Source organism: Natator depressus, chromosome 3 (genome assembly GCF_965152275.1).
Source record: "Natator depressus isolate rNatDep1 chromosome 3, rNatDep2.hap1, whole genome shotgun sequence".
Classification (NCBI taxonomy): domain Eukaryota; kingdom Metazoa; phylum Chordata; order Testudines; family Cheloniidae; genus Natator; species Natator depressus.
In genome coordinates this window covers 97922105-98953363 of record NC_134236.1, presented here as the reverse complement: position 1 = coordinate 98953363, position 1031259 = coordinate 97922105, and the positions used below count along the sequence as shown (strand labels likewise).

Sequence of the window (1031259 nt, the reverse complement as noted above, 5' to 3'; positions counted from 1 at the left end):
GATACTTAAACCATGTTGATTCTTACACTGTAGATGCAGATAAGTAGGGGAGAGAAGTGGTGGGCCTGCCAGATCCTGCATTGAAAAGGGCAAAACCCATACTCCTGGCTTCTTAAGGGGCCCCTTTTTATCTACTTGCTGCCAATTGAAAGATGAAAAGATACCTAGTAAACAGCTGGCAGCCACATTACATTAACTTAAGACTTGCTAGGAATCTTGAGAAGAGAGCAGATAGGATTACTTAACATACATTTAATTATTACAACCAAAACATCTACTCACGCTAAGCAAATATTCACTTGTTGCAGAGAACTCAATGAGTATGTTTTTAGATGATCAGATAACTGCCAAAGAACAAGTACTGATTTTCATAGACTTATTTACCAAGGAAAACTATAACCCACTCTGAGTGATCCATGATACTTTCAATTTAAGGATATATTTATATATTTATAAATATAAGTATAAGTATATATATTTATAAATAGTTTTCAACTGGTAAGTCTGTTGCATGAGAAACTGCCAAAATTGCTAGAAATGATTAATAAGGGGAGTTTCTGTCTACTAATTTTACCCTGATCTATATCTTTGCCTCTCCTGGAATGGACAGGGGGATTGTTTGGCTTAGTCATCAAGTCTGGGTTTTATATTTCCTTGCCAGCAGCTGATGAGTTTCAGGGGGAAAAAATTAAATCCGTTCTATAGGATTATATTGACTTGCCTTCCTGAAAATTGATATTACTGCAAAGAATACAGGTAGGGAGAGAAGCAGATGGGTAATATCTGACAAATAAAATTTCCAGATATTGCCCATCTGTTTCCCTCTCCACATTTCAACTTCAAAGCATGGCTGGTGTCCTAAAGGTTATTTTGGTGATAGTCTTCTTTGTATTGATGAACCACTCAAACAGCAGCAGTATTCGGTCCATGAGCAAGTGCAGCAAGGTGAGAGTGGGGTTCAATTCACAAGACAGCTAAATTTCAAGATCGTATTTTTGGAGAGCAAAGTCTTTAGCATTCATATGATTGGCGCCTTTTATTACAAAGAGATTCTCCTTGATAAATTTTATATATGCTTTGTGTTTGTTTTTAAATTTATTTATTTTTCAGAAACAATAAAATAAGTCAGTAAAATAAAGAAACCAAAGAAGAATGTGGAAGAGACACTGCAACATAACCGTTGCTACCAGCACTCCCAGCTATCTTCGAGACACCACTGGCTTCCTGAGGAAACTACAATCCATCAGTGATCTTCCTGAAAACACCATCCTAGCCACGATGGATGTAGAAGCCCTCTTCAACAACATTCCTCACAAAGATGGACTACAAGCTGTCAGGAACAGTATCCCCAATAATGTCATGGCAAACCTGGTGGCTGAACTTTGTGACTTTGTCCTCACCCATAACTATTTCACATTTGGGGACAATGTATACCTTCAAATCAGCGGCACTGCTATGGGACCCGCATGGCCCCACAGTATGCCAACATTGTTATGGCTAACTTAGAACAACGCTTCCTCAGCTCTCGTCCCCTAATGCTCCTACTCTACATTGATGACATCTTCATCATCTGGACCCATGGAAAAGAAGCCCTTGAGGAATTCCACCATGATTTCAACAATTTCCATCCCACCATCAACCTCAGCCTGGACCAGTCCACACAAGAGATCCACTCCCTGGACACTACAGTGCTAATAAGCAATGGTCACATAACCACCACCCTATACCGGAAACCTACTGACTGCTATACTTACCTACATGCCTCCAGCTTTCATCCAGACCACACCACACGATCCATTGTCTACAGCCAAGCTCTACGATACAACCGCATTTGCTCCAACCCCTCAGACAGAGACAAACACCTACAAGATCTCTATCAAGCATTCTTACAACTACAATACCCACGTGCTGAAGTGAAGAAACAGATTGACAGAGCCAGAAGAGTACCTAGAAGTTACCTACTACAGGACAGGCCCAACAAAGAAAATAACAGAACGCCACTAGCCATCACCTTCAGCCCCCAACCAAAACCTCTCCAGCACATCATCAAGGATCTACAACCTATCCTGAAGGACGACCCATCACTCTCACAGATCTTGGGAGACAGGCCAGTCCTTGCTTACAGACAGCCAACCAACCTGAAGCAAATACTCACCAGCAACCATACACCAAAAACACTAATCCAGGAACCTATCCATGCAACAAAGCCCGTTGTCAACTGTGTCCACATATCTATTCAGGGGACATCATCATAGGGCCTAATCACATCAGCCACACTATCAGAGGCTCGTTCCCCTGCACATCTACCAATGTGATATATGCCATCATGTGCCAGCAATGCCCCTCTGCCATGTACATTGGTCAAACTGGACAGTCTCTATGTAAAAGAATAAATGGGCACAGATCAGACGTCGGGAAATATAACATTCAAAAACCAGTCAGAGAACAATTCAACCTCTTTGGTCACTCGATTACAGACCTAAAAGTGGCAATTCTTCAACAAAAAAACTTCAAAAACAGACTCCAATGAGAGACTGCTGAATTGGAATTAATTTGCAAACTGGACACCCTTACATTAGGCTTGAATAAAGACTGGGAGTGGATGTGTCATTACACAAAGTAAAACTATTTCCCCATGTTTATTCCACCCCCTTCCCCCCCGTTCCTCACAAGTTCTTGTCAACTGCTGGAAATGGCCCACCTTGATTATCACTACAAAAGGGTTTTTTTCTCTCCTGCTGGTAATAGCTCACCTTACCTGATCACTCTCGTTACAGTCTGAATGGTAACACCCATTGTTTCATGTTCTCTGTGTATATAAAATCTCCCCACTGTATTTTCCACTGCATGCATCTGATGAAGTGAGCTGTAGCTCACGAAAGCTTATGCTCAACTAAATTTTTTAGTCCCTAAGGAGCCACAGGTACTCCTTTTCTTTTCACTAAAGGCTTTGGGACATTTAGAGTATGGGATCAGACTCATACTCCAGGACTACACGGAAACAGGAAACACTGTATAGAAAAGTTATGTGATCTATGGAACTTTTACATCTTGAGAGAAATGTAACACTGCATAAATCCCTTAATTTTATGATGCACTTTTTGCCCAGAAAAATATTTTAATTTGAGGAAATCAATAGTGAGTAAAAAGGATGCAAAGCATTTCCAGTATTTTAATGTTAGTAGTTTAATCCAAAAATGTTAGTACAGTTTGTGGTGTTGTATTTAATATGCATTACAAAAATTAATGTATCAGTGAGATTTACAGCTACAGAAGGAAGAGAATTGAACATTCAAACAAAATTGCTTAGTTGCTGATTATGGTGTAATTGAGAGCAGAATTTGGCTCTCAGAATTTGGCTCTCAGTGTGATTTGTAAAAATCACACTGTCAGGATTCCTTCCCCACTCTGAACTCTAGGGTATAGATTTGGGGACCTGCATGAAAGACCCCCTAAGCTTATTCTTACCAGCTTAGGTTAAAACTTCCCCAAGGTACAAACTTTTACCTTTTGTCCCTGGACCTTATGCTGCCACCACCAAGCATGTCTAACAAAATTAACAGGGGAAGTGCCAACTTGGAAACATCTCCTCCCCCCCCCCCCCAAAAATATCCCCCCAAGCACTACACCCCTTTTCCTGGGGAAGGCTTGATAAAAATCCCCACCAATTTGCACAGGTGAACACAGACCCAAACCCTTGGATCTTAAGAACAATGAAAAAGCAATCAGGTTCTTAAAAGAGAATTTTAATTAAAGAAAAAGTAAAAGAAAAACCTCGGTAAAATCAGGATGGTAAATACCTTACAGAGTAGTCAGATTCAAAACATAGAGAATCCCTCTAGGCAAAACCTTAAATTACAAAAAGACACAAAAACAGGAATATACATCCCATTCAGCACAACTTATTTTATCAGACATTTAAACAAAACAGAATCAAATGCATATCTAACTAGATTGCTGACTAACTCTTTACAGGAGTTCTGATCTGCATTCCTGCTCTGGTCCCGGCAAAAACATCACACAGACAAAGAGACCCTTTGTTCCCCCCAGCTTTGAAAGTATCTCGTCTCCTCATTGGTCATTCTGGTCAGGTGCCAGTGAGGTTATCTTAGCTTCTTAACCCTTTACAGGTGAAAGGGTTTTTCCTCTGGCCAGGAGGGATTTAAAGGTGGTTAGCCTTCCGTTTATATTTATCACACACACAGCAATCTTTTAAATTACATTCCCAATAAACATTTCATGTAGATTTAACAATGCAGTTATACAAGAGATAATGTCCATGGCATTAGAATATACAAAGCAATCAGTGGCTCTTGTGCTTGATTAAATGCAGATGCAAGGTGGAGGCATTTGATCAGTGGGAAAGAAAGTGCTGTGTAATCCAACACTATGTATATTACTTCTATCTAGTGACCAGCTAAAAAAGATACAAACTACATTATAAGAAATTATGGTTAAACTTGTATATCGTTCTTTCATGTTTGTTTTTGGTTGTTCTTTGTACATTTGCTAGTTTGCCAAGCCAGCACTATGAAGCTTGTGGTTTGGCAAAGTGCCTAGGAATAACAAAAGAGAAATAATGAATTCTTTAAACTATTGGTGAGTTTTTGTCAACTGACTTACTAAATTCAGTCCCAAGCATTTCTACCAGACAGCTATGATGCCAGGAAAGGGCATTTTAAAAGTCATTTGAAGTCATTATACTCCAAAGCAACAGACATTAAAGTCATTATCTCCTGTTTTGGAGCAGCTTTCATATAAGACTGCGGAGTTCATATGATTGCGTGTTGGGAAATCCTGGAGAATAAAGTCAAGAGAAGGAAAGGCCTTACTGTTGCCCAATTGCATTATTATTCATTGTGACTAAAGAACACAACTGGATTTAGTTAGTTCCTGTCACAACATCATAATTTTGCACCAATGAAGCAGCCCCTAAGGTCTGTCTCATACAGAACTCTATCAGCAACCTTCTTACTAGGCTTGTATATATCCCTGCAGTAGCAGAAGCTCCTGGGCCAGTGAGCTTTAGTTCTTCTTGCATCCTTATTCAACTTGACTTGGAAGTTAGAAATGATTGTGGAACAGTATTACTGAATTGTTGAGGAGGAAAGACATGCAAAGGAAAGAATTCTGAGGGCAGGATGTAATGTTGTCTGCTGGTTAGAAAATGGGTCTATGACCCAGGATTTACTCTGTGACCTGGGGCAGACCACACTCTCTGCAGGTCATTTTACTCATTTAGAAGCTGTATATAATATTGCTTATCTTGCGGGGTATTATGAAGTTAATTGAATGAATTTAACATGTGTCGCATGCCAGACCGCTCACTGGCACAGCAACTCCTGCTGGTTGGTCCAGGAATTAGCTCTTTCCGCTTCAGAGCGCCTCCTGCTGTCCAGTGTCTTACTTGCTACCGCCTACTTCTCCCTTTCTTCAGGTACCCATTTTAGTTCAGGCCCCATGTCCCCCCTGGTCCACAGTGCCCCTTCTCTGGGGTTCTGCCCTGCAGCAGTGCCCCCACACTGAAGGGATACTCCCTGGGGAACCCCAGTTCCCCAAATCCCACCTTGCCTCAGTGACTGACTGCCAGTCTTCATCTAGCCCCTTTTCTCAGGGGCAAACTGTAGCCTGAAATAGCTGGTCATCATTGGCAAGGGGGTTTGGACCTGCTTCTTTTTCCTGGCCTAGCTGCACCACTGCAGCCTCAGTATCACCACAAGTTCCAGCCTGGGGACTCACCTGGCCAGAGCTCCCCAGCACTGCTCTGTTTGAGATACCCTTCTCTAGCCAGGTCCTTCCCTCTCCACCACTGGAGTGAGACTCCCCCTACCTAGCTCCCAGCCCTTTTATCAGGGCCAGTTGGACCTTAATTGTGTGCGGCCATACCTGTGGCTACCTACCCACTCAGCCTCCCTCAGCTTCTTTCAGCCCCAAAACTCTCCAAGGGCCCACTTTTAACCCTTTCCAAGCCGGAGCGGGGTGACAACCCCGCTACAACATGCTATGAGATTCTCCGATGAAAGGAATACCAATTATTAATATATTGCCACTATTTTAGCAATAGCGGCAAAGAGTCCTGTGTCACCTTATAGACTAACAGACGTATTGCAGCATAAGCTTTCTTGGGTGAATGCCCACTTCTTCAGACATGCATCTGAAGGAGTGGGTATTCACCCACGAAAGCTTATGCTCCAATACGTCTGTATATAAGGTGCCACAGGACTCTTCGCTGCTTTTACAGATCCAGACTAACACAGCTACCCCTCTGATATTTTAGCCATGTGTCAGATTTCTAGGACTAGACTTTTTAAATGGCCAGATTAAAATAATGTCTTCAGTTTAAGGGAACTAAGAACCTGTCTTGTCTGGTATTTATCCTATAATGGATTTGATGAAAACCAAATTTGTTCAAAATATTTAGCTTATATTGTGACAAGCACAATGCTTTACTTACAGATGTAGCTGTGGATCTGGTACAAAGGCATTCCTTACCTCTTCTGGAACTCCAAATCAATGAAAATGTTGAAGAAACTGAATCACATGGAGGAAATTCTGCTGGTGGAGCAGCTGGATAGCACGTCATGTGCTATCTTTATGGCCCTTTATGATTAGGGCATTCGGTATATTACAAATCATCTCTTTGTGCGTTAGCTTGACAACTGAGATACTCAAGCAACATCCTAGACTTGTATACATGGTGCTGGTGATAGGACATTTTCAGAGGGATGTCAGGTCTGGAATTTGCTTCTCATACTTGGCCCAGCAGAACCTTCAGGACATGCTGCAAGGCTTATCTGTTCACTTGGAGTTTGTAAAAGGTGGTGGATTGAACAGAGTATGTTTAGTTTTTCTTTATTCTAGACAAAGTTCTTCTGTGGTTTTTTACATAAGTTATTGTCTTATTTTCAAGTATTGTTGCCCTAGAGAGACAGCGCTATCACAATTGTTCTTGCTCCTCCCCCCATGTTTAAAGGACTTGTGCCGAATCCTGTTCTTCTTTATGCTTGTCCTAATTTCAGGAATTTTTTCTGTTCAGTAGTAATTCTCTACATGGACTATGGATTGGTTAGCCCTATGTCTGAACTGCAAAGAAACAGCTGTAGCCAATGAGGATCTGTACTAGGCAGATGCAATGGCTGTAGATTTTTTCAGGATTTCTCTGCAACTGTGACAGGTTGAAGGTTACTTTTTCATCTTGGGCTAAACAGTTCACCTGCATATGGCCTGTTATTCAGCCAATATGATCCTTTCCCTCATAAGTTGTGGGTAGTCTTATGAAAAAAGAGGCACTCTTCCATAAATTACTTTTCCTTGTACAGATTTTTGGTAAAGTACTGCAGATCTTTCAATTTAGAGCCAGTTTTGAAACTTCTATTTTTCATGCTCTCATCCACTTACTGAGTTATAAAATATTTGGTTATATATATGGGTAATGAGGTAATTGACATAATTAAGTTGTTGGTTTTGTAGTGTTCAGTGTATCAGATGCAATAGAAATTAATACAAATACTAAATGAATAATACCATGTATTACATTTTAGTAATTATGAAGTATGTATTTATATACATATTGGTGTAGTAATTGTAATACATGGTTTTAATTTTCTGTTCTAGATGTATCTGTATCAATTTTATGCTAAATAATAGCTTGTTATGAAAACCACATTCATTAAGGTATGTTGCTGGATGGCAGGTCTTTTTATTACCAGTACCCATCCTATGAGCAGTTGTTGGAATCCAGCTGGAAGAAGCTGCTAATAGATTCCTATTGCCTACAGTTGGTAGAAAGTTTTTGTCATTAAGTATTTTCAATTAAAATAGCTTTCTGACCAAAATAAACATTTTCAGTGGCAGAAGGTAAAGAAGAAAGAGAAAGTTTGTGTGTCGGGGTGGGGGTGAAAGTTGAAACCAAAAACTCTGAAAACAAAACAAAAAATTCAAATTGAAATGAGACAAAAAACCACTTAATTCTGCTTAGAATTTTCTTGTTGAAAAATTATCCAAACAATTCATGGAAATTTTTGAATTATATGTTCTTTATTTCAAATTTGTTCATGAAAATGGAATTCTGTTTTTCAGCCAGTCCTAATATGGACTCATTGTGGTGGCTACAGCTTGTTAATTCATGTGGAATATAAGAAAGGTAGGACTGACCCTCTGGAAAGACTGAATTGGTGTTTAGGACAAACAGTTTTCTCTTGGGGAACCTTAAGAAAGTCAGGCTTTCAGGGAAAGCTCCGGCTGAAATTGATGCTCAGGAGCCAAACCTGAGGAAGGTGGTAAGTTAGTGCTAAATACATTAGGCTATATTGTGACTTGAAGTATATGTGACTTAGTGCATCATTATAGCTATCCTGATGATTGACATGGCTCCATAATATTTATTTTTCAAGTGGTATTTATTTAACAAAATCTCACTGGGGATTTGTCAGAGTCAAGTAGTTATTTTTAGAATGTTTTGAGGGCTTCAGGTTCAACTTTTAAAATACTGTTTTGCAGATATTTAATAATATTGGTTCTCTCTGATCTCCTGCTGAGGATTACTAACTCCTTATTACTGTTGTAATTTGTATTGCCTAGCAGTTGCAAGAGAAAACAGGTTCCACTGTACTAGACGTTGTACATACACAAAGCTTCAGGATAGGGACTGTCTCACTAACACTGTAAATAGACAAGTCAGACAAAAGGTGGGGGAAAGGCAGCACTCTGAATATTGACAAAATAGATGTTAACAGAACGGAACAATGAACTGCGTTAGAGGGAGGGAGTTTGGAGTTCCTCTGAAACATATATTTAGAAAACCTACACCGTAGTTTATTGCACCTACAGGCCATGTAATGCATCGTACTGGGAAAATACTATTAGTAGGCCTGCTCATACTCACTCACTGTAGGGCTAGATTGTGCCCTGAGCATGGAGGGGACGAAGGCGGAGTAAACAGTGTTGCCAGCTCTCCCAATTTTATTGTGAGTCTCATGATATTGGATGTTTTTCTTTAAAGCCCCAGTTCCTCAGAGGCAAGCAATTTCATGAGAATCTCAGTTTTCACTTTCAAACAAAAAGGTAACTTTCCAGCTGTCAGGGTTGCAAAGAAATCCTGAAAATGGACCTGACTGCACCTGAAAGGCTCAAAAACTAAAAGGCAAATAAAATAACTCCACATTTACTATGTGTTGTTGTGTTTTTTAATCTTATGACTTTGGAGGGTCTAACTCATGATTTTTGAATGTGTGGGGTTGGTAATACAGGCTGGACTGTGATTTTAGGCTGGAGGGAAGGAGGGGCTGTAGAATCGTAGAAGGTCAGGGTTGGAAGGGACCTCAGGAGGTCATCTAGTCCAACCCCCTTCTTGAAGCAGGACCAATCCCCAATTTTTGCCCCAGACCCCTAAATGGCCCCCTCAAGGATTGAACTCACAACCCTGGGTTTAGCAGGCCAATGCTCAAACCACTGAGCTATCGCTCCCCCTATATACCCTTTGCTCTCACCTGTGAACAAGTGAGTGGGGGTGGTCAGAGAGAGGCAGAGGAGTCGGAGAAGCAATGACTTTATCCTACACTGCACATAAAGCTGGCCAGGTGCAAGGGGTGTGCTGCACTCTAGATAGGAGTGAAGTAACTTATAATTCCTCTGCAGTTGCATCCGATGAAGTGAGCTGTAGCTCACGAAAGCTTATGCTCAAATAAATTGGTTAGTCTCTAAGGTGCCACAAGTCCTCCTGTTCTTTTTGCGAATACAGACTAAGACGGTTGCTACTCTGAAACCTTATAATTCCTCTGTGGATTCTTCCTTGCTCTGAAGGAGTTCATCTCCTCTGGGTTGGTGCAGAAACTGAAGCACCCTTTACTGTAGGCTGAGCCTAGTCGTACAACCTAGGCCATAATTATTTAAGTAAGCTACTACAAAAAGGAAGCTTAGATGATTTAATGTAAATTATATGATGCTGTGCTTAAGTTTTAACTGGAAATTTAAATAATTTGTAACAGTTTTGAGGTAGTAAGATGGTGCACGTAGGATCATTTATTAAGCTTACTCATTTTTCTTTATGAGCAATGAATCTTACAAATTTTATAGGCTTTGTCCAAATAATTAAATTCCATTGGCTCTTCAGATATAAATACTTCTGTACATCTTGCAGAAGCAATCCTCACCCATTCAGAAACCTCAACTTTCACCCATACCTTTTAAAAAAGCAGTTCCCCCCCCCTCATTTTAAGAAAAAAAGAAGTAGTGCATGCACAAGTTAAAAGCCAAAATTCTGATCACCTCACATGTTGAATATTATCTTACTCAGTGGATAGTCCCAGTGAAGCTACTGAAACAGAGTAAGGATATCAGAATCTGGCCCATAGTTAACACAGGTATGTAATACACAGAACTACTTCCTGTATCTTTAAGAATTGCTGATTTAATTCCAGTTTGGTTTATTCTCTAGCCCTTTTCCTTACAAAGTCTTTTAAAACATTAATATAAACTGAGACCAATGAATCACTGGGGTTGAAAGGAACAAGCAGCTGGGTTATATACTTCTGCTGCAGTAGGCTGGGGCAAAAAGAACCTCAAGGTCTCTCACGCACTTTGTTAGGTAAAGCAAAGTTACTGATTTTGAGGTATACTCCAAGGAATCATCTCACTATCCCACTTCCAACCCTTCCCCAAAATGTCCTCTGGCTAGGCCTGTAGAATGAACATAAGCTGGGCAAATAGAACTTGTTCAAGGGTGAGCGGTCAGAGGAGAATGGACAGGAGTTGTTGGAGTAGGGAAAAATATTTGTTTTGCAAGCCCATTCCAGAAACTGGAGGTTGACTCTGGAGTAAAGAAATATTGTATGACTCTGTATCATGCACCAACAAGATTCCTTCCAACAAAGAAACAAAATGTTTCCCAGGCACTTATCCAGGGAGGGGACAACTGTGTAATTCATTATTAGTTTTCAGCATACATGACTAACTTAATTTGATAATGCTTAACATGGTTACTCTTGACACAGACTGTGGAGACAAATCTAGACTTTGTTATAGCTATATCAATATTAAAGTAAATGTTGTTTATAATTATAGATACATTTAACAGGTCTTGGTTTATGATTTTCTACTTTACATAGTCCCAGTAAACCTCCTTTTCTTACAAGTTATTATTAGAAATATCTTCTTAATAGAACTCTGAGAAATTGAGAACACATCTCTCAAGCCATCCTGTTTACCAAGGACTATTTCATATCAAAAGGCCATTTTTTTCAATCTCTCGTGTTCTTGCCCCCCATCCAGATCCCCAAGATGCTGCGTGGTTTTTGTGCCTCTTTAACTCTCCATTTTCCTGGTTTCAGCCAGCAACTTCTAGCTGGGAAGAGTGATAATGGCCTTTGGAGATCTCCTAGATCAGTGTTTCCAAAGTCATAGGTCCTCACCCACCATGGGTTTCAGGAATGGTCTATATGGGTTGTGCATGCCCTGGAGATGCTCTCCTCCCCTGTTACCATGTTCATACTTTCCCTGGACATCAGGCAGCAGCGTGGGGAAGCAGGATCTGGGCAGCAGTAGTGTGGAGGATGCAGCCGGAGCCAGTGAGCAGACAATCAGCAGCCTGGTAATGATTGTGGCTCAGTCACACGGAGAGAAGCTGGTTGGGTCAGCGAGAGCAAGGGGCTTTGGGGAGCCAAGCAGGGGGTTCAGGGGCCTGGCTGGGCAAGCAAGCGCAATTAGGGAGCTGGAGAAGGGGTAGTAAATTGTAGGTCCCCGCAAAAAAGACAAAATGCAAGCGGTGGGCTGCCTTACTAAAATGTTTGGGAACCTGTGTTCTACAGCATGAACTGCTGCAACACAATGATCTTTTTTAACTTTTCTTTCCCAGGGTTGCCACCACAGCACTTCTCGTTCAAGTTGACATGTCTCTGGCAAAATGTTGCCTCTAAGGCAGGCATGCACGCACGTGTGCACACACAAATGGAGAAATTCAACCCTGCTATGGCTGCACTGCTGCCAGTGAAGTCATAGCAGGGAGGAATTTGACACTAAACCTCCTTAATATGGAGAAAATGAATGCTTGAGGTATGTCTGTATGCCATACATCCATATGATTATTGAAAAAGTTTAGAAGATTGCCAGCCTGTGAGCCAGGAGAGGTTAATTAAAACCAATAGATCATTTTAAATGGTAAACAATTATGGCAGCAAAAATATATTGAGATGGTAAGATATTTGAAGCCAGCCTAAGAGAAGCTGGAAGTACCTATCTTTGCAGCCATCTATCACTAGTACTAGAGATGGGACACGTCAAAGATAAGCAAATACTTGATTTTTGTATTCATCACTCAGTGATACTCCAGCTATGCATGACCTGATATTTTCTTGCAAACAGGGCCACATTTTGATATTCACACTGAGTTGTACCTTACTCCACAAGCAGTCCCTATGCAATCAAGATACTGTCCTGACTCGCACAATCTAGCCCACAATAAATAGTTTAGGAAATACCATGCTGTCAAGATGAGAAAGCCCAAGACATTAGATCTTTATGACACCATATTTTTTTATTCCATCTGATACAAGTGACCTATAACATTGTCTTCAGACAATGAGAGGCAACCTCAGGATTTGGCCAAGTGGGAATGCCACCTTGGTAAGGACTTCAGAATTTGGACTAGTGTGTACAGATTGTCTCTCTTGTATGCAGTGCATTTTGGCATGCCACTTAAATTTGGGACATATTAAACTTGCTCCTCTGTTGCCTCCTAGAAGTTTGGAGTCAGCTGCCAGATTCCATTGCATGCCCAACAGCTTCATGAGCCTAACCTATCTTGTCATTTTACAGTGAAGATTGAGCTCAAGAAGTGAAAAGCAGTGAGGTTGTGAACTCAGAGGGAGTTGTGCACCAGTCTGCAATTCTGGCAAGGAGCCCTCTGCAACTCCATGCTTTAAAACTGAATAACTTCTTTATGCATAATCTTTACAACCAACAATATGTCTATTGTATTATCATTACAATGTATTGTAACACCGCCTGTGCTCCAGCTGTTCACGCTGTTTACAACATTAGAAAAACCCTTCATTACAAAGTCTTGCATTTAAACAGATACCATGGCATATATTCTCCCCATGTTATGAGTGTATAATTCCATTAACAATAATAGGCGTTACATATGCACATTTGTGGTGACTTAGATTTCATGCACAAGGGGCTGGGGATGAACAGATCTCCTAGTTTATGTCCTTACACACACACACACACACTCAACAATTTGAAAATCACTGGCTTAGAAGGAAAATGTTTACCATTTACATGCTGTAAGTAGCATAGGGGGTATATTATTAATATGTGGAATTAATTACATTGGCTTTATTGTCAGAGGTTATTTGCACTCTCCTCTGAATGATGAAAGCCAGCCTACTCTTTCCTAAAAGGCTATGTCAACAAATGCAATATGTAGAGTGCCATTTTATTTATGTAATGCTGATAATAAACCACCACACAATTCCTCTTCCAATCTCATTAGTGAAGTGCTGTCATGTGTCTGATTTTGCTCTTAACAAAGAGCTTTCCAGTTTTACTAGTACATAATTACAATATATGCATAAATCCCAGTCTATTGCCCAATGTAATTAAAGATATTTCTTCAAGAGGAAAATTATGAGGCTAAAAAATGCCACGGAAACAAGAAATCCTTGACTAAATGCTTTTTTATGCATGAATCAATCTTCAGAAATATTTCTGAAAACAATTATTAATGGTCTGTTTAATGGAAAACATCTTATTTGTTTTAGTGTGGGAGAGAAGTTTCTCAACATTGTCATCAAAGCTGTGCACAATGACTTCAAGACAATGTAAAAAAAAAAATGCAGAATGTTTGTGCGCCCTAGTAAAATGGAACCAGCAAAGCCCTTTTACAATAATTAGCTTTAGTAAATTTCTAATCAGACTAAGACATTCATTTAGCCGGGCATCTCATGTACCCTTGTGGTAACGTTATAAGCTAAGAAAGATGCCTTGAGAAAGTATTTCCTCTTGTAAACTAAGCACGCTAGGGACATAAAAGTAATACTAACTTGTTTTTTTCCTCCTCTTTTGAAAGACAGCAGTTGTAATTCTGCCAAAGTACTTGCAGACACTGTCCAACAAACACTTGAAGATAACGCAGCAACCTAATATGCCCAGTACTCAGACAAGAGTGGGTCACATGTTTAGCACCAGTGCAAATGATCAGAAAGCACGGCTTGGCATTGGACTAAGCATTGCCTCATTCCATTTACCAAAGGCGCACTGGATTAAAGAAACTCATCAAGAGATGTACAGATAAGAAGAGATAAAAAGATATTGTTTCTTAATTGAGCTCCTGATAAGGAGAGGAAAAAAATCACCATTCAAAGGAAAAGATAAAGTGATGGAATTTCTAAGCCTTGATGCATTTTTAATGTAGGGTGCAGAGAACAGGAAGGAATAAAAGTAAGTGCAAGCAGAGGAAGGCCCTTCTGATCTTCCATTTTGCAATCATCTTTGCTTTATTTATTATCACTCCTTATTTCTGATTTACATTTTTAATCTTAACTTTCTTTCATTTAATCTTTGCACAATGTTTCTGCTATTCTAGTGAAATAGTAAGGCAGTTTCTTTTAGTTCAGGAGAAGTGCAGCTATTCAGCCTCTGTGGGGAAAGTGTGACCAAGTTCAGCACCTGGGCGCATCTGTTCATCGTGGAAACAAAGGACAACTATATGGTTTGCAGTTCTTTATCAGAATATCCTTCCAATGACATTTGTCTAACATTGTGTTTATATCTGGTCCTGACTTTCGTATAATCAATATTCCATTTTTTATGTCTAGAATTAGGTTCCTTATCAACTTTAAGAATTGGGCAAAAAAGAAAGTTACAGTAAAGAATGTCACATCCCTTTACTGTCCAAAGTGTGAGAGTTTGCTTGAATAAGGGTAGGGGAGAAAAATAAGGAAAGATCTCAGGATTTGGGCCTGAATTAGTACCATTATCTGATAAAGTATTTCTTAACATACTCATCAACAATGCTGAAATCATCCCCACCTCGAACTTTTGCTAGAGTCTGCTGATTTTGTGGAGGAAGTAATAAACTTGCTGTCTCTTATAGTGTTGGAGTTGCTAAAATACTCTGTCCTCGGAAACTGTAAACCCCCCCCCCCCCCCACACACACACACACACAGGGCCAGCCTTAGAGGCAGTCAATCAGAGCAGTTGCCCTGGACAACAACTTTCAGATCCACCAAATCAGCATCTGGGGAAGGGCAGGCAGGGGTGCTACACTGAGAGGTTAAAAAAAAAAAAAAAAGAAAAGAGCTGAGCAGCCAGTCAGTTTATGGGGGCTCCAAAAAAGTTTTCTTCCCTTGGCATCAAAATGCCAAGGGCTGGCCCTGTCCACTCAGACAACACTAAGGACACCATATCCCTCTTGTTTATAGTCAGGTGGATGCAAGCTAGGCCTGATCTTCATCCTAGAAGTTGACATTAGGGACATCAGGGCCACGGTTTGCTGCTCCAGGCCGATGGGAGCTGCTGGAAGCAACGGCCAGTATGTCCCTCGGCCCGCGCCACTTCCAGCAGCTCCCATTGGCCTGGAGCAGCGAACCACGGCCACTGGGATCCGCGATCGGCCGAACCTGCAGACATGGCAGGTAAACAAACCGGCCCAGACCGCCCGGGGCTTTCCCTGCACAAGCAGTGGAACAAGTTTGGGAACCACTGATCTAGATAGGTAAACTTCCTAACTGCAAAGTCAAGATACCAATGAGCTGGTAGAACATTAGAAATCACCTTGTGATGGGGCATCTGCCCCACACTAGCCCATAAAGGGTTAATAGACTCCTAGGGAGGCTGCACAACAGGGAGCCAATCGGAGAGGGCTACGAGGAGCAGCCAATCAGGGCCGGGCTGGCCCATATAAGAAGAGCCACAGGGCAAAGCAGGTCAGTCACTCCCTGGAGCTTGGGGAAGAGGGGAGGACTGGTGGGCTTGTAGGCAGAGGGCAGCTAGCACCTTGGACAGAGCAGTGCTGGGAAGGATTAGGGGAGCGAGAGTGAGCTCCTGGCTGACACCTGGGGCCTTGAGACAAGGATGGAGAAGGTGCTGGAGCTGCGGGGAAGTGGCCCAGGGAAGTAGACTGTGGGGTTTGATGGAACGCAGCATGTGGCTACCATCTACAGGGTCCCTGGGCTGGGACCTGGAGTAATGGGTGAGCCCAAGTCTCCCCCACCACTTGCCACTGAGGAAGTGGCTGGACAGTGGACTGTGGTTCCACTGGAAGGGGGAGAACGGAGGATGACACAGCTGGAGGCCTGTGTCCTGAAGAGGATATGGTGTTTGTTGGAACAATTCACTTCCTGGAGCAGAAGTGATGGCGGTAAGATGTCACCAAGTGAGGGTGCAGACTAAGCTAGTTCCCAGGACAGCCAGCAGGTGGTGCCACAGCGGTGAGTCAAGCCCCGTCACACACCTAATGAGTATAACCATCAACACCTTGGCACACACTGCCTTTCCTGACTGCAAAGGTCATCATGGTTCACTGACAAACTGCACCAAATGAAGCACACAGACATAACAATACTATTGGTGTAAAATCTTCTCTGAACCCACTTGCATATTTCTTTTGGACACTACAAGTGAAGAGAAGCTTGCAATGCAGATGGAGAGTTTGATTTGTTGAGTAGGGAAGCTTAGATGCTGCCAGAACTGGGAGGACAGAACTTGTTGGAAGAAGCAAAGCTACTGGAGAATGTACCAATCCAGATGCCCCCAGAAAGCAGCATGCCTGCTGGGGCCATCTCCCTCTCATGAAGGTCCCATTCCAACTAAGTCAAAGCAAAGAATCTAGTATGTGATGGATGCTGCAGATCACATGTACACACAGCAATCTAACGTGCATTTCAGGTTGTATATGCCAAATCTTTATAAGGAGCAAAAAAGAGTTGCTCGTGCCACTGTCAGTAATTACAGAATCATTTTCATAACAGGCTCAATACTTGAATCATAGTCACCATCTTCACTTTTTTTGCCTGATTTTATATCCCCATTACATTCTTATCCCTCTGCGCTGGTGACAGATTGCCTGGGCTGTAATTAGACACTATGAATTAGCAAACACTGTCTTGTTCTTTTCAGAGTTCATTTCATGGAGGAAAAAGAGGAGGTAGGTGAAGAGACAGTGGACCTATGATACTGTTACCCTCACTACAATTTCTCAGACTGGCAATGAGCAGTATATTAGTCCGTGTACTTTGAGCTAAAGTGCAATAGTTCAGACTTGCTCTCTCTCCTGCTACCTACATGATATTACCTACATATCTGCACGCATTTAATTCATCCTTGCAAAACAGTAATTAAAGTTAACCAGCTCCAGGTACAAAAGTGTCTTGCCTGCCCTTTACCATTACAACTGGTGTTATTGAACAAATGAATGGTATTTTACCAACCCATTAAAATAATTACTCACCCTGAGAGGGGAGAAGTAAAATTTTGCAAGAGTGACATAACAGATCTTTGCTATATTGCAAGCTGGAACCATTTACCCCTTCCCCTCAAATGTGTGTATAATATTAAAAAAAACCCTACATTGAAGTTACATTTGGAAAGTCAGGCGCTCAAAAGTTAGGAAGGTCCAGAATTAAGAATACTTGTGCAACCTGAATTTGTCCCACATCTGGGTATGCATTATGATGCAGTCTTTAATTACTTGACCACACACTTTTTTGCACAGAACCCCTGCATCACTGACTGTACAAGATGGACAGGGCTCAGTAAATGGGCAGCTATTCAGTATTTTCTTTTTATCCTCATTGTTCAGTGTGTGGCCTCATGGATAACTTACTACACACTTCACTGAATATAGAGCTATTAATTTCCTTAGGGGCTTTTCTATGGTGCTTTCATAGAGGTATGAGTTCTTTACAAACCTTACTGAATTTATTATCACAACATGCCTATCAGGTGAGGTGGCATTATTATCCCTGTTTTACAACTGAGGCAGAGATTAAAGTCAAGAGTGTCAAAAGTATCAACTAATTTTGGATGCCCAATTTGAGATGCCTATGGTATGATTTTTTTTCAGAGCTCTTAGCATTTTATATATTCAAAGCACAGTTCATTGACTGCATTTGTAGCTGCAAGTGCTTGGCACTTCTGCAAGTCAAACCCTGGCTTCTTAAATGGGGTTCCCAGAAAATGAGTGTCAAGGTTCCTTCCCCCACTCTGAACTCTAGGGTACAGATGTGGGGACCTGCATGAAAACCTCCTAAGCTTACTTTTACCAGCTTAGGTTAAAACTTCCCCAAGGTACAAATTAATTTTATCCCTTGTCCTTGGAATATCCACTGCCACCACCAAACTCTAACTGGGTTTACTGGGAAACGTAGTTTGGACACGTCTTTCCCCTCAGAATCCTCCCAACCCTTGCACCCCACTTCCTGGGAAAGGTTTGGTAAAAATCCTCACCAATTTGCATAGGTGACCACAGACCCAAACCCTTGGATCTGAGAACAATGAAAAAGCATTCAGTTTTCTTACAAGAAGACTTCTAATAGAAATAGAAGTAAATAGAGGTAAAGGAATCACCTCTGTAAAATCAGGATGGTAGATACCTTACAGGGTAATTAGATTCAAAACATAGAGAATCCCTCGAGGCAAAACCTTAACTTACAAAAAAGACACACAGACAGGAATAGTCATTCTATTCAGCACAATTCTTTTCTCAGCCATTTAAAGAAATCATAATCTAACGCATACCTAGCTAGATTACTTACTAAAAGTTCTAAGACTCCATTCCTGTTCTATCCCCAGCAAAAGCAGCATACCAACAGACACAGACCCTTTGTTTCTCTCCCTCCTCCCAGCTTTTGAAAGTATCTTGTCTCCTCATTGGTCATTTTGGTCAGGTGCCAGCGAGGTTACCTTTAGCTTCTTAATCCTTTACAGGTGAGAGGATTTTTCCTCTGGCCAGGAGGGATTTTAAAGGGGTTTACCCTTCCCTTTATATTTATGACAATGAGGAACACAAAGGGTATGTCTACATTGCAGCTGGGAGTGAGCTTCCCAGAGTAGCATGGGCAACAGCTCAGGCTAGCCTCAGAGAATGCACCCAAGGGGACTCAGCAGTTTCGTAGTCAGGTGGTTAGCCCAGGATGCTGCCCATCCTACCCCAGCTGTACTATTTTTAGTGCACTAGCTCAAATGGAGCTAGTGCATGTCTAGCTAGAAGCATGGTCCCAGTTGCAGCCTGGATAGACCCATACTGGCCGTTTGTGAAAACTGTTTTATCCAGCATCACACAGGAACTCTGTGGCAGAGGCAGGGATAGAATCCAACTCTCCAGGTAAGTATTCAGGTACCTTAACCATGAGACCATCCTTTTTCATCCTGCAATCCCCAGATTCATTCACTACAGAACCCTGATTCATTCCTCAAGCCCCATGTAACCTGTGCACTTCCTTACCTTTGGTGTGCTTGACTTTTCAGCCTTAACTTTCAACATAGAGCTAGAAAGCTCTCTCTCCTGGGGGAGGGAGGAAGGAGAATAGGGACAGACACCCAATACACTCCTTGAGCACAGTGAAATCATCCCTCCTCCAGAGAAGTCATCCCTTCTATGACAATTCCCAGAATAGATTCTGCTTCCTTCTGATGCAATAGTAGAGACAGAGCTAATATTAGCATACAAGAGACTGTAGGACTCAGTCATTGAAAATAATATTCAGTAATCTGTTTAATATGGTGACTTTTATTATACTCCTTATTACAGCATTGTGTGTGGAATATTAACAATTGCTGTCAGGTTTATAATTATCTCATTGGTTTCCTGACTGTTTGTACATCCTGTTCTCAGCCTGGACTCTGTGTAATTTCTCCTCTGCTTGTATGCCTCTGCTGTAATTTCTTCCTACTCACCCTCTCCATATGTATGCTTCTTCCAATCCTCTTTCCTTACTGTTTTCTTTGTCTCTCCCACTCTCAGTTTCACTTCTCCTTTCACACTGTCCCTTAGGCTTTGAACAGCTTCCCACTTCTCATCTGACAAGAGCCATTCTATTCAAATCCTGGCTTAAAATCCACTTCTTTCAAGAAGCCTTCCAGGACTGAACTGTTCACTGACATCCCTCCCTACCATCTTGTATTAAATTATCCCCTTAATTGTTGTCTGACTGAATTAGACTTTAAGCACCTAAGGGCAGGGACCTCATCTTTTATGTACTTCTGAAGTGCCATGTATATTTACAGTCTTCCAGAATTATTCTGCTTGTATTTTTAGAAGAACTGCTTTAAGAGCTGGTAGACAAATAATCACATTGGAAGCAAGTTATAGGCAGCACTCCTGAAAGCATAAAAATGGAGCTTATCAAATGCTGCAACAACCTTTCCCTAAATATAAAGTCAAATTTGTAATTACATTACCTCTCATGTTTTATCGCTGTTTTGTGTTTGCTTTTCACAATCATTCATGCAATCAAGTTTCACTTGTTCACTGGCTGCAGAAAATAAATTTTAGTGACATATCTGAGTGATCACAGAACTTACATTTTCACTTTGCAGGTGTGAATATTTTGGCCGTAAGTGTTGTATTAGAGGACAAAAAATACCATGTGATTAATCTTAATCACAATTAACCAATAGCGCAAATAGTGAATGAATATTCACAGGTAATTGACAGATTGGGGAGGTATGTCTGTGTCAAATAAGACATGAATTTTTTGTGAATGCCATTTTTATTGTAACCTTCCCTGTAATCATTCATGAAATATAGGCTAGAAGGGATGAGCAAAATAATCTAATCTGACCTCCAGTATAAGCTTCTGTAACCTTTATTTTGCATTGTAACCTCCAGTATAGACAGTCTTATACAGGGGGTTAGAGTAGATGATCAGCTCCCTTCCAGCCCTGGAATCTATGAATCTGTGGTTAAGATTAAGACATCCAAGTGGTGTTGCAAGCCAGTCAAGTCCAGACAAAGACATTCTATTCTGGACATTGTGTGCTCAGACTTGTGGGACAATTTCTAAAGAGTTAATGTGAAAGAGCTATCAACTCTGAACAATTCTTCTTTTGCTGCCAATAGGAAGCAATGACTTGACATAGAAACCTGTCTGCGGAGGGGGCTGGAATCCCCGTCTAAGCACGTGGCTAGAAGTTGCAGTTGCCTGGCTTGACCAACTCACTACAGAACAGAGACTTTATTGATAGAGGCTGCTTCTCTGAGAAGAGTTGTTGCAGGATGTCCCTCTCCAGCATGCTCCATTGTGGCCTGTCATGGCCCTGCAGGCCCATTGCACTCCATACCCTGTGGGTCTTTTCAGACCAGATAAGTTAAAGCCCTCTTCATGGAGACTGGTTTAGTCACTCGTTCTGCAAGGATAAGTTCACATCCACTTCGGGTCCATGAAAAACTCCCGGGCAGTTTCTTCCCCTATTCTGCAGGCCCCAGACCTTCTCCCAGGGTTGGGCTGTACTTCAGACAATCCCTTTCTCCCTCTTCTTAACATAGGAGTCTCCAAGCTTTACTCAGAGCTGGAGGCTCAGCTATAGAGCCTCAGGTAACTTTTCCTTCAGCTGGCCCTTTTCCCAGTCAGCGCTTCCACCCTCAGGTTAGGAGGGTTCAGGACGCAGACTTTCCCCTGTTACTATCTTATCTCTGATAACAGAGGGCCCTGCAGAAACCTTCTCACTCCCTGTAGCACTTTACAGATAGCTGCACTGGCATGAAGGAGGCAGCATTTATACTGGCCCCTTCTCCCAGTTCATCTCTTATTGGCTGGGTGATTCCTTCTAATTGCTAATTCTTCCTAGGACCCCTTTCCACTTTTCCCATATCTGCTCAGGTGTTGTCTATCAGACCACCATAGACTCTTAAAGGGCTATGTCACATGACAGGGAGAACTGACCAGTAAGGAGCGCCTTAAGGAGCAGACTACCCCATCACCGTTGATTATTCCATTGACAAATGCAGAATACCAGAAAAAGTAGGCAGAAGAGCTGTCTGTCCCTAGGACTCTGCCCAAATTTAGGACTCACAAGGCCAGGGAGGTCTGACTGATTGCTTTTAGGTGATGGTTTGTTTCCTAATATCTGTAACTTGTCCTTGTTGAACCTCATCAGATTTCTTTTGGCCCAATCCTCCAATTTGTCTAGGTCACTTTGGACCCTATCCCTACCCTCCAGCATATCTACCTCTCCCCCCAGCTTAGCGTCATCCGGGGACTTGATGAAGGTGCAATTCATCCCATCATCCAGATCATTGATAAAGATGTTGAACAAAACCGGCCCCATGACTGACCCCTGGGGCACTCCGCTTGATACTGGCTGCCAACTAGACATCGAGCTGTTGATCGCTACCCGTTGAGCCCAACAATCTAGCCAGCTTTCTATCCACCTTATAGTCCATTCATCCAATCCATACTTCTTTAACTTGCTGGCAAGAATACTGTGGGAGACTGTATCAAAAGCTTTGTTAAAGTCAAGGTATATCATGTCCACGGCTCTCCCCATAGCCACAGAGCCAGGTATCTCATCATAGAAGACAATCAGGTTGGTCAAGCATAACTTGCCCTTGATGAATCCATGTTGACTGTTCCTGATCACCTTCCTCTCCTCCAAGTGCTTCGAAATGGATTCCTTGAGGGAGGCTCCCCAACAATCCCTCTCCCCACCCCACCCCCCACACACACAAAACAAAACCCACACACCATACATTATTCCATACTTCTCCCACCCACACCCAACAACCCTCCAGGTTCACTCCCAGGCTCCTAACCTGCAATTACTTCCCCCTCCCTCAGCTCCTCTGTTACCCCTCCCTCAAACGCTTTGCACTGCTTCTGAGGTGTGCAGGAAATGTGTTTCTGTATTGTTGTTTACATGAATTACTGAGAATTCTGTATTAATATGCCTAGTAAGGAATCTATTTGTCAAAAACCATTGCCTGAATCTTGTTATCTGTACTGTTACAGACATACTTGCTGAAAGGTATTTTGAAATAAATTACCAAAATAATTGAAACTGGTATGATTATATTATGTTTTAGCAAATAAGATATGCAGAATTTTAAAATATTTTGCACAGAAATTTTTTGGCACAGAATTCCCCCAAGAGTAGAAACTGCACAAGATGTTCCATAAGTCTTGTCACAAGAAGAGGGAACAAACAAAGCTCGTGGTTGAACTGAGTTTATTTTTGAGTATCTGTTCCTTCCTCTATAAGCATCAGCACCTCCCCTCCACCTCATCACCACAACAGGGTGCCAATGTTGGAGCATCCCTAGAGCCCATTTGTGAGGTCTTAATTAAAAGCATTTAAACATGCTAATATAGGTATATCTATGAAGCATCTCCCATGATTATCTAATGACTCCTAGAATTGTGTCAGACATGGTGAGGTTAGACATCATTCCACTGCAGCATCAGCATATGATGGCAGTAGCTTCTGCTGGAACAGCCCACTAATCAATGCCATAGTTTAAACCCAACCTTGGCATGCAGCAGCACTAGCTCTCCCAATATTATCCACACGCTTCCCCTGTTTCTGCAATTTAGCACTAGCCCAACTTATGGAGTCTCAGAGGCAGCTGCCTGCCTGCCTCACCCTCCAAGAAAAGCAGCCGCAGCAGTCTGGCGCAGAGCCCTTATGGAAGTAGCTGTATCCACCCACCTGATGAGAAACATCTGCCTCAGCTTGTGGTGAGTCCTTCCAGGACTCATGCTGCACCAGTCCTTTAATAACAGCTTCTAGAACACATGATGGGGTGAGCAGAAGTGCTACATGTATTTATTTCATTTGAAATGAAAGACAATAGTAGAATTTGTAACAGTGGTGTTAATAAAAGAACTCAAGCACTCAAAAAAAAAAAAGAAAATGAACATTACAGGGTACAAGACTTAGACACACAGGTAGCCAGACTCACCCAGGGAGGCCATGTAACCTGTTTTAATACCAAACTATTAGGTGTATTTTAATCTATTTAATTGGCACTATTTATAGGAGGTGTTATTTTACTCATGTTGTAGTTACTATGGTACTGGTTGTGCTAAGCCTATGAAGATACTCAATGTGAAGGAGATGTTTCTAGAATATTCAGTCTGATGCGAGTACTGATAAAGCTGGTAAGTGCTGTACCTTAGCGCCTGATAAACATGACTTCATAGTACATTATTAAACATTACACTATTCAGTATGGGCCAGATTTTGACCCTTGCGCCCTCAGGGTCTCCAAAGCACATACAGAGGGGAGGGTCTTCTCCCCAGTTTAGCAGTGGCCACCTACTTCCTCCTCAGACATCAAACCTCACCCCTCCCAAGTTGAAATCCATGGTTCTGTGCTCCTCTCCTCTTCCTGCCATATACTGAAGATGTGACTTGAGAAAGACTTAGAAATCCCATTGTGTGTAATGGGGATCTCCCCAGCAGAGTGAGTGACCCAAAAACCACTAAAGCCAACTGACTGTGCCAAACTGAACACTGTCAGACAGTTTCACTGGGGGTTGAGATTTTGTCCAGCCACCCCATGATTAAGGCAGCTGGGAGTAAGCCCTAGTCTACACTAGGAGTTGAGGTCGAATTTAGCAGTGTTAAATCGATTTAACCCTGCACCCGTCCACACGACGAAGCCCTTTTTTTTTTTTACTTAAAGGGCTCTTAAAATCAATTTCCTTACTCCACCCCCGACAAGGGGATTAGTGCTGAAATCGGCCTCGCTGGGTCGACGCAATTAGACGGTATTGGCCTCCGGGAGCTATCCCACAGTGCTCCATTGTGACCGCTCTGGACAGGACTCTCAACTCAGATGCACTGGCCAGGTAGACAGGAAAAGGCCCGCGAACTTTTGAATTTCAATTTCCTATTTGGCCAGCGTGGCAAGCTGCAAGTGACCATGCAAACCTCATCAGCAGAGGTGACCATGATGGAGTCCCAGAATCACAAAAGAGCTCCAGCATGGACTGAACGGGAGGTACGGGATCTGATCGCTGTATGGGGAGAGGAATCCGTGCTATCAGAACTCTGTTCCAGTTTTTGAAATGCCAAAACATTTGTCAAAATCTCCCAGGGCATGAAGGACAGAGGCCATAACAGGGACCCGAAGCAGTGCAGCGTGAAACTTAAGGAGCTGAGGAAAGCCTACCAGAAAACCAGAGAGGCGAATGGCCGCTCTGGGTCCGAGCCCCAAACATGCCGCTTCTATGATGAGCTGCATGCCATTTTAAGGGGTTCAGCCACCACTACCCCAGCCGTGTTGTTTGACTCCTTCAATGGAGATGGAGGCAACACGGAAGCAGGTTTTGGGGATGAGGAAGATGATGATGATGATGAGGTTGTAGATAGCTCACAGCAAGCAAGCGGACAAACCTGTTTTCCCGACAGCCAGGAACTGTTTCTCACCCTGGACCTGGAGCCAGTACCCCCCGAACCCACCCAAGGCTGCCTCCCGGACCTGCCAGGTGGAGAAGGGACCTCTGGTGAGTATATCTTTTAAAATACTATACATGGTTTAAAAGCAAACATGTTTAATGATTAATTTGCCCTGGCATTCATGGCTCTCCTGGATATACTCCCAAAGCCTTTGCAAAAGGTTTCTGGGGAGGGCAGCCTTATTCCATTGACCATGGTGGGACACTTTACCACTCCAGGCCAGTAGCAAGTACTCGGGAATCATTGTACAACAAAGCATTGCAGTGTATGTTTGCTGGCGTTCAAACAACATCCGTTCTTTATCTCTCTGTGTTATCCTCAGGAGAGTGATATCATTCATGGTCACCTGGTTGAAATAGGGTGCTTTTCTTCAGGGGACACTCAGAGGTGCCCGTTCCTGCTGGGCTGTTTGCCTATGGCTGAACAGAAATGTTCCCCACTGTTAGCCACGGGGAGGGTTGAGGGGGTAGCCATGCGCTGCAGGGAGGCAAAATGCAACCTTGTAACGAAAGCACATGTGCTATGTACGTAATGTTAACAGCAAGGTTTACCGTGAAAGAGTGTACCCATTGTTCTAGAAAATGTGTCTTTTTAAATACCACTGTCCCTTTTTTTCTCTCCACCAGCTGCATGTGTTTCAAGGATCACAGGATTGTCTCCTTCCCAGAGGCTAGCGAAGATTAGAAGGCAAAAAAAATGCACTCGTGATGAAATGTTCTGAGCTCATGCTGTCCTCCCACACTGAGAGAGCACAGACAAATGCGTGGAGGCAGACAATGTCAAAGTGCAGGAAAGCACAAAATGACCGGGAGGAGAGGTGGCGGGCTGAAGAGAGTAAGTGGCGGGCTGAAGAGAGGGCTGAAGCTGAAAGGTGGCGGCAGCGTGATGAGAGGAGGCAGGGTTCAATGCTGAGGCTGCTGGAGGATCAAACCAATATGCTCCAGCGTATGGTTGAGCTGCAGGAAAGGCAGCAGGAGCACAGACTGCCACTACAGCCCCTGTGTAACCAACCGCCCTCCTCCCCAAGTTCCATAGCCTCCTCACCCAGACGCCCAAGAACACAGTGGGGGAGGCCTCTGGCCACCCCACCCCAGAGGATTGCCCAAGCAACAGAAGGCTGGCATTCAATAAGTTTTAAAGTTGTAAACTTTTAAAGTGATGTGTGGCCTTGTCCTTCCCTCCTCCACCACCCCTCCTGGTGCTTCCTCTCCTCCACCACCCCTCCTGGGCTACCTTGGTAGTCATCCCCCTATTTGTGTGATGAATGAATAAAGAATACATGAATGTGAAGCAACAATGACTTCATTGCCTCTGCAAGTGGTGATCGAAGGGAGGAGGGGAGGGTGGTTAGCTTACAGGGAAGTAGAGTGAACCAAGGGGCAGTGGGTTTCATCATGGAGAAACAAAGAGAACTTTCACACCGTAGCCTGGCCAGTCATGAAACTGGTTTTCAAAGCTACTCTGATGCGCACCGCGCCCTCCTGTGCTCTTCTAACAGCCCTGGTGTCTGGCTGTGCGTAACCAGCAGCCAGGCGATTTGCCTCAACCTCCCACCCCACCATAAACGTCTCCCCCTTACTCTCAGATATTGTGGAGCGCACAGCAAGCAGTAATAACAGTGGGAATATTGGTTTCGCTGAGGTCTAACTGAGTCAGTAAACTGCGCCACCATTCTGCACTTGCTCAGCCTGTAGTTGAACAGCTCCTGACTACTGTCCAGGCTGCCTGCCATGGCATTAAGGGGTAGGCTGGGTCCCCAAGGATAACTATAGGCATTTCAACATCCCCAATGGTTATTTTCTGGTCTGGGAATAAAGTCCCTTCCTGCAGCTTTTGAAACAGACCAGAGTTCCTGAAGATGCGAGCGTCATGTACCTTTCCAGGCCATCCCACGTTGATGTTGGTGAAGGTTTTGTGATCCACCAGTGCTTGCAGCACTATTGAAAAGTACCCCTTGCGGTTTATGTACTCGCCGGCTTGGTGCTCCGGTGCCAAGATAGGGATATGGGTTCCGTCTATGGCCCCACCACAGTTAGGGAATCCCATTGCAGCAAAGCCATCCACTATGACCTGCACATTTCCCAGGGCCACTACCCTTGATATCAGCAGATCTTTGATTGCTTTGGCTACTTGCATCACAGCAGCCCCCACAGCAGATTTGCCCACTCCAAATTGATTCCCGACTGACCGGTAGCTGTCTGGCGTTGCAAGCTTCCACAGGGCAATCGCCACTCGCTTCTCAACTGTGAGGGCTGCTCTCATCTTGGTATTCTTGCACCTCAGGGCAGCGGAAAGCAAGTTCCATGAAAGTGCCCTTACACATGCAAAAGTTTTGCAACCTCTGGGAATCGTCCCAGACCTGCAACACTATGCGGTCCCACCAGTCTGTGCTTGTTTCCCGAGCCCAGAATCGGCGTTCCACCGCATGAACCTGCCCCATTAGCACCATGATGCCCACATTGCCAGGGCCCGTGCTTTGAGAGAAGTCTGTGTCCATGTCCTCATCACTCACGTCACTGCGCTGACATCGCCTACTCGCTCGGTATCGCTTTGCCAGGTTCTAGTGCTGCATATACTGCTGGATAATGCGTGTGGTGTTTAATGTGCTCCTAATTGCCAAAGTGATCTGAGTGGGCTCCATGCTTGCCGTAGTATGGCGTCTGCACAGAAAAAAAGCGTGGAACGATTGTCTGCCGTTGCCCTGACGGAGGGAGGGGCAACTGACGACATGGCTTACAGGGAATTAAAATCAACAAAGGGGGTGACTTTGCGAGAAACTGAATGGCCCCCTCAAGGATAGAACTCAAAACTGGGTTTAGCAGGCCATTGATTTCACAGAGGGAGGGAGGAGAAAATGAATACAAAACAAATCTGGTCTATTTCTTGTTTTGAGCCACTTCATCTATCTTTATACATCTTGCTGGCAGCAGACTGTGCAGTACGACCGCTAGCCATCATCATCTCCTGGGTGCTCGGCAAAAGACGGTGCAGTATGACGACTAGCCATCATCTTCTGCTGGCTGGAGGTTAAAAGACAGTGCACTGCCGGTAGGACTCAATTGCCATGACACAAAACAAGGGAAATGACCTGGCTGAGTCACTCCCATGTTTGACCAGGCGCCCGGTTAAAAGAGCACCTAGGACTATGTCGATGATGGCTACCAGTCATACTGCACTGTCTGCTGCCAAAAGGCAATAAACTGCTGCTGTGTAGCAATGCCAGCACCCAGGAGACATACGGTGACGGTTAGCTGAGTGGGCTCCATGCTTGCCGTGGTATGGCATCTGCACAGGTAACTCAAGAAAAAAGGCGCAAAACGATTGTCTGCCCTTGCTTTCACGGAGGGAGGGAAGGAACGGGGGCCTGACGATATGTACCCAGAACCACCCGCGACAATGTTTTAGCCCCATCATCAGGCACTGGGATTTCTACCCAGAATTCAAATGGGCGGCGGAGACTGCGGGAACTGTGGGATAGCCACCCACAGTGCAACGCTCCGGAAGTCGACGGTTGCCTCGGTACTGTGGACGCACTCCGCCGACTACATGCACTTAGAGCATTTGTGTGGGGACACACACAATCAACTGTATAAAAACGCTTTCTACAAAACTGAATTCTATAAATTTGACCCAATTTTGTAGCGTAGACATACCCTAAAAGAGGATAAAGCACAGTCCTGTGAAAGAGACCTTACCTATGCTTCTCTAACAGAGACCAGGCTGGATGATTCAATTGAGCTCAGCTCTTTCTGGGAAGGTACTCTGTTCACCAAGAGCTGAGAAAGAATCAGGAGGTGTCTCAGTGGCTCCACTGTAAAAGGGGATAAGAGGAGGAGCTTCTGTGGTGGAGGACCAGGAGAAAAGGTGGAGGAAACTGGAGAACAGGAGAAAGAGGAGGAGAGAAAAGGGAGCTGTGGAAAGGGTTAGGAAAAAAAGTGTAAGAATACACATGGAGATAGAATAAGGACAATTGAGCAAATGGAACAGAGAAAGAAGAAACAAGGCCAGGATTTAAATGGGGAGAAGACAACTCAGCTGGCTGGCTTGTGAATAAAGGGGCTAGCAGGCCATTCAAGGAAGACAACCTGACTTGTAACTAGCTCAGATTTAAAATCTTGGGAAGAGTGTAGGTGGTAAAATAGACAAGGGCGGAGGTGGATTAGTTGTAGCCAAAGAGGATGATAACAGCTGTATTTTCTGGCTCCCATAGATCAAGAAACTTGTGCCAAGACAAAGTATGAGGCTTAATTAGTCACATAATCTTTGTTTTTGTAGCTCCAGATGTCAATGGTTATAAAATTGTCCAGTTTTACAGCCAAAATATTTGTCTGTGACCTCTTGCAGCAATGAATTGCACATGCTGATTACCTACCTCCTCTCAAAAGGGGGTTAGGCTGGGGCCATCTCTAGGAGTGATTGGCCCCAGTTCAGGAATTATATGAATTTACTATTTCTTTGTTGAAGAGTATAAGCTTTTATGTAAATGTAGCACAATAAATATGAAATTTGCCCAAGATTACAGACACAGGACTTTCAAAACAGAAGAGGGTTTGGTCTTCCTTCCATCACCCATTATTTGGGTCAATGAAACAGCCAGTGGAGTTGCACTGGTGTAACTGGGAGCAGAATTTCGGCCACTGATTTTGAAACCAAAGTTGTGAATGATGTATAAAATGGAAAACCCATGTCCAGTAGTCAGAGACTAAGGACAAGCCTTTGTCTTGTCTATTTAGATTGTAAACTCTTTAGGGCAGGAATGGTCTACTACTATTTGATTTTAAGGCACCTAACATAGAGTCCTCATTTCAGATGGGGCCTCTGGGCAGTTCTGTAATAATAATAAAAATAAAATCACTGAACTATGCTGGGCTGTATTGTCCTGTGCTATACTGGGATGTGCTCTTCACTGACAGATTAATGAAGTTAGTTCATTAAGAGATTAGTCCAAAAATCTCAGAAACTCTGAAATAACTACATTATTAAAGGTTTAAGCATGTACCCTTTTATTCTGTCCTTCAATCTATTTGGTAGCCAGTAGGCAGGAGCCTTTGGAAAAGTTTCACATAATGTGCATAAACCCACCAGAATGTCTCTACTAAAATAGATTTTAAATGTTTTCATGAAAAAGTGAAAACATTTTTAAATACTCATTAAAGTATTCTGCCTTACCAGACCTAGTAGTATGTTACTGGCTAGCAAGTAATCAAGGTGGCTAATCCAAAACCCAGTGATGTTAATGGGACTCTTTTCATTGACTTCAGTGGATTGAGTCAGGCCCTAGTCACCTGGCCTAACCACAGATAGGTAAATACAGTAGCTCTGTTCAGAAGCATCTGACCATTCCTGATCCCATTTGCCCTTTCTCCAATTAAGATAACAGTACTAAATATTGAACATATTGCAAAGGGGGAGGAGGTGGTGACCAAAACAGCACTTTGCCTGCTGTTGTAGATTGATTGCTATCTTTATGACTTTTTTTTAAAAAAGTACATATAAATCTACAATTTTTCCATGTAATATATCAAATGTAAAATGAATAGGAGTGCTGCATTTGATGTAATTCAGATTCTCAGTGAAGGGTGGTAAAGTAGTTCTTATCCATATTTAATCAAATAAAAAAAGGCTTTTAAAATGCTAATCACATGTCTCACCAGATTATACCTTCCACATAAGGCTTAGTCATTGAATCAACCAAATGTTTTCCTCCCAGAAATGTGAACATCTACATCAACAATGCTTAGCTAAAAAGAATACATTAATGGTACATCATATCTTCCATTTAAGTATCCCAAAGCACTCTACGTACATTAGTAAATTCAACCCAGTGAGGAAGATAAGCATTATCTTCACTTCTCAGATCTTGAGAAGAGAGAGTTGTTGAACATAAGAAGCATAGAGGGACACTGTAGAGTAACTCACTTCAAAAGTGGCAGCCTGGAGCCTTCATTTGAGGAAGGTGGTCTCATGATCCAAGGTGAACAGAGGAACAAACTCCTTTAGTTGACAGATGACCAACCTTTTGATTTCTATTTTTCCCTGCACCCCCGAGATTACTCCAGGAAATGCTGATACGTTTGAGAGGTGCAGACAGGCTATGGCAATATTGACTTAGTCATTAGAAATATCAACAGATGAATATATTGTGACGAGAACTGTTTGCCAATCAGGTGCAAAACTGGTGAATTTCACCAGACATCTAGACTAGGTCTACACTACACACCCCTTTTGGCTATGCCTATGGTACGTAGCTACACACTGCAGTAAAAAGCTGGCTGTGTCCACACCAGTGTGTAGTTTTCACATGCCAGTGACAGGCTCTGGCATGGAGAGGCAGCATGAAAGGCTTCAGCAGCGTCCCCTTGCCAGAGCCTTTTCCCTGCTGCCAGAGTCTTTTCCTGTGGTGGGGGAAGGCTCCAGCAGTGGGAAGCTGCCAGAGCCTCTCTCCATTGCCTCCTTGCAACCAGAGCATTTCTCTGCTGCTGGACTATTTCTGGGGAACAGCTGCAGCAGCTGTGAGGCAGCAGGCCACTACATGCATAAAAATATCAGTGTAAATGGGGAGGCACATCTTGGATGATTAGAGACCTGTGTAGGGTATTTACTTGGAAACATACCCAGACCCTTCAGGCTTGTCTGTACTCTACTGGCTTAAGCTATGCCTCACCATCTACATTGCTACTTAAACTCATGCTGAGAGGCTACCCGCAGACATGCTCTATACCACTGAAAGATGGTACAATGTAGACATAGCTCTAGATTAATTTTCAATAAATGGTGGAGAAGAGCTAATGGGGGTGTGTGTATGGAGAGGGGGAGAGAGAGAGACCACTGACATAGGGAAGTGTAGGAGAGAAGTCCTGGAAGTTAAATCTAGGTTGCCAGGGAAAAGACTTTGGTCCAATTCCTCTATGGTACCTTTTTAAAAAATGCTTCAGGTTTCATTCACAAGGCCAACCAAATGGTGTGGGGAGGTTCTTCAGAGTTTCAGTGAAATGATAAGATGGTGTAAACATGAGCGGTTTCAATTTATGAGCCTGAGGAATGCTTTTTGGAGAAGGAAGAGCCTATTCAGAAGAGATGGGCTCTACATTAACGTAAATGGAAACACATGACTGGCATAGAAAATGGATCAAGTTTTTTTTTTGGCGGGAGGAGTGTATTTAAGCTAGGAATTGGGAAAGCTGGCAGGTCCTGAGGAACTCCCAGGTCAAAAACATCTGCCAGGGAGATAATACAATCTGTGTCCAGGACAGATTTTACAGCTAACTGGGAGACCAGTTTGGTTACATTGGTGCAAATAAGGGCAAAATGTGACCTCATGAAGTTAAATTCAGAGCTAGTATAGGTAGGTAAACTCCTTAGTGAAATCAGCAGTTGCACTCACTTAAACAAGACCTTAATCCGACCCCATACATACAGTGGGGCTGTTAAAATCCAGATCTGCTGCTGTAAATCCTTCAGGCAGGGAAGTTATAGGACACTATATTGGGTTTACAAACCCCATACTGAGCACAGACAGAAGGGAGAGGAGAGGAGAGAGTCTTCCCTATTTACAGGCAACCAGGCTGGGCACACCCCAGCACAGCTGCCAGTAGTGCCAATCGTGGAGGCATGCACTCACAGCTGGGACCAATAAGGAAAACAAGCCCAGCTATAAAGGAAAGAACAGATTGAAAGAGCATTGGGGAGGTAGAAAGGCCAGAAAGATAGCAGAAGGCAACAGCCCCTATGCCAGACTGCTTCTAAGAAGCTGTCTAGGAGACAAAGGAAGACTGCAAGCCCTGGAGTTTAAGGGCTGTGTAACGGCATCAGAACCCACCTCTTACAGGTACCCTCTTTCTGATCAGTGTGAGCCAGGTTTTCATACAGTTCTTACAACAGGGTAGCACCTACCTCTCACAAGCACCCCCCTGGCTGATGGCTATACACCAGGTCTTTGATGACTCAGTCCTCTGGCTGAGTCACACACACCCCTTCCAGGGCATACAGTCTCTAGTTCTTTCACATGGCCCTGGTATTGGGCCATGGCACCAAGGCTTCTTCCCCAGTGGCACTGCCTTCTTTAATAGCCCAACAGGGGCCATCTCAGTACCCTCAGTTCATGTCCTTTGGCAGCCCTCCCTGCTCAGTCTTCAACCAGACCAGTAGGGCCAATCACAGTACCCTCACCAATCTGGCTAGGTCTTGGGCTAAGTCTGCCCACACTGACCTGTCTATAGTCCTGCTGCTCTTCCAGCTAGCTAGGTACCCAGTCTTTGGCAGCCTGCCCCAAGCTCAGTCCTGCCTGCAGTGAGCTATCCATGGTCCTGTTGCTCTTCCAGGCACCTAGTTCTCCCTCTTCAAGCTCCAGGCAGTAACTGACAGCTTGGCCTTTGCTGCTTCCTTTTCTATGGTCCTTATGGACCCTGATTGGCTGCTTGGAGGACTTCTCTTTTCTGGGGCTGAGTGAGGTAGGGCCATGCTGCCTCCAGAAGGGGCCCTCCGGACCTAGTCCACCCCATCACAGGCTGACTGACTCATGTCAGGTTAAGTTGATGGTCAGGGCTAATTTGAGATGAATAGAGGGAAACCAGTTACGAGAAAATTGGGACTTCTAGAGAGATTGTCAAGTGCTCTAGGGGCAATGTGGTGCCAGAAGTGGGGCTGAGTTTAATTGTCTCAGCAGAAAAGGGAAGCTCTGGAGGTGAATCAATGGCTGTCCTGTTGTTGCTGTGCTCAAGTTGAAGCATCAACAACTGTTCAAACAGATGGCATTGCACCAGCAACAGTTGTTACCAGGTCTACCATCCATTGTACCAGCTGCAACTTCTCAGGGTCCCACCACTAAGTGGAATGTGTCCCCTACACTTCAGGGAACCATTCATTCTTGGTACCTTTAGCAAGACTGACAATGGCCTCTCAATGGCCCCCAGCTCTGTGGGCAATCTGGCTTGCTCAATCACTGGGGAAACCCAAGCAATATACTAGGTACTTGAAGATGCAGCAGCCCAGGACTGTTAATAGGTGAAGGCTGCCATATGGGACTAGCTAGGTCTAGAGGAACAAACCTATAGCCACCATTTCCAACACAAGCGCTACTTGCCTGTACCATGATCGTGGGCAATCATACAAAGGCTAGAGGACTTCTGCTGGTGTTGATTTAAGCCAGAGTCTCAAATGGGATCCCAGAGAGTACAACTCAGTTACGGAACTGTTGGTACAGATTATTCTGTCTTCAGACTGAGACTGGCTTGCAGACACCCCCTGGTAATCCTAGCAGACATCGCCCAGCTTATGGAGAACTATATGGCAATTCAAGCCATCCAAGGGCCTTCTGCTGCAGAATTACCTACCTCATATACACTGGAGAAGGAAATGGCCTGAGTATTCCAGGATGGAGGTGGCCCATATTGGGTAAACTACAAGAAAACCCAGACACCTGCCTGGTCATCTGGCAGGATGTAAGATTTCCCCAGGACAGCAGGCCCATGATTTAAATGCCCCACAACAAAGGAACAAGGGCCCAGTGAAACTCAAAGAGGACAAGACCATAGAAGACAAGGGACAGATTCAATAGCCTGTTACTCCTGTGGACAACAGGGACACAGGTTTCATGACTGCCCATACAATGGAGTATAATTTCAGGCAGGTGTGGACAGGACAGAATAGGGCCTGGGGGGAAAAGCCCAGGGAAACTCACAATTCCAGTAGAAGTGAATGGTCAAGAACCACTGGCCCATGTTGACTCAGGATATAACCAGACATTTTTCCAAGAGCAGAAAGTGAAAACAGGAGGGAAGCTTGAAAAGGGAAAAATCACCATTAAATGCATCCATGGAGATGTTCTACAGATGACAGTAAAATTGGCCATTCATGGGAATCAGAGGACGATATGTGTGCCTCTGGATATCCCCTACCCAGTGATGTTTATTGAGACTGGACATTTTTCCTTGAACTTTTACAGAAGCTTCCCTTAGTGCAGGAGCCTAAAGAAGACACTCCAGAAGAAACATTAGGAGTTTTGTTCCCCATTAAGGACCCTAACCTACTTACCTCATGGCCTAGAAGGAAGAAGTCCCAGAGAGAGGTGATATAGGCGACCCCCTTCATAGGCATAATGAAGACCACAGACTCTATAGTCAATCCAGAAGATGCGGCAGAACAGCGTTCCATAGGCCAAAATGAGACAGCCCCTCTGCAACTGGACCCAAAGAGGCGAACGGGCTTCTTGGATTTCTGCATGGAGCAAAGAAATGATGATACTTTGAGCTGGGCCATTGAACAAAGTAGCAGTGATAGACAATGCGGAGGTGGACCTCCTGAGGGCATGACCATACCCTCATTTTTGTCATTAAGACCGACTTGTTATATCATGTAGATAGTGTTTTGCATTTTCAGTTTTCACCAAAAAATTTACAAGGTTTTTTATTAAAGGAGTTTGGTATTTACTAATTTATACCAATTTATCAATCCACTCAATATTTTGGGGGGCTACTTTTTAAAAAAAAAAAAAAAAGAAACCCTAATGCTTTATGCAATTGTTGTGTCCTGGAGCTCTGAGACTGAAGCAGTTCTACAGTGTAAAACACAGAACACACATATTGTGGAGATTAGAAAAATCTAACATTAATATCGCACTATGATTGACTCACAAGGAGATGCTGCCCATCTATTTCTCTGAGTTCATTTAGTGTGGCGCTGAATTTAAATCAATCCTCTGCAGATAAAGATAAGGTAAAATGATAAAGATGGGGTGAAAATGCAAATCTATGCCTGAATACCAACAAGAAAAATCAGTGCTTAGAAAGTGTCAAGAAAAGTAAAGATGGAATGAGGACGATGCATTGCGCTGCAAGGACTACAGCATTGAGGTCAGTGCTCGTGCTGACAGAATAAAGGAGCGTGTTGAAAGCAAGAGACACAAGAAGCTTAAAGAAAGTGAATTTTGGGACAAACAGTCACCATGGCTTTCACTGTGACTTTAATGAAAGAGAAGACACAGCATGATTGTGTCAATGAATTTGTGCATGCTCTTTGTTTTGCCAGACAATCACTGTTAATTGTAGAGGGGCCTATTGGTGACTTTGTGAGATAATACTGTGCAGCAGCAAAAACCCTTCCAAATGCAGACAACCTCACTCGTAAGTATCTGAAATAAAATGATGATATTTTAGTATCTAGACTGATGGAAATGTGGTGTCTAGTCTGATTTTTGACGAGTCTCCTGATGCTTTGGACTGTCCAATTCTTGGCCTTTTGTTTTTGATTTCAAAGTGAATAAACCTTGGCCTTTTGTTTTTGATTTCAAAGTGAATAAACCTGCATTGTTTTGTGCTGATGTGACATTCATCCCCTCTGCTGATAAACATTTTGTCAATGCAGCAATAACTGACATGTTTGATATGTACCAACTAGCTTGGGAAAATGTGGCTACAACTAAACACAGATTCTGCTTCCTACATGGCTAAGTTTGCACAGGAGATTAAACTCAATCAGAAACTGGAATTGCTATGTACTACCTGCCCTGCTCACCTAATTAGTGTTGTACTGTCAGTAGCTACCGTACAGAAGAAATGAAAGACGTGAAATCTTGCATCATTGGATTTGGAGCCATTTTCAAGTATGCAAACAAGTTTAAGGCTTTGTTTTACACAGTGTGAGATGAGTGCAAAGCCAACTGCCGATTATCTACCCCTGGTGTACCACATAGGTGAATGAGCTTGTACTTCCCTGCCTATCTTGTAAATAATGCATGGACTGCGCTAATGCATCTCCTAGAGCATCCTGAGTTTGTTGGTTCTAAAGCAGAAACTCTGAAGAGACTGGCAAATAACCAAAATGACCACCAGATTCTGCGCACCAAGGTAACATTCATTGTTGAAAACTTGGAATCACTGTGTGACACACACAAAATATTGGAGTTTTCTCTGACTACTCCCAACATGTTTGCCAATTCAGATGTTTTCCGGATCCCAACAACCAAAATCTCAGCTGAAATGAGCATAAAAACTTCAGGAGAAACATATGGTGAGAAAACCCAGCTGTTTCTGGAAATCCTTATGACCAGAGAACACGAGAACCAAAAAAGCATTCAAAACCTTCAATACAATGCTCACAAGAAATGGGAAATGACTGTAGCTCATAAACTGACCCCCAAAATGTTTGGGGCCAAAGATTCTTTTTGGAATGTCATCCAGGTGTTGCACCCCTTCCTCAAGGTATTTTCAGCACACTATGACTGTTATTCCAGAATGTTTCAACCATCTGCCAATAAAGATGAAATTTCAAATCTGAACATGCCTAACCCTGATAATATGAAACTAGATGTGCTGGCTTTTTGGACCAGTCATCAAAACACACTTCCCAACTCCAGCAAATTGGCAAGGTGAGCTTTGGGTGTACCCCCTGGATCTACTGATACAGAGCACTTATTTTCAAAGTTGGACTACCTCCAAGACAGCAAGAGGCTCAATAGTGAGGATGCATAATTCTCTTCAGAGTAAGAGTATACAAACCAGGATTTCTGGAAAAACTACTAGCTCAGAGAGACAAAAAATACCTTTGTACATAAAAAAAGGTTTCAGTTATACTGTAGTAAAATGTGTATATTATGAAAGTCCCCATCTCTCCCCCTCACCTCCACCCTGATTTTTTTAATTCTTGTTTTTGCCTGATTTCATCCTGGTTTTAATGTTTGGAAAATGAACACTGACAAATTCCCAGAATTTTTTTTTTATAAACAAAAACTGAAAATGCAGAACACTATATCTAGACCAGGACAAGCAGAGGCATGAGATATGGATGCAATTACTTGTGCCCTGGTTATATCATCTTGAGCTCCTACATTCAGCGCACGTAATCCTATGTGCAGGACACTATGGGAATGATAAGACCAGGGCTGGCCTTACCATGAGGCGAACTGAGGCGGCCGCCTCAGGTGCCAGACTGTGGTGGGGGGGGGCGGGTGCCACTAGGACCCAGAGTGTAGAAAATTGTGTCTGCTGCTGGTGCATATGTATTCTCTCTGCTCTAGATGCAGAGATGGTGGAGTGCTGTGCTGGAAGAAGGAGGGCACAAGAGACAACAGGCAGGAGAAAAGGTGAGAGGGAACAACAGAAAGCAGCAGGAGCTGCAGGGAGAGAGAGGAGGAGGAACCTCTTGTGTACCTCTCTAGCACCCCCAGGAGCCTGGGCTGATTAACACCAGCTTCTCAGGGAGCTTCCTGTTTCCCGCTGCTTCCCTGAACCCACTTGAGGAGAACAGGCAGTCAACTGAAGTAGTAGGAGCCAGTTAGGCCCTTAAGATGCTGATATCTTCTCTCATTCAGGCCCTGCTACCAGCCTGCTTATTTGTCCCCTTCAACTGAGTGTGAGAGCCACTATAGCTGGCACCGAACAGCAGTCATGAGTGAAAGAAGAAAACACCCCTCTGGGGCAGCATTCAGAAAAAGAAAAAGCAAAGGAGGCTTTTCTATCCAAGGGGGAAGGAGCTGTCCTGAGATACATAGACACAAATGTTCACGGCGAGCCTTCCAGCCCCAATGAGGAGATGCCTGATCTTCCAGTTAGGCAGAGTGCAGGTGACCTGGCAGCTACTGCAGTATCTGTATCTCCATCTCAAATGGATGTAACCATGCACATTCCTAAAAAAAAGTGTAGATCAGGGAAGAGCATGGTGGAGGTGCAAGAAACAGCTGCTGCTGAGTTTAGTTCCTTAAGTCTAGATGATCCAGGACTGTGGACCCACTTGAGCAGTAGCCTGAGGGACTTCCTTGTACTGCATGGGCCACAGGAAGTGAAAAACTTCATGTTCCACAAAGACAATGAAAATAGAAGTTTCCATCCAACACATTATGGCGTGAAATCCCCAATGGTGACAAAGTGGAGAGGCCATGGCTTATGTACTCAAAAACCCAGAAAGCTGCATACTGTTTTGTTACAAACTCTTCCAATCTAATGTTCCAGCCACATTGGGTTCTACAGGAACAAAGGACTAGAAAAATCTGGCTAGAAATCCGGCATGCCATGAGAAGGCAGCAAATCACCAGAGAGCATTCCATAGCTGAAAAGAGCTTGAGATGAGACTAAGGTTAAAGGCTACCATAGATGATCAGCATCAAGAGAAGATTGCATCAGAGTCTCTTTACTGGCAAAATGTTCTGAAAAGGCTCATTGCCATTGTGAGAATGCTTGCTACCTAAAACCTAGCACTGCGTGGCACTTCAGATCAGCTGTATGTGCCAAACTATGGAAACTTCCTTAAAATTGTGGAGCTGATGGCTGAGTTTGATGCTGTACTCCAGGAGCATCTAAGAAGAGTCACCACCCAAGAAATGTACACACACCACTACCTTGGAAAAACAATTCAGAATGAGATCATACAGTTACTGGCAACAAAAGTCAAACGGAAAATTGTGGCAGATCTGAAGTCAGCAAGATATTACTCTGTTATTCTGGACTGCACACCTGACATCAGCCTTACGGAACAAATGGCTTTAATGGTGCGTTGTGCAGCAACAGAACCTAGTGAAAATGTCCCTGCAATAGAGCATGAGCTGGTCCAGAGTGTGGACCTTCCACAGGAAGCAGTTCAAATCTTTGCAAACAAGAAGACACAGAAAGCACCTCTTTGATTATTCAAACAGATAAAAATGCCAGTGTTTACTATGCAGACAAGAAAAGTTACATTTACTGTTCAGGTGTTTGAAAGTTAAGTGTTACTTAATTTTTGAACAAGGCATTTTAAGTTGTTAGTTCTCCTTTATTGGGGTAGGTAGCAGAGCAGTACTATGAGAGGAGTAGAACAGGAAGAAGGCAGAATTGAGACCTTTCAAAGTTTTGGCCCAAGCGAGGAGGAATGGGTGGGCATCATTTGAGCTCCCCGCCTCAGGTGCCAAAACGTTGTGGGCCGGCCCTGGATAAGACACAGTCTAGGATCCTGACCCAATACTTTTGCCCGGGGTCCTTAAAGAAGTTGAGAATTTGTGTGTGTCATGCCCTAAATGCTAACTAGTGGTCACCAAAGGAGTCCCATGGTCTCTACTAGTACCCTTTCCCTTGATGGAGATCCTCTTTGAATCAATAATAATCATTCTTATATGCCCGTGTGACTGGGTCAAGACTCACCACTGCTGGCATCTCCCGCTGGTTGTTCCGGGAATTAGCTCTGTCCCCTGCAGAGTGTCCTCAGCACGTGGTGTCTTGCCCATTGTCCATTCTGCTGCCCTGGGACCTGCATTGCTCCCCGCTCAGCGGCATCCACTTCAGGACACTGTCCTCCGGCAGTGCCCACTACTCCAGACTCAGCCCCTTCCGGGGGGGTGGGGGGGGCACGGTTAACATCAGTCTTTGGGACTCGCACCTGCCTCAGTGGCCAACCACAACCCAAAGCCTAGCCCCTTAGCTCAGGGGCAAGTTGCAGTCTGTATTGGCCCCTGTCTTCCATGGCCAGATGCAGTGTAAGCCAGGCCTGCCTGCTACTCTGAGTCCCAACCCAGGGACCCTCTAGCGGCAGCCTCTTTCTGACCTCCTTCATTACCCTCTCATCCGTCTATTCTTCCCTGTGCCACTTCCCCTTTCGCCCTGGGCACCTTCTAGGCCCTTTGTAGCAGGATCTGCAGCCTGGCAGGTAACGGGGTTGGAGCTCTCTCCTGCTCCCCCGAGCCTGCCCAGCACTGCTCTGTCTTGCTAGTCAGGGAGAGACTGCCTTCTCAACTGCTAGGCAGCCTTTATATAGGACCTAGCCTGGCCCCGATTGGCTATCCCCAGGCCTTCTCTGATTTGGCTGCTGGCCTGCGCAGCCTCAAAAGGCCTATTGCAGCCCTGTTCTCAGTGGGTGGGACGACCACCCCACCACAGCCTCCTAGAGAAGAGTGCCTCTGGACACCAGCATATTCTTGTTATCATGGACTTGGTCACCCAGTAGCCAGAAGTCATACCATTCCAGACAATGAATGACAAGACTATTGCTAATGAGCTGCTGAAGGTCTTTGCCTGGGTAGGGACTCCCAAAGACATCATGATGGACCAGGGAACAGGTTTTACAATCTGGTTGATAAGAGAGTTCTGTGACCTACTAAAAGTCAAAGCATTATACACATCTGTAGGGCCCTACCAATTTCACGGTCCACTTTGTTCAATTTCACAGTCATAGGATTTTTAAAATCATAAATTTCATGATTTCAGCTATTTAAATCTGAAATTTCATGGTGTTGTAATTGTAGGGGTCCTGACCCAAAAAGGAGTTGTGGGGGAGGGGGTGTCGCAAGGTTATTGTATGGAGGAGTGTGGTACTAGTACCCTTACTTCTGCACTGCTGCTGGCGGCGGTGCTGCCTTCAGAGCTGGGCAGCTGGAGAGCGGCGGCTGCTGGCTGGGAGCCCAGCTCTGAAGGCAGAGCCACTGCCAGCAGCAGCACAGAAGTAAGGATGGCGTGGTATGGTGTTGCCACCCTTCAGCGCTGCTGCCTGCAGAGATGGGCCCTCAGTCAGCAGCTGCCACGCTACGGCTGCCCAGCTCTGAAGGCAGCGGTGCAGAAGTAAGGGTGGCATGGGATGGTATTGCCACCTTACTTCTGTGTTGCTGCTGGCGGGGCACTGCCTTCAGAGCTGGGCACCCAGCCAACAGCCACTGCTCTCTGGCCGCTGAGCGCTGAAGGCAGTGCAGAAGTAAGGGTGGCAATACTACCACCCCCCTCTAAAATAGCCTTGTGACCCTCTGCAACTTCCTTTTGGGTCAGGACCTCCAGTTTGAGAAACATTGGTCTTCCTTGTGAAATCTGTATAGTATAGGGTGAAAGCACACACAAGATCAGATTTCACGGGGGGAGACCAGATTTCGTGGTCCATGACGCATTTTTCATGTCCATTAATTTGGTAGGGCCCTACTCATCTGTGTACCATCCATAGACAGATGTCCAGTGGAAAGACTTAATCAGATGGTAAAGAGAATGCTCAAGAAATTCATTATCCAAGACTCTTAACATTGGGACCATCTACTCCTGGCCCTACTTTTCTCCATGAAGGAAGTATCAAAAGCTTTGACAGGGTTTTCACCACTGCAAGTGCTATATGGGCAACCACCAAGAGGCATACTAGACATGGTGTGAGAGACATGGGAAAGCCAGGCTCCAAGAACCAAAAACCTTGTACAATATGTCTTAAAGTTACATGAGAGACTGGAAGCTATGGGACGCTATGCTAGAGGAAGGAGCACAGGTACAACAGTTACATTATAATAAAGGGACAAGACTATGTGTCTTCCAGTCAGGCAACAATCTCTGAATCAAAGCTGATGGTCAAGTGGCAAGACCCTTATGAGGTGGTAAATGAGATGGAACTGCAAACTATTTAATCAGACAAATGGGAGGAATGAATCACAAATTGACCATGTAAATTTGCTGAAGCCAGGGAGAGCCACTTCATCATGCCATATGCTGAGGAACTGGGATCCCAAATTAGAGATTGCCTGAAAGAAAGCTCAGTGCCCCTCAGAGAGACCCTAAACCAGAAGCAAACAAAACAGGCACTCCAATCACTTTTACAAAGATATTCTCAGCCCATCCTGAGAACATATCCATGGGCCACAATCACATTAATATGGAACCCAGTAAAGTAATACAGAAGAGCTCCAACCAATCCCCAAAAAATTGAGGAGGGGTATCAAGAAAGAGCTCAAGGTCATGTCAGAACTCGGGATATCCCAAAGTGACTTGCGAAGTCCTACTCTGCTGGTTCCAAAGTCAGATGACTCACTACATTTCTGTATAGACTTCAGAAAGGTGAACAGTTTCAGAAATGATATCTACCCCCTGCCTTGAGTGGATGAACTCAGACTGGATGGGAGAAGCCCAATATATCACCACTCTGGATTTAACAAAGGGATACTGGCAGATTCCCTTAACACCAGACTCTCAGGAGAAGATTGCTTTTCTATGCAGAAAAGGGGCAGAGATGACACTAAAAACTAGTGAATCCTGAAACTACACTCCCTCTCTTTTCCTTCCTTGCACAAATCCCAGGTGCCTCTCCATGAAAGTAAGGGAAACAAAATAGATACCATTTCTATGGTCTTATGGTGTATAAAGACTAATGTATCTTTATTTATAGCCCTGGAATGAACAGACAGAGCTAAACAGCATTAAAAAATGCTCCTCTCTCTCCTCAGAAAAATACTATGAAATAGAAATGGTTATAAATATGCTAGAAGTTTTAAACTTTGAGCTTATGTTTTTAAAACATTTTTAAAGTTCTACTGACCTCTGTAGACAATAAATAAGAGCAGGAAATTCTCACATCTGGAGAAGTAGATAGTTATTTATATTTATATTTGCCCCCATTCTCTAGTTAATTTTGAATAAATTATTCTTTTTAAAGTTGTTGTGATGTTATAACTCTACACATGAATGATATAATTTGGTCTAAATATGATGGGACTACTTAGCTCATGGACAATGTAATAAACCTTAATTTAACCCCAAAATAGCCTGCTCTATTAACTTCTATATATATTACATTCATTTGGTTTATATCAGTCAGTCAATGCTGCTTTTTAATGCAGTAATTTTTTTGAGGAATATTTACTTGTATTGAAAAACATGTCTGCATAATTTCCAGGAACAGATTCTTGCAACCACTTGTAGCTTCTTCACGAGTGACTGATCTATGTACTTACCATAAGTAAAAGGATTTGAATTGTAAATTTCAGCTTGCAGGCTACTAAACCTCATTTACTCTGAGCAGCACCTTGAAGACCCTGGGGATGTTCCTTTAGTTTGCCATTTGAAACTGACACAAATAAAAGACTGAAGGCCAACAGACCTCATAAATCATAGCTACAGTGTCAATGCTAATTAACAAAGGGACTAACAACACACAACTACTGCAAAAAATAAAGACAGCCAGGAAAAGATTTTATTTTAATAGCTGGTATTCAGGATGGCTTACCTGAAGCAGACTCTTTCATCTCTTCCCCATCGCTTTAGGGGTACACAGTCCCTATTTTTCAGGCTGGTGAAATGGGAAGGTTGCCTAGATGCTGACGAAGAAAATGTGAATTTTGCCAGAAGGGATGAGCTTAACCGGACCCACAGCGAGGAAAAAGAGGAACAAGATGCTACCATGACCCTTGAGTTTAATGTCTCCCACCAGGATCCAGGATATCAATCCAAGGCTCACATGCAAGGTGCCCAGATCAAACTGATCACCACTTGGGAAGCTGGATGGAATGTTACCAATGCCATACAGGTAAAATGCTTACCTATTTACATTAATCATCATTTTAAAGACTTACTCTGTTTTGTTTTGCTTTAACTATATCATCATTTCACAACACTCGGAAGGTTTTTGATTTCATCTCAGATGGTGGATTAATTTATTACTGACATATTTCAACGTTTCTACATGAAACTTACACTTTAAAAACAGGGAACAAAGGTCAAAAGGGAGTCCCGGGAGAGGTAGGGACATTCTCAAAAGAGAGAAAGATTCTGAAAATAATTAAACAAAATGAAAATAAAGAGATGCTAACTGCTTCTTTAGGTTTGGAATTGCCTTTCCATGTGTACATTTGTATTCTGAAAAAATCACCAAGTTAAAGAAGGTGGAGATAAATCTGAGATACAATATGTAAACATCTCACAAAACCAGAGACAATGTATTTAAGACCAGTTTCATGCCAGGTCTAATTTAACTGATGACTATGAATTTGGACCAAAGAGAGTAATAATAAAATAACACTTTTTATTAGACATCAAATTTAAACTTGGTTCCATAATTTTCTTGATGGAAAAAGTGTTTTTTTTCATATCCATAAATTTAGCTTAACATTGTTTTTAAAACTGCTTTTTCCCTCCCCCTCCTTTTCATTTGAGACATCACACAGTAAGAAGAAACAAATGTCTAAAGACATACTTCACATTTAGCATTGTTTATACACTAATCAGTAGCTCACTTGCAAATTTTCATGACACCCTAAATATGAAAAAAAAGTTCTTCCACTGTTGTCTGAGACTTTGATAACTTTAATGGACATTTGCTTGTTCATCTTCTTCTGACCCCCCAATCTTGTTGGGGGGGAAAAAAACCCTAAACATTGTCTATGTCTCAAAGTTTCCAAGCTATATCTAATGTAAAATGAATAAAAATACAATAAAATTTAAGTCAAAGTTACGTATCATACGCTAAATGTGTTTAACTATGAACATAGACATACAAACATAATACAACAATGGAAATACATTTTAGTGACAAGTCAGTTCTTGCAGCCTCTCAGCATGGTCTATCAGCACAATGGGCTGGGGGTGAAATCCTGGCCCCAGCACAGTCAATGGGAGTTTTGCCATTGACTTTAATAAAATCATTTCACTTTGGAGAGCAAGGGACTTTGTTTCTAGACCCAGTTTTATCAATGCCTTGTTGTGTGACCTTTGGCAAGTCACTTAACCTCTCTTTGCCATTGTTTCGCCATCTGAAAAATATAGGTAATAATACCAGTCGCTCAAAGTGGTTTAAGACTCCTGGATCTATTTAAATACAATATTATATTACTTATTATTAATTATTATTATAGATTCCAATATAGAACTAGATATTTAGCAATACAGTAGCAATACTACTTACATATGGCAGATTATTAAAAGATTTTTTAAAAAGGACAAAGTAGCTAATCAGTTCAGGAAGAAGGGCTTCATTCACAGTCTGTCTACACTGCAGTAAAATTACCTGTGGCTGGCCCAGGTCAAATCATTCAGGCTGGTGGATGGTGGGCTGGGGTAGGAGGGTGGTTTGGGCTGCAAGGCAATAAAATTGCAGTGTAGACATTTGGCCTTGGGCTGGTGCCCAGCTCTGAGACCCCATGAGGCAGGAAAGTCCCAGATCCGGGTTCCAGCAGAAGTCTGAACATCTATATTGCAATTTGATAACCCCACGGCCCAAGCTCCACAAGTCCGAGTCAGCTGACCCAGGTGAGCTGTGGGTGTTTTGTTGCAGTGTACACATACCCTTAGTGTCAACAGCTTTGAACCCTGCTACTTAGTCTTGCTTGGTCCAGTATTTTAAAACAGAACACAACAGCAACAGGGGGCAAGCTATGGTTTTGCTGTGTTTTGTTTATGGGGGAGCATGAAGGTTGCAAAGTGGGAAATTATGATTTATTTACTAATACAGTTGGAGTTTTCTAATGGATATATTGTATGTGGGTAAGTGCACCAGAGCAGGTGTGCAATACATTTTGTGTTTTCTGTTCTTGAACTTCTCTGAAGTATGGGGGAAAAAAACCTTTATGTTTGGTTTGGGAAATTCTATAAAATAGGTATCTAAGGCAGAAAAAAAAAATCTTGAGTTGGCACAGATCACTGAACATATAAGAATTTGAGGGAATTTCTGTGCAAACCTTACAAGAGAAAAATCAGGAGTTATGAACAGAATGATTAAAGCAACCAGAATGCTCTTGACAGGTGGAAACAAGCTCTGTTAAAATGGGAATGACAGTTGTTTTTGCCTTACCCAGAGGAAAGGGCAACAGTGTTTTGCATGGCAATTAGAGATAAATGTTTAAGTTGAATTTGAAAACACTCTAAACAGTTATTTCAGTGCACACAATTAATCCACAAATGAAATTATATTATAATCTGGAAATATTTTAAGGGTAGGTAACTTTTTGGTCATTATGACATTCAGTAAAGAGGCCTTTTTTAGATTGTCTGCTTATTAAATAGTACTTATTTCAATTGGATATGTTTAAGTTTTTTTCCTTCAACTGAAGAATGTGAAATTTTGATGACAGCATTGTTTATGTAAATGGTTGTTTCAGACATTTAAAGTTTCCAAGGAAACATGTTTCATATTCTTCCACTGAACATGCAAATGAAAACCTGTGTGCAGTTAAAACTACCTTTAAGAAGAGACATAACCCAAAATTACAAGATAAAGGGATGAAGAAAAGTATACTCTGGCAGATTGGTTCAAGTTACCCTTCTAGCTAGCAATAAAGGGGCAAAATTTTACACTGGTTTTCACACTAGTCTAGATTCTAACAATATCGTAGTGCCAAAGGAGTCTTTACATACCAACTGCATGGAAGAGGAGTGTAGTCAGATGAGATGACATGGCGAGCCAAAGAAAAAGAATGTCAAAATAAAAATCCCACTAAGCCTACTGTGTCCTGAAGTAGTGCAAGCGGCCAGAAAACAGCTATTAGGAAGATGTAAAATAAAGTATTCCATCACTACTGTCAAGGTTCCTCCCCCACTCTGAACTCTAGGGTACAGATGTGGGGACCTGCATGAAAAACCTCCTAAGCTTATCTTTACCAGCTTAGGTCAAAACTTCCCCAAGGTACAAAATATTCCACCCTTTTGTCCTTGGATTGGCCGCTACCACCACCAAACAAATACTGGTTACTGGGGAAGAGCTGTTTGGACACGTCTTTCCCCCCAAAATACTTCCCAAAACCTTGCACCCCACTTCCTGGACAAGGTTTGGTAAAAAGCCTCACCAATTTGCCTAGGTGACTACAGACCCAGACCCTTGGATCTTAAGAACAATGAACAATCCTCCCAACACTTGCACCCTCCCTTTCCTGGGAAATGTTGGATAAAAAGCCTCACCAATTTGCATAGGTGACCACAGACCCAAACCCCTGGATCTGAGAACAATGAAAAAGCATTCAGTTTTCTTACAAGAAGACTTTTAATAAAAATAGAAGTAATTAGAAATAAGAAATCCCCCCTGTAAAATCAGGATGGTAAATACCTTACAGGGTAATTAGATTCAAAACATAGAGAACCCCTCTAGGCAAAAACCTTAAGTTACAAAAAAGATACACAGACAGAAATAGTTATTCTATTCAGCACAATTCTTTTCTCAGCCATTTAAAGAAATCATAATCTAACACATACCTAGCTAGATTACTTACTAAAAGTTCTAAGGCTTCATTCCTGGTCTATCTCCGGCAAAGACAAAATGTAGACAGACACACAAACCCTTTGTTTCTCTCCCTCCTACCAGCTTTTTGAAAGTATCTTGTCTCCTCATTGGTCATTTTGGTCAGGTGCCAGCGAGGTTACCTTTAGCTTCTTAACCCTTTACAGGTGAGAGGAGATTTCCTCTGGCTAGGAGGGATTTTAAAGGGGTTTACCCTTCCCTTTCTATTTATGACACGCCCCCCAAATCTCAGCTAGGGTGAAACACTGGCTGGGATTTCTTCCTGGAGCTCTAGGAAAACAGAGTTAATAAGACACATGCATCTCTAAATATGCTACCAAGTACATAAAGACTAACAATATTTTCCACATCTCAAGGACGATTTTAACCAGTTGAGTCTGGGAAACTTTCACGTGAGAGTGCATCAGCCACTTTGTTAGAAGCTCCTGAGATGTGTTGGATGTCGAAATCAAAATCTTGGAGAGCTAAACTCCACCGAAGAAGTTTTTTGTTATTTTCTTTGACGGTGTGAAGCCACTTCAGTGCAGCATGGTCGGTTTGCAGGTGGAAACGCCGTCCCCAAACATATGGGCGTAGCTTTTCCAGAGCGTAGACAATGGCGTAACATTCTTTTTCAGTGATTGACCAGTTGCTTTCCCTCTCAGACAGTTTTTTGCTGAGGAACACTACAGGGTGGAATTCTTGATCAGGTCCTTTCTGCATTAAAACTGCTCCCACACCACGCTCGGACGCATCTGTGGTTACTAGGAACGGTTTGTCAAAGTCTGGGGCCCTTAGTACAGGGTCAGACATGAGTGTCGCTTTAAGCTTGTTAAAGGCCTTCTGACACTTTTCGGTCCACTGCACAGCATTTGGCTGTTTCTTTTTGGTTAGGTCTGTCAGTGGGGCGGCGATTTGGCTGTAGTGCGGTACAAATCGTCTGTAATAACCGGCCAAGCCTAAAAAGGATTGAACCTGTTTCTTTGACTTTGGGACAGGCCACTTTTGGATAGCATCCACTTTGGCCTGTAGGGGGCTGATAGTTCCTTGACCCACCTGGTGTCCAAGGTAAGTCACTCTGTTTAGGCCTATTTGACACTTCTTAGCCTTAACAGTTAGTCCTGCCTCCCTTATGCGCTCAAGGACTTTTTGTAGATGTTCCAGGTGGTCTGCCCAGGAATCCGAAAATATGGCCACATCGTCAAGGTAGGCGACTGCATATTCTCCTAATCCCGCTAGGAGACCATCTACAAGTCTTTGGAAGGTGGCGGGTGCATTTCGCAGCCCGAAAGGGACTACATTAAATTCATACAGCCCGAGATGTGTGGTGAAGGCTGACCTTTCCTTGGCAGATTCATCTAGCGGTACCTGCCAGTACCCCTTGGTTAAGTCCAAGGTAGAGATGAACTGGGCCCGTCCCAGTTTCTCTAATAGTTCATCTGTGCGTGGCATTGGATAGTTGTCTGGGCGAGTTACAGCATTTAGCTTACGGTAGTCCACGCAAAAACGTATCTCCCCATCTGGTTTGGGAACTAGAACCACTGGAGATGCCCATGCACTTTCAGAGGGGTGGATTACACCCAACTGTAACATATCCTGGATCTCCCGTTCTATAGCAGTTTTAGCTTGAGGAGACACTCGGTAAGGTTGGACTCTAATTGGGCGAGCATTACCTGTGTCAATGGAGTGGTATGCCCGTTCAGTCAGTCCTGGGGTGGCTGAGAACGTTGGCGCGTAGCTAGTGCACAGCTCCTGGATCTGCTGTCGCTGCATACGCCCAAGGGTCATGGAGAGGTTCACCTCTTCCACACCACCAGCACATTTCCCTTCGTAGTAGACACCTTCAGGCCACTCAGCGTCGTCTCCTCCCTGGGCTGTAAACTGACAAACCTTTAATTCTCTGGAATAAAAGGGCTTTAGAGAATTAATATGGTACACCTTAGGCTTTCGGTTGAAGGTGGGGAATGCTATGAGATAATTAACAGCTCCCAGGCGCTCCTGGACCGTGAATGGCCCTTCCCACGATGCTTCCATTTTATGGGCCTGGAGCACCTTTAAGACCATGACCTGGTCCCCTACTTTGAAGGAACGCTCTCTGGCATGTTTATCATACCAGGCTTTTTGCTCTTTTTGAGCATCCTGTAAGTTTTCTTTAGCAAGGGCTAAAGAGGTTCGGAGGGTGTTTTGTAGGTTGGTTACAAAGTCCAGAATGTTAGTTCCTGGAGAAGGTGTAAATCCCTCCCATTGCTGCTTCACCAACTGCAATGGCCCCTTAACCTCACGGCCATATACAAGTTCAAATGGGGAAAACCCTAAACTGGGATGTGGTACAGCTCTGTAGGCAAAGAGCAACTGCTGCAACACTAGGTCCCAATCATTGGAGTGCTCATTTACGAATTTACGTATCATGGCCCCCAAAGTTCCATTAAACTTCTCCACCATGCCATTTGTTTGATGGTGGTAAGGAGTGGCAACCAAGTGATTTACCCCATGAGCTTCCCAAAGGTTTTTCATAGTTCCTGCCAGGAAATTAGTCCCTGCATCTGTGAGGATGTCGGAGGGCCAACCTACCCTGGCAAAAATGTCTGCTAGTGCCTGGCACACACTGTTAGCCCTGGTGTTGCTTAGAGCTACTGCTTCCGGCCATCGGGTGGCAAAATCCATGAAAGTCAGTATGTACTGCTTTCCTCTGGGTGTCTTTTTCGGAAAAGGACCCAGAATATCCACAGCTACTCGCTGAAATGGAACTTCAATGATGGGGAGTGGCTGGAGAGGGGCTTTGACCTGGTCTTGGGGCTTTCCCACTCTTTGGCACACCTCACAAGACTGGACATAGGTAGAAACATCCTTGCCCATTCCCTCCCAGTGGAATGACCCCCCCAAACGGTCTTTGGTCCTGTTCACCCCAGCATGGCCACTAGGGTGATCATGGGCTAAGCTCAAGAGCTTGGCCCGGTATTTAGTTGGAACTACCAACTGTCTCTGAGGATGCCAGTCTTCCTGGTGTCCACCAGAAAGAGTTTCCTTGTATAAAAGTCCTCTTTCTACAACAAACCTGGATCGATTAGAAGAGCTGAGAGGCGGTGGGTTGCTCCGTGCCGCCGTCCAAGCTCTCTGGAGGCTTTCATCTGCTTCCTGTTCGGTCTGGAACTGTTCCCTTGATGCTGGAGACATCAGTTCCTCATTGGATTGTGGACCTAGGCTTGGTCCCTCTGGAAGTGATATAGGGGATGGAGCTGTTTCTGTTGACTGTGAACCGCTCTCCGCTGGTGCACTATGTTGGGATTCAGGCTCCGGCTGAGCCTCTTGTGTAGGGTTATCGGCTGCTACCAGTTCAGGGTCGGTGGGGCCCTCTGGTGTTGAGGTTGCAAGTACTGGATTCAGTGCTGGCAATGGGTCTGGTGTTGGTTGTTCGGCTGGTTCCGGTTCTGGGACTGGTTCCGTCTGGGTCTCTGGGACTGGATCCACTACTGCTGTTGCAGACATTGGTCTGGGGTCCGGGTCCATCACCTCTGACCGGGTCCTGATAGAAGTTTCCGGAACAGAGCTAGGCCTCACGGCTTGTTTAGCCTGGCTGCGGGTGACCGTTCCCACCCTCTTGGCCTGCTTCACATGATTGGCCAAGTCTTCCCCCAACAGCATGGGGATGGGATAATCATCATAGACTGCAAAAGTCCACGTTCCTGACCAGCCCTTGTACTGGACAGGCAACTTGGCACTTGCTCCTGATATCCAGGCATCCCAATGTTTCACAATGTGGTAGGCATGTCGGGTAAATGACACGTCTGGTTTCCACCTTAGGGCTCTGAACCTCCGACGAGACTGCTCGGGTGTTATCCCCATTCTGACTCTTGCCTTGGATTTAAACAGTTCATACTTGTTCATGTGTTCTTTAGGCATTTCAGCTGCTACCTCAGCTAAGGGTCCACTGAGCTGTGGCCTCAGCTCTACCATGTATTGGTCAGTAGAGATGTTGTACCCAAGGCAGGCCCTTTCGAAGTTTTCTAGGAAGGCCTCAGTATCATCGCCTGCCTTGTAGGTGGGGAACTTTCTGGGATGGGAAGTGGTACTTGGAGAAGGATTGCTAGGGTTTGTTGGGATATTCTGCTGAGCCTTTATCTTCACTATCTCCTCCACATACTTCCTCTCTTTTTCCTTCTCCTCCAGTTCTTTGTCCCTTGCTTCCATAGCTCTCCTGTGAGCAGCCGCTTGGTGTTGTTCTGCCTCTTTTGCTGCCTCTTTCGCTGCCTCCCTTTCTTGTTCCTTCTCCTCCTTCTTCAGCCGCATGAGTTCTATCTGTCTTTCATGTTCCCTTTGTCTTTCCTCAGCCTGAAATCTGGCTAATTCCAGCTGTAGTCGAGCCGCGGTTTTGGTCATTCTAACCTCTCTGTTTTTAACTAACTTTACACCCAAAGTTTAGAAATAAACAAACAAAACTTGGCTGTAAAATTTTGCTGTGCTGGAATAGAATACCTATTCTCTGATAGTGATTGTCAGCCTACAGAAAAAGACAATTCCCTTGTCTCTGCTCTGGGCCCAAATCAAAGCAAAAAACTTCCAACTACTTGGAAACCTGTTTACCCAGCCCAAAGAAAAAACAAGTTTCCTTTTTAAACTTGTGCTCCTTGTAAAAACTCAAAATCCAAAAAAAAAACCCTGCCACTTTTGTCTCCAGGCAAATGGGTAGAACACCCCCCCTTCTATTTACTTTTAGGGAAAAAAAAACTCTGGGTTGGAAGACTGTGAATTTCCCTGCAGGAGTTAAGTACCCTGCCTCCAGGCAAAGAAAACCTGCAATTCACAAAGATAATCCCCTTTTGTCTCTGCTTGGCCACAAAGCAGAGAAAAAAACAAGCTGCTTTCAGTTTCAGCTGCTTCTGGACTTCCTTTCCAAAGGAAAGAGAAAAAAATCTCCTTTTTAAAAATCTGTATTTCTAGTTCAAAAAAATCTCAACTGGATCTCAAAATGATTTCAGGTTAATCCCACCACTCTGCCACCATGTCAAGGTTCCTCCCCCACTCTGAACTCTAGGGTACAGATGTGGGGACCTGCATGAAAAACCTCCTAAGCTTATCTTTACCAGCTTAGGTCAAAACTTCCCCAAGGTACAAAATATTCCACCCTTTTGTCCTTGGATTGGCCGCTACCACCACCAAACAAATACTGGTTACTGGGGAAGAGCTGTTTGGACACGTCTTTCCCCCCAAAATACTTCCCAAAACCTTGCACCCCACTTCCTGGACAAGGTTTGGTAAAAAGCCTCACCAATTTGCCTAGGTGACTACAGACCCAGACCCTTGGATCTTAAGAACAATGAACAATCCTCCCAACACTTGCACCCTCCCTTTCCTGGGAAATGTTGGATAAAAAGCCTCACCAATTTGCATAGGTGACCACAGACCCAAACCCCTGGATCTGAGAACAATGAAAAAGCATTCAGTTTTCTTACAAGAAGACTTTTAATAAAAATAGAAGTAATTAGAAATAAGAAATCCCCCCTGTAAAATCAGGATGGTAAATACCTTACAGGGTAATTAGATTCAAAACATAGAGAACCCCTCTAGGCAAAAACCTTAAGTTACAAAAAAGATACACAGACAGAAATAGTTATTCTATTCAGCACAATTCTTTTCTCAGCCATTTAAAGAAATCATAATCTAACACATACCTAGCTAGATTACTTACTAAAAGTTCTAAGGCTTCATTCCTGGTCTATCTCCGGCAAAGACAAAATGTAGACAGACACACAAACCCTTTGTTTCTCTCCCTCCTACCAGCTTTTTGAAAGTATCTTGTCTCCTCATTGGTCATTTTGGTCAGGTGCCAGCGAGGTTACCTTTAGCTTCTTAACCCTTTACAGGTGAGAGGAGATTTCCTCTGGCTAGGAGGGATTTTAAAGGGGTTTACCCTTCCCTTTCTATTTATGACAACTACTTTAACTTATAACCCAACTGAGATGGACTTCCCCAGGACTCTCAGCAGCAAACACAAAGCTCAGGGCTGCAGAAAACTCATCTGTCCTACCAAACAGTTTCAAAGTGCTTTCAATAGTATGAACCTCACTACTTTCTACATTTAAAATATAGTTGGGATGGGTTCCCCCTCAGGGGCCACCTGGAACTGGGGTATCACTGAGCCATCTGACCCACCAGCCTGGGCTCCCTCTCACACGGTGTTGCCGTACAAGTTGCAAAGCCCTCCAAGCTTGCACTTTCACCAGCATTCACACAGGTAGGGACACACCCAGCTGAAGTCACATGCAGGCTCTCTAACCACCTGTCTCCCAGCCTAGGACCAATGTTCCCTCTAATTTTTCCCACCCATGCACAGAATGAATTTTGTTATGTGCACCAATACGGAGGTGATGAGTGACACATCACCTCCGTATTGGTGCACATAACAAAATTCATGTGGTGGGGTGGGGCTGAGGGGTTTGGAGTGTGGGAGGGGGCTCAGGGCTGGGGCAGAGGGTTCGGGGGGGGTGAGGGCACCATCTGGAGGTGTGGGCTCTGGGGTGGGGCTGAGGGGCTTGGGGTACATTGGGGCTCCCTGGGGCTATGGTGGGAAGAGAGGACTCCCCCCAGATCTCTCTCCTCACAGCAGCATCTGGGCTGCAGGGGAAGGGCACCTGTCCCCAAGCCGTGGCAGGTTTGGGGCCGCGACTGGTTTGGGGCCGGGGGAGGGGAGCCATGGCAGGTCCAGGGCTTGGGGAGAGGCATCTCTTCCCTCCAGAGCCCTGAACGCCTGCGTGGTGCTTTATAGGCAGCTGCGCGGCCATGCAGCTTAGAGGGAATTTAGCCTAGGACCCCAGAGCAGTACCATCCTGCCCTGGTCAAATCTGGCCAGTATACGGGTTTAAACCCAGTCTGCCTCTCCCTCAATGTGAAGAGGACCACACACACTAGTGGTAAACAAGCTGAGATTTTCCCTAGACATCTTAATCAAACGCACAGTGGTTTGGATTAAAACAAAATAAGTTCATTAACTACAAACAGATAGATTTTAAGTGATTATAAGTGATAGCAAACAGATCAAAGCAGATTACCTAGTAAATAAACAAAACCGCAAACTGAGCGTAACTTACTAGATAGGTAGGATGTGAATTAGCAAATCTCACCCTGAGTGATAAACAGTCTGGCAGATTCTTAAGGCAGAAGCCGCCTTGGCTTTGCAGCTTGGGTTTCCCAGGTTTTCCACACACAGGTCCCTTTAGCCTGGGACCATCACTTCCCCCTATTCAGTCTTTATTCCTCAGGTGTTTCCAGGTGTGTTGTTGTAGGGAGAGTGAGGTCCCCTTATACTGCCCTTTTCCTCCTTTTATATTTTCTTCCCACTTCCTGGAAAGCTCTTTTGCTGTGACCTGGGTCAAACAGTTCCCATTGTGTAGTGCTATCTCTGAGAGGTTTCTATTGTACACAGTTCCTGGCATAATCCTTGGCTTGTGTGCATTTCCTCAGTAAGCCATTAACATTGTTTGGTCTTTTTACTGTTGTACCTGAAAGGCTGCTTGTGGGTATTTTCAACCTCACAACATGTATCAGTAACACATACACAGCCAAACTTAATAACTTCACATACGATGATAGCACATACAGTCCAACAAGTTATTACTGTCTAGCAGATCAAGACTTTTAGAATGATACCTCACAAGGCATACTTCGCACAAAACATATCCTAATTACATGAGAGTGGTGACTATTGGGGTGCCTGTGTGTCACAATAGTGTAATGTATAAATATTAAATTACTGAAAATATATTAATCATATTCATAGCCAGAGCCTTACTTCATGTAAATTAGCATAACTTCATTGACTTCAATGGATCTATGCTGATTGACAGCAGCTGAGGACTTTATTCTATATGTTTTGTAAAATGTATTGATTATATTATATACTTGTCTCATATACCAATATGTTCCAATAGTCCCATTATTAGATTTTATTACATTTGTGAATAATGATACCATAGTCAGAGTATCAATTTTATATTTTTATATCTGGTTTATGTACGCATTTGAACTTGTGGCTATAAATCGGGGGTTCTCAAACTGGGGGGCATGACCCCTCAGAGGGTTGTGAAGTTATTATATGGGGGGTCATAAGCTGTCAGCCTCCACCCCGAACCCCACTTTGCCTCCAGCATTTATAATAGTGTTAAATATAAAAAGGTGTTTTTAATTTATATGGGGGGTTGCACTCAGGTGCTTGCTGTGTGAAAGGGGTCACCAGTACAAAAGTTTGAGAACCGCTGCTATATATGATTCATACAGTTACAACATATCTGGCATACTATATTTTATACATCACAAAAGGAATCCAGGTATCCAATTTTAATATTTAATGTTCTCATTGATGAGAATATAGTTTCCATATAGGGGTCTATGATGATCAATTTTTATCTGTGACCCTTTATGGTATTCACCTGAGTAGATGTGATCGTTGATATTTCTCTTTCTTCCATGGTTTCAGCTGCCTTCATCACACTAGCGATAAGGATAAATCCTTAGAGACACTGAACTCCACAAATGGGATATGTAGGGGACCTGCACCTCCAAGGACCAGGGATCAGGTTTGCACAGACATTCAGGCTCACTAGGGTTGCCAGGTGTCCGGTTTTCAACTGGAACACCTAGTCAAAAAGTGACCCTGGCAGCTCCAGTCGGTACCAGTGACCGGGGCGTTAAAAGTCCAATTGGTGCGGGGCTGGCAGGCTCCCTATCCAGCTCTGCGCGGCTCCTGGGAAGCAGCCATCATGTCCCTCCTGATCGTAGTCATAGGGGGCTCTATGCACTGCCCCCACCCCAAGCGCCGGCTCCGCAACTCCCATTGGCCAGGAACCACGCCCAGTAAGCACCACCCAGAGCCTGCGCCACTCACCCCCTCCTGCACTCCAACCCCCTGCCCCATTCCTGAGCCCCCTCCTGCATCCCAAAACCCTCATTCCTAGCCCCACCCCAGAGCCCGTACCCCCAATCCAGAGCCCTCACCCCCCCACACCCTAATCCCCTGCACCAGTCCTGAGCCCCCTCCTCCACCCTGAACACCTCATTTCTGGCCCCACCCAGGAGCCTGCACCTCCAACCCAGAACCTGTACCCCCTCCCACACCCCAACCCCTTGCCTCAGCCCAGAGCCCCCTCCCACACTCCAAACCCCTCATCCCCAGCCCCACCCCAGGCCCACCTCCAACCAGAGCCCTCACCCCCTCCCACACCTCAACCCCCTGCCCCAGCCCGGTGAAAATGAGCAAGTGAGTGAGGGTGGGGAGGAGCAAGTGACGGAGAGAGGGCAGATGGAGTCAATGGAGGGCAGGGAAGAAATGGGGAAGGGGCGAGGTCTCTGGGAGGGGGCAGGGCAAGGGTGTTCAGTTTTCTGCAATTAGAAAGTTGGCAAACCTAAAGCCCACTGGGTGCCCATCTGCATTCTTAGCTGCCTTTTAAATCTGTCCCCAGGTCCTTAATTGCACCACAGAATCCCAACATGGATTTTCACCCTTAAATTCAAGTAGCTTACACACCTGGATTTAATTTATACCACTTAGAATGCCACCTTAGAGCTTGGCCCAAATTATTCATTTTCCATATTCAAAGTTCAAGAACAAGGGCCCACTCCAGTATTTCTGACCAGACCAGTAAGTAAAGCCACTTCAGTGTTTTGGGCTGCACACTGAAGTTAGAGTAAGTCATACTCTGAAAGAATTTATAGAAGCCTGGGCAACAAAGATACAACAGCATTTCCCACCATGGGCTAGTTTTGAGAATTCAAATGTAGAGGCCTGCTGCTGATAGAAACAACCAGCTTTCCTAGAGTCTGATCCAGAAGCAGTCAATCAACAAACATTGGCTATGGCTATGTCTACACAGGAATGTAAGCCGAGAGTTAGTGGGACTCAAGTCAGCTCATCTGTGCCAGGAAACCCTGAGCTTGAGTGTCTACATTTCATTTTAATCATCAGTTAAGAATTTTCTGACCCATGCTCGAACCTAGGGCTCTGGCATCCACACTGCAGTGTGCAGATCTAAGTCAAAGTAAATATATCCCAAAATGCCTACCTCCCTCCCACTCCCCAAGGGTGACCAACCATCCCTAATAGGGTGGAACATTTCAAGTCCTGGTCCTGGGCTGAATGACTCTGGGACAACATTTGTCCCAGTTTCCCTCTGGCGCTGCTCCACACCTGTCCAAGGCTCAGGGGCAGCGCTAGCCTCTTCCCGTTGGGAGGGGCTGAGATGGGCCTTAGCCCCCCTCACCATGAGACCCTACGCCCTTCTTTCTTCTTCCCCCCAAGGCCTGTCCCTGGCCAGGCCAGAAGCCGGAGCCAGGCAGTAGTAAGAACCACCCAGAGACCCCTGGACGTGCTGAGCTGGGAACTCTGCCACTGCCCCTCCCTGTCCCTTGCTCCCAGGCCCCACTTACTCTCCTTGGGGCTGCCTGTGCAGGGGTGTCCAGGCTGCATGCACTGCGAGGGTGGCGAGTGCATGCAGCCTCCCACCTGGCAACTTTGCTCCCTGCTCTGGGCAAGCTCCATGCATCAGCAAAGTAGAGCCGAAGCCACTAGGGAACAGGAGCAGGCAGAGGGAGGGCACTTGGCCAGACAGTAATGGCACTTCTAGCCATGGTGATGGCTGCCTGCTGCACTGCTTCTCTGCCACCCGGAACTCTGGGATACATCTGGAGGAATTCTGGAACCAGAGTCAAGCCAGGGCCACACACACACAGGAAACCAATAGAGCTTGGACCCTAGGTCCCAGTTTAACACGAGTTCATACCCTCGAACCCTGCAGGATCCTGGGACCTTGGGTCTGAGCCCTAGATTAGCAAATTTGCAGTGTGGATGCAAGGGGGGTTTGGCTTGAGCCTGGGCTCAGACCTGCAGGGCTGTGCACTGCATTGCTGCCTACACATACCCTGTGTGGAAGACTCTGTGACTGTTTTTCAGCTGCCCATCACATCAGGGATCTGGATGATTGAGGCAGAGAAAGAAAGCAATTGTATTAGCTGGTGTAACTGTTAGAAGTACAGAACCTTTAGGATGTGACACATCAGTGCTCTGCAGCTCCTATCAGTTTTGCCAACATAAAGTAAGCTGTAAGTATTCCACAAATAATTCCCCCAACATAGAGGCAGTTCCTGGTAACTGAGGTGGGTTTAGATAGCTCTATGCCACTCCACAGATGCCACCAGTTCGAGGGTCATGAGTATTGTTAGGGGAAGGAGTTTTGCCAGGGTATTCCAATGCTATGGCTATTTCCAGCCACTAGAATCACCCATAAAAGCCATAATGCAGTCCTCAGGATTGTGCTACCGTGCACCATAGGCCAACTCCACTATATTCTAATATGCAAATAGGAAAGTTACATAACCCCTCCCCACACAAACTCCAATTATGTCCAGGGTTTGGCTTAAACCTAACCATTCCATTGGTAACTCAAATTGTTTTGGCTATGTAGTTTAAGTCAGTTATCAGAGGTCTGAGAAGTATTGAATACAAATACATTGAATTTAAAATGCAGGCTCAGTCTTAAATTTGAATGTCTTGATTATTGTTGATTTAAGACGGAGCCTTTATTTTTAATATATTTTTATGTGAGTAAAACTATCTAGTGTTACATCTTTTTGATAGCAGTAGCTGGAAGCAGTGTCATGATGAGGGGCCTGTTGGTGTTTCCAGCAGAAATACCATCTTTATAACATTCTTTCTTCTTAGTGTATGTGCAATGTGCCTCAGGTGGCACATGCCCAGGATTCATCACCAAATTTAGTCCGCTGGTTGGATCATTAGCTTTCCTTGCCTGGGCTGGGTTCTGACAGGAAGTGCAACATGAACGCTGATCCATATCCCCCACATTATCTTTAAAATTAAGAATCTGAGTTTTAGAGGTATTGAATACCCACAGTTCCCATCAACTTCACCTGAAGCTTCTGCTACTCAGTACTCCTGAAAAGCAAGCTTATGATGTGGGCTTAGACTCAGAGTACTGGTTACTAGCCTTCATGTAATTATTCTTAGTAACAGTAGCTAAAACATTGCAGTATATCAGTTCCATGGCATCAAAAATCTCTTTCCAGTTTTTGATGGTTTTGGTCACACTATAGCAAAAAAAAAAAAAGCTTGATTTTCAATAGACATTTTGCACGTGCCTTGTGTTCCCTGTAACAAGTTTTGTTGTTTGTTTACTTTTTATTTAAACGCTGAATAATGTAACTTTGAAAATCTACTACTCTACACAATACCTGGTGATGGGGTTTCTTTTAAACATTTCTTTCTAAGGACTGCCAAGGTGCAATCTCTTCTCAATATACATCCATAAATTGTGCTAATGAGAGCTGAGTGTGCCTTCCAAGAGGAGACTCTACTGCAGAATCGGTAATATAAGCATATTGTATGAAATCTCATTGATCTCACCGAGACATCTTATATTAACTGCTACATCTCAGTGCTGAACTGCAGTTCTTCTGCCATGGCTCACTCAGTAGTGTGTCTACACTTAAGGTAGCATGTAGAGTACACGCATTGCATGACCCCTCAGCACGGGTATAAACAACAGTGTAGACAGCAAGGCATGGCTAAGGAGAGTATAGTAAAGATATATCTTAAGATATGGATCCTACACAGCTGTCTACATGCCAGTGCAGTGCCTCCCTACCCATCTACATTGCTAATGTCAGCAGCATAGTGTCCCACTGCCGGAGCCTTTCCCTGCTGCATTGAAAGATTCTGACAGGGACAAAAGGCTCTGGCAGGGGGGAGGCCTGCTAGACCCTTTCACTGCAACATGTAGTTACACATGTATCTTTCATGTAGATGAGACCAGTGTTTGAGGATGGGAAGGAGGAGACGTTCACCATCCCAGGAGGAGTTCTTGAAGATAGTGGACCTAATCCCAACTGCCTTGCACTCAGTAAAGTCATTTACATACAAACAGGCCTAATCAAGGTTTCATGCCAGATTTTTGAACCTTCAGGTGCTTGACTTTGCCACTGAAATAAATGTTCTTTTAATGTAGTATATTTAAGTTAAATTTCCTTGTTTTTTTTCCCAAGGAAAAGGGTAAAAACAAGTTATTACGCAACTGCAGCATCCTAAACAGGGATTGAACCTTGAACTTTCAACACTGTAGTACAGACTGCTATTACTTCTGCTACCATTTTGATTATAATAGCACACAGCAGAAGGCGGCTGTTATTCTGGGGACAAGAGGGTCTCAGAGGTGGGTTGTTTGGGGCCGTGTGCTGAGGGAGTGCTCGTTAGTGGGAACCCAGCCTGGCTCTCTCATGCCCTTCCCCTCTTGCTCAGAAGATGGTGGATGTTCCTTCTCCATGTGGTGCCCTAGAATGGGAGATGGGTTGCTGGGGCCTCATGCTTGGCACAGGGATCATTTGTGGAGAGCCTAGCTCCCCATCCCACTAGAGCTGATCCCAGTGTAGTGTCTCCTGCTGCATGATCCTGGCCTTTAAATAGAATCTTTGGTTATTTTTGCATGATACCAAAATTATTCTGCCACCAGAAGCCAGAGCAGGGAAATCAAGAATTTATGTCTCAGGCAAACTTGAATGCAATTTCATGGGACAAATGAAAGACACATCTCTAGCCTGAAGGCTTCAAATTTGCCATATTTCAAAGGCCCACTGCAAACAATGGAGGTGTTAAAGCTTCTTTAAAAGAATGGTCACAAGAATCTTATATAATGGGAACTGCTAGGCAACCTAAATATAGGCATTATTACCAGGTCCTCTATGATATACATCTATACATAAGTGTGCATACAAAATGTGGGCCCCAGCTCCCTGACTCTCTCCCTGCAGCAGCCACCTGCAGGACAAGCAGACACTAGCAGTGGAAGGGGGAACTGCAAGTGGCTCACTCAACATTCTTGAGATCATAAGCACTGCCAAAATTAAGTCTGAAATTATGACATTCACAATAACATTGCAAGTGTTGGCAACACTTCCTTTTCTTAGTGCGGTAGAGTTCAAATTAATTTCCCTGTTCAGCTGTGTCTCTTTCTGGCCAATCTCACTGATATCTCCTCATGCCATCAATTTAAGATCAACATAGATAAAACAGTTTCTAATCTCACCCCCACCCTCAAGTCATCTCCCATATGTCCTTTCCTGATCACTGTGGATGATACCACCATCCTCCCTGGCACTTAGGCCCATAGTCTGGGCATTGTCTTTAATTAGGACCTCTCTTTAGGTCCTCATATCCAGGCTGTCTAAATCTTGCTGATCCTTTCTTCACAGCATCTCTAAGTTATGGTCTTTCCTATCCATTCACACAACTAAGACTGTTGTCCCAGCTTTCATCATCTCCCATCTCAACTATTGCAACATCCTTTTCTCTGGCCTTGACAAATGCAAACTTGCCCTGCTTACAACCATTCAAAATACTGCTGTAAGGATCATTTTCCAATCTCATTGCTTTGCCTATGTGTGACCCTAACAGCATCCCAAAACAAGAGGATAAAGGGCTTACTGGTCTCTAGTGGTGACTTTCAGGTGGCCTGACCAGTTTAGTGTCCCCAATTCATTAATGTCATAAACTGTATCTGGTATGTGTTATGTGAGGCATCATTGGAAATAATAATAATAACACACTGATCATTAATATTCTTGCTTCAAGCGTGCACAGTAAATGCCCAAGTGACCCTACAAATATGAAGGAAATGTGGAACTAAAATGTGTTTACCAGACAAGTCTGGGGAGTGGGTAAACAGGTTTCTCCAGACAAAGGACAGATGCCTCCAGGCAGGTGTGATCAGAGTTGATTGGTAATCACATGGCAAGTAGCCATTCATTTGCATCAGAGAGGGCAGGAATAGACCAATCTGCATTATAGCAAACACCCACAGAAGAAGAAACCAGCATGGAACTTCCTTCACCACCAGATTCCGTGTCCCCTTCCTCACAGCTTGAATGAACTTTATTTTGAGAGGTAACCTTCAGAAGAATACCTTTCAAAGGTGCACTGAATTATAAAAGAGAGGGGCAAAGAACCAGGAATTATTTTTCACCTAAGAAGACAAAGGAACCAAGCACTACGAACTCTGTGGGAGATCCTGACTAGAGGGGTGGTCAGCCATCTTGCTAGAAGGTGGTGCGGTAAGAACCTTACCTTGAATAAGATTGTAGTTTTGTTAATACTTCTGAAGACATGGCTTTTTACCCACAAAAGCTTATGCCCAAATAAATCTGTTAGGCTTTAAGGTGCCACCGGACTCCTCATTGTTTTTGTGGATACGGACTAACACAGCTACCCCCTGATACTTGACACCTTAGAACATGACACTCTCTTTGCATCCCTCCACTGGCTCCCCTTTCTTCATTGGATCAAGCATAAGCTTCTTGTCTTCACTTTCAAGGCCCGTGAGAGCCTATCCCCCTCCTATCTACCATCTTGCATACACTATCTAGATGTTGACTCCCATCTTGACTCAGCCAACAATGCCAGCCTTCATTGCCCATTTTTTAATAAAGCACCTTTATACTTTTTTCAGTGCTGCCCTTCACACATGGGAGAAGCTCCCAGCAAACATCCACAAAGAAGCTTCATTATCCTCCTTGAAATCCCTCTTCAAAACGCTCCTTTGCTGTGATGCTTACAACAAACTTGACAACAGCTGCCAATATTGTCTCATTGTTTCCTTGTATTCCCCGTTTGGCCTGTCAATATCCATCTGTTGTCTCTTGTCTTACACTTCAGTTATAAGATCATTTGGGCAGTGACTGTCTTTATGTTCGATGTTTGTACAGCAGGTGTCACAACGGAATCCCGGTCCATGACTGGGGCTTCTAGGCTATACCAACATATGACAAATAAATAATAATAATCTCAGTCTCAAGGCCTTTTCTGTTTGTTTTTACAGAGGCTCTTCACAGAGCAAAGACTATTGTTTAAATGTGCCCCCGGGACAAATCAGCCCTGCCATTTGATCCTCAGTGGTTTCTTTCCCTTTTTGCTACACAGGGTAGATTCACATTGCTACTGTGACCCATTGCAGTTCAGAGCTGCTTGTGATGAGAAATGAAAGGAACTTATGTAAAGAGCATGCTACTGATAGAACAATCTTTAGACTACCTTGCTGCCAGGATGGGGATTCCTTTTTTATATGACCACAGTCAACATGAGAAAGGGTGGCAGATTTAGTCCAAAATAGTTAAGGTAAGTAATGTCTAAAATAGAATTTCATCAAATGGGGTGAAAAATATTGCAGTAATAGACATTTTATTCTTTAGGCATTACACCATTTAAAATTGTAAAAATCATAAACAGGACAAACTAGTGCTCACGTGGCATGACTAGGGTTTTGCACAGACGATAAATCTGCATCCAGATGAAAGCCGTGACCGATAGACAGAGTAAGCTTGAATTGAATAGATCACTCTATCAAAGCCCCAAACCTTAAAGAGACCCTCACTTCATTCCAAAGGGTTTCCCAACATTGGAAACACTAGGTCTTGGTGCAGAAAAGAGATCCTTCACTCCCTCAAACCAAGGAAAAAGCTGATCCACATTTCCTCTGCAGAAAAATAAAAGTCACTTTAATACCTACATTTCTGGCTGATCAGTCAGTCCCTTGTAACCTTTGTAGGAAGCTGCATAAAAATGAATTGGTACTTTTTCTCCCTCTTAGTCACAGCTGGCTCCAGGCTTTTTAAAGTACGATAACAGGCAAATTTGGATTTCTGTACTTGATATTTATTTTACCTGCTTACTTTTACAGTTATGATATTCAGGAAACTCCTCTCCTTTTAAGAATGTTGTTGCCCATCTAGTTTTCTTTCAGATGAAAGCCCAAAGTACAAATTACATTTACTTGTTCCTCATACGCAGTCCTCCAGGTATGCTATAAAAACAGCTCAGATATGTATGTGTGCACACATGCACTTCTGCAGGACAAAAACCACATTGGTACACAGCTACAATTGATTGAAGCCATAAATCTTCTTACTCTCTGAACTTTATCCTATGTGAAATCTCAGAGAACTAATCTGTTTTAATGAACAACTTTTAGACACACAATTCATTCCTCTTAAGAGAGTAAAGCTAAAGAATGTAGATGCCAGAACGCAGTGATAGACAGCAGAAAGGCTAGCACTTTTGCAGCCAAGAATCTTTTCCTACTCTATAGTAACACTCTCCCCTACAATTAACAAATTGGGAACTGGGCAGTGAACAAAGTCTTAAAATAAAGAAGGGTGACCCCTAGTGTTTCTCTAGAAATAAAGATTGACTCAAACAAACAATCTTTCCCACTACAGAAGTTCAAGTTGAAGAATTCAGTGCTGTAAGTGATGTGCACCTAAATGACTACATTATATATTATTAGTAGAATTAGTATTAGTGCTATTATTAGAAGAATTTCCAAATGGCAAAACTTCTTCCCCACCATGCATACATTGTTAATCTACAATTCACCCATGGGTGTGTGACTCTAGCAGCAGCAGATTCACTGGAAAAGGCACAAGCTCTGCCTCAAGGAGCAAATGGAGCTATTCAGGAAAATAAGAAAAAGCCCCAAACACTGATTACACACTTTATTGAGGATGACAAATTGTACCCTAGCCTCAGCAATAGTAAGCTGTATGAAATGCACCTAAAGCTAAATGGAAAAAGTCAAACCTTTTCTTCACGATAATGTTTCTTACTTGGCAGAAACATATCCCTGTCTGCTTGGCCAGTAGCACCAGTTTTGCCATATGGAAAATATAGCTTTTACCAAACAACCAACTAAAAATCATCCCTGAATCTAATATTTACTTCACAAAAATATAAATATATGAATCCAAGTGGCTGAAACAACAAATATTAGCTCATATCCACATTATCTGTACATTCATTTTCTTTCAGGCCATTTCCTCTGTTGAAACAAATGATAGTACAAAAGGATATTTTTGTCAGCCCCCTCAGCTAGCATTTTGTTTGCTGTATGGTGCCAACTGCTACAAGAGCTGCAGCCCTTTCTTTTACAAGAGAGCTGCCCTTCGTGACAAACACTTTTTTTAATCATTCTGTTTTCCCCTCCAGAAACATGTTTTGCTCAAGCTGGGTCCACCCTTCCATACCACTCAACAGTCCCTTATATGAAGTACATCCCCTATTTTGGTAGCCAAATGTGCCTGTGTTCCACATGGACCAGCTGTCTCCCTCTTAGATTACTGTAATCTATATATATGGATCTCAGAAACCATGAATAATTCAACTGAAGTGAGAAAAAAATTTGTATGGATAAAACGAAGGATAACTCCAACATCCTTTTAACTTTTCTTTACTAATAGTCAGCATGCCTCTCATTTTCAGTCTTTGCCCCACATTTGGGTTTTGGCACTGAGCAGGTATTCCCTCTCTATTTGTTTTAAAATCATCCTCTTTACCTGCATGATTTCCTCAACTGCACGTGATATCTCCTCAATCTCTCTTCATGACCCTGCAGCTCAGTGCTCTTCTTGTGAGACTTAAGAGTCTAATTGGGATCCCGAGTCTAAAGCCTGAAAAGTTACTTTTCATGGGGTGTTTCATTAGGGCTTTCCATTCCCATTCTTCTTGTTTTTGCTTGTCTTCTGATTTTTTCCACCCCCATGGGCAGCCACCCAGCCCCAATTTGTTGGTGATCATCTCAGATTTAAAATTCAACCTCAAATATGTGCACAAAATGCAGGCATCCCTCTTTGCTGCTCTGGGGGGATTTTACCTCCCCTCTACTATCCCCTGGGCTATGGGGAGCTGCCCCCCACACACACACACACACACTAACTAGGCAGGATAATCTGTTGCACCATTTGTATTCTCTCTCCATGGCCCCACACAGCCTCCTGTCTCCCATCTATCCCTATATTCACTTACTTCCCATATTTCCCTCAGTTTCCTACCCGTCATGTTCTCTGTTTCTGCTATGCCACATTCCCCTGCTCCCCCCAGTCTGCCTCTTACCCTCACATTCCCCTGCATCCATCAGTTTCCCAACTACCACCCATAACCCCCTCCACTCACCTCACTCTGACTCCTGCTCCATCCACTTTCCTTTGACTCCCCATAATTTCCTGTCTTGTGCCTCTCCATTCCCAGTTACTCCCCCCCTCCCCACCCCCACCCCCCCCACACAGTCTGTTTCCTGGCACTTTCAAAGTCTCTTGTCCCATGCCTGGATCTCATAATACTGACTACCAGGCTACCATCTTTCCTGAGTCCAGCCTGGCTTCAGCCCCTTTGGAAACAATGGGAGAGGGAAGCCAACTTTGCTGGGGACAGTCTCACCTCCACCTACAAACATTAAAGAGACATAGCAGCCAGCATGCTGAGGATTCAGTCCCATAGACAATAATGAGAGATGACAGCCATTCTGGAGAAAAGCAAAACTTCACAAGATTCAAAGCAGACATTAGACACTAATGCGAACCCCTACAAAGCCTAACCATTGCAAGACTGGCAATAAAATCATGAGAGCTGGCCACACAGAGGTCTGCAAAGGGGCAGATCTCCCAGCAAGACTTGGAGGATTCATCTGCATCCACTTGCAAACCTTTGCATGAAAAATTAGAATGATAGTTGGATTTGTGTTGGCCAGGAAAACCGCATGGTGAACTGCCTACCAGGTGCGAAGTTTGTGGACCTCTTAAAACATCTAGACAGAGTTATATGCAGTGCTGGGGAGGAGCTGCTGGTCATGGTACATGTAGGTACCAATGATATATGGAAAGGTACGAGAGCGATCCTGGAGGCCAAATCTAAGCTGTTGGGTGAGGGATTAAAGTCCAAGACCTTCATGGCAGTGTTGTCTGAAATGCTTCCAGTTCCATGAGCAGGGCCAGTAATACAGGCAGAATTGCAGGGTTTCAATGGGTGAATGAGAATGGTGTTCAGAGGGAGGACTGAGGTTTATTAGGAACTGGGGAACCTTTTGGGAAAGGAGGAGGCTATACGAGAAGGATGGGCACTACCTAAATCAAAATGGAACCAGGCTGCTGGCATGTAAAATTTAAAAGGTCATAAGGTTTAAACTAAGGGCTGGAAGAAAGCCGACAAGTGTGGAGGATCACACAGTTCAGACGCATCCCTTGGGGAGGACTTATTAAAGGGGATACTCTATATCCCAGTAAAGAGGACAGGATAGAAGTTGATATAGTACAAGTAGGTATCAAAGAGAAGCAATCAAACAAAAAAGAGCCCCATTCAATTTTACGTCACATGAAGGCAGACAAATAAATACTAACGATTTTTATAAGCCCTAGTGTACAAATGCAAGAAGTTTAAATACTAAGATGGGTGAATTTGAAAGCCTTGTATTAAATGAGGATATTGATATAATAGGCATTACATAAATTTGGTGGAATGATGATAATCAATGGAACATAGTGATATCAGGGTACTAAATATATAGGAATGACATAGTAGGTCGCACTGGTGGTGGGGGCAGAGAGAGGCACTATATATGAAAGAAAGCATAGAGTCAAATATAGTAAAAATCTTAAATGAATCCAAAAATACCCTAGAATCTCTATGGATAGAAATTCCATGCTAGAATAATAAGAATATCGCAGCAAGAATCTACTACTGACCACCTGACCAGGATGGTGATGGTGATTGTGACTAGAGAGGCTACAAAAACAGAAAACTCAGTAACAATGGGGGATTTCAACTATCTCAGAATGGCTGGCAGAGATAAAATTTCTAGACGTCATTAATAATTGCTCCTTGGAGCAGCTAGTCCTGGAACCCACAAGGGGAGATGGCAATTCTTGATTTAGTCCTAAGTGGCACTGTCCAGGGGGTGCCATGAGGGACTGCCCCTTTCTCTCAGGGCAGCAATGCCTAGGGGCGAGTGTCCACATGGGCCACCCTTTCTCTCAGGGCAGTAATGCCCAGTATCAATAGTCCAAGGCATTAGCCTCTAGTACCAATAGTCCTAGACAGCAGTGCCCAATGTCAAGTGCAGGGAGGGTAGGGGAACCCACCCTGCTCCACTGGGTTCTTACCCAGGGCTCTATGAAACCAATCACCCCAAAGGAAGGTTCAGGTCTCCATGACTCCTGACACATCCCTTGGCTTGCTTCTTACCCTTAAGCCCACCTTGGGCATCTCCTCAGCTACCAGCAGCTCAGCCTCCCCTTCTGTCCCTGTGGTCAACTGGTTCTTCAGGTATGTTGGCAACAAGAAGAAAACCAAGGAAAGTGTGGGCCCCTTACTGAATGAGGGAGGCAACCTAGTGACAGAGGATGTGGAAAAAGCTAATGTACTCAATGCTTTTTTTGCCTCTGTTTTCACTAACAAGGTCAGCTCCCAGACTGCTGCGCTGGGCATCGCAGAATGGGGAAGAGATGGCCAGCCCTCTGTGGAGATAGAGGTGGTTAGGGACTATTTAGAAAAGCTGGACGTGCACAAGTCCATGGGGCCGGACGAGTTACATCCGAGAGTGCTGAAGGAGTTGGCGGCTGTGATTGCAGAGCCCTTGGCCATTATCTTTGAAAACTCGTGGCGAATGGGGGAAGTCCCGGATGACTGGAAAAAGGCTAATGTAGTGCCAATCTTTAAAAAAGGGAAGAAGGAGGATCCTGGGAACTACAGGCCAGTCAGCCTCACCTCAGTCCCTGGAAAAATCATGGAGCAGGTCCTCAGAGAATCAAACCTGAAGCACTTACATGAGAGGAAAGTGATCAGGAACAGTCAGCATGGATTCACCAAGGGAAGGTCATGCCTGACTAATCTAATCGCCTTTTATGATGAGATTACTGGTTCTGTGGATGAAGGGAAAGCAGTGGATGTATTGTTTCTTGACTTTAGCAAAGCTTTTGACACGGTCTCCCACAGTATTCTTGTCAGCAAGTTAAGGAAGTATGGGCTGGATGAATGCACTATAAGGTGGGTAGAAAGCTGGCTAGATTGTCGGGCTCAACGGGTAGTGATCAATGGCTCCATGTCTAGTTGGCAGCCGGTGTCAAGTGGAGTGCCCCAGGGGTCGGTCCTGGGGCCGGTTTTGTTCAATATCTTCATAAATGATCTGGAGGATGGTGTGGATTGCACTCTCAGCAAATTTGCAGATGATACTAAACTGGGAGGAGTGGTAGATACGCTGGAGGGGAGGGATAGGATACAGAAGGACCTAGACAAATTGGAGGATTGGGCCAAAAGAAATCTGATGAGGTTCAATAAGGATAAGTGCAGGGTCCTGCACTTAGGATGGAAGAATCCAATGCACCGCTACAGACTAGGGACCGAATGGCTAGGCAGCAGTTCTGCGGAAAAGGACCTAGGGGTGACAGTGGACAAGAAGCTGGATATGAGTCAACAGTGTGCCCTTGTTGCCAAGAAGGCCAATGGCATTTTGGGATGTATAAGTAGGGGCATTGCCAGCAGATCGAGGGATGTGATCGTTCCCCTCTATTCGACACTGGTGAGGCCTCATCTGGAGTACTGTGTCCAGTTTTGGGCCCCACACTACAAGAAGGATGTGGATAAATTGGAGAGAGTCCAGCGAAGGGCAACAAAAATGATTAGGGGTCTAGAGCACATGACTTATGAAGAGAGGCTGAGGGAGCTGGGATTGTTTAGTCTGCAGAAGAGAAGAATGAGGGGGGATTTGATAGCTGCTTTCAACTACCTGAAAGGGGGTTCCAAAGAGGATGGCTCTAGACTGTTCTCAATGGTAGCAGATGACAGAACGAGGAGTAATGGTCTCAAGTTGCAATGGGGGAGGTTTAGATTGGATATTAGGAAAAACTTTTTCACTAAGAGGGTGGTGAAACACTGGAATGCGTTACCTAGGGAGGTGGTAGAATCTCCTTCCTTAGAGGTTTTTAAGGTCAGGCTTGACAAAGCCCTGGCTGGGATGATTTAACTGGGAATTGGTCCTGCTTCGAGCAGGGGGTTGGACTAGATGACCTTCTGGGGTCCCTTCCAACCCTGATATTCTATGATTCTATGATTCTATGATTCTCTACAGCATAGACAGGATCCTTGGCCTCAGCCATCTGGTGGTTCTTCTGTAGGAGCCTGGAGCACACATCTCCTCCTCATCCAGACCAGACTGAGCCGAGCTGAGCTGCTTCCTTTTATATGCTCCCTCCACTGGGAGCATGCACAGCAGGGGCAAGGGGGAGTGGCCACTTGGGCCCAAAGTAATTGGGTAACCCCTGCCTGACCAGTGTGGGGTTGGTACACCCCGTCACAGGCACACAGAATCTAGTCCAAGTAGTGAACATGGCTGAACAGCTCATAATAGTGGCTATAATGTAAATAAATTTACTATCCTTGTAGGGGGGGTGTCACTGGGCATTTCACGCATTACTGGAGCACCTCCTTCTGGCTGCACCTGGGGATTACCTCTGCTAGGTCAACACCCCTTCCTGCAGTTGCACCCCATCACTCTCTCAGTCTCACTCTCTCAGGACTCAACTGCTCCCGCTTTGTGGCTTGGCCCTCCAGGGATATTGCATGCATCTAAGTCTTCTCTTTCATTGCAACCTTAACCATGCCACTGGGTTCCAGCTCAGGGACCCTACAAATAGCAGTCAAGGTCAGCACAATGCTATTCCTTAATGCTGTGTCTCTGGGTTACTTTCTACTTTGCCTTCTCACCCTGACAGTGACTGAGAGCCTCTCTTTCTGCAGCCCCCTTCTACTCTCAGCTACTGAACTTTATATAGGCCCTCCTGTTCCTATCTAGCTGATCTCCCTCATTACTCCCTGTCTCATCCTCCAGGAGAAGCCTAGATGGTTATTAGGCCCTCCTGGCCATCTTAACCCCTTCAGGCCTTGTGTGGGGTGAACACCCCATCACAGGGGGAAAAATACCAGTGAAACCCCCCACAGTAGCATTTAAGTTCGAAAAGTGGAACTACACAAAAAAGAGGAGGCTAGTTATTAAATTATGGAAATTAAAAGAAATAGTCACAAGAGTGAAATGCCTGCAAGCTGCATGAACATTTTTAAAAACATCAGAATAGAGGCTCGAACTGTATGTATACCCCAGTTTTTTAAAAAATAGCAAGGGGATCAAAAAATACTATCATGGCTAAACAGAGTACAAAAGACAGCTAAAGACAAAAAAAGACATCTTTTAAAAATTGGAAGTCAAATCCTACTGAGATGAATTGCAAGGAACATAAACTCTGGCAAGTCAAGTGTAAAAGTATAATTAGGCAGGGCAAAACAGAATTTGAAGAGCAACTAGCAAAAGATACAAATACTATCAGATTCAGGAAGCCTACTAAACAATCAGTGGGGCCACTGGACAATCAAGGTGGTAGAGGAGCTCTCAAGGAACACAAGGCCATTTCAGAGAAGCTAAATGAATTCTTTACATGAGCCTTCACTGCAGAGGATATGAGGGAGATTCCCAAACTTGAACCATTCTTTTTAGGTGAAAAATCTGAGGAACTGTCCCACACTGAGGTGTCAGTAGAGGTGGTTTTGGAACAAATTGATTAATTAAACAGTAATAAGTCACCAGGACCAGATAGTGTTCACCCAAGAGATCCGAAGGAACTCCAGAATGAAACTGAAGAACTACTAACTGTGGTATGTAATCTCTCACTTAAATCAGCCTCTGCACCAGATGACTGGAGGATAGCTACATTAACGTCCCTTTTTTTAAAAGGCTCCAGAGGCGATCCTTGTAATTACAGGTCAGTAAGCCTAACTTCAGTACCAAGCAAATTGGTTGAATCTATAGTAAAGAACAGAATTACCAAACACAAACACAATATCTTAGGGAAGAGTCAACACAGCTTTTGTTAAAGGAAATCATGCCTCACCAATCTATTAGCATTCTTTGAAGGGGGTCAACAACCATGGGGAGAAGGGTGAGAGGTAAATAGTGGGGTCCCCCAAGGATCTGTACCAGGACTAGTGCTGTTCAACATATTCATAAATGATCTGGAAAAAGGGGTAAACAGTGAGGTAGCACAGATTGTAGATGATACAAAGTTACCCAAGACAGTTAAGTCCAAAGCTGACTATGAAGAGTTACAAAAGGATCTCACAAAACTGGATGACTGGGCAACAAAATGGCAGATGAAATTCAATGTTGATTAATGCAAAGTAATACACATTAGAAAACAATACCAACTCTACACATAAAATGATGGGGTCTAAATTAGCTGTTATCACTCAAGAAAGATCTTGGAATCATAGTGGATAGTTCTCTGAAAACATCTGATCAATGTTCAGTGGCAATCAAAAAAATGTAACAGAAAGTTAGAATGATTAGGAAAAGGATAGATAATATGACAGAAAATATCATAATACCACTACATAAATCCATGGTACACCCACGGTACACCCACACATTGAATACTGCATGCAATTCTGGTCACCCCATCGCAAAAAAGATATATTGGGATTGGAAAAAGTATAGAGAAGGACAACAAAAATGAATGGAACATATAGTAAGATATATATATATATATATATATACATACAGATAAGTTGGAAGTTACCATACAAACTGTGAGAGGGTAATTAGTTTGGTAACTTCCAACTTATCTGTGTGTGTGTATATATATATATATATCTTATGTGACAAAGCTCTGTCCTTGCCTCCGTGGGTCCCGCGTTTCCTGGCGGATTTCGCTAGCCTCAGAGGCTCACTGTGACTCTGCACGTAACCCTTCTCTCTCTAGAGACAAGGGTCACAGTCTACTGAGTCATTTTCATCATAAGCCAGCAAGGTAAGTGAGGAGAAGTTATCCTTCCTTGCATAGTCTCTGTTGTCTCCCAGTCTCAGTGATTAATCAGGGGGCAAAGGTGTGGGGGAGGAGCCCGGGCCCACCCTCTACTCCGGGCTCCAGCCCAGGGACCCTAATAGTATCAGCTATGGTAACTGACCTTTTAGAAACATTACCATGTACAATTCCCTGAGCTACTTCCCCCACAGCAGCTCTCACTTCCTCAAGCTCCACTTCACCCTTACCTCAGGGCCTCCTTCCTTGTGACCGATATGGTGTGTACTACTCAGCCTCTCCCACAGCGCAACTTCCTCCCACAGCTCCTGACATGCAAACCCACCTGACTGGCTGGGAGGCTTTTAACTAGTTTCAGCCAGCCCCTGATTGGCTTCAGGTGTCCCAATCAACCTAGCCTTCTCCCTGCCTTCTGGAAAGTTCTTAATTGGACCCAGGTGTCTTAATTGACCTGGAGCAGCTGCCATTTCACTTATCCTGGTACCAGGGATTTGTTTAGCTTGGAGCTAATATATCTATCTCCCACTACTTTTCTATAGCCATCTGGCCTTGCCCCGTCACACTTACTATATGTTCCATTCTATGCATCCGATGAAGTGGGCTGTAGCCCACAAAAGCTTATGCTCTAATAAATTTGTTAGTCTCTAAGGTGCCACAAGTACTCCTGTTCTTTTTGCGGATACAGACTAACACAGCTGCTACTCTGAAACCTGTTCTGTTCAGTTCCTCTGAAACATCTGGCACTAGCCACTGTCAGAAGGCAGAATACTGGGCTGGATGGACCATTGCTCTGACTGAGTATGCCCATTCTTATGTGCTTAATTCTCTTTTTTTAATTGACACACCTCCACAGTGATTGTTTTAGAAGTAGTAGGATTTGTATTATAGTATTACCTACAGACCCCAACCAGGGACCAGGACTATGTTACCCCTGGTGCTCTACACCAAAGATGAAAAGACAGTTCCTGCCTGAAAGACCTATATTCTCAGTGTACTTTGACTTGAGACTTTTTTATTTTTTGAAGACAGCCTAAGTCTTCAGCAGACATTTGATGTACCATATGCCAGAGCTGACAATACATAACATTCCGAATTCAAAAGATAATAACTTTTATAAAGTAGATGCTCAGCAACCAAGTATCCCTGCTTATGCCCTGTAACTCTCACTCCCATTCCTGTTTGATCATTTGTTGTCCCCTGAAATTAGTTTTAAAAAATTAAAAAAAAAAAAATCCTCTACTTTGGCACTGAGTGTTAGATCTCAGCTAGGGAGTACATTAAACTAAGTTGTATTTCTTTCTTGTTTTCTGATTATTTTCCCCCTCTTTATTTTAGGTAGTCCATTTTGTTAAAATATTCAACTTTGGCCCCAGATCTAACCCAGCAATTTTGATGCCAATATGACATTTTTGTTGCTTGTTGAAGGAAGAGGCCCAACACTGGGCCTATAACTCATTTGCAAGCTCAGTTTAGAGTAGCTGCTCTCACTCCATAATTTCTTATCCTAAAACTGTGTAGAGTAAGAACAGCTGATGTGTTTTATTCCAGAGGTGGCTGTATTTAGTGGTGGGTGAGCTCCTGCCCTTTGAGGTCTGAGCGGGGAGAGGAAGAAGGAATAGAGAGCTTTTGCCCTTCCCTATTCAAATTGCACAACCGGATCTTTCCCTAGCATTCCAGAGGAGATTTAGCAACCATGGCAGTGCATACTGACTTATCAATTTACAAAACACTTTTATAATAATTAATGGGAACAAAATAACTTTACAGCTATATGTTTTTCATACAATTGATTCCCAAAGTACTTTACAGACTGGACCAAACTCTCTCTAGCTGGTGCTGTGAGGAGGAAGAGGGATGCTGCCAGTATATCCTCTGCTCTAGGGATCATGCTGGCCAGGACAGGTTTCTACTGAGGGGTGCCTTTGGGGGTGGGGGGGCTGTGCTAGGAAATAGAGCAGCATGAACTGTAGCTATGCACTCTGTCCAGCCAGCTAACATTTATGCTGCACTCAATAGCCCATGCTGATTCCTGTCCAGGCCAGCATGGTACCTAGAGTGGGGGATATACCTGGCAATATCCATCTTCCTCCTCATAGCAGTGGCTAGAGAGGATTTGGTTCAGTCTATAAAGTATTTTGGGAACCTTCTGGATGAAAGGCATATAACTGTAATGTTATATTGTTCCTATTAATTATTATATAAATATCTTATGACCTGATGAACTTGAATCAGATGAGTGGACAGTGATTCCAGCTTGCTAGGTACAACTCACTTTCAAAAGTGATGGCTGTTATGGGTGTAACTGACCTTCCTCTTTATTCTCTTTTCCCTGCTTCCATATGTAATGCATAATCCCATTTCTCAAATTCCTTCATCGATGAAGTGAGCTGTAGCTCACGAAAGCTTACGCTCAAATAAATTGGTTAGTCTCTAAGGTGCCACAAGTACTCCTTTTCTTTCTCCTTAACAAGTAATTTGCTTGCAGGTTATGTTTTGTGGGATTCAGTATATTCTGATAGAAAACCAGGAACTTTTGCAACACTTTTGCAAGCATTTTCCATGAAATCATGCAGCATTAAGCCACAAGCATATTATTTCAATTTTGGAACAAATATTTAAAACCAGCGTTTAACAGCAGCAAATACTTCTTGTTGAGACATTTCCTTTTCCCCCACTCCCCTTTTTAATCTTAGTGGAGACTCTCACAAATAATCCTGGCTATTCATGGAAGTAAGAGCGAACTCAGTGATTATTTTGTCAACCAAATGGACATACACATTTTACAATGAATGCAGACCAAGCAACTTCTTTCCCTCTATATCCTCCAATACCATCCCAAGCAGTCTATCTGCCTCATCACAATCTGTGCCTGTTTACATGAGCTGAAGGATTGACAGACCAACAGTTCTGAACAAAGTTCTCTCAGTACATGACGTAAGTGCAGGCATTAATCACAGAATAAACACCTGTGTCACTTTCCTCCCTGAAGCTGGAAGCAGGCTTGCACTGGCTGAGAGCAGGAATATCAGGGGAAAAGGGATATTGCTGGGGATTAAGGGCCTAATTAAACTCCCACTGAAGTCTTTCAATTATTATTAAAAGGAGCTGGATCCATCTATAAGATTATACCAGCCAGGAACAAGCTGGAGCTTGTGGAAAACTGCTCCTTGTGTTTTCAAACTCAAACTCAGTGTTGTGACGGGTTGGATCACAGAAACCCCCTGGGGGCTGCCAACTGATGTGCCAAGACTACTTCTGCCCCTGCTTTCCCTGCCCTCCCAGCTTGGGACTTCAGTGCCCTGCCTGGTTTGAGCCAGACCCTCTAACCTGCTGCAAACCCAGACCCAGGTCTGAACCACATCCCCTAACAGCTGTAGGCTTAAACTGAATGTAGCTTAAGAAGTGTTCCTGTCTTTAACACTCAGCTGCCCAACTCCCAATGGGGTCCAAACCCCAAATAAATCCATTTTACCCTATATAAAGCTCATGCAGGGTAAACTCAAATTGTTCACCCTCTATAACATTGATAAAGAGGTATGCACAGCTTTCCCCTCCCCCTCCCAGGTATTAATACATACTCTGGGTTAATTAATAAGTAAAAAGTGATTTTATTAAATACAGAAAGTAGGATTTAAGTGGTTCCAAGTAATAGCATACAGAACAAAGTGAATTACCAAACAAAATAAAATCGAACACGCAAGTCTATGTCTAATACAGTGAGAAAACTGAATACAGATTAAAAACTTCATCCTCAGAGAAATTCCAGTAAGCTTCCTTTTACAGACTAGTCTCCTTCTAGTCTGGGTCCAGCAATCACTCACAGCCCCTGTAGTTACTGTCCTCTGTTTCAGTTTCTTTCAGGTATCTTTGGGGGTGAAGAGGTTATCTCTTTAGCCAGCTGAAGACAAAATGGAGGGGTCTTCCAGGGGCTTAAATAGACTTTCTTTTGTGTGTGGATACCCCCTCCTCTCTCCTATGTAAAGTCCAGCTCCAAGATGGCATTTTGGAGTCACATGGGCAAGTCACATGTCCATGCATGACTCAGTTTTTACAGGCAGCAGCCATTGTCCACATGCTACCTTGAACACACAGCAGCCATTGTCCACATGCTACCTCAGGTAGACTTCTTATGTGGATTGGAGCCTTCCAAGATCCATTGTGCATTAAGTGCTTCTTGACTGGGCACTTAACTTGCAATTTCCTTTCTAAAGAAGCTGACCAAATGCCTTACTAAGGTTATTTAAAATCAAACACGTATACAGCCAATATTCATAACTTTGAATACAATAATGACACTTGCATATAAATAGGATGAATAGATTCAGTAGATCATAACCTTTACAGAGATATGCTACATGGCATAGGTAGCATAAAACATATTCCAGTTATGTCATATATACATTCATAAGCATATTTCCAAAAAGCCTTATGTGGGGCACGTCACAAGTGTGTCATGGATAAATTGAACTGAGGTGGCAAAGAATGTGAAGACATGTTTTTCAACTGCTTAAATACCAGTGCTAGGAGTCTGGTAACAAGCAAGAGCAATTGGAAATTCTCACTGATGAGAAGAAATTTGATATAATTGGCATTACTGAGTCACATGATTGGAATTTTAAAATCACTGATTACAGCCAGTTTTGGAAGGATGGTGTGAGTAAAAGAATTGGTGGGTGTGTTTATGTGGAGGGATGATGCTCTACATTAAAGACACCATTACCTGTTTCAGAGTTATTGATCAATCAAAATAATGCTTATGGATCAATATTCCCAGTAACTAAGCCGAGAAGGGATACTGGGGGGGCTGTTGTAGACCACCGAATCAAACCAGAGAACAGGATGAGTTGCTCCTTAAGAGCTTTTCTGTAAAGTGTTTAAAGAAGCCTGTGCTGTTATGAGGGATTTCAGTTTGAAGGACATATTCCAGAGATCTCATGTAACCAGTAGTAGACCAGCATTAGAGTTTATAAAAATTACATTTGGTAATTTTCTAGCACAAAGGGTGTAGCAACCAGTGAGAGGTAATTCTATTTTGGACCTCATTATGATACATGAAAATGAATTGATCATTGGCTCTGATTACATTCATTATGGGCAAACAGAGGACAGTCTCAACCAATCAAATATATATTTCTGGTGTTTCCAAAGGGCTAATTCCCCAAAGCTGAAGAAAATTATGAGCAAAAATGATTGGGAAGGAAAATGTAGACAGAAAAGTGTGAATTAAAAGTGGGAGTTGTTTAAGAAGGCTTTATTCGATGGCTAGAAAGCCACAATTCCCCACACAAGAAAATAACTAAAAGTCCATCCTTGTTCAGCAAGAAAGTGAAGGGGCAGTTGGCTGAGGAAACCTGTGGCCAGCTGATGAGTAAAGATTGTATTTTCCTAAGGGAAGGGTTCATTATTTTGTCCTGTGTTTGTAGAACCCCTAGCACATTCCTGGTTCACGATAGGGACCCTAAGCACAAAGGTAATATAAATAAATAAAAAACAATAATAAATGTAATAAATCTTGGCATACTGGGAAATTTCTAAAGGCTGGAAGACTGCTAATGTCCTGCCCATATTCAAAAAGCGTAAATGGTATGGAATGATCCTAGGCAAAATAATGGAAAAGCTGCTATAGTATTCAATCAATAAAGAATCAAAGCATAGATACATGGAAAACAGCTCATCAGACAAACCTGCTTTCATTTTTTGATGCAATGACAAGTTGAGCTGATAAAGATAACTGTGTAGATGTAATATACTTTGACTTTTGTAAGGCTTTTGACTTGGTAATGCACAACATTCTGATTAAAAGATTAGCACCGTATAATACCAATAAAGCACATGATCAATGGATTAAGAACTGGCTAACTGACAGATCTCTAAAAGTAGTCATCAGTGGGGATTCATCATTGAATGGGGTGTTTCTAGTGGGGTTATGCAAGGATCAGTACCAGGCCCAATGCCATTCAATATTTTACCAATGACTTAGAAGTAAATATAAAATGACTGCTGACAAAGATTAGCAGAGTGGTAATAATGATGAGCACAGGGCAGTACAGAATGATCTGGATTTCTTGGTAAACTGGGCCCTTTCAAACAAAATGTGTTTTGATACAGCCATATGCAAAGTTATGCATCTAGGAACCAAGAATGCAGGCCATACCTACAGAATGGGGGATTGTATCCTGTGATTCAGTGATTTTAAAAAGGGTTTAGGTGTCAAAGTGGACAAACACCTCAATATGAGCTCCCATTGTGATGCTGTGGCAAAAAGAGCTAATGCAAAGCATGGATGTATAAAGAGAAGACTACAGAGGTAATTTTACTTCTATATATGGCCATTGGTAAGACTGATACTAGAATACTGACTATAGTTCTGGTGTCCACATTTCAAAAAGGATGTTGAAAAATTGGAGAAGATGAAGAGAAGAGACACACTCATGATATGAGGGCTGGAGAGAAGAGTAAAAAAGCTCAGTCTGTTTAGCTTATCAGAAAGAAAATGGAGAGGTGACTTGATTATGGTGTATCAATATGTTTATGGGGAGGAAACAGCGGACATTAGCGGACTCCATAATTTAGGAAGAACTAATGGCTAGAAGTTAAAGCCAGAAGAATTCATGTTGGAAATAAGGCAGACATTTTTAATAGTGAGAGTGATTAACTATTGGGACAAACTACTAAGAAAGTGGTGGATTCTCTATCTCTGGCTGTCTTCCCATCAAGCATGGATGCCTTTCTGGAAGTATATTTTAGTCAATACAAGTTGTTGGGCTCACTACAAGAGTAACTAGGTTCTATAGCCTTTGTTACAAGAGGAATCAGACTAGATCAGTGGTTGTCAACTTGTGGTCTGCTGACCCTTGTGAGTTTCACAGACTAGGTCTAAGATTTACAAAGGGCTCTGCACCTCCATTTGACATTTTTAGGGGTCTGCAAATGAAAAAAATGTTGAAAACCACTAGACTAAATGATCTAATGGGTCCCTCTGGCCTTAAAAGCTATTGGGGAAAAATGAATCTCTGGAAGCTTGAGAGAGGTAAGGACTAGATAAAAATTCTCTTTCTGCTATTATTTCCAGTGGGCATAGTTTTCACTCATGCAGGTTTCTGAGTCACAAATAATGCAAGCTTGGACAAGAGTTAAATTCTTGAAATACCAGCGTAGAAAATGTATACTTATTTTTTTCTTTACAGAACTAACTTTAAAATGACTAAGGCCCTGAGTTTCTTTTCTCAGACATCATTTTGGAGACCCAGAGTTGCAGGGCACCTTCATCCCTATTTAAAATAAACTAAGGAACAGGAAGGCTAAATTTAACCTGTGCTATCTGATGCTGTTGAAGTTACTGTTTAAAAATAAAAATAAAATAGAAAACAACCATGGGGATGTGAAAGCCACTGATATGTCCAAATAGGTTGTTGAAGAGGCTAAGAAAACAAAACAAACCCAGGTACTATTGCAAATGGCTCTGTTCTAATTGCACAAGATTAAGGGATTTGCTGTATTTCTAAATCTAGCTCTGGTTCAAATAAGCGCTTATCTGTATTTTCATATAAATAGTGTGGAAATGTATGTTTCTGTAAATACAGGAAAAACAACACAGGTGAGGTGATATCCCTAAACAACTTAATCTAGCATTGTATGACAGTATATTTTTTTCCTGCGTTCATAGGTTCATCCCCATGCCCTTCCAAGGAGATGCCTAACCCAGATTCACATAGACACCCAAGTATATGGTTGCAGAAATATTAGGATTACCCTATTATACTGCTTCTGTATAATATTTGCAAATGGCTTGGAAGGTTTATGAGCACCTAGCACCTTTATAGCATTCTGGCCTTTTTTCCATCTATTCTGATATTAAGCCAATACATATGATATTCTGGGCTCCTGTTACTAACTAATTTATCCATTTATTTGTACTTACTTCACTTCCTACTTTATTTTTTCATTTAATTTAGCCCTAAGGTTGAACAAATTTTTTACATCATTCTTTTTGTTCCTTTATCACTTCATTCCCTTCCTAGCATGATTTGGTCTATTCTCTTTGTGCCAGGTTGTTTTCCCTGTGAGGGATACTGCTTTGTTTTTACAGGGGTGTGATACATTATAGGCTGAAATGGCTTGTAAAATTAAGGAGTCAGTATGACATGCATGACAAAGCCCTGTTAAGGCTGGAAGTTCAGAAATCTGGAGAGTTTCTTTAAATGTATATTTGGTGAATATGTATCACCTTATTTACATAACTGACTAGGGAAAACTAATGAGCAGAACTAAGGCCTGACAAGTTTGAAGCATTGAATAAGATGTAGGATTGCCATGCTCCTGCCTGACTCTGTCATCTCTTTGGACTGGCATCCAGGTAACCCTGACCCTGGCTACTACTTGTCCTGGACTTGGCAGGGACCTGTGACTGGGTTGGTGCCTCTGGGGTTGGCTGGGAGATCTGTCTGCTTCCCGATGGGGATGCTCTGGCTGAGCTGATAGCCCCTAGCTGGGGGCTGAGTTCTGGGTGTGGCTTGTCCCATTCTCCCTTGCTTTCGTCAACTTTTTCTGGTCCTTGTTGCAAAGGCTGTCTAATCACCAATCTAGACCCCAGTGTGTATTCCACTTTATGCCTGTCTGCCTGTGGCCCTATTACAGCAGCCAATCATCACCAGGGTTTCGAGCTACACTAACCCCACTCCCTTCCATTAGACTCAACCCCTATATGGGTGAATGGGAAGTAAAGTAGCATCAAAGCTGTTACAGCACCCTTACATCATGTGAGGTTTTATTTATGTGGGAGGAATCTTCCATGGACTAGTTAAGCTTTTTCAGGTTGCTTCACAATGAAACAGCCTTAACAAATCAGAGAATCTGGCCCGCTATCTGTGCAGTTATGTGACATTGTCATTGAAAAAGTGCTTATTAGAGGTATCTTTTCCTTTGAAACTCCTATTTTTAAACTTGATGACATGTAGAAAGTGTCCTTACAGAAATTATCACTTGTAGTGAGTTAGGAACTGGAGATTGAGGATGAGTAGGATTCTGAAGTCTGGCAAGAGATCCTGCTTTATTTGGACTCTCACTTTTCATCATTAACTCTTTTGGACGTATATAAAAAAAACTGACAACCTGCTGCCAAAGGACACTGGTGAAAATGTTTTTAAAAAGAAATGGTAGTAATAAAACAGATTCTGGAGAGACAATGGAGGCAGTGCCACTTTTTATTTTAACACATACGTTATGGAAGTGTCCCAAACTCTCATTTCTGGCTACTAATCATCATCTGTACTGAAAAGACTACACAGCCAGTTATGGCCAGGAGGCTAGAGGCTTGCTGTTCTCCATTATCAAGAAGATGCTGAAGGAAGCAGAAACAGTAAGTCCCTGAGTCTCTTAGCATCATCCTCCATAATCATACATTTAAAAAATAAAAAAAAAAAGCAAAAGAGGGACTTCAGACACTATCAATAGGGGAGAAAAACTTGGCTTACTGTGGAAATGTTCAGTCTAAACTTCCATTTGTCAACTCCAATGTAGCTTCCAGGTACACTGAAATTGGCAACCCTTTGTGGATTATTTTAAGAACGAGCAGACAGTTTATCCAAATCCTGAGATTATTTCTGTGTAACTGTTCTGCCAGCTTTTCCAAAGAGTAATTAGGCCTGAGTTCAGAAGACAGAAAAATGTGGCCTTGGTTACAACTGTATCCTGAGTTAGCAACCAAAGAAAAATAATTGGATATAAGTAAATAGCAAGGGGATCTTAAAAGTTAGTTATGCCATGCTCTGATTAAAGTAACAGTTAAATAAGAGAAAACAGATACCTATGGGGAGACCTGTCAGTGGCTGTGGGATGTGATAATGTTATCTGAAAGACTTCTGTTTTACTCTGGGATGAGGATAGTTATATAAATGTTAATGGACTAAATTCAGCAGGGGAGGAGCTATTGTTTGGGGAAGGCCTGTTCTCACACCTACCTGTGGCTTAATTATATTGTCATCTTTTTGGGTCAGCAGATACTCTTGAAACTCCCAACTGCACTTTGGGATTCCATAATTAAAAAAAAATACTACGAAAGCAGAAGAAAAGAGATAAGCTTACTACACACTGATGAACTGAGTAAACAGCACTGTCCACATGCTGATACAAAAGATGCCTTCATGTCTAGATTCTTCCACAGATTTTCATATAAACATGGTTTCTTTAAGATGCTATCAGACCCATTCTGGTATTGCGGCAATCCCTGTACATTGTTTTTATAGTAAAGGAAAATTGTTCTTTGGGGAAGTGCCTTACCTGCAGCACTCATTAAAAAGCATGGGCCAGAAAGGTGCATGCTCTCAAAAGATGCTGTTGCACATGCACCGTTTGCATTCTGTGGATAGGCAGATTTGTAGTCTTTCCCATAAAGATGAGTAGTGACCAGAAATGGGGGAAGCTTTGGACACTTCCAAAGAATGTGTGTTAAATACACATAAGGGATTCTAATCGTGTTGCTTAATGTGCTTCCAGAAGTTGCTCAAGTACTATGGTAATGGGGACTGTATAAGAGCCTGCATAGAACTGAATTAAGACACTGACTGCAGTCACTGTCTGGCTTTGGAAAGTCCTGGTGACTGTGAAGAGTGGGATGAACAGGTGATCAAACATTACAATACCTCAATAAAAGGGCTCTCCCAAAAACTTAAAAACACTCTACCCCACCCCAAGTAAAGTAAAGTGTCATTAACAGTCTGAGCGATAATAAGAGATGTAATGCATACACACTTAAATACATCCTTAATTGTACCCATGTTTTAAGAGTAATCCTGCAGTCTTAATCCAACTGTATTTTAGAGGTATCTGTACCTCCAGTAAAGTAAAGTAAAATAGATACCACTGGTGCACATGATGGGTGATCTAACTTGCCTAGTAACTTAGCGTAAAGATGTCGTTTTAATTTGTTGGCTGCCCATCTTTCTCCTTTGCTCGCTGGCCCCTGCAGTCATTGATTTATAATGTATGTTAGTTTATGGCTGGGAGACAAGAAAGGAGATCACAGTATATTACTTTCAGTAGTTTACCATTAGTTTCTCTTCGCCGCCAAACCTCTTATCTAGATCTGTACTTACCTTCTCTTTTCTACCTTTTTCCCTTACAAATAACATACAAGTTGTGCTCAGCCCACCTATAAGCTCATGATGGACCTAATCCTGAGGTCTTTAAAATTCCTATTGAAAGCAACAGGATTTGACCTGAGTAAGGACTAAGGCCCTGATCTTCAAAAGATATTTAGATGCTTAACTCCCATTGATTCCAAAGGGAGTTGGCACCTAAACACCTTTGAGAATCTGGGTGCAAAGGCCCAATTACACTACCCTTACTCATTTTGAGTAATATCTTACTCTGAACATAATCACTGAGTAAACTACCACACAAACTGAGTAAGAGTGACAGAAGTAGGCCCTATGTAAATAATGAGGCACATATTCTGCCACTTTTACTCATGCTGAGCACAAATGAAGACCCTGATTATAAACACTTACTTGTATGACTAATTGTACACAATGAGACTACACATGTGAGTAACATTAAGCACATGTTTAAGCATTTGCACACCAAGAGACTTAATCTGATTACTTTGCATGTAGCCCCATTGATGGCATATGACTCTCAGCAAGGATCTCATGATTTGGGTCACCATGCCTGGCTAAATGTGTTAATACCTACATTTTATTCACCTATAATGCTGTAAGACATAATATAAAATAATGTAATGAATTTAGCTTTATTTTGCTTCCCTTCCATTTTATTTTAATTATCACCAAGAACACAAAGCACTGATGTACGTTGTATATCTTCAGCTTTGTCACCTGGGAAACAAGGGAAATGTCAGGGATGCTGTTTAGCTTAAATTGAATCTTTTGTATGCATGCCTATTGGGTTCAAGAATTTGATAGTTTTGTATTGATCTGAATTCAAAAGCAACAAAAACACACTTGCAAAAGACCATGAACACGGTGTTTCATGAAACTGAAGTGTGGGACTGTGCACTGGATAAAACAAATATAATCCAATTCCTCTGAGAAAGTGTTCAGAGAAAAGTATGTGTATACCCACCATACATTTTTAGACATATAAATAAGGCCAAACTTTCTATTCTCTCAGCTACAAGAGTGTTCACTTCAGGAATGAATACAACAGCAAAGAACCCATAAGGTTTCAGACTGCTGCAGAAGTAACCCATTCCAACACGAATGGCATTTTATTTCCAGATGACTGTTAACTGTGACCCCCGTATAATCTTTAAACCAAAACCATGTGTCATTATTGGATTTGCCTAAGATACTATTTTAATATTTGGGTGAAACTTATACAGCAGCTGCTACAGCTCTTTGATTTTATTATTGAACCTGCTCCATTAATATGCATGTTGACTGAATAACTGCCTATAAGCCTTTTAAAATATGCTTCTAATCACATCAGCATTAAATATTAAACAGGAACTTGTCTCTACCATTTGCTTGCATTCTCTCTTTCTTAGCTTATCTGTACATATGTGTCTGGATGAGCAGTTATTTTTGCTGACAACTTCATTTATCCTAAATAAACACTTTTTTTTTTTGCAATTGTTATTTACTTAGAATACTATAACAATTCTCCCACCATGGAAAAGATGATACTCAACAGATGCAGGTTCGAAAGCGTTGCTTCTAGTAAACATTTTGCCTCAAGGTTTTTTGTCCTATCTTCTCTCTCTCTCTCTCTCTCTCTCTCTCTCTCTCTCTAGGGAATTTTTGTTCTAGGATTGCCATATGCTCTTCTCCACAGTGGATACAGTGGGCTGTTTCTTATTATCCTGGCTGCAATGTTCTGCTGCTATACTGGCAAAATTCTAATCGCTTGCTTGTACGAAGAAGATGAAGACGGGCAGCTCATAAGAGTGAGAGACACATACGAAGACATTGCTAATGCCTGCTGTAAAAAGCGATTTCCCAAACTAGGTGGCATAGTTGTCAATGTGACCCAGGTGATGGAACTGATCATGACGTGCATTTTGTATCTGGTTGTTAGTGGGAACTTGCTGTCACATAGTTTTCCATATTTACCAGTGACTGAGAAAACTTGGTCTGTAATTGTGTTTGTAACACTGCTGCCTTGTGTGTTTATCAAAACTCTCAGCATTGTTTCCAAACTCAGCTTGCTTTGCTCCTTAGTCCATTTCATTATCATCTTCATAGTGATGAGTTACTGTCTGACACAAATACATCAGTGGTCTTGGACAAGATTTAGACTCCCCATTGAGTTTGAGGATTTCCTGGTCTCAGTGGGGGTGATCATTTTCAGTTACACTTCACAAATATTTCTTCCTACTCTTGAAGGGAACATGAAAAACCCAAAGGAATTTAGCTGTATGTTGAACTGGACTCACTTTTTTGCTTGTCTCTTCAAGACAGCCTTTGCACTGACTGCATTCCTGACTTGGGGCGAAGAGACAAAGGAAGTTATTACTGACAACCTGCCATCATCCCTAAAAACCCTGGTGAATTTGTGCTTCTTAGCCAAGGCTCTTCTGTCTTACCCATTGCCCTTTTTTGCAGTCACAGAAATACTGCATACTTGCATATCTAACAGCAATCATTCTGATTACAGAACCCCACTGTTTATTGTAGTTTTAAGAGGCTTGGCCCTCTTGTTTACTCTGCTGATGGCCATGTTCATACCACATTTTGCTCTGCTGATGGGTTTAACAGGCAGTGTAACGGGTGCTGCTATGACTTTTCTTCTTCCTTCTATTTTCCACTTAAAACTTAAATGGGGAAAGTTAGTGTTCTTGGAGAAATGTGCAGCCATTTCTCTTTTTACTGTGGGTTTCCTTTGCAGCTTAGCAGGTATAGTCTGCTCAATAAAAGGACTGATTGAAGCATTTGGAGGAAGGTAGAAAGGCCATCTTGAAAATCTGATGATATACTCTTGCGTATTACCACTGTGAATGCAATTCCAAAATTAATATATGACACAGCACAAATGTGCTTTAATATAAGAACTATTACTTGTTTTTAAAATGAGTAAAGAAAGAAAAACAATTTTGTTTACAATTAAAATATTTTGTCATTGAATTGAAATGGAAGTTTCATTTGCTCTCATGTTCAACATTAACAGTGCTATACCAAGCAAAACAGAAGCACTTTTAATAGACCATTCCCACTTTTAATTCACAGTTATTTGTGCGTATATATGTTCTTAAAGGAACTATAGCTAATCAGTGCAGTTTTCCTGGAAGTCAGTTTCTAAGATTCATTCTCCTGCAATGCATTTATCCTATTGGTTTGATTACAAGATGTCTTACTAGTAGAATGAAGAAGTTAATATGCTCTTCACTTTCTGTATTAGGCAGAAAATTTCTTTGATCTTTTTATTTTATCTGACTAAATTAAAAGCTGAAATGAAGTAAATCAAGTTCAACAAACAAACACACAGTTAACATCCTGTATAACTTGCCATCGTCTTTAATTTTAAAAGATATTAGTTTAATAAAGAGATCAGCATCGCTGATCACTTTAGTGAAAAGTTACCATGATAGGAAGCAATCTAGTCAGGGTACTTTAATGAATACATATCTTATTATACTAAAGCTATGCTAAGTTATTCAAATAATTACTTTCAAAGTAATTATTTGAAAGAAGAAAATTTAAATTTTCATTATGAACAGCTTCATGCAACCCTTTACTGAGTCATATCAAGGAGAATCTCATCCAACCATATGCTGGCATGCACAAAGTGGAAACGTCAATAATAACTGTTTAACTGCGATATTTTTCTTTTTAATATCTTAGCAGCAATGCGACTGACCTGACAGTGGCCTCTCAAGGCTAACCTATTCAATGATAAATGATGCACAACTAAACTTAAGTGATCAACACTATTCATAAGACCAAGTATGTCAGTCTGTTCCTTTGTATTCTTTCTGGTAATTAATGGAAAAACGTACACTTCTCAAGTTTCAGGCGTTAAATATAGGACACTAATGAATTAAGAAAACAAAACTGCTGTATCGTAACAAAACCCCCAGCACAAACAAGAAAGTAACTAGTCTTCTAGCATTTGTGTACTCTCTTAAACACTATGGGTCAAATTCTGCTTTCATTTGCTCCACATTTACACCAATTTAATTCCGTCGACTTCAGTTGGGTTATTCTGTATTGATGCAAATGTAAATAGGAGCATATTTGTCCCTATCTACTTTTAAAAAGTATAGTCTTTTTATTTTTATGTAGAATGACAAAAAAAAGCGCTGCTCACTGAAGTAGTTGAAAGGTTATTATTACCCCCAATGACATAGACAAAAGGATATTATCCCTTGGATGATGTCAATGAAAGGGTATCATTACTTTTTTATGTGGAGAACATTCTCAAATAAGTAAACATGCAAGAACAGTATTAGTTATATTTTATCCTTTTTGTGTCTGAGGACATAAGAAGGTAGTTTGAAGTGTTGCATAAGAATTCTTGAGCTTAGTTCTTTCAACAAATCTCCAAACCAAATTGCACAAGCTTTCCCCCCCCCATCCCATTTTCTTTTATTGCTTTCTGTCTTGTATTCTTCAGAGATTGCTTAGAGTTGCCTCAGTTAATGTACCACTGAGGGAAGTCGTCAAATGAATTTGAATATTTTAACTAGAAATGGTTGGAAAGTAGTATGATTTTTTTCAAAAAAAAAAAAATGTACAAAACAACAAAACCCTTAGTTTTTCTCCAAAGGTTTTGCAAACACTTTGAAATGTTTTTAGTTTTTGGACAAAATGCCCCCAAAACTGATTTTGGTTTTGTTCTTTTCTAAATTGAAAATGGAAATATTGGAAGTTCTTTGGTTTTTCAATTGCTGTTTGTGTCCCCTCCCTCATTCCTATGTTGCCACTGAAAATGTATGGGGAGAAAAGAAGAGAAAAACAAAAAACCCTGAAAAACCAATATGCAAAAACTTCTCAATTTCAAAAAGAAAAAAACTTATCTTGGTAGTTAGGGGGTCTATCACCAGATAGCTATTTGAGTATTTGTAGTGCCCCACCAACATATAGGAGCCTTCAAAGTATTACAAACAGAAATAGTAGTGTGGGTAGTAGAGGCATGGGCAACCAAAGAATGGTACGTGTTAGGGAAAAGGAAGTTACATGAGAGGGGTTTGGTGATGGACAGTAACAGCCGGACAACCTTGTAAGCCATGCAGTCCATGTTGAAAGAGGAGCTAGTGAGCTCAAACAGTATGTGGATACAGCCCTGAATGTCCCATGGATTTTTGGCCCTGGCCTGCCTCATACCCTCTGACCCAGCTGCCAGAGATCAACATATGGTAGACCTACCTGCTTTCCAAATGTTTTTGTTTTGTTTTTTAAACGGGATCTTTCATAAGTAATTTTTATGAATTTCAGGACCCCTATCTGGGAAACAGACTTGACCTGAGAATCTGAGGAGTAAGTGCCTCCAGGAGGTGAGCAGCTTATTGTAGGAGCTCTTTTCACCCTTAGCAACTCCACAGCACACACATTTCTTTGGTTTGACTTCCATGGCAAACTCAGCCTTCGAGGCCTTCTGTAGAAGCCAACATCTGCTACTTCAGAAGCAGGGAAGTTAAGTTGGTCATTTTTTTCAGGATTCTTTCCTGCAACTGATTAGCTCAAAAGGCCATAGATATTTTATGCTGCATAAAGCTCCTATATTATCACCATCATGATGTAATAATTTACCTAGGACCTTTCTCACATATCAAGGTACTGAAGAGAATCTGAAGGCTTGTCTAGCTGAGATATTACTGCACAGCAAACCGGGTGTGAATCTTCAGTGCACTAGCTTGCTATGCAGTAATGTCCCCTGCAGACACTACAGAGTACAGTAACTCCTCACTTAACATTGTAGTTATGTTCCTGAAAAATGCAACTTTAAGTGAAACGATGTTAAACAAATCCAATTTTCCCATAAGATTTAATGTAAATGCAGGGGGTTAGGTTCCAAGGAAATTTGGGGGGGGGGGGCAGACAAAAGGCATTATATACTGTACAGTACTGTACTGTACTGTGGTTGGGAAGTACCCCTGGCTTACCCCACACAGGCACAACCCACTGCAGGCAAGGACGCTAGGAAGCACCTTCGCAGCAGCAGTGGCAACTTACCCGGAGAAGAACAGGCACCGACTTTGCTGGGAGGTGCTCCAGGCCCACCTCTTCCCGTCCCCACTCTACTCCAGGCCCACCTCTTCCCACCCCCACTCCAACTCCTCTCCGGAGCACGCCGCATCCCTGCTCCTCCCCCTCCCTCCCAGCGTCTCCCTGCTGCCAAACAGCTGTTTGGCAGAGCTTAGGACTTTCTGAGAGGGAGGGGGAGGAGTGGAAGCACTGGGAGGGAGGGGAAGGAGGCGGAGAAGAGGAACTTGTGCAATGCTCCCTTGTAAAGTCGCTGCTCTTCCACAAAATCTTACATGCTGTGTACAGAGCAGGTAGCCAAACAACGTTATAAGGGAGCATTGCACACAACTTTAAATGAGCATGTTCCCTAATTGAGCAGCAATGTCACTTTGAAACAACCTTAAGTGGGAGGACGTTAAGTGAGGAGTTACTGAACCTCTGTTTGAAATGGGAGAACCTCAAAGCACACTACAGAACTTTTACTGCACTGTAGCAGTGTCCACGCAGGACGTTACTGCCTGGCAAGCGGTTGCGCTGTAGATTCACTCCTTGGCTTCAACACATAAATGCCCTGTTTAGACATACCACAAGGAACAAGCAAATACAACAATGCAAGTCCACAAAAACCCCAGCACCTCCTTCTGTGGGTAAGCACAGATTCCTGGAGAGAAAACACTCAGCAAAGGTGGCCAGAACAGGACCAGGAGTGAGTATGTGGCTCCCAGGTTACCCACCTGGGACTCCAGGACTCAGCAACTTCTGGGCAGATCACCCATGTGAGTTACAAAAGGCTGAATACCTCCTCACGGGGCCAGGCCCAAACACCTAGGAGGGAGAAACTGTCTGCAAGGGCAGCAAAGGCAAGTAGGCCTTCAGTATCCGGAGCCCTCTGATTTCTCTCTCAACCTGCCTAGTGTTGGACTCAATATGTGACAAAGAGACATAATGAGGGACCCAAAAAATATTCATGTAGGAAACGTACAACTTTGGAATTGTCATGAGTGAAATCCCTCCAAATGAGCAACATTTGAGGGGTATGGATACATTGTATATATCTGTGAAATGACCAGCACACCTTCAGGCATTGAATAAATAATACTAACAACTAAAATCACTACAGCTGGAAAAAATAAACAAACAAACAAACAGAGACAGACAGACAGACTTACTCAGTGTTCCAATCCACTACCCTGCTAGTGCTTTATTAAAACCTGTTTTAAGAGCCAACAATCAGCATTAACTGGAACATCCATCAGAGTAAGTGATGAGAATCAAATTGCAAATAAATACCATCTTGAAAGGAAATATCTACCAACCCTTTTCCTCCTTTACTAACTGCACCCAGCAGTATCTGTCTGGTAGCAAGATTCCAAGTTCCCCCTTCAATAATGATATCATTAGTACCCACTAAAAGAGTCTCTCCCTGTTAATTTTCAGGTGGCTGTGGCATCATCAGTGGGTTTAAGGGAAACACAGAGCCCTGAACTCAGCACTAGGCACATATATGTCCCAGTTGAGGAAGATACTTAAGCACACTCAAGCCAATGGGACTACTCACATGCTTAAAGTTAGGCATGTGTTTAAGTACCTTCCAGAACTGGAGCTATAAATAGGAACAGCTTCCAAACATTTTCTTTGACTCTGTAAATGTATTTTTAATGTTTAAATGTACACCTCGGGTGAAAGCCAGGTCCCAGTGACGTCTATGAGAGGTTTGTCATTGACTTCAGTGGAGCCAGGATTTCACATCTACAATTTGTTAACGATGTTCTGTAACAAAAACTTTGCAGTCCATTTTAAAGCACTTCACTTCCTAACTGGGAATTGTTTTCCCCACCACTATATTTCTTTCTCCTCTTTCAGCAATGAGATATGTGTTCCCTGCTGCTGCTAGTGATAACAGAACATCAGAGATAGTTCAGGAAAGGGTATTAAAAGGCAGTTGCTGAGGCCAGAACCACTTTATTATCTGTTCACCCCTGATTATAATGCATTTCGCCTTTCATTCTCTGAGGTGAATTCTGAATCACACATACCAAATTCATTCTACACTAATCAGTTACTCTGAAAAAATGCAAAAAAAAGCATGTGGAGTAGGAGGAAATAAGGTATGGTGTCTGTGCTTTAAAGACTAGTCTGCTACTAAATCAAATTTCAATATTCAGTACTCCCATTCCTGAACTATAAAACTTTAAAAACTGATGACTGATTCCTGAAAATCATTTATCCTGTTCTTCTGCATTAGTATTAATAACTGGATGATCTATCGTTGCTAGAAAATGTTTAATCTTCCAAATTTCAGTTGAAAAGGAAATGAAGCTCAAAAAAATATCCTGATGGTATTTCAAGATTTACAGTCCTAGGAGCTCACATGGGAAATAAAATGTTAGGAAATTGACTGTGTTCTGTAGTAGTTTGTCATGTATTTGAAAATACCCCATTTGAAAACTTTTAAGTATTGTTGTCCACTGTTTAGATATTTGTAGCTACTTGTGAGCTATCCATCTAGGGTATGTATATGGCGCACATTGCTGTAGTGCATGAGTACCTCACAGTCTTTTGACAGAATCGTAGAAATAATGTATTTATCCTCACAAGACCTCTGTGAGGTAGGGATTATTATCCCCATTTTACAGATGAGGATGCAAAACACAGAGAGATTCTACAACTTGCCAAAAGTCACACAGTACTCTGTGGCGGAGCAAGAAATTCAACATCCCAGGTTCCATGGGTTTCTAATGCACTAACCAATAGACTATCCTTTCTTCTCGTGGTGGGGTTCTAACATCAGAGGCAGTTCCCCTTCCTTCCTCCCTCTCCTCTCTGCCAATGTATGTCCTCCTGAGATTACCGTATATAATATGGTGGGCTATATAGGAGGTTAGTCCACAGAACTTATGCTAATGTTGCCCTTCCTGCTTGATCTTTTCTTTTCTTGAAGAAATGAATACAAGAGGAGGGGGGAGGAAGGGTATTTTAAAGGGAAATAGGGAAGAGAGGGGAAGAGGAAAGGAGGAGCAGAAAGAAAGATGGAGAGGAAATAGAAGCTAGAGGAAATAAAGGAAAAAAGGAGATGGATAAGAACACAGAGACAGGAAAATGGTAGAATAAAGATGATGAATGGGAGAAGAGGAGGAACCAAGAAGTGAAAGGAAGGGGAGGACAGACAACAGGAAGGAGGAAAACAGAGAAGGGCAGAAAGGGGAAAGGAGGAGAAGAGAAAAGTGTCAAGAGAAGGTGAGAGAGAACAAGAAGGTAAGGAAGAAGGGGAGCTGCCTTCAATGTGTTTAATGCTGTCTGCTTTTCAAAGGCTTTTGACAAACTGCTAAATAAAAATGTTCTAAAAATCTATATTTCTCTTCAGTCTATTATATATCCCTTCCTCCGAGTACTCTCCCTTCTCCTCCCCACCATTATAAGTTCACAAATACCCACTGGGCCCAATTCATTGTTTTCCTGAGGCACCATAGCCAGCACAAAGGGACCATAAAGCAATGTGACAGGGTCGGGCCAGATGGCTATAGGAGAGTAATGGAAGGCAGATATATTAGCCCCAGGCTAAGTAGGTCCCTTTTCCCTGGGTAAGGTAACAGGGAAGGTTCCAGAACAATCAGGAACCTTCTGGAGACAATTAAGACAGCCTGATTAGAACACCTGCAGCCAATCAAGAAGCTGCTAGAATCAATTAAGGCAGGCTAATCAGGGCAGCTGGGTTTTATAAAGGAGCTCACTTCAGTTTGTGGTGTGCGTGTGAGGAGCTGGGAGCAAGAGGCACTAGGAACTGAGAGTGAGAATGCGGACTGTTGGAGGACTGAGGTGTACAAGCATTATCAGATACCAGGAGGAAGGTCCTATGATGAGGATAAAGAAGGTGTTGGGAGGAGGCCATGGGGAAGTAGCCCAGGGAGTTGTAGCTGTCGCACAGCTGTTCCAGGAGGCACTCTAGACAGCTGCATTCCACAGGGCCCTGGGCTGGAACCCCGAGCAGAGGGTGGGCCAAATCCTCCCAACTCCTGGTCAGACACAGGAGGAGTCGACCTGGACTGTGGATTCAGAAAAACGGCCAAGCTGAGGGCTGCTGTGAAGGTCCAAAGCGAGCAAATCTGCCAATAAGCGCAAGACCCACCGAGGTAGAGCGGGAACTTTGTCACAGCAAGAATAAAGCCCCTTGCAGTGAGGCCACTGGTGCAGGGAACCTCTCTTAGCTGGGTGCAGAGCCAGCACTGCACACACACCCGCCACAATCCCTGGACTTAGAGCGTGTTCTGGCCAGGCCAGGTGCATGTTGGGTGTGAATGTGGTGGTCCTATTTCTCAGGTGGAATGTGGTGGTCCTATTTCCGTGTCCCTTACATCTGTAAGGGCCATGGAAGCCAGGGAACAAATTAGAGCAGCCCCTAGGGTTGTCCTAACATGAACCAAGTACTGGACTAGTCCCTAGAAGCCTCAGAATCAAGGCTGCACAAAGCCGTGGGAGCAGGGCCTAATTCCCTGCGTAGAGCAGATAATATACACACAAGAGTCCAATTATATAAAGTGGTGCATTAATTCAAACGTACCTAGAGATGGTCACATAAGAATGTTCCTCAGAAACTGGTGTAAGCTTCAACGTGAAGTGGAGTTTACTGTGCACAGCCCTACCACAAGTTACAGTGGGGTGTCTAGGTCAAAGATGCCAGCACCCAGCCCCCAGGCTGAATCCAGACGAGCTGATATATATTTATATGGCCCACATGACATGTTCAGATGTTGCAAAATATGATTTTTTTTAAAAAAGCAAATTTCTAGTCCTCATGGTTACAAAGTTCCATGTCTCCTTCCTTAGATATTTTTAAGGTCAGGCTTGACAAAGCCCTGGCTGGGATGATTTAGTTGGGGATTAGTCCTGCTTTGAGCAGGGGGTTGGACTAGATGACCTCCTGAGGTCCCTTCCAACCCTGATATTCTATGCTTCTATGAAAGTTATCCTTCCAGATGTAAAGTGAGTGCAACCCAATGCAATGTTGCCTTCCTAAATCTCCAAGCAGCCTGAAACAATGGCTCTGGGAGGTGTGAACTTCCTCATTCCTATCAGTCATGCTGAGCAATTGATTCTAAAGCATAAGGGTGACAACTCAAATGATCAGAGATTAATAGTTTATGATCATGTGCTCAAATGGAATTAGAAATGGGGTGGAAATGAATCTTACGGGGAGCAGGAATTAGGGAGTTGCTCCAGGAAAGGAAATTCAGGTTGAAGAAAAGAGGAGAGACACAAAGAAAAGAAAGGGAGGGGGAAGAGAGAAAGGAGGATAAGGAAATAGGTGAAGAAAAGAAGAAGGGGTGGTAGTCCTAATTTCCTACAGTGAGAAACTGAATGTGATTTACCTAAAAATAACGGACATTTAATTGCTACATAAAGGCAGTATCTTACCCTTGGTCTTTGTACAAAACTCTCATTGACTTCTGTGGGAGATCCACTGTGGACGGAGGGAAGTACTTAAGTGTTAATTTATGCCCTGCCCCATGGACCAGCATTAAAAATGGAATTCTCTCTCTGCTTTGAATGAGCTTGACACATCTGCTCTAGTCATAAAATAGTTTTCCACTCCTGGTTGAAATAAGAACACAGAGAAAAGCAGCATTACTAACTAGTAATCAATATTGAACAAAAGGCTGCAGCAGGCCAGGAACCCACGGAACACATTGGCCAGTGTCCTTGTTCGCAGGTTGCCACTCAGTTTTGGTCCTTAGCAAATAATAATCATTTTGTATAATAAATAATAATGTAATAAGAGATGAGATGAAGGCAGAAGGGTTAGAGGAGCACACTTAAAACACACAGGCCACACTATAAGCACCAAATTCCCATTGCAGCTGCCTCAGGGATACTAAGCCCCACTTGGACAGCTGCACCCCCATTACCATCTGTGACTGGGATCTTTGTACATAACACTCAGAGTGAGCTATTCAGGTGCACAAGGAGACATAATTTCCATCAGCAGAAACTATCTACCACAGCACCTGTCAGTGGGATAGTATGATTATCCACCTAGCCCAACAGATCTAGAGAGCCACACGTCAACATGAGCACCCTAAAGCAGTAGCTAGTGGTGTAACCTGCTGGTAACGAGTCACAGCAGGTCACATAATGCCACAGATGGGAGTGTGTGGCCCATTAGGGAATCCAATGGGAGCACAGAGCATGCATCAAGTCATCAATTGTTTAGTAAACACTAAACCCACCTCTGCACACTTGTCAACTACAATGAGGGATGGGGGTTTATTAAGAATGATCATTTCAATAAAAAATAGGTGAATCCTCACATCATCTCCAGTCATTCAGTTGCCACTCCTTTCACCATGCAATGAGACCTATATGCCCAACCTATTGCATCAAGGTAACAAAAACCATGTCACAGGCAAGGCCTTAACATGCGGTATAGCATGACAGCAACCAGTGGATCCCTGAGCCCAGTCCTACATTGTAACCATGTACACTAATCTATATAAGAGAAAAAGCATTTTCCGCACTGGACATGCTCCCTTGTCTGCTGCTACTTTAACATGCTCTTTGAAGCAGAATGGGACTTTACTTTGTGCATGCATTGTTAAGAGTAATGCACCACACAGACTGGTATCTTGCAGATATCCACACTTTGCAGGTAGGTCTGACCCTCATCTGTATTCCTGTAAATTCTCTGCACAGCAGCTGTGCATTTCCCGGCAGAGCTGACTACACACCTGATAGTCTGCACTGTGTGAACTTTACTAGCCTGTTGATTTGATACTGCTCAGTTTACATATTTCCCCACTGGTGAGCACCATGAAGCAGCTCACACCCCTGGAGTGCAAATTGGGATAAGAAATGTCATTTTCTTATGCTGTCCTGAACTTTCTCATTCGACCCAAATGGAAAAATCCACAGTCACTTTCACCAGTCAACATAATCCTACTGAATTTGAATCTTTGATGATCGTCTAATGGTTGTTCCAGGGTGGAGCCAGAGGAATAACCTAGCAAACGATGGTGCTCCTTTGTAAGAGGTCTGCTCAGTGGAATAAAAATAACACAACTCACAGGACTGGAGGCAGTAAAACTTGCTGCTTTATTCAACTGTATCAGAACAAACGGAGCGTGGGGCAAAAACTTCTCCTAATGAAACAGGAAGTAAGAGAAATGTAGAGCATGCTTGCCCCTAATGCTCTTCATCACCTAGTAACCTCATGATGACCACTCCTAAACTGCACAAGGCAAGCAAAGCCAGGGATTCTGTAGGGCTTCTAAGCACCACAGGTCAATAAGGGGCAGGGCACAAACCAGAGATCCTGCAAAAATCCTAACACTCCAGAGACAGTGTGAGCAGCTCAAAAGTACATCTCCTAAATAAATGCACAAAAGTAAAGTGTCACATTGCACATCCCAAAATTCTGCCATATATCCCCACCCTGTACACCAGAAACCCTCAAATGCCACTTCAGGGTAACTGCATGCGTGCCCAACCTCTCTGCCCATCCAGATAAGTTGACATTATCTATGACATTGATCCTCAGGTGCATCTCTGCTGCTTTGTGCCCTTCTGGCAGCACAATGCAGCATTAAAGCTGGCAAATGCAGCCCCGGCAGGAGCCCCCCGATGTTGTGTCGGGGGAACCTTGTATAGTAAATGCCACAGCAGCTCTTCAACATCTCCCATTCCAGCTCTTTCAGGGGGTTTTCTTGGGGGAATGGAGAATGACTAGGGCTTCTTTATTCCTTGGTGATTCCTTGTTGCTAGAAGAAAAGGAGTACTTGTGGCACCCTAGAGACTAACAAATTTATTTGAGCATAAGTTTTCGTGAGCTACAGCTCACTTCATTGGATGCATGGTTGCTAGAATGACTCCTTGCGGTTATTGCCATCCAGCGCAAATTAAAGAAGATTTCACAATGCTCTCACTTGTGCCAGAGACCTGGCAGCCTGACAGCACCAGGATCAAGAGGCCACAAAGCTGGCCTTTACACCCACCTCCACATCTGTGCGGAGTATAGAGCTGGGTAAAATTTCTCAACTGAAACTCCCTTCCCCCACCACAAGAAAACACAGATTTGGGGCGACTTAGAATTCTGCAAAATGTTTCAGCTGGAAAAAAATCTGGAAAAGTAGAAATGCTCAATTTTGACATTTTTATAAACAAAAGGTTTCATTTTTAAAATTTGTAATGCCTTTTGGTTTCAAATTGTATATAGATTTTATTTTTTTTAAAAATAAGGTTAGTAACCCCCCCAAATAATATACAATATTTTGTTTTGGTTCAAATGAAGTGTTTTATTCAACCCAAAACAATTTTTTACTTATCTGGTATACAAAATAAATCAAACATTTTTGGGGGGGGTGGGGTTTGGTCACTGAACCAAAAACAAAAAAACAGTTATTTGCACAATCCTAACTGAGCGCTTGGTGGCTGCAGCTGAGGATCTAGCTCTAAGACTTCACTTTTGGAGATGCCAGGGAGGCAGAGTCTGCATGTGTTGACTTTGCCTGGATGAGTAGGAAGGCTGAGTTGAACTAATGGATACAGTATTTTTCTGTCCAGGGTCATTGCTGTTAAATAGTTACGGTTAAAAAGATGGCTGCATCTCAGGGGTGAATTTCTAATCACTTCATTCACCACTGCACTGTAGCCCCCTCAGAACCGAACATAGCAGTGATCATAGAACATGCAGCCATGCCACAAAACAGTTCAGGATAGCAAATGACAAAGAATGTTGTATCCAATTGACACAGAAAGGATAATTTAGGAAGATAGCGTGGATGTGCCCAAATTTGAATTTAGCCGGGACACAAGAGTTACCAATCCTTTTCTTACAAAAAGTGTGATAAGATCTTGACTGTTCACAAACAATCAAGACCTTGCTTTTATGTATGTCCAATGCCACCTGGTTAGAAAGCATATGGATTCGCCATGATCACATATTTCTGTCATTGAAGATCTCACCAAATGAAATACCACACGCTAGAACAGTGAGCTCTGAAGAGAAAGAAAGTCCAGCAAAGTCAGAATCCAAAGTTGTGGAGGTTTGAGGGAATATGATGTTTCACCTCACAGTCTACCATATAAATCTTAATCTTCAGAAATGAGCTTTACGGAAAAATACAATTTCATTTCAAATAAGGGGTCTTATATTATATGCTAGTTTAAAGCTCTTGACAAAAGCAGGTGGTGAAATTATCCAGAGCTGTTTTATAATAAAATCTACTATATGAAAGGCAAAACACAGAGCAATCTGCTGTTCTAATTATATGCTCGGAGCAAATGCAATATCTGCAGCTTCAATAAACATTGACCCTTTAACTGAATGTGCCCTACAAACACATTAATGCCCATCTGGGAAATAATCCAATCATGCCAACAGAGGAATGACTGTGAGATTGGCAAATGAGGCCTCATCCACTTTAGGTTGTAAAAGGCCGTTCCCTATTAGCTTGTTGCTGGCACTGTATATCCGTCATAGATTTTTGCTTCTTATTTCAAAATTAATTTAAAAAACCAGTGGTTATGAAGTGTGTCAGACTAACATTGCCATTGCAAAATGAAGTACTCTTGGGTTAGAGCCCAGATCTACTGTTGTTATTACATAGGCACTAGCTGGCAGAGAAAATTATATCTGCCTTCACCAGTTTATCCCTCTGCATCATAAAAAAAATATCACCCTGAAGAAAGGTAGGTCATTTTGCCCATTTCTGCCCTCCCTTTTGGGTATATGCTGGGTAGGAGGAATGCTGTAGTTGTGGTCAGAGCTTAACAGGAGCCTCATCAATAGGGCTGCTCAGGGGTTGTACTGACTCAGCTCATCTCCAGATTGCCTAGCCAATAGCCTCCACTGTTTGGGTTTCACTGGCCCTCTATAGCTTCCCTCATGGACTTTTCACTGCTGGCAATTCCATCAGGGTCTGTGCTGACGGAAGCCAGCACAGACCTAGGAGTGAACATTGCCCACTGACTACAGTGAGAGCGATACGCCTTTAAGGATAGCAGGAGTAGGAGTACAGAAGAGGTATAGTGCAGCCAATGGTAATGCAAGCTTTTCCCACACTACCTCATCTGTGCAATTTACTTTGAGACAGACTTAAGCCTGAACCCTGGATTCAGACACCCTCAAACTTTCCAGTTCCAAACTTTGCAACGAGCCCCTCTCTCAGTAATGAACCAAATCAACCCCGCAAATCTGAATCTCTCTGAACTTTGTGGACCCACTTTCTTTATTTGTATTACAGTGGTGCCTATAGACCTCACCTGATATCAGGAACTAGTTGTGCTATACAAACACTGTATCATCAGACTATAAGAGATAGTCCTTGCCCCTAGACAGCTGATAGTCTAAATACACAAGACAGAGAAAAGGTGAGAAAGGAAACAGGCACAGAGAGGTGAAGTGATTTGCCCGTGGTCACAGGGCAGATAAATTGAAGAACTAGGAATAGAAATCTGGTCTCCTGACTCCCAGTCCAGTGCACTATCCACTTTTTATTATACACATGTCTAAAATACAAGTATAGGCATCCAGGCATCAGAACACACTGACTCCAAACTCAACCTTTTCCAGAGGGACTACCTCTAGGGAGGATGGGAGAGCTCAGACCTTAGACCATTCAATCCATAACACTTTCATTGAGATTGCCTATCAAAGGTCACACCTGCCCTGTAGAACCCCCTCTGACCACAAGTAGCATTGCAGAGGCCTACCTGAGCTTCTCTTTAATGCAGGCTCCCATTAAAAAGTCCACACAGACCAAACATTCAAAACATTCCCCCTGCTGAGGTCCAGTTTATGATGTCCAGCACAAAGTCTTTTAAAAGAAAATTCATATCTTCAGAAGTCTTCATCCCAGTCCCAACCTGGGCACAGCCTGTCCTCCCTGATGGTCTATTTTTCTGCTCTCCCAGCACCTCTTGCCTGGAGTTTGGCCTTTTCCACAGGCTTTCTCAGCTGGTACCTTCCCCTGCTGACTCAAGGCCCCACAGAAGCCTCCTTATTCCCTGCATGGTCTGCAGGTTATAAAGCCCAGAGGCCTTCCCTTAGGCCTAATTGGACAGTCCCTAATGGGTCCACATGCACTGGACCCATTCTTGCAGGGGTCAGTCACTCTTTGACACTGCCAGCAAAGATGTCAATTGATGGTAACTGTGCTAGTTTGTTTGAATGTGGATTTCCCACTAGGAACTGAAATAAGACACCTAACTCGTTTCATGCAGGCTCCCAAACAGCCACCCGATGTTAACGGCTTACATGGATTTTTACTTTGAAAGCAATGGTTGTCATGAGAGTCAAATACTCATCAGAAGTTAAAGTACAAACAAGTGACAAAGAGGTTTTTATTTTTCCTCACGTGCATAAGGATCCATCTGTGGGAAACATCCAAACCATGCCACATGAAGGCCTTTTGCCAAATCAACATTTCAGCTCCAACTCAGTGACAGCACTCTATTGTCATATTTCTTTCCTGATAGAATTCAAAGCCCTGTAATGACACAGGGATATAGGTATTAGACCTTGGGGAAGATTGATGATTTATCTGTAGTTTGGTGCATGTTGAAACATATTTACATCCAAACCCAAGAATGATCTGGGATTTTTTTCTCATTTTCATTTCTCATCTTCAGGCGTTAGTTGCTTGAAGAATTGTCTGCATTTGGGTTTAACTCTGATTTTATTCATTCCTTTTTGTGATACTTGATTTTCATGCAGAACCTCATGCTCCAACTGGGGTAGGATTGTAATCAATACAAAAACTGTGATGTATTACTATTTCAAGAAAACACTTGTTCAAATTGATGTAGATTTAACCAGGGTCTAATGAAATAGCATGAATCCTTGAGGTCTAGTATTCAGAACACGCATAAGTTCCTCTGCCTCCTATCCCTACATCTGGCCATCTTTACACATAATGGTAACTGATGGGTAGAGTGTGACTTGGACTTTGCACCCAGTCCTACACAAGACATATGAACCAGTAAAACTCCCCCACCCTTATTTACCCCCGTGTAGAGTATTCACACATATAGGAGTCAATAAGTGCGCTCCTCCCACATTTGAGCTGACAATGAATATCATGGGGTAGGGACGGGTTGATGTCATAATTTGCTGCATAGACATAATTGAGAGCAAGAGGGGTGTCACTGAAGCACAATGCCTTCCAGGGCTACTCCTGGCCTAGTACAGCTTCCGAATCACCTAAAGGCACAATTTAGCCTAACTAAAATCTGATTCTTCTTCCTGCCTTAAGGTTAGGAGGACTCCAGTGACAGTGAACATATTGCTATTTTCCTATCTCAACTTTTTCCTGATAAGTAGGAGCTAGATTGTGCAGACTCTTACATGCTGGTGAGCAATACTCAGATAAGTAATCCCATTGAACATGTAAATCCTGTGGCCTGAAGTTCTAGAGGGAAAACAGCTTTCTGCTCCCTTTGGTTTGTGAGCAGGGTTAAGAAGGGCCACAGAGCTGCGTCATCTTCATAAGCAATTTACCCAGAATTCCAGATGGACAAAAACTCTAGAGAGGAGGATGCTCTCTGTCCCTATCTAGTGGTGAATATGGTGAACTACATGGCTACAGAGAGCTTCATTTGCATAAACTTTGTACACGTTTCTAGTGACACTTTGGGAGCTACACAAACTCAGGACGGCTTGGGTACTGGAACTGAATGGTACAGGAGAAAACAATTCCTTCTTTGTGGCAAGGACTCTGCTCCAGGGTTCTAGATGTTACTGGTTCCCTGCCACTGAAGATCCTGTACTGTTGAAAGGACTTTGCACAGAGAGATGATCCAGACTGAGGGCTTTGTGATAGGAGATGAAGGAGAGACAGATGCCAAGAACTGGTAAAACACAGAGAAGGCTCTTTGCTGAAGTGGCACAGGACAGCACCAGAGCTGAGTGAACTCTGTTGAGCCCCCTCAAATCAGCCACTAAATAAAGCTGAAATCCCTAGCTGGGTTAAATGGTGGAGCCTCAGGACAAGACTGGCAGCACTTCCCAAGGGACTGGAGACAGGCTTTCCTGCAAGCACCTCGGGAATATGCTACCCATAGACACCAAACTATGAGTGGGGTTTTGCAGAGGGGGAAGGGATGTGGAAAAGAGATATTTCCCTCCTGGACAAGTTAACATAGGGAAGTATTTTACTTACACATTCATATAGGTTTACTGTAACTGTGCTTCCCTATATTGATAGTGTATTCTGTTTGCCCATACTAACATTTTCTTTGCTTCATACACAGACTCAGTGTTTGCAAGTAGGGTATTATTGGCAATTAAGGGAGCCCAGGGATGGTATTTAGTGATCTCAGCTTGAGCCAGTGATTTTGTTAATTTTAAGAAGAACACCTAGCTGTGTGAACACTGCCCTTGTGGCCACTGACAACACCTGGCAAAAAGATTACAACTTTAATAGAAATATTAGTGTGAGATAATTGCTCACTAGTGTGAGTAAGGATTGTACAGTCTAGGCTTCACTAATATTTTAACATCTATATGAAAAAATGACTCCTAGAGGTCTTCTAATTGACTAACAATCATCCCCTTTATCCAATGACAGTGTTGTTTAAGTTTATCAAATTTAAAGTATTTTTAAGCTGCCAGACTTGGATACTTACTTCATGTTTAAGTGTACATCCATTAACGGAGACACTATGACAAGGAAAAACCTAAATAATTGGCCTAAAAACCAGCTGAACAAGGTAGGACTTTACTGGGGGAAATGTATTAGCACACAGTCAAGATATATTTTTCCACCTCAGAATCACTGCAAAATATAAATTCCTTTCTGTCATCTATGCTATGTTTGCTTTTCACACTTCACATAGCTTGGACAATGAAACAAGACTGGCTCATTTCATGCCACGTTTCTAGTCAGTTTCATTTTCTGGTTCTGAATCATTAGGCCAGTTCAATGTTTTTTGTTTGGGATTACAGAATTAGAGAGGTTTTCATTTATTCACTATTTCAAAACTGTTTTTCACTTATTTGATTTTAAAACAGCTTTCTGCTCAAATTGGGTTTTCTAAAACTTTTTTTTTAAATGAAATTTTGGGGGGTGGAGAACAAAAAAGCCCATATTTGACTGTGTCCCTTTTCCAACCTCATTTACCTTTTTATCTGTGTTTCTTTTCTTCTTTCCCTCGCTACTTTTTAGACTGATTTCTTCATAGTTTACCTTTTTGCCATGTTACTCAGCCTCAGCTCATTTGCTATTCTGTCCATGTCTTCTTGCCCTCTCAATTCTTTCTGTCCATACTTTGGTATAAAATGCTACATTCCTCACTCTGATGTATTTACTTTCTGTTGATTGAGTCCATGAGACTGGTATTTGGATTCACCTATGTCACTGTCCAGCCCTAAATGTTAAGGAGTCAGATTCTTTTGATTAATATTCAGATGCACTGTCATTAAGACAAAACTCTTGTAAGTCACAACTTTTCTGAGCTACAGTTAATGTATATGCTGCAATCTATACACATAAATGAAAATCAATAGAAAGTTAATGGAAAGAAAATACCTTGGGGAGCTTCAGATGCTGTGTATAACATTCTGATAGAGAAGTAGAACAAACATTTCAAGAAAATGAATAAAAGCCATGGATTGTGAGTTACAGAAGAAACTGTGGGTAAAGTTCTTTATATGATGCTTATCTTGAACACCCTACAGACAAGATTCAGACAGGTTTAATGTGTTTTCATGTGCTCAACCATATAAAAGAACCGCTGTCCAGAGAAAAATGTGTGGGAAACATCCATACTAAGATGACTCACCTAGTCACAAAAAGAGACTGTAGATCTTACCTTTATTAGAGTCATAGGATACAAATTTTCAAAGGGAATGTAATGAGCTACACAATCAATTTTCTACAGAACGGCACAGCAATTTCCTGCCTAGGCTCCATATTGTAAAAATGCTTGATATTAATTTCCAGCAAGCAAACGAATAGCTGTCAGTGACCATTTCCTATCCTTGCAAAATTCCCCAGAAGGCTCTAAGAGTTTTCTAATATAATGTTGGTCTAAAAATCAAGGTACACAACAAATTTAACAAGCTACACTCTTGCATACTTCTGATTAAAACAGGCAATGTTTATTTCTGTGTTATATCGCAAGAAGAATGTTTTTATAGTAAAGTAGACCTTGTTCCAGGCCCTTTGCCTTTAAAAATCAGAAAGCAGTAATCAGTTCCCTTACAGGCTTTCATTCACAGAGCTTACCTCAGAGCTGGAGAGAACCTTTGTCTCAGAAATTCTTAGCATATGCCCCTTATTTAAATCCTTAAAAAAACAAAACCAAACACAAACAAACACACACCAATAATATGCCAAGGGAGCAGAACAGAATTAGAAGTCTGTGAAACCTTGGCCCCAAGTCAATGGGAATTATGACATTGACTCCAATGGTCCAGAATTTCACCTTCTATTTCTCCCTTGCCTATGTTACACTGTATGGAATGGCTCATGACCATGACTGCCTACTTCAGGGCAGATGGTCAAAAACAGGGCAGATACCTCAAATGGGTTGTATGTTCTAAACTAGATTTTACCAAGCCAGTAACAAATGTGAACTCCTGGATCACAATACCAGACTTACTATGAAAAAAGAACAGGAGTACTTGTGGCACCTTAGAGACTAACAAATTTATTTGAGCATAAGCTTTCATGACAATACCAACACAACATTTCTTACTAACAATATCTTCTCACTATATGTTCCATTCTATGCATCCGAAGAAGTGAGCTGTAGCTCACGAAAGCTTATGCTCAAATAAATTGGTTAGTCTCTAAGGTGCCACAAGTACTCCTTTTCTTTTTAAGGATACAGACTAATACAGCTGCTACTCTGAAACCAGTCTTACTATGGAGTCACAGATAGTCCCCTTAGGCTCTCCAGTCTATCTTGCAACCCAGACAAACTGGACTTAGTGGTAAATGGTCATTCAGACACACACACACACCAAAAAAAAAATAATAATCACACAATGTTCAGGTGCTTCCACTCCCAAAAGACCGGTTTCAGAGTAGCAGCCGTGTTAGTCTGTATTCGCAAAAAGAAAAGGAGGACTTGTGGCACCTTAGAGATTAACACATTTATTTGAGCATAAGCTTTCGTGGGCTTCAGCCCACTTCATCGGATGCATAGAATGAAACATATAGTAAGAAGATATTGTTAGTAAGAAATGTTGTGTTGGTATTGTTTAAATGTGTTTAATTAGCTGTTTTAATAGTATGTATAAGGTAAAGGTTATGTAAATCACTGCTTTAATGAAATCCAATATGGAGTATATCATCTGTGACTCTCGGACTCCATCTCTGTAAGCAGACTTGTTTACTGTAAAGTCCCAGGATTTCCCTGGCTCAAACCGGACTGAACCAGTTTTTCCCGCCAAAAAGGCTATATAAGAACTTGCTCAGCACCTGTGCTGGGCTGTCCATTCCAGCAGCAACACGTGCATGGTCGGGTCTTCCTAACGCTCCAGAACTAGAGAGAAGAGTACCATCTATCCCAAAGCGAGGTTGAGGAAGGAGAGACCTGTCCTCACTATCCCCGCCACAGCGAACTGAATCCATTTTACCTCTGGAGGGTCCTGCTTTCCTGGTGTCCATCATCCCGGAGGGTCTCCCTGCCTGCAACGAAATCCAACAGTCGTCGGAACTCCCCAGTAGTCCTCCTAGAAGGCTCCACATCAGCTGGAGAGTAGAAGGTCCTGGGCTTCGCCCCTGTATGCTGTGTCCACTGCGCCTAAATCATAGGAAAAGGTTTCTGTATTGGGGTTTTATTTATTGTTTTTCTGAATACCAAGGGAGGTTTTGTGGGTCTGAGCTTCAAGCTTCTAAAGCCAGTCACTGAATCACTGTATGGTTAAGTTTGAGTTTCTTCCCTCCATTTTTCCAGTTCTCTGTACCTTTACCCTTAATATACTTACCTTTGTTTGCACCATATTACCTTGTCTTTCCTTCATTTTTATTACATCACACGGGGAGGGAGGGACACTCTTATTGTAAGCTAAATCCACTGGTGACGGACACAGAAGGGAGCCGAGTCTGCTCTTCTGAGAAAAGGGGCTTTCCTTTTCTATCTTTCCCCCTACCATTTCTCAAATATTTTCTCTCTGAAGCATTACCTTTAGTCCCCTTGGGGTAATACATATATAACACACACAGGTGTGAGGATACTTAAAATGGGGAAATAGATTCAATACGTGTAATGACCCAGCCACTCCCTGTCTCTATTCAAACCCAAGTTAATTGTATCTAGTTTGCATATTAATTCAAGTTCAGCAGTTTCTTGTTGGAGTCTATTTTTGAAGCTTTTCTGTTGCAAAACTGCCACCTTTAAATCTGTTACTGAGTGGCCAGAGAGGTTGAAGTGTTCTCCTACCGGTTTTTGAATGTTATGATTCCTGATGTCATATTTGTGTCCATTCACTTACCCCAGATCAACTGGTACCCTAGATCCTACACCAAAGACAACACCTGCAGCCAGTTCTTTAATAAGCAATCTAAAGGTTTATTAACTAGAAAAGAGAAATAAGAGTTATTTAAAGGTTAAAGCAAGCAAAAAAATATGCACAAATGAGTTACCATCTAAATCCCAAGAGTGACAGAGTTATAGTGAAATGTCAATTCAAAGTGTCTTTCAGTGCTGACCTAGGAAGCAGCCCTTGGGGATCACTGGCTTCAGTTTGGTGACTCCAGCCCTGTGACAGTTCAAACAGCAAAGAGAACTGAAAAATCTTCACATCAACTACTCTTCTTTTCCTTTTCCAGCATTCAAAGCGATGGGATGAGGCCTTCTGCGTGACTCCTCCGAGCGTGCCATAGGGCCATTAGCCAATCCTTGTATTGTGATGTTCTTTGATGGTTCATCTGGTTTTGACAGTTCTTCTGGATGAGCAGGGGCAGAATGAGGAGGGGATGATTTCTGTGCCTGGGTTCACAAGTTCAGAGCAAACATTTTCAAAGTTATAAAGCAAAACGTACATATTACCTTATAGCATGGAATACAGACATTATAAGTGAGATTAATGCATGCAGCAGCTTACAAGCATTTAATAGAGTCTAAACACAAAATACATTGTTATTAGACTAATACTTATTTTGAGCAAAACTAACATAGGTGAACTGGTCTGGTGTCCAGCTATGAGTTTGTCAGTTCTTTGCTAATACCTGCAGCCTAGGCCAGAGCTGGCATCTGGCCTGCCAGTGTCACAGCCCACATGACAGGTTAGAGTAGAGGAAAACCTGAAGAATTTTTTTCATAATAAATACCTGTATTATTCAGGTTAGTGAGTGATGCAGATAGACACAGACATAAAGGGATCTGATAGAAACATAGCTGTCTGCTATGCTGACTTTATTGCTCAGGCAGCAAAACCTGAAAGTGAGGCTTTGCACTGCGGAGGAAGGAGTGCCCAAACATTTGAAGGGACAGGGCATCACAGTACTAATTAAAGAAGAAACCTGTTCAAGTTAGATTTATGTGAAGTATGAAAATACATGGACCTGAAGAACAAGTGAGCTTATCACCGTCTCCCACTGTAGGTGGTGAATGTGGCAGCACTAGTAATCTGCCTTTTGCTTACACACATTCTGCACGTGCCATCCCCCAAGATGAACTCTCCAAGTCCAGCATTGACTAACTCCTCCGTTATGACAGACTGCGGTTCACCACTGCGGTGCCTCCTGATGGCTGTCTTGGGAATTAGCTCTGCACCCTCTTCTGGTGGTGTCTTGCCCACCATCACCTCCGCTCCTGGACCCGTGTCACCCCAAGGACTGCAGCATCCTCTTCAGGACACAGCCCTCCAGCTGTGTCACATTCAGTTCTCCCCCTTTCTGAGGGAACTGCAGTCAACTGTCCAGCCACTTCCTTCAGTAGCAGCCACAGCCAATTGTCTGGCTATTTCCTCAGTGGCAAGGAAGGGGGGGACCAGGACCGCCCACTACTCCGGTCCCAGGGACCTTGTAGATAGCAGCCATGTGCTATGTCCCCTCCAACCTCTCCATACCTTTCCCTGGGCCACTTCGCCGTGGCCCCCAGCACCTTCTTCACCCTTACCTCAGGGCTTCAGCCTGACAGTCTTAGCAGCTAACCAGGAACTCTCTCTAGCTTCCCTGGTCAGTGCTGGCAACATTGCTCTGTCCAGGATGCTTGCACTTCTTCCTCCTGCTAGGAGCCTGACCTTCCCTCCTCCTCAAGCTCCAGGCACACCTTCCTCCTGCTGCTATGAGCATAAGCTTCCCTCCTCCTCAAGCCCCAGGCAACTACTGAACTCTGCTCTGCCCTGCAACCCTTCTTACACAAGCCTGCCAGGCCATGATTGGCTACTCCTCTCAGCCCCTTTCTAATTGGCTGCCTCTGGCATAGCCTCTCCAGGGCCGCTTTTAACCCCATTTCTGCCAGTGAGGGGCAGCGCCCCATCACATATGTGCAGAATGCAACTGACCCCTTTTTAGGAAAATCAACAAGGAAAATTCTGCTAGACAGATATTGTTATAAGACCTCTCTGATTTAGTAAGAATTATGAGATACAGTAGTATGTGCAGATGTAAGTTACCAGATCGTGGATTCAGCATCAGGGAATATGTTTCAAATACTGCACAGGGTCCACATTTATATAGTCTATAAATGTAAAAGAGATGCAAATATCATATTGTTCCATGGCAAGCACTATTTAAATAATTGGGCTTTTTTAAACCTAACTAAAGAACAGTCAACACAATTGCAAGTACACAGATCTAGTCACCAGTCATTTCATATTAATTAATATTCCCTCCCTCATTTTTTGATCAGTCGGCTTCCATTATGACCACCTACCTCTTGGAGAGCATTTGTCATTTACACACTTTATGCAGCCATGTGTACTCATCACTGAATCTAGTATGTGTCCTCTACAAATAACTGGGCCAGATCCTCCTCAGTTGGAAGAAACTGGCATACATCCTTTGGATTAAATGGAGCTCTCCCAATTTACATCAGCTGAGGATCTGGGCCTGACTTCCTGTGTAAAATGGTATTTTAAAATCATATCAGAACATCTTGTTTAAAATGGTTTCAGTTCTTTTCATAATGTACTATCTTGATATTCCTTGAATGTCCAGTAAGTGGACTACATTCTTGTCCACTTTAACAGTTGGTTTTGTTAAATCTATTGCATTACCTGAGGAACTTATTTCTAAACACCTCAAAAATAAGGCCTTTGAATTCCAAGTTCTGTTTTCATCATTTTTGAGAGAATATTGGGTTCTAAGCATCACTTATGTGTGTTTCCAAGAATAAATTTGCTAATGTCACTGAAGTTTTTATCATGCTTCTTCAATTTTTGTGATATTGGGTTGGATTTTATTTTACCACATAAGAACAAGATTTCTTAAGGCATTTAATCATGACAGCAGGTTTCCATGATTTATCTTCACCTCTTACCCAAACATCAATATGTACCAGAGGAGTGGAAGGCTTGCTAGCTTAATTCTAATGTTACCTTTTAATTTATAATAAAAGAATACTCTTCATCTATCACAGTAAACCTACAGGTTCTAGTATCACCAAATATGATTTTAAAGGATGAAATATGCTAGTTCTTCTTGTCCTGAACTATTATTCTACTGAGACAAGTTCTTCCAATGGAAAATATTTCAAGTGATTTAGGCCCAATCCAGCATTGATTGAAGTCAGTAGAAACACACCCATTTACTTAAGTAGCTGTTTGATCAGGGCCTATTTGGCCCATTGCTTTGTGAATATTTGGGTGACTATATAATCTACATAGATTCATAGTTCAGTGATAATCCATGAAACTCCTTGTTGAGGGAGAAGGTACTGAGTATCTTCCAGTATCCCATATCATGCAAAATATATTGGTACATTAGGGTTTCATTTTGTAAGTTTTTTCAATTACTAACAAGCATCTTGCATCTGAGTGCCAAAACTTCTTAAAAGAATGAATAGTATTAATGAATGCACCTTGTCATGATTTGTGGAATCTGTACAATTCATGAATTCTGTTTGAGATTATGAACTCTTGGAATGGATCTTTACCAAACTGCAGACTCCATTTTGGGGAGTTCCTTATGTTCTTTGTTGTCCTGTTACCTCCATGTTGGACTGCAATTCCAAAGGCTGGTGGCAAAGAGATAACAAAAGAGGGTCACTGGCTTAAGTGCTGGACCACTGAAACGTAGTTGCTCTAGATCACGGGTGATCAACCTACGGCCTACAGGCCATACACAGCCCATCAGAGCATTTCAGTGGGCCCGCGGCCTGCTTCAACACAATATACTAACGGCCAATTCATTAGCATTTTGTTGTCATATTTACATCATTTTAGTTTGCACAAGAGTGTAAATAGACAACACGGTACATAGACACACCTATCTCAATACATAGGAAACAAGCTGAACTTAAAATATAAATCAATATAGGTGACTTTAAATCTTATTAAAATATGTAGAATCTGTTTGGCCCAGACAAGGTTGTGCTTAGGTTGATGTGGCCCTCCTGTGCAATAAGGTTGTGTGCCACTACTCTAGACAAAAGACTGCTCCCAACTAGAACAACTGGTTTCTCAGGAGAGACCATCTAGCAATGAAGTCACCAGGTAAGGAACTGAGAGCACCTGGGGAAGGTGATCCAGGAGTCACCTGGCAGAGGAGACTGGAAGGTTATAAAGGGCAGGAGTTGCTATATTTGTTCTTTCTTTCTTCAGCAATTATTCACTAGCTAAAGATGAGGGAAGCTGCTGCAGGAGCCAGATGAGGCAGGGTGGAGGGGACCCTGCCTACCTGAACACAGATGGTCCCCCAGGGAAAGGGTGAGCTAGAGTGAAGGGTAACATCTATAGGGTTTATTATTTTTCATATAGAGCTGTATATGTCTCATGTGAATAAGTAGAGAGCAATAATATGTTAGACTCTCTGCAAAGTGTGTATCATATGGCCTAACTATCATGTGGCCCCTGGGAGAGTTCAACTGTAACCCAGAATGCTTACACTTTTGGTAGGATTTTTGGAGAGGAGCTACAGAAGGGCATGTTCAAAACATGTGTAATCACAGTTCCCAGGAGGGCATGTTAGAAGGTCTATACTTCAAGAGTGTGCCTAAGGATCCCAAGACTGTGGCAGACTCTGAAGGCTTAACACGCCTAGAGGGCTCCTGGCAGCTGCAGTTCCCAGCATGCCCTGAGTGAAGGAGAGGGCAGCACACAGGAAACTCTGTGCAAGCCTGGGTCAGAGCATCAGGCTGTCATAAATATAAAGGGAAGGGTAAACCCCTTTAAAATCCCTCCTGGCCAGAGGAAATCTCCTCTCACCTGTAAAGGGTTAAGAAGCTAAAGGTAACCTCGCTGGCACCTGACCAAAATGACCAATGAGGAGACAAGATACTTTCAAAAGCTGGGAGGAGGGAGAGAAACAAAGGGTTTGTGTGTCTGTCTACATTCTGTCTTTGCCAGAGATAGACCAGGAATGAAGCCTTAGAACTTTTAGTAAGTAATCTAGCTAGGTATGTGTTAGATTATGATTTCTTTAAATGGCTGAGAAAAGAATTGTGCTGAATAGAATAACTATTTCTGTTTGTGTATCTTTTTGTAACTTAAGGTTTTTGCCTAGAGGGGTTCTCTATGTTTTGAATCTAATTACCCTGTAAGGTATCTACCATCCTGATTTTACGGGGGGGATTTCTTTATTTCTAATTACTTCTATTTTTATTAAAAGTCTTTTTGTAAGAAAACTGAATGCTTTTTCATTGTTCTCAGATCCAAGGGTTTGGGTCTGTGGTCACCTATGCAAATTGGTGAGGCTTTTTATCCAACATTTCCCTGGAAAGGGGGGGTGCAAGTGTTGGGAGGATTGTTCATTGTTCTTAAGATCCAAGGGTCTGGGTCTGTAGTCACCTAGGCAAATTGGTGAGGCTTTTTACCAGACCTTGTCCAGGAAGTGGGGTGCAAGGTTTTGGGAAGTATTTTGGGGGGAAAGACGTGTCCAAACAGCTCTTCCCCAGTAACCAGTATTTGTTTGGTGGTGGTAGCGGCCAATCCAAGGACAAAAGGGTGGAATATTTTGTACCTTGGGGAAGTTTTGACCTAAGCTGGTAAAGATAAGCTTAGGAGGTTTTTCATGCAGGTCCCCACATCTGTACCCTAGAGTTCAGAGTGGGGGAGGAACCTTGACACAGGCTGTATCTCCTTCTAGATTCCTTGGCTCTGGGGGAAGGAGAGGGCGGTGTCTGGTAAAGGGGGAGTCCTGCAACTGGGCTCTGGGGGAGGAGGGGGTGCTGCTATCTGGGCAAAGGGGGCCCCCCGGCTGGGCTCTGGGGCAGGAAGGGGGCAGAAAAACAGGAACTGGATTGTCATAGGGGTTTCTTTAACTCTCTATTCCTGGGGGGAATTTCTGCATGTGTCTGTATTGTTACAGACATACTTGCTGACAGGTATTTTGAAATAAATTACCAAAAACTGAAACTGGTGTAATTATGTAGTGTTATTTTGACAAATAAAATTTGCCGAATTTTGCAGATTTTTTAATTTTTTGCCACAGAATACCCCCAGGAGTAAAATCAGGGTCAACTATCTGCCATGGCCTGTTGAAATAGGGTGATTAATCAAAGGTACCCTTGCTGAGACTTCCTGTAAAACAGGTACAGGACAGTACCATGTATGGCTGTTGGGAACATCCACAACCTTCATATAACAAACTCCATGCTTAATTAATGAATTAATTAACTTAATTAATGAATGTTTGTAAAGTATGCTGTGAGATCCTTGGATGAAAGGTGATATAAAAAGAGCCTGGGGTTTTGTTATTAATGGGAAGCAGAGATTTTTTTTAGAGACACAAGCAAACTTCAGTTAAACAGGAGCTTCAGTTAACTGAGGCTCAGAAAAATGGCAGTGACCTGTACTGCATCTAGAAACTCTGTCTTCTGTTCTGTGCAGCAGTGACCAACGTTGGAATAGGTGTGTGTGTATTTAATATCTATTCAGTACAGTATATTTTCTCTCTGAGTGTGTACAGGCCTGGATTAATGCAGGGGCTTAAGAGGCTGTAGCCCAGAGCCTTGGGCTAAGGGGGTCCCGCAAAAATAAATCCATAATTATATACAATTCAGTGGTCACAAACCCGTTGATCACGATCGACTGGTCAATCCTGGAGCCTCTGCCAGTCGACCGCTAAAAGTCCAGTGGTGCAGCAGGGCTCAGGCAGGCTGCTTGCATGCCATGGCCCCACTCTGCTCCCAGAAGCGGCCGGTTGCTGGCACATCTCTCCAGCCCCTGGTGGGGGGAGAAGGCTCCATGAGCTGCCCCCACCCCCAGTGCCATCACCCAAGCTCCCATTGGCCAGGAACCATCCAATGTGAACTGCAGGGGTGGCACTTGCACGTGTGGGCAGTGCACAGAGACACTCTGTCCCCCTCGCCCCAGGGGCGTGCAGAGATGTGCTGGCAGCTGGCTGCTTCCGGGAGCAGCGTGGGGCCACGGCATGCAGGCAGGCAGCCTGCCTGAGCCCTGCTGCACTGCCATCTGGGAGCCATCTGTGGTAAGCGCCTTCTGGCTGGAGCCTGACCCTCACACCCCCTCCTGCAACCCAATCCCCTGTCCCAGATCAGAATCCCCACCAGCACCAAACTCATTCCCAGAGCCCGCACCCCTCACCCTTTCCTGCATCCCAACATTCTGCCCCAGCTTGGAGCCCCCTCCTGCACCCAAACTCCCTCCCAGAAAGAAACTAAGGGCTAATCTACACTGGCAATGCAAAAGCACTGCTGTGGCAGCGCTTTAGAGTGCCTTGTGTGTTCGCGGCGCAGCGCGACCACACAAAAAAATCACCTCCAAAAAAACCCACCTCCACGACGGGTGTAGCTACTAGCCCTGGGGCACTGTTTACACTGGCGCTTTACAGCACTGCAATTTGCTGCGCCCAGGGAGGTGTTTTTTCACACCCCTGAGCAAGAAAGTTGCAGTGTTGTGAATTACCAGTGTAGACAAGCCCTAATATAACAGCTGTTCTAAGGTAAGAAATAGGCGATTTTGAATTAACTTAAAACATGTAGAATATAGTTAAGACTAAAATATAACCACAGAATGGCTTTATGTTAATTAAAAGGCAAGTTTAGTATAGCGTTAATAGCCTCAATGCCATAATTGTGATCATTTTGTTTTAAATTAAGAAAGAGACATGTATACAGGGGCCCCACAAAATCTAATAGCCCCAGGCCCACAGGAGAGTTAATCCGGCCCTGAGTGTGTATACATATAAACATAAACACAAACATACTATTAATTTTGGGACCCAGATTATGAACTCTTTAAAACAGGGAGTCTGTGGGACTACTCATGGAGCCACTGTACATCAGTGGGAATGGGGGATTCATAATCTGGCCCTTTGATACCAAGAAGACTGAATTCTACATAACAATTTGCAACGTTTAGAATAGGTTATTTAGATTTCTTTAATCTCTATCATTCGAGTTACCCCTTCACTAAGGAGTTTTTCTATGTCCCACCTCTAAAAACTTTATTAATCAGTTTTTTTTGGTATATGAACCATTCTTGCTTCCTCTTTACATTTGAGCAGTTTTTCTCTGCAGATCATGTATTCCCATATTCTTTGTTTTTTCTCATTTCAGGCTTCAGAAACCATGCTTTGCCTCAAAGTGTCTGTACCGTACACCCTTTTGCCAGAGAAATAATGGACCTTCACATCACATTTTATACTTTTAACATCATTCTTTGAATTTTTGTGGCTGTAGCTGCACCTGGCATTTAAACAGGCTGTCTATGAATTTGTGGTCTTTTCCAATACGAATTACAATTATTTTATTTTTTGTCCATAGAGAAATTAAGAGTTTTGAGCATGTGGATCTGCAAACAAATATTTCCTTTTAATATTGCACATAGTTCTTTTCAAACTTTGTTAGCTATCTAGAACTAGATCTCACAGGTTACTAACTCTGAAGCATACTGTTTGTGCTCATGAAGTATTCACTGGCAGATTAATAGTTCTGGGTTTCAGTATTTTAATAGTAGTGTATCTACTCCTGTTCTTTTTGTGGATACAGACTAACACGGCTGCCACTCTGACACCTAATATGAGGCAGAGATTTAAACTTTTAAAAAGAAGCAGCCTGTGCTTTTGTCCATTCCCATGCTTCTTTGCTCTTCCAGCAACTCCGCTGAGGTTTATTTGCAGATGTTATGCTGGACTAAACTATTTCAAATAATTGGTAAGGCGCATCCATTTTCTTAGAAGTTAGAGAAGGCAAAGACCTTTTCTACCCACCAGACAATGGCAGAATGTCCCATACTTTGAATTACATGCTACCTTCAACAACAATTCAGAAAGAAGAACTATCTATCTGAAAAGCCCACAAATCTATTAAAGAGGGACAAAAGGGCAGCAACTCCATTGAACTCTTCCCCTGTGCTCCAAAAACCAAGAGCAATCTCCATACGGCTGGGTCTCTGTGATAGGGTATACAAATGTCACAGTAATCAACATGGGGTTAATGAGCTATTGCAGGCTACTGAGATAACTGGGCCTAAAAATTTACCCTAATTGGAAGTTCAGTTGTAAAAAGTTCAACCCATCCTGTCTCACCTTTCCCGTGAGAGATGTAAGACTTGACAGAAGGAGCTTAAAAGGAGAGAGCACAGCACAGTTGGAGGCAGACCAGACAGAAGAGCAGGCTTTCAGTCCTCAGGTCCTGGAGAAGGGTCTGGTGAAAGCAGGAGCTTTTTGAGTGGCTGCTGCCTGATAGTTCCCTCCCTGAATTATACCATAGACTGGCCTGTGAGGTGGACTGAGGCCATGGATTGCCAAGGCTCTCTGAGGAAAGAGTCCTACAATGTCCATGTGAAAGTTTATTTATGTTGGTTTCTTTTCCTTCATTGACAATCCTGGAAGGGGTGGAGTCTGTCTCCTATGAACAACCCTGTGTGGCAGATTGCCTGGTTGTTGTGGAGCGGAGGATGGGTGAGTGCAAAGGCCCTGTCCCAGCCCTAGGGGTGCCCTCAAAGAGGAACACAGTGACAGTCTCTGTTAGAGGGAGGATGGATTCTGGGGACAGTGCAGGAGTATCTACACTGTGAAGCATGGTCCCTGATGAACAGTTGAGTTTTCAAGTAGAAATCCATTCAGGAATTACTGCTGGTTGAACTAGGCAGAAGTAGCTGTCCCTGCACAGTTGCAAACCCCACTTCTAAAAGGAGGATTTTGCAGCAGCCTCCACTGGAAACCACATGGCAGCTCAGGGCCAACTATGTAGAGGAATTTGGCCTCAATGTAGATATTCTTGGCTCTTACTATTTTCTAGAGATCTGAGATGATTTTGACACAACTATGGATGCAGAGGTTGGAATCCATTACCTGCACCCCCACTATAACATTCTGAGAAAATGCCAGGAGTGTGAAAAAAAGTGTTTCCTGATAGGCCCATTATATTGAACCTCCCCAGGAACTGAGCCTTGATGTGGTGGGAAAGGTTGCTTGTTGCAATGACCCTAAGAGCTATGCTGGTGATAGTAGAACGCCTGCCAGATCTACCCAAGCCAGACAGGTCAAAGGGGAGGAACCAGGCTAAAGGGAGTCCACCGGTCCTCCTGGTAGGTGGCTGTGAGTCAGGCTAACAACCTCTCCATGTAAAACTGTTACAGAAAGAATCCAGAGGCAAGATGAGTGTCACAGATTTGCAAATAGAAACATCAACTGTAGAGAAGCACAATCTGCTGAACGTAAGACAATACAGTACCTGGTAAACCAGCAAATCCAGCTGACACTATAATGATGGAGAATCAAAGCCACAAGAAAGTTTTTCATCTGAAATGGAGTATCTTCACAGGTAAGATTAACATAAGAATTAGGTGTTGGACTGTTAGATCACTACAGACCACTGGTAGACTGATACAAGTTATTAAAAAATGAAAAATCTTTGGCGTAAATATACTTTGGATTGAGATGAGGTAAACTGATGAGAGAAAATATCATCAGAAGACAGGATTGTTTATATTCGGAAAGAGAGGATGACAAATAGGGAGAGGCTTAGACTTAGTATTGAGCAAGGAAGCCACTAAAACACTGAGGGCATGGGAACCTGTAAACTCAGGAATATTGACTGTTCACATTGTGACAAATCAGACAAAAGTCATAATTCAGCATTATGTGAAACAAATGATAGTACCAAATGAGTCAAAGACTGTTTCTATGAAAGATTGCAGTGTCTTTGTCAAGATCAATAAATATGACATTGTTATTCTCATGGGAGAGTTAAATGCATAATAGTGAAAAGGAACATATTATGGGCAGACATGGCATCCCAGGACATGCTGACAATGGAGAATGTCATGTTAAACTTTGTGACCTATGCAGTCTTGGCATTGGGGGCACACTATTTCCACGGAAGGAGAGACAAACTGACACAGAAATCAAATGATGGCTGCACCCAGAAACAACTTGACCATGTTGCCAGTAGTAGGCACTGGGAGAAGTTCATTGTTGTATCCCAGTGTTTACGTGAGTTCTAATGTTAGAAGTGACCACCATCTTGTTATTGGGAAAAACAAAATAAAACTAAAAAAGGTATCATCACATAAGGCAGAGGGTATGTATACTAGAAAGTTAGGAGAGCCAGCTGTGAATGTGCATTTCAAACTACAGTTCAGTAAGAGATCTGAAGAGTTAGACACTGATGAATGGCATAGAATAACAAACAATGGCAGTTTTTCAAAGACACAAGGATGAATGCAGGCAGGACCACAGTGAGGGTGAGAAGATCTAAGAAAGAAGAACAGCTCCAACCAAATACATGGAAGCTTGTTGAACAGAGGAGAGAATTAAAGAAGAGAATTCAACAAGACTGAGACAGCAGCAAAAGAGATATTCTGCCACAAGAATATGCAGACAAAGACAAGGAAGTTAAAAGATCAGCCAGGAGAGAGAATAGATGGAAAATAAAACAAGAGAAGCTGAGGAGGTGTACAAGACAGGGGATTCTAAAAAGCATTTTCTAGTATCTAAACTGACATTACAATTCGCAAACCATTGTGGTATTGTTAAGGCTCAAGATGGTACAATTTTAACCACAGAGGAAGGATAGAGAGCTCATTCTATGAAATATTTCCAGGCTGTGCTTAACCAGCCAGAACCACTAGCACAGACTGAATGATGTGAAGAAATAGCAGACTTACCTATATCCTAGAAGTGATTGCCTCTGAGGAGGTAATTACGGACGGAATATTCAAAAGGAGTTAGGCTCCTAACTTTTGAGCATTTCACCCTAAAGCTATAAGGCCAACTGAAGAATAGTAAAGCACCAGGCTGCGAAAAGATAGATACTGAAATGTTTAGATGTGTCCTAAAGACTGGAGAAGAGGGGTTACCCTCAAAAATCCCTAAAAGAGGAACCAGCTCATTTGTGATAACTGGAGAGGGGTGACACTTCTATCTGTACCTGGAAAAGTGTTTTACATTATCATTTTGCATAGGATAAAAACTGCTGTTGATAAAGTACTTGGGGAAGAACAGGCTGGATTTCAGTCTGGTGGGGTTGTATTCGGAGTAGATTTTCACCTTGAGAAAACTTACTGCGAAACGCTTAGAATACCAGCAGAAAATGGTTTTTAATGTCCTTGATTTTACTAAAGTGCTTGATAGCGTCCACAGAGACACCCTCTGGAAGCTCCTGAGACACTATGGAATTCCAGCAAAGATTGTTAAATTAATAGAAGCTTTGTCTGACGAGTCTGCATGCTACATGGTGTATCAGGATATAGAGCAGAGACATGGAATGGTCTAAGATTGTTACTGGCATAAGAAAAGGTTGTCTACTACTTCCATTTCTCATTCCAAAATCTACAATAATGCAGACGAGAAGAGCACTGGTTGCTGCCAAGGACACTGGTATTGGTTGGGCAAGACAGAAGCTGCAAGACTTAGATTTTGCAGATGATATAGTTATACTGGATAACAACTTAGGTGAAATGAAGAGACTTTTTATAAGAATAAAAGTAGAAGCTGCCAAAGTGGGACATTGTATCAATATAAGAAAGATCAAGACCATGGAGAAGGATGATTATGTCATAAGGGTTACCACTGTCATGGAAAATGAGGATTTTGCCATTTAATTCAATGCCAAAAATCATGACTGTCACAGAAACAGTGAATTTTGCCATGTTTATGGACCCTGCTGCTACCTATTAATAGTCTGTTAGTTCACTTTGATTTAGTACCATTTCAAAGAAGACTCACTCAAAGCAAACTAATGAACTGTTAGTGTGCAGCAGCAGCGTCCACACCAACTGTTCGAACAGTTAATGCACAGCAGCTGATCAAAGTGAACCAAGGTCAGGTCTACATTACACACTTACTTTGGTATGACTATGTCTCTCCGGGATGTGAAAAATCCACACCCCTGAGTGACATAGTTATACCAACCTTAACCCCTCCACACCCACTCTGATGTAGACAGCTCTATGTTGGCAGGAGAGCTTCTCCCACTGACATAGCTACCACCTCTCATGGAGGTGGAGTAACTAAGCCATCGGCTTAGAGGGTCTTCATCAAAGTGCTACAGCGATGCAGCTGCTCCAATGCGAAGTGTAGATCTGCCCTAAGGAACTGTTCATGTGGGCCCTGTGGGTGTGTATTCGCACTGGTCTACGCTGGGGGCGGGGCGGGGATCAATCTAAGTTACGCAACTTCAGCTACATGAATAAAGTAGCTGAAGTCAACGTACTTAGATCGACTTACCGTGGTGTCTTCACCGTGGTGAGTCGACTGCTGCTGCTCCCCCGTCGACTCTGCCTGCAGTTCTCACAGCGCTGGAGTACAGGAGTCAATGGGAGAGCACCCAGGGGTCGATTTATCGCGTCTAGACTAGACACGATAAATCGATCCCCACTGGATCGATCGCTGCCTGCCAATCCAGCGGGTAGTGAAGACATACCCTTAGAGTTTGTTAACTTACTTGTATCAACTGCCATGCATTACCAGTTCCTTAGTTTGCTTTGATCTAGTCCCATTTCAAAGAGGACTAGATCAAAGTAAACTAATACACTGTTAATGGGTAGCACCCAATACAATATTTTGTTGCTGTGACCATAGCGTGAATTATCTATTTTTATCATGACTGTGCAGTGACTTACACATAATTTTACTGTGACAAAATTGCAGATAATAGAGAATGCTGTCAACACTGGCAGATGTGTGATTGATGGAGAAGGGTACAAAAGAGTTAATGATTTCATCTATCTTGAAAGTACAATAACTGCTAATGGCTGGCTCACTAAAGAAGTGAAGGCAAGAATCAGCAAAGCCCATGGATCATTTTCACATTTGTCAAACATCTGGAAGAGTAAAATTAGGTTGGACAACACTATTGTCCTTCCAACATGACTGTACGCCTTGGAAACGTGGCAGATGGTGGAAGTACACAACTGGAAACTGAAGGCATTCTACCAGCATCGTTTAAAAAGAAATCTTGGGAATTCTCTGGAGAGATCGTGTAAATAATCCGGAAGCGTTGTGCTGCACAGGTCAGCAGACTGTGGCCCCAGTAATCAGACAGAGATGGCTATGATGGTTTGGCCATGTCATGAGGCTACCCAATGGCAGAAACACAAGGAATGTCCTAGATAGGATCCCACCTGAAGGGAAAAGAAGCCATGGAGGACAAAGAATGACCTGCCATGATGATGGAAAGGGATGCTGTTGTCATGGAGACAACTTACGATGAAATCAAATATCTTACTTTAGACAGTCAGCAGTGTGGAAAAATGGGTTGCCTCATGTACTACTGGGCACAGGACATTGTAAATATACATCACACACACACACACACACACACACACACACACACACACACACACACATCTCTATACTCTAAACACTTTGTCCAATCTAGTCTTTATTTACTTAAAGCAATGTGGTTTACACTCCTTCCCTTTGGAGACTATTCTACAGATTGGTAGACTGCACTGTAATTTTTCCTGTTGGTCAGCTTTATTCAGTCTAATTCTGTTACTACAATTACTACTACTGTGCCTTTATAGCTGGAATGTATGGTATATTCTACATACTGTGTGTATATTGCCTACTATTATCTCAGTGCCTCCTAGTCTTAGTCATGTAAAAAGTTTGTCCTTTTTGCAGTACTGCTAATACTGATGTTACACCAAGTGCAAGTCTTATAAATTTGTACTGCCCAAACTACTGCTAAGATTTGCAACAGGTCCTTAATGTTAAACTCCTAAATCTATAAGTAGGCATTTTAAAAGTGGCCTGATTTTCAAAAGTGCATTGGAGTCAGCAGGAACTGCTGGGTGCTCAGCAGTGTAAAAATCAGGAGTGGGAGTGGGCTCCATTATCTGGAAGTTCCAAACTCCCACTTCTTGCCTTAGGGTGGAGACTCTCTTACAGCATTTGGGGAGGCAGATGCTGCTGCTGATCTCTGAAGTGAGGTTCCACACAGGCCTCCTCTTTAGAAGTTAGGAGCCTTGATTTTCAGTGTTCATGTTTGAAAAGTTTGGCCTAGACTTTTCAGGTTGAATTCTGAACTGCTTTACATTTCCATAGTTGGGATTATATGGGGTATTAGTCAACACTAAATTTGCCCCATTAAATACAATTTGCCAAAATCCTGTGCGAGCCTCTAGCACTAATGGATTCAGTCAATTTAGCAATAACTTCTGTTTTCATGGTGGCAATGTTCTCTTTTATATGTCTTAAGATTATTTGTATCAAGAAATATTGTAACTTTGCAGCTTTTCTACTATTGCTATGCAATTTGGCCAGATCATGTTTTTTTGTTGTTGTTGTTGCTCCTTGATTTTTCTCACATCTACTGCAATTCAATTTTTACATTCTTTTCACATCAGTCAACTTTTTTTCTAGGAAGATGTACTGCAGGCTTTATTTGAGTGTGATGTGTTATTTAGTCTCTCCAGACCTTTTGGGGGATGGAACAGCTTCCGTATGAGGAGAGATTAGTAAGAATGGAACTTTTCAGCTTGGAAAAGAGATGACTAAGGGGGGATATGATAGAGGTCTATAAACTCATGACTGGTGTGAAGAAAGTAAATAAGGAAGTGTTATTTACTCCTTCTCAAGAGCTAGGGGTCACCAAATGAAATTAATAGGCACAGGTTTAAAACAAACAAAAGGAAGTATTTTTTCACACAACACACAGTCAACCTGTGGAACTCTTCACCAGAGGATGTTGTGAAGGCCAAGATTATAACAGGGTTCAAAAAAGAACTAGATAAGTTCATGGAGGGTAGGTCCATCAATGGCTGTTTGCCAGGATAGGCAGAGACCGTGTCCCTAGCCTGTGTTTGCCGGAAGCTGGGAATGGGCGACGGGATGGATCATTTGATGATTACCTGTTCTGTTCCATCTGGGACACCTAGCATTGCCCACTGTTGAAAGACAGGATACTGGGCTAGCTGGACCTTTGGTCTGACCCAGTATGGCCGTTCTCATGTTCTAAAAACCACTTACGTTCTGTAAGTATTTCTCCTGTTTCAGAGAAGCAGCCATGTTAGTCTGTATCCACAAAAAGAACAGGAGTACTTGTGGCACCTTAGAGACTAACAAATTTATTTGAGCATAAGCTTTCGTGGGCTACAGCCCACTTCATCAGATGCATACTCTACTTGCGCTACATTGATGACATCTTCATCATCTGGACCCATGGAAAAGAAGCCCTTGAGGAATTCCACCATGATTTCAACAATTTCCATCTCACCATCAACCTCAGCCTGGACCAACCCACACAAGCAGTCAATTTCCTGGACACTACTGTGCTAATAAACGATGGTCACATAAACAGCACCCTATACCGGAAAGCTACTGACTGCTATTCCTACCTACATGCCTCCAGCTTCCATCCAGGACACACCACACTATCCATTGTCTACAGCCAAGCTCTACGATACAACCGCATTTGCTCCAATCCCTCAGACAGAGATGAACACCTACAAGATCTCTATCAAGGATTCTTAAAACTACAATAACCACCTGCTGAAGTGGAAAAAACAGATTGACAGAGCCAGAAGAGTACCCAGAAGTCACCTACTACAGGACAGGCCCAACTAAGAAAATAACAGAACGCCACTAGCCATCACCTTCAGCCCCCAACTAAAAACTCTCCAGCACATCATCCAGGATCTACCACCTATCCTGAAAGACGATCCCTCACTCTCACAGATCTTGGGAGACACACTAGTCCTTGCTTACAGGCAGCCCCACAAGCTGAAGCAAATACTCACTGGCAACCACACACCACACAACAAAAACACTAACCCGGGAACCTATCCTTGCAACAAAGCCTGATGCCAACTCTGTCCACATATCTATTCAAGTGACACCATCATAGGACCTAATCACATCAGCCATGCTATCAGGGGCTCATTCACCTGCACATCTACCAATGTGATATATGCCATCATGTGCCAGCAATGCCCCTCTGCCATGTACATTGGCCAAACCAGACCGTCTCTACGCAAAAGAATAAATGGACACAAATCTGACATCAGGAATCATAACAGTCAAAAACCAGTAAGAGAACACTTCAACCTCTTTGGTCACTCAGTAACAGACTTAAAGGTGGCAATTTTGCAACAGAAAAGCTTCAGATACAGACTCCAATGAGAAACTGCTGAACTGGAATTAATTTGCAAACTAGATACCATTAACTTGGGCTTGAATAGAGACTGGGAGTGGCTGGGTCATTACACAAATTGAATCTCTTTCCCCATGTTAACTATCCTTACACCTTCTTGTCAACTGTCTGAAATGGGCCATCTTGATTATCACTACAAAAGTTTTTTTTTCTCCTCCTGATAATAGCTCATCTTAATTAATTAGCCTCTTAGAGTTGGTATGGCAACTTCCACCTTTTCATGTTCTCTGTATGTGTATATATCTTCTTACTATATGTTTCATTTTATGTGTCTGATGAAGTGGGCTGTAGCCCACGAAAGCTTATGCTCAAATAAATTTGTTAGTCTCTAAGGTGCCACAAGTACTCCTATTTCTCCTGTCCTCTTTTTCAGACCTTTTACTCTACAGCACTCTGGTGATGAAACTTAATTCATACTATGTAAAAGCAACCAAAAATAACTGACTTGAGATTTCTTCAGCAAGTTCCTTAGTTAACGTGTTATAAAATGCTCTGGATGTTATGTATACAAAAGGCAGTACAGATCCTTTGGGACCCAAAAGGAGCCTGGGTAGGTCCTGGACCCAGGCAGCAGTGGCTTAAATCAAATCAACAAGAAAAAAGGCAGAAGCCATAAATGCAACATGAATGAGTCAAAAGGCCGTTGGTCCTCAGGGCCTCCATCTCTAGCTATCTCCCTTGTACTTCCAAGAAGTTATAAGTCTCTCAGCGGAAGCCTGGTGCTAGCTCCTCTGTCAGCAAGTTGTTACTCCCTTCAAGTCTCAAGCATTTCTGCCTCTTCCTGTCTGTTCCTCCCTCTTTATACTTGGCCTTGGTCTCATTAGCTACAGCAGCTGGGGACATGTCTGTAACACGTTGGGGGGTTGTGTCACCACCTGCCCTGTGACCCTGCGGTATTTCTGTGTTGTGTAGCTCTGACACCAGCATCCTGCTTACAGCACAATGACCTCACCCTGACTTCCACCAGCCTGGTTACTCCTTGCAGGGTGACACCAGCAGCCCCTCCATTCCCAAGTCTCCCCAAAACTGTCTTCCCTGCAGCCTTCAGTCCCTCTTCCCTGCAGCCTTCAGTCCCTCTCAGAGAAGTTTTCAAGTTTGCTGCCTCAAAAGAGTGGGAACATGCACCCACCTGTTAGTTTGGTTGAGGATTTTACCATTCAGTTTGAAACACAGCACTGAGTTGGCTGTGTAATACAAGATTAAGTGTATTAATAAAGAACAGATATTTCAGTGATAACAAGTAAGAATAGAAGAGATCAGTATGGTTACCAGTGGAACCAAACAAAACACACTGTCTCGTGACTACAACTTAAATTTCAGCAAGTTACAATCTTTGTCTAAGCACGTTTCTCATCTATAGTCAGTTTCTAGCTGTCCGGGCCAAGAAGATCCACTTTGCATGAATTCAAAAGGTACTGTTTCCCCTTTGTCCCCTAAGTGACGGAGCCCCAAAGTCTTTCAGCAGTGCCTTATATCCTCAAAGTTTATCTTTATTTTCAAAGTCCTGGGGGGCTCAGCTTTCTGTGTCCACCAGGGAGTCAACTCCATGTTATTTTTTTCAGTCTCCTGTGATTCTACAATTTCTTCCTGAAATCCCCGGCACAAATGAATAGCCCATTGTTCTTGGCCACACCTGGCTTGATTTGTAACTGAGCCAAAAAGGTATTGGCCATTCTCCTTTGTCTGGAAAAAACCTGTTTTGCCTCCTTGGTCTGTTTGCAGACTCCAAACCCTAATATCAGAGAGTATCTATAATTTCACATAGTGTCATTACATACAATTCACAGTGATATTAATGACCAGCATGTTATTAGTTTTCAAATGATATATTACAAGACACCTTTTAGAAACAGGTGTGTGAGGTGTATTGAGCTGGTCAGGCCAACTGAGTTTTACTGTTACATATCAGGGAGACCCTGGCCATTAGGCACTGGCATGTGCTTAAGGTCACAGTGTCTCTTCATAATTGACATTTCTCACAGCTGAACAAGGGCTTGTTTTGCAGTCTGCCGCTAGGGGGGTTCTTAACCCCTTCCTGCCTGTGTGATGTGGGGTTTGTAGACACCCATCACAGAACCTTTATAGTGATGGTTCTTCAAATCCCATGTTCCCAACAAAGAAAAGAAAAGAAAAGAAAAAAGAAAAGGCACCATCAAGCGGACACCGCTCAGGAGCTCAAGGGAAGAAGACTGAAACTCAATGCTAAACTTCCAGTATAGCTATGCTGCACTGGTGTATGCCCCATTTTAAGCATCAGTACTGGAGGTTGCATTAAAGTAGTTACACTGGTGTTAAAATCCCCCTGGTGTACAAGTCTTCTGGCCTGGAGTACGTGAACAGGACAAAATAATGATTTAAGTAGACCAATCTACTGCTTTTCTGAGATTCGTTTTCCAAGCTCCCTGCTGGATCTCTGGATTCCTTGAAAGCCTCCTGTTGCTAACCTGGTCCTGGGGGGAAACCCTCAGTGGAATACATTTGATTCAGATAGGTAACCCAAATCTCTTCCCTAGAGTGCATTCCTAACTGTCTCCAAACAATAAGCCACAGCATTATGTGATTTTAACTCAAACATACACACTCAAAACCACACATATCCTTTCCTCCTCAGGCTGTCAGCTATAACCCAAAACTAATAATTTTGCCAAATTGCTTTACAGGAAGAATTGAACCTCCCTATTTTCTAAATTAACTCATGTTAATTAAAAGAAAATTCTTATTTCCTCTCTTATTTGATTGAGGGAAAAGTCCTTAGGCATAATCTCTCTGAAAAAATTACCTTTTGTTTCATCATCTTCCTCCTATTGTTATCTGAATTGAAATAGCAATGTCCTTTAATAATTGTCAATCCCAAAGCCCCTCTTTTAACTTCAAAAAATTCTCAAAGGAGAAGATTTGCTGCCCCCTCCCCATCTCTGCCATCCTAGCAAAATTCTGCATGTGACAGAAGGAAAACAAATTAAAGCTGCCTCACTAACTGCAGCCATCCCTCAGGAGAGAAAAGGCCCCTGCCTTGACAGTCTAAGGAATACTCAAACTTTAGGGCGCAACTTGAGACTCAATTGGCAATCTGAACATAGGTTCTGAGACAGACACAGTCATATCAATAGGTGGAGTAAACAGTTAAACTTCCTACAAGGTAGGCTCCCTAGAGGTGTAACTGACTGAAGGATATAGCTTGCAAGCTGTTTCAGTTCACTGGATGTGTGCATATTAAATAGCTCTAGTTACTGGAGACATAGGTTGATAATGACACTTGGCAAATGTGAGTTCCATTCTGGGCTTTGAGACTGACCTTTGTAATAAGGCTGTGGTGGTATCACTGTGCATGGAAATGTCAGGCAGCGGTGCCTACGTTAAATTACTCCCATTTCTACTGTAATGAATCAGAGTACTCAGGGGCATGTAAAGTGGAAAGTTCCATTCCTAATAGCTCCTTCCAAATGCTGGTGGCTTCTAGGTTGTATATCCAGCGGAAAACTTTGCTGTGGTCCTATTAAAGTTTTGGCATCACCCATTTTTAATCTTCTCTGTAACAGGCAATTTCAACAAACTTTACCCCATATGTTGAAGAATCAAAACCTCCTTTAAAAAAAGGTAATTAAAGCTTTTCATTTTTGTGCTTCCTCACAAGATGGTAGGAGATATGATGAGTAAGGTGTGGGGCTGAAAATACTTTCAACTGTCTCACTACTGGTCACACAGGAAGTGAAGCAGTTTGCAGGATCGAATGCTTTGTTCATTTCAACAGCTGTGTCTTGACCTGTTTGGAATTAGAGGCATAAGGGCTATGCATAAGTATACAGGGAAGCAACATAAGCTGTTGCTCCCAAGGTTTCCTACAAACATGGAAAAGACACCCCATAAACCTTGTTCCCAGAACTGGGCAGGAATGCAGGTCAGTGGTTAAGGCAGGGGCAATGGAAGTCAGGATTACTGGCTTTTGTTCCTGGCTCTGAAGGAAGTGGTGTTAGAAGCTAAAGCAGGGAAGAATAGAGACATCTGGGTTTAGCCTTTATATTGCATAAATATTAACTTTGAAGGAGGCTAGGACCCAGGTTCTCTCATAATAGCCATAGCATATTTTTACTATCATTCTTCCCTGGGATGGTATAGAGAGGATGTGATGTGAAAAGCTGAGGCCTCTGTGTGCCCTATTCACTGTATACACTGATAATATAATGGATTTTGTTGTAAATCTCAAACCGCTCACATCCTATTCTTTAGTAAGCCCCATGTGTTGCAACCTTCTGTTTCCTCAAGCTACAGACAAATCCTATTAGAAGGAGTGGATTAAACTGGGCCTTGACAGATCCGTGCAATTCACAGACTGAAAGGAACAAATTTTCACATAATACTGAATAATGCTACACCATGATCACATTAAGGTTACATGATTTCAAAGCTCTCGGGTACAACAATTTTTACACATACATGCAACCAGGTAAATTATGCAACTCAAACGGTTTTCCTTTTTGTTGTGAACAGCCATCTAAAGCATATTCAATATAAATAAACATTCCAAATCCAGACTGTTAATGGGAATTGGCAGATAAATGGCAACGATCCCAACAGACAGCAACAAATAAGGGCCTGATCTCATCCTCTGGCTCCGTGTACTGAGGGGATCCTCCTCATATGGATCTGCCTCTACCCAAATGGAATGTGGGGGGAGAGGGGTAGGTCTGATACCTCCACAGAAGAATTCCACCCACCCTTAGGTCACATAGAGGATGAACATGGGAAAAGGAGAGTGTAGTGTATAGGGTAGTATCCCTTTAAAGATGTTGTGAGCCATCTAGTGGTGCTCACTGTGCTCTGTGTGTTAGTAGCTACCAGAAACCAGTCAGAGCAGCAGTATTTATGAAGCTAGGCCTTGCATGTTTGTGTGGTTTCTTCATCTTTTTGGTGTGAAAAGAGAAAAAAGACATAATTGGTTACAAGGATGGGATCCTAATCCAAGAATACAGTGGAATACAGAATGACTGCAGAGGCCAGTTTATTCATAGATTCATAGATATTTAGGTCAGAAGGGACCATTATGATCATCTAGTCTGACCTCCTGCACAATGCAGGCCACAGAATTTCACCCACCACTCCTGCGAAAAACCTCTCACCTACGTCTGAGCTATTGAAGTCCTCAAATCGTGGTTTAAAGACTTCAGGGAGCAGAGAATCCTCCAGCAAGTGACCCGTGCCCCATGCTACAGAGGAAGGCGAATCTAAAAGAAAACTGTGTCCTGCAGCTCTGGAAATGTAAGTAAATTGCTCATAAGAAACAAAAAGGGATATCATAATTGCTGTATCATTGGAGACAGCAACTAAAGATGCCAGGGAACTGCAGCAGCAGCAGCATGTAAGCTGTGCAACAAATAAACTGGAGAGTTAAACAGAAAATACACCATAGATATCATATAATGCAAAGATATCATGTGCTTTCATTGTGGGAAATAATAACCCAATGCAAATGGTTGTTGGTTCAAGGACAAATCCTGTGGAAACACCAACAAAATGGGGCACACAGAAAATTCGCAGCTCAACGCCCTCTCCCCCAGGTAAATGTGAAAAATCATCATAACCACTACCTGTCGTGGGGTGACTGGTCCTTGATGGTAAGATCGGGTCACTGCACTTGTGCCTGCTCAGCACACCTCTTAAGATAATTAACTAAGTCCAGAGCAAGGGCATTTGATCTGAGTACCTTTCCCTAGTACCTACTGTGGCTTCAGAAAAATAGTGGACCTAAGCCTGCCCATAACGAAGGGCCCTCCCCCTTAGCTGAGGCGGGACGGGACAGTGAACCCAGGCCACAGCTGAATATGAGGTACAACAAATGAAAGAACAAGGATGGCAGTGAAGGCCATAGGGTGAAAATCAGGCAACAGAAATGCAACACCAAGCAGAGAGCCCCCGGCAGTGCCCACTGCTCCTCAGAATACCCTTCCAGTAAGGGGGCTTAATTGTGGTGATTGATCCCAGGTGTAGGGAGGAAGGGGGCAGGAAATACATAAAGGGAGCTAGGAACTCAGTGAGAGGGACATTGCAGAGAAGGAAGGACTCCCCTATAGAGAGAGACTGACAGGGAGCTGGCCAGGCTGGAGGGGAAGAGTTCCAAAATAGGGAGGCTTGCTACAGGCTAGAGAGGGACCAACTAGGAGCAAAATAGGTTCCTGTAGAGGGGAAGACCTGAGGAGAAGGTTTAGGGAATCTGGTGAGGTCCTGCTGGAAGAAGGAGTAGGCTGATAAGCCTGAGGAAATTGACCTTAGCTTATCCTCAGTGCTGATTCTCCCTCACTTAAAGTCAGCGGCCCAGTCTTTTCAACAAAAACCTGTGGCATATGAAGGGGCATCATTCCCCAGTGCTGCCACCACGTCCTTATGGATTTCCTTTAGGATCAAGCCCCTCTTGTGGGGGTACTTGATCATGGGTCTGATTTCATTCTTCTCCATTTTTCAGATCTTTTGCACAGATGAAAAACTGGTTACTGATTAAAAAAAACACACAACAATTTCAGCACTTTGAACTATGAAATCTGTTGGGCCCTAGCATGTCATTAGATAGGTCAGGCTAGATTCTTTCTGAATGACCGCTACCTCTCAGAGTAAGCTATCTCTCAGACCTAATTTGTATCATGCTATATATATAGTGATAGTTTTGATGATAATGCATGTGTAACTTTTCATATCCTTTTATTTTAAAACATATAAACATATTAAAGGGGGAGAAGTATGCAGACTATAGGAAAACAGCAGTATCCCTTTAAATAGTTTGTGAGCCTTTGGGTTGTGCTCACTGTTTTATGCTGCAAGATACCAGACAGAGCTGTAGTATGAATATAGCTAGCTCTTGCATTTTTGTGTAGCATGAGTAAGCATATTTTGGACCCAACTATGCCTCTAGTTTCTTATTATTTGTGTTATGTAAAAAGCAAAAAACTACGTAGGGAAGGGTGAATGTACTGGGTTGAGGGCAATGTGGGTGAATAAGGTCTACCATCAGCCCTTTGGAGATTAAAAAGAAGTTATAGGCTATATTCATTTTCCTGCAGACGCTCCACCATGATGGCAAAACCCCTATTGAAGGGGGCCCCAGGGACAGCTGTGGCCAAGGGGGTCCTGAGAATGGAGAAGGATTGCTGCAAAGGTACAGATGATCCTGTGGCCCTAGGGAACTCTGCGATTCACAGGATTTGTAGCTAGATCCTTAGTTTCTTCTATGTGGGGAAGAAGCTCCCCTCACCCCTAGTGGAAGAATGCAGAGGAGACTTCCTGGGGAGACCCTCCCATCTTTGTGTATTACCAGATAGAGGAACAATCTGGCCCTTTTATTGGGGTGGGAGAAGTTTGAATAGGTGACCATCAGCACAATTCATTTAAGTACCTAACACTAAATCCTTCCCCATATTTATCTCAATCCACAAAGAGTTTTCAAAATGGGATGAATAGTCACAGCTCTGTAGCTGCAATGTAAGTATGCAACACCCACAGGTAAAGTGGAATTACCCAAGGATGAAAAACAATCAGGATATGAAAATGAATAGCCGCCCACTGCTGTCAGTTAAGAATGAATCCCTAAATGGGGAAGTAGATCATTTTGTTAGGTTCTTCGCCATTGCATCAGTCTGGCACACACATGTAAGAATGCAAGTTACCATCCATCTTTGAATGTGTATGCTAATTCTCAGCTATAATGTTGCATCAGCGTATTTTTACTGTATGTATTAATATCAGTGTATTTACAGTAACTATATATGCCTGCCAGCTGAGGTTCTGGCCTTCTGTGTTTACCCATATGGAAGAGTGTCATGGGCATGCATGCATACTCCCTGTAAAAAGGTAAATAGATTGCATATGTACTGCATATAAATGTAGTCTGGTTTCTGTGCTAGTGACAACAGAGCCTGGGAGGAAGAGAGGAGAGTGGTACTGAGAAGCCTAAGCATCTAATTGCAGAAATCCACTTAATAGTACCAGCAGGAGCAGCAATGAGCTGGTTTTTCATGGGTTTTTTTCCCCACTGCTCATGAAAGCTTATGCTCAAATAAATTGGTTAGTCTCTAAGATGCCACTAGTACTCTTTTTCTTTTTACAAAACAAAGGGGCTCTCTTCAATGCTTGGCGGTGAGAAAATGGTTTGCAAGTATTTAGGAGTGGAAGGATTAGAATCTTATTAGTAGGTGTTAGTGAACATTGATTTCACCATACACAAACTGAAAAACATTTCCATCTAATGAAATTTACAGACAGGCAAAATAAGAAAAATGCTGCTTGAGAACTAAGAGTTTGATTTAAGGATATTTATTATATGTTTTAACGTGATGTTGAAAGTTTGTATTGTAATAGTTACAAAGCTTTAACTTTGTGAAACTCAATGTCTGCCATTAACTAATTATTACCTGGCAGCTCCCCCAATAATTTTCTGCAGCTGAAAATTTAAAATGATAAAAATTGAAAAAATGCTTAAAACCAAACTGATATGAGCTGAAATTATATTTTAAAAAAATGAATTCTGCCAAGCCTGCAACTATTGCTGGCCCACCAAAGAAAAAGTCAGGAACATATGGTTCACATGCCTAGAAGTGCTTTTTCTATGCTATATTTTTCTTCCTCGGGGCCACAGCCATGAAATGACTACTTGAGAAGTGCCTGGAACTATTCCGGTAAATATCCTTTGCCATGAAGCCTACAAAAGAAAGTTTACAGTGATTGCAGCTGGTGTGCTGTGACCACTGCCTATCATGCCAACCAGTACCGTCTCATTTCCTTTTACCCCCATCTGTTCTACCCACCTCTTGTCTCTCATGTTATAGATTATAAACTCTTCAGGGCAGTAGACCATTACCCTGTTTGTACTGTGCCTAGGACATTGGGGCTCTGATAACGCTATCTTCTTGCTATTTTCCTAATGGCCTGAAGATATTAGCCCAAATTCACCCTGGGTGTAACTCCATTTAAAGTAAATGGAAGGCCCCAAAAGGGAGTTTGGTCGGCAATGAATTTTGGCTTAAACTCCAACTCTGAAGTGTCTGGACCTTGTGATCCAGCCCCCCAAAAAGGCACAATCCCTACAATAATAATGTGGGGAGTAAACAAGAGAACCACATCAGTTACTTATTGGAAGAGGATACAGAGGCACTGCCCCTCCAACTGGAGGTGTTTGTTATCTAATGCTGCCCCGTATTTCACAAGCAGACGGGACAGACACATCCATGAGTTTCCCAGTATTGCCCATCCCAAGCACTCACAATTGGTGGGATTTTTAAGAGTTAAATTGTGTGTGTTTATTTGTCTGCTGGTTTTCTGAGCCTTGAGAGTGCACAGGGGACAAGCTTCCAAGCTTTTCTCAGCAAACCTATAACCTTTCCCCCCCCGCCCCCAGAAGAAAGCTGAGAATCTCACACTAACAACATTCCAGGAGCTGGGGCTTTAAGAAAAAAGCACAAAATATCAAAAACACTTCCCAAGCTCAGGATCCTTCCTGTAGGAGGTGGGAGCTGTCTGCTGTGTTTGTCTAGGAACATTCACTCATCCAGTCAGCAAAATAGCAACTGAAAAGTAGGGCTGACTAGTGGACAACACCGTTTCGTGAGAGCTCACAAGGTTTAAAATTTGGGTTTTGTCCCACTGCAGTATAAAAAAAAATTGAATGTTTCAGAAATAGAATTGTGTTGAAAAAAGTTTGGGGGTTTTTAAAAATCTAAATATGATCTTTTCAGTTTGGGACTGGAGAAGTGAGTGTGTAGCCTGATGGTTTAGATACTAGCCAGGAATGAAAGAAACCAAAGTTCACTTCCCTGCTCTGCTTGAGCCAGTAGCAGCTGGGATTTAAAAAAAAAAAAAACAAAAACACAAAACCACCTCACCTCTGAAATCAGCTCGAGCAGAGAATTGAACCTGGATCTCCTGCAGCCCAGTTTAATGCCCATGTCACAAGGATATAGAATGTCTTCATGTTTCAATGAAATTCAATTTAGTCAAAAATGCTCCAAGCAGCACTACTGCAGAGCCATCATATTGGATCTACAACCTATCCTGAAGGATGACCCAACACTCTCACAAATCTTGGGAGAAAGGCCAGTCCTTGCCTACAGACAGCCCCCCAACCTGAAGCGAATACTCACCAACAACCACATACCACACAACAGAACCACTAACCCAGGAACCTATCCTTGCAACAAAGCCCGTTGCCAACTGTGCCCACATATCTATTCAGGGAACACCATCACAGGGCCTAACAACATCAGCCACACTATCAGAGGCTCGTTCACCTGCACATCCACCAATGTGATATATGCCATCATGTGCCAGCAATGCCCCTCTGCCATGTACATTGGTTAAACTGGACAGTCTCTACGTAAAAGAATAAATGGACACAAATCAGATGTTAAGAATTATAACATTCATAAACCAGTCGGAGAACACTTCAATCTCTCTGGTCACGCAATCACAGACATGAGGGTCGCTATCTTAAAGCAAAAAAACTTCAAATCCAGACTCCAGCGAGAAACTGCTGAATTGGAATTCATTTGCAAATTGGATACTATTAATTTGGGCTTGAATAGAGACTGGGAGTGGCTAAGTCATTATGCAAGGTAGCCTATCTCCCCTTGTTTTTTTCCTACAAACCCCCCCCAAGACGTTCTGGTTAAACTTGGATTATTGCTGTGCATATTGTAAGATGAGCTATTGCCAGCAGGAGAGAGAGTTTGTGTGTGTGGTTTTTGGAGGGGGGTGTGTTGGGGGGGGGGTGAGAAAACCTGGATTAGTGCTGGAAATGACCCACCTTGATTATCATGCGCATTATAAAGAGAGGTTTCAAAGAGGGATGGGCTATTACCAGCAGGAGAGTAAGTTTGTATGTGTGTGTGGGGGGGGAAGGGTGAGAAAACCTGGATTTGTGCTGGAAATGGCCCTACTTGATGATCACTTTAGATAAGCTGTTACCAGCAGGAGAGTGGGGTGGGAGGAAGTTTTGTTTCATGGTCTCTGTGTGTATATAATGTCTTCTGCAGTTTCCACGATATGCTATGCATCCGATGAAGTGAGCTGTAGCTCACGAAAGCTCATGCTCAAATAAACTGGTTAGTCTCTAAGGTGCCACAAGTACTCCTTTTCTTTTTTCTTTTTACGAATACAGACTAACACGGCTGTTACTCTGAAACCGTTCATATTGGCTGTTTGTGATGCTGACATATGAGCTCAGGCCACAGCCACAGGTCAGTTCAGTTGTGTATGAGTATCAAAAGGAGTTAAATATATTAGTATATATTCAGGCCAATTCACTTGTGTTAATAGAGATCAAAGGAGACGTAGATTGCATTATTTTCACCTATCTATATCCTGTTGTTTACTATTACATTACATTTACGTTATGCATGCCTGGTAATTAAATAACCCTGTAAGAGTGTATTCAGGTGTTAGAACTTTATGAAAACTAATGGAATGTTACTTGTATTGTTTTCACTTATCTATTCTTATTATTAGATAATGACAGGTGTTTATGTATATCCCTGTAACAAAATAACTCATCAAATGTAAATGAAGAAGAGTGCTAAATTCAAAGCATTTGGCCATTGTGTGAGTAAAAATACTTATCAGATTGTTATCTGGAGAAGAAGCTATAAATACTGATTCAAAGCAAGATCCTTTATCTCTGAACTGTTTGAGTTCTAACAGGGCAGAATAACTGAACAAAACGACAAAGATTCCCCAGAATTATTCTGGGTAGCCCTGGGAGAAACTTTTGTGAAACTGGCAGTCTGTTACATTACTGCTACTATTTGGAGTTACAAACTGTGATTTATTTTATTTTATTTTACCTGTTATTATATTTTACCTGCTTTAACCTCTTAATTACTCTCAATCTTTTTCTTCGCGAATAAACATATAGGTAGTTTACTATTGAATTGGCTGCCAGTGTTGTCTGGTGTAAGGTCCAGAGTACAAGTTGATCTAGGGTGAGCGTCTGGCCCTTTGGAACTGGGAGCAACCCACTGTGGTATGATTTTAGGTTTAAATAAACTTTTATCACAAAGTTCAGTTTGTCTGGGGCATCAAGATAGTCCCCTTAGTCACAGATAGGCTGGAGGCTATGGTAAAACTGGTATAGTAATCCAGGAGTTCACTTTTGTTACTGGCTTAGTGAAATCTAACTATAGACCATACAAACCAGTTTGGGGTGTCTTCTCTTGTTTTCTAACAGTCTTCCCTGAAATAGGCACTCACAGTCGTGAGGCACTCCAGACAGTGTGACCGTGTTCCCAAACTACTCTGTGATACATTAATCCTCAGCATAAAATTACTATTCTGGGAAAAATCAAGAGAGGTGTAACAAGCATGGTGCAGCTCACAGCTGAGCTATGTTGATGATCTACATCAGTTAATTTTCATAGCACTGATCTACACTATCAGTTTCTCACTTTCATGAGCACAAAAGCTCACTACCTGTTTTTTAAACAATAACCAGTACTTAGTGAAAATTATTGTGTCAGAATTGCATGCATATTGCTTCTAGAGTTAAGAGATTAAAATTTGACTGATTATAGAAAAAACAAAAACATTAAAAATATATCTAGCACAATGCCATTCTACAGATCCAATGTTGCTGATACATCTATAATCTTACCAACATTCCATATAGGTGTTCAGAAAACACAAGTGATCACTCTGAGACATATACCTTGATGAACTCTGTTGTACACATAATTCATCTTTGGAAAAAGGAAAATGTGTGTTAGAGAACTGCGATGGGAGCTGGACAGTGGTGCTGTTTCCCACTTTAAATAAGTACTAGCTGCAACTCAACATATGGTACACTAGCTTTGGGTTATATTTTTTCCCCTCAAAACTATTAAAGATGATTACTACTCTCCATTTTCAGGCCAAAAAGAAAAACAAAACAGAAAATACTACAATCAGGTAATGTATTTGGACTCAGTTGAAAACTGTGTCTTTTTAATATTCTGAACTTGGTGGGCTGATTCTCATTTACACAAATGTAGCAGTGTAAAAAACAGCTGTAATTACACATGATGCTTCACTTCACTTAGAGGAGAGGAAAGTGATCAGGAACACTCAGCATGGATTCACCAAGGCCAAGTCATGCCTGACTAATCTAATTGCCTTCTATGACGAGATAACTGGTTCTGTGGATGAGGGGAGCGCAGTGGATATGTTGTTCCTTGACTTTAGCAAAGCTTTTGACACGATCTCCCACAGTATTCTTGCCAGTAAGTTAAAGAAGTATGGGCTGGACGAATGGACTATAAGGTGGATAGAAAGTTGGCTAGATTGTCGGGCTCAACTGGTAGTGATCAATGGCTCCATGTCTAGTTGGCAGCCGGTATCAAGTGGAGTGCCCCAAGGGTCGGTCCTTGGGCCAGTTTTCTTCAATATCTTCATAAATGATCTGGAGGATGGTGTGGATTGCACCCTCAGCAAGTTTGCAGATGACACTAAACTGGGAGGAGAGGTAGATACGCTGGAGGGTAGGGATAGGATACAGAGGGACCTAGACAAATTAGAGGATTGGGCCAAAAGAAATCTGATGAGGTTCAACAAGGACAAGTGCAGAGTCCTGCACTTAGGAGGGACGAATCCCATACATGGCTACAGACTAGGGACCGAATGGCTAGGCAGCAGTTCTGCAGAAAAGGAGCTGGGGTTACAGTGGACGAGAAGCTGGATATGAGTCAACAGTGTGCCCTTGTTGCCAAGAAGGCCAATGGCATTTTGGGATGTATAAGTAGGGGCATTGCCAGCAGATCGAGGGACGTGATCATTCCCCTCTATGCAACATTGGTGAGGCCTCATCTGGAGTACTGTGTCCAGTTTTGGGCCCCACACTACAAGAAGGATGTGGAGAAATTGGAAAGAGTCCAGCGGAGGGCAACAAAAATGATTAGGGGACTGGAACACATGAGTTATGAGGAGAGGCTGAGGGAACTGGGATTGTTTAGTCTACGGAAGAGAAGAATGAGGGGGGATTTGATAGCTGCTTTCAACTACCTGAAAGGGGGTTCCAAAGAGGATGGCTCTAGACTGTTCTCAGTGGTAGCAGATGACAGAACAAGGAGTAATGGTCTCAAGTTGCAGTGGGGGAGATTTAGGTTGGATATTAGGAAAAACTTTTTCACTAGGAGGGTGGTGAAACACTGGAATGCATTACCTAGGGAGGTGGTGAAATCTCCTTCCTTAGAAGTTTTTAAGGTCAGGCTTGACAAAGCCCTGGCTGGGATGATTTAATTGGGGATCGGTCCTGCTTTGAGCAGGGGGTTGGACTAGATGACCTCCTGAGGTCCCTTCCAACCCTGATATTCTATGATTCTATGTTTGTTTCCTGAAAATATAGTGTATCACTGGAAGGAAAAAAAATTTGACAGAGAGGGGAAAAAAAAATAAGAATGGGGTTGGAAGGAGGGTATGCTACTCAAATAAGAGTGAAGAACTGAGAATGCAGGGCCAGATTCTGAATTACACTAAGACCATTTTACAGTGGCAGACTGGTGTAAAGGATTTTGTGTGAATTACAATCCATTTAATGAATTTCCTAAATGCTCTACTGGTTAACCACAACTAAAATACTTGCTTCACTACATTCTTTGTTAGCATTATACAATTCAGTGCAAAAGAAATAGGAATACCCATACATTTATATGCTGTATATTGTAAACATCATCAAGAGCTACATTTTTATTTTTTATGTGATGCTCATATAAAAAGCCATTTCAATTTTAGTCCATTTTTCAGGAAAAACAAGACAACCCACAACCTTACCTATCTATGTCCTGTGGCAAATGTCTGAAGAAAGATCATCCTCAAACTGCACCCTAAAAACTGATGACAAAGGTAAGAAAGACGTGAGTTGCAAGTTGCAGAAGATGCTGCATGGAGAACTAGCGGAGGCATCTCAAATGTCTTCAGGTGGTAGCCCTGCATAGAACACACTGCTGTCATCCAGTCTCGAGGTGAGAAGAGGCAAATTTCAATTGAATCCCTGTTCCCCTGTTCTTTGTATGTCATTTTTCTTCTTAGATGTAAAGGATCTTTGAGGAAGAGACATGTCTTCACTGGTTTGTACAGTATCTTCCACTGGCTGCGTGCTACCATGATAAGATAATTAAAAATAATGGCTTACTGTTGTTGTGAGGTCTTAACTTAAAAGGGTAGCAAACACTTATCTAAATGCAGATATAAGAAAAGATGCTTCTGGCCAGAAACACTGATAGAGGCTGTAGATTCAGCAGCACCACTAAAATATGAACCCTTTGGCAAAATTGCAGATAACTCCTCAGTAAGCACGGCAAGAACCATCATCACCAGGTTCTTCCCTGAAAACTCTTCTCCCTCCCACCCCCCGCCCAGTGTCCAGCTGTCCATATGGGGTCTTGGCCTATTTGCTCTAACTCAGATCCCGGTCTTGTCCAGACACTTGGAAAAGCACAGTCCAGAACTGCACCATCCTGCTTGGATGAGAAAGAGGCAGAGCTGTGTCTCATCTACTTACTAATAACACTGTAACCGACTCACTATCTGCTGGGCAGCCTCACAAAAAGGAGGAGGTGACGACGAAAAAAAATCACCTTGTGGAACCCCATACAAGAGAGTACTAGTGTAATGAATCATCTCTGAGAACCATGAGTGCTCGCTAAGCCTGATGAGTCATCTCTCACCCTGAGTACCTGAGGACTCCATGGCAATCTACCAGGGCTCAGCCACTCCATAGGCCAAAGTCTAACCAGGAGACCCCAGCTCCAGTAATATGGGCTCCCAATGAGAGCAGCTACTCCAGTCTACTCAATATCATTACTCCCTGGGAGTATCCCCCTCTGCCTGATTGTTCTGACAGACCGTGCCAGTGCCTGCTCCTACCCCAGTCCCAGTCCCAGGCCCAGGCCCAGACCCGGCTTTTGCTTACTCCTGCTCCAGCCTTGTTCCACCCCATCCTTGATTCCTGTTCTGATCCCTGACACCAGTCGAGCCTGACCACTAGACCTGACCATGGTTGTTCCAATCACTAGACATGACTGCTGCTCCTTGGTTTCTGACAGCTAGGTAAAGACAAGCAGGTTCAAAACCACGCTCGGGTCAGTCAGAGAGGGAAGAATGGAGTACAGCTTCCACGTGGCTATCAACTGCAGCTAGAGGCTGCAGGCAAAAATAGATAAACCTTCAGCTAATGATACCAAAGACTGAAAAAAAAATCTAAAGGATAAGCATGAATATTCAACCATTGTCCATAATTAGTGGGAGATAATCAACTGAACTAGTATAATCTCTGTGCCATTGCAAGACACAAAGTCAGAGTGAAAAGGGACAAAGAACTCTAAGTACTCCTTATGACAACACGACCCTCTCCACAAAAGGGAAAATTAGCAATAGGGCAACAGACTGCACAACTGTTATCTTGAAGAGATGGCTTCTTAAGTAAGAGCCTAACTACTGCTCATTTGAGGGATGCTAGCACTTTACCCTTTTCAGAGCGACAGTAAACAAGCATCTTCGTCAGGAGACCTTTTCTAGCTTTTACAAACCACAAAGGGTATAGGTCCAGCTGCACGTTGCAGAAAGAAGCTTTAAATTCTACCAGAGAAGATACCACGTGTACATACCTGGATGTGCTCAACCTTGATCACAAAAAATGGATGTGAAAAGTGTCTATTTCTGACCCAGATATCATAGTCTGGGAACCACTCAGAACATGAAGATGATTGCTAAGTAGATAATGCTTAGAAACCACCAAATCTACAGTCAGGGACAAGAGATTATTATAACATTCTGCCATGACACTGACAAACTGGGCTCCCAGCCACAAAGTATTCTCTCTCAATCCTGAAATCCAGTTGTGTCCATCAGCCTCTGTGGGTGGACCACTTAACTAGGTCCTCCACCCAAATGGAAGCAATGGTGAGCCCTGACTTCAAACTTTACCCAGGCCTAGGTGTAGAGAGAAAAATTGGCCAGGATGGGTTCCTGATTGTTCTTGCAAACATACAAGATCACAAACCAACTCCTGAGAGTTCACATGGCATGGATATTGAAGTCAAGTTAAGATAACATACACACACCCGCTCCCCAAGGCTGGACAAACACTCAGTCAGGAATTCAGAGGTTCAATAGGGTGTCTGGCACATGCAAACTATTCCCAACTTTGCCCCACCTTGGTTCTCACACACACACCATACAGTGCTTGTGTGTGTGTTTTTTTCCTTCTGAACTAGTAATCTCTTACATCTGAAATCATATGTAAGTGACATTGCAAGAGCACCTGTCTAACACTAAATTTTTTTTTATTTACTTACAGAATAGTTATTTCCCAAAAGAGGAATGTAAAACAAACAGTTATTATTAGGAACCATTTATTAGAGAGTCTTTATGCTGTGTTTTTAAAAAAACTCCTTTTAAAATGCATTGCAATGCCACTGTATTTGGAGAAAAAAATAAACACGAGCCTCACTTTAATAGGAAAATATTCAGTGTTGTTGTGCCATATTGATCCCACTATATTAGCGAGACAAAGTAATATCTTTTATTAGACCAACTTCTGTTGGTGAGAGACAAACTTTCAAGCTTACACAGAGCTCTCCTTCAAATCTAGGGAAAGAAGATAGGAATTGGGAAGTGCTGGCAGATGTGGAATCTGAATATTCAATAAATACTGAGCAGAAACACTAAGTCTCTGTGTGGGTTTGTATGTGTGTGTTAATTATACTAATTAAAATTAGAACTTCCACCACTAGAGTTTCCTGCAGCTGTATAGTGCTAGCTGCTATTGTTAGTGTACACAGAAAATACTTCAACAGAGGGCACCAAGAATTACTCATGATCTGAACACCCACACAGTCTTGTCACATTAGAAAGACTGCAGACAGCATAACTAATAAAGTTATTGTTCTCTTTTGAAAGAATAATAGCATGTTTGAAGAGAGCATATTAACCCTGTTGTAGAGTATTGATTGCATTTCGTACTAAAGGAAATTAAACAACAAAGACATCGTTTTTTAATTCTTACCATTTGCTCTTGCTAGTTTAGTCTATGCCAATTTACACCTATATCTGAGAACACTGAAAATGTATCACACATAACTACAAAGATAGTGTTGTTTTCATAGGCATTGTTTCAGCAGCTTGATGCTTTTAAGACAGCATGTGTACTTTAACTTAAGGAAATAACCATGGACAAGAAAGAAATCCTCATCTGGAACTACCCTAAAGCCAGTTTGTCTTTCCTTTTTCTTTTTTTTAAAGAAATAAAAAAGGAGACACACAAGTCAAGTCAATACACATGTCAAAAGATGTCAGGATGATTAGGTCTAGAGATTTTCCATTTGGAGCATGTTACAAGAAACATGGTATAATTATTATTGCAATCTCCCAGGAAATACATTAATTCTATACCAGTGCAGTAGTAATGAGCAAAGTAGTGTTTTCTGCAACCATTTTCAGATGTTTTACACACACACACACACACACACACACACACAGAGTAATACCTCTTTATAAAAAATAAAAGTTCTAAGAGAATGGAGCAAACATTTGGGACTGTTTTGAGATTTAACTTTTTAAAATATTTAATAGGCTTTCCATTTATTCATCAGTATATAATGCAGTGGTAGTCAGGTTAAAATAACCAGATTCAGTTATTCACAACAAATTTATTAAAAGTTAACAAAAACAATATAAAATTATACTTACTTTATGCTAGAGTGCAAGTTTAAAGGCAAGAAGATGTTTGAATCAGCTGAGTGGTGACTGATGGACATTTCTTACGTCCATTAGGTATATACCAATATATAACATTCAAATAAAGTTTTTACTTTTAATGAACATCATTTGAAATCATCCCTTGTGCAGTGATCTACTATATATAAACCACTCACTTTTTCTTGAAATACTGCCTTTTTAGACTATGATTCCTTGTAATTTTATTTCTATCCCTTTCGATAAGACTATCTGTAAAGACCTTTGGCATCTCATCAGCCAAACAGCAGATGGAGAAAGGCCTTTCTATGTGCTCTGTCAAGGGAATTGCAAGTTTAGGTGGAGTTTTAATAGACATCAAGGATTTACTGACATGCCATAGGTAGAATGAAGGCACGCAATCTATTATTTGTGCCTCTCTTTTTTAATGGAAGTGAAAACAATTACAGTGCAGAAGAGATATAGCTTTTCTTTATGTGTATCATACCAAACTCTATGCATACCCTGACAAAAGGAAAAATGAAGTATTTACACATCAGATGATAGTAATTTAATTACTGTTTTAAATCTTTTGCTGGACTGATAGAAAAGTTTACCAGCATCAAGAAAACTTCAGTATGCTACTGGCAATTTTATTAAATCATAAAATATGTCTGTATACGAGCACTGCTTTTCTTATAAAGATGGTTTTGAGAACCAAAGAATTTGCATATTTCAGCAAGGCATATGAAATGCAAAGGATACCATAAGTAAGCTTCACTAGAACTGGTATCCAAATTGCAAGGGTTTCAGAAAATCAACATAGCTATTTCAGAAAGTCAGCATATTTATAGCCTCACTAACAGGTATTGCATAAGAAACAGCAGACAAAGAGGTAGCAAAGATATTTCTCACACAGCCATAAAATAGATTCCCTAAAAGACTTTCCCAAATGGACTAGATATTCCTAATTATATAGAAGAGGCAGGAAGAGTTTTCCCATAGTTGCTGCAAATGAAGAGATGTCAGGGATGAAATCATTCTTTTGCCTACATCCCCAAACTGGAAGGGTAGCCATTTTTTAAAATTATGTATCTGATCAGCTACACACTGGGGAACAACTTTACAAAGAATTAGTTGTCCACTTGTTGGGGGTCACTTTTCTGTGCTCCCAGAAAGCTGCCAAGTTTCCAAGGCAAGTTGAAAATTTGGCCTGTCAGGAGCATGTCCAGTGTTCAGGCATGCACAAGTGTCACAAGCACTATAACAAGGAGAGCCACATCCTGAGCACCCTCCTGTAGCGGAAGTCACTCTGCAGCACCCTGTCTCTGTTCCCCCCTCTTCAGGGCCCCTGTAGAACTGCAATGTAGGCTTCTCTGACTTAACACAACCTCTGCCTGGGGCTGGCTTAATAACAGAAACAGATAAAAACAGTCCTCTGGGTCCCAAAATAAAGCCCATCCCCACAGCACAAGAGTTCATACTTAGTGCTGGCGTCTTCTGTCAGAACCAATCAGGGTTTCCAACAAAAGCCTCCTGCTCACTGGGCTCTGGCCTCCGGGTCTTTTCCTACAGGAGCCCTTCTCACTCCCTGCAGTCTTATGCATGCATATCTCTTCCCTTCTAGCTCTGCTCTCACTGAGCCACTCTCCAACCCTTTATAACCTATGTGCCCCCCCCATTGGTCCTACTGGAAGCACCTGCTCTAGCAGGTGGACCTACTCTAATCACCAGGAGAGATCTTGAAAAGGGGCTTCAGTATATCAGCCTAGTTCTAAAATCTTTAACTCCCCCCCGGCTCATGGCACTGCAAGTGCTAGTAATTTCTCCTGATTCATCCTCCCTGAGGACCTTTGGACTGGCTGTCAGGTTCTAGAGCCCAGCGTGGAAGTACAGAATTAAGCTCTACCCTAGCAACCAGGCCGGATGGATCTCAATAACTCCAGCCCTGGAACATAAAAAATTGAGAGTCTCTCTACAATAAAGATTATGTCTAGAAGATGCAAAAAAGTTTCAAGTTACAGCAACTGAATTAGATTAACATAAATGAAACATCCCCCCAATATCCATCTAGACATATAATTTCACACTTGTCATCTCTTGTCTTAGATTGTAAGCTCTTTGGGGCAGGCCAGGGACTACCTTTTTGTTCTGAGTTTGTACAGCACTGAGCACAATGGGGTCCTGGTCTCTGATTGGGGCTCCTCGTTGCTACAGTACTATAAATAATAACATTAGCTGGTCATAATATAGCTCCTTCTTAGGCTATAACATAGCCACCTAACATCTGGGTGTTTGGAGAAGAAGTAGGAGGTTCCAATCATGATTAACTTGGTTGAGGTAACTAAATTAATCCCACCCCACCCCCAATGATGCTAGTGCTCTCTCTGGTGGGCCTCCCACCGCATCTCCTTCCTGCCTTCTGTCTTTCATTTGCCACAGATAAAGTATTTCCATTTTGTTCTTGACTCCCCAAACCCTGTATGATACCCTGATGCAGCCATCAAACCCTGCCTGCAGTCACCCTGCAGCTCCCCACCGCCCCAAGATGCAAGGGACATCTTAGTGTCACTCCCCACAGTTTATATGCTGCTTCATTTGAATGGGCTAGCCAAGCAACCAACAGAGGGGACCATGGAGACCTTCCCTAATCTACACCTCCTGGCTTGCACTTGCCAATATTTTCTGTGATCTAAATCCTCCTAAATTAGCCCTGCACAAATCTGAAAATAAGCAATGGGTGACGAACCACCCTTTCACTACCCTGTTCGTTAACACAGGCAAATCAGGTGCCTCCAACCATTCCCTTTGAAAATTCTATCTGCTTGCTCCCCAGATAGATGTGCTTACTGAGATTTATAGTCATGCAAGCTTTTTAAAATCAGGCCCTGGATGTAGAGGGGAATAAGGAAAAAGGTACTGCAACATGAAAGGTGGCAGCATGCAAAAAAGCAAAATATTTCAGTATCATTAATTTCACCAGGATATGAAGGCAGTCAAGTAAGTGCACTCATCCTCATGTATCATCAGATAATGTTTCTTCCACAATCCAAGAAATTTAAAATATATCCTTTTTTTTTCTTTTCTTTTTCAAATCAGGAATAGCCTTGAGGGACACTCAAGTTAACTGGATGGCACAGAGGATTGGAAATGAGACATAAAGGCTTTGATCTGTAAATCACTGGATCAAATGCAGCTCAGGTCAGTATTAAATGAAAGTCACTGCACTCTGATGACTGTTCAATGGCTATGTGAAATGAGCTGATGCTCTCAGGTATCTACATCACAAAAACTACGATCACGGTGTGGGCAGTCTCTGCAAAGGCCCCAGATTGAATGGCCATGGAAACCAAAATACCCTCCCACCCCCAAATATTCCCACTAGCAATGCAGATGAGGGATGATTCACATTGGTAGGGCATTTTGTGGAAGCTTACATTTTTACTGCCCATGTTGTATCTGCTTTGTGGATAAACAGAGGACTTCAGTCTCCCAGGTCTGTCAATCTGTCATCTTTCACACACAGAGAGAACAGGTATTGCCTTATAAAAGAAAGAATGCTGCAAATAGAAACTCATCATAAATCAGGATTTATTTTTCTATATAGAAGAGTAAAAAGCAAACTCCACATTTGGAATTCTATTTCACTTCAGAAGTCATGAAAAAAGAACATAAAGTAAAACTCAGAAAGTTTGTTCTTAGAGACAGGAAAAAGAAACATTTAGGTGTCTATATGGGATATGATGGTTGATGCAAGTTAAGTACACTAGTACAACAAGAAACAGTTATATGATTCACAGATCCGGGTGGCAGAGCATGTGTGCCATCTATCAAATGCTCACTTCAAGACATCCTAGAACTTTGAACACAGCAGGATAAGGCGATCACAAACCACTTTGGAATCTGTGCACAATGCCAGGGACTCTATGTCCTTTATATCAACACTGGTAAAAACCTTGCATGTGCTAAAACAAAATAAGTAAAGGACACTACCAGGAATTTATGACTGTATAGATAATTTTGTTTCTGTTGGGGTGTGTCTATACTGCGGTTAAACACCTGTGGGTGGCCTGGATCAGCTGACTCAGACTCACGGGACTCAGACTGCAGGGCTGTAAAACTGTGGTGTACACGTTCTGGGTTGGGCTGGAGCCAGGGCTCTGGGACCCTCCCTACTCCTGAAGTCCCAGAGCTTGGTCTCCAACCCAAACCTGAACGGCTACACTGTAATTTTACAGCCCTACACCCCAAGCCCTGTGAGCCCAAGTCAGATGATCCAGGCAACTCACAGGTGTTTAATCGCAGTGTAGACATACCCTAAGTCATGGCAATGGCTCATTCTTTGTTTACAAGAAAGGGGTATTCCAACCTTGTCAAATAGATGTCAGTTGATATAAGCCAATCCAATCTCTTCTCCAGATGATGTACATTCAAATTTCATTTTAAATGGTTCGTGACACGGCTCTGATGGTTTACACACAACTTAAAATAAAAACAAGCTTTAACCACATTTTTTAAAAGTATGAAAAATAGTTTCAGGTGCTACACCTGCCACTGAGTCCTCCTGCCATTTTTTATAGTTTTGCAATCACATTTTCCTGGTTTTTAAACATATTTTTCTCTCCCTGTTTCTATGTAAGAGACCCCAAACAGGACTGCTAGCAAGCTTCCCCTGTTATCATACAAACCCTCACTAACAGACTGTGACAGATATTGCAACCCTATTCAGTATCTTTGGGGACAATTGTATTAAACTTATGAATGGCTTATGTATGATTGTGTTCTACTCCATGGAGGGAGGATTACCACAGCTGCTCCAGAAGGCGATTACCCCTGGGACTGTAAACAATTGCAGAGAAGTTCCACCCCCTTGGGTGGCTTTTACATGTTTATTCAGACTGGGTTTTCCAGAGACCAAGAGACAATGGGCTTTGGATATAAAAGGCTGAGTTTAAACACTACTCAAGACCTGCATTTTGATTGAGCAGACAGACAGGACCTTTGGTATAAGATGGCTCCAACTGTGGAGGGCTGGAAAGGAAATTGGCTTACCAGATTCCCCATGTAGAAGATGGGTGACTCCTGGTATGTTTAGTAAACGTATGGGACTTTTTATATGCTTTCTCTGTGATGCTTTTGTCCTTAAAATAAATGTACTCTGAGAAAGAGCTGTGTGGTAAGTTAAAACTGCTGGCAATACACTCTTCATAGCCACAGGAGAGAGAGCCCAGCACTGGGGCTGGCCTTTAGGCAGGCTGGCCTTTAGGCAGACTGGCTTGCTGGGGATATCACAGTGTAAGGCAGGGGACTGTGCAGCCTTAAAACTACTGTTCAGAAGGGAGGGAGACAAGGGCCCCTGCCCAGAGATAGGTGATGGTTCAGTGTCAAATTAGGAGGGCGTATCTAGTGGGGGCCCACAGGGGTGTCAGGTACTGGGCTGGTATATTTAATATTTTCATTAATGATGTGGATAATGGAGGGGAGACTATGCTTATAAAATTTACAGATGACACCAGGGTAGGAGGGGTTGCTTGTACTTTGGAGGACAGGATCTGATTTCAAAATGACCTTGACAAATTGGAGAATTGGCCATTCAACAAGATGAAATTCAGTAAAGACAAATGAAAAGTACTACACTTAGGAAGTAAAAATCAAATGCAGAACTCCAAAATGGAGAAGAACTGGGTAGATGGTAGTGCTGCTGAAAAAGGATCTGGGGGTTATAGTGGATCACAAATTGAAAATGAATTAACAATATGATGCAGTTGCTAAAAAGGCTAATATCATTCTGTGGTATATTAACAAGAGTGTCATATGTAAGACACAGGAGGTAGCTGTCCTGCTTTATTTGGCACTGGTGAAGGCCTCAGCTGGAATACTGTGTCCAATTCTTTGCATCCTATTTTAGGAAAGATGTGGACAAACTGGAGAGAGTCCAGAGGCAAGCAACACAATTGAGAAAAGGTTTAGAAAACCTGATCTATGAGGAAAGGTTAAAAAAAAGTGGGCATGTTTAGTCTTAGGAAAAGAAGAATGATGGGGCACCTGATAATTCTTCCAATATGTTAAGGGCTGTTATAAGGGGACAGTGATCAATTGTTCACCATGTCTGCTGGAAGTAGGACAAGAAGTAATAGGCTTAATCTTCAGCAAAAGAGATTGAGGTTAGATATTAGGAACTATCAGGAAAATAAGCTATGGAATAGGCTTCCAAGGGAGGCCGTGGAATCCCCATTCCGGGAGGTTTTTAAAAGCAGGTTAAACAAAAACCTGTCAGTGATGGTCTATGTTTACTTGGTTTACTATGTTTACTATGCCTTGGTGCCAAGGGTTGGACTTGATGACTTCTCAAAAGCCCTTTGAGCACTACATTTCTATCATTTTATGGCTAAAGGTCTGAGAACTGACTGGACTTTCCTGGAGTGGACCATGGAGGGAAGAATAGGTGCAGCTACCACTGAAACTGAGACATGGATCTAGTAAGGGTGACATGGACTTCGATGATGATTATTCATGGTCGTAAGTACTACACCAGCAAGTGTTTACAGGATTGGGCCCTAGCTGATTATATAAGGGAAACCATGAAAATGACTAGACTAAGTGCTGTAAAATGCACAAAGTAGAGGGTGGAAAAATAGAAGAAAAATATATTTCTCTCAAATCTTTCAGTTACAGTAATCTTAGGTGTTACTTGTGACAACAGAAGGTAAACATTTCAGACAGAAGTGTGATTTTTAAGTTGACTGCATTCCCTTTTGAACAGACTATTTAGTGATTCAGAATTAACAGTTCTATTCATAAATGCCAGGCAATCACTTTTTATCTCATACCATGGCTAATTACTCCAGTAGGGGAGGGACGCAGGGGTGGGGCTTTTCTTGTTAGCTACGCAAGCACAGATTTTCTGTGAATCCATATCTTGTTTAAATAAGGCCTTTCCACTTACCCACATGTGGTTCAGAGGAATCCGAACCTTTTGTTTTTAGGAATTCCACATTTTCTGATTATTATGATCCTGTTATTCTCCCTCCATAGTAAGCTAGTGGTTTCCTCAAAGGCTAACACCAGTGCTGTTCCATTCTGATTTCTGTATATTCATCTTTTGCTCTATCGTATATTGCAGTTTATATTATCCAGCAGACAATGGTCCAGTGCTGCTCTCTTATGGGTACATCTACACTGCAGCTGGGCAGTGTGATTCCCAGCACAGGTTGGCGGATGCATGCTAGCTCTGATTGAACTAGCGTGCTAAAAATAGTAGGGTAAATTTTGCTGCATTGGGCTGTTGCTCGGGATAGCTGCCCGATTCCAAGCCCACCTGACTTCCTGGATCTGCGCTTGGGTGGCTAGCCCGAACCACTACCCATGCCACAACATCCACACTGCTGTTTTTAGCATGCTAGCTTGAGGAGACCTTGCACGAGTCTGTCAACCCATGCTGGGAATCACGCCTCTGAGCTGCAATGTAGACATACCCAGCATGTCCCTGCCCTGAAGAGCTTGCACTCTATGTGTAGGAGAAGTGATAACAGAAGGGATATGACAAACAGTCAGGGGGAGTCATTTTCAGGCATACAGCAAGTGAAAACCACTCTCTCCCACATGCCATCAAAGTCTGCAAAGAAGGTGCACCTCTAAATGCAGCTGAGGGAACCAGAGCTGTACAGGTCAGTGTAGGCTGAAAGTAGGTAGGCAAAACTGAAGAACCTCCACTACCACAGTTGCTCTTGAACCAGGGCCTTCCATTCTGCAGCATACAGTGCTGTTCCCAAGTCTACCATTGTTGATTTTAAAATAGGTAATAATGCTTTAGGAGCAGTTTTCAGTATCAGATGGTGATAACTCTTGACCGGCAGAAAAATTCCTTGAACATGCCATCTTACCACAATAAGGAAAAAAATATTCAGAGTTCTTGAAACGCTATGTAAGGAAAACCCAGACCTGTCCTCTTAGGCTTAATCCTACTTCCATTGAAGTAAAGAAGAATTTTTTAAGCCAATGGGGTTATATTTTTAGACTAGAGTATACAACAGTGACCAGTAAAACACATTTTTCTAATAAAAGTTATCATTCCCTCTCTGCAAAAACAATAGAGTTAAACGCAAAATTCCTAAGGAATTCCACTGATTCCATTCTACAGGGATTTCGCTTTTCAGCACTCTCCGCTTCATTCTGGCTCTACTAAGGTCAGCTTTATTACTCAGTCTTGAATAGTTTTGGTCTTCCCTGTGCTATTTTCGCCTTTACTGCTGAAATTGTGTGTCAGGTTATGCTCTAAAACATGGGAGATCTAGCAGTGTGGCAGATGCGGGGGAAGGGACATTCCAGCTAAAAGACAGCATATACATAGATTTTAGAAAATTTAGAAGTAAAACAAAAACAAACAAAAACCAACCCTGACTGAATATTTTTAAATGTGACTCCAATATGCTGATGTCTTGCAATTCAGAGTGAGTCACTTGACACCCAGCAAATACAAAGAAGACATAGTAATTTAACTGCCAGTAATCTTATAGGGTAGAAATTATAGGGTATTTTGGATGTCACACACACACTGGCGCATGCACACACACATACACGCTATTTTTGGAGTATTTGGGACACTTTTCAATTTAATAGCCGATTTTTAAAAGGGTAATTGAGGAAAATATTTTAGCTCTTGAAAGACAAGAACAGAAAAGGGGAAACCTTGCTCTTTAAGGCTGATATATGAAAGCCACACTGTACCTTGCAGTAAAAATATGTAGTGTTCAGGCAGTAATATTCTGAAGGAAACCAGAAAATCCTTGTTGGACCCAAGAGACAAAGTCCTTATGAGTTTGTAAAATTTATCTGTTAAGACTTTCCTGGACTGGAAGAGAAGTTTAGCAGTATCTTACGAAAGACTGTTCTGAGAGAGAAAGATTACCTGAAATGACATTAGCAATCACTATACAGGAAACCAGTAATGAGTTGTGAATCTGCTGGTTATATATTAATGTGATTTGAGTTAATTTCCCTCAGGATTAAAATCTGCGAGGAATGATAGACAAGATGGCATCCATGAATTGTTAACAATCATTTCTTCAAAAATCCTTTTAGAGCTTTCAAAATGGCAGTTTGTATAAGAGGAAAAGGAAGAAATAGGTAAACATACTCTACTTTTCCAGTGTTAGAATCCACTTAGCAGAACCAAAGAGAGATGGGCGGGGGGGGGCACTTTAACTTAAAGAGGGCTGGTCCTTTGTATCCATCCCTTGTTGCAAAATAATGGATGTAAGATGGAGTCACATGTGGACCATGGGAACCCTCCTTTGTTAGGCCACCGCTGGCCAGCAGAACTGCTACAGAACACCAGTTTACAGACATGGGCCCCAATTTTGCTTTCAGCTTGTAGTCAGTGGGGTTGCACTGGTAAAATGGAGAACATTGTGGCCTTTGTCATTAATCATGTTCTCATCCCTGGAGTATGGACTGGTGAGAGACTACAATTTTCATCCCCTGCTATCATTAAAATGTGTGAAAGTATGACTGAATCATACTGGCTCCTTGGGCCTCTTTTTTATTCAAATCATGGCCGACCCTTGGTTAACAGAGAAAACCTTTAAATAGATAAATGTGCCAGAGAAATGGATAATGCTTGTTACAGTGTCGCTAACTCCAGCTTCTTTGTGCTCAGGGTTGTTTTTTTTAGATAATTTTATATTCAGGGAGGCTCTGCAGCTATCCTAAGATGTATCAATTTCCAATTAACCAGAAAGAGGTGGAAAGCTGAAAGAATTTGGATCTTATAAAGGAGGTTTTGAATCTGTCAATATAACTGTAACAATTATTTTAGGGAGAGTAATTACTCTCCTCCAACCCAAATCTAGATGTTTTCATTTCACTAATAGGCTTTTAAGTGATCTGTATTGGACATTTATGCCTCTATAAGCCAAACAAAGTTATTGCCAATCCCAACATGCTTAAATGCAACCAGTTCCTTTTGATTGGTAAGTTTTATTTCACTTTAAGGTTTACATTAAATGGTCTTCTTTTTGGAGAAGAGTATAGCAAAGTATGGTGTTAAAGACCTAATAGTCATCTCCAGAATTGCTATTTGCATTAAAGGAGGAAGGACTGACTTCTCAATTGATTGTACTGCTAAATAATTAATTTGCCCCCCAAGGCTCCTTAACAAACTGATCACTGGATGTAGCACCACTGGACGTAATAGCACTGTGAAAGGTCTTGAGGCTATGGACAACTTCGATGTCATTACTCTCCCTGGATAAATCACACTTTTCAAATGAATGTCTCAGGATTTTTTCTTAATAATTGGGCCAAGTTGTGACACAGACAAATGCATTTCTGATGTCTATTTTGTCTAAGATGTCTCTGCTCTGATCTTGTAGTCATTTAGACTTTATATAAAAGAGCTGTGAGAAATATATACAAGTGTTTGACGTTTCAGATTGACCAGTGCTCACAAACAGTCTACATTCTGAATGTTCAAAAAAGAACTAAGTAAGTTAATAGACGATAGGGCCATCAATGGCTATTTAGCCAGGATCGGCAGGGAGGCAAAACCATGCTCTGAAGTGTCCCTAGCCTGTGTTTGCCAGAAGGATCACTTCATGATTACCTGGTCTGTTCGTTCCCTCTGGGGCACCTGGCATTGGCCACTGTCAGAAGGCAGGACACTGGGCTAGATGGACCTTTAGTCTGACCCAGTATGGCCATTCTTATGTTCTTCATTCCCTCATTGTGTAAAACATACAGAATCACTCCAATCCTGGTTCCATTAAAGTCAATGGTGAAGGCAACCTCCCGACTGACTTCTATGGAGCCAGGATTTAAGCTTGGTCTTCCCAAACTCTAAAAGTACTGACCTCTAGAATTCTCAGCTTGATGCATGGAATTTTAACTTCTTAACTATAATAATATCTAGCTCTTCTAGAACACTTTTCATCAAAGTCGATTTCAAAGTGCTTCACAATCTTTAATGTGTATTTATCCTCACAACACCCTCCACCCCACCTCCAGAGAGGTAGGGAAGTGCTATTATCCCCATTTTACAGATGTGAACTGAGACACAGAGAGACAACATGACATGCCCAAGATCACTCAGAAAGTCTTTGGCAGAGCAGAGAATTGGACATGGGTCTCCCAAGTCCTACACTGGTGCCCTAATCAGTACACCAGCCTTCTTCCCTATAATTAGATAACTATAATTGTTAAAAGGAGTTGCACAGGGAGAGGTAAACATTATATTATGACCCACCTCTTAGGTCACATTTTACTCCTGTTTCAGCTCTGTCTTAAGTGAAGTTGTACCTGCTTACACAAGTGATAAGTATGGGAGATGAGTTTAAAATCTCCTTAGAATGCTGTCTGTCTGAACCACAATATTCTAGGGCTTAGAGTTGGATGAACAGTACAAAACAATTTCTGAGCATATTGATTTGATTTCCAATGCATTCACTCCTTCCATGTTCATTTCTGAGTTAATTTTCTTCAAACAATTCTTCACATTCTTCTGGCATGAATTTTAAATTTGCATGTGCAGGTACTTGCACAGAAATACATACACACTCATCTACTCAAGAAACAGTAACAATACCAACCAATCACAACTAACCAACACAGCTCAAATAGTTAATATCTAACATAAAATATTCAAAGACAACTTTTGTAATCAATCCATGGAATTTTTAAAATGCACACAGAAATGCTTGAATAATTTTGAAGAATAAGTAAATTAGAAGCTATCACAGTTTGCATACGGATATTCTGTGAACAAAGAAAATGGCTACCTTTATAGAAAAATTATCCATTATTAAGTATTTACTCAGTTGAGAGATAAAAAGTCAATGGAGTGTGATTTTCAAAGCATTCAGTGTTGGCTTAACTCTGTACCCATTGAAGTCAATAGGATAAGACTGGAGTCAACACTGAGTTCACTTGAAAATCCTACTCTGTATGGCAAACAAAAGCACTTGTAGTTTTGAGTTATACCAACAAAGGAAAGAATCACAAAGGTGAAGAGTTGATTACAGTAGGAGACTGGGAATCAGGACTACTGAATTTTACTTCTGGGTCTGCCAATGACTCATTGTGTGACCTTCAGTCACTCACTTATTTTCTCTGTGCCAATGTTTATCAAACTGTTGTGGAGTTTAATTAATTCATGTGTGTAAAGTTCTTTGACATCCTCCACTGAAAGGTAGAAGAGAAGTGCAAAGTATGTGTGACCCAGGGACTTCTTGGTGCCAACTGACAGAGGGCTCAGCGGTGCATAGGGATTACAGGGATCACCTGGGTCTGGTATCTACATACAAGTTTACCAAAGAGTGTCACGTAAGGTCTCTAGTGAAAGCCTATGTCACACTGGTCCTCATAATCATTGTGAAATGTATGCATGGATAATATGTAAGGAGTTTTGCATATATACTGAAAATTATGTTCTGCAGGCCTCTGACTTGGGGTTGGTCACCAAAAGGTGTTAAACAAGGTTCTTTCAGGCAAGAGACGTTTTATCTATCAGTCTGGCTAGATGTAAATTGAGTATTGTATGGTCCACAAGGGACGCCCATTTACAATCTGAGCCAAATGCTAATGAAGGGATTGTGAAATCTTCTAGAGAGGGAGTTTACAGGAAGAAATAAACCAGCAGGAGGTAATCCTGCTTACAGATGAAGACAATGGATTTTTGGACTATAACTGTAGGAAGAGAGCTACACTCTGCATCCTTTCCCAAGAGGACAAGCTGAGAGAGTTGCTTGTTTCTTGGGGAAAAAAAGGATCACATTCTGAAAAACGTTGGTGAGCAATACTAGATTCTAGAATGCATGTTATTTCACTTTGTTTCCAATACTTCCATCTACAGCTATTACTTGAATCTCTGTTCTTTATTAAATAACTTCTTGTTGTTTTTACTATAAACATATCTAAGTGGTGTGTGTTGAGCAGCAGGATGATCCTGAGATAAAACTGGTAAGCTGGTATGTACTATTCCTTTGGGAGTAGCAGATCTGTCAGTTCTGTGAGTACCCAGTGGAACAAGGGCTGGCCACTTCAGAGGGATACTTGGAGGAGTTAGGGGTTGGAGTGTACCTGTTGTTAACCGGTAAAGAGAGAAAGGGGTTTGAGAAGGCCTGGACGGTAGTGCTTGTGTTATCAGAGGCTGGTGCAGTTGAGGAACGGCTTTCTCACACTAAGGGGAGGTAGTAGTGAGCAACCCATGAGGGTTACTCAATTGATGGCAACATTCACCCCCCTTCTTCCAGAGTCTGTCTAGTGCCTTTACATAACTGTTTCAGTCAGCCACTTTCACTTCATCCCTATTTGTCAGCCAGACAAGATTTGTCACTGTGTGGAGATATGGAAGAAACTAAATACTATCAAATCTGTATTAATTAAATGTTTACAATGGAGTTGAAATTTCCATTTTCATTAACACATGTTCCAAAACTGAATCTTTACCACTGAAAATTAAGCCAAGTTTTGTCCAAAATTTGAAAAATGGAAGTAAGGAAAAGCCTTAACAATCTGCACACTTTATATTAATTTGTTAAAGGCTTATTAGATCTGGCATTAGGAGAGGAGTATTAGTTTTGCTGCCTACTGCTTATGCAGTATATCTTACTGCATTCTTCTTAAATGTAATATTACAAAACGTTATGTACAGATCTATTGAACAGTGTTTTTCATTTATCACAAATACATACATCTACTTTGCTCCCCACTTTTCTTCATGGATGAGTGGCCAGAACTCTGGGTATGTGTAATATATGTAATTATACAAGAATAAAATATAAATTACAATTGTAATTTGCCATTTCTTGCTTCATAGCATTTAGAACATTCAGCCCTTTCTCTTTGTCCAGACAACTACAGCTCTTTTCCATGCCCTTACATCCCATTTGATTACCACACCTCCTCCTCCTTGATATCCCAGACAATTACTTTCTAATCCATCCAAAATGCAACTGCTACCATGATCTTCCTGGACAGATAAGCTATCTATATTACTCTGTTATTTTAATCTCTCCAATGGCTCTTTAGTTTTCATTGCTTCAAATTGAAATTTCTTGTGCCTACCTACAAGACCTTGCATAACTTTACCCTGCCTTACTTTTCTTTTGTTTTCTCTCATCTTATTGGCCCTTGCTCCTTCCATTCAACCACTGATTCCAGCCTTGAGGCCATTTGTCCTTTTCTCTCCTACACAAGAAATGCCCTTCCTGAGCTTTCCACAAGATGAGTGCATGCCTTCAACTGAGTATCCTGTGTGATTGACTCTAGTTATCATCATCAATCCTCACCCCATATGTTCCCTACTTTTTGACAACCTCTCCTCTGTTATATCCAGAATTTGGGCTCTGATCCTGCAAATACATGGAACTAACTTTCCTAGATGGATTCATAGATTCCAAGGACAGAAGGGACCTTTGTCATCATCTAGTTTGAACTTCTGTATAACACAGACCATAAAACTTGCCCAAAATATTTCCTAGAGCAGATCTTTTACAAAAACATCCAGTCTTGATTTAAAAATGGTCAGTATACACCACAATCCTTGGTAAATCATTTCAATAGTTAGTTACTCTCACTGTTAAAAAGTTATGCCTTATATTTAGATGGAATTTGTCTAGATTCAACTTCCAGCCATTGGATCATGTTTTACCCATTTCTGCTAGATTGAAGAGACTATTATCAAATATGTGTTCCCCATGTAGTTACTTACAGACTGTAATCTAGTCACCCCTTCTCTTTTTCAGGCTAAATAGATTGAGCTCTTTGAGGCTATCCTATAAGGCATGTTGTCTGATCCTTTAATTGTTCTCGTGGCTCTTCTCTGAATCCTCTCCAATTTATCAACGTCTTTCTTGATTCGTGGGCACCAGAACTGGACAGCGTATTGCCTCAAATAACCTTTCCTCACCTACTCGAGGTTCTCCAATTTTTTCATCCAAGCCTTGAATTAGCCCTTTTAGCCACAGTGTTACACTAGGTGCTCATATTCAGTTGATTATTCACTATGACCCCCCAAACCTTTTTCAGAGTCAATACAACTATTGACTTCAATAGGACTAATCATGTGGGTAAAGTTAATCATGAGCACAAGTTTCCAAGATCAAACTTTCCATTTATAACCTCTTTGGGGAAGGGACTGTAGCTTTTTATAAGTCTTCTGTGAAGTACCCTAAACACTTTGGAGGCTATAAATTACTAAATACAATAACTAACAGTATGCAAGAATAAGAGGTGTACAGGAAGTTACAAGTGTAGTTAAGGTTACAGGAAAATTGCACTGTTATATTGTATTTGAAAAATATTAATTAAACCCTGTGATAATTGATATGCACAAAGGAGTATATTTGTATATGCAACCTTAAACTAGGCTATAATGACACACTGGCCCTCAGGGCACATGTACATTCCCCAGAGCACTTGTTATGGCTCTTAGGCCCTTTAAAACTGGGAGCTGTAGTTGCAGACAAATGACAAGGAGCAATCATGTGACATACAGGAAATCAGGTACAGTATAAGGATTCTTGCCTTAGGGGTAGGGGCAGCAGATAGAAGAAATCCAAGGGCAAAGAAGTCCTAAGTTCTCCATAATAGCCTGATAAGGCTTCTAAGAGGGAAAAGTGTTTCTCCCTTCCCAGCTGATGGAATCTGAAAATACCTCAGATGGTTAGTAGCCTGTATTTTGAGTTTATTTGTTTGGTAACTCTTGTTTGAAAATTAAGTCAGCATAGAGGAAAGGGTTTTGGGCTGAGTTGGGAACTTTATTCTACCTTCCTACCCAGTGAATTTGCACTGAATTTGTATGGACATTTTTGGATTTTTGAGTGCTTAACCATGAAAAGTTAATGCTCTATTAATGTAGTTCTTTGTATGGAATTTCCTATGTTTGGAGGGTGGTGATGGGGTGCGTTAAAAGAAAAAGACTAAAAAAAACCGCATAAAAGTTTCAGTTTTCCAGGCTTTGAAGCTCCGTTGGCTTGCAAACAATTGCAAATAGCACTTACAAATTCCATAATTTAGAAGTATTTGGCAAGTCGGCACTGAAATGCCACTTAGCTAACATACCCTAGGAAGTCTGCATAAGGATTGTTTGTTGGTGCCTTTCCCAATTGCTGAGCTTATAAAGTGCACCAGTGTGAGGCTCCTTCTGTAGAAGTCTGCCTGGAACTTAGATGGAGGAGCAGAGTTTGCAGGAAGGAAGGGTTTTAGAGACAGCACCAGGAAATCAGTCTGAATGGGTATGGCTTGAATGCTAGCTTCAGTTGCAACATCTCTGTAAATAGTTGCCCGAATAAAGAGCCAATTTAGTTTGAGAAACAGGGAGTTCTCTGATGTTATTACCCAGCATGCAGTACAAAATACCCTCTGATGCTTCTTAGGAGCTGTGACATAGCAGCTAGGGGCTAGAAGCAGACAGATCAAAGGCTCCTGGGACCTGTGGGGAAACATAATAGTTTAAACCAGATCACACTGAAAACTTTAGGTGGGAAGTGGTTTAAAACCTAATGAAATGTAAGGAGTTTAATGTATCCATACCTGTGTATACATGCCTTGTGCTTCACTTCTTAGTTGCTTTGTAAGGGCCAGATTCTGATACCCTTACATTGAATAACACCTTAGCCCAGGGGAAGTCCCATTGACTAGCAGCATGCAGGACTGAGCTCTAAATTACACAAAAAAGTGTATTGTGCATTCTCAATCTGTGATTTCTAAATGGACATTGCTCAATCAAAACCACTTTCTTCCAGACCAAGACCATGCACTGCTCCTCTCTGAGGGCTATTTCCATGCAAAATTTCAATTCTCAGCCTTTTCGGTGGCAAAGCTGCTCAAAGATAAGTTGCAAGAATCTGGTTGATAATAGGAAAAGTGTATTTTTTAATTTTCCTGTTTAAAAATGACTGCATCATTTTTTATCAAAGCTTCATAAAAGGAAAATAAACCAAACAAAAACCCTACCTTTCAGCAGAGAATGGAAACTTTCAGCCTGAAAGTTGCTTCAAAGAATCATGAGCAAGACAGAACAATGGGTTTGGAATAGGAACTGTTACACAACCCTCTCTATAATTGAACACACACACAGCCATTGACCCTTATGTAATGACAGGGGATCATGTGAAAGAGCTGCAAAGGCTTCCTTAGCCTTGAGGATGGATGAGCAGTCGAAAGATGACTCCATTGCTACTCAGGTGTAAAAATCCAGTTCCCAGCTGGAATAGCGGGGCACATATATGGAAGCTCTAAATTGGGAGGATTCATTCACTCCAGTTCATGGAGTAACAGTGGAACTGTCCAGTGACAGCTACGCCAGCCTCAAGGCCAGGCAGCCTCTGCAGTCCTTCTGTACCTACGATATGCAGCAGCCCACTCCCAGCCCTGCTCCCATCCTTCATCGGCCTTTACTTTTCTGCCAAAAACCCATTGTGTGAAGATGTGCAGGAACTTCCTTCAGAGGCAATAGGGAGATTCTGAGCATTGCCACCTTTTCTCCAGCCTTTATGGCAGTCTGTTGTCAGCCATAGGCCTTCCATGGAATTAGTGAATTTCAAAAATTCTAGCTTGAGTCTCAGACAATAAACTAATCTACTTAGCTGAGATTTTTTTTTTGTCTAGGTCTCACTGAGCTGTTCTTTTCAGAGTTCAAAATAAATGAAGACCTTGCCTTGAGAATATTAGATTTTATCAAGAAAACTTGGATGGGTATAATGCTCTCTCTTCTTGAGTGTCTCCATCAAAAGGCTCTTGAATGTAGCCTTGAAGGGCCAGATATTACAACAGCTCAGCTCCCATTTAGGCACCTAAACGAAGTGCAGGGAGATGAATGGAGGGGAGAGGGAAGGGTTGATGGGAGCTACTGTGTGGTGTGCACTTTTGAAAATCTGATCTTAGTAGTTTGACACCTGAAAAAAATACCTTTGAATCTTCTTGGAATCCCTTCTACATCCCAATGAGATAGCAGATAGGTCTGAGTGAAAAAAATATTTTTGCTCTTGTCTGCATTGCAATTGGGCAACCATATATTGCAAAAAATACCTATCAGCTGTTTAGCATCTTTGCTTAGGCTATTATAGCGGCACGTGACTGGTGTGTATCCTAGATCTTTGACACTGAGATAGTGTTTTGGGGCTTATGAGGAAATTTCTCACTTACCTTTCACTAGGAATTGTGGGACAAAATTCACGGACAGTCTATGTCAGGTTCCTTCAGTGAAGTTACCCTCTAGGAAAAAATGTTTCTGGAGGGGGAATGCAGCAGTACAAGTTATCTACGATGTCCTTTCTAGCCAGGGCAACTGGGGGATGTTCAGATCCATCATATTCCTGTTGCAGTCTCCATTTGTGGGGCTTCTCTGACACCGTGGCAGAGATTAAAACTGCCCTCTCTACCAAACCCCCCAGGGGGAAGGCAGCAGTGGAAATTCTACCTTCCCTTAGCCAGAGCTGGATTCTCCCACAGGAATGGTGGCCCTCACTAGTGTAGAGGGTGGAATTTGCACTTCCTTGCATCAGCAGGTGGGTATGATCTAAGCGCATCTGATTTAGACGATAAAACAGGTAGAAATAAAAAGTCCCCCAGTTAGAGAAATTTGAAAGTCAACTAAGTAGATATGAATCTACAGCCTGTCACTAAACAAAGACCTCCTGCTGTACACACAGTCAATGACCAAACAAGTCAATGATAAACCAAGGTTCATACATATAATAAAATGCTTTTTTCATAATCAGGAAAAATATTCTCTAAGTCCTGAGATAACGAAACTCAGCCTTTGTGAAAGGGGCTATTTAAAAAAAGTTTTCTTTAGTTTGGCTGTGTCACAGTTTCTTGAGTTTCCGATTGATTTAATGGCACCCAACAGTGCAATGGAGGGGCTTTAATGAGAAATATGTAAAGGATGGGGAGATCCAGCAGAGTTCTGGAAGCATTTAAGCTTTTTCTAGTTTGCAGAGATTTATTTTGCACCTTAATTGGAGACTGTAATCATCTGGGATTAAAGATGGTGGGTTCCTCAGGGCTCCAACTGTAATGCAGAATCCCCCTCCAAGAGATTTGGGGGAAATTCATCTGAGAGTTTCTCACTGCTGTTTTAGTTGACCTCAGGCTTACACTTGATATCTGGGCTCTAAGCTCAGCTGATTTTTTTAGAGAAGTGCAAGATGTAAATTTAAATGTATTGTATTTTTCTCTTAATTCAAAGCAAAGGGCAGCACACATTCACGGCCATAACAATGTAAAAGCAAGAATAATGAATCAATTCCCATCATACTACTAATGATCTCAAACCTGATATGTTAATATCAGTATTTTTAAGTGTGCTTATTACACATTAAAATTTTTTTCTCTCTGAGCCAACATGGATTTGAGCACCACAGACTCTCTGCACATACCCTGGGAAAGGAAAGGCCATATACTTCACAGTTGCTCTATTTACTGGTGACCTGTCCACTCAATTAAAAAGCAGAATTCATTCTGAAGGAAGAAGGTCCATTCATTGCTCCTTAACCTGAATAATGTTGGCTGTAATGAGAAGCCTTTGAGTGACTGGAAAGAGAGGAAATCAGAAGACTCCACCATTGGAAGATGTGAAAATTAGTTTGGATAAACCACTTGTAAATATACTGTAGCTGTAGGTATTCATTGGCACTGGAATGGATTACAGGCCCCAATCGGGCAAGTGGATCCACAGAGGAGGACCCCTGTGCTAGTGTGGCAATATGAGATCCGCCAGTATGGATTCAGGGGTCTGCCACAGGGATCCAGCTGCAGGGGTCTAGATGACCTAATCAGTCTTTTCCCTGTACAATTTTTATATATATATATATATATATATATATATATATACATATACACACACACACACATATACACACACACACACACACACACATATATATATTTTTTTCAGGGTTTTGTATATATACAAAAACTTGAATTGAAGATAATATTATGATTTAATTTAAATCAATACATTCAAAATTAGAGCTAACAAAGTGTCCTTGGTTCTCCTTGCTCATAGGAACTGTAGTATATGTACCTAAAATCAGTAGATGACCCATTGTTTCTGCAACACCTAAAATACCAGTGCAGTTAGATCAGGAGTTGATGTGTCACGCTCATATAACTCTGAATTTCCCTGGTTCTGTCAGTTTAAACAAAGACTCCGTGTTCTCTGAAGCGCAGCTATTTGTATTCCATAGAAATACATTTGGATTGGTTTTCAATCACTCCACCCAAATAAAACATTTACCTGGGCACAATAATCTGATTCCGCTACACAATAAAAGTCTTAAAGGCCAACACCTCCTTTTTACAGAAAAGTCTTTGTGCTGGGTTTTCTTTGTATTTATTGAAAGCTAATACATTAGCCCTGATCCTGAGAAGACTTATCAAATGACCAGGGCCTAGATTTTAAATTACAGCTATACTCGTGTAGGCTAACTGTATTCCAATTCCCTTTCACAAATCCAGGGGTCAGGAAGAGCAGAAGAAATCTTGGCATTACCTCACACAGGACCTGTGAGAATATTTTATTTGATTTTTATTTACATGAGTTCATACCTGTGTGTGCTTTGTATTCAAATAATGAGAAAATAATCTGACATGTTGTGTTTCACCTGGGTTTGCTGTGAAACCATGAGTTTTGCAGGGTACAGAGGCAAACCTACTAACTGGCACAAGTTGGCTGGAAAGGGTTTTGAATCATAGCAAACCTTTTGGTGAACCTGGGCTGAATTTCAAGCCTGTAACAAAACCTGTCTGTTTTCAGTGGTTTCAGGTTTTGTTGCAATCATTTCATAACATCCCTAATTATAACTTACTAGGCAAAGAGGAAAACACACTTCAGTAAGCAAGTTCACATTTAAAAATTGGGGGGAAATGTCATCTGGTGTAAATAAATGTGAACACTGATGCCTTTACCTATCATTTCAAGTATTTTTAAAGGGCCTAATCCCGTGTCCATTCAAGTTAACGGCAAAACTCCCACGGCATTCAGTGGTGCAGGAGGATCAGGATTTTACTGCATAGCATACATTAGGTCTGGATCTTGTAAACAGCCAAATACCTGCCCTGGCACAGTCTTATTAAAGTCAGTGGGACAACATGTGAGAGAAAGGATCAGGCCCCTATATAGTATATATGGAGATAATTGAGTAGATGGTTTATTCCAATGCCAATGCAGTTAAATAAGACTTAATGGCATTATAAGCTACATGTGTTGCCAGAGAGAGTGAGAAAATGTGTGTGTATATACACCCCCACCCCAATGATAACTGTATATAATAGAGGGGTAGTCGTGTTAGTCTGGATCTGTAAAAGCGGCACAGAGTCCTGTGGCACCTTATAGACTAACAGACAGATTGGAGCATAAGCTTATGCCACAGGACTCTTTGCCTGTATATAATAGACTGGCTCCAAAATGTGTCGAGTTTTGCATCTGCATTGAAATAATATCCCCCCTCCCTCCAGTACAGTATTTATATTTTAAAATAAGAGGAACTCCAGCCAAAGCAAAGCACTGGGAGTGTGGAGTGAGTCTAACCCGTGGCTAGGACGATTCCGGTCTGCCAGTGCAGGGGCGAGTTTGTGATCCAGCCTCTTTCTCCTTTGTTCCCCTTTCTAGAGAAGAAAACGGACCGCGATAGCCCGAGACAGAATCGTTCCCCATCTCTCCCTCTCCTGCTGAAACTGCACTCGTTGCCCGGGAGAGGAGGCTGCTACACGAGGGAGGCCGGGCCCCGGTGGCTCCCGCAGCCGCTGGTGTGCCAGTGGCCGCCCGCGAGGCTGCACATCCGCGTGTCTGCAGCAGGAGGCGCTGGCGGGCCCCGCTCTGGCGGCGTCTGTGCTCCGGGCTGGAGTCCCACATTCCCTGTGCCCGGCGCTGGGAGCCGGAGGGGTTGACGTGCGCGCGCGGCTCCTCCTTCCCCTCTCGCAGAGCGGCAGCAAAGTAACTCTGGAGTTACTGGGAGCAGCCGCTGCCGAGCGTGGAAGCGCCGGGCTGGTGCTGCCCTCGGGGTGGTTCGGGGGCGGGCCCGAGGGCCGCGGAGGAGGAGGCGGTGGCTGCAGCTGGGTGAGGGGTTCCCGGCGAGCCCTGCCCGCGGAGCGTGCCGCTCGGGGCCAGCCCGCCTCTCTTCCCCAAACTTCTCCAAACTCGCCATGGAGCCGGTAGCCGGAGCCGCCGCCGCCTGGCTGCCGCTGCTCGTCCTGCTGGCCGGCCCGTCGCCGGCCCAGCTCGGAACAGCCCGAGCCCAGTTCGCGGCAGGTAAGTGGCCCCGCGGGCGGTGGGGTTGCCCGGGGAAAGACCCCGCGCTGCCCGCTACAGCTCGGCGCCCACCAGGTGCGGAGGCGCCGGCCACGGGCGCACTGTTGCGCTGGGGGAGGAGGGGGTGTGGGGTCCCGCTCCGGCCCGGGCTGCTTCTCCCAGGGCTCGGAGCAGCAGGAGGGGAGCTGGAGCTCAGGTAAGGAGGCGCCCCGGGCGGATAAGGAGGCGGCTTCCCCTGGGCAGAGCTGGCGGCGGCGCTCGCCGGGCCGCGGCGCCCTGGGGGGGGGGGGGGGCATTGTCGCGGGGTTCTCCCGCCGGAGCTGCGGGGCTCGCAAGGATTGGGCGTTCGAGCCCGGCTCGGTGCGGGACCGCCAGCGCTCGCCTCCAGTAGCTTCCTTCCTCCTGGGCGCGCGGGGGGGGGCTCGCCCCCCCCGCTCCGTACCCCGAAAAGGCAGGACGTGGGGGGGGGGTGTCTCTCCGTGTCCGAGGGGATCTCACCAGCCTGCGCCTCCTTGCTGCGGGGCTTGGAGAGCGGACGAGCGACGTGGGCATGTAAATGCCTCGTCAACTCTCTCCCTCTCCTCTAGCCAGTTTCCCAGGTAGCGTTTGTGCCGGAGCTTGTTGCTGCTCCCATTGTTCGTGGAACTTTCTCCTCTCCGGCCCCGGCGCTGGGGGAATAGCTCCCTATGTTTTGGGCATTGGTGTAGTATGGTTTATTTCCGGTCGGGCGCCTTCTCTACACACAGCACGGGATCTGGGACGTAAAAGCAAATCAAACCGAAGTTTTCTGCGGTGGGGCTGGCCTCCCAATCGCCTCCAAGAAGTGTTTTTATTAGGAAGGGGTGGAAAAACCCAGCTGCAACTCTCAACTCTGGAACGCGAAGGGGTGGCGGCGGGTATTTGGCTGGGTGGTAATAATCCCAGTTTTAACATAGCCTTAATCCCCCCCTTCCAAGTGAGGGAGGGGGCTGCCAAAACACATTGGGCCGTCGCAGTCTGATTTTTCTAAGCAAACAAGCTGCTCCCCGAGTCAGGCTGATTTTTTCTTTCTCCTTGCACTTCGGTTGCCTATACGTGTTGGGACAACTTTCCGAAGCGCTGTTGGTTTCTGCTGTCCGCTCCTCTGTGCGGTGGCAGCCCTTATAGTTTACCTGGTAAATAACAGGAGGGGTCTGGGTCCGCGCTCGGCTGTCAGACTAAGAACTTTCCTGGCCAAGCTCCCACCTCCGCATGCAACCACTTGAATGGTGACTTCCGCTCGGGGTTCGTTTGCTTTTGCAGAAGAGGTAGTCAAAACGATGAGACCGTGGAAGAGTTCACGTTTCAGAGGAGTGTATAGATTTTTGCTGTTCTTAGGATAACTGAAGCAAGTTTACAGCACCACCACCACAATGAAAACATGTGGGGATTGCCCAGTTTAAAAAACAAAACAACACCAGAAGGGGGGTACGGGTGGGGGAACCCAAGGAGGGAGCTGTAACCATTTCAGATGGCTCAAAAGTGAGAGAGGGGCAAATATTCAGGTGGCAGCACAGGCACTCTGAGGTGCAGTCAAGCAAAGATGATGAAATACAGCATACAGAATAAAAGAGGTTCTGACCATGGTAGACAAGGAGAGATATAAGCGGAATGCAATTGCTGTGTTTAGAGTGTGGTCAGTTAGTAGTATAACAGTAAATGTGCTGCATGCCTTTCTACTGTAGGATGGAAATCACATTTTGGGCTGGTTTCTTCATATGAAGCATTACATATGAGAATAGTACAGAAGATTCTCGTTGTCGTCCCGTTCACCCCCTCCCCCCCCCCCGTTGGGCGCATGAGTTTGAAAAGATGTTTGGGCCCTATCTTATCGGGACCTTAGTTTGTTGATTGAAAATTTGAACTAGAACGTGGCTGTGATTGAAGGTATATGTATTCATGAGAATTTGAAATACTGTTGTCATTGCAGCTGAAGTGTAAAATTTTAATTGTAAGAGAAGAGTGTTGTTCTGTTCTCCTGAATACATTTCTTCCTCTTTGTTAGAAGATTTGAACCTTGAAATTTTCTTTTAATCAAGAAAGATAAGGTGATGATGGAAGTTGTGCTGATCTGCGCGGCTTACGTGTCCTATGTGACTGACTTGGAGGTGTATAATAATTTAATATATGCTTATAGAAATTGTTAGCAAAGGTAAACATTGATGTATTGTGTGGTAAAGGTCTTCACTGGGGAAAAGAAAAGAGGAATACAAGATGTGCAGCACTTGTTTTCCTTACAGTTGATATTACAGGGATGGCTAAAGTATTACGCTAAGGCAGAAAATACCTTTATGTATGCATCATACTATAGAAATTAGACTGATGATTTGGCTATGGCAATATGAAATAACACTGACTTGACGGTGTCATATCAATGTACCATATATATATATATAGAGAGAGAGAGAGAGAGATTTCTACTTCAAGACCCTTGCTTTCACAAGCTTGTATATTTACATAGACGTGTGGTCACTTGTGTGTCCTAGGCTCCCGTGATATTTCATGTCTTAGAACGTGTCTGAAACCCTTTTGGTATTTAACGGAGACCACAAAAAGTTATGTCAGTACCTTAAAATTTACAGTGAGTAGAAGAATGTAGGATTCTGACAGTAGGTAAAGCCTGAGTGAGTTGAAGAACCGCATCTGTAGGAAGACATGGGATTGATTTTATTTCATATACTGAGTTTTTTCAGTAGCTAATACATTCACTTTCTAATGCTAAGCATAGGATGTGCTGATGTATTGTACTGATCAGAACTCCATCAATTAGAAGCCTGCTCAGTCAGACTCTTTTAAAAGTTAGAAGAAAAATAGCATGTTCTGACAACATCAGCTACAGAATATGGAAGTTTAAGATTCTGTGTTTATGCATCATAATTGAGACACTTGTGGCTGAAAAGTCATGTTAAATTACCTTGTCCATCCACCTGTCAGTGCAGAGTTGTTCCCTACTATGTGTTTCCTGATGTTTAGTCTAGTTATGAATGTCCCAGATTTAGTAAAGCTATATACACTTATTCTTTCACTATCACAAGCCAATCCCTGTAGCCCTTAATTATTTCTGTTCTCTGAATTCTCTTCAGAATTCTGACATCTTTCTTGTATCAAAGGGTTTAAAAGTATATGCAATACACAAGGTGAGGGTGTGCCCCTGCCATACGGAGAGGGACCTTCTCTCTAGCCCACGATGAGATGCCTCTGTGCATACAGCCAAAGATGCATCCTCTTAGCTGCTGACTAGCACCCCAAAGTTTTTTAGCAGCATTACTTCTTTCTGAGTACATTCCTTTGACTGATTGCTGCTCCCCTCCTCATGTATTAGCCTGCCGTTTTCCAAGTTAAAGCTCATTCTAATTCCACTCCAGCTTCCTTTGTATTTGTATTCATCTTCTCCAACTCATAAGAATTTAAAACAATGTTACTATTCATCCTTTCTTCTTGATTATTAATACAGATGTTGACTCAATTTGGGTCTGATACCAATATCTGCAGTACCCCACTGACATCTCTACAACATATCAGTCAAAATGATATTTTCTTTTGTTTTATGGGTCCTTCACACAGTTTTCAATCTATGAACAGTGGCCAGATCCAAGACAGTTTAAGTTAATATTCAGGTTGGATTGTGTGATGTGCTATATTACAGGCCTGGCCAAACTGTGGCCCACAGTTAAATGCAGCCCTCCTCCAAATGGGTTTTGTGATGCCTGCACTCCCTCCCTATGTATTCTATGAAAGCACAGGGAAAGGAGGTGAGGCGGAGCAAGTTAAAAGAGAAATGCAGGAAAAAATGAGAACAGCAAAGAAAAAAGAGCAAGATGAATTTTGAAAGGAAATAGCTACAGATGGAAATTTTCTCTGGCATATAATCCCCAGCCCCATCATACATAGATGACACGTGGTAGGTGTCTAATTTTTTTCTTTGCAATGGTGCAGGCAGAAGCGTTTTTAACAATTCCTGCCCTTTAGTATACTGTTGCTTTATGCTGCTGCTGCTTTTCATCCTTCTTGTTTTTTAAGATGTAATGGAACATGGGCCTTCAACTTGGTATGTGCCTGTCACACTCTGGGCTAAAACATTCTGACAGTGCCTGAAGTTCACAGAAGTCTAGCTGTTTCAGATACAGCACATGCTTCAATCTATGATTTTTGCAGTTGAATAAGGAACTGATCAATTTTACAATTAGTTCATTATAAATAGATGCTGCTTAATAGTATTAAATAATAGCAGTTAGACTTCTTAAATTTTGAAAAAACAAAATAAATTTTTTTTTTACTGGCTTTCATCCAGCTTTAATAGCAATATTGTTATATTACCTGAGATGACATCCATTACAACAGTTCAGAATTTTATTTTATGTTAAATACAATACACTAGACTAAAATTCTTAGAGATGGATCAGCCTCATATGCCTAAAGCTCTGAAATTTAAAATTTTATCTCACAGAACATGTTTTTAAAGAGAGATAATTAAAACAACTTAAACATAAGGTCCTTGTATTTTAAAAGGTCAAGGCTTTGTAAAATATATTACAAATTTAAGGAATGAACCTGCAAACTTTACATGGCAGTAGTCTCTACAAATTGGGGCTCTCTGGATGAGCAAAGGCTAAATGTATAAGGATTGCAAGATTAGGCCCTTGATTAATATGTTCATTTAAAGTTTAATAGAATTTCTTTCTCAAAGAAAGAACTTTACTATCTTTGAAATCTGATATAGTAGAGCAATACAAGTGTTGTTTCTTTTATAAGGAGTTTATAATAATCTAAGAGCTAACCTTGATATAGGGAAACATACCAAAATCTTTAGCCAGGCTTACTAAAATGAAATTATTAATATTTCATGTTTATCTCATTGTGTAAAAGGTTTAGGCAGTTACTAAAATATTAAAAATAATATTAGATTAGGAATTAAAAAGGTTTTTGAAACTGAGTGACCCCTCTAGTATTAAAGCAGCTAAAGTCTGGTTAGTATTTTCTTACTGATTATGTTCAAAGTTGTGTGTAGCATACAGTCAAATTTTATATATACACAGTCTGTGTGTGCATATAACATTTTAAAGAAGATTAAGATTTAAAAAAATATTTAAAAAACTGATAAACTGCTTAGGTGATCGTTAAAGCCATGTTGTCACAGAATATATTAGCATTCTCCTTTGTATGTTGGTATCTCTTGTACAGGGTGGGCAAACTTTTTGGCCCAAGGGCCACATCGGTGTTGCAAATCTGTATGGAGGGCTGGGTAGGGAAGGCTGTGCCTCCCCAAACAGCCTGGCCACCCCCCCCCCCCGCCCCCACTTCCTGCCCCCTGACTGCCCCCTCAGAACCCTAGACCCATCCAACCTCCCCGTTCCTTGTCCCCTGACTGCCCCCTCCTGGGACCCCACCCCTTACCTAACCCCACTGTCTCCTGACTGCTCCGCCCCCTGACAGCACGCCCCAGGATTCCCATGCCTATCCAATGCCCCCTATCCCCTGACTGCCCCTCCAAAACCTCTGCCCCATCCAACTGCCCTCTGCTCCCCGTCCCCTGACTGCCCCCCGAGACCCCCTGCCCCTTATCCAACCTCCCCCCCTTACCATGCTGCTCAGAGCAGCAGGAGCTCGCAGCCCGGCCAGAGCCAGCCACGCTGCCCGGCAGGAGCGGTGGGCCAGAGCGTGGGCGGCGCGGTGCGCTGAGGCTGCGGGGAAGGGGGAACAGCGGGGGAGAGGCTGGGGGCTCGCCTCCCCGGCTGGGAGCTCAGGGGCTGGGCAGGATGGTCCTGCGGGCGGTAGTTTGCCCACCTCTGCTCTTGTATGTGGGCTTGTTAATCCAAGGCCTCAATCTTGCATAATTATTTGCAGTAGTGGGGCCAAAATTAATGGACAAACTATTACAATTGTGAGATGTGGATTAAGTTCCAGAGTGCAGTTTGTGTTAACCGGACATTAGTGATACTTAACAATTAGTTTCCATCTAGTAAAATTTTAGATACCATCTGAAATAATGGTGTTGCTTTACTATTTGTGATGCATGCTTTTTTCATTAACATAGGTCAAGTGAACTGGTGGGTGGGCAGAAAATGAGACATATAACATTAAAGAATAATTTTGGTTGTAAACCTTGTCACAGAAACTGTATTTCATTGATCAAGTGTATAGCTCAAAACACATTCTTGCTGCTCCTATGTTGTACACCTTGTTTGGTGGTGAGCAGGAAGGTAGAATTATTTTCTCTGTTACTGCACATTCAGACTATAGTGTAGATGACTTTGAAGAACTATTAAAATGCTGTTGAAATAATAACATAGAATAAGCAATTTTATACAAATGCCTGAGAATAAAAAACATGTTACAATTAGGGTTGCTAATTTTGGTTGGATATATTCCTGGAGGTTTCATCACATGACACAATCTTTAATTCCTGGAGATTCCAGGACAAACCTGGAGGGTTGGCAACACTAGCTGCAATGTTTCCTAAAATAATAAGCTCTTTTATGCTTGCACAGCAGCAATATTGTGTTAGAGACCAAAGTTTATAGTTCAGTTAAACAATACCACGCCCCCTTCCCCCCTGCCAGGTTGCTTGTTGAATATTTATTTAATCATTTCTTTATGTGGGTGCTGAGCAATTCAGTAGACTCTTAAAGTAAGTAATTTTTTTTGAATTGTGGAGGGTAAGGTCACAGTTGACTATTGTGAGGATTGTTGACACACTTAAGGAGTTCCATTTACTTTGTTTAGCACTTGGCAGGTAGTTGTGCAATTCAGTTGCTTTTGTTTGTTCAGGATGGGGGTGAGTTGGGAAAATCAATGTAAAATTTTAGGGCACTGACACCATGGATCGGTTTGTATCTGAAGGAACAGTGCTGTTTTTTTGTTTTGCCTTTTTTTCTTGAAATTAATTTCCACAAAAATTCTAGGTGTGTGTTTCTTAACGAATCTCTAAGTGTGTTTAAATGGTCTGTTTGCTCTGCTGTGTCTGTTTCCATGGTCAAATCCCTGTCTCTGAGTCAAGATTTTGTCTTACTTTCAAGAATTCACCAGCAGTTCTAAAATATTGAATAGATTCAAAGATACTGGCTGACACAGACCAATGAAAACAAGAAAATTCAGTTAAAAGCTGCCCATCTCCCGCCTGGCAGCAGTATGCAGAGCTGAGAATACATTGAGATTGTGGACACTACTCCTCAGCTCTCTTTGTATTTAATTGCAACCTTATATGACCCCCAGCTGTGTAATTCTGCCTTTGGCCGATTTGCAGGATTGGGGCCATTATACTACATATTAAGGGTGAAATCCCTATATTTTAAGAGTGAGATTCTTCATTTCAGTAACTGCTGTCCCAAATGTAAAAGTTATTTTAGTGTGAGTCTTGGTTTATTGGCTGTCATGTTTTTAAAACAAAACAAATACTTTCCAGAATCAGTGAGAGGTTTTATCCAGCGAAACAAAGAAAAAACCCTCAATTTTTATAGACTCAGAAAGTATGCATCAAAACTTTTTAATTTTGTATTGTTTTCTGGGAACACACATTTAGTTTTTACACTTAAAAACTGTTTTAAATCTCATCTGAGAGAGACAGAATATATTGATTTACAGCTGTTCTACACGCCTTGAGAGCGGATTTTTTTATGGGTTTGGTTGACTTAATACCATGACAGTGCATATTGGCATAGCCATAACACTGTTTTGTCAGTGAAGTAATTGAGTGACATATTTATGGCACGATTATACTATTGAGCTTGGATCTAAGCTTGCTATCATGTAAAGACTACATTCTTGGTAGTAAGTGGCTGCAGGATTGAGCCCTTAAAGATGTGAATTTGTAAGCCTGTGGTTTACTACTGCTTCAATTCCCAGAAAATCATACGATTGTCTAGATTAATTGAAAAACGCAATATTTTCACAAAAAGAAAAGGAGTGCTTGTGGCACCTTAGAGACTAACCAATTTATTTGAGCATAAGCTTTCGTGAGCTACAGCTCACTTCATCGGATGCATGCTGTGGAAAGTGTAGTAGATCTTATTATACACACACACAAAGCATGAAAAAATACCTCCTCCCACCCCACTCTCCTGCTGGTAATAGCTTATCTAAAGTGATCACTCTCCTTACATTGTGTATGATAATCAAGGTGGGCCATTTCCAGCACAAATCCAGGGTTTAACAAGAACGTCGGGGGGCGGGGGGGTGGTTAGGAAAAAACAAGGGGAAATAGGCTACCTTGCATAATGACTAAGCCACTCCCAGTCTCTATTCAAGCCTAATTAATTGTATCCAATTTGCAAATGAATTCCAATTCAGCAGTTTCTCGCTGGAGTCTGGATTTGAAGTTTTTTTTTTTTTGTAAAATGGCGACTTTCATGTCTGTAATCGCGTAACCAGAGAGATTGAAGTGTTTTCCGACTGGTTTATGAATGTTATAATTCTTGACATCTGATTTGTGTCCATTTACTCTTTTACGTAGACTGTCCAGTTTGACCAATGTACATGGCAGAGGGGCATTGGTGGCACATGATGGCATATATCACATTGGTGGATGTGCAGGTGAACGAGCTTCTGATAGTGTGGCTGATGTTATTAGGCCCTATGATGGTGTCCCCTGAATAGATATGTGGGCACAGTTGGCAACGGGCTTTGATGCAAGGATAGGTTCCTGGGTTAGTGGTTCTGTTGTGTGGTATGTGGTTGTTGGTGAGTATTTGCTTCAGGTTGGGGGGCTGTCTGTAGGCAAGGACTGTCCTGTCTCCCAAGATTTGTGAGAGTGTTGGGTCATCCTTCAGGATAGGTTGTAGATCCTTAATAATGCGTTGGAGGGGTTTTAGTTGGGGGCTGAAGGTGACGGCTAGTGGCGTTCTGTTATTTTCTTTGTTAGGCCTGTCCTGTAGTAGGTGACTTCTGGGAACTCTTCTGGCTCTATCAATCTGTTTCTTCACTTCTGCAGGTGGGTATTGTAGTTGTAAGAATGCTTGATAGAGATCTTGTAGGTGTTTGCCTCTGTCTGAGGGGTTGGAGCAAATGCGGTTGTATCGCAGAGCTTGGCTGTAGACAATGGATCGTGTGGTGTGGTCAGGGTGAAAGCTGGAGGCATGTAGGTAGGAATAGCGGTCAGTAGGTTTCCGGTATAGGGTGGTGTTTATGTGACCATCGTTTATTAGCACTGTAGTGTCCAGGAAGTGGATCTCTTGTGTGGACTGGTCCAGGCTGAGGTTGATGGTGGGATGGAAATTGTTGAAGTCATGGTGGAATTCCTCAAGGGCTTCTTTTCCATGGGTCCAGATGATGAAGATGTCATCAATATAGCGCAAGTAGAGTAGGGGCGTTAGGGGACGAGAGCTGAGGAAGCGTTGTTCTAAGTCAGCCATAAAAATGTTGGCATACTGTGGGGCCATGCGGGTACCCATAGCAGTGCCGCTGCTCTGAAGGTATACATTGTCCCCAAATGTAAAGGGTAAGGACAAAGTCACAAAGTTCAGCCACCAGGTTAGCTGTGACATTATCGGGGATAGTGTTCTTGATGGCTTGTAGTCCATCTTTGTGTGGAATGTTGGTGTAGAGGGCTTTCTATATCCATAGTGGCCAGGATGGTGTTATCAGGAAGATCACCGATGGATTGTAGTTTCCTCAGGAAGTCAGTGGTGTCTCGAAGGTAGCTGGGAGCGCTGGTAGCGTAGGGCCTGAGGAGGGAGTCTACATAGCCAGACAATCCTGCTGTCAAGGTGCCAATGCCTGAGATGATGGGGCGCCCAGGATTTCCAGGTTTATGGATCTTGGGTAGTAGATAGAATATCCCAGTTCGGGGTTCCAGGGGTGTGTCTGTGCGGATTTGATCTTGTGCTTTTTCAGGGAGTTTCTTGAGCAAATGCTGTAGTTGCTTTTGGTAACTCTCAGTGGGATCAGAGGGTAATGGCTTGTAGAAAGTGGTGTTGGAGAGCTGCCGAGCAGCCTCTTGTTCATATTCCGACCTATTCATGATGACAACAGCACCTCCTTTGTCAGCCTTTTTGATTATGATGTCAGAGTTGTTTCTGAGGCTGGGAATGGCATTGTGTTCCGTACGGCTGAGGTTATGGGGCAAGTGATGCTGCTTTTCTACAATTTCAGCCCGTGCACGTCGGCGGAAGCACTCTATGTAGAAGTCCAGTCTGCTGTTTCGACCTTCAGGAGGAGTCCACCTAGAATCCTTCTTTTTGTAGTATTGGTAGGAAGGTCTCTGTGGATTAGTATGTTGTTCAGAGGTATGCTGGAAATATTCCTTGAGTCGGAGACGTCGAAAATAGGATTCCAGGTCACCACAGAACTGTATCATTTTCGTGGGGGTGGAGGGGCAGAAGGAGAGGCCCCGAGATAGGACAGTTGCTTCTGCTGGGCTGAGAGTATAGTTGGATAGGTTAACAATATTGCTGGGTGGGTTGAGGGAACCATTGCTGTGGCCCCTTGTGGCATGTAGTAGTTTAGAAAGTTTAGTGTCCTTTTTCTTTTGTAGAGAAGCAAAGTGTGTGTTGTAAATGGCTTGTCTAGTTTTAGTAAAGTCCAGCCACGAGGAAGTTTGTGTGGAAGGTTGGTTTTTTATGAGAGTATCCATTTTTGAGAGCTCATTCTTAATCTTTCCCTGTTTGCTGTAGAGGATGTTGATCAGGTGATTCCGCAGTTTCTTTGAGAGCCTGTGGCACAAGCTGTCACATAGTCTGTGTGGTATGTAGATTGTAATGGATTTTTTACCTTCAGTCCTTTTGGTACGATGTCCATCTGTTTGCATTTGGAAAGGAAATATTTGGAAATATTTTCACACTCTCCCAATTGTCTCACTTTGGGTACTTATGAATTAGGCCTTTGTTTTAAAGCCAGATTTTCTCTTCTGTAATTTAATGGTTGCATATTCGTTATTTTTACTGTACATTGAAGACGATATTTATACTGACTAGTTGAGTTGTATGCTTTGTGTATGTTTGTGTGAAATATAGATATCACTCTCCCTTACTGTAATAACAAAGCAAAACCATACTGCTGGCTTTGAAGATAACTAACTGGCAGAGAAAAATGCCCTGACAAAACAAATTTGATTCTAATTAAAGTAACTTCTAACAGCTTCTGATAAATTATGTCCTTTGTGGAGTGGAAACACTTAATTTTATAAATGTTTTAGCTTTTAATTATGATTATTGCTAAGTAGCATTTCCATGTATTATTTTTTCTATAGTTTTTAGTAGCTTGGCTTAAAATACCTATTGACTTTAAGTGCTTACATCATCCCAAGGGTATACAGAAGCTGGGAGTGTGCTAGCATGCTAAAAATGGCAGTGTGGCCACAGCGACTCAGGCTAGTCAGCTGAGCACAAACCTGAAGGACCCTGTGGATAAATACTCATGTGGCTAGCCCATGCTGCTGTCTATGCCACTGTAGTCACATTGCTATTTTTAGCATACTGACTGAAGCAGAACTAGCATCTGTCTACCTGCACTAGGGAGCAAGCTCCCAGCTACTGTATAGACATACCTTGCAGTTGATAAGCACAAATGCCTTAATACTTGAATGTTTCACTCGGTGGTTCCTGATGTCCCATGAAGTTTGTGGCAAGTGAAAATTACAAAAACTGGGTCATTTTCATTCTGTATCTATTGGTGGTAATAGAACAATTCTTCCACTTTTAACAGCTTGCCATTTGGTATCTTTCAGGCTTTGCATGGTGATTGGGAGATTAAAATCAGAATGGGGGACTAGATGTATCTTTGCAATTCTTGAGGCTTCCTCCTGATACTGTCTCTGACTAAATGTGGGAGAGCACAGTTGAATTTCTTTCTCACCCTCTTATATAATGCAGGGGTAAGTCTTTGTGACTTTTAGCAGTGAGACAGCAGTCAATACTTAGTAGAAGGGCAAGTCATCAAAACCTAGTAATGTAAAGTAGAGAAGGCAATTTTATATTTTGTACAATTGCTAAACTTCAGTTTCCCTTGAAAGCACAATTTCTGTATTTTCTCTATTTTCCTTCCTGTGGAGGAGGGCTTCTTCAGAGTGGCATGTTGAGAGATGAATATTGCCTTGTTGTAAGTGACCTGCAAATAAATATATATATAATAGACTTCTGCCTCTTTAGTGCTTTAGAGATGAAAAGGGCCTGAAAAATGTGGGTCTATTTGTTCCTCTCTGCTTGTGTGTTGTTTTTTTTTTTTTTTAACCTTTAGAAACACAAGGAACGTCAACTTTGATCTTCCCAGGTTTTGCTGGAGGACTTCTGAAGGGCCTTGGAAGATAAATATTGTTAATTCTTGCCCCTTAAGTGAAGGGAGAGGGTGTTGAGTCATAGATGTCCTTTCTCTGAACTGTTTGTCACTGAAGTTAAGCAGGTATTAAATGGCAAAGAAATAAAAATAATTAATCCACAGTTAAGGTTGCTTGGTGATAGTTCATGCCCTTCCAGAACATGAAGTACAGCAAAACTCAAATTTATGAAAACCAGGAAATACAGAATTCAGGAACATGTCCTTGTAATGTTACCTCTGCCTTCCCAGAGCAGGCAATAAGCACAGGGAATTATCTACATGTACTGCAGCTGCATTCAGGGTGTGAACTGGTGCTAACTGAATGGTGGAGGCAGTGGGTGGAACAGGTAGCTAGAGATTTGTTTGTTCACTGAAGAGATGGGGATTAGCTTGATGAGCCAGAGCTGTGATTATGATATGAAGAGATCAGGGTTTGTTGTGCCCAGTACATGTATGAGTAAAGGAAAGGGAGCATGAGTATCTTGACACGCTATTGCAAAATTGTACAGGTTGTCTCTGTACCAAGGTATGGGGGAGGTGTATTTTTTTTTTTTAACCACCATAATTAGATCAGTAATGACTTAAGATATGAGAGAAACCTCTGGGTTTAGTAATGGGTAAGAGAAAGTATAGGTTTAGGTGGTATTCTGTGAGTTAGTGTGAAGAGTTATTAAATTTCCAAAACGTGGTGTTTTGTCATGAAAGTAGACTAGGGGCAGGTCTATAGTTAAAATGCTGCAGCAAAGATTCTATCTACACCAGTGGGAGGGCTTCTCCCATCAGCACAGCTACTCCACATCCCCAAGAGGCAGTAGTTATGTCGACAGAGAATTCTCTCATCAACCTTGTGCTGCCTATACTGGAGGTTAGGTCAGTTTAACTGCATTGCTCAGGGGTGTGAATTTTTAACACCCCTGAGCAACGAAGTTATACATACCTAATTTCCTAGTGTACACCTGGCCTAAGTGGTTGAGTATAGGGTAGGTTCAGGTTGCATCTTTTCTTTACAGTGCAAATGCAGAGTGAAAGTATGGGTGTTTCGGAGCTCTCAGAGAGGGCAGAGTTAAGGTTGTGTGGGCATGTACTTTAACCTTGTGTTTCCTGGTTTTCACAAGTTTGAATGACGTAGTTCTGGAAGGGCATGAACTATTGCTGGGCAACCTTAACTCTAGACTGTAGGTCTATTGTGAGCAAGGGCATGAAAAAATGAGAAGCATGAATTTACAGGAGCCTTGTCAATATGTAAAAGATGTAGCGAGTTGAAAAGAAATAGATAGGATAGTAAACTTGTGATAACTTGCAGCTGTGGTTTAGCATGTAATTCAGCATGTGAACAGCTCATGATCTAGATGGGGATTGGCTACAAAAACTGGTAGACCAACTGTAAAGTGTGTGATACGATGTATTAAGTGTAAGCATGTGTATAAGCTGATTCATGATTATGTACATTGAATGTGTGGCACATTTATACCCACCCCCACACTTGAGTCTGATTAATTCATTGGAGCTTTCCTGTATGTCAAATTAAAAAACCTGAGTGACCAAATCTGGAGTTGAACTGAGTTCTTGGGAAGCTGATGGGAAAGAGGTCTTGGAGGAAATCCCAAAGTAGGGGAATGAAGTTTTTTGCCATTTTAATTTTATAGTTCTTTGAGCAGACAGAAAAATTGGTGTTGGTACGAGGTGGTGGTCACTGAGGTAGTAGTAATCATCATGTACGTGTGCAGTTCAGACACTCCTGTGGTAAAGTAATACCTACCTCTTACATAGCCTTTTTCATCCGTAGATTTCAAGAAGAGAAACATCATTCCCCATCTGTACAAAGAGAATAAGGCATAGAGAGGTGAAGTGACTTGGCCAAAGTCATTCAGTGGGCTAGTGGCAAAGTCATTCAGTGGCAATAGAGCTAGGTTTTCTGAGTTCCAGTTCACTGTTCTCTCTAGTAGGCCCACACAGTTGCTATGTGATTCTCTGGTTTCTTTTAGGCTAGATGGGACCTGAATTTCTGATGTAAAAAAACAAGTCCAAGGGGAAATAATCCCTTTGAAAGGAAATCCTCCAGAATAAACCTGAACAAACCTTTCAGCCTTTCCTTATATAGTTTAAAGAAGCAAAAAGGCACAAGCTTAACTTTTTTTTTTTTTTTTGCCCCCTGCTACAGATTACGTTATATTGGTCGTCCATCCTAAATTGTACCAGGAACGGAATTGGTGGTTATGCACAAAACTACAAACTAGGGCCTCAATTCTTATGTACATGAGTAGTTGGGGGTGGGGTGGTGGTTGAGCTCAGTAGGACTACTTGTATTAAGTTATTCACTGGCAGGATCAGGACATAGCTGTTTTGCCATTCAAACATCTTTCAATTTTTTTTTTAGTCTAAAAGATAACTCTGTTTAAAGAAGCAAGGAACAACTGCTTTAGTTGTGGATGAAAACAAAGCTCTTTTAATGGCGTAACCATTGGATTGCTGAATGGGTTGAAACAAAGCTCAGTCTGAAAGGGAACATAATTTCCTTTGTTAAAATATCATAGAATATCAGGGTTGGAAGGGACCTCAGGAGGTCATCTAGTCCAACCCCCTGCTCAAAGCAGGACTAATCCCCAACTAAATCATCCCAACCAGAGCTTTGTCAAGCCTGACCTTAAAAACCTCTAAGGATGGAGATTCCACTACCTTAGGTAACCCATTCCAGTGCTTCACCACCTTCCTAGTGAAAACGTTTTTCCTAATATCCAACCTAAACCTCCCCCACTGCAACTTGAGGCCATTACTCCTTCTTCTATAATTAGACCGGTGCAATATCAGTAATATATGGTGAAGACAAAAGGGAAGGAGAATTCCTTTGTTATAAGTTTACTATTTAAGCCCTGGATAAGAACTTGGCAATGGGTAGTATTTTTAGTTTTGGTGGTGAATGTCAAAAGCAATTTAAATCAATAAATACATTCAGGTTGTTTAGCCTGTTTGTTTTTTCTTTGGCAAAGATGTTGGGTTAAGCCTTTATGGTATCTTGCATGAGTGGGGGAGAAGATACCACATACTTCTTAAACAGTTGATTATTCTCTACCTTGAAACATTGCTTTGAAGTCCTCCTATACACACTTGGGCTAAGGACTAGATGGGATTTTTTTCCAGGGCCTGTTCACAGCTCTCCATGAGGTCATGCTTGAGGTATGAACTGCTTTCATATTCACAGTCCCTCCAAGTAATGAGTCAGACTCCACAACTGGCTTGTATGTCCAGTGGTTGCATAACAGCGTTAGGCAGCTGGGTCAGTTTATACACCATTTAAACCACATTCAAGCATATGTACTTAACTGGTTTTTTGGTATTCCATACTTCAGCTCTTTCTTCTATATCAGTGTGTTGCATTTCTGCGGCTATGTCTACACTATAGATTTTGCAGCGGCACAGCTGTACACAATCTCTCGTATAGCCACTCTGTGCTGACAGGAAAGCTCTCCTGTTGACATAATTAAACCACCCCAATGAGCAGCGGTAGCTATGTCTGTAGGCCTCTCCCACCGACATAGCACTGTGCACACTACCACTTATGCCGGTGTAATTTGTGTTGCTCATGGGTGTGGTTTTTTCACACTTCTGAGCGACCATAAATTTTGCTGACATAAGTGATAGTGTAGACATGGTCTAATTAAAGCTACATTTCTTCTGGTGGTTTATTTGCATTTCTCTCAATTGTGGATTAAGGAATTGTGTAGAGTGATCAGTAAGTCTTTAGGGGTAATTATCACAGAATGCCCATTTAGAGTAGAGAGTGAGTGCCCACGTGTTTCTTATAAGCATTCAAGTTATCCGTAAATTGACAGAAATGTTAAAATCTAGAGTTTGTGGCTTATGGGCTACATGATGATCCTATGAATCTGAGAGAATAGAATATATAATTATTAATGGCATTTGTGGACCTTAGAAATACTGAAATAATCAGATATATGGCTGTGCACAATAATAGTATCCAGATGCTAACTATAAACATCTCATCACTGACTGCTGAGTACAGAAATGAAAACAATAAGTATTAGGTTTTATTTGTGTTTCAGAAGTCCATATTTCATGGAAAGTAAAATATGGCAAAATACTTTCTTACAAGTATACTGTCTTTCCTTCTCTTAGTTACTTACCCAAGAAAAGCATCCTAAGAGAAACTGTGAAGGTCAGCATAATTCTGTGACAATAAAAGTTAATATTAGAAAAATATTTAAAATGGAACAATGTGCATGATGCATTGAGCGGAGAAATCTGTGTTTGAGTATGAAGCAATCAGCTTCAGTACTGGTGACTAAGAAGCTTTAGGCAATCAAGAATTGAGGAAAATACTACAACCCCCCCCCCCGATTTAATTAGCTTATACTGATGGTCCCTGGAGGATCCAGAAAGTAATGAATGAAATTGGTAAATGTTTAGTTATTTTCTAGAAGAATATCCTGATTTGTGTTGAGGCTTTATCAGAGTGCTGGTGCTGATTACATAATAGATATTTAATTTATAGTTTTGGCCAAAATGAAATCTCCAGGCACCTACATGTATAAAGTTGTAATAAAGTAACACAACAAAATTGTAACATGAAAAAAATTCAAAGCATTATTTTGACTGAGTACTTTGAACCCTGGGAAAAATAGGAATGTCTTATTTTGACTCATAACGAAGGGTTGTTTAAGCATAAAATAGAAAAAAGTTGGGGAGCGGGAGAGGGTGTGCAAAATGCCTAGCACACTGGGACCCAAAACCTCTGTGTATGTGTGTATGTGTATATGTGTATATATATAAATAAAAAAAATATAAAATAATAATGTGTTTGTCACAGAGAGTAACTAATTATTTTGCAAAAAGTCATGGAGTCAACCTATTTTGAACAAAATATCTCATTTTTTAATAGAAATTATTTAAAACCATTTAAAATCCCCGTTCACTCTCCCCTGTTCCTCCACACTGGGCATACATTGCCTTGTAAAATATCACTCAGCAGAGGACTAGCTGGGATCACAACTCATGTTAAAGTAGCACTCTTGCTTATATTTATGGAAATAAAACTGAAAGGAGTTTGGAGAAGAGAGAATCTGGAATTATAAAGGGGAAGGAGGATGAGACTGAATCCTGAAAATGTACTACAAAGGTGTTGAGGTAATCAATTGGGTTTTCGTCCCTAAAGCACCAGTGACTAATAAGACTAAAGATTTTAAAGGTGGACTGCAAAAGCAAAAACCAACATAACTTACATTTGGGCCTGTTACTGCTCCTTTATGACATAAAAAGATGGTTGAGTACTTTTTTCCTGCCTATTTTTAATATATCAAATAGCTCGTGTCATATTACTGTGATTGTCATCTGACTCAGTGCTCTAGAGTCCAAGAAAAAAAAACTCAGAATTTCTCAGTTATGAAGTAGAATTTCTCAGTTATGAAAATATACCTCTTTTAGATGGTGATGATTTTCTATATGTGCATTTCGAAAGTACTTAATATCTCATCTAGTTGACTCTTATCTCTCTTTTTAGCAATATAAATTTTAAGTGTTGGCTATAGATGTTAAATTGTATGTAGATATTAAATTGTAGATTTTTAGTTCATAAACAGGCCCAGCAGCTATTTGAGGGATATATGTTTTATACGTGGGAAGATATTCAAATACAATATTTTTTTCAGTTATCCCTGGAGTATTCCTATTTCCTCTAACATGTGGTCGGTACTTTCCTGTAAGTAAGGGAGCAATTTGTTCTCAGACACAAAGTTTACTAATTTTGGCACATGGGAGGAAACCTGAGATTCCTGTAATAGCAGAGGGAGAAAAAGTGCATATGAACAGTTGGTTAATTGTTACCCAATAGCCATTTTAAGAAAAAGATAGAAGGGTTACACTAGCCATAAACATAGGTTTTAGAGACTGGCTGAACTGCTGCAAAATGTAGAGTGGCTTGGCAAATTGGTAATCACAAGGACCATGTGTCAGATGGAAATACATGATGTAATTACATGAACTATTAGTCTAGTGCATGGAGAACAAATTATGTAATGTGTAACTTTCATATTGTTTTTCAAAAGTTTGCATATGGAGGCTTGGAAAATCCACTTACCCTGGTTGAGTAGAAAATGATCCCTAGAACTTGCTCCCAGTCTCCTTCCCTCTTCTGCCGTGCCCGCCCCCCTCCCCCCCCCATAAAAAAAGCTGCAACGCAAACTTTCCAAAGACAAAACAAAGTTAAACTGATGGAGTGTCATCTGCAGACTTAGGAGGACAGACAGCTCCAGGGCCTCTGTTTTTGTTTGGTTTTGTAAGCTTTTGTAAGCTACTGCAGAGTGAAAACTGAAAAGTATTTTCTGTTTTCACTGTTACTAACCAGAACTAGAGCTCGCAAAATTGGGATTTCCTGTTCATGAGTAATTTTGAGGAGAAAAAAATTGGAAACACACACATTTTCCAGAATTCAGTATGTTCCCTGGGACTTGGGCAGGTGTTCACTGAAATTGACAAGAATCATGTAAACTTTAGTCAGATGCTACCAGAGTACCCCACCCTTGTTGTGGTAGCCCTCATGGTAGGGCTGTCCTGGAGCAATGGACCTTGGAAGCCCATTTCAAGACTTCTGGTCTCCCAGCTCCATGGCAAGGAACTTGAGAACACTGGCTTGAGCAGTGGAGGTGGGAGTTGAGTCCTGGTTAGAACCGTGAATTCTAGGGCTTCAGGCTCCCCAACAGCCTGCCAGGAAACCAGAGAGGTTTCCACTGGAACCATGCCTAGGATTAGGTGACAGTTCATTGAACCTGAGATGCATCCTCAAAACATTTCAGGTTTGATGTACAGCATTTTCCAGTTAAACTCTTTCACTGGAATGGTACCAACCAACTCCATTCAGAACATTGTCAGTTTCACTACTGTCCATGATCAGGTCAATTTTCTGTGATTTGGAAAAGCTAGGAGTAACAGCCAGTGGGGGCACTGGAACAACTTACTGTGGAGGAAGATGCAAAAATCAAAGTAACAAAGGAAACATGTTTTTAAGTAGCTAGAAAGATGAGGGGAGGGGTAAAGTTGCTCCTAAATAGTGGGTGTGTCCATTTTGTTTATATCGATCTGTGCCTGTTAGGTTTAAGTCCTCTGGCTACTAGATGTCTGGTAAAATTGTCCAGTTCAGGCTGGAGGTGAGAGGGAGATACTAAGTTTTAAAAAAAAGTACCGTGTGTGGTATAGATTCGGGGGTCCCTCATTCTGTAGTGAAGTCCTGGCTTCCCTTTCAGTTAAAGGTGTGAAAAAAAAGTTCACTGATGAGAAACACAAAGCAAATACATGCACTGAGGTTTCTATCCTCCATGCTTCCCTCCCCTGACGAGTCAATCCTGCGGCCTTTGTGTGAATTGTCCCTTTCCTGGCTGCTGCCCCACTTTGGATATCTCTCCCTGCCCACTGCAGATGCACATAAACTCTCTGCTCTCTCTTCCTCCCTTGGAGATTCTCTATCTTGGGGTTGGTGGTCGGGGAGGAGGGTGTGGGTGTGGAGAAGTAGCCGCTTCCCTGAATCATGTGCTGTAAGGTCAGCTTTGGTGGGAGCAGGGAGATGGAGGAAAGCTGGAATGAAGCTTCTTTCATCCTAGTGGTGGCAGGGACATGGGTAAAGAAGTCGGTGGAAGATGAGGTCCCCTCATGCAGGGTTTGGTGGTGATAATGGGTGAGGCTGGAAAGGAGCCTCCTCTGAGCCGGGAGTCAGAAGGCAATGTGGTGCTGCCACCAATGGCTGCAGGGGCACAGCAAGGGGGGGCAGCCCCCCTTACCCCGTATTGGCCCCGACTGGAGGACGGGCCAAATTTGATTGAGTAGCATTGCAACCTGCTGCATGGGGTTGCAATGCCACTCAAATTTGGGGCAGCCAGGTAGATAATCTTGGGCCCGCTCCTTAGCAAAATTCTGGTTGTGCCCTGTGTAGTTGTACTGCGAGCTCCTGCTTGGGAAAGAGGGAATCTGTTCCCTATGTGGAATCAGACATGAGCTGTTGCCTATTTCCATTTTGGCCCTGGGTCCCTGCTAGCCCCATTTGGCTGAAGCAGACAGACTGCTGTGGGCTGGACACCTTTGAACATTTCAACAGGGATGGAGGGCCAAATCTGGATGGTGGGTTTATGTTTGACACCCCAGGAATAGCGAGAGGTTTTGTCATGGTGAAATGGGAGGAGAGAGAAAATGTAGGGAAAATAAAGAAGAAATGAACACAAGACAATTCAGGAAAGATGTGATATGATTATGATGGCTTAGGAGAAGAGGCTGTTCCAGATCCTTTAAAATTACTTGTTTATGTATGTATTAAAAACACCTTGTAAATTACAAATATGGCTATCTATGCAACTTTGTGTTCCTGTTTGTCCTACTAACTGTCCCCATTTTAGTACTCCTTTCCATCTCCACTCAGCTGTTTCCTCTTGATCTTATTTACACTGTAAGCACTTGGAACAGGGGCTGTGATTTTTTTTATGTACAGGGCCCAGCACACAGGGAACCTGATTAGGGCTGCTGTGTGCTTCCATAACATCGCATTTCTGCCCACTTCACTCCCTGCAAAATCTTGTTATTGGGAACAGAGGAGAAGGCTACAGTAGCTGAGACCAGATGTGACTGAGGCCAATTTTTGTATTTTTTTTTTAAAATGGCCCCAAGTACTGTAAAATTTAAGTGAATTACAGACTGATATATGTATCCTTACAACACCCCTTTAAGTTAGAAGTGCTCTTATCCCCATTTTACAGATGGGAAACTGAGGCATAGAGAGGCTACATGACTTGGTCATGCAGGAAGTCAGTGGCAGATCTGCATTCCGTTTCCTGCTCTTCCATGTCCCAAGCTAGCATGCTAACTACCGAACCTTCCTCCCTTAATGAACAAGTAAAATAAGAGTCCACGTGAAATGGGGCTACGCAAAACTTAAGCCCAGCATAGAAAGCTGATCCACATATATAAAGTGAGCATTATCAGAGACCGGGATAAATAGTGTCTGTGCTAATAAGACCTACCTGTACCATATCAAGTTTAAAAGAAATAGAAGTGGATGCAGACCAAGCCAGTAGTAATATATCAAACTTTTAAAAGGAGGAGGAGGGAGGGGGAAGGAATTCAGTGAGGTAAATGTAGAGGAACACATTCAACTGGAAATAAGTGTATAAATTGCAGGAAATTAGAATTAAAACAAGAATTGACTGGAGGAGTTGAGCCAAGGAATCTACGGAGATGTCCACCCCATGGAGATTAATATCACACTATATACGAAGACTGTGATCTGGAAATTAGATTAAAACAAGAATTGACCGGAAGAGGAGGATGAGCCATTGCATCTTCACAGAGGTGTCCACCCCCATGGAGATTAATATCACATAGAATAGAGGAAATCTGGTTTGGAAAGGAGATAAAGAAGCATTAACCAGAAAAGGGGATGATCCTATAGCACTTGCATAGTAAACAGGCTTTACTTTCTTTCAAAGTAAAGGCTACTACTGTGCCTTTTAAAATATATCCCCTCAAGGTAATTAGGGCTTGTTACTTTTAGCATGATTAAAAACAAAACTAAAATTGATTGTTTTATTAATGTTGCAAGGCAAATTCCTGGCACCTTCCCTTTTAATATTGAATCCTTTTTCTTAATGCTGTAAGTAATGAGACATTTGCAGACCCAGTTAAGTTCTAAGTCCTTTTCCTAAGCAGTGAAAGATCAATACCATTATTAAACAAATGTGCCAAACAATTTTTTGCCTTCATTTTATAAACATGTCTTGAAAGCATAGAGGTGTTTCAGAAATTAGAATACCTGTGGGAAAAATGTATATGACTTCCTAAGTTCTCCATCCACCTGTTAAAAAAAAAAAAAAAGACCAGAAACCTAAGTTCTGAATGTATTCGATCATATCTAAAATTTAAATGTTACATATCAATAATATCTCTTTTTCTAGAAAGATTACAATGTTGCTCTGTATGCTTAGGCTTAATTTTGCTAAATCTTTGTTCTACTCAGAGATGTCACCCATTGTACTTTGTTACACTGGGCATGTCCACACTGCAATTAAAAACCTGAGGATGGCCCGTGCCAGCTGACTTGGTCTCATGGGGCTCAGGCTGTGGGGCTGTTTAATTGCAGTGTAGATGCCTGGGCTCAGGCTGGTGCCCAGGCTCTAGTAAGCTGAAAGGTGGGAGGGTCCCAGACTCAGGCTTCAGCCCAAGCCTGAATATTTACAGCCCAATTAAACAGCCCTGTGAACCTGAGTCATCCAGCATGGGCCAGCTGCTGGTATCTAATTCCAGTGTAGACATACCCACTAAAAAGAAAAGGAGTACTTGTGGCACCTTAGAGACTAACAAATTTATATGAGCATAAGCTTTCGTGAGCTACATCTCACTTCACTGGATGCATTCAGTGGAAAATACAGTGGGGAGATTTATATACATGAAACAATGGGTTTTACCATACACACTGTAATGAGAGTGATCACTTAAGGTGAGCTATTACCAGCAGGAGAGCAGGGCGGGGCGGGGGGAACCTTTTGCAGTGATAATCAAGGTGGGCCATTTCCAGCAGTTGACAAGAATGTCTGAGGAACAGTGAGGGGTGGAGTGGGGAAATAGTTTCACCCATTGTTTCATGTTCTCTATGTATATAAATCTCCCCACTGTATTTTCCACTGAATGCATCCGATGAAGTGAGCTGTAGCTCACGAAAGCTTATGCTCAAATAAATTTGTTAGTATTACACAAAGTAAAACTATTTCCCCATGTTTATTACCTTTTTCCCTTGGACTTTATTGCTGCCACCACCAAGCGTCTAATAAATATATAACAGGGAGAGAGCCCGCTTGGAAACTTATTTCCCCCCAAAGTCCTCCCAAACCCTACGCCCCCTTTCCTGGAGAAGGCTTGATAAAAATCCTTACCAATTTGCATAGGTGAACACAGACCCAAACCTTTGGATCTTAAGAACAATGAAAAAGCAATCCGGTTCTTAAAAGAAGAATTTTAACTGAAGAAAAACTAAAAGAATCACCTCTGTAAAATCAGGATGGTAAATACGTTACAGGGTAATCAGATTCAAAACTCTAGGCAAAACCTTAAGTTTCAAAAAGACACAAAAACAGGAATATACATTCCATTCAGCACAACTTATTTTATCAGCCATTTAAACAAAACAGAATCTAATGCATATCTAACTAGATTGCTTATTAGCCCTTTACAGGAGTTCTGACCTGCATTCCTGCTCTGGTCCCAGCAAAAGCGCACACACAGACAGAACTTTTGTTTCTATTTCCCCCCCCCCCCCCAAGTATCTTGTCTCCTCATTGGTCATTTTGGTCAGGTGCCAGCGAGGTTATCCTAGCTTCTTAACCCTTTACAGTTGAAAGGGTTTTTCCTCTGGCTAGGAGGGATTTAAAGGTGTTTACCCTTCCCTTTATATTTATGACAGGGACACTCAGGATGTTAGGACTAATTAACTAAAGGTGTAAAATTAAAGCACATTTAGTCTGAATGTATGCTCTCATTCAGAAGTCAAGTGGCTGTAGTTCACTTTAGCTTAATGCCTCTTCAAAGGGGATTACTTAATTCGTTTTAATTTTTCGGTATCCATGTGGAGATTAAGTCTAGTTTGAGCCATTTCTGTGGCTGTATTTTCTCTGAGGTGATTATATAAAGACATCAACATGTAAACAAGTGTATGGGGGAGAGCTAAGCTAAAGAATACTTTTGCATGTGATAACTTCCCAAAATTTAACTTAACTTACATCTTATATTAAGACCAACTGTTGGAATTCTTCTTCAGAAGAACAATTTCATTCTAATGGTATTTTCTGCATTAACTATTTAGAAGCAGATGATGAATAAAAGAAAATAAAAATGTTGCAGCTATATTCCAGAATATATTGTTTGGGTGACTCTGAACAAGGCCACCACTACTATTTGTATTTTGTGGCCAAGGAATTTTTTACAGAATTCACTCTATGCTGCAGATCTGTGCTTCAGAATTAGAACTTTCATTTAACTCCTCTTCCAACCCCAAAAGCCCCCCAACTGTTTCTAGTTGACATTGTTATGAAAGAACTGTAAAACAAACAAAACAAATTTAAGGTACATAGTGCAGTGATGTCTTCCTGAGTTTGCAGAAGCCTTGGCACGATCGTTCAACTATCCTGTTAATTTGTTGTGATGTTAATTCTAAAACCTAACAATGACACTACTTTGAACAAATACTATCTTTTATTGCTGATCTTTTTAACAGAAACATTCAGCTAATGTGCCCATTCAACAATCCCAAAATGTACCAAAAAGATACCCTTGTATCAAAAGCTGCAACTGTTCCCTACCCAGCAACCAAAGCCTCCAACTTTCCTCAAACAACATCAGTACAAAAATCTGCAGCATATTGACCACTGCAAGAGTAGGTGTGACAGACTGACAATATCCTGTAATATGCTGAACAAACTCATGGAATTAAGCTTTGCTGAGTTGCGTTAAACCTTGTTGAATTAGGGTTAACACCTTTGGAGGACATTGTATTAAAAATACAGTTGTGTGATGGTGTGGACCTAGAGGTACTTTCTCTAGTAGTGAGGGGGGTGCTTATAAAATTTCTTTGTTATTCAGCCTTAGAAACCCCCTGGAGAGAGATGTGAATACTGGTTCAAACTGGATGCTCCAGAGACACACAGACAAAGGGAAAGACTTTTTTGGATTTAAAAAAAGCCTGAGTTTAGGCTGACCCAGGGCTTTCTTCCTGATCCGGCAAATGGGCAGGACCCTTGGTCCATGGAGGGCCTCAGTCCATTGGGTGGGGTTGGAAGGGTGCAGGTTCTTTGTAATGTTTTCTCTGCAATGCTTTTTACCTTTAAGAATAAAGAAGGCTTACCTAGAATACTAGAGAGCATCATAGGGAGGAAATTCCTTAAGATGTGTTGGTCCCCCCCCATGGGATTTTTGCACTGTCCTTAAAAATGTGTAAAACACAGGCCATATCAACAAGAGGAACACTTCATTGGTATAGGAGTGCTCCTAGTGTGGATGCAGCTATACTGGCAGAGCTGGGCTTTGTATGGTAAGCCCCTCCTGCTGCCCCAATGAAATAAACTATACTGATAAAAGCTCAGCCCTGCTGGTATAACATGGCTACACTTGCAGATGTAGAGCGCTTTGAGTTAAACCCGCCTTCGGAGAGCGCAGTAGAGAAAGCACACTGTCCACACTGACAGGAACAAGCGCACTGGCGTGGCCACATTTGCAGCACTTGCAGCGGCATTGGGAGCGGTGCATTATGGGCCGCTATCCCACAGAGCCCCTCTTCCCATTCTGGTGCTGTGGCTTGTGGGAAGGGGTCGGGCGGGGGGAGCGGGGCATTCTGGGTCCTGTCCCAACGCCCCTGATGCATCGGTTCGCATCCCAGCAATCCCTGTGCTTCCGTCCACATTTGGCACCATCTTTCAACATTTTTTGTACTGTGCGCTCTGTCTTCCCTTTTGGTCTGCGGGAATGGAGCCCAAACTGCTGAGGAGTATGCTGACGAGTCTCGCCAGCACGTCACGTGTGGCAGTCAAGTTATTCCTTATGATCCAAAGTGACAGTGAGGGTTCCGATGATGATATCGAATTGAGTAACGCATATGACACGAGTTTGCTTGTGGCATTCACGGACATGCTCACCACCGTGGAATGCCGCTTTTGGGCTCAGGAAACAAGCACTGAGTGGTGGGATCACATCGTCATGCAAGTCTGGGATGACGAGCAGTGGCTGCAGAACTTTCTGATGAGAAAAGCCACTTTCATGGGACTGTGTGAGGAGTTCGCTCCCACCCTGCGGTGCAAGGACACGAGATTGAGAGGTGCCCTGACGATGGAGAAGTGGGTGGCTTTTGCAGTCTGGAAGCTGGCAACTCCAGACAGCTACCGATCGGTTGCTAACCAGTTTGGAGTGGGGAAGTCGACTGTTGGAATCGTGTTGATGCAAGATTGCAGGGCCATTAATCGCATCCTGCTCAGAAGAACCATGACTCCGGGTAACGTGCATGACATTGTGGATGGCTTTGCACAAATGGGTTTCCCTAGCTGTAGAGGGGTAATAGATGGCACGCGTGTTCCAATTCTGGCACCAGCCCACCTAGCCTCCGAGTACGTTAATTGGAAGGGATATTTCTCTATGGTTCTCCAGGTGGTTGTGGATCACCGTGGGCATTTCATTGACATTAATGCAGGCTGGCCAGAAAGGTGCATGATGCACGCATCTTTCAGAACACTGGCCTGTTCAGGAAGCTGCAAGCCAGGACTTTTTTCCCAGACCAGAAGATCACCGTAGGGGAAGTTGAAATGCCCATTGTGATCCTTGGAGAACCCGCTTACCCTTTAATGCCGTGGCTCATGAAACAGGCTGAGCTGGTGCAGAATGACTGTGGAGTGTGCTTTTGGCCGTTTAAAGGGCTGCTGGCGCTCTCTGTATGGGAAGCTGGACCTGGCTAATGACAGCATTGCCGCGGTTATATCTGTGTGCTGTACCCTCCATAACATTTGTGTGCTGTACCCTCCATAACATTTGGGAAGGGAAGGGTGAACGATTCACTCAGGCATGGAACTTGGAGGTTGAACACCTGGAGGCTGAATTTGAACATCCAGAAAGCAGGGCTATTAGAGTGGTCCAGCATGGGGCTGCAAGGATTAGGGATGCCTTGAGGGAGCAATTTTAGGCTGAAAGCCACCAGTAATGTCTGGTGCCCTACGTGGGAGTGAAGTGCAGTGGTTCCAATGTTAGTAGGAATCTGTTTTTGCTACGCTGACTTGCAGTGCCTGTTTCTTTCCTGGGCTAAGGTATCTTTTACTTTATGCAATAATAAAGAATGTTTTCAAAGCCAACATGCGGTGGGGAATGGTACAATCACAGATTTGCCTATGTCCTGTTATGTTCAGCCTTCCTGTCTGGAGTGCTGGGCAATGGGTGCTGCATTTCAGGATGGCTATACTGCATGGTGATGGGGGTTGATTGCAGTGGGTAAGGGTCGTAGTTTTCAGGGCTGGGCAGTGAAGCTACAAGTGTTGGAGGCAGCTGGTGGCGGTAAGGACCCGGATGTTGGGGAAAGTGAGTTGGAGGTGACATGGGGGCACAAGGGAAAGAGTTTTTGGACAAGGGCTGCAGGGCAGGTCGGGCATGGTAGTGCTCCCCCTGCATGGCTACGAGCGCCTGGATTGAGTCTGCATGGCGCTCCATTATGCTTATTAGCCGATCCGTGCTTTGCTGGCAGAGCACCACACTTTTGTGCCAGCGCTCTTCATTCTGCTGGCAGATCCTCCTTTCACTGTCCCACCACTCCTGCACTTTTTGATTTTCATTACTTGATTGCTGCATTACTTCATGCAACATGTCTTCCTTGCTTCTGTGTGGCCTCTTTCTGATTCTTTGGAGTCTTTCGGCTGATGATAACATGGACGGCTGAGATCTCAAGGCTGCATCTGTGAAGGCAAAATGCAACACTTAACAGAGGCAGCATTGTTCACACCAGACAGAGCAATGATTCCCCCATACTTAAGGGCAAGCACAGTCTACACAACAGCATAATTTCCCCGTCCCAAAGTGAGTGCACATAACCCATGGGAGCCCCAAAATGGTGAGTAAGCACAGGGTCAAGCGTGACTGATTGTTTCATGGCTGTACTGTCCTCTGGGTTTCTGTGCCTTGGGGAGAGCCAACAGCAGCAGGGGGCCCCTATACTGAACACTGTCCCCACATTTTCCACAGGAGTTCATCCTGGAAGATATCTCGCTGCTGAGGGTGACCTGGGAGGCAAGGGAGGGTCTTCTGCTGCAATGGGGCTTCCGCCCTGGCCCATATGCAGCCTGCCTGTGTGCAGCAATGGTCCCCCCGCCCCTCACGGCACAGTGGCATGGACAAGTTAGCCTTACTGGCACAAGGACCACAGTGGCTCTTCCGAGAAACCCGCACAAGCGCATTGCCCAAGTTCTGGATGAGACCTTTGAAGAGATCACTGAGGCCGATTACCACAATGTGAGAGAGCACATCAACGCCCTATTCTTCATCTAGGCATGCATGAAGCCCTAACCCTCCTCACCCCAAGAGCCCGCACCGAATAACTTCCTTCCCAAAATAAAAGCTGCTTACCGGGAACCTCCTCTGGTGTTTGTCCTTCCCCAAGCACCGGCCGCTGTGACTGGCTACCTTCCTCCTGGCTTGAGAACAGCTTCTGGCTGCATGTATCTAGGGATTCCGGGGTGTCTTCCTCCGCCTTAGCACCCTCGCTCCTGGTTTGCTGCTGCTCCTCCTCCTGCCTTGTTGTGCTGGGCTCTGAAGTCTCCATGGTAGTACTCGGAGTGGAAGTGGGGTCGGCCCCTAGTATCGCATCCAGCTCTTTGTAGAAACGGCAGGTCACAGGGGCAGCACCGGAGCAGCTGTTTGCCTTGCGGGCTTTGCGGTAGGCATTCCACAGCTCCTTCACTTTAATCCTGCACTGCAGTGCGTCCTGGTCATGGCCCCTTTCCATCATGTCCCTTGATGTCTTCCTGAAGGTATCGTAATTCCTACGGCTGGAGCACAGCTGGGACTGGACAGCTTCCTCCCCCCAAACACTGATGAGGTCCAGCACTTCGCCATTGCTCCATACTGGGGATCGCCTGGTGCGTGGAGGCATGGTCAGCTGGAAAGATTCACTGAGCACTCCACGCCTGGCTGAGCAAACAGGAATGGGATTTTCAAAATTCCCAGAGAATTTAAAGGGTGGGTCTGACGGTTGGTTACCTGAGGGCAAGGCATTAGAGTTCAAAGTGATGACCAGAGTGGCTAGAACAGGCATTGTGGGATACTTTTGGAGGCCGATCAGAGCGCACTAACAGACCAGGGCGTCCACACTGGTGCCAGGGCGCTCCAGTGGGGGCCCACCAAACGTTATTCCACTCGCCGAGGTGGAGTACCAGGAGCGGACCACCCGTGGAGTCAGAGTGCTCTACGTGCCTTGCCAGTGTGGATGGGTAGTGAGCTAGTGTGCCCAGGTCTCCTTTAATGCACTGTAACTCGCAAGTGTAGCCAAGCCCTAAGTCAACATTAGGGACTTCCACTGGAACAGCTATGTCAGTAAGGGATCACAACTGACTAGCATAGCTCTGACACTAGAAGTCCCTAGTGTGTGATATACAGCTCTGCAAGGGGAAGATTTTAATCAGCACCAGTCCTTTCTAATAAGGCCAATAAACTTAATATTCATTTTGCTCTGTGCTTTGAATCCTTTTTCAAAATATTAGATCTATTATGTCTTGTAGATTAGAACACACACGCTTTTTTAAGCATTGTCTTGAACTGCTGGGAAAGTGCTGTAACTTTAATTAGTGTTCCCTGCATTCTTTCATTTCATCGAATTCTTCAGATGCAGGCAACCCTGTTCAGAAAAGAGCTTTGGCTAGTCCTGTAGCGGTTAGAGTAAACGCTGTGGTTTCTAGTTTAAACTTCTCTTCACATTCCTAAGGAAGTCTCTTTCATTCTTGGTTTATTTAAAAAAAAATCCAACAAAACCTTTCAAGACAATCTTTCAAGCACAGTATTAAGACTTACAACTCACTAGAGAAAACTGAATTGGTTAGCATAGTTCTAAGTTAATTCAGTTTAATTCACTGTAGTTTTGTGTGTATGCATACCGTGTCAAGTACTTTTTGTTTGAATTGGTGTAGCAGCTATACGTGCTGCCTGAATGAGATGATTAACGTTGCCGACAGTACAAGATGGAAGGAAAAACCTGAGGAGGAAATCATGTTTAAGTATGTAACCAGTTGCAATATGATACCAATCTTTAAATTCCTTGAGCCAGATTAGTATGATTTGGTTTATTCTTGCAAACAGGAGCCTTGGGGCTCTCTTCATTGTCAAGTGGTACGTTGAATTCACAGTTCACTATTTAGCCTTATGTGTTATGTATATTACATACTTTCAGCTGAACACACAGAGGAAAAACATCAGAAGTGTGAAGATGTGTTTTCAGGCAAAGTTGTGGGAAGAGGCTCTTAATGTGCTCAATGTGGTAATTTACAGAGCAGTTTGCTGTTGAATGGAAAAATTTAAAAACAAAATACTGTTTAGAAACAGTCCTGCCTATATGTAATTATTTCCGTTTTATTACTGGGGACAGTAACAAAACAAGATACCTTTTAGGCTTCATATTCTTATTACTTGAAATTGTAATGCCTGTTTCATGTAAGTTTGTTGCTATGGAAATTATTGCATATGAATTGGGAAAATAAGCACCAGAATCAGATCAACTTTTTAAAATAACCTTCCTTTATCTACACATAGTCCCTGGTTCATGCAAAATGTCCATAGTAAAATGTGTTTGTGGATAAAATGCTTTCCACACGTTTCTATGAGAAAATAGATTCCTATGGTGTATATTATTTGTATTTAAAACATTTATTTTGTATTCTGATTCTTGAGCCTTTTCCCCATTGATTTTACTATTGAAAGCAAAAAACTAACTGACACCTTATCTCAGAGTTTTGCTCACCAAGTAGGAGAGTGCAGGGAGCCTAAACCACTGACTTCCACAGAATTTAAGCTTCCTTTAAAGTGTGTCTGGGGGGCACTTCCATGCGTTTTGGTTGTGAAAGTAATTTCATGAATGTGAACTGAATATATGCTGGTGGAATATTGTCTTCCTAAGTCTGTACTGAGAGAGCCTCAGTGGTTTTGCTACTTGGCAAAGCTATAAGCATTAGTATGAAATAACTAAGGGCTTGTCTACACTGGCAATTTACAGCGCTGCAACTTTCTGGCTCAGAGGTGTGAAAAAACACCCCACTGAGTGCAGCAAGTTTCAGCGCTGTAAAACGCCAGTGTAGACCATGCACCAGCACTGGGAGACGCGCTGGTAGCTATGCCCCTCGTGGAGGTGCAACCACACAAGGCATATTAAAGCTGCGGCAATGCTTTAGGGTTGTCAGTATAGACTAGCCCTAACTGTGGTTAGTTTCACAGCTGCTCTTCAGAACCTTTTGGGCAAAAATGACATGCTTTTTGACAGTTTCAGTTTAATGCTGCTGTTGCTTGGGAATGCTATAAGTAGCAGCAGCAGCAGGAGGCAGGCACTAGAGTTGTTGTTAGTGGGGAGGACCTCTCAAACAACAGCAGCTGTGGGTTAGCTAGGATAGCAGAGACCTTTCTCTCTTCCCTGCCTCTTTCCCTCAGTCTGCCAGAGCAACTATGAGACTGGAGGACACCCAGCTTCCCTTTGAAGAAGCCTTGAGCCTGAAGACTGAAAGCTCCTTCTTGATTTCTAGTGGTGGATGAGAGTGGAGTTGAATTTATAAGATTGCTGGTATCCAGGGGCTAATATGAAAGCCTGAGCCAGGCAAGGCCCAGGGATAGTATCCATATACAAATCCCAGCATTCTCTACTCCTCACTGTCTGGTGGATGGGCACCAGGCTTGTCTTAAAGGATTGATCCTGGAGACGAGTAGGTTTAGTGCTCTCAATTAGTAGAAGCCCATAGTAAATTTCTTGGTTTACCATCTCTTTATGCTTGATAGTATTTTGAATACTCCTTTTAGATGTAATCCTATTTAACCTCAGAACTCCAATAAATTTGTCCTTTTAAAATGACTGTCCTTTGCCTCCCTACCAAATTGTTTTCCTAACACCCTAGTCTTACGGTATGTCTTCACTGCAGTTAGCTTGGGCCCTTACATGGGATTTGCCTCTAACCCCACTCCTGTTCACACACAAACTTCTCTCACCAGAGTCTGGTGGTGCTTACAAACTGGGCTAGCTGTTTCGTCAGGGGCTGTAGCTAAAAACCCAGGTTCTGCTTTCAACTGGGTTGGTAACCACCCACTTTGCAGTGGGGACACAGGCTAAACCACTTGAGTGATGATAGTTTTCCAGTGCCCCCAATGCCTTCCAACAGTTCCTCCCATGTGCTCAGGACAGACACATTCTCTCGCAATTCACTGGGGAAGAAGTGAAGCACAAAGAACCATGGGATATGCCCCCCAGAAGTCCTATGACTCACACGGGTGAGTGAGGCACCCATGGGGACACACTAACTAAAATGTGGCTGCTCACATCTGGCCTAGACTGACCCAGTTGCCAATCACCCAAATTAATGCTGCAGGCGAAGGTGTCCTAAACCCTGTGTTACACCCACTGTGGCCTCTTTTTCACAGTTTGTTGATGCCCCTTCTCAATTGGTCAGAAAGGTTGCTGTTGAACAGTTTGAGGCTTTCTTATTGTACTAAGAATACTAAAAATACAATGCTGCTAGCTTTTTTTCAGTCAATGAAATACAAGGTCAGCGTCAGGAATTTGATTGCCCAATTTTGGATACTTTATTTAACTAAAGTAAGACAGTCTGTTAATTTTACTAGGAAATTTACTGGAAATCTTTTACTAAGGAGAGCATACCTGCCAAAATTTAAACCATGGAAGAACGTGTTCTTGTCACAGCATAAAGGATTGTCTTCACTAGAGATTTTAACCCTGAATTGATTGTCAGGAACACCTTTCTAAAGGCTAGTCTGGACACTCCTCAAATGTCTGTTCCAGGACACGAACATTTATATTTCCCCCCCTTGTATTTTTTCTGTATTGCCAGAAAAAAAGCTTAAGGAATGTCCACAATAGCCCTTATTAAGGAGATAATTGGCAATCAATGAATGTGATATGGTAACAATACTGTGGCTATGTCTTCATTGCAAAAAGGGTGTGTCTTTCAACACTGACATAGGCCTTGTGTTCGCTATGAAACAAGGTGTGTGCCTAACTCAAGTTAGCTGATTTGAGGTAAAATCCTAGTGAAGACAAGAGTTTGTAGTAGGTTGAGATAAAAATTCTTGAGGCGCGTAGGCTTTAACTCAACCTGATAGATTACGTGAAAACTAGAGACTGCCTTGTCTTCATTAGGATTTTACCTCACGTTAGCTAACTCTAGTTCAGAAAATACTTTTTTTTCATAGCAAAGACAAGTCTACAGCTTGTGTTTGTACCTCGACCTTAGCCAGCTAACACGTTAAAACTACAACTGCCTTTCCTACACTAGGATTTTAGCGTGTGTGTTAACACATGTTGAAAACACTTTTCCTTTTGTGGACATGACCTAAAAAAGGGTGGGAATGGGTGGGTGTGTTCGTGTGTGTGTGTGTGTGTGAGAGAGAGCGAGAAAGTCTTTGGCTACATCTACACTATGAGCTAGGGGTACAAATACCCTGCTTGCGTACACGTACTGGCGCTAGCTCTCATTGAGCTGGCAGGAGTATAAATAGCAACGTAGCTGCAGGGGCACAAGTAGTAGCAGAGGTGTGGCTGAGCCATGCAGAGTACAAACCTACCTGAAACCCTTGGAACCTCTGCTGCCACTACCCGTGCTGCTGTGATTACACTGCTGTTTATGCTTGTGCCAGCTTAATGAGAGCTAGCTTCAGTATGTGTACACAAGCGGGGTATTTGCACCCCCTAGCTTGTAGAGTAGATGTAGCCTTGCAGTGATCGTCCTGAATGGACAGAAATTGTTAGACAGCTAGGGAGAGGGAGCCAGTCTGTTACTGACATCATCATTTTTATGCTGAGACATTTGGAAAGGGCAGGTTAAAAAAAAACCAGTTAAATGAAATAATTTTATTTTTACAGAAGATCATTTCATGGGAGGCCTCTGACAACATAAATGCTTTGTAAAGGCTAACAGTGTGATTTCTATGTGGGAATTTAGGGCTATAATAAATAATAGGTGCGTATACAAATGTTACCCATTCTTTGTATGTTCTAAGATGAAAAGAAGAAAATACAGGTTAATATTTGCATAGACCACTGAAAGTGCCAGCTAATTGGAATAAATTTTCCTAATTACATGCTTCAGTTGTAATTATATAGCTGGTATTTAGTATTGGTTGGCAATAAAGATGCAAGTGATCAATGTCTATTATCTGATTATTCTTTTTATTGTGGCTCAGAGACTCTGTTGTCTGAATTCTTGGTCCTACAAATATTATATAGAGGCACAGACTGCTTTTTCTAATCATTCTTCAATTTTTATGGGTTTCATGTACATTGGCTGGCATAGATACAAACCAGATTACAATTACAGTATTTCTGACCAATTTGGTTTTTTTCTTGTGGGAGGAGAAAGCAGGGGGTGATAAGGAGCCAAAGTCTATTAGTTGTATCGTACAAAAAGTGGTTCTTTGTAACTGAGTTTTATCGTTGACATTCTGTTTTATGCAAAGATTTGAAGCAGACAAACTATGCTAATTAAAGTCATTTTGATACTCCTATTAACAGAAATATGTGGAGAGGGAATGCTCCATATTGCCTTTTTGTGTTAGCGGCAGTATCGTCCATGAGCATCCTACCAAGATTGTGTTTGCTAGAGCCATTAAGAAAAGCCATTCACCAGTGGCTGCTTTAAATTATAGAATCATAGAATATCAGGGTTGGAAAAGACCTCAGGAGGTCATCTACTCCAACCCCCTGCTCAAAGCAGGACCAATCCCCAATCAAATCATCCCAGCCAGGGCTTTGTCAAGCGTGACCTTAAAAACCTCAAAGGAAGGAGATTCCACCACCTCCCTAGGTAACGCATTCCAGTGCTTCACCACCCTCCTAGTGAAAATTTTTTTCCTCATGTCCAACCTAAACCACCCCCACTGCAACTTGAGACCATTACTCCTTGTACTGTCATCTGCTACCACTGAGAACAGTCTAGAGCCATCCTCTTTGGAACCTCCTTTCAGGTAGTTGAAAGCAGCTATCAGATGCCCCCTTATTCTTCTCTTCTGCAGACTAAACAATCCCAGTTCCCTCAGCCTCTCCTCATAACTCATGTGTTCCAGTCCCCTAATCATTTTTGTTGCCCTTTGCTGGACGCTTTCCAATTTTTCCACATCCTTCTTGTAGTGTAGGGCCCAAAACTGGACACAGTACTCCAGATGAGGCCTCACTAATGTCGAATAGAGGGGAACGATCACGTCCCTCGATCTGCTGGCAACGCCCCTACATATACATCCCAAAATGCCATTGGCCTTCTTGGCAACAAGGGCACACTGTTGACTCATATCCAGCTTCTCGTCCACTTTAAAGTTTTAAGTGGCCTTTAAAGTTTACTTTACAGTAGATAAGTCAGGAAATAGCTCTTTTCATATTCACTCCTGACCTTGGTATGCATGATAGTATATACTTTTGACAAGCTACCTTGGACAACAAAAAAATCACTTTCACAGCCTTGTTTTTTCTGGCTTCATTATTTTAAAATAATATCCTTTATCGTGTTGTGATTTGGAACTTGGCTTTGGGTTTCAAAGGATTTTTGTGCTTTAAACCCCCCATAACTCTGATGTAGAAAATTAGCTGATACTTTTTTGTGCCATCGGGGAAATTGGAGGTAGAGTATATCTAGCGGTATGAAAATCTTTTTATTGTGTTCTTTTTGTGGTGGGGCACAAGGGCATGTTTTGTTTTGTTTTTTTTAAAACTATAGCAACAGTACTAATGCATAGGTCTGGGTTTCAGTTTGTAAATTCATGTGGGGAAGATGCAGAGCTATTTTGCTGATTCACCTTAGCAGCCAGGTCAGCTGGGTCTCTTGAGCTCCAGCGTGGTGGTATAAGAGGTTTAGTGGCTCTCTGAGAAGAGAAGGTTATAAAGAAATAGAAATCTAGCTGAGAAAAGTTTTTTGTTGTTGTTGTTATAAGTGCAATCTGGCTTTTGGGCTTTCCTTCTTTAGTTACAAGTAAAGGCAGACCCCAGGAAGGAGGGTGAGTTTTGGAAATTCCCTATTGTGTGTGTGTGTGTGTGTGTGTGTGTGTGTGTGTGTGTGTGTGATGTAGGAGGGCTATTGGTTGTGCGTGACATTTAAGGCCTCTTTTACGTTGGGAAAATTGTGTTAACTAACACAATGCTAAATATGATTTTGCCCTTGTGTTTTAAAAACATGTTAGCTGGTTGTTGTGAGAGTTAATCTTATTCTTGCCTATGCTAGGTGCTGCTGTAACCCACACCTCTTGGGTGTGGTGTTCTGTCCCATCTAGTGGCACCGAGACCACTTAGAGAGAAATTAATGAGTCTGCTCCACAGCCTTAGCTACCAGCCAGTTGGCTTTTAGCTCATGTGGTAGAGGCTTATGCACTAAGCTCCAGAGGTCCCAGGTTCGATCCCGCCTACTGATGACCATGGTCTGTCGGCGTTACACTAAGTTGTGGTCAACAGTGTCACTGGTAAAATATACAGTCATACCTTTAGAGACTCAGCTTTAGAAAAGATGGGCCCTCTTCCCTAAAATCTTATAACCAGTGAAAAGATGCTGCCAAAGGAGGTAGAGAAGAGAACAGTGAACTTTAGTGTGTGATAGTTAAAGGAACATTTTTTTTAATTGTTAAAAAATGCAGTTTCCTAATAGGGCATTCTTTAACCAGTATTTCTTGAATTCTTTTTACAAAATCACGTCTAGAACTACAACTCTAGATCTTCTAAAATTCTTCTTATCTTGCTTGGAGATCAAAATTACTCTGGATCTCCAGGATCCTTGATTTGAATATTGCCCAATGCCATAGCAGGTATATTTTAAAATCAAGGATGTTAGGCTGCCTTGCAGACCTCTGTTAGACTCGTGCATCAGACTTTTCTGTTGAAGAAATTCTGGTTAGTCCTTGAGGATAGTGGAAGCTCAAGGGCTACAGACTGGAGCCCTAATGTGCCTTTTAATTTCTGGGAATAGAAATTTATCTATCTTGTTTACTGGAGTCTTTTTATGATGCTCATGAATATGGTATTTGAATGATTCACAAACATTAATCAATTTGACTTCATAACCCCCCGTCCCATTTTACTGTTGCGGAGTTGAGGCACCGAGAGGCGATGTGATTTATCCAAGGTGTCACAGTAGTCCTGTGGCAAACACAGGAATAGAGTTGAGATCTCTTCAGTCCAAGTCCGGTGCTTTAAGCACAACCACCTCTTTCCTCTCAGAGTTTCAGTAGGCCTCACAAGAGGCAACTGTCCTTTATTTTAATGGGCCAGCTGTGCTTTTGTTTTGGCCTTGGTTTATAGGTTATTAATTTTTCTTCCTCTTCCCCTCCAGTTGCTTCTCATTCTCTCAATCACCCTTTATAGGAGGAGGCTGAGCTTCAAACTGCTCTATACAATATTTGCTTTCTGTTCCTTAATCTGTCTTTTGGATGCCCTGGTTCACCCTTGTAACTTCTGCTGTTCCACAAGTAGCAGACTGAAATTTACAAGACTGTTAAGAATTTCTTGGCTACAGTGGCCTGTAACTTTTAGGTAGCAGTGGGGAATCTGATGAGATTCTTACAGATTTACTCTGCTTCCTCTGGAATCGGCAAGCAGCCAAGACATGGAGTGAGTCTAAATTGCATTGTTTGTTTGACACACATGCTACATTTACATGATTAAGCTGGCCAAAACAGCTAAAACAATTTGTGGGGATCCTGTTATAAATCATTTATATAGTATTGCAAATGTAAATGGCACTTTTGTAAACAAAGAATAAGACACATTCCTTTGCCCTGAAGAGTTCACTGTCTGAGGGACAAAACAGGGCACGGATCAGCAGTTACCTAAGGAGGGTGTGGAGAATGTAGGTGAGGAAAATGAGGTAGGAACTGCAAGTAACTAAACACTTGAGAATTCATGGTTTTGTTTTCAGATGTCTTCAATATTTTTAAATAAAGTGGTGTAGGGAAACTCTACTGCCCACTGTAACGGACTATGTAGTTAGAATTTCTGTCAGGAGGTAGCAATATGTGACTTATTGGGTCAAGATCCATTGTAATTTAAAGGCCTAACTGTATACATGCAGCATGGGAGATTAGATGAATTTAGGATCTTCTGCACCAAAACATTTAAACAAAAGGCTTTTTGTCCTATGTTAGTTGCTGGGGGATGACATAAGACAGTTTTAATTTTCGTGTGGTGGGGGAGAGGGAATGTGGGGGTAGCTGTTCTTCATGGAACAAGGTGACAAATTTTACAGGGCAACATTAAATTTAATAAATCCTCATTAAAAGCTGCAGTCAGCTGGGCAATGACTTATAAAGAACTGTACACTTTTCAGTAGACCTCCAAAGAAATATCTGACTTCTGTTCACTTCTGATTATTGGATCTTTGCTTAGATTTTTTTCTAATAGTCCAAAGATAACTTATTCAAAAATACACTTCAGTATAATCAACTTCAAGGCTCTGGAATATATATTATAAGAAAGCAGAAATTAGCTGTCTTTGGGCAGGAATGCAGAGTTCGGTTACCCATGCTATACATGTAAATATTTCTAACAAATAAAAGGTGGTGACACTTGATAAGACATTTCTAAATGTATCTTTTGTATAAAGAGTTAATAAACAATTAAAAGCATGTTATAAGCATGTTACGGACCTGTAGTATGTGTTGTGGTGGTGGTAAGTACATCAGAAAAAGGCATTATAGATGTTTATAAGCCAAGATTACAAGCAACCTACTGGAATTCATAAAATACACAGATTGGTTATTTATTAAATCTATTAATCATTTATTGACTTTATAAACTATATATAAAGGTAACCTTAATATTAAGTGTGACCAAAAAGGTGGCTTGGTGCATTATTTTTGTGCCACTCTTTCAGTCATCTATTTACTCGTGGCATAGCCTGCAGAAGAATCAAAATTTCTCTTGTCAGTACACGTTGAAGCTTTTAAATGGTGATCACTTGTAGCTTTTCTTTATGATCAACTGGACTACTTCACAAAATGCTAAATGTATACCCAGACACTGATATGTTGTTGTTCTCTACAACAGAGTGGGAAATAGGGCAGAAAAATTTCCTGACTTAAAATCTGTTGCATCTACTTCAAAATTGTATGCATACATGTACAGTAACTCTTGCTCTAAAGCAGAACCAGGTTTGTTTATTTACACCAAGAGTAGCCACATCTGTCAGTGGTGCGTGAGAGAGAGAGAGGATAAATCATTAAGAAGTGCAGGCAAGGAGGATTAAAAAAAAAAAAGAGTAAGCAAAATGCACTGTTAGAAAACATTACTATTTATAGCCTTGCTTTCTCTAGAGGTTTGGGGAGGGTCTAGAAGATCTTGAGTTTTGTCCTTTCCCCAACCCTCCATTTCATAGAATCATAGGGACTAGAAGGGACCTCGAGAGGTCATCTAGTCCAGTCCCCTGCACTCATGGCAGGACTAAGTATTATCTAGACCATCCTTGACAGTTGTTTGTCTAACCTGCTCTTAAAAATCCGCAATGATAGAGATTCCACAGCCTCCATAGGCAATTTATTCCACTGCTTAACCACTCTGACAGGAAGTTTTTTCAGATGTCCAACTGAAACCTCCCTTGCTGCAATTTAAGCCCATTGCTTCTTGTCCTATCCTCAGAGGTTAAGAAGAACAATTTTTCTCCCTTCTCCTTTTAACAGCCTTTTATGTACTTGAAAACTATTATCATGTCCCCTCTCAGTCTTCTCTTTTCCAGACTAAACAAACCCAGTTTTTTCAGTCTTCCTTCATAGGTCATGATTTCTAGACCTTTAATCATTTTTGTTGCTCTTCTTTGGACTTTTCTCCAATTTCTCCACATTTTTCCTGAAATGTGGCGCCCAGAGCTGGACACACTACTCCAGTTGAGGCCTAATCAGTGTGGAGTAGAGCGGAAGAATTCCTCCTTGTGTCTGTCTTAAAACAACTCCTGTTAATACATCCCAGAATGATTTTTGTGCAACTGATTGTTCCTTCCTAAGTGAAGTACTTTGCATTTGTCCTTATTGAATTTCATCCTATTTACTTCAGACCATTTCTCCAGTTTGTCCAGATCATTTTAAATTTTAATCCTATCCTCCAAAGCACTTACAACCCTTCCCAGCTTGATATCGTCCACCTACTGTATACGTTTCAGAGTAACAGCCGTGTTAGTCTGTATTCGCAAAAAGAAAAGGAGTACTTGTGGCACCTTAGAGACTAACCAATTTATTTGAGCATGAGCTTTCGTGAGCTACAGCTCACTTCATCGGATGCATACTGTGGAAACTGCAGAAGACATTATATACACAGAGACCATGAAACAATACCTCCTCCCACCCCACTCTCCTGCTGGTAATAGCTTATCTAAAGTGATCATCAAGTTGGGCCATTTCCAGCACAAATCCAGGTTTTCTCACCCTCCCCCCCCCCCCCCAAACACACAAACTCACTCTCCTGCTGGTAATAGTCCATCCAAAGTGACCACTCTCTTCACAATGTGTATGATAATCAAGGTGGGCCATTTCCTGCACAAATCCAGGTTCTCTCACCCCCCTCCAAAAACCCCACACACAAACTCACTCTTCTGCTGGTAATAGCCTATCCAAAGTGACCACTCTCCTTACAACGTGCATGAAAATCAAGGTGGGCCATTTCCAGCACAAATCCAGGTTTTCTCACCCCCCCACCCCCATACACACACAAACTCACTCTCCTGCTGGTAATAGCTCATCCAAACTGACCACTCTTCCCACAATGTGCATGACAATCAAGGTGGGCCATTTCCAGCATAAATCCAAGTTTAACCAGAACGTCTGGGGGGGGGGGGGGTTAGGAAAAAACAAGGGGAAATAGGCTACCTTGCATAATGACTTAGCCACTCCCAGTCTCTATTTAAGCCTAAATTAATAGTATCCAATTTGCAAATGAATTCCAATTCAGCAGTTTCTCGCTGGACTCTGGATTTGAAGTTTTTTTGTTGTAAGATAGCGACCTTCATGTCTGTGATTGCGTGACCAGAGAAATTGAAGTGTTCTCCAACTGGTTTATGAATGTTATAATTCTTGACATCTGATTTGTGTCCATTTATTCTTTTACGTAGAGACTGTTCAGCTTGACCAATGTACATGGCAGAGGGGCATTGCTGGCACATGATGGCATATATCAAATTGGTGGATGTGCAGGTGAACGAGCCTCTGATAGTGTGGCTGATGTTATTAGGCCCTGTAATGGTGTCCCCTGAATAGATATGTGGACACAGTTGGCAACGGGCTTTGTTGCAAGGATAGGTTCCTGGGTTAGTGGTTCTGTTGTGTGGTATGTGGTTGTTGGTGAGTATTTGCTTCAGGTTGGGGGGCTGTCTGTAGGCAAGGACTGTCCTGTCTCCCAAGATTTGTGAGAGTGTTGGGTCATCCTTCAGGATAGGTTGTAGATCCTTAATAATGCGTTGGAGGGGTTTTAGTTGGGGGCTGAAGGTGACGGCTAGTGGCGTTCTGTTATTTTCTTTGTTAGGCCTGTCCTGTAGTAGGTGACTTCTGGGAACTCTTCTGGCTCTATCAATCATGCACATTGTAGGGAGAGTGGTCACTTTGGATGAGCTATTACCAGCAGGAGAGTGAGTTTGTGTGTGTATGGGGGTGGGGGGGGTGAGAAAACCTGGATTTGTGCTGGAAATGGCCCACCTTGATTTTCATGCACGTTGTAAGGAGAGTGGTCACTTTGGATAGGCTATTACCAGCAGGAGAGTGAGTTTGTGTGTGGGGTTTTTGGAGGGGGGTGAGGGGGTGAGAGAACCTGGATTTGTGCAGGAAATGGCCCACCTTGATTTTCATACACATTGTGAAGAGAGTGGTCACTTTGGATGGGCTATTACCAGCAGGAGAGTGAGTTTGTGTGTGTGTGTGGGGGGGGGGGGCGGAGGGTGAGAAAACCTGGATTTGTGCTGGAAATGGCCCAACTTGATGATCACTTTAGATAAGCTATTACCAGCAGGAGAGTGGGGTGGGAGGAGGTATTGTTTCATGGTCTCTGTGTATATAATGTCTTCTGCAGTTTCCACAGTATGCATCCGATGAAGTGAGCTGTAGCTCACGAAAGCTCATGCTCAAATAAATTGGTTAGTCTCTAAGGTGCCACAAGTACTCCTTTTCTTTCTACTGTATACGAGTACTCTCTATGCCATTATCTAAATCATCGTTGAAGATATTGAACAGAACTGGACCCAGAACTGATCCCTGCAGGACCCCGCTCGTTATGCCCTTCCAGCATAACTGTGAACCACTGATAACTGCTCTCTGGGAAAGGTTTTCCAACCAGTTTTGCACCCACCTGTATCTGAATAGTTCAGTCCCAAGCAGGAAAGCAATCAGGCACTGGCTGTCCTGTGTGTTCGCGGAGCTGCTTGTGTAGACAGGCTGCTGAAACAAAGGCACCTGCCCTGGTAACTAGACCATTGAGAATATCGAGAAGGAAACCAAATAATTTAGGTGATGGAGATGGGTATCCCTCCCCATATTTTGAGAAAACCATACTGTATTCTCTGGGGGAGTCTTTTTTAAGCCTCCTTCCCCTGCTCAGCCCAAGAGCAGTCAAACTGGTTACTTACAAGGTGCCATCCCTGTCTGCCTCCTGCACAGTCATCCCTACCTCAGTACGTTTGGTTTCATGTTCTCATCTCCAGCTGCCTGTTTTTATTTGCATAGGAAGAAAAAAAAAACTGGCAGTAAGTTTGAATTTCACAATTTTTACCAAAGATTTTGATTTTTGTGACAAATTTTCAACTTTTGTATTTTTGTGAAAACCGTTAAAATAATACAGCCTTAGTTGTGTTTGTGCTTAGATAGATCTGATTGTGGTCAGCAGCTGGCAGCAGAACACACACACACTCACTCTTCTTTGCTTAACTTGTATCCCATGTCCTCTGCCCCCGCTCTGTTTCCACAAAATTCAGAACTGTAAAAGCTCTTTAATATTTATCTTTCTGATTATAAATATTTCCCCTCTTGACTTGATTACTGAATGATTGCCATTCAAAATGCTCGGGAAAACTGTCATGATTTTTCAAACATGGTAGCTGCCCAAATTGTGAGAAGATACGGTAAAATTTATATAGAATATTCTAATAGTGACCTCTTGCTACAAAGCATTCAACAATTCTATGAGGAAATGCTGTTAAATGTAGCTTATATAATATAGAGGGAAAGGTAGTGACTTCAGTTAAGGTTGCATAAACATTTCCATTCTAACTTCCCCTTCTCCCTTGATTGCAGCTTCACAAAACTTGAACCTTTTGACCTTAAATATTCTAGCCTTTGTCTCTTCACAAAGATTAATAATTCTTAATGAAAGTTGAGCAAAAATAGTTGAGCTGCTCAGTTTGAGTTTGAGAAAATTTAGGGAAAATTATTGACTTTTTGTTTTCTCAGTTTCAAAGTTGAAATAGTTGTTGTAGCTTGCACATGCAATTTTAGCTTTGACATATCTTGACTATGCACTTAACTATGCACCTTAGATTTTTTTTGCATTGAATTACATAGTAATTGTTAAAAGAAAAGGAGTATTTGTGGCACCTTAGAGACTAACAAATTTATTTGAGCATAAGCTTTCTTGAGCTACAGCTCACTTCATGGGATGCATTCAGTGGAAAATACAGTGAGATTTATATATACAGAGAACATGAAACAATGGGTGTTACCATACACACTGTAAGGAGAGTGATCACTTAAGGTGAGCTATTACCAGTGGGGGGGAACCTTTTGTAGTGATAATCAAGGTGGGCCATTCCAGCAGTTGACAAGAACATCTGAGGAATGGTGGGGGGTGGGGAATAAACATGGGGAAATAGTTTTACTTTGTGTAATGACCCATCCACTCCCAGTCTCTATTCAAGCCTAAGTTAATTGTATCCAGTTTGCAAATTAATTCCAATTCAGCAGTCTCTCGTTGGAGTCTGTTTTTGAAGTTTTTTTTGTTGAAGAATCGCAACTTTTAGGTCTGTAATCGAGTGACCAGAGAGATTGAAGTGTTCTCCAACTGGTTTTTGATTGTTATAATTCTTAACATCTGATTTGTGTCCATTTATTCTTTTACATAGAGACTGTCCAGTTTGACCAATGTACATGGCAGAGGGGCATTGCTGGCACATGATGGCATATATCACATTGGTGGATGTGCAGGTGAACGAGCCTCTGATAGTGTGGCTGATGTGATTAGGCCCTGTGATGGTGTCCCCTGAATAGATATGTGGACACAGTTGACAACGGGCTTTGTTGCAAGGATAGGTTCCTGGGTTAGTGTTTTTGCTGTGTGGTGTGTGATTGCTGGTGAGTATTTGCTTCAGGTTCGGAGGCTGTCTGTAAGCAAGGACTGGCCTGTCTCCCAAGATCTGTGAGAGTGATGGGTCGTCCTTCAGGATAGGTTGTAGATCCTTGATGATGCGTTGGAGAGGCTTTAGTTGGGGGCTGAAGGTGACGGCTAGTGGCGTTCTGTTATTTTCTTAGTTGGGCCTGTCCTGTAGTAGGTGACTTCTGGGTACTCTTCTGGCTCACTGCAAACTATTGTTTCTGCCGGCTGGGAGCGAAGGATCAGTTCCCTTGCTGGTGGCTGGTAAAGCAGATCTTAGGAAAGGCTACATTTATCTCTGGTTTACAAAGTTCAGGATGTGGATCAAGAATGTACTTCTATGTGCAGCTGCAACCGCAATGCACTTGTTACATTTAATCCTCACTGCAACATTAATTATGGGAGGTTTTATGGTTTGCATGCCCACAAGTACTCTTTTCCTGACCTTTTCTTGGGCTGCTGTGGGCAATCTGATGTTGCTGTACTTAAGATATTCTCTCCCTTCAATTACAAATATACAAGTTAAAGTAGCATACCCTTTAATACTGACCCACAGGTAGCTGAAAAATTTATTAGCAGACCATTATCAAACTTGACCTTTCTGAATGCACTCCATGGTTTCCTGAAATGTTTAATTCAGTGTGTCTGCTTGTGGGCTGCTTATTTTGGAAAGTACCCTCAACAACAGTTTGGAATCTTCAAGCATTTAGTCATATACATTGTGGTTAAAACTTTGGGTGTTTAATTTAGCTTGGCATGGAAGCTGTTTGGCTTTCATTTGTACAGTAACTGTAAATAGATGCAACCTTTTGGAAAAGATTGAAAAGTACAGTTGCAGCAGGAAATGTTGTACCCTTCCACTAGGAAAACTAGTCTGAGAATAACTAATATTGATCCCTGTAGTAAAAGGTTACCATTATAATACCTAGGTCTTGCATAGTGTTTTCCATCAGTAGATCTCACTGTGCTTTACAAAGGAGGTTTGGCATCATTATCCCTGTTTTACAGAATCAGAACCTGAGTCCCAATCCAGTGCTTTATACACTGGGGCTACACTGCCTCCCTTATAATTCCTGTTATATCCCCAATTTTCAGTTGATTGTATCTTTTGGGATTTGACACCTTTTGCATGTGTGTTTGCTCAGAAATGATTTGTTTTGGAAGGTCTTAGAAAATAAGTTCAGCTATTTCTGATTAGAAGATAAATAGAAACATATTTTGAGTATTGTACTTCAAACAACACCAAATCCCCAAATTGCTATCTCTGTATGCAGAGCTCTGGCACAGGAGAGGTTGGGAGTAGAAACCTGAAAGTTGCTAGGAAAATACTCTTCAAGGTGTCTGGTATAAATTTACTTTGATTTAGCAAGATACGAAAACTGCCATTTGCACCTTAGTTCCTTTTGGGGACTTCTTTGCACTTCCATTCATGTTGTGAGAAGTCTGTACTATGCTACACCCATATTTATCACTTATTGTTTTAAAAACGAAGATGCTTACGGCCCCAGGTCTTATCCAGAGCTCTTTGAAATCAGTGGATTTGCAGGTCCAATATTTCATGGTCCATTCAGGTCTTGAAATGGGAGATATCTTACCAGCGTAAGAGAAGATTCCTGGTTTTCCAAGGGGCGGGTTGTCATAAGACTTGTTTTTTGACCTGGAAGTTTCTGAAGCATGGCTCTAAAGCCGATATTTATATTTATAAAAACATTTTTACCACACCATGATTTTCTCATCTAGAAATATGATGTCTATATTGGGGCTTTTGATCTGAGGTACTTAACACAAGACTTCTCAGACTTTTTTTTTTTATTTTGTCCACACAGAATTGTTCATCAAAGTTATATCAAGGTAGACTTCACTGTCTAAAGTTTAATCATTAAGGGATTAATGAAAGAGCCCTCTGGTCTGATTTATATATTCTTTTCTTGTCCTTGTTGTCATTGATGGTTTTGGGCATCTGTCTAGTTCTTGAGATGAATATGATGAAACTGTACATCAGTATGAAGATATTTGCCTTCCTGCCTTTGCCTGAGGCTGTCATGCTCTTAAGAGGTGATTTTTCTGCTGTTCTGCGTGTTAGCAAGACACTTAAATTCTGACAGACAGAGCTATAGAAAGCTGTCTAGCATAAATTTGAGACATAGGTCTGACTGCATGAGAGCACATTTCTAGGGCCATTTAATTTGTCACACTGAACTTGCTGTAAAGCTTTTTATTTGAATCCATGGTGGCCAACCTAGCATTTATGTCAAATTTCATACAAACATTACTTGTAGGGGATAGATAATGGGATACAGAACCTTTCACCTCGAGGACACAGAGTCGTATCTGGTCCATGTTCAGTTCATACATGACCTCTGTTAGGCAGCTTATATGAAATGAGATGACACAAAAATGCCATCACAATTAATACTAATGAACAATTTTGGTCACGGAGGCCAAGGAATGGACATGGAGGCTAAATTTCCCTCTTGCCCGTAGAGGCAATCCCTTCACAGCTCAGTGGTTTGAGCATTGGCCTGCTAAACCCAGGGTTGTGAGTTCAATCCTTGAGGGGGCCATTTAGGGATCTGGGCCAAAAATTGGAGATTGGTCCTGCTTTGAGCAGGGGGTTGGACTAGATGACCTCCTGAGGTCCCTTCCAGCCCTGATATTTTATGATCACAACAGGCACACTAACAAAATGGAATGGGGCAGTTTGTGCTTCCATTTCCTATGTTGCCTTAGTATTAGAGGATAAATGGAAGACTCATAGGTGTTCTCAGTTGTCAGACTATCCATTGTGAACATTAAATAAAATTTCAAAACAAATAAATGTTGCTATCACAAAACAATATAAAAACTGGGTTATGCTAGTGGCGAACACTGAATTTCAGTCTTGTAAAATTTTTATTGATTAAAACAGTAACTTTTGAATCCCAGGAAGTTTTCCATACACCAGGTCTACTGATTTGTTAAAAGCTGGATTTAGTTTCCCTATGGATTCTGTTTTTTGAAGATGCAAGAGGAGAAAACAAAATCAAACCCTTTTGCTATCCAAAAGCCCCCAGCAGAATAAAGAAATAATCTCCTATCTAGATTCTTAGAGAGTGGACAAGAACTTGAATTGGTTTATACAGAGGAGGAAAAATTGTATTGCATAACTTCCCCTATCCCCACCCCTCTCTGTCCCGCCACCGCGAAGAACTGATCTATTTCCTAAAGCTCGTTTAACGGGGCTATAAAGAGTAGGATTTTATGGGCTATTTTGTGGATCCAGATTGTGATCTTGGGTATATAAGATGTAAATCCAGAGTGAGTTAGTTGAAGTCAGTGAGATCAGAATCTACCCCTGGGTGTTTAAAAATACAGCAGTTCTCAGTTGCATTAATTTTTATACTTTTATTGAGCTCCTTTAGGGTATCGAAGGGCTTATTGAACCAAAACCTGTGTGCTCACAGGCCACAAGAGTGAAGACGCAGAGAAGGAATATTTTGGGTATGAGAGTAGCGGTTTGTAGAATTGTTAATGTACTCTGATTATAGATTTAATAATATAGTTGAAATAAAACTGTTAATGGGATATTTTTGCCAGGCTATCCCCTGGCAAATAGTGACCCTCTGATATGAATAAATTGCCAACTGCAGTATTCCTTCTTTTGGACTTTGTCATGCTTAAACAGGAGAAGGCTAATCCAAATAGAAATCCTGAACATTAGAGGCCTACATTAAAAAAGCTTTTAAAGTATGTGTGGGAGGGGGGAGTAATTGAGGTAACTGTAATCTGTCATGCAAGTGAAGATTACTTTTGAGCTGTTTTATTGCCCACCGGGTGAATACGGGACACATTTCTTAGACTAGTGGTATGCAACATTTTCAAGGCCAGGGAGCTTCAATCAATATTTGAGGGCAGACTCTGTGTCCAATTTTGGTGGTTTTGCACCATCCAGACAGGAGAGTAGGAGTGGAAACCACTTGCATTTTCCCAGTTAAGAATTCTTCCACTGTGGGTGAATTCCTGACTGGTATAGAGCTGGCTTCTGTGCTTCCCTCCTTGCAACCTAAAAGATATGGGGTCCTCTTGGGGGTGGGGAAGGGGAGCGGGTGCAGTGGACTGTACCTTGGTTATCTCCTGCTGGCATATGGTCCTTTTAGGGATTCAGGTTAGCTGGTACATGTTAGGGCAGCTTGGGCTCTGCTATACCTGCACCACAGGTAGAGTACACAATCAAAAAGCCAAAACTGGTGGTGGTTTCTTAGCTTCTTTTTTTAACTCTCTTCTGGGCTGCCCTTGATGGCTCTGTAGGGGAAGGGAGCCATCTTTTGCTAAACACTCCCTGTACTCAAGGAGAGCCAGTTGAGGTCATGTCCTGCTCTCCCTGTGGCTTCAAAAGCCAGACCAAGGAAGTGAGCAGTAGGGCAGCCAGAGCTATACTCCCTTCTTCCTTCTTTGTGATGTAGCAGGCAGCCAGCAGCGGAGCAGCTGCAGCAGGAAAAGGACAGCAACCCCAACTCGCATCAGGGCTGTTCTTAGTGTTACGGGGGAGAAGCCATGCAAAGCTGTGCCCTCTAGTACCTCCCCTTTGAAATGGGGCCAGATTCAAAAATCAGAATCTTAGGACCCAGCTCCAGGAACACATTTTAAATTGTAATCAAATAAATTTTTCTTTTTCTTAACACACTTGCCTTTGAGGGCCCCAGGTTGGACACTGCTGGGTTAGGTAGTGATTAGAGCCAGGTGATAGAATTGAAAGTTGGTTGGAATGCTTTCAAAATGGGGGTGGGAGAGGAGGAAAGGGAGGTGGTGACAGCGGTAGGGGCATAAAATCACTTGCTCCTTTTTTGTTTTAAACAGCAGAAAGTTACCAGCAATTAGAAGTGAAACTGGGATAGGGTGGGTGGAGGTATTGGGGGCGGTATTCTATTAACAGCACTGAAGGCAGAGACTAGTGTGAGCATTCGGTATGTGTGAACAGAGTGCTCAGACATGGGATACTCTTTAAGAATACAGTATAAAAGTTAGGTGTTTGTTGGCCATGTTTTTGGCCTAAAGTTTTTTTTATAAAATATAGTTATCCCTAAAGGCTCACAATTTACCACTTTCAGCTGGTTAGCTTCTTCTGTGCAGCATGGTACAAGTGGTTCTTCAGGAGGGATTTGATTGTGAGGAGTGTGTACTAGCTCAGGAAGGACTTTCCATGCTTGTGTGTGTGTCTGTGTAAGAAGGTGCAGTGATGTCTGAAGGAGAAATGGACAAATGATCTGCTGATGTTGACATCAATGGCAGGGCACAAGGGGCGAGGGATGGTAGTGAGTGAGATTTTAAAAAATCAGTGCCATGTCTCCACTTCAATCTTTTTTTACAAATCTCCCATTCTGCTTTTATGATATTCAGAGGGCTGTTGATTAGCTGTGTATTACAGTTCAATTTTCTACAGCAGTCTTGATGAGCATGTCTTTGTAACCATATCTATGGTGTGTCATCAGTTAGCTTGTTTGATCATTTAATTATGTTGTGGTTAAATAATATGTTCCATGTGTACTGACTATATGATGAATAGATATAAGTAGGATAGGATTGTAAGAATATTAGATTGACAAGTATTTAGGAGTGACAAGTGTGTATTAGATATATAAGTAAGGTAAGGCAGTAATGCAAGACCTACAGGCTAAGCCTGTAAGGTTTCAGCTCAGCCACTCTAGGCCTCAGGCTTACGGTGATTTGACATGAGTAGGTGATCCAGGAATGACCCTATGCCAATAAGATCACGAGATTACTGTAAAGGATGTGCCAATAGGTGATGTTCTGAGAAAATATACCACAATGTACCCATCTAGACCTCATTGTACCTGTTCAGACTGCAGGGCACCTACCTGATTGTAACATCACAGAAAGTTCTGCTCTGGCTGGGTGTTACCATGGGAACATATGTACATAAATGTTCATGAGAAAAAGGGGAACTAAGAGGACAACCTATGAAGAGTGGGGCACCCCAAGATTTATGTGGTGTGGAAGTACAGATTAGGAAAAATAGGTTGGAACCCTCATGCATATGCATAAGGTCGTAGAGGGTGGTCATAATAACAAGATAAAAGGGTTCCCTTGTATGGATAGGGTTGGAAGACCCCAGCAAGAATCATCCATCTATTGATGACCACCTGTTGAGAGACCCACCAGACTCTATACTATCTTTGGGTATGTGAGGATGAATACGGCGTTGGCTATTGCTTGCGCTCTCTCAGGTTGAGAAAATGGGTATGTGAGTATAACATAACTTACAAGTAAAAAATCTTGTTTGCATTATAACTGTGGTCACTGTATATGTTGTTCATGTGTTCCTAGAGTGTCCAAATCTAAGGGTGATTTCCAAGTTATTGATCTTAGAACTGTAGCATCACAGGAGCTGGACTCACTGTAATTTACCGCAGAACTATCAATTCATTCAATTAAATAAAAGCTACAGATGGGGTAAAAAAAAAAAACTTTTGAAAAGGCAGTAATGAAGCAAACTTGTGTCTACATTATATTTTAGGTAATAGATGTGATGTTTCATTACAGAATAATATGTTTTTGTAACAGTTGTCAGATTACCTTTTTCTCCAGATTTTGCTGGAAAATGCTTCTGACTGTGTTTGCTGGTGCTTTGGAATATCTGTACTCTGCTTAGCTGTCATTTTTATATGCTTTCTACTGACAGTTTACATTGTCGTAATAGTTAAAGGCCACTTTTTTTTTTTCTACCTCCTTTTTTCTTTTGGCATTTCCCAGCCAGGAACTGTTACTCAATTGACTCACGTTTCCAAATTGTTTTTGTTGGGATATATAAATTTGACTTGATTGCTTTACTAAAGGTCATATTTGTTTTTCAGTGGGTCTTTTAATACTTGAGATCTTGGCACTTTTGCCTATGGCAAAAGCTTAGAGAACATTTTTCAATGTAGAAAACTAACCCCGGAGAGGACCAAGAAATTGGATTTAATTTTTTCAATTCATAACCTTATGTAACCTGTGTTCTTTCCCCTTCCCTGAAAACCCACAATCCATTCTCTTGCACTTAACTGCAAAAACTCTCTTAGCATTTTCTTGCCATGTGTTGGGTTTACTCTCCTCTTAAAAGGTGAAAACTGGTACAAATACGAAGTTAATATTTTTGGCATCATAAAGTGGTTGCTTTTTGGGTGATATAATTTTAAATTCTGTAAGCTTTGAAAGATGCTATAATGTTTTGGTTTATTAAGCAAGGTTGTTTTTTTTTGTAGTTTTGTAAGATAAATATGTGAAACAGCCAATGATGTGGTGATAGTAAGACACAAGTGAAAATTTCTTAAGGTGTCATGTTTCTCAAAAATGATTTACTACCACTGTACTTGCATCAGTTAGAATTTTACTTTATGTGCAGTATTGTTTTCAAAAGACTTGTATTATTGTATGTTTTCACACCATTGTGAGACTTGGATATTTTACAGGCTTTCTGTGTAGTTGAAATAATGTATTTGTTCTTAGAGTTTAGGTTTTTCTTTTAATGTTTTGTTTTAAACCCAACTGGGCACTTTCTTTCAAAATAAAAATGCAGAAAACTGAACCTGTTGTATCTGTAACAAGGGGCTTTTTTGCTAAGGACATTATTTAACAGTGAATGGGTGTTTTACGTTCCATGCATGTTTACTTAATCTGACTGTACATCTTTGGCACAGATTTCAGTAGAGTCATCTTCCAAGAAGTTTGACTGTACTAGTGAGCTGTCTGGGAAAAGATTGCATTATCCTGCTGTGGCTACATGTAATACATCTGTCATAAAAACATTGTGAATCACTTTCCTCCCAGAGACTAACCAATTTATTTGAGCATAAGCTTTTGTGAGCTACAGCTCACTTCATCGGATGCATCGGTTGCATCCGATGAAGTGAGCTGTAGCTCACGAAAGCTTATGCTCAAATAAATTGGTTAGTCTCTAAGGTGCCACAAGTACTCCTTTTCTTTTTGCGAATACAGACTAACACGGCTGTTACTCTGAAACCTTTCCTCCCAGATAATTTGCCATTTCTATGTGCTACTCAGAAAGGAAAAATTATGTCTTTGGGTATAGGTAATTCTATTCCCAAACTAACAGAAAAACAGCAAGGACATGTAGAGCTATAATGACTACAGGAGACTCACAGGAGTCTTGTTGGTGGACAAGTATTTCTCTAGGCTTGGCCAGCCGGAGGTAGGTAACAAGAAGAGGGGACAAAAAGTAGCTTTATTCATAAAAGGGAGAAATAGAAGCTTAATGCTACATATGACAGAAGGCTCTTGATTAGGCTGTAGTGCGCAGGGTGCCTTTCTTAATCAATTTCTGTGTATCAGCCAGCCATAAATTTTGTGCTCCATATAAAACGGAAGTCGAAATTTGGGGTGTGCTTTAACTGGCAAAAGCTTTTGGGGGAAAAAGGCTGCCTAAGTTCATTTGTATCCATTTTTTATGACAGAATTCTTTATTCCTTGTTATTCTTTAAGCTTCTTCATGTTCAGCTGCTTGATGAGTTACGGTTTATTAATAAGATATCCATGGCTGATTTTATGAGTGGATAGGTGGTGTATATGTGGAAGACGGGTTATGTTACAGGTATCTGTCTCTCAAATTAATTGAAATGTCAATTGCCTGTCAAATGAAATGTTTTAATTAAATCTAAGTTCTGAAGCTGTATGTTACAATTGAAGTAACTGAAAATAAATCAAACTGATCAGTTTAATTTTCCCTACATCATGCAGTGTGGCTGTTTGCCAACATTTATCCTCTTTTATGGAAGGATCATGTGGCAAATGTTTTCAGCTTTCAGTAGCAAGATAATTGACCTTTTAAAATGGGAGCATTCTAATAATGTTTCTTGAAAATAAAAACACATTTTAAAATAAATTTCAAGTAGCCTTTCTCATGTAGTCCAGGTAAGTGGATACATAATTAACCAAAGCTGTGACTTACTCTGGCCTTGCTGGGGGAAACTAGTGGAGGGAAGAGAGAGGAACAGGCCAAATGACCGCTAACATCCGTATCATCTTTCATTGAGATCATCCTTTGTAGAAAATAGTGCTGCTGGTTGATACTTTTCCATTAGCTGAGACGGCAGACAGGCTGTTGTGCTGTCTTTGCATTGAATTGTCAGTTTTGCTTTTTTGTCTCGCTAGCAGGAAATACGACAATGTAGAATATTTGCTTCTACTCTCTAAGGTTTGTGGCCCCTTCAGTATATCCCCTGACCTTAGTGGCCAGGAGCTTCTAAAGTTGAGGCTGTGTGACTCCCCCTCTCTGAGATCCATTTCACTGAGCTGTGGCGATGTTATAGTTTGTTCTACACAGACTGGGCTTGTGTGCAACACTAATGAATAGTTAGCTGCTGTCTTGGTGACACTGGCCATATGTGTTGAGATTTAATCCGTTTAGCATTTTTCCACTGGTAAATATGTATGGTCAGAATAAATTACTTGATCTTCTGTCTCTTTTCTGACAAGTAAAGGAATAATTATTAAAAAGTGTCCCCAAACCTCCCAAAATAAAACAAAAGGTGATTAAACGATGAGGAGGAAAAGGTGTTAACGAAAATGTCATTAGTTAAATATTATTATAGTCCTGAAAGTATAAACAAAGGTTACAAAACCAAACCTGTTGGAATTCTTGGGAGAGAATACACTGTAAAGGTTTAATAAAATTAAGCATGTCGGTTTTAAGGGGAGAATGTGAAAGACATATAAATTAAGATGTGTAGGCATTAGTACCGCATGGTGAAGCTGAAGGGCATGTGATTGATTCAATTTTCCTGAAGAGGGGGACTTGCCTACAAGAAATTTTGGGAACACTGCTTCAACACAGGTAGAGGGAATCTCTTGGTTTTCTGAGGCTGGCTTCAACCAATAGACGCATTTCAGGTGCTGGTCTGTTTGGCTGCTGTTGGTGGAACCAGCCTATTTCCTATGACAAGCAGTGCCGACTTGCATAAATTCCTCCTGTCCCACTATTTTTGTTTTTGTTTTGGTAAGTGTATGTGATTGATGTTTTTTATTGCCGATCCTGACAACTGGCATTATTCTTCTGAGGTGAGGTGGAGGGAAATTGTCAGATTGTGTAAGTCCCTGTGGAGCCTGGCCTCGCAGTTACATTGGAGGAAGCAGGGAATACAGATAATGGGAAGCCGATTTTCCTGCCTTCTGCCCTGCCTGTGTCTTTTGAGAATCTAAAGAAGTGTGAGGACATGGGATTGTTAGGAAGTTAAAGTGCTATGTCTTAATGCTACAGTACTGGGGCTAAACAGATGGTGTCATTAGCCTACAGTGGAGAAGTACTATTTTTTGTTACGATAAAAGGAAGTAGCTGTGGGTGGTGACCCAAAAAGCTTATAAATTGATGGGACCTAAAATATATTTAAAACTGTGAAGTGTATGGTTATGATTGTTCATTGCCAATTACAGTCCTTTTGATAGAAGAGACTTACATGCCCTTGGAGGTAGCCTTTAATGGCAAAAAAAAAAAAAAGTGTGGTGTTCAGTTATTTTTAACGTTTAAGCACAAGTGGAGGAGTAGAGGCATGAAAAACAAACACTCTCTCTTCCTTCTCTTGGCTAATAGTGATTACATTGCTTTGGAGTGACAGAAAGCATGGAGCTCACTTGCTTTTACTCCCTGCATGTGCATTAGGAGGCTATCAGAGAATCTGGGGGTCCTGCAAACATCGTTTACGTACTTGATTCTGTTAGTGGCTTTTTGCGTGTGTGTTTCTCACATTAACTTATTTTGAGCTTGGTTATGTCTTTTTTTTTTTTTTTAAAATAAAATACAATGTCATTCACAAAAGTTAAGAAGAAAAATATAACTAAGCAAAGTAAAATAACTTGCTCTGGCCAACTGCTCTACTTGGACTTAACATTTTAAAAAGAAAGCTTCACTGAGTTAAGAAATAATTGAAAAAGAGGTTGGGGAGGGCGTGGGGGGGGGGTTGGTCAGAGGTTTCATGCTTGGGAGAAAATCCAGTTACATCAGTCAAGCCTTAGAGCCATTTCTCTTCCACACTTAATAAATAATTTCACCTAACACTTTGGCTGATTATCAAAGTTGTTAAATATTTTTCCTTTTGCAGCCCATGTGCGCCTGCTTGATCTTCAATTGGTCTTTTCCGTGAAATGTGATGTCACAATTCCATTTTTATGACTTCATAGGACATTAAATGACAAGAAATTTGGTTGTGGTTGGGAGGAAAATATGTTCAAATACATCTTACAAAAGGCAAAGTGTAAGAGGGTGGGGAAAATTAGCATCAGAAGTAATTGCAGAGGTTTTGGTTAGTAAGCTTTTGTGATCACAGCAAGTCTCCAGACCCTGATGTGGAATTTACTTATCCTTGCAGCTGGGGCGCAGAGGTGCATCCATGCAGTGTCTGTCATGGCGGTGACTTAGTTCCTGCCATTAGCTTGTTCTGTGTCCTGTCAGCAGAGAGTGGCTGGCTTTCTTCACCCACTCCAGACCCTCTATGAAGCCTCACAAAACAGCATTTTCCTCAAATAACTGCATTCTATTCTTCTTAATTTTACCTGATTTACGTATTCCACTTTTGTCCCTCTTATGCTGTTTTTCATTATTTTGTTTTGCTGTCTGTCTTGCGATTTTATTCTTACAAGGATGGATAACTTGCAATAGATCATTCAAATTTTGCCTAAGAAGTGTCCACTGGAAGAATCTTTTCTTGATTGTATTTGTTTTAAATTAGTTGGCTAACTTCTGTGAATTATTTGGTCTGCAGCTGGTTTGAGCAGTTTACGAATTTCCAAACTTATTGGATACATAGTTCATATGGTATATTTCTGTCCCAGACTAGACAAATAATTCTTAAAATCAAGTTACCAATGCATGTTTTTGTTACTATTCAAAATTTGCTTTCTGTAACTATTCCCTTAGTATTTTAAACTTGCTGCTTCTGAGGATGTTCCTGCAAGTAAACTTGTTTAATAAAATACTGACACAAAGAAAACATGCAGAGTTTGAACACTAAGCGAATGGCTCTTCTCAAAAAAAAATTACTTTGCAATATTCACCCAGCACTAGATCTGAGTCAGCTGGTAAAAAGAGGAAAGGTTGTTAATGCAAACTCTTGAAGTTCAAACTACAGACTCCTCCAATAAGTCTAGCGCTAGCTATCTGCGTGACATAAACTTTTGTCATGTTGATTATATCCTTTCGATAATTAACTTCTGGGCAGTAATTGTTAAGTTGCCAGGCACCCATATTGGCTTAATAAGACCTGCTCAGCAGACATGCCAAACCTGTGAAAAAAATGCAGAAATTGGGCTTGTTTTTGGCTTAATTGGCTTGTGAGTTGCTTGTTGGCTAGTTTTTGGCTTGTTTGGCTTGTAGCTTGTTGGTTTTTTTTTTTTTTTTTTTTGATTGGCTCCCTGCAAGCAAGGGCAACGGGGTTAAGCCGGGGGGTGGGGGGGGAGAGTCGGGCGCAGAGCGGGCACACCACAGTCCCAAAGTGCATGCCGGGGGGATCTAGTCACATAGATATTAGGATTCTTAGTGATTGGCTTGTTTTGGCCTTGTTTTGAAATGGGATTAGCTTGTTTTTTGGCTTATTGTGAAAGTCAGGATGCTTATTTACCGCGTGAAAGTTGGCAACTGTGCTGCTCAGGTATGACAGCACTTGTGGATAATGGAAGAAGATTATAAAGTTTATCACTTTTTCCGTCTGGCTTCATAAGTTCTTCAGAGGGTTATTAGTATTAAACAACATACCCCGGGGGGTGGGGGGGGAAGCCAGTCAGTAAAGTTGGAAGATTTTTTTTCCCTTTTACAAACATTTTCTACTTTTTAATGTAGTGTAAAATCAGAAATGTGATAGATATTGCTCTTTTTTCCCCTTTTATTATTGTCCCCTTATTTTGGGGGGTGGGAAATAAATATAAATTAGTCATAGATGCTTTTGAAAATTTCTCTCAAGTCACATTTTAAAAGTGACTTAGGCCATGTCTGTACAATACAGCTGTGCTGCTCTAAGAGCACTCATGTTAATCGCGTTATGCCAGTGGGAGAGGGCTCTCCTTTTGACATAATAAAACCAGCTCAATGAGTGTCGATGGCTATGTTGGTGGGCGAGTGTCTCCTACCGACAGCGTTGTGCACACGAGCGCTTATGCCGGCAAAACTTACGTTGCTTGGCGTGTGTTTTTTCACACCCCATGCGCAACAAAAGTTTTGCCGACATAGGTGCTAGTGTAGACCTGTCCTAAGTCTCCTTGAAAGTCAGTGGGACTTAAGTGCTTTTGAAAATGTTACTCAGTGACTTTAAGAAGCAAATCTGCAACCAGCGGGGAGAAGAATGCACATTTCAATAGCTACATTTCTCCTGGTAGGAAGGGGTTTACAAACCTGAAAATCATTTGATAAATGCATACTTATTTGCAGAAAGTACACGTAGAGTATTCAAATTTAGTTTAATAACTTATTTCCTTTACTGGCCTAGGAACGAGTGACAAGGACAGAGAGCTGGGTAGTGTTATTGGTAGTTTTAATGTTCTACTGAGTGTTCTAGGTTGAGAGTCACTGCACTAGTCAGACATTGCCATGACAAACTGCTGTTAAGTCTGTAATGCTTTTGATGTTTGAGGGCATTATAATGAACTCCAATTAGGAGTCCTTGTATTGTCCTTGTATTGGTCACCTCATTACAGATGTTCCGGTCTCACTGCTGAAATTGCACTTCTGTGCGCACACTCAGAATGGAGGTTTATATGTTGATAAACATTAACCAGAGGAAAATGGGTTGGTGCCACTGCTTCAGTTATTAATCTCATTTCCTACTGTTTCATTGAATTTGTAATTAAATTTGAAATGAAGCTTTTCTGGATTTAAATATGTGTAGAAACTTGGACTACCACTGCCTGTCCTGCTGACCAGTTCTGTCTCTTTTTTTTCAGTTGTACTCCCCCATCTGTCTGTATCCATCTGTCATCTCTTGTCTGACATGTAATTGTAAGCCCTTTGGGGCAGGGCCCATCTTTATGGTCTGGTTTGTACACTACTTAGCACCCAGGGGTCCTGATCCAGGACTGGGGCTCCTAGGTGCTACCAATAATGCAAACAATAATAACTGTCAACTTGAGTATAATTTTTAAGTAAACTAATTGTGTGTGTGTGTGGGGGGGAGAAACATTTTTAGTAATTCTAATTGATCTTCACTTAGAATGGAAAAGCACTGGTACTTCTAGTGCAATTGGTCTTTTGTCACATGAAGGTATGTGTCCTGGGGACCTATGCATGTTACTTAGTTTTTCTTCTGCCCCATCTCCATGGATGGGCTGACTAAATGGATGTTTCTGGAGAACTTTATTGCATATCGTACATTTTCAGTGCAAAATGGTCAGTCTCTTTCTGGCTGACACTATCGAATAAACATTTTAAAAAATGTGTTCGCCAGGGAAATCAGAACTGCTACTCCAGGGTCGGCAACCTATGGTACAGGTGCCAAAGACAGCACGTGAGCTGATTTTTAATGGCACACTGCTGCCTGCTGGGTCCCAGCCGCCGGACCCGCTCAGTCCGCTGATGAACCCAGGCCGGCAGCGGGCTGAACGAGGCCTGCATCCGGGACCCCGATAGGCAGCAGCATGCCATTAAAAATCCTGCCCGCCCCAGCCTGCTCTTCTCTGTGCCGGCCCCCTCCCCCCGCAGGGGCAGGGTGAAGAAGCTTGGTCCTGCTGGCTGCTGCTGCAGGGCAGGCAAGGTCCCCGCTCCCCCACCTCTTCCCGCAGCGTGCTGGGTTCCTGCCCTCCTCCGCTCCCTCCCTGCTGCCGATCAGCTGATGGCTCTTGCGAGGGAGGGGGATAAGCGGAGCCGCAGCGTGTTCACTGCTCCAGGGAGGAGGCAGAGAAGAGGTGGGGTCAGGGCCTTGGGGAAAGGGGGTGGAATCAGGGCACATCCCCTCCAGCCCCCTGCTGTGAGCTGTTCTGGGCAGGGGGCTGGGAGCACCCCCACGACCCTAGCCCACACTCCCAGCCCTCTGCCCTGCACTCCCCCCACACTCCCAGTCCCCCACATCCCATGCCCTGACTCCTGCACCCCCCCCCCACAGTTCCCCAAGCCTCTGCCGTGACTCCTGCACCCTCCTCGCACACCCCCAGTCCCCTGCCCTGACTCTTGCATCCTCCACATTCCCACCCTACCCTGAGCACCAAACGGGAGCTCCTGCACCCGCCCCCCCCACATTCCCACCTGCACCCCTCACACCAAATGGGAGCTGCCCAGGTAAGCACTCCACACCCAAATCTCCTGCCCCAACCCTGAGCGCCCTCCCTCATTCTAGCTCCTGGCCAGAGCCTACACCCCAACCCCCAGCCTGCTCCTTCACCCCCAGCCCTGTTCTCAGTGCACTCCCACCCCCAGTTCAGTGCAGAGAGAGAGGAGGAGAATGGGCTAGAACCAGGGAGAAGGTAGGTACCCACTCTATGTGGGCAGGGCCGGGATCCTAGACTGGCAGTGGGCTGAGCAGGGCCGGCAACCGGGACCCTGGCTGGCAGGAGCCAACGGATGGAACCTGTCATAAATATAAAGGGAAGGGTAACCACCTTTCTGTATACAGAACTATAAAATTCCTCCTGGCCAGAGGCAAAACCCTTTCACCTGTAAAGGGTTAAGAAGCTAAGGTACCTCGCTGGCACCTGACCAAGATGACCAATGAGGAGACAAGATACTTTCAAAGCTGGGGGACAAAGGCTCTGTCTGTCTGTGTGATGCTTTTGCTGGGCACAGAAAAGGAAGGGAGTCTTAGAATTTAGTAAGTAATCTAGCTAGATATGCGTTAGATTTCTGTTTTGTTTAAATGGCTGGTAAAATAGCTGTGCTGAATGGAATGTATATTCCTGTTTTTGTGTCTTTTTGTAACTTAAGGTTTTGCCTAGAGGGATTCTCTGTTTTGAATCTGATTACCCTGTAAGGTATTTACCATCCTGATTTTACAAAGGTGATTCTTTTACTTTAATTAAAATTCTTCTTTTAAGATCCTGATTGTTTTTTTCATTGTTCTTAAGATCCAAGGGTTTGGGTCTGTGTTCACCTATGCAAATTGGTGAGGATTTTTATCAAGCCTTCCCCAGGAAAGGGGGTGTAGGGCTTGCGGGGGGAGAAGTCTCCAAGTGGGCTCTTTTCCTGTTCTTTGTTTAACACGCTTGGCAGCATAGGGTTCAAGGACAAGGCAAAGTTTGTACCTTGAAGTTTTTAACCTAAGCTGGTAAGAGTAAGCTTAGGGGGTCTTTCATGCAGGTCCCCCCATCTGTATCCTAGAGTTCAGAATGGGGAAGGAACCTTGACAGAACCCCAGACCGGCAGCAGGCTGAGTGGCAGTGGGCTGAGCTGCTGAGCCCGCTGCCGGTCTGGGGTCCCGGCCGCCGGCCCCGCTCAGCCTGCTGCCGGCCTAAGTAAACGGAACCCCAGGCTGGCAGCGGCCCGGCGGTGTAAAGTCAGCATTTTAATTTAATTTTAAATGAAGCTTCTTAAACATTTTGAAAACCTTGTTTACATTACATACGACAATAGTTTAGTTATATAATATATAGACTTACAGAGAGAGACCTTGTAAAAAACCTTAATTACTGGCATGCGAAACCTTAAATTAAAGTGAATAAATGAAGACTCGGCCCACCACTTCTGAAAGGTTGCTGATCCCTGTGCTAGCCTGATGACATGCCAGTAAAACTGCAAGGGATTTGCTGCTCACTCCTCTGTAATATGAGGGAACAATTCAGGGAAGAGCTGAATTGTCCGTTATAGCCCCCAGACAGCTACTAGAGTCCATTGGTTCATTAGAATATCTGTAATTTCTCTCTCCTTCCTGAAGCCACTGCGGCATACTGTTGGGAACGAATTAATCCCTTTTTTCTGGGCACTGTTGGAGGTTTTTTTCTTTCCTTTTTTTTTAACAGTAGGTAGGAAATCTGAAGCTGAAATCTAAACTTGAAGATATATGGGAAGGGTAATAGACACTGGGAAAGAATATGAGCATTTGACTTTTGGTATAGAATGTAACCGCTACATGTAAGCTGCAGCCTCTTAGCAATAAGGGCCAATGTGAATAGAACAATCATCATGTTCCATGGAGAATCAGGAGAGTTTTTTGCCATAAATGTTAGCGGAACCGGAGCATAGATGCATAGCCATTGCGTTGCCAGCCAAAACTCTACGGGCTTGTCTCCACTTACCAAAGGATCGATGTGCAGCGATTGATCCACCAGGGATCGATTTAGCAGGTCTAATGAAGACCCACTAAATCAACCACTGATCACTCTCCCTTTGACTCCGGTACTCCACCAGAACAAGAAGCATAAGATAAGTCGATGGGAGAGTTTCTCCTGTCGACCCAGCACAGTGTAGACACTTCAATAAGTCGACCAAAGGTACGTCGACTCCAACTATGTTATTCACATAGCTGGAATTGCATAACTTAGGTCGACTTAGCCCCATAGTGTAGACCTGCCATAAGTGTGATTTTTACTCTGGGAAGCAACTCTGTAAGAATGGTAATGTGAGGTTCCATGTTTTTGGTGTTGATTCCATGTCAAGTGTGCTCAGATTACAGGCACTAAATGTTTTTTCTATTTGTCAGCCCTACACACTCAAGTTAGGATCTGCCAGTCAGAGTGGGATCTCAACTTTCACACACAACTTCTTCACCAGTAATAAGAGTTCTGCAGGCCAAATAGGTTCTGCAGCTCCATTATGTTTGCATTACATATGTACATGCACAATAATTTGAACTATAGTATTTTGAATACCAGTTGGCATTAATGTTGTTCCATATATTTTCCAATGGAATTATGGTTCCTTAAATTTTTGTTACACAGTACAAAATGGCTTGGAAGATATTGCACTCTGTTGGATTAAAGATCTTCTAAAGAGTTCAGATATATTGACAAGACAGACCAGAATTAATCCATAATTTTTCATTTGTTGGGTCTTTCAAACATTTATCTGAAACAAACCAGTTGTCTCTTGATTTTTAGTGCACAGCTTATAAGCATCTGAGTCTATATCTATATGTTTATATATTTAATTTGGTACAAAAGCCAGATAAAGCTGAAGTTTGACAGACATTGACAAAATCCAGGAAAACGTTCAGGGCTAATGCTCTGTCCTAAACTCACATGGTTCTGCTTTCCATTTTCCCCCACACTCTGTACATGCATGACATGAATACAGAACCAAATGTCCGCTTTACATTAACAAATGTTAAGGTTGTGACACACTTGAAAAAGGCCAGGCAATTACAAGTAGTTTATTTTGTATTTAATTTAATATAACATGTCACGAGAGTAGAGATGCTGAAGAACAAACGAGGGCATGTCTGTTTTTATCCTTAAGTTGTTTTAATAAAGAAAGGTTTTGTAATATATGAATGACTAGACTGATTAGCTACAAAAGCTCCAACTTGGCAAAAAAAAAATTGAATGAACTACATTTGAAACTCGCCTTGAACTATACCTATGGTTACAAAATACACTTGTTTTTAATCACGAATGATCGACTTTAAAAGTGAATGCAGGTTGTCTGTTTGGAACAAACACCTGAGTGTTTTCACTTTTTTATATATTTACCAATCACTGGTAAATATTTAAAGCTTGTAAATCACATACATGTGTTGTCTTCAAAGCCTGCTTTTTTAGAAAAATGTGGTTATTTTTAATTCGTTAGATTTCATTGTTGGCTTCTAAACAGTGATACAAAACCAAAGCTGCTCAGTGTTTTGGGGTTGTTTGGTTTTTTTCCATTCAATCTGACTTCAGTCAAGATGAAGAACTAGTTCAAAAAGAAAAGACTTAGAAGTACTTAGAAATATACTATACAGAGCCAAAACTTCACAATGTTAGTTTTTTAAAAAATCTACACAAACAGTAAAGGGTCATCTTAAAACCAAAACAGACCCATAAGAATGTCCCATGATTACTGAAGTCTGGAAGGTGGCACATCTTTCAAAGCCATGGCCTTGGAAATTTTAGTGAGTCATTTGATGCTTCCGGACTATAGTATTTTCTGGTTACATATGCTGATTTTGACATTTAACTGTGCCTCCATTGCAAATAAATTAGCTTACTGTATTTCTTTAACAATGTGCTTGGTACTGTGCATGCACAGTATGAAGACCATTCCTGCCCCAAGTTGCTCACAGTCTAAAAGACTGACACACAAGAAAAAAAATGCAGTGAGAAGCCCAGTGGTTCATTTAATGTGGTGTTAGGGAATTAAAAAAAAAATTATTGGTTCATGTAAATGTTACTCATGTGTGATTTCCAGTCTTGTCAGGATTTTTCTATTTGACACTGGAGTACAATAATGTCTTTCTAGTTCTGATACATCTGAAAGCGTTGAGGTTCTGTGTGGAAGGGAAATGTCTATGGCCCTCATCCTGCAACTGACTCCTTGCAGGCAGACTGCAGCCCAGGCTCCGTGCAGGTGTCTGCCGATACAGCCCCTCATAGTGTGGAAACAGTTATACCAGTATATGGGGGAAAGGGGAATAAACTGTTGGTGTTAGGTACTTGTCTGGGGTAAAACTGTGCCCACACTACAGGCGTTTGTACTATTTTAACTAGATGGGTAAAACAATTATACCTCCTAACTGACATGGTTACGCTGGGACAAAATCTAAGCATAGCCCACGCCCTAGTTGCAGGTTTAGGGGCTTTTGGAAGGAAATGGAGACGCTATAGTGAGTTCAGTGGTAAGTCTCTGATCTTCGGACTTTGCAATCTCTTTTACAGTGACAATTAAGGCTGACCTTTCATGACATCAGCTATGTATTCCTGCCATTTGCACTTAAAGGTGATCTTCAGAGGAAAAGTCAAGAATTTTTTGTGCTTTGTTTCACCCTAATGCATACAGGATTATTGAATCTTTTTTTATTTTCCTGATGTTTGTGAAGAATATCAGGTTATGTCTACTTAGTTTTCGCTGGAGGACTCGGTGGTCAACTGTAGAACTAAAGGGATTGTAATATCTCAAGAGACAAGAGTGAAACCTGATAGACAGCAAGGGGAGATTTAGACTATTTAAAACTTTTTTGCTTTAACAATTATTTAAATTTAATTATGTTCCTGATGAACAGTTGGGAGAAGTCCTTCTCTTGTCCAACTATCCAGTCCTTTAGGGTTTAAGAAGTCTTCTGGCAAAAGCAGGACAGACCAGGTTTTTGACTTGCTTACATGGTCATATGTTCAAATGGATGACATTTCTCGGTTTGTCTGTAATGTGAATGCCACATCTGATCACTTACAAAATTTCAGGGAATACTCTTAGCATCAATGGGCAGGCAGATCTCTTAATTTTTGTGAAAATTGGGGAACCTGGAAGGGGAAAATGGGGGACACATGGCATCTGGTTACAAGTCCCAGCAGCTCTAATCAGATCTGCAGTTGTCTGTAGCTCATAGGAACAGTTTGATTGTGCGATTAACATCTTCTAGCATACCAGCACTCCCCATCTCATCTTTGTCCTTTTTCTCAATTGAGTTCAAAATATTGGCACTCTAGATGACAAGAAATAAGAAGCAATGGGCGGAGGAAAGATGGGAATGGGGGAACGTAGGGCAAATGGCACAGACCCTTGGCGTGGCTAAAAACCATTAACAGTTAAAAAGTTTTCTTAGGTGGCTTGTTGCAGGGAGAACAGGCGTGGGGGAAATGTTTAATCAGCAGGGGGAGCCAGAGGGAGAAGAGAGTGAAGGAGATTCAGTTTTTCCTCCCTCCTAGCTCGCTGCCTCCACAAAGCCTGCTCTATGCTGTGGGGGAAAGGATGCCAGCTGTCCGACTGTCCCTTCAGTCTGGAGGGAAGAAAAGGTACTTTGGAGAGGTAATAAGACATAGAGCCCTGGCATTTTGGGGGGAGGGGATGGTGATATTGGGGAATGAAGGGGCACACAGAGCTACTGGCATGGGGGAGGGTGCAGGAGATAGGAAAGGGGGGGGGCACAAGTCCCTGGCCTGAGGGAATGGGTGGGGTCACAGGGAGTCCCTGGAATAGAAGAGTATGGGAGAGTGGCAAACAAGGAGCTTGTGGGGCAGGGAATGGAAGGATGCGTGGAGACCCTGTTGTGTGCAGTGCACGCAGCCTACAGAAGCAACAAAGTATGTGCTTCTAGTTCTAAGTTGGTAAACAAGCATGCGTGTGTGAGAGAGAGAGAGACTACCTCTATATAAAAGCAGAAAAGATGTACAGAAAACTCTCTCTGTTTTCACTACAAGTCATCTCTAAACATCCACTTGGGCAGCCATTAATGACTGGCAGCATGATAGAATCTACTTAGAGGTTGTTGATTAATATTGACTTGTAAATAGATACTGGCTATGTTTGGAAATTTTAAAACATTCCAGAGCGTATGAGCTTAGTTTGGATGGGTGTAATTAACATCCATGTTTGGCTGGAAACAGTTTTCTGCAAGGTAGGGGTTAGTATAACTGCTGTGCATATATTTACATTGGGAAGGCTATTTGAACCTTATTGCATGTTCTTTTCTTAAAATCATCTTTATCCTGCTCTGCTTGCAAAATCAAATACTTTCTCTCTATTCCCTCTGATTCACAACCACAAATGGTTTTCTCTATTCCTTTCCGTCTGTTAATCTTTCATATTAAAAGAAATGAGGCACATCAAGAGAGGTGGGGAGCGAAACAACAGCGCCAACTGGAGTCCAATTAAACTCAACAAATCAAGGGAGAATACTCGCTAATGGAACACTAATCCATACATAGACACTTCATTCAAAAGTCTCAGGACTTGAACAACAGAAGCACACTTCTGTTTGGAATTCTTAAAAGTGTATAAACCAACATCAATGCCTTCTTGAGGCACGGCAGTAGTTCAGTCAAAATGAAACCTCTTCGGCTACTCAGCTGGAGGGAAAAAATCATCATAGCAAGATGAGAACAAAACACATACTCATCTTTAGAGCTTTTTCTCACAAAAGCTCCTCTTAGGGCTAGTCCTTCTATGGCTTAAACTGTGCTAATAACACCCATGCTTAAAGGCTACCAGTAGCCCTCTGAGGATGACTCTGGCATGATTTCAGAGCACTGCTAAAACAATAATTAGGAAAAAAAAATCCCTAAATCCCACTAGCTAAAATTTAGCAAAGATGATATTAATCACTCTTAAACCAATCTGAGAGCATGTCTACACTACACCCCTAAGTCGAACTATGTCCGCTGTCAAATGATGTGCACATTATCATCCTGTCAGTGATGCGGGTCCCCACCAGGAGTGCGTCCGCTGACGGAAGAGGGGCAGTGTGGGGGCCTCTCCGCTCCCAGGTGGAAGCGGGTAGGGGCAGCCAGCCAGGCTTCATATCTCCTTGAGCAGGGAGTCTCCAAGTAGCAGCCTGGCTAGAAGTGGGGAGCTGGGGGCAGCTAGGCGTAGCTGCCCAGCTTTTTTGTCAGTTTCATGGTATGGAGCTGTGAAATTGACAAGACAGCCAACAGCCCATGTAAGTAATGCAGTGTCTACCCAGACACTGCATCGCCCTAACTACACTGACAGAAGCTCTACGCCTCTCTTGAAAGTGGAATTATGTCAGTATAGAAGGGCACTTACATCAGCAGGACAAGGCTGTAGTGTGTACACTGATATAATTAGGTTCACCTAAGCTGCCTTGCCTCGACCTAACCATGTAGTGTAGACCAGGCCTGAATGTCCGCTCCAGGGAGTTGCACTGATTTTACTAAATGCATTTAGAAATTAACTTAGTTGAGTCAGTGCAGTTTGTGTACGTAGACAGCCTTCTGTCAGTGGCTTTGTCTTCCCTGCATGCTAATCAGAGGGTAAGTCATGTGCTTGTCAATGCACAGTAGCCTATCCCCACACTGCACAACCACATTGTTAATGCTAGCACATTGCTATCACACCCTATTCCTATCACACACATTGCTATCACACAATCTGTACTGATGCAATATGTGGCCATGACAAGCAGTACAGCTATCTGGGCTTGTATCCCAAGATTTATACTGCCACAGCTTATGGTGTCCTGTGCTCTGGTGCAGTGTGTGGTGTGGCAACTTGTTTGTCTACTCTTTGGACAGTGAGAGGAAATGGTTTAGGCCCACAAAATTAATTTCCTGGCAGTAACCCAGCAGGTGTGGTAGTATGTTATATGCTGAAGGAATGGCTCCTGCTTTCCCAGTTACCAGAACCTGTTGCTTTTTCCGAAGACAGTGTTTCCTTCAAACCTGTGCACAAACTGCTGCCAGGGGACATTGGCAGTGGTTTCAGAGGCTGTTTTGGAGGTGGATCAGATGGAGGCAGTGGCTTGCAATTAGGAGTAGCACAACAGCAACTGGATGGGACGATATGGACATGGGGGCATGGACTGAATTGATGCTGTTAAGGTATGCAGCGTTGTAGCCATGTTATTACCAGGATGTTAGAGATACAAGGTGAGTGAGGCAATTTCTTTTATTGGATCAGCTTCTATTGGTGAGAGAGACAAGCTTTTGAGCCACATGGAGCTCTTCCTCAGGTATGGGAAACTCACACCATGTCACAGCTAAATACAAGGTGGACTGATACAGCTACAATTACCCTGCATACATGAAGAAAGGCACATTCATGCAGCTGTGAGCAGCTTGCCCTGGCTCCTGAGCAACAGAGCACCCAACTGAGAGACCCAGTAATGTTGCTTTTTCCCTGTGGAAGCTGGCAACCCTGGCTATAGAACTGTTGGAAAAATCTACACTTGGCACAGTGATCGTAAAGGTTTTGCAGGGCAATTAGTGCTGTGCTGTCCCCCAGGCTTGTAAAAGTAGAAAATTATTTCTGAAATAATTCAGGAATGGATGGGTTCCTAAGCTGTGCAGTTGTGATTGATGGCATGGTGTGTCCAGCCTGTGCATGCCATTTCAAGCAAGCGAGTTTGTTACTGGAAAAGGATATCACTCCATCATGATGCAGGACTTTGTAGTCCACTGTGGTTATATTCAGACACCTATCTCTGATGCATGGTGCCAGGGTGTTCCAGAGGTGTAGCCTGATTCAGCGTGGGCAAGCTGGTAGGTTGTTCTACCTTCCCCACCCCTCCAAAAACCTCCCAACAGTTATCAGCGGGTGTCTGTACAACCTGTGATTTTTAGGTGACTCTTTGCTGCTCTGGTTGATGAAGCCTTATCCTGATGTGTGTAAATAGGGGAAGAGGCTGTTTAACTACCTGAAGAGCAAGTGCAGGATGGTGGTGGAATGTGTCTTTGACCGATTAAAACAAGATGGCACAGTTTATAGACTTGCTTGGACTGAAGTGTCTTTAATGCCATGCATGTGATTGGGGCATGTTGTGTGCTTCACAAAATATGTGAGCTTACGGGGAAGTATTTTGGCTTGGACTCATTTGCCGACAGTTAGAATCCTAGAATGTTCAGGCTGGAAGAGACCTCAGGAGATCATCTAGTCCAATCCCCTGCTCAAAGCAGAACCAACACCAGCTAAATTATCCCAGCCAGAGCTTTGTCAAGCCAGGCCTTAAAAACCTCTAAGGATGGAGATTCCACCACCTCCCTAGGTACCCCATTCCAGTGCTTCACCACCCTCCTACTGAAATAGTGTTTCCTAATATCCAACCTAGACCTCTCCCACTGCAATGTGAGACCATTACTTCTTGTTCTGTCATCTGCCATCACTGAGAAAAGCTGAGCTCCATCCTCTTTGGAAAAGCCCCCCCTTTCAGGTAGTTGAAGGCTGCTATCAAATCCCCCCTTACTCTTCTCTTCTGCAGACTAAATAACCCCAGTTTCCTCAGCCTTTCCTCATAAGTCATGTGCCCCAGCCCCCTAATCATTTTCATTGCCCTCCTCTGGACTCACTCCAATTTGTCCACATCTCTTATGTAATGGGGAGCCCAAAACTGGACACAATACTCGAGATGTGGTCTCACTAGTGCAGAATAGAGGGGGATAATCACTTCCCTTGATCTGCTGGCAGTGCTCCTACTAATGCAGCCCAGTATGCCGGTGGCCTTGTTGGCAACAGGGGCACACTGCTGACTCATATCCAGCTTCACATCCACTGTAATCCCCAGGTTCTTTTCTGCAGAATTGCTGTTTAGCCAGTCGGTCCCCAGCCTGTAGCAGTGCATGGGATTCTTCTGTCCTAAGTGCAGGACTCTGCACTTGTTCTTGTTGAACCTCAACAGATTTCTTTTGGCCCAATCCTCCAATTTGTCTAGGTCACTCTGGACCCTCTCCCCTCAGCTTAGTGTCATCTGCAAACTTGCTGAGGGTGCAATTCATCCCATCATCCAGATCATTAATGAAGATGTTGAACAAAACCGGCTCCAGGACCAACTCCTGGGGCACTCCGCTTGATACCGGCTGCCAACTAGACATTGAGCCGTTGATCACTACCCATTGAGCCTCACAATCTAGCCGCTTTCTATCCACCTTATAGTCCATTCATCCAATCCATACTTGGCAAGAATGCTGGGAAGAATACTGTGGGAGACCATATCAAAAGCTTTGCTAAAGTCAAGATATATCACATCCACTGCTTTCTCTGTATCCACAGAGCCAGTTATCTCATCATAGAAGGCAATCAGGTTGGTCAGGCATGACTTGCCCTTGGTGAATCCATGTTGACTGTTCCTGATCAGCTTCCTCTCCTCCAAGTGCTTCAAAATGGATTCCTTGAGGACCTGCTCCATGATCTTGCTGGGGACTGAAGTGATGCTGACCGGTCCGTAGTTCCCCGGGTTCTCTTTCTTCCCTTTTTTTTTAAATACGGGCACTATATTTGCCTTTTTCCAATTAGTGTGTACTTACAAACTTACGATTAAACTTACTTATGATTCAGTGTGTACTTACAAATAACCAGCAAATGAACTACTTACTGCCAAAGGGTTTGTTAAAGCAAAGGCTATAAAGGATGCCATTTGCACTTGAGCATTCAAGCTCAGTGGTGAGTACGCTGGAGCTGAGTAATGGGCTTGTGTGGGGGCATTGAGGCTGTTGCCTTCAAACATAGTATTTATGTATGTATTAAAGAAATAGATTTCATCCATCTTCACTGAAATTCATTGAGGCTAAAAAATAAGAGTGGTCATATCAGCTGCCCTAATTTTGTGAAAGTGTATGCAAACATAAAACCTTCTCACTCCTCAGATTTGTACAAATTATTAGTGTATCTGCTTTTTTACTGTCTCATTAGATTAGGGGTAGTGAAGCTGGTACTACTCATAGTGTGGTGGTCTGTGGCACACTGACTGTCTCCCCGAGAAGCTGTTCTGCATGTTTTGCAGTACAAGGTAACATCAAGGTAATTCCAAGGGGCTCGTGATTACTAGGGGTTCACCGCTGTGGCACATGACCTGGAATAGTCTCTCAAAAGTGTGGCTGTGAAACTCCATGTTTCGCTCCCCACCCCACCCATCCCATGATCACGGGTGAGATGCTCAACAGCAGCTCTTTGCTCTCCATCCTTTGCTTCTCCTCCAGCTCTTGCTTTTCTCAGTGCACAGAGCACTCCTCATGCACCTCATTATCAAGTCATCCCTGCTCCTCTGTTGCTTTGCTCTCAAATTCAGTTTACTGTCACTGAGACTTGAGTACGATCCTAGTTGCTGGGCCATCCCTTGATGAGTATGGCTATTGCACTTGTCCCTGACAGAGGGGAAAAAGGTGATGCGTGCCCTTGATTTCAGACAGTTTTATTCTATAGCTACACAGCTGCAAGTAAAATAACAATTTTTGTCTCAGAAGAATGCTATTCCCTTTGCTTACTCATTCTGTCATCAAACTTCTGTCTGAGAACTTTTCTAAAGAAAAGAAGTGGAAAGTAAAAATAACTCACCAACTATTATATAAAATATAATACAATTAAAATAATTTATTTTGCGGGAGGTGGGAAGTTACTGGACAGCAATGGTGATTATGGTGCACCCTTTTCTGGTTGTTGCAGCCATACACGATGTTGTGGTGCTTCAGAAATTGGACCCTCCATTTACATCAAGGAAATCCTTTGAGACAGGAATTGCAAGTTACAAGGGTGGCGACGGGTGGCTTGCCTTTCCAAGCAATCTCAGATACAACCTGGAACTTTTACTGAGTGAAAAGTTTTGTTTTATTACTTTGTCGAAGAATGAACCAAAATCAGTTGAGTAATAAGCCGGTTTCTGCACTAGTGGCAGGGAGTCTTAAAATGCAGGTGGATTGGGATGGTAGTGAGTGCCTTTAAGCACTGTTTTATGGCAGTTCATATTTTGGTCAGAATATGGTCACAAGACTCTTCTATTAATGCTTTCCATTTAAGAAAAAAACCCTGCTGCTTGATTTGCTGTGAAGTGCCACTTTTCATTTTTATCTCTTCTTGTCTGCTGTTTTGAGCCATGTGAGTGCGGGTGGGGTGGGCCAGTGCAATCGTTCAGCATCTACCCCCCAGCTGAAGCAGCAGCTAAGCTAAGAACCCATTCAAATACTTTGTTATTATTATGAAGGATATTACAAAGATGGCAGCCTCCATCAATGTAGGACTGTAGGCTTACATTAGGCCTGATGAAACTATGGTTTTAAATTGATTTTGGATATTAGCATGAACAATAGACACAAATCATGTGACCAAAAAGAATGAACTCATGAGAAAGGAGGATTGATTGTGCTGCTCCTGCTTAGCATAGGTGCAACATGCCTCAGGCAGCATGTGACCAGGATTCATCACTGAATTTGGTCCTCTGGTTGGATCATTAGCTTCTCCGACTTGGGCTGGGTACTGACAGGGAGTGCTAAGAAACTGTTAATGACCCAATTCCAGTGTTCTTATTTAAGGTTTGGTAAATAAAGAAAACATGGTTAATTGGGCACCCAGATGTAGAAAATAATGGGTTAGAAATGCTTCGTCCGGTAGTTGGGGAAACAATATGGCGAAGTGAGATAAGGGAAAAACCTTGAAGAGAGCAGAGTGCAGCCTTAAACTGCTTCAGGTGTCGTTAGCTCAGGTACAATAACCAGCACTGTCCTCACTTATTTGTTATAGCATACTAAAAAAACCCCAAGGTTTGCTAGGGGTTCTTTGTTAGAGCTTTTCCTAACCCCTCTGGAGTCTTTTCATGATGAGACAGTGTCTTCTGGGCCTGATCCAGTTGTGAGTATTCAGCCAGTGCTTATAACTAAGGATAAGATTTTGTCGCTGTTATTTTTAGTAAAAATCATGGAGAGGTCGTGGGCAATAAACAAAAATTCATGGAAGCCTGATACCTATCCCTGACTTTTACTAAAAGTACCCTTGGAGGGGGAAGGGTGGCAAACAGAGCATTGCTGAGGCTTGCAGCTGTTACAGCCCCATGGATGTTCCATTATTTATATAGTGGAAAGAGGATTTTTCTCTCTGCAGCCCAAAGCTGCAACAAGATTCTGGGGCCTTCGTACCAGAACATACTCTGCATGCTGATACACAGGCTTCTTTGGGGCCGTTGTTCTGCTGCTCCAGATGCTGGAGATGTGTGAAGCTGGAGAAACTGCAAATGGTATGGCTATAGGCTAGGGGTGGGCAAACTTTTTGGCCCAAGCGCCACATCTGGGTGGGCAAATTGTATGCAGGGCAGGGGGCTGGGGTGCGGGAGGGAGTGTGGGATGTGGGAGCGGGTGTGGTGTGCAGGAAGGGGCTCAGGACAAGGGATTGGGGCAGAGGAGGGGTGTATGAGGGGGCTCAGGGAAGGGGGTTGGGGCGCAGGAGGGGTGCGGAGTGCAGGAGTGGTTTGGGCTCCGGCCCGGTGCCGCTTACCTAAAGTGGCTCCGGGATGGCAGCGGCACACACACCACGCCGCTCCAGGAAGCGTCCGGTACCACGTCCCTGTGTGGCCCCTAGGGGAGAGGGGGGCACAGGGCTCTGAGCGCTGCCCTTGCTGAGCCTCCAGGTACCTCCCGCGAAGCTCCCATTGACCACGGTTCCCTGTTCCCGGCCAATGGGAGCTGCGGGGGCGGCGCCTGGAGGCAAGGGCAATGCATGGAGTCCTCTGCACCCCCCTCCCCCAGGGGCTGCAGGGACGTGGTGCCAGCCGCTTCTGAGAGTGGCACGGAGCCCGCGGTGCAACGTGGGGTAGTCCCGCGGGCCCGATCCAAAGCTCTGAGGGGCCGGATCCGGTGCACAGGCCATAGTTAGGCCACCCTTGCTATAGACCCTATGCAAGCAGATAGGAAGCTATACCACTTCCAGTCATGGGTCTGAGTACAGGTGGATGGCAAGGTAATATGCAGAAATGGGTGCCCAGTAGGCTTATGGGAAGGGACTGGAGGACCATGATATATCAATTGTTGTGGGTGCTCCTGGCTGCACATTTTCACTTTATTAGTATTGCGTAGAAACCCCCAGTAAGCTAGCTCATGGTCTGTCCTATAGCTCAGCACATGGAAGCTGCCTTGCCATGTGGATGTATATAAATGCATACCTTATTAAGGATAGAAAAGTAGGGTTGAGCGCATGGTTAGCATGCAATGAAGACAAGGCCATTGTTTAAAAGCCCTGTTCTCCACTCACTGCCTAATTGAGGGCATTATTCTTAACTACTGTTTTTGTTATTTTAGGATGATTTCATCCCATCCATGCTCTCTCGCCAAGCCATACTAGAACAGTGTTCATAGAACCTCATTTAGAAAGATAAACACATGACCACACCTGGGATGATAGGGCTGTTATGTAATAGCAAAGTTTTAACAGATGGGAGTATTTGTAGAGTTGCACTATAGTCCAGTCAGGCCACTAGCAAAACTTCTGGTCACTTTTGGTTCTGTGGATAGCTGAATGATTTAAATATAAATATAATATAGTTTACATGGCCAGTACTGAAGTTTATAATAAAACAAGGCAGCTGTTAAAAATCTAATCTGAGGTTTTTTCCTTACTGTTTGTTTCCCTGGTTTGTTTGCAGGCTGGGCCAGGTATTAAAGCTCTAAGTGCTCTAATGGGGGTAGTAGCCTAGGGCTCTTGAAGAATTGCTAATTTCAAACCTTGTAATTTAGTTAAATGGAAATGTAACTGCGTTTAGATGGATGAGCTGCCAGTTTTCTATTCCAGCCCAAACATGCCAACCACCCGTTATTTGTTGTCTGTGTTAAAGCCTCCTTGCTGTTTAAGTTTGACAGTTTGCACATGATTGGCATGGCATTACTTTCCTAGTAACAAGTTTTTTTTCTTGGAGCCTGTATAGCAGTGGTGGACAACCTGTGGCCTCCAGGCTGCATGCAGCCCATCAGGATAATCGGATTGTGGGCCGCGAGACATTTTGCTGACGTTGACCATCTGCAGGCATGCTGTCCTCCTCCACAGGGAACAGCGAACCACCACTGGGAGCTGTGGGGGGCCATGCCTACAGATGGTCAACGTCAGCAAAATGTCTCACGGCCCACAGTCAGATTACCTTGATGGGCTGCAGGTTGTCCACCACTGCTGTATAGGAAATAGTACATGTGTATCTGATCATTTGGAGTTTCAGCAGTATGGGATTCACTCTCTTATTCACTGTGGGTGAAACTCTCACAAATGTGGTGGGTCTACCTGAAGTCCTCCATCGTTTGACCTACATGGTGTGGCTGCCTGAATGAGAGGAGAGAGGCTGTGGATAATTAAGTGTAGAGTGTACCACAGGGAGTACGCCAGGAAGAGGGACCACAAGAAGTGTCCCTAAGTGGATCCAGCAGTCCAAAGAAGGATTTAGGGGAGCTTTGGCAACTATTTCAGACCACAGATTGGATTTTTGGCAATGGAAGGGGTTATTTAAACCTTTTGGCTTTTCTCTGGGTTGGCAGGAATGTATATGCATTCCATCCCCCAGACCCACACAATCCGTTGCACGAAGCCTGAATAATCTGACTGTGTTTCCACTATCATTTCTTTTCAAGATTGCTGCTAGTGGAGCTCCAGCAATGGTAGCAATGTTGGGAGCATTGGTGTAGACCAGCGAGTGGTGTCATCACTACTGCGACATGTTTTTGAAAATGCTGGTGCCATGTTCGTTAGTGCTTGTCCCCCAATGAAGTTGCACAGGTGGTTGCGGGAATGCAAAGTAAAATGCTAGTGTAGATAATGCCTGTATTGATGCGGAGGCTGTGCACGCGAGAGAGTGCTTCACTACTTAGAAATAGTTGCTTAAAATAGCCAGGAGGTGAATAAGAGTAGCTTAGAAGGGATGATTACAAATACCGTTTATCTTTATTTGGGAACCGTAGCTTCCATTAAGTTTAATTGCTTACTATACAGTGATAAATAGAGGGCAGCTTCAAAACAAGGATGCTTTCTAAATGAAGAAACATGGCATTTAAACATGTTTTTTTAAATGTTGAATAGATTTTTTTTTTTTTAAATTTGCAATAGTAGAGTTTGAAATTAGTCTACTGCACAGAGTTTGTGCATTCATGACCAAGCATTCCTTTAATTGATCTTACCTTAGACATTAATAGTCAGGGATGGAAAAGTTTCCCTGTCACCTACTAGTGGAGGGGGAAAATACTGCCACACTCACGCTATGCAACTTAAAGCAATTGTGTGTATTGTATGTTTGCAGTATTGTCAATCAACTTTCTAGTTAAGATTTTAGCAATGTAGCTTACTCTGGCCTTGTCTACACACAGGTTTTTATACCAGTTGAACTTTTCTGTTAGGGCTGTGATTTTTCTCTTGAAATAGTTAAATTGGTATAACCCTGAGTGTGCACTCAGTTGTATTGGAGTAATAGTGCCTTATACTGGTAAAGGTTATTTCTCTTCCCTAGGAGAATAATTTATCCTGATATAAGGCACCTTTGTAAGGTATAACTGTGTCCACGCTAGTGGTGTAATTAGAGCAATACAGTATCAGAGGGGTAGCCATGTTAGTCTGGATCTGTAAAAGCGGCAAAGAGTGCTGTGGCACCTTATAGACTAACGGACGTATTGGAGCATAAGCTTTCGTGGGTGAATACCCTCTTTGTCAGATGCATGTAGTGGAAATTTCCAGAGGCAGGTATAAATATGCAAGCAAGAATCAGGCTAGGGATGATGAGGTTAGTTCCTTCAGGGAGGATGAGGCCATCTTCTAGCAGTTGAGGTGTGAACACCAAGGGAGGAAAAACTGCTTGTGTAGTTGGCTAGCCACACACAGTCTTTGTTTAATCCTGAGCTGATGGTGTCAAATTTGCAAATGAACTGAAGCTCAGCAGTTTCTCTTTGAAGTCTGGTCCTGAAGTTTTTTTGCTGCAGGTTGGCTACCTTTAAATCTGCTATTGTGTGTCCAGGGAGGTTGAAGTGTTCTCCTACAGGTTTTTGTCTATTGCCATTCCGAATATCTGATTTGTGTCCATTTATCCTTTTACGTAGGGACTGTTCAGTTTGGCCGATGTACATGGCAGAGGGGCATAGCTGGCACATGATGGCGTATATTACATTGGTGGACGTGCAGGTGAATGAACCGGTGATGGTGTGGCTGATCTGGTTAGGTCCTGTGGTGGTGTCACTGGTGTAGATATGTGGGCAGAGTTGGCATCGAGGTTTGTTGCATTGATTGGTTCCTGAGTTAGAGTTATTATGCTGCGGTGTGTCTTTGCTGCTGAGAATATGCTTCAGGTTGGCGGGTTGTCTGTGTGCGAGGAGAGCAATACAGTTTGTGTGTAGACAAAGTCTCTGTCTCCTCTGCCTTATTATGCTTCCTCCTTCATGCTTTTGCTCCACTTTTCTTTCCTATTTCAGATCAAGTGTATCTTTCTGTATTGTTCCCTCCTTTTCTTCTCGGTAACACCTTTTATCTTTTTATGTTTCTGTTACATTGTCTTAACTTATGTACCTTTTTTGAGCTCTTTCTTCCCAAAGGAAGGGGTCACTCTCTCTCTCTCTCCCCACCCCCACCCCCCACCCCTTCCTCGCTCTTTTAGCCACATGCTGCTACCCATTCACAGGGTCTCACTGTTGGCTCTTGTCCCCTCCAGTTTTTTTAATAAGCAGCAGCTCCTGGTCTGTGATCTTCCCATTCCCCACCAAGAGAGTAGAGATGCCTGGGCCACTCTTAATTGAAGTTTGCCCCCTTCCTTTATGGAACGAGTATGCAGCTCCAGCTGCTCTGTTCTTATCACCTCTGTTAGCCCATTTGTCTACTCCAGATTCCTGATTGCTAGGGCAAGTGGTTTTTTGAGCGCTGATTATTTGAATAAGTGGTTATTTGAGCCCCGAGAGCCCCAGATCAAGTTTGGGATGTAGGTGTATTAGGCATTGTACAAACATATATAAGAAAATAAAGACTTTGCTCTAAGAAATTTACAGTCTAAGAACATAATCCATGTGCTTTACATCTTAGAGTATTTCTTGTGGGAGAAGAAAATAAAAAGTTATTTACACTTGCACATATGTATTTTTCAGGGCAAGCCAAGGGGATGAAAATTTGCAGCAAAAGTACATTTTTAATGGAATAATAAGATTATACAATTTAGTGAGAAAACTGTTGCAATGCATACATTGCATGAAATGGCTGGCTGTCTTGCTTGTTTTTGCAGTGTCTTCGTGCATAGCAACACTTGTTAAGAGGACTGTTTTGGTTCCTCCACAGAGAGTATACTTAAGTCAAAACCAATGTGTTTTGAGACTCCCAAAGTGCCTAACAGTGTTCCTTGGAGCAGAGACTTTTAGGTGTGTTCCACACATGAGGCATTACATGATTGCATTTGAGCGGATGCCACTCAGTGGACTGGTGCAAGTAGCACATCCAAAATGTAGGGAAACTCTTACATGATGGATCGGATAAACTGATCCTGAATTAATACATTGTTCCAGGAGTTATAATCAAGTGGTGCAAACGCGCTTGTAAAACGCATAGGATGACAAGTGGGCGTGGTATGATGTGTAAATGCTTTGCAGTCTAGACATTTCAATGGTTTGTTGCCTTTTTCACTACACATAATACCTTTTCTACCAGTCTAGATAAGGACTTAGGGCATGGCTACACTTGCAGATGTAGAGCGCTTTGAGTTAAACCAGCCTTCGTAGAGCACAGTAGGGAAAGCACTGCAATCTGTCCACACTGACAGCTGCAGGCGCACTGGTGTGGCCACATTAGCAGCTCTTGCAACAGCCACAGAGAGCAGTGCATTGTGGTAGCTATCCCAGCATGCAAGTGGCTGCAATGTGCTTTTCAAATGGGGGGAGGGGGCTAGGAGTGTGACAGGGAGTGTTGTGTGTATGTGGGGGGGGAGAGAGAGTGGGTTTTTGGGGGGCTGAGAGCATGTCAGCATGCTGTCTTGTAAGTTCAGGACAGCAGCAGACACCCCCCTCCTTTCTCTCTCCCCCCACCCCCCGCCTCTCTCTTTCGCACACAGCATTCCACATTAATGGCTTGCTCTGTCTCGGAGCAGATAAGCCTGCCGCCTATCAGAAGCGGAGCTTTCAAAGGGCATATCCGCATTCCTGCAGCAATTCCAAAACAATGAGAAGAGTGGCCACTTGACTTAAGGGGATTATGGGACATTTCCGGAGGCTGATCAGAGTGCAGAAATGCAACACCTCGTTCACACTGTCGCTCGGGTGTTTCAGCCAAGGTACGCCAAGCATTAATCTTTTCGCCAAGGTTGAGTACCAGGAGCACTCTAGCCATGGAGTCAGAGTGTTCTACGTGCCTTGCCAGTGTGGACGGGTAGTGAGCTAGGGCTCCCAGGGCTGCTTTAATGCGCTCTAACTCGCAAATGTAGCCAAGCCCTTAGTGTAGACAAGGCCTAAAAGGAATAATTTCCAGACAGATTGGTTTTTGATATGGAACACCGTTTTTAAGGCTTGTGTAAGATCCAGAAATGTGTAGAAGACACAAATGTAGTTGAATGAATCTGTAAAAATGTGAATGATATAATTATGTAATAAGCAAATATCATACTTCATGTGTTAGCTGTTTAACTGTACAATTCTTAAAATATAAAATTATTTTTATATTAGTCTAAGAATTGCTATCCCATTTCCCGTATTTGGGTGGGAGAGCTGCCGTCCAGATTACTGCCTTGTGTAATATCATTGTTCTGGGATTGCAAAAATGCAGGGGTCCTTCAGTGAGCATATGATACCTCAGTGCTTTATTGTGCCTGTACATATAATTAAGGAGCAGAAAGCAGCAAACACGTTTATCTTTAGCTGTTCACTTTTAGCAGTCAAAAATCAAACGTTACTTTCTAAGTACACTAGCACTTTTGTTGGTAAAACTTTTGTTGATCGGGGTGTGAAAAAACAAAAGTTTCACCGACAAAAGACGCTCTCCCTCCAACATAGCTACCGCCCCTCGTTGGGGGTGGTTTAATTATGCTGGCAGGAGAGCTGTCTCCTGCTGGCATAGAGTGGCTACTTGGGAGACCTTATTGTGGCACAGCTGCAGCCTAAGTTTGGGAGAATCGACATTGTGTGTTTTCGTGAGATGAATGATCCCTTCAATGAAATTTCATATTGAGAAGATCTTATCTTGGTCTTTCAGCAATTTGTTATAAATTTTAAAAGTATTTTTAAAGCCATTTGTCTTGTAATAGTGATTAAAATAGTTTGTGTTAGCCTTTTTATGGTTGGCTCTCCTCTGATCCAAATTAAAAAGAGAAAATCAATTAACAACTTGTCTATGCTTCAAAATTAGGTCAACTTAGTTTAGGTCAACTTACAGCTACTGTAGTAATTCAATAGGCTGTTGGTGTCCACACAGCCTTCCTTCTGCTCGTGGTGCGCGTCCTCACCAGGAGCACTTGCATTGACTGAAGTGGGGCATTGTGGGACACTGACAGCTGTGTGGAGCTCACACCTGGAGCCTCTTGCCCAAGCTGGGGTGACAGCATAAGCTGTGAGCCAGGCCCTGCTCAGTTTCACAGGAGGGAGCCTACCAGGAGTGAAATTGACATTCTTGTCAGTTTCAGAGCTGCTGGGGTCTCAGAGCAGTAAGGTGGGGCTCACAGCTGGAGTCGTGAAATTGACAAGAACGTCAATTTCACTGCTGATAAGCTCCCTGCTGTGAAATTGAGCCCCACACTGGGCTCACAGCTTGGACTGTCACCCCAGGGTCAGGAGTGGGGGCTCTAGCTGTGAGCCCAGCATCCAGTTGACAGCTGGGATGGGGCAGCTGTTTACTATTTTGTCTGATATTCAAAATGCCCAGGAAGGAATTTAGAGACACAAAATAAGTGAGGTAATACCTGTATTTGATCAACTTCAATTGGTGAGAGAGACAAGCTTTGGAGCTACGCAGAACTCTTGAGGTCTGTTTACATGCAGTTGCTAAGGCAGTAACAAATATTACCTCACCCACCTTGTGTCTCTGATATCATGGGGCCAACATGACTATAACAACATTGCAAACAGAAAGGAATTTGTGTGTTTGCTAGTTTGCAGAGTTCATCCTAAAATTTAAAAGGAACACTTTGAGTTTAGGTTGGCGTAATGTTGTTGAGATACAGTCTGAATCTGTCTTCTGCTTCTTTTGTAAAATGTATGTTTGGGGTGTGTGTACGTGCTTGTATATGATTAACAGTAAATAATAAAATATATCTCAGAATACATGTTTTGTCTCTGTATTGACACTGACTTGAATTTGAATGCTTTCTGCAATAAATCTTTTTTTAATTTTCAGTTAGCCGTTAAGGTTACTGATCGTTATTTAACGGATAGTGTATTAATGGACTTCCCACCCTAATGACTGAAATTAGTGCCTGGCAAATGCAATGGTCAATCAATGAATGAATTAGAGCCTTGGATCTTGAACTCTCCCTCCCTCCCTCCTTAACTGCCTCAACAGTTTCAGTAGATACACCACTGTTCTGAGTCCTCCCTTTCAGGCAGAGAATGGACCTTTTCACTTTAATTTTGTGGTTCAGCCATACCTCTAATGCTGTGTTAGGACCTCTGTCTGTTCTAAATGGTTCCAAGTTGTAAATTAAATATTTTTGGCACTAAATTCAACTTTGTTGCTTAACTGTTCCCATTAACTGTTCCTTTCTGATGCTAATATTCACGGGAGAGCAGGATCTGTGATTGGCATCTTTTTAAATATAACGTCCAATAGTCTGAGGCTTTGTCAACACTACAGAATTAAGTCAACTTAAGTTACATTGATGTAGAGCCACTGCAGCAATTAAACCACTGTTGCATGTCCATGCTGTGTTTCTTGTGTCGCTGGTGTGTGTCCGCAGTAGCAGCGCTTTCATCGGCGCGGAGAGCAGTGCACCGTGGATAGCTATTTCACCGTGCAACTCGCTGCAGGATGCTTTGGGAAGGGTTTGTGATGCCTCATGGGCACAAATGAATCATGGAGGGGTGGCTGGGAACATGGGTTCAATGTCCCATGATGCAGTTTTCTCCATTCCATGGGCATCCTGTTACGTTTTGCACCACTTTCAAAAGCTCCGCTAGCCTGCTTATATGCCATCTCTGTGAGAAGCATGGATCCTGCACTGCTCTTCAGTATAGTGCTGAGCGTTATGAACACAATTATCTGATCCTGCAGTATTTCATGAGCTGCGAGTCTGATGATGATACCTTGATGGCTGCCTTGCTTTGCATCATGGAAAGAAACAATTCAAGATTGCTTTTGGCATTCATGGAGCAGCTGCACATGGTGGACTGCCTGTCTTGGGCCCGAGAAACAAGCACTGGCTGGTGGAATCTCATCGTTACGCGGGTATGGGATGACGAGCAGTGGCTGCAGAACTTTTGGATGAGCAAGGCCACATTCCTGTAACTGTGTGTGGCGTTCACCCCAGCCCTATGGCGCAGTGACACCAAAATGAGAGCTGCACTGAGAGTGGAGAAGTAAGTGGCAATTGCTTTGTGGAAGCTGGCAATGCCAGATGGCTACAGATCAGTTGGTAATCAATTTGGAATTGGTAAATCCATCTTGGGGGTTTTGGTGGTACAATTGGGCAGGGCCATTAATGGTGTCCTGCTATAAAGACTGAGACTCTGGACAATGTGTTGGAAATAGTGGATGGTTTTGCAGCAGTGGGGTTCCTGAACTGCCGTGGGGTGACACATTTCTCTATTTTGGCACCAGACCACTTTGCAATGGAGCACATCAACAGAAAGGGCTACTTTTTAATGATGTTAAAAGCACTTGTGGATCACTGGGGTTGTTTCACCAACATCAATGTGGACTGGTAAGGGAAGGTGCATGACACATTCATCTTTAGGAACACAGGCCTGTATAGAGAGCTGTAAGCAGGGACTTCCTTTATAGATCTAAGGATTGCCATTGGGGATGTTGAAATGCCAATAGTGATCCTGGGAGACCCTGCCTACCCCTTACTCCCATGACTAATGAAGCTGTATACTGGCCTCTCGACAGCATCAAGCAACATTTCAACAGGCTCAGCAGATGCAGAATAAAAGTTGAATGTACCTTTGACTGTTTGAAGGGCCGCTGGTGCTGTCTACTCAAGAGATTAGACCTCAGTGAGGACAATATCCCCATGGTCATAACTGCCTGCTGTGCGCTTTATAGTATCTATGAAGCAAAGGGAGAGAAGTTTATGTAGGGGTGGAGCACAGAGGTGGATCAGCTATCTGCTGATTTTGAGCAGCCAGATATCAGGGCTATAAGAACGGCGCAGTGGGGGCTGGGGTGTGTGTGTGGGCTGTTCAGCTCAGGGTGGCTTTGAAGGAGCATTTTAACAATGAACCACAGTAATGTATGTTGCTGTAGTGTGCTGTGCCAGGCATTTTTTATTTTTTCCCTGTGCTATGGATCTTGGGGTGAGTGATGTGTATGTGTGTGCTAATATAACAATGCAAATTCTACTGTTGATGTTATCTTTGAATGTTGGTCACAGCCACCATATGTTGGAGACTAATAAAGATGAAATAAGTTTTCAAAAACAGACTTCTGTTCCACACCCATGAAAACATACCTGTTTAAAGCAGAAATAAACTTCATACACACGGGTAAAAGTATCTTTAAAGGAGAAGGAACAGGGAATTCACAAACACTCACACCCAGCTGAGAGAGTCTACACTGGTATATGTGCGGCTGTCATGTGTGCTCTCCCGTGCGGGGGAGTGGCTGGGGTATTGCTGCAGCCCTGGAAGATACATGGGAATGTGGGGGAGAGCATGGGGAGGTCCTGGAATGCTGTTCTCTATGTGCTGCAGAAGGAGGGGAGCACGGCTGTGTTCAGCCTGAAGTTCCATCAGGGACTGCCGCATGTCTGTCTGCTCCCTAAGCTGCGCTGTCGTCTCTTGCTGCCCATTTCTCCTGTCCCCGCTGTCCCTCTGAAATTTGTCACTGACGTGACCCTCCAGTCCCTCTGTTTGCAACCCAAAGCACCAGAGGCTTGCAGGACATCCTGGAACATGTCTTCCCTTGACCTCCTCTTTTGTCTTCCTTATCTGGCTGGGCCGCTCTGCTGGTGTGGATGGAGAGACCCTCAAGGCCATTTTTGCAGTTGCTAAAGAAACAGTGGACAGAGGTACTATTGTGAGTGTGTTCATTCCCCTTGATTTAAAAGCACAACATTCTCATTTCTGCTTGGGATTCATAGAGGATGGTGGCAGTCCTAGCCTTATGAGTTCAGCGCAGGGAGGAGAAGGTGAGTCAGTACAATAAGTTAGCGGGAGGTGTAGAACTGGGGCATTAGTACAAGTGGGTAGGGCAGTTGAACTGAATACTGGCACTGTTCTCCAAAGGCAGTGGTGATTTTTAGCTAATACCTCACTCATTAGGGTCACTGAGGCTGAAAGGGAACAGATACTGTACGTGTCTGGAGGCAGAGCGGGTCCATATGCTGCTAGCCTGTGTGCTGCAGTGGTGCCTGCTGAAGTAATTGCTGACTGGCATGGGAAAGTGTCCTACCTGGAGGGGAAGAAGTAAGGCAGTCTTCCCAGAAACCTTAGGCAGAGGATTGCAGACTACCTCCAGGAAAGTTTCCTAGAGATCTGTGCGGAGGATTCACAGGATGTCTTGGTGCACATAAACTGTTTTGAAGGGCCTCCTCTTCGTCGCTGAACAGGGGAATGAGAAACGGCTAGCAACTGTGCCTCCAGAGGTTATCTCACTACCTCTTCTAGCCTAATTTTTTTTTTAAAAAAAGTATATGAAAAGATGTGTCCCTGCTATGTTGAAGCAAACAGAGTACTTACCACAGGTCCCCTCCCCTGCGTCAGCCTCGCCAGTGCTGGACTGCTGGTAATGGCTTGACTGATCAGGAGTCAAAAACAGGCCCTGGCTCGCCTGGCCACTGGATCCCCCGGTTGCCTGTCCCCATATGCCTCCTCTTCTTCCTCGTCCAGCACCTTGTCCTCAGAATTCAGTGTGGTGCCCTGTGACTCCACATCCCCTGAAGTATCTATGGGGCACTTGGCGATGGAGGTGGGGTCGCCGTTGAGAATGGCATGCAGCTCCTTGTAGAAGAGGCACGTCTGTGGCTCTGCACCAGAGCAACTGTTTGCTTCCCTTGCCTTCTGGTATGCCTGCCGCAGCTCCTTGTCATAGTTCTTCTCCACCATGCCCCGACTGATCTGGCCATAGATGTCGAAGTTCCTACAGCTGAATCAGAGCTGTGCCTGCACAGCCTCTTCTCCCCAGAGACCCAGGAGGTCCACCACCTGCGGTGCACTGCAGGCAGGAGTGTGTTTGCTGTGTGGAGCCAGCATGGTCAGCTGGGTAGTTGCTATGTTAGATCTCCATGACTAAGCAAATGGGAAATGCAATTTCAAAAATTCCCAGGGCTTTAAAAGGGGAGGGGCATGCGCCTGTGTATCTGGCTGCTGGACAGCGGAGTTCAAAAAGGTGACCAGAGCGGTCACGGTGGGGCATTGTAGGACACCTCCCAGAGGCCACTAAAGTAGACATAAGCAATGCAGTGTCTTCATTGACACCGTGTCTCTAACAATATCAATCTAAGCTCTATGCCTCTCGCCAAGGTGGATTTATTATTTTGGTATAGTGGGTGAGTTAAACCGCATCAGAAGGAACATTGTAGTGCAGACAACTACAGCTTACGTCGACCTAACTCTGTAGTCTAGACCTTGCCTGAGGTCCCAGCTTCTGAAATACTATTCATGATGTGTGTTGCAGATGTTGAGCATGTGTTTTTGTGTGCTTGAATGCCTGGGGTGCATTGTTTATCCTGTCTTGGTTCTTACAGGATCCTGTTTCTGGACTTGTCTGTATTTGTGCTGATGTAGCTGCACTGATGCTGCACCAGTGCAAAACCCATGAACTGGACATATTGCACTGCTTGAAACTCATATACTCTGTGCCAGTTATTCCATTTTGCTGGTGCGCTGCATCTGCGTTGAGGTTTTTGCAATGGTGCAGCTGTGTTGTTGGTATACACTTGCAAAAACCCCAGGGTAGACAAGCCCTTAGCTTCAGGGCTTCTGTTCTGGACATTGACTCCTGCTTTTCTTCTAAACCCTTAAGACAGGGTGGGGAACCTGTGGCATGCTGCTTCATTTCACTCTGCCTACGGCAGGTCTCCGCACCACGGGCCAGAAGCCCCGAACCTCAGCGTCCCCCACTTCCCACCCAAGGGGCTGGAGCTGTGAGCACTGGCTCACCCTGCTGCAGGGGAAAGTTGGGGTTGCCAGGCATTAAAAGTCCGGTCAGCTCCGCGCAGCTCCTGGAACCAACTGGCATGTCCCTGTGACCCGGGAAGCTCTGCATGCTGCCCCCACCCACAGTGCCAGCTCCGCAAATCCCATTGGCTGGGAGTGGCAGCCAATGGGAGCTGTGGGGCAGCGCCTATGGTTGTGGGCAGTGCATACGCGCAAAGCCCCCTGATCCCTCCACCTAGGGGCCAGACATGCTGGCTGCTGCCAGGAGCAGCACGGAGCCAGGCAGGCAGAGAGCCTACCTTAGCCCTGCTGCATTGCCAACTGGGAGCCGCCGGAGCCGGAACCCCCTCCCAGATTCCGCACCTGCACCCCAACCCCCTGCCCCAGCCCTGAGCCCCATCCCGTACTCAAACTCCGTATTGGAGCCTGCACCCCGAATGTCATCCTGCACCCCCACCCTCCTGCCCCAGCCCTGAGCCTGCTCCCACACTCCAAACTCCTTTGCCCCAGCCCCCTCTTGCACCCCAAACCCCTCATCCCCAGCCCCACCCCAGAGCCTGCTCCTGCCGCTGGAGCCCTCACTCCCTCCCACACCCCAGCCCCATGACCCAGCCTGGAGCCCCCTCCTGCACCCTGAACTCCTCATGTCTGGCCCCACCTAAGAGAAGCCCACAGCCTCCGTGCGCCCCCCTCCCTGCCTGCGGGGCTGTGTGTGGCCTGTGATTGATTTTTTTTTTCTGTAGTTCAGTGTCCCTTGATAGAAAAAAGGTTCCCCACCCTGCCGTAAGATGTACTTTCACTTTCAAGCAGCTTTTCCCTTGTTAGCATCTTTGCTTGCTAACTGCTGGACCTTCTGTTTGGTGGCATCCACTGTTGCTGGGCTATCAGAGCTCTCTCAGGAGACCCTTCTTACCTACTAAAAAGAAAAGGAGTACTTGTGGCACCTTAGAGACTAACAAATTTATTTGAGCATAAGCTTTTGTGAGCTACAGCTCACTTCATCGAATGCATCCTACTGTTAATTAATAGCCTTTGGGAGAAAGTGGATATAGACTTGCAAAATCTGTGGTGTGGGTTTTTTTTTTTTTTTGGGGTACTCTTCACTTGAACTCCCAGGACTCTTAAGGGGTATGTGTGTCCTGGTTAATTAGCATGACCTTTCTAAAGCTCCATATTAGCTATCCTTCCTCTCCTCGACTGCATTTCTCCCTCTGATTGCCCTACCCAGCCTTGTTGATGGGAATGCCTTAGTGCCTTCTACACAACTCCTCACAAGTTGTGTCATGAGGTCCTCATCTGCTTACTACGATTTCATAGTAGTGAGTTCAACTGATTCATTGTTCTTCTGGGTCAACTGTTTGGCTGGAAAATCCCTCCCACTGCTTGAACTGAGTCACAAGAGAAGTGTACCTGCATGTTAAGTGGGATCATTCAGTGACTGGAGCGCTCTGGTTTTTAACTAACATGGTGGTTAAAATGCTGGAAGCTGCTAGGACTTTATCTACATTGGGGCTCCCATCACTGTAGGTGAACCACTGGTTGCACTGAGGGTAGAGATGATCAAAAAAGCCTTGACTTTTCTCAATATCCTTTCATGCCACTGTCAGTTAGCTGGTAGGAGTACAGATTCTCCATCTGGAATAGCCTTGGAAAAAGGGTCCCAGCTGTGATGCTGAAGTAGCTTTAAAATAGTTCAGGAAGGCAATAAGATCCAGCCTTCAAAAAACATCCATTTTCTTCTGCTTTTCTGTGACTTGATCTCGATGTGCTGAATGACCTTTTAAGGAGTCATACCTTTTGACTTAACCTGTGCTGTTACCCTATTTCTCCCTTAAGCTAGTTTATCCTCAGTCTGGAACAACACAACTCTTTCAGCGTAGCTATCAAACTAAACCAATTCGAAGATATACCAGTAGGGGCTTAGCTCCACAAAAATATTGATCGATGGAAGTGCACACACATCCCTCAAGGCAAACACATTCATCCTCAAATCACTTATAGTCTACTACTGGTGGGAAGGGTGCGGGTGGTGGAGTGGAAGACCATTTTTAATGGGCTTTTCATCCTAAAGAAATGTGTTTTTTGTACTGGGCCTTGCTGTTGAGCCTTTACATTTAGAGAATTTAAAGGTGGTAATTGGGGATTTTAAACTTTTGTCATAGAAAAAGCAAGCAAGCTGCTGTTTGAAAAGCAGACTGTAAAGACCACTTTGGTTTCAAACAAACAACCCACCCACAAAATCTGTGTGTGTCTGCAGTATTTGGTGGCTCTTCCACTTACCCTGCCCTCTGATTCTTCCACATTCCCCGTCCATCCCAGTGAGCATGCTACATTGTACTTGGTCCAGAGGCCATTCCAACTTCTCAAACCTCCATCTGTCACCTGGCAGCACTGTGGTGTCATTAAGCTGGTTTTAAGATGGGCATTTAGGTCTTTTATATGCTTTGTGTACTAAATTCAGCTTTCACAGGAAACCATTGCCTCATTAAAGGAAAAACAATTAAGCCCGGGGCACTTACATGTAGTGTTTGGAGACATGGGCTGACAGTTTAGTGCTAGTAGGTCATGATCTCCTATTAGATAACTAGTTTCAGCAGATACAATGTTGGCAAGCTAATGTAGTCAGTTGGAATCCAATAAATAGAACAACAGTGAATGAAATAGCAGCAGAACAGCAAAAGGAGAAGTGTGAAGGAGACAAGTTTGTCCTAGTTGATATTATTTGAGAACCTGTTTCAGTAACTGACACATTGATCTCTCTCAGAAATAGAGCTATGATTTTGTGATTACAGACCTTTACTGAATGTGCTTTTATGGTGCAAGTAAAACATCTATTAATGAATTGAAATTGAGAGTTGGCCACTGATGGGTAATATCTCTGAAGAAAGCCCCTCAGGCATCAAAGAAACTCTGGCACTTAATAAGTGAAAAATATCGTGTAACATGAAATACGACGTTAGAATATTAAATAACAGATTTTTATGCATTTTTTGCCATGAAGAGTGGATAGGAAAAGGTGGTGGTTTTCGCTATTATTGAATTGAAGCATTGATAACAATGAGTAGAGCCAGAGGCATAGGCAGGTGCTGTGTATACTTTTCCACCACAGCCCTGCCAATCTCTTGAGTCTGACCTGCGGTTTTGCATTCTGGGCTGCTTAGTAATAGAGATAATCATCCATACCACAAAAACTCTCTGCAGTTTGGCAGGCGTCTGCTATAGATTACACTACATTGAGACCATTTAACTCTCTCATCTTTAGCTCAATTAGAATCCAGATCCTGCATTAGCTGTAACATGCCAGCTGTTCCCAACCTGAATAGTGTATGTTTTAAATTGAATTCTTTGTTAAATTAAATTTTCATAATAATGCCAAATACTTGACTGCTTATGGCAGCTTGCAGTATGTTTGTGAATATAGCAAACAGGTGCACCATACTAAGCTGTTCATCTTCTTTGAAATGTATTTCACTTCCATGTTACCTTTATGGCCTTTTCATGGCTTAGTCTATGGGTTCCTGATTCATGCTGAATATAGCACCCATATCTATAAGGAAATGTCAAGAAAGGGCTTGTTCAGTCAGGGATATAGATCAGCACTGGGTAGCAGCAGAAAATGTAGTTATTTGGAAAGCCTTATTCACAGCCTAAAACTGTTAATATACAGAACTGTATAGACCAGTGGACTTTGAGAATAGATTTATGCACTTTTAAATTTTATTCTGATATAAATAACAAAAGAGTTGTAAATAGAAATATCCTTGTTGCTTTTCTGTGTCCTTTCAGCCACACGTTGGCTAAGTGTTCCATGAGAATGAATCTGATTAACTGGTGCAGAAGTAGTCTCTGCCTTGCTTTAAAGTAATTTGCTACTAGATTTGTCACCAGGCTTGTACTAACAGTACTTTGGGAAAAAGACTATACTGTCAGCCCCGCAGACTCCACTTTAATAACAGTTTCTTAGATGCTGCAACCGTATACATATTTAAGAAACGGCAGTAGAAACCGAAAAAGACAGTTTTCAGAAATCATGGTGAAGTCCAAAAATTTAAACACTTAATTTTTTGTCTGTAGCCAGCAGGGCATTATTAATCTTCTAATTGAGTTCTCCCATGTAAAGAACTGTCACTTCACTTAAACTTTCAACTTGCAGGTTTTTTTTAAAGGGGTTGGTGGGTAATTGTGCAAGAGGAGAAATTAGATTAACCCATTTTTCAATATGTCACTTTTCAAATCTTTCAAAGTATGGGTTCTTTCTCTCTGTGCTTAGGTGAATCTTAAACCTGGTAGGAAAAAAAACACTCATCCATTTTTCCCTTTACCTCCAACCCTCCTTTTCCCCCCAGCAAAATAACTTTAGATCTTTGACTATGTGGGCTTATTTTTACCTCATTTTACCACCTCTCCATTCCCTTGCAGTGTGCCAATAAGGCAGGTTTCATTGACCTGTTACTGTTGCCAGTAAAAGGGAGCTCAGATAGCACTGTGATTCACTTCCCCTCCCCTCCCCCCCGCCAGGTGATGTAAATGGATTACCTTGCCTTCAAGGCTGTCTACATTGAGAATTTCCCAACTGGTTTTAAAACTGGCTAGAGTTGTAGTATGGTCCTAGTGGTAGACAGTCTGACCTGCTTTCTACTGAAGAAACAGGTTCAGTAAAAATGGGTCAGGCAACCTTTAAGATGGCTAAAGCTGTGTTGTTAGTAAGTTGGTTACCACTTTTAAATCCGATTAGAAAATTTCCCCTAGGTAGACAGGCTCTACTTGGAGTGCCACACCTGCTGTGGAACAGTAGATTCACAGTCACTTTGAATCTATCTTTCAGGTACTCAGGGTGGCACACCTGAATGAATAATACAATTTTCAAAGGTGGTATAGAGCATTTTCCAGAAATTGAGGGAGAAAATGCTAACTCTGTGAACTGAGAAGGCATTTTGTACATGGCGAGCAGGGGTGCTGGAAAAATTTTTATAGTGGAAGTACTGGTAATGGAAATCATGTATTTGGGGGGTTGTTAGTACTTCAAGCCGTGGGAGGAGGTGTGGCAGCACTCCTAGTTCCAGCACCACTGGTGGCTGGTGGTTTTTCAAATCCTTGTTTTGAAGGGCCTCAGTCATAACTGGAAACTATCTCTGGCCACATTAAAATTATGTGAGCAGTAGCTGCATTGATTGGTACTGGTTTCATGGTTTCATTTCAGACCATTCAAAAGATGCCTTCTAGATATTTTGATCAAAGCATCCATCCCCACATATCAATATCACTTACCAAGGGAACTCTTTGCTTATTAATAAACCCTCTAGAACATTGTCTGCACTAAAGCTTTTAATAGAGTTGGTAATAACTGTTGCGGGGCATGGATAGCTCTGAACTAGGTTTGTGCCCCCACATGTAACTACTACTGTGTAGTGATCCTGGCGTCTGAGTGCTTTACACCAAGACTGTTACATGGTCATTTAACTGATTACAAAAAGACAGGTGCTGTGTTGCATTTATGTTGTAAATGGGAGGCCTGGGTTTTCCTGCTTGTTGGAATGTGATTTGATTGTTCTTCGGGCAGTGGTTTTTCATGGAATCTAGCTCTCCAGCTGAAACTGTCCTTTGTTCTAACAAAGTTTATAGCTCCTGTTAATTAGTTAATGGGATGTACACATGGAAGTGCGACTGAAGCATGGTCTACACTAGGAAATTAGGTTGGTATAACTGTTGCAGAGGGCATGAAAAATCCATACTCCTGAGCGGCACAGTTTAAACCAACCTAACCTGCTGTGTAGAAAGCGCTTGGTGGACTGGAGAATTCTTCCATCGACCTACCTGTTGCCTCTCAGGAAGGTGGAGTACCTAGGAGAAGCCCTCCTGTATGCGTAGGTAGTGTCTTCACTGAAGCGCTACATCAGCACAGTTGCAGCATTTTAATGTAGACATGTCCTTAGACTTGTCTCAGCTGAAAGTGACATGGCTTTTTCCAAATAAGCTTTTGAATAATAGGGGAAGTAGTAGTCAAATTAAGGCTATGTCTCAACTACCACTTACGTAGGTGTAACTTATGTTGCTCAGGGATGTGAATAAGGCCTTGTCTACACTGGCAAGTTTCTGTGCAGTAACTTCCGAGGTGTACACACTGCCAAACCACTTAGTGCACAGAAACTGAGCAGTTGCAGTGCTGTTAAAAACACAAACAAAAAAAAAAACCATCCCGGCGAGTGGCATACAGCTTTCTGTGTTGGGGCTACAGCAGTGCCAGTGTAGACACCCTGGTGAATTACAGCACTGCAATTGGCCTCCGGAAAGTGTCCCACAATGCCTGTTCTCGCCTCTCTGGTCATCAGTTTGAGCTCTACTGCCCTGCCCTCAGGGTGAGCCCCACCCCTTAAATTCCTTGGGAATTTTGAAAGTCCCCTTTCTGTTTGCTTGGTGATGCATGCAAAGGTCTCAGTGCATCTTTCCAGGTGGCCATGCCTGCTCCACGCACCAGGTGATGCCCTCCTTGGAGCAATGTCGAGCTGCTGGACCTCATCAGCATTTGGGGAGAGGAGGCTGTCCAGTCCCAGCTGCGCTCCAGCCGTAGGAATTATGATACCTGCGGACAGATTTCACAATGCATGACAGAAAGGGGCCATGACCGCGAGACACTGCAGTGCAGGGTCAAAGTGAACGAGCTGCGGAAAGCCCCACAAGGCGCAGGAGGCAAACTGCTGCTCAGTGCTGTGCCCACGAGCTGCTGGCTCTACAAAGAGCTGGACGTGGTTCTTGGTGGTGACACCACCTCCACTGCGAAGGCCACTGTGGATACTTCGGTGGCTCAGGTGCCAGTCGATAGTGGACTGAGCCAGGAGGAGGAAATCTTGGACGAGGTTGTGGAGGGGGACTCAGAGGCAGAGGATGACTCGGTCAGAGATGCATACAGCCAGGAGCTCTTCTCTACCCCGCACGAGGCTAGCCAGTCACAGCTGTTGGAGCTTGGCGAAGCACAAACAGAAGAGGAGGCCCCTGGTAAGTGGTTTTGGTTTTGGGAATCGCTGAAGTGAGTTGTTGGGGGCAGGAGGATTGCAGAAAGCAGGCTTGTGTTTGTATGATGTGCGTACCACTGCATGCCTAGTCTGGGCGGCGGAACAGGGTGTTGTTTGACTCCCTCACTTCATGAGAATCTGCCTTGCAGATCTCCATGAAACTCTCATGGAGATACTGGGCAATCTGCTGCCACAGGTTCTTTGGCAGAGCTGCTTTGTTTCTTGCCCCATTAAGGGTAACTTTCCCGCACCACTCTGCTGTCACTGGGGGAGGGCATTGCTGCACATAGGCGAGCTGCATAAGGGCCAGGGTGGAAGCTGCAGTCTTGGAGAAGACCCTCCCTTGATTTCCTGCTCACCCTCAGCTGGGAGATATCTTCCATAATGAACACAACCTGTGGAAAGTGTGGGGACAGGTCCAGCTTCCCATGGAGGCATCACCAGCGGGCTTTTAAATGGCCAAAAGCACACTCAACAGTCATCCTGCACTTGCTCAGCTTGTTGAACCGCTCCTTGCTGCTGTCAAGTTGCCCCGTGTATGGCTTCATAAGCCATGACATTCAGGAGTAGGCGCAGTCTTCGTCTCCCAGGATCACAATAGGCATTTTGAATTCCCCTCCATTGATTTTCTGGTCTGGGAAGAAAGTCCTGCTTGCAGGTTCCTGAATAGGCCAGTCTTACGAAAGATGTATGTGTCATGCACCTTTTCAGACCAGCCTGCGTTAATGTCCATGAAACGCTCACGGTGATCCACAAGCGCCTGGAGAACTATAGAGAAATACCCCTTCCGATTAATGTACTCGGTGGCTAGGTGGTCTGGTGCCAGAATTGGAATATGCATGCCGTCTATCGTCTCGCTGCAGTTCGGGAAGCCCGTTTGTGCAAAGCCATCCACAACGTCATGCACGTTGCCCAGAGTCATGGTCTTTCAGAGCAAGATGAGATTAATGACCCTGCACACTTCCGTCAACATGAGTCCAAAAGGTGACTTTCCCACTCTAAACTGGTTAGTGACTGGTCGGTAGCAGTCTGGAGTAGCCAGCTTTCACAATGCAATCGCCACACACTTCTCCAACGGCAGGGCAGCCCTCATTCTCATTTCCTTGCGCCACAGGGCTGGAGCAAGCTCATCACACAGTCCCATGAATGTGGCTTTTGTCATGTGAAAGTTCTGCCGCCACTACTCCTCATCTCAGACGTGCATGACGATGTGATTCCCACCACTCAGTGCTTATTTCCCGAGCCCAAAAGCTCATCCCACTGTGGTCAGCACCTCCGTGAATGCCACATGCAATCTAGTGTCGTAGCTAGTATACATGGCGAGATCAACATCACACTCCTCTTGCCTTTGTAGTTTGAGTAACTCCGCTGCCATTTGTGACGTGTTAGTGAGGGCGAGCAGCATATTGGTCAACAGTGCGGGATCCATTCCTGCAGACCAAAGAAGCAGAGCAGAGCGTGCAGTACACAAACCATTGAAAGATGGCTTCAAATGCGGATGGAAGCACAGGGATTGCTGGGATGCAAAGCAACGCATCACGGGGCATTGGGACAACCACAACACAACCGCCTTCCCACAACTCTTAGCAGCAAAAGAGGAAGAGATGCTCTGTGGGATAACTTCCCAGCGTGCACCGCTCTGAATACTGCTGCAACTGCCGCAAGTGTGAACACGCTATTGCGCTGGCAGCTGACAGTATGAACACACAACAGCGGTTTCCTTTCAGTGCTCTCTGAGCAGCGCTGTAACTCTGCCAGTGTAGACATATCCTAAGCCACTCCCTGAGTGACGTAAGTTACACTGACATATGCGCCGGTGTGGACAGCGCTATGTCAGCAGGAGAACTTATTGGGGTGGATTAATCATGTTGAAGGGAGAGGTCTCTCCTGTTGGCATAGAGCAGCTACATGAGAGACCTTTCAGTGGCCCAGCTGCATTGGTACAGCAGCGCCATTGTAAGCTGTCTAGTGTAATCACAGCTTTAGAGTGCTTTATTCTGTTACCCCAGTTCTGCCCTAAGAAGAAAACTGTGGCCATTTTTTCTGTCACCTGAAAAAAGAACTCCGTATCAAAAGGCAAATTGTATATTAAATGAGTAAATATAGTATAGTTTTATTGTGTTTCTTATTAGCCAGAAGGCTTTATCTTAATTTGAAATGCTGGGATTCCAATTAGAGGAAAGAAAGCAAAATAGCTTTTAGAGTGATTGGGGTAGCAAAAATACTTACTACTAAAAACTTTAGTACTAATGTTTTTAACATTTCCTGACAGGTGTCACATTTAAGAGGAATTATGTTTGTTTAATCGAATGTAATGTGGGATCATGAGAAATAAAGACTGCAAAAAAGTGTGTATTTTACAGTTTGTACAGAATTAAACATTTTCTCTCAAATCTTAAAGAAATCTTAAACTTCAACTCGGTCTTTTAAACTCAGGAATTTCTAACTGAAAAAACAGGGGTACCTTTCTGTCATATTTGTGTTTTGTTGAAGAGTTGTTTGTAAGGGTTGGATTTTTTTTTCTTCAATACAAAAATGAGAATGTATACTGTTGTTTCCGGAGGGAAGAAATGTATGTTAGCAATTACTTTTTATATAGAAACAAACCAAACACAAGGTCATTTTTAACCTTACAGCTTTCACCATGTTTCCTTTAAATTCTCATTTAAACTATAATTTTCTGGCTCTGTGGAGATTATAATCTTGTTTACTTTGTCTATTTGACAGGTCTTCAGCCACTAGCAACAAAAGTGTGAACACCAACTCTATTCTTAATTCACTCTTAGGCTGCATCTACATTAGTCTTTCTCTGAAGAGGCTACTACCTTTCTGTAAATTGAAAATAATATTTACTTCGTTGTGGTCCTGAGAGCTTATATTGGTTGTGAAGCATGTTGCACTTATAACACCTTTGATTCCCAAATCTTCAAGTATGAATAATTACACTGATTCCTTACCTACTTCCAGGCATATAGTAATGGTTGTTTTAACTGTGCATATTATCATCCATGGGCTGCTGTGGCAAGAAAAGGCCAGATGACCCAACCCTTCTAGGCTTAGCAGATATCTTTTGTTATGTCTGACATCTACCAAGGTTGGGGAATAAAGCCCAATTCCAGATATGAGCTTTGGGTGGTCTACTTGGCTGAAAGTCCATTTGGACTGGTGAATAACTTTTAACTGTGTGCAATAGTTGCTTTTATTGCTTGGATGAAATCTCTAAATATGTGGTGTATAGCAATCTAATAGAAAACATAGCTGCATACTGAGTGTGCCACAAAAATTAAATCGGATGCATCCGATGAAGTGAGCTGTAGCTCACGAAAGCTCATGCTCAAATAAATTGGTTAGTCTCTAAGGTGCCACAAGTACTCCTTTTCTTTTTGCGAATACAGACTAACACGGCTGTTACTCTGAAACAAAAATTAAAATATTCCTTGCCATAGTCCATGAGAAATAGCAGTGCTCAACCTCAATATTTTCCAATTTTCCATAATCTCTGCCTCTTCCGATAAGCTTCTCTTACGCTAAGCAACACGCAAGGGGATTTGTGTAGATGCTGGATATTGTAGTGTAGTTGGAAGAGTTATTTATTCATTCTTCTCTACCATTTACTCTATATTAGCTATGAATCAAACTGGAAAAATTTGTGTGAAGGAGTGTAATTCCTTTGTCACAATCAAAGCCCCTATATCCTACATGGCACGTTGCATGTGATGTAGGAGGGATCCCTGAATTGTGGTAGAAACCCTTACATTATGCATAACTGTGTTTTCTCCAGTTCAGTACAGCATCTTACTTTGATAGTAAATTCAATTTATTTTATACCGCCCCAAATTTTAATATGTTACAGGTTTTTATATTGACAATTGGTAACAACACTGTAAAAACTGTCAAAAGAAAGATGAAGGTTTTCATAACTGGCGAGAGGGCTAGGGTGACCGGACAGCAAGTATGAAAAATCTGGACAGGAGGTGGGGGGTAATAGGCACCTATATAACACACAGCCCCAAATATTGGGACTGTCCCTATAAAATTGGGACATCTGGTCATCCTAGAGAGGGCAGTTGCTGCTTTTGTCACCAGGAAAGCATGCATCTTTTCATTCCTTCCCCCTTTTGGGCAAGGGAAAGGCAGGTTAAGTTTGATGTAAGTGGAGTTTGAACCCCTTGTTCACCAATGCAGCAAACCTTGCCCCACTGTTTCCTGCCCCAGTAATTTCATGCTATTTTTCATGCCACATCTGCTACTATTATTACCACGGTTTATCTTCTAGAAGGCTGACCCGTTAAATAGATGATTGTGTTGACATTTTATAATATTAGGCTTCAACCTACATGCCTAGGTTTATGTGGTGCCAGTTACATGGCATCTGGGCACACTGGACTTGATTGATTTTTTTTTATCATGTTAATAGCCCATAAGAGTAAAAATAGAACATCCTAAATATTTTTTTGCCTTATTGTTTGTACCATTTTAAAGCCTATTAGATACTTCTCTTTTCCCTGGCTTCATCTTTACTAGCACACTTTGTAGCTGTAATTCATCACTGGTGCAACTCCAGCTTAGTGGCTGCGAGCCGTTGTGATTAGACATTTCATGTTTTGGTACACCAGAAAAACTGGTTACTAGCAGCAGTGTCCTGTTGCAGCAGTCCAGAGTTCAGTGAGTCTTATGACATACCTTGGATTCAGGATGAACTTTGAGAAAAGCACACTGGTTTCTTATGAACAATTATTCCACCACCTGAGAGACTTTTTTCCTTCAGAAAACAAGGCACGGTGTACCAGTGTCTCAGCAGAGATTGTAAGGTTGAACGAGTCTAGAAAGGGATAGTGCTGACGCAATGAAGGATAATGACACAATTCATAAAGTTGGTACTATAGGCAGTCCCTGTACTAGTACAGTCCTAGCCATTACTGCACTCAGTACTAATATAATTGCTGTGGGACCTAAAGGTGAATGGAATGCTGTTATACCAATAAATTAAAAACCAGCAGGATCTTATTAAAGGGAAAAAGGCAAAATACCACATTTATTGTGAATACAGAAAGAATCATAGTAAGCAGTTAGTTATAGCTATAACATTCCATTCAATCTCATATTTATTCACACATTCATTCATACAAACACACACACACAGGTTCTGCAAGGTTATCATCATAGTTACCAGCCTTAGAGTTGCTCATGCCAAGCCACTGGCCAGGTGCCTGGACATGAGGAGGGAGCAGGGCTTTGTCAGATGCTCATCTGATGCTCCTGGAAGTTGGTTTGCAGAATCAGACCCCCAAAGTTCTCACTTTTTAGAGTCTATTTTTATAGGAATTTCTTCCTATGCCAGTCTATGGGAATTGCTTCATCATGCTGTTGCTGAATCAATCAGCAGATAGCACATTCCTGACGGCTCCAAGATGTTATCTTGTTCTTTGGTTCTCCCATTCTTGAGGCTGTTGGGTGGATTCCAGTCTGCCCTCCGGGGGTCCTTTGGTTATTTCCACTTGACGCCTTCTTCAGCCGATGGACACTGGATTCTTAGGCTGGCACCTCCCTGATCATTCAGTTATTATCCACACCAAGCATCCATCCACATACATCCTCTATCTCTGTTTTAATCACAATTGTTAATACAACAAAAGGGCAGGGAGTCCCTGGGTGCTGTTTCTGTTGTTTGAGTATTGCTTTGAGTCTCTCTCTCTGTGAATTGCTTTGAGAACAGACTCTGTCTTAGAATGTACTAACACAATTAGCAGCTTGCAAGTTTCACACACAGAGGGAGAGAAACAGTACCAAAAACCAAGAGACCTCTTAATTAGTAATACCCTGGAATTTAAACTATGGGGAATCAAACTCATTTGTGATTTTAATACAGAACTTCTTTAATATGATCCAACAATGCTTTAAACGGTAGATCTCAGGGAAATTTTCTGACATTGTTTGGGAATTCATGCACTGGTGAGGATACAAACAGTCTTTTTTAAGGCGTGTGTAGAGGTTTGGGGGGAGAAATTATATCACTGCAGGACCTCTGGGCAGTAATTTATACCTGATGCTGCCCTTTGGGATTGGAGTATAATTCTTATTTTGCAGTCAACCCAAGATCCAAGCAAGAGAGGGCCGCTGGACAAAATCATAGCAGTAGCAACTGGAGTGCATGACCACTGATGCCTTGCCATGTGACAGTCTTGTAACTTGTAAGTGACCAATGGCATATGGCTGGGGTCAAGAAATTTGTCTCATAGCAGCATTCCTGTGTGTGTCACTCTTATTGCACGCATCAGCCTTCTCTAGCTCTAGCCTGTGAGATTTGGAATACTCCTCCCATAGATCGATTTGGTAACAAAAGAAACTCCAAAGCTCCCTTGTCTCTTGCACCAGGTGCCTCCCAGTCCTTTGGGCCACAGATGCATTCATCTTCTAAGAAGGAAGTGTCATGCATAAGTTCTATTGAGAGTCCTTGGTACCAGTTCCTGTTGCATGTCTTTGTCTTTCCCTTTCCATTGCCCTCCGCAGCTGGCCCTGGAGATTTTTCTTTTTCCCTGGAGGTCAAAAACACACCCCTCATCCCATGGTTCAGAGATGTTGTCCCAGATGGACAACATACCACAATTTGTAATGCATGAATTATGTGATATCTCAGTGGCAGAAAACTTAAGTCTCAAATAATCTTTTGCTTTTTGGTATTGTCAGTGAATTAGCTGTGTTTATGGACTTCAGAATAAATTGTCATTGTAAATAAAAGGTGTAATTTCGGTAAAAAAATAAAATAAAATAATGGTGGCATGCCATTCTTGGCCAACTTTAAAATATAAAGAGCCTCAAAAGGAGGAAATTGTTTTAGGAAGGTGGTGCCTTTGCTTCCAAAGGGAAGACAGCTCTGGGAGTTGGTAGTGTCAAGCTGTGTATTTTTAAACTGTAAATCACAGTACCGGAAAATTAAAACCTTCATTTACATATAATGTCTCAAGTAAAATGTTCTGCCTTTAAAACTGGTACTGCAGATCTGGCTGTAAAAGCAGCCCCATTAGTTTCCAGTTGCAGGCTCAGTGGCATAAGGTGGTAAGCTGTTGTATGTTGCTTAGCAATGTCCATGCATTTCTGTTTGCACAGACCAGTAAGTAGGAATCATGAGGTGTTAGCTAATATGGGCAAGGTGTTTGTACAAAGCCTATCAGAAGAGTAACTGGATCCAGATCTACGTAGTACTGGGAGAGTCTTGAAGCACAAAATCCAAACTTTGAGTTAGTTTTGTTCTTCAGACTCATTCCCTGCTTGCCTGCTCAGCCACTACCAGCACTTTTTTTTTTCCCCATTCCCTCCATCCCCTTTTCTCCTCAGTGCCATAACATTTGGGGGGGTGAACACAGTGGGCTAGATTCTCATCTACATTAAAGCCCTTTTATGTCATCCTGGCAGTGTAAATTCGCCCAAGTAAGTTACTTTAAGGGCCCCTTTACAGTGCCAGAATGGTATAACGATGCCACTTAGGGTACATGAAAGTCTAGCCCAGTGTTGTCTTAGCAACTGTTATTCCTTGATTAATCGCTGGAGGGGTATCTCTGCATTGGGTGGCTGAAGATTTTCTTCCTGAACAGAAGTTTTGCATTATATACCTGGTATTTTACATCACCATCTCCTTATGCAAGCCGGGATGGGGTATCATTCTTCAGCACAGTATGTGTTCTGCATTTGCATCAATGTTTACATTATTTAAAAATGTTTTTATTGATTTTTTTTTTAAATGAATGCATCCTGGTTTGCCTTATTAATGGCACATGTATATAAAGGAAATTGGGCCAGAAGATTTTTGGTTTTAAAAGTACCAGTGAAAGGATTTGTTGACTAGAACATCACGTCAGCCACTTACTGCATATGTGTCTGGATGTTTGTTGAGAAGATCGCTGGTTGAGATCTCTCTCTCTTTAATCCTGTCAGTTTACAGAAGGATGCTCCTGATGATTCAGATGTGGAGAAAAATGAGGCTTTATGTGTTAAATTCCCTCCATAGATTCCAAACAATCTGTGGCATTTTCCATACACTTTCCCAGTTTTTTAATATATAAAATAAAAATTCAGCCTGTTTTTTTCTCTTTTGTCCCTTTGCAATCAGACCATGCTGTCTTCCTCTCCTCTCCCACCCACTCATGCTCCCTTTCAGTTTTTTAAAGTGGCTGGAGGAAAAGAAAGAGAGGAACAAACAAAAACCCTGCTGCTCTAAAAATATGCATGTGCAGGGGGGATAACCTAGTGTTCACCACCTCTTTCCCTCTGAAAAACTGTTAAAAAGTTGTCATCCAATCTCGTTAGCAGTCTGCACTTATCTGTCCATCACACCAATATCTAAGCCATGGCAACAAACTAGCTATTCATTCATGTTTTTACATCTTTCAACCAAAGAAGAGTGACAAGAGAATTCTGAATACCCCAAGGAAGAAATGTATTAGATTCTCTGAGTGGGGCACCTGGGCTTTTTACTCGTCTCAATTTTGTAGCTGACATTTTTCTTTTTAGAATTCTCTACGTCAGCCACAATGTTGAAGGCTCAAATCCTGAGGCCAAGCAACAGATTGGTTCAGAATTGCAAGGACACTCTTCCTCTCAGCTGCTCACTTCAGAATGATGGTGATATCTGTGCCTATAGCGTAAATGCAAAGGATAGTATTTCACCAAGTATATGGTTTTGAGATCAAATATATGAGATGTGAAGTTATGAGGTATAAGGCCAAGTTCTTCCAGCAGTTACCTCAGACCATGTTCACAGAGTGAGGTGATCCACTGGTCAGTTTTGTGTTGGATAGAAAGGGCTGGGCTTAATAGTTCAGAGGTTATCCTACATTTGTGAGATTGGCATCTTTTTTGGCCAACCAGAGTACTTCCTCTTTCCTGTTTAGTTTTTCTTTATTAAACCTTATGCTGAGAACTGCTGCTGCGATTCCTGAGTGGTGGTGGTGGTCATTGGCAGCAGTGAGGTTTTCATTATATGCTTGGTATTTTATGTTGTATAGAAGTAGTTGAACTGGTATGTTTGGCAGTATTTTTCCACTTTTTCAGAAAATCTGCTAAACCTGTGCTTTGTGTGGATAAGGAATAGTGGGTAACTTAAGTGTCCTGTGATATCTTCTAAAAGCTGCATTTCAGAATAACATGAACTGACCATTTCTTCAATTAAAACTTGAATAATTTACAGGATGTTTGTGAACTTAAATTCGTATAACTAAAACGGAATCCTCCTTTGTTTACCTTCCAAAACCACAGTGCTGAATTCTTTGTTTCAGCTGCTGCACTTAAAAGCAGCAAAGAAATACAAATGTTTCTGTTTTAGGTGCGGTGATGTCATATAGTGTTTGGAGATAAAAATGCCGGCACCCTGAGTCAGAACTTGGCAAATACATATCTCTCAGGTTAACCGTAAAATTTTTTAAAGAAAATATCCACAACTCCTCCTCCCCTCTCCCACAGTGTTTGAAATGGTCTCTGAATAGGATATATTTCTGATTATATTCTTTACAGTATGGGGTTGTTGTGTTCTCTTGCATTTCCTATATTTTGTGTATTGTGCGTGATTGGAAAAATATTTCTTAAACTTGAGTTGTGGGACTCATAAAAGTTAATTATGTTTATTGGATGATCAAGAAGCATTGTAGCCTAAGAATACCAAAACTACTGTTACAAAACATCTTAAAGAATTTGGTAGAATCATAATTTTCTAGAGGAGTTATCTTTCCCTTCTGTTTTTTTCCTTTCACATGAATAATTGCGTCTTTCAAACAGAAGAAGAGGGAGAGTTGCATATCCCAAGTATGATTTGAAAATATTTACTCTGTTAAGAATATTGATAGAGGTATAATGGATTAGGGTGGGAATCCATTTCTAAGAAATTAGAATCTTCTCCAGCAGTTAGTTCCCTTTGAATATATTAAGCAGTACTTGCTAATGTTACTAAAGTTAAGAATCCCTAACATTTTGCATAATGCCCGAGTGTTCTCAGGAGTTCAAGCTCAAAGACCACTGTAAAACATTTATTGTGGACTAAATGTAGCATAAGAGAGCAGTTGGAATGTGATAGTTTGACTTCACCATTTTTAAGCGAGACAGGCTTGGATGGAGGCAGGAAGCAAAAAGCTGATTATAGCATTTCACATAATTGGGTTCTATAGTTTACTAAAATAAACTTAAACTTCATGGTGTTCTTTATTTTAAAATGGCTTGTTTACACTGAAGACTGGCTACTGTATATATGCACAGGAATTAATTTAATTTCTAAAAATACACTTCTGTGCTATGCTGGTTGCCTGTAATGCTTCCCTGTAATGAACTTGAGACACGTTGGCAAAACAGGATGAACTGGGATTTCACCCTTAATTTCAGTTCCATTTTACTTTTAATTTGAGGCTGAACTAATTTCTTTTAGATTTATTATTAGCAAATCTTTTCCCCATATTTTTGAAACCATCTGATTTATTATAGTAGGAGAAGCTGGAAGAACAAAAACTGTCCCTTCCCAAAAGACTTAGATTTAAACAAACAAGAAAAGTAAAGTAGGAAAACATAATGTTCACACAAATTCTTAATGTATCCTATCTGAGAGAGACTAATTTCTGTATAGATAGGTGCAGGGAAAATCAGTTCTTTTTCAAAGGGAAGTTGCAACCAAAGTATGTAAAAAGAAAATATTTGCTTGAAATATTGATTTTCCTGACATTTTATGTGGTTTGTAAAATGGAGTGTGTGAGAAGGGTTCGTGGTGGAAGGCAAAAGCACTATTTTCAACCCCAGGCATTCAGAAGCCATGCATCAGGCCACAAGAAATCATAAGACTATTGAATAATGCTGGGTTCTTTTTATGTGCCATCTGTGTCATGAGAGTTTTCAAGCCTTTAGGGTTCACATCTTGAAGCTTTTCTCTACAGCCAGGAGGGCTAGGAGCTCTCCTTCCATATTTTAAAATGAAAACTGAGATTCTCATTTAATACCATCTCACCAGAAGATGGGACTTAAAGAAAAACATAAAAAATCATGAGTTGACAACACAGGGGAAAGCTCTTACACATCAAAAATTAGGTTTACTGATTAACCAGTGGACCTTGGTGACCTAGGATATCAGTTTAGCAGGATTAAAAAAGAACAGATATTAGTATGGATAATAAGAATATCAAGTAATATTATAGTAAATATTAAAAATTAAAAACTAGTTATGGAAGGAATATAAAACCTCATGCTTTAGGGTATTAGCCAACCTCTACTGGGGAGTAGAAAGAGATTTCCCTGGTAGGGCACAGTATCCTATAGCTGCCTAATGTGTTGTGTCTTCATCTGAAAGAGCTGGCATGTTGCACTGTCAGAGAGGATAGTGGACTGAATGGACCATTGGTTGTATTTAATATGGTAATTCCTATGTTCCTATGTAGTTTAAAAATATTTTGAGCCCCCTTAAAATGGCTGCAGTTTCATTGAGGCCCTTTCAGAACATTGATATCTGCTGTGCAGTCCTCCGCAGGAAACAATGCCTGAACTGATGCGGTAAGAGAGGAGACCAAAACTTGTTTCCAGAGTGGTATAGAATCCTGAGGTGCTGACGAGCCCATCCGTTGATAGCGAAGCCTAGGCTGGAATTTGGTTCTCTGGCAAAAGTGAGTGATAGTTCCCGCTCTAAGGCTTGAACAGGAAAGAGTGAACATAAGCCTTAAAAGGAGCTGTTTAAAACAAAACTAAATACAAGATTTTAAAAACAATAATGGTGACTCCTAATACATATGACTAGTGGATGAAGCACTTTTTTCCAAGTGAAACTCATTCAATATTGCAGATATCTTTGATGGTGTGGGGATTTTTCTGGTTACTGTTTTAGTTTGTAAACAAAAACAACACCCCCCTCCACCCCCCCGCATGTTTTTAAACTTGGAAGAAAGGGAGAATATTTTCCAAAAATAGTATTGTCCAATCTTGCGGTTTGGAAATCAACCAGAGCCCAATCCTGCCAACATTTGTGCAGATGAGTACCATTTCTTTGGTGAATTGAGTTAGTTACTCCCTTAGTCATCAACTGCCTAATAAGTAAATGTATTCCTTAGTTTGTGTCCCTTATTATTCAGAGAAGGAATTAAAATATGTGTACTTTTATTATTTTGTCTTATTGTAGTGCTTTGGAGCCTTTGTCATTGACCATGGGCCCCATTATGCTAGGCACTGTACAAACACCCGAACAAAAAAAGGCATTCCCTTCCCCAGAGAGCTTAAATCTAAGTATAAGATAACAGTATAAGAGATCTAAGTATAAGAGACAACAGATGGATACAGATAAATGGGGAGTAGAAGGAAACAATGAGACAATATTGGTCAGCATGATATGCAGTGATCTCAGCACACCAGTGACCCATTGTCAATTTTTTTTGTAGGCATCATTGTAAAGGATGGTTTAGAAACAGGCAGCTTTGTGGATGTTGAGGCCCAAGCGTGAGGGACAGCATGAAAGAAAACATGAAGGTGCTCTTTGAAAACTTAATAAGGATGATGGAGGCTGGTGTCAAAGATAAATTAGAGGCAGGAGTTGATATTTCCGTACTGAATGAGAGATAATAGGGCATGGGGATAAGCTGTGAAGGATTTTATAAGTGAAGACAAGCAGGTTATGACTGATAAAATGGAGTAGGAGGAGCTGGTGAAGGGATGCAAAAAGAGGGGTGACAGCGTCAAAGTGTTGGGCTAGGAAAACGATCTTTGCAACAGCATTTTTAATGGATATTAGTTGGGCAAGACTGCATTGTCAATGCCAGAGAAAAAGAAGTTCCAGTAAGCAAGACACAAGATAATGTTAGCCTGGACAGGAGTTTTAGCTGTGTGGATTGATAGGAATGGCCTAGCATAGATGTTATGTGAAAAAATCTGCAAGATTACACAGTCTGGATTTGAGAACCTGGAGGAGAGGTCAGAGTCTAAATGCAGCCCAGGTTATGGCCCTGAATGACAGGCAGGATGGTGGTGATATCCACATTGATCAAGAAAGGAATATACATTTAGAGATGGGCGGTGTGTGAACTGCTGGCAGAGGAGGCCAGCCTCCAGCCCTGCCCCTTCTGCCTGAGGCCACACCTCTTCCACTGCCCAGAGCCCCACCTTCTACCCCTCCCCCCCATCGGACCCCAGAGGTTCCCCGCCCCCTGCAGCCCTTGGCCCAGTCCTGCAGCTAGCCCCCCAGCCCTAAAGGAGTGCCGGGAGGGCAGGCGGCACCCAATCCCAGCCCTGGAGCACTGTGGGGGCTGGAGCCGGAGGACTGGAGCCACATGCAGGGAGCAGTCACGTTGGGGGTGGGGTCATGCCTGGTGGTTTGGGAAGGCAGAGTCTCCCCCAGCCTATGCGACCTGTTGCCCATGCATTTAGAGCTCTGTTTTAGCCATGTTGAGCTTGAGCTGATGTCTAGATGTCCATGAGAAGATCTCAAAGGCAAGCTGAGCTTTTAGTTTGGACAGAAGGAAACAAGTTTGGAGTACAGAGAGAGATCTGTGAGCTGTCAGCATAGAGATGGCAGTTCAATTTGTGTTTGCTGGTACGATTACCCAGAGATAAGGGAAGGGGTGTAGAAGGAGAAGAGAAGGGAACACAGGACAGAGCCTTGTGGAACCCCCACAGAAAGGTGGCAGGACCTTCAGGGGGAGATGAAAAGGATCCTTTGAAGGACCATGCTGAAAGAGTGATTAGAGAGAGACAGAGGAGGAGAATTGGGAAAGGACAGTCACTCAAGCAAAGGTAGGACAAGATTTCAAGAAGAGCATGGTTCACTGTGTCAGAGACCTGTGTTCAGTTCTTTACAACGTCCTTCTCACACTCCTGAATTATGTGGTGCTTGTTGCCTGCTGATTTGGAAATACACTGTAATTTGACATGAATGAACAAGGACCTGTCCCACCCTCGCAGCCCCTTTCACACCATTCCGTCACACATAGGATAACAAAAATTGAGCCTTTTGTCCCACTTGAAGGCTGCATGGTTTTATTATATGCTATGAATATCTTTTTGGTGCTTCAGTGTGTCAGTTTAAAGTCAGCACAAAGTTGTTATGCTTGCAACTTTCTTTTTTGGGTCTGCATTATGTGTCAGTTATTAAATATTGATTTTATATTAAACGTTTTTACAGTTTTTTGGTTTCTGATCTTTATGAAGTATTTCCCAGTTATGTTGCTCCATATTGTGTACTGTATTTTAGCCACAGAGTTGTATATTTAGGAAAACTAAGAGACCGGTTCTTTACTTTTAGACCACAGTACAGACCAATAAGAGATTCTCTTCCAATAAGGATTTTTTATATGTAGTGACAAGTAGTACAAGCTCCAGGGCACTTATTGTCCATTGAAATAATTTGCATATATTCTATTAGGTGAATAAAATTTAAAAAAAAGTTTAATGTTTTTCTCTCTATCCCCTTCCTCCCAAGATATTTCATTCACCGGATCAGATGAAACTAACCAACTTTTAACTCATTCTTGGTCTTATGTATGACTTCTAGCAAATACCTTGCATCCTTCAAGGAACAGCATTCACATCTCTGCTTTCCCCAGCTCCCTTATCTATTCCCTTTTTTAAGTAGTGGCAGATGGGAAAGAACATATTATGGTGGAAAAAATAACCAAATCACTACACAGTGTCAAAAGTATTTAAAGATAGTCCTATAATATGTATGTGAACACTGGCTTACTGTGTAAATTCACTAGCTAGCATGAAAACATGCCTGAAGAACAACCTCAGAACCTTGTTGTTTTTTTGTTTCTTTTAAAGGGTGTAGGGACTACAGGAGGTATTAATTCTCTGCACTCCTAACAGTCAGCTGTAGAGCAAGACTTGAAATGTGACATCCTTTTCAGAGGCTCACTTACCTCATTGTTGCAGGGTAGGTGCCAAGTTACTAAGCTGTCAAGTGCTGCTTGAAAGAAAAATACTATTGTTGGTTTAAACAGTTGACTGTTGCTGCTGAGGCAAAATGTGGGGACAGGTTGCCACTTCATGTCTGGTTCTTACGCCAGGGTTGGAGGTGCATTATCAGTTGTGATCCAGACTGTGCAGGGGAGACACCTCCAGGGGCCTGAGGACCTGTGTATCACCCCTCCACCTGCCATCCATATGAGCTGTGGGAAATCTTCCAAGGAGGAGGCAGCACATAGACGGAACCTGGCAGGAACAACTGCAGAAGCAGTGTCAGCCTGGAACTTTGGACGATGGCAGTATCATCAGACTACTTTCTACAGTGTTTTGTTTTGAACTTTCTTCCTTTCTCGTCTGCTGCCTGGCAGCTTGCTCCTGCTACGCCGCTCTTCCCTCCCTCGGTCTCTTCCCTTCAACATCACTTGTCTTGCCTTCCTCCATTCATCCCTTTACTGGCACCTTTTTGCTCTTTGCTCTGATGAATCCCTTCCTGTGTTCCCTTCTCTTCCACCTTTTCCCTGTATTACATTTAACAGGAAGAATAAAATAGAATGCAAGATAACTAAGCCCAACCCAAACATGTGCAAACAAAAACAGAAAAGAAAAAATAAAACCTTATGGAACCAACGTGATGGTCACAAACCATTGCTTTTTTCCATGTTTCTGTGTTCTATCCCATCCTGCGTTTGCCTCATCTGTTTAAATTGTAAGCTTGATGGGGGAAGGATTCTCTTTTCTCTGTACTTTGCCTATCATGATATGGCCTCAGTCTTGATTGGGGTCTGTAGGCAGTACCATCATAGGCGCCGACTCCATGGGTGCTCCGGGGCTCAAGCACCCGCAGAAAAAAAAATAGGGGGTACTCAGCACCACGAGCCATAGTGGTCTCCCCTCCCCCCCCCCCCCCCCCGAGTTTCGTATCGGAGGTCTGCTCACAGCGCAGGCCCTAGCCCCAGATAGAGCTTGAGTGTGGAATTGATAAGTTCTGTGCTGCTCCCAGGTTCTGCCCTTGGGGCAGGGAGTTTGTTTATAAACAAAGGCAGGGTGATTAAGATAACAAAAGGCTTGTCATTACATTAAATTAAGGATCATTAGATAGGTTTCAGAGTAGCAGCCCTGTTAGTCTGTATTCGCAAAAAGAAAAGGAGTACTTGTGGCACCTTAGAGACTAACCAATTTATTTGAGCATAAGCTTTCATGAGCTACAGCTCACTTCATCGGATGCATTCAGTGGATGCATTAGATGACTCTGAAATCATTTCCAGTCACTCCATTTAAAAGAGAGGAAATAAAGGGTAGGAATAAATGGTCCATTTTCAGAATGGAGAGAGGTAAGTGGTGGTGTCCCCAAGGAGCTGTACTGGGACCAGTGCTGTTCAACATATTCATAAATGATCTGAAAAAAGGGGTAAACAGTGAGGTGGCAAAATTTGCAGATGATACAAAACTACTCAAGATAGTTAAGTCCAAAGTTGACTGCAGAGACTTACAAAGGGATCTCACAAAATTGAGGTGACTGGGCATCGGATGAAGTGAGCTGTAGCTCATGAAAGCTTATGCTCAGATAAATGTGTTAGTCTCTAAGGTGCCACAAGCACTCCTTTTCTTTTTGTGGATACAGACTAACATGGCTGCTACTGTGAAACCTGTCAAAATGGCAGATGAAATTCAATGTTAAATGCAAAGTAGTGCACATGGGCACACATGATCACAACTATCCATACAAAATGGGGTGGGGGTTCTAAATTAACTGTACCTGTCAAGAAAGAGATCTTGGAGTCATGGTCACTATGCTTCCAGAATACTGCAACTTTATAAGAATCCTTCTCACTGTGCCTCTATCATCCTGAACTGTGGAATGCTCGTTCTCCAGCTTCAAAATTCTTAAAAATTATCTCCAGTCATCAATGGGACAGATACAACTGAATAATGTAGCTGTCCTTAACGTGCATCAAGGCCATACCAGGGAACTAGGTGTAAATAAGATTGCTGACAGTTATCCAGAAAGCTACAGTGAGACATAATGTCTTTAAACTGGGAGGTTAGTGAAGACAGCTTGTAGGTGATTGGAATGATTTTAATATACTGTAATTCATGATGATTATGTAGTTCATAAAAATGTAATCATTAAAATAGTAAAGATACCAATGATAGACACATTCAATAACTAGAATATGAAAGAAGTGTATAAATAGGATGAAAATACTCTCCCCCCAAAACTGGCAGTTTCCCCACCCCCCAACGCACACCCCTTAAAAAGCACCCCCGGCAAAAACAAAAGTCAGAACATGAAAGTACCATAATACTAATAATTATTAATAATAAAGCGGTGTAATGAAAACTTGCTCAGTGCCCGCTCGTATTCTGTCTAGTTTCACAGTAGTAGCTTTTAGTATAAGCATGAATAGTCACTAAGTCATTTATTAAACTACTGCACAGCCCAACCCTATCTTGACATTCTTTAGAGTTTCTCCATTCAAGCAGTGTAGGGGTTAAACAAAACCTGAACCTAAATTTAAAACAGTGCTATTTCTAGTTTAATATACTTGCAATAGTGCTCCAATTTAAACTAGACTGCAAATTTCGAGAGAAACAAAATAGAACAAAAATTGCACGTTTTAAATCCTCCCATTTCTATAACTCCCTTGAGACACACAAAGTAACTTTTTGTCTAGTTCATGAATTACAGTATAGCTGGGGGATTGTGGTTGTAAACCTGTTTGTCAGAAAATACAGTAACAGCTTTCTATGCCAATTTTAGTCTGGGTGGGAAAGATTGTAAAGCTTGAGTTAAATCTCAGTACCATAGTCAATTTCTTGCAACACAATCTGACACTCTTCTCCCTTTCTCTTCCTCTTACTTCCTCTTAAAGTGATTAGCAAAAACTTTGTGTGTCTGATGTCCTGGATATAATGTATACATGTGTACATATGTGCATAATGTATATAATTGACCCCTTCATCCCTCCAACGCATAAATGACATGGGACTTATGGGTGAACTGCAAAGCAGAAATTACAAGTTAATCACAACTTTTGTTCTGAATGTCCTCATTAATTGGGCTGTGCAAGGGTTTCTGCACAGAAATTTTACCAAAGAGTTCTTAAAATGCTTCTCCTAATGCATAAAATCTTTTTGGTATGTCCTAGCTCATTGAAGAATGGGACATCAATGCCAGAAGTGGTAGCATATGTGATAAATGGTATATTTGATATCACATTGGCGGATACCTTTAGTGAACTAGTAAGTACCAAAAGGGAATGAGAGGTGGGCAGGGGGATGGAGATGGAGGAGTAATTTTAGAAAGATTGTCTGTTTTGGTGCTCCCACAAACTGGTTAGTGTTGAAAGTCTCTGTATAAAGTTGGACTTTAACTCTTTTTATGCTTTTGCAGTTCACATTTAAATTAGATGCTAAAATGGGGTCTTGTTTGTTATATGTTTACTCTACATGTTGACTTTGAAAGCACAGTTTGAAGCAAAATTCTTCCATCCAAGTGAATCAGGTCAATAACTGTAAGAATACATAGCTCTATATTTTTTGTTTTGGAGAAAATAGCTATTTTAGAATTGGAAAAATGTGTATTTAAATAGGGAATGTTGTCTACAATGATTAGAGCAGGAGATTGGGAGCCAAGGTTCTAGTCCCACCTCTGATATTTACCTTGGGCTAACATGTATCTCAGTTTACTTCTCTGTAAAATTGGGGTGCTTGCCCATCGGATAGGTGTGTTGAGATTTAATGAATCCTACCACCCTCCCCTTCTCAGAAGCTGGGGTTGGGCTGGAGGCTGCACTTCTCACCAGTCTTTATCCCCTGTGCATTCTGATTGGCTTCTGGTAAGTGTGATGTTTATCGACGTGAACTGTGACCAAGAAATTGGAATAAAGGTCTGTAACTACGTGGGTGTGAGTGATTGCTGGACCCAGGCCATAAGCCACAACGTTGGTCTGAAAAGGATTGGGCCCAAACTAGGAAGGAGTCCAGTCTGTGAAAGAAGCTTATTGGGACATCTCTGAGGGTAAGATTTACCTGTGTTCAGTTTCCTACTGTATTAGGCTTCGGCTTGCGTGTTTTGTTTTATTTTGCTTGGTAACTTACTTTGTTCTGTCTGTTATTACTTGGAACCACTTAAATCCTACTTCTTATACGTAATAAAATCACTTTTGCTTATTAATTAACCCGGAGTAGGTAATTAATACTTGGGGGAGCAAACAGCTGTGCATCTCTTGGTGTTATACAGGGCGGACAATTTATGAGTTTGCCCTTTATAAGCTTTATACAGAGTAAAACGGATTTATTTGGGGTTTGGATCCCGCTGGGTGTCTGGGGACTGGAGACAGGAGCACTTGCTAAGCCATTTTCAGTTAAGTCTGCCGGGCGTGGGTTGGACTCTTGGTCTGTGGTTGCAGCTAGCTAGGCTAGCGTGTCTGGCTCAACAAGGCAGGGTTCTGAAGGCCCAAACTGGCAGAGAAAACGGGTTCAGAGGTAGTCTCAGCACATCAGGTGACAGTCCCAAAGGAGTCTCTGTGACCGAACCCATCACAGTAAGTTTCAAGCCCTATCTTTCAATATGAACTTCTGATTATTAAAAATGCTTCAAATAAATAGAAGTGTGGTGGCTTGACTACATGAGAGATGGATGTGATTAAGCATAATATGTAGAAAGTATGCACAGGCAGGGGGATGGGTCAACGATTCTTTTGAAGTAGTCTGAGTGATCTGTATAGCATGGTGGTTCAGGATGGCTTTTGTCCATCCAGAGTTCTGAAATACTTGTTTCACAGATTTGGGGTTAGTTTTAGCCCTTGTAACAGATTAAAAATCTATGCCTTGAAATGAAAGACACATCAGAAACGTTGTTGTATCTAATTTTTAGTATTATTCCTGAGTAATTTAGGTTGCCATTCTGCTTGTATTTTCAGGTGAGGCCTGAAGTTGGTTATTGAGCTGATAAAGCAGAGGGAGATAAGAACATGTTGTTAGAAGCAGGGAGACAAGATCAAACTAGGAAGATATAAACTTGTTTCTGCTTGGTTTTCAGTGCTACTAACTGAATACATTTTATTTTGCGTGCCATGTGAATTTTACTACCATGAAATAAATAGGTTGTTGCTGCAAAGAAGGGAAATTTTAGTAGTAGTTAGTGAGGCTATTTCTGGAATGAATGGAAACCTGTCTTTCCCCAAGTGCTGTCATTTCATAATATTTTTGTTAGTTAAACACTGTCAACTTTAAAATTTTAGATGCCTCAGGTTAATATAGGTTATTTCATGTATTTTTACTAGGTAGACTTTAACATACGTCATTAGATTTTTATGTTCAAATTGTCTTAATGGCAGTTGATAGTAAATTCTAATTGGATAACTGCTTATTCTGCTTTGATGATATTGTGTTGTAAAACACACTGGTAACAAGAAAAAAAATTAAATGCCTTTAGAAGACTGAAACATCCTGTGCTATGAGGCTGCTGAGATATCTGTAGATGAATGTGGAATGTGGTGGTTTTAAAAGCGGATGCATATATCCTGGATATATGACAAGTAGAAGGCCTGGCACATCACCTTTATCCCCCGGGTGCTCCAAACCCATCAATCAGTGAGGGAGAAAAATTAAATTTTCACAAGATTTTTGTGTCATCCTGGAGCAGTATAATTTTGTCCTGGGCTTTTACTGTGAAGTCTCCCAGTCTGACAGATTTAAAGCTAGTCATTATGCTTTTTTAGTAGATGGTAGAGGAAAATAAAAACACATTCTTGAATAAAAAGCAGATTGTTCCAAACAGTCATATGGACTTGATGAGAAAAGTATTTCATACCTGAAGTCCTCTCCATACCCATCAGTCTCAGGGAAACATGACAAGCAAGAAACAATATAAGCAAGAAATTGTGATGGACAAAGTTAACTTCTTGACTGTAGTACAACTGTTCTTTCATCCTTGCAGTACTTCATGTCTCTGTGATTTGCTGTGTTTTAGGGATGAATTGGTGTCTTCAAAACAAGCTGTGAAAATGTATATGAATATTTAAGACACTACAGGAAGTGCTTGGTGGGAGGGAAAGGGAATAAATATATCCTGACATATTACCAGTTATACAAGTAGACTCTTTGACCAATGAGAAATGCAACAATCCCATAGAAATTGTCAAGATGTCTTTGTGACACTGCACCCTATATTCTTCATAGTAACAGTATTATTATATGATTATAGCATAATTATGATGTATTTTATGAAAGAGAAGTCATGTGAGGTGTCATTGGAAAAGTTATAATTTGCTAAATATGATTATCCTGTTTGTATGCATGTATCATTTTTGTATCTGAAGTTATGAATATTGACTGTATCTGGGTTTCAAATGGGCCATTAGGAAAAATAATAGGCCTCAGGAGAAGCTTATCCTCCACCTAGTGAGCCTGTCTGAGAACACTACACACAGCCGCTAAGAAATGACTGTGATGACTCTACAAGGACATGTGTCCAGGCCACATGATGCTGGACTCCATCTTGAGATGTCAGTATTTTTCCACAAACTAGTCTGGGAACCAAGCTTTGAAACAAAGGGTTCCTGCCGTATGCTAAAGCTATATAAATCAGGGAGTGACATCATTTGGGGTTCTTCACTCCCCACACAAGAAGACTCCTGGAAACACCTGAGAAACAAAGACTGAACTGGGGAAGTGCTGGACCCAAGCTAAAGGGATTTCTAGCCTGTGTATGGAAAACCTGGAGATTCCAAGCTGTAAAGCAAGTGCAGCTTGCCCCTTAAAAATCTGCAAGCTGCTTGTATTGTTTCTCAGGGTGAGAAATCACTGTTTGGCATCACTTATAATCACTTAAAAGCTATCTTTTGTAGTTAATAAACTTTTTTTTTTTTTCTTTTTTAATCTAACCAGTGAGTTTGACTGGAGTGCTTGGGGAAAATCTCTGCTTGGTTACCACAAGTGTGCATTGCTCTCTTCACATTGAGGGAGAGGTGGACTGGATATTAAACCCATATACTGGCCAGACTTGACCAGGGCAGGACGGTACTGCTTTGGGGTCCTATGCTAGGAAGCTGGTGGTTGAAGAGCCTGCATATAACTGCAGCTGGGTGTATTCCTACCTGTGTGAATGCTGATGAAAATGCAGGCTGGAGGTCTTTGCAGCTTGTCACAGCAGTACAGTGTGAGAGGGAGCCCAGGCTGGTGGGTCAGAGGGTTCAGCAGTACACCCATTCCAGGTGGCACCCCGGGGGGAACCCATCACAGTCTTACTGCTGCTTTTGAAATGGATGTTTTAAAAAAGGAAAAGATAAGGAATATGATGTTTGACATTGTTGATTCTGAGAACTTTCTCACTGCCCATATTTCTATTGCCATTTATTATAAAACTTTTCTACCACTGGCTTCTGCTATGAGGTTCTGTAAATCTGATGCCAAAGCAATGTACCTGTTGTGAATTCTGGCAAATATCTTATCTATTTTGTTACTACAGGGTGACTTCACAATAAGCATCTGAAGAAGTGAGGTTTTTACCCACTTGGGGTTTTTACCCCAAGCTTATGCTCAAATAAATCTGTTCGTCTTTAAGGTGCCACCGGACTCCTTGTTGTTTTTCACAATAGGAGTTTCCTACAAGATATAAGTTATTCCACCTAAGGGTGGGGTTTTTGTCTTTCATTTGCTTTTACTGAATGTTATGGCATCAGACTGAATACAACCTAAGCAACACTTCTGCTTCATACATGACTTGGATTTAGAACCAATCAATGCTCTATTTAGAAAGATAGAAAAGTCTCATCATTCTATTCCTTCAGAATACGTAGAGTCTTGTGATGACACAAAATACATCAAAGTAAATGTATTTATCTCTTCAGCAAACCATTTTACTAGCTGATATCTAATTTTGTATCCGTACAATAGTTTCACAAGCTTTGGAATTGGGTTGGCACAGTTGTCTTTGGACTATACCCTCAATGACCATGGGATTGCACTAGGGTGACCAGGTGTCCAGTTTTCGACCGGAACACCTGGTCAAAAAGGGACCCTGGCAGCTCTGGTCAGCACCGCCCACCGGGCCGTTAAAGGTCTGGTCGGCAGTGCTGAGGCCCTAAAGCAAGCTATTCCCTACCTGCCTGGCACTGCACTGTGCCCCATAAGCTGCCAGCAGGTCTGGCTTCTAGGCGGTGCGGACACGGGGCTCCACGCACTGCCCCCATCCTGAGCATCAGCTCTGCACTCCCATTGGCTGGGTGGTGCCTGTGAGCAAGAGCAGCATGTGGCATCTCCTACCACCCCCGCTCCCCCCCCCCCCCGGCCCAGCCTAGTAGCGCTGGACCTGCTAGCCGCTTCCTGGGTGCATGCAATGCCAGAATCCTCACCCCTTCCTACAACCCAACCCCCTGCCTCAACCTGCAGCCCCTCCCACATTCCAAATCCCTCAGCTGCAGTCTGGAGCCCCCTCCTGCACTCCAACCCCCCCCCCCCCAGCTCCACCCTAGAGCCCGCATTCCCTCGAAGCCCCTGTCCCAGCCCAGTGAAAGTGAGTGAGGGTGGGGGAGAGTGAGCCACTAAGGGAGGGGGAATGTAGTGAGCAGGGGCGGGGCCTCAGGAAGGGGCGGGGCTAGGGTGTTCAGTTTTCTGCAGTTAGAAAGTTGGCAACCCTAGATTGCACAGGTCTAACTAAAGGTATAAGTTGACCTTCTGAATTTATACTTGTGGTGATATGTAAGAATATGAAAACTCATGTGACTTTAAGATTCCAGGTTAAGTTAGCAGGTAGTTTATATTTTTATATATAAAATATATTACTTGACACATTTGATCTGAAAATCATTAAGACCTTAGGTGTGAAACCCCACCACGCCTCTTTCAGTTACTTTTCAGTAGAGCCACGCTTCAAAAGCATTTTATTGTTCACAACATCCATACCTTACTTGTTCTATTTTGGAATAAAGAAAAGGAGTACTTGTGGCACCTTGGAGACTAACAAATTTATTTGAGCATAAGCTTTCGTGAGCTACAGCTCACTTCATCGGATGCCACAAGTACTCTTTTTCTTTTTGCGAATACAGACTAACACGGCTGCTACTCTGAAACCTGTTATTTTGGAATAGTGAAACAAATGTGACCACTTCAAAGGGAACTATTTCTTGATAGAGATGACTGTAACTAGAAGGTTTGAATAATTTGACCTGTACTCCATTTGGACTGGACATTCATTCTTGAGCTCAGTTTTACAGTCATGGAAAATTATCCTTTTGTGCCACATTTATTTTGATTGTGCTTATAAAATGAGGTAGCTTCTACAAAAATGGCAGAATTATTAAATTCCTATTTTCTTTTCTAGACATGATGCAATTCTCTCAGAACTTTCTCATACTCTGAAAACTGTTTGTGTTAAATGCTCCAGCATCCTTTGTGGCAATGGGCAGTAAAAGTCCAATCTGGTTTTATATTTTTATTTACTTAAAATATTTTTAGTTTGATACAATGATATATGTGGCTGTACGGTCTCTTTTTTTGAATATGGAACCAAGGCTTGGATATGTTAAAATGCATTTCTTTTCTTGAAGATGAAAAAAAAAATATCTCTCTTTTCTGAGCGCTGTTTTCATACATAGAAATGTCTTGTTTCTTTTCTGTCTGACCTGTGGCAGAAGCAGCTGCGGAAATAAACCAGTGGGTCTGAAGCGGGTGGAGTAGATTAGATGCTCTTGTGCCTTGTGGCACATGAGACAGCCTAGTGTTTCCACTTCTGTCATACAAGTGCTACCTTACTTCATTATAGTCTGTTTCCATGACAGCAATATCTTTCTAAATTTTTGTATGTTATCTGTTATCTTCCTCTTTTTCCATCTTCCATCAAGTAGTATCCTGTCAAGGGCTTGTCTAGAAATAATTTTTGACCTCTGTACAATATGCTCAAACCATTTCAGCCTTCTTTTTTGAATTGTTGTTTCTACAATCTGTTGGCCAGTCCTTTGTATCATGTCAATGTTGGTGTCTGCAGGAAGGTTAAAGTAACTTAAGTATTTTCCGCTAGCATCTCTAATGGAATACATTCAACATTCCTGTTGTGGGCTTCTAACATTTGCCTAGTTTCAGAAGCATATAAAAATGTGGGTATCATAGTAACAGAGTATAACTTTATCTTGGTTCTTGTGTGAATCTCCATATTTTTCCAAATATTTCCTGGTCTCAGAAAAGCTCCACTTGCCTTCCCAGTTCTTGCTTCCACCTTGGTCATCAGCACTGATTGTGCTTCTAAGATACGCAGACTTGTTAACCACGTAGTATTCTTCACTGTCAAACAGGTACATGCCATCATTGCTGACTCCTCTTCAACGACCAAGACTTTCATTTTCTTTTGGCTGATCCTTCGTCCTACTTTGGCAGCCTCATGTATAACATTGATAGTGGTCTTTTTCGTGGCATTGTCGTGTGTCCAACAGAAAAATGTCATTTTCAAAGTCAGGATCTTGAACTTTTCCCTCTACTCCACATAATTCCTGTATCTTCTTTTCTTTGCATCACGTGATCTATCACAATGCAGAAAAGGGGTGATCAGTATGCAACCCTTCTGTACTTAGGTGATTGTAGCAAGCCAGTTGGTCTCTCCACTGTCTATACTCACACAGCATTTTGAATCTTTCTGCAGCATCTTGATCAGTGAAACTGCCTTTCTAAGCCCATATTATTGTAACATCTTCCATAGTGATTCTCTATGAATATATTGAATCAGGAGGTACGGGCCTATTGCTGGGAGTCAGGCTAACTACCTGTCCATGTGGGGAGAAAAAAAAAAAAGTAAGAGTCTATTTCAGTTACACAGTTAGAAGGAAATCATGTTCCTTGACTTTAGCAAAGCTTTTGACACTGTCTCCCACAGTATTCTTGCCAGCAAGTTAAAGTAGTATGGTCTGGATGAATGGACTATAAGGTGGATAAAAAGCTGTCAAGATTGTCGGGCTCAACAGGTAGTGATCAATGGCTCCATGTCTAGTTGGCAGCCGGTATCAAGTGGGGCGCCCCAAGGGTCGGTCCTGGGGCTGGTTTTGTTCAATATCTTCATAAATGATCTGGAGGATGGTGTGGATTGTACCCTCAACAAGTTTGCAGATGACACTAAACTGGGAGGAGAGGTAGATATGCTGGAGGGTAGGGATAGGTTACAGAGGGACCTAGACAAATTAGAGGATTGGGCCAAAAGAAATCTGATGAGGTTCAACAAGGACAAGTGCAGAGTCCTGCACTTAGGACGGAAGAATCCAATGCACCACTTCAGACTAGGGACCGAATGGCTCGGCAGCAGTTCTGCAGAAAAGGACCTAGGGGTTACAGTGGACGAGAAGCTGGATATGAGTCAACAGTGTGCCCTTGTTGCCAAGAAGGCCAATGGCATTTTGGGCTGTATAAGTAGGGGCATTGCCAGCAGATCGAGGGACGTGATCGTTTCCCTCTATTCGACACTGGTGAGGCCTAATCTGGAGTACTGTGTCCAGTTTTGGGCCCCACGCTTCAAGAAGGATGTGGAGAAATTGGAAAGAGTCCAGCGGAGGGCAACAAAAATGATTAGGGGACTGGAACACATGAGTTATGAGGAGAGGCTGAGGGAACTGGGGATGTTTAGTCTACGGAAGAGAAGAATGAGGGGGGATTTGATAACTGCTTTCAACTACCTGAAAGGGGGTTCCAAAGAGGATGGCTCTAGACTGTTCTCAGTGGTAGCAGATGACAGAACAAGGAGTAATGGTCTCAAGTTGCAGTGGGGGAGATTTAGGTTGAATATTAGGAAAAACTTTTTCACTAGGAGGGTGGTGAAGCACTGGAATGTGTTACCTAGGGAGGTGGTGGAATCTCCTTCCTTAGAAGTTTTTAAGGTCAGGCTTGACAAAGCCCTGGCTGGGATGATTTAATTGGGGATCGGTCCTGCTTTGAGCAGGGGGTTGGACTAGATGACCTCCTGAGGTCCATTCCAACCCTGATATTCTATGATTCTATGGCCTTTCAGAATCACTGAGTGAATAATAGATGAGTTTGCATGGAGATGTGTGTTGGAAGAACAGGCTGACCCAGAGGTGGATTTGAGAAGATGGGCTTCTTTATTGTGGTACTTGTTCCCCTGGACCCAATTGTCCAGTAAGCACTGAATTAATTACAGCACACTCCTTTTGTTTAGGTTAGTATGTACATGCCTACATCCGTTACAACACCCCAAAACCCCTTATTAAGTAATAGAAACACCCACTGTTAGTAAACCCACATCTATCTATTGCTCATAGCATTACACACATTTTTACCTTGAAGAAATATGTCTTTGCAAGAATTTATTGCCATAAATCTCCCTGGCCAGCAATTCTCAGAGGAGGGAGGAAAGGGCCATAAGCCAGGGCTTGTTTATATAGCTGGGAAAGGAAGGGCGGAGGAGATAACACTGCTTTACCCAAAAGGTGTCCTTTAGATCCCCACATTTCTTATGCAGCTGCAACACTTATCAATTCTTACAAGCAACAGGGAAGGGCAAAATATGGCAACTTATTTATTAAACAAAAAACTACAGTCGTCTTATGCCTTTGTCCCCTAATGCCATGTCAGCACACTAGCAGCTTCCCAGGTCTTTACTTAACCCATACATACCCCAACAATGTGAAGATGGTGGATCAAAACCATGAGGGAGTTCATTGACTGATACAAGAGGTCCTAACAGTTAAAAACAAAGCTACAGTCTGGTGCTGGAATGTGAGAGCTATGTTTTACACTGGGAAACTGAGCATGTAGTTAAAGAAATGACTTGGTTCAGTATTAATATTTTAAGCGTGAGCAACATGAGATCGACTGGATGCTGAAGATTCCATGTAGACAATATCACAGTAGTCTATTGAGGAATTCAAGATGACATTCACACAGAGGAAGTTTGACACAAAGGCAACATAACTTCTACAGGAATAGGAACCAGTCAACTCACGAATTATAAAAGCACGTTTCATTACAAATCATGCCAAAATAACTATTATCCAGTGTTACACACATACCAACAATGATGAGAAGCAAGCAAAAGATGCATTCTACACTAAGTTGCAAGACGTATTAAACCAGGTTTATGCTAATGGTGTTGGTCTCGTTATGAGTTATATGAATGCCCAACTTTGTAATGACAACCTTAGATACAAACATTTCATGGGTAAAAATGGAATTTGAGGGGTGTATGGACAAAGGTGAAAGATTCATTGAATTGTGCAGCATGTATAACCTGTGCATGGGGCAGGGGGCACTTTTTCCTCATTGCAGGGAAACACAAACTAACACGGAAGCCAAATGATGGAATTACTGAGAAACAATTGGACTACATTTCCATAAGTAGGCAGTGAAGAAGATTGCTGCTGCATACACAATCTTTTACAAGTGCTGATGTAGGAAGTGACCATTATCTTGTCATTGAATAGTTAGAATAAAGCTAAAAAGACAAGCTAACAAGAAAAGAGAGATGGTATTTGATGTGAAGAAACTCACCCATGAATCCAGAGCTCACTTTAGAGATGTCACAACTTCCCACCAAACAACTTCACTTGGACCAAGAGGATCAAGGAACAAAGGGTGGGTACAGCCCCATACGTGGAAATTGAGAAAAGAGGAGGAGGAAGGAAGGAAGCTCAAAAGAGACAGTATGAAAAACAATTCATGCTGCATTAGGAGTATGTAGAGAGAGGCAAAAGTTATTTTGGAAAGATAAGAGATAATGACTTGACCAAAAAAATGAGAAAAGCCGAAGAACCTTCTGTGAGAGGCAGCTCTAAGAAACTGTTTCAGTTGTGTAAGCAGTTCTCATCAAAGTTTCCGAGTCAGTGGTATCATAAAAGTGAAATATGGAAGATTAATAGTGGAAGTAGAACAAAAGGAATGATGGTGAGAACATTTTAATGAAGTACTCCACCAACCAGAGCCAACAGTTCCTCCTGATGGAGGTGAAGAATTAAACTGCTAGAAATTTCAGAAGCAGAAATAGAGAAAGCAATTAAGCAGCTAAAAAAACAGCAAAGCTCCTGGTCAAGATAAGATCACGGCTGAACTGCTTAAATCTGGTGAGGATGTGATAGTGCATGTGGTACATAAACTTTGTAATATGGTTTGAGAGTGAGAGAACTCTGCCTTGAGAATTGGAAGAAAGGTGTGATCTGTAAATTACTGAAGAAAAGCAGCCAACTGTTTTTTGATAACTGGCAAGAAATAACATTACTTTCAATACTTAGAATAGTGTTATGCAGTATATTATTGAATAGAATCATGTTGGTCATGGAAAAACTGAAATGAGCAAGCAGGCTTTAGACCAAAAAGATAGTGTTTACATCTTTACCTTGAGATGATCTAGATAGGTTTCCTACAAGGGAAATTAGTCTTGAACTTAATATATGTCACCTAAGTTTTTGACTGCATTCATTGAGTAGTTGTGCAAGATATTGCAACCATATGGGCTTCCTAGAAAGATAGGGTGGAGTAGAGCACTATGGGAATCTGTCATATAATAAAAAGAAAAGGAGGACTTGTGGAACCTTAGAGACTAACAAATTTATTTGAGCATAAGCTTTCGTGAGCTACAGCTCACTATATTGGATGCATTCAATGGAAAATACAGTGGGGAGATTTATATACACAGAGAACATGAAACAATGGGTGTTACCATACACACTGTAACCAGAGTGATCAGGTAAGGTGAGCTATTACCAGCAGGAGAGCAGGGAGGGAAAAAGCCTTTTGTAGTGATAATCAAGGAGGGCCATTTCCAGCAGTTGACAAGAACGTATGAGGAACAGTGGGGGCAGAGGGGCAAATAGTTTTACTTTGTGAAATGACCCATCCACTCCCAGTCTTTATTCAAGCCTAAGTTAATTGTATCCAGTTTGCAAATTAATTCCAATTCAGCAGACTCTCGTTGGAGTCTGTATGCCAACATTTTTATGGCTGACTTAGAACAACGCTTCCTTAGCTTTCGTCCCCTAATGCCCCTACTCTGCTTGCTCTACAATGATGACATCTTCATCATCTCAACCCATGGAAAAGAAGCCCTTGAGGAATTCCACCGTGATTTCAACAATTTCTATCCCAACATCAACCTCAGCCTGGACCAGTCCACACAAGAGATCCACTTCCTGGACACTACAGTGCTAATAAGCGATGGTCACATAAACACCACCCTATACCGGAAACCTACTGACCGCTATTCCTACCTATATGCCTCCAGCTTTCATCCAGACCACACCACACGATCCATTGTCTACAGCCAAGCTTTACGATACAACCGCATTTGCTCCAACCCCTCAGACAGAGACAAACACCTACAAGATCTCTATCAAGCATTCTTACAACTACAATACCCACCTGCTGAAGTGAAGAACCGGATTGACAGAGCCAGAAGAGTACCCAGAAGTTACCTACTACAGGACAGGCCCAAGACAATAACAGAATGCCACTAGCCATCACCTTCAGCCCCCAACTAAAACCTCTCCATCAAGGATCTACAACCTATCCTGAAGGACGACCCATCACTCTCACAGATCTTGGGAGACAGGCCAGTCCTTGCTTACAGACAGCCCCCCAACCTGAAGCAAATACTCACCAGCAACCACACAACAGAACCACTAACCCAGGAACCTATCCTTGCAACAAAGCCCGTTGCCAACTGTGTCCACATATCTATTCAGGGGTCACCACCATAGGGCCTAATCACATCAGCCACACTATCAGAGGCTCGTTCACCTGCACATCTACCAATGTGATATATGCCATCATGTGCCAGCAATGCCCCTCTGCCATGTACATTGGTCAAACTGGACAGTCTCTACGTAAAAGAATAAATGGACACAAATCAGATGTCAAGAATTATAACATTCAAAAACCAGTCGGAGAACACGTCAGTCTCTTTGGTCACTCGATTACAGACCTAAAAGTGGCAATTCTTCAACAAAAAAAACTTCAAAAACAGACTCCAACGAGAGACTGCTGAATTGGAATTAATTTGCAAACTGGATACAATTAACTTAGGCTTGAATAAAGACTGGTAGTGGATGGGTCATTTCACAAAGTAAAACTATTTGCCCCTCTGCCCCCACTGTTCCTCATACGTTCTTGTCAACTGCTGGAAATGGCCCTCCTTGATTATCACTACAAAAGGCTTTTTCCCTCCCTGCTCTCCTGCTGGTAATAGCTCACCTTACCTGATCACTCTGGTTACAGTGTGTATGGTAACACCCATTGTTTCATGTTCTCTGTGTATATAAATCTCCCCACTGTATCTTCCACTGAATGCATCCGATGAAGTGAGCTGTAGCTCACAAAAGCTTATGCTCAAATAAATTTGTTAGTCTCTAAGGTTCCACAAGTCCTCCTTTTCTTTTTGCAGATACAGACTAACACGACTGCTACTCTGAAACCTGTCGTATAATAGATGTTTTGAAATGTGAGTTTGAGTGGCTTTCAGTGTGAACTAAATGGAGTGTAAATATGTCTTCAGACTGGAATTTTCTTTCAATAAATTTATTCTGCAGATTCCACTAATATATATATTAATCTCCCCCTAAGGATCATGGGCTGAAAGACTCATAAATTATGAATGAAACTTGTTGGCTACATTATACCATAGAGTGATTAGGTTGGTGCACAATATATGATAAGCCATTAAATATGGCTTCTTTATTAAATCTTTATTCATTTCTTTGTCTGCTTATTGTCTGTTTATATGCCATAACCTGTTCCAGTAAATGGTTGCTAGCTGAAAATAAGACGGTCACGAAACACATCAAGAAAGTTCAACAGAAACTTCATCACAACTTTTAAAGTTCTGATTTTCTTTTAACTATTAGTCTATCTTCCCTGTCTCTAAATCACTTTTATAGGAGATCTGCAAATTGGAGTATGAAACGCCATTAAGTTTAGTATAACTTTCTCGTGTCCCAATAACATGGCTAAGATGGGCATCCTGCATAGTAGAGTTTAATATATTTGTCTAACCTTTCCTTATAACTTAAGGTTCCCCATTTTTTATAAATGAAAACTGGACATGCAGTGGGTGAAGCTCCAATGAAGACAATCTGAGCCAACAATTCTCTTTAAAAAGGAAAATAGTTGAGATCCAAATTCTAGCTAAAGTTAGTAATGAAAACGTTTACTTGCCTTTTTTTCCCCTTTAGCTTCAAAGAATAGTTGATTTGTTAGGTTTCTGTGGGATGTAAATATTCCACTGCAACGATTGCCTCTGAAACACTAAGTATCGGTGGGTAGCCGTGTTAGTCTGTATCCACAAAAACAATGAGGAGTCCGGTGGCACCTTAAAGACTAACAGATTTGTTTGTGCATAAGCTTTCGTGGGTAAAAAACCCACTTCTTCAGCTGAATGGAGTGAAAATTCCAGATACAGGCATAAATTTATATTGGCACATAAAGAGATGGGAGTTACCTTACAAGTGGAGAACCAATGTTGAAGGACAATTCAGTCAGGGTGGATGTGGTCCATTCCCAGTAACTGATGAGGAGGCGTCAATACCAAGAGAAGGAAAATTGTTTTTGTAGTGAGCCAGCCACTCCCAGGCCCTATTCAAGCCCAAATTGATGGTGTTACCCCAGGCAGATGGAAAGATGTTTTAAAAACCATGAAGAATTGTGTCCTGCTCCACATACTCTATTATTTCAGTCTAGGAATCCTTACTGGTTTCTAAAGTAATGGGCATGGTCTTAATACATCATAGTAGCAACCAAGGGTTAGCTTACACCTTTCTGATTGGGGGAGTCAGCGGCGCTCTCTCTTCCTCAGTCCCTCTGGTCATTTGGAATGCATCTCCATCTTGGCTCATTATGCTAATTAAATATTTACATAGCAGTAGTGCTCAGAGACCTTCATTACGATTTGGGACTCTCTTGTGCTATATGCTATGCAAACAGAAAAGTAGAGAAAGTCCCTATCTCAAAGAATTTGCAGTCCGAGCCAGCTAGCATAAGTTTCCATTGCCACTGTCTGTGTCTTGATCCCAGGTACCTTTTTAGAAATCCAGTAAGTACACATATATCTTATTAGAAATCCAGAATAGGCCTGGTTGGTAGATGTAGATGGTTCCAATGACCTCTGAGTACAAGTGCTATGTGTCTCTGAAGTGCCTAGGACTTGAGCAGAGGCATTGGAACTAACACTCATAGTTCATCCCTGGCCTCCATATGGGTGAGTTGATTCAGACCCAGGGTAATAACAGTGAGTGAATTGTGGCATATACCTCTGCAGCAATGGAAGGAATGTAATAGCTTTAGGCTATTGGAGATCAATAGGTAGTGTTGTACCCTGAACACACAGCTCTGTTCCTAATCCATGGAGCCAGGAGAGAGCTGGCTGATCACATGTCATTTGTTCGGTTTCTTTTCATGTGATTTAGCAGCTGAAAACAAAGTAGGAATATGTTAAATATTTCCACTTTTCTGTGCAAGCAGTTGCTGTTACCAGAAATGGGTGGAAAAGTGATTTGCATTACTGAATTGGAAGATGGTGGTCCATGCTGTGGGGAAAATTGAGAGCCTCATGCCTATAGCACACTTTTCACTTATTTTAGCAGTTGTGCTGGAATGGGTTTAAATGTATCAATATACACCTCTACCCCAATATAATGCTACACGATGTAACACTAATTCAGATATAACACGGTAAAGCAGTGCTCCGGGGGGGCGGGGCTGCCGCTCCGGTGGATCAAAGTAAGTTCGATATAACGCGGTTTCACCTATAATGCGGTAAGATTTTTTGGCTCCCGAGGACAGCGTGTTATCGGGGTAAAGGTATATCTTATCAATGACTATAAATAGTGTTCCACAACTGAGGGCTTCCTTGTCACCCTTCACCACACCCTCAAGTAGACCACCTGTTATATCATCACAATGTTTTAGACAGGTAGGTCTTTTAGTTTCTGTAGTTACTTTAATAGTGTCTAAGTGCTTGATTAATAAACAGAGAGGGGCAGATCTCTGTTTGTAGTGTCTTGGCCATACTTTAGGTCAGGGGTCTCAAACATGCGGCCCTCGGGGCTATTTCCTGCGGCCTGCCAAGCAGCCTGCCCGCGGCCTACCTCCAGGCCAGGGATGGGCAAACTACAACTCGCGGGCCAATGCGACCCGCGGGATTGCCCCCTGCGAGCCCCGCGCTGCTCTCTGAAGCAGCTGGCACAACGTCCCTGTGGCCCGGGTGGGCGTGGGGGGGGGCAGAGGGCTCTGTGCATTGCCATAGCTTCCAGGCAGTGCCTCCCGCATTTCCCATTGGCCGGGAACAGGGAACCGCAGCCAATGGCAGCTTCGGGGGAGGTACCTGGAGGAGCGGCAAGGCAGCGTACGGAGCCCTGTGCCCTCGCTCCCCCCCTCCCCCGGGCCACAGGACGTGGTTTCGGCTGCTTTCCGGAGCGGAGTGGCTCAGGGGCTGGGGGCCAGGGCTGGCAAGCAGGGAGCCTGCCATGGCCCCGATGCATGCCGCTGCCACCCCAGATCCCGCACCCTGAACCCCCTGCTGCATCCTGCACCCCAATCCCATGCTCTGAGTCCCCTGCCACATCCTGCACCCTGACCCCCTGCTGCACCCCGCACCCCTGCCCTGAGCCCCCTGCCGCACTCCGTACCCTTCCTGCACCCCCTGGGGGCAGAGTTGGGGTGGGGACTTTGGGGAAAGGGTTGGAATGGGGGCAGGGAAGGGGTGGGAAGAGGCGGGGCAGGGGCGGGGCCGGGGCAGTGAGGAGGGGCGGTGTCAGTGATGCAGCCCTCGGGCCAATGCACTAGTCCTCATGTGGCCCTCATAGTCATTTGAGTTTGAGACCCGTGCTTTAGGTCATAGAAGGTGACCTGCAGGAACAGGGCAATAATTTCTACTTTACCTTATGGAGGTGGTATAATGCGTTATTGTATATGTGCACTTGACTTCTACTTTGTTTTCCTCTGAAACACGTATTGGTCACTGTTAGACGCAGCATATGAGCTGAGATGGAGCTCTTCTCCTTTTGGTATGGCAGCTCTTTATATAAAGTGGATTTTGTAGCAGGTTGATGATCCATTCTGATAACTTTTTCTTTCATGTGTATATGATAAATGTGTACGTACTGGCTTTGCTGATGCTGCAGTGATGTGCAAAAATGACAAAGTCTGTATTGTTTGTGTATTGAGACACTTGTTGTTATTGCTAATCAGAATCCTGATACCTAAAATTAATAGCAGGTCTGAAGGACAGCAATTAAGATCATTCATCTTCCAAATGAGTCAATGTGATATCCATTGGTAGTTTAAATTTATATACCGAGGGCACATAAACCATTAAAAAGGGTAATGGGTGCCCTCAAGGCATGTGCTTCAAAGCAGTACGTCATTTTGGTGCTGTGACAGTAGACAATGATAACTTAGCTTTAAGGGAAGCTGCTATTCATTTATCAATTAAATGTCTATGGAAATGTTCTTTTTTGCTGTAGAATGATCACAGCAGTCTATTGGAAGTTAAATCAAAGGATAAGATTTGTTTTAAGACTTTATGGTATTATCATGAGATGCTAATTAGAAAGCTATCTCGTTGGTAATAGGACACTGGAGGAGAACTCTTAAAAGGTATTAATGTTTCTTTAGAGAGACAAGGTGGGTGACATAATATTTTTTTATTGGACCAACTTTTGTTGGTGAGAGAAAGAAGTGTTCAAGCTTACACAGAGCTCTTCTTCAGGTCCAGTAAAAGATATTACCTCACCCACTTTTCTCTCTAATATCCTGGTACTAACATGGCTACAACAACACTGCATACAATTGGTGTTTCTTTGACACACAAACATTTCTCCTCTTGTGCTTTGCCATCCCTGACAGTGACACAGGCATAGCAATCAACTCGGTGCAGAATATCAAATTTTACTCTGTGTTTTTTGTTGGTGTGTTCATATTGTCAAAGTGATGCATGAAAAGCGTAATATATCTATAAGGTTTCACTCAGATGGAAATGGAGCTGAATTCAGATTTGTGGACAAGGCAGTCCAGCCTGTCAGACAAGGGAATGAATTCCAGTTTAGGTTGCCAGTAGATGATGTCTTCTTACTGCATTTTATCTACCTCATTGATGCTGTCCAGACTGGGTGAAACAGTATTTAGTAACTGTTGGCACAAGCAGAGTCCGTGCGTGATTTTATTGACAGATATAGAAAGGAATTTTTGTGGGGGTTGGGGGGTGTCAAGTTGGCTAAACTGTGTGACAGACCAAAACTCCTCTGTTCACTGCCTACTCTGATATTATGGTTTTATAACGTGGGTCCAACAGACAATTCTTAAGATTCCAGGAAGACTGTTTGCCCTTGTTAAAACAAACACTTGCGAACATGGTTGTCACTAGCATGGTGATGGTCCTAGTGTGGGTAAGACTAATGTCCAGGAAGATGTGTGTATGTAAGGAAGGTATGACATAACAAATACAACTAGCAGAGATTTTTGTGTGGATAATATCGGCTACAAACCAACCAATGTCTTGAAATGTATTTGTTGTTTGCAAGGAATTTTGACAAATAATTTTGAGACTCTAGGTGTTTGCAAAGCGCTCTCTTAAATGAGTCATCATTGTGTAGTATTGTTTCCACTCACTTGTTAGCTGACTGACACATTTTAAACAAAAGCATAACAGGTAGAACAGAAGGAAGCCTGGCATCCCGGGGTAGGGATTGGGTTGAAAGCTTTTTCTATCAAAACTGTTTTAAGTGGAAAATTGATTTTGCCAAAACACAAATATTTTTGCCAAAAGTGTTTTGCTTTCTGTGGGAAAATCTTTGCTTTTCATCAAACTCTCCAGCCAAAAATTTTCACTGGTGGGCCAAAAACATTGGATTTTTCAGTTTTTCTGATGAAAAGTCAAGTTTCCTGCAGGAAGCTCCACCCTCTTCTCCCAATTTTTTTTTCTCCCAATCAGCTCTACTCCTAGGCTATTTTTGTGTTGCACATGCAGTAGTAGTGAGGTTGGTTAGCACTCCTTTCTTTCTCCAGGAAAAATAAACACAAAAAACCAAGCACATGGGAGGATGCCATTGAGATGGAATGGAAATGACACATTTTCCAGATAATCCTGAATTTACCATAAACGGAAGCAGAGTTTTTAATTCACAGCATCAGGTCCCATTTTCAGTATTGTTTGTGAAATTCTTAACACAGACTCTGTGGCCTGTTAGATATTGCCTCTAGTTTATTCTTTAACAGCAGGGATTTGTGTTTGCAACAGTAAGAATTCTTAATCATACCAACGTACTGACTCAGGCTACGCCGAAACAGGGATAAACAACCCATGGCTGGCCCGGGTCAGCTGACTCAGGCTCACGGGGCTTGGGCTCTGGGGCTGAAAAATCGTTGTGTCGATGCTCGGGTCCCTGGGAAGGTGGAGGAATCCAGAGCTCAGGCTCCAGCGATTTTTAGTGATTTTTAGCCAGGCAGCCTGAGTCAGCTGACCTGGGCTAGCTGTGACTGCTTTATCCCTGTGTATTCATACCCTCGGAAGCCAATGAGGCAGATATGAGTTCACCCCTTAAATACCTCCAACTTATTTTCAACTGCCAGATACTTTTATAACCACCTTCCTAGGTCCCTATGGCTTCTCTAATGGATTATAAGCTTCTTTCAGTATAAAGATGGTCATGCACTGTGTTTACAGTCTCACTATTTCTTGGAGATAATCAAAGATTATCTGTCCTGATCTTGCCTCCCATTTTCAAAGCAAAGCAGCAAATCCAAGGATTGTTTACCATGGATGGAGATAACAGCTGCTGCAGAACTACGTGCGTGGCATCTGTTGTTCCTATTGTGAAAAATACCTCTCCTCCCCTGAAGTCCGTTTCATCCTCTACTCTTTCTTGTGACTCCATCCTTCATCTCTCCTCTCGTCTTCCTCTCTCGTCTTTCCTCTTTCTTACCTCACTCTCACCTTTTTCACCTTTATCTTCATAAGTGAAGGAGAAGATTTGAAAACGTGTTAAACAGTAGATTTTTAGCAAACATTTACCATTACCAAACAGCAGATTTTTATCGTGCTGCAAACTTTGGTTTTTGGTTGTTTTTTTTTTTTAAACCCTCCCTCCCTGCTCCTTCCCTTTGTCCCTGCCCCTTACAATTCCTGTTGTTCTGGTGATGGGCACTGGATAAAGATTTTAGATCCATTATTGATGACCCTGAAAAAGAGCCTTCAATTTGTGTTGTGTTAGGCTGGGTTGGTTAATAAAGTAAGAGCGTCAAATCAACTTTGAAGAAATCAAAATATTATTTCAGTTCTCAGTGACTGTAATTATACTGTCAGAGTGCTTTCTCTTTCCTCTGCTCTTTCTTTTCCCTCTGCGTGAGCTCCATCGATACGTTTTATTCACTGGTTGGACTGAGTAGGCTGTCAGTGCATCAAGGAAGTTGTTGATTGCACCTTTACTGTTAGCCTTGTTCATTGCTTTATATTTTTTTTCCCCCTCAGTCTAGATAACATGTCACTTTTTATGCAAACACTGAATCAGGTTCTACTTTGACTTCAGTAGCTCAATCTGTGATTTCTGGCTTCTGTAGAATGAGCTATTGAGGGAATTTGGCTATGGGAAGCAGAGAAAATTTAAAGAGAATAACATTGATGGATGAGAGACGTGAGATTTTTAGCTCTGCACATAAAAGCTTGTGAACTGTGTCATAGGCTGTGTGGGCTCTGTGGCAGATGTGCCTAGAAGGAACACCTCTGTTTGAATTTGAAAGGATTTTTGTTTTAAATAAATGTAGAATTTGTAACTAATGAAATGTCTGGTTTACTTTCTTTCAGGGGGATGCACTTTTGATGATGGCCTGGGGCCCTGTGATTACCATCAAGACCTATATGATGACTTTGATTGGGTGCATGTCAGTGCTCAAGAACCTCACTATTTGCCACCTGAGATGCCTCAAGGTGAGAGCCACAGTGGTGATGGTACAAGTTGAAGGGAAGGATTTGTGGCTTGCGTTACTTCGTTGTGTTGAGAACTTTGAAGTTTCCTTAAAATGAGGTTACAGCCCTTGAACTTCCCTTAAAACTAGATAACACACAAGCCTGCTTTAGGCAAAAATAACAGGTAGATCTTTTAAGTGCTGGTTATGATTTTAGCTGGGTGGACTCCTGATTATTCTAATGAGCATTACACAGCCAGAACCCGTGGAAGCACTTTACAAATATACCCCTTCAAATGTCAGTAAATCTCTTTGTTCAGTCTTCCTTTTAAATACACACAAGAACTTAACCAGCTTCTGCTAACTCTGTCATATTCAAAAGAAACATAACAAAATTTTACATTTTAAATGACATCTGATATATTTAGACTGAATCATTAGATAATATTGAAAGGCGAGAAAAAGATGCTTGGAGAAAACTGACTGCTCATCTGGGGATAATCAGAAAGGTGATTTATGGAAATATTTCCATTGTTAATTACTATTGAGGACAGGTAATGAATAACTGAAGAGGTACAGCGTAGATGACCTTGTGTGCTCACCTTTGATGAACAGCTTAATCGGTGCTTCCCAGACAGGATGATATGTAAAGAAAATGAAAGCATTTGAAATTTAACTACATTTTCCAATTAATAGGACATTAAGTAATTAATCATGCAGAGGAGGAGAAAAGGTCATTGCCACTCTATTTGTAGCTAACATAGCTTCCATTTAGGCATGTGGGGAAGAGAAGGAACCTTGCCATTTGAAAGCAACATAACCCTTTTACCATTTCTTCCCCCTTCATTTATTGCTTGTTATGTGTTAATGGTTGTTAGAGAGTATATGTAATTTTTACCCCTGTAACTAGTGGTTAGCTAGGCATCTGCGGTTTCACTATGGGTGCATGTTACCATGGTCAAATCTTGTTAAATAGGCTGATGTGTTGAGCAAGTTCCATAGCTGACTTAACAAAATGTGTGATGATGATGCATATCTGCATATAGGAGGGGTAGAACTTCGTTCTTAAGACAGCATTCGTTGCTGATGGTGTTTTTGTTAGTGTCCAAAGTAGTCCCAAAGAATAAGGCTTGAAGTCGGTTGTCTATTCTCAGGTTCATGTTGTACGATTGCAAATATTTAGCCTTTTAAAATGGTGTGGAATTATATTACTCATAATATGTGTTCATAAGGCAGTTTAAATAGCTAGGTTTTGAAAGAGTCCGAATGACAAGATAGCTCTTGTGTCTCCCTAAATAACATGTCATCCATACAATTTTCAACAAGTTTGACTCTTTGCTCCCTAACCTGACACCGGATGTCTGTTCAGTTTCGTGACAGACCAATTCACCCACTGCATTCCCATTGTGTGGAGTGTAGTTTCCTGTCCAAATGTCATATAAGCTTTAGAAGTATTTTTTTCCCCACTTAAACATGTTAAAACTCCCTTTATTTAATCAAATGATCAGGTCTTTGCACAATGAAGGGTGAGGGGTGTATCACAAAACAGTGTGATCATACACATGCAGGCAAGACTCTGAGTTACACAATGCCACAGTTTAGTATGTTAGATGTTTAAAAATCTACAGATGGTTTTTGGAAATCAGTACCCAGTTTCAAATGCTGGCTCTCCAATAAGTTTACTTTGCAATCTGATCAGAAGGCATACACTAGAATTAAGTGGTTCTGATTTTTAAAAGATCTGTACAACATCGGAACTGCTACACTCAAACTGTTTCAAGTTTGAAATGGACTGGAACATTAGGATTAGGGTTTTACTGTGCAGTGGGACTTCCTATGATATTCTTAAGGTATTTATAATTGAACTATTTCTGAATACCCAAGCCCCCGCCACAGTGTCAGTTTGTCATACGTTCGTTGTTTTACATCTTTGTGGAATGTTTTAAATGTTACATCCTTTTTAAAGACAAGAACTAAAAGTGCCAAGAATATGTAATAGCAGATCGCTCATAAATATTGAGCGTGGCTAATGTGACCGAACAACTTTCTTTCACCCATGTCACCAGTTAAATTTGGCTTAGGTTTCTAGAAAATAGGTGACTGCCTTGAGACCTTTTTGACCCATGTAAAATGAGTTTGATTTTTTTAGTAATGTTTTTAATGATTAGGTGCCCCCATCACAATAACTACCATCAAAATAAGCGAGTGTAACTAGATTAAGGGGGATTGAGGGTTTAATTACTGGGTTGATATAAGAAGAATATAGTGGTATGAAGAGTCAGAATTAAAGTAGAGTGAAGTAGACACTGTGGTAAAGAGTGGGAAGTCAAATGCAAGTGTGGGGTGGAGTGGTGCAAGGAACAGAGAACTTATCTACCAGCTGGCTGAAGTTGCTGTTCACAGGAGCAGCAGGAGGGTCTGGTTAAATAACATGGCTAAAAGAAGCTAACCCTCCCCTCATTGTATCCTTGTCCTGGATGAACAGCTAAGTGGGAAAGAAGGTGCTTTGAAAACCCAGTTTGCCTGGGCTACAGGTCGGAAGTACAGGGGAGATGGAAAGAGAGGAAATAAACTTTAGTTCAAATGATGGCTCCCAGTCTCTGGAGCTATCCCGGAGAGGTGGAGAAGTGGCTGTGATTCTCACTGCATCTGGTTGTCATGCTGCTCAGCTTGTAAACACTAGCAGTACAAAAACTAGCCACTGAGTTCCAAGGACTTCTTTATTTTCTCTCATGCCGTGGTCTCTGACCATCGGTGGCAGTGGGTGGGAGAAATGAGCAATTAACTGGTTTTTCAGTTTGGTGGCCTAACTGAAAAATCCAGAAAAACAAATTGTTTTGGATGTTTTGTTTTGTGTTTCTCACTGAAATGAAAACTGAAAGAATTTCAGGTTGCAGGTAGAACAAAAATTTGGGTACAACAAATGATTGCTTTTGACTCTAAATGTTTTTTTTCCACATCTTTCATTTTATTTCCAGGTGTGTGTACTCTTGTTTTAAAAATAAATCTAAGGTTTGAAATAGAACATCTTTTTGAAATGAATAGTTGAAAAAGTCACCATGGAATGGTTTGGCTGTCTTGAAATCTTTTTTGGCCAAAACTATTCATTAAATTTGACCCAAATTTGCAAATATTTTTGATCGGCCAGAAGTTTAATTTTGCAGTGGATAAACTATTCAGCCAAAAAAAGGTAGCCAGCTCCAGTGGGTGGAAGAGCAGGAGCTGCCAGCAGGGCAAGGAAGAGGAAATGCAGTAGGGGCGCGGAAATTGCCTCGCTCTTGTCAGCATTGCAGAAGCACCCTCCCAACAGTGGTTGAAACCACGGAGTGGAGAGCAGCTGGTAGCACCCTGTCAGGCTTTCCTTGATGCTCTCTTCCAGCAGCCTTCCAACTTTGGAGAGGTAAAATAATGAAGCAACAAGAGGAGAGTGAGTGCAAATAAAGTTAACCTTCTGCTCCTTATGTTTGAAAAATCCCTGCTTTTCTGTAGCTCTTCATGTGCCATGGATCTCTCTGAAGGGTAATAACCAGCCCACTACTCTGTACGGTGATGGGGTTGCATGCACAGCTTTCTCGCTTCATGACGGAGCTCGGCTAGGAGCAGAGAATCTAGTGATGCTCCGATCCTCCCACGCTCTTCAACTCTTTAGGGTATAATAAAGCTATAACCATTGGCTGAAGTACTCCTCATGGAGCTGCTCTGTGGGTTTGGAGGAAGGGTACCTTATTTTTCATATTGTCACTAAATCCCACACAGCTGCCCAATGCCTAGTCTTGGCTACTTTAGCGGGTGCTTGTTTAAGGCTTTGATACCTGAAAAAAGAATATTGCACATGCTTAGTGTGCAGTTTTAAGTCCTCCTAACTTTCTCAAAATAAAACATTTTTTGAAACTATGCAAAGACCAAAATATTTAGTGAGGATTATCTCCAGGCCAAATCTCAACTTTCAAACTTCTACCATTGTTTAAGGTGGTTGAGGGAGAGTGGGGGGAAGAAAGAGGGTTTTTTGGTTTTTTCCCTCTTCCATAATTCAAATGGCAGAAGAGATTTTAGTCAAACTTTACAAAAAGCTCTCCACCGGATAGAGATCAAGCATGGAAAATTTCAGGCCCATAGGCAAATGTTTTGGAATGTTATGAGCATGTGAAAACAGGTAATAATGGAAAGTATTTTGCAACCTTAACTATGGTATTTGCTACCGTCACACCAGATATAACAACCTCTTTTGAATGAGTAATGCAGCTTCAGACATGTTTTTCTATATTGATCTAAACTGCATTTTTTAAATTATGATCAAAGGGAAAAGTCTGTTGTTTCTATTATGGGAAAATCGTATATGCAGCATATATAACATTTTATTCAATGTAAGGGGAATAGTTACAGGAGGTGGTCACCTGCAGTTTTTAAAGATTAAACTTGTAAATTGTTTGAGCTACAGTTTGCATGATAAGGAATCTGGACTTTATCATTAATATCAATGGAAATGTTATCTAATATGGTCAACGTCCAGTTATCCCTTTCTGCTTGCAATCTGTATCCTTATGTAGGATAACAACTATTTGAATATCACACCTATAATACTGTAATAGCTGAGCAAGAAGGCTGGTAATTGGTGAAAATATAGGCATAAACAGAATTTAATTGTGGTGCAGTCAAATGTGGGTTATTGCTATGATTGCAAAGATCAGTATACTTAAACAGTCTGGGCTGCATTTGAGTCATCAGGATTACACCTTACAAAATTAAATGGCTTAGTGATATGCAGTGTAAAGGTCTCCATTGCAGGTTTTACACAGCTCAAAATATGGGTGGGATAATTTTGACAGTAAAGCATTAAGAATGTAAGCATTTTTCAGTGCAGCTGGACTTCTGCATTTTTTGAGTAGTGTCTTGCTTCATTTGCATAAGTGCAGCTGCATGAAGTTGGGTTGAAAATGGGGATGGAATAAAGAGGAAGAATTCTGTGAAATGCAGGGGGCAAATTGTAAACTGACTTGTACTCATTTAAAATAGGGTAAGAAAGATGGGGTGCTGTTTTTGTTTGATCTACCTTTTTTGTAGGTCCTTTTTATAGCTATTAAAGCAAATATTTTCTACTCATCTATCTAGGTGAACTCTTAGGAACATATATATCACCATCAGCTGTATAATTAAAGTATACATTAGAAACATTAAGAGCCATGAGTGGGAAGATGGAATCTGATTTCTGGATGTAGACTATTCCCCTAGTCACTCCTAGGGGACAATTAGATACACCTTGTGCTCATTATGTCTTTTTTTGTATAATGCTTTATGAACAATGGTCCTCTTTTAATAATATGATTGGGGACATATTTCATAGTGAGCTGGGGACAGGGGTGTGTTTCTTTCCATATAATTATATCTGTTGGTGCATTTACCCTTAGTCTAAAGAAGAAAGTTCATTTACCACATTTGTGCTGCCCATTAAGAGCAGACGCACTGAGAGGCAATGCAGGGTCAGTGAGTGAGAGCCTGTAATGGACTGCTCGAGGGGAACCACTTAATGAGGGCTGGTTTTTAATGTAAGGGCTATTTTCCCCCCCGGGTACAAATGCTATCTGAAGAATATCTAAATTGTAGTGGACAGGAATGGTGTGGTGAGATGAGCTTCTTCTTGTGCCTGGTCTTTCAGAAACATAATGTGTCTGGTTTGGATAAGTTCTAATGTTGTGGAACTAGTTTTCAAGAAACGTGGGGGAAAGTGAGCTAATATTAATGTCCAAGTCCTGAAATAAAGTATATTTTTAGAAAGAAGAAAGAGGCAAAGTATAGAAAGGATTTCAGGTACTATTCCGGCACCTTTTATACATGTGCCTTAAAATCAATATCTGATCCAGAGAAACAAAATTTCTTCTTCCTGTGAAGAACGCTGCAGAAATTAGTTATGACCTTGCACCGTCACCCTAAATTAAAAAAACAATGCCGCACCCTCCTGCTCCCAACGCAAAACATACATGGCTGATTCTGGTGCAGACCAGCCACTAGCTCCATGGCTAAAAGCTACAACACAAGTTGGTAAGAGTTGAAGATATGAATTACTAAACAGTGGAAAGGTCACTTATTTGACACAGATGTCTAAATTTCTGAACGCTTTTAATTATCCATATAAATAATGCTTTGGTATTCACACTGAACAAAATTCATTCTGGGTGGGGGGCCAGTTGCATGCCACTTACACCCTGCATTGGGGTGGCTAGAGGGCAAACCACTGGTGTAAGGGAGAGCCTCTGGACCAGCTGCATAGCCCAGAATCAGTCTCTTTATAGGCGCACAGGAAGTGTATTGATGGAGATATGGGAGCAGAAGGGCCATGCAATCCATGTTTACGTGGGCACACCTAACACAATTTACAAGTAGCATGAAGGGGCTATGGCTAAGATGCAGACCAGGTGGGCAGGGGTGTAGATTTAATTTCTAGTCTCTCCTTTTACTTTCATAAAGTGCAGTTTTGTGGGGATTTATATAGGTGAAGCTTAATTTCAGCCGGCTGTGAATAAGACCAAATTGTGTCGATGTGTGGAAGGGTGAAGGGAAATGGCTCAAGTTGCTGCTTTGAAAAGTAGAAAAATATCAACCAAGAAATAGAAGTTCTGTGAAGAAAATTGCACATTTTGCAGCTTTTGAAGAGGGGAGAGAATGCTAACAGCGTCATGAAATACGAAGCCCTTCCTTAGAGACACTGATTGAGAAAAGATGTGCCAACATGCTCTTTGTACTACAGGAGAGCAGGATTTAAATGGAACACTCTAAAACTTTTACAGACAGCTGAGCAATTGAGTGCTGAGCTCTTGCTATGATTTTGCTGCTAATGGTTTGAGTTGGCCATTTAGGGGTAGGGGATCAGAGAAACTTTGAGAGTTTTATTTGCTGATCCATTTAGGTGAGAGATGCCTTAGGGAAGACAGTAGCTTAAATCTAGAAGTCTTATTGTATGATATTTGCCTTGGTCTTTTAACTATTAAAAAAGAATCAAACCCAGCAAATTCATGTGCTGGAGGGTTAAGAAATTTTGTTGTCTATTTTCTTCTCTCTCTCAATTGTGTATTGAAAGGAAAGGGGACATGCTTTTTGTAAGCTACTTTGGTGAATTTTTGGTTTCTTTACCACTTTCAGCCTCCCCACCTGCACCCTACCCCAGAAAGTATCCCCAAACAAAACAACGTATGTATACATTAATATGTAAATATACATGTTTATATTTTATATTGTATGTAGTACACAGTATGTGTGCTGATCATGTTAATACACGATAGCTTTGTGGAGCTAAGAGAATATCCTGTCAACAGTGGTCCTTGCTGAAGTGCAAAGGTGCCATGCTGCATTCATCCCTTGTTAACTTCAGGGAGCTTGATCAGGAAATATGTTTTGCTAGGCTTCTAAAATGACGGGCATTTTTATGTTGTAACAGAATCATTAATGATTATCGCATCTTTGTAATATTTGGTAGTGGCATTTTTAATATTAAACTGCCTTGTTAATACAGGAAACGAATGTCTATCAGATAAAAACCTAGGCCCTACTAAACATATACTTATTCATCTATTAACAGGCTGGCTTAATACAGCTTGTTCATCAACTTATTGCCCCATTCCTTGTAAATAAAGAGCACCCAGTTTATAACTGGATGTTTCAGATGCACAGTAGGATTGGGAAGTCAGCATAGCATACTACCTCCGTACTGAGTTTTAATGTGCTTGAGAATAATGAAGTGGGCAGGTGTTATAGAAGGCCTTACAAATAATGTAGAGTGAACTGAAATATCTTGCTTTGTGTGGAGTTTGAATAAACCTGATTTTTCTCGAAATGTAGATATTGGAGTAGTAAATACCCTGAAGATTTTTAGTAATAGAAACAATCATGTCTCCAAATGGAATAATCTACTTGCTACTTTCACATCCAGTGAAACAACCAGATTATCCTCTCCCTAGAAAGTTACAAGAAATAAAGCTAGCAGAAACTGTTAAAAGTGCTTGGATATTACTGGCAGAATTGCTGGCTCACTGTACTTAGCTCTCTTGGCAGTTGGCTCCGAGTGCACAAACCTTTGTGGATACAGAATGAAAGCTTAACTGCTTGCGGTTTTTTTTTTTTTGGAAGGTCATGGATATCCTTTAGTTGAACATCACCTTTGTGGTTGAATATGGATTACCAAGTTACTGATTTGGTATTGAAACTTTATTTTCCTCTGATGTTCATGCACAGACATGTATTGCGCTGACATTGATTAAATCTTAAATCTGTTAGGCTGGGAATTGGCTAGGACCTATTCAAACAAGTTGCATTTTGCACAGATTCTATTGTTACTTTGAAGTAGGTAGTCTTTTAAAAGGCACCCCCCCACATACACACCTCCTCTTCAAGTATCCCCAGTTCTGCTCCATCTTTTAATAAAAGATGTCCCCTGTTATTTCAGTTTCTTGGGTGGTAATTTAAGGTAGGGCTTGAAAAATCCAATTGCTGCAGGTAAAGAGTTCCAGTGCAGCAAGGTGAAAAATGACCAATCCTCGTCAATATTCACTGTTGCTACTCAGACTCCTGACAGCAGCATTGAAGCTATTGCCTCAGATTCAGTCTGTCACTGCTTGGGAATAGCTATAAGTATCAGGAGAGAGTGAGGAGAGTCTCTGGAGCAACTTGGTCAGGAACAGGCTAGAGAAGGAACAGAGCAGTAGAATATGAGCCTTTGTGAGGTAGGAGGAACAACATGAATCTTCTCCCCTAGAGTAATGGGGGTTTCAAGTTTATCAGATACCTAGTTGCCAAAGTCTGTTATGCAGGCTAGAATCCCTCAGGCAAGGTTGAGGTAGAGCAGCTGGGTGGAATCTCAATGCTTTCCCAACAGGCTGAGAATGGAAGTGAGTTTCTTACTAGGGTGTTGCTCCTGGACAAATAACCTTTCACCATTTTGTATTCAGCGTTTGCTAGTATGTTTTGTTCTCCTGACTCCTAGGTGGGAAAAGCTAGAAAAGAGAAGTACAGTATCTGAGTGAGTTTGGGAAAGAAAAGTGGAAGAAAATATAGGGGAGAAGATAAAATAATGTAGAGACAACAAAGGAAACGGGGAAACACATTGGAGACAACTTGCACCATGATTTCATACCGGAAAAGAGTGGCGTGAAGCCAGGAATGCAAAGGAGCTATAACAAATACAAGAGATGTTAATTTACACTTCTAAAATGTATTAACTATGTTGTCAATCAACCTTCTATTGAAATGTCGTGTGCAGTAAGATTTCCAGATATTGGCGTTACAAAGCTCCTCCTTGTTTGGGGACCCGGTTACCTGAGATTGTCCCCTCTCCCTGTGCTGAATTACCACGATTGTTACAAGCTGCTATATTGAGCTGGAGCCCCCCTGCTATGTAGAAGTAGAAGCACCGTGCAGGGTCTACTCTGAGGCCTGGTCTACGCGAGGGGGAGGTGTCGATCTAAGTTACGCAACTTCAGTTATGTGACTAATGTAGCTGAAGTCGACATACTTAGATCTACTTACCACGGTGTTTTCACTGCGGTAGGTTGATTGCTGACACTCCCCCGTCGCCTCCGCCTATGTTTCTTGCTCCGGTGGAGTACCGGAGTCGACAGGAGAGTGCTCGGCGGTCAATTTATCGCATCTTCACTAAACGTGATAAATCAACCCCTGCTGGATCGATTGCTCCGGAGGCAAGTGTAGACATTCCCTGACTTTAGAACCTGCTCCAGAGGCAGGATTTGTTAAGTTGCCAATCACACAGCCAATCCTGTTTCTCCACCACACCCCGGTCGAGGCTTTTGGAGAGGAGTTCAGGTCTATTATTCTTATAGTAGACAACTGTTTTCTTTCAGTTATGGGGGAGTGTGGCCTTTGGCAGCATGGCACAGTGCAAGTATGTCCCCTATAGCTAGCAAGCTTAGGCTCCAGGCTAGTGGTTGGTTGTTAATTTTGCAAGTGTGGACTTAAGGTCATTTTCACGGAATATTCAATGAAAGTGAATTGCTAGTTATGAATATTTCATATTCTGTTTTTACAATATATAACCATAATCACTAAATAAACTCCCACAGAAGATGGGTGTATTTCTATATTACATGTTGGGTTGTGATCCTATTGCGGTTGTGCCAGGGCTCCCAAGGAGTATCTGAGCCTCACTGTTAATTGCTGTACAAATGCATAGGATTACACACTGCATAATAACCCAAAGAACCAGCAACCTATTTTAAGACAACATTCAAAAGAAGTGAGGGTAACAAACAGTAGATGGGTGGGTAGAAGGAATAGAGAGGGTAAATTCTGTTTAATTTTTTAAAATCAGGAATCCCATTAAAGTCAACAAAATCAAGGGGCAAAGAGAGGAAATATTAAAATTAATGCATCTTTTTCTTGTATAATACAGTATCTGAAATTTTACTGTCTACTTAAATAGTGATTTTTTTCAAGCGCTTTCCTTTTTGGCCGTTCAGTGTGTAATTTTATATTCCTTTGTTATGCTTTTGCTGCTGGTCGGTGCTGATGCAGCATTGACTGATGTTTTTTTAACGGTACACACAGCTGCTGTAATAGAGCTGCACAACTGCGCAGAACCACACTTGGATTAAACTGGTAACATTTAAAAATGAAGTCACTTTTTCTTTCACCGACTGTGGGCTAATGAAGCAAGTGTATTTGGAGACCAGTCAGATTTTAAACTTATGTATTGTTATCCATTAATGATATCGAGATCTGTTAAAGAGGCCGTTATTAAGATAACTGTGTCTGTAGCGGAGTGTTGTCAGATCAGGAACGTTCATTTAATCCTCATTTCCTTTGCCCTCCGAGTTTTTCATTCCCCTTTCTCACCTCTGTACACACACATCATGTGAAAGGTGACCTCTTGCAGATGAGGTCAGTGTGAACACCAGTAAGTAGGTAAGCTGTAAAAATGCCTGCCACTGCTTGGGGTTTTATTTGCCTGGTAGCAGGGTGATGTCCTTGTGTAGCCAAAGAGTCAGCATATTAATTTATGACTTAGTTGCAAGGGTATTGTAACTCTGTTTGTAAAACCTACTTGAAATGTTGGTTCTGGATCTTGGAGGGATCATAAACATGGATATGTGGGCTGCCATCTCTGACACAGCAGATCCCACAAGCTTGTCTCTCACAGCTTGGCAGAGTAACTCTTTGCTTGTAGAGGAGGTTAGCTGGTATTGCTCAGAATTGAAATAAGTGAGGAATGAGATCCAATGGGAAAGGTCAGATGTTACTGATGTAATTCAGTATGAAGCTCTTAATTATAATGTACCTGGTTTCTGTACAGATATAGTGTGCGTCTGAACTCTGTATGGTAAAATTCCATTTATTTAGGGAACAGGACGATTTCCTGTCAGCCTGTCACTTGTGCAGATAGCGATTTTTATTGATCTAAGAGTTATGATCTAGCATAGCTGCTGTGAATGCTATGGATCTGTCTCTAAGAGAAGAAACCTTAGGTATTGTTAATGCTTCAATCATAAGTAAGAAGTGCAGTTTATATAAAAAAGGAAATTTTGGTCTTTTGATACTATAAGGATTTAAAATTTAATTCTCATTCTGCCCATCTGTTGTCGTTCCCCTCCCCCTCCCTCCACTAGGTACTGGTTTTGTAGATGCTAGGTTCCGTATTTACAGTATTTATCCGCACAAAACCCCATTGTTCCTATTTTACAAATTGTACCTCAGTTCCTTGAGAGGTTAAGTGATATGCTCCAGGTCACACAGAAAATAGTTAGCAGAGCAGGGATTTGACCCCACGCCTCCACGTCCTAAGGTAGTGTCTGAACCATCATCCTTCCTTTCTGGAAAGTGATCCAGATTTTATACAAAATGTACGTAAAAATAAAGGCTAAACCATAGAGAACATGGGCTAAGGAGACAATTCCCCAAGTCAAGGGAATGAGCCTGGATAACATCAGTGCTACTGGCACCCAAGAGAGAACTATCTGTATCAGCCCAAAATAGAAAAATACATATCTAGAACAAGTAACATAGGGCTTAGACCTGGTCACAACAAATGTCATGCATTTCCACTGAGTCAATTACTTTCAAGAGCCATTGACAGATGAGAGCTATACTCAACCCTCATTGGTCAAAGAGATTTTCTCCCAAATACTTCAGCTGTCAGTTGGAGGGATAAACATGTTTATCAGCAAATCTGCTACAACTGTGACTGATTTGCTATTCAGACCCAGTCTTTATGAGCACAATAGCCTGGCTGTGCCAAAGGACATATTGGAAAGTTAAGGATATCCTGAACAAGTGATTGCCCCCCCCCCCCCCCAGCCCCCACTATTATATTAGTGTGAAGAATGAATCTAGGCATGCATGATATGTAAAGAGAATGAAAAATGAATCAGTGGAACTCTCCAATCTTTAGTATCTTCCATAGGAGCATCTATCAGCAAGAATGAGTATTAGTTGCATCCAAGTACAATCTAAAGTCCTGAATTAGGTAATCAGATTCTGCAGGAACAAGCTTTCATGCTCACTGTCTCATACTTTATCTGTCAAGATGGAATTTCTAGTTCCCATAGCTTTCTTCAAGAGGGTATTAGAGTTGGAGATCAATATTGTATGATGCACAATGAGAAGAACTCTGAAATGTTTCCATTCCAAGAATATACTTACATTCCATTAGACTCGGGGACTAGCACTTGCTTCTATTCAATCCCGTTGTATACTAAGGAGAAATTAAGGCACAACATGAGTGTTTGAGGGACAATCAAAATATACAGTATAAGAACAGAATAATTTAGGAAAGAAGAAGTGGGAAGAAGGTGATTAATGACACAGTGGCCAGGTCAAGACAACAAGATACAAGCAGCAAGACAAACATATCCAATGAGTCTTGAAATCACAAAATGGATAGCAGCATCTTCTGCAGACAGAGGTCTATGCACTGATGGAGAAAATGCAAAACAAAATAGCATGCTAAACAACTGTTTGGGCAACAGTCCATATATTCAACAATATTATATACACATCTTATCAGATTTGATGGAGGCAGCATTTGGTATCAGGATCCTATAGTCCCTAGTGAAGTGCAATTAAAAGTAATTCTTATTCTTAAACTCCTGTAGTTTTGTCTTTTATGTGCATAATCCCAAGAGGTATTTGAGAGAGACAGTTAGTTCTTGTACTGCTCAGAGGAAAGAATTTTTAAAGTTATCTGACAGTTCTGATCCACCATGGAATCATGATTTAAAACCACAGTACAGAAAAGTAGTGTATGGAATTTAGTTGAAAGCACTAACCAAAGCCTTAACATGTAGATTATTAACCAGTTGTTGTAGTATTGGGATTTTTACTGTTGTTTGATTTAAGTACTTCTGATGAGCAGTTGAGGGGATGTTTGAGTTGCCTGCTATAAATTGGATTGAACTGTTTCCAAGTCCCTTGAGGGACAAAACCTACCCATGCGTACACAACAGGCAGACATACTATATTATTTCAGAGAAAGTAGAGGAAAAGTAAGAATAAACTTTTCTGTAGCATTCTTACCTTCTCTTCACTGCTGGTTGATTCCTATGAATGAAGGATCAGCACAAACCACACTTCAGGAGCGAGAAACTGTGCTACTGTCAGTTTCTTCTTTCCAGCCAAGTCCAGGTCATCTGAGCTAACCCTCCTGCCTCCCTGCCCCTCTTTGTGTGAAGATGTCCAGTGGGCTCTGTGTTTTGGGACAAAATGACATATATTTTAAGAGACCTTCCAATAGTTTGTAAACTTATTTAAAAAGCACAAAGAAAAGGAGTACTTGTGGCACCTTAGAGACTAACAAATTTATTTGAGCATAAGCTTTCATGAGCTACAGCATCCGATGAAGTAGCTGTAGCTCACGAAAGTTTGTGCTCAAATAAATGTGTTAGTCTGTAAGGTGCCACAAGTACTCCTTTTCTTTTTGCGAATACAGACTAACACGGCTGCTACTCTGAAACCTGTTAAAAGCACAGGTATTCTGGAAATGAATTATGGCCTCAGGCCAGTGGCAAAATGCCCCTATGTACATAGTTGATTGCTTTACATGCTTTTTGCATAAATGTTGTTAGTGACAGTGACTTGAGGCAAGCTCTTTGCAAGAATCTGGTAGGTGGGCCCTTCTCCAGGCCTCACCCTGATTGACAGTGCCAGCTGCTTTTTTCCTTGAGAAGGGACCCAAGCCTACACATAAATCATAAAATGGAGTGCTGGTGAGGTTCTGTGATAGTCCACCAAATCAGATGAGGGAATAAGATTAGCAGCAGCTCCTTATCACTTATCTATAAGTAGCAAGAAAAATGGTCATTTTCAGATTTCAGTCTGGGGGGTTATATGCTGGAATTCTCATGATGTTGCTAGTAAAAAAATTTTAGAGTTTCTAAAAAACTATACATAACTTTGTAACACACAGTATTCCAACAAAATTGAGGTAGTTGTATATTGGACCTCATTCTGATTGGTAAAGATGAATTGATCACCGAACTAAAAATTGATAATTGCATATGTGCAAGTGATTCTTGTGTGCAAACTGAAATATAGTCCTGTCCAGTAACATATATGTATAGTACTTTTAAAAGGACAATTTCTCAAAGCTGCAAACAATCATAAGTACAATTGAGTAGAAGGAAATATTTAAACATAAAAATATGGATGATTATTGGGAATTGTTAAAGAATACTTTATTAGATGCCCCCTCCCAAAAGCCACAATTCCACAATCATTAAATAATCCTTTTTTTTTTGTTTTTGTTTTAAGAAGGGAGGTGAAAAGCGCTCGATCTCGCGTGCGCTCTCTCAGAAAAATGGAGGAGTGATAGCAGTGAGTATAAATCTGTTAAGATATGCAGACAATAGATAAGGGAACCTAAAGGCATCAGTGAAAGATCTATGCACAGTAGGGTTATGGATAGGCTTAGAAGGATTAGATTTGTATTGGTAAATGTTCAAAAACATCAATTTCACCATACACATACAAACAGATGAAAAATATTTCTATCCATAATAGGAATTTACAGATAGGCAAGGTAAGAAAAATATTGATTGAGAACATTTTTAGAGTTTGATGGAAGGCTATTTACTTTTTATGTTTTGGTGTATGAAGACAATTAATATTTTTTTTATAAAGCTTTAACTTTCTGCCGCTGTGTCTACTATAATTAACTAGTTGTTTGATCCCCCAATAACTTCCCACAACTGTGAAAATTTAAATAGATAAATTGAGGTTTAAGCATTTTATTATTTTTCAGAACTGTGACAATTTAAATATATAAAATAAAATAAAAATCTTAAAAATAACCATACCTGTGGAAATTATATAAAATATATGAATTCTGCCAAGCTGGGTTATGGACAATAAGAAGGAATTCTTTAAATATATCAGGAACAAACAAAATCCTACCAATAGTATAGGTTGATACTACACAAGGATGGCAAAATTATCAATCAAGATGTAGAAACTGAAGAAGTATTCAATACATTTCTGTTATATATTCAGAAAAAAGCAGGATGATATATTCATATCTTTCTACCCAATACATAACTAGAGATGACGTTAAATAGCTACTATTAAACATTTTTAAGGCTACAGGACTGGATAACTTGCACCCAAGAGTATTACAGTAATTGGCTTAGGAGCTCTCTGAACCATTAATGTTGACTTTTAACGTAATTCTGACTTGAAGTTCTAGAGGGCTGGGGAAAAGCTGAGCTTGTTGCCAGTATTTTAAAATGGTAAATGGGATGACCCAGGTAGTTATAGGCCTGGTAGCCTGATATCAATATTGGGCAAAATCATGGAAAGGGTGATATGGGACACAATCAGTAAAGAATTTTAAGATGGCATAATTAATACCAATTAGCATGGTTTTATGAAAAATTGATTTGCTCAAACAATCTTTATCACTTTTGATGAGATTATGGGTTTGGTTGCTAAAGATAACTGTCCTGAAATCATATAGTTCGACTTCTGTAAGGTATTTTATTGATAAGGCTTTGTTGTGTTGCTAAAAGTTGGGCAGTATAAATGCTTTTTTTTTCTGCACTTTAACCGACAAAATACTTCCACCCCCTACGAGCGGAGTTCGCGTTGTCGACAGGAGAGCGCTCCTGCTGACAGCACACTGTTTATACTCCCACTTGCTATGGCAAAACTTTTGTCTTTCGGAGCGGGCGCGGTTTAAGCACATGTGAAAGACAAAAGTTTTGTCACTCAATTGCCAGTATAGACAAAGCCTTAGACCTGCAAGACAGTCTGATTAAAAAAAATGAGAGGAATTAGTACTATACAAAATCAGTGCTGCTCATATTAAATGGATTATAAATTTCAGTGATAGATATACAATTTTTTTAATATATATATGTGTGTGTGTGTGTGTGTGTATATATATGTGTGTATATATATGTGTGTATGTGTGTGTGTATATATATATATATATATATATATATATAAAAATGGGAAATAGTCATCCAATGGGGATGTGTCTACTGGGGTCCTGTAGGGATCTCTTCTTGACCCAGTGTTGTTCACTATCTTTATCAATAACTTGGAAGAAAATACAAATTAATTGCTGGTAAAGTTTGCAGATGACATAAAAATTGGTGGAATGGTAAATTAATGATGGGGATAGGTCAGTTATATAGACTGATCTTGTTCCCTGGGTAAAGTGGGCTCGTTTGAGTACTGTGCATTTTAACACCGCCAAATGCATGCTCGCACATTTAGGAACAAAGACTATAGGTCACACTTATAAGATGTGGAGCTGTATCCTGGATAGCAGTAATACTGAAAAGGACTTAGAGATCATGAATAACAAATAGAAGAGTTTTTTCCACTGAATGCATCCGATGAAGTGAGCTGTAGCTCACGAAAGCTTATGCTCAAATAAATTGGTTAGTCTCTAAGGTGCCACAAGTCCTCCTTTTCTTTTTGCGGATACAGACTAACACAGCTGCTACTCTGAAACCTGTCAAATAGAACATGAGCTGTCACTGTAATGCAGTAACTAAGAGGGTGAATGTGATCAATATATACAAAATATCAGTTAGGAACAGGGACATGATGATATCTCTGTGGCATCAGCAAGACCATTACTGGAATGCTGTGTTCTCTGTTAACCCTTCAGAAAGGGTGTTAAAAAATTGGAAAGCTTCAGAAAAGAGCAACAAGAATGATTACAGGTCTGGAAAACTTACTTTACTGTGAGAGACTAAAGAAAAAACTTTTCAGTTTATCCAAAAGAAGTTTGAGGTGACTTGATTATAGCCTCCCTGGGAAACAGATTTCTGATAACAGACAGTTCTTTAATCTAACAGAAAAAAAAAAAAGAACAAGTTCCAGTGACTAGAAGGTGAAGTTAGACAAATTCAGTGTAGAAATAAGGCATCAATTTTTAATTGTGAGGGTAATTAACCATTAAAACAACTTGCCTATGTGGTAGATTATCCATCACTTGCCATCTTTAAATCAAGCTGGATATCTTTCTAAAAGATGATATAGCTCAAACAGAAGTTATGGGCTTGAGTCAGAAATTACTGGGTAAACTTGATTGGCTTGTATGCAGGTGATCAAATGAGATGATCATAATGGTCCCTTATGCTCTTAAAATCTCTGTATCTGGGAGCCCCTGGGGAAAGGATCTGTGTGTATTCCTTCTTGGAGAAAAGGAATTGACGTGCTGACATATTTTACTATGACTGTTCAGATACTTTTTCCTCCATAGTAAAATGTAGTTCAGTACATTTGTCAGTTTTCTAACATGTCTAATTAGAACTTTATTTTTATATTTTGTTTTGTAATGGGTAGTTTGCCCCTCATATTATCCACTTCCACAGGCTCCGTGGTTTTCTGGCAGATACCATAAAATCAGTAATGGCAAAATTTCAAACTTACCCTGTCAGGGGCCCACATTGTCTTCATGTTTTAGGAAGAAGGTAGATATGCAGAATACTAGGCAATGCTTTCTTGGTTATTCTGAATCTTTTAAATTTGATATTCGTTCAGTATAGTTTTAAATGTGTTTGCAAACATAAAATATCTACGGTGGCGTGGCAATGATTGGTGCAAGAAGCCTCTTCTGATGTACATTATTGAACACTGGGTAAAAGCGTCCACATATTTGTCTTGAGAAACCACAAAATGCAGGCAGTTGTGTAACAAAGACACAGGACGAAGACCGGGAGTCATCTGTTTGACTAGTCTCTGGAATGACATATTCAGTATCCATTTACTAGGCTAATGTTGTTTACATGCTGTAATATGACTTAAAAATAAGTGTTCCAGTATTAGAAAATGTACAGTGAAGTATCTGTACATTTAAGACACCATTTGAAAGAGCTTATATCTGATGACGTTTAGGCGAAGGATGGGTAGTTTAACAAGCTGTCTTAAGCAGCTACTGCAGTCCCAGTAGCTGTACCTGTCTCATCATTCTGGAGACTCATGCATAAGTATTTACGCAGTAAACAACATCTGTTTGCAGTATAGCTCCTCCGTAAGTCTCAACTTTTTCAAGGCTTTTGGGGATAGGCAGAGGAACAGACAGATATTTTCATTTTATTGTGATTTACCTGCTGCCCTTATATGGGAAATATGAATTTTTTGGAACAGACCTTCTGGTTCAAAGGGGTTGTTTACGTATCGTTCATATAGTGCCTCAAGTGTCAGTTATCCTTTATAAGATAAATGAATTACTAGACTATAATAGCTATAAAAATAGGTGGGTTTTTCTTTTCTTCCAGGGACGAATAAAGAAGTACTAGCTACCATTTCTTTGGGATTGGAACAGTGCTTTTACTTGTCCTGTGTTTAATACATTGTGGGCACTACCAAAACAGATAATAAATATCATCCAAGCAGAACAAGTGGACAAGGCATCTTGTGAATCTTTGCTAAATGCATCATACTGACTTTTGAAAAGACAACAGAAGAGTCTTTCATGCTTTTTATTTTTGAGTCATATATTAAACCTCATTGGATTGCTTTGATGCTTAAGTGACTTTTCTATTGAGAGAAACTCAAATGTATCTGACTGAAAATGCAAGCATCTTTCACATGCTTTGATAACTTTTCTTGACATGGTTGTTGCTTAGCAAGACTATCTTTTATTTAAACATTTGGCTCCATCTCTTTGATCCTAAACTGAAATCCTAATCCTACATTATGATTGCATTACTTCTATTTCCATAAGACTGTGATGTCACGAGTACAGAACTATGACTTCACTGCAATAATTAATAAGTGGAGATAATGCTGAAAAAAGAGTTCTTGATTTTGGCTAAACATGAGTAGTCAAATTGCATGGTTCAGGGATATCAGAAGTATGGCCAGCTTCATCTGGTCTGTGGACTTCCCATGGATCTTCCAGCTTGTCCACATGACTCCAGAGTCCATACTATGGGGGTGTGATATGTATAGCTCCTCAGTGTGTTGTGCTCTAACTTCCCCATGCAATGTGTGATAGTGTGCATTGATGTAGTCCCGTTTCAAAGGAGGAGTTAAGGGTGTAACACACTGGTGCACTCTACACATCACTCCGCTGTAGTCCAAACTCCGGAGTTATATAGACAAACCCAAAGATTCATGGGTGGTCTGTGGGCCAAAAGCGGCCCATGCCAAGAGTCAGGCCTTCTATATGAAATGAATTTTTTACATGCATGCTTGATACAGGGACTAGGAAGGAATTTTCCCAGCCCTTATACGGCACTGCATAATTGGGTAGGTACTCAGTCGTGTCGTGTTCCCTCCCCCACCCCCCCCGCAACTTCCCCTGCAGCCTTTGATAGTAGTCACTGCTAAAGGCAGTGTACTGTACTTAAGGGTCAATGACAAATCTTGTTTTACTAAAATGCAGATATCTGCAACAATATTATAGTGTAAAAAAAAGTAAGAAAACAAGTAGGCTAAACTGCTCTTATTAATTTGTTTTTCTCAGGTTTGTGCGACTGAGTCTTTAAACTAACTTTAGATTTAAAAAAACAGCAAACAAACAAACCAAAAACCACACCACTAGCTGCAAAGATTAGTAACCTATTTTTGTTTTTAAATGCTATTTTGGTTGCCAGAATATTGTGGAACCCAAACCTTTTAATGTTTTGGAAATGGAAAGCATAGAAAGTAGTGCTCTACCTTGAAGACTTCTATAAAGGCTTTTTTGGAACCTGTCCCTACAAAATTTGTCTAATGATATCATAGAACCATTATGGTAAAGGACAGATATCCTTTTAATGAGGATGGTTAATTTTATTTATCAGGCTCACCTTTATTCATAGTTTTAACTAAGTATTATCTTTGTTAGGGATATGAAGACTATTTATTGCACCTCCAAAATACCCTAGGGCCATCCTTTTCTTCATTGTAAGTTTTCTTATGGCTGTCTGGTCTGCTCAACTTTTATTAGGAACGTGGGCGTTATGATGGAGAAAATGAAGACTGACATAAGAGGGGAAAAATAAGTCAATATCAGGTGAAAACAATTTTTTAAAAAGGGAAGTTGTAGGAGAAGAGTATGAATATTATGACTCGGACAAATATTTTAATCTAGTGATAATTTTTTGAGCAAGATTTAAATGGTTTTGAACACTTTTATGGATAACAGGATTATTGGGAGGAGTTATAGTTGATGCTAAAAGAATTTTTTTAGTAAGGGGATATTCAGCATCCATGCTTCAAGGATCAAGCCAATCTCTGCCTGTTGGAAGTTAGGACAAGAATTTCATTGAGAACATTATCCCACATCCGCCTACTGCAGCGTTGCATCTTCCTCTCATGCATCTGGTGCTGGGCCCTGTCAGAGCAGGACATTGGAGTTGATGGGCCATGCATCTGAACCAGTATGACAATTTACATGTTCCTATGTAGTGGTGTTGTCAAACTCTTCGTTTCAGTTCTCTGTATACACAAAGACTTTTTTACATTTAATAATATATTTTAATTACCTTTTGTTTACAAGTGCCCCTCAAGTTTCTTTGAAAATGCAGTGTATGTGACATTGAATATTAAATTAAGAATTACACTAACTTAGATATCTAAAGATAAAATGAAATGAGTGCTTTGTGTGTTGGACCTTGACATTTTGCATTTTTCCAGTACTGAAGGCAGTTGATGATAAATTGCTGTTCTCTCCCTTCTTCTCCCCAGTTCCCTCCCAAGAATTAGAGCATGCATTTATTGCCAAAGATTAACTAAAAGTTACTTCTAATTGATGATTTACTGCAACAAAACCTTCATTCTGCAATGTGTCACCAGCCTATTAGTTTTCGGTAAAGATCTGAAATCTGTATGTCTTAAAAAACAAATTTTGATCAAAGATCTGAACTTGAAATATGGATAGTAATACTTCCTATGTTCGAAGTTGATCGGAAAGAGGAATGTTTTTTGTGCATTCAAGAAGCAAGGGATTTTTAATATTTTTTTTAAGACCTAGCCTAATTTGCATGCTTTTTTAACTCCTGTGTAGTTGATTAAAATTTATAATAGGAAGGAAAAAATTCATATAATGATGTTTGCCTTGACCTTCCATGTTAATTATGGTGGTAGCTATCTTTAGCCTTATTTCAGTGTGAAGTATCTTTCCCTAATAAACCTTGAGTTTTATTCTCTACAGTTTAACAAAAACAACAGTATGCTTTAAACCTATCATATCTTTCTCATCTCAAGGTCTTGTAGCATAAGGAGATCAAGGCTGCCTCAGAGAACTCTAGTTCAGTTCTTGACATTAGTTTTACTCGTTTCACTGGAAATACAGTTCAAATGCAGCATATTCATACCCCTCCATCCTTTTCTCCCCAGCCCCCTCATGTGTTCTTAATGGAACAAAATGATGCACTAAGGAAGCTGAAGGTGATAGAATTGCCAAGTGTTTCATACATATTTGCACTGCTTATCAAAAAAACTAATGGCTCAAGTTTTAATCTTCTCTCAATTTGATTAGATGCCAGCCATTCACAGAATTCTTAATTGACCTTTGAAATATAAATCAAGGAGTTAGTTCACCAATTTAATTCCAGTGGAAGGCAGTCTTGAGGGCCAAAGTAGGTTGGCATGCTGGAACACAAGTGTACATAAGGAATATATTAGCTGACCTACAGCTTGCAAGATTACTTCTCTCTCTTTACTGTGCATCCGCAGTACTCTTCATCCACAGTAGTTCAGTAGGCTACCTGACACCACCTTTATGTGTAAGAATTTACCAGCTGCTTTAAAAACAACTGCGTAAGGAGAAGTCTGTTAACGTTGTTGTTAGGTTAACACTAGCAGCTGCAGTTGTTTTGGCCTCATGAGCTTGTCATGGCAACCAGGGATGGAAGTACTGAATGCTTCTCTGGACTAGGATTTTCATCTGGTAAAACCATTCCAAAGCTGGGCTCCATCTTCAATATTTATAGATTAGTATTACTTAGGCTTGTGAATTAAGAGAAAACTCTCTGGATTTAAGGGTGCAAAATCCTATTTTCCTAACACAGAGAGTTAGGAGTGTCCTGATGCTGGACAGCCTACCAGGGTATCAGACTGTCAGCTCCTTTTAATTAAAAAACAAAAACAAAATTCAACAAAAAACACCCACCAACTGTTAGAAATTTTTCACAGCACTCTAAAGAAATACTCATTTATAACTAAATGTTGCTTCAGTTTGTCTTGTACTTCATAATTGTTTTGGCCATATTGTAGCTAACACTCCTTAACAGAATGAACACTTCAGAAAGACTTTCTCATGAGGTGCTTACTTACATGTGCTCACTTAAATTCACAGATGCTACAGGGAACTCTATGCTAGTCCTGGGTTCCTTTTGAGTTGGTCTGATGCTAGTTACTCATAGTAATTTTCCTAAAAACTTTAGATTCAGCAAGCTCACAGCTCTTCAAAACCTTCTTTTCCCATTTTCCACAGTGGTAAGGTGCTTTTTAAGGGCTCTTTGTTCCTTTCTGGCTTGACCAAGACATAGGAGTCAGAATTCCTTTACCACACTGAGTATCATCCAGGTATTTCCTCACATTGTTTGTGGACCCTACAAGGAGAGGCAGATGCTTCCCTCCCCCGCCCCCCGCCCCCCATATCTGTAATGGAAGCAAGATTCCAAGCAGTAAATATTCCATGGCTTATTAAAGAAATGCTCCCACTCTGCCGCCTTAGCCCTCAAGACTCATACCTTCCTTCTCCCAACAGATGTGGTCACCATCATTCTCAATTAGTGCAATTTATGGGAAATATCTTTTTCATGTCCACGTCATTTATACCTCATCTTGGCGACAGTACTAGCATGATTTTTCTGTTGGGTTTCTGCCCCAGACCTCATTAATTTAAATACAATATCTTAAGCACAACATGAATACCATTCTTGACAATTTTTTATACTGTTACAGGAAGTTTTGCAAATGGTAGAATTTAGATGTTAAATTGGAGGTTTGGGATGGGGAGATGGACTCCTCTTTCTTTTTGTGGGCATTTTTCATTTTATTTTTTAAAGATAATTGAGGAGTATTTCATTCCATATGTGATGTGATGCAGCCTTTGAGACAAATATGTATTTGTGGGATTGCAGAACCCAAGTGTAATTTTATTCTTGTGTTTTTAAAATCTAAGGCTTAAAGTCTTCCCGTGATACATATGTCAAGTTTTATGTGTAAATCACAATGCAGCATACTGTGAATTGGCATGAGACAGTAGTCTGAAATCTTTAAACAGTGTATTAGGGAGTTGAGAAATTGAGATTTTTTTTTTTGTTCCATCCACAAAAAAGAGAACATAATTAAAGTTGGCACGGTCCTGCATTCAGAAGAAGTACGGTACATCTGGCAGGAAGATAGGTTTGCTTGGTTATGGGAGATGCCTACAGTTGCATCTGCCATCCTGACACAGCAGGAGTTTTAGCTAATGAGGTTGCCTAGCAAGGAATACATCAGGAAAAAGTCAGGGTTAAAAATAAGTGTGCATATGAAGAGAGAGGAAGAGAGCAACAGATTGTAAGGGATGTAGAGCTGTTCCAAGTTGTTATAGCAACTAACATTTTAGGCCCATAATTACGTAATGACAACGCTGCCAATGTAGTGTAAATCCTAAATAGACTGCATTTGTTATATTGTCTTTGAGGAACATGAAAGTATATTAAAATATTCTCCAAAATAATCACTGTTTGAAATGCTATTCACATGATTATGTAGGATCCATTATTTTTATTTCTGAAGAATTACAGTGTACTACAAGATCTAGCTTAATGAAATAAATATAAAAAAGAAAATAAAAATGTAGGACAGTGATTATGTTCGGATTTTGTACTTGTCATAAATATAAAGGGAAGGGTAAACCCCTTTAAAATCCCTCCTGGCCAGAGGAAAACTCCTCTCACCTGTAAAGGGTTAAGAAGCTAAAGGTAACCTCGCTGGCACCTGACCAAAATGACCAATGAGGAGACAAGATGCTTTCAAAAGCTGGGAGGAGGGAGAGAAACAAAGGGTCTGGGTCTGTCTGTATGCTGCTTTTGCTGGGGATAGACCAGGAATGGAGTCTTAGAACTTTAGTAAGTAATCTAGCTAGGTATGTGTTAGATTATGATTTCTTTAAATGGCTGAGAAAAGAACTGTGCTGAATAGAATGACTATTCCTGACTGTGTGTCTTTTTTGTAAGTTAAGGTTTTGCCTCGAGGGATTCTCTATGTTTTGAATCTAATTACCCTGTAAGGTATCTACCATCCTGATTTTACAGAGGGGATTTCTTTACTTCTATTAAAAGTCTTCTTGTAAGAAAGCTGAATGCTTTTTCATTGTTCTCAGATCCAAGGGTTTGGGTCTGTGGTCACCTATGCAAATTGGTGAGGATTTTTACCAAACCTTTCCCAGGAAGCGGGGTGCAAGGGTTGGGAGGATTTTGGGGGGAAAGACTTGTCCAAACTACGTTTCCCAGTAAACCCAGTTAGAGTTTGGTGGTGGCAGTGGAGATCCAGGGACAAGGGATAAAATTAATTTGTACCTTGGGGAAGTTTTAACCTAAGCTGGTGAAAGTAAGCTTAGGAGGTTTTCATGCAGGTCCCCACATCTGTACCCTAGAGTTCAGAGTGGGGGAGGAACCTTGACAGTACCAAAGGAATTTTTTTTTTTGCATAGCAAAATTTACAGATATAAATCCTAGCTCTATTTGTTCTCTCAGATACATTTAGTTGGGTTTTCTGATTACCTGAATTGATCATATTGTTCTTCAAAAATGTTCCCAAGCAAATAAATTCTTCTGAAAATTCAATTACATTGAAATAATAGCCATAAGACATAGTGTAGTTATTAGTGCTAATGGTGACAAAAGGCAAAGTGGGCAAATATTATTTGTATTTACTTTTGTTGGTACTATCTCTTGAAGCCAACCATTTGGAATGATTTATGAGATGAATAGTTGTACCAGAAGCTCATTGTAAAATGTTTAGAGTATACAAGACTTTCTTAAGAAATTAAGAAGCTAGTTTTAAATAATGATATTTTTTTCAGTGGGGTTTAGTTCATTTGGGGATTTTTAAAAAGATGTGGTGCAATGTAAGTGGTTGTTTTTTAGAATTTAGTTTAAGTTAATACTAACTTGTGGTGTGATTGAATGTAACTGGTGTATATATGGGTATTTAGAAACTACTCTCAGTGGTTTGTCCCCAGTTGCAGTGGTGTATCGTTTGCAAGGCTTGGATTGAGCCAAGTACCAATGTTTTAAGCAGTAAAAAGTAACTTTAAAACTCTACCTTTACTATCCCTCAAATTTCCCGTTTAATAATTTCTTCCAGCTAACAGATTCTATGATGCTGATGTCACAGACAGAACTGCTTGCAGTTTTCTGAAAGTGGATCTGCCATAGCAGGAAGGACAGGCAGTATGATGTAAGGACAGGTGGTATGATGTAGCACTTGCCTGATGAAAATCTTATCAAGTAGGAAACGTCTTGTTGCAGCTGTTCTGGGCAGATATTCCAGTCATCTGGAGGAAGGTGTTAAGGATACAAGCACCAGTGAGCCAAGGAGAATGAGCTCCTAAATATGTGGTTTTTGGAATTTTCTTCTGAATCTTCTACAGGGCCTTTTTCTACCAAGTGCTTTAAGCCCATTATTGACAAGGAGACAGTGAGTGTGATCTTCAGCAGTCTGTCTGGAACAGAAAAATTTCAGGCCAGAGTATGAAATCTTTCAGTGGTATTCTTGGTGGTATGTTACTTAATGAAACCCCTGCAGATTTTAGACTTGTCTTTGTACGAACTGTATGTCTGCAGACCCAGGGACGAACGCTGATCCTCTGTCACTCGAGGAAGTCCAAAAGGCTACCTAAAAGTTATGGAATGGACATGCTGCTGGACCTCAGGGTATTCCCCCTAAGCTCTTCAAAGGTGCCTTGGGAACCAGTGAGCATCAGCCTGCATCAACTGTTCTAAAAAGCATAGGCACCAGGCAAGAATGGAAAGACAGCATCAGTGTCCTGTACAAGGGTAAAGGATCTTGTACTGAGTGTGGCAATGCAGGGTGATCTCATTATCAGTCCCTTGAAAAGTCTTTGCTCACATGTTGCTTGGTGGGGTGCAGCCATTCCTTAACAGTGTCATACACAGTAATCAGGTTTTACTCATGGATGGTCAACAATGGCTGCTGTCCGTACCCTCCACATTCTGGCTAAGTGCACTGAAAATTTAACTGCCTGTTTCACGTGGCATACTTCAACATTAGCGCGGCTTTTGATTTGATCGACAGGTCAGCACATTGGCTAACACTGAAAGGAGTCAGTGTTCCAGATATTCTGCTAAATCTGGTGCATGATCTTCACACCAGTACCGGTGTGAGAGTGTATGTTTTGGTTCAATCTTTTACCACATTTCTACACAACCTCAGGTGTGCAGCAGGGATGCATTCTCACCCTGGCACAATTTTGTTAAGCTATCAACCGGATATTAGGACTTGCTGCTTCATGCATTGGAATCAAGGTTGGTCGAGAAGTGTTTACCAACCAAAACTATGCCAATGCTGCTGCGTCGCTTATGAAGAATTCAGGGAAATCAGAGAATTTCATACCATCCCTTCACAGTCTCCAAGTCACTGTCCACACTATGGGGTTGAACATCTCATGGCAGAAAACCCAGGTCCAGAACCTTGGAGCTGGGCCACCAGAAAACCCTATGCAGATAGCTCTCCGTGGTACTCAGCCCTTTGACAAGTTCATTTACCTAGGCTACAAGCAGAGTTCAAATAGTCATAGGAAACTTCTTTGATGAATAGGTCTCGCTGTCTCCTGCATGAAGTCCGTGTCTCACTTATGGACGCAAAAATGTTTTTGCGCCAAGACAAAGTTCAGCATCTATCATATCTGTGTACTGCCTATATTACTGTACAGGTCAGAAACCTGGACCCTCTTACAGGAAGACTTGGAATAGCTAGAGGCATTCCATATGCACTGTCAGTGCCAAATCCTGAACATAGTGTTTTGACTTGGTTTGAAATGCCAGGCTTGCAGAGATCTGGCCTTCCTTCGATCACTCATTTTATTCAAAAGCAGCGTTGCATGTTCTTCAGCCATGTCACCAAGATGGACAAACACCCCCCAGCACATTGTGCTTTAAAATTCTCTATCCAGCCCTGAAGGAGTGCATGCCCTGACCCTACCTGGCCACCTGCAGGGCCACCCCAGCAATTCACAGATTCACAGAATTAAGCCAGATCTGGGAACTTCACTACATAATGCCTGGTTCGATACTGTCTACCGTGTTCACTCTCACTGGCGGAACAGTTCTCTGTGCACTATGCATGCTTGATGATGGTTTCTGTGAATAGAGAGCCACAAATTGCATTCAAGAACACCTGAAGGTATGTTCAGTTGTTTAACTTAGAAGACAGTTTTTGCTCTAAGGACGTGCTGGAACGTGGAGAAGGCTTCTCACTTTAACCGCACCATCCACACTGAGTCAACAGTGTGCCCTTGTTGCCAAGAAGGCCAATGGCATTTTGGGATGTATAAGTAGGGGCATTGCCAGCAGATCGAGGGACGTGATCGTTCCCCTCTATTCGACATTGGTGAGGCCTCATCTGGAGTACTGTGTCCAGTTTTGGGCCCCACACTACAAGAAGGATGTGGAAAAATTGGAAAGAGTCCAGCGGAGGGCAACAAAAATGATTAGGTGACTGGAACACATGACTTATGAGGAGAGGCTGAGGGAACTGGGGATGTTTAGTCTTCAGAAGAGAAGAATGAGGGGGGATTTGAAAGCTGCTTTCAACTACCTGAAAGGGGGTTCCAAAGAGGATGGCTCTAGACTGTTCTCAGTGGTAGCAGATGACAGAACAAGGAGTAATGGTCTCAAGTTGCAGTGGGGGAGATTTAGGTTGGATATTAGGAAAAACTTTTTCACTAGGAGGGTGGTGAAGCACTGGAATGTGTTACCTAGGGAGGTGGTGGAATCTCCTTCCTTAGAAGTTTTTAAGGTCAGGCTTGACAAAGCCCTGGCTGGGATGATTTAGTCGGGGATCGGTCCTGCTTTGAGCAGGGGGTTGGACTAGATGACCTCCTGAGGTCCCTTCCAACCCTGATATTCTATGATTCTATGATCCAGCAATTATTACATAGTTCATAAATGTAGTCGGTTTTTGGTTGTTACCCTCATATCCTGAGCTTTTACCAATGTGTAACAGCTACAAACTAAATTGATCATCTAGCCCTTTTTAGAAGTTTGGCTTCTTAAGTGTCTTATACAATACCATCTAGTGTTCACACTGAATTTACTGGATCCTGATTAAAGTCGCTAACCACTAGAACTGGCTGGAACATTTTCGATGAAATGGAAAAGACAATGTGAAATGGAACCAAATTTTGAAACTTTAACAGTTGCTAAGAAACTGAGTCGTCGTCTTCTGTTCACCTTTAACGACCTGCATGGCAGCTAGAGCCTTTCCCAGACCCTTGCTTACCTGGGGGTTTGTTTTACCCTCTAGCTGACAAGTTTTTCCTGAATGTGGAACAAGTCAAGCAGGTGCACTTAACTTTGACTTACCTTTACTTGTTCAGATTACTCTGCAGCTGTGCCTCTAAACATATTTAACATGGTGTGCAAGGTTTGAGTTGAATAACACCTTTGTAAAGTCAGTAAAATCCAAGCTGCTGAAACTCTTTGTGTAACTCTTTTGCAAATGCAGGTTTAAGAGATGACTGGACTGTATTATTCCACAGCTTGTGAGGGTTGCAAACTGATTTCACAGCAATAACTTTTTATTTCTTATGGAGCAAGGACAAGCCTTTATTTAGCATTCCTGTATTCAGATTGGTAGAGGTTATTTTAAATGACAGTTAAATTTGCCTGTTTTAAAGGAAAATTGCAGTGAAATATAAGAGGAACTCTAATCTAACTACAGAAGACCAAGTCACTGATTTTTAAAAGATGTTTCAAAATGAAATAATTTAAGTCAAAAAGGAAGTTGCTGTCTTGATAGCCTGATAGAATAGAGTAGGACTGTGAATTCATGTCCCATAAGCAACTTAGTTTCTAAATCAGCATTTTCCAAACAGTGGGTCCAGACCCACTAGCGGATCACAGGAAGGTTCTAGATGGGTCAAAGGGCCCTAGGCAAATATACACTTCTCTTGGCCTGCTGCAGAAGAGAGGTACAAGGGGGGGAGGGGTGTGACCTCAGAGCACTTCAGTGGCAGATGGTACATTGTATTTTCATACTTTCCCAAAACATGGCATGCAGTATAACTAAGTCACTGATTATTCATATTCTTGTATGAGGTATGTATGGTCAACCCACAAAGAATGTGACTGAAATGTGGTTATACCAGGCATGTCCAGGGAGTTGATAGGTTTTTTCCAGACAAAGGAAAGAGGCCAGCACCTCAAATCAGGTGTGACCAAATTCAGTGGGCTATCCATTCATATCTAAGGTTGTGGGAAGAGATCATTTGCATTGTAAACATCATCAGTGGGGGAGGAACTACCATGGCGTCTGCATTTAGCAGTGGAAAGGAACTGAAGGTTACCCTTCGGAAGAATACACTTCGAAGATTTACTGTAAATCTATAAAGAGGGGGAGCGAACCTCTGAGATATCATTCCACTGAAGAGATCAAGAAACCGAGCATATTGAGCTCTGTGTTGGCCAGAGAATCTGGTAAGTCATGCTGGAAAAGAGATGTGATGAGAGATCCTTCTTTGAACAACAGACTCCAGTTTGTTAAATCAGGTTTTAGTTTTAGAAGCATGTTTTTTACTTTTGTTTGCTTCTAACCCTTTCTAACATAATTCCTTATGCTTTGTATCATGCCAGCCTATGACTTTTTGTTTAATAAACTTGTTTTACTTTTACTATAAACCAATTCCGTGCTTTAAATAGAGTGTTGGTTAATCCCAGTTAAGGTAATAAACTACTGGGTGCTCTCTCTTTAAGGGAGCAGCAAACTTAATAACTTCTGTAAGTGTTCTGTGAGAGGGCTGGATGCTACAGAGCAGATGGTTTTGGAGAAATTTGGGGATGGGAGAATATTGGGGTCACCCTGCAAAGAGGAACTGGGTGGTGGAAGCCAGAGTGTAACCTGACCAGCATGCTTGTCTGCTGGCTGTTGGTGCCAAGGCTGAGAGCCACAGCAGCATAGTTTATAAAGCATCCAGAGTTGCAGGGCAGGTGTTAACTCCATATTGCTCTAAACTCCAAAGAATCACAAGGGGGTTCGGGGAGTGAGTCTGCCCCACAGTCACCCTGCAGTGGTGGTTCCTGTGCCGTGAGGTTGGGCCTGTCTCCCTGCTTCATGACCGAGGGGTGGCTAGGCCAAATTTGAGTGAGTGGCATTGCACCCCAGTGTGCCAGCTCAGCCCTGTGGGACAGGAGACACTGCTGCGGGGTAAGTGCGGGGCAGGTTTACTCTTCAACCCCCTCCACCCAGGGGGTGGCTGCTCAGCACTGGGCCAGGACTAGGGTTGTGGTGCCGGGGCTGACGGTGTATGTATGTGCGATGGTGGTTCTCCCCCGTGCCGCCCCCCCCCCCCAAAAAAAAAAGACAAAATGCAGTTTGTGGATTGCCTTAGTAAAAAGGGTGGGAACCACTGTTCCAAGTGATTTCTGAGCAAGCTATTTTTGTAATGTTTTGATTGAATTAAGGGTTACTTCTCTAACCATTAATTAGACTGGAAGCTTTTCTTTGCTAAATAGAGGCCTATTTTTTTTTGCCTGTGTTTATACCCATTGTGCTGTCCTGGTTCCACAAAGGGCTCTTAAAGCCAGAATAGCCGCCACAGGAGGATCACCTGAAAGCAGAAGAATCCTTTGACGTGCTGCCATTTTTAATAGCATCCACTCTGCTCTCCCTCTCTTCAGCTGGCATGTGCGCATGGTTGTGGGAGAGGGAGTGTCATCTTGGCTTCCTAATACCCCAGCAATGCTAGCTGCTATAGAAAAGTGGCTCCCAAAGACCTGATTTGTGTGTGCACATCAGAAGCTAAGATTCCAAGTGCTTTGGCCAGATGGAGGACCTCCCCCGCCCCAACCTGGGGAAGGTGGTGAACTGATGCTCCTTCTTCCTCCCCTCCCCCCAATACACAGCCCTCCCATGGCTCATGGGGGGCAAGAGGGTAAGGAATATGAGGGGATTTGGGATTCTGGAGGTGATGAGGGGAAATGAGAGGGTGCAGTGAGGAAGGAGTTGAGGTTCTGAGAAGAAATTGGAGGCTGAGGTGGTGGTGGAGTGCATTGGGGAGCTGGGTGAAGGATAGGGGGCAGAGGGGTTGGAGGCAGGTTGGCGAGCTAATAGCTCCCCAAAAGCACACCGATTTCACCCTGAGATTGACAGCTTCCTAGTTCCTTAGCGACACCGCAGTTGAGGGAGGTTGTCATGGAGGAGAGATTCTGAGGTATCTTGGGTCAGTTCCATGGAAGGCATTAAAGGTTAAGAATCCCTGAATTTGATTTGGGATAGTAGGGTAGTAAACTGAGCACTGTGTGGCTGGTGTTGCTGAGAAGGTGGGTTGCATTGTGCACTAGTTGAAGCTGAAAGTACAGTGAGTTGCAAGGAGTGCTGCCACGTACTGTTTGTTGGAAGAGGCTCTCATGTCTGGAAATTTAAATATCAAACCATCTTTGATTTAGGAAAGTTTTGGAACAGCCAGAAAAAATTGACTGGCAAACTGTCCACACCATGAAATCTGAAACAGTCAGCAGTACCTAAGCCCTCTGTACACTTCAAACATTGTGTTTTGGGCAGAATAAGCATGAGAAATTTAAACTTAAAGAGGATTTTTTAACTTAAATAAGTACCTGAAAAAAATTTAGAAAAGAAGTGCCTCTTCAGTCCTAAAAATAGCACTGCATAGGCAGTGATGATAAAGAAAAATATTTAGTTTTACAACTTTTCAGAGTCTATTAAAAATATAAAGTGAAAAAAACCCAATACAAATATCTTCCTTCAGCCTTGCTTCTGACCATCACTAAATCTCTGTCCTTGCACCACCTATTATTGCACATGAACACTAAACGGAAACACTAGTTTAGAATTGGAAACTTACAAGAAAGATGAAAAACAAAAAGAAGGCAATTTGTTTTCCTTGTTAATAAATCTTCTTTCTCAAGAGCAGTCTTTATTTCCCATGTTGCTTTTGTCTCTTGCTTCTACCAGTCTTTGTCTATTGTTATTACTTGATTTCTTGTTAACTGGAGACTGTAAAATCCTCCAGTTAAGGACCTATTTTATATGTCTGGAAATAGCGATGCACATCCTTATATAAATAATTGTTTGGGTTGTTTTTAATGTGGACATGAAGTAGAATCAAGAGTGCACTTTTTGTTATACAGTGTAACATTTAGGGGCGGAGTTGAGAGTATAAAAACCTGGCATTCTCCCTCAAGTTGGTTCCTCAGTAATTTCATAAGGCCCCAACCCTGCAAACACATATGTGAGTAGCCCCACTGAATTCAATAGGGCCATTCATGCATGTGTGCAGGAGCAAGATCTTAATGTACATGACTCCCTAACCAAACTAGATGATATGTTTACTAATCAGTTTGAAATCTTCATGTTAATTATAGAAAATAAAACTAGATTTTTATATAGTTTTAAAATTATATTTAAACATTTGAAAAACTTTAGCATATATCCTTTTTCTGTCATTTGCAGTAGTCTGGAGGAAATCTTAGGTTCATGTTAGAGACTAGTATTATTTACTTTTGCAAGTTATAATTTCACAGCTTCTTAGTTTAGCTATTTTTGAAAAGGCTTTATCCTCAGACTTGAAAAAACATCCTATGATTCACAGGCAGGGTCCTCTATCCATCATATTATCAGAGAGGGGAAATGGGCTGAATATTTACCTCCAGTTTGCTGTGAAATGTACTTTTTCAGAGACGTTATTAGTTTGCTTCATTTAGGATTAATAGGTGGGGCCCAATTCTGCTCTCTATTACCCTTGCGTTCCTAACTGAAGCTTTGTATATTGAGTCGGCAATATTAGAAAACTGCATGCAAATATTCTAAAGTTATGTCTGTACTTACGGCCGCATGTTGGGTACGGACACTGCATATCTCCCTAGCACATGTGTGTGTATATAGCAGTTTAGACAGTGAGGCACCGCTTAGGCGAGTAGAGTGTCCTATGTTTCTGAACCTCCAGGGTATGTACTCTTCACAGCTCTCTCTACTCTCAAGTAGTGCCTCCCATGTCTGTTTTCAGTAGTGGAGTGTCTAGCTGCCGGAACCTTTCCCTGCCATTTGTGAGAAAACTGCCACAGTGAAAGGTGCTGGCAGGAAGGAAAGGTGCTGGCCGGAGCTTTTCCCCGCTGCCTGCTCCCTGCTGTACCCTTTCACTGCAGTGTGTAGGTATCAACCGCAGCGGCAACTGTGGATGCAACCTGCTTTTCACATGCTGCCGAAAGCATAGGCATAGACTGAGCTATCTACTTAAATAGGATTTTGTCCCAGATGAAGGCTAATTTATATTACATAACCCATCGTAATGAAAATGTTACGGGATACTCCTACATTACCTCCTCCGGTCAAATTCATCATGAGCCACTGGTTGGTTTGAATCTTTTCTGTGTGCTGTGTAACTAAGTTAAGGGTAGGCACAAGACAATCATGCATTTGTGAGAAAACTGCTTATGTAATTAGACTATTTTTTTCTTAATTTCTGAAAATCATTTGGACAATGTAATATTAAATGCCCCTATTAAAGGGTCCTCTCAAGTTTATCTACCTCTACTCAATATCAGTCATTATTAAATATTTATATTACCATAGTGCCTAGAGACCCTGATCAGGATCAAAGTCCCATTCCACTATGCACTGTACAAATAAATAAGAACATGCCTGCCCAGGACTGGATTGACATAGGCACTATAAATCCATACCTAGGGCTCCAGCACCTGGAGTTATGCAATGACATTAAAAGTAAGCTTTTAGTTTTAAAAAGTAAAATGTTTAGCCCTCAGAGGAAAGCATGGGAACACGAGGTACGCGTAATAGATGCAATGGCTTCTCCCTGAGTCTACAGACTGTTTAGGTCTGAGAGGTTTGAACTGTACCATACTTTTCAATGGGGTTACAACACCAAGGCCCACTGCTCTGACAGGCTCTGCCGTTCTTGTGCATGTGGCAAGAAGAAAAGAGTGCCAAAGGCCCAGCCAACACATCTAAATAGATACCCCAACAGCCAGCGTGCAACTATTTGGCCCTTCTCGCTGCCACTCCTGCCTATCCTCTCCAGGTTGGGGAAGGAGGTGGGAGCCTTGTTGCTTCTGTGGGGAGGGAAACCACAACAGTTGTTTCTGGGGGGTGAGGAAGTCCCATGCTGCTGCCCCTACCTCTCAGCAGCAAAAAGGCAGCCCCTGTTAGTGCCAGTCTACAGGTTGTGATCATGTTATGGATTGGTACAACAGCACGGGTACAGAGCCACGGGGCGGAGCCATATGGGACCCGATGTCATGGTGTGCCTACAGCACCAGATCGCCTTAATCTAGCCCTGTCACTGTGTTGAAGAGTTCACAGTATAAGCCCTGCTCCAGCTATTTACCATGTAGGGGGAGACCACTGACGCCGGCACCCCACTAACTTGAATGGAGTTACACCCAGGTGCAGGAAACTGACATGTTGCACGCTGCAGGATCAGGGCCTACAGTGGACCAAAGAGACTGCATTTTTTTTCTTTTAACATACAATTCATATATATTTGCTACTTTTAAAAGTTAGAAAGAAAACAAGTGATGGTTATTCCTGTCAGCCTCTCCACTTAGTCATCATTCACAGACTGATTTCTTATTGGCATCAGTATTTTTAGAACAAATCCTTAATGAGTTGCACTACTTAGTTCTGTATTTCATTTGACAATGACAAATCAAAATCTTTTTGAATTTAACCTTGCATGCTGTGCTAGAAATTTAATTTCTCCCTTTGCTTCCCTCCACCACCAGTTTCACTTTTGGTACTGGCAAACACTCTCACAGATATTGAAAAAGGTACTTATTTATGAATGTGACTCAAGCCCTGGTGTTGGCATCTCTCATGAAGCTCATGTCAGTTCAGAAACACTTTCCTTTATTTTTTTGCCTTTATTTTCTTGAACAAGACTGTGTTTTATCTTGAATACTATTTTACACTCAAGATAACCTGCAGTTTAGTCTCTAAGGAAAGCCATATGGGAACCCAGATAAATATTGCCTAGGTTGTAATTAGAAGATGCGCATTTTCATGAGTGGTATCCAGGCATATCCCAAGATTACCTATTGCCCCTTAGAGTTTACATTATTTTATGCGGTAAATAAAACTGCTCATGTTCCAGAAAAATCCAATGTGCACCTTCCAACTTTGAGCACTATTTTATTGCAGAAATAATAATTACAATCTCTGCTGACTTTAAGTACTTGGTAAACTAACTCTGAGATTGACACTTGTTAGCTTCCTAATAGAGGACTTTATAGTATGCCTATGTATAGATTTATATCTAGGAACAAAGATCTCTTCTTTCAGGAAGTCCTGAATGACAAAGGAGAGCATATATGCAGAAAGGAATAAAGCCTGAATGTTGCACTGTCTTAGCTTTATACCTGAAGAGTGTACCAGACACTCTAAGCTTTCTAGAATAATTGGTGCAAAGCAAAACTTTCTCCCCTTCTGTGCTCTTGCTTTTTCTTGTACACTTGCTTTTTCTTCCTCAATGTTAGGACAATACCTTCTGGTTTTTAGGGTCATTTGTTTACCCTTCTGAAGTTTGATGTCATTAAATTTAATTTTGAGGGACCTGAATGTTGACGTTACTGGAAGAGTAAAACACTCTGGATTAAGAGGAAGTTGTTTGTTTTAGCAGTAAGACATTATAAGGTGGAATTCATTCATCAAATAATAAATGCCTAAATTAGATTCTGAATCTTGAGGCCAAAAGCAGACAGTTTTCTTTCATTTGAGGTATGCATTAATGATCTCGTAAAATATGCCTTATGTCATGTCCTACTGATGATATAATCTGATCCTGTATTATTTTATTGATATAATATTGTCCTTAACATTTTACTAACCAGTAATTAATGTATGGATTTGAGAATGGAAGGACTTACACAGGGCTTTTTTCTTTTTTTTGCATGTAAATATTGGCCTCCTTTCACTATATATTTTACATAGCTTTGCAACATATTCATAAAGGATCTGGAAAAAGGGGTAACCAGTGAGGTGGCAAAATTTGCAGATGACACAAAACTACTCAAGATAGTTAAGTCCCAAGCAGACTGCAAAGAGCTGCAAAAGGATCTCGCAAAAGGATCTCACAAAACTGAGTGACTGGGCAACAAAATGGGAGATGAAATTCAATGCTGATAAATGCAAAGTAATGCACATTGGAAAACATAATCCCAAATATACATATAAAATGATTGGGTCTAAATTAGTTACCACCATTCAAGAAAGAGATCTTGGAGTCATTCTGGATAGTTTTCTGAAAACATTCACTCAATGTGCAGCCGCAGTCAAAAAAGGAAACAGAATGTTGGGAATCCATTAAGAAAAGGGACCGCTAATAAGACATTATAATTTATAATAATAATAATAATATTGCTTCTATATGAATCCATGGTATGCTCACATCTTGAATACTGCGTGCAGATGTGGTCACCCCATGTCAAAAAAGATATATTGGAATTGAAAACGGTTCATAAAATGGCAACAAAAACTGTTAGGGGTATGGAATGGCTACAATATGAGGAGAGATTAATAAGATTTTTCAACTTGGAAAAGAGATGAGTCAGGGGGGTGGATCTGATCTGATAGAGGTCTATAAAATCATGACTGGTGTGGAGAAAATAAGTAAGAAAGTGTTATTTACCCCTCATAACACAAGAACTAAGGGTCACCAAATTAAATTAATAGGCAGCAGATTTAAAACAAAAGAAAGTATTTTTGACACAACACACAGTCAACCTGTAGAACTCCTTGCCAGAGGATGTTGTGAAGGCCAAGACTAATACAGGGTTCAAAAAAGAACCAGGTAAGTTCATGGAGGAAAGGTCCATCAATGGCTATTAGCCTGGATAGGCAGGGATGGTGTCCCTTTGTTTGTCAGAAGCTAGGAATGGGCAACAGGGGATGGATCACTTGATGATTACCTGTTCTGTTCATTCCATCTGGGGCACCTGGCATTGGCCACTGTCGGAAGACAGGATACTGAGCTAGATGGACCTTTGGTCTGACCCAATATGACTGCTCTTATGTTCTAAAAAACCAAAATATACGTAAGAGACACTTTTAACAAATTCTTGATTAACCTAGTTGTGCCAGCACAGAGACAGATTTCACTCGCAGGTCTAAAAAGTAAAGTCTGTCACCTCTAGGTCACCAAATTCAAAATCAGGACAGGCTGGTGGTGACAGAAATCTGTCAACATAATAATTTGATGGACTATGTGAAATCAGTGAGCCTCAATACAGGAGTTATCCAGGACTAATATCTGCATCCCAGAACTATCACCAAAATTGGCACCCTTTTCAATCTCAGCAGAGAGCCCAGGGAGCAAGTGAGCAAAAAGATTGAACTGCCTCATTACCCATAAAAGTGCTTGTTCATATCAGTGTGTTGTATGTAAGCAGATTAACATAGAGAAGGCTGCATTGACACTGGCTGTTCTGGATGCAGTTTGTGTATAAACAGAAGATTTAAGTGAACAGTGCTATCAGCAGTGTATCTGTATCATGAGCAGTGAAGTACACTTTACAATCCTCCGGGCCCTCAAAGAGCAGGGGAAAAGATTAAACACTTTTAGGCAGTGGATTTAGTTTCCAGAGTCATTTCTCCTTCTTCCCAGTGTTCCTGGCCCAACCAGGAGTGGGCTAAGTACGAATGTCAAACAGAAATCTAACATCCTCTAATGGGGAACACTAAGAATGTGGTCTTCTAGAAGATTGATTCGTGCTGTCTATGCCTTCTCACCTCATTAAATTTTGTTTTAATTTTTTTCTCCAGATGCACAGAATACTACTAGGCTTTAAGTAAAGTTTAGACATCAAAGAATTTGCAAGGATTGCATAAGAAATTGGTTGTTTAAGTAGAACACAGCATTTGTTATGTACATAGACTGCTGTGTTAGTTTAGTGGAATGTGTTTTGGGTGTTTTCTTCTGTACTATTTCCCTTCCCACCGTAACCATTTCCAGTTCTCTTACTGAATTTGTAGTCTGTCTGTCCAGGTTTGAGGGCATTGTAGGTTGCTCCAGTGGAGCAAAGCTGTTAATGTGGTGTTGTAGGTTCATGTCAGTGGGATACACAGTATAAGTTTGAGGTTGCTCTTTGAATTGTCAGAAGGAAATGAATTGTGATTAGGTGGTGTGTGGTCTCATTACTATGAAAAATTGACTGTCAACTTTACTTTCATTTCTAGCTATAAATTGGGGAAAAATATCTGTCTTCCTTTCTTATTTGATGCAGTGTGGTTTTCTATCCTGGTAGACTACTCTAAATAGCTTGGCCATGGTGACCCATTCTTTAGAGAGTTAGGAGTTTTTCAATGAGTTTTTATGAGACAAGTACACAGGGATTCTCAGTTTGTCTTCCAAATGCCTTATTTTCTTACAAGGATTTGAGATTTGTAGGAGGTCAATGGGAAATACAAGTATTCAAATACCACATACAATAAGCAGCGGAAGAAAGAAGAGAAAAGTACATTGACTAGTGAGTAGAATCTGCAGCAGAGAGTGGCTAGAACCAGGAAGAGATGGCAGGATGGAGCCAGATAGTGGTATGGAAGCTGCAGCTGCATTCAAAATTCAATTCAAATAAATTGGAGGCATCCTGGTATCTATGTCCAGAGTGCATTGTGCTTATGTTGCACATCGCCATTCACTCTGGGAAATCATGACTACCGCAGAGCTCCACAGTGCACTTTAAATGGCAATGCTTCATATCTAAAATGACTAGAGCCCTGCACAAGTACAAAATGTGTATCTGCATCCGATCCGTGATGCGCAAACATGGTCCGCGGAAGTAAAGCAGATATCCGCAGATTTGCAGGGCTCTAGATACACAGTCTGTATCTGCATCCATCCACGAACTGAGAACATGGTCCGTGGAAAGTCCGGTCAAAAAGAGGACCTGACAGTGTCCAAGTCAGATCTACTGACCGGACACCCAAAGTCTAGTTACTGCAGGCAGGGAGGCACCAGGTCATCACCTACGCCAGCCCCTACTTAGCTGGGGCCACCTCCTACCTAAGTCAGGCTACTGCAGCTCCCAGCCCTGGCTACCCAAGCGAGTCCCTCCCAACCGCAGGGGCAGAGCCTCAGGGAGAAGAGAATGGAGGGGTAGAGGTGGGGGTGGGGGCCGTGTTCTGGTACTCCTGCTGGAGTATCCGGTTTTTAAATATTACAAAGTTGGCAACCCTAATCAGAGTGGAATTGTTGTCATATCTGTATAATGCCCTACCCCTTCAAATAAATTATTAAATTCTTAAGCCCTGCGTTGGAAACAAGGATTTGTTGGAACTTTTAATTTCCTGGAGAGAGAGGTTTTTGTTTTTTTTTTTTTTTAAATTAGTGGAGCGAGTCAGAAGCAGATCCCAAATCACCATAGTTTAGCAACCACAAAGCCCTTGATCACTCAGAAGGCAGTAAATGTCCTGACTGATCTTCTTGGGTTAAAGAAAAGAATTGTGGCAGAAATTAAAATTGGGTAATTTTCCCCTAGAACATGTCAGTATATTTAAAATACTGTGGCCTAGAAAAATGAAATGTATATTATCAAAAACCTGGTACATGGAATCATCCTGTCTACGCAGTGTAGTGTTGCAACAATGATTAACTTCATAAACCATATGTCATGGTTACTAGGTGAGTTGCCCTTTAGAGCCTGCTTTCGTCTTTCCCAAGTGCACCTCTTTGGGGACAGGTTTCACTGCCTTCTCCCCTCTCATAGTCTTCCCATTCTTTGACTGGATCTCTGGGTTGTAGCTCTCTGCTTGCCCAAACATGTTAATGTGACAGGCTCAAGTGGATTTAGCACCTGTTAGCCCTTTTCTTCCAGGGGCCTGTGAGAGCAGCTGATTAAAGTAACTCAAAACCAGCTTCTTCATAACACAGCATTATTCATGCCTTAATCCAAAGCTACTGTGCTGGCGAGGTCTCTGTGTGTAGCAACTCCACGGACAGCCCCTAAAAGAAGGGAAGGACACCTGACTGTGGGAGTAACCCTGAGAGAAAGGAGGGGAGAGGGTGCTTTCTGCCTAGGGGTTGGAGAAAATGAAGAATAATTTTGGAGTCAGCAGCAGCAGGAAGGGAACTGTTTCTGTCCCCTCTTCCAATAATGAACATGTGTTCTGCTGTTGACTGAGCTTGTGCCTGTGCCATCATTCCAGGGACTCTGCTGACTTGTGCTAACCCACCGAAAAGATCACGTGGTTGTGCAACAGCAGGTAGCAATAGGTCAGAGGTTAAAAACAATAAAGAGAACCTACAAGCATGACTCTTACCTAATCTTCTAGCCTCTCCTTACTTATTTAAACCAGCCCTGCTTAGTCCAGACAGCCTTCAGCCTGGGGCTGGGGGAGAGACATACCTGCAGTACCTGTCTTTTGCGGCCTACCTTTTCTCCAGTTCAGATTTCTTCCTGATTCCCCCCAAGCCTTCCCCCTTGACTTCATGGCACATTTTCCAAACTGCTTTATTAAAGGTTCATTTACATTTGATACAATAAGGGGGACATCGGGGATGGGGGGTGGAATTGAGGTTGCAAAGGCATAGTGGCAGAGTGACTTTTTACAGTTGTTTTCGATAGAATCTCGCTCTCCATCTGCGACCATATATTCAATTATAAACCACTATCTGAAGGACTTGATTCTGGACTAGAATAAGGCAGGGGGTCTCAAACTGTGGGTCGGGTCCTCTCAGGGGGTCACAAGTTTATTAGATGGGGGATCGTGAGCTGTCACCCTCCACCCCAACCCCTGCTTTGCTTCCAGCATTTATAATGGTGTTAAATATATTAAAAAGTGCTTTTAATGTATGGGGGGGGTCACACTCAGAGGCTTGCTGTGTGAAAGGGGTCACCAGTACAAAAGTCTGAGAACCCCTGGAATAAGGCATGAGAATATTTGAGCAAGTCCATTTCTATTCTTGCCTGCCTCCGCTCTCAGTTAATTGAGGGCATGTCTACACTGCCCCGCAGTTCTGTCTATGGAGGTGTGAATAGCAAAGCGCACCAGTGTGCTTTGCTGTAACTCACCCATATGGACGCCGCAAGCTAAAAGAGTCCTGTGTCACATTAATGTACCTCTGTTTGAAGAGGGCTACGTTAATGCGAACTATGAACCTTTTAGCTTGTTCCTACGTGGGAGAGTTACAGCACAGCTCTTCGGTGCACACACAGCACTGCTATTCACACCCCCGAGGTCCGAACTGTGTGGCAGTGTGGACATACCCTAAATAAGAGGCAAAAGAGCTGCTTTCAATATCAGTTTAATAATATCTTGTATCCTGATGAGAACATGTTGTATCCAGAACTTGGCAAGGTTCTCCTTGTCTGTGTGCTGTCTGTTAGAGCCTCCGTATTTGCATAGACTGATGATGGAGCTCAGGAGCACTGAGGTAGAACTATTTCTATCCAGCAGAAGTTTCTCTTGCATTCTCTCCTCACATGGAACATGGACAATAAATTGTGTGGTAGTGAATGAAGGATTACATATTCTACTTGTGTGCAGACCCTTAAAAAATTAGCACGCATGGTCTGTAGGCATTCACTTTCCATGTATAATGTGTTCTTCCCTGTGTAGTGATTGCTATATATATGGGTATTTTTTTAGGATGGAGAGTATGTAACTGTATCCAAATTATTTATTTCAGATTTATGCTATACAAAATAAGAGCCCAAGTTGTAAGCTCTAGGCATAGTTTAAAAAAATACAACAATAAATAACCAAGCTTGGAGTTGCCCGAATCCAGTATCCTGACCACAGGGGAGACAAAAAGCCAACAGTTCTACCTCCCCTCCTCCCACCGCCAACATACCTGTCTCATGAGCCATCCTCACAATTTGGAACTTGTAGCTGAAAGCCCATGCTGTTGCCTGGTGAAACCAGTAAAGTCAAAATGACTGAGAACTCGAAAACTGCGTGGTAACAGACCTTGAAACCCAGTGATGATTCAACCTGGTGATATTCTAAACAAGAGGGGCTTTCAGGCATGTGTGTAGCCATTTCCTTTGCTTCACTCTATATAATAGACTTCAGAGTGACACAGAATGACAATCCTGGAGTTTTATTTTTGGTGACTCTCTTCTACAAATTCACTACATGTGAATGCCAAGAACTTTTATGTGTGCTCGCTTATGTTTTAGGAGGAGGAAGTTCTTAACTGATTATATAGAAGCTTCTTTGCCTAGATTGGCTGAAAAGAGATTTTCTAGTTGGCTCTTTACCAGACTTATGACTATTTGGGTTGATAAGGAAGAAAGAGTCAATAAAACTATTTTTTAGAAGCCATAGTGTCATGATAGAGGAGTTGTGCTTTGCAGTAAATTTATTTGTTTGATTTCCACCTCCTGGTGTTGCACTGGTTTTTTTCAAAGATTAAGATTAAAGACTTTTTTGCTGGTATCCTTACTAAATTACCTTCATTTGTGAGACCCTTTTTTAACCTCAGAGTGTCTGATTTGGACATTCAAAATATTTTAAAGCACAATTAAGATTCATCAATGGTGTTTTACTCTTTTAATATTCCTTTGCAGTTTCTGAAAACTCTGACTGTGAAAGGGAAGGTTCGAAAGGTTAAAATTATCATATTTTCATTCATATAGTCATTGGTTCAGTGAGAACTGTATGTTCCCTTAGGAAGTACAAGTGCAAAAATAATTTTATTTGACTAAAATTTAAAAAAAACCCACGAAATACTTTGCCCATCTACAGGAAATCTCAAAGCACTTTGTAAACTTTAATGAATTTAGTCTCAACACCCTCCTTTGAGCTAGATGGTTGTATCTCTGTTTTATAGCTGGGGAGACTGAAGCCTGGAGATGAAATAAATTGTGATCAAACAGAGGATCTGTTGCAGATCTGAGATTAGAACCCTTGTCTAAGAGTCCTGTGCTTTAATTAGACACTCCTTCCTTTCTAATAGAAGCCTAGAAGTAAAATTTTGACTTTGGGGTGTTAATGTTAAGTGCAAATTAATCACCTCATCTTAAATCCAGATCAGGTGCCAGTCTGTCAAATGGCACTCTTTTTTTAACAAACTTGATCCCTCATTTTTTGTATTCATTAGAGTGCATTATATAGGAGACCCAAGGGAGAGTGTCTTGGGGACAAACTCTCATACACTCTCAGTATCTCATTGGTGTTGTGAGCATTTTTAATACTCAAAATAAAGAAAGATTTAAATAGCATTAACATGTATAGACTAGAACTATTAGTCAGGAGAAAAAAGATGTTAACTTTTAATCTCAAATTATAATTAGTATGAACATGTAGTGTCAAGGGGAAAAGATACCAGTTTTCAGAAACTCAAATGTTTTGAGTGAACAAAAACCATTAGTGACTGTGAACATCTTTAATTTCTTCTAAGACAGTAGTGCTTGTTTACATGCAGCTGTTTTCCCTTGCAATACTTCCCATCATTGAATGCAGAGCACAATTATTTCTTTCAGTTTTAGTAACAAAAAATGCTAGTATTCTAGCATAATCTATTTGTATAATGGGCAGAGGCCTTTTCATCCATCTCAGAACTATTTTCCTGTAGAACAAGCATGGAGCATCAGAGTGTAGAACCAATTGAGCTACTAATATAGCTTCAAACTTACATTTAGGAACTTGAGACATTGTAAATACATCCAACATCTATTATTTGCAGATGTTCCTTGTATAACTTTTTTTCTTTGGCAGTCTAGTGCCATCTATGTAGAATTTAAAACTCCCTGTGTTACACCCACTAATTTCCCTTGAGATATTACAAGCATTGTCCAGTCATGCTTACTGAATTGCTTTAGATTCTATTTCACAAATACTTCACTAGAGCCTTACTTAGGTGGATTGAAGATGTTTAGTCTATACAAAAAAGGGTTAGTTCTTAAGAAACCAATGAAAGAACTAATCAGCTTTATTTAAAGTTACAGTGAATGTGTTAAAACAGACGTGCCACTGACTGTTACTCAGCTGGAAAGAGGGTGGCTGCAGAGTGGGGTCCTGAGAGAGGGGAAAGGCAATTTTGAGGAGGAAGGTATGATATTGATACTACAGGCGGCTTCAAAGTTTTCTTTTACTTACTTGTATAGACCTTGTCTATACAGTTGTGCAATCTTTCTTAGAAACTCTCCATTGAAAAGGTGGGTTTGCTGTCTTACACTCTCTCTGACTGAATCTTTTAAGTTTCCATCCACCTTCTGACAGTAGGTCGTACACATGCTAGTCTTGTAACCCATGCTTCTATCACTGTTCCTTTAAACACACTTTTTTGCCAGAGGAGTGGAGCAGCTGTCCACTGACTTCAGCTACTCTGGGACTAGCAGGGGAAAAAAAAAAAAGTTCACAAACCCTTGGAGCCTTCTCAGTAGGGCGTCTCCCAGAGTGGAGGCCAATTATACTCCCAAGTAGTTTAAAAATGGGGGGAGGCTCCAAACTCTTCAGTTACTTCAAGCAGACCTGGGTTAGTGTTTCTGTGGCGTGGTGTGTATTTGCTTCAGGTTGGGGGGCTTCTGTAAGAGAGGACTGGCCTGCCTCCCAAGGTCTGTGAGAGTGAGGGATCGTTTTCCAGGATGGGTTGTGGATCGTTGATGATGTGCTGGAGAGGTTTTAGCTGGGGGCTGTACGTGATGGCCAGTGGTGTTCTCTTATTTTCCTTGTTGGCCCGGTCCTGTAGTAGGTGGCTTCTGGGTACCCATCTCACTCTGTCAATCTGTTTCCTCATTCCCCAGATGGGTATTGTAGTTGTAAGAATGCTTGATAGAGATCTTTTAGGTGTTTGTCTCTGTCCGAGGAATTGGAGCAAATTTGGTTATATTTTAGGGCTTGGTTATAGACAATGGATCGTGTGATGTGTCCTGGATGGAAGCTGGAGGCATGTAGGTAAGTATAGCGATCAGTAGGTGTTTGTGACCATCACTTATTTGCACTGTAGTGTCCAAGAAGTGGATCTCTGTGTGGACTGGTCCAGGCTGAGGTTGATGGCGGGGTGGAAATTGTTGAAATACAGGTGGAATTTTGCAAGGGCCTCCTTCCCGTGGGTCCATATGATGAAGATGTCATCAATATAGCGCAAGTAGAGGAGGGGCACTAGGGGACCCATAGCAGTGCTGCTGACTTCAAGGTATAAGTTGTGCCCAAATCTGAAATGGTTGTGGGTGAGGACAAAGTCACAAAGTTCAGCCACCAGGTGTGCTGTGGCCTCATCAGGGATACTGTTCCTGACAGCTTGTAGTCCATCCTCGTGTGGAATATTGGTGTAAGGAGTTTCTACATCCATGGTGGCCAGGATGGCGTTTTCAGGAAGATCACCAATGGATTGTAGTTTCCTCAGGAAGTCAGTGGAGTCTTGAAGATAGCTAGGAATGCTGGTAGCGTAGGGTCTGAGGCAGGGCCGGCTCTAGGATTTTTGCTGCCCTAAGCAAAAAATTTTTTGGCCACTCCCACTTTTTTTCGTGCCCCCGGCTCCACCCAAACTCTGCCCCTTCCCAACCCATTCCCCAAATCCCCGGCCCCGCCTCCTCCCCCAGGTGTGCTGCATTCCCCCCTCCATTGCTTCCTGCGGGCCGCCCCCCCCCCCCCGCAACTTCCTGCCCTAGCTCACCTCCGCTCCGCCTGCTCCCCTGAACACGCCACCGCTCCGCTTCTCCCCCCTCCTTCTCAGGCAAGGGAGAGGCAGGATGTTCAGGGGAGCAGGAGGAGCGGAGGTGAGTGAAGGTATGGGGGGGAGCGCAGGAAGTAACGGGGGAATAGAGGAACCGCTCCCCACCCCAGCTCACCTCCACTCCATCACCGCCGCTCCCCCGAGCACGCTGCTGCTCGGCTTCTTCCTCCCTCCCAGGCTTGTTGCACGATACACCTGGGAGGAATGCGGGGAGAAGTGGAGCAGCCGCCGTGGCGGTGCACTCAGGGGAGGAGGCGGAGGCGGAGAAAGATAAGTCATTAGCAAGAATAATTCAAATGATGTAAGAAGGTAAAAGGCTTACGAGGGACAGGAATGTCCTGAGTTATATTTGCTAAGAAAGTGGAATCAACTTCACTTAGATCAGTGGCTCTGAACCTTTCCACATTATTGTACCCCATCAGAAGTCTGATTTGCTTGTGTACCAAGTTACACCTCACTTAAAATCTACTTTCTTACAAAATTGGACAGACACATACAGCAGTGTCACAGAAAACCATTACTGAAAAACTGCTTACTTTCTCATTTTTATCATATAATTATAAAATAAATCAATTGGAATATTATACTACTTACATTTCATATATAGAGCATTTTAAACAAGTCATTGTCTGTATAAAATTTTAGTACTGACTTTGTTAATGGTTTTTATTTAGCCTGTTGTAAAAGTAGGCAAATACCTAGATGAGTTGATATACTCCCTGGAAAAAAACAGTGTACCCCCAAGAGTACATGCACCCCTGGTTAAGAAACACTTGACTTAGATGAAGAGGTGCTGTATTGAAGAATTAGGTGAAGAGAAATCATTATTAAGTTATTGCTCCCACGTTCTCGTTGGTATCGTGCTACAAGGTATCTAGGATGAAGCTGAGCATATGGGCAGAGAGCAAACTTTGGCATTAGCCATAGACTGCTTCTGTTGACCTAGAATTGCAGTTGATGTCCATGGAAAATGGAGAACCTATGAGAGGTGCATCAGAAGAAAAAGCTTGCACAGAAAAGGCAGCACCTTTAGTAAATATTAAGATTTATTCACCACAGGCGCTAATATGCAGAGATTTCTTAGTATTAGAATCTGGTGACGGTGATACAAGGAACATTTTGGTGGTGTTTGATTATTTTACTGGGTATGCCTATCCTACTAAAGATCAGACAGCCAAAACACTTGCTGCTGCTTTACAAGGAAACTTCCTCTGTCAGTATGGTTTTCCAAAAAGGTTACATAGTGATCAAAGAGCAGACTTTGAATTGGAGCGGATATCTGAGCTATGCACCCTACAATGGGTTAAATGAAGAACTATGCCTTATCACTAAGGCTACGTTTTAGTCACGGATATTTTTAGTAAAAGTCACGGACAGGTCACAGGCAGTAAACAAAAATTCACAGCCTCTTTCCCCCTCCCCCCCTCGCAGCAACAGAGTTTGGGTGTGGGAGGGGGCAGGAGGTTGGGGCATGGGATGGGGTGAGGCGGGCTCTAAGCAGTGCTTACCTGGGGTGCTCCCTGGAAGCGGCGACATCCCCCTCATTCAGCTGCTAGACAGAGGCGTGTCCGGCTTCACAGCTCCCATTGACTGGGTACTGCGGCCAGTGGGAGCTTCAGGGGCGGTGCCTGCAGGTAAAGGCAGTGCACAGAGCTGCCTGGCCATGTCTCCTCCTAGGACCTGAGCGAGGGGGATGTCGCTGCTTCCGGGGAGCCCCCCCAGGTAAGGGCCACTCAGAGCCCGCCTCAGCCCAGCCCGTGCCCCAAACCCTTCCCACACCCAAACTCTGCTGTGGCGGGGCGGGGCATGGTGGCCCGAGACTGCCCCAGCAGCAGCCCGTGCAACTGGTGCAGGGGCTGTCTGAGCTGCCCCTGAGCCAGGTGCACCGGCTGCTGCATCAGTCATGGAGGTCACGGAAAGTCGCAGAATCTGTGACCTCCATGAGAAACTCGCAGCCTGCCTTATCATCTATGAAGAAATTTCGTAGAGCAATTCAATAGAATGCTGTCGAGCCTGTTAGGGTAGTTAGAGAATTTAAAAAAAAACACCTCAGTGGAGAAAGTACGTCAAACCATTGATTCATGCTTACAATTATACCAGAAATGACAGAACTGGAGAGACTCCATATTTCTTAATGTTTGGCAGACAGCCATTATTGCCAATTGACTTGTGTTTTGGAATTAAGCTACAAGGCAAATCTGAAATAACTCATCAACAGTATGTGAAAGATCTTAAGAGAAAACTGAAGGATGTCAGTGAGTTGGCGAGAAAAGTCAGAAAGCTAACAAGGGGAGAAGGGGCACAAAAGTTATGATTTCGCGAATCTGAAGGTGATAAGGTCCTCATTCACAATCTCTATTTAAGAGGGAATGTAAATTACTGGACAGATGGGATCTCCAGATACAAGTTTGTGATCCAACAACTGCAGGATGACCTTCGTGTTTACTTTGTGAAATCAGAAGATAGTATTGCACCTGAAAGAATACAACATCATGATTTATTGAGGCCATATGGTTTTACTTCAATTACAGAAAAAGATGAGCTTCAACATGACAACAGTTCTGAAAGTAATTTATCGGGAGTCAGCTGGTGCAACTCTCACAGAGAAAATCTCTTAGGAGTAGAAGAATCTGAAAAAACTTTTGGATGGAAACCTGAAGCATCAGAATTTACTCCTGAATATTCTGCTTTTACATATGCAGTTGATGCTTGGTAACCAGATGCTGAAAGCACAGTATTAATGGACTTATGATGCTGTACCATATGAGCAAGGGAATGACTGCCCAGATGTATTTGTAGAGTTCCCTTTGTAAAATCAAGATACTACTTTACCCTATATACCGAGTGAAGAATTGTCTGATGTTTCTGTTGCATTTCAAGTAAAAGAAGCAGATGCAGAACTCTCATCAGCTAAGAAAGTTGTAGCTGAGAATTTGCTCTGCAGGTTCACATATGCCAGTGAAATTTCAGGATTATGTGCATAGCCTCTCATGCGCCCTACCTATGATACAATGGGGGGTACAAATAATGGGTTCGTTAGCTTTACAATATTTAGAATATTAGCTGACATGGTTGGAACTCACCTGGTTGGTGGACATTTTATAGGAACATCAGGGATGACAGTGGTTCGGTAGGGGAGAATGTAACCTAAGCTTCTGTCACTGTTCCTTTAAATAATAGATTATTATTTGATTGATTGCCAAAACAGTGCAGCAGCTATCTACTGTCTCCAGTTTGGGACTAGCAGGGGGAAAAAGGTTCAGGAACCCTTGAAGCATTCTCAGTGGGGTATCTCCAAGGGTGGGGCCATTTGCACTCCCAAGTGTTAAGAAAAAAAAAGAAGTGGTGGTGGGAAGGGCACTAAACTCTTCAGTTTGCTCAGTTTGTGCTTATACGATAAGATTGTGCTTATATTTATGGGGAGCCTTAGTTAACCCTCAAATTGTCATTTTACAAGCTTAAAGATTTTTTGGGTAGCTCCACTATATTGTGGTGGTCTTTATTCCAAACTAGAACAATTCAGGGTATGGGCATCCACAACTGTCCAAATATGCATATTTAGCATGTGGTGTTTCTCACAGGTGAGAGCTCCGCTGTCGAACTGAACCCACTCACTATTCGTGCAGTAAAATGAAATTACTACGGTTACTTGTATAATCAAAGTTTAGTGGGTTACACAGACAAAAACGAACAGCATTGTCTGGTCTCAGTTACAGGGGATTCTTCAGTTGGTTATTGTATACGGAGCTCTGAAGGGGGGAACAAATAATCTGTGGGGGGGGTGTTCAAAATGTATCAGGTGATTTGTGGGAGAAGCTGATCTGTTTGCCATTACTAGCAAGGGCTAAGTGAATCATTTTATAAATCTCAAATACTTTCAGAAGATTCTTGAGAAATATACAGGGTTTAATCTTCTTTCCATAACTTCCCAAGAGACCCACTCAAAAAACCGTAATCTGCTATTTGCATATAGGCGTAATTAGGAATTGTGAGTTTTTCTTTAACCCTTTGAGCCTGATGAGGAGTTTTAGCATTCTCATTTACTGTTGAGTCCCATAGCTGTCATCAAGAGAATAAGTAATTTAATTTCTGTTATCAGTTTCAGTGTCTTAAGGTTATGGAAATGAGTATGTGTTTCTTAGCCTGTTTTAATATTTTTCCAGTTGGATTAGTTGATAGTGCCTTAAAGATACTCTAAATGCAAATGCTGTCTCTTATGCTATACTTCCTATGTACCAATTGAGGGTCTAAATTCTATTTAGTATCAGAATAAATTCAAAATTATTTTTTAGAATAGGTGGGATTTTTGTTAATGTGGTAAACAAGTGAAAAATTGTTTAACTAGTTTAAAATTATCTCTCAAGTTGTTTTTGGTCTCTAAAGACATGTTGAAAAATGGTTGCTTTCAGCTAAAATTAGTTATTTGTTCATGAAGAATAAGTGCTTTCTGCAGAGAAAAATAGTGAATGAATGCATTACATTTCGTAAATTTATTTCAGTATTTGTCCGGTTTGGGTGCACAGTCTTTCTATTAAGAATGTTTTGGAACAGTCTAGTTTTAACTTCTAGAGTTAGGCAATCCATGTAAAATTGTGCATCTGTGTGTATAGATAAATGTATGTATGGTGACAACAACTAGAGTTAAGGTTTAAACATTTCCATTCAGAAAGTTTTTTTTTCCCAGTTGCTTATAACTTTTGTCTAGTTTTCACCTTTTGGACTGAAATTCTTCCAGCCTTTTTTCCATGTGAGGGGAATGTATAATTTGTTTTGGTTTTGGAAACTTGAGCAAATAGGATTTTGCTTGTTTTGAAGAAGAAACCATGTGCAAAGAAAATACTTCTGACATAATTCATTAAAAAACAACAACCCCAAAAAAGAACAAAAAACCTCCTCACACACAGACAACCTTCCTCCTTCCAAAAACAAACAAACATTTCAGTCTTTTTAGAATAGTTCTAATACTTACCAGTTAATGCATGGAGTTTAAAAAAAAAAAAAAAATCTTTGGATAAGATGAAGCCTGATGAAAATCTGTTTTGTTTTGGCAGAGAGTGGTTTAAAAATCACAGTGCTGACACACTGATACTTTTAATAACTAGAAGTTTTTTCAAAATATTTTTCTGTGTTGAAGGTTTTTACAGCCCTGTCTCATTCACAACATTGAGTCAGTGCTCTGTAGGAAAGACTAAAGAATTCTGGCAAAGCCAGTTAAGCACTTCTGCATTTAGAATTTTAAAAGCATAAATGCTTAATAAGGTTTTAAACCATTTAAATGAATGGGAGAAGATAGTATCTGCCTCATCCTAAGTGAGTGTATACACAGCCTAGGGTCCTGTTGTATCCATTGCTGTCCAAGAGATCTCAGATCATCTTCTCCACTGAAGACCTTTCAGTGATCATCCACACATTTGTCATTGCCAGGATTCCTACTGTCTTGTAAGGACCACGCAGAATCTCCAATTGTTGCAAAAAGTATCTGTTTCCTGAGTGGTACATGCACACAATATCTGTGCTCAGTTCTCTGCACTGGCCATTTTTGAGTAAGATGCAATAATGAATTAGCATTGAGTGGCTGAGGGTGGGGTGATATAGTTATTTCTCTCTCTCTCCCACCACAGTAGTTAAGAGTATCTAGGAATCTCTTGCTGTCAGTGGTAAGTTTGAATTCTCTATATCTGATGGCTGATTCTCAGTCAGTGGCTTGTGCCTTGGAAATTGTCTCCTTCTGGTTACTTGTCAGAGCCAGAGACTTCTAGTTATCTGTCGGAACGCTTTTGCAATACACAACTATTTTTAGAGCTAATCTGGAGTTTGATGGAAAGTGCAGTTTCTGAAAAATTGGGCAAGAAGCTTACACAGCTTTGACCTTCCTGGGTCTGACCTCGGAGCATTCAGCATCCCCTTCCACACCGTGTGCTTCCCACAGCGAGTCCGCCCTGGCGTGGCTCCTGGGGAAGCCAAAAGGCCCTGCACCCCAACTCCGTAATCAGCAGCGACTCTCAGCCAGCCGATAAAACAGACGCTTTATTAGTCGACAGGAACACAGCACAGGGCAGAACTTGTTAGCACAGAAATCAGTGACTTTCAGCCAACTTCATTTTGCGGGGAGGGGAGCCCAGAGCCAGGGCTCTGGTCCTCCTCCTGAGCCCCAAACCAGCCGAGAATGATTCACTTCTAGGTTTTTTTGTTTGGTTTTTTTCCATCAGAAACAAACCCAAAATGTTTTGTTTAGTGTTGGGTTGACCTGGATCAAAATGTTGGTTTGGTGAACTCAACTGAAGCCTTTCATTTCAGGTCAATTCATTAATCTGCGCCTATCTGAACTGTCTCGATGCCTTATTGGGAGTTGTCGTTTGGGTGCTGTATGCTGCTGTTTCTCAGTAAGGGCTGGGCTCCCTGTCTGGACTACATCTGTTGTGATGTACGGCATGACTGTTCCTTGTAAACACAGAACAAATTCTACCTGTCTAGCAATACATCTCGAACAGACATTGACAGAAATGTTTTCATTAATTAAAGAATGTCAGTTATCCCGAAAAAGGCTCCTAGAACAGATCTAGATTGAAAAATCAGATGTATGGTCACATTAGCCATGGAATTATGTAATAAGTAGACTTGTTTTGTCCATTAGCTAATTGCAAAGGGGAAACTCGGCCAAGATATTTATAATGATAGGTGACTCAGTCCTATGTTTAGGAAGTTTCCAAAATGTATTACTTAAGGTATGTCTACACTACGGAATAAGGTCGAATTTATAGAAGTCGGTTTTTTAGAAATCGGTTTTATATATTCGAGTGTGTGTGTCCCCACAGAAGTGCATTAAGTGCATTAACTCGGCGGAGTGCTTCCACAGTACCGAGGCTAGAGTCGACTTCCGGAGCGTTGCACTGTGGGTAGCTATCCCACAGTTCCCGCAGTCTCCGCTGCCCATTGGAATTCTGGGTTGAGATCCCAATGCCTGATGGGGCTGAAACATTGTCGCGGGTGGTTCTGGGTACATATCGTCAGTCCCCCCCTTCCCTCCCTCCCTCCGTGAAAGCAAGGGCAGACAATTGTTTCGCGCCTTTTTTCCTGAGTTACCTGTGCGGACGCCATACCACCGCAAGCATGGAGCCCACTCAGGTAACCGTCACCGTATGTCTCCTGGGTGCTGGCAGACGCGGCACGGCATTGCTACACAGTAGCAGCAACCCATTGCCTTGTGGCAGCAGACGGTACAATACGACTGGTAGCCGTCCTCGTCATGTCCGAGGTACTCCTGGTCGCCTGTGTGAGGTCGATCAGGAGCGCCTGCGCAGACATGGGCGCAGGGACTAAATTTTTAGTGACTTGACCAGGTCATTCTCTTTAGTCCTGCAGTCAGTCGTATTGAACTGTCTAATGGTGAGCAGGCAGGCAATACGGATTGCTAGCAGTCGTATTGCACCGTCTTCTGCCGAGCAGCCATGAGATGACGATGGCTAGCAATCGTACTGTGCCATCTTCTGCCAGGCAGGCAAGAGATGAGGATGGCTAGCAGTCGTACTGTACCATCTTCTGCCGAGCAGCCATGAGATGTGGATGGCTTGCAGTCCTTCTGCACCGTCTGCTGCCAGCCAAAGATGTAAAAGATAGATGGAGTGGATCAAAACAAGAAATAGACCAGATTTGTTTTGTAATCATTTGCCTCCTCCCCTGTCTAGGGGACTCATTCCTCTAGGTCACACTGCAGTCACTCACAGAGAAGGTGCTGTGAGGTAGATCTAGCCATGTATCAATCAGAGGCCAGGCTAACCTTCTTGTTCCAATAAGAACAATAACTTAGGTGCACCATTTCTTATTGGAACCCTCCGTGAAGTCCTGCCTGAACTACTCCTTGATGTAAAGCCACCCCCTTTGTGGATTTTAGCCTCCTGAAGCCAACCCTGTAAGCCGTGTCGTCAGTCGCCCCTCCCTCCGTCAGAGCAACGGCAGACAATCATTCCGCGCCTTTTTTCTGTGCGGACGCCATACCAAGGCAAGCATGGAGTCCGCTCAGCTCACTTTGTCAATTAGGAGCACATTAAACACCACACGCATTATCCAGCAGTATATGCAGCACCAGAACCTGGCAAAGCGCTACCGGGCGAGGAGGCGACGTCAGCGCGGTCACGTGAGTGATCAGGACATGGACACAGATTTCTCTGAAAGCATGGGCCCTGCCAATGCATGCATAATGGTGCTAATGGGGCAGGTTCATGCTGTGGAACGCCGATTCTGGGCTCGGGAAACAAGTACAGACTGGTGGGACCGCATAGTGTTGCAGGTCTGGGACGATTCCCAGTGGCTGCGAAACTTTCGCATGCGTAAGGGCACTTTCATGGAACTTTGTGACTTGCTTTCCCCTGCCCTGAGGTGCAAGAATACCAAGATGAGAGCAGCCCTCACAGTTGAGAAGCGAGTGGCGATAGCCCTGTGGAAGCTTGCAACGCCAGACAGCTACCGGTCAGTTGGGAATCAATTTGGAGTGGGCAAATCTACTGTGGGGGCTGCTGTGATGCAAGTAGCCCACGCAATCAAAGATCTGCTGATATCAAGGGTAGTGACCTTGGGAAATGTGCAGGTCATAGTGGATGGCTTTGCTGCAATGGGATTCCCTAACTGTGGTGGGGCCATAGACGGAACCCATATCCCTATCTTGGCACCGGAGCACCAAGCCGGCGAGTACATAAACCGCAAGGGGTACTTTTCAATAGTGCTGCAAGCTCTGGTGGATCACAAGGGACGTTTCACCAACATCAACGTGGGATGGCCGGGAAAGGTACATGACGCTCGCATCTTCAGGAACTCTGGTCTGTTTCAAAAGCTTCAAGAAGGGACTTTATTCCCAGACCAGAAAATAACCATTGGGGATGTTGAAATGCCTATATGTATCCTTGGGGACCCAGCCTACCCCTTAATGCCATGGCTCATGAAGCCGTACACAGGCAGCCTGGACAGCAGTCAGGAGCTGTTCAACTACAGGCTGAGCAAGTGCAGAATGGTGGTAGAATGTGCATTTGGACGTTTAAAGGCGCGCTGGCGCAGTTTACTGACTCGGTTAGACCTCAGCGAAACCAATATTCCCACTGTCATTACTGCTTGCTGTGTGCTCCACAATATCTGTGAGAGTAAGGGGGAGACGTTTATGGCGGGGTGGGAGGTTGAGGCAAATCGCCTGGCTGCTGGTTACGCGCAGCCAGACACCAGGGCGGTTAGAAGAGCACAGGAGGGTGCGGTACGCATCAGAGAGGCTTTGAAAACCAGTTTCATGACTGGCCAGGCTACGGTGTGAAAGTTCTGTTTGTTTCTCCTTGATGAAACCCCCCGCCCCTTGGTTCACTCTACTTCCTTGTAAGCTAACCACCCTCCCCTCCTCCCTTTGATCACCTCTTGCAGAGGCAGTAAAGTCATTGTTGCTTCACATTCATGCATTCTTTATTCATTCATCACACAAATAGGGGGATGACTACCAAGGTAGCCCAGGAGGGGTGGTGGAGGAGGGAAGGAAAATGCCACACAGCACTTTAAAAGTTTACAACTTTAAAATTTATTGAATGACAGCCTTCTTTTTTTTGGGCAATCCTCTGTGGTGGAGTGGCTGGTTGGCCGGTGGCCGCCCCACCGCGTTCTTGGGCGTCTGGGTGTGGAGGCTATGGAACTTGGGGAGGAGGGCGGTTGGATACACAGGGGCTGTAGTGGCAGTCTGTGCTCCAGCTGCCTTTGCTGCAGCTCAACCATACACTGGAGCATACTGGTTTGGTCCTCCAGCAGCCTCAGCATTGAATCCTGCCTCCTCTCATCACGCTGTCGCCACATTCGAGCTTCAGCCCTCTCTTCAGCCCGCCACTTACTCTCTTCAGCCCGCCACCTCTCCTCCTGGTCATTTTGTGCTTTCCTGCAGTCTGACATTATTTGCCTCCACGCATTCGTCTGTGCTCTGTCAGTGTGGGAGGACAGCATGAGCTCGGAGAACATTTCATCTCGAGTGCGTTTTTTTTCTTTCTAATCTTCACTAGCCTCTGGGAAGGAGAAGATCCTGTGATCATTGAAACACATGCAGCTGGTGGAGAAAAGAAAAGGGACAGCGGTATTTAAAAAGACACATTTTATAAAACACTGGCTACACTCTTTCAGGGTAAACCTTGCTGTTAACATTACATACATAGCACATGTGCTTTCGTTACAAGGTCGCATTTTGCCTCCCCCCACCGCGTGGCTACCCCCTCAACCCTCCCCCCTCCCTGTGGCTAACAGCGGGGAACATTTCTGTTCAGCCGCAGGCAAACAGCCCAGCAGGAATGGGCTCCTCTGAGTGTCCCCTGAAGAAAAGCACCCTATTTCAACCAGGTGACCATGGATTATATCTCACTCTCCTGAGGATAACACACGAACGGATGTTGCTTGAACGCCAGCAAACATACACTGCAATGCTTTGTTGTACAATGATTCCCGAGTACGTGTTACTGGCCTGGAGTGGTAAAGTGTCCTACCATGAAGGACGCAATAAGTCTGCCCTCCCCAGAAAACTTTTGCAAAGGCTTTGGGAGTATATCCAGGAGAGCCGTGAATGCCAGGGCAAAGTAATCCTTTGACATGCTTGCTTTTAAACCATGTATAGTATTTTAAAAGGTACACTCACCGGAGGTCCCTTCTCCGCCTGCTGGGTCCAGGAGGCAGCCTTGGGTGGGTTCAGGGGGTACTGGCTCCAGGTCCAGGGTGAGAAACAGTTCCTGGCTGTCGGGAAAACCGGTTTCTCCGCTTGCTTGCTGTGAGCTATCTACAACCTCGTCATCATCATCATCTTCTTTGTCCCCAAAACCTGCTTCCATATTGCCTCCATCTCCATTGAAGGAGTCAAACAACACGGCTGGGGTAGTGGTGGCTGAACCCCCTAAAATGGCATGCAGCTCATCATAGAAGCGGCATGTTTGGGGCTCTGACCCGGAGCGGCCGTTCGCCTCTCTGGTTTTCTGGTAGGCTTGCCTCAGCTCCTTCAGTTTCACGCGGCACTGCTTCGGGTCCCTGTTATGGCCTCTGTCCTTCATGCCCTGGGAGATCTTGACAAAGGTTTTGGCATTTCGAAAACTGGAACGGAGTTCTGATAGCACGGATTCCTCTCCCCATACAGCGATCAGATCCCGTACCTCCCGTTCGGTCCATGCTGGAGCTCTTTTGCGATTCTGAGACTCCATCATGGTCACCTCTGCTGATGAGCTCTGCATGGTCACCTGCAGCTTGCCACGCTGGCCAAACAGGAAATGAGATTCAAAAGTTTGCGGTTCTTTTCCTGTCTACCTGGCCAGTGCATCTGAGTTGAGAGTGCTGTCCAGAGCGGTCAAAATGGAGCACTCTGGGATAGCTCCCGGAGGCCAATACCGTCGAATTGTGTCCACAGTACCCCAAATTCGACCCGGCAAGGCCGATTTAAGCGCTAATCCACTTGTCAGGGGTGGAGTAAGGAAATCGATTTTAAGAGCCCTTTAAGTTGAAATAAAGGGCTTCATCGTGTGGACGGGTGCAGGTTTACATCGATTTAATGCTGCTAAATTCGACCTAAAGTCCTAGTGTAGACCAGGGCTTATTCAATGCAGTCCTTTTAGCGATCCTCCCTGCCTTGGTAAAAATACAGAGGAGACCCAAGAAACTTTCCTGTACTCAAGGAAGAAACAGTAGGATCAGGCTTTGGGAAACCATGAAATAGGAGATGTGTTATAAATGCAATTTCAATCACATATTAGTTTATATTTTGATTTTTACACTTGTTGGAAAAAGTCTTACTTTTCCAGGAAACATCATCTTCAACTGAAAAAAGTAACAATTTGTTTTGGTATTAGAAAATGGGAATAAAGAAGCAGTAATATATTTAAATTTGTATGTGCTAAAGTTCAGGAGGAATTGGATTTAATATACTTCTAAGTCTTACAAAATGGTTGGGTCAGCATCGTTTTGTTTTCAATTGAGTGTACACAACTGCCACTCAAGCGTGTTTGTGTTACGTTGGAAGTAACTCAGGTTGCTACTATTATTTAAAGCAGCCTTCTCTTGAAAAAGGTGATGGGAAAATGCTTAAGCCTTGAAAGGTTGGCTGGATAAAGTAGTAGTTTGAGAATCATTGACCTAAATATCTGTCACTCTCTTTCCTACTGTCAGTGAGATGCACTTGCAGAAACTGATGCAATGTTTTCAATGCCAAATTCCATATTTCTTTGCACTATAGTGATGTTAGCTTTTGAGTATTGGGAACAGTGCCATGACAAATAATGGACGCTCAAAGCTACAATGTACAGAGCTGTCATCTTCTTTACAGTGGGTCTGCCTGCCTCAAAGTAGTGTCAGTTTTTTCTTTTCTCTTTACATTCAAAAAACAAAGATGCTGTGGGGGGGAACCTGTACAGAGGGATTTGATTTTAGTGGTGGATACAGCCTTTTCTGTAAAGGAGACGCTTGAGTTTTCTGGCCCTTTTCTCTATGGTCTGCTGGAAATAGGGTGACCAGATGTCCTGATTTTATAGGGACAGTCCTGATTTTTGGGTCTTTTTCTTACATAGACTCTTATTACCCCCCACCCCCGTCCTGATTTTTCACATTTGCTGTCTGGTCACCCTAGCTGGAAAAGGCAACACAAGGGAGCATGCTTTAAAACCAGTGTCTTTTGCATAGACACTTCATTCACTGACCTTTTATTGTCACAGGTTTTACAGTTTGTTGCAAGCTAGATATTTGCAACCATAGCAAAAAGTTAGGGTGAAAGGCCCAAACCAATAAACAGCCTAAAGAAGCTAAAATAGCACACCTTATCCCATCCCCTAAAATCAAGGTCAAGAAACTCAAAACAGACATGCAGGAAAACTGGGCTTTACAACTTTAAATTTTTAGTTAAGAACATAACACAAGAACATAACGGCAATACTGGGTTAGACCAGTGGTCCATCTAGCCTAGTATCCTGTCTTCCGACAGTGGTCGACACCAGGTGCTTCAGAGGGAATGAACAGAACAGGCAATCATAGAGTGAATCATAGAATCATAGAATATCAGGGTTGGAAGGGACCCCAGAAGGTCATCTAGTCCAACCCCCTGCTCGAAGCAGGACCAATTCCCAGTTAAATCATCCCAGCCAGGGCTTTGTCAAGCCTGACCTTAAAAACCTCTAAGGAAGGAGATTCTACCACCTCCCTAGGTAACGCATTCCAGTGTTTCACCACCCTCTTAGTGAAAAAGTTTTTCCTAATATCCAATCTAAACCTCCCCCATTGCAACTTGAGACCATTACTCCTCGTTCTGTCATCTGCTACCATTGAGAACAGTCTAGAGCCATCCTCTTTGGAACCCCCTTTCAGGTAGTTGAAAGCAGCTAACAAATCCCCCCTCATTCTTCTCTTCTGCAGACTAAACAATCCCAGCTCCCTCAGCCTCTCTTCATAAGTCATGTGCTCTAGACCCCTAATCATTTTTGTTGCCCTTCGCTGGACTCTCTCCAATTTATCCACATCCTTCTTGTAGTGTGGGGCCCAAAACTGGACACAGTACTCCAGATGAGGCCTCACCAGTGTCGAATAGAGGGGAACGATCACATCCCTCGATCTGCTCGCTATGCCCCTACTTATACATCCCAAAATGCCATTGGCCTTCTTGGCAACAAGGGCACACTGTTGACTCATATCCAGCTTCTCATCCACTGTCACCCCTAGGTCCTTTTCCGCAGAACTGCTGCCTAGCCATTCGGTCCCTAGTCTGTAGCGGTGCATTGGATTCTTCCATCCTAAGTGCAGGACCCTGCACTTATCCTTATTGAACCTCATCAGATTTCTTTTGGCCCAATCCTCCAATCTGTCTAGGTCCTTCTGTATCCTATCCCTCCCCTCCAGCGTATCTACCACTCCTCCCAGTTTAGTATCATCTGCAAATTTGATCCATCCCCTGTTGTCCACTCCTAGATTCTGGCAAACAGAGGCTCGGGACACTTCAGAGCATGATGTTGCATCCCTGCCCATCCTGGCTAATAGCCATTGATGGGTCCTATCCTGCATGAATTTATCTAGTTCTTTTTTGAACCCTGTTATAGTCTTGGCCTTCACAACATCGCCTGGCAATGAGTTCCACAGGTTGACTGTGCATTGTATGAAGAAGTGCTTCGTTGTGTTTGGTTTAAAACCTGCTGCCTATTAATTTTATTGGGTGACCCCTAGTTCTTATGTTATGTGAAGGAATAAATAACGTAAATAAGCCAGGATGGGCAGTGATGGTGTCCCTAGCTTCTGTTTGCCAGAAGCTGGGAATGGGCGACAGGGGATGGATCACTTGATGTTAACCTGTCCTGTTCTGTTCATTCCTTCTGGGGCACCTGGATTTGGCCACTGTCGGAAGACAGGATACTGGGCTAGATGGACCTTTGGTCGGACCCAGTATGGCCTTTCTTATGTTCACTTCCTTTTTCACTTTTTCCACGCTACTCAAGATTTTATAAACCTCTATCATGTTCCCTGGTGGAATAAGGGGAAAAGAAATTCTGTAGCTGCTGCAGCCAGTGGACTCAGAAATAGTTAGCAGGAGAGGCTCTACCTTTAGATGGCTCTAGGAAAAGAGATGTGTGTGCCTTCTAATTTTTTTTTTTTTTACTGTTAGTAAAAGTTCTCTTAGCATGATTATGAACTGGGCAAGGCATGTGACACTCTTCATGGAATCATAGAAATGAAGGGCTGGAAGGGACCTTGAGAGGTCATTAGTCTAGCCCCCTGCACTGAGGCAGGACCAAGTAAACCAAGATCATCCAGGGATTTGTCCATCTTGTTCTTAAAACCCTCCAGTGATGCAGATTCCACAGACTCCCTTGGGAAGCCTGTTCCAGTGCTTAACTATCCTTGAAGTTAGAAAGTTTTTCTTAATATCTAACCTAAATTTCCCTTGTTGCAGATTACGCCCTTTACTATTTGTTCTACTGTCAGTGGACATGCAGAACAGTTGATCACCATCCTATTTATAACAGCCCTGAACATATTGGAAGATTCTTATCAGGTCCCCCCTCAGACTTCTTTCTGAAGACTAAACATGCCAGTTTTTTGACCTTTCCTCATAGATCAGGTTTTCTAAACCTTTTATCATTTTTGTTGCTCTCCTCTGGACTCTTTCTAATTTGTCCACTTTTTCCTAAAGTGTGTCACCTAGAATTGGAAACAGTGCTCCAGCTGAGGCCTCACCAGTGCTGAGTAAAGGAGGACATTTACTTCCCGTGCCTCACATATGTATGACACTGCTGGTAATACACCCCAGAATTATTTTAGCCTTTTTCACAACTGCATCTCATTGTTGAGTCATATTGAATTTGTGATTCACTATAACCCCCAAATCATTTTCAGCAGTACTATTGCCTAGCCAGTTATTTCCCACCAAATGAAATTATTGGGTAGGAGGTTTAAAACAAAAGGAAGTTCTTCACTCAGCGCAGTCAACCTGTGGAACTCCTTGCCTGAGGAGGTTGTGAAGGCTAGGACTATAACAGGGTTTAAAAGAGAACTGGAAAATTCATGGAGGTTAAGTCCATTAATGGCTGGTAGCCAGGATGGGTAAGGAATGGTGTCCCTAGCCTTTGTTTGTCAGAGGGTGGAGATGGATGGCAGGAGAGAGATCATTACCTGTTAGGTTCACTCCCTGTGGGGCACCTGGCATTGGCCACTGTCAGTAGACAGGATACTGGGCTGGATGGACTTGTGGTCTGACCCAGTATGGCCATTCTTATGTTCTTATATTCTTATAAACTCGATGACAAGTTCCCAGCACAGAAAAGTGCTCCTTTTTGCCCCTCAAAATTAATCAGTAGCAAGACTGTAGAAGTGCCCCAGAGATACTCACCAGCTAGCAAATGCCTATGTCTTGCCAGCTTCAGTATTGATCTGCAAAGACAATATATTTGGAGAACTCAAAGCACTCACTAGTACCTCTCCTTTCCTTGTTGTGCCAGTGTATGGTACTTTGACTTTGCTTTGGAGCGAGCTGTGGCATGACGGCTCAACTGACCACTAGTTCAGGTTTCTCTGTTGAGATAAGTAGAGTATTCCATTCCACATCCATTGTAGCTTAACTTTCTGATAAATTATTTTAAGTCTATTTCTAAAACTCCCAATTTTTATCTACTGTGAATGTAAAAGAAAAAAAAAGTATCTTCCAGTTCCTTCCTGCATTCCTCCTCTCTCTGCTACACCATTCTATGTCCTGTATCTTCTCTCTGCAGCAAATTCGGACTTTCTGCAGCAAATTAGTCTTGTCTTAATTTGCATCTCAACTCTGAGAAATTGGAAGGGAATAGCACAGCTATGTTTAAATTGGTGATTATGCTATTCTCTTTGATTTCCCGCAGCTTGTAAAGAAATTAAAACAAGGCAACAGCAATTCCTCAATGCTGTGAAGAAGGAATAGCACAACAGTTGAGAACAGGAGGCAAAAATCTTTCCTGTTCAAACAAATTTCAGAGGCCTTTTGTATGGTTTCCTGCAATATTAATATTGTTAACATTGACTATTTTTAATGTTTTCAGGAGAAATAGCTAAATTTCCAGGCATATTGAGATACAGGCGTGGTGATATAATTGTGCAAAGTATTTTGAAAATGAACCCGCTAACCTATTTCTAAATGCTGTCTTTAGACTAATGAGTGGGGATGCTCCTTAGCATTGATTTGGGCAAACCTTGTGTCATAAATATAAAGGGAAGGGTAACCACCTTTCTGTATACAGTGATATAAAATCCCTCCTGGCCAGAGGCAAAATCCTTTCACCTGTAAAGGGTTAAGAAGCTAAGGTAACCTTGCTGGCACCTGACCCAAAATGGCCAATGAGGGGACAAGATTCTTTCAAATCTGGAGCGGGGGACAAAGGGTTTGGTCTGTCTGTGTGATACCTTTGCCGGGAACAGATCAAGGATGCAAGTCTTCCAACTCCTGTAAAGTTAGTAAATAATCTAGCTAGAAAATGCGTTAGATTTTCTTTGCTTTTTTGGCATGTGAAATTCGCTGTGCTGGAGGGAATGTGTATTCCTGTTTTTGTGTCTTTTTGTAACTTAAGGTTTTGCATCTGATTACCCTGTAAAGTATTTACCATCCTGATTTTACAGAGGTGATTCTTTTACCTTTTCTTTAAATAAAATTCTTCTTTTAAGAACCTGATTGATTTTTCATTGTTCTTAAGATCCAAGGATTTGGGTCTGTGTTCACCTGTACCAACTGGTGAAGATATTATCAAGCCCTCCCCAGGAAAGGGGGTGTAGGACTTGGTGGGGATATTTTGGGGGAAGATGTCTCCAAGTGGTCTCTTTCCCTGTTCTTTGTTTAAATGGCTTGGTGGTGGCAGCGTATCAGGTTTTTAACCTTAGCTGGTTCCCAAGGCAAGAAAGAAATCTGTACCTTGGGGAAGTTTTAACCTAAGCTGGTAAGAATAAGCTTAGGGGGTCTTTCATGCAGGTCCCCACATCTGTACCCTAGAGTTCAGAGTGGGGAAGGAACCTTGACACCTTGTGTATCCAATAGAATCATAGAGGATTAGGGTTGGAAGAGACCTCAGGAGGTCATCTAAGTCCAGTGGTTCCCAAACTTTAACAACCCGCGAACCCCTTTCACTAAAATGTCAAGTCTCGTGAGCCCCCTCCTAAAAATGAATATTTCCGGATTTTCTCCCTGACCTCAGCATAAATTATAAAAGCACTGATCTTGGAAATATAAAATGTATTTTTATGACATGTTTATTACACACTATTTATTAATTATTATTTATCATTACGGTATTTTTATTACATTATGAAAACAGCAACCCTCTTCCAAGATCTCACTTTTGTAGCTTGTATCAGCTTTGATTAAGCCTGTTATAAGACAAGGCTCCTATCAGAGGCGCCAGTAGTAATCCCCCGGTCCTTTTCTGCAGAACTGCCGCTTAGCCAGTCGGTCCCCAGCTTGGAGAAGTGCATGGGATTCTTCCATCCTAAGTGCAGGACTCTGCAGTTGTCCTTGCTGAACCTTATCAGATTTCTTTTGGCCGAATCCTCCAATTTGTCTAGGTCACTCTGGACCCTATCCCTACCCTCCAGCGTATCTACCACTCCTCCCAGCTTAGTGTCATCTGCGAACTTGCTGAGGGTGCAATCTATCCCATCATCCAGATCATTAATAAAGATGTTGAACAAAACTGGCCCCATGACCGACCCCTGGGGCACTCTGCTTGATACCGGCTGCCAACTAGACATCGAGTAGTTGATCACTACCCATTGAGCCTGACAATCTAGCCAGCTTTGATATATCATGTCCACTGCTTTCCCCATATCCACAGAGCCAGTTATCTCATCATAGAAGGCAATCAGTTTGGTCAGGCATGACTTGCCCTTGGTGAATCCATGTTGACTGTTCCTGATCACCTTCCTCTCCTCCAAGTGCTTTAAAATGGTTTCCTTGAGGACCTGCTCCATGACTTTTCTAGGGACTGAAGTGAGGCTGACCGGTCTGTAGTTCCACGGGTTCTCCTCCTTCCCTTTTTTAAAGATGGGCACTACAAAGCTGCAGTGAGGAAATATTATTTCATTACTGCATAACTTGATGCCTCTTTGTATGCACCAGAGAATTGCATTGACCTTTTCGTCGTTGTTCTACATTGAGGGTGGTTATATTATGGACCTTTAATTGACTTACAAATTGGAGGGAATACAGAGAAGAGCAGCAAAAATGATGCTGGTGTGGGATTGATTTGAGGGGAAATAAAAATTAAGTATGTATAACTAGGCAAATTAGTGCTTTAAATATGATGGGGGAGGAATATAACTGCCTACAAGTATTTAAGAGGCTGTAAACACCAAGGATGAAGAGGAATGTGTAGAGAGATACCAAAGCAGTGAAGTGCAATAAAAGTCAGACTGAATACTGCTAACATTTTCATGACAGTGGGGTGTGATTGGCTTTGCAGTAGTCCTACAGGACAAGTGGTGACAGTCTCATCAGTTGGGGCTTATAAAAATGGCCTGAACAAACAAGAAAAAGATAGTGGAAACAGTCCCTCACAGGCCAGGGTATGAACAGATGACTTAATAGGTAATATTCACCTCTCATTTCTGATAATATCATGCAAAGATGGAATTAGCGACTGAAATTCAGGAAACAAAAAGGAACACACTCTTTAATGTGAACAGAGGCTGTCTTCGCTGCCAAGTGGGGTGTCTTTTACAGCAAGATAGCTAATGTGGGTTGGTTAAATGCACACCTTTTTTGACAGTGCAGACAAACATTTTATGAATGAAACCATTCAACTGTCTCATATATAGTTCTGCTAACTACTGTGCTTATAACTATAGCTCTAAATTCTCAAGTTTGAAAATTGGCACTGCTAATTTTATTACTCTTATGGATTGGTAGTCATATGACCTTGACCATACTTCATATTTCTGTCAGGTGCAATAATGGTTTTTGTACTGCTTCTTGATTTCCTGTCCTCTCATTACTCCTTTGTTTAACATAGGAGATAGGATTGGAAGGACTAGGTCAGTGTGTCCAGTCCCCTGCTATTGCAGGCAACGCCATTATATAATCCTGTTCATAAACTTATCAAGTTCCATTTTAAGACAAGTTAGATTGTTTACACCCATTACTTCTACTGGGAAGCTGTTCCAGAATCTTAGTCTAATTTCCAGACTAAATTTATTATACCATTTTATACCCATTTTGTCTTGTGCCAATATTGTCCTTTACTTTGCATAGCTCTTCTCCCTTCCTGGTGTTCACTCTCCTCAGATGCATTTATAGAGAGCAATCACATCCTTTCTTAGCCTTCGTTTTGTTAGGCTAAACCAGCCAAGCTATTTCGTCTCCTCTTGTAAAATATGCTCTAATCAGTAGTTAATATTGGTATAATCTGTTATTTAAAGTGATAATCTGAGGTATATCCTCTCCTCCCTTGCTTTACTAGTTTCACACGACTGCCAGTAATTATGGCCATTATTCATCGCCCAGTTTATTGGTCAGCAATGTTAACTGGTCCTGTTAAATGTGCCTTTTTTTTTTATTAAAAGCAGTAATGACCTTAAATCTATTGACTTTGTAGTGCTAAGATACTCTTAGTTTAACTTTCAAAGTAAGGTGTGTACAACTGTGCATAGGAACACCGTATGCAATTACAAATAGATTATTTGCCCCTGCACAGGGCCAGCTAGGTATCTTATTGGACCTGGGGACATGCAAATACCTGATTTATTCAGGTGCACTAATCTGCAAGTGCAGTTGAATGTACATAACTTCAAAAATCTCATAACTTGTATGTAAACAGTATATGGGAGGCAGGGTGGATTTGATTTAAATCAAATTGTGCATTTTTGCTGGTTGTTATAACCTTAATACGTATTCTTCATGTAGGTTTCATTTTTAGAAGGTACACACTATACATTTTTAAACAGTGATGTATTTTGAAAACTTTTCAGATTAGTTTTACAGATATATCAGAAAATGAATGATTGTTTAGTTATTTCATTTTCCAAAGGTAATTGAAGCAGATAGTTCACCTCCCAATGACTTCATAAATATCTCCAATTCAAGAGGTTAATCATTAATATTTGGAGGATTTTCTTGCCATGTTGTATTGCTCTAATCAGGAGAAGAGAGGAGAACATCACCAGACAGACATTTCAATTGTTTTATTTAACTAAAACAACAATGTTTAGTATTCTGGATTTTTTTCTTCAACAGCAAACATAATATTTTAACAAAACAAGCATATGTCCCTCGCTTCTCACATTTATCTCCAGACTTCTTCTCCTTGTCCAGATCTATTCCGCACCCAACAATCTTCTATTCATTGAACTTTCTGAAACTTTGCACTTTTAGAGAGAGGTAAGGGATTGATTCTGTGTACACAAATTTGCAGCGGAACAATAGAGTTGAGGTCTGTTATTTCTCACCTCTCTATATTTATTTATTTATTTTCAAACATTTTTGCTGTTAACAAGCAATGTTACCTCTGGAGATACAAATCCACAGTTTGAGAACTGCAAAACTAAGCATTTCTGATGGTGTCTTCTAAACTGAGCACAGAGTCCCATTGGGTAGATAGAAAGATTAACCTAACTAATCTATACAGAAGCCTTTGGAACCCCTAATCCATGAACAATTGAAACTCATTTGCAAAATTTTTCTTAAACATTACATTAACATTTCTTCAACGTTTCTCGTACTATAGAATTAGAATTTATAATCCCTATTCCATGATGAGATACCTTTGAGCTATAATGTATCCTAATTAAAACGATAGGTTTTTTCTCAAAAAGCATTTTATCAAAAAAATCCAATTTCAATTAAAAAAAAATCTGATTTAAAAAAAAATCATAGGTTTTTACCCATACTGGGGGGAGGTGAGTGGGGAGTGAATTGTTTATTACCTACTCAGCAAAGTCCACTTCTTAGAGATACGATAAAAGAACGAAATGATGTGTTAATAGTTAGTTTAAAATATTTTTTTAAAAAACTGCTACAGTTATCTTCTTTTCTAACACAATTACAATTAGTTGCACTTCATAACTGCTGAAGCTTGTGAAATGTATATTTCTGCATAGGTGTAAAGTGCCCTGATTCTGCAAGCATGTATGTGTGCACTTTACACACTTGGGTAGTCTTATTGACTTCTTGCGTGTGTTTTGTTGTCTTCACTGAGGGCTGCCCATGCGGGTTAAGTTTAGGGTTGCCACCTTTCTAATTGCTGGTAACTGGACCCTGAGGCCCTGCCCCTGCTCTGCCTCTTCTCCCCCTCCAACCCCCCCCCGCCCCCCCCACTCCTCTTTTCCATTCCATCTCTTCCCCCAAGCTGGTTTCCCTCTGCTTCGGGGCTGATACGGGAGCTGATGCAGCATGACAAGGAGTCTGCCTGCAGGTAGACGGCAACCCTGGCTGAGCAGGGGCTGGTGCAGGTTAATTACCCAGCACCTTTCCTGACCCTGGGGTAGCCACTCTTTTGGTGTCCGGTCAGTACTTCTGTCTGGACACTGCCAGGTCCTCTTTTTGACTGGACTTTCCAGTTGAAAACTGGGCACTTGGCAACCCTAGTAAAGTTAAGCACATACATGAGTGCTTGCAGGATTGGGTTCCTACAGTTCATTTGCATCTGCCAATAGCGTGATCCTGCGCCAGCCAATCATGTTCCAAGTTGGTGAATTAATGATTTCTTTACAACCACATTAAATGCATTTTAATAGACTTGTAATTATAAACCTTTTGTGTAGGACAGCTAATATCTGTTGGCATTGTACAAAAATAGTAGTCTCCATAAAGAATAAATTATTGGAATGTGGATCTATGTTGCATATTGTTTTTTAAACGTTGCAACTCATTGCCTTAAAAATTAACTTAGGGTAGTATCTACTGTTTAAGTTTAACCTTGTCTTCTTAAGGCAGTGTGGTTTTTTTTTTTTATATTCAAACCAGGAATCAATGCCAATGTAAACGCAATATATTTTGTCACCTTTGCAATATAAGAATATTTAAAACCGATATCATCAACATTTTTCAAAGATATAAATTTGATGAGGCGTTTACATTGGCATTGATTCCTGGTTTGAATTTCAGTTTCCTTAGAGCAATTTAGGAAGTGGCGGTTGGAGGGTTCTGCATTCTCATGGGATAAAGTCTGTTAAAAAAGGGGGGAAATAAGTAGTTTGCAAAATGTTGAACAGATGTTTTGGCTTTGTGACAAATGGTTACAAGTGCTGTCTGGAGCATTTCATGTTGTGCTGGAGGACGAACATATGTAGATAAATGCAAATTTGGTTTTAAGTACTGTTGAATGCTGAAAAATGAAGCTAAGAAGAGTACTATACAATATCTATATGCAGAAAGATTGTATGACTTTGGAATTTCCAAAGACTAACGGAGGGCTTCTTAATACTGAAGAGGACAAACAGTTAATATATTTTGGGTTTTTTATAGGGCTCTTGATTAATCGCAGTTAACTCATGCGATTAAGTCAAAAAAATAAATCACGATTAAAAAAATTATTTATGATTAATCACCCTGTTAAACAATAGAACACCAATTGAAATGTATTAAATATTTTGGATGTTTTTCTACATTTTCATATATATTGCATTTTGTGTAATTGAAATCAAAATGTATATTATTTTTGATCATCATTTTTACAGTGCAAATATTTGTAAACAAAAGAAATAGTATTTTTCAGTTTACCTCATACAAGTACTGTAGTGCAATCTCTTTATCGTGAAAGTGCAACTTACAAATGTAGATTTTTTTTTTGTTACATAACAGCACTCAAAGACCAAACAATAGAGCCTACAGGTCCACTCAGTCCTACTTCTTGTTCAGCCAATCACTAAGACAAACAAGTTTGTTTACATTTATGGAGATACTGCTGCCCTCTTCTTCTTTACAATGTCACCAGAAAGTGAGAACAGGCATTGGCGTGGCACTTTTATAGCCAGCATTGCAAGGTATTGATGTGCCAGATATGCTGAACATTCGTATGCCCCTTCATGCTTTGGCCAACATTCCAGAGGACGTGCTCCCATGCTGATGATGCTCGTTAAAAAAATAGTGTTAATTAAATTTGTGACTGAACTCCTTGGGAGAGAACTGTATGTCCCTGGTTCCGTTTTACCCACATTCTGTGATATTTTTCATGTTATAGCAGTCTTGGATGATGACACAGCACATGTTGTTCATTTTAAGAACACTTTCACTGCAGATTTGACAAAACGCAAGGTACCAGTGTGAGATTTATAAGGCTAGCTATAGTACTCGACCCAAGGTTTAAGAATCTGAAGTGCCTTCCAAAATCTGAGAGGGACGAGGTGTGGAGCATGCTTTCAGAAGTCTTAAAAGAGCAACACTGTGATGCGGAAACTACAGAACCAGAACCACCAAAAAAGAAAATCAACTCTCTGCTGGTGGCTACTGACTCAGATAATGAAAATGAACATGTCTGTCCGCACTGCTTTGGATCGTTATTGAGCAGAACCCGTCATCAACATGGATTCATGTCCCCGGAATGTTGGTTGAAGCATGAAGGGACATATGAATCTTTAGAGCATCTGGCATGTAAATATCTTACGATGCTGGCTACAACAGTGCTATGAGAACGCTTATTCTCACTTTCAGTTGACATAAACGAGAAGCGGGCAGCATTATCTCCTGCAAAATGTAACCAAACTTGTTTGTCTGAGTGATTGGCTGAACAAGACGTAGGACTGAGTGGACTTGCAGGCTCTAAAATTTTACATTGGTTTATTTTTGAATGCAGTCTCTTTTTTTTAAACATAATTCTACATTTGTAAGTTCAACTTTCATCATAAAGAGATTGCACTACAGTACCCTCTTTTGTTTTTTACAGTGCAAATACTTGTAGTCAAAAATAAATATAGTGAGCAATGTACACTTTTTATTCTGTGTTGTAACTGAAATCAATATATTTGAAAATGTAGAAAACATCCAAAAATATTTAAATAAATGATATTCTATTATTGTTTAACAGTGCAATTAATCACATGATTAATCATGGTTAATTTTTTAATCGCTTGACAGCCCTTATTTTTTATTACATGTACTATAACTACTTGTACCAAAGATGAGTTATGTATGACTTGGTTTGATACTTTTGCTTTTCAGTTCTTTTGCCTTTTTGCTGAATAGGCAGCAAACTACAGTTCTCTCCTAAGCTCAGTTTGTTCCACTGGGTGTGTAGGTAAAGTCAGAAAGGGTTTGATCTGCTCCTATGCGGTAGCTATCAGAATGCTTAATAAAACCTCCATTCTGCTGGAAAAACGGTGATGGTTTGCCCATCATTTAAAAGTATTTGTAAAGTAAATGTAATTACGGAAGGCATTTTGTTAAAGGCAAGTTCAACCACTATAGTTGGCTGAAGGAGTCTTTGTGCTAGTGTTGTAGAACAGAATCTTAATGTATTTTTTGCTTTCTTACTACTAATCCTAAATTAGCAAAAGAAATGGTAGTGAACACATTACAGGCCAAATGAGTAGTAGTTATCACCAAAGCTGTGACAATAAGTTATGTCAGACTGCACTAACCAGAAACCACCAAATGATTTCAACAGTATCTCTGAGCTAAAAGGTAGGTTCCAAATAGTTTTTTGAAGTTTTACTCTAGAGCCAACAGGCATAACAGCTGAATGCCAGTGAGTCCATTATAGTAACAATGCTAGGAACCATCAATGCACAATTGTCTATCAATTTTAAACCATAATTGTTGGAGAGTTGTAATAATAATGAACTTAAATATCCTAGTACCTTTCATTTCATTTTTAAAAATGAGCAGTAACAGTGAAGGAGCTGGCAATTAGCCAATGAAATCTTGCCAAGTTGCCTGTAAAGAGATCATAATGGCGGGTTCTACATGGGTAATCAAATATAAACTGGGCACTGAAGCTGTATCAAGTATACAACTTTTTTTAAAAAGGGTTTTTATTCATAGATCAATTAACAAAATAATAATTAAAAAACATGAGTAACATAGCTTTGTAAAAACTAATTTATCTGAGTCTGTAAAACATTTGCTTTCTATTTTGTTAGCGAATAATTGTGCAGTGCGGAATTGCTATGCAAGTCAGTGGAAAGTTTTGTGAAACAAATGAGTCAAATGCTGATTTTACTATCCCATTTACACACAAACATTTTTATTTCCTGTCATGGATATAGGGGGAAGGGTAGCAACCCTTTATGTATGCAGTAGCAAAAAATCCCTCTTTGGCAGCTTTACTGGATTGCCTTACCTCGTAAAGGGTTAAGCAGTTCAAATAACCAAGGTGGCACCTGACCAGAAGGACCAATGAGAAAAAATGATAATTTCAAATCTTGGGGGGAAGGATTTGTTTTTGTTCTGTGTTGTTCCCTCTCCGGACGGAGGGAGAAGCCAAGCAGGTGCAATATCTCATGAAAATATACCTGGAAATAATCCATCTGAAACCACAGAAACTGTGAGTAGGGCAAGGAAATGCATTAGGTTATCTTTCGTTTTGGCTTGTGAATTTTCCTGTGCTACAGAGGTATTTTTATTCCTGTTTTTGTAACTGTGAAGCTGAGCCCAGAGGGGAATCCTCTGTGTTGAAATTTTTTTTACTTTCCATCCTGATTTTGCAGGTGTGATTCTTTTTTTTTTTTCTTTATAAATAAAGTTCTTTTAAGAACCTGATTGATTTCAGTGTCCTGAAGACAAAGGGTCTGGTCTATGCTCACATTGCGAAGGCAACTGGTAAGTAGTTTATGCTCAAGCCTCCCCAGGAAAGAGGGTGAAGGGGCTTGGGATATTTTGTGGGGATAGGGATTCCAAGTGCCCCTTCTCCTGAATTTTTGTGTAAATCACTTGGTGATGGCAGTAATACCGTCCAAGGACAAGGAAAGGAATTTGTGCCTTGGGGAATTTTTAACCTAAGTTGGTAGAATATAAGGTTAAGGGGGTCTTTCATGTGGGTCCCCCCCATCTATACCCCAGAGTTCAGAGTGTGTGTGGGGGAAACCCTGACATGGTAGTAGCGGTAGGATCATTTTGAACCAGAAGCACAGACCTCAGGATTTTAAAAGGACACATTTTTCCTTTTGGGTGCTTGAAAACCAGGGAGGGACACTTTTTTTAATTTTTTTTTTTCAGGTGAGAGCAGCTGGAGTTTTTTTTCTTTGCCTGAAGGCAAAGTAGTTAAGCTGCAGCAAGAAAATTCACAAGCCAAAACAAAAGATCACTTAATGTATTTCCTTGCCCTACTCACAGTTTCTGTGGTTTCAGATGGATTATTTCAGGTATATTTTCAGGCAGTATTGTACTGGCTTGGCTTCTCCCTCCCTCCGGAGAGGGAACAACACAGAACAAAAACAAATCCTTCCCCCGCCAGATTTGAAAGTATCTTCTTTTCTCATTGGTCCATCTGGTCAGGTGCCACCTAGGTTATTTGAATTGCTTAACCCTTTACAGGTAAGGCAATCCAGTACAGCTGCCAAGGAAGGATTTTATGCTATTGCATACATAAAGATTGCTACCCTTCCCCCTATATTCATGACATTTCCACTGATCAATAACTTATCAACAATTTATTGTTCCTGTAGCTCATGTGCATTTTCAAAAACCTCCACACAATGCCTCCTGGCGTATAGTGTAATTTATTTTACTTACATCATACACCTGACTGCTCCAAGAGCACTTTTGCTTACTAAAAATTGTCACAGTTGCTCCACTAATTACTAACAATAGGCTTGATTTTGCAGCCCTTACTGTTTGCAAGAATTTAGTCACACAAGGAATGTGGCTCTGGGGCTCTTAGTGTGAATAAATGCTCATAAATTTGAGTAACGGTTGCACGATCTAGCTCAATATAAGGCCATCTTTCAGTGTCATTGCTCTATAGGAACATGTGTAGGAAAATTAAGGCATTTTATGTGGTTTAACAATATTTCATATTTATTCATAGGAGTAAAGAGTCCAAAATGCATTTTAGTACAAACATTAAACCTTCAACCCTGACAAAAATCAGCCCTGGAAAGAGCATGTTCTTTCCTCACAAAGCAACTTAAATATTTTTGGGACGATGGCATGTATATTCTACTCTGAAAAGATTCACCGCCTCACTTTCCCTGTTTGTATGTAGAGTCCTGTCTGCTTACTTTATTGACATGTTTTGCTACTTTTAATACCAGTTATTGTTAGCTTTTCTGAGCCAATAGGGCCAGGAGAGACTGAGGTGGTGTCTCTCTCTCTTGAGAATCATCAGAATAATTCGAGTTGCAATTGAGGGCCAAGTTCTGGTTGGTTGTGGCTTTGGAACCCCATTGCAGAGAAGTGTGTCACACAGGTGTAATGGAGAGTGTAATTTGGACTGCAAAACCTTTTTTCTGGTAATGTATGTGATCCCAGGTTGAGATGCTGAGGTATTAATTACAAAAAACATATTTATACTTGTAAATTGAGCAAATTTTGACCTGGCAGTCCAGAGATGATATAAACTTAGAACCCCACAGTGCCATTTTTAGTTTCTTTAGAGCAGAACGGCACCTTAAAATAACTGAGATCTGTAAAGCCTTTCATCCCAAAGGATCACAAAGTACTTCAGAAACCGTTATACAAACCGAATGTATGGTTCACTTAACTCTCCACTGAAACACAGCCATCTCTGGCATGAAATGTAGCAGTTCTTAAACAGGCAAAAAGAGTGCTACCCAAAAGTACAAGTTAGGAAATAGAAAAAAGATTCCTGTATCCATTTGAAATTGCTGGGAAAATTCAGCAAGGCAGACTGGCCCAGATCCGTTAAATCTGGGCCTTAAAACTTAAATCCCTTTGTCTCCCAAATCCCAGATTTAGGATGGAATATGGGATATTTTCATGTGGGGTTCTCTCAGTATCTCTTGTTGAAGCCATTCCTCTTTGTGTTAATAATTACTCATTGGACAAGAGATAGTGAGAATGACTCTGTAGCCCAGTGGTTAGGGAACTTACCTGAGGGGTGGGAAAGCCTGGTTCAAATCCCTTCTCTTCATGAGGCAGAGGCAGGAATTTGACGTGGGGTCTCCAACATCCGAGATGAGTACCATAATTACTGGGTTAAAGGTTATAAGGGTGACCATCCGCCCACCCTAGTTGTTTTGTGTGGAGTTAAGAATGTGTTGCTGCCATTATTGCAAGAACTAGCTTAGGTGCCTAAGGTGCCTGACTCCAGGAAAGTGTTCCCAGCTGTGGATTGCAGGCACAGATAGATGCCACCCTATAGCCCGGATTTAGGCACCTGATGCTGTTAGATGGGTGGGCCTAGTTTACATAGCACCCCCGCCAAGTGTGCTGCCTTTAATGGATCGCATTCCCAAGTGCCTCTCTTTTCCCATGTTTGTATAGACTGCCTAAGTGGCTAAGTCAGCGGATTCCCCTGGGTGGCTAGCAGCCTAAATTGCTTTGAATCTGTTGCTACTCCTGTAGTCTCAATATTTTGTTTGCATTGTATTTTAAATATATTTGAACATTAGTGCCTGCCAGCCAATGTATCTTCTTTCCCTCTTTTTTAGAGTGAGCTGTTTTGAATCCCTGCATTTATCTGTCTTCAACTCTTTCTCTCTCCAGGATCATGCATGATAGTGGATTCCTCAGACCATGATCCTGGAGAAAAGGCTCGACTTCAACTTCCTACGATGAAGGAAAATGACACTCACTGCATTGATTTCAGTTACCTTTTATATAGCAAGAGTGGAGCGAACCCTGGAACCTTGAACATCTTAGTTAGGGTGAACAAGGGACCTCTTGCTAATCCCATTTGGAATGTGACAGGCTCTACTGGCAAGGACTGGCTTCGAGCTGAGCTGGCTGTCAGCACCTTCTGGCCAAATGAATATCAGGTAAGCCTGCAATACATCCTCCTGTTATTGCCATGGTGTTAAATGCTGCCAACATGTGGGGTTGTGGCATCCATGAGACCTGATGTATTTAAAGAGCTTTTCCATACAATTTTAAGTGTTGTTCTCCCATTCAATACAACACTTCTTTTGGGGTAAGGTTTTTCACATGAAATTTAAATTCACAAGGAATCTGTTTTGTATGATGTCCAAAACCGTACATTAAAAGCACTCTATTAAACTTGGAAATCCAGTACTCAGAAGTTAGGTTTCATGTACATTCTTAACCCACTTCCCCCTTGTGCATAGGCTTTAAGATGCAGTCTTTAATGACATGATCACAGACAATTTTTTCCCCCCATTGGAAGCCTGCCTTGTTCAATGCACAGGATATATGGTGCTTGCTTAATGGGTAGCTGTTCAATGTTTGGTTTTCTCCTTATTTTTCAGTGTGGTCCCATGCCTTTTTTAGTATACACTATTCAAACTCTGCTTTGAAGACAGAATTGTTACTTGTGTCATGGGCTTTACTGTGGCTCTCATCACTACATCATCTAAGCGTGTCCCAAACACTAATGCATTTATTTTCACAACACCCCTGTGTGTTTGGTTTATGATTTGATTGGCATTGCATAGCAACTCTGTGGCAAAGGCAGGAATAGAATCCAGTTCTCCAGAATAGCTTTCAGTTGCAAATTTACCAGTAGGAAGGGGACATTGTTAAAACTGTTAGGTTTAACCTTGAAAGTTGTTTCACCTTGTTGGTGTTAAAATAACTAGAAATGGGCTCTGTTGGATTAGTTTGAGAGACGGCTGCCCTTCTGGTCCCTTGAAGCTGCTGCTTCAGGCTATTCAGGGATATGGTGTGAAGAACAAAACTGTTGTACACAAGAATACAGCCATGCAGTAAGGAGGAATTGTGTTAACTAGTTACATCTGCTAAGAAGCCTCAAACAATCCGTGTCAGAGCTCTGCACAATACTCTAATGGACTGATCCAAAGCCTATTCAAGTCAATGGGAGTTTTCTATGGATTATAACAAGATCTGTGTCAGACCCCAAAGGAGCTGTTCTGATTCATTGCATTAAGTATCTATATGAAGTGTGGTGTGTTCACCATTTTCTAAATACCAATTTTAGAATTTTGTATTGCTGCCCATCACCATAGTACCTGAGTGTCTTCTATGTAAAACCTGTAGCAATAAACAAGTCCCTAGTGGATTCTGTGGCGTTTCTGGGACTTCACCCATTTCAGGGTTAAAACTGTGCTAGGAATAGGATTTTTGTTGATTTTATGTTTTTAAAGATTTTATCAACTCCTCTCACCGCTTATTTTTTGATTGGTAGAGGTCTAGAGGTAGTGGTGTGGGAATTATGAGCATTGTGTGTGGAAAGACTTTTTCAAAGAGGAAGGTATTGCAGTATTTCCTAAATATGGTCAGACTAGTTTCACCTCGATAGATATTTAAACAATATATGAGTGTTCCATTATGCTTTATCTCATCAGATGCCAGTCACAGCCATGAGTTTCTCTTTTATTGGTTTGTTTTTTAATTCTGCTGTTTTACTTCCCCCCCCCCTTTTTTTTTAAAGTTTAAAGGTATTTATACCACAAAATATGTTGAAATAACACGAGATTATTAACTCCATGAAAGCAAAGTTCAGATAGTTTGAGTTGTTTGTGGGGGGCAGGAGGTGTTTTTCTAAGAGCCTTTACGTTATTTAAAAGTAGGGATGATTTACTGGTAATTTTTATAGCAGTGATCAAGTTTTTGTATACCAGTGTAGTCAGGCTTGGCAATGAGATTGGTGGTTGGGAGTTTATACAGGTACCATAGACATTCTTCATTTATGTTATAGCCTTCATATAATCTCTGTAAAATCCTGCACTGAGAAGGTCCCTCCCACTCCCAATGTAATGTTAAAATAATGTAAAATACATTGTTGTTCAATTTTCTTATTTTTAATTTAAAAATAAGAAGTAGGTCTGGGTGCATATTTTTGTAGGCCTGCTGTGATCTGTACATAAACTGCACCTGGCCTGTAACTGCTGCTTTCCTGCTGTTCTCTGGTTCAGTCAGTTGGAACCAGTCTAGCTTTTTCAATTCTTAGTAGGAAATTATATAATGTATCACTGTGTGGTTTTTTGTTTTTTGAATAGAATTCATTTTTTCTGTCCTTCTGTAAGAGCTTTCTTTGAGGTCTCGAGGTTAACAGGGCTCTTTCAAGAATACAGAGTTATTTACAGTGTTAGCTTTTATGTTGAGCTGTACTACGGAGCACAGTATGAATGCCTCTTCTGTTCAGTTGCATTCTATGCGACAATGCTGCAGTTCACTAGCTCCACAGGTTGCCTGTCCACCTCTTGTGAGTTCCGTAAGCAGTACAGGAAGAACCTACACATGTTTAAAACAAGATTGAAGGCAAACAATTTGTCTTGAGAATTGCATTGTCATAAACTAAACCTGGCTTAGTACAGATCCCCAAGCAAAGTCGCTTTCGGTTAAAGATTATAAACTGGAAAATGTATATAATATGTGCAGTTTTAATCCAAGCAAACCTGCATATCTGATTTTTTTTTAAATTTCTTTCCATTTACTTCAAAAAGTCAAGTAGAAGTCAATAGTAGGTATCAAAAGTGATGTGTATCAGTTGTTTAGATACCCAGACACATGAATAAATAAAATACATTAGCCATCTCTTAATGACACATACTATGTTTAAAACAAACTCAAGGGGTGAACTGGAGAATTAGAGGCCAGTAAGGCTTGCATACCTGGGAAATTGATTGAAACGATAATTAATGGTAGAATAATAAAAGACCTGGAAATCCTGATAATATGGTCTGTTCAGCACAGTTTCTGCAAAAGGAAATTTTTCACTAATATTAAAATATTTTGAACATATTTAGTATTGGATAAAGAGAAACTGATTGTGACATAGTTGATTTAGTTTTTCAAACAGCCTTTGATAAGGTCCTTCACAAAAGGCTACTAAATAAAGGAAGTAGTCATGAGGTAAGAGGCAAAATATTGTTTTGAATCAAAAATTGGTAAAGCAGTGTTCTTTGTTAATAAAACCAAATCCAAGGAATGGAGCAAGTTTGTATTTTATATAGTGTAAAGACTGTGTTGTAAGTGGACTGAGAAAGGAGTTTCCTTCCACTCCTTAGTGTGTGGTTAAAAATCTCATCACTTACTTTCAATTGTTTAGCTGTGCTCTGTTGACCATGATATGACTGTTCCAAAACTGGCAAAGAAGAAATGCTTAAGTTCTGCAAAAGCTTTGTCAGAAATCAGTGTCCTCCATTGCAGTCATATAGCAGAATGTATCGTTCTCTGGCAAACCCCAAAATTCCAAGTGCTGAACTATATTAAAGCTATAGGGCACATAAGGTGAGTGAATATGTTGCTGATAAAAAGCAAGATAAGAGGGCTCTGCTCCTGCTCTTTTGACACTCCTGTGCCACGTGCATGCGAGCAAGTGGTAGTTTAGAAAAAAGTAGATGTGTTTTTGTAAGAACTGTTGCACTCATTCCAAAGCATAGTTGCCATTGGCTAATTACTCTCTGGGAAATGAAAGGGAGGCTGGCTGATCTGGCTGTGTTCCTGTGGGTGCTTTCAGGCAGGAGGGCCACTAATTCTTCCATTGTAGGTTTTATACTCTAGGACATTCCTTAAGTTATGTAATGATATGATCTATCTCTTTTGCTACTGGCAAGATACCTTCATTTTTCTAAAAAGAAAAAGGAGTACTTGTGGCACCTTAGAGACTAACAAAGCTTATTTGAGCATAAGCTTTCATGAGCTACAGCTCACTTCATTGGATGCATTCAGTGGGAAAACAAACAAACAAACCATTTTTCTGTTTCTGTTTAACATGGGGATGAACTCTCTAGGAGAATTGTTTGGTTAGAGAATCCTTTGGGATTGAAGGCCCATATTTGAATTCGGTACTCATTAGTTTTTGTTTACCTTTGTTACTGTTGTAATGGAAAAAGACCACCCTTGACTTGTCTAAAATCTATTTTAGGGAAAGGAATTTCTGAGGTTGTATTGTTTAACTCACTCTCTGGAGTTTTGTCTTTCATTTTCCCTATGGGTTACTGTAAAGCATTAGTTTATTCTAGTTAAGTTGGTTATTTCTGTCTAACTTCGTATGTGGGTGTGTCTACACTACAAAAACAAAAAAAATACACGGAAGAGTGTCTCGGAACCCACATCTGCAGACTTGAGTTTGCACAACAGCACAAAAATAGCAGCATAGGCATTCTCTTTTAGCAAATGCAGCATAGGCTAGAGTTTGGGCTCTGAAATCCGGTCGGGGTGGGAGGATCTTGGAGCTCAAGCTCCAGCCTGAGTGGGAACATCTACATTATTTTTAATTCCATAGCACAAGCCTGAGTCTGTATATCCGGGCTCTGAGACTCACTGCCGCAGGGGTAATGGGGGTGGGTTTTTTTGGTTTTGGTTTTTTTGATCTTGCACGTATAGATATACCCTAAGGGTTCTATACTAATTTCCCTTGATTTCTCCGCTGTTTGGTTAATGAGAATCATCCCCTGCTCAAGAGTCTCTCCGCCTTTGGGCTTCAAGCACTATCATTTTCTGTTTCTCCTTCTCTCTTGCTGCCACACTTCCTGTTTAGTATTTACTCTTAGTTTTGTATTAACAACAAAGGGGAAGGAACACAGGCTCAAATAGGAAAGAACAGGATAAAGAATATTTAGATGAGTTAGATGCAGTCAAGTCATCAGGGCCTGATGAAGTTCACCCTAGAGTACTTAAGGAACTTGTCAAAGCAATTTTTGATCCATTAACAGTTTTTTTTTTTTTAAGAACTCATTGAGGACAGGTGAGGTCCCAGAGGACTGGAAAAGGGCAAATATGATATCTGTGTTCAAAAAGGGGAAAAAGTAGGACCTTGGGGAATTATAGACAAGTCAGCCTAACTTTGATACCCGGAAAGATACTGGAACAAATTATTAAACAGTTTTTAAGCACCTTGTAGATAATAACCAAACTAGGTAAATATGGGCCAGATTAAATGACTCTATAAGGCTGGTGCAGAACTGGCAGAAAATCGGACCCATAAGAAAAGTTTAAACAAAGTGGGCATGTTTAGTCTTGAGAAAAGAGGACCGAGAGCAGACCTGATAAGTCTTCAGATGTGTTGAAGCTGTTATAAAGAGAACTGTGATCAGTTGTGCTCCGTGTCCACTGAAGGTAGGACAAGAAGTAATGGCCTTAATCTTCAGCAAGGTAGATTAAGGTTAGATATCTTAAAATTTTCTAATTATAATGGTAGTTAAACTCTGGAATAAGTTTCCAAGGGAGATTGTAGAATCCACATCACTGAAGGTTTTTAAGTACAGGTTTTTGTTTACTTTTGTTACTGTTGTAATGGAAAAAGGCCACCCTTGACTTGTCTAAAATCTATTTTAGGGAAAGGAATTTCTGAGGTTGTATCGTTTAACCAACACTTGTCATGGAGAGCCTAGGTTTACCTGGTCCTGCCTCAGTGCAGGAGGCTGGTCTTAATGACTTCTTGACATCCCTTCCAGCCCTACATTTCTATGATTCTATATGATGCTATTGTGAAAAAGGCAAATGTCATTCTGGGGTATGTTAACCAGAGTGTCCTACGTATGACACAGGAAATAATTGATGCACTCTACTTGGCAATGGTGAGGCCTCATCTAGATTACAGCATCCAGTTTTGGCAATCCACTTTAAGAACGGGAGAGTTGGAGAAAGTCCTGATGAGAGCAACAAAGATGATAAAAGGTTTGGAAAACCTGAACTATGAGGATATGTTGAAAGAATTGGGCATGCTTAGTTTAGAGAAGCAAAGGTTGAGGGCGAACATAAATCTTCAAATATGTTAAAGACTTCAGTAAAGAGGGTGGTGATCAATTGTTCTCCATATCCACTGAGGGTAGGGTAAGAAGTAATTGATTTAATTTTCAGCAAGGGAGATTTAGGTTTGTTGTTAGGAAAAAACTTTCTAACTATAAGGATAGTTAATTATTAGAATAGATTACTCAGGGAGGTTGTGGAATCCCAGTGATTGGAGGTGGTAACAGGTTAGAAAAATACCTTATCAAATTAATATTGTTAGTGAACAAATTTATAATAGTCAAAAGGTACTCCATAGTGGTCCTTATAATTTCAGTGAAGACTGATGGTGCATTGCCATTAACAGACTGATAAAGAACTACTATGCCCAGAATGCCTTATTGCAGCGTTTCGCAAACTGGGGTCTGTGGGCCCCACTGATCAACTCTTCCCCCTCCCTCACTCTCCCAGCGCCTCCCGCACGCCACAGAACAGCTGTTCCCCGATGTGCAGGAGGCGCTGAGAGGGCAGGGGAGGAGCGGGGGTGGGAAGAGGGGCATGTTTGGGGGAGGGAGTGGAGAGAGGCAGGGAAGAGGAGGGGCAAGGGTGGAGCAGGGGTGGGAAGAGCTAGGGTGAGGACTGAGCAGGGGGCTTGAGGATCCCTGAAAAATTTTAAATCAAAATGGGGGTCCTTGGGTTGCTAAAGTTTGAGAACTGCTGCCTTTTTGCTCAGTTCTGAATCCTGCTTTGAATAACTGTTCCAGTCTGCATTTGAATATTGAAGAGATATATAAGAATGATAAAGTTTTCAGTGTCTCAAAGATCCTGGAAATTTTATTTTTTTCCTTATGTCCTTAAAGTTCTGAAAATTATAAAAGAATTATAATAGGTTGGTGGAAAGTTGATTCGGAAGCCATGTGATTTCAGTGTCATTAAAGGTTTGTCAAAGATCGTAAGAAACAAGGAGTCCTCCTGAAATAGTAAAAGTTGTTACCGGTGTGGATGGAGTGGGCCAATGCATTCAGAGGTGGGCACTAACATAGCAATACCATTCGGTAGACACTGTTTTCACTTAAATAAAACATAGTGCATTCCATTTTGAACTCCCTTATTTGCTCGTTAATCACTTGGTCTTTTGGCTCGTTTCCAATAAGCTTTCTGCAACAAATCCAATTTTTACGTCGTTTTGTAGCTGATGTGCAATGTTTCCATCCTCATGTTTCAAATTAAGAAGGTTCTGAGCAAAAAACGGGAAAGGAGGGGTGAAAGAGTAGATTTTGACATATTTAAGTGATGCAGCCAGAAGGGGCATTTCTAAAAAATAGGAAGCAAGAACGTACTAGCAGAAAGTGTGAGAGGAAAGAGAAATGGGATATTTTGCCCATGTCCTTGCTCTCTCTAACCACACTGGCAGTTAAGTTAAGCCACATTGTTTCTGCCAACCATGGCTTAATATACTCTTCCCTGTGCAGACCACACAGAACCATTTTCCACGCCAAGTCCCTACTATTTTTTAATTATTTTTTTTCAAACCCATGTAATTGCTATTTGTTGGTCTCTCTTAGCAGGTCAGGCGACCAGTATTTAAACCTTGTTAGCTGAACCCATGTTGAAACGGTCTAAAATTGGCTCAGTTAACATGGTTTGATTGTAAGTGTAGAGAAGGTCTTAAAACCAGAACTTGGATATCATAGTGCAGTTAAATACCTAGATAGATTGTCGCTCTTGATAAGCACATTCTTGAGAAACTTTTAGAAAGGTTTCACTGAGGAACAGAAAATTCCAGTAATGCTGACCTGAGATGGTGATCAGGTGAAGTCTAATCAGTCAGAAGAAGTGCATTAATGAACGGGAGTCAGACTTGAGACAGGCTGGCAGGATACAGATGTAGCAGTTCGAGAGATGGGGCAAGATCTGAGTGTTCTTAACCTATGTGAGAGAGGTTCCATGTCAGGAGAACATATTCAATTAACTGAACTTTATCAAAGTCAGTGAAAAAAGTAAAATAAGGTATTAATCTGTCAAGAAATTCCCTGAATAGGTATCTTTTCTTTCCCCTTGCCAGTTTATTTAAATCTAGAGGTTACAAGTAAGATATAGGCAGAATAATCTGAAACCTTTTCTACACAACCCAGCTATTCCTGCTAAGAACATACATGATGAATAATAAGCAGTGTAGACACTGTTTTCACTTAAATAAAACATACTGGATTCCATTTTGAACTCCCTTATTTGCTTGTTAATCACTTGGTCTTTTGGCTAGTTTCCAATAAGCTTTCTGCAACAAATCCAATTTTTACATAGTTTTGTAGTTGATGTGCAAGGTTTCCATCCTCATGTTTCAAATTAAGAAGGTTCTGAACAGAGGTTACTTCATAAATTCACCTTTAATGAACCTTTTCCATGAAGGATTTTATCAATTTTGCAGGATCACAAATAAAGGTAGGACAAATTTCAGTCTTTTGTAATCCAGTGAATGGCTAGGGATGAATCTAGTACTGACTGAAAGAAGATGATTGTAGTAGGTGTTAACCCATTAAAGCTGATTTCTTTAGTAGTTGTAGTTAGAGATGGATATCTTTTCAAACCTTCAATAATTGGCACACTCTCTAGAGTTTTTCTTTCAAGTGATTCATTCCCTAGTTCTCAAATTTGGCAAAATGCAAGTGAGGATTCTGCTATGTTTCTAAGATATAGACTCATAGACTTTAAGGACAAAAGGGACCATCATGATCGTCTAGTGTGACCCCTTACGCATAGCAGGCCACAGAACCTCACGCACCCACTCCTGTAAATAGACCCCAACCTGTGGCTGAGTTACTGAAGTCCTCAAATCATGGTTTAAAGACTTCAAGTTATACAGAATCCAACATTTACTCTAGTTGAAATCTGCAAGTGACCTGTGCCCCATGCTGCAGAGACTGGCGAATCTCTCTCCCCCCCCCCCCCCCCGGGTCTCAGACAATGTGATTTGGGGTAAAATTCCTTCCTGACCCCAAATATGGCAACAGGTTTAGACCCTGAGAATGTGGGCAAGACCCAGCAGCTAGACATGTGAGAGAGAATTCTCTGTAGTAACTCAGAGCCCTCCCCATCTAGTGTCCCATCACTGGACACTGGAGATATTTGCTGCTGGCAGTCACAGATCTGCTACATGCCATTGTATGCAATCTCATCAGACCATCCCTTCCATAAACTTAGCAAACTCAGTCTTTAGGATTTTTTTGCACCGACTGCTTCCCATGAAAAGCTGTTCCAGAATTTCACTCCTCTAATGATTAGAAACCTTCCTCTAATTTCAAGCCTAAACTTGCTGATGACCGGTACATAGCCATTTGTTCTTGTGTCGACATTGGCGCTTCACATAAATAGCTCCTTTCCCTCCCTGGTATTTATCCCTCTGATGTATTTATAGATTTCAATCATATCTCCCCTAAGCCTTCTTTTGGTTAGGCTAAGCAAGCCAAGGTCTTTGAGTCTCCTCTCATAAGGTAGGTTTTCCATTCCTCAGATCATTCTAGTAGCCCTTCTCTTCACCTGTTCCAGTTTGAATTCATCTTTCTTAAACATGGTAGACCAGAATTCCAGATGAGGTCTCACCAGTGTCTTGTATTATGCTACTAGCACTTCCCTGTCTCTACTGGAAATACCTTGTCTGATGCATCCTAGGACCGCATTAGCCTTTTTCACCGCTGCATCACATTAGCGGCTCATAGTCATCCTGTGATCAACCATTACACCCAGGTCTTTCTCCTCCTCTGTCACTTCCAACTGATAAGTCCCCAGTTTATAGCAAAAATTCTTGTTGTTAGTCCATAAATGCATGACCATATACTTAGTACTATTAAATTTCATCCCAATTATATTACTCCAGTTTACAAGGTCATCCAGATCTTCTTGTGTGATATTCTGGTCCTCCTCCGTATTGGCAATATCTTCCAGCTTGGTGTCATTAGTAAATTTTATTAGCACACTTCCACTTTTTGTGCCAAGTTTTGTAATAAAAATGTAAAATAAAAAATGTAAAATAATATTGGTCCCAAGACTGATCCCTGAGGAACTCCATTAGTAACCACCCTCCAGCCTGACAGTTCACCTTTCAGTATGCCCCGTTGTAGTCTCTCCTTTAACCAGTTCCTTATCCACCTTTCAATTCTCACATTAATCCCCATCTTCTCCAATTTAACTAATAATTTCCTATGTGGAACTGTATCAAATGCCTTACTGAAATCCAGATAGATTAGATCTACTGCATTTCCTTTGTCTAAAAAATCCGTTCCCTTCTCAAAGAAGGGGATCAGGTTGGTCTGGCATGATCTACCTTTTGTAAAATCATGTTGTATTTTATCATTTGTTCCGAAATCTTGCATGCAATTGAGGTCAAACTAACCGGCCTGTAGTTAACTGGCCTGTAGTTTTCCAGATCACTTTCCTTGCCATTTCTTAAAAATAGGAACTATAAAATAGGAACTATATGTACGACCCCCAAGTTTACTGATTCATTAAACGTGATTGGCAATTACTTCTATTTCCTTCCCTCTTTAAATGTACGCTATGAAAATGCTTGAGCTTCTTTACTATTAAAGCTTTCATCTGATACATATTTGCTCATCTTAGTACTTAAGGCACTAGTGTAACAACGATGGAAACTTACCCAGTTTTGGAAATATACCCAAATATGAACGCTTGCTTTCTTTTTAATATTCCCTAGCAGTGTTGCACTCTGGACACAACTTAGTAATCAAAAGAATCATCCATTCTTCCATACAATTTATAGCAAGAGCTTCTCACAGGCATGTATTTTAATAAATAAACTTTCTTCGGCTCCTTTTCAAATCCCAATACTAATGCCTTGTCATAAATGTTAACATAGATTAAATATCTTTTTCTAATCTGAAGATTTTTATATTCCTGCAATACATACACACTTGGAGTTAATGGTGCTTATCCTATTTATCATAAAATATTTACAAATTTGGGGAAGTATTAATATTCCCTAAATTGAGCAGAGATTAATTTCTGAAAGAGTAGTTACTTCTAATAATAATATAATGCCCTGCTTTTATATAGTGCTTTTCAGCAGTAGATCACAAAGCACTTTACAAAGGAGGTCAGTATCATTACCCCCATTTTGCAGATGAGGAAACTGAGGCACAGAAAGGCAAAGTGACTTGCCGAAGCAGACCAATGGCAGAGCTAGGATTAGAACCCAAGTCTCCTGAGTCCTAGTCCGGTGCTCTGTCCAGCAGACCTCACTTCATATAGTTTTATTATGATTAAATTGTATTTCTCATGTAAAAAAAATTCAGGTGTATCTTCGTACTCTTGTTTGGTGGGTGTGCTAAGGCCTTCTGACTTTTCTGCATTGGGTTTGTGACCCATGAACCCCTTGTGCCGACTGACAAGGGATTTACAAGAATACCTTGCTTTTGGTATGTAGATTTTGGTTAATCGAAGAGTGTCATGTGAAGTCTTAAATAAAAGCCAGGGTCACACTGGTTGTTAATATTCTTGTGAAATGTATGTACTAATACTATGTAAGGAATTATGTATGTACACTGAAAATACATTCTTAGGTAATTTGAAGAAGCAGGTTTCCTGTCGGACAAAATATGTTTATTCGCCTGTTTTTCTGTTGGCATGTAAATGAAGCACTGGAAGATAACACAATGGAGGCACATTTACATACAAAGTCAAAAGAAAGATATGAAGTCAACACACAACAGGGGAAGACAACCTTGTCTTGAGATAAACTTCAAAGGGTTGCTGGTCTACCTTTGGGGAACAGAGAAGACACCCCCATCATCCTGCACCCAGGAAGTAAATGGACAGTATGTTTACGTTTATGAAAATGGGAATACAACCAGTGCTGCAGAGGACATTTGGGGTGCAATAAACTTCTTTGGACAGGTGGTTAGCCAGATAAGTTTAGTCTCCAGAAAGCATGTTATGAGTTTGTTGTGTATAACCTTTTGCTTCCATTATCCATACTATGTCTTGAATCTTTGACTTATAGTGAAAACAACAAGTTTATCATCAATCTTGGTGCAGTGGTATTAAGTAAGGAGCTGATCCTCAGCTGAATCCTACAAGCTGGTGTATACACTGTTCCATTGGGGGACAGCAGACCTGACAGTTTTCTGTGAGTGTACAGTGGAGAAAGGGCTGGACATTACAGGGGAACACTTCAGAGGTCTCGGGGACTGGGGTTCAAAGTAAGGGCTAGCATTGCTCAGAGAGCTTGGGTGATTAACAGGCTCATGGAGTCAGGGAGCTGACACCCAGTTGAGCACAAGGAAGTCTCCCTCTCAATGGAAGCAGAGAGGTAACAAGGTGATTCACAGTCCTGGGAACCCCGAGAACCATCACAGGGGTAGTCTCAGGCCAGGTGGTGTACGCTCTCTCTCTTTCAAATTCCAGTAATTCTAGTGACAGGGTAAAAAAGGCAAAGTATGCCAAAGTTAGCACATCTAGTGCCCACATGTAGGAAAGGGTTCACAGTGCTAATGTGGTATACCATATGTCCAGTTTGTTTTACAGTCCATCTCTCACATATTGTGAGGCTGTTTGGGAGAAAACAAAGATTGCACAAACTGAGTTTTCTATCCTGCTTATTATCTAGAAGTCTCACTGTTTCTCTCCTGCTTCCTCTGTTGAAAAGTGTGTTATTGCTGAGGAAAAAGAAAATGCAGAATCCCATTAATTGCCCCTTGGAGCTATAAAGAAAAAGCAGCGACTACAATGCACCTTCCATTTTCTGTAGTGTCTCCCATGTAAAAGATGTCTGAAAATATTAGAGTTTGGTATCCTTACAGAGATGACAACAGATGGGGAGAGAAAAAGCTAGGAAGAAGAGAAGTTTTCAGCTGAGATATGAAATGACAATGGTCAAAGGTGAGAACTTTAGGAAACTGTTTTGCATAGGGCCTGCAGAGGAGAGAGACTCCTGCGCTAGCATTGTATGGAATGACAGAGAGATGACCAGTGCTAGATGTATGGCAAGGGGAACGGAGCAGGATGGGAGGCTGAATTGAAGAGCGATAGAGGGTTTTACAAATGAGGATGGTGATTTTTTTGAACCGGTTTCTGAAATGAAAATGCCCAAAGTCTCACTTATACCATCAAATCTAATAGTGCTAAGAACCCTGGGTGAACAGCTGGAAATAGAAAAGTAATTCAGATTATTATTTATTGCAATAGCATGGGAGGAACATATGCAATGATTCATATACATAAAATAAACTCTTACACAATAAAATGTCAGTACATGGCATTCTTTGTCACTTGCAGATGCAATAAATTCACGGTCAGATCATAACGCTCTTGCACTGATAAGTAGTTACTTGCACAAGTGTTCCTACAGACTTCAGTAGCACTACTCTTGAGAATAGTTGTTCATCAGTGTAAATAAAGGGGTTACAAACTAGCCCTCAGAAAATCTGGATTTGCATTCCTTCATTTTAACTGTGATGCTACAGGACACTGCATCATGAGTCAAGAAATCTCATCAATTTTTATTTCGTTCCTAAGGCACTGAGTTCCTATGGGCATAAATTTGATTTTGCATTTAAAAAAAAAAACTTTTAAAACTACAATGCATATGGGAACACTGTTCGAGAGTCATTGCCTATGCTCTCCTATGTCTTTTACAAATGAAAACATTAAAAATCATTTTAAAACAAAAGAAAAACATACCCACAGGGACACTTTTCTCTTGCAAGTTAAATAAAAATGACATACCATAAATACCAGAGACAGTATGAAGACTAACTTTTTAAAATTGATTTATTTGAAGAAGTATCAAATGATAAAGCTGGTCTTGGTTATTAGTCCAGATTTTGTGATCTGCTGCTGTAGGTTATTTCCGTGTGTCTGTTTTGAATAATAGATATTTCATTTTGTATTTGATTCTTAAAGAACCAGGAAAAATAAGTGTCCAAAAGGCCTTTTTGTACACTAAACCCTGTCAAGAGTAGACTGTAACATTTCCATCCAGCAGTTATATGATATTTGTGATAATACTCCAGCAGCTCTTGATGCAATACGGAAAACAGAAATGCAGATAAGTACCATTTTAAAACAATTTATTGTGAAGTCATATTGACTGCTGCCTTTGGTGGCTGATAAGATTATGCTTAGTTTCTTAGGACTTATTACTTTTCTATGTGATTTGAAATTCAGAGGTACCCACTCATCCATTCCATTACAAAGACTGACTTTTCTGCATTTTAGGCTGCATGCAATGATTTGAACAAAATATTGGTTGTGTGTGTGTGGGGGGGAACTGACAAAAAGTGACATTTAGTAGTTAGCCAGAAGTAGTTATTTGTGGAGAACTGAAATATCAGTTCTGGGAATACAGTGGAAAAGTGAAAGGATGTAATTACCTTGAATTATTATAAGAGCCATGTTAGTTTTGCAACTAAGAGAGGCTGAAGCAATGACGAAACAAAAACTAGATACCTGCTGTACTTGTGATTAGTATGTTTTTTTAAATTGTTTTTGATAAGATGGTTACAGGATCAAGTTATGCTGCTGTAAATATGGCGAGCTGAAATACTGACAACAGGGATTGGTCACTGAGAATTATGTCACCCACTGCCATAACCTTCCTGAGGATTTACAATTAAACTTGATAAGTTTGAAGATAAGACTAGGTTGAAACAAGTTGTGGCTTGATAATGGTTGTTTGTTTCTGTAATATAAATAACTATTGTACTTTACCACTTAAATTCCCTTAGGAAAATGTCACTATATTAGCATTTCTTCTGTGATGGCTTTAAATTACTTTAGCCTATTAGAAATACAAAATCATTTGTATTTTACATTAAACAGGGGGAAAGTGTAAAAATTCAATATCAAATAACATTCTTGATTATAAAGGAGAGTTGAAAAGAAAATTTTGCTCAGCAGCTAAAAGCAACAGACCTTGTGTAAATCAGTGCCCAGAAATGAAGGTGTGGCTTAAGTTGATGTCACCCTCACAAACAGAGAAGGCCTTCCACTCCACTGAATGCTGAAAACTCCACTCCAAAAGAGATGAGGAAAGCACATGACCTTAGTTTCTTTGCCTGTAAAAATAGCAGCTCCTCAACGAGAAAGCTCATATGGACATGAGTTTCCTATCCTTCCAGGCCCATCACTGGAGAGGTAGAACAGGTCAGCCTGTGGATTGCTAAATCAGTGCAGGACTTGGGGTGCCAAGCAGCAATTCGCATTGCTTGTTCCTTGCATCATGAAGGAAATAGCTTTTGGGCTTTTTAAAGACATAGTGGCTATCGCCTAAGAAGAGATAAATCTGGCTATAAACCAGCCATATACAAAGTGGTCTACCTGTCTGCATTCCAATACCCCTTAGTGAACTGGATAGTTGTGTCAGCGGTTCTCAACCCATGGCCCGTGGGCCGCATGCTGCTCAATTAGCACACAGCTACGGCCCAGTTTAGCTGTGTGCTAAAAGCCACCCCGGGTGGCGGGATCTGAGTTCCCGGCTGGCTGGCACGGTGGAGTCCAGGCTGCCCTGTCACCCAGCACAGTGGGGTCAGGGCTGCCAGCCCGCCCCTTCTGGTAAGGGTCTAGGGTCAAGGCTCCGGCCTGGCCCCGCAGTGTCGGTGGTGTGGGGCTGCCATTCAGGCACCTGAGCTCCGGGGTCCAGGGCTGCCGCCCAGCCCCACAAGCTCCACCACGGCTGCCGTCCAGCATATGCATCCCACAATGAAAAATAAGTTGAGAACCACTGGTTTAAGTCTTTTTCCTTTTCTTTCACTCGGAATCTTTCTGAAGTCTTATGCTCCATTGTTCTGCACAGGGTTCTGAATATCATCAGTGTGTCTGACCAGAGTCTACTAAACTATGGGCATGATGCATGAAGTCAGTGAACAGATTCTTATTAGAATAATAGAACCATACGGTTAGAAGGGACCGCAAGGGTCATCTAGTCTAACCCCCTGCTAAGTTGCAGGATTTGTTGGGTCTAAACCATGCAAGACAGATGGCTATCCAGCCTCCTTTTATAAATCTCTAGTGAAGGAGCTTCCACTATCTCCATAGGCATTCTGTTCCGTTGTCCTACTACTGATTTCACTGGATTTTGAATGGGGTTCTGTGAGCAATAGCAAAGGCAGTGGCGCTAGCTCTCTCTAGACTCAGGAAAACTTACTTTAGGGGCTAGAAACTTCATTTTTTGGGGGGGGTCAAAAGGTTAAGATCTGCCGAAGGTTATGGCTTTAGCCCCAACGCTTGCCAGGGAAAGTTTTCTAATCATCACTAGTAAGTAGATTTTTCAAGCCTTCATGAGTACAAATAGTATAGGGCTCATACAGAAGGATAGGTCAGCCAATCAAGTAATAAACCTTCCAGTATTGCCAGTCATATACATTAAAAAGTAATAAGTTGGGCACCTCAGAACTATGAAACTGACTTTAAAATACGAGTTAAAAAACTGAGCTTTTCTTATTTATCATATGGTTTTTGAGCCTTAAGGGTTCACTTTTCAGGCTTTTACATGCACTTTGTGGGATTTAGAAACTTACTTTGTTGTTTTATATGAAAGCTGAGATTCTCATGTAATCACTTGACTCCAGGCACTGCAGCTTTAAGAGAAATACTGAATATCACAAGACCAGGGGTGGGCAAACTTTTTGGCCCAAGGGCCACATCGGGGTGCAAAACTGTATGGTAGGCCAGGTAGGGAAGACTGTTTTTCCCCAAACAGCCTGGCCCCCGCCCCCTCCCACTTCCCGCCCCCTGACTTGCCCCCTCAGAACCCCTGACCCATCCAACCCCCCTGCACCTTGTCCTCTGACCTCCCCCTCACGGGACCCCATGCCCCAAACCACCCCCCCCCAGGACCCTACCCCCTATCCAACGCTCCCTGTCCCCCTGACTGCCCTGAACTCTATCCACACCCCTGCCCACTGACAGGCCCCCTGGGACCCTCCCAGTTCCCTGTCCCCTGACTGCCCCGACCACTAGCCACACCCCCGCCCCCTGACAGGCCCCCAGGGACTCCCACAGCTATCCAACCTCCCCTGCTACCATCCCCTGACCTGCCCCCCACCAAGAACCTCAGCCCCATCCAAACGCCTCCTGTCTCCTGACTGACCCCCTGCCCCTTACCCAACCCTCCTGCTCCCTGTCCCACCGCCTGGCCAGAGCCGGCCGTGCTGCCGTTGCGGTGACGTGGCTGCCCGCGAGGGGGGACGGTAGGGGAGGGGCTGGGGGCTAGCCTCCCCAGCCAGAAGCTCAAGGGCCCGGCAGAACGGTCCCACGGACTGGATGTGGCCCGCGGGCTGTAGTTTGCCCACCTCTGCAAAAGACTCACAATAAAATCATGAGTTGGCGGTGCTGTACAACTCTTTCTCAACCAGTTTCTCACCAGTGAGAAACAGTGAAATTAGTGCAAGAAGTTATGTCATAGAAGTCTTTCATGTATAGTTGGGGTAGGTAGGTGGAGAACAGTAAACTCATGATACATGGTTCTTTGGGATATAATAGCCAAAAGAGCTTAAATATATTCTGCTGTGGGATTACCAGACTTCATTTATTTTTTAAATAGAAGGATGCTCTTCGAGTCATTAACAAAAACTTCCACTTTTAAAAGCTTTTAAAATTGCACCCCATTCAGCCACCAAACTTGTGTGCCTAGAATTGATAGTAACAGAGGAACTTGGGCATAAGGATCATGGACTTCTCGATGGTAAGATGCTTTGTTCAGCACTTTTGCTTCTGAGGACTGTGTACTTCCAGCTGCCTGAAGAATGTTTTCTAAGGATGTCTTATTTTTTAAAAACTTTTTCATGCAATTATATTTGTTGCTTTGTCCTTCCTTTTCTACCTTTCTCAGCCAGGGAGAAAGAGCTCCTCTTGGGAAATCTCTTTTCAAATAGCAGCAGATTAGACCGTGTTTTTTAAAATGTTTTATCTTTTTCTGAGGTAAACTGTGAATAAGCCTGGGGCTGAAAATGAAGACCAAAAGCTTTTCTTCCTCCAAATGGGGATCTAACAGGAATCTTCAGTTGACTAGTGTGATTGCCCCCTTATAGGAAAATAAGTGCTTCAAATACTCTAAATCTCTCCCTATTTCCCCATGCACACTCTCCTTCCATCATTTTAGATTTGGGTGAGGGTCACTTTGTCAAGCCAACTAAAATTGTTACTCTGTGGAAGAAATAACTCAAATTTCCAAAAAAGTGCATTAATATTATTGTACCCAAAAAACCTTTCAAATGTAATAGTCAAGGTTCCAGAATAAAAAAATAACAATAATGATTTTAAAAAACCCATAAAACTATAGAAAGTAATAGCATAACTTAATTTTTTCCCATTGGAGGTATTTATCATATTATAAAGGGATTTTAGGGAGAAGATTTTTCACTATCTTTTTTTGTGTGTGTGTGTGTGTGTGGAGGGAATTTATATGGCTGTTTTTTTTAAAAAAAAATAAATCTTACAGCCATGTTAAAATAACTTTTAAATAAGATTATACCAATTTTTTTTATCCAGATGATCAAAAGGGTGTGAAATGAGAAGTATACAAGGCAATAAATGTTGTACAGAGAATGCAGGGAGGTAGCGTGGTCAAGTGGACTGAGCTTGAGGCTCAAACCCTCCTGTCTGGAATCTTTCCAGACTCATTTGGCGGGTCACTGCCTTCTGTGCCAGTTATGAAGCTAATTCACTAGGGCTTTAGATGAATTATTTTTCATGAAGTACTTTGGAGATGTAAGGCATCATTATATATGTTTGAGGGAGTATGTTGCTTTCCAAATATTCTTTCGTAATCCTCCATAATCTCTATGTTGGCTGCCTAGGAGAAACCCTCAGCAACACTGAGTCCTGCTTGGCAAGTCCTCTTCTCCCTCATTGTCATGTAGGCTCTGAGGGTTCTGGTGTCTTCCTTTGTCACATGTAGTCCATGTGACCTTTTTGCAAACACTACTACTTGGTTTCTGTCTCCGGTGTGGTTCCACTGCAGAAAGCATCTTCTCTTCTGTCCTAGGGACTCTGGTCGCTCATTGTGTCCTCAGTGATGGATTAGAGCAGGAAATGTTAGATGCAGCACTTCGCTGGTTGTACCTGAACACAGGCACAGTGAATGGAAGCCCAAATAGTACATTTTCCTTGCTTTGCCCAGCGACAACTAGCTATGAGCCAGGAGACATTTCCTATTCCTAGGGGAGGATTCAAATTCTGTCACTGCAGAATAGTGAAATTCATGGGGCTGTGACACATTCTTCTGTTTCTGTACTGACTACAGGGCAGCTATTGTTTTCTTTACTAGAAGGAAATCAGTGTCCTGCCAGCGTGTAGTTAGCCTTGGAAAAGTTTTTAACAGAGGTTTCTATATTGAGGTGATCAACTTTCATTATCTCAGTCAAAATTATAGGGAAGTGTAGAGTGCATTGTGCTGACAGTTTGAGTTTATCTAAAAAATCTGAGCTTTCTGAATAGTTGTGTTGTCTCTTGAAGGGAAACAAAGAACTTTTGCAAGTTATTCTTTTGAACTGAGCCAAAATTAAATTTTGATTGTGCTGCACAGACCTGCATTCGAAGGCTTGAAATTTCAATCCTGTAGGTTCTTAGCTGTTCAAATACATGAGAAATTAGATTAATACCCTGAGCTAGTAGAGGGTCACTTCTGTTTAAGGAATAAATAATTTACAAGCTAGGAAAACAGATCCATTCATTCCAAATGATCTGCAGCAAACATATTAAATGACTTCTCAATGATGCTAACCTGTTCTGGGCAATCCCTATTTGTAAGACACTGGGGCCTGCTAAATTCTTCTTGTATTATACAAGAGAGGGACAGACAGATTTGATGATAATTTCTCAGACAGGTTGAGAGCACTTCTAAGCTTATACAGGTAAAGAGTGAGGAAAAGGAAGTGCTGATTGTATATCATACCCTCCTGGTGGCTAGCTTTCAGCAACTCAGATGCTCAGATCTGGGGTTCCAATTTATGATCTGTTGGCTGTTGATGGTCTGCAGAGAGATGGCTGGACATATGGTGTTGGCTCTCCTCTTTGTGCTCCTTGAAGATGAACTACTGTAACATCCTTCTTTTTCTTCTTCCCTCTTCACTCAGCTTGACTGTTAGTCACAAGAACCTGAAAATTGATGTTAAAAAAAATAATACAGCAATGAGGAAGTGATTAGTTATTTTCTAATTGCTTTTCACATGTGGAGTGGAGTGAGGATAGTTAAATACAGAAGAAATAATTTAAAATGGATTACTCCCCATGTGCAGAAACTTTTCTCTAAAAGATTTTAGTGGGACTTTTATGTCCTTAAGTTTGGTTTAAATCTACAGCAATAGAGGAATTTGGGAAAGAAAAAAAAATCTCTCAGTTGGTTCTCTTTTCTGTTAATCTTTCTTGAAGTCCACAAAGATGAAATGCTACTTTTGAACATTGTCTTTTCTTCTTTTCTCTGATATTTTTTCCCTTGGCGTGGTGGATTTAAGGCATAGTTACTTGGCCATATTTTTTTATAAGTGAATAGACTGCTTATGGGTGTTGTTGTTTCCATCTTTTAATCTTGCAGATATAGCTAATCTAGCATTCTCAGTCTTCAAGGAAATAATGAGGAAATAGTTGCAGTCTATCCAAGCCTTGCTTGATTTGGGAGCTGTTTTACTTGTTAGCTCGCGCAAATCCTGTACTGTGTTGTCCCTTTTTGTGTTGCTTGTTCTGCATGTTCTTGAGAAATTGTGCTAAAAGTCTCCCCGCTTGTTAGTCAGAGGCATTGTGTGATTCTGAACTTGGCTTTCCTTGAACTAGCTCTACCTCTTACAGAGATGCAAATTATTTAGGGTACAAGCAGTACCTGTTATGAGTGGGACACTAGTGAAACAGGGGATGAGTGAAGTTAGGCTGGAAGCATTCAGCCATATGGAACAGAGGAATGGACCAATCTGAAGGGGAGGGAATAGACCCCCCATATTGCAGCTTTCGCACACTGGCTGTTGCATGCAATTTTGGGATCTTGACAGACTTCCTGATTTGGATAGTCTGCAGCACTTGGGATCACTACCTTCAAGAGCAGATACTCTGGGAAGGTGATCTCGAATGAAACAGATGTTCAGACCAGGGTCATGCAGTGGGAGGGAGAGGATGAAAGCCCTTGGAGGCACAACACAATCCCTGAAGTACATGTAGGGTTACTACCTGGACGATATTTGACCAGCCTGGCTGTTTTTTTATGGATTTACCAGTTGCCAGAAAAATAATTTAATCTGCTGGTTTTTTTTTTAATATGGGTCTAGAGGTTTGCATTATTATCACAATACACTGGTATGTCTAATGTTAAAAGTTTCTGTGTCCAGCTAAAGATGCTGCAGTGTTCCCACTTCCACAGTTTAAGTGACAACAGATCAAAACTGGTGAAAATTCAGCAGCTGGCTGCCCACAAATATGCAAGTGCACCGCACACATGTGAGAGAGGGTTTGAGTCAGGCGAGAGTGAGGAGATGTGAGATGTTATCTCTGTAGATACTATAAGTGACTGTTGAGGGGAGGGCATTGTGGATTTGCCTTGTGGTTGGAGGTTGACATTGCAGTGGGCTTGCCTTGTGGAGCGGGATGGGTGCAGTTTTTTTTCTTTTTTTCCCATTTCAAAGGTGGTAACCCAAAGTACATTCCATGAGACAACAGCAAAGGTGAGCAGGTAGCCAGTGTTTCATAACCATAGTGTGATTCATTTACTGTGGAAGACAGCATGAGGTGGTAAAGGAGTGCTGCTCTGCACCAGGACAGCACTGCAAGGCACGTGTCAAGTTGAACTATTATAGCAGTGTGTGTAAGAGCAGAGAAAGGTCCTGGAAAGATTGTCAGACTTGTTCAAGAGGGGGATGGCACATCACAGCAATAATGACATCATGAGTCCAAGAGCATATTAGGTTCAGGCTGTCAGGACAGGAAAGGAACAAGAGACAGTGCCAACTTCCGTGCATACAACAGTGGTACTCAGGAAATAACATGCAATTTCAGCTGGATAGCCGGGCCTCCTGCAGTGTGAATCCTTGGGGTGAATTAGACTTGAACAGACCCATTACAGAGGTCAGGAACACCCTAACAGTGTACAATGAGAGCATAACGCAGCCTGTAGGAAAATGTGATTTCATAGTAACTAACCTGTGGGGGGAAAAGACAGCACCAACTGAAGTTTGTGGTGGTGGATGGTAAGCACCACGCACACCTCCTGGGGAATGTAGCGTACAAGTCATGGATCTGATCGGGGTGCAATGTCAGAATTTCAATAGCATGGGGGATCCCATGGATAGTGGAGACCATTTTAAAAATGCATGGGGATGTTTTCAAAGGTGAATGGTTCCTTGAAGGCCGGAAGTAGACCCCACAATGGAACCTGTGTGCTTACCATGAAGGGAAATTCGAATGGCACTATGTAATTCAGTACACAAGGAGCTCAAAAGTATGCAGAGCAGGGGTATCATGGCACCTGTAGAGGCCAGTAGAGCCGGGGTAAGCAGCATGGTGGTGGTAAAGAAGCCATTAGGCAAATTACACATCTGCATAGATCCCAAACCATTGAAACGGGAAACCATCTCACAATTGATGAGATCTTGTTAGAACTTTTCAAAATCAGAATCTTTAGAGTCTATGCTATGAAGAACAGCTTTTGGCACATAAGCTTGGATAATGAGTCAAGCACACTGACAACCTTGGCAACACCACTTGTTTGCTACGAATGGTTGCACATGCCGATGGGCATAAACCCAGAGAAGACTCACCTAAGTGCTGGAAGGATTGTCTGGGGTGATAATAATTGCAGATATAATCACTGTAGATGAAGGGAGCAATGATACAGAAGCTGCGTGAGACCATCACAGAAAACTACAAGCTTTTCTACAGCAATGCAGGGACAGGAACATAAAACTCAACCTGAAAAAAATGTGACCCAAACAGCATAAGGTAACATGCATTGGACTTCTGCTCCTAACAGAGGGACTAAAATCAGATTCCAACAAGATCAAGGCAGTCAGGGACATGTCCTCTCCACTGGATGTAAAAGGGGAACAGCATTTCAGAGGAATGGTAAATTGTCCATCTAAGTTATGTCCCCATCTGGCTGCAGTAACAGAAGGCATATGTCAGCTCATAAGGCAGGATGTTGAATGGAACTGGGCAGGCTCCCAACAGCAAACATTTGACATGTTAAACAAATGATAATATATGTCTCTGTCCAGAAGCTCTACCAGCCAGGAAAGCCACTAAACAATCCGGCATGATGCATCTGAGAAAGGATCGAGGGTAGCCCTTTTGCAGGAGTAACCAGTTGCTTATGCCACAGAGCCCTGTCAGAGACTGCAGAAGAGTATGCCCAAATAGAAAAAAAGCTTCTGGCTGTGGTTTTCGGAGTGGAATGATTCCATCAATACGTCTGTGGCCGCAGAGGTGAAGAAGCAGAAAGATGGGCCCCAGGCAGGATTTTACTGTGAGCCCCTTTCTTCAATGTTACTATTTAACATGAAGTGGTGTTGTAGCTGTGTCAGTCCCAGGATATTAGAGAGACAAGGTGGGTAAGGAATATCTTTTATTCTCACACCCCTTGTGTCACTTATTTATACACATCAAAACATGCCAATTCAACTGTTCTGTCACACCTAACAGTCTCTCCAAAACCCATCTCCCTCTCTGTGCCCCACATTCAGCCCTGTTCATCCACCACCCCACATGGGGGGCCCTGGGAGGGAGTTGCCATTGCGACCTGGAGTGCATGAACCAGGCATCCCTGCCCCAGAAGTGGTGACAGAACAGGTTTCCCTTGCCTCACACTGCAACCGCTTGTCAGGCTGGGGTGCTGGGGGCTCATTTAGGCACTACAAACCCCTGGATGCAGTTGCCAGCAGCAGAGACCAGCCTCTTTGCAGTTGGCTCCTTGCGTCCTGGGACAGGACCATGAAAATCTTCTCCACCCTACCTAAATGGCGCTCCTGGCCCCTGCCTCCACCATCTCTGTTGGCTTGAAGCTTTCTCTCCCATCATTGAGAGCATGTATGTACCCAGCATCAGCAAGTTGGGAAGGGAGATCAGGATGCAGACTCCATTAACATGCTGCGCAGTCTCCCAGTTTCAACAACGAAGCTGATGGAAGTCAAAGAGGCTATGGAAAAGGACATTTAATTATGGGCTAGTCAAGAGAGCAGAAGACAAAAGCCAAGTACGGGTACGAGCAGAACCATATTTTTAAATTAAAGTTGAGCTCTGTGTGGGTGTCATATAGAGTCATATTTTGAGGACAGAGCTGCTGTCCCTGCCTCATTTTGTATGGATGTCACGCTTGGGCATTGGTAGCTGTCTTACATGGGTTCAAAGGTGTATTTACTGGCTGGGAATGAATACACAACTCTGATCCTTGATAAAAGGATGTGAAACCTGCTGGTCATGTGATAACCACCAGGCGAAAAAGACTATTACCACATGAACTGTCCACCCAATCCTGGGAATAGATAAGAGTGGACTTATTTACCTTCAGTGAATAGCACTATTTGATTCAAACTTTTGGGAGTTCCGTGCCCTGCCTAATGCAACAAGCAAGTCAGTGATTGGCAAACTGAAGGTCTACATTGTGAGATGCAGCATTCCGGACATTTTGTTCACCAACAATGGACCCCAGTTTGCATCAGAAAAATTAAAGAAATTTGCACACACGGGACTTTGACCACCACACGTACTCCCCAGTACACCCAACGAGTAATGCTAAGGTGGAATCAGCTGTAAAAACACTTAAGAGACAGTGAGACAACGCTGTGTTTTCTGGTTCAGACCCCTTGTTAGCATTTTTGGCACACAGTGCAGATGCCAATGGGAAGAAGGACCAAAACCCTGTTGCCAGTGAGTGGTGGAGACCAGTTGCAGCCAGAATGATGGAGATACTGTCAAGAGGACATAGCTCACAATTAAAGAAAGCAGGCACTAGACTGTCAGCCAAGGACTTATTGGCCCTAGAGACCAGCTTTTCTGTGAGGATGGAGCCATTAGAGCAGTGTTTCTCAACCTATTTACCATTGTGGGCCGCATATGCAGCTTTCCATGTGTTATGTGGGCCACATCCACATAATATGTATACTACCAGTATGGCCCAGAGGGTGTCACATAGGCTGCAGCTGTGTGCTGATTGGGCTGCAAGCAGCCTGTGGGCCGCAGTTTGAGAGGCACTGCATTAGAGGGACACCAGAGGGACTGGACTGAAGGAGTCAGGAGGGGTGCAGTGGCAGCCAGGTCATACGAGGGATAAGAGGGACAAGTGTTCAGCAGGAATAGGAGGCACTTACAAGTGAGCTGGCACAACATCCAGAGGCAGCCTATGTAGGACATTGTGGCATGGAAAAGTGGGGAACTATCTGGAGGCCACCCCCACAGGAAGGGAGGAGACACCACAGAGACAGAGTTTGCTAGACTCTGAGACAGTTGACAGGTAGGCAGAGGGAATTCACTCCTGGTTTGGTTGCCTGTTGAGCAGACCAAACTGAGTCTGTGGTAAAGAGGAGACTCTAACTCAGCGATGTGCTGGTAAAGAGAAACAGGGTTAGGGTTGCCCAGTGTCTGGTTTTCAACCAGAACACCTGGTCAAAAAGGGACCCTGGTAGCTCAGGTCAGTGCTGCGGGTCTAAGGCAAGTTAGACCCTACCGGTCCTGGCACCGTGCTGCACCCTGGAAGCAGCCAGCAGGTCCGGCTCCTAGACAGGGGGGCCGATGGGTCTTCACGCTCTGACACCGCCCCAAGCCCTGGCTCTGCATTCTCATTGTCCAGGAACCGTGGCCAGTGGGAGCTGGGGAGGGCAGTGCCTGCAGAGCGCATGGAGTCTTCTCGTCCCCCGCCTAGGAGCCGGACATACAAGCTGCTTCCAGGGCACAGCACAGTGCCAGGGCAGGCAAGGAGCCTGCCTTAGCCCCGCTGTGCTGCTGACTGGGAGCCGCCTGAAGTAAGTCCGTGCCCCAACCCCAAGCCTCAGCCCTGAGTCCCCCCAAACTGGAGCTGCCTCCCACACTCTGAACCCCTCATCCCTGACCTCACCCCAGAGCCCGTACCCCCTCCTGAACTCCAACCCCGTGCCTCAGCCTGCAGTCCCCTCCTGCACTCCAAATCCCTTGTCCCCAGCCTGGAGCCCCTCCTGCACCCCAAACCCCAGAGCCCGCACCCCAACTCCCTGCCCTGTGAAATTAAGTGAGTGTGAGGGAGAGCGAGCCACCGAGGGAGAGGGAATCTAGTGAGTGGGGGGCGGGGACTTGGGAAAGGGGCGGGGCTAGGGTGTTCGGTTTTGTGTGATTAGGAAATTGGCAGCCCTATACGGGGTAGTGGTGTGGGCCTCAATTGTTTTTTTTTAATTTTTATAGTAAAACATTTGTCAAATAGCGAGGATATATCATGATCAGTGAAATTGGAGTCAGAGGGCCTGTGTGCCCTGAAGAGACTGTTACTGACAGGACGCCAGGAAAATAGGGGAGTTAGGTTAGAAACAACTCAGCCATGTGGGTGGAACAGTGCACAGTGTTTAGTTGTTCAACATATCCTGAATTCACCTTCACTCTTTGCTAATTAAACAGGGGTGCCCCCTTACTTCCAGGCATGAGTTATTTATGTGGCAGACTGCAGTATGGCAGGGAGACTAGCATCCCTTCAGTCATAACTCCCCCTTCTGTGCTGGTGGGTGGGCATGGTCAGACTGTCTAGAATCTTGACTCTTTCCCCCCCAGTGTCAGCCAGCACAGCTTATTTGCTGTCACAAGGGAAAATGCTGGGGATGGGTCTGGTACAGGTTACTTCCCCTTCTTGAGCAAGAGGGGAGGGGCAGGGAACCGAGGACAATATTGTGACTCTCAGTGTGCTCTTGGATCTGCTGCTTGGGTGGCTATGTGCTGCCCCTTATTCAGGGCTTGTGGTAAATAAACAAATGCAGTCTAGCCTTAGTGAGGTCAAAAGTACTGTAAGACTGACTGCAAAGATCCTATGCCCTCTCCGCATTTAAAAATTGTTGCTCAATAGCTATGAGCGTGTGGTGGTGGTTAAACACTTAGGTTTCAGTGTTTATTTTCTGAAAATGTAAATCTTAACACAGGATAGCGTTCTACCTTATGCAGTACCTGTTACTTTTCCACAGATCAAGAGTTGAATTTTAATAATAATCTCTCAAAGTTGCTAAACTAAAGATAGTGTTGGTGTAGCGTCAATGCTTGCTTTGTGCCAGGGATGACACCCGGCACCTCTAGGCTTGGCAGTTCACAGCCCTGGCACCTCTGGGCTTGCTGCATCAGTTATGAATGTAAAAAAATTGCTTGAGCCCCAGCAATTTGCAAATTAAGCACCGTCTGTAACATTTAGTTTTACTACAGTTTTTCTTCAATGTTATGCAATGCATGAAAAATAGGAGTAAATTAATGTGTCAGACACTTCCTTGAAATTCCTCTTGAGTTACGATAAACACCAAGCAATTCACACTGAAAATAAATTTCTGCAAGTTGTTTGATATAGTTACATAAACATAATTTTGCACCAGGCAAGTTGTCATTCAACATGAAAAACAAAAATCTCTGCCTCTGAGTGGCAGGGTCCTGTGGTAGCCCATAAATACCACACATCGGAACTGTGTGGTGGGTTTTTTTGTTTTTTTTTTTGAGAGAGAGAGAGGAGTAGAGAGAGGGTGTGTCTACACTGCAATTAAAAACCCTTGGCAGATGACTTGGACTCATGGAACTGAGGCTAAGAGGCTGTTGAATTGCGATGTAGATGTTCGGGATCAGGCAGGAGTGTGGGCTCTAAGACCCTGGAAGGTGGGAGGGTCCCAGAGCTGTGGCTGCAGCCAGAGCCTAAACGTCTACACTCAATTAGGCAGCCAACCCCCGCTTAATGTGAGCTACGGGAGCCTGAGTCATCTGGCACGGGCCAGCTGTGGGTGTCTAATTGCAGCTTAGATGTACCCAGAAAGGGAGAGAATGAGCCCTGCAGGTACAACTAATTCCTTATGCACAAAAGTTGTTTTGAGAGGTTAATGTCAGTGCATTTGATTGAGCAATGCAAGCGGAGAAAGTGAACTTCTGGTTCATGAAGAACTGCTAAGTAAGATGTACTTCTCTTTGAGTAGCATTGAATTCAGTTTGTGAATTCATAAATGTTGATTTATTACAAACTTGCCCAAAGGATAATGGGTGAACTGGATAATGCATTAAAAATACCTGATCAACTACTTTTGGTTTTATATCTTATTTGATAAGTAAATCTTAGTGAGATAATATACTAATGCATGACATGTTCTAGTTGTTTTGCATATGTTAAATTAACATTAAACATTGCTTTAATACAGAAAACGTGTTCTGCTGTTTTTGTTTTTGTCATGAAGGAAAAGTGAACAAGGTACATAAATTCTTCCAGTTGCTTCTTTCATTGGACCATCAGTCAGGTTGCAATACTTTAAGGATACGTCTACACTGAAACAAAAAAAAAAAAGACCCGTGGTTGGCCCAGGTTAGCTAAGTCAAGCTATGGGGTTAAAAATTGCAATGTAGATATTAGGGCTCGGGCTGGAGCCTGCGCTCTGAGATCCTGCCAGAAGAAAGTGTCTCAAAGCCCAGTCTCCAACCCGAACCTGAAAGTCCACACTGCAATTTTTAGCCTTGAACCTGAGCCCTGCAAGCCTGAGTCAAGTGATCTGGGCTCTGAGACTTAGTGCTGAGGTTTTTTTTCCGCCCTGCACTGTAGGTATACCCTTAATGTCAGCAGAAGTGTTGTTTTGTTTGTTTGTTTTACAAAAAATTAAGTTGTAAGCTTATCTTTTATGTTGAGCTAACCTCACATTATCTACTTTTCACTTCCCTTATGTTATGCTAGCGTGTCAGAATCTATATAGGGGGATATAGCATGGAAACTGTTTTACAATCTTAACTACAGTGGGCACAGGATATACTTACTATTATTTCGTGCTAAAGATTATAGACCACCAGACCAGGAGGATGAGGTAGATGAGGCTTTCTTTGGACAACTAACAGAAGTTTCCAAATCATAGAATATCAGGGTTGGAAGGGACCTCAGGAGGTCATCTAGTCCAACCCCCTGCTCAGAGCAGGACCAATACCCAACTAAATCATCCCAGCCAGGGCTTTGTCAAGCCTGACCTTAAAAACTTCTAAGGAAGGAGATTCGACCACCTCCCTAGGTAACGCATTCCAGTGTTTCACCACCCTCCTAGTGAAAAAGTTTTTCTTAATATCCAACCTAAACCTCCCCCACTGCAACTTGAGACCATTACTCCTCGTTCTGTCATCACTGGCCCTGGTTCTCATGGGGGACTTCAATCACCCTGACATCTGCTGGGGAAGCAATATATCAGTGCACAGACAATCCAGGAAGCTTTTGGAGAGTGTTGGGGACAACTTCCTGGTGCGAGTGCTCCTCTTGACCTGCTGCTTACAAACAGGGAAGAATTGGTAGGAGATATAGAAGTGGGTGGCAACCTGGGCAGCAGTGACCATGAGATGGTTGAGTTCAGGATCCTGACAAAAGGAAGAAAGGAGAGCAGCAGAATATGGACCCTGGACTTCAGAAAAGCAGACTTTGACTCCTTCAGGGAACTGATGGACAGGATCCCCTGGGAGGCTAATATGAGGGGGAAAAGAAACCAGGAGAGCTGGCTGTATTTAAAAGAAGCCTATTTGAGTGTGCAGGAACAAACCATCCCAATGTGCAGAAAGAATAGCAAATATGGCAGGCAACCAGCTTGGCTTAACAGAGAAATCTTCAATGATGTTAAACACAAAAAAAGAAGCTTACAAGAAGTGGAAACTTGGACAGATGACTAGGGAGGAGTATAAAAATATTGCTCGAGCAAGCAGGGGTGTAATCAGGAAGGCCAAAGCACAGTTGGAGTTGCAGCTAGCAAGGAATGTGAAGGGTAACAAGAAGAGTTTTTACATGCATGTTAGCAACAAGGTGGTGGTCAGGGAAAGTGTGGGACACTTACTGAATGGGGGAGGCAACCTAGTGACAGATGATATGGAAAAAGCTGAAGTACTCAATGCTTTTTTTGCTTCGGTCTTCACAGACAAGATCAGCTCCCAGACTGCTGCACTGGGCAGCACGGTATGGGGGAGGAGGTGAGCAACCCTCAGTGGTGAAAGAACAGCTTTAGAAAAGCTGGACATGCACAAGTCCATGGGGCTGGATGCAATGCATCTGAGGGAATTGACTGATGTAATTGGCCATTATCTTTGAAAACTCATGGCGATTGGGGAGCTCCCAGACGATTGGAAAAAGGCAAATATAGTGCCCATCTTTAATAAAGGGAAGGAGGAGAACCAGGGGAACTACAGGCCGGTCAGCCTCACCTCAGTCCCTGGAAAAATCATGGAGCGGGTCCTCAAGGAATCCATTTCAGAGCACTTGGAGGAGAGGAAGGAGATCAGGAACAGTCAACATGGATTCACCAAGGGCAAGTCATGCCTGACCAACCTGATTGGCTTCTATGATGAGTTAACTGGCTCTGTGGCTATGGGGAGAGCCGTGGATGGGATATACCTTGTTTGCCACAAAGACTCCTCATTGCTTTTGATAGTCTCCCACAGTAATTTTGCCAGAAAGTTAAAGTAGTATGGATTGGATGAATGGACTGTAAGGTGGCTAGATCATCAGGCTCAACGGGTAGTGATCAATGGCTCGATATCTAGTTGTCAGCCAATATCAAGCGGAGTGCCCAGGGGTCGGTCCTGGAACTGGTTTTGTTCAACATCTTCATTAATGATCTGGATGATGGGATGGACTGCACCCTCAGCAAATTTGTGGATGACACTAAGATGGGGGGAGAGGTAGATACGCTGGAAGGTAGGGATAGGGTCCAGAGTGACCTAGACAAATTGGAGGATTGGGCCAAAAGAAATCTGATGAGGTTCAACAAGGACAAGTGCAGAGTCCTGCACTTAGGAAGGAAGAATGCCATGCACTGCTACAGGCTGGGAACCGACTGGCTAAGCGGCAGTTCTGCAGAAATGGACATGGGGATTACAGTGGATGAGAAGCTGGATATGAGTCAACAGTGCGCCCTTGTTGCCAAGAAAGCTAATGGCATATTGGGCTGCATTAGTAGGAACATTGCCAGCAGATCGAGGAAAGTGATTTTTCCCCTCTATTCGGCACTGGTAAGGCCACATCTGCAGTATTGTGTCCAGTTTTGGGCCCCCCCACTTCAGAAAGGATGTGGACAAATTGGACAGAGTCCAGTGGAGGGCAGTGGAAATTAATAGGGGGCTGGAGCACATTCCTTTTGAGGAGAGGCTGAGGGAAGTGGGTTTATTTAGTCTACAGAAGAGAAGAGTGAGGGGGGATTGTGGGACTGTCACCTGATGTGCTGAAATTACCTCTGAGCCCGTCTTCCTTGCCAGCTTGGGACTTCCAGAACCCTGCCTTATTGAGTCAGACACGCTAGCCTGCTGCAACACAGACCTAGGTCTGGTTCATGCCCCCAGAGCTGTAGACTTAACTGAAAACAGCTTAGCAGGATACCTGCCTCCAGCACCCAGACACCCAAGCCCGAGTTATACTTCATATTTCTAGCTTCAGATACAAGAATGATACATGCATACCAATAGGATAAACACACTCAGTAGATTATAAGCTTTGTAATGGGATCTAAACTCCAAATAAATCTGTTTTACTCTGTATAAAGCTTATACAAGGTAAACTCATAAATTGTCCGCCCTCTATAACACTGATAGAGAGAGATGCCCCGCTGTTTGCTCCCCCAAATATTAATCACATACTCTGGGTTCATTAATAAATTAGTGATTTTATTAAATATAAAAAGTAGGATTTAAGTGGTTCCAATAATAAGAGACAACGAAATAAGTTACCAAGCAAAAACACCCAAGTCTAAGCCTAATACATTAAGAAACTGAATAAAGGTAATATTTCACGCTCAGAGATGTTCCAATAAGCTGCTTTCACAGACTAGACTCCTTCCTAGTCTGGGCCCATTTTTCCCCCCCGGTAGAGTTCTTGTTAGTTCCAGCAGACATCTTAGGTGGAAAAGAGGGACTTTCTCATGACTGCAGCCTCCTCTGTGTACTTCTCCACTCATTTTTATAGCTTAGGCACAAGGCGAAAATCTTTTGTCTCTGGGTCCCCACCCCTCCTTCTTAATGGAAAAGTACCAGATTTAAAATGGATTTCATTATCAGGTGACATTGTCACATGTCCCTGTGAGACCTCATTCTTCATTACCCATGGGCTGGCCCACAGGTACACAGAAGGCTTGCAGGTAAATAAACCATTTACAACCAATTGTCCTAGTCAATGGGAGCCATCAGGAGTCTAAATCACTATTAAAGGCCCACACTTCGCATAATTACAATAGGACCTCCGAGTTATACTTCATATTTCTAGCTTCAGATACAAGAATAATACATGCATACCAATAGGATGAACACACTCAGTAGATTATAAGCTTTGTAAGGATACCTTATAAGAGACCTTTTCCATAAAGCATATTCCAGTTGTGTTATATTCACATTCATAAACATATTTTCATAAAGCGTATGGAGTGTAACATCACAGGGGGTTCCAAAGAGGACAGAACTAGGCTGTTCTCAGTGGTGGCTGATGACAGAACAAGGAACAATGATCTCAAGTTGCAGTGGGGGAGGCCTAGGTTGGATAATAGGAAAAACTAGGTGAAGCACTGGAATGGGTTACCTAAGGAGGTGGTGGAATCTCCATCCTTAGAGGTTTTTAAGGCCTGGCTTGACAAAACCCTGGCTGGGATGATTTAGTTGGGGATTGGTCATGCTTTCAGAAGGGGTTTGGACTCTAAGATAGCCTGAGGTCTCTTCTGTGATTCTATTTAAAAATGCACTTGTCTCAGGACTAAATTAACCTGTGGGCCAATCAAGAATGGCAACTGAATGAAGTTACAACGCTTCTCCTTTTCAAGTCAAGAAAATCAGGATATGCTGTACTCTGAGTACACGTTCCACGCCCATTATCAGAAAGAGGAAACAATAGTGCTAATAGAAACATTAAAAACCTAGAGATTTCTTCCTCCTTGTGTGGGTGTTACACTTGGTGAATGTTAGTGGGACTTAGGTGTACAAAAGTAAAATTTTCTTGTCCCTAAACTGTTTTAATGTTGGTAAAATAGTCATGACTGATATGTAATAAAATCAATTATATTTATCTATGCAGTGATTTGATTCTGCATAGACATGGGGCAAACCTAGTGAACAAGGAGTGTATGTGTACTTATGTCCAAAGTAGTAATTACAAAAATATTAAAATGTGTCCCTGGGTAGTGCCCACCGTGGTTAAGATTGTAGAACAGTTTCCATTCTATATCCCCTTTTTTTCACATATTCATAACTTTCTTAAATATTCATCTTATGGCTGATTATTTTCTATCCTTGTTCTTTGACTTGCAACTTAGGATTTTGCTCAAATTGTTTTTTGGTTTTGGTTTTTTTGATAGCCATTTGGGTCTGGCCAGGATGAAAACGGTACCGATCACATTAAAAATAAAAAATAAATAAATCTTCCTACACTGACTTAGCCAGGGCTACAGCAAAGCTACCTGAAACTTGAAAATGGCATCCTGTGGAGCTTGAAAAATCCACTTTCCCAGTCACAAGTGGTTAGTAGGAAATTACAGAAATTTCCTTTTATCAGTGGAAAATGTAATTACATTTTAGAACAGATTTTTATTGATGTTTTTTCTTGATCATGATTTTGAAAATATCAGTATAAAGTTTTTTCAGCGTAGGTCTGAATTAATGAAAAGTCTTAATATTTATGAAAATTGTTTACATAGAAAGTATAAAAAAATGAAAAATTAAAAATAAAAGGAAAAAATGGGGCCATTTCAAACCCTGTGAAACAGTAAAAGGTTCTACATGTATTTCCTTCTGCCTCTCTCCCCCCCCGCGCGCCCCCCCCCCCCCCGTGTGTTTTGACCAGCTCTAATAATTCCTGTATTACAGATGAGGACTAGACATATGAAGGCATTAATGATATGTAAGGTTACCTAGGAGGTCTGTGGCTAAGTTGGGAATTAAACATGCAGAAACTATTGGATGAATATTTTTCCAAACATTCCTTGTTTATTTTTATTATTACTCTATAATCAAATGAAATCAAGTTTCAAGGAAACTGATCCAGTGATTTAAAAGCTATTAATGTTGCATTATGTTCTCTTCTATACTAATTTAGATGGTACAGCTATTTTGGTAAAGACAGTGGTACAGCTGTATTTAGATGAAAACATTACTTCATATAACTGTTTTTATTTTTATGTTGTTAGTTCCATTACTATAATTTAAATGTAGTGGATTTTCTTAGTAAGTTTGACCTTACAGGATGCCTTAATTACTTTATTTGGTTTTCTGGTAAGTATTACTACTTTTAGTTGAGTTGCTTTTTATCTGTGTTGGTTTTGCTAGGGTTTGACTCAATGAAAGTATTTATGATCTAATAAAATTTTGTGGTGTAGAACCGTAGAAGCTGCTTCACCTCAAAAAAAGTTGAAGCAGAAAAGTTTGCAATTAGGAGGAGGAATGGTTAAACTGGGTGCAAAACTGATGTCATTTTCCTGCAGAAATATAATATATATTCTGGAGGAAAAGTTCTTAAAAAACGGAGTCTTGCAGTATACTGAAATGCAAAGAAAAACCACAAGAAACTTCCACGGAAAGACCCTATTTGCCTTACTAGACCAACATATTTCAGGAAGGCATTAACACTACTCTCAGGTATCCCAGGTAGAATATACACAAATCCTATGTCGTGTAAAACTGCTTTTAGGCAAACTAAAAAATTACCTATTGTTTTAGTAATGATTCAAATGTGATATTGGCGTGTTTTACTCAGTTTTAGTTTTATTTTTATTCTTTGTTTTGCTAGCTACTGTACTCTATTTTCTTTATGTGCTGTGAGGAAACAGCCAGAGGTTACATTAAATAGGCACTATGTAACCTCAGTTACCACACCGCACAGTAGTATCAGAAATACTTCAGTGTTTGCTTATTCTATTTCAGATACCACTTTGTGGTAACTGAGGGCAAGTGTTGCCTATTTAAGGTTGACCATTGTGCTCTGGTTTCCTCTTTTTGTGGTTCTTCTCTTACTGACTTTAAAAAAAAAAGGGGGGGGGGGCAAAAAACTTTGTTTTAGCTGCACATCCACAATAAGGCTCCTCTTCTCTGCAATTCTACAAGGTTCGGATCTTGGCAACCTGCTTTTTTTCCTGTCTCATCTTTCTCTGTAATCTTATCTTCAGTGTTCAGATTCAGTGGCTTTCCTAACAGTGCTCAATGTTCTGATACATTTAATGGCTCTTAACTGCGTCTTGAGCAAGTAAATTCTGGCTTTGACTCTGTTTCTGTAAAGAGGCTCCATCTTCTACAGTACCCTGTTCTTTACACTATATTTAAGACAGAATCTTAAATGCCATTTAAAGACGGTTGCAATGGAGTCCGTTACAAAGGAGTTAACTAGTGTGGACAAAGGTGAACAGTGTTCAAAATTCAAATTCTAATCTAGAATAGAACATGGTTTGACTTGTTGTCCTGGACAGCCACAACATGCTAAAATCCATTTTTTGCTGCGAACAAGATTAAACTGTGTTTAAGAACTGTGTTCATTCTGGCTTGAAGCTGATATAGACAGAGTGCTGCCTAATTTCCTTTTCCTCTCCTGCTGCCATATAGCCCTCACAGAAAGTAGTATGTCAGAGCACTTGGTAACCTAGATCAACGATACCTGGATGCATCTGAGCAGTAAATTCCAGCTGTGAACATCATCCTGCAGGGCTGAAGCAGGGAAGAAGTGTTCAATAAATATTTCTGTTCTGCATTTGGGAAAAAGCCAGGTGATGTGATGTCATGTCATATATGATAATGAAATCTTTTTTTCCCCAATTATTAAACAGCAGTTACGAATGTTTGGCATTTTTAAATCAGTAAGTCTGAATAAATTGCATCTGAGCGTTTTAAAACAGCTGGCTGAAGAGCTTGCTGGACTATTAATGCTAATTTTCAATAACTCTTGGAATACTGGGGATGTTCCAGATGACTGGAAGAAAGCTTATGATGTTCCAGTGTTTTTAAAAATGTGAACAGGTTGATTCTGATAATTATAGGCCTGTCAGCCTAATGTTGTTTTGGGGCAAGATAATGGAGCTTCTGATATGGGAGATGATTAATAAAGAATTAAAGGAGGGTAGTATAATTAATGCCTATTAACATGGCTTTGTGGGTAATAGATCCTGTCAAATTACCTTAATTTTTTTTATGAGTGAAACAGGGCTGGTTTGTCCCCTTAAGGGCAGCAAGGCCTCCTTTTCATCTCCTTTTCTGCTCTTGTGCCATATATTCCTCACAGAAGTCAGCATGTCAGGTCACATAGATCTAATATCTGGATGCATCACAATAGTGAATTCTAACTATCAACATCATCCTTTAGAGTGCTTCCACCCCTGATCTATGGAGTGGCCCCCTTAGGGTTTGGGACCCAGTGGTCTAGGAAAATGACAAAGGCAGATAAGCGGAGAGAGGAAGCAATCCTGGGGGAATAGTCTGTATTTGGGGAAAACCTGTACTTCTTTTCCTTTAATATCCCAGGACCAGGAGCCTTTTAGAGGGAATGGGGTGAGACTCCCCTGTCTCCCACCAACCAAAACCAGCTCTGGGAAAGAGGGCTCTATTACAGTGGTGTGGGAGTGTCACTATAGTTAAGGTTGCGTTATGAGGAGCTGGGAAGGCAACCATGGTAAACTGATATTGATTGTTTGGTCACTGATTGGTGTATAATGCTGGTCTATTGGCATATACTTAGGGTTTGTCCATACATGGAGTTATTCAAGAACAGCTATTCCTGAAGTACTCCATGTGCAGACTCTTTTTCTAGAATAAGAGTGCCTTGTTCCTTTTTAGCTTAATTTTAGATTAAGCTAAACAGAAACAAGGCACTCCTACTCCAGAATAAGTGTCTGCATGTGGTGTTATGCAGGAACAGCTGTTCCTGAATGACTCAGGGTGATTCTACACTGGAACTCGACAGCCCTGCAACTTTCTCGCTGAGGAGTGTGAAAAACACCCCCTGAGCGCTGCAAGTTTCAGCGCTGTAAAGTGGCAGTGCAGACAGTGCACCAGTGCTGGAAGCTACTTCCCTCATGGAGGTGGTGTTTGGTTTTTTTTTTTTGGTTTTTTTTTAGAGCTCTCTCCCAGTGCTGGTGCTGCAACTGCACAGCCACATTAAAGCGCTGCTGTGGCAGTGCTTTAACATTGCCAGTGAAGACATGCCCTCAGTGTAGACAAGCCTTTAAACTTGCCTAACCTGTTTAACACATGTGATTATCCTAGTAGTGTAAGCAGTGAAGAGGCTGACACAGGTGATTTAAAAAGCAAAACTATTTTATCTGCCCTTTTTTTAAAAAAAAATTTACACTTGGGGAAATTAGAGAATTATTGTTTGTTCTCTAAAAGTGAATCTAACTGCTCCACTGCTGTGCTTTCAAATATTATACTTTTTAACGAAGAATGTTAATGGTCTCATGTCTTCACAGAAAATGTTAAATAACAGTTCCAATGAAACATCAGAAGAAACCTCTCTCAATTGTATATATTTAGAAGACAGTAGAACATCAATCATTATTTGAAGTGATGTTTGTCCATTAGATGATAAAATGCTTAATTCTGCTGATGCTATTATAGAGATGTTAAAAGTATTTTAACAATATGGTGTAGAATAGCAATTTGTGAAACAATTCGTGGAGAGTTATGGAAACCTGAACCACTTATTATCTTGACAGGAGTGTCATGGATAATCTCCTTGCTTTCCCTCATTGCAGCACATAGTGCTCATTGTAATGCACTTATTCCTCGGCTCTGACTCAGCTGTTTTTCTGTCTTTTGAACCAGAGGACAGTTACTTGGATATGTAATTAAGATCAGAAGGCAGTAGTCAAAAGATTAGCTCAAGAGTGTCTTTAGACATACATTGATGGGCAGCAGAAAGTCTCTGGAGGTATTTATTTAGCCCTCTAGACTTCTTTTTACCTAGAATTCTTAATAGTCACCCTGCTCCTCAACCCCCCCACCTCCCCAAAAAAAGAAAGTTAGTTCTCCCTTTTACGAAGGGGACCCTATTGTTTTGACTTCCATAGCAATTAAAGTTCAAAACACGTTGCTACTACTGTATTTCCTAGAGTTGTTGTGAGCTGCAACCATTGTTAAGCCAAGCTATGTGGGACAGCTTTCCTCTAGATCATGGAGTGAGGTATGGATCCATGTGGCACCCATATGTTTGTGTTTTGGTTTTTTGACTATAGTATAAGCAAATGGGTTTATATTGGCTTAGAGACAGTTTATTCTCTTCACGCTCAACTTTTTTCATTCAAGGGGAGGCTTTGTGTTGGGTTTAACAACGCAATAATGGGCAAGAGATGGAAGGAAGTGTTTGAAGAGGATTCCTTTGCTCTACCTTCTCCATAAATTGAGGTATCCCAGAGAGGCACAGCATTTGAAATTTTCAGCTGGGGTGCATCATTATCCTCACACTCATCCAGAATAATCAACAGAAAAGTTAGTGGGTAGGTGAAAGCTGGCAGAAGATGGGAGGGCCTTGTAGGGTGCGACAGATATGGCAATTTGCTTCGGAGTCCTTGGTTGCATGCAAGTTATGGGATGATCTCTGGTAAGCTTATTAGCATGCATTGTAGGTTTTTTCATTGTTTTTAATATTTTTTTCTTTGTAATACTTTCACCTTAAGAGTAAATGTGCTTGCTTATAAAGAGCTGTGTGGTAACACGTGACTGCTGGCAGGTACATTCAGAGCCTTCAAAGAGAGAGCAAAGTGCAGACACTGGCCAGTTTAGGTAGTCTGGTTTGCTGGGGATATCACAGTGTAGGCAGGGAACTCTGCAGCCTGGAAAAACTCCAGGCAGGAGGCAGAGAGACATGGGTCTCTACCCAAGAGGGGTGACATCCAGGAGCCTAGAGGGGATGCCTTTGGTGGACCGCAGAGTGGGGATACAGGTGCTATTGCTCTGAACTGTGACACAGGCAAACTGGGAATTACAGTTTTGGTTGGAGGGAATAAAGTAGTTTTCCCTCACCCCAGTCAGGAACACTAGAGCATTCATCTTGAGAAGATGGGAAAATTAGGCATACCTTGTTTCTTCATGTGGGATATGGTTTTTTTTCCCCTCTCCCTCTCTCACCTTTATGTGGGTGAGGCCAGAGTCGTCTCAGTCATAAGTAGAACACTTCCCTGTGTGATTGGCAGGGAAATAATATCACCAGCTCACAAATCCAAGCATCAGATAACCAGTTGTGATTCTTAATGTGGTGTTACACTGGAAATTTTAATTTCAGAATGTAGGGATTTAATTTTCATAGAATTATCTACTTAACTCCACAACTATGCTTGCATTATGTGCGAGCTGGGGGGAAAAAAAGCTGTATTTTGTTCTGTGGAAAAGGTAAATATAATGGGTAAAATTAATACCTGAAGAATGCATCTTCTTTTACTTGAAGTCTGTGCACTCGAATTTACCAGCCCATTCAAAAATATATTGTTTTATCTATCTTGTCCACCAATCCTAAATATGCATGCCTTTGTTAAGGTGCTCAAGAATTGAAGATAAAATTCCCAGTGGTTAGCTAATGACACTTGTTGAAAACTAAGTTAATAATTTCCTATGGACCTAAGAAGCTATGGGTAGTGCTTGACAGTGTTTTTCGAAGGATACAAAGAACGGCTTTTGGAATTTTTTTTTTTAAACGCAAATTCATTTCCTTTTAGTTTAACAACTGAAACATGGTTCAATGAGAATTGAAATCTAGAAATCAGTTTGTTGTGGCCTGGTATGTACACTTGTCTGGCAGTCCCCATATCATTTTTAGGGCACGGCTACACTAGAGAGTTTACAACAGCACTGATGTAGCTGCGCCACTGTAAGCTCTCTAGTGTAGCTGCTCTAAGCCAGTGGGAGAGAGCTCTCCTGTTGGCTTAACTACTTCAGCCCTGCGAGTAAGGTTGCCAGGCGTCTGGTTTTTGTCCAGAACGCCCAGTCAAAAAGGGACCCTGGCAGCTCCGGTCAGCATGTCTGACTGGGATGTTAAAAGTCTGGTTGGCGGCGCAGCGGGGCTAAGGCAGGCTCCGTGCAGCTCCTGGAAGCAGCTGGCATGTCCATGTGGCCCCTAGGCGAAGGGGCAATCAGGGAAGCTCCGCGTGCTGCCCCTGCCCCAGCGCCAGTTCCGCAGCTCCTGTTGGCCGGGAACCACGGACAATGGGAGCTGTGGGGGTGGTGCCTGTGGACAGCGTGCATGGCGCAGAACTGGCTGGCTGCGCCTCTACCTAGTGGCTGGACATTCTGGCTGCTTCCGGGAGCAGTGTGGAGTCAGGGCAGGCAGGGAGCCTTAGCTCCACTGCACTGCTCACCAGGATCCACCTGAGGTAAGTGCTGCCCGGCCGGAGCTCCCTCCCAGACCATCGCACCCCCACCCACACCTCAACCCTCTGCCCCAGGTCGGAACCCGCTCCCGCACCCTAACTCCCTCCGAGGTCCCGCACCCGCACTCCAACCTCCTGCCCCAGCCCTGAGCCCCCTCCCACACCCAAACTCCTTACCAGAGCACAAGCACGCACCCCGCACCACCGCTCATACCTGAGCCCCTCCTGGATCCCACACCCTAGCCCTGAGCCTGCTTCCGCATTCCAAACCCCTTGGTCCCAGCCCGGAGTCCCCTACTGCACCCCAAATACCTCCTCCGTAGCTCCACCCCAGACCCACACCCCTAGCCTCCCACACTCCAACTCCCTGCCTCAGCTCTGAGCCCCCACCCGCACCCCCCAGCTGGAGCCCTGCGCTCAACCCCCTGCCCAAGGCCAGTGCAAGTGAGTGAGGGTGGAGGAGGGAGCGGGGCCTCGGAGAAGGGGTGGGATACGTGTGGGACCTGGGGGCAAGGGCGTTCGCTTTTGTGCAGTTAGAAAGTTGGCAGCCCTACCCGTCTGTGACAGAAGCTATGTTGGTAGGAGAAGCTCTCCAGCCAACATAGCACTGTTTACACCGGCGCTTATGTTGGTGTAACATATGTCGCTCGGGGGGTGATTTATGCACCCCCCTGAGTGACATAAGTTATTTGACATAAGATGAAGTGTAGACATAGCCTTTGTCATGGTTTTGTGCTAAATTGCTCTGCTTTGAGTTTTGACTACTCTATATTGAAATGGGCTCCAGAGTGATGTATGTTTGATTGATTTTGCTTTCTGAAAAGTTCACTAGGGTTATTGGTGTTAGCTGTGTTAACGTAATGCCAAGTTTCCTATATTGATGTGGAGAAAATAATTGCTGCTGTGTGGTTTGTTGCAGCAGAATGGCTTTAAAATGTGGTCTTAACTTTCTACTTGTATAAGCCACTGATCCACAAATTGTCAGAATGTGGAATTACTGTTATCTAGAGGATTCCTGAAAGCTCTGTTTGTCTTGTTTGCAAAGCTTTCACCTCAGCTACCTTTTCATCATTTATTCTAATTTTTCTCTTTGATATAAATTTCCCAGACTACTAAATTAATCTCAGTAACAAAGGACAATAGTTGACCTTTGTTTCTGAGTGGTACTGTCGCAGTGTTGGTTTCAGGATACTAGAGAGACAAGGTGGGTGAGGTAATATCTTTTATTGGACCAACTTCTGTTGGTGAAAGAGACAAGTTTTGTTTGTGAGTTCTTTTGAAAAATTGGTCTGAAATCCAGAAATGGAAAACTAATAGTCTGCATCTCTAGCCAGCTTAGCTTTTAAACTTGAGGAAACATGACCGTGATTTGTCAAAAGCTGGAAGTATTAGATGTACAGGTACAGGTCAGGAAAGCTGTTCTGGTCATTAGTCAAGGAAATTGTTGAATCAGATTATCAGATGTGCAGGGTGCAGGATTAAGGAGGAGTTAGATGAGAGCACCTGAAATATTTATGTAAAATTCAACGTTGTCTTTTTCTAAGAAGTCAGCAATCAATAAAGGTTTTATTACCTGATTATTTGCTTTTAATGTGTGGTAACTTGGTGCTTTAAAAATACACAGGCTGAGAGATGCCACCCCCGCAAGCTCTGTGAAATAGTCTGAGACAAATATAAAGATGAGAGCTGAAGGATGATTACATTATGAGAAATATTGGCCTCTAAAAGTGAACTACAGAGACTTTTTAAAAAACAAAACAAAACTTGTTTGTAAGACACCAAAAGAAAGAGAAAAAGCTGTCTTTAAAAATAAAAAAGAAAAAAAAAAGGATTGTTGTATTTTAGCAAAATTGAAACTATAATGATCTCAGCTCTTGAAGAATCAGTACAGCCAACTTCTGGGTTTTGTATTGTGTAAACAACCACCTCCACAAATATTTCTTGGAACTAGGAGTCCTAGAGGTGCTGCTGCACCTGCTGCTTGAGGTAGTAATAACAACCCAAATACATGGTTCCCGCATTCAGTATCCCCCTTATAAAAATTGTTCCAGCACCACTGCCTCCACCCTTCACACTCTTTTGTCTCCCCGCTCTCCCCCCCCCCCCCCCACACACACAAAGTATAACCTTTAAGTCGTGATCAAATAGAATCTGGGGACCTTCCCTCTCAGCTTGATTTTCATATAGTTTTGAACCTAGCTTTTATGCACTTGCTGCAGCTCCATGCATATATCTGGTACTCAGATACCTGGTTTTCTCATCAATTCCTGGTAAGTACATGTGTGTTTGAAATTCATGCCCTTATTGGTTTTTAAAATGAATAGTGTACTTCTCCTGACCAGTAGCTCATTCTTTTTAACCCTTTATCAGAGTGCAGGTAAAGACATATATATAATTTATGAACTTCCCCCCTCCCAACTCAAAAATGGCTAAGCCAATTTTTTTGCAGCTTTTATTTTTTGAATGGAGATTAACTATACAGAAATTGCAGCCCTACCTCCTTTCACTAGTCTTTTGAGAATACTGAGAAAGTGAAAGTACTAGGTCAGGGTGATGACACATCAAGTCTATAGTTTAAACATCTCACATTTTGAGGGAGCTAATGAATGTCATAAATGAGAATAGCTATGTTATTTTTTCTCTTGGGAACTTTCAGAGAAGTTAGTAATTTTCAACCAACTATCTTAAAATATCCTCGGATCTCTGATCATTGTGGCCTGTTATGCTACCCTCTCTGGTGTATGGTATCTTTTACTTTAGATCTCAACTTCATTCATTTTAGTTGTAGCAACCACATTTCATAATCTTGGGGTGTTGAGGGTATTGTTACAAAGAGAATAAGGTACATTTAATTGGGGCTTTTAAAATTAAAGTTAGGATACTTTGGATGGTTCTGATTCTTTTTTTCAGTCTCCTGACACACTAACAATAATTACTTTTTTCATTTTGCTGAATCAATAGGTTCACTTCTGTTTTTTTTACTTCAGCTAACGACGTTTGTAATAAGAAGTGAGAAATACAGGAGAGAGAAAACATTAATTAATTAAAAAAATATTCCCCTGGGAGAGTTTCTAGATGCAGGAAGCTGTTCCCAGAACATTCTGTCCCTATACAAATTACTAGTTCACTTTGTGAATTGTGTTCAGAGGGCCAGCACCTGGCCAGTCCCAATGCTACCAACCCCAAGCATTTAAAAATTAATGAGTCAGCTCCCAACTCATGAAATTGACTTAAAAATAAGGATGTAGTAAAAATAACAAATCTTGGGTTATTCATTTACTTTTTGTTTGTTTGTTTTGGAGCATTTAGAGTTCACATTTTCAGGCTTTTGTTTGCAACAACGTGGACTAGAAACGTTTTTAATTGAAGCTGAGATTCTCAGTATTGCTGATCCCAAGGTTAAAAACATCTCACACCAGACCCTCCAAAATCCGAGAGTTGAAGCAGGGTTTATGTGGTGCATCCATCTTGTGCTGTGCGCATAGTTGAAATCACTCTCTCTATACATACTTTCCATTCTAAGTTTACCACTTCAAAATGGCTATAAAGTATTTAGCCATTTCATAGGAAGGCTGGAAGAGAGGGGTTTCAGAAATGGTCTGTTAATGCATGACAGGAGGGGAAGAGTTTATCTCTGAAAAAAATAGTTTAACTGGATTTGAGTGGAACCATCTTTCTTTTTTCTTTTATACTATTGCTACCAAAGTGTGCAGGGGTTGGCGGGGGGGTGGGGGGCAGGCACACTCTTTGTCATTGTATGTTGCCTTTGTTAATGTAGAGATTCCACTCACATAATTTTCTCCTCATAAGGAACAGAAGCTCTTAAAACTGGTGGCATCAGCAGCACTGTGATAACTGAACACTTGTTTTGCACCAAAATTCTACTTGTCCTGTCCCGATAGCGGATGATGATCTTGCCAGCAAGTTAAAGTAGTATGGGCTGGATGAATGGACTATAAGGTGGATAGAAAGCTGGCTAGATTGTCGGGCTCAACGGGTAGTGATCAATGGCTCCATGTTTAGTTGGCAGCCGGTATCAAGTGGAGTGCCCCAAGGGTCGGTCCTTGGGCTGGTTTTGTTCAATATCTTCATAAATGATCTGGAGGATGGTGTGGATTGCACCCTCAGCAAGTTTGCAGATGACACTAAACTGGGAGGAGAGGTAGATACACTGGAGGGTAGGGATAGGATACAGAGGGACCTAGACAAATTGGAGGATTGGTCCAAAAGAAATCTGATGAGGTTCAACAAGGACAAGTGCAGAGTCCTGCACTTAGGATGGAAGAATGCCATGCACCGCTACAGACTAGGACCGAATGGCTCGGCAGCGGTTCTGCAGAAAAGGACCTAAGGGTTACAATGGACGAGAAGCTGGATATGAGTCAACAGTGTGCCCTTGTTGCCAAAAAGGACAATGGCATTTTGGGCTGTATAAGTAGGGGCATTGCCAGCAGATCGAGGGACGTGATTGTTTCCTTCTATTCGACACTGGTGAGGCCTCATCTGGAGTACTGTGTCCAGTTTTGGGCCCCACACTACAAGAAGGATGTGGAAAACTTGGAAAGAGTCCAGCGGAGGGCAACAAAAATGATTAGGGGACTGGAACACATGAGTTATGAGGAGAGGCTGAGGGAACTGGGGATGTTTAGTCTACGGAAGAGAAGAATGAGGGGGGATTTGATAGCTGCTTTCAACTACCTGAAAGGGGGTTCCAAAGAGTATGGATCTAGACTGTTCTCAGTGGTAGCTGATGACAGAACAAGGAGTAATGGTCTCAAGTTGCAGTGGGGGAGATTTAGGTTGAATATTAGGAAAAGCTTTTTCACTATGAGGGTGGTGAAACACTGGAATGCGTTACCTAGGGAGGTGGTGGAATCTCCTTCCTTAGAAGTTTTTAAGGTCAGGCTTGACAAAGCCCTAGCTGGGATGATTTAGTTGGGGATCGGTCCTGCTTTGAGCAGGGGGTTGGACTAGATGACCTCCTGAGGTCCCTTTCAACCCTGATATTCTATGATCTTAGAATTCTCCCTCAGGCCATTCGCATTTTTCTTACCTCCTTTCCCCAACTTTTGGGACATTTAACATATATTTTTTGCTCTGGCTTTATTTAAATATTTATTTTGGAATTGAGGAGAATCTTGAATTTAATGAAGAATATAAGAAAATGGCAGTGCAAAAATCAAGGAGCAAGGTGGTCAGAGGAGCAAGAAGAGAATTTTGGGTGCTGGATTTTGGGTAGACTGAAGTCTGTGCGAGGGAACAATGGAGATAGGAGGTCAGTAATCAGTGGAACAGTTCTGTATAGAAAGAGAATCCCAAGGAAGTAAGCTGGTTTGTTCCTCATGTCAGGCAGTGCTGTTCTTTGACCAGTCATTGTCAACTGGTGGCTGTTTGGTTTGTCTCTGTGAAACGGCTTTATATTTACTTTATTGATCTGTAGCATGCCTGTTGCCATAGCAGAGAGGAATTTATTTACAAAGCTAAAATATGTAACTTAAACTACACTCAATGGCAGCAGAGCAAGATCTGCTACTGCCTACAGAAATGTTATCAGCTGTAATGTTTCATTCCTTAGCAAATGACAAACAAAACCAATAAAAGTTAACCGAACATGTGTCTTGCATCATTCTCTGAAGCTTATTAGACTTTGGGAGATTAGCTAGGGGAATGAAGTCCGGAGGCAGTGGTCTTCAAAGGAGAGCGCTGACCTTGCTCCTGGAAGATCCAGCCCCAGCAAGAATTTCTGAACACTGCCAGAAGGCAACAGATTGAGAAATTTTTGTCTGCAATAACCAGTGTGACAGGGTCGGGCCAGATGGCTACAGGAGAGTACTAGAAGGCAGATATATTAGCCCCAGGTTAAGTAGGTCCCTTTTCCCTGCGTAAGATAACAGGGAAGGTTCCAGAACAATCATGAACCTTCTGGAGACCATTAAGACAGACAGGCTGATTAGAACACCTGCAGCCAATCAAGAAGATGCTAGAATCAATTAAGGCAGGCTAATCAGTGCATCTGGGTTTTAAAAAGAAGCTCACTTCAGTTTGTGGTGCACGTGTGAGGAGCTGGGAGCAAGAGGCACTAGGAGCTGAGAGTGAGAATGCGGACTGTTGGAGGACTGAGGTGTACAAGCATTATCAGACACCAGGAGGAAGGTCCTATGGTGAGAATAAAGAAGGTGTTGGGAGGAAGCCATGGGGAAGTAGCCCAGGGAGTTCTAGCTGTCGCACAGCTGTTCCAGGAGGCACTCTAGACAGCTGCATTCCATAGGGCCCTGGGCTGAAACCCGGAGTAGAGGGCGGGCCCGGGTTCCCCCCAAACTTCCCAACTCCTGGTCAGACACAGGAGGAGTTGACCTGGACTGTGGGTTCACAAAAACGGCCAAGCTGAGGGCTGCCATGAAGCTCCAAGGTGAGCAAATCCGCCAATAAGCGCAAGACCCACCAAGGTAGAGGAGGAACTTTGTCACATCAGGTTCCAGACCATTTAATAGTAACATTGAGGGGGGCTGTTAAAGGGGCAGAGAAAGTTGGGAGACTGGGGAAAAAGCTTTCCAAAAGGAAAAGAATAAGTTTTGTAACAAATTAAGAGGATAAAGGATTCCTTCTGGCAACAAGGGGAAACCTGGGGAATTCACTCTTCCACATAGAGGATATCAGAGTGGCTTCAGCACCAGGGAACAGTTAGAGGAAAGAGGAAAAACAAACCTCATCATATATGAATTCTAAAGTGCAAGTTACAGTAAGCAATATTTTTGGCCTAACTCTAAATAGTAAGGGAAATTCTAGTTTACATTTTTTTTTACTGTACTCTGATATCTAGTTCTTAGTAATTCAGTATATTCAAAAAATCCAGATTAGTACTGTATATAAAGCAATATTTATTTTTATTATACTCATTGCTTCCTTTAAAATATTTTATCCACAGTCTTAACTTTTATTCAACATCAGTTGCTGAATATTTTTAGAAGACGGTGAAAAATGGAAATAAGGAAGAGGAACATTCTGAATTTCTTGTACCAAATTTGGCTTCTCATTTTTTGCTACACTGAACTGACAATTTCAGTCTGTTCGTAGCAGACAGACATCCATGTTACAAAACCATCACCTTCTTTACCACTGTTATTAACACACACATTAACTCTCTGAGTGGTGAGGATGGATTGGATATGGAGAATGGAGTGCTATTTGACTTTTGGAAGTAGCCCTTCCAGAATAGGATTGAAGGACATTGATAGAGCGGTTTAAGTGTTTTGTAGATAAAATAAAGGACATTAGTCTTCAGGGCCAACAGTCTGCTATCCTTAATAAGCTTATTTATATAGTGCTGTAGATATACATTGCATCGCTTCAAGGTAAATATTGCCTAACAAAAAAGACCCTCCCTCAAAGAACTTATAAACGTAAAGTATGACTCAGTAGACTACAAAACAAACAAAGGGTAGGATGTGGTCTTGATACACAGAATGATTGACCATTTTTTTTTAAAGTGTCTGTATTTCTGGTAACATTTGATTTGATGCATGGACAATGTCTCTCTTATTAGAGTTTTCCTTTGTTTACATTGTTAGGCTTCAATTACATTTTTTCTTCAACAGGCACTTGCCATTATCTGTAGAGTTCAAATAGTTTCCTTTGTGATCACTACCATACAGGCCTATAAATCTGTACAGTTTTATGTGAAATAATTAATTAGTGTCCCTAGCTGGCAAGTGCTGGTTCTTTGGTTTCTTATAATTAAATGGTGTAAGTTATTTACTGGTGTGTTAAATCCATTTGACAACATTTCATGTGCTGTTATTTTCCTTCATCTTAGTTTGCAAAATTCAGTAACTATTTAGACACTAACTGCCATGGTCCAGTTCAGTGCATTTGTGTCAAGTTGAATGACTCCGTTAGAACTGGTGATGATTGAACCTTGCAATTTCTGGTTTGCAGGAAATTTTGGCACTTTGAAATTTGGCATTGCTCTGATTTCTACTAAAATTGACATTTTTTCTAAAAATGTCCTGTAAAGTGGAAATGCCAAAGGGAAAAAAATGAAAATAAAATGGGAAAAAAGGTTGTTACAGAAACACCAGCACATGGTAGTTTCAGAAGGAAAAATGCTCTTAAGGACCCTGGCTGCTGCTGAGTGTACTTGACATGATTCTTGTCACTTTCACTGCTGCCCACCACTGAATAACAATGGTGAAACTGACATTACACCCAGAGAAACTGCCCTGACTTTCAGTTCACACAGAGCTTCTGGACTCTTAGGGCAACTGGGGCAGCCCAGGGAGTCAGCTGACTTGGGAGTCTGGAAGCCCTGGCCTTGGTGATGCTGCCATGGAGCTATAGGCCTGGGAAGCCCTGAGAGCTCCAGCTGAATGTTGGTTAGAGCCCAGTGCTTTCAGGGTTACCAGACTGTGGCAGGAAGCCCTGCAGTTCCCAGCTCTGGGGCAGTCTGCCCCGTGTGTCTGTTTCAAAGACGTGCATTCTGGAAGCCTTGCGGTCTCTGACCCCAGAACAAACTACGTGGCTGCTTCAGAGCTGTGGACCTTGCATGAACCCCAGGTCCCCAGCAGCCTGCCTGGTGAACTGACAGGAAACCAGGCAGGTTTCAGGAAAGCATTTTGGGTTTGACAAATTAGCAGTGCTGATACTCTATTTAGAACTATCCTGTGAGAACCTCTCATTCCCTCAACTGCAGTGAGATGTTTGTTTTTGAAATATTAACCCAGAACATTTGTGCCTCAGAACTGATCTCTCCGTATAGCAAGGTCTCTTGATAAGTGCATTGCTGTCTACTAATGTGTCATGTAAGGTAATGCAATTCTGTAGCAAATATATAAAATAATTCTGTCTGCAGGTCAGAAAGAAGCTGAATGGTGGAGATTGGGGCTCCCTCTTGGATTGACAGTCTAAGTGAGTTGGGAGCATTGAGGAGGCTATGGAAAGCTGCATGACCCTGGATCCAATAACCCTCTTATCCTCCACCCCCCACGCAAATCGTGCATATGTTCCCCATGACAGTGGGTAAAGCAGCAGGTGGCTTACAGAAAGTCTACTCCTGTAGCAGCCGCTTAGCTCAGCTGGCTGCAGTGGTAGTTCAAATGTCAAGGCTGGACTCATGCAGCAGCCTGCCAAACTGAGCTGCTTTGTTCTTCTGTGAAAGAACACTCAGCTCAGCCCTGTCTCCAGGAGCATGTGGCTTCTGGTGAACTGCAGGGAGGGAAGTGGGCTCCAAAAATTGGGGGGAAAAAAGTCAGGACAAAATAAGTAAAAGTACAAATAAATAAAAAATAGGAAAAACACAGAAAAGGAGAGAAATAAGGCAGGGAATGGACAGAAAGAGTAAAGGTGGTGGTGAACTTGGCAAAAATAGGTGTGAGGGGTTCAAGCTGCAGGAGGGGGTGCCTATTTCAGTCCATGGCAATTGGCGGCTCCAAAAAAGCAGGCTGGGAACTATTCAGGTAGAAACACAGGAGTGAGTTTGAGCACTCTTATTTCAAGCCAACAGCTGATTGACTACATGGTATGTGCAGAAGAAGAGGAGGATCATTTACGTTCCTTTGCGACTTGCTGTAGCCTTACAAGTTGATCATACTTAGTAAATTGGTTTTGCTAACAGAGTGAAAACAGCTTGCCAAGAAGTTCACTACATTGCATAGCAGCAAGAAGTACTGTCTGTTCAGCTTCTCTGTCTGCTTTCTCAAAGTTTATCTTTTTAAAGCGGATTAAACACTTACCTTGGAGATGTACCTGATTGCCAGACTTGTCACGGTTGCTTAGTGAACTATAGAAAGGTGTATAGAACAATTATTGATTCAGTAACACCATGTGTTTGTGGGTCAGAGAAATAGTTGATGAGAACATAGGTGGTAACTAGATCTATGCAGTTGCCCTTAAACAAAGATTATTTATTGTTTATCTGACTATTAAACAAGGTATCCGTCTTTGAAAAATAACTTCACAGAGCTGAGGAAGCCCCATCGCTTAGACCAGACAAAACATACAATATGTTGTAGGAAATAAATCTACCCTGGCAGGAAGCTAGACTAGCTGAAGTACTAGGCATTTCCTGTGTCTAGTGAAGAGAAAACACATCGCCTTCTGGGTAGGAAATGAGATTTAGACCTTATTCAGCAAACCGTCCCTATTCAACAAAGCATTGAAGCATGTGTGCTTAACTTTAAGCACTTGCTTACGTCACATTGACTTTGATGGGGTTTAAGCATATGCTTAAGGATAAGCAGGTGATTTAAATATTTTGCTGAATCATGGACTTGATATTTAGGATGTCTTTCTGACTCTGTGACTTTGGACAAATCATTTATATACTAATTTTTTCCCCCTTACCATCTATATAATGAAGATACTTCCCAACCACACAAGTGTGCAATGAGGCAAAATTCATTAATATAAAATATTTTGAGAGCCATGGAATGCAATGTGCTGTACAAATCCATAGCGTTATTAATGTCCATGATTCTATTATGAACTTCATAAGAAATTTAACATTTGATGTTTTGTTCTGTAGTTACAGTATTTAAAACTGATTTCTCATGAACAAAAGGAAGAAAAGTTAAGTAGGAGGGGCAGAAGGCATTTAAAAATCTTTTTAAGCGGACAGCATAGAGGTACAAAATTTAGCTTATCTGTGCTTTTCTCCCAAACTAATAGAAATTTTAAGACCTTTAAAGATGACTTCAATCTTGACAATGTCTCTTTTTAATATAAATTTTAACTTAATTTGATTAGAAATGAGGGTAAACATGGGAAATATAAAATTATCCTCTTAAAAATTAGTGTTGACACCTACACTGTCTCCTCTTGAAGTGTCTGTCTTCATGATTAATTCTCAAATCACTTTTGCACAAGTCATTTACTATACTATGTGCAGTAAAGGTCACCACCTCTTTAGTTTGTCAGTGATTATTACTGTTAAATGTCCTTGCCATACTAGATTGTTGAACTACATGTTACATGGCCACAAATATTTTTCAGAGTCTCTGGTCTTGTTGGTTAAACGGTGAAAAGGACATCAAATAATTGCAGGAGGATTAAAGTGATAGCTGTGTGTAAATTCAGATTTACTTGACAAAGGATTTGTCTACACAGGGACATCCAGGAAATTAACTAAAGGTGTGAATTTGAAGTGGATTAGTTAAACCACATTAAACCTGCTATTCAGAATTAAAGTGGCCTTAATTCAGTTTACTCCCAAAGTGAATTAAACTAAATTAAACTAAACCAAATTAAGGCCACTTTAATTCTGGATAACAGCATTCACACATGGATATAATACAGTTTAACTAATCCATTTAAAAGTCACACCTTTAGTTAGTTCAGATTAATTTTCCTGGATGTCCGTCCCCATGTCCGTCCCCATGTACACAAGCCCTAAGATTTTCTCTATTCAAGTTTCTTGTGTCTGTTAATTTTAAAGAGATTGTTGTATATATATATCAATTGCCATTAAAGGCTTTGTTTTGAGGTTGGTCATTTAGTTTCACTCAGTGAATATAAAATTCAGTAAATTGATCTGTGAGGACATGGTGTGGTTCTTCTTATAAACTCAGAGCCATTAAAATTGGTATTTTTACTGGATAAAAATAGCTGTCCTGTGTTCCACTTTTTGTGTGTAACGTTTAACAACAGTAGAGTTGGAGATATTTACAGAAAACATATATTTCTGGAAATGCTACCTGCATTTGCAAGATTTTATCTGCATAAATATAATGCAAACTAGAGGACACTAGCCAGATTTGGTCAAAACCTTCTACTTGCCTGAGCTACATCCCTGGTTACAAGCGTGCTTTGATTTTGGATACGTTTGAAATAGTGATTTTCCACTCCCTGCCTTGTTTACAGTACAGGTGAGGTCTTTCTCAGTTGCCATTAATGTAAGGTTTCAGAGTAACAGCCGTGGTTTTTGGAGGGGGTGAGAGAACCTGGATTTGTGCAGGAAATGGCCCACCTTGATTATCATACACACTGTGAAGAGAGTGGTCACTTTGGATGGGCTATTACCAGCAGGAGAGTGAGTTTGTGTGTGTGTGGGGGGGGGGCGGGGGGCGGAGGGTGAGAAAACCTGGATTTGTGCTGGAAATGGCCTAACTTGATGATCACTTTAGATAAGCTATTACCAGCAGGAGAGTGGGGTGGGAGGAGGTATTGTTTCATGGTGTCTGTGTATATAATGTCTTCTGCAGTTTCCACAGTATGCATCTGATGAAGTGAGCTGTAGCTCACGAAAGCTCATGCTCACATAAATTGGTTAGTCTCTAAGGTGCCACAGGTACTCCTTTTCTTTTTTCATTAATGTAAGATGTGCTTTCCTGAGGATGACCAGTGCCATCTATGCCTTCCTCACAGTTCCTAGTATTCAGAGGCTGCAAATTCTGTTTCTAGTGTTGCCAATTGCATTGGGAATACTTGTAACAGCTGAAGTCACTTGGCAGATATCCTATGCAGATGGCTGAGACTGCTGTATAAAGCATGCAATGTGCTTATATCGGTTCAGCTCTCTACCAGAGTATGAGGGATGGTTATCCGTGCTCTTGATTGGATTACTATAATGGGTCTTTATAGGGCTATTCTTGGAGACCTCATGAAAATTTCAGCTGGCACAGAATAGCTGCAGTACACCTGTGCTCCACTGCCTTCTGTGCCCTCTGGGCACTAGGTAACTTTACCAAAACAATTTCCTCTGTTGCTGCCACCAGTTTGGCTAATTGCAGCTGGACCCGATTTGACCATGGCAATTAAAACTACTAACAGTAGATGAAAGTCCTCTTCTGTCTTTGGACTTGGTGGTTAGGGCAGTGGTGGAAAATAAGATAACAATCTAAAAATAACTCTTCAGTGATGTGTTTTTTTTAAAGTGCCTGTGTGGGAATTCTGCCAGGGGAACCAACCATCTGTAATTGGTTGTTGCTTCTCCTCCCTTCATTAGAGATAGGTAGCACTGTCTGTCTCCTTTACCAATTGCAGCAAACTTTCTCTCAGTTCAAGTCTCTACTTCATAGTGGCACAGGAAGCTTGCTCAAATTTTGCGTCAGCCTGCTGGTGGAGGAGGTTTTGAAAAGGTACAGATGATCGTATAAGGCGTGCAGATCAGGGATAATGGCCTGGTTCTTTCTTCCCTTCCTGCAACCGTAACTCATCCTGTTCCCCAGAAAACAACCTTAGGTCAAGGCCATGCTCATTTGGTGATGCCAAAACAAGAGGTTTCTCCTCTTTGGAACGCAGCAGTGTTGAGACAAAGACCCCGGAGAAGCATCCATTTCACTTGGAGGAGCCAAGAGTCCCAAGTCCAGCTGGAGTTAAGCCTTTGATCACCTCTATCCTTAACTTGACCCTGGAGGAAGGTATTGGGAGATGGGGGTTTTGGAGGTGGTAATTCTGATGCAGTGGACAGAGGAGCTCTTGCTCTCCATAAAGGCAGTGTGTCTAACAGGCTGTCTCGACCTCCAGGAGTTTTACTTGAATTGTCAGTGTCAAGCTGCATCTTTTGGACAGACCCCAACAATGGACATGTTTTGTGATACTGACAAATCCCAGATTCCCCCTGTTCTTAGTGCTCGTGCTAATGCAGTTATTTACAGGGGGTTGAAGATGGGGTGCTGCAGCTGCACAGGGAGAAAGAGACAAAAAGCTTTGCGACAGATCCAATACTATTTGTGTCTAAGGGACCCAGTCAGAGCAGCTCATTCTATATTGATAAGCACCTATGCAGAAACTAAGTTTACAAAAGTAAGGCCACAAAGAAGATAGGGGAGGTGAAGATACGGATCTGTTACAACCATCTTTTAATCATTGCACAGAACACACACACTGTTGTTTTACCATTAGCATTTGGCAAACCTTTCAAAGTGTTCAGGATTGAGATTAAGTATATTATAGGCAGTGACATGCAAGTTTTTCTGTTGCACAAACTACATTAAGTGCCCAGTAGTTAGTGCTTTTTGCAATTGGTGGTTTCCATTGCTTTTGTTCATTTATAGCAGTGGTGCCCAAATTTCTCCTGTCGTGCCTCCCTTACCAGTAATGGAATGTGTCCGTGTTCTCTCTCTCTCTCTCTCCACCCTCCCCACTCCCCCATTACTGCACAGTTGGCTCAGCAGAGGCGTTTGGGCTGAAGGTGGAGCGGTGGCTGGGGATAGAACTGGGGCAGAGAGGGATTGAGGGCAGAGCTGGTCTGGGGGAGGAGTTGCGGATAGAGTGGAGCTGTGGCTGGGGCCAGGGCTGGGCTGTGGGCAGAGTGGAACTTCGGCAGGAGGCAGAGCTAGGCTGGGTGGTGCTCTCTCCCTGCCCTCCATGGGGGCTGGCCTAGCCCCCCCCCCGCCCCTCCCACCTGTGAGCACAGTGCTGTGTTGGCAGGAGAACTTCTCCCGCTGGTACAGTTTCTCCTGCTCGCGGAGAGGTTTTTCTTATGCCGACGGTAGAGCTCTCTCCTGTCGGCATAGAGTGTCTTCACCAGATGCACTGCAGTTGCGCAACTGTGTCGGTACATCTGCAGAGCTGTATGTGTAGACATGGCCTTAGAATTTTTGTATTCCCCCTCCAACTAAGCTGAACACTAACTTGACATCAGCAAATCACTGCCATTTGGTACTCACTGGTAAATATGGGTTCAGTTAATTCACTTTCAAGGATTATAAAGAGCAATTTAACAAGCTTTGCAACTAAGCTGTGTTCATGTTTCTTTAATGCGTAATTGAAGTAGCCTGGTATTTGAAGGAGCAGTGGTCATGGGGAGATATTTGAACATCTCTAGGTTGTGCAGAGACGTGTTGAATTTCCTCACCCTAAGGTTATTGATAGGCACCTATGTGTTCCAGTCTCTTCCTTATTACTCTCATGGAAATTCTTTGCTTCTTGGACGTGGAGAATATGCACTTTTTCATGTTGAACAGTGAAATTTCTACAGTGTCCCACCATAAATTCTAGCTGAGCTGTACAGTTTCTGTTAATAGCTAGAAAGCAGGATGATCCTTCAATCCAAGCAATTAATTATATTAAAAATAATATACAGTCTTGAATTTATCTGCCCTTTTCCCACCTTTCAAGCTTCAGTATGTTTTATAGATGAAATTCTTGGAACAAGTGGAGAAAATATGGTTAGAGCTATCTAGTAGTACTTGACGTTTCATATTTTGTATTGTCAAGAATGATGGTAGTAATAGACTGTCAGTACAAAAACAAAATATAAATACTGCTGAGCCAAACAATGAAAGCATTTTCTCTCAGTGGTGTGCACTGGATTTAAAAATTGAGGTATTCAGCAGCTTACAGTAAGGTAGTAAATAAAAGATAAACAGGAAGGAGGAAAAGAAAAATCATGGCTGCTAGTAAGGGATTGTTCTACATACTTTTCAAGCACAAGAGGAATTACACCTCAGTTGCCTAGATATTCTGACATCCACTAAATTTATTGTTTAACAAATGCCTTGCATTTTTACACATCCAAAGACTTGTTTACAACACTGAGATGGATCACAGAGTTTTTCTTTCTTTTGGTTTGCATTTTCCTTATTCATCATTTACTTTTGTCAGTGCTGTGATGTTTGGCTTCGTTTTTGTGTGCAAGATTGATTAGACTTAAGCCAAGGATAGCAGGATGTGCCAAGGGACAAGATCACTTATTTAATATACCAAGATGCACCAATCATTAAAACAGTAATTATGCAGAGAGGGTGGTGGCAATTAGAGGGTGAGCACTGTGACTGGCCACGTCCTACATGCTGCATTCTGTGATCACTGTTAAAAAAAACAATGTGTATCAAGTCACCTTAGTTATTTCTTCTTCTAAACATTGAGGGAAGAACTATGCCATCTCCAATACCATTATGTTGTATCTATTGGCAAATACTGACTTTTAATGATGACCCCTGAATATTAATGATATGTTGGGATAAATGTCAGTTTTGGTTTCTGTAACAATTTTGTCCCCATCAGTACAGAAGAATAGATTGACTATCTGATAACTTGATAATTTAACCATCCTCACAGATCTCTAACCAGGATGAGCTAAATTAAAGTAGTTTCAGCAAATGATGGCAGAAGAGAAATTATACAAACAAAAAAGGACAGGTTTTGTGGTGGTATTTATTTTAAAAATATTTAGTCTGGGAATAGCTTCTGTGTTCAAATCTCAGAAGTTGATATGTAAAATAAACATGGATAAAGAACTATATCTACTGCTTAGGTTTACAATTGCAGATTGCTTTTCAGAAATAATAGTCTTGATGTTTTTAGCTGACTGATCCTCTGGACCATTATGCCATCATGAGATGTAGGGCTTAATCACACAATCTTTCTTTTCTTACATTTTATAAGTATCCTTTCATATAATATATTTATTTTTAATAATGTATATGCATATAGTGTGTATCAATTACTTACTTTTCAGATTTATTCTGTTTATCCTCTGTATCATTAGCACAAATTAAATTTCTCTTTAACCTGCCTGAGTGATTAATGCAAAATTCAGCACTCAGTGTTTTAGCATAGGGTGGTTTGAAGAAGGAAAAAAAAGTGATGTGTTAACTTAGGAAATATGTTTACTCGTATCTAATTTCTAAAAATATGTGGATTCCTTATCAGCTTGGTTCAATTTGTCTCTCTCAGGCCCTAGCCTGTGACAAAATGGTGATTGCAACAGCAGGACTGACATACCTCATTAAGAGAATGATTATTGGTGCTATATAAAGAGTGATAGGATCTACTTGGAGCCTTTAATCCTGCAGTTGGTGAATGTAATTTACATTTTTTGCAAACCTGAGCTGAGATTTGGGTTGATAATCAAATGTTTGCACAACTCTTCTCACAAGCATTTGAAGCTGCAAGAGGGGAGTGGGATTGTAGCAGATAGTAATTGAAGTAATAGAAGCAAATACAGAGAGATCTTGGTTCTGAAGTTAAGTCTGGAGGAGACTAAATAGTGTTGCTGGCCAAAGTTTGCCCCACACCCCATTGACTTCAAGTGAAGGCAGAATTTCCCCCCTTGTATCCAGCTATTGATAGTGTGGACAGAAAAAGTGGATGCTATTCACAGTTGAAAGGGGAGCAGAAACAAAAATTTGAAGGCTAAGGAAAGAGGCATTAATTGGGAAAGCTTTAGTGAAGAAACAAAAACAAATTACTTCTCTCCCAGCTTCAAACTGAAACACTAATCATACGTAATATATAACTAAGGGGAAATCTGAAAAACTTGAACAAGTCACATTACTGTAATATGAGTCTAGTGTTTTCTGAAGTGTCTTGAGTTGAGACTACACTAATGTGTGCTCAGGAAGCAGAATACAACCTGTGCGATGTCTAAAGACGAGGTTGCCTGCAATGTCATACAGCCCATCTGTGACTGCTGTTAGCAAGTATCTCCCGCTGCCAGAAATGGGACACTAGATATGGAGGGCTCTGAATTACTACAGAGAATCTTTCTCAGGTATCTAGGTCACATGCTTAAGGTCTAACTGATCACCATATTTGGGGTTGGAAAGGAATTTTCCCACAGATCAGATTGGCAGAGATCCCTTGGTGGGGGGTGGGGGGTGTCACTTTCTTCTGCAGCATCAGGTATGGGTCACTTGCTGGTGTGAACTAGATAAATTGTGGATTTTCTGTAATGTGAAATTTTTAAATCAAGCTCTGAGGACTTCAGTAACTCAACTGGAGGTTATGGGAAGTCGTGGGAGAAGAGGGAGATTCCAGAGGACTGGAAAAGGGCAAATATAGTGCTAATCTTTTAAAACTGGAATAAGGACAACCCAGGGAATTATAGACCAGTGAGCTTCACTTTAGTACCCAGAAAAATAATGGAGCAAATAATTAAGCAATCAATTTGCAAACGCCTAGAAGATGATTATAAGGTGATAAGTAACAGTCAGCATGGATTTGTCAAGAAGAAATCTGTCAAACCAACCTGATAGTTTTCTTTGACAGGGTAACAAGCCTTGTGGATGGGGGGAAGCAGTAGACATGGTATATCTTGACTTCAGTAAGGCTTTTGATACTTGTCTCGCAGGACCTTATCATAAACAAACTAGGGAAATACAACCTAGATGGAGCTAGGTGGGTGCATAACTGGTTGGAAAATGGTTCCCAGAGAGTAATTATCAGTGATTCACAGTCAAGTTGGAAGGGCATATCGTGTGGGGTTCCTCAGAGATCAGTTCTAGGTGTGGTTCTGTTCAATATCTTCATCAATGATTAGATAATGGGATAGAGAGTACTCGTATAAAGTTTGCGGAGGTTGCAAGAGCTTTGGAGGACAGGATTAAAATTCAAAATGATCTTGACAAACTGGAGAAACGGTCTGAAGTAACTAGGATGAAATTCAATAAGCACAAATGCAAAGTACTCCACTTAGGGAGGAACAATCAGTTGCGCACACAAAATGGGAAATGAGTGCCTAGGAAGGAGTACTGCAGAAAGAGTTCTGGAGGTCATAGTGGATCACAAGCTAAATATGAGTCAACAGCGTAACACTGTTGTAAAAAAGCAGACATCATTCTGGGATGTATTAGCAGGAGTGTTGTAAGCAAGACATGAGAAGTAATTCTTCCACTCTACTTCACACTGATTAGGCCTCAACTGGAGTATTGTGTCCAATTCTGGGTGTCATATTTCAGGAAGGATGTGGACAAATTGGAGAAAGTTCGAGAAGAGCAACAAAAATGGTTAAAGGTCTAGAAAACATGACCTATGAGGGAAGATTGAAAAAATTGGGTTTGTTTAGTCTGGAAAAGAGAAGCCTGAGAGGGGACATAACAGTTTTCAAGTACATAAAAGGTTGTTGCAAAGAGGAGATAGGAAAAATTGTTCTCCTTAACCTCTGAGGATAGGACAAGAAACAATGGGCTTAAAATACAGTCCTATGATTCTATGATTACAGAAGTGGGTGAGATTCTGTGCCCTGCAGTATGCAGATCATGCCTTCTGGCATTAAAGTCTGTACATCTATGAGTCTTTCTATCTGTTTTTATTTTCTGCCTTCTTGGAGACTCCTATGATTGCACACATTTGATAATGGAGGTGGTAATTGAAGGGCCATGGGAGGGTTAGTGCTCACTGCATCTGACCTTGCTGTCTTTGCTCTGCCAGTGATACTAGCTTCACTATCTCCTTTTGTTTCCCAGCACCACTGCCCCCCTTTGTTTCCTTCTCTCATCCTTGTCTTTGGGATTTCTTCCATGTAGTGATCTAAATCTGTCCCAGGAACCCACCCTGTTTCTCTCCATTTTCTCCTGAAAACCCACTTTTTCATGAGGAAAAAGATTTATCACGGTCCCAATTTAAAAGCCAAACACAAGAACAAGCTGCAGATGTTGCCAACTCCTATGACTTTATCACGAGTCTTGCAATACTTGGGGTGTTTTTCTTAAAACCCTAGGTTCTAGAATGATATGAATACATGCATCTGACGAAGTGGGTATTCACCCATGAAAGCTTATGTTTCAAAACGTCTGTTAGTCTCTAAGGTGCCACAGGACTCTTTGCCGTGAATACATGAGAATCTCCGCTTTCATTTTAAAAAAAAAAGAGTAAGTTCCTTGCCCTCATGAAAAGAAAAGGAGTACTTGTGGCACCTTAGAGACTAACAAATTTATTTGAGCATAAGCTTTCATGAGCTACAGCTCACTTCATCGGATGCATTCAGTGGAAAATAAAGTGGGGAGATTTATATACATAGAGAACATGAAACAATGGGTGTTACCATACACACTGTAAGGAGAGTGATCACTTAAGGTGAGCTATTACCAGCAGGAGGGGGGGGGGGGGGGACATTTTGTAGTGATAATCAAGGTGGGCCATTTCCAGCAGTTGACAAGAATGTCTGAGGAACAGTGGGAGGTGGTGGTGGGGAATAAATATGGGGAAATAGTTTTACTTTGTGTAATGACCCATCCACTCCCAGTCTCTATTCAAGCCTAAGGAATTGTATCCAGTTTGCAAATTAATTCCAATTCAGCAGTCTCTCGTTGGAGTCTGTTTTTGAAGTCTTTTTGTTCTAATATTGCGACCTTTAGGTCTGAAATCGAGTGACCAGAGAGATTGATCACTCTCCTTACAGTGTGTATGGTAACACCCATTGTTTCATGTTCTCTATGTATATAAATCTCCCCACTTTATTTTCCACTGAATGCATCCGATGAAGTGAGTTGTAGCTCATGAAAGCTTATGCTCAAATAAATTGGTTAGCCTCTAAGGTGCCCCAAGTACTCCTTTTCTTTTTGCGAATACAGACTAACACGGCTGCTACTCTGAAACTTGCCCTCATGAGTGTAGAGAAAAGCTGGAAACTGTGACCTACGTGCACCTTACAGGCTCAAACACCTGATGATAAACTAAATGATCCAAAATTGACTTAAATAAGGGGCTTTAAAAAATACAATCTCATGATTTTTGGAGACCTGCCTGTGACTCATGATTTTTTAACATTTTGGGGTTTGCAGTACTGTGTTCCTCTAGGTCTCAAGGTCTGCATATTTCATTTTTGTTGGTCTTGCATGCTCTAAGCACCTAATGTGAGAGACTTCCTTCTGCAGTGCCGAGCATGCAGCTGGCACTTAGGAACCAATCTCATTTATTGTTTATTTGATTTTACATAATGGTGTGACCTCTAGCAATATACATTTCAAATTAAAAAGGGAGGTATACCTTGCTCCTGAGCTCTGTTCCTGGCTTTATTGGCGTTAGCCTACATTTGCCAAAGAATGTTACGCTTTTTCATGTATATTAACTTTGTTTTAGAAATGTCCAATTCAACAGCAATGTACAGAATTTTTTCCTATAAACACATGATGTACAGGGGAAGTTTAGTCTGCTATACTCTTATCAGTGATAAAATAAATGGTATAGCACTGCTTCACAGTAGTAGTTTTACCACGATGCCTAGGGGTCTTAGGCATGTACCAATGTAATAGATGCTGTACAAACAGGACAAGCATGGTTAGAGTCAACAACCATATTAATGGAAGACGGAAAAGAGGGCATGCAGGAGAGGGCTAAAAGCAGACGAGAAGTCATTAATGCTGATGGACTGGAATTCATGGAAAGGCTGACACAACAGTGTGTAAGGTGGTGGGGAGGCTGGTGGGTCAGAGAGGGGGAATTCAGCAACAGAGAGATTAGAGACAGCACTGCTTGGTGAAGACTAAGTCAAGTGAACAGCCCTTTTGGTAAATGGGAGTGTTGAACCAGGGCTCCAGGTCAAATGAAGATGTTAGCCTGAGGAAGTGTGCAGATAAGGGGTAGTCTGGGCCATCAACATGGAAGTTGAAGTCAGTGAGGATGAGTCGGGGAAATTGTGAGGAGGTGGGTGGAGAGAGAGCCAGGAGTCGAAATCAGAGAGGAAGGTTGATGGGAGGAGTTGGGTGGACAAAAGATGACAACAACAAAGAGGGCGAAAGAAGGGAAGAGTCTGATGTTTTACCATGTAGATCAACTGAAGAAGTTTTGAAAAAATAAAGCCACCGAGGACAGGTGCTTGTCATCAGAAAGTTTATTATGACAGCTCATCACAGAAGAGCATTAAACACTCCAGATATCTCCTCCAGATGCCTCTGCTGCCAAGTGGCAAAAGATCTCTTCTGCATTTGTTACCACAGTGCCACTAAATGCCATCCAATATTTTACAATTCATCAACATTCATCACTTAAGTATAATTAGTGTTCATGATGACCCCAAACGCTGCTTGCTGCACATGGTTGATGGCTGTTCCACAAATTTAGAGTGAGTGTGTGGGTGTATATATAAAATAATATAAGTGCAAATTCATTTGCATCATCCCTTTTTACTAAACATAGAATAACTGAAATATGTATACAGACTCCTTGCCTTGCCATTTCAGATTGGTTTAAAGACTTCACAAATATAGCAGCAATGGAAAAGTCCTGTTTTATCGCAAAGTGGAAAGAGGCAGGATTTTAATTTATTGGGGGCAAACCTTTTGAATGAATGAGTTAAAAAACACAGATTATTGAAACATAATTTATTAATGGTTGTACTTGTAAATACGAGAACCTCTTGAGAAATGCCATAAAGGCCGTGTTTTCATTAAGAAAAAACGTGGTTTTTTTTTTTACCATGCTTTAGCTAATACGTGGTAAGAAACCACCTTTTTTCTTAGTATGGACATGCCCAGAGGAGTACAAATGTCCCCTCTAAGCTTTTGAAAGACATGTATGTCTGGTTGAACTTTGGATACAGGGTGGATCTTGTGATTTTTTTTCTCTGAACACTCATGAAGAATTGAAGGACAACAGAAGAAACAATTGTCTGAATAGACGATAGCTTCTCATGCATAGAGAGAAACTTTGGAACATACTTTTAAAGATGCTCTGAAAGAATTATAAATACATATTGTGTGCATGACTGTGTACATAAAATGAGTCTACTTATTCTGTGGTATTTGGTGATCTTTGTTTACAGTACAAGCCTGAGGTTTTGTGGATTTAGTTTATTTTGAGAGACTATTTTGAGATGAGCTGTCATTAGAATGCTGTATTAATAACTTCTATTTATATAACATTCATAACTGGACACAAAATGCAATATCAAGAAAAACAAGAATTATTTTAAATTCTCTGTTCAGTTTGGAAATTCTTTGTTTTTTTCTCCTCTTCCCTTTTTTTTTTCTTTTCATTTTCATTCTTCTATTCCTGCTATGGAGGACAGTCTTCTGCAATGGGGTAGGGTTTGCACCCTTTGAAAATTGGCAGACTCTACATTTCTAAGGCAGTGCTTCTCAACCTTTTTGATACCAGGGACTGGCTTGCTGTCTTCCTAAACTGTGTCAGGGAGATTTCAGGTGCCGGTGCTGGTCTATGACCGGTCATTGAGAAACACTGGCCTAGGGTATCAAAGCACAGAAAGTGCTTTGCTTCTAAAGCTGGTTGGAAAATGTTAGATAAAACTTTTCTCCAAAAAATGCCCTTTTGCTGAAAGGATGTTTTGCAGGCATCGATTGAATTTGACAAAAATGGTGTCAGGATGTTTTCTCTGGTTCAGGATATGGGGAGGGGAAGACCAATAGCCTGGTGGTTAGGCCACTCACCTGGGATGTGGAAGACCCAGGTTCAAATGGCTGCTCCAAATCAGGCAGAGCCAGCTGTGATGAGGATACTTTATAAGCTAGAAGTGAATAGGGCTGGCTTGAAAACAACTATTCCATTTCATGAAAAAAAAAAAAAAAAATTGACGTTTTGACAGTTGTTTTCATTCCAGTGCACAATGAAATCCAATAGCCTGATGGTTAGGACACTTATCTCAATGGAGAGTGTGGACTGAACCTGGGTCTCCCACAGGGTGAGTGTTCAACTACCAGGCCATTGGATATTCTGGAGTGGCACAATCTCTTCTTCACAAATTTTACATTGTGCATTGGAATGAAAACAAATGTCAAAAGTTGAATTTTTGTCACAAAACGGAATTGTTTTCTGGCCAGTTGTATTCGATTCTAGTTTCTAAAATATCCTCACGGCTGGCATTTTGCATCTCAATGAGTGCAGTTTTCTTGGTTTCACTAACTGTCGTTTACACCAAGACCCCTTTACATTGTAATGAGAATTTGACATGGATCTAAATATATTTTACTCGCACATCAAAGCCCCCCTTTACATTGTGTCGTAGTAGGTAGTGTTCCTAGTGTAAATGATGATTAGTCCCGAAGTATTGAGAGTAATATAGAATCTTATGACATCAACTGTGACAAAGATATCCCATCTGTAGGCATGAGAAGCACTTGAGTGCTTAATAAAATGTTTGTTTTAAATGTACATTGTTACAGTTCAAAGAAGGAATCTGTAAACATAGTTTTATATCTTCTTATATTTGTGTTCCCTAGTAACTTGGTTTACAGTAATGGAAGGTGGCTGACCTTTGAGAGCAGATTGCAAATTAGCCTAGTCAATTGTGTTCGTTTTGTGGTGGCATTTTGTCTACAGAAGTTTAGAGGTGAGAACACCCCTCTTGCTTATCTGTTTGGCATCGAGTTGAAATGCAATCTTTGAGGTGAAAGGTTGATATTTCATCTGTGCAATCTTTTCCTGCCATTTGATAACCCTTCCATCAGAAAATGAGCTTTATAGTGGCATTAAAAATACATGCCTCAAATTAAAAGTAACTATGGTACTGTGCTTGGCCTTTAATTATATAACTTGAGCTGCTGAAGAATGATAATTGCTTGTTCCTTAATAGCTATTTTGTACAATTAGCTTCTGAAAATGTTGTGCATTTATCTTGTTGTTGTGAAGTAGCTCAGAGGACGGGAGAGTGATCAGATATAATCACATGCGGTAGTATGACAGGCACTGAACTACTCCTGTCTTTCTGGAGTTAGTATTAGTTCTCTGGTTGTCATGTTGACTGTTTCTTTTATTCCTATGGAAGAAGGTGCCATCTTTTGTGGAGCAGAATGGCAAATGTCATGGGCAACACCAAAGCTCATAAACATACATTTTAATGGCCAGCAGCACCAAAACAATGAATTATAGGGTACTTTGAATGTTTCAGAGAATTTGTGGAGAAACGGAGAATTTCCCCCTAATGTTTATCTTCTTGGAGTTATGTTAATAATTCTGTTTTTTAAAAGGTGGTTTTGTCATTGTGGGAGGGTTGGGTCCCTAAGATTTCTCTCCTTCATTTTGTTGTTATCTCCCCCGTCAGGCTGGTACAACAGGAATTTGCTTTGCAGACTAAACTATGGGGTGGTGTGTGTGTGTTTGTGCGTGCGTGTGTGTGTGTTAGGGAAGGGTTAAAAAAACCATACATACACAGAGGAGTTTAGGAGTAAGGGGAAGCTGGCCCTTCCTAAGGAAAGCTGGCCTGTTTTCTTTTATTTGGGAGAGCTGGTCGTCCCCCCCCCCCCCCCGATCCTGTGTTTCCTTCCTCTTAATTGTCTCCTCTTCCCCCATCAGTACAGTGATCTGCATCACCTTGCTTGCCTCCTGCTGTCATGCCTACCTTTGCGAGATCAGTTGCTTGATTACATCCCAGTCTCCCAGGCTTTTCCCCACAAATGCGCAGTAAGCCAAGAATGAGCAGACATTCTGAATTTCACATTTTTTCTATTACTTTTGATGACAAATGGTTAATTTCACATTGTCTGACAAATTTTTGATCATTAATATAAATACACAATTCACTCCCTCTGCTTGACTATTTCAACACATTTAGGCCCGGAATCTCCTGTATGTTAAGGCCATTTTGTGCATAGCTAACTATTTGGGGTTCCTCTGGTGGTGCAGAGGTGGCATAACGGCTCACATGTGACTCTTTATTTCTAAGTCTGGCACAGGGTGTGTGGCTCAGTTTTTCCTCTTCCTGATCTGTAGATGCTATAGTGCCATTAGCAGATGACATAATTTAGAGCAACCAGAAGGGTGCTGTAAATTATGTCATGAAGCAGGCCTGATGAATAGATAGGATTGGGGAAATGCAAAGGTAACTTGAAGCCATCTGTTCACACACCTTTCCCACTGAGTTCTACTGCGCACTCCTCAGTTGCGTCCCAAGATCGGGGCCTTTGACTGAGTGAATGTTGTGTGTTAGGAGATGTTTCTCTTAATTAAGCTTAGTGTTAGCAATGTTCTGTACTCCACTGTAGATTAATGTGCCCCTTCACAAGAGTCACCATTCATTCAAAATGCTCTGTGTCTCGTTTTGTGCCTCAACTGCTTTCTGAGGGAGTTGGGACAATGTAAACTTCTATTTCATTGAAGACTGATAAACTGAAATGGATCACAAATGTGAATGTGCAGATTTGTGGAGACAGAAGAGGGGTAGAATAGGTCAGGTTGTAGTTCATCTGAATGTACTGCAAAGAAACTGTGTTGAAACAGGAATAGGGTGGTATTCCAGTGAATAGTCTGACTGGGGGAAAGCAGCTGCGACAATGGTGTAGAAAGTGGACTTTGTGAAGCACGTTATTTACTTACCTGCAGAGCAAGCAGGCTCTCCTGTTGTAATGGAGGTGGTTCTGTATCTTTGGATGGCTGTTTCAAATTTTATTTGCAAATCAGCAATTTTTTTTTTTTTGCAAATCAGCAATAATTTTTAATTATTTTGTCCAGCATGGACTAAAGAGAGTAATTTTATTTAAATTTGCTTATCTTTGACTCAGTTATATAACATTAATCTTGGGTTGGTGGTTGTTCGTTTGTACAACTTGAGTACTTGTATTGTAAGATTCAAGGTGAACCTTGCAATCTACTGTGGCCCTCTTTCCCCCATGTTTATTTCCTGGTTTTATATTCAGCACCCATTTCTTAGCCTCAGTGGCACATCTGGAATTCTATTAAAAACCCGCATAAGGAATATATGTTCAGTGAAACTCCTGGAGAAACTGAGAATTTTGCTTACAAATAGAGATGGCAAAATGTAGAAATGAATTGAAGGGGTAGAGGATGTGGTCTTTTCGCGTGAATTGGGATTCTTCTTTAACTTGGCTAAAAGCAAAAACATTTAATGTCTGGTGTGTAGGATTGGTGAAGGCAGAACGGTCTTAGTTATAAATAGCTTCTTCAGTGGAGAAAATACCCTGGAACCAAGCCTCAAGCTCCTTAGGGCTTAGCTCCCTCTGGCCTCTTTAAGAAGTTTGGCAAATATTACTGTGTCTGGATCTCTTCTGCAAATTTTCATTCTATCACAATAAGAAGTAAAATGTCAAGTGTTCTTATTTTATGGGTGTTACTTGCTATCACTCCTATCCTTCACTTAGCCTCTAAATAAAATTGTGGACATTTTTACTGGAGAAGGATCAAGATGTTTTCAGCTGTGCATTGTTCTTGAATCTCAGCCTTTAGGCGCTCTCAACCTCAGACACACCCTGTGGCATGTCCAAGGTCTTGGGTACAGAGCCTTTATAACTCACTATTTCTTCTCCAGCTTCTCCTTCAGTCAGTCAGCCAGTGCAGTTGGGGCCTGTGTGAAAGCTTAAGAACTCCCAGATGGTGATTAACGGCTTGAGAGCCAAATGCTGCTGTGACCATTTTATGGTGCGATGCCTCATGCAAACCTTTTCAAAGGGTGCAACCCTTTGCGATGACGGGTAGAGTGACTTCCTGGATCAGAGAAACAGGTGGTAGAATATGGAGCTCCTTTACTCTGTCCTACGGCAAAGTTTCTCAAATTTTTCATAGCATCTTAATAGAGAGAACCTCATGAACCACCTCTTCTTCACAATTGTATAACACCCCTGTGGCTACTACAGCAGTTGCTCACACGTAAAAGTAATATTAGGAATGTACCGAATCTAGTTTTAGCTCTCTAATGCAGTTCAATGGCTGAGAGGAGGAGGAGAGCCAGCCAGCCTCATGTGACCAGCGAGCTCTCTACAGACCGTAGTTTGGGAACTACTATTGTATTATACTGAGAACATCGCGGGGACTCTCTGCTGCCACCCTGAGACCTCTGCCCTTCAATTTCATTGTTCTGTGATTCTTGCCAGAGTCACTTTTTAAGCCCTATTTAGAGGTCCAGCAGCAGCAGCATGTGTGTGTTCATTTCTAGTGTGGAATCCCACAGGAGCATTTTTAAACTGGATCTGAAAAATGTAGTAGCTTCATGATCCCGTGTCAGATTTCAACACCTGGTGAGAAGATTAAAGGTGTGTGCACTGGGTCTCCCTTGAGTGATTATGAGAAGATAGAAATATCTATTAATGTTTGCTCACCAGCTTAAGAATAGAATCATAGAGTATTAGGGTTGGAAGAGACCTCAGGAGGTCATCTAGTCCAGTCCCCTGCTCAAAGCAGGACCAACCCCAACTAAATCATCCCTGCCACGGCTTTGTCAAGCTGGGCCTTAAAAACCTTTGATAACAATATTACTAACTTAACAAGCAGGTAGCTTTTGAACTTTTCAGTTTTTAAATCTCTGAAGAAGTGAGTCGTGAAAACCAACAGAAAGGAGGGTGTTTCTTAAGTAGCAGATTGTAAAGGGGCTAGATTCCAAAATTTTCACCCAAGTGGTTGATTTACTGTACTGAAAATCCTCTAGGGCCCTGTCAGCAGAAAACCCTGCCTCACAGCATTAGTTAAGCATTCAAATGGAAGTAATTATATTTTCATGGTTTCTAAATTAGCTCAGCAAAATTATCTGGAACTGTCACAAGGGAGATGCATTTTATTATGTCAACACATTTTTTTTACATATTAGGACAAAATTTGTTTAGACATCCCTCCCCACCTCTCTCATTTCAAGCTGTTTTCATTGCACTTCTTACTGGAAGTATTTCTCTTAATTTTTCAAGTGTTTACATTTACTTTTAGTTGTAGATTATTAATTAAAATCCTAATACTTGAAATCTTTAAACTGCTGAAACATCAGATTTAATTGTATTAAAAATGTTGATGTGATCGGAGTCTCTAGCATTCGTATTCTTGTAAGTACTGTTTATCTTGCCATTTATGGCCTTTTAGCTATGGGATGTTTGTTTTTCTAGAGAACAAACCTGTTTCTATGTATATTCTGACATTAACCAATTTTGTTTCCAGTACATCTGGAGCTGATCAAGTGTTCTTTTACAAATGTAGAATAAAAGAACAAACAGACCCCATCTTCCAACCAAAAAAACTTCATGGATTTATTGGGTTTACTTTAACTTTAAACTTTAAATATTTTAAAAATCATTAACCTATTCAGACTCATACAAACTGGTCACAAAGTTTCCAGGATAAAGTTATTTTAGAGACAAAAGTCTCTCCCCTGCACCCATCCCCAACCTTTTCTCTAAATTCCAGCTTTAACTAGAATTTCCCCTTTATTTAATTTAGCCAAAAGTGTAAAAATGGTGCTGGAGCTGCAAATATTAGATCAGAATAGCCACCTTCAGGATTTCAAGTAATAGACTGGAGAGAAAACAGCATGAAAAGCAAAGTTAGTTCCATTCCCAAGCTGAAGCACTGGATGGCTTTTATATTGTCATCTGTCATGACTATAATCCCTTCTGTATACAGTCTTTTAACTCAGTTCTCAGCACCAAGCATTGGAATTGACCTGTGGATCAAGTTCAAGGTTTTGGCAATTAAGCTAGCAAGAATCCATTTTTGTGTGTGTGTAGCTTGACAGAAAAGTTTCTCATGTTGAATGCTTTGTTGAAGTGGTAAGGCCAATTAGATCTTTGTCAGTCATGGAATCTGCTCTCAGAAATTTCTTTTTAGCTCTTGTTAATGATGCAAAGCAGAGCCTAAGGGGGAAAATAAGGTCAGTGAAAGGAAGACTTGTTGCTGTAACCAAGTGTTCTGTGTGTGTGTGTTACTATATACTACATACATATAGATGTGTATATATGATATTTTCATAAAGGAAAAACAAAACAAACAAACAAACTCAGTTATTGTTCCTTAAGGGGAATCCTCCTTTAATATACCTTAACCCCGCACATTATATTCCCCATTTTTTCTCCTGTACACTAAGTTCCATCACCTCAAACATTTGCTGTAACACAATGTACACACCACATTACTCGCCATTACACTATGACACACGTAAAGTCTTAATTCTGAGCTTAGCTGTACATGAATAGTAAGCATTTCTATACTGGGGAATGATGTGATGTGTATGTTGTATGTGATTTTTTTCCCATGGGGATGATACTATGATGTCAGAGGTAAGGGTTCATATTAATGTGCTAGTCTCGGGTAGCTTGGTATTTCCTCTTTTAATGGTTTAATAGTAAGTTCCAATTTACAGTCCTGCAGGGTAAGAAGATATCAGACTTCTAAAATGGGACACTTTTTTTTAATACAAAAAATAGCTGTCACTAGTCTAGGACTGCAGAATAACACAGTTAGCTTGATTTTGACAATTGTGGTTTAATCTAGGCGAGATCCTACGCTACAACTCAGCCAGCTAAATTGAGCTACAGGGCGTTACCTTGCATCTACACTAGGAAGAAGTTTAGGTTGGGCTTAGACTGTGTTATGGTTACCCTGGAGATTTCTCTTGAGTAGGGTTTAAAGGTATTCGCTAATGTGTTCTAATTAACATGTCCTAGAAATTCTAATGTAGACAAGACAGTTCAGACTTCAGCACATTCTAAATGGGCTGAGTTAAAGTCTAGGGGCGAGTCAGGAGGGCCAGCTTAAGTTGTGTTTCAGTTTTCCCCAGCTTGTATATGCTATTAGTGTTGTTGTAGCTGTGTCGGTCCCACGGTATTAGAGAGACAATACCTTTTATTGGACCAACTTCTGTTGGTGAGAGAGACAAGCTTTCAAGTTTACTCAGAGCTCTTCAGGTCTGGGAAAAGTACTTAGAGAGTAACAGCTAAATACAAGGTGGAACAGATTGTTTAGCATAACTTGTTGACACATATTTCAAGGGACCACCGTTCATTGGAGGTTGTTTAATTTTGCCGATGGGAAAGCTCTCAGGAGAACCGATAAGGTGCTTTTCAGAATTGTTTTACTGTTAGTGATAACTACATCATGGGACATCAAATGAATCCTATATCTTTTAAATGAATTCATTATTGAAAGAGGAGAAGCTGTTGGAGAAGTATTGTTGAGCCAGTATGGGCTTTGGTAAAGTGTAATGGGGAGAGGGAAGAATTAACTGGACAGGAAATATACAAATTTCAGATTCTTAGTGATGAGCATCACAGTAATGAAAATGACAGGGAAAGATCCTCCCTCTCCCCCCATGCTTTTTCACCCACTTTTTTGTAATTAAGGTATGTATCCTTGTTATCTAAATGAGACTATCTGGTGGCATTTTATCCGTGATTATGAGAGATTTCCATGTAGGTATATCACATCAGCCAAACAGGCAAGGAAGGTCTCTAAAACAATATTGAATGTGTGTCCACCTTGGCTCTGTGATGCCCCTTTGTGGCCCAGCAGGGCATGAACTGCAGGTTTCTGCCGGTAGGCCGCTGCTACTCGTGAGGTCTGAGGTAGTGGTACTCTGGCTCTCTGGCTAAGGCGCACTTCAGGCCTACTCCTTCCTGGGTGCTATGGGCCAAAATAGATCAGGAATCGAAAACTACAACCCAAAACAGGGTTGTCTGATGAAACTTCAGTAAGACCCCACCCTTCTATTCAGGGCTTGTCTTCAAACAGTCCGCGCATCAGTTGTTCCCTCAGGGTCTCATCATCTGCAGGGGCCCATCCAGTTGACAAGCTACCTCAGTCTCTGAGCTGCACCCAGATTTTATGTGAGGAGAAGCCGCACTCAGCTCTCCCTCCTAGGCAGTCCTGACCTGGGCTAGATCGCCTCCTTTTAACTCCTTTCCCCATGCCGGCCCTTGCTGCAAGTCTAGTGGGGTGGGGCCAGTTTGGGGCCACATGTTGTCATTAACTCTTTTGTTGCCAGGATGGGGCCTATGTGTCTCATTGCAGAATACTTTTTTTTTAAACCAGTGAATAACTTTCTTCAGTCTCCACTGTCTTATGCCATGTCTGACTCTTTGAACCATGCTCTGAAGATACAAGAAAGGAACCTGGATTGGAAACTGCATCTATGCCAAGAACATGTTTGTTTTAAAACTGAGTCTTTTACATTACAGTAAAGTAGAAACAGAGGAGTATTCACACTCCAGCCCCGGTGTATGCAGTCATTAGCTCATTGTGCGTACGGATGCCTATGTATGCACACAGTTTGCTTATAATACATATGCAAAGCTATATTAAAAGAATGTTAAGATGACAAAGTCAAGCAATAAAAAGTCAGGCATGGCTATACTGTCTTTTCCAGAGGGCACTGAATGGAAGGAGCATCTCTTAATGAGCCACGATTCAATATTTTATTTTCTCCTCATTGTTTGATGTGTGGCCCCAGGCCTTATCATTGAACACTATTCAAGCCCTGCTCTAAAGACAGAATTATTAACTTCTTTGTGGGCTTTTCTGACACTCATCATTGTGGCATCTGATTGCTTCATAAAGATTAATGATTTTATTTTCCTAACACCCGTGTGAGATTGGAGGTGGTATTTTTCCTATTTATAGATGGGGAACTGAGACACGGGGAGATTAAGATCAAAAGTGTCCACTAATTTTGGACCACCGGTTTGAGACTCCTAGGATCTGAGTTTTCAGAGTACTTAGCATTGTACAGCACTTCATTCCTACGTTCAAAGTAGATCTCCCAGTGACTTCAGTTGCAGCTATGAGTGCTTAGCCTCTGAGTCTCAAGTCAGGCATCTAGTTAATGAGGAACGCAATTAGTGGCCACCTGTGAACGGTTTGGTTTAAGTGCCTTGCCTCGCATCACATGGAATTGTGGTGACTGGCTCGTCACTCCGCACCATGTTGTCCCACAAGACATTCAAGATCAAGTGATTCCTTGTCAAGAAGCAAAAACAGAACCAGCCCATCCCACGGTGGATATGCATGAAAACTGGCAATAAGATCAGGTGCAACTCCAAAAGGAGACGTTGGCGAAGGACCAAGCTGGGCTTGTAAAGAGCTGCTCTAATGGGAACTCTAATGACACCTGTCTCTCCAGCCCCAAGACCTGAAATACGCATTGCTACAAAAACTACCACTGACTCATTTTGGAGTGTTGAATCTTGTTGTTTTGCCCCCCCTCCCCCGCACCCCTAAAAACAAAACAAAAAATCACATGGAATTCTGTGGCAGAGGCAGGGATAGAATCCAATTATTCAGTGCAGCATTCAATTGTCATAACTGGGGGACTGTACTTCTCCTCTCGTGCAATTCCCTTCCTCCTTCACTACACACCTTCCAACTTCTGTAACAAATGAAGCAAGGGTCCTACACACAATGGCCTCATTCATTACGCAACTCTGATTTATCCACAGATCACAGCCTATCCTGTGAACTGAATGAGACAGTTCTGTGAAAAATATAGTATGTAATCATAATTGTGTCATAATGCATATGTACAAGGGCTCAGAATAAAGGTTGCACAGCCAATATTGTTAAGTTTTCGGGTTGCAAAGGTGATAAGAGTTTTCTGTTACAAAAGTAATATTCTTTATCTCAGTGACAGTCCTGTTCTGTCTTTGCATGGCAGTGGACACAGTTATATAGTAGGACTTATCCATTCCTAAATGGTAGGATTCTACCAGTATTATCACCTAAAAGAGCATGAGTAAAATGTTTTATCTTGTCAAGTATCAGAGTAGCCGTGTTAGTCTGTATCCACAAAAACAACAATAAGCTTGTGCCCAAATAAATCTGTTAGTCTTTAAGGTGCCACTGAACTCCTTGATGTTTTATATTGGACTTTATGGTCATATTAGCCTCAGACGTTTCAAAGTTCTGATAAAACTGCTTGGATACAGGGAGCTCTCAGACTTGACTATTTTTAAAGGATGGAGGGCGGGGGCACACAAGCTATCAGAGATTGCTTTTCGGCATTTTGAACTTCCAACTTAATCTTTTTCTCAAATATGAATAATTTCTCTCTTCCCTTTCCAGTGTTAAAATCAGGCACTCATAATGTTATGAAATGAAAGTGCTAAAAGAACCCTGGAGTTGAGAAACTTTGCTGCACTTTTACCATATAAAGTCCTAGAAATATGAATATTTTACATCCCTGTATCATAAGAACGGCCATACTGGGTCAGACCAATGGTCCATCTAGTCCAGTATCCTGTCTCCTGACAGTGGCCAATGCCAGGTGCTTCAGAGGGACTGAATAGAACAGCCAATCATTGAATGATCCATCTTCTGTTGTCCGCTCCCAGTTTCTGGCAGTCAGAGGCTAGGGACACCCCTATCCTCTGCTGGGTGCAAATAAATAGCATATAGTAGCATGTGGCAGAGATTTAATTATTTGTATGTGTGAAATGTAGCCTTCATATTCTGAGATTTTAATAAAAATTCCTCCTCCTCCTCTGTAAGTAAATTCAATGTTTTGGTCTTCCTTTCACCTTATCCTCCCCAGCCCTCTAAATTTCTGCATTTGTCTTGCTCCGCTACCTTTTGTTCTGTAGCCTTTTCATGTTTTCCCCTATGAGTTTTCTTCCTCTCTTCATTTTAATCTTTCCCATGCACTTTTTGTCTCTTCCACCTTTCCTTTTTTGAGGTGGGTTTTGTAACACTGTCTACAGTTACTCAATAGTGTTACTACCAACTTCAGGGCAGACCGTTACGAAGCAGGGCACAATCCCTAAATTGGTTGTGAGTTCTCTATTTAGATTGCACCAATCAAATATCAAGGCACTATATATAAGGCTGCGAGTCTGTCACGGAGGTCACAGAAGTCATGGATTCCGTGAATTTCCGGGACCTCCATAACTTCTGCAGTGTCCAGTGCAGCTGACCTGGGAGCTGCCTGAGCAGCTTGGGCAGCCCCTATGTCAGCCTCACCGACTGCTGCTGGAGCAGTCTTGGGCCACTACGCCCCCTCCCCCCCCCAGCAACAGCAGCAGGAATTTGGGTGTGGGAGGGGGTTGGGGTGTGGGAGGGGTGAGAGCTCTGGGCGATGCTTACTTCGGGGGGCTTCCAGAAGCGGCGACATCTTCTTCAGCTCCTATGCAGAGGCACGGCCAGGTGGATCTGCACACTGCCTCTGCCTGCAGGCACTGGCCCCGCAGCTCCCGTTGGCCAGGTTATTTCCAGTCCCACAGGACCAGTCACTTACCTGATGTCGTTGCACCTTAGATTTCAGTCCAAAGACAGAGCTTGTAGCTAATCCTATAATAAACTATATGAAGATTTATTAAATAGGAAAAGGAAATGAGATATTTACAAGGTTAAAGCAGGTAAACCTAAGTACATAAATGAGTTACAATCTTAAAGTTTCAAAAGGAAATACAAGCCTCTTTAGTAAGGAAGCTCTCTATGTCTTTTGGAGCTAACTCAGGCTAAGTAGCTGGGGTTCTCTTGCTTATGCCTAGAAACCCCCCCCCCCCCGGAGTCCAAGCAGTATAGAGATAATTGGTTCCATCTTGTTAGGGGTTTTTATACCACTCCTGCCTTGTGCTGCAAGCTCAGCAGATGGGAAGAATCCACTTGCATGACTCGTCTACGTGGGGGTGGGTTGAGGGGAGAGCAGAACAACAAACATCTTTTGTCTTCTTTAATGTCCCACAGTACTCCATCGGGTGTTAATGGACCTTTCCTGTTGGGAAGGCCATAGCACTTTCTGTTGAAGGTCAGCACGTCACACTAATTAATGACTCTCTCCTGTCCACAAGAGACGGATCTTCCATGGAAATGGGACCGAGGCTGTGGAACTTGCTGCCAAATGCAAAAAAGAATGGCCACCACCCCCTGTACCACAATCAAAACTGAATTCAAATCCTGTCTCATTGACTTAGCTTGCCTGCAATAAGCCTCTGTAAGATGACAGCATTCTCACACTTCAATACATGTATAAAGTCATATTCGTGGGATTGTTTTAAGCATCTTTATTATGGCAGTACTAAAAAGAGAGATTTGTGTACTGATGCAGTCACAGCAGTGAAATGAGGACAGATACATGCATAGAATTAACCAGCAGGCCAGAACATTTATTAAACTTTAGCACAGGGGAGGTCAACCATACTCTCCTTCACTAGGCATTTAATTGGTTCCAGTGCAGGGTTTACAGGGGTTTTTTACCATATAACCTATAACTCGGGGTATCATAGAACCATAGGGTTAGAAGGGACCACAAGGGGCATCTAGTCTAATCCCCTGCCAAGATGCAGGATTTGTTGTGTTTAAACCATCAAAGACAGATGGCTCCATCCGGCCCCCTTCTGAAAACCTCCAGTGAAGGAGTTTTTATTTCCTCCCTAGGCTGTCTGTTCCTTTGTCCTACTGTTCTTACTGTTAAATTAAATCTCAGGAAAAATGTCCTAAATCTGCTATGCTGTAATTTGAACCCTTTGCCTCTTGTCCTCCCTCTGTGGCAAGAGAGAACAAATTTTTTCCATCTCTTTTATGGCAGCCTGTCAGGTATTTGAAGATTATCATCATGTCCCCACCTCCCCCCTTAATCGTCTCTTTTCCAAAATAAACATACCCAGTTTCTTCAGTCTTTGCTCATATGGCCTGCATTCCATCCCTTTGATAATCTTTGTCACTTGCCTCTGGATCCTTTCCAGTTTCTCTACATCCTTTCCATACGTTGATGACCAAAATTGGACACGTATGTCAGCAGAGGCCTAACCAGCGCTGAATAGAGCGATACTATCACCCCCTGTGACTTGCATGTTATGCCTCTGTTAATGCAACCCAAAATTGCCGTTGCTTTTTTTGCAGCAGCATCACCACATTGTTGACTCAGGTTGAGTTTGTGATCCACCACAACTCCCAGATCCTTCTCAGCAGTGGTGCTGCCAAGCCAGTTACCCCTATTCTGTATTTGTGCATTTGTTTTTTCTTCCCTAAATGTAGCACCTTACATTTGTCTTCACTGAATTTCGTTTTGTTGTGCATAGCCCAGTTCTCCATTTTATCACGATCCTTTTGAATTTTATCTCTGTCTTCCAAAGTGTTTGCACCCCCGCTTTGTGTCATTTGCCAAATACATGCCTTTCCATGGCAAGGCAGCAGTAGACACACTAATTACACTCTGGTCAGTTTCACAGTCTGGTTTTGCAAGGCTCTGGAGAAATCTCTCTGTATAGGAGCAGCCCAGAAATTCTTTGCTGCTCCTGTTGGTGGAGGGTGGAACAGGAAGTAGGAGCAGATGTGAAGTAGTGAAGAAGTGCCTTTATTGCTCCCGCACATCACACTTTTCCTGTTTTGTAGCAGGAGTGAAGAATGAACTGACAATGATAATATCAAACTGCACCTACTCCTGTCAAAGCCACTGGGGAAATGCTACTTGCAACATCACAAGAACAATTTTCTTTTGTGGAATTGTACTGCAGGGGGAGTTCAGGAATATGTGGGGAGTATGACTCCAACTGGAATTTAAATTCCTATTAATTAAGTTTCCTTACTTGTGTGTAAGGAGATGTCTGGCCCACCTAAAATGGTACTTTCAAAGTTTAATCCTATGTATAGTGCTGAAAATAAACTTTAGTCCAATGGCAACAGACTAACATTAATTACAAGTTAAGAAACATGTTTCTGTGTTGTGTCCATAAGTAGCAAGTCTAGAAGAAGTCAAATATACAAATGGTATGGAACTATAGTACATTAAGTAATAAATATTCCATTCAATCATCAAACCTTGTGGAAAGTTCAGCTTAAATGAAAAAGCAATGTGCCATATATCTGCACTCTCCACTGTGGATTCTGTAGAAATGAGTGTTGTAAACCTTTTTTTTCCTTTCTTTTTGACAGGTAATATTTGAAGCTGAAGTCTCAGATGGGAGAAGTGGCTACATTGCCATTGATGACATCCAGGTTCTGAGTTACCCTTGTGGTAAGTCGTGATTAAGGGCTGCATTTTTCTCTGTCTTTTCAGGATATGCTCAATATTGGCTCAGACTGCTGAGTTTTCATTGCTTGATCATTGCTGTTCTTTGTTCCTTCTGTAGAATTTCTATTACAGCTTACAGGAATGAATATTGGGGTGGCACAGTAGTGATTTCACTAGGTAAAAATCTTTTTGTCTAGCAGAAATAAAGCATTGCTTGAAAATAGAAGTGTAACTCTTCAGTGGTTGCCTTTTTTAGTGATAGATGTGGACACTAAAATTGAAATTTCTTACATTAAAAATATATATACTGATTTGTGCTAATTTTAAATTGGTTAGCGTATTTAAGTCTGAGGGCTGTTAGACACCTTAATAAAGGTATGAAACCTGACTGAGAACTATGTATCTTCTGGTTTCCAGTTATTGTAGGCCATTATGAATAGGGACAGACTGTATGCATTTAAATGTAGGTTTCACTCTTGCTCTCCTAATCCTGGAATAAATCCTAGGCCAGTGGCTCAATAGCTCAGCAAACATTGGACCAATGCACATGGGAAAAAATCATGTCTATGCAGTTCTCTCATTTGTTGCTACTTTTCTTGTTAATTCTGTCCCATTCTACTTTACCTGCCCAACCAACATAGCCCCGCAATCCCCTTCAAAAGTGCTATTTTGTTGTAGCGTATCCCTGTGGCTGATAGCTTAACTACGTTCTCCACCGATATACAAGTTTCTGAAGCCAGTGCTCACTAAGAGATGCCAAATAATAAAGATGTGATTGCAAACTCAAATTCCCTTTATCCTCTTTCCCCACCTAAAAACAACTAAGGCTAAGAGCATTGCACTCTCAGGGCTTACAGCCCTACTCAGCCTAAGGAGTTATTGAGTCTCTTGCCTTTTTATATTTCAGCAAGCCCAGCTACAGGGACTCGCCTAAAAACAGATGCTTAAAAAAGAGCTCTGCTGGGTAGACAAGTGGTAAAAGAAAAAGGTAGTCAAATATAGTCTTGACAGCAGATTATCAACATGATACAGTATTCTAATAAACCATGTCTGCTTAGTGATGCTTATCCCGTTCTCTTTTCAAATTGCTTTTTTAAAAGAAAGCATGAATGAGACTTCAGTTTAACTGGTTATGTAGGTAAAAAAGTGTGCGAGAGCTATAACGTGCATCCTTCAATTGTGACCATCAGTTTTCTTCAGCTCAATAATTCAGTTAGGTGGTTTTGCCACAGACCTTTCATTGAGTCTGTGCAGATGTATAAACTGTGTTCTATCAGCCATTGAAATGTTACCATATTTAATGGCACAGAAAACATTTGTCTGCTGAGGAGGAAAGAGCTCAAAATTACATTGCATTAGCTCTTAATACAGTATCATGAATACAACAAATTAAATCTCACTTCCCCCCAAAACTGTTTTACTTGTTGTGAGGGATTACAGTATGTCAGGTGGAATACAATGGAAATACACTGGAAGAATTTTTGTGATGTCTTTCTCACATTTCTGCATTTATTCTCCTTTGCTTTAATTTGTAAATTATTTTATTATAACTCATGTGCAACATACAGTAGTAGAATCACTGAGGGAGAGGAGGAAAGAGCAAAAATGCTTTTTCTTGAATTAAAATGAAACAAAAATCACTTTCTTTCATATGAGATTAGTTTTAGCCAAAGGTTGTCATAATATGTATCTTTTGGGAGAAAGTAATGTATTTTTTTTATTAGTGAGCACTGTTTGTAATTTTATTTTTTCACCTCCACAGATAAATCTCCACATTTCTTGAGGCTGGGGGATGTAGAGGTCAATGCAGGGCAGAATGCTACATTTCAATGCATTGCTACAGGGAGGGATGCAGTGAATAACAAGTTATGGCTGCAGGTAAGGCTAACTCATCCAAGTCTGTTTGAATAAAGAACAAACTTATTGTTGAATATGAAATATTTTAATTCAGTGTTTTTTTCTTTTTAAATCTTGGGCATGTAGAATCTTTCCTATAAATCAAATTTGTGAATTATTTGATTACACAGAAGACCTAATCAGACTGGAAAGATACAGGAACAAATTATCAAACAATCAATTTGTAAGCACTTAGAGGATAACAGGGTGATAAGTAATAGCCAATATGGATTTCTCAAGAACAAATCTTGCCAAACCAAGCTAATTTCCTTCTTTGACAGGATTACTTCCCTACTGGAGAGCAGGGAAGCAGTAGATGATCTTGATTTTTAGTAAAACTTTTGATGCAGTCCCACAGGACATTCTCATAAGCAAACTAGGGAAATGTGGTATAGAGGAAACTACTAGTTGAAAGACCATACTCATTGTAGCTATCAGTGGGTCACTGTCACACTGGGAGGATGGATCTAGTGGGATCTCTCTGGCCTCTGCCCTGGGTCCAACACCAGTCAATATTAATGACTTGGATAATGGCGTATAAAATTTGCAGGTGACCCCAAGATGGGAGGAGTTGAAGGCACTTCAGAGACAGGATTATAATTCAAAATTAGTTTGGTAGATTGGAAAGTTGGTCTGAAATCAGCAAGACAAAATTCAATAAAGACAAGTGCAAAGTACTTCACTTAGGAAGGAAAATATCAAACTGGGGAATAGCTGGCTAGGTGGTAGTACTGCTGAAAAGGACGTGGGGGTTACAGTGGATCACAAATTGAATGAGCCAACAATATGATGCATCTGAGAAAAAAGCAATTATTCTGGTGTGAATTAACAGGAGTATTGTATGTCAAACATAGGAGATAATTGTTCCACTCTACTTGGCACAGGTGAGGCCCCAGCTGGAGTATTGTACATGATTCTGGGTGCCACACTTGAAGAAAGATATGGCCAAATTTGAGAGAGTCCAGAGGAGAGCAACAAAAATTATAAAAAGTTTGGAAACCCTGACCTATGAGGAAAGGTTTAAAAATGGGCATGTTTAATCCTGAGAAAAGAAGATCAATGGGGATAGATGGAACCTGATAACATTCTTCAAATATGTTGAGGGCTGTTTATAAAGAGGATGGTGATCTGTTGTTCTCTGTGTTCACTGATGGTAGGACAAGAAGTAATCGGCTTAATCTGCAGCAAGGATTATTTAAATTAGATGTGAGGAAAGACTTTGTAACTATAAGGATAGTTAAGCACTGAAATAGTTTACCAAGGGAGGTGATAGAATCCCTGTCATTGGAGGTTTTTAAGAGCAGATTGGACAAACACCTGTCAGTGATGATCTAGGTATACTTGGTCCTGCCTCAGTGCGGGGGGATAGACTAGACGATCACTTGATGTCCTCTCCAGCTCTGTGTTTCTATTATTCTGTGCTAATAACTCCAAATTTTTAAAACTTGGATTAGAAAACATAAAAAGGCGTACTAGACAAATGGTTACTATGTAAGGTAACTGTTAATGTATTCTGTCTACATGTAAATGTTTCTTTATCAAAACATGTAAGCAATGAATACCTTTGGTTTGAAAGAAGAAGTTTAGTATCTAGTAAACAAATGTGCTATATTTAGTACAGGCTTAACAGAGAGCTGTCATAACTATGATGGATGATTCTATGATAGAGGGAAATTGCAATTAATCCCTCGGGATGTGTGTGTTAAAAAGAGGGAATTTTTAACCTGACACTATAAAATTGCCATGCCTTTGCATGATAGGAGAAAGATTTGTATAAATATACAAGTATATGTTCTAAAGTAAACAATGTCTAAAATCAGAATATTGTTTGCCCCTCACAAAGCTATGAGAATTTTTTACTCAGTTTAGAAAAAGCAAGTTGTTAGGAAAGATTACAGGCATAGACAGCCTTTTCAAGAATGGTTTCTCATTGCTTGATGTAGATGAAAGTTGAAGAACTAATCAAAACTTACCCCATTATTTCAGTGTGTGTATACATTGAGCCTAGTAACAGCGAGTTTGCAGTGTGCACAATCCTTAATTATTTTGAAAAATTGAAAATTGCTCCTTCAAGCAGAACCTTTTGATATTTAAAAAATCTGAATTTCAAAAATACAATTTTAAAATCTAGAAAGTACCAAATGTAAAGTTATATACTTCGTAGTAAGTCAGACACTGCCAAAATGAAACCTAATCAATTTTTCCCAATCCGGGTCTGACTTCTAACCCAGTTGAGAAAGGAGATGACCATCTTTGGGTATATATATAGCCAGGAGATACACCTGAAGTCCAAAATAAAGACAGAGGAAATTTTTCTTTTGGGTAGAACGTGAGAGAGACTGACTTCTAGATAAATAGGACACAGAAAATATTCCAAGAACAGATAATCGCAATGTGCTACAGTGTGAAAAATGAATACAAAACCAAAAGTGATTGCATTGCATTTCACATTAGTAAGTCAGTGTAGTAAATAGATATATCACCAGGAATTATTTGTTTTGCAAGTCTTTCTGCTAAGTACAAACCATTATTTAAATTGAACAAATATAAAATGTACTTATTGAGAAAGAGCAGTTCAATTTCTGAGCATTGTGTGTTTTATGTGCCCAATTTGGCAAAGTTAAATTAAATTAACCTTGATTATTTTATGACAGATAAGGTTATAACAATGAGAGTATAAAGAAACAATGTAAAGCACCACTTTCAGCACAGATAATTGCTCAACAAGGCCTGACAGTGAGAGCCAACTGGAATTTTTCCATACCACTCTGTCCTCCAAGTAAGATAACTTTGACTGATTATCCCTTATAACTTTTCTTTTCCCTGCAAGAAAGCCAGTTAGCAGCCAAAACTGCTTTGAAAACATTTGTTCTCTCTTCACCCAGTTCATAGATTTTACTGGATAGATCACAGAAGTGGATACTTTCTTATCTTATAAAATGCTAAGAATATCCTTTCATTTGTTGGCTGACATCTTGGGACTAGAAGGGTATTTTGCCCTTCAAATAACTTTCTTTGTTAATGTTTATAAAGTGCTTTGCGACCTTGCTATAAAAATGGCTGTTTGATAGAAGTCACCTCAATTTTTCAAATGCAGATCTCTACTCGTATTTTACTTTAAACTCCACTAGTTCTGTCACCATTTCCTCATCGCCCCATATCTTCCTTTCTCATCATTCAAATCTTTGCTCTGTTTTCCCAGCACAGCCATGCTAATCATTAATTTTACCTGTCAAAATACTTTCTTCACTGTTTGGAGAACATTGCTGGTTATCAATCTTGCTGTGCATAGTTTTGAGCAAACATCAGTTTGACCCATTTTCCTTGAAACTGGTGTAAAGGTGAGATACGGACCACATGGGGTATACAAGTGTGTGACTTGGTAAAGGTCCACATATACCCTTTGTCCAAACTAGCAAACTTAGATTCTAAAGTTTCAGTACTAAGAAGAAAACCACCAACAGATCAAATCAAATGCCTAAATAATTGTTTTTGAGGGCCTGGAGCAGAAGCATTCCAGGAATGCATCTTCTCTTATAGCAGCAAGGCCAGCTAGGGTGTGAAGAGAGATGCTTTAATAGCATGCTATGTTAAAAAAAAATAAAAATAAAAATAACCTTTTTTGTCATAATAGTTGAACGTGAAAAGATCTTCCCTTTTGAAAACTTCGAATAAGGCATTCTACATGAGATGTAATGATATGAAATGACATTTGGGGAGACTGGGGCTGTTCATGCCAGAAATGCTCTCTGACACAAAGATCCTGTTCGGTTACATTGAAGCTATAGAGTAGTAGTTTTGCAGCCGTGGGGTTATTTAAAGAAAGTAATGACTCTGTCTCTTCTAGTTCTTTGGGTATTTCTAAGTGAAGGATTAAAATAAAGAAAGAACTTTAAAAAGAAACAGCAGAACCCCCTCTGCCCTTTCACTCTTTCCCATCTCCTTCAGTAAAATTAGGCAAATCATTTTTATTTATTTATTTTGTGGGATGGAGCTAGTGGTACGATCAGCGACAGTAGCACAAACAGTAATGCTGTATTTTAGAAAGGCTTATTTTTATAACTTCAGAAATCAGAGCTGTTAGAAATTGTGCATTATGTGCATGCCACTGTATGATATTTTTTCTTGCATATGTGTATATGTATGTATATATATAATTTTAAGTGTGTACACATTTGTATGAATATAAAATCATGAGTATAGGTAGTGTGTTCCAATACACCAAATCCCTTATTATATGCATATATATAATGCTGTAAGATCCAAAGGCTTTTCACAGACTCAGATTTTTGTGAGCATTACAGAAAGACGAGTAAGGACTGATCTTGAGCTGGACCTTTTTTGGATCTCACACTTTATTTTTTTTAATCAGATAGCACTTGTTTTTTCTTTTTTTCAATTTCACAGTCGCATTGGACTGAGGTTGGGAGAAAGAGGATTTTGGCACTGAAAGATAAGTAATGCTGAGAACAAAAGTGCTTGGAAAGATGGCAGCTGCATTAATATAAAGCAGATAGATATCTGACTAGATCAGTGGTGCCCCAAACTTTTCCTGTCGCACCCCCCCTACCAATAATGGAATCTGTCTGCTGCCCCCTCCATTACTGCACAGTTGGCCCCATAGTTTGGGGACCACTGGACTAGATAAAGAGCCTTAGCTGGTTCAGTACCACATTGTGAGAATATTGAATGTTAAATATGGGGATATGAGAGAGAAACAGCTTTCAAAATTCAAAACTTCCTTCCGCAGCAAGTGTGCAACACACAATTATTACAGTACCATGGCTATTCTTTTTATTTACAGAAATAAATACTTTAACTGGCCCATAATTATAAACAAATACAGTAGGAGAACATCAAAGGTTTGTACATTTTTGTTTTAGTTGAGCATTCCAAAATATGGATGCTTGTGTAAAGCTTTCTCACATATATCTGAATTCTTGAGATGTTTCTTCTCTGTCCACCTTTCCCCATTTCCCTTAAGATACTGTTACAGGTAAAAATAACAGACATTCTGTCCCTCCCCCCACCCCCAAAGTTCCCACTGCAGGGCCTCACAGGTTTGCAAGACACTTATTTGGATTCAATGGTAGCTGGGGCCACTATAGCTGCTAGAGTTTCTGGACTCAGAGATGTGATTATTCAAAACTGAGATGGTAATTTAATACCCCAGCTGGAGGCAGAAATGTTCAGAGAACTAGCACTAATGTTCAGGTTGGTTCTTATTTTCTTGCTGAGCTTATTTCCAGCTATGGTTACATACTGTAGGCCCTCTCCTAGTGTAATGTCATTAATCACACATATGGGGTTGCCAACCCTCCAGGATTGTCCAGGAGTCTCCAGGATTTAAAGATTCAACCTTTAATTAAAGATTATGTCATGGGGTGAAACCTCCAGGAAGACGACTAACCAAAACTGGCAACCTGTATGCACACTAAGTTGTCTGTCTTTTTGTGAAAGTTAAGACCAGCACATGTTGAAATTCCTTTGTTGAAGGAGTCCAGAGGTGTACACATCTGTGTTTAATTTTATGCTTAATGCATATTAACCATGGAGAATCATAAAAGTATGGCCAGCTGTACACTCTGACACTACCCACTTCTGCTCTGGTGTCTGTGTATTTTTTTAATGTAATAAGTTAAAAGTGACTTTCTTCCAGATGCAATATTTCCTTTTCATTGTTTACTATTCTTTTTGCCTCACTCCTCTGTTCATCTTGAATTTTGTCTTTGTTATGTTAATATGGAAGCCCCCTTGGGCAGAGATCTTTATATTTGTATTGTATTTATTTATTTTGGGGTGTAAAGTACCATGCACACCAGTGGACCTATGCTAATAAATAGCAAGCAAACCCAGGTGCTTAGCTGTGCATTGTGCCTGTTCTCTGGACACTGCTAAATGTTACGTATCCAAGAAAATAGGCAGAGCAAAGGCAATTATTGATTCAGAGAACATGCTAAGCACTGATTTTTTTTTCTTCCAAAGAGAACTTATAATAATGAGAGTTTAAATGGTCAAAATAGCATTACAAGTTTGTCCCCGTTCCCTCACCCTCAGCATGGAGAAGTGTGGCTTGTGCATTAGATGCTTCATTGTAGTACTAAGCAAGTACAATGTAGAGGTAACTGATTTCATATGGCTAGTCAGAATGGATAGGAAGATGACATTTACATGCTTTGAATATTACTTGTTCCTTTAATCCAGTAAGGATATCAGAGGAATAGGTTTGTGGGTGCTGGGTTTTGTTTTTCTTCACCAGAAGCAGGCTGCATTTTGAGTTGGGAGCAATTGTGACTCCCATATGGCCAATCAGATTTTACAGTCTCTTATCAATGGCCAGTATAACTGAACATCTATGAGGAACAGAGAATAGAGCCATTTGCTGGAACATCTGTTAAACCATATGCCTTGGCTCCAGGTTCAGTTGGAGATAACTGAAACACTAATGAGTCCATCCATCATTGCTGAGCTTGGCATTAACACCTCATTGGATTGGGCAGAGAAGCTTGTCTTAACTTTGCAGTTCAGTGTGTTTTGCCATGGTCTTGGGTGATACCATTTGCTTTGATGAATCTCAGATTAGAAACTCTATTGCATGTGTTTAGAAGTTTAAAGTGTGACTGGCAATCCTGTGCAGATTGCCTTCAAAGCACTGGCAATTGGGCCAATCTGTCAGCAACAGCACGAGGTGCTGGCTAACTGCCTCCTCAGTTTGCTTGCCAAGCCTGGCAAGTCAGTGCATGGTTTCACCCTTGGAGAGTCTCATCAGCATTAACGCAGTGTGATACATCTCTTCCCTCAGCCAGAGGAAAATGTCATTCCTTGTGGAGTAACAGATAATTAAAGCAATTGCCTGAAAGTAATCTTTGCAAAAGTGAAATTAGGAGGCATTATGGAAAATGGAATGCAAATTGCTGTGAAAACAGCGGTGTTATCAAGTGAGGGGCTAACTGTGCAGTTGACCTGGCAAGGCTCAAACAGCTGACCACATGATGTTATCCTTTTTGGAAAATGTATACACCATAACTCACAATGCTTTGTTTACCATCTCACTCTGTTTTTAGTACCATTGCCACTGAACGTGGTTTGAAACAACCTTCACTTCCCACAGGGAATTTACCAATCTGACCCATCTTCTCTCTTCTAGTATCCTCCCCACCATGCTGCATGTACACACATCTTGGAAGATTCCTTTACAGAGCTCCACACCTCAGGCATATCCAAGTAACATTGTACTTTTAGCTGATTGGCCTGTCGCCTGGAAGCAACATACCACTGGCATGCAAGAAACCCAGAGCTGAGAAAAAACTTTACAAGTTATGCTTCTGGGATAGCAGGTGGAGAGTGTCAGTTGTGACAACGTACTTGAAAGTATGGAGAGTGTGTTCCATACAGAGGGAAGAAGTGCCCGAAATTGAAAGCAAGAGGCAACAGGAAGCAGAGAGTTGTCAGGGAGGAGTAGGAACTCCAGAAAAAAATAGGCCATGCTCAAATACTTGGCAAATTTTGTCTCCAGAAAATAATACATGGCTGTGGTTAATTTAGCTTTATTTAGGCTAGTTATTAATTATCAGTTTCTTTTTTATGTTTCTGAACCCACACTATACTTCTATAGCCTTTCTAATAAACTTTACATTTAAATTTGAGACAGCATTACATTTTAACAGATTTTACTTTGTTTAAATGGGGGGGGGGTTGGAGGGGAGGGGGGGTAGACTGAAAGATTTGGTATTGTGTACTTGAAATCATTTTTCTGCCCCCTACAGAATGACTTTCCTGAGATGGGCTTCATATTTTATTTTAATACTGACCTATGGCACCCTGCGATCAGTGCAGGTTAAATTGGAATGGAATAAGCTTCCTAATGATGCTACAAAGCATCTGTTGTTTTGCCTAGTGTTTCGTATGACCCTGGACTGGTAGATGTCCTAAAGAACATTCAGTATGTTGAGACACATAGGGGCAGCTGTTGATACTCATTCCCTAAAACATGTGGCATTGTAGAACCAAAACCTAGATTCTCTGCCATTTTTATTTGACAGCAACTCATCAAGTTTGTTAATACTTTATTTTTTGTCTAATTTATGAAGGGTTGTCTAACTCGTGAAGATGCTACTTATCATTCTGAGGTGTTAAAGAAAAAAATATTTTCAGTGAAAAAACAAAAAGTTTAATGATGAACTTCAGCAGAGATCCTTGAGAGAGGTATGTTCTCTGCAAAGGTTGCCTTATGAATACTCGTACCCCAGGGAAGTAACAGGCTTCTGCAGCTTACCAATACTGTCCACCTGTTGCTGTTACTGCTTAAGAGATTTCAGCATAGGTTTTTTTATCTCCTTTTCCTTGAATGCAGATATTAATAATTATGTGCTTAGCCTCATTCAGCTTCTGACAATGATTTGTATCTGTCTTTACTCACCATATTGATTGCTGTTATTCTTGGTACTGAGTGTTCTGCAAATTGCTTGAAAAGAAATTAATTCCCTGTTATTAGACAGAGTAGCTTCATCTTCTTCCATCTCACAAATTCCTACTCTTCAGGCCATGTATCAGTGTTCAGATTGGCTTTTCTAGTAGAACAGGCAGCCCTGTCATAACTGTTTACTTTACCAGACAAGGAACACAACCTGATCTTAATTAGCAAAGGTTACTTTTCTGCTGGAAAACTGAGCTTCTGCCTTCCAGTCCATTCTTACTGTATTCCTTAGTGTACTGCTGTTACAGAAAATTGCTTTTAAAGATTTCTTGCTGCTTTATCTTTTTCTCTTGTTAGAAAGTTAATTGGCAAAAGTCCATTTGATGTGGTTTTCCACTACCATGAATATTTTCCTGTCTTGAAAGCATTTAATGTCTCTTCTTGTTCTCTTTCACACTGGCACACAGTAGCCTAGTGAAACATGCTTCAGGACGTTGCTGCTGTCCTTCAGACCCAATTCTGCAAATTAGCTGGCATTTGCAATACATTCCCCTTCTAAATATTACATCATTCTTCAGCAGATGTCTTCTTCTACTGCAGACTTTGTGAAGAAAGTTTCTTTTCCAGTTTTCCTGATTGTTCGTGGTCTGCTCCTGGTTTTCCTCTATACACAGTAGTTTTTAATTTCTTAACTAATTTCTGTCAGATAGGAGACATGCTCATTCCCACCGTTCTTAATATGCACACTGAAGTTTTCCATTCTACCTTTAGTCTCCCCAGCTTTCCTGGTTACTGACCACTCTTTTCCGGAGTAATGATGCTTTTGAAAGGGAAGTGAAAGAATATGGAAACACGGAAAGTAGGATTTATCTTTAAACATCTTATTTTTGTTATCTGTGCTCTTAGCCTTTTCCCCTTATCTTTGAATGCTTCAGTTAAGGGGGGGCTGATGAATGCTATATTCTGAAGAACGGTTCTACCAAGGGAAGCCTGCCGATATCCCTAAACATGTTCCTGAAGACTTGTTAGCGTTTCTCATTTATTCTGTGGTATCACACATTGACTCCTATACTACTGCTATATAGTAACATTAGCCACTGAAAATACAGTATTAGTCTGAATTCATAATACCACATTTCATATTTTCCTACTAATCCCAGTCTGTTTCATGGTGTGTGGTTTTTAAAATCCCTTGTGTCACAATACATTCCATCTTTGATGCTGTCTCTGTCATTTAAACCTGAACAAAGCTCCTGCCCCCACCCAACATTTTAGTAGCCTCTTAGACAAATACCAATCTCCCCCTGGATCCTTGGCTTGAATGTCTTAGTTATTTTACCTCTCAACTACACCAAATGCTATATTCCTCCTGGTTTGAATTTAGTTCTGCCTCACTTAACTAGGTCTTCTAATGTACAGTAGCTAACAGTCATTTAGTCTGCACTATAGTGCTTGCAGTTGTCATCTATGTAGGCGCTCCCTAGGGATGTCTTATTCCAACTAACACTGGACCACTATATATGCTCTTCTTGGGGATTCACTGTCAGATTCGCTGCTGATTATCATGCTCAGAGTCGGATCATTGACCATGTATAATGTGTTATGGTCCCTTTTTTCTCCTGCTGCCATTTTGTAGTTTCCTATTAAACTGTCATAAGAATTGTGTTGTTATAACTTTGAATTTTGCCTTGCATACTTCCTGGTGTGTGGTAACTTGAAGGGAGTATTCAGGTTTTATGTGGTTTAAATGTATGTGAATTAGCCAGATTAAATCAAGATGTAGTTTATAGAAACACACCCTTGTGAACTTCCTTACCTCATTGTCCAGTGGTCATGGTATGTGTAATTCATCCCAACTGCCCATTAGAAGAAAATTTGAGTTTCATTGTTGATTGATTGATGAGTAGACTCGAATTCTCCCTTGTTGATCTATTGTATCAGCTAGCATAATGCCCAGGAAATTTATTTGCTTGAATGGCTAAAAACAAATATGAGTTAAATGCAGTGGGAATTAATAATCCTATATGTTTGACTTCTTTTAGATAAATGTAAAGTCATCTTTTGCTGAACATAAGTGCTTTGAGATCTTGCTCCATTTTGATTTAAATTCTTTGTGCAAACTACCGTCCCCTCCCCCCCAAAAAGCAAAACTTCAAAGTTTTAGGACCCCAACATATACATTATAGCTTCTCTCATTCTAAGCAAGTGTGTGCCTTGCTTTCCTCACCACTTCCAGAGCCTCTGTCCCAGTGGATTCTATTAAATAGTTCTGCATTCAGGAAGTATAGTTTTCTCTTAAACTTTTTTTCTATTTTATGGCACACATTGGTCCAGACACAGTAGCTTTAAAGTGGGCAGAGATAAGTGGAGAATTTCCCTGTGCAATGGAATTCTGCTGGTGGAGATGGATCTACTGAATCCTATACCATGCCTCCCATCCCAGCCTCTGACATCAGGAGGAGGGAGAGGCATTTTGGGGGCAGGGCATGCGCCAGAAAGGGAGGGGAGGCGTAATGACAGGGCAGGGGTTCACCATGCCCAATCCTCCTCTGGTGTACAATCCCAGAAGGAAAGGAGTACTAGTGGCACCTTAGAGACTAACCAATTTATTTGAGCATAAGCTTTCGTGAGCTACAGCTCACTTCATCGGATGCATTCAGTGGAAAATACAGTGAGGAGATTTATATACAGACAGAACATGAAAAAATGGGTGTTATCATACACACTGTAAGGAGAGTGATCACTTAAGATGAGCTATTACTAGCAGGAGAGTGGGGGGGGGGGGGGGAGAAAACCTTTTGTAATGATAATCAAGGTGGGCCATTTCCAGCAGTTAACAGGAATGTCCGAGGAGCAGTGGGGGGTGGGGGAAATAAACACGGGGAAATAGTTTTACTTTGTGTAATGACACATCCACTCCCAGTCTCTATTCAAGCCTAAATTAATTGTGTCCAGTTTGCAAATTAATTCCAATTCAGCAGTCTCTCTTTGGAGTCTGTTTTTGAAGTCTTTTTGTTCTTATATTGTGACCTTTAGGTCTGAAATCGAGTGACCAGAGAGATTGAAGTGTTCTCCAACTGGTTTATGAATGTTATAATTCTTGACATCTGATTTGTGTCCACTTATTCTTTTATGTAGAGACTGTCCAGTTTGACCAATGTACATGGCAGAGGGGCATTGCTGGCACATGATGGCAGACATCACATTGGTAGATGTGCAGGTGAACGAACCTCTGATAGTGTGGCTGATGTGATTAGGCCCTATGATGGTGTCCCCTGAATAGATATGTGGACACAGTTGGCAACGGGCTTTGTTGCAAGGATAGGTTCCTGGTTTAGTGGTTCTGTTGTGGTGTGTGTGGTTGCTGGTGAGTATTTGCTTCAGGTTGGGGGGCTGTCTGTAGGCAAGGACTGGCCTGTCTCCCAAGATCTGTGAGAGTGATGGGTCGTCCTTCAGGATAGGTTGTAGATCCTTGATGATGCGTTGGAGAGGTTTTAGTTGGGGGCTGAAGGTGATGGCTAGTGGCGTTCTGTTATTTTCTTTGTTGGGCCTGTCCTGTAGTAGGTGACTTCTGGGTACTCTTCTGGCTCTGTCAATCTGTTTGTTCACTTCAGCAGGTGGATATTGTAGTTGTAAGAATGCTTGATAGAGATCTTGTAGGTGTTTGTCTCTGTGTGAGGGGTTGGAGCAAATGCGGTTTTATCGTAGAGCTTGGCTGTAGACAATGGATCGTGTGGTGTGGTCTGGGTGAAAGCTGGAGGCATGTAGGTAGGAATAGCGGTCAGTAGGTTTCGGGTATAGGGTGGTGTTTATGTGACCATTGCTTATTAGCACCACAGTGTCCAGGAAGCTAATCTCTTGTGTGGACTGGTCCAGGCTGAGGTTGATGTTGGGATGGAAATTGTTGAAATCATGGTGGAATTTCTCAAGGGCTTCTTTACCATGGGTCCAGATGAGAGACTGCTGAATTGGAATTCATTTGCAAACTGGACACAATTAATTTAGGCTTGAATAGAGACTGGGAGTGGATGTGTCATTACACAAAGTAAAACTATTTCCCCGTGTTTATTTCCCCCACCCCCCACTGCTCCTCGGACATTCCTGTTAACTGCTGGAAATGGCCCACCTTGATTATCACTACAAAAGGTTTTCTCCCCCCCCCCACTCTCCTGCTAGTAATAGCTCATCTTAAGTGATCACTCTCCTTACAGTGTGTATGATAACACCCATTTTTTCATGTTCTGTGTGTATATAAATCTCCTCACTGTATTTTCCACTGAATGCATCCAATGAAGTGAGCTGTAGCTCACGAAAGCTTATGCTCAAATAAATTGGTTGGTCTCTAAGGTGCCACTAGTACTCCTTTTCTTTTTGCGAATATAGACTAACACGGCTGCTACTCTGAAGGCCTTTAAACCAGTGATGTTAGTGGTTGAGCCAGGCCCAGTGACTCTGAATCAGGCAACCACAACTGGTTTCCTGTGGCTCACTCCCTTTGCCATAGCATCTGAATGCCCTTCGGATGTAGTGGAGAATCATTCGCTTTATTAAACGTAGCTTAATGGCTATGCTGATGAGGAGTGGCCATGCTCTTGCTGAACTGTTTTGTTTTGTTGGGAAGCTGGTTTACTATAAATCTCTGTCCTTCTCCTGAAAGATCAGTTGTTTGAACTTTATGAGAGAAGGGCTGTGGTAGTGTGTGTGTGCGCGGGGGGGGGCGCACGATTAGAGAAGCGGGAGAAATCCTACAGATAGAGAAGGAGCAAACAGACAGACAATGTGAACAAGTACAGTGTGCCCCTGAGAAAAGCCTAGAGGGAGAGCTGTTTGAAAGGGTTTGGAGCTATGAGCAAAGAAACTACATCCTGTTTGGTTCCTCCTGTGTTCGGAGAGACAAGGACTTTGTACGTTCTTTATCTGTATCAAAGGTACCTGACTCCATCATCAATTTCTCATCCCAGAGGAAACACCTGCATGGCCCAGAACTTAGGCCCACCACGTAGGTCAAAAGTGGTAACACAAATATCTCCTTCACTTTATTGATTGTGATCCAAACAATATTTAAATCAATATTAAAGCAAAACATGTATGCTGAAAGCACTTATTTATGAGAGAAGAGTCATTAAAAGTCTTGAAATTTCCGCTCACCAGTTGTTTTTTTTGTAGATAGCCTTGCTAAAGTATAACAACAACATCATCATCCCAAAGGCCCTTGTTGGATTGGGGCCTCATTGTCCTGAGCGCTGTACAAGCATACAATGTAAAAAGTTCCCTGTACCGAAGAGCTTTACAGTCTATGTAGAAAAGACAAAATAGTGCTAGAAAGGCAACATATAAGGATCAGATGGGTAGCCGTGTTAGTCTGGATCTGTAAAAGTGGCAGAGTCCTGTGGCACCTTATAGACTAACAGACGTATTGGAGCATAAGCTTTTGTGGGTGAATACCCTCTTTGTCGGATGCATGTAGTGGAAATTTCCAGAGGCAGGTATAAATATGCAAGCAAGAATCAGGCTAGGGATAATGAGGTTAGTTCAATTAGGGAGGATGAGGCCCTCTTCTAGCAGTTGAGGTGTGAACACCAAAGGAGGAGAAACTGCTTTTGTAGTTGGCTAGCCATTCACAGTCTTTGTTTAATCCTGAGCTGATGGTGTCAAATTTGCAAATGAACTGAAGCTCAGCAGTTTCTCTTTAAAGTCTGGTCCTGAAGTTTTTTTGCTGCAGGTTGGCTACCTTTAAATCTGCTATTGTGTGTCCAGGGAGGTTGAAGTGTTCTCCTACAGGTTTTTGTCTATTGCCATTTGGAATAGCTGATTTGTGTGTCCATTTGTCCTTTTACATAGGGACTGTCCAGTTTGGCCCATGTACATAGCAGAGGGGCATTGCTGGCACTTGATGGTGTATATTACATTGGTGGACATGCAGGTGAATGAACCGGTGATGGTGTCGCTGGTGTAGATATGTGGGCAGAGTTGGCATCGAGGTTTGTTGCATGGATTGGTTCCTGAGTTCGAGTTACTATGGTGCGGTGTGTAGTTGCTGGTGAGAATATGCTTCAGGTTGGTGGGTCGTCTGTGGGTGAGGACTGGCCTGCCTCCCAAGGCCTGTGAAAGTGAGGAATCATTGTCCAGGATGGGTTGTAGATCACTGATGATGCGTTGGAGAGGTTTTAGCTGAGGACTGTATGTGATGGCCAGTGGCGTTCTGTTGGTTTCTTTCTTGGGCTTGTCTTGCAGCAGGAGGCTTCTGGGTACACGTCTGGCTCTGCTGATCTGTTTCCTTATTTCCTCATGTGGGTATTGTAGTTTTGAGAATGCTTGGTGAATATCTTGTAGGTCTTGGTCTCTGTCTGAAGGGTTGGAGCAAATGCGGTTGTACCTCAGCGCTTGGCTGTAGACAATGGATTGTGTGTTGTGTCGTGGATGGAAGCTGGAGGCATGAAGGTAGGCATAGTGGTCGGTGGGTTTTTGGTATAGGGTGATGATAACGTGACCATCATTTATTTGCACCCTGGTGTCTAGGAAGTGGACCTCCTGTGTAGATAGGTCCAGGCTGAGGTTGATGGTGGGGTGGAAGCTATTGAAATCGTGGTGGAATTCTTCCAGGGTTTCCTTCCCATGGGTCCAGATGATGAAGCTGTCCTCAATGTAGCACAGGTAGAGAAGGGGCGTGAGTGGACGAGAGCTGAAGAAGCGTTGTTCCAGGTCAGCCATAAAAATGTTGGCATATTGTGGGGCCATGCGGGTGCCCATAGCGGTGCCACTGGTCTGGAGGTATGTATTGTCACCAAATTTGAAATAATTGTGCATGAGGATAAAGTCACAGAGCTCAGTAACCAGTTGTGCTGTGGCATCATCAGGGATACTGTTCCTGACAGCTTGTATTCCATCTGTGTGTGGGATGTTTGTGTAGAGAGCCTCTACATCCATGGTGGCTAGGATGGTGTTTTCTGGAAGATCACCAATGCATTGTAGTTTTCTCAGGAAATCAGTGGTGTCACAGAGATAGCTGAGAGTGCTGGTGGCGTAGGGTTTGAGTAGAGAGTCCACATATCCAGACAGTCCTTCAGTGAGAGTGCCAATGCCCGAGATGATGGGGAGTCCAGGATTTCCAGGTTTGTGGATCTTGGGCAGTAGATGGAATAACCCTGGTCAGGGCTCTAAGGGTATATTGATTTGTTCCTATGTTAGTGTAGGGAGTGTCCTGAGTAGATTGTGCAGTTTCTTAGTGTATTCCTCAGTGGGATCTGAGGAAAGTGGCCTGTAGAATTTGGTATTGGAGGGTTGTCTGGCAGCCTCCTTTTGGTAGTCAGACCTGTTCATGATGACAACAGCACCTCCTTTATCAGCCTCTTTGATTATAATGTCAGGATTGTTTCTGAGGCTGTGGATGGCATTGCGTTCTACATGACTTAGGTTATGAGGCAAGTGATATTGTTTTTCCACAATTTCTGCCTGTGCACGTCGGCGGAAGCATCCTGTTTATAAGTCCAGACTGTCATTTCGACCCTCAGGAGGAGTCCATGTGGAGTTCTTCTTCTTGTGCTGTTGGTGGGAGGGTATCTGTATATCAGTGTGCTGTTCAGTATTATCTTGAAAGTATTCTTTGAGCCGGAGATGGCGAAAGTAGGCTTTCAGATCACCGCAGAACTGTATCATGTTTGTGGGGGTGGCGGGGCAGAAAGAGAGTCCCCGAGATAGGACAGACTCTTCTGCCGGTCTGAGCGTGTAGCTGGTTAGATTGACGATATTGCTGGGTGAGTTAGGGATACCACTGTTGTGGCCCCATGTGGCAGGTAGATTTTAGACAGCTTCCAGTCGTTTTTCCTTTGTAGAAAGGTGAAGTGTGTAATGTAGATCTCCTGTCTTATTTTAGTCAAGTCTGTTTGTATGAAGGTTGGTTATTTATGAGAATCTCCAGGTTAGAGAGCTCTTTTGATGTTTTCCTGTTTCCTGTATAGGATGCTGATCAGGTGGTTCCTCCGTTTCTTTGATAGTGTGTGGCATAATCTCTCACCGTGGTCTGTGCAGTATGTAGTTAGCAATGGATTTTTCACCTTCAGTCCATTTGGTATGATGTGCATCTGTTTGCGTTTGGAAAGGAAGATATCATCTGTCTGTACCTGTGCAAGTTTCTTCATCAGGTTGATGCAGTGCCTTGCATGGTGTTAAGTATCAGAGGGGTAGCCGTGTTAGACCTTATAGACTAACAGACGTATTGGAGCATAAGCTTTCGTTGGTGAATGCCCACTTCGTCAGATGCACATAGTGGAAATATTAGGAAAATGTTAAAAGTACAAAACTAGTCAGTTGCATTTTTTCCTTTGAGGATTTTTTGTTTCATTTCCCCAAACTATCTGCTACTACCCTGTCCCCTCTGTAAAGCCAACCTTCCCTGTTATTGATGTTCAGAATGTTTTCCTTTCATCTCACCTCCACCTTCCAGCAGTTGTATCTTTTTCCAAATTGAACAGGGATGTGGAAGTGTTGGACTGTACTGTGTCCAAGTTCTTTAATCCTTTTTACCACAGAGGTGGTGCTTCCAGAGATGTGATCTCCAACCACCCACCTCTCACTGCTGCTACTGTAACCTCTGCAGAATGTCTTGCTCTCTGGGGATGGCCTATCTTTTCAGAGGTGATGGGGGCAGCTACCCCATGGAGGAGGGCAATTGTAAGAACGGCCATACTGGGTCAGATCAAAGGTCCATCCAATCCAGTATCCTGTCTTCCAACAGTGGCCAATGCAAGGTACCCCAGATGGAATGAACAGAACAGGTAATCGTCAAGTGATCCATCGTCAAGTGATCCATTCCCAGCTTCTGGCAAACAGAGGCTAGGGACTCCGTCCCTGCCTATCCTGGCTAATAGCCATTGATGAACCTATCCTCCATGAACTTATCTAGTTCTTTTTTGAACCCTGTTATAGTCTTGGCCTTCACAACATCCTCTGGCAAGGAATTCCACAGATTGACTGTGCGTTGTGTGAAAAAATTCTTCCTTTTGCTTGCTTTAAACCTGCTGCCTATTAATTTCATTTGGGAGCCCCTAGTTCTTGTGTTATGAGACGGAGTAAATAACACTTCCTTATTTACTTTCTCCACACCTGTCATGATTTTATAGACCTCTATTATATCCCTCCTTAGTCGTCTCTTTTCCAAGCTGAAAAGTCCCAGTCTTATTAATCTCTCCTTTTACGGCAGCCATTCCATACCCCTAATCATTTTTGTTGCCTTTTTCTGAACCTTTTTCAAGTTCAATATATCTTTTTTCAGATGGGGCGACTACATCTGCATTTAGTTTTCAAGATGTTAGCGTACCATGGATTTATAAAGAGGCAATATGATATTTTCTGTCTTATTATCTATTCCTTTCTTAATGATTCCCAACATGCCTGTTTGCTTTGTTGACTGCAGCTGCACATTGAGTGGATGTTTTCAGAGAACGAGCCACAATGACGCCAAAATCTCTTTCTTGAGTGGCAACAGCTAATTTAGACTCCATCATTTTATATATATTTTATGTGCTACTGGGGCAGAGATTGGAATCTAGGGGGAGCTGATAATGATTAGCAGTAGTTGGGCTGAAATTACCTACTTAGTTTCAAGGATGTAACCATCAAGAAAGGCGTATAATTGTGCCGGATTGTCTGAACTGATGACTCAGAATGATGGTATGAAACAGAGCAAAGAAAACCTTAAACTGGTTTTCAAGACAAAAATTCCTGATATCCCTTGCCCATGTGGGAAAATCATGGAGTTTAAAGGAGTGCAAAGTTTTTTACAGAATTTTATAGAAAAATTATATACTTGCTATGAAATTCTATAAAATAACTATTAAATATGATCAGGAAAGAAGTTATTAAATTCTACTGGTTTATAGAGTATATAGGTTTCACTCCTATTAAATTCTATACAGTTTATTGATGGGTGAGGTCCGTGGACTTGTCTCCCAGTAGAAGTGAAAGGAGACTCATTGCATCAATGATTTCAAACTAGAAGGGACATAACTGTGTATTGGCATGGGTGGGCTTGATGGTATACTTGGTTATGGTTTTTTTTTCATCTTTGATTTCTATATAATATCAGCCAAGCTAAAATAAAATAATTTGTAGGCTCCATTTATCATATACATGCCTTCAAGACATTCCATTTCAAATCCAGATCGGAACTTTCCCAAAATTTGGGGGTGTTTGGATGTAGGGTTTTGGTTTGGTTGCATGACACTGTTGTGGGTTGGCTTTAACCTCACTGAAATTTCATTTGAGATAGTTGTAAGAATCCACTAAGTTCCTTTATGGAATCAGGTTCCTGAAATAATAAGTGCCTTTGTGATGATTTGGAAATCTGTTTATACAATTTATTAATTCTGTGGGAGATTGTGAACTCTCAGTATGTGTTTTTATCAGACTGCAAACTCCATGTTGAGTGTGAGGGCTTGTTGTGTTCCCAGTAGTCTCTTTACCTCCACGTTGGGCTGAAAATTCCAAGGTGTAGTGCAGGATCTATTGAAATACAAATATCCTAGATAACGGACTGATACAGTAAAATTCTTCTTGTTGTGAATTTTTCAGGGGAGAGGTTGCCTAGCAATAAGGGCACCTCTTGGGACTGACCAGGAGGTCACCTGACTAAGGATCTGATCTCTTCACTCTCTTCAGCCATTTTCACCTGTTCAAGATGACAGAAGCTGTTGCACAAGCCTTATGAGGCTGGGGGACACTCCATACCCGAACACAGATGTCCCCAAAGGACTCCCAGAGCTAGAGTGAGGGGCATTGCCTTCATGATGTTTGTTGTTTTCTACATGATCTGTACCTTCTTTGTATTTCTCATACTTAAGTAAAGAGCAATAACGTCAGCACTCAAGTCATGTTGGAACGCTCTGCAATGCTGTTCTATGTTTTTTTCTGGGAGGTGGAACAGGTTCCTGGTGCTTTCTTTTTTTTAGAAGTTGCACCCCCAGACCCGTTTGGCCTCCCCTCAGTGGTGGTGAAGCAGAACTGCCTCTCTCCCCTGACTGCATTAGTGGCTTGATCTTTTAGTCATCCTGGGAGATGGGCCATGGCAGGGCTATAAGTGAGCAGCTGTTCTTGCCCAGCAGCTTCAGGAAGAAGGGACTGGCCAGCTGTGGCAGCTTGATGGAAGGCACTGCTGGGTTAGAGCCAGCCGCTGGTGGGATGTGGAACTCGGGGCGTACCATGCTTCAGCTCCTCTCCAGACCTGCCCAGTGGGAGAGAGGCAGGACCTAAACCACTAGCTGTCCCGGCTGGCAGAGTGACACAGAGGGTAGCCAGGGCTATTAGGCTCCTGCTCCGGTCATACAAAGAGCAGAATGGGCTGCAGCACTTGGAGCTGCTGCTGTGCTGGCTGCCCAAGGCCAAGTCCTGGCGCTGCTCCTGCTGGGCACCTGCTGCTGCAAGAGCTGCCTGATCATTCTGGTACTTCTTATTTTACATGCTGTACTTACCCCATGCCCTCTGAGAGGGTGAAACTGTTATCCAAAAGGCTCACACTTTCAATGGGATTCTGGGAGAGGGTGTGTGTTTTAAACTACAGGAGGTATCTGAGGAGCCAGCCCTGAGTCCAGTTGCTAGGCACCTGGGCCATGTGATCACAGTTTTCAGGAGGGGATGCTAGAGAGAGGGACTGCATTCCAAAAGCAAGCCTACAGACTGCAAGACAGGGATAGTGCCTGGACACTGTTCAGATTATGGAGGTTTAAAACTCCCGGGGTTTCAATGGGACAGATATCTGGTGAGTTGCCAGCAGAAGGAGCCCAGACAGTTCTGTGACAACCTCTAGCCAAAACACAGGGACATGTGACCACCCAAAGCAAAGGCACATCAGGCTGCTCAGGAATTTGAACTCAGTGAGCAGAGGGGCTTTGGTGAGTGTGGTTTTAGTGTCAGGGTGGGGTGTGAGAGAGAGAAGTCAGAAAAACACCAGAGACGGCAGAAAGGAAGCCTGGGACCCAGAAGAGGCACTGGGAATGTGGACATGAGAAGAGCTAAGAGAAAGAGCCTGGGGGCTAATTGCTGACGGGAAGGGGCTTGGAACTGTGAGCAAAGACGCTATGAGCTGTAGCTCACGAAAGCTTATGCTCAAATAAATTGGTTAGTCTCTAAGGTGCCACAAGTACTCCTTTTCTTTTTGCGAATACAGACTAACACGGCTGTTACTCTGAAATCTATCTCATGCCGTTTGAGTCCTGCTGTGTTGTAAATAAACAGGATTACATTTTAAAAAAAAAAATCTGACTCCATCACCAATGTCTCCTCCCAACTGGAACAACCCTCAAGATCCTGAATTTTTAGCTAAATGCTCAGGTCAAAAGGAATAACAATACAAACTCCCCAGACATGGTTTGACTTCTCCCAGGAGAGGGAGAAGAGAATAATTGGCATCTCACCACAGGTTTCAGAGTAACAGCCATGTTAGTCTGTATTCGCAAAAAGAAAAGGAGTACTTGTGGCACCTTAGAGACTAACCAATTTATTTGAGCATAAGCTTTCGTGAGCTACAGCTCACTTCATCGGATGCATCTCACCACAGATTTTTGTGTTTTAGGCAGGATAGAGACTGTTGTCCAACTTAAAAGCAGTTTAAAAGCTGTAGTGGTAAAGATGATTATATGCTTCCATTAACTTAAAGAAAAAGTAAATGGCATATAAAGTGGTTTAACTATCAAGATCTAGAAATGGTCCCAAAATTTATAGAACACTGTGATACGAGTGCCTGCAGCTCTGGAGTAGTTATCAAGTGCTGTAAGATAGTTGCATATTTTTTAATCAGCTGCTTATGGCATGTAGTTCTTTGCTACGTCCACTATTATTTTCAGAAAAGGAGAAAAATGCTAGCTTAGAGCATGTGGCATTACTACTTGTGACCCCTCCGAAGTGAGTGATCCAAGGTTATCAAATCAGACAGCAGATGAGTAAAAGAATCAGGAAGAGTGCATGGTGCAGCCAATCCTTATTAGCATAAATCCACAATAATTTTAAATTGAGTTTCTAAAACCTAATTGAGCAGAGTTTTCGAGCTCTGTTCAGAGTGAGCGGCACATAAATTGAAACAATATAGCTACCGTGGACCTTCTAATGAGCCGGGAGCACTGCTGTTGTTCCTTTTGCCCTTTTAAGAGCCCTGACATAAAAAAGAACAGTTCAATTAAGAGATCATTTCAAATCATCTGAACACTGTGACTGGTTAGTGGTGTCCCAGTGCTAAGGTGAAGCCAGGGTATTTGCTTCAACGTTTATTTTCTAAGTGGGAGATCACTTTCTGGTTGCAGTGTTGTCTATTGGTGGTTAAAATTATTTAAAAATATAGATAGATATACATGGGGATAGACTTTGCACACCTACTGGAGAAGCTGCATTCAGTGCACTGATATTGAAGAAAAGTAACATTCAGAGAATGTTTCAACCTATCAAAATCCTCCTTCAATTAAATTTGAGCAAATTACACGTTTTAATTCTTTTAACTCCAATGTAATTCTAACTCATCCAGCCTGCCATTATCTTATGTCTCATTTACTGCAACATTCTCTTTTCTGGTCTCAATAAATGCAATTTTGCCCCTCTTTTATTCATTCAAAATTTTGCTCCAAAGATCATTTCCCTAGCCCATTGTTTTGACCACGTCACCCTCTCTTTGTATACCTCCACTGGCTCCTCCTCCTTCATCACCAAAAGTAAGCTACTTGTCTTCACTTTGAAGGCCATTCACAGCCTATCTGCACCGTCCTTATCATGTCTTATATGCTATCAAGATGTCAACTCCTGCCTCTGTCTGCCAGTGGTGCTGGCCTTTGTAGTCCACTTCTTAAATTTTCAAACAAAGGTCTTTGTGCTTTCTCAGATGTTGCTCCTCATGCTTGGGAGGAGTTACCCATAAACAGCAACAAAGTCACCACACTCTCCTCCTTCAAAACTGTCCTTAAACTCTTTTGATGTGATCCCAACAACAGTTAGGCTGCTGGTGTACTGGCACCGGAGCCTATCATGCTGACCAATATAATCTTATTGTTTCTTTGTGCTCCCCCAGGCTGTCTACAGCAGGGGTTCTCAAACTTTTTTTTTCTGGGCCCCCCTTTGAAAATATTTCAGACTGTGACCCTCTTTCCCCCCCCCCCCCCCCAATAAGAGTGATAGAAAATTACTATGGTATTGCTACCCTTCTGCTCGGCTGCTGCTCTGGCTTTAGAGCTGGGCGGCAGGAGCATGGCTGCTGCTGACCTGGCTCCCAGCTTTGAAGGCAGCGTTGCCACCAGGAGCAGCGCAGAATGAAGGCTGGCAATACCATGCCTGCTGCAGGGCTCTACCCCTACCATTTGTTTCCTGGCACTTTTCTACCCCAGCTTTGCACTCTGGGCGGCTGCCCTGCTCTCCTTGTCCTGGTTATGGCTCTGATCTTGTGACCCCCCCCACCCACCCCCCCACAAGTAGCCTTACAATCTCCTTTTGGGTTGGGACCCCCAGTTTGAGAAACATTGGTCTATAGTCACCTGTTTTCTCTTATACCTAGATGGTAAGTTGTAGGGCAGGGACTGTCTTTTTGTTGTTTGTGTGTTCAGTGCCCAGTGCAATGTGGTCTTGGTCCTGTGTGCTCCTGCCATACAAACAATAATTAATAAATAATTGTTAGTAAAAGTAGTAGTATACTTTAAAAAAAATCTTCAGGAATGGAGGGTCTGTCAAGGGTTGCATAGTCTATGGCACTGTGCATACAACAGGAGCCTGTAGTTTTTAGGTTGCCTGAGCTTAAAGCTCAGGGGAACATTTTCAAAGATAATTTAAATGGGCACATTTTGAGTTGGGTAATTTGACTTTAATACTGTTACGGGGATCCTGTTTTAGAGATCTGAAGCACAGTGAAGGCCTAAAGGAACTGTATAAAGGAGACAGACACCAGCCATTCTCGAAACATTCTAAATCCTGGAAGATAAGGGAGCGATAATTAATGCAGTCAGCAAAGACAATTCTAGGTTTTGTTGTGAACAGTAAATAAGTTGGTTAAGCTAATTAAATTTCTGTGTATTGATAGTGAGGCAATTCCATAACTGTTTTAAAGAGCTTCATTATTCAATTTAAAATTAGGAGCCCAGTTAATTGTATTTTTCTACATTGAACATGCAGAGCAGCTTTAATAAGGGAGTTGTAACATTTGGAGAATAATTTGTTTTACAGTACAGGCTATGTAAAGTACTTCACTGTCAAGGAGAATGAGAGTTTGGAGCATTAGAATTTAAAAACATTGGAGTCAAAATGAAGGAAATGCCTTAATGTATGGAAATTCTACTTTTGAAGCAAAAAATGCATTGCATTTTTCAGAAACCTATATTTAGGGTTTTTTTTAAAAAAGGGGATTAATCAGTTGTATTTTGCAGTAAAATCCTTCTGCTGGAGAAATAAATAACATTCATGGAAAGGTAAAGAACACTTTTTAAAAACATATTTTAACAACAAATGTTAAATCCTTCTATTTTTCCTCTTCTACTGCCATCCAACACTTTTCAGGAATAGACTCATTGAATTAGCTGAGTTGCCTTGCAGTCTTCTGTAATACCATATTTCAAAATTTCAGTCTTTTAGTCAACATAATGTACACTTTTGTCACCTTTAGTGTATTTTAACAAATGGCTGATAAGTGTGTGTGTGCTATGAAAGAACATGATTTTCCTTCACCTTCCTTTTCCCTGGGCTGATGATCAGAGCATAGACTGTAAGGAAGCTTAGACAAGTAGAAATGAAGGAAACTGCAGTGTAATTTATTTATTTTAGTTAATATAAAGCTTGGATCTGGTGACTTAAAAATAATTTATCAGTGTGTAGACTATCAAGACATTCATTTTAAGTCTGTGATTTAAACTGAGTAAATAAACAGCTCGAGAATCTTGCTTTCAAATGTAATGAGCTAGCTAAGAGGAGGAAAGAGATACGTATTACATAGTGCTTTTACTGTAGCTTGAGTAGTAGTGGAACGTGAAGTCTTTAAGTGTGTAACAGCTGTTCTGTATTGTAAACTTTAATAATATTGTTGATAGTTTGCATTTCAATGATGCCTTCCATCTGCGGGTCTCTTTGAAAACATTAGCAAACCAAGCCTAACTTCACCTTTGTGAGGTAGGTATTCTCCACATTTTACAGATGGGAAAACTGAGTCACAAAGAACCTATGATATACCAAAGGTCATCCAGTGAGTCAGCCACAGAATTGGCAATAGAATCCAGCTTTCCTGACACCCAGTCCTGTGCTCTTACCATGATACAATTTCAGATAACTATCATATAAGAAATGGATATTTGAGAGTTGTGTTAATGTAAGAGATGGTGGTTTTAAAAAGAGGAGGTATCTGAGTACATTTTTGTAGTGTTTCAGATCAGAGTTCTCTCTTCTTCTGGAGATGCATTTTTTTCTGTTTCATTTGGTGATATTTCCTAGTTTTCTTCTGCAATCTGAGCCATGCCTGTGGGGGTAGTTGGAGGTTTCACAGTTGACTCAATGCCATCTCTGACATAACAGGAGAAAAGGAAATTAAATTGGTCTTCTCAATATAAACTTTTATCATGAAATAAGGGAGAGTCAGTCCAATAAAAATTGCTGTTGATAAAGATGATGGAATGGTCTTCATACCGGAATTTTCTTGGATTGAAGGGAGCGGAAATCTGTCAGGAGTATATAAATGGTAGCTTTCAGACAAGGTTGTAATGGGGTGTGGGAAATGGTGCATTTTGACTGCTGTAAGGCAGAAAAAACTAAGATTCATGTTTCAATGTGTTAATGGTTAAAAATGAATAGTTTTACAGTGAGTCTGAGACAACACGAACAGCTGGCTAATTTATAGCAGTATGTTTTTTCATCAGGAGAGGGCAGCTCTTTATAGAGAACCTAACCCCATACTAAGACTATAAATGTTAGATGTAAAATGAAATGATCTAGTACATGCCAGTAGCCCAGAAAAGCAGGTTTGACTCATTTCCTTTCCCACTTTTTTTTTTTTTTTTTGCCAGAGGCTTTAATTTTATTAAATTCCAATTTGCTGCCTTTATGGTCCGGCAATATTGCTTCGTGCTCAGAAATTCTGAGTTTAAGTTTTGGGTGATATTTCTTATTCCTGGGGTTGATTGGGAAGTTGTACATTTCTACCTGAGATGGGGATTTGATAGGAGCAGGCAATGCTGCTGCAGGACAGATAATTGCCTCTGTTGATGAATGAGAAATGATGCTCACAGTTTCAGAAACAGCTGCATCCACTTGTACTAGGAGGGGGATGCTGTCTGTGGGAAAGAGATGGTAACATCCCTGCTGGAGCTAGAGCTAGTAAAATTTTTTAAACTTTTGAGTTTTCAATGAAATTTAAAATTTAATTTTCATTGGGGGTGGGGAGATGGAACACAAATATTGACAGAAAATTTTGCAGTTTTTTCTCACCCATGGAAGTGATTTGAAATTTTTTGATATTCAGAAATGATGTTGAAGTTTTGACATTTTTCAAAAGTTCGAAAATTAGTAAACGTGTTATGAAAAATTCCTGTTTTTCAGCTTTTTTTCATCCAGCTCTAGTTAGAAGGCAATTAAAGTCAGGCAGTACAATTTCAGGAAGTGGGTGCCTGGTGCATAAGAACTAGCATAAAAGGGCAAAACCAGTATCCAGAAAGCTGTTGAAAATCCAACAACTCTGTGCATAAGTTTGTGGAGAACTTTTGTTTACAATGGACTGATAAATTGGTTTTAACTTTACAAAGTTTAGTAAGCTGTCCCAGTGATGCAACTCTCACAATTCAGTGCTGCTTCTTGGAACGCTAGGCTGTCCTGTGAATAGTTTTCATTACTGAGCAATGCAAGGTGGATGTGGCGTGCTTGGCCTCTTGGGGTATGTCTACACTGCAATTAAAAACCTGTTCCAGCTGACTTGGGCTTGGGCTAAGGGACTGTTTTATTGCAATGTAGATGTCTGGGCTTGGGCTGGAAACCAGGCTCTAAGACCTGCAAGGTGGGAGGGTCCCAGAGCTCAGGGATCCTTAGTCCAAGCCCCATGAGCCTGCATGAGCTGTCAAGAGCCTGTGTCAGCTGGCACAGGCCAACCATGGGTTTTTAATTGTAGCATAGATATACCTTGGGAGGGCTGGAAGACTCTGAATGCTTCCCAGCTTTAGAGGGGAAACTCTTTGCTAGACCCTTCCATCATGGAAAACTCAGCATGGCGAAATGTGTTTGGATGTTTTTAAAATATATTTGTTGGTACTTTTATGTCTTTGTCAAGAGGAAAAACACTCTTATAAGATATCTTTGCATTGTTTTCTCTTATTTATAGAGACGGAATGGAGAAGATATTCCAGTCGCCCAAACTAAAAATATCAATCACAGAAGATTTGCTGCTACCTTCAAGTTGCGAGAGGTGACAAAAACTGATCAGGATTTATATCGCTGTGTAACTCAGTCAGAGAGAGGCTCTGGAGTGTCCAATTTTGCTCAACTTATTGTGAGAGGTAAAGTTGCAAATGTTTTCATTTTATTAAATACTCTTAACATCAGTGCATCATATTTACATTTTTATTTAGCCAACAGATAGCACTATAAAATTACAGAAATCCTCATAAAATAAAACTAATGAATGTGGCTGTAAAGTTTTGACAGCCTTGTTTCTGACAAGTGCTTTCCATAGAATGGGATTCTATAAAAAGTCCTAATAATGCAATGCATGTAAAATACCATATTCCTTTCCACTGTCTTCTAGATAGTATTGGTTGATATGAGTACTGATTGACATTTAACAAATAATTTTACAGATATGAAAGTATCTACTGTAATAAGTTAATTTTTACTTCTAAATGTTTTTGCCTTAGGCAGCCTAGTGGTACAGAAAATAGTAGATTTCTCTGTGAACTGAAAGACTCTGGTATATAAAAATTTTCTCAATTGTTCACCTGTCCGAGGGCTAGGAACATTTATTGAGATTTTGCTCTCAGGCTATTTGTGGGGTGGGGAGAAGCAATGGTATATTTGCTCAACCCCCAACCCCAAACACTTTAAATGAATTTCAGTTCACTCAGAAGTGTGGCAGCCTGCTGCAATGCAATCATGGCTTATGCTTGGGGAGCGGGATGGTTATGTTTTAATTAAGCTTGATGACCCAGAAGGAAGGGATGTGAATTTTCTGTTTCAGTTGCTTGTTGTGACCCTGTTTCATGACTTTAAGTGACCTTGTTAAAAGAAAAGGAGTACTTGTGGCACCTTAGAGACTAACCAATTTATTTGAGCATAAGCTTTCGTGAGCTACAGCTCACTTCATCGGATGCATAATGTCTTCTGCAGTTTCCACAGTATGCATCCGATGAAGTGAGCTGTAGCTCACGAAAGCTTATGCTCAAATAAATTGGTTAGTCTCTAAGGTGCCACGAGTACTCCTTTTCTTTTTGCGAATACAGACTAAGACGGCTGTTACTCTGAAACCGGTGACCTTGTTGGTGTACTTAGGCTTAGCAAGTTTGGCAGTGGCTTAGAGTTTGTAATTTGGGGTTGTGGGAGATAAGGAGGCGCTTGGTCTAGTCATGAGAACACAGGAATGGGAGTCAAGACTACTGGGTTCAGTTCCCAGCTTTGCAACTCACTTGCTATGTGGTCTGGGGCAAGTCATTTAACCTCTCTGTGGCTATCTTTACTCAACTATTCAATTACCTACTCACACATTTGCAGTGAGGCTTAATGAATATTTTTGTAATGTGCTTTGAGACTCCCAGGTGAAAGGTGATTGAGAAGTGCAAAATATTATTATTACAAAAACCATCATTAATTGGGCCGTGCCACTTCCTTGCTGAACAGCCATGGGCTTCAGTAACGTTACCTGCTGTTTTGTACACTAGTTAGTCATATTTCTTCTTGTGGATCACTATATAATTTCCTTTTTTTAATGTGATAAAATTAGTCCTGTTACAACATGAAAACTAATTTTTGATATAACTAAGAAACTAAAACATTCAAACATATTTGCCCAAGAAATGACTGATGGTTTTTAGTTCTTTCCAGTGCAAGAAAACAGTAAAGTAAAATAGTTTTTAAAAAGTTTTGGAAAACTCAAGTTACAATACTGAAGTCCAGAGTAAAACTCAGTTTTATGACCTAATCTTAGCTTGATGGTAAGTAGCAATCTAGTCAATACAGACATTTATATATATATAGATTTTACTATTTTAAAAGTTCAAGTTTTTAGAAGTATATATTGCACTTTCTAGAGTTAGAAGCTGAAGAATGTTAGCTATTTTCTTCTATTTTACGTAAATCCTTTAAATGCTCTAACAGTTTTTCTACCAATACATTGGTCTATTGAACATCAGAATAAGAAATGAGTGTATAGGATTTGTTGCTCACTGTTATATTTGAAAAACAATATACCGTAATATATTTTCTTGTTTGTCTGGATAACCACCAAATACATCTTGTTAGCCAAAAACATACCCTTGGGGGTCAGCTACCCTGGTGTTAAAACTGTGCTGAAAATTAACCATAATGACAGGTCCTATATCTCAGTGGCACTTTAAAGCTGACAACCTGCTACATGGATACAAAAGACGGTAATTTTAAAGGAAATTTTTGGGCCACTGATATGAATTACCTTTAATAAGAGCTGGCATAGTATTGCCCATTGTCAAAGATGACCCAGGGGTAAGAGTTTATTAGTGCATTTCCTCCTAAACCGAAAGTGACAGGGCTTGCTTAGGGCCTTTTTGTTGCTGTTTGTAACAAATGAAAATTTCACTGTGGAATTCTCATGTTGAAGAGTATCGATCTGTGTGTTCTCACAGCCAGAGGAAAAAAAAATACGGTGAAACACAATTTACTTTGTCATGACTTTAGGATTGCTTCCAGATCATTCTGAGTAATGATAATGTCTTCAGCTTGTAGAAGCCAAACTTTATTGACAACACTGGTTATTAGAGAGCGAGAGATGAACAGCATCTGTTGCTCAGTGCAATCAAAATTTTGGGTTGTGTGTATATACTGTGTATATGTGTAGAATACGTACTTTAATATAGATGTGTAAACGAGGTGCAGTTTATACTCAGCAAGATATTTTAATATTGATAATGGAAATTCCCATTTTATAACTTATTCTATGCAAATCACCATCTGCAAATCAGCATCTGATTATTCTTACAAGGAAATTATCTCTAGACTTTACCACCAGATTTTTTGGCACCACTTTCGAAGATCCTCTAAGAAATTCCTTGGCTGTTTCATTTCACTTTCATTAAGTTTTGTTTCACAAGTAAGACCAGTATAGTGTTTTCAGTTCAATTACAACATTTTACCAGAGGTATTTCCAGTCAATAATTTAATGTTGAAACCTTTACTTTGGGTTGCGCTTCAGCTCTCAGCTCAGTAGCTGTGCTGTATTGATTTTAATTGGGTTCTGTGGCACAGCTGTCAGTCTTGTGTATTTTCCTTCTACAGGAAGCTGTGTACAGTTTCAGACAGTAAACTTACCTAACTGAAAATGTCCCCCAGTCCCATCTTCTACTTCCTCTTTCATTTGTTCCCTGGTAAAATTGCCAATGCCCAGAAGACAATATGCAGCCCTGTGCAGATGCCTGTTTTTGTGGTGTTGAATGTAATATGGGATAGGAGAGGGGAGAGAGCTATGAAATCTGAATGCTAGCAAGCAGAGAGGTTAGCTCCTTTCTTCCTCACTACAAAGCATATGGGTGAAAAGCGAGGCTGAAACATAGGCTTGCATTGTTCTGATTTACATAAATAATGTACCTGAGTATTATGGTTCCTCTAGAGTATTTCACATAGTATTTCTCGATTTGCTTTTATTTAAACTAGCTACGTGTCATTCAGCAGGTTGAGTATGCAAAATGTCTGGTACATTATTAGATGTTGCAAGATAAACAGGATCCACAATAGACTTATTTCACACAATGGTTCTTGCACAGGTTACTTTGAAGAAAACGTTGATTAGTGTGAATCTGCTAGTCATGGAAGCGAAAATTTGTCAGGGAAATACATAAGTCCAGCTGCGACATTTTAAACTGACCTATAAATAGTTCCATCATTTGTCTGAAAGAGATTTGATGATTTTATTGAAACATTTTTAAATGCAACTTTTACTGAAGTCCTATCCTTGTCACAATTATGGAAGTTGTTTTTTTAAATGGCAAGAGTTTAGTAGATTTTTTTCCCTTTCTCTTCTCTTTTCTGTCAGCCCAGATTGAGATTACTATGGGAAGTCGAAATGAGAGGCTTAGGTCATGGGTACACTTGCAGATGTAGAGCGCTTTGAGTTAAACCCACTTTCGGAGAGCGCAGCAGGGAAAGCTCTGCAGTCTGTCCACACTGACAGTTGCAAGTGCACTGGCGTGGCCACATTTGCGGCACTTGCAGTGGCATTGAGAGCGGTGCATTATGGGCAGCTATCCCACAGAACACCTCTTCCCATTCTGGCGCTGTGGCTTGTGGGAAGGGAGTGTGGGGTGCGGGGCATTCTGGGTCCTGTCCCAGCGCCCCGTGATGCATCGGTTCACATCGCAGCAATCCCTGTGCTTCTGTCCATATTTGGCGCCATCTTTCAACATTTTTTGTACTGCGCGCTCTGTCGTCCCTTTCGGTCTGCGGGAATGGACCCCGAACTGTTGAGGAGTATGCTGACAAGTCTCGCCAGCACATCACGTTTGGTAGTCGAGTTATTCCTTATGATCCAAAGTGACCGTGAGGGCTCTGATGATGATATCGACTCGAGTAACGCATATGACACGAGTTTGCTTTTGGTATTCATGGACATGCTCACCACCATGGAACGCCACTTTTGGGCTCGGGAAACAAGCACTGAGTGGTGGGATCACATCGTCATGCAAGTCTGGGATGACGAGCAGTGGCTGCAGAACTTTCAGATGAGAAAAGCCACTTTCACGGGACTGTGTGAGGAGCTCACCCCCACCCTGCGGCGCAAGGACACAAGATTGAGAGCTGCCTTGACGGTGGAGAAGTGGGTGGCTATTGCAGTCTGGAAGCTGGCAACTCCAGACAGCTACCGATCGGTTGCTAACCAGTTTGGAGTGGAAAAGTCGATCACTGGAATGGTGTTGATGCAAGTTTGCAGGGCCATTAATCGCATCCTGCTTAGAAAAACCATGACTCTGGGTACCGTGCATGACATTATGGATGGCTTTGCACAAATGGGTTTCCCTAACTGCGAAGGGGCAGTAGATGGCATGCATGCTGCAATTCTGGCACCAGCCCGCTTAGCCTCTGAGTACAGTAATTGGAAGGGATATTTCTCTATGGTTCTCCAGGTGGTTGTGGATCACCGTGGGTGTTTCATTGACATTAACGCAGGCTGGCCTGGAAAGGTGCATGACGCATGCATCTTTCGGAACACTGGCCTGTTCAGGAAGCTGCAAGCCGGGACTTTTTTCCCAGACCAGAAGATCACCGTAGGGGAAGTCGAAATGCCCATTGTGATCCTTGGAGAACCCGCTTACCCTTTAATGCCATGGCTCATGAAACCCTACACAGGGAGCTCTGACAGCAGCAAGGAGCAGTTCAACAACAGGCTGAGCCGGTGCAGAATGACACTGGAATGTGCTTTTGGTTGTTTAAAGGGCCGCTGGTGCTCTCTATACAGGAAGCTGGACCTGGCTGATGACAGCATCCCCGCTGTTATATCCACATGCTGTACCCTCCATAACATTTGTGAAGGGAAGGGTGAACGATTCACTCAGGCATGGAACTTGGAGGTTCAACACCTGGAGGCTGAATTTGAACAGCCAGAGAGCAGGGCTATTAGAGGGGCCCAGCATGGGACTGCAAGGATTAGGGGTGCCTTGAGGGAGCAATTTGAGGCTGAAAGCCACCAGTAATATCTGGTGCCGTGCCTGGGAGTGAAGTGCAGCAGTTCCAGTGTTAGTAGGAATCTGTTTTTGCTACGCTGACTTGCAGTGCCTGTTTCTTTCCTGGGCTAAGGTATCTTTTACTTTATGCAATAGTAAAGAATGTTTTCAAAGCCAAAAAATCCATTTATTGAAAAGAAACACAACTGCTTGGGAAACAGAAAGGGCAAGGGGGTGGGGTGGGGAATGGTACAATTACAGATTTGCGTATGTCCTGTTATCATACTCAGCCTTCCTGTCTGGAGTGCTAGCAATGAGTGCTGCAGTTTAGGATGGCTATACTGCATGGTGATGGGGGTTGAGTGCCGTGGGTAAGGGTCATAGTTTTCAGGGCTGGGTGCTGAAGCTACAGGTGTTGGAGGCAGCTGGTGGCGGTAAGAACCCAGATGTTGGGGAAAGTGGGTTGGAGGTGACACGGGGGCACAAGGGAAAGAGTTTTGAGACAAGGGCTGCAGGGGGAGGGGTGGGCGCGGTCATGTTCCTCCTGCATGGCTGCGAGCGCCTGGATAGAGTCCGCTTGGCGCTCCATTATGCTTATCAGCCAATCCGTGCTTTGCTGCCGGAGCACCGCACTTTTGTGCCTGGGCGCTCCTTGTTCTTCTAGTGGATCCTTCTTTCACTGTCCCGCCACTCCTGCACTTTTCGATTTTCATTACTTGAATGCTGCATTACTTCATGCAACATGTCTTCCTTGCTTCTGCGTGGCCTCTTTCTGATTCTTTGGAGTCTTTCGGCAGATAACACGAACGGTTGAGATCTCAAGATTGCGTCTGTAAAGGCAAAATGCAACACTTAACAGAGGCAGCATTGTTCACACCAGACAGAGCAATGATTCCCCCATACTTAAGGGCAAGCACAGTCTACACAAAAGGATAATTTGTCCATCCCAAAGTGAGCGCACATAACCCATGGGAGCCCCAAAATGGTGAGTAAGCACAGGGTCAGGCGTGACTGATTGTTTCACGGCTGTACTGCCCTCTGGGTTTCTGTGCCTTGGGGAGAGCCAACAGCAGCAGGGGGCCCTATGCTGAACACTGTCTCCACATTTTCCACAGGAGTTCACCCTGGAAGATATCTCGCTGCTGAGGGTGACCTGGGAAGCAAGGGAGGGTCTTCTACTGCAATGGGGCTTCCGCCCTGGCCCATATGCAGCCTGCCTGTGTGCAGCAATGGTCCTCCCGCCCCTCATGGCACAGTGGCGTGGACAAGTTAGCCTGACTGGGACAAGGACCACAGTGGCTCTCCCAAGAAACCTGCGCAAGCACATTGCCCAAGTTCTGGATGAGACCTTTGAAGAGATCACTGAGGCTGATTACCGCAATGTGAGAGAGCACATCAATGCCCTATTCTGCATCTAGGCATGCATGCAGCCATAACCCTCCTCACCCCAGGAACCCGCACAGAATAACTTCCTTCCCAAAATAAAAGCTGCTTACTGGGAAACTCCTCTGGTGTTTGTCCTTCCCCAAGTCCCGGCCGTTGTGACTGGCTATCTTCCTCCTGGCTTGAGAACAGCTCCTGGCTGCATGTATCTAGGGATTCCAGGGTGTCTTCCTCCGCCTTAGCACCCTTGCTCCTGCTTTGATCCTCCTCCTGCCTTGTTGCACTGGGCTCTGAAGTGTCCATGGTGGTCCCCAGAATGGAGGTGGGGTCGCCCCCAAGTATCGCATCCAGCTCTTTATAGAAATGGCAGGTCTCAGGGGCAGCACCAGAGCTGCTGTTTGCCTCTCGGGCTTTGCAGTAGGCATTCCACAACTCTTTCACTTTAATCCTGCACTTCAGTGCGCCCCGGTCATGGCCCCATTCCATCATGTCCCTTGATATCTGCCTGAAAGTATCGTAATTCCTACTGCTGGAGTGCAGCTGGGACTGAACAGCTTCCTCCCCCCAAACACTGATGAGGTCCAGCACCTCACCATTTCTCCATACTGGGGATTGCCTGGCGCTTGGAGGTATGGTCACCTGGACAGTTTCGCTGAGAGCACTATACACCTGGCTGAGCAAACAGGAAGGGGATTTTCAAATTCCCAGAGAATTTAAAGGGCGGGTCTGACCGTTGGTCACCTGAGGGCAGGGCAGTAGAGTTCAAAGTGATGACCAGAGTGGCTAGAACAGGCATTGTGGGACACTTCTGGAGGCTGGTCGGAGCAAGCTAACAGACCAGGGCGTCCACACTGGTGCCGCGGCGCTCCAGCGGGGGTGCACCAAACGTTATTCCACTCGCCAAGGTTGAGTACCAGGAGCACTCTAGCCGTGGAGTCAGAGTGCTCTATGTGCCTTGCCAGTGTGGATGGGTAGTGAGCTAGTGCGCCCGGGGCTCCTTTAATGCGCTGTAACTCGCAAGTGTAACCAAGCCCTTAATTCTTGTTTCATAGCTCCAGCGTGCAGTGATGTTAACTCCCTAGTGCCCCCAAGTTAGGGACATTACAAATATAGACTGCTTCCCTCAGGATGTTCGTTGTATTCCAACCACCTCAGAACCACTCTTTTAGAAATCAGAACAAAGTGAATTCCTGTTTCATTGGTTTGTTTTTCATATCAATAAAAAGTTTTCCTGAGGCTTTTTGCATCGGATTAAGTTCTTCCAAAAGCTTGTTTTGGCTCACAAAGGGGACTTCCCCCCATGTTACTAAAGAGGGAGTGATAAAATGGTTTGAATATCCCTCTCTGAGTGAGCCTAGTGGATGTTTCTCTTAAATGTGTAGATTTCTTCCCTATGGACTTGCAACTCAGGTGAATCAAACAGGAGGTTTGGTCACTTAGCTAGCAGAATTTACTCCACACTTCAGCTCAAAGGAATCCAGTTTCCTATTATTGTGCCGGATGATTTCTCTACTGTCTTTCAGGTCTGATTAGGCAGTGCCTGATGCTTAATCAGCTTTTTTTTGTTCCTGATGTCTTCCTAAGTGACTGTCCAGGAATAAATTCAGACAACCAGTGGTCAGCTACTGATAAATGTCTGACACAACCCCAGAACTCAAGGGCACCGTTTGGGGGAGTGGGTCTGTGAGGCCCACTGGGTCTGGATCTTGACTAGTCCTTTGGTTGAGGAAAGTGTGTTTCACCCTTAGCCAAACTGATGTTTATGGAATGAACCCTTTTACATTTAAAGTAATTTTTTTCTTAAAGGTTCACTGCTTATGTTTATGTTTATGCTAACTGGAATTGAAATTTGTATGTTGCCTTGTTGAACAATGTGGAAGTTTTATTAATTTTCATTGTAACGGGGTTCATTATGAGCAGTTTCCACTATATTTGTATCCAAAACTTGGATCAGGTTTTTTTTTTAAGTTAACATATTTCCAAGGCCATGGAACTAAGGCTTGTCTTACAATTTTATGTATTGAATTGTTGGTGTTTAGAACAGCCATGGCTGAAGTAAGGATTCTCTGGCAGTGTCTGGATATTTCTGACAGGAGGAGGATTGGATATATGCATTGGATTTTAGTCTCCAAAGGCAATGTGTTTCAGATAAGATTCTATATGGAGAAATCTTTTAGTGTTGTGAAAACACTGTATTAGATTTCCCATTTGGGGCTGTGCTTATCTCCTAGGAACTGCACCATAATTTTTATTATGGTGAAAACAAGAGTCTAACTGTAAGATAGTCTAGTCTTTCTTACCTGAAATCCCTTTAGGGATTTTACCTAAGAAACCAGCAGTTAAGATGATGCCTCTGATGATGCTAACGCAGCTTGATGATGGGACTGGCATCTGGAAAATACTTCTCCTGGGAATATTTTTCTTTTCTCACTAGAAGTGTCTCCGTTTCTTCCATATAAGAAAATTGTGGTAGATTAAGATTCACATTGGAAAGTTAACTAGTGCCCAGATTTGTTTATCTGGGGAATACATTAAATCTCTGAACGTGGCATTCTGTAGAATTTAAGCTTGTCAGCAGACCACTCTAGTGCATTTGCTGCCACTTACAGCTTCCTCCAAAGCAGCAGCAGAGTGAGGTCAGTAAGAATCATGCCAGGTTTACTGGTGCTTTTCAGTTCCTGGTGAACTCCAGTGCAGTCGTTGAGTCACGCCAATTTCTTGTTGCTGCTTTTGGAATCAGGAAGAGTACCCAAAAATGGAGCCAAGGGGAAGGGTATGATACCAGGGACTTCCCCTGTTCTCAGTGTTCTGTGGTAAGAGGTAGGCTTTGGAGAGGGGGAGAAGAAGGAAACAGATTTTTCTTTCAGCAGCCATAGAGGAGTTGTTGGGAGTGCTTCGATTTGTTACAGCCTTGGCTGAGCAAATCCTTGGGCACAGTCACCAAGTTGTTGCATTAGACGGAAACTTTAGATCCCACGTGCTTTTAAGTTTCCTGAGTCTGAGCTGTTTCCGGACATTGTCTCCAACTCTGGTCCTTCATGCATACACCTTGAATACAGACTTCATGCTGGCATCCCTTCTTGAGATGTAGAGTCCTGTAGCTCAGTTGCGCTAGGCACCAAAACCACGGCTGACCCCCTTCCCCACAAGTCTCCCAGTAGCTTAGGCCTGCCCTCCCCAGAACATCACTTTTGTGAGTACTTCGGATGTTTGTTACTATACCCTTTGGGGAGTTTGAGATAGTTAAAGCAAGTAACATGGATGCTTTGCAAACACACTTTTAAACACACTTCCTTAAAATATAGAAAATGAGAGAGAGAGAGAGAGAGAGAGAAAGCGAGAGAGATGTACAGATCTGTGGGAAATAATCTGCCTGAAACATCCTGCCTCAGTTTCCTCATGCTTCCTGGGAACCTTTTGGATGGGAGTCCTGGATCCACATCTGCTATCCTGCTGATCAGTCTTCTCTTCTGGTTCTGGTCTATCTTCGCTATAAACAGTGTGTCCTCTTTAAAAACAGAGTTTAATACCTTGTCTCTTTCAGTCCTTCCCCCGGGTTTTTTCCATTCTCTAAGGGCTTGGCTACATTTGTGAGTTAGAGCGCATTAAAGCAGCCCCGGGCACCCTAGCTCTCTCCCCGTCCACACTGGCAAGGCACAGAGTGCTCTGACTCCATGGCTAGAGCGCTCCTGGTACTCCACCTCAGCGAGAAGATTAATGCTTGTTGCATGGTGGCTGAAACGCCCGGGCGTCCGTGTGAACGAGGTGTTGCATTATTGCGCTCTATCAGTGTCCAGAAACGTCCTATAATCCCCTTAAGTCAAGTGGCCACTCTTGTCATTGTTTTCAACTCGCCTAGGAATGTGGATATGCCCTTTGAAAGCTCCATTTCTGACAGCCGGCTCTGAGACAAAGCAAGCCGTTACTGTGGAATGCTGTGTGTATGAGAGAGAGAGAGAGAGGAGGGGGAGGTCTGCTGTGGTGTGGACTTACAAAACAGCACACTGACATGGTTTCAGCTCCCCCCCCCCAACTCACTCTGTCTCTCCCCACATACACACAACACACTCCCTATCACACTCCACCCTACCCCCCCATTTGAAAATCACGTTGCAGTCAATTGCATGCTGGGATAGCTGCCCATAATGCACCGCTCCCAATGCCACTGCAAGTGCTGCAAATGTGGCCACGCCAGTGCTCTTGAAGCTGTCAGTGCGGACAGACGGCAGTGCTTTCCCTACTGCGCTCTGTGAAAGCTGGTTTAACTCAAATTTCTCTACATCTGGAAGTGTAGCCATACCCTAACCCTCTGTAGGATATGGCTTCCAGCACTCACCTTTGTTACAGTGGATGAGAGTCATTAATAAGTCGATAAATAGTCTTTGGCTGATAGTTTCCATTGTCCTGCTATGGCAAGGTCATCCAATAGCTGATGGTCCTTAATGTCTGTCCCATTCAGGGACAGTGATCAGGTGCCAGACTCCTTCTCCTTAACACAAGAGAGCTGATGCAAGGGTACAGTGAAAGATATAGAGTCACAGAAACGTAGGGCTGGAAAGAGCCTCCGGAGGTCATCTAGTCCATCCTGTAACACTGAGGAAGGATCAAGTGAACCTACACCATACCTGATAGGTCTCTGTCCAACTATTATGTTCACCACGTTTACAAGACTATGGTAAATTTTGTACAAAGTATGCCTTGTGAGTATCATTCAAACATCATAATCTGCTGAACATTATTGTCACAGTAAAAGTATGTGTATCGACATTGTATGTAAAGTTACAAAATTCTATGATATGACATTATTATAACATGCTCCAAGATTAAGAAAAGCTAGCCCAAACCAGTTTTTCAGAGACAAAGACACACAGGCAGCCCAGCCAGGTGTTAAATAGCTATTACCTACTTAAGCAACCATTCTACAGCAATGGGAAGGCATAAACAAGAAATTTACATTTCATCACGTGGACCGTTCAAACCTCACGTCCCAATGGACTCTGTCACTGTGATTCAGCAAAGATGTTTCTAGCACAAGATCCTGCATTATAAAGAGGGGATGAAAGCACTTTACTTTACTCCTCCGTCCATCTCTCTGCACATGACATCAATGAATATCTGAAGAACACTGAACTGAGGGGGAAGGGGTTCCAGGCTGATAGGAAACCCAGCTTGTGAAATTTACTGCAGCATATAGCATGGAAAACCTTTTCTTTGAATTCTGTCAACTTGTTAAATTAGCCATTAGCTTGCGTTTATATTTTTATTTCTTTTGTAACCAATCCTGACTTTTATTCATCATTTCTTGTAATCACTTAAAAGCTATCTTTCTGTGGTTAATTAACCAAACACACTGGTTAATATAAAACAATAAGATAAGTTTAAGTGTGTGGGGATATTCCATTTGGGATAACGAAGTTGGTACATATCATTTTCCTGTGATAAATGTCAGACTTTCTATGAGCTTGTATTCTTCAGCAGGGTACTGAGCAGTATAAGAGTGGGGGAGACAAAGTGGGTACTGAGCAGTATAAGAGTGGGGGAGACAATCTTCTGGTGCTGCCCTGTATGTAATTAATGAATGGCCTGCAGAGCATTCATGTAACATAGCTGGGAGCAATTTTGAATCTAAAGGCTATGTGAACAGGGCAAGAGGGGATGTTCTGACAGCAAAGCAGTATAAAAGGCACCCCAGGCTAGAGAATATTCAGTGGACACAGCTTTTCAGAGGTCCAGACTGTACCCTGGGTAACGTCACACCAACCTGTTCTTAAAAACCTTCAAATGATGGGAATTCCACAACCTCCCATCTTTAAAAGTATAAACATGCAGAGAGTTCATAAAATCAAACTAGAATTCATAAATTCACCTAGATTGATGCTCAAACTGTCACACTGATTTACTAGCAGTGGGAGGTACAGGGGTGACAGCCTGGCCTTTTTTTACCAGGGCACTGCTGTTGTGCTGCTCTCTTCTTTGCCTTCGTTAATTACATTAGTTATGCATACTTCTAGTTAGTATATGTAGTCTCTTTGCTAGCAGGTATCTGATAAGTTTTCCAAGTCCTTGTCTAAGTCTGGGAGATCTTTTCCTTTCCTCAGAACGCCATGGACCCCAGGCTCACATCTGAGCATGCCAGTTCCTCACGCACAAAGGAAAGATGTACAGGTTCCACCTGAGTCAAGAAGTCGTCTTTCTTTTCACATCAGTGCTCCTTTTATGCAATTTCCTCCCAAAGATTCCACCTGGAACAAGAGGGGTGCTTGGTGGAATGTGACATGAGGCTATTACCCCCTCAAATGTGGAAATATTACCCCTTTAGCCTGTTTTTTTGGAAGAGGAATAGTGTGAAAAGAATGGTGCAGGCTGGAATTTTAAAGGGGGCCAAAGGGGAGTGAGATGCCTAGTTCCCATTGAAGATGCCCAGGAATTGGATGCCTAGCTCCATTAGGTTTAAAAAAAAAAAATCCTAGCCTTAGTGGTTTTAAACATAATACTTGAAACACCTAGATGCCCTGGAACTGTAAGTCTGAATACTGGCCGGGTTCACTCTGCTTTTCATTCTTTGGGATATGTTTACTTCCATGCCATTTGCTGCATGTCGGACTTGAAAGATCCCATGATGCTTTCAGAAAAAAGAAGAGTCAGACAGTAGCGTTGCTGGTAAAAATTCATCCTCACCCCCACAAAAACCTCTTCTATCTTGTATGGTTTGCTGTGCACCATTGACTGGCTGCTCATTGCATTGCAGCAATGGTTGCTTTTCAGTGGTGGTAGTTGTAAATCACTTTGGGATTCTTCCAGTGTAAAATGTTGAGCTGTTGTAATGCTGGTATGTGGTTCGTACTTCATGTTTTACTGTGACAAGTGCAAGATGCAAGACACGTTTTACTGTGCTCTCTTTGGAGGGGGCTTTGTGCTTTGAAAAAAAAAATCTAGACTAATATTCAAATTAGGCTAAAGCTAATCTATATACTCAATGCTATATAGTCCACGCTAATCTATATATTCCATGCTGACATTTCCTTCCTTGCTTCACTCCCTTCCTCCGCTCCCACCTTTTCTGTATGTGAACAGCTGGGAAGAGGAGCTCACAAAAAAGGTATATTTCATGAATCCCTTGAAACCTTATCACATGTGGAGAGGATGGGCGAAGGATAGGGACTTGGCAGAGATGAAAGAGCCAACACTGTAAGGTGTGTGTGAGGAAAAGGACAAAACTTTAGAGTGTACTGCTACAGTTTTTATAACTCCCAGAGGTGTACTTTATGCTTCCAGCATGAAGGGTTTGTCTCTGCCCAAAGAGTTGACATCACAACTCGACAAAAACAGTTAATGAAGAAACGAATAAGCAAAGTGATCAAGGTTACGTTAGGGCCATGCTTGTGTAAAATAAATAAATAAATAAAATCCATCCCCCTTCTATGCAGCACATTTCCCAGTGTTAGTCACATCCTCACCCTTACCCATCTAACTGTAATCCCATAGACTGACCTCTGCCACCCTGACCCACAGACAAGGAGGAGAGAATGTTTAATCTCTGATGCCAAAGTGCTCCAGGGTAATGCTGCAGCAGTTGGAAAACTACTGCAGGCTTTGGGTAGGGGACGCAGTCAACTTAAACATCACATATCTGCATGAGATTTCTTTTTTCCCTACAAAATATTACAATTACTGCTTAAAATTACTGGATAAGTTGAATGAACCAAATAAATTTTTCTCTCTTTCTCACTGTGTGAGAAAGTATTCTGTACACTTGGTTTCATTGTTTTCCTATTCAGTTAGTTTTACCTGTTTGCGTGCATTGTTCTCACAACAACAGGAGAGAGGGAGAAACACTGTCATAAACAGGGAACTGCATTTGTAAAACCACAGAAATTAGCTGGGGAGGCCCAGAGGGTGGGTGTTTAACATGAAACTACAGCGTGCCCTTGTTGCCAAGAAGGCCAATGGCATTTTGGGCTGTATAAGTAGGAGCATTGACAGCAGATCGAGGGACGTGATCATTCCCCTCTATTCGACATTGGTGAGGCCTCATCTGGAGTATTGTGTCCAGTTTTGGGCCCCACACTGCAAGAAGGATGTGAAAAAATTGGAAAACGTCCAGCAGAGGGCAACAAAAATGATTAGGGGACTGGAACACATGACTTATGAGGAGAGGCTGAGGGAACTGGGATTATTTAGTCTGCAGAAGAGAAGAATGAGGGGGGATTTGATAGCTGCTTTCAACTACCTGGAAGGGCGTTCCAAAGAGGATGGATCTAGTTCTCAGTGGTAGCAGATGACAGAATGAGGAGTAATGGTCTCAAGTTACAGTGGGGGAGGTTTAGGTTGGATATTAGGAAAAACTTTTTCACTAGGAGGGTGGTGAAGCACTGGAATGGGCTACCTAGGGAGGTGGTGGAATCTCCGTTCTTTGAGGTTTTTAAGGTCAGGCTTGACAAAGCCCTTGGTGGGATGATTTAGTTGGGGATTGGTCCTGCTTTGAGCAGGGGGTTGGACTAGATGACCTCCTGAGGTCCCTTCCAACCCTGATATTCTGTGATTCTATGACTTAACTCTACTAGATTTCATGCAAGGAACAATGTCCCCTTAGAGCAGTGCTGCCCTATCTATTCTCCTTTCTGTGGTAGCCCCTTGTACAGTCTAGTGTGTCTTTATGCAGACAGTGGCACCGGCAGCTTCTTTTCTCTCTTCTGTGTCTCTTAGCAGAGCCAGGAAGAGCACTTGGAGTGGCAGCTTCTCTGAATTCCCTAAATCCTCTGCCACTCTGTGTGGAATCCATGGTAGAACCCTTTTCTCAGGGTCCCTTTGGAAAATGGAGCAACCAGGAAAAAAAAATAGAGCACAATAGGGTTTAAAAGCCAGTGTAAAAGTTGCAGGAGAACTTGAGTGTTAGAAAAAGGAAGAGAAAAAGATAGAAAGAGAAATTGAAGGGAAAGAGAGGGTGGTGATTACACAGGGCAAATATGTATCTGGAGAGGTGAAGGAAGGACAAATGCATTTAAGAATTTGTTTAAAGTAGATAATAATTGATGTTTCTAACTGAACTGTTTATTGTTTACACCTAATATTGGTTAGTCACAGGTGGCAAAAAGACACAAGTGGACTACTTGGGGATCTGGGAGCATGAGAAAGTCCAAAAGAAGTCCTAGAATAAGAGCCACCTTGGCAAATAAAAGGCATATCCTGCAATTGAATGGTCAGACCCAACCCTCTGATGAAGTCTGTGGAGGCTTCTACCACTCCCTCAACCTGTCCCAAAAGTAAAGGTTCAGGATAGTTTGGTAACTATCCAGATTGTCAGTTTCCAGCTGTAGGCTTTTTTCTTTATTTGAGCAAGAGTTTTATGACTTCTCATTTGAAGTCAGTCGGTGTCTCCTAAAGATGAGTACCAATAATAGGCCCAATCCTTCCACCCTTCTCCCACTAGTGTTCACCAACTATAAAAGCATGGGTCTATTTTGCAGGCTGTAGGCTGAAGATTCCTTCCATCCATATTCATATATCGCATCCCATTCATATATCACACTGGGCAAAGCTCTTCCAGAAGTCCACGTATGTGTAGGTAACTGCCTTTATGGACCCAGCTAAACTAGTCTGAATGTGAATTATTTTTGTCCACAAAGATGATGAAAAAAATCTTCACAGCAAGAAGCAGTGTTTTTAATTCGAGTGCTTGCCTATGTCCATTCCATTCTCTCAGTTCCTTCTTACCACCCAGAATGTTGCCTGGAACAATCCTTCTTGCTCTTGCAAGGCTTCTTTCCCAGTGGTTTGGACTCTTTTGTAGTAGATTGTCTAGTTATTGTAGTTAGTATATACAGTTCTTAGTGTTAGGGTGTATAGTAGTGTGAATAATTGTCCCTGTCGCCCAAGGGGCTGGGCATGCCCCAGTCACTGGGCTTCAAGCCATGTGCCTCCTGTAGCAAGCCGATGTCAGTGAGTGACCTGCACTCTAGCTGTCTAAAGTACCTCAAGGAAACTCATGTTAAAGAGAAATGCCAGATCTTCAGAGGCTTCAGACCACACACTTAAAAAGACAGAGACATTCGTCTGAAGATCTTATTGGTCTGAGGGCTGCCTCCATTAGTCTCATAGCTGAGCCATTAGAAATGGCGCTGAACGCTTCAGTTTCCATGCAAAGCACTTCACTGGCACCATGCTCTTTCCAGCACTGTTCTCAACTCCTAGTGCCAAGAAGGAAGCATAAGAAACAGAGCACTGAGAGAGGGTACTCTCAGGTTCCAAAGAGGAACAAGCGGGGAATAGCTAGCATAGTGAGACCTGTGCTGGGCCACTTGTCCTCCCCATAGCCACTGTTGGCTCCACTGGTGACTCCGCCTAGAACACAGAGTCCAGTTCGGGACCCGACTCGGATTCCTGGGAGCGATTGTGGAATCTCACACCTGTGGACCAAGGATCTGATGTCCCTCCCAATTGCACCGATCCCTCAAGGTGACTGGGGATAGAAGGGATCAAGGGGTAGTGAGCTCCGTCATAGCACTGACTGCTTTGGCACCATCCAGAGGAAAACTCTGCATGTTCCTGATGCAGTGATCTTCGACCCATCATTGGTCACCAGTTCCCTGGCACCACCTGGAGGGAGAAGAGGGTACTGTGCTGCCATGATCTTGGAGGGACGAATCTTCTTCGGAATCCAAGGGGGGATCCTTCGCTCCACCAAAGACATACCGGTACCCAGCCTCTGGTACGCACCAGACTTTGGTACCAGCCACCCCACTCTCCACCCCCTGAACCGGCACATTGTCACCAGGCCACTGGCCAATGCAGTGGAAGGATTGTAACCTGTGGGTGTTTCTTCCGGTACTGGGTCCCCCTTCCAAGTGCTCAGACTTGATGGTGTCCGAGAAGCAAACCACCGTTTCTTCCCATCCGGATCAGGTCTGACATAACTCTGAGCCCACCTCCAGGAGAACTGCTTATGAGTCACCTAGAATGGAATGGACATGAGTAAGCACTTGAAGAAGGAAAAACCTGTTACTAAACTTTCGTAACTACTGTTCTTCGAGATATGTTGCTCATATCCATTCCATGACCCATTCTCTGACCACTCTGTTAGAGTTACCGGCAAAAAGGAATTGAGAGGGTGCGGAGCTGGTGACACCTTTTTATACCAGCACATACGTGCACAGCTCCAGGGGACGATATAGAGTCGGTCCTGCTGAGGGGAATACCTCTGGCAACTGTGGACACAGCATGCATACACCTAGCATGGAATGGACATGAGCAACACATCCCAAAGAACGACAGTTATGAAAGGTTAGTAACCGTTTTATCGAGGTGGAGATGACCTGTGTTCAGTGAATTCCAGTCTGCTAGGAGCAGCAATTTTGCTCTAGACTCATGGATTTTATGGTGGAGAGAGAAAATTATACTACATATTCTGACTTCTTCCCGCACCATCTGATGTTGACAAGGGTATGAACCAGGCTCAACCATCGTTGACTGTTGTGCTGTTTTCCAGAACGGATAACTTTTTTTTCACGGGGATAGATTGTTAATGATTACTCAACCTCCAACCTAGAGGACCAGTGGACTGCTTTTCATCTGGTCCCTACCCTTTGACGTGTCTGGCTTGGGTGGCCCTACCAGGAGTTAAAATTCTTGCTCTCAGGGTCACTGGAACATGCAAATCTACCCACTCCGTCAAGGTGCAGCTCCCAGGGTAGGGCTGCCAACCTTCCAGGATTGGCCTGGAGTCTCCAGGAATTAAAGATTAATATTTAATTAAATATTAATGTCATGTGAAGAAACCTCGTGGAATCGTTCAACCAAAATTGGTAACCCTATCCCAGGGAGAGATACCAAATATGAATAAAATAAATAACTTATCTAAACTTTAAAAGACGACACTTTTTAATGCAATACTTACAGGTGTACGTTATATTCATTTCATGTGACACTTAAGAAGCATGGCAAGCTGTGATAAAGTTGGCAGAGCTGAAATGAAGGAATGCTGCAATTGTGTGGCATAGGGACCATGGCTTGAACTAGTACGCATCATGGTTTTGCACTTCAAGCCCTGAAGTAGATAGAATGAATTAAGCAGCTTCTCAAGAGATTTGAAGTTGATTAGACAAGACAGTCCAATGCACAAGTGTATCAAATCTGAGTTAAAGAACTTTCTTCGCACTCTTGTATTCCCCCAGAATCAGCTGCTGTTCGTTTTTTAAATTTTAAAAGAAATCTGTAAACCATCCAGTTATAAAGAGATTCTGTTCTGTGTTCAAGAGCATATAAAAAGAGAATGAAGACTGGGCAGCATTCAGGCTTTCTTGCTTCCTCCACATATGCTGTCCTCTTTCAGCAAACACTTCCTGAAAGTAGAGTTCTCTAACGTTTATACTATAAGCACACTGTCCTACTGTAGGTTTCAGAGTAACAGCCGTGTTAGTCTGTATTCGTAAAAAGAAAAGGAGTACTTGTGGCACCTTAGAGACTAACCAGTTTATTTACAGTCCTACTGTAGTGTCCCCTTCTGGGAAACTATACGTTGTAACAGATTCCAATATGTACCTCACTGTTGTGTTCTCTAGTTGTCTACAGTTACCAATTTAATCCACATAAAATGTACCCAGATACCCTGATGTTGGTTGCCTAATGACTGTTTGTAATTTAAAATGAAATCTGTCACTTTATCATCCAGCTTCATCAGGTGCTAGCTTCAAAGTTGATTGTACTTGTGACAGTTGAACTGCTAGCATCATTAAACATTGAATACCTGGTTTGAAATTTTGAAATATAATTGTTATGATTAGCTGAATCTTTGTTTTGCTTTAGACTCTGAGGGTCCAAAGACAACTGCCCCTATCCCACCCAGTAAATGAAATTGCACAAAAAGGTTGTGTGGTGGCAGGCAGCAATGTCCAGTAAACAAAAAAAAAATTAGAAAGAAAATCATATATGCTTGAGCTGTTGCTTTTAGGCTCACAACTCTCCCATTTGACCGGTATATTATTTATTCCAATCTGTGTATTAGGCAGTCAATACAAAACAAAAAATCATTGAGAAGTCGTGACATTTTTTCATTGAAATGAGGGATGCCTGCCAACACTTTCTTTTTCACCCAGTAGATTTCAGTTATCCTCCCAATGTCTTCTTTAAATATACTTTCCTTTAAATACATGGTTCAGTTGAGAACTGCAGCTGAGAATATTCTGTTTCAGTCTGAATACCACTCAAAGCAGGGAGAAAATTGTTAAAAATATTTACTTAAAGGTAGACAAAGGGCTCTTGCCAGCCATTATTTTCTTGCTGGAGAAAACAAAACAAATACACCACCAGGTTTGACATCTCTGTGTATTGTGTAGGGTTGTTAAAGTGTGCTGATAACTGGATTGGCTGATGCATGGTAATAATGAAAAGGAAAGCATTTGGAATTCAGCGTAGATGGCAGAAAACACAAGATGTCAGAGAAGCTATATATTAAAGAGAATTTGAATTGGAAACTGAATCCCAGCCTGCCACTGGGGGCATTTTGATCATTTTGATTTATTAAACTTTTATAACTGCATTCAGATGAAGCTGAATTAAAATGCTTAGTCTTGGGTGGTTTATGGTACACAAGCCATCATGCTATTGAAGTCTTGCCATGAAGGTTATTTTAATGATCAATGTAGACTTAATCTAAGTTTCCTTTTGAATGCAGAATACATCTGTGCTTGAAAATACATTTAATATAATAGTGTTGTAGTATTGAATCATTAAAAGCAACGTGCAGTCTAACAATCTCTGACATTCATTTCAGTTTGCATTTGAGCTACTTTACAATTAAATTGTAGCAGTGCAGTATGGGTGCATGCAATATATATAAAATCGGTATGTGTGTTTGTGTGTATATATACACACACACCAATTTTATATTGATATATTCCCATGTATTTTTATATAGATATTCATAAAAATATAATGTTTTATAACAATATTTCATTAAAAGGGTGATTTCCTAAAAGGTGTGTGTAGATATATATAAGTGCTGTTTTTGACCATTTTTCTGCTTCAGCAACTACAGATAGTCTTTCTGAACACTGGCTCTGCAATAAAAAGAAATCAATTACTATTAGAGTGGCACTGTGGGTTAAAGGCATTACAAGTTCACACTCAGTTTTGCAGCAGGGAGATGATACTTAGCTGTGAATTGGGAATGATGCAAAAGATGGATGAGACAGAGTTCAAGGAGCAGTATTGTGAGGGTCCAGTGCTATCATTCCAAGCTGTCTCAGCAACATGATGGATGGTTTGGTGGCAAGAAGCAATAATATTAGATGATGAAAGATTCATCTCCAGATCTTGATCCACTGCACACAGTCTACCTGTTGGTGGTGTAGTGGCATAATGTTTCTGATTTGTTATGAGGAGCTAAATTACTGTACTTAAGCACCCAAACTGGTATGTTGAATTTAGCAACCCAGATTTTTGGCAGCTGCTAAAGAAGCAAGTAGCATATCAAACACTCCTGCACATTGTAAATTTAATTGCCTCATATTTATGCATAGTAGTTGTTGACAGGATCTTGTAAGCTATGTTAATATGGTAGGTAATTTGTTACCTCCAGAAATCACTTTCCATGTGCCTTTTGATCACTATCATGAAACATGATAAATGATCTAGCCTATGAGGTGTAAATGAAAATGAAATGGATAATTGGATTCTATGTCTAAATTGTGGCTGGAATAGTTGTTGCAATTATAATTGAATTAATCTAGTTAAAAAATGTGCTTTGCAATGTATCAGTGACCTTTAATCATCTTGGCTGTGGTGGTGTTTGAGAATAATTTTAAAGTGACTGCAAAAATTTTACCTAGATTAGTTTGGATAAAAGTCCCGTTCTCTCCCCCCCCCTCCCCATAGCCTCAAATATTTGATTGCTTAATAATTCAGAGATGTAAACAAAACACGATTATTCCCTAATGTAATTGGCAAAAAGAAGGTATTAATGGGATTATACAGAAAACAGTGAGAAACATAGCCAGTGGGTTTTTGTGATAAAGACTAAGAGAGCTTAGCTTCATGTCAAACAGAAAATTTCTTCCTGCTGCGTTGGTGAGGTTAGCTCCTGCTGGGTGAATGAGGATGTGCTGGTTTGCTGGAGAGATTGTAACTGTCTTTGAGACAGATAGGCAACTGAGACTAATATTCCTTAGAGCAGTAGTTCTCAAACTATTGTACTGGTGACCCCTTTCACATAGCAAGCCTCTGAGTGTGACCCCCTTATAAATTAAAAACACTTGTTCATATATTTAACCCCATTATAAATGCTGGAGGCAAAGTGGAGTTTGGGGTGGAGGCTGACAGCTTGCAACCCCCCCATGTAATAACCTCACGACTTCCTGAGGGGTCCCGAACCCTAGTTTGAGAACCCCTGCCTTCAGGGAAGTTGGAGGAGACTTAAGAGGAATGTTGTAAAAGAAACACTTTCATTTTTATTGTCATTTACTCCTCACGCATTAATATGACTTTGTATTTCAGCAGTACCCAGGGTGCCCAATCAAAGAGGAAGGAATGGACTTGTGAGTAAGGCACTTGATTGGGGCTGAAGTCTGAATTCGGTTTTCAGCTCTGTCACAGACTGGGTATTTCTGCTCCACAGCTGGTAGGTGTAATTCCCAGGTTTGGTAGACAGACATGCACTAGCTCTGACTGAGCTTCCATGCTGTGTGGCCACAGCAGGATGCACAGCATCTTGGGCTAGCTGCCCAAGGACATACCTCAGACGGGTTTGTACATGGACGGGCAGCCTGGCCTGTTTTTCGCATGCAAACTTGATCAGAGCTAGCCTGTCTCTCTGTCTGATTTGAGTTAGGAATTACACCTCCCGCCTGCTATGTAAACATATCCTTTTGTGTGACCTTTAGCAAGTCACTTACTCTGCCTCAGTTCCTCATCAGTAAAATGGGGATGCTGATATTTCCCTCTTCCCATTCTTTCCTATTAGTCTCATCTACGTAGTTAATACATTCTTTGAAGTAGGGACTCCTCCTTACTCTGTTTCTGTCACAGTGCCTAGCACAGAGGGCTTCTGATCTCAGTTGGCCCCTCTATGGGCTTGGCTACACTTGCAGATGTAGAGTGCTTTGACTTAGTACAGCACAGTAGGGAAATCGCTCCACGCTGTCCACACTGACAGCTGAAAGCGCACTGGCGTGGCCACATTGGCAGCACTTGCAGCTTCATTGGGAGCGGTGCATTATGGGCAGCTATCCCAGTGTTCAAGTTGCTGCAACATGTTTTTCAGATGGGGAGAGGGTGGGGTGGAGTGTGTTGTGTGTATGTGGGGGGAGAGAGAGTAGGGTTTGGGGGTTCTGAGAGTGTGTCAGCATGCTGTCTTATAAGTACAGACTCCCCTCCCTCCCCGCCTCTCTCTCACTCACTCAAAGCAAACATTAGCTGTTTGTTTTTTTCTCGGAGCTGATAAGCAGCCTGCACTCCGAAATGGAGCTTTGAAAGGGCCACTTCTGCATTCCTGCCGGAGTTCACAACAAAGACAAGAGATGCCACTTCAGTAAATGGGATTATGGGACGTTTCTGGAGGGCAATCAGAGCGCTGTAACTAACTCCTTGTTCACACTGATGCTGCAGCCTCTCACCCAATACGCAGCAAACCTTATCCCTCTCGGGGAGGTGGAGTACCAGCAGCGCTTGAGCCTGGGAGTCAGAGCACTCTACGTGCCTTGCCAGTGTGGATGGGGAGTGAGTTAGAGCGCTCTGGGTGGCTTTATTGCGGTATAACGTGCAAGTGTAGCCAAGGCCTATGTGTTACAGTAATGCAAATATAATTTTGCTGAACGTTCTACTAACACAGTAAGAGAAAATCCAATTACCATTGCCTCTCCCACTCTACTGCAATATGTCAGGCAAGCTTTAAGATGCTTGGGTGCAGAAACTCAAAAGCAGGCGATGACTTTGCAGAATCTCCAAGCTTAGTTATCCCAGGTGCTCCAGGCCCAGGGGAAACTTGGCATCAAGGATTGACTCCAAGAAAAACAACATGCAGGCAAGCCTTAAGTGCTTGAGGTTGAAATTCAGCAACATGAACAGCAATTTTGGAAGCTATAAGCCAGAAATCCTTGGTATTATGTCTGCACCCCCTCCCACCACTAATATGGTATGCAGTCGAAGCAGCTGGTGGGTTGCAGGGATAGGAAAAACAATGGTGCAGGACCGTATCTGTTTATCCACCACCACTTTCACGGTATGCTGGACATAGAGCAGCTAAGGCCCTTGCCCTGAAATCCAAGAGGTCTTACCTTCTGGAGTAAGAATATTCAGAGAGCTGTGTGGACGTCCTGCTCAAATTTAGATACTCCACAAATCTGGACATTTCAAGGAATTCGGAGTACTCTATCTTCATGGTACTCTTGAAAGGATGAGAATTGTATTTTGTCTCACAACTGAGGGATATACTGGAGCCCCTTCTAAATGGACTTAGACCCAGTCAAGAGCCCTAACTTCTTGAAGGTCCAAGTCTCAGTGTTAGGAGCCTTGATCTTCCACTTCTGGACCTTTTTGCAGCAACTTGCACTTCCCAGTTTCTTAAAAGATAGGGCTTTATAGAGATGCTGTCAGGAGACTAGTAGAATGATCGACTATTTCAGGTGATCCCTGAACCTTCTTTTTTAATGTAAGGAGGAGTCTTTCTGTACTGTGACAAAGTTCCTCCTCTACCTTGGTGGGTCTTGTGCTTATTGGTGGATTTGCTCGCCTTGGAGCTTCACGGCAGCCCTCAGCTTGGCCATTTTTCTGAACCCACAGTCCAGGTCGACTCCTCCTGTGTCTGACCAGGAGTTGGGAGGTTTAGGGGGAACCCGGGCCCGCCCTCTACTCCGGGTTTCAGCCCAGGGCCCTATGGAATGCAGCTGTCTAGAGTGCCTCCTGGAACAGCTGTGCGACAGCTACAACTCCCTGGGCTACTTCCCCATGGCCTCCCAACACCTTCTTTATTCTCATCATAGGACCTTCCTCCTGGTGTCTGATAATGCTTATACTCCTCAGTCCTCCAACAGTCCGTGTTCTCACTCTCAGCTCCTAGTGCCTCTTGCTCCCAGCTCCTCACACGTGCACCACAAACTGAAGTGAGCTCCTTTTTAAACCCAGGTGCCCTGATTAGCCTGCCTTAATTGATTCTAGCAGCTTCTTGATTGGCTGCAGGTGTTCTAATCAGCCTGTCTGTCTTAATTGTCTCCAGAAGGTTCCTGATTGTTCTTGAACCTTCCCTGTTATCTTACACAGGGAAAAGGGACCTGCTTAACCTGGGGCTAAAATATCTGCCTTCTATTACTCTCCTGTAGCCATCCGGCCCGACCCTGTCACAGTACTTTCTATTAAATGTTAGCAATTACATTGGCCAGGAGAGTTAGTAAATTCAAGGGCTTTATTCATCTGGAATCCTTATGTGAAATGTTTTCTTCCCTAAGCTGATGCTCAGGTCTGCATCACAGTCTTCTGACCCACAAAATTGTTTTTCATTTGAACCAATCTATGTATTTGCCTTCAATGGGTGCCTAGACTTTCCACCATAAGGAGAAACCAGAGTGCACATTAAATGTTTACACAGAATTGTTCCTTGAAGAAAATCAGAACCAATGTCAGGATTAGTTGTGTCCCCTAAGAAGGGTTGCAAGACCTCCAGATACACTGTTTTTAGAGGTATAAATTCAGCAGTCAGTCAGTCCTACAACTTGTTCATAAAGGACTGATCTCCTTCTGTGAGATCTCACTCAATCAGGCATTTGGCCACTTCCTGTGAGAAAAGCACAGTGCTTTGTTCAAGTAACTTTGCTATATGGCTTCCTGGTCTTCAGTGTAAGCTCTTATACATCACTTTAAAATAGATGTGTTATCTTTGTCTGATATGGCTTTTGGACAAAGGCTCTGCAGGTTTTCTCTTGGTTTTCCTTCATTAAAACTCTTTATATGGTAGGGGAAGGAAGAAAAAAAGAAAAAAAATCCTCCTATAAGAACTGGTTTTTTTCCTTTTGTTACCTTTTTTAGTGTTTTAGGATTCCCTCCTGTCTGTGGAGGTTGGTTTTACTGCTGACAACTTCCTGGTTGTACTGGATCATGGAACATCAGATACCCTTGAAGGAGAAAGCTGGAATTTATTACCCATCTATAATTTTCCTTCCCTGGAGGAAATACCTGGTGCTCTATGAGACCCCCATTCTGAGCGTCACAAATTTTGCATTAACTTCCACTTGGAGGACAAATATCTCAGTCTTTTCTTCTCTTTTGGTGCCTTTCTACAGAGATGGAGACATCTTGGGATTCCCTCATACTGGGATCTTACTTAGCTGAAAATCTTCATTTCTAGTTTTTCAATAATAAATGAAAAAGCAGTTAAAAATAAAATGTCCTTCCGAGAGATGGCTAATCTTTTGTAATGTGTATTAATCAGAATTTATATTTTGCCTTCTCAGCTTGGGCATTTCTCTGGAGAGTGAGAGAGGCAATCAGTTCCAACAGTTGGCAGAACATTGTGAAGCTAGAGACAGAGAGTGTTTTTTGTTTTTTGTTTTTTGTTTTTTTAAAGAGGAACCTCCATGCTTGGAAGATGAGGAGGACTAACCCAGTTGCAATGGATCAACAGTGCACCAGGTGTTTGTTCAGAGAAGAAAAAATTATGGATGTGCAAGTAAATTTTACCACTTACTGATAGATAGCTTTGCCATGCTTTTTAGTCTTCTCTTTGTGAAGTAGAAAATCTCTGCTGAGCATGTGCAAACTGCGCTTTTCTCAAAGGCTTATTATTTGGCCAAGTTTGAGTGGTTTTTCCCTGGGATGGCAAAAAGCATATCCCTGACACAGAGGCTCTAAAGCATGGGGGGCAGTAGAGTTTTTCAAAGAAAAGGTCACCATATCATCCCCTAGCCTCATTTTTTGGAAAAAGCTGATGTTTTAGCTGAAATTTTCCAGAAAATTTCAGCCGAAATGGTTAATTTTTGGCAAATTATAAGCAACTGAAAACAGGGTCCTATAATGGGAAGTGTCTGGCAACCTGAACAATAGGAGGTGCTACCAATTATGTCTATCATGTATTTGTCTTATTCTGCGAGTACTTTCAGGATGACAACAACCAGTAGTATGTTGTGTTTTTGGCTTGTTGACAACCAACTTACTGTAGTGCACTGTACCAAGTTACACAACAGACAGCTTTCAAAATGGCATCTCTGTACAGCACTGAAGAAAAACTCTTCAATCTTTGAAGGTTTACTTCAAAGCAAAAGTTGTCAGGGAACTCTCATGTGAAGCTTTTCTTGTGGATAATTGTGCTCTACTCAGTCACAGTGAAAGTGACCTACTGCTTATCCGTGACAGTTTCTCAGAGGCAACTAAAGAGTTTGGACTCCTCATCATCCTGGAAAGAACTGAAGTCCTCTACCCAATGAGCCCCATCAATTACTACCACTGCATCACCACTGACGATGCAAAATTAAAGAATGTCAATCACTTTATATGCCTTGGCAGTATCTTCTCAAATGACAATTGCCCAAATCAAGAAATATCAAACAGAATACAAATGGCAAGCCAGTCTTTCTGAAGACTTCACCATAAAATACTCAGTCAGCATACCATCAGACTGTCAACAAAACTGATGATGTACAGTGCAGCAGTGATAGCATCCCTTTTATACAGGTGTGAAACATGGCCAGTTTACAAAAGATGCATCAAGCAACTTGAAAAAATTCATATGCACTGTCTTCACTCTATTCTGAAGTTCTACTGGCAAGACAAAGTGTCCCAAATTAACATCTCTGAGAGAGCAAAACCAACCAGCATCAAAGCAAGGATTATCAAAACTCAGATTAGATGGACATGTCATGTTATCAGAATAGGGGGTGACAGACTCTTGAAAAAAGTCTTCTGTGGTGAGCTGAAACTCAGAAAGCACAGGGAGGGCAGTCAGAATAAACAATTCAAAGCAGAATCTCAACTTATGCAGCATAAATATTAATAACTTTGAAGACATGGCTAAGGACAGACCTGAATGCAGAAGAACTATCAGTAAAAGTTATAAACATTATGAGAAAGACATGCAGAAAAATTGATTGAAAAATGAGCAAAGTGTCATGCAATGTCTTTGGTTGGAGCCTATGTGACATTGGTTTGCAACCTATAAAACCAGAAGGGGTGGGGGTGGCGGGGGGTGTAGGAAAGAGAGTGGGAACAACCTGGGCAGACAAGGATAGAAAACCCTAAAATTTAAACTCCAAAATAGAATCCCATTCAGTGTCATCATGAAGATAAGAAAGTTGCTGAAAATATTGAGGCACCTTGGAGCATACCCCTATGTTTAATAGAGAAAAGAGAACTGGATATAACAAAAAGGTTATAAGAAAGGAACTTAATAATATGGATGGGGGCATAGGTTTGACTAAGGTAAGAAACAATCTGAAGCTTTACCCAAGCTGAAAAACAACATGGGCCTTTTTATGAAGTTTGAAAAAAGTTCTTAACTTTTCTTCCCTGTTTTGCCTGTCAAAGTCTGTATTTAGCGAGGTCTTCCAGATATAGAAGGTACCACATAAAAATTTGTTAGTGCAGTGTATGTGAACAAAATGAACAAGGAAGTAATAGAGACTGCACAGTAGTCTGTTCCTGACTAACACTATTTGAATACACATCCAGACATCAAGATCCTTTTTGAACCAAGCCTTGTAGAGAATAATCCAAAGAAGATTTTTTTTACTTGCTTTCTCTTTGTTCATGCTGTCTAGTTATGTTAGATATATCTTCATGTATTCACCAGCTTCTAGCAGGATCTGTAGTGGAGTGATGAGTGTTTGCCCTTCTTAATATATTTTAAGTAATATGCCCAGCATCATGCTCAAGGAGATGGGCTAGATTAGGTGTCATTGGAAGGTGTGTCTCCCAGTCATCATTCCACCTGTGTGCCCTTCTCCAGTCTTCTGTGATCTCTCCAGTCCTCCAGGAGTTCTCAAAGATAATTGCTAACGGCTCTGAGATTGCTTCAGCTAGTTCCTTAAGTACCCTAGGATGAATTTCATTAGTCCCTGCCAACTTGAATACATCTAATTTATTTAATATTCTTTAACCTGTGCTTTCCCTATTTTGGCTTGCATTCCTTCCCCCTGGTTGTCAATATTAATTGTGCTGCATATCTGGTCATCGTTAACCTTTTTAGTGAAAACTGAAGCAAAATAGGCATAACCTGGACAGACTGCTCAATCATAGTATGCTAAACTGGTAAGGCAATTTTAAAACACAACAAGGAGCAACCTAAAGCAGGAGCAGCCAGACTTAACAGAGAGGAAGGGGGAAGACTTCAAAAAGTTTTAAAGGGGAAAAGTCATGTGTTTCTCCTACAACCTAACCTCCAGACTCTCCCAGTTTCAAATACATACACAATATAAAGTATAAAGACAATAAACTACAGGATATTTTTAAAATACTAAGATCATGAGATAAATTAATGGCTTGCACAGTCAGGTATAGAAACATGTGAAGTGCTTAGGCTAACTACATAAACGTGGAAATGAAATACACGCTTGATAGTTGTCATGCCACAAACACTGAGCCTGGGGAAGCAGTAATGGTTAGTGATTGATAAAACACTTAAACTTTCATCACAATACTTAACAGTGCAATAGTACAAAGTTCTGTAGTGTCTTTCATACAAACTGAATTCCCAAACACTTCACAGCTTGAGAGAATGGTGATGTGCTGGAGTGGGGTGGAGAGAAATGATATATGCATAAAATGAGCTATCAAATTTAAGTTTAAATATGTATTCTGACGCTGATGAAGTTAGAGAGTCTGTGTTTGTGATATTAGCTAAGTTCATGTCATTTTAGTTTATAAATAAAAAGTACAGAAATAGAGAACTCGCAGTAGAGGGGTGAGTAGGTTCTGAAGAATTCAGTTATTTAAAAAAAATAGAGAAACTGGATTTGCATTCAGTAGAAGGAGGGACATTACTGGAGAGAGTCAATTTGTTAGTCTCTAAGGTGCCGCAACGCCTCCTTTTCTTTTTATTAAGGTGTATATAATTCAAAGAGAATAGAGAGGATAGGTATATTACAAGGCAATTTGAACTAGTGTCAAACTTAAGAGCAAAGAGTATGAACTTAAGCTAAGTAAGGGCCAAGCTAAAGGCATTTCGGTTGAATTTCTTTACACAGAGTTAATATATGGAGCAAATGATCAAAGGAAAAATAGGAAAGTTTCATTTAATAATGTAAGAGAAGAGATAAGTACTTTAAGGAACATACTTTGTGAAGGTGCATCGAAAGACTGCATAAATTTAAATGAGCTTTCTGGCTGACTTCAGTTTTTTTCCCTGTGTTGCTGAGAAATAAATGATAAATAATTCAGGCCAAACAAAGTATAAACACCACAGGGTTAGAATACTTACCAGTGGGGAACCATGTATGCTGACTGTGAAACAAAGGCTGACAGCAGGGCTAAACATTTCGTCTTGGAAATAGGGTTTGTAGACAAGTGGCAATTTTAACTTCTCCTTTCAAAGTGTTTAGTCACTGTAATCTAGTAGCACTACCAGGGTTTATTGGGCAGAATTGTCCCACAGTGAAAAGAAGTGTCAAACAGTTTATACAAGCTTATTGTACTTGATTGACTATATTTACCTTAGCTGTGTTTTTTATATACACTAAAGGGGGGTGGGGGAAAGTGTGTCTGTGTTTTGTAGGTACTGTGTATGTGTGACAGCTTGGGGATTTGTCCATGTACAACTTATGAATTCTGATTGATTTTATGAACTTTATGTATAATTCTAACCTTTAGTTGTATTGAATTAGATATTTGCTAACAGGGATCTGGGTATATATCCCACAAACCCTGTCTGGAAGTAACTGCAGAGCAATCAAGACTAGTTAACATTGACTGACACTTGCCCTGATAATGCAATAAATATGCTAGCAGCTGGTCTCAAACTTCTTTGTACCACAACATCCTTCTGACAACAAAAATTACTACATGACCCTACATGGGGTGGGGGACAGGAGCCCGAGACCCACTGCCCCAGGCTGAAGCCCTCATGCTTTGGCGTCGGCCCTGGGCAGTGGGGCTCGAGCTTTGGCTTCAGCCCCAGTCCTCGGCGACTCCATCTGAACCACAGCCTCTTCTGAGAATGGGTTGCAAACAGGGAGTCTGCATGCCGGGACTGAGCTTGAGAAGACAGAGAATCTGCGTGTGCATGGCTCAGACTCACAGGGCTTAGAAGTACACAGGATCCCGTGATTGGTTCCAAAAACAATATCCTGGTGAATGTGTAGCGGATGGAGCTCTGCCAGGTCTGCAACAGTAATGTTTAGAGACTTGTACTGTGATAGCACATCATTTATTATAGGGGTAATGGTCCCATTATTAGGGTTTCCTTTCATTTCTGATGTATAAAAATTACTTTTTAGCTTTTTCTGAAAGGCTCTTACCCTTCTTTGACTTGCAGCAGGACTTTGAAATTTGGCAGGATGTCAGAGAGAGAGAGAGAGAGAGAGAGAGATGCCTTCTGTTGCTTAGTTCTGGCAAAAATTATAAGCTCAGAAATCATAATTAGCAATGTGCCTTATGCACAGTAGAACTTGCTGGTGAAATTGCTCAACGTTCTTTCTGCAGTGACCATGCTTTCGCCAGTCTTGTCTCTTTCAATTTTAAGCTTTGGGGAGTAACTTGCTATTTAACAGGTAGTACAGTGTGGTTCTCGTATTAATTGCAGGCGGGATGTATTACTGTAATACAAAAATATGTTCCTAGCATCTTGCTTCAACATGCCACATAGAACTCAGCCCCCAGCAAGCCTCAGACAAAATGGCTGTGTTCACAGACCACCTTAACGGTGGCACTGGCATTTGCTAACTTTTGAGTCCTTGACTTTGCAACCTTAATTTAGAAACAAGCAAACATAGGTTTCTTATAAAAAAGAAAAGGAGTACTTGTGGCACCTTAGAGACTAGCAAATTTATTTGAGCATAAGCGTAATCTTTGAAGGTGGCAACCTCATTAATAGTGTATATTCTGTATTTGGAGTGGGAAAGAGTACCATCCAATTTCTGCCTTGGTAGGTTTTCCTCTCTTCAGTGCTTCTGTAGCTCTGGTTGCTTTTGTTTGTTTACCGTTCTTTTGACTGAAGCTTAGTCACTTAATTTTCAGCCTGCTAGCTCAGTCTTAAGGGCTGTTGGTTTGCATCCTACTGAGGAATTAAAACAGGCATGGAAGAATAATAAATGCTCACTTGCTCAGCTTTAATTATAGAAGTATTAGTAAGGAGAGGGAGAGTTGGTTCAAATAAGGAATCCAAACGTCCAAAGGAAATGAAAATTACTTCTCATATAACCAATTCAGTTCTTAAATATAAGCATGTATGTGTGTTGTTAAAATACTCGAATGGTGGAATTCACTTCACTTGCCTGAGACACAGCAATCCAGGAGAATCATCATTTATATCGCCCCACGTACTAGAAGTATGTCTTGGGTTTACTTTACTAATGTAGAATGTTAAAGTCCCTGTCATGAACAACACGAAATTTAAATGCAAAAACAGTTATATCACAAGTAAATAGTACTAACCCCCCTCAGAGAGGCATGCAGAAGCACCCTACGTGGAAGGTCAATAGTTATTTATATATATTTTTTCATGCATAGGTCCACCTGAGGCTCACGACATAATTACATTTCACAAAAAAATCTCAAATATAATAACTTGCTTTTCCCAGCAGATAACATAACCCTCTCCTATCACATGAAAAAAACAACCTATTAATCCTTTATCTCCCTGAGAGTGAAAATTGGCCTTGTGTAGTATACCCTGAAAGTTAACATGTCTGTGCTTTGGTTTCCCAGGGATGGGAGACAGATTTCAAAGCTAAGCGTCCCTCACAGAAATTACCCTGCCACAAGCATATTCTGTTCCTATAAAGACAACTTCTGCTCAAGTGATTCCACTGATCTCATCTTGGTGCACTATGCTGTGGGGAGAGATGTAGTCTCTCAAATGGGGCTCAAATTATATTTAAAAACCACACATTGAATTCCTTCTGGAAACATTTTGGCAGCCAGTGCAGATCTCAGGTCACAAGGTACTACTCAGGTACTACACTTTTGGTGTGAAACTCCTCTTAGTGTAGAATGCAACAGTCTACGCATTAACTTCAGCCTCCGAGAGAAGTGGAGCCTAATGTAGAATGCTTTCTGCCAACAGAGGTGACAAAAATATGGAGAATTTTTCCAAGAACTGAACTGGAGAGAAAAAAAGTCACTCTTCTCAGCAGGTGCAAATGAAAAAAAAAGATTTTTTTTTTTTTGTCACTGCTGCTATCTGAGCATCCAGCATCTAATAATACACATGAACAGTGCACCTCTGTATAAATTCCACCAAAACTCCATGCATCCCCGCTGGGGTTTGCAGATGTTTCATCAAAACTTCATAATCACTGGTATCAAATTCTGTGCCCACAGCACTTAGTTGTTGTTAATTTGTATTACAGATATGTCAGCCTGGTCCCAAAGAACATATATTGAAACAGTGGAGCTTATGAAATATATAAGAGCTAAAACAACAGGTGAGGAAATAAGATGGGCAAACAAGGGTTACAAAAATAAGGCAGAGTAGTTACTTAGTTTCTATGCACGTCTTGTTAAAAATATTTCCTAATGTGTACCAACTTCAATCCTCCAAAACTCACTAAAATCCTCATTCATGGCAAAATGGTCTCATTCTTTTCATCCCCACCACCCACTCACTCACTCACCCACCCACTCAGTTCTGTCCTGCCTTACTACACAACTATCTTCCCTGTGTCCTCAGTCGAGATTGCAACACAAGTCGTACTGCAAACACACCTTTCTCAGACATTTACCAGTGTCCCACACCAAAGCTCCTCTCCTGTTGTTGGTAACTCCCAGAGCTGTGAAGGCTCTTTCCATCCCCATGCCAAGCTGAACTGACTCGAGAACAGACCAGACAGGGGGCAATGGTGCTCTGTGGGGTTTGCAGAGAGGTAGCGGCAGAAGGGGGATTCCTGCCTCATGTTGTGGTGAACATCCACTTGGTCCTTCTGCTGTCTGATCCATTTGAAGGTGATTGTCACAGGTGTCTAGGAATCAAACAGAGAAATATCTGGTTCCAGTGATGTCATGAGGTCCAAAACATGAAGACGTGCTTGTTGGTCATTTTGATCCCTGCTCCAATAAGTTACTGATGCCCCAGGACAAAGTTTGTTTTTTTTATTTTTTTTCTTCGAAACCTATACAGTTGTTGCAAGGAGGGTGTTGGAGATCCTGCCCCTCAGGACTGGGCTAACCCCCTGCTGATGTACAGCTCTCCACACTACTCTGCGGGTGCAGCCCCTCTGGCTGTTGTGGTTCTAGTTTCAGGCACTTGACAGTAAATCTCACTGTTCACTCTGAAACCTTCAATGGGAAAAAAATCTATTTAATGTATTAATATCTACACTCTATACCATATACAAAACTCCTTTCCCTGGACAGGAGGGGGATAAATTATTATTCCTGTATAATGTTTATTGTTTTTCTTTTAAACTTTAAGAAAATAAAATTGTGTCTAACATTAAAGTCCAGATGAAATAGTGGGGTTTTAAAACCTAGTTTGCTTCTGTCATTCCCTAAAAAGTTCCTCTAGGCTTTGGAACCCAGCAAAGCCCATCTGGCATTGGGTGGGTGGGCAGCTGCTTTTTCTTGTAATAGTTCATTCATTTCTGAAATATTTATTATTTTCTCTTCATTAATCACTCCATGGGAGATGCTCATGCAATCTGTTTTAAAGTTAACTTTTTTCCTCCCTGATACTTGAGCAAGTTCATAAATTCATAGATTCCAAGGCCAAAGGCAGCCATTGTGATCATATAGTCTGACCTGTGTAATCTCAGCCATAGAACTTCCCCAGAATAATTCCTGATTCAACTAGAGTATAAATTCCCTCACTTCCTTGTCTCCATGACTCAGTAGGTGGATGGGATGGAAAGTCAAGCATCTAAGGACTTCCCATATGTATTTTTCTTATGCCATTTCAATAGGCTGCCTTCTCACTGGTAAGAAAAAGATTAGATATTCCTAGTGAGATGTACAAAAGACCATTTCTTGGGAAAAAAATTATAGAAATGGAAATAAATTACTCCAATCCCTGATTTCTGTGCCCATTGTGAGCCACCTGGAGTTTAATTGTTTTTCTGTACATATAAACCTTGAAGCTGGAATTTGTGTGAAAGTACTCATCCTTCGTCTCCAATTGTGCGGTGATTGGCATTTAAGATATTATTTGTAGTGTTCGTGCTTGATCCCGTTTAATCTTTCTAAATAATGGTACATCTGTAAACAGACTCATTCATCCAGGTACTTACATTGGTTCCACAAAATGTACATATATTTCAAATGTGTATCTGTACTCCTTTCATTATTAAATGTAGCATGACAATGTATTTGTCTTGGTGATCACCATTTGAAAACAGATATACACACATTATTGATCATTGGAATAATAAGGCTAATTTATTCATAGATGCATTGATTCCAAGGCTAGAAGAGACCATTGTGATCATCTAGTCTGACCTCCAGTATAACATAGGACATAGAACTTTCCCAAAGTAATTCCTAGAACAGATATTTTAGAAAAACATCCAATTTTGATTTTAAAATTGTCAGTGATGGAGAATCCGTCACCACTGTTGGTAAATTGGTCCAATAATTAATTACTCTCACTGTTAAAAATGTACGTCTTATTTCTAGTCTGAATTTGTCTAGCTTCAACTTCCAGACATTGGATTGCATTATAACTTTCTCTGCTAGATTGAACAGCCAATTATTAAATATTTGTTCCCCATGTAGGAACATACAGACTATTATTAAGTCACCCCTTAACCTTCTCTTTGTCAAGCGAAATAGATTGAGCTCCTTGCGTCAGTTACTGTAAAGCTTGTTTTAATCATTGTCGTGGTTCTTTTCTGAACCCTCTCCAGTTTCTCAACCTCCTTCTTGAATTGTGGGCACCAAAACTAGATACAGATTTCCAGCACAGGTCACACTAGTGACAAATATAGAGGTAAAATAACCTCTCTACTATTTGAGATCCCCCTGTTGATGCATCCCAGGATCGCATTAATATGATCCAATGGCTGGAAGTTGAGGTTAGTTACATTCAGACTGGAAATAAGACATAAATTGAAACTATTAAACTTCAGTGGGCTTGCAAGAGCCATTTACCATGCATCTTACTTCATACCAGTCACACCTGCACCTTTGTATACCACTTGTATCATTTTATTGTGTGACTAGAGAAGGGACATATCATCTGAGATTATGCCCCTGCATCAGCTGCTTAAGAATTCAGCCCAGTCCACTCTTAATTCCAGACTGATACCATCACCTCCCTGATTATTGCATTCTGTGGCACCATCTGTGGAGCTGGATTTCTGAGGATGGTGGCATGCTATTATGTCACAGGTAGAGAGCTGGCTTCGTTAGTTTTCATAAACATTCAGGCACCTGTTTTTAGGTAGTTTGTTGTTTCATATGACTAGGAAATTTTGTTGACACATAGGAAATGATTCCCATTTTTAACAGTTTGATTCTACAAGTGATCTGTAGCGTGCACCATAAAAGTATAGAAGATAAGTATTATTCTGGAGTTAGCAACAGAAATACTCCAAATTAATGTCTGGGGGATCGTATAAACCGTGCAGATCTCATTCTGCTTGTTTTACTACATCACCCAGAACCCCTTTATTAAAACACTGTGCTTCCTTTCTTACCTGCTGTCCATCTGCTTACCATATCTAGGGAAGCATTTCTAGTTAGTGTAGCTTAAAGATACTTAAGCACTTGTCATCCCCAGGTATTCATTATATGAAAGTGTGTTAATGTTAGATGTAGAGGTTTGGAATCTAAGAGTTCCTTACCCTTGGCTAATTGGAAGCACACTTCGTCTGGTGAAAATATTTTTTCCTACATATTTAAGAAAAAATAAAGAATTTCTATTCTCTTTGCGGATAACAAACTGGAAGTAAAAGTGACTTTGTGGCATCAGCCCTTCCCCCACGCACCCTGTTCACTCAGCCATTCCATGACTTCCAGTCCATCACTGTTGATGTCTTCTCGTCTGCTGTCAGCCTCTCCTCCTTGTCCTTTCTTCCATTGATATGGTTGTTGACTCTCTCCATGTTTCTCTCTCCTCCACCATTGACTTGACTCCTTTTTATCCCTCTGTCCTACGCAATTCCTGCTCTGCCAACGCCCAGCACTGGCTCACAAATTCAACCTCTCCTCCTCCATTTCTGCCATTTCCCTACTAAACAACTCTACTTCTCCAATTTAGTTGAATCCCATGCCTGCAATCCCAGGCACCTCTTCATAACCTTTGACTCACTTCTCACACTCTCCCCTTCTCCTACTTCCACTTCCACTTCTCTGTCCACAAGGATCTCGACAATTTTGTTTCGAGAAAAATTGACAAAATATGGTGTGAACTTCCCTTTTCTCTCAGCTTGCCGCCCTCCTACCACAAACTCTCTCTCTCCTCCTCCTCCATCACAGATGCAGAAGTGTCTCATCCACTGGCCCTAGTGACCCCATCCCATCTCCTAAACTCCATCATGCCCACTCTACTCCGTAACCTCTCTCTCTCCCCTGACTTCCCCTCACAATGCAAACATGCTGTAGTCTCTCCCATCTTAAACAAAACAAAACCCCACCCTTTACACCACTTGCCTCTCCTGCTACCACCCCTACCCTTTTTCCTTTATCTTCTAAGCTCATTGAATGTACTGTTTACATTCATTACTCCAGTTCCATCCTAAAAACACTCCAATTCAACTTCTGTTCCAGGCACTCCACTGAAATCACTCTCACCAAAATCTCTAATGATCTCTTCTTCGCCACATCTCAGAACCAGTACTCCGTCCTCATCCTCTTTGACCTGACAGCTGCCTTCAACATAATTGACCATATTTGTCTTCTTGAAATCTTGTCCTCCATTGGCTTCCAGGACTCTCTCCTCTCCTGGTTTCTTCTTCTACCTCGCTAATCACCCTTCAGTGTGTGTCCCTCTCATCCCCCGCCTTCCCCCCGCACCTCCCTCCGGTTTTCTGTGGGCATTCGACAGGGGTCTGTCCTTGGTCCCTTTCTTTTCTTCCTGTACCTTATCTCATCCGCAAACACAATTCAATTACCATTTCTATGCTGACCCTGCCTGGTCTATCTCTGTACTTCAGACCTGTCTCCTTTTCAGACTAAAATCTTCACCTGTCTCTCTGACGTTTCCTTGTGGACTTCTAGCTATCAGCTACAGCTCAGCAGGGCTAAACGTGGCTTCCCCACAAGCCTTCCCCGCAACCTTCTTTCTTGATCAATAATGACAGTACCACCATCCTGCTTGTCACTCAGGCCAAAGCCTGGGCATCATTTTTGACTTATGTCTAAATCTTGCTGATTCTTTCTACATAATAACTCTTAAGATACCAACTTTCTTATTCATTCAGTTCGATAAAACTCTCATCCAGGCTCACATCTTGAATACCGCAACATCCTTTCTTCTGGCCATGAAAAGTGCAATCTTGCCCTGCTTGTATCCTTTCAGAATGTTGCAGCAAAGATCATTCTCTTAGCCTGTCTCTTTCATCGTGTCACACCACTCTGCATTTCTCTGCTGGCTTCCTCTCCTGTAACATCAGAAATACACTACTTCACTGTCCGGGCCCTTCCAGTCCCACCTTGTGTACCATCTCTCATTCAGTGTGCAAAGGTTGATTCCTGTCTCCAGTCAGACCATGATGCCAGCCTCTACTGAACGCTAATTAATTTTTCAAACAAGCACCTATGTGCTTTCCTCCCACACACTTAGAAGGAACTTCCAGTAAACATCTGCAACGCCACTTCATTTTCTCCTTCAAATTGCTCCTTAAAACTGTCCTTTGCCATAATCCAAACACAAAACTTGACATTTACGCTGCTAATGTGCTGAGACCACAGCCTATCATGCTGACCAACGCTGTCTTATTGTTTCCTTCTACTTCCACATATGTCTGTGTCCATCTGTTGTCTCTGTCTTCTGCTTACATTCTAAGCTCTTTTGGGGCTGGAGACTGGCTTTTTGGTCTGTGTTTGTACAGCACTGAGCACAATGGAGTCCTGGTCCATGGCTGGCCTCCTAGGTGCTTTGATGATACAAATAATAAATAAATGCAAATTTAAGATGTTGGCATTGGGTTCAACTCAAGACTTTAAAATTTAAACAGGTAATTCATCTGCATAGTTCCAGTGCACAAAACAAATGTATAGTATATAACTGTAAACCATGAGGCAAATCTTGCTGCTCTTTCTTAGGCAAAACTTGGTCACTTCAGTGGAAGTTTTATCTAAGCAAGGTTCAAATTCAGAGGTGTGCCAGGCCTCTTCAAATGCTGAGGGCTAAGTTCTTGTCATTGACCATGAATAAAACTATAACACATCTGTGGAATCTTAATGCCTTATGCTTTGTCACCATCTGCATGGTTTAGTGTTTCAAACAGGACACTGTATTTCTGCACTTACCCCTTCAGCTTTATTCCTCCTTTCCATTACAGGCAACTGGCAATTTGACAGCATGACTACTTGAACAATGGTGTATAAAATGTAGTATTCTCACTCACTCCATTGCATAAGCCATGTATTAGCGGATTCTAAATCATTTTTGGGAGGTGCCAGTTTTTGAAGAAGGGATTCGGATTTGTTTTTAACCTACAATGAATGTTCTTTTCTAGCAATAATCTAAAAGTTGAGATCTCGTAGGACTCACTGATGCATGTGGAGAATGAAGTAATTGTGATGAAAATTCTTGAGTTAGCTTTACAACTGGCTCATTTACTCTGACCAAAATCTTATCTTTATATGCAGTGCAGCACTTTATGGTCACCACATTTTCTTTCATGTAGACCAACTATTGTGTATTTTCATTGCTCTCTGAAATAATGTCCTGTATAAATGTCTTTATAATCCAATATATAATCTTTTTGACAAAACAAGCCATCCACTTCTAATTGATTACTATGGTGTCATGTACTGGTATCGTAAAATGTCAGGAGTGTGTCTGTGCTTACAAGATGTGGGGGAGAACATACTTCAGTTTTTAAGAAAATCTTGTTTATTTTCATATATATGCTGAGCATGACCCTAATGTTGTTTTCAGTTTCTGCTGAGAGTGCTGAAACAACACACTGTTCCTTTTATTTAAGGGCAGATAATAAAATGATTGCAATGGTGTTTCAAATCAAGGTGAATAAAATGCCATGATGATGCATAGGATATGAAATCACTATGCAGAAGTTAGCAGTTTCCACTGTGAAATCATAATTCTTATTTCAGCACTTTGGGCGGTCAGTAACTACTGTGTCACAAAGATTAAACACTTTTATAGCTGCACAATCTTTTTTGTACCGCAGACATAAACGTGATATATTATGCAGGTGCCTGAAAGTTTGAGGTGAATTGTGACACATTCAGTATCAACATTTGCAGAGACCCTAAATTTAAAGCTGACGTTGCTGTGGCTAAATACAGTGGGGTCATAATTATGCAGTGTCATGGGCTGCTGTTCAGTTTGCCATTTCTGTTGTGTATGTTCATACTAACAGGATCTTTATACATCACTAAATTTTACCAAGTTATTTTGGATGCTTATGTTAAAATGCTTGTGTTTAAGACAAATTGTTTCAGTTTTCCCATTTCTGGTAATAAAGACAAATAAGAATTAATGCCATATTTATAGCTGTGCCTTTTATATGAGTTGGATAAATCACTCGATGCCACCTGGTCACCAAGCAATTGCTTAGTGTTCTTTTGTTCCAGTCAACTAACTCCTTTAATTAAATACTAACATTTTGTAGGTACTGTGTATCAATGTCAGGGCAATCAACTGGCAACAAGGTACAAGGCAGTTAAGGGGTAAATTTTACTTGTTGAAGTCACAACGAGTGTATATCCCATATCATATGAATAGGCTTGGCAGAATTCAATTTTTATCTTTTTAATAATTTCAGTGGATATCAATCTTTAAGCATTTTTTTATTTTTATAAATTTAAATGTTCACAATTGTGGGAAAATTAGAGAAGGGGGTCAAACAATGGAGTGGGGAGGTCAAACAATTAATGGCAGTAGACATTAAGATTTTAAAAAGTTAAAGCTTTATAAATAGTTAAAACACAATTTGTCAACATCACAGATCCAAATATACAAATTAAGTATCCATACATCCAACTCTAAAAACTTGTCAAGGAGCATTTTTCTTTCTTTTCCTACATGTAAATTTCAATTAGTATCAATGGACATTTTTTGTTCGTGTCTGTGTAGTGAAATAAATGTTTATCGACGTTTACTGATAAAAAATATTATCCTTCCAATCCTACATATGAAGCAGCTCAGCATGGGACTGACAGTGCTGGAAGGGCAGCTAGAGCTTTGCAGTAGAGTGATAGATCTCATGCTGTTAGGTCTTTCACGTCATAACTGCTGTAATTTGTGCACACAGATGAATAGTTGAAAGTGCTAAGATGTGTTTTTGAACTATCTCTGTCTTGTTCGTCTGAAAAATATAAACATGTGAGGGTTGTGACAATTTGGAAAACTTATCTATGTAAAACTTTTGAATTCTGCTTGGTTTTATGAAATTGCTGTATCACTGAATGCCACAGGGTATGTAGAATCAGCCATTTATGGACAGACCTGGGCTAGAGTAGTGCAACAAGAGTCATTGAGTTGTTAATGTGGAAGCACCCTAGAACAATGAGATGCCTGCAGCTTAGGAGAAACTGGCTCTTCCCAGGTTGTCTGCAAGGGTGAGGCTGGAGCAATGGAAAATCCACAGAAGAAAAGAAAGAAAAAAGACAAAAGTAGTTAGAAGCTGCTGTTGAAAAGAGACATGCACATTGGGCAAAGGGGGAACATTTTGGTAATCTAACCTGAATAAGCAGAGGGGAGCTTGTTTCAGGAGTCAGAGGAGAGACCATGACCAGGAAGAGAAGGCTAGGGCTACATCTACCCTAAAAAGTTTTTCTGCCAGAATTTTTGCTGCATTCCAGGTGCTGAAATTGCTAAGTTGCTATAGCCAGGCATGCACTTGGCTGCTCTTCCTGGTTCTGCATGTCCTCACTGTGAGAAAATGAATCAGCAGAAAATGTAGTACACTATGAGTAGGCACCTCAGTGGCGCAGAACCACTATCTGTCACATCATCTTGTTGGGATGTTTTGCAGTGCATTGTGGGATTCCAGCACTGTGCTCAGGGACCTGTGGGAGTTTGGGGCCAAGTTCCCATAGTTTCCTTTTCTCCATCCCATAACTTTTGCACTTTAAAAAAGAATTCCTACAGTTCACAGAAACATGGATCCTGCACAGATCAGCAGAGTTATCACGTCTGTTTTGGAGATAGGGCATGCAATTCTTCTGTGGTGGTGGAATTTCAGTGACTATCACTGCGACAACGGCTGGTGGTGTTGCAGTGAAGATGAGACAAGACTCAATAAGGAGGAGGAATGGATGATGGAAAACAGTGCATGAAAATTGTTGAGTATTGCAGACATTCGTTGACCAGCTCCACATGGTGGAGTGGCATTTCTGGGCCTGAGAAACAAGCAGTGACTGGTGAGATCATACTGCGATGCAGATCTGGAATGATCAGCTGTTGCTGCAGAACTTTCAGATGTTGCAGGCCCCATCCTAGATCTGTGTACTGAGCTTATCTCTGCCATCCAGCACAGAGACACCAGAACGAAAGCTGCTTTGATGGTGGAAAAGTGGGTTGTGATCGTGCTTTGGATGCTTGCCCATACTGCTGTCTCTCGGTGGGCAATCAGTTTGGGGTTAAAAATACACAGTGGGGAAAGTTGTCAGTGAGGTGTGCAAGTTCATTAAGCATCTCCTGGGAGACCTGGCCTACCCTTTGCTTCCCTGGCTCGTGAAGCTGGACGTTTGCACAGCAGCAAGGAAAGATTTAACTGCAAGTGCAGGTCGGGTAACTTTTCAAAGTGCACTTGGTAGACTGCAGGGTGCTGGCAATGCCCCTTAACGAGGCTGGATCTCCATGAGGCATATATTTCCCATTTTCATTGCTGCATGGTTTGTATTACATAATATTTGAGAAGCAAAGGGGGAAACAATACCAGCAAGGTGACTGGATGAAGTGGACCGACTGTCTGCTAATTTTGAGTAGCCAGGCACAAAGGCAATTATGAGAGTCCACTGTGATGCTGTTTGGTTGAAGAAAACCTTAAAAGATCATTGTGACTGGGTGTCATAGTACAGCTGTGGGCTGCTTTTGTGTACTACTTTCTGTGATTGACTTGAATATGGATTTTAAATTATTCATAAATGCCAGTTATGAATGTGCTGAGAGAGATGGTGCTTTGGTCTGTGATATTTGTTTAGTGAAACCCAGTAAATATACTGTGAGTTTTTTTTTTTTATGGCATGCAAATAAATAATGAACAGACTTGTTAACAATAGTTAACTTGGTGGGTTATCAGACACTTATAAAACCCTATTAAACTTTACACCTTTATTATATATAATAAAAAAAAGCAAAGTGCTGGTGTTTGCTGACTGATCACACGTTAATCGCATGTAAGTGTATGTATAGTCAGAGCTCTCCTTGTTTTCCAGTGGTAGGAATAAGGTTGCAAGCTATGCTGGTGCCTTGTTTGGAGGTGGGGTGGGGTGGGGTGTGTATGATCCTGTGAACATTGAATTGTCTATGGTGGGATTTTTAAAAGGGCCTAAGAGAGGTAGGTGGTCAGTTCCCATTGACTAACTGCTCTTTGTGTAATCTTCTTGTTTGGCTTTTTTAAATGACCCTTCTTCTAACCACAGACACACTGTCTACCTCAGGTTTCAGAGTAACAGCCGTGTTAGTCTGTATTCGCAAAAAGAAAAGGAGTACTTGTGGCACCTTAGAGACTAACCAATTTATTTGAGCATAAGCTTTCGTGAGCTAGGCTGTAGCTCACGAAAGCTTATGCTCAAATAAATTGGTTAGTCTCTAAGGTGCCACAAGTACTCCTTTTCTTTTTACTGTCTACCTCACAAACCCGTTAGTCCCTGAGGCAGTCTGACATCATTGCTCCTTAACTGGCTACTAGAGCTTCTGTTCAGTAAAATGCTCCTTCCTGTAATCCCCAGGAGACACCACAACCCCATCTTTGTGTACACTGTACCCCTAGCTCCTCCTGACACTTGGGAGAATAAGACCCTTAGGCAGAGCTGCATCAGTTTCTCTTTTAGCAGTTTAGAGCACTGCCAATGTGTATTTCAAGCAGTTATTAAGCTAAAGGTGAATTGCCTTGCTCAGTACCAGTTAATTTTCTTCCATCACTGCAAAGCTTTCTAGTCAAAAATAACATTGCTTGGAATATTGAATGAAATGTTTTTTATTAAGCGTTATTTTATTCCATCCATGGAACAATAGCATTTAAAAACAAGTATTTTTGCTGAAAAATTCCATATGTTTTTAATGTCCAAATTTTCCATCACTTAAGCCCAGAAGGGACCATTAGATCATCTAGTCTGACCTCCTGCATAATAAAGGCCAATACATGTCACTCATTTGCCCTGTATTGAGCCCCATGTCTTGTCTGAATAAAGCACACCTTACAGAAAGGTATCCAGCCTTGCTCTGAAGACATGAAGATACGGAGAATCCACCACTTCCCTTGGTAGCTTGTTTCAACGGTTAATCACTCTCACTGTTAAACATTTGTGACTTAAGTCTAATCTGAATTTATCTGGCTTTAGCTTTTCAGCTATTGGTTCTCATTATGCCGTTTTTTGCTAGATTAAAGAGCCCTTTAGTATCTAACATTTTCTTCCTGGGGGAATGTGCATATACATCACAATCAAGTCATTTCTCAATCTTCTTTTGATAAGCTAAACATATTGAACTCTTCAAGTGTCTCTCTGTAAGGCATTTTCTCTAGCCTGCAAATCATTTTTGTGGCTCTTTTCTGTACCCTCTCCAATTTTTCAACATTCTTTTTAAAAAAATGTGGACACCAGAACTGTATGCAGGTGTCACAGTTTTGGGGTGCAGTCCAGACCAGTGCGGGGTTATGTCACTTCCTGCCCTGTAACCCTGGGTGCTTTAAATACTCTTCTGCCCTGATACCAATACCAACAGACAAACACGCAGTATCCTGAGTGTCGGTGTGCTGTGCAGCCTTGGTTCAGTGCTTCTGACCCCAGCCGTACATCTGTGCAGTTATCCTTATCAACCAAACTTATCAAAAAAAGAAATCAGGTTTGATGGACAAGATCTGTTTTCCATAAAACCATGCTGACTGACATTAATTATACTCTCACCCTTTAATTCTTTATTAATTGAATCCTACATAAGCTTTTCCATTATTTTGTGTGGGATTGATATCCGACTAACTGGCCTGTAATTAGCTGGGTCATCCATACCCTTTTTGAATATTGGCACAAAGTTCTATATTTTGAATATTTTAAACATACCAGTGCTGCAGGTTGCAATGTCATCATATTATGAAGTGAGCTGTAGCTCACGAAAGCTTTTGCTCAAATAAATTTGTTAGTCTCTAAGGTGCCACAAGTACTCCTTTTCTTTTAACCTAAGAGACGTTGCTTCAGAATTTTGGTGTTTGTTTGTGATGATGATGATGATAGTTATTCAAATGAAAGAGTAAGTATTCACAGTTACAATATTGCCCAACCCCAAATGTTCAAAAATCATGTGACTGGCTTACAAATAATGTGGTTTAAAAATAAATGTTGCATTTCTTTTTACTTGCCTGTTTAGTTTTTGTACGTTTCAAATGCACGCAGGTCACATTTTCAAGGGGTTTTTTTTTTTGTTTTTTGTTTTTTTCCTGGAACTGAGGGCTAGACACTTGTTTTAAAATAATGCTGAGCTTTTCATATCATCACAGCTAGGGCTTTCAGTAAAATATCGAATACTGTAAGAATTGTGAGAAAATAAAAAAAAAAAGTTGGCAACACTGTTAAATTTGGCAAACTGCTGCCACTAAAATAAATGTTACTTTAACCCTCCTCTTTCACCCAAAGTGTGGGCACATGTTCTGTACTGGAAGAGAGATGTAGTAGTGGGGGTGGAGGTGTGCTACAGTACGTACATGTAGACAGTGTGTGGTGTTTTATAGTATAGTACATACACATGGAGTGGGTGAATTATATTGAATAATGTAGTAATGTTGTAATAGGTATATTTTAAATGCTAGTGCATAAAGTTTTATAATACCACTTATGATACTAAAATCATTAGTAATTTTCCTGGTTGCTTGTTTGCCCATGATAGATAATTATTAACACATTATGTGTAATGTTAAGGATGTAACACAACATTTAAAAACAAAAAAAATAGTTAAAGTTGATGCTTTGTGCCTACTCTATTCAGTGGTGCCTAAATAACTCAGTGCATTTAATTCATAATGTCATTCAAATCCTGATTTGAACATACTGAATTACTAATAGACAAAATGGAGATGTCATACTGATGAAATGCCAGTCTTAATTTGTGATTAACTTAGCTTTAGGCATTTTGATCTGGCCAAATACTTCAAAACATTATGCATGAACATTCACATTTTAGAAGTTTGTGCTCCTTTTATGTTTTCTTTCTGCAGACATTCTAGCAGCCAAGTTCACTGGCAGGATTGTTCACCAAAATGGCTACACAGTATTTGTGGAAAGCTTATCCTTAGTTCCAAATGAAAATATTCACACCTGATTGCTAGATTTGCACTCATCACAGAAGGGAATGAAATTACCATGTGTGTCCTATGTGAAAAGTTTGGGATTTGTTACAAATATCTATTCTGTGATCATATTGAAACAGCCCATGAACAATCCGTAGGTTGAAAGATTTCTGCATAAAACATTGTATAAGTTTCAACTCAAGACTAAAGCTAAATTCAGTGAAAAAATTGTTTGCTGTGAAAAGTTCGCATCTCTCTGGTCATAAGAACGGCCATACTGGATCAAACTAATGGACCATTTAGCCCAGTATCCTGTCTCTGACAGCGTCCAATGTCAGTTGCTTCAGAGAGAAAGGACAGAAGAGGGCAATTTCAAGCGATCCATCCCATCATCCAGGCCCAGCTTCTGGCAGTTGGAGGTTTAGGGACTCCCTGATCATCTTGGGTAATAGCCATTGGTAGATCTGTCTTCCATGAACTTATTTAATTCTTTTTTGAACCCATTTATACTATTGGCCTTCACCACATCCCAAGGCAATGAGTTCCACAGGTTGACTATGTGGTGTGTGAAGAAGTACCTGCTTTTGTTTGTTTTAAACCTTCTGCCTATCCATTGCATCAGATGACCCCTATTTCTTGTGTTATGTGAAGGGATTTTGTAATAGTATTTACTTGTGACTAAATTCTTGTACCCAGAGTGAACTTTTTTGAGAGGGTAACTTTGTTTGGGGATCCCCTGTTGCTTATCACCTTCATTTCTTTCTGTACCACACCTGAAACCTTTACATTTGGACAAACTATCTTCCCAGCTCACTTGGCAAGAGTATTGCTCTTTATTCTATAGGAACTGGACCACCAGACTAGAAAACCACATGCTCCCTTATCCTGCAGGATCACTGTACTGTGTACTGATTTATGCAGTGACTCCAACCTGAGAGCCCATTGATTGGGTAGTGTTGCATACATCTGATAATAGCATAATGGAAGTGATATCACAACATCATAATGGTCTCAACACACCCACTAATTGTTAGTGTTATTTTTCAAGTCATAACGTTTTCAGGTTACTAGGTCTATAAAAGCAAATTATACAATTTGAAATGGTAATTGGAGAATATTTGATAGATCTGGTCATAGAATAATGAACGAGAATCATTAATAAGAAGTTAATTGGGTAACATCAAAAAAGTTTATCTGGTATATTGGGATTGTATGCTTCAGTTGACTCTTAGTGTACTTTAGGGATTTTTGGTTGCTCCATACCTCTGGATCTGATAGTGCATTGTGTTATGAAGAATATTAATACTGCTGCAGAACAATTACTAGTTCGTTTGCTAACTGATTAAAATTCATGCATAATTTATTAGAACAGGAAGAGACTTTCTAAATAAGTCTTTGCCCTCAAGAGCTTAAAAACAAAATGCATTTGCTAATGTAAGAATACACTTTACATCGAACATAAAAATTTAATATGCAGTGGTATATTAGTCTCATTAATGCATAGTTTCACTTGTAATAATCATGCTGTTAATCAAAGTATATACTTCTAAACATAGCTTCATATTGCAGAGTTTCAGAACTCAGAGTTGGTGGTGTATCATCCTCAACAATGTTTATGTTGTTTGCTATAAGACTGACCTTAAAATTCATTAGTTTGCCATTTAATATGCGTGTTCCACAGGAAATGAACTGCTTTCATTAAGCTACGCTACATTGCTGAGGTTTGATTCAGATAAAGATCCAAAGTGGCTTATGCCTAGGTTATGCCAGAAAATCAGGGGGGAGGAGGGGAGAAGAGAAATTTAGATGAATAATTAGTTCAGATACTTTAGAGTCCAGATTGTCCTGAACTACACTGTGTAGAACTTGTGCACATCACTGAATCAAGCCTAGGTTTGTCACTGGGGATGAATGAAAAGAATTCCAGCTGTTCCCATTCTGAGATACCATGAATTCATATGAGAGCACAATTTTCAAATTGTGTAACATGAGATGAGTGCCTTGGGTGCAGGCCTTCTAAGGAAGCTCACGGGAAATGCCTCCCTGGCAAAATTTTGTAAATACTAGCTATTTGGGCAATCTAATCCCTTCTATAACTGGCAAGTATACACTTCCAGAAAAATATCTAGTAGCTCCAGAGTAATGTCATCTCTGGCAGAGATCCAGAGGCAAAGAAATCTCATCCCGAACATCACCTCAAAGTGATGATAGAATTTAACAAGGTGTTCTTGGAAGCAGCAGAGATCCTCTTCGGGTCATCATTGTTCTGAATAAGCACAGGGTGAGGATGTATTGACTAACAATTTTTACATAGTCACTTTTCAAAGGTAGAACCACACTTTAATTACTCCATTTTCTTAAAGGTGTTGTGTTTTTCTTTTTGTGGGGCAGGGTAGAAGGATGGTAGTGGGGTGGGGTTAGATTTCTTTTTTATGTACTTACCACCAGATGTCTTTACCTGTTTGGAGTTGCTGTTTTGGTTCTGCACTACTGCTGTGTGGAACCCCTGTGAGACTTGAATTTAACATTGTTGCTTAATTAACTGAAACAAATTAGCCAAAATATATGCCATCTGGAATGAAAATGAACCTTCCGTGTTTATCAGTCGATTGATTTTATTGGAAAAATACATGTTCCTTTGGTTGTTTCTTAAAATAAATTGACTCCTAGGCAATGTGCTATTACAGGCAGAAATTTCATAGATTTTTTTCCCTTAAACCTTTTCAGTCCTCTGTTGCTAACTTTCACTTTACAACTTTGTCGAAGCTATATTAAATTGGGTAGGAGGAATGTTTGCATTGTGTACCCATTTCAGACATATGTATGCCAGGATAAGTTATTTGATTGAGGAACCGTAAATAATTCCATACATTGTTGTTATAAATCTTTACATTGTCACCATCCAGTCAGTATTGCCCAGTTCTAAACATTCTGAATGGCTTTGATGTATTTCCATATTGTTCACCCTACACTGCATTTGGCAGGTTTCAAATGGACTGCAATGATTTTTTTTGGAGACGCTCTCAAGGGGGCAGTGGAACGTGACACTGAAGCTATTACTGCAGGAATTGTTCATAGCTTCTCTCAATAAAATAAAATGAGTTGGTTTTGAAATTCAAAATCCCAATTTTTTTTTGTCTTATAAAATACATGAATTATCATGAAGTGATTCACAATAGTTCAGGAAATGTTACCAGAAAAGGGTCTTATAAACCAGCATAGTCCCGGAGCCAGAATCTCAGATGGAATAAATAAATATAGCTTATTGACTTCCGTAGACCTACATTGAATAATAAAAACTGAGAATATAGCCTCCTGATCTTAATGCTGTATTGTTCTGGCTTTGCTTCCCAGTTAGAATCATAGAATATCAGGGTTGGAAGGGACCTCAGGAGGTCATCTAGTCCAACCCCCTGCTCAACACAGGACCAGTCCCCAACTAAATCATCCCACCAAGGGCTTTGTCAAGCCTGACCTTAAAAACTTCTAAGGAAGGAGATTCCACCACCTCCCTAGGTAATGCATTCCAGTGTTTCACCACCCTCCTAGTGAAATTTTTTTTCCTAATATCCAACCTAAACCTCCCCCACTGCAACTTGAGACCATTACTCCTTGTTCTGTCATCTGCTACCACTGAGAACAGTCTAGATCCATCCTCTCTGGAACCCCCTTTCAGGTAGTTGAAAGCAGCTATCAAATCCCCCCTCATTCTTCTCTTCCGTAGACTAAACATCCCCAGGTCCCTCAGCCTCTCCTCATAAGTCATGTGTTCCAGTCCCCTAGTCATTTTTGTTGCCCTCCGCTGGACTCTTTCCAAGTTTTCCACATCCTTCTTGTAGTGTGGGGCCCAAAACTGGACACAGTACTCCAGATGAGGCTTCACCAATGTCAAATAGAGGGGAACGATCACGTCCCTCGATCTGCTGGCAATGCCCCTACATATACATCCCAAAATGCCATTGGCCTTCTTGGCAACAAGGGCACACTGTTGACTCATATCCAGTTTCTCGTCCACTGTAACCCCTAGGTCCTTTTCTGCAGAATTGCTGCCTAGCCACTCGGTCCCTAGTCTGTAGCGGTGCATGGGATTCTTCCTTCCTAAGTGCAGGACTCTGCACTTGTCCTTGTTGAACCTCATCAGATTTCTTTTGGCCCAATCCTCTAATTTGTCTAGGTCCCTCTGTATCCTATCCCTACCCTCCAACGTTATCTACCTCTCCTCCCAGTTTAGTGTCATCTGCAAACTTGCTGAGGGTGCAATCCACACCATCCTCCAGATCATTTATGAAGATATTGAACAAAACTGGCCCGAGGACCGACCCTTGGGGCACTCCACTTGATCCCGGCTGCCAACTGGACATAGAGCCATTGATCGCTACCCGTTGAGCCCGACAATCTAGCCAACTTTCTATCCACCTTATAGTCCATTCAGTTCTGGCATCTCTACAAATGCAGGATGACACTTCTTGTTGGAAGAGGCCTTTAGCTGTACATATATTATAATAATATTGTGATCTTTCTAAGTTTGGTTTTATTCAATGTGTATTTTTGAATTTTTTACAGAACCACCTCGACCAATAGCACCCCCCCAGTTACTTGGTGTTGGGCCTACATATTTGCTGATTCAGCTGAATGCTAATTCCATAATTGGTGATGGGCCTATAATTCTGAAAGAAGTGGAGTACCGGATGACATCTGGGACCTGGACAGAAACCCATGCTGTAAATGCACCAACTTATAAGCTATGGCACTTAGACCCAGACACTGAGTATGAGATTCGTGTCCTCCTTACCAGGCCAGGAGAAGGAGGAACAGGCCAGCCAGGACCACCGCTTATCACCAGAACCAAATGTGCAGGTGAGGTCTCTCTTTCTTTCTCTCTCTCTTTTTTTTTTTTTGCAAGTTTGTTTTCACTGTAATGATGGTGTTACTATAGCAGTTGTTCTCCTTTCCCCAGTACCACCAAAGGTCTGAAAGCTCTTATGCCAGCTTGGCCCCCATATTCTGTTTGTGCCACCTTGTTGGGGTCAACTTACTTAAGCTTCCATTTATTGATCGTGGAAGCTAGGAAGCTGTGACAAAATGTCTGAATGCGTATAGTTAAATCAAAGGACGATCTAATGGAGGAATTATAAAATACAGGAACTCAGGAAAGGTAAAACAATTACCAAAACAGCCTCTCCAGTACACAACTTCAGTGGTGTTAAAACAATGGCTGAGCCATCAATTGGTGAGAGAATTTACCTAGCTGGCTTCGTGGAGACCTAGGGTGCTTTAGTCTCCCAAGGCTAAGGTTGCAAGACCCTGATCAGTTAAAAAGATGCCCTGGCAGAAAAGGAGCGAGCTGAGAGAGGCTGGCCAGGATGTGTCAGCTGACAAGCCCGGCTAAGACAAATGTAAACAAAAAAGCTGGTAAACATGCTATTCAAAATTACTTTTAAAATGTAGTAAGAAATGACAGTCACATTGCTTAATTCTAAGTCTTCTGTATTTATATAGTGGTGAGAGCAGTGTTAGAATGAAATCTCCATTCACAAATTAGGCCTGGATTCCAACTGGACAGGTTATTTTTGTTTGTTTGCTTGTTTTAGTATGTGTGATCATTCTGTTCAGTGACTATGGAAAAAGGTCAACGCCAGAGTTAGGAGCTAATGTCATAAGTGTGCTCAACTTGACCAGGTCAGTGAGTTTATATTCCAGAAAATTAGACCATCTGTATTGATACTGTTTTATTTTGAAACTAAACACTGCATTTCTTGGGAGCTGAAGCATTCTGCTTATTTAATTCCCTAAACAAACAAGCTCTCAGCCTAAAGCAATTCTGAAACTGCAGGCAATTTTGAAATAGGCGATCTTATTTCTAATTTACTATATACCTCTCTTGAAAAGTGAAGGGATTCATGCGTCTGTCTCAGGTCAGATAACAGCTATTGAAGTCTAGTCTAGATTAAAGTGTCAGTTCAATTCTCTTAAATATTTTAGACATTGCTCCAAAAATATAGAAATTTTGAAGCAGCTTCTTTATTAAGGCAACACAACCTAGAATCTCTTCCCAGACATCAGGTGGGTATACTTTCTTGTTCCTAATATGTGAAAAACTAAGGCTGCCTAATATGAAAAAGATAAGAGGAGAGAGATCATGGTATATTAGAGGCCTGACATCCCTTTAGCTAGCCAATTTAAGGGAAACAAAGTGGTATAATTTTTAAAGCATGAAAATACACACATTTATAAAAAATAAAATATATATTCTTGATGAGTTTGTTGGAATGACTGATCAAAATAATACTTAATGTGATAAACATTTGTGCAAGTAACGATTGATTTGAATATTAAAACATCAAAACAATAAGCAATATAGCTTGCAGTGGTTTTGATGCCACAATAGCACAGGTACCTATTTTTTAATGAAAGATAGCAACTGTAGGCCCTGGGAGGTTGTTACTTTCCCCAGGTAATATAGTGAGTCATTGACAGGATCCAGATTAGAATATGATTTCCAGGTCTTTGCTCCATTCATCCATCTTCCATAATAGTGAAGACAGGTATTTCTCTTCCAGGAGGGCTTCGTTTGGGCTTTTGCAACTATGTGGTCATTTTAAAACTTGCAAAATCAGTATAAACATCTATCTGAAGTGTGTGTCTGTTAGAAAGCAAACAACACAATATCAGCCTCTTCAAAAAAAAAAAAAAATTTAAAAAGCAAGAATAAAGCCAATAATGAAATAGCTAGCAGTGTGATATATCCTTTGCTAGTAGTGTTAGCTTGGTGACTGTCAGGTGGCTTACTACGCTTGTCAGGTGGCTTACTATGCTGTATTATATTCCACTAGCTGCAGTACCTTGTTTTGGAAAATTCTAGTTTTTGTTTCAGACAAGACTGCTTATTATTAAGACAGCTATCTTTACTCCCCTTTTGTCAGTTCTGTCTTTCTGTATGTTTTGTAAGCTTTAGGTTCAATTTTGAAACAAGTTATAATGGATTACCCACGTAATATCATTTATTTTCAGTCACTGTATTTGATATGTCAGTGTGAAACTACCTTGCTTTTCTGTGTGGATAAGAAACACATTACTGAACGTTCACTGGATGGGTTTTAAATGTTTATGCTCTAAGTACTGGTGATAAGTAACATTGAATTATCAGGAATAATATGTTAGTAAAATGCTATTGGCTATTTTACCACAAGACCAAACAGTTGCTTTATTTTGGAAGGAGATTGAAGATGATTTTTACACATTGTTGGTTTAGAATTTACAAATGCCATGACATTTCGGAATAATACGCTATTGATGTAGTAGACTGTGTTTCACTTCAGAACATCTTACATTTTGTGGAATTTGAGGTACGATTGCACAAGTTTGGGCATCAAGCATCTGATGTAGTTATCAGGTGGCAAGAGTGGTTGAATGAATAGTTGCGTCTTCTGAACAGTGAGTTTAAACAGTGACCAATGATTTCTGGAGGACTTTTATAAGGTGCCAGACAAAATTAATTAAATTATTTGTGTAGCTGGAATTTGATAGATGATTTTTCCTATGCTTAAATTTAGTGATTGCATTATACTGAAAATATAATATACCAGATCACACCCATATGTGGGCAATTAAATACTCAGCAGACATACATATGATACAACTGAGTATTTTTAAATAACTAGGATGAGAATATAAACCACACTAATCAGAACTAGACTTTCTTTTTAAAATGACCCTTCCTTGGAGCACAGGTCCAGTCTTGTTTTCATTTTTAAGCAGGTTATAGCTATTTGCTAGGAGCAGTAATGTGTTCCAAGGTGTATATGGTGAGAGGTAATTACATGCCTCTGGTGACTGAGGGCACTTGTCCTCATCTCATTCCTCACAATGCACCTGAAGTGGGTGATTCCTGCAGTATAACTACGCTGTATTATTGCTCACATAAGCATTTTAAAATAAAAGGAAGTGTGATGCTGTTTTAATAGGAAGCAATCCTAACACCTAACTGAGCAATAAGGCAAGGGTGTCTTCCTGTGAGATTTTCCTTTTGAGGATATCATCTGGCATCAGAGCATGTGTGCAATCTGTCTTTCCTGTGTTAGGCTGACATAAAATATGCTGTATTTTTAAATTGTCCATTTAGCATGCTTTAGCAATTGTACGTTAGAAATTGTTCTGTTACATTGGCTGGTGCTTCTAAGTAACTCTTAACAGCTGAGCTTTATCATTAACTGATATTTTAGTGGCAAAAAAGGTCAACAGTTCAGTCTGTCCAGAACTTAATATATCTACACAGTCAGTAGTGCTCCTGCTTCATTGAAGTTCAGTGAGGTTTGTGATTTTCAATAATACGTGGAGATCTGTGGAGCAAAGGGAAAATGATCTGATTTTCATTCCAAACCCTTTGAGTAAACTTATGTCAGTGGGTTTTTTATAAAGCAAGGAAAGGGATGAAGATTTTCCCTTCTGGTTACAACTTTATTGAAGCTGAAAATGGAACCATATGTATTGATTTTTTTTTTTTTTTTTTACTATTGACCAGGATAACTATCAATCACAGAGACTAGTTATCAATGACAATCCGCCTTGAGTCAGAAAAACTGTTTCAGATGTTTGTTCAATAGTGCAATGTTGACTTAAGATTTGGCTTTAGTTAAAGGTTCAAGATCTGGGCTGTTTTCCACTCTGTTTTTCTGAATGTGGAGTTTGTTTGTGATTTCCATGTTATTAATTTTGAAAACAGAATACAAAGAATACCAGGATGTTGCTGAAGTTCCCACCAGCAAAAAAGCACATAATGAGAATAAGTAGAACAAAGAAAATAATCTAAAGTGTGTTTTCATTTTCTTTTAAGTCTTAAAATTAGGCTCCAGAGATCAGTGCATTTGGGGGCCTAGCTCTTCATGGCTATCTGGGTTAATATGCCATACTAGTTATTTTTTTTAAGTATTTGTATGCAATTTTCAAATAGAGCAGTAGGGCCACCAGAAATGTTTAAAAATCACTTGTGCTGGGGGCTGACTGCCTGCAAATAGTTACATTTCTCTTACTATTGATTGTCCTATTGAAGATTATGGAGTGGGGCTGGAGATTTTTGGTAGCTGGAGCTAATGAACCTGTCTTGTAGGGCCCAGGAGAATTTGGCATCTTGGTACTTCAGGGAGGTGAGCTTCTGAGAAGGTGCTGGAGGCAAAATTGGGTATTTGTCAGAAGGACAACAGGAAAATTTGGCAACTGAAGGGTCAAGTTGAGGATACTTCTCCTTTATATTTGCATAATTCAAGAACTAGAGTCTTTTCCTTTATGGGTTACTTACCCACTCTTCCAAAAAAAATGAATAAAATACAAGCAAAAGGCTAATTCTCAGTAATTTTAATCTGATGGAATGTTTTAAAATTCTCTAAGGGTCCAAAGAGAGAATATTTACCGCTCTATCTTAAATGCAATCTTAAGATTTCAAGCAAAATCTTTATCCTTTTCTTGGTATACTGAAGAAATCTGATATCAATAAATTAGAAGGCTTATAGTATATGTAATACATTTTGAGCATTTTACTGTGTTTGATTTACTATTTTCACATTTCTATTGCTATTTACAGCTTAGACACTTTTATTAGAATAAAATGATAACGACTCACTTGAAATTCTGTAATTGAATATATTGAATTTTTACATTTGTCATTGCAGAGTGCCCACATTACACCAGTATTTATAAGTTTCTGTTTGTTTTTGAAAACTTCTTAATCACATGTAACTCTTGTTTCTGGGCTTTTTGCTAGAGTGAATGTCGAACATTTAAGATCTCACTAACAGCTACCAAACACCATGCGCTCCTGCTCCTTGCAAATTTACCAGTTGGCTGTGTTATGAAATCAGGATTTAATCAATTAAGAAGGATTAGGCAAAGGATGCATCTTGCAGCTCTTTCTAAACATAGCTGGGTTTGGACTTACTCATGTTTCCTTGGGACAGAATTCCAGAGTTGCATACATAAGCTATCAGCTGCTTTTTATGTGTCACCCAACACCAACCCACCTCTAGCTGTAATATCCTCTTCCTCCTTGTTTCTAAGGTCCCTTGACCTTAAAGGGAGACAATATGAGGGTAAAAAGCTGATTAATTTCTTAAACTGATAACTGACTCTGAACTAATGCTGGGTATGGTTGCAGGTGGAGCTGGGCCAAGGGGTAATTAAAGACTTATTAAGGGACAGGACATCAGCACTGCAAAAAATAAATGTTAAAAAGACAAGGACTTCTTGATCAATTTGGTTAGCGCTTTAAAAGCTAGCCGAGGTGTGTCTACTAGCAGGTCCTGGAATCTCCCTTACACAGCCACGCCTCCTTCAGTCCCACAACACACACACACCTGTTGTTTTCTTCTGACCCTGTGTTCATGAAATGCAGGGTCCCTAGCTGCACAGTAGAAACCCTCCTGGGTACTTAGAAATGACTAAGATTGGTAAATAGAAGATGCAGAAAGGTAAGTTTTCCTTTTTCTGCATCTGACTTCTGTCCATGTGGGAATGGTGTAAATCTTGTCAGCCCTGCCATAAAATGGCAAAGCTTCGCTGACATCTGCTGGAGAGGTTTCAGAGTAACAGCCGTGTTAGTCTGTATTCGCAAAAAGAAAAGGAGTACTTGTGGCACCTTAGAGACTAACCAATTTATTTGAGCATAAGCTTTCGTGAGCTACAGCTCACTTCATCGGATGCATACTGTGGAAAGTGTAGAAGATCTTTTTATACACACACAGCATGAAAAAATACCTCCCCCAACCCCACTCTCCTGCTGGTAATAGCTTATCTAAAGTGATCACTCTCCTTACAATGTGTATGATAATCAAGTTGGGCCATTTTCAACACAAATCCAGGTTTTCTCTCCTCCACCCCCCCCCCCACACACACACACACAAACCCACTCTCCTGTTGGTAATAGCTTATTTAAAGTGACCACTCTCCTTACAATGTGTATGATGATCAAGGTGGGCCATTTCCAGCACAAATCCAGGGTTTAACAAGAACGTCGGGGGTGGGGGGGTAGGAAAAAACAAGGGGAAATAGGTTACCTTGCATAATGACTTAGCCACTCCCAGTCTCTATTCAAGCCTAAGTTAATTGTATCCAATTTGCAAATGAATTCCAATTCAGCAGTCTCTCGCTGGAGTCTGGATTTGAAGGTTTTTTGTTGTAATATCGCAACTTTCATGTCTGTAATCGCATGACCAGAGAGATTGAAGTGTTCTCCGACTGGTTTATGAATGTTATAATTCTTGACATCTGATTTGTGTCCATTTATTCTTTTACGTAGAGACTGTCCAGTTTGACCAATGTACATGGCAGAGGGGCGTTGCTGGCACATGATGGCATATATCACATTGGTGGATGTGCAGGTGAACGAGCCTCTGATAGTGTGGCTGATGTTATTAGGCCCTGTGTTGGTGTCCCCTGAATAGATATGTGGGCACAGTTGGCAACGGCTTTGTTGCAAGGATAGGTTCCTGGGTTAGCGGTTCTGTTGTGTGGTATGTGGTTGCTGGTGAGTATTTGCTTCAGGTTGGGGGGCTGTCTGTAGGCAAGGACTGGCCTGTCTCCCAAGATTTGTGAGAGTGTTGGGTCATCCTTCAGGATAGGTTGTAGGGCCTAATAACATCAGCCACACTATCAGAGGTCTATTAGACTATTAAAGGTCTGATCCAAAGCTGATTGAAGTCAATGGAAATATTTACATTAACTTCAGTCAGCTGTGGATCAAGCCTAAATTTCCGGCAGAGCTCTATTATTGGAAAAGAGCAACATAGCAGCAGCTGCAAGCTAGCAGCACAGGTAAGCTATGGATTGACGCACACCCTCGCCCCACACTCTTATTTTTTGGGGTCCTTTGCCAGAGCAGAGTGTGCCAGCAAAATTTAGACTCCAGTAATTTCTCAGAAGTGATGTAAGCACATTTCTGAGAGGAGCACTGTTTGTGGCATTAAAATGTATCCCAGTATATTAATCCAAAGCCTCTATCCCAGCTGTAAAAAAGTGGATGCAGGGAAATAATTCATATCGTACCACTTGAGAAAGCTGCCAGAGATGTGCCCAAGCCACTGAGTTCAGATCCTGATTTTAACTTCTCCAGATCCACACAGTGTTGATGTGTGTCCATTTCAAGAGAAAATAGCTGCAGGATAAGATGACATCTTGCTGGAAAAATGTGGCTCTTGTAAATAGACTGCCAGTTTTTACTGTTAAATCTTTTATGACTATCATCCATTACTTTGCTTGATACATTAATTCAGTTTGTTTTCATGATTAGGGTCATTCAACATTTTAAGTGGTCAGTACCATGGTGATGGATGGAGTATAAGTACCTACATAAAATAGAACTAGTTTTTTTAAACATGCAGTTTTATAAAACTAGCTTTTTTAGCTTGTTTTTTTCATTGCATAAAAATGAAAGGAGAAACTTCAATACAAATATTTATAAACTACTGTCACTGCAGCACGTATGCATAGTGTTTCAGAGATCAAGCATTTTGTTTTCTCATTCTTCCTCGCCAACCGTTAGCAGAGCACCAGAGGGAAGGAAAAAGAGTATAAGGTTCTGTGTGGGGGTAGAAAACAAGACAATGCAGAGGAAAGGGAAGTTTCTTAGTCAGATCAAAATTCCCATTCAGGCGCTCATTCCTCTCCCTTCTTTATTTGTGTAAGAAATACTAGAGTAATACCCCTTGTTCCTGCCACCCAAATGGCAGTATGCCTCTGGATGAGACATGAGTGAGTTACCCCCACCCCCATCCCCATATTGAAGGGGAGTGGGGAGGGCATCTGAAAAGCTCCAAACCCCCATTTCTGCTGACATTGTTTCTTATGGCTCATTTCTGCTGAAGTGGGGTATTTCTGTTTTTTGCACTTTTTTTTCCTCAGTCTAACATCGCTCTTTTCCTTGATTCAAACTTGGCCTTCCTCTGGCAGAATAAAATAAATGATACTTTCTCAATATTTTTATTTCTCAATAAATTTGTTTTGTATTTGGAGAAAAAGCTAGATGATATTCTCATCATATGATGAAATTCTTTCCATTCCAACAGTAACTAAGAAAGATGTTAAAGAGCAGCTACTAAAAGTTAGACATCTTTAAATAAGAAGGTTCTGATAACTTGCATCCAAGAATTTTAAAAGAGGTGGCCACAGAGCTTTCTGGACCATTAATATTGATTTTCAATAACTCCTGGAACTCTGAGGAAATTCGAGAAGCCTGGAAGAAAGCTAATGTTGTGTCAATATTTAAAAGGCTAAATGGGGTGACCCAGGTAAAGTCAGCCTGACTTTGATCCTGGGCTATATAATGGAATGGCTCATACAGATAGCAATTAATAAAAAGAGTAGTAATATTAATGCCAATCAACATGGATTTATTCATACATTTATAAGGCCAGAAACACCATTGTGATCCTCTAATCTAACCTCCTTTATAACACTGGAAAGAGGATGTCCTGAATTAATTCCATTTTGAACTATAGTATAGCTTTAAATCAAGATGTTTTTCTAAAAGATTGCCAGTAATGAAGACTCCACTACAACACTTGGTAAGTTGTTCAAATGGTTACTTATAAAAATTGAACTTGTCAAACAAACTTGATAAAAAGTTTTAATGAGTTTACAGGTCTGACTGATAAAGGTAGTATTGTTGATTTAATGTCCTTAGCTTTCAGTAAGACATTTGATTTGGTGCCACATTAGATTTTGTTTAAGAAACTAGAATGGTACAAAATCAACGTGGCACACATTAAATATATTAAAAACTGGTTAACTAATTGGTCTCAAAATGTCATTATAAAGAGGAAATCATAGTTTAAAGGATGTGTTTCTAGTAGGGTCAGTTCTTGGACCTACACTAGTTAATAGTTGTGTTAATAATCTGTTAGAAAACATAAAATAATCACTAATAAATTTTGCAGACATCAGAAAGACTGGTGGAGTGGTAAATAATGAAGAAGACAGGTCACTGATACAGCATGTTATGGATCACTTGTTAAAGCTGTGCACAAGCAAACAATATATGTTTCAAGATGGCCAAATGTAAGGCCATGCATTCAGGAACAAAGAATGTTACTCATACTTACAGAATTGGGGAACTCTATCCTGCAAAGCAATGACTCTGGAGAAAAAAAAAACAACGTAGGGTTCATGGGGGATAATAGTTGAACATGAGCTTCCAGTGCTATGCTGTGACCAGAAGGGCTAATGCGATCTTTGGATGTATAAACATGGGAATCTTGAGTGGGAATAGGCAGTTTGTTACCTCTCTCTCTCTCTTTATATATATATGGCATTGGTGCGACCAATGCTGGAATACCGTGTGCAGTTCTGGTGTCCCTAATTCAAGAAGGATTTTGAAAAATTGGAGAGGGTTCAGAAAAAGTCACAAGAATAATTATAGGGTTAAAAAACATGTCTTATAGTGAGACGTTTAGTTCCTTGAGTCTATTTACCTTAATAAAAAGAAGGTTAAGAGGTGATTTGATCAGTCTATAAGTACCTACATGGGGAACAAAAACTGGAGAGCAGTCTGGCGGACAAAGGTATAACCAGATCCAGTGGCCGGAAATTGAAACTAGATAAATTCAGACTGAAAATGCGGTGCACATTTTTAACAGTGAGGGTAACTAGCCATTAGAAAAACTTACAAAGGGTTGCAGTGGATTCTTCATCACTGGTAATTTTAAAATCAAGATTGAATATTTTTCTAAAAAATATTTTCTAGTTCAACCACAGCAATGGGAATTGAGGCAGTAATTAATTCAGGTAAGTACTGTGGCTTGTATTATGCAGGATGTTAAACTAGATGATTGCAATAGTCCCTTCTGGCCTCAGAAATCTATGAATTATTGTACCACTGAACTCATGCTCTTAGGTTACCTGATCCTTGAAGGTGTGATTATCCAGTGAGTTCACAAAGGCCTCAGGCCTCAGTCCTTTAGAGATTTATGCATGTGTTTAACTTTAGAATTCAGGCCTCAGTCCTTTAGAGATTTATGCATGTGTTTAACCTTACACATTGTGATATCAGTGGGATTACTCAAAGTGCAGAAGTTGTATGGCAACTTCCACCTTCTCTGTGTATATGTGTGTGTGTGTGTGTGTATTTTATATATATACACATCTTCTTACTATATGTTCCATTCTATGCATCTGATGAAGTGGGCTGTAGCCCATGAAAGCTTATGCTCTAATAAATTTGTTAGTCTCTAAGGTGCCACAAGTCCTCCTTTTGCAGATGCAGACTAACACGGCTGCAACTCTGAAACCGTCAAAGTGCAGAGTTAAGCATGTCTGTAAGTTTGTGAGATTTGGGCCTGAATTCTTTGGATGTTCTTTACAAATTCAGCCAATTAACTAGTCATACCTCTTAGGGAAGGAAGCAAAACCCCTGGCCCTCTCCTTAATAATTTAAACTTTGTAAAAGCCTCACAAATTGGATTCTTGAAAGCCTGTCAGATTGGTTCTCAAAAAGAAAACCGTGTAGGATCACCCTGCATTTTAGTTCTCCATCCTGTAGAATCAAAGTTGACTCTTCATGTGAGAGACCATTCTGAGGATGACAAAGATGAAATGATAGAGACTTTGGAGAAATTTTAAAATATTGAAAATATAAAACAATCTTCACCTCACTCTGTGAGGTAAATAAGTATTAGAACCTTTGTTTGAATAGAAAGCCTGTTTCTAATCAAGTGACTTTCCCAAAGGAACACATTGAGTCAGTGATGGAGTTTGGATTGACACTCATTTGTTCCTGGTTCCATGTCCCTAACTCTGTCCTCTAGCCCAACCTACAGCTAAAAGGCATAGAACTTCTATTGAATTTTTTATTTGATATCATTTGTGTAACTTGTTTCATTCAATATTGACTTTTGAAAGCAGTTTAATTTTCCATTTTGTTTTCCATCCCACGTTATTAATTGCTGGAAGCTATTTTATTACTGTAGGAAATGACATGTTTAATTATCCTTAGTGCTTGAGAGACTGAGTCTAACAATACCATAAATGCAAATTTTGTAGTTTAAATTGTATGGAATTGTGTATAACAGCAAGGGAAGGGCAATGTTACATTAGCAAAGGATGGCACAAGCCTTACTGCCAAATCAGACTGAAATATCACATAGAATGTGGCAAGTCACTTAATCTCTCTGTGCCTCAGTTACCATCTGTAAAATGGAGATAATACATCCTTTCTCCTGCCCTTTGTCTATCCTGTCCATTTCAGTTATAGGCTGTTCAGGGCAGGCAATGACTCTTACTATGTGCTTGTACTGTGCCTAATGCAGTGGGACCTGATGTTGGCTGTGACTCCGAAATGCTACCACAATAAAAATAATAAATTATTAATAATCAGAATTAGTGTAATAAAGGTGAAAGGAAGTACTAGAGAATGACCCATTGAACTGTCCACAATATGTCTATGCAATGCTGTAATCTGAAACCAAGAAAAATGTGTATAGATAGGAATTATTTTCCTAGGCAGTAATTGGAATTGGTAGAGAGGAGGAGACTTGAAAGAGACATTTTGAAGGGTGTCATAAATATAAAGGGAAGGCTAACCACCTTTAAATCCTTCCTGGCCAGAGGAAAAAACCCTTTCACCTCTAAAGGGTTAAGAAGCTAAAGATAACCTCTCTGGCACCTGACCAAAATGACCAATGAGGAGACAAAATACTTTCAAAGCTGTAGGGGGTGGGGGGGGGGGAAACAAAGGGTTCTGTCTGTCTGTGTTGCTTTTGCTGGGACCAGAGCAGGAATGCAGGTCAGAACTCCTGTAAAGGGCTAATAAGTAATCTAGTTAGATATGCGTTAGATTCTGTTTTGTTTAAATGGCTGATAAAATAAGTTGTGCTGAATAGAATGTATATTCCTGTTTTTGTGTCTTTTTTTAACTTAAGATTTTGCCCAGAGGGATTCTCTATGTTTTGAATCTGATTACCCTGTAAGGTATTTACCATCCTGATTTTACAGAGGTGATTCTTTTACTTTTTCTTCAATTACAATTCTTCTTTTAAGAACCTGATTGCTTTTTCATTGTTCTTAAGATCCAAGGGTTTGGGTCTGTGTTCACCTATGCAAATTGGTGAGGATTTTTATCAAGCCTTCCCCAGGAAAGGGGTTGTAAGGTTTGGGAGGATTTTGGGGGGAAATAAGTTTCCAAGCGGGCTCTTTCCCTGTTATATATTTGTTAGACACTTGGTGGTGGCAGCAATAAAAGTCCAGGGGCAAAAGGTAAAATAGTTTGTACCTTGAGGAAGTTTTAACCTAAGCTGGTAAAAATAAGCTTAGGGGGGTTTTCATGCAGGTCCCCACATCTGTACCCTAGAGTTCAGAGTGGGGAAGGAACCTTGACAGGGGTTAGAATCATTCTTTTTTTTTTTTAGTGCTGTTTTACTGTGTGCATATTCAGAACATATATATTTAAGATTTACCCTATGCAACAAGAAAAAGAAAACACATACAATAAATATTATTGTATAATCTAATCTGTATAACAGTAGTCTTTTCAGTAATACTGTAAACATAATATCATGTTACATTGACTTTTTTTGCATTTTTTAATTATATTTTCTGAGTTCCCTCCCACACCTTTTTTTTTTTAATGAGGGTAAAAGCCCCACTTTTCCCCAAGCAATAATGACATTGGTCCTACACAGTTTTATATGATAATTCCCAGACTAAATAATTTAGCTCTGAATTTTATTAGCTTTTTAAATAAATGATAATTTGTAGATTGAGTTTGTGTCAGTGATTAAGTGTTCAGACATCCAAATCATCAGCTTGGAAGCAGAAGTTCACTCCTTTAAGATAATTCACGGTAGGCTCTCAAACCAGTTTGTCTCTGGAATGGCTTAAGACAAGCAGAATTCCTGCTTTGAACTTGAAAAGCCTGAGTTGCAAATAGTGATTGCTGTGTTGGCTCCAGCCAATATAAAGATCTTTTGAAAATAAGTAAAAGAAAAATTTTAGTTTCAAAGACATGTTATTGAAGAGGAGACTTGCACAGTTCATCCACACGAATGGTTTGCTATTAAAACTCTTCTACTCTGCTTCTTAACTCTGTTGTGAGCCATTCTCTTTGCATGTAAATCATGTCATTGTAAAGACCTGACTCTTGGGCAGACAAGTGCTATATTGCAGCAGTCAGGTTAAGAAAGTGAGAAAATGTCACATGATACATTAATATAGAAACATTCATTCTGAAGAATTGGACTCTGAGGCTTTACATGCTTATGTGTGTGTGTGTGCATGTGTGCAAATAAACTCTTCCTTCCACTGAAAAGCAGCCATTGTGCACTAGCACTACTATGTAAGGCCACAGTCCTGCACACATCACGATACAAGATCAGGTCCTAAGTTTGTAAGAAATATAGTGAGCAATTAACTTGTTTTTCAATACGTTGTTTTGTCTTTGCCATTGAGAGTTTGGTAAATAAACTCTCTGTGTGTCACAGACATGTTTGGAAGTCACTTCTGCATCTTCTGTGTTCTTCTGTTTTGTGCCCAGCCATGACATTTTCACTTGGACCATATTTAGTGGCTCAGAAATATAAAGTACTGTAATAGCTTATCTATATGTACCACGATCCGTCTGCTGGATGGAGTCAAACTGACTCATATGTTTGATACTTACCTCTAGGGGACTGGTTTGTAAAGAGGATAAAATCTCATATACTACTGATAGCTAATGGAAGAAATTCTCCTTTACTCAGTTGGTACAGATGATTTTGGGGGGGCTGAAGTTCCTGAGTTTTTCTCCTTTGCCCCCCCAATCCTATGTCCGTAGATTATTTCATATTGGGTGCAGGGGAAAGTAGAAGAAGAGGTTTCAAGCACTATAACAAATATATTCTTGTACTTGGCCACTGCAGTGAATCTGCAAGGGGTTTTGTGACCTCAGTGTGAGTATTGCTGGCTTGCATTTCCTCTGCCAGATATTCCGTGGGCCAGACTATGTGGCTGGAAGAAGATAGTACCTCCAGACTATGTGAAGAAGAAATTGATGTCATCAAAAGGAGTAGGAAGGTGTCATTGAAGTTCTTCAGTTTAAATTTTTAATAGAAGTTAATTTAGCACCTTGAATGTTAAACACTGAATCACTGAAATATTTTTCTTTAAAGGAATTAAACTTCACATCTAAAACATTAATCAACAGTGTTCACTCTGATTGTTACAGAACAAAATTCCTGTGACACAAGTTTAATTTTAATGTTTTAATTTTAACGGAGTAAAATTCAGCTTCTCATGCATTGTAAGGCAAATATCTAGCTATTTAGCAAGGGACAAACCATAATGTCCTCATTTCAAAAATGTATTCTGAACTTAGGTGATATTTGAGGTGCCTGAAGAGAGAGATGACCTAGCAGTGTAACAAGACACATCGCAAGTGACTGTCACAAAAGGAATGAGAACGAGACTGACATTTTCCATTACTGCCCGGTGCTAAGGTGCTAGCATTATCCCCTAAATAACCACATGCTTCAAGCAATAATCATGCACTGTCATCTTCTGTACTAATATGAAAGTGGAATTCAATCTCTTTGACACACATTGCTTCAGCTTGTGGCTTGTCAAGTTGTTTCTGTGCTGGAACTCAGCTAATATATTGTGAATGGGTTCTGGTACAGCGATTGAAATGGGGAACTAGTTACTCAGTTGTGTGAGGTAAGCTAGAGTGGTGTCTAAAATAGGCTGGATGGAGAGACTTCGTTTTTGATTGTCTTTATTTTATTATTTATTAGAAACGCACTAAATCTTCAACCCCTTGAAGAAACCTACTATTTTGGAGTCTGTACTCCAGTAGGTGCTGAAAGTCATGAAACCTGCTGTTTCTGTAGTAATCCCCATTTTAGGGTAAAGAGGTAATCCTATTTTCTCCCCACTCCAGCAGCGTGTGTGTGTGTTGTTTTTGCTCTCCAAATTTCAATTTTTTTTAAATTTGCGCCCAGTGGAAGAATATGTCTGCAATGCCTAACTGTAGAGACCGCTCTGCACACAGCTACATGACTCAAAATCTGCTTTTCGGGGATATTGTTATGGTATTCTACATACTGATAAAATGCAGTTTGTAGTAAATTATCTTTATTTCTGAGTGTGTTTTACCAGATATTACTGTCGCAACTGAATGGTTACATTTTCTTTACGAACAGGAAGAGGTAAAACTTAAATAATATAGTGTTCATCTTAAAAACCTAGTATTCTTGTTACTGTCTGGTGTGAAACACTTAATTTGAAAAGTGATAATTAGTTGGTGCAAACCTAACCTATTGATTAAAACCAGAATGTGAGATCCTAACCACGTCTGTTCTCTCTGAAGTGTGCATTTTAATATTTTGATGAGCATTAGAGTATGTAGGAAAAATTTTGACAAAATATTTCTTAATCAGAAGTCGCTGACTTGTCAACATTGAAATGTTGTGCAGTGGCCATTTGATTTCAACAAAGGTCTGATTGAACCCAGGTAGGGTTCTGGTGGAACACTACCAGCCAGGCAGGTTTCCATTGGAAACCTTTGTGGACTTCAAATATGAGTCAAGTTTTGTTTGCTCAATTTTGGGTTTCTTTTCAGATGAAGCTCTGCAAAAAAACTTTTCTCCAGGAGTTTTCAAAGAGCCAGATGAACGTCGTTCAGCCGTGTCAGCTTTCTGTTTTGCCTCATCTTCCTGGTCCTTTTTTGTAACCAGAGCCGCATAGTTTTCAGGATGGTTATGTTTTACATGCTGCCAAAGGTTGAAACTTTTCACGGAACTTGCTTCACTTGTCTTGAAGCTGCATGGTTTGAGCTCGCCATTCACTTCCTTTTCCACCTTGTATGTTGCCAATTCCTTCTTTGCTTTTCCCAAAAGCCCAAATTTGGGCTTTTCAAATTCAAAAGTAAAGACATCATTGAGATCCTTTTCCGTAAATCGGCTATCAATCATGGGTGGCAGATTTGATTTTTTTGTTGAAGCCATGGCCAAATCGTCTTGTGCTGCTACCGCATCCAAATGTTTCTTGTTATGATCTTCAAAAAGCAATGAACAAAAGCATTACATTTTTTTTATAATGTACCTGCTTGTGATATCTTAACCACTTAAGGTACTTCGAATTTATTTTGGATTTTCTGGACAAAAATGATCGCATTTTCTTTTCACACAAAATTATTATTAAAGTATATTTTAATATTTTAACATGTTTCATGCAGTTTTAATGAAGTAAGAAGTATTTTAATATACATAATATCAATTTTTATTTAGAAATTGAAGTTAGTTTTTCTTATGAAATTTTGTGATAAAAATACTCAAAATATTTTCCAAGTTTTTAATTAAGATCTCAAAAACTCTTTAATATAGATATATCAATGAAATTTGGTATGTGCCGTAGTGTTAGTAGGTGCTATCGCTGTTCTACAACATTAATTGTTGGGAAGTAACGAGGCTACACATTACAAGGTTGAAAATAAACTTTAACGGGAAAGTGGATTCAAATTGCAAGCACAGTCCTTTTTAGTAAAGAGAGCAAATTTTCAGAAATATGTTTTTGCTTCATCAGCCTGAATAGATTATACAAGATTGAACCTGTTATTTGCACTATCTTATATAATGTTTCCAGCCTGATGAAAGAAAAACATATATCCAAAAATTTGCTCTCTTTGCTAAAATGACTGTGCTTGCAATTTGAATCCGCTTTCTTGTTAAAGTTTATTTCCAACGTTCTATCATACAACATCATTCAAATAAAATTATTTTAAACTACAGGTGTTGTGAACTGGGGGGACTTGGTCAATTTTATTTAATATTTTTTAAATCTTCGACTGTTTAACAGATATGACCCTGGAATAGTATTTAATGCTAAAACATGCATTAAAACGGTACTCTTAATTTATTTTGTATAATTAACTGTTTCCGAGAAAACTGTTTAAAATTTTTAATCTGCTTAGATGCTTAGAATGATGCAAACAATTTTACTTATTTTTCAACTTTGGAACCATAAATTTTAAACATAATAAACAATAACCAAAATTAACAACTTATTATGGAACATATTACCGCTCATAGCCAGGGGAAATCAATGACCAGCCTTTCTTGAAATATGAAATAAAAATAGCCAGTTCGAGACGCCTATGGTTTAAATAATTTTGGATAATGTAATATGGTAGCACATACTAACGCTCAGACACAGACATAATTTCATTACTTTATATTAAAGTGGTTTTGAGATATTAATCGGAAATTAACTTTTCATCGCCTCCTTGAAGGGACTGTAGCTCTCTTAGGAAGAATTTAGGACACGTGTTCACAGAAACATTTTTTTCTTAAAATGACCTAAGGATTCACCCCCAAAGTTGTGTTGGACATTTTCCAATCACTCTGGATATATCACAAAAATCACTCCTAATTTATGCAAAACTGTTTACTGTATATTTATATGCCTGCGACTTTTTCAGTAAATTTAAAATGACAAACAACACTACCAAAAGACTGTTGAACAGATGACATATAAAATAAGTCCACCAGAGTGATACGGGTGCACGTACAAATGAATAAATGTACCGGTAACGGGAGCCTATGTGAGAAATGAGCTTAAGTGGTTAATATGTCTTGCGATATCTTAATATATCAGTAAACAAAAACATTATTTTTTTGGCAATATACCTGTTTGTGATATCTTAAATGTTGCATCTTCCGTCACACTTTTCTGTAATCGTAGCACTCAGCGCATCTCGTTGATCAATGCTTACAAAAGAAGTATCAACACATACTAATCTAACTAGCTAGCTAATCTATGTGAGTACATACTCACCTAACCTTGGCACAAGGGTGGGAACAGTCTGCAGTGTTTCCGGATGTCTGATAATTATCTGATTCTTTAATAAAACATATCTCCAAAAAACTTTGTAATTTTGTATCTGTACATTAGATCTTGATTTCGGCCGAAGTGAGAATAACTGTGACATACTACGTAAAGTGGTAAGGCAGATGTTAATATCAGTTGTTATACAATCTGAAACTTTTTGGCACCTTTAGGACTTTCTTGCTAAATATCATTCATTTTGGATTGAAAATGGGGAAAAAAAAAAAAAACTGGAGCAGTCAAGATTTTCTGTGCTCTGCCTCCGCTCCAGCTCCGAGCAAAAACCTGCAGCTCCACTGCTCCGCACTCCAGCTCTGGGCTCCGCTCCAAAGCACTGGATCAAAACATATAAGTTTGCTGCATGTGTTTCAGTAAAACTTTGGCTTTTCTTGCTATTTCATTTCCTATTATGTTGGACCATTTTCTCCACCTAAAGAAGGCAGGCTTATATCGAATCTCATTCACAGTTCACTTGGTCGGCTATATCACATGCCCATGTAAGTTCTCTTTTGATACTCTTTCATGTGAAATCATTTCTTAAAGGATTATTCATGATTTTCAAGACTTTCAAAAGTGGTTAAATGGTGTTGGAGATGTGATTTTGGGAGGGTGATTGCTTTCTGCCCAGTGCTTTGTGAAAATCAGACCTTTTCAAGGACTTGCAAGTTAGGCACCCAAAATCACTAGTCGACTTTTGAGAATCTTGGCATTGTCTTGCTGTCTATGAAGACCACTTTTGTGGTAGTTATAATGCTGCCAGAAAAGTGAGAGCTAGCTAGCTTGATTGGATGATCTTCTTCTATATAACAATATTTCATTGGAGAGTCTTAGTCATTAAAACACTGTAGCCTCTGCCTCCCTTCCTCCACTACCACAGCCCTTGAGGGATTATAGTGCCAGTTAATCTCCCAAGGAAGGAGTCTGCAGAGAGAACTAGTTATCACAGGAAACAGAGAGGTTACCTATGTGTGGAATTGTCTCTTCAGAGTGCTCTTCTCCACCATCTGTTTCTTTGGAGTCCTCTGAGGAATCTTTGTACAAATGGAATGGACCTGTGAGAAGTGGGAACCATGGTTTTTTTCATATGATCAGGTCCTAATATTTAATTGTAAAATGGTGCTTACGCAGCATCATTGAGCATTGCTTTCTGAAAGGTCCTGATTACTGTTACCATGGGTGCTTGCATCCCAAAGTGTAGATGCATAAAGGCAGGATACTACATATTATCTTGGTTTCAGAGTAACAGCCGTGTTAGTCTGTATTCGCAAAAAGAAAAGGAGTACTTGTGGCACCATAGAGACTAACCAATTTATTTGAGCATAAGCTTTCGTGAGCTACAGCTCACTTCATCGGATGCATACTGTGGAAAATACAGAAGATGTTTGTTTTTATACTCACAAATCATGAAAAAATGGGTGTTTATCACTACAAAAGGTTTTCTCTCCCCCCCACCCCACTCTCCTGCTGGTAATAGCTTATGTAAAGTGATCACTCTCCTTACAGGGGTGGGGGGAGAGAAAACCTTTTGTAGTGATAAACACCCATTTTTTCATGATTTGTGAGTATAAAAACAAACATCTTCTGTATTTTCCACAGTATGCATCCGATGAAGTGAGCTGTAGCTCACGAAAGCTTATGCTTAAATAAATTGGTTAGTCTCTAAGGTGCCACAAGTCCTCCTTTTCTTTTTACATATTATCTTATTTTTCCAAGAACCTGTTTTATGACCTTTTTTTCCCTCCTACTGAGTGGTGTGTAGTGATCTCTCTGAAACCAAATTCCTTCTGTAGTGCACATCTAGTCACCTGTAGGGAAACCTGACCTTGAAGTGATGATGCAAGCAATGCAGAAATTGGATTCCTGGAAGGATTCTCTCTGCTGTGGATTTTCACGAACAAAGATTTATTACAAGCTTAATATTTCAATAGACAGAATGCAACTTTTTTAAATTGTTTGCAAATGTATTAATAGTCCCAGAGATTTGGCCACTTTAAGTACAGATTGTTGGACATAGCTTTTCAGACTATCTTGATTTGTAAATATCTGTCATAATACATAATGAAATATCATTATTTGATAAAGTTTACAAGCTTATTTAATCTGTTTTGTATTATACTTGCAAAACACATAAGCAAGATACCATTTTTACGCTACTTTAATCTTCATATAGCAGTCTTCCCTTGGAAAACATTCTGTGAAAGTCTAATTTATGTTGACAAAAGCAATACAACAGTGTCTCATAATAACAAAGGCTTGAATATGGTACATAGGAAACAAATTTGTATTACACTTCTGTATAATTATGAAATGTTAACTCTAGTGACTTCTTATGACAAGCCATACTGCAGTACTTTGGGTTTTTTGTTTGTTTGTTTGTTTTTATACTTCTGGAGTTTGTTTTTGTATTTCTGTACTTTTGTACTTTAAGTTGTTAAGTTTATGTACTTTATAAAAAGGTTTGCCAACAAATATGTTAATTGACACTAAAATAATTTAGTTTTTATATATTTAACTGTTGACTACACATAATTCTGTACTTATTTTGTTGTTGATGTAGCTTATGGTGTATCCACAGTAACTCCACCTCTCTACTTTGTATTTGCAAAGTGAGTCACTGGATATCATCTTCTCTCTGCTGCAGTGTCAGAGAGGTGAAAATTATTTTACAACATTACGTTGCTTAGCCTGATCTGCTCCACAAACCACTTCCACTCAGTTTCATCTCAGGTTCCACTTTTACACTTAAACTACAGAATAGCCCTTGTCATCTTCTCAGATCTGCTGCCTTTCATCTAGTGTCTCTTGGCTTTATTAACTAGCTTTACAGTCTTCGTGAAGCTAGCTCTCAGTTTGATTAGGAAGGGAGAGGGTGGCCATGAGTGAAATATTTGGAAGATTTTCTCCTCAACTACAAGTTCTGTGTACCTTATTTATGGAGGGTATGACCATGCTTTTCAAAAAGCAATATCTGGCAAAGAAAGAGACAGGAAACGTGGTGGTGGTGGGGCACCGTGCTAATTTTCTTCTTGTTTTGTGGCTATTTTCCTCTAGTATGGAAGGAAATGCTGTGGAAGTGCTTCACCACTTATCAGATATACATACCTGGGGTTTCACTGGCCACCTCCATGTTGTACCAGGATTTCAATTTCCAATTAAGTACCTAATACTGAAGCTGGAAATTGAAATGCTTCTACAGTTGTGAGGTACAGTGAATCAGAAGGGGTGTTGATCGTGGGTGGGAGAAGTATGAAACAGGAGGAGGGGGGAAGAGTATGATGCATATCATGAGGTATTTCATGTCAATACCAGCAGCAATACTTACTTTCCCTCTTCCTCATGTGTTCAGTCGCTGGCCTCTGATTCATCTTCACTGAGTCTCCCTGCCAATATACATGATTTACAATCATTTTTTGTATATTCCGAGGAAACAAAGACATTATCTATACCCAAGACAGACAAACTAAAAACAATTCAGTGTGACTGGTGATTTTGGATGTCTCAATAGTGTAAGTGTCCACCTTGAGATCCCTTAAAGATGCCAGATTTTCAGAGGATGGGTTGCTCTGCATTTTTTGAAAATCAGGGCCTTTCAAGGAATTTCAAGCTGGCCATCCAAAATCACTAGCTACTTTTGAAATGCTATTTAGTCTATTTTTCTGACAGAAGTGTGATTTTTTTTAAGTTAATGGTGCCCCCTTTAAGCATAAGTAGCATGCCTTAAAAGTACCCGCATTATCCAGTTTGTTTTGCAAGTGAATAATCCCTTGTGATCTGGCAGAAATGTGTCAGACAGTTCATGATGTGAAGTGGTTATAGAATTCTGCGTATAAATCAGAAGTGGGCAAACTGTGGCCCGCAGGCCACATCCGGCCTGTGGGACCTTCCTGCCCAGCCCCTGAGCTCCTGGCCCAGGAGGCTTGCCCCCTCCCCCTCCCCTACTATTCCCCCTCCCTCACAGCCTCAGCTCAATGCGCCACCAGCGCACTGCTCTGGGCAGCGGGGCTGCGAGCTCTTGCTTGGCAGCACAGCTGCAGAGCCATGGCCTGACCCAGTGCGCTGTGCTGCACGGTACCGTGGCTGGCTCCAGCCAGGCGGCACAGCTGCCTATCCTGGTGCTCTGCGCCGCCAGCTACCAGTGCTCCAGGCAGCATGGTAAGGGGGCAGGAAGCAGAGGGGTTGGATAGAGGGCAGGGGTCCCAGGGAGGCAGTCAGGAAGGTGGGGAGGGGGTTGGATGGGGCAGTGGGGGGCAGTCAGGGAGAAGGGGTGGTTGGATGGGGTAGGGGGGGCAGTCAGGAATGAGAGGAAGGGTTGGATGGGGTAGCGGGGGCCAGTCAGGGGCGGGAGGTCCAGGGGCGGTCAGGGGACAGGGAACAGGAGGGGTTGGATGTGACAGGAGTCCTGGCGGGGGCGGTCAAGGGGTGAGAAGCCGGGGGAGTCAGATGGGGGCGGGGGCTAGGCCATGCCTGGCTGTTTGGGGAGGCACAGCCTCCCCTAACTGGCCCTCCATTCAATTTTGGAAACCCAGTGTGGCCCTCAGGCCAAAAAGTTTGCCTGCTCCGGTATAAATAGAGCTTTACAATTGAGTGCTAGTAATGTCATGTCAAGCCTACGTCAGTTATGTCTATTATATCCACAGGTATGACTGTTTGGATATTGTTTTGGACATTTTATTTGGAAATTCCATTTCATAACATTAGGATACTTCAGGCAGCATAGTTCTTGGAGATGATTTTGTTTCCTTGGTGGTGAGTTACACAGCCTTTGGCTGGTGCCACAGAATATGGACTAAGATTTATTATAATCGCCCAGAAATGCATGGCCAACTCAACCTCACTGCCTACATTTGTTATAAATGCATAGGAAATTACGTATTTTAAGGAAATGTCAAAATAGACTACCATTATTGATACTTAAGAATTTTTATACTTTGCCTGATAGAAAAAGAATAATTCTGAATTTGTAAAGTGTCATCTTCTTTACACTTCAAAGGATTTTGCTTAAATTCATTTATGAAAAGGGGTTGCCTATACTAGCTGCAACCTGAAAATATTTTATGTCAGTTTGATAGCAAAAAATGGAAAAAAGTATTTAAAATCCACATGTTGCCTTTCCAAATTAAACAGTTCAAGCCGTTCAAGGAAAATCACAAATGAATAAACTATTCATAAGTAATTTGTTTTTCCAAAAGTACATGCTACCGCATAGTGTAATTTCCAGAGAAAACGTGAACTGAGTCGAGGGTATAGAATACCATTAAACCTCATTTAGTTCAAAAAGTTACTGATGTGGGTTGATCGAAAGAGAGAACTGATTAAATTACTGTAAATGTGATAGAGGTAACTAAGCAATCCGGTAATTTCCTGTTAAAGATACTTGGCCTTTGAAAGATGAGGTTTACGTTTATTTTCCCAGAACGTATAAGAGCCAAAACTCAAACACTGTTGGAGAGTCATATTTGCCTTTGTCAAAAACAGAACAGTTATTATTAAGGATATAATTTAGTCAAGGAGGTCACGGATTCGGTGACTTTACCAGAGCTCCAGGACTTCTTTGGCTTCAGCTGTCAGCAGCTGCAGCTAGGGCTGTGCGCTGCCGCCCCGCAGCTTCGGTTGTGGCTGGAGCTGGGACTGTGTGCCTGCAGCTATGGCTGGAGCTATGTGCCCCCACCCTGCAACTTTGTTTGGGGCCAGAGCTGTGGCTGTGCATCCCTGCCCACGACTGGCCGGAGCTAGGGCTGTGTGTTGCTGCTGCCAGGACTCAGGCTGTCAGTACCCCAGCCCCGCATAGCGGGACTTGGGCTGTCATTCCCTCTTCCCCCCTGATTATTTTTAATAAAAGTCATGGACGGGTCACAGAATCTCATGAGTTTTTGTTTATTGCCCATGACCTGTCCATGACCTTTACTAAAAATAACCTTGACAAAATCTTAACCTTAATTATTATTGTCAGAAAAATATTATTAATAGAAATAGTCAAATTAACTAAACTTTGCAGCTTTTCTTGCCAGTTACCACTGCCTTGCTTGATGCCTAGAGTTTGTGGCTTGAAGACAAGCAGTGAAAAAGGAAGTTATGCACAAACAAAAACATTTTCTCTCTCAGTCTCTGGAGAAACTGAGGGTGCAGTTATTTTGAGGCTGCTGAGATTGTTTATAGCCAGTTAAGAAGAGACTTGCCATATCTTGGTCCCATTTTAGCTCTGGGGGCTGGACTAGATGACTCTCGAAGTCACTTGCAGACATACTTTCTATGATTGTGTGCAACTCAAAGAGTCGGGACCTGGGTACCTCTGATTTCTGCATTTGTCTTAGTGTGACATTGAAAAATGTCAAGGGTGCCTAAATGATGGGATATGCATCTTTTATATTTATGAATTGCAATAAATGAATTACAAAATAATACTTATCTGTGAGAAAACTGAGGCATACAGAGATTATAAATGGGCATGAGCAGTAAAGCCAGAATTAGAACTCTGGAGTTCCTAGTTTACAGCTCCATGCTCAGTCCACTAGACTGTAAGTAGAAATAGTGATGATATCTCAAATGTAACCCAGCAGTTGAGATCCGTTGATGATGACTACTACTACTTTTCTTTTAAACTGGGTTTATTCTTGGGGGAATTCTGCTCCATGGCGCGCACACAGAATTCATGTCCCCCACCCCCGCAGATAATAAATTCTGCCGGGGAGGCGCTGCAATTATATCTTTAACCCACTATGGTAGAGGTGGGCAAACTATGGCCCGCGGGACCATCCTGCCTGGCCCTTGAGCTCCCAGCTGAGGAGGCTAGCCCCCAGCCCCTCCCCTGCTGTTCCCCCTCCCCCCGCAGCCACACCGGCTCCAGCCGGGCGGTGCAGCTGCTATTCCTGCCGCTCTGAGCAGCATGGTAAGGGGGCAGGGAGCAGGGGGGTTGGATAAGGGGCAGCAGGTCCTGGGGGGCAGTTGGATGGGGCAGAGGTTCTGGGGTGGGGGGGACAGGGAGCCAGGGGGGTTGGATAGCGGTTGAAGTCCCGGGGGTCCTGTAAGGGGGCGGGGGTGTGAATAGGGGTCGGGGCAGTCAGGGGACAGGGAGCAGGGGGGATTGGATGGGGGGATTCTGGGGGGGGTGGTTAGAGGCGGCAGGTCCTGGGGGGGGGAAGTCGGGGGACAAGGAGCAGGGTGGGTTGTATGGGTTGGGGTTCTGAAGGGGGAAGTCGGGGGCAGATAGGGGGCGGGGGCCAGGCTGTATGGGGAGAGACAACCTTCCCTACCCGGCCCTCCACACAGTTTTGCAACTCCAATGTGGCCGTTGGGCCAAAATGTTTGCCCACCCCTGCACTAGGGGATGCTGTAGCATCAGAAGAGCAGGCAGCTGGCTCAGGGCCGGAACAGCGAGCCACAAATTGGGAGGGGGCAGTGGCTCCTTTCTTCAGAGCACCCTGCTTACGGGGCCAGGTGAGGAGGAATGGGATATGAGCCTTCAGGCTCAGAGATGTAGAGAGTAGGGCACACAAGACTGCTGGAGTTCACATAGACTGGGTTTCAGAAGGGCTGGGGGGGACAGACTGGGGCATGGGCACAGGAGTTAGTGAGGTGACAACATTGAGGCATGAGCTGAATGGAAATAGGGTTGCAGGGCCACAAGGGGATGGAGGTGGCTGAGTGGGCGTACAGGGACATATGGAGTAGGAGGTGAGTTAGTGAGGGTGCAGGGACACATGGGAACAGGGGAGGAGGGGTGACTGAGGGTGCAGGGACACGTGGGGATGGGGGGAGGATGTACAGGGACATGGGGACAGGGGCAGAAGTGCCTGACGGAATGGGAGAGGCTAGGGGTGAGCCAGGGTCTGCATGAGGGAGGCTCTCCAACAATCTGCCCACCACCAGCGCCACTCTTCCCCCCTCCTCCTGTTTCATACTTCTCCCACCCACGATCAACACCCCTTCAGGCTCACTCTGAGGCTCCTTCCCAGCAATTATTTCCTTCTCCCTCAGCTCCTCTGTTACTCCTGACTCCCTCCAGCCTTTGCACTGCTTCTGAGAGGTGCAGCAAATATGTTTCTGTGTTGTAGTTTAAATGAATTATTACTCAGAGTTCTGTATTAATATACAATAGGTCCCTTTTCGACTGGGCATTTCCTGAATCTTTTTTGTTGTCTGTATTATATTGTGTTATTTTGATGAATAAAATATGCAGCATTTTGCAGAATTTTAAAATGTGTGCTAAATTTTTGATTTTTTTGGCATAGAATTCCCCGAGGAGTAACTATGTTCTAATTTGTATAGTAATTCCAAAGTCCCATACCTGTTCTTCAAGTTACAAAATTATCTTTTCAAACTGCAATAGACGTTAATAGAGTTGTTCTTTAGATAGTGTTTAGACATATCTTGAGGAAGGTAGAAAAATAGAGTCTACACTGTATTTTAAAAAGACTTTGGAAAATTCAAGGTATATGAATTATTTAAAGGGATGCATTTTTCTACATTTTGGACATCATGCTTTTATCAACCCAGTTGGTAGGGATTTAGTCTGTAAACTATCTATTGCCCAAAGTTTGTCAACATTAATTGTGGCCTCTTAATTTTTTTACTGCTAATTTATAAACAGTATGTGTACAGTACTCAGAATTAACTGTGTATTTTCAGTCTTTATTACTTTCATTAATGTATCACATTCAGGGTTGATTTGGCTTATTCTTGGACTGAACTTTATACCCCAGAGAGGATTACAGTACAAATTTGTTTTAAACATGGTTGGATCCACCATAGCCATCACATTCTATATCTATTCCTTTTCCTGCCTGGCTCCACAAAAGCAAAACAGAAAATCCATAAACAGATGAATATAAACCTTTTGGAACATACTCTGATTTTATGGTGTAATTCAAACTGTACACGTTAATCTTCTGCATGCTGGAGAAAGTGTGGGGGGATGGGACTTTTTTGTTTAACTTAGCATAGCTTCCTTTCAAAGGTAACTGACATTTTTGTGTTTGGGTGTGGTATAAACCTAAAGATGAAAACTAATATCCTCCTTAGAGTTTATTGTGGCCCTTTGACTCTTACTGTTGTTTAACTACCTAATTTACTTCTCCTTCCCATTATTAATGTTAACCTTGTAAGCCCTAAACTATTTGGAAGTTAATGATCTGTTGTACAAGTCTAACTGTTGATAGTGAAGGGATATTAAGGTATTTAATGCTGTTCACTGTGTAACTATATCTCAATTTATGGTCATAAATAATCACACAATTTCTTAGTTTAAATTAAGTACATTTATTTTTCTGTCTATGCAGTTCTCATATAAGGGGTAGTATTGTAATTTGAATCTGGTAAACATCTACATACATCTCTTACTTCCACTGAGGTAGGAAAAAACTGCAAGCTATCAGATTTTTCTTTTGAAAATTTAAATTTCAAAATTAACACATTAAAGCAGATAAATTCAAGAGCTTTATTTTCTGTCAGGACTCATACATGCCCTTGTCAAGGCTCAGTGAATTTTACTTTTTGGTTTTTTTTAATTTTCTGAGTTAAATTTGAATTGAAGTTAATGTTACTGACGAGAGAAATAGAAGCAATCGGTTTGCACTAAACAACTATGAATGGTTGTTAATGTGAATGACTTTCACGCAGTGAATGTCAGAAAACAGTAGATTACTTTCTTTACCTCGGGCATTTTAAACCATCTTCTGTGGTAGGCCTGACATTTTTTTTCTCTTGAACACGGAAGCAAAGTAATTGGAGTCTGGTAATTTGGGCCCGTGGCTGATGAAGATAAATCATAATGAGCTACTGGAATACACACTGACAACCCACATAGGTCTACTGGAACATGAACTCCAACTAATGCGTTATTCAAATTGTCTCCTTTTGATTCATATTCTAGAAGGACCCTGGAACTGTTAATTATGAAGCCAACTGCCATTTATTATTTTGAAGACATTTCATGTACTAAACCAATTGCTTCAAACTATGAAGCGTTGTCTCCAGAACATCAACACAGTACTACTATTCTGTCCTTTTTATTGTGTCTGTGCAGTTTCTTGGGCTTGACTCACTCATTTGTCTTAATGAAACAACATTTCAGTTTGTTGTTTGTTTCTCAATCCGAAACTAGCTGCTGCTCCTTTTGACTCAGGTTGATGTGGCTCCACCCCCTTTGTGTTTAAGCTAATTCAAACCTGCTTCAGCTTCTCCTCTCTGCAACCTGTGCTTTCTCTCTTGTGGCTGGTCATGAAGCCCAGGTTCTCCCTGTTCTTGTCTACACTCTTTAACTTTGCGCTAGAGAACCTTGAATGGTTGTTAATGTGAATGACTGATAATCTCCTCTCCTAGGATATAGCACCATAAGGTCTTTGGATCAGGCAGTAAAATTCAGCCTTTGCCCCATTGCAAAGTATCCTGTAGGCAGATTAGGACTCATTTCCCTCTTCCTCAGGTGCACTCGTGAGTCATTAGGTAGGTCGACATCCTCTTGTGGCAAAAGCACTGAGGTGTTTTGTTCTGCATGTCGGACCACTTCCTCTCCCCCTCCTCCTCCACCAGCCTCACTTCAAGTCCTGAAGACAGTCCATTACCATTTGTTGTCTCCAGGTTCACTGAGACCTTATAGCAAGAGGATGATTGCTTTGTCCAGAAGCAAGCCCTTTCCCCTCATTTAAGAGCAAGCCAAGGTGTATGTGTGAGGATTTCAGCTCCTTCACAAAAGAGGTGGCAAAAACGCTAGATATGTTCAAAGAAGACTCCTGCAAGCAGAAGCTCCTAGGATGAGCCTGTTGGAAGAATTACCTGTTCTGTTTTCTTTTCCACAAAGACATGAAAGAAATGATGAATGAGCCATGAGAGACACCTGCTGCTTGCACCACCCTTTCCAAGACATTTGGCTCCCCCGATACTGTTATTAAGACTTGGGGATCCCTCTCACATGTAGACTCAACAGACACCTCATCAGAAAATAAATCTGCTCTCCCAGTACAGGATGAAGTCATCCTGAAAGACTCCCTATGACAGAAAACCAGAATTTCAGTTTCTAGAGGAATTATGGATGTTTCATAGAATCATAGACTTTAAGGTCAGAAGGGACAATTATGATGGTCTAGTCTGACCTCCTCCACAATGCAGGCCACAGAATCTCCCCCACCCACTCCTGTAACAAACCTCTAACCTATGTCTGAGCTATTGAAGTCCTCAAATCGTGGTTTAAAGACTTCAAGAAGCAGAGAATCCTCCAGCAAGCGACTCGTGCCCCACACCGCAGAGGAAGGCGAAAAACCTCCAGGGCCTCTGCCAATCTGCCCTGGAGGAAAATTCCTTCCTGACTCCCAGACCATTCCAGCTGGTTCTACAATGGCTGTCTGTTCCAAAGTATTGTCCATCTGGCTCAAAGCCCTGGATTCTCAGACTTGTTTCATAAAAAAAGAAAGCTGTAATTATCCAGGATTGGTCAGTTAAGGTAATTTCCTAAATTCTGGAAAGGTTTTGACCTACCAAACCTGTTACCACGCATCAGAATGTTCCACTACTGGTGCAGGGATAAAGGCTAGAAACCTAGTTTTTACAGCATTTCTCAAATATTAGATATTTTCCTAGGAGTATTAGAAGGAAGGGCAGCTCACAAGACTCTGGGAGGACAAGACTCTTTACAGGCAATCAGCAGTCCACTCCAGATGCTGTTGATTGGTGCTTACCTCCTAGTCACCAGGTTCAAGAAAGTGGACACCAACTAATCTGTGGTCACTGGTCCATTACTATGCTCTTCATTGTTGCTTCACAGGCTCTGCTTCACTGAACTCCAGTTTTCTTAGATATTCACACTGGATATCTCCTTTCCTTTTTGTCCTCCTCTAAGGAGTGCCTGTGTCATTCATGCAGTGTTGTTAGGGCCATAAAATTCTACCTCCACTGAATCCAAGAGTTTCAGAAGTTGACTGCTTGGTTCAAAAGTGCCAAATAGCCATTTTGCTATGATGAAGAGAGATCCTATGTGCTTTCATTGAGAAAACATACACTGTAGAAAGGCATCCTGTTCTAAGTTAAAGCTCACTGCATCAGAGGAAGTTCCACACAGACTTCTTTATTGGATAAGATCAGTCTGGTGGTTGGACCAGATGTTTAGCAGACATTATATAGTTGATATTAGTGCGTCAGCAGACACTGCTTTTTAAATGTATTGTCATAGCAGCCATAGTTTTATGACAGTTTCCTCTTCCTTTATTTATTTGTCTTTTGTAGGGTTTCCAGGCGTCCAGTTTTCGACCAGAATGCCTGGTCAAAAAGGGACTCTGGCGGCTCCAACTGGCACTGCCAACTAGGCCATTAAAACTCCGGTCAGCGGCACAGCAAGGGCCCGGGGCTAAGGCAGGCTCCCTGCCTGCATGTCTCTGCACAGCTTCTGGAAGCAGCCATCAGGTCCCTGCAGCCCCTTGGTGCATGGGCGGCCAGGGAGGCTCCACACACGGCCTCTCCCTCTAGTGCCGGCTCCACAGCTCCAATTGGCCAGGAATTGTGACCAATGGAAATTGCGGGGGCCACGCCTGCAGGCGCAAGCGCAGTGTGTGGAGCCTCCCTGGCTACCCATGCACCTAGGGGCCACAGGGACCTGGCGGCTGCTTTCTGGGAGCCACGGTAAGTTCTGCCAGGACCCTGTACCGCCTCCTGCACCCCAACCCCTTGCCCCAGCCTGGAGTCCCATCCTGTACCCCAAACCCCTCATCCCTGGCCCCACCCCAGAGCCCCCACCCCCAGCTGGAGCCCTCAGCCCTTTCCCTACCGCAGCCCAGTGAAAATGAATGAGGGTGGGGAACAGCAAGCGATGGAGAGACGGGGGATGGAGCGAGAAGGGGCAGGGCCGTGGGGAACGGCAGGGGTGTTCGGTTTTGTGCAGTTAGAAAGTTGGCAACCCTATTTCTCAGTTCTATTCTGGATCTGTTCTGCTGTTCCGATATGTGTAGTCCAGTTCAAGACAAGGGTTCTCCTCCTAGAGGGTATGGCAAGTCGGGGCGATAGGCCCAGGCCCTGTACTTTGGGGGGCCCCAGGCTTCCTGAGGAGGTGGGTGGGGAGATGAGGCAGGAGATAGGTGGTTGAGTGGGGGTGGGGGAGGAGCCTCCCTACCAACCTCCCCCTCCCCCCAGCGCCTCCTGCCCACCTGAAGGCCCTGCTGATCACCACCTCCCCCTCCCTCCCAGCGCCTACTGCCAATCAGCTGTTTTGCGGCTTGGAGGCGCTGGGGAAGGGGGAGGGGCAAGGGTGCAGCACACTGGGGGAGGGGGCGGAACTAGGTGGGGAAGAGGTGGGGTGGGGGCAGGAAGAGACGGGGCAGGGGCAGGGCCTTGGGGGAAAGGGTTGAATGGGTGCAGGGTCTGGGTGAGGCTGCGGGGGGGGGGATCACCCCAGGCAGATAGAAACTCAACACCTATGTCCCGGGCCCCGCACCTCTCTAAGGGCAGCCCTGTGAGGAGGGGTTTGGTTTTACCTTGTAAATTTGCTTTCTACTGAGCTGATCTAGAAGCCCATCCAGGTAATGGTTACATTTCAAATTTTGCAGGTCATTTGGTTGATTAATTAGTATGTGAAGTTACAGAAGCTTTGACTTGGGTGAGCAAGCAAGCGCGAATGCTGGATGCAGTGAGGAAGAGGCTGTGTTAGTAGGGAGCAAGTTACCGAGCAATGGCTGAGGGGGGGGGCACAATTTATTTGAACTAGAGCGAAGAGGAGCAGCAGCCCAGTTTCGGTCTTCTTTTCAGAAAGCAAATTTAACCACTTAGGCCAAAAATCTTCGTTTGCCTAATCATTGAGTTCTTCATATTTTGTCATTCTGTTATGCAGGAAAGAAATCTTGTCTGTGCACCTGAAAATCCCATTTACATTGAAACTAAAATGCAAATATATCAACAAATGGTTTTTCATGGCACAAGTCACCATCTAGCTAGTTGTGGTATAGTTTTGAGACCATTCCTCAGTTGTTACTTTTAAAATATTGTATTATACACACACTTTGTGTATAATAGTTAGATAGTTCACTTAAATCCACATATTGTAAAAGGTTTCAGAGTAACAGCCGTGTTAGTCTGTATCCTTAAAAAGAAAAGGAGTACTTGTGGCACCTTAGAGACGAACCAATTTATTTGAGCATAAGCTTTCGTGAGCTACAGCTCACTTCATCAGATGCATACTGTGGAAAATACAGAAGATGTTTGTTTTTATACACACAAATCATGAAAAAATGGGTGTTTATCACTACAAAAGGTTTTCTCTCCCCCCACCCCACTCTCCTGCTGGTAATAGCTAGAAATATATTTATTTTATTTATAATCCAACTGTAATCAGTCTACTTCTTCCTATATTTGATTAAGATGCCTAAAAACCAAATTTATGGCAGAGTTCTAATAACATGAAAGTATACTATATATTTAATAATAATACTTGGTATTCCTATTGTACCTTTCATCCAGATGACAACAAGCTAGTTCGTAAATATTTGAGTTAAACCCAAAACTAGAACTGCTTGGAAAATGTAATGAAATATTTGTGAAAATTTTACTAAAACTTTGGAATTTTTTTTAATTGTTATAAAGAATCTCTAACAAATACTATAACAGTTGTTTGTAGTGTAACAAATGAATCTGAGCATCATTTTGCTTATCAAGCCCTACATTTGTGGTTCTGTTTTTGTCTGTACCAGTTGATGAGATCACTGGCACCTAAAGCAGCACTGTGAATACAGCTACTTCTGAGGCTTCAGTTAGTGAGCTCCTCAAATAGGGCCAGAGAAATGTGACACTTCACAGGTAATGAAATGAGGATTGATTTTCAAGTACTGTTGTTATATGTGTTTCTAATTTTGAAATTTGCATAGACATTCCATTATCAATTTGAGCATTTTTTTTAGTTATTTTTTTAGTTGACCTTTAAAAGTGCCCTATTTTGGGGGTTCTCTGGCTTTCCGTGTTACTCAAATGTAATTTTATTCCTACTTAATATTCAAATAATTATTTAAATGTTCTTTGGGGATTTTTAAGCTTGTAATGGTTGATCCAGAATTCTTTGACTTCCAGCAGGGATGAGGAAAAAAATCCAACTTGACCCATACATGAGCTTTGATCAAAGGCAGGTCAGTTTCACACAGACATGCACACTCTTCCAAGTAGAACATATTAGTTTTTGAGTTCTGTCAGAGGTCGCTGTTTTGGAGAGAGGGAAGGGACTGTGGGCTCTTTGTTTTTGTTGGCATTTAGACTGTGTTTTGTGAAACTGCGTTGTGCTTGTTAACATTTATCAAAACTAGCTTTAGCAACAGTAAGAATTAACATATAGGATTGTAGATTTCTCTGCATTAATCAGTGTATTTTATTGGAATGCTGCTCCTGCCAATGGAGGTCAGACATCAAAACAATCAATATATACTGTATGGTGGTACAAATTGCTGAAGAAATCATCAAAAGAAAATTACTTCGCTTATCAGATATTAAGGGTGCATTTTAAATGATTGTTGTCTACCACAGTTATTCAAACAGGAACTTTAGTGACAAATCTGGAATATTTTGGTTTAACTGCATTATGTTCATGCAGGGAGAAAAGGTTTAGGGATAAATCTGTAACTCCAATACCACCTGTAGTTTGCAATATTGTATAAGTATTGCTTAGTTTCAGAGGAGTTGCAACCTGTGTTGTACATTAGCAGTTATGGTTCACCTCGAAGTTGGCTGCACTTCACTGATCGAGGAAGTAATTCCTTCATATATAGTTTACGAAGAGCTTTCTTATGGTAACTTCCTTCCAGAATCCGCACAGACTCACCCCTGGAAACCCGACCTGGGGTATTCTATCTGCTACCCAAGATCCATAAACCTGAAAATCCTGGACGCCCCATCATCTCAGGCATTGGCACCCTGACAGCAGGATTGTCTGGCTATGTAGACTCCCTCCTCAGGCCCTACGCTTCCAGCACTCCCAGCTATCTTCGAGACACCACTAACTTTCTGAGGAAACTACAATCCATCGGTGATCTTCCTGAAAACACCATCCTGGCCACTATGGATGTAGAAGCCCTCTACACCAACATTCCACACAAAGATGGACTACAAGCCGTCAGGAACAGTACGCCGATAATATCACGGCAAACCTGGTGGCTGAACTTTGTGACTTTGTCCACACCCATAACTACTTCACATCTGGGGACAATGTATACCTTCCAATCAGCGGCCCTGCTATGGGTACCTGCATGGCCCCACAGTATGCCAACATTTTTATGGCTGACTTAGAACAACGCTTCCTCAGCTCTCGTCCCCTAATGCCCCTACTCTACTTGCGCTACATTGATGACATCTTCATCATCTGGACCCATGGAAAAGAAGCCCTTGAGGAATTCCACCATGATTTCAACAATTTCCATCCCACCATCAACCTCAGCCTGGACCAGTCCACACAAGAGATTCGCTTCCTGGACACTGTGGTGCTAATAAGCAATGGTCACATAAACACCACCCTATACCGGAAACCTACTGACTGCGATTCCTACCTACATGCCTCCAGCTTTCATCCAGACCACACCACACGATCCATTGTCTACAGCCAAGCTCTACGATAAAACCGCATTTGCTCCAACCCCTCAGACAGAGACAAACACCTACAAGATCTCTATCAAGCATTCTTACAACTACAATACCCACCTGCTGAAGTGAAGAAACAGATTGACAGAGCCAGAAGAGTACCCAGAAGTCACCTACTACAGGACAGGCCCAACAAGAAAATAACAGAATGCCACAAGCCATCACCTTCAGCCCCCAACTAAAACCTCTCCAACACATCATCAAGGATCTACAACCTATCCTGAAGGACGACCCATCACTCTCACAGATCTTGGGAGACAGGCCAGTCCTTGCTTACAGACGCCCCCCCAACCTGAAGCAAATACTCACCAGCAACTACACACCACACAACAGAACCACTAACCCAGGAACCTATCCTTGCAACAAAGCCCTTTGCCAACTGTGTCCACATATCTATTCAGGGGACACTATCATAGGGCCTAATCACATCAGCCACACTGTCAGAGGCTCGTTCACCTGCACATCTACCAATGTGATATATGACATCGTGTGCCAGTAATGCCCCTCTGCCATGTACATTGGTCAAACTGGACAGTCTCTACGTAAAAGAATAAATGGACACAAATCAGATGTCAAGAATTATAACATTCAAAAACCAGTTGGAGAACACTTCAATCTCTTTGGTCACTCGATTACAGACCTAAAAGTGTCAATTCTTCAACAAAAAAACTTCAAAACCAGACTCCAACGAGAGACTGCTGAATTGGAATTAATTTGCAAACTGGATACAATTAACTTAGGCTTGAATAGAGACAGGTAGTGGATGGGTCATTACACAAAGTAAAACTATTTCTCCATGTTTATTTCCTCCGACCCCTCCTTTCCCTCCCCCCCCACCCCCCCCCGTTCCTCAGACGTTCTTGTCAACTGCTGGAAATGGCCCACCTTGATTATCACTACAAAAGGTTCCCATTCTCCTCCTCCTTCCCCCCACTCTCCTGCTGGTAATAGCTCACCTTAAGTGATCACTCTGGTTACAGTGTGATAACACCCACTGTTTCTCTGTGTATATAAATCTCCCCACTGTATTTTCCACTGAATGCATCTGATGAAGTGAGCTCACGAAAGCTTATGCTCAAATAAATTTGTTAGTCTCTAAGGTGCCACAAGTCCTCCTTTTCTTTTTCCTTCCAGAAGGTACTGTATAAACATAAGTAATTATCACGTAAGTCATTATCCTTAATCCCGAGTTACTTGATAACAAAGCAGTTTTTAGACTTGGAGCCAGTCTGCCTTTCCATCTGCAAATTGAGTGTAATGATTGTGGCTCTCTTTAAGAGAGAGAAGGAATGGAATTACATAAGAGAAAGGACAGCCAGATGGTAAATAAAATTTTGGACCCTCTCTGAAATACAAAGCAGCTAAATCCTTATCCTACCTAATTGCTGTCTCAGAGAGCTGAACCCCTCTTTTCTTCTTCCCCCATCACAACTATATGCTTTTACTTGAGCCCACATTTTCATTGTAAAAGATCTCTCACTAAATGATTTTAAATGAAAGATTCTTGTTGTGAGTTAGCACTACCTATGTTACACAAATAAAGGTTGGTCTGTCTGTAGCAGATATTGTATTTCTAGGTACCCATCATCTTGACTCTCCAGGAACTATTTTGGGACTACTGGGAACAGAAAATATTGTATGCTCTCTCTTATTGTTCGTTGGCATCTAGCTCTGAATGTTGTTCAGAAAATTGTGTTCTGATGGATTGGTTGAGCTTTTTTTTTGATATATCTGTGCCTCAACTCCCAGTGGTTTGCAGGTTGGGAACTTATCACTTGGAAATACATAAACAAAGTCCCCATGTCCACTAATCATGGACATATGGCCAGAAATTAATGGGGAGGAGGGGGGACAAAAATACAGGAGGCAGCCCGAAAAAAGAATGGCGAGAGAGAAATAGCTGTGCATGGGGGGAAAGGAGCAGGAGCTAATCTTAATACACCTCCTGTTGTAAAAATTAAATTGGGAACTGTTCAGTTTTCCCAATTCTGTATTCTGTATTATTTTATGATAGAATATGAGTAACAAGTGACTATTGGGCCACAAACTGCAACTGGAAAGGTAGCAACTTTTCTGGGGGGATGGAAGAGCATATGGAAAAAAGTGCAATAAATATAATTGAAAGAGTAGGAAAATGTTTATAATCCTTTGCCTATGATTCTCATCTTGCTATTAGTAACTGTTGTTCATAGTGGAAGAACTTGTTGCAAAATACCAAACACAAAAATTGTTTTACATATTTAACAAAATGCAATTTAAAATGAAATCATATTCCAATAGTAGTAGTGCATTCTCAGACATTTCAAGACCTCATGCTCACCCCAAGGCATGCCCAGTTAACCCACTTCTAATGCATACTCTATTGGGGCTTATTGCTGTATTCACAGAAATGCTCTGTGAAAATACGTTCCCTGGAATACAGGACCTTTACTGTTTGATTATCTGGTTACTCCCAATTAATCTAGGAACATGCGCCTGTTTTGCAATGTGCATATTAGCAGACCAGACATTTACCAAGTGTGTCATATCAACACTATAGCTCAGGGGTAGCCAAACTGCAACTCGTGAGCCACATGCCACTCTTTCACAGTGGAAATGCAGCTCGCAGAGCCCCCAGGCTCGGGGGAGGGGGAAGCTCAGGGCTTCTGATCTGCAGCGAGGTGGTGGGGTTAGGGGCTTCTGCCAGAGATGACTGGTGCCTGCTGAGAGTGGGGGGCACAATTTAAAGGTTTGCCCCCCTCCCCCCCCGGCACACCCCTTCCTTACCCTCAGTGGTGCCTCCCTACAGCTCCCAGGTGTTAGCTCCACGTGGAGAGGTGGTGGCAGACAGCTGGGAGCTCTAGGGTGGAGCTGATGCTTTCGCTCCACTAGGAGAGGCAGCAGCAGTTCTCCCTGCAGCTCCTGGCTGTTTGCCACTGCCTTTTTCCCCAGCTGCAGCTCCCAGCTTGTTAGCTCCAGCAGCTGCCATGCAGGGAGGGGGCCAGGCAGCACCCTGTGACTGAGTGGGGCCAGCTTCGTTTCTGTCCTCTGCCGAGCAGCTAGAGGGGTCTTGGGCTTCAGCCCCACAGGAGGCAACTGGAGGGACCTCAGCAAGAGCAGGGCTGAAGCCCCAAGCCCTGGTAGGTGTGTCCTGGCTCTCGAACTTCTGAAGATTGTCATATGCCGCTTGGAGGGTCAGTAAGTTTGGCCACCCCTGCTATAGCTGCTGCTTCCTGATCTGTTTATAAATTACATAAGAACTCCCATGCTGGGTCATACCAATGGTCCATCTACCTATTATCCTGTCTTCCGACAGTGACCAATGCCAGATGCCCCAGAGGGAATGAACAGAACAGGTAATCATCTAGTGATCCATCCCCTGTCGCCCATTCCTAGCTTCTGGCAAACACAGGCTAGGGACACCATCCCTGCCCATCCTGGCAAATAGCCATTGATGGACCTATTCTCCATGAATATATCTAGTTCTTCTCTGAACCCTGTTATAGTCTTGGCCTTCACAACATCCTCTGGATGAAGAGACTTCCACAGGTTGACTGTATGTTGTGTGAAGAAATACTTCCTTTTATTTGTATTAAACCTGCTGCCTATTAATTTCATTTGGTGCCCCCTAGTTCTTGTGTGAGAAGAAGGAGTAAATAACACTTCCTTATTTACTTCCTCCACACCAGTCATGATTTTATAGACCTCTATCTTAGCCCCGCTTACTTGTCTCTTTTCCAAGTTGAAAAGTCCCAGTCTTATTAATCTCTACTCATATGGAAGCTGTTCCATACCCCTAATCATTTTTGTTGCCCTTTTCTGAACTTTTTCCAATTCCAATATATCTTTTTTGAGATGGTGTGACGAGAACTGCAGGCAGTATTTAAGATGTGGGCATATCATGGATTTATATAGAAGCAATATGATATTTTCTGTCGTCTTGTCTATCCCTTTCCTAATGATCCCCAACATTCTGTTTACTTTTTTGATTGCTGTTGCACATCGAGTGGATGTTTTCGGAGACCTATCCACAATGTCTCCAAGATCTATCTTGAGTGGTAACAGCTAATTTAGACCCCATCATTAATAGTTAGGATTACGTTTTCCAATGTGCATTACTTTGCATTTATCGACTGTGACAAAATTCCTCCTCTGCCTTGGTGGGTCCTGCACTTATTGGCGGCTTTGCTTGCCTCAGAGGTTCACAGCAGCCCTCAGTTTGGCCACTTCCATGGCTCAAATCTGCCGTTCACTCAGTTAGCCTCATCACTGGCCAGCATGGGGAAAAGGAAGAAGAACAATCCCCGCAGTCTCTGCTGATCCACCGAGTGGATCGGGGAACAGTCCAGAGACCTTCCCCTCTGGTGGAACCCACAGTCCAGGTCAACTCCTCTGGTATCAAGTAGGGAGTTGGGGGGAACCCAGGCCCGCCCTCTACTCCGGGTTCCAGCCCAGGGCTCTGTGGATTGCAGCTGTCTACTGTGGCTCCTGTAACGGCTGCGTGACAGCTACAACTCCCTGGGCTACTTCCCCATGGCCTCCTTCCAACACCTTCTTTATTCTCACCATAGGACCTTCCTCCTGATGTCTGATAATGCTTGTACTTCTCAGTCTTCCAGTAGTACACCTTCTCACTCAGCTTCTTGCACCCAGCGCCTCACACACGCACCACAAACTGAAGTGAGCTCCTTTTTAAACCCAGGTGTCCTGATTAGCCTGCCTGTCTTAATTGATTCTAGCAGCTTCTTGATTGGCTGCAGGTGTTCTAATCAGCCTGTCTGCCTTAATTGTTTCCAGAAAGTTCATGATTGTTCTGGAACGTTCCCTCTTACCTTACCCAGGGAAAAGGGACTTACTTAACCTGGGGCTAATATACCTACCTTCTATGGAGTACAAGGGCTACCTGGTGTCTGTTGACGGCTACATGAACATGCAGCTTGCAAACACAGAAGAATACATAGATGGTGCATTGTCAGGACACGTTGGTGAAGTTTTGATAAGATGTAACAATGTCCTGTACATCAGAGGAGAAGAAGAAGATGGAGAAATGAGAGAATAAGTTTGTATATTTCTGGAAAATAAAGATCTGTTTTTCACACGCACACACACACACACAATCACTCTCTTGTAGCCATCTGGCTTGACCCGGTCACACAACATTGATTTTCATCTGCTGTTTTTTTGCCCAATCACCCAGTTTTGTGAGATCCCTTTGTAACACTTCACAGTCTGCTTTGGACTTAACTATCTTGAGTAGCTTTGTATTATCTGCAAATTTTGCCACCTCACTATTATCCCTTTTTCCAGATCATTTATGAATATGTTAAACCGTACTGGTCCCAGTACGCACACCTGAAGGACACCACTATTTACCTCTCTCCATTCTGAAAACTGACCATTTATTCCTACCCTTTGTTTCCTTTCTTTTAACCAGTTACTGATCCATGAGAGAACCTTCCCTCTTATCCCATTGTCCCATGATAGCTTACTTTAAAAGTTTTTGGTGAGGGACCTTGTCAAAGGCTTTCTGAAAATCTAAGTACACTGTATCCACTGGATCACCCTGCTCCACAAGCTTCTTTACTCAATGACTGCTGGGGAAAGTTATGCAGCTATGGATATTTGATACTATCAGTTATGTCTTTTTAAGTAATAAGATTGCAGCTCAATGTAAATTTTATTCTGAACAGGTGAGTCATCACTACTACCACATTCCCACCTGTAGCAAATCAAACTCTGAGACAGCCTACAATGTGAATTTTCAAAGTAAATTTCTAACCATTGCTTGCATTGATTTCACTCCATCTTAGGAGGACAACAAAACTATTACAAAAGGGTCCAGATGAGTTCCCAATCACAGAAATATTTCAAATACAAGTGAACTTCAGGGTTTACTTTCATTGCCAGTAACGCTCAATCTAATACCAGGCTACAGAGATCTCTACAAAGGAATCCTGTCTTTTCGATAGTCTTCAAAACTGGTCTTGATTTGGTGAAAGGAAGTAGTGAAGTTTGAATAGGATTTCTCGGATACGATTGGACACAGTTTTGTATAAACAACAGAGAGAATAGATATTGTGTATGCCCGAGGGGCGGGGGAAGCGTGTAGAAACTATACAGATTTTGCATTCAGTAACAAGTAACCATGTTTTTCTTATTAAAATCTACAGTTTTTAATGCTCAAAAAATAATGCCTGCCACGTGTTATTGCTTAATTATATCCTGTTGAGTGATTTACAGTGTACACAACCAATTCTAGAAGACAATGAGCTTTCAAAATATAACGGGCTCTCTGTGGTGATTAGATCCCTGAATTTTGTCAGAATGGTAGTGCTCACTCCCTTTAATTTAACTTTGTACCATTATAAGAGAGTTTTTGCAGCCTGGTTTAGATGGAAGATCTTTTTAGTCATTCTAAAAAATCCCATTTTAATGTGGTACATGTCAGAAAGATATGGTATCTCTTTTGTACTGCTGCTTTGTTAACATCCTTCTGTTCCCTAACTGATCTTTTTTACTTAACACTGAGCACTTTGATGTGACCTTGGTATTAAACGCCATACTTTTGTTTTATGTGACAGAAACCCTGGGGCTAGGGTTACCAACCCTGCAGGATTGTCCTGGAGTCTCCAGGAATTAAAGATTGAATCTTTAATTAAAGATTAGGTCATGTGATGAAACCTCCAGGAATATGTCCAACTAAAATTGGCAACCCTACATGGGATAAGATTTTTCAAAAGCACCATAAGCACATTACACCTCTCCACAGTTGATTGATTATTCTAGGAAACTAAATGGTGTTATCATTAAAGTCCCAGTCGTGCAAATATGCATGTGCACAACTTGACTCGTTTCAGTAGTCTCATTGTAGTCACTTCTATTCAAACAAGTACAGTTAAGCACAAGTGTAAGTGTTTACAAGATTGAGGCCTGAAGATGCCATAATCCATTTTGAGGATAATGTAATAGGGACCTATAAATCGTTTATTTAAAAGGATAAAATTATATCTATTTATCCTCTCAGAATTGTTTGGATTAAGAAAAATTGGGTAAAGAAGAAAAAGTAGATATAATGTATTTATATTTTCAACAGATTCTTGATAAAGTCCCTTGCAAGATGGCTTTTAAGGGAAACTGGTACCCAAGGGTGAAAGGAAGCAAAGAGTAGAAATAAATGGCCAATTCTCAGCATGGCAAGAGGTTAATAGTGGGATGCTCAAGGGATCAGAACTAGAATTGGAATTGTTCAATATTGAAAGACCTGGAAGAATGGATAAATGGTGATGTGGCTAATTTTTGTGTCCTATTTCTTTTTCAAATTAGAAAAAATAAAATTAACTGTTTCAACTGGAGTCTTAATAATTTATGCTATTTTTAACAAAACCATTAAGGTTTAAAGTGAAGCATTTTACACTGGAGAAGTTTCGTTAGCTCTGATCTGCTATCCTGCAGAAGGCAAACCCTTTAAAAAGAGCACTAAATGTAGTACTAAAGAGGAAGAAAAAAAAGTTAATAGGCAAAGTTATTAATTACTATAATCTGGTTGTTTTTTAGACTGAAAAGCAACCCTGACTTTTGTTACTCTCCTTGGCAATCCAGACATTCCTGTTCAATCATGAGTGATAAATGATCTCATGGTAGTTAGTCCAGCAACAGTCTCACGCAGAAAGCAAAAATTATCTGAAGTGATGAGTAATCAGTAACTTCTTCTATGTGGGAAGTGCTCAGGACTTTGGAAAAAGTCCCTTTCTTTTTAGAATGTTCTAACAATTTATTCAAGATTCTTTACTAACAGCTGAAAACATTTGACTATGGGGCCTGACCCCTATTGGAGAAACAGTGATAATGTAGTTACTGGTCAGGGTTCCGTTGAGGTTTCCTCTTGTAGTCTCTCAGTTTCTCCTGTATCTGCTGTGGAATGGGAACTCAGTACAAAGATTTAGTGGCAGGAGGTAAGGGACTGGAACTCCATGTTTGCGTTATCAATATTTGTACAATGTACTTGTCTACAAGCCCTAAAAAGAGTGAAATGTGGTTACCAACGAAAATATGACAATGAAACTAAAAATAAATGATAAATTACTTCACGTGTCTAGCTTTGCATAATTGCACATTCACCTGTAGCTCCTTTGCTTCTGAAAACCAGTTGTTTAGTATCCAAAAGAGATTGCATAGCTCACTGGTGGCTTTAAGATACCTCTTGAGTTTTGAGAGGTACCATGTGTAGGGGATAGAATACTGGCTAGCAGATGGAAACTCCTAAGTGGCTATGGGCATTAAACTTCTTTCTACTTCCCTATCCATGAAATGGACATAACATAAACTAATTAGTTAATGTTTGTATTATGCTTAAGTTGGTTGTAACAACATAGTTAAAGTTGGATTACAAATTTCCAATTATCAGAAGTTGCAAACCTTTATTTTGTAAAAATCTGATAAGAAGGGAGAAAAACAAAACATATAGAATGTAAAATGTGAGTACAATTAGAATTTTTGATTAAAAGTGGGTTGATATAGATACTCCTGAGGACATTCTGCACCAAAAAATTAAAAATTCTGCACCAAAAAATAAAATTTCTGCTTATATTTTAAATTTCTGCGAAATTCTGCAAATTTTATTTGTCAAATAAATGTGGAGGCTACAGCATGGCATTGGGGAGCACAGGCCACTGGCTGCACAGAGGTGGGAGATCACTGTGCAGCTTCTCCCCAGGACACTGACTCGGTGGTGAGGCTGAACCCAACCCTGACACAGCGTAAGGACCTGGCCTGCCCCAAAAACACCCCAGGGCCCTGCCCCTCCGTGCCAGGTGCACCAGGTGTGGGCAAGCAGGCTCAGCAAGGTAGGATCCAAGTGTGGAGGCACTTAGTGTGGGGGTGTCCAGGTGTGGGTCGAGAGGGTACTGTATGGGGCAATCTGGATGCGACCTACTCAGTGGGAGATCTGGGTTTGGGGGGGATCTTAAGCCACATGGGCTTGTTGGGGGGTTCTGGGTGCAATGGTAATGGGACTCTGCAGGGGGGTTCTGATGAAGGTGGTTGGTGCTCAGTGGGGTGTGGGGGCTCAGTGGGATGGGGATCCAGGTGCAGCTGGCGTGGGGTCATGGTGCAGGTGGCTTGTCGGGGTGGTCCAGGTGCAGGGGGAGTGGGGCTCATCGGGGGACTCTGAGTGCAGCGGGGGCGAGGCTCGGCGGGAGGGTCTGGATGCACGCGTAGATGTGGGAGCAGCTCCCCATGCAGGGATGCCTCCCCCTGCAGCTGAGGAGCAATGGGTGCAGGGAGTTTGCAGAGCTTCCTACAGATGGGGGAGAAATCTGGGGGTGGGTCTGATCCGACTCCGGATGCTGTGCAGGGGAAGAGAAAGTACCATCCTCCCCAGCGCAGCCGGGACCAGGAGCTGAGCCCAGCGCAGAATAGGAGCCACCAGCCCAGTCCCACCTTCTGCCCCACAGTGATTTGCCTCTTTGCTGGCTGCCCTGGGCACCCAAAACATGCTGCTGGGGAGGGTCACGTGACCGCTCTTGTGGCTTCCCTTTGCTTCCCCATCAGAAATTTGTGTCTTATGCCCTCAGACACGTCTCTAAAATCCTGAAAATTTCTAATTTTCACCTGGCAGACTAGATATTTCAGTCTTCCATCACATGAACCATTACTTTTTTAAGCAAGTGTTCAAACGGTTGGTTATTCTGCATCGTCAGATAACCACAGACAATAATATCATTCCCATTATGAATGGAAAATGTTGTTATGAAGAAACACTAGATTTAGAGTATTACCAGTGTTTGTAACCAAAAATGTGTGTCTTATTTGGAGGGTGAAAGTTGGAAGGAATGTGAAGAATTGGGGGTGAAGAATATGTGTTAAAACAAAATTATCTTTGAGTTGAGAAGTTGAAAAGCAATTTTCAACACCAAGTGAATTTTCAGGATCCTTTAAAATATATCTAAAAGGTATACTTAATGATTTTGTATACAGAGTTAAAAATGGATTTAATATTCTCCTTAGATTGAGGAAATGCAGAAGTTGTGTCCCCAAAAGATAACCCGGGACTGAGCTAAAGTAAAATTACTTGCTAATTATAACAAAACAGGGAGTACGCTCCCGCTTCAGCCCTCCAGTGTCTGTTTTTCAGGCAGTTCATTTGTATTGAAAAATGTTCCTGTTGAAAGCAATTACACGATGCTTGTAGATTTTGCAAATAAGATATGAAATGCCCTACTGTCGTACATTGTTCAACAGAAGAATATTAATGTATTAATTCTACATCTTGTTATTGCCTTGCAGATCATATTTGCAAATGCTGCAGTTAAGAGGCACTGTTTTTTGCAGAATTTGTCCATATGTTGTAATCTCAAAAAACAAAGTAAACACAATACAGGGCTAATTTGCTTCTACTAATCCACCCACCCTATAGTTTCCACAGGAACCAATTTCTTACAATTTCTCAGCAAAGATTTAAGTGTATCATGCTGTAGTAAAGTCTTATATAAGACAGTTTACTTTTAAATGAAATATACCTTAGAATATTTGGTAATATCCTTTGAATTATTATTATAACCAAAATTCATTGACACTTGCAATAAAATTGATTTTATTTTGACATTATCCTTGGGGTGTTTTGTTTGTTTTTTGTTCATTTTTTAACTTGTTCAGTTCCAAAATTCAGACATTCACAGGAGAATTCAGCCTATGACAGAATGGTTGTGATGCTTTGGCGTTCAACCCAGCCCAGTAAGGGGTTGAAGCCTGCCCTGTAACCACAGGTGCCTTTGTGCTGTGGAGCATTGGTACAGAGCCCTGACCCAAGCAGCATACTCACAACACACTAGCTTCACCCTGGCTTCCACTGCCCAGCTGTTCTTTGCGGGTGCGGGGAGGGACCCTTCGAGCCCTGAGTTCTCCCCCAAAAATGTCTTTCTCTGCAGTGCTTAAACCCTCTCACTGTAGGACACACAAAACTGTATCAAATTTGATGCTCCTTTAAGGAGAGAGAGAACAGCAATTTATTAGCTGGGGTTGACAAACCCTTCACTCAATCAAAGCACTGAGTTGGTTTTATGTAAAAGTAAAACAAGTTTATTAACAAAAGGTCATAGGATTAAGTGATACCAAGTATAAGGAATAACAATAGAAAGGGTCACATGCAAACAAAAGTAAAATATGCTTCTAAGACTAAAATCCAATTTAACAAACTAAGGTCTCTTGCTTAAAGAAGTGTTTCTCACCAAGTCTCTTTTCCAGCATGGCTGACACTTTCCTGCCAGGATCCTTCGCAGAGCTCAAAGTGCTCAGTTCCTTTGTCTCCTTAGGTGATGGATGCTAAAATGGGTTTTTTCTCTCTCCTTGTATCATCCCAAAGTTCATTGATCCTTCTTCAAGAGGCAGGAAGGCTTTCTCGGGGGGGAGGGCAGGTTATGTGATTGTTTTTCCCCATTTGCTTTCCTGATGGCTTTGTTTACTTTGCATGTAAATGTGCTTTTCTTTGTCATTGGTCATACCTTGTTAGCGTTACACTGGAGATGCATTCAAGTAAGCGGAACCGGATTCCTTTGTCTGGAACAGGTGTGGCTTAGGCACTGCTTGCCAAAAGCATTTTAAGAACATATTTCCGGCATGTTTCTATAAAGTTCTTTGTGGGTTTACCATACATATGCCACTCAAGAATATTAATGATCAGTGAGTTATTAGTTTCCCAATGATATATGACGTGTATTACAATCTATAAAAAGGGGAATAAGGACAACCCAGGGAATTACAGACTAGTTAACTTCTGTACCCGGAACGGTAATGGAGCAAATAATCAAGCAATCAGTTTGCAAACATCTAGAAGATATTAAGGTTAAAATTAACAGTCAGCATGGATTTGTAAAGAAGAAATCATGTCAAACCAACCTAATAGCTTTCTTTGACAGGGTAACAAGCCTTGTGGATTGGGGGGAAGCAGTAGATGTGATATATCTTGACTTTTAGTAAGGCTTTTGATGCTGTCTCGCATGACCTTCTCATAAACAAACTAGGGAAATACTACCTAGATGGAGCTATGATAAGGTGAGTGCATAACAGAGAGTAGTTATCTGTGGTACACAGTCAAGATGGAAGGGCATAACGAGTGAGGTCCCACAGGGATCGGTCCTCGGTCCGGTTCTGTTCAATATCTTCAAAAACTATTTAGATAATGGCATAGAGTGTACTCTTATAAAGTTTGCCGACAATACCAAGTTGGGAGGAGGGTTGCAAGTGCTTTGGAGGATAGAATTAAAATTCAAAATGATCTGGACTAACTGGAGAAATGGTCTGAAGAAAATAGGGTGAAATTCAATAAGGACAAATGCAAAGTACTCCACTTAGGAAGGAACAATCCAAAAGGAAGCATACAAAATGGGAAGCGACTGCCTAGGAAGAAGTACTCCAGAAAGGGATCTGGAGGTCATGGTGGATCACAAGCTAAATATGAGTTAACAGTGTAACACTATTGCAAAAAAAGCAAACATCTTTCTGGGATATATCAGCAGGAGTGTTGTAAGCAAGACATGAGAAGTAATTCTTCCACTCTACTCTACGCTGATAAGGCCTCACTGGAGCATTGTGTCTGGTTTTGAGTGCCACATTTCAGGAAAGATGTGGACAAATTGGAAAAAGTCTGGAGGAGAGGAACAAAAATGGTTAAAGGTCTAGAAAACATAAGCTATGATGGATTGAAAAAATTGGATTTGTTTAGTCTGGAGAAGAGAAGACTGAGCAAGGACATGATAACAGTTTTCAAGTACATAAAAGGTTTTTACAAGGAGGAGGGAGGTAAACTGTTCTCATTAACCTCTGAGGATAGGACCAGAAGCAACGGTCTTAAGTTGCAGCAAGGGAAGTTTAGGTTGGACATTAGGAAAAACTTCCTAACTGTCAGGATAGTTAAGCACTGGAACAAATTGCATTGGGAGGTTGTGGAATCTTTGCACTGGAGGTTTTTGAGAACAGTTAGACCAGGGATCTCAAACTCAAATCACTACGAGGGCCACATAAGGACTAGTACATTGGCCAGAGTGCCGCATCACTGAAACATTTTCATACAATGATACAAAACTATCGTCAAAATGAAAAAAATGAAGAGTAATATAGTATGCTATTAAAAGTCAATGTATTAACTTTTTTAAAACTGTAATGCGAAGAGGGGTTTTAATAAAATATAAGCACTCAGTAATGTACCTCACTCAAATGACAAAACACGCATTTACTTTTAGAATTACTTCAGTTAAAGCCCCTCCCTCTGCCCCTGTCCCCACTCCATCCCTTCCCCGGCCCCATTCCAACTCCTTCCCCAAAGTCCCTGCCCAAACTCTGCCCCTTCCCTGCTCCTATTCCAACCGCTTCCCCAAATCACCTCCCTGGCCACGCCTCTTCTCCTCCTCCTACCCTGAGTGTGCCACATTCCCGCTTCTCCCTCCTGGAAAGTTCTAAGCACCACCAAACAGCTGTTTGGCGGCAAGAAGCGCTGGGAGGTAGGTGGAGGAGCGGGGACGCGGTGCGCTCGGGGGGGAAGGAGGGGAGATTGGGGGTGAGGGAAGCTTGGCTGCCGCTGGAGTTGGTGCCTATGGTGGGCCACAGGAAATAACTCTGCAGGCTGCGTGTTTGAGACCCTTGAGTTAGACAAACATCTGTCAGGAATCGTCTAGTTATTACTTAGTCCTGCCTTTAGTGCAGGGGACTGGACTAGATGACCTATTGAGGTCCCTTCCAGCCCTACACTTCTATGATTCTATGCCACCTTTTATGGATATATGATGACAACATTTTGCCCACTGGCACTGGAGTGCTCCTAAGGTCACAATGGTCAGTATTGCACTGAAAGAAAGGAGGATAAATATCTAATCTAAAAGATCAAAGTGGAAAGGGCAAAGAGTGCTTGTGTTTCTCCTTATTCCTAGTCTTATGACGTCCTTCCCTGTGTGTTTGAATCCAGTTTTGAGAGCAAGAAAATATAGACTCCTTCACAATTATGGTTTTCTCCTAAAGTTCCTTTCCCCAAAAGGTATATTTATGGATTTAAAATATAGGTTTTTATACCCCATCCAAAACTGGAGTGAGGATCATGTGGAAACATTTGTTTTTCTCACATTCCTTTTTTTTTTTTGTACATGTACAAAGCATGATCCCTTTTCTCATCCTATGTTAAAATAATTGTGTTTGGTTTTAGCTACCAACATTTTCACTGCATGTCTTCAGTGTAATGAGTTTTCAGATGACAGAATGTAAAACATAAACAGTGTTTTTATGAATACACATTCAGTTTTCTTGAAAAGCAGTTCATGCCATGCTTCCATTAGGATTTCATTCTGCGCTAACAGCCTGTTCTAGTCCATTTCACCCTGAAAATGGTGATATGATCCAAGACATTGGATGTCAATGTTGCGTAATATTGTAGATTTTGTTCAATAATGTATTTTAGGCATTTGAGTTCATTAAAATTTAGTATATTTCCCCCCCCCAAAAAAAAAAACTATTGCAAATATACAAAGCATCCGTACTTGAGTATATGTGAGAGCATATATCAATTTAAATAAAAATACTTCATTGATAAATACTATTATTGTCTTGGGGAATGGCTGCTGTGAACATATGTAGTGAAATACGCTTGGCTTTCACTGTACTGTTAACCTATTACATGCTGTTGAAGTAACTTAATGAATCATGAAATGTTTGCATTTCTTACTCTGGACTCTGTATATCAGTGTATCAATTATCAAACTGCAGCTACCTCCCACGACCAATAATAAATACATGGAGACACTGAAACAGTTCTTTGCTGAGATTTAAAACTGAATATCTGAGGTGTGTAAGTTAGTGGTTACTGTGTTTAATCAGTGCTTAGCTGGCTGTTGTGCATAGGCTTAGACTGGGGTACATATGGCCTTTTCTGGATCTAAACTCTGATTAATCGGGGCAGATTTTTGTGGTGCAAAAAATTAAATAAAATTGACAAGTTATCATATGTGCCACTTGGAAAGTGTACAGAATGACAACTGATATTTTTTTCTTTGACTGCGGTAAGCAACCCTATTATCTCTATTTTAAAAAAAAAACACATTTTCCTGCATTTTGAAGCAAAATCATATATAAAGTGTGAATGTAAACACCAGTTCTGAAGAAAGCCACTCTTTCAATACAAAAAGGAATAACTGATTTATCTTGGTGATGGCCCTGAAGATAAATGCTGTGCAAAAATCATTCAAATGTCTGGTATTACTGTGGTTGGATTATATACCCCTCATAAAAGCAGGCTGGGTGACTGCATCTTTTTGATGCTTGATTTTAATTTTGCTCAAGACTCGGAGAATTCTTATAATTTACATTTTTCAGTTTATTGCCTTCTAATATTTGAGTCCCCTGACGCCCTGGCTACTTTTTCTTACTCTAGCAAGTAAACAAAGTATTTAGTTTTGCTTTCTATTCTCTTTAAAAGTTCAAAGTATGTCATAAAACACATTGTTTTTGGAACTAGAAGGCACATTTCTTGGAAATGTAGTATTTATATACTCTTGGAGATATTTATATTCATAACTTTGACTGTATTTTGTGCTTTGTTTTGCTTGCTTGGGTGAAAGTAGTGATGGATTTGTTCACCCTAGATGATATTTATTCCTTTTACTTCATTACACATAATCCACCTGCGTTAGATCTCAAGGCCTATGTAGACTTTATACACCACTAGAGAGCTTATCAGCTTCTCTGCAGGCTGCTCGGTTTGAATTTTAAAACTGAAAATGAATGCATTTGTCTTGCTTTTTTGAGCCCATATACAGAGCAACTCCTGCACTCTCCTGTTGATGTGATAACTGGAGAATGGAGAGTATGCCTGTGGCTTGTTGTTTACAAAGGATGAAGGGTTTCTGATTCCCATCCCTATCACCAGTTACTACTACTTTTTTGTTTGGTTTTTGCTTTTCTGAGGAAAGTTGGGGAACATTGGCAATGGCACAAACCCATAGACGTGAAAGTGTGAAGTGAGAGACAGGCAAGTACAAGGTGATAATTTTGTTTTAAGGTTAGATACAGAGTGTGGCCAGGCCAAATCCTGCAAAAGCCATCATCTTGGTGTAGAACATCTTGTATAGCATGAAAGAATAAGTTAAACAAATAGTACTCTGCTTCCATTTCAAGTAGCTATTAAACAGGCTGTTAAACACCACTGAAATTTCTTAAAGGTAACAGAAATTTCTTATAAATAGGGACTGTCTAATGGGGGCCTATGGCCTTGGTAAGAGATGACAATTAGAGGATCAAGACAATATAAAATGCTTAGATAAGCTGAAATGGTATTAATGCAACATAACCCATTCAAATTAATCAGTAATAAAGCACTTCATGAAAGCTGTCTGCTTTAGACTGTTAAAGTATGCAGGGGAGAAATTCTTGTGCAGATGCATTAACTGTTTAGGGAAAGGAACAATTTTATTTTGTTCATTGTGCACCAGATACATTTTCTCAGTGCAGAAGCTTTTCCCTTTATCAAAACTATTTATGAAAAGATCAACTGAGTAAATTTCATAAATCATCTGTTATAAGAGATCTATTGGAACACAAGCTACACAACTGTCTGGGTCACATAAGCAACCTGTGCTTTGCTCAGACCGTAGTGCACATTCTACACTGCCAACAGTCACGGAGCTGCTTAGGGAGCAGGAAGCTCATTTACATTTTAAAAATAAATAAGCTCTTTTGCCTCCTGGGTGATGCTACTGGAGTATCCATACTTAATCTGTTACTCCCATGCCTGGTGTGTCAACACAGAGAGCGTGCTGTTCAACCCCAGCAGAAGGGAAATAGGTGATCCCTAGTAGGGTTTTTTTAGTTTTGTTTTAAAAAACGATCAGTGTGCAGACTGGGCTCCTGCCCTGATAGCTGCATAGAATAGGTGCTTTTGTTCCTGGTGGTTCAAAGTACTGGTGGTGACCTCCGTGTCCACCTGAAAACTGTTATGGGCCCACCAATGGTTAAGGATCATATCCTTTCTCCCACTCCATTAAATGTGTGTGAAGTGAAAAGGAAAGAAATCTGCCCCAAAAGGGTTCCTTGGCTGCTCCTGTCACATAACAGAGCTGTCAGTCAGAGTTCTCTTTGGTGCATGGTATATCTTAAAACTGTTCCTCAGCGAAGTGATTGTCCGTTAAAGAACACCATTTCTCCTATCTTTTCCCCTACCTTCACGTTGAAGGAAGTATTTAGAACTTTTGTTGCATCTCTATTGTCATTCCCAAGACCCTGACTATAATCAGTGACAGTCAAGCTGGGTAGAGTCACAGACTCTGCTGGTGGGAATGGGGAAGGCTTGGTAAGTGTTATAAGGCAAAGTGAGGAATAGGAAAGGTTCTTTTGTGGCAGAGAGAGACAGGCCTATGGAGCTTTGGTGTACTGCTTCCAGTACTGGAATAAGGCCTTTAATGGCAGTAATTGGCTCCCCACAGGAGAGAGGTATCTCTGTACGTTCCCCAAGGAAGTGGGATTTGTGGGAGTAATTTGAAAACCACATTTCTGGAAGTGGGAAATGGGTAAGGAATATGTCATCTTTCGTGAAGGAATGCTAAGCAAGATAAAAGAAAGTGATGATGTTGAAATAGGAATAGTATAGCTGAATGGGTAATAGATGAAAATCTCTAGTGACTAAGAGGAAGGATTTTCCAGCAGCTAGGGCTCTTGGGAGACAGGTTCAATTCCCTGCTCTGCTACAGACTCCCTGTGTGACCATGGGTAAGTCACTTAGTGTCTTTATGCCTCAGTTCCTTGTCTGTAAATTAGAGTAACAGCACTTCCTTACTTCACAGGGGTGTTTATGAAGATAAATATCTTTAAATTATAAAGTGCCTTTAATGTCTACTGATGGAAAGTGCTATATAGGAGCTAGCTCCTGCTATTCTCTTTATTTTTATCTTTTCCATGCCTAGTACATTTCTCTGGGGTGGAAAAGCACAACAGAGAGGGAGAAGGATTAGAAATTCAAAATTAACATAGTAACAACTTCTGTTTTTCCTTTTTCCCTTACCCTGAACTTGTTTTTTTCTGACAGTTTTTGTTAGAAATATTCTATCAAATGATATATAGTAAGGGATGAGGGTTAAATGTCAGATTCTTTGAGTAATATCCAACCCTTTTCTTTGAAAATTGATTCCTTTATGTAATATGCAGATAAAGCTGATAGAATTTTATCATTGTAAAATGGCCTTTTTATATTTTAAAAATTGTATCTATCTAGTTTGACCATTGAGAGCCCATAATGTTTTTTTTTAGTTTGACAACTAAAGTTTCTGTGCATAATATTTTTAAAATGCATATTTTTCATTCTCAGTTTTTAGTTCTTCACAATAAATATCATTTTCCAAGCAGCTTTAAATACATACAGGCTTGTGTGAGGCTGAAGCTAGTCACCATGATGGAGTGATACGATATTCTTGCTCTTGCATCGAATTTTTACAACTCTTCTTACCCAATGCTGGGGAAATGCGGGGAAAAGAAGCAGTTTTCTTGAAAAATTTAAGTGTCCTTTAAATTAACACACTACTAAGATTTACAGATCCCAAACTCAACCTACTGTAGAACTATTTTGTTGTTGTTGTTGTTTAAAAGTTTGTGAGACTATGAACTACTATCCTACTTTCCCAAAATATTGTTCAAACAACTTTTCCACTATGTGACTCCAGTTGGTTTGCAGACACAGACGTGTGTGTATATAATGATCAAAGATGCCCTTCCTCTCTTGTGGTATGAAGTACACATCAGGCAGTGAGCAATGTGACAAAGTGAAGAAGTACAAAGCAGATTTGTCAAGTTTAGATAAACAGTGTCACCTTACACTTGGCTTCTTGCCAGTTTAGATCAGAAATTAAAATGACTACAATGTAGCTGTGTGTATACTGAACCTTACTCACTGATGGTACTGTGTCTCTCTTTCCCTACTGCGTTTGTGTTTGCAGGGAAGGGGGTTGGTTGCATATACTTAATTGAATCTAGTACCATTTCAAGCTGGAACTTGTAGTCATCTTATTATGGATTGCCAGGAGTTAGCACCCTGGATGAAATAGATACTCCATAATTAAGAGGTGTTAATGAAGAAATCAGTCTGATTATGCTGACATTATTTCTTATAGACCACTGTGGTTGGTGCACCAATTTCATCTTCAGTGCCTAAGGATTTGTAGATGGATTCAACAAAGTGAAGAAAGCTGTTAGCCTGTTTTGCGTTGATACTTCAAATAACAATTCCTCCCCTTCACTACTGCATAATTTTGTTGGTTGGGGAAAAGTCTTGTGGTGCAATTTGTCATGTTCTGCCACATTTATAGCTGATGATTATAATTTTGCATGTGTTCGGTACAGGCACAATTAGTGAGCTTTATACAGAGAAGATGCTAAAGACCTTTCTTGCTGAGCATTATGAAACTGTGTTTAACTGTCATAGATGCATTTAATTTGCGTCACACTGATATTGTTTATAGTGGTGGGTTAAACTCTTGCCTGTGTATATGAAAAGGGGAAGCTGTCACATGGTGTTTGCATTTGGAGAACTAATATGTAGAACTTCATATTGCCAGAGTGATTTTAAAAAATTCTGTTAAGATTTGAGAGAAGGAAATGGGTGGTGATGTATGCTGGTCAAGGTAGTAGAACACATTCTTACTGGCATTATTTTTTCAGTTCTTAGTTTATGATCTCCATTAATAAGAAGAATGAGGGAAAATCTAGTATTTGCATCTGAGCAGTCCCAGTGTGGTAGCCTTACTTGCCTTGGGTTTCCCATCCTTGCAAGTTATAGACCTACATCAGAAGATATTGGGCTTGCCAAGTAATCTCAATGCTTATTAGTGAAAGGTTGGGAGTGACTTAGGTTGAAGTGGATTTAATGAGACAAGAAGTCTGAAAGTTTTACTTTAAGATTGCAGGGGCAAAGAAACTACTCAAATACAAGGCCAAATTCTTTGCTGGTGTACCTTGGTGTGGTTCCACTGAAGTCAATCGCATCAGCAAAGAATATGGCCCATCAGTGTCCTTCAGGTAAAATACTGAACCTCTTATTTGATGACACTAAATATAGAAAAAATGAACTGAAACTAGTAGATCATAATTTGGTTGGCCAGTTTCAGGTGGTTGCTGCTGATGATAATATTTATTCATTCTTTATATCACCATCATGCCTAGGAGCACCAGCTATGGACTGAAATGTCATTGTACTAGGTGCTGTACAAACACAAACCAACAAAGTTGTGTTCCTTGAAAGTATGGAAATGGAAGAATCAGAAACCTTTTATTTTCTCCCCACAGAGATTTTATGAAGATGTTACAGATAGGTAATTTTCACAGACTTGATTTTCTGGGGGTAGGAGCTGTGTCCTAAAAAATTAGTGATTCTTCATTTCTCTGTTCTTTTACTATCCTGTAAGTGGTGTCACTTAAGATTTTAGGCTGGGGTTTTCAAAGGAATATAAAGTCTTGTCTGCATGAGAAAGTTGCATTGGTTTAACTTGATTCAGTTAAAATGATACTAAAATTGTTTTGGTTTGAATAACTTAGTTTAAGTTGGTAAGGAATCAGTTTAAGGTAAATCAATTTAAGCTGCGTTTTAACCAAAATACAAGTGTGTATGCACTGGTTTAACTAAATTGGATTAAAAATATACCTTTAGTTAAACCAGTGTACATTAGTATGGTGACAGAGCCTAAGGGAGTTAGGTGCTCAATAGAGCTGTGTGAAATTTTTCCGAGTTGACCAAAACTATTTGCAAGTTTGTGTTGGATTTGCCCAATAATTTTGCCCAAACTGAAAAAGCTGAAATATTTTGTTTTAATCCCCAAAAATTTTGTTAAGGTTTCCAAGCATTTTGACAAAAGAAAAGGGAAAGGATTCACAAGACGGCCAGAGGAGGTGAAGGTGCCTTCCTTGTGAACTATACCCCAGTGATTAGGCCACTCACCTGGGATATGGGAAACATGGGTTCAGTTTCCCCTCTGCCTGATGTGAGGGAAACTAATAAATAGTCATTGGAGCAGGAACTTCTTTCTCTCATCCTAGGTGAGTGCCCTAACTGCCAGGCTGTAGAGTCTTTTCCTGGCCAAATGACTGTCCATTGTCATTCATGAAGTCAAGGAATTAATGAAGCCCTATATCAGAATATCTTTGACCTTTCAATTTGCCAGAAATTTTCCAAAAATTCCTTTGTGGGGTTGACCCAAAACAAGACTTTTTTTACCCCATTTTTTTGGAATTGACAGTGAACCAAAAAATCCGTTATTCACCCAGTTCTAATGCCCAGATGCCATTGAAAGCCAGTGGAAGTTGGATGCCTAACTAACATTTGTGCCTTTTAAAAATCTCCTCCATAATTAATATATGCTAGATCCAGCTAATATTGGAAAAGTGTATCTGTTTTATCTAAGAACACAATGTTTGCTAAGGTAACGAAAAATACAAACTGGCTGTATTTAGTGGACTAAGAAAATGAGAAAAAGTATGTTAATCTGTTCTATGTGAGAGTATATTAAGGTCATGGATTTCCCCCCTCCCCTCCTTCCTTTAATGTATGTTAAAACACATAACAAAAAGTTTCTCAGCCTTCAAGGTTGAGTTGTAAGATAGGCCTGATGTAGTAATTTCTGTTTTGTTAATTATCTTGCATTTAGTAACACAGACCATCCGGCATTCCCTTTTGTTTTAGGAGGAAGTGATAAATATGCAACTCTTAAATGGTAAGCATTTGGATACTATGGAATCATTGGAGCATTCCACTGTACTTACTTCTAAAGATCTGTTCTGCCATGTGTGTTAATGTGAAGGACTGAAGTTCCAGTGGACTTTACTTTCAAGTAATGACTTTAGTTGTGCTCCATGAAAGAGACTGGTAATTATCTAGGTTTTGGAGTTGACTTTGTGATGATTGGATTTTATATTGGCATACTGCTTCTTATTGGGGGTAGGAGTGGGGCTTGATCATGTGACTATCAATTCATCTTGGGGAGGGCTCTTAGTAAAAAAAAACCAAGAACTCGCAGGACTTCTTTGGTGCTGATCAACTTTTCCTTTCATTAGAAAGAAAAGAACTTTTCTCTACTGGGTTAATTACATGTGTAGCTTTTTGAAAAAGCCCTTCTGAAGTCAGGATTTCTCCAGCCCAAGATGTACTGGGGTCAGACAGCTTGATTCCATGCCTTCTTGTAAATGTGTTTTACCATATGTTAAAGAAAGGGAAAAACAACAGTGATTATAATGTATTTGTATGTAACACAGATTAAAATGCAGAATGTAATATGTGACTGTTAAAAAAGCAGGAGGGAGAGTGGTCAGGCTTCATCTCCCTCCATCCCTTAGGCCATTGTGTCACTTTCACTATTTCTTGCCACAGAATTACTTCAGAAATAACATAACCGATATTTTCTGCTGGATCATTACAACTCCCATGTGAAAAATAAAATGACCATTTCCAAAACTCCTGTGATATCTTTGGCTCTGGAAACATGGAGATAAGAAATAGGAAATTGGTTGTTACAGTCTGACGAGCTGCAGATGTTGTTTGTATATATCTGTGAGGCCCCATATTGAGCAGAATTAAACTTGTACTGTAAATATCAACAAAGAGCTAAACTTTTCAGCTATTTCCCCCCTAGACTCTTGACCTATTGACTTGTAGCCGGCTGGGGACCAGCTTCATTTGATTTTAATTTATTGGCAGTGCAGCGACGCTGAAAGTAAATCAGTGTTACAACTTACAGCTCTCCAGTTTCAAACACGAACCTTTACCGAAATCATAGTATGCATTTTACAATATCTAAGACTTAAATATCAGTCTGGAGTTGCTCTTTCTACAGGCAAGTGTGGATTTTTTCTAAAGTGCTGAGCAGGGGAGTCATTCAGTAATACATTTCAAATGGTCTAAATAATGCATGTCTAGAGATGGGAGATGTGTGTTTTGCTGGTACCTTTTAGGAAACATGTTACCAAGTGCAATTAATGCGTTCAGAAAAGAAATGCCAACAGGCAAAGCTGCTGTAGAGCACAGTTGTGTTGGTGGGCAACCAATTTACTGTGTTGTCCACCAGGCAGCAGTGTAGTTGTTTGAGATTTTTCTGGCATAATTTTCAAGAGTACTATGAAGACTAGTGTTCTAAATGGTAGGCAGAGAGATGGACAACTGTAACTTGGGAAATTACTAATTTTCAAAACTGCATAGCTTCAAAATACCTTTATCCTTGCCCTTTAATACTGTAGTTTCTTTGCTATGCTTTTTATTGCTTTGTCTTAAATTACCAAGGTAGGATTTAACAGTGAACTGCTTTATAATTATTTGGCTGAAAAACTGTTTTGACCTTTAAAAAAAAGAATGCATGTGCATTAATGGGTCTAATTTATTTAAATATTTTATATACAAACTATTAGGCAGGATAATATTTTACTTTAGGGAAAAGATTAGAGTAAAAAAGAACAGCTAATGACACAGTTTGCAACTTCTGAATCACATTATGAAACATTATCACAGCATTAGTTTCCTCTAATTTGACATTATTAAATAGATGTGGTGAGAATTCTTTTCATGTTTAAATAGTTAATTATACTTTGTTTTTAAATTGGGGAAAAACAGACCCTTTAAAAGGCTCAGCCTAGAATTTTTCTTTAAATTATGAATAAGTATTGTGCTGTGGCACATAAAGGTCTTTGGGTGTCACATTTCCTCTATTTGGAGAAAGGTGGCTGTAAGATCTTCCGCTAGAACTGCACTGAGGTAGGAATACTGCTGTCTGTTATAGACGGCAATTCTAAGAGAAGCTTTCAAAAGGAAAGCAGATAATTTCAGCAGGCTAATTAATTGACTATGTGCATTTAGATGACCCCCTTCCCCCCAGCAAGATGCTGGCTGGAACATTCATAATGACACTTCATAATCTGCCAAGGTTCCCTGTTGATCTTCATTAGGTCAGGTTTCCCTTCCAACCCCACCCCCAGTAGTTCATGTTTAGTCACCAAGGAGAGCAGTTTTTGTGTCTGGCACATCTCAGATTTGGAAAGTTGCCATAATTACAAACATTAGCTTGTCTTCCAGTGCTTGAAAGGATGCCAGAGTTTGAACTGCATTTAACTATACAAAGGCTTGTGTAATTACACAATCTTTTGCATAGTTATATCAGTGGTGGATTTCTGCTTTTATGAAGAATGGATTTTCCCCAAAGGGAGAGAGAAAGACCTTACCAATCACAATACTTCATAATTTGCACATGCAAAATAGAAGTCTCTCCCCACTTCTAAGACTTTTACAAAATATGCTGCAGAATGGTTCCTGGTAGTCTGTGAAATATAAATAATTAAAACTAAACTACATTTGTCCAATAAAGAAAGTACATTTTCTGATGCATTATCCCCTGCTGTTTTATTGTCTTTGTTCACTTACTAATTTATAGACTTCACTAATAAGCACTGGGTTCCAATCATTAGCACAAATTAGTAAGGTTCTACTGCAGCCAGTTTAAAAAAAAAAAGTGTAATGGATTTCTGTATGTAGATATGAAAGAAATTGATCACATAATGGCAGTACTGCGACGCTCTTAGAGTACTGCCTCCACTTGTCATTCAGAGTAGAAACAACTGAGAAGAGTAAAATACTAAATGTCATTATTGTTCTCTGAAGCCTGTTGACAAGCCATCCACATTCTCTAACTTTGTGCTTCACCTTTATTTGTGTGTGTGTGTGTGTGTGTGTGTACACACCCTTAAGAATTCCCCACTTTCCCCTGATTTATGGCCTTAAGGCTACTTTGGGGCAGTTCTATGCCTTAATTAGTGACCGGGATGGCTGTTGTAAATTACAAAATATATTTCCCCTGGCCTAAGCATATTTCGTAAAATGTCCTTTGTAACTCATGCTGCAGGAGACTAAGACAGAATTAGATTCTTTGTGATGTTTAAAAAAAAAAATCCCATTATGCTAACCTCATTTATTGAAAATACTTGTATAATTTTAGATAATAGGTGTAATTTTAAAAAATTGAAGTATTTTTCCTTTCCTGAAGCTCAGTACAGCTGTGTATGGACTGATGGTGCTTTGTGTCTCTTTTTTAAGCCTGAGAACAAAGCCCTGATTAAAAGTATCAAGTGATGAAAGCCTCCTTTGAGACAGAAGCACTACTAACTTGTACTGGAAGTTTTGTCTATTTACTGGCACCTTCGTTCAGTTATAGCAGTTAATTAAAACAATATTGGCATCTTTTTGTCAAAAAAATGTTTCCAGAGCTGCATCTCAGAAACACAGAGAATAAGAAAAAGGTTGGGGATAAATTACATACAGTGGAAAAAATGGAGTATATTATATTCCATCATAACGATATCTGAAGCTTTTGACCTAAGTATCAGTTTGATTTTGAATATTTGATCTAAGTAGCAATTTGATATTTGAAAAACTACATAGAGCCGGAGAAGATGTAGTGTATCAGAATTAAAACTTCACTGTTACAGCTTCCTGCAGTGCAGTAGTAGTGGAGCTGTATATTAAGGATTGGTGAATATGCTTGCTTGAGGCCACATCTACACTGCAAGCAAGGGGTGTGAGTCCCCTCTCATGTACACACCCTTGTGCGAACTCTCATGGAGCTAGTACATGTATAAATGTAGCCGTTGTAGGCAGCACAGATAGCGGCCGTGGAGGCACAGCTTAGCCGTGCTAAATACAGACCTGCTTGACACCGAGCTGCTACCTGTGCTATCCCGGCTACTCTGCTATTTTTAGCTTGCTAGCTCGAGCAGAGCTAGCATGTGTCAATCTGCCCAAGCTGGGAAGCTTGCGCCCAGCTGCAGTGTAGATGTCCTCACAGAGGAGAACAACCTACTGCTGCTTTCAGTTACTCCGTTAGCTCAAGTGGCTGAGGTAAAGTGATTCTAAAAATTCCAACCTTGATAACCTATGTGGGTGTTAATATATCATCACTTGATGGAATTTCTGTTTTTCATTATGCTTTTTTAAAAATCTAGCAAAGTATTTTAAAAAACCCTACATTAAAATAAAATAGCTGAGGATGCAAAGTCAAGTACTTAAAAGTTAGGAAATGTGAGAATTAAGATTGCTTGTGTAAGAATTGTAATACAATTTTTAATTACATGATCACATATTTTTTTTTTATAGGACTGGATCATGTATACGCACAAGGGGGCCAAATTAAAGTTGCACAGTCAACCTTCCTGGCATTTCCTAACTTTTGCATGCTAAACTTTGCAACCTTACATTTCTATTAATGTAGTTTGTGTGTGTATAATATTATATACATTGCCATAGTGATGTGCCAGCATATGTTATGAAGATGCAAACACTACACACATGTCTACTTTGCCTTATTGAAGTAGGCACCATTACTTTTTTTATGAAAATAAAAAGTTGGGGATATAATGCTCTTCTCAATTGCATTAGTATCCAAGAGGAAAATGTAACTAGATAACTTACCTACGTGACCTTTAGATTTTACTGTCCCCGGTAATATAGAAAATTCAAGTAGTATGTGGTGAGGACAATTTGTGTGCTCTCAGCTTAGCCAGGTTTATGTACTTGTGTTCATATTGAACCAGGGTTCTTAGCTTTCCCCATGCCCACGCTGACAATTGCCAGCTTCTTCACTGGCTGTTTTTCTGGGGCTTGTTTTTCCCTCCTCTTTGATTCAGTGACCAGACCATTCCTTTTCCTTGTGCTCAGCTGTGTCTGAGCATTCAATTTCCTTCTCGGCAGAGCACCCATCAGTGCTTGTTCTCACGAAATCCAATTCAGATGGTCTTAAAGTGACATTTACTAGAGAAAAGGAGAAAATCAATATATTAAAAAAAGTTAAGCAAAATATTAACATTGCTAAAACGAAACACTCCAAAACATATAGCTAGGCCTGAAATCTTAGTTACTACAAATTGGGAATGCCAGATGAAAAACCTTTATAAATTAAACCTCCTTGAGTCTTAGTTCCAAGGTGAGGGATCAGTCCCAGTCTGTCCCTGAAAGCTCACCTTTTTCAGACCTGAACAGCAGCTCTGTGTAAACTCGAAAGCTTGTCTCTTTTACCAACAAAAGTTGGTCCAATAAAAGATATTACCTCACCCACCCTGCCTTTCTACTTTCATGTCTTTGCAAGGTGTCTTTCCCCAGAAAGTCTGTATGTGGTGGAGACCCTCCGTATATATTCCTCTGGGATTTTGTGAGCTCGGGCATGTTTTAAATTTCTTCATCCTTTAATTCAGACATCAGTGCACAATTTATAGTTCTGTATATAAATTACAACATTGAGTGACATATTTGATTACATTAATCCAAATAACATATTTAATTTCCTCCTAATTTGCGTGGAAGCATTATTTGCCCATTTTAAAGAACTCTCTGAATTTATTTAATTTATCCATATTCTACCCATCAGTATGGTATCTGAGTGCCTGTGTAAGGGGATAATTTCTTAATGAGAATGCAAAAACCTGAAGCATACTAATAAGAGTCCATAGTATTTACCATGGTCAGCTTTCCGCTTTCAAAGGGTATCCCTCAGACTTCATATTGTCTGATTACACATCTTCCTTTGGAGGAAGGTTAACATGAGAATGAATTCACCTGATATGGATGGATGTGTGTTCTGACTGATTTGTTAACCTAGTGTTTGTTGCTGATATGAAACTCACTACAATTTTATGGCAAATTCAATTGATGCCAGCCAAGTTGCCATCTGCCAGGATATATACAGTGTGGGCCTGTTCCATATCCCACTGCAGTAAATGGAATGCCTTTCCTGTACTTCAGTAGGCTTTGGAGCAGGTACTATGGAAGTATATAAATTTCAAAAATAGCAGAAAACTCCTCTTTTACCTTTCAGAGGCCTCTTGGCTAGTATTAAACAAAACGGTGCTGGATTTCTTTAAATTCATTTTGTATTTGTCATGAAGAAAAGCTAACGTTTACCTAATGTCTGGCAGCTGCCATCTTCAAGACAGATATTAACGTGTGTTCTGTGTATGCCATGTCCTTTGTACTTCTGGGTCCATATCACTGCCAAGTTACATTCCACACGCTGTCCTTCCCTACACCAAGTTCAAAGCATCAGTACAGCAGTTTGAACTTGAACACCAGCTGACTTTACCCGAGTTTTGGATTAATGTTTAAGCAGCAGGAGATAGATTTTTAACTTGGTTGGGGGGAAGCAGATATGAACTGTATGGAGAACTACAAGCGGGGTAGGTGGGGGGATGAGACAGACACTTTCCTGTCCCATCTTACGAGCGGACAGTTGCCCACTGTTATGCAGTTATATGAAATATGAAACTTTGACATGTATTCTTAGCTAGTATTTTAAATTTTAGTGTTACAATTAAATATAATGATAAGACTATTTTAAGTGAAATTTCCATTAATTTTGTTGTATTTTTCCTCTTTAAAAAAAGAGAGAGGTGAGTACCTTCTTTTAATTTTAACACACACAAATATTACCAGTTATGATTTGAAGTTCACATCTCGTTACAATGAAAGGGGTGAGATCAAGCTTTACATGCTGCTATTGTTATTTGCCTGGAGACAGCTTTAGTGCAGGATTACTGTTCAAACCAATGTACTGGTAATGTATTTATAAAGAAAAACAAAAAGTTTTAATTTGTTTTTTAAAAAAGTTTAAAATCTGCAGAACAGAGCAAAAACTGAAGAATATTTTTTTTATCTTTCTCTTCCCACCATTTTCTCCTGTCCCTGCTTCTAAAAGCCGTTCTAGAAGAATTTTGCTGTATTTCAGGGATACATTTTATTTTCTTCATGCTAAATTTCCTCATAAATTCCCTGAAGCCTGTCACAGTAGACAGGACATAGTAGACATGCCCACTGACCAACTTCGGTCATTTCAAACTTCTTTATTTTTAGATTTTCCCTCCAAACTACTAGAGAGACTACTAATCATTAAGGAGCATTTGTGTCACATTTCAAACTCCAGCCATTTTTGCACATACTAATAAACATGTAAGTGTCTGTCTATGAAATACACATGGATGAATCTTAAATTTAACATGGGAGCTGGTTGGGACATGGAATTTTAATTCTGTGGGAAATACCAACATTTTGATATTTGTTTTCATTCTAAATCTGAAAGAAAAGTTGGCATTTCTCAGACAAAAAATCTGAAACCATATTAATTTGAAAATATCAAATAATTTTGTTCAGATAATGCTGAAATATTATAACAAAATGTTAAACCTGATATGTAATATTAACTATTATATAAAATATGTACTAATATTAACTATAATAGACAAGTTGAAACCCCTTAAGTAGCAGATGACACCACTACATATTCATCTATTTATTGTGTGCACTGGAATAGGGAGAAAGCTCTGCGTAGTAGCTATAATTTGGCTTATGAAGTATGTGTGTTGTACCAACTCAACTTTTTGCATGGTTTCCTTAATCACTAAACTGTGGAATTGAGGACCATATTACCAACCCACTCTTCAGGCTGCTTTCTCCATAAGTCAGGTTTTCCTAAGGACACTCCTTCTGTATCCAACAACCTGGCAGCCTACTTTCTTTTCTTCCCGTATTTTCACCTCAGCTGTTCTTGTCTCTGACAAATGATGCGTTTTCAGATATTGTAACCTCCTGTCTATCTGCATTACAGTTATCTACTGTTCAGGATGAGAACCTGCGACTGCAAACTGCGTTTTTATTTTGTGGAGCCACTGTAAAGTCCGGCCTTCTGTACAACCATGATATTTCTTTTTGGGACACACACTGACTGCCTGTATGCAAGCATAACATTTGCAGTTGCTATTAAAAAGTTTGTAGATGTCAAGTAAATGTATATGATTAAGTAAGTGATTCAAATAGCACAATTAACAGATGGCAGGAACAATTATATATTCGTATTTCTGGCCAACAACATTTGGTAGATATAATTACTGTACAGGTGTTAACTGCCCTTCTATCATGAAATGAGACGTCTCTAAGCACCAGAGGTGCTCAGCAAAGAGACTGGTGCTTGTAAACTTGCGAGGAAGTTAATGGCTCTCCCTTTACATGTAAATTTGGAAAGCTAAATTTGGCTCTTGGGGTCTGATACCAAGTTCTGAGAAAGTGAAACTAAACAAAAGAGCAGGTGTTGTCTCCACACTGATTGCTGGAAAAAACACTGAACGTTACAAGGTGTTCAAAATTCACTTGACATTTGAAAGGTACCAAGTCCAAATAGGCAGTCATTTAGGGAGGAAAAAGACAGCTGGCATGAAGAATTTCTTTGGCTTTGTCAAAATTATTTTTTTCCTGTGTAAAAGACTAAACTGCATGTTATTAGGCTTTGCGTACTAGTGCAGAACATGATTTTTTGCAGGAAGAAAAGAAAGGATGTTAGAAAGGAGAATATAAAACCAGGACCTGCTTATTCAATCACCCTGTTTCTCTCTTGGTGTATTCAGTGATGATGTTCTAGGAATGAAAAGAATGGTTTTTAGGGGCTTTTCATTCACAAGTTCGTGAAAATAGCAGAAAACACGAGAACAAAAGATTTGACAACACAGAGGAAAAAACCTGCATTCAGCTGTTCATAATTTAAAAAAATAAAGTGGAAACACGGCGTTAAAAATTACATAATTAAAATCCTCAGAAGCAAAAATAAAGGTTCTGACAGCATCAACAGTTTGGCTGTGTTGCACATTTTGTTTTATGGTATGCATTTGACAGCCTAATCTGTATTCAGCTACACATCTGACCAGAAAAACTGAAATAGAAAATATACGTACTGCATGTATTGTTGTCCCTTAAATACCACAGTAGTAAGTATCATAGAACTACCATAGATAGGGGGGTGTATACTTCCTATGAGTTAATGTTGCCACTGGACCCTTATCTTTGATTTTTCCGGCTTACATTACATAAGCATTGCATTAATGGTGGGGGGTTTTACATTAAATTTTCTTACATAAAGTGTTTATAGTGAATTATTCATTGAAGGCACATCAAAAGTTTAAGGATATGATCTTGTAAATGGCATTAAATATTTGCAATAGCATTTATACCACTATGAATATATATTGAAAAATTTCTATTTAATAAATAATTTAGTCATTGTAAATCATTAAAGCTAACTGGAGTCTATTGAAATACATTTGCAAGTTCACACTTGAGGTGCATGTTTAAAACATGCACTTGCACACTGCATTGCTGATTTCACAAATTTCGGTTGTGTGTATCTAACAGCCAGTTTTCAGTTCTTAACTATTATTTGTAGCCAGCTTTATTCAGATTGGTTTGGGGACAAAATTGGCATTATCCACAAATGAAGTTTGCTATTTCAGCTGTTTGGTTTGAGCAGTAGGAGTTGGGGGCTGAGGAGAGGAGCATGTGAATTCTTTGGTGGTATAATAAAGTTGAAATGGGTGAAACTATTTTTATAGTCTTTATGGTTACGGGCACTAGCTTCTCACTACTGTAATACACAGATGATAAACATTTGTGTAGTGTAAAACCATAAAAGCCTACCAAGCTTATGTAAATCTGAAAAGCCTGTGTAGTGTTCGGAACATTTTCTTGTAATGGTTCACACTCCATAATATGAGTTGTATGGATTACCTGGATACAGTAGATAACCCTGCACATCTCAGTAAATGCTTGAATATTGAGATGCATTGCAGTGCATCATTCATAATCATTACAATGTTTACCTTTTTCATGATTTCTCTTGTCGTAAAAATGTCATTTACATTATTCTTATTATGCAAAATCCCAGGAAAGGGCAAAAGGTTAACAATATCTAAAAGAAGCTGTCAAAATTATATGAGAATAATTGTAACAGCCCCTTTGGCATATCAGATGTGAAGGCCTTTAATAGGACTTTGTGAGCAGACTCTAGGAAGTGAAAATCAAACACAAAACAAACCCCGTATCAAAGTAATTATAGGGGTCTGAGTTTAATTTTGTTGCCTTTGTGGGTTTGTTACTCTCTCTAATTCAGTCTCTTTGTGTCCACATATTGCAGCAGCAGGTGTTTATCTTATCCCTTCAATCTCTGATCATGTGGTGGGGTTTTTTATGTGTTTTAGAGTTTTAAAATATCTATAAGTGGGTTAGTTGAAGATATCTAAATTTCATGTCTTTATAAGCTTAGGGATACTATTTTAACTGATTTTTTTTATTCCAGTACGTTACTAAAGGGCACAGAAATCCATCATATCAGCAAATAGACATTGTATACAGAAATGGTTTAATTATGACAGTATATTCTACAAATGAAAAACTGTTTTGGAAGTACAAAATCAGACTTCTTTTTAACAGCTTTGTCAAACGCTATTTTAGTTACTAACTTTGTATTCAAAATAAACAGAATTGTTGACAACGCAAGTATTTTTTCATACAGAAGTACTGAGTGGATCAGGTACACAAGATAAAGTAGAACAGAGGAAACATACAGAAGATTTTTAGTTTCAGTAAGTATGTGTTTAAAAACTGACATCAATGATTTTATCAGGTCATTTTACTTGATTCGTCTTTCCTCAAACAGTTAGTTCCTGGAGCTGGTTGAAAAATGACAAACAATTTTGTGAAAGATCTTGAAATTGTTTCCATTTCCCATGGTTTGAAATGGAACAATTTTTAGTTGGAAATTTTTAGCTAAATATTTTTTGACATTTCCGTTTTTTGTATTTTTGTGGCTTTCCCTTTCTCCTCCTTTTTCCTGTTTTCCCCTGAGAGCATAAAATGTTGTCCAGGAGTGTTGTTTTTAACTTTATAGTTTTTCCTTTTGCTATTCTGTAAGTTTTAGAAACAGCATCAAGGTTTGAATTGTTACAGATTGGCAGAGTTTTACAGAGTTTCATTTTTCCCTTTTTTGCATTACAACTTTTCTCAAGGTGAGAAAGTTTTGAACAGTTAGAGTGGCAAAAGGAAAAGAAGAAAAATGGAAAATCGGGGTGCGGGGTCGTCTCTAGTTTCACCATTCATTCTATTTCATTTCATGGGGGAAAGGAATAAAGGAAAGGAGCAGAGGGGGGAAAAACATTCAAAATTTTGAAATTTTTTAGTTAAAAAAAATCTAGAAAATTTTGAAAACAATGAAATTTTTTTCCTGTTTTTAAAAATGATTATTTAACCTCAAAAAAGTATCAAATGACAAAGTTAAAGATGAATTGTAGATCAACTGTACTTGCTCCATTTTTCTCTTTTCTTCTCATCAATCATATGTCAGTGGCTGGTATTGAGGGTAGTGGTTTGTATGTAATATGGAGTTTAACATCCTGAGATGGGCTCATAGACTGCTAACAGGTTAAGTTTCATCACCCACCCAAAACCGAATGGTATGCAATAGTGGCCCTAGCCAGACAAAGAAATAATTAAAATATATTTAAGTACTCGAGATACTGTGTGATTTACCTCCAGTGACTTTTCCAAGTAAATAATGTTCCTAATAATTCAGCAATGAAGGGGTCTATTTGACCCCGTCAGAGTTAGCAAGCACTTAACTTTCTGGCAGGTACATGTAAATACAGGACTGGAATTTCTTGCTTGTTATATGGACTCTGGTTACTCTGACAACTGTAATGGGTTTATACTTTTAGCAATCACAGCTGACACGCCATCCTGTTCTAGTTACTAGACATAGTAGGGAAATTGATTTCATTTATGGTTTTCTTGACCTTGCGTATTTTAGGTAGGCAGAAAACACTGAAATATTTTATTAGTGAATGAGTGGAGGGTCTTGGATTTTCCCTTCTTTCCCACAGCTTTTCTGTTTCTAAAGCTCTGAGCATGGTATGGGATGGTGCATATGAAGCAGAATTCAAGTCAAATGAAAGAGATGTTAGTTTTTGTCTTTGGAAACTACGTAAGAACAAGCACACAAATAAAGACCACACCTGTTACAAAATAGCAACCTCCTCTGCCTGCTTATTTTACCGGCCTGGTATGCCAAAATTAAAACTAGGCTACCACACATGGCAGCACAGAGAGGGTACACGGCCTGTTTTAGTCCATTCGGAAGCAAAGCATTAGGGTATTAGTAATGAATGATTGATTGCTGCACTAGCCCAGTGACTGAATTAATTTTGGAGGCAGACTATTTAATTTATGTCAGCAACAACTATGCTATGCTATTTTTTTTAAAAAAAGCTTTTATTTTATTTATGAAAGATTCCTTTTAGATCTCCATCAAAACATTCTCTACCTCTCACCCTCACCATTTTGCCAAAGTATTAATTTGTTCTGATGCTGTGATAGACCAACATAATTTCTGTAAAAAGAAAAGGAGTACTTGAGGCACCTTAGAGACTAACAAATTTATTTGAGCATAAGCTTTCGTGATCTACAGCTCACTTCATTGGATGCATTTCTGTGCTTCTCTTCAATTAATATACTGAGCTGCCATGGAGATAGCTCATGTCTGGAAGGAACTAGGTATGCAGTGATTGTATATGAAACCTGTGTTTTATATAGCTAATAGGTTATATAAAAAGTCCTTCAGAAAATGCTTTTCAGGAAATTTGATAACTATGTGATGGGAGATAAAGCATTGTCATTGGTTAGAAACTGATTAGCACTTGGGCGATAAAAATGGAAGTTAATAGCTGATTCTTGGAATAGCAAGAGGTTAATCGTGGAAGGAATCATTACTAAGTGTTCAATATACTAATTATGTAGAGGTAGAGGTGAATAAGCAGGTTGTCTAAATTTGATAATTATTTTGTTTAGTAAAAAATTAAGGAAGTTTTGAGAAATTATAGAAGCCGCTAATGAAAGTCAGGTGATTGATCAATATATTGACAGAAGAAGTTAGAAAATAGACAAGGTACAGAGTAATTTTAACTACTTGTACACTGGCTCATGAATTAGCTGTAACCTATGCATCAAATGAAGGTGAGATTTTAGTGTTGGGGACCCTGGGTATGGGATGTTAGCGCATGCTGAAATCCGTGCTGCCACATCTTCAGCACGATTGTTACCTGGGCTAGCAAGATTAAAGTGTACGCACTACTAAAGGGTATATGCTACAACCACACCTTCATTTGCTGTGTAGACATACACTCAGGATAAAGATCTTTTGAATCATCAATGGATGCAGTTCTTGAATGCAGTCAGAAGTGCAAATGAAGGTATTAGGCTGCCACTGTTGTCATCACAGAACATTTAGAAATCTTGATTTGGGCTTAAAAAATCATGATTTTAGACAACAACCAACCATTTTTCGGTTCTTTTGACTTGCTTTTTAGTTTCCTGAGCCTTTAGGATACCCTGGCGGCACATTTTCCTGGGGACTTAGGAAAAACAACAATTATTGTGTGACTCTTAATTAATTGTGACAGTTGACCGTACTGCAGAATGGTCTAGAGAATATGGGAAATAGGCCATAGTCAAAATGCAGACCGTCTAAAAAGAGTGGGATAGAGAATGACTGTGGTGATAGAGTTGGTTAAGGGTGATGGTTTATAACTGGAGTGTGTATTATTACATTTTTAACAGGTTTTTAAAAATGAACAGTATAGCAAAAGCTACTCAGTACTCATATTTACCTTTTGTTATAATAGGAGGATGAACAGAAACTTAATGGAGGGATGGACTTTTGAATACTCTCAAGCACATACATTAGTGCCCTTTTGTCTAGACTTTTCTAGAAGTTGTTACAGTCAAGAATATTGATTTTCCTTAGTCTCATTGAGCTCCAGTATAACTCTGTGGTGTGTAGACTTGATCAGCAAACCCATGAAGATTTATGTATATTATTGAGAAGAACACCTCGTCTTGGCAAAGAAATTAACATCTTTGTATCCTGATCCCAGACTGTTCTAATATCAGTGTTAAATTTGCTAGAGATTTTAGGATTAATTTTTAAAAGAAGTAGGTAGGAATTCAAGAAGAAATATTGCTTAGGGCATCTACCAACCTCACATCTCTTTGTGCAATTGTAAAGGTGAAATATTTGTTTTGCAGGCACATTGGGTTCTTACTAGGATTTGTGGACTGTTTCCTGCATTCCATTACCAAACATGTGTTCTGTAACGGCTTGCCTACCCGTTCCTTTCTATTTGTATACAGAGTGAGAACGCCTTTCATCTTCTAAGACAAATCTTAGGTTGAAAAAAAGTTATTAAAAATAAAAAATCCATGTCCAAAATACTAGTTTGGTTAATGTGGGAAAGACATGTTACATCTGAACTGGGGTGAAGACTCCATGCTTGAGCATTAACAGCAACTGCCAACCTACCCAGTTTAGTATCAAGTTGGGAAGGGATTGTTGTGCTCCTAAATCTCTCTTGACCATCCCACACACATGATTTAAAATACAGGGAGTTTGCTTATTTTTGGTTAACAGTTAACTAACTCTGTGAACAAAAGAAGCATCCGTTTGATATTGATTACTCATTTGTAAAAGGACAGAGGGGTATGAGGTGGCAATCCACTTGCATGTGCAGCATAGGTCTAAGACTATCCAAGCTTAAAATACACTTCATGTGTAGCCAGGTATTGGTGGAGAGAATCATAGAATATCAGGGTTGGAAGGGACCTCAGGAGGTCATCTGATCCAACCCCCTGCTCAAAGCAGGGCCAATTCCCAATTTTTGCCCCATATCCCTAAATGGCCCCCTCAAGGATTGAACTCACAACCCTGCGTTTAGCAGGCCAAAGCTCAAACCACTGAGCTATCCCTCACCCCTAAGAGGGCCTGGATTGCATTACTACTTTTATGGACTGCTTTTCTGACATGCTAGTCTGATTTTAGTCTTGTTCAAATTTTTTCCCACAATTTTGTCTCCTGAACACTTAGAGATCATTAGCAGTAGGGGGAGAATGAGGTGGGTGGGGCTGCAATAAACTAGCTGAAGGAAGAGAATTAACTTGTATCCCCAATATTTTAATGTTGATGCTTGTTAAGATGTTTTTGCCGCTTGGTTTTGAAAACAAAAAAGGGAAACAAACAAAACTTCTAGTGAAATCTCAGTCATGGATTTTCTGATCAGAAACTGCAGAAGTATGTTAAATGGGCAAGGGGATTAGCTTTCATAGAGGTGTCTGTTTGGCCTGTGATGCTAATTCAGGTTGTCCTTGGGGAGGTTTGTGTGTCTTTCAGTAAGACACAAGTCTTTAAGAGAAAATTGCAGGATTGTTTTTTGCATTCAAGCATGACTTCCTCTTGGTGTGGGTTTATACGGGAAGACAGCACAACTCACTTTCTCACTCAGTTGACAATATGATCCAATTTTTAATTGAACTGATAATACAACATAATCCAGACATGTTTAAATAGTGTTAAGCAGGCAAGCAAGAACATTTGAAGATAAGGTTACTGTCCATCATTGAATCTGCCTGTTTGACTTCAAAATTAAAGGAACCTAGTACTTTGATCATGCTCGAGTCTGATTATATTCCAATACTTAGATTCAATAGGAACCAGTAGAAGGGGCATTTTACTTTGCTTATGTTGTTCAGTTTGTCAGAACTTTTATGTTGTCTGTAGGCACCTTTTGTGGTGTTTCTAAGTTTTTTTCTTTTTCCCTCTTGGAGTTTGAGATATTGTAGGATTTTGAATACTAGTACTGGGTGATCTTGTCATCTACAGTGTACACATCTAGGAACAAGAAATACAGGCCATATCTACAAAAAAGGGAGCTATATCCTAGAAATTAATGACTCTGAAAAGAATTTAGGGGTCATCATAGACAAGCAACTGAACATACGCATGATGCTGTGGCAAAAAAGGCTAATGCAATCCTTGGATATATAAATTGGGGTGTGTGGAAGGGATTTTACCTCTTCATCCAGCCTTGGTGAGATTGATAGTGAAATACTGTTCTGGTATACATATTTTTTAAAGAATGTTGAAAAACTGGAGAGGGTTCAGAAAAGACACACACAACTTACAGTGAGAGACTTAAAGGAATCAGTCTGTTTAGCTTATCAAAAAGAAGTTTGAGAGGTGACTGTGCAGACTGAAAAAATCCCAGCCAGGAGGGAGAGAGATGCCCAAGGGAGATGACAAATGAGGAGTCAGGAGCTTAGAGGGGTACCCTTGGTGAACCATGGAGGGGGAATACAGGTGTAGTTACCCCGAAACTGTGACAAGGTAACAGATATTTCACAAATGTATTTACCTTTGTAAGTCCATATAATTTTGTTGTCAATGCAATCTGTCATCTTTTGGCTTTATTACCTGCACATCTCAAATGCCAAATGTTGATTGTTATAACCAGGCATGTAAGTTCCTGTAAACCCTTGGGAATTTACACCAGTTCAGGTCAATTCAAAGCTCTTTAGTTTGTAGGCCTGTCAGTTGAAACTCAGTCCTGAAGAACCTGTAGAATACTTGCACTTGGGAAAGTTCTTTCATAATTAACAGGACTTTGTTATATGCAGGAAAGCATTATGGATATCACAGTTCCATCAGTGCATTGTAATCTGACAGTCTAATCAAGATAGCTGGGCAAGGACAATATTTGATACCAATCAAAAAAAAAACGGTCAACCAAACATTTCAGATAAGTTTCTTTGTATATTGGTTTGTCCAAAGAAAATTTTCTGGTTTAGTGTTAGTGAAAATCTTCATAAGTACTAAGGAAAATTAGCTTTGCGTATGTATACAGAATTAGCCAGGAGTATTTTAAAGAACAAAGTCTTCATTTTCACTAGGTTGTTTTTTTTAAGCTTTATCCTGTATTTTGTAAATATATTTTTCTTTAATTCTGTAGTGTGTGTGTTTCTGACTGTAACTATTGCAGACTTGGTTAAGGTCCCCCTAGAGGACACATTATGCCAGTCTGCAAATGATTAATATTTAGAAGCAGAAAAAAATGTTAAAGAAAAAAGTGCTAGCTAAAAGTAATCTTATAGCATTTTGTAGTCTTTCAGCAATAAGCAGAAAGGAAGAACTGCTGCCCCTTTAATTCTTAAGCATTTACTATTCTCAATAGTAAATCTATTACGAGTGACGTGTGCTGCTGTCCAGTGATTAACCCATGCTTCCAAATTGTACTGCGTGAACTTTTGTGGCCTTGACTTGACTAACTGACTGCTTGCTTCTTTTGCATTCTGTTGTGATTTTATGATGACAGGGATTCAACATGTACAACACACACAAAAAAATAACAATAATGCTCCACTTACTCAGCCAAGCATGATTCACACCATCCCAGATTACTACCATGATAGTGCTGGGCTGAATATCACATGAACAGTTGTTATAACTGTATAGCCAAGACACGTAGTAATATAATATGACATTTTATTTTATTTTATTTTATTTTTTAAAGCAATATGGTGAGTTGCACTCACCACTTTGAGAGCCCCCTTCATGCAGGCGCAGTGCTATGTTCTCTTCAATTCCAGCGCCCCCTGCAGGCTGTTAACTGCCTTGTGCCTTTTGTGACTTGGCTATCCAGCTGGGTCACACAGTCCAAACCCCTTCTGGGGTAGAATAAACACAAACAGAGGAAGTTCCTTTGTCCTTCAGGGTCAGTTATAAATAAACTGGTTTCTCACCCTTCTGGGGCTTAATCCTTTCTCCAGAATTGAATCAGCAGGGTTCCTCCTGAACTCCTGCCACCAACTGTGACCAGCAATGGGCCTAGGCCCTGGCTGGCTTGGTTCCTTAGGCTCTGGCCTACAGAGCGCCACTCCTCTTTCCACTGGCTCTAGCCAGGAACTACCTTGCTAGAAACAGGCAGCTCCTTTTATTTTGGCCTGCTGAGCCTTGATTGGCTGTTGCTGATCCCCAGCCCTTCTAGTTGCTGGAGGCTGCTCCCAGAACACTTTTCAAGGCAAGCCTGAGGTCTAATACTCACTGCTCTTTTTTCTTCTCAGAGAGCTATTTCCCAGGGCGAGGTGCCGCAAAAGAGGGCGGTAAGGCTTGGGTATACCTCACTGACAGGGAAAATAGGGTAAAATCATGGTGTGATTGACAGTTTGAACAGTGCTGTCTAGAATAAGTAAGCACATAGTAAACAGTAGTGACTCCTGTTGCAATTAAAGAACTAATCCTTTAGGTCTGCATGTGAATGAAAACTAAGTTTGTTGTTTTTGAATTTAATGACACCATCTGTTCTATATTTCAGTTTAAAGTAAGATCAATTGTTCATGAATTAATCACATTTATACAAAACAACTCATTTTAAAATGAGAATAACCAAGAATCAGCAGCAACTAAGGTTGTTTTCCTTACAGTACTTCAGAAAATTTGCTGGGTTTACACCCTTTTTTGCTGCATGTCTAACTGCTGATCTCACTTTATATCTGGTTATGCTGGCTGATTGACAATATTCTTCAGTCATATTTCAGTAGCATTTGTGTATCTCAGGGTCGTGGCATAGAATAGAAATATTCAGTGTTATTTGCAAAGAGAAAATTAAGTTTACATAATATATTACATTTTTTTGCATAGGGATGAGGAGATTTTTATATTTTCTCAAGTTTCTCCTTTGACAAAAAGCATTGAAATTGTGAAACACTGGCTGACTTAAAGGAAAATCCTAATAATTTGTTATAATGCTTTAGACAGCTAAGTATTTACTAAATAATTAATATACTATGTTTTCCATAGCATCAGAGAAATCCCCTTTAGCATTTTCAATATCTCCTTTCTGTGAATGGGACTTTGCTCTAAGAGACCTGCTGTCTTCCCAGAAGGACCCCATTTCATGATGTAAATTAGGAACTTACGGATTTGATCCTGGAAACCCTTTTTCAGTATGAGAAAAGCCGTCTCAGATGAGTAGTGGTTTTGCAGAATCAGGTCCCAGTTCCCAGAAAGGTTTCTTCATCATTTCTGATCATATGCAATTGGAAATAAGAACCAATTCCATATGAATCATGACCAATCTCAACCAGTCCAGTTCAAAATGCCTTTTAATAAACATTTTTATTAATCTCCAAATTTTAAAGATTTCTTTCCATAATGAATATTTTACCCAGCTCTAGTTTTATCCCCTGTTGCAGATAAGTATTCCCACAGAGAAGGTTGAGATTTATGTAAGGACACTGTGAGTATGTCGCAAAAAGAAAAGGAGTACTTGTGGCACCTTAGAGACTAACCAATTTATTTGAGCATGAGCTTTCGTGAGCTACAGCTCACATCCGATGAAGTGAGCTGTAGCTCACGAAAGCTCATGCTCAAATAAATTGGTTAGTCTCTAAGGTGCCACAAGTACTCCTTTTCTTTTTGCGAATACAGACTAACATGGCTGTTACTCTGAAACCTGTGAGTATGTCCACATTGCAGCTGGGAATGTGCCTCCCAGGCCACATAGGCAGATTCAGCCTAACTCTTCTTGAGCCAGCATGCTAAAAATAGCAGCGTGGATGCTGTGACACAGGACCTTCTGGATCCAAACATAGGTGGGTAGCCTGAGCCACCACCAGTGCCATAACGTTCACGTTGCTATTTTGTAGAGTGCTAGCTTGAGCAGACCTAGTGAGAGTCTGGCTACCTTGTCTGGGAGGTGTACTCCTAACTATGTGTAGACATACCCAATACATCATTGGTAGTCACATATAGAATCCAGGTCTGTTGATTCTCAGACCCATCTTCTTATTGCTCCCAGAAAGAGAAGCAACTTAGTTTTGTACTTCATATACCAATACATTTTGGACTTGAAAAAGCCAAAGCTAGCTTCTCTTTCTCAAACTAAAAACAAACCAACTAAAAACTGAAAATAGACAGGGTTTTTTTCTTAATCTAAAAAAGAAAAGGAGTACTTGTGGCACCTTAGAGACTAACCAATTTATTTGAGCATAATTTATTTGATGCATCCGATGAAGTGAGCTGTAGCTCACGAAAGCTTATGCTCAAATAAATTGGTTAGTCTCTAAGGTGCCACAAGTACTCCTTTTCTTTTTGCGAATACAGACTAACACGGCTGTTACTCTGAAAACCTTTTTTTAATCTAAGTGCTGGTCGTATTCTGTGTTCCGATAAGCTCTTTAGCAACACAATTAATTAACTTTTTTAACATTTTAATTTAAAAGGTTGCTGTCAAATGTAATATTTTGTGGTTCTTCAGGATGGTTTGGACATCTTTGGATATTTTTCTCCCTTCTTCATTTGGCAAATATTGATCCATGCTTTCTCCTCTGTTGTGTTTTGAAAGGTGATGACAGTAACTTAACTGCTTTATTTATCAAGGACAAATTTTGTATGTAGTTCTGTCATGCCAAACAGGCTCAGTTCTAGGGGTGGGCGATCTGAAACATTTTCTGCCTTGGCCAGCAAAACACCTAGTGTCATTCCCAGTGCCAGATCATCTTAGTTAACTGCTACTAAGCAGCTAGCAATAAGAAATAGAAAGCTGTGCTTTTGTATGGTCTACGGAACTGCTGTGTTGTTCATTTATGTACCAACAAGGCTTATTGATGCAGCATATTACTTTTTGTGTGTTTATTTAAATGATTTTAATAGAATGTAGTAAATTTGGGCTTTAAACTAGGTTGTCATAATTTTAAACATTTTTATTCTTAGAAGAAAAACCGAATTTCATTTAAATTAAAAAAATTGATTTAGATAATCTGATTTTTTCCATATTTTTTAAATCCTATTTTTATTCAACCTACATCATATTGCGACTTTAATGTAGGTCAAAATTCTTGATCTTGATAGTGGCCTGTTACCAGATGTTGTTCAACATATGTTGTTCATCTATAATTGAGATATAAGAACTATCCCAACTTCAGAGGAACTGAATTCCATGAGGAGAAGACTGAGATTTTCAGTAGGACAGAGTAGCATAGAAGGATGATAAAGCACTTCATGTGTCCTGTCTATTTCTGATCTATTTGTATAATGCACATTCCAATTCAAATACACTAGAAATTCACTAATAATGGAATGAGACATGTAGTGTTGGCAACATTCGCTATATTATCATGAGTTCCATGATATCAAGCCACTTGTTTGTGAGGCTCTCGTGATAAAACACAGACAGCGCTAATATTTTGCCTGAGATGCTTGCAGTTTCCCTTTGTGGCCATTAGAGACTGTTCTAGCAGCTGCCTGCAGTGCCCAGCTCTCCCTTTACTTTCCGTGGGTATGTCGGTACTGAAATCCAGAGATGTGATTGCAGCACATGGTATACCTGAACTAGCTTTGATTGGCATACCTTGCTAAAAACATAAGTGAAGCCACAGCAGCATGAGCTAACAGCCGGAGTGTGAACCCAGGTTCTGGTCAGGCTTTTTCCTCAAGTGACTAGCACATGCTGCTGCCCATGCAGCTGCAGCTAAACTGCTACCTTTAGTAAGCTTGCTTGATCAGCACTAGCTAGGTATGCCTATGTGTGCTGCAACCACAACCCAATTGCAATGTGGACATACCCTTGAGCAGGGCAGAGTGAGGGAGCTGGTGCTGCACAATGCAGTTGCCCTCTCAGAGTAACACAACAGCAGCCTCGCCACAATACAGAAAGGCAGAGTTAATGGACATAGGAACTCAGACGTAGCCACAACCTCTGAAAGCCAGAGGCAGGGGATAGCCCCATGATAATCAGGATCTGCTGGAGCCTGCTGTGGAATATGGGAGAGCTGGGGCTGGGAAAGTTCTGGGCAGTGGAAGGGAGAAGCTGAGGTCTGCATTTTTGCAGGTGCACATTTTGTATGCATTTAAAGTTGAATTTTAAACCTGTAAATGTTGAACACACATTATTGGTGGCAAGGAGAGATTGAAAAGCAGAAAAGGCAGAGCAAAACAACAAGACTGGGTCATTGTGTTCAGTTCCTGCTGTTGCAGGAAATCCCATCATATCCCATTCATATGTTTATCCAGATCCATCTTAAAACTAGGTAGGTTGTTTGCCCCCAGCTGTTGGAAGGCTGGCCCAGAGCCTCACTTATAATTTATTCTTTTTTCTTTTTAAACACTTATGATTTTAGCCAATCTTGGGGAGGATGGAAGTGGGAACTCTTTGTTTTTGAACTATTGGGGGTGGCAATACTGGACAAGGCAAATTGCTGATGTTTGCAAATTATATGCTTCCATTACCATTATGTGTTTAATTTTTGACTGTTTGTTGTTCATGGTGTGTAACTGATCACGTAAGTTGTGTGGTGGTATTTCTGCTCTTTGACTGGAAGACTTAAACTTTTCTATACAGAAGAAAGAAATTGAGATTTCAAGAGGTCCATGAAGAACTCCTGTAGTAGGTCTTGCCACTACAGTAACTAAACAAGTTCAAACCAATATTCAAAAGATTTGAGCTTTCCACAAATATTCTTTAAAAAAATTGTTTGTGAGAATGTTCATTGGAAAGACATCATGATTATTATCCAAGAAATTGGAAGTTCATATTCAACCGAATGTTGGTGCAGGCTTTTTGTGTAGTATTCACGCAGCTGTACTAGTTACAGTTGTTAAAAATGTGTATTTTTTAGAAAGGTGACTCTTGAATTCACTGTTAATATAGCCACAGATCTTGTATTTGTAAGTCAAGGGTTAACTTTTTCTGTCTGTGTTAATTTTGTAATTTACAAATGAATGTAGACAATTAATCCTTTCAAGACGCCTGTATTAATTACAGTCCTAGGCAGGTTTCTTTGGAGTTTTATAATGCTTTTGGTCACAATTTCACTGTGTTTACTGTCGCAGCTTGATGCCTGTTGACATGCTGATTCATGTTTTATTATACCAGATAGGGCTTATTCCTCTAGAGGAATGAGTTTAAAGAGGTCACACCTTATAATCATGCTGGCATTTCCACTCCTTGTAGGCTATATATCTCCTTTTAATTTAAACTCCAAAAAATATACTGGGATTTCTGCAGCTAAACTGCAATCGATGGAATTTATTATCAAGGGATGTCTAATCTCTAAAGCTAATACAAGACTTCACAGCTATTGATTACATGTGAAGGATACACAAATTGTTAATCATCTATGGAGGTAGTAGAATAAACATACCATCAAAAGGAAAAGAACAAGTAATTGTCATCAGTGCTGTTATTTTTTTGTCTCTGTACTATATCTCTGAAACGAGAACAGTAGCATTTTGCATGTGAAAAGAAGTGTACCAAAACATATTAAATATTCCCTCAGTGCTTTTGAAACTACTATAGTACAGCTGATTATCTGTGTACTAATTCAGATGTTTTCTCCTGGTCCCATAGGTGTGTGGTCAATAAGAAATTTGTAAGTTGACTCAATAAGTGAGTTACCTGAAGGAAAGGAGGAAAAAAAGAGCTCATAGATTTTCATGCGTTCAAATTATAACCTTCATTTGAAACAAAATAAATCTATAGTGCTAGCACACGATAAATACCATCATTTATTTGTTCTCTGTGTATTTTTCACACTTGGTATACATCACTGGTTCTCAACCAGGGGTCCGGGGCCCCCCCGGGGGCGCAAAGAGGTTTCAGGGGGTCTGCCAAGCAGAGCCAGTGTTAGATTCACAGGAGCCCAGGGCAGAAAGCCAAAGTCCCACTGTGTGAGGCTGAACCCCACCACCTGGGGCTGAAGTCGAAGCCTGAGCAACTTAGCTTTGCGGGGCCCCCTGTGGTGTGGGGCCCTAGGCAATAGCCTTGCCTGCTACCCCCTAACGCCGGCTTCGGCTTTTATATGCAGAAAAAAGTTGTTGCAGCACAGCTGGGCCACTGAGTTTTTATAACATGTTGCGGGGGCCTCAGAAGGAAAAAGGTTGAGAACCCCTGGTATGTATGAATATATCCTGGGTGTACGGTATGGATATTAACATACAGTATTTGTATTCACCGGTATGCATCTTCATGTTTAGACACCCAAATAAGCGTCTGGATTTTCTAAAGTGCTGAGTGTGAAGGATTTGGAGCTACGCTGACTGTAATAATTTATGAATGTGTTGGCTTGGTTATTGGGACGTTATTGGGTTACTGAGACTGTAGTGGTTTAAATTACCAGGGCTGGTCTGGAATAGAGGCAGAAAGGAAATGGCTCTAGTAGCCTCCTATCAAAAGGCACATAAGTTGTTCAGAGACTATGCCAGAAATGTTTCTTTGATGATTGTACTTCTATCTCATAGGTTCCCAGGCTGTGGGTTGCAACTCCAAATGAGGTCACGCCATCAGCAGATGGGGTTGCAGATACAAGGGGCAAGATGATGCCGTCTGCCCCTGAACCTTTGCATAATGCGATCTTGCATGCACCAGACATGCAAGGTCTCACTATGTGGGGGGGACCTCCATTTTGTAGCTCGAAATGTAAACCTCCTGGTGTGGCATTTGTAGAGCAGGTCCGGACACGTTGGCTGTGCAGAGGTGGCTGTGCGGGTGCCAATTTGGCCATTTGCACCATCCAGCTATGCAAGCAACCAGCTGAGGGACTTGAATGCAGAAGATCCTTATCATCAGAGCATCTTTTCTGTTCAAGTTGGTAGGAGCTTGTGCTAGTCTTTTCTGAGATGAGACTCTGCAATGGCTTGTAAGATCCTTGGGGGGGGGGGCCCATATCTTCTTTTATGCCACCCTGAGTACCCTGTTGGCAGTCCAGGATAAAGAATCATTGTAAGTCACTGTGTCTGTGCTGCCCTAGTATCACCACATAGGAACCTTCCTATGTCCAGGCCTCGTTTGCTTAATAATGAATTGCTCTTTCTGTTTTGTGATAAGAAGCAGAATGGACTTATTTTATGCTTCAACCTCCAGTGGTGAGTCTAGTGATGGAATGAACACAAAACAAGAGTCTAAGAAACGTGCTCACAAATATGACAGGAAGATATAACTTTATACTGTACAATGTGGTGTAATTTTATTCTCTCCCCCATCCTCAGTGCACACTTTTGATGCCTCTCTTGTCTTCTGATTTAGTTACTCACTCCCAAATAAATATATACTGCTTTTTATTTTTAAGCACATGTTTTCTAGCAAAAGAAAAATTTTATGCAAACCGGGATCTGGATTCTGCTCTCATGCTAGTGTAAGTCAGAGAAACCTCATGGAAATCATTGGAGTTACTCCAGTTTTGCACTGACTTAAATAAGAGTAAAGTTTGGCCCAAGATATACAAATGTCAGAGTTTTAATTCAGGGTAGGCTTGATGGAAAAATTGCTGGGGGGCATGAATCAACACTCAGAGGTGGTCATACGAAATATTACCTATTCACTGTTAAAAAAGGAAAATAAGTGACAGGTTTAATATCTTAAAACTAGGGCTGTCAAATGATTTTAAAAATTGCAATTAATCGCGAGATTAAAAAAAATAGTTGTGAGTAATCACAGTTTTATTCGCATTGTTAAATAATAGAATACCAAGTTGAATTTATTATAAATATTTTGGATGTTTTTCTACATTTCAAATATATTGATTTCAATTACAACACAGAATACAAAGTGCACAGTGCTCACTTTATATTATTTTTTATTACAAATATTTTCACTGTAACAAAAGATAAATAGTATTTTTCAATTCAGAGCACCTGAGTTAGGACATCTAGGTTTTATTCATAACTTAAATATGGGCTCCACCCCTAGTCTCAGCATGTCCCAGCACATGTGCTTGCTCTTTTTCTCAGACACATGCATGCCCACACGGAGTCTGAATTGTACCATTCCCAAAGATGGCTACACGCATCTGTAGTGCTGACCTGCTCGTGCCAAATGAGGGTTCTAGTGGTGCACACTTTCTCCCTGACACTCTGTCTTTGGCATTTGATCTTCTTTTGACATTCATAATAGCTCTAACCTAGTGACTTTTGGGGAATGCTGCAAGATGAATTTATTTTTTAATTTATGATTAGAGACAGTCAATTTCTCAATCACATTTCTGTCTACGTTTTTGTTTCGGTTTGTCTACTAATGTTATAAGTATGCTGAATCAAGTTAGGGAAGTAAAACTGTATGATTTTTCTGGTTACGTTTTACATTTGACAGCACTTTGTGTATCCTCTTGATCAGTCACACTCCTTGTCTCATGCACTAGAATAATGACACCATTCATGCCCTGCTCTGAAGTGAGGAGTTCAATTGCATGCTTGTCCCTTGGCTTGCTCTGCAGAGGATTTTTACAGGAGCAGAGCTGTAGTTTGAGTTTGGACCAGGAGGTATTTTATTTTTCTGGGTCCCATCACAAAACCAGAGAGCAACAGGTGCCATGGTGGCAGCTAGAGTAAACCTCGTCTTTATTTCTTATACCCCTTCATTCAGGGAGCTAATTTCAGTATTCAGCCAGGCTGCTGTTGGAAGGGCAGCTGTATACTGTACTCCCTGTGACTCCTCAGCAGTTTCCAAGGAGAGGCTTAAACTTCAGGAGGCCTTACCTCAGTGGTGCTACTGATGAAAGAATGGACAGATAGGTGATGCTCAGAGGGAGAAGTAGGGAAGAGCCTAAGAAAATGTGGTTGCGTTGCTCCTGAGTCTATCCGCTGTCCTTTGCTGAAAAGACTATCAGCAAAAGAAGGGAAACCCATCAAATTTAAAAAAAGTAATTCTTCTTTTAAAATGTCAGATCACACTATTTTAAGGGGGCTCTATCAGAAAAAAAATTTACTTTAAGTTAGTCAATTAAAAATTGTGTTTGATTGTGTTTTAAGAGTTTTACTACAATCTTGTTTTTGTACGTCACTGTCAGTATTCAAAGGTCTTAGCAGCCAATCTAGCCCCACACTCAAAGTAGCAAGAGTCCTCCAGTTTCATACAAACTCGGGGCTCTCCTCTTCTTGCGTTACGAGTCAAGTCAACCCAAGCCATCATTAGCTTAATAAGAGTTAACATCGATAATAGTTAACATTATTTTGGAATACGAAGTGATTATGCAACATGTTGTGCTTCAGTGTGTAGAAATTTTTAGCTGGCTTTTGATTGTAATGTCACACAAACAGAAATAAACCTCTGGGTGGGGGGGGGGGGGAAGCATTGAATACCCTGTCACTCAAGGGTCAAGGGGCCCGGTTCTTTCATCTGAGTTTACCTTTGCTATAAAATTTGTCTCGTCGTTTTCAGTTTCACACAGACAAATGTGTGTTTTATCTTCTGGTCAGAAAACTCATTTTTGTTTTTTCAGATAAATGGAATTGAAATTGTGCATTGCAATCAACCTTTAGGATTTCTGATGAATGGCAACAGTGGCAAAGCACTTGTCATGCTTCAGTATCCTTATTTTGTGTACATCTTTGAAAACGGCTTTTGGGGGGGGGCATTTCCCCCCTCTGACTGACTGCAGGATAAGAAGTTTTATCATTTAAAAATTGGTTCTGGGCAAATGCATGCGCTGCCCTTGTTTCTTTTGTAGCTGTGAAGGCTTTTGTTTTCACAACTACCTCTGAATAAATTGAGATAATCTCTACAAAGAGGCACTGATATTGACCTGTCATATCACGTGTCGCTTATCAAGTGCTAAAGAAATTGAATTTCATTCCATCTGTTCTCAAGCTACTTATTAAATCATCCTGCTATTGAGAGGTGTCTGGGGGTCAACAGGTTCGGTCTCTTCCTGCCATCTATCCCTCTATTATTAACCTTTAGAGAATTACTAAAGTTGTTCTTTATTTTATCTTATAAAGTTGGGTTAAATCTTCTTGATCCATAAATTGTTGCACGTGAAGGTCCTATGTGTGTAATTCTTTTATTTGGTACAGTTTTGGACATGGATTGAAGAGCCAGCTTAAATGTACAGACTTCTTTTTCTCTCTCTCTCGCTCTCTCAGGTTTGCTATTCCTGACTATGTTTAGCCTTTGAACTGGAGATCAGTATTTGTTTTAAGTAAATTAGCCATTGACTGCACTTGTCAATTATAATAAAACATGCATTATTGTAGTATTGAAACAGATCTTAAAAATCTGCTCTGTTTTATCTGAGTGTATAGTCACCTTGTTCCTATTATTTGGAATCATATTTCCATTCAGTTAGAAATGGGGAGGGTGATGATCTATTATTAATTTGTTCCTGTAATATCCAGAGATCCTAAACGGCACCCTATGGTCCTGGGTGCTGTGCATATATTGTAAGAGACAATCTCTCCTCTAGGACCTTACAGGTTTCAGAGTAGCAGCCGTGTTAGTCTGTATCCGCAAAAAGAACAGGAGGACTTGTGGCACCTTAGAGACTAACAAACTAACAAATTTATTAGAGCATAAGCTTTCGTTAGTCTCTAAGGTGCCACAAGTACTCCTGTTCTTTTTAAGATCTTACAGTCAAAGACAAGACACACCAAATAGGAGTAACAAAGAAATGGGGAACTTCGGCCAGGGTATGGGCCTGAGTTACTGAGAGAATGGTGGTCTTTCCAATGTTGACAACAGAAGTGGGGCGAGGAAGATGACCTGTTGATCTGACTAAGTTAATAGCAAGATATCCACATGAAAATGTCAGTAAGACATGCAGAGATGCAGAATTAGAGGCAGAGGTAAGAAGTGAAGAGATGAATGTGTGAGTAATCAGCATAAACATGGTGGTTGAATCCCTGTGGGCAGGTAAGATTGACTAGAGATCAGTAAGATTTAGAGGGGCCAAGGATGAAGCCGTGTGCATTCCCCACCAATGTAGGAGAGGTCAAGAAAGGTGAGGCCGTGAGGTTTAGCCCGGAAGATTATTAGAACTTTGAGAGCTGCTTCAGGGAGGTGGTGAAAGGTCTAGGACAGAATAGCAGAAAAAGGTGAGGAAGTCAGTCGAATATTTTAGTTTTATCACTGAAAAAGTTGACAAAGTCCTGATCCAAGATGAAGGTGAGGAAGAATGAGGGAAAGGTTGAGGATGTCCTCCAAAGCCGTGAATAGACAGCTGACATTACCAGCATGGGAATCGGAGTGGAGAAAGTAGTGCTGCTTGAGCAGGAAGATGGCAGAATAAATTTTTAGTGAAGGAAGTCCACATGATCATGGAACTTTCTCTAGAGATGTTCAACAGCATGAGAGGAGGAGACAAAGCAGCACATATTGAAGTTAAGCCAAAACTGAAGACAGACCTTGAGGTGGAAGAGAGTGTGTGCAGATAGGGGTTGAGAGGTAGCTGAGAAGTCATGTATGTTATTAGAGTGGAGGTCAGGGAAGGACCGGGTGGTGGAAAAGTGTGTGTGTGGGGAGGGGGATGATATTGAAGGAGACAATGGTGATTAGAGGGAGTATTTTGACCTTTTATGGAAAAAAAAGAGATTGATCTGTCAAGGATTAGTCTAGTCTAAACTATTACATGGTCCCTGGCACCATAGTATCTGAGCACTTACCTCTCTCCCAATCTGAATCTAGATTTAGTATTGAATCCAACTTCCCCCAACCCCTCACATGAAGAGTTCCCTTCCCCATATACACTCTGCTCTCCCTGAGTTAAAGATAAAAATAAAATCCTTCACATTTCCTGTCACCGTAATGACCAAAAAGGGTATGCCGTTGGCTAATCAAAATACTCAGATTTACTGTGCTTCCTATCAGTTAACTTGGAAATCTTTCAAAGTCCAACTGATTTTCTCTCCTCATACAGCATCTAATGAGCTACTTGAGCCCTTTGCCACTGCCCCACATGAAGAGTTGTCCCCTGTAAGAAATGCATTTAATTTATTTTTTTAGTTTTTTGGAAAAATGACTTTTGAGTAAAACCCCACATTTTCATGTTAAAAACAAGATTTAATGCCAAAAATTCCAAATAGTTAACTGCTTGATTTAAAGTATATTTTAAACTCAAAAACAAAAAAATTTCATACTGTCCCTTGTTATAGCTTTACAACGTAAGCAGCAGCTTGAGATTGCAAGGTAGTATAATGAACCCCAAATTTGTACAAAATAACAATTTTCCAAATACTTGAGAAATAGTTTCTCCTTCACTTTACTGCATCTGAAAATCCCATTTTGATTCTTGACAATTCACAAGGCACCTAAAATGGCACTCTGTTAACTGTGATTTGTTTAGGTCCTTGTTAGGAAAATCTTGGATGCAAAATTCAGTACTGGACAGATAAGTATTGTAGGCCCTGATTCAACTAAGGTTCTTAGGCACATCCTTTAAGTTCCTTGCTAAATCAGGGCCTTAAAGAACATCTCTCTCTCTCTCTCTCTCTCTCTCTCTCTCTCGCTCTCATTTTAAATCTGAAAGTTACAGTCGACTTGGATTCATGGCCCCTAGATGTTTTCACCTCAGACTGGGGGAAGAGTGTTCTCTGTGGAGGGAGGCTTGCTGAACAATGAAACAGACTTGGAGTAACAGACTCTCAAGTTTGTCCTTCAGAGCATGCTGCAAGATCTATCTATTCACTCAGATTTTTTCTGAAGGGAGAGGTTGAGCTGGAGATGAGGAAGTGTGGATGGGTATTGACACTGGTTGAATTAAAATTGTTTCACGTAAAGTTTTCTTTTAAAAATTTGAACTGTTCCTGTGCCTAAAGTTTGAGGATAGGTGTAACATGAGACTCAAGGGGATGAGTACATAAAGGTGGTGTTTTTCAAATTACTTGTCCTTAATTCTGCATAGATATTCAGTTAATATTTTTTTTCTTTTAGCAAAATCTTTTCTAATCCCCTTTAACGAACTGACATTGAGGAGCAGTGACAGTTATCTTTTCCAATGGGAATTAGGATTTGAAACCTAAGCTTGGTGCATATGCCACTGCTATTGTTAGCCAGTGTTATCTCACAGAGAGGGGAGCCAGGTACATCTGAATTCTGTTCCTGGCTCTGACAATAAATTGCCTTGTGGTCTTGAGCAAGTCACTTAACTTCTCTGTGTCTGTTTCCTCAGTAGTCAAATGGGAATAATAATACTTACCTATCTGACAGGGCCAGGTGGTGTGAAGATTAATGTTTGTACTGTGCTTTGAAACTGGCAAGAGCTGTGTATTGTTACTCTTTTAGCTTCATTTCATTGATTAAGAAATTAGGAGTGTTCTGGAGGGAGTCTTATTCCATTCATGTTAAGCAGGGGATACCACTTTGGTATTACCTAATATAACAGAGAAGCAAGTTCTGGAGTGACATTCATGCACTTTAGACAAAGCAGTTCTAGCTGTGATTGGAAAGTTCAAGGAAGGGAAATTACAACCACCAAGGGATGAGATTAATAATTACTACACACTTCACCACACACTGGCTTGGAGTGCTGTTCCTGAAAGGATACCTTTAACTGAGAAAAGAACCATCAGTTGGAAACAAATTACAGGAGAATTAAGATAACATTTTGGGGGAAAGTAAAGCTCTGAAGTACATCATGGCAGTATGGGTGTGAAGGGAGCTTCCTCTTCTTCTTATGTAAAAAATTTTTTTTTTTTGGTAATGAGATGCAGCGAGTTTCCTGAAGCTTACCAAGCAATTCAATAGCTTTTTGTCTGAGGAAAATAATTATTGGAAGATTACTTTCTACCAGGGTCTTACAGATGGAGAATTTGTGGTGCAGCAGTTTAAAACAATTGGACTTTACCTCTAGAGAGCCCTGTTGTGAATGTTTTTCAGAGGCAAGAGTAAAATTGTGTTTAAAGCATCATTTTAGCAGCACTGGGACAGTTGGCACAGTTTACCAAAGCTGTTGAGAGACTCTGTAGACTTTAATTACCATCTCAGTCATGCAGAATTGGTTAATCTCTGCCAAAGATGAGAGTGCGTGTGAGAAAGCTAGATTATGCTTCCTATCTTATTCCTCCTTTTTCGACAGGTGGATAGAGGATGCTTTTTAATATCTCCTCTGATACTGACACATATTTGTAAAATTTGCATAGGATTGTAAAATATTTTTTTCAAAATTAACAACACGTATTTTTTGTTTGTTTGTTTCAAAAATCCTATGTAACACAGTGTGAATCCATATTAAGGTTCTGACTTGGAGGAAACCAAATAAAAAATCAGTGCATTTCCCATCACCGGTTGGTCTGAGGCTTTGCTTGATTCTCAGACATGCAAGGCTTGAATCTTTAGAACCAACTATCCTATATTATTATGTGCATATGCTCTTTTTATATTAATTTAATACATGGAGCAGGTTAGAAATGTATGTTTTATAGCACAGGATGGGGGCTTGGGATAGGAAAAAGAAAATTGAGAACAGTGGGATCATTTTTAGAAGAGAAAATAATATATAAAACAAAACTTGTCTAATTACACAATCTTCCACTTATTTCTGTAGACTTCAAATTCTCAATCTGAGTGCATAGGGATGTTTATTCCTGTTATGGTCTGTCTTAAAAATCTAAATCTAAAAGTTGTATGCAGTATTGTAGTAGCCATGTGGGTCCCAGGATATTAGAGAAACAAGGTGGATGAGGTAATATCTTTTATTGGACCAACTTCTGCTGAGAGAGACAAGCTTTTGAGCTTACATGGAGCTCTTCTTCAGGTCACCTGTAAGCTCAAAAGCTTGTCTCTCTCACCAACAGAAGTTGGTATAATACAAGATTATTATCTCACCCACCTTGTCTAAGTCTAAAATGTCTGGCTTAAAAAGACTTGGTAATTTTTTTTTCCTTTCTAGAGATTATATTCTCCTAAAACATTGGAATATGGATTTTCTACACCTGTGAAAGGGAAACACTGATCCTGAACCATCCCATTATGAGGTCTAGTCTACACCTAAAGTTTAGGTAAATTTAGCTGTGTTGCTCAGAGGTGTGAAAAATTCATCCCCCGCAGAGAGACATAGTTAGGCTGACTTAAGCCCCAGTATAGACATTGCCAGCTACTGCCTTTTGTGGAGGTGCCTTTATTACAGCAACAGAAAAACCCCTTCCGCAAAGCTTATAGCATAGGTGTATCCTGAGAAACTATCAAGTTACTGCCCTTCTTTATAACTACTATTTTTCAGATAGATAAGCAGACAAGTAACACACAGTGCTCACTTTCCAAAGGAAGCTTATATCCCTCCATCATCCATCTGATCTCCATAGACCCATTAAATGATTTCTCTCAACCCTAGTAGTTTTGTCACATTGGGCAACGTGTTCAGAAGGCGACTACCACAAATTTGGTAGTAACTCAGTACTCAAGGGTGGAAGAGAACACACGTGTGTGTACACAGGAATCTGTAAATTCAAGCTCATAGTGGATTTGAGAGGGAGGTGATGGGTTAATGTAAATAGTAGGAAAACTAATGTGTGGCTTTTAATCCATAACTCGGTGTGTGTAGAGAAAGAAAATTAAGTAGTTTGGTTGCAGTTGTTTTGTAAACTGCATGCTGAATAGAGTATATTCCTTGAGACTCTCACACATTTGGATATGCCATCTGTGCTTTCTACAGAACATTTGCCTGCTTGAGATTCTTGATTCATAAATGAAAATTACACAGGACAGTCACACCCCAAAAAGAAAACTCTGTGTTTCACATATGTGTATTCTCTCTTGTTTTCACCTAGAATCGGCAAAGACACAAGGTTAAAGTGTACCCTAGAGCTTGCTTTATTTTCTTTGGCAAGCAAATATATATTAAGAGTGTAGAAACATTCCCTTGGTAAATTTCTAGTGCAGCTCTAGTGTATATATATTCATGGTCATGACTTTCATTGTGTAATCATTTTAATTAAGTTTGACTATAAAAGTTAGTCTTGCATGAGGGATGAATGTGCTGGAGAGACAATGATAGATTGATGGCAACCCAGCCAAGTATCCCATGTTCCGCTGTTAATTTCTAGCTGAGTGGAAGTTCATGTGCAGATAACAGTTGAGCTTGAGTGATGGTGCACTGATTACTAGCTCAGAGCTATGCACAGACAAAGTGTATTGGGTGGTAAAAGGAGGTAGAATATGATGTAAACATCCAAAAGTGTTTTTGTAATATTTCTTGGCTTTCTTGCTTGAATTAATAGCATCATTACTGAAATAATAAACGTTAATGAATATCTGCATCATTTTTGTAACTGCTAGTTTAGTACAGCAATTAGTGTAATTAGTATACAGCATAGTTTGGTGGCATGATAAATCATGCTGAAGAGCATGTTGACTCTTCACCACTATGATATATTATCTAATTTACTCATTTAAAAAACGATAAAGGGGAAATAGGGGGAAGTTAGCAACAACAGCTGTGGTGGCCTTTTGGTCACTCTTCCTGAATTTGCCTTCTGTATTCTTAAATGCTTTGAATTGTTAGCACTGTTAATTAACATTTTATTTTTAATGTTGGTAAATCTTAATCACTGATTGAAACCTACAGAGAAGAGAGCAGAAGAGAAATGAAAATGTGTGGCATTTCACCTTAGGGTATTTCTTGCAAGGAATGTCACTTTTTCCAGTGATGGGTTTGTACTTGTTGGGTATCTCCGGTGCTTTGACATTTCTAAGTGTATCACTTAACAAGTCAATGTGAATGTGGGAAACGTTAACAGGGTTATCTCAATTATATTCTGTGTCTTCTAGAGCCCATGAGAACACCAAAAACTCTGAAGATTGCTGAGATCCAGGCCAGACACATTGCAGTGGATTGGGAGTCTCTGGGTTACAATATTACTCGATGTCACACTTTCAATGTAACTATTTGCTACCACTACTTCCGTGGTCACAATGAGAACAAAGCAGACTGCTTGGATATGGACCCCAAAGCACCCCAGCATGTGGTGGATCACCTGCCTCCTTACACAAATGTCAGCCTCAAAATGATCCTAACTAATCCTGAAGGGAGAAAGGAGAGTGAGGAGACCATTATTCAAACAGATGAAGATGGTATGCACAAATGCTATTTTAGAAATTATATTTAATCTAAAGGAGCGGGAGGGAATGGTTTGGTGAGTTAAAATATGTCTTCTGATGAACAAAGGTCACAGTCTGTTACAGGGGTGGCCAAACTTACTGGTCTTCTAAGCCACATACGACAATCTTCAGAAGTCCAAGTGCTGGGGCACACCTGCCAGGGGCCAGAGCTTGGGGCTTCAGCTGTGCGGGAGGCGCCTGACAGGACTCCAGGCTTCAGCTCCTTTTCTGCTGAAACCCTGAGCCCCAGAATGAGCACCCCACAGGGCTGAAGCCCTGTGACCCCACTCCCCGCTGGGCAGAAGCTCCTACCCCACCACCTTGCTGCAAGGCAGAGTTCCCAAGCTCCCCTGCCCCCACCCAGTGTGGTAGATGGAAAATGGTGGGGGCCCCCACCCAGTGTGGTAGATGGAAAATGATGGGGGGCCCCACCCAGTGTGGTAGATGGAAAATGATGGGGGGCCCCACCCAGTGTGGTAGATGGAAAATGGTGGGGGCAGTATGGGGGGTTCTGCGAGCCTCACTTTAACAGTAAAAGAGCCGCATGTGGCTTGTGAGCCACAGTTTGGCCACTGCTGGACTATTAATTAGTTATAAGAAGGTTAAATTGCCCCCAAAATTGTGGCTTTTCAAATATTTTAGTAGTTATTCTGAAAAACTAACTGAAACGGACCAACATTTAGCCCATGCCACCATGCATAACTTTTATGTACGATAAAAATGTTTCCTTAATTATGAAATATATTCATATTGGACACAAGGTGTTAGTTTTTGTGGTATTAGTTAAGGATTTTTTTTTTTAGAATATTCAATGGAGGAAACTTATTCTGTACATTTATATTTAAATATTCAGTTCAGCATTGCAATATTTTACCTGAAATTCAGGATAGCTTCAACAGAATATGTTACATGTTATATAGCACATAGGTTATCTATTAGCTGACTTTTTAAAAAAAGAGAACATGTAATTTTTTGAGACCTCCTTCTTAAAGTTCCTGGTTTAAGTCCCCTAGTAAGACAGCCTTACTTACATGAGGAGAAACAAAGGACAGATTCAGATGTTTATCAAGCTATTCAGTGATTGTCTGTTATGAATCTTAATAGGGAACTAAAACAGCATGAACTATAGTTCCTTAATTAGATGAAAACTATTGTATGGAAATAGAGCTGGCTTAGTTTCCATAACTTTAGCTGATTAACTGCCAATTCAAGACACTAGAAAAGACATACAAACTTTGAATAATGTATATAATTCTGTACACATAATAGAGAAAGAAACAGTTTATCGTGTGTGTGTGTGTGTGTGTACATGTAAGGTCATAGATTAGAGCTGTCAATTAATCGCAGTTAGTTCATGTGAATAACTCAAAAAACTTAATCGTGATTAAATAAATTAATCGTGATTAATTGCAGTTTTAATCACACTGTTAAACAATAAAATGCCAACTGAAATATATTAAATATTTTGGATGTTTTTCTACATTTTCATATATATTGTATTCTGTGTTGTAATTGAAATCACAGTGTATATTATTTTGATTACAAATATTTGCACTGTAAAAATGATAAACAAAAGAAATAGTATTTTTCAATTCACCTCATACAACTACTGTAGTGCAATCTCTTTGTCATGAAAGTGCAACTTACAAATGTAGATTTTTTTTGTTACATAACCGCACTCAAAAATAAAACAATGTAAAACTTTAGCGCCTACAAGTCCACTCAGTCTTACTTCTTGTTCACCCAGTCTCTAAGACAAACAAGTTTATTTACGTTTACAGGAGATAATGCTTCCCTCTTCTTATTTACAGTGTCACCAGAAAGTGAGAACAGGCATTTGCCTGGCAGTTTTGTAGCTGGCATTGCAAGGTATTTACATACCAGACATGCTAAACGTTCATATGCCCGTTCATGCTTCGGCTACCATACCAGAGGACATGCTTCCAAGCTGATGACGCTCATTAAATAAATAATGCATTAATTAAATTTGTGACTGAACTCCTTGGGGGAGAACTGTATGTCCCCTGCTCTGTTTTACCTGCATTCTGCCATATACTTCATGTTATAGCAGTCTTGGATGATGATCCAGCACGTGTTTTTATTTTAAGAACACTTTCACTGCAGATTTCACAAAACGCAAAGAAGGTACCAATATGGGTTTCTAAATATAGCTACACCAGTTGACCAAGGTTTAAGAATCTGAAGTGCCTTCCAAAATCTGAGAGGGACGAGGTGTGGCGCATGCTTTCAGAAGTCTTAAAAGAGCACATTCCGATGCGGAAACTGCAGAACCTGAACCACCAAAACAGACCTTCTGCTGGTGGCATCTGACTCAGATAATGAAAATGAACATGCGTCGGTCCGCACTGGTTTGGATTGTTATCGAGCAGAAGCCGTCATCAGCATGGACGTATATCCCCTGGAATGGTGGTTGAAGCATGAGGGACATATGAATCTTTAGCACATCTGGCACGTAAATATGTTGCGACACCGGCTACAACAGAGCGATGAGAACGCCTGTTCTCACTTTCAGGAGACATTGTAAACAAGAAGCAGGCAGCGTTATCTCCTGCAAATGTAAATAAACCTGTTTGTCTAAGTAGGACTTAATGGACTTGCAGGCTCTAAAATTTTACACTGTTTTATTTTTGAATGCAGATTTTTGTACATAATTCTACATTTGTAAGTTCAACTTTCACGATAAAGAGATTGCACTAAAGTACTTGTATTTTTCAGTTCACCTAATACTATTTCTTTTGTTTTTTTACAGTGAAAATGCTTGTAAATCAAAAATAAATATAAAGTGAGCACAGTACACTTTGTATTCTGTGTTGTAATTGAGATCAATATATTTGAAAATGTAGAAAACATCCACAAATATTTCAATAAATGGTATTCTATTATTGTTTAACAGTGCGATTAATCTCTTGATTAATTTTTTTAATCGCTTGACAACCCTAACATAGATACATAAAAGAGAAAACTGAAACAAGTGCAGTGTGTTTGTATATGTGTACAAGCAGTGAAGTGAGTTGTGTAAATGCTGACTGCAATCAAAACTGGGATGTGGTGGAGCACTTGTGCGTTTTTAGCATGTATTCAGTTTTCCCAACAAACAGGAAAAATGATGTTTCAGACAGTGCAATAATGAAGAGAGGGTTGCAGTATTTCACAGTATAGCTAGAGAATACAAGGAGTTGTGGAGAGCCACAGAGATTGATATACAGGAATTTTTTGAGACATACAGAATTTTAATATTTTATGCAGATCAAATGTAGTGTTAAGTTTTTTGTAGGTGGTTAGAAATATAAACTGGAGGGAACTATTGATATGTTTAGGTTTTAGTATAGGGATTTATGGTTGTTGTATTGCATGAGAATCAATAAAGCAATGATGCTATGCCCACGTGAATTGAGCTTCATTCCCTGTTGCTGAGTAGGTGCCTCTTCAAGATATCCTTTTATCCTCTTCTCATACCCTTTAGCCAGTTAGATTTGCAGAATTTGGCCAAAAGAACTACAACATGTACAAACCTCACCTTGCATTTAACTTTTGGATTATTGTTGGGAATATGGAGTATGAAGGCTTTGAGATCAAAGAAGATACTGAATCTTGTCACTCTGGTCAAATGATCCACTGGTGCTTGCCAAAACACTTGAATTTCTGAATCTTCCCACCTGTAGATCGGTGACGTTGTTTACACTTGGAGTTAGTGTTAACGTGAGTTCCCCTCTCCTTTACAGGGTGTAATATATCTTAATTGAAACCAGTTATAAAGTTATTCCAGCTTTATGTTAATGAAGTCAGAAACTGCAACAGCACAGTTTTTCCAGTTTCTCTTCCTCCCAGTCTAACCCTGTACCTTGAGTCCAAAGTTGACAGTTCTTTGTATCAGATTTAGGAAGTGACTTTTAAAGTCATGTGGATGTGTGGCAGGGTGGACTAGGTCCAGAAGCCCTCTGCTGGAGACCTCACTGCCCTGCCTCACCCTTCCCCAGAATAAGAGCAGAGAGAAGTCCTCGAGGCTGCCTAGAGTGGCTGCAGAAGAACAACCAATCGGAGGGGCTGATGGAGCAGCCAATCTGGGGCCAGAAGGGCCCTATATAAGACAAGCAGAAGAGCAGAGAAGTCAGTTGCTGTGTGGAGCTTGAGTAGTGAACACCAGGTACCACTGATAGATCACTGTGGAGAGCTCACTGCAAACCGGACTGAAGCCCCAGGGAAGGCTGCTGAAGAGCAGCAGGACCAGTGGAAGGTCAGTGCAGGCAGGCTGAAGCCCCCGGGGACTGAGCACAGAACCTGGCCAGGCCAGCGAGGTTACCGAGAAGTGCCCCACTGGTCTGATTGAAGATGAGCCCAGGGAGGCCTGCTGAAACACCACCATCTGCGGGTACCGACATGGGCCTGGGCTGGTTGGTTGAAGAAGGCAGTGCCTCTGGAAGAAGCCTTAGAGCCACGGCCCCATACCAGGACCATGATAAGAACTTGGACTGTAAACCCCAGAAGGGGGGATAGTATGGCTCGGCCAGAGGGCTGAATTGCTGAAGACCTGACGAGAGAACCATCGGCCAGAGGGGCACTACCCTGTGAAAAGAACTGTTTGCAGGCATTATCAGCCACAGAAAAGCGGCACTTGCGAGAGGCGGGTGCTGACCCCATTACAGGATGTTATTTGCATCAATGGTCAAATTGAAAAGGATACTTCTACAGTGCCATGCCCATCTTCTCTGTTCTCCCATTGTTTACCTCAGAAAGTACCTTGGAACTGTGTACTGGTAGTAATTGTGTGGTGGGAGTTTGTTCTGTGATTCCCTGAGTGACCATTTTAAGTTTTTTCTCTCAAATCTTTTTCATTTTAATAAATTCCTCAGTTTTTCCATTTTTAGAATTTGTATTGGAAAATTAGGTGGAATTTCTCTGTGGAGCTGGATTAATTTCCAGATCATATTGTCTTGTAGTCTCCTATACCAGAAAGAGAGAGTTTGTCAAATCCTAATCTATGTATTTACTATAGTAAATACTGTGAAAATTGCAAATACTGATGTTGGGTAACAGAGATGGGGTTTTTCTTAAATATACTCTTCTGAAACTTTACATCTTTTAATTTTTACATATTTAATCAGCAAGTTACTCATAAAGTAATTTATGTATATTGATTCTCCTTTTTTCTCTATCTTTGTACATTCCCTGTTTCACTATGCTGCCTTTTAACCTTCTTCCACTCCTTTTTTCTCTTCTTTCCTTCATCTTACCTACTCAGTTTCTTTTCCTTTCTCCATATTCTTTTGTCCCTTTTTCCCACCCCCATCTTATGGCTTTATAATCTTCTGTAGGCCTGCAGCCATAATCTATACACACCAGAACAGTGGTTGTCAATCTTTTCTGTCCCATGAAAACCCTAGCATCCCAACTCATGAAGCTGTGGACCCTCCTCCCATTTAGCAGTATGAGAAAGGCATGGTGATTGTGATCCCCTGACATCTGTTCACAACCCCCATAGGGTTCAGTACCTCCAGGTCAAGAACCCATGTACAAGAACAAAAAGATGAGATACTTGAGTGAAATGTGGATAGATAGGGTTTGGATGCTATTTTTCACAACCACAAAGCACTTCACTGAAAGTGTTGTAAGCTGATATTTACCCCCGAGTAAATGTTATCAGTTTCTTGCTGGTACATATTACCTTTTTTGTACAACAAAGGATTTCTTCTTACTATAACTGTACCTATGTCTCTATACAGTGTGTATATTTCCATGCAGCCTTCACCATGGAGTGTATCCTTAATAATAATGAAAATATTCTGTTGACACTTTCATTATTATGTAGCAGGAAAACTGAAGCAATATGGAATCATTTTATGATATCTGGTGTCCGTTAAAACATTGTTCTACTAAAACTGATGTAGTAAATGCCTTTCCTGTAAAATTCATGCAGGACAATATTCAACTGACACTATTTGGGAATTACAATTTCTTTATGACTGTGACATAATTCAATGCAAATTTAGTGCTCTAAAATAATGAATTATTCTGATGTCAGATCAATTGATTGTGTTATTTTTAAGTATAATATTCTGTAAAGTCTGCCATCTTATAAATATATAAAAGAATAAATTATAAGCTATGCACTATACAAGTATATAATTTCATGAAATGTCTTCTGGTGATATCCATAAATCATTAAAAGAGCTAGTGACATTTCCACCATAAATCCATGATGAAATTCCCTTTCAGTTTGTTATATTTATTATTTTTTATATTTTTAAATATAAGTTCAGAACTCTTTGTGCAAACAGCTTGGGAGCCCTATCCATATTGGTATGAGTATAGCTCCATTTCGTTAGAAATTGACAAACCTTGTCTAAAATAAAATGGATTTATGCACATAAAAACAAGGAAATTCAGAATTAAGACTGAAGCTGTGGTTTAAGGATATGTGTGTTATAAAATGCTGGGCCCCAAAAGAGGTTGAGGGGCCATTGCATAGGGGTATTGGGAGGAAAAAAGGGAAGTCTGACAGAGCCACAAAATTCTCTTTTTGAGTCGCCCAAGTGAACGCAGAGGCTCAAGGATTAGATGTCAGCTCCAATTTTTCTGCCATTGCCGAAAGATATTTGTAATTGTTAGTTCAAATATTTGGCCACTGATTTGGAATCTTAACTGAGTCATGTAATTTTTAATATATATTCCTCTTTATCTTTTGTGCTTTAATATAGTATTAATTATTAAAACAACTGAAAGGAGGAAAGAAATACCACTTGTGGAGGACTATGGGAATTGACAAGACAACTAAGAAATAGTGTAACAAGACACTGGGCTTTGGGATATACACCCAGTGGGCCTGATTTGGCTTTTGGGTCCTTTTGGTGGGAAATGTAGTCACCAAACAGACAAGGGGTTACCTGACCAATTGTTATGTGACTGCCTGCGGAAGATTATATAAAGAAAGGCCTGGCTCAGCATTGGGAATATGAGGTAAGACCCTGAGGGAAGTCCCTGCATGTGGACCTGTCAGGAGACCTTGGAAATAGCCAAGAAGAGCTACCTAGGAGTAAAGATGTGTACAAGCCCTTACCAGTTTACAGAAAGTGAGATAGATAGGGTTGCCAGGCATCCAGTTTGTGACCGGAATGCCCAGTCGAAAAGGGACCTTGGCGGCTCCGGTAGGTACTGCTGACTGGGCTGTTAAAAGTCTGGTCGATGGCGCAGCAGGAACCCAGGACTAAGGCAGACTCCCTGCCTGCCCTAGTTTCGTGCGGCTCCCAGAAGCAGCCGCCAGGTCCCTGCAGCCCGTAGGTGCATGGGCAGCCGGAGAGTCTCCGCGTGCTGACCCTACTCTATGAGTACCGACTCCGCAGCTCCCATTGGCTGGGAACCATGACCAGTGGGAGCTGCAGGGGTGGCGCCTGTGGGCACAAGGGCAGTGTGTGGAGCCTCCCTGCCTGCCCATGCACCTAACGGCTGCCGGAACCTGGCGGCTGCTTCCTGGGAGCTGCGGTAAGCGCCTCTGGGACCCTGAACCCCTCCCACATCCCAACCCTCTTCCCCAGCCCTGCACCCCAAACCCCTCATCCCTAGCCTCACCCCAGAGCCCACACCCCCAGCTGGAGCCCTCATCCCCCTGCACCCCAACCCCCTGCCTGAGCCTGGAGCCCCTCCTGCACCCCAGCTGGAGCCCACACCCCCTCCCTCACTCCAAACTCGGCCCCCCAGAACCCCCTCCTACACCCCAAACCCCTCATCTCCGGAGCCAGCACCCCCTCCCGAACTCCTCGGCCCGGCACAGAGCACCTCCTGCACCCCGAATCCCCCATCCCCAGCCCCGCCCCAGAGCACTCACCCGCCCCCCAAACTCTGCCCCAGCCCAGAGCGCTCTCTCACACTGAACCCCTCATTTCTGGCCTGCCCAGAGTCCATACCCCTGCCCCAGCCCGGAGCCCTCTCCCGTACCTCAAACCCCTCATCCCCAGAGCCCACTCCAATCCCCTACCCCAGCCCGGTGAAAGTGAGTGAGGGTGGGGGAGAGCGAGCAATGGAGGGAGGAGGAATGGAGCGAGTAGGGGGCGGGGCCTTGGAGAAGGGACGGGGCAGGAGTGTTCAGTTTTGTGCAATTAGAAAGTTGGCAACCCTAGAGAGAGGCCTTTGTTGCCTGGTGTCCTGCAGTACGTTGACTAATATTTTTGTTAATAAAACTAGCCCTGAGGAAAGGGACATGGGGACTGAACTTGAGAATTTAGGCTTTATTTTGACTAACCTGGTTGGTGAATCTGCCCACTGGTTTACAGATACACTCCTCTTCAGAATCTCTTTGCTTTCATATATCACTCTCCTCACTTGCCAACCTTTGTTTCTAGGCTCTTATTTTTTCCTCTACTTCCCTTCCCCCTCCCCCCAATTTATGTATCTGGCATTCTCAGCAGTAGAGGTTTATAATCACAGTTTGAACTTTTGTTCCAATGCTTTTTTGGTGTCTGTGGAAATAGAATCAATTAACTAACTAGTGCCAGTCAGTTTAACATTATTGCTGCCACCGTTAAAGAATATTATAGCGCAGAGGCGCAGACTATGATCATGCAGTGCAATCAGTCTGTGGGCTTTTCCTGCTTGGGTGTTTAAAAAGAAATGTGGGAGGGTGCACGAAAACACAAGACTCCCGTGTCCTGTGTCCAGTTTCACTCCTTTATGCAGCACAATCTCTTAAAAAAGAAGACACAATAAATAATTTTTCAGGTTTCTTTGCAAACAATGTGTGGACACTTGTTTATCCCTTCCACTCCAATGCTATTTTCAAAACTGTTTTAGCAAAATATAAGCAAGTGTGTTTGAAATTCTCTAGTTGCACTCCCATACATTCTTATACACACATTCAGATGTAAAATGAAAGGTATCACCTGGGTCAGACTACACGCAACACTATGCTTCATTTGAGCTGTGGAGAAGAGAAGCAGCCGAGCATTCCCATGAAACATAGAATGATGCTTATGACAGAATCCTTGAATGCCACAAACAGCACAGAGGGGCTGTCATGGCACATCAGCCTTTATCCATTACACAATCTGTGTCAGTATAGTGAAGCAAGACAGCAGTATATGCATTTAGTTAACTTCTCCCAAGTCTTCAACTGACAGATGGATGAACAGTTCCTATGAAGTTGTGTTGGAGTCTCATCTGTTTACTTGTGGGCTTCTCTGACTCCATGAATTTATTATTAATGTATCAAATTATGCTGCCTATCCCAGAGGTCAGCTCATCATTTACGTCTTCCATGTAGACTGAAATAAATCTTGCTGTTGTGACAGGCCACTCTCTGTTCCTTGATGCTGCTAACACGGTGCACAGCACTTCCTTTGATCCAGTGATTTTTAATTTATTTTTGCCCCTTACAAAATTGCAAGATACTTTGAAAATAAATCTCCAGGAAATGTCATGTGTGAAGCTCATTGCATGTTGGTTTAAGGGGGGAGGGAGGAGAAGGGAACTAATTCCTTTTTAGGGAAGACAAATATGTGCTTGGATATTTAAATCAAAACAACTTGTTAAGTTGCGAGACTTTTTAAAAATAAAATCTCTTTCTTACATTCATTCTGCACTCCCCCCTTCCCACCAATCTTTCAACACGTTCATCCTCAACTCCAGGCGAGGTGCTGATGGTTAAAAAGAACCGTATGCAAGGGCGGCTGGGTGGTGGTGAAAATCTTGTAAACTGAAAATGGGAGATACCTAAGCACTCAGACCTAGTACTGATGTGATTACTAGTTATTATGAATCATACTTCAGGTAATGGGTCCTAAAGTGACTCTTCAAACCTTATTATACCGTGGATGGGGGGACATTCCTTCACTGATTACATTGATATAAGAAACGTGGGTCATTCTAGCTTAGTTCAGGTCAAAGCTTTGAAAAACTTTTTATATGAAAGATTGAAGCAGGCAGTTCTCGCTCTACTGCAGCATTAACGTTGTTGTCCTGGAAAGCGGCAGTGATGGTTGAACTGCTGTTTTTTAATTAAGATCTTTAGTTTTTAAAACAAAGCTAGAAGAGGGATGACTGACACCAAAGTTTCCCAGCATTTCTTTCTTTTAGTAGATGCCAGGAGGAGCAATATGACATGTACTTAATTATATGATTATGGGCCTTTGATTTGGAAGGCTGGTTTTGAGACAGTCTTCAAAATCCTTCTGCTGAAGTGTTGTCCTGGTCTTGAGACAGGTTTATTATTAAAGTTAATGAGGTTCACTAAAGACTGAGACTATGATGTGGTTTGGTTTTTTCCCTGTGTGCTTTGCAAGACCAAATTAATTTATCTTGCATGACGCATATGAAATCATGTTTGGGGTGCGGTCTCGACTGGCTGCATTCCCTGCATAGCTGGATATGTGCCTGTGCCTTTTTTCTGCATTAAAAGGAATACTAATATTTAGAGATTTCATTAACTGCAGTCTTGGATAGGGTACATCATCACCCAATGTTCAGTTTCCTTCTCTCGCTCGCTCGCTAAAATTCTAATTTATTTGCAGTGCCTGGCCCTGTACCTGCAAAATCACTAAAAGGGACCCCATTTGAAGACAAGATCTTCCTGAACTGGAAAGAACCTTTGGATCCAAATGGCATCATTACGCAGTATGAGGTAATAGAAAGAACATCTAGGAAGCTTAGGGTGACCAGACATCCCAACATTAGGGGCTTTGTCTCATATACACCACCACCCCAAAAAAAGTGTACCAATTTTTCACACTTTCTATCTGGTCACCCTAAGGAGGTTGGAAAGTGAGGGAATAATTACTAATGATTTTACGTGCTTATAGTTTGCAGAAAGATTCTGTTCAATTAGCTGTTACTCTGTTTCACAGAGTAATAGAATTATTGTGGTGACTAAAGTTTGTCACAATGCATAATAGTATTGGTTGGCCTTGTCAAGAAGCATTGCTGTGTGGCTATCACAAATTATGGAATCCATGAGTAAGTGAAACACTAATTTTAAATCTTGTAATATTAATATACAGCCTTCCAAAGCCGTGATTTAGTGGAGACCTGGGGAATCTCATTTGTGGAAAGAGAAGGTTACACACACAAATATGAAGAGGATTATTAATGGTGAAATTGACTTATCTAGGCTTTGCCGTAACTTTGGCTACCCTCCCTTCAAGGAAACCAGCACACAAATTCTAGAATGATTCTTTTTTATGACTAGATGTGTGAGCCCTTGAAAAAAACATACACCCACAGGGAACTTGGATGCAGGCACTTTCAAAATGTGCAGGCTCTGAGGAAGAGTCTATCTTTCTGTCTTCCTTTTTTTTTAAGTGGAGGAGGGAGGAGTCTTAATGTGTACTAATTTGTTAATTCATTAAAACATAAAAATACTTGAATTTCTAGTGTGTGCAGGCTCTGCAGTATGCTAATGGAGTCTGTGAGTGTATCACTGTTGGGTGTGAATATCGTAGCATGATTTTAGACAGTGTTTGAATGTGACTTTTGGAAGAGGTAGAGTAAAGAAGGTATGCTTCCTGCTAGCTTATAGGTATTAAGAATGTAGGGAGATAGACGAGGGAAGGGTATGTATAGTGGTAAAGAAGCGTGAAACAGATTGTATTTTAATACCTATCAATAAAATAACATTCAGCAAATACCATATTCTCAAGATATCTACTGTCAGGTATCTGCATGCCATCTGTCTCCTTTACAAATAAGAAAATAGATAATATTCTGCCCCTGTCTGCCAAAAGCCCTAACATAATTTTAAAAACAATCATTTTAACAGGTCAGCTATAGCAGTATAAGGTCATTTGATCCTGCTGTCCTAGTGGCGGGACCCCCACAGACTGTGTCGAAGGTCTGGAACAGTACACACCATGTGTTCTCACATCTGCACCCTGGTACTACCTACAAATTCTTTATACGTGCCAGCACAGTCAAAGGGTTTGGACCAGCGACAGCAATCAATGTAACAACCAACATCTCAGGTAACTGAAAAAACAAAGGGCAATTGTTTTGTACAATATGTTTCTGAAACTTTAAAAATAAGGGGGAAAACAAATGACCATGCACTCCACCCATTTAAAGCGGTTCAACTTTACTGGGAATGTTTTGGGATATATTCTCTAAATACTGCTACAAGTCCAAGGGTATGCAGGTGCATTAAAAAAAAATTATGCATCTATAATTTTCAAATGTTTTCAATTTATTAATTTTAAATATTGTGCTTTTCATCCAGGGATTTCAGAATGCTTTGCAAACATTAAGTAATTAAGTCTCACAATGTTTTTTGAGTTAAGTATTACACTGGTTTTACAGATCAGGGAAGTGAGGTGCAGAGCAATTAACTGATTTACCTACAGGTGACACAGTAATTTAATGGCAGAACGAGGAAGCAGAATCATGGAATACTGGTGCTAATTGTCTTAAAAATCTCAATGTAATGAAAACTAGAGAACTACAGAATAAAGATATAAACAATTTGATAGGAAAATACTGGTAGATGTAATTGTGTTATCCTTTAATATTGTTCTCAAAGAATAAGGCTACAGCTCATAGAGCTGGCAACTAGTAAAATTAGTCTCAAGCCAAACTTGGAGATTTAGTTGATTATATGACATGATAACTTTAGAACTGGACAGACAGTAGAAAGATAAGTCAGTTGAAAACCTAAAACAGTGCTAAGCAGGTTATTTCCCTCAACTCACTGTTGGGATTGTGCATCATCCTGCTAAGTCTAGGGAGTAGATCACCAGGACAATGCCCCTTCCTGTGGTTGCATACTATCCTTGTCTCTTTGTGGGTCTGCAGCCCCTCTCTCGTTCCATGAGCTGCTGCTGCCTCTTCATGACTTAGCCATCCGGCCAGGTCACTCGACGTGTTTTCCCCTCCCAGCATACCAAAGTCTTCCTTCAGCCATCCTAGGCAGTCTGCCCATTCACTGCCTTGTAGTGCCACTCCTTCAGTGGCTGGCAGAGGAACCTGGGACCACCCTCTACTCCAAGTTCCATCTCAGGGATCCTGTAGCCAGCCGTTGGTTCCCTTCTAGATCTTATTGCCTTTCTCAGAGCCTTGTCCTACATTCCTGGCTTCCCTGCTCTCTGGGTTTGCCAGACCTTCTCCCAGGGACTGACTGCAGACTTTCCTGGCAGCCCCCTTCTGTTTCCCGTTTCTTGTCTCCATAGTCCCATCTTAGCTTGTTCCTCCCCCAGCTGGGTGCCCTCACTCAGTCTGGGAATTACTTAGTCACCTGATTCCTCTTAGCTGTGGCCTGTTGGGTTAATTAGCCCACTTCTTAGCCTTCATTAACTCTTTCAGGGCAAGCATGGGGTGAACACACTACCACAGCCTCATTCTGCTATATTGATGTCTTGAAATGTTTCTAAAGCGGGGGGGGAGGGGTCACATTTTTCCAAATGTTACTGTAAATCTGTGTGTGAAGCCCTCCTCATGCAATATACTTGGACTTGTGTGAGGCATGTGACTTGTTACCACATAACATTTTGATTAAAAAACTAGAACAATATAAAATTAACATTGCACACATTAAAAACTGGGCTGAGGGATCTGAAAATGTAACTCTAAACAGGGAATTGTCATCAAGCAGGTTTGTTTCCAGTGGGGGACCCACAGGGATCGGTTTGTGGCCCTTTTTATCAATGACCTGGAAGAAAACAAACAAAAAAATTATCCCTAATAAAGTTTGCAGATGATACAAAAACTGGGGGATTGGTAAATAATGAAAAGGACAGATCACTCATCCAGAGCAATCCAGATGGCTTGGTAAACTGGGCTCAAGCAAACAGTATGGTTTTAATATGGCTAAATGTAAATGTATACATATGGGAACAAAGAATGTAGGTCATACTTAAAGGCTGAGGGAGTCTACCCTGGGAAGTAGTGACTGAAAAAGATTTGGGAGTTATGGTAGATAATCAGCTGAACATGATCTCCCAGTGTGATGCTGTGGCTGAAAGAGCCAATGTGATCCTGGGATGAATAAATGGGAAAATCGAGTAGGAATAAAGAGGTTATTTGACCTCTGTATTTGGCACTGGTGTGACCTCTGCTGGAATATTGTGTCCAGTTCTGGTGCCCACAATTCAAGAAGGATATTGATAAATTGGAGAGGTTTCAGAGAAGAACCAGGAAACTGATTAAAGGATTAGGAAACAAGTCTTACAGTGATATGAACTCAATAAATTCAATCTATTTAGCTTAACAAAGAGAATGTTAAGCGGTGACTTTACTATAGTCTTGCAAGTATTTACATGGGGAACAAATATTTAGCAATGGGCTCTTGAATATAGCAAAAGAAGGTATGACATGATCCAATGGTTGGAAGTTAAAGCTAGACAAATTCAAACTGGAAATAAGGTGTAAATTTTTAATGGTGAGAGTAATTAATCATTGGAAGAATTTACGCAGGATGGTGGTGGATTTTCCACCCACTGACTATGTTTACATGTAGCTTCATTTCAATTTTGAGCACTCTAATGTGCCATGCAACCAGCCATTATCTTTTTATTTTCTAGTGGAGTATAATTCCCTTAGGAATGAACTTCCTTATTCTCCAGCTTCTGCTAATGCAGTATAAGTTCTGGGAATTAAATAATGAATACATTTTTATTTCTTTTTAAAGTGGAGTAATTAGTCTGCTGTCCCCATTTCTCATACAACTCATTCTTCCTATTCTGTCCTCTTCCCTTGCACTCCATTTCCCCATTTAGCCCTCGGTTTTCTTTCTTCCCACCCCCACCAACCTCCCAAATGGTCTGCCTATAAGTTTTATTTTCACTTAAAACATCCCAATTTAATGCAATGAAGTTAAGTGACCCCAGTCACTTTTCTAGTATTGCTGAGTGCCTGGCTGGAAAAGAGAGGCAGAAATTTCCCTTTAAAAATGCCTCCTCAAGGAGTACTCGCAGATGATACTGCAAAGGGAAACTACTGCCTCCCCTCCTTGCCCAGTGTGATCCTTGGCAGTGCTACAAAAGTGGTAGAGCAGCTTTTAGCTTCACTAGGCTGATTTAGAAGCAGTATTTTATCACTCTCCCCAATCTAGTAGTGTACCTCTATTCTTCCTTGAAAGTCAACATGAAACTTGAAAGGATCCTAAAATATTGAGGGCCATGGAGAGAGATTATGGAGGCTGCTGGGGGTGGGTGTGTGAAGACAGGTGATTAAAAAGGTGGAAAGAGGAGGCTAAAGAGAGATTTATAGACTTCTTGTTCCTTTTCTGCAAAAGTCTGTAAACAACAACAAAGTACAAATGTCATTTACAAATGGAGGAAGAATACATATGTAGTCACCTTCTCCCATCATTTCCACTCCTTATCCTGTATGAACCTCTCTAACCTAACGGATATTGGGATATTTACAGGTTTTTTATTACCACTGGTGGAGTTCCAGATATGCAGCAGGGGGTCCCTGGCTGAAAAATCATCAAAAAGACTCTAGCAGCCTGTGAAAATGTGACTTTGTGCAATTTTTGTGCAGGTACAGAATCTAATGAAAATTCACAATGCTTCAGCTAATTTGATTCTTGCTTCTTCTTTTTTTCCTTAACATTAATCAGCTCCCACTTTACCGGACTATGAAGGAGTTGACGCATCTCTCAATGAAACTGCCACTACCATAACTGTACTGTTGAGACCAGCTCAAGCCAAAGGTGCTCCTATCAGGTATTTATTTAAAAAGCAAACAAAGAGTTTCTGTAGTAGATTGCATGTTGCCTAGCAGCTAATAAAGCAATTCATGCCTAAGTGATATTCATTTGACATTTATGTCAGGAGATTTGTTTTTCTTGGTTAGAGAAAGACTACAAATAGACCTGTAGTTAATAAGAGTAAATTTTTCAGCGGGTTTTAGATATTCATTACCTGAATCATCAACCTATCTGTTCTGTTTCAATTAGCCCACCCCCCAGTTCAGAACCATTTCATTTCACTTCCTCTCTTGGTATCTGTGGAATATGAGGTTTGAAAGTATTCGTCAGAAAGCAAATTTGAAGATAACACTATCTCTCCAGTATTTAAAATCAGCTATAATATAATGCATTTCATAGCTGTTATTGGAAAATTGGAAGCTTGGAGGAAATAGGAGAATAACAGTGGTGAATACAAACTATTTGACCTTTTTTCTTCTTCTTCTTCTTCTTCCAGAAGTGCTTATTAGAAATCAAGTTATAGCTATTAAATTTTATTTTGGGTGTCCCTTAATCATATTAAAATATTCATGTTATATTAATTTTGAGAGACCTTTCTCTATCTCCTTCCAGTTGAAAGATAATTTAATTCTGTTTGCAAAGATTAATCTACATCGTAGATTTTAATTTCTCATTGTTGGTGGGAAATCCATGTTTGGTTTCTATTTGACAAAGACTTTTGTTTAACTAATATTTTTGCTTGAGTAGGACAGTACTTCATCCGCATTAAGGTACAGAAAGTGAGCTGTTTGTAAACACCATTTTTATTCAGAATAAAGCAGTTTCAAGAGTAGCTTGGTACTGTAGGTTGAATAGCTTAGAATAGATTTGTGTTTAGATGTTTACATCTATAGGATTGGTCACAGTTTCAGCCTTTCAGATGTCTAGTTGTACAGATAAACCAAATATGGACTAACCAGATTTCACTCCTTATCACAGAGATGAAGAGTTTGTAATTCTAGAGCCTTGCTGATGGTGGTGTTAATTTGATTATTGGCACAGGAGATAACTACTCAGATTCATTTCCTTAAATAAAACTATAAACTAGGGATAGTCAATAACTTTTTGTCAAGGTCCAAATTTCTTGGTCAAGGCATAGTCAAGGTCCTGACTCCAGAGAATATAATTTAAAAAATAACAATAATGATGATAATAAGTAATAAAAAGATTTGGGATCCATTCAAAAGCATTTGGCGGTCTGGATTTGGCCCACGGTCCACCTGTTGACTGCCCCTCTTATAAACCATTGAAGCTCCTGGATAGCAACACGTAGTGTTCTTCAAGTGGTGGTCCCTGTGTGCAGTCTACTGTGGGTATGCATGAGCCTGACGCTGGAGAATACTTGCAAGCAGCGTCCATTGTTCTGCACCTGTTCCCCGATCTCTTCTTGCTCTGCATTGAGAGTAGAAGGGGTGGCATGGACCAACCACTGCATGGCCTGAGTTGGAACCTGCCGTGTCCAGAGCTTCTCCTTTCTCTTCAGCTTCCTTTACTAAAAGCTGTAAATATTTCAAAACTTGCTTCTTTATCTTTAGCGTTAGGGCATTTTGTAAGTATAGCTAGGGGCTAGTCAGATTCCCCACCCCAGGGAACTCCCTCCTGTCCCCGCTAATTCTTGGTCAGTGATGACCCCTGGCACTGCCTGTGCTGACTCAGGGAAGTGCATATGTTTACCAGGTGCAGTATTTATCATCCCTTCCCTAGCTGTACCCAGCTTGTGTTGTAATTTCAGCTTAAAAAGCACCTCATGGAAAAGGCTATGAGGCTCCAGTCATACCCAGGCTGGGGGATACCCCTGTTACTTTGGCCAGAGTCATCAAGGAACGCACCTCCCTAGCATGAGGCCTGAAGTAGGAGCAAGGGAGATTACACCAACAGACTCTCCATCAAAATTTCCTCAAGAAAGCAGGGAATGTGCTTATAAGCACAAGAGCAGATTCTTCCTTTAAGTCCATTCTGAAGAGGACTGATCTCTCGGCCATCCTGTTCAAGTCTGGCAAGTCTTCACCCACAGCTCCCAAATACTTCGAATATCTTAAGTCTCAGGGCCTCAATAAAAAGTCTCATTGCAACAAGGTTCTATATATACACACAGTAGCCCCGAAGAGGAAATACAATAAACATCCCTACAGACCAAGGCCTATTCCTCGGCTATATCAGCATCAGCAATCCTATAGAACAACCTTATAAATGACAGAGGGTGAAAAGGTCACAATATCCTGGACTTTCCATGTCAACCACATCAACCCAACATCACCAATAGACACTTTTGACAATATGCTCAGAAGTGGGAAACCATTATTGATGCCATTTCCACCAAAGCCTCACGTATTCTCTGGTGACCATCTAGCATTCTTTTCCCACAACTGGAGAGCAATAACAATGGACAAGTGGGTGGTGGACATCATACCTTCCAGCTATACCGTCAAATTTTTCTCCCTATTCCCTTCCCCATCCCTCTTCATGGATCAATCTTATGAGGAGATCCTTCTCCAGGAGATAGAATTTCTCCTCCAACAGGGAGTGATAGTTCAGGAGCCTCATCAACGCCAAGGAAAATGGTTATACTTTAAATATTTCCTAGTTTCCGAAAAGAAAGGAGAGTTGAGACCCATTCTCGACCTGCAACAACTCAACATTTGTATGCAAGAGCTAAAATTCCATATGGTTATGCTGGCATCATTAATACCATCTCTGGAAAAGAACACATGGTTCACAGCTCTCTATGTGAAAGAGGTGTACTTTTATGTAACAATTCCCTCTTCCCACAGAAAATCCCTCAGGTTTATGGTGGGTCCCAACCACTGTCAATATCGAGTGTTTCCATTCGATCAGGCACTACTGCACCTCTGGTCTTCACAAAAGCATTCTAGTAGTAGCAGCACAGTTCAGACAGACTGACTTCACCATCTTCCCGTATTTAGATGCACTTGCATCAACCTCATCTCTGCAGCAGGTCAGGAGCAACCAACGAAAATTTAAAGTGAAAAATGGAGTAGTGAACAGACAGAGAAAAACGGAGACAGTGAAATAAGAAGTGTGAAAGTGGAAATGTTGGGGAAAGGAAAGTGTGTGTGTGCATATGCATACATTGCATATAATTCTATATATGTAATCATAAAGAATTACATTTGAAAAAATTGTTCATATTACAGGAAAAATGGCTTTCTAGTAGTTTTGCAAACCCATGAACTAATGTAAGAGGTTCTTAGAATTGTGAACTCCAGTGGATCACCCTTCCCTATTCATTCTGACTGAAGAAGCAACAAAGAGGTGAACAGTGGGGTTATATGGTAAACAATAGGACTATTTTTGGCAGCCTGGTTGACTCCCAACAAAAGAAAACTTATACGTTTACCACTTTTTATTTATATGCTGAAATTATGCAGCTGTGGTAGTTTTAAAGGAAAAAATGTATAGTGTAACACAGAAGTCCAGAAACAAATACAAAGGTAAATCAAATTCACAAACTCGCAGTTGGTCAGATTGTGACATCCACCACTAGTGTTTCAGGATTTTTTTCCCTCACAGCTTCATCAGTCACATACCATCTTTATACCATGATGACCCATGAAGATGATGTAAATGGCATGTTTAGAATATTGATAGCTGAAGATAACTGTTTGGCCTGGTAGGGTATTGTATTGTGGTCTGTTGGCACAAACCCTAAAAGAGAATGAATTAGTTTTCAGTCTAGAAAGATACATAGTAATTTATCAGAGTCCAGTAAGGCCTTTTCTTCCACTGAGAAGGTACTGTCAGCTTCCCTTATGTCCCCAGACTTCATGGTATTTGCCAAACAAAGAAATTCAGACATATGGTCTCCACACTGAACCTTCAGTCGGGCTGAAGTATTTCCCCACCAAGAGTTTTGAAATTTAGCTTCTAAGGGCAGGCCAATAAAATAGATCCTTCGCCCTAGCAGGAAAGGTGTGTCCTTTCCTCAAAATAGTTGATGCAAAGGTCTATACATGACAAAGTTACTACCTGTACTTCCATACCAAGCATTACAACAAGATCAAAGAGTGGCCAGCTACATGTGTTTAATTAGAAGTACTTGGGACAAGCCACTGAATGTCATAGTGACCATGAGATTGAATGCTTGACATGTTCACATTTCTGTACGTGCATTAATTCTTGCAAGACTTGAGTGGAGGGGGAAGAAAAATAAGTGTGTCTCATCATCTCATTTTGCCAGTGGGGAAACTGAGGAAAAGGTTGTTCCTTGCCCAGGGCAACAGAGGGAGTCAGAGGAAGAGCTGTGGTTAAATTCAGACCTTCTTGGCTTCCTGTTTTCTTTATTATTATTCTTCATTTGCCCCCATTTCCTCTTTATGTTGAATACATGCAGCAAAACACAACGATCTGTGTGGAACATAACAGCATTCTAGAATACAGCCTATGATAAAGTGATTTCCAGAGACTCGCCATTAAGTCCCCCGTTACTGGAACTATGATGTAGTATAGTATTTTATACACCCTGCTCAGGAAAGCCTTTGCTGTGATGAACTACAGAATAACAAACAGTCCTTTGCATATAACTTGCATATGTTGATCTATAATATATATATGAAAACTTTAAACTTAAACAACATATGCAGCTGAACATTTGATTAAAAATGAGAGAAGGGGCAGAATGTTGAATCCTTTATGAAGATTATTATTGACATTAAAAAACAAAAATACCACTTTGCCTTCCCAATAATCAATACAAATCTGTTGTCACTCTGTCCATCTCAGATCCAGCATAGTGTTAGCAGGCGGTGCACAATGAGCCATAGACTCTAATAATTGCTTCAACCAAATCCAGATAATGAAGAGACGCATCTGAGCTGTACAATGAACATTTTGAGCAAAGTTTAGTCTGAGGTGATCAGATACTATGGTGATGGGCATGTATCAGAACCAGAACAGTTATACATAATATTAAAAGGTCTTAAATCTTTCCCACTTAATTAGCACACTTGATAAACTGCATTAACCACAAAGAACCAACATATTCCTAGATGGGTTAGTGCAGACAGTTATAAATTACTACAGAAAATAGTAATATTTGTAACACAAAATAGAACAACTAAAGATATGCCAGCATCTTTAGACAAACCCTAAAAGGGAATGAATTAGTTTTCAGTCTAGAAAGATGTATAGTAATTTATCAGAGTCCATGAAGGCCTTTTCTTCCCTTATGTCCCCAACCTTCATGGTATTTGCCAAACAAAGAAATTCAGACATATGGTCTCCACACTAAACCTTCAGTCAGGCTGAAACAGTACAAAATCCAGGTCAATCAATTTTATCCTTGCTCTTACCATCGTGAGTGTTTCTCCTCATTGAAATTAAGCATGACTAGAATACAAAGAGAATATTTTCAAATCTTGAAAACCAGGTCTGCAAGCTATGTGATTTTTATTTCTTATTCCAGATGAGGAGTATCCCTACAAGAAATGCTCATGGCATTACATGGCTATCCGTCCCTGAAATATGCATGTTGCAATTAGTTATATATCACCAGCATCTTAATACAGAAGATAAATGTAATACACTGAAAAAAGGAAGGAGGTATTGCCGTATATATTAAAAATGTATACACTTGGACTGAGGTTGAGATAGAAATAAAAGACAGACTTGTTGAAAGTCTCTGGGTGAGGATAAAAGGGGTAAAAAATAAGGGTGATGTCATGGTAGGGCTCTACTACAGACCACCAAACAAGGAAGAAGAGGTGGATGAGGCTTTTTTTAAACAACTAACAACATCATCCAAAGCACAGGACTTGGTGCTGATGGGGGACTTCAACTACCCAGACATCTGTTGGAAAATAACACCGCAGGGCACAGATTATCCAAGAAGTTCTTGAAATGTATTGGAGACAATTTCAGAAGGTGGAGAAAGCTATTGGGGGGAGGCTGTTCTAGATATGATTTTGACAAATAGAGAGGAACTGGTTGAGAATTTGAAAGTGGAAGGCATCTTGGGTGAAAGTGATCATGAAATGGTAGAGTTCATGATTCTAAGGAATGGTAGGAGGGAGAACAGGACAATAAAGACAGTGGATTTCAAGAAGGCAGACTTTAGCAAACTCAGGGAGTTGGTAGGTAAAATCCCATGGGAATCAAGTCTAAGGGGAAAAACAACTGAAGACAGTTGGCAGTTTTTCAGAGAGGAAGTATGGCAATTGACCACCTTGGCTTAACCAGGAGTTCATCAATGATCTAAAACTCAAAAAAGAGCCCTACAAAAAGTGGAGACTTGGTCAAATTACAAAGGATGAACATAAACAAATAACACAAGTATGTAGGGACAAAATTAGAAAAGCCACGGCACAAAACGAGATCAAACTAGCTAGGGACATAAAAGGAAACAAAAAAAATTCTACAAAAACATTAGAAGCAAGAGGGAGACCAAGCATAGAGTAGGCCTGTTACTCAATGAGGGGGGAAAGACAGTAACAGAAAATGTGGAAATGGCAGAGGTGCCTAATGACTTCTTTGTTTCGGTTTTCACCAAGAAGGTTGGTGGTGATTGGACGTAGGGAATGCTAGTGAAAATGAGGTAGGATCAGAGTCTAAAATAGGGAAAGAACAAGTCAAAAATTACTTAGACAAGTTAGATGTCTTCAAATCATCAGGGCCTGATGAAATGCATCCTAGAATACTCAAGGAGCTGACTGAGGAGATATCTGAGTCATTAGCAATTACCTTTGAAAAGTCATGGAAGACGGGAGACATTCCAGAAGTCTGGAAAAGGGCAAATATAGTGCCGATCTATAAAAAGGGAAATAAGGACAACCCAGGGAATTACAGACCAGTCAGCTTAACTTCTGTACCCAGAAAGATAATGGAGTAAATAATTAAGCAATCAATTTGCAAACACCTAGAAGATAATGAGGTGATAAATAACAGTCTGCATGGATTTTTCAAGAACAAATCATGTCAAACCAACCAGATAGCTTTCTTTGACAGGGTAATAAGCCTTGTAGATGGGGGGGGAAAGGGTAGATGTGGTATATCTTGACTTTAGTAAGGCTTTTTATACTGTCTCGCATGACCTTCCCATAAACAAACTAGGGAAATGCAACATAGATGGAGCTTCTATAAGGTGGATGCATAACTGGTTGGAAAATCGTTCCCAGAGAGTAATCATCAGTGGTTCACAGTCATGCTGGAAGGACACGACAAGTGGGGTCCCGCAGGGATCAGTTCTGGGTCCGGTTCTGTTCAATATCTTCATCAACGTTTTAGATAATGGCATAGAGAGTACTCTTTCAACGTTTGTGGACAATACCAAGCTGGGAGGGGGTTGCAAGTGCTTTGGAGGATAGGATTAAAATTCAAAATGATCTGGACAAACTGGAGAAATGGTCTGAAGTAAATAGGATGAAATTCAATAAGGACAAATGCAAAGTACTCCACTTAGGAAGAAACAATCAGTTGCACACACACAAAATGGGAAATGACTGTCTAGGAAGGAGTACTCACTCTCCTGCTGGAGAGAGAACCTGGATTTGTGCTGGAAATGGCCCACCTTGATTATCATGCACATTGTAGGGAGAGTGGTCACTTTGGATGAGCTATTACCAGCAGGAGAGTGAGTTTGTGTGTGTATGGGGGTGGGGGGGGTGAGAGAACCTGGATTTGTGCTGGAAATGGCCCACCTTGATTTTCATGCACATTGTAAGGAGAGTGGTCACTTTGGATAGGCTATTACCAGCAGGAGAGTGAGTTTGTGTGTGTGTGTTTGGGGGGGGGGGGTGAGAAAACCTGGATTTGTGCTGGAAATGGCCCACCTTGATTTTCATGCACATTGTAAGGAGAGTGGTCACTTTGGATAGGCTATTACCAGCAGGAGAGTGAGTTTGTGTGTGTGTGTTTGGGGGGGGGGGTGAGAAAACCTGGATTTGTGCTGGAAATGGCCCACCTTGATTTTCATACACATTGTAAGGAGAGTGGTCACTTTGGATAGGCTATTACCAGCAGGAGAGTGAGTTTGTGTGTGTGTGTTTGGGGGGGGCGGGAGAAAACCTGGATTTGTGCTGGAAATGGCCCAACTTGATTATCATACACATTGTAGAGTGGTCAATTTGGATGGGCTATTACCAGCAGGAGAGTGAGTTTGTGGGGGGGGGGGGGGGGAGGGTGAGAAAACCTGGATTTGTGCTGGAAATGGCCCAACTTGATTATCGTACACATTGTAAGGAGAGTGATCACTTTAGATAAGCTATTACCAGCAGGAGAGTGGGGTGGGAGGAGGTATTGTTTCATGGTCTCTGTGTATATAATGTCTTCTGCAGTTTCCACAGTATGCATCCGATGAAGTGAGCTGTAGCTCACGAAAGCTTATGCTCAAATAAATTGGTTAGTCTCTAAGGTGCCACAAGTACTCCTTTTCTAGTTGTGAAGCAGTTAGGGCTGCTGCTCAAATAACGTGCTTGACTCAAACACTCAAAAGCAAGAAAATGAAAAGTTAAGTCTCCCAACCATACATACCCTGTACTCCTCCACCCACTGGACCACACTATACCATTATTACAACCTCTTTACACCTCAGACAAGACACTGCAACTTCCCCATACACCCCTTTACCAAGGTACTCTCCCTTAACAATATTATTTGTGGATGTTTGGTGTAGTGATGTGTGTTCTGGGAGGGATAGTTTTGGTAAAGGATGTGATGTAAGGATGGCATCTTAATGGCCCTGACTAGACTATTTAAATTTCCATATGCCTTTTGAGCCTTCAGTTTTGCATTTGGAGAACATTTCAAAAGATGGTATGCACAAGCCTTTTAAAATTATTGACGAGAAGGATAAAAAAATCTGGAGTTGAAGAATGGAAATAACCAATTTAAAATTTTTTCTTTGTCTGCTAATTATGGCACCTAAATGCACTTAAGAGAAATAATGCTAATTTTTTTTTCTTCTTAACTATAAAAAATCATTACGTAACCCCAAGCATCCCAACAGATTCTGTGTACATGTTTCTGACCTTCCTTCTACAGTTTGTAGTTTTTAAGCCACAGTGGCCCGCAAAATCAGTTTCATCATAATCACTTTTTGGGGAGGAGAAGGGGATTTTTAATTTATTAGAATTTGAAACTGATTTTCTGAAAATCCAAGCCTGACTCAGATGACATGCTTCACATTTTGCAGTATATTTTGATGCAAAATATCAAAAGTTATTGCAGTGAATTAAATGGACACTGTTAAAGTTGAATTGGCTAATATGTATCTCTTCTACTTCACCCCCACAGTCATATTTTTGGCTAATAAAAAGACAATATTCTTCTGAAGGTGAAAAAACTATTGACACCGTCACTCTAGAAGGACTGATATGAAACTATGTTAAAAACTCCGCTTTTGAGCTGAATGACACAACAGTATATTCCAAGAGATAGCTTTCTTGCAGTCACGTGTGCACATTGAGATGTCCTTCCACTCTCCCTGCTGGCTTTATTCGTGTAGGCTGGCAGGATATTGCAATTGACAAGTTTCCTGCTCCCCTGGCACTTCAGAGAGCAGAATACTTGTCAATTCCAGTCTGTTGGCAGCTCACAAGAAAGGAGCTGCAGAGAATGTGAAGCAACAGAGTGACACTTCCAAAACTCTGGTCAGTTTCACTCCTCCTGTTTGGAAGGCTTTTAAGTAGAAATGAAACTGACAATCTTTTCAAGTTAATTCAACTGTTTCTAATCTTGCCTACAATTGAATGAGCATTTTTCAAGCTCTAGGGTATGAGAGATCCCTCCCCCCTTCCCCATCCACTTTTTTTTTCCCCCCAGCATAAGAACTCACCTCTGTTCTTCCTTTAAAAAGAACATTCTGCTTCTGCAGAACATTACATGCTGGTAATGAGCTGGCAACGTACGGTAGTTATGTAGTTCCCCAACAGGGAAAGAAGAATTATAATTACCTGTTCTCTTTAGAGAAGGTGATTTTGAAAAGTGACCAAGCTTTGGACCATTTCAAGAAAGGTATTGGCAAGTTTGGGTTGGAGTCTTAATAGGCTGAATGCCATCTGCTTCAGCAATTTGTAACATTTTATCGTTGACAACTGCAGAGAAATGAGGCAGTCTGTTTTGGTGGAGTGGACAGATTTCTGTCCATCTGTGCTTGTATTACAGCATGTCACTTGTATTTTAGATCTGCATAGCTCTGAGCCAAGATAGATGCCATAGCAAGGTCAAGAGGTGGAGAAGCCTGTCAGCACATTCTGTCTCTAATGATATGACAACTGCAAATTGGTGCTTCAAGCACAGCCTGGAGGCAGTCATTATGTTGGGCCTTGAAGCTGAGCTTTCTATAATAGCATTTTCCTTTGAAATAACTTCAGATGCTTCAGAATATCAGACAAAGAGCTTAATCTATTACAATGTCTGTGGTTAATGTCAGAGTCATTCATGGGTTACTTAATAACAAAATAATTCAGTGGTGAGAGGGATTTTTTGGTTTGGTTTGTTCCTTTGTATCTTTAGAAATATGTTGAAAGAAACAGTATTGAAAGAGTAAGAAAAAATAAAATAATTGTATGTATAAAATAAAATCAGTGAACATCGTTTTTCTGCTCTAGGCTAGGGCTGAAAGTGGTTTATTTTTTTAAAAAAATGCATAACAGTAGAGTAGCATTTGATGCCTGAGTTGCATAGCTTCAGCATAACTTTTCCAAGCTTTTGTTTCTCTTTTCGCATCCACTGTCTTTTTAAACTGACCACAGTGCCATTTGGCATCATGTTTTTGTGCAGTGTGAGATTTGAGAATCACAGATTACCTGATCATTTTTTCTCTTTAAAAAGTGCTTACCAGATTGTTGTTGAGGAGCTGCATCCACACCGAACAAAGCGAGAAACAGGCACGATGGAGTGCTACCAAGTCCCAGTCACATACCAAAATGCTCTAAGCGGAGGCTCACCATATTACTTTGCTGCTGAATTGCCCCCTGGTAACCTTCCTGAACCAGCCCCTTTCACTGTTGGTGACAATAGAACGTACCAGGGCTTTTGGAACCCACCCCTGGCTCCTCGGAAAGGCTACAATATCTATTTCCAAGCCATGAGCAGTGTTGAGAAGGTAAGTACCGACCATAGTTTCCTATTGGAAATAGCTCAGAAGGTATCCTTGGTGATGAATCTCAAAGTTAAATGTAGTTTGTGTTGGTGATGGTGCTGTTTTAACCTTTCACTGGCTTCTGTACTGTAGCAGTATGGCTTTGAGCCATTCATATTTCACACTATGCCTGCTTCTTAGTAACTGTTACTAGCTGAGAATTTAATAAATCTCAGTAATAGTTTGAGTGAAATAATTTCAGCTGTGTGATTCTGCCTCCTCTGTAAATAACATCCATTATTCTTCTCCTAACTCTCAATACTTGCACACTTCACAAGATTAAATTACTGCAGCACAAAGAGAACTTACTTTGTTCAGCAGGATAGTAAAACAATGTCAACTTTTCAGGATTCTTACACCAAACATCAAATAAAAAGGAAAAATCCACTGATTGTGAAGTAACCCCATGCCTATGGTATGTTTCTGAGCATCTTTATACACCACTCTGCTTTGACTGTGCAGTAGTTAAGGGTATGGCTTTGGATTGCTTCCATGGCCTCCTTACTTCATTTTTGACACAGTTGTTGAGCACTGCTGCTGATTCTGTATGTATATTGAAAAGAACAAAATGACAGGAAGCTAAACTCTGAAGAGGGTTCCAGGTGTGAAAAACAACATGACTTTTCAAACCTCATGCTGTTATCATTGAATGATTTTCTTTTGTAAACTGAAATATGGGTGTGGGGGACTGTGTTCAGCACAGTAACTTGAGGTATTTAAATATTCAATTTATGAATTACATTTTAGATAAGTATAGTTCTGTAGGAAATTGCTACATTCTGGGTATAGGGCCCCTGTATCAGCTATGCAGGGGGATTAAGGGAAATTGCCGGGATATGCAGCTAGATTAAAGGCAAATGATCTTCACCAGGTCCTTCTGAAAGAAGTAGAAACCATTTGTACCTTTCTATTTGGATTTCTGCTGTGGCTAATAATAAAGAAATCACGGCTATTGACTAAATCTGCCATTGAGTCTTTTGAATGAAGTCTCACCTATACCTATAATTATGAAAATTGCCCCTTCATCATATAAGGGTAGAAACAAATTCAATATCTAATGAAATTGCACACTGGAGCTACTCTGGAGCTGGAGGAATTTTCTGATGAGACAGCCTTTTCTCTTGCTAGACTTAATCGAGGCAAACAAAAATAGAGGAAAGCTAACTGTCTCACATTCATACACATTTCCCTCACCTTCTCCATTCACCCATCTAACAGCTTTGTTGGCTTCCAACAACTAAACTAGGTTCTTGAGGAAATTGATATTTCATACAGTATGTAATGATTGAAAAATATAAACAGAACCAATACAAATTAAAAAAACCCCAAACAGATCCATGTTTCAGTTTCTGTATTTTGACAGTTTATGACCAAAAGGGGTGAGAGAGACTATTTTTTCAAAAATTTGATCTTCAGTTTGAGAGAGGCTCTGTGTGTTTGTGAAATGGTCTTCTCTGGTATGATATAAAAGCTTGGGACAGATTTGGGCTGACAGTTTTCATTAGTTTTGTTTCCAGTTGCTGGTATCTCTGTTTTACCACAACATACATAGAATACCATTGTACCCTGTGACCCTGACCCTGCAAAATATTTCAGCACGTGCTAAACTTTAAATCAGTGCGATTCCTCACATGCTTAAAATTAGGTGTGTGCGAAAGTGCTCCTCTGGGTTGGGGCCTACATTACACAATGGTTGCTGCAGAGAGTTTAAATGCAGATACATTAGCAATACCTAAAGAAGATGCTCCTTAGTTAAGGTTATATTGACATTTCCAATATCAGCTCAGTGGAGCTTTTATCTGAGCTTTTATCTGAGCTGAAAAATGCCTCTTGATTGAAACATGTCATGTAAATTTTTAGCTCAGGACCTCTCTCTATTAATTTCTACATCACAGCTTTTCAAAGCAGTTGACTTAGGCATTCTGAGTTAAATAATTCTTGTGTGTGCTTGTGTGTGTTTGTTTGTTTGTGGGTTTTTTGGGGGTGTGACAGGAGTCTAGAAAAGAAAGAAGGAATCCTGAAGGCAATGACATAGATCCCAGCAAAGAAATGCTGCTTTGGGGAAAAAAAATACAGACCTTGTTGGATTAAAATGGATTTAGTCATTGTCTAATTACTTGTTAAAACAGACCTAAATGGCTTTAAGGGGCCACTTACATCCCATCACACAAACTTATATAACTTTTTCTTGTTTCTTATATTAGTTTTAAAACATCTTATTACACTTAAAGAGAGAGAAGGCCAAGAAATTCAGTTAAGATTGAAACTGCCTCTTACCCAGTGTGTATAACCAATTCATTTCTCTGACGTTTGAGTGATCTCATGCACTGCATGAACCACTGGTGGAAAAAAATAGATACAATTTGTGTGTGTATATAAATAAAATATGTGCAAGTCCTTTTGTGGTAAAATACCTATAAATCTAGAGAGTTTAGGACTTGGTTAACAATTTTACTCAGATTACCAGCTCTGTAGAGACAAAATTCGTTTACTCCTCAGTCTCCACTAATATTCCTAGAGCTGTTCAGTATCCTATGCAATACTAATCTATAGTACTAATGCTGTTTGTGAAGTGGGAGAAATTGAAATATGAAATTGACTATATTTTCTTTAATTTTCCCCCCTCAACAGGAAACTAAAACTCAGTGTGTTCGAATAGCTACGAAAGGTAAGAGGTTCTTCCCTCTCCAAGAAAAAGGGATGTTTTGCTTGCTTCAGACCAAATGAAATATGGTATTTCTGTTAGGCGGTATTTGTACTTGTGCCCAGTTCTATTGGCAGCAAAATATTTTGACTCACCTGGATCTCTTACCGTGTAATCAGTTGCCACTTCTTATGTTTTGGTGTTTCGCCAGGAGAATACTGTTCCAGGAGTAAGCAGAATTTAGACAAAATAAGTAAAGCTCATTTCAGTAGTTTGTATTCTCCAGAGTCTTGTCCTTGTGAACAACTGGAGAACTGGAAGAAGCTAGTCAGCATGGACTCAAGTGTTGAAAGTACACTTGTTGCATCCAATGAAGTGAGCTGTATCTCACGAAAGCTTATGCCCAAATAAATTTGTTAGTCTCTAAGGTGCCACAAGTACTCCTTTTCTTTTTGTTTAAATCTGTCTGTCATGGTGACAGGTATTGGAGAGCTGGGTGTGTTTTTTTTATTCAAACTGAGAGATGCTAGTAAATATACATAAATAAGAGCTCAGTGACTTGTGGATAGTCATAGGGGAGGGTTGATTTGAAGAAGGCTTTAATTTTTTTAATATCAAGTGATAGCCAAGTATGAGATTGAGTTGAGAGCTGCCAGAGTCAATCATACTGACCCCACACATGGCAGCGTAATTACACAGTGTCCATTCAAGAAATTATTTCATCTTCAAATGAGGATTTAGAGTACATCTGATTAGTATCTCCTGCTCTGACTGTATTTATAACCACTCATTCCAAAGTTACTCGATTGTGTCAACAACAGGAAGTGGTTTGCTAGATTCTAGCAGCATAAACAATAAAGGATTCTGAATGCTGGAACAGAACTCCTTTGAAGCCTAGCGCTACTCAATATTGATAAATGCAAAGTCATGCACATTGGAAAACATAATCGCAACTATATATATAAAATGATGGGAACCAAATTAGCTGTTACCACTCAAGAAAGAGATCTTGGAGTCATTGTGGATATTTCTCTGAAAACATCCACTCAGTGTGCAGCAGCAGTCAAAAAGTTGGGAATCTTTAAGAAAGGGATAGATAAGAAGACAGAAAATATCATATTTCCTCTATATAAATCCATGAATACTGCGTGCAGATGTGGTCGCCCCATCTCAAAAAAAGATATACTGGAACTGGAAAAGGTTCAGAAAAGGACAACAAAAATTATTAGGCATATGGAACGGCTTCCGTATAAAGAGAGATTAATAAGCCTGGGACTTTTTAGCTTGGAAAAGAGATGACTAAGGGGGGATATGATAGAGGTCTGGTGTGGAGAAAGTAAATTAAAGAAGTGTTATTTATTCCTTCGCATAACACAAGAACTCGGGGTCACCAAATGAAATGAATAGACAGCAGGTTTAAAACAAACAAAAGGAAGTATTTCTTCACTCAGTGCACAGTCAACCTGTGGAACTCTTTTCCAGAGGATGTTGTGAAGGCCAAGACTATAACAGGGTTTAAAAAAGAATTGGACAAATTCATGGAGGATAGGTCCATCAATGGCTATTAGCCAGGATGCCCAGGGATGGTGTCCCTACCCTCTGTTTGCCAGAAGCTGGGAATGAGCAACAGGGCATGGATCACTTGATGTTAATCTGTTCTGTTCATTCCCTCTGGGGCACCTGGCACTGGCCACTGTCGGAAGACAGGATACTGGCCAGAGAGACCTTTGATCTGACCCGGTATGGCCGTTCTCATGTTCTTATATACTTATCACACAGTAATGTACAACATTAAATCAACTTTGGGTCTGAACAAATTGGGCAGGTTCAATTCACAGTAGCATTTTTCCATCACTTCAATGATTGGTTCAGGTAAAAGCTTGTGGTGTGTTTACCTCTTATTATGTAGTCTCCACAAAACGTTTTCTAGAGAACATGGAAAGGAACATGTACTTCTCAAGACAAATTAGTATAATATTTTCTTCAAATGAATTAAGAGAATAAAAGTAAGGAAGTTAAATGATGAGCTAAGTCTTCTGCAAAAAAATAAATCAGTGTTAGCTTTCTTTTGTTTACTGTACAAAATTAAATGTTTGAACTGAAATAAATTATTAGCATGAACAAATATTTTTGTACCAATATGGATATATTGCTGTGATTTAGGCAAGGGGAGAATTTTAAAAGGTTCTGAAGTATCCTAGAAAATTTCAGGAAGTGGTAAAGGGGGTAAACAGCCTCTTTCATAATGTAAGGCTGTTCTACACAATGTGGAATTGACTCAGTTGGGTGATGTGGTAGGGGAAGTGACATGGAAGATTGCTGTCTGCTTTATCATCCCCTGTCAGTTGATCTCACAGCAACATGCACAACAGCAAGATTCCCATCAGGTGACTGCTTGTGTGACCTTCTCTCCTGTAATAAAAATCCAATGAGACTGTGGCTCACTAGTATGATTATTGGCTGCATAACCATGGCTAAATCAAGTCCTCTTGGAGCACCAGGATTGCCAGCGATGTCAGCACTATACCCACTGAAAGTGCAATTAAAAGTAGTATATTTTCCATCAGTTTAAACTTCTGCCATGCTTTCTAGGGTAAAATTAACTATATAGTTTGAGGTCCTTGAGAGGAAAATACTTTCACACTTAAAATATCCTAAAATGTATTTATATTTTTTAAATTTGTTAATATATCAGACTGTCTTAAACATATGGGAGAATAACTTGGTTAATCTCTTTAGTTTGTTTTAGCTCATAGCCCCCAGAGATGCATATTCAACTTTTCCAGCTAGAGTATTTTATTTCACTAAAATGAATACATTCACAGGGAAATCACAAGTGTTGCACAGTGCCCAGTATGTTGCCAACAGAACCAGTGCATCCACTGTGAATTCAGTAAATTTGAACTAGATTTTGTTACAAAGTTCTGTGCAGCTCTCAGTGCCATCTCTTGTGACTTTAAGTAACCTGCATGTAGCCAGTCAAATTGGGCCTTGCTGTTGAACTTTGTGAAAAGATTTTTTTTTAAAATGACTTTAAAAAATCCATATAAAATCAAGGAACATTTCACCTGTGAAATGGACTTGCACCCTACTTTAAGTTCAGGGGTCAAAACAATGTTTCTGAAATGCAGTCCGTTGTTACCTAGTTCAAAGGACTGGTTGAAACTAATCTTCTTGTTTTGCCTTATGGACTATGTGATCTGTCAGTTTGCAGCTGTACTTTACACGCTGTTGTTTTACGATATAGAGATGGGAGAAATATATCTTCGTATTGCTAGCTATATCGTACTTTGTTATTTAAAGAAGTGCATATCCATGAAAAATTTAATCTTTAATTTAACTTTCTTAGTGAAATTTATTCTAGTGACTAATATTTTCACTTTCCCATAATGTGAATCATATTAATATGTTGCATGCCATGAATTTTGTTCAAAGGGTTTCCAGTGATGCACCATTCCTGTAACCATTGATTAACTCATTTTCTGTATTGATAACAAACTAATAAGGGTCACTGAATTCAAATTGAAGTGTCTTCATTTTCCTATACTCAGAAAATATTTTGGACACATCATCTTACATAACAAAATGAGCTGATTGGCGCACGAATTCCTCTACAAGATGTTGCCTCATTACCTCTAAAGCACCACACTACCTTTGGTATATCTTGAAAAAAATGTTAGGGTAAGGTGAGAGGGTTATTTAGTGGTTGCAGTATTGAAATAAGTAAGATTAACGTCTTGAATTACATGGGGACTCTGACACTGTGACCCTGACACCCTCTTCTGTCTTCTTTATCCCATTACACTCACAGCCTCAGCATGAATTCTCCCTGTGACCTCACTGCATCCCTTCTCAACCCCATCCTCAAGGAAAAGAGTTCTCAGTCATAGTAGTTTTCAGATCTGGGTAGTAATATACACAATCTCCAATTTCAGTCTTACAACTCCCTACCAAGTCACTAACCAGGGGGGAAAAAGGCAGTCTTGTAACTTCCTTAGCTGCAATGTAAATTTTTCAGGATATGAGGGAATAGTTTTCTTGATTAGGAAAATGGAAGAGAAAGAAGAATGTGTGTTACAATGTAAGTTTAACATCAGCAACAGTTCTGCATGTAATTTGTAAAAGAGAATGAGCAAGTTACCAAAATTAATTTTGGGGGCAAAGTTCAACTGTTACACAGCACTGAACATACTTATCACTGTATAAATTATAAGGAATTAATGATACTTGAACCTGCTTAACCAAAGTATTGACAAATGGATGAATAAAGGATGATTGAGTGTACATACCTCAGCTGCAGAATCAGCCAATGCCTCTTAAAACTAAGAAGTATTTTACTGATCAGTCACATTTTGGATTTCCATACATTTTGAAGTATGAATGTGCAAAAATTTGAAGTGAACTTTCACCAGCATGAATTTTACCATTTTAAATTGTCAGCCGCAAAGGAAAACAAACTAAATTAAGAGCCAGAGAAGAAGTCAGTGTGCTTTGGATCCTTAGAGGCTATAAATGTGAATACACTGCAGTTGTCCTTAAAATTGTGACTGATCTTACTTCTGATCTTAAATGAAAATTTGTAGGATTTGACACTCTTCCTGTAGCAGTAAATACAAGGATGCTTTGCACCAAGAGGGGGAGAGGGTAGAGATTTTTTTTAATTAGAAAATTGAAAGATGCTTCTGAGTTACTGATTGATTCTCAAATATGTGAAGCTTTTTGATATTGCAGTTACATGAATATATAATAGATTCCAAAGCCAGAAGGGACTATTGTGATCATCTAGTCTGACCACCTCTATAACATAGGGATTGGAATTTCCCTGATTTAATTCCTGTTTGAACTAGAGAATATTTTTTAAAAGTACAATCTTGATTTAAAAATTGCCAGTGATGGAGAATCCACCACAACTCTTTGTAAGTTGTTCCAATGGTCAGTTACCATGACTGTTAAAAATTCATGCTTATTTGTAGTCTGAATTTGTCTTGTTTCAACTTCCAGCAATTGGATTTTGTTATACTTTTGACTGCTAGTTTGATTGTCTGCTAGATTATCAAATTATTGATCCCCATGTAGATATTTACTGACACTGATCAAGTTACCCTTCAGTCTTCTCCTTGGTTATGTTAAACAAGTCAAGCTTCTTTAGTCTCTCACTGTAGGGCAGGTTTTCCAGTCTTTTAATCATTCTTGTGTCACAACATCCTTCTTGCATTGTGGATATAATATTCCAGTAGTGGTGGCTGTAGTGCCAAATCCAGAAGTATTATAACCTCCCTTCTTCTTCTCGAGAGCCCCCTATTTAAACATCCAGTTTTTCACACTGGCGTAGTTATTTTTACATCAGTGCTCATATAATGTTGGGGGGTGGGGGCACCATTGCTACGTGTGTTTGAGGTTTATGCAATGTCTAAAAGTAGAAAACATTCAAACATTCCCTAATTTCATTCAAAAGGTTTGAGAACAAAAGGAGATCACCTTAAGTTTTGTCACTTCAAGCACTTTTGCATGACATTTTTAATCTCATGCAGGGGAAAGTTTTACTGAGCTGTTGAGCCATCCAGAGGAGGAAATGGAATTTCAGAATGCCACCATCTTGGATTTTCCCTGTTCACATTTAAGATCATACCAGTAAACCATAACTAGAATTATTTTAACAACAAGAAATATATGATCCACAGCTAGTTGAATGGACCAGTATGAAATAACAGTAAATGTAATTAAAACAAGAGCCACTGCTCAAAAGCACTTTGAGTTCCAGATGCAAGACCAGTAGTCCAGTCATGTTCATGTAAATGAGATTGGTATGAATATGATGGGATCCACCAGCTTTCCAAACACTGGTCTGAGTAAAGGATTTTTATTTAATTGATCCCAGTAGCTGTAGAATTCATTAAATGGCCTGGGCATCTGAACCCATCGGATATGCATAAATAACGCTACTTTATTCAAATTGATTTCAGAGGGTATATTTGCCACACATTTAATTTTAGGAATACTGATGGGAAAGCTGTGTTTGCCTCTTGTTCATTACATGCTGGTCTCCGCAACTCGAGGTGGATTTCCTCAACAGTAAACTCTAAATTACCTAATACCTTTGATACTTGAAGTATTCCCTGAGATGAGCAATGTGAAATCAAATTACTCTGATTTATACATCATATAATCACAAGTAATGAAGAGCAAGAGCCAGAAATCACCTTGCCATGGTACTGTGGTGAAGATTGCACTCCGCATTAGATTTGTTCCTATCTCTAATCTCCTTTATAAAACTGTCCATCAACGGAAGCTGAGCCATTTAATATTGCTAGAGAACACTGAGTGCATTGTGTTCTGAAATGGTTATAAGCACAAGTAATTCCAGGTTTTTTGCACCTACTCCCAGTGTTCAGAGAATGTGGGATTTATTATTGCATTTTTAAGCAGAACCCATCATTTACTGCTTTGGGGTAAATCAGATTGCATTTTGAGTGAATCCAATAACTTCCTCGGGGACATTTTATTTTTAAACAAGTTGCATAGTCAACTGCATCTTGTAGACACACAAATTCCAGTATTAAACTTGATTTGGTTTTGTACATATTAAACTTTTGAAGCACAAACCTAATGCTTGACTTCAGTGTATTTTAAAATAATCAACCCCTATACATTATGGATTACTGTATTTTGAGTCCAAATATTAATCAATATTAGCTTTCCTTGATTTTCAAATGTTTTTAAGCAAATTGTTAGGCATTTTCTATCTGCTTAGAAGCATTTTCACATTCTTAGACATTCTTTCACATTCTTTACCAGAACCAGAGAATAAGAATAAATAAAAGTAACCCTATGGCACCATATTATGTTGTGCTGCACATTGACAATAGTCTACATAGGAGCTCTGGAGTTAAAAGAATGAACTTTTGAATTTTTTTTGCTACTCAGAGCAATGTAGCAACATTTTGGTAGTGTGTTATGCCTGGGTGCTATGGGACTTTGTGACTGTAACACACATGGCTTTAACTGAGTGACTTATTTCTCTATTGCTTTAAGAGAAGCTACTTGCAATGGTACCTGTAGAAACAGTACAGCGGTGGGAACAATGGAGATTTCGGTGGTTGTAGGAAGGAAATGATGGCTCTAGGATGAAGGTTTGATAAACTTTAGTTCTGGGTCTGGGCCCACCATGACAGGAAGGAAGCCACAGCTGCAAGGCACAGAAATGTGCTAACATTAAGTTGTTTAAAATACTACACCTGTGACAGCAGAAATGAGGATTTTCTAGCATGGATCAGATTGGGCACTGAATGTGCTACTTCCATTGGGGTCAACAGAGGTGGACACAGAGTCATAAATGTAAGAATTTAGACATTACAAAAAGTACCAGAGCTTCCTATCTTCAGACTTTTCAGTGTGATAGGTAGCATTTGATTCCGTTAATGTGGACATACTACTAAACTGATCTTTTGTTTCAGTATTGCCATTTGCTAGTACTTGTGATAAGTGATAAAAAATAAAATGTCTGCCATCTTCTGTTCTCTCATCTTTCTTGTTTAATTCCCTCCCCTTACTCCCTCACTTTTTTTTCAGCATTCCTTTCCTTTCCTTTTTTTTTTTCTTACATCCCTACCCTCTTTGCATCCCTGTCCATATCTCACTTTCAAAATATGGTATTCCAAAGTGCTGAGAGAGTTAGGGAGACATAAACCACCAGTTATGGTCTGGCTAGAATACAGATTTTTCAGTTGTATCCCTTGGCATTGAGAACATTGAGCAGTGACAGAAAAACCACATTATTAGCTACTTTATCTCTGACTATTTTCCAGTAATCTTTGACATAGGAATTTCCTATTGGTTAGGGCCATGATTGTGAAATGGCTACCATTTGTCCCATCCTGAAAAAATGTCTATGATTAATTCCTGTGGCATTTCAAAAGTGTATTAGGTAGTTGTTTCATAAGGGTATATGTGGCCACAGCATTTAAAAAAATGTACGCCTTTTATGTATGTGAACAGTGTTTGGTATTTAATTGTTTGCCTGATTGATTACGTTAGGAAACACTTAGGCCTGGTCTACGCTACAGTTAGGCTGGCGTAAGACAGCTTATGTTGATCTAATTCTGTAAGTGTCTACACTACAGGGTTGCTCCCGTGGATGTAAGTCCCCCACTACACTGACCTAATAACTCCACGTCCATGAGACGAGTAGCGCGATGGAGGTAGGGCTATGCAATGTCTGTGTAAACACTGCATTACTTATATTGCATGTCAGCACCACGTGGAGCTCACAGTATGGAGCCCTGCTGCCAAGCACTTACAGCACGGGCTGTGATCTCCACGCGGAGCTCACAGCTTCTGTCAGCACTCGACACCAGGCTGTCAGTGCCTAGCTGCGGGGCTCACAGTTCGGGCTGTCATTCCCCTACACTGCCCCACTTAAGTCGGTGAAGCTTTCCGGGTGAGGACGTGCACCACCGGCAGAAGGAGGGTAGTGTGGACATGAAAAACCACAGTAGTTACTGCAGTGGCTGTACGTCGACCTCAGATAGGTTGACTTAATTGTGTAGTGTGGACAAGGCCTCCATTGAGCAAACCTCAGACTAAGCCTGTTTCATAATTTCTCAGTATCTGTGAAACCTGAATATTCTGCCTGTTTTAAAGTGAGCAGATTGCATTCCATGGGAGTTTAATGAATCCTAGAAATGCTGGTAATTCAAGACATTCTTACCATTATTTTGTAGATATGAAGACATTCTCTGTTTAGTTATCTAACTTGGTTCTTTAGAGTCTCTCACTTCCTGTCCTTGATAAAGATCTAAACAGACTGGATTAGAATTTGACAGCTCTCCAAGATTTAGAGAGGCTGCTGGCTAGTTCCCTGTCTGTTTCCAGCTACTTGATCACCATGCAACCCAGGAGACAGAATTTCACATCTTAATCCTTCATAACTTTGCCTCACCGCTGCCACTGTAGAATCATAGAATATCAAAGTTGGAAGGGACCTCAGGAGGTCATCTAGTCCAACCCCCTGCTCAAAGCAGGACCAATCCCCAACTAAATCATCCCAGCCAGGGCTTTGTCAAGCCTGACCTTAAAAACTTTTAAGGAAGGAGATTCCACCACCTCCCTAGGTAATGTATTCCAGTGTTTCACCACCCTCCTAGTGAAATAGTGTTTCCTAATATCCAACCTAAACCTCCCCCACTGCAACTTAAGACCATTACTCCTTGTTCTGTCATCAGCCACCACTGAGAACAGTCTAGATCCATCCTCTTTGGAATCCCCTTTCAGGTAGTTGAAAGCAGCTATCAAATCCCCCCTCATTCTTCTCTTCCATAGACTAAACATCCCCAGTTTCCTCAGCCTCTCCTCATAAGTCGTGTGTTCCAGTCCCCTAATCATTTTTTTTGCCCCCCGTTGGACATTTTCCAATTTTTCCACATCCTTCTTGTAGTGTAGGGCCCAAAACTGGACACAGTACTCCAGATGAGGCCTCACCAATGTCAAATAGAGGGGAACAATCACGTCCCTCGATCTGCTGGCAATGCCCCTATTTATACAGCCCAAAATGCCATTGGCCTTCTTGGCAACAAGGGCACACTGGTGACTCATATCCAGCTTCTCATCCACTGTAACCCCTAGGTCCTTTTCTGCAGAGCTGCTGCCTATCCTTTCGGTCCCTAGTCTGTAGCGGTGCATGGGATTCTTCCGTCCTAAGTGCAGGAGTCTGCACTTGTCCTTGTTGAACCTCATCAGATTTCTTTTGGCCCAATCCTCTAATTTGTCTAGGGCCCTCTGTATCCTATCCCTACTCTCCAGCGTATCTACCACTCCTCCCAGTTTAGTGTCATCCGCAAACTTGCTGAGGGTGCAATCCACACCATCCTCCAGATCATTAATGAAGATATTGAACAAAACCGGCCCCAGGACTGACCTTTGGGGCACTCTGCTTGATACCGGCTACCAGCTACACATGGAGCCATTGATCACTACCCGTTGATCCCGATGATCTAGCCAGCTTTCTATCCACCTTATAGTCCATTCATCCAGCCCATACTTCTTTAACTTGCTGGCAAGAACACTGTGGGAGACCGTGTCAAAAGCTTTGCTAAAATCAAGGAATAACATGTCCACTGCTTTCCCCTCATCCACAGAGCCAGTTATCTCATCATAGAAGGCAATTAGATTAGTCAGGCATGACTTGCCCGTGGTGAATCCATGCTGACTGTTCCTGATCACTTTTCTCTCCTCTAAGTGCTTCAGAATTGATTCCTTGAGGACCTGCACCATGATTTTTCCAGGGACTGAAGTGAGGCTGACTGGTCTGTAGTTTCCAGGGTCCTCCTCCTTCCCTTTTTTAAAGATGGGCACTACATTAGCCTTTTTCCAGTCATCCGGGGCCTCCCCCGATCACCATGAATTTTCAAAGATAATGGCCAATGGCTCTGCAATCACATCCACCAACTCCTTTAGCATTCTCAGATGCAGCGCAGCTGGCCTCATGGACTTGTGCTCGTCCAGGTTTTCTAAATAAACCACTTCTTTCTTCACAGAGGGCTGGTCACCTCCTCCCCATGCTGTGCTGCCCAGTGCAGCAGTCTGGGAGCTGACCTTATTCGTGAAGACAGAGGCAAAAAAAGCATTGAGTAGATTAGCTTTTTCCACATCCTCTGTCACTAGGTTGCCTCCCTCATTCAGTAAGGGGCCCACACTTTCCTTGACTTTCTTCTTGTTGCTAACAGACCTGAAGAAACCCTTCTTGTTACTCTTAACATCTCTTGCTAGCTGTAACTCCAGGTGTGATTTGGCCTTCCTGATTTCACTCCTGCATGCCCGAGCAATATTTATATACTCATCCCTGGTCATTTGTCCAATCTTCCACTTCTTGTAAGCCTCTTTTTTGTGTTTAAGATCAGCAAGGATTTCACTGTTAAGCCAAGCAGGTCACCTGCCATATTTACTATTCTTTCTACACATCGGGATGGTTTGACCCTGTAACCTCAATAAGGATTCTTTAAAATACAGCCAGCTCTCCTGGACTCCTTTCCCCCTCATGCTATTCTCCCAGGGGACCCTGCCCATCAGTTCCCTGAGGGAGTCAAAGTCTGCTTTTCTGAAGTCCAGGGTCCGTATTCTGCTGCTCTCCTTTCTTCCCTGTGTCAGGATCCTGAAGTCGACCATCTCATGGTCACTGCCTCCCAGGTTCCCATCCACTTTTGCTTCCCCTACTAATTCTTCCCGGTTTGTGAGCAGCAGGTCAAGAAGAGCTTTGCCCCTAGTTGCTTTCTCCAGCACTTGCACCAGGAAATTGTCCCCTACACTTTCCAAAAACTTCCTGGATTGTCTGTGCACCACTGTATTGCTCTCCCAGCAGATATCAGGGTGATTGAAGTCTCCCATAAGAACCAGGGCCTGCGATATAGTAACTTCCGTTAGTTGCCGGAAGAAAGCCTCGTCCACCTCCTCCCCCTGGTCCGGTGGTCTATGGCAGACTTCCACCACGACATCACCCTTGTTGCTCACGCTTCTAAACTTAATCCAAAGACACTCAGGTTTTTCTGCAGTTTCATACCGGAGCTCTGAGTAGTCATACTGCTCTCTTACATACAATGCAACTCCCCCACCTTTTCTGCCCCGCCTGTCCTTCCCGAACAGTTTATATCCATCCATGACAGTACTCCAGTCATGTGAGTTATCCCACCAAGACTCTGTTATTCCAATCACATCATAATTCCTTGACTGTCCCAGGACTTCCAGTTCTCCCTGCTCATTTCCCAGGCTTCTTGCATTTGTGTGTAGGCACTTGAGATAACTTGCTGTTTGTCCTGCTTTCTTAGTATGAGGCAGGAGCCCTCCCCTTTCGCACTCTCCTGCTCGTGCTTCCTCCTGGTATCCCACGTCCCCACTTACCTCAGGGCTTTGGTCTCCTTCCTCCGGTGAACCTAGTTTAAAGCCCTCCTCACTAGGTTAGCCAGCCTGCTTGCGAAGATGCTCTTCCCTCTCTTCGTTAGGTGGAGCCCGTCTCTGCCTAGCACTCCTCCTTCTTGGAACACTGTCCCATGATCAAAGAATCCAAAGTCTTCTCTCTGACACCACCTGCGTAGCCATTCGTTGACTTCGACAATCTCTACCCAGGCCTTTTCCTTCCACGGGGAGGATGGGGCGAGAACACCACTTGCGTCTCAAACGCCTTTATCTTTCTTCCCAGAGCCACGTAGTCCGCAGTGATCCTCTCAAGGTCATTCTTGGCAGTATCATTGGTGAAGAAGCAGGAGAGAAGCGACAGAGAAGAGGAGAAGCAGGAAGGGGTAGCGATCCGAGGCCCTGGTGAGTCTCGGCAGTCTCTCCGTCACATCGTGAATCCTAGCTCCTGGCAAGCAGCAGACTTCTCGGTTTTCCCGGTGGGGGCGGCAGATAGATGACTCAGTCCCCCTGACGAGAGAGTCCCCGACCACCACCACCCGCTGCCTCCTCTTGGGAGCGGTGGTCGTGGAACCCCCATCCCTAGGACAGTGCATCTCATGCCTTCCAATTGGCAGAGTCTCCTTCTGTTCCCTTCCCTCAGATGTATCATCTAGTCCACTCTACGCATTAGTACCTATGGAGAGAACATGGAAATGGTTGCTTACCTTTATCTGCGCTGCTGGTACATGGACGCTCCCCTTTCTTCTTCTGGAGGTCACATGCTGCCAAATTTCTTCACCGTTCTCCTGTCCCCGCTGTGCAGCCTGCTCTGAATCTTCAGAACATTGTGCCTGTAGAAGCATATCCTGACGTCTGTCCAGGAAATCTTCAGTTTCTCTTATGCAACGCAGGGTCGATACTTGTTTCTCCAGTATTATCACTGTTTGCTAAATTTTGAAGTGCTTGCAAAATATATTGGATTGAGAGTCCTGAGTACGGGAGTCCCCTATCTACAAGAAAGGTCAAGCACAGGCGGTGGTGATCCACCCTACCAATGTGTGTCAATCCTTACCTGGAAAGATAATCTCTGTGTGTCACAGTTCAGTTCATTCTTCACTCTCTTCCTCGCTCTTCTGTGGAAACTGCCAGAATGGGCGCCGGTTATGATCATTCATTGTTCTTATCAACTTGTCCACTAGGAAATGCATCTGATAAGGCCATATAACACCCATCAGATATTTAACTATCTTGGTTGCATCAAAATTATGTCTAACAGCTGAAACAGGAGACCTAGAGGTGAAAGTATTTTTTTGCTGTTGCTAACCTTTGAACTTTCAGTCCCTGTTAAAGAGAATAATATTAGCAGCTTTTTTGCAGCTGCATCGCATTGTTGATTCATATTCAATTTATGATCCACTATAACCCCAAATCCTTTTCTGCAATACTAGTGCCTAGCCTCATCAGTGATTACCTGTTCTGTGTTTGTGCATTCGATTTTTCCTTCCTAAGTGTAGTACTTTGCATCTGTCATTATTGAATTCCATCCTATTGATTTCAAACCAGTTCTCCAATTTGTCACAATTGTTTTGAATTCTAAACCTGTATTCCAAAATGCTAGCATCCCCTCCCAGCTTGGTGTCATTCACATATTTTAAAGCATACTTTCCACTCCATTATACAAGTCACTAATGAAGATACTGAATAGTGATAGACCTATCCACTAGGTCAGTAACCGTGTCAAAGAAGGATATTAAGTTGGTTTGGAGTGATTTGTTCTTCACAAATTTATGTTCGCCATTACTTATAACCCTGTTATCCTGTAGGTGCTTACAAATTGATTGTTTGATAATTTGTTCCAGTATCTTTCCAGGGATCAAAATTAGGCTGACTGGTATATAATTTTCCCAGGCCCTCTTTGTTCCCCTCTTTAAAGATATCTTTAAAGTTATGTTTGCCCTTCTCCAGTCCTCTGGGACTTCACCCCAGATTTGAGCAGATGATTGATCATTATTGCAGCAGGCAGAATGTAGTTATAAAATAGAGAGTTCTCATTTGCCTTGAAAATGAATGCCACCACATTCACTACATAAAAGTGGCTGGGAATTTGGTGATAATGAGATGGTAAATTGATTCTAGTAGGTTAAGAAATGTGCATGTCCCGATCATGAGACCTTATGGAGGGTTACTTGTTTGCTGTGAATGACCTCTTGAGACATACATTCTTTAGCCAGATGAAATGGTGTTATTTAAATAAGTAAATTTCAAATGTGTTGTGGTTAATTGAAGTTTTCTTATAAGCTCAAAAAGCTAATATACAGAATATTATACAGTAATAATATACAGTTGTGGAGTAACAAATGTTTTCAACCTATTACAATTCCATTGTTGAAGAAGGGGTGAATCTAGACAAGGGATCTGAACCGAACTTTTTAGAAGCTCTGGGTTTTATTGTAGTTTGTCAAAGCACTGGAGTAGAGCAGGCTAAAAAAATCTAGTGTTTTCCCTGAAGTGTAAATCCTGTTGTAATTTATTTTGAGAAGCCAGTGCAGAGAACTGCTGTAGATATGAGTTTGATTAAATTAAACTATTTGATTTGCCTTAAAAACAACAAACACATACACATATGCGGATTGTTGCTCATAGGTTACAAACAATTCTCCACATTCCTAGGACACAGGCATTTGATTTTGTAAGTCCCTGGTAGCTTCACTGTTGGTCAGGAACCAGGATCTTGTATATAAATGTACTATATTGAGCTCTATTATTGAGCCATTATCCTTTAAAACCAGTGTTAGAATAAAGGTATCTGCACTGAATTTTGAATAGAACTCAAGAACACTGAGCATCCTCTAGAAAGAGAGAACTGTGCTATCTTATTTATTTGTTTTTCTCAGGATTTAGAATAATTAAGGAGCATCCATAGACAGACTCAGAGCATACAGCCAGTTATTTACAATTATGAAAACAAAATGCAGTTCCATCAGCTCACCTTTCTACCAAGTAGCAGCACATTTACCACCTTCCTACATTGGCCAATAGCCCACCTACCATTCACTAAAGCAAAACAAATTGGCACTGGAACGTGCCCTGAAAGTCAGTAAATCTAGGCTATTTTGGACTAGGGTCAGGAGGGAATTCCGGAGTCCTTGTGGAGAATGCCCTGCCAGCTGCCCCCTTTCTACGAAATCAAGGGAAAATCTGGCATCTTTTTCTCTATGGACTACATAACGATGAAGAATTTTTATGAAGAAATATCCAGCCTCTTCTATTTTGAGTAGTTAATGTAACAAGTAATCCAATAATAACTTTATTCTTCAACTGCTCTATCAGTGGTTCTGTATCTTAATGGACAGTTCATTATGTAAGTTCCCTTTTTGGGTTAAAAAAAATAAATTAAAAAAAATTAGTGATTGGGGGGGTATTCAAAAGACGATTATTCTGGTGCCTGATTTTTCTCGGTTTACCAGCGTAAGAGGTATAGCATCAGCAGCTACTGAACAAGTTTATCACTCGACGCATATGCTTCAGCTCTGTGTAGGAGGAAGCACCTCAAGAGATTCAGTGTTCCAGCTCCACTTCTTGGTGTGTCTACACAGATTGCCATCACAGGTGTCAGTTACTGCCAGTTGTGATGGTATTTTCTGACACAACCACTAGAAAATGAATTGAGGTGCATTTTTTTTCCAGATAACTCATTGGATGTTCATAACTTTTCGTCTCTGCAGAACTGGTTTGGATTCAAACTAACATCCTGGAGGTGAAAGACTTTTGCCATTACCAAAACACTTGGCTAGGAGGAAACTACATGTAGCAGGGCACTGCCGGGCCCTCTTGGCTCCTGCCCCTGCTGTGCTGACAAAGTCATTCGGAGACCCTGGGGTAACCACTGGTGCTGTTTATTTACAGGTTGTGCTCCCACCACCTTTTCACCATACACAGCATAGGTTCTAGTGTCTGCACCCAGGAGGGAAGAGCTATCGCTCTGCTTCCACTCCCTTGCTCCCCCTCCTGGCTTCCTTCCTCCCAGCCCCAGGCTAATAGGGTGGGCAGCTGTCTCCCATTCACCAATTAAGTGCCGGTTTTCTCTAGCCAGCTCCAATTTACTTCCACTAATGGGAGTTGGCGTGACAGAGGGCTGAGTCAGCAGTTCTTGCCCAGCACCCTCTGACACTACAATGTTCTTATGTGTTGTGCCATTTAAATTGTGCTATAACTTTTCTACCTCAAGTGATAGGTTGCCCAGAAGTCCCTAGCTTTTTTTCTTCTCAGCACCTAGTCTTTTTCTGTGATATTTACTGGCCATTAGAGTAGTTAGAACCAGCTTACAATATCTTGAGATCTACTTGCCAAAAGATTTTAACTATCAAATCACATGTAGTAATTTTGAGATAGAAACAAGAGTGATAAATCACTAAAATATAGACTATGCATACATCAGAACTTTCTCTTCGTATTCACTTTGAACTTGGTCATTTTCTTGTAAAATGATTTTTTAAACTAACAACTGTATCATCAGTTAGAAGTTTTACTTACCTCACCATAGCACTAATTTTAAAAACCTTATGCTCTTTAACTCTTTACTGGATGCCTAATGATGTTTTACAGCAAAGTGAGAAAAAAGAGATACAATGATAATCAACATTGAAAAATGCAGCCATCAAATCATCGTGTAAACAAAAGTCAGATAGAACTTAGCCTGTGATGTGAATGTTTCTGCAACTTATTTTCAACTTGGTTAAACATCTTTGAAGGCATGTTGCTGTTTTTCCATGGGAAATATAAAATATTAATGCACACTTTCATGTTTTGTTGTGACATTTCTCTCACTGTCTTTCTCAAAAGCATTGTATTCTTTGTGGATGTTTTTGAACATTGTCCACTTTAAACATAGACTTTTTCAAGTTTTCTGATGGAAGTTCTTTACTAAATAAATAGGTCTTGTTTCCATTGTAGTCTATGTCATTCTTTCTTCTAATTATTCCTGAATTATTTGCACAGTAGATTGCCATTTTTTTTTGTGAACAAAATAGCTTGTCTACTTGACAGTGCACTCACAATATAGCTAATATTCTTACTTTATTTTCCTCAACCAGCTGACAAATCAAGAAGTGGTAGGGATTTGAAGGTGCAAAATGTAGTTCTGTTTCATAAGAGACTTTTTTTGAGCATCAGTCAGAAATCCCTGAGTTCTCTCCTGACTCTGACATGAACTTCTCCCCCAGTGTTTGACAGTTCATTTACAGCTAAAATCTTGTAAAGGGTCCTGAAGAATACAGGGAAAATGCACAGGCATTTGCACATACACAGTGAGTACTATTATTGCAGTTGTATGTACGTACTAAGTATTTGCTTACAAAAAATAGTTAGCTGTCAACATTAGTGCACTCTCCTGAGGCCTACCTTTCTTTCTTAAAGTCTGGCCTTTAATCTGTCTGCTCAGTTTTCCTATTTTTAAAATGTGGCTAAAAGTAAATTCTATTGGGATGAGTTGTAGAAAGCAGCATTTGTTGTGTTAGAGGTAGACACACAGCAAAATGAGTCTGGAACAAAACCTGTAGAGATGCTTCCTCCAACATAGGGTTGAAAGGTGCTCTCATAGCGATATTATATATACCTAAGACAAAATGAGCTGTGCAAGTGTCAGAATTATGATAAAGGGAGGTTGACTACAAAAAGCATGTGACAGAGTTCTGGGAAGCAGAAACTGATGTAGCACTGTGGTCAATGCAACTACAAGAAGTAGTTGCCCTGGAATAGTCTTTATTGGGAAGAGCTGTACCGAATTAGTGGATTGGGATGGGCTGAGGAGAGCCCAAATGGCTAATGAGCTCATTACTCAAGAGGTGGAAAAGGCACAGGAAGGAAGTGCAAACTGGTGGGAAGAGAGAGAGGCTGGCAGGCATTTCAAAAAAGGAGAGCTTCTGTCTCTCCCTTCCCCTTCCCCTCCCATATCCCCCACCCCACCTCCCTGCTGAGTGAGCTAAGGATTGCATGCTGTTGTAAATACAGAGCTGCACAAGTTTGTAAGGGTACTGGGAACAGGTTGAAACAAACCACAAGGTGTTTGATCAGAAGAAGGTCTCCAAGCAGTTTGTGGCTAGAAAAGACACAAGAGTAGACAGCTTGTATGCTGAATTAAAAAATATTCAGACAAAGATAGTCATAGTGAATTAATTTTAATGGTGGGGATGAATAAACCCAACCTAGAGAATGCCTTAAGGTTGCTTTCATGATGCCTGAAGTTAGTATGATTAATGTAAATAATATTTTTTCTTTCTCCTTTTAATGATCTCAGATCGTGCGTGCACCTACAGTTAAACTCGACCATGAGTAAAATCTGGATTACACACAACTTTGTGAAATTTTCAGCCTTTGTGGGTTTTTATCATAATACAAATGTATAAATCCTTAATGCTCTTAATACCATCCATATGCTGTGCAAAAATCCTCAGAAATCTGTAAAAATGAAAATCAAGAAGATAATTATGGGCTCAGAATGCTCAAAACAGTCCTAAGCCATTCTAACAGCTATAGATTTGTCAGCTGGATCCTAATACCCCTAAACCTCTAAAATAACAACTGCTGTCTTCTACAACTCCATCCCATTATATCTGGGCATCTTAAATCATTTTACCAGGGGGGAAAAAAGAGAAAGCTCTACTTCTAAATTGAAAGCATAACTGTGGCATCTGTGCTACTGCCCCAAGTGCTATCATTATGTCCCGCAATCAGGAGAGCTTTTCTTAGATTTATGCTTCTGGGCATATGGACACCTGCAAGTCTTTGGAGATACTAAGGTGTTCTCTCTCTCTCTCTCTCTCTCTCTCTCTCTCTCTCTCGCATAATGACAGGTTTCAGAGTAACAGCCGTGTTAGTCTGTATTCGCAAAAAGAAAAGGAGTACTAGTGGCACCTTAGAGACTAACCGATTTATTTGAGCATAAGCTTTCGTGAGCTTACGTGATGCATCCAATGAAGTGAGCTGTAGCTCATGAAAGCTTATGCTCAAATAAATCGGTTAGTCTCTAAGGTTCCACAAGTCCTCCTTTTCTTTTCTCTCTCTCTCTTTATCATCATCCTTCTCCACAGTCTTTAGCTAGGAATTCTACTAGTTTTTCTCTTTTACAGCATGTGTTCATTTGATGTTTACTTTAAGCTATTTTAGAAAGTGATGGTAGGCAATCAAGACCAGACATCATATAAAAATATAGAAATCCTGTCTCCAGGGGAATAATTTGATTACTCACAACAATCCAAGTTTACTCTGTGTGTGTGTGTATACTGCATATGCTAGTAAAACAAGACCCTGAGAGCTGAGTCCTCAGCCTATGCAAAGAGAACAATACATGTCTCAAGTTTTATCATACCTGTTTCTTTCCAGAAAGGTCCCCCTCACTGTTACAGTACCAGTCAAAGGCAAACTTTTCTCACCCTCCTCAGGCAAAAATTTCCTCCTCCACTTTAAACCTAAGAGCTTTACAATGTATAGGTTATTACTAGTCTTGAGACAACTGTGCCATTGGGAGTAGGGATTTCTGCTAGCTACTTTATCCTTTGTTGGCAGCCTTTTGTTAGGAAAGCATTGTTTTCTTCCTTTCATACCAGCCATTCACATCTCTGATTTTTTTTTCCCCACATCCACTCAAAGTAAGTTAATGCACCAGCACAGCATTATAATGAATTTTCTATGTGGTTAGATGAAACTTGAATTGTTATGACTAATCGAATTAGTCCTCTGGAGACAGAATTTCTAAATAAAATGATGAGGTGAAGCGATTACAGTCGTAACCCTTCACAGCATACAAAGGTGTTATGCTAATCTGCTGTGAATGGGCCGAATTAAAAAGGAGAGGGGAAAAAAAGAATGCATTGGAAAAAAGAGGGGATATGAAACGACCACTGTGTCATTTATTCCTCATCCATTCAAGTTCTGTTGCTATAGTAAACAGTAATGGTAAACTGGGTTGTTTTACCTTTCATGTCTGTCATTCAAATTGTGAGTTTTAACTGCCTGAATACAAATCCAGAGGGAATGAGAGAGACTGAGTGTGTCAAAAAGAAGTGTATGTAAGAGAGAGAATAAGTATACGTATTCTTTAAAGCTGCTAAACTTGGTGCATCCTTACCTCTAGAGTTTAAAACAATTGGCCTATCATATAAAAGCAGCAGATGTACTGTAAGAGAGAAAACCAAAGCATTAAGATAACTAAACATTTAAGCAAAAGCCATCAGCAACAAAACTATGTTTTTACTACATGTATTTAAGGCCTTACTGTGAGAATCATGACACCTGGGTTATACTCTCAGTTTTGTTGCAAACTCCTTGTGTGATCTTGGGTCAATCACCTAATGATTTTTGTGTTAAATGGGGATACTGTACTGCTGTACCTCAGATGTGTATTATGAGGCCCAAGTTAACATTTATAGAGAGTTTTGAGCTCTTCAGATGGAATGTGTTATGTTAGAGTATAATTAATTACCAGCCTCATGGTAACTAGTTGAATACTGTGATGTCCTGTCCCTTTAAATGCTTGCGCACTCCTCAGTCCAGGAGACATGAAGTCCAACAGGAGAGCAGAGAAATGGCAACTTTGGGGGGCAGTGTTGGTGCGTTTAATGAAAACTGAAAATTATGGGTGGTGTATCTTGAATGTTTTGAGCAGTTTGTAGCTTGCAACTCCATTCCAGACAGAGAGTTTCAAACTTACTGACAGCGGTGAGTTGCTGCATGCCCCCTTGTCTCCAACTGTGCCTGGAACCGCCACATATAACGTGATTGCTGCGGCAACACGGGAACATTTTTATCCTGCCCCACTGATGATAGAATTATATCTGTTCCTGGTTTAGATAATAACTAGTCCTGCCTTGAGTGTAGGGGACTGGACTTGAAGACCTCTCGAGGTCCCTTTCCTGTCCTACAATTCTGTGATTCCATCAGCAACTTCAGGGAAGTGCAGAGTTGGTAGCACAGTTTGTTCCTGCTCTATTGAAGTTGTCAGAGCATTGTCAGTTCAGACAAACATTGAGTGATGCCCTACTTGACCAGTTTTGTCTCCGGATTACAGAATGACCAGATCAAAAAAAAAAAAGTGACTGTCTGTATCAGTGTGTATGTTCAAGAAGGCTGTTGAAATAGCTACTGCTACGGAGACCACAGTAGAGGATAATCTGGACTTTTATGTGAATCGAGAGGTTCACCTCCTGAATTGGTGAGACAAAGGACCATGGGAACATAAGCAATTTCATTGTGGGTGTTGTGCACAAACTACACACACTGAGAAGGATTGCTGAGCATGCCAAGTTTTTTTGCAGAAAATGACAGAAGAAAGGACATATCTTTGTAACCTGTTGCACAGTTCAAGGACCAGCAACAGAGTAACCATGCATCCAAGAATATACCTATGAAGGTTGAACCTAAGAAAGGATGGAAATTGGGAATTCATAATGTGGAAAAAGACAAGAACTCTAGTGACACTGATCAAGACCTAGTACTGCACATGTTATTAGAAGCTGGAGTCCGAGGTGGCATCTGGGTCACACCCTTGATCAAGAGAGTTCCTACAAGAATGGAGCTTTTTACTGGAGATGCTGTTTCACAGATTTCTGCATCTACCTATCACCTGATATTGTTACAAGTTCCTCTGAAAGAAACCTCCACAGTTTTGAAGACTTATAGTGAAGAAAAGTTAGTCCCCAAAGGGACACTACAGATGAAAGTTGACCATGATGGACAGTCAGTCATTTTACCCTTGTATGTGGTTGAAGGAAAGTATCCACCATCCTTTGGTAAATCTTGGCTTGAATCGCTCAAAGTGAATTGATCAAGTCAATCACAAAAGCACCTTGAAATCTTCAAGCAATACTGGATAGACACTCCAAAGTTTTTAAAGAAGAACTTGGACAGATAAGCAATGTGTCAGTGAAGCTCACTGTTAAGTGTGACAGCCAGCCAAAATATTGCAAGCCCAGAGTTGTGCCTTATGTCCTGACGTCTTTGGTAGAAGTCGATTTGGACCGTTTAGTGACAATCATAGTCTTGTCACTGGTTTCACACAGAAAGTAGGCTACACCCGTCATACCAGTAATCAAGAAGGATGACTCCATCGTAGTTTGTGGAGATTTCAAAGTGATGCCAAATCCAGGTTTTTTGTGCATACCATCTGCTATGTCTTACTGAACATTTGTTTGCTTACTCTTAGTGGAGGACAGTGTTTCAGCAAATTGGATTTTCTCAATGCATACCTACAAATGGAGACTGATCCATCATCTTGCAAATATCTCATGGTCAATATACAAAAGGACTTATTTTGTTATAACCATTTGCCTTTTGGCAACTTCCCTGTTCCAGGAAGCCATGGATGAGATTCTGATTTAGATGACATCCTTGTTACAGGAAAGGATCAGAGGATCATCCTCAAAATTTGGATGCTGTCTTGCAATGTTTGGAAGACCATGGACTGAGAGTATGTTGAAACAAATGTGAGTTTTTCAAACCTTCATCTGAATACCTCAAATTGGTGACACAGGCTTAAGGAAATCGCCGGAGCAAAAGAAGGTAGTTCATCAAGTACCCCCCCTCAAGAACATGTCACAGTGATGTTCATTCTTAGCACTGTTTAAATACTATGGTAAATTTCTGCCTAATCTGGCAGCAGTATTGGTGCCTTTACATGGACTGTTACAAGCAAAGGAAAAATGGAAATGGACTAAAGAGTGTGTGCGCGCATTTAAGGTAGCAAAGAAACTGTTTACATCAGCCAAAGTTCTTACATACTTTGATGTCTCACTACCACTGCAATTAGCTTGCGTTGTTTCCCCATATGGAGTGGATGCAATTCTTTCTCACATTTTTCCTGATGGCGTGGAGAAATCAATTGCCTTTGCTTCATGAACACTCAGTACATCTGAGAACTGTGCACAAATAGAGCGAGAAGCTCTCAGCATTATCTTCAGAATTCAGAAGTTCCATACCTATCTGTACGATAGACATTTTACTTTGCCTGTTCTTAATTTTTGGACCAAAACCAAAATGATGGGCATTGCTACTTTCAGCTCATTCTAATAATTCAGTTCTATAAAGGGACTCAGCATGGGAATGCTGATGGGCAGTCACACCTGCCAGGCCCAAGTGTTACAAGAGAACTGGACTTGACATAACTGCAGACATTTTATGTACTCAGCCACCCTAAACTGGAAGCAAGGACATCACATAGTCGGTAATAATTCGGCCTTTGGTTAGGTAGACAAAACAGCTGCACGGTGTTGCAAATAAAAATAGATAAAGTGGCAGATTCATGAGAATGGAAGGGAGTGTGGATGGCTGACCTGGGGCATAGTTGTCTGTGTTTGTAAGTTTCTCGCTGGGAGTTGCTTTGCTGATAAAAAGGAATTATGAGTTGTTGCAAGGTAAATTGTTAGCTTATTAGGAGTTACTATGAGTTATGAGTATGTGCTTTGTTTTGAGTATAAAAGAGATTAGTTAGTGTGTGCACTTTGGAGAAGATTGGGGAAGAAGTTTGAGAGGATTTCTACGAGCTAGGAGACGGACACCCAACTCCCCAGCAGTTAAAAGAAGACTGGCCACTGGAAACCTGCTGCTGACCACTCGACACTATCTCAGACTTTGGGTAACTAGATCAGGGATGCACTAGACTATTGCTATTTTTGATGTGTGCTTTAGATGCAAAAAACCCAAGGATTTTTAAGTGAAAGCACTCTTGTGTGTACCAATCATCAGATGGAAATGCTGTGTCCCCCACTGATTTATTTCTAACACCACCTGGAAAACAAAGATTAGTTACCATAGCTTTGGGTTCGGAAAACCCTGGATAACACAAGCTCTCATCAACCCAAAGAAACTTTGGACGAGATGTTCTATCTCAATTTGATTGATAGGCTACCCATTGCTATCACAGATATCAAGAAGGAAACCGTTATGGATGATGTACTTTCTCTTGTGAAAAGAATGGTGGTACATGGTACAGTGTTGGATCATAAGAATCCCCAATTTACACAGTTGGTGTCACATCAGCATGAATTATCTGTGATTCATGATTGAATCTGGTGGACAATGTGTGTGATCATTCCGAAATCACTTCAATCTCAGATTTCAGAAGTTCTTCACAAAGGTCATTTTGGCATTGTACAGATGAAGGCCATAGCCTGAAGTCATGTCCGGTGGCCAGGGATCAGCAAAGACATTGAGAGGAAGGCAAAATGCTGTACTGCAGTGTGAGCAAATTCAGCATGATCCTGGCCCAGCTTGCCTACATCTTTGGGTGTGGCTCTTTGGGCACACATTCACAGGGACTTTGCCGGACCATTAGAAAGTTATGTGTTTTTGGTCGTTGTCGATGCCCGTTTGAAATGGCCAGAAGTTTTAAGAATTATTTCTACTTCAGACCAAGACCATTGGACATCTTTGTACCTTGTTTAGCCATTTTGGTTTACCGTGACAGTTGGTGAATGACAAATGACCTCAATTCTGTTCTGAAGATTTCAGAGGTTCCTAGCTTCAAATGGAGTTTGATTCCTTACCATCATGCTACAACTGGATTAGCAGAAGGCTTTGTACAAACACTTAAGTATGCCTTAAGAGCTAACAAATCTAGTTTGAGTCATAAGCAGATATTGGACAATTTCTTGCTTGTCTACAGGCATGTACCACATGCACCCCAGGAGACACCTGCAACTCTTTTTCTTGAAGCAATCTTTGTGTAACTGTTGGTACCTGGCACGACCTGATGTTGCCTCCCATGTAGCCTGATCCCAAGCAATGCAAATTGATGGATGATATGAGACTTATCATTGTTCTTTTCAAGTAGGAAACTTAGCGTATGTCTACACAGCAAAGAAAAATCTGCAGCTGGCCCGTTGCAGCTGACTCAGGTTCGTGGGCCTCTGGCTGTGGGGCTGTTTCATTGCTGCATAGACTTTTGGGCTTGGGCTGGAACCCAGGCTCAGGGACCCTGCGGGGGGGGGGAAGGGTCTCAGAGCCTGGGCTCCAGCCCGAGCCTGAAAGTCTACACAGCAATGAAACAGCCCCACAACCCGAGTCAGCTAGTATGGGCCAGCCACCGGTGTCTAGTTGCTGTGGACACGTACCCTTAGTGTGGATTCACAGCTGCAGTTGTGGAATTAAATGGGTACCTGGAGAATTTGTAAAATGCATGGGACCTGTTTCATTTGTGGTAAAACTATTTGATGGCATTTTATGGAAACAACATATTTGTCCATTTGCAGCCTCAACAAGTACCGGAGCCCAGGGTTGTTCCAACGGGACTTTTTGTTCCTCTGAGCAGACCTGCTCCTGTTACAACTCCTAAAGTTTATGACTTGGTGGAAGAAACTTTGGTACCAGATCCCGTTGATTTCTTACAGCCAACTGTTCTTCTTGTCCAGGTCGCTGCCGTACCACCATCACTACATTGTCCCAAGAAAGTGCAAAAGCCAGTTGTGCTCCTGTACATATAAATTGTTTACTTAGTGAGTTGTTATTCCAGCGCAGAATAATCCCTTGCAAGTTGAGAGTCTCCTGCAGTCGACTCACAACTTTTAGTTCGGTTATATAGTGGTTTATGTTAAACATGTAAATGATGATGTGTATATATATTTGGGAAGATTTTTAAAGTAGAGAGGAGGAATGTGATGTCCTGTCTCCGCTCCTCAGTGCAATTGGTTTCAATTTTGCTGCCAGAACAGTAAAAGTCTCCACAGCAGACAGCTGTTTTCTATCAGCTCCCTCTGTCTCCTTCTCTGATAGGTCCAGATATAACAAATACTGCAGTGTATATAGCTTTGCATTAATCAAAGAGTACTTGCCTTATTAGGCTCTTATGGTTTTAGAAAACCAAACTGACTATAAAGGGTGAGCAGATGGTTCTGGTAGGGGTCAAGCTGAGATAGGGTTGCAAAACAGTTTCCATTGTAGCTCACTGTTTTGCATGTTCATAACTTTCCAAAACATTAATCTCTTATGATGACATTTGTCAAAATGGTATCTGCCCAAACTGACATTTACAATGAACCTATGATTATATTATTGATTTTCACTATATTATGTTTTTAATTAAATATTTATTATGTCAGGGTGTTGGGGGTTTTTTTTGTTCTTTCCTTTCCTCCACATTTTTATTGAATCTGCCCTACAGTTATTTAACATAGCTAACTGACTTCTTTTCCCAATCATTCCACCTTTCAAATTAATATATGGTGAGTTGGTGCTAGGTAAAGACTTCTGTTTGTCCTTCGTTTTCTTAAACATTTGATGTATGCATGCAGATTCATAAAATCTTTTGTAGAGGCAATGAAATTCTAATCCCGTATTTTTGACAACATTCTATTGCAACAAGAGTAGTAGTTGTGGTTGCAGTGGATTACCCCAAATTTTCTTTTAAGAACTATGGCTCTTCAATATTTAGTGGTCAGACAAAAAGAGAGAATCATATTTCTTATTCGTAATTAACAGATATATCTGCATTGCATATTTAATACACTGAGGTTTCCGTAGATGTTAATGGGGGCAATTTTTTCAATTTTAGATGCCTAAAATTTGGCACCTGATTTTCAGAGGTGCTACGAGTGCTCAGAACATCACATCTGAAAACATGAATATCTCAAAACATATTTTGGTTGCTAAATAAAGATGTAGGAGACTGACTTTAGGCTCCAAGTTTGAAAATTTTCTCCATATCTTTTAAGAAAAATGAATCTGATTCATTGTGTTATGTATGGTAGATAAGATATCCTCTGTTGATTGACTAAGCTGAAGCCAGTGATATTGCTTCATTAATTAAAGTCACACCATCAGGTTTTCTGCATGTAATCCTTTCACTTTAAAGAGGAGAGGAGAAGTCATATCTGGCTCTTTTCACTGAGCATGTCAGTGATGACTGCTCATAATGAAGCCGCACACTGTGGATTGTCCCTGTGTGTTTTCAAAAGTAAAATACATGATAAATGGGGGGCAACTGAGCTGGGGCTCTGCATGTTTTCTTGAGATCTGTGTCCCTGAAGAATTGAGTACATTTGTTCTCAATTATAACTCTCTTAAAAATATATGTTCCTTTTTTTGCAGAGATCAGTTTCTTGGTTCACTACAATATAAATATTTTTTACCACCTGATCAGTGAGGGCACTTGGCATTCCCTCAATGTAGTGACTTTTCTCCTCCAAATCAATCATGTTTTAATCAGATCACAACTGGTGGAAACCCTAAGCCCAGATTTAAAAGCGTAAAAGCCATTTGAATAATCTGTTTTGCCAGGGACCTAACACACATCATAATACAATATTCGCATATTGTAGTTAGCTTCATTTCTTTTGGCTGCCCTATGGGTTTGAAGCTTTTGTTAAATATATAATTGCCTCTTTTGATGTAGTTGTTTTTCCCCTCTGGGAGGCTGGTTGAGAAAGTAGCAGCTCACAGCCCTTTCCAGAACAAAGCAGCTAATTTCATCCTCCAGACAAAACAACTAAATGCTCCACTACTATGAGCACATGCAGCCAAAGGGACCACAGATCCACTTGCAAATTCATATCTGTTACTTCTGCATTCTGCACAATACAAGCTTACTCACAGTACAGTCCTGATTGTCTTGTGTTATAACAAACCTGTGTGCAGTAAATACTAATTCATCTTTACCTTCTATTAACAACAATATCTTAAAGTTCTACCTAATTATAGTTACCGAGGCCTGGTTTACAATAGAAAATTGTCAGCTTAACTACATCTTTCAGGCATATGAAAAATCCACACCTCTGAGCAGCATAGTTAAGCCAATCTAACCCCCAGTGTAGATGGTGCTAGGTTGAAGGAAGAATTCTTCTGTCAACATAGCCATCACCTCTTGGGAGGGTGGATTACCTACAGCGACGGGAGAACTCCTCCCGGTCTAGGTCGGTAATGCAGTGTTGCAACTGCGCCACTGCGGCATTTTAAGTGTAGACAAACCCTCACACTCTCTATCTAATCTGATCTCCATCACTGTAGTATTTGAGGACTTTCCAAGTAATTGAAATAAGTCACTCAACCTTTTTCTTTCATCAGTCTGTAGATGAAATAGCTCAATTAGTTCTTAGGATTTAGGTTTTAGGATATCCCTTGGGGCAGTGGTTCTCAATCAGGGATCCAGGGCCACCTGATGGGCTGTGAGCAGATTTCAGGGGGTCCTCCAAGCAGGGCCAGCGTTAGACTCTCTGGGGCCCAGGACAGAAAGCCAAAGCCCCACCACCTGGGGGCTGAAGCCAGTTGTTGTGGCACAGGTGGGCTGTGGAGTTTGTACAGCATATTGGGGGGGGGGGGAGGGCTCAGAAAGAAAAAGGTTGAGAAATCCCTGTCTTGGGGAAAGGGGGTGTGTGTGAGAAGAAACATAAGAGAAAGTAAAGTCAGAGGATGGGTGTTGCAGTTGGTTCACAAAGTGGCTAGGTCCATGGACATTCTTATTTCTTGCAATAGCTTAGGTCCAGCACCTGAGTTCTGCCTTCTGCTGTTGGTTGGCAGTTTCATTGTTTCAATGAAACCTATCAGTCGTGGTCGTGAGCATGGAGAGAGGCAATCTCTCAGCTGCTGTGGAATGTTTTGAATATCAAGACAGAGATTTTGAACTGGACTCTAATCAATAGGGAATCGGTGCAGAAGGGAGGACTGAAGTGGTGTTTCATGGCAACCTTTGTTGCTAAGCAAACAGGCTATTGTGTTTTGCACGAGCTGGAGGTTTTTTTCAGGGCATGTGGTTTCATTCCTATATATAAATGGCAATAAACAAGCATGAAGGTCACCATGACCAGATTTGTGTCTGATTAGATATTACTCAATCTTCCAGCCAGTCACAGGTGGAAGTAGGTTGGGTTTTTTTAATTTGGCATCTAATAGCACTAAGGAATGCAAAAAGACCCCAAGATTGTGGCCCAATTTAACAATCTGACAGCAGATACTCTCAAGAGCAGAGGATGTCATAGAGGAATAAAGTTCTTCAGAGCTGTTTCCTCCTCCTACCAATACCTCCTCAGACTTGCCTAGATTCACCTCTAGCCAGCTGCTCTTATTCCAGGTGCTTCTTTGTCTAGGCTGTTTGAGTTTGATATAAAGGAGATGTACAGCTGAGTGTCATTTTCTACCTGTGGTCAAGTCACAGCCTATGTTGTTTCACCAGCAGTGGGAGAGGACAGGGCCTTGAAGGACTCTACAAAAATGCTTACGGTTGTAGGTGGAGGAATAGATGCTGATAGCAGAGTTTTGAGTTGTCTCTGAGGGAGAAGACCTGAGCTACTTTAGAGTGTTTCCATTAACCCCTGCAATTTGTTGGAGACAGAAGAAGAGCATGGGCCTCAGCAGTACCAAATCTTGCAGAGAAATTCTGAAGGATGTACTTGCCTTGTCAGGACAAAAGATGAGCTGAGAAGGTCATTCATTAGAGCGCAGTCAACTAAAAACATTAAAAAAAAATTAAGACAGGCCCCCAAAATCATGAGATGTTTAAAAACATTAAATTGTGGATTCTTTGGATCTCTGGGGTTTTGAGCCTATAGGTTTGCTGTTGTCAAGCTTTTCTCTACAGCCATCAGGGCTAGAAATGTATGAGGTTTTCAGTGAAAGCCAAGATTCTCATGTAATCATATGAACCCTTGAGTTGAGCCTTTCAGAAAAACACCAAATATCACAAGACTCATGATAAAATCCCATGAGTTGGCAACACAGAGCAACAAATGCTTTGTCAGTACTATATCCTCTCTTGTAGCTGGACTAGGAAAAATCCAGGATACTGACAGCTGGTTTTGAAGACTGATAATTCTGTTCTTCATTATAGTTTCTACCAATTTGCCCCATGCTGAAGTTAGGCTCATGGACCTGTAATTGCCACACAGTGCCTAACCTCCTAAACAAGCAGCTAGCAAAAATCAGACACATAGATGAACGTTATTTGTTGGGGAAAAGTCAACACAGCTTTTGTAAAGGGAAATCATGCCTAACCAATCTACTAGAATTCTCTGAGGGTGTCATCAAGCATGTGGACAAAGGTGATCCAATGGATATAGCGTGCTTGTATTTTCAGAAAACCTTTGACAAGGTCTGACACCAAAGGCTCTTAAGGAAACTAACTTGTTATGGGATAACAGGGAAAGTTGTGTCTTGGATCAATAACTGGTTAAAAGATAGGAAACAAAGGGTAGGAATAAATGGTCAGTTTTCACAATGGACAAAAATAAACAGTGGCATCTCCCAAGGACCTGTACTGGAACCTGTGCTGTTCAGCATATTCATTAATGATCTGGAAAAGGACTGAACAGTGAAGTGGCAAAGTTTTCAGGTGATAAAATTATTTAAGATAGTTAAGTCTAAAGCTGACTGTGAAAAGTTACAGGGGGAATCTCACAAAACTGGGTTACTGGGCAAGAAAATGGCAGATAAAATTCAGTGTTGATAAATTAAAAGAAATGCACATTGGAAAAAATAATCTCAACTACACATATATAAAGAAGGGTTCTAAATTAGCTGTTGCCACTCAAGAAAGAGATCTGAGAGTTATCATGAATAGTACTCTGAAAACATCAGCTCAATGCACAGCAGCGGTCAGAATGGCTAACAGAATGTTAGGAACTATTAGGAAAAGGATAGAAAAGACAGAGAATACCATAGTGCCACTATATAAATCCATGGTGCAGCCACATCTTGAATACTGTGTTCAGTTCTGGTGACCTCATCTCAAAAAGTTTATATTGGAAATGGAAAAGATTCAGAGAAGGGCAGCAAAGATGATCAAGAGTATGGAACAGCTTCCATACGAGGAAAGACTAAAAAGACTGGGACTGTTCAACTTAGAAAAGAGATGATTATGGGGGGATATGATAGAAGTCTATAAAATCATGAATGGTGTGGAAAAAAATAATAGAAAAGTGTTACTTACCCTTTCCCACAATACAAAAACCAGGGTCACCTGATGAAATTCATAGGCAGCATGTTTAATACAAGCAAGAGAAAATACTTTTTCTCACAATGTACAACTAACCTGAGGAACTCAGTGCTGTGGAATGTTGTGATGGTCAAAAGTATAAGTGGGTTCAAAAAAGAATAAGATAAGTTCATGGAGGATAGGGTCCATCAATGGATATCAGCCAAGATGGTCAGGGATGTAACCCTGGGTGACCCTAAACCCCTGACTGATAGAAGCCTTGAGTGGAAGACAGGGGTGGATCTCTCCACATTTCATAGAATCATAGAATAACAGAGTTGGAAGGGACCTCTGGAGGCCATCTAGTCCAACCCCCTGCTCAACACAGGACCAATCCCCAACTAAATCATCCCACCAAGGGCTTTGTCAAGCCTGACCTTAAAAACTTCTAAGGAAGGGGATTCCACCACCTCCCTAGGTAACCCATTCCAGTGTTTCACCACCCTCCTAGTGAAAAAGTTTTTCCTAATATCCAACCTAAACCTCCCCCACTGCAACTTGAGACCATTACTCCTTGTCCTGTCATCTGCTATCACTGAGAATAGTCTAGATCCATCTTCTTTGGATCCACCTTTCAGGTAGTTAAAAGCAGCTATCAATTCCCCCCTCATTCTTCTCTTCCGTAGACTAAACAATCCCAGTTCCCTCAGCCTCTCCTCGTAAGTCATGTGTTCCAGACCCCTAATCATTTTTGTTGCCCTTTGCTGGACTCTCTCCAATTTCTCCACATCATTCTTGTAGTGTGGGGACCAAAACTGGACACAGTACTCCAGATGAGGCCTCACCAATGTCAAATAGAGGGGAACGATCACGTCCCTCGATCTGCTGGCAATGCCCCTACTTATACATCCCAAAATGCCATTGGCCTTCTTGGCAACAAGGGCACACTGTTGACTCATATCCAGCTTCTCGTCCACTGTCACCCCTAGGTCCTTCTCTGCAGAACTGCTGCCTAGCCATTCGGTCCCTAGTCTGTAGCGGTGCATTGGATTCTTCTGTCCTAAGTGCAGGACTCTGCACTTGTCCTTGTTGAACCTCATCAGATTTCTTTTGGCCCAATCCTCCAATTTGTCTAGGTCCCTCTGTATCCTACCCCTACCCTCCAGCGTATCTACCACTCCTCCCAGTTTAGTGTCATCTGCAAACTTACTGAGGGTGCAAACCACACCATCCTCCAGATCATTAATGAAGATATTGAACAAAACCGGCCCCAGGACCGACCCTTGGGGCACTCCGCTAGATACCGGCTGCCAACTAGACATGGAGCCATTGATCACTACCCTTTGAGCTCGACAATCTAGCCAACTTTCTACCCACCTTGTAGTACATCCATCCAGCCCATACTTCTTTAACTTGCTGACAAGAATACTGTGGGAGACCGTGTCAAAAGCTTTGCTAAAGTCGAGGAATAACACGTCCACTGCTTTCCCCTCATCCACAGAACCAGTTATCTCATCATAGAAGGCAATTAGATTAGTCAGGCATGACTTTCCCTTGGTGAATCCATGCTGACTGTTCCTGATCACTTTCCTCTCGTCTAAGTGCTTCAGAATTGATTCCTTGAGGACATGCTCCATGATTTTTCCGGGGACTGAGGTGAGGCTGACGGGCCTGTAGTTCCCAGGATCATCCTTCTTCCCTTTTTTAAAGATGGGCACTATATTAGCCTTTTTCCAGTCTTCCGGGACTTCCCCCGATCGCCATGAGTTTTCAAAGATAATGGCCAATGGCTCTGCAATCACATCCGCCATTTCCTTTAGCACTCTCGGATGCAACGCATCCGGCCCCATGAACTTGTGCACATCCAGTTTTTCTAAGTAGTCCCGAACCACTTCTTCCTTCACAGAGGGCTGGCCACCTCCTCCCCATGCTGTGCTGCCCAGTGCAGTATTCTGGGAGCTGACCTTGTTCGTGAAGACAGAGGCAAAAAAAGCATTGAGTAGATTAGCTTTTTCCACATTCTCTGTCACTAGGTTGCCTCCCTCATTTAGTAAGGGGCCCACACTTTCCTTGGCTTTCTTCTTATTGCCAACATACCTGAAGAAACTGTTCTTGTTACTCTTAACATCCCTCGCTAGCTGCAACTCCAGGTGTGATTTAGCCTTCCTGATTTCATTCCTACATGCCCAAGCAATATTTATATACTCATCCCTGGTCATTTGTCCAATCTTCCACTTCTTGTAAGCCTCTTTTTTGTGTTTAAGATCAGTAAGGATTTCATTGTTAAGCCAAGCTGGTCGCCTGCCATATTTACTATTCTTTCTACACATCGGGATGGTTTGTCCCTGTAACCTCAATAAGGATTCTTTAAAATACAGCCAGCTCTCCTGGACTCCTTTCCCCCTCATGTTATTCTCCCAGGGGATCTTGCCCATTAGTTCCCTGAGGGAGTCAAAGTCTGCTTTTCTGAAGTCCAGGGTCCGTATTCTGCTGCTTTCCTTTCTTTCTTGTGTCAGGATCCTGAACTCGACCATCTCATTGTCACTGCCTCCCAGGTTCCCATCCACTTTTGCTTCCCCTACTAATTCTTCCCGGTTTGTGAGCAGCAGGTCACGAAGAGCTCCGCCCCAGTTGGATTTGTTTTTTTCTGTACACTCCCTCTGAAGCTCCTGTACTGGCCACTGTTGGAGACAGTAAACTGGGCTAGATGACCATTGGTCTGACACAGTATGGCAGTTTTTATGTTCTTATGTTTGTATATGGTAAGTTGCATGGCCTCTAGCACTAAGCAATGTTTCCTTTCGGATTCATCTGGTGATTACGTATTTTAGGATTCCCCTCTTCAAAGGGTGAGTTGCTTATGCTCAAATAAATTGGTTAGTCTCTAAGGTGCCACAAGTACTCCTTTTCTTTTTGCGAATACAGACTAACATGGCTGCTACTCTGAAATCTCCCTCAATAGGGAGATGTCCTAGGTACTTTCTACTCTTAAACCATCTAGGAAGGTCAAGAGTCAGAGTTTCATGTAGTGGCTCTGATTACTGTCAGTGGTTCCATGACAACTACTTTGAATACTCTAAATTCTTGGAAAGGGAGGCATTATATTTCTCCTCCTCCTCTTGGCTTGTTTTTTGTGTCTCCTGAGTTCATCCCAGATGCGGGTAATCTTTTGTTTGATATAAAGTAATTCCTCATCATGTTTGTTGCTGTGTTCTGGGGTTGTAAGGGGGCAGTCTGGATTTACAAAGCAATTTGCACTGCAAAAAAATTCTTTGGGTTGTAACTTTGCAGTCTTTATGGCAGAGGAGAGGTTAGCTGCCTTTGCTTCCTTCAGTGAAATTACACAGCTCTATAACAACTTTGGAACACCGAGTTCAAGGTATTCCTTGCTGCCAGTAAAGTCTTGCTTGTAATTTTTATAGGCAATTATATTAATCATTGTAATTTTATTTTCTGTGTACTGTGTGTGCCTCTATATGAACAACAGAGATGATTAAAATGTATTTCTGTGGTAAAACAATTAAACATCTTGTATGGTATAATACATCATTTTCCGCAGAGGTGGAATGACACTTAAACAGTTTCTGTTGTGTATGCCATGTACAAAGTGTTGCTTTTGTAATAAAGTATGTGTCATCACCTATTTTCAGGAGTTTGAATACCAGCTGTCAGTATTAATTTGGGGGCTAATAAGTGATGTATAAGGCATTTCTAGTGCCTGGGGGAAAAAATTTTACACGATATTATTTTAAAAAAAAATTGTGGCTGAATTGTAATTGTTAACATTCCCTTTTTATTTACAAGTGAATTTTTAAGATTGATATTCCTTTAGTTAAACAGCTTTGTTTTTCAAATCACAGTCTGACAGGTGATGATTTCATAATGTGCTCTAATTGCCCAGATTTCTTTTCTGAAAGGTTAAAAGCATGGCTTTATTTCAGAAGGATTTACTGCACCCATTGTACATTTTTTTCCATCAGAAATGTCATAATAATTTGAGCTGGTGGCCCTACTATCTAAGGGCAACATTAGCAATGACCTAGCTGACTGTAACAGTCTGTAGGGTCACTGATGTGCAAACTGATGAGTCATAAAAGCTTGAGACCTGATAGCTCATAATGGCTTCAAAAGACAATTATGTCTAACAGCTTGCTTTTTAAGAAGCCCAGGATGAAACCATTGCAGGAGAGTCCACAGTTAGACTTTGGAGATAATAATATGGATGCACAAAAGTGCATAGTTATGTATTTACACAGTAGATCTTTAATTATTCCTTTCTGAGAGCTGTTCATTTACATTGTCAGTGCTCATCTTAATATAACTTTTTTTTTTTTTTTTTTTTTTTTTTTTTTTTTTACTATTATCTAACCCTGCTTTCAGAAGCAGAATCTGAATTTCACTGCTGTAGTGCACATCTATAAAAGTGGGATTTGTATTACTCTTCGGGTCTGTACTAATGAATGAGCTCCACATAATTGCACTCAAGAACCTGTTATCTGAGCGTATGATTTTAAAGCCACAAAAGCTATAATGAGCCTGATTCTGCACACACTTTGCATACAGAATTTCCCTTGATTTCGATGAGAGTTCCACGTGGAGTTCTTAAACAAGAAGAGCCTTGATATTGAGTTAGTTGGGGATTGGTCCTGCTTTGAGCTGGGGGTTGGACTAGATGACCTCCTGAGGTCCCTTCCAACCCTGATATTCTATGATTATGAAAAAAGTATCTAGCGTTCCTATCCAGCTCTCACTATTTTTATCATGAGTCTCATGATATTTGGTGATTTTCTTAATACCTCAGCTTCTGAGTCTTGTGAATATGTGAATCTCCACTTTCTTTTTTTAAATAAATAAGTCTCTTGCTCTTGTGGTTGGGGAGAAAAGATTGAAAACGTGACCCGAGTGTATTCTAAATGCTCAATGAACAAAGTGCAAATAAAAAGAACCCCAAGGGTAATATATTTTTAATCTCATTATCTTTGGGGGCCTGACTCACGAGTTTTGCTTGCTTGGAGGTTGGCAATGTAGATCCATAGGACGCACCTCCACTGGATAAGCCCTACTGCAGTGTAAAATGTTGCTCGTTGAAACCCTACTAGACATGAGAATTCCAAAGCAAAGTGCAAATCTGGTAGTGCCTGGTGACATGTTAGTATCCAGAATGTCTCCAAGCCTTTTCACAGCATGCTGCTCTTGCCTGGTGACATACCAAAAGGTTATATTAGTGTGCTTACGCCTTCCTATACAGTATGCTTTGTGAGATAGAATTGCAGAAACCTAACTCCCCATTTAGCTGTTTTATTCAAAAACACTGTAGAGGCTGAACTGGAAGCTGACAGAATCCTTCTAACTTGTACCCCCCTGTACCATCCCCTAGCTGAAAAAAGTTTGCCAGTGTCCGCATTCATTTTCTGCCATAACTCTTCATTTCCTTGTTGTTTGTGTTCAGGCCAGGCTTTTAGCATTACTTATATATGCTATATGTGCTATAATGTAGTCAGCCATCCATTTTGTTACTGCTTAACCCAGGCCAAATCCTAGGCAAATGCTGTCTGGTAACAGTGTAGCTGCACAAACTATCTTCCGTAATCTGTGATCTTCAGAATCAGAATCTGTGTGCCCGACACCAACATTAAGAATCCCCTTTATGCTCGCTCCGAGTCCTGTCATTCAGCATCATGACAGACCCTAAAAATGCCTACAGAGTTCACGCACATGTAGGAGCTTTTGGTTGCAGACTGTAGAAGGATGCAGTTAAAGGTGCCAATCTATTCATTTAATACCTATTCATGAACACAAGTGCATAGACAGTGCTGGAACTTGTCTCCACAATCTGGTTCCTACTCTACTGTTGTGTAATCTGCACAGCCGTCAGGATCTGAGCACTTTACCTCTTGGTATTTCTCAGTACTTTAAGGCTCACTCTTCAAATAACTGATCAGTAATTCGCTGAAATTCCTGTTTTCGAAGTTGTCAGTATGAATGTAAATTGCCACTCTTTTGGAGCATTGCAAGAGTAATTCCCATTTAACTTCTGAGTTTAGTCCCAAACAGAAAGGGATGCTTAATTCACTGCTCTTATGCCCTTTGGAAGAAGAGGTGATTTCAATGTTCTGGATATGTGGAAATGGGCTATAGGGGCGCTAATTTATAAATGAGCGATCAGAACAAGCTCCACCTTCATTTGCAGTGACCTAATGCTACCAGTAACAAACAGGTCAATTTGAGTACAATATATGGGAATTTCTAGGTAGCTCTCTCACTCCCACTTAGTATGGTATGCTAGCTTGCTTGCATTAGTTTTAAATATATAATAAAGCATCAAGCACAAACATTGCTTGGGGCATGCACATCATTTAGAAAAAAACACAGTAAGGAGGGCCAAGCTGTTTCTCCCCATTCTCTGTGTATACAGATGTTGCTCTTTTTTCATGGAAATGGTAGTTAGCCATATCCATTGCACCACCCTTATCTGGAGATCCACATGTGGGTAGGTAGGATGTGGGGGCCAGGGTTTGGGAAAGAAGGGGTGCTCTGTGTGCATCTCACACACACACACACCACCCCCGCAAGCCAGTAGTAACTTGGCCAGATGCTGTATTAACATTTTAGTACAGCCGTCATTTAAAGAGAGACCGATCAGCAGCTGCTGTCTGAAGAAGCCCCTGCAGTGTTCTCCAGGGGACCCAGGAAACCTTGTATATAGGCTATCTCTACAGCGTTGGCCCTTCAGCTATAGTCCAACCTTTTTGGCATGAGGGCTGAACATGCTGTTTCAAAAAGGTCAAGGGGGAGAGTCCTTGATGGGGAGCTCCCACAAGTATAGAGCTAGCACTGCCAGCTTCCAGTTCACCTTCCCTATAGTCCTTGAAAAAGGGGTGTGAGCGGTCACAACTTGCTGCACTTTAGCTATCCCCGGCTAGCATATGGTCCCTTGGAGACCAAAACCAGTTGGCACAGTTTAGGGCATCATACAAGATGCTCTAACCTGGGCTGTGATAGAGAACCAAGGAGCTATAACTGCAGTTTCTCAGCTTCTCGTTGTTCTCCTTTCCTGGGCAACCCTCGGTGGCTCCACTGGGCGAAAGGTTCTTTGCTAGACATTCCCCTAAGCTCAGGCAGAACCAATTGAAATCCGCTCCTCTGGGCTCCCACAAACCCTGGGCCCTCCCCATAGTAATGGGAACTATTCAGACACATTAGTTTAAAAATCTCATGGCACAGCTTAGGGATCACATTTTCAGTTCATTATCAAATACAAAGTTTCTTCTTAATATGGTTTACCCATAAGGCCCATGATTTAGAGCCTTGAGAGCCACGGTTTAGGCACCTGTGCTCTAGTGAATGGATCCCTAACATCTGCAGGGCACACCCACTGCGTCTGCCACAAACCTCATCTTCAGAAAGGGGAATTTGGTGAGAACATTGTCATGCTTTTCCTTTCCCATTTCATACTCTCATTGCTATTTCCACAGGGAAGGTTATTAAGCCCATGTTGATTAAGTGAACAAAAACCTCTCACCTTCCAAAAAGGCAAATAGTCTAAGAATCTTTCATTCACCTAGGAAAGTCTTTACAGAATACATGAGTCTTGCACACAGTATATGTGCATACAGCAATCTACTGATACCTATTATGCAACTGGACTCCTTCAATCCCAGTACAACTTTGCTCAGGTGTTCTCAACAGACAGTTTCATCTGAAACTTTTTACAGTAATCAGGTAAAAGGAATCTTTCTTTGGTAATGAATTTTTAAAGCTTTTTAAAATCTCCTTAATTGTATCGTTAACATGACTCTGGAAAGTCAGTAACCAAAGAATAAAACTCAAACTGATAGAAGGCAGAATGGTCTTTCTGGTCAGACTATTAAAACATAGAGCAAGTCATTCTGAAAATTAACTGCTTATAAGAAAAACTCACTTGTATTTCTCACAGAACCCCTCCGCCCCCTGCCCATGATAGATTGACTCATTACCTGAGTTGCATGGGATACCAGTTCTTTGTGATGTTGCCCAATATTGGCTGTTGAATCTATTCAGTCAAATTTTAGTTTTAATTAATAGTTTTACAATGCAAGCATAAAATCATAGTGTAAAACAGTTTTTCTTGATCAAATACATCTGGACCTACTCATGCTACATAGTTATGCTATTACTGCATAATATGGTGAATACTCACAAAGTAATACAAATAAAAAATTAACATGTAAACAAGACATAACATAAACAGCAGCTTCAGTCAAACACAAGGCACAGTATATCCCACACCACAGAGGAGGAAAGCCTAGCATAAAATGCCATGAGTGTTAGAGGGTAAAACACCAGGTTAAGAGGTTATATATACAATCTTATACAAAATCTGTGGATTTAAAGCTGGCTTTTAGAAGGATGTCTGTTCACTAATAGTATCTCATAAACCGCCTTGCAAATCCTCCTTGCCTTTGCTCCTGGAATAACTTTGTTTGACAGAGTAAAATATCATTATTATTTTTCCTATCACCATCTTCTTAGTAAGGGTAGGTGAGTAGATTTCATGCCTAGTCTTACACATTTTCTGACGATTGTGCAAGGTTACATGTAAATACTGAGCTCCAGAAGGAAGGAGATTACAGATAAGAGATGTGCTATAACTGAATCTCATCCACGGTGATATAATTGAGTTATTATAGTATTCAACGTACAGTTCCATTATGTAAATAGGTGTTGAATTTTGAGGTGATTTTGTTGAGTATGTAATAAAAATTAGTTTTTAAAAGAAGCTCAAAGTGACTACATTTATCAGAAATGTGAGGGAAAGTGTCCTTCCTCTGCTATTGTCTGTAGAAGGAAAACTTGCCACCCTCACCAGCCAGTCAGGAGCTCACCATTATTTAGGGCTTGTCTTCACTATAGGCTAAATCGGTGCTGGGATCGATGCAGCGGTGTCGATTTAGCGGGGTCTGGTGAAGACGCAATAAGTCGATGGGTGTGCACTCTTCTGTCGACTTCAGTATTTCACCTCCCGGAGAGATGGAAGCTAAGTTGGCAGGAGAGAATCTCTTGCCGACAGTACGGTGTAGACTCCGTGGTCAGTCAATGTAAGCTACGTCGCTCAGGGAGGTGATTTTTTGACACCCTTGAGCAATGTAACTTACATCAACCTAAGCAGTAGTGTAAGGCTAGGCTTTAGACAGTTGCAACACTCTTAGTCAAATACAGTCCTGCTCACCATTGAAGTTCATGGGACTGCTTGCAAGAGTAAGCTGAATAGGATTTCACCCTTTGGTTGCTACAAGACATAGAGAAAAATCAGCATTACAGAGGTGGTGATAACTGATAACACACAGAAAAAAATTATTGATAGAGGTGTTGCAAGAAAGTTTAAGAGTATGCATCAACTGTAGATGGAACTGTGGAATGTAACTGCTGTTATTGTTGGTACCATATAGAAAACTAATGGGAGAAATCCAGTAAGTGTGTTGGATCTAGTTTATCCCTCATTCTCACTAGTGACTCTTCTGTGTGTGATAACTCATCTTAAAAAAAAAAAAAATGCAGTCCCCTCCTTGTGGATCAGAAATAATGGGAGTGGGGAGGAACAGTCTCCATCCTTCAATTTCTTATGTGAGTAATATTTCTTCCAAGCAAATAACCCAATTGAAAGCAATGGGAATACCTTGTATTAATAACTATGTGTCAGTGCAAATAAGCACCAAAGAAGGTTTTATATTTTTACTGGCATTAAAACAAGAAATCCCCTCTAATGAAGAAATGGGAAAAAGGTGTAAGGTAAAAAATTGATAGAGAAGATTGTAAACAGATATGAAGAGTAGTTGTAAATCATGGGAAGAAAAAGGTCTCCTATGTGAACATATTGGTTTAACCAAGGGGGACACATTAGTGCTGGAAAGAAACCCCTCAAATTGGAAAAATATTTTGAGCTGTATTTATCTTTTATGGATTAGTGAAAAATAAATAGCACTCTAGCAAGGGTGACCAGACGTCCCATTTTTAAAAGAACAGTCCCATATTTAAACCCTCCTGCAGCTGTTCCAACTTTTTCTTAAAAATGGACAAATTGTCCTGTATTTTCTGTATCCCCCCCATCAGTACTTGTGGGTCCTGTTGCTAGCTGGATCCCTGCTCGCTAGCCACCCGCCCACCAGCAGTGAGTGGGGGGGGGGGTCCAGTAGCCAACGATCGGTGTGGGTGTGCAAGACTGATTGCGGGGTGAGGATGCAGCACGCTGGGCCGGCTGCTCCTCCTGCTGGTCCATAGCACAGCCTTCACTGCGTGCTGGCTCTTGGCCAGCCCCCCATCCTGTTTCCGGCCAACACTGGCTGTGTGCTGCAAGCTGCGGTGGCTGGTAAGTGCGGGCAGGTGCTAGGCAGTGGCCGGTTACATGTCACCTTTGCTGCCCACACGTTGGCCCTTTACATGCTCCCCCTCTCACTGTCCTCTCCCTGCTTTGCCCCTTCACACCTCCCTCCAGCCCCGTTGCTCCTCCATATGCCCCCTGGCGGGGCACGTCCCACTGCCAGCACTGTGCAAAGAACCAGCCCCTGGTCAGAGCACTCAGCTCAGTAACAGCCCGGCCGGCAGGCTTTTTCCTTCCCCCACTGCCTGTCTGGGCCGGTGCCCTGGGAAAGCCCAAGACCCGCCGGCCCAGGGCGGTGGCCAGGAAGAGCCGAGCCGAGCCGAGCCCTGCATGTGCCAAAGCCCCAGAGAGCGCTGGCACAGGGAAGCCTTTTCGCCTCTCAGCTAAGCTCTGGAGTGGCGGAGGGGAGTGGAGGAAGTGATTTCCAGCCTGTTTGCGCCCCGACTCTGCAGACTCCACAGCAATCCCCTGGACAGGGGCTTAGCACCCTCTTCACTCGCCCTCCCCTGCTGAGCCACCTCTCTGGCCAGGTTCGCTGACACCCCTGCAGTCAGGTTCCCTGGGCCCTGGTTCACAATGTATCCTTAGGGCATAACCCCTTCCTGCCCGTGCTATAGCCAGGGACAGGAGGCAGCCGGGTTCTGTCGGTGGCCAGCAGCAGCCTGGAGGTGTTAGCTGCCTTTCAACAATGTGCAGGCAGGAAGAGACAAGCTGCTTCCAGCCACCTGGGAGGGGAGAGAAGAGATGAGCTGTGCTAAGGTATGAGCCAGGTCATCTCTTCCCCCTGCCCCGTGGTTGGAAGTAGCTCCCATCTGTTCCCTCCAGCACAGTGCCAAAAGGTGCTGCTGGCCGCATTCTGGTGTGGACAGTTACAGAAATCTGGGGAAGAGGGGCATGTGATCCTATTTGCCTCTCCGCTCCCACTCCACGTGTTGTCTCGGGAAGACACAGTGCCAGGAGAGGCGAGTCTGTCCCAGGGGCCCAGCCAGGCACGGAGGGTGGAAAGTGCCAGCCAGGGAGGGGAGGGTCAGTCGGTCACCCACCCTGTGTGAAAGAGGTGTACAGGAGTCTGTGTATGTCATCCCTCCCCATGTGAACCCTAAAGCCTTAAAGATAAGAAGGTAAATGCAAAGAATCCAACTCTGCAGTATTTCTTTTTAACAGTGAACTCAATGTTAATTTTGAACATTTGTACTGCATAGTTCTGATTGATTGCCATTGAACTCACTTGAATACAAGTAATTTTACCAGGTGTCCCATATTCAGAATAGGGAAATACGGTCACCCTCACTCTAGCACTCAACAAGGTTAGTTTTCCATTTACTGATCGCTAATAAAAGTGAATATTATTGCCCTATACCTCAGATGTGGTTGAGGCTGCTTTGTGCCGCACCATGAGCAGAACCTGACCCCAGAGCCACCAGATCCAACCCAGGAGGGAACCACCCCAATGCAAGGGGGAATCTTACAGGGGTATATAGATGGTTCAGACAAGCCACCACAAACTGTGTTGATTCTCAGTTACAGCTTGCAGCATTAGCAGCCAGCAGGTGCTCTAATTTACACCAGGGGATTGACCCTGAACTCCAGGATTGCTGAAGTGCAATGGTGATCTTTATGCCACCTTTGCACACACACAGATCTGCAATACATGCAATTCTTCATTCAGACTCTAGGAGCTGGCCCAATGTGTTTTGTGAGACCCAATTGTCACCATTCTGTATACATTCCAATACATGGAAAACTTGTATGAGCAGTTACAGTAATTATAATGACAGATTACACCCACACACATGCACACATTAAATGAGTAATTGGACAATTGGATGCACATCATTATTAAGATGTGTACCTGAATTTCCTTTTTTTGTATATTATTTGTTGTTGTTTGTCTGGATATATACATTTAGACCAGTAAAAGCTGAAAAAATTGATAGGCAGTGGAATAAAATAAATATGGAAACTGAACTCAAAGAATATTAAACATCTGCAGTTTTCCATTCTTTTTCCTAAAATTTAATTATCTGTTATATGCAGTGATTTTATTTAAACATTTACACCTTGTAATATAAAAATATAACCCCTCTGAATTAGCCCACAGTGTTATATAATTTTCACCAAAGAATGCATATATTATTATTTATTGCTGGAATAATATTGGGTAAAATCCTGGCCCTAGAGAAGCCAGTGGGAGTTTTGGCATTGACTTCAGTGAGCCAGGATTGCACCTATAGATTTTAAGCATTTTGGATAGAAAGGATTCAGCCTACATATGTGCTTGATCTATGACTTTTCAAAGTAATTTTTCTACTCTTTTTTAAGAAAGGCTAGTATCTAGTATATGGTCCCCTTAGACAGTAGCCTTATTTCCTAGCATTATTGAAGTATAGAATGAGCATTATTGACCGTTAGTTCAGACTCTTTAATTTAAAAACAAAGTAAATGAACATGCAACAGATACCTGTCTAGGCCTTGGCAGTTGTTCTAAAGGCTTGTACGGAGTGCCCCATTTTGAACAGTTACAAGGACCTGAGCTCTGATATTTCTCATGGAATATAGCCAATAAAACACTGTCATCTAAGCCAGGAAAATAGTAAACTCCTGGGGCAATCTTTTCTGCAGATTGCTTGAGAAACGTTTATTTGCTGAGTTCGTATGGTGGCTTTTGAAAATGAGATAATTGCATGGCTGAGGAGGAGATACCTTTTAATGAAACTTAAGTAGCAAACTTGTCATAAGGATTACTATAATAGAGGTTAATATAACTGAGCTCTTATTCTTTCCTTCCAGTCACTCTCCTCTGCCTCCTTTCTAAGTCACCATGAAAACACCACCATCCCCCCCCAGTGAGTTAGGCTGATATTCTACCTGTCATCTTTGATTCAGCCCTCTTTTGATGTTCACATTTATGCCATATCTAAACTTTTCTGCTTCTTCCTACACAAGAAGGCCTTTCCTCTCAGTCCACCCAGTTAAAACTTTTGTCCGGGCCCTCATCATTTTGCATCTTGACTACTAAAACTTCCTTCCTACGCATGACACCAGCCATCTTATCCCACTCCAATTGATTTTAAAAAAGCTATTATTAATCTCCTTAGCTTATTGCTCTGAATACATCCCCTCCCCCCACTTCACATCTCTCCACTGCTTCTCCCTTCTCCATTGCATCAATCACAAGACACTTCTCTTTACATTTAACACCATACAGAGCTTAACCCTCCTTTGTCTCCTGACTCAAATACATTATCTAATACATCGCTCCATCTATTCTGCCAGACGCCAATGCCCATTGATCCAATTTTCCCTCAGTCACCTTTGTGCTTTCTCCCATGTCAACCTTTATGTCTAAATTCCATTCAAACACTACATTATCCTCTTTCAAGTCCATCCGTAAAACTCATCCTTCTCAACAATGGCTAGGCAGCTAGTGTGCTGTGCTATTTATGCCAAAAATGATTATTTTATTAGTATACTGTCACCTTGTCAGGGGTGGAGGGGTTTCAGGTCTGATTCTGGCAGCAACCTCCTGGTGGTATTACTCTGGGTTATGTCGCCCAGCGGCGGGAGTCACTGGCCACGTTGTCCAACAGTGGGAGTCACTGGGGTAAGGGAACCTGGGCCCTCCCTGCTCTACCAGGTTCAAACCCTGGGCCCAGTAAATAGTAGTTCAGAATGTGCAGCCTAGGGCAGCAGCTGCCCCTACGCCTGCTCACTGGGCCACTTCCTACCCTGGCTTCTGGTCCTCTGTTGGTGTCACTGGTTCGCCTCTGGGTCAATCCTGAAGTCCTCTCTGTCTGTGCTCCAGTACGTCTTCCTCTCGCGGTCACCTCTTGTTGTCATTTACCCCTGTGATTGAAAGGTCTGGAGCGGCTTGGCGGTGAGGCCTGGGCCTAGCCACATGGGGCCTCAGCGGCTTCTTGTCAGGAGCCTGCAACATACAACTGCTCCCCTGGTCCGTCTGCCCTGACTGAGCTGAGCTGCTCCCTTTTGAGCTCCGCCTCTCTGTGAGCATGCCCAGCAGGGGCATCTGGGCCCAGAGCTGCTCCTGAACCCTTTTCTTTACCAGTGTGGGGTTTATACACCCTCTCACACATCCCATCCATTTCCCCATTTGCTTTGTCCTCTTGTTGTGTCTGATCAAAACTGTATGCCAAGACTGTAAGCTATTTGGCACTGATACTGTTGATCCTTGTTATATATGGTGAACTCTTAGCACCTTGATCACTAAATGGAGCCTCTAGATGCTAAACAGTGCAAGCAATAATAATAGTATAAGCAGTGGACAATAAATGTATTCTTCTGTCTATCCAGCCATATAGTTTAATCTTGTTTGTATATGTAAATATGTATATTAGAGAAACAAGGTGGGTGAGGTAATACCTTTTATTGGACCAACTTCTGTTGGTGAAAGAGACAAGCTTTTGAGCTTATACAGAGCTCTTCTTCAGATGTGAGTATATAAAGCCCACTAGTGACTCAGTGTTATAGATCTCCAGCCATGCCAATCTGCAGAGGATATGGGTCCAGGATGATGAAATGATGAGGGAGGGGGCACTACGCTAACCTGGTCTTGGGATGTCTGCTCTCCGTAAGCAAGAGGAAGGAAAACATAGATAAGGGACTCAGGAGTCCACTGTTCAATTTTCTGTTCCACCACAGATTTCCTGAGCGACCTTGGACAAGCATTTAATCTCTCAGTTCCCCATCATTACTTCACAGGCATGTTTTGAGGATAAATGCTTAAAAAGATTGCTAGGTGGTAAGATCCTGTGGCAATGGGGCTATACAAGATCGTTAGGAAACTAGAATAGCATGGGGATGTGAATGAGGGAGGTCCTAATATTGCAAAAATATAGGAACGGTTACATTACAGTGTACGAGATTATGAATTTCAATTTGTTATTTGAGGGATCTAGTCATAAATAATTTCAATAATCTAGTAAAAAATTATTTTGCTTTTTATTGTGCAAAATTTAGGGGGCAAAGTTAAGTTTGGATAAGTGATGTAAAATGAGCAGTGTGAGTGGAGGATATGACAATGCAAATCATGATGGATCCTTCTAATAATCATTTGTAGACACTATTTGGGGTGTGTTTTGGGGGGGGAAATTGTTGTAAAGAAAGTAATATTGATTTTGGGTGTTAACTGGAGTCCATTAAAACACATTTTCCCTCTGTTTTTTAATACTAGTGTTTGTTTTAAACTATATATATGCATTTGTATATCAGGTGAATACTATGAATTATTTATATATATAATATATACACGATACAGCGTGTGTGATGTATCTATAGAAGTTCACAGTATGTACATCACACATGCATGTGCATATATACACACACACACACACACACACACACACACAAGGTGTTTGTGCATGTGTTTGTGTACTGTATTAACGAAATGTAGAAACTGTCTTTAAAGAACTTGCTTTAAATAACTTCTTTTTGGATTCATTTAGCAGCAGCAACAGAAGAACCAGAGGTGATTCCAGACCCAGCCAAGCAGACAGATCGAGTGGTGAAAATAGCAGGAATAAGTGCTGGAATTCTGGTATTCATCCTCCTCCTCCTAGTTGTCATATTAATTGTCAAAAAAAGGTAAGAATATTAAATTTTCCTTTCTCCTCCTGTTTCTTCTATACTGAATAATCCAAGAATATTCTTTCACAGATCATTTCAGGGAAAGACAATTGTCAGGACCAATAGCTGAATAAAATATATGCTCAGCATTTGAGTGGATTCTTATTTCCTCTTATTAGTTATTAGAACACTGTTTTTATACTAAATTTTGAGATATATATAAATAAATAAAATGAGGATTGCTGTCATTTTGAGGTCTAGTATCTTTACTTTTTTGTTATTCATTTCCAAGTAGCTTTATTTTTAAAGTTGTAAAGCTATACAGGAGTGCATTAAAAAGATAAAATTGAAATTCATGGATTCTTATTTACTTATTTTCCTTCCATATTGTAAACTTTATAGAGATTTGATTCCATATGCAGTCCTTATGAGTCCTTTGTTATAAATTGTCTGACTTTTCTTGCAAAATGTTTTAAATATTTTTGATATATTTGGCCCCATTCTTGTAAATCTAGAAAATAATATGTATTTTTTAAAAAATCACTTTACATCACTATAAAATTATTTGGTGAGTCCTTAGTGCATGATTTACTTATTTTTTAAGAAAGTATTAATCTGAATGAAATTCCGGTGGTTTTAGTACTTTTCACAGCCAGAAAACAAGCAATAGCACCATCTTCTGGAATTATAAAATGATAACTCTACACAAAAGGCTAATTTAATTTAAATGGTACTACAGTATACTACTTGTGCATTTTAAAAATATGCTTAACTTTTCAGTACTTTCAACTCTTAACCTCCCATAAAATTTCATAATCTATTTCTATAAATTCTTAGTCAGAACATCTGAACTATTAATACAAACAATGAGTCCCTCATTCCCTCTTTTTTCCCTACACCTAATCCTTTACCCCGATCCCTCTCAGGATGCACAAACCAGCATGTCCTGCTTAAAATGAGATCTTTTTCTTCCAGAGGTTTGTGCATTGCAGTCTTTTTTTTCCCCCTCGAATTCTTAACAAAGAATATATTTGTAAATGTTGCATATGTTAAACTGAAATGACGTTTTCTATTATTTTTAAAAAGTAGAAAAACATTAAAATTGTGCCTAAAATCATACTACATGTTATAATTAATGGTTTCCATTAGATTTTTTTTAATGTATTGCCTCTTTACAATTACCCCTGGAGATATATAACTTGGAGAAGAAACGTCTGCATTAGAAACATTAGGTATGCTTATAGTATTCTGTGTTAGTTAGCTACATATGTGATTTTCCAAACAGTGCTTTCACTTCTCTCTGTTGACTACCTCTGTGGTTAAGAATTATATGCATATACAAAAGAGCAAGTCATAATGTTTTAAAGACATAAATTCTTATTATTTTCTCTATTTACACAAATTGGGAAGAGCAATATATAGATTTTTCAACTTTCAGCAAGGAATTTTGCTTGATCTGTATTGCAAGGTGTATCGCTGGGACATATCTTTTCGCTATGGTCCCCTCATATTTGATAGAAGATTGTATGTGACTAGCTCCCCATTATATATTGCCAGTCACTTCCAAATGGGATTGGCTAATCTTGTGGGTAAGAACTGCATAAAACTTCAAGGGGTGTGAAAACATTCGTTAGCAGATGTATTCATTCTTACATTCAAAGCCTTCCTGAACTCTTGCTTTCACTAGTTTTTAAATGAAGATTTAATTCCTAATGTATTAAATTGCTTGATGAAGATAAATTAACAATGTCAGTAAAATGATACTTTAAAACTTTTCTCCATGTATGAAACCCTGCAAGCAATAATATGTTAGAAGTTATACTTGATCATCTGTCTAAAAATGCATAATACATTAAAACTTCTGCAACATTCTGTATTCAAAATAGGTGGGAAAATTAACCTATTTAATGAATCTTTAATGTTTGGTAATTTTTCACAATGATAGCTTAATTGGTCGTCTGCTGAAAATATAATAGATCTTTCAGTTTTTTCCCCTCAGGAAAAGTGGACAATTTTTTAGATCAACCCTTAGTCAAGGTCACTTACAACAAATATATAAAAGTTAAGACAATGGTATACACATACCTAAGTTAATTCAGTCCCTCTGGTGAATCAGGACAATTTGTATAATAAATCCATGAACAGATGGAACATCTCTTTCTCTCTCTGTCTCTCTCGCACACACTCTCTCTCCCTCTCTCTCTCTCACACACACACACATGCAAAGACACATTTCAGTTAGGTTTGATGGGATTGAAAATTTGATAAGTTACATATCAGCATACATATCCAATGATTCCATAATGTAGTATCCCTTTTGATACCTGAGATTGATTATAAGCTATTATATAGGAAAAATTAACAATACAATAAATTTACTCATTCCCATGGGTTTAATAAGTCTCATGTTAACATAGATCTCTAAATTTGATTAAATGTGGCTTTATCTTTTAATGAAGAAAAAAACCTGAATGGTAAGCCGTTCTGTTCATGATTTCACAAGTCTAAGAGATGTTTTATGCTTTGCCTGATCATTTTGTGCAAATTGCTTTACATTCAACTGGATGAAACTCTATTGGCTCTTACAGTTTTACAAAGTAATCAAGCTAAGAAAAGGGATACTGCATCTTTCAAATAGCAATACCAGTTTTTTTTAATTGTTGGACTATTTCCAAATGTATTTCATTTCCTTCCATTTGTTTACCTTCCATATTTTTAAATGCTTAGCATGCATACATCAACATTTCTGACTTTAAGATTTAAAAATATTAAATATATGTTTGCATTCAGAAAATGTGTGTATATATAGGTATTAGTATACACATACATCTGCTGTAAAATGTGTATTGTGTATGGTATGATTGTAAACATATATGTACATACAGTATGTTTGCAAACATATATGTACACCTGTGTACCAGTAACAACTTTAAAATGTCTTCATTAAATTTAGTGGTTTTCTGACCAAGTATATTAATACAATCTTTAGTTTTTGTAACTGAAAAGTAAAAAGCGTATTTAGTGCACAGGCTTTGTACACAGCTATTCCATTTATCATGACATTTAGGTAGTAATTGATCATCATACTATGCTGAACTTCATGTTGAAAATACATAATCCATTTAATTTTCCATTTTTTGGCAGTAGATTAAATGTCAGCATGTAATTTTCTCAAGTGATCTCTTTCTAAAAACCAAATCATTTTTATATGCCAGTGTATTTTTTTAATTGCATGGCAAAGTAAAGCTAATCAGTGCATGAGCAAGTTGAAATGCTAACCAAAGAAACATGAATTTTTCAATTTTTTTTTAAACACACATTTCTCTGCTTTGTTCAATGTGACGGAGTCACGCTTTTCATTCACCATTGCTTCTCTTTTTCCACTGTCTGTGATTTGCTTGCCAGGAGGAGCTACTATTCTTACTCCTACTATCTGTAAGTAGAAAATGGGTGACTTACTACTTTACATGTTTTAAAGATGCAGTATCCCTTTTTAAAAAAAGATAAAATATAGTCTTTATAATTTTGCTAAATTTCAATTATTGATACATTTCCTTAGTCTTAGGGGGTCTAAAGGTTCCCTTGTGGTTTTCCTATTTTACCTTGTTTTTTTTTTAAAGGGATATTGTATTTATAACTGTATAATGAGATTTTTACTCTTTGCCTACCTTTTTTCCATAATTATCATTTTAGTTAGTATAGGCACATTTTGATTTGCATTCTATATCAAACTTACACGTCACACTACAAAATGTCTTGTGTAGTAGCTATCCTATAGGGAACCATGGTTGTGAATCACTATTTTTTGTTTTTATTTAACACGAACAAGTCAATGGAGAGAAAGTACATTTGCAGCTGATACTGCGTAACACCTGTAGTATGCAAATCAGAAGTAAATTTCAAACATGTAAACAGGCTCTTGCATGCTGCCTGGAGGGCAGGGTGTTTACAGTGGTGGGAGCAGCAATGGGAAGGGTTTTTACAAAAATGTCTGTTGTATACAAGGTCTTTCTCTGTTGCTCATTGGGCAGTCTGCATATGCAAGTAAAAGTATTATTTTATACTGTGTAGCAGAATTATATTTTTGTCCGCGTTGGCCAAATTGAAATTTTGTAAGCTCTGTAATGATGTAGACATTGATTGAGCAAAGTGCTTGAGCATGTGCTTAACTTTAAGGATGTGCATAAAGTCCCATTGATTTCAAAGGGACTAAAGCAGTGGTTTTCAAACTGTGGGTCGTAACCCAGTACTGGGTCGCGGAATGTAAGGCACTGGGTCACGGCGGCTCTGGTCAGCACCACCAACCAGGCCTTTAAAAGTCCCATTGGCAGTGCTGCCCGGCTAAGGCAAGCTACTCCCTACCTATTTCAACACCGTGCTGCGCCCCGGAAGTGGCCAGCAACAGGTCTGGCTCCTAGGCCGGGGGGCCACGGGGCTCCACATGTTGCCCCTACCCCAAGCACCAGCTCCGCACTCCCTTTCGTCGGTTCCCAGCTGGAGAGGCGGTGCCTGTGGGAGGGAGTCGCTTGCACACCTCTGCCTAGGAGCCAGACCTGCTGCTGGCCGCTTCTGGTGTGCAGCACGGTCCACAGTGCCAGGACAGGTGGGAAGCCTGCTTCTGCACCCCTGCTGCGCCACTGACAGGGAGCCGCCGGAGGTAAGCCTGTACCCCAACCCCACGCCCCAACCACCAGCCGTGAGCCTGCCCCCCAAACTCTGAGGTCCCTCCTGCACCTCAAACCCCTCATCCCTGACCCCACCCCAGAGCCTGCACCCAGAGCCCTGACCCCCTCCTGCACCATAACCCGCTACCCCAGCCCAGAGCTCCCTCCCACACTCCAGACCCCTCATCCACAGCTCCGTTGGGTCGCGGGCATCAACAATTCGCTTTAACTGGGTCGCCAGAAAAAAAGTTTGAAAACCACTGGACTAAAGCATGTGCTCAGCGAGTACCTGATTATGGATGCCCCTCTACATTTTTATTTAAACGGGTTATTTACTTGACTTCTTTTAATAAAGTGGAAAAGCTAAACAAGCTGTTGTAAACTAACTCTGCCATTCTCTACTTCATTGTGATGAATTGTAATTTCCTTGTTAAATAAGAATTGCTTCAGCCAAAGATAATTAACTGCATAGTTTCATACTATGATAGAGCTCTTTTTCCCTCTTGACACCCCTTGAAACACCCACCTGCCTTAGGTTTATGCACTTGGATCCTTTGATAGATAATGAGAATCATTTACGCTTCTGTCAGTCTCAGGTACTTACATAATAAATTGCTTAACTGTCTGACCGGATGTGCCTTTAGAAAACATCAGGCCTACAAGGAGTCAATAAATTGCAGTGCTAGAACACAATGGGCCTTTTTTGAGGAAGTTGACTTCGAGCAGAAAAATTAGTAGTGAACTACTGTTGTACATTAATAAGTTGTAAAGCTTTTCAGTGGCTGCTGATTTATGTAGCATAGCTAGCAAATTTTGATACAAAGTGGTGCTTTAAAGGGGGGCTTAATATAGCTGAGAGATTAGACTTAATAACCCTTTTTGTTCCTTTCCAGAGGTGGCCTTCAAAGCTAGGAGCCTTCCAAATGGGAGCTTTAATGTCTGGAAAATATCTGAAAGGCTTTGATACTAGAAAACTAGACTCTGAACTAGAAATGCCAGTTTCAGAAAAGCTTTGACAGAATTAGAGAGCAGTAATAAATCTGGAGCATTTTCAGTTCTGGGGCTTCTATTTTTATGGATTTTAAAGGTTTGTTCAGATGGAGTATTACATAAACAAACTTTGCTAATTACTCTAAAAATGCCTGCCTGGAGAGAATCTATATCATAAAGTGTTTTAAAGAGACACCAGAAATGTATTATTCACTAATGGAACCATGCGAACATGTTTATTTTTGGACATCAGAATTCTAAATTTTTGACCCCTCGGGCTTTAATTAAAGAATAATAGTCTGAGGAGACCTTCAAGACGTCCTTAACAGACTGGTGGTTGTTAGGATGAAAGTGTCAAGGAGAGGAAGGAGTTAGATCAATCTAAGAATCTTCCCTGCTTGATTATATATGAGGAGACCAGTTTTCAGGTCTGCTGTGCCTTGTCTATCTTCAACACTTCTTGGTGGGCCTTAAAAGCTTAATTAAGTTTGTGAAACCTGAGAAACAGACTTCAAAGGAATTAGTATCTCGTGAAGAGACAGCCCCACTTCCTATTTCTGGACACCAGGGTAGATCACTTCCCTATTCTGGTCTGTCGTAAATCCTAGCACATACCAAGCTGATGGTATACATAACCTACAGTAGTGTTTTCCTCACCAACCTCTCCTGTGTAGCTGCAGAATATTGAAATTTTGCAGCCAACACTAGAAAGCTCTAACAGAACTTTTATCCTATGAAATATAAGATAGATATGCAAATTGTAAAAGCATTTAACACTATGGTAATAACATTGCTTTTGGACAGAAAAAGGTCATGAAATTAAACTGCTTTTTAAAAATATTAGATTTTCAACATACAGTATTTGCTATGCTGATTACCTCTTTTCTATATGGTGCTTTTGGTTCATCCAAGAAGACCATGCTAAATGGTTATCTTAGCCATACTGCTTTGAGCTGTAGTTGTTACTACAACAACAATTTGGAATATTTAATAATATTTTAATATAATAAAATGTATGTAGATCATTCATAAAGAACAGAAGAACACTTTATTAATTCCCTGAACATTTAAGACTTTAACTATAGTAGTCTTAAAATGACGACTGTAATCTATCGGCTCTGACTTCAAAGGGCAATGAGTCACTTGCAGTGCTGCATTCATAAGGAGAGTTTCTTGAACTATTTCCTCAATGTGCAATTCAGGTGCAGTGACTGTTAAATTTTGGTTTTAGCTGTACAATTCAGGGTGCTACGGCATTTGTGTGTGATACAGTCACAGTCTGTGGTTGCTAATTCAAAAAATCTTGTGTTCTCAAATTTCATAGAATACAGATTTTTCTGAACAAAAAAGTTAGAATCAGGGAAGATAAAGAAATCTCATACCATTTAGTATTGTGTCTATAAAGGGAAGGAGCAGCTCCTAACATGAAATGTACCATTAATCTGCATTGAATAATTATGTTGTGTTGTTGGATTTCTTGGCTAATAAAGTAATCTCAGTGGTAAAATGATTTTTCCCTAATAGGAAGAACAGGGAAATGAATTATCCAGTTATAAAATCCAAATGTAGACTTAAATGGGGATGATTGATAAAATTGCATGTACAGATGATAATTTATCATTTTACTTAAAATATAACTATAACCTCTAATTTGTTTATATTAGTATAATTACTCTCTAGAAAAAAATTAATAATCACTAGGTAGGGAAATAAGAATGTGCATATTAAAGTATTTATGCAGCATAAATATTATATTCTCTCTTTCTCTCATATAGCAGGAAATATAAGTGCAGCTATGCTTATTGGATCATTGGCCAGTGCTTGTTGCCACCAAGCCTCACTCACATGCACCGTTAATTACTATTGCAGGTGTTAATGTTTCATCAAATATTAAGGTGTTTTGGGTTGTTGTTTTTTCTTGGCTGGGCAGCAAACTTGCTAAGAAACGCAAGGATGCCATGGGGAACACCAGACAAGAAATGACACACATGGTGAACGCGATGGATCGGAGTTATGCTGATCAGAGCACCCTTCATGCAGAGGATCCCCTCTCAATCACATTTATGGACTCTCATAACTTCAGCCCCAGATGTAAGTACAACAGTGCTAGATCCTATTGACTGTAGTTGGCTATAAGGGAATTGGAAAGGCAGGTTAGTGTGCTTTTCTGGATTGTTGCATATTGCACTGGTTCTCAACCAGGAGTATGTGGAGGTCTTCCAGGGGGTACATCAGCTCATCTCAATATTTGCCTACGTTTACAACAGGCTACATAAAAAGCACTGGTGAAATCAGTGCAAACTGAAATTTCATACAGACAATGACTTGTTTATACTGCTCTGTATACCATACACTGAAATGTAAGTACAATATTTATATTCCATGGTAAAAATGAGAAAGCAAGCAAATTTTCAGCAATGGTGTGCTGTGACACTTCTGTATTTTTATGTCTGATTTTGTAAGCAAGTAGTTTTTAAGTATTCTGAAAGTTGGGCTACACAAGACAAATCCAACTCCTGAAAGGGGTACAGTATTCTGGAAAGGTTGAGAACCGCTGGCATATAGGACCAATCTTCAAATGTAGATTTCAGTGGGAAATAAGAGAAATAAAAATGTTTAGAAAGGAATGCTTATGTATAATGGATTGGGAGTATTTTTCCATAGGAGTGTGTCATGTTTGATATGCTTACAGCCAGTTATATTTAGTACTGATTAGTACACCTTCTAGAGTCAATTCTGTGTTTTTAGAGTACCTTTTTAAATTGCATTCCAAAATTTTCTTTTCCCAGGCAAGGGCATCGTATACCAAAATATTAAATAATGACTATTTTGCACAATGTCTGTAACCATAAACAATTAGCTTTTTTTTTTTTTTAAAAGAGCTCCAAATAAGTTTCTCCCTTTTGGAGGTGAGGTGCTTGCAACAGGGAACAACAATTCAACTTCCCTTCCTTTTGTAAAATGCATGTTTGCTGGCATACCTGGAGGTTTGCTACATACTTATATTTCTTTGAAGACAGGAAGGGTTATTACTGAAATGTGTAGTTTTGAGACTCCCTTACTATAGTACTTCTAAGGTCATGACTCAGGAAGGCATTTAAGTCCATGTTAAGCATGTGATTAAGTGCTTTCCTGGATCATGGTCTATATCAGTACTTGCAAATACTTCATGATTCATTTCAGAACTGAGTAGTAATTATAACAGTGATCTTTGATCTCTTGCATTATTGCTCCTTAATATTGTTGGAGAAAATTTAAAATGTAGGTGATAATGTCAAAAATTAGTTTTTAACTTTTTTGCACTTGGAGGCAGTTAGAACTCTGAGCAGAAACTCTCTTGGTGGTTTGGCAGCAGTGTGTTATTATGTGATATAGGAAACAAAATTTGGGGGTAACCTTAGATCTCGCTGTTCAGGTCAGTACAGCTCAATATGCTGTGGAGACGACATTCTTTAAATATCTCTTATCCAGTTTAATACCAACCTAGCTTGCCACTTCTGTATGGAGTTAAGGTACTATACTAGTGGCTGTGTACAGTTGTGGCTAGAGTTGGTCAGAATTTTGCCAACGACTGCTAATTCATCAGAATCTAAACAAGAAATGAGGTAGGGCTCCTTTGGCCACCTGCCTGGTTTCCTGCCAGCTCTCTCACCCAACTCTTCAACAGCCAGTCTGGAAGCCCTGGGAATGCTGACTCACAGGCTTCCAGGGTCTGCAGCTTTGGAGAAGACAACCAGGCAGATTGCCCTGTGGCTCTGACTTTATTCCATTTTACAGAAAATTTTGAATTTTTTTGTTCTCGTTCCAAATCAGATTTTGAAATATCAAAATCCTCCATGAAATGGAGTACATTTCTCCCAACAGCTCTAATCATGGCCTGTAAAATCCTGCCAGTTTTAACTAAGGTATGGTTATGTCAGTAGGTGCAGCGTTTCCTTGTTTTTCCCTGTACTTACTACAGGAAATACCTTGAGTACTACAAATAATGAGGCTATTAACTACAAACATTTATTTAGTTTTCTAAGATAATTGGAAAGCTTTTAAGGAATACCCTTTGTTATTGGAATTGGGGTATTTGGGTAAATGTTGCATATTAAGGGATGGTTTGGGTTAAAAAGGAAAGGCATAGTTCTGTAAAAGTGAACTATTACATCACTGCTAATGAAGACTAGTGGGGGACCATGTTCCTTCCAAGAATAAAAGCTTATTGAGTTAAATGCATATGATATCTTATTGGACTTTACTGCAAATAAGAATCTCTTCTGCTTGTATCCTTATACTTAGGAACATCATCACCTAATTTAATGCTGCTGAAGTTTAGTTTGTCTTAGCTATTAATATAAATATACTGCACATACCCTTTCCCCTCTGTTATGCATGATGTCCAGTAAACTGGAAGTATACATTCTCTATTTTCTGTAACAAAATTAATGGGAGTTTCACTGTGCATTTATCATGTTGTTTTTCTTCTTAAAAATACACTAATTGAGGGTAATGTATTTCTTCATGAGCTTTGTTTTCCTGCAGTGCCCAATGATCCACTTGTGCCGACTGCTGTGTTAGGTGAGGACCTAGTCCTTCATCCTCTGTTCCTGCATGGATTTCATCTCCTTGCATGGTTTATAGCTCTGTCAACAAATATATTGTGTGCAGTATTGAAGCTGCTTGTTTTAGATAATAGATAGCCAAGCTATTATCAGACAATGCAGGTGTATTCAACTCTATACTCAGTTTATCAGCTCAGTTAAAGTTGAAATAAGTGTCAATAAAAAAAAAAAGAGCAAGAGAGAGAGAGCATTCTTTAATTCTTGCATTTAATAATTCCCCATGGCACTAGGACTAATCCAGATGAATTGATCTGTGAGGCTAGGACCTGGAGGAGTGGGGGGCAACAAAACAAAAACCTGTATTATGATTAGATAGCACCCCAAGCTCTATTTTCTAACTAAAGAATGGGGAGAAGGGGGAGATTAAATATCTAATATGCAAGAAAGATTAATAAAATCTTTCCACCCTTTATGTAATTACAGTTTTCAAATGCCCCTGAGTGATAGGCAGTGGTGACTTTGGAATTATTGCAAACATTGAAGAGGTTTTGTTTTAATTTATTTTATTCTATTTTTGGTTTTACAAACAATATTGAAGAACTTTGTTTTATAGAAAATGGTTTTTAAAATGCAGTGGAAAAATGAAATTTGTATCCTGTTTTCTGACTTGATATAATCTAATGAATGATATTAGAGTTCAGTCAGTTACCATGGCTGCTTTAATACTAAAAAGTCAGCAAAATTAGACTTTCTGATTGGGTGGTATTTAAAAATTGAACTTTCCCTAATGTGTTTCTTTGGGAGACTTTTTTCTAATATGCATTATCTCAGGCTTTTACTATTCATGTAGGCCACGTCCAACTATATTTGCAATGACATTAGAACTACTGAAACTACTAATTCATCTAGGTGAAACAAATTTCTTGATTGCCAATGGTAAATCTGTTGAAACTATACTGTGACATATAACTGTGAAGAGCAAGCGCTAGGGGTTAATTGAAGGAGAGTTTAATAGTTTTTGTATGTATTCACATCTCGGCATACTTTTCGTTTGTTTTGCAGAGATGAGCAGTTTTTCATATGACCAGAACTATAATAATTAGTCTTATTTTAGCTAAAGGTTGTGTTAGGTTGTAGTGGTACTAGACGTTTGAAAGATTTTTTTAGTTCCGTTTCTTCATTTTTAGCATGCTAGTGTCTCATTCCATTCTACATACATTATCTAGTAGTTAGTTACTCTGATAATTTTGGTTTTCTTAGATCCATACCATTCCATTGGATTCAGTGGGGAGCTCTACTTAAAAATTGATGGCGTGATATAGCCCTTATATTTTAGAAACTATTTGAAATATTATAAAGCCTCATAACTTTTAATGCTATTTATCGTTTAGTCATTTTCTAATCTAATACAGACTTCAAATAAATTTCTTATGTTCTTGTTCACTTTTTGTTTTTTGCTGCTTCAATGGGTTAAAGTGCCTATTACTGGTAAGTATAGTGGAACTGCACATCAAGAAAATGTTTAAAATGTATATGGTTTAATATGTATAATACCACAGTAAAAGTGAGTGGTACATGGCACTCATGCTATTAGGTGGTTTAATGAGGCATAAATGTATTGAAATTAGCAACTCTTGTGTAACAGCTTATGGAGCAAGGTTACTTATTTTAAGGTTGCATTTGATACAGCATTCAAGTTTTGTGCACCTTTGGCAGAATTGTAGAGAATTTTTAAATGCAGGGCTCCCTGTCCAGACCTTGAAATACTGGCTACATTGCTAGGGCTTTCTGCTTGGTTCGTTGGAAGGGACAAGAGTGGACTGATTGCAAACTGGCATGTATGGGTGTTGGATCTCTTATGGAATGATTTGGAATGATAAATCAACTTTTGCCTATGAAAACAGCAGCAACATACTTCGAGTGGCCAAGTATCCAAAATCTGGTTTCTGTATTACAGTGTATCTTCCTAAATACTACCTGTAGTTTTAATTGGAATTTTGAAAGTGGCATTCACCTTTACTTCCTGTGCTAAACAGTCAATAGAATTGCTGCTTGCTATTAGCATTTCACAAAAGAAGTTGAATCCTTGTCAGTAGTGTAAGAAGTGATCCCTTTATGGAGTTTATACATCAGTTTAGGTTTGAGTAGTATTTCTGGAATCCTTCAGGAGGAGAGGATAGTTACATATTAATTTTATAAATAGTATTTTTCTTTACATAAAATGGAGTGTGTTCAGCTGAAATCAGGACACTTGACAACTCAGCTGTTCAGCTGAAGGATAGGTGGCACAATGATAATAATTATTATTATAATGATAATTAAATTATTAATTATACTTCTGTATGTGTTGGTTCTTCATCCCAAACGGATTATGTAGGCTGAACCCTAATACGAAGATTTTTTAATAACAAGTGGTATATCTGTAATCTACAATGTTTGGTGGGGTTTTTTTGTTTGTTTTTTAAACTGGGATCTGAACTCACTGATTCTGGATGTAGAGCCATCGTGAGCTGGGAGCACTGAAGAGCTAGCCTCATTATGTTGCTTATTTCATAGTTTTGTTGTCTTCATTACAGAAGTTTGTTTCAGAAAAGTTTACATGTTAAATAACAGTGAGAAAGTGAAGTTTTCTAAAAAGTAACTATTAAAAACTAGCTTTGTAGCTTTTTAGTGAAGTGCCCTTAGACCTTCTGTTCTACAGGAAAGAGAATCTCAATCTCTTCAGTGTGTTTGCAATCAAATAAATAAATTTATTTACTTAACACCCAGAGTGTGGTAGGTGCTAGCTTGCACACTCAGGAATTTTGGGGGAAGGTGAAGTGATGAGAAACTGTAAGTCTCTGTTTCAATAACAGATTGAACATTTTACTGTAGTTGATTCATTTTAAGTGTATACACTAGTGTTAGAATAAATGTTACTTACTTCTCCGGGCTTTTGTAACCACAGATGAGAATCACAGTGCAACAGCTGAGTCCAGTCGCCTGCTGGATGTCCCTCGCTACCTTTGTGAAGGAACAGAGTCCCCTTACCAGACTGGACAGCTGCATCCGGCCATCAGAGTAGCTGATTTGCTACAACATATTAACCTCATGAAGACATCTGATAGCTATGGTTTTAAAGAGGAATATGAGGTAGAATTTCAGTGATTTATTCATGAATTACTCTATCAGAAAAACCCCTTGTGAGTACAGTATCTTGTTTGCAATGAGGGCTCTGGGTTGCAGAGGGGTTAAACTAATCGTAATGGGGTGAAAGAAAATTTGACAGAGAGATAGATAGTGGGATAATCCCAGAGGGATACCTAATATAATACCTTACATTAGGTAAGGAGAGGAGTTCTATTACTTGAGACATTCCAAATGACAGTAGTCTGGACAAAGCACTCGAAATGTCCAACAGTGAAAAATCCAGCACTGGTGGTGAAGGGTAGGTACAGATGGACAGATAACTCTCCTCCACCTCTGGCTTTGGATTCTCTGGGATGATTCTGTGAGGTTAGAATGTCAAAAACAGTACAACCAGTAAAGTGTTACAGTCCAGTTTGTATACAATTACAACTATATTTTAAAAGAAGTAATGGTTTACACTTGCTTGATAAACTGTGCTGATTAAATTTAGAGCCCTCCACCCACCACCTACTTATGGATTTAAGAGGAGAACTAAACTTAATGTGGATGCGTAGCTGTTTTCATCATACCCCTGCCATTTCCCCTCTTCACTTACACGCATTTTCCCCTTTGTCAGTGTTTTCTTATACCGTGCTTCATTTTAGGGCTTTGCTTCTATAGTACACAAAGAGCAGTGACTAGTTTAGTCCCTGATTTCTACTTCAGATGGATGGCCTCCTGCTTAATCCCTCCTTGCCCTAACGTGGGCCTATGGTGAAGAATGTGCTTTTAAGTTTGTTTCCATAGTGACTGTTCTGTTTCTGTGGCCGATCTCCCAGGTAGGGGCAGCACAACACCCCGAAAGGAAGCTATAGTGGCACATGCCTTCAGCTATTAGATACAAGCATGGAATACAAGTTGTGGGCGATGGAAAAGAACATAGAGAAAAGTCTCATCTGCCATTGCTGAGATAGCAACCTTTATTTTACACCCTTCACAATATGGAGAGGAGTTTGAAAATGTTTTGCTAGCAGTTTTAAAGTTTTAGCTTTAAAATAAGAGCACAAACAGCAAGAGTTTTAGGAGAAGTCTTCATGATTGCTGTGTTCAAGAGTAACGCCTGCTCCAGTCTAAGAAAAATTATGGAACAGGTAGTAGGTGTCTGAATCTATTGTGGTACATTATAAGAGGGGGGAGGGTCAGTCTGTGTATATTTAATCTAGATTTTCTCTTCTTTTCCTTCCTCCCCACCTTGTGAAGACCACTGAGCACATGCCTGTCCATTTCTAGCTCTTCATCAAACCTCCATCATACCTCCATCTATTTTGGGCCAGGAGGACTGGGTTTGAAATCCCTTTGGAAATCAGTCAGTGATTGATTCATTAGCCTATAGGGATTGCTGAGATAGAGACTTTCCCTCTTCCTATAGCTACATTTCTACTTCTGCTATCAAGGAAGCTAGTGGGTGACGGATCAGATAATCAAAGCTGAGATTCTTTCATGATAGAGAACTGTCAGGATATAATCATGCTATCCTAAAAAAGATGTCTTTAGTAATGTTGTTTTCAAAATTTACATAGGTTTTACCATGGTTACATTAATAATTTTATTCAAACTAATTTCCTTATTTATATATATATATATATATATTTTTAATAGAGTTTCTTTGAGGGACAGTCAGCATCTTGGGATGTCGCTAAAAAGGATCAAAACAGAACAAAGAACCGATATGGAAACATTATAGCATGTAAGTTCCTAGATGGCTTGCAGTCAGTGTTTGACTCTGCTGATATTAATTGTCATGTACTTCTGTATTTATTGAACAGTTTTTAAAGTAAAAATAAAAATGCAGTGGCACATCTGTTTATAAAATCAAGTGCTCATTATTGATCAGTGCAGAAATACAGGTCTATCTTCAGAATTTGTGCCATTGTTAAAGATTCTTTCCCTTCAGGCTAATGTGTGTTTAATTTTATGTTTGTACGTAAAATGCATGTAGAGATTAAACATGTGAGAGGGACAGAGTAATAAAATCCCTTTGAATGTTACTTTAATTGTAGTTTTGTGCAATTATAATTGTATTCCAGGTTAAAGTATATCAGACTGTCCACAGTCTCTTTTGTTGTTGTTGTTGTTGCTTGTAGCCATTGTGTCTGAACCCCAGTTGTGTAACATAGGTGTGTTTTACATTGATGGCTAGGAGCAGGGAATCCTGACTCTCTCAAATCCTTAGGCGTAATGCTTTTGCTAGCTCAGAGTATGTCTATACTTAAAATGCTACAGTGGCACAGCTGTGCCACTCTAGCGCTTCAGTGTACACATTACCCACTCCAGCAGGAGGGATTCTCTTGGTGTAAGTAATCTACCTCCCTGAGAAGCTGTAGCTTGGTCAACAGCATAATTCTTCTGTCCACCTAGCGCTCTCAATACTGGGGGTTAGGTCAGTTTAACTATGCCACTAAGGGGTGTAGACCAGGTCTTAGATTCAAACACAGGCTAAACATATTTGATTATCATTTTATATGGGAGTTGTGTATGCAATAATAATGCCACTCATAACATTTAAATGATTGAAAGCATGTTGCTAATATGCACATTGCAGTTTTTTAAGGCGCTATATATGAAGTTACATGACGGTGGGAGCAAAGGACTCATAGTCAGAACTGTTTGGGTTTCTAGTTTACCATCTCTGCCACTAACTTGTTTTGTGACTTGGAGCAAATCACATAGATTCTTTGTCTCTATTTACCTTATGTAGCATTGTGATAGCTACTGACTACACAGGGTTAATGAAACTTATTAACTGTTGTGAAATGCTTTCAGACCCTCTGACAAAAGACCCCTCTCTGTGTAACTATAAGGTAATCCCTCTGATTTAAAGATTTTAAATTATCAAGCACTAGTAGTTTCCTCAGAAGCCTTTTCAGTCCACTAGATCATTGTAATTTACAGTTGCCTGCCATTTATTTCACATTTATATTCAAGCCAGGTCTGAAGAAACTTCTATTACCTATTTTTGTTTTTTTGTCTTATATTAAACTTACAGATGACCACTCCAGAGTGATTTTGCAACCTGTTGAGGATGATCCTTCTTCAGATTACATTAATGCCAACTATATAGATGTAAGTGGTTGCATGGATTTCTGCCTTTCACCTTGCCAGCTTCTGTGTGTGAAACTTTCTGCATGTTGTGCCTACAAATTTATTGAAAGCTTTTTTTTTAATTAAGAACAAAATGTACACTTTTCTTGTTCTACGTCCCAGTACTCACTGACATTGTTGTGCTTTCTTTCACATCTGACTTTGGTTTGGCCTGTAGATTTGGCTGTACAGGGATGTAAGTACCACTATATGTGAATAACAGCATCCTATTGTAAATATTTGCTATAGACATTGTTCTTAATTACTTTACTTTTCTGTTTTTATTACTAGATATCAATGCATGCTTCATTTAATTTACCTCATGTAATATCTGTTCTTTTTTTTTTTTTCCATTTTCTTTTGTGTAAATACTTTATGTATGTACCTGTGTTAAAGAGATCGCTTAGACTGTTAACATAGTTCTAGGTATTGTTACATAAACCAGAAAAACTTCCCTCTTTAAGAAAATTTGCTGTTTATTTAAATTTTATTTTGGATGGTTTCGTTTACTAGCATTTATTTTCCCCTCCCATTTTTATGCGAGAAGCTGGATAGTATGCTGTAAAGTAGTGGTTCTGAAAGTCTATCGAGGTGGTGTTTCTAATACATGGCTTGGAAAGGAGTTGGGGAGGATAGCCTTATTTATTTTCTTAAGGGCAACCGTCATCAAGCGGAATATGTAATTAATATTTGATCTTGAGGTGCCAATTGGATATTATACAGTATATACACAAACATATATATATATATATTATTTTAGAAATGTAGTGTAAGTTTCTTGATTTCTACTGTAGATCTTTTTTCAAATTTGAATTTCCACATTTTGTCAGGAGTTCAAAGAAACAGGAATCTTGAGAGATCTCTGCCATGTGTATTGGTCAAGAAAATATAACCATGTTTAACCGAAACCTTGAGGAAAAAAGAGGGTGGGAGAATAAATAATTTGGATGAATGAAAGACCTGTAAAAATAATATCACCCAGAGTATTTACTGGGTGTGTTTTAAAGGGCTGTTTTTTTCTCAACTTCTTTTATATGTAGCACCACACTAACTCTTTTCCCTTTCTGTGGTGGTTTGTAAAACTTAAGACTCTCTAGGATATAAAGTTTCTGCTACATATATAGCACTGAATTTCTTATCTCCGCTACTGTGATATGTAGGATCAGAGATATTTTGACAAAGGACTTCCACAAAATGTTTCCCTTGGTTTGTGATAAATCCCATTTCTCAGGGGTACTGTTATCCCATGTAGACAAAAGCACCATCTCATCATAACCAAGGAGGAAGACCACAAACTTACATTGGCTCTTTGCTGAAAATATTTCTTTCTTGTTCCTGAAAACACTGTGTATAGAGAGAGTGTAACACTGTGTTAACCTTGTGTAATTTGAAGTTGGAGCTAGGTATTAAAACCTCATGGGGGATTGGATTGTCCTTCCTGGGGTGTTTTTTAAGAACACTTGAGTAATCCGGTCCATTCTAAAGACACAAATAAAATGCTGTTCAGAAGGATTTTTATGAGCTGCAGAGGAAGGTAATCAATCGTTGGCAAGGATGATTAAACAGTTCTCAGAGAGAGGCTTTGAATTGCACGGATACGCGGAAATCTGTCAGTTTAGTGGCAACAGGGGGATACAAGAAGTCTAAAGATCCATGATTCCTCTAATGAGTGTTTGACCCTGTTGGCTTAGTAAGACTGTAACACAGCAAATAGCTGGGGTTATTTCTCTCACATTCTCACAGAATGATATCACTTATATCACTTCCTCTCATACTAGTACTACTAAATTTAGTTCCTTCCTACAGCCCTGATCCTTCTACCTTATTACTAGCATCATCCCGAATAAGTTTTTGGTGACTTAATTTAGTACAGGATCCATTCATCTCGCAGTTACATGCTAATAACTGGCAGTTGATGATGATGCGCAGAACAGCAAGCAATGGAACTTAGCCAGCTAGCTGGAAAGGTTCAGTTGTACAGGTTTGGTTTTGTATATGTGTGTGTGTATATACATGCGTGTGTACCATGTACGATATAATACACATACACACACTCTGTATAATATTGAAAACATTTTGCAAAACATTCTGTTGTACCCAAATGCAGCAGGGCATTGATTCTACGCGCACACACATTGTCCAGCTCTAACATTGGAATGTTCTGTTGTTGTTATATATGGCTCTAATAGATGTTGTTGTGCATTTGTAATTAAAATTATTTTTATAAGAAAATAAGAAGTCTATATTCATTTAGTTGCTTATGGCAACAAGGACTACCACTTTTGGTAATGTGAAGGCAAAGCCCATTTTCACTAAATTTAAAATAAGCCACCCAATGCACTCAGCAGAGAAAGGGGGTGTCAAAAAAAAGACTAATTAATAACCCCAGTGACCTGACTAAACTAATTTTTACTGTTACAGTACAAGTATGCTCAGGTCCGATGTTAATCTTTCCATTGTATTGGTTACCATTTGAACCTTTTCAGATTTAATAGATCAGTTTGTTATGAGCTATTCAGTGGCGGCTCTTGACTTTTTGACAGGTGAAGCACAAATCACAAAATAGTTATTTCTACCCCGGGATAGAAATAAAGCTTACCTTATTTATAGTGAAGAAACAGCAGGCAGATTTGGGAGCTGGACCTGCCACCACTGCTGCTGCTACCCAGCTTGCATGGGGTGGCAGAACATTAGGTAGGCTGTAGGGCTCTGCAGCAGCTTCTCACACGCACTCAGAGCTCGCCCTGTGCAGGAAGAGGCCAGGGGGGTGAGGTCTGTGTGTGTGCAAGAAGCCAGAGGGCCCGTCCCCTGCAAACTCCTGGCTTCCTGGGCTTAACTGCTACAATCCTGCCCTGGCCTCTCCAAGCAGTGGTTACCATAGCAACGCCTTTAAAAAGTGACTCATGGGCGTGGTAAATTGCCATGATAACAAGGTGGCTTCCTGAGGCACAATTAGCTATACCAAGATTTGAACAGCACTGTGTCCCTCAAACTTTCTGGTATTGCATTTTGCTACTGGAGAGAGAGAGAGTTGTGCCATTTAAATCGAATCATAATTTGTCCTTAAATCTGTATATATTTATCAATTTTTTAAAAAAGAATATGCAGAATGTGTTTTGTACCTTTTGGGAATTCTTGATTAGGCTGTGCCTCACTGGCCTGGGCTGACAAATCTGCCCCTGACCTATACACAGTTCTTAGCTACTAGTCTGTTCTGAAAAGGTTTCTATAGCTAAGCTGTCTTACAGTTCATTATGTCTTCATTTCCCCCTCCCTAGCTTGCTCTGGTTGGTATTAAAGTACAGAAACCAACTTATTCTTCTGTTTTAGGGCTATCAAAGACCAAGTCACTACATTGCAACCCAAGGTAAGAATCTTCCAGAGCACTGTCACCCAGCAAACCTGCTCCATAACAATCAGTGGACTCTGCCCTTAAACCTACGATATAAAAATGGAACTAGATTTGGTATGTAGTGTATAGTTTGCAGCAGCCACTGTTTATCCTTCTATGCTGCAGCAATTTAATATAATTTGCCTACATGGAGCATGCATAAATTAAAACTTGGATTAATTTGTTGTACTAAATATTGAGTACCTCCTACTCCTCCTCTTATTGTTTCCCCATATAAGTCTAATCAATAGTTTCTACGGTCATTTGCAATTTTGAGGGTAGTGGGGGAAGGGCACATGGGCTGAAAGAAGAGGAAAATTTCAGCGTATCTCGGGTGTTTGTCTTCTCATAGTACTATATGTTATGCAGCTGTGGTGTTGGTCCAAGACCAATATTGCTGGGGTAAATAATGATGTAGTTACCACCATTGTAGCAGTTTTTGGACAAGCTGAGACCAAAGATGGGCAGTGATTCCCAGGGAGCTTTGACCAGTGAGGCTCTAAACAGAGAGAAGTGAGGAAAGTCTTCCAAATTCAACATCCTGGAAGGAAAAGGAAAGGAGAGGAGGAGGCTTCCATTTTCTGTATAAATCAATCACTTTGCACCTCAGGTGAAGCTATGCAAGTTGTAGAAAAGTAAACAGGTTTGACTAAATTGTTTCCATTTCCTAATATAGGGCCACATTTTAAAGACTGCCTCTAATTATGCACCTGGAATCAATTGCAGGCATAAATAATATGCTTTTGTCATGTAGCTACCTAATTATGGTCACAAATCAAGTAATTAGATGTCTAAATCTAATTTTTACTTGTAGTTGATTGTACCTGCAAAATTAGAGGCTAAATGGAAACCTGTTTAAAAATTTGGCCCATAAGTTTTTATCATATATCAGTCCAAAGTCCTTTTCTTTGGGCTCTAATGGAATCTGTATATGCCTGCCTTCCTTTATTGATTATGTTTGCACCCGAACATTTAGTTGTGTTTTAACACATTAATTAACACAGTTGTAAATTCTTGTCCATACAGGACACAAACATTTGTTGCCTATTATATTTAGATCTAGGCTACAGCATATGATCAAACATAAGTAGAAGCAAATGTTTGTGTCCTCAATCAAATGTTTGTGTAGTGTCGACACTAGAATTTACAGCCATGTTAATTAACAAGTGTTAAAACAAAACTAAAAAATTATATCCACATATGGCTTCTATCGTACTGTCTGAGTAGCTACTACAGTGTATGAGCACTTACACTTTAATATCTTTCAAGTGGTAGTTTGGTTAAATTGAGATGCTTCTGCCCCGATTATGAATAACATTATGGTTTAACAACTGTCGTCAATATAATGCTGCAATTCTGTAGGGATTATTAGAGCCTTTCATATCTGAGCAAATAATTTTCTGCATTTCAAATGCCTATGCTAAAAGATTTTGTTTTTAGTGTTCAGTTGGGTAATAGTTTTATTACATAGTGTTAAATGTTTTTTTTCCAGGTCCAGTCCATGAAACAGTGTACGATTTCTGGAGAATGATATGGCAGGAACAGTCAGCTTGTGTTGTGATGGTTACAAATTTAGTTGAAGTTGGACGGGTAAGGAACTTTATTTTTAAAATGTTATATCCTAAGGATAGCCTCTCAAATTGCTGTTTATCATTGCTGAAGAAAATACAGAAAAGTCTTTTGAAAGACACCCTTAACTCTGAGGGTGAAGGAGATAAGAAAGTATTTTTCTGAGTTCATATGTCCTTGCAGCTTGAAGTAGCATTATATAATATGGCTGCTTTATAAAGAAAAGACCTAACGAATCAGGCTGTTGCCATGTTATTTTAATGAATAGGGAACAATGCTGCCTGAATCCATAATACAATCTAGTGCATAAGAAACATTTATATATTACTCTGTGCTCAGATGATCACAGTTAGCTGACTAGACAACAAGTGCACATCATCTTTAACAGCAGATAGAAATCAGCAAATTATTTTGCATTTTAGGATTAGCCAGTCTCTTGAGAATTACTTTAATAAAACACCTGAGATTGCTTTACAACAACATAATTATTGAAATGGAAAACATCGCACAGCATTAATTAAAACCAGTGAAAAATATATTTTCCTTACTAAAAAACTATCGAATTCAGATTCACTAATTCAGAAAGATAATTTGGCCTTTGTGGAGGGATGTGTAAATCAGCAGGAACTCTTAACACTAACATTATGAACAGCTTTCGCAGTACTTGACTGGCAGTTGGTGCGTCTGGTCCACAATAGGGTTCATATGACTACATCATCATTTTGAAAATAATTGTGATATAATGAGTTAAATTACTGTTTGGCATGCTTTCACTTTTGTATGCTTTAAGATGCCTTTTAATTCTGTTTTTAGGTCAAGTGCTATAAGTACTGGCCTGATGACACCGAAGTTTATGGGGACTTCAAAGTGACTTGTGTGGAAATGGAGCCACTTGCGGAGTACGTAGTCAGGACATTCACCCTTGAAAGGGTAAGCCCTTTGAAAGACACCATCAGAATATTGCTTCCTTGCAGTCAGTTCATTAAACAGTGTCTTTCACATATTCAAGTACAATACCAAGTCATTCTGCCTAATTAACAATTCCATAATGCAGAATTTATTTTACCATAGGAAGAATATGTTACTTCATTGGTTCGCAATCATTCATATACCTGTAGCTCTTGTACTTCAATAATTTGTTTTGACTGGTGTTGTATACTTCCCTTCCTGATCTTAAAAATGAACCTGTATGCTGGGCCCAAGTACATTGTTCTTAACCATCTTCCCATTCACTGGAACATGTCCTGACCCTTACAGGAGTTAATGTTGCACCAGTACCCTGACTTGTTTATTACGTAGAGTATGAACTTAAATGGATATGGATAGCAAATACTAGCTGGTGTGGAACAGCTGTGGTCTTCTGGTATAACTGTTACACCTGTCTGCATAGGTTGGAGAATTCTATGTTATATATAGAAACATCAGTAAAATGCTTTTCTGTGTTGACTCTAAAAACTATTAGAACAGTTGATCTAGCATCCTTTAATAGCAAATATAAGTATTATGTGTTTCAGATTTGCCCTACATTATCAAAATATCACAGTATGGCACCATTATACTATGTAAGCCTTATGTGATAAGATGCCAGGCAGTTTAGAATAGATTCTGCTCTTTGTATGTATATGTGATAAAGATGAACCAGGAATTTATTAATAGCCATGTTTATATTCTATTGTAAAATCAGTTTTCCTTTAAACGTAGAATGCCATGTTCTTTGCTTAAATTAATTTGAGAAGACAGTATATAGATTCTGACAGTGTTGTCATTGCTTGACTCAAAGAATATTTTTGGGTGTTGAATATTTTGAGTTTAATAACCTCTTTCAAAATATTATTTTTGTCTTTGACAGAGAGGTTACAATGAAATCCGTGAACTTAAACAGTTCCATTTCACAGGCTGGCCAGATCATGGAGTTCCTTACAATGCCACAGGCCTCCTTTCATTTATACGTCGAGTCAAATTGTCTAACCCTCCTAGTGCTGGGCCTGTTGTTGTACATTGCAGGTGTGTAGAAAAGAGGTAGATGAATTTTCTACAACTTTATACGTGAGCTTGTATAGTGGTCTCTTGTGAAGTTGTGGGGTTTGTCTTTTTGTTGTTTAACTTTTGGGAATGAATTTGCTCTTTCAGTGCCCTGTCCACACTGGAAGCAAAACTAGGCTAACTACAGCAACGTTCAAACATAGCTAGATTCTAGTAAAATTTCCCCGATTTGTACGGGAAGATATTTTTTCATCAAAACTGTTAGCCAAGCCTTGTTATAATGTAGGCTAACGTTTAACGTGCTCTATGGCAAAATTTTATGACCGAGTACTAGGACGGTATTTTGTTACAGCTATGTTGACATTTAAAATGTGCTTTTGTGAAATATAATTTTAAGTAGAATATTTAATTGAACATATAGCAACAAATAGATCCACCCAGTGAAGCAACATTCTGAAATAAGCCTGGATATTGGATATAGTGGGAACAACTAAAGAGTGTTGATTTCCTTGTAAGTTTTGCAAATTTCCCATTATGGTGCACAGTTCATTGAAATATGATTTCTTGGCAAATCCATCAAATGTGTTAACTGCACTGTTACATTCTGCACATAGAGTTAGCCAAGTTGTGCATGTTGCAGGAATTCACTTTGCAAATATCTATAATAGCTATGTAAAAACCCAAGAGACACTCCCATACAATCCTGATATTGCTCAAGTGGAGCAATAGATACCAGTGGAGCAATACCAGAAGACTGTTAACTGCGCAAAGCAGAGTATAAGGGAGAGTCTACATTTTACAGTCAAACTTTATCTGAAATTGTCCCTTGGGAAAAAAGGTCCCCCTTAGTCTCTCTGAATAAAGATGAAGTCCTATATGTTTTGAAGTGCTTCCATAAAGAGCATAGTCATCCTGAAGATCTCTGTTCAACTAACAAGTCTGTTACTACAGTTTTGTTTCTGGACCATGAAGGAATGTTCTGAGATACTAAAAAGGAACCTCACTGATACTGTTTTTACATAATCTGAGATCTGTTGAAAAGTTCTTGCTTTTGAGTTATATACATTTCATGTGTGTTTAAATGCTATTCTGAAGAATAAAAGGGAAAACTGGAAGTTTATGTAATAGTGGAAAGATACGTATGAGAACTTAGGTTAGTGTTCCAAGTATGTACTTGTAAATGCCAAAGAGAGTTTGCTAAGTTTGTGGGGTAGATTTACTGGATTGTGGGGAGTACTCTGAAATTATTTCCTGATTCTTTTCAGTGCTGGTGCTGGACGAACTGGCTGTTACATTGTGATTGACATCATGCTAGACATGGCAGAAAGGGAAGGTGTTGTGGACATCTACAATTGTGTCAAAGCCTTACGGTCGCGTCGCATCAACATGGTACAAACAGAGGTATGGTAGCTTATCTTTCCTAGCTGCATTAAGTCAGAATTTTATTCCTGTAATCACTACAGCAAAATCCTCTTAATCATAGAATATCAGGGTTGGAAGGGACCTCAGGAGGTCATCTAGTCCAACCTCCTGCTCAAAGCAGGACCAATCCCCAATTTTTGCCCCAGATCCCTAAGTGGCCCCCTCAAGAACTGAACTCACAACTCTGGGTTTAGCAGGCCAATGCTCAAACCACTGAACAAATAAATTTGTTAGTCTCTAAGGTGCCACAAGTACTCCTTTTCTTTTTGCGAATACAGACTAACACGGCTGCTACTCTAAATCCCCCCAGTCAGTCACCCATCCCGCCCTCCCCCCGGCAGATGGCTATTTATCCACAGTAAGAGGAATTTCTGCATAAGAACAGTACTGTGGAGCCATGAGCACACAGCACAGAGGATCTGCCAGCCCTTTGCCTGCTCCCAAACTGGAGCCCACCCAATCCAGAACAATAGAACCCAGTAGCTTCCACGCGCTCCAGGATCAGCACGGTCCAAAGCACCTTCAAACGCTGGGCCTGCTGATAAAAGAACAAAAGTCAACTCTTGTCCTGGCTCAGAGAATAGAATTTTTTGGGGCGGTGCTTGACTCGACCCAACCCAGGGCCTTTCTGCCAGAGGCCTGATTTCGGACCAGGTTGGACCTGATATCCAATGTTATGGTCCATCCAATTATGACAGCTCGGGTTTGCCTCAAGCTACTGGGGCACATGGCAACATGTACTTACGTAGTTCAGCGTGAAAGACTGTGCCTCAGACCCCTCCAGACGTGGCTAGCATCAGTATGCTCCCTGAGCAGACACCACTTGGACTCTGGTACTCCCCTAGTCTTCGCCTCCCTGAACTGGTGGAAAGACCCAAGATCTGAAATGATGGGGTTGCCCTTTATTACCTTTCAACTATCAGTAGTTTTAATCTTGGATGCGTCAGACCTAGGGTGGGGAGCCCACCTCAGGACTCAGGGCCGCAGGTCCCAAGAAGAACTCTCCTTGCACATAAACTTCACGGATCTCAGGGCAGTACACTTAGCTTGCCAGGTGTTCCTTCCCCGAATCTCAGGTGATGTGGTGCAAGTCCTGACAGACAATACCACAGCCATGTTCTATATCAACAAGCAGGGAGGTGCCCAATCTTTAGCTCTTTGTCAGGAGGCTACCTGTCTGGAACTTGTGCACAAAGTACTCCATTCATCTCGAGGTGACACATCTCCCAGGAGCCTGGAATGTACTGTCAGATCACCTCAGCAGATCCCTTTCCTCTCACTATGAGTGGTCCCTTCATATGAAGGTCCCAAATTAATCTTCCAACAGCGGGCCTCCCCAAGTGGACCTGTTCATTACCAGACAGAACAGAAAATGCCAACAGTTCTGCTCGCTGTCTGGGTACAGCTCAGGCTCCCTCTCCAATGCTTTCCTGTTCCCATGGACAGATCTCTGATTCTATGCCTTTCCTCCAATCTCTCTGGTTCACACGGTCCTCCTAAAAGTCAAACAAACAAGTCAAGAGTCATTCTGATAGCCCCCGCATGGCCATGCCAACACTGGCTCGTCGTGCTCCTGGATCTGTCAGTAGCAGCTCCACTCTCGCGCCCACTCAGCCCATACCTAATCTCACAAGACCACAGCAGGTTGCTTCACCCGAACCTCACTTTCCTGCCCCTAACTGTATGGATGCTGCATGGCTGAACCCAGAAGAACAAGCTTGCTCAGAACAGGTCTTGCTGTGTTGTAGAAAGGCATCCACCAGGGCTACCTACCTGGCCAAATGGAAGCGCTTCTCAACATGTGCGTCTCAATGAGCTCTCTCTCCATCTCGATCTTCCCTTCAGTCTGTCTTGGACTACTTGCTCCACTTAAAGCAACAGGGGCTGATTCCTCTTGTCTATCAAGGTGCACTTAGCAGCCATCTCAGCTTTCCACCCACCGATGAACGGCAGGTCAGTGTTCTCCTACGAGATAACTGTATGTTTCTCAAAGGGCTGGAGAAGCTCTACCCTCAGGTCTGTGAGCCAATCCCCCCCATAGGACTTAAACCTGGTTCTGTCAAACCTCATGGGTCCCCTTTTCAAGCCACTAGCATCATGCCCCCTGTTGCTTCTCTCTTGGAAGGTCACCTTCCTGGAGGCAATCACCTTAGAATCATAGAATCATAGAATATCAGGGTTGGAAGGGACCTCAGGAGGTCATCTAGTCCAACCCCCTGCTCAAAGCAGGACCAATCCCCAATTAAATCATCCCAGCCAGGGCTTTGTCAAGCCTGACCTTAAAAACTTCTAAGGAAGGAGATTCTACCACCTCCCTAGGTAACGCATTCCAGTGTTTCACCACCCTCCTAGTGAAAAAGATTTTCCTAATATCCAACCTAAACCTCCCCCACTGCAACTTGAGACCATTACTCCTTGTCCTGTCATCTTCTACCACTGAGAATAGTCTAGAACCATCCTCTTTGGAACCACCTCTCAGGTAGTTGAAAGCAGCTATCAAATCCCCCCTCATTCTTCTCTTCTGCAGACTAAACAATCCCAGTTCCCTCAGCCTCTCCTCATAAGTCATGTGTTCCAGACCCCTAATCATTTTTGTTGCCCTTCGCTGGACACTCTCCAATTTATCCACATCCTTCTTGTAGTGTGGGGCCCAAAACTGGACACAGTACTCCAGATGAGGCCTCACCAATGTTGAATAGAGGGGAACGATCACGTCCCTCGATCTGCTCGCTATGCCCCTACTTATACATCCCAAAATGCCATTGGCCTTCTTGGCAACAAGGGCACACTGGTGACTCATATCCAGCTTCTCGTCCACTGTAACCCCTAGGTCCTTTTCCGCAGAACTGCCATTCGGTCCCTAGTCTGTAGCTGTGCATTGGGTTCTTCCGTCCTAAGTGCAGGACCCTGCATTTATCCTTATTGAACCTCATCAGGTTTCTTTTGGCCCAATCCTCCAATTTGTCCAGGTCCCTCTGTATCCTATCTCTGCCCTCCAACGTATCTACCACTCCTCCCAGTTTAGTATCATCCGCAAATTTGCTAAGAGTGCAATCCACACCATCCTCCAGATCATTTATGAAGATATTGAACAAAACCGGCCCCAGGACCGACCCCTGGGGCACTCCACTTGACACCGGCTGCCAACTAGACATGGAGCCATTGATCACTACCCGCTGAGCCCGACAATCTAGCCAACTTTCTACCCAGCTTATAGTACATTCATCCAGCCCATACTTCTTTAACTTGCTGACAAGAATACTGTGGGAGACAGTGTCAAAAGCTTTGCTAAAGTCAAGAAACAATACATCCACTGCTTTCCCTTCATCCACAGAATCAGTAATCTCATCATAGAAGGCGATTAGATTAGTCAGGCATGACCTTCCCTTGGTGAATCCATGCTGACTGTTCCTGATCACTTGACTCTCGTCTAAGTGCTTCAGGATTGATTCCTTGAGGACCTGCTCCATGATTTTTCCGGGGACTGAGGTGAGGCTGACCGGCCTGTAGTTCCCAGGATCCTCCTCCTTCCCTTTTTTAAAGATTGGCACTACATTAGCCTTTTTCCAGTCATCTGGGACTTCCCCCGTTCGCCACGAGTTTTCAAAGATAATGGCCAATGGCTCTGCAATCACATCCGCCAATTCCTTTAGCACTCTCGGATGCAACTCGTCCGGCCCCATGGACTTGTGCACGTCCAGCTTTTCTAAATAGTCCCTAACCACCTCTTTCTCCACAGAGGGCTGGCCATCTACTCCCCATGTTGCGATGCCCAGCGCAGCAGTCTGGGAGCTGTCCTTGTTAGTGAAGACAGAGGCAAAAAAAGCATTGAGCACATTAGCTTTTTCCACATCCTCTGTCACTAGGTTGCCTCCCTCATTCAGTAAGGGGCCCACACTTTCCTTGGCTTTCTTCTTGTTGCCAACATACCTGAAGAAACTGTTCTTGTTACTCTTGACATCTCTTGCTAGCTGCAGCTCCAGGTGCGATTTGGCCCTCCTGATTTCATTCCTACATGCCCGAGCAATATTTTTATACTCTTCCCTGGTCATATGTCCAACCTTCCACTTCTTGTAAGCTTCTTTTTTATGTTTAAGATCCGCTAGGATTTCACCGTTAAGCCAAGCTGGTCGCCTGCCATATTTACTATTCTTTCGACTCATCGGGATGGTTTGTCCCTGTAACCTCAACAGGGATTCCTTGAAATACAGCCAGCTCTCCTGGACTCCTTTCCCCTTCATGTTAGTCCCCCAGGGGATCTTACCCATCTGCTCCCTGAGGGAGTCAAAGTCTGCTTTCCTGAAGTCCAGGGTCCCTATCCTGCTGTTTACCTTTCTTCCCTGTGTCAGGATCCTGAACTCGACCATCTCATGGTCACTGCCTCCCAGATTCCCATCCACTTTTGCTTCCCCCACTAATTCTTCCCTGTTTGTGAGCAGGAGGTCAAGAAAAGCTCCCCCCCTAGTTGGCTCGTCTAGCACTTGCACCAGGAAATTGTCCCCTACGCTTTCCAAAAACTTCCTGGATTGTCTATGCACCGCTGTATTGCTCTCCCAGCAAATATCAGGAAAATTAAAGTCACCCATGAGAACCAGGGCGTGTGATCTAGTAGCTTCTGCGAGTTGCCGGAAGAAAGCCTCATCCCCCTGATCCGGTGGTCTATAGCAGACTCCCACCACTACATCACTCTTGTTGCTCACACTTCTAAACTTAATCCAGAGACACTCAGGTTTTTCTGCAGTTTCGTACCGGAGCTCTGAGCAGTCATACTGCTCCCTTACATACAGTGCTACTCCCCCACCTTTTCTGCCCTGCCTGTCCTTCCTGAACAGTTTATAACCATCCATGACAGTACTCCAGTCATGTGAGTTATCCCACCAAGTCTCTGTTATTCCAATCACGTCATAATTCCCTGACATCACCAGGACCTCCAGTTCTCCCTGCTTGTTTCCAAGGCTTTGTGCATTCGTATATAAGCACTTGAGAGAACCTGCTGATCGCCCCTCATTCTCAGTATGAGGCAGGAGCCCTCCCCTCACAGACGTTCCTGCCTGTCCTTCCTCCCGGTATCCCGTTTTCCCACTTACCTCAGGGCTTTGGTCTCCTTCCCCCGGTGAACCTAGTTTAAAGCCCTCCTTACTAGGTTAGCCAGCCTGCTCGCAAAGATGCTCTTCCCTCTCTTCGTAAGATGGAGCCCGTCTCTGCCCAGCACTCCTCCTTCATGGAACACCATCCCAGAAGGGTCTCTGAAATCAAGACCTTTACATCAGAACCACCTCATATGGAGTTCTTCAAGGACAAGGTCCAGCCACGCCCCGACCCGGCCTTCCTGCCAGAGGTGGTATCACAATTTTATATCAACCAGGCCAAGAGCCCAGGCTTCATCAGCAGAGTTCCTCTCACAGTTCCCAATCCAGGACATTTGCAGGGTCACAACCTAGACATCAGTACAGACTTTCGCACCTCACTACACCATCACCCAGCAGGCCCCGGACAACGCTCGTCTTGGGAGAGCAGTGTTGCTGTCAGCATCTCCATGACCTCTGAGCCCACCTCCTGGGGTACTGTTTGTGAGTCACCTAACATGGAATGGACAAGAGCAAGCACTCGAAGAAGGAAACATAGTTACTAACCATTCCATAACTGTTCTTCAAGGTGTGTTGCTCGTGTCCATTCCACAGCCCACCCTCCTGACCCTCTGTCAGAGTTAAGGACAAGAAGTAACTGAGAGGGTGAAGAGCTGGCGGCACTCTTTAAACCAGCGCATAAGCGCACAGCACCAGAGGGTGCTAAAGCCAGCTTGACAGATACCACTAAGGGAAAAATCTCTGGCAACGGTGCACGTGGTGCACAACCACACCTAACTTGGAATGGACATGAGCAGCAACACATCTCAAAGAATACAGAAAGGTTAGTCACTGTTTTCTCTAATAACGAAGTAATAAAAACTACCATCATGAAGCGTTCACACCATTGAGTCACCACACGATCTTACTGTCATTCTCGTTGTCCCTTCCACTTACTCTCTCAGTTGTTTGTTACTTCTTGTCTAGCCTTGGATTTTAAATTCTTTGTGGGCAGAGACTGTGTGTTACGAACTCTCTGATGTGACTAGCACACTGTGGGTCTTGCAGGCCCACCATCGGAAATGCAGGGCCCCAGGGCCAGGGCCATCCCGAGCGGGGTGAGGCCAGGGGCAGAAGTGACGAATCTGTCACTTCTGGGACTGCCCACACTGGCCAATCGCGCCGGCCCTTGGGGCCCCCCAAAGCCTGGGGCCTGGAGCAGTCGCATGCCGAGGAGTCCTGCGGCCTGCCTGGGCAATTTAAAAGGGCCCAGGTCTCCTGGCTGACACCGCTGCTGCTGTGGCAGCAGCCAGGGGCTTCCAGGCCCTTTTAAATCACCCAGGCCCCTGGGCAGTTGCCCCCTTTGCCGTCCCCTGTTGACAGGCCTGGGGTGTTGTATAATATTTGACAAAACATACTGTTGGAATAATAATGCAGCTGGCTGGGGGCTGCAGACTCACTGGACAGGCCAACAGAATCAGGAGGCAGCATTTCCTGTGTTGGTGTAATGCTGAGTCTGTTGCCTACCCAGTGCTAGTTATGAGACACTAGGTATACCAGTCCACCTACGAATAAGTAGCATGAAATATGCCACATAATTTCTAGGAGCAGGTAGTGCTTGAAGCATTTTATATGCTTTCTGTATGTATCATGGAACTGAAAGCTACCGTTAAGGAAGCAAACAAGCAGAACCAGCATGAGCCTGTCTCCCACGCTGACCTATGCACCACAAAATCACCTGAAAATTCCCCCATTAAGCAAATTAGTGTACTTATGCACTTACGATCGCTGTACTTAAATTAGTTCTCAGGGAAAATACTGATTAACTGCATCCTAGTTAGGCAGAGTGTACTGTACTTAAGGTGCTAAAGCAATATCCAAGGGATTGATGGAAGCTGCTTTGAAATAAGATTTATAGAAGGGGGAAGATCCACTTATCTTGAAGGAAAGTAAGATTTTATTTTGTTTTAAAATTGTTAGATTTTTTTCCTTTTCCCCTTTGGTAGGAGCAGTACATCTTTATTCATGATGCCATTCTGGAAGCTTGTTTATGTGGAGAAACTGCCATCCCTGTCTGTGAATTCAAAGCTGCATATTTTGATATGATTAGAATAGACTCTCAGACAAACTCTTCACATCTCAAAGATGAATTTCAGGTATTTACAGTTACTGGTAGCTCTTCATAGAATAGCAACTTCTTTGCCTATAGGTACATACAATTTCTTTTAAGGAAAAAGGCTTTCATATCAAATTCATAACCTTTGTCCCTTTCTTGTGTTTAAGATAATATAACACCCTTTTCTTTTATTATGTACTTTACAAGGTCACTCTTAAATATGAAGGACCCTTCTTAGATTATAACTGCAGTAGACTGCTGACTATAATGAACAGTACTGACCTTGAACTGGCAGGATGGGGGTTTATTTTGCATTTTAAGCAAGTAAGACACAGTTCATATGTGTTTCACAAGATTCTCTTCTATTTTCTTCCTTAGGGATTGCATGTTGGGGGGGGATGCATTTAGAGGATCCGTTCAGCAGTTCCTGATGTCTTCGTACCTGAGCTTTCATTCATTTTAACTGAAAAACTGTCAAGTTTCTCAAGCAGACCCATGCTCTTGTTTGCTTGTGATTTTTCATGTTTCCCACATTGCAACATTTTAAATAAACAAATGAATTTCAAGAACACTGTATATAAGATGTATATATGTAACATGTAACACTGTAACATATTAATTCCCTCTGCTGTTTAGACCCTGAATTCTGTGACCCCTCGGCTGCAAGCTGAAGATTGCAGCATAGCCTGCTTGCCAAGGAATCATGACAAGAATCGCTTCATGGATATGCTGCCACCTGACAGATGTCTGCCTTTCTTAATTACTATTGATGGGGAGAGCAGCAACTATATCAATGCTGCTCTTATGGATGTAAGAGACTACCTCCTTTGTCTACGTAACGTGCCATGAAAAGCTGTGTAATATGAGAGAGAACTCTTGCTGGTTAAAGAAAGGGTAATTCTTTCTTCCTGTAGTGTTCAGTAAAATGGTCTTAAAGAAGGGAGAGGGAAGTCTTGGCAACATTTTTAAAATCCACTAACTTTTGTTGTTCCTTTACAATGTTAGATATCTCAGGCATCTCAGTGCTTCTGTGATCCTCTGGAAAGCTGGGAACTCCCCTTTTTAATAGTATTGTGTTAAATCTCCAATTTCCATTTCTCCATAGTCACAATATATAGCATCTTCAAATCTGTCACTGGTCCAGAAATGAATACTGCTCATCTGAGCTTTGGGCTAATAATTTGCGGGTAGCAATTCCATATCTGTTGGGGAAAAAAAGGAAGTCCTGCCAAGCCACCCCATCCCTTTCCATCTCAGCACCCATGCCCTCAAATGTGATCTGATGTAACAGTCCCACAATAGACGGTCTCCTTCTGCTACTTGCATCCCATGTGTTGCCAGGACACCAGGAGCTGGAGGCTGCAGGGAGTAGAGATGAACAGCCCTGTAGCAGAACAGTAGATACAGGCCAGTCAGCCTCACCTCAGTCCCTGGAAAAATTGTGGAGCAGGTCCTCAAGGAATCAATTCTGAAGCACTTAGGGGAGAGGAAAGTGATCAGGAACAGTCAGCATGGATTCACCAAGGGCAAGTCATGCCTGACTAGTCTAATTGCCTTCTATGACGAGATAACTTGCTCTGTGGATGAGGGGAAAGCAATGGACGTGTTATTCCTTGACTTTAGCAAAGCTTTTGAAATGGTCTCCCACAGTATTCTTGCCAGCAAGTTAAAGAAGTATGGGCTTGATGAATGGACTGTAAGGTGGATAGAAAGCTGGCATGATTGTTGGGCTCAACAGGTAGTGATCAATGGCTCCATGTTTAGTTGGCAGCTGGTATCAAGCAGAGTGCCCCAAGGGTCAGTTCTTGGGCCGGTTTTGTTCAATATCTTCATAAATGATCTGGAGGATGGTGTGGATTGCACCCTCAGCAAGTTTGCAGATGACACTAAACTGGGAAGAGAGGTGGATACGCTGGAGGGTAGGGATAGGTTACAGAGGGACCTAGACAAATTAGAGGATTGGGCCAAAAGAAATCTGATGAGGTTCAACAAGGACAAGTGCAGAGTCCTGTACTTAGGAGGGACGAATCCCATACATGGCTATAGACTAGGGACCGAATGGCTAGGCAGCAGCTCTGCAGAAAAGGACCTAGGGGTTACAGTGGACGAAAAGCTGGATATGAGTCACCAGTGTGCCCTTGTTGCCAAGAAGGCCAATGGCATTTTGGCGTGTATAAGTAGGGGCATTGTCAGCAGATCGAGAGACTTGATCATTCCCCTCTATTCGACATTGGTGAGGCCTCATCTGAAGTACTGTGTCCAGTTTTGGGCCCCACACTACAAGAAGGATGTGGAAAAATTGGTAAGCGTCCAGCGGAGGGCAACAAAAATGATTAGGGGACTGGAACACATGACTTATGAGGAGAGGCTGAGGGAACTGGGATTTTTTAGTCTGCGGAAAAGAAGAATGAGGGGGGATTTGATAGCTGCTTTCAACTACCTGAAAGGGGGTTCCAAAGAGGATGGATCTAGTTCTCAGTGGTAGCAGATGACAGAACAAGGAGTAATGGTCTCAAGTTGCAGTGGGGGAGGTTTAGGTTGGATATTAGGAAAATCTTTTTCACTAGGAGGGTGTTGAAGCACTGGAATGGGTTACCTAGGGAGGTGGTGGAATCTCCTTCCTTTGTGGTTTTTAAGATCAGGCTTGACAAAGGCCTGGCTGGGATGATTTAGTTAGGGATTGGTCTTGCTTTGAGCAGAGGGTTGGACTAGATGACCTCCTGAGGTGCCTTCCAACCCTGCTACTCTATGATTCTATGTTCTCAGCCTCCAGGAGGTTAGTCCCATTGAAGCCTATTTGCACTCTTTGTGCCTCCCCTCTGTGCTGCCTGCAGTCTATGTGCTACAGGGCCAGAAGTCCCCCAGTTGCAGGCATATGGGCTGCAGCCGTCAGGAGATAGAGCTTCTCCAGTCCTATCAGGAGTATTCCAGTTGCAGTAGGAGGTAGTGCAGCCTGAGTACATCAGCAGCTACACAGCTGTGTCCTTATTGGTCGGAATTAATCCCTAATTACCTTTAAAAATAACTGCCAGCCTCCCTTCCCTCGCCCCACGCCCCCCCCCCCCCGACTATCATTCTTCTCAGATGGCAACTGTGCATGACAGTCACCTGCTGGTCTTCTGTTAACTCATTCCACTAGTGACAACATAGCAATGCTCACAACCTGAGTCCAACCCCAGCCAAGAGATGCAGGGAGGGGATGTAAAATGCCAAAAGACTTCTCCAATAAAACTATTAAAAACAAATTTTTAAACTTGAAATCTTTTTGATGTCAGCCCAAAGAGAGGTTTATAAAGAAAAGAAAAAAGCTTTAGGCTCAGTTAGGAGAGGAAAGGTGGCCTTGTGGTTATCGCACCATCATGGGACTCAAGATCTAGGTCCAGTTCCTGGCTGAGTCTCAGACTTCTTGTGTGAATTTGGTTAAATCAATCTTTCTGTGCTTCAGTATCCCGCTCTGTAAAATGGGGCTAATACATCTCTACTTTGTCTCCCAAGTATTTTAAAATAATCTGAAACTATGATGAATGCATTTAATATAAGCACCAGTTCAGCAAAGTATGCAACAATGGGCTCAACTTTTAAGTGATTAATTTAAAGGGGATTTATGCATATGTGACCTGTTGGGTTTTTTTTTCCACTTTAAGATATCTTATTGTCTGAATAGTTGTTTTGGTTAAAACTGGTAGATTTTATGCCACTACTTTTTTGTAGTTATGTTTCCAAGAGGCCCAGACTTTGCATAATCGTTATTCAGTGCTTTCTTTAGTAATATTCTCCTACTCACCCTTTTTCTTTACAGAGCTACAGGCAACCAGCTGCTTTCATTGTCACACAACATCCTTTGCCAAACACTGTGAAAGATTTCTGGAGATTAGTGTATGACTATGGCTGTACCTCTGTTGTAATGTTAAATGAAGTTGATTTAGCACAGGTTAGTGTTTGTGTATGGGGATTTTGTGAACAAATTAATGCCTTAAGGTGGTTATGCTTTGTAATAGGGTAAATATAATTACAGTGCAGTTTCATTGCAATTACAGTGTAATTACCCTGTGGCTTTGCTTTTCAATAACTAATTAGTATTAATTAACATATCTATTACTGTACTATAAAGTGTGTTATAATAATAATGAAATACTACAATATTCATGATGCAACTTAAATTTTATTTATACCCATTTTATTCTTGTGCAGGGCTGTCCACAGTATTGGCCTGAAGAAGGAATGCTGAGATATGGTCCTATTCAAGTGGAATGCATGTCTTGTTCAATGGATTGTGATGTAATAAACAGAATTTTCAGGATATGCAATCTAACAAGAGTAAGTATCATCATAATGATAACAGCTAACTGAGCTATTGTGGATTTGAATATTACATAATACTAAATATACAATATTAATTCTCTTCAGACATTAAGCAGAACAGAATTAAACATTCAGTTCCTAAGATTTAACTATTTTTCTACAGCTGCCTATAATGGACACAAGCAGTATTTCATTTTATAACCTTCATATGAAATTGCATGTAGGCATATCTGAAGGACACTTGTGGTTATATAATTAACACCTCGTGGGCCTTGTGGTGCAAGAACCACAAAACAAAGCAGAAGCATTATGACATTCTACTAAGTATGTGTGAAAAGACTCAAAGTTATTCTGATTTTGGAGGTTCTTGAGACACTCTTCCCTGACCTACATTTACTAACATGTTCTCTCCACCTCCAATAATGATGCAAGACTTGATGCACTTTTCATCTCTTTTATCCATTACTGTCTCTGCCTTCTTTCAGGTTGTCCTGCATTCTTTCAATACTCTCTTAAACTCTGTTTACCAGCCACTACCTTCTCCTTCAGGTCCCCACTAGGAACTCATTTCTGCCATGTTGCCTGCATGCAATGAGTTAAAGAAAAATTTGTGAGAACCAATAGGTTGTGCTATTGTAACCACCCCCCGCTTTATTACCCTCACTTGTTATGTCTCATATTTAGAAATCAAGTTAGGACAATGTCTGTGACGTACATAGCATATTTCTAATTTAACTCATAAATGATGATGCTAATGGATATGGGGAAATGAAAGGGTGTTGCAAAGGCTCTTCTGTCAGATTTTGATTTTCCAAGCTATTTTTCATGGATGGTTCAGAACTGAGTCATGTTTTATCCAAATTCTATGCTTTGGTTGAAAGGGGTATTAAGCAAAATGTTTTCATTTCTCCTTTTAACTCTCCTTGTTGTGTCTGGGAAATTCAATACAGTGTAGAGATATTAATACATTAAATGATTATTTTGTAGTCCTTTTTTGTTTCTTATATTTTGTAGTTTCCTTGTTCCTGTCTCTTTCACTTGTTCCATCTCTTATTTTCATTCTCTCCTTTTCTTCTGTTTCGGCTTTTTTATTTTTGTTTCCTCTGTCTCTCTCCCATCCCTTTCCTGTGAACCTTTCTTTCTCTCTGCACCATCTCTTTTCCTCCCAGGACCCCACATCTCTTTCCATCTTTGCCTGCCCCTGCTACATGAAACCAGAGTGAGTTATTTATTCTTTAGGACAGCCAGGTACAGGAAACCTTTTTTGAAACATTCTAAGCCACCCCAGAACACTCTGTGTCTGAAACCCAATTTAGGAAAGGCTCAGAGATTTGCCATCAGGATATGATGGGCTGGCAAAAGGAGCAGACTCCATTCAAGCAAAAAACATATTTGTACACCACCATCATTTATTGTTGTTTTATAACTGGAAATATTTTGTCAGGATAAGTGCTCCTACAGAGCCACTGCATTTCTGTAAGGTCTACAGATTCAACAACAGGGTTTCTTATTGCTTATGTAGAGGTAGAATTTTTTTTAAAAAAACTAGCTGTTTAGAATCCAGAGAAATATCCCTGTTAGTTTATTTAATTAGTGGCCCTATACACTTTGATGTCATAATTGCAACTACTCCAGAACATTTTCTTCTTAAACTTGTTTCATTGTGCCCGACTTCTGTAATACTTACACAGACATCTTTATGCTATCTCTTTGTATGTATGCTCAGCTCATACATGTAATGGAATTTGTGTGCAATATATACTCTGATTTAGCTTCACTTTATTTGATCTGTGTAGTTTTCATAAATCGATTATAAATGTGCGGTGGTTAATGTAAAGTGGTTTGGCTTCCATCAGCCGCAGGAAGGCTATCTGATGGTGCAGCAATTCCAGTATTTGGGATGGGCCTCTCACAGAGACATTCCAGGCTCCAAGAGATCATTTTTGAAGTTAATTCTTCAGGTTGAAAAATGGCAAGAGGAATGTGAAGAAGGGGAAGGTCGAACTATCATTCACTGTCTGTGAGTAATTTTATTGTGGCTGACTGGGTATATGGCAGCATCTCGAACTTTTTAGCATCCAATTCATTATTTTAAATTCAGTTCAGTGCTCCTATTAATACATTCTATTGCATGTGTCCTATTTTGTTTTCTTTAATTTTGGCTCTGATACTTGTCACCCACTTCAAACTGGGGCCTACATACTGTGGCGATGAGCACAATAGAAGTGGCTAGCTGGACAGATGTGTGTTCTCTTTTGTGGGGGTTTTACACCTAATGGCAGTGTTCTCCAGGTGGCTATAAATGAGGGTACACAAGTGACTTCTGATCCAATACCATTATACTATTGAGTAATCCAACAGGATGCTTCTTTGTACTAAGTGGCAAGAGATTACATATAATGAAGCTTTTCATTATATGTTTTGCATATTTTGAATAGTGCTCTTCCAACAAGTTTATACATTACAGATATTTTGTGTCATTCTGGACCAAGAATATGCATACCTGAAATCAGAGACATTTTTGTTACATCTATAGTAGTGCTTGTGAAAAATAATTAATGTACACCATATAGGCAGTACTTGCTTTTCTAGCACTGTCATTTAAAAAGAGAGAATAAAAAAAACCCACTGAGTCCCACCATATGTGTAACCAATTAAATGTCATCTTAAAAAGAGAGCTATTTTTTTACATTCCCTGAATGAAAAGTGACCAATCTCTTTTCTACCATATTGCAACTTAAAGCTTCAATTTTAGCAGTTGAATAAACTGCCCTCAAAAGGAGGTTTATAATTAAGTATTCGCAGATCTGTTTTGACGCTTAACCACAGCAAAATTCCAGAATGCCCATATGGTGTCCGGAGACTCATATAGTTTGTTTATGTAATTTAAATTTATATTGAAGAAAAAAAACACCTATCCTGGTTTCCAGGACCCTTCAGAAATAATATCAAAAAGTTACAAAAAAGATTAGAAGTGTCTCTAAAGATAAAATCAGCAGCACACTCCAGTAATATTCTGCCAATACTCCTGTAGCTTATGATGATTTTAAACAGTTCCCTCCAGAAACAAATGGGAAATGTTGCAGTTTATATTCATAACACTTGTTTTTAATTTGTCCTGCCTACTTAAGCTGTGTTATAACATAGCTAGGCCGCATAATGAGCTATATAGCACACCACAATTGATTCAAAACAGTATCAAGAATGGCAGTGGTGTCAGATATTTCAAACCACATCAACTAGAGCTATGAGGGGATTCATAAAGGTCTGTCTCATCTAATGGATCCTCCATCTTGTATTTTTACAAAATTAAAGGTGAGATATTGGTGCCAGGTATATTTATACGTAACAGATGTATTAACTCTGTTGTTTTGCTTCCATTCAGGAATGGTGGTGGTCGGAGTGGAATGTTCTGTGCTATAGGCATAGTTGTGGAAATGGTCAAAAGACAAAATGTTGTTGATGTTTTCCACGCAGTAAAGACGTTACGGAATAGTAAGCCAAACATGGTAGAAACCCCGGTAAGTTACAGCACACTGATTGGAATTCAGACAGCCAGTTAGCAAGAAGGATAACGTACAGTATGTATTGATATGGCTCACTTGGGAGCACTCTCACCTGGGATGCAGGGGATTGTTCATCGTTTCAGTGTTTTGACCAAAAGTATTAGATCCTGAATCTTGTGCTCAAAAAACATAGCAATCCATCCACTAGAGCTAGGAGACCTGCAGGTATCACCCTAGTATAATTCTAACAGTGAAGGTAATATTCTGAGTGGGTGTACTGTTGGGAATTGTTATATCCTGAGTTGGAAACCTATTGCACGTAGAGGGACTACACATTGGATAGCATTATAAGCAACTGGGTTGTGTGTTTTGGTAGGTCGTTTCTCTCCTACCATATCATCTACTTTTCAAGGAAAATATTCAGAACTTTTCTACGCTATGGGGGTAGATTGACCTAAGTTACGCAACTTCAGCTACGTTAATAACGTTGCTGAAGTCGATGTACTTAGATCTACTTACTGTGGGGTCCACACTGTGCTATGTTGATGGGAGGCACTGTCCTGTCTACTCCCCTTGTGCTTCTCATTCAGGTGGAGTACAGGAGTTGATGGGAGAGTAATCTGCGGTCAATTTAGCGGGCCTTCACTAGACCTGCTAAATCAACCGCTGATTCATCGATTGCCTCGCCTCAATCCCCCAGTAAGTGTAGACAAGCCCTTAGGGTACACTATAATCTCTCAAGATCACCCTATGTTCTTAAAGTAACACTAGAGCCTATTTTGCTCAGAAAAATCATCTTAAAAGTTTACAAGCCAAAACAGTTCTTCCTAAGAGGAATAAACTGTGAGGTGGAAATATATTTTGTAATTGCAATTACTATTTCTGGGCCTTTGTGGTAATTTGTAACACTACTTCCTGACAGAGCCAAAATGCCACAGGAAAATTTTAATGATAAAAACATATTTTCTTTTAATAGATTAGTTTTTATTATTGTAAACTTGCTTTAACAAACCATAACTCTAAAAAAAAAATGTTTTTTAAAACGTTAAATGCCTGATTTTGAAATAGTCTCTCGTTTTCTCGACGCAGCTCTCTCCCTCACCTCCCCCCCCCACTGGGTATTTTACCTGTTCATGTTCCACTCCTGCCTCCAAAATTGCAGACCGAGTGAAGGCCCTTTAGAAAAAATGAGTCCTTAAATATTAAATATTTTTCTTGTCATGGTTAAGTATGAAAGCAGATAGGAGAATGGCTTGGAATTTTTGCCATTTGACTGTCATGCTGACAGCAGCCAGTATTGCAAATACCCTCACTCTTCAACCAGATGGTTGCCTCTAGCACTAAGCTCAGATATGCCAATTGAAATTAAAAATGTTCACGGTTTGTATATCGTGAAAATTGCTTCTGACCCTTCAAACTTACATATTGAACAAAATGGGTGCAGTTTGCCTTTCCTCATACATCCCTTTTTCCAGGTGTCAGAATTTACTAGGCTTTGGGTGTACATGATATGATTTCCCTAATTGTTTGTTTGTTGCTGTCGCGTTGTGCGGAGTGGCTCACAACTGTGAGTGCCTACCTGAGGGCAGACTGTCAGAAAACAGAGCAGATACCCCAAGCTGATGGTGTGCTCTATAATTAGATTTCATCAGGCCAGTAACAAATGTGAACTCCTGGTTCACTATACCAGTTTTACCATGGAATCACTGACAGTCCCGTTAGACTCTTCAGCCTATCTTGCCACCCAGACAAACGGAACTTTGTGATAATGGTCACTCAAACCAAAAAATCACACCACATCAGGTTACTCCCAGTCCCAAGAGACCAGTAACTTGCCCCAGATCATTTGGTACTCCAGATCTTACACCAAAGACAACGCTGGCTGCCAAATCTATAGTAAACTAACTAAAGATTTATTAGCTGAGAAAAAAGAATGAGAGTTATTGAGAGGTTAAAGCAGGTAAAATATATGTACAGGTGAATCACAGTTTGTAACCCCAAATGGTGGCAGTGATGTAATAAGCTACCAGTTCCAAAAGTCTTTCAGGGCTACCCAGAATAACTCTGGGGATCTCCACTATGCATCTGGTACACTTCCCTGAAGAGTCCAAATGCTTCAGAGATGAAGGATCTTTCTTTGCATTCATTCTTATGGTTTCTTCTCACAGAACACAAGGTAACAGAGTCTCTACCCACGTGGGCTTTTCCTTTGATGGCGCTGAGTGAGGAATGCACTTTGAGTCTCTGACCTCAGGTCGTCACACACAGTGGCCATTTGCTTTGGAACTAGCTCCTTTTCTCATAAAGTCCTTCATTAGCAGTCCACAAGGCTTCTTTGATGTCTGATGAGTTATTGAGTTACAGGCGTATTTACAATGCAAACATTTGCTATTACACTATGACAGGACACAGATAAGTAAAAACAATGCATGTAACATCCCACTAGTTTTATGAAGTTTAAACACCAAATACACTCTTCTACAGTTAACAGTGTACTTTGATCTATACTAATACACACGTGAATCGAGCTGAGTACACTCTAGCATGACCTCGTCTGCCAGTATCATAGTTGCTTCTGTCTGCCGGTACCAAGTGGATTAAAAGATAGCTAAAATGTTAACAGCTGTAAGAGGGATATTATTGAACATATCTGGCTTACCTGTGGCCATTTTGCTAAAAGTACTATATAGACTATGCAGCACTCTTTTGAGATGTAGCGCACAAAACTGGTGCACAGATTCCAGTTCATTGTTGAGAGTGAAAGCAGGTCAGATCACATGGAAAATTACTTGTGGTACTTAAGTGCTGCTATAAAGAGAGTCCAATGTATATTGCGTATATTCTGGTAAATTATCTGAAAACGTCTCTCTATTTTTTTAAAAGCCCCAAATCCATTGTAGTTTTAATCTGCAGTTACTGAATTTCTGTAGATGTGCTTCTCTGTGGTGTGTGTTGTGTGGGCTTTTATTCAGAGCTCTTGAACGACAGCAGCAGCAGCTGTTGAGTCGTTAGTAGAAAACAAACCAGGAAAACCAATGTAGCATTGTCATCTGCCCTACATTCAACAAGATCATCAGATAACAAAAGTAAGCAGCACAATGAAACCTTTTAGATATCCTACCACTTCCTGCTAGTGGATTTTGCAACCTAAAGTAAATCATGAGACCAGGCTTGTTTCATTTAGTTTTAAAAGGTGGTAGAATATAATTAACTTCTCTTTTTTCTTTTTCTTTTTTTTTTTTTTTTTTTCAAATATTGACATTGAACAGCAACCTCGTTAAAAATAAATATCGGTTTTCCTAGCTGTATTTCCTGATCTCCTCCCTTAAATGCACCTTCTGATCTATTTGACTTTACATTATCTATCACAATTTCTAACGCTGTCTTGAGGCCTAATGCAGTTCACTATCACAGCTCAGTATTCCCTTGCAATGATATTAAGATGCTATTGCTAGTTTACTGCTAAATACCATTTGACATAGAAGAAGCAGCTGTCAGTTGTACAGGGACTGAAGTTGTTCACTAGAGAAACACTTTGTTAGAAAATGAAAACTACAAGTTTTATAACCAACTCAGAAGCAGAACAAATCACAGGGAAGCAAATAGCTTATTACCATGTGTGGCCATTTCTTCCCTTCCACTGTGGCTATTAGGCTGAGATTTAAAATCAGAGCTGACATCAGACATCTAATAATTTAAAAGAAAAATCATGTGAGACTAGTATGGACTAAAATGGCACAGCAGTAGGCAGAGAATATAGGTGCTCATAGAGATCCCTGCCCTTTAATATATTAGACTGTTTCTTTAATTTTCTCATTTTTTTTTCAGGAGCAATATCGTTTCTGCTATGATGTCGCTTTGGAGTACCTTGAATCATCTTAGTTGGAATGGATGTGACAAAGTGCACCAAGTATAGGAAGCTCAGTAAACTGTTTTGACAACAGTTGTTCAACCTGTGAAGAGAGATTTTAGTGAGGGGGACTTTTAAAATTTAAATGCAAAAGTATTTTTCTTATGAAGTTGTGGATCTTAATAAAAGAACTCAATCTGTTTCTATGCCTGTATACAGTATCAGCATTTAGTGTCACAAAAATAAATTTAAAGAAATCCAGAGTCAGAAGAGATTTGCTCAAATTAGGACTTTTCAGTGTTTGTATATACAGCCATCTTTCAATTACAGTAGAGCCACCATCTGTTGCATGTATCAATATTTCCTATATGGTATTATTTTTCCTTTTTCTTTTGACAAATCGTTGAAGTAAAACAAAACTGTGCCGATTGATCGTAAAATTCATTCTTTATACATTTCAAGTGTTGCAATTCTATATAACTGGCTTATTTTGTTTTAATGTGCAATGATGGCTGGATCACATAAAGTTCTTTATAGAGAAACTTCAACATAAGCCAAAGACTCAAGTGTAAATATGTCTATATGGAGAAAGCACATTGTATTTATTGTTTACTTGCATTCCTTTTTTGATGGCTGAAAAAACAATCATTTTTCTTGAAGAAAGCTTTTTTTGCTGAAATCAAGTGTAAACGATTTTTGTAGTTTATTTTTTGTATGTTTTAGTGTAAGTAGAAGACACTTTTTATGCGTAGATGAAGAAACATTGGTATAGTGATTTTGTTGTGTACATGCTTGTGAATTAAATCCATGTAAACAACTCAGTTATAGAAGGTCTTTAACTACAGGACCAAAATCAAATCATTTTGTTGACGATGTATAGTTTTTCACAGTTGCATTAGTTAAATATTGATCAAAGGAATATATAAGGAAACCGCACACATTAAAATGGCCTTGCTTATGACTTGCACAATGTTGGAAGTAGTTTCTAAGCACCGTTAAGTTTTAGGGGAACAAATTATTCAACAATGCTTGAAGCACAGGTCAAGAGAGAAGGACAACATATATCCTTTCAGGGTAAGAAGCGTTTGTTTAGCAAATTGTAAAATTAAGTGTTTATTTTGATGTTTACAGACATGTAAGCTTTGGCCTCTGACAAAGCAAAATTTGAATAAATCAATGCCAGATTCTGGTTATGGTCTTGGTGTACAAAACAGCCATGAGTTTTTACTTAGTTCTTCATCCACAGTTAATAAGTCTTGACATATTTTGCTAGCTAATATCGTTCCAGTCTCCAGTTGTTTTTGGAATTGACAGAAAATGGCAAGGTGCTTATAAATACTAATGTAAAGTAAGAGTGAATTAAACAACTTTTATAAAAATACGTTGATTCCATATTATTGCTCATTTTGACAACATTTCATTTATTATCATTACTAAGAAATCGTCATGTTGTTGGAGTAGTGCAATGTCAGTGGATTCCAACAGATGTCCATATTTGCTTAAAGGAAGAAAGTCACAGGGCATGCTCCCTCACCCTGAATTTATCTTAGCAAGCAGTCCCCACACACTCTTATGTAAGCCCATCACAGTGTACTTTATTTACAAGGTTGTATGCAGCTTCAGGTCCTGTCACCATATGGCTTTTCCCAAGTTTCATTGTACCCCCTAGGCAAAGGGTGAGAAGGTGGGAAGAGAGTTCTCACCTCTTAGATCTGGGGCTGCTTTGTCCTTCCAGCCCCTCCCCCTTCCTGTGTCTCCCACTTAACCATCCCCAGTTAGTGAGCTGAATCGCCTTGTTAACTGGTTAATCACCCAGCCCTAATCAATTATCTCCCAATTTGTCCCATGCCTGGGGACACTTACAAAGTGCACAGAGTGGTGATCCAGCTCTAGGCTACTCCCACTCTCACGCTCCGCCTACTGTGTTTTTGTTTGTTTCTTACGAGGGCCTTTCCTCTCCTCCCCTAGGCTCTGCCTTTCCTCTGGGGGCTGCCATACCATCCCACAAGCAGTTCCTTTAAGCTGACTTTCTAAAATCACTGTCGGAGACTTCTCTATCTTCCACCCACAAAAGGTACATTCCGATAGAGGGGGTATCCACCACATCTCAGTTTCTGCACTTCTGTCTTCACATCATGGGCAGTCTTTTGCAGCATCAGACTTCTCCCTTGCATTTGAAGTCTCCCCATCTACTATATTGTCCAGAAAGAAAAGGAGTACTTGTGGCACCTTAGAGACTAACCAATTTATTTGAGCATAAGCTTTCGTGAGCTACAGCTCACTTCATCGGATGCATACTGTGGAAAATACAGAAGATGTTTTTATACACACAAACCATGAAAAAAATGGGTGTTTATCACTACAAAAGGTTTTCTCTCCCCCCACCCAACTTTCCTTACAATGTGTATGATAATCAAGGTGGGCCAACCACACGATCCATTGTCTACAGCCAGGCTTTGCGATACAACCGCATTTGCTCCAATCCCTCAGACAGACACAGACACCTACAAGATCTCTATCAAGCATTCTTACAACTACAATACCCACCTGCGGAAGTGAAGAAACAGATCGATAGAGCCAGAAGAGTTCCCAGAAGTCACCTACTACAGGACAGGCCTAACAAAGAAAATAACAGAACGCCACTAGCCGTCACCTTCAGCCCCCAACTAAAACCCCTCCAACGCCTTATCAAGGATCTACAACCTATCCTGAAGGACGACCCAACACTCTCACAAATCTTGGGAGACAGGCCAGTCCTTGCCTACAGACAGCCCCCCAACCTGAAGCAAATACCAGCAACCACATACCACACAATAGAAGCACTAACCCAGGAACCTATCCTTGCAACAAAGCCCGTTGCCAACTGTGCCCACATATCTATTCAGGGGACACCATCACAGGGCCTAATCACATCAGCCACACTATCAGAGGTTCGTTCACCTGCACATCCACCAATGTGATATATGCCATCATGTGCCAGCAATGCCCCTCTGCCATGTATATTGGTCAAACTGGACAGTCTCTACGTAAAAGAATAAATGGACACAAATCAGATGTCAAGAATTATAACATTCATAAACCAGTCGGAGAACACTTCAATCTCTCTGGTCACGCGATTACAGACATGAAAGTTGCGATATTACAACAGAAAAACTTCAAAACCAGACTCCAACGAGAGACTGCTGAATTGGAATTCATTTGCAAATTGGATACAATTAACTTAGGCTTGAATAGAGACTGGGAGTGGCTAAGTCATTATGCAAGGTAACCTATTTCCCCTTGTTTTTTCCTACCCTCCCTCCCCCCCCGTTCCTCTGACGTTCTTGTTAAACCCTGGATTTGTGCTGGAAATGGCCCACCTTGATTATCATACACATTGTAAGGAGAGTGATCACTTTAGATAAGCTGTTACCAGCAGGAGAGTGGGGTGGGGGAAGAGAGAACCTTTTGTAGTGATAAACACCCATTTTTTCATGGTTTGTGTGTATAAAAACATCTTCTGTATTTTCCACAGTATGCATCTGATGAAGTGAGCTGTAGCTCACGAAAGCTTATGCTCAAATAAATTGGTTAATCTCTAAGGTGCCACAAGTACCTTTTCTTTTTGCGAATACAGACTAACACGGCTGTTACTCTGAAACCTATATTGTCCAGGTTACCCTGGATTGCAATACACTGTTGCTCTTGCTCTGGGTCTTTCCAGCCCTCAGCCTTTTTGCCTTTCTCCCCCTTCTTTGTCCTTCCTTCCAGCCCTCCCTTTTCTGTCTCCTCTTTAGCCATCCCCAGGTGATGAGCTGAATCCCCTGGTTAACTTGCTAATCACCCAGTCCTACTCAATCATCTCCCAATTTGGCCCATGTGAGGGTGATTACAAACCGCTTAATAGATTTTTAAAATTTTTTAAAGACTTCCCACCACACCAGTACATCCCATCCCATCCATCTGCTGTAGATCTCTCAACATTCAAGCACCTGCCCATAAAAATCCTGGAAAAACAGACAAGCTTTGCAGAAGATCACCAAATCTGAACTCTTGATGACCAATAGGGAGGCCATATAATGTTTGGTGGGGCAAAAGCGATACCTAACTGAGAACCACATTTGTCACTTGCTCAACTGGAAAGCAAAATCTAATTTCCATAGAGAGGATCAGATTGCAACGGCCCGCGTCTGCAGGGATGGCCCACAGATTACAGAATGCAAGTTCTAAAGCTCTGTGTTGATGTGCACAACATCCAGTTCCATCTTCTTTCCCAACCAAAAATGCACTGGTCAGTCATGCGATAGTGTAGTTACCACGAACGAGCAATTAGTTAACAGTGACATTTCCCATTGAAATTTAAATCTTTTGACATGGGCATGTAGTTTCTGTACACTCTTGCTGACTGGGTGACCTTGTACATAACTGATGGGTGATAAAAACTCCTCAGAAATTGTTCTCTACCAGGCCAAGGAAGAGTCACTGTTGGGGTGGCATTATCAGATGGGTGTTCCTCACCCATCAGAAATTTCTTCCTGTACTGAAGATACAAATGTAATGGAGTCCTTACGGCTGCATATTCTGAATGAGGACCATAAAATGATGTGTAATGTCGTGTCAGAACTGGCTACTGGAAGCAAATTCTGAGGGATGAATTTTCCATCATTGCACCAGCTCTTTTCCCCCCCTTCCTTTTCTTACCCAGTGGCAGCAACTGCCAACTTCACTTACCAGCAGCACCAGCTCCTTCCTCCAAGGCAGAAGCTGCTACATGATCCCTTCCTTATCCCTGGACAAGACACAAGAAGAAAAGTGGGGGAGTGTGCAGCAGCTTCCACACAGGGAGCAGAACAAGCACCTCAAGTAAATGAAGTCCTGTGGCTGAGGGAGAGGATTCTCCTCTGCCCAGGGCACGTGGAGGAGGAAATGCTTTTTTTTTCTTGTGGCTGTGGAAGAGCTACCGGGACCAACAGCACAATCTGTCAGCTCATGCCCACTAGCCATCCATGGAAATCAGGGCTCTCTCTCAGTACTGTTCTATCTGCTCCCACCTCTTGCCTCAGCATTTGTAGGCACACAGACATTAGAAGGCAAGCTGTGAACTCTCTGGGTACTGCTCTGCTCTGTTTCAGATATCCAAGCACAGCCCTCCCAGCCTACCTCTGTCAGGAAGTGAAGGCAGGATTGAGTTAAACTGCTAGTAGAGATGTAAAGTAAGAGAGAACCAGGGTGTGGCAATAAAGGATAATCAGTGGGTTGGTGTGCTACCAGTCAGAGTTAAAATGGGTGCAGTTTCTGAGTTGGCTTAATATTGCACAATGAAAACAGACCCAAGAACAACAAAAGTTATTCTTTGGTCTAACATTTAAAAAGTGATTGACCTCAATATCCTGGTCTCTAAACGATTACAGAACAAGATTTGGCTGTTCCTTTGAAGGCTTCAGTAGATCTTCCATAAAGCAGTACCAAGGTCACTCACTATCTCCCAGTTTTGGTCTGAAACCCTTATCCTGAGATTGTGTGACCAGTCACCAGCATTTGTTACATTGGAGAGAAAGCACTCACAATAACAGTGCTCCTGAGCTAATGATGTTTGCCCACAATATTAACAAACATGAAAATAAAAGCTACTGCAGGACTTCACTTAGCTGCTGTTACAAATGGCTTACTGATTTCCAAGATAGAAGTCCTAACACGACAAAGTGAGGGGCGCAATGCTAGGTAAGTACCGTTAGAATGTCGCTAAACTCCACCAAAGTGAATTGAAATGCTAAATTAAAAGAAGGAGGCAGCTTGAGAGAAATTTTTGTTACAAAATCATTACAAGACTAGGCCACCTGGACTGACAAATGACTATACAAAGGCCTTTTAAAGCCTGATTCTGCTGCTGTTTCAGAAGAAACTCTGAGATCCTGAAGTAAACATAAAAGCTACTCTCATTCTCTACTGTACTTTCCAGTGGCATACAGAAAGGTCTGCACTGAGTTAAATGATCCCAATCTCAGAAAGAAACCTGCATGGTGGTTTATTGCTCATACTTTCCTTTTGTTAAATAGACAGAACTCTAACCTTTGCAGATCTACAATAGTCAGGTATACCTGTGAAGATTTACTGATGTTTTTACTGTCTCAAATTGAATGATCTGTTGTTAACTGCTTCTGTACAGTGGGATTGAAATTTTCAAAGGCAGCTAAAGGATTTAGCCAGCAACTTCCATTAATTTCAATAGGATTTTGTGTGGCAAAATCAACTAGTCTGCTTTGAAGATCTCAAACTGTAGGGCCCTATTACTGGGACAAATTTTAACCAATTTAAATGAATAATATAAAATAAAAAAAATGTTTGATCTTTTAAAATTTGCTGGATATTGATCTTATGGGTATGACCTGAGCGTGAGGGTGTGTATATTTTGAAATAATCAGTCATTGCAGTTGTCTGACAAAAATGTTACTTTCATTGCAGCAGGCTGTTTTCTCTGAGATTAACTATGTTCCCAGTACTGAGTTCTGATACCCAGAGTGTGCCGGGATTGGCTTGTGCAGTGCAAAGCACATAAGATGTTACCTAATAATAATACACACTGACCTTGTTTTGGCCAGCCAAGAATGCATGTTTTGCTGCCTTGTTGGGACAGGAAACTCAGTTTCAAAGGCCTTTTGTAAGCCTCTGTAACTTCTGTCTTCCATCTGGGTCAGACAATAGTTTATCATTTGTGAAATCAGGACTAAATTTGAAACTCTATATGCTAAGAGATTTTTAACATTCCACCAAGTAAGCATAAAAAATGAAAACTATATAAAAATACTCTCCTGGATATAACAATACTGAGAACCAAAAAAGAAATAATAATTTTTGCAAGCTTTGGAATACCTTACAATTTTTCAGTTGCATGCACAAAACAGCATCTGGCAAAACACAGCACCTCCAGATTGTGATAATACATGCACATTTTTATGCCAGGTGCAAAACAGTGTGAGCTCTTTCCAGTCCACGATGGGTAGCTTGACTCTTTCTTCCATGAATCTCATCGTATAAAAAGCGGTAACTAGAACAAGATTCAATTTGATTGAACTTCTTGCCATGTTCCTAGCATTTTAAAGGAGTCTTCAACTGAAGGAAGAAATTGTCCATTCGTATTACAGTCGGCAAACTTTAAAATTTCCTCCCAGTTCTACAGAGATTACTGATTCCAGCAGTATTCCCCATTTTAAGTATAGGGAACATGTCTGAAACCTTTGCTGTCTGTCTTGAGAACATAGAATATCAGGGTTGGAAGGGACCTCAGGAGGTCATCTAGTCCAACCCCCTGCTCAAAGCAGGACCAATCCCCAATTTTTTTTTTTTTGCCCCAGATCCCTAAATGGCCCCCTCAGGGATTGAATTCACCAGGCCAATGCTCAAACCACTGAGCTATCCCTCCCGGCCGCGCCCCCCCCCCCCCATGAAAGTAAGTTACTTTGTTATAAGTGTAGAATTAAGAGCTGCAGAAAAATTCTGAAAGAAAAGTTCTTCGTGTTAGAGATTGCAACTGTGCATTATCAAGAACAATGGGTTAAATCCTGGCCCACTGACTTAAAGGGCAACAGTCCCTTTCAGTAAGATCAGGATTTCACCCAGTATCTTTGAATTGGTTGCTAATCTACATATAAATACAATATATAAATAGATAAATCCATGGGCCCAGATGAGGTGTACTTGGTGTAGGCCCCAGGGTTAGGAAGATGGCTCATAGGCACCTTTCTGCTCCCCCGAGCCTGCAGTCAACCAGTTGCCAAAATGGTCCATGCTGCAAATTAGGAGCCCAAAGGCCACTTCTATATTTTCTGAAAATGTAATTCATTCTATAAATATGTATGAGTCTGTGGTGAATGTGGAGCATATAGAAAACATAAGAGATTTAGGAAGATGTTGTGCCATTGGTATCAAAGTCTTGTTTTGGGACATCACAATAACTCTGTTGCACTGAGTCACATCACTAAAGCCAAGACTGGTGCAGTTCAAACTATTAAACACTGGGCTGCTATTTAGTTTCACCTTTGAAAAGACTGAAGCTTCCATCTTAGCTTGTATTTTTTAAAAAGGTAGTATTTGAACAGTAGTTCTCACAGGTCACTTCACTGACCAGCAGAAATAAATGGAGGACAGAAGTACTAGGTACAGTGTAAGTTCATTGAAGGTTTCTCCTTCAGGGAAAAAGCCTTGTTCATTTAGTGAGATGATCCTCTGTAATTGTAACTGTGAGAAAATAACTTTGCGGTTTTTGTCTGTGGCAGAGGTTTTTTATTTCTTTTCAACTTTCTCAAAACCTTTGCAGGCTTTGTTTCTACCCTAGTGAGCTGCAGAGTGCCTTCCTTTCACATACCCCTTGAAGCACCAGCTAAGCTTGATAAAGGCCTTTTTTGATAAGACATTCCTTTAAAAAAATCACATTCACAGCCTAATACAATATGTGCATTCAAATACAAGTAAACTACTGGTACGTAGATGACATAGCATGTGTGGATATGGTAAAGGACAGGTGCTTTGGGCAAGTTTCAGGGAGAGTGACTGAGCATTTCTGGAGTGGAAAGAGGTGTAGGATTTGGTTGTGCTTTTGGAGCAGTGATTTAAGAGCTTTGAGTCACAAAAATAGAATTAAATTTGGAAATAGCAAGTCACCTGGGATGAGTAGCACCATGGGGAAAGGATCTAGCATCCAGGGTGAGGAGACCCAGGAAAGTCCTGATGTTCTGGAGATCTTAGAAGACAAGCTGGAGATCAGGAAAAGGTCTGGTCAAAGACGGGTGTGTGTGGGGGGGGAACTGTGGTGTATCTGAAAGATGTAAATATAAAAGCTATTTTGCTGGATTCCCCAAGGAATGAAGAGCCAGTTATGGTTTCCAACAATGGGTGTGATGTGCTTATATCTAGCTAAGGCTGAAGAGATGGTTTAGAGAGTTGCTGCTTTGGGAAAGGAAGAAAAGGAGAGCTTACATGAGTAATAGTAGCAACAAAGGAACAGTCTTAATGGTGTCTTGTGATGTCAGTGGTGGGGACAAGCTAATTTACAGATGAGTTTGAGATCAATTCATGACGGGGATGAATGCCACCTAATTCTGCTACATGGGAAGCTAAATTAATTGATGTCCAGGAGGTGCTCTGATAAAACAGTGGTGGGGACCATATATATAGATTTGTGATCCTTGATCAAGGAGTGGGGAGGAAGAGAGCGTCAAGCTGAGGCTGAAGATGATGATAACTAGGATATTCATTTTCTGAGCTAGCAGTTGAGCATCTTAAAAGCAAAAAGTGAAAATTTACAGGTGAGTTTCTGACACCAGATCAGAATTCAACTCCCTAATCTTGATTTGGCCCCCTATGCTCAATTCTATCCTATTCTTATTCCAGATCCAAACACTGCCTCCTAGGCTAGTCTTTAGGAGACTAAGAGAAGGAAAAATTAGATTGGGAATGACTATTAAGGTAGTTGGTTTTTTTAATGGGAAGAAAGAATTTTTCCATTTTGAATGTTTTGAAATTAAAAGCAAGTTCAGTGTTTTTTTAAAAAAAAAGAAAAAGGAAAAAAAAAGACACACCCACCTACAACTTGGAGTATTTTGGAGAATCTGACATGGATTTATGTTTTTTCCCAAGTTGGTATCTGTGCTTCACAGTCCAATATAAGCCAAACAAACTGAAAACAATAGGCAGGCAGCACTGGGAAGAGGGAATAAAAACTGACTATGTTGAAGATGTATACTCTCAAATATATCTTTTCCGGATTTTCAGTCAGGTAACACATTTGTTTGATCATGGAAAGGCTCATGTTTGGGTACTGTGTCTTGATCTAGTTCTCTTGTTGATTAACCTGAGTTTTGTGACAAAGCTCTGTCCTTGCCTCCGTGGGTCCCGCGTTTCCTGGCAGATTTCGCTAGCCTCAGAGGCTCACTGTGACCCTCCACGTAACCCTTCTTTCTCTAGAGACAAGGGTCACAGTCTACTGAGCCATTTTCATCATAAGCCAGCAAGGGAGGTGAGGAGAAGTTATCCTTCCTTGCACAGTCTCTGTTGTCTCCCAGTCTCAGTGATTAATCAGGGGGCAAAGGTCGGGAGGGGCCCAGGCCCACCCCCTACTCCGGGCTCCAGCCCAGGGACCCTAATAGTATCAGCTATGGTAGCTGACCTTTTAGAAACATGACATACAATTCTCTGGGCTACTTCCCCCACAGCAGCCCTCACTTCCTCAAGCTCCACTTCACCCTTACCTCAGGGCTCCTTCCTTGTGCCTGATATGGTGTGTACTACTCAGCCTCTCCAACAGCACAACTTCCTCCCACAGCTCCTGACATGCACACTCACCTGACTAACTGGGAGGCTTTTAACTAGTTTCAGCCACCCCCTGATTGGCTTCAGGTGTCCCAATCAACCTAGCCTTCTCCCTGCCTTCTGGAAAGTTCTTAATTGGCCCCAGGTGTCTTAATTGACCTGGAGCAGCTGCCATTTCACTTAACCTGGTACCAGGGATTTGTTTCGCCTGGAGCTAATATATATATCTCCCACTACTTTTCTATAGCCATCTGGCCTTGTGTAGCCAGACAGCCAGCCCCCCCCCCTCAGACCAGCATTGCTGGAAACACACGGGAGCCAAAACACCAGGGCACTCCAGCACAGCCTTTGAAGCTGAGAGAAGCACAGGTGTGCTGCGACAATGTGCCTCTGGGAACGTATACAACAATTGGGCTCACAGCAGGCAGAGGCGCTGTGACAGACATGGCTCTTAGCCCCTACTAAAACAGCATGATGCACACACACCAACATCCTAGGTGGGAAAATATTTACCCTGATAAAAGAAGTGTCCAGTAGTCGAAACTTATTGTTTCTCCCTTGCAAGTGTGAACTACTCTTGCGAGAGCTGGCGTCACCCCGACAGACCAGCCCCAATTTAGCATAGAAAGGAGAAAGAGAATAAAGGAGTACAGAGGTATAAGTAGGGGACCTACAGCACCATGATTTTTGAGTGCTTTTCACTATCTATCTGCTGGTCAGATAAGTGACAGCCTCCCAAGGCTTCTGCAGCTAAGAGGGTCCCTAAGCCTTGTCCCTTATTCGTCTTTCCGCGGAATTGAGTGACCGATCCTGGCTTGACACCGCTGGAATCGAGAGATGCAAGGAGGGTAAGAAGCACCCACACCTGATCTCCTATCTTTAGTGTACACATATTTTGAAATAGAGCTCTATACTTTGTTTTCTTTCTTTGGGATTGTAGCTTCAGTTTTGTAACTTGTTTGTGTGTGTAACATCTCTACACTTAAATAAGTAGGCACTAGCAATTTTGTAACCACATGATTAGAATCTAGTTTAATAAATTTTGGTAACCATTTATGCATAAGCCTGACTTGTTTCTCTGGTTTACTGTGAAGCAGCCAACACAATTAAAGAACCTCAGCCGTTTTGGCTATAAAGCCTGGCCATTAGGTGAGAGTACTAAGAGCCTAGCGTTGAGTTGTGCCGCCTCCACGGGGCAAACTCTTGGGGCACCTGTCAGTCAATCCTGACTGCCCGCTGCGAAGGAGCTCTGAGCTCTAGCAGTTAAAGTCACGGGTGTGGAGAGGCTCTTAGTGCTGCCATTGGGGCACCTGTCAGTCAGTGTTGACTGCCCGCTGCGAAGGAGCTCTGAGCTCTAGCAGTTAAAGTCACGGGTGGTTAGGACCTTGGGGCATCCGTCAGCCTAGCCCGGGCTGCCCGCCGCGAAGGGACAGTGCGTCCTAGCGGTTAAAGTCACGGATGGTATAAACGGGCATAGCTGGCACCTCACCAAACATCCCTGGCCATCGGCTAACAGATTTGGCGTCACGAACAGGATTGTGATATAGGCTGCACTACAGTAACACAATGAAACCAGTCATGATAAACACCACAGAATTCCCTGAGCTAGAGAAAAGTTTGACCCAAGAGGGATGGGGAAATCCTCTGTGGAGCAAAGAACTGCTGGAGAAATATTGGGGAAAACCAGCAGAGATCTGGCAGCATTTCTGTAACTGGAGAACTGCCTGCAAGATGAAGAAAGGGAAAGGAAAAGGTGCTTGTATATGGCTGCTTACTAACATTTGGCAAGCTGCCTGTAAGGATTATCATAGTCTGGCAATAGAATTTAATAGGCTACAACAGGAAAGGGACACACTGCGCAAGGAATGCCAGAATTTAGATACCAGAGTAAGAACACTGAATAGGGATATGGAACATCTTCAGAAAAGATTACTTCCCTTAATTGAGAAAGAAGGGATAGAACGAAGGGAAAAGCTGGAGATTAAAACACGCAGAATCAACCGGGCTAAAGTTGAGACTGCTCTCTGGCTAGACCCTGAGGAATGGGATGGAGATATTTGGGATTCAGCAGATGAGTCCCCCTCCTCTGAGGAGGAAGGTCCCTCTGTAAAATTAAGACCAGCTATCACACAGCACAAATCAGAAGAACATGAGGGAAATTTGAGTGGGGCAGAGCAGGATGAAGAAGGGGATGACAATGATCCATCCACCTCTTCAAAAACAAAGAGGGGAGGTAAAAAGGGAAAAGGGAATAAAACTCCAACACACTTTACCAAAATTACCACCCGCCAATATACTCCCATGGAGTTAAAAACAATCCAGGGAGATTTTGCTAAAAAGTCTGAGGAAGGTATAATAGAGTGGCTGGTCCGCCTCTGGGACACTGGGGGTGGATATATACGCCTGACAGCCCAAGAAACTGAGCGCCTTAACTTAGGTGCAGGAATATTCCTGGAACATTCAGAGGGGAACACCCCTAAAACACTTTGGTCTCTGGCTTGTCGATGGGCAAGAGGAATTTACCCAGCAGACCGAGATGAACCCACAGTAATGCACTGGACCAACATAGATGAGGTAAAAGCAGCTCTATTAACTGTGGCTGTCATTAGCATGCTTGGCCAAAACCCTCAAGAGTTAAACTATGAAAGTCCATGGGAGGGTCAGGTAAATGTAGATGATCTCAGACCCCTGCTTAAGGGAGCTCCGAGTAACCATAGGGCTATGGCACTGTCCCTTAGAACAGAAGCTGCAGCACATAACAGTACCTTTCGGGCACTGCTAAACCTTCTGGTGTCATACTTTAGAGAATTCGGAGACATCAGAGCACTGACAGGCAAAGCTAAGATGCGTTCCCTTCAGGGAAACAAGGGGGCACCATCTAAAGGACATAAAAACAAGCGAGAGCCAACCCAGGAGGAAAAGGAGCTTAGAGCCAAGTTGTGGAGACAATGTCTGGCTTTAGGTTATCCCAGAGAGGTGATAAATGGACTGCCCACAGAGCGGCTAAAATTATTCACCACCTTCAAAAGAGCTGACTGGGAGACAACTAATGCTACTCCCAGTGCACCTCTGCAGCTCTCTCCTCCTCCCCCTCCTACAGACACTCTGTATACTCCATTGCTCCAGCAACTGCAAGAGTTACCAGAGCAGGGAAACTAGCTTGCGGGGGTCAATCTCCTCTCCTAATAAACCAGCTTAAATCCAAAGAGGAGAAAACAACAGCAAAAGACCCCCGGATACATGTAACTGTAAATGACAAACACATTATTCCTTTCTTAATGGACACAGGGGCTCAAATGTCCATGATTAAGCGAGAAAGTTTTCAGGGCTTGCCACTTACTGGCCGAAAGCAGGTACTTGTTACAGGAGTAAATGGCAGTACCATAACTTACCCATTAGTTAAGATAAAACTGGATATCCCATTGCAACCCCACCATCAGCCCCGAAAATATGAGGTGATTTTGGGCAATGCCAACATACTGGGCATGGACGTTTTAAGAGGAAAGAAGGGAAGGATTAATGGGGAAAGATGGGCTTTTGGAGTCAGTTCTGTTCCTCATGCCACCCACCTAGAAGAGGAAAGCCCTCCCCACTATTCTGTAAACTTACTTAGCAGCGCGCCTGCTCTCCCGCCCTCAACAGTAACAAACATAAAGCAGTATAATGTCCCAGCTGAGGCCATAAGCCCTGTTACTGACCTGATCAAAGATTTGGAACAGCGAGGAATTTTAATTCGTACCCACTCTTGCTTTAATTCTCCTGTGTGGCCCATCAAGAAGCCAAATGGCAAATGGAGACTCACTATAGACTATAGGAAGCTAAACAGTAACACTGGACCATTAACTGCAGCAGTCCCTAGCATAACAGATATTGTAAACACCATACAAACCTGGGATAAACCCTGGCTAGCAGTATTAGATGTAAAGGACATGTTCTTCATGGTCCCTTTGCAACCAGCTGACCAAGAAAGATTTGCTTTTACTTGGAGAGGTGTACAATACACTTTTACCCGAATGCCACAAGGGTTTAAACACTCACCCACTATTTGCCATGGGGCACTGGCAAAGGTCCTAGATGACCTTATACTGCCAGCCAATGTACAAACTGTGCAATACATTGATGACATCTTAATAGGTGGGAAAACCTCAGAAGAGGTACAGGAGGCTATGAATCAAATCAAAGGAGCACTAGAAGCCCTTAATTTAGAGTTACCAGCTGAGAAATGCCAAGGTCCCTCCCAAGAGATAAAATTCTTAGGTACTGTATGGATGGGAGGTAGGAGGTCTGTGCCTAATGACACTGTGCAAGAGCTAAATCAGGCACCCTCCCCTGAAAGTAAAGATCAATTGAGACAGATTTTGGGAACCCTGGGGTTTTGGAGAAAACATGTACCTGGCTTTGCCATTATAGCCAGACCATTGTACAATTTGTTAAAGAAAAGTGCTGCCTGGGAATGGGCTCCTGCCCATGAGGAAGCCCTCAGGCAACTGATAGGGGAGATACACACCTATCAGGCTCTGGGTCCCATACATCCTGAAGCCCCATTCCATTTGTACCTAATTGTGGGAGCCACTGGAATGTCTTATGCTCTCTGGCAAGAAAGTGACACTGCTCCCAGACGACCAATTCAGTTTGGTTCCAAGTCATGGCAAGGGTCACAGGCTAACTACACGCCTTATGAGAAGGTGCTTCTGGCAGCTTACACAGCCTTGAGAGAAACTGAGGAATTAACTCAGGATAAGGACATCACAATTCACACTCCTCTTCCAATCATTAAACCTATATTGGAAGGGAAAGAGTTACCACCTGGTGTAGCACAAAAAAATGACTATCCAAAGATGGGCACTTTACATACACCACAGGGTAGGTAGTGCAGACACTGCACAAAACCCCACTATGATTCAGGAATCCCTATGGAAAGTAGGAATGCCTGATGAATACCGCCTACCTCCACAGCAGTCTCCTATTAAGGATGCTGCCCCATTTGATCCTTCTAAGCCTGAGGGAGTATGGTTCACTGATGGCAGTGCCAGGCTGGTAAAAGGAAAATGGAAGGGAAAAGCTGCAGCAGTGCCTGCAGACGCCTCTGCAGCACCCCTAACTGCTGAAATTGATGGGTCAGCACAACTTGCAGAATTGGCTGCAATTAAACTGGCCTGTGAAGCAGGAGCCACCGCAGTATATACGGACTCCTATGCGGTATGGGCAGGTGCCACTCAGTGGATCACTAACTGGAAAAATAACCACTGGGAAATAGGAGGTAAACCAGTATGGGGACTGGAATACTGGAAGTGGTTATATCAGCATGCCCTGCAACAACCCCTGTCTATAGGACATGTCTCAGCTCATCAGAGGAATAATACCCCAGCTGCACAGTTAAACAATTTAGCCGATGCAGCTGCCCAGCTCTTTACCACACAAGTAGAATGGGAACGCTTATATTCATGGTTACATGATAATTTAGGACACACAGGAAGTGATGAGTTAGTTCGGCAAGCACATATCAGGGGGTGGCCTATCACCCACAGACAGGCTAGAGACCTGGTGCAAGCCTGCACTATTTGTGCTGAGACTAGAAAACATATAGCAGAAGGACAAAGATTTGCCAGGCTAAGAGATGGGAAAACACTATGGGCAACCTGGCAGGTCGACTATGTTGGACCACTGCCCACTACAAGGCAGAGGTGGAAATACATCTTGACTGGGGTAGAAATTGTTTCAGGGATTGGTTTTGCATATCCAACCCGATTGGCAACAGGGTTGTCCACAATTATGGGACTAAACCGCTTAACAGCAATTGTCCCAATGCCTCAAGAAATCCAATCAGATAATGGTTCGCATTTTAAGAATAAACTTGTAAGGGAATGGACCCTTAACCATGGAGTCCAATGGACCTTCCACCTTCCATATCGACCTCAATCTAATGGCATGGTCGAGCGCTGGAATGGGTTGCTAAAGAATCACTTGAAGCCTACTGACGGCACATGGGGAGACAGACTGGACGAAATGGTGCAGAGATTAAACAACAGACAGACTCCTACAGGAAGTCCAATCAGCAGGGGATTCTTCCCTACAGGGAAAGCTATCTCCCCTGCCAGAACACCACTGCACAGTTCCAAGTATGCTCCCGGAGACACTGTGGTGATTAAACACCCAGCCCTGGGAACCTTTACCTGCGTTTTGCACGCCTATAAAGAGAAAGGTGTATGGAGTGCCTTAAATGCTGATAAAAGGCTAATAACCATTACAGAGGCTTGGATCGCATCCAAGACCGGCTGACCATGTGATTTATTGCAGGAATGGTCCCATGGTTCCGAGCAACCTGCCAGCTAACCTGTCAGCAAAATGGACCATGCAGCAGACCTATTTGATCACTAGAGACTACTATGGACTGTTGATATATTTGCCATTACTTATAATAGCAGGTGTAATTTTTGCTTTTGGTTTTAAAATAAGTTTTTTTTTAGCTAGACCACGACCCACCAGAGATATGTTCCTGCAAGCCCTCATGATCCTTCTGTTGGCTCCAGTCACCTTGGCAATACCAGAACATCCTCTTCGGGGAGCAATCCAAACCATCGCCTCAGCTGCTGGTGCTACAAATTGCTGGATGTGCACCTTGCTAAATTCAACCAATGGACTGGGAATTGAATTTGTACCACTCAGCCTAAATGATTGGTGGAACAAAAGCGACATCTTTCAGTGGGGACCAGCATGGTACACCACCAACCCTCACATTGACTCGGGGGGGTTGGGACAATGGCATCGCACTGTTTGGGGACGGCCTGTGAAATATGTAACGGGATCATCTAAAGAAGTTTATGTAAATCATTCAGGGCAAATAGAGCAAGATGTGGTTGCTATTAAAGGTGCAGTTAAAATTTTACATGCAGTGGCTGAGAATGGACAAACCTCATGGATGCAATGGTTAGCTCAACACTTGGGATTTTCCCTCTCCCTGTTTTTACATTCGGTTGTAAATACTGTTTTAACCATTTTAATTATTGTAATTGTTTTTTGTGTAACTTTATGTATTATGAAGCGTTTGATTCAAACTGCTCTTTCCTCCACACAAATCAGATACCTAGAGCTAAAAAGGGATCCTAACCAATTCCGCGAACCCTCATCCTCTAATTTGGTTGTTGGGTATTTCTAGATTTCCCCAAGGAGGGCAAGAGGTGCTGGCATCACCGCCACCTTGCAATCTGGGATGTAGTGTGGTGCATCAGGGGGTGGAATGTAGCCAGACAGCCAGCCCCCCCCTCAGACCAGCATTGCTGGAAACACACGGGAGCCAAAACACCAGGGCACTCCAGCACAGCCTTTGAAGCTGAGAGAAGCACAGGTGTGCTGCGACAATGTGCCTCTGGGAACGTATACAACAATTGGGCTCACAGCAGGCAGAGGCGCTGTGACAGACATGGCTCTTAGCCCCTACTAAAACAGCATGATGCACACACACCAACATCCTAGGTGGGAAAATATTTACCCTGATAAAAGAAGTGTCCAGTAGTCGAAACTTATTGTTTCTCCCTTGCAAGTGTGAACTACTCTTGCGAGAGCTGGCGTCACCCCGACAGACCAGCCCCAATTTAGCATAGAAAGGAGAAAGAGAATAAAGGAGTACAGAGGTATAAGTAGGGGACCTACAGCACCATGATTTTTGAGTGCTTTTCACTATCTATCTGCTGGTCAGATAAGTGACAGCCTCCCAAGGCTTCTGCAGCTAAGAGGGTCCCTAAGCCTTGTCCCTTATTCGTCTTTCCGCGGAATTGAGTGACCGATCCTGGCTTGGCACCGCTGGAATCGAGAGATGCAAGGAGGGTAAGAAGCACCCACACCTGATCTCCTATCTTTAGTGTACACATATTTTGAAATAGAGCTCTATACTTTGTTTTCTTTCTTTGGGATTGTAGCTTCAGTTTTGTAACTTGTTTGTGTGTGTAACATCTCTACACTTAAATAAGTAGGCACTAGCAATTTTGTAACCACATGATTAGAATCTAGTTTAATAAATTTTGGTAACCATTTATGCATAAGCCTGACTTGTTTCTCTGGTTTACTGTGAAGCAGCCAACACAATTAAAGAACCTCAGCCGTTTTGGCTATAAAGCCTGGCCATTAGGTGAGAGTACTAAGAGCCTAGCGTTGAGTTGTGCCGCCTCCACGGGGCAAACTCTTGGGGCACCTGTCAGTCAATCCTGACTGCCCGCTGCGAAGGAGCTCTGAGCTCTAGCAGTTAAAGTCACGGGTGTGGAGAGGCTCTTAGTGCTGCCATTGGGGCACCTGTCAGTCAGTGTTGACTGCCCGCTGCGAAGGAGCTCTGAGCTCTAGCAGTTAAAGTCACGGGTGGTTAGGACCTTGGGGCATCCGTCAGCCTAGCCCGGGCTGCCCGCCGCGAAGGGACAGTGCGTCCTAGCGGTTAAAGTCACGGATGGTATAAACGGGCATAGCTGGCACCTCACCAAACATCCCTGGCCATCGGCTAACACCTTGCCCCGTCACAGTTTCTAAATCAGCCATCATTATTAGAGTTGGTAGAGGCCACAAGTGTTTAAGAAGGACAGATCCATTTAAAAACTGTGTTCAGGCTTGAATGCTTTTCAGAATAAGCCTTTTCAGAATAAGCCTTTTATAGGGCTGATCTGTGCAATGGCTGCCGTTGTTAGAGTTGCTTTTGTATGTGGGAGCAAGCTGAGAGCTGCAAGTACCCTTGTGGGTGTCCTTTCTGAAACAAGAGTCTACCTTGATTGCCCCAGTAAATTCTACCCTGTTCTGGCAGTCATTTGCTATAAAGTAGTTGGGTCAAAGTTGAGCAGGTAGGCACAGGGCTGCTGTGTAGTGTGCATGTTCTGTAACTTCTTTCGGCAGAAATAATTTCGTATGGCTGGCTCAAATTTACACTGGATTTTGGCAGGAGATGCGGTTAATCATGTGTATAAATATTCCTTATAGAGATGTGAAGAGTGCTGCAGACTATCGTTTTTCAGACTGTAGCTAGCTATTCATATAGGGCCAGATCACATGGGGTGCTCACTAGCCATGCTGAAGGTGATTGAACAGCACACAAAAGGCACTCAGCACCTTGAAGAATAGGGCCAAGGAAGAATTGGTTGAGGGTAGGGAGAAGTGTCCAAATGCTATGCTGTATATATGAGGACATGTGCTAGGAACACATGTGGGAGTTGCCTAAGGGTCACAAATGTACTCAGATGTCAAAGAAATGTAGATGCAACAAACTGAAAATGAGCTGAAGGGCTGGCAGAAGGACTGAACCATGAGGTTAGAACCCCAGGATATTTCCTTACAAACCTTTTAAAACCTCAGCTTTTTTAAATGTAGTTTGTGAAAAAGGATGATCTGAAAGGGCTTGGGCTGGGTTCTAACATACATCCCATATTTGTGTGCTGTTCCCAACAAGAAATGGACACAATGCTTATATGCTCATATTGTTAATCACGATACCTGAGTGAATGAGATAGTTAGCCTCTGAAAAGCTGGTGAGGCAGGAAGGGCAACAAACAGTGAAGCATCTTCCCTGTATTTTAAACAGGAAATTACCAAAACATGTACTAGGGAAGTTGAAGCACATAACACAAATGGTTTGCACAAGAAAAGATCATTTTAGCCTGCCAAAGGACAAAGTATCTGCATTGTCTCACCAAACGAACCCTAAATCTGTCCCTCAGATACAAGTTCCATCAGCCAATAAAATTGGAGAAAGTATGTGCCTTCTAGTGGTCTCCTTCTTCAAGTTCCCCAGTTTGAATCTTCAAAGGCCAAAAGTTCCTTCTGCCCCACTAGGAAACATGCTGCATGCTAGTAGGCCATGTCTCCCTAATTGTCCATCTGGCTGTTGAGCTCTACCACAGAGCTAGCTGTGGTTCAGTAGTTTTGTGAAAGGTACTGTTTAAACGTAGAATCACCAGAGAAAAATTCATTCTTTGTCAACTGTAACCCCTGGAGGAACGTCTAAGGCATCGCCATATTTCTCTAAACTGAATAGGAAATAACTGGTATATACGGTATGTGATACCCCTGGCCAATGTTAACTGTGACTCCTGCTATTGTTAGCAAAAATTCTGTGCACAGTGAAGGAGAGAATAAGGTCTTCTATAGCGAGGGGGTAATTCCCTGCCTGATTTGGAGACTCCATAGTAGTCCCAAGGGCAAAAAGCCGTATATAGAACAAGACCAAATGTTTGACTATGGGTCTGATTCAGAATCCCTTGTGCATCTAAAACTTCCTGTTTAATTCAGTAGAAGTGTGATCAAAGCCTGATCCCAAACCAGATAACTAACAGTGTGATAAATAAAGGGGGTGGAGGTAGCTCCCTTTGATGGACAGCCAGCCAGTTAGCTGTAAAATCCCTCTTGGTAGCTGTTCTTTACTTGCTTTACCTGTAAAGGGTTAAAAAGTCCCGCAGGTAAAGAAAAAAAGTGGGCACCTGACCAAAAGAGCCAATGGGAAGGCTAGAACTTTTTAAAATGGGGAAAGAAACTTTCCCTTTGTCTGTTGTTCTCTGGGCTGCGGGAACACGGAGCAGCAATGCTATAAGCAAAAATGCTGTGTAAGGTTTGAACCAGGTATGAAAAAGTATTTCATACTTCCATACCTAGAAGGAATTATTTGGATAGGGAATGTTTAGTTAGACGCTATCAGGTTTATTTCTTATTTTGGCTTGTGGATCCTCTCTGTGCTAACCCTCTGATGCTTTTGTTTGCTTGTAACCTTTAAGCTGAACCCCCAAGAAAGCTAGTTTGGGTACTTAAGGGAATTGCTCTTTCAAAATCTAGCAAATGCCTAAATTTCAGATGTATTTTCTTTCTTTTTGTTTTAATAAAATTTTCTTTTTTTAAGAACAGGATTGGATTTTTGCTGTCCTAAGAGGATTGTGCATGTTGTTTGATTAGCTGATAGTCACAGCTAATCTCCTTTGTTTTCTTTCTCAGCTCTTCCCCGGAGGGGGGCATGAAAGGGCTTGAGGGTACCCCAGAGGGAAGAATTCCCAAGTGCGCCTTCCTGGGTGCAAAGCGGTTTTTTTCTGTTTGGGTGGTGGCAGCATTTACCAAGCCAAGGTCAGAGAGTAGCTGTAATCTTGGGAGTTTAATACAAGCCTGGAGTGGCAAGTATTAATTTTTAAAATCCTTGCGGGCCCCCACTTCCTGCACTCGGAGTGACAGAGTGGGGATTCAGCCTTACAAACAGTAAGTAGGCAAAAATAAACAGTGCTCATGACATACACAGCAGACCCAGAGTAAAACCTACACGTCAGTCACTGTGATAGAGTTTAGGTAGTCCCACTAAGAACCCCTCAACCTCCAATATCATGTGGAATCACCCTTCTACCTCTATTCCTCCCCATCACTAGACATTTTGGTGGTTAGCAGCCATTGTCTCGCACCATCTCTTCCCATAAAATGAGCTTTGCACTGTCGTTTATTGCCAATCTCAGTTTTCAGCAACTTTTTTAGACTTTTTCAAAGACCTTCATCCATGTTCAACTCTCCCCCACTCTACTGCAAATACATGATAATGAATTCCACCCGTTATTTAAACCTTTGTGCTGCACCTTTCTATGAAAGAGTGGGGAAAATCTGCCCTGCAGCAGTGCAATATCTATGTCTTGCAGAAGATAGGAAATTACTACGATCAATTTAACCAACGTGTTGAAATTGTCAACAGCATTTTGATTCTTTAGATGAATACCCATTTTAAGTGTTGAAATGAAATGGTATAAAGCCGCTTTTAGATTGAACTTCATGCACACACTGGAAGAAATTGCAATTAAAAGCATTCTCCAGCTTTCAAAAGCCACTTCCTAACTCAGCTAATAAGATTTTGTGTGTGATGTACTGTATGTTTGGAGGAGTAATTTTTATTTATTTATTTTTGGGATGCCCGCTGATGCTAAAGAGTTGCTTGTTTTTGTAGGAATAGTTAAATGATAGATTATAGTTCAGTTTAAATAAGATGGACAAATGTAACAGAGTGCTACTGCTTTACACTTTATTTGCAATTCTGATTGTTTTCAGCTAACACATTGGACGTTTACAATAAATCAGTGGAGTAGATTACAAAAATAAAATCAAGGCAAATGTTATAAAAATAGATGCATTTTGTTGAAGTTTGCTTTTCTGTTTAGTGTAAATATTCCTGGCAATGGTGCTTACTTAAGAATGGGTTGTTGTTTTCTCACTGTAACTTAGACGTTAGCGAAGATAAGGAAAGTGACATGCAGTTTTCATTCTACTTTCATTAAAGCTCTTTGCTGTCAAGAAAAGTCAAGCTGTTTTTCTTCCCTTCTGTAGAAAATTGTCAGTTGATAGGCAAAACTTCAAGAATAATTAGAGAAAGTACATGTGTAAATCCCATTGGGAAAATCAATCTTTCACAAGTATATTTAAATGAATTCAGTGTCCTTTCCTTTTAAGAGGAACTAAGTGCAAACATTTATTTTGGATTTTGTTGATGGCCCCCAAGATCCTATGTTGCCTCTTTAAAAATAAATTACAGAGTGTAACATTCAGGAAATCACAGAGGGGGGAGTGATATTTAAAATTAATTTTTAAAAAACCCTCCAACATGTCCCCAGCTGCACTGAAGATATGACACTTATTTCAAAACACTTTTTGTAATTTGAAGATAACTTACATTATATTTGTGCCTTTAAAGTAAACCTTTAATGGACCTATACTCCTCTCTCAAACTTAGTAATGTCCTTCTTTTAGACAATTGTCTTTCCATAAGAGTGGCATATATAATTTATTCTACATTTGTGACTATTTACAAAGGGCAGAAGTGTAATCTGATGGTAAGACACTTGTCTGGGACTCAGGAAATCTGGATTTAGTTTTTGGATCTCTAACAGACTTCCTGTGTGAATATGGGCAAGTTATAATTTCTTCTTGCTTCAGTTCCCAGTATGTAAAATGGGGATAATACTTCCTTACTTCAAAGTGGTGTTGAGGATAAAATCCATTAATAATTGTGAGGTGTTCAGATAATGCAATGATGGAGGCTGTATAAATATCTAGATCGATTTTACAATATGGTGTAATTCGAACTTGGTGACATTTTTAGATCAAAAAATGCAGATTCAGATCAATCAAAACACTTTTGCATTGGTCGATTTCAGCAAATGGTTTCAGTTGGAAATTTAAAAAAAAATTAGGAAATGGTTCATTTTGTTGAAATTTTCAAAACACACAAAATGCCGTAGGAGGTGGTAGTCCTTCTTATTCCCAACAGCCAAATGGAACAGCTTCAACAGGAGAGATTGCGAGACAGACCCAGCCCCTCCCAGAATAGCCAATAGCCTGGTGATTAGGGCACTCACTTGTTGGTGGGGACAGGAAATTTGGATTCAAGTTTCTGCCCCAAAGCTGGGACCTGGGTATGGGTCTCCATTCATCACCTCCTGCAGTTAGTGAATGGCACCTAAGGGTACATATACACTGCAATAAAAGACCAGTGGTATGTCCGCGGCTGGCCCACTCTGCTGACTGGGGCTTGTGGGGCTCAGGCTATCACATCGCAATGTAGATGGTTGAGCTCGGACTGGAGCCCAGGATCTGATAGCCTGCGAGGAGGGAGGGTCTCGGAGCCCAAACATCTACACTGCCACATTTAGCCCTGCAAGCCCAAGTCAGCTGTCCCAGGCTCCGAGATTTGGTGCCAGGGGTGTTTTATGTCAGTGTAGTGGTACCTTAAGTCCTGTTGGAAATCTAGCTCTTTGTTTCCAAATTTTTTACTTTTTATTTTAAAAACATAAAAGGTTTAAAATGAATTTTGCTTGACCTGAAATGAATTTTTTTAATGTTCAATTCACCCAAAATTCCAAAAAATTTTGGGTTGAGGTTGACCTGACATTTTTTTTAATTGCCAGTGACCCAAACAGTCAGTCAGTCACACAGCTCTAGATGCAGTAAGAGTAGGTATTAATACTCTGCTCTGACACAGATGGAGGTCTGGGGGTTCAAATTCTGAATTAGTTTATCAGGTGGTGATAATATTTGATGGGCTTATTTAATGCCTATTCTGTATAACTACTACTCCTTGGCGGGATTGTCTTTGTGCTAGAAAGGCCCAGAACTACAATATTAAGTAATATTTAGCATCTGCATAACTTTATCTTCAAAGTACTGCAAACATTAATCAATCCTCACAATATGCTTTTGAAGGTAGGTAAGTATCAATCCCCTTTTACAAATGGGGGGAAATTTAGGTGGGGAATTTAAGTGAGTTACCCAGGATTACACAGACTCAGTGCAATAACAGGGATTAGAAATCAGGAATTTTTGGCTCATAGCCTACTTTTCAGATCACCCCACTTTCTGCAGCATGTGGGTTTAGGTTTGCATTGTGAGAACTGCCTGCACTCTAGCCTTTCAGTTTCATTCATGTCAAATTCATACACAATTCTAAAACTATATATAATCCGAGATCATACGTTATGAATTAGTGCACTAGAGATACACTTCATAGAAATTTCTGGTTCATTTGAAGCAATCAACACGCATTAAAGAAACTGAAAAAGAGAGATTAACATTCTTCACTAGATTAAAGTAAAATAAAATAGCAATATCAGCCTCCGTGTATGGTGTTTCTTAGGAACCAATGACCAGCAGGAACTATTAGCCCTCCCTTGCTAAGGACCCAGTCCAACTCCCATTAAAATCAGTGGACAGCCACTTGTTAATTTCAGCAGGAGATAGATCAGTCCCTAAAACATAGGAAATGTTCTATATCTAGGTTGTTATTGTTCAGTCAAAAATAGTTTACCAAAAAAGTTTTAAAGTATAATATATAAAAATATGCTTTGGGGGAGGACACTTGTTTCTTGACTGTCCATTAGAGTTGGCAACCAGCGCTCTGGACTCAAGAACCATAGCTCACAGACTTTCACCACATCCTGCTAAGCCATTTAGGTTTATTATTAAGCTCGTCTAAACTCTCTGCTGGACCATAAGAAAATGTCAAACAACTTCAAAATGAGCTACTAAGAACATAACGGAAAATTCACATTATGGTCATGCTGCATCACAATTTTAATAGATTTAAAGGCCAAGAGGAACCATTATAATCATCTAGTGTGACCTCAGCATAAAACAGGCCATAACATTGCACCCAGTGACTTCTGCCTCAAGCCCAGCAACTTGTGGTAGAGTTAGAGTATCTCTCTTAGAAGGACATTCATTCTTGATCTAAAGACTTCAAGTGATGGGGAATCCACCACATTCCTCGGTAAGTTCCAGTGGCTAGTTACCCTCACTTTAAAACACATGTATATTATTTTAGTATGAATTTGTCTAGCTTTAGCTCCCACTGGATTTCACTGTGCCTTTGTCTGCTAGATTAAAAAGGCCTCTACCGAACATGAAGGTGTTGAGGTCAGTGTCAGCAGAAGTTTGATGTGGAAATTGGAAGGAATATTAAAAACTATTTTTCTTTCACATACTGAAACACGGCACATAATAACTTTCCCTAATATTTAAACTACATGTTATTAAAATAACATTAGAAGCAATTTACTTGTCTTGAAGCTGTTTGAGGAAAAGACGTGTTGATGACAAGTTAACTGAGCTAGTCTTGTATTTTACTGAAGTGATTTCAGTGCTTGTGAAAGGCGAGATGATAATACTGCAGAATTAATTCCCTCTATCTACAGAACAGGTGCAGCAATAAAACTAGCTTTCTCCCACTGCCTCTCTAGCATGCCTTAGCCCTGGGCTGACAGCTCAGTCTTTGTACTCATTCAGTCCTTGCCTTTTCGGGCACTGCCAGCAAGGCAAGGGTGCCAACTGTGAAGATGTTTTTTGTGATGTGGACATATGTCCACTAAGTACTGGACTGAGACCATCAACTTTTTTTCACAAAGGACACTGAAAAGTCATTGTTAATTGATGATGGTGACTCACTTCCAACCGAGGCTGCAAAGGACCACTTTGGGGTCTGAATGAGTACTGATTCAGAGGAGAGCATCCCAACCACTAAGTCACCAACACCACTTCCTTGAAGTATGCTTGGTCCTTCTCTGGGGGTGTCTCATCAAAAACTATAAAGTTCTGCTTCAGCGACTGAGATAATAGAATCATTGAGATTAGAAATATATCTATTAGGTCACCTATTCCATCTCCCACTTCCTCTTGTACAGAATTGTTACCTGTGGTACCTTATAGTGCTTTATTTAGTCTTGGTTTAAATGTCCCAAATTGTTCAGCTGTTCCCTGGGGAGATTATTTCATAGCCCAATACATTTGTGTCAGGAAGAACTTCCTAACATTGTCTAGATTTATTCTTTCTGACAGGTGGAGTTCCCAACTTCCTCTGAAAAGAATCTATATACACACGCTACATTTAGTCCTAACTTACTGCTTTCATGAGGACTGATTTGATTGGTAACTCAAACATAAAAAACTAAAATCATCAGCCTAAATTTCATCCCCAATCTTGGCTGTTCCTGGGCTACCCCTGCAGAGACCACTGTATCATGGATTATGGTTCTCTCTGCCCAAACACTTCATCTGTATCCTTTATATCTAGAGCTAATAAACTCCTTCAGCCCTTTCACAGTGAGCATCTCCCTTCAGAGTTCCAGTGCCTGCTAAGAGCACGGGGAGGGAAGACTTCTGACACCTGGTTATGCACCTTATGCATATAACTCCTCTTCATCCTTGGTGCTGGAGAAGTATAAACAATTGTACATGTTTATCGTTATAGCTGGTTGGAAAATTTGTTGGAATTTTGGAATTGTTGGAAAATTCAAACCACTGTATGAGCTACTGGAAAAATGTTTACAGACCAATTAAATAGAAATTTTGAAAATTCCAGTTTTTTTGACCAGCTGTAGTTACCATGTCTCTACTGTCTCCTTAATCATTGCTCAGCTAATTGCGACATATTTAGATCTCTCAATCTTATGCTATAAGCCACTAGTTCCCAACCATTTCCTGGAGTAGCCTGTCTTGTGATGGGTTGATAAATAGGTGTATGACAGGGTCCACTCACTGCTAGGCGTGCCTCCTCCTGGCTGCTCTGGGGATTAGCTGCTTCCAAATCAGAGGCCCCCTTTTGCTGCTTGCTGCACATCCTGCTGCCGCTCTCTGTCTCTGCAATTCCAGGTGCTCCTTCGCAACTTGGCCCTCCAGTCAGGTCACTATGCATGTTTCCTCCTTCCAGCATATCAAAGTCTTTCCTCACCAGTGGTCTCAGGCAGTCTTCCTACTCACCGCCCCATGGTGCCACTTCCTCAGTGGCTGGCAGGGGAAGCTGGACCCACCCTCTATGCCAGGTTCCAGCTCAGGGACCCTCTAGTCAACAGCCAAGGTCTGCTCTCTCCTGAACCTTGCTGCCTTTCTCTGAGCTTCTTCCGAACCATCTGGCTCTCCCCACTTCTCTGGGTTTGCTAGCCTCACAACTCCCTCCTCCCAGGGAGTAACCATGGCTACTTGTTTCTATAGCCCCCAAACACACCTCCCTTCTCCCAGGGAGTAACGGCAGACTCCTTCCCTTCGGCCCCCATCTGCTATCAGCTTCCTGCCTTTAAAAAGCCAGCCCAGCTTGTTCCTGTTCAGTTTGGCTCCCTCATTCAGTCAGGGGATTACTTAAGCCACTTGATCCCCCTCAGCTGTGGCCGGTTGGGTTAATTGGCCCCCTTCTTAGCCTGCATTAACCTCTTAAAGGAAAGGATGGGGTGAAGACCCCTGTCACAGGGTCTCCTCATTCTCCTTGTCTCCTGGAATTATATCCTCCACAAGTCGAGCTGCAGACAGACTGGCTACACAGGGCATACGCCCAACCTGAATTTTGTAGATTTATGTGTTTTGGGTTAAATGTGTGCTGGTGCATAGGGCCTCCAGCATGGCCCCTGTGACATTTGAAGCAATATGCCTGGCTGTAGGGGTTGAGTAAGCATGCAGGACGATCAGCATAGCCCCTGCATGCTGCGGAGGGGATCTCTGTGGTGGGTTCACATAGATTAGTGAAGAAGGCAGTGTTGGCAGGGAGCTCTGACAGTGGCCCTGTCAGCCTTCACAACATTGGCATGGAGGAGCTGTGATCTCTATTCTGTCACTAGGGAATGTCTGTGCTGCACCCCATCCTGAATTGGGAGGAAGGATTTTGCCTCTTTTCTCATAATTTACATGTACTTCACCCAATTACTCCTTATTTTCAGCACTGGAGCCTGAATGAATAGAGAGGAGAGATTCCCTCAAGTCAATATTCTGCTAAGCAGAGGGTCTAAACCAGTGGTCCCCAAACTTTTTTGTCCATGTCCCTCCCCTTACCCAGCCCATGTCCTCCCAGGAGCTGCAACTGGGCCCAGGCCTGTGGTTGGGCCAGGAACCAGGGGCTGGAGCCAGGAACCGGGGCCGTGGTTGGGGCCAGAACTGCAGCTGGGGATGGGGGCGGAGTGAAGCTGGGAGCAGAGCAGGGCTGGGTGGCACTTCCCCCCTGAGTCCTATGGGGGCTGGCCTGGGCCCTGCCACATCACCGCCCCCCCCTCAAATGTTCCTTGGCACGCCCCACAGTTTGGGGACCACTCATCTAACCGGAAGAATCAAGGTTCCTTCACCAGTAATTTGTGGTGATGAAGCTAAAGCACAGTTTGATATGAGTGACTGTTTAGAGATGGCAAATAACTCTTTTCACGTTTCAGAGTGGTAGCCGTGTTAGTCTGTATCAGCAAAAACAACGAGGAGTCCTTGTGGCACCTTGGAGACTAACACATTTCTTTGGGCATAAACTTTTGTGGACTAGAGCCCACTTCATCAGACGCATGAAGTGGAAAATACAGGAGCAGATATAAATACATGAAAAGGTGGGAGTTGCCCCTCTGCTCTGCTCATTCACCTGCACATCTACCAATGTGATATGTGCCAGCAGTGCCCCTCTGCCATGTACATTGGCCAAACCGGACAGTCTCTATGCAAAAGAATAAATGGACCCAAATCTGACATCAGGAATTATAACATTCAAAAACCAGTAGAAGAACACTTCAGTCTCCCTGGTCACTCAATAACAGACCTAAAAGTGGCAATTCTTCAACAAAAAAACTTCAGAAATGGACTCCAACATGAAACTGCAGAACTGGAATTAATTTGCAAACTGGACACCATCACGTTAGACCTGAAAAAAGACTGGGAGTGGTTGGCTCATTACAAAACCTAAACCTAATTTCCCCCTACTGTTACTCACATCTTCTTGTCAAGTGTTTGAAATGGACCACTCTCATTACCACTTCAAAAGTTATTTTTCCTCCCTTGGTATCCTACTGTTAATTGAATTGTCTTGTTAGACTGACCTCACACTTGGTAAGGCAACTCCCATCTTTTCATGTATTTATACGTGCTCCTGTATTTGCCACTCCATGCATCTGATGAAGTGGGTTCTAGCCCATGAAAGCTTATGCCCAAATAAATTTGTTAGTCTCTAAGGTGCCACAAGGACTCCTCGTTGTCCTTTCACATTGCACCACACAGCAAGCTGAAAACAGCTCCCCTAGAGCTGTAGAGAGTACAGAAGGGCACCTCTACTTTACCACAGTATGTGCTAGTAAGACTAGAATTCCTGTGCTAATACGTGAACTGTGGGTGGCATTGCTGATTTGGATGAATGTAAACATATCATTTTTGTTATGGCAACTGACAGTTGTACAGTAAAAGCTTTGCTAGCTAACATGTTGGGGCAATGGAGGATGCCAGTTAATCGAAAATTCTGGTTAACTAAGAGTTATACTTACCAACGGAATACCAATTTTCAAGGAATTAGAATACAGTAAAATGAATCAAGTATAAAATAGTATACAGGTACTCACCAATCCAGTAGTAGAACTACACTGCAGGGTGGTTGGTTTCTTGAAGCACTTAGGTGTGTACAGCTAAAGTTTTCTATAGAGTAGGTTATCTTATGGCACTACCGCTCACTATGGGCAGCGCATGGCGTCTCCCCAGATCACTGAAAATACACTTAACACTAAAACTATACTGAACATAATTTAATCTTTCTTTGATGATTCAGAAGGCACTTCAGGGTCTTGCATCATTATCAACCTCAATTATCATTGTAGACGTAGAAGGTGTTAGAGATTGGGCTGAATCTGTACTGACCCTATGACACACCCTGGAAGCTGCTTTTTTGAAAAAATCCCTGCTGTCAGCTTGCTGCCTTGTTTTTTGCCTCTTTTGCATAAAGGTAGAGAGCAGAATGTGCAACTGCATAACCTCCTGGGCAGTACACTCGTCCTGGTTACTAGATTGAAGATTCGTATTGGGAGATACCAGAACTGCCGGTTAATAGAGCTTTCCGGTTGATAAAGTGCCGGATAACACAGCTTTTACTGTATTTTGTTCCTGAGAGAACTGTACTTTATGCTTTATACATTGAGTTACTCAGACGTAAATGCCTTTTAAGCAATTTATAATTTTGCATAAATTGCTGTTAAGGTATTCATCGCGGCGCTGCATTTCAGAAAATCTACTCTACCGATGTCAGATGAAACTAAAAAGAAATTTAGATTAAAAAAAAAATCAAATGTAGAGCAATTTAGTGACGGTCAAAGGTGACCCTAAGGAATGAAACCTGCCAGTGAGCCACAGACCGAGTACAGCATGGACAAGTGAGGGGATGTTGCACAATGCTGCTGCAGCACCTCAGCTCTGACCTGGATTGACCCCGACCTCTAGGGGCAATGGAAGAATTCAGCCAACTTCCACGCTCATTTGGTCCTCTGGAGACGATTGAATTTTATGAGCTCAATCCTGCCAGGGGCTGAGCAGTCTGGCCTCGATCCAGCAAAATGCATGCTTAACGTCTGAGCACACAGAAATTCCCACTGAACTTGTTGGGACCACTCACAGGGAGGCAGCGTTGCCTAGTAGATAGAGCACTGGACTGGGATTCTGGGTACATGGGTTCTTTTCCCAGCTTGGCAACTGGCCTCCAGTGTGACCTTAAGCAAGTCACTTCCCCTCCCTATGCCTCAGTTCTCCATCTGTAAAATGGGGTAATGCTACCAACCTCCTTTGTAAAGAGCATTGAAATGGATGGATGAAAAACGTGCCATATTACAGCTTGGTATTATTATTAGAAATACGTAGCGGGACTGGGACCAGACTGCTCAGCACCTTGTGAGATGGAGCCCTTTATTGTGTGTCTTTCTCACTGAACTGAAAGGTGATTGGGAATGCGAATTATTTTTTTCCCCATGATTAATCATGTTTGCTTAATTTGTGTGTGTCTGTGTGTGTTGCTGAAAGGGAATGGGGGAAGGTCTTTTTATAAAGCTAGTAAATAATTGCCTGCATCTGTTTTCTAGGTAAGACAACAATAATAGCTGTCACTACTAGAACCAAAGTCCTATTTTTCATGCCTCTACCCTGCAGTGTTACCAGCTGCTAACGGTGATCTCTCCACCTGCTGCCTCACTGCTCACAAAACCATCTACTGCATTCTGTTAAGCAACCCCTTACCCATCCCAGAATCAGATCCTCATTCCTTCACCCAGTGCCTGGTGCAGATACCCTGTCCCTAAAACTGGCTCCCATGCCCCTGGGATTTGGGGACACGAGCTGCAAACATTCCCCCTTTATAAGAGACAGCTCAGACATGTTATACACATAGAAAGCAATTTTAAAACATGTCAGAAAAGCAAACAAATTAACCCCCACCTCCAGTACTGAAGCAGGTCACAATCATGCTCATCATCTGATGACATAGTGAAGTGCACCTGCACCTGTATTTCCCCTGAGTGGTCCAGCAAGGGCACCCACTCTCAGGCTTCCAGCTCCCCAGTCCTTCTCTCTTGGCTGGAGACAAACGTTTCTCCACCTTCTGCCATGGGGGGATGTCCAGGCTGTAGAGTTCCCTGCTTTCACCGTGTATTTCCCAGCAAAGACAGTCTGCCTAAGCACACCTGCTTGCTTTCTCTTCAGAGAGTGATAGCTACAGATACAAGATAAAAAGCATTAGATAAAACAACTGAAAACCAATTAAAGAGCCTACACACATGCTAGTAAACTTGCCAGACTCTCATCTGGGCTCTGGCAAGAGCAGGCTTTCAACACTCAGAACAAGTCCCCAGTCTTATGGGGCCTCAGTAGACCTGTCCTTCCAACCCTACCCTATGGACTGGGCCCCTCCATGGACCAGGGTCCTGTCCATTTGCTGGATCAGGACGAAGGCCCTGAGTCAGCCTAAACTCAGCTTTTTCTCCAAAAGTCTTTTCTTTGTTTCTGGGTCTCTGAAGTATCCACTTTGAACTAGTATATGCACCTCTCTTCAGGAGGCTTCTAAGGCTGATAATGGAGGACCTTTATTATCATCCTCCTCCCAACTAGGGAAGGTACCTGCAGGTCCACAACCCATAACTGCATCTTTAATAAGTGTACCCGAAAGGTTTTAATCCGAATTCAATAAGGTTTAGTTTAACTCAGTAAAGTTTATCTTAATCCCATAAAGTTCGTTCAGGGTATTGTCAGTCTGTCACAATTAAAATAGTTAGCAGCCGTGTTAGTCTGTAGCCACAAAAAAAACCAGGAGTACTTGTTGCACCTTAGAGACTAACAAAATTATTAAAGCATAAGCTTTCGTGGGCTCCAGCCCACTTCATCAGATGCATTGGATGGAACATATAGTAAGAAGATATATATATATACATACAGAGAAGGTGGAATCTGCCATACGAACTGTAAGAGGCTAATTAATTAAAGTAGGTGGCAATCCCCTCCCCCACCCATCTGATTACACAGCTAGCTTGCTGCTTTATCCTGACACCATATAGATACTTAGGGAAGAACCTGTTGTCACTGTAGAGTGTGAAACAGTGTAGCAAGGAAGAGCCCTAATCCTACCATTGACTCTATGATTTTACGGACTTTATGCCTTACCCTACGTGCAGTGCTATTGAAATCGATGGCACTACTCACTGTTGTTACAGATAGCGGAGCCAAACTCATATATATGAACAAGGGCCAAGATTTTCAAAAGCGACTAGCGATTTTGGGTGCCGAATTTGAGACACCTTAAACCAGTCTGATTTTTCAGAAAGTGCGAGGCATCTACCCTCTGAAATCCTGGCCCTGTTAAGGTATGTCAAGTGAGAGCCCCAAAGTAACTAGTTGCTTTTGAAAATCTTGGCTATTCTGCATAACTAAATTCAATTGTCATGCACAGATCCAAAGAGGCCCATATTTTTGTCTGCACCTTCCTCATGACACCACAGGAACTCTCTAAAAGCAGCAAAAGCAAAAAAACAAAACAGTTTCATTTTACATCTCCAGAGAGAGTTTGTGGTTTCTGAAAAGCACAAATGTAAAACTGTATTTTGTGCTCCAAAAATAAATGTGATTTGTTTTTCCAGCTTCAGATACATTTAACATTACACAAAATCCTTTCCATGTGTACAGATGACTAGTTAGTGCCTCAAGGTACCAAACCAAATAACTCCCTGTTTTAGGTTGAGTTCTGGAGAAAGACCTCCTCTTTTCTATTACATTTGGTACCAGCTGCAACCAACATAAGCAGCACTTCGTTTAGCCTAGATTGGCACATGCCCAAGCACCAGGCAGTATAAACTTAGCCGTGTCAGTTGATGCCCATTCTTGTGGTATTGCTCAACCTACTCTTGCCCCCCACCACCCCTTGAGCTGCCACAGTGGGAGGAAGTGGCGATCATAGTAAAGAAGAGAAGCGCCTCCCTCACCTCTCCTCCCCACGCCTCCCTCCAGCAACAGAAAGTTTCTGAGAGAAGTCCCAGACTCGGTTCCTGTGAGTACCATGGCGGGCTTCCCAGAAGTTGCTGGCCTTTAGACACCAAATGCATGTGCTGCCTTAACACAGACCATGGCATCAAACCTGACAAAATTCATCCATTCCCTGGATCCAAGAACCCTCCCCAGGGTCCTCCAAATCCAGTCAGGCATCTACTTCCAAGGTGAGTTGCAGACTTTTCATGGGGTGAGGTTCATGGACTCTGTGCTGTTCCCTCACTCTAGAGAGAGGAGATGCTGGGGAACGGGGGGAGGATGGGGAAGGATGATAGCAGCTTGGACCTTTCCAGGGAAAGGAGACACCCCTGTGAAAAGAGAAGTGAAGTTGTAGATGACTTTGGGAGGCTGGCTTGGCTAGGGGTACATTCAGTTACATGTAGGCATATAGGAGACGAGATTTGGAACAGGGCACTTAACAGTTCTCCAGTCCTGGACCGTTACTGGGAGTGCCATAAGTGCCAGGGTACACTTAATCCTGCCTCAGTGCAGGGGAATGCACCAGATGGCTTCTTGAGACCCCTTCCAGTCCAACATTTCTGTGAGTGCTTAGCGCTAATATAAAGCCTTCAACCAAAGGATCTCAAGTCACTTCACAAAGGTTAATTGATTAAGCCTCACATCTCTCTTGTGAGATAGGCAAGTAATAATACCCCTTTTATGCACCAGAGCACTGAGGCAGGGATTAAGAGGTAGGAGTGTGCCTCTCTTGAGGCAAGAAGGAGAAAAGCCACAAACGTGGTTCTGGACCTGTAGATCCTTTAGATGTGCTATGATATAAATGTATCATTGTGATTCTGACATTAACGTCACAGTGGTGATTTTTTGCTGGGTTTTCCCCAAGTATTTGTACTAAGTATTCATGGCATTCCTACTCTTGGGGCTTGTTACTCCACAAAATCCTGATGAAAGGACTGAACTAGCTCCCAAGGGCTTGCACTGGAAGGCAAAAGTCTCGACTGCATATTCTGCATTCATTGAGTGCATGGGACTCTCTTAGGGCTTGTCTACACTGGCAACGTTAAAGCGCTGCCATGGCAGCATTTTAACGCGGCTTTGTAGTCATGGCACAGAGCTGGGAGAGAGCTCCCAGCGCTCTAAAAAACCCAACTCCACGAGGGGCGTAGCTACCAGCACTAAGAGCATGGCTACTGGTACCCAGCGCTGGTGCACTGTCTATACGGGCTCGTTACATCGCTGAAACTTGCAACACTCAGGGGTGTGTTTTTTCACACCCCTGAGCGAGAAAATTGTAAAGCTGTAAAGTGCCAGTGTAGACAAGCCTTTGTCTGGAAATTCCATGAGACAAAGCAGTCAAGAATGTAACAAGACAGAGAAGGGAATGCTTCCCTTCCCTTGGGGTTAAATTCACTGCAGCAGAGGTCCAGGAAAGTCCTTCACTCCACATCAGTCTGTCGTGTTGCAGTGCACAGGAGGGGGTGAGGGTGGAGTTGTCACAAACTCGTGTTAGCTAGGAAGAAATCTCAGATATGCCACAGTGGAAGGGGCTTTTGGGGAATCAGCTGGAGCAGGGGTTATAATATCTGTGCGTCTGCAGATCCAAAAGACCCAAAGTTCTGCAAAGGGTGGCAAGAGATTATATGAGCAGTGGCTGGGTAGAGACTGAGCTGCAGTCTCATAGCCAGCCTGTTGGAGTGTGATGAATTCCAACCTACCAATATGCAAGAAGTTTCCTTATTGGAGGGGAGAAGAGGGAAGGGGTGAATTTCAACTTTAGGGCAAAAAGTTCAGTTATAATCATGGTCTATTGCATGGCATCTTCTCAAACGCTCCTATTTTGACTGATCTAAAACAAAAACACAAAAGTGCTTGCTCCACCTGACAGTTTATTGGGCCTAGAAAATGGCATTCTGGGAAATTAACTCACCTAAAAGTGTCAAAGTCTTCTAAAAATATTATTTTTTCACTCTCTACTATAAAATATGACCCCATTCATTGGCGGCTAAAGCTCTGCATTGAAAAATCCTTTGTCTCTGGGCTGAGAACCTGTGACTCAAGTTCCACGCTGAGATTAATTAAAATCTTGAAAAAAGGGTTTCCATTTGAGCTGGAAAACCCAGCGGAATGGAATCTGTAAATTGAAAGCAAAGCTCCTTAAGGGGAGGAAAGTGAGTAGTGGTGGCAACTATGTAATTCACTGGAAAAGCATGGTTCCTGCCTGGGCCTGCCCCTGGGGAAACCCACATGATGCGGGCTGAGGGCCATTCCATGAGGTTTTACCTTATGGTCTTTCTAACCTCTTAGTCCCTCTGGGAGGAGAGTGTTATTAGCTGACAAGGCCACAGCCTCAAAACGCCACAGACGCTGGGGAGCTGCAGAGAGTGGAAGCTGCTTCCCGACAGATGCCGAGATCTCTGCACGCAAGACTAGACTTACGGTGCTGCTCTCTTTCTGGGCTCGTGAACTGTGCTCCCATATTACCCAGAACTCTCCTCTCCAACAGCAGTGCAGGCGCAGAGTATAAGGAAATGCTGGGATTGGCAACGCTCGCTTACATGCAGCTATCTCCTTCTTTTGGAAGAGATCATGGTGTAATAAGCAGGTGCTCCCTGACTTCTCCTTCCCACAACCCGACCCGTCTTCTGAAATACCCTGGAGCCCCCAAACTCTGGTGCTCAGGCAGGGATGACACCACAGGCTTGGAGGAAAATGGGCACCCATATTATAATAAGTGGACCTGATTCTGTAACATGCTCAGCTTCCTCAACTCCTCTGACTAAAATGGAAGTTCAGGGTGCTCTGCACCTTTAAGGTTTGAATTCACTGAATCAAAAGGTGGAAAAGACCCTCCTTGATCATCTAATCTAGTTCCCTGAAAGTGTAGGATTAATAAACTCCACTGCCCTTTTCACTTTCGAATACTCCCCTCCATACCACATAGTGGAAGAGAGCCCACGGCCCAGCACGTCTATTATGCCTTATACTACATTCTCTGAAGTGAGATGGCAGCCTTAAAGAGAGTCTGATATGTAACGGTTGTCATACTGGTAAGCATGAGGGTAGACCACTGTATACAATGTGAATTTCCAAACGGACAACAGTTCTTTGGTTCCTCACTGGATTTTTGCCCCAGAAGTCCCCACGATCTCTCTTACTGCATTCAATTATACTAGTGATCACAGCATGGCTACTGTGGTAGATTATGGATTTATTACTAACATTGCGAAGAACAAATGAGAGTGGATATGTACAGATTTTAGTAGCTATGATCCCGTTGTGAAGGGGCAAGAGGCAGTTGAGTGCTGTTCAGCTTAGCTTTTCTGGGGCCTTTCATTTACTGTATTGTCGTTTTGAGGGATTCTTAGTACGTTATTCGTACTATAGCTAGAAAAAACTGATGGTCGGTAAAGGAGAGGATTCACTTCAGGCTTAAAATAAACCTATGAAGGACAGTTTACAGCAGAGAGGAAAAATATTTCCAGCGGTTGGGTTTGTGTCACAGCAGCACCAGGTGTATTGTCCAAAAAAGAATGTAGGATTTTCTGATGCCATTTTGAACAGCCATGTAGAATGAAATATGAAGTGAACAAGAATCGTTTAAATCCAATCCTGAGGGGTGTGCTCAAAGATGTAGCAAAGGAAGGGCCAGACTGTGGCCACAAAGCCTCCCGCTGCAGTGTGGATGGGGTAATATGGAGACAACAGGGCTTGATTCTCCACTGCCTTTGTGCCTTTTGGAGCAGTGGATATGAAGTGCTGCTGAATCAGAATTCTCCGCTCACTCTCACGGGAGGTGGCATTCTCCATACACTTCAGCCAGCATGAAAGCACTGCACAAGTCTGGACCTGTGAATCAGCCCCAGTGTCCTTGAGGCAGACTCGATGCCCCTGGGAGTGCAGAGAGAGCAAACTGTTACTCCATCCTCTGAGAGGATGAAGCAGGTGCTTCTTGCACTTGGGAAGCCTGTTTTACTGGCTGTTGCAGAGATAGAGGGCAGGGCAAGGACTGGGAATGCATTTGTCTCTGGCCAGAAGAGGCCATTTGGAAGAGGGAAGGCTCCCAGAGGCCTCTCCTTTGCATTCCCACATAACACTGAGCACAATCTGGTCCTTAGCTTTTAGGCACAATCTTGCCAGATGGATATTTGCACAGGGCTGAGCATTGACAGTATGATCAGCCCTGTACAAAACTGAACATGAAAACAGCCCTTGCCTCAAACAGCTTTAGAATCACCACAGTCAGGCTTAATAACAACCTTTGATGTTACAAGTTGATTTTCATCCATCAAAACCAAGTATTTTACAAAAAAAAGGGGAAATATCTTTATCTCCAGTTTGGAGCTGGGAAAACGGAGGCAGTACCTGGATCATACAGCGTACTTCAGTTCAGTGTTTGTGCTATCATACTTCACTGCCCTAGTCTTAACTTTCAGTGCTACAAACACTGGATAGTTGAACCACTGAAGGAAATGGGAAGGAAGGAGTAAGCCAATTATAATAGCGAGCCAGAGGCTATTTAGACACAAATATCTTGGTGATCAGCATGGATTAGAAAGGAACCACAGGACAGTCTGAAATACATGGCTGTTTAATAGTTCATTTTAATATGTTATTAAAACAGTTGAACTACTGAAACTCCATTGGAAATTGATTTGATTTATTACATGTCTGTCTTTGAATATTTCAATAAATATTAATGTTCAGTGAGCTATAATATGGCCATTGACTTTACTGATAGGATGGCAAGTAGGAGCTTTCACTTTTATGTTGAAAAATTATGTATGTTTTAATTCTGCTATAATTATTTTATGCATAATTGAATTTAATTTTTTGTGGGCTTAATTTAACCAATGTCAGGGCAGTAAAATGTGTCAGACTTTTATCCTGAAAAACATAGAGTTGTCCAGGATGGCTCCTTCCTATTTTTGATACCCAAACGTGCTCCCCAATGCACCCTTAACACACAGTGATTCTTCAACAGTATATTGGCCTTCATCTTCCTCTAAGCGGGAGTGGGAATTTTGCAAGTTTTCTTCTAATTCTTCCATTTGTCTTTGGGCTGGATTTGCCCCCTGCTCCCTACGTGCACATGTCAGTGATGTGGGGTATGGACTTCTCAAAACTGCAGATCTCTGGGGATTTGCCAGAGGAAAGTGACCACTTTATGGACACTCCTTGACTTCTTGCTGTGACTGGCCCCAGGAACAACAGGTCTACTGCATGATCATGGTGCCAGGGGCTCTCCTGATGATGGTTGCCCCCTGGAAACCTAGCAGGCGTAATTTATGCAGCTTTGCCCTATATATTTGCAGTGGGAAGAGGAATCCTGAGGGCCGGAAGCCTCATCCCCAGAGGCTTGGTTGGAACAGAATCGAGGGAGCACACCACAAATGTAACACTACAAGTTCCACAGTCCCCTACAGCTGGGAACTGCAAGTGTAGGTTCCCTGCACTCTTGGAAGTTGTGGGGAAATGAAGTGTCTTGTGGGAGTTCCCCCCCCCCTTTCCCCCCCTCCCCCATGCGTGCACACATACGGAGCTAATGCTCTTTGAGCAAGGTGCTGTGTGGTTATGAGACTGCTCAGCACTTTCAGGCTCTTTATTAGTGGTGATCCAGAAGGTTACTCCATACCCTCTTAACAGCGATATCTAGGACCCCAGTACAAAGCGAGGCACTTAAGTATCAGCCTAATTTTTTAAGCCTGTGAGTAGCTTCATTTTAAAGAATTTAGGTGATCCATAGAGCAACGCCCCCAAACATGCCTGGGCTCATCACTCCTGCTGCTTCTCCTTCATCTCTGTATATACATGCCTGTTGGCTGCCTGCACATTTTCACTTTCAGTTTTGCTGCTGCTGTTCCTGGTAAACACCCTCTTCCAGAGCCTGTGGTGCTCATGAGCTCTTCCCAGAGCCCGGCATGCGAGTGATGCAACTGACCATCAACAAAACCGTGAAACTGATGGCATCGTGTTCTGCCAAATTCAAAACCAGCAAATAAGCAAACTGACTCAAACAGTGGAGAACTTTTCTTTAAGGTCTTATTTGTCTGTGAAATCTAGCAGGGGTTACTTGTAGCAATAGTAGGTAGAAAATAATCAGATGGAAATGTTATTTTTCAGGTTGATGGTAACCCTTTAAGGCAACATGGAGTGGACCAATCCTACTTGCTTTACAAATGTGAAAAGCCAGATGAATCAATGCATGAGTAGAGTTTGGCCAAATATGTCAGCAATAAAATGTGGGAATAAAATAAATAGGATGTCTATTCGTGGCTGTTAAAGAAATATTTTTGTTTTTTAAATATAACTCCAATGTAAACAAAGCCAGAAAAATGTTGATGAAAATAATTAAGGTTGTAGGATTTAAAGTGGGGGAGTGTGCATTTTTTAACAATGGCCTGGGCGTCTACTGAGTTGAATGCTCAGTTGTATCTATGCCAAAAAAACAAAACAAACAAACAAAAATCCTTGCATGTTTTCAACATAAGGAAAGAAATTGCTGACATTTTCTATACAATGTTTACCCTGGCAAATTTGTTTCATTTGAGTACGTAGATAAATGACAAATTTGTCAATGGAACCTGAGATTTCTCTCCCTTGCGAGTCCACTCCTAAAAGGCTCCAAGCACTCTCAACTCCTCTTGATTCAGCCTGTGGGAGGAAAAAGGTTCCAGAGGAACAGCAGAGAGTAACTATTCACTTAGCGGTGTGGATTTTCTGGTGTGATCTGTATTCACGAGACTGCTTGTAAATTTTCTCTGCCTACCATTATAAACTCTGCTCTCCCGTGTTCAGGCAGATTTTAAAGCAAATTTTGTTTACAATAAGATTCTGCAAGAAAAGCACGTTTCAGTAGTTAGTTCTGAATGATAGTAACATCTCACATTTGTGAGTCAAATCTTGCCCACTTTGCTCATGTCATTGACTTCAGTGGGAGGCTTATCCAAATAAGGTGAGTAGGATTTAACCCTAGGCAGCTCCCTTCAGAAAGTTGTGAGGAACAATACAATTTAAGCTTTAGTGGCTAGAACTGTCCCCTCTTGCAGGAGAACCCACATGAGAAGATCCTGGGGGCAGAAAATCTCCTGGAGGATCTCCACAGGGAGATCCTCTCTGCATCATTCTGTGGATTGGGTGGGGGTTGGGGGTTGACCTCTTCGTTCATTAAATAGGCATAGGGCTCAATCAGGTACTCTGCCAATCTCTAGGGTCATCCATATCAAGGTCCTGAATTTCTGCAGCTGCCCTGGACTCCCTCTATTGCCAGCTATATTGTTCCAGCCAGTATGGTACTAATGGAATCCCTCCAGCTGTGGCTGCCCCTGGAACTCATAGGATGGGTGGCTGAGGCTCTGTGGAAAGGATAATAAAGGTCAGGCTTTGTTACCTTTTTCTGCTGATCTTTATTGGGCCAGAGAGGAGACTGTGCAAGGTACTTAAGCACGTCCTAACTATGGGCTTGATCCTGCAAGGCGCCGAATGCTCTGGCCTGATCCAGCAGAGAAAAGTATGCTTAATTTTAAGCAGCTCCATTAAACTCTGAGTAGTTGCATTGATGCTTATAATTAAGCAAGTGCTAAAGTGCGTCGCAGTATCCAACCACTTTATTAATGACCTTCGCACAAAAAGCAGGAGGGTGCTAATGAAATTTACTGCTGATACAAAGTTGTCAGTACAGAGGGGGATTGGAATATTACATGGAAAGATCTGGATGACCTTGAAGTCTGGAGTGACAGAAACGGGATGAAATTCAATAGTACAATGTGCCAGGTCATGCACTTAGGCTCTAGTAATAAAAATTTTAGCTGCAAGCTGGGGTCTCAGCAGTTGGAATTGACAGAGGAGGAGAGAGACCTGCCTATGTGGGTCAATCACACGATTATGTTGAGGCACCAATGTAATGCAGTCATTAAGAAGGCAAATGCGATCCTAGGATTTATCAGGTGAGGCATTTCCAGTAGAGATAGAGAACTGTTAATGCCATTATACAAGGCACTGGTAGGAACTCACTGGGAATACTGTGTACAATTCTGGTCACCCATATTCAAGAAAGATTAATTTAAACTGGAACAGGTGCAGAGAACAGCTATTAGGATGATCAGGGGAATGGAGGGCCTATTTTATGAGAGGAGACTGGAAGAGCTTGCCTTGTTTAGCTTAGCAAAGAGAAAGCTCAGAGAGGATATGATTACTCGCTATAAATATATTGGGGAAGGAAATACCCCAATAGGAGAAGTAGAGTGCAGAGTTATTTAAGCTAAAGGACAATGCTGGCACAAAAACAAATGGTCATGAACAAACTGGGGAGAGAAATTAGAAGGGAGGGATCAGGAAAGGATTTCCACCCGGACCCAAATGTGTTCTGGGAGGATTTTTAACCTCCTTCCTCTGAAGCATCAGGGATGGTCACAACTGAAGATGGGCCAGAGCATTCTCTCTTTCAGGGTGTTTGGCTGGCTCGTTGTTGCTCGTATGCCCACTGATTATCATATGTGGGGGCAGGAAGGAATTTCCTCCCATGTCCAGTTGACAGTGATGTTGCGGTTTTTTTGCCTTCCTCTGTGGGTGAGGATCACTTGCCAGGATTATCTGGGTACATCTCATTTAATCATTTGTCTGCCATAGCGGGGGCCTTGAGCAAGGGTGTGCCTCCATCCCTCCTATTCTCTGCCTGTGGCACATAATGGTCTATTCTCCTGTGGGCTGTAATACTTTGGTCTCCTGTTGGTTGTTGAATTTAGCATGCAGGTGCTGGGTGGCGTTGGTGGCCTGTGACATGCAGGAAGTCAGACTAGATGATCTAGTGGTCCCTTCTGGCCTTAAACTCTGCAGCTCTACAAGCACATGGATAGTTCTATTAAATTTTAATGGGACTACACTCATGCATAAAGTTAGACCTTGATTCAGCAAGTCACTTTTGTGGATTCTCCCTTGGTCCACTCAGTCCTCCCCTTACACCATGCTGCCCAGGTGGTCCAGAGGAAGGGAATAGGAATATTGTCATGGGGTGAATGGACTGCCCTTCTGCAGTCTATCCTGGAGGGGGGCCTCCTCCTTGCTCAGAACTGGGGAGAGAAGCAATCTCATCATATAGATGCTTTAAAAAAATCAAAGAACAGTTACAACTGCTGTGGCTAAAGTTCTATTGAAAGAGCTCTCACCAAAGGCCAAGTGACGTTGCTGGTAGGCAGTTGTGTAACTTTGTTGCAGAAATTCTAACTCTCAGAAGTAAAAATAACAAAAGGTCAAAAATGTTGCATTTGGAGCTGTGGTTTTGGTTGCTCTTTCCTATAACATGGGTGCAGTGTGCATCAAAGGCATGCTGCTGCTTGCAAAGTGTAAGCCCTCCAAATAAAAAGAAAAGGAGTACTTGTGGCACCTTAGAGACTAACCAATTTATCTGAGCATGAGCTTTCGTGAGCTACAGCTCACTTCATCCGATGAAATGAGCTGTAGCTCACGAAAGCTCATGCTCAAATAAATTGGTTAGTCTCTAAGGTGCCACAAGTACTCCTTTTCTTTTTGCGAATACAGACTAACACGGCTGCTACTCTGAAACCTGTCAAATAAAAAGAGTCATCAATCCATCAGGAAAGGAATAAATCAGAAACTGCCGAAGTAGTTTTTAGAGAATTCCATTATGATAGAAATGGCTTAAAGCACTTGGCATTTAAAATTTCACTATATGTAGAAACATAGATCTGCTTCTTTTGTTTTCTAATAGTTTGGTGCTTGCAAAATCAGCCCCTCCTCAGCCAGGGTGGTTAATAGATGGGTGCATGAATGTGTGAGGCCATCTTTACAAATAGAGCTCCCGTTGCAGCTTCGTTCAGACTGGCTGACTCAATGCAATCATTTATTAATAAGGACGCTTTAGAAAGGTCCTATCAAAGCACACAGTGTATTGCTTTGGGAGGAGGAAATGTGCTGCATGACAGAAAGCATGACTGTAATGCACTGGAAGTGAAATTCACCACACAGGGCAGAAGCCATAGAAAACCCTGCGAAATAGTGATTTTTGCTGTGTATGGAGAACATAAGGGTGGAGTGGATGCGCCGAGGATCTCTGCAGCACCCTCTGAATGCAGTGGTGCTGGGCTCCATGCTCTAGGTAGATGAAGATAAGCATGGAGGTTAGGAGAGAGGTGAGGTAAAATAGCTAGGAAAGACAAGATTAGCTCACATTGGGGGTTCACAGAGTTTGCAGCTCCGATTACAGCCTGGGGTGGGAGTAGAGGCTATGGAGGAGCTGCAGGGCTATTCTAGGCCTCACTGGCTAACTTGGGGATGAATTCTGTCCTCTACCTATACTTCCCCACACAAAGATAGTTTACCTGGGCTTAGTGGGACATTGGCTGAATTTCATACTGGACATGTGACTGAAAAAAGATAATGCCTCTACTGGTGGAGATGTATGACCATGTTTACCTACTCGCTTAGCCAGAAGTATAAGACTGCTGAAAAAAGTTTATAAGCCAAAATGAAAACCTTAAAATAGATTTCAAATTAAAACTTTTTGCTAAACCCCACCAGCAGACAGCCCCCATTAAGAATGGATTTTGTTTTACTGACCCTGGGTAGAGATATTTTGTGCACTTTTCTCCTACAGGAGGCTGTAGCAGCTTTAATGAAAACAGTGATTTGAGCTGACCATGTCACACCACAAGGCAGTCTATTGTCATTCTGGCTGAGCAGGTATTCCAGAGAGAGGGTCAGAGGCGGATTATGGATTGGTGGGGCCCTGGGCCAGAGCAAGTGGGGGCCGCTCCCCACCCCTTCCGCCTGCCATCCTCCCCCTAGCCCCTAACACCCCAGTGCTTCCCGCATGCTCTGGAACAGCTGATTGCAGGGGGCAGGAGGCACTGGGAGGGAGGGGGAGGGGTTGACCAGCAGGGCCGCTGGCAGGTGAGAGTGCTGGGGGGAGGGGAAGGTGCTAGCTGCTGGTGGGTGCTAAGCATCCACTAATTTTTTTCCGTGGGTGCTCCATGCCTATGGTCAGGTGGGTAGCTAGTGCACAATGTAATAGTAGGGGAAAGGAAATTTGGGAAAGGACAGCAGGGAAAATCCCTATTCTTACAAAACATGCCGGGGAATCTTTAACATCCGTGCAAAAAAGCCAAGACCGTCTCTCCTCCCTCACCCCAAACCTCCTTTCAGAGAGATCCCACACCACCAGCTGCATGGAATTCAGTTAATCAGTGCATGCTGTTTGGAGGAGAGAGGCTGAATTTGACCCGCTAGAGCTTCCAGCCTATGGGTCCAGAGAGTTAATATCTGATGTTTGGGATAGTAGATTGCACTCTGTGCTGATCTTTGTAGGAGAAAGAACAAACAAATCAGAGATGTTAAGAAACCTGCTATGTACTTGACAATATGGTCCAGTAGAAATAGCCCTGAAGTGGGAATCAGGAAACCTGGGTTTTAGTCTGAGCTCTCTTACAGACCTACTGGGTGACCGTGAGCAAGTCAGGTTACCTCTTTGTGTTTCGATTTTTCTGTTTGTAAAATGGAGGTAACGATAATGGCTTCCTTCATAAAGTGCTTTGAAGTGAATAGATGAAAAAAGTGATGTAAGAACTAATTATTATTAATTGACTTAATTATGGACCTCATTCTGAGACATCATGTGTGCACAGTTCCCATGGGAGTCGATGAACATTTCACTCTCAGAGCAGCTATGGAACTGGGTCCTAAGTGTAAGGGGACTGTTGCCCCCTTACTAACATTCAGTGGGGGTGTTTTAGTTGCTAGCTTCCAGTACGAAAAGGGGGAAGGGTCGATGGGGAATCAGGACCCTGAGACTGACAGCCCTCAGGAACAATGGGGAGAGGCCAATGCTCCAGGTCAGCCTGAATGACAGGGCGAGCAGGCTAATCAGGGAGTCAGGAAGCCAGGGAGGTCCTGTCCTCCGTGTGAGCTGGATTTGCCTGGGTCAGACAGAGTGGGGCCGAGCTAAGGAGAAAGCAGGGGCCCAAGCTAAGCTGGGGAGCAGAGCTGTGCCAGATCCAGAGGGACCAGAAAAGCAGCCCAGAGAGAGCAGACCCTGTCCTGGGAGCAGAGCTGCAGCCCCAAAGCGAGAGGCACAGCCCAGGGAGAGCAGACTTGCCCTGGGAGCAGAGCTGCAGCCCCAAAGCCAGAGGCACAGCCCAGAGAGAGCAGACTTGCCCTGGGAGCAGAGCTGCAGCAACCAGAGCCAAAGGGGCCAGAAAAGCAGCCCAGGAAGCAGGTCAGTGCTGGGAGCAGAGTCACAGAAGCAGCCTGCAGAGCAGCCCTGTCCTGGGAGCAGAGCTGCAGCAACCAGAGCCAGAGGGGCCAAAGAAGCAGCCCAGGCAGCTGGAGGCAGAGCAGCAGCAGCACTGAGACCGAGTGATGGAGCTGGGTCTGGAGCAGTCTGGAGCTGGGTGTGGTGAGCAGCTGGGGAGAGCGAGGGGGACCCTGGGCAGTGGGCCCAGCATAGGGAGACGCCTCAGCCAAGGGGCTCTGCAGGCCAGGCTTGGATCGTAACCCCGATAGGGCGGGGGCGACACTGGGAAGAAGGGTCCTACCACTTAGAGCCTGAGAGCGTGTGGCCACCACCAGAGCAAGTGTCCAACCCACAGCATCCCTGCAGCACCGCCAGGGCCTGAGAAGGCGGCCTGGGACTTACAGGGAACAGACTGTGAACTGCCCGGACATTCCAGAGACACTGTTTGTGGTGATCCCTGCCACAGAGCGGGTTGATGTGTTTCCTTTAACCTTTCTCATTATTCCTTATTCTTTTTAAAATTAATTGTTGATTAAATAACTTGCATTTGCTTTAACTTGTATGTAATGGTCAGTGGGTCAGAGAAGTGCCCAGTGCAGAGAGAGTACCCCGGAGTGGGGACACCCTAGCCCCTGTCCTAGGTGACCACAGCAGGGTTGGTGGTCGAGCCCCTCAGGAATCCTGGGCCCAGCCTTGTTGGGGTTACGAGGACTCTTCCAGACAGGAGAGTGAAAGGGGAGCCCTCAAGGGCAGGGAGGCCACTGGGTAAAGGAAGTGGGAGCGAGGATTCAGATCCTTTCGCTAGCCCACTTCACCCGGGTAGTGCAGAAGCCAGGAAAGTTCCCCACAATAGCGGGACTATTCCCCCGCTTACATAAGCTAGGAGGGAAAAAAGCAGAAATGCAACTTCAATGTCAATTGTTCTAACTTATAATATAAAATATTGATCTCAATCATTCTGTCTCACTCCTCCGTGATGTGAAGGGTAACTTGATTCATCTCATGCATGCATTGTATTTATAATTGGTGTTTTTGAGGGGAAAATAAACCCTACTGTACGTATGAGAGGAAAATCATGAAAAAAACCTACAATAATTTTTATTTAAGGGTACTATTTTAGGAGAGAGAGGAAAAAGCTATTTTGTTTTGGTTTCTTTGATGTGATCACAGCAGCTGCTAATATGGATTGTCAAACCAGAGATGAGCTTATAAAAGGATATAAATGTAGTTTTTGTTGAACAAAGAAGCAATCCAAAACGGTGGTTTCAAAGGCAACTCGTTCTTTAATTACAGCATTCAGGGGCATTGTTTGATCACTGTAAATAGGCTGCCTTATTCTAGCTTTTGCTAAGATGGTTTTGCATTGTATTCTCTCCATCCTTCTTGAGTTGAAAAGAATCAGTCTTTAAGGTTAATTGACTTAAGTTTTCAGTGTATTTTATTCTTTCTTTGTGGTTAAACACAGAGAATTGGCATGCTGACTATGAGTAATGCATGAAATATGACATTTTCCATTTTTTCCATAGGTACATAATATATTATACATGAGGCTCCATGGTGCACAGACAATCAGCTTCAGCAAGGGTTTTCTGATTCACAAAGCTACCCTGAAGGAACTCTGACAATAAAACCAATCCCGCTGGTATTAATAGGAAAAGAATTTTTATTGTCTATTTGAAAACAACTTGGTTCTACTTCTCATCAGCACACATATTTGGTAAAATTAGTTGGATGACAAATCACTAGGTAACATTTTTCTTGCCTAAAATTTTACCCTTATTGTACTAGTCCAAGCAAACTGCCAGGCTAGGGCTAAAATCCGGATTTAGGCCATTTAACTTGAGACAAATACGTAATTATAATCAATTCTATATAGTTGTGCCCAGAAGTGTATTTACGCTTGCAAGGGTTATTTTTTGGGACTAAACAGTGCACATTGGCCCAAATTCTGATCTTCGCTATACTTGTGTAAATCCAGAGCAACTCCACTGAAATGCAAGGATATTCAACAGAATTACTCTGGATTTACACCAATATAACAGATCAGAATCTGGCCCACAGCATCTTATTTGCTAACATCTCCTTGTAGACTTTCACTCACAGCCATTTGTAAGGGTTACATTTGTTCACTTCAGCCATTTGCTTATTGTACTATAAGATCCATGTAATGGTGGCAGTGGGATGAAAACATTGCCAAGAGATGGCTCACATACAGAGGTGACCCCCTTTACACCTGTGTGTCTTGTGCTGAAGATCAGTTGTGTGGAAGAGTTGATGCCCTTAGTGCCTAGAGGGAGGATCATGAGTGGCTGGGCATATCTTATATTTTTCACATATACATCACAAATGTGTAATCTCTTCCTGAATTTTTATTTTACATTAAGGGAAAATAAGAAAGAACAATAAAATGTATCCAGGTGAGAGCACAGTATGTGTCTTTCTTTAACATGCTGCCTCTAATGGAACACAAAAGGGCAATTGTGTCCAGGAGATACCATCTTGCTAGAAATACAAGTGCTGTAGATAACTACCATCATAATGCATAACTACATATCACTTTAAAAAATACAACACACAATCTTCCTGCCGAGTAGTCTAGAGAATGTCATTCATAGCAGTTGAGGGAAGCACTGAAGAAGTACTTGGTCCTGGAACAAGGAGACAAGGAGTCATGGGGATGATGACCAGCAATAAAATGAAGAGCTGGGCTACGCTTTTAGAGTGCAGGAAGTGTATTTTTAAAAAATGCATCAACAAACCAGCTACTTTGTGACACTCTGCTACTGTGTGATGTGTTACCGTAAAGCACTTGGTTATTCCAGGCAAACCACACCAAAATAAATAAATAAATAAGGCTACTGTAATGTCCATCTGGGGCTCCAGTTTTACCACAATGTGATATGGGAGGCTCAGGTACTGGGGCCAAGCTGGAAACCTTCATTAAACAAACCAGTGGAGACCACCCACCTCATACATCTGGAGGTAAAAATTGACAGATGAACCTCATTGTTTTAAGCGTATTCCCTGTCCCCGTCATGAGAGTACCACTAAGTTGGGCCTTTCACTGGGTTATGCATTTCAGCTTAGCTGAAAGAAAGCTTGCTAAGAAGAGGAGGCGAGAGAAGAAGAAATTAATAGCAAATATATTCACAGCAATCAGACTCAGTTTGTGAACAATTATGAAACAAAAGAAAAGGCTAAAAGCCAGATTCTCTTTCATGGTCTGGAACTGAGGGGTTGGAAATTGGCTAAATCTCTCAAGCTACGCTTTCTTCTAGTGGGAGTGGTAAATTAGGACCACCACTAGCTAGAGTGGTTTGGTGTCATAAATATAGAGGAAAGAGTAGCAGCTGTACTGTATTGCCTTACCTGTAAGGGGTTAAACAGTTAAAATAACCTAGTTGGCACCTGACCAGAAGGACCAATGAGGAAAGAAGATACTTTCAAATCTGGAGGGAAAGGATTTGTTTGTTGTTCTCTTTTGTTGTTCCCTCTCTGGACGGAGGGAGACGCCAAGCAGGTACAATATCTCCTGAAAATATATCTGGAATAAGAAAAGGAGTACTTGTGGCACCTTAGAGACTAACAAATTTATTTGAGCATAAGCTTTCGTGAGCTACAGCTCACTTAATCAGATGTATTCAGTGGAAAATACAGTGGGGAGATTTATATATAGAGAGAACATGAAACAATGGGTGTTACCATACACACTGTAACAAGATAGTGATCACTTAAGGTGAGCTATTACCAGCAAGAGAGCCGGGGGGGGGGGGGGGGAGGGAATGTTTTGTAATGATAATCAAGGTGGGCCATTTCCAGCAGGTGACAAGAGCATCTGAGGAACAGTGGGGGCTGGAGGGGGGGAATAAACATGGGGAAGTAGTTTTACTTTGTGTAATGACCCATCCACTCCCAGTCTCTATTCAAGCCTAAGTTAATTGTATCCAGTTTACAAATTAATTCCAATTCAGCAGTCTCTCATTGGAGTCTGTTTTTGAAGTTTTTTTGTTGACAATGTATACCTTCAAATCAGCGGCACTGCTATGGGTACCCGCATGGCCGCACAGTATGCCAACATTTTTATGGCTGACTTAGAACAACGCTTCCTCAGCTCTCGTCCCCTAATGCCCCTACTCTACTTGCGCTACATTGATGACATCTTCATCATCTGGACCCATGGAAAAGAAGCCCTTGAGGAATTCCACCATGATTTCAACAATTTCCATCCCACCATCAACCTCAGCCTGGGCCAGTCCACACAAGAGATTCACTTCCTGGACACTACAGTGCTAATAAGCGATGGGCACATAAACACTACCCTATACCGGAAACCTACTGAGCGCTATTCCTACCTACATGCCTCCAGCTTTCACCCTGACCACACCACACGATCCATTGTCTACAGCCAAGCTCTACGATAAAACCGCATTTGCTCCAACCCCTCAGACAGAGACAAACACCTACAAGATCTCTATTAAGCATTCTTACAACTACAATATCCACCTGCTGAAGTGAAGAACCAGATTGACAGAGCCAGAAGAGTACCCAGAAGTCACCTACTACAGGACAGGCCCAACAAAGAAAATAACAGAATGCCACTAGCCATCACCTTTAGCCCCCAATTAAAACCTCTCCAACGCATCAAGGATCTACAACCTAACCTGTAACCTAACGACCCATCTCTCTCACAGATCTTGGAAGACAGGCCAGTCCTTGCTTACAGACAGCCCCCCAACCTGAAGCAAATACTCACCAGCAACCCCACAACAGAACCACTAACCCAGGAACCTATCCTTGCAACAAAGCCCGTTGCCAACTGTGTCCACATATCTATTCGGGGACACCATCACAGGGCCTAATCACATCAGCCACACTATCAGAGGCTCGTTCACCTGCACATCTACCAATGTGATATATGCCATCATGTGCCAGCAATGCCCCTCTGCCATGTACATTGATCAAACTGGACAGTCTCTATGTAAAAGAATAAATGGACACAAATCAGATGTCAAGAATTATAACATTCAAAACCAGTTGGAGAACACTTCAATCTCTTTGGTCACTCGATTACAGACCTAAAAGTGGCAATTCTTCAACAAAAAAACTTGAAAAACAGACTCCAATGAGAGACTGCTGAATTGGAATTAATTTGCAAACTGGATACAATTAACTTAGGCTTGAATAGAGACTGGGAGTGGATGAGTCATTACACAAAGTAAAACCATTTCCCCATGTTTATTCCCCCCCCCACCCCCCACTGTTCCTCAGACGTTCTTGTCAACTGCTGGAAATGGCCCACCTTGATTATCACTACAAAAGGTCCCCCCCCCCCACTCTCCTGATGGTAATAGCTCACCTTAAGTGATCACTCTTGTTACAGTGTGTATGGTAACACCCATTGTTTCATGTTCTCTGTGTATATAAATCTCCCCACTGTATTTTCCACAGTATGCATCCGATGAAGTGAGCTGTAGCTCACGAAAGCTTATGCTCAAATAAATTTGTTAGTCTCTAAGGTGCCACAAATACTCCTTTTCTTTTTGCGAATACAGAGTAACATGGCTGCTACTCTGAAACCTACCTGGAATAATCCATCTAAACCCACAGAAATTGTAAGCAGGGCAAAGAAATGTGTTAGATTATCTTTTGTTCTGGCTTGTGAATTTTCCTATGCTACGGAGGTAGTTTTATTCCTGTTTTTTTAACTGTGAAGCTGAGCCCAGAGGGGAATCCTCTGTGTTTTAAATCTTTTTATTACCTTGTAAAGTTACCTTTCATCCTGATTTTGCAGGTATGATTCTTTTACTTTTTTCTTTATAAATAAAGGTCTTTTTTTAAGAACCTGATTGATTCAGTGTCCTGAAGACAAAGGGTCTGGTCTGTGCTCACATTGCTAAGGCAACTGGTTGGTATATTATTCTCAAGTCTCCTCAGGAAAGGGGGTGAAAGAGTTTGGGGGGATATTTTGGAGGGATAGGTATTCTAAGTGACCCTTCCCTGAATTTTTGTGTAAATCACTTGGCAGTGGCAGCAATACCATCCAAGGACAAGGAAAGGAATTTGTGCCTTGGGGAAGTTTTAACCTAAACTGGTAGAATATAAATTTAGGGGGTCTTTCACACAGGTCCCCACATCTGTATCTCAGAGTTCAGAGTGTGTGTGGGGGAACCCTGACATCTGTCATCCAGCCCTGACTTTAGAGGGTTGTGGCTGGAGCACCACTACAGTCCAGCTATTCTCAGCTGGTAGTTGGTCTGTTGGGGGCTATTGCCAACTGACATAGTTTGGAAAAGTGGGTGCAGCAGAGAATCTAGCCCTAAAGCTTCAATGAATAAAGAAGATACAATAACAATGTGCTCCCTTTTACTAGCGCATTCATCATAGATTCATTTTGTGGGAGAGGGTCAGAGGTGGATTATGGATTGGTGGGGTGTTGGGCCAGAGGAAGTGGGGGCCCCTCTCCACTCTTTCCGCCTGCAGTTCCCTCCTCCCCCAACACCCCAGCGCTCCTGCCGGGAAAATGGGGTAAGGGCGCTGGGGCTTGCCCCGCTCCCACACCTGGCGCTCCTGCTGGGGAGAAGGGTTGGGACATGGGGGCGCCCAATTTTCCAGGGCCCCCAATTGGGCACGGGCCCGTTGGCCCAGTGGCTAGTGTGCCACTGGAGAGGATAATAGAATTCAGTGTACATATTGCCATGTGGACTGTAATCCAGAGTCATGGAGTTTAAGGCCAGAAGGGACCATCAGATCATCTAGTCTGACCTTCTGTACACCAAAGACCAGCACCCGCACACTAAACCCAATACCCCCGAAGTGTTCTTTCATGCTGTGTCCTCTGGGATTTACCTTTTCTGATGAAAAGCAGTGATGTTATTATCTGTACACTGTACTGTATATGAAGGGTGGTGAGGTTTTTTCCATGAGATAAAGAGGATTACCATTTTCACGGCTGTTTCATCTCGCTCTCTCTAACATGTGCCTATGGAGCACAGCTAAAGCAAGGAGAGCTCTGACACTTCCTCATGTGGTCATTGGAGCATCAGCCACGGTAACCCAGAGAGGTCCAGCAGGGTGTATAGTAGTAGCTGTGTTAGTCAATGTGGTATTGCTAGGGGTGCAAGCAGTGACAGGATTCAGTTTTTGCAGTAAGAAAGACAAATTGTTCTTTTATAGTGAATCAGGGCAGTGACTTTCCTGGTCTTATATATTTAGGGCCAGATTAACTGAGCGTGGCTCAGGGAGGCATAAACTACACCAGCTTGCGCCAGATTGTTGTTTGTGTTGCAATAGTTTCTAAGGACCATAACCATAGATGAGGACTCCATTGTGCTAAGCCCTGTACAAACATGTAACAAAAAGACAGTCCCTGCCTGCAGAGTTTACAAGCTAAGTAGAATGGCCCTCTGCATCGCAGGGGGGAATTCACTGTGAGGAAGTCCTGGCAGTACTGCAATCCCCACCCTCTCTCAGTGCTGTGTGAGTGTAAATGTACTTCCCTGTTCTACCTGAAGAGAGAAAATATTGCTTCATCCTGCTTCCCCTTGCAGGAGCAGAAAATCAGTCCTGCACATGCTCCCTGTGAGGAGGTGTCTGAGGATTGCAATCCTGTAATCACTGGAGAAGTACACTACAGGAGCAATCTCGCCTTCCTGCCTCTGAAGGCACCCCATAAGATGAGGATGTTACTGGGAATAGAATGGTTTCTTTGGGTATGTTTTCACTGCAAAGTTCACCCAGGCTCTTACTCAGGTGTTACCCGTAAACCATCTCCCATCCACACCCTCTTGGCTGATTTTGGTGGTGCTTTCGTTCCAAGCTAGCTGGCATGGCTGGGCGTATAGATAAGGCTCAAGCCTGCATGAGGCTGTCAGAGTGGCTGGTAACCCATGCATTCGACAGTGAGGATGCAGGCTGAAGTAAGCAAGTGCTCTTAGTGCCCCAATGCCTTCCCACCATTCTACCCCTCCCCCCCATATGCCCAGAAGGAAAAGACAAGGTTTCCCATATTTCACTGGTCAAGAACCATAGAATGGCTAAGCCTGCAGCAGCACAAAGAACCATGGGATATGCCCCCAGAAGTCCTAGTGACACACTCCAGTGAAGACACCCCCTTCATACTTCGAACCCAGGTCCATGGAGGTGGGGGAAGTGTTATTTCCTCTGCTTGCCCAATATGTGCTAAAGGACGTAGGGAGAGCTCTTTTTTTGGACTCTCCTCAGCTCCTGGAAATTATTTTGGGAGCCAGCTCACCCCACCTCAGTGGGCTTTCATATTCCCAGTGAGAAGAGTAGGGGAACCTTCATTTCTAAGGGAACTTTGAATATAGCCTTAATTATGGAGATGCTGCCACTTCTCCAATGTATCTTATTTTAGCTTGCGCTTTTATCCTCCTCTTAGGGCTCAATACTGCAATCACCTACTACCGAATGTAGTGCTTATTACCAAGAGGAGCACCATAGGTTTTAATGAGACTACTCATGGTAGTGCATGGTTTCATCACTGAGTTCTTAAACAACGACACCTTGAGACTGCAGTCTATCTATGAGTTCACAACGAAACCCTGTACTGAGTGAGAGGTGTTTATTAGCCCAGGATATGGTTATGACTTGGATGCAACCTTCAGTCACTATGAAGAGAATGACACTGCTAATAGGTAGTATTTTTGATATAGCTGTGAAGTTGAGATGGTCCTTCCCCATATGGTGGCCACCAGGTTGATGAGTGCTGCAGGCAGTGGTAAAAATCAGAGTAGAGATTTGTGTTCTGCACTGCTACTGAAATTTACTGTACAGTTGGGGGTCCAGATTGTATGATATTCCTACTCTCTGACTGGCTGAGACCATTCTATTTCAATGTAAAAAGATTGAAGGGCTGATCTTTTTAGGCTCTTTTCTCTTCATAATGGTATGTTGAAATGCTATTGGGAACTACATGGATTACATGCACAGATGCAGCTGATCCAGAGTGCACTGAAGTCAAAAGAAAGCTTTCCCTTTACTTCAATAGCCTTTGTATCAGGCCCATGGAGAGGAAACTCCATTCTTTTTAATATTATGTATCCTACAGGAAATACTAGGATCCTATCCCATATAGCGTCTTGTATATACCCTATATCCCAATAGAGTAAATTTTGATCTTAGATTGATTTTGATCTTTTGGTCAGAAATTATACCGAAGGGGGAAAAAAACTAGGGAGAAAACCTGACGGCAGGGTCTGTAATACTGAGAGGGAGAATGAAAACCAAGTAGTTGTGGAAGATCATGTAAGTTTCACATAACTGATTTAAATGGCTTTTAGTATCTATGCAGAAGGAAATATTCCAAGAAAAGCAATACGGGTATTTTAAATCGTGCTTAAAACTTGTGTACCATCTTTCTTTCCTTTTGTGTTTCCTAAGGCTCCGTTTATGAAATGTTTGGAAATGAATGCTGCCTGCCAACCGGAGAATTGATTAAAGTTACTGGGTTCAAAGTTAATAAGATCATTGCAAGCATCTGCGAGAGTAATGAAGACAACCAGTGCTCAGCCAGAATTGAATTGCCCCTGAATTTTCCAGGTACAGTATTTCATGAATATAGGTTACTGAAGTTTTATAAACCCCATTATCACCTTTATCTGTTCTATTCTTATGATGTACATGAATGATGTCTGTTGAGGTACCCACTAGGATGCCAAAAAATACAGTCATAATAGATGGCACTAGATAAAAGGAACTAATTTTTAAATTTTACTTTGTGTGACTCTCATGCTTGAATAAGAAATAATAATAATATTAAAAGTGGAGCTGTAACACTGCTTATACCTAAGGTTGTCCAACAGAAGACTCATTATGAAACTCTGTTTTCAGTTACTTATGACTCTGCCAGACTTCAACTGTTCGGGCTGAAATTTTCCATGCCAGGTGTCTTCTTGAGGCTAATATTTATTTATTTATTTTTGGCGTCTGCAAAAATGGTTGAACCATTTCTGAGAATGAGATTAGGGGAAAATATGGTGTTTTGTCAATGTTGAAAAAAAATTCTTACTACTGTTTGGTTGAGAAGTTCTGGTGTCCCCGTGCTTTGGATCAGGGATCTGAAATCTGGCAGGCGTGGCCCTGGCCTCAGGGATGGATCTTGTGTTTTTTCCCCACAGAAGCAGCACCAACATCTGGCCAAGTTAGCAGCCTCTGAAAAAGCTAAGCTCACACATGCTCAGAAGAGACTTCTTAGAGTTTGGCAGCTGCATTTCCCAAAGATTCCATCTCTGGTGACCATATTCAAGCCCTTCATAGCTCCTACCTGCTCATCAGACCACACGCACTCCATCCCAGAGCTGCAGGCGCTCAGCAAAACTTTCTCTGCAATTACTATTCCCAGTTGCTATGGGCTGTCCTAGTGCCAGGAACCAGAACTAGAGCAGAGAGACTGTCTCTCCTGTGCTCTTAGCGCCTCCACTGAGGGGGCCCAGGCACAGTGGAGGAGGAAGCAGCCAGATTCAAATTCAGAAGGGATTGGACCTGGACCTGGGGCAAGGAGGGCCATGGAGGAAGTAGATTAAAAATGGGACTTGGTGGAGGGGGAGGGGAGGGAATTGTAACTGGTACTGGGAGATGGCAGGGGGAACACTGGGAGTGACTGTGAAACAAGGGCTGATGTGGAAACTAGGGGGTCAGTGGGAGGGGCAAGACTAAGAGACGGGAGCGGGGAGTGGGCACTGAGACACACTAGGCAACTGGACTGGGAGCCAGAGCTTGAAAATCTTGTGCTTTTTAAGTCAGTCTCATGTTTTTGGGGGGATCTGACTTGTGTTTTAAATGCATGGGGTAGTCAGTACTGGCACTGGTTGAATTCAGGGAATCAAATTTACACTTGGTGTTAGAGAGTTGCATCCTTTTACACCAGAGCTGAATTTAATCCTGGGGGGTCTAGCTCAGTGGTTTGAGCATTGGCCTGCTAAACCCAGGGTTGTGAGTTCAATCCTTGAGGGGGCCATTTAGGGATCTGGGGCAAATATTGGGGATTGGTCCTGCTTTGAGCCGGCGGTTGGACTAGATGACCCCCTGAGGTCCCTTCCAACCCTGAGATTCTATGATTCCTCTGACTCTACTCCAATCTTCAGGGAGATCTGAAAACTCATTCCACCAGTCTATTTGAGAAAGGAACTTGGGTTCAGACAGGAAAGAAAATCAATTTCCACTGGAAACATAAATCCATTATGTTGAGCCTTGTGAGACTGAACTCATATCTACTAACACCACTTTGCACAGTTACACCCTAGGTGATGGGTTGTGCTAAACTCAGCAGCGTAGAAGGTAACGATGAAACCTCGTGTTAGTCTAAGAGAGAAAACGCATTATATACCTACATTTGGGATCTCTTCTGGTGTACATTGTACTGAAATTTTGGTTCACTGGTCTAATTTTTTTCTTCTATAAAAACAGATTCTATTGTAAAACACCAAACAGTCCCACTCATTACCATTATTGTTTGACTATACAATTTTTCCTTTTCTAAAATTCTGGCCTGAATGAAATTATGTTAAATGCTCTTGGCTTACTTTCCCTCACAGCACATAAAAGTCTATGCTGTATTTGAGTTACAGTTCCTTTTTAAAACTCTATCATTGGCTTATTTTGGAATTAATATTATTTAGTTCACCAGAACTCTTGTGCTGTGCTTCTAGCAGTCTTCTGGCTCCTTGTGGCAAAGAGCAAACTTTTTGTTATGTTCTTTTCAAGTGCCATTCATTGTGAATTATCATTTGCACCCCATGAGCCTGCTTATCCTCTCTCTTTGTGCTGGTGTAAATGAGGAGCAACTCCATCCAAGTTAAGAGAATTAGACTGGTAAAAAATTGATGCATTTGAGAGAAGAATCAGGCCCACTGGCTTTAAATAATTTTTGCTCTTTTTCTTTGTGAACATTTCTGGTGTTTGTCTGCACAACTCTGTAGAACTCCTTATTTCTTTTCCAGAAAATCTGATTCCTGATAAAGGCCTAATTTGACCCTGGTATTAGCAAAAACTACTGAAAACATGAGTTCATATCTGTTATTTCATTTTATCCTCATTCTAATTTGTCTGTTCATGCTTCAGAGGATCAGTCTATTCTTTCTGTGCTTGCACACTGGACAAAAAAAATCTTATGCTGTTGTTAGTCGCTTGAATAGCTACATCCAGCAAATATTTCTGAACTACTCTTTTCATCATGAACAACTTGGTGAAGGCTGACAGATTTCATGACACCTGAACTTGGTCCTACTGTTAATGTTTTCTTTGTGCTCTTTAGTCTGCGTACGTATTTGTAGATTCTCTGACTGCTTACAAGACCTGTAATAGTTTCAGAGTAGCAGCCGTGTTAGTCTGTATTCGCAATAAGAAAAGGAGGACTTGTGGCACCTTAGAGACTAACCAATTTATTTGAGCATAAGCTTCTGTGAGCTACAAATAAATTTGTTAGTCTCTAAGGTGCCACAAGTCCTCCTTTTCTTTTTGCGAAGACCTGTAATAGTTTCCTTTTAATAATAATCTTGATTAGCATTCTCACAAAAAGAGGTTAGCATTGTTATCCCCATTTTAGCTAAGGGGCAACTGAGGTACGTAGAGATGTAACTTGCCAAACATAACACAGTATATCAATGGCAGAGCTGGGATTAAGCCTAATTCTGGTTATTCACTTATAATAGAGAAATGCTACTGAGTTCAGTGGAGGGCTTTGGCCAATATATTTGCAAATGCATTCTAAACTTGTACTTTCCATTACTTGTAACTTTCTCCCAGCCCCAAAAGTTCCCTTCTGGGAAATGTACATGCCTTGATTTCTGCCAAAATGTGATTATATTTAGAAAGTCTAAGTGAAGTTGATCCAGCCATTTTTTATGACACGGATGGAAAAAAATGTCTATTGACACTTTTTTGCACTCAGCCTCAACGTCTGAAGTTTAGAAACTTAACTTTATCATATGTCTCTTTCTCATAAGGAATTGTTGCTATATTAAGTATGAAAAACATCTGGATTGTAATTTATAATGATTTTAATAAGGTTCTGGATAGCCGTGGATAACAGATTTAAAAGAAAATTCCTGGTAAAAAAAATGAACAAATATATCAGAGCAAGCAAAGCATTATGAGAAATCATCAGTGCATGAAGCTAGAGAAGGATTGCTGTTGTTTTCACTCTTCACAGCAGAATAAAATTTCTAATATTTACCTCTTATCTGTAGAGAGAGAGACATATGGAACCTTACGTACTCATAAACACAAGCAGGTGGTTACTAGGTAACATTTAATTCATGGGCATAATCAGTATAGGAGCAACATGCACAAGTCCACAGAGTTCTTTTAGCTGTCTGCTCGAGCATGCTGTTACCAAAATTAAGAAAACCATCAGAATGAAAGATAAAGATTTTTCTCCTCCCAACCCTGAAGGAGCATGAACCCAAGGGGCTAATTGGATCTCTAGTTTTGTGTGATTAAAGGTTATTAATTACTGTTTCATATAAAACCTGCTTTTTGACATGAGGATATTCATCAGTTTCATGGTACCAAAGCTGAATTCCAAATAGCTCAGCAGTCCCGGGAAATTTAACATAGCACTAAGTTCTGCCTCAGACTGATAGAGGGGAAAGGGATCTCTTTATTTGTGGTGACGATCCTTTCCGACTCCCTATATATTGCCAAAGAATTCCCAGACAGAGATGACTTTTAATCCTAGTTTATAAAGATACTCCTGAAGAGCATAGCTTTTGCCTTTGGAATACAACATATTGAAATAGCTTGTATTTTTTCAAAAACTTTTCATAGGAATGATATCCCTGTTCCCCTCATCCCCAACATTTACAGGGGGATAATGCCCCTCTTGCTCCTGCAGCTTACTTGCCTGGAACATTGGCTGGATGATAGTGTTGTCTTTGTGACTTACTCCCTCATCAGGACCACATCCCTGCAAACACGATACTTTTTGGACATACTATATGGAGATCTGCTTACTTGTAACTTCTTTAAATGCATAGCAATGGTGCCATAAATTATAGTGACCCTTATTAAACCCTTAGCTATGTCACACGCTACTGAAATTAAGAGTCAGACCTTTGAAACCCCTTTCTGCTGCTCAGACATTGCAACTAGAAAGCTACCCTAATGGGCAACTGTGGATTCGCCTTACCTAGGGGAATCCCCCTCAAGCACAGCCCTTCCTTAATGTTAAAACCAAGGTTTAATCACTGTTAACTGACCCAATGTTGAATCCCATTTTTCTTGGTCTGTACTGACAACTAAGTTGTGATCAGCATTATGTTAACTAACTCGATTACTTACAACCATGTTCAAACATAGCCCCGTTCTGTAGTGTACACAAGGTCCATATCTTAGCCATGTTTGTGCCTTCACACCAACCATGCTGGAATGAGGGCATTCTGGGAAAAACTGACAGCTTTTCCACAGTGCTTCCGCCATGGACAGAGTGTCCAGAGGAGATGTATACACAGAGGCACAGGAGGCAGTGAACTCTGGAAAGTTTTAGCATGGCTGTGAAGAACTAGGATTGTAAAAACCAGCCATACGGGCATTGTTAGTGACTCCATCTCTACACTAAACCAGACAGGTCCTTACCAGGCGGGTTTCTGGCAAGGGCACACTTCTGTTAGTTATCATAGGTGCTACTGGAGTATTAATCGTGTTGTATGTGGATACAATCCATGCTTAGAGCCAACCATGCGCCTAACTGGTTATAAACTCAGTTACAAGCTGAAGTGTACACAGGAGCTTAGTGAAGCTCCCTTTAGAGTGAAAGGCCATAACTGCTATACACACATTGCAATGTGAAGATTGCAGTTTGTCATAGTGAAGCAATGATCACACTGAAGTGATTCTGTGACAAAAACAAATTCACTGTTACACTAGATCTTTGGCTGAGCACCCAAGGCTGTAATTGGCTCATTACCCCCACCTGGCTGTATGAACTGACTGCTTGCTAAGACTGACTTTGGAGATTATCCACCTGGTGCTTCCGAGACGATGGGCACAGAGAGTGGGGGGAGAACAACAGCACCTCTGGTGTGGAAGGGAGGTGTGGAATCACTCAGGAGGTGGAGAACTCAAGGAAATGCACTCCCTACTGTGCCAAGCTGCATTGTGGGACTCCCTGTCCCTTCTTTGTCTCCATATCTGGGACAGTGGGCATTTCATTTTAAGCATAGGATTGCAATACCTCTTGTGTGGTCCCAATGGGAAGTGAGTAGAGATTAGGGTGACCAGATGTCCCAATTTTATAGGGACAGTCCTGATATTTGGGACTTTGTCTTATATGGGTGCCTGTTACCCCTCACCTCCTGTCCCGATTTTTCACACTTGCTGTCTGGTCACCCTAGAAGAGATGGGCTAGGGAAGGCTCTTGCCTGAGCTTTTGGTCTGTTTGGCTGTGTTTTTTGTGGGAAGGAAAGAGCCTTGCCACCTTATTGAGGGAGGATGGCGTGATTCTGAGGGTGCACATTTGCTTGCAATTACCACTTAATTTGGACTGATGCATATTTTGCAGCCACAACCTAGGTGTTTGCTTTTGAAAATTTGGCCTAGAATAACCTATTAAACGTAGTTATAGTTTCTGGGAAATTGGCGTTTTGCTATGGCTATCCAAAAAAACCACAGGATAACTATTATTCAAGTGTCTGTATGAGGCAATGTTATCACTGCTGAATCTTGTGAAAAGATAGCTTAATCACACAGCTTAATGAAACCGCTCTGTTCAGTTCTCTAAACTGTCCACTTCATCTAGGAAAACACTCACAAATATATAAATGTACACGTTTTTCTTGCTGTATGGACTTCTAACAAGACAGTTCCCAAGGGCATGATTAACACGAATTAATAGTGTCCCTAGGGATTAGAGAAGCACATATGCAGCCTCTGCCTTGTAATACTTCAGAGTTGCAATTACCTCATGATAAACCATGCTGCTCTAGTGCCTAAATACTGGAGTCGTCCATCTGGTGGCCTGTACTATTAATCATGCTACGGCACATTCTTCTCCCTTGCTCTTATAATCCAGTGCAGGGGGCGTTTTTGGTTGTTTGTTTTAATATAGATCAATAATTACTCTCTAAGTCACTGAACTGTATGAAAAAGGATAATTAGTGTGAACATTTAGGACCAAATTCGTTTTTTGTATAAGTATGTGAAACTACACTGAGAACAACAGAGTTCCAGGTCTGGATTTGTCCCACAAGGCTTAGTTTTCATGATCAGGTGTGTGGTGGGGCGATAAATCAATTTGCCTTTTGGTGAAGCAAAGAAACTGATTATTATTATTTTATCCTGCATGTAAGAATTGGTGAGGGATGCTGGAACTAGAAGTGTTTTATTTGGGCTTGGGGAGTAAAAGTATTGCTTCTAAACTAAGAGAAGCATCATCTCCTCTTTGTGCTGTCCACCCTTCAAGCTAGCATAGAGCATGGCAAGTGCAGCCAATGATAGTACAGTTCCTAAGCTGACATGAATGTCTTGGGATCTATTCTCTGGACTTCACATTTCCCATGGAGCCTCAGATGGGATTTGGAGGTTGCACCCCACAACCAGTTCCACAAGGGCACAAATCTGGCTTCTAAGAGAGAACACTTCATCCGAAAGTTGACAAGATTCTTTGTTTACTCCTCACTGTAATGCCTGAGCATTTTAATTCTCTTTTTCACTTGCTGCTGGTTTTATCATGGGAGGGTTTCTTTTGTTAACATGAAGATGTTGGTAAAAACATTGATTTCCTATCTTAGAGGCATGGATCAAGTTTGTCATAATCCTCTGTGGTTTACACTCCAATTGTACCAATAGCAACAGAGTGTGATAATATTTCAGTGATCAGCAAAGAAAAAAAAACAGAGATGAAAGGGAATACTGTCATTGGATCAAATGTTGTGAAGAAAATTTTAAACCCTACTCTACCTTGGAAACCTGCATGTGCTTAACTTTGAAGTCATTGACTGTGTAAAATTAAGCACATGTGTACGTGCTGGAAGGGATGGGGCCGTAGTGTAGTGATGGTCAGAAAAGTGACACTATAAAAATTTTTTTACTCAATGTTGTTTGTTTGTTTGTCTGAGTCACATCAGCTCACTTTACCGACGGGGGGAGGGAGGGGAAGTGTTTACTCCTGCACACTCTCCAAAGCCAACAAAGCTATTGTAGATGAAGCAGGATTCTATTCTATGTCATGAATCATCAGCAAAACTTCAGCTACAGTCCACTTGCATAATCTTCATTCCAGGTGGAAATGCAAAAGCCTGAAAGAACATTTGGGCTATATAGCTATGTCACTAAATGACATCTCCTTTCAGTTTTGTTTGCTGCACCATTTAATGTAGAAGAATCTCCTGTGTGTTGCAGAGGTAGCATCATTTTGTATTTCAGCTCAGCTATGCAACATTATAGAATGAGAGACTGTTTTCTCTCTCACACTTTCTCCCATTGAGGCTTTATATTTATTCTTTCCTGTTTGTTGTTTTCCTCAATCTGAAATGAAAATAATTTAGACTGAAAAATACTTCTTTGTGTATTGTGTCAAGGATACTGTTTGATTTTCACATCCAAGTTGATTTTGCAGGGTGGTCAGTTAGAAAAATTATCTTTCCCTCTGTATATTGAACTTATTTGCTTTGAAAACTGTTAAGAATTTAATTTACACATGCACAAAGAGTGAACTCAGGAACTATGCATCACTTAAATCCCATTTAAACTCTAACATTCAGATTTAAGTGGGACTTAAGTGATGCGTAGGTCTTGTGCTGGCTGGCCTTCTGCACAGGTTTGAATGTCATCCTCAGAGAATGAGTACTGAAGCTTCATGATTCTGTTTTTATAGAGACAGGTTTCAGAGTAGCAGCCGTGTTAGTCTGTAGTCGCAAAAAGAAAAGGAGGACTTGTGGCACCTTAGAGACTAACAAATTTGTTAGTCTCTAAGGTGCCAAAAGTACTCCTTTTCTGTTTTCATAGAGCCACTTTTCTGACAATACAACCATGCTTTAAATGATAAATATTTTGTTTTGTTTTGATTTCGAGTTTTTATTGGCTTCATGGGTTCATGAACTAAAAGTTGATGTAACAGTGAATGCTTGCATATTTCCCAAGTGCCCTTGTATAATGCAACATTTGTATTCTTAGGTCTTTGTAAGATTGTGGCTGATAAAACTCCATATCTCAGCATTGAAGAAATCACAAGAAAGGTTTCTATTGGGCCAACGCGACTGGGCCATCCTTGCTTCTATTGCAATGAAGACATAAAACTGGCAAATCTCACCGTCAAACAAGGTGAGCAGATCATGTTCAACTCCGTGGAAGAGGTCAACGGGACACTGACTGTGAACTGCGGAGTGGTAAGAGATAACCAATCTCACTCCTTTACTTTGCCATTCTCACAAGAAGGAGAGTTCTATGAATGTGAAGATGACCATATTTACACCCTGAAAGAGATTGTTGAATGGAAAATCCCAAAAAGTAGAAACCGGATTGTGAAATTTACCAATCTGTTACATACATGGGACTCCTCTAATCCACTTCCTGAGAATTTTGATGGCTGTCTGATTCTAGCACCAATCTATGAAGTACAAGGAGTGATGAAATGTAAGTTAATGAGCTGTACTTCTGTGCCTAGAAGCGTGTTCTAAACTGAATGCAAACTGCTCAAAATATCTGTTACAGACAGTGCTTGTTTTGGACAGATAGAAGATGGGTATTCCATATCCATATTTGCTACTGCTGCTAGTTTAAAAATAGGGAAAGAAGGGGAAGAATTTTTCTCCATCTTCCCTCGTCCTCGAATTCAAATACTGACTCCATATCTTTTTATTGCAATCTGCTATTATCACTTTTCCTGATACTACTATTAAATTATCTTTAGAGAGGAAACTTTTTTTCAAGCAGATGGAGCAGATAACTAAGAGTTCTGGGTTCTATTCCCTGAAACTCTTATTGACTAACTGTGTTACCATGGGGCAATCATTTAATTTTTGGCTGTATTTAGCCATCTGTAAAATAGATATAAAGGTAAGTATCTATATCACAACAGTTTTAGGAGGCTTAATTATTGTTTGTGAAGTGTGTGGAGATCCTCTTACACATGATGCTATATGAACACAAGGTATTATTAATTATTATTATTATTAATTATTATTATTATATTACAGAAGCCACCGTAGGGCTTGTCTTCACTGCAACAATTAGCTCAAATTATTATACTTAAATTACTCTGCCTGAGCTAGCCTAGCTTGGGTGCGAGCAGAGTGACTACACTGCAAAACAACACTTGAGCTACACAGAGTGATAGGATTAGCAGCTGATGACATGTAACTTGAGCTTCTGCATCCCCACTACACTACTAGCTCCAGCATCAGCAGAAAGTGAGGTTCAACTCATTCCCCTGATGGGCCAGCTAGCTTGAGTTTAAAGTAGTGGTCCTCAACCAGGGGTACACGTACCCCTGGAGGTACACAGAGGTCTTCCAGGGGGTACATCAGCTCATCTAGATATTTGCCTAGTTTTACAACAGGCTACATAAAAAGCACTAGCGAAGTCAGTACAAACTAGAAATTCATACAGACAAAATGAGAAAGTAAGCAATTTTTCAGTAACAGTTTGCTGTGACACTTTTGTATATGTGTCTGATTTTGTAAGCAAGTAGTTTTTAAATAAGGTAAAACTTGGAGTACACAAGACAAATCAGATTCCTGAAAGGGGTACAGTAGTCTGGAAAGGTTGAGAGCCACTGGTTTAAAGCATCAAATAACTTGAGCTAGAGATTTTTGTGTGCATGCAGTGACCCGGTTAGGAACAAAACTTGAGTTCTATCCTGAGCTAACTAAAATAATATTTAAAAATGCACAGACTATTTTTTAAAACGCCCATGAAACAGGAAAGAATAAGTGAATAATTTCTTTAAGGACTTAAAAATTGTTGTGTGTGTATATGTACGTATGTATATAATTTTTTTTGGTAAAAAGGATTGCTTTTGTCCACTGCAAGATATTGGACAGTAAAGATTTTATCAGCTTTTCCATGAAGAAAATTACATTGTTAGCCCCAGATCCTGCAAGTGCTTATGCACACACTTGACTTTGCTACTTTGAGTGGGACTAATCATAGCAGTACAGTTGAGAACACTTGTAAGTATTTGCAGGATTGGTGCCTAATTTCCTGCAAGGTTTTTCTGCCTTATGCCTGTATCAGAAGCATGCTGATACAGCTCCATGTAAATAGAATCATATTAGTATGTCATTCAGCAGCACGTTTTGCAAAAAAACCTTTTGCAGTGGATATTTCTCTAGGGAACGATGTAAGTAAATGGCTAAAACAGAGGACAAGGAAAGAAGGATGGGCAGCAGTTGTTTGTGCAATACACAAAATTTGCTAAATGATTGTTTGGAGATATTCCATTCAGTCCAATATCCAGATAATAGGCTTAATGTATATCTTCATATGCTAAAATACTCCATTTTTCAAAATTGTGGCTGGATTCAGTGGTTTGGGCTCCAATCCTGCAATCCACATAGCTGTATCCCTATGCCCACTTAGATCCAAACTGCAGGATCGAAGCCCTAAGTAAAAATTAGTTTAGTTTCCTAAAAAACTACCAGATGGTTGTGAGATAATGTGAAGTATGCTCTTGCCTCTCAACTCCATATCCCAATGTGTGCCTTACTTGTTTTTATTTGCATTCACATGTATGTTTTTCACAGTGCGCTCAACATTAAATGTCTCCTAAATATTCGTTTTAGAAATGAGTTACTCTGCACATGGTTAACTGTTTACTTGTGAACTGCAAAAAATGGATCCTCACTGTTAGTTAGAAAACAGTGAGGCTCTCTATAGATTTGAAATGAAGTAAGGGAAACTTGGGTTCTTAATTGAAAGAGCAGTGATAAGAGGGTGGTTAATTACATTTTCAGAGGCTGTGGACAGGAGCTATACATGTGTCTGTTTCCCTCCCGCACCCCCAATAATGACTAGATTGATGTATGTAACTCCCTCCCCAGCTCACAGAAAATGTATCCATTTGTCATATTAGACTATTGTTTTAATTCTCACTAATTACTCTTAGTTTGGCAACATTTCTTCACACTAGTCAAAATGTTTGGCTCCTAAAAATTATAATATGACAAGGGCAGAGTGTGCATACACAGATGCTGACCAGCTGTCATACATTCTTATTATATAAAATGTACATTAAGTACTGAGTTTAATGTGTGAAGAATTAGTATATCATAACACATGAAGTATAAATGTAGGATCTGCTGTGCAGCATGTGCATGTATGTACAATAAAAAAATTAATGAAGGAGGCCTTTAAATAATGTTCCTGTCTTAAATTACACTGTCCTGAGAACTTGTTTATGATGAAAATAGCTAGGACCAAATTTTCAAACGACCCTTAATAGTGTCCTCAATTTTGCACCTGTAATTACTAGCACATACAATTTTGCAAGTGCAATTATAAGAACATAGGAATTGCTGTACGGGATCAGATCATCTAGTGCAGTATCCTGTCTCTGACAGTGGCCAGTACTTGATGCTTCAGCGGAAGGTGCAAATAGTGGACAATACTGGGATAAGCTAACCACTTACCCTGGAACATGAAGGTTTATATCTCTTCTTTTAAAAAAGCAGTATTGGTCTTTATAATAGTTAGTGTAATTGTAGATGTTTTCATTATCCATATTAATGTCAACACCTTTTTTAATCCTGTTAGTTTTTGGCCTCAATGACATCTTGTGGCAATGAGTTCTGTTAGTTCATTATGCACTAAATTTATTCCCATTCGGTTGGCATTATTAGAGAAGGTAAACTGGGGCACTTTATTGAGCTTTTCTGTACATTTTGTTATTTGTGTACATCTATTGTCTCATCTCATTTATCTCTTCCATTAGATGTCTAACTGCCTAATTGCTCCTGCAAATGATATAGACATTTTAAATTATAATATTTGCATTGGTAATTGGTTTACACTGGCAAAATTGTGGACACAATGGTTGTACAACATCTTAGAGGTTTTTTTTAAGTTGTCTCTTGGAGTGTGTATATTTCATTACAACATCAGTGTGAAAACAAAAACTGACTTTTACCTTTTTCCTTTCAGTTCGAAGGGATATAGTTCATATCCTCTCTGATCTAGACATTGAAGTCATAGATGTAACAGATGGTTATGATATTAGCTCTTTCCTTCAGCCATTATCCATGGAAGATGTATTTGAAAGGACAAGCAAAGAATTTCCGATGGTTGCTGAGGTTATAGAAGGGCCCACAGGAAGACAGCAACCTTATAATTTATTATGTCCTGGGAAAGAAATTGTCATTCACAAAAAGTACCAGGCAAAAAGAATCCTTGCATCTGAGATCAGAAGTGATTCCCACAAAAGACACTTCTTAATTCCTGCCAGCTACAAAGGAAAGTTCAAGAGAAGACCTCGGGAGTTTCTAACTGCCTATGACCTGGAGATAGCAAGAAGTGACAAGGAGCAGCTTCATGTTGTAGCAACTAAAGCCTTTGATTCTCCCCATGCAGAATTGTTTTCTGTTTCCGTTGGAGACCAGTTTCTAGTTCAACAGTGCCAGACTGGTGAAGTCATATACCAGGGAAGGAAGAAAGTGATAGATGTTTTGGCCTGTGAACAAATACTAAGTGAGGCCTATAAGAAAGTGCTTCTTCCTATGTATATGGAAGGTGGCTTTGTTGAAGTGATTCATGACAAGAGACAGTACCAGCTTTCAGAGCTTTGCAAAGAGTTCCGCTTGCCCTTTAATGTCAAAGTGTCTGTGAGGGATCTCTCCATTGAGGAGGATGTCTTGGCCGCTATGCCTGGACTGCAGCTTGAAGAAGAAATCACAGACTCCTACTTGCTAATCAGCAGTGCTGGTGATCCTGCGGACAGTTGGGAAATTCCTGTGTATCGTCTAAATATGTCTGTTCAGTTGCTCAGCAAACCTGTTGACGAAACTGTATCCTCCCCAACGAGGACTATTGTGGAAGAGATCAGTGAAGAACAATATTACATGGTGAGGAGATTTGAAAACCAAGCCCTACACCCACCACCCAGACCTCCCAAAAAGCCAACAACACTGGAATCAAAACCTCTTCTCACTGTGCCAGAGCGAAGTGTGTCAGATGCACCGCATGCTGTGAAGGTAGGACATTTCTTCTATTATATATCCTTTGTCATATGTTTGAGATGCTTCACAATATGCTTCCATTTTATGTTGGCTTATGTTTTATGTTAAACTCATTTATGCAGCCTTTGAGATGGCAGTGAACCCCACATGATAGACAAATGAGCTGTTATACATCTTGACTAGAACTTAACATTGAGGTCTGAATCCTCCGTTGGTGTAAATTGATCTGTGGCCAGTTGAAGATCTGGCCCTAGAGCTTTGGGGTTGGATAATCCTTTGTTGCACTGGTGTATAAGTGAGGGGACAATTTGGGCAATTAAAGCTAAATGCTTAAAAATGGGAAATACATGTTGATTCGATACATTAAGAGAGAATTTTGTTCAGATAGAGATCACAGAATTTGTATTTGAAATTTTCACATAGACCTTCTACAGAGATATTTTTGTTCTGAATATTTTGCATTGTATCCAAACAGCAAATAGATTTTTGAATGGAAAGTATTGATTTTCATAAAGCTACTGAAGTTTCAATATTTCACCAAGGCAAAGAGCACATACAAAAGTGCCCATTATAGATGGACAAGTACTGGAGTATTTTTAGTAGCAGTTAACCCATAGCAATTGTGCTTGTCATTGGTTTTCTCCTATATGTTGAAAGAGCTATATACAGAAAGATGACTTGATGAGGTCTCAGCGGGGAAACAAGTACAGGGCCTGCTCAGACTATATGTGTCTCTCTAGTCAGAGCTCCCATTCCCCTCTTGCTTTCCTGTTCAAATACAAATCCACCAAAAGGAAAAAAAGACTAATTTTACATTAATTATTAATGCAGTTGAGTCTCCAGAATGTGACTATCTACATCTTGGTGACGATGATCTGCTTGGAACGCAAACAGGAATTGATGTGTTTACATTTTTTTAAAAAATAAGGGCCATATTTTGCCCTTTGCATCCACGTTTGGAGGGGAACATCTTTGCGCCTCTCCCCCCATTTGCTGAATGTTACTCACCTCTGTGGCAGCATTTTCTGCCTCTGTTCCTAGGACAGATCGTTTTCCATGGGCCTGAGGGTCTATGCAGAAGGAGCAAGCAGGCCTGGGGAGAAGTGGATGGGGGGGAATTGTTCTGATACCAGTCCTGTGGAATCCTTCAGATACAAGTGTTAAATTAAGAGGATGTGCTGATTTCTTCCGTCTTCCCTCCAAGCTGGTGAAGCCCCTTCACTGACCCTTTTTTAGGGAGGTGGGGGTAAGGGGTGTAGGTTGAGTCACAGCCGGCTGCTGGCTGCAGGGAATTCCTAATAGCAAGGATCCATTAAGCCATGCTGCCAGCTAGTGGGGACATACAGAAAGCATGGGTTCCAGAATTGGTAGGGAGGCCTGAGGCCTGTGTGATGTTGCAGTCTGAAGTACTGGATGGGAACCCAAGAACTCTGATGAGGTTCAACGAGGACAAGTGCAGAGTCCTGCACTTAGGATGGAAGAATCCCATGCACAGCTACAGACTAGGGACCGAATGACTAGGCAGCAGTTCTGCAGAAAAGGACCTAGGGGTTACAGTGGATGAGAAGCCGGATATGAGTCAACAGTGTGCCCTTGTTGCCAAGAAGGCTAACGTCATTTTGGGAGGTATAAGTAGGGGCATTGCCACCAGATGGAGGGACGTGATCGTTCCCCTCTATTCAACATTGGTGAGGTCTCATCTGGAGTACTGTGTCCAGTTTTGGGCCCCACACTACAAGAAGGATGTGGAAAAATTTGAAAGCGTCCAGCGGAGGGCAACAAAAATGATTAGGGGACTGGAACACATGACTTATGAGGAGAGGCTGAGGGAACTGGGATTGTTTAGTCTGCGGAAGAGAAGAATGAGAGGGGATTTGATAGCTGCTTTCAACTACCTGAAAGGGGGTTCCAACAAGGATGGATCTAGACTGTTCTCAGTGGTAGCAGATGACAGAACAAGGAGTAATGGTCTCAAGTTGCAGTGGGGAAGGTTTAGGTTGGATATTAGGAAAAACTTTTTCACTAGGAGGGTGTTGAAGCACTGGAATGGGTTACCTAGGGAGGTGGTGGAATCTCCTTCCTTTGTGGTTTTTAAGGTCAGGCTTGACAAAGCCCTGGCTGGAATGATTTAGTTGGGGATTGGTCCTGCTTTGAGCAGGGGGTTGGACTAGATGACCTCCTGAGGTCCCTTCCAACCCAGATAACAACCCTGATATTCTATGTTTCTATGAACTCTTCCCGAGGTCTATTTCATAGGCAACTGAACCACCAATCAGAAGGAGGCAGACTGCCCACTGGTACCAGTGTGTATGTGTCTGAGAACAATGAGCTGGTATCTGACTCTGGATTAGTACTGTGCAAGAGATGTTGTTTTACCGCAGCTAGGATGAGGCCGTTAGAATAACGGAGATACATTATGGTTCACTTCTACATTTGTGAGTGACTGCAACCGTAGACTTCAAATACTTGGATACAGAAACACATTTAAGCAAATGACATTTTTATGAAAGCTTGCAATAAATAAATAATAAATTATAGTCAAAATGTTAGATCTATACAGATTTGTAAATTCTTTTACTGGAAAGGTGAAACAAGTAGATATCCCTTATTCATAAGCTCAAACCCTCAAGCTCTAATATAATAGATTTAGAGTCAAACAGAATGTATTATCTCTCCATATTGAACAGAAAGAGGCCTTTGAGAATACCTGGATCTGCGCTGATATTTTCCTGCTTTGGCCCATGTGATGATTATAGTTGGGGGGTGGGGGGGGGAAGGCTACAATTTTCTTCTGAACATACCTGCTAAATCTGAAGGTTCAGAAATTTGCCCGGATGATAAATGGCCTAATCTGCATATTTTATGATTGTGCATTTCCTCATTTGCATAAATGACTACAAACCTCCAAATGAGCAGAACATAAACCCAAGAAGGGTGATGCATAGAATGAACTTTAGGATCCTAGAAATTGCCTTGGTCCTAGCTGGCTCTGGCATCTCCCCAGCTGATGTTCAGCTAACTCTGGCACCTTCTGGAGGCTCTGCCCCGGTTGCTCTTTGTCCTGATCTGGGTGAAAGGCTGTCTTTGGGTCGGTGACCATCAGCTGGTCATGCTCTGGTTGGGCTGATAGCCCCTAGCTGGGAATTCAGCTTTGATTGCCCCTTTACCCTTGTTTCCTGACTAGAGGGAAATGGAGGAGGCTCTAACTGCACCGGCCTGCTGCTCCCTGACTGGGGTGGGATCATAGAATCACAGAAATATAGGGATGGAAAGGACCTCGAGAGGTCATCTAGTCCAGTGAAAAGAGAGGCTTAAAAGAGGCCAAAATCTATAGCTATAGGAAAATACTCTATCACTGGAAAACCATCCCTCTGCAATAGACATGGAATTATATAATAAAATAAAAAAAAGGGAAAAGAATGATAAAAATACAAGATATAGCAAATCAATATATCTGTGATAAGTGGGGACATTACTGTCAAATGTATATTGATGGCTCCAAAGGGGAAGCAACAGGTAGAGTGGGAACAGCTTTCTGTGTGCCTGCATTTGGACTCAAGAAAGCCATAGGGCTAACTAACTTTATCTCTGTCTTTATGGCTGAGCTAACACTAAGTTGGGCCTACCATATATGGCCAGTTGCCTTCCTGTCTGATTCCTTATCAGGATTGCAGGCACTATACAATGGCTAAGGTGACCAGTAGAAAGTGTGAAAATTCGGGATTGGGGTAGGGGGTAATTGGCACCGATATAAACAAAAAAGCCCCGAATATCGGGACTGTCCCTATAAAATCAGGACATCTGGTCACCCTACGCAGAAATGATATACTTAATGAAATATGCTAACAAGCAAATTGGTGCAATGTGATGTGACTAGTAATAGCATGGATCCAGGCACATGTAGGGACTGCTGGCAATGTGTAGGCAAACAAAGAGGCAAAAAATGCTATTGAGCATGAACAAGTTGACCTAGAGATCCCACTGAGCAAACTGAATTTACACACTTAATCAAAAATGAGAAAGGAAGGATTGGCAGGAACTTGTGTCCATGTGAAATGAAGGTGGGGGAAAGGGGGGAATCTGTGAAGTATGGCCAATAGTTGAAATGTTTACATAATCCAAGGACATGAGAGGAAGAGTGAAGTGGCTCAATTCAGAATTTTAGCAGGTCATTGTGGATTAAATAGTAATCTATTTCTAACAAACTTAAGGACGGACTAGGTAAAATATGTAAGGTCTGAGGAAAAAATAGATCATCTCCCATGGACCTGTAAAGACTGTACCAGTAAAAGGAGATATTTATACGGAAAACTCAGAAACCTTGGAGTAATAAAATTTTCTTTGCAACACCAGTACAGAATGCAAGGAAAATGGGGCCCAATTAAAAAAAGCTATTGTCCAATTTTTAATCGTCCTGGGAAAGATGACAGACTTTTTCATAATCTGTCTATGAAATCCAGTGGATAGCAGCCATAGACTCAGAAAGTGAGCTTGCCATGCCACAGAACCAAAGGAGAAGGGGCCTGGCTGGGGCAGCTAGTGGAGAGAGGAGGCGGTGGCTGAGGATGGCTGGAGAGAGAAAGCTGGCTGGCAGGCAGTTGAGGAGGAGGCAGGGTAGAGGACTGCAGCTGGCCCCCAGCTGAAATGAGGCTGAACATTGAATCTGACAATGGGGGTCAGTGGGGAAAAAGAGAAAATTGTCTTGGATTATGAAAGAGAAAAAGCAAGGGATGAAGGATGGTCTCGGATCAGGAAAAATTAAAAAAAAATTAGATATACCAGGATTTGAAGAATAAGGAATTCATAGAAATTAAAGAAAAAAACAGGATAAAAGTCAGCATGTTGTAATTGTCAGATCAAAAACAGAAGATGTGAAAACAGGGGAAGTTAACCCCCTGAGAATGGCAGAATGGATGAAGTGAAGTGTTGGTGTCATTCAAAGAGCTAAAAGAATTGCTGGGTGGCGATCTATTGATAGAGTGTAGGCATAAAGAGCAAGTTGAAAAACTTCTAAAAACTGCAACCTTAGGGAAAATGAAAGTTACTTTTCAATGGCCTAAATTCCTGATTGAAGTAAGAGGGGTTATGTATGAAATCCGAGGATAATATCTAAAAGAGTATAGGTGAAGATAAAGCATTGTTTGTTAAATGGCTACTTAGTAAGAGAGGGGGGGAAAGGCCATCTACGACTGTACATATAACACTTAAAGGTAGGATGATTCCCAATAGGATCCAAATGGATTATCAATCTTTCTGCGTTAAACCATATATTCCCAGTCCCCGCACCTCTGGTGAGGTGCTTTAATTGTCAAAGATTTGGATGTATGGCAGCCATTTGTAAGGGAACAACGTGGTGCAGCAAATGTGCAGGAAATAACTCCCATGACAAGCGTGTAGAAGGAACAGAACCTAAATGCAGCACTTGCAAGGGAAAACCCAGTGCAGCAATAAAGGATGTGCAGTAGCAGAACAAGCTAGAGAATTACAAAAAATGAAACCTATTCACAAAATATCTCATGCAGAGGCAATCAAAAGATACACACTGCAGAAAATAGAAAAAAAATACGCAAGTAAGCAACGGTTTCAGAGTAGCAGCCGTGTTAGTCTGTATTTGCAAAAAGAAAAGGCGTACTAGTGGCACCTTACAGACTAACACATTTATTTGAGCATGAGCTTTCGTGAGCTACAGCTCACTTCATCGGATGCATTTGCAAGTAAGCAAAAAAGATGTTCGGGGCAGCAGAACACATCTCTGACCAGGGAGGAGAATATGAGAGGAATGGGAGATGATGTATTGCTTGTAAGTAAAGAGAAGTTTATAGTGTTCATTATAGAAGTAATTAATTGCACCTTGCAGATGGAGAAAAAAACCTCAAAGGTTTGAAATCACAGCAAATGCAGCAGAAAAATATGTAAAGAGAGACAACCTCTCAATAGACTGCATTAACAGGATTTTGACTGAAGGCAGTAAGATAGCTTAAATAACATGATCTTAATGATCCTTAGCTGGAATGTGCATGGTTTAATAGTGCATAGACCAGAATTTAAGAAAGCCATCTCTAAATTGGGGGAAAAAAGCCTAATGCAATATGTATGCAAGAAAGATGGATAATAAGTAAACTTGCATTCAATCTACGGGGGTATGATATACTCTGGAGGGATCGAGAGGCTACCAAAGGAGAGGAGGATTTAGCTACATCAAAATGGATATGCAGAAACTATGTTTTGAATATAATGCTATTAAGATTCTTATGCAGAACAAAATCATTTATATACAGATATATAATTTTTATAATCCATGTAAAAATTAGTTAATATGGAACTAGAAAAATGATGTAATGTCAAAAACTGTATGATAATTTGAAGAGACTTTAATAGTCATAATGTACTATGGTGAAGTAAGAAAACTGACTGAAATGGTAACTGTTTAGAACAATTTATTGATATACATAACTGTAATACTGAACACAGGAGCACCTACTAGATTTAATTGATTGGATGGATCCTCTTCTCTTTTGGATCTGGGAATTGCAACAAATAATATAAGCTAGTAAATGGGAAATTATCACCTCCTCCACTTATTGGGTATCAAGGCTGAAGAAATGTCAAAAAACATGAAAAGAGTTTCGAACTGGAATTTTAAAAAGCTAATTGGGGCCCTTTCAAGTTTAAGGATGATGAATATTTATGCAGTAGCTGTGCAATTGACAACCTAGGAGAATTCTATAACAACGTAATAAAAAGAATTACAGCAGCAGCTGATCAGGCCATCTACAAAACACCAAATTGCCGCCGACTTAGAAATTCGGTTCCCTGGTGGAATCAGGATTGCAAATTACCAATCAAGGAAAGTAATAAGGCATCCAAGCAAACAAACATATAGTGAATACTAAAGACTTAAAGAATTATAAAAGATGTAAGGTGCTAGTGCAAAGGATTATCAGACAGACCAAAAAAGAAAGTTGGAAAAATGTATGTTAACTGAACCAAGATTCAAGGTTTTCAGAAATATATAAGCAAATTCAGAGAATGACTGGAATTGGAAGTAAAAGTCTTAAACAGTGAAGCAATGAAACTAAGGTCTCCAACTTAGGAAAGGCAGACATTTTAGGAAAAGAATTCCAAAAGGTCAGTAGTGGTATGAATCAAAGAAATAAGTTTTGTGAAAAAAATGGAGGTTTATTGAGGATTACCGTGAACTATTAAATGGCTGGAGAGAATATGCTGCTGATGTGTTAAACAAAAGTTTTCGTGTGCAGGAGCTTATTTTAGCCACTAGAAAAAGGAAAAATACAGCTTCAGATAAAGATAATATAAGGAAGGACAAGATTATGTCATGGAAGTAACGGATTCTATGACTTTTAGAGACCTTTGTGACATTTTCTGCTTCAGCCTAGGGCAGTGGGGCCACAGCTGTCAGCCCGTGAGCCAGAGCTTTCAGTCACCATGGGCAGTGGGGGGACCCAGGGCTCCCACCTCAGAGCTCTCAGTCACTGCGAGTGTTGGGGCCCCTCGAGCTCGCAGCTGCCGTGGCTTGGGCTTAGGCTTCAGTTGTCTCATCAGTCCCCCCTCTCCATTATTTTTAGTAAAAGTCAGACAGGTCACAAGCTTCCGTGAATTTTTATTTATTGTCTGCAACCTGTGACTTTTACTAAAAATAACCGTGACAAAATCTTAACCCTAAATATAAGTAATGGAATGCGTCAACACTTGTCAGAAGGAAGTCTAAAGATTCTGTTGCAGTTATATAATGATATTCTGGCGAAAAGACAGTTGCCAGTAGAATGGAAACAAGCATTGGTAATACCAGTGAGGGAACCAGGCAAGGTACTTATAGGCCTCTTACCCTCACAACGTATGTGGGGGAAATCATGGAAAAAATAAATGTAAGACTTGCAGAATACTTGGAGAAAAATGATATTATAATTGAGTTACAAAGTGGCTTCAGAAGAGAAAGATGACCATATAGTCAGATTACAAACAGAGGTACAAAAAAGCATAAGGACAAAGAACTTCATGGTAAAAGTCTTCCTGGCCTCCTCTATAAACTAGCCAAAGCTGGAATAAAAAGGAGAATGTTTTGGTGGATAAGGGACTTTTTAAGTGATAGAATCATACAAGTCATAGAGGGAACATCAAAAATCTACAAGCTTACACATGGTTCAGAGTAGCAACCGTGTTAGTCTGTATCCGCAAAAAGAACAGGAGTACTAGTGGCACCTTAGAGACTAACAGATTTATTAGAGCATAAGCTTTCATGGGTTACAGTCCACTTCATTGGATGCATAGAATGGAACTTATAGTAAGATATATATACATACAAACAGAGAAGTGGGAAGTTGCCATACAAACTGTGAGAGGCTAATTAGTTAAGATGAGCTATTATCAATAGGAGAAAAAAACTTTTGTAGTGATAATCAAGATGGCCCATTTAGACAGTTGACAAAAAGGTGTGAGGATACTTAACTTAAGGAAATAGATTCAATATGTGAAATGACCCAGCCACTCCCAGTCTCTATTCAAACCCAAGTTAATGGTATCTAGTTTGCATATTAATTCAAGCTCAGCAGTTTCTCACTGGAGTCTGTTTTTGAAGCTTTTCTGTTGCAAAATTGCCAACCTTAAATCTTTTACTGAGTGGCCAGAGAGGTTGAAGTGTTCTCCTACCGGTTTTTGAATGTTATGATTCCTGATGTCAGATTTGTGTCCCTTTGTTCTTTTGCGTAGAGACTGTCCGGTTTGGCCAATGTACATGGCAGAGGGGCATTGCTGGCACATGATGGATGTGCAGGTGAACGAGCCCCTGATGGCATGCAGCTCTATGAGGGAGTATTATCAGCCCTACTTTTTTTCCATTATTATAAATCACCTCCCAGAAAGCGTGCAAACAGGAATAGGTATTTTCCTTTTTGCAGATGGCTGTGCTATGTGGACTAAGCATAAGAGACTTCAAGTAGCTGTAGAAAAGACAAATGAGGCACACCAGACAATTTCCAAGTGGGGAAATTATCGGGGATTTAAATTCTCACTTGCAAAAACAAAGGGAATGCTTTTATCCAGGAAGGAAATTAAGGAAAAATTGAATTTATTTCTTTATGGTGAAAAAATTCAGATAGTTCAAAAGTCTATGTTCCTAGAAGTCATGTTTAATTTTAAAAAAATTAACTGGGAAAGTGACATAGATAATATCATATAAAACTTACTTAAAAATGTAGCTGAAAAAAACTGGAGTGCAGATAACAAGATACTGATGATAATGTATAGAGCATTGATAAGACCAGCTTTAGATTATGGATGCCAAGCTTTAGGTTCAGCCTCAAAAACAACTGTTCGAAACTTGGAACTGCTCTGCACCCAAGCTCTGCGATTGGCACATAGTGCGATGATGACAACACCAGGGTGTGTGCTGCAAGTAGCCACTGGAGAAGCAGCTATAAATCCAAGGATGAAGCTATTTAATCTAACCTTTTGGGCGAAACTAAAAGGGGAACCTGAAAATAGAAGAACATAACAGATTTATGAGGATTGCTGGGAGCTTAGTAGACAAAACTATATAGATTGCCACAGACTTCCTCATACTGTCCGTGTTAAAAAAAATGGATGGAGACATGTAAAGAAGAAAAATGGAGAGACCTAAACATTTTTAGTCATGAGAAATCAAATTACAGCTGAAAATTATTCCCGTGTTTGAGGATTTGGAATTGTATGGGGGGGAAAAACTGAGAGAAGGAAAAAACTACACATTATGAATGATATTCCTGAATCTATTTATGAAAAATGGGGCTATCTTTGCCAAGTCTCTACAGATGAATCAAAAGATGACAGCACAAGTAGAGTAGGAACAGCCTTCTGTGTTCCTAGTCTTGGAATGCAGAAATCTAAAATATTATTAAATTATGTGACCATTATGACAACTGAACTGATGGGGATAATGTTCGCACTAACATGGATAAGAGATGTACAACCGGCTGCAGCTGTAATTTTATCTGATTCCTTGTCAAGCATAATGACAATCAGAACAGGGACTTCAGAAAGCAGAAATGACGTAAGTGAAATATGTTCCTAACTACGGAATTAAGCAGGTATCTGTGTTACAATACCATGGATTCTATTGCATATTGGAATACCTGGAAGTGAGATGGCTGACAGCAGCAAAACATGCTCTAAAAAATGAGGGAGTGGATATTAAGATACCCTTAAGTAAACAGGGCTTTAAAAGCGTGGCCATGGAGGAGCTTGCAAAGGAATGGCAAGACCTATGGACTAAGGAAACGAAAGGATGAAGGTTCTATGACGGGTCAGCAACCTTTGGCACGTGGCCCATCAGGGTAATCCGCTGGTGGCCGCAAGACATTTTGTTTACGTTGACCGTCCGCAGGCACGCCCCCCTGTAGCTCCCAATGGCCATGGTTCACCGTACCCGGCCAATGGAAGTCATGCCATTGGAAGTCAGGCATGTGCTACATTGGGGCCCATGAGAGAGCAGCTAAAACCAAGAGCCTCCTAACCATTGTGGGAGACTGCACCATTCTGCAGGGAATGTCCTAGTTTGAGCTGCTCTTCTCTCTGCTGCTGATGGGCTGGCAGCCTCATTGAAGAGCTTTCTGTCTGCATCCTACTGAAAGGTCCCTCCATTTGTACTTCAGGTGTTTGGTGATTCTGCAGAATGCAAGGAAGTCCTTTTATATGGCTCTGAATCTATAGTCATTTCAAAACTGGTTGTTTTGTTCAGTCAGAGCAATATTGGATTAAAAGTCTCTTTTTTAAAAAGTTTCACTATGAATATGGTATTCTTCCTCTCTTCCTGTCCTATCCATCAAGTAGTGTTGCTGTGCTAGGCCAGAGTGATCCTTTTAATTATAATATATTGAGATCAGATGCAAAAAACTAAATAAAAGTAATATATTATTTAAGATACTAAAAGGTTTCACTGCTGTACACTCCAGAGCAGAATTTGTCTCACCATTAGAGGAATTTGCATTTCCCTTCTTCTACATATTGATACTAGCTAGCTAACTTCGTACACTATGAAGAAGATATGTAGAGGAGTCGTGTCAAAATCGGAGTTCTTTCAGATAGTTGCTTTTTGAAGCAAAAAGCATCATATGTGCCCTTAGTACTGGAAAGTAATTGTGCATTGGATAGGAAAATTGTTGAACCAGCGTGATGGAGTATAACTGCAAAGGGGAAAGTGTGTTATGTTGTTTCCTCTAAGGCAAAGGAAAGACTCTTAGGAGCTATTTGTTGTGCCACAGCATCGCTTCTGCTTGACCGACAAGTGCCAAAGAGAGAGATTCCTAGTCTGAGTCTAGACTTTTATAGTATACACTTATATCTCCTGGATTTATGGCTCATGATTCAAAGACTGTGAATGCCATGGATCTCCTGTGATTGTCAGATGATTGCTATCTGTAGTTATAAGAAAGAGCAACACATGGCAAGTCATGCAGCTGTGTTATAATCATCTGCCTCGGGGGAATCAGAGAGACACTTTCTCTATCATTTTCCTTAAGGGTGGTGGGTAGATGTGATGTCACACTGTGACTTTAGCATTCTTTCTCGGCTTGTTCCTTGATACTTTCTTCTGTCAGTTTTCTCACTGAACGTGCTAATTGTTATCCATCTGAGATCATGGGCCAGTGTAGGAGTAGCACAGTGTTCTCCCCAGTGCAGATCAGAGTTTGAGACAAAAAAAGAGAACCGAATCACAGCTTTTCACATTGAAAACCATTGGTCTCCTTTATTCTCATGCCTTACTATCAACGTGGGCAAGTAACTATAAAACAAGTACTGTATGCCTAGTTACATGTTGTTGTTTTTTCTTGAAGCATGACTCTATATAGTGATTGTCCCAAAGTGAATTGCTTTAGTATTTCTGCTGATGGTGGTGCAGAACCAAAATTTGTAACTATTTCTCATGGTAACCATATGGGGCATGGTATCTTGTGAGCATTACATTTACTGAGTAATTTGTCTTAGATCATTTCCAATACAGTAGTCCACAAACTATGGTCTGGGAAGCACTCGGTGATCCACAGAGAACTGGTTGGTCACATGGAACTGGATCTATTTTTTGTTTCCAGCTTCTGCCTTTGGCCAAACAGAGCATTAAAAGAAAGATCTGATAGGTTTGTAAGAACAGTTGGAAAAAAGGAGGAGGGGAAGACGAGGTCTGTGTGAGATAACCTCTCTATCAAGATGTTGGCCATACTATGAAAAAAAAAGTTTGAGAACCCTTGTCCTAATGCTTAGTCTTATAACCTTCCCACATCTCCAGGACTGGTGGGAAACAAACACTGTGCAATTAGGGCCTGATCCAAAGCCCACTGAAATCATTGGAAAGTTTCCTTTAACCTCACATACTGCTCAGAAATATAGAAAATATTAACAATGATAAGTCTGGGTATCCTTAAAGAACAAAACCAAAAAGCCCACCTTCAAAACAGCAGGGAAAATATCTAATTTTCTCAGGATGAATTTCCCTCTCCATTTTCTATTGTGGACAAAACTAGAACTGTGCACGCACAACTGCTTTCTGTCAATGGCAGAAAATTACAAGACCAGTAAATGCAGTGGGTTTTGTCTATTTTATATATTTAATACAGCAGGCTGACATGGTTTCACAACACTCTTTGCCAGAGCTCTGGCATACTGGCAAGTAAATGAACCAGACAAAGCTTTGAATGCACCCTTCACAGTTAGGACCACACACAGTGAATATGACAAAACAAAAACTAAACTTTTCACCTGGCTGATAAATCTAGAAGGGTGTATCAGGTGAGGCCTGTGTGGTCCAGGAAGGAAGGGGTTTAAGATTTTCTAAAATTCCCTCATCCTGTTTATCTGCTACCTCTACGTAAACTGCCACCCTTCGTGAGAGATTCAAAACTGCAGTGGCTTTTTTCAAACTATCTTTCTGATTATAAGGATTCAGCACCTAGCACAATGGGGTCCTGCTCCATGACTGGGGCTTCTCAGTGATACAGTAATACAAAAAAAATGAATAATAATAATACTACACTTGGGAAACAGAGAAAGTATCATGTGACCTACTATAAGTTACCAATCACAATTTACACAGCTCAGGTTTTAAAGAGTGAGTATCAAATAGATGGCGAAAACTGTTCACTATTGAGCAATAGTCTTTATTTAAAAAACAAAACAAACAAAAAAATAACTCAACAAAAAATTATCAAGTAAATTCTAATAATGAGGAAATCACAACCTGCACATGGACATCCAGTGCCTAATCCTGCCATGCTTACAACTTCATGGACAGTACGTGTGGAGCACAAGTGTCTCAAGGGGCGTAAAGCTGGCAGTATTGGGCTCTCAGTCAGCAGACACAGGTTAAATCTACTGTTGACCTGTTTCAGCAAGGTACTATTGCATGTGCCTAACTTGGGACTACTTATGTGCTTTAAGTTAGGTATGTCTTTACCTTGCAGAATTTAGGGCTGAGGAAGTTAATCATGGCCAATTATTTGCTCAATGCTAGAACTGAGGAAGAGAGAATGTAATTGTCCAAATTGGAATTTAGTTGAGTTACCAATAAGCATCAGGACATGATGGTTAACTATGATTCGATGCTAAAGTCCATTATCATCTTTCAGGAAGTTCTTGCAATGTTAAGCTGTTTCTTGAATTTTTTTTTTTAATGGTCCGCGGTATTTTTTGAATCTTAAATCTAAAAAAATGAAAAGAAAGGTGATCACTTCCATTTGGCTTTGCAGTTCTATGGACAGAACTACCAAAATTTGCCATTAACATATTTCTCACATCTGTATTCACATCAGAATGAAGACTTGTCTAGAATAAAATTGATAAAATATAAGGCTGTATATTTAAGCAAATGATTTTCGCTGCAGCCCCTCCTTTCCTAACCGTTACTTTGTTCCTGCTTTCAGAGCTATTTCTCATGAACTTTGCATCTATATAAGGTAGGTTTAATAAAGATGTTTATGCTGTGCAGCAGGAAGCTAAACTTCCTAAATAAACATTAAAATAGAAGATGCATGCAGGGCTGCTAGAAAGATATAGGTAAGGCCAGACTTCAAGAATCAATAATTCTTTGACATTAGAAATAAGGGGGAATATGCAGTTCTTAAGTAGAAAAATATATGCCCATGAAAATATAAGAAAAGGAATACTTGTGGCACCTTAGAGACTAACCAATTTATTTGAGCATAAGCTTTCATGAGCTACAGCTCACTTCATCGGATGCATACTGTGGAAAGTGTAGAAGATCTTTTTATATACACACAAAGCATGAAAAAATACCTCCTCCCACCCCACTCTCCTGGTGGTAATAGCTTATCTAAAGTGATCACTCTCCTTACAATGTGTATGATAATCAAGTTGGGCCATTTCCAGCACAAATCCAGGGTTTAACAAGAACGTCTGGGGGGGGGGGGTAGGAAAAAACAAGGGGAAATAGGTTACCTTGCATAATGACTTAGCCACTCCCAGTCTCTATTCAAGCCTAAGTTAATTGTATCCAATTTGCAAATGAATTCCAATTCAACAGTTTCTCGCTGGAGTCTGGATTTGAAGTTTTTTTGTTGTAATATAGCAACTTTCATGTCTGTAATCGCGTGACCAGAGAGATTGAAGTGTTCTCTGACTGGTTTATGAATATTATAATTCTTGACATCTGATTTGTGTCCATTTATTCTTTTACATAGAGACTGTCCAGTTTGACCAATGTACATGGCAGAGGGGCATTGCTGGCACATGATGGCATATATCACATTGGTGGATGTGCAGGTGAACGAGCCTCTGATAGTGTGGCTGATGTTATTAGGCCCTGTGATGGTGTCCCCTGAATAGATATGTGGGCACAGTTGGCAACGGGTGTTGTTGCAAGGATAGGTTCCTGGGTTAGTGGTTCTGTTGTGTGGTATGTGGTACTCACCAGCAAGCAGCCTCAAGTCAGTAAGATGGCCAATGCTGAGTCATCCACTAAAACTCCACTGCAGTAGTTATTACATGTGCTAGTTTAAATGAGTTCAAAAACCAAGAGAACCTGAAATCCCACCTAACAAGTGTCTGGAAATCCTCAGATGTTTGTTAAGAAAAGCACCTCTGAATAATGAAAGCTTCTTTGTGCGCTGGCAAGAGAAGAAGCAAATTGTGGAACTCACCATGTTGCCCTCATAAACAGAATGCAATGCAGAAAGATAGGGATGTGTCTGCCATAAAGGCAGACATTAGAGAATTACCTGAAATGATATCAAGGAAATCTGAGACACACATTTTACAGGGAATTCATAATGAAATTCAGGCAGGCATAAATGAACATTTAGGTATGCTAACTGATGTCAATACCAAGCTTTATGTGGTAGAGAGAAAGCAAATTGGTTGATCTGGAGATTAAAATGGATGGCTCGGGGAACAGGGACAGAAAAAGTATCAAGATTAAAAGGGTGTCATAAGGAATAGAAAAGGGAAACCATAGAAAAATATAGAACTCCCCAGGAAGGAAAAAGGAGCACCTGCACAAGTAGCGTCTGATTCAAAGTCCACTGAAGTCACTGGAAAGTCAATATGGCTGGGAAATAGAATTTGTCTCCCACAAAATGTCTTGAATTTATGGGAAAAAAGTTGTCCCAAATCAGGACAAAAAGTAATAAGTAAATAAATAAATAAAAAGTGTTGTGACAGGAAAATTCCCCCAAAATTCTGATTTGGTAGAACCTAAAAAAAAGATTTTGGCTTGCCCATCTCCCCGTGTTGCCTGACTCTGGCAGCCCAGCTCCATGTGTAGGTGGCTGCCTGACTGTCATTATTGTTGTCCTTGTCTGCATGGTAGTGCAGCTACATAATAATCGCAAGATCTGTCTTTGCTCATTTTAGGAAAGAGATGGGAGCTAAGCAGAATCACTGCAGTGCAAAACCAGACCAATATAAAAAAAAAAATGCTGTGGCTTCCCACTGAAGTTTTTCCTTTTCCTTGAAAACTCAAGATTACACTATCAGAACTGTGGTGGAGCATAAAAAGTCCCTAGAAGAGCTGTGATTATGTTTCAGACATATGTTTTCAGCAAAGAGAACTGACATGAGAAGATCTCCATCAGTGCAGCAGCAGGTCAAGCCCAAGAGGACCCATAAACAGAACACAAGAGAATTTCGAGAGAGAAGTCGTGGGGAGGAATAGGATAAGGATAATCAGGAGAGAGAAGATACTGTCTGAGGAGCTAATCAAAGAGATTAAAGGTTTCAAAGACACTCAGTTCTGAAGATTCCCAGGTTTGCTTATTAGAAACTTGTTAGTGCATGGGTACCTTGCTATCTAGAGTAAAAACTACGGGGATTCTAAAATCAATATAGTAAGGTGTATCCACTATCAGCTGAATAGCATTAGGATGGATGAGGGAAGCCACTATAGCAGGGTGGAATATAATATTTTTAATGTCTGTACATTGAAATTGATTGTCCTTGCACCATGGATGGACCTATAGTTTATTCCCATTTTTGATACCGTAGAATGGTAGTTAAATAACTTACAGATAAAGGTATTTGGTGTTACTGTCTTCATTTAATTAGTTCTACTGTAGGACATAAAATAATTCTGTTGAAAAATATTTAATGTGGTTTTATCATTAATGTTAGGACTCAGGTAACAAAAAAAGTTGGAGTAGCTGGGGAAGCCTTTAGTTACATCTGTTGTGACTCGTCAGGAATAGCACCAATGGAGAATGAAAGGGAATGTCACGTGGATCCCAGTCTGGTTACAATAGCCGTAGGAAGTGGATGGGTGGTAACTCCACATGACAGAGAGAGATGCGTCCTTTATGAAAGATTGGAATGGCCACTGGAGGATGGAATTTAGAGGGGAGAGGAGATAGGGATTTCAAAGAGTGCAGATCAGTCACCATAAAACTGACACTAAAGATATTTGCTATGAAGTGGTAATTGTGTAATTGGATTAGCACTAAAGGGAAGAATAGGAATGACAATTTACTGCTTGACCAGATGGGTTGACAAAACCGTGCTCTAGATAAACGCCCGTCATTGTTTTACTTTAAATGTTACAAACTCAAATTATCTGAGCGAGTGAAGAATATTTACATTTGAACTTGAGCAAATGCATCCAGAAATTGCTTTTTTTTTAAAGAAAGAAAAGAACAGAAACTTGTTATAAAAATGAGCGTGGTTTAAAAAAGAATGTTACAGGTTTAGTAAAATTGAAAAAAGGAGAATGGCTATATTCACGTATACATTGTTACAATTTGAGCAGAAACCTGACAAGTCTCATTTAGAATAGTGACTCTGAGGAAGAGAAAGGATGGTCTTGTGGTTAATGAATGGGTCTGAAACTCAGGGGGTCTTGATTCACCACCCTGTTCTATCTTGTGACCTTGGACAAGTCACTTAATCTTTTGCCTGAGTTCCCTATCTCTGTATCCTTAATCTAACCTTTTGTCTGTCTTGGCTACTTAGAGGGCCACGCCCTGTCTTAATATATGTTACAAGAAGCTATAAGCCAAAAATTAGCCAACAAGCAACTCACAAGCCAATTAAGCCAAAAACAAGCCCAATTTCTGTGGGTTTTTTGTGGGTTTGGCATGTCTGATTTACAGTACCATCAGCTAAATTTTTGTTCCTTCATCTTGAAGCTTATAGGATCCATCAGTTAGCTGTAAGTTTTTCTGGGTTACTGATAAAACTTCACAGATACTTTTCAGAACACCAGAGTAAATTTCCTCACTTTGGCAAACTTCTTTTCAGATGATAGCATTGTAGTACAAGCTAGACATTAAAAATTTCAATGTAGAATTTAGCCAGGATCAGGAAAGGAAGTAAATGAAGAACTGTGTAGACAAGCATAGGGACTGCTGGCCATACATGTACTTCCTTTTTATAAACATATCATCTTGGGATAAGGTCTTACAGCAGTTAGTTAATGAGAGCACGTCAAGACAACTTGGTGATAAAAAACTGACTAATAGTTTTTGTTGGAGCCAACCATAGCATTTGGATTGTATAGCAGTGGCACTCAACCATAGCAACTCAATGCATATTGCTTGCATTGGTGGACCTGCATCAGTGCACAAATTGTGGGAAAATGTCAGAAAATCCCCAGCATAGACCAGGCCTTTGGGGCTCACACTAAAATATGGGTAGAAGGGGGAGGTGCTGCGAGGGGGAAATTGAGAACCAATGGAGCAAGGAAATCAGAAATCCGTTTGTTCTTCTTCATATCTGAAGGTCCTCCCTTTTTGATATGGAAAAGAAGCAGTGGAATACAGGAATAGCACCCATATATGAAGGAAATGATTTGCATTTTTGTTGTAAAAAAAACAAACAAGTTTTTAAAAACTTAGAATATGATGATGATTTTTAATAAAATCAGTTTTCTTTACATGCAGGACTCCATTTTGTGACTTTCCAGCTCTCAATATCTTTGACCTAAAGGAAAATTCCACCTTTTTCTTAATCTTAAGATTCCTCAGCTTGAACCAAACATAAGGGCACTGGCTTTTTTATTTAAGCTCACGTTGAAGCTAATAAAAAATGTCTAAAGTTTACTTTTATGCCTGGCAGAGCAGTTGCCACCTTATATTTCCCAAACTTTTGGGAGGCAGAATAGAGGTTCCCAAACTTTTTTTGCTGTGCCCCTCTTCAGAGAGTCATGTCCCAGCCATGCTCAACTCTGAGTCCCTGGCCCACGGGAGCACAAGAAGACCCTTACTGAGAGAGACAGGGGCTAGAGAGCAAGCCCATCCAGGCCCAGTGAGGCGCGGAGGTCCTGGGGGTAGTGGGGGAAGGGGGAGAAGAGGGCTTCTGTGTCCTGTGGTGTTGGGCTTGGGTCCAAGGATTGAAAGTGAGCCTACCCTGTACTCACCCCAGGCAGCGGTGGCTCCTGTCCCACAGGGCTGGGCCCAGCTCTCCACTCAAGGCATTGTGATCTTGTGCATGAGGTTGCAGTGCTGCTCAGGTATGGCCCGGCCACCCTTCCATCATCATGACAGAGGGGAAGTGAGAAGGGTGGCCGGGCCAAACCTGAGTAGCACTGCGAACCTGTGTGCCAGTCTTTTTTCTTTTCTTTTTTTTTTTTTCAGTTTATTTTGTTTTTTAACATGGGGCTCAACCTAGCACCTGTCGGGTCCTTAAGCCCCCCAGGATAAATTTGCTGCAACTCCTCCAGTTTGGAAAACCTCGGGGGTAGAAAGCAATCTGTCTGTTGTCTGAACTGCTACCTGCAGTGTTCTAGCCATACTCTTTACTTCCCAGCTGTTCACATCCCACACAATTAACAGCCCCATCAGGATAGAAGCATTTATCTCTGCTCCATTCCTTCACTGGCTTCTGGTGTTCAAGTTTCAAGCAGCAAGGAGACAAAGACATAGCAAATAGGAGAAAAATAGAAAGCAGCAGCAGCAGCTTAAATGGAAGGATGTAGCTGGTATCCACAGGAAATTCAGAAATGAAATCTCCCCATGAAATTTTGAAACCACTTCTGCCAAACTTGAAAGGTTATGTATAAGTGGAAATCTTACCCTCCAAAAATGAATGGAAGTTAAACCTCAGTTACAAATGCTCTAAGTTATTCAGTAACAGTATGCTAATGGTTGAAAGCTGCTATTGTTGAGTCATAAGTGAAAAAAGCATATAAATCATGGATTTGACATCCTGTTAATTTATAACAATATTTCTTGTCAATGCAAGCACTTACTATAATTGGATCTTACTTAGTGGATAGATGTTTAATTGACTGCTCAGATACCGAAAAATAATGGTATGAAAATGTCAGCCTAAGTGCTGTTTCCAGGAAGCGAGCCGATGTTCAGTGCACCCGGAAGTAGTCCTTGACGCTCTGTGTCACTTCTGGATGTAGCCACAATACAGTGGTAGTACCATCTGGATCCAGAGTCAGGGCTGAACAAGGGAAAGCAAGAAAAGGAGAATAAGCAAAATTCCTTATCAGTGGTGGTGGTGGGGTTTCTTCACCCCTAGAACAGACTGAGTGCCACATACATAGAGAGAGAGAGCACATGAGGACTGTGACGAAGACTGTGAAGGAAGAAAATAGAAAGGGGTGAGGAGGAGCACAGGAGGCATTAGAAAAGACAGAGCTTCCTTAAAGGCCCAGAAGCAGGAGGATAAAATATTAAAACATTTGTAAAGGAACAAAAATTATTTCTCAAAACAGTGGAGATATTAGCATATAATGCTTCAAAATACTGATAAATCATAGTGGCCAAAATGGATAGGTCATTTAGAGCAGTTTTGTGATGAAAAAGAACTTGTCAGTAAAAATGGTGGGACCGAATAAGTTGCCTCATCTATTCCACAGGAGACGAGGCAAACAACAAACTGATGACATCGGGCCTAACTATAGCTCAGGAGAATAGGTATGAAACAGTCAAGAAACTGTTTTATGTATATTTTACTGCGGAACTTGAGCAGCCCCAGTAATATATCAAAGGGGAACCTGGGACATAAACTTTGATTCAATGAGGTTCAACAAAAAACCTCAGAAAGAAACATAAAGAAGAAAACCTAAACAACTAAGAAGACTTTGAGGGCAAGCAACAATGGAGGGACATAAAAGGTCAGGCCCTCAGTGGTGACTGAGATGTGCCTGGTGCAGCTAAGGGAGGGGCTGATGTTATAAGACCTTTTGTGATCCCTCCAAGCCTGGGTGTTTTGTGTGTCAGTATGGTCTAATTGAGGGATGAACTAAGCTGTGCCAGCTAACAACCCCCTGGGCCATTACCATGGCCAGGATGCAAGGACACCAGAGCCATATTATTTTTGTAGTAGTAGTGAAGATTTATATTATGCCCAAAGGCCTTCCTGTAGCCATATGACTTTTAAGGGCCCAGGACCAAGGCGTGTGTTAGTAAAAGATTAAATACAAGAGGTTCAGATCACCTTAGTTGGCTCAAAGCTATTCATATCTTCATTAAAATAGTTGTTGAAAATGTTGTTCTTAACAGATAAAATGGTGAGAAGAAAAAGCATTCTGATGCAGAATGAGAATGCTTATGTGGTACAGAAGCATTGCTTGACCACTAGTAGGCTAAAATTAGGTTGAAGAGGAGATCATAAAGTCACTCATGCACTGCTTGCACCAAATAATGAGATGCTTTATATCGGTGTTTAGTAATCCAGGAATATCTGACTAGGCTATAGGGTATATTTTCTTCTTGATCTATGCATGGTAATTGAATCTAACATTCACGGGAGTTTCATGATCACAGGTAGAATACACCTTTTGTTTTTACCTTTTGCTAAGGGCTAGCTGTGCATATATTTGACCCTTTCCCATATGTATTTTGGAGCATGAGAGTATAAGGAACTTTTGCTCACTTGTGTCTCTCATAAAGAACAGGCATGCAAAGGGGAGCAGACTGCATCATAAAGGGATTTAGCAGGATCACTGAGTCAGAATGCCTCCCCCATTTCCCTCTGAGTCAATGCAATTCTGCACCATCGCTTACTTTGGTTTGTGCCTAAGGGTATGTCTACACTACGAAATTAGGTCGAATTTATAGACGTCGGTTTTTTAGAAATCGGTTTTATATATTCGAGTGCGTGTGTCCCCACAGAAAATGCTCTAAGTGCATTAAGTGCATTAACTCGGCGGAGTGCTTCCACAGTACCGAGGCTAGCGTCGACTTCCGGAGTGTTGCACTGTGGGTAGCTATCCCACAGTTCCCGCAGTCTCCGCTGCCCATTGGAATTCTGGGTTGAGATCCCAATGCCTGATGGGGCTAAAACATTGTTGCGGGTGGTTCTGGGTACATGTCATCAGGCCCCCCTTCCCTCCCTCCCTCCATGAAAGAAAGGGCAGACAATCGTTTTGCGCCTTTTTGCCTGGGTTACCCCTGCAGACGCCATACCCCGGCAAGTATGGAGCCCGCTCAGCTCACCGTCACTGTATGTCTCCTGGGTGCTGGCAGACGTGGTACTGCATTGCTACACAGCAGCAGCAACCCATTGCCTTATGGCAGCAGACGGTACAATAGGACTGGTAGTCGTCATCGTCATGTCTGAGGTGCTCCTGGTCACCTCTGTGAGGTCGATCAGGAGCGCCTGGGCAGACATGGGCGCAGGGACTAAATTTGGAGTGACTTGATCAGGTCATTCTCTTTAGTCCTGCAGTCAGTCCTATTGAACCATCTTATGGTGAGCAGGCAGGCGATACGGATTGCTAGCAGTCCTCTTGTACCATCTTCTGCCCGGCAGGCAAGAGATGAGGATCGCTAGCTGTCCTATTGTACCATCTTCTGCCGAGCAGCCATGAGATGTGGATGGCATGCACTGTCTGCTGCTAGCCAAAGATGTAAAAGATAGATGGAGTGTATCAAAACAAGAAATAGACCAGATTTGTTTTGTACTCATTTGCAACCCCCCCCTTCCGCCCCCCGTCTAGGGGACTCATTCCTCTAGGTCACACTGCAGTCACTCACAGAGAAGGTGCAGCGAGGTAAATCTAGCCATGTATCAATCAGAGGCCAGACTAACCTCCTTGTTCCAATAAGAGCAATAACTTAGGTGCACCATTTCTTATTGGAACCCTCCGTGAAGTCCTGCCTGAAATACTCCTTGATGTAAAGCCACCCCCTTTGTTGATTTTAACTCCCTGTAAGCCAACCCTGTAAGCCATGTCGTCAGTCGCCTCTCCCTGCGTCAGAGCAACGGCAGACAATCGTACGTCTGAGTTGAGAGTGCTGTCCAGAGTAGTCACAACGGAGCACTCTGGGATAGCTCCCGGAGGCCAATACCGTCGAATTGTGTCCACAGTACCCCAAATTTGACCCGGCAAGGCCGATTTAAACGCTAATCCACTTGTCGGGGTGGAGTAAGGAAATCGATTTTAAGAGCCCTTTAAGTCGAAATAAAGGGCTTCATTGTGTGGACGGGTGCAGGTTTACATCGATTTAACGCTGCTAAATTCGACCTAAAGTCCTAGTGTAGACCAGGGCTAAGAGGTACAGTCTAGCTCAGAGTGAGACCAGCCCTAAGTAAAGCCAGCAGAATGAGCACAGGACTAGAAAATGGAGGTGCTGTGAATATTAACTTGAGTAAAATTTTGAGTATTTGCTCTGTGGCCATTTTGAAAAGCTCTTTTTTAAAAGTTGCACAAATGATTTGCTGATCAATTTCTGAACAGCAAATGAATGAATAAAAGCAAGATCTGTTCATGATTATTTTGTGAACATTGAGGGGAATTTATTTTGTTGATAAAGTATTGATAATCCAGTCAGAGCACAGAAACAATTCCATGTGACTTCAGAAACCAATCACATGGTATGAACAGTGAATGCCCAGAGCAACCAGTTTACACAATTGTTTGTGAAACAATTACAAATACCAACCCAAACTGTAAAATTAATGATGTGATTGAATAATGGAGATACAGGGGGAAAGGCTGAACACATCCACTAGAGTTATTCAGAACAAATAATTGGATCAAGGGCATTTAGTTCTATGTGTGAAATTACCACTGCAATTAATGGGAGATCTGTGATGTAAAAGACGATATTTCTAAATGTGTTTTCCTGATGGTAGAGACTACAACAGCAATAATAAATAATACCTAGTAGCACTTACATAGGGCTTTTCATCAGTAGATCTCAAAGCACTTTACAAAGGTCATATAGTTATCCGCATTCTACATTTGTGATATTTGTTAAGAATTGATTATTTTATCCGTTTTAGGAGGTATAGACTGAACTCGTGTAGACCTTAGTTTCTCTAAAGCAGCTAAATAACTTTTTTTGTATTCACTGATTGTGGTTACATATTTATTTACAAAGTAGAGATTTTAAAAGATAACTTACTACGATGAACATATATGCTCATGACTTCCCATTAAGGGGAGCACTCAATTTATTGGAGAGAATGCATTATAAAACAGTGCATTTGTAATTTTCGAAATTCCCAAGTCAATCTGACTCTGCAGTGTATAAATGTGATTGCAGACAGAACTCAATTATAAGAATATGACAAAGGTCTTAAGCATTAATTTGATGGTTACAAAAACGCGTCGATTTTATCTATTTGAAAAAGGTTTGTGCATTCCGTGCACTTACTACCTAAAATCACTTGCCTGCAATTTTATGAACACCTAGCACATTTTAAGTATAACCACAAATAAACCTCCACTCCAATATCAAAATGTTTGTCAGATAGTCCCTGGTTTTTGTACTTGTTCTTGTTCAGTAGGCTTTACAACACTGTTTCCTTTCTGAAAACCATACTCAGTTTTATTTGCTCAACATTTCCAGCCACTCAACTGTGAATACATTTTGATTCCTGGACTCTGGTTTAGACTGTCTGTACATACACATTTGGGGAGGTACTGGACATATTTAGTGGGACAAATTCAGACCTGGTGTAAGCAAGCATAACTCCATTTGCTCTATTTACTGGAGATGCACCTGCTTCCACCAGGTGTTAATTTGGCCCCTTGGTTTTAATACTGGAATATGCCATAGGCGTTATATCAGTGGTGGTTTAGCATGTTTTTCAGTGACAGATGCTGTATTTACTGACAGGTACTGAATTGTATCTACCTTTATTTCACAGTAGATCTGTGATTTCAGCCACTTGCATGTGAAAATCTAGAGAGGAATTCACCCCCCTTTGCAGTGGGTCAGTATAAGGCATAAGCACCACTTTACAATTCCCATGTAGGCCTCAAAGTGGGGCTCAGGGGATCTGTTCTCTTCTCCATGTACAGGAACTCCTCACTTAACGTTGTAGTTATGTTCCTGAAAAATGCAACTTTAAGTGAAACAATGTTAAGTGAATCCAATTTCCCCATAAGAATTAATGTAAATGGGGGTCGGTTAGGTTCCAGGGAATTTTTTTTTTTTTTGCCACACAAAAGGCATTATTCACAATTTAAACAATTGTAAACAATCAATTTAATACTACAATCATTGCTGAGTATGAAGCTTGGTTGAGGTGGTAGAGGAAGAGGGTGGATTGTCCAGCTGCTCCTCTTGCTGAACTTTCTGAACTTGAAAAAACACATCTAGAGATTGTTGTTTTGTTTTCCTTTTTTTTTTTCTTGGTAAATTTCTTCATAGCAAGTCATTAGATGACCAACTGCCCTAATCACTTTGGAGCTGTGTTCCATGTTAGGATCGTCATCACTCAGGATTTGCAAGCCAGCTTCAATCATTTGGAAAGCTTCAGAAAGACATTTGGCAGTCAAATTTCGATGGGTTGGTTCTTCTTCTACTTCTTGGCCCTCTTCTGCCATTGCTCTCGTCACCTCTAGTTGCATCAGATCTTCATTGGTTAGCTGTTCTCCGTGTGATTGCAGAAGTTGTGTAACATCGGCTTCTTCCACCTCATCAAAACCTGCTTTCTTGGCCAAGCCGAGGATATCTTTCTTCATAGCGGGGACAACATCTTTAAATCCTACAAGTCACTGGAGACAATGAGGCAGGCAAGGAGGCTGAAGGTGCTGTAGGCTAGGAGAAGCACATTGTGCAGCAGCAGCGGCAGCTTCCCCTACTCTGCAAGCACCAGGGGTGGGGGGCTCAACCCTTAGCCCACGCACTCCACCCCCTCCCCCAAACCTCCACTCTTGACCCGCCTCTTCTCTACTTCCACCTCCACCTCCACCTTATCCCCCTTTATTTCGCAGGCTGCTTCCTTGCTCCTCTCTCCCCTCCCTCCCTCCTGAATGCTGCAAGCCAGCTGATTGCCATGGGCAGGGGAGGGAGGGGGAGCCTGCTTGCCGAGTCCTCGCTCCTACCCCCTCCCTCCTAGGAGGCAGGGGAGGGAGGGGGAGCCTGCTCGCCGAGTCCTTGCTCCTCCCCCCTCCCTCCTGCCTCCTAAACGTGGCAAGCCAGCTGATTGCTGCTGGCAGGAGGCCGGGGGGAGGAGGGGAAAGGCGCTGATCCGCGGCATCTGCCGGGGTGGGGGACGCTGTGCGGAGGGTGGGAGCATAGGGAGGCTGCCTGCTGTGGAGAAAGCAGGCAGCCAAACAACATAAGAGTGGAGCATTGCTCAACTTTAAACGAGCATGTTCCCTAATTGATCAGCAACGAAATAACGTTAACCAGGACGACTTTAAGCGAGACCTTCCTGTACTGCCACTAAGGCTAAAGGATGTTAACCATGAATACAGAAGTAAGTGTATTATACCCTTCACAGGACATAACTGCAAAGCCTATATGATTTGTATTTTTTTAAATAAATAAATCCATTGACAGTACAATTTCTTTCAAGATAAGAATTGGATGAAAGAATTCAAAGATCATATGGTTCTGCTGAATGCCTCAGAGCTCTTTATGGCACTGGGGAATAACTGAGAGTCCCACTGGTAGATATTACATCTGTTAAGCAGATCTTCATTTTCAGCTATCCATTTGCTATTGTAGTTCCTTTTTAAACCACTGCCATGAACTGAAAGTGGTGATGTGAGGCTAATTTTTTTTTTCAAAAATGTGAAAAAGACTGACCTCTTGGAAGAAGTGGTGGTGCTTTCTCTTGTCCAAGAAACCTCACTTTAAAAGCAGATAATGTTTTCCTAGAAATGGAATCAAGGGAAAACTTTGTTTATATTATTGAAATCCATATGGAGTCTATTTTGCTCTCTGCACACATGCTTGCACACAGAGTTTATTAATATTAATGAGTAGTGTGCATTTTGAGAGAACAAACTCCATAGTATGAACTGTATATTTCTTATAAAAAGACAAATAAGGGGTTTCTGAAGGATGCAACTTCACTTCTGGTACCACTGAATATAAACTTGAATTCAAAAATAGTTCCAGTGGCTTTTAATATATTTGTTGTGGCCAAAAAACCACAAAACTTTAATTGCATCATTTACACTGAGAAGAAATGTTTACTGGTTGCACCATTGCTATGGTTTTGATAAATCCATATTCAAACATTTTGTGAGAAGCATACCAGGTGGTCCATATAGCTTCCATTTGGAATATTAAAGATGAATGGTTTTATCATAGTTTTACATTCTTTATCAACTCCCAAATTCTGACAACTGTCCTTGCTACATTGTTCTCCCCATATACAGACCTGGTGTCAGCTCATGCGAAGGCCCATGGCCTTACTGAACAATGACAAATGTGTAGCTCGGAACCACTCTGGCTTCCCTGTGAGTTAGCATAGTTAAAATACATATTAGTGTTAAAAGAATGTGTTTAGTCTTTATGGATTGCTTATAAGATGTTGCGTATATTAATCCTACTTATAATATCTATATCCCATGGAATAATGTTCTATTGAGTGTTTGCACTGTAAACATCTGTAATTGTGCAACTCACCAAACTGGAAAAGAAGCAATAATTAATGTAAAGTGCTTGTCCTGCACACAGGATGACCCCTTGAAGGCAAATGGGGCATTGTGTAGCTTCAATGGGCAGAGACCTTGTTGACTGCATTTCTCACTCACTCCCCAGGTAGGGGAAACCTAGGCATGAACTCATCCCATCAGCTTGGAATGTGGGGTGAAGGGGATAAGAAAATCCCTGTCAAGGGGAAACTTGATATCTTCATCCTGTCTGGACTCTGAGGGGCAACGATTCCTAAACATAAGCAGGAAATCACCATGCTGCTTGGCATGGGTCAGTCCTAAAAGACAAATACAGCTGCTTATTATAGAAGCTTATATTATCTTTTTAAATCTAAGACTGTACCTCATTTGTGTGTGTAAGTTTCCTGTTTTAACCTTGTAAATAACCGCGATTCCTTTTCTTAGTTAACAAATCTTTAGTTGGTTTATTATGGGATTGGCTACAGGTGTTGTCTTTGGTTTGAGATCTGAGCACAAATGACCTGAGGTAATTGACTGGTCCTTTGGGACTGGACGTAATGTGAATATTGTTGTGATTTTTAATGTAAAATGACCATCTATCACATAGTCCAGCTTGCCCAGCTTGCCTGGGTGGCAAGATAGAATGGAATGCCCCAGGGGACTGTCTGTGACGCCATGGTAGGAGTGTAATAGTGCTTTAGGTGTTCACACTTGTTACTAGGTTGGTGAAATCTAATCATAGAACATACAAACAGTTTGGGGTTTCTGCCCTGCTTTTTGACAGTCTGCCCTGAAGTTTGCACTCACGGTCATGAGCCATTCTGGACAGCGTGATATACATTATTGCACAATTGGCTAGAGTTGGTTTCTTTCTGTTTCTCTTTTCTCTGAAGTATCTGGCATTGGATACTGCCAGAAACAGAATATTAAATATGACAGACAAAAGCTCTGATCTGGTATAGAAATCCTGTGCTTCCTGTTTCTATGTGAATATTATGTTTTCACAATTATACATGCCATAGTCACTAGATGACATCATATGAACATGTTGCTACATCAAACTGTTGTCGCTTTTAAATTGGGGATAAAATAAATATTCCACAGCATAATTTCTCCCTGAATTTTTTTTACTTCAATTTTTAATAGCCGGCACCTTGGTGAATAATAACACAGGGTCCATATTACATTCGTCAATGTATTAAAATAGTTTAATTGTCACTTCATGGTACTTTCAGATCTTTTTTCCTTGACCTTTCTCTCTCATCTGAAATATGTTTGTGGGTAGATACCAATTATAGAAAAACTTACAAAAAACTACAGAGCACTGAAAAAACTGAAAGAAAATGGGCGCCTTTGTTCTTTACATCAATGCACCTGAAGTGGCCATGGCCTATAGATTGTAATACACTTGGATAAGAATAATTTTACCTTCTGGAAGACTTTTGTTGCTATTAAATTCTGCTGTATCAGTCTAGAGTTTGTCAAGCTTTTCATATAAGTGCTAAGTTCAATTAACCTTATCACAGTTCCATAAGTTAAAATGCAAAAGTACCCCCAGATAAGCCTTTCTAAAGCACCTATCCCTGTAGTAGTGTCTAAGCACTGTGGTTTCATTTGGAAATAATATATCATTAATATCCATGAATACCATGACTTCTCACTAATGATGGAAAAGATGACTGATTATAGCATCATTTTAAGAAATAACTATAAGAACAGAACTAATTTGTAGATTTGGATCAAGGAAGCTATATTTTGGTTTGAAAATTCTAAGGTAGTGTTCAGATCTGGGTCCATTTTATGTGAACTAACAAAGTTCTCTTACTCAGAGAAGTCAGTTAATGTTTCTATTGACTTCAGTGGGAGTTGAATAAATTAATATTTGCAGCTTTCAGTACAAATTTTTTTACAGCTGCTGGGTAGATGTGTTAGTTAAATGCATTTCAACTAGAAACTTGATATTAATTCACATGGGGGGAAAACGTCATCTTGAATATTTCAGACAGATTTTTTGCTGGTGAGAGATACCAAAGCCAGCAAAGGGGTTTTTGTTCCTTTTAGAATGTGATTTACTTTTGAACAATGTAGTAATAATCACAGTACATAGCTATCCATATTTTTTTTGATAATAGGACAGACTAGACACTTAGCCCATGTATTAAAGTCTACCATGTGTACTGCAATGTAAAGTCCTGGTTCAATAAACTGATTGGTATAGACAGACACCAGAATTAATCAGTTTTCCAGGAGCTTGATCTAAGTTCTTTAAACATGTTGTAAATAAACTGTGTTTCCTCAGCAAAGCCTATTCCATAAAACTACAGGAGGTAGGAATTGCTACTGACTTAATTTAGAGCAGCATGAGGCCTCTCATTAGTACAAGTGTTTTATTTTACTGTATATAATTTTCAAATGAATGCTCTTCAGAAGGTTTGTTTTTTGGTGACCTCAATAAGGCGCTTCTTATGGGAGGAAATACTGGCTCATCCTCTTCAAATAAACCAAATTACCAGTTTATAAAATCAAGGTAATTGGTTTTTACTTCCACAGCATTTAAAATGAACTCACTGAACTGCCTTGATGCACATTAGCAGGTAAAAGCACCATCCCTTCCAATATTTCTGGAAAAGAACAGGATTAGCAATATCACAGTGAAGCTCACCAGAGGTCCCCAGGATTGTGAGGTACCTCATTACCACCTGCCCTTAGTGTGAGGGTGTCTTGTCTGTGTCTGCTGTGGATCAGCTCCCTGAAACGAAGAGCCTCTGACAGCACAAGCACTGCCTTCCAGGTCTTTTGTGAAAGGCACACACCAACCCTCAAATACTCGGAGCATTCCCTGCAGTGTCCAGCCCCTTATCCACTGAACAGTCACAGAATTCCCAGTCTGCTGTTCCCAAAGCAACACACCATCTTGGAAGATTCAACTCTGGACCAGCACTTTGCTTAACACCACAGTACTTAGAAATATTTACAGTGAAAACAAGAATAAATTTATTATCACATATTCGAGTAAGAGTGAGTAAGAATATTGGAAACAAATGGTTAGATGTAAAACAAACCAAAACCCCACATTTTCTAGAGACTAAACTTAACTAACAGGTTAACCTCCTGTGTTAAGAAGTTTATTTCACCCAAAGTTCTTCGTAGCATTTTCAACCAGGGTTGGCTGAGACCCTGCTTTCACAAATGCAAATGCTGTCTATTTATTCCATAGGTGCAGGTTGGGTGACCAGATAGCAAGTGTGAAAAATCGGGACAAGGCGAAGGGACAATGAGGGGTAATAGGTAGCCTATATAAGACAAAGCCCCCAGCATCGGGATGGTCCTGATAATACTCGGATGTCTGGTCACTCTAGGTGCAGGATACCAGGGTGTCTTCTTTGCCTCTTAAAAATATCCCCAAAATTCATTGTCTGTTCCCTTAGACAAGATAACCTCCTGTGGCTTGTATTTTCCTGAGTGCTTCTTCCCTGCTGACTTCACATCTCTGTGTTAACACCTGACTTCATATGTAAATGGCCGTCCATTGTATTAGCTTATGATGTTTAATTTACATCCTGACAGAGAGGTGCAGGTTTCTGACCTCCTACCTGGAGAAAAGCCTGTTGTTCACCTTTGCGGGTGACTAACGCCTTGATACAGACTTTAAAAACATATTTTCAGTATATATCCATAACTGCTTACCTAAACACCACTTGCTCAAGAAACTCCCTGAAAAAGCACAAGAACAAATCCGCACAGACACACCCCTGGAACCCCGACCTGGGGTATTCTATCTGCCACCCAAGATCCATAAACCTGGAAATCCTGGACGCCCCATCATCTCAAGCATTGGCACCCTGACAGCAGGATTGTCTGGCTATGTAGACTCCCTCCTCAGGCCCTACGCTACCAGCACTCCCAGCTATCTTCGAGATACCACTGACTTCCTGAGGAAACTACAATCCATCAGTGATCTTCCTGAAAACACCATCCTGGCCACTATGGATGTAGAAGCCCTCTACACGAATATTCCACACAAAGATGGACTACAAGCCGTCAGGAACACTATCCCCGATAATGTCACGGCAAACTTGGTGGCTGAACTTTGTGACTTTGTCCTCACCCATAACTATTTCACATTTGGGGACAATGTATACCTTCAAATCAGCGGCACTGCTATGGGTACCCGCATGGCCCCACAGTATGCCAACATTTTTATGGCGGATTTAGAACAACGCTTCCTCAGCTCTCGTCCCCTAATGCCCCTACTCTACTTGCTCTACAATGATGACATCTTCATCATCTGGACCCATGGAAAAGAAGCCCTTGAGGAATTCCACCATGATTTCAACAATTTCCATCCCACCATCAACCTCAGCCTGGACCAGTTCACACAAGAGATCCACTTCCTGGACACTACGGTGCTAATAAGTGATGGTCACATAAACTCCACCCTATACCGGAAACCTACTGAGCGCTATTCCTACCTACATACCTCCAGCTTTCATCCAGACCACACCACACGATCCATGGTCTACAGTCAAGCTCTACGATAAAACCGCATTTGCTCCAACCCCTCAGACAGAGACAAACACCTACAAGATCTCTATCAAGCATTCTTACAACTACAATACCCACCTGCTGAAGTGAAGAACCAGATTGACAGAGCCAGAAGAGTACCCAGAAGTCACCTACTACAGGACAGGCCCAACAAAGAAAATAACAGAACGCCACTAGCCATCACCTTCAGCCCCCAACTAAAACCTCTCCAACGCATCATCAAGGATCTACAACCTATCCTGAAGGACGACCCATCACTCTCACAGATCTTGGGAGACAGGCCAGTCCTTGCTTACAGACAGCCCCCCAACCTGAAGCAAATACTCACTAGCAACCACACACCACACAACAGAACCACTAACCCCGGAACCTATCCTTGCAACAAAGCCCGTTGCCAACTGTGTCCACATATCTGTTCAGGGGACACCATCATAGGGCCTTATCACATCAGCCACATTATCAGAGGCTCGTTCACCTGCACATCTACCAATGTGATATATGCCATCATGTGCCAGCAATGCCCCTTTGCCATGTACATTGGTCAAACTGGACAGTCTCTACGTAAAAGAATAAATGGACACAAATCAGATGTCAAGAATTATAACATTCAAAAACCAGTCAGAGAACACTTCAATCTCTTTGGTCACTCGATTACAGACCTAAAAGTGGCAATTCTTCAACAGAAAAACTTCGAGAGACTGCTGAATTGGAATTAATTTGCAAACTGGATACAATTAACTTAGGCTTGAATAGAGACTGGGAGTGGATGGGTCATTACACAAAGTAAAACTATTTCCCCATGTTTATTCACCCCCTCCACTCCCCACTGTTCCTCAGACGTTCTTGTCAACTGCTGGAAATGGCCCACCTTGATTATCACTACAAAAGGTTCCCCCCCGCTCTCCTGCTGGTAATAGCTCACTTTAAGTGATCACTCTCTTGTTACAGTGTGTATGGTAACACCCATTGTTTCATGTTCTCTATGTATATAAATCTCCCCACTGTATTTTCCACTGAATGCATCCGATGAAGTGAGCTCTAGCTCACGAAAGCGTATGCTCAAATAAATTTGTTAGTCTCTAAGGTGCCACAAGTCCTCCTTTTCTTTTTGCTAATATCTGTATATACATTTCACAACAATATTAATGACCTGTGTGATGCCAGCTTTCGTTTGTGACCTCACATGGTATTCTTTGGTGACGTAGAATGTACATACCAGAATCACAGCACTCCTTGTCAGTTAGCATTAATAGGTTGTTGTATCACAATCACATCACCTTTGTCGGACTTTGGATTCACCATTATAAAGTGAATGGCGCAAATGTAATCCCTCTGCTTGGTGGACTCATAACGGGTTGCAATAATGCACAAGTGCTTTGGCTCCAGGGCACCCTTGGATGCACTTATGTCATTCAGTCTTGTGATATTGGTGGTAGCATCTTGGATATGTCCTCTTTAAGAGTTTAGGGGCATGATTCCTACTGTCATTATTTGCACACTTTAAAATTCCTCAGGCAGAAATTTCTGCTACAGCAAAAATTAATTAATTTCGATGACTTGGCTGAAACCGACGCGAGCAGAAAATTACATCTCATTTATTGACATGATAGGTAGAGAGCAGATAGACACCAATTATATGAGCACAATGTCTGTGCCTTCCCTCTGTTGCTTGTTGCTCCCCCAAAGGAGGAGTTCCGTTCTCCATCAAGAGGCATAAGGGCTCAGTAGGGGTGCTCTTTGTGATGATAACTAATAGAGACAGCAGAGGAAATGCTTTCTTTATATGGATGATCAAATTTTTCAAGAACACTTTCCGCTGAGGCAGTGGTAGATGTAGAAGCCAAAACTGCAAGTACATTTTGTGGACACTCTGCAAGCCTGGATAATAGTCTTTAGATTGTCCTGTATGTCTTATCACCACATACTCTCTGCCCAGGAATTGTACAATTGATTGTACCATGGAAGTCTTTTAAGACTATGAATAGTGTGGATATTGAATCAACAGAGGTGCTCTTAGAAGCAAGAATTAAATAAAAATAATCATGTTTCATGATCTTCCACAGCTGAAAAACTTCTCCTCCCCATGCCACCTCCTTCACTCTTTGTTGATTGCTAATGATTGCCTTGTTGGGACAGATCCTCAACTGGTGTAAATTAGCACAATTCCACTGAAGTTAAAACAGTTATGCTAATTTACACCAGCGGGGGACCTGGTTCAAAAAGTCTAATTTATATGGCAACTCTAAAGACAGGGATGTGCCATTTTTATTTGTGTGTAAAGCATGATGCACTCAAATGGTATGATTAAATAATCCCTACTAAAGTAAATGCTTTGCTTGGTGGCCCATGAAGATCAAGGAAAGTTTCCTCCCAGTATGAAAAGCCTTGTAGAAAACTAAGTATTAGGGTGTAAAAATAATAGTGGTGGGTCCCAGGGACTCAGCGGAGCATTGTGTGCTGTTCTTTTAAGAATACCATAGACAAGCTCGAGCTTGTTTCCAGTATTCCCAGATAGCCTGTTCCAAGGTCCATTTTTCTACCGTGGCTCCCTGATGATCAAACTGTTAGGCTTGCGGGAAGGGACTTCTAAAGAGACTAGGGGTGAAATCCTCACCCCTGCTATGGCCTGGTAACACCAAACAATAGTGTCTATATGGCATAAAGGGGCCCTTAAAGTCTCTGTTCCAGCCAGGTTTCTCCAAGAGTAGCTGAAGCAGTCCTACATTATGATATGTATGTTAGTATAAATGTAGACTGTTTTTGTTGTAAGAACCGGATGGAATGGCAGGGCTATATTTTCCTTTAAGGTTTGGAATTATACGGAAGAGGTCAGAATGGCAAAACTCTAGTGAGCCTGGTGTGTTGCAGCAGAATTTGGTGCCCCCGGAAGACACTTCAGCAGTGGGGCTTGTGCAAGCTCTGTCTCAATCTCTCTCTGTGTTGAATTCTGACAAAAGTTTTAACAAGATGCTCCAGTTTGAAAGAGCACCCTGCTCTGGGAGTGTAACGGAAGCATTGTGAGGCTGTCTTGCAACGACTGCTTTGCAAGCTCAGGCATAGGGGGCATGCGAGGGACAGGAGTAGCATGTGAGGTGGGGCTACAGAATGCAGCACTGTGGCGATTTGGAGGCAAAGCTGAAGTCCATAGGGAAGCCTGGGGAGGCTGCTGTAACTTAGACAGGCTCTCCAAGGCTGGCTGTTCCATCCCCCAGAAGAGACCAGTGTTGGGATGTTGCAAAGGTGGCTTAAAGCTACCAAAGCTCCCCTCCCCCTGGGCTGGGAGTTTGGTGGTGCACCACTGAGGATGCAGCACAGAATTTCACCGGAGGTGGTTTGACACCTTACTTGCAGAATCGTGTTCTGCAAACTGGATATATCACAGTTTCTGGGCAGTTATTTTCAGGGTAGCAATTTAAATTAGGGGAGCAGGCAACTGTCTTCTTTTCAGCTCTCAACTATTTGTCAGAGGATAAGTTCTGTTTCTCTCTCCCAGTTTTCTCTGTTGGTGTTATTTATCTTTAGGCTATGTGTAGTCGACAGAGTTTTGTCTACAAAAGTTATGCCGCTTTAATTAAACCACTGTTGCCTGTCAATACCGTGCTTCTAGTGTTGCCAGAGTGCATCCACACTAGCAGCTCTCGTTTTGACACAGAGAGAAGTGCATTGTGCCACTCGCTGCAGGCTGCTTTGGGAAGGGTTTGCAATGCCTCATGGGGCAGGTACAGTGTCACATGATGCAGGTTTCTCAGTCGCATCATTCCATGGGTATCCTAGTAGATTATCAGCCGCTTTTCAACTGAAGTGGGGCAGGGCAGAGGGTGTGACAGGGTATGTGTTTGTGGCGGGAGAGACAGACAGCGTGTGTGTTGGGGAAGCATGTGTTTTAGGGGAGAGCGTATTGGCATGCTGTCTCTTTAACTTTCGACAGCAGCTTGAGCAGTCTTCCCCTCTCCCCTCGCCAGCAGCAGCCTGCTCTGCCTGCCTGCCTGCCAGCGAGAGCAACATTACACATGAATGGTTCTGATTCCCCACAGCCGCCTCAGCTACTGCAAGCAGCATCATAGGCGGCGACTCCATGGGTGCTCCAGGGCTGGTGCATCCAGGGGAAAAAAATGAGTGGCTGCACCCACCGGCAGCCAGCTCCTCCTTCTCCCTCCCCAGGGCCTCCCGCCCACCACGGAGGATCAGCTGATCAGCGGCGTGCAGGGGGTGCTGGGGGGAGAGGGAGGAGCGGGGACAGGGTGTGCTTGCGGGAGGGGGTGGAACTGGGCAGAAAGAGGCAGGGCGGGGGCGGAAGAGGCGGGGTGGGGGTGGGGGCTTTTGGAAAGGGGTGGAGTAGGGGCAGGGCCTGGGCCAGAGCAGGGGTTGAGCAACCCCGGAGGAAGCTGGTGCCTGTGAGTGGCATCCTCAGCAGCTCTGTGAGCTCTCCCTGCTGAGGAATGTCAAAGCTTCTTGGAGCTTTTGAAAGAGGAGGGGCACATGTCTGCAGGGCAGCCAAATTCGAAACAGTGAGCAGAGCGGTCACAGTGGGCATTGTGGGATACTGGGGGAGGCCAGTTATGTCGACATAACGAATGGCAGCGTCTGCACTGATGCTTTGTCGCTTTAACTTTGCCACAAAAAGCCCTATGCCTTTCGGCGAGGCTCTATTTTGATGGCAAAATACCAAGTTTTGCCGCCAAAAGTAACTTTGTAGTGTGTACGCCTCCGCTGTTTTGTTGGCAAAAGTTGCCTTTTGCTGACAAAACTGTGTAGTGTAGACAAGGCCTTAGTAAAGCTGTCTTAGTAAAGTTGCCCTAACCTGGAGTCTGAGGTGGCATGATTTTGGCATACCCTGGGCCTGGCTATGATACCTCCTTAACATCTTCCTTTGCTACTCTTACACATGGTGAGTTTGTTCTTGGTCCCGATGAAATCAATTTAAGTCCATGGGGCTACTATGTAAGTAAGTATTGATCCCCATCAGAGAAGGTTTCAGAAGGAGGCTTACAGTGCACTGTGCAGACATTGAGGAAGAGGCAATCCCTTTCCCCAAAGAGTTTACAATAGTTGAAAGAAAGAAAGAAAGAAAAGTAGGATATGTAGTATAGCTGGTGTCACTGAAACTGAAAGCCCCTGGTCTGTAATGGCTGGCAAATGGAGAGGCTACGATTTGATCGTATTTTGATACAGTGGTTGCCATTAAATCTTGCTATCTACCAATAGTTACCTGCCTTACAATTTAGTGCTATTTTGGATACCACATTGACTTCCTGTTCTAAGGAAATGGAAAACCTGTGGCATGTGGAAAATGTTGATTATTGTAATGGAGTCCAGTGAATATGGAAAAACCTTCACTTAGGGCTACCTGCCATTATGCAACTTCTTGTCTCAAGGGATCGATCACTTTTAAATATTCTCAAGGTTTCCGGTACAAATTTGTTCAACTAAATTTCACTTCTGCTAGGTCTTTTTTTTTTTTTTTTTTTTTTTTGCTGGTCCCTTTGGTGCTTAAGGCTTCACTCAACTGCACATATAAAAATCAAAGAGCACACTCTTCCTTATCGGCAGAATGGGTTTAATCAAATTAATTCATTGTATCTATTTTAATATGTTCTAAAAGATCTAATTTTACTAGGATTGGAAACTTTCTGAATTACAGTTTGGTTTCTAGCTCAACAGATTGAGTTAGATAGTGTAGAGCATTCCTGCTTAAAAAAAATATGATTTTACTTAGATGTATAGTCTAATCTCAGATTAAGGAAATTTGCCTATATCAGAATCATAATGAATATATGATTGTATGTAGCTAATAAACAGACAGGAATAAGAGATGGGCACTGGCTGCAAGGTTCAAGGTGGCAGCTGTTCAGATCTCGGGTTTTGGTTTGGGATCATTGCTAGAATAAAAGATTGGAACATTTTGGACCAAGTTAATTTCTACAGTGGAAAGCTGTAGTGGTAAAATATGTACTGCCATTTATTATTATAGTAGTACCCAGAGTAGAGTTGCCATGTGTCCAGTTTTAGACCAGAACACCCAGTCGAAAAGGGACCTTGGTTATTCCAGTCAGCACTGCTGACTGGGCTGTTAAAAGTCTGGTCAGCAGCGCAGCAGGGTTGAGGCAGGCTCCCTGCCTGCCCTGGCTCCACACAGCTCCTGGAAGCGGCCGGCATGTCCCTACAGCCCCTAGGCACAGGGGCAGCCTGGGAGCTCCGTGTGCTGCTCCTGCCCCAAGCACTGGCTCCGCAGCTCCCATTGGCTGGGAACCACAGCCAATGGAAGCTGCAGGGGTAGCCCCTGTGGGTGGGGGCAGCGTGTGGAACCACCTGGCCATGCCTCTGCCTAGGAGCCAGACATGCTGGCAGCTTCTGGCAGCTGCCTGAGGTAAATGCTGCCTGACCGGAGCCCGCACCCCTCCCACCCCCCCGCCCTAGCCTGGTGAAAATGAGTGAGTGTGGGGGAGAGTGAGTGACCGAGGGAAGGGGGATGGCGTAAGAGGGAGGCAGTGCATTGGAGAAAGGGGCGGGGCAGAGAGTGGGGTAAGAGTGTTCGGTTTTCTGCAATCAGAAAGTTGGCAACCCTAACCCAGAGGCCCATCTAAGATCAAGGTCTCGTGCTAAATTCTGTACAAACACCTGGTGAGAGACAGACCCTGCTCTGATGACTTTACAGTCTAAATAGGTGAGACAGAGAAAGGGTGGAAAAGGAAACAGAGATCAAATGATTTGCCCAAGGTCACTCAGCAGGTTAATGGCTGCAACAGGATTAGATCCCAGGTTCCAATCCGTGCTGTATCCATGGGCTCAAACTATGGCCAGGTCTACAGTACAGAGTTAAGTCAACATAAGGCAGCTTACGTTGACCTAGCTCTGTAAGTGTCTGCACCAAAATGTGGCTCCCACCGATGTAACTCACCCACTACACCAACTTAATAACTCCACCTCCCTGAGAGGGGTAACACTTAGATCAACGCCGTATCAGTGTACACACTGCATTGCTTATGTTGACTGTTTCTGCTTTTCAGAAGCCATCCCACAGTGTCCCACATTGACAGTTAAATCAGTGCAAGTGATACGTTGATGTAACCTACGTCAACTTAATTTTGTAGTGTAGACTTACCGTAAATGTCGGGACATGAATATTCCTCAATCTTTGGGAAAGTTTAGATATGGATCCAAAATGCACAGCTTGTCCCTGTATCTGTCTAGAAACTGAATCCACAACAGCTACAATATAGTTAAATCATATGTTGATTAATGAGTTGGATAAATTCTGCCCATGGAAGTGTGCATATTGCATGAGGATGCAATATGGGTCTAGTAAGCTGCTCAGATAAATAGTAATGAGCTCAGTGTCAGTGCCTAGGTAGATTAGGTGAGGAGCATTATGCTGAAATAATCTTGTGAAATATTGTTAGTTCAGTGAATTATTGTTATTACTGCAAAATGAATTTGAATTGGTTGGAGATCTTCACTGGAGAATTTCTTCAGTCTATGGGGGAATTTCCAGGGTATAAAGCTGATGGTGTGGCTCTCCCAGCTCCTACGCTGGAAATCCCCCTCCTCAATATAAGGGCAGGGAGGGGACATAGTATAGAAAGAGATGGGATGTAAAGATGGAGCTAGGCTCAGCTGTGCCCAGTTCTCTTTTGGCATAAGGTCCCTGACACACCTTTCATCAGGTTATTAGTTAACCCCCCCCCCCCAAAAAAACAAACAAACAAACAAAAAACAAACAACTTTTAACTTGTACTACATCCATGTGGCTGAGACTCAGGGAGTTGCAACCAGTCCCCGGATAGCACCCTGAGCTCAATGAGTTTAATGGGCAGCCAAAATGAATATGTTGATAAGGGAGGAATGTGGAGGTTGAGAGAGGGTGAAATTAAAAAAATAAAGTTGGTAATGGGAAAAGAAGCTGTTGTGCTGGCAGTAAAACGCGCGTCTCCTGATTCCAAATCCTGTCCCCTATTCACGGGATCATACTTTCTCTGTGAACAATGGTGTAGACTGGCAGGTTTTTTTTGTACCAGCAGCCAGAAGACTAGGCTCTGATGGCGGGTATTTTCATAGATCTAAATGACATACAATTGTTAACGAGGCTAAGAGCTGAACAACGGTGCCTAAGCATGCAGGCTGACTCGTGCCTCTGGAAATTACATGTCAAAATCAGATGAACTACAGGAACCTCTTGGGGCTCCGCTTTTACTCTAGTGTAGCTCTGTTGATTTCTGTGGAGTTATACCAGCCTAAATCTGGAGTAATACAGCAGAGAATCAGGCCCTTGATTTTGTTCTTTGATATCTTCCAGTTAAATAGAGCAGTAGCCAGATAATTAGTAAAACAAAGCAGAAAGATATTGGGTGATCACAGAAAGTGCCAGTCAGATGCATTTCTAATAAAAGAAATGTAAAATATATGTATATACACACCCACATATCTTTTTTTTTTTGTAATTGCCAGAATCTAAGAGAAGAAAAAACTTGCTGTTTCCTGTCATATTTAGTGCACTGTTTCAGTCTGGGTCTTTATTTTTATCATTGGCAAGATGAAAGCAGCTATTTGAAGCAAAGGTTGTGTAATGCTGTGGAAGACAACTGAGTGTATTTATAAAATGTACTCAGCAGAGAGCCTATTGCAGTATCTTTCCTCTCTTCTGTGCTACTGCAGAGCTAAAAGTGATTGATAATAATCGTAGTTACTGTACAATTTGGCTAGGATTTTATAGTTGCAGCCATGGCATTGATCTACAGTTGAATGAGATAATGCTTGTATGCTCCCTTTCTAACCTGCCAAGAGTGATGTACTATTTGTATCTGTAGAGTCATATAAAATGAATACTTGCTTGAATCCAGATTTTAACAGAGAGGTTTCATATAGTTATATTCCTACTCATTTCGAAGAACATACTTAATTTTGTAAGGGAAATACAGTGAGACACATTAATCTAGGTGCAATTTTAACAGTATTATGTTTACCAATATTACATGCTGCAGCATCTACTTTTTCACCCGTTTAATACTGCACAAAACTTTTGTTAAAATATGCAAAACTTTGGAAAGATGGCATTACTGATGTTGATGTGCTAATTCATGTGAGGAAATGCCTATGAAACATTTTATAAAATAAAACATTGTCAGTCAAGTAGTCAGAAACAGCAAAAGAAACAGTAGTTTGAAATACAAGATAGTTTCTTCCTGCTTCTTGTAGCATGGATCAAAATTAACGCTGTTCTAGCACAACTTGGAGCGAGGCAAGTTCAGTTTGGGGCTCAACAAACGTATTAAGATAGGTACAAACCTTTCATGTACTTTTTTCCTGTCTAGATTAGAGAGGAACAGCGGAAAGAAGATTAGGGGAAAGGTTTGCCTGAAACCAGGAAGTCTGATTGCTGGAGTTTTCTTACGCAATCAGCTAAACATGCAATTCTTGTTGCAAGAACAGTACAACTTGCCATTTTTCTCTGAGGTTTTTAGGTTTCTAGAAACCCCCAAACTCAATATGAAACCAGGGAGTTATGAAACCAGATAGATCACACACACCGGAAAGGTTTGCTGAAACTTGTGAACACTGAAGCTGACTGGTTTCACCTAGCTCTACTTGAAAATGTGAGCTCCTACCCCACATTTGGTCAGATTCTCATTTACACTAAGGCCTCTTTACACCATTCTGTCACTGCAAAGGGGCCTTAAAATGAGATTCATTACTATTACAATCACATTAAGGTCCCTTTACACTGCCACAGTGGTGTAAAATGGCCATAGTGTAAATAAGAATCAGGCCCATTATAGAAATGACCATGTAGATTGGGATCACAGCTGGCATGCTGGTAAAAAAAACAAACAAAAAACAACCCTGAGTGGATAGGGAAATTCTCACCTGGGAAGAGGCATTGTGGGGAAGCTAGCAGTGCCTGAGCTACAGCTATTCTGTGCACAAAGAAAGGACTTTGATTTCCAAGGTTATCAATCAAGCACCTAACATTAGCACAATCTGGGTATTCAGATGACTCAGGAAGAAATAGCGCAGATGTGGAGGCTTTCACCTCTAAATCACGAGTATGAATCTAGCCCAGGTCAGTAACATCTGAAACTCATTACTATTCCACATGCTAACTGGTGACTTGTGTGAAATGAGTTAGTAATTTCAGTCCAGTTCCTGGCAGACATGGTATCTTCATCACAGAAACCATCTTCACATATGGCACTTCTGGCAACATTATTGGCAGTCCCAGTAGAGAAGACAATTACTGCAGATGAGGGTGACCTGGGGTTATTTTTTGTGTGTGTTATTAAGCAATGGCAGGGCACCCAGAGCATTTAGGTAGGTGCTTATATGTTGTTTTGTACATAAAAATAACTAAATTTGCAAATATGCCAGTGATTTAACAGTGAAAGGCTCTACATTCTACTTCCATTCTCCTAAGCCATATAATGAATATTTTGAAGAAGCAAGTATATAGAGGATACTGATTTTTAAATTTTATTTATTACTTATATTTGGTAGTATCCACAAGCACTGACATCACTTTTTTGTGAGAAAACTCCGTTCCTGGCCTGAAAACTCTACAATCTAAGATTTTCACAGAGAGAAATGATCAGATTATGATTTCCAAATGCAATATTCCAGGACTTGAGTATCTAATATATTATTTGGCTTTGTCAGTGTTACACTAGTCTATGATGATGATGATGTTTAGTTAGTGCCAACACTGCGCTCTGCCCTGGAAAGCTTACAGTCTAAGGTCCTGATCTGGACAGCTCTTATGCACATGCTATTGAGTAGTCCCATTGGCTTCCCACAGTAGTAAAGAAAAGCACAAACACAACTGTTGGCAGGAACAGGGCTTAAGGCTCTAATCCTGCAAACCTGCAGGCCTGTTTGTCCTAACCATATTGCTCAGTGCTGGGAAAAATTTCACTCACTGTGTGACACTGGTCAACCTAACCCCCACTGTAGACTCAGGTAGGTGGATAGAAGAATTCTTCTGTTGACCTAGCTACTACCTCTTGGAGAGATGGATTACTAACATTAATGGAAAACCCTGTTCAGTTGATGTAGGAAACATCTACACTACAGCTTTATGGTGGTATCCACAGTAGCATAGACACACCCTTATGCATGTGCATTACTTTACTCACATGAGTTAGTCCTCTTGACTTGAGTGGGGGCTAATCACATGTGTAGAGTTTAACATGGAGATAAGTGTTTGCAAGGTCAGCTCCTGAAAGATAGACACAGAGAAGAAGGGATCCATTCCTCCCGCTCCTCTCCCCCTTTGCCTGGCTGTTCCATTCCTCACTGTGGCCTGGAGAGCAGATGATTTTGAAAAACCAGATTCTGAACTCCAGGTAGGCTGGAGTAACTCAAGAATAACTCCCCTGACCTGTGGGGGATTACTGCAAATTTATTCTGGTGTACTGAGACCAGAATCTGGTCTAAAGTATTTAATTCCTACCATTGTGGTGTCCTGCTGCTTTACTGAGGCTGCTGTCTGCCACACACAGCACTTTCTGTCATTCAGTAAGAGCAAGCACAGTGTGGGCTCTGAAGCTGGACTAGCAGCTTAATGTTAGTAAGGACAGCACAGCGATAAGGACTTGAAAACAATTATTTTTAAAATCTTGCTTCCTCTTTCTCCCCCCAAGTCACAGGTAGGGGAAGTTGTATAGGATGTGTGAGGGCTCTGGAGGAACCAGCACAAGGTGTGAAGAGGATGGAGTGTGGAGTAGATCTGAGGATCTGAGAGGAAACAGCTGGAACGGTGAGGGGCAGGTTGGGGGATCTGATCAGAGGTTCCAGCTCAGGAAGGCAGCAGCAAAAAGACTGGGCAAAGAAAGTAATCAGTTATGAGGCTTAGGAGGGCAGGAGAAGCTGGCTAGGGATATGGTATCAAAGTCACTTTCCCATGCACCAAACAGGAAGTTCACATTCACTTTGGCTGAATTCAATGGGAAATGTGCAGGCTCAGCACCTCTGGCAGTAAGTCAATGTGATGTGCAGGGCCGGATTTACACCTTGTGTGCCCGCAGGCACAGCATCTTCAGCGACTCCTTGCCTAGAGCTGACCTTCGTGTTTTCCATAAAAAATGAAACTTTGAACCCACGTTTAGGTTTTAGGCACCCCTGGAACGCTGGCACCCCTAGGCACCTGCCTACTGTGCCTAATTGGAAATCTGGCCGTGGTGATGTGGCAGAATGAGCACTGAGTTGGAAGCCGGGAACCCCCAAATTTGAATCCTGGCTGCCACTGACTCACTGTTGGAGGCCTTGCAGAACAATCTGTTTCAGTTCACTGGGCATCTGTAAGATGAAAACCTAGTATTTACCCACTTAACCCCCAGGAGTGTTGTGAAGATTAATTGGTTTCAGTCTTACAGTGTGTTGAACATATGAAGTGCTATATAAATGCTAAGTACTCTGAAAAATCAGCTTAGATGTCTCAAGATGAGTGCCTGATCTTGATTAAAACAAATGTCGGTGGGTGCACAATTTGTGTTATGGTAAAGGCATGCCCAGGTACATTCTCTGCTTTGCTGTGATGTTGCTACAGGATACAATGAGTATTTCTCCAAACTGAAGGGGATGTTTGAACAATTCAGTACTATTAAGCTATACAATATATTTTTGAAGGATCCGTTTGGATTTGTACAAATAATGCCAACGTTTTAACTCTGACTGTCCTGAGTCTTTTAAATACAATGCCATCACAACCCAAGTCACTCAGGGCTACCCTAGATTACTTTCTGTTCTGTTGTGACAAACATAAGGCCCAGGAAAAAATGGCAGGAGTGAGGAGCAGATGTCCCTTTTATTACACTGCCATCCATAGATTTTTTTACCCTTTGGAGGCAGAGTTTAATTTCAAAAGGCACCAAGTTCTACTCAGCACCATTTCGGAACAGACCCTGAAAACAGGGGCTCCATTCCCACTCGGAAGTGTAATGAAATGGATAAATACATTCCTTGAGCAGTGAATGAGTCCAGAGACGGGTGCTGGAATTCTGATGCTAGCAATGGATTCTGCAGGAACTTTGGAACTGTGCACACTTGCATGTTTTTTATTGATGCAACATATTTCATGACAAAAATCTGTTGAATATTTACCCCCGTGGTCCCCAAAATTTTTACAGTCGTGCCCCCCCCCATCTTTGTCCACCGCCTCCCCCAGGAGCTGAGGCCGGGAATAGGCCCACAGCTTGGGGGGGGGGGGAGGAGAGCGGGGGCAGGGGAGCTAGGACAGAGGCAAATGGGCCAAGGCTGGGTCTGGGGCCGGGAATGGAGCCGCAGCTGGGGGCCAAGGGTGGGGACAGGGATGCAGCCAGACTGGGAGCAGAGCCATGGCCAGGAGGCTGCAGCCTGGGGTGGGGTTGGGGCTGCCAAGCCCAGGCCGGGAGTGGAGCCATGGCCAGGGGCTGGGGCTGATGCTGGGGCCAGGAGCCGAGCTTGGAGCAGAGCAGGGCTGGGTGGCGCTCTTTCCTCACTCCCTGTGGGGGCTGGCCTCCCCCACCCCTGAATGTTCAGGGCACACCCCACAGTTTGGGGACCTCTGATTTACCCTTCCTGTGGAAATGATCCATGAAGGGCAAAAGTATTTAAATATGTACTTAAAACCCTTGTGAAATTTCACTGAAAAAGCCTTACTGTGCATGAGCAATAGCCTCTTTTTAAAGGTTATTCTATTGGCTGGTTTCCTTCTTCCTCTCACACTCCCACATCCCTCCCCACCAAAATGTATTATATCTTGGTCTGCTCAGTTTCCAGACATCAGTTTTTCATTGTTCACCATTGCACCAAGTCACAGCTGTATCTGGAAGAACATCCCCTCCCTCCATTTCAAACTTCAACAATTGTTTTTATTGTGCTTTGGGGAGGGGAGGAAGGATTTGGGGCAGAAAAACATCTCTGTTAGAATGAGACCCTTTATGTCACGTTTTTGCCTGTGGTGAATTTTGCCGCAGAGTTATAAGCCCTTGAAATAAGAAGTTTAAAAAGGAAACGCTTAACTGGAGTTTTTTGAATGCATCGCATAAGACAGGGAAGAGAGCCATCTAGTGGCTTCTTAACATTCCTTCCTTCCTGTGTTTCCCCTTTTGGTAAAGATATTAGTTTGCTCTGTTCTTAAAGGAGTGCCTTTTTCCTGTGCTAGTTATTCTTTTTCAGATAACAAATGAGCATATTTACGCAAGTTCACAGATTTTTTAACCCACCTTGTCACTCTGCTTATTGTGAGAAACTCTGAATGTTCAACACTCCTCTCAATTTCTCAAAGGGCTTGTCTCAGTTACGTTCACTTTTTTTGTTTTATTTTTGTAGCAATGGGAATAACCATAATATTGTCTTCTGGGCTCTTTTGTTACTGGAAACAATTTGCAGTCAAGGCCTGAATAAGGTTATACCAGATCTGCTGTTGCCTGGTGGAAATTTGTTGCTTTATTTATTTTTAACTCTAAGAAAATGCTTAGTGTTTTCTGTCCATAACCCATTATGACTTTGTATTGCATTCCATTTTTATTTCCTGCAACACTCCACTTGTCCTGGTCCTGGGCTTCTACTGAAAATAAGTGTGAAATTGATCATGGTTTTGTGGCATGGATATGTGTGACAGTATATTGTAATAGAGGTTAGAGGGAGAATTTGAACTCAAGTTGCCATATGTGAAAGCCCAGAACTTTAACCAAATGGGCCATCTAACTTTTGGAGTGAAGTGGCTGAGAGTCTATCATAACTTTGTTCCTGTCTCTCCAGGCTCTTAGCTTTGACCTTTTGTTGAACCTCCTCTTTAGGCCTATATTCAACTATAGTTTATAATTTGCAAGTTCTGCAGGCAAATTAGAACTCTGAAGTTCTGCTCTTTTGTATGTTTATGAGGAACCTCTTTATTGTCCATGGCCTTTCTGAAGAATCTTTTAAGTAGCTTTGTTCCTTTTTCAGGCTGCCCAATGAACTTTTGAAATAAAGGCTTGTTGTCATGTGTTGGAATTTGTGTTTTTGGGGAGACCGTTACAATTCTTGACTACAAAATCAGGGCCTCTTGTCAGTATCCATAACTGTAGATACACTCTGCCCTTGAAAAAATTATGTTAGCATGCAAGATAACTTGGCTTGCCGATGGATCATTCAAGAAGGATGCCTTGGGATACGAGTCACAATCAAAAGGTAATTGTTTCTTTCCAAATGGAATAAATCGGTCCTGATCTTCTGCTGTTATATTTCAAGTTTCCTATGAGGTCTCACCATTTCCAATTGTGTTATCCCCTTTATTTGAATCTGTCCTTTTGCCAGGTGTCACTTTTAAACACTCCGTTCCCTTATTCCTTGGCATGCAGTAGGCTAAATTTTGTTATTATGTATGCTGGTGTAAATCTGGAGCAATTCAGTTGAAACAAATGGAATTACTCCAAATTTGCAGCCCTTGTCAATTAGAATTTGGTCTGGTGGATCAGTATGGTATTTTGATTTGATTCTGATATCACTTACGCTGGTTTTAACATTGGTGTGAGATCAGAATCAAGACCTATGGCTCTACACTATAGCTATAAGAGAAATGTGGTGGCTGGAGTGAAATGATCCCTGTATAGTTTAATTCTAGAAAGGACTCTGAGGATTGTGAAAGGCCCTGTATAAGAAAACAAAACAAAAAGATAATTCTTTATCTAAGTTAGACTGCTCTTTTTCTTTAAAAATACTTTCCTAAATACTGAAAACTAAGTTCAAAAGTGTAGGCTTACTTTCAGTCAGGTTTAGGCTTAGCTCTGGGTACACTGCTGTACTTATCTGTTGTAGAATCTTGCTTTGCTGCTTGTGTCAATAAACTGCTACTTCTGTTTGGAAAGAGTGAGGTGCCTGTGGATTTCAAAATAATTTCCCACAATGTTATGGTATTGGTATGTGTTTACTACTGAAAAGGGTATCTGCAGCAATTAAGTGTTTTACAGATGGATGTATAGTATTGTATATGTCAAAGCGAAGAAATATCTCTATAGTTTTAGCCTGAGTTTCTGAAGACAGTATAATGTGCCACTCCAAGTCTTTAAAGATTGCAGTAAAAGATTTATGATCTATATCTTATAGCATGTGTGACTCATAATAAACGTCCTCCAAAGGTGTAGTGCCATGTCCAGCAGTGATTGCTCCAATAAATGGGTCTCCCTCTGCAATACAGTCGTTTGTAACCATATAACAGCTTTACTTTCTGTCTGGAAAGGCACAGTTTTGTCAAAATGTTTTATGCCACTACATCGCTCTCAACATTTCCAGAAAGCACGGCAGTTGTTGGTTTCATATTTACTCCCACGTTTTAATATGACACAGCATCATAGCTTTTCTCCTTTTTATTCCGAGCCTTCTTAGAATTATAGAATGTCAGGGTTGGAAGGGACCTCAGGAGGTCATCTAGTCCAACCCCCTGCTCAAAGCAGGACCAGTCCCCAATGTTTGCCCCAGATCCCTAAGTGGCCCCCTCAAGGATTGAACTCACAACCCTGGGTTTAGCAGGCCAATGCTCAAACCACTGAGCTATTCATTGTTGAGACTTAAAATAAATGAATACATAAATAAATAATAAAATCAGTAGCTTATTCTGGCTATAAATGGGAAAATTTCATAAACGTTGCAATGCATCAAATTACAGAATTCTTATCACACTTATTTAGAGAGCATCCCCTACTTATTGTAGCCACATTTTTTGGGAGGGTTTTGTACTTGTTTCAGGGTCACAGCTATTCTTTTTGGAACTGTCTCTCTTGCTTAGTCTTTCAATATAAGAACACTCGGGTTATCTGCAGAGCCATTTTTCTGGGTGTCGTATAACTGTAGCTATAGATTCCAGTGAAGAACCGTGCTGTCTCAAGTGTGTGAGATCTATCGAGTGTCTACAATAGTTTTTGGGTGGTTTCTTTCAGAAGAGTTCAGAGGTCCTATGCCTGGCATAACATTACTGCCCATCTCTGCTGATGGCAGCTTTGGGTGGGAATGGCCTAAATGGGCCAGGAAAGGTAGTCTTGTGGTCGAAGCACACGCTGGAGTGAAGAAATCTTGGTTCTTTTCCCAGTTCTGCCACACACTTCCTGTGTGACACCGAAGTACTATAGTTTCCCCAGGTGTAAAATCAGGGTGGTAATATATGCCCACATCACAGGGATATCAAGATGTTTTATTCATTATTGATTTTAAAGCACAATCAGTGCCTTGTGTTAAAGACAAAGCATTCTGAATATTATTTATTATTATTTATGCAATATTGTTCAGTAGAATAGTAAATGTTTCTGTATGGCTGGGTAGGCGAGTGTGCACATGCACACTGTGTGCTAAGCTCAGTATGCAGTTGTCAGGTAAAATTTGCTTTGGTCACTTCTAGCCTCCTTTATTATTTCAATGTCTTCTATTTCATGCCTTACAGATAAGTTCTGTGCAGATTTACAACTTCTGAAGAATGCTGCAGCCTCAGTTTGTACTAAAATGATGCATCCCCAGTACTTTGATCCTTGCATTCGCCCCCAAAAACATTTTGTATTTGCTTTACTATAACCCATCTTACTTCCTGAGGCATTACGTAGTTTCCTTACCTTTATGGCTTTGTACCTTTTCTTCTAAAGGTCGAGTCGTAGTAGAGGTTTTTTTGGCAATTCTTAACTACTGAGGTAAATTTTTCTGGTCACAAGCTTTTAGTTGTTATAATGGTCAGATATGAAATTCCCTCTATTTACTGGTCTGTGATCCTTTTTAACAAATTTCCATGGTCCAAATCCTGAAGATTTTAACTCAGTCCTTCCTGTGGCAGAATGCTCACTGAAGACAATTGACAATTCGTGGCTTCGTTGAAGTCCAATGGCAGAGCTCCCATTGACTTCAGTAGAACCAAGAGTTCATCTAATTGGAATTCTTCTTCAGAGGTGTCTGAGTAATACTGAATTAGAACATCAGGATTTGACCCTAGATGTTTAGTTTTCAGAGTAACAGCCGTGTTAGTCTGTGTTAGTCTGTATTTGCAAAAAGAAAAGGAGTACTTGTGGCACCTTAGAGACTAACCAATTTATTTGAGCATAAGATGAAGTGAGCTGTAGCTCACGAAAGCTTATGCTCAAATAAATTGGTTAGTCTCTAAGGTGCCACAAGTACTCCTTTTCTTTTAGATGTTTAGTGTAGTTATAAGGTGTATTTTTAAGTATTCTGTAAATCTACTACATGTGTATATTACAATTAGGGATGCTAGTGTGTTACAGATTTCAATCTAAACTGAAGTGAAAATCTAATTTGTGTAACCTGGTTTATTCTTAAATGTCTGAGCTCTGTCTATTTTAATGTATTTGCAAAGTGCCTTGGGGAACCATTGCAAAGAAGTGACTCTAAAAGAGTGGTACAGTAGATTGACTGATAATATTATTGCAAGTGTTAATCATATGCTTCAGAATTGTGGGATTTCCCCCTGCATGGCTATTTTTGATGTCTAGACTTGTTTTCAGGTTATTTTGGACAACACAAAATAAAGACTATGAGTGTAACACATTGTGTTAATTACTAGGATTAACATATAAAAAAATGAAATCTAAATAGAAAAGAATAAAAGACACAGATATTTTAAAAATATGTTCTTATTATTCCTGTTAGTTACATAGTATGTTCTCAAGATTTTCTTAATTTTGTAAACCCCGAGGAAAAGATTGGTTAAAACTTATTTCTGTGCTGAAATGTTCCCAACCATCTGGGCTCTGAGGACAACCTGCGCGTAAATTGATCTCCACTTATTTTTTTTCCTTTATCATTCACCGTTAATGTAAACTATACATTTATGGAGGCTGTGACAAGTTTATTGAAAGTTTTGTACATTTCTGTTTTGAAATGTGTTAATTTTTGTCCTGGCTGAAATTTGGACATTTCTTAAAACTTTTATTAATATGGTTAGGACAGACTGGTGTCACGTTGTTGATACATGTAAGTCTGGTGCAATACAAAGGAGGAAGAAGAGATCTCATGTTTGAAGAAGGGGCCCATAGTTTGCTGGTGTGAAATGGCAGAGCTCTGTTAACTTCACTGGAGCTATGCCACTATCCACTAGCAGAGAATATAGCTCAGTGGTTACAGTATATGTTTCACTGTTTTTTTCTTCATTGCTGTTAAGGATTTCTTCTGACAATTCTGTCCTCTGTGCAATGTGTTCAGCTGTATTTCTCTTTCCACAAATCCCTGAGATCCTTGTGAATTTTACCACGGCTACAAGCTTTGCTTGATATCATAGTTCTTTCACAATCATGAACTGTACTGCATAACATTGTACAAGCTGTACTACACAACCTTGTATAGAATCTTGTGATGCAGTGAAACCCTGCTGATATATCTTCTAGTGCAGGGGTGGCCAACCTGAGCCTGAGAAGGAGCCAGAATTTACCAATGTACATTGCCAAAAAGCCACAGTAATAAGTCAGCAGCCCCCCATCAGCTCCCCACCACCCACTTCCAGCACCTCCCACCCACTGGCAGCCCCACCGATCAGCGCCTCCCACTCCCTCCCTGCACCTCCCGATCAGCTATTTTGTGGCGTGCAGGAGGCTTGGGGGCGAGGGGGAAGAGGAGGAGGAGCGAGGGCACGGCAAGCTCAGAGGAGGGGATGGGAAGGGGTGGAGTGAGGGCAGGGCCCATGGCAGAGCGAGGGGTTGAGCAGTGAGCACCCCCCGGCACATTGGAAAGTTGGCGCCTGTAGCTCTAGCCCCGGAGCCGGTGCCTGTACAAGGAGCCGCATATTAACGTCTGAAGAGCCGCATGTGGCCACAGGTTGGCCACCCCGTTCTAGTGTTTATTTCAGAAAATACAACTATAGGTAAGCCCAAGAAAGTGTTAACTGTTTTTTATCTCTCATTATTTGCTCTGATATTACAATATTTTCATTGTTGTTTCAGTTAGGATTAATTTTACCCATATGTGTGGTACAAGATTGATCTGATGCAGAACGGCTACACTTCTTGCACAAGTAGATAGATTTTGATCATTAGCTCTTATTCACTAGTCTGCATCTCAGCTGTTCTGTTTTGAATTGATTGGCATTTCAGTTATACATATTTATACTTTATAAAATGGTGACTGTGGTTAGGCAGAACTTACATGCAATTACAAAGTAAATACATTACAGTTATGGTTTTGATAACTTATTCATATTATCAAGTTATCAGAACCATAACTGTAATGTATTTACACTAGAATTGCATGTAAGTACTGTCTAACCACAGTCACCATTTTATAAGTATTGATATATATAATTAAAATGCCAGATGTGTGTGTGTGTGGTATTTGTCATGTACTGTATCATAAAACTCATTGAATTAATTAGCAATACAGTAAGAACAACTGACTAAAAAGAAAGATATTTGAAAAGAAACAGATAAGGAAATCTCTCTCTCTCAGACACACACACACACACACACACACACGAGAGAGAGAGAGAGGCTATGAAATATGTCTTAAAGGTAATTTTCTGTACCTAGAATATCTTCTCATTCTAGTCATGTTACATTGTGGAATACATGCCTCCAAGGCGAGCATTGCAGTTATTTATAACTTACTTTAACGAACAGTAGATTCATGTTCTAAATCCACAGAAATGACCTCAAGTATGACTGATGCTCTCCCTTGTCACATTTGTGAAAAGTATCTAGTTTGGACTAACAATACATACAAGAAATCAATCACACTGTTCTATGTAATTTCAGAATCTCTATGTAGACACCACTAAGAAACCGTGCTCAGACCAAGCTACTGCTGTTTCAGAATTACAAGTTAGTTGTCAGAATGATTTAGTGCACTGGGAGAATGAGGACGACGTGACTGGGACAGCAACATTACTGGACACCAGTGTGATTAAAGGTCAGTTAAGCTTTATGATTTGAGTTATTAATATAACAGCACTGAACCTCAGCCCTGATAAATGCTTGACGTGCAGAAGTATTTTGCATGATTCAGTTGGAACCTGTGGATGAGTCAAAGGAGACAAAATGTGAACCTCTCTTTTCTTCCTGAATAAATGCCATAAGGCAAACTCTCAGCAGCAGCATGGTATTAAACTCAGTTTGACACTGCAGCATGAATATTCAGTGGTTCTCAGGAGCAGGCCTGCATGGAGAAGATGCTGCATTCATTTACAGTCAATCTTTTTAAAAGACTGATGATTCAGCCCTGTTGGCAAAGCTGAATGAGTGAGTTGTGTAAAAATATTAAGATGTCTCAAGTCACATTTTTATATTTCTAAGAAAAAATTGAACTGAGAAAATTAATTGGCTTTTATTTATTTATACTTTTTATGTACTGTGTGTTAGGATTTCCTATATATTTTCACCATCTGTTTTGGTGTTCTATTTTTTTTCTTTCAGAGCATGTTAAAGCTGAAAAGCTACATGACATGGGGCCTGATCCAAAACCTATGACGTCAATGGAATAACTGCCATTGATTTCAATAGGGTTTGGATCAGGCTCATGGCCCATCTTAATGGTCCACCCATCATATCTATCCGATAATGGGACTTCCACATGTAGTGTGTTTGCAGGACTGGGCCCTGGATGTCTATCTGCATGCAATCAGTTGAGTGGTTTCTGCTAGTAATATAAAAACATCACATAAAGCTTTTCTTTATTGCCTTGTCATTGAATGTGTGTGACTCCCAACTGTGAAATTCAGAACATTACTTTGAAAACCTTGCATATTGCAACTCCTCCAAAAATAACATAGTGTTCATAACAAGGGATTCATTATTAATGCTCTGAAAGTAATTTGTTTGAGGGGAGAATTTCAAAGGCACAAGGGGCACCTAACTCCTGTTGAAAGATAATAGGAGTTTGTCACCTGGCTCCCATTTGTGCTGTCACAGTCCAGGGCAGCTGCACCTCTTTCCCCCTGAAGGTCCAGCAACAGCACTTTCTCCAGGCTTCCAGCTCCTCAGCCATCACCTCTCTTGGGTGGAGACCCACGTCTCTCTCCTTCCTGATTGGGGTATTTCCAGGCTGCACAGTTCCCTGTCTACACTGCGAATTCCTCAGCAAAGTCAGACTGCTTAAGCAGGCCTACTTTGTCTTCTCAGAGGCTATAAACAGTACAATTGCCCATAGGTATAAGTTACCACACAGCTTTCTCAACAAGCACATTTATTCTTAAGGGAAAAGCACTACAGAGAAAACATATTGAAAACAATAAAAGAACATACACACATGCTAATAACCTTGCCAGAGATCCTCCCACATTCCAGCAAGAGCTCTGGCTGGTGAACAGTCCTTCTTCAAACCCTGGCGAGGGTTTTTCTGTGGTTACCAGTCTGTAACCGTTTTGGCTCAGAACAAGCACTTAAGAATCGATGAATTGCTCCTTTATGCTGTTTGATTCTGGGAGCAGGTAATTCATAGACAAAGGTCCCCTCCCAGGGCAAAGCTTCAAAAGATCATATATGGGGGGGGGAAGGGGGGAGGCGGCATTTGCATTCCCCACCTCCCATGTATTTCCTAGGAAACCTACTCAACTAACAGTTAATTCTTATCTTTGCCCATTGATTAAAAGAGTCCTTTGAAGCTCATAACACTTCCCCAGGTTTAAATTAGTCATGTCTCCTAGACAAGATACATAGAAACATTTGCATGTTAATACAATGAGCTCCTAAAATACTTAACCTTAATTTGATATGGTTTAACTTAATTCAATAAGGTTTATCCAGGATATTGCAGGAAATTGACATACCTGTCACATGTGCCTTTGAAAATCTCCCCCACACTGGTATTTTTGTTGAGTGAATGTGTTTGGTTGCTGCAAAAGAGGAAGGTTCCAGATTGTCAGGTCTGGAAAATTAAGTCCTCTGTTTAGTCCCCACAACAGATATAATTGGTAATGAGCAATCTTATTCTGAAGGGACCACTTTCAGGGCTTCAGAGTCTGACCCTGAAAACCATTACTCGTGCTAGCAGTCACATTGAAGTCAGACTACCCACATGTGTAAGGACTATCACGGGGAGTCTATACATAGTAAAGGGGCTCCTGTACTGTGGCAGGTCAGGCTGTTATAACTTATCCTGAGGACTGGCCAGGACCTAGATGGCCTTGGGATTTGGAGATCACAAAAATGGTTTGAAGCTGACTGATCACTCCTTTAGGCATAACAATAACCAATGGGTGGAACCTGATGCCAGACAAATTCAAATTAGAGTAAGGCAACATTTTTAACATTGAGGGTGATTAACCATTGGAACAAACTATCGGGGGAAGTGATGGATTCTCCATCTTTTGATGCCTTCAGATCAAGGCTGGATGCCTTTCTTAAAGATATGTTTTAGCCAAACTCAAGTAATTGGGCTCAATACAGGAGTAAATGGATTAAATTTCATGGCCTATGTTATACATGAGGTCAGACTAGATGATCTAATGGTTCTTTCTGGCCTTACATTGACTGAATCTTTACCAGTCTTGTGTCGAAAACAGCTTGACTAGACCAGAGAATCTAATTCAGGATAATGGAAGAGTTAGAAAATATGTCTAAGACCAGTAACATGCACATGTTCCTGTGGGTTCTGAGTAGGAGAAACTATATTGCAAGGTCCTTCTCTCTTGCCTTGACAAATGCAGTCAGACCTGCTCAGATCCATTCAGAATGTTGTTGCAAAGATCATTTTCCTCGCCCATCACACTGACCCCGTCACCGCTCTCTTTGATTTCCCTCTACTGGCTCCCCCTTCTCTATGGCATCAAACATAAGCTGCTTGTATTATGCTCAAGGCCCTTCACCTTCAGTACCTGCCCTACCTATCATCTCTCATTTGCTATCACGTTGCTGATTCCCACCTCTGATAGGCCCATGATGTTAGCCTCCACTGCCTACTTGTTAAACAAGCACCTTTGTGCTTTCTCCCATTCTGCCCCTCATGCTTGGGAGGAGCTCCTGTAAACATCTGCAAAGCTACCTCATTATCCACCCTCAAAAATTGCCTTTGCCGTGATGCCTACAAAACTCTGAATAACAGTTAGGCTTCTGGTGTACTGAGATCTCTGCCTGTCATGCTGACTAATATCAACTGATTGTACTTCCCCTCAGTTTGCATCTATGTGTTGCTTCTTGTATTGTTCTTACATGGTAAACTCCTTGGTGTGGGGGCGTCTTTTTGTTCTGTGTTCGTACAGCACCTAGGACAATAGGGCTCAACGGTAATGCAAATACTAATGATGCTGTATGTAGGGATTTCATGATGGTCTGGGCAAGGATTTTATTGATTGTTTTAGCAAAGCATAACAGAAGTTTCAAGTCATACATTTTAAAAAAAATCACCTTTATTGAACACCCCATGATACAAAATGAAAACCAGGGCAAAATTTGCAAAAATTCATTCTAGTGCCTCGTAATAGGCATGTCCATGCAAACTCTCACAAAGCTCTTGTTACTGTTCCCAATGTTTTTCTAACCCTGCCAGTGTGCCTTTCCTATTTTGAGTCACTGGATTGGGTCCCAGGAGTGGCCCCCTCTTTCATTTGTTTGATAACCTCTTGCATAACTTGTCATTCCGGTGAGTGCTGTTAAGATGGGACTGGAGCTCCTCTAGGGTGACCAGACAGCAAGTGTGAAAAATTGGGACGGTGGTGGGGGCTAATAGGAGCCTATACAAGAAAAAGATCCAAAAATCGGAACTGTCCCTATAAAATCGGGACATCTGGTCACCCTAATCTCCTCTCCCCAGTGGGCAAGGAAGTCCAGGACCTCAGCATGGGACCATGTGAAAGCAAGGTGCATGGCTGCTATGACTGGTGTGTGGTAGTGTAGTATATGACACCAGGTGTGTGTACTTTCCACAAGCTGGAATCGCAAAGAGACACATCTGGCTGCATGACAGCATTTAAAGGAGGAGGTGATGTCTTATCAAGATGTCCCTGAAGCTGTAGCGGGCACACAGGTAAACAGACAGGCTTATCCAGCTGTAGGGCAGAGCAGCGTGGGATGGCAATGGGAGAACTGCCAGAGGTAGACCATTGTGAATTGAAATGGGATTGTGACCACACCTACTGTGTTCTGGAAAAACTCATCCTGCATGCCAGCAAACTCATTTCCAAGGTGGGTTCATTAAAGCAGGGAATGAGAAATAAAATCCTTTGTCTCTGAACACAAGGCAGTTTTCCCCCGAAACACTCAAATTAACTCAAAACAACATGCAAATGTAGTCAAGTCTTACGTAACTGGAGCAAAACATACATCTGATATGGAGCATATCACCCTCTAAATGAGACGTAGCTGAAGGGCACATCCCTAGGAAATACCAAGGTAAGAATGCAGATTCCCAGCTCGAGTGATTCGTCACTTCCATGAGACACAACCATATGTGGAATAAATTTGTATTATGGAGACTACGTGCCACGTATGGCAGATAATCTGAATTTACTATGGCAACATTTTTTAAGAAGATAACAAGTTCTTTTTGTCTCAGGCCTTTTACTAACAGTCAGATCTAGATCTATCTGCACCCGGTCTGTGAGTGATCATACTATATTAACAGTTTGTTTACCTTTGGGGGTTACTGGTGTACTATGGACAGGGGGTGAATAACAGATCACCTCGTGTATGCACAAATTTTGATCTGACACTAATATGTACAATCCAAAAGAAGGATTCCTAAAAGAAAAGGAAGGATGCTCTCGTGGCTATGGCACTGAAATGGGAATCAGGAAACCTGGGTTTAATTCTTGGGTCTGCCACAGATTTCCTAGGTAGTCTTGTGCAAATCACTTAATCTCTCTGTGGGAAAATATGTAAAGTGTGGGTGGTAATGTTTCCTTTCTCTCACACTTTTGTGTGCCTTGTCTGTTTAGATAGTCCCTGCCCTGAAAAGTATGCAATCTCTCACTGTGTCTGTAGAGTACTTACCACAATGGTTCCTCGGTCTCGGTTGGGGGCCTCTAGATGCTGCTGTAATACAAATAGAATAATAGAAATGGAGGGGTGAAAAAGACCAAGAGAGGTCCTGAAGTCCAGTTCTCTGTGCTGAGGCAGGACCAAGTAAACCTAGACCATCCCTGACAGGGGTTTGTGTAACGTTTGCTAAAACCTCCAGTGATGGGGATTCCTCAGCCTCCTTTGGAAGCCTATTCCAGAGCTTAATGATTCTTGTAGTTAGTAAGATTTTCCTAAAAATCAAACCTAATTCTCCCTTGCTGCAGTTTAAGCTCATTATTATTTGTCCTACCTTCAATGGACATGGAGAACAACGGATCATCATCTTCTTTGTAACTGCCTTTAACATATTTGAAGATGGTTATCAGGTCCTGCCTCAGTTGTCTTTTCTCAAGACTAAACTGTCCATTTTTTTAACCGTTCCTGCTAGGTCAGGTTTTCTAAATCTTGTATTGTTTTTGTTGCTCTCCTCTGGATTCTCTCTAATTTGTCTGCATCTTTCTTAATGTGTGGCACCCAGAATTGGACACAGTATGATAGGCACCGACTCCAGGGGTGGAGCAGAAAATATGTCTAAGACCATATATGTCTAACATAATAACATAATCTAAAATATGTCCTACATGCACATGTTCCTTGTGGGTTCTGAGTGGGAGAAACTGTATTGTTTGACTAATTTTTAAACTTCTACTGGTGATTTCAATCCACTCCTACAAACAGCTAAACTGTTTCATATTCTAATAAGGGCATGAAATCTGCGCTGTCAGAGAAGCCCATCATGAGCAGAATTCTTGCTTTGTTTCCACAGTCTATGGCTCATAGAATATTTCCTTTTTTTAAAAAAGGTCCATATGATTCCTGATGTATCAAAGAATATATAGATCTGAAGAAAAATGTGAATTTATATCTTTGGGTTTTAAGGCCTCCGTTTTGTTTCCTTGTAAACTTCATGTTAATAAAGATGGGATTTTTAAAAAATTATTATTTCAGTGAAGCTACAGCTTTTTACTTCCGCACCATTTGCTTCTAAAATTAACTTGGTACTGAAGGTTGAGGCATTTTGTTCTCTTATACATGAGTTTCACTGAGTTTGAACTCACTAGAAATACCAGCAATATTTACAATAAAAATAATTCTAGTCAGAAAATATCCATCTGAATTTCTTTGTTTACCCTTAAAATTAATCCTTTAAATGGATTTTCTAAAAAGTTACCTAATCTTCTTGCTAGTAGTTTAGAATTCTAGAATTGTTACATTCCTTCTTCTAGAAACTTCTGTTTGTTGATGATTCGATACCTTGACCACATCCTCTGCTCTTGCATTTGACTAAGACAAGAGTAGAAGATCAAAATTGACATTAAGCCCTGAAGCCCTCCTTGCTCCTGTGATCCATTTTTTTCTATTTCTAAATCTTTCTTCCTTTTTTGTTATAATTACAACTTTTTTCTTGTGTGTGGGGCTTGATCTCAATATTTATTATTGTATGATGCATCTTGAAATGATAAATAAAGGACCAAAGAAAGAAATCATAGAATCGTAGGACTGGAAGGGACCTCAAAAGATCATCTAGTCCAGTCCCCTGCACTCATGGCAGGACTAAGTATTATCTAGACCATCCCTGACAGGTGTTTGTCTAACCTGCTCTTAAATATCTCCAGTGATGGAGATTCCACAACCTGCCCGGGCAATTTATTTCAATTTTTAACCACTCTGACAGGAAGTTTTTCCTAATGTCGACCCTAAATGTCCTTTGCTGAAATTTAAGCCCTTGCTTCTTGTCCTATCCTCAGAGGTTAAGAAAAATAATTTTTCTCCCTCCTCCTTGTAACAATCTTGATAAGTATCTGCATTAATGCACTGGTCAGATTTAGTCTACAGTGCACCTGACTAATCTCTAATGACCAAATACTGACCCTCTGTATTGCAGGAATAACCTGTTCTGTACTCCTACACATTTTCATTAATTATTATATATTTATTATGTCTTAGAGTAGCAGCCAGAAGCCCCAGTCAGGGGATTGGGAGTAGAGCTGGTGGGAATTTTTTGACAAAACAGTTTTTTGTCCGCAAGTACTGATCCATCAAAACCAAAATGTTCATTGGGATAAGTTTCTCAGGTCCAGGGTAGATTTTGCTCGTCAAAGTGAGAGAATCAAAATTTAGTCCCTGTTGCAATGAATATTCAAATTGTTTATTCTAAGTGAAACAACACTAACAGGAGCAACTAAGTAAAACCCACCCTAGAATAGCCAAGTGGTTCGGCCACTCCCTTGTGATATGGGAGTCCTGGGTTCAAGTCCCTGCTCCAAATCAGGCAGAGTAGGGGGTTTGAACCTGGGGCTTTCACAGCAGGATTGAGTGCCCTGACCACCAGGCTGGGGTGGGTCTTTCTGTTTCTCTTTCATTTTAAAAGGTCTCAGCCTTGTCCTGAAGCAAAAATGGGAAACAATTCAAAACGCTGAAAATTTTCATGAAATGGGATAGCTGTTTCCTGCCCAGCTGTACCTGGGAGTGGTTACAGGGAAGGAGATTTTTAGTTTGCTGACAACTTCATTTCAGAGTTTTCTGGGGCTACATGGCCTCTTTAAAGATCTCCATGGCTGAGTGTACCTCTGATGAGGTGGGCAGGCTCTGCACAGGTACAATACTTCCCCTCAGTGCTCAATTTGTAATGAAAGAGGTGCTGGGGCTCAAGCAATTTTTTTCTCTTCATAACTGATGCAGCAAGCCCAGAGGTGCCGAGGCTATGAACGCCCAAGCCTAGAGGTGCCAGTGGTCAGCCCTGGCACAAATTAAGCCCTGCTTCCCCTACTGTGCCCCAAAGGCTTTGGGGAAACAAGGCCACAGATTCTGCCTGTTGGGTAGCAGGAGGGGTCAGATTGTTATGCACCGTCCTCAAGAATCCTCATATGCTCTGTGGCAGGAGCCAAGTTGGGCCCCCTTTTGACTGTCTTCGTTGAAGACAATAGCACTGATTTCAACAGGACCAGGATCAGACCAGTGGTGCTGCTGCATCCCCTGGCTTGAAGTAGTAATAACAAACACCAAATACCTGGTTTCCATGGTTTCCATCATCAGCACCCCCACAATAAAAATTGTTCCAGCGCCCCTGGATCAGACTCTAAATCACATAAGCACAAGACATTTTTAACAATGTAACTGTTACAAGCAGTGACAGAACAATTTAAACCTTGAAATATCTGTTTCTTACCGATCAGAAATGTTGATATATTAAAGAATGGATGGAAGATTTATTGTACCAAAAAGAAACAATGGTACAGCAAACAGAAATTCAGGACAGAAAGATTTAGATATAATTAATAAGGTAGAATTATTGAAAGTGAAGTAACAGAAAAAGAGACACAACCAGGGCATAGTAGCTACTCAAAATAAAAAAGGGAAACAGCGAACGTATTCAGCAGCTGCACCTTTCCAGCAAAACATACAATTTAAAATTCAACTTTTATTACTAATGTTTTATTTGATTCCAGCACATTGTAAACATTAATCTTTCATGTATTTAACCTATATAATATCCGCTATATGTTTTAACATGTCAAAAATGATATTTTAAAAGATACTGGGTATCCTCTGCTGGTGTCTATTGTGGTATTCTGGTTCAGTGAAGCTATCTTGATTTATATCAGCTGAGGATACGGCCCATTGTTGTGAAATGTGATTTGTATAGGGCCAGATTCTGATATACCTTAGTCATTGATTTCCATGGAGCACCTCAATGATCAAGGTAGCTGTGAGCATGAGAAAGAGTACCAGAATCTGGCTCACAGTAAATAAAACACAACTGGACATAAATACACACCTGAGTTTGCTCACAACACTTGCTCTTCAGCTTTGTATGTAATATCTAGCGAGGTGTGCTCTCATAAATAAATACGCACTCGTGTCTCATTTAGATCACAACAGGGATTGAATTATCGAGTGATCATTTACAGCTATATTGTTCTGTTCGGCATAAGGCCAAAGATGGAGTGCTCTCAGTGTGCCTGGATGCAAACTGATGAAACATAACTCTAGCTCTGGAGTGTCATCTTGCAATTACACAATTGTATTACAAAGTATTATTTTTAGGGCCAGCCTGATGAGGCTGCCAGCTGTGCAGTGGGCATCCTCAAAGGGAGCTGAGTTTGGGATTTGACCATGCTGGCTTTCACGGCTGGGCTGGAAGGAGATTTGAGCACTGTGGATATAGGAACCTCATGTTGCTCTCTAGACTTCCATGGCCTGTCTTATGGAGGAGGTCAGACTAGATGATCATAATGGTCTCTTCTGGCCTTAAAAGCTATCAAGAAGCCAGTAACACCAGTAAGGGGAGCTGGGGTAAGCCCCCCCCCACCCCCAGGTTTTTGAACTCGTTCTAAATTCCATAGGCTGTGGCATCAAGGGGGCCATCACTCAACTACTTTTAAGCAGTGGTCCTGTACTAAATCAGTGTGGCTACTGCTGGAGTGTCATTCCAGTTGTATGGTTGCAATCCCACTGGAATTTGACCCAGCCACCCGTTGGTACAGACAGAAGGGTGGCCGAACCAAATTTCAGCCCATGCCATTGTGACCTGGCACGGAGGGTAGCAACGCCACTCAAATTTGGCCCAACCTTGCCTCTGTTCAGATGGAAGGATGGCTGTGCCAAATGATATTGTAACCTGGTGCATGTGGAGTCTGTTCTTGTATGGTGGAGAGTGCAGGGGAGTCTGCTGAGAAGGTGACTTCTGGTAGCACTGACTGATGGACTGTGTGGGTAAGAGAGAGGGAAGACTCCCTGGCCAGGGGAGACCCAGGATCTATGTGGGAGGAAGGAGTGGGGAATGAACAGGGACCAGACTGGAGTCCCTGCTGGGGGAAGGTGGGAGCTGGAAGTTGCCCCCTCCCCCAAAGAAATATCTAAATTGGTGCCGCTGGAAGGACCAGAGAGGGACTTCAGAAGAAATTAAATCCAGCCTACCTCTCTGCAAATAGAGTGTCCGTGGCTATTAACAAGTGGGTTAGGGTGGAGAGTTTCAGAGCTTTGAGTTTTGGGGAGCATGCCCTTCTACCCTAAGGAAAGGAATGTAATTAAAAAATTCATATAGCTGTTATGTAAATTTAGTTTTGAGGTTAATAGATTTCCAAGCAAGGAGTTAAGTTGCATTGATTTTACTGCTTGGGATTCTCTTGAGATCATTCGTTTTCTCTGTCTCATTTTCTAATACTTAATTGAAGTGTAAATACATATATTTCAAAAGATGTCCCACTCCAGTTTGGGATTAAAGGATACTTCCAATGAAGTCTTACTGACATTAATCCCTTGGGATGTGTTTTGGGTTAGTGCCATTAATTTCCTTTCTCCCTGACGCGTCTGACTTAGATGTTATGATTTTGTTTATAAGCATGCATTTTGGGGAGAGAAAAAACAGAGCAATATCAATTCTGAGCTCTTCTGTGGTTTAATTCCATATTAACAAGTCCAGTGAGCACAAACAATATTTCTCCGTCTGACCCCCAAGGATTACTTTATTCCTTGCAGTGCTTGTTTCATTCTTTAGCTTATTTTCACTGATAAGAGATCCTCCCAGTTGAAAATGAATTACAAATGTAGAAATGTATATGAAGAAAATGATGGCTGCATCACTTCTGTGTCTGAACTCTGCATTCAGTTACTGGCTTCTCTGCTCCCCAGGCTGCCAAGGTCTGGAAACACTGCTAGTTTGTTCAGTCCCAGAGAGAGGCAGGTGGAATTGTTTTTCACATTGCTCAATCGTGACTGATTAAGGAATATTGATGGGAGCTAAGGGAGTCCTGTTTATTTCTCCTTGAGTAGAAGTAGGGTGGACTCAAGGGTAGATTGGGGGGATCTTTGTCTGAGTCCCATTTAGGGACCCGTGGAATGTGAATAGCTGCAGAATGGCATTGGAATGTGTGACTGAACGGCAGGCAGAAGTGTTTCATGGTAAGTCTGGAAGCTGAGGAGCAATATCTGCCTCATGGGATAGCTGTTTGCTGAGTTTTGCACAACCTCTATGAGAGCAAGAGAGAGCACCTCATTGATGAGGCCAGAGGTAGACAGGCTTTCTGGACACTGCCAACCGCTAGGGGGACACAGGGTCAGGGATACATCGTGCTCCTAGTTTGATGTCAGAGTGTCAATGTGAAAAATGCATAAAACTTTGTGTAGGGATTACATGATGCTTTGGGTAATTATTTTATGTTAATCTGTGTGGCAATTATGTTGTATCAAAGTCTTGCTGATTCTTTCTTCATAACATCTCCAAGAAACAGTTTTTCTTATCAATCCACCCAGCTAAAACTTTAATTTAAGATGTCCTCATCTCGCATCTTCATGACTGCAACGTCCTTCTCTCAGGCCTTGACAAATGCAGTCAGACCCTATTCAGATCCATTCAGAATGTTGCTGCAAAGGTCATTTTCCTCGACCGTCTCACTGACCCTGTCACCCCCCTCTTTGATTTCTCTCCACTGGCTCCCCCTGTCGCTATGGCACCAAACATAAGCTGCTTGTCTTATGCTGAAGGCCCTTCACCTTCAGTACCGGCCCTGCCTATCATTTCTCATTTGCTATCACGTTGCTGATTCCCACCTCTGATAGGCCCATGATGTTAGCCTCCACTGCCCACTTGTAAAACAAGCACCTTTGTGCTTTCTCCCATTCTTCCCCTCATGCTTGGGAGGAGCTCCTGTAAACATCTGCAAAGCTACCTCATTATCCACCCTCAAAAATTGCCTTTGCCGTGATGCCTACAAAGCTCTGAACAACAGTTAGGCTGCAGGTGTGCTGAGATCTCTGCCTATCATGCTGACTAATATCAACTGATTGTACTTCCCTTCGGTCTGTATCTATGTGTTGCTTCTTGTCTTGTACTTAGATTGTAAACTCCTTGGTGCGGGGGCCATCTTTTTGTTCTGTGTTTGTACAGCACCTAGCACAATGGGGCTCAACAGTAATGCAAATACTAGTGATGCTGTATGTAGGGATTTCATGATGGTCTGGGCAAGGATTTTATGAATTGATTTAACAAGGAATAACAGAAGTTGCAAGTCATGTATTTAAAAAAAAATCACCTTTATTGAACACCCCATGATACAAAATGAAAACCAGGGCAAAATTTGCAAAAATTCATTCTAGTGCCTCGTAATAGGCATGTCCATGCAAACTCTCACAAAGCTCTTGTTACTGTTCCCAATGTTTTTCTAACCCTGCCAGTGTGCCTTTCCTATTTTGAGTCACTGGATCGGGTCCCAGGAATGGCCCCTTCTTTCATTTGCTTGATAACCTCTTGTGTAACTTGGCATTCTGGTGAGTGCTGTTAAGACGGGACTGGATCTCCTCTCCCCAGTGGGCAAGGAAGTCCAGGACCTCAACATAAGACCATGTGAAAGCGTGGGGCATGGCTGCTATGACTGGTGTGTGGTATGTGGCACCAGGTGTGTGTACTTTCCACAAGCTGGAATCGCAAAGAGACACATCTGGCTGCATGACAGCCTTTAAAGGAGGAGGTGACGTCTTATCAAGATGTCCCGAAGCTGTAGAGGGCACACAGGTAAACAGAAAGGCTGATCCAGCTGTAGGGCAGAGCAGTGTGGGATGGCAATGGGAGAACTGCCAGAGGTGGACCATTGTGAACTGAAATGGGAATGTGACCACACCTACTGTGTTCTGGAAAAACTCATCCTGCATGCCAGCAAACTCGTTTCCAAGGAGGGTTCATTAAAGCAGGGAATGAGAAATAAAATCTTTTGTCTCTGAACACAAGGCAGTTTTCCCCCGAAACACTCAAATTAACTCAAAACAACATGCAAATGTAGTCAAGTCTTACGTAACTGGGGCAAAACATACATCTGATATGGAGCATATCACCCTCTAAATGAGACGTAGCTGAAGGGCACATCCCTAGGAAATACCAAGGTAAGAATGCAGATTCCCAGCTCGAGTGATTCGTCACTTCCATGAGACACAACCATATGTGGAATAAATTTGTATTATGGAGGCTACGTGCCACATATGGCAGATAATCTGAATTTACTATGGCAACATTTTTTAAGAAGATAACAAGTTCTTTTTGTCTCAGGCCTTTTACTAACAGTCAGATCTAGATCTATCTGCACCCGGTCTGTGAGTGATCATACTATATTAACAGTTTGTTTACCTTTGGGGGTTACTGGTGTACTATGGACAGGGGGTGAATAACAGATCACCTCGTGTATGCACAAATTTTGATCTGACACTAATATGTACAATCCAAAAGAAGGATTCCTAAAAGAAAAGGAAGGATGCTCTCGTGGCTATGGCACTGAAATGGGAATCAGGAAACCTGGGTTTAATTCTTGGGTCTGCCACAGATTTCCTAGGTAGTCTTGTGCAAATCACTTAATCTCTCTGTGGGAAAATATGTAAAGTGTGGGTGGTAATGTTTCCTTTCTCTCACACTTTTGTGTGCCTTGTCTGTTTAGATAGTCCCTGCCCTGAAAAGTATGCAATCTCTCACTAAAAGAAAATGAGTACTTGTGGCACCTTAGAGACTAACCAATTTATTTGAGCATGAGCTTTCGTGAGCTACAGCTCACTTCATCGGATGCATGTGGCTCACGAAAGCTTATGCTCAAATAAATTGGTTAGTCTCTAAGGTGCCACAAGTACTCCTTTTCTTTTTCCGAATACAGACTAACACGGCTGTTACTCTGAAACCAATCTCTCACTGTGTCTGTAGAGTGCTTACCACAATGGGTCCTCGGTCTCGGTTGGGGGCCTCTAGATGCTGCTGTAATACAAATAGAATAATAGAAATGGAGGGGTGAAAAAGACCAAGAGAGGTCCTGAAGTCCAGCTCCCTGTTCTGAGGCAAGGCCAAGTAATCCTAGACCATCCCTGACAGGGGTTTGTGTAACGTTTGCTAAAACCTCCAGTGATGGGGATTCCTCAGCCTCCTTTGGAAACCTATTCCAGAGCTTAACCATCCTTCCAGTTAGTAAGATTTTCCTAAAATCAAACCTAATTCTCCCTTGCTGCAGATTAAGCTCATTATTACTTGTCCTGCCTTCAATGGACATGGAGAACAACTGATCATCATCTTCTTTGTAACTGCCTTTAACATATTTGAAGATGGTTATCAGGTCCTGCCTCAGTTGTCTTTTCTCAAGACTAAACTGCCCATTTTTTTAACCGTTCCTGCTAGGTCAGGTTTTCTAAATCTTGTATTGTTTTTTTTTGCTCTCCTCTGGATTCATAGAATCATAGAATATTAGATGTGGAAGAGACCTCAGGAGGTCATCAAGTCCAACCCCCTGTGCAAAGCAGGACCAACCCCAACTAAATCATCCCAGCCAGGGCTTTGTCAAGCCAGGCCTTAAAAACATCTAAGGATGGAGATTCCACCATTTCCCTAGGTAACCTACTCCAGTGCTTCACCACCCTCCTAGTGAAATAGTGTTTCCTAATATCCAGCCTAGACCTCCCCCACTGCAACTTGAGACCATTACTCCTTGTTCTGTCATCTGCCATCACTGAGAACAGCAGAGCTCCATCCTCTTTGGAACCCCTCTTCAGGTAGTTGAAGGCTGCTATCAAATCCCCCCGACTCTTCTCTTCTGCAGAATAATCAAGCCCAGTTCCCTCAGCCTCTCCTCATAAGTCATGTGCCCCAGCCCCCTCATCATTTTCGTTGCCCTCTGCTGGACTCTCTCCAATTTGTCCACATCCTTTCTGTAGTGTGGGGCCCAAAACTGGACACAGTACTCCAGATATGGGCTCACTAGTGCCAAATAGAAGGGAATAATCACTTCCCTGATCTGCTGGCAAGGCTCCTACTAATGCAGCCCAATATGCCGTTAGCCTTCTTGGCAACAAGGGCACGCTGCTGACTCATATCCAGCTTCTCATCCACTGTAATCCCCAGGTCCTTTTCTACAGAACTGCCACTTAGCCAGTCGGTCCCCAGCCTGTAGCAGTGCATGGGATTCTTCCGTCCTAAGTGCAGGACTCTGCACTTATCCTTGTTGAACCTTATCAGATTTCTTTTGGCCCAATCCTCCAACTTGCCTAGGTCACTCTGGACTTTATACCTACCCTCCAGCGTATCTACCTTTCCCCCGCAGCTTAGTGTCATCTACGAACTTGCTGAGGGTGCAATCTATCCCATCGTCCAGATCATTAATAAAGATGTCGAAAAAAACTGGCCACAGGACGGACCCCTGGGGCACTCTGCTTGATACCGGCTGCCAACTAGACATCGAGCAGTTGATCACTACCCATTGAGCTTGACAATCTAGCCAGTTTTCTATCCACCTTATAGTCCGTTCATCCAATCCATACTTTTTTTAACTTGCTGTGAAGAATACCGTGGGAGACCATATGAAAAGCTTTGCTAAAGTCAAGATATATCACATCCACCGCTTTCCCCATATCCACAGAGCCAGTTACCTCTCTTTGTCTGTATCTTTCTTAGAGTGTGGCACCCAGAATTGGACACAGTATGATAGGCATCAACTCCATGGGTGCTCCACGGCTGGAGCACCCACCGCAAAAATTAGCGGGTGCTTAGCACCTTCTGGCAGCCAAGCTCCCCTCCTCCCCCCAGCTTCTCACGCCTGCTAGTGGCCCCACCGATCAACTCCTTCCCCTCCCCCTGAGTATCTCCTACATGCCACGGACAGGGCATGCTCGTGGGAGGGGGAGGGAAGAGGCGGGGCAGAGGTGGGAGCTGGGGGAAGGGGTGGACTGGGGGCAGGCCTGGGGTGGAGGAGGAGGAGTGGAGCATCCCCTGGGTAGAGAGGAAGTCAGTGTCTATGCACAGTACTCCAGCTGAGGCCTCATCTGTGCCAAGCAGACTGAGGCAATTTATGTCCCATCTTACATACATTCCTGTTAATAAACCCCAGAATGATAGTAGCCTTATTCACAGCTGCATCATATTGTTGAGATCTTTTTCAGTAGTGCTCCCACTTAGACAGTGATTTTGTAGTTGTGCATTTGATTTTTCCTTCCTCGGGGTAGTACTTTGCACTTGTCTTTATTGAATTGCATCTTGTTGATTTTAGACCAATTCTCTAACTTGTCAAGGTCATTTTGAATTCTAATCCTGTCCTCCAAAGTGCTAGTGACCCCTCCCATCTTGGTGTCATCCACAAACTTTATGAGCATACCCTCCATTATCCAAGTCATTAGTGAAAATACTGAATGGTGCCAGATCCCACTAGATAGGACCTCCGTGTTTTACAGTGAACCATTGATGATAACCCTTTGAGTACGGTCTTTCAACCCTTTGTGCACCCACCCTTATAGAAATTTCATCTAGATCGCATTTCATTAGTCTGCTTATAAAAATGTCATGCGGGACTGTGTCAAAACCCTTACTAAAATCATGGTATATCACATCTACTGCTCCCCCCCATCCACGAGGCCAGTAACCCTGTCAAAGAAGGAAATTAGATTGGTTTGGTATGATCTGTTCTTGACAAAAATATGACATGAAGAAGGAAGGAGAAGAAAAGAGAGGTGTAAAAGCAGCGAAAAAATTGTTAAAAACAAGGAGATAATTCTGAAGAATGGGGATCATATAAATACGGTGATCAACAGACTCCCGTGTCACCTCCTTACAGATATTTTATGTTTTCTTTCTTTGTTATTTAGGTCCAATAAACAATATGCTTCTGACGTATGGAACAGAAAAGGAACTGGAGGAGAAGCACACCTATGAATATGTAGATGAAAACGTAATTGAAAACATAAGGAAAAAATTCCAAGAAAGCACAGTTCATCATAAAATGTATCCCCTGAAGAAGAAGAGGGAAGGTGGGTGTGTCATTCGATCACTTACGAATGTTAACAAATGCGTGCCACTGTTTTCAGATCTAATGGCAGTCTTCACTCTTCATGAATTTGGGAATTGTCTGTGAAAGTGTCAAAGTCTCTACAGTAGCCTTTTCTGAGGAACAGGGGCAGAGCAGGGGAGACACCAATAGTACAATTTATGACTCACTGTCACTGTTTAGAATGACACCTTGTTAAATAGACACTGAGTCATTCGAGCTGAGTGAAATTTTTTGCACAATAGTTTATTCACCAAAAAATGCAGTTTCAGTCGACCAAAAAGTATTTGCAAATTTGACACAGATGCGCTGAATAGTTTTGGACAAAAAATATTTGTCCAGTGGTGGTGCTGCTGCCCCGCCTCCTTTAGAAGAGGATGCCCTGGGATGTAGGGCAGTCTGGGGGTGGGTGTCTGCACTACAAAAAGGGATGTAATTTGCAGCTTGTGTAGATGTACCCACACTAGCTTTTAATTTAGGTCGCTTGCTAAAAATAATAGTAAGTATGTGGCAGCATGAGCTAGCAATGCACGTATATACTGGGGGAGGGGGAACAGGGGCAGGCGGCCTTGTACAGCCTGCACTGAAGCCTATGCTGCCACATCCTCGCTGATCTTTATAGCAAGCTAGTTAGGGTTCAGCTATGTCTGCACAAGCTACAAATTGCAGCCCTGCCGCAGTGCAGATGTGGCCATACCCCTCTCCAGCTGAAACTGTCCCACTTTGTATAAAATATTTGAATAGTCATTGGCTCAGAGGAAGAGCCAGTGACCCTAGCGCTTGGTAGTCAGGGCACTCAGCTGGGATGTGAGAGATCCAAGTTTAAGTCCCTGTGCTAATAACTGTTTAATCACTTATACAAAGTGGACCAGCTTCAATGGAGAGATTGAGAGCCTGCCTCAGAACGTCCCCTAGCCCAGCGGTCAGGGCACTCTCCTGTGGTATAGGAGATCCAAGTTCAAATCCCTTCTGCATATCAGGCAGAGCGGGGAATTGAACCCAGGTCTTCCCCCAGCCCAGGTGACTGTCCTAATCACTAAAGGTCTATCTACACAGCAGCTGGGAGGTATGTGATTCCAAGCTAGGGTAGCCCAACACATGCTAGCTCTGCTCAAGTTAGTGCACTAAAAATAGCAGTGTAGCTGTGGTGCCGGCTTAGGCTAGCCACCTGAGTGTGATTCTGCCCAACCCCCCGGTACATACTTGGACAGCTAGCCTGAGCAGCCACCATGGCCATGCTGCTATTTTTAACACCCTACATGGAGCAGAGCTAGCATGTGTCTGTCAACCCACCCTGGGAATCACATCTCCCAGCTGCTGAATAGACATATGCTAAAGGACTAATGGTTATAAGGGAACTAGCTCTTCCTCCATCTGCTGTTTTGTCACTCTAGCCCTTCATATGCTTTGCTTTTTATTTTAAAAATGCCCAAAGACAAAAAGTTTCATTCAACCTAAAATGAAATTTTTGTCAACTCACAAATTTGCTGAAATTTTCCAGCATTTTTGTTCCATTTTTCAGAACTGCCAGAGAAGCAAAAACCCAGTTATTCACTCTGCTCTATGTGTAATACATAACTAAGCTTTTTAAAAAGAGGTAAACTTTTAGGCCCTGATTTTAATTTACACTAAGGCTATTTTCTGCTGCTCTGGCTGTGGGAAGGAGACTTAAAGCAGGAGTAAACAAGAATCAGGTTCTTACTGCTTAATAACCCCAAATTATCAGTTCCAACTTAGCACAAATTGTACTTGTATTGTTAAGTAGGAGTGGAGCTGGTGGAAGAGGTGACTGAGCTCCTCAGCTTTCCCATGCTCTAATAACAACTCCTGATTTTTCCCTCTCTAGGTTCCCTCTTAATCTCTCTTCCTGCCAAATCCTCCTCTTAACTCAGTGCAGGATCCAAAGACTAATTTTCAGTGAGGATCCTAGGTAGTGAAATTTCTCCCATGCCTGGGGAGGTGAACAGGATGCACTAGTTGTCTACTCCTCCCCATAGGTGATGTTTCTGTGGTGCAGCTTGTATCAATTCCCTTGTCTCAAGAGTGTTTCCAGTCCTTTGCAGGCAGCACATGTGGTGCAGCTGTGGATCCTCGTCTTCCCCTCCTCACGCTTGTGGCCAGTGTTCACAGAAGCAAATCCTCTTCTTCCTCTATGCAGGCATTGTGGGATCTGTAGCAACAGATCATGTTCTCTTCCATCTCCAAACCTCATCGCAGCAATGCCTCGAGGAGGACCAGCAGTGGGGGTTCTGCAGCCTGGCTTCTCTTCCCTCTCATTAACTGAGATGAGGCATTTCTAATTCAGATGGGGGCAGCTGATTTAAATTCATGCTGCTTCCCACCTCCCCTGTGCCTATGCCGAGAAAGAAATTTTCATGGAGCGTGAGAGAAGGAGAGCCAGGAAGCAGCAAGAGCATAGAGATTGGAGTCCGCTGCATGCCCAGCAGCCACAGCAGATCTCACCCAGAAGGGTGGGGAAAAAACAAGCAGCTGTCATAGAAGGAAGGGGGAGAGACTGAGGTCAACATTGTAGTCCAGATCTACATTAGCCAGGGAATTAGTGCCCAGCTAGCCCGAACAGGGTCAGTAATGATTCTGGCTAACGTGGCTGTATTGTCATGTAGACAGGGCCTAACTGGACACTGTAAACAGGGGTTACACTGGAAAAGAAAATTTTTCCATTTGACTTTTTACCCACAGGTAACCAGGCAGAATGCAGCTTCAAGAGACAACATCTGCCTGAGGGCTCAGCCTCTAATTGTGCCATTTACTGTTGAGGCATCAGATCCTTCAAACCTTTATCCACCTGCCCTTTAAACTCCCTGTTAACAGAGAAAAGGCTGCACTTTATTACTCCTCTTGTTTGAAGGCTTTAGCAAAATATGCAAGAAAAGACCTTTGCTGTCTCTAGGGATATTGCTATCAGAGTCTTGGATTATGAAACAGTCCCACAAATTATTTTATTCAGTGATTGAAGGAGCAGCCACCCGCTCTAAGATCATTAGATAGCCAAAGGACATGTTGATTTTCTTCCAATCTTTTGGTCTCCTTCTGACATTCAGAAATCCTCCATTAAGGTTTATATTAAACATTTCTGCCAAGATTCTCTGTGTGCACATTTGTGTGTGCACTGGGAAACGTGGATTTGATTTGTGCATGTCAATCCAAGCTTTGGTGAGTTTAAAAACAAACCTGGAAGACTTCTGGTGAGCCAGCGGGGACAGCTTAAGAGGCTGCTTTTGAAAAAGTCTCATAAAGTCAGGTCAATGGGCCATTCAAAACATAGATGAATTTGCTGCTTTGGCCTGATTGAGAACATCTCTTATAAGCTTTTTAAGGGGAAAAGATTTACAAGAATCAATGGTCTGCTGCATCTCTGCCAAAGGTTTAATTATCTGTCATATTGGTTACACCACAGGACTGCTTCCCATTAATTTATACCATTCATTAAATTCTTCCTTTCTATTATTTAAACATGTACAGACAGTCAAACTCAAATTCATTGGTGCAAATTACATTATAACAGAATTGTTAGAAAATGTTTTAAGATATTAAAAATAAAAGCAAACCCCAATAATTTAACCCTTGTCTGAGCTTCAACCCTCAAAGAACGGATTTTAAATCAGTGTTTATAATCAGTTATTTAGTCGAGTACAGAGACTCCAACCAAGATCAAAGCTCCATTGTACCAGGCACTATACCAACACATAGTAAAAACCACTCCTTGTCCCAAAGAGCTTACAATCCAAACAGACACAATAAAGAGTGAGAGGGGAAATGGAGGCAAAGATACTTGCCCAAAGTCACTGGCAGATCTGGGAACAGAACCCAGGTCTTGTCACTCCCAGGCTACTGCACTGTCTAGACACACACTGACTTTCTATCTTTTGTATTAATTTCAATAGACTTTCTCTGGGCTTTCATATCCTTTTGTTCTTACACAAAGTGAAGTTAACTATTTATTTTGTTGCTTCACTGAACCTGGACCAAATGATAAAGGCCAAAATTTACAGACTCAGGTACCTTAAACTCAGGCATCTAAATCCATATTTAGGCATTCAGAACTCCTGCTTAAGTCATTGGGAGTTGTGGGTTCCTAGCATCTTTGAAAAATCCAATCACTTTTATTCAGATTCTTAAATATGGATTTGGGTGCCTAGTTTTAGTCAGCCAAATTTGAAAACTTTTGCCATTTGGTATTTTCTCTGCTCTCCGATGGGACGACTGAAGCTTTTAAATGAGAGAATAATGAATGGTGAATGTAGGAGGAAAAATGAACAGGGAGTGATTGGGGTACTCGCATAGGAGTTGGGAGATACAGGTTCAGTTCCCTGGTCTGACACCAGCTTCCTGTGTGAACTTGGCAAGTTGCTTTACTTCTCTCTTTCTCAATTCCTCATCTGTAAAGAGAGAATGATAGTGTAGTCCTATTTCAGGGGTGTTGTGAGGACAAATGTATTAAAGATTGTGGGTGTCACACTAAGCACCCCAGTATTCACATCCTACACACTGATGTAATCATCTTTGAACAAATATGCCATGTGAGGTATTATTTGAAAATTAATAACTCGCTGATCATTAATATTCTTGTGTAATATATGTACACAGTGGGTATTAAGAGTTATAAATCTATGCTGGAATTATAACTAAAGTGTGTGTAAACCAGGTATGTCGGGGGACTTGTTAAACAGGTCTATGGTAAACAAAGGAATGTGTTCACCTCAATTTACATATAAGCAGTAAACAGACCCATCAAGCTAACAAGGGATGGAGGTAAATCTTATGTTAACAAGTGCAGGAGAAGACAGAATGGCGTATACACCCAGCAGGAGAGAGAAGCTTGGTCTGGGTTTTATTTTTCAGAAGAATCCATATAAAAGGTTTACCAGTCTATAAAGATGACAAGGGGTAGAGGATGCTTGAACCAGTGATCAGATATCATTGTAAAAAGTATATATCAATACTACTGGAAGAATTGTGAATACTCACACATTTTAAAATGTGTGGCCAAACAACGGAAGGAACAGTTCCCACCCAGACAAGAGGGGAAACAGCTATCTACCTGTTTTCTATGTTAATTAAGCATGGTGGAATCAAAACAATGGAAGCCCAATTACATACAGGGGGATAGGAAGCCCACAGGAAGGAAAGAACAGCATGAGGTCACCCTGCCTCTTGAAACAAGTTCATTGAACTTTGAAAGATAAAAGCAAGGGCAGAAGCCATTTTTGGCATCCATCACAAGATAGACATGAGGAAACAGAGCTCTTGCAAGCTGAGAAAGATGGGTCCTTCAACCAAGGGGGAGTTGAAGTTTCTGGAACTGAATATAGGTGAGAAACTTGCTAAGCTAAAGATCTTGCACCTAGGATGACAAGGAAAGCCTTGTACTTTTGTGGAAGGTCCTGACTGTGGGAAAGTCAGCCATGTTTGGGAAAAAGAATGAGTGGTGAGAGAAACCAGCTTGAACAAAGCCTGTATCTTGCTAGATTAAGTTTTAGCATTTTAGAAGCATATTTTGGTTTGTTTTACTTGTAACTCTTTTTATATTCATTCCTTATATGTGAACTCATTTAATCCTATGTATATTTTGTTAATACATTTCTTTCATTTTTACCATAAACCAACTCAGTGCTGTGTTTAAAAGTAACGGTGTGTTCACCCCAGTTAAATTAAGCTGTGATGTGCTTTTGTGTTTTTAGAGGAACGAACAAACCATATAATTTCTCTGAACTATCCAGGAGAGGGCTGGACAGTGAAAAACACACAGTATGGGAATGTGTTGGGGTCACCGTGCAAGTAGTAACCAAGGCTGGTGGAAGCTCGAGTGGGGCTGTAGACCGGCTGCTGGGGTCAGAACTGTTAAACCAGTGCTGTGTGGCACACAGTCACTCGGTGAGACCTGCATGCTGGTAGACTAGTTCTGAGCAGCCCAGGTTAAGAGCTACAACAGCAAAGCATTGTGAGGCACCCCAGGTTACAGGACAGGTGGTGATACAACCCCTCACTGGTCTGGATTGCACCCCGGTGCACAGTGACAGTGGGACACTCAGATAAATAAAATAAAAACAGATGGACAAAGAGGTGAAGTGACTCACATCATGCAACAGGTCCGTGGCAGAGCAGAGGATGGTGAAATCCTGGCCCTGTTGAAATCAGTGAGTGCTTTGTCATTGACTTCAACAGAGCCAAGATTTCATCCAAGGTCTGTTGACTCCCACTCCTTTGCTTTAATCACCAGCCCACGCAAAAGCTGAGTTTGCATTTTTCTTAGTTCAGTAGAAGCATCAGGGTTTTGTCTCCTCAGTGACTGATCTGCTCCCCATCTGTTTTAAGCTAAATATCATTCAGGTACTGTTGCTTGCTAACTCTTCATTGACACACAACTGTTCACACAACACAACACTCATGCACCCGCACATACATTCACTGTATCATTTTAAAACCAATATAAAAGATTTCTGTTTCAATTTCAGCCATTCATTTTCTTTTTTTTGTTTGTTTTCAGAAACCTCTAAAATGGAATAATACGGAAATTAACCCGAAATGACTGGAAAACTGCATATATTATGTAATAAGATCATCCACAACTACAAAAACAAACGAATCATGAAAGAAACACCGTCTTCCTTCTGTCTCATGAAGAGCACCCAAGGCTGCAATTCAACTACACCAAGCCCCTGAGAAACTAAACTACTTTCACAATCATAAATAAAAAGTCATGCACGGTACTCGTTCCCCTAGTAAATATTTATTCACAAATTCATATAATTATGCCAATTAGGATACAATTTTGCCTTATCAGTGCACCCAAAACACCCATTGATTTCCTAGGCCACTGTATGGCACTTGCTCCAGGCCAATTCCTTATTCTAAAGTGTCCTATAATTGTAAATGTTTTGGGGAGAGAGGGTAAAGTAATTCCTCATTTAATTAAACAATTGCAAATGTTCCAGGTTGAGTTTCAGGTGTGGTGTACTCAAAATTACCAAGGGACAGATTCTGCCACCCTTTCTGGTGCTGCGTAGTACCTTACTGTGCAAGCAGTACCTTTGCTTCACAAGTAATCCCATTGAAATCAATGCAAGTGCTTACGGAGTAAAATACTACCCAGTGGGAGTAAGGGTGGCTGAACCTGGAACAAAGTAAATCAGAGTATTTTGGGTTAGATTGTGTCCATATGGGGGATAGGAAGGGCTGATCTTCTGGGCTCAGAGTAGGAGCCACTAAGAATCATAGCCTCTTTGTTCAGGAAGAGACAGTTGCTCAGTCTGGGAGTTATCTGCTGAAAACAGAACAAGGAAGCATGGGGAGTGGCGAGAGCAGGTGGAGTCATGTCTCCGTCCTCCCTGTGCATTGTGAGCAGGGAGCACGCTGCACTTTTTAAAAGTTATGTAGCAAATTATTCTCCCATCCACACCCAAGCACAACTGGGCCAGTGCATCTCCACACAGCCTTTCAATGGGCTGTGCCAAACAGGAGCCATTAGGTCTTGATTAATGCTCCATCTGTTACATACAAATGGGTAACTGCCTGTAACAAAGAATATCCCAAGACAAGTGAGGTCACGGGAAAAAGAGCATAGCAGATTCTTCATATTTTTTAAAAATTTGCTTTAAAATGTTTTCCTTTTTAAAAATATTTTTGAAAAATGCAAAATAAGTGCTTAGACAGTTCCATGAGAGGTGAAGAGTTTGCTGGATGCAAAACCTACCTGATGAGCATCTGAGGTACATTCATTGGTACCCTACCACTATCCTTCTTAGTATTGTGGAAATAGCAATTGTGGTGGGTATTTCTGCTTATTTAGATGAGGATGCTTTTAAATCTAGCTGCGAATGTACGAGCAGTGCTGATATGGGAAACATACATTCTGTACTCTCATATTACAAAGCAATGAAGCACCAAAAATGCCTACAACATTTTTCTGTAAATATTTTTAAAGAAAAAATCCCTACGATATATAGTATACCCTGAATTGCTGATAGGAAATCCATGGAATGGTTAGTTACCGGTATGGTAAATTCATTTAGGATTTCTTTGCACTGGTTTATATTAATTTAATTAGGGTAAATCCTTTTCCTTACTATAACCATTGTCTAAATTATTCCAATTACTAAACAGTACTTTAGAGACTAACAAATTTATTAGAGCATAAGCTTTCGTGAGCTACAGCTCACTTCCATCGGATGCATCCGATGAAGTGAGCTGTAGCTCACGAAAGTTTATGCTCTAATAAATTTGTTAGTCTCTAAGGTGCCACAAGTACTCCTGTTCTTTTTGCGGATACAGACTAACACGGCTGCTACTCTGAAACCTAAACAGTACTTTGTATTCACATGTTTTTATGCAACATTCGGCATATAAATAGTTAACATGAGGGACAGTTTTGTATGTGTGTCTATTGTATGTATGCACCCACCTTGTCTGTCTATTGTATACATAGGATTAATTGGGTAATGTGGCCTGTGAATGTACTGATGTGCCTCTTTGAATAGATTGCACAAAAAACAATATTTCCCTTTTTGTAGGTGAAAACAGTCCAGCTTGTAACATTGGCAAACCCAGTCTTCTGCATAAATAAATGTAGTTCATGCTGTATTTTACTAGGTTATTGTGTGTGGGATGTTGCCATTCATTCGGTGGTTTAGAGATAAGGGATCTATTACTACCAAACTCTCCTTTAGCTCAAGTGGCAGAGGTCTGTGTTTTTGGAGCTACAAGGACAAATATAATAAAGCTCAAGGCTGTAAGTGGCTAAGCGCCTCCTATGAGGTGTTGAGCACCCTCAATTGTTGTGCATGCTCAACTCATCATAGAATCAAGCTGTTATTGTGACAATCGTAGGTTTATTTCACAGCACACTTATATATGTATGTGGTGGTCTCTTTTGTAAAAATGAAGTCTCAGGGGTATTAGCCCTTACTGTAGCACAGGGATCGGCAACCTTCGGCAAGCGGCCTATCAGGGTAATCTGCTGGTGGGCCGCGAGACATTTTGTTTACGTCGACCATCTGCAGGCACGGCCCCCTGCAGCTCCCAGTGGCCGCGGTTCTCCATTCCCAGCCAATGGGAGCTGCAGGAAGCAGATATTTAAGCAGACCTTAAATAGTAAAATAGTTGCCTTGTAAATGATTGGCATAATCCCTCACATATATTTGCTAGTTTAAAGGCTTAATTTATTTATTGTTAATGAGTGTTAATGAGCATTTCCTTCCACTGCACTCTCACTAAGGGCTTATCTGCACATGGAGTTATTCAGAAACAGCCATTCCTGAATAACTCTACATGCAGCCGCCTTTATTCAGGAATAGGAATGCCTTGGGTCTGTTTGGCTTAACCCAGAAAGTGTATTAAACTAAATAGGGGCAGGACAGCCTTATATTGGAATAAGAGTGTCCCACGTGGAGTTATTGTGTACACAAACCCTTAGTGAGACAGCATTTCCATGTGGATAATCAACATGCACATTTTCCATATGTTCCGCCTTTGTGCTTGGAGAAGATAAGAAAAACCTTTCTCCCAGCATTCTTCTTTAAATGCCAAAAAGCCTTTTGTTTAAATACAATGTGCTCCTTCTTTGTGTCAGACAAATCCTTATCTACAACACTCTTGCCAAGGAGTGCTGCTGTTGATGCTTGTTATCTCTCCACTTAGTGCATTTGATGCTTTCTTTACCTCTTATGTCTGCCCAAGTGTTATTTTAAATTTTTGCTTTGATGCCGCTCTTTGCAAGTATCTGACATGGTGTTAAATACTTGCAGTCTTCAAAGAGAAACCAAGTTTGCTTTCAAAGATTAGAAGCAGGGTGTAATGTTTGTGTTGTGCTTGGGGGGAAGGAGGGAGGTTTAGGAATTGCTGGGCTGCTGGCCTGTCTTGCAAAGCTCAGGAAGGACTAACACCATGCCAAGAGTCTGTTCAGGCCCTTCCTTCAGGGTACTGTTTAATCTTCAAACACAAAACTCACCAACAAACACAAAGCAGGTGCCCAGAAGCCCTTTGTGTCTCTCTTTACCCCACTCCCTTTCACTTCCAGGGTCTGCCACAGAACAGGAGCCAAACTCCTTCCTGCAGCAACCCCTTCAGCTGAGCTTGTTCAACCCTTTACAGGAATCCCTTGACCCCTTTCCCTCCACCCAGCCCAAACACCCATTCTTAAAAAGAAAAGGAGTACTTGTGGCACCTTAGAGACTAACCAATTTATTTGAGCATAAGCTTTCGTGAGCTACAGCTCACTTCATCGGATGCATCCGATTTCAACATCTGGCTCCGCACCTTACGCCTGCACATCTGCAGCAAGGACTGCCACTCAAGAATTGGACTTTTTAGCCACTCATGACACTGCAGCATGACACTTAGTAACTGAACTGCTTTGGTGCTTACACCATTGTCCTTTGAGATGGAGGGATGCCTTCTATACATCTAGTAACAGACAAATTTAACTATTATTATAAATTATTTATATTGCAGCCTCACCAAGAGGTCCCAGACAGGTTGAAGTCCCATTGTGTTAGGCACCGCATAAATATAATATAAACAACAGTCCCTGTCTCAGAGAGCTTGCAGACTAAAAGACAAGGATAAAACAGGTTGGGCAAACAAACAGGAGTTGGATGGGTGAAGATAGGATGGAAGAGCAGTAGTAATAGAACATTTTAGAAGAGATTAGCTGCATGCAATCCATAGGTGTATGTGCAATTCATAACTTTAAACTGCTTAGAGAAAAGTTAGTATTGTATGTATCTGAAATTAGGAGGAGGTATCAGATAAGACTTGTCTACACAGCACAGCAAAGCATGCTACAAAGGTCCAATTTGTAAAGCACACTCAACATGCTGTGTTCCACCTGCCCAGTAGCATCCTCTAAAAGGGACCCAGTTTGCTTTAACATCAGAACTGTTAAGATTAAATTAATCTGAACTAGGTACCCTTTAGAGCACGCCGACAGGGTCTAAACAGGGCATGTAGACCACAGCACATCAGTGCGCTTTACCAATCACACCCCACGGCCATGCTTTGCCAGCGCCATGTAGACAAGCACTCAGTTACAAACAAAGTCTCACCCTGCCAAAGGCCAGATGTGGGGCACAATATGTAACAAAGTGACAAAATGAAGAACAAAAAATAATTCATGCACAAAACTAAAATTCTGTGGGAATCATTCCTTAAGGGTAAATAAAATAATAAAGAAACTGAGGTTATAAGAGTTATTTCAGATAAATAATTTTCAATAATAAAAGTGAGGGGGCAACAAATTCGTGTGGACCACAGGTAACTTGGGGATCTGAAATGATGGATATCTGTGAGTTATTGTTACAGAAAGAGCTTATTAAGAATTTCTGTCATGATGGATGCAACTTACCTGATTCCCTCATAATCCTGCGAAGGTGTACAGGGGCAGATTAGGAAGAGTTAGTGAGATGATTCTATGCAGTACACTATGAATAGCTGACTTTCTAATTGCTAATATCTAACCTAAATCTCCTTTGCTGCAGATTAAGACAATTACTTCTTGTTTTTCCTTCAATAGACATGGAGAACAATTGATCACAGTCTTCTTTATAACAGCCTTAACATTTTTGAAGACTTTTATAAGGTCCCAGCTCAGTCTTCCTTTCTCAAGACTAAACATGCCCAATTTTTTAACCTTTCCTCATAGCTCAGGTTTTCTAAACCTTTTATCATTTCTGTTGCTCTTTCCTAAAGTGTGGTGCCCAGAGTTGGACACAGTACTCCACCTGGGGCCTCACCAGTGCTGACTAGAAAGGGACAATTAGCTCCTGTGTTTAGTCACCATTCCTGATAATACACCTCAGAATGATATTCATCTTTTTTGCAACTGCATCACATTTTTGACTCTCATTTAATTGGTGATCCACTATAACTTCCAGCTTCTGTTCAACAGTACTACCACCCTGTCAGTCCCAATTTTATAATTGTGTGTTTGATTTTTCCTTCCTAAGTGTAGTACTTTGCACTTGTCTTTATTGACTTTCGCCTTGTTGATTTCAGACCAATTCGTTAAGGTTGTTTTTAATTCTAATCCTGTCCTCCAAAGTGTTTGCAACCCCTCCCAGCTTGGTGTCTATAAATTTTATAAACATACTCTCCACTCCATTATCAAAGTCATCATTGAAAATATTGACTAGTAGAGGATCCAGATCTGACCCCTGCACGGGCTCAGTAGATCCACCCTCCTAGTTTGACAGCAAACCATTGATAACTATTGTGAGTGCGGTGTTTTAACCAGTTATACACCCACCTTACTGTAATTTCGTTTAGACCACCTTTCCCTAGTTTGCTTAGGAGAGGAGAAATCCTGCTACTTTCAACTATAATCCTTTCAACTATAGTAATCATGTTACATCTATTTACATTTTCAAGTCTAATTTAGCAAGAAAAATAGCTAGAAATGTAGTTTGTGTTCTTTCTTTCTTTCCTTCTTTCCTTCCTTCCTTCTTTCTTTCTTCAAAAAATGAGGTTTGCTGAGTCTGGTTCCTGAGGCCAGCTTGTACAAGCTCCATTCACTCCTATCCCCCAGCCACCTCCTGCTCATCAGTCGGTATATACCCAAACAAGTGATATTTACTCTTTTTTTGCACTGTTGAGGATTGTTTGCAGAGGGAGCTGAGAAACAGTGTTAAAGATTTCCCACAACCACCGTGACTTCTGTCCTGCTGGAGGCCATGGATCAGGAATAGGACAGTTTTAAATACATATTTTAAGGGAAATACATTTTTAAACTAAACTTCATTCTCAAAGTAAGCCATCTTTTGTCACAAACATGAACACCTAAAATCAGAAAATACTGTAGAAAGCTAAACCCGAAAAGCATAACAATGAGCCAAATTCTGAAGTCTGCCTGACTAGTCCTTACTCAGGCAAACCTCTGTTGCCTTCACTGAGAATTTCACCAGAGGAACCACAGACTAAGAAGGAAATAAAGGTTTGACCCAGTAAGGATATCCTCCTCAAAGTAAGGGGCTTAATATGGATGCAGAACTCATTGCAGGATCGGGGCCTAAGTATTGTCAGTTCAAATTTGTGAGCACCCAATAATTATTTTTGAAAAAGAGGAATTGTTCAACTCAATTTTGTTTTTCAAAGTGCTGAAATTACTGATTGCCATTTACAAATTATTAATAAATGTAATCAATGTATATAAAGAAATTTCTGGTTTTTAAAAATGTATTCTACAAGTATATTCTAATTACAATACGTAGTTATGCTCCTTGTTGATTTATCTGGACATTTGTGTTGTCAGCTCTTGTTTTTCCCAAAGACTCCATGGGGATGGAGCTAATTTAAACACAGAAAAGGTCAAAATCTTGTTTTCAAACTTTTCTTGAATACAATTAGTTTAATATTTTAACAGCTGGAAGCTGTAGTAATTACTTTTAGATTATACACAAAATCTGTTGAAGTATAATTACTCTGATCTATGAACCAGGTAATTAAGGTAAAAACACCCACATTTTCTTAGACTTCATTAATGTATTTCTTTTGAAAATGGTTGGATAATGACAGGAATCATTAAAGCACATTAAAAGTTTATCCATAAAATGACATTGAGTAATTGAAATCTTTATCCTGGGACATTAAAGGACAGAATAACATTGAACTGCTCAATGTACTGACAATTATTTCTTGATTTCCAGTACAGATTTCATACACATTTGGGGGGAAACTGGCCAATCAAACTGAGCAAATGGCAAGGGTGAATCCTCACCCAGCTGCAACTGAGGCTACAAGAGCCCTTTTATAGTGGAAAAGGGCTGCAGCCGGGGTGAGGATCTCACCCCTGGTGTTTCCGACAAAGATTTTGCCCTTTGTACATGAATCAGGAGATGACGTTCCAATTGACTATTGGGTTGCTGGGCTTGATATGTTACTCATCAGTGTAGTTATGGCAAGACACACAATTACGTTAGGAGCATTGAAAAAGCTTCAGGAAACATGGTGAGACATATTTCTATTACATTATGTGGTATAACGATATATTTTGTAAATTTTTAGACTGGAAATTAATGTCCTGAACATGATACCGAAACGATCCTTTTTGCTTATAAACGAACGATGTGTTGAATAAAAGATAATCAAAGTGTGTTGCCTTTCATTTTTCACGAAATAAAAGCATCCGCATATTAGGAATTTTTTATAAAAAAATTTAACGAAAAACCAGGTTCAGCTCGACCACTAAACTGCTCTGCAGGAAGGTCGCCCACAACTGTTTTGTTAGCTGTTGACATAGAGCTATTCAAAATGCAGGAACAGATTTTGCCCACTCAAATGGTACCAGTGGGCTATTTTTGAGGGTTGAGCTCATGGATTAATAGGTAAAATAAATGAAATACTCAAAGTCCGTGTTGGTCCTCTAGCAGTAGCTGGATTATGCCAGAGAATACTATCAATGGGAGTTACAGATGTCTGGCACCACTTAGGATTTGACTCCATGTTATGAACTGAGGTGTTTCCAAGATGCAATGCAGCAGATAGATGATTCATCTGATCCATATTTAAATTGAAAAGGCTGGAAGTTTCAAACCTAATTGCTGCTGTCATGTAAAATCTGGAATCTGCTGTAGCAGAGAAATACCAATTCAGAGACCATCAGAGACAAGACAAATTACATATTTAGCAAGACCATTGAATACAGAAAAAGAGAGACAATCAGACTGTAATTGGGCTCTATTTAATTTTTCATTCATTATACATTTGTTTATAAGGCAAATTAACTGAGTTCTCATTTATAATTTTAGCGAGACATTTTAATTACATGCAAATGAGCTAAATAAGGACTAATAAAGAAAATTAGGCATAACGATATTGATTCAATAGGAGAGAGAGAGGCACTCACATGGCTACTTAGGAAATCCTGCTTCAAGAAGTTAATGTGACCAGGTCACCCAATATACTGTGGGTTAAATAGCTGAATCAATCAGGGTCATGTTGGAACTGTTTTTGAGACATGAAGTGCTGTCAAAGTAGCTCAGCTCAAATCATTATATATTCCCACTGGATCAAACTCCGGAGCCTATAATCAAGTTTTCAATGAGACGTTGGACCACTGCCCTTCCTGCTTCAGTAGACATAGCCATTCTCCACAGCAGCAGCAAGGTTCCTCCTTGGAAAGAAGCAAACAAAAAAATGGTACTATAAAATCAGTGCCACTACAAAAGAGTAGGGTGAGCTGTCCAGGGGCAAAGAGGCCATCAGGTGGAAGACACCTCTGCTGAAACCTATTACAAAAGTGTGAATAGTGGAAGGTAATGTGTACAAAACAGAAGTGGGCTGCCTGCATAATAATCACTTAAAACTATATATGGAGACAGAAACTGGTCTGTCAAATTAGGGTGTTGTGGTAGTGATAAACAATTGGGTAAGTTCTCTCATAACCCCTGTGGCAAGAAAGGATGATCAAATATAGATGTTGTGATCTTGTTTTTTTTATATTTATGATCATATATAGATGTTGTTTTGACAACTATGTATAGCTTCTGTGTTTAAAAGACAATGCGCTAGCAGTTATAATCACACACTTCTTAATTTTTCTTTTAAAATCCATCCAGGTTTTGCACCACTGCTAAGCTGAGGCATCGAAGAGTGATCAAGCCAAAGGGGGGAAAAGACACTAATACTTCCATATAGACTATCGATTATTCCAGTTGACAGTGTGTATGCTGGGGTTCAGAAACCATACACTAACACTAATATATAGGGCGTTCACTCCTTCCTGCTGCCCCCTGTGAGAACAAGTGGAAAGGAGCGCTAGAAAAAGGCAGGTCTCCAGTGATGGATATAGTATAAAAACCTAAATGGAACTGGTGCTCCTGAATGATGGCATCAAGCAGGAGCTAATAATGGGGGAGGAGGAGAGCTCTACAGATATAGCTCCCTGCTAGTTAGGGGAGACTAGAGGACAGTAGGGAGCGGCCTAAACTAGGCACCTGGAAGGCAGATGTTTACACCAGATTGGAAAAGATGGTTATGGCTGGGCATGGCAGGGTTTTATTGCCTGTTTGCATAAAGCTCTTTGTATTTTGTTTCAAATCTCTACAACTTCTGGCAATAAAAACGTATCTAGCACAAGACGTTTATGTGGTGCTTCACTAACATAGATTGAGACACGTCCCCTGCTCCAAAGAGCTTACGGTCCAAGGGCCCAGTCCTGTGAGGTACCAAAACCCATCAAGTCCCGTTGAAGTCAGCCAGAGCCGAGGAGACTCAGCACCTCACAGGAGGTGCTCAACAGCCTGCAGAACCAGGGCCGAGAAATGACAAGACAAGAAAAGAAGATATAGGACAAAAGTTCAGTTCAGAGAGGAATAAGACATGTTACTGGGACAGAGAACAAGCTAGGAAAGATTTTGGGACAATGTCAATTTCAACTGAGAGTTCTGAAGGAGGAAGTGGGAGATGTGTCTAGACTAATCGCCCATTTGGGGGGAAGAAAACAAAGGGCTTCATCACCAGCTGTCGTCTAACATTATCCTACAATAAACTCTTCACAGTCAAGTTTCGCACCCAGATAAAACACTAGGATGATACTAGACATGTTGATGCTCATACCTTTAGGTATGAATAATGGACAGGCAACCAGCCATGTACAGACACAGCTGAGTCTTCTGAGACACTTAACAGGAGGCTGAGCTTTCCCTCTGATCTCTGGTGTCAGATTGATCACAGAGATCTGCCTCTAGAGCACCCATTTGCAGAGTGCCAAAAGGGTCAGATTTTTCTCCTATGTTATTCAATGCAACCATTCACCCACTTGGGGATGCTGTGACCTTGAACAGTATGAAAATACAGATAACACCCAGCTCTACATCTCTTCCACACTGAACAGGGCAGCTGCTCCATCACCTAGCTTCCCCGATGTCTGAAGTAGATAGGCACCTGGGTGAAGAGTGGCTGGCTGAAACTTAATCCAGATAAGATGGAGATGACAGTAGTGGCAAGAGCATAAAAGTTTGAATGACTATCCAAAAGCACATTTCCCTCAGTAGAATGTGTCAGTCCTCTAATCAAGTGGTATGACAGACTCAGGGTCCTTCTGGACTGTTCAAACTCCTGGACACCCAAATGGCATCCATGGCTAGAAATCCCCTGCATCCTCTTTGGCTGGCAAGGCACTTTCACCCCATCCTTGTCAGAGGTGGAGCTGGCCACAGTGATCCATACTGTGGTCAATTCCAGGCTTGATATCACTAAAACCTGGAGTTGAAAGTGAAGGCCAGCAACTTGCCACAGCCTGTCATCTGAGTTTCAGTGATGAGGAAACAACATTTCAGTGCTCCAGTCACTGCAGCGGTTCCAATCTCAACTCAGATGCAATTTGAAGTCCTAATCCTGGTTCCGAAGCTACTCAGTGGGCCTCAAGTATTTCAGGGTAGATTGGCAGGTGTCCCTAGCTACAGAAGCCCTTTCCAAGCAGACATCAGACTGACCATGGCTGTCCTCATCTATACAATTAAACAGAAGACCCGGTCATATACAATAACTATCCTACAGATGGCCAATTGATAAAACAAATTCCTACCAAACATACACTAATGGCATTACAAGGAAGGACAGAGAAGACAGTCTTACTGAGAGACCATTGTTTTATGTAAATTTGTTTGTGCTGAAGTTCCATGAAGACTGGCACATCTAAAAGAAAGATCTCTATAGATAATCCAGCTCTTACATTTATTCAGTGCTCGTTGAATACAAGTTCTGTGGCATTTCTGAAAGTTTCCTGTGAGAAGGCCTTTACACCAAGAAATCTTTCTTACTGCTCTCAAAGAAGCATCAGAATGACACAAGCACATACTGAATTCACAAATCAGAGAGCCTGTCACAGTAACAATTTTGACATGTGCTCTGTATTGTTGTACATGAATACTGTGTGGGTTAAAGATTTCTTTCAGACTTATTATATAATATCCTTATTTTCCAATATCACTGTACTTATACAGTACTATATTTTCACTTCAAGATGCCGACCTCTTTTCCTAAATAAAGGGAACTAAATAAAGAGATTTAAGCAGTGTAACTGTAAATGAACTGGAACTGTAGGAGCTTGTAGTTCTAAACTTTGCCATCAGATGATGCTGTGTAACTTATTTTGCAGCTTTCATGTTAACTTTAAAGAAGACTCGAATTTATATGATACCTTTGATAATTGAGAAAAAGCATGAAGTCAGTTGCTTTGGTGTACGTACACACACACACACACACACACACAATCCCTAATCAAAGTTGTCTCCACACACTCTGTTGGTTGACCTATTTACGTGTGATTTTTTTTTTTTTTTTTTTTTTACTATACAGATGATGGATAAGGTGTAATATACACACAAAATATGGGTGGCTCATACCTGTCAATTCATTTGTTTTGTGAAGAACACAAAATGAAAGCAAGACTTTGTTCTGCTGTGGACTGAAGTCACTAATGAATGGGGCTTTATCACGTTCAGATAGCATCCGCGGTGGTAAGAAAGCCTGGAAATAGTTTGTGTTCTGTAGATCTGCTGAAAAATGTGTAGCCGCAATGAAATCCACAGCATTAGCCCAATTCTCCCCAAAACTTGCTTCGGGGCCAGAGACATATTTTAAGCTGAAAGAAATAAAAACTCAAAGTTAACAGGTAAATTAATCCTACCCAGAGCTCATGAATCTACCATTTATATTTCATTACATCTAACGTGTAAGATGCCTTAATCCATAAATGACTTGTTGCTTTAAAGGACTGTGTTAGTGAGACCAGTGATATGTGAAAGGGGTAGCAGGGAGAGCTTAGTCCCAGAGACCCAATATCATTGGGCCTTAAGGGCTCCCCGGGTGCTCCTGCCTCAGTTTCCCTGGCAGTGCTACCTTGGAGTGCAAGTGAGCTGTTTGAAGTGCTATTGTGGAGCCTTTCAAGCACTGATTCCCAGCCTAGAATATGGCCATGCAAACTTTAAAGAGCAGTGACATCTGGTCTCCGTAGTCTACCAGTGAGAATTCTTGATATGTGTGACTAGTCTCCCTCATACCACTGAGTCATTATGACTAACAGAACTGTAGCATGCAAATTAGCAGTAGAGGAAGGGTGATGATTGGCTGAGTTACCTGAAATCACAGTGGCCCTCCTTAAGAATTACCTGAGCCTGCTTGTTACCTATATAATGAAAACTAAGTTAATATCTTAACTACGACCACATTTAAATGTAGCCTTTGAACAGGATTTCAGTTTAATTTTAAATATAAGGAAATTTTGAAGTGCCTGTATTATTCTGTTGCTAAGATTATCTGGGACAAAGAAAAGACTGACAAAGCTGCTAAACTTCTTAAAGAACCACCCAGTTTTTAATTAATTCTGGCTCACAAACTAAGGAATGGATTTCCTTGTAAATTCTCAGAAAACCAATAATGTACACAGAGAATAACCACTGCAAGTTTGAGGAGGATATGCTGTATATTTCATCCAAAAGAAATACATTGAATCCATACTTTACATGCAAAGTGGAATTCAGCCTTAATTATGGAGTCATGACCAGTGCCTCCATTATATAATTGTGGTTTCAGAGTAGCAGCCGTGTTAGTCTGTATCCGCAAAAAGAAAAGGAGGACTTGTGTTTCTCTGATGGTTTCTACTAGGGCTGGCTAAAATTTTTATCCTAGAATCATTTCTTTTTCAACAGAAAATGGCTTTTTGACTAAAACAAATATTTTTGGTAAAAATGGTTTATTTTGGTTAAAATGTTCAGGCCCGTAATGGGGTGTGCTCCTCACACTAGCCCTGCAAGAGCTGAATTAGGCCGGGTGGGCCCAAATCAGCTAATTAGGCTGCAAGCAAGGGAGCTTTAAGCTGGAGGCAGCTAGTTAGAAGCTCACCTGTGAGGGACAGGCAGGGCTTCTACAAAAGCCTTCCTGCCCCGGAAGGGGAAACCACGATAGTGACCTAGCCAGAGGGCTGAGTCAGAAATGGGATGCAACAGCTCCTGGAGCAAGAGAGGGGCTGCAGACAGAGACCAAGGTGGAGGGACAGCATGCAACAACTGGAAGGGGCATCAGTCTGACCAAGCTAATCCCCAGAACTGCCAGCAGGTGGCGCCATCCAATGGTGAGTAGAGCAAACCTGTCACAAGGCCTTTGGGCAAAAATCCAAAAATGTTTAGTTTGTTTACATTTTTCAAGAAACTGAAAATTTTCCATGGGAAATTTCAGAAAAAAACTAACATTTTTCAAAATTTCCTGTGAAAAAAATTGGCTTTTTCAACCAGCTCTAATTCCTACACATGATGGCAGAATGATTAGGACTATGCATAGATGCAAGAATAATACTGTTCCAATGCTTGTTATTGTAAGGGCAGTGCTGCAGATTTCCTGTCAAGTTCACTTCTGTATATGGTTGGTAGCATTGGTGGTATCATTTATCTAACTTGGTTTTGAGTTAGTATCATGACCCAAACAACTGAGTGAGAGAAAGACTTGAATGGATACCTAAAATAATACTAAGAATGACAATTAGCTCTCATATAGCACTTTAATCTGTAGATCTCAAAGTACTTTACAAAGGCAGTCAGTATCATTATCCCCACCTAACAGTAGGGAAACTGAGGTACAGAGCAAGCAAGGGGAAAGCGTAAATAAGAGTGTACACAGGATGAAATGATTGTGCTTAGTGCAAACCAAAGTGGTGAATATGGAGGCAGTAGATGAAAGGACTGGAGGAAGTCACTCATTAAATCTCTGTAGGAGACTAATCCAAAACTTACTGAAGTTAACTCCTGTTGAAATCAGTGGGCTCTGGATCAGGCCCATCTTCTTCTCATGTCCTTCCACTGAAGTCATAGGTTTTTCCAGTATTGGGCACATAATGTGGCCTGGCCTCTGGCCCTGGTGAGGTCTGGCACAAGCTGGAAGACTAACAGATGTTCTATGGTCTGTATTTTACCTCAGTCACATGTGCCTGGGTCACTGGAGTAGCCCCACTTCCACATATTGACTTTTGACCAGTCAACTCTTGTTCGGAGGTGATTTAAACATCTCCAGGTCAACCAACCCTATTCCGTGCCTGTGAGAAGGTGTCCAGCAATGTCAATGTGCATTTTGACATCCTTGATAAGTATTTTTAGTTATATGTGCTACTTGTCCAGTTGTGCGACAGTCAGTGATTTTTTTAAGCAGGTCTGTTGCAGCAAGGAAGCTTTTCCATGATTTCAGGTGGCTCACTGCTACAATATAGCCACGTAACAGATGTCTGGTATTGTTGACCTGTTGTAATCATTCCGTTTTGTTTGTGACTGATCTCCTGATATCCAGTGGAGCGAGTCCAGCTAGCGCATAAAGGCTGTTCACGTTTGTTGGTTTTAGACATTCTGTGATTTAGGAGCATCTGTCATTCAGAACAGGATCCAGCTTCTTTGCATGAGTTGATCTTTTCTACCCTGGATATGCGTATTTGGCCATTGAATAGCAAAGTGTAAGTGCAGTGGCTCTTAGTGTTGCTGCGTTGGCTCCCCATTTTGAATTTACAAGCTTCCTGAGTATGTTATCCTGGGTGCTAACTTTGCCTTTTATCTTCTCCACATGTGCCCTGAAGGAGAGAGAGAGTTCTAGGATCACTCGTAGGTAGATAGAGGGCAAATGGTACCCCATTCCAGATGATGCTGAGTTGTCTATTGGCCTCATGGTACCAAAAATGGAACAGACTCACCTGTGTTTTGGCTGGCTTGGTCCACAATTGGTTCTTGGTGTAATAAACTGAGAGCCCAGACCTCGCCAATTTTAACATAGCTGTGTCATTTGCTGCTGATAGGTCGGCAAACACAGAGCCTGTTACCATACGCTTTTCAAAGCTTGCTCTGGGATTACTTGCTTTTCAACAAGTGGTGATAGGTGGTTTAAGATGAAATGCTCATATAGTTTGTAGTAGTGGCATAGCAGTGGTTATAGGCCTTAAGTTCTTCAGCTCCATTTCATTCTTCCCTGGCTTAAGGAGTGCCATGGCACATGCTCACCCCCAGATACTGGGGACTTTATGTGTGGCTGAGAGTGTGTTAAACAACTTGAATAACCAGATCTTTGTTGCTGGTCAGAAGTATTTGATTTGTTCTTTGTGAATGTCATCTACACCAGCTGCTTTGCCATTCTTGAGGATGTTAATTCCAGTTAATTCTGTCATAGTATACACTGCCCCAGAATGATACATCTCCTGGTCTTCTTGCCACTTCAGCCATGTCTCAGGTTGTTTGGTGCCCTGCCATTTTCTAGAAGGAGCGTTCATGTTGCAGTCCCTGCCACTCTTGAATATACAAATCTTGCTGAACACGTACCACTACAATATAACTAAAGAGTCAGGAGCATGATGAGCAAGAAAGAGTATACTAAACCATGCAAATATGGTGCCTACTAATGGACATGGAACTGGGGAATCATCCCCTTTTGACCCTACTTTTGTGGCTTTCTCTTACCTGTTTCTGAACTTTGGAACTGCATAAGCAATGGACGCTACATGTGCTTCCCACAAGTAATGCAATGCTTCATCTTTTTCTATTGAGAAGGAAGATGCTGTGGGCCTTTCAGATTTCTGTTCAGTGGATAATAGATACTAAAGTAAAAGCAGAACATACAAATATTACCAGTGAGACTAGTTTAAAAAAATACATAGTAGTTAGTTACTTGCAAAACAATTATTTTGACAAATGCTTTGTTTAACTGGGGCAAATTGCTTTTAAATAGTTAGAGTGTGGTCATGTTGCATATCGATTAAAGCTTAATATTTGACATGGGGGGGAGAAAGAATGATTAATAAATTTACAGGGTGAAATCATGACTAATCATTAAGGTTAGTGAGATTTTGTCATTGACTTCAATGGAGCCAGGCCAAATCTAGAAGACAAAATGGGGGTGAGGGGAAAGGGAGGGATAAGGGTTACCATTCTGATGATCTAGGATGATCTTCTGCATAATACACGACATAGAATTTCACCCAGTAACTTATGCATCAGGCCTAAAACTGGATGACACACATTGTAATTTACTCCTAAAGTGGTGCTTTTTCTGACTCTGAAATAGTTGGATTTGCAACCTGAAAGCATTCTGTTATTCAAAATTCCTGTTTAAATGGATACATTTCATCTTAGTCCCACTTTGCTTTTTAAAATATGGGAACTACTGCTAGAGTTGGGAAAAAATGTTTAGACTGAATTCTTCTATAGTTTGCTGTACTTATAATGGATGATTCAGCTGAGGATATCATTTCCAAGGGGAAGACAAGAAACAAACAAGTCAACAATAAACAAAGGGCTTGGTACACATTGGATTACCTCTTCCTGCTACAGTTAGTGAGCACTGATTTCTAAATTAAGTTGTGTAGTGGCTTTAGTTGATTTTTTGGAATATGGAGAGGTCCCAAGAAATTGTTAGGATATGTTGGGGTTTTTTTAACAACACCACTTCCTGTAAGTTCCCAATGTTGCCAAAACTTGTGGAGCTGAACTGGTATTAGCAATAGTGGGGACATTTTTATTAAAAAGTCTTATTATAAACAAGAGTTCTGTGTTTTGACATCATGGAATTTTCTATGCTACAATCCTTGTATTCTTGGTCTGACTTGGGCGGTCTCTTACACACTTTCAAGTGCATTGATATAGATTTTCAGGAAGTCAGAAAGAAAGTTAGCTGTAAAATGTATCATGCCAGCTGTCTTTTAGGTTAGGATTATAATTTTAGTTCTTTGATTATAATCTTCTAAACATATTATTTCAGATGAATAAACTTAAGAAAACAAATATCTGTAATGACTGATCCAGTCATACCCTTCCGCTCTCTGGTTCACCTGTCTAGTTTCCCAAGAGAATTTTTGTTTTAGACTTTGAGTCTCTGATGGACTGGACATTATAATACTTTCATCTCTGGCTGTTCACAGAAAATCTGAGAGGAAGTCTAACTAAAGGAATCATTATTGAAACTTGGGATGGAGAAGAAACTGTCACCTCTCTTTTAGAGAAAAGGTGTGAAGTGAGAGGGAAAGACTGTACGTGTGCAAAAGACTGTCTCTCTGGGTGAAACTTTCAACAACTCTTTTGACACTCAAAAGAAGCAAAGGGATCATATAAATGTAGGATAAGGGCATTTCTCAAGGAAAAGATTCTGTATCACATTTCTGTTCTTTGTATAGCCATAGCACAGCTCCCAAATTACTAGTATAAGTATTAGCATAACAATCTCTCGAGTCAGACTCCAAAACATAGAATTATTTTAAGTGAAGAAATAAAGCTACAAACCTTAAAAATTCTGAACGTGATACTCCTCTCTAACTAATTTTACATCACAGTAACTCCATTGACTTCACCTGGATTTCTCCTAACTGAAACTGGTATTAATGAGATGTGAATCAGGCCCTCTGATTCTTAAAAAACATTAATGATAACTTGAAAAAGCAATGTTCTGGTATCATCTGTCACAAACTATGAACAACAGAAAAAAGATGATCTACCTCAAAATAAGCCTTCCATGCATCCATGACTTTTGGAATGCGGGAACGGCAGTCAGCAGTGCTGTAGCAGAAATCTGCTCTTAGCTCTTCTGGTGGTAATATTTTTATCTCATGTTGCAACTGTCCAAAGAAACCAGCTTCCGTGGCACCCAGAAATGGTATAATACTCAGATAGTAATTCACAGCTATAATAACACATGAAAAGAAAAAGAGATGACAGTTGCAAGTGAATGAAACATGCCTACCTAGAGAAAACAGTGAGATTCTGCTCCTGTGCTAATGTTTAAAATCACCAGTCGTTTACACATGATAGTTCGATTGTTGTTAAGTCAATAGGAGTTGAAGGTGTTCAGTACTTTGCAGGGCGGGTTAGCAACTTGAAAAATGAGGCCCTTAAATGTTACCATGAACAGGGCTCAAAAGTTTACCAGACACTCGCACAATACTAAACTCATGAAAATTAGCTCCATGGGCCTTATCCTGGTGAGAAGCCCAGCACCCACACCTAGCATCTAGGAAACGAAAAGGTGCTGACACTCTTATCAGGGTGCCCTCTGGTGGGCATTGTATGGGGCTGTTTGCTTCGTAACAGCATATAGATTGTGGGTGCCTCCTGGTTTTTAAGTCTCTGATCTCCATCTAGCTGTTGGAAGAAGAAGTTTTCTCTTTCTTCTCCCTACTCCCAGTCTCCTGGCATTCCTTTGCCCCCCAAACTCATTGAATTTTAGGTGCACAAGAAATTCAGGAATGGCCCCCAAATATGGTTTTATTTATAAGTACAGTGGTTGTTTTGGTGGGTCACTCTGAGGCAGGCTTTCAGAAATAACTAACCGGTGGTCGAAAGTAGATAGTGGTAACAGTAAGTTTATTTCTGACTATTTAAGTATGTTTGAGCCCAGATCTGAAAGTCTGTGGAGTATTTATACTGCATGCTTGGGGAAAAAGTGACTGAAGATCATATAGCCTCTTTCTTTTCCTATGGAGACACATTTCCATGATACGAGAATGATGCTAGTTAAAATATAGTATGCAGTTCACTCTGCTCATGCCCTCAAGCTTTACACTCCGTCAGAAGGATACCAAAGGTTTGACATCATGTCTCCTATTAGTGTGAGCAGTACTCCTTGTTTGACAATGCTCTATTACTCAGAAGGAGGGACTTACCCTGATTATGGGCATGATATAAAAACCGGAATGGAAGGAAGGTATGCATTACATACCTCTAATTACAAGTTACAGCTCTTATTTTAAACTCATATTTACCTTCATACACTTATAAGCCTGACATTTTTTTCCCCATTTACGTAGCACCAAAAGTTTGCTTGGTGCTTCAGAAGTGTATTGAGATTGGAGCCCAGTACTGAAACGGTTGCAATCTAAGAAGGAGAAAAGGATGGGGGTGGGGACAAATGCAACATATAAGCAAAGTGATCTAGCTCTGGTGTTTTACATGTATCTTGCTAGTTTCAAAAAATCTTCAACACACACCCATACTTGCACTGCTCCACTCTTACAGGAATGAGTTTATTTAATCATCTTTTCTGAAGATAGCAAAAAAAGTCACACACTGTGAGCTCTGTGTAGCAAATGTGCTGTACTATGTTGTTGAAGAGAGGTAGTGTAAGCACAGTTAAAAGTAAAGTGATGTTTCTATTTTGCTAAGAATACATGATGACATTATGATACCCATTCAAATTGGTTATTCTAATGCAAGGTTTCTCGCACCCTCCTCTGTGATGCTGGCCACTGTCAGAGAGAGGATGCTGGATTAGATGGTTTGATCCAGCATGGCAATTCCTATGTTTCTTTGTAACTTTGAGCACCCACTGGTCACATGATGTATATTTTTAGGGTCTGACTTGTTGCCAGACTCTTAATTACAGAAGTCTCCAAAAGAAAATATGTGTATGGCATGGGAGGTTGCTAGGATGAAGTAGATCCAGGCAGCCAGCCAGCATGTGGTGTGGAGCAGGAGGAGGGTCACATGACAGGAAAATACGAGCGGGGGAGATTTGGGAGTGAGGGACAGAAGTGATGGAGGGAAAAGTTTTTTTTTTTTTTTTTAAAGGAGATAGACTATTGGTTGAACATTAAAAAAGATCATAAAAACTTGAAGATTGAAATTTTCTGTAGGAAAAAGCCTGCCTTATCTAAAAGAATAGGGTTTTTAAAAAACATTTGTTCCATGTAAGTGTCTTTAAGCTCAAATATTCATATTAAGCTGTAAAGAATTATTCTCATTTTTTCCCCTACCTGTCAGTTTCCTTTCTGAAAAAAGGCATAAGATAAAATTACAAAAGCACCTGTGGCCCAGCTTTTTGAAGGTATTCAGGCATTACTCCACTCAGCATTGCAAGGCTTAAGTGACCTGGGAGCCTAAGCCTCATATCAAAAGTGCCAAGCCCAGATCCCATTGCCGTTCAATGAGGCTTAGAATCTAAATCATTTAGATGCTTTAGAAAATCTTACCCAGGACATAAAATAGAAATTTCTTTAAAATCTCTGAACAAGTTCATTCATTTTTGGATATGTAAACAGAGAAAAGTATGCTTTTTATGGTTCATTTTAGAATAGCTAAAGTTTCTCAATTGGCATGTGGGTAGCCCTCAAGGAGAAACGGGCCAGTAAGAAATTAGTGATTTCTAAAAAAAAAAAAAAAAAAAAAAAATCCTTTTTCTTTCTTTGAGGAGTTACGCTTCAGTAGAAAGACTAGAAATACTGCCATGTAAGGCCAGCTCTGGGGGGAAAAACTGGCCATATTGTTTCAATGTGTGTTTTTGGAGCTTATTTCCATATGTCTATGAATTAAAAGGAGAGTGGAATAGCAAATTAAGACACTCAAATCCTCAGCCGGTAAAGAATGCAGCCTTTGTTTTTCTGCAAACTTTGGCACAGCTTTTTTTGGAAAACAGAAGACCTGTTACATAAGCTCCTGGAACTCATAAGCCTAAAGGAAAGGGCAATAAATCAACTGCCAGTATCGCTGCAAAGTCTCTTAACAAGCCTGGATGTATGTAGAACAGAGATTTGCAAATTGTGGGGTGCACCTCCCTGGGGGCCATGGAGGAAGGTTGCAATCTTGTACAAGGGGGGCAATCAGCGATGCCAGGCAGCTGGTGCCATCCTTGCACAGCAGGGCTTGGGCAGGGAGTGCCACCTCCACCCTTGACACCTTTTTGGGCTACCCAGTTTGTGGGCCAGTGTTAACATCTGCTGCACCCGTGCTGATTTCCAGTCCTGGCAGCCTCCATGCCCAGTGCTGGTTCCACCTCAGAGACCCTCACATTCCCATGGCCTGAAATCCCAAAGTGGGAGGGACTGGTGCAACCAAAAATTGTAATTAAAAGTGGGGGAGGGTGGAGTGGGTCAGCTCAAAGTTTGAAAACTGCTGATGTAGGAGCAGTGTGTTTTCCCTTCCACATGAAAGTCTGGGCAATCATATGCTCAGTCAGGGCAGTGTTGTTGCTCCTACAGACCCGGTGGGTGAGCTGGTGGCTTTACGCTTTTATCTCAGGAAAGGATTCACATGCTCTGACGGGAGGAGGTGATAAGAGCACAGGCTTGCTTCCTGTGGGATTAGCCTACTCCTGTTCCTCCTGTCCAATTGGCCCCAGTACAATCGTATTGACAACAATGGAGTTGGGAAGGTGCAACTGAGGATGGAATTGCTCCACAGGATTTTTATTCTTCACGTTGATGCATGAACCAGAAAGAACCCAGCTTGACTTTCACATCATTGACTGGCTATGGTGCTGGCAGTTAAAATGAGCAAACTGGATCTGGGGTCATTGATAGATGCCAAATATGGAACCCCACTCTGCCATTTTTATTCACTTTTCAGAATACTGCCCCACTTTAAGGTTGAGAATTTAAACCTCCACAAGTTTCAGGGTTAAGAAGTCTTAATTTACTTGTGTTTATATATTGTTCTGTGACCTTTCACTGCACAGTCGTGTAATGCTGAAATTACTTTGAAGTGGAGTTCAAATGGATGAGAGACTCTGAATTGCCTTCTAGGTCATTACTCGTTTTCCGAATAAGAGCAAACTAATAACATGTACTTACAGGCCCACCAGCTTCGTACAGAGATGCACAGATGCTGTCCAGCGCCATGGCTGCAGGTGGTAACATTGGAAGGATCTGCTAGCCTGCCTGAATCAAAACAAAATGGAATGCCAGATGCTACTCACCTTATTCACAGGAGCAGTCCCACTGAAGCCTATGGGACTTCTTGTATAAGCAAAGCATGCAGGATTTGGCTCAGTGAAAGAAAATGGTTAATGTTCATATGGTAGTTTAATTTCACAATCAATGCCTCTTGTAGTGCCAACGAATTGAGACTCCCAACCCACGGCCTGAACTCAACAAAGCACAAAAGTGTGTCCTCAACATTAAGCATTTGAGTAATCCCACTCCTGTTCAGCCAAACTCTTCAACACGTGCTTCATGTTAAACATGTTTACAGTCTCCTGGTGATTCTTTCAAGGCATTTAAGCACATGTTTAACTTGAAGGATGTAACATAAGTAATCCTCTTCCTGTTCGGCAACACATTTAAATCATGTGTTTAACGTTAATTATGTGAGTAACCTCATTGTAATTCAGCATTTCACTTATACACACGTTCAAGCATGTGACATGAGTATCCCCATGCTTATTAAGCAAACTATTTACGCATGTGCTTTGGTGACTAGGGTCTTACAATATCTGCTATTACAGAGGTTCCTAAATGCTGGACAGTAGAGCATTTGGTCTGTGGAGAATGAGCTGGATATGTGGTGGTGTCTTTCACCTTTGTTTCTGCCAGGCAAATCACATTAAATGAAATCTAAAATACATTAAATCCTTTTTGATTACTATTTTATATATAAACAATTGCTGTACTTGCCTTAGGGTAGACATGTAATCATGAACGGTGAGAAGATATCCACAAAACAATCCCTCTGGTAAGATGTCATCCATACCATGAAAAAGTTTGGGGATCCTTTTACTATTATATTTCAATACATTGCGTAACCAAAATGAAATAACTAGGAGCTAGAGCTGTCAATTAATCACAGTTAACTCACGCAATTAACTAAAATAAATTATTAAAAAAATTATTTGCGATTAATTGCAGTTTTAATCACACTGAAGAGACATATGAATCTTTAGTGCATCTGGCATGTAAATATCTTGGGACACTGGCTGAAGCAGTGCCATGTGAATGCCTGTTCTCACTTTCAGGTGACACTGTGAACAAGAAGCTGGCAGCATTATCTCCTGCAAATGTAAACAAACTTGCTTGTCTGAGGGACTGGTTGAACAAGAAATAGGACTGAGTGGACTTGTAGGCTCTAAAGTTTTACATTGTTTTGTTTTTGAATGCAGTTATATTTTATACATAATTCTACATTTGTAAGTTCAACTTTCATGATAAAGAGATTGCAGTACAATACTTGAAAATACTATTTCTTTTGTTTTTTACAGTGCAAATATTTGTAATAAAAAATAAATATAAAGTGAGCACTGTACACTTTGTATTCCATGTTGTAATTGAAATCAATATATTTGAAAACGTAGAAAACATCCAAAAATATTTAAATAAATGGTATTCTATTATTAACGGTGCGATTAATCACGCAATTAATTTTTTTAATCGTTTGACAGCCCTACTAGGAGCCTAATTTGAAACTAGTCAATGATATGGGTCAAATCTAAATCAAAATTGATTGTAGTTCAGCTTTTTAAAGTGAATTAAGTGCTTTAGAAAGATGATATACTGACAGTCCTGGAGACTGTTGCTTAACTATATTTAGCTACAGTTTCATAGATTCACTAGTTACCGAAGCCTCCATAGTAGTGCTGAAGATATCCATAGCACTTTACAAAACAAAGCAATTAAAGAGAGTGTCCCTGCGTGATGAATTCCATTGTTCTTCTCTTAATTTAGAATATGGAGATTACAGGGTAGATGTGTGGGAGGTATGTTGGTAATTAAAATTTAACTCTAGCTACTTCTGAGGAATTGCTGAAAAACTTGGCAGAGAAGAAACCAGCAGACTGCTAAGAGTATTGTGTGCTGATACCTAGGGTGTTATACTACTGCCCAATGTGAGGACTTGAGCTCTGGCACTGCCCCCAAATGTTGTCCCATCCTGGCTGACTGCACGGACCATCCTATAATGGGCACTCTGGCTCCTACTCTCCCATGTGCTTCAGCAGTGGGGTGCTGATCAGAGGGCACTTGCAGGAAGAGACCTCCCATGAAAATCTGGGAGCAGAGAGGAACAGCTAGGCAGAATTTGTTACAATAGATAATTGACGCTATCATGTTTAGCTAAAACTTTTTTCCAAATTTCCCCAATGGCACTGGGAAGATGCAAAAGCACTTCATTGTTTAAGTTAGGACCGTCTCCCAGCACTGTGCAATGGAAGGCAGGGGATTTCAGAACAGGGTGATTTTTAAATGTTTACTTGAAAATTTACCAACAATTTTTTAGCTAGGAAATTTCTTAGAAAATTTAGTCTCCTGAGTGGTAACACTGGTAAATTCAGTTGTTAACACATGAAACAGGGGGAATTACCACCGCCTTTAAGTGGGAGGCTTCTCTTTATCCACAGAACAGTTACACTACAGTAAGTAGCAGGGCAAGATTCCTCATAAAATTCTTACTAATGTGCCTCATATCTGACCTGGAGAGACCTTTAGGGTACGTATACACTGCACAATGAAGATGTGATTTTAGCATGGATAGGCATATCTATGCTAATTTTAATCTTGCTAATACCAGTAACAACAGCACTGTAGACATGGCAGCGTGGGTTTCAGCATAAGGTAGCAACCCAGGTATGTACCCAGGTTCCCCGGCGGGCTAGCTTTAATCTGGTTAGCATAGGTATGCCTCCCTGTACCACATATATACTTTCATTTTGCAGTCTACTAAGACTGGCAACAAGAATGACAAATCACTGAAAATAGTGATGTTGCTTGGCTTTTGTGGACTGGGCCCTCAGGTACTAGGCCTGGCTGACCTACACAAACATTTTCATGAATTTTTTCACAACTCTTTTTGTTAAAACTTTGAAATTTCAAAAAATCTCTCCTGCACTTTAAGCTGGTCAAAAAGGAAAAAAGGGACAAGTTTTGAAAATATTTTCAAAAACAAATTCATAAAAAATTAAAATTTTTCAATCCACTCAAGGAATTATGCTGAAGCTACCAATGAAGATCTCATAAGCTACCAAATTAAAACAACAACAAAAACAATCAGTTAATATTTTAAAAACAGAGTTGCAATATCCAGTATAAAATTAGATGATCAGGAAATGCTTTTTAAAGCAGTGAATTAAGACACTAATCTATTAATTTTCTACCTCTATTTTTGGCCTAATAGGAATTTTAAAAACCATACTTGGCTTCTGATTAACATTGTATGTGGCAATATCTTCCCATATCAGCAAGGCAACTTCAAGTCCCCGTATCTATTGCTCAACAGTGCAAGGACATTGCATTCATTTCAAAAGTTCCCTTCCGACCTAGCAACTTAACTCTCTTCTGGGTAAAGCAAAATTCAGAATGTATGGGATTGTACTGGTTGCAAGTAAGAGACCATGAAAATAACGAACCTGCATTTCTCTATTAAATATTTAGTTATTACAGCCCTTTTAAGGAGAGAGTTTGTACCTGTATGATATTGCCAGCCAAGCTGCAGAGGCAAGCCCCATAGGATATTGCCAACATTATTTGATCCAGATGTGGTGAAATATTTAGCTGAATAGTTGAGCAAGATCTTATACACTCCCAGTCTCTCTAGATAGTTCCAGGCATTGATGAAGATTTTGTTGCCATGTACTGGGAAATCCTCTATGCTTCCAGGAGCCTGATGCCACAGAGGAGGATAGACATCGTTTTTGCAGACATCCTCTTGGGTTAGTGCAACTACAGTTGTTGGACTGAGAGCAACGGTGGTCAGTAGCACAAGGAGAAGAGAGTGCTGCCCCAGGAACACACACATGTCAGGTAGGACCATCTTATACAGGTATCTGGGGCTTTCAGAGTAGGTATGAGCTTTCATCAGGGAAGGCAGGGGCGGGATGGTGGCTCAGGCTACGTATGAAGTCAGTTAGCTTGGATCACCCTGCCCCTTTTCCCATGAAGCTGACGTGGCTCTGTCAGACTGGCATACCAAGAGTGATGCTCATACCCCTGCCATTCCAATGCTGCCTTTGAGGCAGGGATGGAGAGCTAAAGGATCTCTGGCGCTGTATCAGCTCTGAGGGACTTGAACATGCTCGGTAACAACAGAGGAAAGAAGCAGGAATAAATGAAGCTGCTGCCCTCTTACCATAACAATCTTCTCCTCCAACAAAATGGGGATAAAAATGGGGGAAGGAGAAGGGATTTAAAAAATGGGGGTGAGGGGACAAAAGGGGAAAAACAAGGGGGGGGCATGGGAAGCTGAGAGACAATAACAAGGGCAGGGGGCAAAAATGAGGGAGCAGTAGGGAGGGGACTTGTGCTTCTCCTTGGACAATGCAGTACTGGGCTGTGGGTAAAACCATAATATAGCCCAATACCAAGACAACCTCTGTCAGGAAAACTGAAAGTAACTTCCTGCTACCAATGTTCCCTCTAAAAATTTGTTGTAGTGAGCAGGCTACACACTCCACTGAGCAATACATTTTTGTCCTTGGGCAAGCTTATGCCTTTTTTTCAGTGAGGGGTATGCCGAGTTGTGTGGTGGGGAGAAGGTAAGTGTGTGGTGGGCATGTGGGTTGGGTCCTGTCAACGGCAGTTCTGAAGTTGTGGAGCGCTGTGTTGAAACCATTGCCAGTAGTTAATTCTGACAGGTAGCTGTTTCTGCTGGGCTGTATGGAGGAGGCGTGAGTGGCACGGTTTCTGACCTGTGCAGTACATACAAGATTTCTGTCTAGCCAGGCAGTTTACAGGGAACATTGGTTGAAACTTCCTATTCGTGGCTCCAGCTATCCGTACATACAGGATCCCTAAACCTTGTTTATTTTTAGAACTTGAGTTTCAATTAATTAATAGGCTGGGATTTTCAAAGGAGGCTAAAGGAGTTAGGACCAAGATCCTTAAAAGTATTTAAGTCCCTAACTCCCACTGATTTCAATGGGAGTTGGGTACCTAAATACCTTCGAGGGTTCTGGTCAAGGTGCCAAAATCTCACTGAAACTCAAAGCAATTTGGGTACCTAGCTCCCTTCGCCTTTTGAAAATCATAGCTTAAATGTCCATTTTAACAACCACATAACTTCAGGACGAATGCAGCAGGCAATTAATCCTGACCTATTAGAAGGATCAGGGGAAATGAGTATGGGGGCAGAGACAGCAGCTGGGCATGAGCTGAATCCCCTCCCAAAGGTCTGTATTTGGGGACTGTTGGTTGTAGTTCAACATAAGAACAGCCATAAATGGTCCATCTAGCTCACTGTCCTGTCTCTGATAGTGGCCAGTGGCAGATATTTCAGATATAACAGAACAGGGCAATTTTGAGTGTTCCATCCCCTGTCATCCAGCACTAGCTTCTGGCACTTGGAGGCTTAGGGACACCTGGAGCATGCAGTTGCATCTCTCTGACCATCTTGGCTAAAAGCTATTGTGGGACCTATCCTCCATAGACTTATCTAATTCTTTTTTGAATCCAGTTATACTTTTGGCCTTCAGAACATCCCATGGCAACAAGCTACAGAGGATGACTGTGTGTTATGTGAAGAAGTACTTCCTTTTGTTTGTGTTAAACCTTCTGCCTATTCATTTCAATGGGTGACCCTAGTTTTTGTGGTATACAAAGGGGCGAATAACACTTCCCTATTCACTTTTTTTCTATACCATTTATGATTTTATAGACCTCTATCATATCTCCCGCCCCCCCAGTCATCTCTTTTCTAAAATGAATAATCCCAGTCTTTTTAACCTCTCCTTGTATGGAAGCTGTTCCATATGCCTAATCAGTTTTGTTGCCCTTCTCTGCACCTTTTCCAATTCTAAATATCTTTTCTGAGATGGGAAGACCAGAACTGTATGCAGTATTCAATGTGTTGTGTACTATGGATTTATATAGTGGTATTATCATATTTTCTGTTTTATCTATCCCTTTCTTCATGGTTCTGAACATTGTTAGCTTTTTTGAATGCTGCCGCATATTGAGAGAATGTTTTCAGAGAATTATCCACAATGACTCCAAGATCTTCCTAGAGATATCAGCTAATTTAGACCCCATCATTTTGTATATATAGGTGGGATTATTTTTTTCCATGTGCATTACTACTTTGCATTTATCAACACTGAATTTCACCTGCCATTTTGTTGCCCAGTAACCCAGTTTTGTGAGATCCTTTTGTAACTTTTCACAGTCTGCTTTGGACTTAATTATCTTGAATAATTTTATATCATCTGCAAATTTCGCCTCCTCATAGTTCACTCCCTCTTCTAGATCATTTATGAATATGTTGAATAGCATAGGTCCAAGTACAGATCCTTTGGGGACCCTGCTATTGACCTCTCTCCAGAGTGACAACTGATGATTTATTCCTACCCTTTGTTTCCTAAATTTTAACCTGCTACTGATCCAGGAGAGGACTTTTCCTCTTATCACATGTCTGCTTACTTTGCTTAAGAGTCTTTGAGTGACCCTGTCAAATACTTCCTGAAAGTCCAAGTACACGATATCAACTGGATTACCCTTGTTCACATACTGGTTGACACCCTCAAATAATTCTAATAGATTGGCGAGGCATGATTTCCCTTTACAAAAGCTGTGTTGACTGTTCCCCAACATATTGTATTTATCTATGTTTCTGATAATTCTGTTCTGCACTATAGTTTCTACCAATTTGCATGGTACTGCAGTTAAGCTCAGCTTCCTGTAATTGCCAGGATCTCCTTGGAGCCTTTTTTAAAAAATAGGCATTACATTAGCTACTCTCCAGTCATCTGACACAGAGGCTGATTTAAACAATAAGTTACATACCACAGTTAGTAGTTCTGCAATTTCTTGAGTTCCTTTAGAACTCTTGGGTGAATACAATCTGGTCCTTGTGACTTATTACTGTTTAAAATTTATCAATTTGTTCCAAAACCTCCTTTATTGACACTATTAATCTGGGACAGTTGTTCTTACCCAAACGTTTTCTTTCTCACTGCTCTGTAGTAAGTAGCGCACCCATTGTGATACAGGGAAATATGGCTAATGAAGTGGGCAGGGTGGGGGAGGTAAGTTAGCTGGGAGGGAGAGCATGGAATGGATTTTATTAACACTATTGAGCTACTTGTGAATAATTTTGTGACTCTACAAATTGGCTACTTCTTTCTCTGAATATCACTTTAATTGGCAGTGAAAGTCACTAGATTTGTCACTGGTTGCTTTGACACTTATTTCCTCGCTAAGGAAACCAAAAAGTCAGTAAATCTAGCAACAAAATGACAAAGTTGGCAACACGTTGGAATTTCCCAAACTTGGTCAGATCTGTTTTTCTTTCCTGTACTATAGAGCCCTCTACTGATTGGATGTTGAACTGGGGGAACACAGTGCCAATAGTGAGTCAAAAGGTTCATTGCAGTACCTAGGGCTAACTATGGAGGCCATAGAGATGCTCTGGGTCATACTATTTACACAGCACCCTGTCTTCAGAATGGAACAGGTTGATGAGATCTGTACACCAGTGCTCTGTGCAGCTAGGTACACTGGTGCTCTGCATTCTGCACTAGCTCCCCATGCAATTCTGAATCCAATTTTATAGCCTAGTTCGCTACTTCAAAGCTTTCAATGAGCGATGGCCTGTTTACTTTTCACACCACACTGAGAATTCTATAATTAACAAAGATACAGTTGCTGACAGCATCCAGGATGATATTCTCATTTAGATGGGGGGAAAGTGTTTTTGACAGAGTCTGCAGCTTTAAGAGCCATACCAGCTGTAGATCAGGATGAATTTGTGTTTTGTCTCTTTTAGAGCACAATGCAAGATGGCTCTTAGCACAGGTCTTAATTCAGTTCCCAGACAAAACACTATGGTAAACTGGTGTTAAGACTGAGAGTAGATAAGAATCATAGAATATCAGGGTTGGAAGGGACCTCAAAAGGTCATCTAGTCCAACCCCATGCTCAAAGCAGAACCTAATCATCCCAGCCAGGGCTTTGTCAAGCCTGACCTTAAAAATCTCTAAAGAAGGAGATTCCACCACCTCCCTAGGTAACCCATTCCAGTGCTTCACCACCCTCCTAGTGAAATTTAGAGTAATTTAAAGGTTAAAAACATTACAAAATTGTTGTAATTATCTCAACATGTCAAAGCATCATCTTTCTTCTTGCCATTTTCCATAACTCCTGTTCTTCAGTTGTACTGTCTTCACGAAGGTCCATGGTAGAGGGTTGTATGCCTAGGTATGTGGCAATAGAAAACAGACAGTTGGGACCAATCCATTATCTTTCTGTTTACATAAAGATGATCTACCAATGAGAAGTCATACATGTACAGAACCCTTCACTCTGCTGACTCATGTCAAATACGGCATGCAAATTAGCTGGAGGTTAAGGGTGAGGATTGGTTGAATTATCTCCGATGACACCACTTAATGAATGTCTTGAGCTTTTGACTTACCCTTGACTATAATGGGCCAGAGCCTCAGCTGTGTACTTCAGTGCTGCTCTACTGACTTCAGGGGAACTATGCCAATTTGACTAGCTTAGGATCTGGCTCAACAGCAGCTGAGCCAAATCTCAAGGTTTTATCATGCATCTTGTGGTATTTTGTATTTTTATTACAGCTCCAGCTGGAATGAGGTTATCTTCTGGGAATGGCTTGTGGCTATGAAGAAAAGCTTAAATATACGAGTCCTAAAGATTCCAACATCAGAAAGCAAATAATAAAAATAAAAAACAACCCCAAAGTGTTATTTTTGGGACTTGAGTCATGGGTTTAGCACTGTTGGGGTTGGCAATACTGCAAAAATCATTACTAACTTTGAAAGCTCACATATTTGTTAAGAGATGTAACAATCTGGAAAGTTTGAAGAGTCTCTTATTCCATTATTAAGCTTATTTGAGCCATGAGAAGGTAAGATAATTACTGAATTTTAAAAAAATGTTATTGTGAAATCTATTCTGGAAAAGTAAAGTCTTTCATCCAGAAAATCTCCTACAAAATTGAATTGTCCTCTGAAGAGTAATTGTGCCAAATTTGAAAACTAAGTTAAATAAACTGTGAAACAGTGGGATTTCAGTCCTGCTTTAGGTACAAATCTAAACTCACCCTTAACTATGGAGTTTCTAGGAGCACCTCTATAATGATTTCTTCAGAGTTGCTGTGACTTTTTTATTTTCCCTTTATGTTTCTCTTCTCTAATGATCCATTTTAATGTGACCTTACAAAGAGGGGCACAGAAGATGGTCATAATCAAGCAGTTTTTAATCACCATCTGCTACTGTTGCTACTTTTAATTGATTTTGTTGCCTAGATTCCACTGTGAAGAAGCACTAGAAACATTAGTTAGACATTATTTCTGTTTGCCTAGGGGTCTGCTGAAGATCCTTATTGGGTCCGTGCAGTGAAACCACCAGAAACTCTTGCTCTTCTACCATTTAAAAGGCACTAGAAAGTTACTTGGCTTTTTTGTATCTGTTAGTCTTTTGTGAAATGGATGTAATGGTCTGAATCTGGGGTATGATCCAGCATAAAGGGACCAGAAGCCTGGTGAATCCTGCCTCCTGGGAATTCCCATAGTGCAGGAGCTATTTTGTGTAATGCTATTCAGCATGTCTCTTTAGAGAGCTATGGACAGCAGCCATAAATTGGGCAGTCCCCGCGGCTGCTCTCATTTTTAGGCCAGAGGTCATGCTGACCATCAGACCAGGCTAGAACTTTGGGAACACAAGGGAGATGAACAGTCACTGTTGCCTTCCCCCCCTTCTAATTTATGCCCCTCACAAGGTGCAGCTCAGATCTGCTGGCTCAAAGTCCTGAGGGTCTGCTCCTCTGGATCCCTGCAGTGTTAGGAGTTTTGCCTGAACATTAGCATTGTCTGCCTTTTTGTTTTCCCTGTCTTTTACAAAGTGTCATCCTTCTCTTTGTCTGTCTTGTTTAATTGGTTTCAGATTAAGATTGATGAGGCTGTTAGTGGGAAAGAAGGTCTGTGGAGGAGGATGTGGCCATTGATAAAAAGTGTGCAGAGGATGGTATAGTGGTGACGGTGAGCTGAGAACTTTATTATTCTGCCTCAGCAGCAAGCCCTCTTTGTGACACAGTGCACTGGAGTATGTCCAACCTTTATCAATATTGAACTAGAGCCATTAAGGCTGTTTTTAATTTACATAATTCTAAATAATTTAAAATGCCTTCCTTTCATTAGCTTTTATAAAATAATTATAAATATCACTTGCGCCTGAAAAATTTATCTCCTAAATTCCTTTGCTGACCTTGTGGAATCCGAATAAGAATAAGAGACACTTCTGTTTAACCTGATCTCTGCATATATTATTCCTCAACAAAAAGAAAACTGTTACTATGGTACTTTGACCTTCTGACATTTTGGAATTTTGTCATCTTCAACTGCTTTTTCTCAGAAAAACAACCATTGCAAAAGAGCAGTATTTAAACAAGCAAATCCCCTTAAATCTAGTTTTTTTTCCACATGAGAAAAACTGCAAATGCTTATTTTCTTTGAAAGAACTCTGAACATAGTTTGGGTTTTGTGTACACAAGGTAATATAAACCAGTCTCCTGGATTAGGGAATGACAGTGACATGAACCTGGTGCTGCCCTATGAATAAATGGATGTTTAGCCCAAGATGTATTTATTGCATGCTGTAAGAAAAGTTTCCACCAGATTACACCCTTTGATAGTCATTTGCCACTTAGTATTTGTGGCTTTAGCCTTGCAGGTTATAGGAAAACAGTCCAGGTTCAACAAATAGAACATATCAGAGGCCAGACGCAAGCATGTTTTGTCCATTCAGGGTGCATTGTAGTGGCTTCACATTGTAGAACGTGTCCCTAAATTAGTCTCTTATTTACTCTCCAGGACCAATTCAGAAATGACCTACACAGGATAATCCTGGAAATAAATGTCAGGTCTGCTGGGGTGTCGTTCCGGTAATGTGGGGACTACCAAGCTCACCAGAGGGAAAATACGATGCTGCAAGGTAGAGTTAGGGGACAGCTAGGATATGTCAGGGACATGATGGACACAGTGGGCATGATCAGCAAAGGGCAGAAGCCCAGCGCCATGAATAAAAGTGTGTGTGTGTGTGTATTTCTAATTCATACACAATTACCATATTTGTGCAGGCAGATCAGGTTCCAAATTCACCTTTTTCAAGTTATCTGAAATGGCAAACAGCCCTTAAATTCTGCCTTTTAGAAAATAAGGCCCAGTGCACACCACAATGGGCTCTAGATAAGCAAGCATGAAGGATAAGTTTGGATAGTAGAATAGTAGGCATTTTGACTGCATGTGACTGTATTACCATTTAACAACTCTCTTCTTGTTCTTTCTTTATAATAAACCTTTAGTTTTAGACACTAAAAGATCAGCTGGCAGCATGGTATTTGGAGAAAGATCCAAATTCATATTGGCCTGGTAATGTGGCTGACCCTTTGGGGTCAGAAGAACATTTTGTATATGTGAGCAGAGTTTTAAAATAACTTCTCACTGTACTGGGCCTATGTGATGACTGGGAGCCAGAGAACTGGAATGCAATAAAGGGGGCTGTGTGATTTCTTTTTTCAGCTTCTCGATAACCTGTGTGGGGGATCAGAAGCACAGTTTGTGACTGGTTGGAGAGTTTAACTTTAGTGTTGCCCACCAGTCTTGGGAGTATCTGCTCTCCTTTTTGCAGCCTGCCCTGCCCTTGGCATGTCCAGTGAGGGCTGCCCCAGGCACACCGGGTCTCAACAGATTTTCAATTTTCCCATCTGGAGCCTCATCTAAAAACCAATAATTCAGGATCCCATTCTGAACCTAATCCAAAGTGCCAGATCTTCAGCTACCCATTTGCTGACTGATCTATGTTTTTTGATGTTCAGCTCCCTTTTGGGAGCCTAACCCACCAAGACAGACATTTATCTCATGAACCAAACCAGAATTCACTGTTACATGCCTTCAACTCCCCATCTGGAGCTTAATCCATTGTGTCAGCTATTAGGGGCCAAAGGTGTCAGGGGGTGGGGGGAAGGGAGGGGAAATCCACATTTCCAGATCTTTAGCTCCCCACTGGGAGATTAATTTACATAATTAGGGCTTCTGGTCAGGTCTCTTTAGACTTGAGGCTATTGCCACTTTAGACATATCTGCCATGCCAGATATTCAGCTCTATATTCCGAGTCTATTCCCCTAGGCCAGAACTTCCATTCCCTAGTTGAAACTAATCCACATTTACAGATCATTTTCCTTTTTTGGAGCTTAATTCATCATGCCATAAATTCAAGTGTCCTTTAGCAATCAAATCCGGATTTTCAGACTTCCAATTTGTGTCTAATCCATATTTCCATCTTTTCAACTATCCACTGGGATACCAGTTCATCTTGTTAAATTTTCAGATTCTCATTTGAAGCCAAACTCATGTAGGCATGATGTTCATCTCCCTACTGGGCACTTAATCCAAGTTGCCAGCTGTGCCAGTCAGGTAACTTTTAACTGGGCCCATTGTGTAACTCAACCAAGCATCACCATTTTTCTGCAGCTAACTTGCAAGGTGACACTGTATTGGTTGAAATAAATCAGTGGTTGAGAGAGGCTGGATTTATATATCAAAACGTCCCATTGGTAGGTTATTTGGTCCTGAAAGGTTCTGTGCTTGTGTACTGGTTTGGGCATAAACCTAGACCTTTAGCTTCCGAATCAAAACCAAAGTTGGCATGCCAGCTCTTCAGCTTCACATTAAAAGCCTAATCAACAGACCACGTCTTTAGCATCTCATTAGAAGCCTCATCCACATTTCTAGATCTTCTACTTCACATTAAAAGCGTAATCTATCATACCAGATATTTGCAACACTAGTAGGAGCCTTATCCATATTTACCAAACTTCAACTCCTCATATGGATCCTAATCCATATCTAGATCCTCTGCATTCTAGTTGGCACCTAATTCACATTAGCTGTTCAGCTCCGTATTTTTAGACCTTCTGTTCCCCATTGACAGCCTACTTCACCATGCCAGATCTTCAGCTCCACATTCTGAGCTGAATCAAAGGCTCCCTTTCAGAGTACAACTAATATCTTCAGACCCTTATTCAAAGCCTAATTCACCAACCCAGATCTTCAGCTCACTAGTGGGGGCTAAATTCATATCTCCAGACCCTCAGATCCCCATTGTGACCCTAATCCCTATTTCCAAATCTTCAGTTTCCTATTTAGAGCCTAATCTACATTGCCAGATGTCCAGGTCAAGTTACTTTTAACTGGGGCTGTTGTAGCATTAATGTACTTCAATGAATAGTTACAATTATTGTCTAGCTAATTTATCATGTGCAGTTGTATTGGTTGTAATAAGTCAGTGGATCAAGTCCTAATTTTTATAGGGCCTGAAAGGTTCCATGACTGCATGTTAGCACTGATCTCAAGCTACATCTTCAGAATCCTAATGACTCTACATCAACAGCATTGATCTTTAGCTCCTTGTTCAGAGTCTAATTCACATTTCCAGATCTTCACATGTATTAGAACAGATCTTCGGCTTCCCATCTGGAGCCTAATCCTCATTTCTAGATCTTCATTTCTTCAGTGGGAGCCTGATCAACAAAGCTATATTTTCTAGTCAGATAACTCTTGACTAGGGCCATTGTGATGCCAGTCATGTCCCTGATTCTACAGCTAATTTGCAAACAGTTCAAATGGTTGTATTAAATCAAAGGTATGACTGGACTGACATGTCAAGACTTCTTGCTGGTAGTTTACTTGTGTCCATGTGTCACAGGTGCTAAAAGATTCTGTGGCCACAAACTAGTCTGCACATCAAACCAGATTTTCTGCTTCCTCATAGAGCCTACCTCAGCATTCCAGATCTTCAACTCTACATTCAGAACCTATTTCCCCAGGTCAAATCTTCAGCTGCCTGTTTGAAGACTAATTCATATTTCCAAGCCTTCAACCTCTCACTCCGAGCCTAATCCACTAGCCCAGATCATCAGCTCCCTAGTAGGGCCTAAGCCATATTTCCAGATCTTCAGCTTCCCACAGAGCGATAAATCCATAGATAACATCTTTAATTCTCCATTGGGAGCCTAATCTACATTGCCATATGTTCAGGTTAAGTTACTTATAACTGGGGTCATTGTGACTACATTGTAATTCAATCACCTATTGTTCTGCTTCTAATTAGCACACTGACTTATTGCTTATAATTAATCAGTGGTTTGAGAAAGACTGGACTAATGTGTCAAAACTTCTTTTGGTGGGTTACTTAACCCCAATTTTCACAGTTCCTTAAAGGTTCTTTGGTCACATACATTTTTGGGATCATCAGCTGTTCATTCGGAGACTAATCCCCCATGCCAGATATTTAGGTCCCCATTAAGAATCAAAACCTCATCTCCTCACCTTCAGCTCCCACTGGGATACCTAATCCAAAATGCCTGTTCCTTAGATCCTGTTAATAATCTTATCTGCATTTCCATATTTTCAACTATCAATCTAGAGGTGATACACCAAGCCTGATCTTCAGATCCCAAGACAGACCCTAATTTACCAGACCAGATCCTCAACAAAGCATAATCCAATATTGCATGCCTTTAGCTCAGGAAGCAGTGGGGCCTCAGGCGGAGGGGGCAGAGCTGGGAGGTCAGCATCCCCCAGCCAGCCCTTCCAGGCCACCTGGCCCGCATTGCTCAGGGCTCCCGTGTTGATTTAAAGGGCCCGGGGTTCCAGACGCCGCTGCTGCAGTAGTGGCAGCGGCGTCCGGAGCCCTGGGCCCTTTTAAATCGCCAGCCCCAGGGCAGCTGCTCCCTTTGCCCCCCGCCCCACCCGTTAAAACGCTGCAAGCTCCTTTGCCACACCAGCGCTTTAACGTTGCTGCCCCTTCCCCCTCCCACCTCGTCGGCTGCCCATACGGACCCGACCGGCAGGGCCACTGACAGGGGAGGCAAAAGGGGCAGTGACATTAAAGCGGTGCCATGGCAGCGCCTTAATGTGGGCTGGGTATGGGCCAGTGCGGGTTCTTACCAGTACGCAGTACCAGCCCCTTCTGGCTCACTTTCACCCCTGGCCCCACATGTTCCTATCAGCCTGGAGTTGCTTATCGCTCTACCTGGTTATATGCAAATGAAGTATTAGGTATCCATTATGAAATACATATCTGCATACTTAGACACTAGATTAAGAAATTAACATGGGATCGCAAAATCTACAGGAAGGATCACACAGCAGGAGGGTGGCTGGTTTATGAATAAAGATCAAAGGACTTTTTTTATATATATCTGGGGTTGCTAAGGGACACCTTGGAATCTTTCACTAAGGAAGTAAGCCAAGGCTGACTATAATATGCTGGAAGGATTTTGGGGATCTTTTGCTGTTATGACAATGTCCTATTAGTTAAGTTTAGGCTGTAGTATTTGTGCTAAGATTTTATTTTGTGTTACCCTTTGTTTCCAATACTTGCTCTCATTTGAATCTGTTTCGAAAAATAAACTTAGATTTTTTTATAGAGAAAGCAAGTGTAAGTGCTGTGTGCTAAGAGAACCTGTGTTCTATGGTGTAACTAGTAAACTCTTGTGTACTGTTCCTTTGGAAACAGAGGATCTGGAATTCTGTGAATTTCCAGTGGAGCAGGGGCTGGATGCTATAGGAAATACTTGTAGGGCTCAGGGTTGGAATGTGCCTATTGCTTACCTGCAGAGGGACGGCAGAGCCCACATGAGCTGAGAGAGGAGTGCTTGGGCTGCCAGTATCAGAGAGCTAACACACACCAGGGGGAGCCACAGTGGACCCTCCACCTGCCCATGGTGCGGGGGACCTGCTGAGAGCAGCCCATGGCCTGTGTCCCTGTTTCCTGGAGCCCCCACCAATGTGTTGCCTGATTTTAGGAAGTTAATATTATTAATTTGGATAATATGGGTTATAGGCTCGCCAATTAATCTGATTAGAAGATAATAAGGTTTTTGTCCCAGAATCAGGCTACACAGAATTTGCAAAGGACCCTTGGGGGTATAACAGGATGCTTACACTGAGACAAATATTGTCTTAAAGACTTTTATTGAGCTAAATGGAATTCTACTCAAATAGTAATTAAATGGTAAAATAATAAAATAATCAGTTACAAATGCAATACTATTATTTTAAAGATACATATGGTATGATATACTATAAAGCTTTTGATTAATATACTCACACCCTTCCTTGATAACCTGGTGGTAAGAGACAAAGGACCACCCTCACCTCTGGCATGCCAAGAGAGTTCAGGTCCAGTTTCCTCAGTGCTTGAGTGGGAGGTGTAGAGCTTAGGAGAAGCTAGAGCTAAGAGCTATCAAAGCTAACTTGGAGTTTTACTTAACTAACTCACTTAAAACTGAGAACTCACAGACTAATAGACTAGTAAAACAAAGAACTATGAATGAAGAAGCTTGAAGCTTAGAAAACTTGGAAAACAAGCTCTGAAGCACAGAAGTTTAGAAAACCTAGAAGCTCCCTTGGCATAGTGGGTCATCCCTCTTACTGGGCATGAGCTTGAGCCCTCCTTCTATGTCCAAACTTACTTTCCTTACCCACCAAAATGTTGGGTACACTTACTTCATAGGCTGGTATGTTTGTATGTATTGATGACATATACACATTAATGACATGAGATTATTCTTATGTTTGTTTTTGTCCTCCCAGTCATTTTGTTTTTTTCATTGTGGTGTACCTGTTTACAGAAGGTATGAACCTAGGAAATCCCCCTATGCTTCAACACATTCTTTATCTATCTTTGTTAAAGGTCTCAGACATATATGGACCTTATACTTTAACGCATCACTATCTATCCAGGGGAAAAGTCCCAGATATATGTATGCTAACTTTGCCTTAGCTCAACATACAGGACATGGCCTGTAGGTCCCTTGCGTTACAGCAAAACTACTTCAAATATAAACCTATTATAAATTATTCTAATAAAACAAATAATCAAAACCATAGGAAAATAAGAAACCTATAAGAAAAGCTACATAGGCAAGTAAGCAGGCTAGCCCTACCGGCTACAGTGGCAGGTCTGCGCTGTGACTCCCCACAGCTGCCTGTGCGGCTCTTACCATGGCCAGACTCCAGATCCAAGGCTCTCCCTTAGCCGAAGCTGGGTCAGGGAGAACCACACGGGGAGCCAGTGCGGAGTCACAGACCCTCCACCTCCACCTGCTCTGGGCTGGGCAGGGAGCCTGGAGGCGGGGACACGGGCGGGTGGCTATTCTCAGCCCCCCCCCGCACCTTGGGCAGGTGGAAGGTCCGTGTGGCTTCTACAGTTGCCAGGGCTCCATGCTGACCTGGCCAAGTGATAGGGTTTTTTTTTGTTTTTTTGGGGGGGGGAGGGGCGCGCAGGAAGAGGAGAGGAAGGGGGCAGGGTCTAAAAAGTGGGAGGGCCAAGGCTTCCTGGTCCTTCCAGTTCCAGCATCACTCTTTCAGGATCTTGTTCAGAGTAAATGCTTGAAAAAAATTAGCATATGCTAACAGAGTTAAATCCAGATTCATGCGTATTGCGTGGCTGTCATGCCACGATGTTTTGTGGCCGGGCAACAACTCACTGCTGCGGTGCCTCCTGCTGGTTGTCCAGGGAATTAGCTCTTTTCAGCCAGAAGCGCCCTATGCCAGTCGGTGTCTCGCCTGCTGCTGGCCCCGTGCCCCTCCCAGAGCCCAGTGCCTTTCTAGATTAGGGTTCTGCCCCCTGGCAGTACCGCCTCAGTCTGGGTCTCCCACCCCAGGGGAACCCCCAACCCCTCCCTTGCCTCAGTGGCTACTGTCAGTCATCGTGTAGCCCCTGCTCCCTGGGACAGACTGCAGTCTGTACCACTCATCATCAGCAAGGTGGGTTGGACCAGCTGCCTCTGTCTAGGTCTGGGCAACTCCTCTGCAGCCTTAATACCCTTTAGCGGGCCTTTACCTCAGCCTGCAGCTTGGGGTTCTGCTAGGCAGGAGCTCCCCCTTCCATTCCCCAGCACTGCTTTGCCCTAGATACCCTCCTCAGCTTCCCAGGCAACTAGGTCCTCCTCTCTCCATGTAGTTAGAGAGAGTATCTGTCTCAGCTCCTGGCTAACAGCCCTCTTATAGGGCCAGCTGTGGCCTGATTGGGGCGTGGCCTCACCCGTGGCTACTTCCCCCCAATCAGCCTAGCTTTCCTCCAGCTACAGCCCTCTCTTAGGGCTGTTTTAAGCCCTTCCAGGCATGGCGGGGTGGTCACCCCGCCACATGGCCTCTGCCTGAAATGTCAATGTGCAGTCTTGGCACTGCAGACCAAGGGAATGTGTGTACAATGTGGAGATGTATCCAGTGAGTGGGAGATGCCTGGAAAGTATGGCTGTTGAAAGAGATCCAGAGATGACAGGGAACACAAGGTAAGGATGATCTTGAAGTATCAATTTGAGCAGCTTATGGAGAGACATCATGTCACAGAGGAGAGAACAGTAGTGCCTGGGTTTTTTTAAACAAATGTGTGACACTTTTTTTTGAAAAAGTGAGTCTGATAAATATTTCACATTAAGATAGACAAAGTCATTACCATATCGCAGCTTCCATTTTATTTCTTTTTAGAACCTTCCCCAGTATTCTCAGTGGCACTAGGAACTCTGGTCAGGGAGTTTCATATATGCTATCATTTCACATGCTCCAACGCAAATTTAACAAAACCAATACCACATGCATAATGAGGCAAGTGAGATACAGGGCCATATATAGCCATTGATTTGTACATGGCACTTCCCTACTCATATCCGTGGGGATGGAGCAATGGCATGAAATCATCTAGAGTTAACAGCTATTCAACTACATCTAAGACACCTTGTATTATTCAGCACATTAGACCTAAATTGTGCAACAAGGCCCATTGATTTATGGGGCAGAGCTGCATTGAATTGTGTAGATTATTTGCTAAGGTTCATTACTTATATGGTTTAATTGCTCTCCCAGCTTAGGGCTGTGCAGTCTGGGTTGAGGCAGAAGGATGTCAAGCTCTTTTTTCAGGGGAGACCAGGGGCTCTTAGGAGGATGCAGCTGCCATCTAAAGCTGGAGTAAAGCATTTTGACCTGGGTTAGGAGCAGTGCAGCTAAGGACGTCCACAGGGCATGCACTTTCCTAACCCCTACAGCAGCAGCGCTCAGCTCCCATGCAGTTAAGGAGCTTCAGGATGGTATCCATCTCCTTCCACAGGTTCTTCCTGTTCTTTCACAAACTATACCTCTGCCCCTCATGCTGCTGCATGCTTCCTGCTTGCCCAATAACTCAGCAAGCCACACAGACTCCTAAAAGAGAGAATGGACAGGCTCAGTAGCTGGGAGGTTGCAGAAAAATAGCAATTTTTGTGGATTTATGTAACATCCTGGCAAAAGGGGAAATATGTGGCCCCTTGTGCACTCGCCTAAGCAGAGTAATGAGAACCTTCAGTAAAAATCAAAGGGAGGTGGGAAAGTTAAAAACAAACATGACGACTAGAAGCACAAGATTTTGGATGACAACTGTGCTTACTCAGAATCGTGAAACTGCCAACAACAAGCGTAAATATTGTGAGGAACTAGCTTTATAATCCATAGGCCCATGTCTATGGAGTTCCCTGCCACAAGAAATTAGGGCTGGGAGTTAGTTGCTCAATTTTCATTGAATTTCAATGGGATTCCTTTTCGGATCAGCCTGGAATAACCACAAACCTTACTGTTTACATGATAGAACTTAAGACCCAGTTTTCTGACTATTTGGTAAGCATCTTCAGAAGGGCCATTTCACTGAAGTGACTATGCTGCCTTCTAGTTCACGTGTTAAGGAGTTAATTGTTTTACCAAGAATAGGAGGCATTTATAGAAAGGCTGAGTGGCTGTCACCACATGACCTCCCTTCCATTTCTCTGCCCTGTTGTAAGTGTTGGTCTGAGCTGTGAGCTGAGGTGGTTCCACCGCACTTCTAGAGACATAATATGGCAGCCACCAAGTCTGTTAAATTAAATTCACTGTTCGAATTTAACAGAAATTAACAGCTGCTATTGTCTTTAAGAATAAAGAGTTCCTTATAAGGTAGAATTATGAGATGTAACAGCTTGGGAGTGTCACTGTTATGTGGCAAGGCACCTTGAGACAGAGTGGCACTGGATCGGAAGTGACTTTGAGAGATGGATGCAGCCATGCAGAACCAAAGAAATGCTAGGTTATGTCTACACTTAAAACACTAAAGTGGCACCATTGCACTGCTGTAGTGCTTCAGTGTAGACATTCCCGTTGCTCTAGATAATCCATCTCCCCACGAAGCAGTAGCTAGATCAATGGAAAAATTCCTCCATCAACATAGTGCTGTCTACACTGGGGACTAGGTAATTTTAACTACGTCTCTTAGGAGTGTGTATTTTTCACACCTCTGAGAGATGTGGTTATGCCAGTGTAACTTTTCAGTGTAGACTAGCCCTTGAAGTACCAGGCAAGAGCTTAAACACAGAAATTCTTGGGAACAATGATCTTAAGAAGCTGAGATTTGAATAGGGCTGATCATTGTAAATTTGTACTGATTTGCCATTTGACTTTGGAAAAGTAATTTAAATTCTCTAGTTTATTCTCAGGAATATAGTACCCAGCTCTCAAATCAGTGTCAAAATGACCAAACCACGTACAATATGAGAGTTGGAGATGGCCCTTATTTTAATCCCTTACCCAGATCTCAACCCCCTCAAGCTCAGAAGTACTTAAAATCCAGATCCAAATGTTGTGGCTTGAGCTCATCTGCAATCAAACTTTGTAGTAATAAATTTGATATTCTGTACTGCGTTTTTGCATACAAGCAGTGCGTGGGATTACACAGCTGCTAAATGAATAGTACACACCTTTCTTAAAGTCCACAAACACACAGCTAGAAATAATGAAATTGGTAACAAAATATATTTGCCTGAAATGCCAGCCTTGAAGTGAAATGTAGAGAATAGCATCCTACAGTTCCGTCACAAGACCACTAGATGATGCCATATAATTATATTACAACCTCTATATTGTATTTATTTCAACTTTAACTAGCAAAGAAAGATGATAGACTATAACCAGATTTGGTTTTAATACACTGGCAAATCTGAAAATAAACCAAGTATGGTTAGTTGTTTGTGTTAAATGTGCATTTTTATTACAGACCTCATATCTATCACAACTGACATTTGTTGTCAGACTAGAAGAGAGGCCAAGGATTCAAATGAGCATGAAAGCGGAATCACCCTCATCCTAAGAAGAACAGGAGTACTTGTGGCACCAAATTTGTTAGTCTCTAAGGCGCCACAAGTCCTCCTGTTCTTTTTGCGGATACAGACTAACACGGCTACTACTCTGAAACTCATCCTAAGGCAGCAATTACACTAGGAAACTGTAAGCTTTTAGAGCAGGATTAGATGATATAGTGGTAACACTATAGTGGTTTACACCAGGGCTTATATTTTTGGTAGCATCAATGCAACAAAACATATACACTTAAAAAAACAAAACCCACACAAGGCCCTTGGGGCCTTGACTGCTGCAGAACAGGGTTGAGGTATATTGGTGGGGGCATGATGCAGAAACTTGCCATTGCTTCTGCCCATGCTGTGTACCTGTTCTGTGGCTAAAGAGAAGACTTTGACATGATTCTGATCTCACGCTGGTGATAGGAATAACTCCATTGATGTCAATGCAGTTACACGGGTATAAAACCAGTGTGAGTTCAGAATCGGGACTGTAAATCATAAGCACTAAGTTTATTTAAAAATTCAAAGAGAAGGCATGTATGGATTTTGGTACAGCAGTGCCCGGGCTCCCATCACCATGTTGCTACTATTTCGCATATCATAATATACAACCCTTCTGTACATTTTATGTCTTCAGACCAGTTGCTTGCTAGCTCAGCAGAATAGGCAGTAGTCCTTGGAGCTAAGTAACACTTTGGGGCTGATCCTGGATTAATTGGACTAGAGCCAGCATCTTTAACAGAGCTCTGCTGATTTACACCAGCTGAGGGTGTGACCCATGGTTTTCAGTCATTTTGGCTCTTGTAGAAACATACTACACAATTTGACTTGAATGTTGTAATTTGTATTAAGGCTACCCGCATAAGACAGACCCGTATTGATTGTCAGGACTAGATAAGGGCCAAGGAAGGCCACTAGCTTTCTGTATGTTCCAGCTGATCTCATCTCATTTACACATTCTTATGTGAGTTACTGCATTTTCATTACTTTATCCTTTATAAGAACATGCTTAAAGTGATTTTATTATTGTCCTGGATATATGTGATGGCATAGGGAAAGGGGTTATTTGGCTGCAGGAGGCATCCAGAGAGAAGGGAGGATTTGTGAGTGCTGCTAATCTATCTTTAAGTGGATTTGATATTGATTTAAGAAAGCACTTATATGATCATCATAGATCAGTAGCAAACCCCACCCCTATGCACAGCACTGTTTTATACTTGGAATACAATTTATAAATATGAAAAATTGTATTTTGTGCTCATCTCCTTTTAAACTCTGCTGCTTCTTCTTAGTTCTGGATTCCCATGTTTTCTTTTGCCCTTCCCGCATTGGGCTAGAGGGAGGCTTCCTTCCTTGCCACACTCCTTCCTGCTATACTGGATCTTCCATGGCCTCCTGCTGCTCTGGAGGCCCCACTCTCTTTTCCTGGGAGTTATTTGCATAGATGAAAACTACAAAACAAAATGAGATCACAAATTTCTGAGCAGGAAAGGGACAAAATTCTGCTGGGGTTTGTTTTGTTTGAGAAAATGCTTCTTTAAATGTATCCCACTCCAGTCACAGTCAAAAAGATTATGTTATACTTAGCAATTCCACATGTGCCAATGTATCTTCTCTAGTAAGATATCTGCCTCTATATCAATAGCTATCACTCATTGCAGCTGTTACTTATTTACCATCGGCGTCTAGGGAGAGGGAAAATGCATATGAAAAGCCAAAGGTAAGGGGCTGGATTTAGTAATCTTCCAGTCGCTAGATACTCCGAGCAGACTGTCATTGTGACAAATATGTATGGCAGAGGTAAAGATGAAATATAATTGTGAGGAAATGCCTGTGGAGTAGCTGCTGTTGTTGTGGAAGCATGTGGAAGAGGGGAGGGAAGAGTCGTGGAAGTAAAGGTCACCCTCGGTATTAGAATACAGGGCTCTGTAACTGCTCAGCGAAGCAGAGACCTGCAGCTAAGAGCTTTGTTTTTTGTGGTATTAAATGTATGTATAGTAAGAATATAAGAATTTTACTGGTGAATACAAACTTTCCATTCTTTAATAAGAACCCCAATGTACCCTCTTATAATGCTTTCATTTTCAGAGGTATTTCTCTATCTGAGGTATATTAAGTTCTTCCACAACACCCTTTTCCCCCCTTCCCCAGTTTTTTAAACTCTAAGCAGATGAACATCTACACATGTTTCATATGAGCGCCTTCAACTCTCATTAATGCCAGGGGAAATAGAGGGTGCTCAGCACCTTGCCGGGGGCACCCAGAAGTGCAGGCCCATGATATTCTATTCCATCCATTAGCTAAGAGTTGCTACACTGACTTTATTAGATTTCTCCAGTATGACCATCAAAATCCCTAACAATGTAATTCCCTATTTTATGAGGCTTTAAAGATGAGGCTGCTTAAATAACTTCTTGAGTTCCCACCTCTGAGAGCCCACAGCATTATTTTTGGTACATGCTTCAGCTGGATTGCATAGACAGTACTGAATGTTAAGTCGCATCTATATCTATTAGCCGTTGCTTTATTACACCTCTAGAGATCTCAAACAAGGCTTAGAAAATACAGCATAAAGGCAATAAAAAAGAAACGTAATCAAAATCAGATTCACACATCAGTGCTCATATCCTTAATGGCTCACAAAACATCTCTCAATGAGGGAGATTCATATTAGGATTCATCACTGCAGCAGCGGATGAGTAGGAGGAGGCCATTTATTCCTGTTAGAGAGCCTCTGGAGTCAACAGAAGTCTGTAAATATAATTTTGTGTGTGTTTTGTTGGTGGTGAATCTTTCAACAGCTTTAGACATTGAAAGGAGCAACAGAACATGTTAAAAGTAGGGTAAATCAACATAATTGGAAGAATGTGTGACTTAATTAAATAATTTATGTAATGCACCATGAGTTAGTGAAAGGTTCTGTACAAGTACAAAGTATTATTTACTTTCATAGGACAAAGTTCAGTCTCACATGTCTGCCCCATGCCAAGTCAGATTATGAAACACTCCCCCCCTCCCCCCATAGCTTCCTGTAAGAAGAAAAATGTCATGGTATTGCTGACACAAAAACATAAGGCTATTTTGAAATGGAAAACTGCAGTTCATATATTTACATCTGTGGCAAGCAAGGGGCTGGAAATCAGGAGACCTGGGGTCTATCATCATTTGCCACGTGGTGTTGTGGAATGGGGGCAAATCATTTAATCTTTTTCTGTTCTTTAGTAATAAGGTTGCTTAAACTGTTCAGTTCAGTTTCTAGTGGATAGGTGTCCATGTCATCACACAGACCACAACTGATACCCTTGTTGACTGTCTCCAGAGAGAGGACAAGACTGAATTAACCTGGAGACTAAACTTGCTCCATTCCTACAGATGTCCACCAGGTCAGATTGGAAGCACATTGTCAAGACAGTGGGGCTGAAACTGAACTGCCATCACCTGTCCAGTATCAGTTCTGTGTATAAGCAGGAGTATTCACTGTTCAAAACTGTCAAAAAAAAAAAAAAAAAGAAAGAAAGAAATCTATCAGACAATAGACTTTATGCATATCGAGACTATAGACTCATAGATTTTTAAGGCCAGAAGGGACCACTGTGATCATTTAGTTGTGATGGAATGCACCTCTTATTCACACCCTACATATTATTGTAATAATCTTTGTGCAAGGCAAGCCTTGTGGAGGTATCATTTGAAAATTCATAACATGTTGATAAGGAGTATCATGGTAAAGTGCAACATTATGTGTAAAGTTATGAACTTAAGGAGAAATCATGGCGGAAGTATGTTTTTCAGATAAGTCTGGGGAGTGGCTAAACTAGTTTCTCAAAGGTGAAGGGCAAGCTGACATTACAGGTAGGTGACAACAAAGCTGATCAGCCATCATCTAAAAAGTGGTCATTATTTTGCAAAAAAAGGGGACAGGGACAAAGATCTGTGTCTTAGCAAAGTAGTAGTATGAGGTCTCCTTCCTCCATCAGACCTCCTGATTCTTAGTTCTGAGCTGAAAATGCTTTTCAAAGAGGGACTGAAACGATAAAATGGAGGGGCAAACACCCCAAGACACTCCTCTCTCTCTCCCCTTAGCATTCACTGCATCTGAGAAGGCAAAGGAATAAGGAAACAGCTGTTGGACTGGGGGGCAGCCTATCCTGAAGAGTTTGGTCTGAGTGCTGTTGGAAGCATGTGGTGTTTAAATCTAATAGAGTTTGTTTTGTTAAGCTAGGCACTAGAAGGCATTTTATCTTTATTTTCTTGTAACCATTTCTGACTTTTATGCCTCATTACTTGTACTCATTTAAAATATATCTCTTTGTAAATTAATAAACTTGTTTTATTATTTTATCTAACCCAGTTTAAATTAAAGTATCTGGATAACTCCATTTAAGATGGGAAGCTGATGTATATTATTGCCTTAAAAGGAATAATGGACTTAATATATTTGGACTGTCCAGGAGAGGGCTGGACAATACAAGACATAAATTTGGGGGGGGAAATCTGGGACTAGGAGTATGTTGGGGTCACCCTGCAGTATAACTGAGGCTAGTGAGAGCCAGAGTGTAACCCAAGTGTGGCTGGCAGGCTGTAGTTACACACAGACATTCAAGGTATGACTTGCATGCTGGAAGGCTGTTTGTGAGCAGCCCAGGTGGGAGCTACTTTAGGAAGGCATTGTAAGGCATCTAGGTTGCAGGGCAGGGATGCCACAGCCCTCACTGGTCTAGATGGCACCTCGGTATGTCACACTAGTCTGACCTCCTGCACATTGTAGGTCAGAGAACCTCACCCACCCACTCCTGTAAGAGGCCCATAATCTCTGCTGAATTACTTGATTAAAGATTTCCAGTTACAGAGAATCCACCATTTACTCTAGTTCAAACCAGCAACTGACCTGTGCCCCATGCTGCAGAGGAAAGTGGAAACATTTCCAATGTCTCCGTCAATCTGACCTGGGGAAAAATTCCTTCCCAACCACAAATATGGTGATCGCTTAGACTCTGAAATGTGGGCAAGACCCACCAGTCAGACACCTTGGAAAGAATTCTCTGTATAACTCAGAGCCCTCCCCATCTAGTGTCCCATCTGCAGGCATTGGAAATTTTGCTATTTTGATTGAATCTTGCCGGGCCAGGTACCAAGTTAACCCAGCACTTCAGTTTCCAAAGAGAGAGATGGGGGCTATTTGCTCCTCCTTCTGTCATCCAAATGTATTATCTGAAGTTCCAGTCTTTGAGAGTATCTTTGAATCAATACCCTACTCTAATTGAAGAAGGAGCATTTCAAGTCTATCATGTGATGATTTGGTCCCCCACTAGTGACAGCATCAGCTGTCCATGACTCAAGCTCCTGTATCTGCTCAGGGTCAGCTGGAGACAGAACCTATGGGTCAGATTCTGAATTTAGTTACATTGGTATAAATCCAACATTACTCCGTTGGACCTGGTTCTAATCCCACTCATAACAGCTTTAACAATAGTAAATATGTTGTGTTCAATGGAATTTCTCCAGATTTACACGGACTAGAATAATATTGGACCCGTGTCTGATCTCTAGTGTAATTCTGTTAGATTCTGGGCAGTGCATAAGGGAGTCCTGAAGGGGCGGGGGCACAATTTCCATGGGGAACCTGTCCTGAAAGAGTTATGCTTGTACTCTTTTTGTTTATTACAGTCTTCAAATGTGAATGACAGCTTTAAAAAAGGTAAAATATTTTGTTCCTCTAATTTCCCACACTCCTCCTTAAAAATGTCGCTTCCCTCTTCCTAGCCTCTCACCCTTCCCCATGAAATAACAATTAAATTGAAAGCAAGCTAACCACTATGTGGAAGAAAGGTTGCAACTGTTTGATGAGGTGACATGTGGTTGATGTATCCATAGAAACCAGGACTCCAGCCTCATTCACACAAAAAACGCTTCTGAGGCAGTCCAGAGAGAGAACAGAAGCCATTGTAGATACAATAACAGATTCTAGCAAAATTGCCTATAATTCAAAACCTTTTAAAGCAGTGTCAATGTAAGAAGAGAGAAATATTTGGGGAAAACCAGTTTCTGAAGGTCCTGGTCTCATATACAGTGGCTGAATCAGACAATAGGCAAGTATTCTTAACCCTGAAAAATACCTACTCAGCTTGAAATGACCTAGTGGCAAACCAGCGCTCTCTATTTTATTATTTTGACATGTACCTGAACTTTTTAAACTCCACAACAGCTGCAGGAGCTGTGTATTAGGTAACATGCCAAGATACAATGCAACACCTAGATAGTACAATGAATGATATGCGCATTAGGAATAGTGATGAACTGACAGACAGACAGGGCCTGATTCACCACTGCATGATTCCAGTTTTTACATCAGTTTAAGTCCAGTTTTTTCTAAACACTGTACAAACATTAATAGATAAAACCTCAAGCTCTTGCTGTGGGAATAAAGAAATGCTGGGTATACATATCTATATAGACACTGGCTACAATTTTCAGAAGCAACTAAATGACTTAGGACCCTAATTTTTGAAAGTGACTTGTGGCTAGATTTGTAAAGGTATTTAGGAGTCTAAAGATGTAGATGGACACTAATTCAAAAGTACTTAGAAGCATAAATAATTTTTGCAAATGACAGTTCGGCTCTGTCAAGGCTAATTCCCCACTCTGGCACTTCGAGTGCAGAAGGTGGGGGCCTGCAAGGATTCCAAAAATTAATACTGTCCACTCCAGGATTGTATTAAACTCCAAAGTTTACAGCTTTTCTCTGACCTTGGATTGGTAGATGCTGCCACCACCCAAGTGCAGAACCCCTTTGAGAGCCCTGGAAGGAGCACTTGGGAATTCTTTCCTGTGGGGTACCCTCAAGCCCTTTCACCCACCCCTCCGGGAAAGAGCTGAGAAAGGGGGGAAAAAAGGAAATCAGCTGTTGCCACCAGCTAATTAAACAACATGTGCACAAATCTCTTAAGACACAAAAATCAAATTTTGTCCTTAAAAAAGGTAAATTTTGATAATAAAAAGAAAGAAAGAAAATACATCTGGGAATTCAGGCTATTGCTGGATTTTAAAAGAGCAACTACAAGAACTAAGCACCAAGAATAGCTTTCTTGAGGTCCAGATTAAAGGTTACAAGCAAAACAAAAGCACCTGGGGTTAGCACAGAGAAATCCACAAGCCATAACGAAATAAAAGGCATAAACCTAATAGCATCTTCCTAGACATTTCCTGATCTACTTACATATCTGGGGTTTTAAATGAGTAGTTTCTAGGTATGATACTGATGATTTTTTCATACCAAGCTTCTTACAACTTAACTGATGCCCTGTCCATCTCTCCCCGGGAGAACAACAACAGACAGACAAAAGAGGAGTCTTTGTTTCCATTTTAAAAAGTTCTAGCCTTCCCATTGGCTCTTTTGGCCAGGTGCCCACTCACTTTCTTTTACCTATGCATAGCAGTGAGACTTTTTAACCCTTTACAGGTAGAGCAATTAGAGAACAGCTACTAAGAGGGATTTTATAGCTACTAGCTGGCTGGGTGTCCATAAAAGGTAGCTCCCCTCCTCTTCATTCATAGGATTCACAAAAACTAGCATGCTAACTAGATCCACCTAAGCTATCCAGTAGGACATGTTAAGAGGGATGTAGCCTAATCCCTGCCCATCAATGGGATTTAGGCACCTATTTCTATTTAGGATTCATAACTGTGACCGCTTTCCGGAGTTAAGCACCTAAGCTAGGTCAGCACTTTATTGCAAAAAATGGTGGTGATGGGGCTGTTGCTGTTATTCCCTCAAGCACAGCGGCATTCTGGGACAGACTCTGGATCAGGCCATTTACACAAGATGGGCAGGGAAATTTCTAGTTTTATGAGTTTGCCGGGGCATGGGCACTGAGCAACTCAGCAGTGGCGGGACTTAGGCAACTTTGAGCATTGCTCACCAGCATAAATGTACCATGGGGACTTTACCAACAGAAACTTTGGTGCCAAGGAATGTAGGCACCTACAGCATTTTGAACTTTGAAATTTTAGACTTTAGTGCCTAATGTGGCAGTTAGGTGCCAAAATCCCTTTGTGGATCTAGCGCTTAGGTACTTTTGAAAATTTTATTCATTGATCTGGAAATACCAGTTGAACTGCATAAATGATTATTATAGAGGATAACGTCAGAAAGACATAGAGAAATTCCCACTTAACTACCAGGGACACTATTTCCATTAGCTTTCAGTCAACATACTATATAAATGTGAGGATTTAATGTGCACTCTACTCATAGGGCTGGTTTATCCACAGAAACCTCACATTTTGGTCTTGTCAGACATAGAATTACTTACATCCTTACATTACCATTAGCTTTCTTATGTAATCAATGTGCCATGGGCACAAATATACATCAAGACCAATAGTTCTTGCAGCAATTTATGTATGATAGGGTTTCGGTAGGTATGTAAAAGTGCTGCTGTGGCATAACTCCAATTTCTGAGACCCAAATGTGGAATAAAGAATCAGAAGAAGAGCCACAATGACTATAATGGTACAGGTTTCAGAATAGCAGCCATGTTAGTCTGTATTCGCAAAAAGAAAAGGAGGACTTGTGGCACCTTAGAGACTAACCAATTTATTTGAGCATAAGCTTTCGTGAGTTACAGCTCACTTCATCGGTACATGGTACAGAAAGCTTTAAACAATGTGGGATTCATTTCCTCAGTGTAAATAACATTTATTATTTCTCATTCATGAATCATTTATAATATAAATCGTTTCTGATAACAAAAGAGGGAATAGCAAGTCTGTGAGGGACAGAGATGAATGTGTGGATGGCTTAGCTTGTTTTAAGACCTGCTCAGTACAAGCACATTTTTAAAACAATGGGTACATTTGATCACTGTAGAAGACCGGGATAGCAAACTTTCTGCAGTCCTCAGCATGAATGAAATGTCTATTAGCCAGAGTAGCGCTAACAGAATACTGTATTTTACAAACTTTGTTAATTATTAGAAATAAATTCTGGTCAACAAAGTAAAGGATTAAATCTTCAATCATCTACTTTTATTCTCCACTGCCAGAGACAAAGATTTTTCTGTTTTTAAGGATACCTTTAATTTATATATCACATTATTTCTTGTGAGGCTGGAAACACACAATAGATACTGGAACAAAAGGACTAAGCTTTACTTGACTAAGGTATTACAGCACATTATATGTAATGTCCTTAAATTCAAGCAGCAAGAAATAGCAAGACATTCATTATCTCCTGGCTGGAGACACTGGGTTAGATCATGGCCCATGCAGTCCCTTTATGCCACACCAGGAAGCAGCTCTAGCTAGCCAGCTGGTGATTCCCCCAACTTGGAAGAATCCCCAATGTTATAAACCTGGCATAGTGGACCCCAAGCCACCACCCCCTGAACAGGGCTGGCTGAAGACATAGGCAAATGAGGCACATGCCTAAGGCCCAAATGTGTGTGGGTGGGAAGACAGGACAGCAAGAGTAAAGTCATAGGCCATGGAAATGGTGGTGGTGGGGGGAGGCAACCACCAGAAAAAAATCTCAGTGGCTTTGCAACCCCTGTCCTAGGTTGCAATGCCATACACTCAAATTTGGCCTGGCCATTCCTCTGTCATGATGGGGGGAAGGCAAATTTGAGTGAGTGGTATTGTGATCTGGCATGCTGGGGGTCGTAGCACCACTCAGCTTTGGCCCAGCTGCTAGGATTGCCACCTGGTCAGTTTTTCTACTAGGTTGTTGGCGGCCAGTTTTGTAACAGTGCTGGTGGATGTGCAGCAATCGACACATGGGGTCACACATTCTTCTGGGAGCGCTGCTGGCACGGCACTTGGGCCTGCTGTCACATGTTAGGTCCTCAATGTGCTGATGTGGCGGCTGAGGCTTCTGCTCCTCCCAGCACTGGAGGCTGGAAGTGGGATCAATGGACCTGAGTATCCCTGTCAAGAAAGTTAAGGCGGGGGTGGGGTGGGGGGAGGGGCAGGGAAGGGGGAGGCTGAGGCTCCTGGGAGTGAAGGAGTGCAGGGGCTCATAGACCAGTGAGGTTTGGCTGCTGGGGGGGGCATAGACTCATGCCTCCTAATACTGGGGGGAGCACAATCTAAAGGGGATGACACATAACCGCCCCACATGTCTCTGCCCATGGGCTGCCACGCTCTCCCCACCCCACCAGAGTTACCTGCGGGGGAGATGGGGGGGGTGTCTCTGTCCTTGTCCTGCTATGCCTTCCCTCTCTGCCCCCCTCCCACGCGAGCGCACATTCGGCCACTCTCCCTGGTGGCGGGGAGCAGAGGTGGTGGGACAGAGCTGCTTCTCACGCTGGCTGATGGTGACTGCTCAGCAGCTGCCTGAGAGTCCGGCTGCCGGCTTCCTATTTGGGTTCTCACAGGCAGCCACCGTGCAGCACAGAGCAGTGACCTGGAGTGGCCGTCATGAGACGTGACTGTTCCCGCCCCCTCTGCTCCTCACCTGGGTCCAGTGGCCGGGGACAGGCGCAGCAGGAGAAGGACAGAGCCCCTCTCCCTGTGCTGATAGGTTGAGCAGAAATCTGGGGAGAACTTGACCCCACATGCCCCACCTACGCATCGCATATGTGATAGGGGGATGCCTGAGGGGGAAGAGGAGAGTCAAGATGGTGGGGGGGAGAGGCCCTAGCCAGTGGCCATTTTTTCTGCACCCATTGATGGGGCTCAGTGTATGTTTGCCTATGGTCCAGTGACAGGTTAATCCAGTTCTGCTCCTGGACTCAGTCAGTGTGTGGGTGAAGGGGAAGTGTAGCTGAGATGTGCTGTTCTTTGGCCAGTTAACAGCTCCCTGGGAGAGGCATCACAGGAACTCTCTAAAAATGTAGATGATAATTTTGTTATACCAATAAAAAAAAAAATCCAGCAGAATCTTATTAAAGGGGATAAGACAAAATGTCACATTTTTTGTGAATACAAAAAGAATCGTAGTAGGCAGTTAGTTATAGCTATTACATTTCATTCAGTTTCACATTCATTCACACGTTCATTCATACACACACACAGGTTCTGCAGCTGCTGTATAGTTACCAGTTCTGAATGTAGGTTGAGTTCGTGGCTTGGGTTTGTAGCTTGTGGCGGCTAACTGGCTAGGAAAGCCGGGCACAAGGAAGGGCTGGGTCTCTGATGGGCATGCACCCAGAGTTCGGGCACAAGGAAGAGCTGGGTCTCTGATGGGCATGCACCCAGAGTTCGGGCACAAGGAAGAGCTGGGTCTCTGATGGGCATGCACCGATGCCCTTCCATGTTGGCAGCAGAATGTTACCCTCCAAAGTCTTCCATCTCACCCATCCTTTCTGTAGGCTTTAGTTTGAATCGAGAGTCTACAGGTCTTGTTATGTCACACTGCCTCTGGGTCCGGTGTGATTGATCAACCGTCAAGTGCAGACATGACTTTCAGCCTAGGACCAGTCTTTGATGTTTCTTCAATTGTACTTTTGTTCTTTTCTTTTGAGGGTGGACTCCTCTTACTTTGTCAGGGCTGTTGTCTGCATCTTCAGCCGTTGTGTGTTTACACTTTATTTCATCAGGACAGGCTGGGGCTGGAGGTTGATTCCATCATCCATACATACCTCATTCACACATCTAAACTAAACTAATAAGATTTCAGCAGGGTTTTGCAAAAATGAAGGTTGCAGCAAGCTTTTACAAAATGGAGTGAGCATTTTAAAATGGAATTTGAGACAAGTTAAAATGGAGTTTGAGTTACAATATGGACAAATAAAAAGAAAAGGAGTACTTGTGGCACCTTAGAGACTCACAAATTTATTTGAGCAGAAGCTTTCGTGAGCTACAGCTCACTTCATCGGATGCATGCAGTAGATGAAGTGAGCTGTAGCTCACGAAAGCTTATGCTCAAATAAATTTGCTAGTCTCTAAGGTGCCACAAGTACTCCTTTTCTTTTTGCGAATACAGACTAACACGGCTGCTACTCTGAAATATGGACAAGTGTAAGGAATGGCAAACAGTGAACAGAAGTTACAATATAGACAAGTATAATGAATGACAAACAGTGAGCAGAAGTGACAATGTTGAAACAGTGTAAGTTTAAGCGATTTAAGCAGCAATTGGATTGAAAGTGAAACTCAATTAGCCAGTTATTGGGGTAACCAGTTTTATGAATGAATGTTGTTTCATTCATAAAACTTGCTTATGAAGTTATATTAATAAAGAGAACAATTAAAAACAATTTCATGGATCAGTTCTACAATTTGGTCAAATGGATGTGCCAAACTGTGACTATGAACTAATAAGCAGTTTCGTGCTTCCAATGCATGTTTCTGCTCCACAACTCCTATGGGCCTAAAATGGTATGTTACTTAATTGGAGAAACTGAGGTGTTCCTATTGCTGCTCCGTTTGACCTGAGTGGCTAGTCAGTTTGGGGCCCTCTGGGTGTTCCAGCTGGGAGTAGAAATTAGTGATAGTCAGGTATTACTTTGATGCATTTTGTTCATTTACAGAGAAGGTACAAAGTCCTGTGTTTCTGAATGCCGAATGAATCAAATGGCAGGAAACAGCTTTTTTTGCTCCCAGCACCAACAGCACTCTTTTCAGCCTGCACCTCTGACCCAGAAACCCAGGTTTCTTCCAGGAACAGCCAGCATGCTTTCAGCTGCTCCATTAGGCTGTCTCTCTTTGTGGTCTACCTCCCCCCAGCACACACCTACCACAATATGCAGCAAAAGCTCCTGAGCAGGTTCACACGCTCCTTTTCCCTTCAGTAGGGCTTATTTTTACAGTTATGTTAACTGAAGGAAGAGCTCACTCCTATCAACCTCAATCCCATAACAAGGTTCCACCCAACTCATAACACTTTTTTCCAAACTCTTATTACCCACAAAGGGCTCTTCTGTTTTACTTACTGTGATTTACTGCTGTGTAGGTCTCTTATGTGCATAAAACAAACAAACAGAAAATTTGTATTTTCTTAGTTTAAATGAAAAAGGAGAACAATTAAGGAATTCATGTTTTCTTCACCTTTTTTTCCAAATTACTGTCAGCCTTATAGGAAGGTTTAGAAATATGTTAGAAACTGCTTCAACTGGTGAGTTAAAATCCTTAGAGTTGAATTTGCAGGGATTAGAGGCAGAGGACAAGATTTTCCCGGTGTACTTAAACTGTGCTTTGTACGGTTGACTGCAGGGAGAGGAGGAGGATTGGCTTTTGATTCTGGGGGCCTCAGGACTTCTCTTACTTGAGCCAGCAGGAGCAACCCTATAGAAACAGCTGGAATTGCCAGTGCAACACAGTATGCTCCAGCAACTTCTCCTCCTGACCTCAGCATGCCTGAACAAGGGGAATCCTTAGCTGCCTTTTTAAAATCAACTTTCAGTCCCATTTGGGCCACCAGAACAGTAGAGAAGAAATGGACCAGGGTCCTACATCAGGCCCAGAGTATTCTTGATTGAAGGCTCTCAGCTCTAGAAGTTTCTTTTCCTGATAGTCTAATCCTAATGGTCTTTTCCTGATGGCCTGATCTGGCTGATGTTTAGCGCATAGTGTGAGATGACTCATACTTTTGCCCAAGAGAAAGTGACTGTAGTATGAATGGATGCACTTTTCTTCTTTTTCGTTCCTTTAAGATCTCCATCCCCTGCGTAAATAAAATTCAAACTTACAGAAAAAGCAAATTGGACAAAGAAACATCTCTCCGTATGAGCAAACAACAGTGTGTGTGTATGTGGGGGGGGGGGCGGGGGGGGAAGAGTTGTGGATTAAAACATTTAAAGCTTCAATTTATTCAAGGCAAAATTGAAAAGTGATTTAAAAAAAAGCAACAGTATGGTTGCAGGTTCACAATGTTGAATCGACAACATACTGATCTACATGAAAACAAATCTGAGGAGGAAGAATGAGAGAAATGAAGATAGGGAGACACAGGAAGGGAAAAAGAAGACAAAGGCTCATTGAGAAGGGAAGTGAAGACTACGGCTATCGCTCCACTACAGCAGCACAGCTGCAGCACGGTAGCATAGATGCTTCTGACATCAACTGAAGGGTTTTTTCCATTGATATAGTTAATCCACCTCTCCAAGTGATGCCGTTAGGTTGACAGAAGACTTCTTCTTTCGACCTAGCTGCATCTACACTGCATATTACGTCAATCTAACTACACTGCTCAGGGCATGACATTTTTCACAGCTTTGAGTGATGTAGCTAGGTCAATCTAATGTTTGAGTGAAGACCAGGTCTAAGTGAAGGTTCATTAGCTTGTCTGATGAGAACCTACTGTGATGCGTTGGACCCCCTGTCCCGCCACCTGATGTGCTGGGGTCCCACTGAGCCCACCCATTCCACCAGCCTGGGCTCCCTCACCCTGCCCTGCTGCACACACACACACACACAGAGGTAGGGATGCACCCCGCTGTAGAATTACACAGAGTCTGCAATCAGCTGTGTGTGGGAAGACTCAGCTCAGGGAATTGCCTAGTACTCTGGTGCACATACCCTCTGGAGTGTAAACCTGAAATTATATTGCCTTGCACTGTATAGAGATCTATACCGTGTAAACTCACGAAATTTGCCCCCTCCCTCAGTGTGGAGGAAGATATGCACAGCTTTTTTCCCACCCTCGAGTCATGAATTGCACAAACTGCATTATGGAATAAACAAAAAAATCAGTTTATTAACTACAAAAGGTAAATTTTAAGTTATTATAAAGGATAGCAAACAGATCAAAGCAGATTATTGATCAAATAAAACAAAACATGCAAATTAAACTTAATACCCTAAGGAATACTGGATAATTTCTCACCCTAAATGTTGTTTCAATTAGGTTACAGAGTTTCTTGAAGGTAAACTGCACTGCTTGCAGCTTAAATCTCCAGCGATTCCTTTTACAGGCTGACCTTTCTCGCCTAGGCTCAACCCCTGCCTCCCCCAGCTTAGTTCCTTTATTTCTTCTGGTGTTTTCAGCAGTCTTCCTTCTTGGATAGGGAGGCAATGGACAAGAGCCAAGATTAACTCACTCCCTAGCCTTAAATAGGATTTGCATGTGGCTGGAATGCTTTGTTTCCTAGTTTGGCCCCCACCCATTCCCGTGGAAAAGTACCAGCATTTCAGGATGGTATCCTGTACCAGGTAACATGATCACATGACCCTGCAATGTCAAAGCAGCATCCCAAGGAAGTTTCTCAGGAAGGAGGGAGATTAGTATCTTCAAAGTCCTATTGTCCTTCCTAATGGCCCATCCAGGCTGTTTGCATACTGTCTGGTGGGCGTTCCCCAGGTTAAAACACAGTTGTAATGATTACATAATCAGTATTCTAACTTCATATACAGAAATGATACATGCATACAAATAGGATAATCATAGTCTGTACATCATAACCTTTCCAATGATACCTGACATGACCTATCTTGCACAAAACATATCTTAGTTATGCCATATTCATATCATAAGCATATTGCTGAAGAATATGGGGCATCGGGTCACACCTACAATAAAAGTTAATCAAAAAGAGTTTTTATTAACATTTCTTGCATCTCCTTGTACTGGGAGAACAAGTCAGGTTGTCTGTCCTAGACAGGATGATTTTTTTCCTCCATTAGGCGGTTAGAAGCTAAATCTGATTTCCACTGTGAGGATGGTGTATGAGAGGGATGGGGAACTTTCCAGTGTCTCAGTGAGACTATTTACACAAGATGAGTAAGAGCTGTTAGGACACGTTTTAGAGATAAGTATGGGCTCATCCTCATCAAAGCCAAGAATGCAGAGTCTAACGGAAAGGATGATATGGCAGCTTAGTTCGTCTACATGCGGGCCAAGGCGGTTAACCTCAGTGCTAGCCAGAAACCAAAATTTTTGTTCTATGGTAAATGCCAAAATTTTGAAAAAACAATGCAAATATGAACAAAAAGTGGAAGTTTCAAAATGTAGTGTGGAATAAAAATGTCAAAAAAATTCAATTTAGAACTATTGAAATATTTTTTTAATAATGTTGATTTTTTAAATTTTACATTGTCAAACCAAATCAATTCAACATCATTGAAACAACTTTTATATTAAAGTGTTAACTATAAAGTATATAAATAAAATATAATACTAAATATTTTAATTTACATTCAATTCAAAACTAATCAAAATTATAAGGTAAAAATGAGATGTTATTACCATATCAAAATGACATGTTTCTACATTTTTGAACTGAAATGAGAACGTTGAAATGAAAGAGACAGCGTGGGTGAAGTAATATATTTTATTATGCCACCATCTGTTGATGAGAGAGACAAGCTTTTGAACTTTTGGACCAGCTTCTGCTGGTGAGAGAGATACAAGCTTTCAAGCTTACACAGAACAGAATTTTGTCCAACAGAAGTTGGTCCAATAAAAGATATGACCTCAGACCCCTTGTCTCTCTAATATCCTGGGACCAACATGGCTACAACAACAAAGTTGAAATGATTCATTGAAACTTTTTCCCATTGAAAATGTTGTTGAAATATACCTGTTCCCATGAACTGTTCTGATTTCAACAAAAGTGCATTTATCTGATGCAAAATTGTTCTGTTGAACGTTTTTCAACTAGCTCTAGCTGGCCCTCAAGGGAGGATATCAAGGGCAGGACCAAACAATGTGTGATAGTGAGTGATATGAATGGCTATCACTTTGTAGATTCAACTAGTCTTATAATCTGATTTTTCTCTGATAGAATCTGTTCAGTATTAATAAGTTCGTTTTACAGTGTGCTGGATTTATTTCCAAACTTCCTCCGCCAGAAATATTTCATGTTTGTCATTCCACATTGTTTAACCTGTTATTTTGTTGTTTGTTTTTTGCCAACAAATTTGGTGATGGGTAAATGTTTAAAGACCTAAATTAAGTTATTAAATATAATAAATTCAAAAAGCAGTATTTCATCTTTCTCTATATTTTTATGGAAAATGTGGCCAAATTCCTGTTTTCCAGAAGTTCTGTAATAAACAGTTCTGTCTGTTATTTATATAGTTATTTGATCCACACAGAACTCGCTAATTATGCTGGGGAATGTATAGTAATATTATGAGTTTCTCTTTGCGTCTTCATTGGCTCTGCCTGACAACCAGGCTAGTTGGAAAAGCAAATACACATTTCATTGTCTAGTGTAGATTGGGCTAATGCATTGCTTGCCAATCACATTTTAAGAACATAATTCTAGTGTATCAATTATTCTTTATACACATGCTGTACATACATCATGCAAGAATATTAATGATCAATGAGTTATTAGTTTTCCAGTATTATGTGCCACCTTCTGGATATATATCATGACAACAGTGTGTTAGACGTAGTGAGTATATCAGGCCTGACAGGAGTTGCTGAAATAGAATAATGAACCACCTGTGGGTTTCTGCATCACACCCACCTTATAGAAATTTCATCTAGACACATTTCCCTAGTTTTTGTATGAGAATGTCATGTGGGACTGTCAAAAGTCTTATTCAAATCAAGATATATCACATCTACAGCTTCTCCCCTATCGATAGGTAAATACTCCTGTTGAAGAAGGAAATAAAGTTGGTTTGGTATGGTTTGTTCTTGACAAATCCATTTTAGCTATTCCTAATTACCTCATTGTCCTCCAGTGTCCTACAAATTGATTGCAAGCTGGAAAGATATTGGAACAAATTGTTAAACAAAGTCTGACTGGTCTATAAGGCCCCTGATCCTCTTTGTTCCACTTTTTAAAGATAGGTACTATGTTTGCCCATCTCCAGTCTTCTGGGACCTCAACTCCTGGAGTTCTTAAAGATGATTCCTAGCAATTCCAAGGTTGCGTTAGCTATTTTGTAAATATTCTAGGATGAATTCCATCAGGTCCTGCCAAACTGAATACATCTAACTTATCTAAATATTCTTTAACCTGTTCTTTCCCTATTTTGACTTGCATTCTTTCCTCCATGCTGTTAATATTAACTGTGTTGAGTATTTGTAACCTTTTAATGAAGACTGAAGAGAAACACACATTCTTGAATCTTTCTTGAAGCGATCAGTTATTAACCCTCCTTCCCAACTAAGTAGAGGACCTACACTTTTGTTTCACAGGGGTAGCTGTGTTAGTCTGTATCCACAAAAACAATGAGGAGGCTGGGTGGCAGTTTAAAGACTAACAGATTTATTTGGGCATAAGCTTTCATGGGTAAAAAACCCACTTCTTCAGATGCATGGAGTGAAAATTGGTTTGTCTTTCTCTTGCTCCTAATATATGGAAAGAACCTCTTACTGCCCTTGATGTCCCTTGCTAAGTATAATCATTTTCCTTAGCCTTTCTGATTTTGTCCCTGCATACCTGTGCTAGTCTTTTATACTCCTTCTTAGCAATTTGTCCATGTTTCTACTTTTTGTAGGATTCCTCTTTGATTTTAAGGTCATTTGTCAAGGTTCCTTCCCCACTCTGAACTCTAGGGTACAGATGTGGGGACCTGCATGAAAGATCCCCTAAGTTTATTCTTACCAGCTTAGGTTAAAAACTTCCCCAAGGTACAAACTTTGCCTTTTCTTTGAACCCTATGCTGCCACCACCAAGCATTTTAAACAAAGAACAGAGAAAGAGCCCACTTGGAGACGTCTTCCCCCCAAATATCCCCCCAAGTCCTACACCCCCTTTCCTGGGGAGGACTTGATAAAAATCCTCACCAATTTGTACAGGTGAACACAGACCCAAACCCTTGGATCTTAAGAACAATGAAAAATCAATCAGGTTCTTAAAAGAAGAATTGTAATTAAAGAAAAGGTAAGAGAATCACCTCTGTAAAATCAGGATGGTAAATACCTTACAGGGTAATCAGATTCAAAACATAGAGAATCCCTTGAGGAAAAACCTTAAGTTACAAAAAGACACAAAAACAGGAATATACATTCCACCCAGCACAGCTTATTTTACCAGCCATTTAACAAAAGGAAATCTAACGCATTTCTAGCTAGATTACTTACTAACTTAACAGAGTTTCTGAGACTGCATTCCTGATCTGTTCCCTGCAAAAGCATCACACAGACAGACAGACCCTTTGTTTCTCCTTTTTGTCTTGTCTTCTCATTGGTCATTTTGGGTCAGGTGCCAGCGAGGTTACCTTAGCTTCTTAACCCTTTACAGGTGAAAGGGTTTTGCCTCTGGCCAGGAGGGATTTTATAGCACTGTATACAGATAGGTGGTTACCCTTCCCTTTATTTTTATGACATCATGTAAGAGCTCCTGATGGAACCATATTGGCCTCCTGCTATTCTTCCTATCTTTCCTTCACATTGGGATAGTTTGCAGTTGTGTCTTTAATATTATCTCTTTGAGAAATTGCCAGCTCTCCTGAACTCCTTTTCATCTTAGATTTTCTTCTCATGAGACCTTACCTACCAGTTCTCTTGTAAGGTCTGAGGTCTTTTTCTAAAGCCATATTAGGAGAGCAGCAACCACGAGCCAAGAAGCAGAAAGTCACATCCTGACATTCCATCTAAATTACATTAAAATAATGTAATATCGGGCTATTAAGAAGGTGAATCCTGTCCTAATAGCACCCACCATCACCAGATAAAGAAACAGATCTTAAGATGTTTAAAGAAAACTTTGATTGCATTCTGTCTGGCAAAAAATCACTTATCAACAGTTGTGATTGTGAAATTTATACTTTTATTGTTTTGCCTTTATGGTCCCCACTTCTCTATTGTTTGTCTGTATGGTTTCTGTCTGATTCTTTAATTGTTTCTGTCTCTTGGATAACTAATTGTGCAAGATTTAAAACAAGTAAGTTGGTGGGGTATGATTGGTTAAAGAACTGTTTTGCAATATGTTGGGACTGGTCAAAAATTATTTTGTAATATTTTAATAAAATAATTGATTAAGGTTTAGTTAAGCAGGACTCAAATGTCAGTATATAAACTGGGTCCAAAAGGAAGTTCTTTGGAACCAACTCCAGGACACAGCCCAAGATCAGAGCTGCCAGACCTCAACACCCTGCCAACTATATCATACATGAGCTGGAGTCTTCAGATGACCTGATCCTGACTGGCCAGCAGGAAAAGTTCATCTGCCTTATTGGGAGTGGTGAGCATTGTATGCTTAGCATGTGCATTCTGTTTTGGTGATTGTTAATAAATAGAGATTAAGGATATTACTATGTAAGGCTCTTTCACTGAACCTAGGATGGGAAAGGGTGGGTGCCTAAATTAACAGGGTTACACCTTGAACTCATGGAAGAGTAAAGGTGTGTGCCCTAGAGTGCACAAGTAACAGATTTGGGTTATGCCTTGATCCCACAGAAGGGTAAAGGTGGGTGGCTAGAGTGTGCAAGTAACACTCTGAGTTTGTTAAAATCTGATTGGTTGAAGTCCATTGTCCTTATTCTGCTGCTTTCACTCCTTCCTTTCCTTAGAATCGTGAAATGTATCATGTTGTGATCACTTGTACCTGAATTGCCTTCACTCTTCAGATTCGCTACCGATTCCTCCCTCCCAGTATATCAGAATCAAGTCTAAAATGACTGTTCCCCTGGTAACTTTCTCTAATTTCTGGAACAAACAGTTGTCCCCAGTACATTCCAATAACTTATTGGAAATTTTGTGCTTTGCTGTATTACTTTTCCAGCAGATGTCTGGATAGTTAAAGTCCCCCATTACTACTAGGTCTTGTATTTTGGATGTTTCTGTTATGTATTCTAGAAACGCCTCATCTACCTCCTCTTTCTGATTTGGTGGTCTATAGCAGCCCCCTACTATGACATCACTCCTATTCTCCCTCTTTTGTCTTTACTCAGAGACTCTCATTTGGTCTGCCTCCCACTTCCTTCTGCATCTCAGAACAAGTGTATGTTTTCTTGATGTATAATGCAACACCTCCTCCCTTTTTACCTTGCCTATCCTTCCTGAACAAACTATATCCCTCTATACCAGTATTCCAGTCCTGAGACTTATCCCACCAAGTCTCTGATGCCAATTAAGTCATAATGTAGCATATGTGCTAATGTTTCCAGTTCTTCCTGTTTATTCCCCATACTCCCTGCATTTGTGTATAGACATCTAAAGTGTTGAGAAGATTCCCCCACTGATTTCCCTCGTGTTGCTCCTATAGCCCCATTGTAATCAAACTCAGAAGGAAGAAAAAGAGGTATTTTTATTGTTGTTTTTATTTTGATATACTTGGGAGATACTCAGATACAAAGTGATACGGGCCACATAATTCTTGGATATGTAGACAAATCTACATAATATTCACAAGAATAAATAAATATTTGAATCGTCTTTAGTAAATTAGAATGGCACTGTTTCTATTTTTACCAAATATGTTAGGATTTCATCAATGAAATACTAGCTTTTTTAATCAAAGCATACATTAATTAATTACATATGGAATTATCTCTAGCAGAGGAGAACAGTTTGGCAGTGTCTCTCTACCTTTACCAATTGCATTAGGAGTTTAGCGAATGAAATGTAATTATGATTTTGCTATACTTGAAATGCAAATCAAGGAAATGAACAAAGGAAAATCCAGTTGTTGTCATCCTGCTGCTGCATCAGAAGGCGTCTGGCATCACTGTCTCCTCATGCTAGTCTTCCTTAAAAAGAAGAATAAATAATTGATCAAAATCTATTGTTTCCCTGGAATGAATTTTGAAGGAAAATTGTCCACATCTACTGCAACCTAATCCTCCTGTTTGCCCTGCAATCCGATACTGCCATGTGCCGCTAAGGAGAACTGCAATTGAGCCTCAAGGCCTGGGCGTGGTTCTTGTCGTTTAATCTCTTCTTTTCTTTTCTCTTCCCTTTGCTGCTTCCTCCCTCCCCCACTCTCTCTCTCCGAGGCCCAGTGAGGTCAGCTCAGGAATATTGCTGCATTTCTCTGAGATACTCTGGCACAGCTTGGTACCTCGTGTGTGTATGCATTTTACCAGCCCAGCAGCAGACAAAGTGTTGGTGAGTAATGAGACTGCCTTACAGTAGAGCCATTGTTGGTGTTCGGGTTTTTTTTTTTTTTTTAGTAATGTTCAATACGATTAAAACTCAACACATTGTAAATCATCTAGGGTAACCCTGAGAAAACGCCCTCTTCCTTCTGCATCCTAAAATCGGGACAAAAGCCAGACGCACCAACAAGCTTTAATAAACACACTTGCCGTGTGTGCAGCACATTGAAACCTACTAGAATAAGAAGGACGTGATCTGTGCTGGGAGAGTGAACAAATTAAATGGAAGCCCCTTCTGAATTCCTGGCTGCTTCTGTCTCGGGGGATTTAGTTCCACACTGGCCGGTGAAAACTGTGAACCTCTCTCTGGTTTGCAGTTGGGGGTTGTTTGTTTTCTTTCTTCTTTTCCTTTCCTTTCCTTTCCTTTCTTTCTTTTTTTTTTCTCTCCGCCTTGGCAGCTGTTTCCAGCAGGAAAACCTGCAGAGACGCAACCGCGTACTGTCACCTCTTTTGACGCCACGTGATTTTGCCTCTAGCGAGCTGATTCTATTGCAGAGTTTGTGCAGAGGGGCTGGGGAATTCTTATTTGGAGATGGATTTTGGTTGCATTAAAAAGATTCTTTAATTTGTATAGAAGTTTGCCGGTGCTGGAATTTGGGACACGAGGGATTCAAGTTATATTCCTGGCAGATCTTTGCTGAGCTTGATGACTTTGCTGCAGTGAAACTTCAGGAAGAAATCCAGGTAGCGTGTAGGGTTATAGATTTGTTGGTTTAATTTTCAGCAACACCTAAAAGTCATAGTAATGAATAAGATACTTAAATCAAGTTGATTCCACCCGTTTTCAGCGTCTCTATATGCAGTTTTTGATTGCAAGAAAAAAGAGGCTTTTTCAATAAGAGAATTCTGGAAAAGAGCAGCTTAAAATTCTGTTTGTAATAGGCAACAGAAATGTAAAGGAACATTTCATAAATTGTTTTTATAAATTAATAGAGTATAGCCCCTGGCCCCACTTCTGGCAATTAATATATTGGTACTTTCTGCCCAATTATGTACGCCTGAACATGAATTTTCAATACTTTAACTAAAATCATTATTGCAGACGTCAATGCATGTAACTAATCAGTGCATCCCTGGCAATAAGCAGTGTCATAGTTTAGAGTATGTTCCAGAGTTATCTAATTGGTACAGAATATAGAATGACCTTGCCAAATTCAGGTTTCTCTCTTTACTGTTTAATGCTTCAGCTAATTTTAGATCATTCGAAATTTACTGGGATCCCTAAGGTTTTTACTTTTGCATAAATTATCACTATAAATAAAAGTTGAATAAAGGCTATTAATCACAGTGATCATTTTCAGATTATACTAAGAAACATCTTTATAAGGTTGCACCCAATAAATATCCTTTTTTATAATCGATTGTGACCATGGAAACGATCACTTTGCTAATATAGAAAAAAGTTGCCAACTGAGCGTAATTTGGTAACCACAGTAACAGTCAGCCCTGGAGTAGTCTAAATGTGTTCTCTGTTTCCTAGCCTTTTAAATATAAAGATGGGTAAAATTGGCCAGAGAGAGACTTCTCAAAATTAATAAATGTAATAATCACTAAGAAATCGGAGGGAAAAGTAAACTTTCACATATGAATCTTAAGAACTAGTGTTATAGCGCCTCCGGACAACAAACTAATTACAAATCTGGGTTCAGAGGTTAATTTAGTAATATTAATAACAATCACCCACACCATTGTTTAGGGCGGGGCTAGTAACGACTCCTCTGTTTAGGTGGTCTAAAGCCCTTCATACAGCTGGGAGAGTCCCTGTTAGGGCGAAAGGAACTTCTGGTTTTTATTTTCACGTGTGCAACCCCAAGAGCATAAAATACTCCCTTCCCCTCCCCTCTTGCCAATGTCCTTTTTGACAGCTTGGTGAGTCCTTTCTAGCACGATAGAGATACATTAGCATCTCTAGCTGATACACACCGAACAACGTTGGCCAGGGTGAACAAAGCAAGTAGGAGGTGTACGAGCCAAGTGCCACTTGCCATTCCGTACTGAATGAAACGACGAGTTGTGACATCAGCAGAAAAAAATGTCCCCTAGACTGACATAAAGGAGCCAGGGTCTGATCTCAGCTACACCGGAGTTACTCAAATGATTTCAACAGAGTTACTCCGAATTTACAGGGGTGTAAAGGAGACCAGACTTTGGCTGGCCATCCCAGACGGCGATGTCTGCAAAGCACACCAATTTTTAACTGGCTGGGGACTGAAATCAGGTGCCGGGGTTTACAGCTGTGTGGAGTTGGTTGGAACAAAGCGCTCTGGCCTCCAGGCGTCTTCCCTCTCCAGCAGCAACGCGGCTCCTAACTAACAGCTTGGAGAGAGCGGGCGGCATCAACATAAAGCCTGCGGGCAGAGCCCCCTCCCTAGCGCTGGGGCTGGGCACGTGCTGCCCCGCGGGGCTCCGTGCCTGGGTTTCCTTGTAGCAAGCCCGGCTGCGGGTGTGCCGCGCTCACTCCGGTGCGAGCGCTGAGCCTGTGCGCCTCTCTCTGCGCCCCCCCGCCCCCGACCCCTTCTCTGTGCTGCTCTTTCCCCAGCTCCCAGGGAGGAGGCGGAGGAGGATGCCCCGGCTGCCGGCCGCCAGCGAGGCTCCCCGGCGCTAGCAAGCAGCGATGAACCAGCCGCCTGCCGGGGGCGCTGCGGCTGCTTCCGAGCCTCGCCAGCATCCGGAGGGCAGCAGCAGAAAGCAGCAGCAGCAGCGAGCGTCCTCTCCGGCGGGCCCCCGGGACAGCCGCCCCGCCGCCGCCGCCGCCCCCCCGCGAGCCGCCGCCGCCTCCAAAGGCAGCGGGGCGCGGCCGCCGCCGGGGCAGAGAGGCGGCCGGGGCCGGGCGGACAGGCCGCCGCCCGCGCTGCTGCGGGGCGCGGCGCTGCCGGGAGCTGTCCAGCCCGCGGCTGGTGCTGAAGCGCAGCCGCACGCGGCGGGGGCCGCCGCAGCCTCCCGCGCGCCGGAGCCGCCGCCCCCCGCCACGGAGCCAGCCGGCGAGGAGCCGCCGCCCGCGGGAGGAGGAGGAGGGGCAGGAGGAGCGGGCGAGCGGGAGGGGGCAGCCGCGCTGCAGCCGCCGCCCAGGAGCTGGAGGGGCAAAGCGGGGCGGGCTCCGCAGCGGGGAGGCGGGGAGGCGGCCCCGGCCCCTCCATCTTCCTGTGGCGCAGGCAAGGGCCGGGCGGCGGGCGGCGGCGGGTGCTGGCGGGAGGGATGCCTGCAGACTGAGCTCATCCAGTTCCACCTGCGGCGGGGGCTGGCGGCCGCGGCCCAGATGCAAACCAAGGGCGGCAACCCGGTCCCCGGCGGCGGCGGCGCCCCGGCCGAGGCGCCCCTGGCCTCCGCCCCCTCGCCCATGGCGGCGGCCGGGCTCGAGGCGCTGCAGCAGGGCGCTGGGGGCGGCGGGAGCCCGAGCCCGCCGCAGCAAGAGGAGCTGCAGGAGGAGATGGAGAGGCTGCGGGAGGAGAACGAGACCCTCAAGGTGAGTGGGGGATGGGAGAGAGTCTCCCCCCCCCCCCCCGCTTTATTCCCCTAGGGAGGTGGAGAAGGATGGCTACAAGGGTGTGAACCCTTCCTCCAGGCAGGTGGGGGTGGAAAGGGGCAATGCCTGGGTTCTCCATCCCCTGCCCCCAAGATGGGGGCCCAGCACATGGCACCCACCCCCGGCCGAGGTAGAGGGTGGGGCTGGGAAGATTCCTCTGGGGAGATTTGTGAGCTGAGCTGGAAAGGGGCAAGGCCTGTCACCCACACCCTTCCTGGGGAGTGATGGGGGGAGTAGAAGAGGAGAGAGCGGGTTAGCCAACCCCTTCTGCTGCTCCACATCTGTGGGTGGGCAGAATGCTGCACAGCAGATACAAAGCATCGTGGGCTAGATCTCTGCTTATTTCCTATTTCTTCTGCTAGCTCACGAGAGGGAGGATTTATAATAATATCGGGATAATACTATACAAGGGCAATAATGTGTTTTAGTTCATAGTATCTCTTTTACTGCCCTCTGTTTCTCCCATTTGTCTTATTTTTTAATGGGCATGGAGGGAGAAGACCTGTTTTCCAGCTCCATTTTAGCCACATTTCCCTATGTTTTATTTGTGTATCTCTGATATTTATTTTCTTGGTCCATCCGTTTGTGTTCTCCTCCTGTGCCTGACTGGGTGTCAGAATGAGATAGATGAGTTGAGGACTGAGATGGATGAGATGAGGGACAGTTTCTTCGAGGAGGATGCTTGTCAGCTGCAGGAAATGCGTCATGAACTGGAGAGAGCCAACAAGAATTGCCGAATCCTACAGTACCGGCTCCGCAAGGCTGAGCGCAAGAGGCTCCGCTATGCACAGACTGGGGAGATTGATGGAGAGCTCCTGCGCAGCATGGAGCAGGATCTCAAGGTACAGAAGCACCTAGTCTCAGTGTGTGGGTGGGTGGTTGAAGAAGGAGAGAACTGAGTGCTGAGACAAAATGGTGCTTCCATATCCTCTCTGACTCAGATATGCTGCTCCATACCAGTTTGAAGCACACATCTTCTAGACCATGCAAGAAGCACAGGGTACAGCAGGCCAGACTTACCCTTTGGTTTGGGGGGCAGAATTTTATGGGCCATGTTTTGGGCTTCAGATTCATCTTTCATTCAGTCTTTACTCAAGCCAATTCTTGTTGAAGTCAGTGGGAGTCTGAGTAATTTCCCTGAGTGATTACACTCTGACCTTTTTAGGTCATTACAAACAAACAGCTTACACCCTATGGGCCAGCTTTTGTAACCCAATTGAATAGTCCCATTGACTCCAGTGGGACCACTATAGTATTTAATCAGGCTTCAGTGAGACTATTTGTATGAGTAAGTTATTCATAGGGTGAAATCATGCCTCCACTGAAGTCAATGGAAAAACTCCCATTGACTTTAGTGGGAGCCAGGATTTCAGCCATCGATCTTAAGGCCAGAAGGGACCATTACCATCATCTAATCTGACTTCCTGCATAATACAAGCCATAGAGTTTCACCAAGGGATTCCTGCCTCAAGTCCATAACTTCTGGCTGAGCTACAGCAAATCTTTTAGAAAGAAAACCAATCACTTCGAGTGATGGAGGATCCACTGGTTTCATAGGCAAGGTGTTCCAGTGATTAATTGCCCTCATTGTTAAATATTCATTGGGCCAAATTTGTGCCTTATTTCTAGTCTGTTGTGTTTTATTTCTAATCTGAATTTGTCTAGCTTTAGTTTCTATTCACCACATCTTGTTATGCCTTTAACTGCTGAATTATATACCTCTATTGTTAGAAATCTTGTCACTGTACTTATCAACTCTGATTAAATCACCTGTTAACCTTCTCTTTAATAAACTAAATACATGCTTTAATCACTGTAAGGCAGGTTTTCCAGAACTCAAATAATTCTTGTAGCTCTTTTCTGAATCCTTTTCAATGTGTCAACATCCTTTTAAAAGTGTGGACACCGGAACTGGACACAGTATTCCAATAGTGATCTTGGTAATGCCATATACAATGATTAAAACATCTTATTTCTACTTCAACTTAATATTCCCCTGCGTATACATTCAAGGATCACAGTTGCTGTCTTAGCCACTGCATTGCGCAGCAAGCTTATGTTCAGCTGATTATCACCATGCCCCCGAAGTCCTGTTCTCAGTTACTTCTTTCTAAAATACAGTTCCTCATCGTACAAAGTTGGCTTATAGTCTAGTTTCCTAGATATTTGATTTTTCCTTTAGCTATATTAAAATGCATGTTGGTCAAGTGAGCATAGCTTACCATGTGATCCAGATTGCTCCATAGAACTGACCTGCCCTTATCATTATTTGCCATTCCACCAGTTTTTGTGTCATCTACAAACTTAACCAGCAATTGATTTTATGCTTTCTTCAAGATGCGTGATAAATACATAAAATAGCACAGGGACAAAAACAGATCCCTGTTGGATCCCACTAGAAATGACCCCACTGGATGATGATTTTTAATCAGAATATCTTGCATGACTACATCAAAAACCTTACAGAGGTCTAAATACATTATGTCAATATAGGTACCGTACCTTTGTCAGCCAAATAGGTAATCTTGTCAAAATAGGATATGAAATGCTATTCAGTCTCAGGGTTGCAGAATCTAGGCCATATATCTGACTTTCCTGCTATGCCAGGGCTTGGAAGGAGGGTAACAGATGCTATCTGTGGAATCCCTATGTTGGAGAACTACCCAACTGATCAACTAAGCACAAAAGGGGGGGAAAGGAGGTCAGGATCTAATCCTCTGATTTAATGTGATTTTCACCCTATCCTGCAGTCCCTTAGCCTAGGATCTGCTCGGAATTCAGCAAAGATGGCCCCCCTCCCCCGCCAAGGTGTGCGTGCAGGGTGTGTGTGTAAGAGGTGGGGCGTAGGGATAGGGAAGTCATTGAATTAATGCTGCAGCCTATTGTATCAGTACTTTACACACAGTTGTGTTTCCTGTCATAAAAGAGTGAGGCACTAGCTGCGACTCTTTTTTGATAAAATTCTTCTGCATTGCTTTCTATGCAATATTTTTTTCTTTAGAGGTCTGTGTTTGGGTGTACGTGAAATATAAAAGAGTATTAAAAACATGCAATAAATATTGTATTGGCCATAAAAAGCGAGAACTCTGAGCTCAGACTTAGGTAATGCAAACACCAACGAAGGATTAACTGTGTCTTCAAATTTTAAAGAAACTAACACGTCACATATTTCAAAATGATTGTATCGAAGTCATCGTAGCTGTTGTTGTTTACCTAAATATTTGATATATGTGTTATTACCATTTTAAAAGTGCCATAAAGTTATAATATAATGTTCTGAATGGCATAATTGTCATTTACATAAGTGAAAAAAGGGATTGGGTCCTGGTACATTTCCTTAAACCAGGGGTTGGCAAACTTTTTGGCCCGAGGGCCATATCGGGGTTGTGAAATGAAATGGAGGGACCAGTAAATAAGGCTGTGCCTCCCTAAACAGCCTGGCCCCTGGCCCCTATCCGCCCCCTCCCACTTCCCGCCCCTGACTGCCCCCCTCAGAATCCCCGGCCCATCCAACCTCCCCTGGTCCTTGTCCCCTGACTGTCCCCTCCCGGGACCCCCCGCCCCTAACCACCCCCCCTGGGACTCCACACCCTACCCAACCTCCCCTGGTCCTTGTCCCCTGACCGCCCCCTCCCGGGACCCCCCCGCCCCAACCACCCCCCTGGGACCCCACACCCTATCCAACCCCCCCCGCTCCCTGTCCCCTGACTGCCCCCCCGGGACCCCTGTCCCTAACTGCCCCCCCAAGACCCTACCCCCTGTCCAACCCTCCCCGCTCCCTATCCCCCCCGACCCCCCGGGACCCCACCCCCTATCCAACCCACCCCCATTCCCTGTCTCCTGACTGCCCTCCCCCAAACCTCTGCCCCATCCAACCACCCCCTGTTCCCTGACTGCTCCCCGGGGCCTCCTGCCCCTTATCCAACCCGCTCTCTCCTCCGCCCCCTTACCCTTACCATGCTGCTCAGAGTGGCAGGACAGGCTTATTTGAAAGCCTGGGAGGTGGGCGGGCACAAGCCCCGTTGCCCGCATGGCGGTGTTGCTGCCAGGGGGGCAGGACACAGCGAGGGGGGGAGGGGTCAGGGGTGAGCCTCCCTGGCTGGGAGCTCAGGGGCTGGGCAGGACGGTCCCGCGGGCCAGATGTGGCCTGCGGGCCGTAGTTTGCTCACCCCTGCCTTAAACCCTCCTCCTGTGTCTATGCATTTCAAAATTGAAAACAAAAACCATGAATGCTTCTATGCACTTTAAAAACATACTGAATTTTAGTGTTAGACACAGGTGTCTGGTCACAAAATCTAAGGCTTATCTTATTTTAAAATTAAAATAATTAGCAATAATAAGGACCAGATTGTGACCAACCTTGCATGCCTAAACGGGGGGAGGAAGTGAGGAGCTGTCCCCTCATTTGTGCTTCATATGGCTGGAGAGGGTAGACCTTGCTGTTAGTCAGTGCTTCCATGGACATTAACGTCTGAAAGGGACATGGCAGGGTGCATTAGGAAAGGGAGCGGTCAGTGAAGGAGTTGGGTGGACTGTCAATGCAGCATTCGGTCCCTTTCAAGTACAGTTTCCAAGGATGGTGGAGTTACTGCTTCATTGTGCACACCCGGGAGTCCAGAGATGGAGTATTTGTTTAGGGCCTAATCCAATTCCCACTGAAGTCAAAGGAAAGAATCTTCTTTCCTAACTTTAATGAAAGTTAGGCTGAGTTCCTAGGTAGTCAGAATCCCACTGGTTGACTCTGGCTTCTGCACATCTCTTCCATGCCCCTTCTACTGAAAAAAGTCAGAAGTGACCATTCAGACAGTACTGCAGAAATACATACTTTTCATGTATTTAATTATTTATTTTTGCAAACACCCTTTCTTTTAGGTTGCAAAAGATGTCTCAGTAAGACTTCATCATGAGTTAGAAAATGTGGAAGAAAAACGAGCTACAACAGAAGATGAAAATGAAAAGCTAAGACAGCAGCTTATAGAAGTTGAGATTACTAAACAGGCTCTACAGAATGAACTGGAAAAAGTGAAGGAGGTTTGTGTTATTTACTGGTGATACTTCAAAATATGGGAACTGTTTTTAATCCAACCTGAAGTTTTGAAATTACCATTTCTGAAATAACTAATATTCCATATATCCATTGCAGTTATGGGAGTTCTGAGGGTGCAGAATTTAAGGTGGCAAATGGTCAGGTTGAATAGCTTGATTATTAAGAAGTTGTAAACATATTGGAGAAATTAAATGGGCTGTTAATATCATTTCACAGACATACATAACCAAACTGTTGTTTTGTTTTTTTCTGAAGCTGTGGGATTGTGGAGCTGTCATAGCTAAGCCGTGGGGCTCTGAGACATTCTGCCTATGCAAGGCAGATGCATGAAGAATGCTATGGGGAGTTTTAGTGTAAATGTGCTGAATCGTGTCCTGCACACCTGCTTTTGTAAGCTGGAGTATGTGCTCCCGCAGCAACTGCTGTCAGATGCTAGCAGGCATGCAGAGGAGCTAGGTCCTGGCCATGTTCCCATCCTAGCTACATTCCCTTCGAGTTTTGGAATGCTAATGAGTGCACTAGCTGTTCTTTCAGCCTAGTGCTCAATGAAATGTTAGGGCTGTATTGTACGTTACTGGTTCACATGTGCTAGGCTGAAGAAAATGCTCTTTATCCTCTTCCCCAGCCCCCAGGTTCAAGAGCACCCAGATTTTTCCTAAGAAAATAAACAGAAAAGTCTGCAACAGCAATACATAGCATAGCAGATTGAAAAGTAACAAAGCAAGCATTAACAAGAAAAAGTGTGTGGATTAAAAATGAATATTCCTAACAGATTTAAGGAATGACTCACCATTTCAGTATATCCATTCTGGCTGCCATTTTAGTGAGACTTCCCAACAGAAATTCCAGTTGCTAGTCTGATCTTGTTAGAGACTGAAGAAATGTATTTAAATTGCTAAGAAAGGCAGGAGATTTTCAACGTTGTAGGGTAAGTTCTATTATTTTTAGAATTTGTTTTGTTTAATTTAACAATAGTTTCATGTACACAATACCTATGTTCTCTTTGCAGGTGTTGAGACTCACACTTGTCAATAGAGGATAAAGTGGTGTCCATTGCCACACCCCCACAAACTACCTTCCATTGCTTTTCCAGCTAGTAACTGGTTTGCCAAGAACATGAAAATCAGAGCCTGCTCCATCTTCCATGCTTGAGACTCTCTTCCTCTTCTGGTTTTGTTCTGGTCTTCACTGTAAAACACCACTGCTCTCAGCTACCACACCTATCTGCTGTATGAGACTGTGGTGCTTCTCTAGTTACCCGTAGTACTTGTTGCTAGACTCAGCCTTGCTCCAAACCTTCCCCAGTTTCAGTCCATTCAGACTCCCTGGGTTGCTGTTCAGGGTTCAGTCCTACTTCTGATTCTTTTGCCCCAGTCCAGTGCTGAAGGTTATGCCATGGTTGGCTTCTACCTCACAACCTGCTTCCTCTTGGTCTTCGAATTAAGATCAAATGTGGTATCAGTTTAATATCTCATACGTCATCTATTAGGGATCTACATCTTGTACATATAGGGGAATGAACTTGATAATAGGCCTTTGTCATCATCAGCTTCTATGATCTCCTCCTGGATCTATTCTATATACACTTCTATCCCATACCACTGAACCATGGATTTGCTCCTCATATCTTCCACTTCTCCCTGTATCTTGAGTATCTGTCACTTCCCTTCTCTGGTCCAGCAAGAAGGTTCCTTGGAACTCTAGGATGAAGGAGAAAGCCAAGATGGATTAGAGGTTGGTGCTATTCTCCTTGGTAATAGCTTCAGGAGGTCAGAGCTCACTGATGATACCTGTTATCACAGAATGGGGACACTGGGTCAGAGAGGAGAAATGGGGCACCCTTTGGAGACTGGGCACCAGAAATCAGGGCCCTGGGTACAGACACGGGTCATGAGAGGCAAAGTTGTATCTCTGTACTGAGTTGGATTGGAGAGCTGCACCCTAAGGATGGGGTAGGTGAATATTATCAGGCTGGAGCAGAAAAGTCGGGAGAGAGACTTGTACCTCAATATCAGGCTGCTGACGCTCATCCATGTGGAGCAGGAGCCTGGAGTAGAGGATGCTGACCTTGGCTAGGATTTTCAGAACAGGATTGGGGATAGAGAAGGATGGTTGAGGAGAAGCAGTTCAGAGAGAGGAGAGGGATATTGAAGAAAAGGCTAATATTATGCATGTTGCAAGCCTTTTGCCAGTTGGAAGAGCAGTGGAGGAAGCTAGTACTGATTTCCTGAGTACTGATTTCCTGTCTTGTGTTGCTTGAAGTTGAAGTTCAGCATCTGTGAAGAAACTATGGAAGTAAAGTTAACATGAAACCACCATTAGAACCACCCAAATAATTCTGAAGTAGAATAGAATTTATCTACACCAGATTTCTATGTCTGCTGCCTCTCATACCTTCAGATGCTGATCTACATTTCTCGTGTCTTCAGTGACATCATCAGACTGCCACAATGGTGGCTTCCTATTTTCTTGTGAATTGAATCATAGAATCATAAAATATCAGGGTTGGAAGGGACCTCAGGAGGTCATCTAGTCCAACCCCCTGCTCAAAGCAGGACCAATCCCCAAATTTTGCCCCAGATCCCTAAATGGCCCCCTCAAGGATTGAACTCGCAGCCCTGGGTTTAGCAGGCCGAATTATTTCTCTTTGGAACTCTAGTTCCACAGTTACTCTTGATTTACAACAGAGCAACTGTGATCTGAATGTGTCTCAGTAATTTGAATATCTCTTATATTGCATGTCATCAAATTTGCTGGAAAAATGTGAAATCCTAAATTCATGTGTTGGAAAAGTAATGAGCCTCTCTGTTCTTTAAAATGCATTGAAGTGTAACTTCTGTTGGGAGTTTGCTCTTTTTCTATGACAAACAGTGTGGAGATAGCAGAGATAGGCCAAATGATACACAAGAAAGTGTGGAAACCTTTCATGCTATTTAGCATGCCTCAGCTCACCAAGCAGAGAGTGATCAGAGCCAAACGTTTCATAGTAAAGATGCCACGCCTTTAAGGCTGCTATTAAAGAAGATGGGTTGGCCATATTGCAAGCAGGGGGCATTAAAGGTACATGGGTTGTGCATAGATTGATCCAGACACTGGTCACTTTTACACACATACAGACAAGCACATGTATGTGTGCACACACATACACTTACACACTTAGTATCAGATTCCTCTCTGCATTTGGAACTGTTGAAAATTGAAGGAACCATGGTGTGTTGCCTGATGAGTGGAAATTAATGTTGCTCATGACCGCAACAGCTTGCAGTTAGTTTGACATCAGAATTTAGGGAGCTGTTTTGGGGTAGCATGTGATAGAACTGTGTTTTCCACGGACTGCTCCCACCTGCAGTCTGATAATGCCCTATATAATGCACCCTGCAGATTCTTTGCTTAGCAACCTTACCACTGCATATCTCCAGATGGAAGCAGGCCAGTTAAGCTGCAGTGCACAATGCAGATTTTTCATGTGCACGGTGGGGCTTCAGCCTTTCTTTGTAGCAAATTACTACTAATTGCTTATATCTGTGCCCCATTATTAATAATTATCATTAATAGTAACATTTTTATTGCAGGGAGCATAAGATGCTAGATATACAGGTTCTGTAATTCATTTGGGTTCTGTAGCATATTTATTAGATTTTTTAAGAAATTCAGTTCATTAGATATGCAACTTAATATTAAATATATATTAGAGGTAGAGCAGTTATCAAAGTCAGCAAATATATTACTATTTAAAGCTGACAAAGGCATAAATAATAATGAGTAATTAATTACTTAGGGCTACATTTTGTGTAGCCTTTATGTAGTTTCTCAGAGGTGTAGTAGATAGTAAGGATTCCCCCATCTTGTACATCCATATTAGTGCCAAATTCAATTGCAGCCAGGCACCTGGCTGTATAGGTGCTGTGCCCTAGATGCTTCCTGTTGGGAGAAGTAGAGTAGGTATGGAGTAGGCTGGTGGCTGGGGGAGAATGCTAAACCCCATAAATGGGTTTCAGAAATCCCTTCTCCAGTGCAAAGGTGAAGCCCTGGGAGGCATTGTGCCTTTCTGAGAAGGAGTGGTCCACCTGTGGATGATCTTTTATTACGCACTGCATGAAAACAGAGTCTAGAGGCCATGTAGTTTGGTGGGTAGGGCACTGGACTGGGAGTCAGGAAAGCAGGCTTCTCTTCCTGGCTTCGACACTGACCTTCTGGGTAAGGTTAGGCAAGTCACTTCACCTCTCTGTTTTCCCTCCAACCCGTGGTCTATTTAGGTGACAAAGTCTTTGGGATGGAGATTATTTCTTACTATGTGTTTGTACAGTGCCTAATACAATAGGGCCCTGGTCAAAGCTGAAACCTTTAGATGCTAATGTAATAGAAATAGTATTAAATTAGCCCATGATATTTAGCACTTCATATGTCTGAATATGTTAATTCATGTAAATATTAACTTATTAATGGAAATAATTATGGGTGAAATGGGATTACTCCATTCACATATTTGTACTATACGTGTTTCTGGTAAGGATGTCTGTAGTTACAGTTGCTTAACGTTTCCGGTTATAAGATCTTGTTTTCAGTTGCTTATAGTTGTGTCCAACTTTAATGGCTAGTGCTGACATTTTCCACACTGAGGGTCTTAATCAGGCTGAATGTTGTTGTTAAAAATTTCATGAAAATGGTTCATCTGTTTCTAAGAATGAAATTAAGGAAAAATATATTTTGCTATGTTAAAAAAAATGTCCTACAACTGTTTAATTGACAAGGTCTAGCGCCTCCCTGCTTTGGAACAAGGACTTGAAATGTGGCTGGGGATGTGCCTTTGCCATCCCCTTGGAAATACATCCAAATTTGGCCGAGGTATAGGCCACTGAAAAATTTCAGCTCACACATGCTCATTAAAGATTTGTTAGACTTTGGTAACTAAATTCTCAGATGTTTCCATTCACAGTGAGTATGCTCCAATCCCTCACAGATCCTCTGTGTCAACCGGATTGTGCATACGTCATCCCTATAGAGTGACTGAATGTGGTCCAGCCCAGGGTTCTAGGGCTGAGCAGAACTTTCCCTGCAATTATTCCTCTTGGCTGCTGGGGCTACTGTGGCACCAGAACTAGGAGCAGAGAGAGATTGTCTCTACTGTGCTTTCAGTGTCTCTTCCCCCCCAGCCTGCCAGTGTGGAGGAGAAGATGGAACAGCCTAACTGGAATGCAGAGAGGTGAGGAGCTTGGAAAGGTGGGGACTGAGACAGGGAAATGGTGAGGCGGATTCAGACAGGAACAGGCTGATCAAGTTCTAGTCTCCATGCCCAGCAGCCCTAGTCTCCCCTTTGGCATTCTGCATCTGAGTCCCATCCCCCTCCCCCTAGTCTCTCCCCAGTCACACCCAATCTCCTTGACAGACAGTATCTGTCTGTCCTCCACAACTCCTTGTCCACAGTCTCCTTGCCCAATCAGTTCCAGATGTCCGCTCCTGACTCCTCATCTGATCTACATCTCTCCTGTCTCCCAGTCCCCAGTTGTCTTCCTCTGCCCCTGTTCCTCTCAGTCCTTGTTCTGCTTCCCCTGCTGGGCTGGCTCCAAGTCTCCCTCCCTGGACTCCTCATCCAGTCTGTCTCCCTGGCTTCTTGTCCCAGTCTCCACCCTCCTTGCCTCTTTGGAACCGGTTCCTTTGCCCAGCCAGTCGCAGTTCTACCCCTGCACCTGGGGTCTTTTTCAGATTCACCTCCCTTGCTCCCATTTCCTCCTCCTGGTCCCTAGTCTCAGGCCCCCCCGTTCCCTGCAGCTCCTAGTCTGAACTCAGTGTTCTCCGCCCCCCCCCCCCCAGCTGGCTCCCAGTCTCCTCTGCTCCCTATTTATTTCACTAACACCCAATCCCAGCTTCCCCTTCCCTCAGTGCACAGTCTCCTTGCTTAGTCAATACCAGTCTCCCCGTCTGTCTCCCAACCTCCCCTGTCCTGGGTTCCAGTCCCAGGCTCCTTGCCCAACACGTCCCAGTGTCCATCCTGGCTCCCAGTCCCTATCCTTCTTCCAACTCCCTGTCACAGTTTCTTTTCCCTGTCTTTGCCACCAAGTCCCATTCTCACTAGGCTCCTTTTCCCAGTCTACTCCCTTCCCTCCTACCCACTCCAGCTCTTGTTCCCTCTGCATTCAAGTCAGGTGGCTTTTTCCCCCTGCTGTCTGTGTGCCAACAGGCAAGAGTCACTGAGAGCACAGGGGAGAAATGTTCCCTGTTCTCAGTTCCAGTGCCCAGCTTTGATCTGGACCAGGCTTTGTCCCTGTAACCATGCTGTGGGGATGGCTTATGTACAAGCTGGTCAGCATTAGGAGCTATGAGGGGATGCTCAGCACACATGGAATCTTCAGAGATTTTAGGTTTCAGAGTAGCAGCCGTGTTAGTCTGTATTCGCAAAAAGAAAAGGAGGACTTGTGGCACCTTAGAGACTAACCAATTTATTTGAGCAAAGCTTTCGTGAGCTGCAGCTACAGCTCACTTCATCGGATGCATCCTTGCAATATTTCAAATCATTGCTCCCAAGCATAAGTTCATGGAGGATAGGTCTATCAGTGGCTATTAGCCAGGATGGACAGGGATGGTGTCCCAAGCCTCTGTTTGCCAGAAGCTGGGAATGAGCGACAGGGAATGGATCACTTGACGATTACGTGTTCTGTTCGTTCTCTCTCGGGTACCTGGCACTGGCCACTGTCGGAAGACAGGATACTGGGCTAGATGGACCTTTGGTGTGACCCAGTATAGCCGTTCTTATGTTCTTATGAGTGTGCTGGATCTTCTCAAAGAAAAGGTTGCCAGAATTCTTTTATATTGGCAAAACAATGTATTTTTCCTAGCCTCATTATCAGAAATGGCTGAACCATTTCGGCTGAAACTTTCAAAAAAAAAAAAAAATTCAGCCTAAAGCACACCACACAGCATGGAAAACTTCAGCATAAACAGTTTGTTTAGCAAAGATATAAGCAACTGAAAACATCAGGCCTCTTGTGACCATGCAGTGGGCAGTGTAATTGGTGGAGTGCAGGGCTTATGAGAGGGGGGAGAAAAGAGGACAATTGTATTAGGGTCCTGAGCTCAGGGGGGCCCCTGACACATCTCTAACTGGGGTGAAATGGGAGTAGGTCCCCAGCAAACAATTTTTTCTCAATGGGTCTGGGTGGAGCTGATGTGGAGAATTTTGTAATCTGCTCTGTGGTTACATTCATTTTATTTTGTTTTAGAACTGTACTTCTCACAGTTGTCTTTGGGAATACAGTCAATTTTTATAAGCTGACCAGTTTATGTGGGGATATGTTTAATTGTGTAAATTCTAACAGCTTTAGGTCTGGTTCTGCCACCTTTGTTCATACTGAGTAGTATTTTTAACACTGCAGTTAGTCCCATTGAAATGAACAGTGTGTGCATAGTAGTGGTACTGTTTAATGTGAGTCAAGCTGGCAGACTTGAACCAATAGTAAACACCTGTTAACTAAATACAACAGACCACACCCCAAACAATAAACATTATGGGTTAGATTATCCCCTTGTTTGGCCTACCTGGATTTTGGGTCTAAGTCTTTTGGGGAGTGCAGCCTCCACTCTCTAGCTAAAAGAACAGGAGTACTTGTGGCACCTTAGAGACTAACAAATTTATTAGAGCATAAGCTTTCATAAGCATACAGCCCACTTCATCAGATGCATAGAATGGAACATATAGTAAGATATATATATACACAGATAAGTTTGAAGTTACCATACAAACTGTGAGAGGCTAATTAATTAAGATGAGCTATTATCAGCAGGAGAAAAAAACTTTTGGAGTGATAATCAAGATGGCCCATTTAGACAGTTGACAAGAAAGTGTGAGGATACTTAACTTAAGGAAATAGATTCAATATGTGTAATGACCCAGCCACTCCCAGTCTCTGTTCAAACCCAAGTTAATGGTATCTAGTTTGCATATTAATTCAAGCTCAGCAGTTTCTCACTGGAGTCTGTTTTAGAAGCTTTTCTTTTGCAAAATTGCCACCCTTAAATCTTTTACTGAGTGGCCAGAGAGGTTGAAGTGTTCTCCTACCGGTTTTTGAATGTTATGATTCCTGACGTCAGATTTGTGTCCATTTATTCTTTTGTGTAGAGACTGTCCAGTTTGGCCAATGTACATGGCAGAGGGGCATTGCTGGCAAATGATGGCATGTATATTACATTGGTAGATGTGCAGGTGAACGAGCCCCTGCTGGCGTGGCTAATGTGATTAGGTCCTATGATGGTGTCACTTGAATAAATATGTGGACAGAATTGGCATTGGGCTTTGTTGCAAGGATAGGTTCCTGGGTTAGTGTTTTTGTTGTGTGGTGTGCGGTTGCTGGTGAGTATTTGCTTCAGGTTGGGAGGCTGTCTGTAAGTGAGGACTGGGCTGTCTGTAAGTGAGGACTGGTCTGTCTCCCAAGATCTGTGAGAGTGAGGGATCATTTTTCAGGATAGGTTGTAAATCTTTGATGATGCGCTGGAGAGGTTTTAGTTGGGAGCTGAAGGTGATGGCTAGTGGCGTTCTGTTATTTTCTTTGTTGGGCCTGTCATGTAGTAGGTGACTTCTGGGTACTCTTCTGGCTCTGTCAATCTGTTTTTTCACTTCAGCAGGTGGGTATTGTAGTTGTAAGAATGCTTGATAGAGATCTTGTAGGTGTTTGTCTCTGAGAGATTGGAGCAAATGCGGTTGTATCTTAGAGCTTGGCTGTAGATCATGGATCGTGTGGTGTGTCGTGGATGGAAGCTGGAGGCATGTAGGTAACTATACTGATCAGTAGGTTTCCGGTATAGGGTGGTGGTTATGTGACCATCGCTTATTAGCACAGTAGTGTCCAGGAAATAGACTGCTTGTGTGGAATGGTCTAGGCCGAGGTTGATGGTGGGATGGAAATTGTTGAAATCATAGTGGAATTCCTCAAGGGCTTCTTTTCCATGGGTCGAGATGATGAAGATGTCATCAGTGTAGCGCAAGTAGAGTAAGGGTGTTAGGGGATGAGAGCTGAGGAAGCGTTGTTCTAAGTCAGCCATAAAAATGTTGACATACTGTGGGGCCATGCGGGTACCCATAGCAGGGCCGCTGATTTGAAGGTATATATTGTCTCCAAATGTGAAGTAGTTATGGGTGAGGACAAAGTCACAAAGTTCAGCCACCAGGTTTGCTGTGACTTCATCGGGGATACTGTTCCTGACGGCTTGTAGTCCAACTTTGTGTGGAATGTTGGTGTAGAGGGCTTCTACATCCATAGTGGCCAGGAGGGTGTTTTCTGGAAGATCACCGATGGGTTGTAGTTTCCTGAGGAAGTATGTGGTGTCTCAAAGATAGCTGGGAGTGCTCTAGCTGTTTACTACCCTGCAAGCAGGTGGGCAGGGAAGGGGAAAAGAGGGGCAGGAAATGGATGGGGCCTTAGCCCTGCTCCTCTACTCACTAGCTAGAGTAGTTGGCCAGGCCCATTTTGGAAGAAGTAAGCTGCACCCTTTCTGGAGTTCTAATAACTTACTTGTTCCTGGCACAAGATGGCAGCAGGGGAGGATTTGTGATTCTTTCAATCACAGTTTCTTCCTGGGTCTGCTCCAGGGACAGAGGGCTCAGTCTATCTCTATTACAAAACATCTACCAATGATATCCCTACCTAGAGGATTTCAGTTATCAGAGCTCTCAGTCTGTTGCCTTTCGTGAAAGCTTAATTAAAAATCATAATTAAGATATTTTATTTCCAAAAGGTTTGAGAAGCAAAATTAAATCTAGGTTTTATTTAGCAAAATATTTCCAAAATACTCCCCAAACCTGGTGTTCTGTAAGCACTGTATATACAGACTGACAGACCACCCCCCAACTCCCACTGAAGTCCACTGGAGTCCCATATGTTCAGGGCTTACATGACTGGCCTCCCAAATATTTTTCTTTTAAAACAAATGCTGAATATGGATGTTGCTCAAAGTCTGTGGGTGTGATTCTGACACCCTTGGTCACCGTAACTAATACCTTACTCTGTGAATATTCCCAATGATTTCACTGGGATCTAGGTTATCAGAATTTGGCTCCATGTAGGTGCTTTAAAGATGAGGAAACTGTGGTGTTGAAAAACAAGGTAATCTCCACAACAACATATATTGTAGCTGTTCCCTTTAAGTCTTTTGAAAAGGGTGTTAATGATGTGTCACAAGCAGAAAAAAAAAGTTTGAGAAGTATATACCAGTGTGATGCAAACTGAGTTTATCCAAGTGGAAACTGAACAGCCTGATGGCCATTGAAAATATGGGCTCCAAACCACTGGAATATTTTTTTCAGGCTCAAAATGTGTCTTCCTACAAGGAGATTTTCATCAGAAAAAAGTCTTAACAGGACCTTTTCAGGGTGACAGTGCTGCCCAAGTGCTGCTTGGTGTACCGTCATCAAATTGTCCCCAAGTTTACAAGGAATTTATATTAGCAGTTTTGCCTGTTTATCAGAAAATAATACAAATTGGCAAATATAATGAAGATAATATAAGTATGATACCTTTAAAACTGAGGGAAATGGTATACTTTAAAAGTAATTCTATCATCACCTATGATCACCAGAATAAAATTGCCCCAGTGCATTGCCTTATTAAAAGCTGCTAGCTGTTTGAACTTGAAGACATAGTAATACTGTACTGGCTTGACTTTCTTTCCTTCCTAATGCCAGCATAATGTTGTTCTGAGTTTCTTTTTTTCTTTACTTGATATGGGCAGCCCCAACGTTCCATGTGTGGTGGTGGTGGTGGTGATTTATTTATTTATTTATTTATTTATTTATTTTATGATAGTGCAGAGAAGTCTCAGCTGAGTTCAGGGCCTCTTTATATTAGGCAATGTACAAAAGAAAGAGACAATACCTGTCCCACAGAGCTTACAATCAAAATAGATAAAACAGACAAAGAGTGAAAAAAGGAAGTATTATTATCCCCATTTTACAGATGGGGAACTGAGGCACAGAGAGAGTAAGTGATTTGCACAGAGTCACTGTGAAAATATGTAGCAAAACAAGGCACTGAACACATATGTCCTGCATCCCAATTCAGTTCATTAAGCATAAGAGCAACTTTCCTTTGAACCACTGTTCTCATCACTAGAGTTCTGATGTCCACGAGAATATTTGACTCAGTGATGAATTTTATTGACCCGAATGAGGTGGCAGAGGAGTAAATCTAATCCATTTCCTTTGTGCAGGAGTAGGGTCAGCAAAACTGGTATACACAGCTGTTTATATGGATCATGAACGGTGCAGTGGTCTTTAGTGCAGCTGGACCCTGAGCATTGAGGACTTCAAAGATTAAGACAAGGGGCTTTGAAATGACCCCTGAAGTTAAGTGGGAGCCAGTGAAGGATGAGGAGCATTGGTGTCATGTGTTTTCAGTAGTTTTTCCTACTAACGAGCTGGTCTTCTGTTTTCAGCACAAGTTGGAGCTGTCATGTTGCCACTACCTTTAGGTCCAGGTACTGTGAGTCACAGTAGTCGAGTGTGGAGGCAATGAATGCATGCATGCATCTCTGTTGGTAGGGCCTCCTCTTAAAGGAAGGATATGATTTCCTAGAAATTTGGAGGAAAAAGAGAATAATTTATACTATGGTTGCCACTTGAATATCAAGTAGTGATATCCAGTATTAGTGATGACTCCATTAAAGCCCTGAGGCACTGTACTAGCCCAGCAAACAGAGGAAAATATATCTAGCTCCTTAAAGCTATAAAAATATATCTAGCTCCCCATTCCCACCAGCATCACTGCAGTCTTGCTTGGCTTCAGTTTGAACCAACTACCATGTGATAATCTCTTTTAGGCTTTGTGATAGCTTGTGACAGTGCTGAGCACATCTCCCCATAAGGAGCTATAGAGCTATATAGGAGTCTCAGTTGCCCTTCTTGGATCCATTGGGGATCAGTTTTCAAACTTTCACTCCCAGTTCCATATATGGGCACTCACATTTTAGTCTTCTAGTTGCCAACTTGACTGTTCAAATGAGAAATTTGGTGGTTTAACTTAAAAGCCAAGGTCAGAAAATGGGGCTACCCAGTTTAGCTAGTTCTACACCAGTTGTGTTACCTTTCTCATAGCTCATCATCTGATTTGAGTGATTTTTTCTCTGCTTAACTCTCCTCAGATAATATGACCTGAATTTTTTATCTCATCCCTGTTATCATTGTCATTTTTTTGTCATATTGATTGATTCAGTTTATTACATACCTTTGTAGCCATTCTCTATGGGATTACGTAGTACCATCTCAAAGAACATTTCTTTGGCACATTTCTATAGAACTGGTCTAGATCCTCAAAGAAACAACACAGAGAGGGCCAGATCCATCTTCTTCCCCATATGACACAAAGGGGCAGAGGGCTACTGTAAGAAGGTAGCCAGGGATTCCCTTGACATAAAGGGGAATCTCTGGGTGTCATACATTACACCATGGCTCCTCCCCACCAACACCAAGCACAGTGGTGTGTTGAGGGCCTGATGATAGGGTGATCAGCTGTCCTGATTTTATAGGAACAGTCCCAATATTTGGGGCTTTGTTTTATATAGGCACCTATTACCCCCCACACCCTGTCCCGATTTTTCACACTTGCTGTCTGGTCATTCTGTCTGATGGGAGCATAATAGAAGTGGAGACAGAGCATTTACCTTGCCTATTTAGACTGTAAACTCTTCACAAAGGGACCTTCTTTTTGTCATATGTCTGTATAGGGTGGGAACTCTAGGCACTACTACAGTCTAAATAATATTAGTAATAATCGTCCAGTGATTCTGAGCCAATGGAGCAGGCCCTGTATGGATTCCAGGGCACTCACTGGAGGATTATAGTTCCTTTAAAAATGTTTTGGTAATCTGAAAAAGCTAAATTTGCACCAGTGTAATTTAATTTTTTTTCAAATTATCAAAAATTGCTCATCAACACAAAGACATTCTTTTACAGAATGAGTACACATTTCAAAATAGACTTTGTTTTACTGAAAATCTCTTCAAGGCCATGAAAAATAATAGTTAAAAACTGTTTACCCCTCAGCGCGCTGCGATCAGCTCACTCCCTCAATGCCTCCTGGCCCCTGAAGAAAAGCCTGGGAAAATAGATAGGGTTTGCAACCTGCTGCTGACAGTTGAAAAACTCAAGCTCTGTCAGATCAAAGGAGGAGTTGTCATGGCTTTCATGTCATTTATTATATCCATGGCCACTGCTGTCTTTAGGACTTCTTTCTCCTGGTCTCAAGTTTAACTCTTCAGTGAAAGCATATTGTTAGGCCAGATTCTCCAGTGCTGCTAGTAAGCATAGAATGGCACAGAACAAGGGGCTAATTAATGAGGTGGCTCAGGTCGCAAGTAAGAAGCCTTGAAGCTCCCTTTGTTTTGCACATGGAATTTGTCAGTGTATTTTTCCTGAGTGGGGTTTGGGAGTGTCAAAGCTACCAGCATTGCTAGTCGTATTCCTGCAAAGCACCATAATGCTAGGTTGCTTGCCATTGCCCAATGCTGGAAAATAGGATATACTGTTATAGAGGTAAGCTTTGTCCTGTGTTTCAGCAGTATCCTGCTAACAGTGCCAGGAATAAGAAGCATATTGCAATACAGATGTGTGCTGTGAGGCATGTCTTGGTCCTTTTGGGATTATGTCTGTGCAATTTCAAATGCAAAATCAGGTGAAAGAAAATGGCAGGACCTCATTCTGTAATGCAGATGAGCAGTAGGCAGCTAATCCAAGTTCTGACCATTCCTATATAAAGGAATTATGATGTTAACTGTATAACGGATCAACAACTTGCTCATTTGTAACTTCCTCAAAATGACCCTTTTTAAGGTTGCTAACCTCCATTAGTAAGTTACACAATGCTTGCAAAATGAGGTAAGCTGATTGAACCTAACATAGCTGTACATACTCGTTCTCAATAAGCTATAGCCGAATGACACAGAACACTAGTGACCTATGGTGGAAGGTGCTAATCTAGCAAGGGTCTCTGCCTTTATGATCACAGTTTGAGTCTTTGGCTGGTGCAGAAATCGTAGTCCTTTCTTTTGTAGTTGCTGAAAAAAAAATCTCCCTTTCAAAGGTGAGTTAACACAGTTCATAGATTCTATTGCACACAACTGATAATGTAATTTGCATTCATTTCCAATGCACTCAATAAAAACAAGAGTTTGTGAAGTATGATAAGGACATTGGTTATAATATTGGGGCTCTTTAGTTGGGATGTACTCTGTGGTCCACAACGTCAATGACGCATTTTGCACCTGTCAGAGAATAGGCCTCTGTTCTGGAGGGGGAGAAGGTTATATCTGTTAGACAGATATACTGCAGAGGTCATTGTGGACACATTATCCAAGCCAACCTTCATCACAGCCGACATGTAGAGGCGGGTAGAAGTTGGTACCATTCTACCACTATGCCATTTTTCCTAATGCACTGAGCTTTTTGTAATGTGATCTGCAACCACAGTAACTGTTTTGTGTGAAGTAGATATTTATGTGTGAATAATGTGCTAAGAATTAAAAATCAGCTTAAGCAAATATCTTATATGTAGGCTGACTGACTGACTGTCTTTCTTTCTTGAGGTGCAAGAGAGAATGGATAATACATGTGTCAATGGTGAATACTGCAAGCAAAACAGCTTCTCTGGTTATGCTGTAGTGTAATATTGCATATAAGTAATTATACAGAATTGTGCATACACCTCTATACACCTCTACATATAAGATATTTGCTTAAGCTGATTTTTAATTCTTAGCACATTATTCACACATAAATAGCTACTTCACACAAAACAGTTACTGTGGTTGCAGATCAGATTACAAAAAGCTCCGTGCATTAGGAAAAATGGCATAATGGTAGAATGGTACCAACTTCTACCCGCCTCTACATGTTGGCTGTGATGAAGGTTGGCTTGGATAATGTGTCCACAATGACCTCTGCAGTATCTCTGTAGTGATTCTGCATTCATTACTAGCATGATACCTGTACTTTCTAAGCAATTCGCCATTCACTTCTGATTTTATTTGTAAACTGACTGCAGAACTACATGGACAGGGCACTTTTCTTCTTTTAAGGCATTGTGACTGAGTATATGCCGTTGAATTATGTATTTGTAGTGTATGTCATTGAACATTACATAGAGCCACTGGGGGTATGTCTACCCAGCAAAGAAAAACCCGTGGCTTGCCAGTGCCAGCTAACTTGTGCTCACGGGGATCAGGCTGCATGATTGTTTCATTGCTGTGTAGAACTTTGGGCTGGAGCCGGAACTCTGGGACCCTCCCATCCTGCAGAATGCCAGGCTCCAGCCCAAGGCCAGAAGTCTACACAATGATGAAACAACCCTGCAGCCGAAGCCCCGTGAGCCGGAGTCAGCTGACAAGGGCCAGACGTGGATTTTTCCTTGCTGTGTAGAAATACATCATGGGTAGTACAGCACAGCTGTGGTGTATGCAATACGTTCACTATGCTCAGTGATTGGTCAGACCTCTCCACTGAATTCAATGGAATCAACACTAGTTGGGGGTATGAAGCTGCAGGCAGGATTTCTGGTGTTTGTTCATTGCCAGCTGGAGGCTTGTTTTCCACTTGTCACAGTATTCACTGCCTCAATAGCCAGAAAACTCTGACATTTTCAGTGTCTTAGCAGATCCAGGTCCTTGTAATGTTCTGTAATCAGAGTGCCAAACACTGCAGCCATGGTTAAGAAGTAACAAAGTAAGTGTAGCCTATTGGACCAATTTTTTAAAAATAAATAAGTCTTTATTTCCGCGGAGATTCTTTTATATATTATGTGAAAAATTTCCCATTAGTAGTGATGGCAGCACACATGGAGGTATGTTAGAGAAACCTGTGGATAACCTTTTCATATTGCCTTATTTGATCATAATTGTATCATTTTATTAATGAATTTAGCTACTTTGACATTAAACCCAGTTTAGAATGATAAGTACATGTTATGGATGCTTGTTTAGGTCGTAGAGGAGTGCTTGCATTTAGACGATATTCGCTGTGCACCTGCTCCCATCACCTGCTCATCAGCAGGTTTACCAGGTGCCCTATTACATGTGGCTCTTCCTAATTCCACATTATAGCAGTGTACTGTATATAGACTTAGTCTGTACCATATGTCTGCCTTTGCATGCATTGTATCACTCTAAGGCAGATCACCAGTAATGTGGAGAGAGAGATTTTGATGATCTGCTTTTTCAGTGATCTTTGTGGTAATAGGTGAGAAGCCAGATGATTGCTTAGGTTATCTAGGTTAACAGTGCATTACCAGTGATCAAGATCTACACTGAGCTGCCTATTGTCAAAATGAGCTTTTCACATTCATAGCTAGGGGAGCCCTTTACATGGTATCTTAGATTATCCTTAAGGCTGCTGAAAGTACCACTGCTAATATGCATCTGTTTTGCACCAGGCAGGGAGGTGAGGATCAGTGTGACATCTTTTTGCACCTGACAGTACTTCATTTTCCTGTACCCATGCCCCCTGAACTCACTGTGCCAGAAGCTGCCAACCTCTGTTTTCCACTGCAATGACTTTATTGGCTAGTGGTAGGATTACACTGATGCAGCAGGACAAACTGCCTACTGTGCTCTGGAGAGTCTGACGCACTGTCTTGATGAGCTTAAACATGTGGGGGAAATTGCACATTACAAAACCAGCTTGTTTTATTCCCTTTTGTTATATGATGGAAAACATTCCTAGCTTATTTGCAAAGCTGTTAGTTTTTCCAAATCAGTTCCCCCAAAAGCAAACAGGACAGCAGAGAAGACAGCAAGAAAAAGAAAAGGCCAGCCCCTCCTTAAGATCAGGCAACATGTGGGTGGTGATTGTTGTCAATTCAGGAGAGAGATGGCTCTTTCCATAGGCAAGCAGTGTCCCCTTGTGGCCCCTCTGTCGCAGTGCGGAAGGTTGAATCAAGAGGTGAGGCCCAATTCTTTCCAATTCCCACATGATAAGGAGTTCCCCTCTGTCTAGCTGTCAGGTCCAGCAGGGACAGGATCTGGTGAGCAGGCAAGGGTTTATATCCAGGCCTATCTAGGAGGTGCTGTTAGGCCTAATAAGTACTGTGGCTTGAAGTTCAACAGACTATGCCTTCATTAGACTCCCAACTTGGAACAGAAAATAAAGAGAAGCAAATAAAGGGAGCAAACAAAACTGATGAAAAGCCCCTCCTTCAAAGTCTCTCTCTATATTTCATATTTTTTCAGTTTGTGGAAAATTATCTAGATCCAATTGCCAGCATTGGAGGATTCAGCTCTACTGGCCTGCAGAGGTCTGCAGACAACTGGAAGATCTATCTACAAATCTGCCTGATCTTCTATTGGTCTTGAACATGGTGGATCTCAGGCAGTTCCACTCGTGTGTGCTTGCTGTAGGAAGCCATTAACACAGCTTCCCAGGGCTTCTTCTTTCCTATTATTAGTTATTTATTAATGTACGTATAATTTTATTTATTATTTTATTACGTATGTATTTGCGTCATGATAGCGTCCAAAGGCCCCAAGGTGAGCTGAGGCCTCTTAGTGCTGTACAAATATAGTGCAGATGGTTCTTTTTGAGTCGATGCAAGGTCGGTGGATCTATAACTACACAAATTCACCAACCAACCACCTTGTGTAGTTTTGACAAAGAAGCACTGTGCATCTCTGAGGCTGTATTCATCCCACACAGTGTGTTTGATAGGCAGTATACAAACACAGAACAAAAAGACTGTAAGACAGACAGCAGGTAGATATAACAGACAGACTGGGGGAGCACAAGGACACAAGTTTACCATAGTCTCTGCTCTACCAAGTGCCCTGAGCCAGGCATTTCAGTTCAAAGGAGTCACTGCACTCTGAGACTTGCCTGTGCACCCCAGGATTAAGGGGACTATGTTCGTGGTGACCTTCAATCTTAATCTGGTTCAGTGGGAGCACTAAATGGCTAGATGTAACTTTCTTTGAATTTAATCAATACCAGTTCAGAATTTGATCAATATCAGTTGATCAGTTGAAAGGTTTGGTGGTCAGTTACAAGGGGTATGTCCTCTCGAAGGAAAGAACACTTTGCTTTCACCACTGTGCTGAACTCTGCTTGATCAGAAAGTGCATGGTCACAAGCAACAGAAATCAGAATTGGGTCTGCTGCATGGCCAGCACATGTACAGGGGTTGGTAAAGCTGACTTTCATGTCTCACTTCTGAAGTGGGATATTGGCTTCAACTAGTTTAAATGACTACATTGAGCTATTTATCTCTTTCTGGTGAAGGCCACTTGCATTCCATATCCTTCTCCAGAAGTGAGTGTAACATATGCCATTTTTAATATTAAGAGGACGCTGACAGGGCTGTTAGGGCTGTAACTAGACCTAGCAACTTTCTGTTCAGTTCATGGGTATGAATATTCACTTGCATTTCTTAATATCCCTCTGTGCTACCTCCCTGCTTCATTCTTGTGAGCAGGCAGGGTACTGAAATACACAGGATATTGCCCTTGGAGTAGGCTGGGCAGAACCCTGGATTGGTAGGATATGTATGCTTGTGCCCGTCAGAGACAAAGCAAGTGCCCTGGGTGTGTTGCTGGCAGGTTGCCCAGCATGGCGATTGAAATAGTTTAATAGGAGTGTGGCCCTTGTCTTGAAAGGCTGATAAATTTTAGGAATGAAATGGACATTTTAAAACATATTATTTTGAGGGTAGAATATATTTTCAGTCACCAGCCTGGAGAGGATCCATTCAGTTTCTAATACCTGTTCATTTGATTTTTTTAATAGGTGATAGTAAAGTGATTATTTCAATTCTCATGTCTGTTCAGGGTCAGATCCTAGGGTCTGGCTAGAAGTGCTCAGAGCAAGTCAGGAGCTGGGGGAAGGGTGCAAAGGGGACTTTAAGCCAACTTTGCATTTCCCTGAACTTGGGGCAACTCTGTGCCAGGCTGGTCAGTAAGTGCAAGTTAGAGCAGCCTAGAGACCAGCATGGTAGACAGATGTACCAATATCGGGGAGTGCAAAGGTGGCTTAAAGCCAGCTCTAACTTCCAGTGGCTTCAAGAAGTTATTACAACAGCCAAGGATCACTTAGGTGTAAGAGAACTACATTCCGTTTTCCCTGGCCATGACACCTGTGCTGGCTGAAGATGGGGGCAGGGGTGAAGTGGGAGCTGTTATGGCAGCCCTATGCCACCCACGGATCCCTGTATGTTATGGTGGTTTCTCATGTGGTTGGCTTCAGCTGCTCAGCCCTGGTAAAGTGGTGAAGTTTTACCTCCATGTCTTCAGACTTGCTCTGAGCAGGATTACTCAACAGGCTGTAGAAATGCTAACAGCCAGTTTAGTGCTCCCACTGTTGCTAATTCTGGTAGAGTTGCTAATTGCTAGTGGGAGAGTTCCCTAAAATGCTCAGTGTAGTCACCATTTGGTAGACCATATCTCAGTCTTTTCCACTTCGGATACATAATTTGTTTCATCAGGTATTCCGGAAATATTCTTAATCAATTTTCACTGTAAACTTGTCTGACAAACACATTTAAAAAAATCAAAGTATACTAAATTGATCTTCAAACTAAATCAATTATTTATATAGTTTGTCATCTTTTTGATCATAATTGTTAAATACAATGGTAGATTTTTTAAAATGACGTTAGTTTTGTGGAACAGTCCCTGCCTACGTTTTATCTAAAGTACACTTGAAAAATCTCGAGGGACATGTTAAAAAAAAGTTCAACCAGTGTAATATTTTCATTAGCAATAAACATATAGTTAATTCCCTGTAAACAATAATATTTGTTTCGTTTTAGGGAAATATTTTGCTCTTGCTATCCGAATACACGAAAATATCGAACAGTTTTCAAATTATTGAGGAAAAAATACTTTTGAGTGCAAAAATTACATTTCCGACCAATAATGTGTGAAACCAGCTTTGAAATATTCGTGCTAGCTCTGTTGCTGCAGTTGAGAAGCAGTTGGGGGCGTTATTTGGATGCTGCCACATTTCATTTTGTGGTGGTGTAATCCAGCCAAAGGAAAAGAATGGAGACAAGTAGAGAAATATATCCTAAAGGAATTCATGTACATAACTATTGTAGACAAATAGATTTTGCACATGAAAATTCTGCACATGGAAGTGACAGAATCTATAATCTGTCTTGTCAGGTGTTAGTGCACCAAAAGTGCATACATAGGGTATATGCATAAAATCTTATATGTGCCAAATGGAGGTCATAGTCTGAAAATCAGGCTCCAAGTGTCTCCATTTGCCTTGCTCTTAAATTTATTTTTCCTTTTTCTGTTTTGGCCTTCTGTATTCTCTCACTTCTTTCAATCCCAGCCCATATCCTTTTTTACCCAAAGCACTCTCTTTTACCCAAAACACTCAGGTCTCTGCTTCCTGACTCTAAATCACAACTCTTTGTCACCCTGACGTGCCTCCCCCAAGCTCTTTCTCTCCTTCCATTTGGGGCCCAAATAAAAATAACATGAGGAATCTGATTCCATTGAGAGGGAGGACATTTTTAGTTTGTCCAGCGTTTATTATTCAGTCCCTAATTATTTTATGTTCAGTTTCCGTTAATTAAAATATCTGTTAGCAGCAGTAGATAATTTCACACATTGAAAATAGGATCAGTGTTTTTTAAAAGTATGAAATACGAAAATAAAATGATGGCAGGTATGTGTAGACTTTCTAAATGGCTATCTACCCCATTGAAAAATCCTGTTGAATTTATTATTCAGGGGCTGCAGGATATAGTGTTTGATAGTCAGTAGATGACATTCTCTCTTCAGCGTCAGTATTGGATCAATGCTGTGACATGTTGTTAGGGCGCACTGTGTTTTTTTGAAGAGGTCATCTTTAGATCACTCGATGATTGCCCTGTTCCATTCATTCTCTCTGAAGCACCTGGCACTAGCCATTGTCGGAAGACAGGATACTGGGCGAGATAGACTATTGGTCTGACCCAGTATGGCCGTTCTTATGTTTGGAGGAGATATAAAACTGAGGTCTTGACCTCCTGTGGTCATTAAATTCCCATGGTACTTTTCACAGGAGAATGTGAATGTGTCCCCCGCTCCTCCCTCTCCCTCCCCAGTGTCCCACCCAAATTCTAATTGGGCACAATCTAACTACTCAAATCACTCCTTCAATTTTAATTGTATATGTGGTATTCTTTGTTGTTTTCAGCTATAAAATTATATAGTGTTGCTGTGTGCTGTTAAACAACTGCTTCATTTCAGTAGAGGATGATATGAGCATTGGCTATCGTTAAAATTTGAGAAGAGCAGAATGAAAGACAGTATATAAAGGCAAGTTATTGTTGTTATTCAAATGTTAGTTTCCTGGCTACCAAAAATGACTGTAGTGTTTGTTAAAAATTCGAGGCAAGAGTAAACACGTTTCTAGCTTTTCTCAAACCTGGAAAAATTGGATGAGGTATTTTTTTTGGCCAGTTTTATTTGTTGTGAGAATATTTTCAGACAGTCTTTGTCTTTAATTAGGAGTTGGCGGGCCTAGGTAAGAAGTTGGAGCTCAGCATTTCAGAACTTCTGTATTTCTGGAGAGGTGCTGAGCTCTGGGAGATGAAAAAGATGAGATTAGGTGATGAAGAAGAACTATATTTTTAGTCCCCCTAATATTTCATTGGTGGGCAGCATTGGCAAGGATCTGTTGTGTCAAGGTTTGCAGTACTAATGCAATCTGTTTGCTTGTGGGGACTTTCCTTTGATAAAACTTAATGTGAAGCCATAGGCGCTGACTCCGTGGGTGCTCTGGGGCTGGAGCATCCACGGGGAAAAATTAGCGGGTGCTCCACACCCACCGGCAGCCAAGCTCCCCACTCCTCGCCTCCTTCCCCCCCCCGAGCACGCAGTATCCCCGCTCCCCCCTCTCGCTCCCAGCGCTTCCTGGCCCCCTGCCACCTAACAGCTGTTTGGCAGCGCTTAGGACTTTCCGGGAGGGAGGAGGAGGAGTGGGGATGCAGTGCACTCAGGGAGGGAGGCGGAGAAGAGGCAGGGCAGGAGCGGGGACTTGGGGGAAGGGGGTGAAATGGGGACGGGAAGGGGAAGGGGCTGGGGTGGGGACTGTGGGGAAGGAGTGGAATGGGGGTGGGGCGAGGGTGGTGCAGGGCCAGGGGCGGGAGGGGGAGTGATGAGCACCCACTGGGCAGAGGGGAAGTCGGCTCCTATGTGTGAAGCTGAACCTCTCAAGTTCCATCTCTTTATGCATCCTTGAGTCCACTGATTTGAACATCTGCCTTAGTTTTTCTGCAAGAGATAGTTCCAAAGTGTAATGCCAGGTCTTGCCTGCCCACTCTCCACTCTGAATTTTGACCATATATACTCATCTGGACATCATGAATCACGCCTGATTCTGTAATGGGCTCAAACTGGAACCCTGAATCTGAGCACCCTTGGGCTTGTCTGTAGTTGCTGCTGGCATTTACATGTTGTTTTCTTTAGTTTTGCTACACTGCACTTTGTGGATCTTGTTTGTTATGGGACTGCTGTGGTGGTGGTGAATGAATGGGACCTGTAGGTAGAGTCATGCACAGAGTTGTGCGTACAACATACTGATCCATTGTTTCCTGATCCATTATGTGGTATGGACTTCAAACTGAACAAAGCTAGCTTTGATTTTAGGTAGTGTCTGGATTCTTGACCCAGTGGTGTAGGGAAGTGCACATTTCTTCTCTCTCTGCCACTGAGGCCCTTTGTGCCAGAGAGGGGAATGTCCTCAGAGGGAAGGCAGGCATGTTAGTACTACTGCCCTGCCTTAGGGAGTATGCCAGGGTGGGATAGATTTAAGTACTACCTGGGGTTGCATAGGGGGCTCAGGGCAGGGGGTTGGAGTGTGGGAGGGGGCTCAGTTCAGGGGGTTGGGGTATAGGAGGGGTGTGGGGTGCAGCAGAGGGTTGGGGTGCAGGAGGGGGTGCAGAGTGCAGGAGGGGACTCAGCACAGGTGGTAGGGGTGTGGCAGGGGGCTCAGAGTAGGGGCTTGGGATGCAGGAAGGATTCGGGGTGCAGGCCGCTTATCTCGAGCGGCTCTGGGGTGGCAGCGGTGCACAGTGGGGCTAAGGCAGGTGCCCTGACCCTGCGCCTCTCCTGGAAGTGGTCAGTATGTCTGGCAGTGACTCCTGGGGTGGGGTTCCCCATTCCCGGCCAATGGGAGCTGTGAGGGGCGGTGCTTGTAGGAGAGGGCAGCACACAGAGCCCTCTGCCCCCACCTCCCCCAGGGGCTGCAGGAACATGGTGCCAGCTGCTTCTGGGAGCAGCGCAGGGCCAGGGCAGGCAGGGAGCCTGCCTTTGCCCTGCTGTGCCATTGGGCTGGCAGTCCCGCAGGCCAGATTGAGAGCCCAGACAGGCCGGATCCAGCCCGTGGGCCGTAGTTCGCCCTCCCTTGACTTAGAGGAAAATAAAGAAAATCAACATGGATTTGTCAAGACAAAATCATGTCAAACCAACCTAATATCCTTCTTTGACACGGTAACAAGCCTTGTGGATGGGGGGAAGCAGTAGATGTGATATATCTCGACTTTAGTAAGGCTTTTGATACTGTCTCACATAACCTTCTCATGAACAAACTAGAGAAATATAGCCTTGATGAACCTACTGTAAGGTGGTGCACAACTGGTTAAAAAAGCATAGTCAGAGAGTAGTTCTGGGCACCATACTTCACTAAAGATGTGGACAAATTGGTGCAAGTCCAGATGAGAGCAACAAAAATGATTAAAGGTCTAGAAAATATGACTTACGAGGAAAGATTGAAAAAATTGGGTTTGTTTAGTCTGGAGAAGAGAAGACTGAGAGGGGACATGATAATGGTCTTCAAGCATGTGAAAGGTTGATTTAAAGATGAGTGTGATAAATTGTGCTCCTTAACTACTGAGGACAGGACAAAATGTAATGGCCGTAAATTGAAGCAAGGGGGATGTAGGTTAGACATTAGCAAAAACGTCCTAACTGTAAAGGTAATTAAGCACTAGAACAAATTACCTAGTGAGATTGTGGAATCTCCGTCATTGGAGGTTTTTCAGAACAGATTAGATGAATACCTGTCGGTATGGTCTACATCCGTGGTTCTCAACCAGGGGTCTGGGGGCAGGTTTCAGGGGGTCCGCCAAACAGGGCCAGAATTAGACTTGCTGGGGCCCAGGGCAGAAAGCCAAAGCCCTGCTGCATGGGGCTGAAGTCCAGGCCCTGAGCCCTGCCACTCAGGTCTGAAGCTGAAGCCTGAGCAATGTAGCTTTGTGGGGGCCCCTGTGGCATGGGGCCCCAGGCAACTGCCCTGCTTGCTACCTATTAACGCTGGCCCTAGCTTTTATATGCAGAAAAGCAGTTGTGGCACAGGTGGACCATGGAGTTTTTATTGCATGTTGGTGGGGCAGGCTCACAAAGAAAAAGATTGAGAACCCCTGGTCTAGATAATACTTAGGCTATGTCTGCACTTCAAAATTAAGTTGACTTAACTTACATTGGCATACAGCTGCTGCAGTAATTATAGTAACTCCTCACTTAACGTTATAGTTATGTTCCTGAAAAATGCGACTTTAAGTGAAACGATGTTAAGCAAATCCAATTTCCCCATAAGAATTAATGTAAATAGCGGGGGGGTTAGGTTCCAGGGAAATATTTTTTTGCCAGACAAAAGGCATTATGTATTGGAGGGGTAGCCGTGTTAGTCTGGATCTGTAAAAGTGGCAAAGAGTCCTGTGGCACCTTATAGACTAACAGACGTATTGGAGCATAAACTTTCGTGGGTGAACACCTGCTTCGTCAGATGCATGTAGTGGAAATTTCCAGGGGCAGGTATACATATGCAAGCAAGAATCAGGCTAGGGATAACGAGGTTAGTTCATTCAGGGAGGATGAGGCCCTCTTCTAGCAGTTGAGGTGTGAACACCAAGGGAGGAGAAACTGCTTTTGTAGTTGGCTAGTCATTCACAGTCTTTGTTTAATCCTGAGCTGATGGTGTCAAATTTGCAAATGAACTGAAGCTCAGCCATTTCTCTTTGAAGTCTGGTCCTGAAGTTTTTTTCCTGCAGGTTGGCTACCTTTAAATCTGCTATTGTGTGTCCAGGGAGATTGAAGTGTTCTCCTACAGGTTTTGTATGTTGCCATTCCTAATATCTGATTTCTGTCCATTTATCCTTTTACATAGGGACTGTCCAGTTTGGCCCATGTACATACCAGAGGGGCATAGCTGGCACATGATGGCGTATATTACATTGGTGGACGTGCAGGTGAATGAACCGGTGATGGCGTGACTGATCTGGTTAGGTCCTGTGATGATGTCGCTGGTGTAGATATGTGGGCAGAGTTGGCATTGAGGTTTGTTGCATGGATTGGTTCCTGAGTTCGAGTTACTATGGTGCGGTGTGTAGTTGCTGGTGAGAATATGCTTCAGGTTGGCGGGTTGTCTGTCGACGAGGACTGGCCTGCCTCCCAAGGCCTGTGAAAGTGAGGGATCGTTGTCCAGGATGGGTTGTAGATCACTGATGATGTGTTGGAGAGGTTTTAGCTGAGGACTGTATGTGATGGCCAGTGGCGTTCTGTTGGTTTCTTTCTTGGGCTTGTCTTGCAGCAGGAGGCTTCTGGGTACACGTCTGGCTCTGCTGATCTGTTTCCTTATTTCCTCGTGCGGTTATCGTAGTTTTGAGAATGCGGGCAGGAGGCAGGGGAGGGAGGGGAGAGGCGCGCTGAGTCCTCGCTCCTCCCCGCTCCCTCCTGCCCAAGGCAATCAGCTGGCTTGCTGCATTTAGGAGGCAGGAGGGAGGGGGGAGGAGCGAGGACTTGGCATGCAGGCTCCCCCTCCTTCCCCCTCCTGCCCGGGGCAATCAGCTGGTTTGCGGTGTTCAGGAAGGAGGGGGAGCCTGTGCGCTGAGTCCTCGCTCCTCCCCTTTCTCTCCTGCCTCCTAAACGCTGCAAGCCAGCTGATTGCCGTGGGCAGGAGGTGGAGGGGGAGGGGGAAGGTGTTAATCCACGGGGTCTGCCGGCAGGCGGAGGTGGTGAGAGGGAGTGGGGGGCATAGGGAGGCTGCCAGCTGTGGAGAAAGCAGGCAGCCAAACAACGTAATAGTGGAGCATTGCACAACTTTAAATGAGCACGTTCCCTAATTGATCAGCAATGTAACAATGAAACAACATTAACCAGGACGACTTTAAGTGAGGATGGCAAAGAGTCCTTTGGCACCTTATAGACTAACAGATGTATTGGAACATAAGCTTTCGTGGGTGCATGAGTGAGGAGTTACTCACTCATGAGGAGTTACTGTACATTGCTTGTGCATGTCTACTATGTTCCTTGTGTGAGTGGTGTGTGTCCTCACCAGGAGTGCTTGTATGGATTGTACTGTCAGTTTTGGGCATTGTGGGATGGTTCCTGAAAGCCAGTAACTGTCCACATAAGCAGTGCAGTACTATGCTGATACTGCATCAACCTAACTACATCAGCCTTGACTTTGTGCCGCTCATGGAGGTGGAGTTATTAAGTCTGTGTAGCGGGGCAGTTACATTGGTGGGAGCAAAATTTAAGTGTAGACACTTCCATAGTTAGGTTAACATAAGCTGCCTTGCATCGACCTAACTCTGTAGTGTAGACCATACCTTAGTTCTGCCTCAGTACAGGGGACTGGACTAGATGACCTATTGAGGTCCCTTCCAGGCCTACATGTCTATAATTCCCATATTTAAAAGCTTCCAGTTATCTAATCAGCCAGAAGAACAATATTATGTGACTTTGGTGACCCATCCTACTCTGTGAATAATGAACCATTTGCAAACGCTCTACTACTTGAAAACTGGCCAGCAAGACAATTTGGTTAATACCTGTGACTAATTAATACTTTCACAGACATCAGGATTCGTTTGCAAATAAACAGTGAACAGAAAAGAGGACTAAGCCCATCAGATAATTGATTCATAACAAATTATTTCACCAGCTCTAGTGTTAAAATTTATTTTTTTAAATTTTTTTAAATGAAAGCAGGGAGGCCTAATTTCCTGATCTCTGGGAACTGCCTGTTTCTGATTCCTTCTTTGGCCTTGGGCAGAAGTCACTTAAGCTCCCTGGGTGAAATCCTGGCCCCATCGACGTTAATGGCAGAACTTCATTGACTTCAATGAAGCCAGGATTTCTTGCCTCAGTTTACCCATCTGTACAATATGAATTATAATGATGTTTGTTACCTGCCTCATGGGGATGTTGTAAGGATTTATTATTTGATGCTTGAATATTGAAAATGCAACCAAGAGTGGTTACTATTTTACTATGTCTTGTACAGCATTTCTGTTGTGTTATTTTAAGGTAGAATTATCTCCCTTGTTTGTGATATTACAGGAATTAGAAGAAGCAGTCCAAATAATTGTATGTGATTTGGTATGTTTTAGAAAAGGGGACTGAATTAGATACATGGTTGGTGACATGTTCAATGTCTCTCACTTTTTTGTAGCTGTCATTGAAAAGAAGAGGGAGCAAAGACTTGCAAAAATCAGAAAAAAAGTCACAGCAGACACCCACTGAGGTATGTTGAAGTAATAACAGCCCAGATCCTCAGCTTGAGGCTTCTGTGGAGCTACCCCAGTCTACATGAACGGAGGATCTGGCCCTTTGTTTTTGTTGTTAGTTTTGACGTTTAGTATTATATCATACTGCTGTTTGGGAAATAGGGATCTTGGGCCCAAATCTGCAGTCTTGACAACTGACCCAATCCTGCATTGACAACAGTACAAGTGGACCTGTGCATTGACTGCAGTAGGGCTCCGCATTGGCTCAGAAGTCCAATTTGTAGGATCCGGGTGAAAGGCAAAACTCCCACTGATGTCAACAAGAGTTTCATCTGAATCAGGACTCCAGGACTTGGCCCTTTGGGTGCTGACTTTGAGATGCTTTTATGGGTCTGTTGCCTTATTTAACTGACTTTCAATTTTGGTTTTTCAGCCTGTTGGGTACGAAGCTTAGAAAGTATCCTCTCACTCTCTTTTCACTTTCCACCCATCATGAGCCAATAAAATCTTAGTCTTTCATGAAAGGCTGCTGAAAACGTATGTTTTCTGGGAACAGAGCAGGCTTTCATAGCAAAGAAAGAAGGCTTTTTTGTCTTAATCTCATCTTCAGATGTAGAAAAATAATTGTTATAATCATATTTTAACTTCTAAAGTTATATTACTTTTATTGTTAACCTTTTAATTTAAAGCTGTTTGATTTCAAGTGGTGCTCTCTTTATTGACATAAAATTATTTTCATTTTTTTTTAAGGAGGACAACGAAGATCTGAAATGCCAGTTGCAGTTTGTTAAAGAAGAAGCTGCCCTTATGAGGAAAAAAATGGCTAAAATTGATAAGGAGAAAGACAGATTTGAACATGAGCTTCAAAAATATAGATCATTTTATGGGGATCTAGACAGCCCCTTACCGAAAGGTGAAGCTGGAGGACCGCCTACCACAAGAGAAGCAGAACTCAAACTTAGATTGAGACTAGTAGAGGAAGAAGCCAACATCCTTGGAAGGAAAATAGTAGAACTGGAAGTAGAAAATAGAGGACTGAAAGCAGAGCTTGATGATTTAAGAGGAGATGATTTCTCAGGAACAGCAAATCCCCTCATGGGGGAACAGAGCGAATCTCTCTCAGAGTTACGGCAGCATTTGCAGCTAGTTGAAGATGAGACAGAATTGCTGAGGAGAAACTTGGCTGACCTGGAGGAACAAAACAAGCGCATCACAACTGAGCTAAATAAATACAAGTACAAGTCTGGCACCCACGAGAGCTCGAGGCACCATGATAATGCCAAGACTGAAGCACTGCAAGAAGAGCTAAAAGCTGCCCGAATGCAAATCAATGAGCTCAGTGGCAAAGTCATGCAACTTCAGTATGAAAACAGAGTATTAATGTCCAACATGCAGCGCTATGATTTGGCCTCTCACCTCGGGATCCGGGGCAGCCCCAGAGACAGTGATGCTGAAAGTGATGCAGGGAAAAAAGAAAGTGATGATGATTCCCGCCCTCCCCACCGCAAAAGGGAAGGTCCCATTGGAGGGGAAAGCGACTCTGAGGAGGTACGCAATATCCGGTGCCTGACTCCCACTAGGTCTTTTTATCCTACACCAGCTGGGTGGCAGAAGAGCTTCACAGATCGGCAGCAGATGAAGGACATCCGCTCTGAAGCCGAGCGACTGGGCAAGACGATAGATCGTCTGATTTCTGACACGAGTACCATCATAACGGAGGCAAGAATTTATGTGGCCAATGGGGATCTGTTCGGACTCATGGATGAAGAAGATGATGGCAGTAGGATTCGGGAGCATGAGCTTCTTTATCGAATCAATGCACAGATGAAGGCATTTAGGAAAGAACTCCAGACTTTCATCGACAGACTAGAAGTTCCAAAGTCATCAGATGACCGAAGTGCAGATGAACCTTTGTCAGTGAGTCAGGTAGTTTTTTACTTATTACAGCCTAGAGGTAAAAAGATACTGCCATATAGTTTAAGCCTTTAATTTGCTCTACAATGCATTTCTAAATATCTATGATTTAATTTTAAATCCCCCAGTCCGTCACATGGGATTTGATCCTCCTAATGGAGTCAGTGGGGCTACTCGTGTGAGTAATGACTATTCATGTAAGGAAGGGTTTGTAGAACAGGCTCCTCAACATTAAAAAATAAATAAACAAAATACTGTAGATACTACTATTGTGGGAGACAGAACATTCTGGCTTTGCGGCAGTGTTTGCCAGAGTTGTTCTGACATCACCAATAATGTCAGTGCACAAATGTTCTTTGGCCTGAGGGAGTGAAATGGAAGTGTAATCTAGGTGATGACCAAAAACAAACTGTAGAATAGAATATAGCAAGTGCTTTAACAGATCAGATGGTTAATGAAGTATGGTGTACTGCATCTAGAGCAGGGGTCTCAAACTCAAATGACCACGAGGGCCACATGAGAACTAGTACATTGGCATGAGGGCCGCATCACTGACCGCCCCCCGCCGCCCCAGCCCCACCTTCACTCCACACCTTCCATGAGGCCCCGCTCCTGCCCCACCTCTTCCCACCCCTTCCCTGCCCCCATTCCAACCCCTTCCCTGAAATCCCCACCCCAGCTCCACACCCTCCCTGCCCCCAGGGGGTGCAGGAGGGGTGTGGGGTGCAGCAGGCGGCTCAGGGCAGGGGGTCGGGGTGCTAGAGGGGTGCGGGGTGTGGCAGGGGGTCCAGGTGCAGGAGAGGTGTGGGGTGCGGCAGAGGGCTCAGGGCACGGGGTCCGGAGAGGTGCAGGGTGCAGCAGGGGGCTCAGGGCAGGGGGTTGGGGTGCAGGATGGGTGTGGGGTGCGGCAGGGGGTTCAGCTGCAGCAGGGGTTCGGGGGGTGGGCTCTGGCCCAGCACGCACCAGGGGCAGGGCAGGCTCCCCGCCTGCCTGTCCTGTCCCCGCGCTGCTCCGGGAAGTGGCCAGAACCTGAGGGGGGCGGGGAGCACAGGGGTCTGTGTGTTGCCCTGGCCGAACCTCCAGGCACCCCCCCCCCCGCAGCTCCCATTGGCTGGGAATGGGGAACCGTGACCAATGGGAGCTTCGGGGGAGGTACCTGGAGGAGTGGCCAGGGCAACACACAGACCCCTGTGCTCCCCGCCCCCCCAGGTTCTGGCCGCTTCCCGGAGCAGCGCGGGGACAGGACAGGCAGGCGGGGAGCCTGCCCTGCCACAGGTGTCCACCGGGCCGGGCCGGAGCTGCTCTAGGTAAACGCTGAGGGGGCGGGAGGGCCGCGGGGAGCTGGCAGGCCACAGAAAATAACTCCACGGGCCGCGTGTTTGAGACCTCTGATCTAGAGTGAGTCAAGCCGATGCTGCAGTGCAAGGAAAAGAAACAAAAAACAACAAAACTCCTCCATACTACATGCGGTGTTATGCCATGCTGAATTCAAGGAGATAATTCCTTCCTGACCCCTGTAACTATCATCTTATGCCCTTAAGAATAAGATTTAACTACCCTAATCTTAACATGAGTAACTTCAAATGTTGCTATTGGTCCTAAACTTCTCCAGACTTCCTAGAAAGTCTCATATTAGGTTATATTAACTTTGTACAGTACTTCTAGCTCTACAGTCAGAATTGTTGCCATGTGAAGCTGAAAGCTATTATTTCTTATTCATATGTTGACTAATTTAATTATTTGTTCCCTTGTATCAGAAAGTCACAAACAGAGTTAATTACTGTCAGTGCCCTGCATAAAATCAAAGTGAGACCGGATGCATTGCATCTTTTAACAAAAGGAAAAGACATTATACCATATTCTCATCCAGATTATGGGCCCAATCTGCCATTTATAATCATAGAATCATAAAAGGCTGGAAGGGACTTCAAAGAGTTAAGTCCAAACCTCTGTGCTAAGGCAGGACCAAGTAAACCTAGACCATTGCTGACAGGTGTTTGTCTAACCTGTTCTTAAAAAATCCAATGATGGGGATTCCACAACCTCCCTTGGATGCCTATTCCAGAGTTTAACTACCCTTATAGTTAGAAATTTTTTCCGGATATCTAACCTAAATCTCCCTTGCTGCAGATTAAGCCTATTATTTCTCATCCTACCATCAATGGACATGGAGAATAATTGATCACGGTCCCCTTTATAACAGCCCTTAACATATTTCAAGTATGTTATCAGGTGCCCCCTCCCACAGTCTTCTTTTCTCAAGACTAAACATGCCCAGTTTTTTAATCCTTTCCTCATAGGTCAGTTTCTAAACCTTTTCTTGTTTATGTTGCTCTCCTCTGGACACTCTCCAGTTTGTCCACATCTTTCCGAAAGTGTGGCACCAAGAACTGGTCACAGTACTCCAGCTGAAGCCTCACCAGTGCTGAGTAGAGTGAGACAAGTACTTCCCATGACTTTTATCCAGCACTCCTGTTAATACACCCAAGAATGATGTTAGCTTTATTCACAGCTGCATCACACTGTTGACTCATTATAAACCCCAGATCCTTTTCAACAGTTCTGTCACCTAGCCAATTGCTCTGCACATGTAGAGCCCCTATTAATTTAAAAGGAGACCTGTGCATGGAGCATTTGAAGGAGGGGCTCACACTATGTAAGTAAAATTGATAACTTAGTGTTTTCTAAATAAACAAACAAATATGGTATTTAAATCAGTAATTTGGGGGCATAGCCCTGCAAGCATTCTGCATGCAGACCTTCCACTAAAGCCAATGGGAGATAAGCACATAGCACCTTTACAGGATCAGATCCTGCTTCACTGCTTAGTCTGTTGAAATGTTGAGCTTTCCTTTTTATTAATTAACCGTTCTCTGTGTCTTTGTATTTACTTTCCCAGATGTTCCAGCCTATCATTTTACTTATTCTCATCCTTGTGTTGTTTTCATCCCTTTCTTACACAACAATATTTAAACTTGTCTTCCTTTTTACACTATTTTTTGTACTGTAAACCTTTAATCATTTACTGTTCATTGTAGTATTATTTTCAGTTTGTCCATTTTGTCCACCCTCCAAGATAAGAAGTACAAGAGATATAGTTTCTGTAGTAGCCACTGCTGTAAAAACACTGAAGACTACTTGTTTGCAAAAAAGAACAAAACAAAGTGAAACAAAAACAAAAAGCAAAACCAAATCTAAAAAAGCCACCCAGTTGAATAAGAATTCTGCTCACCAAGGTATTCCAGGTAAGCTGACGGAAAATATATTTTTTTTAATTTTGTCTTAAGAAAATTGTTTTATACTTTTATAATAAAAATGTTCTTGAGAAAATTGAGCCAATTTAGCTAGTATTCATTCATTTTTACTTACTAGAATTGATAGGGTCATTTTGTTTTCTTTATTTCAAAATATTTGTATTGCAATCCCAAGTGAACAGTAAAATCACCTCCAGTGTGTATGTTACAATTGTTTTTCACTGCTTTTGTACATTTTGTGTGATGGTGGACCCATTTGATACTGATGTTTTTCACCACTGTGTGGTGTGGATTTGACGCTCAAATCCAAATGATAAAAACAGAAACTTTGCATTTAGTCTTCCTCACATATGTGACCTGCTCCCTGGCAGGGAGGGACATCCACAGCTTCTGTTGACATTGCTGAGAGTTGTGGATGCTCAGCACCGTTGAGGATCAGACCTATAGAGTGGACTTTATATCCTATCCTGTTTGAGGTCCTTATCACTTCAGTGGTGAATGGTAGGGAGGAGGTGTCAAAATTAGAATGATATGTAATAAGACAGTTTTGTGTGAAAACATAGGTTGAGAGGTGGCATAGGGATAGGAAAAACTGCAATGTTCACCTGGTCTATCCCTCTGACCCCATATTGATCAGCTCACCAGCCTTATCCTGTCAGTCCATCTCTCTTGGCCACTAACCCTAATTTGCCTCCCTACCTTACTGTAAGATCTGCTGGCTCACTCCACCCTGGCCTGACTTTTCACCTCCCCAGGTCTGGTTCCTGGCTCAAGGAGGAAGTCAGGAACTGGCAGCCACTGGAATTGAGTCAGATATGGAGAGCGAGCACATCTGGCAGAGGTAGAGCCCTCACTTGAAGAGTCCCATAAAGCTCAATCCTCTCCCCTGTATTATTCAACATGGGACACTGGGTCAGCTGGTGGGGACAATATGGTCTGAAGTGACACCAGTACTCAGATGACACCCATCTCTACATCTCCTTTATGTCAGATCTAAACAACACCATCTTCCAGCTTTCTCTTTGCTTAGCTGAAATCAGCCCTTACATAAACAACAACTGACTAAAACTGAGCACTGGTAAGATGGAGGTGATACTACTGGGAAGAGGGAAACACCTCAAAGAATTGGCCTTCTCTGTAATGTACCCCCCACTAAGGCATCTGCCCTCAGGTTGTTAAATCAGTCTTCAAACCTGGAGTCTTTTGGACTCCTCACTGCTCACAGTGGCAAAAAGGCCACTTCTATCTGTGACCCGTCTAAAGGTTGCAGCCCACCCTTTTGGACATAGTGGTCCGTGCATTTCTGATTTGTAAGAGTGAGCATAGCAACTAAGTATTATCTAGGAATGAAGCCGCACATCCTGAAAAAGCGTCAACTAGTATAAAATGCAGCAGCCTTTCTGCTTAGCAACATAGGTTGCCATGGGCCTATCACACCAGTGCTCTGTTATCTGCACTTGCTCCCAAATAAATAAAGTTCAGGTCAGTGTCTCTGTCCTAGTATTCAGAACCCTCCTGGGGATCAGCTAATTGAAGGAATGCCTTTCAGTGCTAGAGACTTAACTTTCAGAGGAGCTTGGACCTAACTTGTGGAATTCATTCCACAGGAGCTAAGAAAGTAGTAACTTCACAGAATTAAATGCAAACCTCATTTCTTTGATTGAGCTTTCTCTCAAAAAGCTCTTCTCCCATAACAACAAAAATAAAACAAAACAAACAATCAAAACCCCCTAACTATAATTTAATCAAGAAATTTACTCCTATCTTTTGTGAAGAAAGCAAAGGAAACTGTCTTTGTTATTTCTTTTTAAATTATTGAGAGGTGTGCAGATGCGATGGTAATGAGCACCACATAACGAGTAGGCCCAGGTTCTCAGCCCTTGGAGGACCTGCCAGGGCGTTGCTAGAAAAAGTGACCTTAAACCATCTTTATATTTCTCAGATTCTGGGGAAGGATAGGACCTGGCCAGGTCCCTGGAGTAAGTCAGAGGACCCTGAAGGCTTCTCTAATTCATGCCCAGTTGCCCAAGGGACCATTCCATCGATCAGAGATTAGTGGGGCTAGGGATGCTATGGCTAGATCATCTTTTCCCAAGGAACACTCATAATCTCCAAAGGGACATTCACTTATTGCTTGGTGACTTTCCTTATCCACTGAAAGGTCACTGAAAGCCCTCTCTTTTGCCCCCTTCCCCACCCCCAATCAGGATTTCTCAGCACTTCCTGAGAAACTCCTATTTCCAGAGAGTTGCAATGCTGCAATTAAAAAAATATTTCTCCAAGCTAAAGCTTGTCATATAAAAAATTTAGCACAAAGGGATTTTTGTTTGTTTGTTTTTAAATCTCCTTTGAGGGAAAGATCAGTTTGGCATTTTTAAATGTTACCAACTCAATCAATAAAAAAGGAACATTCAGATCTGAGCCTGGAATGCTGGGCATGGATTTTAACTCATACCTTTCTGCATCATTTATTTAATAAAAGTGCCTGATAAGGGCCTGATTCTAAATTCCCTCACCCAAGTTTAAATCCAGAATGAGTCCCTTGAAGTCAGTGGAGTCACTCGGCTTGCAATGGTGTGAGATCAGAATCCGGGTTAACTCTCAATTATCTTGATGTGTGTGTATCAATGTTCCTGTAAAGTTATACCCTGGTGCAGTATGTTTATTAATTTATAATGGTCCAAAATTCTTTCTGTAAACAATATGACTGGATTTCTATAGGGGTTTTATGCTTTACAAAAACTATTTTTTTTTGTATTCCTACTACAACAAATCATTCACACAGAACAGTTTCAGTCCATCTGTGAAAGTTGTTTGCAGGGATTTGCTTCTATCTTGGAATTCAGGAGCAGTGATGGGTCCAATAATACCCTGAAATTGTGACATCTGAATCAAGAGGTGGGAATACCCCTGCATAGGACAGAGAATTTGTAACCCCATCAATTTCTCAAGATGCCTTCCCTTGCCTTGACAATGCCACTTTTTCTGAACTGAGTTTAACTCTTTCAGTGCTCTAAGTTAGGCATTGGGAAAGCAGACCAGAGTCCAGGTTCCATGGAACTATGCTGATTTATATCAGCTGAGTATCTGCCCCAAACAGCTGAATATCATCAGCGTAGCATATGGTACTGCAACCCAAATCATCTCACACTCTCCCTAGAGGCCTTGTATCGATGTTGAACAAGAGGGTTGACAGAATGAAACTCTGCAGACTAGGGCCTGGTCTACAATAGGAAGTTAGATCGGTATGTCTACATATCTTGGGGGGGCAAAAAATCCACACTGCTGAGAGATGTAGCTATACAGTATGCCCTCACTATAATGAACCTATCAGGATCCAAGCCATTTGTTCGTTATAGCCACCGGTTCATTATAGCAAAAGAGCCCCGCTGCTAGGGTGGGAGGGTGGCTGAAAGCTCTTCCAGCCAGAGGCAGATTAAGGTTTTGCCAGAGCAAGTGGGGGGCCCCCCACCCCAAACCCCTTCTGCCTGCAGTCTTGCCCCCGTTCTGACCCTTCTGCCAGTGGCCCCGCCCACAGCCCCCACCCCATTCTGTCCCTTCTCCACACACAGCCCCATTCTGCCCCCCCACTGTGGCCCCACAACCTTACTCCTTTATCCCCTCCTCCCCCCACCCACTGTGGCCCCAAGACTGGAGAAGCTCTGTCCCCTCCCCCCACCATGGCCCTGGGCCACAGCAGGAAGTGAGAGCTCCCCCAGCCCTGAGGCCACAGCAGGGAGCTAGAGTTCCTCCAGTCCTGGGCCATAGGTGTAGTTTGACTGCTATATTTGTGGGGACAAAGCATGCCCGTGCACACACGCATGCACACATGCATGCTGAAGTCAGTCCCCTTGTTTCACTGGCTCTCACCCTCGGCCTACAGTGGTACCTGGGCTGTAAGTGCTGGGGGGGGGCAGGATGGTGTAACGGGGGAGCCCCAGCTGCTGCTGGCAACCACTGCGGCACCGACTGCTGCAGTGATGTCACTGTTCTGGCACTGCTGTTGTTGCCTCCCTGCTGGGGCTGCTGCTGCCCAGGGTATGCTACATGCTTCTTGCCCCCACCCATTCCCGTATCCCTGTCTCTTCCTCATCCCCTCCTCCTTCCTCTCCCCTTTTCTTCTCACCCTGTCTCCCTTGTTCTGCTCCCCCCCCCCACCCGCACACACTCACTGTTGTAGAGGAAACAGGTGGGCACTAGGACCAAGGAGGCTGTGTCCAGCTGCTGAGGCAGGACCCAGAGTGCAGGGAAAAATCTGCTCCATCCTGCTCTGTCTGCTCCCCACGAGCCAAAACATGCCGGGGGGGGGACGATTCAGTATGGGAATGACAGAGCCCCTCCCAACCCTGGTGAGCAGAGCCAGGGAGAAGGGTTGGGGCATGGGGGTGCCAGTTTTTCCAGGGCCCCTGATTAGAGTTGCCAGGCGTCTGGTTTTCGACCAGAACACCCAGTCGAAAAGGGACCCTGGCAGCTCTAGTCAGCACCACTGACCAAGCCATTAAAAGTCTGGTTGGCGCAGGGCTGTCAGGCTCCCTACCTGGCTCTACGTGGTTCCTGGAAGCGGCAACATGTCCCTCAACCCCTAGGCGGAGGCGCAGCCAGGGGGGCTCCGTGCGCTGCCCCTGCCCCAAGCGCCGGCTCTGGAGCTCCCACTGACCATGAACCTGTTTTATTAAAGTAAGCATTAATATTAGTCAACATGACTGTATAACATATCCTTAGATTTGATTAAAAATCTGGCTTTCATGTTAAAGGTGTCTGCATCATCATCAGCCTCATCATAATAACCTACCTCTATATAATAAATTTCACTGCAAAGGAAACCAATTCACTTTACAAGTTTACATAGGAATCACTTCACCAGCCGTTGAAATGCAGGCACAGGTGCGGTAGAATGATACAGCTGTTTTAGCACCAAAATACTTGGAAACACTACCAGGCACAGTGCTCGTTGTCGTGAGTAGTCCCATCCAAGTAAATGGGACTATTTGTGGTAGAAAGGGCTACACACCACATAGTAATCATTTGAAGGACTGGTTCTTAAAACATGCACAGAAATGCTACATCACAGTTAAGGCAGGAAGTGAAATTAACATCTATTTGAAGCTGCAGAAGGAATTTTGGTAGGTAGAATGTAATTAACACAAATTTGAATTTGGGCAGAATGGTGGGATTAACATCCTGCTTTTGCAAAAAATGCCTTGGGATTTGACCACAAGGACCTCCTGTGCTTTATATCTGTCTGAAAGACAGCTCTTCCTGCAATACAGTGCCTCTGGGGCATTCATTCAATATTGCCTCAGAGGGAAGAGTCCCACTGATATAGGCCTAATTCTGATCCCACTTACAGTAGTGTAAATCAGAAGTGACTTCATTTTGAGAATTGAATCAGGTCCTGAATCATTAATGCTGCTCCTGAAGCACTCTTGAGTTTTTCCAGATGTCCCCTATTCTAGAAGTGAACAGGTCTTACCCTACTAGTGAAATAATAACAAGATTACTAGGGCTGTCAATTAATCACAGTCAACTCAAGCGATTAACGCAAAACAAATTAACTAGATTTTTTAAAAGTTGTGATTAATCGTAGTTTTAATCACACTGTTAATAATAGAATACCAATTTAAAGATATTATAAATCATTTTGGATGTTTTTCTACATTTTCAAATATTGATTTCAATTAAACAAGAATACAATGGATACAGTGCTCACTTTATCTTATTATATTTGATTATATACATTTGCACTGTAAAAAAGATAAACAAAATAAATAGTATTTTTCAATTCACCTAATACAAGTTCTGTAGTACAATCTCATTATCATGAAAGTGCAACTTACAAATGTAGAATTCTTTTTTTTTACATAACTGCATTCAAAAATAAAACAATGTAAAACTTTAGCACCTACAAGTCCACTCAGTCCTACTTCTTGTTCAGCCAATCATTAAAACAAAAAAGTGTGTTTACATATATGGGAGATAATCCTGCCAACATCTTAGTTACAATGTCAACTAAAAGTGAGAATAGGCCTTCACATGGCACTGTTGTAGACGGCATTGCAAGGTATTTATGTGCCAGATATACTAAACATTCATATGCCCCTTCCTGCTTCGACCACTGTTCTAGAGGGCATGCTTCCATGCTGATGATGGGTTCTGCTAGATAACGATCTATTACCCACACAAAATTCTCTGTTACTTGCACACTCTAGGGGCACCCACCTTTACGCAGTTCCTAGGGCTCAAGGCGTAACCCTCTTAATTTAGGCACCCACCTTTACCCCTTACTCTAGGGCTCAGGCGTAACCCTGTTAATTTAAGCACCCATCCTTACCCTTCTGTGGGCTCAGGTCATAACCTTACACTCTGCGGGTTTGTGGGGTCTTTTACCAGTGAAAGAGCCTTACACAGTAGTATCCTACTTACCCTCTATTTATTAACAATTACCAAAACAGAATGCACGCTAAGCATACAGTGCTCGCCACTTACATTAGGGCAGATGTACTTTCCCCTGATGGCCAGTCAGGATCAGGTAATTTGGGGGACTCCAACTTCTGCACAGCATGGTTGGCAGGGTGTTGAGGTCTCGCAGCTCTGATCTTGGGGCTGTGTCCTGGAGTTGGATCCGAAGAACTTCCTTTTTGACCCCAGTTTATATAGTGAAACTTGAGTCCTGCTTAGCTCTACCTTAACCATCATTTTACTAGAATATTAGTAAACAATTCTCAAACCAGTCCTAACATATTGTAAAACAATTCTTTAACCAATCATACCGCACCACCTTAATTGATTTACACCCAGCAAAATTAATTATGTAACAGACAGAAACAATCAAAGAACCAGAAAGAGACCATACAGACAAACAATAGAGAAATGGGGACCATAAAGACAAAACAATAAAGAAATCAGGATTTTACAACCACAACTATTGATAAGTGATTGCTTGCCAGATAGAATGCTATCAAGTTTTCTTTAACCACCTTAAGATCTGTTTCTTTACTTAATAGTGGGTACTATTAGGACAGGATCGCCTTCTTAACAGCCCGATATTATATTGTTTAAATGTAATTTAGATGGAATGTGAGGATGTGACTTTCTGCTTCTTGACTTATGGCTGCTACTCTCCTAATATGGCTGCAGACAAAGGCCTTAGGCCTTACAATATGGCTACAGGAAAAGGCCTTATCCTTACAGATCCAAAGCAGTGTGGACTGTCGCACATTCATTTTCATTGTTTGAGTCAGGTGCCACCAACAGAAGGGTGATTTTCTTTTTTGGTGGTTTGGGTTCTGTAGTTTCCGCATCAGAGTGTTGCTCTTTTAAGACTTTTGACAGCATATTCCACACCTGGTCCCACTCAGCTATTGGAAAGCACTTCAGATTCTTAAACTTTAGGTCTAGTGCTGTAGCTATCTTTAGAAATCTCCTATTGGTTCCCCTCTTTGGCCGAACAAGAAGTAGGACTGAGTGCACTTGTAGGCAGTAAAGTTTTACATTGTTTTGTTTTTGAGTGTGTTTATGTTAAAAATAATTCTACATTTGTACGTTGCACTTTCATGATAAAGAGATTGCACTACAGTACTTGCATGAGGTGAATTGAAAAATGTTTCTTTGATCTTTTTTACAGTGCAGATATTTGTAATAAAAAATAATAACATAAAGTGAGCACTGTACACTTTGTATTCTGTGTTGTAATTGAAATCAATATATTTGAAAATGTAGAAAAACATCCAAAAATATTTATAATAAATTTAAATTGGTATTCTATTATTAACAGCGCCATTAAAACTGTGATTAATCACAACTATTTTTTTTTATCTTGTGGTTAATTGTGATTATTTTTTTAATCATTTGATAGCCCTAAAGATTACTGCCATGTGTGCATCATTATGGTAGCACTATTAAAAAATGAACATTTTAGGTCATTCTCTGGCCTTCACTGATTTCCTACCTGGGTAGATTCTGAATGTATTTTCTCTTTGAATACAACCAGAGAAATTTAGTCAAGACTGTTTCCTTTTAAGATCCAGATGTACATTCTTTTAAATAATAAATGCCTCTAAAATGTTTTCTAAATTATTACTGAAAAGTAACTTGCACAGATGAAAATAAATGGTAGTTTGAAAGATCTTGTTCAGGGACAAAGATATTTCTTTCATCTGAAAATATGGTTGCCTGAAGCTCCAGATTACAGATATAATAAGACAAGGGTCTGCTGACGTCTGTCACCAGTGCTTTAGAATCAGAACTGGAAGAGAGCAGGTGCCCATATGAAGCAAAAATATACCCAGCAGTTGAATAATAGAAAATTGCCAAAACCATAACTATCTAAATGTGCATTATAAAAAAATATGAACTGCACATGAACTTCAAGGGTTGTTTACACAAACAAGCAGAGCCTTTGAATATAATACATCATTTCTTCTTATCAGCCCAGAATATAATGGGATAGGAGGGTGATTTTCAAAGGCAGAAATGTCAGGTAGGCACCTAACACCTACTGACTTAAATTTCTGACACTGTTATTTTCTTTTAGTGATGGGGAAACAATATGCAAGACCAGGTTCTGCCATTAGATATGCAGTGCTTATTGGTAAACTATGCTGTAATTTAGGAGAGTAAACAAGTTATAAATGTCTGCCATAGATTTCCAATGTGACCTTGAGCAAGTTGCATGATGTAGCTGTGACTCTGTTCCCCCAACTGTAAATTGTGGATGATATTTCCCTCCCTCACAGTGGTGTCAGTGAAACCAGAGGGGTTGAACAGTGTTTGTAGTTTCCACGAAACCCCTTTTGCAGATGGAATTTAGTTACCAAGACTGCTGATGCATAAAAAGTAATAGAATACAGGAATCTCCTTTGTAGCCATGTTGACTCTGGTGCTTACAGTAGTAAATCTTTTCTTGTCACTAAGGGCTAGATCATGTCCAGAATAGGGGACAGTGCGGAGTAGGGTTGCCAGCCCTCCAGGAATTAAAGATTAATCTTTAATTAAAGATCATCATGTGTTTAAATCTCCAGGAATACTTCCAACCAAAATTGGCAACCCTAGTGCGGAACTGCATTGCCTCAGTGAGAGTTTGAGGAGGCACTTAGCAGAAAACTTCTCTGAGCTCTCCAGCTTGTAATGGGAACATGCCTGCTATTACATCCTTTTCTTGGGTGCAGTCTGCTAGCTGGGTGTCCCCATTCTGCTTTGGAGGCTGGTTGGGGGGAAGGCCAACGTGCTGTTTCTGCTTTCCCCCCAGGGGCATGTTGTATGCCCCCAGGAGAATGGGAATTGAGGAGTTCCTGCACTTCCTCAGCACAAGTGCTGCAATTTTGCCTGGCCTTTAAACAGGTTGCAGATGGGGTAAGACTTCTTGTGCCCTCCCAATCACAGCATGCCCATGTAAGAGCCGGGTAGAATCTGCCAGCAGGTGCCAGTCACACAGGGATCTTGTCTATTGACTAACAAGATGCCATTTTAAAACAGTCATTTTCAAGTAGAACCGTACTTTAAAAATAAAATGTAGGGCTCAAATTCTGCCCTCACTCAGGCAAATACCTCACTTGACTTCAAGGGGAGCTGCATATGGTCAGTGCAGAGGTGGGCTACAAACTCAGCTCCTTCACATTTCCATAAATTTTAATTTGAATCTTCTAACACTCTTAACTGAATCCAAAGCAGCTACAATCCTTATACACCTCTTTCTGTGGCGCTCACAAGGCCTGGTTATGATCCAGTGCCTGTTGAAGTAATCTGAAAGATTCCTACTGACTTTAGTGGGCCTTGGGTCTGGCCTCCTACTGAGTAGCATCATATTATTCACAGGACTACCCCTGAAGCCCTTGCACTGTTTTTAGTCAATCCTCACTCTGACTGAGGCAAATCTCAAGTTAATTTCAGTAAAAACTGAGTTCAGGATTTGGCTGAGTCTGTGTTTTAATGTTTTGTTTCACAGCACTTGGATGAAGACAGGCACTAATTCAGTAAAATGTAATTAAATACATTGGAATTACAGTCTATATTAAGGAACGATAGGAGTAAAAATTCATAAGATAGTATTCTGCCCTCACCTGGGTGCAACCTTGTTGACCACATTGAAGCTGCAGTGTTGTGAGAGGAGGGTCTGATCCATAATCCTGGGTTAGGGGCTCAGTTCTGCCCTGCTTTACATAGGCACAGCTCCCATTGAGAACAGTTGGGTTGCTTGAGTGTAACTGAGGGCAGAAAGTAGCTCTGAGGTTTTAAAAAAGAAGGATTTCTAAATGAATGGCCTGAGGATTTTCCTCAGGGACTGTCTGTCATATTCAGACATCTTTGTTCTTTTTTTAAATGGCTTTTGAAACTTGTATAAACAGTCCGAGTCCCATTGCATATCTTTCACAGGGGCAGAATAAGCACCCAAATAATGTCTTCACTGGGACTTACTTTCTGACCATATAAGGAGAAAAAATGTATTTTCCCTGCAACCTACTTTGGTGTTTACTGTAAAATGCACCCTGAGCTGAAACCCTTCTACTGTACATGTGTTTTAACATAGGCGCATCTTGTCATTCCAAAGGGGGAAAGTGCTGAGTAGGCAAAGTGCTCCTGGCTCCTCACAGCAGCACCTAGGGCAGACTATGTTCTTGATCCCACAAGCAACTCCTATTGTCTATAAGATGATCAAATTCTACTCTTGAGGGCATGAACATTGTTTCCAATCAAGGGAATGGGAATTGCACTCACATGCCTGATAGCAGATGCCCATCAGTCTTCTGTTCAGCACAGACAGAAGCTACTGCATACAGCTGGAGATTGGCCATCCACAATATGAGTCATGCAGGTGTGCAAATGGGTGAGGGCACAAGGAGTCTTAGCCCCCAGCCTCAAGCAGGGGCCAGTCTCAGTTGCAGTCTGTCAGCACAACTAAGCTCCAGAACTACTACTGGCTAAAGAGGGAAATGGGGGCAGGAAAGAGACATGCCTCCATTCCCCTGATGCTTTTGCTGATGGCAAAGTTGTATGCATGCCCACCCCACCGCACACCTGGGTGCTCCTTGGGGCAGATGGCTGCCAGAGTTCCCTCTGAGGTGATGTAGGTCCACAGTATATCCAGCACAGACCAATACCATGTGAGCATGGAATTTATAACCTACAGTGCAGTGCAACAATACTATCCAATTAGATATGCAAATGAAAGGATTTGTCACAGTGGGCTAGACACTCTACCCTGCTCCACTCAGACCCAGGAGAGCAGGGGCACAGTGGTTGTTCATTGGTTGTAGCTGCTTGATTCTCTGCTGTCTCGCTCGAGCTTCCAGCCTGTCCAGCTCCAGGCGAAGCATTGCAGGGTAGCAGCTCAAACTTGTTGTATTGACATAAGGTCCTTCACTGACGTTGTAGCTGAGGAGGATTTTTTGTAGCAGAACTCAACTTAGTCACACCCTCTCTTTGCCCCAAGCCAATCTTGTATGTCTCCTCCATCCCCTTGTGCCAGGGTTGAGGGGTGCAGTTGTAACAGGAGACATCTCCACCATCTCTGCCAGGTTTCTGCCAGTGAAGAGCTCCCCTGTGCATGGAGATTCTCTGCTGGCTATTTCTGGCCAGTTTCTGTGCTTCTAAGTAGTCCAAAAGTGGACTTAATGGACCAGGGAATCTGGCCTAATATCCTTATACAGTAGCAAAAATGTTTGTGTATATTCTGAACAAGCCATTGTCAACATTCCTAGAATACAAATAAAATAAGATTACACAATGACTAGTAATGTCTTATTTCAGAAGTGATAATGTAATTGAATGCAAAAAGTAAAGATTTTAGTATGGGGGAAGAGTGGGTATTTTAGGGGAGCTGTGGATCATGAAAAGTTGCCCGTTTAAACAAATGTGGTTTAGCTTCAAAGCTCCTAAAGAACTTAAAATGTATCCCTCAAAATTGGGCGTGGAATGTAGAAAAGAATCCTTCTTTAAAACACAGAGTTGCTTTTAACTAATAAAAGAAATCTAAAATTGTCCATTGTCATAGCTTTAACATTAACATTGGTTGCTCTGGCAAGCTTTAAATACTAGCTGCACTATAAAACCTAAAAATGTCCTGGACTTGAAGTTGTTTACACAAAATATGAGGAGATATAAAGTTACAGAGCTGGGGGCTGGAAGAAGTGGCTTTAAAACCATCCTCCATGTACTGACGTCACATGGAACCCAGCTGCCGGGATGATGCCAGACAGAACTGTTTTTCAGTTTGCAAAACTGAAGTTGGGAAGTTAATCAAAGAGAGTTGCAAGTGCTGCTCCAATTGAAAAATTCTCTCTTTCCTGGTTTCTTGTTTTCTTTAAGGATCAGGATTCACAGAACTGGAACTGTTTATCCCAGCTAGCTATGCATTTCACTGCTTTCACTACTACACTGAGAAATGGACTGAAAAATTTCTGAAGGATTGTTTACTCCACAAAAGGTAAGTTCTTTTCTTTTCTTTTAAAAATCACAGTGGTTTTTGAAGAGTTTTGGCCTTATTTGTGAAATAGAAAAGAAAGTTAACAATACACATTATTAAGTCTGTAAACAGTTTGACTAACGGATCTTGTAAACATCTGCCTCATTTTGATATTTGTATCTAGACCAATAATAGTTTAAAAGTGTGATGGTGGTTGTTTATTCTCAAGGAAAGGCTGTTCAGTGGTTCAGTCAGTGTTTCCAAACTATGGAATGATTTATTAACAAGACAGAGATGACAGCCCATTTTTGCACATTTGATCTTTTGTTTTTTAAATAGTAGAGTGAGACTCTGAGAGTTTCTTATAGGTTTAATATAAAGTGCATAAAATCTATGATGCCTGCCACTTCTTTAAAAAAATATAAATAGACCCATCCAGAAGCCAGCACCTTATCTTACTGTGAATTAATCACTAGTAAAACAGAGGAAGATCAGTTCACCTGAATAGCTGTGCATATCCACTCCAGTTAATCTCTGTTGAAAAATAACACCTCCTCTTCTGATGTCACAGCAGATTATTTTTAGAAGTTGCCATACCCCAGCAGAGATTTAGTTCAAATTATTTTGCATTTTTTTATATTTACATAGAGGGGAGGTAGAGGGAAGAAAGAGTAACATCAGAGACCAGAGCAGCATAAAACCTTTTTATTTGAGAGGCGAGAAGGGTACGCTGAAAGGAGAAATACAGCTGATGTTGACAAAATTGATTATTTGTTTAAAGTTGATTGCTGTAATGAGCTTTTGACCTTGTCTAGGACGTGTGGAAAGTGCCAATACAGCCAGATTTCAGACACTGTACTGCTCCCCAAGGCAAGCTAAAATCGCGGCTGTGTTGGGGTGATAGGACTTCACATGTGAAAGAAAAAGGTATTTTAATAAAAAGGAAGCAGTGGCTTTTGACATTTGTTTGTTTTGCTCAAGCCATGTGGAATACCTGTGGGAACAGCCCCGTGTTTTATACAAGTAGTGAGTATACTCACAGTATTAGAGATTGGGAAATCAACAAGCAGAGAAAGAGACAAAGATAGGGACAGGAGTCAAAGTCCTCTAAGGAATTTACCCACCAGAGCAACAGCAGTCGCAGCATATGGTCACCCAGCCATCTGAGCAAACATCAACAATCATGAGCTTCACTATGAGTAGTTGCATCTTAAGAGGAAATTTGAAGGGAATAAGACGTGATATGAACAGGAAAAGAAACCATGGATGAAAGAGAGAAGCACTTTTGAGGGAAGATACAGTTACAAGTTAATAGCTGCAACTAACTTTTTCCAGGACTTGATTGCATGTTGAGGGTCTCCATTCTATTTTTCTAAATGGAATCTTGTATGAGGCATATGCACATTTTGAAGATGGATGTAAGCAAGGGAGTAATACCTGATAAGTAATCACTCTAAAAGAACATCGAGAGTCTTTTGACATGCTAACCTGCTTTGCAAATGTGTGCATGACAGGAGCACATTCAGGAAATATTAAGCTGCAATGTAGGCTTTCAGATTGGTTCCAGTAAGATTTACCATTTGCTTCTGATTGAATCACAGTTGTTATTCCTAATGTTGCATTGACAAAGGCTTGTGCAAATGGTAGGCAAAACGTATCTCAGCCTGTCTCTAGTTTATGTCTTCATACTGTTCTTTGCTACATGCATTTGAATCATTCCAGAGAAGTCAAGTGAGTAAATAGATCAGTTTGGTTAATTCCTCTGAAGTTTCTTGAATAAATTTAAAAAAGTCGATTAAAAGAGTAAGTATAGCAAAAGAGTGAATTACTGCTGTACCTTCCTCCCCCCATAAAAATACAACCTTTGTAGTAGTGAAGTGAAAAAAATATTGATATGGCTGTCGATGTTCCATGAATAGACGTTTCGATTGCAACAGATTTTCAGTGCATGGAATTCTTATATAAGAAGTTGTTTTCCATCAACATTTAAGGCAGTCCCTGGTACTGAGCTTGAACCTTGGCCCTGGAGAGGGGCCAGCTCCATAGACTGGCTGGCTTCAACATGAAGCCATGAGCCTGTCTTAAACAACAAACTAATAGTGGACTTATTTCATATTAAGAATGCTGAGTTGTCTTGGAGCAGCTCTGTTAGTGTCAAAGATCTTTATTTGTAAAGCTACCCTGAATGTTTCCAGGTAGATAAAAACAGAAGTGTTTTGCTGGATCTGAAGTCTGTTTTGGAAGTGGTTCAAGCCATAGGTGCTGACTTTTAGTTTTCCCAGGGGTGCTCCATCCCCACTCCGCCCTGAGGCCCTGTCCCCACTCCAGCCCCTCCCAAAAGACCCCTCCCTTGTTCCACCTCTTCCTGCCCTCACACCACCCCCTTGAGGCCCTGCCCTCTCTCCACCTCTTCCTGTGCTCTGCCCACTCCCTGAGACCCCTACCCACCCACTGCTCACTGCTCTCTGCTCTCCCCCAAACCCTCCCTGAGCCACCAAACAGCTGTTTGTCGGCACCCCAATTAGCTGATGGGGGGCACCAAATAGCTGATTGGCGGTGCCCCCGAACAACTGTGGCTGATGGGTGCTGAGCTCCCACAATTTTTTTTCTGTGGGTGCTCCAGCCCCAGAGCACTCAGGGAGTTGGCACCTATGGTTCAGGCAGAGCTAAAGACGGAAGAGAAAAGAAGAAGCTTTTGGCAGTCTCAGTGTTCCAATGACAGGGCTGAGTGGGAGCTTGAAAGAGCTGAGTTCAAACGCTGCATTGCACAGGTAAATAACTCTATGGTATTACTGTGATCTTGAAAGGGAGCGACAGGGAGGCTCAATGAAGGGAGGTCCCGCCCTCTGAGGCCCCAATCCAACTTGTACTGAAGTCAGAGGCATGACTGCCATTGGCTGTGGTGGCAGTAGAATCAGGCCTTAAATGCTGTCAGTTGAGATGTACGGTATCAGGACTTCATCTAACACACTGTTGCAAGTAACCTGTTGGTCCTCAGCTGAGCTCACAGCTCACTTGTTAATGAAAGAAGCTGAGTCTGAATTAGATGTCAACTTGTCAGCTGGCTGGAAAAAAACAGACAGTGGGAAGCTGTGATCATGTAGCAGCCACAGCTGAATCAATCTGCTTTGCCCAGTAAAGGGCTGAGCATAGCTTTGCATGAAGCACAAAAGGGAATTACAAAATTAGATACAAACTACTAATCATAAACATGTCCAATAAAGGGAGTCGTTTTTGAGGCCAGACAAATACCGTTGATATAGCCTCTGAGCATGAACCAATGCAATCTGCAAATTTATTGTGAATGGATATGAATATCTGTGTTCACCAGATTAACACAATAGTCTGATTTGAAACCCAAATTCAGGGAACACATACAACTGTGCATACAGTACATCATCCCATGTCAGGCTACCAAACTGTTGCTCCCAAGAATGAATTAATGGGTGTGATTCTAACCTCATGCTGGTGTAAATCAGCAGCAAATCCACTGATTTTTAATGAGTCACTGATGTAAAAATTGAGTGAGTGAGAATCGGGTCTATAAAATCTATCACCATTCAGTAAAAGGTTTCCCTCTACAGGTGTATCATAATATAACAATAAGAAAAGGAGTACTTGTGGCACCTTAGAGACTAACCAATTTATTTGAGCGTAAGCTTTCGTGAGCTACAGCTCACTTCATCAGATGCGATGAAGTGAGCTGTAGCTCATGAAAGCTTATGCTCAAATAAATTGGTTAGTCTCTAAGGTGCCACAAGTACTCCTTTTCTTTTTGCGAATACAGACTAACACGGCTGTTACTCTGAAACCTATAATATAACAATGCTACTTAGCACTTGTCCATCCATAGAACTCAGAGATTTTTACAGAGGGTGGTGGGGATCATGATTTGTATTTTGACAGAAGAGGAAATTGAGGTGCAGAGAGATTTAATGATTTATGCAAGATCTCACAATCAGTCAGAGTTGGGGATAGAGTCCCTTTCTGCTGTCTTCCAAACCCATGCCATGGGACTAATATATTTATTTATTAAGACGTGTAAAACCAAAATACATTAAGCTTTTGTATTGTGTTCTGATGTGTATATATGTTCATAAAAGATTTATGGTCCCCCCCCCATAACTGCATGTTTTCTTTTGTGTAATTAAAAGTATACATATAACACTAATGTTTTTAAATGTGCCAGTGTAAAATCTCAATTGTTCTGAGCAAACTTCCTATCTTTAGATTTCTAGTTTTGTTGTGAACAGTTCAAATATAGCACACAGACAGCATTCTTGGCCATTCTGACTAAAAGACAGATCTTGGAAGGTTCCAAGGCCTTGAATTCACGACAACGGGAATTGAGGGTGCTCAGCATCTTGAAAGAGGCTCTCTGTATATTGCAGGATCAAGTGCTGTTATAGCACTTCTGCTTCATCTAAAGGAGAGCAAGTTTAAATATTACCCATCTGTAGGACTGTTGCTTATGTGTATGCTATTTAGGTACAGCATGTAGAATGATAGACTAAATTTGTTATCTGATATCACTTTTTGTGGGGGAGAAGGGATTGGAACTCCTTTTCCTGCTGTGTATTCCAGTTCATCCATACTTCTACTGTAGTGTATATATTTATCATTATAATCCTGATATAGACTCATGCAAGCAATCTTTGATACAATTGAAATTAATGGAATGGGCTGTCTGTTACATTTTTTTTTCTTTTTGCTTGAAGCTAGAATCAAAGACAAGAAAGACTTATTCTGATAAAATCAATCCCAGCTTCCAGGAAACATTGAGGAAAGAAGAGGAGCATAAACCCCTTTTAGTTGATACTCATAGTGCAGCAATGGACCTACATAAACAACTGGAGAATACTGAAAAGAACTGGACTAAAGAGAAGATGGAACTGCTGGAGAGATTTGACAGTGAAAGGAAGGAGTGGGAAAGTCAGTGGAAGGTCATGCAGAAGAAAATAGAAGAGGTACTTTGGATTTTTGAGTGTAAACAACACTGTAAAAATGAACATTTTTCTGAAGTCTTATCTGGTAGCCCAAGGCCACCTCATGGTTTTTCTCTCTGAACCGTTTTCCAGTTCAGTGTCTGCCACTGTTTAATGGTTGATGGCAGGATGCAAGGTCTGAGCTGTGGGACTGTTTGAGATATTGCTAATTTTATAACCATGGATAAAGAGTAAGAACTTGAGATGTCACTTTGAAGCATTGGTCTTAGGTCAAATTTGCTGCAGTATTGCTGGCAGTATATACCATAGCCAGAGATTCTGGGCACAGTGTGCATCGTACATACATTTTAAAAAGTAGCAGACATGTCTGTATGGGGCTTAGGTCTTTGGCGCTCAACCTTTCCAGACTACTGTATCTCTTTCAGGAGTCTGATTTGTGTTGTGTACCCAAGTTGCACCTCACTTAAAAACAACTTGCTTACAAAATCAGACAAAAAATACAAAAAATTGTCACAGCACACTATTACTGAAAAATTGCTTACTTTCTCATTTTATCATATAATTAAAAATAAATCAATTGGAATATAAATATTGTACTTACATTTTAGTGTATAGAGTAGTATACACAAGTCATTGTATGACATTTGAGTTTGTACTGACTTTGCTAGTGCTTTTTATGTAGTCTGTTGTAAAACTAGGCAAATATCTAGATGAATGGATGTACCTCCGGAGACCTCTGCGTGCCCCCATGGGTATGCATACCCCTTGTTGAGAACCACTGGCTTAGGTGAATGCACATTTATCAACAAAATTCTAATACAGGCATTATAAAATATATCTCTCTGTCTGGGATAAATTATGTACTACTTTATTCGTTAACATCAAAGGGAATTCCATGAATCAAAGAATGAGTGGCTCAGGAAATGAGAGATTTATTCCTGCAAGGACCTGCTATATTTACTGACGACCTTTATTAGAAAAAAGGATTACAGTAAACAAAGGCTAGACACAAAGAGTATTTACACCTGTTAGCAATCATTTACTTTCTATCAATCCTAATTCACTTCCTTTCAAGGATAGCGTAAGTAATTTATTTATTATTCTTTTACACCAAAGTTGTCATCTGAATAAAATCCTCTGCCACTCACTAATGCACAAATGTATTCTAATATACACATGAAAATATTCTTGCTTGCTTTCTGCAACCACTAGGAATGTAAGGAAGAGATTGTTCACATGAAAGGAAAATAATAAAATGGAAAAGGAAAATGGAGCCAAATGACTCAGACATACGCTGCTCTCAGGCTGCAGTGTAACTCCGTGATGTCTGCCTCCTATGTTTCAGCTGTAATTTCTATTGGATTTGAATATGATATTCTTCTCCACTTCCTGCCTTAAATGTGGTGATGTTGCTGTGATTTGTTAACTAGTTGCCTTGTTTTGCCACAGAAGTGGCAAACTACATTTCAGTGCTTAGTAACGTGAGCCCTATATGTATATTTATGCTGTTTGGGGCAGGAATCAGGTTTCCTTTCAATCATTTACAGCATCTAGATCAATGGAGCCCCAACCTGATTGGGGCCTTTATATGCTACTGTAATATAAATAGTAAATGAGTATTATTACAATTAATAATCATCTGCTAGTTTGTTAGTTGGCTCTATGGTGTTGGAGATGATGGGCCTAATTCTCAATTACACTGAGGCCCTTTGACCCAGCTCTTGCAGTAGAAAGGGACTTTAAAGTGAATGTAATTGTAATTTACACACACTGTAATGCCCCTTTATGCTGCCAGAGCAGCGTAAAGCAGCCTTAGTGGGAGAATCAGGTCTGATAGCTTTTGAGTGAGATGTAATGATCGCTCGTGGTCATTAACAGTTTTGAATAAAAACAGGAATGTGTAAACCTCTGTGTCCTAGCCAAATTCCCAACTCTAGTCATTGCATTCTACCTACCTGTATTTGCTATGCAGTTTCAAGCAGATGCACTATTTTTCTTTTCTGCCTGTCCAAAATTGTGTTACAGACTGTGCTGTGCACTGTTAAAGAGCAGGTGTGTTTCAGCTCAGAAATGGCTACATCCCTTGTCTACCTCACATCGATGTTGTGAGAATTAATTAATGTTGATAAGGAGCTTTGGGATCTTTGCATGCAAGGGACTGTAAATGGAAACCTTTGTATTATAATTCCCCAAATTAGAATATGCGAGCATACCTGAGTTGACAATGCCTTTGCTTTTACTAGTGGAGTCAGAGGATCTTAAATGCCTATTCATGGTCAGGACCTGATCAAAAAGACACCAGCACATTACCATCCAACACCATCCTGGAATTTTGATTCAGTATTGATTCATAGAGAATGTTTCACTTATTTATGGACCAGCAAAATTTGCTGGAGCACCTTGGTGTTTCCTGGCAGTTTACCACCTAATTACTGACCAAGCTCAGAGGTACTTAACATGTGAGATCTTCTGGAACCCATTCCATAGCTCTAAGCCATCGATTAAAGTATAGCAAAGATTTTGGGAATTGTAACAAACCTTCTCCACACCTTGTGACAACAGAATGGTCCATTGGCCATTCCACTTAGGACTCAGCATCTCTTAGCTAAAAATACATATCAAATCTTTCAGCCCATATGTGATTTTACTGAATGAAAATGCTTAGGAGCTTTGTAACACAGTTTAAAGCAGACGATAAATATGGTCCTTTATCCTAGAAGCTCATAACTCTACTTAGATTAAATAGGGTGTTTTATTGCCTTTTCAGCTTTACCAGGAGGTAAAACTAAGGCGGGAGAGCAATATGAATGTCCGGGATAATAAGGCCATTCAAAGCAAGATGCTGCAGCTATCTGTATATTCCCCTACTTCAGAAGGGAGTGACACAGCAGAACTGAACTGTCGACACAACTTGGCAAGTGACCGGATGGAAGAAAAGAGTTTGCTCAGTAAAACAGAACAAGAATGTAAAGAAACTAGAACTCAGAGGAAAAACAATGTTTTGTTAAGGAACAGTCTGGCCTTTGACAACCAGGAGAAATATGAAGACCTCCTCAGCTTGAAAATTCCTAAGAAAGATACCAGTAGTTATGCTGGTGATCTCAATGCAGTAAGTATGACAGTAACAGTGTTTCAGCAAATGTGGGGAACATGATGAAATCCTTCTCTCTCTACCCAAAGTATGTGTCCTCTGAGTCTCAGAATGCAACAACTTCCCAGCCAGGGAATGTTTCCCCTTCCCCCTCAGTTTGTGACTGTTGAATATATAAACTTTTGTTAAATACACTAGTGGCATGCTATTTACCTTGGTCCATAACTTGGAGACATTTCTGTGCTACTCCCTTCTGCACAGGACTCTCCCATGTAAATCATCATTGGGTATAAAACAATTCTGGAGATTATTGTTCATGCTAAGGTAACATTATTTTATTTGTAAAGGCTCTTAAAGAACTGGCAAAAGTTAGTGAAGAGTTATGCAGCTATCAAGAGGAAATTCGAAAGAAGCCCAACCACAGAAGGTAAAAACACATTTGGCCTATTTATGTTAGGGGAAGAAAGGCAACAATGGGCCTATTCCTGAGGCCATTCAAGTTAAGGGAAATTTGTGATTGAATTGGTCAGGAGCTGGATAGGGCTCAGTGTCTTAGTGCTCAGCGTAAGGAATCCCAGTGAAAACCAAAATATGTTTCAAACTCATGTTTTAATTGCAAAAAATGCAGTGTGCTTCCAAAATATATAAACTGATATCTGCATTTACATAGGGCTAGATTGTGCCTCGCCCTAGCACAGTAGTGGAGTAGACAGGATGAAAGATTTCTGTCCCCCCTCTGTGTCATGTTAGGGTTACCTAAATTTCAGCACTGGATGCTGGAGGGACTGCAGGGGATTTTCACCTACAGGGAGCAAGGGGGCAGGGAGTGACTTCTCTCCCCTCCCTCCCACTTTGCGCACACACACACACACACACACACACACACACACACACTAGGGGAGATGGCTGGCCACATCAGGGAGAAGTAAGCTGAATGCTGAAAAGAACAGTAGCAAGTCATTTTTTCCCTCCACCAGCACCCTGTCCACTGCAAACATAATGCCCTTGGATTCCTCATGGGGAAATACCGCTAGGCACTGCTCTTTACACAGGGATGTACATAAAGTGCACAGAGGGCTAGATTGTGCCCTTGGTGTGACAGGCTGTCTGGCAGGGGTTCGGTGAGGCCACATGGCAGCCAAGTGCCCAGAAGGTTTTCTGGCTGATTCTGCCAGAATTCCTCCTTGGGGCTCCTGGGAAGCCCACACTTGTGCGGCAGCTACACCACTCTTGGAGAGGAAGCATTGTGTTTCCCTCTCCATTCTCAGCCAACTTTGCTGAGCATAGACCTGACCTCACCCTGTCATTTTCTAGGCAGCTAACACCTGTCGCCTTGTAGGTATGTACACACATTGTGCCAGGCTCTTGCTGAGAGATTCAAGAAGTACAGAGGGGCTCCTTGGAGTCTTCTCCCAGTACATCCATGCATGGGCAGCCTACAGTCTTTTCCACAGTGTATGATTGCTTTAGCATCAATATCTGTGAAGGAACTGCTGTACACTTTGTGAATGTGTGCTGGAAAATGTGATTATTGCATGGAACCATAAATGACACATTTGTGCTCTCACATTGAATATTAAGACATTTGCACAAGCTAATGACTACGTGCAGAGGCGCTCCTCACTCAAATACTCATGTCAACTCCCACTGAATTGAGTACAAATTAGAGGGCCCGTCCTCCTTCCTACAGTAAAACCTCTTAGAGGGGACCTAGGTTGGGGGATGGAGGGGAGGAGTACACTGCAAGATTCCCTTTGCTGAGGTTCCTTCAAACTCTTCCATCATAGAGTGGGACTTCTTCCCTGTGTACATAGCAGTGGAATTGCCCCAAAATCTTTTCCAACAGCCAATCTTAAAGACCTTCTTCTGGGTGCCTGTGTACTGGGAGTGGGAAGCTGTGCTGGGGTTAACCCTTTGTTCCCCTTAGGGGTCAGACAGTGCCCCGTGCTCTGTCACATGTCTACAGGTTAAACCTTCCCTTCCTTTTCCCCAGATGACTTCTTAGGAGGAACATCCTCATCACTTGTCACTAAAAATGCCTCTTCTTTTATGTACAGAATGAAGTCACTTCCTTTTCTGGAAGAATTTGAAGAAACCCAAAACACAGTTATTATGCCTGAGATGAACTGCGTGTCCAGCAATGAACCACAAACTTCTTCCATCACTTTTGAAACAGAAGGACAAAATAACAGGAAGAACTTGATGAGTGCCAACAGGGGTTTGAAAGATATGCCTTGTAGCTCTTTTACTGGTGGTAGAGGAAGAGACTTCATGCCCTGGCCAAAAAAAGAAGCCCCACCAGTTCCTCCACGGAGCACTTCTCGACATCTGACAAGCTCACTTTCTGCAGCTGTACACATCTCTGAAGTACCCGTAAAAGATACAGACAGCAGAAGCAACTGTAAGGTTCAGGAGGATAGGAATGGAAGGAAATGTATTAATCCTTCTCTTGCAAAACAGAGTGAAGATCCAGTGGCACATGCAAATGAAGGGAAGTCTGTGAAAGATGGTGCAGTGGTAACTGCTTCAGTACCTATAGCCAAAAAAGAGAGAGTCTCTGAGTGCAGTGTAGCGGCAGGTTTTTGTCACAACACATGGTCATGTGATGTGGGCAAGCTTGGAAAAGGTACTCCGAATGGATCTTCCCCATTGTCTGCCCAGAAAAGCTGTTCAGATGGAAATATGGTACAAACAGAGAACGTGCACAGAAGACATTGCCCTAAATCTCATAATGTTTTACATTATGGTAATGACTCCTGTGACCCTGCAATGCTGCCAAAGAAGACCCCAAAAAATGAAACGTTGGCAGCAAAGATTGATGAATTTAACAGGACTGTATTTCATACAGATAAATGCAACAAATCTTTGCAAGAAAATCAGAAGCTTCAAACGCCAACTGGAGATCATAAACACTGTGGCCCAGGGTGTGACTGGATGATTAACAGAACAGAAACTGTAAATGCATCTTATGTTTCAAATCCCAGACTCTCTGCAGCAAAGAAACAGGATCCCTGCAATCCAACCAAAGCTGCCAGAACAACAGGGCAACAAAAGCAAATAAATGGACTTCTAAGCACCAGTGGCTACCGGCATATGCTTCATGAGCGTGACTGGAGACCAATTAATTTATCTGGTCGCCCACGTTCAGCTGACTCAAGGTCAAACTATGGAGTTGTTGAAAAACTTTTGAAAAACTATGAAAAATCAACAGTGACATCTGTATATAATTCTAAATGCTGCAAAGATAAGGGGACACAGTCAGATTCTGAGTTCACAGATGGGAGTTGTGAGACATTGAGTGGGTATTTAGAAATGCTCCAGACAGAGCAAGGAAAGCAAGAGTTTCAGAGGAATTCAGCCAGGCATGTTGGGCAGCAAGTCAAACAAGGCAAAGAGAGACAGAAGTTACCAGAGGTAAGATTTATACCCAACTTCAGAAACAAGCCACTAAAATGGGACAGTCCAAAATATCTGTTTGTGTAATATTAGATACTTTGGGTGTGATCCTTATCTCATTTACACCTGTGTGAATCAGGAGTGATTCCATGGAAGGTAATGGAGCTACATCAATATGGAGTCCTGTGGGATCAGATTCTGATCTCAGTGACACTGGTGTAAATCTAGAGTTTAACCTCAGTGTAGCTACTTGAAATTTGCACTGCTATAGCTAACATCAGAATCTGGCCCATTCTCTCCCCCCCCCCCCCCCATGACTGTTTTCAAAAACCCATTCAAAGGACTTTAACACAGCCTCCCATGGCAAAACCTACAGGGGCTGAGAGAGCAGTCTCCAGAACGATGGCTGTTGTTTGTCTCCTAAAGGTGCCATGCTGGGGTTTCTATAAGTGTCCAGTAATGGAGCATTCACACATTCTTCAAATCCAGACTGTGCATCGCTCCCAACACTGACCCAGGGGAAAGAGAGGGGCTGGTCCAGCCACAGCATTTTACATTTGGCCTTATTTTACTGGCAGAGTGTAGAAAAGTTGCCCTTATCTCAAACTCCTAAAAAAAAAATGAAACAAGTATTTTGAAAAATGTAGTTGAAGTTACTGGTCCTGCCAGTGGCTGCTGGGAAGTGGACGTCACTACTGGCTCAGGCAGACTACTGGCTGGAAGCACACAAAGGAAAGGATGTAGAGAAACTGGGAAGGATCCAGAGGTGAGCGACAGAGATGATCAAAGGGATGGGGATGAAAGCCATATGAGGAAAGGCTGAAGGAACAGGGTATGCTGAGTTTGGAAAAGAGGAGATTAAGGGGTGATATGATAGTGGTCTTCAGCTACATTTGAAAAGCTACCATAAAAAAGGTAGAGAGAAGTTGTTCTCTCTTGCCACAGAGGGCAGGACAAGAGGCAGTGGGTTCAAACTACAGCACAGCAGATTTAGATTAAAGCTCAGGAAAAGCTTCCTAACGGTAAGAACAGTAGGACAGTGGAACAGACTGCCTTGGGAGGTCGTGGAAGTTCCTTCACTGGCGGTTTTCAAAAGGAGGCTGGATACAGCCATCTGTCTTGGATGGTTTAGACACAACAAATCCTGCATCTTGACAGGGGGGTTAGACTAGATGACCTTTGCTGACCCTACTAACTTCTATGATTCTGTGATACCCTCCTTAGCTCCTCACAGAAATGGGGTAGACTCACTTGGAGCTGTGAAACCCCACAGGGAAAAAAAGTATGTCAGATCGTCAGCTGGTATAATTCGAATTGGCACAATTCCATTGACTTCAGTGGAGCCACATTGATTTTAACAGCTGAGAATTTGATTCTGTAGATTTTCTTCTGACCAAGGTCTGAGCCTAACATAAGGATGTTTTTGTTGGTTTGGGGTTTTTTGGGTCAGCTTCACCAGTGTGCAGCAGTGGTGTGGGAACACTTTTAATAGTGGGGGTGCTGAAAGCCAGCCCCCTTACCTCTGTCCATGCCCCCCCGCCCCCAGAGCTGGGGCTGGGAGCAGGCCTGTGTCTCTGGGAGGGGGGGACCTGTGTAAAGGGGCTGAGGCTGGGGCCACAGCTGGGGGTGGGGGTGGGAGTGGGACTGGGAGCAGAGCCCCATGCACGGGGCTGGCAGCCTGGACCCCGGGGATGGTGGCAGTGGAGCCCTGGGCGCTGGGCCAGGACCCCGGAGTGGGGAAGGCAGCTGGAAACCTGCCTAAAACCTGGGGGTGCTACAACACCCCCTGCATCCCTATAGTTTTCAGTAGAAACAACTTTGTTCTACCACAGCAAAAAAAAAAAGAAAAAAGGAGAAGCTTCTGATTTTTTTGCTCTGTGCAAATGTGATAGGAAATTTCCTTAGTGAATATTTGGAGTAAGAACAATGAGCCAGAGTTTGATTTTATTTTTACTGGCATAAATCCAGAGTAACTCTGCTAAAGCCAATGGGCCTGACTCTCCGCTGTCTTGCTCCTTGTATAGTCATTTATGCCTATGTAAAGTGAGTGTAAAATACTAACTAATCAGAATGGCAGCATTTTAAACCCACCTGCACTCACTTGGCAAAGGTATAAAGAACCACACATGGCACAATGCACTGAAGAATCACACCTATGGTAATTACTCTGTATTTGTACCACTGAAACAAAGAACAGAGTCTGGACTGTTGTCTTTCATGCGTTTGTGAAGCTCTGCATGCAGCTATGATACTATAGTCATAAATTATCATTATTAACAATTTATGAAGTACAAACATCTTCACGTAACAGTCATGGAAACACAGTCCTTTATAATGAGCCTTGACAGTTACAACAGGATCCATCAAAAGATACCTGAAAGGTACATGGAATCCTGTTTCAGTGTATTGTTGTATACTGAGTTATGTTTATGAACCAGCATAAAAGTTCATCCACATAAGTTCCAAAAATGAAAAGGTGCCTGCAAGATCAATTAATTTACGGTTTGCATATGGGTTAAAATCTTACATCTTCCCTTGTATCTAGCATCCATGTCCACATATCTCATGCTGCAACTGAATTAAGAATTCCTATATATAGAAGTGTCTGTTCCTTTGCATTCTATACATTGCTATGTAAATACATCCTCAGGTCCTTTTAATAGCCCAAGACCACCTGTTCTGAGGTATGCCACTTCATTCCTTTTACATTCCATGAACGACTGTGTTATAACTTGTTAAGGCAAGTAGTTTCATTTGTGTTCTAGATATCTGTGCCAGCTAAATGTTCAACTGGGAAAGGCTTCTCCCGGCCAGCACGGCCAGCAAATCGACGCTTACCTTCCAGGTGGGCATCCAGATCACCTTCAGCACCACCTGCTGTGAGAATGACTGCACATAGTTATTCTCTCTCACTTCAGTCAGAGACGACAGTAGTCTGAACTCAAGGATGAATTTGATGCTATTGTGAAATGTGAAAGCTCTGTGCCTCTTTATAACTGTGTGTTCTCTGATTGTGGTAGCACCCAGTTCTACACTGTGTATATCGTCCAAAAGTAATGCTGTCACTTGACTTACTGGGCAAAGCATTTTCAATCTCAGATCATCATTGCAGTCTTCAGTGTTTTTATTGATGAAATAATTATACCCCTCGTTTTCTTTCTTTCTTTCTTTCTTTCTTTCTTTCTTTCTTTCTTTCTTTCTTTCTTTCTTTCTTTCTTAAATGGCTCACAAATAATTACTTTTGAATGACATCCTCCTTGGTTTGCCAATCTATTTTGAGTTGATACAATGTATAGTTCTGTATATTCTGACTTTTCTGCAAACAGCAGAAAGTAAAGCTGTATGCATGATCATGTGTTTGTAGGTGCATGTGTTGGAATAGGAAGTATACAGGTCTGTATTTAGAAGAGACAAACTCTGTGCTAGTATTGACACTGAAATTACAACATATATGCCTATATATACTTTGTGTTTATTTAAAATTTTTGAAAATATAAAGTCCTGATGACATTTATATTTTGTACATCTTTTATATAGGTTCACAGGTATAGTGAATACACTTTTTTGACTGTAGTTGCAGCGACAAGGGCTTGCACAATATGTATCAGAAGCAGACAAGCTCAGTGGATTCCTCGGACATGCTTGATGGTTTTTCAACCCTTACAATGCTAGGGTCAATATAGCTGGGCATATTTTTTCTGAATTAAAATACTGTATGATTAGGACTATATTAGCCTTTTTCATCACCTGAGATATTCCTAAAACATTCTGCTGCCTTAAAATGCTTTATACGTGCCATTTAATATAACCTACTGTAGGGAATTAACTCCTATACTTTCATCTATATTGTAAATATACAGTTTAAGGTGGAAAGAAAAGGATGGTAAGCATGGTAATTCTTTCAAATTTGTTTTCTTTAAACACTGTATTTAAAAGTATAGCTACATCAGAGAAATTTAACCTGTTTACTTTCAGTGAAAGCAGGAGAATAAGGAATGCTAGGATTACCAAATGCTGTAGTTAGGCTTTCTTACTTTGATACTGGACTTCATAGAGTGTAAGCCAACAGCTAACTTACTGCTCCTGTGAATGGTATAAGTGGCAGTCAGTTATGAAGTTTACTTGCATTCTGGCAATAGCCTACATAAAGTACATATATATTGCCTCAAGAGCTGAAGGAGATATGATCATTGTGGTGCCAGGAATCCTAGACTGATGGCATTAGAAGTATGTTTTTGCCCTCATCTGTCTGTATATTATTGGCCATTAGAATGCTGTGTGTGTAGGCTGGCTTATTCCCTTCCCACCTTTTGAATGAAATATTGACACTATTCAGCATTTTTGTTCACTTTTTGTAACAACAGTGTTCTCCATTCCAGAAATGTGTACCCACTGTAAAGTTGCCAGATGCGTAGCAGGGATGAACAACCAGTTAAGATATTTCTTCAGTTTACTGATATTTACTGCCTACTTTTGATCATCAACTTGCTGAATAACATAGAAAGGAACAAAAAAGAAAAGGAGGACTTGTGGCACCTTAGAGACTAACAAATTTATTTGAGCATCCCTTCATCCTCTCTCGGGGGGTCGCATAAACGCTCGGGGGTCGCATAACTAGTTACTACTCTGAAACCATAGAAAGGAACAAAAACCTGTGGTATTCCCTGGTGTATGTAACTTTAATTAACAGAAAGTTATGGAGGTAAACTAATAGGTCAAGGACAAGTCCATTTTGTCAAGATCTTCTGAGTCCCTCTCGTGCATATACCTTGGTTTTGACATCTAGAGATCTCAGTAATTTGTGCACTATAAATACCCGAGAAGACTAGCTGGACATATTGATTTTAGAAATATTAATATACGTCTGTTTAAAAATGAAGTTGTCTTTGCAGGAGTAAGCATGGCAGAGCCAGTTCCCAGCATTGTGATAACCACAGCTTAGCAGCTGTCTTAAGTAGCCTTAGTGATCTGACATATGCTCTTACTTGCTGTAGGAGGAAGGGGTACTAGCTGTCTTTCCAGTTTCCCCAGTGTTAGCTCAGATTGAGAAGAGCTGCCGTGCTGGAGCTTCTGAAGGGACAGAGCCTCCAGAACAAAGAAATCATAAATCTTCAGAGTGGGACATAACTTTTCTCCCACCCCTGATCTCACCAAATGAAGGGTTCCACTGCTTTTGTTTTGTGAGCCTATTGTCAAAATGACAGGTTGAATGTTATGTCTCCATGTGTTGGTTAAAGTCTTTGTGTAGCTGTACACTCTTTATTCACTCTCTGAACCACTGTGAGATTCTCCATACTGCTTCGACTAGGAACATGATTATATTTTACTTTGGCCCCGAAGTAAATCCAGTGGGGAGTCTGCAGAGTTCTAAAAGCCTAACTGGAAACAATTAAATAGAAACTCCTCAGGCACAGTGGAGTTAGCTGCCAACCCAAACACTTACCAGGTATTGAAAATATGTGAATGTCACTATGAATCAGTTGCCTCCCCTCTTTGATGCTCAGTTATTTGTGTTGCACACAATCACAAAGGGATTGTGGCCTTGTCTACACATAAAAGTTGTATGAACTTAACAAAATCAGTTTGTAAGCCAATTTAGTTAAATCAGTGTAAAACCTATGTATAGACCAGGCCTTAGAAATGAGAGAGAGGCACCACCCCAGCCAACTTCCCTTGGCTGAAAGGACTGGTTGGCCTGATACAGAACCCTTGGGCAGGGGGAGAAGGAATAAAAAGGTAAATCTCCAAGAAATGCTCATATATCCTTTTACCTCTCGCTCATCATTCACCATCTAGTTCTACTTAATGTTTTATTTTTTGCTCAATAGTCTTAGTTATCATCTTCCTATAAAGAGTACATTTTAAATGATGCTAAAGGAATGAAACCAATACTTTGCTTGTTCTCTGTGAGCCATAGAATTATTGTGTTGACCTTTACACATACAGTAAGGGGTGAATTGGCCATTATCAGAATAAATTGCCAAACTGTGTAATCTAATTTTTCAATGTTCTTTTGAACACCAGTTACTTTCTACTGCCCTTTGATTCTGCTCGGTATGTACACAGTTGTCTATTTAAGAATATGTTTCTGCTGAAACTGTAAATAGGGATCTTGTATCGAAATGGCCTCAATATTATTTTTGCAAAGTTTCACAGCATCCCAGCAGGCTGGCTAGCTACATCCAAATTTTAAGTTATGGACCAAATATAAGTTCCCTAGCATGCAAAAAGTATGCAATTTTCACGGTGTTGCTATGAAAAGAATTTCTTTGGCATTGAGGCCTGCAATATACAATTCTATCTAGTATACTATCATTATTCTTTCTTGGAGTAATCTGTAATATTCTCTTTGATTGTGTACGTCTTCTTTAAAATGAAAGGCAGAAGACATTTACTTTTATCTGCTAAACCTGAAAACCTTTTTTGCATCTGTCCTTTCCACCACCACTCGATTCCCAGTGGATGTATGTTTTCTGTGTGGTTCCTTGCCAATGCTCCATATGTATATGACATACTGTAGGATTTTCTATTTGTACTGCACTCAAGATTTTTTCCCCAACACATCTTGTTCTTAAACCTGTTGATACCGTTGCCATCCGTAAAAATATTAGATCTTAATTTACTGTTTTGCGTCATTTGAAATGCACTTTCTTCATCAACTGTTAATGTCATATGCTATATAAAACTTGTTACTCTTATAGTTTAAGGATGGTTACTCTGTTTCTGAGGTTGCTTTTTTTCCTTTTCTATTTATAAAGCATTTACATTAGCAGGAACATATTCCTAATGTGCATTGAACAATCAGCAGCTATGTGACTATGAGATTTCATACTTACAGGGCCTTGATAGGATGTTACTATGAAAAGTATTGTACTGGAACTTCCTTAGAGTAACACAAATTGAACCCAGAATATGAACAAAGTCAAGGGTATGAATAAAAATCAGAAAGATAACAGAAGAATCAAATATCAAGGCGCTGCTACACTTGTGGTAAATGTGTGGCTAGTTCTTTGTTCCTAAGGAAACATCCCATTTTACTGCCTGTAGTGTATCCTTTGACATTTTCAGTCATATATTTTTTTCACCTGTGCCTTTGTGGATACCAAATTCCAGTTTTCCTGCTTTGTGTGCATTATAGCAGTAGTTGATGTTGGCGATTTCAAATTCTCACCCATTAATGCTAAAAAATATGCATTTTTGCTGAGTGTTTATCAGCCTCTGTGTGGTTTCATATGTTAATCCTTCTAGTGTCATTGTTGTTTTACCAGCAGATATGCTATGGCACTCATGATTTGGACAGTATGAAATTTATGACCTATAGTCTCAGGTCATCAGAGGTGTTTAGGTACCTAACTCCCAATGACATCAATGGGAGTTAGGTACTTAAATACCTTGGAGGATATGGACCAAACACCTTTCATTCACACACAAATCCCAACGCTTGCAGAGGGAGGAGCCCTGCAATACTGCTGGAGTGTGGCTAGCCCTGTAAGGTGGAATGTGACTGGTATTTCCCGCCAGCACACTATGGGCTATGGTGTAACTCCTCACCCCACCCCCAGTTGATCATGCAAGTTGTGGGGGCTGGCTGCAAGCAGCTTCACCCCCAACCCAGCATATCTTCTCCCATACAGGGACAAAATTGCAGCTCCTGTGGTCTGTTCTGTTAAGGACCTGCTCTCTGTTAGCACTCCCAGGGACATGGGACACCCCAAATGGAGCTGGGAGAAGGCAGGGCCTGTCATGGGAGGTAAAGCTGGCTTGCTCTGCGGGGGGTACATGCTTTACTCTGTAAGGGTGTGCTCTCCCCTTAAGTGACACCCAGAGGCAGTGGTGCTGGAACAATTTTTATAGGGGCTGTTGGTGGCAGAAACCTTGAATTTGGGTTGTTATTACTACTGCAAGTCAGGGGGTGTGGCAGCACCCAGCACTCATAGTTCCAGCACCTATGCCAGGAGGTGCTGTCTCCCCACCATTCCTAACTTGTGTCTACACCTTCATGGGGTAGTCTGACCCCACATAAGAGTTAGGGTGGGAAGAATCTAATAAAGGTTTTTCTTATGTAGTTGAAATGATAGCAAAATTACACAGGCCTGAATCAGTGGCCTGTCAAGGAATTTCAGCCAAGATGCAGTGTGAGTGCAGGGGTGGGAACTCCTGCGCTTCCAGTAAGGTACCACAGGACTGAATGGTTTGCAGAGGTAATAGAACATGATCTTGGGGAAGCCATCACATTCAAATGGCAGCATCTGCCAGGGTGACAGGCCATATATTAACTAATGATTTGGATAGGTACATTGCAGGTACGTTGCAGCTTGCGCTGGAGAGTAAAAAGACAAGTGTGTAACTGTAACATGGTGGCTTAATACATGCTATTAGGACTCCACGTAAGGCTGAACTTCTGCAGCTTTCCTCTCCCACCACTCACCCTGCATTCTCCTCAGTTCAAACTGGGTCTTGCTTTGTAGGCACTTAAACCTATCTTTCTTTGAGTTGGAAGTGAGATCATTCTGCGTGTCACTTAGGAGTCTGGAAATGTCCTCATTGTTCTCATCGAACCAGTCCTGGTATACCCTTTTCTTTGGCCCCAGCACTGATTTAACTATCAATAATCACATCTTTGTAGTTCCGTTTTTCTGTTGGGTTGCCAGAGATTGGTGGCCATGAAAAAAGCTTGTCATCACAAGACTGCTGAAACTGCACATGATAGTCGATGTGTTTGAGCTAGGGCTGTCGATTAATCACAGTTAACTCACACGATTAACTCAAAAAATTTAACCGTGATTTAAAAAAAATTAATCGCGATTAATTGCATTGTTGAACAATAGAATACCAATTTAAATTTATCAAATATTTTGGATGTTTTTCTACATTTTCAAATATATCGATTTCAATTACAACATTGAATACAAAGTGTACAGTGCTCACTTTATATTATTTTTTATTACAAATATTTGCACTGTAAAAATGATAATGAAATAGTATTTTTCAGTTCACCTCATACAAGTACTGTAGTGCAATCTCTTTATAATGAAAATGCAACTTACAAATGTAGTTTTTTTGTTACATAACTGCACTCAAAAACAAAGCAATGTAAAACTTTAGAGCCTACAAGTCCACTCAGTCCTACTTCTTGTTCAGCCAATCGCTAAGAGAAACAAGTTTATTTACATTTACTGGAGATAATGCTGCCTACTTCTTAATTACAGTGTCACCTGAAAGTGAGAACAGGCTGGCGTCACAAGATATTTAAGTGCCAGATATGCTAAAGATTCATATGCCTCTTCATACCTTGGCCATCATTCCAGAGGACATGCTTCCATGCTGATGATGCTCATTAAAAAAATAATGCATTAATTAAATTTGTGACTGAACTCCTTGGGGGAGAATTATATGTCTCCTGTTCTGTTTTACCTGCATTCTGCCATATATTTTATGTTATAGCAGTCTTGGATGGTGACCCAGCACATGTTGTTCGTTTTAAGAACACTTTCACTGCAGATTTGACAAAATGCAAAGAAGATTCCAATATGAAATTTCTAAAGCTCGCTACAGCACTCGACCCAAGGTTTAAGAATCTGAAGTGCCTTCCAAAATCTGAGAGGGACGAGGCATGGAACATGCTTTCAGAAGTCTTAAAAGAGCAACACTGTAATGCAGAAACTACAGAACCCAAACAACCAAAAAAGAAAATCAACCTTCTGCTGGTGGCATCTCACGCAGATGATGAAAATGAACATACATTGGTCCACACTGCTTTGGATCATTATTGAGCAGAACCCATCATTAGCATGGATGCACGTCCGCTGGAATGGCGGTTGAAGCATCAAGGGACATATGAATCTTTACTGCATCTGGCATATAAATATCTTGCAACGCCAGCTACAACAGTGCCGTGCAAATGCCTGTTCTCATTTTCAGGTGACATTGTAAACAAGAATCAGGCAGCATTATCTCCTGCAAATGTAAACAAACTTGTTTGTCTGAGTGATTGGCTGAACAAGAACTATGACTGAGTGGACTTGTAGGCTCTAAAGTTTTATATTGTTTTATTTTTGAATGCAGTTATATTTTGTACATAATTCTACATCTGTAAGTTCAAATTTCATAATAAAGAGATTACACTACAGTACTTGTATTAGGTGAATTGAAAAATACTATTTCTTTTGTTTTTTACAGTGCAAATATTTGTAATCAAAAATAAATATAAAGTGAGCACTGTACACATATTCTGTGTTGTATTGAAATCAATATATTTGAAAACGTAGAAAATATTCAAAAATATTTAAATAAATGGTATTCTATCATTAACAGTGTGATTAATCACGATTAATTTTTTTAATCGCTTGACAGCCCTAGTTTGAGCCTTGCTATGTTGAAGGCTGTTCTGTTGAGCTGGGGTGCTTGCACTGTGAGGGGCTATATGCAGGTTGAGCACTGCTCTTACCAATCTGTGGTCTGTCCAGCATTCTGTGTCATGCATGGCTCTGGTAATTCTGACATCATGGTTGTCTCATTGGTGAGTGATAACAGTCAATCAGGTGCCATTGTTTGGCCCATGGGTTCATCCATGTAGTTTTATATTTATCATTTTGCCTAAAGACAGTGTTAGTGATGAGCAGACGGTTCTGCACATTTACCCAAGAGGAGGAGTCTGTTGCTGTTCATCTTTCCCACTTCGTGTCGTCATATCACATCTCTCCAGTCACTGCTGTCTCTACCAACTCTAGCACTGAAGTCTCCCAGGAGGAGTTGTCATATGCAGGGGTTGATCTGAGGATGTAGTCCAGGTCAGAGTAGAACTGCTCCTTGCTTTCCTCTGTGCTGGTCAGTGTAGGCGCATAGGCACTGATGACAGTGACATGCTGTAAAGGATTCAGGGGGAATCAAAGTTCATGAGCCATTCATTCAGGCCAACAGGGAGATTAGGAAGTTGTTTCAGGAAAGATGTTTTAATTGCAAATCCAACTCCATGGATCCTGTGTTCATCCTCTGGTTTTCCTTTCCAAAAGGAAGTAGTTGCCTCCTAGCTCACTGATGGAACCTTCTCTGGCCAGTCTAGTCTTATTCAGTGCTGCAATATCAATATTGTAGTGGGCGAGTTCTCTGGAGACAAGAGCTATTCTTCTCTCAGGCCTTTGTGCATTGCCTCCATCCATAAGGATGCGGACGTTCCATGCTTCTAGAATGTTTATTGTTTTTTGGCCCGCTGTAGGATGATCTGTCAGCCAGGGTAGTCTGACCAGATTTTATGGGGCAGGCAATGTTTAGGGCACCTTTTTTAGCCCCTTCCTTAAAAAGGGTGAACACAACCAGCACTGAGGAAATGCTATTGAGAGCACAACTTAAGTGGACACGACGTGTCATCAGAGTGGAAGACCGCTGTCTCCCAAAACAGATCTTGTATGCGGGGTTGGGTCAGGGGAAAAGAAAGAAGAATCATCCATCTAAGCACTTTAAAGACAGCCTGAAGAGCAGTGTCCAGTGGACTGGTATTAATCTCAAAGAACTTGACAAAGCCCTGGCTGGGATGATTTAGTTGGGGATTGGTCCTGCTTTGAGCAGGGGGTTGGACTAGATGACCTCCTGAGGTCCATTCCAACCCTGAAATTCTATGGAATGGCTCAGAACAGTACTCACTGGCGATCTCTGACAAGATCAGCATGTAACAGATTTGAGTGGGGTTGACGAAATCATCTCCAGGCTGCATCGTCGAATATCATAGATATTGACTTTCCATGACCTCAATACAGCCAACTCTGCGCATCAGGGTTTGGACTTCAGAGTCATATGCGTAGCCAGAGATGAGAATTGTGAAAATAACATTGTCAGCGTCAGCGATGGGCTACCAACATTAGGACTCCTCCCAGTGGCTAACCACAGGTTGCTGTTTTCTTTTTTAAGTCAAGTGGTAGAAGCCTGTGGTTTTTGTGCTGAAGGCCCCAGGGTTAAATCCCTGCTTACAACTGGTGTTTGTGTCAGTGCGTGCGCACGCAGCCACGACTCATTACAAAATGGCACCCCAGGTCGGACCTGAACTCCTGTGCACTTCATAACAATGGTCTCATGGTTTAGAGAAAGTTACAGTGGTCCTATGAACAGTTAAAAGCCAGATACTCTTTTCCAAGAGATGCCATTCAGTGTCAGCATATCTTTTTTTGTCTAGACTGTCCTGTTTAAACAGGAGAAATACTCTAGTAAGCCCTGGAGATGTAATGCTGGAAGCAGCACATTGATGCTGCATGATATATGAGAAAAGAATAGTTCAATAATCCAACATGCTGCCTCCCCCAAAGCATGCGCACGCACACACACACACACTGATTTTTTTCTCCCCTTCTCCCTAGTATTTCCACCTTTAGTCAGTTGTGTGGGAACTCTAATTAAAGTCAGAATGTTTTGACCCACAGTGGGGCCAGAGTAGTTTGAAATACCATGCAGCCATCAGAGAGAAAGAGTCTAAATGTCAGTAATACACTATGGAGCCTGACAGGGCCAAGCCGATCATGGCTGGGTCACAACAGAAGGTGAATTGCTGTGTTCCCTGCATGTATTGACATCTTGCCTCATCTGTTTCATAACCTGGATGTGAACAGAAGAAGCTGTCTGTGCTCCTGTTGATCAAGCAGCTTGACTGTTAACAAGAAGAGAAGGGGAAAAAATCTCTATTTTTTTTAAACAGGTTGTGATGTGACCAACTTTAAAATGAGTCCATGATATGAATGTGCTAAAAGCGGTAAGTCCTTTAGGTCTGAATCCTGCACTGAGCTGCCTGTGGATAAATGCCTGAGCTCTCTGAGCTCTGCACTGACTTTCATTGAGATTCCACTCAGGCATATGGGTCTGCCCATGCAGAGCACAGTGCTGGATTGAGGCCTTCCTTTCTCAAAACATCTGTTGGGACATGTATCAAGAACCACAGACTGGGGCCTGCAAATGTATTTCAGAGGCATTTTCTTAAACTGTATGTTGCACTCAGAGCTGGCCTTGTCCTTTGTCATGAAAATATGTTCACTTAGGAAGATATGCTTACACTGACAAGCAAGGACAGTGTATCCTAAAATAAAAATGTCAACTCACAATCGCAAAACAGACTCATAGGAATCTCGAGTTGGTTTTACA

General features: G+C 41.7%; 8 protein-coding genes, 2 long non-coding RNA genes and 1 pseudogene across 18 annotated transcripts; 7 read left to right on the top strand and 4 right to left on the bottom strand.

The window, feature by feature from the left end:
* The first annotated feature begins 37146 nt into the window (after positions 1-37146).
* LOC141984512 (vesicular inhibitory amino acid transporter-like) lies at positions 37147-87884 on the top strand. Its single transcript, XM_074947595.1, has 3 exons — positions 37147-37766; positions 44362-44623; positions 86733-87884. Exons 1-3 carry the CDS (start codon positions 37147-37149, stop codon positions 87882-87884), a joined length of 2034 nt encoding a protein of 677 aa, XP_074803696.1.
* LOC141983846 (uncharacterized) lies at positions 45740-52405 on the bottom strand. Its single transcript, XM_074946834.1, has 3 exons — positions 51357-52405; positions 49614-50201; positions 45740-45845 (listed from the first exon to the last, which is right to left on the bottom strand). The coding sequence occupies exons 1-3, from the start codon at positions 52253-52255 to the stop codon at positions 45740-45742; spliced, it is 1593 nt and encodes a 530-aa protein (XP_074802935.1). The 5' UTR covers positions 52256-52405.
* Positions 87885-131018: 43134 nt separating the features above from the next.
* LOC141983989 (uncharacterized) lies at positions 131019-147611 on the top strand. The gene is made up of 3 exons (XR_012638605.1): positions 131019-131052; positions 136934-137012; positions 147574-147611. It is a non-coding gene; the product is annotated as an uncharacterized LOC141983989 (long non-coding RNA).
* Positions 147612-166447: 18836 nt separating this feature from the next.
* PTPRK (protein tyrosine phosphatase receptor type K) lies at positions 166448-743370 on the top strand. 3 transcript variants are annotated; one of them, XM_074948400.1, is made up of 34 exons: positions 166449-166726; positions 217161-217241; positions 298251-298373; positions 373690-373961; positions 451428-451509; positions 453269-453384; positions 480132-480306; positions 531294-531587; positions 622338-622640; positions 633185-633294; positions 634429-634630; positions 638221-638326; positions 649135-649408; positions 652076-652112; positions 698680-698818; positions 706385-706545; positions 708982-709017; positions 710478-710489; positions 711949-712133; positions 713769-713856; positions 715156-715232; positions 715429-715446; positions 718581-718617; positions 720134-720231; positions 721024-721140; positions 722060-722214; positions 723459-723594; positions 730688-730837; positions 731434-731607; positions 734597-734728; positions 734989-735114; positions 736956-737119; positions 738485-738620; positions 742434-743370. In XM_074948400.1, the coding sequence occupies exons 1-34, from the start codon at positions 166621-166623 to the stop codon at positions 742485-742487; spliced, it is 4476 nt and encodes a 1491-aa protein (XP_074804501.1). In that variant the 5' UTR covers positions 166449-166620; the 3' UTR covers positions 742488-743370. The 3 variants fall into 3 exon arrangements, with proteins under 3 accessions (XP_074804499.1, XP_074804501.1, XP_074804500.1); XM_074948398.1 differs by lacking the exons at positions 217161-217241; positions 708982-709017; positions 710478-710489 and adding an exon at positions 702206-702236 and having other exon boundaries at positions 166448-166726; positions 706377-706545; positions 722060-722229; XM_074948399.1 differs by lacking the exons at positions 217161-217241; positions 708982-709017; positions 710478-710489 and adding an exon at positions 702206-702235 and having other exon boundaries at positions 722060-722229.
* On the bottom strand, positions 354205-356179 carry LOC141983987 (myb/SANT-like DNA-binding domain-containing protein 2). Its single transcript, XM_074946939.1, has 2 exons — positions 355258-356179; positions 354205-354678 (listed from the first exon to the last, which is right to left on the bottom strand). The coding sequence occupies exons 1-2, from the start codon at positions 355838-355840 to the stop codon at positions 354527-354529; spliced, it is 735 nt and encodes a 244-aa protein (XP_074803040.1). The 5' UTR covers positions 355841-356179; the 3' UTR covers positions 354205-354526.
* Positions 446484-446639, top strand: LOC141983986 (large ribosomal subunit protein eL39-like; annotated as a pseudogene).
* Positions 690990-770158, bottom strand: LOC141984895 (uncharacterized). 2 transcript variants are annotated; one of them, XR_012638834.1, is made up of 3 exons: positions 769751-770158; positions 728703-728861; positions 690990-692128 (listed from the first exon to the last, which is right to left on the bottom strand). It is a non-coding gene; the product is annotated as an uncharacterized LOC141984895 (long non-coding RNA). The 2 variants fall into 2 exon arrangements; XR_012638835.1 differs by lacking the exon at positions 690990-692128 and adding an exon at positions 725092-725111.
* Positions 770159-776584: 6426 nt separating this feature from the next.
* On the top strand, positions 776585-888074 carry THEMIS (thymocyte selection associated). The gene is made up of 7 exons (XM_074946938.1): positions 776585-776675; positions 798113-798271; positions 806843-807301; positions 810809-811854; positions 864322-864475; positions 881158-881319; positions 887845-888074. The coding sequence occupies exons 1-7, from the start codon at positions 776585-776587 to the stop codon at positions 887862-887864; spliced, it is 2091 nt and encodes a 696-aa protein (XP_074803039.1). The 3' UTR covers positions 887865-888074.
* An 8282-nt stretch (positions 888075-896356) lies between these two features.
* Positions 896357-913858, bottom strand: C3H6orf58 (chromosome 3 C6orf58 homolog). The gene is made up of 6 exons (XM_074946937.1): positions 913468-913858; positions 909868-909954; positions 905803-905987; positions 903776-903912; positions 899696-899934; positions 896357-896460 (listed from the first exon to the last, which is right to left on the bottom strand). The coding sequence occupies exons 1-6, from the start codon at positions 913856-913858 to the stop codon at positions 896357-896359; spliced, it is 1143 nt and encodes a 380-aa protein (XP_074803038.1).
* A 41793-nt stretch (positions 913859-955651) lies between these two features.
* On the top strand, positions 955652-956376 carry LOC141984511 (uncharacterized; the record flags this gene model as incomplete). Its single annotated transcript, XM_074947594.1, has 1 exon — positions 955652-956376. A coding segment is annotated over exon 1 (663 nt), but the record flags the coding sequence as incomplete, so codon positions are not given.
* Positions 956377-956423: 47 nt separating this feature from the next.
* Positions 956424-1025105, top strand: LOC141984891 (microtubule cross-linking factor 3-like). Of its 6 annotated transcripts, none has more exons than XM_074948395.1 (8): positions 956424-956562; positions 957240-957464; positions 961495-961653; positions 989082-989153; positions 989887-991053; positions 993950-994295; positions 1006608-1006725; positions 1011423-1011455. In XM_074948395.1, the coding sequence occupies exons 1-6, from the start codon at positions 956437-956439 to the stop codon at positions 994058-994060; spliced, it is 1860 nt and encodes a 619-aa protein (XP_074804496.1). In that variant the 5' UTR covers positions 956424-956436; the 3' UTR covers positions 994061-994295; positions 1006608-1006725; positions 1011423-1011455. The 6 variants fall into 6 exon arrangements, with proteins under 6 accessions (XP_074804496.1, XP_074804495.1, XP_074804494.1 ...); XM_074948394.1 differs by having other exon boundaries at positions 989887-991062; XM_074948393.1 differs by lacking the exons at positions 956424-956562; positions 957240-957464; positions 961495-961653; positions 989082-989153; positions 989887-991053 and adding exons at positions 1007520-1007631; positions 1014418-1014759; positions 1015089-1015168; positions 1016799-1018155; positions 1020903-1025105 and having other exon boundaries at positions 994056-994295; positions 1011427-1011671.
* The last annotated feature ends 6154 nt before the right edge of the window (positions 1025106-1031259 follow it).

Bases quoted from the DNA above. Each gene is read 5' to 3' on its own strand.
- LOC141984512 (XM_074947595.1), top strand. From the start codon at position 37,147: ATGCATCTCCTAGAGCATCCTGAGTTTGTTGGTTCTAAAGCAGAAACT. The intron at 37,767-44,361 runs GTGAGCTTTGGG...CCATCGCTTTAG, and splicing joins AACTCCAGCAAATTGGCAAG to GGGTACACAGTCCCTATTTT. The intron at 44,624-86,732 runs GTAAAATGCTTA...CTCTCTCTCTAG, and splicing joins ATGTTACCAATGCCATACAG to GGAATTTTTGTTCTAGGATT.
- LOC141983846 (XM_074946834.1), bottom strand. From the start codon at position 52,255: ATGGTAGAGCTGAGGCCACAGCTCAGTGGACCCTTAGCTGAGGTAGCA. The intron at 50,202-51,356 runs GTTTGTTGTAGA...CTTTTATTCCAG, and splicing joins AGCTCTTCTAATCGATCCAG to AGAATTAAAGGTTTGTCAGT. The intron at 45,846-49,613 runs GTATGAATTTAA...TATATTTTTCAG, and splicing joins TTCACCACACATCTCGGGCT to ATGGCGAAACAATGGCAAAG.
- PTPRK (XM_074948400.1), top strand. From the start codon at position 166,621: ATGGAGCCGGTAGCCGGAGCCGCCGCCGCCTGGCTGCCGCTGCTCGTC. The intron at 217,242-298,250 runs GTATGTGAGGAT...ACTTTCTTTCAG, and splicing joins AGACTCTATACTATCTTTGG to GGGGATGCACTTTTGATGAT. The intron at 649,409-652,075 runs GTAAGTACCGAC...CCCCCTCAACAG, and splicing joins CCATGAGCAGTGTTGAGAAG to GAAACTAAAACTCAGTGTGT.
- LOC141983987 (XM_074946939.1), bottom strand. From the start codon at position 355,840: ATGCAGAGCTCATCAGCAGAGGTGACCATGATGGAGTCTCAGAATCGC. The intron at 354,679-355,257 runs GTGAGTGTACCT...TTTCTCCACCAG, and splicing joins AGGCGGAGAAGGGACCTCCG to CTGCATGTGTTTCAATGATC.
- THEMIS (XM_074946938.1), top strand. From the start codon at position 776,585: ATGGCATCAAACCTGACAAAATTCATCCATTCCCTGGATCCAAGAACC. The intron at 776,676-798,112 runs GTGAGTTGCAGA...GTGTTTCCTAAG, and splicing joins GTCAGGCATCTACTTCCAAG to GCTCCGTTTATGAAATGTTT. The intron at 864,476-881,157 runs GTCAGTTAAGCT...TTTGTTATTTAG, and splicing joins GGACACCAGTGTGATTAAAG to GTCCAATAAACAATATGCTT.
- C3H6orf58 (XM_074946937.1), bottom strand. From the start codon at position 913,858: ATGAAAGCTCATACCTACTCTGAAAGCCCCAGATACCTGTATAAGATG. The intron at 909,955-913,467 runs GTACAAACTCTC...GTTTTGATTCAG, and splicing joins TGGCTGGCAATATCATACAG to GCAGGCTAGCAGATCCTTCC. The intron at 896,461-899,695 runs GTATGAGCCACC...CTTCTTTCCAAG, and splicing joins CAAAACAAATGAATTGACAG to GAGGAACCTTGCTGCTGCTG.
- LOC141984891 (XM_074948393.1), top strand. From the start codon at position 1,011,537: ATGGACCTACATAAACAACTGGAGAATACTGAAAAGAACTGGACTAAA. The intron at 1,015,169-1,016,798 runs GTAAAAACACAT...TTTTATGTACAG, and splicing joins AAGAAGCCCAACCACAGAAG to AATGAAGTCACTTCCTTTTC. The intron at 1,018,156-1,020,902 runs GTAAGATTTATA...TTTGTGTTCTAG, and splicing joins AGAGACAGAAGTTACCAGAG to ATATCTGTGCCAGCTAAATG.